General features: G+C 39.2%; 2 protein-coding genes across 3 annotated transcripts; both read left to right on the plus strand.

Annotated features, from left to right (window-relative positions):
- The first annotated feature begins 21,053 nt into the window (after positions 1 to 21,053).
- MMRN1 (multimerin 1) lies at positions 21,054 to 70,508 on the plus strand. The gene is made up of 8 exons (XM_068403669.1): positions 21,054 to 21,580; positions 41,295 to 41,414; positions 43,440 to 43,540; positions 49,753 to 49,851; positions 53,910 to 54,083; positions 59,253 to 61,229; positions 67,637 to 67,783; positions 68,886 to 70,508. The coding sequence occupies exons 1-8, from the start codon at positions 21,054 to 21,056 to the stop codon at positions 69,305 to 69,307; spliced, it is 3,567 nt and encodes a 1,188-aa protein (XP_068259770.1). The 3' UTR covers positions 69,308 to 70,508.
- Positions 70,509 to 229,722: 159,214 nt separating this feature from the next.
- Positions 229,723 to 910,620, plus strand: CCSER1 (coiled-coil serine rich protein 1). Of its 2 annotated transcripts, XM_068404065.1 has the most exons (11): positions 229,723 to 231,037; positions 233,639 to 233,826; positions 288,531 to 288,624; positions 348,881 to 349,001; positions 462,868 to 463,078; positions 517,658 to 517,735; positions 577,283 to 577,366; positions 631,534 to 631,611; positions 688,629 to 688,652; positions 907,570 to 907,590; positions 910,135 to 910,620. In XM_068404065.1, exons 1-11 carry the CDS (start codon positions 229,723 to 229,725, stop codon positions 910,618 to 910,620), a joined length of 2,700 nt encoding a protein of 899 aa, XP_068260166.1. The 2 variants fall into 2 exon arrangements, with proteins under 2 accessions (XP_068260166.1, XP_068260167.1); XM_068404066.1 differs by lacking the exons at positions 688,629 to 688,652; positions 907,570 to 907,590.
- The last annotated feature ends 50,529 nt before the right edge of the window (positions 910,621 to 961,149 follow it).

Below are 961,149 nucleotides of genomic sequence, written 5' to 3' on the forward strand. Positions count from 1 at the left end.
TTCCAAGTGCCCTGTGAAATGGGAGTTTAGCATCCCTGTAGCTTTTTTAGTGAACTTCGAATATGGAGTGGATTGTTTCTCTTCAGCTTTCACTGTAGTCTTCTCTGCTGTTTGCAGCCAAGGTCAGCATGTGTTCAACCTGTGGCTGACACACCACAACGTGCTCCCTTTGTTGCTGCAATTTCAAGCTTCTCTGAAAGAGACTGATCTGATTTGCTGTACAATTAAAAGATTCCTGGCCATGCCGTTGCTCAAAAATGTCTGTGTCAAGATGCATTGAACTTGATGCATCCTTTTGTACACCACACACAAACCCATTCAATATCTTCTTCCTTTCCGTGCCATCAGGCACAGTGCTGTTCTGGTTAGGAGCAGCAGAAGCTGACTGCTATTGTCCCTGATCAGGGCCCTCTCACAGGTAACTCTTTATATGTTTTGGCAACAATTTATGTTAAGCTTCTGTATATAAACTGTTTATAAAGGGCTAATGTGTTTCCAATGTTTCAATCAATTGTTAATAATTATCATTTTCTGCTAATGTCTAACCAAACAGTAAATTAATGGTACCTGTGACATATACTCATCAGTACAATCTTCTGCTGTCATCCTCATAGCCATGTTACTAGGTACTTGTGAAACTCCCTCCGAATATTAAACTCTTTCAGAACTGCTTGAGGTGGGCATAAATGGGAATTGTAAAGAATTTCCTCTTGCTATTCATGAGCCAAATGCAGCTTTCATTATTCTATGACTAGCGTGAATGCTCTGTTGAAGAAAGGCATTCCCCATTATCAGCAAGCTTTTGTTTCAATTTGAAATGTGTCTGATGACACACTTTTAAACTGAACACTCAGCTCCCTAAATGAACTTTAATGTTTTTCACTTAAAATCAGTGTGCTGAACACCTTAAAGAAATGGTATTATATTTCCATTTAGTGATTTTAAAAGATTGTGTTTCAGTCACTGCTACTTTTGCCTATTGTGGATAATACAGCATTCACTCTGTAGAGGTCATCTGTGCAGTGAGGTACTAACAGCATCAATGAGAAAATGAGGCCTTGACACTTCATTAAGCCATCTCAGTCTGAGAACAGCATTGCCAGTGTCTTTAACATTTTCCACAAGTCAGCTATATTGCTCCCATCCAGTACCTTCTCAGCGTGATGTTATAATTTTGCAGTTTTGACACATCTAGTGTGCAGTTACTGAAAACCATCCTCACCTGCTTTTGACATCAGTGATCTCCATTCGACTTTACCTGTCTGCTTGCGACTACCATTCAGTCCAGCTCTGTGGAAGACTGATTCCTCACTGGGACCACAGAACTGACTTTACACATGGCCTGGTATGGGATGCTGAGTCAGCCAAAGCTTTGAGGTGGATCTGCCTTGTCCCTTTCCCTAAAGAAGCTCCCTAAAGAAGATCAAAATGTTCAAAAAGCCACGCATGAACTGAGTAAAATCTAGGCAAATAAACCCAATTTACTAGTTAATCCCAATTAGATTAGCCCAACCAATTAGCCCAACAGAAAATAAAAACAGTTTATACTTGACTTCCGCCCTGATTGCCACATTCTGACAGCAACTCTTGCTTCCACACTTGCTCTCAGATTAACTCAATGTCTTTCTGAGTTGCAGCAAGCAAGCCCTGCACGTTCACCCCGGTCCTTGTGAAGTTCTTCAGCCTCACCTGAGGCCTGTTGGCCGCTCTGACCTCTTCAGTGCAGTTCCCCAGTCTGTGAGCTGCGGGCTCCTGGCTGCAGGTGGCGCTGTATGGCCTTGCCATAGGACTTTATCTCCCTTAAGAGTCAGTAGCTCGACAAGAGAAGTTGCAATCTCCTCCTGTCTTCTAGATCTTCCTGATTCAGTCTTCTTGGGCCATGTCTACACTTACAAGCAGTATGGTATTGTAAGGAAATATCCGTAGAAACAAATTGGTGCTAGGACCCAGAGTCCACAAGATATGTATTTGGAACAAAGATGTTCTAGAGTGGAACATGTAGAGCATCCAGAACACTTTTGGAACAAAACCACAAAAAGTGTTCTAGAGTAGCTCTAATTTGGTCTCATGCACAGGATACCCATGAGTGGAATGAGCACAGCTTCCAATTTATTGTCATCCAAAAGGAAAAGTTTTCATACTCTAAGACTAGTCTGTGATGCAAACCAGTAAGTCAGGCAGAGTGGGAGGTTTGCTTCAAAAGTGCTCTCCTGATCTGATCTAAACTAGTAATGTAGATGCACTGAGGAGAATCTCCCCTAATACAATTGTGAATAAAAAAAATAAAAAAAATTGTCTAAGGCCTAAACCAATTTTGAACATCAGTGTCCAGCAACAGAACAATGATCCATCAATCAATTTTGTACAACTCTTTTCTTCTGAGTTGTACAAATGCACACAGCTACAGAATGAACAAAGGCTCATTTTATATCAGTTAGAAAATGTCTCTTTATAGTCTATTTTGTTGCTAAAAATGTGGGATTGGGATTGTAGAATACCATGTTCTTATATTGTATGATAAATTCAGTACATCTTTAACGAGGAATTTCCAGTATTGTCAGAAAACATAGCTATTGTATTGTAATTCTGCAACAATACTACCTCTTCTTCTATGTCTAAGTCAATTTTACCACTCTTAAGAGAGGCAATAGGGGTTAGTTTTAAAGATAATTGATATTGCTAACTTTAAATATTGTGTAAAACACATACCAATTATTCTAAAAGCAGTAAAGTGACATTCTCAGTGATGACGTAGGAATTCTGGTACTCCTAGTGTAATATCAGTTATTGTATTCAGCAAAACAGGAAGAGGTTGAGGATTTTTCTTTTGTTAATTTTTTTCTTATTGCAAGGTGCTCAGAAACATTTAAAGAGTTCTGCTCAATAAACAGCAAGGGGTACAGGTGCATACCCGAACTATACAAACTTCAAGCACATTTCCTGGCACAAATGTAATCCCAATATATGGAAATTGTACTGAAGATAAAATCTGAATCTCCTCTCTTGCAGGTGTAGACCTGAAGAAACCACTAAGAACAGAGGAGAAAGAGGAAAAGAAGTTGGGGTAGAGATGAGCTGGAAGCAGAGCTTATTACACACATCACTATTTCTCTTGTTTTGCCTCATCTGGTGTGATTACTGAGGTGAGTGTTATCAGCTCTGGAGATGAAACTAGAAACTCCAGGCCACGAGCAAATATGAGACTTAATAAGATTGAGGAAAGTGGGGAGAGGGGAAAGCAAGAAACCTGATTGTCTTATCTACCCGCCTGACTTCAGCAGAACAGCTAATTGGGGCAAAAACTGCAAGTGCAGTCACCTATTTTATAGTAAGCATTACGAATTTGGCCAAAGGTTTTCCAGCAGCACCTAGCTGTCATTAAGCACTCGCCAAGTAAAATTTCCTTGGAATTTTAAGGAGAGTAATTTATCCTGCTGACAAAATAAAATTTAATAGTAACCACTTCAAAAAAATGCAGTAGAAAATGTTTTGGGTTTTGGTTTTGTTCTTTTCCCCACTTTAAACCTTGCTGACACATTTCAAATAGATTGTAAATCCATTATTTTATGACTTGATAGAGTGTATTTAAATATGTACTTCAGGAAGGGTTGAGTTCTTTCTTTGATTGAGGCCTTAACAAGTTTGAAACATAACTTTTAAAAGTATAATGTCATTGCAAGACATTTTAATGTGATGACTTAAGGGTTTTGATTTGTCAGAAAAGGATTACTAGCACTGAAAATTTGCACATCATACTGAAGGATAAAAAACTCACAAGTGTAATATGAATTAGTTATATCCTCAAAGTGCGTTCATGATAGGGTTTAAAGTAAACTTAGTATTACCACAGTTTAAAAGTCCTAGAGACAGCCATCTATAGAAAATGTGTAGAATATAGCCAGTAATGTCAGGACTCTTGTCAATGAACTGATCATTAATCATAGATGAAGTGTGAGTTGCTTCTGTGCATACTTTAAATTTAGAACATGCTGATGTGCAATGTTGAATTGAGAAGTCTGAACTACCAGTGTTCCCATATAAAGAAATTATTTCATACATGCAGATTACCAGGCAAAACTTATTGGAATATAACAATTTTTAAACCTTACCATATTGAAGGATTTTGTGGACTACATGCTAGTATATATCTGGTGGCACTTTTACATGTCTAATCCTTGAGAATCTTATAGACTTAACTGAATTTTGAAGATTTGTTTTTTTCAAATCTAAAAAATCTTCGTTCCTCCACTGAAAACTACCATTCCTGGAGCTGTTAATGTAGAATATGGCAGGACTTTTTTTTTTTCTCAGAAAGAAATTGAGGATCAGTTATTAATTCTGCTTTGGTTACTGGTTGCTCCTCATGGAAATTATTTTTGAAACACACCTGCCTATCCTTATCTGAAGTTTGTTGGAGAAAATGGAGAACCTCCCACTGATCTCTTCCATTTTTTAATCTTGTCTTCAGTGTTGAATTGCTTAAACAAGAAGTTTTCCCTTTTTGATGGGGATAAATTAAAAAAACCCAACTTGGCAGGAGAGCTGCTTGATAGCTAACATTTTGAATTCTTATGGGAAAACAGGCGCATATAAATTATGTGTAGTATTTTATTTCCAGTATTATTCTTCAGTGAATATGCAGAATGGAAACGCATGTTTTCAGATGAAAATGTTACTTGTATGGTATACGCACTGGTTGTTAAGGTAACGGAAGAATGAACCAGCAGAAATCTTCATCTAAGCCTAATTCTCATTGAACTCAATGCGTTTTGGCCAACTAGAGAGTTCAACATCTAAAAACTGGAAAGAACACAGCAAAAGGTCAAATACAGAGAAGTGTTAATCCTTTGGAGAAAACAGTTGATGGGTCTGCTCAAGTTATTGAACCACTTCTTCAATCACAATATAATGACATACTCTTCATGTCCCCCTGTGCAAGTCTTGTACATTAAAAAGAAAGAGACAAGGTTGTAACTCACAAAGTATAATAGAGGAAGGAGAAGTAGTGACATAGCAAAGCATCTCAGAGCTTAGAGCCTGGTAAACAGATGTAGAGTGGAGCTTCTAATGGTAACAGCAGTTCGTGTGTTTGGAAGGAAGCCTAGAAGGCTGCAAACCAGACTGAAAGATAATTCAACCATAACTAAGTGTACCGGTTTGCCTGGAATAGAGTTAAATTTCTTCGTAGTAGCTTGTATGGGGCTATGTTTTGGATTTGTGACCAAAACACTGTTGATAACACAGGGTTGTTTTAGTTATTGCTGAGTAGTGCTTGCACAGAGTCAAGGCCTTTTCTGCTCCTCAGACTGCCTGCCAGCAGGGTAGGCTTGGCGTGCACAAGAAGCTGGGGGCGGACACAGCTGGGACAGCTGACCCCAACTGACCAAAGGGATATCCCTGGCTGTACAATGTTCTGCCCAGCAATAAAAGCTGGGGGAAAGAAGGAGGAAGGGGGGACATTCGCAGTTATGGCATTTGTCTTCCCAAGTACCCATTATGCATGATGGAGCCCTGCTTTCCTGGAGATGGCTGAACACCTGCCTGCCCATGGGAAGCAGTAAATTAATTCCTTATTTTGCTTTGCTTGTGCACACAGCTTTTGCTTTACCTACTAAACTGTGTTTATGTCAGCCCACGAGTTTTTGCACTTTTACCCTTCCGATTCTCTCCCCCATCCCACTGGGATGGGGGGTGGGGGAAGTGAGCAAGCGGCTGCGTGGTGCTGAGCTGCCCACTGAGGTTAAACCGTGACACTAAGGCAAAGCTTGGCAAGACTAACATGCAGGAGGCAAGCAAGCTGAAGTCTTGATCTACTCTGTAAATGAGACTCACTAACAGTTTTATACAGGCTGCAGCAACATAGCCAAGCTAACTTTTTCCCTATCAAAGCCTGCGAAAGTAGAATACCCTTGGCTAGAGAGGGCCCTTTGGCTTCCATGCACGCTTACTTAGATCTGGAAGCTGTACATCACACTGAGCCTCTTAGCAGGGCTGAGTTTTGCTATATCACCTCACAGACTGACCTCGTTCTCTCCAGCAGACGCAAGTCTTTCTGCACGTGTCTATGTAGACATGTTGAGAAAAACACATTAGATCTTCACCAGATGCTCAGCTAGAAAAAATAAGCATGTCTTTGTGGACTTATATCGATAGGGTTTTATTGCAAGAACTCTTTTTCTCTCTCCTTACAATTACAAAGGAATACTGCAACAGAATCCAGCTGTTCTATTGCTTAACCCTATTCTGCTGTTTCTACCATGAATGCTACATTCATTGCTCTCTCAATATTCTCTCAAGCAGCTCTGGCTCTCACAGTTTTCTCCTATATATATAGGCTGTCTGTCTGAAGTCTCTAATCACAATAGCAAATGAAAAAAGTCTCAAACCTTGCATTACAGTTTAGACAGACTGTGTCATAAGCACTGGGGTCAATGCTCTGTGCTAAAATACATAATTTTCTTTGTGCACCCTCAGATCATCGCCATCTTCAGTCTGGGATTTCAGTTCAATATCTGAGCTTTGTAATATCTCCAGATTTACAAGGGTGCACATGACACATCTGTTTCTCTGCAAAGCTCGTTCTGAACAGGGTGTGGTATTTAAATGAACAAAAATTTTGGATCTCAGGGTACAATAGAGAGGGTGTATGAATGTTTCCATGGCTAATGAGAATAGCATCAGGGCCCTAAGGGCACCACTACTCTTAACTGCCCTGAAAAACTTCATTTGGGACCTCCACCCCATATGCCCTGTGCAAGGGCCTAGGAGTCCTATTTAAGCTTGGTCCCAGGCCCCAAAGCCTTGCCTGAGCTCGCCATGAGGGAGCAGCAGGAATGGGAGCTTCCCCACACAGCAGGGATGGGATGGGGTGCAGGGTGGCTCTGCTATGGACCTTGCCAACAGGCAGGATAGGACTGGTGGCAGCTACAGGCTCTTGCCAGCCCAGGGACAACCAGAACAGCACAAGGGGACGGGGGTGGCCTGGGTGACTCCATCAGGGGACTGGGGTTAGGGCTGGGCAGAGGTGCTCAGTGGGGTCAGGTGAGGCTGCTCAGGGCAGGGAAGGCCATTTCATACTCTTAGGGCCCTGACAAACAGAGGGGCTCAGCTGCATATTGCTCATTTTCTCCACAATGATTTCTCCAATTAACTACTTTTACTGTCTAAAAGTCACAGGATGTACTCTCATCTTTGTGATGAGTATTGTCCCATCAGAGATGACTGCTCCCCATGGAGCCTAGTGATTGTGGTACAGAGAAAAGGGCATAAGAGCAGCTAAGCAACTAAGTAACCATAAGAAACATATTAGTAAAGTTTGATTCTATCATCTCCCTTTTACATGTGTTTAAAATCATATCCTATTTCACAATTAGTCTTGATGCCACCAAAGTCAGCTGAAATTCAAAGGCAGACACATAGACTTTATAGATAGGACATCATAATGTAATGATACAATGTATAGATGATAATTTTATGGGGGAAAAAAGTGAAAATCTCTGTGAAACAGCATTGAAACAGTATTCCCTCTGTAGAAAACTAAAAACAAAAGAAGAACTTGCATACTGAGAGGGAGTACGGTTTTCTTTACACCAAATTTATAATTTGAGCCAGAGCAGTCTGAAGGCATATTATTGCACTAACTTTATCACTGCTCTAAGCCAAATGTCCCATTTATTGTACATACAGGAGACTGACCACAGCCCAGGTAAACAGACTAGGGTTAGAGGAGAACCTGATGAAATTAAATGAGTAATGAAAATAATGGTAACACAAGCCTGCCACCAGTCACTGGCATTTATTTTATATAAAAATATATTTAATTAATGCTTCCCTCACATCCTTGTCTACAATACCCTTATTCCCCACCCAGTCCTACAAGAACAACTATGCTTGAATTTTTAATGGATTTCCATATGTTAAGAAGGGTAACAGTTCAAAAATCCCATGGAAACATACTATTAAAAGCGAGTGGATTGTAATTCTGAGGCTCCCCCTACTTCTCTTTGAATGAAGAGATGGTTCATTCGTCTTATACCAACATAAAGTTCACCATAAAAAGTGGGGGAAGAAATCAAAATGTAACCTGGTCAAATTAGGGGTCCCTAGCCACCTCCCAGCCTATCCACCAGTTTGCCAGTGGCCCTAAGAAGGAGATCCAGCACACAGGCTGGGGAAGCCGTGATGCACTGCCACCCCTCCCCTGATCCGGACAGCGGTGAGGCTGAATGCTAGGGCACACTAAAGGAACTATGCACAGATTCTGTGTATTAACTAGATTTATTACATGCTGCCACTGTGGGTTATTCAACATCATGATGCACCTTCAGTCAGGCGTTCCCATATTCTTTTATACAGCCTACAATGCCTATCTGAATAGCTGTAGGAAGGCTGTAGCCTGCTGCTTTAGGTATGTGTATTTTTTTGCACAGCAACAGCTACCATCCCAAAGCACAGCTATCTTTTCCACCCCTCTGTCTCACAAACTTATCAGTTAGGATTGATTGAAACTCAGCAAATGGAGCTGGCAGTGGCAAACCAACAGTGAAGCAGAACATGTAGAAATTGAAACGGGGCTCATAGGGAAAATTTTATTATTGCAAAGAGTGAGCAAAGTTCACACACAATCATAAACAAGTATCTTAGGCCCTGACTTGCCACGTGACAGTAAAATGTGCTGCTCGGTTCAAGCAGATTGAATAGGCAGGAATAAGCCATCGTCATTTCATTTTACTGTGCTTTGTAAATTTGTCAAGACTGTATTTCCCAGCAGACCACACAACCCATTTTATAGAACCATGGAGCTTCCCAGGAAGCCGGGCACAGCCTGGCCTGCCCTGTTCTGCTACATTTTCTTTGGAGTTTCACCAGCACTGCACGTCATTGATGGTGGGTCCTTTTATAAGACATTAATCCACTGAACCCCACCCATCTCTAGTAGTTGGAAACACTCCTGGTTAACGGCCCTGGTTACTGGCAAGGCTTGTGCTGGACTGCAATACACTGAGGTTTTTTTTCCTGCTACATCCAGTACGCTCTCCATTGTGTTACCAGTTTGTTGCGTCCGTATTAAAGATTTGATTGCCTGAATTCTCCATCATGACACTCCAAATCCATGAGCAAAAAAGAGAACACACATTTTATGCAAACCCAAGAACTTCTTTTTAGTTTACTTAAACTCTGAGCCATTTAATCAAATAACAATTTTTCAGTCCTGTTACAATGATACTTACATGGTTCAAATGAAATACAGCTAAAAATGACATATACACAAACCTCCCAGAACCTACTTCTTTCTCTGGTGTTGTGCTCACCCTTGCACTACCCCTCTGGGTATGAAGGTTGATGGCTTCAGGCTGTGGGCAGGGAGTTACAGCACAGTCAGCATCTCCTCTGTGGAAGGAATGAGATGCTGATTCTTCCTTCTCAACCCAGGATCAGTGGTTGGGGTCATTTTTACGTTTGGTAACAGCATCTACACTCTGCTCTTTCTTCCTTGGTCTGTGATACCACATGACAGCTACATTTGTGTGTTTGACATACGTTTTATACTAATTCTTTGTTCTCTTCCCTTACCACTAGAACTGGTTTTACTCAGCTTCCAAGGTTGCTTTCCTTTGATAACCAATAATTGACCAGTGCTGAACTGTTCATAGTCGTGGGTCTGCTGATATGATCCTGTGCCTGTGCTTTAAAGCTCCTGCTCTGATTCCATGCCTGTGGTCCTTTATGCTGCATTTTATTTGAGGGTCATAAATCATTCATTCTACATATAATAACTGCTTGCTAATGCTATGTGTTAAATACACGTAACAGTAAGTGTTATGTATGTCACACAACTGTACAAAGCTAAGCAAACAATAAAACAGGGTCAGTAATAGTTGCCTGCTCATTACTGTTACAACCAAACAAGCTAAAACTAAACTTCAAGGAAACCAAAACAAGATCAGAAATTCCAGAAATGCTTTTTGGTACAAATAGAGAAGAGAAGCATCTATCTCACCCACTTTCCTCTGAATAGAAAATAAAAAGAGCTAGGGGAGATAGAAATAATCAGTCCCCAAAGGCCTCAGAGCTCTGGCATTCCCCAGGAGTGGAAAGAGATTTGCACATGCAGTAGGATCAGCTGGAGCAAGAAATTCTGCAGATGTTGAAAGAGCAAGACAAGATTTCTCTTTATATTAAAAATAGATTGGAAGAGCTTAAAATCATATAGAAAAGTTACATGTCCTTTCTCACCATTGATATTCACTGCAATGAAGTCCAGGTCATCCCCCTCCCAGGCCAAGAAGCAGCTGGTTAAATCAGTGGCTGCTGTGTTGTCTCTAGGTCTCTGAAAGATCCTGGTGCTTATGGCCCATCAATGTGACTGGCAATGAAACCCTGGGGCTTTTCATAATAGATGTTTCCTGTTCCCTCTAGAAAGGAAAATAGTAGATTAAGCTTTAGCCTTGAAGGGAAGGTCACAGAATCACAGAATGTTAGGGATTGGAAGGGACCTCGAAAGATCATCTAGTCCAATCCCCCTGCCAGAGCAGGATTACCTAGACCATATCACACAGAAACGCGTCCAGGTGGGTTTTGAATGTCTCCAGAGAAGGAGACTCCACAACCTCTCTGGGCAGCCTGTTCCAGAGTCAGTTACCCTCACCGTAAAGAAGTTTCTCCTCATATTTATGTGGAACCTCCTGTGTTCCAGCTTGCACCCGTTGCCCCTTGTCCTGTCAAGGGATGTCACTGAGAAGAGCCTGGCTCCATCCTCATGACACTTGCCCTTTACATATTTATAAACATTAATGAGGTCACCCCTCCGTCTCCTCTTCTCTAAGCTAAAGAGACCCAGCTCCCTCAGCCTCTCCTCATAAGGGAGATGTTCCACTCCCTTAATCATCTTTGTGGCTCTGCGCCGGACCCTCTCTAGCAGTTCCCTGTCCTTCTTGAACTGAGGGGCCCAGAACTGGACACAATACTCCAGATGCGGCCTCACCAGGGCAGAGTAGAGGGGGAGGAGAACCTCTCTTGACCTGCTGACCACACCCCTTCTAATACACCCCAGGATGCCATTGGCCTTCTTGGCCACAAGGGCACACTGCTGGCTCATGGTCATCCTGTTGTCCACTAGGACCCCCAGGTCCCTTTCCCCTACGCTGCTCTCCAACAGCTCTGCCCCCAACTTGTACTGGTACATGGGGTTGTTCTTGCCCAGATGCAGGACTCTACACTTGCCCTTGTTATATTTCATTAAATTTCTCCCCACCCAACTCTCCAGCCTGTCTAGGTTGGGCCTTGCTCACTCCTAATTCTTCTGCTGATCCATTTCAGAACAGGTTCACATTGGGCACTCCAAGAGGCTGGGTTCCCAAAGCCGCTTTGCTACTCCTGTACCAAGTTTGAACAGTGCAGTCGCTTGATGCTTGGAAAAGGTCTTTTTCTGTTCTTTTTTTGGTGTCTGAATATTATGTAGAGGGCTTGAGCAAATCTCAGTGCCTTCCTGGCAAGGTTCAAGGAGGCTGCCTGATCTTTCATAAGCATTTAAAAGCACACCAGAAGATAGATCAGACAGGCCCATATTGCTGTACCTCCTGTAGGAACACTGTGCTACGTGTCATACTGCGGGGTCTTACATTTCTCAGTTGCTAAAAGAGCTGGTAGCAGGTCCTACCTTTTAGCTACACATGATAAAATATATCAGGTTCAATGCATCTCCAGTCCAGCTCTGTAGCAGAGCTGACAGAAGCAAGGAAAAGGGTTTCACAGGAAGCTTTGAAATTTAAAATTCTTAGCTTACAAAGTAGAGCAATTTTACATTTACTTGTTTTGTTTTTGTGAGGGGTTTTTATTTTGAAAGAGTTTTTTCGGTTATTCAATTTGTTTCTCTTCTTTTTATTTCCCTTTCATCTTTTCATCACTGGTGACTGGCATGGTGATGAAGAACACGTTATTAATTTGGGGATTTTCTAACAACAATAAACGCCCAAACATCTTTATGAAATAAGACTTTATTATTATTTCTGGGTTTTTTTTTAAATAAATAAGTCTATTCTGAAGATTTACTGGTGGATTCAATCTGAAATGTGAACAAAACAAAGAATCCAGGATGAGAAATAAGAAATCATGCTTTTATACTTGGTACAAGGTTTTCCAGCTCTTCCATTTGAAATCAGTTGCTGGTGGTCGTTACTGCTTGCTTTTACCTCCTTTGACTCTCTCTTAACCTCCAATTTTCCTCTTACTGATACAGCTAAGTAAGAGAGACCTTTCAAATCCAAGCACTCATGTGGCACTTGTTGTGTCATGGCTACTACATATGAGCATACATACATGTATTTAGATTTAGTACTCACTCCCAAAGCTTATTATTTTCTAAATTAGGCTCCTTCAGGCTCCAGGCCAACTCTAAACTCCCAGCTGCAGCAACCATTGCATAGTACATTATTCAACCCTCCTTCGCCTTTTGGTTCCAAGGGAAAAATTAGTCACTACAACAAATCTACAGTTGCTCAAATTGGAGATTACATGCAGATATTCCTGTTGCCCTCCTTTTGTTTTTCTCCTGAGGCATGTCAAGACTGATAAGTAATTTTCTAGGAATAGAATTAATTGCATGGGCCAGAGAAAAGTCTCTCAAATCTATTTTCCATATGGTGGGGAAAGCTTCTCTGTAAATAGCAGAGGGCTCACTCCTAGAGCTTGGAACAACATCCTTCTGTTGCAAGATCAGAGGACTTTGAGAAGCCTTCAATATAGACAAGTTTCACAGATTATCAAGGTTTCCAGGAAAACAAAGCATGGCCCCATATAGTAGCAACCCATACAGTAGCAGAATACAACGTTTTAAGTCTGGGTGGAAAGGATATTTTTGAAACTCTTTGTCAAAGGCTACAATGAAGAGTAAATTTCAGCTGCTTTGGAATACCTTTTCTGACAAATCCATGGTTTTGGGCTTTCCCCATGGCTATACACCATTTTCTGACTGGAAAATTAAAACACAATCTCACCAGACATATCTGGAGGTAATTTGCCTACCTTCAAATGCTGAATCTTAAGGGACATAGATCCCCAAGTACCTTTATAAGCAGAGGAAAAGGGAGAACAACATGATAAAGCAAATTCTGTAAGAGAAACTGAGCAGGTTAAATCAAAAATCAGCGTTGGAAATCAGCTCCAGCCAGTCATTGCAAATCAGATTAATCTCTTGTATAGGCATTCAGCATCCTCAGCTCTTCTACGAGTCTATTCATATAATAACCTTCTTGCAGATCCAGCTAGAGAAAACATCCCTCTGCTACAGGACTGCTCCACTCTAGAGAAAGCTGCTTTTGCAGATCCCTCTGCAATGTACAACTCACTGGTTCAGTTCTGGGACTCAACTTACCCCTGAGTCACATGTGAATGAAATTAAGACACTACCATAGCCTGACCCAATATACTTCAAGCCATGGAGATGCCAGTTGGGAAACACCAGGCAAATCAAGTTTCTTTCCCTACTGAACTAAAAAGTCATTATCAAACCAAAGCTCACTACAAAAAAATAGAGACTGACACATTTATTCCTGTGCAATTCATATGTCCACCCTACAAACAGCAACAAGCTCTAGTCATATATTCAACCAAACCTGGACAAATTTAAAGCACAGCAGCAAAAATTAGGAGACAAAATTATGGATAAACCTAGATTTAAATTTATGTATACTGAAATGTCAGTATACATAAGCTATATCATAAGCTATATTATTTGCACATATAAGCTGTATTATCACCTTCCCTTTTAGGTTTCTATCCCACTGAGCCTTTTCAGATGCCCCAGGCAGAGTTTGGCATCAGGCCATAGCCTGATGCGTAATGGAAGAACTTCATAGCTATCGGTGTGCTACCAGTTGCAAAATTGCAGCCTCAGTGCTGGAAAAGGGAAACAGCAATTCTGTGTATAAAATGATGAAAATGAAGTCAACCCATAGGTGCCTCAGACAAGCAAAACACAGAAAAACAAAACATTCTGAGCAGAACTCCTGTGATCTTAGGAAATTTTTTCACTTTTTATAGTGAATTTTTATCTTGATTGTTTCCATTAAGACTTGTTCTTTGCATATCTTGCACAATGTTCCTTCTGCTCAAAAAAAAAGCAAATGGCTTCTCACTATCCCTTAAAGGAGCTGTGACTCTCACTCCAGACTGAGCTGCTCAGGGAGGGTGGAAGAAATTTATTTTCCATGAAATACATACCTACAAGAAAAGTGATAAAAAGGGTGTTTGTAGAAAGCCAAGTCTGTATATTTGCCATGGAAACAGCAGTTATAAGAAATACAGTGATGGGAGGAATATCAACTACCACTTCAGTCTGATATTTCCAACATGCAGACATAAGCTGTAGGCTGCTCCTCATGCAGCTTGATAGACTCGCCAGTTTTATTACCTTGGTAATTATGGGTCATTTCTGGCTGCTACTTTTGAAGCATCCTAGGTATCCTTTACTACATTCAGGAAATAAAAGGAGTAAGATGGAGAGGAGAAAGCAAGGGTGGAAAGGGCTCTGACCTTACACTGGACTCCCACCTCATTTTTATAAGGCCAGCAGCAGCCCCGATGCACATTTCACATACTCATCTGCCTGCTTCTTTACATCCTGGCACAGGCACATGGTGTAAGGAAGGAGAGGGAGTTCTTTGGAGACAAAGCAGCATAGGCCTTATTCTAGTGTTCTACTTTTTGAAGTTTTTTGTTTCATCCATATCAGGAAAAGCTTGAAATTAGAAGCACCTCTGAGCATTAAGAAAGCTCAATCAAAGTTGCAAATCCAATTTTAGCACAGGGTGCCCTTTCCAGTACTGTCACTACTTCTGTAACTGTCATCTCTCTGTTCTTTGCCTCTTACCAGTTTCCTTTCCGTATAATGCCCTGTTCCCCTTCAGTCACCTCTCTCTTACTTTATTATTGCATTCTTTTTGCTACCAAAGCTGTAGTGGAAGCATCCTGATCTCCCTTCCCCTCCCTACTGATGTGAACAAAACCCCAGCCAAACCAAGGAATCATTTTTGCCAAAAGAAAGAGACACACATGCTGAATGAAGTCTGTTAGCACTAGACTCTGCAAAACAGAGACGATTCATGCCCCAGAGGAATTAGCAGCACTTGATGACCTGCCCATAACAAAAATGCCAAGGGGTTTTGAGTGTTTCCAGTCAAAACTAACCCAGACCATTGCCAATTCCCACTTACCTGAAGTCAACTTTGCCCTAAGGATAGGCTGAAGTTAGAGCAAAGCAGAGAGCAGTCTCCTTCATCAGCTGCCACAGTTTCCACATAAAAGATACTTTCAATACATAAATGTCTCTGAAGGCTAAAAACTTGCCCACCAGCAAATGAAAATAATGTATTGGAATACACTTAAATCACACCTATTACATGATACTTCAGCAAAGGCATACTCAAATACTATAGGATATTTTGTTTGCTTAGTTTGATCAAGAGTGATGCTGATGATGGAATGTGACTCTCTGCCTTAGCTGGATCCAGATTGCAGCTGAGTTATTAAAACCACTCAGAATTCATGCAGTAACCATGCAAAATTCACACATTTACCTTTAATCAGAAAATCCCTCTGCTGCTATGTCCTGTCTACACAAAGCAATGATTTTTCCTGTTACTACTCTTCTACACAAAGTAAGATCCAAAGGAGTTATTTTTTGAGATGGACACAGTGGTCTGTATTATACAATCAGAAGAAACCTACAGAAATCTTATTAATTCATTGAATCTTATTTTAGATGTAAAATTTGAACTTCCTGGACTGACTTTTATGGAGAAATATTCTTGTCTAAGCACACAATGGTTATAACCAGTAAAATGTAGCCACTTTGAGCATGATGGTATCTTTTATATTGTGTCCTTTTAATTCATGCTAACCAGCCTGTCTTCATTTAGCCCTCACCTGGGGCTAAACAATAACACTTTTTCTCTCACCCAATGTCCCTTCCCCAACTGAGGAAGGAAATTGGGAAAAAGAGGGAGACTCATAGGTTAAAATTAAACAGATTTAATAAAATAAAGAAACCAATATAAATGATAACACAAAACACACAAAAGTATACTTAGCTACAGGTTGCAGCAGGTTGTTCCAGCAATACCAATCATTTGTAATGAGGAGAAGAAAAGAAAAAAAAAACCACAAAAAAACCAACAACCACCACAAAAAACAAACAAACAAACAAACCCACAACAACACAAACAAACAAAAAAACAAACCAAGAAGAGCAATAACAGCCCCACTTCTCCCCCCCAAGCCCTCCCTTTTATAGCGAACTTCATTGCTAATGATATAGAATACATCTGTGGGCCAGCCTGGGTCAGCTGCCCTGCATTTAACTGCTAATGGCCCTGATTACCACGGCTGGCCACAAACTGAAACCAAATCCCAATGAAACCAGGACACAGACATATACATTGGATACAAACCGTTAAAAAAAAAAGGTGTGTGTGTGTGAGTTCAGAATTGCTCAGAAGCCTTGAATATGGTTAGGGTTGGAAGGGACCTCTGGAGATCATCTAGTCCAACGCCCTGCCAAAGCAGGTTCTCTTAGAGCAGGTTGCACAGGGTCGCGTCCAGATGGGTTTTGAATATCTCCAGAGAAGGAGACTCCACAACCTCCCTGGGCAGCCTGTTCCAGTGCTCTGTCACCCTCAAAGTAAAGAAGTTATGACAAGAACAAGCAACTTTCTCTTCTGATACAGAAAGGTATTAGAGTTCTTCATATAGCTTGATAGGAATTTTCTGCACCATGGCAGAGTGACTACAGAAGTGATTTCTTCTTCCTGATCCTGATATGCCTATTTTCATGTCCTTAGTGCTGCCCTATCCTGTCTGTATATGAGAGAAGAAAGAAAAGTGGCTATTTCACTTGATCAGCTCAGCTGGTACCAAGAGGTACTGGAAGCAATATGAAAAATTATCTCAAACAAAAATGTGTTTTATCTGGGACAAGGGAAAGCCAAATTCTCCCAGCAGCAGGCATACCAGTGGAATGAAGCACTATTCAGAAGCAGCTTTCTCACACAGAAACACTCATTTTGCATCCATGTCACTTGTGACACTAGGAACTAAGCAGGCATACAGCCCATGGTCTGAGCAGCATTTTACAGCTGTTGTCGTAGCTGCCAGCACAGGTAGAGAAGATGATCTGGCTGTGCAGTCCTTGGCATGGATAGTTCTGGGTTCCTAAGCTCTGTGGAATTGGACTACTCTGACTAAGACTGGGGCAGCTTTATGACTGGTAAACCCCAAAGAGTGAGGATGATAGAGAGCCATGAGGCAGACCGTCGCTGTGTAGCAGAGGTGAGCTTAGAGAAGTTATTAAATAATCTGGAGGATCAACAGTAGCTCTGCCAAAGTGGCTGTGCACTCTGATAACTGCAGAAGAGAGCAAACCTGATGCTCCCTTTACAGTCCTTGGGGCGAGTTGAAACTCCTTGAAGATGGTTCAAGTTATTCAATGGGATGAGCAGGGATTTGTCTGAAATCACAGTTTTGAGTATGTGCCATTAGCAGATGTTAAATATAAAAGTGTTTCTAAAATCCCAGCCTTTGGTCAGCTTACTCGGGCTTCAGTAAAGTACTTGCCTTATCTGGAGAGCCACAGCTGTGACCCTGAAAATAAATACTCTTCTGTCTTCCACAGTACCGAACAGGGATAACTCTTTTGTGAGCAGAAGGGTACTGCTTTTTTATGTAATGTAGCCTGGTAATTTAGTTGCGTCTTCAGACTCCATTTCCACCTCCCAGGAAACTGCTTCTTTTACTATCCTGTGCTCTCATGCCAGTTGAAAGACTCTCCATCCCTCCTGCCGAAGGTGCCAATATATATAACAGTTAAGACTCATTGGGTGAAAGAATATGTATACAGCAGCAAGCATGAATGTAGACTCTGGGATGGGCACTTAATATAGACTGGGAATTTGGCAACCAGCTTCAGTTCCAAGGTCAACTTTTAAATTGTACAATAAAACCCCATGAATTCAGCCAACATGCAGGGATTTCAGTAACACTGATACACAACTAATACAAAAAATGTGGCACCTATGGATTTATCCATAAGGGAGTAAGCAGCATGTTGAGTGGGAGTTTTCAGGATAATTTTGAACCTATTTCTACCTAAGCTTCACCAAATGCGTCCAAGTGCTTATCTTCTCGTAGGTTCAATTTGCACTGGATGTGAACTAATGCTGAAATACGATCTATAATGAACTGAGGATTCAGACCCAGCATTCAGCAATCTGAAAATGGATATCCTGAGTTTCTTACAGTCCCGAGATTGTTTTGCTAAATAAAACCAGCTTCAAACAATTTTATCTTTTAATCAACAGCCAAGACATGTACTAATAAAATCACAGTAACAATAAATTTTCATTTTGGAGTGTTCAGACAGGGAAACAAACACTGCTGTAATGAAATCTACCAACCACCAAAAGCCAGACTCTTCTACACTGCTCTTCTCTGTACTGGTGGAAATCTGCAGTTGCTTCTCTGACCCTAGAGGCAGAATTAACACTTGCAGTGGAGTAACTCAAAGCAGAATCCAAGCTTTGTTTGTTATTAGGCATTCTGACTGCATTAGTAAACACAGTATGTAGCTGCTGTGATTTTTCTTTTTTAAAGCCAGCTTGCTTTTAATTTGCAAATACGGTCAATATTAATTTACCCCTCATTTTGTCTTGGGATTTCTGAAAATATGGGATGACAAATGCTAATTCAGGTAATGGTATTAATTCAAAATCTCAAAAAAAGAAGCGCTCACATGAAATAGCTTATGTTAGCCTTTAAATGAAATTTTCATCAGACTATCTCCTATGTCCTACATTCAAAGGGCATTTACAGATTTTTACTACGAATAAGAAAAAGAGAGGGGAAAGAAAGTCTCCAAATGGGAGCACAACTGCATTTCTTTTCTAAGCTGCTGTATCACAAAATCACACCTGTTTTACTTGCACAGTAGAAGCCTACACTTTACCGAGACAATAAAACAGAAAAATAAAATCATAGCAAATGAAAACCCAACCCTTTAGCACACCTAAAAGGCCAGACTATCACCTGGAAACTGAAAGCAAGGCACTGTTATCCAAATATTTCAAAACACTAACAGCCATCACAGAAGTTTACTTGACTGCAATAAGAGCTAGTGGTTTATCCTCCACGGTGTGGGGTTTTTTTTATCTTCTGAAAAGAACTGCAAGCCATTTACCAGCTTTTCCATGGTGTCACTGTTAATCATGAAACTTCCATGGAATGGGGATTTTGATTCTGGTTTTGAGAAAAGGTGATCCTCAAAAATATGAAGCATGCCCAGGAGATGCTATTCTGTTCCCAAATGTGTAAGGTTGCTTTCATAGATGCATTGTCTGTAGTCCTCAGAAGCACTTGTGTCAGTGGCTAGGGGGTTTTTGAACAGGTTGACAATACCCTCTCAGATCTATTTGGTTTCTGACAGTCTATTCTGTTACTGCTTTGTCCCTACATTAAAATTTCATATTACATTTCTCTATGCAATTTCTTCAGCAATTACCTTTTCCCTTTCTTTTTCTTCAACAAGAAACTAACTCTTCTTAGTCTCAGAGAGCTGGAGATTGGCAGTAGAGGAGGAAAGATTCCTTCTCCTTCTCCCTGACTGCAATATTCAACCTTGCAGCTACTAAGCATAATTTCATAGAGAAATATAGAGATTAGAAAGGACTTCCAAAGGTCATCTGGCCCAAAACTCAACTCAAAGCAGGGCTTAGATAACATTTATCAGGGTCTTGTCTGGTTGAGTTTTGAATATCTCCAGGCATGGAGATCCCACAACCTCTCTCGGTAACTTGCTCCAGTATTTGTCTACCCTTCTGGTGTAAAAAGTTATCTTTACCCTTTATACTGAATATCCGTCTTCCCAGATCTTTTCTGCATGTGAAGTTACCAATATTATATTTAGGTTGCAATTCATATTGTTTAGAATAATATTAATTGCAGTTAATTAATTGTAAAAGTATGCAATAAAAGGGAAGGAACGGACTCAGTGATGGAGGATATTTCTTTCAGTCGTGTCTATGGGTGGGATTCAGCTAGCAGATTTAGAGATATGGACTTAGAGGTTCATAAATATGGATCTGTGTGTGAACTAGGTGTCTAAACTCCAACTGCAGTCAATGGGGATCTAGGATAGGATTCAGTTGCCCCTATGTAAGCTTTTAAGACCATTTGAAATGTCCTCAAGTATCCTGCCCCAGAAGGGCACGTCTCCAATAGATCATACACCATCTCTGCCAGGCCCATGTAGATGTCTCTTGTACCCTAAAGAATCTGAAATGACACCAGATGGACAATGCTATAGAAATAGTTCATACATGTCATTGTATGAGCTACAGAAACAGGATGTGGCATAAATGGCCAATGATCTACACGTAAATGATTACATTCGAAGGTTTGTGGTACAACGATGAATACAGTGTGAACCTCTTCCTTATCATCTCCCCACTTTTGGCAGCAGTGTGCTTAAACATTCAAACAAAAAGAGAAGACACAGCAAACTTTCAGCTTTATGTAGCACACCAGTTTTGCCAACTCTTTTTTCAATAACAAGGTCACAAGTACGAACCATCCAAAGGGCACATGTGACAAGTCACTTCTGTTCTCTGTACACATACATGTGAAAGGAAAATTACCTAATAATTTCAGGTTTTATCCCTCAGGATTACTTCACAGTACATATTTTTCCACATTTCTATTGTGCCATTAATCTTTATCCTGTGCCTTCTGCAGAAACCTCTTTTTTCTTCCCACAAAGGCTGTCAGGCTCCCGCTCTCCAAGGGGTCACAGGTTGCAGAGGAATCCACAGAAACAGGAAACCAGGCTTCCTCTGTCAGTTTTGAAACACCAAAACCTGTTTCCTTTCTACAAAAATAAAGCCTGTCAGGGCATCCTTTGGGTAGGGTCAGTGTAGGAGCAGCAGCTCAGGAGGAGGGAGAAGCTACAGGATTTCTTGCTTGGGAAATAAATGTGAGATAACTTGTAGCATTTACAAACCAGCACAATGAAGGAGATAATCTTCTTGCTGCTCCTATTGCACTTGCAGAGTGGCAGCATGGGATTTAATAATCCAGAAAAGCTCTGGACCATAGGCCAGGGTGGTGAAACCCAGACAAGTCACTCAAACTTGACTCCATCTCCGACCACTATTGTGGGGTCACCCCGTTCTGAGATCCAAGCTGCTGAAGCGAGTGCCTCACAGGGACCTCCTTTTGCATCTTCAGGAAAGACTCTGGGAATGAAAACAGTGAAGAAAACTTCCAATCCTACAACCTCTACCCCTGCAAGCCAGTCAAATGGACATAATTATGAAGACTCTGACAAAGATAAGATGGGAAGTTTATCTAGCAGCAAAGGGACATTTCTACAGAGCAATGCTAGAGAGGTCTCTCTCCAGCAAGAGGTCACTACAAGCCAGGATACAGCTACAGGGAACAGATCTCTCAAGCACTCATCCCACGGCACTGGTATCACCAGCACCCAGCAGGATGCCAACTCCAAAGCATCTGGCTTTGAAACTACCAGGGGAAAGTAAGGAAAGTTATATATTTTTTCTTGTCTCCTATGTACTGCTTAGGAATGGTTGTTTTCCTGTTCCCAATGAAATAATTGGCAAAAGTCCTAGTAATTTCAGTAAAATTGTTTGCTAAGCTTAAAGAAGACCCTCTAAAACAAGCAAGGGATCAAACCTGCAGTATTTACTCAGTCAAAACCATACATTTGTAACAGAGTAAATGCTGCAATATTGTATTCCTCCAGGCAGTTATCTCAAAACCAACAGGAAAGTCATTATCACATCTGGGTAGGAAAGAACTACAATAGATGCCTCCTTGTTTTATGCACAGTAAACTTTTGCTGTTTTTTTTTCTTTCCTTTCTTGTGGGTACAAGAAATTGCAAATGCACTTTTTCATTTGGAATCTATTAAAAATTATTGTGTTTGTAAACTCCTCCACCAAACTGAAAATACAAGCAATTAAGTGTACAAAATGCATCGATGTCTGACAATTTGAAACACCTTATTCTGTGATAAAAACTTGTGGAAAGTGGCATTTCAGGTGAATGTGCATTCAGAACTGTATCACTTAATATGTAATAGCTATGCATAACAGAGTCTATCAGATTGTACTGTCGAGATCTCCGGAATCATTTATTTTCTTTGTTCCCCAATGTCTTCTGCTCACAATGGGGTGTTAATACTGACTTTGGAGATGTTGCAAGGTTCACTTATTTGCTGATATATATTCAGATTTTGGTAGAAAATGGAAGACACAAAAGATTGCTTGTTTTCCGTAGTATTTGTAGAGAGTGGGTTTTCAGAATACAGATTTCTTCTTTTGATAGTACTTGCCCAAATGTTAGCATCCAAAAGCAGGAAAAACTCTCTTAAATTCACACAAAAGAGAATAAATCAACCCTTAGGAATACTCCTACAATTATCTTGCTATGTGTGGCTGTGAGCTGATGTGCCTTCAACTCAAAGAAAAGATTCCTGTTGACCTGAGCATCTTTTGGACCATACATAAGTGAAATGATGCACAAAGACCCAAAGGAAAGGAGTCCTTTGCCTCAGCCTGGAAGCAATAGTGCAGTAAGGAACTATGTTTTCCAGACACCTTTCCTGGCATACTCCTTTAGTGGTGAATGTCACCTGTTACAACACCTTACTACGGTGTTTGGCAGAGTGCCTGAGTTAACCTGAGTTAAATGGATTCTCTTTATATGTGAGCACTGTAAGTACATCTCTGTTAAAATAGGTTTTAACATATGCTAACCTTAGAGTCTTTAGCTTTCTCAGCTTTTGTCAAGAATAGTATTGCAGTGAAATTAATCTTCAGGAAAACTCTGTGAAGAGGTAGGTATTGTTTCTACCTTTTACATAAGATATAAATATAGAAAGCAAAAAATTAGTCCCTGGTAAACAAGGTCTAATTTTTTATTTATCATAATGAGATGTGGTTGCAACTGCAGAGAGGCAAAATAAGCAAATCTTGCACTGGCTAGCACCTTATTTCATGGGTGGTCGAGGAGCAACCTGCTGTGCAACATGCTTAAAGGTCTTTTTTTTTTTTAGTCCATTTATCAAGTTAGAGATAAAGCTACGATTGCATATCAAAGTTACAGGAATGTGTAGCAGAATGAAACCCCAGCACAAAACAGAATGCTGAATCCCCAGCCTCTTCCTCAAACTGCTGGGCTACATAGCCTCTCTCTAGCAAAAGCCTACAGTTCTAGCTGTGGCTTGAATCTTTTCACATCGAGATTCTTGTGTTACAAGCCTTGTCTTCCTACCGCATACGAGTGTTTTTACAATCAGCTAAGGTGATTTGAAGTTTTCTTCCAGTTTTGCCACTGACTTGGACTGTGACTTAAGTAAGTCACTTCATTATTCTGTCCCCTTTTCGCTATGAATTAGACCTGTATGAATAATAAAGTCACTGTGACTATTTTTTTTTCAGTAAAGTCATGAAAGAATGCCAAGTCTAGTGCGCTCAATGTTACTGGTCACTGCTGTGAAACACCTGGAAAGCTACTGCTGAGAAACTATGCATAAGAACGCAAGTGTGTTTATTTGTTATGTGCAGGTGTTAGCCATTTCTAGCATATGTTTTCTTTTTTTCAAAAAAATTTGCATCTTTATTGCAAATAAAGTGAAAGCGATGCTGTAAAACTTCCAATAAAGACATACAGCTTTCTTTGAGATTTACTTATTTAATGCCTGAGCACAGCATGAATGAGTCAATAGCAAAGCTCATAGTTGTAAAGTGTACTACCTCTGAGGAAATTTGGAAGCACAATTTGCTTTTTGGTTTTACTTTGAATTAAAGCAACTCTTTGGTTATAGTCTGTGTTCCAACCTGAATTTCTGAGTGACCTTGTAGGAACTGCATGACTCTAATCCTTTATAGTGACCCATTGTGCTAACATATGTGCAGAGATGCCGATGTTAAGAGGCTCCATATAGAAGGAACAATAGAGAAGGGTCAGGGAGAGACAAGAGGAAGGAAAACAAAACAAGAATGAGCATTTGTTTTTTAATATATTTATAATTTAAAACACAGCAATACATATACTTTGTTGGAGAGTCTCCGGGGCTGTCAGGTTACCCACAAGGTACAATATGCACCCATTGTACGAGCTTAATTACCCAAATACCCCTTTCTGAAGGAGGTCATGTACTTTACTGGCTTAATTATAAAGATAATTCCCTCGCTATCTCTACCCTAGATTATCTGAGGACAATATTACGTACACATATCACATGCATACTAGAACTAGATTATAAAAATGTTCCCTGGTTCATTCTATTTTTGTAAAATTCCCATTAAAATGTCAGAAGAGCATGACTGGGAAATATTTCATGGATTTGCAAAGTCTGCACCTGAAGAATATTTCTGACAACCACCAAGTGTCGCAGGCAGGACACATCCAGATATGGCAGCTGGCATCACCCCAGAACCCAAATTGCCAGGAGCAGCTGTGGTGATGCTGCAGTACCAAGATGAAGCTGGGAAGATGAACCAGTGAGTCAGGATCAGACCTGGTGATGGTGACGGTGACCAGGACAAGACACAGCCCAGTGATCACTGGGCAAGTCCACAGTGATGGGGCAAGGTCAAGGTTAGGCCAGGATGTCAACTTGCAGGTCAGGACTGGCATAGGTGCAATGTAGCCCTGGGGTGAACTTTAGTAGGGCTCCTCAGCCATGGGCAGAGTATATGATTATATCATTATATATCATTAATGACTTGGATGGGAGAATAGAGTGCACTGTCAGCAAGTTCGCTGATGACACCAAACTGGGAGGAGTGGCTGACACACCGGAAGGCTGCGCAGCCATTCAGAGGGACCTAGATAGGCTGGAGAGTTGGGCGGGGAGAAACTTAATGAAATATAACAAGGGCAAGTGTAGAGTCCTGCATCTGGGCAAGAACAACCCCATGTACCAGTACAAGTTGGGGACAGAGCTGTTGGAGAGCAGCGTAGGGGAAAGGGACCTGGGGGTCCTAGTGGACAGCAGGATGACCATGAGGCAGCAATGTGCCCTTGTGGCCAAGAAGGCCAATGGCATCCTGGGGTGTATTAGAAGGGGTGTGGTTAGTAGGTCAAGAGAGGTTCTCCTCCCCCTCTACTCTGCCCTGGTGAGGCCGCATCTGGAGTATTGTGTCCAGTTCTGGGCCCCTCAGTTCAAGAAGGACAGGGAACTGCTAGAGAGGGTCCGGCGCAGAGCCACAAAGATGATTAAGGGAGTGGAACATCTCCCTTATGAGGAGAGGCTGAGGGAGCTGGGTCTCTTTAGCTTAGAGAAGAGGAGACTGAGGGGTGACCTCATTAATGTTTATAAATATGTAAAGGGCAAGTGTCATGAGGATGGAGCCAGGCTCTTCTCAGTGACATCCCTTGACAGGACAAGGGGCAATGGGTGCAAGGTGGGACACAGGAGGTTCCACATAAATATGAGGAAAAACTTCTTTACGGTGAGTGTAACCGAACACTGGCACAGGCTGCCCAGAGAGGTTGTGGAGTCTCCTTCTCTGGAGACATTCAAAACCCGCCTGGACACGTTCCTGTGTGATATGGTCTAGGCAATCCTGCTCTGGCAGGGGGATTGGACTAGATGATCTTTTGAGGTCCCTTCCAATCCCTAACATTCTGTGATTCTGTGATTCTGTAATTCTGTCTTTGGCAAATATATCTCTCTTTCAGTAGGAGAAAATATTATTAATTTATTCTGACAGTTCTAGTAGTACATTTCTTTCAATAAAATGAAATGGAAATTTGTCAGGACCCTGATGGCACTTGTGGATCTTATTCAGCCTGACCAGCCTGACCTGGGGCCTCCATCCATATCACAGAATCACAGAATCACAGAATCACAGAATGTTAGGGATTGGAAGGGACCTCGAAAGAGGCACATTGATGCCTCATGGTCATCCTGCTGTCCACTAGGACCCCCAGGTCCCTTTCCCCAGTGCTGCTCTCCAACAGGTCTGTCCCCAACTTGTACTGGTACATGGGGTTGTTCTTGCCCAGATGCAGGACTCTACACTTGCCCTTGTTATATTTCATTAAGTTTCTCCCCGCCCAACTCTCCAGCCTATCTAGGTCCCTCTGAATGGCTGAGCAGCCTTCCGGTGTGTCAGACACTCCTCCCAGTTCTATGTCATCAGTGAACTTGCTGACAGTGCACTCTATTCCCTCATCCAAGTCATTAATGAATATATTGAATAGAACTGGTCCCAGTACCGACCCTTGAGGGACTCCGCTAGACACAGGCCTCCAACTGGACTCTGTCCCATTGACCACCACTCTCTGGCTTCTTTCCTTCAGCCAGTTCACAATCCACCTCACTACCCAATCATCCAGACCACACTTCCTCAGTTTAGCTGCGAGGATGCTCTGGGAGACCGTGTCAAACGCTTTACTGAAATCAAGATAGACCACATCCACAGCTTTACCATCATCTATTCACCGGGTTACGTCCTCATAAAAGGCTATCAAGTTGGTTAAGTATGACTTCCCGTTGGTGAAGCCATGTTGAGTGCCCCTAATGATCCCCCTATCCTTGATGTGCCTAGAGACAGCACCAAGGACAAGTTGCTCCATCACCTTTCCGGGGATGGAAGTGAGGTTGACCGGTCTATAGTTACCCGGGTCCTCCTTCTTGCCCTTTTTGAAGACTGGAGTGACACTCGCTTTCCTCCAGTCCTCAGGCACCTCTCCCGTTGCCCACGACTTAGCAAAGATGATGGAGAGTGGCCTAGCAATGACTTCTGCCAGCTCCCTCAGCACCCGCGGGTGCACCCATCAGGGCCCATAGATTTATGGATGTCCAGATTGCTTAATTGGTCCCTGACCCAGCCCTCATCAACCAAGACAGATTCCTCCTCTATCCTGAGTTCCTCTGGGGCCTCAGGGGTCCGGGGCTCCTCAGGACAGCCTCCAGCACTATAGACAGAGGCAAAGAAGGCATTCCTCTGTCTCCAGGGCCCCCACCTCATTCATCAGTGGGCCTACATTGCCTCTAGTGTTGGTTTTACCATGACTTTATTTTAAAAACCCATCTCAGGTTGGCTTTTCAGGTTCTGGCAGAACTTCTAGGGGCAGAGAAGTACTGCAACAGGCAGTCACCTGATGAGAAGTACAGTCAGTAGGGCTAAAGGCTCCCGATTCAAGATTCTGCTGTTAATAAGGCAAAGCTTGGCTTTGAGCCTGTTCATATCACAACCCAATGCGGTGTTTTAGGTACTAAATATTGGGCATATCCTTATCTCTAAAACCACTAAACTCTAACTTATTCTTCCCTGGAATGAAAATGCAATGAAATCCTGTTCTTCTGCAGTGAAGTGGAATAATTTTATAGTTAACCTTAGCATAGGTACAGAAGGACACAATTTATAGATTCTGCAGCTACCTGCTTTCAAACCATTTCAGAAGAGTGGTTTCTCTGGTGAGGTATCCCCTCTTCTGGGAAGGCCTGCACCCAAGCTTTCAGAAGGATAAGAAAACTTCATAGGAAGCACATCTGGAATGGCCTGAGCTGAAGGAAAATTTCTTTCTTCACTCCTAGCAATGAATTTGACTTAAGCTCTGAAATGTAAGGCTTATGTGTATGCAAACAAATATGTGTCTTTTTTTTATATCTCCCTATCTTCAAATTTTCATGCTACCCATATCAATGAATAAAGAAATGCTGGAAAACTAGAGCTCTGCTTCAGCAGCAGCGAGGAAGTTTTGCCAAAGTTCAGTGACATTAAATGTGAGCACCAATTTGATGCAAAAGAAGAAAATTGTACATTCTTTTCAATTGAGTTCATGCGAGAGATATTTTTTTAGCCTGTGGAGAGAGAAAATTGCAGTATTTCACTGTATAAAGCAGCTTAAATAACAGTGGTACTATGGAGTAAGTCTGAGGCTGAGTCCTGAGACTAGCACACTCATCCTTCCGTTCTGAAACCAATTTTACTACTTACTATTCAAGGTAGCTCCTGAATATGAGACACTCATTCAGGCTGTAAATTAACCACACTATCTCCTCATTGTTGGATGGCTCTACATCACTGTTTTCTCTTAGTATGTGTATACGACACATTTTCAAATTATCATGAATCCACTGAGGTTCTTCATAGGCTTCCTCTGCCATTACCTTGGGTAATAGTGAGGTGACAGTATTTTATTACTAAGCACAGAAGGGTTTAATAAAGTCAGCACCAGGGACAGATTTCCTTAGCTGTCACATGTGGTAGAAGTGCTGAAATATTTCATTCTCAAGACTAGACCTCTGCATTTCTCTGCGGAAATTGCTTTTGCCTGTATCAGCTTGGTAGAATTTCTAGTGTACTGACAAATTAAAATGAATGGTTAAGCTCAGCAGATGGTTCAAATACACGAGACATGTAGAAACCTGATTTAACTGCCTAGTTAATGCAAGGTTCACAGTCCCTTTTGATCATGTCACTTTTTAATGGAGCAGAGAGAACAATTCTTGAATCGATTTCTTGAGATTTTGCATCACTGTGCATTTACAATAAATAAACTCATGCATGGCTTGGGTTTCTGCCTCACTAGGTATATTCACTATGACCTGGAAAGGGGAACTTTTACACTGGTACTTAAGTTGCCTTGGTGGCTAAGTGTCAGAGGATGTTTGACAAAGAAGTGCTTTCTTTGCCCTCACAATGTTGTGTTCCAGCCATGACCTTTGCAATGAGCCCCTCTTCTCCAGCAGCATCTTGAATGTACTTCTGACGCTTGGCTGTAAGCCCACAATCTAATTTTCCTACACATGCTGAACACAGTGTTACTCCCCTTGCAGTCCTAAAGACCAAAGCAAATCGTTCACTCAAGTGCTGGAATTCACTAGTTTATTGCCATTTCATCCACAGAATAAGTGGGGCAAAGGATATAGTTACGCAGTTCCATAATGATGCATGTGGCATGGTACCAAGAAAATGTAACTGTCCAAAGAGAATTTTAACACAAGTGTTTAGAGATTGGTCTCGCCTTCAGCTGAGCACAGAAGTAAACCAGTTAACAGATGACTAAAGATGCTGGTGTGAAGTAGCAAAACACCTTACTGCATTGTACAAATTAGGTACTACTGCCCACTGTACAGCAGTATTGGTTATAGGGCAAGAGCTGCACAAGGTCTGTGTGATTCATAGACTTTTTCTTTATATCAGTGCTATTATACCCCATGCATTGAGGAAATCTTTTCCACTGCTGATGTCCCACACACAGAATGAATTACAGGGTCTATTTGCTCCATTGTTATGGTCACCTTTCAGGTGGTTCCAGTTCCTGGCTGGGAAGGAGCTATTGCGGGAGATGGTTTACCCAGCTTGCACTACCTCCCAGAGAGACCCTGTAGGATGTTTTGTCTTTCAAGAAGAGAATAAATGGTAAACACATGCCCATAGAATTCTGAACTCTATGTGATGAAATAATAATTTCTGAAAACTAGACAAAAATTCAGGAAATAACAAAATCCAAAGTTCTGGTGTTCTGAGACAGCCTTTCAGCAATGATGGCAAGGCAGAGTCATGACAGACTATTTTCAGTAGCACAGGAAACATAGCACTGGGAAGCAAAAAACTCACATCTCCACCCAGGTTGCTTTTGAGGCACTCACAAGGTGCTTATAAAAGACAAAAAGCCCCAGCATCTTTTTTCTCTTAGCCTCCTCCGAGGCCGGTTATTTAGTTTTTCTGTGATCAGATTCAGATAAGGCACTACTATACAGATGACTTCTGAAATTTTCTAATGAATATAATAAAGGTTTCCGTTCAGCTCATTACACTAACTACTGCATCAACGCTTATGCTTATCTTTGCTCTTTCTCTTTGTTTCATCTGCCATGGAAACAGCAAGGATTGGGAACAGTGAGGATTAGGAACAGACTGTTTTCCATCCCTACTAATGTCTCTTCACTCTACTGCATAGATTAGGATTATTGTAACAAACTGGACACAGTGTTAGGATTTACCTCCCAGCCACTGCAAACATTCAATTCTTTGCAGCATTTCATTTAAGGTACACCAGAAACACCTGCTCAAGTCTGCACAGAAAATATGCATTCTTACAAATCTGAACATAATTAACATTTTAGAAAACTGACACTAATTCCTAGAATAGATGTGGCAAGGAAAAGAACAGCAGCAAGGTGTCCCCATATGTTTTCCAAAGGCATTATCTGTGTTGCCAGTTAGAGAATGCAAGTGTTTCAAAAGACAATATTTCTGCCAAATCCATAAGCATCTATTCTGTATTACACTCTTGGTAAGTGACACCATAGGTCATGAGGAAAAGCCTGGGAAAAAAAATCACCCCAATTTTCATGGACTTTGGCTCAGACCCTTTTTGTTCAAAAGCTCCCCAAGAAATCAGTCAGTGACAGCGTAAAGATACAGCTCTGCATGAGTAAGTGGCAAACCAGCTACAAAGCAACTGACAAGGCATTTAACCATTTAATGAAGCTAAATAAGAAAAGAGAAGCTGTCCAAAACAACACTATAAACAGGTTAAAGAACAACATTCACCTCTGGGATTGGGGTGGATCTTGTTTTTCAGCATTTTCAATTTGTCACTTATAAAGTGACTTTTTTTTGGTCAGTATTTCTCAAAGTGGAGAAGCCACTACTGACATACTGCAACCTCCTTTTATGTAGATTAGAAAAGGACTAACAAACCAATGAAAACCAGTACCACTGAAGGTCATCTGAGAAGCAGTGACAGTAAACTAGACCAGAAGTAGTTGAATGAATCTTGTACTCTGGGTCAATTTGATGACGGAAAACAAATTTATATTCCAGAGGGAAAAATGCAGAATTAAGACCCTTTTAAAGAGCAGTTTGTCTGGGTTTTCAAATGTGTTTTACTGGATGATTCTCAAAGCAGTCTAATGGATATCTTCTCAAAAGTCTGAATTCTATCTTTGGGAAAGTTTGATTATTTTGAAGGGCTCTGAACATAGAGAGGGAGATGAAGTCTAAAAGAGCTGATCTGGTTCACAACAAGACAAATTTTTAAATGTCAAAATAGATCGGCGAAGCACTAGGTAAGTGGAAATTGTCAATTAATTTTTGCAGCACAAGGTAGGACACACAATTGGTAACAACAGTAAATAAAAACTTGGATGAGACAAAGAGGCTGTTCACAGTCCAAGGCTTCAGCACTGTACATACAAAAAAAGGAAATGAATGATGAGAGTAGAATTTGTGTTTTGTAATAGGCAGGACAAAATGTCAGGACCCTGAATCCTGAAAAAAAATCGTTAAACCAATGGTGTGATTGCCCCCATCTGATACTTCAGTGTCAACAAGTCAGCTGTTCCTCAGGCTTAAAAACATATCCTATAACATATTTTACCATCATATACTATATTATATTGCATATTAAATGCACTTTTCAGAGGCTGTCCAGGTTTTCCATTCCAATCAGCATGTAAAACAGATTTCCCAATTCAATTTATTTAAGGTCAGTCCCTAGTGAGTACTGATTTTTTATTGCAGCTGCAATTAGTATATTCATACATTTCAGAACAAAGGAAGCTGAGTAGTGAACCTAAAAATATTAAACAATTTTGATTCAGGTTTGTAATTTCTGTTTGCAGTAGATCTTATAATTTCAAAATATGTCTGATGTTCTTATAAAGGTAGAGAATTTATCACTTGTGTCGAAAAGGTGAGAGGTCTCTGTAGTCACCTAGTGGAGTTCAAAGGAAGCTGCTGAAACCAAAACCTGGTCTCCCATGCAATAGCAAAAAAACCCTGTCAGAGTTCTTTCTATCCCTATAATCTAAGTGTTTACATTATGTCAATCAACATTATCTCTCCTCACCCAAACTTGGCAGGATGCTTAAAGCAAACTGAAAATATATCACAGCAATGTACTTTTATACAACCTAAATTCAGGGTTGGTACCCTGATCCTTGTACAAGTGTCTTTCAGACTGGGAAAGTTCCTAGCTTAAAAAAGGAATAGAAAAAATGGATTTCTTCCACACCGTGCCATTATATGTTTTTATATATGAATGCACTTAACCTCCTGTATTCAGAAGAACAACCATATCACCCAAAGGAGATAGATATATCAGCAAAGATCACAGGTTCACAGAACCATAGGATCATTCAGGTTGGAAGGGACTTTGGGAGGTCTCTAGTCTGACCTCCTGCTCACAGCAGGGCCAGGTGTGAGATCAGACCAGGTTGTTTGGGGCTTGATCCAGTCAGGTACTGAACTCCACACTCTGGGCTGGTGATTGCACAACCTCAGTGGGCCCTGCTCCCATGCCTGGGTGCCCTCATGGGGAACAAGTTTCTCATACTCAGTCTGAACCTCTCTTGGTTCAATCTGGGCCTGTTGTCTCTTGTCCGCCTGCCATATACTTCTGGGAAGAGCCTAGATCCAGCTTCTAAATAGACTCCCTGTAAGGGTTGGGGGGGGGGCTGCTCTTAGGTGACCTCAAAGCCCTCCCTTCCCCAGCCTGAACAAGCCCCTCTCCCTCAGCCTCTCCTCGCAAGGCATATACCGGCTCCAGTAGCATCTTCCTACATCCCCTTTGCCGAAGTGTAAAGGACAATACAAAATGAAAGCAGGTGTAGAACTGAGATTAGTATTTCAAAAACTATTCTGAGAAATACCAATAAACTGCATACAATCTCAATGAGGCACAACCACCAAGCCGCGCATGGACTTTAACAACAGCTCCAGCTCTGGGTCCTTTTGTGTTCCCTCAGCAGCACAATAATCTCATTTTCATGATTCAGTGATGTTCAGCTGTGCTGATTCAATAGCATTTCTATTAAAAGCTAGGTAATCTAATTTACTCGCCGATAAAAATAACTCATTTTCAGATACAACATGAAAGGGTCAGAACAAATTCTCTACCCGTTGTGGCCCGGTTGCCACCGGTGTTCCTGTTGTGTGGCTTTAGGATCACTTACAAGGATCTGTGCTTACAAGCAAATGGAAGCGATCGTGTACAGGTATACGTGGTACTCGGTAGCTGGTGGTTTTTCTGAGGGTTGGTTTGGTTTTTTTCTTCGCAATGTACCCAAAGAACAGTTTGCAGTGGAGATGTACTGTGGAAGGGCGGTCTCATAAACTTCCACTCACCCTCTCACCCTAAGGAAATGATAATTTTTTGATGTTACTGTAAATTCTGCTTCGTTTTTCAGCAACATCAGGTATCACAGTGTCAAGAGGACTGGTCCAAAGCCTGCTGAAGTTAAATGGAAATATTTCCATCGAGTGCGAATGTATTCGGAACAATTTTGTCGTACACCAGATAACTTCACCAACAAGCGGTCACAGCACTCCTTCTTTGGAGTTAAACAAATCTATGTTCTTCCTCTGCTGCCCTCCTTCCCGCAGGCCCTCTGCTCTCCACAATCATCCCCTGGGAGCTCAGCACAAGGCGGCGGGGCTGGTGCCGCTGAGCCGTACGAAGGGAGGAAGCTCCGCTGCGGGCTGTAACCGAACTGACACGGCCACGGCGCCCGCCTAGCCCGGCCCGGCCCCCTCAGCAGCCGTGAGCGGGGTGTGGGGGCGGACAGCGGCGCGCAGCGACAGCCGGCTTCACCGGCACCGGCCGCTTCCCGCCTCTGCGGGCCACGGCCGCCACCTGCCGGCCCTGCCCGGCAGCGCCGCGCACCGCCCTGCCGCGCACCGCCCTGCCGCGCACCGCCCCGCCTCACGCCGCCCCGCCTCACGCCGCCCCGCCGCTCCCCGCCGCCGCCTCATGGCCCCCGGTGCTACCCCACGGCACAGCCGGTAGCCGGCTGCGCTTTAGGGCGAGGGGAAGCCTCAGCCAGGCGCCAACTTGCCGGCGGCAGCAGGCAGATGGCGGTGACTCCCGCACGGCGGTGGCAGCCCGCGGGGGGCCTCCCGCCGCCTCTCCGGGTGGGGACGGGCGGCTCAGGCGGGGCACTCAGGCTGGCGCCAACGAAGTGATAAAGCAGAGCGTAAACTCCGCTAATTGTGGATTAGACGAGGGTTTTAAGAGTGCTGGCAACACGCCAGGGAAGCAATGATGGCTTTTAGGGCTCATGAGGGTTGTCAGGCACATGCCCTGTGCATCAGGAGCCAGGGATGTACATAAGAGCATGTGCTTATACAGCTGCTTCAAACCAAGGGGGGCATTTTTCATCATATAAAGTCAAATCCAGCTTCAGAAATCTGCACAGTAAATTAAGTAAACCGTATTGGCTGCTTATGAAAGCCTGAACAAGAATAAGTAAATAATCTGCTGGAGGGTAGGAAGGCCCTACAGAGGGATCTGGACAGGTTAGATAGATGGGCTGAGACCAACGGCATGAGGTTCAACAAGAACAAGTGTCGGGTCTTACACTTCGGCCACAACAACCCCATGCAGCTCTACAGGCTGGGGGAAGAGTGGTTAGAAAGCAGCCCGGCGGAAAGAGACCTGGGGGTGCTGATCGACAGCCGGCTAAACATGAGCCAGCAGTGTGCCCAGGTGGCCCAGAAGGCCAATGGCATCCTGGCCTCTATTAGGAATAGTGTAGCCAGCCGGTCTAGGGAAGTGATCGTCCCTCTGTACTCGGCACTGGTGAGGCCGCATCTTGAGTACTGTGTTCAGTTCTGGGCCCCACACTTCAAGAAAGATGTTGAGGTGTTGGAGCGAGTCCAGAGGAGGGCGACCAAGCTGGTGAAGGGTCTGGAGGGTCTGACCTACGAGGAACGGCTGAGGGAGCTGGGGTTGTTTAGCCTGGAGAAGAGGAGGCTCCGAGGTGACCTTATTGCAGTCTACAACTACCTGAAGGGAGGTTGTAGTGAAGTGGGAGTCGGCCTCTTCTCCCAGGCAACTAGCGATAGGACAAGAGGACACAGCCTCAAGCTTCGACAGGGGAGGTTCAGGTTGGACATAAGGAAGAATTTCTTTACAGAAAGGGTTATTAGACATTGGAATGGGCTGCCCAGGGAGGTGGTGGAGTCACCATCTCTGGATGTGTTTAAGAAAAGACTGGACATGGCACTTAGTGCCATGGTCTAGTTGACAGGGTGGTGTCAGGGCAACGGTTGGACTCGATGATCCCTGAGGTCTCTTCCAGCCTGGTTGATTCTGTGATTCTGTGAACTACTGCTGAGACATTACCTACTATTGTCTCAGGGCAGGTTTCCATCAGCCACGTGGTTTCATTATGCAGACAGGGAGGTTGCTTTTAGCTGGGCATCACATCCCTTTGAAGTTGCAAGGTGTTGCCCAGTAATTCACAGCATATATATGCCTTCATATCATGAGGCTGATGTAAATTACTGAGGAAGAGTCAGCTGAACACAGGGAAATGCTATAGTGATTTGTCTTATACTCTCAGAAATAAGCTTTTTTTCCAGCTGAGGGAAACACATGTATTATTGGCACATAGTCATGTAGACAGGGCACTGGGCTTCTTGCCATGGACACACTGCGGGCAGTCCTTGCCCTGAAACGACTTCTGTTTCACAGTTTTCTCCAGGCTGCATCCTTTCTATTTTCAGGCCAATTGTGGAAATGAAGAAAGGCTTCACGGGAATGTTTTCTGTGTGGAAAAAGAAACAGGACTGGTATAAGCAGAAGAGAAGAAAACGCTTCTGAGAGGGTATTAATGTAAGATCTGAATAAGCTCTACAGGACATGTAGGATCCCGAAAGCTAAAGTCAAGATTAAAGGCACTGTCTATGTCCCACTAAAACCCTGCCAGTGTAGGTGCTTTGCTCCAGCCGTGTGGGCAGGCTCCATGGCCCATCAGCTACACAGAACTTTGAATTTGCAAGGGCCATAAAACCCAGAGGACCAACGGCCATAAAACCCAGCCTGCCAAGGCTATAGTGTAGACATGCTTATTGGTTGCAACAGAAACAAATGCTGCTCTTTGTACTACGGCCTACTTCTCAGATAGGGTCAAACTGCACTCAATGAAGAGTTGGAGTAGCAGTATTTTGATTCGAGCTGGAAATACTGCTGCAAATATCACAAGCAAAGAGACTATTTCAAAGGCCTGAGGACTCAGAGGTACTCTCCCACACCTTGCTACCAGTGGGGTTTCCTGGTCAACAGATGCAAGAGGAGGATGAAATCTCTCACATGGGCTCTGTGCCAGTCAGGGACTTGCACCGCTCTACAGGCTGGATTTGTATTGTATGTTGCAAGGATTTTGTTTTGTTTTTAAATACAGCTTTCCTGATTGAAATCAGGCTCAATGCAAAAGAAACGCCAGGATCCTGCAGCTCTCAACAAAACCTGCATGTTAGAAGCCTGTGTTGTTGATCTGGAATATATTATTCCATGGAGGGTAAAGAGGATTTTCAGGTTTAAAGTCCTGTTATGCAAATCAGTTGTCTTCTGTTCTGCCTTTGCATTAACACAGGCTGTCATAGTTCTTCCGCCACGCTTCATCTTCTATTTCCAAATCTACATTTTTTCAGACAATTTGATTTCAAAATTGTATTTACATTCTTAACATCTCTTAATGAGCTTATTTTATTGGTAGCGTAAACCTAATTATGAGTCACACCAGGGGCTCTTTTGCTGTGAATATTTCCTCCAGTTTAGCCTGATCAAAGATTGCTGGGCCATGTGAGAACCACAGCTTCAGACACTGCATTCATGTAGCTTAAGAATGAGTTAAGTATTTTAAATAGAAACAATCTGCTAAAGTTGAGTTAAATTTATGGTAGAGACCAGAGACTGAGTTCAGACTATCTTTGAAAACCAAGCACAGTCCTAAACTGATACATTTGGGATGTATTGTACCACTTTTTCCTTTGGAGGGCATCTCCAAATGGGCAAGTTCCAATAGCTGTTACCTTGAAGCTAGCCACCCTCAGTAATAATGATAATTAGTGGATTTACATTATGAATTTTAAAAAGTAGATTTTTTTTTTAACTGTAGTCTGTATTCCAGGGCTTTCATGTGTTTTACAATGTTTTTTTTTATGCCTATTTTCATTGTTTTATCTTTTCATTGATCACATTTGCTCAGATGTAAAATGGAATCCAATTACCAAAAATTTTACCCCAACCGTATGCACTGCAGAAAATGTCAGCACTGACAACACTGCTGTATGTCTTCGGCTTAATCCCTTTCTCTGGTGAGCGGTCAGGTCTGCATGCAAGGGTAGAGCACAGGCTAGGGAGCCATGAGCTCAAGTCCTGACCTCACCGCTGGCTCATTGTAGCCGAGATTTTAAAGTCTGGCTCCTATATTTGGGTTCTTGATTTGCAGAGGTGGTAAGCTTAACACCCAGCTGCCGAAGGTGTTAGCTCTTCGTGCCTCACTTTCCAGACAGCTAATGTGCAAAGTAAGAGGTGTGGTACTGCATAACTGCTTGAGGTGGTGTTATCACTTCAGATGTCTTCTGATCTGTCTTTATATGCTATCAGTTAATTACTGACAGTTATTCAGGAATTTAGATGTTTACATTCTTTATACCAAGTTTAAATCATAAGCAAACCACCATGCTTAGTCAGAGCTCCTCCTGAATAGACCACTGTCAGCCTGGCCCAGTATCACTTTTTGCATCTGTTAAGAAATGTTTAGTGTCCCATTCATATGCTGAGAGATTTTTCTTTTTTTTAATCTCTCTGCTGCACTTTAGAGAAAAAGTATGGTTTTTACTCTTGGGTATGAATGTGTAGAATCCTCACTAGAGGAGCCCACACATGGAAGAGACCTCGTGCCTGTAGTGAGAAAGGAGCTCTGTGGCAGGGCTGTGGGAAAGCTAACAAGCTTTGATAACCCTGAGCAACCTCACCTGAAACCTACACCCACACTCATGGGCCAGGGGCTCCATTTAAGCTCAGGCTTGAGCCTGTTCTACTTATAAAGGTGCTTGTTTTCTTGGACCTGACTTGTTACCTAGCCTCTGCCTGGTACTTACTGGGCTGCAAATTGACCTGTTCCTGTTACCCTGCTGCTGCTTGTCTATCTCTAGTGCTATGGTACTTCATGCTGCTGGTGAGGTCAGTGCCTAATTTCTGTCATCACCCCCCTCACCTTCTGTTAGTGAGAAGCCTTGCTCTTGCTGCTCCCCAATGCTCAGCAAGGAAGCTCCATGGAAGAGCTGTCCTCCTGGTTGTGCTTATAAGGGAGCACAGTGCCTTGCCATGTACTGAATGCTTGGTAAGATGGGGTGCCTGTCCTTCCTTGCTGCTGCTGGGGTGTGCTGGAAGGGATAGAGCTACAAGCTCGCTCTCTCTGGCTAACTGTTGGCAAAGTTTAACTGCAAATATCATTATTATTTAGTTACTACTGCTAGTCTCTGTGTGGATTGTAAAGGACCCATATGCCCTAACCACAGAGGTAGTGTAAGTAACTTCATGATCCCTCTGTAAAACAAGTCTCCTTTTGATTCTGCCAATTTTATGTGTTTCAAACTTGCATAGAGTTGCTCCTGGCTTCCACAGAGGTAGTGAGAAGAGTACCTAATCTTTAAGCTTATGCTTGAGAGCTGCATTTAATTTTTAGCAAATATTTATTCATGGGTTCTCTAATTTATACACACAGATAAAAGCATATAGCTAGAGGAGACAGAACATAAAGGAAGCATCAAACAAAGGCACAGCGTTTTTACACCCAATTAAAAAGAAAATTGTCCTAATGAAAACTCTCAAGGAAGTGGAGAATAAGTGAGCAAAATCAGATCAAAGAGACACAATAAAAACCCATTTTATATGAAATACATTATTTATCAATTAAACAGTATGTGTTGTGTGAGTGAGCACCACAATATGACACTGGCAGCAGAAATACTGAGAGATTCTGTCTGTTGGACTTCCTTAGCATCTTACTTCCTAGCTTATCCTGCTGTTTTCTCAGGAATAATTTTCCAAATAAAGCACTACTGAATTTAATGAGAGTGCACTGGTAGGATCTCAGTAGACAAAAGCAATTACTTAAGGATAGACGCTGATACTGTTTTGTGTTTTGTGCCATTGTTCTTGTTTGAAGCAGTGTAAATCTGTACTAATGCCACTTAAGTAAGTGGAACTAATCTAGTCTTAATTGTATTTTGATTTCCACTGTAAGGAGCCCATAGCAAGACACTGATTTCAGGGGTAAATATATATTTCCTTACTGGATTATGAAACACTAACAGAACTGCTACAACTGGAAGTAAATGTTAGCAGGAAAACATGACCCAGGAAGACAAGTTCTCATACACAAATACTGGTATGGAAGTACTTGCAAGTTCACCAGCCCTACAACTGAAACAATGTCTTGTCACTAACTTTCCAAGTCAAAAATGAAATATGTTTCAGCATGGACAGGGGAATAAGGGACCCTGAGAAAGGCTGTACTAAGTTAGAGAAGGTGGGGGCAGGGGCAGGAAAGATCACTACAAGACCAAACAGACATTTGTTCCACCAGCAGAAATGCAATACTACTTTCTTCAGGATGCCTTCCAATCTGCAGCTGGGGGACTTCCTGAGACAGAGGCTATAGCTACAACTTTATGTTTAAAAAAAAAAAACCAAAACAAACGAACAACACCCTAATGGCATGTTCTTTCATGAAATCATTTAACTGCTTTTTAAAACCCATTTTCCCTTCCCAAACCTGGCACAGTCTATGTTTGTGCAAACACCACCCTGGCCCCCCGCTTTTTTTTTTATTAAGTTTAAACTTGTTTTGTTTTGATGCCTCTTTGTCATAACACTACCAACTGAATAATGAATGCCATGACTTCCCACCCCTCCCGCTCTTCATCTTCCATTTGTATCTTTCTTTTCACCTCTCTTTGGGATGTAGGAACTAACCTGAATTCTGTGTTCAAATTGTGGGCTAACCATAAACTCATGTGCAGGAAGAAGGAGTTGATGTAGTGAAACAGTGGTGACGTCTGTTCTCTAGTCCTTCCCTAGTAATTTAATGTATTTGATCCACAAGTTTAGCTAATGCAAAATACTAAATTGGCATATTCAAAGAGCTAATCACAATGACTCAAAGATCTCTTTCCTGATGATAGTTAATTTAGGTAGTCATATTATCTGTATAAGGGTGTCTTAATTGTGCTTGACTCTGCATTACAGGACCCTTTTCTGACACTTAATTAGTTGGAAATTCAGTATCTTGAGATTTCTGCAATTCTTCAAGATCAGCTTTAGGTTTATTACACAAAGTGGTTTTGTTTAGCTTTGTATAACTCTGTAATCTCCCTATTCACTTACTTTCCCACTCATTAATGGATGTCTATTACAGAATCATGTGGAATTCTCCTGATAAAATGTTTCTTGAGAAAGCTAACTAGTCTTTCACCTCTTTGATTTAGATCCTGTTACAGATTAATAAGGTATTATACTCTTACTATGTGATAGATTCCTTTTTTCCCCCCTCTAATAGCTTTTGGTGAGTGACCTTGCCAAAAGCCTCTGAAAATCACCCCTTTATCTACCTGCTTCTGATTCAAAGAATGCCAATAGATTTCTAAGCCGTGATTTCGCTGTACAAATCTGTCCTGAGCCATTATTCAGTTTATAATTTCTACTTAATTCTGTTCTTTACTGTAGCTTTTACCAAGTCACGTGTTTTCAAAACCTGATTTAACGGTTTTTCGTTTCTTGCAACCTCCTTAGAATCCTTTTTAAAAAAAACAAACCTGGCCTTGCGCTTGCCAGCTTCTGTGTCCTGTACTGCAGCGATCAGCAGTTTGAGCATTTCATGTGTGACTTCTTTTTGTGAGTGGGTAGCCAGTGGCGCAGGCAAGCATGCAGCTATGTCACGTTATTGCTGTGTGGCTTTGACCTCAAAGTGCTCTGCAAAACACAGTCTATACGTACTCACAGTATTGCTGAGGAAAGGGAGAAAGAGTAGAAATCTTTATCCATAAAGTGAAAGATACGGATGGTTAAAAACCTTATTAAACAATCCTTTGATAAAAAGTTTCTATAATCTGAAACACAGGTGTATTTTAAGGCCTGTTATTACTGCAGTCTGGAAGAGCTTCTTTGTACTTGGTGCTCCACAAACTTTTACAAAGAAAAATTTAGATTTGCAATATAAATATATGTAAAGATGGAGAAATGACTGTCTGTTTTCTTTGTTGTTAATGAGTAGCTGAAGCACAAAGAGTAAGTAATTGCCCAAGACTACACTGGCAGTCTGATAGAAACCAAACTTAATTTTCATAACTTAGTTGTATCCCTTAATTATGGGTTTAAACTTTCCCCTTTAAGTATCATATATCATCATATTGTGAAAAACATTATTTGTACTTTTAATTATATTTACCTTCCGTCTCTTACAGGAACTGGTGTGCTTATGTTCATACCAGACTCTTACCTACAGTGGTAGTGGATAACCTGGAAACCTTCTCATCAGGCAGAGCAAAGCCTTGCACTTGGCCTATTGGATCCTGTGCTCAGAGGTGTGTAGAAATAGGAAGAAAGAGTACTTGCAAGTACTTTAATTATCACCAGTTGCAAAATTAATACAACCATGACTTTAGAAATGAAAATGAAAACAGGAGGGAGCAGAACAGCATGTTTCCAAGTCTCATCTTAACATGTCCCTATAGCAAGTCTAACAGCTCATGACTTGGCATGCCTTCACTCTGGCACCCTCTGATCAGTTCAGTGTCTTCAAGTAAACCCACTACCTGCTCCCCTCTTCCGAGTACTGCAAGGAAAGGTGCACATGTACAAAGCTTTAAAGCACATGTGGGGAAGAAAATTCTTTCTGTGCAGTTTTCCAAGCTTGTCCTTTGTTGGAGCAAAAGGCTTCCCCTGAGAGGCATCAATATTTTTGTTATTATCCTTCTGCTGGGTGCTTATTTCTGGCACAGCTTTGGTCGGGCTGTTTTGAGAATTGTCCTCTAGGTGGTATGGCAGAACATGCTCAAAGCTTTGAGGTGAAACTGGGAATAGAGTATGGTTGGGATTTGGTGACTCTGAAATATAGTAGATTGTATTGCAAAACTGTGGAATGGGCCCTGTGGTTGAAATGTTGCCCTTTTTTTTTTTTTTCCTAATTCAATCTAGAAAATTCACAGTAACTCTGATTTCTTTTTTGTAGGAAAATTAGCTCCTTGTGCTGCTCCTGTAAATAAGTCTCTACTGTATACATTTCTGAGGGTTGTCTACATGGAGAATTATTTTTGAAATAACTATTCCTGATTAACTCCTTTCATGGACACTTCATTTTTATGAGTGCTTTCAGGAATGGATTATGCTAATGCAGAATAAGGTAGTTTTATCATAAAATAAGACCATCCATGCAGCAAAATAACTGAGAACTCTCTTGATTTCAGTTCACCTTAATCTTTATTGAGTTCTTAATGCTGAAAAAGCCATTTCTCAGAGGCAAAGCTGTTTGAGGACACATACAAAGCTCCTGTCAGCTGCTACAAATTTTATTATAGATAATATTACCTCCCTTGTGAAGGGGTGACAAGATTAACTACAGTGTAAAACAAGGTGGTGTTTTGTAGTTCATTGGGAGGATTTTTTTGGTCTGACAGACTTCAAACTTGTCCCCCTTTTTGGAATGATTTGGACAGGGATTGTGTGTCCAAAACAGTTCTGTATCCATTTTATCATTTTATTCTCTGAGATTTGAGGTGTTCTTCATGTTAGTGTTCAGCAACTAACAGAACTGTGCAATATTCTTTTTATTCAAACTTTATATTTAACATATGAAAAGAGGCAGCTAGCCTTGCTGTAGTTAGTTTCTTCTATATGCTCTGCTGCGTCGTGTTCATTCTAAACCGACTTGACTTAAGAAAGCTAAAAGAAGTGATGGGGTAGCCAGGATATACAGAATGTGTTGGGACACAGAAACAAAAATGCTGCTGCCTCTACAGTTACATACTGTAACAGTAATAACTGAGGCATCACAATTCCATAGACATACCCTCCTTACGTCGACTTCCAGAGTGGAAATTTTCACACTTTATGGGATTAATGTTTGAATAATCTTGTTTAAAATAATCAGAATGGAAGGCTTCCAGTGGGCACTAAATGTGAACTGATGTGGTATACATTCATTGTGAATGCTTTTTTTCACTGATTTCAAAGAAAACAGTATTTCACAATTGTATTTTTGGCTTACTTTGTCCAGTTTAGTAGATATTAATTGTAGTATCTTCCATAAAGGTTAGCAGTATTTGACTCCTGAATAAGATATTCAGGTAAGAAGTCTGACAGCACTAAATAGACATCAGTCAGGTTCCTTTAAAATCCATGCAGATGATCTGAAGGCTGCAATATTAAAACCATGATTGCTATTGAAACACCAAACCCTAGTTGGGCTTCACTTTTCAGTTTCAAGCAGTTAAGGAAAGGATACATTTGACATGTAAGATAACATAATGTAGTTATACGGGTATCCTACAACTCCTGTTTGGTCAACCTAAAATAGCTTTAAAATGCTCTTGTTTTTGCATCGGTCCCAGGCGACAAACACACCAGCCTACAGAATCAAACACAAAAATAGTAACATCGCTGGAGTGGAAGTGCTGTCCTGGGTACAGTGGGCAAAACTGCCACCCCAAAGGTGAGCAGAGATGTGAGGATTTGAAACTGTTCACTTCAACAAAAGAAAGCAATGAAATCTGATTTGCAAGCAAATGGCTCTGCTGAAAATCAATGTAGTCCTTCCTGTTAATTTAAAACCAGGAAAAATGCACAGTAAGCTAAAATGTGTTTGGGATGTTGACTCTTCCCTGCACATGAATTTCCAGAGTAGCTAAGCAGAATGTCCTTTCCTCTCTTCCACTCTAAATAAAACTGATAAAATCTTCAGCCTTATTCCATTCTGCTAAAATACAAAGTTTGTGTTCAGTGCATCTCTGCTTTTGACCTTTTAGTTCTTGAGTATTGCAGTGCTGGGTATATTAAATCCAGATCCTCTATTGAATACTTGCTGTAAAATTCATCTACAGCACTGTGACTCTTTTGGCTTTCAGTTTCAGTCTCTAAGAATATATTTTAGACATAATAAAATAATGTATCATCAACTTTGTTTCCCTCTGAATTGAGTAGGACTTTTGTTGTTCATTTCAGCAGTGACTCACTTTTACTTGGTTTTACACATGATCCCTGTATAATTGTGCCCTTTTTTGACAGAACAGAGTGTTTTACATCTGCCCTGGTTATCAAACATATGGCAACGTACTGTGGTTTAACGTCTGTATAATAGCTATTTCTTTGCTGCTGCCCTTAAACAAGCAGCCCTTGAAAAATAAGATATGGCATCAGCATACATATTTTAAATGAATGAATATTACAAGAAAGGTCATTAGATGTGATAGGGAATTCAATCAGCAGTGGTAAAGTAGAGGCTGTGATTAAAAATTAATGTAGAGGAATGAAGAGAAATCACTGTTATTCACATCCAGGAGGGAAATTTCAATGCTGAAGAGCCAGAACCTCAGCAGGCACAGAATTCTCTTCTGTGCGGCTGAGCGTGGAGTCAGATATTAATGCGGGAGACAGTCAGCAAGGCTGTCCAGTGAGCATGGATCAGAGGTTTTAAAGGTTTACTTTTAAAAAAATGCAAACATAAGCACAAATAGATTAAAAAAAATGCTTGTTGAAGGGGGAGGCTACAGTTGATAAAATTGAAATGGCATCGAAACCACAGGGAAGCTTTGACCAGGAAAAAGGCTGTATAACTCAATTTGTAGTGGCATCTGTGTAAAAATAAGAACAAAGGAAAACGTTGTCAAGTGTTACAGGAGCAGATTTGAAATTACATCTCCTGGGTTCTATTTTCAAACCTTTTCTGGCTTGCTGAATAACTTGGGGAAGCCACTTATAATCTGCATACCCAAGTCTACCCATCTAGAAAATTGAGATGACACTTATCTCACAGGGGCACTGGGATATTTAATTAATTAATTAATGCGTGTAGAAGTGTTTAAAGAGATTGGGATGAAAGGTGTTACGTCAGAAAGGCTCTTCTTCCCCGCTTCTGGAATCCTGCCTCCCCTGAGGAGCAGACCACCAGCACAAGCCCTGCCTGCATTATTCAATTCCCATGAAGGGACATCAGCTAATGAACTTGAACAGTTGGGAGCCCAATATCCTTGTCTTCAGGCACTCTGTTTCTACAACGGCAGGGGGAGAGCCAATGTAAGCTCTGACTGGGGCTCTCTGGAGTCACTGAGCCCTCCGCTTGGCCTCTCTGCACTAGATCTGCTCAACAACAGAACTGTTATTAAAGGCTTTCTGTGCCAAGGGGACTGGGTTATTCTGACAATATGTTTTACATCCTGGGAAGGCACTGTTAGTGTGGTGTGGGTTGCTTGTACCAAATGCTAATTCAAAACGCCTTCTGGTTTAGCTTCTCTCTCAAACCAACTGAAGTCATACATAACTTTCAGTCTGACAGTCTAGGAAGGAGGAAACACTTGTCACCATCTGATACTTATTACTAGACATCTGTAAACCATATTTGGTAGCTTCATTGTAACTGCTTGGGTACAGATGATTCTCAAGGTAACATAGTAGTGAGTGAGACAGAGAGCCTCTCCGAAATGTGTTCAGATCACTATTTCTAACTTTACCTTCTATGTGGTAACACATGACCAAATTGGATAAGACATGGATCCTAGTTCAGCATAGACAATGCAATTTTACAAGAAACTTTTTAATAAGGGAAAAATGTAGACATAATTTCTTACAAGTCTCATGAAATAGCACAATATGGACAAGTCAACAAATAAAACATCATTATTTTCGTTTGGGAATATCAAATGCTTAACTGGGAGCAAAACTATTAAAATGAAAGGGCTTGGAAGTTCTGAGTTGCAAAGTTCATGACTTCATTTTTACTAAACACAGTTTTATTTTAACTTTTCATCCTTAAGCTGGAGAAAACAATGTGTGTGTAGTAATGTCTGAGGGGAGGAAATCTCAGTTTGCTCATGCACATGTGGTTCCTGAACACTGTATTATCTGTCACAAATGATTTCAAGAACTGGAAGATTCATCTTCAAATGTAGATCATGCTGTGTTCGAATTCAGCTTTGCTGTGGGGTGAGGCTGAGGTGATTTAATGTATACGATTTCATTTCCATCTGCCCTGGTTGTGGTTTAGAGCAAACAGCTGGTTCCCAGAGTTGCTGACAGTGCCATTGCCATTGTTAGCACTGAATTCTCTTGTGTGGCAGCGAAGTCATTTCTCCAGCAGATGGCTGTAAAATGTTCTGCACAGGGGCGAGCACTATCCTCTGCCTGGGGTGAGTTGCAGACACAAAAGGTAGCAATTCACCTTGAAACACAGGGAATGGGAGGAAACTGCCAAACTCCCCACAGGGGTTCCCCTTCAGCAACTCCTGCTTCATCAAAAATATATTGAGGAGAAAAAGATCCAATTTTCCATATTTTTAATATTCCCTGAAATAATTTTGCATGCTGTGTTTAAAAATACATGGGACAATAAATTATACATCTAGGCCAACATATTCCATGATAGGAGCCTAATGTTGGACTCCTATGCGCATTACCTGATATTCAGAAGTGCTGGGGATGCTGAAGCTCCTTGAGGAACTGGAAGTGCTCTTCATTGCTCAGCATTTTGAAATGCTGCTTTTTTTTGTTGGCGTTGCTTTCTTATTGTAAATGGCACCTATAAGGTGGGTCTAGAAGTCTAATTTTTATTACATATTTATCTTTTTAGCTTAAACTGAGCATAGCATATCCAATTTTTTAAAAGGTCTCAAATGGGAGTCATTTGATGACTATTTCTAACCTAAGGAGTATATTTATTGGAGTTTCAGTCTGGTGCTCCCATCACATCTGTTGCTGTTCAGCATCTAGGATGGGGAATCTCAGCTGTGGGACCGAGAAGCACATAAGACTTAATCACCATATGATGTGTCAGCGTGGTTCCTTTGGAAAAGGACTGAGCCACACTGGAAGAATGATGTAGGAGAAGCTATATTGCCAGTGACTCCTCTGAATTTGTTTCTCAAATGAAAACCCTGAATTTCTAATGCTGCCTGAGAAGTTTCCTATACAGTGATGAAATTTAATAACTGTACAATATGAGGTATTGTCTCTGGGTGAGTTTTTTGTGTGTCCCCATCACTGGCTACAGTCCTTGCTGCTTTTAGAAGCAGTGTAATGCACTATTGGCTTGCTCCACTGCTGGTTTTCTCCAACAGGGTGAGATCTATGTCTTGGGTCTTACAGGGATTAAGTTATCTGAACAGTTTAAAACATTAGTAAAACAAGCACACACAGATAAATATATATATCCTTGAAACTCTGAAAGTGAATAAAACTGTAAGGGTTTGGGTATTCCACAATGTGAAGCTGTGAGTGGGGCAGTTGATTTAATAGGGAGGATGAAAGATAAAATGGATAGTATAAAAAAATCTGGTGTCTGTAGCCCTAACAGTGGCAGTGTATACATTTAGAACAACAGAAGGATCGGTAAATGCAAGAATAAAAGGACATCGATCAGCTGGTCTTTATCACAGGCAAGTAACTGACTCCCTTGTCATAGATTATATCATCACATCACCACCTGATAAATCCTGTGGAATGAATTGGGCTGAATGGAAGTATTTAACTCCTGTCAATAACCATGCCACAGAAAGGTAACAGAAGCTATTGAAATTATAACTCTTTGAGAATTTTGTATTTCTTATCAGCCAATTTCAATACATTCTATGAAACTTTCAGTCCATATGATAATTTCCTTTGAGTTCCTATCCTAATTGTTACTTCCTCAAACACCTTACATCATCCTTCAATGTAATCTGTTGATCCTCATATGTATTGCCAAGAGGCTGATGAAACATAGGGAATTTCTTGATTCAGCATTTTATTCTGTTTCCTTGGAAATTCACATTATGGCTAGACTAGGTTTTAATATTTGAACTGGAAAATAATGTCACCATACCCAAGTTGTTCTTCTTGTACTGTACTAAAGACTGGAAATGACATCAGTGGCATTCCTTAGACATGCTCCAGCTGGCACCACATCCACTTCAAAATGCTTCGTGAACAGAGCAAGCATATAAAAATTGGTATGAATTTACACTAGCAAATTTACAACTTACTTTGTACATATTTCATTTTTCCAAACAATAATGAAATGGGAATGAAACTCTTAAGCCTAATGGCTAGAGAAGTAAGTCAGGAAGGTGGAACTCAGTTCAGTTCCCAGCTATCCTATCAGTTGTTCCCTACTTTTTGTGAGTGAAAGCACTTTACTTTTCTGGACCTCAGTTTCCCCAGATGTAATATTCAAATAATAATAATGTAAGTCTAGTTTTTGCAAATTGCTTTGGGATCTGTGGGCTGAGATGTTAAAGAAGTACAGAAAATCTCATCTGCCATGACCAGAGAAAATATTTACAAACTGTCATGGTTTAAAGCTGGGCCGGCTATTAAACCTGTGGCAGATGCTCTCTGTTATCCTCCCCTCCCTCCCTCCCCCCAAAGGAAAAGGGAAAGGGAAAAGGGAGAGAGACTTCCGGGTTGGAAAGTTAAAACAGTTTTAATAAACTATAATAATGGAAAAGAGTATAATAATAATAATAGAAATAATCAAATATATACAAATATATATACAAAACCAAGATTGAGCTTCCCTGAAGTCAGCCACGTCACCACTGGCACTGCAGGGCAGGCTCCGGGAAGGCCCAGGCTGGGCCTAGCGACGGTCGAGAGCTGGATTCAGGGATGCACGGATCAGGATCGGGGGCAGCAGGAAAACAGACGGAGTCCTCCTTGGACACCGGCCATAGCAGAAAGAGGGCAAGACCCTCGTGATCCCCCCCCTTTATACCGAGAATGACGTGTATGGGATGGAATACCCTCGTTGGTCAATTTTGGGTCACCTGCCCTGTCTGCTCCCCCCTGCAGCTGTGACCCCCCTTCGGCTCTTCACTCGTAAGCAGTGAGGAATTCAGCAGTGACCTTGGTTTCTCTAAGACTAAGTACAGCAAGAGCCTTTCTGCACAACATCCCTATCGGTACCTCAGCGATAACTACAAACTTCGAGCGTTATCAGTCCTGGAAGCAGACACTGTCTGCAAAACATGCAGTTAGTTTCAGAAAGTGCAGTTACTTAGAAGAGACTTAGCTGAAAGTAAAAATCACTGAAAGGAAAATCGGCCTGGTTTAGGCCAAACCAGGACACAAACTTATCACCTTCATGAAGTTTTTTTAATGTATATACCAGTTGCAAATCTCAGATGATATTTGTTGAAATTTGGAATTTGATTATGTTTTGAAACATTTTTTATATTTTAGGTGCTGCAACAATGTAATATCACCATTACCTTTAGTGGTAAGATTTCCATGGTTGAAGATTTGCATAATCTGTCAAAAAAAAAAAATCAGTTTCAACAAACCTGACTAATTTTGTAGCTATAAAAAAGCTAATTAATTTTACATCTGACAATCTCTGTATTGTCTTTGTACTGCTGTTTTATATTGATCTAAAATACTCCTCTAGAATTTTTAGCCCTGGAGATTTCACAGTTCTGTTCACTATAGGGCAAGTTTTGACATTTTAGTGTTAACACCAACCCCTGCCAGTCTCAGGAAGCCATTTATAAAGCCATTCACTGTCTTCATCAACGTGGTCCCACACTGTTATAGATGGACTAAGCAGATAACAAGAATCACTGCTGATGATTAGGCTTTGGTAAAGGTTAGAATAGAGAGAGAAAGCAATTGTTGTGGAATCCTGATTGTCATGTTCCATGTTTCACTCACATCCTTTCCTTTTTCTCCCTCTTTTAGCTCAAGAACAACAATCACTTATACACAGCAACCAGGCTGAAAGCAGCAGAACTGTCAGTGAGAGGACACCAGGAACTCCTCAGGACTCTAGTGGGCCAGGTCAGCTGTTATAATTACTATCACCTCTAGCCTGATCAGTGACCATGTGACTCACTAAGATCACTGCAAAAACAATTTGAGAAAAATCCCTGTCTGCTGAAGGGACCTGGATGAATCGTTAGAGTTTCTAGCAGTCATGGTTCAGTGGTACGCTTCTCTGATAAAGATAGGCAGAAGAAACTGAATTTAAAGGTACCAGTAGCTTAGCATTTATAGTGTCTTGTGACTAACATAAAACCAGGAAAGTAATTCTGCATAGAAATATTTAAACTATTATGTTACTGAATGAAATAGATGAATTAACAGAAAAAAAAAAAAAAACAAACCCAAACAACACAGCCAAAATAACCCAAACCCAAATCTAGTAGTAGTATAGACCAGCATTGGTCATAAAAGAAAATGTAGTGATGTTAATTGTATTATCTAAATACATGATTATTGTCATATATTTTCTTACAAAAACTGGTGCTTTATTCAAAATTGGTACAATGACACTTCAAACTTTAGCAAGAGCAGCTTAGGTGTTTTTTAAGCTACTCCATCTAGGATGATCAAATAGCTAAGCAACACAGGGACAGTTTACAGCTTTATACCACAGATATTTGAGACTGTTTGTTATGACACTATTCATTTGCTCACTACTGTGTTTACTTCAGCCTATCTAGACTGTAAGGTTTTGGAACATGATGTCAGTGTTTTCTTGCAAGGGTATGTACAGACCTCAGCATTGTAAGAGCTGGTTAGCAACGATAATACTTTTATTCAAATAGTGATCTACTTTGAGAAGATACCTTAGGTGACTGCTGCATGAAAGGCTTCTCCATCTCTTAGTCTGTAGAATTGTGGGGTGTCCTCACATCCCTTTATATTTATTTTCCATTACCATATGTATGATTTAAAGTTTACAAGCACTAATGTTCCAGAAAATTAATTTCGTAGTTGTCTGCATAAGTGTTCATGGGAACGGAATTCTATTCATACCAGGCGTGTTTGCATACTCACTAAACTGGGAGCAGAAACAGTCATGGTTTATCAGATCATTCGAATTAACCATGAATTCAAATACTAAGTATTCACTATAAAAAACATGAAAAGGTATCCATGATTTAGAGGTATTAGAGTATAGACTGTACTATATTCCAGTCTGTGCCATGTGAGGTGTATATGCCTTGAGGGTATAGAGATGTTGGTAAAGCAGAATTATTTAGAAAGTCTGGGTACTCGAAAGAGCTGCCAACGATCAGCATATTGTGTTTAAATAACAACAAAAGAAATAGGTGAAACATGCTTGAATAAGGAAGTTGTTTGAAAAAATTATTCTCTGCTTTTGATATACTCCCCAGCAGTGAGTGAGACTGCATTTGTCAGGTAAATTTTTGGTGGCAAATTATAGACAAGCTATTTGTCAGCATTCCCTACATACTGTCAAATGAACTTGTAGTTTACATGGTGAGGAGCCAGAAGATGGACAAGACTGGAAGATTGTGTAAAGGAGAAATGTTCCTTGAACTTTCTTACTACCTCCTTTTTCTTTTGAATCTGTTGATGTTTTGATTACGGATATCTACACTGGCTTTTTGTATAATCATCAGCTGTTACACACTATGGTGTTATTGTCACTAACACAGTTGGCCTATATCCAAAAAAATTGTATGGAATCAACTAATAAGGCAAGTTATGTTCTCAGGTCTGTATGTTGCAGTTGTCAATATACTGTTCTGTTGCTGGGATATTCGTGCATGCTGGGAGAACAGGATGTCAGCATCCAGACTGCTACAGGGTTTTATGGAAACAGTACACATGTATGTGCTTATGTCCATATATGTGTTTTACTTTAAATCATAATAGAGAAATAGAAAAATTAGTAAGCATAAGCAGGAGAGGGAAAGAGTGAATCTGGCATGGAGATATGGAAAGGTGTTTTCAAATGGGAGTTAGAAAGGAGAAGGCTGTTATCCTTTGGTGATATTGTGTGAACAACCAAGTTTCCCAGTGCTGGAGGGAGAAAGATGTTGTCTAGTAAAGCAGACAGGACCCATATGAAAAAGTGAGCTTGATCAATAGAGCATTAAAACATGCCACTTCTCTTAATAGGAATTCTGCTCTGAAAAATAACTCTGAAACTGTAATCTCAGAGCTCCATATTAATTGCTTTTCAGTTATTTTTTTTAATCAAATGGGGTTATAGTTTAGAAGGAAAGAGATACCTGTTCTGGCTGCCAACCGTGCAAACATGGCCTGGGGCCAGGACTGACTGCCCTGGTCTGTCATTCCACCAGCAGCTGCCAGGACTCTAGAAGCCAGATTCTGTTTCCAGCTCCCACTATGCAGCTGTGCCACTTACAAACCTCACTTTCAGGTTCATCTATGCAGCTTGTCTTCTCCCTTCAGTAGGAACTGACAGAAACCAAACTGAAGAAAGCATTGCACCCTGCAGGTTAGTTATCAGTTTGGGTGACTGTGCATGAGCCAGTAATGAATTCAAATCAATTTCTCATAGTAACAATTTGACCAGGAGCAGAAGTATCCAGACCTGTCTGTCTGTCACAGAGTATTATGATGAAGAGTACTCAGACAAAGATGATCCATCAACGGCTGGTCTTCACAGTGCTGTTGGGGAGAATTGCCAGACTCTAAACTAGGTGGCTGAGTTATAAACACAATTTTGTGTTTGTGTAAGTAGACAGCATGGGCAAAGTAAACAGCTGGAGATGCTAACATCCTAACCTAAAACAGCCAGCCTTATTCACCAGGCTCTGCCAATTACGAGTTTTACAACCAACATGCCTCTACAGGAGAGCATTCTCATGGGTGTTGGCACACTTCATCTGCCCTGACAGGGTGCATTTTATTGAATATTCTGGATTTTACCGAATGCTGTTGAGTTAGATATGATACATTTATTTTTTACATACTAGAATTTTGAAGAATAAAAGTCTAGTCAGAAGAATATGCGCTTTTACATATAACTTACTTTTTTTTTTATAGTCTTTAGGCCCCTGTGCTTCTACATGGTTTCTGATTATAACTGTTTACTGCCATGGGAATAGACAAATGAAAAGTGATATAAGATCAGTAGCAATACTGTAAATCTACAGTAATATATATTTGTATGTACTGCTAAAGAATCTCTTGCATAGCAGTTTATTAAGTCATAGTATGGCCTGGATCATGTAGGGTAGTATATCATGTGTCTAAGGTAGGCCATATAGGCTGAATTGTTGAAGGAACTGAAGAGATTTTGTAGCTTTGCTTACAGGAATTAGAGCATTTAATTTTATCAGGACCTTCTGAAAATCCCAGACTAAATCTCATTCCTGTCAGCTGTGAAACTCAGATGGCTAGCTGAAGTCATGTGGGGTCTTAAATTGTAAGAAAGACTAAGGCCTTCTTCACCACTACCTATCTTAAAAGCATCCAGCTAGGCCTTTTTATACCTGAAGAGACTGCAAGTGTCAGGAACAATTTGGGCAGGTTTTAAAATAAACTTGACTTCACAGGTTGAGCATCTTTTCTTAATGACAGACTAATGATTATTCCAAAGTCATTTATCTATTAGCTGTTTTTCTGCCTTGCTGCTGTGTTGAACAAGTCTTTATTTTGACCCCAACACTGAAAAGATGATGTATTCCTCCAGACACAAGCCTTGCAAATTCATGAATTTGTTATAAATGGTAAGTAAAAATCAATGCTTTTGTGATTGTGTTAAAGATGATAGACTAAATGAGAGTTAACTGAATACCCTGTAGGGTGCTAGGTAGAGGAAGAATGGCATTATGCTAATTAAAATATGCTAACCATTCATAATACTCTTGTAGAATTATACATACTTAATAATGGATACAGATGCTTCAGTAATTAGTTACTGCTGTGCTGCTGAATGTCACTAATACATGATACATGACAAAAATCAAGATGATTCACTCAAGACTAAAAATTCAGAAACTTTTTACCCCACTTCCAGCTAATGTCTCTCAAGTCAATCTCACTTTTTTTTTTTCTCCTCACAATGTTTTAACACTACTTTTTTTTTCTTCTCAATTTGTTCTCTGACCAAGCACTTACACAAAAAATGAATGAGAAGATTAGCAGCCAGGAGATGAAAATGACTTTTCTACAGAAGAAGGTTGACAACATTGCTGCTGCGATGAATGATGTGAGCAAGATGCTTTCTTCTCTGGAAGGCAAAATCAATGAAGATAAGGGCAGAGACTTCCAGTCTTTTTTAAAAGGTAAGAAAAATAAATTAATGTAATCACTCACCCAGTTAAAGGTGCCAGAAAAAAATAAATGATAAAAACATTCATAGACTTTCCTGTTCTATTGCTCAACATTTATAGGGAGAATTCTTTTGTAGTTTCATTTCATAATAGAGGGATTTGTTTATTTTGACATTTCTTATGCTATCTTTTATAGTGACAGAAGATTTACATTCTTGGGTATTACGTTGTCTGCATGGTAACTTAAGCTACTATCAAGGCATTTTCATTTACTTAGAGCAAATATTCTTATCTCTGTTTTTTTTTGTTTATCTGACAGCTGCTAAAGGACGTAGTATTTGCTTTGCTACCAAGTCTAAGAAATATTCTTTAATACGTAATTCACATACGCAGGAGAAATGTATGAGGAATTCTGTGGTTGTATTTATAACATGTCAAACATGCTGCTGAATAATTTGCCTCTGATCATATTAGGCTACCTTTGATAAACATCTGTACTCATGTTCAGTAGATGAGAAAGACATGGCCAGGGATCAGGAGCTTGGGCAGACCCTAACCAGCAGAATTATGCATCTATTCTTTGTGAATCCTGCAGCAAGATCTGTTTGTTACCCAACTACAAATGGTGCTTGACAAACAGATGGGGACTGAAGCTTTCATTTCCTTGACGTGCGATATTTTTCTCGTTTTTCAGGAATTTTCCCCAAACTGTTCGTATTATACACTTTAGAATCCAGTGGACTTTTCTATTGTTTAAAAGTAGAATGAGGGAACTGGAGCTCCTGACATTGAGATAAAACTAAATGAAACAATAAATGCTTTTGTATCTCCCTCGAATTTACCAAGTGTTGTCCCATTTCTTTTATTTTCTGTCCTCCTTTGTCTCCTGAGTTGCTCATGCCACATGCTAGATGGCTCTCTTGTACCCTGGATCAAGTTAATCCCATTTTTTGCTCAGTGACCTGCTTTCACCTCTCTACATATTGCTAGATGGCATTCTTGACCCTTGGGCATACATTTAATTTGTCTTTGAATATTTCCCATTTCCTTTCTGCTTTCTCTTCATTCTTTTTTTATATTGCACTCATTCTAGATGTCATTTTCATGCTATTCCAAGAGGTCTTTTGGCGGCATCCTGTGCTCCTACTTCTCCATTCCCTATCTATCTTTAAGGGTCCAAGTCCTAATTAAAATGTGCAGTACAAAAAAACCCCATTATCTCATGCTTTTCTGCAAATGTGTTCCAAGCCTTTATTGTTTTTGTCTGCTGTGCTCTATATTATACCTGCTTAGATGAAATCTCCAGTTGCTGTCCCTTTTTTGATTTATGTTCTCAATCTATCTCCTAATCAAGTTCCTCTAATGAAAATGCTGCTATCAACTACTTTCATTGACTCTAATTATGGGCACTCCAATACAGGTTATCCTTGGCTTGTACATAGGTGAACAGCAGGAATGAGGGGAGGAGGGGAGACAGAACAAGATTAGTGTTTCCATTGGCTTGTATATGTAATGTCAAAGGTCAACTGCAGTTTCTGTCCAGGGAATATCAGTCAGTCAGTCAGTCATACTCCAAGTGGGCAAAGAGCATCCTAAAGTAGCAGGAGCGGGAAGGAGTTTCCATGCTGTCCTCTAATTTAGTACAGATGTGCAGTATAGGCAATTCAGACTTGCTAAAAATTACTCTTAGAAGCTCACCTGAAGCAAAACACAACTTTCCCACTACCACTGCCATCCTGAAGCAACGCGCTTTCGAAGCACAGCTAAGTCTGTAGTTGCTTCATGCTATTCAGACTTCTTCCTTCTTCCCTTACTTTTCCATTTTCTTCCCACGGTGCCCAGGTCCTTTGCTCATATCCATTAAGCACTTTTTTGTTATCCCAGAAATTCTAATGGCTGCCTAGCTTTGTATCAGGGTTTTTTAGGAGTGAGGTCTGTTTCTGTGAACAAGTAATTCAATAGTTTACAAAGTCTTTATTTCTTGGTTTCATCTGTAAATAGACTTTTGTCCCACAAACCTGTTATCTGTTGACACAGGGCAACACTCACTGGAGTAACTGATATGCTGTTGTGCATTTTTAAAATTGTTTTCAGTGCTCAGGAGACTCTTCCTACTTTTCACTCAGAGAAAATAATTCAGTGTTCTCCCTTTAATTTAATAAACTCTGCTTACTTCTTGCTATTCTTTCTTCCTCCTTTTACTCCACATCAAGCCTTTTTATAGACTACTTTCCTCTTCATTATTAAAATGTACACTCCTTTAAAAATTAACTCAACAATGGAGTGTTAATCACTTCCAAGTCACAAATGTCATTTACAGCTGGATATATAACCTTAACTCAGTCTCTTGTGTACCTACATTTATTTTACACGTTATTCTTCAAATAATTGAAACTGCAAAGGGAGTACATGTTGATACAAAGTAATTACACACTTTGGATTTCAGCCAGGGAGTTAAAATTAAAATTTATAATTCATAAAAAGTGCAAGAGATCTTTAATGTTCACAGGACCTTTCTATTTCAAAATGAGCAACAGAAATTGAGTTACATCCATGAATGTACTCGTGTATTCTCAGCTCAAGCTTAAGAATATACCCAACTGTCACCTACAACACAAGTTTGGGTCAGGTCTTTCTGTGGAGAAGCATGCTTCCTCAGCCCCTGGTCAACTTTGCTTACCAGGTACTTAGTTGTCCTAGCCAGCAAGTAAGGGAGAGAAACCTAAAGCTGCCTGTTTTATCACGTTCCACCCCCTTGATAACAAGAACGCCTGAAAACCAGAGCTGAGCTCCATACAACACCCACGATCCAACTGAGTAGGTATGGGAGAGAGTGAGGTTGGCAGTTTCTTGACTGTCACAGAAAGAAAAGGCCAGTGTAGATCCTGTGGAAGACCTCTCGCAGCAGGATGGTCTGTTATCAAGATTTGCTGCTGAGATGAAGAAATCTAATTCCTCACAGAAGGTGTAGAGTAACTGTGTTTCTTTCCACAGGCATTAAAATTTTCTTCACAGCTCATTGTGTCTCTTAAAGCACAGAACATTTTTCAGTATCATGAAGTAACCTGACCAAATCATCAGTTACAATGGTTCCTCTACATGTTAGTTATTTTACTCTGCATTCATATCTTGGTTCTTCCTCTCAGCTGCCAGGACTTCCTCATTCTTGGGTATCTTATCTTACTGTCTTTCCTTCACTGAAGTTCACTGGCAAAGCTCTTTGTGCACATTCATCTGTATACATCTGTCTAGTCATTTACTTGCTGTTCAGGTAGTAAAAAGTAAAATAATAAAGGCAACGTCAGTATAATCACTTTGTTGGTTTTTGTGCTTTGTGTAAAAATTGCTGTAACATCTGTGACCACAGTTGACAGTAATTGAGTTTATTGCTTAGGAAACTTCATGCTCTTTTCTTGGCTAGCAAACTTATTGCACCTGTGTATTATATCCTGCCTTGAAAAAAAGCCACTATCTGAGCAAGTGACAGATTTCTCCCCTAAGCATAAGAGGTGTTTACTGTCCATTTTACCAGACATAATGAAGACTGAGAATTGTTTGTAGTTCATAAAAAAAAAAATATTATCAACTACTTTATCTCTGTTTCCAGCTGGAAACACATGCACAACTCAAATGGATCTCCTGAACAGAAGTACCGTGCTTCTCTCTAGCTTGCTGAACAAAACCATTTTTATTTGGAATCCTTTTGCACCCCTAGTGCCCAAAGTTGCATTGCGTTTCATGGGTCTGATTTCTTGCCATCTTACTGCTTTTGCTGAGTGTGTACTTTCAAATAAGGTTCCAGAACATGCCTTGCTGTTTCAGAGATGAAGCAATAAAACCCAGGCTGTATAAGTAATTGAGAGGAAAATAGAGGAAGGCAACAGAGAATTTCTGCCTTTATCGATACAGTTTTAATCAGGGAACCGGTGGTCATCAAGGCATTGTAGAGGTTTAAAGGGTTTAACCATTATATCACAAGCTGGCTGCAAGTGTTCATAGGGTTTAGAGAAAACGTGCAAAGAATTCTTCAGTGTTTTAGCTGGACATAGGGGCTACCTTTGTAGAACAAATTTTTAAAAATCCTTCTAATCTCACACACTAATTAATTTAAATACATTATGCAGGACTCTTGATGAACTGTTGGGGCCTGGATCATGGAAGAACTATAGAGAGAACATACGAGTACACTGTTATGTAAGAGCATGAGTCAGCAAGAAAGCATAAGGATGTGGCTTGATTAGGCTCATAGCAAGTATCCAATCAGAACAGTAGAAGTGGCGCGCGGACGGAGTGTGTACAGTGCTTGCAGCCAATAGCTTAAGGTGTGATGGAGAGATAAGAAAAGTATGTATGTTATAAAAGAGTGTGTTAACTACAATAAAGTGACTATTAGAGCATCATATTGGTGTGCTGTAGTCCGTTCCTCGCATGGACCCCAACATTGAACACTATTTTATGACTGTTTTAACCCATCTAAGGCAATACAGGAGACATATTTTGATGTTATTCACAGGAGCAGAATTCCCACATGTTCACCTGAAAAGGATTAGTATTCCTAGGAGCTATTTAAAAAGTTGTAGTATGCAAGACCAACTAAAGGTTTGTACATTTAAAATGTCTGCTTTTCCCAGCAGTTGTCATGGTACTAACTTCAGATATTCAAGAAGGCTATTCTTTTTATTCTGCTTCTTTCTCACTATAGTGTGTTATATGATCACCTACCACATACAATACAATAGGAAGGTAATAATCTCTGCTTTCACTTCTTGACCACAATGTTGATAAAGCAGGTATGTTTTCCTTACTTTCTCTGTGAAGAACGGACACATCATTTTCTTATGAGCAAGCCACAAAAGCACACAGATGTCCTCATTTCAGTGCTCAGAAACAGCTTAGCTAGATCAAAGTTGATACCACATATGAAGAGTCTGAGTTTGCCCTTTCAAAATAATAGCAAAACTCCCATTGATTTGAGTGGAAACAGGGAGGAGTCTTCAAACACTATTAGCCATCCTCTACATTCCTCAGCTTTAAAATTTGCTCTGTGGGTGGGTAGATTGGGGCAGGGATGTGTGTGTTTCACTTCTGTACACCACTGTGTTCACTCATATTGTGGAAAAAACTTAGATGTTGCTAACACAATTGGTTTGATTGTTTCCATATTTCTCCTTTTTCCTAAAGGTCTCAAATCCAGAAGTATTAATGAATTAGTCAAAGACATTGTCAGAGAACAATTTAAAGTATTTCAAGTTGAAATGCAAGAGAGCATGGCTCAAATTTTCAAGACTGTGTCTAGTTTGTCAGATGATCTTGAAAATACAAAAGATTTAGTCAAGCATCTGAATAAAACCCAACAAAAATTTGCTCAGGAGAAAGACAGTGGGGCAACAAAGCTTGACATTGTGGACCTAAAAAGTCATATGGTGCAGATGAAAGAGGAAATGACTGTCACTTGTGACAAACCTATGAAAGCTTTACAGGAAAAGCAGAAATCCTTGGAAGAGAACTTGGAGCATCAACAGTCAAGAAGTGTCATTTATTATGAATCTTTAAATAGGACTCTTACTGAAATGAAAGATGCTTATGAACAACTGTTATCAGCTGAACAGTCTTCAAGCCAAAACATCCCTTCCGCAGATAAAGTCACAGAGTACAATGTTACAGAGTACATGTTCACACTGCATGAGAAAGTAAAGAAACAAGGCATGATGGTGCTGCAAATCTATGATGACTTAAGAGTCCAGGATAGCAAGATCAGCAATCTCAGTGTCACACTGGAAATTCAGAGAGACTCTGTTCTGGGAGTCTGTGATGCCATGTTGTCAGAGAGCAGAAGGGATTTCCAAACACAGATGGCAGCAATACAAGAGAATGTGCTTGTCCTAAACAAAAGTCTCTCTGACCTGGTCCTTCCATTGGACAATAAGATGGACAAAATGAGTGAGCAAATTAATGATTTGTGCTATGACATGGAGATCCTGCAACCCTTGATTGAACAGGGGGTACCCTTTAGTCTGACTTCAGAGTACGAACAACAAATCCAAGCTGAAGCAATCAATGAGAAGCTTGAAAACCTCACGAGTGTCATTAACAGAATGAGTTCTGCAATTAAGGAGCTTTCCAAAACTCAGGAAGGACTTAAAAATGAATCTCAGGCTTATCAGGAACTGTTTGAGAGTCGTGTTAATGAATGTTCCATGGAAATAGAAGATGGATTAAACAAGACCATGATTGTAATAAACAGCGCTATTGATTCTATTCAAGATAACTTTGTACTGAAAGATATGCTACGTGCTCTAAGAAATGAGACTGAAGTCTGCTGTGGCAGAGCTGAGAAACTGGACAGCCTCCTGGCTTTCATTCCCCAGTTCCAACAGCTGAATGAATCCCTCTGGACATTGCTCATTGGCAAGAAGTATGAATTCCCTTCACAAGTAGCTCCATCCCTGTCTGATCTTCCATATGAGGAGTCTGACAAAAGTATCCTCCACAATTTCAGAAGATTTTTCTATATTTTAAATGAAACATCGTCAAAACTGGACAGTCAACAACAAGATATCAGCCGCCTGGAAGAAAAACTATTTGACTCTGTGGAGGAATCAAAGGACCATGAGGTTCGCCTTCTGAGTGTGGAGTCAAAAATTTCCAAGTTTTTGGCAAACTGTGTCTCACTGAAAAAAAACAAAGCTGCTTCAACAGAGAAAGAACAAGGGGTCTCACTTCAGCTCCAGACACTGAGTTCCAGGATCAAGGCCCTGGAAGCCAAGTCAATCCGCTTCTCAAACAGCATTCCACTTCTGAACAAGACTGCTCATGAGGCCTGGGCCCTATGTCAGGATACCAACAGCAGCATCCAAAAAGTGAATGCGAGTATACCTGTGCTAATTAAACTTGCTCAGCCAGACATTCCCCTGCTGCAGAGAGGCTTCAAAGAGCTCATTGAATCTGTGCTTGAAATAAAAGCAGGAACTATCTTGACAAATTTAACGCAGCATGTTGACACATCGGTGGCAAGTGCCATGAACAACATCACCAAACTTCAGAAACAGGTGAAACCAGTTATAAAGAAACCAACTCCAGGAAAAAAAGGGGCAGCAAATGTCACCATAAGCCTGGCAAGCCGAAGTCAGAGAAACACAGATAATACTGTAGATTCAGGTAATGCATTTTACTCTACTAAAAATTAGGGTCTTTGTAATAAAGTCTTATGTAACCATTGTGATGAACTGAGATGAAAGAACTTGACTGAGGATGAATAAAAAAGTCCAAAGACTGCCATAAAGAGTGTTTCAGAGGAACCTGAGGTTACTCTAGTCTCTTGCTTACAACAGAATTTAATTTTCTTATGAAGAGACTCTGCACTAAGGCATCTAGAATCTCCATTTAATTTTCCTTAATAAATTCACATCTCATCAGTTTAAGATATATGTGCATGCACACACACTCAGCTGAGAACCTCACCTTTCAAACGTAACTGACAATTTAGACAAAATCTAAACTGCAAGAATTTTGTGTCTGCATCTCAATTAGCAGTTTCAGTAAAAAAAAAACACATGCAAACTGGGACAGAAATCTGGGATTGCATCAGTACTTTGCAGTGTCAGTGGGGATGAAAAGTATCAAAAATCTGAAGCAAGTGAATACACCAAATAACTCTAATGAGGCTTTTGCCAGACGCTTCAGTACTTCGTTGAGATTATTAGTGCAGTTACAAGTACAACAGTGTGTTGTTGCAGAATCAGGAGCCCAGACAATAAAGTAGCTTTGACTCAAGCCCACCTGGAGAACAGCTCATCTGAGTAGGAGCTGCCATTCTTAAAAAGGACATTTTGAGTGTGATTTGCTTCTGAACTTAAATTCAAATGTCATCATATGAAATGAATTCATATAAATGAATTCACAGAAATACAAACTCTGAGTTATGACTTTTGGCATCAGACTTGAGTGAAAATCAATAGCACAAGCTAATATTTTATGGAAATATCATTTCTGGGAAAATATAGAAAATGAAAAGCGGTTAAGTGACTAGAAATCTTCCGAGGACTCTAATTCACCTTACAATAAGTGAAACAGGTTCCTAAATGACAGATAGATGTCCAGATACTTTAGAAGATGCAGATCTAAATCTTTACTGTAAAGCATTCTTAAACTTATGAACATTTCTGAAACAATGTTTGGTCCCTATTGTAAGCAGATGTAGGGGTAGTAAGAGCTACCACTCTTGTTCATGTGCTAAGACCATGGGCAATCTCCCTTTCCCTCTCCCTCTCCACACTTCTTCCTTCCCTTTCCCCCTCTCCATCCTTCATCTCCTCCTGTCCTAGGTACAGCACTTTTCAATAACCAATGGAAAGGGTCCTTTTCAAAGCCTCAATCCCATGAGTAGCTTGGCTTCTGCTGAAAGCCATCCCCACTGAAGGACTTCAGTCCTTGGTTATCTTTTCATTTAGAGAGGACACACAGCTGTTCCAACAGGCAGTCACACTTAAAAATGCACCGAGATTTGCCAAGTTCTTACTACAAAGTAATTTGATTATTTTGACTAAAAATGGCAATTCTTTCTCAGTCATTTCTGGTTTATGCCTGTTCCTGCCACAGCACAGGATGGAAATTCAAAACTCTTGTTGACAATTAAAACTAAGGGAAAATGAGATGTGATGCCTTTGATCTTTGCTGAGTCTTCTACTTTGTTGGAAGATGTTACTAGTGCTACCTGCCTGGAGCACGAGAAGCTGCCACCTTCTCTGGTTTTTACTCCACATTAATGAATTAATGTCTTTCCTATTTATTATTTATCTCATGCTGAATTTTAACAAATAGCTTACTTGATAACATTGCATGTATGCTTGCTCTTACAGAAAGTGCAGACCTTTGCAGGTGTTGAAAAGCTCTATTTCTGAGCAAGGTTTCTACAGAGCAATGTTTATGCAGGCTTTTCCATCAGTAATGAGCTTTTGCATTCCATGATATTTCATGCCTAGCAAAGTTATATGTTACATTTCTGTAAGTTAAAGAAGTATGACCATTATCCAAATTAACAAGTATCCATCATCTGCATGGGTAGCTTTTACTTCTACAGGAAAGATTTTTCTCTCTAAGTTCCAGGAGGCCATCCAGAGATACGTGCCAACTCTATTATAAAGTTTCTAGAAGAAACCCTGAGGCATAATTGGCTAATTATAAAATGTATTCGATCTTAGATCGTCTTTTTCAATTCAAAAAGATTAGAATAAAATTCTAGAAAGAGGTGAATGACAATTTTCATTGATTCCAACATGTTCAATATCCTACTATAACAGACTGGGATTTTCATTGGCTTTAATGTGTTAAGGATTTGGCCCTGAGGTAATACTTTCCTCAGTAGTAATTTGAAATCAACGGGAAACAATGTGAGTTTGTATTACATATGCAGGAACATACAGGTTTGGAGACCTCCCATGTTGTGGAATGAACAAAAGAAAAGGTTTATGTCAGCTAGAGGCTGTAATACCCATATGAGAGACAAAAAATCTAACACTTTACCTGATACTAACTGTAATGGCAACCTGGGGTGAATAAAAAACAGGTAGATGAAACTGTTTTGTTGTTTTTAATTTAGTGATCCTGAAATCATCATGCTGGAAGTATTAGATACCTCTGCTTAACAGAGAAGCACAGTTGTCAGAGTTTAAGTAGCTCAGATCAGTCTTGACAATCTGCCCCCACCCAAAACTGGAGAGCTCAGCTGAGGCACCTCTCCTCCTTACTTTTTGCCCAGGAGCACTGTGGGTGAATCTTTGTGCTTTTTGTGCACCATGAACACCCTACACAGCACTTACACTTGCATTCCCTGTCAGGGCCCCCAGTGCACCAATAGCCTTAATTGCCCTGGGCATCCTGACCTAGCCCCTACGTTGCGCGCCCTGCCCATGGGCCTGGGATCCCTGTTCGAGTCAGAAATCCCAGGCTTTTTGAGTCATGCTGGGCTGTAATTAACCGTGGTTACAATGATCAGCCTGCCATGCTCTGCTTGTCACTTCTCTAGGTGAGGCACCAGCACTGCTGTTACCCTCAGTTCCTGGCTGCCGGCCTTGGTGGGGCTGCCCCTCTCCTGCTGCTCCCTGGCACTCCTAGCATCTAGCCTACTGGGGTTGCTCATTGCTTTTATCACTGTCAGGCTGAAACCGCTAAGCCAGAGGTGATTAATAATTTTAGACTGACAACCAGTCTGACCCTGTGCGAGCAGGGTGGTTTAGTAGATTCACAGGCTTCTTCCAGTCTCCCAGGGATTCCCAAGAGACAGTTACTGATAACTAAATATTGAGGAAAATGTTGGTAAATTACTTCCTGTTCAGACATTTTCAAATTGAACCACTGGAGTCACTTCTTTCTATAAGGAGACCATTAAATTGCTAAATATTTGATTTGCTTCTAAACAACACCCCAGTAGATACTGACAGAGCTTCATTATGTGTTTGAAGATTTGCTTGTACAGCATTAGCAGTCTATTTCCCAAAAGAGCTTCTGGCTGCTTGCCATCCTGAAGAGCAGCAAAACCCAGCATTAACTGGCTCTCCTCACTCCTGCCGTACTGAGTGTAAATAGCAACTGCATTCAGTTTATTCTCTGCTATTAATAGCTGCAATTTAAGCCTTTAATTTCATTTATGAAGTCTCTCTCTTTTACTCATCTACACTACTAAATTGTGAAAGATTAATTAAAAATAGGATATGTGCTATAGTAGGAAATCCATTCCTAATCTGAACCTCTTGGCATCTTTACTTCAAGCAGAGAATACGGACATAGTGTCTCAGGATGCTCTTCAGCAGCAAAAAGAAAATACTGGGAGGGGGGCAGCGTCCGCCAGCAATGACAGCAAAACCGTGCTATTATAAGACCACATAGAAGTTACACAGAGATTACCTGCTCAGTGGAGATCTAGGGCATTTGCCTCTTACTCTGAAAATCCTGTTGACTCAAACCTCTTCACAGCTTCTCCTAGTTCTAGCAAATGGAGCAGGCTCCCAGCTGCTGTTAAGCAATGCTGCACCTGGAGGGTTAATTTAGTGTAGGTAAAGCTATGTCTGAATTTCATTTAACTCCAAGGTTAAGTTCAGGCAAAATCATCCCTCAGCAGACTGTTAAAACGCTAGTCTCAATCTCATTATAATTTCCTTTTTGTGATCTTTTCCTGTTTCTTGGAGTTACTTCTTTTTTATGATAAGCAGAGGCCAATTAGCAGAGAGGCTGCTGTGCTCTTACACAAGGCTTTTGTATTTTGGGAATATGATACAGTCAGCACAATCAGCTGTTTTCCTTCCTTTTCTGCTTTCCTCTCACACTTGGTAAATATGTGGATGCTTGGTAAATGTGAGTGAATTGTTGTGGATGCTTTGTAAATATGAGTGAAAAATAACTACAATTAAGTGCACAGCAAAACTATTATCTGAGAAGAAAAACATTATTTCCTTATGTCCAGTTGCCTGTGCTGTGACCCCAGTCGTGACAGTCCTAAATTGCTTTATTTCAGGCATTACGGGATGGATGTTATTTTCTGTGAAAAGAATTGCTGTTGATGTTTTTAAGTCTATATGCTCCATCAGTGCAAATTCAAGTGGCACCATACAATGTGCTTTACCATTCTGCTAACTGAACTAGAATTTCTCACGGAAATAATTTGTCTTAATGCAGCAGTGTGTGAAACAGCTGGATGGGAATCTGAAGATAACTATGGGCTTTACTGAAATATCTGTATGAAAGTTCAGTTCAACATTTCCCTGGCAATAAGCAGACCCTTTTATGAAAGGCTTTTTCAGTTTCCACCTACCAATCCAGATTTACCATCACGGGACTGTGTGGAGTTCTCTTTCCAGAGCTCTGCTGGTAGTTCCTGGCAAGCAAAAGCTTCATTTTCTAAAACATCTGACTTTTATTTGACCAAAGCAAGGGAAAAGAAAAATGTATCGCTTGGGAATGCTTTGTGTTCAGAATTTTTCATAGCAATATTTGATTTTTAATGTGGCTTGAATGTTCTTCCCCGCCAAACTGCTATGACAACACATTATACAGTTACACGCAGTAGTTACTGTCTCAGGGCTCAGCAGCGCTGGACTGACCAATTTCTCCGTGTCAGCTGGGCATGATGTGGCCAGCTCATACATAGTCAGGAGGAGAGGCAAGGACATCCTCAGTGAGGGTGCTCTGTAAAACCACCTGTTTGGTATAATTTGTGTTGCTTGCAATACAAAACCTTTACAGCAATCTTGGTAGATATTCTGAAAATGAGTTATTTATGGGCAAGGACAAGTACTGGAAGTGGTTTGGATAGCATTTAAGGTCTTTCATCACCAGTAGCCAGACTCTCCTGCAATGGTTGTGACACATCTGGGTGAGTAATGTCATAGACAGGACAGTCCAACCTGTACACCAGCAGTACATAATCTGTGTTCTGGTATGCTCAAGGAGAAGCCTTCTGTGCCTGAACTAGTGAACCAAACCAAAGCACAGATTTGCTTGAACCAACGGGATAATAACTACTTCTTTTGTTTCAACAAAAGGAGGAAATAAAATTGGATATGTCAGTACTGTCTCTTCCAAGTTTTGCTGTTTGTTTCTGAAGGGCTCCTGCAGTATGGTCAGCTCCAAGCCTCTCAGCTCCCATTCTTAGTAAAGATTAATTAGCTCATCCAACATGTTTCTTTAATCACATGATTGAAGACTGACTGATTTTCACTTGTGTCTTCGTTTGCTGTAGTGTTTGAGGGCTACCATCCAGGAAGGTGAGAAGGAGGCTGAGCCAGCTGTGTGGTGCTCAGCACAAAAAGTCCACTGCCACTATCACCAGCTGGAAGAGGGAAGTGAGCAGCTGGTGCTGGGTGGACTGCAGGTCTCTGTGTCAGGCTGTGGCAAGGAGGGACAGATTCTTAGCTCCTCCATCTGCCTATGGGAATGAATATCCTCCAGACTGAATCTGTACTGAGGACCATCTGTAGGGCCACCCTGCCTTAGATTATTATGGAAAGACTTGTGTAGGGAACAGCAGAAGGAGAATTTCCTAATGCTTGGCTGTAGCCAGGCTTTGCTGGCTTTAAACTTACATTGTAGGGAGGGAGGTCATTAAATTAAGGAGGATAGGAGGGAAGAAATGAGCAAGGAAAGGTTGGTGTTTGTTGACAGGGGTCTCTTGGACTGTGCAATCACAGCTGTTCAGATATCCCAATCTTTTGATGGTTCTCATAATGTTTGTTGAGTGAGATGCTCTAAAGAAGTTAGATTTGTAATATCTTTCATCTTATTACATGTACTTGACCCTCTGAGACAAGCAGAACTCAGCATTTATAGGTAACTGAATATCTTGGAGACTAGCTTAGGGTATGCTATGTTCAGACAAAGAGGGAGGCTGGACTAGCAAAGAGTCTGAACAGCCTGGACAGGATCTGAAGTTGGCCTTCACACAGAACCTCAGCAGAAATTCCACTGGCTTTGTGAATTGACAAAGAGGCTTTCCAAAGTACTGAAAACTTGGGAAGTGTCACTGTAATGACATTGCAACTAAGGTTGTTGGTTTTCCTCCCTCTCTGTCACAGGGCAGTATTCAGCTTGTGTCAGTTCCCCATGCCAGAATGGAGGAACCTGTATCAACGACAGACAGAGCTTTATTTGCGCTTGTCGCCACCCCTTTGGAGGAGTCAACTGCAGTACGAAGCTGGTGAACGACAATTCTCTGAGTGTCGGCAAGTAAAGAATTTAGTAGTGCAATATGCTAGCAGCAAGGGCCTCTGCCCCAGGGCATAATTGGAGGGCATTTGCTGGTCAAAGCTCTCACATTTTGCTTCAATGAGTGCCAACTCAAGTAGTAGTGTCCTGTGTTTTGGTGCTGAAGACATCAATACCCGTGAGTGACTCATAATCTCTTTATTTAATATGACCAGAGGATGGGATTAAATTGGGCTGGGACCAGTCATAATAACTGGAAAGCTCCCTGCTGAATTGTGCAGAGTGGGAGGGTGTGCAGTAGATGTACATGATATCATGGAATTCGAAGGGGGAGTTAAAATCACATCACTGGGGACTACTAGCTTCAGCACGGCCGTAAATGCTCTATAAATACCAACAGCTACCATGATGTGTGGGACTATGGCCTCAAGGACTCATTTTGGGCATTCTGCTGATTTTCATGAGCAAAGGATGCAGCCCTTGAAAGATATTTCAAAAAAAGAGAAGTGGAAACTGTGCTTATTCAGTCAAGAATGGAATGTGAATTTTATGCATCTTTCAGCAGCCATTTGGCTGATTCTCACTCATGACAGCATATGAATAGTGAATAAAATCATTTGTACAGTGGCAGGGAATCATAGTGTGCAGGCTCAGCTTGAAGAGAAAAACATGTACTTTTATTCTCTCATTTAACATCAGGAGTGCTAAACCTCTTCAGCATTTGTCTAAGATTTGTGGAGAAAATTCTTGGCTTCAGCATACGCAGATGAACAATGAAAGAGAACCTGGGGTGGGAAAAACTTCAGGGGAGGGGGGCGGGTAGGGAGAAAGAAAAGAAAAATAGCAGCTCCCCTAATGATAACATAGTATAGACAAACATAAAGTTCCCTTGCTGTTTCTAAAATTATTCTTTTGTGGATACATCTTGCACTAATAGTGAAGAAAATTACTTTTTATACAATACAGAAAAACTCTGTGTTTATGCAGAAATACTGTGTTTCGGTTGTTCAAGCTACTGGATGATGTGACTTCAGAAAAGCTGCTTTTGCTTTTCTGGCTGGTCCGAGTTGCCTTTCTGCAATGTAACATTACTTGAAATTGTTCTTTATTCCTTTCCAGACTTTTCAAAGGGATCATACAGATATGCACCTATGGTGGCTTTTTTTGCCTCTCATACGTATGGAATGATGACTCCAGGACCCATCAGATTTAACAATCTGGATGTCAACTACGGAGCTTCGTTTGCCCCAGCAACCGGGAAGTTCCATGTTCCGTATCTGGGGGTCTATGTTTTTGAATATACTATTGAATCATTTAGTCCACGTGCCTCTGGCTATCTGGTCATTGATGGAATAGACAAACTCACTTTTCAGGCTGAAAATATTAATAGTAACAAGTACACTGACAGAGCAATTACTGGAAATGCTTTATTAGAGTTAAATTATGGTCAAGAAGTCTGGCTCAGACTGGCAACCGGCTCTATACCAGCCAAGTATCCACCAGTAACTACGTTTAGTGGTTACTTGTTGTACCGTACCTAAGTCAGTCATAAATGTAAAAAGTTACCATCTAATTAAGCAACCTGCACGTGAATTTATCTTTGCCTTTAAATACTTTATTTCTTTAACAGCAGTAAGTTTCTCAAAGTAACCCATGTGATGGCATTAGAGGTGCTGATTCTCCAAGAAGTTGCTTGGTTGTAGCCATGTGCACATCTACAAAGAGAGCTCATAGGTTGGAGATGGAGGAAAAAAAATCATCTTCCTTATATAAGCATGACTGGGAAGCACAAATCTAATTATGTTCTACATTTACATTGCATAAACATACTTACACAAGGTTGCTGAGAATCAGTTCTCAAGACAAATCAAAGCTGGTTTTGATTATTCCTTTACAACCTGAGTGCATACTAAAGGTGATGGGTAGATTTTGATGACTCAGATGCTGGGTTACTACTTAGCTCATTGTATCAAGTGATAATCATGTGTATATATTCTGTCTGGAAAAAATATATTTCTTTTTCATTTTGCCTGACATTATTCACTACATACCTTGATATGTCAGTGTTTAATTGATTCATGATTTTTTACGTAACCAATATGATAAAAACCCCTTTTTTATCTAACAGAAAAAACCAAGAGGGAATACTTAAAAGCTGCATGTTGATACATTCACATTAGAAATAAGGTGCTCATTTTTAGCAGTGAATATAATTAGTCATGGGAAAAACATCATAATGGATTTGGTGGAGTCTCTCTGTTGCTTGAAGCATTTAAACCACAGATGGATTTTCCTTAGGTGATGTGTTTTTGAGCAAACATGGTTGTATCGGCTTCACACAGTTTTTAGCATGTAAGCTTTTGCCTATAAAGTACACAAAGTTAAATGAGTTAATCATAGTAGTTGCTAAGTTTGAGCTCTATAAATCTATTATTTTGTTTGTTTCTGCATTATATTCACTAACTACTGAGGTAAGATGAAATTAACTTCAGTCTGCATAAACCAGAATGTGATTTCTAAGCACCAATCCAATAAAAAAATTTTTAGTTCATGCTATGACTGCCTGAAAAAATAAACCCTCAGGTTTGCATCTTTATCAGTTGCAAAGTCCTGGGTAGCTGCAGTTTCTTGATGTGCCATCGCCTGGTATGACTGACCAGGTTTGTTTCTGGTTATTGCCTTTGTTAACACTAATTATCAGGTTTTATGTCTCTCTGTGTTTGTTTCCCTCCCTTTCCTTATCCTCCCAGCTGAAAAAATAAACTTTCTCACACTCCACATGTTCTTACCAATTAGTGCCACCGACCAGGTTTGTTCTCATCACTACCTCCCTTACCATGTGTCAGGCAGGTTTGTCCCTGTATGTTCTTGTTTATGGCTCCTTCGACCAGCTGCTGTTAAAGGAGCAGCTACTCTCTTTCCATGGCCCTTACATTCAGTTATTGTTAATTGGTGTGCTCCAGTGATCTATGCCAGTTTATTGAAGCCCAGAATGTTTTGAAGCTCCCTGAATTAGTTTGTTTTCCACTATCAGGAACTTTTCTTGAACACACATGAGAACACATGAGAATCTTCAGCTCTCTTCTTAGTGTACCTTGCCAGATCTTAAGATGAGTGTGCGTGAAATGACTGAATTCTCCCACGCTCTATGTGGATAACAGAATTCAGAGCATCTTTCCTCAGGTGTTTAAAACTACACTTTGTTGCTCAAAACTGAAATGCGCATTCTCCAGCAGGAGCATTGGTACTGAAGCGTGTCTGTGGGCGTGTGCCTGTGCACACTGGCTACCCGAACTACAGAAGGGTGCAGCACTGAACAGCGTTCTCCCAGCTTCGGGGGGGCATCCTACCATGGCTTGTGGTTAAGGACAGCAATTGAGAATTGATGACAGCTTTCAATCCAAGGCCATTTTCTGAGGCCCTAAATCCGCTAATTCATTGTTAAGGGGTCTTGCAGCAGATAAATTGTTATTAAAATATCCTATGTTTCCTTGAAGGATCTGAAAAAATCAGAGCCACTACTCTAAGGGTCAACTGCAAGTCTTGTTTACAGGTTGGGATGTTTTGCTGTTGTTTGCATTTTTGTTTTGGGTTTTTTTTGAGGCCAGAAATCCTTTCTTCTTTGATGGATTCTTAATGTACCCTGAACCCTGAGTGAGTGTGCTATACACCTTTTTCCTGTTGCCTACCATATTTTTCTGTAAACACTCAAAATCTTTGATACGACACTAACTCAACCTACCGTATCATTGAATTTTATCAAATATAATGGCCACAAGCCCCAATCCCTCCTTGCATGATTTTGTCATTTTAATGTGTTTAGTCCTCTTTATTCCTGCTGTGGCTATGGCTAAATTGCATGAAAATTACTCTGCAGATGAAATTCAAATGTCCCACCAGAGACTGCATCTCTGTTTTAATGTGACTTTCTTTGCCCTTGCTGCCCTTGCCACTAAATTCTTCAAGCTGGGTCCTCACCTTCACAGGTGCTATTTCCCCCAGCAGGCAGATACTTTACATGTCATTGTACTGGTTTTATTTCCTCTTTTCTCCTTTTTTCCTAACAAAATTCCTAATTCATTGGGGTAGAGGAAGAATTCTGGTTAAAACCATAACTGTAGGAGTAACACATAGAAAAATAATTTCCCTAATAGAAAATATTACTGAAGCTAATTCTCATTGTTCTATTTAAAATGTGGAATAAATACTATTTTAAACATATATTAAATGTACACTCCCCCTTTTATACTGTGCAATAATCCATTCAAATCTTTCCTCGGATGTATTAAAATTAAGTATACTTGGCTTTGTCTATTGTTAAAAGCTAAAATGCAGGTTCTTCACCGTGAAGATAGGTTTGTATTGGCCGCTGTGGCTTATTTATGGGCCTATGACTGTATAGCTGAGCTGCCTGGACTAATGAAGCAAACAATATTGAAAAATAAGTGAGGATCAATAGAATCAGTCAGCCTACCCATTATGCAGAATAGGCAGCAATCAGTCTGAACTCCCAGGAGAACTGTTTAGACATCAACCAGGAAAGGTGGTTCCTGAGGCACCTTGTCACGCCTCCGCTTTCATTCTCATGCTCTGATTTTCATTCTCTAATGGTAGCAGGCAGCAAATCTGAATGTTCTTCTGTACCCACAGCCCTTGTGAGGGACCACAAAGCCATCCTGAGCCTTTGTACTTCAGAGTGAGCCGTGTTCTCTTTATTTGGGTGACTCAATAACCATGACAACATTTTGTCTGGTTTGGCTTTGACAAGTCTGTCCAATTTACTCCGGAGCTTGCATTATTTCCTCACCTATACCAACCAACCAAGTTACCGCTGAATGCATTCCCCAGCCTCTCATATACTTAGCATTCGTGCTGAGATCAGCAGTGTATTTTCCTCACATACCTTTTCTAGCTGAATAGCCAGCACAACCCTGCTTCGCTCCAGCTCATGCCAAACTTCCCTGCTAACACATGCCTGCCTGATGCTATCTCATGGGTATTGCCATCTGTCCATACATCTGGGATATCTTTGTTCAATTATTTTTTTCTCCGAGATAATAACATCTACATTTGCAGCAAGCGGGGAGAAAGCCGTTATTTCTGAATTCAGGCATTGACCTGCATGCATCTATTAATTAGAAGCAACACTGCAACTAAACTCCACCAAAATCAGTGGGTATCCGATGATTAAGTACCTTTGATGGTGGGATAACAAGTGCTTTGAGACAGTTGCAAAACTGAATCTTCCTAACAGCTAAATTCGGGCAGGTGAGAAGATGAGTGCAAAACAATGCAAAAAAAAAAAAGAAAAAAAAAAATAACAAACCGCTTTTAACATTTCCAAAGAACAAAAATGTATACCATGGCTTTACCATCTTTCACTGATGGTTGCTACTTGGGTGCAGGAACTATTGCCAAGCAGCATCATGGATTTCATTAACCCCTTCAGACCATCAGATGTATCACAGAGTTAGCAAGGTCTACACTTTTTTTTTTCACCCAGTTTTAATTTGTTTAATTCATACCTCTTTGTATGCTCAGCTAACTGCTAGAAAGCCTGAGCCCTGTACTCCTGTTCCCATGCTAGTGTTATCAAAAGCAGAAGACAGGAATCTTCTTGAATTATTGTGGAGGAAGTTTTTGTACTTACTAAATCTTCCTGGTGTAATCATGTTTTCAGCAGAGTTCTATAAGAAGTACAAGTATTTATGCGCACTTTGTATATAAAATATACAGTAGAAGTCTCAGTAATTTTCTTTTTGCAAACCTGCCATTCTCCCTTTTTGTAGGATAGCAGTGATGGCAGGAGTGTTGTCAAGGGTGAGGTATAATGAAACACTGTCTTTAAATGGGACTCTAGTCAAGAGTGCTTGGTAAGAAAACTTTATCAGCAAGCTGCTTCCTAGCCGAAGTTGCTATAGATATGTTACAACCAACACCCTGGCTCGTAATGAACTTCCTTGCCCTGCTTCCCCACCCTCAGAAATCTGTGGTGGCTGCTAGCTGAAAACAGTCTTCTGCATTCACATATTCTATGTAAACAAACTGAAGTGTTTCTGAAAATATTTATTGTGGTAGTTGCTGCTGAAGATACTTATCTTAGAAAATGCAAGTTGCAAACAAAACAGACCATGGCTGTTTACAAACAGCATATAAGTACTTCCAGAAATCTTGCTATTTGGATCTGCAGGAGTTGGGAGATACCATACAAATGAAGTGCCCAGAAGTTCTTTATAAATGCCAAAAGCCTTTTGAAAGGCCTTTGAACCCATTATTGAAAACCAGTATATCTCACATCCGCACAGATTTAGCGTGATGAAGGCTTGTATGTCTTCGATGGAATCACACATTTGACAATTTGACACTAAACATCTGCTGGAGCATCCTTCCTTCTTATCTAATGGCAAAGCCAAGAATGGTGGCAATTAAAAAAAAAATTACTAAAATGATGGCTGTGTTTAGACAATTATCCTCAGCTCTATCTGACTAGTCTGACTCCTCTGCAAATTGCCTTGGAAGGGAATAAAAAAACAGTTCATCTGTCCTTTGCTAGGCTACTTATTGCTACTTACTGAAGTGAAATAATACACATGAGAAAATTGTTTACGATTATTCTGACAAAGATAGTGCCATTACCGGCTTATATAAGCAAGGGACAATTTTCAGGCTCTGAAGTGTTTACATTCTAGAAGAACATAGTAGACCTCAAGTATGGGTTTCGTCAATAATTGCTAGGGTCTAAGTTGATCACTCTGTTACCTTGACCCCAACACCTGGGCGTTACTACAGCTTGTTAATAGGTACGCACTATCGTAATACATTTAGTTCAGGAGAAACAGGAACCATGCTTACAGGAAAAGGAGAGAGAACTCACTAAAAGTTAAAAGGCAGCAAAGGAAACGTGGAATGCTGTCAGCAATGCACTAAATACAGCCTATCTTGGCCAAAAAGTGCTGGAAGTCATCCCTTTACATATTGAATTACTTGTGTGAGCTAAACAGAAATATGCTGAGAGCTATGAGGAACTTGTAGCTTCTAGAGCCAAGGAGACAGACCTAGGTCCACCCTCCAATTTGTGGGCTTGTCTTGTTTGCATAAGTTTGGACTTTGACTTAACAAGTACATATGGCCATTTTACCCAAAGGAAGTTCAGATGCTTAAATAATTGTGAAGGAAAGGCACAGATGCATAAGCCAGGGAAATAACACAGACCCTGTTTGTACCTAGTAAAGCATAAAATAAACTTTTATTCTTTTGCTTGTTTGATGTACCTTATAACCAACCACATATTAAACAGTGCAAGTTGGTTTTTTATTCAGCAAACAACTGAAAGCTTTAAAGAAAATGTCATTAACAATACATATGCCTTCCTACATAAGGGTGAAGAAAAAAATGAATTAAAATTAAGATATTTTAATATACTTGACCAATAAGGGAGAGTGTTCATCAAAAAACAGAATGCCCAGCTGAGAGGGACTATATGAAAGGTGAGCTTTTATAGGTGTCTCCCCTAAGGCATAGAAAGACTTAATTTTGAATTATTTCAGAATAGAATTTAACTTTCCTCATGGAGTTGTTGTCTAAGAAACTAATTTCCATGTCTCACTGCATGAAGTAGATTTCTTGTGGGACTTCACCTCTGTGGTGTGATATGAAGCTTATTTGGTGGGCGTGCAATGTTACCACACAAGTACAAGGCCTTACTACAAGGTTCAGTGGAGGCGGAGAGCTGGAACCACTGCTCCTGTGAAGCCCCATGCCAGGTGCACGCGGTGCGGACTCTTCAGGCTCTTGCAGCAGCCAGGGGCGTTCGCTGTGACTCTGAGCTGAACCACAGCCCTGCCTTTTCTCAGCCTTCCCTGTCTTCTACCTTGAATTTCCTTCTACTTCTCTGCTGGTTTTAAGAACAACCGGACTGCGGTGACTTTGGAAATTGTTTATGGTGCAATATCATACCACCAGACTACTTTTGAGCCATAAAATAAGCCCTAATTTTTATTTCACAGAATCACAGAATCACAGAATGTTAGGGATTGGAAGGGATCGAAAGATCATCTAGTCCAATCCCCCTGCCAGAGCAGGATTGCCTAGACCATATCACACAGGAACGCGTCCAGGCGGGTTTTGAATGTCTCCAGAGAAGGAGACTCCACAACCTCTCTGGGCAGCCTGTTCCAGTGTTCGGTCACCCTCACCGTAAAGAAGTTTTTCCTCGTATTTATGCGGAACCTCCTGTGTTCCAGCTTGCACCCATTTCCCCTTGTCCTGTCAAGGGATGTCACTGAGAAGAGCCTGGCTCCATCCTCATGACACTTGCCCTTTACATATTTATAAACATTAATGAGGTCACCCCTCAGTCTCCTCTTCTCCAAGCTAAAGAGACCCAGCTCCCTCAGCCTCTCCTCATAAGGGAGATGTTCCACTCCCTTAATCATCTTCGTGGCTCTGCGCTGGACTCTCTCTAGCAGTTCCCTGTCCTTCTTGAACTGAGGGGCCCAGAACTGGACACAATACTCCAGATGCGGCCTCACCAGGGCAGAGTAGAGGGGGAGGAGAACCTCTCTCGACCTGCTGACCACACCCCTTCTAATACACCCCAGGATGCCATTGGCCTTCTTGGCCACAAGGGCACACTGCTGGCTCATGGTCATCCTGTTGTCCACTAGGACCCCCAGGTCCCTTTCCGCTACGCTGCTCTCCAACAGCTCTGCCCCCAACTTGTACTGGTACATGGGGTTGTTCTTGCCCAGATGCAGGACTCTACACTTGCCCTTGTTATATTTCATTAAATTTCTCCCCGCCCAACTCTCCAGCCTGTCTAGGTCCCTCTGAATGGCTGCACAGCCTTCCGGCGCGTCAGCCATTCCTCCCAGTTTTGTGTCATCAGCGAACTTGCTGACAGCGCACTCTAATCCCTCATCCAAGTCATTAATGAATATATTGAATGGAACTGGTCCCAGAACCGACCCTTGCGGGACTCCGCTAGACACAGACCTCCAACTGGACTCTGTCCCATTGACCACCACTCTCTGGCTTCTTTCCTTCAGCCAGTTCACAATCCACCTCACTACCCGATCATCCAGACCACACTTCCCCAGTTTAGCTGCGAGGATGCTGTGGGAGACCGTGTCAAACGCTTTACTGAAATCGAGATAGACCACATCCACAGCTTTACCATCATCTATCCACCGGGTAACATCCTCATAAAAGGCTATCAAGTTGGTTGAGCATGACTTCCCCTTGGTGAAGCCATGCTGAGTGCCCCTAATGATCCCCCTATCCTTGATGTGCCTAGAGACAGCACCAAGAACAAGTTGCTCCATCACCTTTCCGGGGATGGAGGTGAGGCTGACCGGTCTATAGTTCCCCGGGTCCTCCTTCTTGCCCTTTTTGAAGACTGGAGTGACATTCGCTTTCCTCCAGTCCTCAGGCACCTCTCCCGTTGCCCACGACTTAGCAAAGATGATGGAGAGTGGCCTAGCAATGACTTCCGCCAGCTCCCTCAGCACCCGCGGGTGCATCCCATCAGGGCCCATGGATTTATGGACGTCCAGATTGCTTAATTGGTCCCTGACCCAGCCCTCATCAACCAAGACAGATTCCTCCTCTATCCTGACTTCTTCTGAGGCCTCAGGGGTCCGGGGCTCCTCAGAACAGCCTCCAACAGTATAGACAGAGGCAAAGAAGGCATTCAGTAACTCCGCCTTCTTTTTATCCTCTGTCTCCAGGACCCCCACCTCATTCATCAGTGGGCCTACATTGCCTCTAGTGTTGGCTTTACCTGCAATGTATTTGAAGAAGCCCTTTCTGTTGTCCTTGACCTCTCTTGCAAGGTTTAATTCCAAGGAGGCCTTAGCTTTCCTAGTTGCCTCCCTACATCCTCTGACAACAGACTTATATTCCTCCCAAGTGGCCAGCCCCTCCTTCCACGATCTGTACACCCTCTTCTTCCACTTGAGTTTGCCCAGCAGTTCCCTGTTCAACCATGCAGGTCTCCTGGTACCCTTCCTTGACTTCCTACCTGCTGGGATGCTCTGATCTTGAGCTCGGAAGAAGCAGTCCTTGAATGCTAACCAACTATCTTGGGCCCCCTTACCTTCTAGTACCCTGTCCCATGGGATTTAGTTTGCTAATTCCTACAGGCACCTCAATTACTGTCACTTTAGTTCTGTTATAGTACACTACAAAACTCCCAAAAGCTCATGTGGAAGAAGGGGTAGAGTATTCTTTCAATCTATTTATATACAAACACAGTATTTCATTGTTGTTGTTTGTATGTGGATCCTTTTTTTTTTTCAGGCAATAACAGAAAATGCTAGTGGGGAGAAATTACTTCTCAACCAGGTGATAGATACTTTTTTTTAGAGCAGAATGTGCACATGGCTGCGAAGCTATCTAGTGGTTCCCTGTTTTAAAGTTGATGCCATCCTTTTCATTTTTACAGATATATATACCATTTGACTTCCCATTTGGTAGCTTGTTTCATACCTCCGTCTGCAAATTATACTCTCTGAGGTTATTTTCCCAGTGACTGTTAATGAGACAATGTGTGTACGTCAAGGGCTCTGTACTGGCAGAGAAAAGTAATTGACCTCTTATAAAAATACTTGGAGATCCTTTCAGGTTAAACTATATTGTTGGTTGCCCAGCAATGCTGCCCAGCAGAAGGCTGTAGCCAGCAAGTAGACATCTATCTACTTTTTAAAACAGGTTTAGAAACAGGTTCAAAGATACAAAGGTGGAAGAAGACAGTTAAAACCAGAGAATAATTAAAAACATTACAGGCAGAATTAGTCAAGAGCTGGTATGTGAATTTGTTGCCTGGTGTATAGGATAGACTTGTAGAGCTTTCTACCACTGCTGCGAATCAGGTGAATAGATCTCTTCTGTGCAGATCAGAAAAGCTTATTTACTGAAGACAGAGAATGAATAGCAAGCATCTGTTGTCTACCTGAAAGGAGAAGGTAGGTACAGAACAGAGAATCATGCGACTTCTGAAACTTGACAGGAAAGCTGTCGATGCAGTTTTGGGCCCCTCACTACAAGAAAGACATTGAGGTGATGGAGGGAGTCCAAAGAAGGGCAATGAAGCTGGTGAAGGGTCTAGAGAACAAGTCTTGTGAGGAGCGGCTGAGGGAACTGGGGTTGTTTAGCCTGGAGAAAAGGAGGCTCAGGGGAGACCTTATTGCTCTCTGCAACTACCTGAAAGGAGGTTGTAGTGAGGAGGGTGTTAGTCTCTTCTCCCAGGTAACAAGCAATAGAACGAGAGGAAACGGCCTCAGGTTGCACCAGGGGAGTTTTAGATTGGGTATTAGGAAATATTTCTTCATGGAAAGGGTTATCAAGTAGTGGAACAGGCTGCCCAGGGAAGTGGTGGAGTCACCATCCCTGGAGGTATTTAAAAGATGAGTAGATGTAGTGCTTAGGGATATTGTTTAGTGGTTGACTTGGTAGTGTTAGGTTAACGGTTGGACTTGACGATCTTAAAGGTCCTTTCCAACCAAGACGATTCTGTGATTCTGTGATGGTAGCAGCAAAACTGAATCTGAGTGGCTCTGAATAGCATGCTCACTTTGTTACTGGGGAGAACATAACTAAGCTGGGAGCATTTAAGGCATCTTGGGCAATCTCAGCTCTTATTGTGCCATCTCCCAGTATTAGATCAGAACTGGGGTATAACTTACAAGCATGTGTGTAACAACCCTAACTCCAGCTTGAGCATTGATGTGTATGTACAAAGCTTCCCTTGGCTTATGAGCACTGATAAAAATAAACTCATCAAGTGAAGTGTCTATCTCATGTCAAACCACTTGATGTCACCTGCATGCAATTCTGAATACACTTTTGCAATAACTTACCATGGAAAAAATTGATTCCTCATCTAAACAAGAACTGCTCAGTCAAATTTAAGTGAAGAAATATCTATTACAAAAATATGTGCTTAAGAAAATAATGAGATTACATTTTGCAGTTAAAAATCCCAAGATAGGCTTTAAAAATTGTGGCAGAAGTTTCCAACAATTTTTCAGTGTATATTGAGGGAAGCTAAAAACAGGGAGTTGGTTTTGTAGCCCTTTATTTCTGCTAGCCGTGTTAAACTTGTAGGAGGGAGGAAGGCTATTCTTCCTGTACACAGAGGGCAGTATTCATGCGGCAAATCTTTTAAATCTCAGGGTTAGGTGGTTATAGCAATGAATAAATACCAAACTGTGTGTGTATCGCTCTTCCTGTCTGATAGAATAGAGCTATATGGAGTAACACGTGCACAGCAGGTACTTTACTGCAATGGTGTTGAAAAGATCAGTATGTTTGACAGAAGAAAATTAACATTTACAGCAAGTATATAAAAAGTTGAAGTATCAGAGAAGTAGAAGTGCCTGACAGCATTGACAGGTTAAGAGCTAGGTTCCTGCTCAAGTCAAGTTTTCTTGCTAGTCTCCTGTTGTGTTTGTACCTTTTCACCTTCAGGCTGCCTTAAGATATGATCGTGAGCCTCACAGCCTGCAACCAGTGCAATTATTATGAAGAGCAATGTCTGTTTGCCATCTATGGAGAGTGTGACCAACACTAGTGAACGCTGGTAGCTTGCCCCTAAGCCACCAAGTGTTAGTATGGATCACTGACCTCAGGACAGTGTTGCCTATAAGTAGGTACCCTGCTGTCTTTGTAAATTGGATAGCTCTTGCTTCTCAACTATTGTCTAAAATAATGACATCTGGTGGTAAAAGGACTGTCTTAATCTTTCATAACCATCTAATTCGCTACTTCTCTTCCCACAATTATTTTCAAAAGTGCTGGCAATGATAGCTTGGTTGTGAAGCCGCTTCACAGCCAACACCTTTAATGAGAAATTTTTGTTTGGGTTTTGATCTTCCCCCAGCATGATGACTATCCTCTGCAGAGTTACAGCACCAGCCATGTGCTCATGTGTGCTGCAAGTGCTGATGTTGTTGGACCTGTTTTTCGAACCTGACAGAATTGATCACAGCAGTTCACCTCTGAAGTATTCAATACTTCTGCAGCATTTCAATCTTTCTATAGTGAATCCCATACAGTTTCATGCTTTCAACGTGCCTTTATTTCCTGCCAGTTCACTCCAGATACAATGTGAAAGCTCATGAGGGCTCAATTTTTACATCCATGCTGCTCTGAGCTTCTACATCTATTTGGAGCAGGCAGCAATAATTTGCACCATCATTGCTATGCTGATGGTTCACTGGTTTATTTATCAAATGGTTGGGAATTTGCTTTCAAATCCTATCACTTCCATAATCCGTGAGTGTAAAAGGAATTGCCTTGGGAATGGCATCTTTCTCTACCACCTCAGTACATCTTTGTGTTTGTTTTTAAGGGTGTGTGTTCTGTGATCTCTGAACCGTTTTGTATTACAGATTTTACAAACATGACTGGGTTCCCATGAATCTGTTTAGGGTTTGGTCTGTGAATGTCCTGCTTCAGTCACCCCCAGTAAGCCAATTCACATGGGCCTTAAAAAATTAAATTCTCCTTTCGGGGTAGCTTCCCTTCAAGACTGCACCTGAATAGCTTTCCCTTCCCCACTTCTCTGGCAGATGTGTCTCTTTCTGTGACACAGGGATTGCAATTGCAATTTCCATCTCACCAACCCAGGCTTTCCTGCCCGGCTTGGGGACACCCGGCTTGAGAGCGGTGTGAACAGGAACAATTTCTATGTGGTAGGTTTCACATGGAACCATAAAGTGCCACAAACACTCAGAGTAAAAGATAAATGAGAGACTTCCAAGTGTCTCGACATAAAAACTGACTTCAGTAGAGCTACACCTACCGGTAACAGCAGACCCTAGCTCCTAATCTGATGTCATACATGGCTTTATACATTTTGATTGTGAAAAGTAATTCAAAATACATTGAATGATTCTGTTTCTCTCTCCTCCTGGGATCGCTTTGATGTCCGATACTTTCTTGTTGGAGTGGGACTATTTGTCACAGCATTTCAAACAGTTAGCTTGAAACTATGTATTCCTCTGGAGTCCTCAAAACATTTGAAGCTAAACACTTTTTAAAATTCAAAGATGCTTTGCTCAAATACATAGATTAAAAAATGCTTCCATAGAAGCAGTTGCAACCCCTTTAAAGAATCCTCTCATTTTCACATCCTGTTGCATTACAAGACTAATTCTCCTTGCAGCTTGCAGATATAAATTGCACCTTTTGAAGTCACAAAATTTCCCCCTATTCTCCTAGAAGCTGTGAGCCCAATTCCTCTGAAAAACTAACCAGATTGTTGAACTGCTATAATCTTTCAGACAATAGTGACATTTTGCTTTGGAAACTCACTCTGATTTACTTGTATGTTGCCAGTTTTACATGAATTGCCAGATATTCCTGCAAATCTAAAATCCTCCAAATTAAATATCTTCATCACGCATGTGTCCTTGCGATCCTTTTATCCAACCATATGGAAGGAGTTTGGGATTTACAGTGGCTAATTTGATAATTATTATATTGTGCAGCTGTACAGAAGGGTAACAATTCAAGACTTAAAGACAAACCCAAGGAAAACAAAAGGAAAACAGCTGGCTTTGTCTAGTCTCTCCTTCCTTTGTACCAATACTATATAAAACAGTTTTCCCCATTAGGATTAAAACAAGCAGCTTGATTCTTAAGGATAGCAATCATTTTTGAGTGCTCTGGTGAGTATAATTACACTGTCAAGAGTTCACTTATGTTCCTCTGATAACCATGTGGCTCTGTTTCAGATTTCCAATTTCTCTCTTCTACAGGATCTGCACCCCTTAAACAGTTGTAATGTTGCTGCCAGTCTAATAAATTCATGCTCATGCCATGATGAGTTACACCACCTGCCCACCACCATAACTTAACACTGAGCAGATAAGTATGACAGAGGCTCCTGCTCTCTGCTTCTTAACAGGTGGCTGCACGGCAGGATCCGAGCCTGGGAATGTCACTAGAAAATGACAGTGGGAGAGAGAGAAAAGGAGAAACTATGTAGAGAATGTACAACAAAAACCCCTAAAAGCCTAGGTGTGAGATGCATCCTTACAATGAGGAAGAAAGTATGTTACTGGAGTGAGAGAAGTCAGCATTAAGGGAAATGCCTCACAGGGAAAGGAAAGAAGGTGTAGTGTGAGCTGAAGTCTGCTGTGCTGCTGGAGGAGAGCATCCAAAACTGGGAAGCAGCAAGTTACAAAGGAAAAGCAGTGTTTGACAAGAGATACTGAAATAGAGGAGAAAAATACAGAAAAAAGCAGGATTAAGGAAAAAAGGAAATACAAGATAAAAATTATTGTGGGCAGTGATTCATTAGGTACCAATAATGGGATCTGTGTGTTTTCCAAGGGTCTAAAGCTTGGCTCAAGGTGTGCTTCCAAATAGACTCAGGTCTTCTCAAGGAAGGGGGAATGAGGCCAGCTGGTGAGCAAGATAAAGAGCAGGAGAGACACTGAGAAAGTGTTTTTGTCCTACCACTGTACTCACAGGGGACCAGAGGTAATCTGCACCTGCATCCTATTGCCACAGCACCTGGGCACCCTGTGACTTTGGGTTCAGTCATTCTGGCGGTGCGGGATGTGGGGAAATGACTTCCACTGTCCCACGTACACATGGGGAATGGGGCAGCAGATGGCTGTGTGGCTTTTGCTATCTTTTGTTTCGTTCAGTCACACCAGCGAGTCTAAACTTTCTTCTGTTTTATGCTAGAGTTTGTCTAGTGTTGTTAATGTATTTTATCTGTTAGCTGCGCTGGCTCTTCAGAGAGGAATGAGAGGATCCACCACTGATTTTCTTTCTGTGTGACTCAAGCCGTTCTTTCACTAGGCAGTGCCATTTCACCCAGTCAGCGCACCCCTTTGACCAAAATGAAGCATTTATATCATGTTTGCTGGTTTGAAGGGAAGAACTGAGAGATTTTTATGATAAGCAGAGTGTGTTTTCCTATATTCATGACTTTTTTTTTTTAAAGCCGGATCAATTTGCCCTTATGCTATTCTGTAGAAACCTATTGCAACTCACTACTGTTTGGTTCCCTTCCCACAGATATACGCTATTATAGCTTGTGTTACATGACGCAGGAGAGGGAGAGACAAAGTAAGTCTTGGGGGAGGCGGAGAGGAACAAGATGGTCTTCCTTACAGGTAAAGCTTGAAAAAAGATGAAACACCTTTTTGGGGCCCATGAAGGTTGTTCTGAAAAAGTGTCTCAACTCAAATGGGAAAACTCGGTGAGAGGATCAGCCCACCTGCTCTGCTTTGTCCCCTCCAATTTGCCACTTCCAGGGAAAGAACCTCCCTCTGCTTGGGAGATGTGGGGGAGACCTGCTCTCCATCAGGAAGCAAGAGCACTTCTTTATGATAGCTTGAAGAGGAGAGGTGACATCCCTTTGGGGGCTCCGAGTTGTCTGATTGCCTCTTCCCACCTGTCCTGTAAAAAGGAAGTCTGTCTGGGAAACCCTGAAACCAGCAAAGGAAACATGAAGACTCAGTGAGAGCATGTCCTGCTCCCTGATCCAAGGCGGGGACAGGAGAGTCCCTGCATGACATGTTTGGGAGCATGTGGTCTGGGAAAGAGCCGATGGCTGACATGCCTCGGGAAAGCTTGGATGGACCTTGTTTGTGTGGCTTGAGAGACCCCTGGAGCTGCAATCACCTGGCTATGGGTGTGTTGAGTTTAATTGTTGAAGATATACTGTAGAAATAGACAGGGGACAGAAATGAATCCAAAGAGTATGCTTTGGACCATTTTTTTCATGTTGCTTTTTATCTCTCTTACTCGTTATTGCTGGTTTTAATGCAACTTGCAACTTGTGGGCTAGTCTTTCCCTGTGTGCCATTCGCTCTTCATGCTCTGACTTGATTTTGTGTTTTTGGCAATGCTATGATTGTCAACAATATAACGATTTTTTTCTGCTGTTCTTTCCAAAGCTCAAGAAAGCATCAGATGGTCTGAGTCAGCACTGTTCAACTGATTTCAAAACAGGTGAAGCAAAGCTGGCTTGAGGAGCTGATATGGCAGGGGGGATGGAGGGAAGAAGAACTTTCCCCTAACGTTACAACACAAAATTAATAGTGATAGATAAGATTCTGTTCTCATTTTTCGATCAATGCTGTTGAATCAGAACAGATATTATGAAAGCTTTCCATTTTCTAGTCTCCTGTGATATGACACTTTTTTGACAGCAAGATGATTTGTTTGCTTTTCCAGCATCTCTGCACAATTTGTGCTTGTCACATGGTGAAGCCTTCCTGATTCACTGGGTCTCTAAAAAATGCATCTCCTTTTCTTCTTTTTTTATAAGATCAATACATGGGTCCCTTCCTACTTGAGATATTCTATAATTCTATTATTCTATTCCTTCCCTCAACTCCATTGCTAGTGATACAGGATAAGTGTGGGATTAAAGACTAAAACAAAGGAGTGAAAACCTGTGTTTATTGATTGCCTGGTTATGGTGATAAAAGTCTACTCAGACTCACTGTAAAGTGCAGAGGCTGCAGCAAGGTGCATCCTGCGTAGATTTGCCTGGTCACAGGCAGCACAAGAGTAGAGTGAGCTTTGACTGATTTTATCAGATTAAACAAAAGACAGAGGAAGAAGCAAGAATCAATGTGAAATTAAGGTGAGCCTGTGAATGTTCTTCCTTGAAAACAGCCTATTTAAAGCTGACAAACCAGTCCCTTCCTGTGACTTGTTTTGGGAAATTGCTTTCCTCTTTAGGGTGAGAATACTCAGGGCTCAAAAAATGCACCGTATTTGCATGAAAATAATGAACTTTTTTTTGGTTGGGATTTTATTTGCCTGATTTTCTAACTCTCACATCTTTTACCTGAAAAATCAGGGGTAGAAATGTGTGTGGGGTCGATTGGCAGGAAATGTCAGTTAAGGTTTCCATGTAAACCTTGGCTTTGTGATCTGGACCTTTAAGAAAGAGTCCTGTGAGACTCTTGGAAACTTAACATTATGTTTGCTTGTACTGGATGTCAGGTTTGTGTACCACAGCTGGTAAGTTGTGGTCTACATAAACTACATCTTGAATAGGCTTGCCCGTCCTTTTTTTCTTCTGTCGCACCATTCATGACTGTTCTGTTGCTGTTTAATATGAGTGCAACAATTATCTATTAGGAAATTCAGGGATACATCAATAATAAAGTGTCAGAAGTACCAGTAAGTGTGCCTGTGCAAATAATCATGTGATCCTTTTGTTACTGGATCTTAAGTATTCAATGCCCAATGCTGTATCCTGCACTTTGCATTTAAATGTAACTCACAGTTAGTGACAGATGCTGAAATAAATATACGAATAAGGGGGTGAAGGTATAAGTTTATATACAGTCATTTATCTTCTGATAGCACGAGCAAAGCTTAAGTCAGATACAGTTAAATGAACTGAAGCTTTAACAGTGCCTTTTAAACTGCTTGAATTAACAAAATCAATCCTCATAAATTAAACTACTATTGATCTATGATACAATTAAGTTCTATAATCAAAATACGCTATCCATGCATGCAGCGTAACCGTACTTGTTCCAACGCTGAATTTTAACCACTGCTGGCTAACTGCTCCTGCCATGTTGTGTAAGGCTCCCATCTGGCAAGGGACACACTAACGTTATGATACAGTATTTCTTTTCCATTTTTCAATTTAGGCTGACATCCACTGGTCTCCACCAATGGCAAGCAACCCTGCTGAATGCAAACCAATTTGAGGCGGCGGCCCTTTCGTTTTTTCCCTTTGTCATTTTTCCAGAGCTGGCAACGGCAACCAAGCCACTTAATTACAAAGGAAGTTCACACAGAATAATAACTCTCTGAAAGAAGAAAGGCAGGAACAATACCGTGTAAAAGAAAATGAGTTTGACATGATAAATTACATGCGTGCACGGCCAGCGCGCTGTATGAGTACTCAGAGAGGCCAATAGCAGCTACTATATATTGGCCAATTAGACCTACACAAAAAAGGTGTTATTTAAGGGCACCACACTGTGGGTTGTAATGAGGAGGCTGTGGATGGGAGTTCTCTCTTTTAAGCTCTCAATAAGGCTAAAGAGAGGGGGAGTGGCACCACATTGGGCAATCAGCACTAGACGTTTGAGCAGGCATATGGCGATGATTGCCAAGTGCTTGGCATTGGAGGGGGTGAGAGGTTCACAGAATCACAGAATCACAGAATGTTAGGGATTGGAAGGGACCTCGAAAGATCATCTAGTCCAATCCCCCTGCCGGAGCAGGATTGCCTAGACCATATCACACAGGAACGCGTCCAGGCGGGTTTAGAATGTCTCCAGAGAAGGAGACTCCACAACCTCTCTGGGCAGCCTGTTCCAGTGTTCAGTCACCCTCACCGTAAAGAAGTTTTTCCTCATATTTAAGTGGAACCTCCTGTGTTCCGGCTTGCACCCATTGCCCCTTGTCCTGTCAAGGGATGTCACTGAGAAGAGCCTGGCTCCATCCTCATGACACTTGCCCTTTACATATTTATAAACATTAATGAGGTCACCCCTCAGTCTCCTCTTCTCCAAGCTAAAGAGACCCAGCTCCCTTAGCGTCTCCTCATAAGGGAGATGTTCCACTCCCTTAATCATCTTCGTGGCTCTGCGCTGGACTCTCTCTAGCAGTTCCCTGTCCTTCTTGAACTGAGGGGCCCAGAACTGGACACAATATTCCAGATGCGGCCTCACCAGGGCAGAGTAGAGGGGGAGGAGAACCTCTCTCGACCTGCTGACCACACCCCTTCTAATACACCCCAGGATGCCATTGGCCTTCTTGACCACAAGGGCACACTGCTGGCTCATGGTCATCCTGTTGTCCACTAGGACCCCCAGGTCCCTTTCCCCTACACTGGTCTCCAACAGCTCTGCCCCCAACTTGTACCGGTACATGGGGTTGTTCTTGCCCAGATGCAGGACTCTACACTTGCCCTTGTTATATTTCATTAAATTTCTCCCTGCCCAACTCTCCAGCCTGTCCAGGTCCCTCTGAATGGCTGCGCAGCCTTCCGGCACGTCAGCCATTCCTCCCAGTTTTGTGTCATCAGCGAACTTGCTGACAGCGCACTCTAATCCCTCATCCAAGTCATTAATGAATATATTGAATAGAACTGGTCCCAGTACCAACCCTTGCGGAACTCCGCTAGACACAGACCTCCAACTGGACTCTGTCCCATTGACCACCACTCTCTGGCTTCTTTCCTTCAGCCAGTTCACAATCCACCTCACTACCCAATCATCCAGACCACACTTCCTCAGTTTAGCTGCGAGGATGCTGTGGGAGACCGTGTCAAACGCTTTACTGAAATCGAGATAGACCACATCCACAGCTTTACCATCATCTATCCACCGGGTAACATCCTCATAAAAGGCTATCAAGTTGGTTGAGCATGACTTCCCCTTGGTGAAGCCATGCTGAGTGCCCCTAATGATCCCCCTATCCTTGATGTGCCTAGAGACAGCACCAAGAACAAGTTGTTCCATTACCTTTCCGGGGATGGAGGTGAGGCTGACCGGTCTATAGTTCCCCGGGTCCTCCTTCTTGCCCTTTTTGAAGACTGGAGTGACATTCGCTTTCCTCCAGTCCTCAGGCACCTCTCCCGTTGCCCACGACTTAGCAAAGATGATGGAGAGTGGCCTAGCAATGACTTCCGCCAGCTCCCTCAGCACCCGCGGGTGCATCCCATCAGGGCCCATGGATTTATGGACGTCCAGGTTGCTTAATTGGTCCCTGACCCAGCCCTCATCAACCAAGACAGATTCCTCCTCTATCCTGACTTCTTCTGAGGCCTCAGGGGTCCGGGGCTCCTCAGGACAGCCTCCAACAGTATAGACAGAGGCAAAGAAGGCATTCAGTAACTCCGCCTTCTTTTTATCCTCTGTCTCCAGGACCTCCACCTCATTCATCAGTGGGCCTACATTGCCTCTAGTGTTGGCTTTACCTGCAATGTATTTGAAGAAGCCCTTTCTGTTGTCCTTGACCTCTCTTGCAAGGTTTAATTCCAAGGAGGCCTTAGCTTTCCTAGTTGCCTCCCTACATCCTCTGACAACAGACTTATATTCCTCCCAAGTGGCCAGCCCCTCCTTCCACGATCTGTACACCCTCTTCTTCCACTTGAGTTTGCCCAGCAGTTCCCTGTTCAACCATGCAGGTCTCCTGGTACCCTTCCTTGACTTCCTACCTGCTGGGATGCTCTGATCTTGAGCTCGGAAGAAGCAGTCCTTGAATGCTAACCAACTATCTTGGGCCCCCTTACCTTCTAGTACCCTGTCCCATGGGATTTCCCCTAGCAATTGCTTGAAAAGGCCAAAGTCGGCCCTCCTGAAGTCCAGGGTTGTGATTCTGCTAGCTATTCTGTTCCTGCCACATGAGATCCTGAACTCTACCATCTCATGGTCACTACAACTAAGGCTGCCCTCAACCTTCACCTCTTCAACCAGACCCTCCTTGTTAGTGAGGATAAGATCCAGCAGCGCTCTTCTCCTAGTTGGCTCATCCACCATTTGCATCAGAAAGTTATCATCAACGCACTGGAGGAACCTCCTGGACTGGGGATGGCTGGCTGAGTAGGCCTCCCAGCAAATATCAGGGTAGTTGAAATCCCCCACAACAACCAGGCCCTGTAATTGCGAGACTGCTCTCAGCTGCCTGTAGAAGGCCTCATCACCGTCCTCATCCTGATCCGGTGGCCTGTAATAGACACCCACAACAGTATCACCCCTGCCAGCCTGCCCCTTAATTCGTACCCACAAACTCTCAACTCGCTCCTGATCCGCCTCTGGACAGAACTCAATACATTCTAGCTGCTCACTCACATAAAGAGCAACTCCACCACCTCTCCTTAGAGGCCTGTCTTTCCTGAACAGGACATAGCCATCCATGAACACATTCCAGTCATGCGAGGCATCCCACCAAGTCTCTGTAATTGCCACTAGATCATAGCCCCCCGACCGAACACGGATTTCTAACTCCTCCTGTTTATTCCCCGTGCTGCGTGCATTGGTGTACAGGCATTTCAGGGAGCGAGCTGAGCACACCGATTTCACCCCAGGGGGATGGGAGGCCTCCTGGTCTACCTCAACACTAGAGCGTTGCCCCAGTGGTGCAAGCCCAGCTACTACCCCATCCCCCTTCGAATCTAGTTTAAAGCTCTCCGAATGAGCCCTGCTAATTCCTGTCCCAGAACCCTTTTGCCCCTACGACATAAACCTTTCCCATGTATCACTGTCACGCTTGTTGTCTTATAAAACCAGCCATTATCAAAGAACCCAAAGCCCTGCCTGTAGCACCAGTCTCGTAGCCAGGCATTAATAGAGAGAATCCTACTATTCCATCCCACGTCATCACCTGAAAATGGAAGGAGGGAGGAGAAAACAACTTGTGCCCCAGACTCTTTCACCAACCGTCCTAGGGCCTTGTAGTCTTTCTTCATCCCCTTCAGACTATGGGATGCAGCTTCTTCCCCACCTGTCTGGAAAATCAGCAGGGGGTAGTAGTCTGTGGCCTTCACCAGGTTGGGGAGTTGCCTGGTGATATCCCTGATTCGGGCTCCAGGCAGGCTGCAGACCTCCCTGTGATGGGGGTCAGCTCTGCATATTGGGCCCTCAGATCCCTTTAGGAAGGAGTCTCCAACCACTAAAACTCTTTAGGTTCCTCCAGGAGCTACCAGCACTCCAGGTGGAGAAGTGCTACACACTTCTGGCCAGAAGCAGCAACAGAAATGAGAGGCTGCTCTCCAATGCCATGATTAAATAAAACAAGAGACACTTGCACGTTCCCAGCTTGCTGTAGGTTTCTTGCCTCTGACTGTGATTTTAGAAAAACGAGTCAATTGACATCTTACATTGACTGCAGCACTCCTTGCCCAGTCAGCTAGCTTCAAGGCCATTCAAGTATATCTTCAGTGGTCCAGGCTCCACCTGTGCGGACTTTGAGTTGTATTGTTTCCTGGTTGTTATTTTGGATAGGAATCCATTCACAACCAGCTGTACACCTACGGCTTTCCCATTATGATTTGGAAATCCTGAGTAAAACCAGTCATCTCTGAATGAGCTGTGAATCTGTGGAGGTACTGATACTTGAGTTACAAAGCAGGTACTGGATAGGCAGTGTTTACCGATTCCTCAGAGGTAGTTTGTCGTGTACTTTTAAGTCCGAACTGTTCGTAATATTTTTGCTCTTCCCACCTTTCATTTCCATTTGTTCCAGCTCTTTGTTTGAGACTGCTAATGTCCCTGCTTACCTCAGCAGCTGTATTTCCCTCTCCAGTTGCATCACTTTGTCTTTCCCAAGATACTTCCTAAGTGGATGAAAGAGAGAAAGGAAACTTTAATTATGCAATGGCAGCTACTCCTGTAATGCCAAGGTGTTTCAAGTATAGGTTACTGACACTAACTGTTGTCCATGCCACCTACAGGCTGCCTGGTCTTCACCAGGAGATGCATGAGAGTCAGAGTATTACCCTGTTCTTCCCATGGTGCCTAGCCCTGCTTTTCAGCAGGGTGACTACAGTGTCGGCTGTCTGAGCTAATGCACTGAGACATTTCAACACGTAAGTCATTGCACAGGGCAGATGCACTTTAAATCCTGCACTGTGGATCCCCTGAGCTGGTTTTGGCTTTGTAGGGTATAGAAAATACTTGGTGCTAGTTGTGACAACTCATGATGCTGACATTTCTTCTTTGAAAACTTTTGAAGTCTCCGCTTCCTTACTTAACAGCTGTAGCTTGGAAGAGCCAAGACAGGTCGAGCCAGTGATGCAGGAGAGCCCTTCCAAAGCTGCCAGCTCCACTTCAGTGAGCTGCCGTGTCTGGCAAGGCACTGAGGTGCAGCCACATAGCACACACAGCAAGGGAGAAAGGGCAGACAAGATCTAGGTCCTTTTATTGTCCTCCTCTGTTTTTCTAACATCACATTACATCTCACAAGCAGTAGGGGTCCTCCAGCTGAAGCTGCGCAGAAAAGCAGAAAGCCTCCCTGGTTTTGGGAGTAACGAGCAGAGAAATGTGTGCACTTTATACATGCTGCTAATATTTCAGCCAGGAATCTGAAGTCAAGTTGGGTTTTGGCACAGGTTTAGTAATGGTTGCTAATTACAACTAACTGTTATTGTCTGTTAAGTGCTGACAGACATGAAAGGAGACAGTGCTACCCCCAAGCATGATAGCAATCAAATAAATTAGCAGTTGTTGCCAATAGTCTTGATCCCAGGTGCTAAGGTGCAGCTGAGGTACAGACTTGGGCTTGATGATTCTGCAGATAGTGCTTTGTTAGCATTGGTGTGATGTGGAAGCCAGGAGAGTCCCTCACATTTCTCTTGCTAAGATAATTCTGCAGCACTTACAAGAATAAAATGCAAAAAAAAAAATGATGTAAGAAACAGTAGCGAACTATAAAGCAGATGCCATGGCTATATCGATGTAAGCATCAAGAAAATCCTTACACTACCTTAAGCCTTTAAATGACTTTTTACATAGCAGTTTGGCCTGCTATATAAGTAACTGCAGTGACATTTGGTGCTACTTCAGGTTAAAATCCTCTGAATGCTCCTAACATCTCTGAATTGCAGTTCAGATTGCTCTGTGTAGTTGCTTCCAAATGAAAATGAATGCACTTACCACTGAATTGCTGTCCTACTGCTGGTGTTCATTTCTCTCACTCAGCTTCTTCAGACACTCTGTCTCTATCAGATGTTTAATAGTGACATTAATATACTGACAGATACACCCAAGTATGATGTAATTTACTGGAGCTGATGGGAAAATGTTCTCAGACCTACACTTGCAAAACGTAGCTGTTTTATAACTTTCATGATTGCTGTTCTTGAGAATTTCACCTCTCTGAGAGCACTGATAGACAATTTTCCCTTCTATTCATTCCTCTGCTTATCATAATAGATACTTGCAGCACAGATCAGTGAACTGTAAATCTGAACAGACTCCTCAGCATTTCATACAGTAGAAGAGAAGCGTCAAAGAATTCAAATTTGTAACAAAGCTAAAATAAATTACAGCACACATATCTTACTAAGGTGGATTTCAAGTTCCAGATCTTTAATGTCAGAGCCAAAAAAACTCCTCCGGCCAAGGTTTTATATTTGCCTACTGCTATGCTTTGGGTAGTAGACTTTAAATGGAGTGATACACTGGATGGCTGGATGGACCTCTGAAATTCTCATTTAAATGGATCCCTGTAAATGCAAAGTGATGTTTAGTGAGTCTGGCATCCTGGGTTCAGTTAATGGCGGAGTGTAGAATCACTGTGTATGTACACAACAGAACAAGCCGTAGAGCATGACACACTTAAGACAGGACTAAGGTGTGTGGTCTTTTACTATTATCTCGCTGCTTTTTAGTCCTAATAACTTTTGCCATTTGATTATATGATAGCTACAGCTTTTCTTGTGAAAGTTGAGGTACGTAATTTCACATTTATGAAAACTGTATAGTACTGCCTAAGCATTCAAGATATGCTGTGGTAACATCTAATTTTGTGTCACCATGGGCATACAGCTTGCATAAATGCCGCCCCCCTTATACAATCTCTTTAATAGTGGCATCGCTGCTAATGAACGAGACCTGTAGATATTAATTTTCCTAACTTGGAGTGTAATAAGGTCTAGAGGATTCCAGTTGACCAGGATCTCATTTGAACTGTCAATGCAGTTTTATACTCTGGACTCCTACAGAAATGAGCATAGACAGGAGCCAGAACTGCAGCAGTTCAGCTGTGTAGAGCTTCTTTCGGATATTCAATTGGCAACAAGAATAATCTTTATGTCCTTTTAGTATTTCCTTATGAAGCAACCAATTTGTTTCCGTTGGAGCTCATTAGGTAAAACCTCACTGGTCCTAATTGACAATAATAATCTCTAAAGGCTTTTCAAAGAGCTGAGTATAGAGTTGGTAACCCTGAACTTGAAAAAAGAGGGACAGATGGAAATTGCTGGACCCAAATCCTCCATAAGCCTCATCAGTGAAGAGCTCAGGCCAGAACGCTTCAGTGCTGCTGTAGAGTCTCTGGCTCTGTCCCCGTTCAGCTCCCTCAAGAATGCTTAAGCAACAAAGCTTAAGCTTAGTTGAGTTATGTGAGCCAGTGAACTTCGCTGCATTTCTTGTTGCCCTACCACAATGATATACTTCTAAAATATTTTGCTTAAAATCAAGGCAAAGATTTAGAATTCTTCTATCATATTCTGTCCTCTCCACCTCTTGAACTTGCTGCTTTGTGACTCAGGTGGACTCAGAACTGCTTGGCGTTTACATCTGTGAGGAATATCATGATCTGCACAGCTTTCACTTGACCTCAGGCTTCAGGAGGAATGTCAGGATCAGACCCTGTATATCTGAATTAAAGGCTTAATTTTGAACAGCTCACCATCGAAGTGGTCAAAAGGTCTGTGGGGAGCACAAAGCAGGCTATTGTGCAGTTAGACCCCTGTGTTAGCTTTCCATCTGTTGCCAGCAACCAAGGCTGAAAGAAAGTACTTGTGTTGCAGGTAACAGCACGAAAAATAATATGGAATGAGGAGTAAAGAAGCAAAGCTCCTTGTTAAAAGCTCAGTTTTGCAGAAGCTGGCCTTTCTACCTCATTCCTACAGCTTCCCAATAACGAGAGAAACGGTGAGCTTTCTCTGTCGTGGTAACTGAGCTCACGCAGTTCCCTCACTGTTGCAGTGTCTGCAATCCTTGCTGTCTTTTATAAGTGGCACCTGTAACAATTATAAAGCCTTAACAGAGGTAAGGCTTTGATTCTATAAATACCAATGCCTCTCTTGGTAGAGCATGTCTCGAAATCCCAGCCCTCACCAGCCCGTGCTTCCCATCTCATCCTGAGCGCAGGAGGAACAGTTTGTGTCCCAAGGCAATGCATCTCCCAGGCATCTTTCTTCATGATTCACACAGAAACATTTAATTTACAGAACGGACATATTAACTCCAGTGGCCTGAAAGAATAAATGAGTAATACTGCAGGGTCATTCGCTCAACAACGGGAATGTTTTCCCAAAGATCTTTTTTTAATTGAAGCCATTTGTCATTTTGAACGTACAATGTATTCATTAGAAAGCAGCACCTCAGAGGGGACTGGAAAGCTCAGGAGATTAGTAACAGGGTACAAAGTCTTTTGCCTCCAGGTTGCTGGTTTCAAATCTGGCCATGTCATTATTGATCAGAAGAAGTCATTACAGGCTGACAGATGTTTGGCTGCTTATATAGAAGTGACCTTGTCAGATTAGTCAAATTCTTTGTTAAGAGAGACGTCCCCACTCGCACTCACAAAAAAAATCCTCATTAGCACCTAGTTGGTAGTCCTTGGAGCATCAGTAAGGACAGGGCGAGCTTATTTATGCAAAATCAGTATGGAGGGATTTTTGAGCCACGTAAAGGCTGATTGAAACATTTTCAAAGCATTGCATGACATGCTTTGAAATTTTCAAGTTGGTTCTATGCTGCATAATTTAAAATTCATCCTTCTTACAATATTTGCCACACTTTGATCAATATGAGATTTTTTTTTTAAGAATCTGAGAACTGAGGGTTTTTTTAGAATCATCAATATGTGTATTAACAGTAAAACATTTTCTTAGCAAAAAAAACCTATCTGAAATAACTAAAAAATAATGAACAGAAGTGCTGCATACATTTCTTTCAGTAACTTTCAGAGTAAGGCCCAAAATATTCTTAGTCCTGTGCTGACTGTATTTTACAGATTCAGCTGACTGATACTTAGGGGAGAGAGGAATCTTACAAAATCACTTCAGCTCAGCCTGCTGTAGCTCATATTTATAGTTTGAATTAAACCCCTGTTCCGTGGACCATGATGGCCACCAATGGTAAAGGCAGAAATCTCCCTTCGCAAGGCTCTGTTACCTCTTCAGCACCACCCTTGTCTTTTAAAACCACCCAGGGCAATCACTTTGGAGAGTGTACATGGGAGTATTCAAGCCCAGGCTCCTGGAGGGATCCCTTTCCCTTGTCCTTTTGAAGATCCTATGAGGAAGATGATAATTCAGCTTGGAACAGCGCTTTCTCCACTGTCCCCCAGCTGGGACTCAGGGGACTTTAACAAAGTGAAGGGGAGAGCTGGGGGTCTGATGGAGAGAGAACCTCTGCACAAACAATCTGTGTGGGAGATACACCCCATTACTTCTCTGAAGCGGAGGAAAGAAAATGCCAGAAATCCAGTGGGAGCTCAATTTGCCATAGGGAAGAAAAGGTGTTTTTTTGTGAGCTTTGCAGCCCACGCTGCAAATTGAGTTTGAGACAGAAAATGGCTTTGGGGTGTTCATACTTTTTACATCACCAGCAATAAATATCAAAGCTAGGTTGATAACTTTGTTGGCAGGAAAAGTGCAGGTGACATTAGTTCTGTATTGCAAACAGCAGGTAGTGTGTCTCTTGGTCAGTGAGGTGGGTAGGCGAGAATTTGTGCTGTTGTGTTTCTTATTTCAGGCCAAATTCTGCTTTTAGGAGGCTGAATCAGGTTTTTCCCTGAGTTAAACTTGCCTTTATACAGGGGCTTTGCACAGGGTCTTCTTTAGCCCTTTGTAACCTCTCCACAAGAGTCTTGTAGGATGCTGAGTGCATTAGATAATACCTTTGGGCTGGGCTGGATTGCTCTGAGAAACACCAGATTTTTGGCACACCTTTTCATATCCTTTAAGCAATTACAGCATGTGACTTCAGCTCTTTCTGTGTCAAGAACATTTGTTGTAAAATGCCGCAAGGATATGTGAAGGTGTGCCAAGGCTTCTGTGCACCTTCAGCCCTTCTCAAGGTGATGAGGAGTGCCCACATCGCTGACTTGAAAATGGCAATTTAGGCTTTTCAGAGCACAGAACAGCACATACCATTCAATTCTTGGTCAAAAAGATAAGATAACGTGCCTTATTTTAGAGTTAAGGATATGATTCAGATCGTTTAAAAAAAAAAGAGCAAATATGTAATGTCACAACACTTCAGCCGCCAAACTTGGCTGATCTGATTTTTCTTATCAATGAGGAGCTTTAACCTGCCTGATATAATATTTCTTTAAGGTTTAAGTAATATTGAGTCTGCAAGAAGTAGTATTTCAGTAGGCATATTTCAAAATCTGGCTTGTCTTCAGGTAACGTCAGCTGTAAGTAATGCACACCGAGTACTTAGGACCCCACAAATGTGACTTTCTGCTTGTGTCCAAGTAGCGCAGAGGGCACGAGCCCATAGCAAGCCTATGTATTTCATAGGTGTCTAAAAGGGAAAATAAAAAGACAGATGTTTCAGTGTATTTTAATGGGAAAATGGTAGAATCAACAGGCAACTCTAAATTATTTATTGTGGCAATGAATACTGCATTATGGATCTTCATACGTGCTTTAGGCTTTTATGCACTTGTAATTGCATTAGGAGATATTGCTTTGACCCAGACATACCTGTATAGGTTATTTATTATGATTCTTTGGCTTGAGATAGATAAAACCCAATGAAAACTCTATAAATAAACACTGTATGCTAAACATATATCTGACAACATACAGAATAGAGAGTCCCAGATGACAAAGGAACAAAGACAGCAGTATAAAGCCATTTCAGGGTGGATCTGTGAACAGAAATATTGATGGTTTCATGGAGGTAATTTTACTTGGCTTTCTGTGATGGTGCAACTAAATCAAAGTTTGTTCTGCCAGTCTGTGCTGACAGCCTTCCTGAAGGCAACGTGTCCTGGTGGACTTGGGGAACTTCTCAGCCTGTCCAAGTCAGCCAAATTAATTTAAATCACCACTGAAGGTGTTTCAGAATAACCTGGCTAACTTTTCTAAGTGGACTCAAAACCCTCACACAGCCTAGAGAAGCTGCTTAGCTGGGATGCTGCAATGAAGTAATTGGGCAGCAACTCTCTAAACTGCTCCAAAATAATCCTGAGTGTTCACAAAGCAGATGAAAGTCTCCAAGTAGTACAGCAGAGCTGTATAAGAAAGCTAAATTAGCAAGACACATGCTTTGTTTAAGACTTTCCCTCTATTTGCAGTAATTTTGTTTCTTCTTTGCATAAAAATCGAAAAAAACGCCTTGAAACAAAACCTTAAAACAAAAGCTAAGAATTTTCCAAGGTCAAAATTAAGGACTCTAAAAGTCTTGTGAAAATATAATACTGCAGTTACAAAAGACTTTTGGAAAAAGAGGATATAAGGATAAAAATTTAAAAAGTAAGCATAAGGAGTTAACGAGCTTTTTTAGTATTGTCTCGGCTAGACCCAGTGGTCAGGCAAAGGTAGCCATGCAGTAGATGAAACGGTGGATATGAAGGTACAATTTCAGGGGAAAAAATAAGAAATCTGTAGCAGAGCTTAGAAGGCACAGCTATTATAGTAAAGATAATTTTTGAAGCTATTACAGGTAGATGCTACACTCCAGGAGATACTGACACACAGAAGAGAAAACTAAGCTTTGCTGGCCAAATAGCCTTTTGCCAAAAAAACCCCAAACCGAACAAAACCCATTGCAAGAGTTTGCATAGTGGGTGTCTTCACTTGCATTTCTCATTTGCTTCCCACCAGGTTTCCTGTTGAGATCAATAAATACACTGCATATCCAAAGTGTAAAAGCATGATTTTATTTTCTTGGTGATTTCTTTGCATTGCTGCAAGGCCCCCAAAGGACAAGTGAAAGATGTAAAGTCTGTGTAGCTTGAGCTACAACTTCTTGAGGCACTGAAACTGCTATCAGTGTGACCAAGCTGGACTTTGCAGGGCAAGCAAAGGGAGAGGCAAAAGAAAGTAGTATTGTGCTGCTTGCTGCTTTGGCCAGTGCTGTTTTAGCCTGTTTGTACTCCAAACTCTCCCAAAAGCCTGTGGTGCCCTGGGGAAGCTGCCCCCTTGGGCAGGTGCTGTCCCTACTCCTTCACCCTTCCCAGGGTAAAGCCAACAAAAAAGCTTGGGCTGGATGTCTCCAGGACCTACATGGTGAAGTGCTCTTTGCATGCACAAACACTCTAACTGTGGCTGAGAACAACTAATCGCTCTTTAATCTCACTAACCTATTTGCCTCAGCCGTATGTTGGGATTAAAATTCCTGCTGATAAGGTTAAGTGCTGTCTTGGACCAGGGCCTACATAAATAATAACACCATTTCCACAGTTGCAGTCATTAGAATAAAATGTAAAAAAGGATGCTGGTCTTCCTGCTGTGGGACGTTAGCCGGCTGCTAATTGTTTGTAATCAGAAAGAAGTTCTCTTTTTGCCATCCTTTAGGGGTCTATGTGTGTTGATATAATTACATTTTACTCTTGCACTGAACTCAACTGTATTTATCTACAATGTTTGAGCTAGATTTTTACCCGCTGAATGCTGAATATCTGCACGTGAACTCAAGGTTGTGTTAAGCACAGGTTTCGTCCTTAGCTTTCTTATAAGGTTGTATTTTTAATCCGAGTGGCACCTGCTATAAAATCCTTCTGAATGGCAAAGGCGGTCACACCTCAGGTTTAATCCCCTCATTATAAAGCTGATGTGTTTTCCCCATTGTCACACCATTTGTGACTCATTGCTCTTTTCTGCTGACAAGCAACCCATTATATTAATATGAGTCTGAGAAGTTCAATGACATCATTCTAGTAATCTTTATTTTAAAAATTCATCAGCAATCACCAGAGAAACAAAGTCGCTAAGTCTCTTATTTTACTGAATAATCTAAGAAGTATCATCTGTTAGAGACTGAACATTGAAATTGTGGCTTTAATCTTTGGAGGCACGCTGTGCTCTGTCACCAGCTTAGGCACAAAAAAAACCTGAAGCACAAGCTTAATTTTAGGCACACTTGCAATTGTCCTGGAGTGACTAAATGCTTTGATTGCTTTAGCTATATGTTGGCAAACTGAGGAGACCCTTGGATGCAACCAACGAGGTCTGGAAAGTCTTCCAAAGCAACTCATGTATCAAGATAAAACACTCACTCATGCATCGTTTTAAAACTGAATGTTGAAACAAACCCACCTGTTTTCCCTTCAAAAAATAAGGAACCCAAAAGAGACCAAAGACTAGCTTTCCAAGTAACAACTGTCTTGTGTAGAACAATATAGGTGTGCCTGAGATCACTTTTGACATAAAGTGTACAATAACATGTGTGATACAGATATGTTAACATTTCCAGCACTTCGTGTCTGCTGAATGCTTATTTTTAAAAGAACCTATTTCCTTGCAAATCTCTCTACTGGGGGATGGGAGAAGGGTGGAGTGGAGGAGTACTGATTTCTCCCATTTCACTAAAGGTATGCAGAGATTGCTTTGAAATCCTAACTGAAGGGCTATAACCGCAAGAGGAGCCTGGCTGGCTGGGGAGCGGTGCTTTGCCAAAGGAGCTGTGTAGGGCATGCCTGCATACATGTCAAATATGACTTGTCTGTGATGCCATTCCCAGTTGCATGTGTTATGAGTTATCTTCACTGTTCCTGAGTCGTACACTGTTAAGATAGAAATGCAAATTTCCTGATGTCTTCTGGAGGGCCATGGAGGGAAGAAAGTGACGAAGGGAATCAAAGAGAATATATTACTGGTGACAGCAACTATACTAAATGAGAGATGCAAGCACAAACTGAAGATCTTGTTAATGAGAGCACGTGAGGGAGGGCAGGCCACCATGCATGCTAAATCTGCAGCTGGGGAGGGGGTCAGGATGGAGAAAGACACTTGAGGAAAAGAATAAAATAGAGCTCGTCTGGTCATATTTCTGACACTGCAACCCTGGCCTTACAAGCAAGCAGCACCCACTTCAGCTGGTAAGATCAGAAGCCCTCTAATCCTCTCATTTCTCTTGGTATGCTCCTCCTCTAGAGCAGAGGTGCCCTCCCCCTTTCCCAAATCTCTGCTGCCCTCCTATTCTCCAATACTGGTGCTAAAATGATCAGAGCTTGGTGCCATTTTGACATTGTGAAATGAATTACTTATAACTGTAATGACTTTTCTTTCAGTTTCCAGTTCTTTATTATTGTATCTTCTAATATTTTCAGAATGAAATTATTTCTTTATTCAACAGAAGAGCTTCCAAGTAAAATCATTTTCTTCCCAGAATATTTCTTTCCTAAGGAGATTACCATGTTCCATTGTAACTCATATTGAAGCCAAGACAGATTTTGAATTACTTGAAGCCTTTGCCAAATAATATTTTAATCTTTTTGCCAGGTCTAGTTCAGACTTGTAGAAATACAGCAGCAGAACAGATCTTGTATTGTACATTCATCCCTACCACTCTTATGCAAGACTTGTAAACAAGAGCATGTATCCTCATCTTGGCCTGTAACTTCATTTCACTGCTGATTTAGTTTATTTTTGTTACATTATTATCACAGGCCTGCTTTTTCTCTTTCCGTAGAGGCTCAAAACCCATACTGAAGCAGCACAATATCACAGTACCGCTGTTCTTATGGTAGGTACTTTTGGAAATGCTTGGTACCGCTGTTCCGCAATTTTTATCTTCCTAATGTAAAACTTGCAGACCTCTTAATTTATACATTTATGCAAGATATATATAAGCACGTCCTGCCCTCTACCAATCATTCTTTGTATTTAACTAGTATTGGCATTCTTTCGTCTATGATTAAGGTGATCTACTAGGATCAATACAGTCTCTAGGTGAACATTTTACACACGCTTTCTTATTAGTGTCTCTCCACAGAGGTCCTGCCTTTGTATTCTCTACTCTGTTGCATTTAGGATTCCTTCATAATCTTCTGAAATCGTAAAATACCCAACCAAGATTACCAAAATTCTCTGCATAAGATTTATTATCATGAGTGAGGTGGAAAACTAGATGTATAGTACATACTGCCTTTTTCTGTGTTAGGAATATTGCTTAAACTTTTGGTTTCTCTACTTCCAAGTAGAAACAGAAAAATTGGTGTTTGAATATACTGAACGTGTTATAGAGCAAGAGAGCTCAAATATTTTAGAATCAGGCCAGCAGGTAATGCCTGGACGTAGGGACTTTCAAAAACACAGATGGGGGTTGTAGTGGACACATTGATCATACTTTTGGAAACCTTTACCTTGAAATTAACTATTAGAAACTTACTTCATCAACGCTTAAGCTTCCATACTTAATTTTCATGGTCTGTTGAAATAAGCTGTGTCCTGTATCATGGGTAGAAAAACATCAAAATTTTAATGAATGGCTTTTATGAATGCATGCAATGTGTCCGTCTTACTCATATTGCCGTGATATCTGAATGTCTCACCTGATGAGTCTGCAGTCCAGGAATGTGCTGATATATTTAACAGCACAATACCATCAAACAAGGCTTACAACAAAAATTACAAGTGTTTTCAGAGGGAACAGAAAAATAACACTTCAAATAAAAAGTTGTGTTGAGTTTGGATATGTAATTATATATGAGTAATTTTAGAAATTTAGGTGAGTGGATTATAAATCATACTGAAAAGAGACTAATACACAAATCCTCTATAAATTCTATTTTTAAAATGTCTAGTGGCACTTTGCTTTCAGATCAGATAAGAATGATAGCATGTGTCAGTGTCTTTTTCCCTCCTCTAGTAAGGAAAGTAATTTCTGAGATTCTATTTGACAGCACTTCTGACAAAAAAAAGAATGAATTAGTATTTCATAGAGAGAAAAAATACAATCGTTTTATCAGGAGACTGAAAAATAAAAGGCATGTTGGGCAGGAAGGAATAGCTCCATAGATGATCAGGTTTTTGAAGAGCAGTCATTCATTTGAAATACTACAGACTTAAATGAGCCCGTTTCTCTTAGTCGTAACAAATGAGTTTGTGCTTTGCAACATTTTTAACACACACAAACAGAGTTAAATCATTAGGTGATTTTTTAAAAAGACTCAAATAAAAAACTATGTAATTTTTATCCACTTGTCCAACCCCAGAAAGCTCATAGTTCTGAAGCTAACATTAAACTAAACTGAGACTTCTGGTAGTATGAAATCTGTTTCCACAAGCATCCTACTGCTCAGAAAAACTGCAAATCTCTCTGGCGTTTGACAAAACAGCATGAGTTTTTCTTCTTTTCAGCATGACTGCCTCTTGGATGGGGCTGTTGGGCTAGGTTTGTTTCTGAGCCCAGTAAGCACAAAGTAAAATATTTCTTCAAGTCTGGTGGAAGACTTAGTACATGTCCTTAGTGGACCTAATTGCTACTTGAAGTTCCTTTACAGTAATTGAAAACGAGAAGCAAGAAAGGTGGTTATATCTCACTGATGAGTTACCTGAAATGGAAGAAGAGAGGAAAAGGATGAAATCAGGCTTGCAGGACTGAGGCATTATTTTACTGTATTATACACATAGTCCCTCATCACTGGAGACATGTCAGGGGTCCGGTATCAGAGCAGATCTATAGCGCAGTGACAGAGCCAGAGACTTCTAGGCATGAATCCAAGGCCTTCCAGGTAAACTTGTGGAGCAAAAGGAAATCGCATAGCACAACCAGTAGAGCTGATCTGCTGGAGAAAACAGGGTTTGTCTCCAGCTCCCATTCTGACCAAGAAGGTGGTGACAGGCAGAGGGAAGGGACTTGCTGCCTGCCAGGCAGCAGCCCCAGCAGCTGCAGAGCACCCCTTGAAATGTTCATAGCTATCTGCAGCTCTGCCTCTCCAGGGAACTCCCCACAGTCTTCCTACCGAGAACAGCTGTAATGCACTATAGGAAAATCCACATTTTAGGAAAAGCCAAGATCCATAGACAAAACACCCTCCGGTTCTAGTAGCCTTACTCTGCTGGGGACACAAGGTGCCTACGTGCACTTTCTCCTCTGTAAACAAACAACTGGATTAGAAGCACCGTGAGGGTGATGATTTGAATTTGCTTCTTGCCAACAGCAGAATGTCTGATTGCCTTATTTTATAAAAGAGAAACTATTTATACAAATCATTTTCCAGACAGTGCATAAAAATCTTTTAAATTTAAACATTGAGATGCTAGGAAATATGATTGCTAACTGGAACACGAAAAGGTTAATAATTTTATAATCCTCTTTTAATGTGGAAATACATGACTTTGAACAGAAATGTCTTCCTAGCTAAGGAATTGTCACCTTCTTAATTAGCAATCACAAATCTGTCTGTCAATTCCACATATAAAATAAGTATCAAGCTAGAAAGCAGTCTTGTAGTTCCCACTCTTGTCTCTTTAGTGCATTTGTAATTTGAATGCAGAAATCCTTTTGTGTGAAAATCACTAAAACCAGAATCAATATATTTTCTTTTTAACACAGGCATAAACTTATAATGTGTGTCAAGAACTCCAGCTATTCTGCAGAGTATTACTAAAAGAACCAATTACCGGTCACTTACTTCTTTTTTTACTACGTTTTACCTTGATCAGAAGCTGATGGCTCTTGCTATGGACACAGCGGGGTGTGAGGGGGTGGGTAGGGGGGTGAAAAAAGGATAAATCCTCTGCAAAACAAATAACCCTCATTTGAATTCTTCTCTCGTAACAGTGTATTCATGGATCTAGTTCACTCCTTCCCTGTTGGGAAAGGCGTAGTGCAGAACGCTGCAGCTCCTGTGCATCGGCTACCAGCAAGTTCGGACTACAAAGCTTGGGAAGACGGAAATACCAAATTCTGAAGAGGTGGGTCCTGAAAACTGCAGAGCAATCAGGCCCAGGTTGGGCAAAGCACACTCTTAACTATGAGCAACTTCAGAGTCACATGGCAGGTAAGAAAGCAACTTTTGTACTTAAAATTTTATGGCCTGTTGAAGTGCTTTTTTGGACAAAGTCCAGAGGTGTCTCCGCCTTGCAGGACTGAGCACCCCACATGACCTGCTCACCTGCTCAGGTCTGAATCCAAACCCGCTGGAGGCAAGGAAGCAGTGTCTCGCTGTTAATGGACAGTCTTATCTTCATCAGCCCTTGAATCAAGCCCTCTCACGGCAGCAATTTTTCTTAGCTTTCCTGATCGCTTTGTAGCTTGAATTTGAACAATGGTGGAGATGGAAATTTCAACACACTTTTATTATTCTCATCTCTTAACTAAAATTTCCTCCTAAAATGTTATTCCATTACTTCAGTCAACTGTTCCTTCCCTATTATCTGTGTCTTCATTAATGCATAATCCCTCATGCATCTTCACCTTTTTTCTCTTCTGGGTGACTGATGTAAGATAACAGTTCATTAACCCTGACTTTATAAAATTCTTGTTAATTTGATTATCCCTCTCATTTATCAGTGGACCTGCTTTTGCCTGGTTCTTCTTTTACACCCATTCCATTAAACAGGCTTTTATTATCACCCTTAGCTTTGTTAGCTAGCAGTAACTCATTTCCTTTCTCCACCTTCTCCTGTGCACTGCTGGTTATTTTCTGCTCTGTTCTTTTTTTCCCTCCCATTTCAGGTGTGTCTCTTCCTTTCAGCTCTCTGTGAAGCAATGGTACACGTATGTTTCTAGCCAGCTACCTGAATATGGTGGTTCTTTCCCTTTCCTGAGGCAGCTCTGAAAGAATGGAGAAGATATGAGGTGTGCCCTGGACACGTTCCTCTGCAGACCTCCCTTGCTCTTCAGCCTATCTCCCCTTAGAGAGGTACAGAGGAGATCAGCCTCTGAAGTAAGCTGTTTCTACTGTTGACAAAATGTGAGCTAGATTCATTTTTATTGCTGAAAATGAGTTCACATTATAAATCAAGAACTGCAAAATGAGGTTAAAGAAGAGGTGCATTTATGCTGGAGGGAGGAAAGAAGAAATTCCCAAGTATTTCAGTATCCTGCCATGTTTGGTGGCCTGTTACATGTTGCTGCACAAGTTTCTCCTATGAAACACCTGCTTCTCATTCAAGTAAAATTGCAAAACTGCCATTAGTTTCAACGTGACAGGAAGGTCTTGTTAGCTTTGCTACTGATGGAGCCACAGCTGGAAAGCTTGTTCTCCTCCTTCAGCTCTGCCACCACACCAACAAGAAGGTACAGGCCTCTGACTTCCTATGTTATTTCACGTGCCCTTTCTGGTAAGTGCATGGTTGAGTTTTTGTCTTCCAATATGTTTTTACTGAATACTGGTGACAGGTGCTGCATAATGCACATGGTGCAGAACTGCAGCTGCTAAAGCCCCCCCCAGATTGCTCCCTTCACTGCTGCTAATTCTTCGCTGTTAACCTGAGTGATCAGGGTAAAATCCAAAAAAGGGAGCCCAGCCTACAACACTCCAAAGAAACCCCTTTACTTTCCCCTGTCCTTTACATCTGAAAGATTTCCAGCCAAGGTGTGCTGGTCTGTGCTCACAAGAGGGAGGAAATTCTGTAGCTTAACATCTTCTGTATTCTTTCACATAATCTCCATTTACATAACTGAAACTCTAGGATTAGAGTAAAAACACAGAAGTAGTCCCAACAGAAATGGCATAAACAATTCTGTTGCTTATTTCCCTCGAGCCCTCATCATGTTAGAACCTCCCAATCTCTAAAATTGGTAGCTGGAGAAGAACAAATCACAAAAAAAAAGCAAAGCAAGATAAACCCACACAACTGAAATGGAAGAAAAACCCGCAAGCATACAGCTGTATCAGCTGGATCTGTGTCAGCCTCTTCTACTTAAATATGTATCACTGGCAAAGATTTCTGAGTGTTGTGTTTACCCAGAGAGTTACTCTCAGTCAAATTACTGGCTGAAAACCAAGAAGGCAGATGCTTGTTCCTTTAACTCTTGTAAAAACAATGAATTTGGGTTGAACAAGGGCTGATGAGGGGAGAGCAGTGGATGTTATCTGCCTTGACTTCAGCAAGGCTTTTGACACTGTCTCCCATAACATCCTCATAGGAAAGCTCAAGAAGTGTGGCTTAGATGAGTGCACAGTGAGGTGGATCGAGAAGTGGCTGAACAACAGAGCCCAGAGGGTTGTGATCAGTGGTGCTCAGTCTAGTTGAAGGCCTGTGGCTGGTGGTGTTCCCCAGGGGTCAGTACTGGGTCCAGTCTGTTCAACTTATTCATCAATGACCTGGATGAAGGAACAGAGTGTACACTCAGCAAATTTGCTGATGACACAAAACTGGGAGGGGTGGCCGATACACCAGAAGGCTGTGCTGCCATTCAGCGAGACCTGGACAGGCTGGAGAGCTGGGCAGAGAGGAACCTCATGAAGTTCAACAAAGGCAAGTGTAGAGTCCTGCACCTTGGGAGGAATAACCCCATGCACCGGTACAGGTTGGGGGCTGATCTACTGGAGAGCAGCTCTGCGGAGAAGGACCTGGGAGTCCTGGTGGACAACAAGTTCACCGTGAGCCAGCAATGTGCCCTTGTGGCCAGGAAGGCCAATAGTATCCTGGGGTGCATTAGGAAGAGTGTGGCCAACAGGTCAAAGGAGGTTATCCTGCCCCTCTACACGGCCCTGGTGAGGCCACATCTGGAGTACTGTGTGTAGTTCTGGGCCCCCCAGTTCAAGAAAGATAAGGAATTACTGGAGAGAGTCCAGCGAAGGGCTACAAAGATGATCAGAGGACTGAAGCATCTCTCTTATGAGGAGAGGCTGAGAGAGCTGGGTCTGTTCAGCTTGGAGAAGAGAAGACTGAGAGGGGAACTTATCAACGCTTACAAATACCTTAGGGGTGGGTGTCAAGAGGATGGGGCCAGACTCTTCTCAGTGGTGCCCAGTGACAGGACAAGGGGCAATGGGCACAACATAGGAAGTGCCATCTGAATATGAGGAGGAACTTCTTCACTTTGAGGGTGACAGGGCACTGGAACAGGCTGCCCAGGAAGGCTGTGGAGTCTCCTTCTCTGGAGATATTCAAAACCTGCCTGAATGCAATCCTGTGCAACATGCTCTAGGTGAACCTGCTTTGGCAGGGGGTTGGACTAGATGATCTCCAGAGGTCCCTTCCAACCCTTAAGCATTCTGTGATTCTGTGAATTTACCCATTCCAAAGCACTTACTCTACTTTCTGCTGTATTTGTCTTTTCATTAATACTTTTCTATGGCAAGACCCTGAAAATCCAAAACAGGTGCGAGGTGCTATACAACTAAATAACAAGGCACAGCTTACAGTCCTTGGCTGCAGCCCATGCCATCCCTCCACACAGACCCAGGCGCTTCAGGCGTAGGAGTCCACCTTCACAAATGTGCTAAATTGTAGCTTAAGCTGAGGGAACACTGCAAGAGGCTTTGACAAACATGAGGTAAAAATTTAAGTTGGAGGTTGGGATTAATGACAGATATACAAAGACTGGACACAAAACTGATGTAAGGATGCTACATTGATTTCCAGCTGACATCTCATTCCAGAAGCCCATTCGCAGGAAGGCATTGGCAAGCACAGATTTACCTGATCTCTGGGCATGTGGATTGTAGAGAACAAGGAGTCATCCAGTGTTTTCTTTGTAAACCTGTACACCCGGAAAAAGACATAGGAAACATGATAACCTTCTCCCTACTGTACTCTGTCTCTTCTAAGTGTTTCCATACTGACAGCTGGAAATACAGACCAGAGACACTTAAAAGTTCATCAGCCCTGGAGTTCTCTTATTTTTACCGCAACAACTCCCCACTCATCTCCTCGAATGCAAGAACACTTCAGAGAAAAGGTGCACAAAATATGTAATAACCCTCTCCCAAAACCTGAAAACAGTGTGAAGCTGACGTTTCTATAATACTCATATTCATCATTCACAGAGCACCGTAACTGGTAGGGTAATCTAGAATGTGCAGACAGCTCATTAACACATGGACATTATTTGTCATAGGGAGCACACTTCCCGCTCCCATTTCTAGCAAATTAAGTTTCATAATGAGGTATGCTATTCAACACTTCATATCCATCAGGATCAGGCAATAATTTTGATTTGTGTAGTTTTGTTGATAGACCTCAACCATATAGAGAAAAGCTTATTGTATCTACTCCATAGAAAAACAGTTTTGGAGAATTTGTCCATATGAAAGATGAAAGACCTTAACCCAGAGCTCCCACACTCCGTTGTCTCTCATGAGAAATGTGTCTTGCTCTCTTATTTTTTCTGGAGAGCACCATAAACCATGACATGGCTGCATGCCGCTTATAACAGGATCATTATTTGTTTAATCCTCTCCCTGTGTTTTTTTTCCCCTTGCATTCTCTTTTATAAGGCCCCGCTCGCATGCCAGCTGGGACACTGCACTTGACAAGGGGGGCCTCTATTTGTGAATGTAAGATTTTCTCTCAGACTTATCATTAACAACTCCCACATCTCTCCTTGACTTTCTGTCTCCGGCACGGGTCTTAGTCTTATCTAAGTTACCATATCTTGCCAGTGTAGATGTGTGACTAATAAACTATCATGACCTAGTTTTTTTAAGAGTCATATATTACCTCTAAACAGATGTGACAAGATAATATTTAATCACTGTAGCATTCTTGACATCCACTGGGCTAAATGCCTAAAACCCGCCACTCGTAGCAGAAGTGCACGATTGCAAAAGAAAAAAAAAAAAAAAGACTATTCGCCTTTTTCTTCGATTGCTGTGGAAACATAGACACAGCTGTTCTTTTTCATTACTCTGTAGGAGACAGAGCATAGTATTCATTGTGGAGCAAAATAATTGCAGAAAAAAAAAAAGGAGAGATGAAGGGAGAAGAGAGACTTGTCTAATTAAGATAATTTGTTTGGAACTGAGAAATTTGTAATCCTTCCATCCATACCTATTGTTCACTTGCACTATATTTGCTTCCCCATAGCTGAAAATAAGCTTACAGTTGTTTTTTTTTTTTTATCAGAGTGTCCTGGCCAGTTTTATTCATTTGGTATTTATGGTGTGCATTCTTCTGTGCCCTCTGTCAGACTGCATTGGCATATTACTTGGCTACTCAGAAGCAATATCTGACACAGGAATGAAGTGGGGGCAGACAGAGAATCATTTCAACCCATGACCATGCAGCCACATCTGGAATTGTGGGATGTCTACAATAAATCCCATCTTATTATCCTGCATATGAAATATAACTCAGCTAATGACCCTATGGAGCAGATTAATGTGAGCAGTGTCTAATTTAGTAAAGAAGGGAGAAAAAAGAAATTTCTTGCTTAATTATATAGAGCAGAAATATAGCAACAGACAGTCTAACAGGAGGACCATATTTAAGAGACCTCCCATCAAATGTTTTAATGGCATATAGGACTCAAGGCAGCTCTGAAAATGCCTGGTATGGCTAACGTACTTGTAACATCTATTTGTTTTTAAAAGCGTGTTAGATAACGGTTTTGAAAATTATTTAGTTATTAGGAATATCTTGATTTTTTTCTGTCTGCCCAACTTGCAACACCTCCAAAGGGGATGATGTTTAGATGAATGCATACAGTAATTACATAATTATTGCAAGACAGAGCCAGGTACTCTCTCAAAAAATCAAGGCACCCCAGACTTGCTCCAAGGAGGATATAGCATGAGCCAAATGACAAGGTCAATCCAGACGCTGCTTGTTCCTGAGTGACACTCCAGAAAAGTTCTCTCATCTGGGATAGGTGTCTTTCATCATCTTAGCAGCTGTAAAATCAACTTTCAAATATTATATTTGGCCTGTGTGGGCGGTGGTCCATCACGTAGCGTATGTCATTGCTTTTGATTCCTTATCCAACCCAGGCAATTCCTTTGATTTGCAAGGAAAAAATCTTGCAAATTTGCTTGCTTCTGCAGCCCTCAGAAGCCATTTGTTTTCTCATATATCCAAATTAGTCCTGGTGGATGATTGCTGCATGGAAGCCTATGGAGTGTGTTTTTCCTGTTAAAGCAATAGTTTTTTAATTGATCATTTTCCATAGCACTGAAAGGTCCCAGCTGCTGTGGACCTCGTTGTGAAGTGTGCTGTACAGACACGTAGCAAAAGGCATTTCTTTTTCAGGGAAAGCTTTCTGTCTGAGAAGCAAAGCAGGAGAAAAGTGATTTGTAGAAATCTAGAGAGAAAGTGAATATAATTTTAAGGCAGGTTGGCAGTAAATTTGAAGTCTCTTTTGCTGTTTTTTTTCACAATCAAGTTAACCTAACTATGTGAAACAAGTGAAATCTGAAACATTTCATTTTTTTGGTTTTGTTTTTACCTACGACCCTTGAATCTTTCAAAATGCAGGAAACAACGCAGAGTATTTCTTTGTATTCCTGACAGATTTCCTTCAGCCTAACTGCCATCCTAGCTATGAAGCCATTTTCTGTGTTGTCGCATATATGTCATTGGATGGCTTGGATTATGTATAGCAAAATGTAATTAAAGATACATATATCACGGAAGAGGTAGAGTCACCAAGGAAAAGATGATTTGCCACCCCCGGAATGAGGATTAAGGAAGGAGGAGGTTTGCAGAGACTTGAATACATTAATTTTCCTAACAGCTTACATAGCAATTCAGAGACTGCTATTGTGTAGAATGTAGTTAGTGCCTTCCCTGACCTGAAATCAAGAAGAAAGGGTGTACCTGTGTGGAATCAGATGAGAGAGTATTTTATCTCAGAGTCAAAGAACAAATATCCTGGGCTTGAAAAGAACAGATGATAGACTGTAGCCAAGGATTAAAGTGGCTAGGTCACCAAGGAAAAAACACATGTCCTACCTCATCTTTTGGGACTGCAGTTAAGTGAATATTAAATGGTCAACGAGATTATTTTCCCAAATCTCATTGTTTCACAGTGCTTGTTGGACTTTTCTTGCCTCAGACTCACGATGATGAGCTAGATCTAGGAATAAGACAGAAATGTCGCTCCAGTGTTATCTGTGAGCTGTTCAGTCTCAACTCTTAAACCAGCCTCAGTAGTTTTACAAAGAGCAAAACCAGCTGTAACAGGAGAAAAATATGATTTAGGAGCTATGCTGGAATAGGGAGGTATGTTGTCTGTTATCCTCCATTGTAAATGCCTGTCCATCAACTTGCATATTTTATACATCTTTTGCACTTCTGTGGATGTGTGAAAGCACCACGAGCACTGACTTTGCTGGTAAGATCATGAAATAAATGCAAAGTAACAGAGGGAAAAACACTCCACTCCAGTGTGATGATTTTTATGGTTAATTTATTTAAATCTCTGTTGCTTTTCTTAGAGATATGTTACAGTTGTGAACAAACAAACAAAAGTGAAGACGTGCTGATCAGAACATTAAGCGTGGAGTCGCATTTACCCCAGCCCAGAGGCTACTGAGCAGGTGATATTATATTACTGAGCAGCAAATACACAGAACAAGTCACAGACCAGCATATAATTTTGATATCTGCAATGGGAAACTCTGTATTTCCTTCTGAGGCTGGAAAGACATTGTTCCTATCAAATAAATATATATTCTGCCATTGTTGCAGCATAAAAAGAAGCCCAAAAGACATCTGATCTTTGGTAGAACTTCAGGAATGCGAATCACTGCTTTTGTTCACTGGAATCAACTTCTTTTAATTTAATCTTAATACTAAGGAATTATTTCTTTGCAGCCTTGTTTCTGCACACCAGCACAGGCCTGCTTACAGCTCTGGTGGGAGGCTCCGCACGCTCTCGGAGGGCTGATTCTCGCTGAAGCCTTTCGCGTGCTGGCTGGCTGCGTTCCCACTAGCTGCCCAGCCCTTTCCCCAGCTGCTTTTGTTCGATGGGGATAGCTGTCCCAGTGCGGTGAGTACATAATTTCCTGCCAGTCTCACAGAACAGTCCATGGTGGTTGGTCATGTGTTAAATACGGGTCCTTGCAAGCATTGCGATGTTTTGTGTTACCTTGCTGAAGTGTTTTAGTCACATGCTACATGTGTTTTCTATGTGCTGAAGATCCTTGCCTTCATTTTATAGGAACCTGCCTGATATAAAATTGTTTTTCCTGGATATGTTGAAATTTATTTGTAGAGCCTAAGGAATGAAAAAGAAAAAACTGCAGCCAGCCTGAAGTTCAATGAAACTTTGCGTTTTGTCCTGTCAGCTGTGCATGCATAAGTGATTTCCTTGTGAATAAAGATTAAGGCTTTTTTAAATTCTGGGGTCATTATGAGGGTTGAGCTTTCTTTCAACCCACTGTTTGTTGTGAAAGTGAGAGCAATTCCCTGTGAACTTCATGCCCCACAATAAACCCACACGGGCTCATTTCATCTGATTCTGCAGACATGCCAGTTGCACAGAGCAGGTGATTTCTCTTTAGTTCTTTTCTTTTGGCCATAGTTTGCACTAGAGCTGGTGGGACAGTATAGCAAGAATCCATGAAAGGCAAGGGGATTTATTTAGCCAGGATTTGGTGTCAGGGCAATGGTTGGACTCCATGATCCCAGAGGTCTCTTCCAACCTGGTTGATTCTGTGATTCTGTGATTTCTGGTGGGGGCTGTGAGGTGTCTCCCCCTCAGCTTCAGCCCTGTCCTGAGAAGTAGCACAGCAGCCGAAGCTTCGTCCTGCTGCTGGTGTGTCCTCTCTGGGGAGTTTGACAGTGCTTCCCAGACCTTATACACTGACACTGGGCTCCTTTGCAGCAGAGGCTGAGGCTGCTCTGCTGTACCACTCACATCTCTGATCTCCCAGAGCTCTGTGAGAGGCAGAGAGCAAAAAAGTTCCTGCCTAGAGCTGAGAAATTCAGAGCTGGATCCTTCTGCTTTGGTTTGTCTAGTGGGAGGGATGTCTAGGGCAGCCTTGCATGCAACAGCCCTTTCCAATACCTTCCTTTCTTCCATTGGCAGCATCATCCCAGCACACAGTCCTGTGTTCACGCAGATCAGCACGGGTAGCTTTAACCTATGATACATGTTTTAAAAGCATATGCATGGATTGTATACTGGAAAATGCAATGTATTTTTGCTGAACTGAATAGCCTGGGTGTCTTGATAGCACATAAGATCATTATGCCTAGCTTATCAGAATAATTACACTATCAGTGACCTTGACTAAGAAGGTCAGATCCTTTTCACTCATCTCCCAGTTTAGTGTTATCTTTTTTATGCAGCTTACATTGGCACTTAAGTAATCCATACAATGCAATTAGCAGGGAATGGCCATGAGTTTTAAGTTGAAAAGTGGGGGGAAAAGGTAGGATTTCTCTAGTACACACTTAACTATTCACTAATTAGCTCCTGTTGTATCATTAGCATCAGATACAAATCTCAGGAAATGAAGGCTAGCTGACACTGAAAACAGACCACTCAGCATTAATTCACACACAGACTATTTTACTTCCAAAAGTTTCTTGTCTTACTAAGTGCTTCATAATCTCAGGTATTATAGAAACAATGGAGGATTCTTACAATCTTAATTTTTTTTAAGAACGAGGCAAAGTCCTCTGCTATTAACTGTTAATTCATACTCTGGCATGAGAATGCTCTGAACACACTGTTTGCAAGAGCTGATAGATCACGTTGTACTTATTTTTTTTTGAGAAACTAGTGTGTAAAGGCCGGGCTTTAACTATACTCAGTGCACTGTGTGCTCTGAAAGATGATGTGCCAAGTCGATCAAATGAGATCCCCACACTAAGAATTGTCTTTTTTTTTTCCCCCCTGCTGCCTGGGCTTCAGTTTCTTTGCTGTATAACAGAGATACTATCATCCCCTTATCTCACAATGAGTGCAATGAAAATTAATTAATTTTTGCAATACACCTAGGTATTAGAGTAATAAGATTCCAGCCCTCACCCCCCGCCCCCAACTTTCTGTAATATCTGATTCCTTTCTCTCTTACTGATTCCTATTTTGCTGTTAACATTCACCTCTTTAAACAAAGGCACTTGTTCAAAAGTCCAGACAAAAATTAAGAATAAAAATGTTGTCCAACATCAAACATTTCTTCTACTCAGGATAAAGACTTCCACTTTCAACTTATTTAACCATCTTTTGTGAATGAAAAAAAAACATGTTATATCCATTTTAAATGGTCTGAAAACTTACCTTTTCCAAAAAACTTCTCGTCCTTCTATTTTACAGCAAATGTTTTCGTTAAATTCAACTTGAGGGTGCAAAAACCATTTTGTTCCTGAAATAAGCTTAAAATGGCCACAGCTGAGTAGGTAGCCTTGCTCTGTAATAAAATAAGCCCTGGGTGCTGTGAATCAGTTCAGCTGAGAGATTTAAACAGGGTCCTGCTTGAGATGAGAAGTCATCTTTGGGGCTCGCTTTAGGGTTTACTTGTAGGAGAGTTTCTATTTTATCACTTGAGGACTATAGTAGCCTGACCAGATGAGAACAAGAAAAGGCTTGTTATTTTCTTCTCTCTCCCTCACTCTTTTTCATCAGGTGTAGCTGTACTATTTCTTCCATTTATTTTGCGGAGAAAAGGTCTGGCTAAGTGGACTGTTTCTGGTATTTATAGTCCTGTACTAGTTAAGAGCTGTAACAAATCTCAGGTGGAAGGAAACAGAATGATCCTTTCTGGAAGAAATATGGCACATTTTATGATGCCTGGAAAAAGTCAGGAGATCAGTTTAATTCCAACTTATAAAGATTTTTTTTTTGTTTTGTATTGTTTTTAATGGAAATTGAGTTCTAGTGTTGTTTCTTCAAGGGGCTCTAATGTTTTGATTGCCATCTTTACCAGCAACACATGGCTACATCATGAGTCTTTTATTAACTGTCTAGGCCAGCTGAAAGAGATCTTGCTTTTCTTCTTTGCTGCTTAATTGCTGTGCAGGAGAGGGGTTTTTCACCTGCTGTGTGATTGGGTAGTCAGAGCAGACCTTGCTTTTGCCCGTATCTACCTGTGTCCTCTGCAAGCAAAGCCCAGGGAGGAGATGCGCGAGACCTGGGAAGAGGATTCCTATGTCTGGTCTCGGCATCCAGAAAGTACAACCGCAAGCAGCCCAGTACTTTACCTCACTGCTCTCAGAGTGTTCCTGATACACCTCGAATGACTGAGGCAGCATTGGAGAGGTAAATCCAAAAAGTGATGAACAGAAAATAGCTTTGGTTGAGCAGAAAGGGACTGAGGAAGAGATGGTGAGTTCCCTTGGTTTGCATGGACTGGGTTGTAATTGCACCAAAATGACTAAAGAGAGTAGTAAATGTTCATCCTTTCTTTAAGACACTTTTTGCATTAATTTCATTATCTGCATAAAACTGTTCTCAGTCTGAAGTGTTTGTGCAGTTGCCATGCAGGCTCGTGCTTATATTCCGCCTGTCAAATTGATGTGCTGGGGAGATGTGAAATTTCACGCTATATTCTCAACTTGGTCCATAATATTCCAGTTATGATAACAGCTTATTAAGAGAACGTGAAATTAAAATGCATTCTTATCTAGGGGGGCCAAAATGAGAATACAGAAGAAAACCAGAAGAAAGCTCTAGTAAAAAGTCTTGCCCCTTAATATCCTATCTCTATAAATTGCTTTTGAAATACAACAGATAAATCTAGGTATTGGAAAGTCAGCTTAGAGAATGGCCGTGCATTAAGAGCTGCCTAAGCTCCTTTCTCTGCAGATGTAATTACAAAGACTTTCCTGTGAAGTTAATACTATTAATATAGATTTCATAGATTCAAAAGGCTAGATCTAGAAAAAGAAGTGCTTTGTGTCTATGCAACTACCCTACTCAAAGCACCTGTTAATCAAACAAGTATTCACAAGACAAAGTAGTTGTGAGTTTTGGATCACAGGTATTTTGACTGTTCTTGTACCCCATAACCCAAAGGAATTAAAAGATTGCTGTTCTTGAATTCAATCATATACCTATACAAAATATGTTTGCCATGTAGAATCTATATACATATAGATACTCATACTTATTTGAATGCATCACCATATGTGATACTTAGGCAAGGTTCTCTGCCCCAGGATCTCCTTACCAAACCTGTGACTCCTTCCTGCAGAAGAGTTATCCTAGCATTCAGGGTCTTTCATGGATTTCCTTTCTTTTCCGTGCTTGTTTTGTCCTCCCTCCCCATGGTGTATGCAGTAGGTGATGATGTCTGAAAAGAAGGATGTGCATTGCTTTCTGCACATATATTTGCAGAAAACCGACAACAAGAGGATGTTCAGTAGCTCTCCCTAAAACTTTGTTCTTACTCTTCTTTATTTTGTATGTGCAATGCTTCCGCCTATTAAAATTTGTTTTGAAGGTAGATGGTTTTAGCTAATGAAACTTGATAGTCCTAGAAATTAAGTGAATGAAATATATATATTCCACCTAGGGTGAAAAGTGTTTGTTTTTTTTTTCTGCTATGTGTATTGTATGATAGTGACGGAAATTCTTATTTAGCAGATTCCATTTCTAGGGAGGGGGGCACTAGTATCTATTCTTACATCTTTTTAGGAAGTTACAGCTCTTTTCAAGACTATTTCTGCAGAGATACTGTACAAACATAACATACTGCTAAGGCAAAAAGAGAATGTACAGAACACAGGAAAACAGCTCCTCTGTGTTACTGTTTTTACAGGAAGGTACAAAATTTTTTTTCCCCTTTTTTGTTTTTTCTTTTTTCCAAGGGTATGGGAGGTCCAACAAAAAGTCATCAAATAAGGTGTTGCAGTGCGTGTTTTCCTATACTCTGTCAAGGACTTCTCAGACCTCAGAATTATTGTGTTGCTGTGTTGTAGCAGCCCCCTTGTCCTTGGTGCCCAAAGCTAGGGGTGCACTAGACCATACTAGGCAGGCAAACTGGGACTTGTTTTTCTAGTGACTTCAGTTTCAGCTTCTGGGCTCCTTAAGAAAATATTAGCTAGTCTGTAAGTTCTGGGCAACATACTGTATGAGATAGCACAACAATTAGGAGTGGATGATACAGTCTACACAGAAATGTTTCTTCAGCCTAATGAATTTATGATGTCTGTACTTTCTATGTAACTAAATATGTACATGTTGGTATAATTATTTGGTCCCACTGTTTTAAGGTGAATTTCAGGAAATGGCGGCTTCTTTGGAAAAAATTGATAGAGTTAGAAAGACCAGTTGTTTTATTGCTTTCATGTGAAGCCTGTGTATCCACAGTTGGAAGTAAAAATAAACCAATGTATCATAAGAGGTATATCCAGGCAATTGTTACTTTGGTGTTTCTGAAAATTAAAGGCCTGCCACATGAATCCAAGGGGTTACTGTCATCTGCAAACTCAACTCTCAGCCCCCTCAGAGAGCACAGGGAAGAGAAGCTAGGGACATGAGTTGCTGCTGCTGCCAAGTTGCCCTTCTGGAGGCTGGGAGGGAGTTGAGGTAGGAGCTGAGCAGCAAACATGAGACTTTTCTACCAGGTGACTGGGGGTTTTGAGATGCTGGCTCTAAAAATCAAACTCCTTATTTCAGGTGACAAACACCTCATAAAACTGAGTACCAAATATCTGCCCATGCTAGCGATCTGTTAAGCTAATATGGGAAAACACATTCTTTTCTGTAGCCAACAAAAATAATAAAAAAGGTGCTAGAAAGTAACTGCTTTTACTAATCTGCGTTTAAGCTTGAACTTATCTATCAATTGCCATAAAAGTACCTTAACTTTTCTGCTATGTCATGTCACTCTGAGATGCAAAAAACGAACATGCCACTAACTTGGTGGGACTGAGCTTGCTGTTTTCTGCTCATTTGAAAAGGCATCAGGAACAATAGATAGCTTTGCATCTACTGCTGATGCTCCTGCTAAAATATTAGTCCCGTTTTGAAAATGCAATGCATTTGTCTGTATTCTAGCGAGTGCATACTAAAACATGCTTCTGGTAAGTGCATATGCAGAGAGAAACCTGTGAAATAACCCATAATTTTTTTTTGTCACTGGCCTGTGAAAGACTGCTCAAGCTGGAGAGTATCCAACCATTAATTATTGCAGATACCTCTGTTTCAGTAAGTGACAAAGCTGCTGATCCCTTTCCCACTCGTCCACCAGCTTCCTGCTGTAGGGAGGTAAATGTTTTCAACCTCTCTACAGCCTTCAAGTTCTACTGATGCATATGGCTTAATTATATAGGACAGTTGGAGAGAATGAATTACTGTTCAATAGTACAAGATTTCAAACCTGTGAAGTCACATCTCTCAAGATTTAATTTGCATTTTCAGAGCTCTGTAAGTGACTTGAATTATGGTTATGAATGTATCTTGTGTGAGCATCCGTATTCTATGTATTAGAACAAGAGTCCTTGGCAGATCTAAATGTAAAACTTCAACTTGGAGTGAATTTAAGTGGTTCTTGGGAGAGTCTCTCTGCAAGCTACAAAACTATCAATGGAAAAGCTTCAAGCCTTTTTTTTAGATTCTGCTCAGATATGTTGTCTGTTGATAGGTAATTGCAGAAACTCGAATAAGTTAATATATAAAGATTTAAGCATTAAAAATAAATTCTGGTTATAAACTAGACATAATTGGCACAATTAGTGAGCTCAGTGGAACTCTCTAGGTTTTCACATTGTGAAAATTTGCTGTTCAGTGGTGGATCTGTGTTTTCCTGTTTTTTTTTTTTTTTTTTTTGCATTTCCACCCCCCTCCTCCTGCAGAAAATGTAGATTGCTTCCCCTCCCCAGCCCCCTGCCTATTGCTTATTAAAAGCAACATGAATAGCATAAGGGGCAAATTATTCTGAGTAATCAAGAAAGCTAACTATGAATTTTAATATTTACTTTTAACAGTAATTAGCCATTGGAATAAAAATGCCTGGAGAAAAAATGGTTTTTCCTTCATTTGACATGCTTAGATCTGGATATCTTTTTAAAAGAGAAACTATTGCTCAAGCAAAAGCCAGCTTTAATGTAGACACTTCTAGATTAGATTTTAACACTTAATCTAGTAAAGTACCTGAGTTCATACAAGATATTTATAATAACTTTTTTTAACTAGTGAACTTAAAAATATCAGAGGTAACATTTTGTTCTTTGATAGGTGAAGGGAGCCACCAGATTGCACTCTTGGAGCAGGATTAAATGCTGTTTCCTATTCTAGCTACAACAGTTGTCAGAAAGGTGGAGTCATCTACTGTGGTCAATAAAAATGTGTTGTAAGAACTGGTTATCTGAACCCAAGATTCAGCAACACTTAGGAAAAAGTATCATGTGAGATGACATCAGCTAATGCAGGAACGTTTCCTGAGCTCAGGAACTAGAGGCATTGTAACAAACTCTGAAATATGTTTTGCAGCTCAGAAAGGATGATTTAACTGCGTTGCCTAGTTGAAACATTTCACTATTCCTGGGCCTTATCTGGCAAATACATTTTTATTACTGTTATGTGACCCTGTGCATCAGCGAGTATTTGACAGCTCAGACGGAGTGACTGGCATTTTTAAGATATTTGGTGATCGTTCCTGCAGAAAGAGATGCAAAATCTCCATTGTCTTATGCGGACACTGCTGTATGCCACATTGGCACTACACTATTTCATGTGCCTTTGACCTCTCTGAGAGCCGGCAGAGGAGATGCAGCACTGAAATTCCCCGTGTCCTTCAGTGTGATTCAGTGCTGTGACAGCTACATGAAGAGCGCACACCTGGGGAGCTCTCGATCTGAGCTACAGGACCTGAAAATGATTTAAAGCTTTCTCTGCATAGACCTACAGTTGCCTTGCATACTTCTACCCAACTATGCAGCCAGGATCGGGGTAATTATTTTTATGCTTCTTTTCAACACTGAATACTGTCTGCTACTGAAAGAACTGTATTAAGGAAATTTTTGGTTTATCACATGCTTAGATGATAAGATCTACGGTTAGGGCTGATGTGGTCCTCTGTTGACTGGTAGACTAGAGTAATTTCTGAATGTATCAGGAAAGAGTGAAATAAACCCAAGCCATCTAAATGCATGTTCAGTGAGAGCTACACAAATGTTCCTACTCCTATATGATAGACTGAAGCAGCCTGAGGAAGGAGCTGAGTGTACTTTGGCAGAAGGGCCATAGCAAGTGCATAGAGCCATCTTCCTTTATGATACCGTTCCCTGTAGCAGAGAATTGTCTCAAGTGTAATGCAGAGCCCCACTTACGAAGCAGCTTCCAACTGGACCCAAGTATTTGCTATAGACATAGCTCTTCCCCACTCCACACACCTCAGCTGCAGACATAAAGTGCCTCCCAAAGCCGATCTCCCCCTGCTTCAGTCTCTAATGCAAACCTAATTTCTGTAAAGCAAATAAAAACTTATGCACTTTACTGTTGCTAACTATTCATTGTGGAAGATTTTCACAGCTCTGAAAAGAAAGTATTAGAATAAATAGCTTAAAATTAGCTTTATAATTAGGCTACACAAAACCTGTTTCATCAGGGAAGAAAATAAAACGGGAGTCTGCTCAGAAGATAAAGGGATCAGTTTTCTTCATGATATGTCAGTGCACAGTAATTCCTACTCATGTGGACTGTGTTTATAACCTGTGCTGCTCAGGAAAATGAGGGTAGATCTCAGCAGAAAGGTGTCAAGACTGGTAACAGACGCTTCCCCCTTCCTCACAGCCATCTTTGGATTGCTGATAGTGAAGGGTTTTAGTATTACTAAAGCTTCTGCAAACATACATTCTTCTGATAACCCGCATTAGTAAGGTGTAGCTACGGTGATCACAGGAAGAAGCAAGAATGGCTGTAGACTTGCTTCTTCCATGTCCAACCTCCTCCCACACACAGGGCTTCCTCGCAGCCTCCCGGCACCCCGATGCTGACTGTCTGCAAATCACACAGAATCACACAGGATCAATCAGGTTGGAAGAGACCTCTGGGATCATTGAGTCCAACCATTGCCCTGACACCACCATGTCAACTAGACCATGGCACTAAGTGTCATGTCCAGTCTTTTCTTAAACACATCCAGAGATGGTGACTCCACCACCTCCCTGGGCAGCCCATTCCAATGTCTAATAACCCTTTCTGAAAACAAATTCTTCCTAATGTCCAACCTGAACCTCCCCTGTCGAAGCTTGAGGCTGTGTCCTCTTGTCCTATCGCTAGTTGCCTGGGAGAAGAGGCTGACTCCCACTTCACTACAACCTCCCTTCAGGTAGTTGTAGACTGCAATAAGGTCACCTCTGAGCCTCCTCTTCTCCAGGCTAAACAACCCCAGCTCCCTCAGCCATTCCTCGTAGGTCAGACCCTCCAGACCCTTCACCAGCTTGGTTGCCCTCCTCTGGACTTGCTCCAACACCTCAACATCTTTCCTGAAGCGCAGGGCCCAGAACTGGACATAGTACTCAAGGTGCGGCCTCACCAGTGCCGAGTACAGAGGGACAATCACTTCCCTAGACCGGCTGGCTACACTATTCTTAATAGTGGCCAGGATGCCATTGGCCTTCTTGGCCACCTGGGCACACTGCTGGCTCATGTTTAGCCGGCTGTCAATCAGCACCCCCAGGTCTCTTTCTTCCGGGCCACTTTCTAACCACTCTTTCCCCAGCCTGTAGAGCTGCATGGGGTTGTTGTGGCTGAAGTGTAAGACCTGGCACTTGTTCTTGTTGAACCTCATGCCGTTGGTCTCGGCCCATCTGTCTAACCTGTCCAGATCCCTCTGAAGGGCCTTCCTACCCTCCAGCAGATCGACACTCCCACCCAGCTTGGTGTCATCTGCAAATTTACTGAGGGTGCACTCAATCCCTACGTCTAGATCATCTATAAAGACATTGAACAGCACCGGCCCCAGAACTGAGCCCTGGGGAACACCACTAGTGACCAGCCGCCAGTTGGACTTTGCCCCATTCACCACCACTCTCTGGGCTCGGACATCCAGACAGTTTTTAACCTATCGAAGAGTCCACCCATCCAAGCCATGGGCAGCCAGTTTGTCTAGGAGGATGCTGTGGGAGACAGTGTCGAATGCCTTACTGAAGTCTAGATAGACTAATCCACAGCCCTGCCTTCATCTACTAAGCGGGTCACTTTGTCATAGAAGGAGACCAGGTTGGTCGAGCAGGACCTGCCTTTCATGAATCCATGTTGGCTGGCCCCGATGCCCCGATTATCCTGCATGTGCCGTGTAATGGCACTCAGGATGATCTGTTCCATCACCTTGCCTGGCACTGAGGTCAGGTTGACAGGCCTATAGTTCCCTGGATCACCCTTCTGACCCTTCTTGTAGATGGGCGTTACATTTGCTAATTTCCAGTCAGCTGGAACTTCTCCAGTTAACCAGGACTGCCAGTCTGTGTCTGTTTTAAACTGCCTCCTGTTGCTGGAGATCTGAGGGACGGCCTCTGGCTATGCCTGGGGTCATGCTTGAGGCAGCGCTGTCGTACAGTCTCCAAGTTTGGTCTCTGGGAGAGCCCTAGGGAAGCTTGATGGTGGTAAAGATGCAATTTTTAATCTCTTTCTTTCCCCTCCTTGGAGAGTGCTGGGAGTCAGCTTGCTCTGGGAAGTCCAGGAATGACTGATGTTGCTAAGGAAGAGACTTTTGTTCAAAATGTGAGGGCTCCTAGGCTCACTGGGATGCTCCCAGGCTGCTCTTGGTTAAGTTCCGAGTCAGGCAGCTCACAACGGCATGTGCTGAGCTCGCACTCTCAGATCATTACTTTAACTAGGGCTCTTCATCTGACACCCCAGTTGTCTGCTTTGGTTTTCCCTGCCAAACTGCCTCACAGTGGTTTCATAGCCAAGGCGGAGTGGGCACACCTGGATTTATCTATTATGGTCTTGTTAACGGGCACAGGGACTTCCAGACCCTCTGTGTATCCTGATGACTTCTTGTGATACATACAAATTAACCTGCTTAGTAGTCAGCAACAGGAAAAAATGTACCGGGAAAGAACAAGCTAGACTAAATTTCTTATTTTCCAACTTCTGGTAAAACTTTCAAAGCTTTTTGTATCATTACTTTGACTTGTTCAGCCTGTATGGTGTGATATTTCCAACCCATTAGCATGTGGGACTGCCTGAGTTACTAACATGATGATCTGATCCTTGGCTGACTTTCTTTTGTGCTTTTTTCAAGCCATGTAGCAGATTAAGAAGAGTAAAATCATAGGAATTTTACTCTTTCCTGCTACTTTAATCCAACCAGTGCAAAATTGCCAGTTACAGTACTATTTTAAACATATATTGCCTCTTTTTTTAATTAAAAACACAAAAAGCTTTGCCAAGATGAGGCAGTATCTCTTCCCAGTTTTAAACAGAGCTACAAGTACAGTGAGTGTATGAAGGTCGCTGCCAGTTCCGGTGGAAGATCCACATGCGGAGCCCAGAGCTCCAGAACCTTGTTTGTATTTGTAACCACAAATCACCCTGCAGCCATCTGCACCCATCAGCTCAATTTTGTAAATACAAACTGGAGTGTAAATGGGTTAAGTGAAATACTGGTCTGTCTCTTCATGTGCTTGAAATAACAATAGAAGCAGTTGACCACATTTTCTGCAGATACACTTGCTTTCATTTATGTACATTCTCGTATTGACTTGGTGGTCTTTGGTAATTGATGCTCTGTTTCGCTAAAAAGATGAAATAAAAAAATGCCCTGTCAAGTGTCATCTCATTTACACTGGGATAGTTCATGAATGAAGACAAGCTGTGGGCTTCATGAAAGGCAGAGTGTTGAGTAGAATGAATTCCAAAGATATTCATTTTCTTTGTGAGTTCTATATCTAAATCATAAATAAGGCATAACAATTTAAGTCTCCCTTCTGAATTAATCTGATATGGCTCTGAAACAGTACTGATCATTATCATCTTTTTTCCCCAGTGCTTACATGGACACTGGCTGTATTGTCATTTGTGCTGTGCAATTATCTAGTGGCATTAATTGCTGCACTCTTAAAATGCTTCACCATGAATTCACACGTACTGTGAATTGCTTAGGTGGTAAACTCATATGCAGCTACAAGAAAAGTCTGATGCTGTTTATGAGTGCTTAAATGCACACAGCTATTGACGGGGTATTTTAATGCACATATTACTATTGATGTTTGTTCTATTCCACTGTAATTAAGTTCCACAATTAATTTTAATTATTACTAACCTTGCATTAGCTTTCTGCATACTGCAGAGATTTACAATAAATACATATAGATGGGTAGTTCTCTGAAAAAAAATTAAGACTTGAGCTTTTGGCAAGGTGATTTGAAAGGAATAATGGAAACACTTGTTTGTTATTAATCTACAGTGATGTATGCAACATGCAACTGTTTAACATACACACAGCTCAAAAGGAGCTGTGGTCCAACCCTGCTCGTGTTATAGTAAATGCTATTCCTTTGTGAGCCAGTACCTGCAAGATTTGATTTAACGTCAACCAAGCAGTACACAGAAGCAGCAGCAGCTATTTAAGATTATTTAAGGTTAGCTGAGCAATAAAGTTCACTGGAAAAGGTGGGACTTTAAGCGCTAAAGGAAATAAGGCTGGTAGTCGGCCTTTGTTAATGAGGCAACTGTTTCAAGTGCAGGGACCAACACTGAAGAAGCAGCAAATTGAAAAAGCAGATGGAAAACAAAAGGCAAGGTTAAACGTGCAGCTTTAGTATTTGTAAGTCAGAATACAAAGCAGCTTCTGCTTTGCCCAGGAATGGGAAGGGATAGCAGGGCTATGTTTTTCATGCAGGTATCCCTGCTCCTTCCAGGCAGGCACAAAGGATGCTTCACTGGGTTGGGCTGAAGGGGAGCTGTTATGGGTGGAAATAGTACAGACTCCAAAACCATCATCACCTCCCACGACCTGCAGCAGAAGCCAAGAGCAAGTTTGGCTCTGACAACCTCAAAAGCCAGGGAAAACTGAGGGAAGGTGTATCATCTTGCTTGCTCTTTCTAAGCACCAGCTGACTCAGCTCAACTAGTACTGTATTGGAGGCACTAAGATATAATATCTCAATTATTTAAGTTATTCTTGTGTAGACTGAAGAAGCCCATGTATAATGTAATCATGCTGTTGATTTCAAAAAAAAGGAAAAGATGAAACACTATTCTGAGATTCTTCTTGCATCTGCCTGAGTATTCTCAAAAAAAAAAATTGCAGTATCTTTCTTCTTATTTTCTTCATGCTTCTTAATTTGCACATCAAATAAAACCTCAGCAACTAATTTTGATGACACTGCAAGTGTTTAGTTCTGTAGACAATCACTGTAAATTGTCATACATTATCAGATAACCTTTGACAAACTACCTAACCATGTGCTTCACAGTCTAATGTGTAACGATTTTCTCATGAAATGAAGAAAAGTCAAGATCCCTGCAAAACTATGTCTTTTGTTTGGGAACGTCTTATGTGCAATGTTGGAAAATGAGAGTTAGGTCAGGGAATCTGACTGAGGTTCCTTTTCCCTCTGCCCCGAAGGCCTATTTATACTTGACACATCAGCTATATGCCACAGACTGTTTTAACCAAAAGTGTTCCATATCTTTATGGAGATGGAACTACCACTGGGCTTTCACTATCACTGGACTTTTAAGAACATCTTTCTGAACCAGTCTAAAAATTATGCCAGTGTTGCAGACATGTTCATCTCGATTTTAGCACTGTTTTTCCTTTTTCCCAGCCCCTGCTCTGTGAATAGAAGTATCTGTGAACAGACATTTGTTAGGTTGCAGCATGAAGTTGAGGCAGAGAGTGGAGTATGTGCATGTGTATTTTGCCTGGCAGGGGGTATGTCTTTCTCCAAGCTACGGGGAATGTAGATACTGCATTTTCATATTAGGCACAACGGCAGGCATCAGGCTTTAGAGCTCAGTTTCCAGTTGGTTCTCCTACTCAGTGAGGTGAAGTGATCCATACTAAAGAGATTTTTCAGCAGTATCTTGGCAAACGTCAAAGAAACCATCTCTTTATTGTTGACAATTATTTTCCTCAGTGGAATGACATCCTGTTTTTATATGACAATACAACAGGAAGGTGCAAAGTTGGCCTTGTCAACTATGATAGAAGATTTGATTGAATGCACAGTGGCAAAGAATAATTAAACACACAGGCTTTCTCTTCCTGAGGTATTTTTGTTTGTGTCATAGAACATAATTTCACTTTTCTCTGTATTATGGTTAGCAGAAAGAAGGAAACGTCTCAGCTGTGCAATGTTATTACTAGCTGTTACTTATAAACATGGGTTTACATTAGTTTGATGGGCTGACATAGTATTTGTTAGAAATGTTTTCTTTCTCCTGAAAAAGACACATTGTTCAGAAAGGATATTTTTTTTTCATAAATGGGATTCAAGTGTATTTGTCATATGTCATTTAAGAAGAAATGAGGAGATGCTATGGAAAGGTCATGTACAAGTTTTAACTCATTTAAAAGGTAAGCTTGAACTGTTTCTTAAATCACCCTCCTTAGGGTTTGGTAAAAAAAAAAACAAAACAACTTACCAGAGCGAGAGCTTTTCCTCTGGCCTGTTCCCAGGTTTTCGTGAAGGGCCTCCTTGTCTTTGCTCCTTGCTCCTCTGATCGTGGGGTTGCTTCCCTGTTGCTCAGTGGCTGGAGGGCTCACGGGAGAGCCCGTCATGTGGGACAGGGATGTCCTTCTGGCATCCAGCTCCAGTACACAAAAGGCCTTGCTGTCTTTATTCCTCAGCTGCAGAACGGCCGGGAAACAACTGAAAAATGCTGCACAAGGTTTACCAGCACACTGATGTCATCATGTGCATAGAAACGCTGAGCTTTGTGTTGCACATGCACCTCTTCTCCCGGCTGATACAAAATTATTTGGGTGCTGGTTGACTGTTTTGAGAACATTGCTTAAGAGCTCTTACCTGTGGATGTAAGAATTTGCCATTTGTTCAGGCATGAATACACTGAAAATGCTGAAAAGGGCCAACATGAAATTTTGGGAGCCTCTGTTTTGAGGGTCTGCCCCAGGTGCTGGCTTCAACCTGCACCCCAGGGTGAAGGAAGAAGCAGGACAGTGAGAAACTGTGCTCGGACACTCTTGCTTGGAGGAGGTGGCAAGCACCAAGAGCAGAGCCAGGGCAAAGCAGCTCTCCAGCCTCACAGGCTGGCTGGGACCCTCCACTCCTCTCCACCTGAGCACGCGCCTGTGCACCCAGCCTGGCCTCTCCCGCCAGGAGAGGAGGTGCTCGGGTCAAAAAGATGGAGCTGGGTTTCCCAGGAGGTGGACGAACTCGAATATCTGGTTCTGCCGTGGTTCACATGGTCTGTTCACTGAAGAGATCAAAGCATGTTTATTTCTGGCAACAGACCGATAGAGATTCCTGCGGCTGTATGTCAGGGAAGCATGGATGAGCTCTCTGACCACTGCATTCACCGTAGCCCCACCAAAACTTCAACACCCCTCATTGTCCCTTTTGAATGTTTTTTAGTTTTGATAGTTGTGTTACAGATCAAATCTCAGATTTTCAGGCATCCAAGTGGAATAGTTGTGAAACAAGACAGTCAACTGACTCATCTAAGGTTACGCCATAAAGCACAGTTTGATTCAGTTTAGAGTTTAAGCTATGTCTCGGTGTAGCTATAACTGACTGGTGAATTACCACCCCTGTGTCACCATTTCAGTGATGTTTGGGCTCTGTGACTGGGGAAAAAAAAAAGAAGATATTTATGTGAAAGTTAGAAACTTCCTATCCCCTCAGTCCTAAACCATTGTAATTAATTAACTGCATAGCTACCATTCAAATGTTTGAAGTGTTTTATTTGTTCATTTTCTCATACCTGCCTCAGAATTTTTGTCAGCTTGTGGAGAGGCTGGTTAGTCCATGGCCTTTCCCCCACAGATCTCCGGAACATTCTAAGGTCTATCATGTGTTAGGGTGACTGGTGCTGAGCCATGCTTTCTTCTACTGTACCTATAGTGTTTCTACCATTAATCATCTTCACTCATATTCTGTCCTGTATTTTCTTTATTCAAATAATAATTCACATATTAACGGGATTTTGTTTGAGCCTGTTTCCAAAAGAGTAGCTCTTAGCTGAGTTTTCAGTCTATACTTTTCGTTATAAAGATCTGTTTAGATTTGTAAGGTTTCTTGGTTGTTGGGGTTTTTTTGGGTTTTATTTTTGTTTTTGTTTTTGTTTTTTAAATAGCCAGCATTGGTAATCAGCAAGCAGTGTGCTTCATAAAATCCTTTGTGAAAAACTGTGGGCAGGGAGTCTCTACTATTTGCAGTGGTATACCAGAGGTAAAAGCAATGTTAGAGCTCTGATGCCAGAGCCACTGATTCTTGTCTTTCATTTGCCTGATGACATTATCTGGCAATTCCCATTTTTCAGGGGCTGATTTGACATCTTGGAGGGTCTGCAGACAAATGCCTGTCACAGTAAAGGTGCCCCAGAGTGCTGCAGTGCTTGCACAGAGGAGCCAGGGTACTCAGCAGGTCAGGGCCACCTTCTTGGGGTTTCCCCATGTGTCTCAATGCTCAATGTTTATTTAGCATTCAGGCCTAAACAGGGCATCCAGGCTTCTTTGGAAAAAACAAAAGTTAAAAAAAAGTCTGAGGAAGTGAATCTCTGAATCCAGAAAAGCCCATATTGCTTGGAACAGATAGGAAGTGAATGCTGGAAGAAAGAACTGGAGTTTACATACATGCCACCCACACTCTTAGTTGAGATCTGAAGTGTGACCCTTTTCTGGGAGTTTATTCCAAAATGTGACATTAGTCAGGTATGCCTTTGAAGGTGGCCCTGCTTTGAGCAGGTCTTGGACCAGATGACCTGCTGAGATCCCTCCTGACCTACATTATTCCTGCCCAGCAAGGACTGGGTGGAGGGATATAGCACAACATTGACTGGTTTCCAATGGCTTGTGATTAGAGGCCCACGTTCACGTTCCCGTCCTGCCTGTTTCCCAAAAACATGAGTCCCTATGACTTACTCCTCAGAGGGACTGTCCTGACAAACAGGCTAGCAGATACTCTGGAGGACTGAGGTCTCCTTTGGTTTCTTCTTCTGGAGGTGTTCACCTGAGGGTACCTTGAGAAAGAGACAACTGGATCCTGGCTCCGTAGATTACTGCACTTGCCTGCAGAGGTAAAAGACCAGGCTGATAAATATGCAGTTATTTACGCAGTGTAGACTGGGAAGAATAGAAAATAGCTTCCAGGTTACTGCACTTACCTCAACATCAGACAGCCAGGTTGAGTGGGGGGCTGAATGGGAGCTCTGACCTCCTGGCTCAACCACCTCACTGCACTAGTAGGTGTTTTGGCACTTGCCATGGCTTCAAACAGCTTTCTAGCTCTTTGGGCAGCATCCCTGTATATGCAGTTAACTGTATACCAATGTCAAAATCATATTTGCAAGCAGGCCGTTGTAGTAGCCAGCCCAGTACTGAGGATAGCAACAGTCCCTGAATGAAGCTGAAAGGTGCCCTCATTTTTTCCTGCAAATCTGGCCCTTGGAACAACCACAGCAAGGCCCTGGAGGCCTTCTGCGTGTTTTTTTCTCAATAAAATCTCACTCTACACTCAGTGTCAGGAGGCTTTCTTCTATAAATACTGCAATAATGGGCACAAATGAGTTTTCCAGCCAGTGCTGAACATCATCTTTCCCTTAAGTGCTGAGTAAATACTAGAATCTGACTTTCTAGAAATTTATCCTGTGGTAGGTGAGAACACATTCCCACAATATGATAAGTAAGATCCAGATAATTTTATGTAAAACTTTGAACTTCTACACGTGTGTGCACATAAAGATCTTTCTATGGGCTTTCTATTGCAAAGGAAAATGATTTTTTTTTTTTTGCCTCTGGCTTGTAGAAGTGAAACATTTCATTGTGCGTGTCAAATTATGCACTTCAAATTTATCATAAATCAATGGACTAGTTTATATACAACATGTAGAAAGAGAATTTTTAGGCATTTTATTAGAATAAAATGAACTGTTTTGCACAAACAGCTTCAGCCCTCAGCCCACCTTCCATGTGTAGTTAGATTAATGAAAGTGGAATTAAAATAAGTGTGTATGGATCAAGTCCAAGGAATAAATAGATTGCAGCGGACCCAACATTGAAGTCAAAGGTATTTTTCCCATTGACTTTGGTAGATACAGGAAGTTGGAGCCAAGAAGGATACTGCAAAACCTGACAGTATTTCTATTATTAGAGCTGTGTTGAGGATATACCTGCTTCAGATTTCCTCACCTATTTGCTAACCCTCAAGTCCTGATCCCTTTAATGGGTTTTACCTGTTAAATGTCTCGCTGAGGGTTTCTGAAGCTGCGCAGGGGCATGGGGAAGGTGCAAGCACTAGGCTGAGAGGAAGATTTCTTGCAGGGGAAATGATTGAACCCAGGCTTTAAGGGTTCGAACTCTAACACAGCATCCCCCCAGTAGGCCAGCCATGAAACTCAAGGCTTTATAGCCAAACCTGTTATTCTAAGAATACGCTGGTAAATATCTGATCAGTCTTCTGATAAAACAACCTAGATATTCCTGCACTAGGGGATGGCGGTGGTGTTATTTTCCTCGCTGTGAAGAGAACCATGCGGTCCTTTTAGGTAATTGGGTTGCTGTTTTTTTTCACATTAATTAAACAGAAAACATTTTGAAGTGAAGTCAGTCACTCTCTGTTGGCAAACTGCCATACTGAACTGTGCAGGGGCTGACGCATTTGCAGCTCTCTTCACTGGCTATAGCGTACAGCGAAGGACAGGAAAAAAAAATCAGTGAAAAATGGACTGTTCAGTGGAGATGTAAGTAATAGCACTATTAGACCAATAAAATCAATGTTATAATTTTTATGTAAAGCTGTAATTATTTTCTGCTAAAAAGGATGCAGGAAAGAGAGATGTGTAAAGCACAGCAATTCCCATGGCCAGCAGCCTGCGTAGCAGAACGCCTGCCTCCTCCTCTCTGCCTCTCACATACACACATCAAACAATTGCATTAGCACTTCTGCTGCCTTTCTTCTCCCACCCTCTTTTTTTCACACTATTTAAAAGCTAAAGCAGAGTGGTGTTGATAGTTGAGCCTAACAGCAAGTCTTGTTTGAACACAGCGTATACTATCAATGATAATTCAGAAATTTCCGCATGCATTTTGAAGGCAAGTTTAAGTAATTTTTAAAGACACATTTCTCCATTTGCAAGTATTAAATCATTTGTCCTGTTTAGTGCTTCTGAGAGCATGTCTCTGTGGAAAAGCTAGGTGGTGAAAGCTGGAACAGGATAAAATTCTGCCTCTGCTCACAGGGATGTTCTTTATGTATTTGTAGATTTAGAATATATATAGTTTTAGAAAATGTTTTTGTATCTATCATTTTTTTTATTAAAAAAACATTATTGTAGAAGAACAAATTTTAATTTTTCATCTTTATTGCCACCTCTACCACTGTGGGAGCAATGGTTAAGGAATGGCAGTTCAGTAACTCTAGGTGCTTTCTGCAGACAACTGCTTTTTTCTAGACATGTTTTTAACAGTATTTAGATCAGGCCCTAAATATGTGTAATTACCTTTCTCTTTTTAAAGCTATTAGAGTGTAACTGTCCTCCCATCTGGATTTTATGTTCTGGCTATTAATGCTATAGATACTTTAAAATACACAGCTCCAAGCCCTGCTCTGTTCCTAATAGCTAATGCCTAAATTTCCTTTTTGGCAGGGACTGTAAATATAAGCACCATCCTTACGTTGGGGATTGTGTTTAGTACTGTGGTTATAGATAATTCACCCACTGATATGATTCCAGTGCTGCTCCCATTAAAATTACTGGGACCTTTGCCATCAAGTTCAGCAGATATATGTTTGTGTTCTTCGCTTAAGTATATGTATATATGTATATTTGCTCATGAGCTTCCATAGCAAGCTTTCTCTTTCACTGAGTCAGTAAGTCTTCTACAAGGGCTAAAATTTGGTGGTCTTATATAATGCAGATGATAGTCATAATTTCTAAATAAAATCTGTGGGCTTCAGTTGGTATTTTCAGAGGTCCTACTTTTTATAAAAGAAATCTTTCATATAGACTCAAAAGAAAATGTGGTCTTAAAGAGCACATCCATTCAGGATGGAATGTTTGAGGATGTCTGTGGGTATTAGTATCCAGTTTCCAGTATTTTAATAGGATTTTGGTCCCTAGCACCTATATATTCTCCAGAATATCTTAGACTGATTTACTCCCCAAAGTTTTCAATTAAGACCAGAATCCTGCTGGGCTAAAACACAGACTTAAGTGACAATTTCTGCCCGAAATAATCCTGTATATCATCACTTTGGAAATAGGATCCAGTCAAGGAAAAGAAACCACAGGTTTGTGTAAAAATGCCTTACACCTACAAAATGGAAAAAATCTTTTGGCTTGCCCTACTGTTTTAAATATCATAATTTAATGAATAGAATTATCTAATACATTTTTATCTCAAAGATTAATTCAGTATCTTGAAATTAACTAAAGGACATATGATTCCTCAGGTTTCATGGCAGGTATACAAATGTTTATTGAAGAGAGAAGCATTTAGGGACATAAATCCATGCTGCTTGTTGAGACATAACTTACTGCTGCCCTTGGGAGGGAAAGACACTGCATTTTGTGTGTGTGTGTTAATGAACACATATTTAATCTAATGGCATATTTTACTTGCTACAACACTCAGGTTTTCATTTTCCATTTTTATTTAACACCCATTCCAATGGAACTTAATTGTCTATGGTCTAGGCATAGATGAGTTAAAGTAATCTAAAAAACTCTGAACATTAAATAGAGCTGGTAATAAATATCTGTGTTTATTTCATAACTACTCTGTACATGTATTTCAGAAGGAGCTTATTTATTATCTGTATATGATTCAAAGATTGTCATGATAAATACAAAATTATACTCAGGGGAAGAGTAAATAGGGATATAAAAGTCAGGAAACGTTGTGACACGTGAATTATCACTATATATTAGTAAAAGAAGTTATGTGTTTTGCACAGTTTTTCTTATTGATTTAGTTGTGAAGTGTATGTATTTGGCAATGTCTGGGCACTGCTGAGCTCCGCAAATTTCTGGTACCTTTCTGCCCGCATCCTCTATGCTGCTGTGTTTGCTAACGCTTTTGAAATCCACACTACTGAAAATTTGACATTTTAATGCCAGTTATCACATTTCTGTGACTATAAATAGCAAATAATTAAATTACCCAGGATGAAGTTAACAGACCTTTCTGGTGTCATCCTTCAGGTCTTTTATACCGACCACCAACTGGGAAAGAAAATTCCACAGGAGAAGAGCAGTTGCCAGTGGTAGGGAGCTGGTGCCTTTTGCTGAACACCAGACTTTTCCCGTTACCATAGATCCTCTCTTCCAGATGCATGTTCCCTTGGAAGGGATATATACTTCAGGGACCTGAGCCAAAATATGAGCCTGTTCGAATATTCAGTGCATGAGGCAACACTGAGCATTTCTATATTTGGGGAAGTGTGCTGATTTTTATCTCATACTGACTATGATAGAGCTATACATCATGAGTGTTTGTGATGTTCATAACAATAGTACTGTGTAATAATAGAGTATGTAATGGAGTAATAAATATCCTTTAGAATGTGAGCCAAAGCCCAATAAATTCATTAACCAGACTAGATTTCAAGCCACTAGCAGCAGACCTTGCACTTAAATCAGAATCATAACATGTATTTCAGTGACTGTCCGTCTCCTATTAGAGACTAGAATATTTTTGGAATCTGACTTTAAAATGAGATGTTTGAATAAAGAAAATACCCTCTCTTCCATAAGTACTAAGTATGAACCTAGGCACAATAGACATGAATGTGAAAATGGATGCATCTTAGCAAGTCTTTACATCTCAGTCTGATTGCACATTGGGGGAGCTTGTGGCTTGATGCCTTGTCTCCTTGAGCCTTGTGATCACATGCCAGTGCAACAGCTGATGAAGCGAAGCTGCCCCTGCCACAATAGCAATCTGAAGTGAAATGCAAGGCACCAACCTCTTGCAGACTTTGGTACAATATTTGCACATTTCCATGCAAGTGCTACTCTATAAAACCATTATCTCACATTTACACGCATCAGCCTGAGACTGTATTGCACATGGTGGCAAATACCAAGTAAGGGGGCAGTGCTGTGAAAAAGGCAACGGGGTCAGACTGAGAAAGCTTTCTTCTAACCCCAGCTCAGAAAGGGGCTTCCAATGCAAGACTGTCAGTTCATTTAGTCCCATACGTCCACTCTCCAGCTACAGCCTCAGATGGGGCACAGGAACGTGCTCACCGAGTATTCAGACACACCATATTGTAGTAGCCCATAAACAATCTGCCTCCAGGATTAAAAAAATCGAATTGGTAGTTAGGTCTAAATGCTTTAATGTTCACTTGGGTACATATTTACTGTTGTATAGGCATTCAAGGTCTGCCACAGGTTGGTTTGTGTGACTGCTAAAAATCTAAAAACTAATGTGCTTTTTCCTGTGCTTGAGGAAATATGGAGCTGATGTTTCACCTGAAGACCAAATCCTTTGCTTTCCTGAAAAAGCACTGGTGATCATCCACGTAAAGCTTTCCAAATTCTTGCCAATGCGATGGCTACATAGTGGATATATAGAGATAGAGCATTGAAGGGACACAGAAGTTATTGCATATTTTTTCCCAGGATGTTTTTCCAGGTAGATTCCTCCTACCGAAGACCAAACTGAAAGGCTGTGTGGAAGAACATCAGTAACTAAATGAGCTTATACGTTTTTCTGGGTGTTGCAAAGATGATGGCTATAGATCATATAAGCCAGTTGAATAATATAAAATATATGACATTTTTCTAGTTTTGACATTAATTCTTATTCTTTGACCAATATTTAAAATTTAACTAAATGTTCTTACTAGCAGATTTTTTTTTTAATTCATGAAGCTAAAGAAGTAGAGAAACAAATGTTTTCTCCTCTGTAAAGTCAGTATCGATTGACGGGCGCATGAAGAATGGGCATTTCAGGAGAGAAGTTAGATCTACAGCAGCAGACGTGAAAGGGAGAATTTGTGAAGGGAGTGCTGGAAAGCTGGCAGTGCTCTACCTGGGTGAACACTACTGAGAAAAACCTGTGATATGGAGTGCCTGTAACAGTTGTAATGACAGACTGTAGGGCGCTTAGTCTATCTGTGCTGGAAGCCTTTTCATTAGCTCACCTTTTAGGTGTTACACTGCATAGTATACGGGTGCACCTTACATGTTTCCATATATTAGTACATACCCCTGGACATCCTACATTCCTCTGCATAATCTCAGGTGATGTCTACCTCTTTTTTGTCTCATGTGTGGTCTTTTGTCTGCAAAGCAGAGAAGTTGCTGCTCACTAAACATAGGAGGAAAACTTTCATAATTCCATACTAACTGAACAACTTTAGGTGCTATTTAGGCCTAAGGCAAACTTAATTAATGAGGCTTAAATGCAGAATTTGCTCAGCCCCACAGGTTCAGGAAAGCTCCTGCTGTGATGATGCATTAGAGTCACAGCTATGATAAAATGAGGCATACATTATTCTTTTTTAATCCTCTGTTTTCTGGTACAGAATACCACCCTCAGACTATGTTTCCAATGCTAACACTCAATCTGTTTCAAATAGAAATACAGTTTTCCCTTTCAGCAGGTTTCCTTCCTATTCCCATTTTGTACAATGGATAAATAACAAGGCTGAAAAGAATGCTTGTCAACTTCAATTTTGCCAAAGGTGTTATAAAAATAACCTTTAAAAAAAATTCCCAGACAAACCAAAATATTGCCACAATTTAAGTACAAAGATTACAAAGCTGAACAGACATATTACAAACAAATAAAACCCTGGTAGCCTGGAGAACCAAAATATTTTGCCATGGGGATCCTCCAAGGGAAAGAGCTCAGAATGAAAAGTAAAACTGACTTTAGGCAGACTTCTGTTGTCCAAATAAAAAGGCAAACACACAAAGTAACCATTGGATGCTTTTATCAGCTGCTGTTTGTAAAAATATAATGCACAAGTCCTTCGGAGTCCTTCAGATTTACGTACCCACATGGAGATTCAGGGTTTACAATGGAGTACCAGGAGTTTACTCGCCTAACACAGCATCTGACTCTCAGCCAGTGTGCACAGATTTTTACTGGGAAAATATCCGTCTGAGTTAGGGCTGTTAAATTTTTCACCATGACAGTTTGCCAGCGAAACACTGAAATAAATAGATCTACGCTTATGCGAAACTGCATTGTCCAGTTATGGCTATTTCTATATGGAAATGTAAACAAACTATACTGCTCAGGTAATTTATACAACTATTAGAGCTGATAAGATTTTAACTGTTTTGATTATACCGATAACAGTAAAGCACAAAGATTGCATATCGACAGTGCTTAAAATTGGACTAGCTGAAAAAATGTATTCACAAAGCTGGTTTGTTAAAGAGAATTCACTGGCATCACAGTTTCCAGCAGTGGACAAATGACAATATCTGTGTTAACTGTTTGAAAAGAAATAGCAAAGGCAAACTAAGCTGTTTTAACAGACTAAACAAGGAGCAAAGCAAGAGCATGGGGATTGATCCTTTTTTAATGTCAAACTGGGGACTTTTCATCAAAGGTAAATTCACGTCAGTTATCTCACCACAAAGCTGGTCAAATAACCTTTCTTTGTTCAATTTAATAAACTAGATTTTGAGAGTGTAAGGAGCATTTCTCTTTTTGAATTAATAGAAATTCTCTATCTCTAATTGTAATTGTTCTTTCTGGCCTCAGTAGTGAAGGTGGTTATCTTCCTAAAAAGTGGTGTCATTGGTGCCATTGGCACCGAGGGAGCCCAGTGACAGAGACGATAAATCAATTTACAGCCTGTTTAAAAGCAGGCGACAAAACCCATGAACATTAATTTAAAAACTGCTTCAGATTACTATTCTCTTATGATTAACTAAAGTGGACTTCAACCTCCTCTGAGATTTCAGTGTTAGCATGATAAAATTCATTGCTTTTAACAAACTGACGGGTTTCAGTGACCATTTATTCAGTACCTTGCACATACGTGGCACTATACCGCAAGTGGAAGGTCACTTGATTAATCCTTGCTCCAAACGTGTAAGTGGGTATGATTGTATGCAATACAAAACCAATACATATGGATTAGCGTGACAATGCTCCACTGAACAGATGTTTCTTGAAAGGAAAGTGGAAGCAGTTTGGTACAGGAGGTGTCCTTTGCCCTCTCCTGTGATGGTAAGGTAGAACAGGACCTGAGCAGAGTGCTTCATGGCAACACTCCCCAAGCCAACGTGGCTCAAATAGCATTGTTAGAGAGAAACCTTTAGAGAAGTCCGTGCAGCCATACATCCCCTGGACCTCTCAAGGTGCCCCAGAGTACCCCAGTGCCAAGGCTAGGTGACTCTCCCAGCCTGTGGTCGTGAGTCACTGCTTGGCATACTTAGCTGTCCTCCTAGAACCGGTTTCTTTGAGGCTTATAAAATGCTCCTACAAAAGAGAGATTAATCTGTTTTACCCCAAAAGGGCTGTTTATAGCTGTGGCCAGCCCCAAACTCCTTGCAGTTAGGGTCACTCATGCAGACAACCACTGGGTGTCCGGTCTGCTGAATAAGGCAGAACAGCACTTACTTTGCTGTGCCGAAGACTTGTCTCAGGAATACAGAGGTGCCTGTTTGGTGAAGGCCTGAGGCCTTGAAGAAGGTTACACAGGGATGTATGCTTAAACCTGATGGACATGGCTGTATAAACCGATTCGATCTCACATGCCTCAGCTCCCTCTGTGCCTACCCTGGGATGGATCCACACTGATACGTGGGGGGAAAAAGGGATAAAAGTGTGAAAAAAACACATCACACTTATTTATTAGGAAGGACGCAGCATCAAGCATGGGAGATCATGTGAAATCATCCATTGGGCAACAAGGAATGAACACAAACCGAGGGGGAATGGAAAAAGCAGACAGATGATGCAAGGGAATCAGACATGTCAGTTGTTGTGACTTTCAGGACATTTATTTCTCAGTTAACAATAATGCCTTGTTCCTGGTGAATCCGCACATCTCTGTATCTGGAATTTCCTCTTAAGGCTTCATTGTGCTAGCAAAACCTAATGAAGATTTTGGTGAAATACCCTGCCATACAGAGAGCCTTTCTGATGAAGTCACTGGGGCCACACCAGTAGAAAACTGGTGGGAGAAGAGAATCAGGTTATGTATGCTTGGGCAGGTCCAGGGTGTGGTGACCACAAGTGCTCCTGCCGTAGCTCCCACAGCTATTTGCTGGGGTCTCAGTTAGCAAACCTACTTCAATACAGGTATTGCTTGATGCTTAAGCTTATTACAATGTTTAGGGCTTCCCCCCCCTCCAATTCCCTAGAGTGCAATTTAGTGTTGGAAAAGCTGCCATTATGCTGTACAGCCTCTAAATGCTGGCTGTTGTTTGTCTCCCTGTGTCATGGGCTGATCAAAGCCTCACCAGCTTCACTGGAAAGCATCACTTCTGAGTGTGTCTGGATGTGTCTGGAAGTGCCGCCTAATCACAGGGGCTCACCTTACAGGGCAACAGCAGGCACGAGAGCTTATAGAAAGGTGCTGGAGAATCAGAGTTAACCATCAGGAGGCTCTGGGAATCTCCTGCTGAATACAAGGAAGAAGGAGAGAGGGTGAGAGACGGAGTTTGAAAATTGTGCAAGACCTTTAGGAGAACCCAGATTCAGCAAGACACGGATTCCTCTGCCTCTAACTTCAAGGCTGTCTGAGCTTAATAAAGTGGCTAAGCAGACCCATAATTTTAGTTATGGCAAATAGCCCAGTCTTCACCAAGACGACGCATGCGCATAGAGTTGAGTACACGCTTAAATGCTTTGCTGGGTTGTAAACTGGCTCTCAGTAAAACAACCTGGTTATTGCACACTCTTGTTTGAAATTCCCAAATTGTGAAGGTAGGTACTTCCAGTAAGAGGTGGTGTCACATGAGATTTTTTGGCTTTTAAATGCGTGTGGTTACTAAAACTCTGTTTCTCTCCATGTAGCATCCTTGTGGTACTACTGTGTGCTGCATATGCCAAACTTTCCTCTGCGACTGAGAACATTGTATCTATTTTAGGTTTATTTATCTGGCCCAAGAAGAAACAGCAACACCTTTAGGTTTGGTCATTATGTTTCATAGAACAGAATCATGAACTTGCTGGACTGATTGACACAGTTATATTTAAATATAATTAGGTACGGTGAACTCACTTGTTTGAAAGATTAGCTTTTGTAAAGACATATTTATAAGCACTCAGTTTCCTGACACTTTCATACCAAACATGACACAGGCACACCTGCTTCTGCACTCTCACACAATTCTTACTCAGAATTTCAGCAGAACCTCATTGTTGCTGTTAAGTTGTAGCTGTATTTTGTGGAAATGTGTTTTACTCAAGATTCTTCAAAACTCTTATTGATTCCATTCTGATCTGCATTTCTCTATATAAGCCTAATAGTTAAAATTTCTTTGGGTTCTTCAGTTTCAGGCTAAGCAATGATGTTACAGAACGAAGAACACACTTTGTTCCTGTGGAGGCTTAAGTCTGTCAAGTCAATGTGTTTCTTCAGTGCATTGAATTACGCATGCTATTTTTTGTAATATGAGGGGACAGGGCACATATCTGCAGTCTGTCACTCATGAATTGTCACTCATTTTACACAAATGGTGTCCTTACTGAGGCAAGGCAGTTCTCTTCGGTATCTGATGCAGAGAGGATCCTGTATAAATTGGCAAGAAAAAACATAGTATGAAAACTCAGTCATATTCCTTAAATATCAGTTGCAGAGAACATGGTTATTCCTCTGTTTTACCTCTTCTTTCTGAATTGAATGAGGAACTTAATTAATTACATTTAAATGCCACGTAATTGACCTCTGCCCTGACCCGGTATTCCAGGGGAATCATTCCTGTTCTTACACTGGTGCAGACGAGAGCTGCCTTTGGTGTGGAGACTCCTTAGACGCCGTTCCCTTGTTCTCTTCCCAGGATCGGCAGCGCGCCGGGATGGCGACAGAGCAACTGGAAAATAATTACAAAACACGCATCTGAAAAGAGGATGAGGAAGTGAAATCAGACGGCCCCAGCGCCCTGCGGGAAAGGGAGGGAAATAAATACAAACCCCTAAGCAGATGGTGACTGTAAACACACCGGAGCGGAGCTGAATTCCTCCCGGGGACACTCGGACTGTCCCCCCCTCGCGTGTTCGTCTTTCGCCTGGGGAGGCCGGGGAAGCTGCTTCGCCCGGCCCGCCCCCGCGCTGGCGCTGAGCCCGGCGGGGTGCGCGTCCCCCCCCCCGCCCGGCCCCCGCCTCACCGGTCCCGCCGCGGCAGGTGGCAGCGCGGCGGGGGGAACGCGGGCGGACACGGACACGCGCAGCGTGCACACACACGCGCGACCCACGCCACGCCACGCCACACGTACGGACACACACACACGGGCCGCCCCGCATCACGCCGCGGACACACGCGCGCCGCACCGGCACACGCGCGGAAGCGCCGCCCCGGCCCGCCCCCGCCCACCGCCTCCCGCCCCACACGCCGCCAATCCGCCCGCCGCGCACACACACACGCCCGGCTGCAGCATGACTGACTGACCGACCGACCGGGGCGCCGCCGCTCCGGACGGATTATTCACCCCGCGCCGGGGGGACGCAGGACGCCACCCAGCCCGCCCGCCAGCGCGCGAGCGGGGCGGTGGCGGCGCCGCAGGGGGCCAGGAGGGTCCCCAGCCCCCGCCGGCAGACGGCGAGCGCCCCGGGCGCTGGAGGAGCCCGGTCAGGTAACGCGTCCCCCCCTCGGGCGGTACCGCCGGGCTGAGCTTGCCGGCGCGGCGTTAAGGGGGAGCCGGCCCAGGCCGCGGGGCGCCGCCGGGTTCCCGGTGTGCGGGTACCCCTGGGTGGGCGGGAGAGGGCAGGGGTGCGCGGCGGTGGGGGCCGCCTCCCCTCCCAGGTGCTGAGGTGATGCGGGCGGGTGTCGCGCCGGGCGCGGGCGGCCCCCCTTCGCCTGGCCTCGCCTTCCCCGCCGGCGGGGCGGCGGCTCCCGGGCGCCCTGCGCCGACCCGCGGCCCGGCTGCAGTGGCGGCGGCGGAGGATCGGGGCTGCCGGTGCCGTAGCTCCGGGCTGATCCCCGGGAGCCGCGCTCCGGTAGCGGCGGGGATTAGCGAGGGCGGCTGGGGAGCGGGTGGCGGGGGCGCACACGGGCACTCACGTCTTTGTAATGGGGTGGGCAGGGGCTCGGCGCCCGCAGGTGTCACCCGGGGGCCGGCCCAGCCCGGGGCAGGGGCAGCGCCAGTGGGGCCACGGGGCCCGAGGGGGAGGCTCGGGGGCGTTGTGGGGCCCGCCGGGCCCGGCCTGCGCTGGGGCACGCCGGGGGGAACCGGTGCCGCGGGGGCTGCATTGCTCTGGGAGTCCGCTCCGGCCTCGCTGCGGCAGGTGAAGGGGAGGAAGATCAGGTCCCCTTTTTTGTTTGTTTTTGGCATTTCTTCTTTCTTTTTTTTCCCCCTCTCTGTGTTTATTAAGCAATCTGCAACTGACCTGTGGGGGTGACAGGGAGAAGTGGGTTTGGAAATGAGAGTGGATAGGGCCAGGGCACTGGTGGTTGTGCGTGGCCTTTGCCATGGGTTGGATTTGGAGGCAGGAGCTGGAGGATGCTGCCTGTGTTTTCCAAAAATGCGTGGCACGTTTAAAAGGTGGAGCAGATGGTGATGGTAGTGCTTATTATCGAAAAGGTTTGTGAAAATCCCATGTTTCCTCTAGGTAGTTTTTGTGGTGCGTCTCCTGGCTGAAAGAGGTTATCTTTCACTTTTGTGAGTTGTCTTGCAAAGAAAATGGGTAGTTCTGCTTTTGCACAGAGAAGGGAACCCCCCACAGCTTTATGTCTCCATCCTGCCTTTGAGATCGACAACAGTAAGTGTCTTGGCATAGAGAGAAACTGCAGTACACTTTATTTTCTTATTGCACATCTTTATAGTTGAATGTAACTAGAAGGGAGACTCGGAATCCCCTCTTATCCTTTTCTATGCCAGATGTGTTTTTCTGTCTAGTATATATTGCACTTGAAGTGTTAAACTCTCGGGGGGCATGGAGATGGGGATGTGAGGCAAGGTCTACTAGTTACTTCAAACAATTCTCCTTGCTCATACTTAAGAAGGAGAGAAAGGAACATGTTGTAAAAGCAGATGAGGAATATATAAAAGTGAAATATTAATGAACTGGAAAAGCTCAGATAGCAAAGACATTGCGCCTAATCATTCAGGAGGATTCTTGCCCTCTTCACAACTCTTCATTGTATGTATCTGTAGTACAAATGCAATTGGTATAAAGGACAGTGATATTTGTATTTATGTAGCTAAAAGTAGTAATGGTACATAAAAAGTTTTTGCATTGGTGATCATCTCTGCAGTGATTTGCTTTAGCTATGATTTTTAAGGCTGCTGTAGGACAGAATTATTGCAGAAAGAGTAAAAAATATTTCAAGAATGTTTTCTGGGAAATGGAAGTGGGAAGGGCTGACTCAGTCCTGGAATAACCCAGAGGAACGACTAGCCTTAGAAAGTCCACTATGAGACATGATGATGACTTTTTTCACCCTGAAGCTCTTATTCATCTCTAGCATCCCAAATGGAGAGCAACACCCCCTAAATAGGCAGCACTATCTCAGGAGAAGGTAATACATGGCCGTCCAGGGTGTGCTGAAAGCATGTCATACAAACAAGGGGTATTTTTTGCAAATTGGGGTTCCTTTACCCCTTGGAGTCTGGGGTGCAATGGTACCTGTAGTTTGAAGAACTTCCCCAGTTTGGCTTGGAGGGATACTAAGTGCAGCAGCTTTCTCTGGCAGTTCGATGAGGGAATTTAGTTCAGTGGGAAAGTTGTCTGTCAGTCCACAGGGTGAAGTCCTGTAGTCCTGGCTGTAGTCCCTGGTAGGACTGTTTGGAATAACTGGTGCGTGTCATCTTGAGCAACGCATGCCTTCTGGAGAGCTTGGTGCAGGCCTGAGTAGGGGGATATACATGGGGAGCTGTGCTAGAAGGGAGGACCTGGAACAGTACCTAGAGTATGTACCATGTCTGGGTTACAAGAGATAGGGTTTGGTATTTAAGTCTTAGTCACAGAAGATGCTGAAAATGCATCTTGTATCCTCAGGTCTAAGCATATGGTTGTGTCAGAGCATGATCTCTCATGCTGCGTAGGCTGTATGTGTGTGGTTGAACTTCTTCCTGATTCAAGCCTAATGCCTCACATAAGCCTTTGTAGTTAATAGCTGGACGTTGAACAACTTAAAATCAATTTGGCAATGTTTTTGTTCACTAGATGGAGTGTTTCACAAATTGCAAGAGAGATGTAGAGTTGTTGCTCCATCTGGACAAATTCCTACTCTTCCATGAAGGTTTGTGGAAGATACTATGGCTTTGTTGGATTAGCCCACCTGGAGTAGCTGGAAGGTCAGAATTGCGTAAGGTCAATGTATAGTTTTTATGAGGTGTTGTGAATTGCGCAGATACAAGTCACTGAAAAAAGTATTTTGTCAAAATAAACGTAATGGTAGATTTTGAAAAACGTAAAAATCTGCACATTCTGAAGACATGACATTTTCATAGAGTTCCTGGATTGTTTCCACTATACTTCTGGAGGTGTCCTAATATAAGGAGGCTGTGTATTTACCAGGTGTTACAGACCTTTGAGGCAAGGTAAGACATGAAGGCTGCACAGTTGTTTTCCTAAGGTTGATTAATACAAGTAAAGCATGAGATGAAATAGCATTTGTGTGTCAGTGAAAGTATTAATGGAAAAGAAACCTTATAGACACTTCAAGCCAAATAACTAAGCACTGCACGCTATACTTTTGGAATAACTACCAGCTTGTTAGGGCGAAGAACTGAACTATATCCTCTGTCCTGCAGAAGTTACTACTCGTTACAAGATACAGTGCCTTGGGTCTTCCCTTCATGAGTAGTTTTGCTGCAATTGGAGGGGCTCGTCATGGGGACGCGGGGAAAATGAAATGTGTACACAAGTAATGGCAAGTAGGGGCTGTGTTTGTTTCCTGAGAAATAACTATGTGGCTTCATCAGGTTTTTCTCTCATTATTGCATTTATTTGACAGTTTTCTGCAATGATAGTAAACTGGGTTACCTTGATAAAGTAAATACGCTTTTGTATTAGACTTTAGCTAGTGAATGTGCTGGTTGTGTGAGATGGCATGTAAAGTACAAAACTTGTAAGCACTTAAAATGTGTAGTGTGATTTGTACTTGTAACATTTAGTGTATATTCTTATGCTTCAGCAAGAGCCTATAACTTTGAGATTATGAAAGATGCAGCCATATATTTTACATGCAATTGTACTAAACCTGCATAGCTGTTCGCTAGTTAAAACGTGGTTATTTGCACTTCCTGCTTTTTGACTTGTTCTCACTGCACTACATGGCAGCGTGTATTGTTTAGATAATATAAACTCACACACTCCGTGACTGAAGACTGTAGTATCATTTCTCCATTGTATGACAACAAAATGTTACTATTTCCTATAGGCTACTGCTTTTACCTGTAATGTGATCTGTCCTGTACAGGATAGCTGTTTTATAATAAAATACAATGATAGTGTAAGGGAAAAGAAACCACAGGCAAGCAATAAGTAAAACCAGAAAAATCCTGGATGTGGAAATAGAAAGAAATTTTTAGAATGTGTGCTGTAGTCTGTTGCATGTGTTTTGTAATTCTGCACAAAAACTATTTAGAAAAAAAAACCCCAAACACCCCAATACACTATGGAGGCGTATTATAAGATCTGAATGATGATGTGTTTGTATCAATAGTGTTATAACCTAGTCTTCAGAGGTGTTCCAGAAACTTTCCATATCCAAATATTTTAAGTTGACTATAGATGGTACTATTTTTTGCCCTGGTTATTGCTGTGAAAGCCCCTGTGAATTTTGAGGTATGAATGTGTAATTATTTTCTTCATAGATGGGAAATCAAAGCAGTGATTGCGTTGAAGCCACCCAGATGATTTCTGATAAAGACAGTTGATCTGGAATATGCATCCCAAGTCCCACAGTCTTATCTTAATGACTTAAGTGTGTCAGGATAGTTTTTTTGATAATTTAGCATAGATGTGGAAACTTCCTACAGATCCAGTTGCAGGATTTGGGTGTAAAGTTATGCAGCATTTTCTTAATAAAGACTAATTACTAGTGGATTATTTTTTTCAGTCTAGGAGAAAAAGCTTTTCTTGGATTTTGTTTTGCTGTTAAGTTTGTGAGAAAGCAGTTCAGCACTCCTAGAATGTAATGACACTTTTACATTATTTAAGGAAATACCACTTAATTTTTTATAATGTTCTAGCATATCAGCAATTTGAGATCCAGCTCAGTCAGTAATGCTTCTGAGGGTCACAGCTGTCTTCCAGTGTGAAGAACCAGTTGTGACAGACTGGTAGGAAGCTTTTAAAAATTACTCTTTGCCTATATGTTTTGGTAGTGCAAATCATTACTTCTGAAAATATATTGGTTCTTGTGCATTTCCAGCTCCGGCTTTCTTCTCTGTTTTTGCTTCTCTTGCTCTTGTTTTTGGGCTTGTTTCCTCATTCTTTTTTGGTGTGCCATCTTGATGTGATCACTTCAAATGTTTTAATGCGAAAATACCAGCTCTCAACTGATCTACTGATTTTTGTATAGAGCATTTAAGATTTGGGTGAGAGTATAGAAGTATTCAACAGGTTCCTCATCTGTGTGTTGCTTGTAATGTAGTCTAAACGTTGTCATTTGAAGCAATGACATCTGTGCAAATGTCACCTTCCAGTGATGTTCACCTGTCATCGTTAGCCATGCCAGCAAAATCTCGGACCCTGAGAAAGATGGAGTCACCTGGTACAGCCAGAACGTGGTAGGAGGGGTGTGCTGTGCCAAGGTGGTAATGGCAGCTTCTGCCCCTTCTGCCAGTAACCAAATACACCAGCATTTGGTACGTGCTTTGTATTTTGTTCTGCGTACTAGGTAGTAGCTCCAAATTCTTCAGTGTCTTCTAGCTATATTTAGTGCTGTGACTGGGGGTATATTTCTGAACTATCTTGATTAATTCATTTGCTTATTCATTTATTTAAAGTGTTTTGTATTAATTTTTTACTATATGACTGCTGAGGATTGAGGAAGAGGAGAGAGAAATTTTGCTGTCGATTCTTGGAGAAGTTTTGGCCATTTAAGCCAGTGGCAGAACTGCTGCTGAATTGAATGGGAGCCTTGGTGACTATTTTGACGGGTTTTTAACTTTAAAATATGCAGGCTGGATTCTTGATGACCAACTGAACCATGTTGTGGCACAAGTACAATGGAAATAGAATACCCGTCCTGCCAAAAATAAGATTGCCTTTCATTTTCTTTATTAATTGTCACCATACTTATTACTTTTGTCTGTGCAAGAAAAATCGTATATATTCTGCTGTTAACACAGAAGCTTTAAATAAGAACTTAATGTATATATTGAAAGGATGAAAGTACTAAGAAGCTAATTTCATTTACAATATTCAGAAATATTAATGAACTATTAATTAAATTATTAATAAAGTAAGCAGATTCTTCCAATGATATATTTATGTTTTTTCTCTCCATATTGCTAAAGGAAGATGACTGGCAGAAAATAGCCATAGGGAAAATGATGTGGCTTTCTCCATATTTATTTAAAGTAAGGTGATGCTGCTAGTCGGTGTACGTTCTTTCAGATTCACAGACCTCTCAAATACCTTGAGGACAGATCATGCTTTCGGCTGTGAATGCAAGGTATCAATTGTGCTAAAAATGATAAAGTAGCTATAGATAATAAATGTCAATACATATTAAAAATTTAATATTTCTTGATATTTAGAACAAGTATTGTTGGGACACACAGCATCTGTAGGAAATGACATTTACAAATTGATATCATGTAACACAAACATTAGTTTCAATATGGGTATAGAAGTGCAAACGTTGTGGTATAATCCTTTGTTGCATGACTACTTGGCTATTTGGAAAAAAAACATGTAGTATGTGAAAGCACACCTGTATGTCTTCCAGAGGTACTCTATGAGGGCATTCTAATTGCTCCATGTACGTTCCTTCTGTTGAAGGTTAATGAGCTGCCAGGAATCCTGCGGTGGGAGAACCATGTAGGTATCTTCTATTCTTTTTTTTGGTTTTGCTGTTTTTCAGTGTAAAAGTAGATGTGCTATAAGGAATGTGGTGTGCAAAGGTGATGGCAGGCTCTGCCCTCACTGGTTTTGTTTTCTGTGAATTCTCTAGTGTTTTGTAGCTATAGTTAGTGCAGTGATTATACTGTGGGTAGAAGACTCAAGCATCCTAATTTGTTAGGGTTTTGAACCCTTTTTTTTTTTAAAATGTAGCAGCTATAAGCTCTGTAAGAAATGTTGGCCCTCTAAGCCAGTGGCAAAACTGCTACTGAGTTTAATGAGGCCTTGATTATACCCGTAAATAATATTTTAGTGTCTGTTAGTTTGCTTTGTACAGCGTTTATTTTTGTCAAGGACTGATTTTCAAAAGTTGCCGAGCATGTACTGTTTTGATGTTTTTTTGTTTCATCATTGAATTCTTACTACCTCCAAAAATTAAGTTATCAAAATTTTTCTTACTATGAGTTGAGAGTCCAGAAGAACAGGAATAGAAATTTCAGAATGGTCAAGCCACTGCAAATATAATTGGTGTGAATAAGTTCAGTGTGTATGAAAAGAAACTGCTCTGTACCTATAGGCACCTATTCTATATTAATGGTAATTATGCAAGGGCGCAATATTAGGTGGGAAACAAGGCATTTAGAGTTTTTACGAAGTCCAGCTGGAGCAGAGATTAAAAAGACCAGGGATGTTAAAATGATTGCCTGGATTTTAAATATTCAGAAGTTGATGAATAATGGGAAAGTAGAAGGAAGAATATAAGATTTGGAAAAACTGTATTTCAGAATAAAATTGAGAAGAGAGTTGCAGAAAACATGCATATGGAGTAGATGAGGAAGTAAAAGGAATATAGAGAAATTAGTCGGTCAGCCGTTAAGAGCTGACACCACACATGGCTTCTTTTTGTCTGCTAATCTTTATCTTATAGCTTGTAAACTCTGGGGCATCTGCTGAGATGGGGGAAGAAAAAGGAGAGTTGGTGGGGAATGAAAGAAAAATCAGCTGTTATGTTCTCCCAGCTCTGTGCCTTTGTTCTACTCTGCCACAGAGAGGCTGTTCGAAGAAATTCAGGGATTAGTCACATTAGTCACAATGTGATCTCTATCTTCTCTAAGTGCTCATCTTAACATCCCGATCTTGGTCAAATATGTTTTTGGTGGCTGACTGTCTGTGGCAGGGTCTCGGCAAATTTCACACACGCCTTTAGTACTTGCTCAAGGCCCTTAATAAGGGAGTCACGTACAATTGTCTGTTAATGATAGGTTTTATTATAGACTAAATATTTAACAGGCAGAAATCGGAACCAGAAGCTACAAGGCGGTTTTAGACTGTCAGATCTGCAGCTCTCCTACACTTCTGTATGTTTTTAATATACAGAAAAATTAGTTTGAACTTTTTTCATTTAGTGTTTGACATGAGCTAAGAGCATGTGAACAGCCACCTTATGTGGCATAGCTAAAGGCCTAATAACTTGGTTATGCATCAGATCTTCTTTGTCAAGAGGTGAATATCATTTATACCTATAATAGTTTCAAATTAAGAGTGTTAGCAGGTGAAGAAGACTAGGGCATTAATAAGACTTGAATGAAGTTTTTAGCTAACCCATCCTGTGAGTTGCTTGCACGGATACATAATATTCCCTAGACACCACAGGGATCAGTTTTCTGGGGTAAATACTGCATACATATATATAATACAAATATTCTTTGTGAAAGTCGGAAGGTAAGCTGTGGTGCTTTCAGTTGAAAGCTACGCTCTGTTCTAGATGTGGAATAGTGAATGGGTCAGATAAAAGGCTTTCATTTACTTGCCTCTAGTACAGTAAAATCCAAACGGAAGTTCACACCTTTTAAAATCTACTCTCAGATCTCTAAATACTTAATAACCCCGGGGGGAGGGGGCGGGGGGGCAAGAAAATAACAAAAGAATACTACTCATCCTGGTTTTAAGGAGTTTAATAAGTTGTGGGCAAGATGTTCCTGAAAGCTGTGTATTAGCAATACACACGTTATTTGTAGCCTTAGTTTAAGAGGGCCTCAGGATGATACTATTAATTGAAGAAGGTAAGCAAGAAGTTAATGTTGGAAAAGAGTGTGAGAATTTTAGAGTGTCTGTCTGTTTTCTCATGCTTTCCTTTGAATTTGATTGAGATCCTACAGTGTAGCTATTTTATTGTGATTCTATATGCTTTGAAAATAGTAAAGAGGAAAAAAAAGTATGTATAAAGGAAGCGATTCTCTATTCACATTAATGATTCTTTTTTTCCTTATAGTTTGCAATTGCCTAGGACAATGCATGTGACTTCCAAAATGCTGAAGTTGAACACCAGAGAAATCGTAAAACACTTACACAGCACTATATCTTTATGCAGCATTTTCTAAATATAGACTTAAGTCCTTGTCATAAAGAGTTTGTATAGTTAAAATAAAACAAGACTTGACATGACACAGAACAGCTTGAGAGAGGCATGAGAGCTATTGGTGCAGACCTGTGAGGAACTGAGCAACTGTTTCAAGTCAAGGATTTGAGGAAGGCTTGAAAGGACAGTGAAGGTGGCCCACCCCCCCAGTTTAAAAAGAAAAAAAAAAAGATACTGGAGTTTGAACTCCTTTTGTTGTCCAGGTTTTTGTTACTAGTTTTTAGAAACCACTATTTCTTTCTAATTTACATAGTAAAAACAGTAACTATATGAAATCTAGGGAGATTTTTCCAGTAATAAATAATGAAGGAATTAAAAGCTCTTTACAAATGTATGCTTATGGGTCTAGATCCTCAGCTAGTGTTATAGTGCTGCTTCCTTCAATGGACCCAAATGCACCGATTGCTTGTAGCTCCTGTTTGGCCTTGTATTTGTCAGGCTGAGCAGTGGCTGCCGATGACTGAGTGAAAGAAGGATGGAATAGGCAGGCAATGCAATAGCTTTTGAACTACAGTGCCTTTAGCACCTCTCCTTTGGTATATTGTGGGTTTTCCTCCATTCCTCTTGAAACTGGTTTTCTGTCCTGGAAGTCGAAAAGGAAGCTTGCAAACCTTTGGTAAATTGTGTTGCGAAGAGAACAGATAAAAACACAATAGGGTGAGAATAGTTTATCGTAATTTCCTATACTTGCTATCCTATTGTCCTGGTGTATTGTTTGTCTATTAATCTGCACCAGATATTTTTTAACTTAGTTGCTTTCAGCAATATTTGACAAAAGAACAGAAGTTTGAAAACTTAATATTAAGTATTAATCAGCTTTGAGAAAGCAGAGTGTGGGGAGAGAGAGACTCATGTAAGTTCTCTGGCTGAGAGAAAAGCTGCTTGGTGAGCTCATTCTATGATCAACATCAGAGAGTTGTATGTGGAAAGGAGTCCTGTATGTGTCCTGGCTGCTGGGAACTTCTTAGACATTAAAATAAACTAACCACAATATGCAAATCTGTAGCTAACTGCACCTTGTTAGATCTGGTGCACGTAATGATATGTGAGAAAAAAGCCTGAGTGGTTTTCTTAAGGTTGATTTTAAAATTTTTTTTTTTTTGGTAATGGTCTTCCTCCCTCCCCCTGGGTTATTTTAGTATCACCTTTTCCAAAAACGTAGGGTGGAGCTCTCATTCAGGGCATTGGACTGATGCCTGTCTAATGAGAATTGATTTGTTTTAAGCCTGTATGCCGTGTCCATTTACATGACCTGCAGATTTGGCTCTCTTTTCCTTTTTAAGACGTACCTACCTGAAGTCCTCAAGGAAGCATGTTGCAGGTATGGAGCTTTTGTTAAACTCAGCTTTTGACAGAAAATGTAAGAGGTACTGTGTTTTTTAAGTTAGTCTGTTTTCACTGACATCCATGAAACCTATCAGCAGAAGCAAAGAAGGCCAGACTTGACTTCTTTTTGTTGGGTGGTGTCAGAAAAGGATGGGGAAAGCCCAAGCAAACCCTGCTGTCATGAATGTGCAGGTTAATTGGGCTTGTTTTGAACTAATGCACCGAAGTGCTTGAAAGAAGATGTGCCAGCATAGTGAACTGCGTATTGGGCTGGCCATAGTGCAAGTAACTGAAGGAAAGATCCCAGTTACAGATACCCAGCGGAAGATGGGAAACTAGTAAACCATGCTCTGTTGCCATTCAGCATCTCTCTGGTGCCTCTGGTTTAAGGAGGTGTGTTAAAAGTAGAGAATTAGGAGAAAACTTCAGATAGAGGCATCTGTTTTTCTGTGTAATAGCAAACACCAATTAGTAGTGAATACAAAATCCAAATATTTGCATTCAAATAGTGTTCAATCCTACCAAAGAGTTTTAAGTGGTTTGTTGCTCTAGTAGAAAATGAGTTTAGAAATAAAGCAAGGGAGTCTTTGTGTCAAGAGAAGCTTAGCAGACATATGGAACAGTAAGTTTCAGTACTTCAGTCTTTATGCTAAGATTTAGAAAGCATATGACGTTTCTGAACTGTAGCTGATCACAATTTATGGTGGAGAACATACAGAATAAATATTGAGGAGAGTGACTGTGAAAAATAATGATATGGTGTGAGTGTTTGGCACAGTAACAGCAGCAAAATCCTCCTCATGTGGTTATTTATTTTGGAAAACAGCTTGGGCAGGGTGCTATAGTGATTATTCAAGAGCGTGTTTATATATAAAATGAGCTTGGTTTGGTCTGTCAGACAGGTGTGCGTTACTGTGTTCCTGTAAAACCATTTGCTGAGCTTGTGTGCAGAAAATGCACCTGTTCATTGGAATGAAAATTTCAGCTGAGATAAACTGGTATGCTGGGTGCAACAAAGTGACTCAAGGGTGAAGCATCCTTTTTAAGCTGGGATTCTTGCTTTGGCACTGTGGTAGTTTTGCCTTTGTTCACGTTAGCTGCGCTTCAGTCAGTGTTGGTTGTGCTTCAGTTGTGCTATGGTTACTGTATATGTGTATTAGAAAGACCTTTTGTAATTTATCAATTACGAATGATTGTTATTCAGGAAAATTGTTTCATGGGCTACTTTATTGTTTTGAATACCACAGACCTATAATACTTAGGGCTTTACCAGAGGGATTTAATGAATCTGTGACAATAGAAACAATTACAGGGGTGGTGGAAGGAATCCTTCAATGTATGATTTTTATTTCCCTGGAGTTAATCTTCACATATCAAAGTAAATTAACCAGAATATGCTGCTTGGATGTTTTCTGGATTCCCAAGTCAAAAGCTATTATGAACAAAATGTAATTCTCTTTATTCCCTGTCCTACAATCCTTACTCAAAGTATGCTCCTAGTGAAGTCAATATAACTGAACAAAGTAATATTCTACATACATTCATGGTATTAAGGGAAACATGCCAGTCACTGTGATATGGATAGAGGAAATTATTTCAGGAAATATTTTGGCATGAGCTTTTTTTTCTGCCCCCCCTCTCTTAACTAGATTTTTGCCATTAGTTAATCAATGCATGAAAAATGAACAGCTGTTTTTCCTGTGATGAATGCTAGGTCATAGCCTGTCTTATCATTCTGGGAAGATTTTTACAAAGCGTGAAATGTTTTGTCATGAATTTAGTTTTCAAAATCAATTGAAGACCCACGAAGACATGTGCTGTGCTAGAATGGAGTGTTTGCATGCCTCACTTTGTCCATTTAACACCCTGAGGGTTTTCCTACTGAGTGGCGTTTACTGAAGAGGTCAGATTTGATGGAAACTGGAATCATATCCTGGCTGGAGATGAAACAGAATATATTTCATATTTGTCTATTTGTCTAGTAATAGATACATACAGAGATGAATTTCAGTGTAATCCTCAAACTGTTTACTATGTTGTGCTAATCTCTACAGCTACATCTGATTACAAAAGAAAAAAAAGCCACCAGTAGGCTTTAAAAGTTTCTGCCATCTGTCCTGGTGCTTACCCGTCGTTCAACTGTAAGGATGCATTGTGAGCAGCTTGACAGGCTCCCCGTGTATTACAGCCTTTTATGCTGCTTTTACCTTCTGTCTCTCTTTTGGGCTTTGTCCGTTCAAATGGAGCAGTATGTGGGTCTTCTGTCTCACCAGAACAAGGCGGATCCTCAGATCCTTTGCTTCAGTTGCTCAGCCTAGCAGCTTTGGATTTGGGACCTTCTTTTTATACTGTATCTGAAATCACAGAATCACAGAATCAACTAGGTTGGAAGAGACCTCAGGGATCATCGAGTCCAACCGCTGCCCTACACCACCCTGTCAACTAGACCATGGCACTAAGTGCCATGTCCAGTCTTTTCTTAAACACATCCAGAGATGGTGACTCCACCACCTCCCTGGGCAGCCCATTCCAATGTCTAATAACCCTTTCTGTAAAGAAATTCTTCCTGATGTCCAACCTGAACCTCCCCTGTCGAAGCTTGAGGCTGTGTCCTCTTGTCCTATCGCTAGTTGCCCGGGAGAAGAGGCCAACTCCCACTTCACTACAACCTCCCTTCAGGTAGTTGTAGACTGCAATAAGGTCACCTCTGAGCCTCCTCTTCTCCAGGCTAAACAACCCTCAGCCGTTTCTCATAGGTCAGACCCTCCAGACCCTTCACCAGCTTGGTCGCCCTCCTCTGGACTCGCTCCAACACCTCAACATCTTTCTTGAAGTGTGGGGCCCAGAACTGGACGCAGTACTCAAGATGCGGCCTCACCAGTGCTGAGTACAGAGCGACGATCACTTCCCTAGACCGGCTGGCTACACTATTCCTAATAGAGGCCAGGATGCCATTGGCCTTCTTGGCCACCTGGGCACACTGCTGGCTCATGTTTAGCCGGCTGTCAATGAGCACCCCCAGGTCTCTTTCCACCGGGCTGCTTTCTAACCACTCTTCCCCCAGCCTGTAGCGCTGCATGGGGTTGTTGTGGCCAAAGTGTAAGACCCGGCACTTGTTCTTGTTGAACCTCATGCCGTTGGTCTCGGCCCATCTATCTAACCTGTCCAAATCCCTCTGAAGGGCCTTCCTACCCTCCAGCAGATCGACACTGCCGCCCAGCTTGGTGTCATCTGCAAATTTGCTGAGGGTGCACACAATCCCTACGTCTAGATCATCTATAAAGATATTGAACAGCACCGGCCCCAGAACTGAGCCCTGGGGAACACCGCTAGTGACTGGCCGCCAGCTGGACTTTGCCTCATTCACCACCACTCTCTGGGCTCGGCCATCCAGCCAGTTTTTAACCCATTTAAGAGTCCACCCATCCAAGCCCCGGGCAGCCAGTTTGTCCAGGAGGATGCTGTGGGAGACAGTGTCGAATGCCTTACTGAAGTCTAGATAGACTACATCCACAGCCCTGCCCTCATCTACTAAGCTACCTCATCTACTAAATAACATCTACCTCATCTACTAAATAACACCTCGTGCAGTGAAGTCTTCACAAGGAACAGATCTCCTAGGTCTATTCCAGCAAGAGGAGCTCTGTGCTTTCCAACTTGTTCATCCTTGGGATCTTAGTGCTCATGGGCTGGTTTTACCCTGCTTACCTTATTAGCTGACTGTCTCCAAATCTGAACCACATAAACGACTGTACCCGTTAGCTAGCTTTCTGGATTGTGCTCATCCTTTATCCTCATGTGACACTTCACTGTTTCTATCTGTTGGGGAGATCTTGCTAGATTTGAAACCACAGGAGGAGGGGCATGGCATATACTTATAGCCAGGCAATAGCTTTCTGGCAGCTCCTGTCCTGCTTTATGGTGTGTACCAGTTAGTGTAGTTGAAAGGAATATGATTACTTGTGATTGCTGTGGAGGAACAGGCTGTCATCTTTTGAAGAGCAGAGTAAGGCACACAATTCACAATGTTTTCCATGCTGAAGTACCTCATTCGTCTAAATCACATTTTGTCAATGTCCTGAATGTAATAAACAATATGTCATTAAAGCTAGTCATGACCTCCACGGGCTTTTGAGAAAATACTATCATTACTGAAAAGCTGGGTTAATCTCTCCCTAAATCCATAAGTAATTCAGGCTGATATTGTGGTTTCAGCAACTCTTCCCTAGAAAGCACAGACCAGTTGAGTGATGGAGATCAAGAAAGTAATCTACAGATACAAAATCTGAGAACTAATCCCTGTATTTTTAAATAGTCAATGAATAATTTATTAAAAGTATTTTAAATATTTAAAGTGTATTTAAAACACCATTTCAGCAACTCTCGCTTCTTTGGATTTTTCTTTCTAATTTTTTCGGTTCATGATAGAGGTTTCGGATATGCTGTTATTTCCGCCCCCCCCTCCTTAGGCTGTATTGAAATGAAGTATTAGTTCAAGGCATGAAATTGGTGATGTCACTGCTTGGGTGCAGTAAGGCATAGATACCTAAAAGATTTTAAATTTCATGGTGGAAATCCCTTAAAATAAAGTTGTAGATTTAAGAGAGAATGCTGTACTTAATTTGAATTATTCACACAACTTGATGGAAGAAATGAGTGCTCTCAGAAAGGGTAATTATCAAGTTTTAAAGATCTTTTGATTTAAAGGATTTTTCCCTCCCCAATGTATACATTCTCTGGATCGGTTGTGATGTGAAAAATGAAGTAAAAAATAATATTGCTAAGCTGTTTTGTGTGCTTAAAATATTTTATCTGTGTTTATTGATTGTCATTGGCTGTGACAAATTAAATTGGGGTAGCCAGTTTTAAAAAAAAAGAGTATTTTCTAACATGCTTTTCATGCAATGGGTATGTAAACTGGAAGCTTCATGCCAAACTATGTGGTGAAGTTTAAAAGTCTGTATGTTTTCAAGGGAATGCAGGACAAGCTGGAAGTGAAATCCAATGACTGTTACCAAGTATGCAGAAATTCTGACATGAAAATGGTAGGGCATGGGAAGAATATTTTGGGGGAGCAGTCTCTTATGTTCTTCCTGGACATAAGATTTTGCCCGTGCCTGAGGCAGGTGTGCGGGCTGGCTGCATCTTAGGAACTGCTGTGCCAGATGCAAGCTCTGCATTCACAAAGCGTCATCAAATTAAGTGTTTACAATCATGGAAATTAAGATCTGAAAGTCTTCGAGAGCTGGTTATGTCCGCAGTGCCCAAGATAATGCAAATTGGATGAGCTGACAATCTTACTCTGTGACCTAAGGGAATGCTGCTGATCTTCTTGTTTTTTGAAATTTGATAATCCACTGTCCCACGTGGCTAAACAAGGGAGATCTTGTTTTCTATGTATCAAATGATGGCAACAATTTCTTGGCAGCTGAATTCATTTCAGATTCTGTAACATGACTTCAGATTAACATTAGATTTCTCACAGCTAATGGTATTTTAGCCTCTCAGCTTGATTCATATGAAGAAAAAAAATCCTTTCTCTGAGGTATTTGTGTGTTAAATCTGATTTCCCCTACTTTCTTACATAGTGTGTGTGTGTCACAGTTTGACCCCTTAACAGATAAAAGTGTGAAAAGCGCTGTGGCCATGACTAACATCACTTGTTTTCAAAAATCAGTTCTTAAACTTTCAGATTCTAGATGAACAAAAAGGTTGTTAGTGTATACATAATAAGAGGAACTCTGTTTCAAAGAGTGATCTGCACTGCATAATAAGATGAACTCACTTGTACAGGGTTTATTTTAATAAGCTGAATGAAACATCACATGAATAGGAAGCAAAGATTTAGGTCACCTTTAAACTACATGAGAAAAACAGTGACTTACTGAAGTAGTGGGTAACCAATCCCCATTTCATACGGGGGATGAGGCTACAATATGTCTCTGCACGGGGGAGTACTGAGAAGGAATAAAGGAGGGGTTTTTCCTACGGTATATTTTGTTAGTGAGACTGCTTGCTGCAATGAGTCAGTTTGGTGTCTTACGTTGAAAAATATGATGTCAGCTTGTGGATGGTTTAAAGAAAATGAGGGAAGCTTATTCAAGAACCAGAAAATGTTTTACCCTGAGGAGTTAAACAAGGTCTGCTTGTTTGAGTTAACAGTAAAGAAAAAAAGGAACTTGATAAATAGAACTATGGAAATGCAAGTGCAGGTAAGAGGAAGCTTCTTAAAATAGGGTGGTATTTAGTTATAGTTTAGTAGTTGGAAGTACAAGAAGAGCTTCTATAAAATCTGGAATCTGAATATGAAGGAACTAGTTTGTGTACAGTGTTACATAGGAGGTCTGAAGCGATGCTCATCTTGGTTACTCTGTCCCCAAAATCTGAGAGTAATAGAATTATTCATGAGGTGCACTCTATCACCTGTGCATAAATTTCATTTTTAGACTCTAATGGATGGATTAAAAAAGGGATTATTTTCAGAGTCCACAGTCCAGGTATCTTCTGTTTGACACTAAAATATTTTTAATATGGAAGCATTTTTCACTGCTCATGCTGATTGCTCTGTCCATTAATTTTTTTTACAGCTTAGAGTAGGAAAATGATCTAGCCTCTTCCATCTTCATGTTCTTGCGCACTAAGACAGACTTAATAAGAAAGTTGATGGAGAGAGGTTAATTAATTTAATTGGTTTCCATGGGACTTGAAAAGAATAAATATGGATATAGTTCATTTTCTTGCAGAAGGGGGTTTTCTGTAAGCCTGTATATTGAATTAAATTTGGCTTAAAATCTGTTTGGAGAAACTTATTTTCATATGGCCTAAGAGCTAAGATGGCCCAAGTGTTTGGAGTAAAAAGAGGGATCCAGGACCTGAAAAGTGCTTCCTTCCATCCTTGGCAGCAAATGTCATCCCCCCAGGCCGCTGCAGAAGTGGCATCTATGTTGTATGCCAGACTGTGTTCAAGAGGAGGTGTTCAGCTGCTAGGTCTGTGATCACTGCTGGAGCAGCTGTTCTGCGTCTCCTCCAGGTGATGGGTCAGATGGAAGTGTGCCACAGGCCCGGTATGGCCCACAGACTGTCCTCTGGATGGTCCACATGGCTAGCCAGTGTTCATAGCTCTCATGGTAGGTTTTTCCTGCTAGTATGAGTGGAGTTTCTAAAAGCTTGCTGTTGTGCAAGACTACACTTAAAGTCTTGTTTTCTTGAGAATACTCAATGAAAAAGATGAGGCTTTTTTTTTAAGGCAGAGATAGAGGGATTATGGGTTTTGCTAACCAGAAACTTATGTTTCCTTCCTCCCCATTCCCAGCTATGACTGTAGCTACTTTCCTGTTGTCTGCTGGCCTTTTGCCTTTTACATCTGTGGATGCATGCAGTTACAGTCACTCCCTATCCTACATTAGCAGTCTGTGCCAGGAGGAGCCCTCAGAGACCATGGCTTAACTCTGCTTAGGCTTTGCTGTACAAGCCTGTTGTTAGACAAAGCTTCACACGGAATTCACATTTTCATTATGAAAACATCCATCTAATTTGTTCTTTCAGCTAACTGAAATGAAAGATGGGTGGCATCTGTTTAATGAAGTCCATCATCATCTGGAGATTAAAGGGGGAAATATTTATACTTTCCTGTATCTTAGTGTATTGGCTCAGTATTTCTATAGGGGTTCAATGCTGAACCAGAGTTTTATAAGACACTTTATGCTGTTGGTACATGGCTTGAAACTGTTACGAACACATTTCCATGTTGAAATTTTCTTGGACTTTAGTGGATATCTAAATACCTTACCCATAAATTTGAACCCACAGAAAGTGAAAGTGAAGTTTACCAGTCTTCTGTCTGAGCTGTCCAGTACCAAGACCATAATTTAACCAGGTTTCTTTAATTTATTTCCACTGTGATCCTCTCTTACAATAAAATACTTTGTATTTTTAGGAATTTAGTGTATGATATTTTTTCTTTCTTTCTTGGAAACGGTAATTCTCCAAAGAAATCTTTATGCCAAGAGTTATGTTCAAACACATCAACATTTCAAGAGGAAAACAAACCGAAAAAAGTTTGTAGGTAGTTGAGGTGTACCATATGCTGTCCACCACTTTGCTGCAGCTGGATTCTTCAGAAGATTGTTGTAGCATTTCATGGGTTACAGTGTATGGATGACATATGGCATATTTCTTGGCTGACTATGAACTTCTGATGTTCTTGTATATAGCACAGGCATAATGCTTTTTTAATATAGGGGGTGTGTGTGTATATGTATATATATGAGAGAGTTGATTTTTGTGCTACAATATTGTAGAGTAGTGTCATAAGGCATAATTAGGCAAGCTGTACTTAAACTACTACTGAGTTATATAGTTTAGGATGATACATTATTTCCTTTTGGATTGAGGCCATTTCTTTCGTGTGGTTTCCATGTCTGCTATTTCTTGTTCTTCAAAATATGATTAAAGACTCAGCAGACGTACACAGCTAATGACGTAGTGGGAAGTTCAATATTTTAATGACTTCGAGGTGTAAAGCCCCCCCATTTATTTTTTTATTAAAAATCTTATTTAATACTTAATCACATGAAAACCTATGCTAATGAAATATGAGAAAAATGAAACCACAAAATATAGCACCTGTGGCAAAGCTGAACCTTGGATATCTAGGATATTGCAAGTAAAGGGCATGTTCAAAGGCTGTCCTTTGTGTATCAGCTAAAGCTACTGGGATGCCATGTCACAGTAACAGACTATAGCGGGAGCATCGGTTGCTGACCCAGAGGCCGGTTGTAAGCGTTTTGGTGACTGAAGGATTTGGATGGGGGTGCCCTGTTCTAAGGACTGGCCTTGTTTCTGCCCAGTCAGCTGTGGCAGATGAATTCCTGGACTGGTTTGGATCAACCACTTCAATACCATGTTCCAGTCTTGGTTTCAGCAAAAGATCGGAGGGATCCTTAGGACATTGGTGGTGCCTGCATCAGAAGTGGAAACGTGCCCTCATGGAAAAATGTGGGCAATGAGTGATATAGGTAGAGAGGGACAGCAGTAAGGACCTGTGAGGAGGGAATGGAGAAATCAGGTGTCAAGGAACGAGTGATATTTTTATGTGTACGTGTGCAGGTTGTGTGCCAGGAGCTTGATAGTGCATGCGAGGATGACAACAGGACTGCTGACCTTGAACGATGTTCCTTTTGCCATATGACAGCTGTAGCTCTTTTGGATGAACCTGTTTGGCTAGAAGAAACTTTCAGAGAAAAGGCAGCAGCACCAGTGTCAGATGGACAGTCTGACAGTGAATGTTGCTTTGCGTCTCTCTGAAAAAGTTCCTGAGCAAACATAACATACGCTATGTTTGTGCATATATGCTGTGTAAAATGTACACATCTACATAAGCTTCCATCCTTTTACATACATGATTTCTATTATAAAGGTGTTTGCTACTGCCTGGTGAAAATAGTTGTGTGATCCATTTGGCTAAATGTTGTTTTTGTTAAGAGATTTCTGCAGTAGTGATGATCTTAAAACTTGATTTAAATTTCCTTCCTTTTTTAAAAATTTATTTGTCCCTGTGAACTGTGGTATAAGTAAGGTGGATTAAAACTTAAGAGCAAATATCTGTTCTATAAGAATATATGATACTTTATTAAAACTAATAGCATATATTTTTTCAACTACTTTAAAACCTTTTGTATCTCCTTGCCATAGCAATAATATTTAATGCTTACACAGTGGCTGACCTTTCCAAAAGTACTTTACAAATATTAATTAATTGTTTTCTGAGGTTGAAAAAGCTGCACAGGGCAGAATGTGGGCAGGAGCAGTGGGGACAGCCAGGCCAGGAGAGCAGAGTGCATCTTGCTACACCTTATTATTTCCTGTTGTAAAGACTATTGTCAGATGTGCCAGCCACCTTTTCTCTTGATAGCTCTTATCTTGAGGAGTCCACCCTGCATATTGCTTAACGAATCTCTCCTCTGACAGCACACCATGAAGTTTTGCCTCCTACATACTTACTGTCCCACTGAGGTTTTCACTGGAAAGCAGCTAATATAGCTATATTCTCTGAGTATGCCTCAAACTAGGAGTGATTAGCATTTGTGAGGTACCTTGCAAATAGTGATCTCGAGTCTAATGAAGTTGGCATTTCCCCATTTTGCAAATGTATAAAAAAGTAAAGCTTAGAGAAGACAGAATTGGAAATAGCATATTGGTCTCCTGTCAGATAGCTTCTCCTTAAGTGAATGAATAAGACTGTCTTAATATGGAAAGCAGAAATGCTTTGAATTATGAAAAAGAACAAGATTACAGGACTTAAGACGTGCAATATATTTTGCATCCCATGCTTAAGTGAGAGGAAAGGAAAAGTCAGTATATCCAAGCATGCTGAATTGGATTCACAGTAAGATAGTGCATACACCTGGGAATTTGTGTAGGAAAACAATTACTACCATGGTTATTTAATTTCATTAGCTGATAGATTACAATGGCCAAGCAAGCTAACTGAATACCAACACCCATCACCATTACTCCGTGCACTTTAGTGGACCTATGTTGATTTTTTTCCAGCAGAGGAACTGGCACAAATCTCCATTAAAATCCCAGTTTTCTTACCAAGCTCATTAAACTGTGTTCCTCCTGCGCACTTCAGAAGCACTGAAACACCTCTTTCTAGTGCTCTCTTTCACTGGTACATCAAAACCAGGACCGCTGCTGTTACAGATTTTCCTCACCTCCAGCTGCCAATTCTAGGCGTAGCTTTAGTGTTGTGCTTCTCTGCCTTTGGTGAGGCATGGTTATAATGTGTGCCCTGGGCTCCCGCAGCCCTCTGAGCTTCTGCAGTAGTTGCCTGGACTGCAGCTTGCCAAGTTTGAGCGCACCTTTCTTTGGGCGTCTTGCCCCATCCTGTCCAAGGAGAACAGGATGTCATTTCCAGGGATCCCGTGGGGGCTTGGAGTTGAAAACTTGAACAGGAAAGGGAAGAAGATGTCAAGAAAGGAGGAAAAAGGCACATGAAGTCAGAAAAGAAGATTCATGTTCAAATGTATCAGACTTCTTTTACCTGGTATTAGGTTTTTGTAGAGCAATGTCTGCTACAGTTTGAGGAAATGGTATTGGTATTTAAATATTAAAAAAAATTAGCTTTCCTTTTTATTTAAAGTTAATTTTTTTGACCTTCCAGAAACAGAAACTTGATTAGCTGATGATTATGATGAATGATGATTTCCTGAGAAGTCAAACGGACTCAGCTGAGATGATAATTACTTTTTACCATCTTTGTTAGCTAAGAGTAATCAGTCCAATATGTTATTGTCTCTCTTTGCTGTCTTTCACTGAACATCTTAGTTAAGGTTTGGACTTTCCATTAGGCATTTTGCAAAGTGAGAACACAGATATGGCTGAAATAGATCAGTCTGTGGCCTATTTAATCCAGCATCTTGCCTTGCACAGTAAAGAGTGGCAAGGGCTCCAGGAGGAGTTGCAGATGTGACTCCTACATAGGCATTGCTTTTATTCCTTGCACTTTTGAAATTTGCTAAAGCCCTGACAGTTAAGATTTAACAAAATATTTGGATAGGATGTTGACATTAAATACTGTGGCCATCAGCATTGTCTCCATAAAATTGAACGCACTGTTTTTGATTCATTCCGAATTCTAGCCTTTGCAACTGGTAATGGGCCAGGTCTCTGCAATCCTTGGTATCTCTCAAGAAATGAGAGCTGGGAACAGAAATCACTGTGTTGTAAAGCATCTATGAATGTGCTAAAATCCCATGGAATTACAGATTTTGATCATTACCTGCAGCATATTGATTACCCTTAAATGGCAGAGGGATATATACATATATTTAGATTAAAAAAAAGACAACTAGACCCTAACAGCATAATCAGCATAGTGTATCTTCAGTGTTGGTCTATTTGTGCTCTTACTTCAAGAGGCAGCTAAGAATGGATGAATATCCGTTGTTAGAGGCACCTTGTCGTAGTAAAAGCTTAAGTATCTGGACAGCTAATGTATATGCACAGGTTAGCTGTAAAGAAAAGCTCACATTGTCTTAGATTTTAATTTTAGTACACATCTTTGCTTAATTATACTTTCCACTTCTTTTCAAGTTCGTTCCATTTTTGTGTGTGCAGCTTTCTCTGTGACAGTATATACTAATGTTTAGGAATTTTTTGGGGAGATAGACTGAAGCAGCTAATACAATTTTTTAAAAAGACGGTCTGAATAGGTGTAATTAAACACCCAGTTTGTCACCTCAGTAGGCAGCAATTCCACTCTTGTTCTAGTGTCTCAATGCACCGTGCCTGGTGACACTTAGTTAACATGTTATTTGAACGTTTTATCTGAACTGATCAGTGGTGAAGTTCTTAAGTTGATATTTAGATTGCTCCGTTACTGCATTGTTTATATGAATTACTAGCAATTCAGTATCACACATAGGCCTATACTTTTAGTCTTGATACAGAGAAACAACTCTGCTTTGTTTGCTAGCTACTTGTACTGAGAAACATAGCTTGGAACCACAGGATTTTCTCTTTCTTTTCTTGGCAGCTTAGATCTTGCAGGAATGGTAAATCCTGTGATCAGAGCAAGAAGTCTGAAGTTTTTTTGAAAATGTGAGGTCCTGATTGCTGCTTATTGAGAAAGCTGAATTTCCATATTAGCAAACAGGAATTAAAAAAAAAAAATTATTTGTTTGTATTTCAAAAATTATTGAAATATTGTTGTGAACAGTAGCCCTAGCAGCTTTTCAGAGGGTAAGGCATCTGTGCAGCCTAAAAAATATATTCCAGAATAGTAGAGTGTTAGAGATCTCAAAAAACATACTCAGGCTATTGCATGTGCAAATAAAGTTATGCTTTCCAGTATTTAAGTAGGCATGGTGTTGATCACTGGTCAATCAGAGGTCACTTGGTAGTGGGATGACTGATAAGGGGTAAAATTTTGATCTCAAATTTAGGCTCATATGAGCCTGCAGTAACTGCCAAGGACAGTAGGTTATTCTATGTTTATATCCAAATAGATGATTATCCAGTTAGTTGAATAAAAGAAAAAATACTAGAAACAATTGAACTGAAAGATGTCTGGCTTTATTAAGGATGTTGAAGTCTCATGTTAAATAATCAAAACTGAATTAATATAGAAAGATAAGTAATACGAACAGCCTGTTTTTTCTAGCCATCTGGATGTTACTATCAGTGTAATGCTGAGATAGGTGTTTTTCATCTGTATTGGAAGATTCTTTGTGAAAGCATTGAACATAAACACTGTATACCCAAGCAATGTTTGCAATTTAAATTGTGGCATGTATTCTATCATGAAGTGTCACTGCAGACTGCCTGCTGGAGGTCAGAGAGTTAAATATTGGAGTTGGATTCTAACAGGGCCGGATAATTTAATAACCCATAACAGCATTAGTAGTTATGCATGCTAAGATAAAGGTTATCATGCTTTGCTTTATAAGCTGATTGCTGTAGGGACCTGTGGTGCTGCTTCCCTCCTCTACTCGCTTAAGAACAGTGCAAGAGCTAGTGGTATTAAAGGGATAAAAAGGTTTCCTTACAGTCAAATCATCTTTGTAAAAAGAAAGATAGTGGACTGAAAGGTTCAGTGAGTAACTTCTATAGTGAATCTTGCATCGCTTCATCTATACCAATGAGATGCTTGCAAAGCAGAGCTGTTATGTGAGGGCTGGCGCAGCACCATGGGGAGATAAAGTGCTATGCCTGACTCTGTTGCCAAAAACATGATTAAAGTAATAGAAGCAGTTTTGTATGAGTTAGAGTTTAGAAGTGGATTAGGAACTCCTAATCTCCATGCTAGTACAGATGGATACCTTGATAAGAGAGAATCTGGTAAGCTTTTGGGAAAAGATGTGTAGAACTGCCATACTGACACTATTATAAGAGCTAATCAGAGCTGAACAGCTTTAATCTGTTTGTTTACTACTGAAAGAGTACACGCAAAGAAACACGGAATAAAAATTGATTTTAAAATTGAGTAAAACGTTAGCAGACTTTTTATAATAAAATTTGTGGTCGATTGGTGATGTGAGAGCAGAAGGCAGCGTACATGAGCCAGACAGTCAACTAGGGGGAAAAAAAAAATCTGCTTCTTAGTATCTGTTTATTTAGGGCTGGCTGGAGTTTCAAGGATGTTCTCTGTTGATCTGGACTTTATGAACGAATATCGAACAGAAGGTACCACTTTTTTTTTGAGACATCATTAGCTGATTCGTAAACACCCTGATTCAGCAGGTGAGTATGTGCTGAAACGTATTACACTCTGATAACCAGTCTGGGTATATAGAAGATTTCATTATAGTTAAGATTTTTAATGCTGAAGGGGGAGCCGTTAACCTCAAATGTAATTAGCTTGTCATTCAAAATATTCGTTCTCATAGTCTGTTTTCCTCTTCATATTACATTGCTACTTTTTTCCCCACATTTTGTTCGAAATCTCTTTCCTTCTTTACATTTCCTTTTTTCTTCTACATTTCCCTAATTAATGGGGAGGTGAAGGAATATTGGAAGTGTTGAATTATTGTTTACTGTATATTGTCCTTGCAGTAAAATGAAACATGGGCTTCTTACTAAAACAAAGCAAAGCAACAACCAAAAAAACCCACCTGCTTTCTGTCTCAAGCCGTTTAGAGTTGAACTTTATCCCTCATTGTATATTTAACTGGAAAATTGGAACCTGTTTGGGCTGAGATGTTTTATTGAGTGCAATACCGTAACTTCTGTGGGCTATCGCTGTGATCAGAGCAGTATGTCGGTCTTAATCATTTGGTTCATTGGGGCTACAGGCATCTACTTAACATCCCTCACTGTCCTCATCAACAGATACTTCAAGGAGACTTGGTGTGTGAATAAGATAAACTTCATGCTGTACGTGGATAAGTGAAGAAAAAATGGGCATACGTTTTTTGTTTTATTTCACAAAAAATTTGGTAGAGCATTGTAGAGGGACTTATGTTTGTTTTTTCCCCATTCTTCCACCTTTTTCGATCCTGTAGTCACAAAAAAAAAGTCACAAAAGCTAGGGATGTGCAGATGCCTCAAGCCTGCCAATAACAGGGATTCCCTCCCCCCTTCTCAACCTCAATCTGCAGAGCAAAAAACAATCATCCCCTCATCTAATTGAATATCTAACTCCTTTTTCATGCTGGAGGTTACTGTAATTCTCATGTACTGAAATTGGTCTAGCGGTAAATGACTCCCTATGTAGCTGTGATTGATCTCTGAGTGTGTAGTTTGTCTGGTGCCATTGTCAAATATCAGGAACAATGCACAGAGATCAGGGTTTCAGCAAGGATTTTTACCTAAGTCTTTGAAATTGCAGAGACCTTTTAAATCTGATTGCTTACATTTGAGGCATAGAAGACAGAAGGAATGCTTGGTTTTGAGCGTGGCTGCGTTGGTACACATCAGTCCTCCAATAATACAGACATTCACACTTCTATTCTCTTTGATTTGTGAAAACTTGTTGGAAATAATGATTAAAAAAAAAACCTTTAAAAATTGAGAAGGCTTTCAAGCTCCTTATGCCTCAGGAAGGGAGAACTGACTGATTCATCCCAGAAGAACAGCTTTGAAAAGAACAAAACACAGGTGTTTTTGTGTATAATGCTAGGTGTAACTTCGAAGTGTGTATTTTTTGCATTAGAAACATCTTTTACTATTGCAGCTGTGGTTCTGATGTTGGAAAAATACTAAGTAGGACTTCTGTTAATTATGGGAATAGTTGATGGTGTGCTCTTTGTTTATGCCAGATCTTTTTCAATAAAGAAAAAAAAGTCCAGTATCTTAGCTGAAAGCTTGTGCAGGAGATGCCTGTCAGCACGTGATTTGGAATTTGGTGAGGATGGTTACTAAGCTTTCTGTGCAAAAGTGCTCATCCCTTGGAAATTGTATTGATGGCACATGGGCTAGAGAGTTCTCTTCTAAGCTGATCAGAGGTTAAAATTACTGTGTGGTTGCCACACTTGGAAACAGCTTAGCGTTCGAGCAGTAAAAACTGTAATGCTATACAAGATCATTGGCAGGAAGGGAGCCTGCCTGCCTTGTAGTGACCCATGTATCTGAATTCAGCATGAAGGAATTACCACTTGTGAGAAACAAACTGGCTTCTAGAAAATGGGTACAGCTAGTAAACAGTCTGGCTAGCACCAACTAGACCACAATCCAGTATGATAAAACATGCCAGTTAGAGTAAGGGAAGCAAGAACAAAGGTTTGAAAGATCTTTGCTAGCTTGTGCTTCAGGTGAAATCAAAATAAGATAACCCTTTCCTTTTCTTTTCCTCCTAAAGTGTATGCTGTTGTGTTTTTCTTTAAAATACATTAAAAAAAATCAAGTGAAATCATTGCTTGAAAATTGGCGTCAAGTTCTTTGTGGGTTATGTGCACAGAAAGAGCCTCCAAAAGGAAGCCTTACAGTTTTCTACCAGGGAATTCTATTTGCTTGTATTTGATAATTGTAGTGTTGTTCCGTGAAATGTTTTGGCTGGAGAAATCTTTTATTTTAATAAGCTCATTTAAAATACTTTTTCTTTCATTTTGTATGTGTACGTGGGCAACAATTGCAAACTTCTATGCAGTGGGCTATATTATCTTTTGTTACATTTTGGCAAAACAGTGAGTATGGATTTATTTTTTTCATATTTTAGTATGGTTTTAAATTTTTCCTATTGGTGAAGGACAAGTGGTTTGCTTAATTCCAGCTAAGCTTAATACGGGCAAATGAACGGGTTAATTTTCTGGGTTTAATCCCCTGATATGCTTCAGGAAACTTCTGGAGTATTTCCTGGTACCGTCAAGATATGGTGGGTTATATTCATATGGTTTCTAAAATAATTTCTGTGTAGCATTGCAGTTAAAGAATAATTTGGGAATAATTGAACAACCTTCTGGAAACTATGTCTTCTCCATAACCCACCCTGATCTCCTGTGTCAGTAAATCACAGAATCACAGAATCAACCAGGTTGGAAGAGACCTCAGGGATCATCGAGTCCAACTGTTGCCCTGACACCACCCTGTCAACTAGACCATGGCACTAAGTGCCATGTCCAGTCTTTTCTTAAACACATCCAGAGATGGTGACTCCACCACCTCCCTGGGCAGCTCGTTCCAATGTCTAATGACCCTTTCTGAAAATAAATTCTTCCTAATGTCCAACCTGAACCTCCCCTGTCGAAGCTTGAGGCTGTGTCCTCTTGTCCTATCGCTAGTTGCCTGGGAGAAGAGGCCAGCTCCCACTTCATTGCAACCTCCCTTCAGGTAGTTGTAGACTGCAATAAGGTCACCTTTGAGCCTCCTTTTCTCCAGGCTAAACAACCCCAGCTCCCTCAGCCGTTCCTCATAGGTCAGACCCTCCAGACCCTTCACCAGCTTGGTCGCCCTCCTCTGGACTTGCTCCAACACCTCAACATCTTTCTTGAAGTGTGGGGCCCAGAACTGAACACAGTACTCAAGGTGCAGCCTCACCAGTGCCGAGTGCAGAGGGATGATCACTTCCCTAGACCAGCTGGCTACACTATTCTTAATAGAGGCCAGGATGCAGGCTACTAGCTTCCACCTCTCTGGGGCTATGATGCTTTGTGACAGCTACAATGTTAGAATAAATTTGATACTTTTCAGCCAGAAGAGCATGGCAGTGAGTTTGCTGGTGGTGTTTTAGCTTTATTGAACTAAAAGTGTGACTTCAGACAGAAGTTTGTAGGAAAGAGGGGGCTTGTCATCTCTGCTGTGTGTTTGGGTTGGTGTGAAGTGAGGAACAGCTGCGGCCTTTCTGCTAATGTTACTAGTGAGAGATGAGTGTGTGTAGTAGAAAACTTGTTCTGGGTTACCTGCTTGGAGGAGAAAGCAGGGTTTTATGCAACAACTGCCATCTTGGCTTACAAGCTAGTGACTGAACTGGTCCCGTGAGTTATTACAGTGTTATGGTGCAGAACTGTGTCCCTCTAACTGCCACAGATCCCGTTGGCACTGGTTATCGGTGGGGAGACGTGACATGCCTATACCGGTTGGTTTCTTCTTCAGCGAAGGTGAGATGTCATGTAGGAATGTATCTTTTCAAGATGTGCCTTAAGCTTCACAAATAAGGCAGTAAGTAGTCATATTTCAGAATGTTTTGATTTTAAAGATGTGCATTTTTGGGGAAGAAGCATTCACATCCTCTAACTTCTGTCATGTAACTCGTATTCTTATGTTAGAAACCTATTTTTCCTCTATGGTCAGTGGAGACGGAGAGGCTTCTCAGTAAAGCAATTCAGACCATCTAAATTGGATTACCTCCCTGATTTGCTCCCTGATGGTGCCCACTGTTCTTCATAGAGGGAGCTTAGGGAAGCTAAACTCAGAATATACTCTCTTAAGTTAGATATGGTGGAACTCCTCTACCCAACTTCATTAATAATATATATTTGCATTATATGGTGGAAAACCACCTGAAATTCAGTATAGTGACACTAAGCCTTTCCTTTTAATTTTAGAAAAACTTTTCCATAAACATCGGTAATAAATAGTCAGCCAATATTGCAATTATGATAAAATGGTGCTTTCAGGATTTCTTAGTGTATTTATATTGCCATCGACAGGAACAAGCTCCACATGCTTTTGAACATCTCATTCAAGATGGGATAATAAAATACAGTATTGTGCTACATGCCTGAAATTTTTTATTATGATAAGAGAGGCAAAAAGAACTTAGACAGTTGTAAGGAATATGTGATTGTGTCTCCACAAAAACAGTCTTAATGCTGTCCGTGACCCATGTATTTCAGTTTTGGATGTTTTGCAATTGAGAGAGAGTAATGGTCAGAGAGACTTTTTGAAAGTATTGTATGCATGCTTTTCTTTATATAAGAAGTATTTAGTTGACTGAATTGAGTAAAACTTGTCTAGTGTGCAGGTTCTAAGGATGTGTGCACAAGTGTTTGGGTTAGTCTGACTTACTAATACATTAAAATGGTAACATTTACAGTGTATAGGAGAAGTATTGCTTTTGGGTCTCCATCACTGACCAGCAAAATTGGCACACAACTGCAAGAATAATTGCAAGCAGTCAGGCTTTCTCCCTGGCTGACTGTTAAGCAGACTTTTTTAATAGTTCTGGTGAGTTGCGTAGGATCACTTTGTGTACTTGAAGTTAATCATTGGCAAAGTGCTTTGTTGGATAAGGGTCAGGGTGTTCAGTTCCTCAAAGGATCCCACCTCTATTTATCATAATCTGTTTTTCAGTCTTTTTATGATTTCCAGTTTAAGGGGGACGTGTTTTCTTGTCTGTGTGTTTTTTGTTTTTTTTTTTTAAAAAAAAAGAGGTCACCTCGGTGTCAGGCATTTGCTAATAGTTTATTTCAGATTGTTCTCGGTTTCCTAAAGTACAAGCAGAAAGTTCTTAGCCCCAGGGACTTGCAGCCTGATAGGAAGCAATGGGAAACGGAGGCAGTGTTCAGCTGGCCAGGCCTGGGAAGGGAGCCCAAAGGTTGCTGCAGTAAGATCACAGAGTGACTGAAGTTAAGCATATACGCATCTTGATTCAGTTATTTCGGTGTAACAAAAGAATTGCTCACTAAGTCAAAACAAAATGTACTGAAATTTATACATACATTCTCAGAACTTCTTGCTTCAGTGATTTTCATATGAAATAAGAAATGTTAAAAATTAGTCCCAAGTTGGCAATGTTTATACTCTCTGTTGCTCCTGTCTCTTGCAGTAGCATATTCTTAGTGCTCTTGATCAAACAGCTGGTGTTTTCATGCAAAAGAAATGTGCCATGGAGAGCAGCAGAATGGCCAGAGACACTTTGGCTGAGATTGGACAACGGTATTAAATGAGAAACTGTTTAGAAGGCTATGTAGTCTGTTTGAAATATGGAGTTATATCTCTTTATAATCCCATAATGAAAGTAAAATCAAATATATAAATCAGAGTGTTACATTCAGTTGACAAGTGTGGCTTGTCAGAAAGGACATAAAATAGAAAAATATTTTAATGAACCATAACTCTTTCCTGGGAATATTTGGGTTTACAGTAGAGGCAAACATAAATTCTTAGAATAATTTACATGATGCTAAGCTAGTGAGATCAGTGGACTTTCAAGGCTTCATCCCTTCAGAGGATAATACATACATATATCTGGAGATAAAAATACTTACAGTGTCTGAATGACTGATTTTAGGAGCTGTCCTATTGTCAGAAGCACAAATCTGCGAAATTAGAGAATTGAAACCAAGAAAGCCATTATTTTACTGAGAACACTGAGCTAACTATAGACTGTGCAGGCTCTGGCTTTATTCTTTGTTTCCTTCCAATCTCTGAAATACGTTACACCAAAAAAACCCGAGGTGTATAATGGTGGAAAGGGGCCTGAGAGCTCAGAGAACAGCATGGCAGTGACCTGTAGTATCCCTGGAGCTCAGAGCAGACCCCCACACCTCGGGAGCGGGGCTACATCTAGCAGTCAGTGCTCAGTAAGGCATCAATGCCCCTTCAGCTCAGCACAGCCTTCCCGTGGCCTCACTCACGGCTCAGGCCTGAGCTGGCACACTTTCTGTGCGGTGCTTCCTACGTGTTCATAAAAGCAACTTTTAAAAGTTCACAGAACCATCTGAACTGGATTATTAGTGACCTAGTAATGCTGGACACGGCACACTTAGCATTTGAAGCAGTGACGAAAATATCTTTGATCTTACTGTGCATGTGTTTAAGCTCTTAAGACGACAAAGCTCGCAAAATTATGTCTACCAATTTAGATACTCCTGCTTGAAAGTTGCCTACTGATAATACCCAGTGTCACATTTAACCATTATTCTGTGGTGTTTGTAGAGATAAAAGTGTGTACTTACTTAAGCTACTTAATACATAAACACGGATTAGTAGGAGACCATTAAAACAGGTTGGCAAGCTGTTTGATTTGTGGGTATCCATTTTTGATACTACAAACACCAGTTTTGTTTTGAAGGACAGCATGTTACACAGTTCTTTTGAATTACTTGATACCATAGTCTTCTACATCGGATCATGAAACAGCGTATAGGTTTGGGTTGCAGTGATGTTTTTGCAAAACATTTTGATGGAATCTGTTTTCTTTTTTTTTGACAAACGCTTCTATGGGTATTTAACCTGTTACTTGAAAACCAATTGTCTTAAGTTGAAACGAAAAAGAAATTATAGAAGTGAAAGCAGATTAGCAGTCCTTTCTATGTTCAGATTTAAAACACCAGTATTTCCTTGGGAACAGGATTTTTCTGCAAATAATCACATTTTGACTTTGAAATGCATTACTTTGAGTATGTTTAAATGGAAGTTTTCATCCCACATCTGTGGAATATTCTTTTCCGTTCATTATTTGCAAAACTAGTCAGTCCATATAAGATTCAATTGTATAGACTGCTCCTGATTTTATGCCAATCTCTGAAGACAGAATAGGGAGTGACAGAGCTAATTATAGTCTCTCGTGCTTACTCATACACTTGCATTTGCAAGTGTAAAATTCAGGCTGTTGTATGTGCATCTCATTGCACTCACTAAAGATATATTTGCTCAGAAGTATTACATATATGCTAGAGATACTTGGGAAATTTTGAAAAAAAATCAGGAGAAAGAATGCATTGCAAAATCACTCGGGTCTCCCACTGATCCTGTCTGAGGCAACAACTAAAAGCAAAAAGCATGGCCTGGCAGGGAGGGTTAAAAGTGTGCAAGGTTTTTACTGCTTATTGCTTGGAGATAGCAGAGTTTTGAAAAGCTGGCATCTTTTTTCAAGTGAGCCTTTTTTTTTAATGAGTCTCACAATTTATAAGAAAGCACAGAATTTTTAGTTTGTTATAGATGAGCGGTCAATAAGAATTTGGAATGCCCGGTTTACTATTACTGTGCACTAGTACAGATATTGCTTGCATAATATGTTGGTGAATAGTAGATTTAATTAAATCTAATTGGGTGTCATATCCTATGTTTAGCCCATTTTTACGAGTTGTTTTACAAGCATTTGCTCTCTCGTGGAAGTCTTTAAATCTCTTTTTACCCCTGTGAGTATGCTATGTAAGGCCTTTGAACTGTACTGCAGAGACAAACAGCAAGATGAGCCCACCTTCTACAAGCATATTCTCTATGCAGTGCAGGACCAGACCTTCACAGACCAATAGCTAGATTCTAGATAAAGCCTGAATTATACTCGGTGTGAATGTTTGTGCCCCGAGGGCATCTGTCCCCTCTTTGAAGTGGCATATCAGATCACGTCTGTAAGCATATGTAGTCAGTATTGAGAGAACTCTCAAAACGCAATTGAGAATGATTTGTAATCCCCTTACTGGAATCTATTTCTGAGTTATTTTTCTCATATTCATTTAGTTTAAAGCTGTGTCTATTAAATTAAGCTGCCTTTTCTTCAAAGGCATTTTCTTAGCTTCTCGGCTTCTTAAGATAGGAATGAGTGAAAACCAAATGTCATGTTGTGACCTTCTAGCTTTTTGTTTAGTGCTCCAAATCAATCACAAAGATGTATATGTTGTATCAGATACATATTTAAAATGCACTCTGAACATAGAGATGCAATGGTGAAATGGTGCAGAATCAATAAAAATCAGCTATAGTTCTTGCCGTTTAGCTGCATTGTGTTTCAATACCGAGGTAAGAGAAAGCTAGGGTCCTACCTTACAAATGAGAGACATAGTACACTGTAGCTGTTAAAATATTCCCCCTGCAGAGCCCAGCTTGTGTTAAATATTCAGTTCAAATGCTCTGTAACTCCAAACCCATTCCTTTGCAGGATTCTTTCCCCTTCAAGAAGCATTTGCATCAAACGGTGTCAGTCCTGTTTGCTACAATACACTGAGATGTGGGGCTTGATCAAGTGTGGCTGATGATACAAATTTGGTAGCCAGCTGGCGGAAACACCAGGCTTCTCAAGCATCACTATAATATTTTTATTTCACTGAAATGTTTTGATGCAATTGAAAGGCATGTGTTTGAAAGCAAGATCCTCCAATTCCCTGTAATGCTTTGGTGGGGTTAAACTGACTCTCAGTTCCCAACTTTACAAAAAATGCCTTAGTGACAGACACTTTAGTCATGGGGCTACTAACCCTCCTTCAGAAAGAAGGTGAAAGTTAAAACTAAAGGCACTGTCACAGTAGATAAAGCTTTTCTAGACTCCCTCTTTGTATTGGAGGTGGAGTATTGTTCATCTGCTATGTAAAACACTCATTTTAATTGATGTGTATTTTCAAAGGCATTCATGGGCCTTATTTCAATATTCCGACAACTGGTGCCGTCCTGCAATCTGTGTTCAAAGGAAAATGGCTTCAAATGTAATAAACTCCTGTATTCTTAATAAGAGCTATAAAAAGTAGCTTGTAAACAGGATTGAACACGCCAAAAGAAATACATATAAGAATCTTACCTTTCAATGCAAAACTAGCATGGGTGCCTCTGTGTGTGTGTGAGGAGGGGCTAGGTCTGAGGATGTAGGATCCAGCACGCCGATAATGAGCTCTAGTGCTTCCAGAACCAAATTCAGTGTTTCGTTCAGACAGCTATTTGTACACTACTATTGCATTTGGCATATTTATTTATTTAAAGTCTCACGAACAGCAACCTGTAGTTGGTACCACCTGGCAGTTTTTCAGTGATCCAGTATAAAACGAGCTGATGTTCCTAGTTTGTTTCTTTGCATGGAGGTAAGCTTGTGCTGTTTAACATATCCGTTGGCATCTGCTCTTAATACCTATTTAACAGAAGCATATTGTCTCAGGAACTTCTTTTCTAATGCATATTAGATGATGATGGTTGGGAGTCCTGTAGTGTTACTTCATATTGCACTAGTTGTCAACAAAATACCTTTGAATATTGGAGCATTTTTAAGAAAGAAACGAATGTGGTAGAATTTCTGTAACTGTTGTTTTTTTTTTTTCCACAAGAAATTTGCAGTAGAAGCCCTAAAAGCAGAGATCTAGAATAAAAAAGAAAATAGTGAAAAACATGGCAAAAAAAGAAATGCAAAGCATTTAAGACATGGTCATAGGGCTTGGAACTGGCCTTGTTTTGGTTCTGATTTATTGAAAATACTCTGAAGATAAGTACTTAAAACGGTAAGAGGAAATGTGCATATACTGATTATCCTTACAGATTCAGTAGAAGTGTAGGGAAGTTTTATTACAGCAGTACTGATAGAGCAAGGAGAGAAAGATTCATCCTCAGGATATTTTCCTGCAATTTTGGAGCCTTTTTGCCATACTTCCAACAGTAATGTGATAAAAGCTTCCAGTCATGTATGTTTGAAACAGATCTTTTTTGTGGTATCTTCCTGCCGTCCTCAGCTTGGGCCAAGGAGAGCTGAAGCTTTGTCGAGAGCATGGTTTTTCCCCTGTGACTTTCTCTGGCAAATGTCCCTCAAGAAAATAGCCTTCATTTGTGCTTTAGACCCAGAGCCAGCACATAATTCATCAAATGCATCTGTTATGAAAGTGCAGTGGAAGGTGGGGAAGGAGGGAAGAAAACAGGTGAAAAAGTAGAGGTGTTTTTTTTTATTTTTATTATAGAATATATACAACAAAATGCTGCTTTTCTTTGTGGTGTCCTGTTTTCTCTAGAGAGCTGATTTCCCTGGAGCACAAAGGTGATTGTTTTGGAAAACTACCAGGTATCATGTAGTAAACTAGTTTCTTTATCCATTCTGACTAATGGAAATTGCTGTTTCAAGATGTAAAAACGAATGCTATGGACAACTTAAAATTAGAGGGGATAGAGGAATTAATTTCCCAAATAGCTTTCCAGAAATTTACTTTTTCTATGAAATGATATGCAAGCATTAAACAATATACGCTTCTTTCCTTCAGATCCTGTGAGCAGAACTGCTCTGGGCAGTTCTTTAGTCCCTTCCTGTAGAGGAAGCACAAGTGAGTCTGAAAATCCGACTTGGAAGATGCAAATTTCTCCTGTGTTCGTCCCTAAAGGATGGAAGGCTTGTAATAAGGAAAAAGCCTCATATGTTGGTTCTTAACACTGTGTTTAAGGGGATAAATGCCGTTCCCTCGAGGTAGCATGAGCAGATACTAGCCTAAATAGAAAATGATGTGAAAATTTATGAAGTCTTCCCCTTCCCTGCCCTTGGAACTACTCACAGTGCTATTAAGGGTGTAAGGTAAATGTAGGACTCAAATTATGATGCTTGATAAGTGCAAGGATCTCTGTATCCTAGGTTTGGCTAATGCTGGCTGCACAGTTACTGTATCTAGAATGCAGTTAGTGGTGACAGGGCAGCCTTCCCCTGTGTAGAAAAGTTCAGTTTGCAGAACAGCACAGATTAGCTTGCAAAAATCTCTCTGCTGCAGAATGCATGTGAAGGAGAGAAGGGTCTTTGTGTAGCCTTGTGGTTACAGGAAAGAGATGGTGGAAGCAGTGTGAAAGCTTCCTGCAAAAATTTGGAAACATGTAAAGGTTCAGATGTTATCCTTTACTCATCTTGCAAGAGAACAGATTTTGGCCTTTTGCTCTGAAAGGAAGGAAGGAATAATTTGTTTGAAACTCTGCGGAAATGGTAGAGTTCCCTTACATGTACACAGGTGTTTCCTGGTTAGAATGCGCTATATCCATGTATTAGCCTATAGTTTTGCATATCTTTAGGCATTCTCTGGAGCCAAATAGGTGAATGAGCTTTTCTTAGACTCACGGTTAGAGAAGCAGTTGGCAGCTTTTCAGCCATAGCATACACTGATTATTTCCAAAACCAGTATTATTCATTTTGTTACAAAACCTTTCTTCAACACAGCGTGTAAAGATGGACAGGGATGCTTTTCAGAAGGGCAGCAAATTAGCAGCAAAGAATATTGATCCTTAGTGCTTTTGACAAAGCCTTAAGTCACCCCCTAGAGGGAGAAGATGAACAAACCATTTGAGACATGTTTTAAAACTGAACTGAGGAAAATTGTAACAAGAGAGTGTACTGCCACTTTATTTTTGACTGGTGGCGGTTCTTACATGCTGCAGCCATGGTCAGAGTTACTTAAATTCCTCAGACTCCACGCTACTGTCATCTTTGTCCCAGGCATTAGCATTGTGTGGCTGTTCCTCACCATAGCTGCATCATAACTAAGCCTGTGGAGAATTTGCTTTGCTTTTGTCTGGTTAGCTTTCAACTAGTTAATTTCTCTGATGTGATTTATTCTGTGCCCTAATAGCACCCGTGCCAGCAGGAAAGGATGAGTGGGCACTGAGACCCAGCCGGGTGGGAGAGCTTATTTGCGGTGGCAGGATGGGTTGAAGTGTCTCATAACCGTTCGCTGGGGGATTTGGCAGGCTTGAAAACAAACAAAAAGGAAAATAAGCATTGTATTTTGTTTCTACTGTTAAGAAAGAAAATATTTAAAAAGGAAAAAATCAAGAAAAATAATTGACGTATTTCTTTCAGTACTGAAAACAAGGAACAGATTCATACCACTAGATTTGGTCTGCAATCACTATTCCTTTACTTTTTGAATATTATTGAAGCACACACGCTTATGACTGATAAGCTTTCTTAATGGAAAACAGCATGTCTGGACAGCAGCGTGACAGCCAGGAGGAACTTCGAGCTGGTGCAGAATATGCTGGTGAAGTATCGTAAATTGATTAGGATGCAGGTTGCACCCCCTGCTCCAGATGTTATTCTGACTCCCTCTGCAATTCCAGACTGGACTGCACTCCTTAGTGCTGGTCTTTAACCCCCCTCCCTCAGCTGGCCTTGTGTGAAGGATTATAGCAGAGGAATGTTAGGCTCTATGGGAATTTCCTTTTTTAAGACCTCAGGGCTTGTCTGACCTGTGCTTTTGTGTTTTAGGGCATTGCCAAGCACATAACTGTTCTTCTGTGTGGCCAGGGCATTGCTGCCAGGTAGAATTCGTATTCTTTCATTTGAGGACTCTGTTTCAACAACCCAGTGAGGTTGTATAAAATATATATAACATTTAGTAAACAAGCCCTTGAGCTAGCTTGTGTATTTTTCCAGTTAATTTAGTACTTTGCTAAGCACAGCTACACTGTCCATTTCTAAATCTGGTATGCATTCTGTATCTTTTTCTGTCCATACAGCACATTTGAAAAGAGTTTTGCTAATTACAGTTCAATAGTTCAGACCTATTGTATGTTGAGATCATTCTAATTGCATTCTCAGAGCATACATTGAGCTTGATGGTGATGCTTATGAATTTTTTTTGTTGAAATTGCTACCTCTCATCTCATCCATGGAAATGCTTTCTTTCTGAAACACAGCTGCATTATGATTTGCTGTGATAAATGTTAATTGAGAAATGATAGTCAGAGTCTCTTGTTTGAACCTTATTACAGATTCCAAATTAAAACTCGTAAAGCATTTTTCTGCATGGATGGATGGTACAAGACATGGAGAAAAATAGGTTTTTGAAAATATGTAAAAGATCCCACAAAGGGACAGGCAAAACTCTTAACATCGTGTTTTTAGCATGAGAATTATTCTTACGTTAATCATTACAGTGAACACTAAAATGACTCCTTTACTAATGGATTAAAGTGATACACTTAATAATACGTATTTCCTGCTCATTGATGTGTGAAAAAGCTTTGTTTCCAGCTTTTGTGAATATATGTAGGAAGGAGGTGATTTATGCTCCTGCTACATGCAGTTTTATCGCACTCAAAGCTGCAGCTGCTACATAAATTCAGCAAACAAAATCTCCAAGTAAAGATTTAAAAGCAGTTTCCATTTGTGGAAATACAAATTTCTGAATTAGGAGAAGTCTGTGTCCTAGTTCTAGTGACCAGATCTCAATATCATTACACTTTAGCCAGAAGTGGGAGCTCTCTGGAGTAGATTTCTGTTTGTGTTCACATATTAGCTAATATGTGTAACTTCATTTTGAATGGACAGTGTAGCTGATGAATGTGAGGTCCCCACTGCCTCACAGTCAGGTCTTTAAACGTTTATTTGCATTAGGAACCTTGTAGTGGGAGTGCAGATGCACTGTGATCAATTTGAAGACTTAGGAAAAGATACAGCAGTTCTGACCTGTCAGTCCAGTTCATGATGTCAGTAGTTACCAGTGCAAGATCTGCTGGATTAATATTAAAGGTGTATTTCAACACCAGGTTTATTTAGAAAGAGTAAGAAAGTGAATTTGTACATATGTGTATTGAAACTCTCCTGATGCCAGGCTCTTCTATTGATTTAACTCTCCTTGATGCTGTAATTCATTAGAACCAGCTTCCGGAATACATGTACAATAAGTGATACTTTGTAGTGAAAAGTTGAAAAGGGCAAGGATTGTTTTCTGTTTCTTTAATATATATTATGTACAGCACACACAGTTTTTTTTAATCTAAGTATCATTCTATGTACATAGGGATCTAATGATTAATGTTTTGTTAGATGAACACCTGTTGCTCTGCATATTGGAGCCTGTTGACTTCAAAAAGTATAACTGGGTGTAAAAATATCACATGACCCTTTCCACTTAATTTTATTTAGGGTTTTTGCTCCCTTTTAGAAAACATCTTTGCAGTAAAAAGGGTGCTTTATCCAATCCTGTGTGATAGCCATGTTGTTTTGAGTTTAATAGGAGTGTGTTTATTATGTGTTTAGAACATACTGTGTGTATTTTTACGAATGTTGACAGTGCTTAAGTATTGTATAATGAGCATTTTGTATTTTAAAGATTGGATAAGAGGATTGCTAGGTTTTAAGAATGAGGTGGAATTGTTTCTGTTACTATTTGGTGCAGCAATGTTGCTTATACTTCCTCATGCTTCTGTGCATCATATATGTCTGTCCTAACTCTTTTCATTTATTGTAGAATGTGCTTCTAAAAATACTTAAGTCAGAGCCAAAAAAAGAGTCTAATGTGCTGTTACACAGGTGGGGCTTTCAACGCATAATTGATCTTTGGCTTCTACATGTCTTAATACTCGAGAGCTGTAGGAGTTGTACTAAGGTACGAAAACAAAAAGTCTGAGGTCTGAAATTTAATTGATGTTTAGTTTAGAGGCTGAGCTATAAAACAAATTTCAAAAAAAAAGTTGGCAGCTGACAAGGATTATTGCTTCAATATATGGCAGAGTGAAACAACAAACCAGTTTTTAAGCTAAATTAGTTTAAGACACAAAATCAATTTGTTTTATTCTGATTTTTGGACATTTTTCAATAAATAAGGTTCCCTGCAGTTTGCAGGAAAAGACAGGACTGCTGATACTTATCTTCTCCCTCAGGTATCCTGATTGACTTTTGTGAAATAGGTAACTCTGGGATCACTCACTTCAGCGGGACAGCTTTCTCTTTCTTTTATTTTACTGAGTGGGTATGTATGTGTTTGATACAAAATGGAATTGCTTTGATGGGAGAGACTGCTGGGGGGAGTCCCCAGGATCTTCACACCCTGTCAGTGAGGCACTGCCTGGGAATCAGTCCTTGATTCACATCTCTACTACGAGTCACAGAGAGGCAGACTGCAGCTGGGTCTTCCCTGTCCCTGGGAGTCAGATCGGAGATTACTGTAACCTTGCCAAGGGCTGGCTTGTGCTTCACCCTGTTCTAAGACCTCTCTGCCTGCCTGCTGCCTTCTGATACCTCTTAGTTACCCCTCCTGGAGGATACCTGCATTTGCCAGGGAAGATGCTGCATGAAAAGCATGCAGGTAGGGAAGAGGTAGGAAGCTCACCACAGTGCATGGTTGAACTCTTACAGGTGTTGAATAAGGTGGAGGGTCTGTGAGGTGAGCAGTGCTTGTTGTTTTCCCTGCTAGGCAGTGGACAAGTTTTAAAAAAGGTTTCTACTTGATCTGTTTTTACTTTAAAGAATTACAGCCCACACAGTGAAGCAATTGCTGGTAGAAAAATTGTGATCAGAAGACCATTTAGAATATGGAATTTAAGGGCATAGGAATGAAAGACTAAGTAAAATTAAAGAACTGCGAGGATGTGAGCTTGGGATGGAGGAGAAGGAATGGGTGTATGTGGCAGGTGAAAAAGAAGGTGGTGAATGATACGGAACTATGGAGTGAGGTTATGCTGTTTTAATAATGTTTTAATACAGTTTTAATAATGCCTTCTATGCCCCTAAGACTGATCAAATTGCTGTGGATTTTAGAAGGTGAATCAGGCTTTGTTTCTTTGGTCTAATCTGTACGGATATAAAAGTGCAGTGTTCAGTTAAATTAGTGTGAGCTCCTTGTAAGTACTGGGATCTGCGTATAGGCAGCTGAAAGGAAGTGGATCGGAGATAGCTGAGCTTCCAAAAATACAGTGAGGAAAACAAATTCTGCCTCTGTGCTTCTCTGTTAGCAGTGAGGTTTTTTCTCTGTCAGATGCAACAGTCTGTCTCTTCTAATATTCCTCACTCTCCTCTCTGTAAGCTCACTTTTGTCTTCAAAACTTATTTTCTGTTATCATCATCATTTCTTCCTTTTTTTTTCTCAATCCTCTTCCTCAGGGTTCTTGGAGGATTCTTAGCTGTAACCCTTCCTGCTTCCTCTGCTGTTTTTGCTTGCTGTCTTGTGATTGATGACTGTGCTTCTGATGCTAACTCTTTAATTTCTACAAATGTATCTGGCACCACCCAGAAGCACCTTTTAATGGCTGGAGCTGAAACCTGGATGAACAGTTCTTAGCCTGTTTGCCTTAGAGTGGCCATAAAGAGAACAGAGGTGGTGGAACTTGTTCAAGAAGCACTGTTTTTCATTATAAAAAAAAATCCCAAACTCTGCATAATTAAGTGTGTGCACCAATTTGTGTGGACCAGAAATGCAGCAGCATAATTTTCTACACCCTGCTGCTTTATTTATTTATTTATGTTTAAATTTAAAACTCTGCTTGTAGGAATGTTTTTTTCCATGACTTTGTTTTTAGATTCCAACTATACTAATTTATTTCTTCATATCCTGTTCTGCTAAATTCTGTAGTAAATCTTATGACAGACAACTTGCTTAAGAGAAATACAGGTAAGGAAGACCACGTAGTTTGAAAGTGGTTTCATTGTTTTACAAGATTTTGTAACTTGCATGAGTGTCATATAACAGTATTTACAATACACCTTCAAGGTGGTTTGCTCTTTTTCTTATTTGAAGTAGAATATGATTTTGCTTTAGGAAATTGGTTTCTTTAGAACAGCTGAGTAGTTCTCACTTAAAAGTATTCAGTATATGCATCTACATATTCCTAAGAGAGAGTGAAGCAGCATACGAAATTTAGCAGCTGACTAATGCCAATTACAGACAACTCGTTCTGCAAATAATTGGTTTATTTTCTTTCAGGTAAAAAATGAAGATACAGTAATTTTTCACATGGTTAAATCCACAGTGTGTTAACTTTCTTTGCCAGTGTACATTCTCTTTATCAATATTGATTTCAGGGAGACAGACCTCTTCGTTTTTTTTTATTTGCTTATGGAAGAGGCCAAGCAGTACATATTGACCCATTTCTTCCTTCAAACTACAGTTCTAATTTGGTAGTGAGGTTTGTAACGGACTAAATGAGCTGTCTGAACTTTGCACTCCCCTAGTAAGATTCAGCAAGCTTTTCCCTAGTTTTTAGAAGAAAGAAAATACTGAAAAATTGAGATCTTCATGTACTTTGTACAAGAAGCAAATTTAACTTGGGAGATCCACATATAGACTTGTACACACAGACTGTTGTGGATTTAGTTTCAAGTTGAGCTCTACTCAGTAAAATACTTAAACCTATGGTAGGTTTTTGTTGCAAACAATTGCTTAGGCAAGATTTTTTTTCTTTTTCGTAGTTGTTCTCTATTATGAGAAAGTAGAGATGTAAGGGAAAACAGTGGTCTTTTATGTATTAAAGCATCCCTAACTGTCATGCCACCTGTGGCTCCCCTGTCTGCCTCCTGCGGTTCCAGGCTTCTGAGGAGTGCCAGGAATTTGGATAGTCAGATCCTCTTATGTGGTTGGAAGGAGTACTTTAAGTGTGTGTTTTATCTTTACACTTAATCTGGAGTAAAACAAGGAATATTTTTTTTGTTTTGTTAGGGTTTATTTGAAGGAATACTGTAATTCTAGTAGTGTTTCAAAGGCATTTTTTTTACATGTTACCTGAAGCCACAGTTACAGGCAAATATTCTCTTTATCTGAAGTGAGAACTTACGTACATTATGAGTGGTACTGGTACAATGAAGTGTTAATTTCAACTATTTCACCTGTTTTGATTTGTGCTGTCATTTAGCTCATGCTAAAGTACTTACGGAGCAGTCTTTTTTTAAGGAAGGGTATTATTATACTCTTAGAGAAGATGCATTGCAAGTATTAAGTGATTTTGAATGTAGTGCCAGAGGATTAAAGCCCAAAGCTCATTTTCCCTGTACAGATACTATTGTTCTGGTCAATATTATGCAATGGATAGTGATGCCACAATCCTCAATGACTGTGAATCAAGTCAAGCAGAGAAAATACAATGTTGAAGAGACTGATAACTTCAATATCTCTGTTCACAAAATGCCCTGGTATTCTGTTGATGGCAGGACTGCAGCATCAGGCTTCAGGTCTTTTGATGTGGGTCCTTCTGTCTAAAAACCCTCAGGGAAGAAGTGTAACTATGAATACCACCTAGAAGAGTTAATTTGTTCAGAGTTTTGAAAGTAGGGCAATCTTTCTAATTGTGCTACTTTCAAGAGCTGTTCTTTTGTTGGTTTACCTTTCATATCTGGGAGATTCTGCTTTTGAGAGGCAAAAATTTCTCTAGAATTTAAAAAGATCAATTTTTATAACACGGATTTCTGATCAGATCTACATAGGGAGGTGGCAAAAGGTAGTATCAACAGTGGTAACTTTGAAAGTCTTGAAGTAAACAAAAGCCTCATTCACATTTTTTTATGTTTGATTAAACAGCTTAGAAAGATTTCCTGGTAGAGTTATTTGGGTATTAAGAAATGGTTAGGCTCTCTAGACTCCCACAATTAAGTCTCCAATATTCAAGTGTAATCATGATCTTGAAACTTTGATATTAGACCTCCCATTGATTATATGGGACAAGTATATTTATGAAGCTGACATTGAATGTCCATGGGTGGCCTGACTTGGCATATATGTGCATGTGAAGCATGTAGAGTCTGCAGATGTGCAAGGGTCAACAGTCGCATATTATATTAAAAAGGACATGTCAGTTACATGGCGTATTCCCTAGGTTTCAGTGAGTGCATTTCATGTGTAGATCATTACGCCAGTTATCCTTATTCCAGAGACAGGGAAGGCGAAGCTAAGGGACATTAAGTTACCTACCTAAAGTCACAAGAGAGTCCACTGGCAGGAACTGACTCCTCATCTCATAGATCTCTTGTCCATGCTATGTCCACAGAACCACAATAAGACATTTTTTATTGAATTATTTTCTGAAAAACTCTGGAAGTACTGCTCTATTGTTATAGGCACTGTATTTCAGAATGCTTTCACATGTTTTTAAGCATTATTTTGTCTATATTCAGAGGAAAGAGGAAAAACCCAGACCCTTTTATTTTTTTTCTTGCACTGAAAAAGGCATTCACACACAGATGCAAAATCCCATACCAAAGCAAATTTTACAGCTCAATTATTAACCCCTGGAAAAGAATTCATAATGGAAGTGCTGATAGTTCCTTAATTGCAGTGATTCTAGTAGAACCTGTAATAATAAGGTAGCACCCAAGTTTGCTGAGCTGCTGTGTCAGCTGTTGAACCCAGGCTCACAAAAATCCCTTTCAGAGTGGAAAAGTGGTGCAATGCCATTCAAGGGTGACTTGTGTCTGCTCTTCTCGGTGAATGCATCGGCTAATGTATGAAACAGTGTTTTCCTGTCATTATGGCTGCACGGCCTGCTGCTGAAAGTGTCTTAACACATTTGCAGTTATCTCTGCTTCTTTGAAAGAAAAAACATTTCATTTTTAGACTAGATAAAAGCCTGTGTTACACTAGGCAATTGAGGAAGAATTAGCAGTGTTAAAAATAAAAATGGTAATTGTTCTTTTTTTGTTAAAAAGATCTTTAAGGCAAACTTTACTTTGAAGCACTGGTACTTCACTAATTCACAGGTTATAGTGGCAAAGTCTTCATAGCAATGCTTGGCCACGCAGTGTGGAAGACTGATACACCAGTGACCCAATCTTTCAACGTCTCTCCATTTTCCATTCTGCCATGTCATAAGCTAAAGACTTTTCCAACTTGTTTACTTTAGACTATAGAAAATAGTTAATGAAGTGGGACTTGGTGAGAGCAAGGGCCTTAAACTGGCATTACATGTCGAGTGCTGAAATTTCATCTGGGAAACAAATCCTTTCCCAGGTGAGCTGCCATCCAGAAGTGAGCACTGGGTTGCACTGATTAGTGTAGGCAGACCACAGTTATTTCCAGTCTCTCAGGGCAGCTGGTATTTGGAACTTTTTTCTGGGTCATGAACATGTTGGCAGTACAATACCTGATAATGCCAAACCAGACATCTTAGCATGGATATTTAAGAATTAGGTTTGCTAACACTTAAAAATGCATACATGAACAACTAACACTTATGTATATGATTATTAGCTATTATATTTCTTTGTTTCTAAAAATATTTCATTTTGGGTTAGTAATGAAACCTCTCGTCATTGTCCATCTAAGAATTGATTTAATTGGCCTTTAACTGTCAGTCTCATCTGCAACAAGACTTTCGGAGTAGGAGAAAGATAGGAAAGATTGCTGCTAAAAATAAACGTTTTCTGTGTTTGCTTATGATTTTTAAAACATACTTTCAATACGGGATGAAAAAATACCTTTTTAGAATCATTTTGTGTAGTAAACGGAGCATTTGAGATAACAGGATAGTGTTTATGTGTCTTCAAGGAGCTAATCTTAAAAATAACAGCTTTTCTGATGGCTGTTCAGCCAATCATATTGATCACTTCAGTGCTACTGAGACATATACTGTGCTTCAAGCATTGATCCATGATATTATGAGACTACTTTGGGTAAATGTCATGTATAAAGTTAACTTCAGTTTTATTTTTCAAGGAATGTAATTTCAGGGAAAAAAAAGCTTCATCAATATTAAAAAAATCAGTTTCATTTGGGGTTTCATTGTAGGGTTTTAATTAGCATTACTTCATTTATAAAAAATGAGCAAAAATTGTATTTTTTTTTTCCTGAAAGTAAGCAGTTAAGTACTAACTGAAACATAGTTCAATTTCTTTGACTTTCTTCGACATGGAAGGAGCAAGTTGTTTTTTGCAGGTGGATTCATAAACCTGGCTGTAAAATCTAATAATGCAAAGTCTCTTTTCTTTTATGTCATAAATTAAGACAAATGCCAGTATCTGGTTTTGACGCTATTGGACATCCTCTCCTGCTAATGTTCATTTGGGGGGAAAAAATGACTGGAAAATGCTTAAAAAAAGATTTAAGGCCATAGGCTTGCATTCTTGTAGACAGCTGCTCCTTCAGGTCAAGTCATTGAGAAACCCTCCTAAGAACGACCTCGAAGTAACAGTAAGCTATCTTTGACTCGCAACCATTTTTATGCTGTTGTAAAAGCCAGTGGGAATACCGTGTTTACCCCTAGGAGCACTGTATGCAGTTCATTGTTACTGACCTAAATAGCAGTATTGATTTTTAGGTGCTAGGGAGTGTGCGTGTCTGCACAGTTCAATTTGATAGCAGTCAGTCATTTCTAGTGCTCTGATACTGGTATCACCAAAATTACAGTTCAGATAGAGATGTGAAAGTAAAAACTATGCTGTGCCCTGCAACCACTTACTGACAACTGCTGCGGGGTTCTCTTACTGTTTCTGTGTTTGTCACATGTTGATGGCTGTGGTACTGTGACGGGTGCTTGTTGCGTGCAGATGGTATTGAGGCAGGCCCTCCCGTTGGGTCACGAGGTTTGGAGCAGATCGCCTTCCCTTCTGAACTCCTTCCCAGGGAAGAGTGTAGGTGCGGCTGGATCTGCTCCCAGTCCCAGACCTGGTCAGCGGTTTATGTCTAAGGATAGCGACATGGTAGGGACCACGCAAAAGAGATGCACCGGTTGGTTCGTTGCTTGAACTAGAGGGGAGAGTGAGGGAAGAGAGGGAAGGCACCCAGAACCACAACATTTAGGGAACCAGGAACTGAGAACTTTTATGGTGATAACCAGGCTTTTAGCTATTGAGGCAAAAGGCAAGTCGGGCATATAAATTCGTGTCTTACTGTCGTTCAGTCTTAACACACTTGAGCACTATCTCTAAGGGGAAACGAAGAGGAAAATAGAAGGGCAGGGACGGGAAAGGAGAGGGAAACAGAGGACACATCCCCGTCCCTGCATCCAGGGTTCCAGCCGCCAGCTGCCAGACAGACCCCGTCCTGTCTGTCGCCACGGCGGGGCTGCTGAGCCGGCCCCGGCGCGGGCAGAGCGCGCCCGCCGGGCTGTCCCGGCTGGCACTGCGCATGCGCGCTGCCGTCGCCTGCCGGCCCCTCCCCTGGTTTTCGCGCCGCTCGCCTGTCACTCACCCGCCACGTAACTGCCGCTTCTTCGGGGACGGACAGGGGGTGCGTGGCGCGTGGGTCTGGCACGAGCCCGGGCAGGGGGCGTTTTGTTTGCCGGATGGCTCTTAACAGGGTCTGTCATTTACCCAGTGGGTCTTACAGTGCTCTTTGAATGTTCCTGGCACCAAAGACGTTGCAGAAACCCGCTTCAGTCGCTTAGTCAGCAGACAGACAAGCCGTTGTGGTGACGTGGTGCGACAGGATGCCTTGTGCTTTCCTGGGGGATCGCGGCAAGAAAAACGCGAGAGTAGGTCTCTCTCAGTTTCTTTCAGCGCTTCTAGCTAAAATAGCTCAGTTATTTTAAGACGTTCATTTTGAGATGATGATGACGATCCATGAGGCTGCGAAGGTTCTTAATTTATGAAACCAGTTTGGCTGTCGCATCTTACTTTTCAAACTTAATAGATTCAAATTTCACATTATTTTCCCTTACGTTCTGTTCTCAGTTGCTCATTTTCTTTTGCTGATCTATGATAGAGAAGGTGACTGAACTAAAACTATAAGAAAAACAGCAAAAATTATTAATGTCCAGGTGATAAGGCTGTGTTCTTGCCCTTATCTCTTCTCCTCAATCCTCCTCACCACCTTTAGCCTCACTTTTTTATGCTTTCTATGCTTCCACTTTGGAACAGGGCTTCTTATCTTTTTGGCCTTCATTTTCTTCCCGTTGCTTTCCGCTGTGCTCGGATTCTGTTTTTAAAAGAGATGCTGAGTCTTATTTTCAGCGCTTGGTGATTGGCAATGGGAATTTCTTTGAGATAAATTGTTCATCTGGAGTCTGTTCTCTGGCTCTTGCACCAGTACAGGCTTTCTAGAGGGCCGGCTGCTGAATGTGATGCTCATCTCTGGTCTAGCCAAAACCTTGGCACCTTTGATTCATTTACTGTCTGTTTTGCATTTGCTTCCCTGTGGGTTCTTTGGTGGGATGCTGGCCTATCCCTTGCTGTAGAATATATATCCAAACACTAATATTGGTTGAAGTCATGTTTGGAATATTTAGTACAAGCAATCAGAGAGCTTTTTGGCTATTTTTTTATTTTTAGAATCTGAGTGAGGCCGAGTGAGGGAGTCACATGCTGATGGCTGCACTCACTAGGGGTGTTTTGAGTTCCATCTGTGAAAGAAGTGAATTTCTGCGTGGCTCACCAGACCGAACTTCAGCCAAAGGATTTGCTCTAAAGAAATTAATGCTTGTAGTTCCTGAGGTCTTTGACTCAATCCTGAGTATGCTGAGTATGCTGGCAGTCATAGCCACTGTTACACTAGCAAGGTGCTGGTTTTGGGTCAAAGGATGTTGGTGTATTTTATTGTCTTCTATGTAATAGAAAGATCTAAGCTATTGGATAATTAACATCTGTGTTTCAGATAGAGTTAAGTGTGCCTGAAATTGTAAAGCATGGGTGCAAAAAAAACTCCTACCGATTTTGAAGTGGAAGTGATATAATAACCCATTAACCATAAATGATGCGGGTAGATGGGCAAGCAAGCTGTAACTGGGTATTATTCACGCTCCTTGTATAAAGTGGTATGAGTTGTGCGCTCTTGTTACTGTATGTGCTGTTGCACCTCAGGCAGTTCTACTTGTCAATTGTGGATTGTGTTTACAGATGAAGTTTCATAGGACCCTTGTTGCTGAATCCTGCCAGGTTGATGTCGATTCAGTGGATGTCTGATATTATCTTCTTGTGGCATGGCTGCAGCCATCCTCTCTTGGGAGCGTTGTAGCTGTTCGCACCTTTGTGCTATCCCTGCACTTGGCCTCTTAGGCTCAGGTGTTTGTCAGCACAATAAATACTTCCTCCTTCCTCATAGAGGGAATGCATATATTCTCAAAAGTAGGAGTTGATTTGACCTTTTACTGACCAAATTAATAATTACAGCTTAATAGGTTACACTTTCCAGTTGGCTTTTCCCATGCAATTCAGAGAGGCTATCAGAATAGGAGCTTGTCTGTGGCTATTATTTCTCTCAAGTATTTATCCCTCCCTCAAATAAAGAGACAAAATAATTCATGTAGCCCAAAACTGAGCATCAGGCAATTGTTGCCAGCTTATCTTCTAGTTTTTGCCTTAGAAATGCTTCCTGTTAGGTATTGTGTTCCTGTATAGCCCATTCCTAAATGGGGGAATGACTCAAGTAAGTATTCCTGGCCAACCTTACAAGCTTTCACCTCTCTCATTCAACATTGCTTTTTACTTATGTCTGTCAACAGCAAGTCTTAAAACTATTGAACAGTCCTAGTTGCGTAAAAAGATAGATTTTTATATAATGTCTTGTCTAAGTCTTTCAGTTGGTCTGCCTTACTTATTTCAGCATTCCTGTTCACAGCACTGAGATTTGGTATTTTCATTATCTCCACAGAAGCAGGATGAGTTGCTCATGTTATGTTATACTGGTATCGCCTTGACACGCTCCACATTGCCCTGAAATGTCAGTGTCTCAAGGGATTGCTTTTGCTTTGCTACAGCGCCTTCTGCATTTACTGCCTTTCCAGAAACTCACTGTGCTGCCTTATATTAGTCTCAGCTCAGAAACTGCAGAGGGAAACCTGGATTTGTGCTATTTGGTCAGCTCTTCTGTAATTTCTGTTCCTGTCTGTCAGAGCTTGAGGATTGTAGCTATCACTTTGGCTATTCACTTGTGAAGCTTTTGAAGGTCTTTTAAATGTTACGGGCTGAAGCTGGGGAGTCGTTTTGGAACAGGTCCCTGGGCATAGTGCAAAAGAGTTGTGCTGGTGCAATGGACAGGTGTCAGGGCCAGACCAGGAGCAGCCATGCAGGTGTGGTCCTTGCGCTGCCGTCCCCAGCTTCAAAACTTTACATGACATAAACTAGCCTAAAGAGAAGAAGATCAGAGCAGGAGTTGTGGGGACAGAGAGGAATAAAAACAAAGATTCATCTGTTCTTTCAAAAAACAGTTTATTCTTCAACAGCACCTTTAGTGATTGCAGATGACATGTATGAATTGACTGATCGGAGGTAGGATTATCACTCGATGATTTGCTATTGCCAGGTAACTTCAGTTGGTCTGGATTAAAGCAACAGAGTTACATGTATTGCAAGTACAGATATATGCAATAGCTTAAAATCAGATACAGAAAGGCTGGTGTTAAGCTTCTGGATTTTTACCAGTACCTTTGATACTTTATTTTTGTGGGCTGAAAGTTTTGTGTTGGGCTGTAATACGCTATCTATAATACTCTATCATATTAAATAACTTTTAGTTACATTTTCAATACAACCTGAATTGCCTGTCTAACCATATCTCCTACGTGTCTTTAGGAATACTTTGATAGTTCGGCTCCACCTCTATTTTTAGTAACCTTGTTCATAAACCTCACTTTCCTTGTATTTTCCATTTAAAATTCCTGTGTATTTTGTTCCTTGTCTAATAGCCATCTTCCTCAGCAAAGTTTAATGTCTCAGTAGGTGGCTGCTTTCTCCGTTTCATGGGTGTGTCTGCCTTTTGTTTCTAACTTTCTTCAGATCCTCTGTATAAAAGGAGATTCTTAAAGCTGCAGTCATAATGGATAAAGATGAGACCATAACTGTTAATGTAACCTATTGGCCTGAATATTGCAAGTATTTCCTTGCATATGGTTTCCTCAAATCAGACCGAAGCAAGTGTGTGAAGGTGCCATGTGCATTGCATGCCTATGAAGTATTTGTATAAGAATGAAAATAACTTTAAACAGGCATGCCAGCGTTTGAGCTTTGACCTGCTAATGACTTCCTCATTCAGTAAATTGTGGAACGCTGCATTCCCGTGCTTGGCAAATTCAGACTGCTCATCTGTCAAAGCTGAGTAAGAGGAAAACGTGTACTTTGTAATTCAATGCAAGACTGTAAGGAAAACAGAAGCCTTACTAAAAGGAGCAGTAAGATGCTGAATATCCTTTTTCTCTGTTGAAAGCAGATGAAACACACTAGGACTAATCCATAGCGTCCACTCTGTCCACTCGCTTTTGTGTCAAATTAGATGATTCATCTGCTCAAATAAACACAGGAGTGTCATGCGTGCTGAAGAATGGGTGGTGGTAGAGGACTGTAGTAATTAGAGATTCCAGTAAATATGAAATAATTTACATTCATTCATACATTTCAAATTGGTTAGCACACACAGGCTTTTGATGGGCATATTTTGGTTGTAGAGTTCGGTATGGACTTTCAGGACAGATCATAAGTCTGATGCTGTCAACCTAGAGACTTTCTAAAAAGCTTTTTTATCAAAACAAAGATAATTCTGAAAATATTTTTCTCTGGAGGTTAGCCTGCTATTGCCAAGTAACCCAGAGAGAGAGAGAGAGATGTCCTTTACTCCTGTATTATTTGGTCTGTTGAGTGACTTTGGATCTTAGGTACATATTCAGAAAGGAAAAAATACAGATACAGAGTGAACAGTTCAAAACGGGGCCATGCAAACATGTGCCCAAACTCTGATACTCGATGGCAGAGCAACTTGTATGTGGTTAGTGCAAGAAATGTAAGTGCTTCTGAAGTTATGCTTTATTATACCAACTAAAGTGCTGTGTTCCCTTAGTCAGCAGTTGCCGTTACAATTGCACCATATGTTCTCAGCAAACAGAAGATGTACAGTCTAACGATTAGCAACAGAATTTTCCCACTTGAGGGCTTGGGATAATACTAAAATAATTCATAATTAATTTGTGTTCCATTTGTAAGGCAAATTTTCTTTTTGGTGCTATTTGTCCCCACTGTTTGCTGTATGTATTTGTGTTTCAGAAGGGTTTGCCACTTTAAGATTTTAGAGCTCGTATATAGACATTGCGTTAAATCCTTTCAATAACCCTGAAAGGATTATCCATTTTAATGCTTGAATGACTAGGTGACTTCCCCAAGATCACACAAGATACCATAGAGATGAGGGAGGACACCACAGGTGTCTTGAAGGCTAATGTTTCTGCAAAGACAGCCACAGCTGCAGGGTTGATGGGGAGCTGCCCAGGGCATAGCATCTGTTAAACGACAGGGTACCACCTTGAAGGCGGTGCTGAAAGACATTGTCTCCTCAGACTCTTCATTCCTTTTGAATACTATATATTTCATTCATAAAGGGAACTACAGGTACTGGATGTTAATTCCAGTTTTCTCTACTGATGGAAGCTGCTTGCTTTCTAATACCATTGAATACTGCTGAGGTGGAAGGTAGGTATAAAGTTATGTCAGAAAAGGATGTAAGATAATGAAAACAGGGGAAAAGGCCAGATTTTTACTGCAAGTTTTGATAGATCAGCTCAGCCTTGGAGTAATCTGAAGAATATAATCTGCATTAAGAGTCCACTCAAATCAGCCTTGCTGTGGGAAGTGGAAAGGGATTGACCAGCTGTAATAGGATATATTTTTAAAAGTGTCAGTTAAAATCGTTCCTCATGTTCTCTAAGAGGAATCTTGTATTGTTTGTTGTGAATAGTATGTTAGCCTTTGTAGCCTCCTTAGGAATGTATTGATTAACTTCCTTTTTCAAATTCAGCCTTACAGTTCTATGAAAAAATGTCTAATATGTGTATAATGTGCAGAAATGTGTATAATATTTCCTTCAGTGGAAAACTGATCTTAGGACTTTCTTGGGACTTTGATTCTTAAGTTCTTGAAAATAGTATCAAAGCTGTAAGAAAAGGCAAAAGACTTCCCTTTTATTCAATATCTTTTTAAACTGTAAAAGCTCTTTTAGCAGTTTTGTCAAATGTGAAACATGATCTATTCCCTACAAAGTGCTACTGTCTCTTTCTACAGTTTATTTACAGTGCATTAGAAGTCCACAACTGTTTCTTTTTCAATTCTGCTTAAGCCAATCAATAATTGTCAGATCTTTCCTTGGTAGTAATTTTGCAGGCTGTAGATGTTTGATCTCTATCCCTTACCTAATTGAGAACCAGTCAAGGCTGAATACTCATATTTTATCAAGAGTGCAATAAATGGGAACAAAGGGCATGTTTTTTTTGTATGTGGACAAATTTCTAATAGATTTCTTTGTTGCATCTTCGATTATTTTGCGTTATCGGGCCACTGTGGCATTCAAAGTGTCTTCTGAGGATAAAACACAAGCAAAAAATCCTTGCATTGTTCAGTGATATTTCTTGATGATATCTGGATGAACGATCAAACTGTGTAAACCTGCATTAGTTGCATTAATATCCTGTACTTTCCTGGGATATACACTGTAGTTCTTGTGTTGAGGCACGGGTATTATTTCACTAGGAAGACAGTCATTAAGTTTAGCATTCAGCACATCTTACCTGTTGGGCTTTCACTTTCTAATTCTAATGGAGCTGAAGGAGTAGCCTCCCAAAGTCATTCCCGCTTTGGTCTAGATCCTGGCACAGTTCCACATCTCCCAGTCAGATTTAGTTCCAAAGTGTACAACGTGCTGTTAGCTTTTTTTTGCCCCTGGACCTATCTAGTAGTTGCATCTAGGGATGTGGACCTCATTTTGGCATTGGAGTTGTCCAGTTATGAGGTTCACCAGAATTAAGGGGTTTGTTCTTCAATATCTCTGTTCTTCTGCTTTTGTCTACAGCGGCATTCATAGAATGATCATTCTTTTACTTCTTGAAAGGCTTTTTTTTTTTTTCACTGTCCAACCTCTCTGATGTCCCTAGAGGAGTTAAAAGTGCAAGTAATATACAAATGATGTGCTGCTGATCTAAGCTGACTTGCTCGTGCAAACATGAAATCCTGGCCCTGCAGAGCTTTAACTCTGACTATCAATAGAATGAAATGCAGTTTAATGAAGGTCAGTTTTAGTGAAGCTGAAGTTGTTGTGAAGGGGAGAGAGTTGCTCTGTCATTAACTTTCCTGTCTGGTAAAGGCATCTGTTGACTTGACTTTTGCTGTGCTCTTCATCTTTGCAGGACAGTCAGGTAGCCATGGCTCTGAAACACGTATGTTTTTCTTCTGTGCCTTTTCTTCTAAGACTAAATCACTTAGTTTGTATGAAAATTGAAGCTCCTAGGCTTCAGATTTGATGACAACCAGCATTCCTACAAGTGCGAAACCACTTCTCTTAAAGCCATGTTTATTTAAGAGATGTTGTCCTGTCTCTTCAGCTAGAGTAACCTGCTTTCACATACTTCAGTACTTTACTCTCCTTACTAGCATGAAATACCTCTCAAAACTCAAACCACTTTTAGCCTCAAAAACCTTTGGTTGGCCTTGAAAGACCACACACACGTTTCTGTTACAGCTATATAATTTGTATTTGAGAGTGATATTTCAAAATTTCACTCTTTTGACCATTGGATATAAAATGGTATTGGAGTGCTTTTGGGTCAGGGTCTGCACAGAAGAAGAGACAGCCCCTTTCTTGTTTGAAATAACTGTCTTTAGTAATGGTGTTCTCTCTCAAACCAACAGGAATGGATGTCTCTCAAAATGCTCAGCTCTGAAATTAGATTATGATAAGAAAATAGATATTAAAAAAACCCCCCAAAACATTCTATACTTCATCCTGACCCATTGCTTGCTCTGAACTACTGAAGGCGTTGGTGAAGGATTCAAATAACAGAACTTGGGGTAGAACCAAAAATCTTGGTATATAATGAACTTGTACATTAACAGCCATAACTCATCAGGGAGACAACTTGCAGAAGGGTGTTGATATGGTAAAATTATTGCTTAAAATCAAAATGTGTTGCATATATGTATTTTTTTCTGCGGAGCTACTGTGTCATATTGACAAATTCTGTCCAGAAGACCGGAGAGATATGTTGCTAGCCATTTTGAATAGTGCAAGATTCCTCGTCTGGTGACATTACAAATGGAATATTCACAATGGCATGTTTTTGCTGATGAATTTTGCATGACAAGATATGTACATCACAGCAGGAAATTATGGTGGTATAAGGAACGGTCTTTACACCTTGTAGTCCCTCCAAAAGACTTCTTGCATGTATATGCGCATAACCAGTCATCCATTCATGGGCGTGCTTCTACATACCTCATTGGGAGGGTGCTGGCTTCATTAAACATACCCAAAATCTGGAAATAATGGAATTTCACAGCAGATTCTGACAAGTTCATTCTTGGACAGTGACCAGAGGGTCTCAAGCCCCAAAACTATTTCTGTCAGATTTGCCTCCTTATCTGTCTGCATTCTCTCATTCACTGGGTTCCTGTGCACCTATGTTAGAGTTGGGTGGTTTTCCTTTCCTCACAGTGGAAAGTCACAACTGTTACAGTGATGGGTTCCCAAATCCCTGCTTTAATAGGTAGTAATACTTAAATAGGCTAAAAGTTGGTCAGACACGATTACAATATCTGTGACCTCGGCTGAGGATGAGAGCGTGTTCTCTGTGAATGGGGAGGGATGCGTAATGGGGTGATAGGGACAAAGGAGGTGTTCTGGCAGTGGAACTAGTAAGAAGTAAAATTTTATGTTGGTCTGTGCAGGCATTTGGATGGGTTTAACTTAGAATGTGAGAGAAGCCTCACTTAATCCTGTGGGACTAATTACAGGAATAATGTTATTCATAGGAAGTGTAGGAGGCATCTGATTTTTGTGACTGTGCTTTAACTGCTGCTGATGCAGTCCTTGTTTCCTGCCTTTTCTTTGGAGAACCTGGAACAATTAGCATGAATGTGATTTCTCTTTGGGAGGCACACTGCAACATCCCTGTGCAGAATAACTGGACTTTAGTAGGGCCAACTTTGGCCTTTTCAAGCAATTGCTAGGGGAAATCCCATGAGACAGGGTACTAGAAGGTAAGGGGGCCCAAGATAGTTGGTTAGCATTCAAGGACTGCTTCTTCCGAGCTCAAGATCAGAGCATCCCAGCAGGTAGGAAGTCAAGAAAGGGTACGAGGAAACCTGCATGGTTAAACAGGGAACTGCTGGGCAAACTCAAGTGGAAGAAGAGAGTGTATAGATCATGGAAGGAGGGGCTGGCCACTTGGGAGGAATATAAGTCTGTTGTCAGAGGATGTAGGGAGGCAACTAGGAAAGCTAAGGCCTCCTTGGAATTAAACCTTGCAAGAGAGGTCAAGGACAACAGAAAGGGCTTCTTCAAATGCATTGCAGGTAAAACCAACACTAGAGGCAATGTAGGCCCACTGATGAATGAGGTGGGGGCCCTGGAGACAGAGGATAAAAAGAAGGCGGAGTTACTGAATGCCTTCTTTGCCTCTGTCTATACTGCTGGAGGCTGTCCTGAGGAGCCCCGGACCCCTGAGGCCCCAGAAGAAGTCAGGATAGAGGAGGAATCTGTCTTGGTAGATGATGGCTGGGTCAGGGACCAATTAAGCAACCTGGACGTCCATAAATCCATGGGCCCTGATGGGATGCACCCGCGGGTGCTGAGGGAGCTGGCGGAAGTCATTGCTAGGCCACTCTCCATCATCTTTGCTAAATTGTGGGCAACGGGAGAGGTGCCTGAGGACTGGAGGAAAGCAAATGTCACTCCAGTCTTTAAAAAGGGCAAGAAGGAGGACCCGGGTAACTATAGACCGGTCAGCCTCACCTCCATCCCCGGAAAGGTGATGGAACAACTTGTCCTTGGTTCTGTCTCTAGGCACATCGAGGATAGGGGGATCATTAGGGGCACCCAGCATGGCTTCACCAAGGGGAAGTCATGCTCAACCAACTTGATAGCCTTTTATGAGGATGTTACCCGGTGGATAGATGATGGTAAAGCTGTGGATGTGGTCTATCTCGATTTCAGTAAAGCGTTTGACACGGTCTCCCACAGCATCCTCGCAGCTAAACTGAGGAAGTGTGGTCTGGATGATCGGGTAGTGAGGTGGATTGTGAACTGGCTGAAGGAAAGAAGCCAGAGAGTGGTGGTCAATGGGACAGAGTCCAGTTGGAGGCCTGTGTCTAGCGGAGTCCCTCAAGGGTCGGTACTGGGACCAGTTCTATTCAATATATTCATTAATGACTTGGATGAGGGAATAGAGTGCACTGTCAGCAAGTTTGCTGATGACACCAAACTGGGAGGAGTGTCTGACACGCCAGAAGGCTGCGCAGCCATTCAGAGGGACCTAGACAGGCTGGAGAGTTGGGCAGGGAGAAATTTAATGAAATATAACAAGGGCAAGTGTAGAGTCCTGCATCTGGGCAAGAACAACCCCATGTATGAGTACAAGTTGGGGGCAGAGCTGTTGGAGAGCAGCGTAGGGGAAAGGGACGTGGGGGTCCTAGTGGACAGCAGGATGACCATGAGGCAGCAATGTGCCCTTGTGGCCAAGAAGGCCAATGGCATCCTGGGGTGTATTAGAAGGGGTGTGGTTAGCAGGTCACGAGAGGTTCTGCTCCCCCTCTACTCTGCCCTGGTGAGGCCGCATCTGGAGTATTGTGTCCAGTTCTGGGCCCCTCAGTTCAAGAAGGACAGGGAACTGCTAGAGAGAGTCTAGCGCAGAGCCACGAAGATGATTAAGGGGGTGGAACATCTCCTTTATGAGGAGAGGCTGAGGGAGCTGGGTCTCTTTAGCTTGGAGGAGAGGAGACTGAGGGGTGACCTCATTAATGTTTATAAATATGTAAAGGGCAAGTGTCATGAGGATGGAGCCAGGCTCTTCTCAGTGACATCCCTTGACAGGACAAGGGGCAACAGGTGCAAGCTGGAACACAGGAGGTTCCACATAAATATGAGGAAAAACTTCTTTACAGTGAGGGTGACCGAACACTGGCACAGGCTGCCCAGAGAGGTTGTGGAGTCTCCTTCTCTGGAGACATTCAAAACCCGCCTGGATGCGTTTCTGTGTGATATGGTCTAGGTAATCCTGCTCCGGCAGGGGGATTGGACTAGATGATCTTTCGAGGTCCCTTCCAGTCCCTAACATTCTGTGATTCTGTGATCTTTGAACATTAATTTGATGTACCATTTAGCTTGGAGCTGGTTTCACAGAAAACATTTATTGTTGGAGATGTCCCAGTGCACGGGGACAGCATTGGTCGCTGCATCCCCTGCAATGTCCTGCCACCCACAGAGTCTTGCTGGAGCAGTGGCTGTATGGTCGAGTGGAAGAATGTGTCTCCTCCTCTTCCATGTCTTGCCATATTTTCTTCTTCTCTTGTCTCTGGAGAATGTCCTCCTGCAGGTAGCAGTGGTGCAGGTGCCTCAGGTACATCTTCACTGGCCAGAATGCAAAGACTTTGGAATGCCACCAGAAGAGGAGGTGACATGTGCTGAAGAGGCCCCAACATATAATGAACTACCAGAGAATGACAAGTCGTATGCCCTGTTCACCGATGGATCCTGCCGTCTTGTAGCAAAACATCAGAAGTGGAAAGCTGCTGTATGGAGTCCGATACGACAAGTCACAGAAGCCACAGAAGGACCAGGTGAATCAAGTAAATTTGCAGAGGTGAAAGCCATCCAGCTGGCATTAGACATGGCTGCACGAGAAAAGTGGCCAAGGCTTTCTCTCTATACTGACTCATGGATGGTGGCAAATGCCTTATGGGGGTGGTTAAAGCAGTGGAAGGGGAGCAACTGGCAGTGTAGAGGTAAACCTATTTGGGCTGCCAAATTGTGGCAAGATATTGCTGCTCGTCTAGAGAAACCAGTCGTACATCATGCAGATGCTCATGTACCTAGAAGTCGGGCTACAGAGGAACATCGAAACAACACAGTGGACCAGGCTGCCAGGGAGTTCCAAATAGATTTGGAATGGGAACATAGAGGTAAATTATTTTTAGCTCAGTGGGCCCATGACGCTTCAGGTCATAAAGGGAGAGATGCAACATACAGATGGGCTTGTGACCAAGGGGTGGACTTAACCATGGACGCTCTTGCGCAGCTTATCCAGGACTGCGAAACATGCGCCGCAATTAAGCAAGCGAAACGGTTAAAACCTTTGTGGTGTGGGGGGCGGAGGTTGAAATACAAATATGGGGAGGCCTGGCAAATTGACTATATCACACTCCCTCAGACCTGCCAGGGCAAGTGCTATGTGCTTACCATGATGGAGGTAACCCTTGGATGGCTGGAAACATATTGTGTGCCCCCGTGCCACTGCCCGAAACACTACTCTGGGCCTTGACAAGCAGATCTTGTGGCGACGCAACACGCCAGAATGAACTGAGCCAGACAACGGGGCTCATTTGCAAAATAGTCTCATAGACAACTGGGCCAAAGTGCATGGCGTCGAGTGGGTATATCATATCCCCTAGCATGCACCAGCCTCTGGTAAAATGGAATGATACAGTGGGCTGTTGAAAACTACCCTGAAAGCAATGGGGGGTGGAACCTTTAAAAACTGGGCTAAGCATTTGGCACAAGCCACCCGGTTATTTAACAGCAGTGGATCTGTCAGTTGAGCTGGCCCTGCTCAGTCAGACCTTTTACATAGGGTTGAAGGGGATAAAGTCCCTGTGGGTGCATGAAAGGAATTTGTTGGGGAAAACTGTCTGGGTTTTTGCTGCTTCTGTGTCTTTGAACATTCATTTGATGTTCTGTTTAGCTTGGAGCTGGTTTCACAGAAAACATTTATTGTTGGAGATGTCCCAGTGCACAGGGACAGCATTGCTCGCTGCATGCTCTTCAATGTTCTGCTGCCCCCAGAGCCTTGTTGGAGCAGTGGCTGTATGGTCAAGTGGAAGAATGTGTCTCCTTCTTTTCCAAGTCTTGCCACGTTTTCTTCTCCTCTTGTCTCTGGAGAATGTCCTCCTGCAGGTAGTAGTGGCGCAGGTGCTTCAGGTACCTCTTCATCAAGTCAGGATTTTCCTTCAGCCGGCAGATTGCCCCATATTTCTTGCAGGAGCAGTCACCCTGGCAGCATGTCCCTGGAGAAGCTGAGGGTGTATGGCCCATGTCCTGGAAAGACAGGAGGCAGGGAGGACAGTGAAAGGGGCAGGGGCTTTAGGGGGCTGAGACCTCTCTGTCTGGGCTTGGCCTCTCCTGGAGAAACTTGGGCCTGGTGGGCTGCCCCAGGCAGCAGGTTGTGCAAAGATGACCTCAGGCGGGCTCTGTCTTGTTCCTATTGTGGGTCAGCCTGTCCTTGTTTCCTCCGCTGTGGCTGAGACCCACGTCTGCCTCCTGGGGTTGGGCAAAGGGCTGGGGAAGAGGCAGAGGAGCTTTGGCGCCTGTCCAGGCTTTCTTCTCCACACGGGCTGTTAGCTGTCGTCCTACGCGTTATTGGCCCACGGCCTTGGCAGGTCCTGGCTCCAGCGACCTGGCACCATCCCACCTGCCTGACCCCATTGCTTACCTCTCTCTGGCATCTCTTGACACTTCGGCAGTTGCTGCACACATGCAGAGCCTTGCTGAGCAGCAGGCCCAGCGCTAAGCAGCTCCAAAAGGCCACCCCCAGGGACCCCAGGATTGTGCCCTGCTGGGCAGATGGGGACTGAAATTGCTCCGCTGGGCAGGGTTGGTTGGAGCACTGGCTCCCTGTGCAAGTGCCCTGTTCTTGCAGGTCCTCGGGAGGCCCATCCCACAGGACCGCGGCCCAGGCAGGACAGCTGGAAAGGCCGAGGCTGCTGGGGAAGAGAGAGCCAACGCAGAGAGCGAGGAGCAGGAAGCGTCCTGGGCTGAGCATCGTGCTGCGCCCTGATGAGCTGCAGCCTCTGTGTGGACAATCACCGTCACCCTGAGCCGAGCTCAGGCAGTCACCAGCAGTGCCGGCGTCCGCGCAATGAGGGTGCTGGCGTCAGCTGCCACCCGCCGTGCTGTCACCAATGCCCTGTGATGTGACAAGGCCGTTGCCTGGCACCCAGCAGGGGGGAAAGGTCAAGGCCAGGACGGAGGGTCTGAGCATCGGGATATCTCGGCCTGCTGCTCTGTCTCCTCACCGGGCGAGTGGGCCTGAGCCCCAGGGGCTTTGGGCTGTGCTCCGTGGTGCTCAGCGGGCAGGAGCTGTGCCAGGGCAGGGGCATTGCCTGTGCACTTGCACGAGGATCGCTGCCAGCAGTGCTTCAGGGCTGCCCTCGCCTCCACAGGCTGCCCCCTGCACACCTCCAGGCCTGGCCTTGGGCTCTGCTGCCGAGGGCTGTGGGTCCTGCATTGGGCCTTGACACGGCCAGTGTGGCCCTGCTGTGGCCCATGTGCTGTGCACCACTTTCGGGGTGCCCTAGGACTCCACGTGTGCCTTTGCATGGGGCCAAGCAGCGCCCGTATGCATTCTGGTAGGTGAATGCAGGCCTTGTCTGAGCTTTGTGCCCCATGGGCCTCTGTGAGTCTCTCAGCAGCCCAGGGTGGTCCTGCCCCTTTCCTGGTGCCCCAGTGTCCTCCAGGTGCCTTCTCGTGCAACCCAGCCACCTCCCTGTGCCTTTTGGCACATCCTGGTGCAAGATATACAGGAATATAACAAAAGTTTAATTTGGAGAAGCAGTCAATAAAATATTTCCCATGATGGTATTGGCACTTGTTGGTGAGAAAATGCTGTATGTGTCCGTTCTACCTGACTTTTATTGTGAAGAACTGGAAGAGTTCTGAGTCAAGGATGAGGTAGAGTGTAAAAGCAGTCAGCTAGAGTCGTGACATGAGCAAAGCCCCATCCTGCCCCATTGCTTTCGGACAGAGATAAATGTAAGAGAGAAATTGAGACCTGACCATAGGGACCTGAGAGAATCACAGAATCAATTATTTTGGTTGGAAAGGACCTTTAAGATCATCAAGTCCAACCATTAACCGAGCACTGCCAAGTCCGCCACTAATCCATGTCACTAAGCACCACATCTACATGTCCTTCAAATACCTCCAGGGATGGTGACTCCACCACTTCCCTGGGCATCCTGTTCCAATGCTTGACAACCCTTTCAGTGAAGTAATATTTCCTAATAGCCAATCCAAACATCCCCTGGCACAACTTGAGGTCATTTCCTCTTGTCCTATCATTTATAACTTACGAGAAGACACTTAACACCCACCTCGCTACAACCTCCTTTCAGGTAGTTGTAGAGAGCGATAAGGTCTCCCCTCAGCCTCCTTTTCTCCAGGCTAAACAACCCCAGTTCCCTAAGCCACTCCTCACAAGACTTGTGCTCCAGACTCTTCACCAGCTTTATTGCCCTTCTTTGGACTCACTCCAGCACCTCAACGTCTTTCTAGTAGTGAGGGGCCCAGAACTGAACATAGTATTTGAGGTGCGCCCTCACCAGGGCCGAGTAGAGGGGCACAATCACTTCCCTAGTCCTGCTGGCCACAGTATTTCTGATACAAGCCAGGACACCTGGGCACACTGCTGGCTCATATTCAGCCTGCTGTCGACCAACAGCCCCAGGTCCTTTTCCACCAGGCAGCTTTCCAGCCAGTCTTCCCCAAGCCTGTGGCGTCGCATGGGGTTGTTGTGACCCAAGTGCCGGACCCGACAGTTGGCGTTGTTGAATGTGATACAATTAGCCTTGACCCATCGCTCCAGTGTGTCCAGAGCCTTCTGCAGAGCCTTCCTACCCTTAAGCAGATCAACACTCCCACCCAACTTGGTGTCGCCTGCGAACTTATTGAGGGTGCACTTGATCCCCTCATCCAGGTCATTGATAAAGATATTAAAGAAAACTGGCCCCAGTGCTGAGCCCTGGGGAACACCACTTGTGACCAGACACCAACTGGACTTAACTCCATTCACCACAACTCTTTGGGCCCAGCCATCTAGCCACTTTTTTACCCAGCGAAGTGTGTGCCTGTCCAAGCCATGAGCAGCCAGTTTCTCCAGGAAAATGCTGTGGGAAACAGTGTCAAAGGCTTCACTAAAGTCTGGGGAGACAACATCCACAGACTTTCCCTCATCCAGTAAGCAGGTCACCTTGTCATAGAAGGAGATCAGGATAGTCAAGCAGGACCTGCCTTTCATAAACCCATGCTGACTGGGCCTGATTGCCTGGTTGTCTTGTATGTGCTGTGTGATGGCACTCAAGATGATCTGCTCCATAACCTTCGCTGGCACCGAGGTCAGACTGACAGGCCTGTATTTCCCTGGATCCTCCTTCCAGCCCTTCTTGTAGCTGGTTGTCACATTTGCTAATTTCTAGTCAACTGGGACGCCCCTGGTTAGCCAGGACTACTGATAAATGATGGAAAGTGGTTTGGTGAGCATTTCTGCCAGCTCCCTCAGTATCCTTGGGTGGATCCCATCCCGCTCCATAGACTTGTGCGTGTCTCAGTGATGTAGCAGGTTGCTAACCATTTCCCCTTGGATTATGGAGGCTTCATTCTGCTCCCTGTCCCTGTCTTCCAGGTCAGGGGGCTGGGTACCTGGAGGACAACTGGTCTTACTACTAAAGACTGAGGCAAAGAAGACATTAAGCACCTCAGCCTTTTCCTCATCCTTTGTCCCTATGTTTCCCCCTACATCCAATAAAGGACGGAGATTCTCCTTGGTCTTCCTCTTGTTGCTAATGTATTTATAGAAGCATTTTTTATTGTCTATTATGGCAGTAGCTATATTAAGTCCTAGCTGGGCTTTGGCCCTTCTAATTTTTTCCCTGCATAGCCTCATGACATCTTTGTAGTCTTCCTGAGTCACCTGCCCCTTCTTCCAAAGGTCATAAACTCTGTTTTTTTTTCCTGAGTTCCAGCCAAAGCTCTCTGTTGAGGCAGGCCGGTCTTCTTCCCCGCCGGCTTGTCTTTCGGCACATGGGCATGCTCCTGCGCCTTTAACATTTCCTTCTTGAAGAGTGTCCAGCCTTCCTGGACCCCTTTGCCCTTCAGGACTGCCTCCCAAGAGAGTCTGTCAACAGGCTCCTAAACAGTCAAAAATCTGCTCTCTGGAAGTCCAAGGTAGCAGTTCTGCTCACCCCCTTCCTTACTTCTCCAAGAATCGAAAACTATCATTTCATGATTGCTGTGCCCAAGACGGCCTCCAGCCATCACATCACTCACAAGTCCTCCTCCACAAGAGGTCCAGCAGGGTGCCTTCCCTAGTTGGCTCCCTCACCAGCTGTGTCAGGAGGTTCTCTTCCACACACTCCAGGAACCTCTTAGACTGTTTCTTCTCTGGTGTATTGTATTTCCAGCAGATATTTGGTAAGTTGAAGTCCCCACAAGAACAAGGCCTAATGATCATGAGACTTCTCCCAGCTGCTTATAAAATATTTGATCTACCTCTTCATCCTGGTTGGGTGGACTATAACTGACTTCCACCCACTCCTCTGCAAAGATCCTTTTCCCTCTTCGAGACAGGTGTACCCCCTCTGTCTCCAGCAGGCCTGGTGCCATGTAGATTGTCCCATGATTGAAAAACCCAAAATTCTGCGTCTCCCTTAATTGCCATCTGACTGTAACTACTTCATTGCTGCCAACCTGAAAAATCAATAACAGATAATAGTCTGAGGGCTGTACCAGGGTGGGAAGCTTTCTCTTCATGTCTTTGACCCAGGCCCCAGGGAGGCAGCAGAATTCCTTCAGAAGTGGGTCTGGTCTGAAGAAGGGCATCTCCTATCACAATGACTCATCTTTTTTTTCTTTATGGACGCTGTTTTGCTGCAGGGCTTAGGTCGACTTAACCTCAGCGACACCTCCAGACTAGCCATCATCCTCGTTATTGTCCTGGTCCCCTTGCAGAGCCTCAAACCTATTTGAGGCAAGGTCACCTGGGAAGGTGGGGCAGTGACAGAGACGCGCCTGCTGTGCCAGGCAGGAACTTGTTGCCATTGCCCTCTTTCCCTTAGGTCATTGTGTTCAGTCAGAGGGAGAGAGGACAGAGAATGCCCCCTGTTATGTGCCCTGTCTGCCCGTCGGGCTTCTCCGAGGGAACGTACGGTGCGATTCCTGTCGTCGCGCTCTCACTCCAATAGTCCTCGTCCCGCTCACCTCTCCCAGAGCCCTGTCACTAAGCGGAGGAGTTCCCCTACCCGGGCGCGCTCCCCGGAGGTGCGCACTCCGCTGCCGCCCCGTAACGGTGGGAGAGCAGGGCACACCCTGCAGCCCGACACCCGGGTGCAGCGCGTTCCCCCTGGCGCTCTGTCTGGGAAGCTGCGTCAGTCGTGGCGGGCGCAGGGCGCAGCACTCAGAGGGGCCGTGTCTCTGCCGGTGGATAGCACTGCGCCCTGGTCGAGCTGGCAGCACTTCAGCGCCCTCCCTGCGTGCCCTCCTGCCGCGCCGCGCCGCGTTTGCCCGTGCTCCCGAAGGGCTGCTCTTATAGGGCGGGGGGGACCTGGGCCGCCGTTACTCCTGGCCGCGCCCAGGTCCCGTCAGCCGCTGTGGCGCAGGATGGGGGCTCCTGGCGGCCTTCTTGGCTCCCTCTCACGTTGCCCCGGTTTGGGAAACCCCCCTGTGCACCGTGCTGGGGAGCACTGCACGGCCACTGAGGGCGGGCGAGTTCCCGTTTCGCCGCGTTTAAATCTCCGCCATCGCTCCTGGCCCCGCCCTGGGCGCGTCAGCCGCTGTGGCGGGAGCTGCGGGCCCGCGGCGGCTCTCTGCGCTCCCCGCCGTGTCACCCCGGTTCGGGACCCCTCTGTGCACGGTGCTACAGCCAAAAAATGTGGTAACCCTGGACATAATGGTCCGAGCTGTAATGAGCTGAAGAGGTAACAGAGTGTAATCTCTGCCCTACTTTGTGGAGGCTTGGTTAAGTGAGAAGGGGCATGATTTCATGCCACTGAGCAGTCTGAGCAATCCAGGCTCTGAGCAAGAGTTAGGCCCAGAGTGAGTCACCTTGGACTCTCCTTGAACACTGCAAAAATGCAACAAAACAAGAGCTTGGCAGTTGTAACAAACAGATAAGAGAAACAGGAAAAGGGGAGGGGGTGCTCATCGCTCTGTGTATCTAAATATATAGACCAATCATATATGCTACTAGTACGCGTGGACAGCAAGGCTTTACCAATGGAAACGCGGGCTTTGTGCGTGATCAGCGTGCTCTCTGCTTACAGTCTATATATATCCTGTACGTGTAATCATTAAACGGAGAACTTCCATACTCATATTGGGATTGTGTCGTTACTCCGGAACCGTCGCCCAGCACCTGGGAGCCGCGCCCTCGACTTCCCCTTTTCTTCACTACTTGACATGAATTCGGGACTAAAGCAGAGGTGTTAATTTTATTGATGTTGTTATGGGAAAAGTGATACAGTGATAGTGTAATTTTCAGCGTGTGAAGGAAAGTAAAGGACTTCATCCACGTTCCAGCTAGGCTGAAGATAGAAGGAGAGAGACAACGATAAGGGACATGATCTTTCAAAAACATGCATCAAAAATTTAAATTTCGTATATGTAAAACAACTACAAAGTTTCTTTTTTATTGATTCGATAATTGGGCATTAACTAAGAAGCAACATAGATCATTAAAAGCCTTAAAAGTATGTCTGAAGGGACACTTCTGGAATCCCTCAGGGACTGTGATCTGCACAGAAGAATTGGTAGGGAATCGGAAAAGTCATTGAGGGGAAGAAACAGAGGAAACTGAGTGATATTCCGCTGACTTGAGGTACTCAGTGAATGCAGATAGGAAGGCAAAGACCAGAAGGTGTGCTAACCAAGAGACATCTGTATTTTGTTAAGCCTTTTGGTTGACCATAGAAGACGTAAGAAATCCTGATTTGAATTAGAAGTGATGAGGATAAAAGCTAATGTAACATGAAAGAAGAGGTTGTGGCTAACTAAAAAAGTTACAAAGTCTCTATGCTATCTCTAGAGTCAAGGCAGAGGAGAAGGAAGACTGATTTTTACTGACTTCCGTCAGCAATCTGTCTGATGTGTAATTCTTGTTTGTGAGACTATAACTTAGAACTGCAAGAGAAAGCTTAATACTGTGACAAAATAACCGTAGTTTCTATAGTATTATTTTAATTTCATCTTGCGCCTTCATTTGTTCAATTCAGATATCTGTTTTGTGTTTGAGTTTGAAGCCCATTGATGTATGGACTGTATTTTCTTAAATGTAGGTGTATTGTGTACCATAGGGTGCCTGAGACAGGCCCTGCAGGCACTGATCTAATCCAAATGACAAAAGGCTTCTGAAATAAGAAGTTCCTTTTTTTTTTCTTATACTAGATAATATTTTTGTCACCAATTGAAGAAGAAAAGCTATCTTGAGGCTTCTTTTAGCAGCGTTTTTCTTTTTAAGAAAAGACTTAATTTCCATGCAGTATTTTCCTTTACTAGGTCGCGCTGTCTGGTCCCTGTCAGATGCTGGAGGATTATTACCTTGTTTCTTAGTTATCTCCTGCACGTGGTGTGTGTGAGACTTGCCTTTGGGACATACGCTTTTGACAGAAGAAAATGAGTGAAACTTGCTGTTGCCATCCTGTGTTATCACTGAGCATAAAGGCATTGAATGTTACACTGTGAAATTATCTCGTGAAGTTTATGCAGCTTTTTGCTACAGCGTACGTTAGCAGTAGGCAGATGTAGTAGATTTTTAAAAGTACTCATTGTCCCTCTGCACAGAATTGTGATTTTTCAAAAGATCTCAGTAAGACTGACTAGTTAAGACTGCTGTGTCAGATGTTTTTGAATATCTCATCCAAGCTGGCAGATGGCACAGTGCTGTCACTGGTTCCATTTCTTGATAATACTTTTTAAGTTCGAGAAATTTCATACGAAATACATCCTGCTCTGCTAAAGCAGAGAGGTTGGTTTGCTTGCTCTGAAGCTGGCAGACAGAGCTCTCCTTCATTACTTCCAAACATTTCCCCCCTGTGGACTGTAACTCCTTCTCTCCATGTCATTTTGTTAGCATTGTTTTTACACTGTGAAAAGAGAGTCTGCAAGCGGGATAGTTGTTTAAATGTGTGATTTACAAGTGCAAAGCAACTGCTGCTTTTCTGACACATGCAGTTGACAATTAGGACTAATGAGAGCCACTAGGCTAAGTATTGATATACTCATTGTCCTGGTGAGGCTTCTAGACAGTATGTGCTTGCTCCTGATTAATGCTATCCATATCTTGGTTATGCCATCTATGCATATCCCCACAAGAATAACAAGTAGATGTATTACACCAGGATTCAGAATGTTGCTTCAAAGTTTCAAAATAAGGTTTTCTTAACCTGACTACTGCTTTTGGAATTCAGCTGACGTTATTATTTCAAATTTTGGTTGCAGTTCGCATGTTCTAACAGAACATTCCCTGTTTATGAGTTTAGTAAGTAGTAGAGTGTTCAGTTAGATAATTTGGTCTTTTTTTTCTGAAGAAGAATAATCAAAGAACACATTCCATTTCTGGAAAATAAATTCATGAAAATACAAGGAGAGCTGCAGATATGCAAAGAGATTCACTGTTGAGCAAGTATGCTCATTTCAGGTATTAACAAGAGTTCTTAATCACAGAAGCTGGTAATAACACTGGCTTAAGTGTCCCCATTCTGGCTTTTAACTTAACAGTTTGTGCCAGTTTGAAAACTTCTTATGTGAGAAACAAAAAGATCAAGGAGTACATGAAAATTAGAATATATGGAGATAAGTAGATGTTTTTGTATTCAGATGTGAATGTGCTGCGTTTTGGGAACACATTCACATGTTGTGCTATGCTGTGGGACTGCCTGGTTCAGCAGCTGTGTTAAGCAGTTGTTCCAAATAGAAGATGTTTTCCTTCCTAGCATGCAGTCTGAATCATGTTACTGGCTTATTTTCATTTTTATGTTGCTCATTAAGTGACTTTTCCAGAGCTACATCTCTCAAAATAAGTTTTGGGGCACCTGGAATTTAAGTTTTACATTAGCATACAGGGTCTCTTGCTTTGTGGAGTTATTCTAGCAGGCTTTGTGCAGCTGACAGGTTTTAGATGCCTTTCGACACTTCTTTGCAGCTCTGGGCAGACTTGCAGAATCACAGAAAGGTTTGGGTTGGAAGGGACCATTAAAGATCGTCTAGTTCAATGAGAACAAAGCCCACTGATCGTGAGACTTCTCCTAGCTGCTTGTGGAATATTTCATCTGCCTCTTCATCCTGGTTGGATGGTCTATAACAGACTCCCACCATGGTATCTGCTTTGTTGGCCTTCCCCTGGATTCTTACCCATAAACACTCAACCCTATCGTCACCATCCTCAAGCTCTAGACAATCAAAACACTCCCTAACATACAGGGCCACCCCACCACCTCTCCTACCTTGCCTATCCCTTCTGAAGAGTTTATAACCATCCACAGCAGCACTCCAGTTGTGCAAGTCATCCCACCCTGTTTCTGTGATGGCAATTATATCATAGTTTCCCTGGTGCTCAACGGCTTCCAGTTTCTCCTGTTTGTTGCCCATGCTGCGTGCATTGGTGTAGGTGCACTTCAGTTGGGCTACTGATCCCCCTGTCTTTTTGGGGCGGGGGGAAGCCCTAGTTCCTACATGAGCATTCTCAGGCACTTCTGTGGCTTCTAACCCATTATTAACCCATGCATCTTTGCTGCCACATGGCTCTCAATCCCCTGCCTCCACTGAGATGACAAACCAAAGGACCTCACTAGCACATCATCCCTTGAGCATTGGCGTGCCGCCCCCAGGCTTATCTCCAGTGAGCCTGATTTTATACCTTTCCCCCTTTGATACTAGTTTAAAGCTTTTTCAGTGAGCCCTAGCTAACTCCTTTGCAAAGATCCTTTTCCCTCTTGGAGACGGGTGTACCCCCTCTGTTGCCAGCAGGCCTTGTGTCATGTAGATCAACCCATGATCAAAAAACGTGAAATTCTGCTGGTGACACCAGTCTCAGAGCCAGGTGTTGTTGATCTCCTGGCTCTTCCTGTTTCTTCCCTCGTCATTCCGAGGACCTGGAGGGATAAAGGAGAACACTACTTGTGCTCCTGATCCCTTAACCAGTCAACCCAAGGACCTGAAGTCTCCCTTAATTGCCCTTGGACTTCTTGTTGCAATCTCATTGCTGACAACCTGAAAAATCAATAACAGATGATAGTCTGAGGGCTGTACCAGGGTGGGAAGCTTTCTCTTCATGTCTTTAACCTGGGCCCAGGGAGGCAGCAGACTTCCTTAAGAAGTGGGTCTGGTGTGCATGTCAGGCCTTCTGTTCCCTTCAGAAGGGCATCTCCTATGACAACAACCTGTCTTTTTTTCTTTATGGGTGCAGTTTTGGCACAGGGCTGTCTCTGTTTAGCCTGCACCCAGGGCTAAACAATAACCAGTTGTTCTGTCACCCAATATCCCCTCCCCAGCTGAGAGAGGGAATTGGGAAAAGGAAGGAGACTTGTGGGTTGAAATTTATATAAATTTAATAAAATAAGAAAACCAATATCAATACTAATACAAAAGACACAAAGTTATACTTAGCCCATAGAGCGGTGACAAGTTCCTCCAGGGAACCTCAATTATAGGGAAGGGGAGACCAAAAAGTCCTTCCATCCCCAGTAGCTTTCCCATTTATAGTGAAGGTAACATTAATGGTCCAGAATACACCTGTGGGCCAGCCTGGGTCAGCTGCCCTGGCTTTCACTGCTAATATTGCCTTGATCACCATACCACAGCTAGCTACAAACTGAAACAAAATGTAACAGAAAAGTGATTCTATAATTTTATCCACAGGAAACCAGGAGAAGGGCTTAGGCCAAGTTAACCTTGGTGACACCTCCAAGCTAGACGAACCATCATCCTTATTATTGTTCTGGTCCACTTGCAGAGCCTCATACCTAAGGGTACCTGGGAAGGTGGAGTGGTCATAGAGGAGAGGTGCCTGCTGTGCTGGGCAGGAACTTGCCGCCATTGCCCCTTATCCCTTAAGTCATTGTGTTCAGCCAGGTGGAGAGAGGATAGGGAATCCTCTGTATTGTGTGTCCTGTCTGCCTGTCGGGCTTGTCTCAGGGAAGGTAGGTGCGATTCCAGTAGTCTCTCTCTCTCTCTCTCGCGCTCCTTGTTACTCCTCATGTATGTACTACGTTGTTGATGAAGATGTTAAATAGCATTGGCCCCAGTACAGACAATTGAGGGACGTGACTCATTACTGGTATCCACTTGGACATTGAGATATTGACTGTAATTAATCACAGAATCACAGAATCACAGAATCACAGAATCAATCAGGTTGGAAGAGACCTCTGGGATCATCGAGTCCAACCATTGCCCTGACACCACCATGTCAACTAGACCATGGCACTAAGTGCCATGTCCAATCTTTTCTTAAACACATCCAGAGACGGTGACTCCACCACTTCCCTGGGCAGCCCATTCCAATGTCTAATGACCCTTTCTGAAAAGAAATGCTTCCTAATGTCCAACCTGAACCTCCCCTGGCGAAGCTTGAGGCTATGTCCTCTTTCCTATCGCTAGTTGCCTGGGAGAAGAGGCCGATTCCCACTTCACTACATCCTCCCTTCAGGTAGTTGTAGACTGCAATAAGGTCACCTCTGAGCCTCTTCTTCTCCAGGCTAAACAACCTCAGCTCCCTCAGCCGTTCCTCATAGGTCAGACCCTCCAGACCCTTCACCAGCTTGGTCGCCCTCCTCTGGACTCGCTCCAACACCTCAACATCTTTCTTGAAGTGCGGGGCCCAGAACTGGACATAGTATTCAAGATGCGGCCTCACCAGTGCCTAGTACAGAGGGACAATCACTTCCCTAGACCGGCTGGCTACACTATTCCTAATAGAGGCCAGGATGCCATTGGCCTCCTTGGCCACCTGGGCACACTGCTGGCTCATGTTTAGCCGGCTGTCGATCAGCACCCCCAGGTCTCTTTCCGCTGGGCCGCTTTCTAACCACTCTTCCCCCAGCCTGTAGCGCTGCATGGTTGTTGGCTTCACTTTCAGGTTCAACACAACTTTCTGACTGACATTTTCCACTTGGAAGCAGATGCATCTAGGCAGAATAAGCTAAAATTATTGAACCTGTAAAAGTAAGCCCTTACAATGGGAAGGACCAGCCTTTGTAATGCAAGCCGCAATGAGAATAATTTTTACTGCTGGGAGTGTGAGTTTTGTTATCTGAGCACTTGAGGGCCATGGAGAAAGGATGGGTCTCTAATAACTGCATTTGCAACAGCTGAGAAACTGTACGTTTGTATTTACAACACGCTTTCTGATCTTTGTAGACCACTTTAAAAGTATGGAAGCAGGATTGCTATTTAATATTGCAGAGCTTGGTTGTGATGGAGCAAGTCATGAATATACACTATCATGAGCTAAAACGTAAAGCTGTCCAAAACTCCTAGTTGTGGGCTTGTAGTTACTCAGTTGTGAGAGCTTATGTAGTAAATGAGATCATACAGCTTAATTTTCTGAATTTTTCCTCCTGTTTACTAATATCTTTCCCCACCTCAAACTTTATTCAGATTCACCAGTGCTACTAAAGCAGCCAAAATATGCTTGTGTGAAATGAACGATGTGCAAAACTATTTATCTCACTTATTTCAAAAGAGCATGACTAAATGTCCTGGTTTTGCTGGGATGAAATCTTAGAATCAATTTTCTGTTACATGTTGTTTTAGTTCATGGCCAGCCATGGTATGCAGGTTTGCATGGTGATCAAAGCCATTAGCAGTTTGAGTTAGCCAGGTGCTAAAGCTGTGAGGAGCGAAATCCAGGGCAGCTGACCCAGACTGGCCCACAGGTATATTCTATAACATAAACGTCACGTTCGCTATAAATTGGAAAGCTTGCAGTCTTTTCTGTGCTCTTGTTCTCAGTGGTTGCTATCTGTGGAGGGCCTTACCACCACTATATGAGCTGAGTGTAACTTTTTTTTATATTAGTATTAGTAGTGATGTTGGTTTTCTTATTTTGTTAAATCTGTTTAAATTTCAACCCACAAGTCTTTCTCCTTTTCCCACTTCCCTTTCTTGTTTGGGGAGGGGTCATTAGGTGATAGAGCAACTGGTTGTTTAGGCCTGGATGCCCGCTAAATGGAGACACTAAATCAGCAAGACCTCAGATCTGTGTAGAGTTGGAGGTGGGTGATGTACAAATGTTGGTATCTCATAAGTATTTATGCAGAAATGGAGTAATAAGTGCTTATGAATCCATTTTTTAACTTGAAATTATTAACCTTTAAGTAGTTAGTATGCAAACTCTTTACTTATTAAGAGTGGTTGAGGTAATTGGGAAATACACAGGCTTGTTTTTTGGCTCTTCTTTTATGCATTCAAAACTGTGTTTTAGAAACTCAGGAAAGCATGGAGACCTGATGTATTGATCTGTCTTTTAATTGGAGTTTTGTGTTCACACACAAGTGTGTGAAATCTGCTTTTATGTCTCTGATTTTTGGAACTGAGAACCATAGGGTATCTTGGTTTTGTGTTTCTTAGTTCTTCTTAATTGTGCCTGCATAGTAATTAGGCTTGTGCATAAATTGAAGAAAATATATTCATTTGTATGAATATATTCACTGTATAAAATATACTGAGAATTCCTTTCACCTTTTACACAATAACCCTCAAAAGTATTCAGAATAGGGCAATTTGGTTTACAGTTACTATATAGTTAATTTTACCCTTTAAAGTTTGTTTTACTATTCTGTCTTTTATTATGAAATGGCAAGATGCAGGATGTCCAATTCCTCCAGTGAAGAGGGGCTAAATTATACCTTTGTGCACTGATGCAGCAAAGCACTCGACATTGTGCTTATGTCCCATTGAATTCAATGGGACTACTCATGTTTTGAAAGTTAAGTATGTGCTTTTAAGTGTTTTGCTGAATAGGCATGAGATTGTACTTAAAGTCAAGCACGTGCTTAAGTGCTTGGCAGAATTGAATTAGTTTGCATCTATGAGTTAGCACAAGAAAAACCGAACCTTGTAGAATGCTTGTTCAGAAGGTCCTTTTTGTGTGTTCCAGTTGAGTTTGACCGGCTCTGAGATCATGCCATTAAGCAATAAGTGTCAGTAAACTCTTCTGTGCGGTATCTTTCAATGGAATATAAAAAACCAAAACAAAACAAACCCCAGGATGACTGTAGAACTCTTTCCTGTTCGAATATGGTTTTATCCCTAAACTTCTCTTTTTTTCCATCTTTGTCTCTTCTATTAACTTTTTTTATTTTACATTTTCCGGCTGCTTTTTCTTTTAACTGTCTGTTCTAGACATTTATCTTTTCTCTAGATTGACAGGAGAGTTGAATTTCTTCCTTGAGTTTCTGAGCAGATAAAGATCTTGAGTTAAGAGCTTTCTGTATTTCAACAAGCATCTCTCCTGTTAGGATGATGCCTCACCTGTTCTCGGTCTTCCTCTGTCTTAAGATAGGTCTCCAAACTGCCCACTCTGAATTGACATGAGGGATTATTTCTGTCATCATTTCTCAGTTGCCGTTGGCATCCTTGCTTACCAATTTTCTGTCTGTTTTTATTTGCTGAACTTTTTTATATGCTGAAAATTGTTGGAGGCAAAATGTGGGCTACAGATCTGTGTTTCTTAGGTATGAGGGAACATGTTGTAAAGAAATAGCAATTTCTCTTCCTACCAAACTTGTAAGTATGGTGTAGTCATCTGCTCTCTGTCATCCCAACCAGGAGGCAGAGTACAAATGGATTGTACCCTGCTAAGAAGTTAATTTTTTGATTGGGCTTCCAGGACTGACTTAAAACACTAGCATTTTATAAAAATGCTTTCACAAGTGACCCTGATCTTTCAGAAGATCAGACTAGCTTTGAGAGTTACGTTTGATGATAAAGGGGAGCAAATGATACCAACTTGGACATAACGATGGAGTCTGATTAAAGACCCTGCAAAGCTGTACACCTTTGTTTTGGTTAGCAGTGACAAGGCACACCAGAGACATCCAGGAACATGCAGTAAAAGCGTTACCTGATAAGATTAACTGTCACCTGCTCTGATCAGTTTTGGGGATAATTGTTCGAAACTGTTGAAAATGGTGGAGGGAGGTTCAAGTAACAGGTAGTTTCTGAAGTTGTGAGAGGCAATATGATAAGGCAAACTTTAGAACAAAAGGCAGTTGTAAAAGATTATTAATTGAATATCTCAAGTGAAAGAACTGTTTTCACCCATTTTGGGTCTGTGTACACTTTGTTTCTCGAGCAAGCTGAATAAAACAAACTTAGTAATTTGTTCAAAGCAGCCATCATACACCTTACCTTCTCTGGAAACACTCTTCTTTAATATAATCAGTATTTCTCCTTGCCCGCTATTCTTCCCAAAGGTTGCTTTTCACCTCTCCCTGTCTCCTTCATCTTTTCTTGCTACACCTTTTGTATTAATGGGGGTGCCTGGGAGAAGTATTTGGGAATCAGATTTAGTATTTGATTCCCAAATAGTACCCACCTGAATGTCAAACCTGGTTTTGACAGTAACTGTGGACGGGTCACTTCTTTTTCGTCTCATACAGTGCTGACTATTAGAATTGCCTTGAGTTTGTAAGGCGTTATGTTGATGTGAATAATTTTAACAAAGATTTATGTGAAAAAGTTACAGAAAATTAATTTGACAAACTATTTTGCTTACTTTTTAATTAATAAAATCCTCCAAAATAACGTTAGGTATCATCCAAAGGTCTTTATTTGTCTGTTTCTAAAATATCAATTCTAAACATGAAGTTAAAATATGTATTAGGTTAAAATATTCCTGGTATAACACATCATCATTCTCTGATAATGCACCAATGTTTTTGCAACCTTCCATCTAGTTGTCTCAAGCTGCTCTTACAGGACAAAACTACAATGCCTGAGTATGATCCATGTGTTGGATGAGAGGGATAGGTTCTCGTGGGTCCCTTGGTCACACAGCAGAGCCTTGCTAAGCAGGGGGAACACACTGGATGGCTTCGAAGAGCCTTACTCTTCCACTTAACGTCTGGATATCAATTTAGTACTTGGGGCAAATGAAAACTGCGATATACCATCTTTTTGTAAATTTCTCTGTGTTGAACTTTGGTTTGAATCCTAACATTAAGGGAAGTCTGTGTTTTGTGACTACAAGCTGTGAATTTCTAGAGAGTTGGGTTCCTAAATCCAGAGGAAAGCAAATGAAATTAGGTGTTTATTTTTCTAGGACTCATATGAACTTCCATGCTGTTTTTTTTTTTCTGATTAGGCAACTCTGAGTTTGCAAGCTGGCTTTTTTTTTTTTCCTTTCTGTGCTTACTTTGTGGGCTTCGGTTTTATGCTTAGACCTTCTTAACCTTCAGTTTTCAAAACAAAATTCAAGACTTTACTATGTGTATGTAAACTTGGTGAATGTGGTTCTGGGCATTACTGCTGTGGTACTTGATTTTCCTAAAGTGTGCTATACTCTCTGCTGCAGAAATGTGAGCTGCTGTGTTTTAGTGTTTGATTAACAACTCACGATCAGAAATTGAGTATATGAATATACTCAGTTGTCTGAGTTTTCTTCTCTTTTATTGTTTTTATTAGAAGGAATAGATTGAAATTAGTCTGATAAGTGTAATCTAGAAATAAGTATATTTTCAATATTGCAAAGATCCATGGAAGTCTTAAGTAGAACATAAGTATTATAATTTATTTCTAAATGTAGTATGACTGATTCCTAAAAATGTATTCTTCTTATAAGTGGTATCCAGTGGAGTACATTAACGTATAAAGAAATGAAAGCAATTAGTTTTCAATTAAAATAATAAAATTACACAATATTGGGGGTTGTAATTATGAATGTATTTAATATTCAGTCCCATGAGGAACACATCTTATGTATGGTAAAACCTGCAGGGAATAGGAATCATGTGTTTCCCTTTCATTAGAATTTAGTAAGCTGTGAATACCTTGCCTGGACAGTCAGTCTGAGGATTATCAGTTCATTTTGCATCACCAGATTTCTTTCAAGGCACGAGCTGGGAATTGTTGTTCTCTTCTGTTGAGCTTGGGGGAATTTGGAAAGAGCATTCTTGCTCCTGTTAATGATACATTATTTCATGGTAACATCATCAACAGCTGCTACAGTGATGCACTACAATTACCTTATTAATCAAAGACCAATCTGTAAATTATTCTGTCTAATGTTAAGCAAAGCTTTCATGGTTTTCTTTCATGAATACTGTTAGCCACATTGATTTATTTTATTTTTTAAATCCTTTCACTTATCTTGGTCCCCTGGAAGAGTTCTTATTGCCCAGTCCTTTTCACTGTGAGGATGTAAGGTGGACCATGGGTCCCTCTATCTCAGTACTCTGTTTTCAACAGCAGCTCTAAGCAGACACTTAAGGAGAGGTAGGAGTGGAGCACAGGTGTAGGGATCTTCAGAACTGCATGATTAGTTTGTTAGGGTTTTATCACTTTTCATTACAATCCATTAAGGGATTCTGTACTTGGTCAGCATAAAAAGAAAACATAAACAAAATCCTGCTTCCATCCACTTAAGTTGGAAGTCTGTGTACTAGGAGGGATTAGATCATACATGTCCAAGAGTTGCTTTTGCAGGAGTTAAAGAAGAATTACAGATGAGGTGACTGAGGCTTATGGGGATGAAAGGCTAAATGGTTTAAATCAGCATGATTCACTTCAGTAGGGCCCCATGAATTTATAACAGATGAGGATTTCGTCTGTTTTAATGCAGTTAAGGTCACATGTTCAGCTGATGACAGAGGTAATAAATGACCCCAGCCCTTGTCACTGTGGTTGCTGTATACGCAGCAGAAGCAGGCAGCACTTGAGACTGAAAAGCAGCCAGACTGGACAACATGCAGAAGCTTTAGCATAAAAAATAAATTGCTGATGACACTGAAGCTGTGATTCTGGAAGATAAGAGGAATAGACATGGGAGAGCACAGAACAAAGACTTGGAATTCTGCTGGGACTGCGTAGTTATGAGATGGTTGCTCAAAGTGAGCAAGACATACGCATTTGTAATACATCAAAAGACAGATTTTTAAGGAGCACATTAAAGCAGAACTTCAATTCACTACTGACTGTGCAAATCAGCTGGATCATGCTTTAGAGACACTAATGACGTTTTGTGAGCCAGCAGAATATTTTAAGGAAGTTGTTTGGTTTTTTTTTGTGGGGGAGCTGACAGAGATGCTTTGAATGCCTGTGGGAGTTGTAGGCGATATTGATGCTTTGCTTCATGCTACTGACAAATTTTAGGCAGTGAACAGTGCACCATGGGTACAGAGCTAGGTCCGGGTTATTCCTGGTACTTTCCTCGTGAGAATACCAGTAGGCTTGAGCAGTGGGGATCTGTTCCACTCAAATTCCAGAGCAAATGGCTGCCGAGGAGTCTCTGCCTCCCTTAATGTCCTGGGCTGAGGCAAATGCTAGATCTGCTGTTTTCCGATGTGCAAATGAGTTAGTGCTCTAGTGGGCATGTTACACCTATCTTTCCTACATGAAGAAAAAAGAAGATCCTTGATTCTTTCTAGGTTGCTTTTACTTTTTTGTTTAAAATAAAATACAGCTGAAAGTCAAACTGCTGTCTATAAATGAACACATCCCATGTTTATGACTAAATCCTAGTATTTAGTGTGAAGTCCAAACATTATTTTCCTTAAAGCCTTAGTTGAACAAGATTTTCTGCTATCTCTAAACACCATAAAAATACCACAATGTGCATCATGAGTGGGGATGAGAAGAGAGAAAGATGTGAGGGAAGAAGGATGCCATTTGATCCTATTGAATCCTACACAGTCACCAGACTGCCACTCTGTGTCCACCAAAGATGTCTCAAACATTAGTTAATGCCTTTTTGTCTTGTTAGGGTGTTATTTCCACATGCACTCAGACCTGTGTAAGTCCACTTCACTTTTTAAAAGTGAATAATTAATTGCTTACAAACACATTTGGGAAGGGTAGTCGGGAGTGGATGCTGTGACATTCGAACCACAAAGCAAGCATGTACCCTTTGATACTTCTATTTCCAGGTTATTATTTATACTTTTAACTGTTTCTAATTAAACTAAAAGTATTGTGAATACCGGATGTAGTAAGAAATGCTCTGTACACTTCTCCAGAATCCAGATAAATGACAGATGTGGGAGATAACATTTTCTCCTCTGTTTAAAAAACCAACACACCAAAACCCAGTTAATGAGTAGGACTTCTGCCTCACTGTAGTATGGTCCTTGCCTTGTTTCTGATCTGTTTGTGTCTGTTCTTTGCCTCGGTCTTTAATGTCAAGACCGGTTGTCCTCAGGAGACTCGGCCCCCAGAGCCTGAAGTTAGGGACAGGGGGCTGTGTGAACCCCCCGTAATCCAGGAGGGGAAAGTTAGCGACCTGCTGTGCCAATTGGACACCCACAAGGCTATGGGCCTGAATGGGATTCACCCCAGAGTAATGAAGGAACTGGCAAATGAACTTGCCAAACCACTCTCTATTACCTACTGGCAGTCCTAGTTAACTGGAGAAGTTCCAGCTGACTGGAAATTAGCAAATGTAACACCCATCTACAAGAAGGGCCAGAAGGATGATCCAGGGAACTATAGGCCTGTCAGCCTGACCTCGGTGCCAGGCAAGGTGATGGAACAGATCATCCTGAGTGCCATTACATGGCACATGCAGGACAATTGGGGCCAGCCCACATGGATTCATGAAAGGCAGGTCCTGCTTGACCAACCTGGTCTCCTTCTATGACAAAGTGACCCGCTTAGTAGATGAGGGCAGGGCTGTGGATGTAGTCTATCTAGACTTCAGTAAGGCATTCGACGCTGTCTCCCACAGCATCCTCCTAGACAAACTGTCTGCCTGGGGCTTGGATGGGTGGACTCTTCAATGGGTAAAAAACTGTCTGGATGTCCGAGCCCAGAGAGTGGTGGTGAATGGGGCAAAGTCCAACTGGTGGCCGGTCACTAGTGGTGTTCCCCCAGGGCTCAGTTCTGGGGCTGGTGCTGTTCAATATCTTTATAGATGATCTAGACGTAGGGATTGTGTGCACCCTTAGCAAATTTGCAGATGACACCAAGCTGGGTGGGAGTGTCGATCTGCTGGAGGGTAAGAAGGCCCTACAGAGGGATCTGGACAGGTTAGATAGATGGGCCGAGACCAACGGCATGATGTTCAACAAGAACAAGTGCCAGGTCTTACACTTTGGCCACAACAACCCCATGCAGCTCTACAGGCTGGGAGAAGAGTGGTTAGAAACTGGCCCGGTGGAAAGAGACCTGGGGGTGCTGATCGACAGCCGGCTAAACATGAGCCAGCAGTGTGGCCAAGAAGGCCAATGGCATCCTGGCCTCTATTAGGAATAGCGTAGCCAGCCGGTCTAGGGAAGTGATCGTCGCTCTGTACTCGGCACTGGTGAGGCCACATCTTGAGTACTGTGTTCAGTTCTGGGCCCCACACTTCAAGAAAGATGTTGAGGTGTTGGAGCGAGTCCAGAGGAGGGCGACCAAGCTGGTGAAGGGTCTGGAGGGTCTGACCTACGAGGAACGGCTGAGGGAGCTGTGGTTGTTTAGCCTGGAGAAGATGAGGCTCAGAGGTGACCTTATTGCAGTCTACAACTACCTGAAGGGAGGTTGTAGTGGAGTGGGAGTCGGCCTCTTCTCCCAGGCAACTAGCGATAGGACAAGAGGACACAGCCTCAGGCTTCGCCAGGGGAGGTTCAGGTTGGTCATTAGGAAGCATTTATTCTGAGAAAGGGTCATTAGATGTTGGAACGGGCTGCCCAGGCAGGTGGTGGAGTCACCATCTCTGGATGTTTTTAAGAAAAGACTGGACATGGCACTTAGTGCCATGGTCTAGTTGACATGGTGGTGTCTGGGCAATGGTTGGACTCGATAATCCCAGAGGTCTCTTCCAACCTGATTGATTCTGTGTGTTTCTGTGATTGTTGAATAGGTGAAAGTTAGTTGTTTATCTTCTTGACACAGTGAACTTTTTGCCAGTAGATGATCCCAGCTCTTCTTACTGAAAAGAGTAACTGCTGCACTGAAAAGAGTAACTGCTGTGTCTATGTAGAGACTACCAGTAAGACTGGTTCATTTCTGTCCCAATATTTTGGATATCATACTGAAGTGCTTTGAGGTAACCTTTGGTGTGATACAGAAGCATTTGAAGTAGGGGATGATTTCAATATAGGTGGGAGATCTATGGCCTGTAAGTTCCTGGAGATGGTTTCCCTGGTTCTCTTTTAGTAAACCCACAGTTCACTTGGTACAAGTGGGATGAATTTACATAGCCAGTGATAATGAATGAAAGAATGAGTTGCATGTGACCTGTTGCATGCTAACATTTGCCTTCTGGCTCGTCAAAAGAGGATGTATAGATAACTTATCTCCAGTTTTCTTCTTTGAATGTTTGTTACACTTCTAATTTTATCCCAGCACTGGGAATAGCAGTTACGGACTTATAAAATAGCTGTCTTCAGCTGGTACAAGACATCAAAATAGGAGATGGGGTTTTGATGTGTGTGTGGCTTCACATTTATTTATTACAAATTTATATGCCCACTTCCTCTCTTGTTTCCTGAAAGCATGGGAGCATCTGAAAATAAAGGTAGGCCTGGGCTGCAGGACACAGGGAACTGAAAGAAATCTCATCTCTTGCCTTAGGATACCTCTGTGCTTGGGTTCTGTGTTCTTTTATCCAGACATATAAAAGCTGTCTTGCCCAATCTGTTTTCAGTACAGAGGGAAAAAGTGTGTGGAGTTGTATGTGTGTGCCTGTGTAGACACACATAATTTTTCAAAGGTCTAGCTCCCTAAGTTGAGTACTATTCTTTTGTTTATAAAAGATGTTGAGAGAAATTAAACTCTAAGCAAGTGTGGACATGGTAGTAGCTTATAAAATTTTGCACCTAGAATATGGCTGTGGACGCAGTTCCACAAAATACTTTCTTGAGCTCTGTACCACGCTGCAAGGGTTACATGCACAAGGAGAGAAAAGGGAAGAGTGTTATTCACAAAAGAAAATGGAGCTGTTACATATTAGAAGGAATTTCACTTGTTTCATTTGCAAAAACATTGCTTCCGTATGAAGAATCCCACCTTTCTTAGCTAGTGCCTTCTATTGTACAGGCATTTGGCTTTGCTAGTATTTTCAGTACAGCCCTATTAATGCAGTTATGTTATCCTTGATAACAACTAATGCCCTAAGTATTTATAAGCACCTTCCCTCCACCCCTGCCTTCTTCTTGGGGTCAATTTCAGTCCTGGTTTCTCTACCTCCTCCCCACCAGCAGCACAGGGGGATGGGGAATGGGGGTTGTGGTCAATTCATCACACAGTGTCTCTGCTGCTCCTTCCTCCTCAGGGGGAGGACCCCTCACACTCTTCTCCTGCTCCAGCGTGGGGTCCCTTCCATGAGAGACAGTCCTCCATGAGCTGTTCCAATGTGAGTCCTTCCCATGGGCTACAGTTCTTCATGAACTGCTCCAGTGTGGGTCCCCCACAGGGTCACGAGTCCTGCCAGCAAACCTGCTCCAGCGTGGGCTCCTCTCTCCATGGGGCCACAGGTCCTCCCAGGAGCTTGCTTCAGCATGGTCTTCCTACAAGGTCACAGCCTTCTTCAGGGTTCCACCTGCTCCAGTGTTTGGTCCTCCGCAGGCTGCAGGTGGATATCTGCTCCACCATGGACCTCCATGGGCTGCATGGGGACAGCCTGCCTCACTGTGGTCTTCACCATGAGCTGCAGGAGAATCTCTGCAGCACCTCCTCCCCCTTCTTCTTCACTGACCTTGGTGTCTGCAGAGTTGTTCTCACATATTTGTATTCCTCTCTCCAGCTGCAATTGCACAGGTTTTTTCCCCCCTTCTTAAATATGTTATCCCAGAGGCTCTACCACCATCGCTGATGGGCTTGGTCTTGGCCAGCAGTAGGTCTGTCTTGAAGCCAGCTGGCATTGGCTTTGTTGGACATGGGGGAAGCTTCTAGCAGCTTCTCACAGAAGCCATCCCTGTAGCCCCGCCCTGCTACCAAAACCTTGCCACACAAACCCAATACCCTTTTTTTAGGCTCTTATGTTCTTGTGCACAGGATTGCTCACACATAATGACCACTGGGAGCTATGCAGGTGTCAGGTTCCGGATTTAGGTCCGCCTCCAGAGCAAATTGAGAAATAAAATGCAGACAGCCTACGTAGGTCGCAGGCCCGCATAATTAGTTCTCAAAAGCAAATCTAGAAATAAAATGCAGACAGTCCCCGTGTCCCCATCCCCCCCCCGAGAGAGAGAGAGAGAGAGAGAGAGACCCGCCTAATTAGTAAAAAGGAGTAAATCTAGAAATAAAATGCAGACAATCCCCACCGAGAGAGAGAGAGACCCGCCTAATTAGTAACTCCCAAAATACAAATAATTCCAGTGCAGCCCACGTGCGGCGTGCCTGGTTCAAAGCAGACAGCCCGCGTGCACCGAGCCCGCCAAAATATCACCCGGTATGCTTAACCTGCCTGCAGGTAAAGCACCCCCAAAAATCCTGACCCGAAATAAAATAGATTCGCGATCCTTGAGTTCGGACGAAGCACAAGCGAGGCACGGTATCAACAAACTTAACTCTGACTTTATTAAGTCCAACAATGAGGCAACTCAATGTTCAAGGAAGAGAGAGAGAGAGAGAGAGAGAAGTAAAAGAAAGAGAGAAATAAAAGAAAGAGAGAAACAGAGAAAACAGTTGAGACAGAAAGAATATTCACCACCCTGAGATCCAGCGGCGTCCCGCGGGAATCCTTTGTTGCTAGTTGGAAGATGGCGGTGAGGGTCCCGCGTGGTCGAGCGATCCAGCCTCTTTTATAGAGTTTTTCGGCAGAGTCACGTGACTTGGAGCCGTCAGTCAACAGTTCGCACCAATCACAGGCCCGAAGGCGGGACATGTCCGGTTCCTGCGCCGTAGGATTGGCCCCTTGCCAGGCGGTCGCCGGAGACACGCATCCAGAGGCGGGTGGAGGGGGGCGCCTAGCTTATTGCATCGTCGAGCATTGCCAAGATCAGGCATTCCAGGCAGTCCCCACAAGATGTTGCCCGAGCACATGGTATACGATTTCTGAGACAATGCCCAAAAGGAAGGGGACAGATCCCCACAGCAGGTCAAAACAAGTCACAAACATACTAGGGAGACAAATAATATTGGAATAAAATTAGAACAATATTGAAGGCGGTAATGCTTAAATGCTGAGAACAATGTAGTGCTGGAATCCAAATGATGGTAATTTAATGGTTCGGGTGGGAGCCACAGGCTGTGATGTTACCTGTTGGGCTAAAGGACCACTCCTTGCAAGCGCATCAGCTGCATTAGGACTTCTGTTGACTCACCAACAATTAAAAATATTTGTTTTCATGTGTTTTTGTGGGTATTTGTATTATCCTGGGGTAAACCTAATTTCTGTGTAAGTCTGGAGTCAACTAGTCTGTGGAGGCTATGTCTGTCATGTCATCCTTGCCTCCTGCTGTGTGGTAGTGCTCATGTGAGGGAGGGGGTATGTTCACAGTTCAAGATTGATGTTAGTCTTGTGTGTGTTGCTTTATTATATGATTCCTTATTCAAAGCATTAAAGAAAATACATCCTCGTCCTTAAACTATGAGCACAGCCTAAAAATCATACTATTGTGGAGGAAAGAGGTAGGGAGCAGTTGAATATTGATGTTCTGCTCTTTCATTTAAGGTTGAGACCTTTCAGCTGTGTGTCATGTCATCTCCCAATTTAAACTTAGATAGCTAATTCAGGTTTGCTCTTTGAGCGGAAGGTATTGTTTGTTATTTCTAGGAGGTGCATCTTTAAGGAGAACATCTTTAGGGAAGCTTTGTTTAAAAAGTGTTGAGAGGTAGTAGCAGGTTGGTTATTAATAAAGGGAGTGTTTGTGCTGGCCTATGCATTACAGTTGTCTGAATAAGTATATATTGGCTTTTGGTATGTACATGTAATTATGATAATGGTAAAATTCCCAAATAATTTCAAGTCCTCCATTTTGCCTCAGAGGCAATGAGAAATCTAAAAAGCCCAGGCTGTGGCTTTTTCATATTGCAGTCAATGGAAAAGTAGATCCACAGCTCCATCTGCTGAGTTCCAAACCAGCAGTGAGGGTTGCTGTGTATTGAATACGCTGCACTCTCACACACTTGTGTCAGTAACTGCTTGGCAGAAGCTGGAATAAAAAATACTGGGTTTTAGTTTTCAGTTGGTGGAGTAGATTTCTCTGTAGACATTGGTGTAATATTTGGACAGTTTTACTTGGTTTAACACTTGTGGGTTTTTTCCACTGTTATATTCACTGTCTGAAAGTTGAGCAATTTGTTTCTTTTGACAAGAAACAGTAATATATAAAATGCAGAGCTTGTTGTATAATTCTTACCCTATACATTTATGTATTTTATACTCATACAACCACTGTAGGCAAGATAAAGGCCTAATAGTGTAAAGTTGGATGGTTCCTCCAAAGATCTCCTGTGTGGGAAGAATAAGCCGCAAGCATAAAAAACTTGGCCTCTTTGTTTTCTCTGGCAATTAAATACATGACTTTAAGATATTTTTGAGATTAATTTGCATTTTGCAACATGTTGGCGCAGACCAATGTGAAAGGAAATGATTTCCATTTGATTAACTTTTAAAATTGCTAATAAGAGGGAAAATGTTTTGTTCACACTTTGCTGTTTCTCATTTGCATTGGTTTCAGCACAGGAGCTCAGGAACTGTGAACTGTAGCCGAGCTCTTGAGGAAGAGCAGATCCTGAAATAATCCACCATTACTCTGCCTGCAATTAAATGTTTTCAAAATAGTTTACTTATTTTTCTTCAGTATATTGAACTTTGTCTTGTGTAATACCAGATGCAAAAACATGCATCAAAAATCCATTCCATAAAAAGCAAAATTTGAATGTCTGTCCACTGCAGCACTGAGTAAACACTTCAGTTTCAGCAATAACTGGATTTTAGAATTAAAAACTATTACAAACTAATGGTTTGTGTATTTGACCAAGATTCAGACCTCTGTACAGAATACTGTGTAGACTATTTTTTTGACTGTTCATGTTATGTGCTAATGATGCAAAATATATTTTGTCCTAAACAAGGAGCCTGATCTAATTGAAAGCCTTCCTAGGCTGTCACTTTTCTTTGATCCTTCTTGTTTACTTGACTTCTTGCTAGTATTCTAAATACCCAATAATTTCTTTTAAGATACATGGAGCTTTTTATTAGGTCCTGGATTGACTGTGTAGGGTCAGAATTGTTGTCCAGTTTAAATTTGAAAGACTTGTCTGGAATGGCATAATACCATTGCAAATGTGTCTTTCTCTGCTGTTTTCTTTTTCCTCTGTTGCAGCTTTTAAGAATGATGCCAGTAGGGATGAGGCTGATAGATACAGAAAAATCAGTGGTTTTGTAGAGAATATATAGCTGGAGTGAATTTCACTCAGCAAGGGTTACTGCTGTAAAGTGGTAAGCACAAGTAGTTACATTAAATGTGGAGACTAAAAGGAAACACCTCCTATTTTCTTCATAATAGGACATATTGCAGAGCAGTTATAAACTGCCATATAAGTGAAAAAATTAATGAAAGATTTTATTAATATCACAGAGTATTAATATATTGAAATACATATTCTTTTTTCCTGTGTTGCAAGTAGAATTGTCACTTTAACTCAGTGCTGAACTTTGGCACATCTACACTGCAAAGTGTGTGTGTGTGTATATAAAGATAAATGCAAATAATATTCTAAATAGTAATAAAATATTCACATATACAAAGTATTCAAACTGTATATGCACATAAGCATTCATATATGCATATATATGTGTGTGCTGAGAAATGTCCTCTGATAGCTATTGTAGATCTAGAAAGAACAGTATATTATAATTAGTTCCTATTTTATGGGTGAGGATTTCTGCTACTTGTACAATAAACTGTCAACATTTCTCTTATTTATGCTCTTCCTTCAGGAGGCAAGGAAGGAAGAATGAATGAGTAAATGGCATTTTGTTGTCTGCAGTTAGAGGCAATGTATTCTATTAAAAATTATTGCCACCTGGAAAGCTAAGGCTGTGTGTATTCATGGGTCAGTTATTAGGCATAACCTCTAGTCTTATTTAGACACAGCATTTGTATTTCCAGCAAAAGTTAAAATATGTGCTTTTTGCTCAGTTTTCTGGTTCTGTCTGCTCTCAACTCAAAGAATCTCATAATTATAGACCAGGATGATTTGTTCTCCAGTGAACTGACAATTAAGGTGTGGGCAGGAGAGTGAATGATGGGAACAAATGTTTTGTCTGAGCATAAAATGCCTATAGTGATTTAATGTTTTTTTAAAATATTTTGCTCATCTACTGCAGTTGTAAAACTTCATTCTAAGGTATTTTTTTTTCAGCAGTTATGATGTCTCCTTAAACTACAAGGAAGAATCTTCACAATATCTAAATAATCTTGTTTTGTGTGTGCATATCTGTACATATCAGTGTGCCTGCAAGTACATGTTCACAAAAGCAAAAACCCCACAACACATTAGGTCTGGAAGTGGTTAAAGAGCCAAGAGGGGTTTGTAGGGGGAGGGTGGAGAGGGTTCATGGGGCTTTCTGAAGCACACTTTCAGTAGGCTGGATTGTGGACAGACAAATGAGCTGGTATAACGTGAGCCCCTGTGTGAGTTCACGGGGCCTCAGCTCCTTGCGCTGGTGCCTCTGCTTTTGCTCTAACAGTGGTGTAAATGCAAACTGCCTTACGTGTCAGTGAAATGGAACAACCGGCTGTGCATCAGTTTGTTTGGTGGATGTAGAGTTATTGTGATAACCTGTGCGTGTGCCTGTACCATCAGTTCTGTCCCAATCAGACTGGGTTTCAATCGCAGGACATGGGTGTTGTCTAGGTCGGGTTTTAGCTTGTCATCAGAGATCGCCAGTGACTTCTAGGAATTAGTGACCGTTCCCAAGCTGTTTCTCTCACGTAAAATGAAGAAATTGCTTATGGATTCCTGGTGCTTGTGAATATTGTGGCCGCTTGGCAGTGCATGTTCAGACTGGAGCTGTACTGGCTTTTTTGAAATAAATTTTAACAATGTGGAAAGTACAGCCCAATATCTAGTCAGAAATAGTCTCTGAACTTACTTGTTACCCTTTTTCACAGTAATATAATATATACGTAGTTTTATTGCTCCTTAAGTATTCTGTTCTCACTTTTATTTATATATATATGTGTGCTTAAATATATATATACACTGTATAAATATATATATTGTTCATAGATATTTGTTGTATCTGCATAACGTATATTGAATTGCTCATTAGATGAATGAATTTGGTTTTGCACTTGACATAAACCTGATTTTTATTCCTATGTGCTGAACACCTGCGTCTGACAAAGTTGCACTCGGGCATTATACCTACAGCCTCTCCTGTTCTTGAGATATTATATCATATGTTTTTATTGCTCTCTCTGTGGTACTGTCTTTCACAGCAGTAGTTTATTATAACAAGAACAAAAGGAGATAGAACTGGTGTATATTTCATAAAGATTATTTTTTTTCTAGTATATCTACTGTGCCAATCAAAATAAGTTTTTATTGCTTAAATATTTATTAAAATGCCAAGTGTCTGTGTATGAAACACTTCTCACTAATTTCAAAAAACTGCAAAAATAGCTAATTATAAGCAAGTACGCTACAAGAGGATTTCAGAGAAGTGTTCAAAGGAAACATTAAAGTTCAGGTCTAGAAATATGATCCCATATTTTGACAGTAAATTCCTAGAACTTACAGTTCCTTAGGAAGAATTTTTGGTGGTGCATATTTTAGCTTGACTGCAATGCCAGCATTTTCTCTCCTGTAAGGTGATACATACAGCCTTTAGCAGGAGCACATAAAGGAATTAAAAATCCAACTGAAATTTCAGTGAAGACTGAAAAATTTAAAATCTTCGTCTTTCTTGCAAAAATCCAAGTATTTAGGAACTCAAAATAATGTTTTGTTCCACTCAGATCATGAAAAATCAAGTGTCTTCTAAGAGACCTTACAGTTTGAAAGATGACTTGTCCCAAGAACTTACAAATATATTACCCAAATGTGCTTGTTTTTGTATATCTTTTGGCAAGTAGATTTTATACTGTTAGCCAGTGTGATCTGCATTGTATAATATATCATATATAATACTGTATCTCTCATCTGTGGAATGTTTTGAGCCACATCTTTCCTCGGCTGCTGGGTTTTCAGAGCTGGCTATTGAACATCACTTTGAAATTGTAAAAATCTTCAGTAATGCATATGCAACAACTTGCAGCTGTACATAAAATTGATGTTGACATCTCATGTATTTAGGCTGACTTAAAGCCTGTTCAAGTGGACTTTGAGACTGAGTAATTTTTTTTTTTTTTTTCTATCTTTTCTTATCCCAGATTAGTTTATTGGCTGCGGAGAGCCACGGACACTTTGTGCCCTGATGGGGGACTCAGGATCCAGACGATCAACTCTAGTATCTCGGTTGCCAATATTCAGGAGAAGTATTAGCCGGAGACACGACTCCCTTCCTTCCTCACCTTCTTCTGCTAATGCCATAGGTGTCCACACCTCCTCCCCAACCAGCACTAACTCCAGCTCAGGGAGCACAGGCAAGCGCCGGAGTATTTTCCGCACTCCTTCCATTAGCTTCCATAACAAGAAAGGGAGCGAGCAGAAGCCTGACTCAGCTAGTCAAAACGTTAACATCTCAAATGGTGCCCAGTCCTCTCTCAGCACTTTTCAAAAACTGAGCTTAGAGGAACACATTAAAAGCAGAGGAAGGCATTCAGTTGGCTTTGGCGGCTCACGTAGCAAGAAGATAACAAGGTCTTTGACAGACGATTTTGAAAAGGGAAAGGAGCCCTCAGCTAATAAGAATGTCTTTATAAATTGTATAAGCTCCGGGAAGAATGAGGGTGATGATTCAGGCTTTGCAGAAGAGCAGAGCCGATACTCTGTCAAACAATCCACACGAAAACTTCTCCCTAAATCTTTCTCATCACACTACAAATTTTCCAAACCAGTTCCGGAGAGTCAGTCAGCTTCCTCTGTTCAGCAGTCCAGGTGCTTGCTGGAGGTTAAATCACAAGTGGAAAGTGAACCTGTGATCGCCAAGTCCTCTCCCCCATGTTTGGCTGAGATGACAGAGTGCATGGGAAGCTCCTTGCAGTCCCCACTGCTCTCGGCTGACCTCACGTCTGCCCAGACCCCCTCTGACTTTGTTGCCCTGACAGAGGATTCTGTTTCGGAGGTTGATGCTCTGCCCAGCAGTGGGACTGGGGTGCTGATCACAGAGGATTTTGGCCACAATATCTCTACCTCTCAGATCTTCTTTAATCCTGCTGCTGCTTCTGTGAGGGAAATGGACATTGTGGAAAGTACTGGCCATTCTGCTGGTGTATCTCCTGTGAGTCACGCAAGCTCATGTAGTGTTGAATCTAATACCTTATTCAAAACCTCAGCTGCTAATCAAACAAAAGTATTGTTGCAAGCCAATGAACTACATGTTAACGATGCCAGGCACATAGGAGAAATTAACTCTGCAAATGCATGTTTAGAAACTTTTGTGTTACAGCGTAGAGAAGAACCAGTGATACTCTCTCCAAAGGCCCAGGAGCTGAGTGGGGACAGCAATGATAGCACACCATCCAAGCGCACAAGAGAGGCAATTACTGTAATGGAGTCTAAGATTGTTCCACGTTCTGAACCTCAGTCCTTTAAAACTCAACATGGTTATGAAACAAATCGTTCTAAAGGTAGGTCTTGTGGTCTTTTTATTGTTGGATTTGGTGGTGTTGGGTTTTTTTTTGCCTCAGTTCTTCTGTAAGAATTTTTTGGCCATAAAGTGTTTTTGTAGAGTTGCCAGTGCTAGCTAGGAAGTTCAAAAGTTACGAATTGTGCGCTCCTCTCAAAATTGTAGGAATTGAACAAAAAGTCTGTGGTTGTTTTGAGTTTACGTTTTACAGTTTGCTAACAGCCATCAGTGCTTGTTTGTAGTTACACTTTCCTGTGGTAGAAAACGAATTAAGAAAGAGTATTGATTCTTGCCTCTTGTTGGAGGCTGAATCTGGGATTTTTGAGGCATGCCTATTTTGGAATTTGAGCCCAAGAGTTGCATTATTTGAGATGGAAACATTGCCAGAGAAATAAACCTTCTTTTAGTATGGTTATGAAAAATAACAGTTTAGCTTCTATGATCTGGGTTTCAAAATTTCCCGACTCTTGCTTGCTCTAGTCAACTGACATTATAGAGTAGCTTGGAGTGGATATTTCTGTGGCAGAGTATGAGAGATCCAATTTCTGCTTCCATCTGAAATAACATTGTGCAAGTTCTCATTATGTAAGCTATGAAACAGAGTTAATTGCCATCTAAATTTCACACTGGATCTTTAGCTTATGAAAAGGAATTTGGAAATATTAACAAGATTAAGTGGAAAGGCTGTGCCTAGAAATCTCAGTCTACAGAGATGCAGATGAAGAAAGGCACTGGGCCTTTGAGTGAAGGACTCCTGTCAGAAGACATTTATCTCTGACAGTTTTTCTCAAACCAACCTAAAGACTGGTGCTTGCTTGCATGATCCTGAGGCTGTATCTGGTGGGCCAAAATCTGTGAGAGTTAACAAGACTGCATTTATAGTGTTTGTATTAGAAGATAAATGAGTGTGAACTCATATGAATTCATACCCATCTTTTTGCTTGGACATTTAGCTAGGCACGTAGATTATAAGCAATCAAAAGCAATCTTGAATCTTGAATTATTTGTCACTGCAAGGCTTGGTTGGATATCTTGTACCATAAATGGCAATATAAAGTCAAATTAATCCACTAAATAAGCTTTCACCCAAAGGGACCTCTTTCCCTCAGAACCTTAGTGAACTGGGAGAAAAACATACTTCCATTTATGTATGCTACCAGCCCTGAGCACTCGGTTCGTCTTCCTTGCAGCATTGATTCATCTGTGAATGAGCTTATCCTTTTGAATCTGACTTACTGGAGTATACTGTAGGACAGCAAGTGAGCAGTTCCGAGTGGTGTTTAGAAATACACAGTGCATTTGAAACTCGTGCATTGACAGTTGTGTATTTAATCTGTATTTGGCAGCTAGCTGGAGTTGAAACTGCGATAGAGGGATTTTTGTAAATGGGATTCATGTTCACAGAAAGACTAGAGCTAATACTGCACTATATAAAAATCGATGATTAATTGTTAGGGTTTTATAGTTCTGTTCAAAATGCAATTTTTTTTTTACTTGTGTGGTGAAGAATGTATTTAAAATTAGGAACTGGCCAAGCATACAAAGGGACCATTGGAAAAAAGATATAAAATCCTGCCATATGAAATGAAACCAATATAGGAAAAGCTTATGTGGCGTTCAGTAAGATATGGTTATAAGTAGTTATATCTGTTACAGACAGAGGGGTTTGAACATTTGGTTTTGTTAAAACAGTATTTAAAACCAGATGAGAATGCAAAATATTTCTGTGCATTTTCTTTGGTAATAGATATTTTCTCTTCCGTAGCTGGTCTTTTGGTTGATATCATTATAGATAGCAATGTGAACGTGACATTAATGTATGAGCCGGTTTGATGTGCCATATATTTCCGAGTATACTTCTATATGTTTTTGTGATACAGTTTTTTTTTGAAAAGCCTTGAAAAATGTCTGTTCTCTTGCAAAAGGCAAAAGAAGATAAGATTTTTCTGTTACATTTATTCTATTATGCTTTTCTCTTTCCCCATCTCTAAATTTGCCCTAACACCTCAAAATGTAATTTTTGTCCTCTCTTTTGATGTGTTATTGTTTAACTGGAATTGGGGACTGGGATTCAGCCTACTGGCTGCAGGCTGTGTTTGGAGGGTGTGGATGCAGAGCTGAGCTAGGAAAGCCAAACAGAAATGAAAACCAGTGTGCGTCCCTGTGCTGTACAGTGGTAACAAAGCTGTGACCTGGCCTTACAAAACTTAGACTTGCCTCAGGACACAAGGTAAGGCAGGTTGGGTTTTGGTACCAGTGGAACAGCGATGGTGTCTCTGGTGGATTTTACTGGACAGCTGTTTAGAAGTGCCCTAGAATGAGGGGAGAAAGGAAAGGGTGGAGCAAAGGTCCTTCTGGAGTCTGTGAGGAGCCGTGGACTGGGCTGTACCATGCTGAGTGTGCTAGTCATTGGGGGCTGAACGGTGAACTGGTGGCCCAGGTGACACTTTTATCTAGGTAAGCAGGATCTGCTTTCTTCAGAACATCTCTCATGCAATTGCCTTTCAATGTAAGCACTTCAAGGAAAGCAGTGTTCTCATTAAGAAAATATTTGTAGAGAGTAATTCTCTGTAGTGATTGCTGATTGCTTCTCTGTTTTTAGTTGATCATGCCAATAGCTTCAGTCCATACAGAGAAGGCAGATTTATTGAGAAACGACTGAGATCCTCTTCAGAAGGTACTGCTGGAGGCAGTCGGCTGATCATAAAACCAAAGGATGGAAATACAGAAGAACTTAACAGCCTACGGAAGCAGAGAACAAGCTCGTCCTCTTCAAAAATGAACAGCATGGTGAGTTTTATTCTCATATGCATAAGTTTTTGTTTTTCTGTGATTTGTGTAACTATAATGAGAAGCAGCAACTTTGCAAGTAATGGATGGTAATAAAGAAGGGAGGGGGGGAGCTGTCTCAGGCTTCCAAAGTGTGATCCAGACTCAGCTACAGATATTAGAAGTATTTTTTTCAGGGTGTGACATTGTGAAAAGCTTTGCATACTTTCTATGAAGAGTTTCTTGTCATGCTTTGCTGATTTGCCTGGAAGAAAAATACTGGGAGAGGGAACTGCAGCAAAATTCAGTATGACTATTTCTAAGGTTAAATACAGTGGGGTACTCTGTGCAACATTTTATTGTTACTGTTTTAGTTATTTCATGGACTCATGTCTGGTATGAGTGTGATGAGATTCAGACCGGAAGTTGGATAGAAAGGAAGTTGTCTGTAAGGAGGCTCATTTGAAAGGTCTGAGCAGTCCATTTCAAAACTGATGACAAGTTTGAGTGCTTTCACTCTGAGCACAAGGTAAGGAGGAGAGGAAAGGATCTCTTATGGGAACCCTTGAGGGTCCTGAGGACTGGAAAAGCTAAGACAGATCAGATAACTGCAGGAGAGTAGTTCTGAAACCTCTTCTACATAGTAGAAGGAACTGACTGACTGACTGACAAGTTTGTTCTTTCCCATGGACAGTGAGAATAAACATTTTAAGATGAGTGTAATTTATACTCACGCATGTGCTCTCCAGTGAGAGAAATAAAGAAGATGCTAAGATTGAACATCTACAGCAATGGCATCCGCTCTTTGGCTTATGGGAATCACTAAAACAAGTTTTATGGCCATTATTAGTTTGAAATATTTTATTCAACATACTAGCTGAATGTATCATCCAAATGTTCCTTTGTGGCTAGGCTCGCAAATGCTGCTGTGGATGGTGGGAGAAAATTACATCAGTACCAAGCACATTCTTACTATGTAAGGCTGATGCACAACAGATTTTCCAGTGTCCCATGTCCTGAAGCAATGGTCACTAAAAACACTCAATTAAAATGGGGTTACTTGATGTCTTTCACAGAAATGCTTGCCTGTACACTCATGTTGTGTAACCTGGGCAGATTGGATTACCTATACTTCAATGACAGGATTGTTCTCTTAGCAGTATCATTATGCAGTATTATCAGTATTCACTACTTAATTTTATACTGCCTGAAAGGGCAGGAGGCAAATTAATTTTAGAAAGGAGAAGATTTTATATGTCTGTTTTTCTTGTTTCCAGATTGTTGCCAACTTGTCAGATGAAGTAGTACAGTAATGCAAGCTTTATTTCAACAAAACCCCCTTGATTTTTTAATTTTTTTTATCCACTGAATTATTATACCCAGAGATACAGCATAGAAATAGAGGTAGAATTGCTAAATAGTAGAAGAAACCTTTGTGCTGTTAAAGCGTATAGTTATAGTGTGTTTCTCTGTTCTTTGCAGGAAATTCGCATCCAAATATCAGTGAAAAACATCTTATTTTTCAAAGCCAGAAAGAACATGATGGTGTTTAAAGATGCTGTTTCATGTAGACATTCAGAGCATTACGCGTATGTAGTTCCTGCCCTAAAAAGCTGGTTAACCTTGGCTCAAGCCTGTGAGCCTTGTTTGGGTTGTTTAGACCCAAGCTATTAGGCAGGTCTTTGTGTTCATTTAAATACTAGGCTAGACTGATGCCATAGCACCGCATTCTATTTAGCCCTGTGTTAACAATGGGACTGGGAAAGTAACAACACAGTAACAACAGGAAGTAAGCGAAGTATGCATGGGGGTAGGTGGCGATTTGAGTCTCTTCATGTTTTGTATATGAAATCCACATTTCTTTTTTACTTCCACTAGCAAGATTGTCTACAAATTCACAAGTGTTTGCTCATGCTTATTTGTATTACAGTCACAGACCAAGAACTTTGTCAAAATTTTTGTGCATACTCATGAGTGAAGGTAAAAATATTCCTGCTTTCCTCCCAAATGCATATGGACATTCTATGTTAAGAAAAATGCTAGATGAAAGCTTTTTTAGTAAAAAGCAAGATTTAAGAAGTAAAACAAACAAAATCAAAATGAACACCACCCCCGCAACAACTAGAAGGCAAAAGAATAAGCAGGGTTCCCTGGAAGGAAAAGGAATTAAAAATCGAAGAAACTGAATGTTCATAATAATACATACCTGAACAGTAAAAAGGCCTCTTCAAAATACTTGTCACAAACAGTTAATGTTTAACCACCACAGTAGCAGATTCTTACCAGTGAATGATCCTGATGAAGAATAAATACTAGGTAAAGAATTGGAGTTGCTAAGCGAAGTAACTATTAAAAACCTTAACCTAACTTCCTTGTGTGCTTAGAAGAACATTAGTCACTGTTCTGTGGCTATCTGTATTCATTTTGTTCAATTTTGGAAGAAAATGAACCACAGGCATTTGAGGGATGGCAAGTTCATGGGGGACTGCTGAGGACTTCGTGGCAAGGGCAGCATTGCTGTTCAGTTCCGCTTTGTGGCACTGAGCAAGTGGTAGCAGCTGTGGATGCTGGTTTTCTGGCATCATCCAGATGTCATGTTATGTTGAAGCAGCTTTGTAGTGTGAAATACACCCTTTCCTTCCAAACCGAAGAAAGTCCTCCAAGACAAGACCCTGTTTGCTTCCTTTTTCTTGTTGGCAGGCAGCGTGGGCTGCTTCTGCTGAGGGGCTGTTGGGAGTGAGGAGCCAGAAGACCTGAGGAGGTGAGAACAAAAATTAGCATCTGAGAAACTGTTCTTCCTCCTAAACAACTTGCTCAGCAGAGTATTCTTGCATGATTGGCAGTGCTCTTTTGGAAGGTGACAGGTAAAAGCTTGGACAGGTGGATCTCCTAAATACTGAGAATGTGTACCAAACCTGCAAAGATGGTCACCACCTCCCCCAAGAGTGGCATTAACTTGCTTGTGAGATGCCAAAAATAATTTATAATCTGGACAAGAGCAATGCTACTCATTTATGAGATGCAGAGAAAGGAAAAAGTCTTTCAAAATAACTCTGTAAACATGACTATTTCGTAGTAATGTAAATAATGAACTGAAACATGCTTAATTGCTTAGATTACTGATTGTGTGTGTTTTACATCAGAATAGTTGCAAAGCTGTTGTTCTTGCAGTGACTGATTTCTGCCACAAGATGCCATCATTTCACTAAAAATGGTTGTAGACTTTGGTTTTGCATAGTTACACAAAAGGTGAAAACTGCAATTCAGGACACGTTTTTGGAACAGTTTAATGTTGATTAGCCTGTGCAGTATAATAGACCCTTTTCAAATGAACATGACTGATACTGATGGAATTTAGAGATTCATATTGCTATGGAAACTCTGGTCATTCAAATGTTCCAACTATGAAGTCATCAATTACAACTTTAAATATTTAGACATAACATATAAACTAATGCACTATATCTCAGAAGATTGATAGGTGCTATGGCTGACCACTCTGTTCTCCAGCTAGGTGGTTCTTCTTTTCTAATGTGTAAGAGAGGCAAAAAGAAAGGGGAAAATAAAAAAAAGCAAAGCAGGATGGTAGACCTGAATAACCTGAAATGTGCAGCACTGAGAGACCAATGAAAAGAACGTAAACCTGGGCAGTTGAAATGTAGGAGAGAATTAGAATAACCACGTTGAAAAATGTAGGATCAGACCCCCAGATCACTGTTCTTTAAGAGGGTTAGGAGATCAGCAAGAAAAAAAGAGTTGATGTGCTACAGTGCTTAGAATTAATAGTAGAAATTGAGATGTGTGTGAGCAACAAAATTATCCATCACTTCCCATAATAGTGGCTAATGTGGAAAGATGACTATCCTAAATATCACCTTTCCCAGTACTAAAGGGAAAATGTAAAAAAAAAAAAAAAAAAAATTTAAAAGTTAAATAGAGATTTTTAAACACTAACAAATTACAGTAAGTCATTAAAACCCAGGTAGTCATGAAGGATGATATGAATGAAACTAGCTGTACATCACTACAAGTTAAAAGTTAAGAGGTTTGTTGGAGCTCCTAGACCACACTGCCCAACTTCAAGACCTGAGCTGCACTGTGCTGTACGCACACGTGTTTTTACTCTGTCTAGAACGAGACTGCCCACTTACATTTGGCTCTCACAGACATGACTTTCTACCTCTGCAATTATTTACAAAGAAAATAATTGTCTTTGTGACTGCTCCCTTGTCCACACCTGGCTATCAGCATATGTGCTATATGACTAAAAGAAACTGCATTTTCCAGATTTTTCCTGTCTCAGTGGGTGAACGTTACCACTGTCCTTTCTGTTCTGCAGGCTTGTGTTTCTCTGGGCACTCTCTTGAGCACAGGTTTTTCTTCAGATCCACATATTTGAATCTTGTCCAAATGTTGCCAGTTTTTAGTTTCTTAAATTCAGCTACAAGTTTTCATCCTTGCAGGTAAAAGTTTTTATGCTTGCCCTCCATGCTGCATCATCCTCTCTTTTTGACTAGAGCAAGGCAGCCTAGCCTGCTTGTGTCAATCCAGTGAGCTGCACAACTTATTTTTCCAGACTGTTGCTTTGACTGTGCCATTTCTTTCTTTGCATCTTTCCCGTGGTTCCAATATATTAGATAAAAATGCTTGTTGTCAGTTAAAGGACTTTCATGGCCTAAGCTCATCCCAGCTTTTTCCCTGAGCTTTAACAGTGATACAGGTCTTCATTGTCCACTTGTCAAACTGTCAAATAGTTGCATTCGTGTTTTTTCCCACGCTGCCTATCATGCACTAGAGTAACTGCAGTTACCACAAAAGTGTCTTAGTTTCCTTTCTCAATTTTAATTTTATTTTTTTGCCTTGCCTACAAGTAACAACACAATACTGAACTAAGATAATTTTTCAAGATGCGTGCCAGTACTGTATTACTGAAGTTTTTTGCTTATCCATCCAATGCTGACACTTGGGCAAAACCCCCTTTTCCTCATGCTTGTACTGTGCTTATTATGTGGGGATGCTCTGAGTACCTAACATCTCAGTAAGTATATTTACAATATAAATGAAGAACAGTATATGCAAAAAACAGTGTCGGAATACAGGGTAATATTTCATGGGCTACTGCAGGGCTCAATTTGATAATGGGAGGGGTTTAATATGTTAGTTAAACATTAAATTTGCAAAATTAAGAATTGACTTATTTAGGGAGGGCCATCTGAAACTTTGGGAAGATATAACAAAGGTAAATGACACAGAAATAGTGAGATAGTAACAAAAGAGAGATTAACTACAAGTATTTGAGATTCCTAGTGTACATCTGGAGGGAGCAGAAAGGCAAAACATAGGTCACTTTAATTGAAATGTGTTATGGCCCCTTCTTGGAATGTCTGTTTGTGGTAATTATCTAATTAGCAGCTGGTATCTAAATTTTAGTTAGGTGTCCTCGATATTCTGTGTAACTATACCTTGATTTTGTTACCTAGGTGATTTGAGATGACTTGGCAATTAATAGGTTGCTAGTGTACATCAGAAATGGTACTTGCAATGATAGAGCAATTATCCAAACCACTGTATTCAAATCTAATCTTGTGTTTGGTATCGTACGTTATGAAGCAGTATCCAAATCTGCAACTCGTGAAAGTGTGATCAGTGCTTTTCACAGATGACTTTATTTCTGATCTTTCCTGAGTAGTCTTATTATCAAGCACCAGTTCTAAGCTAATTGCTACATCATTAGAGAAACAACAAGATCCACTGCCCACATGGACTTCACTAAATGTATGTGAATAAAGGCTAAAATGTTTTTCATGTTCCTCTTCTCTGTGCTGAATAGTATGATATTTTGCTGGTGTCTGATGAAGCACTGAGTATGGGTAAAACTAGACTGGCTGCTAGTCTAGAGAAGATTGAAGTGACTTTCATGTTTGCTCTAGATTGCTTTAACGTTATTTTCTCCTGCTCTTTTTGCCTTGAGTATGGACTTGACCTTCTGCTTCATACCTTCTGACAGTCTATGCTGAGACCATTTGGAAGCTGAGATTTTTATGCAATCTGTGGCCCACACATTAGGTGGAAGATGCTGTTGAAAACACATGAGTTGAATGGTTTGAGTTACATTGGGTGATAAGTAGACTTAAAAGTGGAATTGAAGGTGGTTGTTTGTGACCTGTAAATGTGACCTGTAGAGGCTTGAGAAAACCCTATGGGATACACTCTCCATCTATAGGCTGGGGACACATTAATGATTAATGTCTTAACAGCAGATAAGCTTCTGCATTGATAGACTGCACTGGAAAGGCAGTGAATGAAAGGTTATGGAGAGGATTTGAATGCTCAGGGTTTCAGTTTAGGATCAAAAAAACCCCAAACCTTGTTTTAAAACAGGGTTTTAAAATATGTTATAAAAATATGAACTAGGTAAGCAAAATGGACACACTTCTTTAATCTCCTTTGCACACCCTTCTTTGGAACTAACAAGGTTATGTTTTCTCTGAATAATTGCAACCTGTTTTTAACTCGCTCTACATATTATATCTGGTATCTGTGATGTTCCTGCAAGTCTTTTTCGTAGTTAAAATAGATGTTACATTTTATTCTGTCACTGAATTATGGGATTTTTGCTTAATTCAAATTCATTTCTGCTATGCTGGGCTTCTCAAGGGAGAATATTTAAGAACATCAATTCTTATTGAACTGTTCAAGCTAACCCTGTAAGGCAGCAGTTCACCCTTGACGTGAAGTGGACTTGACAGCATTCATTTATAACTAGCTTTGTACAAACATAACAAAACTTTCCCTTTTGCAATGAATTTCATGTTTTGCTCCTTTGTGGAAAGAAACTGTGGAAGCCACTTAAAGCAAGAACTGTCAGTACTACTTTGATAGTGTAAGGGTGAACAGTGGTATCTAAATAGGAATGAACTGCTGATTGTAGGTAAGTAGTAATTTGGGCCTTATATTCTTAATTTAGCATGGAGAAAGTGCCTTTCACATACTATTAGGATAAAAAAATGGAAATGGCAAATTGGGATTTAAGCATTCTGTCTGTGATTTTTAGGTCAAGTCAACTAGAAGATTTTCAGCTAAATACCCTGTGGGAAATTAGTGTTTGTAGTGTAATATACATTTCTTAATGTATTAAGACCTTGTAAAAATCAGATTGCAGTTGTTAGACACTTTGAGTTAATTCTTGAGATCAAGTAACTAACAGAAATTAGATGTGACAATACTTATGTTATAGTGTTGTATGCGCTTTAAGAACGAAATCATTATAGCCCAAAAAAAGGGAAAACTGTTATTCTAACATTGGTGTAATTATTCTGATTGAGTAGAGCTATGTTAATATAGGTAGAAGGTAGAGTGAGTTATTAGCAATTTTAAATCCCAGAGTAATCTTGGTAGAGGATGGATGTGTTGTTACATAGTGAAAATAGGACAGAATTAGTTCCTTTAGTTCTGTTGTGGGTTAACCCCAGTGGGCACCTCAGCACCATGCAGCCACTCGTACTTCCTCCAGTGGGATGGGGAGGAGAATCAGAAGGGTAAAAGTGAGAAAACTTGTGGGTTGAGATAAGGGCAGTTTAACAGGTAAAGCAAAAGCTGCACACACAAGCAAAGCACAATAAGGTATTCATTCACTGCTTCCCATAAGAAATTCATTCACTACTTCCCATCAGCAGGCAGGTGTTCAGCCATCTCCAGGAGAGCAGGGCTCCATCATGTGTTAACAGGTACTTGGGAAGACAGATGCCATAACCATGAACGTCCTCCCCTTTCTCCATCTTTGCTTCAGCTTTTATTGCTGAGCTCAACATCATACGGTCAGGGATATCCCTTTGATCAGTTGGGATCAGCTGTCCTGGCTGTGTCCCCTCCCAATGTCTTGTGCCAGCCTACTTGCTGGCGGGGTGGTGTGAGAAGCAGAAAAGGCCTTGACTCTGTAAGTACTGCTCAGCGGTAATTAAAACATCCCTTCCTGTGTTATCAACACTGTTTTGGTCATAAATCCAAAACATAGCCCCATACAAGCTACTAATGAAGAAATTTAACTCTGTCCCAGCCAAAAGCAGTGCAAGTTGGATATCTGATACTTTCATCTGAAGATCTGATATAGGAGTGCTTACTCTAAGTATTGTCTGAGCTAATTTACAGGGGACTGGACTTTTAAAACTGCAGATAGGTGTCCTCTGTAATGTGTTACGTTTTTCTGTTTTCGTGTTTTTCTGGAATGCTTAGCTGTTTCTTGAGACTCGAAAATGTGTCAAACACACCCAATTAATGAATTTTTCTAACAAACACGCTTCTGTGTTAGTCTCACTACATTCACCAAGTGTTTTTGCCAGTTAATTTTAAGAGAAAGCTTGTTCCAAAGTGGCTCATCTTTTTGCATTGATATTATTTTTAAGGATTTATTTTCCCACGTGAAGAAAAAGATTTCTTTCTACACAGAAATATCTGGTAATGTGTTAAACTATGCAATAATCGTCAATATTATTTAAACAGATAACTGTATTTGTCAAGCAAAAGCAGCTTTGTCCTTTCTATTTTATTTTGACTTTTCATTTTACTTTCTTATCCATTATCACATTTTCCACAAGCACACATGTTCTGAGTACAGGTGAGTACTGTGGCAAAATTGGTATGCTGTGTTGAAAAAAAGATATTTCTGTGGTCTTCAGTCTGTTTGTGCATGCGGGCTACTAAAATCTGCATGTCACCACTTACGTGCCACCTACTGTCACGTCTTATCTTGGGAGGTGCTGTTAGCACTGGCAGTATTTTTGCAGCTGTAGTATATCTTCTGATGTTATCGTATGGAAATAATACATACAATAGAAAACAAAAAACTAGGTGACTTTTCTAAGGGAGACAGTTAATGGAGAGCTCATTCACTGAAGTTGGAATTTATGACTAGTGTATACAAATTAAACAGCGTCTTGGGTTTTTCATTATGTAAGTCAGATGATTCACAAGTGGTGTTTCCTTGTCACAAGTGGTGTTCCCCAGGGCTCAGTATTGGTACCAGTTTTCTTTAATATATTTATCAATGATCTGGAAGAGGAGATTGAGTGCACCCTCAGTAAGGTCACAGATGACACCAAGTTGGGTGGGAGTGTTGATCTCCTTGGGGGTAGGAAGGCTCTGCTGTGGGATCTGGACAGGCTGGATCAATGGGCTGAGACCAATTGTATAAGGTTCAGCAAAGCTAAGTGTCAGGTCCTGTATGTGGGGCACACAACTCCATGCAAGGCTAAAGGCATGGGGAAAAGTGGCTGGAAAGCTGCCTGGTGGAAAAGGACCTGAGAATGTTGGTTGACAGTTGGCTGAATATGAGCCAGCAGTGTGCCCAGGTGGCCAAGAAGGCCAACAGCAACCTGGCTTATATCAGAAATAGTGTGGCCAGCAGGACTAGGGAAGTGATTGTCCCCCCTGTACTCGGCACTGGTGAGGCTGCACCTCAAATACTGTGTTCAGTTCTGGGCCCCTCACTACAAGAAAGACATTGAGGTGCTGGAGTGAGTCCAGAGGAGGGCAATGAAGCTGGTGACAAGGGTCTGGAGCACAAGTCTCATGAGGAGTGGCTGGGTGATCTGGGGTTGTTTAGTCTGGAGAAAAGGAGGCTGAGGGGAGACCTTATTGCTGTCTACAACTACCTGAAAGGAGGTTGTAGTAAGATGGGTGTTGGTCTCTTCTCCCAAGTAACAAATGATAGGACAAGAGGAAATGGCCTCAAGTTGTGCCAGGGGATGTTTAGATTGGCTATTAGGAAATATTTCTTTACTGAAAGGGTTGTCAAGCACTGGAGCAGGCTGTCAAGCGAAGTGGTGGAGTCACCATCCCTGGACGTATTTGAAAGACACGTAGATGTGGTGCTTAGGAACATGGTTTAGTGGTGGACTTGGGAGGGACCTTGACAGGCTTGAGGAGTGGGCCCATGCAAACTTCATGAAGTTCAACAAGGCCGAGTGCAAGGTCCTGCGCCTGGGTCGGGGTAATCCCCAAGATCAATACAGACGGGGGGATGAATGTATTAAGGGCAGCCCTGAGGAGAAGAACTTGGTGGGGATACTGGTGGATGGAACATTGGACAGAGGAGGGCCACAAAAAATGATCAGTGGGCTGAAACACCTCTCCTATGAGGAAAGGCTGAGAGAGTTGGAGTTGTTCAGCCTGGAGAAGAGAAGGCTCTGGGCAGGTCTTACTGTGGCCTTTCAATACATAAAGGGGGCTTACAAGTAGGATGGAGACTTTTCACCAGCGCCTGTAGTGACAGGCCAAGGGGCAACATTTTTAAATTTAAAGAAGGTAGGTTTAGATTGGACCTAAGGAAGAAATTTATGATGAGGGTAGTGAGACACTGGAACAGGTTGCCCGGAGAAGCTGTGGATGCCCCATCACTGGAATTATTTAAGGTCAGGTTGGACAGGACTGTGAGCAACTTGATCTAGTGAAAGATGTCCCTGCCTATGGTAGGGGGTTTGGACTGGATGATCTTTAATGGTCCCTTCCAACCCAAACCATTCTGTGATTGTGCAAGTCTGCCCAATTCCCAGAGCTGCAAAGAGATGAGGTATTTAAAAGATGTGTAGATGTGGTGCTTAAGGACATGGTTTAGTGGTGGACTTGGCAGTGCTGGGTTAATGGTTGGACTTGATGATATTAAAGGTCCTTTCCAACCAAAATGATTCTATCACTCACAGCAAGTTTGCACTTACTTGGTTTTTATGAAAATAGAAATTGAAAATTGCCCTGGTCTTGTTAGAAGAGTGACTAGCTCCTGTCCTTACTTGTGCATATTGTTTCCTGCTGTGTAGGCCCCTTGAACAGTGTGACCAAGAACGGTCTTGTGGTCAGAGTTCTTCAGTGCTTTTCCATAACCTGCCTATTTGTATTCTTTTGCTTATGTGAGAATAAACTCAGAATAAATACAGTATTTTCCCCCCAGGCTATAGCAATTCAGGGTAGGGTGCTTCTGCCAGGCCTTTGATCCCTTTGACTGATAAAAAGAAGGTAATGGGGTGAGAAATGGAAATGCTGTTGGGTCACTTGTTCAGTTGTTATTTGTGTAGTCCTTCTTTTCTTGCCAGTGTGTTGCTGGGTTAAGGACTGGCAGTGGCTGGAAAACTAGCTGCAGACCCCAAAAGCTCGCTATTTAGAACAAGAGTGTTTTCTGATATATAGTAAGTGCATGCTAGCCCATTAAAGACTCAGAATCCCATTTTGCAAGCTATATTACTGATTGATATATGGAAATTAGGTTTGGGAATGCTTTTCTAGGTTAATTTCTCTTTTAATGGAAAAATAGGCAAAAATATATCATTCAGGAAAGGAAAGATGTTAAAACATATTTTGCCTCAGAGATCATTTTCTGTGTTCATAGCATTCATTCAGTAAAACTAATAAAATTCATTGAAATAACATAGGCCTGGTGAATAGCTGAATATCTTTTTTTAAATTTTTATAACTCACTGAATAGATGTTTTCATTTAAAAACACACACAACCCCCCCAAACAACACAAAACTGTCTGAAATTAATACACTTTAAATTCAGGACAGGCATGTGTATTTTTGTATTTGAATTCTTGATAAAGAAGCAAACATTTTGCATTTTAGTGCTTTGAGAAGCTTTTTTGATTTTGAAGAATATTAGTGTCAGATAATTGTCTAATTTACAGTTATATAAACAGACTGGATAGCTGTTACAATTTGGAGCAGACTGGCAGTTAGAGTAACACTGGTACTTGAGAAGAAGTCATTAGTAATGGCTGGAGCAATTCGTTGCATGACAATTAAAATGCAGTATTTGATACCAAAGAAAACCTGGGGAGGGGAGTTAAAATATTTAGTAACAGCCTGCTTCAGGATCTTGAACATCTGCAGTGGGATGGGGAGTCTTGATCAATCCAAGGCTAATGGAAGATTGTTTGCCAAAGTCTGTTTCTTTTGGTCAGACACGTATCTTGGACAAAAAGAATGGCTTTAATTTTTCTTACTTAATTGTTTTTTATTCATGTGCATGTTTTAAGTTGCTCCCACATAGCCACCCTGTTATGTCTGATACTGTAAAACAGGCAGCACTGTGGCAGAACTCACGTTGTCTCCTAAAAATGACTCCTACAAGATTCTTCACTGGATAACTTTTTGGAATATATCAAAGGAAATGAGGTTAGTATTGACTGTTCCAAAAATCAGCAGTTTACATTTCCATGAGAAGTCTCCTGTCATCTTTTTTTTTTGGCATATTGTAGTTGATTAAAGTAAAACCCACCAGTTTTGGCTTGGTTACTCTAACCTGAAATGATCATATTTTAAGTGTTTGGAATATATTTTGAAGACATTATCCCAAAGTAAGCATTGTGAAACTTGTGCAAAGTAAAATGAATAAATAGTGGGAGGAAACACTTAAATGAAATTGTCTTTATGAATCTGCAAACTTGGCAGACTATTACCCTTGCAGACTCTTGCCTTTATAAATTTGACAACTTTTGGAAGCTGGCTCCTTACTGGAACGGAGGAAGTGGGAGTGGGGAAAATGAGGACCTGATCCAGAGAGGAGTGAGGAGGATGAAGAAAGGTTAGGACTGACTGGAGGATGGGCTATGTTCCCATTAGGAAATGGGGAGGGTTATGAAGTGCTGATGATGAGAGAGGAAGGGTTGAAGGTAAGAAAACTAGGATTAAGTGTGGGGTGGAGTTCACTGCGGGTAATGTGGAAAAGGAAGTGATGGAGCATTGGGAAGGAAAGAAGTTTAGAGGAAATTTGGGGCTCGTGGGTCTCTGAGGATTAAGAGGATGTGAAGCAGGTCAATGGAAGGAGCTGGAGAGTGTGGAGAAGCTTTCTATATTTTTGTGAATCGGGCAGGAATCGAGGGAGAAGCTGGGAACTAAACAGGTCAAGAGCTGACAGAACTTATTGCCAAGGAAAATTTGTAACCTTTCTGTTACCTGAAATATCGAAATCCAGGGGTTAATCTTATTTTCTATGTATGTTGCCTCTAAGGGATGTTGTTCAGAGGAAAATAAGGCAGCCTGTAAAATATGCATTGTTGTCAGCAACCTGTCAGGCATTTTAGCTGAAAGAGGGAGGTAATGCAATTTTTCTGCTGTAAGTGTGGCAGTGTGCATGGTAGTATAAGTCTTTTTGTATTTTCATTACTCATATTTTAACAGGGTTTTTCCTCCAGAGGAGAATAAGAGGTTGTCATTTTTGTCTTTACTCGTTAAGGGCAGATGTGATATGGAAAGCAATTTGATCTTGTTATCAAAGCTATACCTTTTCTTTTGAAACACTTTACCTTCTCTGAGCCTGTAAAGGGGAAAAGAAAAAAGGAAAAGGAATTTACATCTTGATTCATAGAGATTTATGCCTATAACTTCCATTCATGTTAACTCTGATCAAAGTTAAATCACAAAGTATCACCAGCACTGACATCTTCCTTAATTTGTTAGTTCAAGTCTTTATACAAAATACATTTTCTCCTCTGATGTGACAATTGAGCGCTCTTTTTGTAATGGACCACAATATTTCTTTTTCTGTATCTTTTTCTTCTTTCACCTGGTATTCACCAGGTGCAACTAGTTTCACAGCTTTTGTTTAGACTTTACCCTTGTGTTCCTTAGTTTGCAGGCATATAACATGGGAAATATATATAGATATTTTTTTTGCTTTGTGCTTAAGGCTTTTGTGATGAATTGTTCCTTAAATGATTTGGCATTCTTCAGGGCAATATCTAAAAATGTAAATGCAACACATCAAAACAGATTTATGAACAGTTTCAGAACAAGACTGAGACAGTATTAAGTGGATTTAGACAGAGGGGGGGAAAAAAGCAGTCAGTAGAGACCGCAAACTGTTTTATGGACAGAATTGTATCCAGGAGAGCATATATCTGCAGATAAAACGTAAGCTTCTGAAATGAATTCTGTGTGTCTAATGTGTTATGTTGCTAAGGGAATTACGAAAAGATGTGGTGTCACCTGTTTATTCATACTGTACTTTTACTGTTTTAACTCTATGCTTCAGGGCTTCAGCTGGTCAGAAAATTCTGTGGTCAAAAATAACCAAGCAACAGCTGGATCAATTGACCCTGTTTTGGTTCACTGTAGTCATGGCACCATGCTGTAGGGAGTGACGTGGGCGTAGGGGAATTGCTAGTTGAGGGTGGTAAGCAGAGAAAATATCTTTTTTGGCATCACTGTTAACTTAAAGTGCATGTCAAACTACAGCTTTGCTGGAGATTAGAGACTGGATGCTGCTGGTGATGTATTATTAGGTGGGTCTCTGATGCAGAGATTTTCAGAGATGCCTAATTAATGTGCGTTGTTCACACCTACACTATTAAACTGTCCACCAGAGATACGGAGTCAGGACAATTTCTTTTTACTCTGTATCAGACAAAGTAACTTTTGGGAAATTTTGCTTTCCCCATAGCTTGGGATCTTATTCTTTGTATTCTCCATTCCTGTGCTAGAGGAAGTGTGTGCAGTCATTAAAGATTATGTGGGAACAAAAATTAATAAAGGAAATTAAGACAGTCATGACTAGGCTTCAGATGCTGCTTGCTCCCAGACCCATGTTAAGGATGTGTGTTTGATGTAACACAGTGTCTACTTAATGTAAATTAGTTCTCAATCACCTACAAAGTAATGCGTAGGTTAACTTGTCTTCACACTGAATCACTTCTAAAGTTTACTATTGGAAGAAGAGGTTAAAAAAAAAAAGGATTATTTTCTATGATCACAGTGAGAAAAATTGTATGTCTTTCAAACAAACAAGAATCATCATTAATGACTGAAACTACCTTTGTTTCAGAGACAAGCTGTCAAGCTATTTGTACTGCTTGTCAGGTTTCTGAAAGCAGAAGGGAAGCAGAAGTGAAGTGAATTCCTCAAAACAGTACAGCTTATTAACAAGATATGATCAGAACTGGTACATTTACATGAAATGGAGTGTTCCTGAGTTCTTGTGTGTATATTCATAAATATGCATATATTTTTATCTTGGTATTTCTAAAGTAAGAAAATAATGGAGAAGTAAAATGCCCTTCTTACTTTTCTGTACCCACACGCAAAATCAGGAGTAAAAGAACCCATTGAGAAGTGAGTAGCGACCTACAAAGCTTATTTGTGCAAATGAAATCTTTGAAATAGACAGACTTAGGACGGGGGTTTGTGGATGTCAGATTCTTCATCGCCTGTATTAGGCATTGATGAGACATTGAATCTCAGCATGTTGGTGTCTTTGTGAGGCTTTTATTTCAAAGAGATACAGATACATGAATAAAAATCTTGAACTTAAGTGAAAGGGAGAGTCAGCTGTTCGGCCATGGTTCATGAATCACAGTAGTTTTTGTTTTAATAACTTGAGTTGGGAAACTGGATGCCAAACTGCTCTGAATTTGATGCTTTAAGTGGACTCAGCTGTCTGCTGGAAGGATGTACAGGTGGAAGAGAATAGAACTGAAGCAGGGATGCGATGCTTACTAACACCAGAAAGAAAGGCACTATCTATTCGTGGTTTTGCTCTTGGATAGCATTCACCCTTCCATACAGTCTGCATAACAAAGGCAATTGTGGCATTATTAAATGGTATGAAGTGATACACTGATTTCTTGAGGCATATTTATTGCCACACTGTAGGAGATCTGTAAGGTCTATTAACTAGAGAAGTTCAAAAATACTTGTTTTTTTAAAGATATTTATTTTTAAAAAATTCCATGCAGCAGGGTGTCTGATAAAAGGTTTTAGGATCCTCTGTTTTCCCTGTAATGCACATTTGAGTTTGTTTAATGGAGCTCTCCTTTTTTTGGAGCCTAACACATGAAGCTGCCAAAACTAAATTGTTTATGAGCCTGGTGGTTGTTGTGAGGAAAGAAAAGCCAATGATCCTGTGGGTAAGAAAGAACTTTTTTGTCATCAGATGCTTTAATCATTATTGCATGTTTTAATAGTTGGTGAACAAACTCATTGCTCATTATTCTGGCTCTGTGTTGTGATGGCAAACAGTATTTGGTTACCAAAAGTACAACAAACACTACAGATTCAGTCAAGGTCTTTGTTCAAGCTCAGAATTGTTTGGCAAATAACAAAGGAAACTTCCGTTTTTATTCATTCTATGTGTTTCAAAGGTAGAAAGATGCAGCTTCAGGCAACGTTTTTGTAGAGGTGTACTGCAAGTTATTTTCATATCCAAGGTGAGCAGAAAGGATCCTAACGTGAATTAGGATTTCATTTCAGACCTGAGTTCCATTTTGGTATGCTGTAGCTACATACAGGGTTTGCACACTAGTGTTACAAAATCCACATGCTAATAGGTGTTTGTAGGGAATGGTCATACTTTGAAGTTCAAACAATATGTAAAGGAAGACTGAAATCATAAAAGTTTTCGCTCTTATGGGTGGCTTCACAATAATGATGAACTTGAATAGGGCTATGTATGTAACAATATTCCTGAGTATAAATTAAAAGGATATACATCTATGAATAGAAGAAAAAAATATCTGTGTTATTGCCTGAGATAGGTACTTTCTATTTTAGCATTTTTTCTTGGACAAACTGTTGGAAATTATTTTTACTAACAGTATTTCTAGACCAAAACCAGACGACTATGTTCTTTCCTGTACTTGTGTTTACTAAGGTAAGAGGTGGTGCTGTGTCCAAGCAGAAGGCAAGTATCAATGTGTGTCGCATGACAAAACTTTAGAGGTGGTGGAGTCATGGAGTAGAGAACAGAGCATTTGCTTGTGTGTATACAAGAGGTGATATAAAAAAACCTTCCTGGTACGTATGTAACCACAGGTTTCAACAGAAAAAAAAATTAATAGATTTCTAGAGCTGGAAAGGACCATTGGATCCTCTGACTACACTTTTTGTATAGGACATGTCATAAAACCCTACCAGTTACCTCTGGGCTGAGGACGATGTGTTGTATTGGAATAAAAATATTGAAAGTAGGAAGAGATGGAACAGCTGCGCTTTCACTTGTGAGGTTATTCCAAAGGTGTGGTTTTTTTAGAAAGAACAACAAACCAAACCCAAAAACTATTTGAAAAAACATGCCTAATTCCTAAATTAATGGTAATTGTGTGTTTACTTCCAGACATCAGGCCTCAGTTTGTCTTCTGTACCTAGAATTAAGGGCATCTTTTAGTACCTGGCAATTTCTGTCCATTAAAGCTGCTTGTAAATTATAAACAAACTTACCTTCTTGGTCTTTTCAGTTGAACAGATTGAGGTCTTTACATATCTTACTTTGCAGAATATTTTGAGACATTAGTTTTATGGCTTTTTACTTGGCTGCATGAATTTTTTTAGCGGAGGGTGGGTTAAGCAAAAGTGAAAAAAGAATCTGTTTGATTCTAAGAAAAGAATGATAATAAAAAGTACTCTGTCAAGCACTTGTCAAAATAACTGGTACAGAAAGACAAAAATCCACCACCTCATTCCTGTCTTACTGTTGTATGTATAGTTGATAGCTACAATAGCAGTGAATACTTTAATTCTGCAGGGTAAAATACACTGCATCTCCCAAGAAGATGAATTCTTTGCTGAAAAGTATATTGACTTCACCTAGACGTTACTCATGCAAATGATAAGAACATCTAGTCCCTCATGAAGCATTTTGCTCGGTGAAGAGAGTAGCTCCTTCTAAATTGGTGCATAGTTGGCAATTTTCCACTGTGCTGTTTCCTGTGAAGCCGATGCAACTATTTATGCATTAAAGAAAATAAAGTGCAGGCAGCAACACACATTTCATGTTATTGGTTGTATTCAGTGAAGTAGGAGTCCTGTTGTAGCTCAGTGGGATGAAATATGAAATTATTCCATTGTGTTATGGGAAATAATTGACTTCAGATTTTTTGTTGCAGCTGTTCTGCTGTTCTTAATGGTTTTTATTTGTCTGAGGGCTACATGTATATTTTCTGGAAGGGCTGCTGATCATAACCTCTTGTCTGTCAGCCTTTAAGTGAATATTCTTCATCCGTTAATTCATCTATCATCCACTTGCGTTGAATTCCACAGATGTGAAGAGATATATTCTTGTCAAAAGATGTGCTGCACCACGGTGCAGAAAGATGCGAGCAGTACAGGTAATATATTTTCTTATTCTAATTGAAATAGAAGAAAAAAATGAACAAGCTTTTGTCACATAAATCCTTTTCAGGGCCTGTTCCTTAGGCAGTAAGTAATTATCCTGGAAGAAGTGTTTGTGTTCAGGGAACACGTCTGTTTTTTCTAGCTATAAAATTGGTACAGTAAAAGGTATTATTTCTTCTAATAAACCTTGCCTCTCGTAGATCTTTAGTCAATCATGGTTGCAACAATTCTGCTAATGCAGTTTTTCAGCAGCTCTTGGTTTCTTATCTCCCTGCTTTTATGTGCCTTCAGCCGACACAAGCAGAATGTAAGCTATCTATTTTTCACACATTGAAAAGTCTGGAAAAGCAGTAGTACATCAGAAAAAAAATAAAAATATACCTGGTTAATCAGCTTTTTTATACAGCTACTTTTTACAAAGATAATGCTATTGCTCATCTCCCACTGCAGCTATTCACTGCAAACTCCTATTTCTTCATATTTATATTGATTTAAAAAAAAATGGTGCCTTTCTTAATTTGGCAGTTTTCATCATTTACATTTTCAGCTGAAAGCTGCCAAGCTTTATTAGGGGGCTAAGCTCACAAGGGGGATACTTGTGTCATTTCCACACACTTGTCATGTTATTTTCTCTACATGTGTTAACTTGAAGTGTCAACCTATAAAGTACTCTTATAACATTTGCACATGAGGTGCTGCAGGAGGTGACATAAGCTAATAGACAGTGTTCATGGTAACAGAAAATCTCATTTGTGGAAGTGACGAGCTCAGGGACTAGTGCTTTGATTGTGTTATAATTAACAATGCTTTGTGTATCTTCGTGTGATAGCTGCAGAGACTGCTGCCGTCTCGCAGGTCCTGTCTGACAGGGTCCTTTCTCTTAAAAGATGTGGACAGCAGAGAGCAATTGAGTAGGTACGCAATCTGACTGGGCTGATTGCAAATTTCTCTGCTCATCACAGGCACATCACTCATGATTAAGAATCGAAACCCAGTCTTCAGCCTTGTATCTTGGTTGTGGATGCGATGGCTGCAGGACTATGTTTTAAAAGCATTCCTTTTATTTAGTAACAGTAGAAAAATTAGATAGATATCTGCAGGAATAAATGCTAAGAGACCACAAAGACAGAAAGCTTATAAAATATTGCCATATAAAAGAATGGCAAGATAAACCATTTATGGCTCCTGGAGAAGAAGCTCTCTGCACCAGATGTTGTTGAGAACCTGTGGGCTATTTGGTTTTATTGTGCTGTTTCTGATTACTTCTTTAGTGAGCGAAGACATTATCTACTGAATTTCTTATTGTGCTTGGCTGCCATTCCTTCCCTTCCCCTAAAAAAGAAGGCTTGTGAAAGGGATGGGTAGAGCTGTTCCTGTTCGGTAGCTGCAGTAATCTGGCACTTCGTTTGGTTTGCTGTGGTAGCAAATGGGTTTAGTTCTCTCTCTGTGAACCCATAAGAGTCCCTCCTTTTAAGACAACAAAAGCCTGTGTGAATGCATAAGCCCATTTAAGAGAGAGCCTATTTGCTGTCTCTTCAAGGTCTGTGTCAGCCCCACAGATTTTCCTTCTCTGATGTATAAGATCACTAACCCTGCTGATTCTTCCATGCTAAAGGAAGAAGTTAATACTTTTTCTTGTAGGGCTTCAGACAGTAAAGTATTTCCCTGGCTGCTTTTCCCTTGTGGTGGTTTCAAAAGGCTTGGTGAATCTGGCCTTAACCAAGTCCTTCAAGGGACTGGCATGAACAGCTTCATTCCTTCAGGGTGATCTTGCAACTAGCAAGCAGAGTTGATTATATTTTGCATAGCTTCCCGATGTTTCTCATTTATATACTGAAGATTACATCTCTGATTTTTTTACTGAGCAAATCTTTGAGCCTAGAGCTAAAGGAAGAGAAACTTTAGCTAACTCATAATGTTTGGCATTAACTCTAGTGTAATAAATAAGTTACTTATATATTATCTTATTTCTGCTGCATATGGATTCAGGTCTTCTCATCTCCTAACACTGTACATCTGTCCTCTGGGATCTTGTATAACATGTACCCAGTAGAACCCATTTGTAAAACTTAACTTTAAATTATGGTTAATTTCCCTGGTGTATTTTGTAGTCGGTGGAGAAAAAGGCTTCTCCAGGAGATAACTAACAGTGGCTAGTTTCAGCCTCCCTTCAAAACCATATGTAAGTTTTTCTCACAGTTCTCCCTTGCTGACTGTTAAGAGGACATCAACAGATTAGCCTCATCGGGCTGGTTCGTCGTTGAGAGTCTGGTTCACTGTTAAAGCATTCAACCTAGTTTTGTTAATTTGTTCTCTGATGGCAAATCATACGCTATGTGGATCCAGCCCAATTTTTGAGTGTACCACATGGTTACCTGTTTCAACTGATAGCGTTTGTCCCCTTGCCTCTCTGTGGTCTTGGGTTAGCTGGATTCTTAAGTATTTACAGGGTGTTTTGGTACTCGTTATGTAAATGAGACAGGTTTTTAACTTCATCTGATCTGAGCCAGTTGATACTGTTTGAGGTTCAACTTGAAAATCTGTACACAATAGTTCCCATTTTATTAAATGGGAATTGGTTTAATATAGCTAAGTAAATACTGTGTTTGGAACTTTTTACAGAGGTCTTTTTCCTATACATGCTGACTGGTGTTGCCATGTATAGTAGATGGGAGCTAGCATTTAATGCTGCCCTGCTTTGGATCCGTGTTTTCTCTGGAATTTTTTTTTTTTTATTTGCCAGGAGATTTTGCATCCTACAGTCTTAGCCATGTTGCTAAATGTTTTCAAAAAAACTGTCCAAAAATCCTGGCTAGAAGGGTATCAGAGGGCATCACAAACAGTTGCAGCAAGCTGGCAAAAATAACTCATTTCAGGTTTTCATTTGATTTGCTGTCCTTAGAGGCCTTTTGGTAAAGGGATGGACTCAGTGAAAGCAGATGGGAGACAACTGTATGGATATCATCCAGAAGTTCCAGTGTCCAGCACTAGGGTGTTAGTCATCGTTAGTAGACACGGTCGAAATAGTATTTTGGTTAAGTACCAGCACAAATACTATAAACCATGAAAAAACCCACCAAATTACAGCATTTTTTTTCAGGACGTTTTTCCTCCTTGTAGTCTGTGATCCCTGAAGTCAGGAGGCCATATTCATACCCCAAAATGCATTTGAATTTAGCAATCTAAAAAGTATACAGTTACTGTACTCTTACATACTGTTCATCCCAGCCTCACCCATTTCAGTTGATCTCAAGCAGCTGAAGTATGTTATCTATCAGACACATAAATATTTCATTGCAGACTTGCAAGAAGAAACTAGGACTGACTTATACAACTGTTGCTCTGAAATTCATGGATTGATTAGCATTTTTTCATAATACTTCAGACTGCACGTCAAAGAGGTTTAGTTTAGGTATCTGAAATAAAGTTCTGTAACCTTGGAAAAAATATACCCTCCCTTTTTATTTCCTAGAGCATCATAGTATACAGAGCATATGACATTTTGTCTTAGGATTGTATTTTTTATTAGAACAGAAATGATGTATTGGGGAACTCTTTATAAAATCATCTGAAATTTTGTGTGAGGAAAGACAGGGTGTAAAAGGTTGGATATAGCCAAGGATCATATCATTATTCTTCATGACATTCAAATATAAGTTGCATTGTCAAATACTGGAAAACATCTGCAGTTTAGATTGCTTACTTTATGCTCCATTTAATTCTCTTTCTCAGTATGGTTTCTTTATTTCAAGTCCAGAAAAGAAATAGTAAAAATTCAGTCAAAGGCTTCTTTTAATGAGGTTATATTTTTCCCAATTCTTACATGAATTGAAGTGATAACTGTACCCTCTTACTGTACAATCCTGGAGTTGAAGATCTGAGAAATGAGTGAAAGAGCACACAACATTTTTGTGGTGTGTAAATAAAACTTTAATGTCATCAACTTAGAAATGTCAGTCACTAAAAACGTATATTCCTTTTTGTGTTCAAAACAGTACTTCAAGCACCTTTTTTCTTAACATACTCACTAGGAAAAAAGGGTCAGGAAAAGCAAAAAGTAGCATTGCTCTCAAAAATGCCTGTGGTAGTACAAGATTTTTCTTTTCTTATTTTTGCAAAAACTGAGAAGAACTTGTTACAGTAAATGCCCCTACTGCTGGAAAAAGAATCTGATATGAAAAATGCTTGCTGTGTCATTGGCCCCTCAAAGAGGGTTGAAAAATGGTGCAACAGCAATAGGAAGGAGATTACTGGGATTGCAAGCAGGTATTAAAATGTCTTTTTAAGGCAGAACAAATTTTATCTCAATTTAGCCAATATGCTGAAAGGTGGAGGTAAAAAGAAAGAATATGGAAATAAACAGATAAAGAGATAACAGCTTAATATTTAGAGAGCAGATATTACTCTTTCATTACCTTCTTCCCTCTGATTGATGTATTAGGGTAATTGGGTTTGCTGCTGCCTTTGGGATTTATTTCTAAGTACATGCATATTATATAGCACTATATCATGTACTTCAGTGTTCCTGCTTGTTGATTCCAGGGTGAAATCTGCTTTAGGCTTTATACACTACATTTCACCCATTACATTCTCAAGAAAGACAAATGATTGTAGGTCTCTGCAAGTCAACAACTCCTAAATAGGACGTTCAGGAATTAGAGGCTTCTTCCTTCTGTCCTTCCTTGCAATGGTATAAGCAGTGTGTGGGAAGAAGGATCAACAGTGCATTATAATTACAAATAAAGATGTTAAAAAAAAAAAAAAAAAAGAGTACGTTGATGGCCATTCTGCATAGTTGGCTACCCCAGTGATGCTCATAGCATTTTATATACAGTTACAGTTCACTGAGATCAGAATGCAGGCAATTTGGCTCCTTAACACAAATACATACATTATAAATAGGAAGCTTAATATTGTAAGAAGAAAGTTATAGCCTGGTTATTAAATTATTCCATTCATTTTTGAAAATCCTGTAGTCGCTGTGCCCTTAAATTCTCCTTATTCACAGTTTTCTCACTTGGAACTCTCCATCACAGTCATTAATGGAACATTGTTAGTCATGCTGATGTTTATTTTCCATTTGTTTTCTGTGTCCAGGACTGATGGAGAGCCCTGTTCATCTGATCTGTTTAACTTGCAGGCTTTTTGTAGTCACAGCATTGCCTTTGTATCTGTAAAAAGCTTGTGACATGCTTGGAATGCTGTACAAATTTTAAAATATTTGTGATAATTTTACCTAGATCTTTGGGTAGTGCAGGTTTGTTTACCGTAATAGAAAGTAAGTAGTTCATAGTAATGTTACTTATGCTGTATGTACATGTGGTGCAATATAGTATGAATGTCTTTGTTGTTTTTTTGAGATACCATGGTGAAGGGATAGTAATAAAACCTGGACAAATTTTTTTGAGTTCATGCTTCTTGGAGAAGGACTTTGATTTGCTATGCCTGGAACTGTAGTTTGAGAAAAGATGAGGAGCTGTTAACTGTGAGGCTCTCCTTAGCCTCTCTCATAGGCTTGCTGGGTAGCTTGAGCTAAGTTGCTTAAATGCCTTATTTTTTTTTCCCTTGTCTAAAAAAAAAAAAAAAAAAAATACAGGCATCTTGCTGGCTGTGAAGATGCTGGTGTAGTGAGGGATTATCTCCCTAGAAGCATAAGGTGATAAAAGATATTTTACTGGAGGGTTTTGCTATCTCTTAATCTGTCCTTTTCAGTTTAGCGTCTGAATGTATGCAAAAGCTAAAGGCCTGTACGAGTTCTGGATTTTGGTGGAATGAATGGAGTCAGAAGCAGCTGTGTATTGCTGCATGGCAAAGGAAAGATAAACAAAGATTTATGCTTGTAATTCTGAGGTAGCAACTTCATGTTATATTCTTCAGTTTATTGATATAGTTCTACAGATTTCTGATGGTTTTGAGACTGGAAATATACTTCAAAACGTTGATTCAACAAGTAAAGTTTACTATTATGTTGCTCAGAATTCATTTTCCATTTGTTAAAATTGTCATAGCTAATTCATAGGTATCAATTTGTTTTATGAGGCTATTGACATTTCAGCCCAGTGGCATTTGTCAAGAGGAAAGTAAATTTTTTCCTGTTAGCCTTACAAGCAATAAACAGAAATACCCTTTTTACTTCAGTAAAACGTGTATTTCAAGTATTACTATTCTCATGGGTAAAGGCGATACTTATGTGATTTGTTTAAGGAAAATCCCAGATTTCCTTAATCTGGGAAGGAAAATGTCTTTGTATGTCCTTCTTGTTGCATTTAGAAAACAACCAGCTATCTACCCAGCCAACCCTGTTCTCCTAGTTTTTACCGTAGTGCAAACCTCCATTAACTTGACTGGCTTTATTGTGTTTATATCACTAGAGGAAAAAAATGAGGTTTGTGGTGCAAATGAGGTTTCTTAGGTTGAAAATGAAAACTCCGACTCCAGTTAGCCTGCAGGCATGGCTGAACTGTTACGATGAACCTAAGCTGTTTATCTGGAACAGAAAATTACATGTATGCAGAATAAATTTGGTAAAGCAGACTTGTAAGAGAGATTTAGCGAAGTACCGGGAAGATTAACTAATAATCTATTTCTTTGGCAATTAGAGGCTTTTACGCTAGTGTCAGAGGTACAGTTTGAGTGTACCGGTTTTTGGGTTTTAGAATTATCTGTTACTAGGTTTTGTATTTCTTGTTCTCTGTATAAATATAATATTAAAATTTACCATTAATCTTGCAGGTGCTATGTTGAAGTGCATGATATTTACCTTAGAGTATACAACAATTTGGATGTAAAAAAACCTCAGCATGAGAATTAATATCCTGTTTTGATAAGAAAAACAAGGCGTTGCCTGAACGGTGCCTCTAGAGAAACTATTTGAAGGACACATCTGAAGCCTATTGCATTTTATACTTCAGATGTGGTCTGTCAGTGCAGGTCGCTGGGACATCAGGGACCATGATGTTCAGTGGAATCATTGGGAACATTCAGTTGAAATTGGTTGAAATGTTACAATATGAATTTTTTTTTTTTTCAAATGAGTTTTGCTCTTCTGGAAACCTGGGAGTGTTATTTTTGGCTACGTATCAAGTACGAGTAGGGAAGCAGCTATCCATGGCAGGGGACCAAAATTCTGTGGCTCGATTAATATAACTAAAAAACACCCCCCCCCCCCCCCCCACTTTTGGAGTGGTTAGCAGCCTCTGTGAAAAATGCTGGGTTTAGACTTAACTGATTCTGTATGCTCAAAGTGGAAGAGTGATTTTCTCCAGATTACTGGATCCAACTTTTTTTCCCACTTGAATTGAGATCAGTAGTGATACTCTTGCAAGCAGTACTTTAGTGGCAAGTACATGTGGTGAGTTTGCTTTTTCCCTTTGCAGTACTAAATTTCTTTTATTTATCTTCAGATAATTTTACCTATAGACATGAAGTAATGGTATCCAAGTCATACTAAAAGGACAGATAGGCAGAATGGAGCATTTGAATTTCTCAGTGCAGTGTATAGATCTGTGGGTGTTAATTTTCTTACCTTTTATGTATTTATTTATAAAAAGAAAGTGAAGACAATTTTAAAAAAGAGGGAAAAAGAACACCTTGAATTTCTCCATGGAGGATGGAAAATAATCTGCTGTTATTTCTATGTATTCACCAAGAAGTGCAGGATCCATTATAACTTGCAGTTTTATATGGTTTTACTTACTGTTGTGTGTTCTTATGTGGTTTTTATCAGTATGGTTGCCCATACTAATAAATTTTAGGTGTGTGAGTGTCTATGCAAGAGCTGCAACTGGCAGTGATTTAAGGTTTTACTTAATGCTTTAATACAACCCTTGATGAAGTTAATGAAACTCTATCACCAGGGGAACAATATTCTCTGGCTGGGCTCTGCTCTAATCTTACAGATCAGCACAGACTGCAGAACTGTGGATGAGAAACCTGAGTTTGGATTTGCAGTACCGAGAGTGTATTATACTGTGAGGTAGCTAGTTTTTCACTCACCAATATAATAATAAAATACACTTTTATAGATTAAGAGATACCGATGCTGAGCTCCGTATAACCTGTTGCAGGTAAATAAAGTGCTACAAAAATATTGATGCTTCAGGCGCAAATCATGAAATAGTACTTTTTTAGAACACACTTTTTCAGTTATATTAAACTTGGCCTAGCAAAAAAACCCACATTGCTGGTGGGCAGTGTGAACCCTTGGAGGCTGTATGTCCTGTGCTTATATTCAGGAGAAGACTGTCTAAATATGAAAAGCCAGGCCCAATCCTGTGCTTACAGCAGCGCAGAAAGAAAGCAGTGGAAGTAAGCTCCTCTGCTGGTACATCCTCCCACACTCCATCTATAGTTTCCTTTTGGCTTGAAATATGTATGTTTAGTTTTTAGCTACTAATTTACTTTCATTAATGCCAGCATTCTTCCAGATCCTATTTTTATTAGTTTGGTGTAATGTTATGGTAAAGTGAAGGCAAGCTTGGGAAGAACTGTCTCTGATTAAGAAAGACATGGGCAAGTTACTAGTGACAGGAGAAGAGGACTTAAAATGGAAATAGTTAAAACTTGGCTTTCTCTAATGTCACTGGTGTTATGGTCATGATACAGATTCATAGGTGGCAGCCCAGGAATACCCAGCAGAAGCCAAATAATTGGCCACCTTTGCGTGGCTTTTCCCTTACGCATCTTGAACTTGTCTTTATCATCCCTTATCTCTTAATACCTCCATTCTTTAGCTTATGGGTGCTCTAGTGCATCTGGTTTGTTGGTGCCTTTGTGTTTCTTGATAGGTTTCCTTTTAATGTTCTTGATTTTACTGGTTTTTTTTTGGTGTAGTTTCTTCTCTCTCCATTTTTTTTTTTTTTAATTTCTGCTGAGAACATAGGAATAACTATAATGCATTGGTATGCTCATGGAGAGAAAAAAAGGTATCATGAATATTTTGACTGGGTAAAGATAGTTTTCAGTTTCTTCAATCCAGTATAGAACTGGGATTGGGAAGCACTGGTGATAAAAGTTGTGTTAAACTGTTTGTTTACTGAGCAGTTTAAGGGGATGATACTTCAGTTTGTGGTGCTACATGACCCCAATTCAGCATAGAACTTAGTATATGAAAGTCTAGAAGCTGCTGTACTGAAAACAGTATTTTGGATATGTCTTATTATCTGTATCCTGATTTATAGTATACTGTACAGTGATACTTTAATGTGGTCTTGAAAGTTGGTTAACTCTGAATAGCTGTTACTGGAAAACTCTTTATATTTGGGAGAGATAATCCCTAATTCTGGGATGCTGAAACATGAAATCAGTTTTCAATGTAGACTACTGTGTTCAGTTTAAGCACCCATACCAAACATTCATGAAGCACGGGGGAAGAAACAGCAATAGGAATGATCAAAGAAAACTCTGGGCAATATGTGAATGATTTGAGGTCAAATAGCCTAAGAAGAGAAATTTGAAGAGGAAGTAATAATTACTTTCAAATACATTGATGCTGGAAAGATGGAGGAAATAATCTATTCTCTGTATTCAGAATGGTCAGGACAAGAAGTATTTGCCTTAATTTACAGTAAGGAGAGTCCAGGATGTGTATTAAGGAATGCTTTCTGATGGTAAGAGTGGTAAAAAACAGAGGTAGTTTGACTAAGGGTATTGTGGAATCTCCATCACTGGAAATCTCTAAAAACAAATTGGATAAGCACTGGATAGAAATTATATACATGTATTTCCTACTACATTGAGGTAGCAGACTTGACTCAGTAACTACTTTTATCCTGCTTTAGTCTTTCTACAACTTTCCATGGTTCTGAGTTGTGTTGTGCACTCTGTGGGCAGTTGTGAAGCTTCAGCATGACTTGCCAGCAGGTTGATGTAGGTAGAACATGCAAAGTCAAAACCAGCAGGATTTTTAACAGGCAATTCATTTATTCTCTGCACGTGTCACAGGAGTGGAGGAGGAAGAAAAACCTATTAGAGGAGCCAACACCAGAGAATCGGCAAGAACCTGAAATACTCACTGAAAGCATTATTACATCACCATTAACTGAAAGTATCTTTCCGATTTGGTAGCAGTCATTGCTATTAAGTCATTGGGCTCATATCTTCTGTCTGAGAGAGATTCTGGGGTGTGTGTTTGTGTGTGAAGTTGAGAGTTTTATATGCTCGTGTGTGCGTATACATATATTTGATTATATGAGTTTGTCAGTTCAAATGTCTAGAAATAACAGCTGTCATAGTGCATGTCTTTGCATCACAGTCACTCAGGAAAACTACGTTAGAAATGTCTGAGAGATTTTTTAACTTTAGCAACCAGTGTATTTTTATAGATTTCCTACAGTGACATTTTACAGACGTCTTCCAGTTACACATACCCAGGTATGACAGCACACCGGCAAAATGGTGGAAAACTAAGTGCCAGTTTTGTCCACCAAACTGATGTAATCCCACTGTCTTGTTACAGGAGCAAAACTTTCTGTTTTGAGGCTTCAAATATTTCAGGTAGTACTGCCAGGATCAGTCATCTTAAATTCTGCCAACTTCCTCTGCTTTTAGTGTATCTTGTTGGCTACTGTGGAGACTTGAGCCAACCTGCAATACCAAATACTAGGTGGAGTGACTTTGATGGAATTGAAGCAATCTGAAGCAGCCTGAGTTTGAAAAAATGCTTTTATAGTTTTCTTAATGAGGGGGGAAAGGTGATAACTGGCCTTGTGTTCAGAAGGAGAATTTGCATTATTCTCTTCTCAGAAAACATTGGCCAAATTTTTCGAGGAACAAAGTATTGTTTTAAACCCTCCCACCCCACCATACACAAAATATTGCTATTTAAGGTTATTCTCTTTATTTCATAGAATTGTTTGAAAGTACTGCGGAAATAAATTTATCAAGCAGCTTGCATTTTAGATAGTTGAAAGAACTTATTCGTATTCACTGAATGTACTATCTGCAGTTTAGAAGAAAAAAAATCCAGTATTTTAAGATGGGAGGTAGCTCTGTTAAGGGTGTCCAGGCATCTCCCCCATTTACCACTTCATTTTCTATTCCCTTTCTCTTTCTACCATTGATTAAATACTGTGCAGTGGTGCTCATGAGAATAATTGGAATGAGCAGAAGCATTACTAACATGAAAAAATTGCAGCCTCCAGCAAATACTCTCTTATTAGTCAATGTGCCACCTTATGAGCATGCAATTAATTTCAGATCAGAACTTCCCTTTAATGATGCGCTGATGTAATAGCATATGTGGGTCATTTGTTCCCCCAGCCCCAAAACATTTGCTGGGTGTTGAGGTAGTCCTTGTCTTATTTTTGTATCTGCAATGAACACTGATGAAAGTGTAGCTTTTCTCACTAATGCTGTATCTTCACTGGGGAATATATCTTGGTCTGAAGCCTAATTCTACAGAACTAGTAGTAATACAATACTTGGAGGTTTTTCTTTACTCGAATCAAAGCTTGGTGAGAGGCCCATTTTGATAGAACTGTATTCATAGGGAGAATTGGCTGTAGCACAGGAATGGAGACCTTGGGTTTCTTTTTTACAGTGCTATGTCAGTAAAAGCCCCTGGGAGTTTGAGAAAAAACAATATTTCTGCCTCCTTGTTATTGTAGTGCATATCCTGAATTTATCTGGATCCTGAGATGAAGAATGAACGAAGAGCAAAACATTGATGCTTGCTAAGCTTTGCTTTGGTTGAGAGGGTTGATATTGGTACTAGGATTGGATGGTAATCAAACCATCAGAGTAAAAACTGGAACTTTTTGCAGATGATTTCATATGGTCAGATTATGTTTGTTACATAAATGGTGAGGCAGCTGTGTCCTCTTTATAACAATATTGGACGCTTTTAAAAAAAGGCAGAAGATCTGGTTCCTAATGATACGGAATTGGTTTGTGTTCATGTAGGATTTGACTAGTATGTCTGTGATTTCACTTCTGAAAAATCAGAAACTTGTGTTTGTGCTGCCTATAAGGAATATCTAAAATGAAAAAAAACCCCAAAAACTCCATAACAAAACCAAAAAACCCAGCATGGAAAATGTCATAGTGATAATAAGGAAAGACAAGTATATGCTCGTGGTTGTATCAGACTGTCAGGAATTTGGGGAAGCAAGGGCTGAATATCCAGCTGAAGTGAAATGGGGATGGCAAGATTCTGAATTTTGTTGGTTTTAAAGGAAAGTGCATTTCACTGAATTTACATGATAGTTTTAGCTTCCAGGAGTTTAATGAAAGTGTTAATCAGTGTCTTTTTCACAAAAAAAATCATTTTTCCTAAGCTTTCATTTTAATTCCGAAGAGTGAGAAGAGCACTTTGGCTTGCACACTACAACTCTTAAACAGACCTCCCAGATGATGTGAGCCCGTCTGAAGCCAGGCAACAGGCTTCCCTAAAAGAAGTAAAGGGCCCATCTAAAACATCTAGGAGGGGCAACGATGTTAAGATGCTCAGTTACAGACCTGCTTTAGAATCAGTGCTTTGCAATGATCACACTTATGCTGAGCTGTTAGTCACACATTTCTGCTCCCCGCTTACTCCTTAAGGGTGGAAGTATTTTTCATTGGAGACTGTGCTGCTGGGGCAGTCACTTAATTAATAAGTGAATAAATTCAAAAGTGCTGTTTCTTGCTCTTGTTCTTGGCCCCTGTTAGTCAATGCATAGTTTCAGACCAAAAACCTTTCCTGAAATTTGATTAGCCTTGCATTTTAAGCTGGTAGAGCATAACATCTATGTTCTGAAAGCCAACTTCTGTTTCAAGGAGTTTCATGACTCCTATTGTGGATAAAGAACAGTTGAAAATTGTGTTCTTGGGACAGTGTTTGATTAATTTCAAGTCTGTGGGATAGGAGGGCAGTCTGAGGGACACCGTGTAAACTCATGACTGCGTTGTTGTCTTTGCCAACAGCTGATTCAATGAGTTGTTTTCTAAGAAATGGGCAATTCACCTAGTGCCACTATATTGCCTTTGGATAAATTTGCAGAGCACCTACTACATTGTGGACTTCTTGTAATATGAGCTCTGAATATACCTGTGGACTAGACCACAAGTTACTTGGATTTCACATAGAGAGTTTTGCTGTTCATTAGGATTTACTGTCCAGAGACTGAAATCAAGCTTCAAAATGAATTACAAAAAACTATCATCTTTATTTTTTTTTGCTAACTTTTATTCTTTAAATTTAATAGTAGTAATGTCTCCCTTATCTGTCAGCATAAAACATAATCCTATGATATTGTATCAGCAGATGCAAATGGGTTTAAAATTTTTCTTTGGCAGTACTATAATAAGAAACTGTGGTGTCATAAACTAATTTCATAACACATATTTGGAAGTCTAACTCTGGAAAGGAGACTTTTTTTGCAGTCATAGAAAAATATTCTGTACATCAAACAACCACAGAATGGAGAAGATGTTTTGGTTGCTTATCTGAATGTTGTGTGAATGAACCTCTCCTGCACAGTGTCCTCAGGGAAATAGTTACTTTTCATTTGTATTTATAATTGCTGTGCATTGACCTCCAGACATGAGCTGGGAACCAAGAAGGTTCAATGGCCCCTTGACAAGAAGTCAAGCTTTCACAGGCTTTACACACAAGTAGATAAGGAAAGTCTTCTCTTAGTTCTAAACACACAGTGCAATTGATGGTGTAAAAAAAAAAAAAAAAAGTGTAACATAAAGAGTCTGGTGATAGTAAGTGAAAGAATAAAATGAATATTTGATATCCAGAGGATTGCATATTCTTTCATGGAGATCATTGATAGGACAGCCTTATTTGGTAAGAAATCCCATCTAACTTGCCCTAACAAATTCCAAGAATGTCTCTGTCTCTGGGCTTCTCCAGGTGGAAACTTCTGCTTGAACATATATTGAATGCAAGTGTGTCTGTGAAAGGAACTCTAATTTTATTAACTTATCAATACTGGAAAATTATTGCATGTGATCAATAGTGATATACTGATTTTGCTATTTTCAGTCAAGCTTATTTTACTAATTTGCTTTTGGAAATGCCTTATCCCTTGTTTGTGATTCTGTGCTTCTGCTGTTTTCCTGTTGTTTTCTTTCTTACTAGCTTAATTTAAAATACCAAACAGGAAGATAGGTCTCTTGTCTCTATAAACCTTATGCCTATAGCTTCTTGTAGAATCATAGGATCATTCAGATTGGAAGGAACCTTGGGAGCTCACAGCAGGGCCAGATGTGAGAACAGACCAGGTTGCTCAGGGCTTGATCCAGCTGGGTCTTGAAAGTCTTCAAGTCTGGAGACTGGACAGCCTCAACGTACTGTTTCAGTACCTGACTGTCCTCATGGGGAATGAATTTCTCCTTATATCCAATGTGAACCTCTTGTTTCAATGTATGTCTCTGTTATCTCTTGTCGTTGTGCCATGCACTGCTGTGAAGAGCCTGGTTCTGTCTTCTCTCTAAGCTCCTCAATGCTAATAGCAGAGTGCTTTTAGCTCCTCCCAGAGCCTTTTCTTTTACTTCCCTTTGTATCACATTGTGTTAAGGGCTGTATTATCAGCTAAAAGCAGCAAAGACTATTTAGTTAGACTGTAGACGTTAAATTAGGAGTTCTTTTCTGAGTGCACAGACAGTCTTATGAATAGAGTTATCTTGATATGGAATTTAGCTCCCAGCATTCAAAAACTAAATGCAATCTTTAGTAATTTTTCTTTTTGCCCATTGCTGAGTTAGAGTACAGGAAGACTGCTTATGTCAGAGGCTGTTATTTTCTCTGAGCTGAGTGGGAGGAGTTTCAGGTGTGCAAAAATGAAGAAGACATAATTTTCTTTGCTTTGTGCTTGAGTTGAAACCATCAGCTAGTAGTAGAAACTATCAATGTTTCTAGTACTGTGTATCACACAAAACAGAAGATTGTTCATTATCCTGAACAATTATTTTTGATAATGGAACAGAGAAATTTAGAATATTGATGTGGTATAATGCATAACAATGTCATATAATGTATATGGATACAGAAAGTTGTTATGATTGTTATACTTGTTTTTTTTATATCCATAAGAGAAAATGACAAGTCATACCTGAAGAACTTGTACGGTGTCTTCTTTCGTAGTACCTTCAAATCACCAGGGGTGGGCCACAGTCCCATTACAAAATTATGCCCAGTTTAAGAGCTCCCGTGAAGGAATAAGCAGTGAGACAAGTGATTGTCAATCACAAGTTAGGTGCTTTTTTCTTTAAGTGGGACTTTGTTCTGAGGACTTAAAAAAATCGTTTTGGTATAAATTATTTTTAATTCACTTTTTAAAAGCTTTTTTTCAGGTGATAATTTGAAATATAAAGTGTATGTATACAAAGAGCAGAAGGCAGTACCATATCATCCTGTTCTTTTTTGTTTGAAAAGAAAGCGTGTGTGTGTTTTGTTGAAATCCAAGTATAACAGCAAATGTGGTTGGAACTCCTGCACACAGTTAATTTAAAAGTGTGCCAGGGAGCTTTCAGGTTTGCCACTGATAATGTTCTTCTTAAATTCTGGGTAGCATTAATATTTAAATTCATATAGCTTTCTAGTATAGTTTAAATTCATGATACAGAACCCTGAGGCGAACATTGAAGGCAATTATGCTGTGGTATCAATACACCATTTGTCTCTCTCGGGGATCCAGGAAGAAGTCTGTTGATTCTTGTGCCTAGAAATTAATTTTTGATTGCCTTATTTTCTTAACACAAACAGGCCCCCAGTTGTAATTCTAAGTCATTCTTTAGGGAAGTACATCAAAATCGGGATGTACAGGCTTTCTGCAGGCTCAGTGCATGTCACAGTTATTTTCCCCTTAGCCACTCGGTGGCAGTCGGGCTCTTCGCAGCGGTGGAGGCCGGTGTGGGATGCGCCTGTGCTTCGAGTAGAAAGCTGCTTGATTTCTGGTTGCAGTATGATAGCGAAGCCTTTTGATTAAAACATAAATCATGTTTCCCTTATTTTATACAAATAACGGTGTGGTAATGTTTTGGAAGCATTTAGGAGAAGCATGCCGCTCTGCAGCGTAGAACAACGTGTTGAGGCGTGGGGAGGAAAGCAAGCAAAGTGCTCTGGTTTCTCGGCAGGTGAGGCCTGTGGCAAGGAGCCCTCTTTGAGCTTTTATTTCTGATGATGCCAGGGAGTGTCATAGCCAGGGAGCACTAACCCTGCGATGCCATGAAATTGGCAGAGCAACTAAAGAAGCCTGACAGATAAATTACCATGGCAAGTCAAATCCTTACGTTGGAAGCTCTGCAGGGTCAGGCGCCAAGCTTCAACTTCAGAGTCGCGTGGTGTGGCCTACGGAGAAGAGATGCCTAAAGGCACTGGGTAGCTGGTAGAAGGAGCAGTTCTTGTGATCTGGAGAAATGCTTTGAGTGCTGCAATGGACAGGCTGGCCCAGAACACTTTTACTCTGCCTCTGCAAGCAGCAAGAGGCTGGAAAAGAAATTTGCAGCTTTTTGAGTAGCGGAGTTAGAGTATCCAGTTTGCAAAGTTATTGCTCAGTAGCAATGCAAATACTGTATGGAAGGAAAAATAAAATTCTACTGTATTACTGTGTAACAGAGGTGAGGCTTGGTTTCCTTTTTACTATAAATTGTCTCAAGACATTTCACAAAAGAACGATTTAATAACACACAGACACTGTACACAAAAGAGCGAGCTAAATTCCATATGATATGACACCATGCAAAAAAAAAAAAGTAAAGGTATCTTCTGAATTTTTTTTGTTTAGTATTGCACTAAATTGTCATTTCTGTTTTTTTAGTATATGAACACTGGCATAAAGACATTGATGGAAAGACACACATAGGCATAGGATGCTGCAAGTGAAAGAAGCTATTATGGCTGTGGCAGTTACAGCTCTCCTTTTTCCACCTGGCTCTTTTTCTGGCTGAGGAAGCAGAATATGTGTGACTGCTCCTGGGTCACAAAAGTTTACATCACAGAATGTTAAGATGAATTACCTTAAAGACATTTATTTTAGTACTTCTAGTGGTAGATTGTGGAAATTCAGAACTGAATACTTGTTCCGTGTGTCCTCATAACGTTGCAATAAAGTAGAGAAGGGATGGAGCAGAGAGATGGGGTTGGTAATCTCCTCAGCTATTCCTGCTGAATCTCCTGCTGAATGTGAGTGGAAAAAAATCACAGTCCTTTGTTCTGAGACTTACTATTTGAATAAACTAGATGGACATGGAGTAGGAGTGGAGACGGTACCTCCAGGTTGAAGAGCTTACGTGATGTAATGAAGCAGAAAGAGTATCAAAGCTCACAGTTTCTCGGTTGACTGATGTTCATTTAGGTTATGCTGCCTTTTAGGTGTGATGTTTGAGTCCTTCTAGTTTATAGCTTTGTCAAACTCAAAAAATTAAAGCAAAATACAATCAGGTGTCAAGTTTTTCTTTTGTTTCATATCCAAACAAGATAAAGATACAAGTTTAATATTAGTTATAGTAAGTCAGAAGGCTTTTGCAAGATGTATAACAAAGCAAATCATATATTGGCTCCTGCATTTTTATTTTTTTTTTTAAAGCAGAGTGTTGTCGAGTGAAAGCAGATTATCACCTCCTTTGTATCCAAAAGCCATGAAATTGACTTTTCCTTGGACAGTTACCCCAACCCATGCAGTAAGTGGAGCATATGAAGGATGCTATTTTTGTCAATGCAAGCATATCTTCTGCTGGGAAATATTCAAAGGTATAAGTCTGAATCCTGGACTTTTATGGCCCACAAACCATGGGTCTATTAATGTAACCTTATAAAATAGTAAGAAGAGATAATTTTGGAGATGTATTTTATACTTGGCAAATATGTGTGTATTGGTAGCTTTTCTCTGCTTTGTATTTGACAAATGACACAAGAATCTTTAGGGTCATATTTTACTTTTGTAGATACTGCATGGCGAATCATATAGATGAACAGTTATTGCTCTGTTCATGGGTGGTACCTCAAGAACACTGCGACAGACATTTTAGCAGGCAAAGATTTTTTTTTTTAACATTTGATGTTTACATTCTCATAGACTAAACTGGACTTTTCCTCAGGGATGAGAATGCCAGACTTTCGTTGATACACTGTATTGTCAAATTTTGCAGTGCTAGCCTCCTGTGTATCTTGAGGAAACGGGAAACAACAAACCCAATACATCTTTGCACTTCCTGCTTCTGTGGATAGTCTGAATGTTCATCTTGAAGAAGGAAGTACACACTGTCAAATTAGTTGGAATGTAGAAGGGCTTTTTAGGGTTGAGTGCAGGACTGGAACTGAGGATGGTGCGAGCTCATCACACCTGTGATGAAGTAGTGCCCAGGTAGCGACCAGCAGAAGAAAAATGAAGTTTTAATTTTTGTTTCCTTTCTCATCCCCTTAAAGATGAAAAATGAAATTAGTTCAACGTACTTATAGTTTTAAGTGGGTATGATTTGTTTGGTTTGGTTGTTGGAATTTTTTTTTTTTTTTTTTTTTTTTTTGTGTTCTAGCCCAGTACTTTCAAATGTCTGCCTCTTGCACTCCTAACTCTTTGCCAGTTGGACAACAGGGCTCTTGTGTCTATGTGGCACAGCTATTCTAGGAGGTTAAAATCATAACTACCTGGTCATCTCTCAGGTGGGACCATGCCTTACACCTTTTATTACCTGATCATTGGTCTCTAAATGGACTGTGTTCTGTGGTGAATCAGAGCAGGGAGGAAGATCCTGAAATCCTGTTTGTTGTGACAGGTGCTGCTGAAGCAGATGAACTGATGTTCTGTATTTGTACATGTTTGACTGTATTGAAGGAACATGCCTGTTCCTCAGTCAGTTTCAATTATCATGTTTATAAGTAATACAACTGTAGCGTTCACACCCAACCTTTAACCCAGTAAATCTCTGACTACAATAATTTGTATATAGTTCTCTAACAGCTTAGGGTTCTCATCTGTCTGAAGTGAATACAGGTTTACAGAAGAAAAACCTTTCCCTTCTGTTAGTAACAGCAGGCTACCTATGATTATGCTGGTACATGCTCATTGTTTCAGGAGCTGTAAGGACAGACACAGGGGGTTTAGCAGCTGGTATGTCAGCACTGACAAACCTGTTTAAGAGCCTCTGGCAAATTAAGAACTCCATCTCTCCTTTTTTTTTTTCTTTTTTTTTTCTTTTAACTTAGTTCCACTAGGTGGATGCTTGCTCAAATTATGATACAATAAAATTAAGCAATTGCCTGGTACTGCTGAATAAAGGAGGAGCAGAAAGGAGTGTCTGTCCTGGTCCCAGCAGTGCAGCCATCTTGTTCTGTGGAGTAATTTCACCTGTCTCTGATTTCTCTCCTAAAAACAATAGGATGTTGAGTTGACCTGTGTTAATTAGTGTATGGAAAGTAATCATAGAATATTCACTGTTTGATTGTGTAGCATGCAAATGAGTTTTATGAGCACTGAAACTAGGGAAGCCTGACTTGCAAGGGATTTATGTTTTGGAAGAGATGGATCAATGTAAGGATCAAAGAAGGATGTAGGGTTCAGCTGAAACTTCCTGCAGTTGAGAAAAAAGGATATTTCCTATCCACCATTGTAAGGTGTGAGTTTGTACAACAATTTTTCTCATAGGAGATGCACTGCTTGAATTTCACTCTTTCATCCAAATATCTGATATTGCTTAGCTTCTGCATTTTGCTTTTAAGACTGCCACCTTTCTGTTCAATTCAGTTAATGTTGGTAAAGAGGTTCAAAATTCCCTGGGAAAAGAACAAAAAAAAGTTTGTGCTTAGATGATGGGATGACATCAACCTTATTCTTTAGGAAAGTAGGTTAATAAGTTGTCATTTGTAAAAGTACACGTGCACTTCCACTGCAGAGCTAGAAATAATAGTACTGCATAGTGGAGGGAAAGTACTGAATAGTACTGCCTGGAGGAAGCAGAGCAATAAGTAGGATTACAACCCTGGACTTCAGGAGAACTAACTTTGACCTTTTCAAGGACTGATTTGGGAGAATCCCATGGGTTAGGGCTCTAGAAGGTAGGGGAGTCCAAGAGAGCTGGTTAATATCTGAGAATCACTTTCCCTCAGCTCAAGATTGGTGCCTCCCTATGAGTAAGAAATCAAGCAAAGGGGGCAGGAGACCTGCATGGATGAGCAAGAAGCCTCTGGCAAAACTCAAATAGAGGAAAGAAGTCTACAGAATGTGGAAAAAGGGACATAGGAAGGTTGTCAGAGTATGCAGGGATGTGATAAGGAAGACTAAGGCTTATTTGGAATTAAATCTGGCAAGGGATGTCAAGGACAACAAGAAGGGCTTCTTCAAGTACATCAGCAGCAAAAGGAAGACTAGGGAAAATGTGGGCCTACTACTGAATGAGGTGGGTGCCCTGGTGATGGAGGATACAGAGAAGGCAAAATTACTAAATGCCGCCTTTGCTTCAACCTTTACTGCTAAGGCCAGCCCTCTGGACCTTGGAGGTAAGAGAGAAAGTCTGGAGAAAAGACGACTTTCCTTTGGTTGAGGAGGATCAGGTTAGTGATCAATTAGGCAACATGGACACCCGCAAATCTATGGGCCCCAATGGGATGCACCCATGAGTGCTGAGGGAACTGGCAGATGTTATTGCCAAGCCACTCTCCATCATCTTTGAAAGGCCATGGAGAATAGGAGAGGTGCCTGAGGTCTGGAGGAAAGCCAATGTCAATCCAATCTTCAAAAAGGGCAAGAAGGAGGACCCAGGAAACTACAGGCTAGTCAGCCTCACCTCCATCCCTGGAAAGGTGATGGAGCAGCTCATTCTGGATGCCATCTCTAAGCATGTGAAGGAAAAGAAGGTTATTTGGAATAGTCAACATGGATTCACCAAGGGGAAATAATGCTTGACCAATCTGATGGCCTTCTATGATGGCATGACTGGCTGGGTAGATGAGGGAGAGCAGTGGATGTTGTCCACCTTGACTTCAGCAAGGCTTTTGACACTGTCTTCTGTAACATCCTTATAGGAAAGCTCAAGAAGTGTGGGTTAGATGAGTGGCCAGTGAGGTGCATTTAGAACTGGCAGAATGGCAGAGCTCAGAGTGTTGTGATCAGTGGTGCTGAGTCTAGTTGGAGGCCTGTAGCTAGCGGTGTTCCTCAGGGGTCAGTACTGGGTCCAGTCTTGTTCAACTTATTCATCAATGATCTGGACGAAGGGACCGAGTGTACCCCCAGCAAGTTTGCAGATGAGATGAAACTGGGAGGAGTGGCTGATGCACCAAAGGCTGTGCTGCCATTGATGGAGACCTGGACAGGCTAGAGAGTTGGGTGGAGAGGAACCTCATGAAGTTCAACAAAGGCAAGTGTAGGGTCCTGCACCTAGGGAGGAATAACCCCATGCACCATTACATGTTGGGGGCTGACCTACTGGAAAGCAGCTCTGCAGAGAAGGACCTGGGAATCCTGGTAGTCAGCAAGTTCACCATGAGCCAACAATGTGCCCTTATGGCCAAGAAGGCCAATGGTATCCTGGGGTGCATTAGGAAGAGTGTGGCCAGAAGGTCAAGGGAGGTTATCCTCCTTCTCTACACTGCCCTAGTGAGGCCTCACCTGGAGTACTGTGTGCAGTTATGGGCCCCCCAGTTCAAGAAAGATAAGGAATGACTGGAGAGAGTCCAGTGGAGGGCTACAAAGATGATTAGAGGACTGGAGCATCTTTCTTATGAGGAAAGGCTGAGGGAGATTGGTCTGTTTATCCTGGAGAAGACCGAGAGGGGATCTTGTCAATGCTTACAAATACCATAAGGGTGGGTGTCGAGGATGGAGCCAGACTCTTTCCAGTGGTGCCCAGTGACAGGACAAGGGGCAATGGGCACAAACTGAAACACAGGAAGATCCATTTGAATATGAGAAAAAACTTCTTTACTTTGAGGGTTGACAGAGCACTGGAACAGGCTGCCCAGGGAGGCTGTGGAGGTCTCCTTCTTTGGAGATATTCAAAACCTGCCTGAATGCAATCCTGTGCAACATGCTCTAGGTGAACCTGCTATGGCAGGGGGCTGGACTAGATGATCCAGAGGTCCCTTCCAATCCCAACCATTCTGTGATTCTGTGATAGTACTGAACACCAGAACGATATTTACGTATGCTGGCTTTATCATGACTATATTTGCTTTATGACTCCAATAAATAGAAAGAAAAGGAAAAGTAATATTTGGCACAATGCAGTCTATGCATACAGAATTAAGGCTGTAAAAGGTATGGGCTTTGATATATGATCTGATTTCTTTTCCTCAGCACATCCAGTAGTATCTAATCTTAATGTAGATTCTACCACATATTTCTAAAACTCTGTACCTCCATACTTTCCTTGTCTTACCCTAAAAGCAACAGCATCTACAGAAAGTACTTACATGTAGAAAAACATCTTAAAAATGTGGATATTGACCAAGAAAATAAATGTCACTCTATTTTGGATGTGTGAAGATGTCTGCTAATCCTTGTAGAAAGTGTTATTAGAACCTGTTGACTGAAGCAAGGTTTGAATCTGGGTGAGAATCAAGGCAACAAGAGAAAATCAAGTAGTTTTAATGTCACTAATGTTGATATAGTAAAGGTACTAAAGAAGTAATATACTGAAAAGTATGGTACAAGTTCTTCCTCATTCTAGTAAACACTTGAAAATAATGGCAATCTGCTGTTATTAAGGCAGGAAATATTTACTGTGTAATACTTCAGTTTATTCTGTAAGGTCCTGACTACATATAATTTAAGAGTCCAAGTTCTTCTTAGCATAAATTTGAGCATTAAGGTTATGTGTTGTTATATGCTGAATAACATTTCACAGTAAGTATTCTCCAGAAGAGTTTATTGTGATGGCCCTACTGAAGCTTAGTCCATGAGGATCCAGTTTATTCACATTATGGAATAAAAACCTGTCCTTAATGCTGAGCAAGTCTGGATTTTTGTGGTTGTTGCCCCTTTAGAGTGGGAATGAAACAGCAACATGTTGTTAACTGAACCTATAAATGTCACTATCCTATTCAAAACAGAAGACTGTGTTTTACCTCTTTTTGAAATAAAACTATAACTGTACTAAAGAAATCTACCCTGTGATATATGTATTGCTGGTTCTTTTTAAACCTAGATTTTTGACCAAGAGGCTGTCTTGTTCTAGGCCTCTTAACAGTATGCCCTGAACCATTAAAAAAATGAGAGCATTGGCTTGCTGAAAGGAAAAAAAAAAAAATCAACCCAAACTGGAGCACATTAGACTATTAAATTAAAAATTTATTCCAATTAGTACTGGGGGGACTGCTTTCTACATTACTAAATTAGGCAGCTGGGAATTAATGGCAAGTGAAAATCGTTATAATGTCAGTCTTTTTTGGTAAGGGTTTGAGAGTTTCTGACAGTGTCACCATGACCTCGAAGAGTTTCAATTGCTCTCTATACTGAAGATGCATAAATGTTGATTAGTGAAAAGGTCTTTGGAGTACTTTCTAGCAGAGCTAAGTCTTTCCTGACTATCTCAGGTCTGATGTCTAACTTGTCAGTGTAATAAGCTGCCCATCCTCACTTGTTTAAATAGCAGACTTTTCATGTGCTCAGGATGAAGAATTCTGTGACTAGATATATGATATTTAATGGCAAACCAGAGAGCCTTTAACAAGTTGATGATTAAGTGAGTGCATATTTTCATTCATTGCCCTTTTAAACAAAAAATACACTATGCCTTTGCTATTATTTATTATATGCAAATTAGTTTTGTTAAATTTATAGGAAGAATGGGAACTGTCAAAGAAATAATGCAGGTGCCACTTAAACTGCAAAGCCACACAGTGAAGAGAAATAAATGGAAACAGAATTGCAGGTAAAAGGCTTGTAAGCGGAGTTGAAGAACAGGTTTTGTGCTTTGCTTTGTGGCAAATCCAGTTCATAGTTTTTTAGAATACTGTTTTCGTCTGAAGAAGTAGACACTAATCCAATTGCTACAATATGTGTATGACACTATTTGGGCTCCATATGTATGTATATTTAATATGTTAACTGTAACATTATTATTTGGGCTTTCACTGCTTAGAATGCATCAGGAATTACATTTTCCTGATCTGATAAACCTGACATCAGTCTGATTTGTAAACAACTATATTGACTCTAGGAAATTATTGAAGGATTGGATGTCCTGCTAGCAAGTAACAGTTTGAGATGCAATTAACATTATTAAGGATTATGTTGTACTGAAAATGAACTGTGAATTCATTGCCTTACAACGGGAATCATCTTTAGCTTCTTTGGGCTCTGCAGCAGTAATGAAACTAGTGCTATTGTTGTTGTAGGCTGAACAGACAGGGGTGCCCAAAAGCTCAAGGAATAGCCTAAATATCTGCCCTGGCCTTACTTCAAGCAGTTTTATACCTCTCCAAGAGTGTCGTGTTCTTGGGTATTTCTGCTTTGCTTCTATGAGGAGATAGTCTCCTTAATAGTGTACTGAGTTTATAGACAGATTCTTTTTTGGGGTGAGGGGATGCAAATGATATGACACAACCAGATTCTGTCTGTATTCCCAGTTGTGGTTGGCAAGGTGACTGGCAGCTGAATGTACAGGTATGGTCATCTCTGAATTTGAACATAAAAGCCAGGTGACCTCTGATACCAGTATGCTGTTCTCTTCTTACACCAGGTGTGTCTGGCAAACCAACTTTTTCTGTTCAGTTTAAGCACCTGTGTAAGCCATGGGAAAGAATTGGACACTGTTCCATAGGTATTCATGCTGTTCTTCCATTCTGATGTCTAGGGGGCTAAATATTTGTTTGCAGAAAACACACATGTGGATACTGAAAGGTATAGTAATCTTAAGCATCAGAGTTGTGAAAGTACAGAGGAGAAGTAACAAAGGCTGTAAAATGTATGCATTACAGAATTTCCAGCAAGAGGTTGTTGTTTCTTAGTCTGTGTGAGATTTCAATACCTCTCCAGGATGGAATATTGTATTTTGTACTGCTGATGTTAGTCAAAGCTTGTTATAGGTTGCCTTGCTCCCTCAAGTTCCCAATTCACTGCCCATTCAACTGTGATAGCCAGAAAAAATCTGTCTTCTGGAGCATTAATTGCCATTAGTTTTTTTTTTGTTGTTGTTTGTTTTGTTTTGTTTTTTTTTTTTTAAAAAAAAAGACAAACCAAAACGAAGTGGAAAAAAGTATGTGCTAGTGGAAAAATGACATTTGAGCAGAAGCCTTTCTCAAAGAATGATTTAAAACTCTGTTTACTAGAGCAGCCATCGGCCAAAGTTACCATGGAAACAGAAAGAATTCAAATAATATTAGCAATAACATATCTATTATGATATTGCATTAACGATGCTATAGTAAAGGGTCACTTGTGGTTTCATTTACAGGGCTCACTTTTTAGTGATTTATCACCAATATTACAGGCTACAAATTAGAATTAGAAACAGAAGGTTCAGCCTTGAATTGGCTTATAATAATATTGGGATGGAAAAAGTATTAAATTTTTCTGTTACTAGACAAAAATATTTTATTTATTTAATCACATGTCTAGGAGAGTTTTGATTTTTCTGTATGTAATAAATTCTTATTCTTAGAAAGAAAATAATTCTCAAGCCATAAAACAGATTACCTTCATTTTGGCATCCAGCTGATACAACTAGAACTGTGACATTTTGGGGAGAGGTTATTTGCTAGAAGAATCAATTGGTTCTTGAGCTTGGTACCATACATGTACCTTTTCCTGCATTGCTTTTCAGAAATACTGAAAACACATGCTAAACAGTATTAGTCCTGTTAGGGGAAATGGGGCTTGAATCCAACTGTCTCTGCCAGATGAATGTGGCTGGTGCTGGATGGTGGCAGAAGGAGAATTGTTCTGATGTGGTTTGTCAGAAGAATATTCTTTAAAGAGATTGCCATGGTTTGACCCTTAGGAGTGGTGGTGGTTTATCAAGATTATAAATTCTAAGATTCTCCCTCTTGTATCCCCTGAATTTAAATGTTTCTCTTTTTTGGCAGCCAGGTCCTTGCTGACTGTATGGTTATATCCTTTTTGTTTTTGTTTTTTTTTTTCCCCCACTCTCTGTGTACTACTGGCCAAGAAAAAGCAAAAATGAAATTGAAGATTGATGAGGTGTCACAAATCAATTTTTGACCCTTTAAATGCTGGCTGAAGCATTGACTTGGGTGCTGTCAGGAATCACAGAATCAACCAGGTTGGAAGAGACATCTGGGATCATCGAGTCCAACCGTTGCCCTGACACCACCCTGTCAACTAGACCATGGCACTAAGTGCCATGTCCAGTCTTTTCTTAAACACATCCAGAAAACACATGCCAGGACACAGGCAGAAGTTTCTAGTTGCCAAATTTTCAATTGCCAAATAGTTTAGCTCTAAGTTATGTGTTAAGTTTTTCCAAACCCACTCAAATTAATCTCACCAATCCATGTGTTGAATAACCTGTTGTACTCGCATCTCTAAGGTATATACAAATAAGCTTCACAGAATGGTCTAAATTATATCCTATATAAATGCAAGATAGAGATACTCAAGGAGCTTTCCCGTTTGGCAGAAAAATCTGGCACACGAGATGTAGAAAACTGTCCCAAAGCTATATGATGATAATGAGTGCACTAGAACGCTTGCATAGCGCTTTGCTTATTACAAAAGCTGTAAAAACATTAGCTTATCCCCAAAGCAAATTGTGTTGCAGGTGTATCCCTCTACTGGGAGGAAAGCTTATGTGTGTATGAGTGAGGGGGGAAAAAACACCTATTAAAGGAGGCTTTATCTGGTCATTTTAAGCTTTTCTGCCTTTCTTTGACTGTATTTTCATACTTTCTTAATGGAATTATTTTTTTTCTAGGATTCTGTTAGTGAAATTATAGATTGATGTATGAAAAATGTATACACCTTTTTCTTTTTGAACACAGAAAATCGAATTGTCTGGATTCTGTTTACAACCAAAGTGAATCTGAGTGCTCTAGAATTATCTGAAAGAACGGCAAACAGTCAGAAAAGTGCTCTGACTGAAATGGTATTGTTCTTTCTTTTATTTGCAGACTCAAATCTCAAGCTTTCTGGTGCACAGAAGCTTGTGCACATTTTAAATGTGGCTTTTGCTTTGATATCCTATTGCTGCGTAGTTAATTCAAGGTTCAGTGACTGCTGTCTAGATCAGTTTTGTCAAAAACTGATCCTTATCCAGGGTTGACTTGAACCTGGATTCATTAGAATAGTTTAATAGATGCATAAAGTATGCTAAATTTTAGATGCTGAGGGCACCTGTTGCCTCTGAGCTCTCTATAAGAGCTGGTTATGCAGCTGGCCTGTGTGTTGCAAGTGGGTGTGTGCACATACATGCGTGTGTATGTAAGTGTTGGAATTAAAGATGATTGCGATGGGGCTGTTTTAGGAGACTGACAAACGAGGCCAGTTTTGCTGGGGTGCGGATACTGGTGATGGCAGTGGTCCTCGCTCTCGCACTCTCTGAGGCTGTGGGGGCCAAGCTCCTGTGCTCTCAGATGTTGGAAACTGGAGCCAAAGCGTGCTGCTTCTTCCTTCTTTGCTCGCTCATCCTTAGTGGTTTTGTGCTTCTCATCCTCCTCCCCAAAAGGAAAGGGAGGGGATCTTGTCTGCCTCTTCTGTAGGTCATCTTATTTTTGGGACCAGGACTAGTTCTGGTTTCATTACACACCTTTCCTGCCTGTTATACCACCTTTGTTGCCATCTTGCTGTTTTTTTTTTTTTTGCTTACGTGTTTTCCTGTACATTTTTTGGGCAAATATGCCACCATTCTCTGAGTCTTTGGAGTTGCATGTTATTTATATACCTGTACTTAGCAGTGTTATAAAATACTTGTTTGTTGTTACGAGTTATACTATTAGTGGCATTGCTGTGTTACAAAAACACTGGCTATTGCCCCTCCATTTTAGTGTACATATGTCTGAGTTCAAGGCAAGCAAATACTAAGTGTGTCTTTGGTTACTCCTGCCACGGGTGAATCCATTGGCATTCACGGATGCTCTCTTAGAGGCAGATTATGCTCTTTACTATGATCAATGCTGCCAACCTGTGGCTTTCATGTTATCCTCACCAGTGCTGTGGTGTTCAGATGACTCAACAGCAGCAAATGTGTCCAAGACCAGCTGGCAGCATCTACAGCTGCTATGTAGGAAGAGGAGCCCTTGTAGGTTTGCAGTGGGAGGTGGGCTAGTGACCTCTGGGTGTCAAAGCACCCTGCCATATGATCTTTATGTGTGCTGTCCCAATGGCATAGAAGCTGGTTAACATGGAGAGACTGGATGTTGGTGCTGTATGTCAACATGATACTTGCTTGAATGCTTTTGCCTATGGACTTCTGAAGGTAGGTGCCACTTCCCCCTGTCGTCTGATCCTGACTGACATTGTGGCTGCACAGGAGCAGAGTCAGCTGCTGTTCCTGACACTAGCCGTGCTTGGGCCTTGCAGTATTACACTTCTGTGGCTTTAGTGAGCTGACTGTATTGTGACAGAATGAACCTCGTGTGGGTGAGTGCAAACTGAGACCTGTTAGGAGAGTTCATTAGTTGTAATCACTCAGACAAAAGGAGCACCATTGCAGATATTGATTTAATGCACAGAAAGAATAGAAAGGGCATAAATAAGAATAGGATGGAAAATACTGCACTTCCCTTACACAGCCAAAAAGATGCATGCAAAAAATATTTTGAAGAATAGTAGGATGGATCTGAGCTCTATAGTTAGTCAGTTCCCTCCACTGATAATTTTCTGTCTTTGGTTCTTAAGGGCACATTAATTTATAATACAAATGGATTTCCACATGTTAGCTACAGAAAACATTCTTACCAAACATTACAAGATTTATTTTTTCCTTTCTGAAGTCTCTAGTTTATTCAAGTAGGGAATAATATGCTTTTTGAGTGGTGCTGTTCAGGAAAAAAGAACGCTTTTAAGCTGCTCTTGCTATATGAAAGGCATCCATAAGCTTTACATTTGGTACAGAGGTTTTTAGGCTGTTGGCAGGGATTCTGCATTTTTAAAGGTTTTTCTGTTTGCTGGGTTTCGTGTACTTTCATTTTCCCTTTGAAGTGTGTAGGAGAGTACAGAAGAGGAAATACTTCATTATGTCCATGAATTATTCAGGTACAGTTCTAGGGGTTAACATTACTTTAAATAGCTCAAGGTCTTTCTTTTTCCTTGAGTATATTTCAGTTTTCGTTCTTATGCTGATTGTATGCCATGTTCCTTTGCTGAATACAATTTTGATGAAGTAATATCTTTTGGCAATCTCTAGAAATCATTTCAGACTTGAAATAAGTATTTAATTCTGATCTTTTCCAGCTTCAGATATGCAATGACCCTGAGTAGATACAGGTGAATTGTCATACATATGATTTTACAAAAGAATCAAATTATTCTCCCTAGACTGTGTTTTCTATGTGCTCTTGCAAAAGCATTGATCTCAAATAGCCCACATATGTTTCTACAGTGAAGGAAAAAAATGAGTCTATAATGTTAAATACTAACATACTATTATACATGCAATACTAGGCTGTTTTTCTCTGAGAGGAATTTTATAAAGCACATTTAGTACATCACTTGAATGAGGAGGCATGAACACTAAAGCCTTATATTTTGAAAAAAAAAAACCAATAAGATATGAAAATCTGTATTCAGAAGATAGATAGTTAAGCACAATAACACAGAGGAAGATGATCAGAAAGATGTCTAGAGGCCAACATGTGGAGAAATAAAAACAAAACAGAACGCAAAGAATTTTTTTGAAAAGTGAGTTTTTAAAATGTTGTTCTTGTGGTTCTGAAAATATCTGAAAATCCAGTGGTCGCTGCATAATGACGTATGCAAATGAGACACAAGCTATTATGTCAGGAGAAAAAAGCTTTAAAAAATTATTCCCCTGGATTTTAGGGCTTTCCTGATATAGTCTAAAGTCCCAGTGAAGTAGGATTGCAGATTCTTGAGGAGAAATGCATCTGTATACAACCTAGGTGATGATGAAGAACAGCATTTCAGAGAGGTATGTCCATGATCAAAGCTCATCTGCTCGGTTTGAATTGCAGCAGCAGCGAGTATTTTGCATAGGCACACATCAGAGGAAGCACAATGCCAAAACGCTTTCCAGGAAAAATAGCGTGTTTGCTGAGTACAGGTGCAAAGCTTGATCAAAAGATATGTTAAAGATAAAAATGTAGTCAATAAGTTCAAGTTCATGATAGTAAGGTTATAGCAATGTATGTATAGCCTGAGTTAACTTTCTGTGACTTCTGTAACACTGTCTTCAGCCGTGTATGTGTCTGACAGAAATGTTTATGAACTGAGTAATTGCAAACATGTCAGTGCTTCAGTCTTGTAGCTTCATTAAGTTGTTTACTGGACCTCAAGTTCTCAAAGGTCTTGAACAATCTCCAAGCAACAGTCAAGATTTTGTTGCAGTATCACTGTACTGTAATGAAATGGAAAACTGTCACCTGTGTAAACAAACCCTGAAAAACACTGGAAAATGCCAGGCCCCAGTGGCAACCTGTGTGCGGATATACAAAAGCACTGGTCAGAAAAATCTGCATCCTCTTGCTTGGGAAAACAAAACTTATCCGGATGGAATCTCCCTCAAGATACCAGCATAGAAAACGAAAAAGAAATAGAAGCCATTGAACATCATATTGACTAGGGACTGCATGTTAATTAGAATAAAATTACAAAATAATATATACAACTCTCCAAAGATGCTGGTAATGACAGAGAACGTGTTTGCTGCCTTTAGGACTTTGCTGTTACTTTGTTATTTCCATGGTATGGGAGCAAGAAATTTAGAATAAAAATGTGTGGAAACATCAAGAAATGAATCTTTGGATTGGTGCCATTGGTTGACGACTGTTTCAAATGGGCAGATTTGTCACCTAAACCCAATTATTCATCTTAGTTTTGCATATTAGTTGTAAATATTCAGTTCTACATGGATTTACCCTGCTTTGTTTATATATATTGTGCAATTGATATAATTTTGCTATGTCCTTTTTGGAATTGAATTGCATTGCTTAACAAAATAATATGCTTTAGTGTATTTGTATATTCATATGTATGTTTTATTGTCATTGTTGAATACCAGAGTAATCAATTTTTAGAGTATCCTATAATTCCATAAGCAGTAATTCCAATAGGTATTTATATGTGTGAGTCAGTTATTTGGAATAATAATTAAAAAACCCCACATAGTAAAGGGGCCTTAATAAAGAAATGTTACTTACTTTTTGTCATTTGATTAAGCCTAATAGTAGATTTGAGACCTGTTATGTTGGGCACTTTATATGTGTTTAATACTAAAGCTAGTTTTATTTATTCCAGTTTTCAAACTCATTTTAAGTGTTGTAGACTCTGAACTGGAACAGGTCTAAAAATAATTAAATACTTAACTATTCTGGAAAGGACTGAAAGTAAATGTATTATGCATTAGAATCCCTTTGAGTGACCATAAGAAGGGAAGCTGGGAAGAGACAAAGACAGAGATAGAGAGGGAACTAAGATAGGAAGGAAGCCCCCTGAGTAAACATACTATCCAGATAGATACACACTGTCTGGCTGGGAGGAACTGTATGTCTAATACATCTCTATCCCTGTAACGTTTCAGCTGTTTCTGAACTATATCCATGCAAATCACTGCATATCTTTAGATAATGAAACAATTCGTAGGTCATATTTCTTAAGAATATTAAGAATGTCTGGGCCCAGTCACAACTAAATTGAGTACCATTGAGTTCAGTGAGCTTTGAGTAAGATACCTAGCTGTTGGATGAAAACCAGCAGTTTATAACTACTTGTTCTTGCTGAAAGAATTTTAAATATGAAAATTGTTGCTGAAGAGTTACTGATGCCTTGAAATATTCTTGGATTATATTCTTGGATTAATATTCTTCTGCTGTAGCCATTGTTAGTTATCAAAGCAGTTTGAACTGTTACACAGATTACTGTTTTTTATTCTGAATTAGTAACATTTAAAATATCACTGTTAAACTCTTGTTTAGATAAAAACTTGTTTAAATAATGGTGGTACTTTACCAAATCAAGGGTGGGAAGAGCGGTAGGTAAACCAGGACTGCAGCCTGTCTTGACCAGGAAAAATGAGATGTGGGCAAATGGTTGGCTAAGTGTCTGTTCGCATGTTCTTCGCACAGATTATGATCAACTTCCAGATCAACTGGAAGAAAAAAGCACTGTCGTGTTAATTTTGGGTCCATTATAAAGGCAACACGGTGGTAGGAGTCAAGCAGACACCAGAAGTAGAAGATATGTCTTAAGGCTTCTAAGGGGGCTATTACAGAGTCAGTAAAGAGGTTTTTGCTGCAGAGCTTCTGCATTAAATAAATGGTTTGCCCCCTGGAATAAGTAAAAGGTATGCCACCATAAAAAGACAACAAATGTTTCCTAGGGACCTTGGTGGAAGCATTCATTTCTCTTTATGTAGCAAAGCCTTGAAACTATTAACTTTGAATGCTCTTTAGGGTTTGAGCACACTCTCTTATTTTTTAAAAAATTTTATTGTGTTATTCTTCAAAGAATGCAGCAGCACTGGAGAGGGGGAGGATGGGGAAAGGGTCAAGAGGTATTAAACTTCAAAAGAAATTATAATTGTTATTAATTGTTATAACAACAAAGGAGTAATGGATCCTGGCGAGAAGGCAGAGAGGGGGAGGACGTCAGTGTGCACTCGCAGTGGTACTGCTGAGCCATTCTGTGGCATTAGGCAGGTCATTCTGGGAGCCCTTTTCTCTTATTATATCTTCTAATTATGTCTTTTCAGAAAATATTACTCAGTTAGGACAGCCCTGGGAACCTACCTGATGCTCTCTGCGTGCGTGTGCTTTTATGCATTCATGAGTTCATTTCTGTTTTGTATCTGTGGAAGGACTCCATCCGCAGAGGTGAGAGAGCAGGAAAGCAGCTGGACTGAGATCACTGATGCCTGTGGCAGGTAGAGCAGCTCTCTCTGCCAAGCCCTCATTCTCACCATGATGGACAGTAGCTGCTTTGATTTGTCCCTTTTTAAAGAACAAGTGAACTCCTGGGGAAAGAGGGAGACACTTTCCCAAGTGGAGGTACTGCTGAGAAGAGTAAACCTAGGGGAGCTTTTCTTTGTTACTTTAGCTTGCCTACTGTTGTTGGTGCAGTTGAAGAGGCTGTAGGAAAAGGAAGACAAGGGGGTCACGGGTGCATTGGGAAGGCAACTGGGAGCCTTCAGCTCAGGTGGACAAGCAGAGATGTTGCTGTGAGGAGCAGGGTGCATATCAGCCTCGCAGGACAGAGAAGGGGATAGGCAGAGCACGGTTTTTCTATGCTCTGGAGGTTATTGGAAGTGAAGACCTTCCTGAAAGGCAATAATATGAAGGGGGAGAGTTGTATACAAACTTTTTCCTTTTGGTCTATCTTACCTGGTGGAGTTCCTTCAATTTAGAATACTGTGGTTCTGTTTGTGTGTATTTGGGTTTTTTTTCCAAATCAAGTAGAATCTTTTTTTGAAGAAGGCTGTGAATCACTACATTTTTGCAGGAAATCTCCCAAGATTTCAGACCACGCATAAGTTACTGCACAAGATGTAGGAGATGCTCAGTTAGAGATGCTCAATTATCATGAAATCATGCTCATTACTACTGGTAAGGCTCATCAAAGGACGCTTAGCGTTAATATCAGTATGGGTTCAGGTGGTCAACTCTAATATAGATGATAATTTTAAGGTAAAGAACAAACCTGTGTACTTCAACCTTTTTACCTTTTGCCTCTACTGGCATGAAAAACTTTTAGCTGTTGCTTAAAAATTGCGGAGATTGTGCTTCTGCACTTTGTTACCAAAATGCTTCTCTTAAATTAATAAAACAATATATAAACAAGGTATGTTGTACATTCTCTGAGTAGTTTAATATACCATTTGATCAAGCTCGGGTGCACAATAGTGTCTAAATTTAAAAAGTGAGCAAAAAACCCCAAACTATTCCTTTATTTAGACTTTGTTTCCTTATGTTCATCTGCTCTTAACTTGCTCTGATCATTGATTCTCCTTCTGAAATACAGCTGGTAATAATAATTGAAGATACTTCAGTCATGTCAGGCAGTGCTCTTGGAATTTGTGAAAAAGAACAGAGAACAAATCTTAGAAGTATCTTGCTGCTACTATTTTGAAAGATATTTAGGTACTAAAGGATACACATAAGCCCTAAAAGAGATTTTCAATCTTCAGTGTTTCACTAGCTCCAACAGTGATTCAAAAGTTATTTAAGTTTTAGGTTATCTGTAACATTGAGCAATGTGTGTTCTCCCACTTTTGTTTAATACAGAAGACCTTTTCTTTAAATTCTTTTTTTAGTAAACTAGTTTTAGTTTGGGCTTGTTATGTGTTAACGCAAATCCAGACTAGAAGAGTTTGTGTCTACATAAGTATCAGGTACAGTAACTTGATATATTGCATCTGTGTATTGCCTTTCCATCTTATATTTTTATGCTTTTGTACTGTATAGTAATAAAAAATGCGATTATTGGATTTCTGCATTTTGTCAGCATGAGGGAAAGAAACAGTCGTTACAACAAAGGCTTGTTAGCAGCTCTTTGAGTTAAGATAGAGGGAATAAGATGTGTGTTTGATGTCACTCTAATGTTCATGTAGTGTGCATTTTCCTTCTGTACAACGCTGCTCACTGCTTGTGTGGAGGTCTCTGCACTTGACAATTGTCACTTTCTGTGCATGACATCTGTAAATATAGTAACAGCATTAGCAGTGGGTTCCGTATCTCAGAAGTTTTCTTGTGCTGGTGGTAAGTCAGGGAAAGAATGCAAGAAAAAGTCCTTGTGTTGCCTGTGGGTTGTTTGTGAAAGAGTAGAAAACAGAATTTGAAGAAATAATTCTGTTACTCAAAAATTCTTACAATTATTAATTATTATTAAAATATTATTATTCTTAATTATTCTTAAAATAATTCTTACTCAAAAGGATTGAATAAGAGCCTCCGTCTATTATGGGGGGAAAATGCTTCAAAGAGTCAGGAGTGTAACAAAATATGGTTGGAACTGAAGTCAGGGAGGGCTTTTGCTGATTTAATGTATATTGCTGTTACATTTCTCTGCTTTTGGTGCAGCAGATTGTATACAGAGATTTCAGACAGCTAAATACTTTGGGATGATCACCTGGCCTCACTTGCACTGAATTCTCAAGTTCTCTGGGTTACATTTGTGTTGGGAGCATGTGAGATGTATGGGGTGCCAGCATCTCATGCAGGATCTGCTGACTTCTTTTTTTGCCTGTGAATGGACTGAAGAATTAAGCCTATTGCAATATCACTTGTAGATTTGCAAACAAAATGCCAGCTGGAGAATGCATGAATTCTCTTTGATTAGATGTTGGTGACTGTGGAGAAAATCATGGTATTATCAGGTCAAAAGAAATTACTATAGAATGAAATATACATGGGAAGAAAACGGAGAATGAATGTGTCTCTTAATACATTAAGTGTAGCAACTTTATGTTGGTAGGGGCTAGAGAAAACAGTTGCCTCATCACCTCATTTCCTAATGTTGCCTGTGGTGAATGTAGGAATGGGGAACAAGAAAAGTGAACTGTCGTGATGTGGGTTTCCTTCTCACTACTGCTGTTTCTCCCTGGATGGCAGAGAGGAGAGGCTTTCTTCAGCCATGGCTCCCTGCGTGTGTCTCTGTCCCCTGTCAGCAGTGCGTCCCTTCCGAGACTGCCATTCCTGTGTCTGGCTGCAGGCAGTGGTTGTCCAGGCAGGGCTTTGCAAAGGCTGAGCTGAATGCCATTTTGTGACCCCAAATGAAGCCTAAATAGTGGTATTGTTGTACTCAGAGTTCACAGAGTAAAGATGTCTACCTGAGGCATAACTAGTCCTTTTATCTTCCAAGAAGCTAATGCTGTAGGGAAAAATGAGGTGTGAAAAGCTACTATTTTGCTCTTTTAATTGTGGCCTCCGCCCACCCCTTTTTGACTTTCCAGAGGATGCATTGTATAAACCTGCCTTATCTGTCTGTGGTTAAAACTTGGCAAACAAAATTAATCATGAAAAGGGAATGGGGACCTAAGCAGCTACTCTTCACAGTCAGGCTTTCTTCTCTGTCCATCTAAGCCTTTGCCACCCACCTTAATACTTAAATTCATGAGTTGGTCATTTGTGCTTGAATTTCTTGTTTATCCTAAACTTGTATCTTTATCCCTTTGATAAACAGAACAGTAAATTTTTCTTCCGAGGGTATTGGTAAGGGCAAGCAGTGCTTGGAATTCCAAAATTTAATGAAAACCAAGTACTGATACTTTTATGTTGTGCTAAAAATAATATTTTTGTGCTTAATAAAAAGTTATGATTAAACTTAGAAAGAATAAAACCATCAATGAACAGTATAAAAAAATTAGTTATATAGATGGTATTGCTTATACTTCTGGGTTTTTTTTTTTTTGTTAAATATTCGAGATCCTGTATAAACAGATAATGGTGACAAATACATTTCTGCTTGGACAGTTTTTTCATACAGTTTCTCACTGTTCCAATCTTAGCAGAAAAATTTTCTGTAGATCCTGCTTAAATGTATTTTCCAGATCTGATTGCTCATTATCTTATGCACAACAGTTTGGTTAATACATGTGTCTAAATGATTCTTTTCTCTTTTTTTTTTTAAATGTGTATTAGGATGTTTTGAATAACTTGGGTTCCTGTGAGTTGGATGAAGATGACCTAATGCTTGACCTGGAGTTCATAGAAGAACAACATCAGCATCGTTCTGGTAAGTCAGATAAATACTGAATATCTTCAGCGAGGTAGTATTATTCTAGAAATATAAAGAAAATGTATTCAGTACAATTACTTGGAAATAAAGAAGTCTTTTTTCTTGGAAGGGGAAGAGCAGTATGCGTTTTGTAGCATTATTTCTAAATGCGTTTGCCATTTTTACAGAAAGATCTCTTTACGCTATATTTGGACGTTGTGTGGTCAGTTATGAAATTGAAGTGATTTTTACAGCTACAGAAGAATTCCAGCACCAAGGGCAGACCCATCTGGTTTTCTAGATACTTAAAATGACTGCTGCCTACCCCAGGCAGTTACCAAAGACCATTGCTGATATAATTGTGATCCTATTTTGTGTGTGCCAGAATAATATGCTTCATATAAAGGAGGTTTGACTTGAGACATGAGTGTAACTTGATCATTTCTCTCATGGTCAGTTAAGGCACTGTTGCACTGCCTTGATTAAAAGCAATAACCAAGACCAACTCACGGTGTGTTCACAACAATTTTATAATAGGATTACACAAGGTCTTGGTGAGTCGTGACACCTGCAGTGGGAAATCCTTCCTTCGCCTATGACATGGGACAGCGTAGGGCCTAGTCCATGAACAGGAAAAGTCCTGCTAACTCCACAGGGTTTGGAGAGACTTAAAACATACGTGAGATTTATACACAATCACTGGTAGAGCTCTGAGTTTGTACTCTGTTGTGATACTCTGTTATGGCAGTGACATGTTTTTAAGCAGGAGTAATTATCATTCTCTTTTACCTGCTGTTTTCTGACTCCTCTTGCTCCATCCACCCACATAGCCAGAGAGTATGGAGGATTGTAGCAGCAATATGTGCATGTTCATCGATTCCTAAATTACTGGGAGCTAGGACACAACAAATTAACTGTACAGAAAAGGCCCTTTCTAACCAATACTGAATAATGCTATTAACTGGTTACAGAAAGTCAACTCATCAGTGAAGAAACATGCGTCAAAAAGCTTCAAAAATAAACATTACATTTTGTAAGAAATCAGTGTTTAGCATCAACCTGTTGGAAACAAATTAACTGGCAGAACGATTTTCCATAAGTAAACTTCCCTAACATGTTGCACTTAGCCTCACCTGTGTTTTCCTCCTTTTTTTATATTTATAAAGCACTGAATTAATAGTGATGGAAAAGTTATGTCTAGTATATTATTATAAAGATTTGTAGCAGCTTCTGGAACAGCTAAGATCATAATACCTGAATGATGTTATACTTGATAGAAAAGTAATGAAGGTGGAGTGTGATATGACACATAATCTTTCTACTCTTGGCTCATTATCTGGAGCAAATGAGATGCTTTTAAAATGGAAAGATCTACATTGCTCTTTTAAGAATGGTGACATTTTCTATTCTGAGCAGTAATACACATTGCAGTATACACATTGTCTTTAAAAAAAAAGTATTAGTCTTATTAATGTTTACTCTTTGATTTATTTGGTGCTGGTTCTAGCTGAAAAAAAATAGGATTTGTGTAGTTGTGACTGTTGTTTTTGAGTCATTCAGTTGGAAGGATAGAGCCACAGTATAAGTTGACACAATTTCATCAAATAAAGCTGATGTCTTTATACTGGGTTAGGATCTGGCACAAAATGGTTAGATGTGGTTAGTTGTAAGTCGTCGTCTTAATTCATGTTAAGATACTGAGATAAGAGGCTTGATTTTCAGTGTCTCTTAGCATTTACATACCACTGAAGTACATAAAGCCCTAGAGTTAGATACTGATATCTAAACATTTTTAACAGGTTGTTTTTTTGATTGCTATTTTAAGCTGTGGCCCACTTCCAGGATTTAAAACTTTTCAACCAAAATTCTTTTTAGTAATTCTAAATCAATCCATTTTGTGTTTTCACTTTTGAGCTTGTTTCTTTTCTCCAATAGGCCTCTTCATTCATACCTAAATAGAATTCTTCTAAACTTCTTCAATTAAAATACAGTATCAAATATTACTGATGCAATTTTTTTTTATAAGCATTGGAATACAGAAGTGATCAAGTAATCACATTCAAGACATACAACTAGTTTAATGCAGAGCTTTGAACATCTGTAAGATTATCAGATTGGAAATGATCATATTTCTGGGCATGCATGTATAAGCTATTGCAGATAATTGGGAAGCAATATATGTTTTTTAAAAGATCTTTAGTCTTGCCCCCTCCATAAAGAAGACAACAGATTACACACTGAGGATAAGCCAGTCCTGTTATGGTAGAATTTGTTATTCTAATTGAATTTAAATAAAACCAAGGGGCTATTTGATTCTTTCAGTATGTGACTAGCCTGAAAACAAGAGTACATGATTTTCCATAGTATTTGCTAGTAGCCAGTTTGTTGGACTCTTTGTAAAGGCTTCTTTAAGTTGATGGGCTTGATAGTTTACCCGTGGCTTGCTTCACCAAAAATCATTCAAGACAATCCCAGACGTACAGATTTGTGAGCCTCCTCTTCCCTGTTGGTACATGCTGTCCATCGTATATAGGATTCAGCCCTGTGTTATGTCACCTTTACATATTTAAGCAGTTTTATAGCAATATTTGTTTACATTCCTAACAAGGGATCTTAAGCAGTCAAGGACTGCTTCTTCCGAGCTCAAGATCAGAGCATCCCAACAGGTAGGAAGTCAAGGAAGGGTACCAGGAGACCTGCATGGTTGAACAGGGAACTGCTGGGCAAACTCAAGTGGAAGAAGAAGGTGTACAGATCGTGGAAGGAGGGGCTGGCCACTTGGGAGGAATATAAGTCTGTTGTCAGAGGATGTAGGGAGGCAACTAGGAAAGCTAAGGCCTCCTTGGAATTAAACCTTGCAAGAGAGGTCAAGGACAACAGAAAGGGCTTCTTCAAATACATTGCAGGTAAAGCCAACACTAGAGGCAATGTAGGCCCACTGATGAATGAGGTGGGGGTCCTGGAGACAGAGGATAAAAAGAAGGCGGAGTTGCTGAATGCCTTCTTTGCCTCTGTCTATACTGTTGGAAGCTGTCCTGAGGAGCCCTGGACCCCTGCGGCCTCAGAAGAAGTCAGGATAGAGGAGGAATCTGTCTTGGTTGATGAGGGCTGGGTCAGGGACCAATTAAGCAACCTGGACGTCCATAAATCCATGGGCCCTGATGGGATGCATCCGCAGGTGCTGAGGGAGCTGGCGGAAGTCATTGCTAGGCCACTCTCCATCATCTTTGCTAAGTCATGGGCAACAGGAGAGGTGCCTGAGGACTGGAGGAAAGCGAATGTCACTCCAGTCTTTAAAAAGGGCAGGAAGGAGGACCCGGGTAACTATAGACCGGTCAGCCTCACCTCCATCCCCGGAAAGGTGATGGAGCAACTTGTTCTTGGTGCTGTCTCTAGGCACATCAAGGATAGGGGGATCATTAGGGGCAGTCAACATGGCTTCACCAACGGGAAGTCTTGCTCAACCAACTTGATAGCCTTTTATGAGGATGTTACCCGGTGGATAGATGATGGTAAAGCTGTGGATGTGGTCTATCTCGATTTCAGTAAAGCGTTTGACACGGTCTCCCACAGCATCCTCGCAGCTAAACTGAGGAAGTGTGGTCTGGATGATCGGGTAGTGAGGTGGATTGTGAACTGGCTGAAGGAAAGAAGCCAGAGAGTAGTGGTCAGCGGGACAGAGTCCAGTTGGAGGTCTGTGTCTAGCGGAGTTCCGCAAGGGTCGGTTCTGGGACCAGTTCTATTCAATATATTCATTAATGACTTGGATGAGGGATTAGAGTGCGCTGTCAGCAAGTTCGCTGATGACACAAAACCGGGAGGAGTGGCTGAGATGCCGGAAGGCTGCGCAGCCATTCAGAGAGACCTGGACAGGCTGGAGAGTTGGGCGGGGAGAAATTTAATGAAATATAACAAGGGCAAGTGTAGAGTCCTGCATCTGGGCAAGAACAACCCCATGTATGAGTACAAGTTGGGGACAGAGCTGTTGGAGAGCAGCGTAGGGGAAAGGGACCTGGGGGTCCTAGTGGACAACAGGATGACCATGAGCCAGCAGTGTGCCCTTGTGGCCAAGAAGGCCAATGGCATCCTGGGGTGTATTAGAAGGGGTGTGGTCAGCAGGTCGAGAGAGGTTCTCCTCCCCCTCTACTCTGCCCTGGTGAGGCCGCATCTGGAATATTGTGTCCAGTTCTGGGCCCCTCAGTTCAAGAAGGACAGGGAACTGCTAGAGAGAGTCCAGCGCAGAGCCACGAAGATGATTAAGGGGGTGGAACATCTCCCTTATGAGGAGAGGCTGAGGGAGCTGGGTCTCTTTAGCTTGGAGAAGAGGAGACTGAGGGGTGACCTCATTAATGTTTCTAAATATGTAAAGGGCAAGTGTCATGAGGATGGAGCCAGGCTCTTCTCAGTGACATCCCTTGACAGGACAAGGGGCAATGGGTGCAAGCTGGAGCACAGGAGGTTCCACTTAAATTTGAGGAAAAACTTCTTTACTGTAAGGGTGACTGAACACTGGAACAGGCTGCCCAGAGAGGTTGTGGAGTCTCCTTCTCTGGAGACATTCAAAACCCGCCTGGACGCGTTCCTGTGTGATATGGTCTAGGCAATCCTGCCCCGGCAGGGGGATTGGACTAGATGATCTTTCGAGGTCCCTTCCAATCCCTAACATTCTGTGATTCTGTGATTCTGTGAAGTTCCTTATGTTTTTCTAATACTTGAAAGGGATCTGCATATCTGACATTCACATGTATGTCATACTGAAGACAACTGGGAGTTAATGCATGTGCTTCTAGATCTGTTATCAAAACGAGGGTGTTTATCAGTATAAAAATATGACCCAAAATGCTGCTTTTTGCATGGAAACCTTAAAATGATTCTCTTCTGGGAGTCAGAGTTATCAACACTACTGTGAATTTTTGTAGTGCAATAAAAATCCTGTTGATGTTCTACATACTGATGCTGATTATAGCATTTATTTGGTTAAGGCCACTGGTCCTAGAGCCATATTACAATTCACTTGTGCCCCATTTTTGCTCTTTATAAGGAATTCTGTGGGGAATTATTATAGGGGGAAATCTTCCAAGAGAAGCTCTGTTCAGTATTTTAACAAATACATTGAAATATGAAGAGGTGTAATTGGAAAAGAATTCCGTTTTCTTTGGAGGGATAACTAATGAATCAGGCAAGTTCCTCAAGAGCCTATGAAAATCTCTAAAATGAAAAATCACATGAATACAAGGGCTAATATTGCATATTTTACTTGAATATCGCAAACTCTTCCTTGGTCAGGAGGCTGTATGCAACAAGCTGTATCGTTGAAACACAGCAATTCTGAAGTGTAGTAGCACAATTAATAAATACAGTTGGTGAGTTGGTTAATGGTGAATTGAGAAAGACTCTTAACCATTAGGAGCTCCAGATTTTTTGAGACTATTGTTTGTTAAGGCCTGATTTACTCTACCTTCTGCTTTTAGCTGCTGTGGTTGAAAAGAGTAGTATTTGCTAGGGTGAGGGTATGTCTTTTTGCCTTTCTACTGAAGTTGACAATATAATAATAATTTAACAAAATTATTCTACTGTTGATCTACTGTACTTTTAGTGACCATTTATGAATAGAAAATAAGATATTCTTGGAAGGATTTCTGGGAGAAATGGGTATTAAGGAGTGAGTTTTAAAAGAGGAGCTAGGAGCCAATTGGCAGGCAAGGAGACATTGCTCCGGAAAGTGCAACGCTGTATTAAGTAAAATGCAGAACTAGAAAGGAGAAAGAGGCAAAGATCTGTTACTTCTTTCATTGTTTGCAATTTTTTTTTTATTTATTACTGCAACTCATTTTTTACTTGTGTTCTTATTCTGTCCTCTCAGCTTTTCCCTAGTGAGCTGGTTGCCCTCCAGCAGCATCCTCGTGAAATGGGGTTCCTGCAAAAAGGCACTATGAACCCTGATGAGTACTAGAAAATTTAAAAATATCCCTAACTTTTTCTCTAACCGTACAATTGAAGATAAGGAGATACCTGCAAACCTCATGTAGATGCTTCTACTTTGAATGTAGATTTCTGTACCCTGCTAGTCTTAGCACGACTTTAGAAGTCTGGAATTCCCTCATTTCTGACCTTCTCTTTGTAAGTGAGTTTACTGCATTAATTTACTGCTTTTGCTTCTGTTTTAAAGGCTGTATTGCCAAGATGAAGAACGTAAGATAGAGACATTTTATTATCCCACCTAACACAATTGCTTTGAAATTTAATAAAATAATATTTATATAGTACTTGTTCAGTGGAGAGCACTACTGCATACAAATGCAAAATATTAATCAACTTGATTCTATGAGATTTTTGCATACTGTTCTTAAGCTGGAATGTTTAAAACTAAGCATAATATGACATACGTGATGAGCCTTGAGGATGCCTTTTTATTACTCTTAAGTAAATTAGAATTTTAAAATATGCTACAGCGTCAATTTCCTGTTGTAAAATAATGAAGTTAGTGGTTTCTGTAGCGGGAAACCATTGCCGGTTTGTAAAAAGTGACAGCATTAATTTAACCTCATTCATTTTCCTTTTCCCTGGTGAAACATGACTGACTTGATTCCAAGTATTGATTACTCAAATATATAAGGAATACCTTTATATTCAGTGATATAAGCAGTGGGGAATTTATTCAAGTAATGCACATTAATGTGGGCGAGTTGTGTGCTGGTGTTGTGCCATAGCCTATTGAAAAATGAAATACTTGGTTTTGTATGGTTAGTGTTGTCATTAAATCACAACTGCAGTAAATTGTAGCCTTTTCTAAACGTTCACAAAGGCATAGCTATCCAAGGTCTTCTGTAATTTCTTAACTATTTGCCATAGATGTAATAAAACCTGTGCCCCTGCGTCTTTGTACGAAGATGTACGTGTGTAGCTGGGATTTGTAGTTGTCATGGTTTAAAGCTGGGCTGGCTATTAAACCTGCAGCAGACGCTCTCTGTTAACCCTCCCCCCCCACCCGAAGGGAAAGGGAAAGGGAAAAGGGAGAGAGACTTACGGGTTGGAAAGTTAAAACAGTTTTAATAAACTATAATAAAGGAAAAGAGTATAATAATAATATTGGAATAATCAAATATATACAAATATATATACAAAACCAAGATCGAGCTCCCCCGATGTCGGCAACGTCACCACCGGCACTGCAGGGCAGGCTCCGGGAAGGCCCAGGCTGGGCCTAGCGACGGTCGAGAGCTGGATTCAGGGATGCACGGATCGGGATCGGGGGCAGCAGGAAAACAGTCGGAGTCCTCCTTGGACACCGGCCATAGCAGAAAAGAGCCCTAGACCCTCGTGATCCCCCCCCTTTATACCGAGAATGACGTGTATGGGATGGAATACCCTCGTTGGTCAATTTTGGGTCACCTGCCCTGTCTGCTCCCCCCTGCAGCTGCAACCCCCCTTCGGCCCTTCACTCATAAGCAGTGAGGAATTCAGCAGTGACCTTGGTTTCTCTAAGACTAAGTACAGCAAGAGCCTTACTGCACAACATCCCTACCGGTGCCTCAATGATAACTACAGACTTCGAGCGTTATCAGTCCTGGAAGCAGACACTGTCTGCAAAACATGTAGTTAGTTTCAGAAAGTGCAGTTACTTAGAGGAGACTTAGCTGAAAGTAAAAATCACTGAAAGGAAAATCGGCCTGGTTTAGGCCAAACCAGGACAGTAGTGAGTGGCCTGGCTGAAGTCGAGGGGACTGCTCATGGTACTGAATATTAAGCACATGTGCGTGTTGTCTCCACATCAGGCTCCACACTACGGAGTGACTATTCAGGAGTGTGATATTGATTAGCTGTGTACCCAGACTGGCCTGCCGCATCCGTCATGTTGTTGCTCGCATGCTTGCGAATAGTTTTGAATAATGTAGCTCGCTGTAGTTTTTAGAAGAGATTTGTCTTCGGCTGGAGCTTTAGCCATTTTGGATTTAATGCTTCAGCCTCATCTGTGACGCACTGATCCAATGGACGTGTAAGCCTAGTTATTTCACTGGGCATATTTCAGAAGTGAAGTTATTTATATTATTTGCTGGAAAAAAAGGAATTAAAAGTGGAAATATGAAAGTGTACTTTAGCATCCATCTAAATACTTTTGACTCTTAAAAAAACCAAACACTTTCAGAGATAGGACGCATTTTGTTCAAACCTGACATAACACCATCTCTGATAGAAGCTTCTTAAGTGTGTGCTTAATTCTATGTATGTGGCAATACATGCTTTGGTACTTGCTCAAGGTTTATGAATAAAAAAAGTATATGTGACTTGACAAAATGACTTTTGACATGGTGGCAATGGCTCTTATGTGCCCTATATATATTTTCTTCTATTAGTGAATGTTGAGAAAGAAGGGCCTGTTCTTGGTGTATCTTTGTGTTAATATAATTGAAAGGAATGAGCACGTGAAGTTCTGATGGAGTAGTATCACTCTTACGATGTAATGCTTGCCGTGTATACCTAAAAAAAAAGTAGAAAAATAGTTATTAAATAGATGCTCTGTATGTTTTAAATGTAATGCTGTGGTATGGTGTCTGCATAGCACTGTCAGTAATGAGTAGGGAGAGGCACATCTCAGTGAAGGGATTGGCAACTGTGGGCTCTAACCTTTGTCATGTGTTTGTATTAGGTAGTTTTTATTTAGTGCATGTTAGTGAGATCCAAAACAGTGTACTGGGCTAGAGTACTATTATCACAACACCAAAATTTTTTTTTTCATTAAAAAAAAAAATTATTAATTTGAGAGATTACTGTATGAGCTTTGCAGACTTTTGAGGGCAAGGTTTTTGAGATGGATGCACAACTTAAACATATTTATTTAAATGTTAAATTACATCATATCAGATTATGATCTTTTAGTAACATAATTATGTTAGATACTAGCAGCCTCACCAGCAAAAATGCAGTGCACTTGTTTTTTAGAAAGTAGAAGTCAGGAATTTTTATTGTATTTCTTTTAAATCCAGATAGCCTGCAGGTCAATTGCCATCAGTACCCAGCCAAACTAAAGTGTGGGTGTAATGACCCAGTGATGTTAATTAGGTAGTTACTGAGTTATTTTGAATGTGGTGAACAAGCTGAGTGAAAATTCTGTGGTGGGTTTGAAGCTCCTCCTGTGTCTATTAATTAAATGTACTAATTATTTTTATTAATTTTTTAATGGAGGGTAGGAGTGCTGAGCTGAGCTGAAATCCCTTTGGTGTTTTGGGTTTTTTTTTTTTTTTTTTTTTTTCACCATGAGTGGGAGAATTACAAATGCTGTTAAAGTACAGAAAAATTCAGTGCTGGTGGTGGGTCATTAACACAGGTAGTTACAAACTGTAAAACAGAAATAAATTTGCTTGCTTTTGAAATGTGAAACATCTTCTAAATGTAATAAGGGAATAGAAAAATATGCTGCATTTATAAGTTATACTACTTGTTTTGGCAGAAAAACACCGAAAGCCAGCTCCTCAGCTACAGTGGATCAGCTGGGATTCATTGAAACCAAAAGCATTAGCTGTTAGCCTGCCTGAAGGAGGGGTCTGCATGGTGCCTTTGGCTCCCGGGCCAGTCCGCAGCCAGCCAAAGGGTGGCTCTTGTCAGAAGCCTCAAGTCGGCATCAGTTTTGATGGAGGACAGCATGGGCAGCAAGCTCTGGCACTAGCGCTGCTGTTGTTTGGGTAGATGGTATTTCATTTTGTGAGACAGTGACACTGGCACAGAAACTCAGAAGGGGCAAATACCCCTTGCCGGATGTCTTTCCTGAGATTTCTAGCAAAGCAGACCTCCTGCTCCCAAGCCGAAATTGTCTCCGAGACAAAGTGTGCACGTGTAATCCATTCGTGTTTGTCAATGCAAGGAAAGCAGATTTTTGAGTGTTTTTAATTTGCCTTAAAATAGAGAATAGGAAAAAAAGATCTTAACTATGTATTTTTGTCAGATAACTGCTTAGAGCTAGAGAAGAGATACTTAGGTAATTTGAATGTCTTGCTTTACTCATGAATGTATTGTTGGCAGCAAATTATATTTCTGTGTTTAAAAACAATGACACATTTTGATTTTTAATTAGAACTGGGGACTCAACTCCTTGAGCTCTTTTGAAAGCTTCACCATTCCAAAATGCCACCTTTAGGGATGTGTGTGTTACAGATCAGGTTGAACTAGGGCAGCATCCCTTTGGTTTTCTGCTTGAAATGTGTAATAACGTTTCATTTATATTTAAAGGTTTTGAACAAAATAAAGATTGTAATGGTAACAAAGAGCTCTGTCTCTGCCAAAAAGGAGCTTCACAGATTATTTAGCTCAGTAGCATCTTGCATTGTCACTACAGATTTTGGAAAAGTCCTTTCCAACCAAAACGATTCTATGATTCCATGAGAATAAAGTAAGCAGTACTAATAATGAACATAACAAACTGATGTGTGACTTCACTACATTAATTACACCACTATATAGATATCCTAATAACAATTAAAAGGAGGAAGTTCATGTTAGTTTTTAATTTCGCAAGGGAAAAGGCTCACTGATAAACGCCTGCTATTCCTTCATGAAACTTCGTATGAAGGGACAGCAGCACAAGCCAGAACTGTGGCCAGCCTGATTTTCACATCTGACTTCCAGCATAGCATTGAAGTATGGAGTGGAGAGTGACATGCAACTATTTTCTCCATGGCTAGAAAAGTTAGAAACATAGGGATTTTTGTATTTTCAGAATGACCTATTCTACTAAGCTACACATTTCCCCCCCAAAGCATTGTTTAATAAATCTGGCACAGTAATGGAGTAACTTAAGGTCTCCAGGGAAATGAAATAAAACTTGTCATCTTCTCAACTCTTCTAACTGTGATCTACAGCTTCTGAAAGAGCAGTGGGCATGGAGGAAAGAGATTTTTGTGGGCTTTGCAATGAAAGAATAGGTAGCATTATCAAATGAAAAGAGCACATTTGTGTTAGTCAAAAATAACCCTTGCATGCTTGTGGCTAGGCGTGTTATTAGGAGTCTTGAAGCTTAAGTTACAGAAAGTAAGGAGAAGAAGTAGTAATGACTAGAGAAGAAGGTAGTATTAAATTGGAATGAAACTAAATAGAAATCATAGGCTAATAATAAGGTTCGTCCTCCAGCATCATGGAGCATCCGGGTCCATATTCTGGAAAAGTACTCAATTGGGAGTCCTGTTTTCGTTCTGTTATTTATGTAAATGAATGGTGTAATCTTACTCCAATTTTAACTGAGGGAACAAACCCACAACCCAGAACTGCTACCAATTTAACTTTATCCTAAAACTCTTGTAGTGTATTTTACCTGAGAAGTTGAGTTGTGAGTGAACCCAGTTGATGACCTGCAAGAGGCATGTAACACTAGCTTCTAGGTGTGCTTTCCTCAGAATATGTTTAAAATGTGTCTGAGATGTTATAGATAATTGGTCTGTGCTGTGTGTTCTCAGTGGATCAAGGAAAATACTCACTTTCCTGAGCAAATTAGTATTTTTAGCTTTTTTTTTTTTTTTTGGTGTGAAAAGGTAAGGACTGATATGTTCAAATGGTTGAATATAAGTTAAATTCCTTTCTGGCTGGTACAAATATTATTAATGATATGTGCTTGTAAATCCTATTCAGTTAAATGGAGCGGTTTAGAAGATCAGCATCACAGAACATCACAGCCATAATTTAGATGCCAAGAGGTTTTTCCTTCATAAATAGACAAGAAGGGCAAAAGAGCACAGTCCTGAACTCCAGCGTCATGAAAGAATATTTTAAGTGAGATGCATTTGTATGGTTATGGAGCAATTAGAATCAGAGTCTGTATCTCAATTTCCTGCTCTTTCATAATTGTAGTGTGACATTTAGTTACAAATCCTTATTCGTATTGGTATGCTCAGCCATCATTTACTGAAAGAACCAGGACAGTAATTAAATTAGGCATACTGCCTTTCTTCATTCCTTTGATTTTATACATACATTGAGATGAAACATCTTCTTTAATAATATCTGCAGGCAGAAAATAAATGTAATGATAAACATTATGACAAATCAAAGCATACCGTCCTATTTAAAGCACTTCTGCATTTTTAGATGGCAAAGTTTAAGTAGGGTGCCAAGTGCTGCTTTTCTGTCCTGCTTTGTGAGCTTAGAAAAATCTGAACTGGATGTCTTGCCAAAATGTGATAAGGACTTAAGACAGGAGCATGCTGTTTCTTCTTGGTTTTCCGTGAGTACAACCAAGAGATTTAGGGACTAAGAGGAACAATTACTAGCTCACAATTATTCTGCAGAGCAGCTGTAACTCAGTTTTTATAAAAACAACTTCACCTTCCATACAACTTCTGCAACGATCCTACTTCAAGGTCAGACTGAAACTGTATGTGTCTAGAAAGTGTAAGTTAGTGATGGATTTTGAAATTTTGAAGTATTTCTCTCTGAGATCCTTGTAGCTGCACTCTTAAGTAAAGAAAGGAAGGGCAGTCTGATAGTTAAAACTTCAGTCTAGGTCTCCTGGGTTGAGCTGAGCTCTTTGATGCAGATTTCTAGTGTTACTGTGGGCTAGTCACTTAATTTACTTGTAGTATGTAGAAAGTGGTATTCCTGTACTCATGGGGATTTGGCATTAAAGTTTGAGAGATACCTAAGATACCATTGGGATGAAGCTGCATTAATAACTGGAGTCATTAGAATCTTTAGAGGCCAATTATGTTATATTTTGTGCCTCTTCCTACATTGTTGCAGGAAGTGGAGCAGACACTACCATTGCTGTTGCTGATGTGTCTGTTACTGTTCCTGTTATTTTTGTCTTTCCTTCTGCTGAAAAAATGCCAAAGCAAAACACAAGTTTCTTTGTAACAGAAGAAAAAAAATACTACAAAGGCCTATTATACTTGTCAACTAAAGCCTGGGGTCAAAAATAAATTACTTTTTAAATCTTTCCAAAACTGTACCTACCATCCATCATTGCTCAAAGATTGGGTCATGTTTATGTAGTGTTTGAAAATATTAGTTGACTTTATTGCTGTATGTCTTGTACCTGAGTCTCTTGTGATGAGAGAGAGCCTGTTGTCCCTTCTTTTGTCCCTGTGAGGATTCTGTCAAATACTTAATATTGTTTGGATTTTGTTGATATTTATTTCTATTTTTACCTCCAACTTCCCTTGAGGGGGAAGGAGTTCATAAATACCATGCAGGTAAGTAAGCCCTGAGATTTGTTGCAACCTAGTTTCAGCTTTAGGAAGGCTGTCAATAGGTAGCAAACGCTTCGGAGGTAGATCAGGGATACGTGGGCTTCCTGAGAATGTTTTGGCCTCTCGGAGACCCCCAGGAGAAACCTGTGCTTTTGTATTGTATAGCTTAGCTAGTTTTCTGTAGTATGTTGTAGGAAGAAAATTCCTCTGTTTGCCAAAGGAACAATTTGAGATAAACTCTGAAGGGTGACCTTGAAGAAATTTTCTGGTTTTACCTTCTGTACTTAAGCTTATTTTAGGATTGTTCAATCTGACCTAAACTGAATAATGCCTGGCCATCTCCTTCTGACATGCCTGATTTCAAAATTTTTCCATGAAACCCTTTCTATAGGGAACAGCTTTAAAATGAAAGTTTGTCAAAGCGCCTGCTTGCCACCACTCCAGTAGCTTTTGCAAAAGACAATGCATTCGCTATGCCTACTGAGGATCACAGAATCACAGAATCAACCAGGTTGGAAGAGACCTCAGGGATCATCGAGTCCAACCGTTGCCCTGACACCACCATGTCAACTAGACCATGGCACTAAGTGCCATGTCCAGTCTTTTCTTAAACACATCCAGAGATGGTGACTCCACCACCTGCCTGGGCAGCCCATTCCAATGTCTAATAGCCCTTTCTGTAAAGAAATTCTTCCTAATGTCCAACCTGAACCTCCCCTGTCGAAGCTTGAGGCTGTGTCCTCTTGTCCTATCGCTAGTTGCCCGGGAGAAGAGGCCAACTCCCACTTCACTACAACCTCCCTTCAGGTAGTTGTAGACTGCAATAAGGTCCCCTCGGAGCCTCCTCTTCTCCAGGCTAAACAACCCCAGCTCCCTCAGCCGTTCCTCGTAGGTCAGACCCTCCAGACCCTTCACCAGCTTGGTCGCCCTCCTCTGGACTCGCTCCAATACCTCAACATCTTTCTTGAAGTGTGGGGCCCAGAACTGAACACAGTACTCAAGGTGCGGCCTCACCAGTGCCGAGTAGAGAGGGCCGATCACTTCCCTAGACCGGCTGGCTACACTATTCCTAATAGAGGCCAGGATGCCATTGGCCTTCTTGGCCACCTGGGCACACTGCTGGCTCATGTTTAGCCGGCTGTCGATCAGCACCCCCCGGTCTCTTTCCACCGGGCTGCTTTCTAACCACTCTTCCCCCAGCCTGTAGCGGTGTGTGGGGTTGTTGTGGCCGAAGTGTAAGACCCGGCACTTGTTCTTGTTGAACCTCATGCCGTTGGTCTCGGCCCATCTATCTAACCTGTCCACATCCCTCTGTAGGGCCTCCCTACCCTCCAGCAGATCGACACTCCCACCCAGCTTGGTGTCATCTGCAAATTTGCTGAGGGTGCACACAATCCCTACGTCTAGATCATCGATAAAGATATTGAACAGCACCGGCCCCAGAACTGAGCCCTGGGGAACACCGCTAGTGACCGGCCGCCAGTTGGACTTTGCCCCATTCACCACCACTCTCTGGGCTCGGCCATCCAGCCAGTTTTTAACCCATTTAAGAGTCCACCCATCCAAGCCCTGGGCAGCCAGTTTGTCTAGGAGGATGCTGTGGGAGACAGTGTCGAATGCCTTACTGAAGTCTAGATAGACTACATCCACAGCCCTGCCTTCATCTACTAAGCGGGTCACTTTGTCACAGAAGGAGACCAGGTTGGTCGAGCAGGACCTGCCTTTCATGAATCCATGTTGGCTGGCCCCAATGCCCCGATTGTCCTGCATGTGCCATGTAATGGCACTCAGGATGATCTGTTCCATCACCTTGCCTGGCACCGAGGTCAGGCTGACAGGCCTATAGTTCCCTGGATTGTCCTTCCGACCCTTCTTGTAGATGGGTGTTACATTTGCTAATTTCCATTCAGCTGGAGCTTCTCCAGTTAACCAGGACTGCCGGTAGGTAATAGAGAGTGGTTTGGCAAGTTCATTTGCCAGTTCCTTCATTACTCTGGGGTGAATCCCATCCGGGCCCACAGCCTTGTGGGTGTCCAACTGGCACAGCAGGTCACTAACCGTCTCCTCCTGGATCCTGGGAGGTTCACACAGCCCCCTGTCCCTAACTTCAGGCTCTGGGGGCCGAGTCTCCTGAGGACAACCGGTCTTGACATTAAAGGCCAAGGCAAAGAAGGCATTGAGCACCTCTGCCTTTTCCTCATCCCCTGACACTGCACTACCCTCCTCATTCAGCAAGTGGTGGAGGCTCTCCTTGACCCTCCTTTTGCTGATAACATCAGTATTACTGGGCTTTGTTTTTTTTTTTCCCCCCCCTTGTTTCCGTAATGTTGTAACATCTTTAGGAGAGAGAGTCTATTTCCAGTTAAGATTTAAAGGAATGTGTGATTGCAGTTGAAAATACTCAGAATGCACTTTTGAGAACGAGCAACAAGTGGTCTATTGCAGGATGAGTAATGTATATACTGATGGATCTGCAAGTGGCAAATTATGCACAAAGTGATATTACACTGGATCTATAAGTATCTGTATAATTTTCCTTTTTTTTTCACAGAACTAAGCATTTATCAATTTGATATTTAAAGAGTTGCTGAACCATGCATTAGTCTGTGAAAAGTTGATTGCCAATGAAGGTTTTTCAACTTCCAAGAGCATAGTCTGAATGGATGTCATCTCTAAGCATGTGAAGGAAAAGAAGGTTATTGGGAGTAGTCAACATGGATTCACCAAGGGGAAGTAATGCTTGACCAATCTGATGGCCTTCTATGGTGGCATGACTGGCTGGGTAGATGAGGGGAGAGCAGTGGATGTTGTCTACCTTGACTTCAGTAGGCTTTTGACACTGTCTCCCACAACATCCTCATAGAAAAGTTCAAGAAGTGTGGGTTAGATGAGTGGCCAGTGAGGTGGACTGAGAACTGGCAGAATGGCAGAGCTCAGAGGGTTGTGATCAGCGGTGCTGAGTCTAGTTGGAGGCCTGTAGCTAGCGGTGTTCCTCAGGGGTCAGTACTGGGTCCAATATTGTTCAACTTATTCATCAATGATCTGGACGAAGGGACTGAGTGTGCCCTCAGCAAGTTTGCTGATGACACAAAACTGGGAGGGGTGGCCGATACACCAGAAGGCTGTACTGCCATTGATGGAGACCTGGACAGGCTAGAGAGTTGGGTGGAGAGGAACCTCATGAAGTTCAACAAAGGCAAGTGTAGGGTCCTGCACCTAGGGAGGAATAACTCCATGCACCATTACATGTTGGGGGTTGACCTACTGGAAAGCAGCTCTGCAGAGAAGGACCTGGGAGTCCTGGTGGGCAGCAAGTTCACCATGAGCCAACAATGTGCCCTTATGGCCAAGAAGGCCAATGGTATCCTGGGGTGCATTAGGAAGAGTGTGGCCAGCAGGCTGAGGGAGGTTTTCCTCAGTTCTGGGCTCCCCTGTTCAAGAAAGACAAGAAACTACTGGAGAGAGTCCAGTGGAGGGCTACAAAGATGATGAGAGGACTGGAGCATCTTTCTTGTGAGGAAAGGCTGAGGGAGCTGGGTCTGTTTAGCCTGGAGAAGAGAAGACTGAGAAGGGATCTTATCAATGCTTACAAATACCATAAGGGTGGGTGTCAAAAAGATGCAGCCGGACTCTTTCCAGTGGTGCCCAGTGACAGGAGAAGGGGCAATGGGCACAAACTGAAACATGGGAAGTTCCATCTCAATGTGAGGAAAAACTTCTTTACTTTGAGGGTGACAGAGCACTGGAACAGGCTGCACAGGGAGGCTGTGTAGTGTCCTCTGGAGACATTCAAAACCTGCCTGGACATGACCCTGTGCAACCTGCTCTAGGTGAACCTGCTTTGGCAGGGGTTTGGACTAGATGATCTCCAGAGGTCCCTTCCAACCCCAACCATTCTGTGATTCTATGAATGGGTAACTTGGGAGCTCCTTGAATCTCGCTCGGTGAAAAGCTTCTCTTTCACCACAAACAATGGTGAACCTGAAATTCTTTCACATCTGCACAAAAAAAAAAAAAAAAGAAAAATCAGCATGTTCCTGCAGGCAGTGCATTGCATACTGGGGAAAACAGGTTGCAGTTAGTTGTGGTGAGTAGTATGGTGTTAAGATCACTTAAGCTGCCAATAAAAATAGGCAGTTGCTAAAGCAGAGGATTATCGTAAGAGATAAGAGGGGCTGGGATGTGGGCTGAGGTGCCAGGCAGACAGAGGGGCTGTGCTGGTACTTGAGGGATACACAAATTTGTGTGCGAATACAGAGAGTGAAGGAGGTTGTGCTTTTACTAGTGACCTTCAGTCTTCACTGGCCCAAGAGGAGGGGGGGACCTGGCTGGCTGTGCTTGCATTTCATGCAAGTCCTGTACGTAGGTGCTGTTGCAGGCAACGCCTTGTATGCAGCTGTCTGTGTGTCTGGCCACGTCAGTGTCCTGGGAGTGTTTGTGTCTCTGGTGTAAGAGCTCTTTTTTGCTACTGGTTGAAGCTGCAAACGGGCAAGTGGCAGCAGCATCATTCAGGCTGGAGCACAGACCTCCCAACTGAGCCCCCGTGGCTGGGCAGGAGAGATGTCCCCAGCCCCGGAGCCGCTGGAGGCGACAGCTCCGTGCAGCATCCCTCAGCCCATGGTGCTGTGTGTATGCGATGGAGGTAGCATGTACATAAATGTATGTACCAGTAAAGTACGTGCATAAATGTAAAACTTACCTGACAAACCAAAGGTATTTCTTTGAGCCGTTTCAGGGTTTTGAATGCTTTAATTCCTCACACCCAGCTTTTGAGAACTAGTGACAGGTTTTTTTTGTATCACAGTAACTGCTGAATCTGCAAGGGTGAGAAATAAAAGAGAAAATTGATAGTAAATGAGTGTAGTGCTTTTTGGTTGCAGGATGGATAACGTGCTCATTTTCTCTTCCCTCTCTAAATATTTCCAGCCCCGCAAACACAGTTCACTTTTTTTTTTTTTAGGAGGAAGGGTTAAAGTGGTGTCTTTGCAAAGGCGAAGGAAACCGGAGAGGCCCTAGGGCCTGAGAAACCCTTAAGAAAAAAAAAAAAGTATTGGTAGTAAACTTCTCTATTATAATAGTTCATGATTTTGCTGACTGTGAAAAGCCAAGGCAACATGATTAACCTGTTCAAGATCTTCCTGACTTGTCCAATTTTTTCTCACAGAAGTTTTTCTTTATAAAAAAGCAATTTACTGTAAAAATACACTTATTTGGAGATTGAAAAGCAGGCAGTATATAAAATGAAAGTACAGCTGTGTTGTAATATTTTTGTGCTTTTTCTTGAAACTGTTAATTTCACAGAAAATAGTTTTGACAAGCCTCTGTATTTCTAATACATTTTCTCCATGAATAAAACATGGAATAACTATTTCTGAGGTTCAATTTCATTGTTTTCTTCCCTACTCAATCTTTAATTTGTTTGCTTGACTCGTTTGGAGATTTTTTGCAGGATTGGGGGTTCAGGAAAAGATATTCTTTATGCTTCTTAATATAACATAACTGACACAATGTACCTGTTGTAAATTATGTTTTTTTAGGGTAGAATGACATAGATACGTTACTTAACCATCTTCTTGTCAGTGTGTATTAGATTAAATGCAAATAGCTCCTGGTTCTGAGGATTTTCAATCAAAGTCCCTCAGTTTGCAAATACAGCACGCGTGTGTTCACGGATGGGCTGTGCAGAGCTGTGTGGAGTTATTCACATGGAGAAACTGGTGACTGTATCATTGTACATTTGGAATGGGTGGTTCTGGCTGTGGAAGGAGATTCACCAGGCAAAAGGTGTCGCCTTGTATTGAGTTTTTGTGGAATCTTGTACCGTGATCCTTTGATACTGAGATATCACAGGTAGTAAATAGCAGGGGTAAATAGAAAGGGGAAAAGGAATGAATAGATGTAAGAAGGAAAAACGGTGTGGGAAAAATTCACCTTTAGCTTCTGGGAAAAATAACATACTTTGAAATGAAGATACCAGCAGAAGTATCACGCTGTCCCTCTATTCTGAAAACAAATCAGCAGGTTGAATGAAATCCAGTAGTGCGTTCGTCAGGCTGCAGGGGTCGTAAAGCAGGAGCTCTGCGTAATACAAGCATGCGTGCTGTGTGCGCTGCTCCCCTTGTTCCCCACAGCAAACACAGAGCATGGGTAAGAAGTGATGGAGAGGTATGTTACATGGTATATCTAGTCTTACAGCAGCCTGCATTCTTATCTAACCTGCAAGAAAAGATCCTGAGGATTTCTTCTCTTGGCATACAGGAATAATGAGCCACTGAATCAGCTCAGTGGCAGGTGCTAGAAGGGTGGCAAAGGGAGCGCAGTGAGGCCAGAGGAGATGACAGAAAAACTGCTTTCTTCCAGAGTGAGAATTTAAATTTCCTAGATTTTGTAACTGTAAGTAAAAGAAGACGCTTTCAGTTGTGTAGCTTTCTTCTCAAATACAATTGGGGTTGTTTTGCTCCCTGCCCCACGGTCACATTTAGCATGTCTTTTATCTCTTTCCTAATAAGCTTTCTGTACTTTCCTGGATTATGCAGGAGCCTATGTTATCTTAGATGACATTTGTATTTTTTATGATTGCAACTCTAGTCTATAAAATCAGTTACTTCTTTTGCAGGTTGAGCTCATTTTAGAGGTGTCATGCAAAAAACCCTTACTTGTTAATCTTTAGTCCTCGCCTTGTTCTAGTTCTATTTGCTTTCTATTAAAGAAATGCGTTTTGATGGGCTTCTTCCTGCTTTACATTCTTGTTCAAGTCTCATATTGAGGTATGATGCAGACAGCCCTTTATCTTTTCAACCTTCAGTTAGTTCTTAATTTCAGGTAACAGTATATTTTGAAACTGTAAGTCAAAGATGGTAAGTCTTGCTTGTATCCAAGCTTAAAAGTCCACACGACTGAGACATTAGTTAAGTTTGCCAGATTTTTACTGATATAATAATGGAGAATGCTGTCTACCAATAGGCTATTTTGTTTCTTATGTTGTAGAGTAGAATCACCATGATTATTTAATAACACTAGTTGTATTTAAAAATTATAGGTTAGGCATTCTGGAGTTGGCAGGACTCCTTGGAGAACAGCCTACTTTCTAATTATGTGTAGGGATGAATTGTCCCTATATTTATTGCTGGAAAAATATATTTTGAAATTTTGATACTCATCAGGATTTGGGTCACTGCGTTTACTGTTCTGTTCAAATTCCTGTCAGCATCAAGGATGATTCAGCATGTTTTACATTTACCACTTATCCCTTTGATTTCTTTTTTTTTAAAGTTCATTATAGATTCAGATCTCTTCTATGTCCTTGCTCATTTGTATATATGCATGTTCGCTCGTTTGTGGGAAACACATTACTAGTGTATCAAAGAGTATTTAGAAAAAAGACATCTTTCCTTTGGGAAACAGGAATTGTTCGGTGCTTCAAGAATTTGCTGTGAAAGGGTCTCAGTGGGGCATTAAGCATGTATTTAGCCTAAGGCACATAACTATCTCCACTGAAGTCAGCAGGATCATACACTTCAGATTTAAGCTCATTCATAAGTGACTTTGGTTGTGGGAGATTGGACTCGGTTCATATAGTGCCCCCTGTGAGACTGAATTTTTATAGCTATTCAGTTGCCGTCATTTGCCTTAAATAGAATTATGTTGTGGCTAAAAGTATATGTGAGTACAGTATTGCTAACGAGTATGGTAGAAGACTGAACTATGTAGCCCAGCTGAGGAAATGTATAGTTACAGATAGCTAATGTATGGACTAATTTCTTCTGAATTGTGGTACTAATAGCAGCACAGTTTAGAGGAACAAAAGGTCATATTATTAAATGACTAATGATTATTTTTCCTAAAATAAATTTGGTGATGCCATCTAGCTGTTTAATTTCATGTGTTTTCTAGGCATAGATACGAAAGAAAAAGATTTGAAGATATCATAAAATTTTTGTTTATATTGCAAGGAAAATTAGAGTTGGTAGCAAAGCACAGTATGCTTATTTCAATTAAAATGTTAATATATTTTCAAGAAAAAAAATCCTTCAGAAGGGACTCTTCTCTAGTGAGGCTCAGTCCATACAAACTCTGCTATTTTCCCAAAACAGAGAGCATCATTCCTGACTCATTCTTAATCACCCAAGCAGTGTAGAAGGTAGGTAATATGAAGACTTTACTCCTAATAAATATTTTCTTTAAAGAGATTTTTTTTTTATAACTACAAATTTTCTACACTCAGTAGTCTGAGGAGACCTTGAAAACAGTTATGTAGTGGGGGAGAAGAAAACCCACAGCAAAAATATAACTTATTCAAGGTTCATTTAGATGAAGTTCATTTAAAAATCTCAGCATGCCTTTTCACCCGCTAGACTACTGTTTAAGAAGTGATGTGAGATTGGTTCTTTAATAGTAGAAACAGATTAGAAGCAGGTTAGGTTCCTCACTATCTTTCTTCTTAAACAAATTAATTTTGTTTCTCTTCATAAATATAGTGCCTGAGTATTCTGCATCTAACAGAAGAAATTGTTAGGCCCTATGTCAACTATTTTTGTAGTTACTTCCACTGAAATTGCTTCAAGTCAGCCTAGAAAGTGCTACGGTCTGGGTTTCTCCTGAACAGAAGCTTTGTCCTTCTTGGCAGACTTGATCGCATATGTAGGTTCCTACATAACTAAATTAATCTGAATAGGGGATTCTTAATGAGGATATTTGATTTTTCTTACCTAAACCAAAAACTATGATCTCACAGTTTTGTTTTGACTTTTGTATCTTAAGCATGTATTTTCCAACAAATTTTCCCAGTAGGTGACTAAAACGGTACTCCTGCTTTCTTCTCTTCCAGACATATTTTCAAAAGATTTTTTTGAGCACAGGGTTTTTACAGGATTTTCCATCCCAGATATGACCTATGTGAACATCTAGTATACCTCCACTGGGAAAAATGAGTCAAAACCCAGTGAAAGACTTAAATGAGTTTATTTTTAAAGAGCTTGTGTGTTGTAGAATCCAATCACAATTTCTGGAAAAGCAGTTTTGTCTCAACAAGAGGAGGCTGGATCTACAGAGTTTTAAGGGCATCTTAGCTCCTGCCAGAGTATGTGGTATGTGCCGTTAAGTGCTTTAACCTCTGCCCCTTACCCTTCTGGTCTGGTACTGAGTAATCAAATCACTTATGGAGGTATCACACACTGAATAAAGTGGTTTTACGGAGTTATGGAGCACTCACTGTTCAAGTGTCAGATATTATGATTTGATAAAAATCTAAATACTGTTTGTATTTTCTTTATCTGATGCAGTGCATACATACAGTAAATAGGATATGTGTGGATGCAAAAATAAAGTAGGTTTGGTATAGACTACTTACAGGAGGAATAGATCTACGAAGTCATTGTTCTTTAGGTTGTTAGCAATGTGGTGAGCTGTAATTTCTCAGGTGCTGATGCAGCTTTCCATACTTAGCCGGACTTGGCCTTCTGCTCTTTAATGATCTTAGTAGTTTTGTTTTTTTTTTTTTTTTTTCCCCCTTGCTATTCATATGCACCATTTTCTGTAGTGTAGCTGTCCAGATTGCAAGAATAAGCTAGTAACATTTTGCACCGTTTAGTGTACCTAAGTATTTTAAAAATAATAGCCAGTGTGCTGTCTGAGCAGAGGATAGGGTTTAGAAATATTTATCTGGGGATTTTTTTGCAGTCTTTCACCTTAGAATTTAGCGTAGTAGCTTAAAAAGGTATAATAGCAAGTACCATAGGGAATATTATACCGTATTTATTGTACAGCTTTGGACTGTTTCCTGTGATTTTTTTCAAAACCCTTTTCTTTAACTGATACTCATTCTGAAAAATTATCATGTACTATCCTGAGAAGATTTAAGTGTGTTTGTGTGAGGTAACATTACAGAAACAAGACTTCTCGCGTGCCGAAAATACGGAAAACTCTATTTACTTTCTTAGTTTTTGAGGTGGTGGCAAAGCAATGCTTCTGAGTCACTACTGATTATTACTTCTCCAGTTTGTCAGTTAATGGGAATAGGAGCAGCTCACATATTCTGGAGGTGGCACAGCAGACTTTTTAGAAAGGGAGGTCTCGTGAACACTGTGAGAGTTATTTAGAGTTCTAATGAAGAAGTAACCTTGAATTTCACTCATCTTCAACAAGCACGTTTTCTCTTCCTGTTAATGTAGTAAGTGGGGTTTTGTGGTTGTGATCTAGGGATCTCTTCATGCCCTGTAGTACCTGCTGAGTATTTGGAGAGTAGTTTGGAAGGGAACATAATATTTAATACATTTTTTAAATGTTAGTTGATTTTTTCAATGTTTTTGGTAAAAGGAAATCTTGCATTGGTGAGGTAGTGATAAACTTTTAGATGCATATTGGCTTTGAGAACAGCAACAAATGTTTTGTATTCACTGCATAATTTTATAAACAGACCTACTTTAAAGAAATATTTGTGTTAGGAACTTGATTTCAATTTCCAAATGAATGCAGAACTGTGCTTTGCTTTTGAAAGTATCCCTAGCAAACTGATCGGTAAAGACCTAATTTTGCTGCAGTTATAAAATGCAAAACAGCTTAATTTTGTTATTGTGTCAGACTGTCCTCCTTGGTCTTTTGTTTGGTGCTTTATGATGTTAGAGTTAATGCAGCTCTAATGAAAGTGAGGAGGGGCAAGGATCACCCGAATTTCACAGATTCATATCTTCAGGTGTAGGCTTGCTGGTTTCCTTAGAGGTGTAGTATGTGACATACGCTAAAACAAATGGCTGTAAAATAACATTACGAGGTTTAATTTAGTCAAATACTGTCATTTTAAATAGGTGACTATTGAGTCAGATGAAAGAATTTACTTCCAGTGACTTTGGAGAGAGTGACATTTGATTCATGTTTCTCTTCAAGTTTGTACCCAGTAGGGAACTGCCTGGTAACATGAGATCTCATATACGTTTCACATAATTCAGAGAGATTCTAACAGTGCATCTAGCACTCAAGGGTATCGTGCAGATTTGTGGATTCCCTGTAGTACCTCTGGTCAAGAAATCAATAATTATGCTGACACAAAAATGTTGTAGGTTTGGTTGTTGGATTTCTGTGTTTTGAGGAGGAAAAAAGGAAAGAGGAGATGAGAAGGGGAGAAATACTTTTCTTGTTAGTTTTGATTTTTATTCTTTTTAACTAGATGCATGTAGAGGCTGTGTAAACATTAACAAATAAGAATGAATATATTTTAAAACTAGTTTTACTTGATAAATATCCCAAATTAAACCAGCACTAACTTTCCACTACTATGTTAGTCTCTTGTATTCTGAATAGCTTCTTTTCTGGTACGTTTTATGGTCTTCCCAGAAACTGTAATGGAATTACAGCCCTATTCTGTAGGGCTGGACAAGCAGAAATAAATCATAGAGTTTACAGGAAAAGCGTGTAGTCTTGATTCAGGAAATTTGAGATCTGCTTCTCTCTGTGCCACAGACTGTCTCTATAACGCTTTGCAAGATACTCTATTTGCTCATCAGTATTTCTCTCTCACATAAGGACCCTGTTGGGATGCATTCTTTATTTCATAGGTGTTTATATACTGTGATTCCAAGTGCTATAATACATCCTGCATTTTAATAACTTACAGTAAATGTGTTGCAAATAAGATTCAGATAGCAACTGGATTGTTTGAGATGTTTTGTTATGCGTTTTTTTGCTGTAATTTTGCAAGTGATGTTTACTCTTAACAAAATAAAGTAAATAGCTTTAAGATAGATAAAGATGAAACAAAATACTCTATGGGTTTCTTGATTGACAGTGAATAGAAGCAAACAGGAGATTCTAATCTGGAGTATCAGGAATGAGAATCATCAAGAGCTGCATCCTCAGACTGTGATAATGAGCCTGGACTGAAGAAGGGGCTGGTTCAAGGGCTCCAGAGCTCTGTGCTGTTGTTTTGCCTTCGGCAGATCTATAGGTGTGTTCTCATCATGCATATCGAACCAATGAGTAAAATGTATTTAGTTCACAAGTATTTATTCTGTATGTGCATCCTTATTTTAACTGAAGCTCTTCATCCTGAAGAATCTCAAAACATTTTATGGCATCACAAGCAATATTAATGGACTTATATCCCTAATTGTATTCTTAGTTTAAAACCCAATTTGGAAAACAAACTACAACAAGGGAAAAAAAAACCTGCAAACCACCAAGATGACAAAACTGAGCCATTTTCATCATCTACACTTACCAATATGCCCTGTACCCAGTTGTAGATTGGATTGTTTTGTGACTTTCTGGATCCTGTGCTTATAAGACCTTCTCCTCTGTACTGTTTCCTGGCATCCACTAGTATTGAGAGCTGAGATGCTTCTGCTATAGAAATTGCTAATTATGATATTGCTAACATCTGTTCATTTGCAGAAGTGGAAAAATACTTTCTTTCAAAACTAGAAGAAAATAAAGAAATTTTGAAAGGAACATGTAATTGACCTTCTCTACTTGTGTGAAAAATATTTTGACATCTTTCATCCAACCAACAAACATAGATTTTATGAGCCAGTATGAATCACTTTAGTTCTGGAAAAAAAATCAGTCGTGTTTGGCTTATGTTAATGAATTAAGCATCTGTCTTTCTATGCCATAACTATGAAAAGGCACAGTATTGTCTTGCACAATATTGGGAGAGGGAGCCAGGGCTCTTGTCGAAGAAACAAAACTAATCCCCAAGTCACAGGTGTTTCCTACTCTTCCAGTTGCTTCTCATCTAAATACTGGTCGGGCCAAATGTGGTCTCTGCCATCATGGGGAGATCACAGCCTGGAATACCACGCCTGAAAATTGATCAGTTAAATGCAGTCATATCAATTTACAGGCAAATTGCGTGATGCTTTTTGTGATAAGTTTCAAATATCACTCAACAGAAATCAAGGGCAGAATGATATGGTTTTATACATAATTTGGCATCATGGACTGATCATTTTCATGCATTATTCACTTTGAGGAGGTCGTCGTTTCCTCAGTACGTCCATAGGCTTTAAGCAGAAAAACTGAATTTTGCAGCAGCTACTAAATGTTTTCCGAGCCTCAGGTTGAAGAATCAAACGTGTTTGTTTAAAATATAAACCAATTATTCCTGAATTATACTGATCACCATAGTAACCTACATTCATTGTATTTTGTATGAAGTTATTTAAAGCCATTTAGCTGGAATAAATAAGTGTTGTCAGTTATTGATATATGACTGTAGCCTAATTATATTAATGTTAAACATTTTGTAAGGTGAACATTTCTTCATGCATTGTAGTTTCATGTCATTGTCATAATGAGTGTCAGTCATTTAGGTGAACTGTAATTTTAAGACATTTTTCCTTTTTTTTTTTTTTTTTTTCCTGCATCCATGTCACTCTTACACCGTGGGTTGTATTCGCATTTTTAAATTATTTCAGTTCTTTTTTTGGTCATGTGTAATTTCAGTCTTCCTTCTATTAGAGACACGTGACTGGTTTTTCTTCATATATCTGCCCACACAAGGTCTGACTTGGTTGTGCATGTGACTTGGAGGAATTTCCCATATTTGAAGACTTTGAAGGTCGTGGAAACATGCCTTTCTCTATATGTTTTACTATTACTAGCTCCTTAGAATCAGGTTTCTATTCTATGATTTACTTAATATTGAGAACTGTCCTGCTGGTAAGCCTGTACCGCTGCCCAGATGTCTGAGTGGGTCATCAGTGAATCAGCTCCTGAGCCTCTGCAGTTTAGAACTTGGCACTTCAAGACAAACCAAGATCAATGGCAATTTACCTTGAAATGTGGTTCAGGAGATGATTTAAGAGCTGCCCAGACATTTTTCTGCATGGGCAGACCGATAGCGGTGATCTTGCAAGCTATCCCAAATAAGCTGTTGGTGTGCTATTCAGTCAGTCTTCAGTTTGTTTGGCTAAATACTCAGGCAGAAGCTAAGTCCCTAGGACTTAAGACCTGTCTTAACTGTGGTCCTCGGTTAGTATTAACAGCAGGTGTTTTGAGTGTCTATGTTGACATTTAGAGAGTATCACTTTTTCCTACTGTGTCTCTCACTGTCCTCAGAGCATGAGTGCAGGCAACTTCAAACTTACTTTTACACCTGGTCACTCTCTCTGCCCTTTTTTCTCTGTCACTGCCCAGGGCTGAGATTCGTATTGCCTAATTTTAGAAATCTACTTTTGAACTATCAAGGACTCTTCTACACTTGGTGGCTGATGAGCACCACTGGTTGTTGTGAGGCATACTTCAGGTGTGCCCATTTCTCTGCATGGGCTATAAAGGAGTCTAAACAACTAACCCAGGTGTAGATGCCTGCTGACATGAATCCTACTCTTGTTTTGTGGATTTTATCTCTGCTTCTTAAAAGAGATATAAGGGCTCAGTCTGTGTTTTGCTTGGAAATACAGCTGGGTTGTCTTGGAGAAGTGCTAGGTTCTGTATGCATGTGAATACAGCTTTACCACAGATACATCTCTGCAGAATCTCAGTTCTCTTATTTGTCTTTTATTTCTTTTCCTGGTAGACCATTATTGATGTGGTCTTGCAGAGCCTGATCACAAAGCCTCTTGAGGTTGCTGGGAAGGTTTCCTTGATCCTGATTTTTCAATGGCTTTTGCATGTGCACTTGATTAATCAAACATATTTGCTTAATTAATTAAACCCAGTGGTGTTTGAAAGCTCAAAAAGCAATGGAGTAAACAGTCTATAATTGACTGAAATGGGAATTCCATTTGAAGAACTGCTGGAGAATGAAGTTCACTATGTAATCTAAAATGCGGATGACTTTTGTTGTTTGTGTATGCAGCTCCTGTTCATTATGCTGAAATTGAGCTGAAAATTGTTTTCTTTTGCTGCTGTTAATTGTAATTTTTAAATTCAAAGCAAATTAAGTTCCTAACTTCAATAGCTATAGAGATGGCTTCCTAAATATGAGAGAAACTCAGTCTCCAACTATGCCTAACAAGCCTCATCTTACTGGTTTGTTTCCAAATACCTGTGGTGAAAGCCAATGTATTTGAAAAAGAATTTGTCATGATTGCCCCAACTAGTATAAATGGCCTGTTGACAGCAGTAGGCAAATAACCCTAAAGCTTAGTGTTGAAATCTTACATGCCAGCATTACCTCTTTCGTTGCTGATCACCAGTAGCATTCAGTTCACCTAGTAGGGTTGGATAACACAGAAGTTACAGATGGAAAGAGCCAATTACCTCATCTGGCATGTTCATTTTTGTTTTTCTTCTTTTTTCCTACTAATACAGGATGTTTCCTATAGTGTGCTTCCTATCAGCTTTCCATTATCTCAGTTGTGAGACTGTGGCCAGTTGCCTTGAGAGTTTTCCATGTTTCAGCTTTTTCCTTATTTTGATCTGTATCTAGCACTCATAGACCTGAGTGATGCCTGAAGTGATGCGGAAGAAAAATAGACAGTGAGATGAGTGAATAGATGTGCCTAGAGTTCCACTGCTGTGCTTCTTACCTCTGTGACCCTAATTCTTAATCAAAATAGTATTTTTTGTGATTTTCTGTAACAGACACTTAATTTAAACTTAACGATACCGATCTAAGATGCAAATTTCTTTTTTTCTTTTATTTCCTCCTGATGTGGGTAACAAATCCAGGACACTTTTTTTTTTCTGAGGTAGGTAACATTTTTTAAACTGTTCTTTGTGATGTGAAAGAAGAGATGATCTTGAAACTGCCATATTGCTAATCAACTGACAGTTTAAACCTCAATGCAAAAGAGATTTAGTTCAGTATCTTAATACATGCAGAGCTATAAATACAAGCAATTACCACATTGTTTTTGTTTTCATTCGTGACTTTCATGAAGCAATAATGTTTCTTCATTGTAGTAAGGAAGAGGTCCAGGTAAACACCATCTTATTCAGTAAGTTAGCTTTTGTGGCATATTCTGATTCTAATCTGCTCACTTTCTTACAAAACTAAATATCCAGACTTATAAAATTTTCTTTGATCTTTTACTTCATTAGTGGAGGAAAGAGCATAAAAAGGAGGAAGTGGACTATTTTTCTCTTCTTGGTCTTAATCAACAGGTTTTTCAATCAACAGAACTCTGAGCTGCTTCTGATTTTTATTGGCAGTGATTCACTAGCCTAAAAAGAAACCCAGAGGCTATGTTAAGCATTCTGATGTTGCCACGAGGGAAAAGAAAAAGGTTATAGTAATAAATGGAGCATATTTGCTCTAGAATAATTTTGAGAATAAATGCAGGGCCTCGTGAGATTCTCCTGTACATGGTTGTGCTGAGATGATGCTTTCAGTAAATACATACTGCAGTCCCCAAAATAATACAAATATTCTTATATCTTTTGGAGTTTAAATAGAACTCTCAAAGAAGGTGAATGATTTGGCTTTGGTCAGTTAAATTTGCACTTTAACTTTCAGATCCACACTTAGACTTTGCTTTTCTATGTTCAACCATCCATGAGTGCTTATCAGGTGCCTAAATGTAAACTTTAATAGTACCAATTTCAATAGTTTGTGTTAGTGCTTGTGTTGCTCTTAAAAGATAACTTGTTCTTCTCAGCCTTGCTGTCATTAAATGAAGTGTATTTCCCAAAGTGTTCCATGTCTAGATGGAAAATAAATAACAACAGAACCCAGCTGACCATCTGAGGATTGGAGAAAAGCTTAGTCTCCTGTGTATGCCATGAAGGTGGAGATCCCGGAAGAGTATATTAAAGGTACTCTTTCAGCACTCTTCCAGGGCTAAAGGTGAAGATGAGTAGCTCAGTAGTGTAAATTCCTCATCTGTGCCTGTGTATGTCAGGATGACACATTCATCAGCTCGTTGTTTCTTCCAAACTGTTAGTTAATGTGCCTTTGGCTTAATAGCCTCTTTGTGGTAGAAATCATAATTTTGATTTGTTTGCCATAATCCTCAGCATCCACTGTTTGGTATCAACTGCTTTGGGTAAGTACTACTGTGGGAAGCCTATTATGCCAGAGCAAGTGTGGGAAGCCTGTTATGCCAGAGCAAGAGCCAAGAGGAACAGCTGAAGCTACTTGCTGCTCTTGCTGACTCAGATGATGCCACACAGTTGTGCCAGAGCAATCAAGAGATGTGATGCCACACCCAGCAATCAAGAGATAAAAAGTCTCCAGGCTCAAGGAGAGGGGGTCTGTGAATGGTTCTAGAGCAGCAGCAGTTGCTGCTGACACTGCGGCGAAGTAACAACTCTGTGATGTTCCTCAGAACAAGCAGGTATAGATTGTGAAAACCAATCAGTGCCTGAGTTCCGTCCAGCCTGCTTCAACATCGGAAAGCAGTCTGCAATATACTACTGCTATAAAGTAATAAATCATAAAATAAAATCTAATATTCTGAAATAAGAAAGAATTCCCTCTGTTTTTATAATCTTTGTAAGAGAGAATTTAGATGCAGCTGAAGGATTTGCATGACAGCTAGAGTGTGGAAAAGCTAAATCCTAGCAAAACAGTGAAGTAAGATTCCTGTCAGATGATCCAGAGCAAGAGAGTTGTATCTATTAACTGCTTATATGAAGTTTTTAAGTGAGAAGGCAAAAGTTCTATCAGAGGCTTTATTGTACTGCTTGTGTGAGAAATTGTACCAGCTTAAGTATGGTTGGTTTAGAAATTGGTGGAGCATAACTGCTGTCATACATGGACACACTCTTACCTTGATTTAACAGTGCCTCACTGTTTTATTTTAAATTAATTATCACTTCTGTGGTTGGAGCTGTTTTTCATATATAGCTATCTGCACAGTTTTATCCTTTACTCTTTAGCAAAAGAAGTTGCAACAACTTTTAATAAATTACCTGAACAGCACTGTGCGGGTTGAGATTCTGGCAGTGTGTAGGTCTCCAAAGTCAATGAATTTTAACAGCAGCCTCAACCATGTAAGACTCTCTGATAGTCTCTGAAATTTTCAGAGAAGCTGGAAAATAAGTGAGATGGCTCTACTATGTGCATAAATAGTGTTACAATAGCATTCAGTTGTTTCAGTGAGTACTCAGGTCTCTGAGGCTTTAAGGGAAGAGCTCTGGGGGTATCTGGTCAACTGCAGGTAGCTAGATCTGCCATGCATCTCTCCATCCAGTGTTTCTTAATATGCTTTGTTAGTGCCTTGAATTGGTAGGATGACTGTAGAGGATGTAAGCGTAATTGGGAGGAGGAAGAAAGTCTCTAAACACTTTCATCTATAACAGTGTCTGTCAGAAAACATGACAGACTATTCCTGTGGTACTTAATTAAGCCTTGAGTCTTTGTAACGAAAACAGCAAACAATTATTAATGATTAAAATTAACTGTGTGTTCTTTGTGTAGTGATTTATATACATAATTAATGCTGTAGCATTTTAAAGTGTTAGCTGTCCTTTGCAGAGCTGGGTAATAAATGGTGGCTTCAGAGGGTGTTACTTAAAACTCAAATTAACATTTACTACAAAAAACTCTTAGTGCTAAGAGGATAACTGGAAGCAAGAGTGAGCCCCCCTCCAATTTTATATGTCTGTGAAGAGATGTTGATCTTGCATAGGGACTACATTATTGTGCGTATCTACTTTAGCTAGATAGGCGGTTTCTGTTTCTAGTACATGGATGCTTTACACTGCTTGTGTTCCCAAGCTACTAAGAGGACTGATGAAAGAGCTGTGTCGAACTATACATATATGTAAGATATTAGAGCTCAGTTTGAGTTATCCCAGTTTTCCTCAGCTAAGGGTCTGCATCCTGGTTTTTAAAGGTATTGTGCTTCGCATTGCAAGACTTAATTGACCTTAAAGTGTGTGTCTTATTTTATAAAAGCACTTGGTTACTTTGGGTTCTTCCTTTGACTTTTAGTGAGATACAAGCTCCCAGGGGGCTGATGGACTGTTGCGTCCAAAAAGTGCTAGGTGTTGTCTTTTGTAGTTGTTAAAACTTTTGTATCTACTAAAGCTTGGTTCAGTTAAGCCCTATAACCTAAGCAAAGCAACGTGCCCATCTGTGTTAAAAAACATGAGCTTTAACTTTACCTTTTCACACAATGGACAAAATGGAAGTCTGGAATTCAGAAAACATATGCATAATGCACTGATCAGCTTACTGGAGTTTTGCTGTATCAGTCATGGATTTAGGAATGATGACCATTTTCTGTCATGTCTAGGCTCATCATCTGCACTCCAGTTTTGTCTGAAAAAGGTTATTTCGAAGTTCACTCAAAATGCACTTTCAGTTTAACTGTGATGTCTTGTATGCTTAACAACTTTTAAAAATCTTTAGAGCTTAAAATAGTCTTTGAAAAGAGTTTTTTACTTTATAAAGGAATATGCTTTTCTGATCCTTCAAATTTAGAGTTTCAACTATAGGCATTGATTGCAAATATGAAGATATATATATATGAAGATATAAAGGAATGCTATAAAGTGCTTGAATGGAATATGTGAATTAAGGAAAGCAGCAATTCAGTGGCTATAAAGTGCTTGAAATGTGAATTAAGGCCACAAGGAAAAATTACTGTAGAAGTACGCTTTGGTAGAAGTTGGGAATTATTAATTATTTTATTTCATACTGTATCTGTAACTGTAGTCTACCTACATTCGGGGTAATAAGGAGTTAGATATATATAATTCATTAAAGAGATGATAATTTGTTTCTTCATAATTGAATTGTTAAGTACAGGGAATTCCTATATATAGATATTATAATAAAAAGGCCAGAATAACATGGTAACATGGGAGTTCTGTTCTGGATTAGAACTATGTCTGTTCTCATCCATTCTCCTCTCTTTACCTGGGAGACCTTAGCAAGAGAGAAGAGAAACTCATCGTTTTGTAGAAAAGATCTTGCAGAACTTAACATATTTCCTTTATAATATGGCATATGCTCAAAACTTTTTTGCTCAAAACGACAAAGAAGATAACAGCACAAAAGGCCGAATTCATCCCTTGTATAACTTTCTGTACCCTGATTGTGTTCTTAAGCATTAGGGAAAACTTGTGTGGTTTATCTGATTTATCAAAAAATGTGGAGAAATTGTATCCTATCCTTCTGTGCCCTCATGCTCACCTCCCCCAGCCCCTCCGTTCGTATATACCTGAAGCCAGCAAAGTACAAAACATGTTGATGGGACGGTTTGTAGTCTTGAGCTGTGACCCTGGACCACAAAGAGTGTGTTGTAGGCAGGATAATTCTGATTGTGTTTATTTGCTTATGTGTTGGTAAGTTTAATCTTTACCCCCATGTTATATAATTATTTTAAAATCTTATATGATACTATTAATTTCAGCAGTAATTAGGAACCTGGTAACAAGGTGATTATGTCTATAGAGGCTGTGGTTTTTAAGTGAATGTTTATCAGTATCCCTAAAAAGCCACGCCAATTAAAACAAAATCCAAAAAGAGTATTGCATTTAGAGCAACTACAGATTTAGTCATATCACTGAAATAACACAAGAAGTTACTCAGAAGTTGAATGATAATCCCTCTGTATCCAGTACCTAATTAACAAAGGTTAATCAGATTCTTAAACAGCAAATCCTTCTACAAAGAGTACCTCTGCCACCGTTCCCATTATATATCAGGGTCATGGCTCTGCTTATGCCTTTGCTAGATCGTGTGAGATCTTCTACAGTATAAGGTCTCCATGGTACGTGCACTCTGTATCAAGGAGACAATGGTAGGTATCTGAAGCCCATAAGAAATTTAGATTTTTAAAAGATTAGAAAAAAGAATTAAAATTTAAGGTGTGATCACGGTGTTTTTTTCTTAGTGAGTCACAATGCTTTTTGACATTAGCAGTAACTTTGATTAGGTATGGGCCCCGAGACCTAGTTTCTGAATTAACTGAATATTAAATGAATTTTAAAGACACAGGGAAAATAAATGGCTAAACCTTTTTTTCTGTGCTTTTGCCAACTTTTCTTCATGTTCACATAGAAAAGTAGTCCACAGCATTCCCCAGAAATGAACATTTGTTTGCCTATTTTTATTCAGCATACAAAATGCAGTGCATGCATGTTCTGTGCGCCTCTTTCCTCGCTAATATTAGTAAGATTTTGCACTGGATTTGACCAGCAACTGGAGCTTTCTGAAATAACCGCCCACTTGAATGTGCACCTTAATACACAGTGTAAGCCACTTAAGTGGATTGCATATTTCTTCATCACTGATTACTAGGTTCTTAAAAATGCAAAGTTAGTGCTGTGTTAATGTAAAATTTTTAAAGTTGACTACTGTTATTGAATATTCCTATCCTAATAGCATTACTAATTTATATACATGACAAAGCATTCCTGCAAATTATATGCAAGGGTAATTTCTATTATATTGGACTTTAGCATTCTTACATTGTGATAATAGTAACTAAATTGTGAAAATACCTCTTAAGGGAATGCAGCTCCATAGTCAAGACTGTGAAATACCTGTTTAACAGCATGGTAATAGTTTACCTGCAAATAGAGTTTGTAATGTAGGAAGTACTTTTATTTTCTCTGTAGAAATATTTATAAGATATTCCGTCCAAGTTGATTTCAGCCCTTGCATTTGTTCAGTGAAAAATCAGAAAATTTGTTTTAAACATGCAGTCGCATTTTCCTAAAAATGAAAAGGAGAGACACTCCATAACTGGGAGGGGAAAGGTCTTCTATTTAGTAGAAAGAGAGAGAAGTGGCAGGAATTGAATGTCTTCTGTTTGCATATATGGAAATACAGGCTCAAAGGAAACAAGTGGCTGAAGCTTCCCCTCAGGACTGGTGTTTTGCAGCTTGCCAGTTCCCTTACCTGTAAAGCTGATGGCACAAGGGAGGGAAGGAGGGAGCGAGCCATCTGAGTATTCAGTAAATTATTTTCTGTTTGTTGTTAAGTATTCTAAGCAACGCAGACGATACACATTAGACAAGCCTTTTCCTAAACGAGCTTAACAGCAGTGATGTTTCTTGTGTACCTGTTTCTTCTTATCCCTTTAACATTAAGGAGAGGTTAACTGGGCTCTGACCTTTCCGTTCAGCATGTTTGTTATTCTTAGCTGTGTGGTAGCATCTGTAGTATGCTATTAACATGAGTGCCCAGTATTAGCCTTCAGATGACAATATGTGTGCATGAATGTAGACTGTATATACAATTTCAGGAAATTCTTACTTTAAAAAAGCTTTCCTATTCAATTTTTTAGGTAGAACTTATAAAAACTTACAGATGTGTAAGCTATGGCATAGCTACTATTAAGTATTATTAAATTGAATATTATTTAATGCTTAAACATCTTTCATATAATTTTGTAGCAGCTCTGTAAAATTTTTGCTTCACATACATCATTAACAATGGAAAAGTAGTGTTGATAAGCTTAAAATTTCGTATATTGTTGTCATCCATTGTTTGTCAATACAGAACCACAGAATCAACCAGGTTGGAAGAGACCTCAGGGATCATCGAGTCCAACCGTTGCCCTGACACCACCCTGTCAACTAGACCATGGCACTAAGTGCCATGTCCAGTCTTTTCTTAAACACATCCAGAGATGGTGACTCCACCACCTCCCTAGGCAGCCCATTCCAATGTCTAATAGCCCTTTCTGTAAAGAAATTCTTCCTGATGTCCAACCTGAACCTCCCCTGTCGAAGCTTGAGGCTGTGTCCTCTTGTCCTATCGCTAGTTGCCCGGGAGAAGAGGCCAACTCCCACTTCACTACAACCTCCCTTCAGGTAGTTGTAGACTGCAATAAGGTCCCCTCGGAGCCTCCTCTTCTCCAGGCTAAACAACCCCAGCTCCCTCAGCCATTCCTCGTAGGTCAGACCCTCCAGACCCTTCACCAGCTTGGTCGCCCTCCTCTGGACTCGCTCCAACACCTCAACATCTTTCTTGAAGTGTGGGGCCCAGAACTGGACACAGTACTCAAGGTGTGGCCTCACCAGTGCCGAGTAGAGAGGGCCGATCACTTCCCTAGACCGGCTGGCTACACTATTCCTAATAGAGGCCAGGATGCCATTGGCCTTCTTGGCCACCTGGGCACACTGCTGGCTCATGTTTAGCCGGCTGTCGATCAGCACCCCCAGGTCTCTTTCCACCGGGCTGCTTTCTAACCACTCTTTCCCCAGCCTGTAGTGCTGCATGGGGTTGTTGTGGCCTAAGTGTAAGACCCAGCACTTGTTCTTGTTGAACCTCATGCCGTTGGTCTCGGCCCATCTATCTAACCTGTCCAAATCCCTCTGTAGGGCCTTCCTACCCTCCAGCAGATCGACACTCCCACCCAGCTTGGTGTCATCTGCAAATTTGCTGAGGGTGCACTCAATCCCTACGTCTAGATCATCGATAAAGATATTGAACAGCACCGGCCCCAGAACTGAGCCCTGGGGAACACCGCTAGTGACCGGCCGCCAGTTGGACTTTGCCCCATTCACCACCACTCTCTGGGCTCGGCCATCCAGCCAGTTTTTAACCCATTGAAGAGTCCACCCATCCAAGCCCCGGGCAGCCAGTTTGTCCAGGAGGATGCTGTGGGAGACAGTGTCGAATGCCTTACTGAAGTCTAGATAGACTACATCCACAGCCCTGCCTTCATCTACTAAGCGGGTCACTTTGTCATAGAAGGAGACCAGGTTGGTCGAGCAGGACCTGCCTTTCATGAATCCATGTTGGCTGGCCCCAATGCCCCGATTGTCCTGCATGTGCCATGTAATGGCACTCAGGATGATCTGTTCCATCACCTTGCCTGGCACCGAGGTCAGGCTGACAGGCCTATAGTTCCCTGGATTGTCCTTTCGACCCTTCTTGTAGATGGGCGTTACATTTGCTAATTTCCATTCAGCTGGAGCTTCTCCAGTTAACCAGGACTGCCGGTAGATAATAGAGAGTGGTTTGGCAAGTTCATTTGCCAGTTCCTTCATTACTCTGGGGTGAATCCCATCCGGGCCCATAGCCTTGTGGGTGTCCAACTGGCACAGCAGGTCACTAACCGTCTCCTCCTGGATCCTGGGAGGTTCACACAGCCCCCCGTCCCTAACTTCAGGCTCTGGGGGCCAAGTCTCCTGAGGACAACCAATCTTGACATTAAAGACCGAGGCAAAGAAGGCATTGAGCACCTCTGCCTTTTCCTCATCCCCTGACACTACACTACCCTCCTCATTCAGCAAGTGGTGGAGGCTCTCCTTGACCCTCCTTTTGCTGTTGATGTATTTGTAAAAGCTTTTTTTATTATCTTTGACTGTAGCAGCCAAATCGAGCTCTAATTGAGGTTTGGCCCTTCTAATCTTCTCCCTACACGACCTGGCCACGTCCCTATAGACCTCCCAAGTTACCCGACCCTTCTTCCAGAGCAAGTAGGCTCTCTTTTTTTCCTTAAGTTCTAGTCTAAGTTCTCTGTTTAACCAGGCCGGTCTTTTTCCCCGACGGCTTGTCTTCCTACAGACTGGGACAGCCTGCTCCTGAATATTTAGCAATTCCCTTTTGAAGCATATCCAGCCTTCCTGGACTCCTTTGCCCTCCAGGACCGATTCCCAAGGGACTCGGTCCACCAGCCTCTTAAACTGGCTAAAGTCAGCCCGCCGGAAATCTAAGGCAGAAGTTCTACTCTTGCCCCTCCTTACTTCCCCCACTATCGAAAACTCTAACATTTCGTGGTCGCTACTCCCAAGACGGCCACCGACCCTCACATCTCCCAGTAGTCCTTCTCTGTTCACAAACAACAGGTCAAGCAGGGCACCTCCTCTAGTGGGCTCACTTACCACTTGCATGAGGAACTTGTCCTCCACACATTCTAGGAACCTCCTAGATTGCTTCCTCTCTGCCATGTTGTATTTCCAGCAGGCATCTGGCAAGTTGAAGTCGCCCACGAGTACAAGGGCCGGCGACCGGGCGGCTTCTGACAGCCGCTTGTAAAACACCTCGTCCGCCTGCTCATCCTGGTTGGGTGGTCTATAACAGACTCCCACCGTAATGTCCACCCTGCCGACCTTCCCCCTGATCTTCACCCATAAGCATTCAACCTTGTCATCCTCACCATCTTCCTCAATTTCAACACAGTCCAAGCACTCCCTAATATACAGCGCTACCCCACCGCCTCTCCTGCTTCGCCTGTCCCTCTTAAAGAGCTTATAGCCATCCATAGCTGCACTCCAGTCATGAGAGTCATCCCACCACGTTTCTGTGATGGCAACCACATCATAACCTTCCTGCTGTACAGTGGCTTCTAGCTCTTCCTGTTTGTTGCCCATACTGCGTGCATTGGTGTAAACGCACTTCAGCTGGGCTAGCGGCCTTGCCCCCAACGCAGGCCTGTCACCCCTAGGTTCATTTGTGGCTGCCCTGGTCTTATCCCCCTCCCCCATCGAACCTAGTTTAAAGACCTTTTAACCAGCCCTGCCAACTTCTGGGCCATAACCCTTTTCCCCTTCTCATTCAGCTGTTCCCCATCCGGCATAAGCATGCCCAGTGCCATGAAAGCCGCCCCGTGGTCAACAAACCCAAAATCCCACCTACGGCACCAGTCTCTTAGCCACATATTAATCTGTTGTACTTTCATAGTCTTTTCCCTATTTTCACCAAACACCGAAGGAATTGAAGAGAATATCACCTGCGCACCTACCCCCTTTACCAAACGCCCCAGGGCCCTGAAGTCCCTTTTGATAGCCCTGGGCCTTCTCTCTTCAATCTCATCCCTACCCACCTGGAATACTAATAGTGGGTAGTAGTCAGAGGGCCTCACCAGTTGAGGAATCCTCCTGGCAACATCCTTTACCCGAGCCCCAGGGAGGCAGCAGGCTTCCCTGTGAGTCGGGTCTGGCCTGCATATGGGGCCCTCCGTTCCCCTTAGCAGGGAGTCGCCTATAACAATTACTTTTCTTTTCTCCTTTTTGGAGCTGGTTGCAACCCTCTTACTCGGTTGCTTCTGTTCACGTAGTCCCGTAGAGGGTCTTTCACCTAGATTCGTGTCTTCCCGACACTCAGGAAGACGCTCAGGCTCCAGCACCTCATACCTATTCTGCAGGGGGACGTGGGGAGGGGAGGAAGGTCGGGATGGGATTCACCTGCCACCCTGAGCAGGGACCTGCCTTCATTCCCCCCCATCCCCTAGGTCTCTTCCTGCTCCTTGTGGAGGAGGAAGAGGATCCTCCACTACCCAGGGAGCATTAGGCCCGTCCGTTTTCCCCAGGACAGTCAGGGAACAGCACTGCCCGCCATCCTCTTCCTGGGATGCTCTTGTACTCCTTAACCTTTCCACCTCCTCCTGGAGTTGGGCCACCAAGGAGATCAGGTCGTCGACCTGTTCGCACCTCACACAGGTGAGGTCTCCGTTACCCTCGAGTGCCAGGGCCAGGCTCTGGCACTCCCTGCAGCCTGCTGCCTGCACCTCCGCATGCTTCCGTGGCAGGTCCGTTTGGGTTGCCATGTCTTTTCTGGCACCCGCAAGGGACTTAGGGCCCCGCTGAGTGGAAACCATACCTGCCTGCCCGCCTACCCTGCTCGCCCGCCCTGCCTGTTAGAACTGCTGCGCAAACTGCCACGCCCCTGGGGCTGTGCCCTCCCCCGCCCCGGGACACACACAGTCACTGCTTACTCACCCTGTACCCTCTGGGCAGGGACTAGTCCCTGTCCTCCCAGAGGCTTTTTATCACCCGATCACAGGGGGTGGTGCTACACCCCCTCCTCTCCTGATGGGTTGCCGGGAACTTCCGGGTCCAGGCGGGTCTCGGGCTGCTGCTCGGGGGGCCCGGAGCACGGAAACCGCTCGCCTGCTACGGCCCGATCTCTCCCTGCACTAACCTCAGTCGCTGCCGCCGCTGCTGCCGCTGCTGCCGCCGCTGCCGCTGTTGCCGACTGGCCTGGACTGGCCTCTGATGGAGACCTTAGTCAGAGGGCAGGGCTCTGCTGGCAGGGATCACAACGAAGTATGGCCAACTTCAAATACTCAGAAAATAATTTAGTTTATAAGTGCTGAGATTTTTAAAATGCAGAAGAATTTGTATTTTTTCTTTGCCTTCTGGTTTCAGTCATATAGTGAAGTCATATTTTCAGACTTGACTCACAATCTCAGGTAAGCCTATGAAAACAAGGAAGAGCTAGACTGAGCCCCTATGTGCTTTTGCTCAACTGGGCAGAGAAATTTCCTGTAGCCCTTGTCACCATGGCCCTTGGCTCTGGCAGCTGGCTCGTGGGGCTGGGGCTACGTGGCCTTACCTGCCTTAGTTGCTCTGAGGAGCAGGCAGTAACTGTTTGGAGCCTTCTTCCCTCCCAGAGCCTGGGCACTGCATATCAAGCTGAGCATCACTGCAACGTGTGATGGGGCCTACAGTCCCTCTCAGTCCTCCTTGTTTTCTGGATTTCTGCTGGGAAAAGTCTGGAGCAGTACAGCCTTGCGCCAGGAACTTATCTGGTAGTGTTGAAATCCCTGATGTAGACATTTTTCTGTTTTTTCTTTTTTTTTTAGTGTGAGTCTAAACTAACACTTGTGAATCTCTGTGTGAGTACTTGGATATGTACACTATTTTTTAAAAAAGAAAAAACATTCAGTTTCTGACAGTAAAAGTGATAGTTGTTTGGTATTAAGCACTTGGGAAAACAAAAGCATTTATTTTCATGCCTTATATTCACTAGAAAATCCTGACTTCCATCATCCTGAAACGACATCACTTGTTGGCTGCTTTTTTTGTAAATGAAACAGTTAAATAGTTATGTAAGGAAGGAAAGTTTCACGTACCCCACAGTAAATGTATGTCTTTGAGATCTTCCTTATCAACCTTGATCCCACAATCATCCTGACTCTCAGACTTAGTTTTCAGTCATTAGCTACTTGTTATGTCTTTGAATTTCAAGAAACTGAGGAGTGCTGGTCCTTCTGTCATTCTTGACCTTCTTTGGGAGGCATGGGGTGCTTCGTATATCCTATGTGAAGCTGCAGTGAACCATACCTTACTGTGCAATCATAGCTTCTACTCTATCAGAAGGAATCATGGTTCTGTAAAGTAAGAAGTCATTCCTTTCTCTCATGTTTGTGGCCTGACATCATTAATACTGACAGTACAGCTCTGGGAATCATTTGCTAGTTAGATTGAACAGTCTCTCTGCTGCCTCTGCATTGACAGGTTGCAAAATATTTAATGTATTACTTCATATTAAAAATACATTTCAACAACAAACCCATTAGTAGATCTAAAAATCAAAATAGATGCTCAGAATTCACAAGTGGTATCAATATCAAATTTTAATATTGCTCTTTCATAGCATTTTTCATCTGTGGGTAGCAGTTCTGTGTATAATCATTGCTATCCACATTGCTTGTACAGTTGTATAGAGGCAGACAGGGAATGGTAGTCAATTGAAACCTTAGACAAATGTTTAATCCCAGGGGATTGCAGCTATCTCATAACAGTATTTTATGCTTTATATTGTTAAACTAGACAGTACCTCTGAAAAGAAAGCTAATAAAGAGAAAACTGAACATAGGAAAGAAAACTAAAAGCATACTGTGAGAAATCTTGGTTGAATAGAAAATGCTTTGCCTGCTTTTTAAATCTAAATGGGTGCTGATGGCCTAAGTGCAGTAACTTTAGCACGTTTTATGCGTGGCATCTCACATCTGAGTCGTGGTATTTTATATATATTTGTTGCAGAGCTATAAAAGTATATTTTGACTGAAGCAGGAGTTACTCTTTCAAATGCAATAAGATTACTTTAGATAGCTGATTTTCGAACTTTTTAATGCTATTGAGTGTACAAAACATCTAGCTTTCTGGTTCAAATGCCACTGATGGATACAAATTAATCATACAGGACAATTATGAGAAGTGTTTTTAAGGAGGGTGGTGTGTTAAGTATGTTTCCTTCAATTTTTAGATCTTTATATTTTGAATATTATCTTAACTGTAGATTAAATGCAGTACATAACATTCATATTTAAGATTTTATCAGAAGTGAAGTTTTATTTCAATTAATACATATGATATTTAAAATATTGGGTAACTTCCAAATAATTCTTGTTTTTAAATTGGAGGGCTTTCAACAAATGTCAAGTGTTAATCTTAGGCCTGCTCTTAAATTCCAATCAGCTAAGAACATAATTGTTCACTAGAGAATGAAGTAGATTACCTTCTTATACACAGCGGCTTAAAAAACTAGTCGGAAGGAGGTTTCAGAGTTGGTGGTCATGCACTCCAAAAGAAGTAAACGCTCTGCGGTGCTGAAGATCACATTAGTCACCGTCCCTTTGAAGAGAAAAGAATAACCTTTGCGCCCTGGTGTCTAGAGTATTCTTGAAGTTAGCGGAACTCCTTCTAGTGAGTGCTAGGATTTTAAATTAGGTTGTGGAGGTGACGGCTGTTGACATTTGGATGAGAATGGAACAGTGCCATTACGTGCTCTACGTTTTAGAAACTAAAGAGCTAATTTATCCAATTTTTCTAGAGCCCGGATTTTTATGTGCGTGTGGTGTTTGTGTGTGCCATCCTTTAGGAGCAACCTACATAAATATGTAGTGAAGGAGAGTATTGTCCCTTGGAAACAAGCGGTGGACACTGATGGATGTAGATGATGTTATATAAGGCCAGATTCCCTGGTATTTAGTTGTAGGGAAAAGATGTCTCCAGAATCACTATGGATTAGAAAAAAGTGGTTTATCTTCATTTTTAGGTACCTCTAGCAATCTGGTCCATTTGCACTCGTCTAACTTTCAAAAGAATCTGTTGCACTTGACTGGTTCCTTGGATGCCTCTGGCATGACAGCTGAAGTAAAGATGGAAGATTTCCCAAGGGAAGATGGAACACGGGCCTGTGAATGTGTTCTCACTATTTAAATAGTCATTAGGCCAAATTTTCTGGATTCACAGATGCACAACGAGTCTTACATATTCATAAACCCTCTTCATCGACTTTGACAAATGGTGCAATATGAGAAATGAGCTTTCATCTTCTTGCTTCTGTTTAACCAGTTCACCTTGGGTTCAGAAATCCTGAGGTTGATGAATCCAAAGAAAGTTCCAAGTGAATTTGGCCATTTACTTTTTATCTTCAGCTGGAGAGTTATCCTGTGAAAATCAGTAATGTGTGTTTTACTTCTGTTTCCTGTGCATCTTCTGCTGTTTTAGAACATAGTGACTTTTTCCCTGGAGCAGGTTTTCGAGTTATCTTCCTGCCAGCACCTACAGAATTTCACTATATCCTGTTCTGTATTCATAAAATTTGTAACCTAGATTGTCAGCTGGAGACAGGAGAAGGAGCATGTTGTTTTTTGATGTGGGGGAAGATGCGGCACAAAAAGATTCAGTTAAGGTTCCAAATCATGCTTTAAATAAAACATCATCCTTCCTCTCCAAAAAAACATTTACAGGATTTTATCAAATAAAAACAACAGTATTTATAACTGTGCCATTGCTCAGCATTTGCAATTCTCTTACTAATATTACCAGTGTACGATATTGCATTCAGCTTAAAAGGTGCAGTAAATCTACCTGACCACTAAATGGCACTCTTTCCTTTTTAGAGCCAAAACCAGAGGCAAGGTGCTTAAATCAAGGTAGAGGGATGATAATATGCAAGTGTATGTTTTGCTATTATCTGGTCTTCAAATCGTTTGTTGCTAATAAAAGAAAAGTGACTTAATTATTCACTGCTTTGCAGTTATTCTGACTGGCAGAATCTGAACAGACCCTGATGAATTTGTAATGGCTTGGCTTTCGGTGTTGCATTGGTTTGTAGGTTTGTATTGCTGCGTTCTGTGAAGAACTTCATATGAAACACGAAACAAGAAGAGAAGCAACTGAATTTCTTTGCAAGTTAGGTTTTTATTTGATGAATGTTAGGAATTTGAATTACTCCTCATTGGTGAGTTTTCTGGTGTTTAACGAGCTTAGAGCATATCTAACGCAGGCCTGGATGGAGACCACTGAGCTCTGGCTATTCTGCTTCCAGTGCCAGTCTATCTGCATGATGCTTCATTGTCCTGTGGTAGCCTGCTCTGAAGTTTTCCAGACATATTTGCATATGGGTGCCAAGCACATAGTCAGTTAACAGACATCTGCATGTTATGCAGAGTTATGACCTATGCAGAAGAAAATATTTTTGGAAGAAATTAAACTCATGTAGTTTTATATCTAATTTTCTGATACATGGTTGTTCTTTCACTCCACTGAGCTCTGTGGGGCTGTAAAGTAAATGTCAGTATCGGATTTGGAAATTACAGGAAGAGGAAAATGATTTAGATAACTTTCTTAAGGAAAACAGCCTCCAAAATACCTCTGTGCATGCTAATGTTATTTTGCTGGCTATGAGCACTCGCGTAATTAAAAACACTGGTTTACGGGTCAGAATAACTGAAGCATCTCTGTTGTACCCTGTGTGACCTTGAGCAACCAACTTTTGTGACTTTCACAGTTAGATAGGGGCCTCAATTCATCAAGTCTGGTCTCTCAAATAGCAAAGTGATTATACTTTGCATAGTTATGCTTATAATGAACCTTAAAATATATACTTGACTAACACACATCTTTCAGAAAGGTATTAATCTTAATTTTAAACATGTCTAAAGACAGACAGCCACTGATTTTATGTTTGTTCCCCCCCTCCCCAATAGTTTAATTGCTCTTAAAGCTACAGTTTGATTTCTGTGATACCTTCATCTGCTGTTGAGGGAGGTCTGGGATTTTCTTCCTTACAGAATCACATACAGCATAACGAGTGCACACTTCAGTCATCTTTTTGAGATGGTGAGATGGTAACTGAGTTGAGCCTGACTTCAGTGACTTCAGAGTAACCAGTTCCATGTTTGTACAGCCAAGGCTTGTGTTGGACATTTTTGCAGAGGCAGCACATTGAGTTGCTGGTTTGCTGTGAACCAAAACTCTACTTCAGAGGCATAGTGATAGTCTGCATTCTTTTTTTCTAGGGGTGTAATCATGCATGGAGCTCCATTCAAACACTGTTTGTTAGAATCATCCATTTTAACAGCTTTTCAAGACTGCTAAGCTTGCCTGACCTGCCTGTCATTTTGACCATGACCCTTTTTGCCAAGCATAATCTATTCCTATTTCAATTTATTTGTCTTTAAAGTAAAATACATTGCCTTCAAAACTTGGTTAGATTTCAAGCCTTAGTGGGTTTTTTTGAATATTTGGGACTTTTAGAGGAAGTGTGAAAAGGCATCAGTGTAACGATCGATTGTTTTATTGCTTTTCAGACAGATGCATATATTTTACTTGACATATTCTTTATCTGCAGCCTAGATGTTTGGCTAGCAGTCTGTACTTCTGAAAATCAATTGGAAAAATTATGCTGTTATTTTGACCACTAATTGGAAGAACTCAGCAGATCACTTACTAACCTGGCATAGCAGTGACCTCTATTCTTCAAAGTTTTGCATCAGGACTATAATGTTGAACTTTTGGAAGAACCACAGCATGTACCTGTGCCACATGTCAGATCAGATGACCACAATAGTTTCACTTGGTCTTAAAATATAGTAAATTATATGTGACAAACATAAAGCATAGAAAAATCTGCAAGCTACGTAAATGGACAGAATTTTAAAAGTGCAGGCACAGCAAATGGACAGACAATCATATTCTGTTTCCCAGTTTTCTTTGTGGCACAGGAGACTTTGTACCATACTCTTTCCACAGCTGCCACTGACATTTCTTGTCACCTAGCTACCTTGTGAACACCATTTCCCTGGTATTACATGAGAAGCTGTGTGAGCAGCCTAGGAAATTCTTATTCTGGTTTTCTTCTGAAGTCCATCTTTTGCTTGCTGTCACAACATACCAGTGAAGAGCCTTTACTTTCCAATCCTGTGTACATACAAGTGCGTTCCTTCACACACAGGAAGAAGGTGTGGTGTATTCTGTCTCATCCCAGGATTTGACCTGCTGTTCCTTAAAGCCTCTTCATTTCTCCTCTTGGTTCAGAAGCATATCAATAGATGATCACAATGCTGCTGGCCTGTGCCTTTGCTGCTGGAGAACCGAGTGGTAAGACTGTTGGTGATGCTCTACCCACTTTCCTCATTTCTCCACTGCTTTGTAGTTACGCTGGAGTAGTCAGCTGGAGTAGTAGCTGACTGCTTATGTGTGCTCATGTGCAAAACTGTTAAGTGGCTGCAGAGACATTTGAGTGGAATTTGCTTTCCCGTAGGATCCTGCACGAGCATGGGGGCCAGGCTGCAGCTAAGCCCAGGAAAGGTCTGTAACCACTCCAGACAGAGTCTGAAGAATAAGGTGGAATTGACTTTCCCCAATATATATTTGTTTTTATTTCCTGAAGAGATTGATTTTATTTGGTGTGTGTTGTGATTTATTAAATGGTACCAGAAAACTGATTTTATACAATTTTGACAATTTTAGCCCCAAGAAAAACAAAACCTCAATACCAGTTAAGCATGTAGTGATCTTGAAGTTTCTCAAGGGGGTTGTGCAAATATTGGAGTTATTAACTAAGTAAGGTTCCAGAGTTGGGGCAGTTTTAATCACTAAACAAAAACAAGGACAGCAAAATTCCCTCAAGAGTTTGGTTTTTTTTGGTTGTTTTTTTTTTTTTTTTTTTTTTTTAAAAAAAAGTGGGACACCATGCACCTTAGAGATGGCAAAGGTGTAAAATATATTTTTTGTGTTTTATAATAAATATGGAAGATGTGTTCCCTGAGGAAAGAGAGGGAGGGCATTTTTCTTATGGATCCTCTAATTGTTTCAATGTCCGGTGTGCATTTCTAATACATGGTATGTGAGTGACTTCTGTGAAAGAAGGAATGAGTCAGGAATAGCTGCAACAAATGTGCTGTTATGGGGACTGCTCACTGGGTTGCTTGTCACTGAGGTTGACAAAAGCTGTCATTTGCGACTGAGAAGATGTACAGCTCTACTGGCAGCTGTACCTCATGCTTCTGCTAGCAGGTGCTAATACGGTTATAACAGAAAGCCAAATAGCCTCATACTCTTGCAAAACAAAAATACCTCACATAATTTTCCTGATGAGGTTTTGTTGTTAGAAATTGCAAAGGAGAGCTGACATTGTGATTTTATTTAATAATTTCTCTTGGGAACTATGCTTTTGGAGGTTTATCTGTGTATTAATCATTTAAATTAATTTATTGTGACTACAGCCATTCAATACAAACAACAATGAATTGATCTTGCTTGCTTGTCAGTCTTTATTTCAGCTAGGCCAAAAATAATAGTTGAAGCTGAGGGACTATGCTCCTGAAAACGCTTGCTATTGAGTTTTGACAGTTTTACTTGTGGTGAATGACAGTCGAGGATATTGTTGTTAGAGTCGTCATTGCTTCAAAGGCTTGTTCTGTGCCTACAGAAATGCCCTGCAGGTCTTTTTCTAGTCCTCCTTTTAAGATGCCAGTGTCACAGTCTCTTCTGTTTCTCTCCTTTTTCTGAATGCATCACATAGCTTAAATAGAAACCCAAATGTGATCAGAAACAGAACTAAAACTATTATTCTCCTCCTGGATGAAAAGGGAACTTGGAAGCAGATGGCTCTTGTGGCTGGTGAAATCCCTGTTGGGATTTCCTCCATGTCCTTTAGGAGGAGAGATGAGGGTTTCCCAGATTCTGGTACCTTATGGCTATTACCATGGGGCAGCTTTATACTTTGATCTGAAATTGGCTCTTTCAGTAATACCTTTTGCTGGAAAAGCAGAGGTTTTGGCTTTCTGTTTTCTTCCATCACTCAGGACTGTGGTGTTTTTCTTTCTTATATCTCAGCAAGAGCTCCTGCAGGAAGCCTCACACTTTGTGGCTCTGTTGGTAAGTCAGGAAGACCAAGGGGTTTGACAGCTCAGGCTTGCTTATAGGCCAAGAACAGCAGATACACTACTGGAAGAAGAGGTGACCCTCCTTTGCCCCATGAACCTAACTGCAGCTGTGTTCTACAGTAAATTAATTTAACCAGTTATCTTCAAAGCTTCTTTGTGAATAAACGGATGCACTTATTTGGACCACGTGATATTACTGTGCATCCTAGCCCGAATGACTAAGGCTCCACTTCTTATTCTAATGGATATTCATACCATTCAATTTTGAGACTTCCTGCAATTTGGCAGAATTAGACATAACTGTTGGGGCTCCGATCATTAGTCTTTCATCACAACCTTTCCCTCATTTATGCACGTGGTTTTTATTCATGTCCATGTCACAAAACAAGTTACAGACTGCAGTGCTAAAAACAGAAGCCTGTGACATCACCCTGACTCAGTAGTGTTGCCAATAGCTAATGAAAGTTAGTTGTTATTTTAAAAGTCTAATGTTAACACTAAAACAATGCTTTTTGATATTGAGAATTAATACCTACCTACTGGATATAGAATATGCTTTTATTTTTAAAGGTTGTTTTTTCAATTCCTATGTAGGCTACTTGGAACAATATTTACTTTAAGTAGTTCACTGTGAATAAGAAAGTATTTTAGAAGCAGCCTCAAGCATAAATAGATATACTTACAATATTTTAGGTATACAGTAGTTACAGATGAAAAAGTAACCTACTTAATTTTCCATGAATGCAGTTATAGCTTCTCCTGGTGTTGCTACAGTGATCCATCATCGAAGGAACTGCAACAAGGAGTGGTTGTTCGTGGAGAGGTTAGCACGGTGGCCAGAGATATGGAACAGGTTATATACAGGAACAAATGCAGATTCTGCAGCCTGTAAAAGAGATGACTTGCAAATCATCCAAAAGAAGTCTGTAAAATCCCGAGTGGAAAGTGAAGGGGGAATTGTGCATTGTCTTTTCCAATACTAAAATTGGGGGAGTCAAATGAAACTAGCTGATGGCAAGTTTGAAGTAGGCTAATAAGAACATTTCTTCACACAGCCTGTAGTTCAGCTTTGGAACTCTACAAGGTGTTGTGGATGCTGCAAGTTCGCACGAGAACGGAAGTAACTGAACGAATTCATAAAATCCATAAGGGATTAGCAAATACAGACAAAAACGCTCTGTTTAAGCAAGTTTGCAACTCATTGTAAGCTGGGGGAGGCTCCTTGAGAAGACTGAACAGGAGTTAAGGTGCTACCCTGTCCTTCTCAAGAGAGACCAAACTACAGTTGTTCTGTCAATACAGTGTACTTAACAGAAAATGTGCAAGAAGTGGGCCACAGGTGTTGTCATTATCTAGGTGATTATTTTAGCAATTGGCGTTTCCATCACTTGCCATGTCCATAGGGTCCTTAGGGGATCAGGGCATACCCTTCCATTCAGTATCAACACTAAAGGCAGCATTCCATTAAGCATTAACATTAAAAGCAGCAGCATATGCTACTTCTTACAGTTTAATTTCTTATCATAGAATGGTTTGGGTTGGAAGGGACCTTAAAGATCATCTAGTTCCAACCCCCCTGCCATGGGCAGGGAGGGACACCTTCCACTAGACCAGGTTGCTCAAAGCCCCATCCAACCTGACCTTTAACACTTCCAGGGAGGGGGCATCCACAGCTTCTCTGGGCAACGTGTTCCAGTGTCTCACCACCCTCACAGTAAAGAATTTCTTCCTAATATCTAGTCTAAATCTACCCTCTTTCAGTTTAAAACCATTCCCCCTCATCCTATCACTTCATGCCCTTGTAAAAAGTCCCTCTCCCACTTTCCTGTAGGCCCCCTTCAGGTACTGGAAGGCTGCTATAAGGTCTTCCTGGAGCCTTCTCTTCTCCAGGATGAACAAGGCCAACTCTCTCAGCCTGTCTTCATAGGAGAGGTGGTCCAGCCCTCTCATCATCTTTGTTCCAACAGCTCCATGTCCTTCTTGTGTTGGGACCCCAGAGCTGGACGCAGTACTCCAGGTGGGATCTCACGAGAGCGGAGTAGAGGGGCAGAATCACCTCCCTTGACCTGCTGGCCACGCTGCTTTTGATGCAGCCCAGGATACGATTGGCCTTCTAGGCTGCAAGCATGCATTGCCGGCTTGTGTTGAGCTTCTCGTCAACCATCACCCCCAAGTCCTTCTCCTCAGGGCTGCTCTCAGTCCATTCTCTGCCCAGCCTGTATTTGTGCTTGGGATTGCCCTGACCCAGATGCAGGAGCTTGCACTTGGCAAGAGTATATATACAAACATAGAGTACAAGTCAGTAGGCCTAAATTTCACATATGGCTGTTACCATATTGTCACAGTGTCTTGTAACAACAAACGAACTTAGGATACAAAAGCAAGGTGCAGATAATCACTACAGAACTGCTGGTGTGTTAGAAGAATTCCCTGGCTCCTACTTAATGCCACATTATGTACCCTTCACCATTGGGTGCCAGTGTGGATAGCACAAAGCAGATATGTGTGTGCAGCCTTCGTGAATACTACAAAAGAGCCAGGAACCATAAGAACCTGATAGAAAGTAATTAATTTGCCCATAATGGGCCTGTAATTGTTGCTATTACAAAATTTCTGATTGTAGCTTTGCTGTGTTTAAGAACTGGGCCTGTGGTTTTATTGCAGAGTTATTACAGCAAAGCCTTTGGGGACGGTGAGCGTAGTCTCATTCTCTTAAGTATTCATTTGGCCAATATTGTGAAATGTAGCTGTTTCTGTGGGACAAGAGGCCCTAGAATAACTGTTAAACTAATAATGAAATAGACATCCTTTTAGTTTCCCTTTCTTCCCAAAGAAGAATCATCAAATCTAGAATCCATCATCAAATCTAGAATCAAGCAGCAGGAAAATTAGACTTTTTTAAAGATTATTTTTTAGTGTTAATTTTTTTTTTTTTTTTTTTAAGTAGAGAGGCAAAAATGGCTTTCACGCAAAGTACCTTGACCTTTTGTGTTGCTTTAAAAAGACTGAAAGTCTCCTTGGGCTTTAGGGTTTAATAAAAGTGTATTAAAAGACTTCATTATGTTTCTGGGGCTGAGAAAGAGGGTATGGAACTGAAATCATACACTTGGTTTTGCTGAAGTGTTTCATGCAGGTGATGTTTGGGATTGATGAAGAGACGGGTCTGAATGGTGGTTCTTTTCTGAGCCTGCTGAGTGGACCAAGAATATCAGAGGACATGTCTGTGCGGCAAGGAAGGGATTAGCACGGTGATTAACCACAGTTCTTACTGGAGATACCAGAATTAATAGACTAGATTTCAAGATCCTCTCTTATAAACTATTTCTAGTGTCAGCAGCTTTCCTGGGAAAATAACTTGAGTTACATGTTTTAAATGTTCCTTTTTCTTTCCTCAGCTTTTCACTTGTCCTCAAAACTAGACTAATCTACTAAAGAAATTTACAGTAGATCCTCTATTCCTTTTTATTTGGTTGGTTGGCATTTGTGTTGGGTTTTTGTTTTAGCAAAAATCTGTCTCACATGTAGCAGTTCTTTGTCCTGTGTGTCCCTTATCTGAAGAACCTGCATATGGGTTGCATGCCTTGGAGCTCTTTGTCCTTTTTCAGAGCAACTCAGAGGGTGGTTCATTTCCTGAGCCTCGTCATGGCAGAGCTGCATTTAGGAAACAGTGTGCCAAAACGTAAAAGTCTGCACTGAGAATTGGTGCTCTGGAGTAATTAAAACATATATTCTGGCCTTCAGTAGTAAAAGGAATGAGCGATTGGACACTGGGATCCAGACATTGCTCCGCCATGCTTCAATCCCCTGTCTCCTACAGTGGCAGTTGACAGATATTTTAGGGGAAAGTATTTAGCATCTTCCATGCTCCTGGCTGGTTGCCTAGTTTTTTACTAAAGCAGAAGGTTTTTGGTATAAAAGAGCTGTTGTTTCCGGACTCGTTCTGTCTCTTGAACGATGAGAGCTGATTATGTTAAACTTCACAGGCACAAGTGTAAAATACTTTGAATTGTCAGAGTAAGTGCCCAGCTTTTTTAAATCCAGAAATACTTCACTGGTTTTGTCTCCCTGTGTCATGAATCCCTTATGCTTCATTGCACACTGCAGATGAACATTTCCCTTCTGTTTTCTGTAAGCAGGTAGTACTTGCTGCTAATTTCATCTAACCGTCACTTGCATCATGTGTCAAGGGAGACTTTTTTCGATAGTGAGTGGTGATAACCAGATTTTCTCTGTCCTCTATTAAAAAAAAAAAAAGAAAAAGAAAGAAAAGAAAAACTTTGTACAATTAAGTGTTTGAAATAGATGCTGTAAATGACATCTCTAGAGCTTAATAATCTTTTTCTTCTCCAGAGAGGTACATTCTATTCAGTAGCTGTTGAAGGCTTCCTACTGTCCTACTGTTTAGAGAATTAAAAATTTTTCACTAGTTGGTTCAAAGTAGAAGAAAACCGTTTAATTAGTCATTCTTATTGTTCTTGAAAGAAACAGCAAAGGAGGAAAAAAACGAAGCTAATGTTTTTCTTCTACAGATGTAGACATCTGTTTTGATAGTGAATGATGTTCTGGGACTGCTTAAACGAACTAGGATAAATCCAAGCCAGCACTCCTAGTGATAAATATATGGGGTACTTTTAAAATACTTGGCAATGGAAGAAAACAAACTGTATGCATCATTAAAGTATATTGTTCTCTGGGTACCCAGTCCCCTGAGCTGGAGGACAGGGACAGGGAGAAGAATGAAGCCCCCATAATCCAAGGGGAAATGGTTAGTGACCTGCTACACCACTTAGACACACACAAGTCTATGGGGCGGGATGGGATCCACCCAAGGATACTGAGGGAGCTGGCGGAAGGTCTCAGCAAGCCACTTTCCATCATTTATCAGCAGTCCTGGCTAACCAGGGGGGTCCCAGTTGACTGGAGGTCAACAAATGTGACAACCAGCTACAAGAAGGGCCAGAAGGAGGATCCAGGGAACTACAGGCCTGTCAGTCTGACCTCGATGCCAGGGAAGATTATGGAGCAGATCATCTTGAGTGCCATCACAGGGCATGTACAGGACAACCAGGGGATCAGGCCCAGTCAGCATGGGTTTATGAAAGGCAGGTCCTGCTTGACTATCCTGATCTCCTTCTATGACAAGGTGACCTGCTTACTGGATGAGGGAAAGGCTGTGGATGTTGTCTCCCTAGACTTTAGTGAAGCCTTTGACACAGTTTCCCACAGCATTTTCCTGGAGAAACTGGCTGCTCATGGCTTGGACGGGCGTACGCTTTGCTGGGTAAAAAAGTGGCTAGATGGCTGGGCCCAAAGAGTTGTGGTGAATGGAGTTAAATCCAGTTGGTGTCTGGTCACAAGCGGTGTTCCCCAGGGCTCAGTATTTGTGCTAGTTCTCTTTAATATCTTTATCAATGACCTGGATGAGGGGATCGAGTGCACCCTCAGTAAGTTCGCAGATGACACCAAGTTGTGTGGGAGTGTTGAACTGCTTGAGAGTAGCAAGGCTCTGTAGAGAGATCTGGATAGGTTAGATGGGCCGAGGCCAACTGTATGAGGTTTAACAAGGCTACATGTCAGGTCCTGCACTTGTGGCACAGCAATCCCATGCAACGCTACAGTCTTGGGGAAGAGTGGCTGGAAAGCTGCCTGGTGAAAAATGACCTGTGGTGTTAGTTGACACCAGGCTGAACATGAGCCAGCAGTGTGCCAAGGTGGCCAAGAAGGCCAACAGCACCCTGGCTTATATCAGAAATACTGTGGCCAGCAGGACTAGGGAAGTGATCGTCCCTCTCTGCTCAGCACTGGTGAGGCCACAACTTCGAATACTGTGTTCAGTTTTGAGCCTCTTACTACACGAAAAAGACATTGAGGTGCTGGAGCGAGTCCAAAGAAGGGCAACGAAGCTGGTGAAGGGTCTGGAGCACAAGTCTTGTGAGGAGTGGCTTAGGGAACTGGGGTTGTTTAGTCTGGAGAAAAGGAGGCTGAGGGGAGACCTTATCGCTGTCTACAACTACCTGAAAGGAGGTTGTAGCGGGTTGGGTGGTGTTCTTTTCTCCCAAGCAACAAATGGCCTCACGAGAGGAAATGGCCTCAAGTTGCACCAGGGGAGGTTTAGATTGGATATCAGGAAAAATCTCTTCACTGAAAGGGTTGTCAAGCATTGGAACAGGCTGCCCAGGGAAGTGGTGAAGTCACCATCCCTGGGGGTATTTAAAAAGACGAGCAGATGTGGTGCTTAGGGATATGGTTTAGTGGTGGACTTGGTAGTGTTAGGTTAATGGTTGGACTTGATCTTAAAGGTCCTTTCCAACCAAAAACATTCTAGATTTTATTATTCTATAAATTGAAGAACCTAGGGAGAAATTATGCAACTTCGAAAGCAGTACAGATCTTTTTTGATAGTATTGTATGAAGTTAGACTGTTTGTTTTCTCTTTCTGTAGAGTTGTAGTTTATATGACTTGTAGCTGGTATGTAGTGTCTTTTATTTCACTAAGAAAAATAAGTTTCTTTAATGACAATACATCGTAAAGATGTTCTTCTGATTGTATTATTTCACTGCAGTCATTAGCTGATTCACATAATGGTTGAATTGTGAATAAAGGAGATGCAATGTTACTGAAAAATACCATCTCACTTGCATGCAAATCACTTGTTTTTTTCAGAAGGTATTCAGTGTATAACACATGCTGAGATACTAAATATTAATCTCTTGCACTTAAAGAAATTGCTACAGATAGTATAAAATTAGGGGATTGTTTCCCTTGATGTTGATACCTCGTACAGTGTTTTCTACACTTCTGGAGGTATTCAACAGCAAGTGTGATAATAAACCTCTACTTACAACCTGTACGTAATGTTTGTGTGCCATTGTAAAAATGTAGCAGATAGATGGGAAAATTTTCTGTATTGGTTTCTTTATTGGAGCAGTGGATATTGTGTATCACAGAATCACAGAATCACAGAATGTTAGGGATTGGAAGGGACCTGGAAAGATCATCTAGTCCAATCCCCCTGCCGGAGCAGGATTGCCTAGACCATATCACACAGGAACGCGTCCAGGCGGGTTTTGAATGTCTCCAGAGAAGGAGACTCCACAACCTCTCTGGGCAGCCTGTTCCAGTGTTCAGTCACCCTCACCGTAAAGAAGTTTTTCCTCATATTTATGTGGAACCTCCTGTGTTCCAGCTTGCACCCATTGCCCCTTGTCCTGTCAAGGGATGTCACTGAGAAGAGCCTGGCTCCATCCTCTTGACACTTGCCCTTTACATATTTATAAACATTAATGAGGTCACCCCTCAGTCTTCTCTTCTCCAAGCTAAAGAGGCCCAGCTCCCTCAGCCTCTCCTCGTAAGGGAGATGTTCCACTGCCTTAATCATCTTCGTGGCTCTGCGCTAGACTCTCTCTAGCAGTTCCCTGTCCTTCTTGAACTGAGGGGCCCAGAACTGGACACAATATTCCAGATGCGGCCTCACCAGGGCAGAGTAGAGGGGGAGGAGAACCTCTCTCGACCTGCTGACCACACCCCTTCTAATACACCCCAGGATGCCATTGGCCTTCTTGGCCACAAGGGCACACTGCTGGCTCATGGTCATCCTGTTGTCCACTAGGACCCCCACGTCCCTTTCCCCTACGCTGCTCTCCAACAGGTCTGCCCCCAACTCGTACTGGTACATGGGGTTGTTCTTGCCCAGATGCAGGACTCTACACTTGCCCTTGTTATATTTCATTAAATTTCTCCCCGCCCAACTCTCCAGCCTGTCCAGGTCCCTCTGAATGGCTACGCAGCCTTCCGGTGTGTCAGCCACTCCTCCCAGTTTTGTGTCATCAGCGAACTTGCTGACAGTGCACTCTATTCCCTCATCCAAGTCATTAATGAATATATTGAATAGTACGGGTCCCAGTACCGACCCTTGAGGGACTCCGCTAGACACAGGCCTCCAACTGGACTCTGTCCCATTGACCACCACTCTCTGGCTTCTTTCCTTCAGCCAGTTCACAATCCACCTCACTACCCGATCATCCAGACCACACTTCCTCAGTTTAGCTGCGAGGATGCTGTGGGAGACCGTGTCAAACGCTTTACTGAAATCGAGATAGACCACATCCACAGCTTTACCATCATCTGTCCACCGGGTTACGTCCTCATAAAAGGCTATCAAGTTGGTTAAGCATGACTTCCCCTTGGTGAAGCCATGCTGAGTGCCCCTAATGATCCCCCTATCCTTGATGTGCCTAGAGACAGCACCAAGAACAAGTTGTTCCATCACCTTTCCGGGGATGGAGGTGAGGCTGACCGGTCTATAGTTACCCGGGTCCTCCTTCTTGCCCTTTTTGAAGACTGGAGTGACATTCGCTTTTCTCCAGTCCTCAGGCACCTCTCCCGTTGCCCACGACTTAGTATTCCGCCAGCTCCCTCAGCACCCGCGGGTGCATCCCATCAGGGCCCATGGATTTATGGACGTCCAGATTGCTTAATTGGTCCCTGACCCAGCCCTCATCTACCAAGACAGATTCCTCCTCTATCCTGACTTCTTCTGGGGCCGCAGGGGTCCGGGGCTCCTCAGGACAGCCTCCAGCAGTATAGACAGAGGCAAAGAAGGCATTCAGTAACTCCGCCTTCTTTTTATCCTCTGTCTCCAGGGCCCCCACCTCATTCATCGGTGGGCCTACATTGCCTCTAGTGTTGGCTTTACCTGCAATGTATTTGAAGAAGCCCTTTCTGTTGTCCTTGACCTCTCTTGCAAGGTTTAATTCCAAGGAGGCCTTAGCTTTCCTAGTTGCCTCCCTACATCCTCTGACAACAGACTTATATTCCTCCCAAGTGGCCAGCCCCTCCTTCCACGATCTATACACCCTCTTCTTCCACTTGAGTTTGCCCAGCAGTTCCCTGTTCAACCATGCAGGTCTCCTGGTACCCTTCCTTGACTTCCTACCTGTTGGGATGCTCTGATCTTGAGCTCGGAAGAAGCAGTCCTTGAATGCTAACCAACTATGGCTTCAGTTAGGCTTTCGCCACTGTCTCCCATAAGATCCTCATAGACAAGCTGTTGATGTATGGGCTGGATGAGCAGAAAGTGAGGTGGATTAAAAACTGTCTGAACAGCTGGGCCCAGAGGCTGGTGAGCATGGAATTAACTTGTGTGCTTATGTCAGGAATAATGTAAAAGGCTGGGGCAGCTGTTTATGTTGATGGCTTTTCCAAACACCAACTCAAGACGATGGAAAATTCTGCTTTTCTCTATTTTCCTTATGAATTCATGCGATAAGACTAAATTTTTAAAGTTCTTGCTGGCTGTTAAAGGGCAAGTTGGACATATGAGAGGATTTATGGTTAAAAGGGGTAATCCCTTAGTGTAATTGTTTGATATTCTGAGGTTTGTAATGTTTTGAGGATCTAAGAGATTTGGATTCATGAAGAGTACAATATATGGACATCTCTAATGGGCTTTTTGGGAGGTAATGTAAACCACTTGTAGATAAAAAATGTAGGTGTAGAAAAGAAGCTACGCTTAACTGAAGTTTGAAGTGTGAAATGAAAACAGTCTCCTTGAGTAAATCAGTGCCCATCCCCATCAATGTTGAGAGTTCACATTCAAGCACATTCTCATTATTTTAATGCAAGTTATGAACAGATAGTAAGAGAATACATCCAGTAGGTGAAAATTACTTGCTGCTGTGCTGTTGCTATTTCGTGACATTTTAGTTAATTATACTGTCCCATAATGACTTATGACTGTGTGCACAGAGACTTGAGATAAAAAGGAGGAATTGGTGGTTTTCAAAAGCCAGACCAAAGAGTATTGCTGTCTAGAATGGGAGGATAATAAACTCTGTGAGCTCAGATCACTGGATGACCACTGGGTTTGTCTTCAACTGTAAATTAGGGGATTATACAACTTCTATATAGCATTAATTATTAAACAAAAGCAATTTCACAGTTTTATTCATTCGTGAAATTTCTGTAAAGGGTGAGAGACCAGCAGTGTCTTATCTGTTACTTGTGATTTCCTATTTTGTCTTTCTTTGTAACTGCCTTGATGGACAGTGGCTGATCTAGGGAAAATCCTACCCTGTGGTGCTTCCATAGTCACCAGGCCTTTTACAAGTTCTAAACTAATAACTAGATATTCAAGTCACCACAGAGCTTTTAAAGAAAAATACATATTTACTTCGTCCTTTACTCTCCCTTTTTATCAGCGTTTCAGGTTAAAATTCAGGTACTGAATATCAGTATCGCCCTTTAACAAACCTATCTTTTTGCAATTCTTTGACTGTAAATCCAGAGTCAAATAGACATAAATGTTCTTATTTGCACATATTCAGTCATTGGTTGTAATGCGAAGATACTATTTCATACATTACCTGGTGCCTACCAAATAGCACCTTGCTAGTAGATGGTCTGCTGGTTTTATGTAACATAGTGGGATAAAAATCACCTAAATTTATTTTTTTCTTATGTAGTCTCCCTAGTTCAATGTATTTGGCATTAGTGCCCTCCTTAATTTGTTATGCGTGAAGCTATAATGTATATCCTACGTGCCTACCTGTAGGCAATATAGCAATTTCTCTTTGAGTATGACCATTTTTTGGAGATGGGTGTCTATGATAGCAACAAAGTTTTGAGTAGCACTGGTTCGAAAGAAAAACGAAGGTAAGGTTTCAGTACTGGTCATCTTATGTGTCATAGTCACTTAGCACAGTGTGCACATTAATATTTAAAAATACAAGCATAAGCAATGGTGGAGAACATCAAATGCATTAAACATAATTACATGTCCTCCACAAAAAGATTTTTTTCCTGCCAGAATCTGCCTGTGCTCTGGCCGTTTGTGCTGAATGGCTCAGAAACAAGAAGACCTTTGCACTTTTCCGACCTTTGTAGAAATATCCAACCGTGTTCTGGCCTGTTCCTTAAAATCTGCTCTCTAGCTGCCTTAAAGCACCAGTTATTTCTCCAGGTTGTTCATCAGACATGCAGTGTATCTTATTGATGTGTGCTGAATTCATGCTGAATGTAATTTGAGTGCTCAGGGTAAAACACCACAGTTAGTTCTTGACCTAGTCAAGGCAATATGGATGAGGTTTTACACCAGTTTTACTTCTCTTGTAAGAGGAGTATAGGCTATGCAAAAGATACGTTGTCTGTGGGCAATAAGGAAGCACATGATTGTGGAGGATGGAAGATAGGAAAGTCTTCAGAAACGGGTTTTCCATTGATAAATAAATGCCACAGTTCAATGTTCCTACATGTCACAATCTTGCATAAATGTATGTACTTGTAAAATAGGTTCTTTCTGGTTTTGAATTGCTGAGAATTTGTCGCAGTCATCCTTGGTTTACAGGCTATGTTATTGGCTGTGTATGTGTACATGTACACTCTATAAAATAGTTCTGTATGTTATATGTGTAAAATACCATGTGACTTTCTGCTTAAAAGATTGGTCACCACATTTCTTCATGTTTATATATGATATATAATAGTACCATAAATGTATAATAAAAAAAGCTGCTGTGATTCCTTCAATGCAACCACCTCTTAATTCCAGCTTTTATTTGGCTCATAAAAGTACACCTTGGCCATAAAGAAAATCTATACCTTCAAAATCAGTAGGAGTGGTGACTGCTAAGTCCTAAATTACTAGTGACAGTTGCAATTTAGAATATGTATAACTTCTAACAAATATAGTTGCTGTTTGGAGGTCAGGAACTTTTGGGTATTCGTTTATTAGTGCTAATTGAGCCAGATGCTCAGCTGAAATACATGATCATTCTTCTAGCTCTAAATATAGTCTAAGTCATATCATCCAGCACAGTAATACATAGATAATTTGTATTAATTAAAAGCATGAATTAATATATCAGAAATCACTCCTAGACCATTTGGATTTGGCCTTTTTGGATTAAAGTGAGACGTAACAGTTAAAGACAAAAAAAATCACTGATCAGATTTTTTCAAATCTATTTTCTTACAAAGTCTGAAATTTTTGAAGGGGGGAAGTTTGTCTGAAAACCACCCATAATTTCCACTGTCATTTTCAGTTTGAGAAAACTTGATGAAAAAGGAAAAACAAATGCATCATATTCTGATGTCATTTATGGAAATATGAGTCCTTTTAGGACTCAGACATACCAGTGAGCTGGAGTGGACTGACATCAGATCCAGGTAAAACTTAGTGAATGATAATGGGGGTATCAGTCTATGGCAAAAAAAAAAGTGCCAAGCAAGCACTTTAGGAGATGTGAAAAACAATAAAGTTTTCATTGCAGGTGACCACAGTGAAGTCTGATTAATCATTTGCATTTTTGTTTATCACAGTATGACTTGATTTTATTTTTTTTTCTTTAAACATTTAAAATATAAACTGATTTCACTCTTTAACACTGAGATTTTTTTTATCTTTGCAGTTTGCCGGGAAGACTCATACCAGTCGATAGTCTCGTGTGCTGCTGTAGTACTTACCCCTGTAGAGCCGACAGTGGATACAAGGAAAAAAGAAAAGACAATAATGCCTGATGTGTCTAAACAGTGAGTTATTCAAATAACATGATCTTTTACAAGTGCAATTTAAACACCAGACCAGATTCTTTCTTGTGGATATGCATATACACCTCCTTTCTGTTTCATCAGTGGTTACATAGGCGTTTCCAAAAGCAGAAATTGTCCTGACGCTAGGCTGCTGCTTTTGTTCATTAGCCTACTGTTTTTGCCAAGGCTTTTGGTAATTAGGTATATAGAGAGAATGGGCATTTATGCTTCGAGAAATTGACTTTTTAACAGGCTTAATAAGACGATTCTTTTTGTTTAAATAGTCTTTTCATTCTTGCACAGTTTTTGTAGTTGGTAATTGATTTTTAGAAAGAACATAATTCCTAAATGCTCTGCTCATCTGAGATATTTCAGTGTTCTTCAATGACTACTTTACTGCTGTAATGAGATATGATGACATCTTCAAAAGTGTGATAGTGGTTTTCCAAGGAAACTCTATTTAATTAAATAGACTGTAATTTGGTGTCTTGCATTAGATGAGAATCATAACCACAGCATGCACAGTAACATTTCTTTTGCAATACCAGGCAGGGTGGTTGTTTCTTAACAATTGAGTCCTTGGAGAATGAAAATACGTTTTCTTTCTTTTCATGAAAAAAAAAGTTATCAGTAATGCTTTATCACAACACAAACTTGGGGTCTGTGCATTTTAAAGCATGGAAGGTAATTAAAAACGTGACAATAGATAATATGACATCATTATTGGTCCTTAACCATTTATGTTTAGTTTTCTGCTTCTCTGAGTATATACAAATTTAGCTTTGAACTTGTCTATAAAGTTCTAGCTTGCATGCCTATTACTGTAAGAAAATAAAAACATCACCCCACTCTCACCAAAAAACCCCTAAACCCCAAAACACCACTAGTGGATTAAATTAGATTAGACCAGATGGGATGTGATCTTGGTACAGATCTATGGTTTAAGTCTGTATCTGACTGTGGCATCTTTTTCAATCTGGTGATAAACCCATTTCATCTAGTCTACCTGTACTTAAAATTTAACACAGTATATTGCCTGACATCTAGGTATCATTACAATGACTTAATGTTTGAAATACTGTTAGCATCTAATTATTCTGGTGTTTCAGTCATATGGCTCTCTGAATACTAAGGGATTGAAAAGGCAATGGGCTGGGGGATACTGTGCTGAAACCCAGAATAATTTTTGTGATTAGTTCAAACAGCAGAGTACATTTTTGCCTTCTCTCCACTAAAAGGCAAGCCTTTAGTTAGTTGGCTTTTTCCTCTACTATCAGCAGTTTCAGCATTTCATATTCCCTTATGAACTCAAAGTAAGGAAGCTCTTGTATCTGTTTAGCATGTTCTTGAAAGCTGAATGATGCCACTTCCTAGATTTTTTTTTTCCTTCACCTTATTGGTATTAGCAAGTATATTAATCTGCTTTCTGGTGTGCTTGGTTTTTAAATTTTTTTATTTTTACAACCTGACTAGTGTTAACTTCTAAGCTTGTGTTATGCTCTCAGAAATCTCAGAAACATGCTCTAACCTCTGCTATTTTTCCAGTTTTCACATAAAAAATATAACGTGTGGCTCTGGATTTTTTCAAAAAGAAACAAGCTTGTGCTTAAACAGATTAAATGTATTTTAACTTCTTCACATGAAACAGTATCATTGTATTAGCATCTTTAAACCAACATTTCTTACAAGTATATTGGAAATGAAACATTGTGCTAGAAAATTTCTGCATGTTGTTAGAATGGGAATTCAGTAAATATAGTAGAAACTTTCAAAGGAATTGTAGGGGGGTGAAAGCATAAGCCTTCAAGAAAATCTCAAGCATTGTGAAACATCAGTATACCTTTCACTTCTCTCATTTCACCCTGTGCTTTCTACATGTAGATCATTTTCCCAATATCCAGTTTTAATGGAAGCAAAACAGATCCCAATTTCTATGTCTAAATATCCCAGTGTCATCTGTCTCCAACGTAAACATCAGGGAAGAGGAAGCCCTTGGTGCATGTTGAATTCCATTGACTTAAGTGCAGAGTCCATGTATGGGCTGATCTGCAGGGTGAATTTTAATTATTGGTATTCATAAGTACCTCTGTGGGCAATAACATCGAAGGTTTGATTTTTATCTTTGTGTACCTGAATGCTTTAGACTTGTATGTCCCAAAACTGTGCATATCACAGAGGGCTGAGTGGTGGCCAGCCATTGAGGTCTTGTAGAGAGAAGTTGCTGCCTTCAGCATCTTGGACAGAATATGTTTAGAATAACTAATGCTTTCTAAAACTACATCAGGAAGTAGTGTGTAATCCAAAACAGATGAAATACATATTAATGATGAGGTGTTAAACAGTTACAAATAACTAATAATAATTATATTGTAAACCACAGTGGAATTATATCTAAGACCTTCAGGACACAAGAAGCTGTGAAGCCTGGGCAGGGGAAAAAAAAAAAAGCCTTTCATGTGAATTGTATAACATGTGACTAATGGTGTTATTTTGTCTTAGAAAGAAACTCTTTAGTGGCTTTAAATAATGTACTGTATTTGCTTAATGTAATTTTATTTTAAGTAGCAAGGAATCGTGCCAGAAGTGGTAGCAGCAAAGCTTAATGATTCTTTGAAGTGTCAGTGATTAGATGTTATCAGGATTGGAGGAATAAAACGCCAATTTTTCCCACTGTATTTTTTTCTTGGAAGCTCAAAACATTTAATCAGGAAGCAATTCCTTAGTGATACCTAGGTAATTCCTAACTCTTGTGTGCTTGTGCACTGGGTGAAATCCCTGCCTCAGTCATTCAGCAGGAGTACACTTGGCTGAGTAATGTGATAGCCATAAAATAAGCAGAGAAGGCTCTGACCAAGAAAACATCATATCTTTAGCAGCCTGGGAGTGACATCCCCATCATAAGAAGCATGAAGGAACCTGTTTGGTGAAGCCATAGCACCTGCAGGAGGAAGATGAAGTCCTTGGTAGGATCTTTGGACATTATTCTGTGTTGCCTTGAAGCCTGGTGGAGTACAGAAGGGGTTCGCTGCTCTTCTGTAAATACGCATTTTGGAATAGGGGAATTTCTCTGATTTTTTTATAGGAGAACAATGCACAAGACTTCTTGTTTCTGCACTCAGCAAAGCATACTTTCAGTGCTCAGCTGGCAAGAGCATGAGCACCCCTTTGTAGCTTTTGTCCTTCCACTCCACAACAGGCTGTGAAGCAGAGAAATTCATAGTCTGAATGTCAGTGTGAGGTCAGGACGAAAAATAAGAAACGTGAGCTCTACCGTACTTTGTCCTCTGGGACTTCCACTTTGTCTAGGATGTTGCATTAACTTTGTTGTATTTTGTAGAAATACAAGAGACTTGAAAACCTCATGCTGTCTTAACAGGTCAAGTTATGAAGGCCTCTTGCTCTCGAAGGTGCCCAGATGCTAAAACAGTTTGAACATTTTGAGCAGTGGATTCTTTTTGCATAGTCCTAATTGTAGTCCTTCCTATCTGAATTCAAATATAAATAAATCAGTTGCTGGGACAGAGCGATGACGTGAGGAATCCTCCCTTCCATTTCAAGTTCTTACAAGGGAGCATGGGAAAGGAGACATGGCCCAGGGAACTGGATGTTATACTTTAAAGCAACTTCGCTTCAGCTTCTCTGGCCAAACTTATCAGCTGCAAGCTAACACTCCAAGGGGCAGTGTGGGAAAAGAAGTTTCTCGGACACACGTATTTCTCAGCAGACAATGTTCTGCTGCTGTGTGCCGTTCATATGTAAACACGGAAAACCGTTCATGTACTACTAAAGATATTATTGGCTGTTAAATTGTTTTTAGAGCTACAGTTCTTGTTATGTCATGAAGCAGACACAGTAATTTGCCAACTGTTTTCCATGTCAGAAATATTTTCCTGAGATTTAGGGGAGATTTCCAGATGAAGATCCTAGGTAAACGATAGGACAAGAGCTAATGGTTTTAAACTGAAAGAGGGTAAATTCAGACTAGCTATAAGGAAGAAATTTTTTACCATGAGGGTGGTGAAATGGTGGAACAGGTTGCCCAGAGAGGTGGTAGATGCCCCATCCCTGGCAACATTCGAGGTCAGGTTGGACAGGGCTCTGGGCAACTTGATCTAGTTGAAGATGTCCCTGCTCACTGCAGGGGGGTTGAGCTAGATGAACTTTAAAGGTTCCTTCAAACCCAAACTATTCTGTGATTCTATTTTATGATTCTATGAATCTAAATGCTACATCTTCTTTAGCAGTTTTTCAGACTCTTAAGTATCAAGTCAGATTTTTCTTCTGATAAATGCTGAATGGGCCTATGTAGTGAGTCTTTTCAGTATCGTGTCTGTGCCAAAGCTGTTTAACTTGTATATTGTAAGTGCACTTGCCTTAGCAAGATTCCTACGCATGAGTTCAAATACATGAGAAGGCTCCTTGGAATCACAGTGACTAGCTGGGTGTTTATTGATGGGAAACAGCATGGTAAGTGGGAGAATTCTAGCTTTAATGCCATTCTGTACTGTGCTGTTTAGTACCCATACTCAGTTTGGCATCTAGGAAGGTTTTGGTGCATATATAGACCATATTTGCTAGCTGCAGTAAGTATATTCCAAAATTTAGGAGCTTTTTTTCTCTCTGAGATCTTCGGGTTGTGAAAATGTAATTGTTACATCTGAAAACACTGACAGTCTTTTTTGACTCTTGCAGCTTTGCCTAATTCCTTTCAAAAGGAGTTCAAACCAAGCTGATTATATATTACCCTCTACTTATTTCAGTTGCAGATTTTCTTTTCCTTTTTCTCTCTCTCCCTCTAGTTTTTTTTGGTATTTTGATAAATCTCAGGGAAGACTTTTTTCCCTTAGAGTGACAGTGTTGTTATTTTACCTCTGTAATTTTTGGTGCTCTTTAGCAGTCTCTAATGCAGCCAGGTTGTCAGGCGGTGGTACCCCACTACAAGATTTGTGTCTGCTTTGACAGTCCATTCAATAAGGCATGTTTTGGTAATGTGAAAAATGAATTCTTTTCAGACTCGTTTGGACAACCTGATAAAAGATGATTGAACTGTTTCAGTTTCCTGGATAATTGGGATGATGCACTGTGAAAGCCTGTGTCACTCGAGGCAAGACAGAGAGTATAGGGATGCTCAGTGTTGCTCAGGGATGACATTGGTTTGAAAGCCGTGGTTCCAGCTCAGCTGAAAAACAAAAGACACATCAGCTGAATTACAGCATACTTTCCACCATAACATCTTAGTGATAGGTAGGATGTAGAGGAGGTAGAATTTATATCCATTTCTTTAAAGCAGGTACTTTGAAATTGAGTAAATATAAGCAACCTGCTTATGCTGTCAGTGATCAAATGCACCATTAAAATTGCTTCCTGGATTAGTAGGAATTAAAGAAGTTTCTGCAAGGGCCAAATACGTTCCCAGAATTGCTTGACACGCTCAGGGAACCAGCCAGGCCTGAGTCTTCTGAGAGCACAGGCCAGAACGGTGGGGTGTGCATGTGTTGGTCCGGGTCCCAGCTGTCCCCTCCACAGGCTGCTTTCTCTGCTTCATTGCACCCCGGGGGCTCCCAGCACCCCTGAGGAGCGCAGCCGTCCCTCCTCCCTGCTGCTCCTGCTCCTCACAGGACCCTGCAGCCACCCTACTTTATGGTCCTTTACTGGTGGGTGTGTAGCTCTTTCTCTGTGTAGATTTAAGGATGGCTAAAACACATTAATGTGTCTCACACAACAGGAAATGTTGGTGAGCTGTCTCCTTCTCACACCTATGGAAACTGGTCATGAGTGCTGCCTGTCTCTCAGGTGCAAGTATTCCTGGTGAGGAGCATTACCTACCTTTTGTGTGACAGGCCACCTGCAAAGGCTGGAAATCACAGTAGATGTGTCTGGGAAGGTAATTTCCAAAGTACAGTAGGATGTTTGATTTACTTTAGACCCTAGTGAACAGGTGCGTTTTGCATGTTAGATATGCATGTACTTAACTAGGATATATAAGTCTTCTGAAGAAACGTGGGATGAACTGAATATATCTTAGTAATAAGTGTCAGTTTCCTTTGATAAAGTTATGCTTAATGAAACAAAGGTGTTTTTATTTTTGAAAAAGCAAATGTTTCTTTGAAAAATATTTTCTGCTTGACTTTTGAATCTTTAATGTTTGTATGGGCAAGAAGAGCATATTAAAAATATGTAACTCTGGCTATCAATATGTGAAGAATAATAAATACCCAAAACGTAATCAGGGTAACAAAAACCAAATTAACTCTTTGTTTAAAAGGCACAACTAAGCTGTTACATTTGATTAAAAACTCATTTTTGATTATTCTGATTCCCTGTCCCTCTGCAATAAAACAGAGAAAAAACAAACCATAGCCCGTGGCCATAACAGTTCTGTGGTCTTCTTGTACATCCTGTATTGCTTTTTACATGTAATGGGAAAATGAGTTATTTTGCTGTACTCCCATCTTCTCTGAAATGGGAAACATTTCAGAAAATAGGAAAAATATAATATTTACACTTCTGTTATTGTCTGCTGTTCCCTAACCCTAACTAGCTGAAACTCCTACCTGACATTGCCTTATCTAGGCTGCTCAAACTGGTAACATCTTTCTGCTTGCTTTGAGGAAAAACAAAACAGTAAACCAGACTCTGATGTTTCTGGGTTTTTTTTCTCTGTGTCTGGCCACTGCAAAAATGAGAATGATTTTGTACAAACAACCATAAAAGAAATAACAGTTGTGCTAAGGAAATATAATTGCACTGCAAAGTGAATATGGAAGAAACTTTGTATTTGGTTGTAGAATAGGAGCATCATCAGTTCTCATGTTTCTTCTCAGTCATAGCAGCCACCAATTTATAGGAAAGATTGACACATACATAAAATACATTAGTATTTTAAATATCTTAGGTAATTGTTTACAACCAAAGGATTAAGAAGTTCTGTACAACTTAATTTGATCTTTAGTTGCAAATGTTGTATAAGCTGGTTTTTTGAGAGCCACTAATTGTAATTAATATTTTCAATATTTTGTAGTTCAAGTCCTGTCTGTTCCTGTGTGGTGGTGAATAATGCAGGAGGCAGAGGAATGATGGCAATTGTCCTATGGAGGAAAGGTGTTATGTAGATTTTGTCTATAGCCCTGCCATCCTTTGCAAATATGGTCATTGCTTGGAAAGCTTCCTTTTCCTTCCGAGAAGAGACTTGGTTTCTAATGGACAATGGACCATAAGTGTTTCAATCATTGCCCTTAAAGTATTACTGATGTGACTGAACTTAACTGCATTTCATGAAAAGATATAGGGATGGAATGTTAAGCAAGGTGCTTGTTGAGGTTACTTTGCATTAAAGCATGGAGGATCAAGAACACTATGGCATTTCCAAGTTGAGATAATTGTAATTTCAAAATAGGACTAGTGCATTGTATCATTGTATAGCTAATCTTTATTAATAAAGGAAAATTTAGGAAATAAAAATGTGTAGGGATAATACAGCTTTACTGAAAAGTGATGTGTCTGAGCTCCAAATGGTGAAAATTCATATAGAACTTTTGGAGTCAAAATAGTTACTATAATTTACATTGACAGAGAGTATGACTAAAACTCACTTAAAGAATTGGACTGTACAAACTAACGACAATGCAATTATAGTCAGCTGGAATACAAATTTCCCCTGCTTCAGCAGCAAGCAATGGACAACATAACTGCATCAGCGACTACAATTTCTTAACTAGACCTGAAGTCATTATAAGAAAAACATTGTCACCAAATCAGAGTTACATTTAGAAAATGGCTCTAGTTTAGCCTGAAGCAAGAATAAAAGATCACTTTGTTCTATTCACATCACTAAACTTATGTACCTTTATGATACCATAATGTCATTCTTGTTTTGGCCATCACTCTAATAAGAACGTCCTTTAGAGTAAGATTATCCATTTATATTTCAGACCTGAGACTTTTTTTTTTTATTAGTAAATTAAATTAAAATCTGAGCATTCCCATGCCGCCTTCTTTTCTTTGTTCTCTGTGAATCATCATGTTCTCCACTGGACACTTCTGCAGTAGTGGAAGCTTTACTCGTCTGATTTGCTTGTCCTTCATGTCTAGAAATTTCCCAAAAAGAAATATGTCAAGGTAAGTAATTTTGCAGTATTAGAGATCTTATTTGAAAAGATGCCAATTGTCACCCACATAGATATATAAAGGCAAGTGCTTAAGATACACTTGGTTCAAGAGTGGAAATTTTATCCTGTGTGTACTGTAGTGTCTAGAAGTTTCTGCTTTATTTACATTACTGAGAAGCACGAATCAGACCACCAGTATCAATCGAATCCCGAAGTGGCAGCCTAACAATCAGCAGCCAAGAACTCTTCTAAGCTAATGGTCATGAGTAATCATTGCAAAATATTCTTGGCATATACATTGTGATTAGAGCAATGAACCATAAGACACAGTTATGACTAGATAGGACATTTGTTTGAATTTGCATTTTGTACTGAGATTTTTATTGTGTGATGAAATAGGAAACACAGAATCACAGAATGGTTAGCATTGGAAGGGACCTCTGGAGATCATCTAGTCCAACCTCCTGCTAAAGCAGGTTCACCTAGAGCAGGTTGCACAGTGTCACGTCCAGGCGGGTTTTGAATATCTCCAGAGAAGGAGACTCCACAACCTCCCTGGGCAGCCTGTTCCAGTGCTCTGTCACCCTCAAAGGAAAGAAGTTTTTACAGAAGATTGATTGCATATATATCAAGACTCCTTAACCTCTGGAGCAAGTCTAAAAGGAGATGTAGTTGAAGTAAATAAAACCTTACCTGTTTCCTTGAAAAGCGTGGTTACTGCAGATAATGCAGGCAGAGAAGACTGGGAGGTTCTAGGAAGCTGAGCCAGTGGAACAGGCTTAGGCAACTGAACATCAATTTTATCTGGAGATCCACATCTGAAGAGTTGCTGTTCTAAATTGTAGCATTAGTCACTTACAGGGTTTGTTATAATAAAATTATGGTGTTTTCCATTATCCTACGTGGTAGCTACCTAAGCCCTGTAGAGCACACCCATCGTCTGCTGGGATGACTGTACAAAGCCACTCAGACATAGTGTCTTTCTGAGCCAGGGTTACAATTGGGCATGGGGAAAATGACTCACTTGTTTATTTGGGATTTTATTTTTAAAAAAAAAAGTTCCCTGTGGAAAACAGATTTCATTTTCATCCAGCCTAAATTAATGTCCAACATAGGCACTCAGAACAAGCATTGTTACTCCCTCAGCTTCGTGTATTAAAGGAGATCTAAAGTTTATATTTAGCAGGTACTTATTCAAGGGGCTGAAAGAACTTGATTTCAGGGCAGCGCAATGAAGCCTCAAAACAAACGCTGTGGTCTTACTGTCTGGTCTTTTTCCTCATTTCAAAAAAGCCATTTTTATGATAGTCTAAGCGTAAAGTTAATTCATGTGTACTTATGTTGTATAGTGGTTGTTAAATTTGTATTTCAGTAATCAATTCTTGCAGCATACTGCAGCAATTGGGAAGGCAACGTTAAATCCCATGGTTAACCTCGATGCTCAGTTTTGCCTAATGAGAATTTACAGTCGCTGTGAGACTTCACCAAAGGAACATGCTTTTAAGTACAGAACTGAGAGCTTTGGGAGAAAGCCCATTTAATTCAGATGGGGAGAAAGAGAGAACTGCCAGCTGTGCCCATTTATTCCTTTTTCTTGTATGTTAGTATGTCCAAAATCTTGAAAGGATACAGAGGTTATATTGCTGTAAAATTGGGGCAAAAATATTTGTTAAACATGACTTCTTTGACTCAGGGTTGCACAAAATTAAGTGGAAGTGCTTAGTCTTAGGTAACCACCTCTGAGTTATACTTTCTGGTACGTAAAAGCATCGGCTGTTGCTAAACCATAATTAGCGTTCTGTTTGAGCCACAGCCAGTGGTTGTATTTTATCATCTCACAAGGAAATTAAGGCAGGTTTGGGCCCGTACTTTTGTGCAGCAGAAACATCAGTCTGAGGTAGTGTTCTCTAACTGCTAAAGAGGTGGGGGGTGGTGGTGGGAGAGAAGGGGCCAGGGGGTAATTTGTTTTGTAATTTAGAAGTCTGTGGTGTTTGCATTAAAATACATCAGTTCTTACAAATTAGATTTCAAAGCATAATTGCAGCTCAAATATAAAAATTAATCAACTATGTTACTACTTGTGAACAATTAAAGCATCATAAAATGGAAAACAAATATGAAAGAAATATGCTTGTACATGTAATGCTAGGATTGTGAAGTACTTAATTTGGTTAGACAAATGCCTTGTAGATTAGAACTAGAAAAAACAGATCAAGTACGTAGCAGAGATGTATTTGTTTCACTTTCACAGTAATTTAATAATATCTCTGAAGCATAACAAAGAACAGCATTTCTTAGTAATTTCCTACTGTCACTGGAAGGTGGGGGAAAGGAGGGATGTCAGGGAAAAACTGGGTGGATTTCCATTTATGATTGCATGGTATAGCTATGGGACTACGCTGTGCTGTTTTATAGCTCATTGTATGCTTCCAGTTAAAACATTATCAGGTATTCTTTTGAATCCGATCAGTGACAAACACTAATGTTGTGATGGTGCTGTTACTGGTTTTATTGAGGGGTTTTCTAAATCGTGTATTTTGCAGAACATTCCTAAAACCCATCATCCTGTGCCGTGGCTGTATTAGAGTTAACTTTTCTAGAATATATACAACTCTGAGTCATATTATTATGACTTAAATAGGAATACTGCTGGAGCAAACTAAGTTCAAACAGTGTACTGCTTTAAAATATAGAAAGCGCTTCATGGTGCTTCAAGTTCAGATATTACCTGCATCCTAGAGGGAATGAATTATATGAAAAAATATACATACCTGCATGCTATGTTTCACAAGTGGGTTTTCACTTTTTATTTTGCAAAACTACATGGGGAAAGATGCTTCAGAAGTGTGCATAATCTAAATATTAGTATTTCTAAGAACAAGATTTGCTCTGTTTTGCAGAGTTAAAAAAGGGATATTAGAGAAAGGATGGAAATAATTTTAAGAACAATCTTTTTACCCCACCTCCAGCTCCTCTTTTTTGTTCTGTTTTATTTTTTCTGGAGGTAACGAAGATATGGAGGCAATATCCCTCTTACTCCTGTATGTACATTTTCAGTGTACTTATGGGTAGCCCTGGGAGCACAGATTTTAGTAACCAATCAAAACCTATGTTTACCTTGGTGTTGAATATTTCATGATTTACTTGCATGGATTTACTGATAGCGGAGATGGAGGGCTATAGCTAAAAAGGTGAAGTGGTACTATTGCTCTTTCTTTTTCTCTTTTTCCCCCTCTTGGCTTTTTCCAGTCAATACAGTGGCCGTGTTGACCACCATATGGGAGATGTAAGACATGCACAGCACAAAAAAAAAAAGCAAGCTGGGAAATGAGGAGGTGGGAAGCGGAGGAGAAAAAAGTGAAAGGACACTGCATCAACACGTTAGGACATATGCAGCATCGCTGCAGTTGGATTGAGACATGAATTTGCAATTATATTGTGTAAAGTTGAGCTGTAAAGACAAAATATTATACTAAGCAACAGTGAGTTTAAGATAAGTGAATGTTGCAAAAATTACCCATACAGTTATGAAGTGAGTACAAGTAAGTTCGTTTTCCCGTGCTGCAGGGGCAGGGTTAAGCTGTGTTATACTAAGGAGATCGACTGCTTTTTATCAGTAGTAGCTGCAGTAGCCAACACGTAAAAAGTTTACTGATGTTTTTGAGGGAAGAATTTTTTCTGGTTTTCTTTTCCTATGTGTATTGGGTTTGCATGGGAAGGTTTTCGGTAGCCGGTGGGACTACAGGGATGGCTTCTGTGAGAAGCTGCAAGAAGCTTCCCCCATGTCCAGCATAGCCAATGCCAGCTGGCTCCAAGACGGACCCGCCACTGACCAAGGCTGAGCCCATCAGTGACGGTGGTAGCGCCTCTGGGATAACGTATTTAAGAAGGGGGAAAAAAACCTGTGCAATTGGAGCTGGAGAGAGGAGTACAAATATGTGAGAACAACAACTCTGCAGACGCCAAGGTCAGTGAAGAAGGAGTGGGAGGAGGTGCACCAGGCTTTGGAGCAGAAATTCCCCTGCAGCTTGTGGTGAAGACCATGGTGAGGCAGGCTGTCCCCTGCAGCCCATGGAGGTCCACAGTGGAGCAGATATCCACTTGCAGCCTGCGGAGGACTCCATGTCAGAGCAGGTGAATGCCCGAAGGAGGCTGTGACCCCATGGAGAACCTGTGCTGGAGCAGGCTCCTGGCAGGACCTGTGGCCCTGTGCAGAGAAGAGCCCACGCTGGAGCAGGTTTGCTGGCAGGACTCATGACCCCTTGGGGGACCCACGCTGGAGTAGTCTGTTCCTGAAGGACAGCACCCCATGGAAGGGATCCATGCAGGAGCAGTTCATGAAGAACTGTAGCCTGTGGGAAGGACTGACATTGGGGAAGTTCATGCAGAACTGTCTCCCATGGGAGGGACCCCGAGCTGGAGCAGGGGAAGAGTGTGAGTAGTCCCTACCCTGAGGAGGAAAGAGCGGCAGAGACCACATGTGATGAACTGACCACAACCCCCATTCCCCATCCCCCTGCGCCACTGGGGAAGAGAGATAGAGAATTCAGGGAGTGAAGTTAAGCCCAGGAAGAAGGGAGGGGTGGGGAGAAGGTGTGTTTTTAAGATTTGGTTTTATTTCTCATTGCTCTACTCTGATTTGGTTGGTAATAAATTAAGCTAATTTCCCCAAGTTGAGCCTGTTTTGCCCGGGATGGTAATTGGTGAGTGATTTCTTCCTGTCCTGATCTTGATCCACAAGCCTTTCATTATATTTTCTCTCCTCTGTCCAGCTGAGGAGGAGGGAGAGAGCGAGCAGCTTTGGTGGGCGCCTGGCATCCAGCCAGGGTCAACCCACCACACCATACCATACCTTTAAGTATTGAATGTACTTCCTGCACCAGATTCATTTACTAGGTCTTTGTAGATATGGTAGGATTTGACTCCAATTGTTTTGATTATAAATTATTTTGCTTTTGGTATTTTAATCCTCTTTATTACACAATGGAGTAGTATGTAGCCTTTGTTGCACATGAAAAATATTTGCTGCTGCTACGTTGATTAAATATGTAACAGCATGTATTGTAAATATATCCACCTATTAATAATCCAGATTTAGAGCTTCCATCACAGCAGCCCACAACATCAGCTTGTGTACAGCTTTAGTAGATGTCTCCAGAAAAACAGAAGCAAGGAAAGGAAAAGAGGCTAGTGCTTGCATCATAACTGTGAGGTAGCTTTTTCAGAAGTGTGTACATACACATCAAAGTATGACATAGGCTACAATTTGCAGCTATCTCCCTTTTCTGCTCCAAGATCAACTGTTTTTTATGTTCAGCAAATCCCCCCTGTCCCAGGAGGATTCCCAGAATGAGCAAGACAGGTAGGAGGAGGGAAACACGGATAAGAGATTACTGGGAGTGTGCTATTGGGAAAAATGAAGGGAAACACAAGTGGGGGAAAAAGAGGGGTAGCTTTGAAGTAAACTTTCCCATGTTTTAATTAGTTGTGCTTATAACCTATACTCTTGGGAAAACTACCGATCTGTTTGTGCATACAGAAAGCTTATAGAGTATTCACCCCAAAGCATGGTAATGTTCATCTAACTGTTGTACTGATCTACTCCTCCATCCCCAGCCCTTTATTCAAACTTTTTCATACCGATTTTTTAGGAGTATCCCTATACCACTTCCAATTATCTTTTTATCAATTTTAGTATGTGCGCAGGTTACTACTTTGGAAGATACTGAGTTGAAAAGGATTTATCTCTGCTGTCAGTGGTAGGAGCAGAGGTGACGGAGAGCTCAGATCAGAGCCACAAAACAACCTGGAATGAATGTTATGAGAACCAAGAATGAAAAGCATTCTTTTATTTATATAAATGCACACAGTTTAAAGCCAGAACAGGAGAAACAAAGTCCTTTTTGACAGATGAACTAAGTGGTAAGGTGAGGCCAAGTTATTGTGTCCTACAATAGCCCACTATTAATGGAGCTGTATTTTGAGCCTTATTTTTGTTATCTTATTTTCATCTTAATCTAACGTTGTAATCTTGTTTATCTATTCCTTAACTGTACCTGAATAAATGAAAGTGATATTTTTTGCTAGAAAAATTTTAATATTCTAGATAAACATTTTCAGAGATACGGTCTTGATAAACATTGCTATATTAATTATTTATTGCCAGTTCTGACAAAGTGTGTTACAGCACTCTAAAACATGCCATGTACTTGCATGGGTAAATAAAAACCTCCTTGATTTCTTGTCCAAGCAACAGTGCACTCTATTTGGGATAACTAATGGAGGAGCTAGAAAATAGCATTCATGGGTCAGTGAGAAAGCACAAGGGTTCAGAAGTAGGATTACCATATTACTTTCTAAATCCTGTGCTGGTGTTGTGGGAGCAAATATACATAAAAATAACATACAAAATATATTTTACTTCAATACCAGATGGAATTGAAATGGAGTAATGCAAGTACGAAGTGTAATAGTAATTACTATTTGTAATTCTTTCCAAGTTCTCTACTCTTCAGCTGTGCTGCAGTTTAAAATTATACACTGCCGTTAAAATTCAGAGAATAAATACAGTGCTGAAACAAAACATAGTATTTTATTTAAGAAAGCTTAAGTAGGCAAATCATCATTCTTCATTTATTCTCCCAGAAATTGATTCTGTTTTTTAAAGATGTCAGCTAAAACCAGGAATAGATGTAGGGAACTTGGAAGTCAGTCTGTTAACAGGAATGAATCACAAAGCTGAGCCATAGTTCAGAAAGGATTCATATCCCCATTTGGGTAGGGAATTCTGGTATAAACTCTAGCAAGGCTTGTTTATCCTCATATTTATAGCTGAAATGACTAAAATTCACCCATTCAAAAAAATATTTAATGCTTCCAGCTTTGTACTATCTACATACTTATTCCAGAATTATTCTTTTAATGTGATAGTACATAATAAAGTACACTAAATGCTTTAAATTCCAAATTATTGAAAGCAAACTTGAATTTATAATGAATGCCTGATAGACTTCTGGGAATCTATAATTTAGATGGCAAAAGAACACACTGACTCAAGCTACAATAACAGATTATACTTGAAAAGGGTACAATTAAATACATATAATAGAATGGTTTTCGTTACTATGGGAACAGTTAGAGAAAGGTTTTTCATCATTACAAACCACTGTGTGTATACAAGAGAAATTACGTTCTTCTGAGTCAAAGAAGCTATGAAAGGTTTCCAAGGAAAAGACTAAATAATAGGAAATGTTTGAGCCAAAAGCTTTTAAATATCTCTTTATAATACGTCGGTGTTTTTGTGTTCCCTCTACCTGATTTCCCCCTGTTTTTCTGCCACTAATTTTTGGAGTTAGGGATTTTGGGTTGTGTAGCGAAAAGTGCTTTGCAAAGAAGATTAGTGAATGAAAGAGCAACATGGATGCGTTATTTTATTTCTGGGACCATTTGCAAGAGATCTAATCCTATCTCATGAATCTTACTTAGATCAGGGCATCTGTACTATAGCTTCACACTTTCTTTGGCATACTTCTCTCTTTATTCTCTTAACCTGGAAATTATGAATGCACAAGCTAGAGGGGGAAGAAGTAGGGAAAATTATCAGTTCTGTATTTTACTAAAGCTTAAGTGCTTTCAAATAGGATTACACAGTCACATTATGCGTGTTGTACTTAATAATATTCCTAAGCCAGGTGTTAAACTTTTTTTTTTCTTTGTCTCTTCACATTGTCATCTACACCTTAATTTTTAATTTTATATTTGTTAAAAGAAAGAATGCCAGACAGGGAGAGTACTTACAACATCAAGTTTGCAGTAGAGCAACTATTAAATAAAAGCATTTAAAGCATCTTTTATACTTAATCTAAATCAGAGTTTTTATTTATCTTTTGAGGAAGCTTTAAAAGCTTAATCATCAGGAATGCTTATTCCTGTACTGAAAGTGGCACAATCTGCAAGAATTGGGAACATCTGAAATCTGGCCCCTTGGAGTAAAGGAAACTGTAGCTGAAGCCAGTTAGCACACTTACTTTCATGATATGACAATGAATTTAAAAAGGAGAAGGTTCTTTGATTTCTTTTAAAAGAAATAAACTGTCTGGAAGATATATGATCAGCTATTATTTAAATATGTATTAAACAATACTGCGTTATTTCTGTGTATCTCTTTCAAACTCCAGATATGGGAATGTGTTGACATTGAACTACAAGCCAGCAGTTATGTAAACTCTGCTAAATATGTCATTTAATTTTCTGTGCTTACTTGTAAAGTGAGAATGCTTACCTTTTGATGTGAAGTACCATACATCTTGTTTATTTTTAATACCTAAGTAAGAGTACTGTACATTGAGAAACACATGTTTAGGGGCACTAAGAATATATACTTAGAAGTCTCTACTCCTTTTGTTTTGGATGTAATATTTATTATGAGATTGATATGCAGCATTTTTCACAGTTGTATATGAGAAAAAAGAAATACTGTATATTGTTGTGGGAAATGCTTCTGTATTGTTATTGGGAGACCTGGGACTAACTGACATATATGTGTGCAATCACGAGTGAAGGGAAAGTCTCTAGATTTAGACTCATTTTTGCTTGCTTGGGACCTTTACTGTGCCTGTGTGTGCAGTTCCTGTTGTCTTACAGGTCACCTTTAAAAAGTGAGGAAGTGTTTTGTATCTTGCAGCCACGGGGTTATAAACGGAAATTTTCTGGATTCTTCATTTTGGGGAAAGGCAACATATTTCTTTACAGTTGCTTTTCACTTGCACCCACATTCGTTTGTTTAGATTGTTTAATAACCTTAAATTTCTCAATCTGACTCAAAATTGCTGTCAAGAACGAATGAAAAGAAAACTCCTAGGGAGAGATAATGCCGGGTACTATTGAGCTCAGTGGCCTTCTCAACTTCTCAAATATTCATTGACCTTGACATCCTCCTCCATGAAGGAGAAGGGTTTGGGGGCTGTGAAGCTAGTAAGTTGTGTTACAGATGGTTTTGTGCTGATCTCTTGTTAGTAATCCCCTGCGAAATTCCCACCGAGCACTGCACAGAGGCCATACAGTCCAAACGTATAGCTGCCATGGTTGTGATGTGCTGCTTCATTACCATCCTGAGCCTGTTCAAAGCCATATTGAAAAGCTGATGAAATTGCCTTTAATGGGAATTGAGACAAATCTCTTGTGCTGCCTGCAGACAAATTGCTGACAGAACTGAAACGAGTTTAGGGCTCAGCATTATCTGTTTGAAATACTTCATTGTTTGAGCCCTGTTTCCCATCATCTAGCCCTGGTAGTATCCCTGAGAGTGAAGGAACAGAGCAGCCAGTACAGGCACTGCTCAGCCCGGCTCTGCCACAGTGTGTACAAGGCTGGGAGGAATGGGCAGCTTTTCCTGATGTACTTCCTCCAGCAGAATACCTTTTGTGGCACTGACAGAAAGCAAGGGCTGTTTTTCTTTGCTTGTTGACAGCTGCTTCAAAGATGACCTCAGAACATGTCAAAAAAAGTAATAAAAGACAGAGAAGAAGTCTAGCTTCAGACAAGAAAAGATAATGGGTACATTTTTATAGATTGCTTTCCTCACTTGGGTTGGAGCAAGCTAGCTCAAGCTTAGCTATCGCTTAAGGCTTCATAAATGGACTTACAGGTACTCCAGTGATTTTGGGTAGTCAATATATCACAAAATGATTAGTTTCTTTTTGATGAAGTAAAAGTGGCCTTGCATTGGCCTGATTTGCCACATTTACCCGTTTTCTTAAACGACCTTTGCAAAGTAAGTAAAAGGCAAAACAGATCTTTCAGAAAGCTTACTTTTGTGCAGTATTTTTGCTAGCACTGGCTATGGAGGAAGCATACTTCTATGGAAAGTCTGGTGGAATCATTCTTATGGGACCAGCTAATTAATTTGGGTTTTTGTCTTGTCTGAAAAATAGGTATATATGATTTAAAAAGGAATTGCTAAATATTCAGGAACAGGCTGTCCTGGTGTGTAGGAAGACAAGCTGTCGGGGAAAAAGACCGGCCTGGTTAAACAAAGAACTTAGGCTAGAACTTAAGGAAAAAAAAGAGAGCCTATTTGCTCTGGAAGAAGGGTCAGGTAACTTGGGAGGTCTACAGGGATGTTGCCAGGTCGTGTAGGGAGAAGATTAGAAGGGCCAAAGCTCAATTAGAGCTTGATTTGGCTGCTACAGTCAAAGATAACAAAAAAGGTTTCTACAAATACATTAACAGCAAAAGGAAGGTCAAGGAGAGCCTCCACCACTTGCTGAATGAGGAGGGTAGTGTAGTGTCAGGGGATGAGGAAAAGGCAGAGGTGCTCAATGCCTTCTTTGCCTCGGTCTTTAACGTCAAGACAGGTTGTCCTCAGGAGACTCGGCCCCCAGAGCCTGAAGTTAGGGACAGGGGGCTATGTGAACCCCCCGTAATCCAGGAGGAGACAGTTAGTGACCTGCTGTGCCAATTGGACACCCACAAGGCTGTGGGCCCGGATGGGATTCACCCCAGAGTAATGAAGGAACTGGCAAATGAACTTGCCAAACCACTCTCTATTATCTACCGGCAGTCCTGGTTAACTGGAGAAGCTCCAGCTGACTGGAAATTAGCAAATGTAACGCCCATCTACAAGAAGGGTCGGAAGGACGATCCAGGGAACTATAGGCCTGTCAGCCTGACCTCGGTGCCAGGCAAGGTGATGGAACAGATCATCCTGAGTGCCATTACACGGCACATGCAGGAGAATCGGGGCATCGGGGCCAGCCAACATGGATTTATGAAAGGCAGGTCCTGCTTGACCAACCTGGTCTCCTTCTATGACAAAGTGACCCGCTTAGTAGATGAGGGCAGGGCTGTGGATGTAGTCTATCTAGACTTCAGTAAGGCATTCGACATTGTCTCCCACAGCATCCTCCTAGACAAACTGGCTGCCCGGGGCTTGGATGGGTGGACTCTTAAATAGGTTAAAAACTGTCTGGATGTCCGAGCCCAGAGAGTGGTGGTGAATGGGGCAAAGTCCAACTGGTGGCCGGTCACTTAGCGGTGTTCCCCAGGGCTCAGTTCTGGGGCCGGTGCTGTTCAATGTCTTTATCGATGATCTAGACGTAGGGATTGTGTGCACCCTCAGTAAATTTGCAGATGACACCAAGCTGGGTGGGAGTGTCAATCTGCTGGAGGGTAGGAAGGCCCTACAGAGGGATTTGGACAGGTTAGATAGATGGGCCGAGACCAATGGCATGAGGTTCAACAAGAACAAGTGCCAGGTCTTACACTTTGGCCACAACAACCCCACACACCGCTACAGGCTGGGGGAAGACTGGTTAGAAAGCAGCCTGGCGGAAAGAGACCTGGGGGTGCTGATCGACAGCCGGCTAAACATGAGCCAGCAGTGTGCCCAGGTGGCCAAGAAGGCCAATGGCATCCTGGCCTCTATTAGGAATAGTGTAGCCAGCCGGTCTAGGGAAGTGATCGGCCCTCTCTACTCGGCACTGGTGAGGCCGCATCTTGAGTACTGTGTTCAGTTCTGGGCCCCACACTTCAAGAAAGATGTTGAGGTGTTGGAGCAAGTCCAGAGGAGGGCGACCAAGCTGGTGAAGGGTCTGGAGGGTCTGACCTACGAGGAATGGCTGAGGGAGCTGGGGTTGTTTAGCCTGGAGAAGAGGAGGCTCCGAGGTGACCTTATTGCAGTCTACAACTACCTGAAGGGAGGTTGGAGTAAAGTGGGAGTTGGCCTCTTCTCCCAGGCAACTAGTGATAGGACAAGAGGACACAGCCTCAAGCTTCGACAGGGGAGGTTCAGGTTGGACATCAGGAAGAATTTCTTCTCAGAAAGGGTCATTAGACATTGGAATGGGCTGCCTAGGGAGGTGGTGGAGTCACCATGTCTGGATGTGTTTAAGAAAAGACTGGACATGGCACTTAGTGCCATGGTCTAGTTGACAGGATGGTGTCAGGGCAATGGTTGGACTCGATGATCCCAGAGGTCTCTTCCAACCTGATTGATTCTGTGATTCTGTGATTTTCATACATGTGCTTGTCTGGTAGTCGGAGTTACTTTTCTATGCTGCAGTTTGCTTAAAGTTAGCCTGTCTTGGGTGAAGAAAGCTATTTTCCTTCATTCTGAACTGATTTTCCTTAGACACTGAACAGTTTCTAAAATATTTTCCAAAGATATCCTCCTTATTATATATAATGAAATAAAGTCATTAGTAAATAGTCAAACATAACAGCAGAGAGTATAAATGAGCTTACTTAATAACACATTATGCTTCCCTGTGATCATCTTCAAACTAATATTTATTGGAGGCAGGCAAAATTTCAAATTTATTAGGAAATCCATATAACCGATGTGTCTTTGGCAGTCTTTAATTGACCATACATGAGGTTCATAAGGGTCAGTTTTGTTGCCTGCATTTTATTTACACCAGGATAAAATCAGAATAATGACACAGAATAATGGCTTAGGAAACTCCTGATATCGCAGAAAGAATTTCATCTACTCCTTTGCTACATTTTCATTGGGGAGAATGGGGAGAAATACTTCACATGAAATGGGATGCCTGTACAATCTGCATTGGATTCCCATCTACCTTGCCAACAAATCAGGCTGTCCAAGGCAGTTCCATTGCTTATCCTCAGAGGTGTCTTGTCTCATAACAGTGAAGCTGCAGAGATATTTCTTAAAGAATTAATGTATGCAACTATGCCTGTAGATGTCAGTGGTTCAATACAGTGCCATGACAAGAAACCTAAAATAGCTGCTGAGCAACCTTCTTTGAACCCTAGAAACAACAGTTAACTTAGTATTTTCTTTTTCACTTGTTAGTTTTACTGAAAAATTGAGTATTTTAACTTGAAAGGAATGCTGCCTAACTTGATTGGAGTATGTCTGCATATCACTGGTAGCATAAGTAAATAGTTTCGTAATGCCAGCTAGCTACCTGGAAATGATAGCAGATTATTTTTAACGATTGTTTTTTTCGTTGATACAGTTGATCAGTGTTTGAGATGCTTTTATTAAGTGTGATCAGATTTTTTTTCTTTTTACATTGTAGCCCTCTTTCTTTAGATCCTTCATTGATGTTGGAGGCAAAGAACTTGCTGTTTTATATCTATTGTACTGATGATTGCATCATGTAAATGTTCTTCACTGTTGACAGTGAACGGAAGAATACATGCTAATCTTTGTACAATCATCATGCTTTTGTTGCAAGAGGGGTTAGCTGTTGACCATTTTGATAGAGCTACTACATTTTTTGAGGCATCTAATCCTGAATCTGTACTTGCTTACATTAAGACATTCTTTTCTAACAGGAATATGTATTTTGTGATCAGGACTGCTGCTGAAAAAACACGCTTCAGCCCTGTTTATCCTATGAATGCCGATGAGCAGAAAGCAGGTTAGCTGCCTTGCTTGTCTGCTCCTCAGGTTTCTTGGGGTTATGAATCCCATTGTATATTGATGACAGAGGGATAAACTTGTTCATTCAAGCACACCTATGAAAAATTCATGTCTGTTCTAAAGATCTGTCACCTTGGGTGCATACTGGTGGCTGTGTGAGCACATCACATATTGGTCAAAGGCTGTATGTTTTAAAATGTAGTTCACAATGGCTTAATCCGTCTGCCAAAGTAAAAATATAGAAAAACCTTGGGTCAGTTAAAATTTGTAGGGAAACTCTGATTGAAGATCATGCCCATCCTGAGGTTGCTCCTTCCTCCAGGTAATGAAGAACTAAGGTAGTTAAAAGCAGTAACTTTAAACCATGAGTTATATAGCTAGATAAGTATAAAATGTGACAGCTGTTATACTGTCTTCAAAAGACTAACTACAATCTCCCTTCCCATTCCTTATATTAATGCAAATACAGTGGTAAAGCAGTTGAAAAGTTGAGATTCGCTTTGTAGGCTTTAACTACCTGACATTAAAAGGTCTTTGTATTTCATGATAAAATGCTGGGCACTGCATTATGCTGAGTGGTTTTGCCCAGTAATGTGTACTGCCCAAGAGCAGTGCTGCTGCACTGGCTTCCAAAAACTAGTAGAGAACATTTATCATTATACATATGTGTGCTTGTAAAATGGGGGCCTTTAGCATGTGTGAATAATACCTTTTGAAATCAAGTAGCCATTGATTTTCAGCTCTAATCTTGGAATTTTTTTTTTTTTGGCTAAAATACAATGGCTATATGTATTAGAACATTACAAAGTCAACAAAGTTCATGGGAGCCAATTGGGTTCATATAGCTTTGATGCTCAAATCCCCCACTGAAAAGTGAGAAAAAATAGATATAGAAGAAGAAGATCTGAAAATTCTCTTTGGTATTACTCCCATGTCTGAAAGTCACAGGTTTTGATGTGTTGAGGTTTGCGGAAAATGTAACTTCCCATAAATGCACTTATATCTGAAGTCTGAAAGTTTCATAATGAAGTTAATAAATATTAAGAATTCAGTTGCAGTGCTATGAAGATCTGCATAGTTATTCAAATTTAAGCAAATGAGTGGTCCATTAAAATTTAAGCCTGCGCATAAGTCTTTGTGGCAAGCTTGTACTGTTTTATCCAGTGTTCTTTCATTCAGTAAAGCAAACTGGGATGATATATGTCTGTGAAATGTAAATATGAGTACTTTTGCATGGTGATACTTAAAGAATTTTAGGAAAATAAGTACTGAAAACAAAGAAAACCAGAAATTAAAGATAAAAGCATTCTTACTTCCAACAGAACTAGTCAGAATTTTTCAGCTATTTTTCATGCGAAGGACAAGGCTGTAATTCAAACAGGTGAAGGTTGTAGCCTTGTAAAGAGTGGATTCTCTTTTAATTTTGAATAATTTAAACTATTTCTTTGGAGGTGAAGATTGTAGAGCAAAAAAATCTCTTGTACCATTTTAACCATTAAAAAGAAATTTGGTGATCTCTTACCTTTTCTATCCTTCATTACATGTACATTTAAATTTCACTTTGCATGTTAATGATACTTATAAATCCATTTGCTACCCATAGTAGCATAGGAAAGACTGAAATCTTTCAGGGTAATGGAGTTCTAACTAAGTAGTTATTAGATACTTAAGATCTTACTTCTTCCAGATGGAGATGCTTAATCGGGATCTTAACCACTTGTGATAGATAAATATCCCAAATCACATTTTGAAAAGGTTATTCCTGGTATTCTAGCTGGATCAGGTAGTAGCTCTACACCTTGTACAGAGGCTTTCCCAGGCAAGTGTCACCTTCTGCAGGCTCCAAACCTTTGTGCTTTCATTGTGCTTTGGCACTGCACTGAAACCTTCCAGCAGTGAGGGAGGTTTAACTTGTAGTGTTGAAGTGTACTAGAGCATTTAGGCAAAGATTTCTACATACTTGCACAGTTCCCTCAAACTGGAAATTGAAAACTGTCAGCGGTGTTCTGAGTTTGTGCAGCATCTGCTTATGCCGTAGTTGTTCTCAGCTATGGATGATAACAAGTGAGGTTCATACCTTCCTTATTCCACCGTCTCCCTTATCCCAGCCCTGCCTTGAAATTAGGATACAACCACTCATCTACTTGCTTCAGCATCACTTGGGAGACAACTGAGGGAGAGGAGTGAATGTCTGGAGCAAGAGAATGAAGCAGAAACTTGCTAAAGCATAACCACTATCAATAGATTAAAAGTTTTTTTTTTAATGGCAAATCTGCTTCAGGAGCTTTTTGCCCTCACAATCCTAATCCCTAGCCAAGCACTACATAGCTGATTTATAGCTTTGAGTTTCAAGGAGATGCTTTGGTGAGGATGTGGTAACAGATGTGTTTTAAGTCTTGATTAACATGTTTTCAGGCTACAAGGTGTAGCACAAGTTGTTGTTTACAGTACTTACTGTTCTCAAACATTTTTTTTTCATGGCTTTTGAGGTGCTGAAAAATGATGTGGAAAACTTAGCCTGCTACAGTAGGTGTTAGTAAGAAGTATTTTTGTGAGAACCCATCCCTGTCGAAGTCAGCACCCTTGAATAACGAAACAGAATAACCAATAGAGTCCACTGCTCTTCACATCTTTTCTATTTCCTCTGTAAAACTAATCCTTCTGTGGCAATCATTAAAACAAATGTCAACTCATTAGGAACAATCATTAAAATAAATCTCAACTATGAATAAATCTCGATATTCATTAAAACAGATCTCAGCTCATTAGGAATTTTGGTATACAGGATGAAAACAGAAGATGAGGACATTTTTAAAAAGAAAAGTCAGTGAAAGTAGACTCCTTATCTAGCTGCTGAATCTCCTTATCTGTCCTTATCTCGTTTTCTACCTGTTGAATTCTGGATTAAACAAATGTGCTGGTCCTGCATAAACTGATGATACCACAGCTGTCCAGAACAGTGTTCCCTTAGCTGATTTTTTGTGCTACTATTTGGAAGAGAACCACAGAAGTGCTGTATCAAGTCAGGCCAAAATCTTAATGTATGGATATGATTCCATACAGTGGAAATTCAAAAGTTGCATGTGTATTCGCTATTATAGTGGAAACATTCACCTTTTCTATTCAAAAAAAGACACTAAGACTCACAAGTTAGGGCTACATCTTTTATGAAATCAGATTCTTCACTTCTAAAAATTCTATTACGTCAAAATCCTAAAGTGTCTTTTAGTCACTCTAGATCAGAATTTTCTCTGAAATACAGTGTTCTTATTCATTGCACATTAAATTCATCTCCATCTCCTACAGACTTGAACTGTTGGTCATTGTTTTGTTCTTTGAATAAAAGGACATTGGTCAATGGGAGTTGAAATCAGTGGCTGAGCTGAATGGGAGTTACCCATGCATACCTGCGGGCAGAGTACGAACAATTTATGTTTAATTAAATTTAGTGATCTGAGTGCAAAACAGATCTAATCTCTGTTTATTACAATGCAGGAATGAGCAAATCTAGTTAAGCAGCAGAATAGCAGTACTGTGGGGGATCTAAGGAGCCAGAGGTATTGTTAGATGTCTATCACTAGAGCTTCATCTACACCAGGAATAAATTGTATAGGTTACTTTAATTAATGCTGAGTTGTAGATTCCAGTACCAATGAATTTCTGAAATTAATAGAACAATGTTGTGGGAAAGAATGGCTCCGTACAAAAAGCATCAGCCAAAGAGAGAATGCCTTTATATTAACTCAGTTTTGAGATAAGCATTTAAAACTATACTAGATATTGCTAAGGTTTTAAAAGCTTAATATCTTCCTTTAATATCTATTTTACTTTGTGATGAGGCTTTCTTGGAAACTCACTGATTGTATATATAATTTATAAAAGCATGATTTTTGCAGTGTTTTTCTAAAGGGTGCAACAGGGAATGTAATTCTGTCATTTTCTCTTAAAATTATAGTGATACTTTTAACCCAAATAATGCAGTCTTTTTCAGGTGGTTCAAGGCTGATTTTTTTCACAACAAAATCCAGATTTCATTCTGGAATCTCATAATTTGTATTTGGTATATCCTAATAACATAACCTGAGGGAATATTTATTCCTATTTTGCTCAGAGGATATGGAAACTAATCTGTACTCTTAATGTTAGGGACAATCCTTCTAGGTTTCCTGTAAGGAGCCTTCCATGACGTCCTATTAGGCAGATGATAAAAGACTCAAGTTTTTCTCAGTCAAAGCTATTTTGGCAGTTTTAAATATGCTTTTTTTTAAAGTTGCTAATAAGCCACATTCTGTGGCTTAAAATTTCCTATTCTTCATCTGTATGTAGTATGTTCAACAATACACAGACAAACCCAAAAAGCAGTCCCAAAAGAGATGGTTTGTTATTAGGCTAGAGACCCCCCCTTAGTTGTTAGGCCATCAGTCACCTAATTTGCTGAACTCCCTAGTGTATTTGATTTACTCAAATAACTGCAGAAAAATCATTGTAATAAAAGTCTTGGGATTTTGCAGGTGTGGGATATGGCTGCTTTTTTCCTCAACCTCCTCTGGCATGTATTTCACTTTAGTCTGTATTTCTATTTCTAAAATACAGGTGGTACAGGAGCTATAGCTATTGCATTGTCTTTGCCATGTTTTGTGAAGGGTACATCTATCACTTTTACTAATTTTTCTTCTGTATAGGTTCATTTATGACAGCCTAGTCAAAACTCCAGTTGATATCCTATGTGCTTGGCAGTAATTGCGTGAGTAGAATTTCCTAAAGTGCCACTGCACAAGGAAATACAAAAGTATGATTTCACTTACAGAACTGAAATGTGGTTAGGAGCAAAAAGGGATGCCAGAATATTGATTGTATAGATTGTTAATTTTGTTTAATACTTTGCTTACTTAAACCTGGGTTTTTTTTTGGTGTGGTTAGGGGTTTTTTTGGTAACTCATTGTTATTGCCAAGCTAGAACCGAATGTCTTTTTTGGGTTTGGTTGGTTGGTTTGTTTCTTGTTTTTTTAAATCCAGAAATCATGAGGTGCTAGATGAAACAAAGTGACTGTGTTCAGATATTTTTTCATCTTGTTCCAGTGAACTCATGCTGTTTGAAGCCCAAGAATATTGCTTTAAATCTCAATTTTCTCACTGTTGTGAGCATTTTATTATAAACACATTAAAGAAAAAAAAGTCTTGCTTGGATTATATCACCATGCAAGAAAAGAGTTGTGTTAAAATGTTCCCTTTGAAAGATTTTATTATTGTTAATATGCAGTAGTGTGCAAGATCTGAGGAGCAGAGAAGTCATTTGCCAACATAGCAAAATATAAAAACCTCATTAGTTTTGCATAGGATTTTTAGATGGTATATGACACCTATAAAAATGTTATATTGGAAAAAGCTGTTTCGGATGCTGCTTAGTGCCCTCTGTCCAGCCAATGGACATTAGTTCTTATGACACAATACCTTTAGTTTGCTGACCTGCTTGCATGAGGATATTGTGCATTTGCTGTAGGGTTGCTCAGTCCATCAGAAGAATTTTGAGGGAAGAGTTTTGTGGTAATCCAACATTTCCTTTCCAGTCATTTGAAACAATCAGAAGAGTCTTGTCCTTTCTCCAGAATTATTTGACTTTTCTGAGCAGGGCAATATATGTTTAGCATGTTCAAAGCCAAAGGGATGTACAACGTAAGCAGATGGAATCTCTGGAAAACTGTATATGTTTTGTTCTGATTTGTGATTAACATCTAATGTAAAATTAATATTTCCAAGTTTGTATATCTTGAATTTAGAAGTTGTGTGTGTATGATGAGAAAATATTTCATGTGAAGAATAGCTGCTGCCTTTTTAGATGTCAGGCATGTATATGCCTACACAGATAAAACTCCTTGGTGTAAATTCTGCTTTTGTTCAGATCTATGCAACGCAGTGGAAACTGTTGAAGATTCACTTGAGTGACTGAAAATCAAAATTGGCCTCTTTTTTTTTCCCCTTATGAAAGTGATGTAAAAAATAATCTCCTGTGCAATGATCATAATTCCATATAAAAACATAATATGGATAAACTTGACCTTAGGGAATATCAACAAAGATTAACATCAGACAGGATAAATAAACCATTACTTTTTTCACTGTCAGATCTGTGATTGGGCAAGAAGCTTCATTTTGTTATTGAAACATTTTATTGCTCTTAAATTTGTATTTGTATCATATATTATACTGCATTCTTATGTTGCCTCAGTATTTCTGTAGTACTGCAAAGTTCTATAAATGAATAAATATGATATTTCCAGGCAATTTAATATTACTTTAATGAACAGTAGTACAGATTGCCATGTGCAACTGATAGTACTTGTTATAGTCAAGCAAAAGTAAATGGAAAGTCCCAAGCTTTGTCATAAAGTATATCACTGAGCCCTCAATATCCACTTCTAATATGCTATTTTGAAGCTGTCTTCTCGCTGCAAGTACATAGTTGGTTCTTTACCTCCAGATAGTATAAACCTTACTGAAGATGAGAATAACTTGTTTTCATAATGACTAATTTTTCATATCTCTTGTGATTACATGGCCCCAGTTCCTGTTCACAGACCTCTTCCTTGAGGTTATGCCAATCATAGATGTAAGCTATGTGTTTTTAACTTTATGTCTGTCCTTCTAAGTCATTGTTTTACCAGATTGCATTGCCCATCACACGTGTAGTTTGTGTAGACTCCTGCCTCTCAGCTGCTCCTGATCTGGACAGAATGTATTGCTAAAATTTAAGACAGCGTGAAAGTTATTTACAAGTTAAGTATTTTACAAATATGCACAGATTACACATTGTGTAAGATAATTTATGTGTCTGCAAAGAGTGGAAAGTTGCTTGTGCATCTGTCCAGAATTTCTCAGTTGACGTTTTGTCCTTTGAAGGCATCACATGTTTTAGAAAATCAAATCTTTTTAGCTGAACTGATGTTACAGCAGTGTGATGTTCTCTGTGTTGATACTGTTCTATCTGTTAATCTTGGTGTAGGTTTTCCCGGAAGGGAATGAGGCAAACTTAGCTCCTACAGGTCATCTTCACGTCACTGGGCATAAAAGGAGTTACAGTGCATGTCTGGGAGCGTGGGGGTGGAAGTGAACCACATGCATACAACCTGTGCTTTTGCCCTGGTAGACCCCCCTCGTGACAGCAGCAGCCTTATCAGAGCTTCTGCTGTGTGGTGGGTATGTGAAGAAATCTGATGCTGTGAAATTGCAGCAACTATTGTTAAGTTTGCAGTGAGGACCCCAGTGGTTAAAAGGATTGTGACTGTAGAATCTTTTACAGTTAAATTGTTATTTATCATACACTGATATTTTTAATGGCAATTAAATGTAATCCTGATTTACAGCTATATATTGTCACAAATTACGAAGAATGCCAACGATGGTATTTTGCTTGAAGATCAACGTATTGACTTTCATATTTCAAAATATTCTGTATGAAAGCACAAACTCTTTTACCTGTACCATAATCTTGATTCATTATAGGAGGCAGATGGAGAGCTGCATTCCTTGCCAAATGATAGGATGGATTCCCAGAGAAGCCTAGGAAATCAATTATACTGGGCAGCAACCATCCATACGGGGTATGGAAGCTAAATTTGTAGCAAATGTTGAAGGATGTAGATGCTGTGGATAAGTGGATGAGAGCAGTTGCGATAGCTGGATTGCAGTGACGCAGGAGATACTTGAGGACAGCACAGCAGTACGTTGTAACACGGTAGGCATGCTGTCAGAGCTGTGTGAGCAGTATTGACACTCTGCAAAGCCTAAGTCTGTTGACTTGGACATACTGGGTTTTTTCAGTAACAATTTCTGTTATAATTATTTTAAAATACAAAAAATGCATTATACAGGTGGGGTAGCATTTCAGGAAATACAGGTACTTTTGAGGTCAACCGTTGATACCACCCCTTTCCCCCAATCCCCCAAATAAAATGAAGTATTTTATCTATACCTTTATGGAATATGTTTTTTAAAGCTTTGCCTGAAGGAATTAACGCTCTGCATTTGCAGTAATGTCAGATTTCCGTGGTTTATTAATCTCACAGTATGCTGGAATTTAAACAGTTTTCTTATGGTACTCTCCTTTGTGTTGCCGTGTAGTTCTTAATAAGAAGAAAGCTACAAGTGTTAATGCTGGAAAAGAAAAGAATATTGAAGGCCTCTGTCATGTTTTTTTAAACAGACTCTTCAGTTACACGAGCCTGACAAAAGGAAGAGAGTAACAAAAAATACCTCAAGAGCTGGAGAAGGCCCACAGTTCAGCAGTGCTCTCATTGTTATTATTATCCATTTGAACTGATTAAAATACTTTTGTAAGTTATGTACAGTGAATCAACAACTGGAGGGACACATTTGGATTGAAAGTTTGCCTGCTTAATGGGGCTTTTATAAATACCTGTCTCCCATCTCTTCACATAACACTATGTGCTGTTTTATACAGCACTTTATGTCACGAAACACCAGTTTTGTGTCTGAGTTGTTGGCTGAGGTTCTTCTTGCTTCTGTCCAAATAACACTTCATGGCACTGGCAATATAGTTAAGTTTCGCCTTGCTCCTACATCTAAAATACACCTGTGAAATACAGCTAAGAATGCAAACTGGAAAACACACACAGGCAAAGAAGGGGAAAAGTTTTGTTATAGAGACTGGTTTAAAAATATGTATCGTGGAGAGTGTAGACTGGCTAACTTTATATTTTCTGCATGAATTAATGAGCAGTGATTAGACCAGCTGAAGTTCTACAGAAAATACTGACACTTTTTCACTCTATTCTCAACTATATTTGCATATATGGCTTTAAACTATTTGGTGTTCACATTCAAATTTCTGTGCCGAGTATGGCACAGAAATTACGTGCTGAGTAAGGATTGAGTATGGAACGCTGGTTCATCAGTTAAATGTGCATTCAGCCATCTTGTCAGGATGAATGTGATACTTAAATACGGCAAAAAGGGGTTTCCAGTCTACTCCAGTGCTGCTTTTGAAGGCAGGCCCTGCTTCTGCAGTGTAGAGTGATCATGCAGAAGGTATTTTGTTTTTATTAATGATGAAACAACATAATAAGATTTAGGAATCTATCTCTCCTTGGAAATTACCTGGTATCATACTTTCAGAACAGTCATGGGAGCTTCATGATGTGCATCGAGGATTCAGTCTCCAGTGATGACCTATCAAAGAATCTTATTTTATCTCAGGGAGCGAGGGAGGAAAAAAACCCACACAATTACAACAGAGAGGATTCTGTTTTCAAGATTGCTTGTTTTTTAGTTGAAGGACTAATGTTTTAGTCTAATATGCTGCATTCATTTAATTGCAAAGAGAAGAGTCAAAGTCTGAGGTCAGATTGCAGGTTGAGAGGTAAAAGCTAAAAGTCAGTTTCTGGCTTCCAGAGTGCTGGATAAAATATACTTTCACCACATTTAAGGAAAATAAATGGAAGCTTCACATCTGTCATGACTGTGATTACTTTCCTTATTGGGTCCTTTGATGGGAAAGGTTAGGAAAGCTTTTGGGGTTTTCTGAGAATTTATACAGAATGAAATTAAAACATAGATATTACCTCTTTATTTGTCTTTTCTCTACAGAAGTAAGTGTGATGAGTATTTTTTTAATGGTCCATAGATATTGCACAATGCGAAGGCTAATGCATTCTTGAATATGTCTTCCATCAGAGAAACTGGTGGTGTGAGTGACTCTCATTAAACCTATCTATTTGCAGTTGCACACAAAAAGAAGTCCTTCTTAATTGCCTCCCTGCATGTGGACAAGAGCTGAAAAAGAAGCAAAATATAAAAGATTAAAAGAGCACAATGACATATTCAAAAGATGGAAGATATGATCTAAACGTTAAAAAAAAAGTTGAGAGAAGCTTGAAATTTCTTTGTGTTCCCCCCAAGTTAAGTAGGAGAACTTTGAAGATGACAATTAGATTCCACTGTATTTCATCTTTTTCATAATAACATATTTTGAAATCTGGAATGATTGTATCACCTAATAATGTTTTTTAGGACTACATAAGTTGTAATATAAAGCACAATATAAACAAGATTTTCTTCTACTTTTTTTGCTGTAATAACTAAAGATACTATCCTGTTTGACTTTAAATAATTCTGATTGGATATGTACTTAGGTAAGGCATCCTGACTTTAAATAATTCTGATTGGATGTGTACTTAGGTAAGGCATCCTGACTTTAAATAATTCTGATTGGATGTGTACTTAGGTAAGGCATCCCTAAAGAAAAAAAGAGATTGATGCTGGTGATTTAGCAGATGTCATTCTACAACTTAATTTCAAAGTGAAGTCTTAAGGCCTTAGAGTCATGAGGTGCTTGGTTTTGAATGAGGTGTAAAATTATGATTCTGACCGTTTGTGCTCATTAAAGATCCCATGGTGCTTTTGGGGAAAAACCCTCCTGTCCTGGCCAAACTTAATTTTGGTTAGTTCCACAATGACTGCCTTGTTCTCCCTGTAGCTTCAGTTAGATGTGACATTCCTTGCTTCCCATCCTGAATCCCTGGTGTGAGTCCCTTTGATGTTGCTTAGTCCCTAGGTTTCAGCTTAAAGGTGATTGCAGTTCAGCAGTGAGCTAAGTGGTACAGGATGCTTCATAGGAAGTTCCTCGATTCATTTGGAAAAAATATTTTTGCTAGGTAGAGAATACAGGTTCAACACCAGGGCAGGCAGCATGAATTTATGTACGCCAGGCAAATGTTTGACCTGTTCAAATTAAAAATCAGAATCTCTGAAATGGTGACCATATTTCTGACAGTGGACTCACACTGTCTGGTGATGTGTGTAATAATTTCAGTCAAGGAGCTGAAAAGAGCTTGTATTTTCCAAATGCAAAAAGTTGCTGGAAAATTCTTGACTAATGGTTCAAAAACAGTATTTGTTTTTTTTTTTCTGAACACAGAAGTGCAGACTTCCTATATGACAAGTGCCAGTGTTCATGCATGTGCCTGCCCAACATAAAGGGATTTTACAAACATTGATCTGCTATGTCTATAGTAAATGGAATTACTACTTCTTTTCAGGTTATAACAAGAACTCCTCTGAAATCAGAGCACCAAAGAATCTGAAATTTTTAATTGATTTTGACACTGTCTCTTTGTAACATTGTAGTTTGTTTAATTTTCCTTTGCATTATTTGAAAGGGATGAATGTAACTAGCATACTAATTATTGAGTTTCTCAATTAATTTCCAGCAATTTTCTTTCTTGCTAAAGAGATTCCAAATTATTCAACAGCAGAGTAAAACATTTCCCTTATAGTTTCAGAATCACAGTTTGTGTCAGATGGACTTTGTTGGCATTTAGCAAAGAGAGTTTCTGTACTGTTGCTCTGTATTTTTAGGAATGTTTTTGATGTGCCTCTTAAAGAAAAATATTACATCTTTGCAGTAATGGTGTCTATCTTTGGGGTGAATGGGTTTTGGTATGGAGTGGAAATCCTTTTTCTTGATACAGCACTGATATGAATAGGTTCAAACAACAGCCCCGTATTTAGGTTGCTTAGAAGGTCCTTAGAAACCATGAATCAGTAACCTTTTCTGGTTGTTAGGTGTGTTTTTATAATACATGCTGATGTGTGTTTGTGTGCACATAGAAACACCTGCATTACTATTGCATGTTGCATTTTTTGTGGAGTGATTTATACTTAAGTTTATGTCTGTCTTTGTAAAGATGCAGGTAATGATGGATCTGATTATTTTCAAGTAGTTTGGTGACAGCGCTTCCATTAATTCGTCCTTGACAGGAAGAGCCTAAGATCCATCTCACAGCCATTGTCTAGGCAGTGAGGCAGGAGAAATTACTGTTTCCTGGCTATCAGGACTAGAAACTGAAGGCCGGAATCTATCCTGGCAGCTTCCAGCCATTGCCTTGCTTTGCTTTCCATGGAGATTGGCATACAGGGGGTACACGGGATAGCTGACAGCTATAAACTCTGGCACACAACACTCTAACCAAAGGTGGTTTTACCAAATATACCACATTCAAACAGAACACAAAATGTTCTTTACTCTTTTGTTGTTGCACAAGCAGGTTTAAAGATGGGGAGAAATGGTTTGATAACTTGAGAATGCCACCTTCATCTGACTTGGGGTGAAGTGAAATGGTTGACCAAATGTCGGAAGGAAAAGGGTTTGTCTCATCATGAACTGGAGATTTTTTTGAGGACATGCATTCTCTTTAATTTATGACACCTCAGGTCTTCAAGCAAAATGTTCAGAATGCCCTCCTTGTAGGTGTCATCTCTCTTTATCTAAGAGCAGATAGGGAGCACAGGCACCTGTCTTGGACTATCTGAACTGTACCCGTATGAGATCCTTCAAACTGATGAGTTGCCTAACCCCCAAGTCACTGGCTTGCAGAAGGAGGCTGTCAGAGTGCATGCAGCCTGAGCTGAGGGAACACCTCTGCCATTCCTGAGAGAGACTTAAATTTTAAGGGTACAATTTAAACATGAGGTTGTTGGGGTTGGCCCAGTTGCTTGCTGTGGATAAGGCATGGTGTGTGTCGTTCTCAGCGCATCCTGTGATCTACTTCAGGCTCTAGCTTAGCTTCCTGCATGTTGTGTGTGTGATGTTTCGCTTGCTGTCCCAGTCCTTCCTTTCCTCGTTGTCTCCAGCTGTACCGCAATAAGATGTAAGCCTTCTTTCTGGCTAGGAGGAAGTTCGTGCATAAAAATCAGGCTTTAAATGGGGAGTGAATTTAAATCTTATCTTTGCCCAATGCACTGTTTGATTGCGATGCTGTGGAAGAGGAGTGAAGCATTTGTGTATCTAACATTAATATTTCTGGCATGAGTTTCTTTTATTGATATCATTAGCATCTTAATACAGTACTGCTTTTACAGACGCTGTGCTTTACTTAAAAAGATTTTAACAAAACAGCAGATGAAAAATCTCATTTAATTGTATTGCTCCATGAAAGTCTTAAGCTTTTGTTGCTGTCTCTTGGACCTTTCACCTCTGTCTTAAGCAAAAATAATTGCAGGTCTTCTGAAATGAGTTACATGAAGAAGTTATCATTATTTCATTCAGATGTTTTGAGGCCAGATTTTAGATGTTGTTTGAGGTGCTGACATGAGCACTTTTGGTGAGCTGCAGCAGCTGTTGTGCAGTTACTGCTCCTTAGCTAATGCTTTGAGACCAGCAGATTATTTATATTTCATTAACATTTAATTAGCCCACAGTACCTCTGCCTTACTAATGACAGATGGATACAGTGAACTTGAGGACTATCTGGCTTTTTGAAATTTATCATTTTAAACCTCTTTTGCTGTCTTTCTTCTTGCTTTCCTTTTAATAATCTGACATTATGATAGCTTTTATTTTATTTTAGTAAACTTTTGGATTCTTAAACTTGAAGAGGGAAGTAAGCCTCGTCATGGCATTAGAAATCACAAAATGCTGTAAGAGTGCAGCAATTGTATGTTCTTTAACATCCCGTCTCAAAAAGACCTTTCTCAACAGATTATGGTATGGACATACGCTGAATCATTTGACTGACAGGAAATGCAAAGACAGAGTCAGCCATTTCAAATGGGTTGTTTCAAACATCAGGTTATCCTTGAAGTACAAGAAAGCACATCTGACCAAAGCATTTGTTTAAAAGAGCATTTTAATTATGTCTCTCGTCCTTTGATGGCATGAGAAGTCTTTATGCTTTTGGGAGAGTGTTTTTTAATTTTTTTAAAAATAACATTAGATTGATGCTATAGAAAATAATATGGACCCTTTGCTTCTTGTGGTATGATATTAAAATACAGAAAATTGCTACAGCATCGAATTCTTAAGCTATTTTCTAGCATTAGGAGGAAAGGAATGAAAATGAAACTGCAAAATAAGGAAAAACTGGTTATTGTTCTGAAAAGCAACGAGTTTGATGTGAGACTCTTCATTGATTTTGGTGTGGAAAAGTAACAGGGAACACTTCTGTCTTGTAATTCTCAGGAATTTAGTAAATATCCAGAAAACTGAAAGAACAGAAGCAACAAACAGTATTGTTGACATCTTTCCAGTTTTGGCTATTTTCTTTATGTCCTTTGTTCTCAGAGGAAAGTCTGGTTTAAATCTGCAATTTATTTTCTGCTTAAAAAAATGTTTGTTATGACTTGGGTAGAAGTGACTAGAAATAGTAGACCCTCTGCTGACAGAATCTAGAACAGAATTCAAAGCACAGTTCCTCAGCCTGCCAGGAAAATCTTTAATAAACATACATTATATTCACACATTTTGTTCATTTATTGTTCAGGTCTGTGAAGTCAATTAAGTCCAATGGGAATCATACTCATTACCACAAATGCCTAAATACTAAATCTGAATGGTTTTACAAGGACAATGAAAAACAAGAGCTGTTGTAACATTTGATTTTTATTTTCGTGCCCTAGCTGAAGTTTATATTGGTGCCATCAATAAAAAATACCAATAAATTCTATACACTAAAAGATTGCATCTTCAGATACGGTCTGTGGTATCTACTTGGTTAAATTGATCACTAGTGACTCCTTCGTGATAAAAACCTATCTTTTAAAAAACACTAGAAGTCTGGTCAATATATCTTTCTCAGCATCATGGGGCCAAGAAGAACACTGACCCTATCCCAGGAAAAGATAATTTGTCAAAGGGAGAAGTTTTGTAAGAACTCTGTATCCTGTAAAGCTGAGGGATGCTGGAAGGACAAAAAAAGGTTTGAGCAAGTAAAGGTTGGAAAGACATATGTTGCCCTTACCTCTGCCTGTTGGGATCTGTCTGTCAGTTCATTTAACGTTCTTCTTTCATGACTGAAATGGTTCACCTGGGAAGTCAGTAGTGAAAATGTCCTCATAAACCCCGAGTTTGCCTGGCTGCCCTCTGCCATACATCACCTCCTGGCTGTAAGAAGGGGGAGTATACCTGAGGTGAAGGAAGGCACTGCAAGAAACGCTGGTTTATCAACCTGCATCAGGTATAATGAATTACTGAGAATGAAGGTGTACAACGAAACCAGTTGTCTGTCATTTCTGCATGCAGGTGTGAAAACCAGGTGATAACTGTGTTTTCATGTATCATACATGAGGTTTGGGAAAAAATGAGATTTGAAAAGAAGCTAATATGAAATAGCCACTTTAACCACCCCAGAACTCCCACCTGGAGCAGCACAGGGCATCACTGGTGTTTGTGTCTGCCACAGCAGCTTTGCAATATTTTCGTTTCTAAGTATGAAGCCAGACGCAAGAATTGTGTTTTGGGAGGATGAATATTTTCATTCTGAGAATATCACAGGGTGACCATTTTATTCATTGAAAAATTGAAAGTAACATTTGTGGTTGAAAAATTCTATTTTCAGCCCCCAGCAAGGGGAGGAAATGAAGATTAATATATTCTGGATTAAATTTTTTTGTTTTCTTTTGTGTGCATTTTTTAAAAAGGACCAGCTGTATTTCTTTGTAAGACTCTGAGAGCTATTCTTCTATCTACTAAAATATCATTATGCAAACTGATGACTGCATACCCCTGGGGACATTGCCACATAAAAATTCTGTTTTTGTGAAATTAATCTCTGTAAAATTGGATAGTAAGCATAAGCAGCAAAGCTCTTGAAGAAAATCGGTTGACTTTAGCAATTACATATGCCTTTCCAGTGCTGCCGAAGGATGATCGCAGCTCAAATGTATTATTTACATGTAGAAATATATCACTTCTCTGTTGAAAACTCTTGACTAACACGATATTAGTGTATATTAATTTTCGGTAACCACAGTTTGAAGGGTCTTCTCTTTCTATTTGCAGTTTTCAGTTCATAATGTCATTATTTTTTCACAGTTTTACTTTGAAAAGTATTTTTAAATTTAAAAATAATATTGTTTTGGGGGATGAAAAAAATAGTCTTCTACACTATCAGTTACTGCCATCTGCATGATGGCATGTGAGAATGTAGAAGTGAAACTAGACTAGTGGGCAGGACTTAATTTCTTACGTTCAAATCTTACATAGTGTACCTAATTTTTACCCCCCTAATTTATATGTTAATTCTGCCATTCACACATTAGTCTGTACAATTAATACTGTTGTGATATTAGATGTGAATGCGTGAATCCTGTGTCTCTGGAAGAATCTGTGTTTTCAGGTACTCAGAATAAATTGCATTAAGATGATCTATGTGATATTACAAATGATGAGGAAGGATATTTAGCTTTGAATGCTGGTTCCAATAAAATTATAAGTAATTGATTTTGTGATTCTACTTTAAAAAAGTCTGAAAGCAGCCTGATAACAGACGTTATTTCTGAACTAAAGTTTTTGTGCTAAGTTTGAGTGGGGAGAAGAAACTTTATCAAATTATTTATATCAAAGTTTTTGAAGAGAATATCATATGTCACAATGATTGGTGTCATTGTTTGGACATGAACTGAAAAATGAAAGCGCAATGCTTTTGAAACAACTACACAAAATTATACAACTCTTTAAAAAAGTAAACTACACTTTTTTCATCTATTTCTTTATCACCGTATTAAATCTCCTTTCTGACAGCTAAAAGGAAATTACTGTGATTTAGGGAGTGAATCTTTATCAGTAGTTGAAAGGCAGGAAAAAATATGATAAGGCCATACAAACAGTTATTTATAATGGCATTTAGCTGGAAAGTGGCAATCGCTCAGCATTTGATTTAAGTAATTTTTCAGGGCGGTAGAAATACCTTCTCGAGTCCATTAGGTGCTTTTTATGAGCCTGTTACTGAAGCATGAAAGTTTGCCTGCTCACTGCAGAAAGAACAAGATAAATGCAAAACTGGATACCGTTGTGTAGCAGATAATGCAATTACAGATTCTTGACCTGCTTAGAAATGATAATTCCTTTATAAGGTGAAGTTGGTATTTAAGTGTTCTGGCTTTTTTTTTCTTTTCTTTTTTTTTTCCTCCTCTTTATTTTTTTCTTTCTTTCTTTTTTCCTGAAGTGCACACAGTGGCCAAACCCTACCTGCAGAGTTTAGTCTGCTATAATAAATGGGAGCTTGGTACAGCCGTTGAGGACTTGCCTGGTAGAGATGGAGCAGTGGAATTAACTTTACTCTCTTTTCCATCTTTTTTGTGTTCCTGCTGTCCCATCCCACTTGAGGAATTCCTCGTCATGTCACTAGATGCTTTTATTTCACTGGTGTTTAGGGTGGAAAAATGAATGCCCTATCTCTGTCATATGTTGCTGAGAAGCATTGGTAAAATTGATTCTTTGAAAAATCTAAAACTGCTCTGTGCCATATTATGTTGCTTTCTAGCCGGGATGACAATTGGAAAAGCCAAAATGAGGTGAGGCTATCTTTTCTTTTTGCTGGTGTTCTCAGCAAGTACTGAGACAGAAAGTGTCAATGTGAGTCTTAAATAAAAAATCATCTTATGCCAGAATTTTATGGTTTTGAAAAGATAACAACAAGCAGCTGAATTTTTAGAGGTTCAGTTGAACAAGCTGTGACTCTTTAGGATCTCTTCGGCTCTTGTGTTCACTTCCTTTCAATTGGCAGGTGACTGTACAAAACTAATATTTCACCTGTGCTACTTTTGTCCAGCTGTTGAGCAAAACTGCTTCACTTTACAGGTGTCGAGTCATAAGTGGGTGGACCACCAAAACCTTCAGCAGTCCTGGGGTGGTTCTGTTGGAGGCTGAGCCCTGGGGTGCTGGAGAGCTGGTAAAGTTAGTCTGGGATTACAGCAAACGCGTCTTCAGGGGATTGTCTAACAGGGAAAATATTTCAATATCAATAAAATACATAAAGTTTCAAGTCCTATAACGGTGTGAATACACACAAGTCAGAGAGATGATATCAAGCTACTTCAGGTGAGAAGCTGTCCTGACCAGGATTATCTCCTTGGAAATGAATTGCTGAAAGTTGAAGACAAAAATTAATCATTCAGTAATTATAGCCGAAGATGACTTATGAATTAGCTTTCCTGTCAACAAATCTGTGTTTTCCATTTTTTTCCTGTTAGTTTACACCCTCCACCAACTCCTTTTGTCTGTGAGCAGTGCCTCATAGAGTAATAGTGAATTAATATAATGCTGCCCAAAAAGGCTGACTGAAGAAGACAGACTTTGCTACAATAATTCTACACTTTAAAGAAGTGAGGCCTTAGGTCGACATTATTGTGCCTTACAAAAAAGCAATAGCATCCTGAAAACCAATCGTTATTGGTGTATGACAGGTAGAGGAGAAAATTGTATTTAACCTTTGCCTGTGCATGCAGATCTAGACTCAATCTGGTAGTTCTTGCTGCAGGTTTCTTTTATTTGTTTGTTAAAGCCTTCCTCTGCTGTGCCAGTGCAGTTGATGATTTTGCAGTGCCTTCCCTTCCAAGCAGCAGTTAATCATGAGGTGCTTAGATTTAGACTTAGATTTTTTTCTTAAGTCTCTTAGTACAGAAATTTAATCGGGGTTTCAGTGCTTCAATGAAGAAATGTTAAGTAGCCTGCTAGCAGAGCTTCCTCATTATATTACCTTATGCTTAGCTGCTCAGATGAAATGAATAATAATTTTCTGCCTTGGTTGGATTATCTGTACAGAAGCACCATAAGCATCCAGTCAAGCAGTTCTGCATGTTGAACTGTTTTTAATACATCCATTTGAATACCAGTTTAATGTGGTTTACGATGATGTTGCCATCAGACATAAAATGGCATATCTTTTAACAATTTTGTTTAAATTCATTTTGAGCTCACTATGTGTTAGGGTGTATATATGTAACGATTTGTGGAGGTGTACATCTCTGTTGCACAATATGCATCAGTTTGAATAATTAGATAGAGGCACTGAATGTAGACTATGAAATAGAAATACTCAAGCGGAAATCCTAATCTGCCACAATAATTTAACGAAAAGGCTTGTCATTGCCTCTTGTAGATCTTGAACAGACTGTTGTCTTGCAAAACCACAACAGCATAAAATTTAGCTCAATGATATATCCTGAATTTTATCAGCTATGGAAATAGGCATTTTAGAAATTTAAAAAAAAAAAAAAAGCAAGATTTAATAATGGAGAAGAATTTCTTCTGAACTGCGTGGTGTTTTAAGAGGGGGTTAAACAGATCTAGAAACTAGGAAATGAGGTGGGAAAGCTCTAAGTGCATTGGCATTAGCAGTGGAGAAGACTTTAGTATATATCAAAATAACTAGGAAAAAAGGTAATAACTCCTCTTCTTCTCTGCCCCTGCCACAATGTATTTCCTTGCTCTTGATTAGATGGCTCTTCTGTAGTGAAATTTTCAAGATTTTTCTGGAGTTAGGTGTTTTTTCTTTCATGGTTCAGTCTCACATTTTGGCTTTAGCAGCCGTAACTGAGAAAACAGAGCAATTTGGACTGGTGGAGCGAACTTATCCCGTTGGATCAAAACTCCAGAACTTTCTCACATGTGTTATTTTTGATCCCTGTGCAGAGTTGTACTTCCATGTGGTGTAGAGCCCTGTGCTGGAGGAAATGGCCCTGCCTTTGTCATCAACTATGAGTTGACCCTGTAGCTGTATTATTTTTTTCCATATTTTTAGATTACATCTTCTTTTGCACTGTCACGTTAAAGATCCTTTGGACTTGAGACAGAGGGAAGTGTGTGTCATTTCTTAACAGCATATTATTGCCAATTCATCATGTCGCATGGCATCATATGGCGGGATGATGAAGATCAAACATTACTTCTCAGAGTCATATGACAAACTAGTGCTAAATTATTAAGTCTCGGTTGACATCAGTTAGTAGTGGAGAGAGCCTTTGAGTCATCAATTTCAGAACCTAAGGGTGTTAAAAGAAGGCATTCCTTGCCAGGGAAAACTGTGAAATAAATCATTACGTTGACTCTGCTGGCTTATGTGACATGTTGATTTGCTTTTCTATCTTTGTCTCTTTTTTTTTTTTCTCCCCCTCTGTTCTTAATCCATGATTTCTTTCATTTGTCAGTATTTTACCATTCTCAGATGAGCATAAGTAATTATCATGCGAATAATAGCATGAAAACTTTCCAAGGTTGTTATGGCTACAATCTCTGGTTACATTTTCTATGACCAAAGTATTCATGAAAGGAGCTAAGTTAATAAATTACAGAATTTATAGGTGGTAGGAAGAATCTAGGTTTGCCTCTCTTAAATACTTTTGTTAACTTCACCATCATGAGCTAGGTAAAGTTTCCAGTGTCTGTTCTTGGCGAATGACAAGGGATGTCAATTTTGGACATGGGATTTCTGTGGTGGATTTCAGAGTTGTTTTTCTGCTACCTTTGTCTGCGTAATACAGTATAATTTTGTTTTCTCTGAACTTCACTATTTACTGGTTTCACTGAGTATTCTTCCCATTAAACTCACTTGGAAGGAGATCTGGGAGAAATGACTACATTAAGTATGCAGAGAAATGCAAAGGGAGTCACAGTTTTCTTTTCTGTTTGTGTCTTTTCTATTTTAGTGTGTGGTTGTGAAAGAATTTAAGATATTCCCTTGGGCTAGGAAAGCATTTTGCTTCTGTGAATGGGAACAGTTTCTTGGAATCAATGAGGGTTCTGTCATTGATACCAGCTGGAGCATTAGTTGACTCGTTGCAAGACTTGCCAACGAAACCGGGCTATGTTAAAATACAATTTATATCTCCAAATATTTCATGTCTAAGACACGTCAGATATATTTTTCAGTTCAGCCTGCTCGTTTTTGCCACTGTTTGAGAATTAGATTCACTTGCAATTTTTTTCTGAAATACTGTGGCTTGACTGTATTGTTCCTGTGGTATGATATATTAAACTAATTTCTGCAAAAGTCCAAGCATTTTATTTTTTAAAAGTAGTATTTTATCATGATTATGGCACAGACTACACTGTAGCTTAATAATTCACTTTTTCACATTTGAGAGAATAATATTACACTGTCTCTCTTAAACACATCCAGTGTTTATCTGGCAGTTCATTTTTTTTGTAAGAAGAATGAAATTGTATTCACACTTAAAATTTTAAACCTGTAAAATAAATTATATAATAACTTATATATTTTATTATTAATTTTATTTTAGAAAGGATTCAGGTAACTGGAGATTTAAAAGTGACAAAATGGTTTTATTCAGTTAGGTTTTAATGTCTGCTTTATTATTTTTCTGTTGTTCATGTAAGAGAGGGAACAGGAATATTTTTGCAACCTAGCAATATTTCATCAGTGTGTAAATTAATCTATTATTTGATACTCTGAACTTACTTTAAGTGTCATATTTTAGGCAATTATATAGGTCTATTGCGGTGGTTGCATATGGTATATGTACTCATATTAACCAGTAAGCTAATCAAAATATCTGAGTTAGTATTCACTATTAGCAATTCAGTACAGAATATAAGCGACTGAATGAATAGGCCTTAATTTTAATCTACTTTTATGTACTCACATAGTAGAAATCATTAGAGATACGAGGAAATAAGGAAGACAGAAGGAGAGAGAAGTGACAAGATAAGCAGGTGGCCAAAGGATAAGTGGCTTTGGATTTTTCCAATCCAGATTTTTAGTTGAATATAATTGTTTTTGGAAAGAACACAAAGTGTGTGGAGTCTAAGTGTCTGTGGTCTCTAGTGATGGACAGTATCAGGCAGTGGTACTTGCAGCAGAGAATGATGAAGTGCTCAAGGCAGTAGGGAGAGAAGAACTATTGGTGAAGTGAGAAGTAGCTGGGTATTCAGAACTACGTTCATATTCACAAAAAAAGATTTAGGAAGAATTTAGGTACCTCAGTCCATGTATAATAATAATATATAAAAAAAAAATCCCTGAGCTCAGTCATAGAATCATAGAATAATTTAGATGGGAAGGGGTCCCTGGAGCTCTCTAGTCCAACCTTTTGCTCAGAGCAGGTCCATTTGGAGCAGGTTGCTCCAGGCCTTGTCCCTTTGAGTTGTGAATATCTTCAAGAATGGAGGTCTGACAGCCTCTCAGTGTTTGACCCTCATGAGAAATGATTTTTTCCATGTATCTAATAAGAATTAATTATGTTCTGCATCTGCGTGTTATTATGTTCTCTATCTTCCCTGCACCTGGCGTTAGGTAGCTTTAGACAGCAATGAGACTCTTTTTTAAGACTGAACAAACCCTGTTCTCTCAGCTTCTCCTCATACATAATGGTATTCCAGCCCCTCGTTCCAGTGGCCATCCATTGGCCTCGCTTCAGTAGATACATGTCTGTCTTACTGTTGGAAGCCCAAAACTGGGCGTAGTACCACAGTGGTGATCTCACCAGTGCTGATTGGATAGGAGGAATCACTTCCCTCAACCTTCACTATTGCAGCTCAGTATGTGATTGGCCCTCATCACTGCTGGGGCATGCTCTGAGCACGGTTCACTTGTTGTCCACCAGGACCCTGACGTCCTTTTCTGCAAAGCTGCTTTCTATCTAGTCAGTACCCACTCTGTGTTGGTGCATGGTGTAATCATGGGGGTAGGAAACCAGATGTGTTCTTGGTTCCTTCCTCTGGCTTGCACTAATTTGGCAAAAGAAATGGTGGAGCCTATTCTGATGGTTTAGATGCCTAAATACAATAAAAAAAAATGAATGTCAGTCTGACAATTGTAATCTGTAACAAAGCAGCTGTTGGACAATGCGGATTGCAGTCTTAGTTTTGGATGTCTCTGCCATCCAGTTCAGTCACCTTAAATGGAAAAGATTTAAGACAGTCTTCTCCCATGAGTGTTTCACATGGGTTGCTTAGGTTCCTATTCTGAGCCTGTTCTACTTCTAGGCAACTTCTTTTTCTCCACCCACTTCATAATAACTTTAGGTGCCCAAGTTAGGGCAATGGTTACTGCTCCAGGAACTGGGTTTTCAGCATCTGTTACCATGTTCAATGTCACAACCTTTAAGTATCTTTTGGTTCTCACCACAAGTGACTGGATCACTCTGCATAATTTACTTGACATATTTAGCTTGTTTTTCTGGCTTAATGTTTGTCAAGAGAGTGCATTTTAGATGAGCTATCTGAATAGCCTCAAAGAATGGCTTTGTCAAGTATTTTTAAAATCACAGGCTTAATTGTATGAAATTCATACCCCGAATTCAAAATGTGTACTATTTTGCCAAGTTGTTCTTATTCCTTTTGTTATGGCTTATATTCCTTTTACTGCATTAAAGTGCTTCCCCTGCTTGCAAGCTGAGGACCCCAATCTAGCATAGTGCATTTCCTGTGAGATTTGACTGACTCTTTATAAGAGTAAATGATTCTTCCTCTCTAGTAAGGCAGGTTAGTGCCCAGTATTCCTCACAAAAAATATCTTAACATCACCTCTTTGTTTAAATGTATAGTCTGGGTATTTCATTCTTTGTTCTTTACAATTATGTCACTGTGCAAGTGCATACGTAGAGCTATCAAAGGAAAAGAAATCTATTCAAAATCTAGTTTTTGCCATTGCTAGCGGAAAAGTAGTCAGAGCTGACTGGCAGACTAATAACCTGATATGACAAGAATTACTGTGCTTTTTAGATACTGACAAATTATATTGAAACACTACTTACGTGAATGAACTTTGACTACCTTAGATCAGGTTTGTTGGTGGTTTTTTTTTTCCTTAGCTTCTGTTTACAGTTATGGTGTCTCATAATGTGTGTATGTGTATATATATATATAAAAGTGCCAAGGTTATAGTTACAAAGTGATAAAAGAAAACTGAGATTTTGTAGGCACCTTGTTAGACCCTTTTAATGCTGGGCGTACTAAAATGTTTTGCTGTTGCATATTAAAATATTTACTTTCAGATGTTTTTTCATGGGGAATTTTTGGGTTATTTTTTGTTTTGAATATAAGCAAGGTACAGGAACAGATCCAAACCACAAGCCATTTATTTTCCTCATTTTCTGTTCCTAGGGAGAGCTGAAATATAACGGTATCTCTAAGGTTCACTTGGGTTGGGGGGGGTAGAGGGATAAGCAGAAATATTCTTTTTTATAAAGGGAAGGGGGGGTTGAGAAAAGGGTGGTGTGAAGCTACAGTTTATTAAAAAAAAGAATGAAAAAGTATATGAACAGTTACTGCTTCCTGTGTCCTCTAAAACACAACCCAAAACAGATAAATAAAACCCTGAGGAAATGTAGAGCCTTCCAGCAACAGACGCCCATAAGAGTGGCATTTATCTAAACAGTCCCTGTTTTGAACGTAGCAGGCAACCCAAGCTTCTCAAAATGTAGGAGTTCCATGCCTGAGGGAGAGTCAGAGGTGGATGGTGGGGTTAGCATTTGGAAGGAAGAAGGCTGTGTTTAAAAGAAAATGCTTTCCTGGGAAGGATGCTCTCCCGCTGTGTCCCATCTCTGTGTGGAGGTGGCAACTGTGTACACATCATGCCTGTCCTCCCATATGTGCCATGGTTTTTGTGGAAATCAAACCTAAGCACAAAGGCTGGAGTGCTCCAGGACTCACTGCAAAGCACCTCTGTCCTGCAGTTTACACATAACATATGCCTCTCAGAGGAAACCTGAATGGTCACCAGTTAGGATATAGTTTATATGTCAGCTACAGCATGTATTTGATCAATTTTTGTGATTTATTTCCATCTTTGATTGCAGATGAAATGTATCACTGTGGGAGTCTAAAAAAAATTGTGTTTAAAATAAGTTAATTTAGCAGATCTGAAGATCTACTTCAGGCAAAATATTAAGCTGACAAACAGGCAAAATGTCTTACCTTATCTTGGAGACTGAACTATGCTCAGAAGAGTTTGCTCTATGCAGAAAACAGCTTGTATTTTGTGCTGTAGCTTTTCTAAAAAAATGTTAGTAAACAGTAATGCTGTTTCATAATGCTGCCTATCAGGTTTTTTAGGAACAACAGAATTTGTCAAGTTAGTATGTCATGTTGTGACAGCTCTTACCAGTACTTGACATTAATTGAAATGGATCTTTGGAACAGGAGTGTTCAAAACTGGTTGGCACAAGAGGAAGTTTTGATATACAAATAACCTATGTAACAAAGGCTAGTTATGATAGTGAAGTTACTTGTTATACGATATTAGTGAAAATGATATTTAATTTGTAGATCTTTTCCTCATTCTTCTTAGTCTGACTTTAGGCTTACCTTAGATGCAAGTATCATGTACAAACCTCTTGTTTTTAGTATTAGCCTAGCTTTGCATTCTCTGTATTTTGTAGCATTTGCTGCCAAAAGAGAGTTGTTGTGATTGCAAAATAAATTCCAGAAAGGTCCGACGTAAAAATCTCTTTCAAAAAGTTGATGTAAAAATCCCTATAATTTTCTAAAATGCTTTTAAAATCAGATATTGAAATAAAATGATAAAATGTGTATTACAGATGCTAGAGTCAAAGTTTTCCAAAATGCCTGAAGTACAAGAAATGATAAATGAGTCTTCTTCAAATATTGAGCTGTTTTATACCGTGTTAGGTTTCTTTGCACACAATGGAGTGTACAGTGAGGACATAGCCTAGATCCCAATTGATTGTAACTCTTTAAGTAAGAAATTTTCAAGTGGTATGATTAGAGTGTATACTTAGCTGTATGGGTGTTGTGGCTGTATGGGAGGTTGCAGAAGCATCCAAGCTTCTAGGTGTGTGTAAATGCCATTTACCACCGTGCTTAAGTACTTCTGGAAATAGAAGATCCATCTTCAAAGTTTTTAAAGTTTGTTTGTCTGGTCAGTCTTCTTGAAGCCTTATGGTATTTAGATCCATTAAAAAGGCAGATTTTTAAAGAAATAATAGGATTTTTTAAATGCTGCCTTTTACTATTTTTAGTGTGGGCAAGAAGTTAGGATAATTTTTAGCGTTTTACCTGGTGTGATGGACAGAGTTTGTATGCCTTAAACAACTTGTTTGACAACTCTGGCTGGAGGAGGGTATGCATACTACAGAGGCCTGCAAGTCTGGCAAGAGATAAGGGTCTTGGGAACAGAACAATACCCCTGCTGTGCCTTAATTGTTGTGATTTACTCTGGCTGGAGGAAGAGATAAGTCCTGCGGAGGCGGGATGGTATCTTTTCCTTGGGGCCAGCCTACATGTGCAACAACTTTGCAAGGCCTCAGCCACGCTTGTGCAGAAGCGGGGTCATACAGCGGACACCACAACTAGGGGATCACGACCACCAGACACCCCTTGGGGGACCACCGACTCATTTCGAGAACAATCTAAGACTACAAAGCGCAGGCGTCCCAATTAGCATGGGAAGCGAGCAGAGGGGGGGAGACAAGAGGGGTGTTACCACCCTCTCCTATCTCACATGCAAATGACCTAAAGTATTTAGACCTTCTCACTTGGGATGCTGGCGCGCGCTCCCGCCTGCCACCTGAGGACCGATCCTGCAAGCGATTTACCAGAGGAGCAACTCTGCAAGCAACTTACCAACTCTACAGACAACGTCGTACATCGCTGGATCCAAGGGTGGTGATCTCTCTTTCTCTCTCTCATAGTCTCTATCCTCTTTCTCTTTTCCCTTTTCCTTTTCTCTCTTTTCTCAATGCCTTTAGAAACCCAAGACACTTACAACCATGCAACTTTCCCTGTATTAATAAATTGTTCTTAATTTCATACCAGTTATTTGGTGTCGTTTCACCTTAATTTACTCCAAGGGATTTATGAACTAGTTGCAACCGGGTCGTAACACCTGGGACAGGTATTTTTAGGCATCAAAATATTTATAAGGTTGTCACAAGCCACAGGAGAATTAGCTAGTCTCTCGACACTTGTCAGACTTTGCTCTTGAACTATTTGTGTTTATAGGTAGAGGGCTCAATAGGAGCGATGTCTGTTAGTGTGCTCCGCATCCCTTGAAGTGCTTTTGTCTTGGTCTGGAAATAAAAACCTATAGAATTGAAGACAGGACATACTCAGCAGAGCTTTTTGGTTTATGAAATTGTTCTCACCCTGGGCAGTTCAGGGGGAAGTGACTCCAGCACGCCATGGGGCACAGTGCTTACAGGCATTTATGTGTGTGGCATTTTGTGGAATGCTTTGAGAGATCCCTTCACATGACAGTGAGGTCGTTGTCTGTAAATATGCTCTAAAAAATGGGAAAGGGGCCCAATGATTATCCATTGCAGCAGAAATACCAATTCATTACTAAAGGATGGATTTCAAGAGAGATTGTAAAAATTATTAAGCAGTCTTTTCAGTGAATTACTTGTGTTATTTATTAGATTTGTAAAGAGGAGGAGAAAAATACAACTTCCGGAAAGTATGATAGATAATATAGTGTCTGTGGGCTTTTTTTTTTTCCTTTTATACATAATGATGCAATTTAAGATCAGCTGTCAGATCACATTAGATTCTCTGAAATGTTCTGTAGTTTGGATGAAAACAAGTCTTCACGCAGCAGGAAGAAAGTGAGAAGAGCATTTATGCCAGTCAAGCTTATAGACATTGTACTCTCTCTCACGCATTTTCTTCCCCCCTCTCTCTCGTTCTCCCCGCTTTTCTCTCCCCATTGCTGGTAACAATTGCATAAGTAATAGGAAATCTGTCGAGTTAAGTTTAATGCACCACAGTGAAGTTGTTTTAATGCAAATAGGGCTCAGTTGCTTTAGTTTCTCATTTGTGACAATCTTGAGTAACAAACCTGTTAAATTGAAACTGGAAAGCAAGTGTGTAAAGCAAGATAAAAAAATATTCTTCCTTCTTGAATAAGGGCCTTGGGGGTTATTTTTTTTTTATAATTTGAAGGACAGTCAGTTTAGAGTAACATCTTTTTGTAACTGTAGCTGAAATTAAATCTGAAATGCTTCAGGATCACCAGCTGTGTTGGGATACTTTGAATGAAGCACAGAGACCCGGACAGACTCACCCCATAGTACCTCACGTGCATTTTCTTTGAAGCCAAGTGATGCCCTCAGGGTTACCCCTCAAAGCATGAATTCAGAACATGGCATTTGTGTGGCTGAGAGGCACATTCGTTCGCATCTCTCTGCTTACCTGAGAGATTTGTGTGTTCCCTAAAAACATTTACCTTAACAGCACTGTGATGAACAGTTTCTGTCCTTCAGATAGAAACTAGATACTAAATTGTGGTTCTAGCAAACAGATCAATTGGGCCACAGGGAGAGATAGAGCCTTGACAGAAACTCTGGGAACACGGGGAAAATAGCTGCTAGTTGGCACAATCAAGTCCTTTACAAATTGTATAAGTCTCACTTTATAGAGTAATTTTTTGATGTGCCTATGGGATTATCATATCTGACAAACATGGTTTTAACAATATGTAGAAAGACAGTAAACTTCACCATAGGCAGGAAAATAAACTTCTAACTGTTGGCACAGTTCTAACAAGGAGCTTCCAAGGGTTTCTCCTCCAGCTTCGCACACGTTTAAATCTAAGCTTTTGTTTTTCATAGTCATGTTCATGTAATGTTTCATTTCTACTCAGGAGACTGTAATGGGCTAAGGCATGTAATTCTACAGTTTTGGAGAATACAAATGTTATCTCTTACGTATATAGGTCAGCGGTGCTAATTTAGGGCTGAATTGGTGGCTGACTCCTTGCTATTAGAAGTTTCAGTTAGAGGAATAGGTGTAGAAAGTCCAGTCATCAATGAAAATACACTTTTCAAGCCCTTAGAGGGTGGTGTTTCCTAATTAGGTTGAAGAAAGAGCCTGAGAATCATATAGTAAATAGGTTCTGTCACTTCTGTATTGCCAATCCCACAGTGTTAAAGTCTGTGTGAGCAATATTACAGACCTTCAGATCACTAAATGAGTTTGTCTGTTGAGCATGGAAGGAAATGTTTCTGTGCATTGCCAGTGGTGTTCAAATTTCTGCTTTTTTGGCCTGCAAGATTCTACTGTGCATCTGGAGAAGTTTCAGTGAAGATGGTATCATACTGGGCACTGGCTGGCCCAACTCTCAGACCTGTTTCCCAATAAAAGGCTTTGCAAGGCTCTGGAGATGGAGGAATCACTTTTCAGAGAATCATAGAGTCATAGAATTGTTTGGGTTGGAAGGGACCTTAAAGATCATCTAGTTCCAACCCCACTGCCACGGGCAGGGACAACTTTCCACTAGACCAGGTTGCTCAAAGCCCCATCCAACGTGGCCTTAAACACTGCCAGGGAGGGGGCATCCACAACTTCTCTGGGCAGCCTGTTCCAGTGTCTCATCACTCTCACAGTAAAGAATTTCTTCCTAATATCTGATCTAAAGCTACTCCCTTTCAGTTTAAAACCGTACCCCCTCGTCCTATCACTACATGCCCTTGTAAAAAGCCCCTCTCCAGCTTTCCTGTAGGCCCCCTTCAGGTACTGGAAGGCTGCTATAAGGTCTTCCTGGAGCCTTCTCTTCTCCAGGATGAACAAGCCCAACTGTCTCAGCCTGTCTTCATAGGAGAGGTGCTCCAGCCCTCTGATCCTCTTCGTGGCCCTCCTCTGGACTTGCTCCAACAGCTCCACGCCCTTCTTCTGTTGGGGCCCCCAGAGCTGGATGCAGTACTCCAGGTGGGGTCTCATGAGAGCAGAGTAGAGGGGCAGAATCACCTCCCTCGACCTGCTGGCCACACTGCTTTTGATGCAGCCCAGGATACGGTTGGACTTCTAGGCTGCAAGCACACATTGCCAGCTCATGGTGAGCTTTCTTGTCAGCCAACTACTTTCCTTAAATCTTTGGCCCAGTTAAAATCCAGAAACTTAGTATTTTACCTTCTCTCTGACAAAAATAACATCATTCACTGTTAGTTCATGCTTACCAGTTTTAAAAGCAGAAACAACTGGGTGGACAGCACTGAGGTAAAGACAGATGAGAAGAACCTAACATCATATTAAGACTGAGTACTCTAGATTTAAACCAGTGAACTGCCAGGTTGTTTAGTTCTTATTTTTGGATCTGCTCTGCATTAGAAATTATTATAAATTTACATTTGCCTTTGCCTTCATTGTGTGCACTTAAACCGAGGGCTCATAAGTGAAGTTTTCCTGTAAATAATACAATTTTGTAACTTCCGTATTATGGGCTGATACATAGCTTTATTCACGCAGTGATATCAAATTTATTTTCACTATAAAAGTTCCAGTTTAAATACCTAAGTTACCTAACTCATTATTTTTTACAATACTCAATGTTCTTCATAGTCAACCTACAGCATTTGAAGAAACAGTTCAGAAAACTTGAGTATAACACGATTGCATTATTATGCTTTGGTTACTTGGCAGTTTAAAACTGTTTTCTTCCAATTTGGAATTAAAGCCTTTATTGGCAGATGTGGAACTAAGGGTAAGCTGAATATCCTTGAAATATTTTGCTTCTATTTCAAGATTTTAGTGGTTTCTCTTGGCCTTCTTAAAAATAAAATGCAATTGTGGTAACAAGAATTGCTTCCAACTGAAAATTGCATTTTTTTTTTTTTAAATTGTAAGAACTAGCTATTTCTATTTTTTGCAAAGGATTTCCAATAAAATTGGTTCAGAGCTGTAATTCTTTTTCCGTTTGATTGAATCCATTTTACATTCAAGTAAAGTTGGAGCAGTTTTTTTGCCCTTTCATTTTTTCTTCCTAATGAAGACTGAGGAGGTAAATTGAGTAGACAAAAAAATACTTTCACTGCAGTAGTTCTAGAGTTACAAATATGCAGCAGAGAGACAAATTCTTGGCTTCTCTGCACGTTTAAAATACCTATATTGCATATTCAAAGTTGGACTGTATATGTGTGTAGGCATATCAGCATATGTAAGCTTATTTAGTCAGATCCTTCCTTTCTGGGCATTTTACTGGTTGCACAAGTTTTTACTTGAGTCCCTGTCCCCAGAGGAATCCCCTTTCTCTTCTTCCAGTAACCTGTTCAGTTATTCACTGTTACCTGCAATAACAATGAAATCATCACATGTTCCTGAGCTGTTGTTACAGCTGCACCGGCTCCACTGGTTGTCTTCTCTTTTGTTCAAGGAAGCTGTGAATAGCTTTTATAGAAAAGGAGAAGTTTTAAATTTTGCACAATGTATTTAGTTTACTGGACTGTCCTTTTACTTTTGAATCTGGGAAGTGATTACACAGTAATCTGGGGAGTGACATGCCAGGATGAATCCCATTACATATTTCTGGATAATTCCAAGTTGACCATCTCCTGTATTTCCTATTTTCTTAGAGACATTCTCCCTTCCTGATGCAGCAGGTGGCAATTTCTCCCAAGCAGCATTTAGTAAGCCTGCCAGCTATAATTGCCTCTCACTTGCTTCTTCCAGGAATAAAAATGAATATTGCCCTTCTCTCTTTCCATTGCCATTGTTAAGAGAAAGGCAAATACTCAGGTAACATTTATAAGAACCAAGATGCAGTCACAGTAGTTTTGAGGACAGAGAGTCCTGTGAGATCAGCTCTATAAAGACGATAAGCCACAACAGTTGCTTTGGACTGTATAAGGGGCATCTAAATAAAATCTGATAGAAAATCAAAGTGAGAAGATTTCACAAACTACACCAGAGGTCAGGTGAGCTGCTTCTTACTTTATTCAATGCCAGAGAGGTTTTTTAGCAATCATTGTTCACCCCAAAATGCTTCTTCTCCACTGATGTCATGTGGCTTCTGAAGACTTACTTACACTCTCATTTTTAATATTGTCATGTCTGTAGATGTCAAATGCTTGATATTAGCAAAATAGGATGAAACTTCTAATTCACATGTTTCAGATTAAACATAAATGTTTATTTTTGTCCTCATTTAGAAAGGCTGTGTTAGTGTTTGTTTAAAACAAAAAAAAAAAGGAGAGGAAATAAAAAAAGCTTAGTTTACTTTATGCCACATCAGTTTCTAAAAGTCACCATCTCTCCCCCTATATTTTTTTGACCTTCTTTAGATGCATTACTGACCCATCTTATCAGGAATTATGTCCTCTTTGCTGTCCCAGTTAATTCATCTCCCTGAAATGTATACTAGCCTTTTTGTTGCAGTTTTACAGGACCTCCATTTAAATGTGTTTGCATGTCCACTGAGCTCTATCACTGTAACTCAGGGGATGGTTTGACAGTGCTGAATGAAGACTGCCATGTCTCACTGGAGATACAAATACCTTTTTGTCATCAGGTGTCATCTCCTGTAGTTGCATGGTCTGTTAGTAACTCCTTGACTCAACAAAGTAAGAAATTCCTTCTTCCACTGTTCCTGGATGACTCAATATTTACACTTTATTATAAAGCCTTTCCACCACTTGGACATTATATTCTATATTAACCTATAAAGTGAACAACTCTACATGATACAAACATCTAAATTGGATCAAAGTGTGAAGCCTATTGCCAACTCTGGACTGAGAGCAGACCCACTGGTAATCAATTGCTTTGGGATAACATTAAGTTTGTGACTGACTCTAAATCACATCATGTGGTGTTTCAACTGCTGGAGCAAGTGAAATGTTGAATGTAACATTCTTTACAGCAATGAAAGTGTGAGGCTTCTTTTGATGGATTCAGCATGCTGTGACAACATATCAGAAAGCCCTAGTCAGGAGACAGTTTTCAAAGTTTTTGATTTTTTTTTTTTTCTGTATTTTAGCTCTATTAATACTTGGCACTCTGTTTCTCCCAAACAATAAATTGATATAATTTTCTCAGACAGACTAGTTTGTAAGATCTTGTAGGGTTTATAAACAGTATTTCATAGACTTCATCTGAACATGGATTTGACATGTTGATTACATATAAAATTTAATATTTTGTTAGCAGAAGAAACATATTGAATTTTTTTTATTTCTACTTAGTGCTTAAAAGGTCAGAATGATAATAAATAAGCTTACGGAATTTCATATGTATAAGGAGATAATTATTGAAATGAGTTTCACGGAATTAACAACCTGGTTATACTGAATCTTTGTTTCTCATACTAGAACCTCGCTTGCTCTTATCTTGCTCTTCCATTTGATAGTGAAGATTTCACAGCTTTGCTCAAAGACTGCAGCTGCCAAAACTCGCTTTCCAAAAGTATACCTTGTCTACCCCTAAATTCTGTTGACTAGCATAGGAGGACATAGTCTCTCCTACATAAGTGTAGTACTGTGGATCTTCTGTGTTCTGAATGTTTTGGAGGTCCACATAGACTGATGTATTTGGGTCAAAAGTCCAGAAATCCTGACCATGTTCCTTTCTTTACTCAAACACCTCTACCACCCAGAAATGCAATTTTTGGTAGGAAAAAAGGGGTATGTGCATCTAGTCAAGATGGATTGATATACAAGATGGGAAGCAGAACAAAAAAACCCTACTTGATGGTTTTTTTTTCCCCTCTCCTAGTACTCTTTCCTGTTAAAGCCAATGTAAGTTGTGCAGAGTGTTTTGTAATAAAGTAAAATGAGCCTTAAAGTCATTACTGGTGATCATGAGGCACTGCTGTGTTTATCTTAAATTCTCTAAGTTTTCTAATAAGCAGAAGAAGCGCCTTTTTTGAGAGATTGTTTACCTAATAAAGATTAATAGCTTGATTCTGTTCAGCGAGGAGTACAATACATTTCCTGCTTTTGCAAGCAAGCCTAACACAATTTCATGCCTGTCAGGCAGCTGGTTTGAATGTTATATGATGTAACATGTTTGTGGATAAGAATTCAGGAACAACCCCAATCTGCATGGGAAAATGACTTCAGTAATCACCACCTAAATGAAGAGGTTTCTAAGTAGGTCTTGGTGTTCGTTATTTCTTAAAATTTCATTCCAGTTCAACAATATTGTTCTTTCTCTTTCTCTTGCCTGTTGAAAATAAAAGGAAAATTCAGGGGAATGCAAGAGCTATTAACGTAATGATTATCAGACACTGTAAAAATAAGAACATTTTAATGCAGTGTTTTGTTAAATTGCTACAATAACACAATTCAAAATTTTCATTATTTTTTTTCCTGTAAATTTTGCTGTAAGACAAAGTGCAGGAGAGAAAGACCAGCCCTGTCTGGTTATTTCATCTTGTAAGTCTTCAACTTGTCAATAAATGGTGCCAAGTTCTGCCATTTTCTTATATACCAGCAGGTTAAGTTTGAAGTCACGTGACAAGAAAGTTTCTGATGCTGTTTCTATGGACAAGGATCCCTGTCTGAAATATTGCTAACTCAGCTTATCCTCTCTTGATGTGTAAACTCCAGTTTTAAGACATGAAGATGGCCAGGTTGATGACCATGATGCGATTCACTGAAGTCATCCAGGTTTCACAGGATAGTTACTAGGAAGCTAGCCTGGTCTTCACTAGCTCTCTGAAGACTCCAGTTTTGAATGAAAAATAGGAAGGTTGTCAGGGATGTTCGTTTGGCCCTTGATCCTTGGCAGGAATTGTGATTGAGGGAGACATTATCTGTCCATTCACTCTAATTATGGATTCTAAGCTTAGCAGAGCCTCTTCACTTAAACGTCTTCCAAAGACCTGAAGATTGATGAAAAGTATAGCGCATGCCCCAAAACTGAAGTGCAAAAGGAAGATGGGAGAAGTGTTGCTGTACTTTTAATGTAATTTGTATTTGATAAGAAAATGCATTAAATGAAAGCTCACTGCCTGTTTTATCCAATAGGTTTGTAATAGGTTATGAAGCTTTGAAAAAAATCATGTACTCATAAAATACCTGTGCTAGAGATCTTTGAAGAAGTTTCACAAGACTATATAGGGGCTTCTTTGTCAGTTTTTATATTTGGATGAAAAATGCATTTGATAAATTAGGAGACAGAATTTTTTAAAACAAGATGGTGATGGTAGTTGTGAAGAAAAAAGCAAGCATAAAAAAGGGAAAGACACAATCACAACAGGTTAAAAACACACTGAAAATACAGGACAAAAGTGGAAGAAAGTAGCAAAAAGCATGTGAAAGTAATTTTAACGTTCCCTAGACACATTTCTTTGTCATTTGAAGCTCAAAATTCATGAAACAAAAGAAGAAAGTCTGAAAGAAAGGTATACTCTGTAGGATGCCAATAGAAAACACGTATCACAGTGGATGTCTCTTTGTCAAAGGCTTACTCAAAAACTGGATTAAGTGTGCACTAGGATCAGTGCTGCCCTCGCACCCTGGCTGGTAGCTTAAAAGTTACCTGGATAAATCCTACATTAGGACTGTATTAACTTCGTGTCTGACAGTTCAAACATACCTTCAGGCAGTGATCTTGTAAACTCTCTTCTGTGTGTTTAATAAGACACATTAACAATTCCATTTAATTACACTGATCTTTATCTAGGTTTAATATAAGTCTATGTATACAGTTACAGTTTGAAACAGAAAATCCATTAAAGTTATGATTAAGTCTGAAATAGAGGGAAGTATTATGAAATTTATAAAATAGCTGTCAGGTGAATCCGTAATTCGGTAGACATAGTGGCAAAGTCTTACTGCATTCAGTAGAGCCAGACTTCTAAAATCTTTTGAGTTAAATTCTTGACTTGTATTCAAAGAAATGGACTTTTACATATATATGTTTGAGTTTATGTGCATATATAATATATATTTAATAACTGAATTATATATGCAAAGTGCATATGAATTTCCCCTATAGTATGCTGTTAGTGATGCCACAGAAATGTATTTTGATCCTTTCCATGAATCTGTTTCCTGGATTTCCTCTCTGTTCCTGGAACAAGAACCTAGCGCCAGGCCATCAGCCAGCCAGGAAAAATCTCAGGAGAATTATTCGCACTGAAGGGCTGGTGCTGCTTAATCCACCAAACACAAACCACTGTCAGAAAATCCCTTCACCTGTTTTTTTCTTGAGGTACAAAAAAAAAAGATGAAGTTAGCAACCCTTTTTCCCTAAGGCTTCAGTAATTGTTATTATTGTTCGTTTATTATTGCAGAAGATACTGGAATCTCCTTGAAGCAGGGCTTGTCTTCATGTGTGCTGTGATCAGCCACAGCAATCTTCTACTTGACACACTGCCAGCAGTAGCATGGCTTTATTAATTAAGTAATCTTTTCAATGCAGTATTTGTACTATGCAGTGTTATTACACATGTGCACATTACTGTCCAAATTTATTAAGAAACAAATTTGAGGGGGAAAAAAGGAACACATTTTATATTCTGTGAAGTTTGAATCTAGAAGAAATTTAAACAGCATTACTGAGAGAATATTTCACTAAAAATGTACAGATAATATCTCCTGGGGAGGACTAGTTGGCAAATGTGATTTGGGATCTCCCCTGACCTTTGCCATGAGTCTTCAGTTAGCTACTGCTAAATTTAGATTTAAAGAATTTGCAGTTTGCTAAAAAATGGCAATATTTATCTTTGTCAACTAGTAGACACAGGCAAATGCTATTTTGTAAAGGAATTATTTATTACATTTATGTGAAGGGCAGAGGTCTAATTAAATCAGTTGGAAGGTCTTTTCACTGTTCATTCATCTGTACTAGATCATATGAGAGAAACAAGAAATGTGAGATGTAAGATATATTAGGCTACAACAACATAAAGTAATATAGTGCCCTACTTTGTATTTTACTTAGAGGCTTTTTCGGGGCATGGCGGTTCACAGGTTAATTTGAACAAAAAGATGAACATTCAAAAGAAAAGCAAATCTGGATGAGAAAGCATAAGAGAACAAGTATGACTTCAGTACCTCCCTAAACGTGGGAGGAAATAAGTAATTCTCTTGGATTGAAGTTACCCACACAGAAAAAAGCAAAATGTGATAATACAAAAGTCAAACACAAGCAAGAAAAACCATTATAACTGACTAGTAAAAGAGAAGGTAAAAATATTGGAAAGTAATGGCATGCAGAATAGAGCTTATTCTGACATACCATATTAAACATGGTGCTTTCCCTAAACTAGAAATGATAAATCACCCACTATTTATGAAATAATAGTAGACATACTTGAAATGGCAAGGAAGAGTAGGATGCTTCTATAGGCAGTATGCTGTTTGAAATGAGGAAAATTCAATGCTGTAATGGCTTATTTAAATAAAGTAATATCGATAGTATTTGAATATAGAGGTGACTAAATCAGTCTAACAATTGTAAAATGGTATTGATTTTTTTTTGCAAAAAGACAAGTTTGCAAAGTAATTCTTCTTTGTTTACTAAATATGGTGGATCTTGAGGTGAGATATTTGTCTGGATTGTGCTTCAATCAACTGAGGTGCAATGAAGCAGTAAAATTCATACCCCCCTTTTTATTTTTAGCAGTGTACGTTAATGGCATTGGTATTTTAGTCCTTATATAACAAACTCTTTTGTAAATATTTGTAAATGCAAGGATAGAGGAAATTATTGTTGTATATTAATAAAGGGAGACTCAAAATATTCTTTTGACAAATTAGTTTTCACTTAAAAGCTATCATGAGAACAATTTGTGTTATCCACTTCTGCTTTCTGACCAGTCAGCTTTTCTTCACAGTTACTCTCCTGTGATACTGAACTTTCTGAAGGTGTTGGAGTAGTTTTGTTCACAATATTGTACTCCAATAGTCCCTGAATCATATAAGGCTTTCTAGGTTCATATTTGGTTGTCACAGTTTACAAAACCCATGTACCACCCTAGGCTGCTGAGAGCTTAATGATCCCCTATTAGTAATATTAGTAAATTTCAGCCAGATTAATTTGTAGCTTCCAGTTCTCTTTGCTGAGGAGCAAGCCCATGAGGCTTTAGTTGTGCTGCAAGAAATTAAAGCTATAGTTATGTTGTTGTGCTTGTCAGTTTGTTTTATTTTACCTAAATAGTGAGAGACAGTCCCTGAGTACTGACTAGAATATAAACTTCCCCATACGCTTGAGTGAGACCAAATACAAATCTGAGTCATTGGCTTGAAGGGAATTCACCAAAATTGCAAATGAGATCTGTTAGAAATTAAGTATTTCCTATTGAAAAGGTCTGTAGCTTCTTGTGGATGTCAGCGAGGGCTACAGGCACTGAACATACTGGGATTCAATCGAAATATCTTAAGTACATCTCAGAGTGTGGGAATTGTGAGAAGAACGAACTTCCCTTACTATTTGCTTCCTCATAGTACTGTCTCTCTAATTAAGTATCAATAGGAGAACATACTTACTGTTTCTATTTCTGCATCTTATCTAGAAATAAGGAGTTAGTTTTGTGAAACATGACAGGGATTTAGTTGTATAAATAAGTCAGAGCACACTTACATAATTTTGAGTCAAAAGTCTTGGTTAGATCTTGTAGGTTGAGAGACAGCTTTTGTATTTCTTTTTAAGGCTATCCTTGTTCTCTACTTCAGGAAAACCAAATAGAAAAATCTTGAGTAGAGATTAAGCCGTTTTGGAGATTCTCCCCACCTCCGTCATGTGCATACACAAGATTACTGAATATTGATGAGATTTTATGTTATAGTTATGACCTCAAAATACAGCAGAATTTCATTCCTGATCAGAAACTTGACATCTGACCTGGTTTTCTTCCGGTTTACATACTTGTGTTTTATTTTGTTACTGCTCATGCCAGTATAAAACCCTGATATGCCGAGTTTCATTCTTACTGTATTTGGCAAAAATAAGCCAATGGTACAAATCATGTGAAAATATACGTTCTGATCATATAGTAAAGATAGTAAATAATTCATAGATTCTTCTAGCTGGTTGGGATCAGCAGGTCATCACATCTGATCTCTTCCTTAAAATAAGCACAAGAATTTCATTCAAGTACTCTTTTACTAGGAATATTATAGGTATGTATACTTATAACTATAGTGGATTTGCTACTCCAATCAAAGTAGATCAGATCACTTTTCCTTACATAATGAAGTCATATGCGAAACAGGTAGGAGTTTATTTCAACCATCAGGAAGCTTAAGATGGTATCTGGGGTAAAATGTACACTATGGAGGGATTGAGGAAGGCAAGATAATTAGCAATACTCTGGTTAGGGAAGAAAGTGCTGGGGGAGGTCACAGATCACTAGTAACAGCATCAAGGGTCATAAATTCTCACGCACTTTGAATTAAAAATCCTAGTTTCAGAAGTAGCTTATGCATTTAATATTTTAGAAGCAATTCACCATTAATGAGATTTAGGATAAGCATCTAATTGTCTTAAATTATAGAATATAGGAAAATCAATTACTTAAGACACCTTCTAAATTTTACCCATCATTTATTACAGCCTGTGCTCTGGGAATCTTGAAGATCACAAATGGTCAGGTCCTATGTTTTGTGTGTTTTTAAATGAAAATGATATAGAGCAAAAGTGCTTTTCCATTTTATAGTAGTGATTCTGGCACGGGGGATTAACCCTGCTGGCCCCCCAACACTTTTTCACCATTTCATGGGGCAAAATGCTCTTCTATCTTCGTGTCTTTCATTTAGATAAACTACAAGACAAAATAGTCAGAAAGACCGGAGTGGGTTTTTTTGAATACTGTGAATAGCACAACCTCCATTATTATTTCTTTTTCGGCTTGAGCCCTCTAGGTTTAGCAAATGTTGCCTGTTGTTATGTTTTCATCCTGTCTCACTCATGCTTCCCTTCATCCCATTTCCAGACTATCCCAAAGCAAAGGCTGGAGAATACACTTTTTGGAGTCCGATGGCTGAATGGCTGCTCTGGATTGATGTTCTGTGAATTTGAATCTGAGGTGGACTATCTAAACTAATCTTGGGAGTGTTGGATAACTATTGGCTCTCATAAAATTATTTTACTTATTTAATTTTCAGCATCAGTTTCTTCCACACACGTGTAATTTACACACAGTAGTGCATTTGAAATGTTAAAATAAGGTTTCCTTGATTAGAGTATTACAAATCTACAGGAAAGAGATGGATTTCTGATGCATTTCTTGTTTCACTTCTGTTAGGAAGATAACTGCAGGGCTTCATGGTGCTATAAACGTTGCTGTGACTGACAAATGTGTGAGGAGCTCCAACAAGAAGATTAATTACCTGAATTACATATGGCTATGCCAATGCAGATACTCTTAATACTTTGCAGACACCTGAAGTGTTTATGGCATTAGCTTATAGCTATAAATAATGTCAAAACCAGAAGAGGACAATTTCTCAGAGGAACAGGGGATTAGGTTCAGAATTACTCCAAGTACTTTTATATGCAAAACTGTTCATTTATTGCCTTGATAGATTTCCAGTTTGTTGTTGAACTACTTGGTCTCTGTTGTCATCAATGTAACATCTATTAAATTTTCGGACTTTTTTGCTAAGAATGAAAATTTGGAGGTTGAGCATGTTAAAAGCCTATAACGTTGTCTTTTTGTAGCTGATTCAACCCAAAGAAAACTTGTGTCTTGTGAAAAATAAAAAGTAAACAAAAGAGAGAAGCTGGAGAAGCCATCCTACAAAAAGTGCTTCTGCAGCTTCTCTATTTCTGTATTTACTTCCCAGACTAGATTACTTCATGAATGTAGTTCTGACTCCAAGTTGCCTGGCTTGGGTTGCCTCTCTGTGTCAGTGCCATTTAGAATATCCTTGACTACTCTCAGTTACATTATCTTTTCTGTAAAGCTCCAAGACTAAGGACTTCACAATACAAACTCACTCCCTCCCGTGTCAATGATTGAATTTTGAAGCACAAATCTTTCATCCAGCAGTGTGCCCTTGTGGCCAAGAAGGCCAATGGCATCCTGGGGTGTATTAGAAGGGGTGTGGTTAGCAGGTCGAGAGAGGTTCTCCTCCCCCTCTACTCTGCCCTGGTGAGGCCGCATCTGGAGTATTGTGTCCAGTTCTGGGCCCCTCAGTTCAAGAAGGACAGGGAACTGCTAGAGAGAGTCCAGCGCAGAGCCACGAAGATGATTAAGGGAGTGGAACATCTCCCTTATGAGGAGAGGCTGAGGGAGCTGGGTCTCTTTAGCTTAGAGAAGAGGGGACTGAGGGGTGACCTCATTAATGTTTATAAATATGTAAAGGGCAAGTGTCAAGAGGATGGAGCCAGGCTCTTCTCAGTGACATCCCTTGACAGGACAAGGGGCAATGGGTGCAAGCTGGAGCACAGGAGGTTCCACTTAAATTTGAGGAAAAACTTCTTTACTGTAAGGGTGACTGAACACTGGAACAGGCTGCCCAGAGAGGTTGTGGAGTCTCCTTCTCTGGAGACATTCAAAACCCGCCTGGACGCGTTCCTGTGTGATATGGTCTAGGCAGTCCTGCCCCGGCAGGGGGATTGGACTAGATGATCTTTCGAGGTCCCTTCCAATCCCTAACATTCTGTGATTCTGTGATTCTGTGATCCTCCTATTCTTCTAAGTGCTGCTACTAGCTAGAACTTATTCACTGTGCTGACAGATGCTTTGAAAGTATGGGAAGTAGCAAGAACTGTTTAGATCCTTAGGTCAGGCATGCTTCCATTCAAATTTGGAAATTATTTTTTCCCTATATGATCAGTGACTGATATTTTTAGAGGCAGTAAGGGGATTAGGCATCTAACTTGGAAGGAAAACAGCAGAAGTTGGATGCAAAATCCTGGAAAATCACAGCCCATGCTCATTGTACTTTGCTACTCGATTTCAAGTTGCTACTGTCAGTCAGTATTTTAACTTACTCTATGCTATCCTTCATTTTACCAATTTTTCTTCCATTATTTATGAAATTACTATTTTCATGTCTCACTGCTGTTTCTCCAATATGGTTAATCTTTTTTTTTTTTTAAACTACAATTCCCACATCTTCTAGTCTGTATTTCTAACAAATAAAACTGTTGAATTTATTTACTGCAAACAGGGTCTAAAAGGGCGTGCTTATCAGTATCATAGAACAGAGGCTTACCATTTACCAGAAATGATCTCTGAAGCAGTCATTCGTTTTCTTGATGGATGTTAGATTTCACATCGGGATATGATTATGCAAACAAGTATAGATAACTAGTTTTTTCATATGTAAGTAAACATTCCATATGTACGTGAAACCTATTTGTGGCTTTTTCCTGTGGAGAACTAGAATGCATAACATAGTGGTGATGTGTTCATATATTTGAGTAGCCCTTACTCTCTCTAGCCTCAACCTTATATTCCTTGTTGTTATTCCTCTGTGGTATACATGCACTGAGTCTATAATCTCATTGATTCAACAACTGTTATTTATTTACCCATATGATTCCATGTACATTTATATGTAATAAGAGCCATGTATGCCTAAAAATACAACAATATCATCATCTGTACTGCCACACATTACGCTGCCTGTTGCCTGTCACCTTTGTAAAGTATTGTTCTGCCAGTAGCCATTGATTTTTGTGAATCATTTGGGGCTTATGGAGAGTAGTGATTTGGGAAATGTCGAGACACCAATCAGAAGGTGTTATGGAGTAGTTTTGTTCACAACTAGTAATCATTTTTACCAGTAAAACATTTTTATTGTGTATTCTTATACTACTGTCAACTCTTGAAAGGTGTGACTATGGAACATAGGTCTGAACATAGACTAGGCATGCTGTATCAGCAAGTCTACATCTGGTTTCAACTAACACCTGCAGCCAACGAGATTATTGTGACTTTCCTTTTGGAAGGACTTACACCATATAGTATGCATTTAAAAATGCTGATGAAAATCTGGGAGCATGTGTGGGAAAAATTTAAAAAGGGAAGGCTGTCATTTCATTTGCATTTTATTTCTTTATTTGCCTGATATTTCTGTATTATAAACAGAGTGATAATTAAAGCAGAATTCTAGGTTATTTCAGGCCACTCCTCAACACCTCTTCCCTCTGTAAATGCTATTGGCAGTATCAAGTTACTTATTCAAGTCCTGGAAGGAGACAATGCTTCCACAGAAAAATCCCTGTAGCATAAGTGGATCACACTCAACCCTAGTAAACTCACCACCTTGTATAGAGCTGTGAAAGAAACTAGGGCAGTTTGTCTTTGTGGGTCTCTAGACACTATTAAATAGTTGATTGATTGCTATTTTTTAAGTGAGTATAGTGATACGGAGAAGCTCAGTAAGTGATTTCCTCAAAACCATTTAGCAAGTAAGTTCTTTAAGAAGAACCTGCATCTTTGAGTCCTAATAATGTGTACAGTGTCGTACTGTGTATTTGAGAGGAAATGCTACCAGAAGTTTAATTTCTTTCTTACTGTTTCCAAGAGACTAAGAACATAAAAACAGAAGAGTAGGCAGGGAATAAAATGAATAAAATAAGATTATTCAGATCAGGATTAGCTTCATAGTTTGTGTGTGTCCAGAAAAATACAGAAATCAATGATGGAAGTTAAAATCAGGATATCACTTGTTGTTTCTGACTGATTTTTAGTAGTATTTTTGAAGCCTCGTGTTATTAGTAGGTAGTTGGGGAAGACATATTATTTCATCTTTGAGAACAAGGACTTGGTGTCTAAAGGTACCAAAAGCCTGAGTAAGGTAAGAGGGAGAAATATTTGGCAATTCAGAAGTGAGAGGGAATAAATTTGTGATGGAATAAATTAGTTGATGCTAAGGGTTTTCTGAATGCTGGAAACAACTCTTTTACAAGCACGGTATTTTCTGAATGTCTTTGAAAATCTCTTTTGGAACTAGACAACTCCTTTGGTAGATGTCAGCTTTAAGGTTCAAAAAGCTTGGCATATAAAATTCAGCTTGGAATGGAAAACCTAGAGCAGCTTTCCTGGCAGATGCTCCCAGCAACATCACAGAAAACTTCCACACTTAGGTGATGGGGTTTTAACACAGTTGTCTTAGTGCTAGATTAATTTGTAGACACTATTCCCTAGCCATTTGGCATTAGGGCATGTTAAGAAAGGAGGAATCAAGTTCGCATGAAGAGGTATATAAATCTTGACAAAAGCAGCTAAGTTCGAGCAGATACAGTACAAACCTATTAATGCAGTAACAATCTAGGCTGTTTTCTTGAAAAGGATATAGAGCTCTACTGATTTTTAGCAGATACCTTTTTTACTTTTAGTGATGTGCAAGCCATAGGAGAAGACTGTGTGTAAGCCATTGAATCAGTGATAAATTTCACACAGAGATAAAAATGTTTAGTTTGTCTAATTATTCTCATGGAGTGTTCCAGCTCTTAGTGAGGAGGAAGGCAAAGGTTATGTGCCTCATTCTCAGACCAAATTTCCCAGAGACTTTCAGCAAGCCAGTTATTTATTCTGTATGCGTCATATTCATAAATGTTATGAAGAATGAAAATACCTGTTCTTGTTTGTTTAAATGAGGAATGCGTATGGTTTTTCTTAACCTTTCCCGTGATTTCTAGAGTCCTTAATGTTGTGGTAACAGACTGTCTCAGTGCTGATATCTATAATACCATGTGATACTGCTTATCAAATGGCAGCCCTTTTTTTGCCTAGTGTGTAAGTTATTGAATTTAAGGATTAACTTTTTGACTTTTTCTATGGTCCTGGAAAGCAAATTAAGATCTCTGCTGCTGCTCTCACTTGTAAATGCTGATTTATAATTCTTTCAGTCTGTTTGAGGACAATTTTTGTTGACCTTGTACCGTAACAGGTCACACACAGAACTCCTTATCAGAGATTAGGACCCAGCTGTGATGGTATGAAAGAAGCATACAAGATTAAGATAGGGCACATCACCTAAAGAGTTTGCAGCAGGGGGCGTGTCTGTATTCTGTGACTGGAATAGCTGTAAACCACTCAGTTCAGTGGCTGCTAGCTGTGTGGCTACCACACTTGGAGTCTTGTGGTAAGAGGAGGGAATATACCTGCTGTATTAGCTCCATCTGGTATTATCTGCATGGTCCATTTTCTTTTCAACATGCCTCTTTTCACAGCCTAATACCATCTCCAAACTTCTGTAACCCGTGTCCTGTACTCACCTATGGCTAATGTAGAAGACAGGGAGGTGGGGGACGCAGACAGAAGGGATCAAAAGGGATGTAAAGCTTTACACACATAAAACTGGGTTAGCAAGCTCATAATTATTCAAAAGAATAGCAATATAAGGATGTCTCAGGCTGCTGGTAGTTCCCCTGGTTTTTGAGCAGAGCCACTGTACAGGACAGGGAAAGCAAGCTGTTCTCATTGTACATCTGAGGGCTGCTTTGTTAGGTCTTTCAGACCACAAAATTTATTCTTGTACTGACCAGAAGCAGTTTGCGAGAACAAAATCCTTGATAATGGAAAAGAACAATTTTCAACATGCTTTCTCCAGTTCATTCGCTGTTAAAGATTTACTAGGTATTTACTCAGCTTTTGTGTTTTGCAGCCCATGCTAAGGTCTATATGATACTATACTTAACTAGTTGAAAACTTGACATACATATACATAACCAACATGCAGCTATTTCATTATGCATTTATGTAAAGTAATTTTCATTAAAAAGTTTGTTGAGTAGGTATATTGTGATATATTCATGCCACACTGCTTCTAAGACAAGTAATTTTTTCAACCTAGTGCTAAAGGAATGAATCTCTCCTAAATTGGCCTACATGACAATGGAGACAAGATGAATTGCAGTCTCTTAAGGCTTTGAACTGTGAAGCCTGTAGGTGTTTGCACAGTATTTAATAAATAATTTAGTAAAACCATTGCATACTCTATTGTAAATCTACTGCTAATATTTGTCAGGGTTTAAAGAATGTTTAGAGTCTCTTAAATTTGGGTGCATCATTTTCTAAAAAATCCTGCAGAACTTAGAAGAAAACTATGACTTTTCTACAGAATTGACCAACCAGTCATAGTACTGAATAATGTTATGTATGATACCAGAGTCAGAAAAAATGCATAGGAAGAAATCCACCTGAGACAGTGACAAGGGAGATAGAGGTACCTGAATACTTTTTAAAAACATAAACAGAACTTCCAAGCACTTCCACTATTCACAGAATCTTTGTCTATTTTGTGGTGCCCAACTTTATGCCTCTAGGCATGCTCAAAGCCATTTAATTTTGACATGAATTGCTCTCTGTCTGGCTCATTTTTCAGCTCCTTTGGGATTCACAGACTTCCTCACCTGTGGAACCAGATGTTAGAGACATGCTAAAAGTGTTCTTTCAAAGAGCTACTGAAAAAATACCAAGGAGCAGTTTCAGGTTTTGTTGACTCTCTTTCTTATTATAATCTCTTTGGACTTGGCAGAAGTATTTCTACAAGTTTCTTTGCTCAGTGTTTTGGTAGCCTCATAATATTTCTCTGCTTGTACACACTGTTTTTCTGCTGGAAAAGAAGGCCATAACTGACCTGACAAAGTTTTGGAAAAAATTAATCCTAGGCCTCTGCTTTATCTAATAGGTAATAGGTCAATGACCTGAAAACTGGACTGTATTTGGGAAACCTCCATTTCAGTCCTGGTGTCAAGAACGTGAAACCCTACATCCAAGGATTGCTCCTTGACTTAAGTTAGTATTCTGAGGATATTTCATTCCCTTCTGTTGAAGCTCTTCTGTTTAAAATGGCCAGTAAATCAGTGGAGCATTCAATGCTTTCTGAAAAACTCCCTGTAGCTTTGTGGTTGAATCATGAGGAGAAGTAGAAACATATAGGTCAAAACTCCCTCAGGCAGAGGATGGATTTGAGTCCAGGACTTCTAAATGTTCTTCCAAGTTCTTATTATTGGGCTTTGGAACAGAGAGGCTTAGTAGCTCATAGATTTCTTTGTCGGCTAATGTGTATGAGTACTTACCATAATGTTCCTCTAATGCTTTCAAGTGCTTTCTACCTTAGCATGCTATTCACCAAAGCAGCCATTTAAATGAGTGTTTTCCAAATAGAAGGAGGCGATTTTTGCTGTTGCCCGTGGTATGTGCAGCTTAGGATCACCATCTGTACTCTGTTGCTACCTCACATAAATTATCAGTTATTTAATTTAGCTTTTTTCTCACGTCATTTATTTCCACATACGAAGGTAGCAGCTTTACGAGTAGATAATAGGAAGTTATTAACTTGTTTCACCTTACATTCCCACAACCACATGCTGCTATTTCTTATAATAACCTTGGCTTCAGTAATGTGGCCCTTTGTGGGATCTTTCGAGTGTGTTGTGTAATTATACTGTGACTACACAATGAATGTAGACTGTCATTGCATTACCCTACTAATCTAATGTGGTGATTGGGGTGTTGTTTGTATGATACTTTCCGACTTTTCTCATCTCATAAAATTCTGGTTTAGATTAACTATTTCATTTTTCTACAACACTGACAGATTCTGCTCCACCACAGCCAGTGTAGGAGTAGGGAAATGTCTGTGAAACTGCTAAAACATGAGTATTAAAATTGATGGAAATAATATTCATTTCCAGGTTTTAATGGAATGCTACCAGCAGCAGAGTCAACAAAAATCTAAACTATTTGTGGGAATTTTTTCGGTGGTTTTAATGGGACAGTTTAAAAACATCATTTTTCTGAAATGTTTTAACATAATATGATTACAGGTAATTTTTAAAGGCACTGTAGAAGAAAATAGGTTTATTTTCTTTTTAATTACGTATTGCTTGCTGTATTCTTAAGATTGCAGTTTTCCTTTGTAAATTCCTAAATAAATTAAATACAGCATAAATCATTCACAAAAATAGAAGGGGGAGAGAAGCTGAGAATCTGAAACTAGAAAACCTATTCATCATGGGTGTTTGAATTTTCTTTGTTAACGTTTAGTGCTGAGTTTGTCTCCTTTCAAGATTATTCCCCTAACTGGCAGATTATGGGACTCTCTGCAAGAAGATGGCAGTAAACGCAGTTTGCCATCTGTGGGCAAGTTTTTTTTTTGTGGCAACATACCTGTATCAAAAATGGATCTTTATCATCATGCTGTGTTTTGAAGTAAATGTCCAAATTTTCTGGTAATACAAATCAACCTCTTAAAATGAAAATTAACGGGATTTAGCTAATGAAGCCGTGAGAGATTCTGACCCTGTTTTTTAAGATATCCCCCTTATTGTTCATAAAAGGATTCATTAGAATCATAGAATCATAGAATCGTTTTGGTTGGAAAAGACCTTAAGATTATCAAGTCCAGCCAGCACTGCCAAGTTCACCACTAAATCATATCCTTAAGCACCACATCTACACCTCTTTTAAATACCACCAGGGATGGTGACTCAACAACTTCCCTGGGCAGCCTGTTCCAGTGCTTGACAACCCTTTCAGTGAAGAATTTTTTCCTAATATCCAATCTAAACCTCCCTTGGCACAACTTGAGGCTGTTTCCTCTTGTCCTATAGCTTATTACCTGGGAGAAGAGACCAACACCCACCTTACTACAACCTCCTTTCAGGCAGTTGTAGAGAGCAATAAGGTCTCCCCTCAGCCTCCTTTTCTCCAGGCTAAACAACCCCAGTTCCCTCAGCCGCTCCTCATTAGACTTGTGCTCTAGACCCTTCACCAGCTTCGTTGCCCTTCTTTGGACTCACTCCAGCACCTCGATGTCTTTTTTGTAGTGAGGGCCCCAAAATGAACACAGTATTCAAGGTGCAGCCTCACCAGTGCTGAGTACAGAGAGACAATCACTCCTCTAGTCCTGCTGGCCACACTGTTTCTGATACAAGCCAGGATGCTGTTGGCCTTCTTGGCCACCTGGACACACTGCTGGCTCATATTAAGCTGGCTATCGGTTAACACCCCCAGATCCTTTTCCACCAGGCAGCAGAAATTAGTAATTATTAATTAATTATTAATAATTATTCATTAATTATTAGTATTTGCTAAGAGTTTCTGGAAGGTGGAAAGTTGAAAAAAGTTAAGACCTAGTACCATTAACAAATGGAGACCTATATGTAGATATTAACTTTCTGATAATTATGGTGGATCACAAGTTATACATGCCCCCAATCTGTTTTCCAGTATTTGACAGTAGTGGTTACAAATTATTTGGTATGTCTTAGAAAAGGTCAGCATGTGGCTTTCCTCTTCTTGCACTGAGACACCCATATTTCATACCATGAAAATGCTGCTTGATCTGCCCTCTTTTATGTTGCCCTGAAGCACTTCGATAAAATGAAGGTTGTATATGTTGGAGAGTAAGGGAATACTTTTATGAATCGGTGTAAACGATTCATTGGTTTATGAACCCAAAGTTCGTTAGAGGGTGCCACAAATATTTATGATGTCCTTGAGCATTTGATTTTACACCAGATCTGTAAATTAGCTGGAAGGTGTGTAAAAGTTCATACAGTCAGATAGCTCCCTCCTGGCTACACACGTAAATTGGCTCAGAAGCAAAAATTATTCCTGCTGAAGTCAATCATAATTTATGCTATTTTGCTGCTGCATCTGCTATTCTGAGGAAGAAGAATATAAAGAACATTTGCATTTGAAGAAAAATTTCCCTCTTTGCATCAAACTTCATTCACTTTGGGAAATCTTTTTTTACAAATGGTAATCTGAAAAGCTTCAGTTGAAATTGGCAGGTCACGGAGGAAAAGTGCTTCAGACTGTATTTTTGAAAAAGCTGAAAAAATTACCACAGCCTTGACAATTGAACCTTAGAGATCTGCAGAGATGTTGTTATTGAGGAGGTGTTCTGTGCATCTCACTGTGTAAAAGTGTGAAGTAAAAATATGTGATAGTAAAAGATAGTCACAAGATGTCTAAGTTAACCTTTGTTCTTCCAGTGTCATGTTAAAAATATAAATACAGAACAGTAAAGAAATTCCAAGCAACTTGAGTGCAATCATACTGCATTGACTGATTTCCCACTGATGGCTGTGTGGAGTTGAAAGACTTGCATATGACTTCACAAGTTTTACATGAGCTTGAGGCCCTCCTCTATTTGCATTTGATAGTGATTAAACTGGATACTGCTCTTTGAAACAGTTAGGGAGCTATTGACAGAGTAGTGATCTAATTATATCTGAAGTTTTGTACTGTTTCTTGGGCTGTAGTATTCCAGATTTAGTAAAGGCCCATACAACCTGCAAACACCACCTACTCGGTGGATTTCGTTGAACTGAAAACACACTTCCCATTTTCAATGATGTGATATAAAGTGCGATGATAAAATTGCTGAAGAATATATTACTTTGATTTTGCTGAGTATATGATAATTGTTGTTTGAAGGTACTGGCTAGAGAGCATGGGAGAGCAACACAATCTGACCTTGTCCTGTTGAAAGCCCTCAGGCTGCCTGTTCATTACCCTGTTGGGATACCTGCTACTGAATCATATATCACTGTACGATGCCACGATCAGAAAGCTCGGGAGTCTTTTGTTTACATTAATAGAAATCCATCCTGTCAGGTATTTTTATCTAATAGTTTTAGATTTACTGTCATCCCTGAGACTCTGAGGACTTCTAGGCAGCTAGATAGGTGATGGGAGATATCCTTATGTAGTCTGAAGTGTCTGATTTAAAACAGCTAAAACTAGCAAATGGTGATTTAAACTAACCAAAATCCTGACAGTGTATTGCCAGGAAAAGGAAGCATGTACAAAAATCCTAGTTTTATATTCGTTTGTATGTTGAGGAATGAATTCTACAATAATTAATCTCACAGGAATTTCATTTGTCCGATATATGTCACATGCATATGAAAGTAGAATAATCCTTTTACAAAAAAGAATTTCAGGCCAACTCCAACTTCTGTTCTATAGGATGTAGGTGGAAACTGGAATTCATGTTATCAAAGTTGTATTTTGGTGCCAGGCGTTGCTTCCATCTTCATGATGACAATGAACATATTTTACAACTTTGCTGTCTCTTTAGTTTTCACATTGTAAGTGTTCTTAGCTCTTTTAAGGAATTTTTGTAATATACCTGAGGTATACCTAAAGTATACTTCCTAAGGAATACCTAAAAATACCTGAAGTATTTTAAGTACATATGTTAATGATAACTTGCATGGATTAAAGGGTTTGATGGGCTTATAATTTCACTAGCTTGTTGCCTGTAATTCTTTGCCTAATCGTCCTTGCTTTATCCAGTAGGGAAGTAATCTTTTTTTTTTAGCATGTCTAGCATGAATAAAACTAGCAGATAAGAACTGTAGTAATGCAAGTAGGAGTCAAGAAAATAAAATGAGAGTGTTAGACTATTCCTACTAAATAGTATTTCCTGTCTCTCTCTTGCGGCTTCATGACAATTTCATCTGAAGTTCTATGCATTACATACTATATATAATAATAGCTCAAACCCTGAATTAGTTTAAGCATTTTTCTTAATTTTGGCTGTCTCTGATATTTATCAATAAATAAAGGTTGACTGTGCAGCCATTATGAGGAAAAGAATCCAATTTTTCTTTATGTCACTTCCAAACTAAAGATATGTCTGTGACCAAAATGATCAATTTAGGCAAGTATGAACAAGTTATTTAGGAGACCCAGTGGCTGTCTTATCTCCAGTCCTTTTTTTTTTTCCCCCTCCTTTTTTTTAAAAAAGGAGAACAGGAAGAAAAAAGAAAATACCAGGTTACATTATTAAGATTCACCTTGCTGAGACATAGTAAGACTGGTAGTTTATATTAGAAATGGGCTTTTGTAGCTTGAATTCAACAAACAATTTTCCTTGTTAAATTGCTATTTTAATATCTAGCTCCAAAAGCTTATTTAATGTCAACCTAAGAAGGAAAAAAAGACACTTCGCTTTTTTTTTCCCCTCACTTTCATTTGGCCCATTTTTTCTTGTCTAATTGGCTCTCCTAGGCAGCATATACCATACGTCATTCTCAAAACTATATTATAACGTGCTTGCTCGAGATGAGCAAAATTACTTGGAAGCAAAATGAATAATAATGATTTTTCTGGTATTCATTTTGTTGGGCAGATGTACTCTCTCAGGGTGAGGAAAGCTAGCAGTAGAGAATACGAACTGTTGGAAATGTATGAGGATGCCAGTAATAACATTATCTTTAATGAACAGGAATGAATGACTCAGTCTGTATTTTTACTTTTACATATAAAGTGTTTCATATTAATACTTATGATCAGGCAACTGTGCCTAGTGCTTAATCTCTCTTTATGAAGAAGTTAGGCAGCCTGACATCAATGCTGTGAAGCACTAAACAACTCCAAGAAATACTGAACTCCTTAAGCTGCAGAAACAAGCAACTCCATGGTATAATTATAATTTCTGATGCTAGTGCCATCTCTAATGAAAGATGAGCTTCTGCACTGAGATGTAAAAAATTTGCATTTAAAATTCTCCTCTGTTTTATTTTTAAAAAGGAGTTTATGTCTGAAGAAGTGTCATTTACTGCAGAGTGCCAAAACAAAAGCATGCAAATGATACCACTTTACCATTTTTATCATGAATGTTATTACTGCTTGTAGAATGAAGATCTCGTTCCTATTTGCACTCCTTTTTACATATATTTGCGATGTTCAGCATGTTTGATCATGCTTTTCTTCCAAATTTCATTTTCTTTCTCCATAAATAATAAGCAATGATAATGAAGCAAAGTGACTTTTCTGTTCTATACTCTAATTGAGTATAGCATATAATAGCATCTATTTTAATACATTACAGGAATTGCTTCAAATAATATATACTATATTCCACTGTTTTTAAGAGATGCACTGAAACAAAAATTGTGTATGTTACTAGCTTTAGGCTCTTTTTGGAAAAAAAAAAGAAAAAGAAAGAAGAAATAATGCATTTGAATATTGCTGCCTGGAATAATTTTTACATTTTTCTTGCTACTTAGAGAATTTAATTCACAAACGTAAGTTGTTGCTTCTTTTTATTACATTTCCTTAATTCTAAATGTTATTTTTGATTCTGTTCTTGATGTTTTCAGCCCTTAGTATCCTGTCTCTGACTGCATCATATCTGGGTATTTACTGTTCTGAAGCTCAATACAAATGGAATTCTAAAGACAAATGTCTTTAGTTTATATTTTATTGACAAGATTATTTATACACCGAATATTAAAACCTAGTAGATTTTACTTTTCAATTGCCATTTTCTGTTGCAAATACTGTAAGGTTTGCAGAAATTTAAGAAAAGGTAACAGAAAAAATTTGAGGGCTTTTGAGAACAGTGTTTCAGAGTAACTATGGCATGTGACAGCTTCTGTTATTTTTAAAAATTTTCAGTCATATAGACCTACTTTTTCACAATAAGAAAAAAAAAACCACTTGGTCTGTCTTTTTAATGATTCGTATTCTCGATTTTAATTTTTTTTTTAAACTAAGTAATGCCAAAATCCATATGATGCTTTCCAGGCTGTTAATACTTCAGACTTGGAATGTAAAATGTGTCCTCTTTCAATTCACCCCAGGGCAGATGGAGCAGAGTGATTCTGGCTTTGCAAAGCCATCATTTTTTATCATTTCTTTGAATGGTTGTTTCATAAGTACTTTCCTAAAGCAATAATTTTACTAATAGCAACTGAAAATTGCTGTATAATTCCAGCATTACATTTTCTGACCTTTTTAGTTGATCACACAGGAATCGTAGTGTAGTGCCTTCTGCACAGTAGATTATCGCATTACTGCCCGTGATATCAGTCTCTTCTAATACTGTTTCTCTTATGATCATTGCCATCATAGTCTCATTTCCCCCACAGTTTATCAGCTCTACAAGGGGCTCAGTTACTGTTGGAAGTAGTAGGGGGGTGAGATATTCCCCAATAGCTGTGAAAGTTTTCCTGAAGTGCTGGGGTCAAAAGCTATGGTGTACATCTTGTAGTTGTAGATCAGGTGAAACCTCTTTAGTTCATAAAGCTGGGCTGGCAGAACTGAAAGACAGGCTGCTTCACCAGAGGTCTAAGAGAATGACTGCAGCTGGAGAGGGGAAGAGTGTAAATTGACTTCTGGTGAGTACTTGTGCTGTCTGGAGTAAACCTTGGGGGTATAATGCTGTCCATGTGGCTGATGGCATCCTCACCCTTCCCACTGCACAGCAAAGGAAAAAAGCATTGGGTCTGGATATGAAAAAACAAGTTTCGAGTCACTAGAGCAATATGGGCTCTTATCTTTCCTTTCCTGGGCTGCAGACACTTGAGACACTTGTTATTACACTGTTCAGTTTTACTAAACCACCTTTGTGCCCCCCATTATGTCTTAGTAATGGCACACAAATTTTGTGCAGGCATAGAAGTGAACACTGAGGTGGGTAAATAAATTGTCTCCATAACCCTTCAAGTGCTACACGTCAACTGCTCCTGGACTTTTCATGGCTGGCCTCAAATGTGGGGGAGAAAGAAAGTGAATCAAAGTTTTTGAGCTAAAGAAAGTTATCGATTATCCAAAAGCCAGCAAAAGACTGATTTTCATGGTTCTCAATAGAAGGGGATAGAGGAGAATGGACGTTGAAAAGTAGATCAGCATTTTATACATGGAGATGTTAACATGACTGTAGCCTTCTACTGTGCCAATAAAATGATATACTGCCATAAATTTCAAACTGTGAAACATTTGGCTTTATATCATCATTTACATGATGATTTTTTAAAACAAAGGTTAACCATGATTCAGCTATTTGGTTTAATTAGTACTGTTTGTCCAAGAGTCTGAAAAAAATTATTCTAAATTAGATGGGCAATAAGCTTGCTTTTTAAAGGGTTTTTGTTGTCATACAGGCATGAGTCAGAAATAGTGTTAGGCAATTTAATTCAAATTTTTGTTGCTTCCTGATAAGCAGCTGAAGAACTGAAAGTACTTCTGTAAGATTGGTTCTCATGTAACTTTCTGGTGCTGTTTTCTCACAAACTGTTGATACAACTCACTCTATGCTTCTTGCTGTTTAATTTCTTTACGTTGTAGATAGGCACTTGATGCCATTTAAGAAACTAGCAAAGAGATCTGCCAAAAAAGCACTTGTACCATATGGCACTTAAAATCAAAACTGAGCTCTGTAATAAGTACAAGACCGTTCCTGGGTTTAATTTACTGTATTTCTCTTGTCAGGTTTAGTGTCATGAATTTTCTGTAGCTGAATTTTATTCTCTGTGCTAGTGGCTAGTAAACCTTTTCTATTTTCTATAAATAGGTTCATAAGTAGGCAGTCAATATTTGAACCTACTTTTTTCTCCTGTTCATAGAAAACAAAGGAAAACAAGTCCTCCCTGCCGTCACCTGTATTACCAAAAAAAAAAAAAAAAAAATCCCCCTTTCTAAAGCTTCAGAACATTATATATCATACCTAGGTGTGCTGAATGAACTGCATTACATACGATGCTTAAAATTGCTATTGGAAGCACTCTCCAGCTTCATAAGGGTACATGACCATGTTAGCTGAGGTGAGAGTGCTTCACAGAAAATAAATATATGGCCTAAATCCTAGGCCCTAGACTTTGATAAGCCATATTACATTCACAAAACTAATGGTCTGCTTGTCTTTTTGTGAAAACCCGGTCTCCTGACTGGTGACAAATAGGGAACAGGTTGGGCTGATAATCCATAATGGAAGAGTTTTCTGGGCACACATTTTGAGCTGTGCCTCTTAAGCAATGTGCAAAAGATAATGTTAAGATAACGCACCATGCCATATCAGTAATTATGGAGCTCAATTCAGTAACTATGGAACTCATCACAGCAAGATGTTAATTGCACCGCAGACCAGTGGTCATTAGAATTCATCCTTTACCCCATGCTTCTTACTGTAGCTGTTTTCTATTATAGGTTTGGTTTGCCGGGCATAGCGGGGGCTTAAACTCAGAGACTGGTGTGTTCCTACCACTTCTGAATTCTTCTGTATAAGGAGCCTTAATAGAACTTACATGAAGTGAAATCATTACATCTATTTGTCACATACATGTGTGTGTGCCTATGTGGATGTGGCAATTTTGGAAAGCCGTAACTCTGTGGTGGAATGTGTAAGATGTATATTATTGGCATATGAGATGAAGATATATTTCCTTAAGTGTTTAGACTTTACATGAAATACTTCAGGCCAGTTGGAAGAGAAAATCCAGAAAAATTAACTAGAAAGAACACCCAAATCACATTTTTTCATATAAATGAACAGTTAATTTTAAGTCTGTATATGTCGTAACTTCATAATAAAATTAATATCTTTCCTTCTGCCTCCCATTCTCTCTCCCTCTGACCTGAAATATGTGCGCACTACTTCTTAATACGTTTTAAAAGATGAGTAGGAATATTTGGACTAAAAGCGTTACTGGGACTAATAATGTCAGAATTCAATTTGCCTTTTTCCTTCTGTCTTCCAGGTGCCTCTTCCTCAATTTTGTAGGTGTGTGTATCCATTGACTTACACCAGCTGGTATGGCTGGCATGACCTCTATTTGCCCAGGTTGGGCTTGACTTATAAATTATCAAGCCTAAAAGTGCTGGTACATTAAAGCTGTGATCAGAAAGAAGCACATTAGTTTGATCTTAAAGGAGTTGCAGATGTTTTCTTTGCCACAGTCTCTGCTGTCCTGTTCTCTGTGCAGGAAATTCCAAGATGGGAGGTATCTCTCAGCAGTACTACTGCTTTTCGTGCCGAACACTGTAAGGCATAGCATCGTTCCCTCAAGCTCTTACAGTAGTATGGCAAGATCCTTCTAGTATTTGTTGTCCCCAGTCAATTTAATGTTTATGGGACTGAATTTATTGCCAGTTTACAGGATGCATCTAGAAAATCTGTGCAGTACTCTCCTGTTGTTCGAGGTGCTTCTTTCCAAGTGATAGAACTCTGTAGTGCTGAATTGCAAGGAGAAAGCACAGTCAGAACTGGGAAACTGAGGTGTGTGCATTATGTGGAATCAGACCGAAGCCTAATTAACTGTCTGAAATTTTTTGTGATCAATTTCTTCTTTTCCTTTAAGTCCACAGAATCTATACAAACAGAAATTGGGGCATTCTCTGGTGACACTAACAAGAAATACTTGTTGGGCTGTAAACATTTGGGGAAACCTAAGGTGACGCATAAAATGATGACAGATGTTCTAGGATTGTGGTTCCCTCTCTAAGCCATTTTGTGGGAGCATGGAAGGCGAATGACTCAGCCAAGGTTAGGACTGTTACTTGAGACAGTTAATAAGGGGTTTAGCAATAACCCATTCCACCACTTTTAGAAAATAGTCAGGTTTACCCTGTAAGTCAGAATGGCCAGTAGGCAGTGACACCTGCAGGCACTAAAAGACCAGTGCTAAGAGCCTAGAAAGATAGGAAACCCCCAGATTTACAAGGTGGGATGCAGAATTTTTTTTTCATGTCAGGTACTTTGAATATCTGTCTAACTAAACCTCAGTGGAATTACTACTGCCTGAAGTTTATGCAATATTAGGCATGATTGTGAGTTTGCCACAATGCAAATGAAGAGTAAAACAACTAATCTAATGTGAACAGATTAGTAGAAACAACTGCAAGGCCAGGAACAGGTTGATTAAGTTTCTAATAATGAGGTTACAAGCTGTGATTGCATGTTTTAGGAGACAACTTTCTCGTCTATTGTAACTCTTTTAAATCAACTGTGAGGAAGTTAACCAAATTCCTTCTGTGCAGAACTGCAGGTTTTCTGACATGTCATACCGAAAAGTAATAGCACAAGGCATTCAAGTGAAATCCCTGTAACGGCTCAAAAAACTAAACTATTTTGTTAGTTGTTGCTGTGTGGGTCCCGAGTTGTTACAAAAACCAACTGAGTTGGGTTACTTTGAGGCGATAACTCTATAATGTAATTAACTTGGGTATATGAAGTTGATACTTGACAGAAGATATCCCAAATGTGTCATGTCATCTGGAGGCAATTTGTCAGATTTCTACAATAATTGGAGCAGGTTTATAGTTTGTTGTGTTAAGTTCTATTAGTATATTGGCAGGTGTATTTAAAAAAAAAAGGAGAAATTACTGATAAGGAGCATGGTTCTATAACATGCCTTTGGTTATCAGTAAAGAAGGTGAGTTTACAACATCCAAAGTGGCACCTTTAAGAACCTAGAAATCAAAAGGCAAAAAAACTATTCCAAAATGATTTGGAAACAGGAGTAGCAATTCCTTCCATGACCTGATTTTCACATTTCTTGTGAAAAGGTGGGTTGCCTTTTGCAATGTAAAGCAGAAATAAAGAACTCTTTTGTAGTACTCCATAAGTCCTGTGAAACACTGATGTCTAGAAGAAATGTTTAGGCCCTTAACTTCCATTTCTAATAAGAATTAGTTGCAGCCTTTGCAAATCTTCCACTTTTGCATTGATGTTGAATTCAAGAGGGAAATGCAGTGAAAGCTGAGCTTTAGAAGAAGTGTTTAAAACTGGTGGTGTCCTGGATGCTTTGGCTTTATCTGTAACAGTTATCACCAGTTATCACCAGCCAGTTTCTTTACTGACTATCTTTCATAATCGTCTAGCTCATGATGGGGGAAGAATTAAGAGAAGAGAATGGCATGTCATGGTTGTGGATTTTTTTTGTAACACAGTGCTACAAGTGGAAACATCTAACCCTTGTTTCAAACTGTGGTAAGGAAAAACATGGGAGAAAGGAGGAACAAGGATCAAGAATCAAAAAAGAATCCATAATTGAATTCTTCTGTTGGAGTATGGCCTGGAATTCAACTCCATCTTGTGGTATAAACTTTGACAGAAAGACTGCTGATGAGGGATTGGGCTTTTTTTGTCTTTTTTTTTTTTTAATCTTTTTCTGTGTGTTACAACATTCCTACAAAATGGATCTCAAGCAATTTGTTTTTTCGTCTCCATTGCTTGTCTCCACCCAGTCTACCCATTGCTTAATTACACAAAGGTTTTGTACTGCAAAACTGGTCATTTAAAACTTAAAACTGATCATCACCAAATTATTTTTTTTTGTCCTGGGAAGGAAATAGCTGCGTAGATTTTTACTGTTATTACTACATTAACAATACAGATATAATTGACAACAGTAAGATGCCTTTAAAATATTGGTAGGAAAATCCTTTTGAAACTTCTGCTATTTTGCTGCTTATAGAAACCTACTTCTGGTCATAGTTTTTAACAGAAGTTGTGTTATTGTAGGCATCTCCTTATAAATTGCTGTGTAGGTTTTTTGTTTCCTTGTTTAGATTAGGTTTTATTTTCTATTTAAAGATAAATTGCTGAACTTTCTGAAATGTGAAATTGCAAGGTAATGTAAGAAAGCATTTTTTATGGATGTTCTGTAAAATCTCTCCCCTGTGACATTATTGATATATAAAGCACAAAAATATGAAGGATTTATTAACACAACAGCAAGAAGCTACAGATTAGCTGAATACTGCAGTAAATATCCATGTTCAAGTTATGAACTGGTGTCAGACCAAAATGAGCGGTCTTTCTCTTTTATCTGAAAACAGCTCATTGGGGAACACTAGTTACACATGACAGTCACAAATCAGTCTTAAATTGAAGTTCTTTCTCAATCAAGTTAGACAAATTAGCTACTAATAAAGTAATTATTTAAAATTAATACAGAACTGTTCATCCAAATTCATTGGAAACACTTACGCCCCTAAGGAATCCTTCTGGCCAAAGCTCCCAGGTTGAATGATACTTCTATTTAACTGGCATGTGCAGTCTCCAGCCTTGAAAGCTGGGAATATTTTGGCATTTAGGGAAAACATAGTTGGGGAAGATAGCTGTTTGTGATGAATATGGCTGTCATCTTGGAAAATAAAGGTCTTTATAAAAGTCTTTGGTACAGGGAATTTGCTGGAATGAAAGGTGCAGGTATGGGGAAGACTTTTTTTCCCTGTACTGGTAAAAGCATACATACATACAAGGTATACTATGGGGAAAAGGCAGTGTAGTAGATGGCATATGAAGTCATCAAGAGATAATGTACATTAAATGATGTACATTTCTTTTAAAATTTGGAATACCAAAGCATGTGTGGAAGCCAAAGGAAGGAAACTAGATTAAGAGGGTATGTGTATGCAACCAGGGCATATTAACAGGTAGAGCAGGGCAGACACTTTAGAGTTGGTGTCTAAGTGGAAGGAGGATATGATACTGGTTGGAGTGGTGCAGTGATGAAAGGAGAGGATTCAAGTTAAAATTTAAAGGTATCTATGCACTTTAAAACAGAAAGTTTAGGTATGAGAAGAACAGAAGCAAAAGGTGAAATTAAAGGTTGTAAAGTCACTAGGTGCTGTAGATACAGTCTGGCCTAGGCAAGTGTCAAAGAGACCTGATAGCAAGTCTGAAACAAAGACCAGTGAATTTCTAATGCTGCCTAGGTGTCTATATGTTTTTCTTGAAAGATATCAGATGGCACAAGGTTGGCAGTGTAAGTGACAGCGCTACATTTTGTGAGGTAGAACTGGGGAAAGAAAATGAAGGAAGAAATCACAAGGATATTGAGGAAAGTAGACAATGTAGATTTCGTAGAAGTAAAGAGGAAGGAACTAAAGGGAAAGGAAATAAAACCACAAAAAATGCTTTAAAGTGGAGGTGATTAATCAAAAACTAAGGAACTAAGCCTAGAAATGGAATTTAAACTTGGAAAGATGAGGCCAAGGATTAACCTCTTCTTGGCACAAATTAATCTTCATTCCTTCCTCAGAAGCCTCAAAATCATAAATGGGATGTGAGTGATTTGCTGCCTCTCACTGGGCTTTGTTCAGCTACATCCTGCCTTGATCTCTTTCAAACTGGGGTCTAATACCTCCTGTGAAGAAAAAAACAAAATTTACCTGACAGGAAAAAAAAAAAAAAAGATGTAACAATTTTGAAGCTCTTACAGTTTGTTTGTTAAAAGCAAACTAGCTCCAAACTTTCCATCAGAACATTTTCAGCTGAATTCACCCGTATAGAAGAAATTTTTCCTTTTTTTTTTTTTATGAGAACTTTTTTCTTCCACAAACTAGTACTGTAATTGCTTACAAATGGTACTCCTGAAGAGAGCTGCTATGAATACAGTGCGGACTTGACAGATTAGCCCTTACTTTCTGGTCTTCTCTGCTTGTATTTCCCTACACTGATTCAAGCTCTTAGAATGTTCTCACTTGTTAAAAAAATCTTGTGGACTGCAGAATTTACATGCACCATATTCTTCCATTTACATAGGCTCCTGTATAGGAAGAATAGTTCAAACACCTGCAGTCATAGTAAATCATCTGTCTCTCTTTTCTCTTGGATATATTGTTGCATTATCTGTCATTCTGTCTGTGACTGAGTAAATGTTCAATTTCTCACTTTTTCATTGTTATGAGTTTGAGAAAATTACCCTTCCTGATATGCAATAAAAATAGATCCTTATTACTTTTATTCGTGGAGCATTACGCATCGTTTCACACAAAACCAGCTGCATGGAAATGTTGCAAAAAAAAAAAAAAAGCATAAAAAAAATCTAATTTGATGGTTCATTTCCTGAAATTATGATGTCTCTCAGAGGTAATAACGATCACTGGTGCATGCATTTCTCAATTCAGAAGTAAGACAGGGGGCATCTGAAGACATGAGGGTTAATCTAGGACACAAATAGATAAACTCAGTCATAATGCAGCAGTGTCAGTGGTGGCCTTCTCTCCTCAGGCAAAATATGTTCGAATTTGAAAATCTCAAACATCAACTGCTTTATTGTTCCCAGTTTTGGTAGAGATAAAGCTTGGTAGAATTTTTATTCTCACATTATAAAATTTGATTTTATTGTATATCCAGAGGCGTGTAATATGTGTATCTTAAGTAGCTTTGTAAAGGCTCTTATTTAGTAGGTGCTTACATTTTACTGTACAGCACATAGGGTTTCATTATTCATTTCTCACATATACAATAATCAGCTACATAGTTTAGGGTGTGAATTCACACTGCTGACAAGGTGGCGAGAGGACTTGAAGATTTTTGCAGTTTTTTTAAAGAAATATTAAATACTGGCAAGCCATTTTCTTGGGTGAAGAAATATCATTTGACTTTATTTGGTGAATTAACTCGAACTGGGAGATGTCGCTGAGGCATGATCGGCAGCGGAGCCCCCAGCGACGGGTTCCGGGACCAGGGACACCTCAGGGGAGCCGAGAGGCCTGGCAGGAGCCTGTAGCTCTCGCTGACAAGACCTGGGTGGGGCCAGGGGCAATCGCGGCCAAGCCCCCACGCACCTGTGAGAGAAGCCGCTAGGGAACGCTAGCGAGCAGGGGGTGGCGCAGCAGGAAGGACGCTTCACCTCTGCCTGCTTGGCCTGGGAGCAGTGGCCTCTACCCAGCAGAAGGCTGTGTCTGCAACTGATGGAGCTTCCCAGACAGAGCTCCGAAGGGAACATGCTGCCACCCAGGTGTCAAGCTTCAGGGTGTGCAGCTGGCACCTTCTTCTGTGCCAGTACCAGACAGTAGCAGTGAGCACACCCGTGGGAGGCGTGCCCTGGGAGAGGAACTCAGCTTAGTGGCAGAGCTCCGGGAGGAGATGAGTAGCTTGAGGAGTATCAGGGAGTCTGAGAAGAAGACTACTGGAACTGCATGCTGCCATCCCTGGGACAGACCTGTCAGGCAGACAGGACACATGATATGGAGGATCCCCTATCCTCTCTCCACCTGGCAGAAGGTGGTGACTTAAGGGATAGGAGGGAATGGCAACCAACCTGATTTCTTTTTATGACCAGCTGACCCACCTAGTGGATGAGGGAAAGGCTGTGGATGTAGTATACTTGGACTTCAGCAAAGCCTTTGATACTGTCTCCCACGGCATTCTCCTGGATAAGCTGGCAGCCCATGGCTTGGACAGGTACACTCTTCGCTGGGTTAAGAACTGTCTGGATGGCTGGGCCCAGAGGGTGGTGGTGAACGGTACTGCGTCCAGTTGGCGTTCAGTCACTAGTGGTGTCCCCCAGGGCTCAGTACTGGGGCCAGTTCTCTTTAATATCTTTATCAATGATCTGGACGAGGAGATTGAGTGCACCCTCAGTAAATTCATGGGCGACACTAAGTTGGGTGGGAGTGTTGATCTGCCTGAGGGTAGGAAGGCTCTGCAGAGGGATCTGGACAAGTTAGATAGATGGGCTGAGACCAATGGTATGACATTCAACAAGGCCAAGTGCCAGGTCCTACACTTTGGCCGTAACAACCGCATACAACGCTACAGGCTGGGGGAAGAGTGGCTGGAAAGCTGCCTGGTGGAAAAGGACCTGGGGGTATTGGTAGACAGCTGGCTGAACATGAGCCAGCAGCGTGCCCAGGCAGCCAAGGCGGCCAACAGCATCCTGGCTTGTATCAGAAATAGCGTGGGCAGCAGGACTAGGGGAGTAATTGTCCCCCTGTACTTGGCACTGGTCGGGCCGCACCTTGAATACTGTGTCCAGTTTTGGGCCCCTCACTACAAGAAAGACATTGAGGTGCTGGAGCGAGTCCAGAGAAGGGCAACAAAGCTGGTGAAGGGTCTGGAGGGTATGTCCTATGAGGTGCGGCTGAGGGAACTGGGGTTGTTTAGCCTGGAGAAAAGGAGGCTGAGGGGAGACCTTGTTGCTCCGTACAACTACCTGAAAGGAGGTTGTAGCAGGGTGGGGGTCGGCCTCTTCTCCTAGGCAACTAGTGACAGGACTAGAAGACATGGCCTCAGGCTGTGCCAGGGGAGGTTCAGGTTAGGCATTAGGAAAAATTTCTTCACAGAAAGGGTTATCAAGCATTGGATTGGGCTACCCAGGGAGCTGGTGGAGTCACCATCCCTGGAGGTGTTCAAGAAAAGACTGGATGTGGCACTTAGTGCCATTGTCTAGTTGACACAGTGGTGTTAGGTCAAAGGTTGGACTCGATGATCCCAGAGGTCTCTTCCAACCTAGCTTATTCTGTGATTCTGCGAAGATCCTGCCCAGTGCAGCAGGCACAATTCCTCTATGACTATCTCACCTTCCCAGGTGCCCTTGTACAATAGGTATGAGGCTTTGGAATTGGAAGGAAAAAATGATGAGGACGATGGTCAATCTAGGTTGTAGGTGTCGCCAAGGTGAAGTTGACCTATGCCCTGCATCAAAACCACTTCTATTAAGAAAAAAAAGATGGGTTATTGTCATATAAGTCTTCTGAGGGCAACAGAAGGCCTAATTTGCCGACCTGACCCCCTTCTTAGGGAAGTCTGCTGTCTCCCTGAGGCACAGATTAAAGATGTGACGAGAAAACTTCCTACAGCCCTCGGATTATTATCCGTTAGTGCTTTTTCATGTAGGCAACAATGAAATTGCAATAAGAAGTCGAAGGGCAATCAAAAGAGACTTCAGGGCTTTGGGATGACTGGTTAAGGGTTCAGGAGCACAAGCAGTGTTTTCCTTTACCCTTACAGTTTCAGGGAATTATGTTGGAAGAAACAGGCAGACCCAGCTGATCAATACCTGGCTCCATGACTGGTGTCACGGGCAGAATTTTGGGTTTTTTGATCACTGGATGGTCTACATGATACCAGGCCTGCTAGCAACAGAGGGGTTACACCTTTCTCAAAGAGGGAAAAGGACCTTCACACAAGAGTTAGCAGGGCTGATTTGAAAGAGCTTTAAACTAGTATTGAAGGGGGAAAGGGATAAAACCAGGCTAACTAGTGATAACCCATGGGATGGCATTCCACTGTTTGAGGGACAGTGTGCTAGGGAGGTCCTTCAGTCTGCTCCACAATGTGCTGATTTGAAATGTCTCTATTCTAATGCATGCAGCATGAGGAATAAATAAGAGGAGCTAGAAGGTCGAGGGAGGCGGTTGTCCCACTCTGCACTGGTGCAGACCCATCTCAAGTACTGCATACAGTTTTGGGCACCTCAATATAGGAAAGACATCAAACTATTAAAGTGCATCCAGAGGAGGGCAACCAAGATGGTAAAAGGCCTTGAGGACAAGACTGGGGAGCGGCTGAGGTCACTTGGTTTGTTCAGGTTGGAGAAGAGAAGGCTAAGAAGTGACCTCATCTCAGTCTATAACTTCCTGAAGTGGGGCAGCAGAGGGGATAGTGCTGATGTCCTCTCTCTGGTGACCAGCAATAGAACATGAGGAAATGATATGAAGCTGCATGAGGGGAAGCTCAGGTTAGAGATTAGGAAAAGATTCTTCACGGGGAGAGTGGTTGGTCGCTGGAACAGGCTCCCCAGGGAAGTGGTCACAGCACCAAGCCTGTCAGAGTTCAAGGAACATCTGGATGATGTTCTTAGTCGTATGGTTTAGTTTTAGGTTGTCCTGTGAGGAGAAGGGAGTTGAACGCTGATCTTTATGGGTCCCTTCCAACTCAAGATATTCTATGCTTCTATGAATTCTGTGAGCAGTTACAATTTTAGTCATGTCTTTCCCTGTAAAAGCATCTCAAATTTTATAGCACACAAAGCCACCCTGTGTGGCCAGTGGCTATTGCTCTGTGTTTTTTTAATTCCGTTTTTGTTTTTCCATGTGCTGAATGAGTAACTGCTGAGAGCGAAACACAAATCCTGCTGGAATAGACTGTGTTCTGACAAAAATTCTTCTCAGCTGTTTTTCATGTGTGGTTTTCAGATGTGATGATGAATATTTAGTGCAAAACCAGAATGGATAAAAAAGTCAATGGTGTTCATTCTTGCAAATATAGGACAGATTTTCATAAAGATTTTATTTTTAAGTATTTTTTTAATGTATGTTTAGTGTGGTTCAATACTGAAAACTTTTTTTTTTACATTTCCAATGAAACAGAGGCTCCAAAAAGTTAGCTCCAACTGTTTAATTACAACACCAACCGGAACACTTGCTTTTACAGTGAAAAATGAGCTAATTTAAGCAGTATTAAACAATTGCTGTTACAACCGAGTAATAAAAGAAATAAAAATGAAACAGTAAACTATTTCAGGTGTTGTATATTTGATAATGGTTCACCTCTTCACCAAGAAAGCATACAAAGATAATGTTGACATGACTGATAAAATTGACCCAGAGCTGAACTTTGTTGAAAGATGACCCTTTTAAGTGCAGCCAGCCATGTAGATTTGGGAGAACTGACGTCCATCAGAATGTGTTCTGCTGAAAATTGCTCATACAAAGTTGTGTGACCATGTCTGTTCATGGAGCATTGCTGAAGGAGGCAAGGAGGTCATCGTGGGGAAGCCATTTCTTGTATTTTGCAGGCAGGTCAGCCTGGTTATTGCCCTCTGAACCTCACTTTAGAAGAATTGCAACAATATTGCCAAGAGATACCTGCCACATATGGTAGCTGCAGCAGTAGCTTACCCAGTTCTTTGTCTTACTGATTTTTCACATTTTAAATGTATTCTATGCATTTTAGAGTAACACCAAGTTCACATCCTATTTCCTGCTGTTTACTTTTCCTTCCAACTGCTTTCTTTTTGTCATAGCAAGCCCTTCTGGCACATAATGCTGAAAAGGCCATTTACATGCAGGAGAACAAAGGTTTCACAATTTGAATTTCTCAGCTGTGTACTTTATACAGAAGAGCATCTTTGGCACATTTTCCATAGGGAGTGAACCAAAGCCTGCTGTCAGCGGTACATTATAATAATGGGAAGTGTTCCTTTATGTGATCTTTAATATTATTTTATAAGCCAACATTATAAAGGCTGAAACTCTGTCATTGTTATTTATACTGTATTTGTGCTTTGGGATTAAAAAAAAAGCATCTGCATAGAAAAGGCTTATGGGAACTGTTCATACACCGAGATTTTTCATCTTGGGGTATGAAATGTGTTATATAAAAAGCATCAAGAAATCTTAATCCTGTTTATGCTTCAGAAGTTCCCTCTGGGGTTTAAATTTTTCTGACAGTGGAGATGGAACTCTTTATGAAAATGTTAACAGTTAGAAAGGATTTTCACATTAAGTAAAATAAAATAATTGGATTTTATTAAGAATTAGATTGTATAGAGTGGCTTATATCACATAGTGCTTTTATGCACTTTCACTACAAGGATTTAAAAAGACAGGTGTAAATGTCAGTTCTGCAAAGAAACACTGTGTGGCAGAGTCTTCAATTAATTTCTTCATAAAATTAAAATATTTTACTGATAATGCAATTAGGATTGCAACAGCAATTAGCTATTGATGTTTCTGAATTTATTATCATATATATTTCTTCTCTTCTTCCCCCATATTATTTCTATTAAAAAAAATTCTCTTTAGCTGAGTGGCTACTTCTGCCCATGTTGACCCATTTGCAAGAATGATGTAACTTGTATTCCATCATTTTGTTTCTACTATGCAGGAGAGTATTTAAAGAAAATAAACAAATATATGACTGAGTCTTTCTAGATATGAGCTAAAAATATTACTACGTGCTTAGAAGATTAATGTGATGGCTGTAATATGAAAAAATTACAACAAAGGAAGGATAGAAAAGGAACTATGCATGCTGTACGTTAAGTCAGTAGTATACTTTTAGTATGTCAAACATCTTGTTTCTCGAATTGAGAACATCCTAACAGTTGTATACCTATTATTTATAGTATGCAAATCACAAGTTACTATGAAGCTCATCTGGGAGAGAGTGAGTCTGAGAGATTGTGTTTTAATTAACTTCATAGGCAGGAGAATGAACTTAGAATTCTTACAAGCAGTTTGACCTAAGCATAAAAATTTTGCTAAATTAATTAGCAGGAAGGGTGAGAGTTTCAGGCTCTGGTTCCAGGAGTCATTTTCAAACACTGTAGCCTAGATAAACTTACAGCTAGATTAAAATAAAACTTTATCCCTTGCTAAAGGCAGTTTCCTTGAGGCGTGGGTGCATCATAGCGGTCCTTATCTATGGAAGAGCTGCCTTAGAAAAACCTTAACAGACAGTTTGGTAAAAAGACTAATTCCTAGTGTAGTTCAAATCTCCATTTTTCTAATTCATGCTTTTTGTTTTTTTTTTTTAATATAGTACCCAATTACGTGTTTGAGAATTTTTTGTTTTTCTAGACTAAAACTTATTTATTTTGTAAATTCTCTAGAATGTATAGTGAAATGAAGTAAATCTGAGAGTGCTGGTTTCATAAAAGCGATAAATCTGGATAAATTAGCGCTGAACATAGCTTCAGGATCTTACCAGGAATTCTTCCTTTTTCCTTTTTTTTTTTTTCCGTAAGGGATGGAAAGGTATAAATATGCCAGTTAAACTCTCCCCTTGTTTGTTTTCAAGTACAAACAAAAATGAGCACAAATAAATTCTGTGAACCAGTTTTCACTGATTAACTTGCTTGTCTTGTTGAAATGCTTTGATTTCTTTTTCAAAGTCTGACATCAAACTTCTTCAAGTCAGCTTTGACGAGAAACATAGTCTATGCCTGAGTTTTCCATCTGTATGTGGGTGACAATAATTCACCATTTTTCTTGGCTGTCAGTCAGGACTTGCCTGTAGCTGTCTACTTACATGGTAGTTTTCACATGGGCTGCTTGGAACTATATAATACCACAGGTGATGCTAAACTGAAGTTGAGCCTGAAATACCTACATCTAGTGTGCTTTATCCTGTTACTTACGTGTGCTTGAACTGCAGGACCAGGACATGTAGCTTGTAAAGCAGGATCGTCGTTCTTTCTTTATGGATTTTGGGAGGTCATGAGTGATAAAGTAAGGCAAAGATGTGAGCGTCTTTCCAGTTGCCTCTCATCACTGGATACTCAATATATTGTACATATTTAATGTTTCTTTCTGTTGCTCTTCAGAGCTGTCATTCTCTGTGTTAGACACAGTCAAATTGCTCTTACTGTAAATTTCGCTTCTCAGTTATTGATTTTCTTTTCCATTAATGGTTCATCATGTATTTATTTATTTGTTAGTGCTTCAGTGAGGGCTTTTATTTCAGCTTCTATGCTCCACTTCCTTATGAGATGCCTGTCTTCATGTTTATTTGTCTTTCCAGTCATTATTTCTGCTAGGAAACAGTGGCGAGCAGTGAATTCGTGATGTTGTCTGGCTCTTGGGCTTTGATGCTTGGTAGGATTTTCAAAGCATAGCAATAACGGGTCTTGTCATCACAAGTTTGGAAAGAATATCCAAAACAGAAGTAGATTGCCTGGTTTTTGCATTCAGGCAGCAAAGAATAGACCCTGTTGTTGTCCTTCTTTGCTTCCAAGCAGCTCTCCCTAAAGAGCAGAAAAAATGTCACTTATATCTTCAAACAATATTTATATTTTCTAATGACTGTATTAGCCCAGTGAGTTCTAATGCAGAAGTCTCTTCCCATCCCTTTGCGCATTTGCAAGGTTTTGTCTCTTGAAAACAAGTGCAATGGGGGAAGTATACATAAATGTTAGAAAACACTAGCAAGACAAACCCTTCTCAAATGTCTTTGAAAGGATCAAGGAAACGAATAATAAGGCTTTTAGCCAGGTGTGTTTACCTAGAACCAGTGAAATCACTCGCCATCTGTCTGGCATTACTGGAATGTGTTTGGGAGGATAGTTTGGGCGATTTACAGCATGAAATGCAGTGATAACTTCTTTTCTATACCTTTTGCTTTCACATGCAAGACCTTGAGGAAGGGAGTATTTTTTGATTAGATGCCCTTTCTCTTGTTCTGCATGTTTTCTCCTGAGCCCCTGTGAAGTAAGGGGAAAACGGGGGGGGGCGTGCTCGCAGGTGCTGGGCGATGGACCGGAGTAAACGAAACGCTCTCAATGTGAGTATGGAAGTTTCTCGTTTATTCTCAAAGCACGCCGCGAATATATAGGCGGTAACCTGAGTACATGCTAATCACGCGTCCCGATCGCACTTGTGATTGGTCTATGGATTTACATACTCAGAGCTCTGGACTTAACTCTTGCGTAGCTCAAAGCCTGGGTTGCTAAGACTGCTCAGTGGCACGAGATCGTGCCCCTTCACACTTCTTCAAGCCTCTACAATTCCCCCTTCTTGTTTGTGAGCAAGCCAGGCCTGATTTACAAGTTTCATTAAAGCTTTCTGCAAACAAGAAAATAAACATGGCAACACTAACAAGATAACTGCAATCACAAAAACTCCCATAAGAACCATTTTTACCAGTTCCATCACCCATCCGATTTCTCGGGGAGGTGTGGTTTTACTGATCGGCTCGGTACCCAAAGTGGTCCCTGGTCGGTGGCCACGCACATATATCCCTGTCCACTAAGGATCACTGGTACCGGTCCTTTCCACTCCCCTGTAGCAGGTTCCAGATAAATCACCTGTAACTGAGGTATAATGGTGTTATTATTAAATTTCAACTGCTGGTGATGTACTGCAACCGGTGGTTCTTCTCGGTCCCCTGTCAAACACAGAAAATTCAAAGTAAACAACACTTTATGCAACCGCGATGTTGGATCAGTATCTACCTCCTTCTGTCTCCTCAAATATTCCTTTAAGGTTCTATGGGTACGTTCGATGATCCCCTGACCTGTCGGGGAGTGTGGTATACCAGTAACATGTTTCACTCCCCAGCGTGTTAGAAATACACGAAACTTTTGGCTGGTGTATGCTGGCCCATTATCTGTTTTGATCTGTTCTGGCACCCCCATAATGGCAAAACACGCCAACAAATGTTTACAAACCTGTTGCGCCTTTTCTCCGGACATTGCAGATGCCCAGATTAACTTCGAAAAAGTATCTACTGTGACATGTACATATTTTTGTCTCCCAAACTCTGGAATATGTGTTACATCCATCTGCCATATCTCAAGTGCTGCCAAGCCCTTCGGGTTTACACCAATACCAATGCCTGGTCCCTGAGCCCCACACCTCGGACATGCTTGAACAATAGATTTTGCCTCATTTTCTGTTATTCCAAATTGTCTCTGTATTCCTTTTGCATTTTGATGGAAATGCTCATGACTTTGTCTAGCTTGTTGAAATTTGTCTAAAGGAGGAATATGGCAAGCAGGACTAACCAGAGAGTCTGCCACCTGATTGCCCTTCCCCAAACCAAGATCCCATTGATGACTCCGCACATGTATTACGCAACAAGGCGCACTGCGTTGTCGCATAATAGACCGTAATTGCAAGAATAACTGTCCAAGGCGGGGATTTTTTTGTGTTTCGGAGCAATGCCTCCTCCAATCGTGGGATGACACCTGCTACGTACATAGAATCTGTGGCTATATTTATAGCCCCATCCAGCCAATTTGTCAGGGTCCAGCCTACGGCAGATAGTTCCAGAGTCTGTAAGGTATCATCGGTCTGACCACACAGCATGTGGTGTACCCAATCCCCTTTTTCCTGCCACACGCACGCCGCTTTGCGCTGTGTCTTTCCCGCATCTGTATAGACTGTTAACCCTTCCACTATTGGTGTTTTCTGTACTTTAGTTTTTTCTATCCATTGATTTTTCTGTAATATCTGCCATAATTTACCTTTCGGTTGCTGTGAATGGACTCTTCCTTCGTACCCCAAAAACGCCTCCTGAATGGGTCGAGAATTGCGGAACCACCACTCTAGGTCTACAGCATTAACAGGAATACTAATATCCGCTGGATCCAGTCCCGTTAATTCTATAATCCTAGATCTACCCTTTCTCACTAGTTCCCCTATGGCTTCTGGTCTAGTCTGTATGCTTGTCTTCGGTTGTACACTAAGGAATACCCATTCCAACACCCAAAAAGCTTCATCTTTATCGTGGCATTTGTAGTGGCATTGGTTGTAGCCCTGGGGGAGTTCCCCCTTTTTGTTTTGCCACTGACAAATGACACCACAAACCATATTTTCACTGTTAATTACAAGCAGAGACACAGGTAGTTCACGAATGCGTCGCGACGACCATGCAGTTTGTAATTTGGCGATGATTGACCGCAACGCGCTTTGTTGAGTCTCAGACAGCTGTATGGTGTCAGCAGGGTGTGATCGTCGCAGCAGTTCGGTGAGGGGGGCAATCTCGGTGTTCGAGATACCGACACAGTTACGGACCCACTGAATATCTCCGAGAAGTGTTTGTACATCCCTCAGGTTCTTCAAATCTGTATGTAGTTCCACCTTTTGAGGTCGGATTTGAGCATCCGAAATTGTCCATCCTAAGTATTTCCAGGGATCAGTTCGTTGAATCATTTCTGGTGCAATCACGAGACCTTTCTCCGCCAACGTTGTTGTTAGTTTGTGGAGACTTTCTTCTGAAAGAGGATCGGCCTGGCATAACAAAATATCATCCATATAATGATAGATGATAGTCTGTGGCCATAGCTGGCGCAATGGTTTCAGTGCCCATGCCACATAAAGCTGACATAACGTAGGTGAATTTTTCATGCCCTGTGGTAGAACTACCCATTCGTACCTTTGAGCTGGTTCCGCTTTGTTGATAACAGGAATAGAAAAGGCAAACCTCATGGTGTCCTGAGGATGTAAAGATATGGTGAAAAAACAGTCCTTCAAGTCTACAATCAATATATGCCATCCTGCTGGTAACATGTTAGGTGACGGAATACCTGGTTGCAATGCTCCCATTGCTTGCATTTGCTCATTAATTTTCTGTAAATCATGTAATAATCTCCACTTTCCACTTTCCTTAGGGATGACAAAAATGGGTGTATTTCAAGGACTAACTGAGGGTTTGATATGTCCTGCTTTTAACTGTTCCTCTACCAGTCCCTTAGTAATCTGCAGTCGCTCTTCAGTCATAGGCCAGTGGTCAACCCACACAGGCTCATCTGATAACCAAGTCAAGGGTGGATTGGGCGACTGCTCTCCAGCGGCCATTATCAAAAATGGGTGGTTGTAAGAACCGCACCAATCTGACTTAAAACATCTCGCCCTATGAGTGCTTCCAAAACCCCAGGCAAGGACAAGACATAAACTTTCAAAGTTACACGCTGTCTCTCTGGAAAGTGTAAGGTCACAGGGTGATGACTAACAGCTGTCACAGAATTCCTGCCAACGCCAGCAATGTGTGAATCAGGTGTTTCTAGTGTCCAATTCCTTGGCCAGACGCGTCGACTGACAATGGTGACATCGGCACCTGTATCCAGCAAGGCCTGTACCTTTATACAAGTGTTGTTCTGAGACATTGTGATTGACATATTTGGTCTGTTGTCCATTCTCGTGGTAAAACATACCGCTGGTCCTGTGGAGCCAAATGCACGATCTCCACGGTAGGTAGTCGTATTAGCACCTTGTTGATAGGCAGAAAGGGGGATTATTTGTCCAACTCGACTACCTTTTGGCACAAACATAGGTGGATTAATATGTAGTATACATCATAACATGTACGATCCCAGTATAGTCTGCATCTATGACTCCTGGAAGTATTATAAGTCCTTTTATACCAGCAGAAGATCATCCTAACAAAAGTCCTCCCATGGGATCGAAATCCCCGCTTAGCGGACCCTGCACATTAGTAGGAACCTTCTGTACTTCTTGACTCCGCAAGGTGACATCTACTGTAATTTCCACGTCGAACCCCAGGCTTCCTTGGGTTGCTGGTTGGTGCTGTTGTAAAAAGCCTTTGGTTCGTATGATGGGTTGACTTGTCTCCTCACGTGACCCCTCTCCGCGCTCCTTTGGAAGTTTCCCTGACACGCCTTTGTTGTATGATTATTCCTCTGGCAGGTATCACACCAGACAGCAGCTCGGCAATCTTTTCTGACATGTCCGTTCTCTCCACATCGATAGCAATTTCCTTGAAAGGATTGTCCCGCTCGCGTTGGTCGTCGTGTCCCTCTTTGTTGTACCAGCGCTGCCAAAGGTTGAACCACCTCCTTAACGGCACTTTGTCTGGCAGCAGCAACGGTATTGCTAGCTCTTTGCACATCAGCACGTTCGACTCGCTTCACCATTTCCTCCACTCCTGCACCTTTAGGTAAGCTAGCGAGCAACTGTTTAGTTTGTCTGTTTGCGTTATCAAAAGCCAGTCTTTAACATCTGCTGCCTGTTATCCTCATCAAGATCAGGAAGATTCATTACGGCTTCCCATAGTCTATTAATAAAGTTCTCATATTTCTCCGTAGCTCCTTGAACCACCGATCCGAATGACGGGATCGCGGAGCCAGGCAAGGCTTGGAATGCTTCAAATGCAAGCTGTGCAGATTTTTGTAGTACTACTGCTGGTAACTGTAACTGTGCTTGCACCGTAGAATAAGCTCCTTGGCCTGTGAGAATATCCATAGTAATTCCATGTAAAGGATCATTTGGATCGTTCATCCTTCGCGCAGCTTCATTGGCTGCTCGTTGTGCCCATTCTGAACCCCACAACAGGAATTGAGTAGGTGTCAGCAACAGTTTCATTAAATTCCGGGAGTCATGCGGGCATAAGAGATCAGCAGAAAAAATCCAGGAGACTATATTCCTTGTAGTATCTGATTTTACTCCATACTGGGTAACTGCAGCTTTTGCTTGTTGGAGAATTTTCCAATCATGTGGTTCCCAAGTAGCTACTCCATTCTGTTGTAGCACTGGAAAAGCTCCTACTCCTCCTAGATCTGCGGCAGCACTCCAGTGTCCTTCTAATATGGCATCACGAATCACCCCACTCCACCTCGGTGCCCTAGGTGCAGGTGGAAGCGGAGCATCCCTGGAGTTGTCTCTGTTTTGTAATCCAGGAGCGGATGCTCTTAATTCGGGTCGCTGTACCTTTAAATCCTGTAATTCCCGCAAGACCTGCTGTAAAAGGCCAGTGGCGTCCGTCTCTGGGTTCCCACGGTCAGGTGGTGTAGATGACGTCGATCTTGATTGACAGGGCGAGGGCGGAAGGGGCGGGTACTCCGGCGGCGCTGAGGGGAGGGGCCGGCCCCCCTCTCCGGACGCCAGCCACGCAGGGTCTGGAGGAGCTGCCCACCCCTCCCCCTCCTGTTTCTGCTCCCTTTGCTGCGTGGTCCTCTGAGCACCACGTGTTTCTTTGTTTGCAACCTCCTCCTCTAAATTCTTACTGCGCCATCGCTCCCGGGAGACCGCCGCCTCTACCACCGCGCGGGCTTCGGCAATAGACGGTTGTATCGGCGCCGACATGCCCTTAACTGCCGGTAACCCGAAGAAACAAGCCAGAGCCCCAGGAGTTTTTTCCTTTTTAGCGGGGGGGGTGGACTCTGGCGGCGCCGGCCGCATCTCAGCAGCCGCGCGGGCGACCTCTCTTTCTGCCCTGATAGTTTTTAAAGTCTCTATCACGTTTTTGTCAGAGTCCACGCACCTCCTTAATTTCTTTTTCCTCGGGGTCCCTCTCAACAGTCTTTTCCCACGTAATGTCTCCCATTTCTCTCCATTCCTCCACGGAAAATACAAGCGCTGTGTCTTTAAAATGTCCCCAGCGCTGGCCCAACTTTATCAGCTTAATTAGCTGTTCCTCCGCTGTTTCGCTCCCTCTCTTAGAGAGGATACCTGCGAGTAACGCGGCTGCAGCCTCTGTCTCCATGGCTGCCTTTTTTCCAGTGTCTGCTCTGTCTTATTTGACCCGAACAGCACCAACCAGTGTCTGCTCTGCCTTTTTTTTGACCTGAGCAGCACCTGAACTCTGGGAGCTGAGTGGCCAACTCTTCCAGTGTCTGCTCTGCCTTTTTTTTGACCCGAACAGCACCTCTCCCAGCCGTCTTTTTCCCAACACCTCCTTTTCGCTGCTTACTGCAGTCTCGGAGAGAGCACGCTGAAGGGAACCATCCTCTGCTACCAGTTGAAGTAAGGGGAAAACGGGGGGGGGCGGCTCGCAGGTGCTGGGCAACGGACCGGAGTAAACGAAACGCTCTCAATGTGAGTATGGAAGTTTCTCGTTTATTCGCAAAGCACGCCGCGAATATATAGGCGGTAACCTGAGTACATGCTAATCACGCGTCCCGATCGCACTTGTGATTGGTCTATGGATTTACATACTCAGAGCTCTGGACTTAACTCTTGCGTAGCTCAAAGCCTGGGTTGCTCAGACTGCTCAGTGGCACAAGATCGTGCCCCTTCTCACTTCTCCAAGCCTCTACACCCCTGCATTGTTGCTATGTGTGGCTGAGAGCTTCCTCCTGCTTTCAACTACCTACATGCAATTTGTGCATGTATGACAGGGATCTTCAATTGATCAAGGAACAGCGTTAATTACCTCATGCAGTGAATACAATGTGTTGAGATGGTGCAGTGGTACGAGGTAAAAACCCCCCCTTTACATAAGTGAAACTTGTTTTTTTCACCTAAAAAGTTCCCTTCATCAGTGGTAGCCTTTATCACATCAGATAGATCCCAGTGTTGTGGTACATGAAGCTCATTCTCATGTATCTAAATCTTTATCCCAATTTCTGCAACCATGAAATAGAGGGAGGCAATAAAAACATTTTAGCAGGAATACTCTTCTAGAGCTTCAGAATATCTGTTCAAAAATATATCTAGATTAGTTCAGTCCTACAGCAGGGGCAACTCTTTTTAGCTGGGATGGATTCACCCTTTCCCTACCTCCCCCTGCCCAGAGGCCACTGTGCAGGCACAATACACTTCTGGTTGTAGTGTGTGTTGGTGTTGGGTTTGGCATCGGCATGTCCATTGGGTCTTTAACACATCAGTAAAACGATTGAGAAATACTTGACCAAGCTGACCCACTAATGTTCTGGTAGGGATGGACCCTACAATCCCCAGTGTAAGAGCTGCCCCCACTCTTTGGGTTTTTTAGTAGAAGATAGCTCTTTTTTTAAAAGCCCCTGCTTTAACACTGATGGCAAGCTTTTTTTCCATTTAGATGTTGGAATATGAAATTCAGTGGAGAGAGTCAGGAGAGACCACATTTGAAGTTACACGAGTAGTGTGATAAGCTCTCAAATATCTCAGCAGAATATGAAATTGCTTTTCATCTCCTTCTGAGTTGGAACATGAATGAATGTACACAGAGATAGACTGCAGGTGAAATAGTGTCCACTGGACTGGGAAGAGGATGGGCTTCAACAGTACCTCCCTATATGTTCACTCTACATTATTTCCCTTCCTCTCTAAAAACTTCTCAGGATATATTTTATGTGTTATTACCAACATTTGGATATATGACTGCCATGAAATTTACTGCTCCTGTAGCCAGTGGTGCTAATGAGAGGCTCAGTACTTTCTTTTCACATTTAAGGAATAGTTTAGTGTGATGATAAAATGTGCCAACTTCAGCAGGGATATAAAGTAGAATTCTTGCCTATATTAAGTTATTAAAAGTCAAAATAATTCTCATATAAGAGCAGTAGCTCCAGGTATTATTTGTGATTGGTGTTTCTAAATTTCTACGCTTAAACTGGACAATGTACTCTTCAAAAACTTGAAGAGATCTTTGCTGGTTTAGAAAGAGAAATTTGCATTTCAGCAGCAAATAGGTTTATGTGTTTTAACTTGTTGTCACGGTTTAAAGCTGGGCCGGCTATTAAACCTGTGGCAGATGCTCTCTGTTATCCCCCTCCCTCCCCCACAAAGGGAAAGGGAAAGGGAAAAGGGAGAGAGACTTCCGGGTTGGAAAGTTAAAACAGTTTTAATAAACTATAATAATGGAAAAGAGTATAATAACAATAATAGAAATAATCAAATATATACAAATATATATACAAAACCAAGATTGGGCTCCCCTGAAGTCAGCCACGTCACCACCGGCACTGCAGGGCAGGCTCCGGGAAGGCCCAGGCTGGGCCTAGCGACGGTGGAGAGCTGGATTCAGGAATGCACGGATCAGGATCGGGGGCAGCAGGAAAACAGACGGAGTCCTCCTTGGACACCGGCCATAGCAGAAAGAGAGCAAGACCCTCGTGATCCCCCCGCTTTATACCGAGAATGACGTGTATGGGATAGAATACCCTCGTTGGTCAATTTTGGGTCACCTGCCCTGTCTGCTCCCCCCTGCAGCTGCGACCCCCGTTCGGCTCTTCACTCGTAAGCAGTGAGGAATTCAGCAGTGACCTTGGTTTCTCTAAGACTAAGTACAGCAAGAGCCTTACTGCACAACATCCCTACCGGTGCCTCAGCGATAACTACAAACTTCGAGCGTTATTAGTCCTGGAAGCAGACACTGTCTGCAAAACATGCAGTTACTTTCAGAAAGTGCAGTTACTTAGAGGAGACTTAGCTGAAAGTAAAAATCACTGAAAGGAAAATCGGCCTGGTTTAGGCCAAACCAGGACACTTGTGTACTGTAATAAGCAGTGCACTATCCAAGGCTTTAATTGTTTTTATTGCCAATATCAAGAATAAAAGAGGGAGCATGTACCAGATGTTCACAAAATGACAAAACTGCTGGCTACCACACATCTCATACTCATTTTTCACCCATTTCTATTGATAACCCAATGGGCCTATAAACAAAAGCACTTTCAGTTTGGTTTAGTTTGGTTGAATTCCGTGAATCTTGTGGATAAAGAGTATGTATGGATTTTCCAACCTTCCACAGCTTTCACTGGTTTCAGAGATGAGTATAGAGAGATATATAGAGAGACAGACAGAAATATATCAATCAAGGTGCAGAACTGCTATTTTATCACCTTGGTTATTCCTTGACATTTTCAGCTGTAGTTACCCACTGTGTGTCTTGAAGTTTTGGAATTTAATGCTGATTAAAATACCAAGCTTTTTTTTTTTTAAAAAAAAAGATGTAGCATATAGAAAATTGGAAATAAGGTAATTAAGTATAGAATGCTCAGCCTGTTGTTTTAGATGTGGGGGAAAATGTCATCTACACAAATAACATTACCAGTTGTCTCACTTAATCAGCCAAGCAGGATAAAAGCAAAGAATAGTAGAGACTAATAAAGATACACCATCTTAAACTTTATTCCTTAAAACTTTTGCTTGTTTCGGTGGCTGCCTCAACAATTATATTGATATTGCAGTCTCCGCAGTAAATATCCAAGTGACTTCTCTGCTTCATGTTCTGAAGGGACAATCATTTATTCTTGTGTAGCTTAATCGTCCTTGTAGGATCCACAGCGTTCCTCTCTGTTGGTAGTGAGCTGATCACCATTTGTAAAAAGCAGGCTTCCAGTCTTTCACTTAAAGGCGTGAGAATTGCATTTATTTCTTTGGTTATCCTCGCTTAGTTTGCTTTAAAAATGAAGTTAATATTCCTGTGCCTTCTACTTTACATTTTCACGTTTTCTTTTCTCTTTATTATTGCTGTGTCAAGAGCACATGACTTGTGACATGCAGGTTTTGCGTATCAAAAACTCTTAGTGGCTTATTCTGAGGAGCAACGGTAAAGATCTCCTACCTTTCACCATGTGTTTTGGAGAGCTTTGCAAGTGCAAATCAGAGGTCCAGTAGGTTTGGATTGGCTCTTCCATGTTTTTTGACACGTGGATAAAGGTGTTAATCATCTGTCTTACAGTTTTTGCCTTCATTTAAATGAGTTGCTTCATTTGTCTCTTATTTATTCCTGTGAAGGGCTTTATTCAGGAGTGGTGGGATGAAGGAGGAACCATCTGCATTAGGTTAATAAATTCTTACTGTATTTTCTGTTTTCTAAACATAATTTGTAATATTACAGGACTTATCAAGTAATTTAGAATAGATTTTTGCTTAAACTGTGCTCTGATCTAGGATTTTCTGTTTCCTTGTCTTTTTCCAACATTGCTTTTGTTATTGAAAATTAAACGAAAAAGCCTGACAAATGATGTAGTGTAGAGAAAAATTCAGGCTGCAGCCCATCAGGGTTCATTTTGTCTGATGGATAATAAGAAAGTATCAAAATGCTGCTTCTAGAACTAATAAAAATGTCTCTAAGGGAAAACTTATTTATTTAATTGTCTGCTGACAGATTTTGCTGGCAAACGTTGTTTTTTGCCATATGACCCTGGCTAAGCTGAAAATTTATTTCAGCAAAAGACAGACAGTGGTTCTGTTGGGAAGGAGAAAAATTTACAGATTATGCTTGGAGTTTTGTTGAAACACTAGTTTAGCTTGACTGTGGTTAATTACATCAATTTATTGTTCTGGCTGCGTGGTCCCTTCCAGGAGAAGAAAGGTAGTGGCTTGTTGGGGCTGTGAATAGGGAGATAATCTCCTTCCTTTGTGGAAACACCTCTGTAGTAGTTTTGAGAGGTTTCTGCCAGGAGTTAAAGTGTTGGAGATGCAGGTACACAGACTGTGGGAGAAGGGATAGTAGGAGATCAAAGAAGTGCGATGGAATAAAAAAATTCAAGGACAGATATCCCTACTCCTCTATATTGCATTAGAGGAATGTGAACAATTCCTGGCCACTCAAAGAAACAACTGAAAGTATGCCTTCTTCGTGCCATAGGTCTTTAGTGCCCTCTTCCCTGTCTGAAGCTTTGACCACACTTTACATGAACTTGCTGTTTTAACCAATAAAAGAACTTTTTAGTTAGGTGGTAAAAATCTCCATAAATGGCTAGATGCAGACTCAAAGGCATGACATTTCGATTTTTGGGGCCTGAGAACTGTGGATTTAAGTGAATGCTGCTAGCTTCCCTATGGTTTTGTGACATCAAGATATTTTTAAGAGGTAATTTGGTATCTGACTCATCTTCCTCTATCAGCTCCCCACAAAGCAAGTGAAAAACAGTGCATATTTCTCAAATATATAATATTTGTCAGTCCTGTCAGAAAAAAAATGAACTTTATCCCTTTTTGACCAGTGGCCTTCACTATATTCACCAGAATGAGGTTGTCTCTCCTGGGAGATGTCACAGAGGAGAGGAAGACTTTTATCATTTTTACCATCTTTGGACAGAGCAGTATTTGCATTCTGGGCTTTGTTTAAAAGACAACTGAGCAAAGATAGTGATCTGTGTTTATGTGGCTTAGTGTGAATAGAAACCTTCCCCTTTGCTACCAGCCAGCTTTATCTGGTTTTAAATGTCAAGTACCCTTCAGTGTGCACAAAAGAGAAGATGAGATAGCACTCACATAGGCCCATGCTGGAAACAGAGGTATGGCTCCAGGAGATGGATATTCACACTTCTGTGCAAGCTGTAAGGACACCCACCCAAATGACCCACAGAGAGCATCTCTGAACACAATCTGTTCTGTTGTATATTGTATTGAAGTTGTGATATTAGTCTTAGAGCTGAGACACTCCAGACTAATTACATGTCTAATTACAAGCCCAGAGAAAGCCTCTTTATTCCCAGGCATGTTGTCTGCCTCTCTTTTTATTACAGTTGTTCTCAAAATGTCTTGTTGCTTGTTCAAATGCCTAAGAAGACAAAGTACTTTTCTAAAAAAAACGGACACACAAAAAGAAAAAAAACAAACAACCCCACTCAAGTGAGAAAAAGAAGAAAAAAAAAAAAAGAAAAACATTCTGGTAATAGCAGGCAAATTTCTTGTTCATCCTTCTGTTACTCCATACTAATTAATCGTGTCTTTTTCTCTTATTGTCTCTTCTGCCGGTGTTGGATGTGTAGTTGTGTGACATCTTCCCTGTTGATGCATGTACACCCTAAAGTGTTTCTAAGGTTTTGCGTGTCAGATTTAGAGAACGACAGCCTAGCCAGTAATATGTATGCTGATGCAAGTGTCTGATGGATTTTTGGTCCCTGAAAGCAAAGGTGGGAGGATGGCCTTGCATTAGCAACAAAGAAAATTCAGAGTTATAAGTCAAGCAATAAGAAAATTCCTAGATTGTACAACATCCATATGTACACAGGTGTATCTTTTGACATGTCTTCTGCTTTCAAAGTCTGTGAAGTGTACTTAAATCAACTGTATTGCTGTATCTGGCAACAATGAGGAACAGAAATTGACATTTTGTGCAACTTTTATCTTATTTAAAAAAAAATTACCTTATCCCAAAAGCTGGAGTGCTATTGCTAAGTGCCTTGAAAATCAATGAGTTGGCAAATCGTTTTAGTCTCAGTCTAGATGGAGCTTTGGACAGCAAGTTTTGACACACGGTCCAACAGTTATTAAGGCTGCATGTTATTAATGCTCTCCTGACAAAGAATTTGCAAAATTAGTAACTAAAAATATTAATTACTCTTTTATGTAGTGTACATTTCATGTTTCACAGAAGAAATGCTATGAATTCTATTATAAATTAATAATCTTACCAAATTTTTAATAACTTCCGTAAAGCAACATTTTCAAGTGTGTGTTTTTCATTCTCATATTTGTTGCAACCTTGAATAAATTAATGGTACAGGTTATAACAGTACTGTTAAGTTAAAAGAAATTGTGTTCTGAATATTACTGTTGTTTACTGCTTAAAATTCGAATAAATGCAGTGAGAAGAATTCAGGCATCAGATATTAATTCAAATCATGGACCATATGTTTTCAGTGAGATGCACCTTTTCTAAACTTGTGTAGTTTTGCACAATACTGCTATTCATGTTGTTCTCAAACAAGCCTGGGATTGCAAACTAGAAACAATTACAGTAACTCCAAATATTCAGGTAATTCAAGTAGAGCCCCCAAAGTAGAGAATGTAACCACCAGAGAGTAAACAACTGAAATAAACATTTAATTTTAATAGGACGATCTAAAAGAACAAAGTTAAAAGGCAGGGGACCTAATGTCCTGGTAGTGAAGAGAGAGATGAGGCATTGTAGAGAGAACGAAGCTTCTGATGCGACATAGTTTGTAAGCACTTGCATATCAAGTAACGCTGCATCAATGCAAAAATATTGTAAGCAACAAACAGCTCAGGGCTAGTACTGAAGTTTTAGCATGCTACTTCCTTCTGTGTGCTGGCATACAAATAAATATTTAGAGAGATTTAAATATGATTCAGAGATCTGAGCTTTGAGCCTTCATAGTCAACCAAACTGAACGTTTCTTTTTCATCCGCCTCTGGCCTCAGTTTTCCAATTTTTTAGATTTACATTGGCATAGCATTATGGGGGAAAGGAGGGAGGAGGAATGTTTTCTCCTGTAAGAGGGCAATACAGAAACGCTACTGCGGTGTTTTAGTCAAATTAAACTAAATATTCTGATAATTTTTAATTGATTACTTACAATCAAGAAGAAAAACATTGAAGACCATACTGGCAAAGACAGAGAAATCTCCTGTAGGTGGGCTAGTTTCACCATATAATAAAATAACACGTTTCTGCTGTGGCGCTTAATGATTGATTATGTCATGTAAGAACAAAGCAATTAGCTTGATTTACACATTAGTTTATTGCCTTTTTTTTTTTTTTTGGTCTCTAATACCTTTGTTTAAAAAAATTGAGCATGTGTTTTTGGAGTGGTTTAATTTCACTAATTAAAATCTGAGTGCAAACATTGCAACACCTGCCTTGCAAGTGAAACCCATCTGAATGAATACAAGCCCTCTAGTAGTTTGAGAGAACACTCACAGGGAGATAACACCCCAGGGGTCCCACAACTTACAAGCTTTCATCCCCATATATAGCTGGGAAATTGTTCTTATAAAGTTATTGGTTTCTATTTATACCAGTAGCAGTTTTTGTAAGTTGATGCGTTGAGCTATGCAGTGTTTAGGGAGAAGTGGAGGCATTGAGCCTCTGGAAGGCATGTGGTTCCTGGGACTGCTTTGTGCTTGTGAAGCTCCTGGTCTGTTATGTACGTTCTAAGATGACATACATCTGTATGTGAGCTATTTACTTCACGTTGGTACCTGGCACTCTTCATAGACAAGATCCAGCTAACAGTTTATCTCAAAGCGTTAGACCTGCAGTTCTTGGGTAGCTTTTATGCAGTTACTCTAAAAGGAATTTTCTTTATTTCTTCTGTTCTATACACTTCATTTATGATCAGTTTTGGCTGAAGCCCAGAAAGTGTATATTATTTAACTGTGGGAAAAATATGTATTATTTTGTGTTGAAGTCTGCTAGGAACTGTTAATCGTGAAACAACAGATTTCACATCAGTGAATGAACTGAGGAGGATTTCCTTCTCACTTGAAAACACTGCTCTTTTTTATAAGTTCAACAACTTCTCTAGATATATGGTTTCACTTTTAGGTTGTGCTGTGTGGAGTCAGGAGTCGGACTCGATGATCCTCATGGATCCCTTTCAACTCAGGATATTATATGAGTCTCCTTGATAACATAAAGGAAATATATGTATGCACATGCACACATAAACACATATGTGCAAGTCCTCAGCTAGCAAGAAAATAGCCTATTTGCAACCGCAGTGCCAGGAAGTGCATAAAGTTTTTTATCAGCAAACTTCACTAAATAACTGGTATATTTAATTAGCATTGGTGCTGGATTTCTGATGTTGTTTTGTTACTTTTGTTTAAAACAGGCTTTTGAAGTCACTGTGGCTGGTCATATGTTTGTCAGTGGAACTGGAAATTTTGTAAAAGATTAATTCCATAATGTTTCCTAAAAATGTTATAAAAGAATCCAATTTAAGCATTAAAAGACCTCTAGTAGATTGCTGTCTTTTAAGAATGGATATATAGTAACATGCATGTTCTGGATTTCTTTATAAATTATGTCCCTAAATCCATTACATGCTTTCATTTATTGGTCATAAAAGAGGATTTAACATAAAAGCTCTTTTAACAATAACATTAGGTTCCAACTATTTTATGTGGTAATGAAACAGGATGGGTTTTAAAGCTGCAGTTTCTTCCTGACATATTAATCAAATTCCCTGCATAAAGCGGGTGGAAGGTATCCTCTGAATTTAAACACAACTCTCTTCTACTCATTATTCTTAAACTGTTAAAGAGGGCAATGAGAAGGGGTACACTTGTTTTATCATATACTTTCACCAAAATGAAGGTCCATTGTGTTGATTCCATTAAAGGGTATTGAATGTTACCTTCACTCAGAAAGCTGTGTTTGTAATTACTGATTATTTTGGGGACTATGTGAAAATCTACAGAGCTAATGATAAATTTTAGGACTACTAGTTGGAATTTTCTGAACCCTCACAGGGTTTTAACTACCTAGTTATCATACCAGGCATCACTTAAGTCTAACTGTACTCTTCCTTCTAGTCCCTGGCATTCAGCTGCCATCCAGTCCTGTAAGCACATGCATCTTTGTTAGTGGAGGAATGTATGTGACTATAGCATGATAACCTATAGGGTGATTGTTTAGATCTCCATTCTCAAGCCCTGGCATGGCTGAAGCCAGGACATTTCTGTAATTGGACCCAATCCAGGAAGAGTTCTCTGAATCACTTGCCCAGGATGAAGGCAGGGAGGGGTTGGGCTGTTAAGGAAAGCAAGCAGAATGCTGAAGGTATTCCACTTTGGGTATTTTAGTAAATATTAATTAGACCCTTAAAACTGATTGTTATGCATCTCAGCTGAACCTCTAAGCCAACACAAGGTATAATGAATTGCCTGCTTTCTTCACAGAAGTGTTCCTAATGGTTTATAGCTTCCTCAAAAGATACTATCTTAGTTTATGCAATAATAATGCAGTTAGGTGCTTCCCGAGTATTTAAAGACCAAGTCAGACAGGACTCAAAGTGAGTGGCTTGTCTCCTTTTTAAAGTGTATGAATTTTCCACTTAATTTTCTAGTCTCATTGGAGGTCCATCTTACCTGTCTAACTCATGTCTGTGAATTCTGCCAGACACTAAGCAAATATTTGTTGCAAACCCTGCTGTCCTGTTGTCTTTTAGTGGATTTGACCTTACCTGGTCACATACCTATCTTCCCACTGAAGCCTATACTAACACTTCTGTAGCTTCTCATCAGGCACAGAAAATGCTTTAATTTTTTTTTTCATTTGAAGTATACATATTTTGAACAGAATTTTGAAAACCCTTGATAGCAAAAAATGCTGACCTGTAGTAGGAAGTATTTGGCAATTTGTTTTTAAGTAAGTGAAACTAGTTTGGTAACTGAATGAAAGTGCACTTCTTGTGCTTCTTGGAAGGCAGTCATCATATCCAATATCCATTGTGATTTTCCATCTATTTTTAATGTTTTTTATCCTCATAAGAACTTGAAAGTTTTATGTTCCATTTGCACAATTTCTAAAAGCAATACTCAAGCATTTAGAACAGAGAGCAAAGGTGAGGAGAAATGTTTTAGTCTAGAAGGTGACAGTGGCAAAACAGATTTATTTTTCCTCTTTCCACCAATACTATAAAGTTTGCTGGGCATACTTGAATGCCTGTCTTCTTTAATAGTTTAGAACAAAATTTTCTAGTCCCAGGTCAGCTGAGTTGGTCAGCTCTGTGGAGTGCATTTGGAGTGAGATTTGGAGAGGACACCAAGTGCCTTTAGCTTTTAGCTGTGCTGAGGCAGCGTCCAGTCAGAAGTACATAGTGTCTGCAAAGGCTGCAATGACTGCAGGTATGTTTATCCTTTGTCCAAATAAAAGATAAGCCTTCTTTTGTTTGTATCCTAACTAGAGATATAATGTGAGTTACTACTTGCTTTTGTGCACAATTACACTGCAATTTATATTTTGTATACCAGTTGTATGATAGCTTCAAGAATGATCCTCTGCTGAATTTTTGAAAAAAAAAGTTAAAAAGACTCAAACTCTACTGGCCTCTCAATACCCAGCCAGCCTCATTTACTTTTCCTGGTTTATCTGTAATGCTTTATTTACTACTGCACTGTTACCACCTGAAATTGAATAAGCCCCACTGGTCTTTTCGAAGTAGCTATTTTTTTGGATGTTACCATATTACTGTATGGTGTTACATTATCTTATTTGTATCACATTTAAATTTTCCTAATAGATTCCAGGAGGAAGAAAAGAACTGAAATCTCCAGTGTTGTGTTTTTGCATGCTAGATCAGGGGATATAAACAGAGCTCTTGACTCTTGTAGAATTTAGAGAAAGGAAAGAAATGCTTGACATGCCTTTATCAACTGTACTTTACCAGCAGCTGAAAAATGGAGGGCTTTTTTTCCTTTTTTTTTAAAAATTTGATTCCATATTTCATGATCACCAGGTTATAGCCCAAAGGAAATCTTTATGGCTGTGACATAAACCTTTGAAAGAAAAGGGATTATAATGGAAAAGTCTGACAGTCTCTTAACTTATAGCAGCACTAGCCATTAGAGTTGGTGTGCACATTTGCATGTGGGTGCATAGTTTAATAGTGACCGATAGCGAACATAATTTTTCTAAAAGGCTGACCTTGAAAAATCATAGCATCAGGGTACCAGTAAATGATACACAGTTCTAAAAGCTGTAAAATGTCAAACAATATGTACCTTATGACACACTGTGGTTTAATATTCTGAGATGTCATCTTTATAACTTTTGAAGCATTCTCTGCTAGATCAGAAGTAACGTTGAGAAATTGTGTGAGACAGAGAGAGGTATAAATTTTGATGCCAAAGAATGCTAATATGGGTAATTAGCCAAGTGTTTATGTTCTGGTTACCTTTTTATCTTCTCAGTATTGCAAAGGCTGCATTTTCAGAACTGAGTGAGGAGTTTGGCAATTTTCATCCTCCTTGACCAGAGTTTGAGAATATTTAGGCAAGTAGCAGTAAATTATTTGATATGCCCATTGGAATATTTAGGAACATGCTTTTGAATGTCTATCCCTCAGTTCTGCTAAATACGGGGAAAGGCGTTTCTTTTTACCAAAATGCGTCTATACATTTCAGTTGTAAAACTGTCTGGGATAGAACATGTCTTTTACTGATATCACTCAGAGATTAGGATTCAGTCTGGGATGATTGTAGGACTTGAATGTAATGTACATCATTGTAAGAGACCCACAGAGGGCTTTGAACTGAATTTTGGAAGTGTTTGAGGTAGGCGGATTTTTCTCTATATGGTCTGTAACTAAGGGAGTTTTCTCAAAACAGTAATTGGTGATTTTTCTAAAAAAAAGGCCCCTTTCAGCTATTTGCTGTTGATGAGGAAAAAAAGTTCTGGATGGGAGAAAAAAATGTGTTTTGAAGGCTATCCCGATTTGTATGAAAGAGAATTTCAGGATCATTTCTAATATAACCTCTGTATGGAGCTAATAACATTTTTCTAGTGTAAAAGGACGTATGTTTCCTGGTAGGCCAAGTTATGAACAAATAAGAGAAGTTTGTTGCTGAAATATTCCTGAAGATCAAATTGATATAAAGTTATATATGTGTGTGTATGAGTTTTGTAACTATACATATATAAAAATGTAAATATATATACACAATGTATTTATATGTGAATATATACACGTACAGTTTCACACTCAAACACTGAAAATAAATGATATAGGGCTTTTTCTAAGTCCCTGCTTTATGCCCTCAGGGGAGAAAGAAAGTATGTTCAGCTTTTCCCATAAAGGCTGGGGTCTTTTACTCTGCTTGCAGAGCCTTCCTGATGCCCAAAGTGTTAAGTGGGTTCTCTTCTGTTAAGCTGGTATCAAGAAGGGCAGACTCTATGGGACTAATTGTATTAGTTTAGGCTAATTCTGCTATAGCAACATCTTGAGCACTGCCGGTGAAAACTAAGAAGATTAAACTCCACGTAATCTGGGGATCTTTATGTAAGTGAAGTTCAAATTACCATAAGCTCTTCAAATTGTTGATCTGAGGATTAGTAAGAAGGGATGAATAACCCAAACTAGCTCAAGTTGCAAATCTCTGGGTCCTTTATTTTTTTTCCCCAGTAAAACCCTTTAAAGATGCTTTGGAATAAGAAAGTTGTTCTTGTTCTACCTTCTTAAGGGAAAGAAGCTTTGAAAGAAGCTGCACAATTGTGTCTCTTCCTCAGTTAGTTAACATGCAGTTGAACTGGATTTATGGAGGCTATTAAAATGCTAAAAGCCACTGACTGATTATTTTAATGCTGTCTCACTATTTCAATACAGATTGCTTTTGAAATAGAACTCTGTCTTAATGGCACTAGCATTTTGCTAAATGTGGATATTGTAGCTTCTGATTTTTGTATCCATTAGAAATGAGGAAATACATTAATGATGTTCAGTGGATATGTCCAGATAAAACAGAAACAAGCCAGCAGGCCCAGAGTACCATCAAGTTGCACAGGTTTTCACTTTAAAATTTACGAATTTATAACAAATTTTCTGTGGATTTTCAGACCTCATAATGACAGTAATTCTACTGACATTAAGATTGCTTTTCTCTGTTATCATTTGTGGTCCCCTTAGATGTAACATGCAGCTGTATAGTATACCATAGGCTTTAGGTTGATACCACTCGAGCAACTTGAATTACCCTGTTTCACTATGACATTGATCTAGAGGTCTGGGCAGAGTTTTAAGTATGCCATCTGTCAGACTTTGTCTGATCTTCATTAAACAGAACATGAGAACCACTTGTTATCTGGGAAGTAAAGTCTGTAATACCTTGGAGAAAATCAAGAGCAGTTTCCTACCACTCTTCTCAGCTGTGGTTTGCCACTGCATCCAGATTTCATCTCAGACCTTTCGAAACATGCTGGCTCTTCGCTTGCCTTGGAGTCTGGCTGGGTTTCACATCTCAAGCTTGGAGCTTCATGTCTCCATAGCCATGCTCAGAGATTTGATGTGACATCTACATGGGATGGTTCTTTAGTGCACATCTGCACCACTGACATGCTCCAGAATGGAGTAGTCCCATCCAATTTGCCTGTACTGACAACCAAACCATGCCAGGGAATTGTTTGAAAGAGTGATAGCTGTGTTAGCTCAAGTCATTTCAGAAGTGCTGTAACATTGACTGACTTCCAGTGCCCCAGGAACATTTTCAGTTATGGTTTTATTAAAGTAGGGACATAGCCTAAGTGTATGTGTATGTCAGGCAGATTTAGAGCTCGGACAGGAGCCATATATTTAAAAGTGACCAAATTACTTTTCTGAAATATTTTATGTTGATAATATTATGGAATTAATATTGTCATTTAAATGAAATACATTGTCTTTAGTTATTCAAATAGACCTTTTGAGGCTCTTTTCCCACAGTTTTGGAAATTTTTCACAGATAACATTGGTCTGTGAAATGTTTTTATGACAATAAACACATCTTTGGAAAGTGGAGGGGGCTGGCCATCTGTAAGCAGCTCATGCACTATCAGTTGAGGAACCAACCCTTTCTCCAACTTCAGAGGCAAAGAGATGTTTTACTAGCAAGGGGAAACTTCTCATTTTGGTAAGAAGTTTTTTTTTTCTTTGCTAAATCTCTACTGCTGCTTTGAGATGAATTGCAGTGGATTACCATAATAATACTGTAATAGACCACCTGGACATTGTTAATAATGAACTTGATGAAATTCAGTTCTGGAATGAATTTAAATGAGCTTTTTCCTGCAGCGAGTGGAAGAAGTTGTTTTCAGATAGTGAAGAGTTTTTCTGTCACGGATCAGTTCTGTTCTTTTCAGATAGTTCAGAGGTACTAGATGATCTGAATGCTCACTGTATACCAATTCTGAGTCACCATTTTCCAGTAGCAATTGAGTTAGATTGAAACTCATATGACTGTGAGTGGTGATATATTATTATGGTGCTTTTCATACTTTATTACAAGGTTCTGTATTTGAAAAGATGGTAATTTTGTGTGTTGAGCAGTGCGATGTCAACATAAAGCCCACTGAAGTCATTGAAGATATTTTCTTCAGTTGAAATTAACATTTGCTGTATTTCCAGTACATTTATATCTTACATATAAACACTGTGTCTCTTCCATGTAAGAGAGGATGATAGTTCTTGAAGAGTACTGCTTATTTCCTTGTCACTGGGGTAGCAGGGTATTGCTGTTGGTGCCAGGTTCTTCTCCCTGATAATGTGCTGTAAAAGACTCCTTCTGGGAGGCATTACATCTTAAGCTGGTCCTTTCTCAGTGTCAGGATGTTGCCCACATAAGATGCCTCTTCAGGAGCATGAGGAAGATGAACCTTTGGTGGGACTTGCAAAGTGAACATGAATAATATTCTAAGGAATAATTCATCTCCCAGCCTGCAGGCACTAGGCAGAAAAAAAGAGGACCTTGTTGTTTCATCTTACTCAATTTAAATAATGTGCTTTTCTGGCTACATAAATCTTACTCAGGTGTAGATTTCAATAGTTTGAATATGACTTCTTTTATAAACCCTTAAAAGTGGCCTATGTTATGAAAGTTCTGTTAAAAGTTTTTTTTTCTTTGCATGATTTATACCTGAGGCTTCTTTAATAAAGGCTGTGAATCAGCAGTGGCTTAATATCCTTCAGTCAAAAGCACCTTTACCATGCACCTCAGATTATTATTTTAAAGGACGCAAAATATTCTACGCACAAAGTTGTTTCAATGTATTTAAAACTTAAAACAGACTAATTTCATTGTTTTTTGATAGTCTTGAAAAGCCTGGATTAGAAAATTTTAGTTCCATTTGCCATCAAGAGCGTCTGTCCATATCCGTGATCTCTGTGGATCTAACACGTTGTCCCTACTGCACGTTACATAGCTTGCAAAATATAAAAGTGAACCATCCATAAAAGAGAATTCTAGTAGCCTCATTTCGAATTTGTTAGTATGGCACTGGGAATTTCTTGTCTTGAGAAATGACATTAATCCCTTTTTGTATGTTGTTCCTATGAAACCAAGGTTAACTAAGGAAAATTTCACATGGAAAAATGTTCTTTGTCCTTCCAAAATATGGCCATGCTTAAAATCCAGAGTCAGTTTTGTGTTGCATGAAAACTCAAATGGAACAGAAAATTGGAACTATACATTAAATGGATGATAATTGTAATTTTCTTCACCACATACTAACGTCTTTAATTGTAGTGAATTAATTTAGTATGACTATGGATGTCATGCATTGCTGTTACAACACTTCTGTAATTTAGTAGCAATTAATATACCACTCTTGCACAGTGCAGCCACACTCTCAGATTTATTCTCCATTCAGATTTGTCCTTTTTTCCTGCTGGTCGAAGAGAAAATAGGTGCAACATTGAATTTATGAATGCTTTCATGCCAGAAAAACCCTTAGTGTTTTTAGTTACATTCTGTTCCACCAAAACATCAAATAATCTCTATTTAAATTATTTGTCTACTATTAAACTTTTGTCTGATTGTGGCTGATTGAATCTAAGACCTCTACGTCTCAGAATCACACAGGTGGGAAGGGACCTCTGCAGGTCTCTGTTCCAAGCCCTTGTTCAAAGCAGGTCCAATAAGAGCAGGTTACTCAGGGGCTTGCCCCATCATGGTGTGAATATCTCCAAGGATGGGTGTCCCATAGCGTCTCTGAGCCCCTGTTCCTTTGTTTGACCACTCTCATGGTAATAAGTAAATAAATAAAGTTCTTACATCTGGTCACAATTTCCTGTATTCCAGCTTCTATTCATTGCCTTTGCATCCCTAAGGATGGCCTAGCTCCATCATCTCTGCACCCTCCCACTGGGGACATTGCTCTGGTCAGCAATGAGATTCCCTTTGCCTTCTCTTTGGAAGACTGAGCAAAGCTGACTCTATTAGCCTCACCTAATTTATTGTGCACTCCAGCCCCCTCACCATCTTGTTGGTCTTCACTGGACTTGCTCCAGCATGGCAAAGTCTCATAGATATCTTGCTCTGATGTTAAAGGAAGATAGTAGGTATGCAGCAAAATAATAGTATTCCATTACCTCCAAAGTCCATCAAAATCTTTCTGAATCTTTGTATTGTCTTTAATGGATTCTCAACTACAACTTAGTGTTGTTTTGCTTCATGTTCTGCTTAAATAGCTTCAATGGTAACTAAACTTCAGAGTGAGTACAGATTAATTAAATTTCAAATTCCATTTTATTGAATAGCAGGTTCATCTTATGTCACTGGGCCAGCCCAGAAGGGAATATTTTCTTTGGTGGTTTTCTTTTCTTTTTGAGTTCTAAGTCAAAGCATATGGAAGAATGTGATTTAACTTTTGAAAGTGCCATGACATTCATTTTTTCATAAAGCTGAACTGAAATAAAAAAGACTCAGAGCAATTTTGCCCATAGGATATTTTGTTTTAAGAAAATGGCTTTCTTTTGAAGGGTGTGGGATAGAGCATGGTTTCAATTCCTGTAGAAAATGGTACATTTATAAACGCATATTTTATTGCTAACATTTTACAGCTATATGTACATTATAAAGGCTATTCATGCTAGTGGGCTCAAAAAGTGAATGTGTAATGTGTCTTTAATCCCAAAGGAACTAAAAGCCAAAAATTATTGAGTTCTTTTTCATATTTCACTGTTGATCTTTCTGTTTTCTATTGTAAGGAACCTATCTCTGAAGCTGTCGAAGGAGGCGGACCAAGGAGAAGCCAAGTATTCTCGTGTTAGCCAGCTGGCTGGCAGCCCATCTGTGGAATGGCCTTTTACTGGTCTGGAAGAAGGCGGAGGCATTGAATCTTTGCCCTTCAGACTGATGCTGCAAGATTGCACAGCTGTAAAGACATTGCTTCTGAAAATGAAGAGGGTTCTTCAAGAGGTAATCACCCACTCATTTGTTAAATTAATAGCTTTCAGCATTAATGAGCTAAGCAGCAGAAAAGGGTCAGAAAGGTTTATGGACTTGATATCTTTTAATACGCCTTGAATATATGGAATTGATGCAGAAGTATAAATAGTAGTGCTTCAACATGGTGGAGGTCAGAAAGTTTATACTATAGCAGAATTTCACTGATATGGCCATCTTGGTGTGCAGAGTATAAAGCTTCTCTTGAGCCTTGACCAAAAAGGGGTCAGGGGAGATGAACTGCTTTAGATCAAAAAAAAAGGTATTGTTTTCCTCTTCCTGTTTTAGAGCTTTTCAGTTTTCTTACTACATTTGTTAATCAGTATGAAGTCACATGCAATTTATTCAGAGGAGAGATGCAAAGGAAAAAATCTTCTCTTAAGTAACAGTACTAAAATTAAAGGTTACTAGCTTGAGTTTGTAAATGATGGCTGAAATCAGATTTCTTAGGCCATTCTAACAATTTCAACAGTCCTGGCTTTTCCTGTCCTGCTCTATTCTCCTGCTTCCCCCATGGACTGCTGGTGTTGCTTTGAAAATTTTCTTTTGCATCCAGTTCCCTTTAGGATTTTAGAAGAAATCAAATTATTTTTGGGTTGGGTTTTTTTTTTTTTTGACACTTTCCGGCTGTGGAGGTTTGACTGAGATATATTTTTGACAAGCTTTCACCTTCGTGTTAGTGAACTGCAGCGTGCGTCTTCTTTGAGATCTACAAGAAAGATTTTTTTTTTTATTTGTTTTTAATCTATATAGTTCATAGAATTACAGAATAATTTAGGTTCAGAGGGCTCTCTGGAGGCCCAACCTCTCTACTCAAAGTAAGGCCGACTTAGAACAGGTTTCTCAGGTCCTTGTCCACTTAAGTAGTTGGTACCTTAATGGGGTCTCCACATTCGCCTCTGGGCTACTGTTACAATATTTGACTACATCATTGTAATTTTTTTTCCCTAAGATATAATCAGAAATTCCCTTGTTGCAACTTCATCATATGATGAAGTGCTAGTCGCTCAACTGAGACGTTTAAACACCAAAATAAGGCTTTGGCAAGTTTGGTTTTATTGCTGCTCACTTCTTGATCATCTGTATCTAAATTCAACCAATTGTTGTCCTGTTTGAGAAGGTTTGTCAGAGGTTTAGCCATGATAGTTTTCCATTAGTCCTCCTAAACAGCATGTTTTTGCTGGTTGGCAAGCCTCATGCCTTCCAGTTTCCTTCAGTTCACTAGAAGCTCTATGTATGCTATTGGGCTTCTTAATGGACTTCTGTTTTGCTGAATCCAGAATTATCCATCAGTTCCTGCTTATATAATGTCAGAATATAGAATGAATTTAAAGGTTCTTGTCCACTGAGAAGGATTGGTAACCCTATTGTATAAGGAAATTATAAGAATTGTAATATTACATGACATATCAGTTGTAACATTCTGCTGGTAATGCTGACAGCATGCTCTGTTGCTTCTAGTGTGAATAATTCTATGTTTGCTCAGAAAAGTTCTTTCTTACCACAATGGTAAGTGTAAGAATTTTATTTTTAGCTTACCACGTTCCATTAAACTTGTGTAAGAATCTACTGTGATTTTCTGTATGGAGATATGTTGTACCTTATAGTACTTCATCTTTAAAAACATTCACCAGGTGATCTCCCACAAAAGGAACACAAGGTATTTCATGTGACTCACTGGAATTTCATGTCCAGTTACTTATACCTCCTTATGTAATTCGTAGTGATTTTATTTTTTCATCTTAATAGTTCAGTCTTTTACTTACTTGTTCCTTTGTACTGTATAATTTCCATCTCCTCATCTGACTGTAACACAGTGTGATTCTGTCCTTTCCTTTTCTTTTTGTCTTGCCTTCCTTGTGAATTCAAAATGGCCTTTTTCTAATTCTACTGTTGAATGCTATATGCAATGTATATATATGTGCTGTAATTTACCTCCCTGTTTTTCAGCACCTTTGAGATGGAATATCCTAGTCGTAGTACACATTGTTCTAGTACACAGCTAAACAAAACCCTTACATAGCTAGAATGAAATGGCTAATCTGATAATTATTGAAAACTTTTGCTACCTTGAGTTGTTATTTGTATTTTATTTTTTAATGAGCAACTTGTATAATATCAGTGATAGAAAAGATATGGAGAATGCTGTAAAATGGTATGGGAGTGTACTTTTTAGTAGCTCTATGTGAGAAATGGCTGTTGGATATGTAGTGCAATATTACAGTTCTACTGATATGAATACACATACTAATTCTTGAAAGAAAAAATTACTTTTCAAGGTCATTGTTAAAATACACAGTTTTCATATCTCCATAAAGAGTTAACAAACCCATCCACTATACAGTGGACATCATCCATGGTATAACTGCAGGACAGTGAAAGAGCAGTAAAGACAAAATATTCACAGGCAGTCTTTAAAACACATTAAAATATTAGGAATTAAACCAAAACCGGAATATGATTCAAAAGAACATAAGTAGCTAGTTTGAACAACCACAGAGAAGATGACCTTGAAATACATTACAAATTGATATTGGAGTGACACAACTTGATTATCTTCAGAAATGCAGACATTTATACATTTATGTCACTTTTAAATTATTAGTGAAAGATTCCAGGAAAATAGAATTTCATCAAATTGAAATACTGTGTTGAAGAATCTGATAAATAAGTCATCTGAGCATATTTGGCAGGCAGTTTCCATGGAGAAGGTACCCTACTTCCATTGTAACTAGATGTAATTCCTTCATCCAAAAATCACTTCCGCCACAACCAATATTATAAATCAAACTCCCAACAGTACAGAATTAAAAGACATAAAAGAAAAATTCTTTCCTTACTGTGGAATGCTCATGTATTTTTAGAGGTAGTCAGACATAGTCTCTGACAGGCTTATATGATATAGAAGTGAAATATTTTATGCCTATAACAGTGTAAAATAAGTATATTTATTTATAAAAATATGTCACATTTTCATCCACTTTAAAAAATATACAAAACATACAATCTACATGGGAAAGATTACACATGAGTTATCCAAAAAAAGCCTGCAGTATTTCTGTTTTATAGCTGATGTTACCCATAGAAGAAAAAATTACAGTAGTGTACACCTCTTTATTGAAAAATAACATGTTAATTGAGTTAAAATATTAGCCCTGTTATTCAGTATAATCCTTCTTCTTAAGCACTGAGCGCTGCTTCTAAGGAACAATTTAATTATGTTCTGCCAAAATGTAATACTAGCTAGTACAATATGCTATTTTTTTTGTTGCAGTTGCTTGTAGTAGAGGAATCTAAATGGAAAAACTGCATACAATATATGCTGTACTGTGCTTCAGATTTATAAAGCTGTGAGTTTATCTTGTTATTAGTCTTATCATGAAAAGGGAAATTGAAGACATGACAGTAACTTGCAAGATTGAGAATGTTATTAGGTAATGTATTTAGTAAAAGACTAATGAATGATCGTTCAATTAAGAGAATTAATTACCATTTCTCTTTCAGTGAAAAAGCCTTGAAAATGTCTACTAATAATTCTTTATAGCTTTCACCATGCAAGTCTCATAAGGCAGATAGTCCCCTAGTGTTTCGAGAACCTCATTGAGCAAAGCTGAAGATAGTCTGGGAGACCCTGGCACATGAGGAAACTCAGTGATCCACCAGAAATGAGTCCAGAAAGTATGTCTGAATCTGTTTGGCAGCTTTTTCTCATGGATGTTCCATTTCTGACAGATGAATCTGCAATAAATGAAGTAACCAAGTCTTGTGAGTGGCAAAGTTTCATGAAAAAGCATTACCAGAGATTACCAGTACAGGCAGCTTGGTAAAAGCCACTTCAGGATATAAGACAATACAAGCAGTCATGTAGCCTGTCTGTGATTTACAAGTAGTTCTTCGTCTCCCTTTTCTCTCCATCTCACTGATGTTTATGAAACTGTTTTTTTTTCCTCGAAGTCTACTTGGTGTTGACTTTTTTCTCAGTAATAACTCCTCTTATTCCAAAAAAAAAAAAAGACAAGAAAATGGGGAGTTGGATGGATGAAATCGGTAGGTTCGCCCTCTCGTAAAAAATGGATTCTTCACTTTCTGTGTTCAGACAGGCCTTTCTACTCTGAACTGGTCTTCAACTCAGACTCTGTGTCATCTTTTCTTCTCCATATGCTGTGCTATACTTTCTATGTTTTATTACATTTCTGGCCACTAATTGATTGCGTATAGTCAATGAGCTTCTAAAAATTAGACAGTAGCTTCTTCCTCACTTACTGCTACCAACAATAACGAATACATAATGCCTCTTTCGCAAACAATATATGGGCTTTCCTGTACTCTTCCAGATGAGACTGAAATTATTTCTATCTATTGACTTTTTTATAGTTTGAGTAATATCTAACTGAGGCAACGTCAGAGGCTGGCTAATTGAGAGGACAGTTAAGGGCTTTGCCTTTGTTGAAATCATTGGTAGAACATTCCAGGCAGAGACATATGAGGAAAACTCATATGGTTTTGGTTTTGTGCCTGGCAAGAGAGGGTCTTTATGCTGAAATCAATATAGTGAAAAAATACAGCTATTTTGAGAAGGAATCCACTTAGTCAGTGGTAATGGTTTTTTGTTCAAACTTTAGATGTTGAGCTTGATTAATTTTACTGAATGTCCCAGTAAAAAGAAAATCTTGCCCACATTTAGGCTTATTTCTACAGGTCACATTTGCCCTGTATTCTTTATGAAATATAAAGATTATCAACTACACAATTCTACTTTTAGATATTTTTATGGGGCTATCAGAAGTGACCTTACTGCTTGCTAATCTAGAAAATTAAGATACGTTCTCTGTATGTTTGTGTAATTTGGAATATAAATTGTTCAGTGCGTGCCCATGCTTCTTTCACAGCTCTGCAAAACACCATGCAGGCTGCAGAGCTTTAGAAATTGAAGCCAATTGCTACGATTAGCAATAGGGATAACTCACTCTGGACATATATTGCATACCGTGTTTTACTAATTAATCATTTATTTTACTGAGGGAAATTGTCTGTGGCTGTCATTAAAACTTAATGTGTCCAATACAGTGTTTTTAGATTGTGCTTGAAAAAAATGAGAAATATGGAATTATGCCAAAATCACTGTGAGACTGGCCATGACAGTTGCCTGAGACTTGGGGGACAGAGTGAGACCACTCAGTCTGCAATTAGCCTGTCAGATATCCCTGACTACATTACTTTTCCCCATGCATCTTTCACCTCATCAGTAAAATAAGCATAATTATAGTCGTCTTTTATGCTGCACTTGCAATCTACTAATGGAAAGTACTAAGAGAAAGCTTAAGTGTAGTTTGCAATGTTTCGTAGCCTGATTGATAAGCAATATGGAATTGGCCTTAAACTATGGTTTTTAAAGACATTAAAGCATTTCCTGCAGTCCACTATGAAATGTATTGTGTTTACTAATATTGTTTGTTAGCCACTTAGGAAGCAATTGCAAGTTTAATATACTGTAAAAGACTGCAGGTTTTCTTTCTTTAAGTAACTTTGTAATTAACCACTGTGGCATTACTGATTTATTCAACAGCTCTGCGTTTAATGCAGTCCCTTTTATCAAGTAATTCATGCTGGAAATTGGTAATTCCTTCATTTCATGGTTTGTTGACACTGCATATACTCATAAATTTAAATAACTAATAATAAAAATGTACTAGATTTAGTAATAAGATTTAACTTTATCATATTAAATTGCTTTTTCACTTGGAAATATACATTGGCGTACCCTTGCCTGGCTGCTTGCAAAGAGAGAGCAGAGCACCCCATTGGCACACTTTGTGTGTATTTTCTGGTAGCATATCTCAGGGTAATGGAGAATATTGGGAGCTGGTGCGTATAATCAGATGTTCTTTTTGACAGGGAAGATATTTTATTCTAAGATTATCCATTATAAGGTATGTAATAGAAACAAACAAACCCAGTGTTTGTTATTTAGCTAGACATTCTCAAGGTACAAGAAAACTCTTCCCCACCGCCCCATATTTTTTTAGGGAAACTGCATAGGGGAAATGCCGTCTCCAAAATTGTCATCATGTGTGCTGGATTTAGCATATATAGTACTCTGAAATAGGTTGTAATGCTGCAACTCCATTCCCAGTCCTATTGCTTAGGTTTCTTAGCTGAATAAGCAGGTAATAAAGAAATGTGCTGGAGAACCATCAGACTATTTCAGTGCATTCAGTATAGATTTCAGTGTGTGCAAGGTTTAAAATTTCTCAAAATTGTTAACAGTTGTTTAATGGTACTTGGGAAAGACATTTACCTGGCAGATCAAGACATGTTCTCCACTGATTCATTTAGAAGACCTCTTTTGGTAGCAGTTGAGCAATTTGGGGAATGATTTTAAAGATGAAGGGTTAAGAAAAAGGTTGTATATGACTATATCTTAGAATCATTGAATCATTTAGGTTGGAGAAGACCTTTAAGATCATTGAATGCAACCGTAAACCTAACACTGCCAAGTCCACCACTAAACCATGTCCCTAAGTGCCACATCTACAGGGATAGTGACTCAACCACTTCACTGGGCAGCCTGTTTCAATGCTTAATAACACAGAATCACAGAATCCCAGAATGTTAGGGATTGGAAGGGACCTCGAAAGCTCATCTAGTCCAATCCCCCTGCCGGAGCAGGATTACCTAGACCATATCACACAGGAACGCGTCCAGGCGGGTTTTGAATGTCTCCAGAGAAGGAGACTCCACAACCTCTCTGGGCAGCCTGTTCCAGTGTTCGGTCACCCTCACCGTAAAGAAGTTTTTCCTCATATTTATGTGGAACCTCCTGTGTTCCAGCTTGCACCCATTGCCCCTTGTCCTGTCAAGGGATGTCACTGAGAAGAGCCTGGCTCCATCCTCATGACACTTGCCCTTTACATATTTAGAAACATTAATGAGGTCACCCCTCAGTCTCCTCTTCTCCAAGCTAAAGAGACCCAGCTCCCTCAGCCTCTCCTCATAAGGGAGATGTTCCACTCCCTTAATCATCTTCGTGGCTCTGCGCTAGACTCTCTCTAGCAGTTCCCTGTCCTTCTTGACCTGAGGGGCCCAGAACTGGACACAATACTCCAGATGCGGCCTCACCAGGGCAGAGTAGAGGGGGAGGAGAACCTCTCTCGACCTGCTGACCACACCCCTTCTAATACACCCCAGGATGCCATTGGCCTTCTTGGCCACAAGGGCACACTGCTGGCTCATGGTCATCCTGCTGTCCACTAGGACCCCCAGGTCCCTTTCCCCTACGCTGCTCTCCAACAGGTCTGCCCCCAACTTGTACTCGTACGTGGGGTTGTTCTTTCCCAGATGCAGGACTCTACACTTGCCCTTGTTATATTTCATTAAGTTTCTCTCTGCCCAACTCTCCAGCCTGTCTATGTCCCTCTGAATGGCTGCGCAGCCTTTCAGTGAAGAAATTTTCCCTAATATCCAACCTAAACCTCCTCTGGCACAACTTCAGGCTGTTTCCTCTTGTCCTATCACTTGTTACTTGGGAGAAGAGACCAACACTCAGCTTGCTACAGCCTCCTTTCAGGTAGTTGTAGAGAGCGACGAGGTCTCCCCTCAGACTCGTTTTTTCCAGGGGAAACAACCCCAGTTCCCTCAGCCGCTCCTCATAAGACTTGTGCTCTAGACCCTTCCCCAGCTTTGTTGCACTTTGGACTCTCTCCATCACCTCAATGTCTTTCTTGTAGTGAGGGGCCCAAAACTGAACATAATATTCAAGGTGTGGCCTCACCAGTGCCAAGTACACAGGGATGATCACTCCCCTAGTCCTGCTGGCCACACTATTCCTGATACAATCCAGGGTGCTGTTGGCCTTCTTGGCCACCTGGGCACACTGCTGACTCATATTCAGCCTGCTGTCGACCAACAGCCCCAGGTCCTTTTCCACCAGGCAGCTTTCCAGCCACTCTTCCCCAAGACTGTAGTGTTGCATGGGATTGCTGTGCCACAAGTGCAGGACCTGACACTTAGCCTTGTTGAACCTCATACAGTTGGCCTCGGCCCATCAATCCAGCCTGTCAAGATCCCTCTACAGAGCCTTCCTACTCTCCAGCAGATCAACACTCCTGCCCAACTTGGTGTCATCTGCAATCTTACTGAGGGTGCACTCGATCCCCTTGTCCAGATAATTGATAAAGATAATTAAAAGAAAACTGGCACCAATACTGAGCCCTGGGGAACACCACTTATGACCGGACACCAACTGGATTTAACTCCATTCACCACAACTCTTTGGGCTCGGCCATCCAGCCACTTTTTTAACCAGCGAAGCGTACGCCCGTCCAAGCCATGAGCGGTCAGTTTCTTCAGGAGAATGCTGTGGGAAACAGTGTCAAAGGCTTTTACTAAAGTCTAGGTAGACAACATCTACAGCCTTTCCCTCATCCAGTAAGCGGGTCATCTTGTCATAGAATTAGATCAGGATAGTCAAGCAGGACCTGCCTTTCATAAACCCATGCTGACTGGGCCTGATCCCCTGGTTGTCCTGTACGTGCCGTGTGATGGCACTGAGGATGGTCTGCTCCGTAATCTTCCCTGGCATCGAGGTCAGACTGACAGGCTTGTAGTTCCCTGGATCCTCCTTCTGGCCCTTATTGTAGCGGGGCATCACATTTGTTGACCTCCAGTCAACTGGGACCCCCCTGGTTAGCCAGGACTACTGATAAATGATGGAAAGTGGCTTGCTGAGCACTTCCGCCAGCTCCCTCAGTATCCTTGGGTGGATCCCATCCCGCCCCATAGACTTGTGTGTGTCTACATGGTATAGCAGGTTGCTAACCATTTCCCCTTGGATCATGGGGGCTTCATTCTGCTCCCTGTCCCTGTCTTCCATGTCAGGGGGCTGGGTACCTGGAGAGCAACTGGTCTTACTACTAAAGACTGAGGCAAAGAAGACATTAAGCACCTCAGCCTTTTCCTCATCCTTTGTCCCTATGTTTCCCCCCACATCCAATAAAGAATGGAGATTCTCCTTAGCCCTCCTCTTGTTGCTAAAATGTTATTTTTTATTGTCTTTTGCAGCAGTAGCCAGATTAAGTTCTATTCGGGCTTTGGCCCTTCTAGAAGATTTTCTCCCTGCATAACCTCGTGACATCTTTCAGTCCTCCTGAGTTGCCTGCCCATTCTTCCAAAGGTCATAAACTCGCCTTTTTTTCCTGAGTTCCAGTCAAAGCTCTCCCTTCAGCCAGGCTGGTCTTCCCTGCCTGCTTGTCTTTCAGCACATGGGGATGGCCTACTCCTGCGCCTTGAAGGTTTCCTTCTTGAAGAATGTCGAGCCTTCCTGGACTCCTTTGCTCTTCAGGATCTTCATACTTTTCAACAGGTGCTCCTGACTCTGTTCATTTGCTGACACTCTATGAGTACTTCATGAGTGTGAGATTACAGGCTGGGACTGGCACACAGCTGTGGGGTCCTGCGGAACCACACTGATCTCAGCTCGGCAAAAAGATCTTCTGAAATGATCCAACTCAGTTATCATTTCATGTCGTTGCCCATGCTCACGATGAGGTTCTTTTGCAGGCCACATTCAGAGTGGTTTTGAGCCAGTTTATCAGTCTCAGATGAATGCACTTAATTTTTAATACTGAAAAATGGGAAATTTCTCTCCACCTTTTACATTCTGTTTGTTCTGCTGCTGACCTAGTGGCTTAATCTTTGTGGACTGCATATGTCTATGTGCTGCAGCCTTATTGAAACCAGATTCACCATGAAACACGTTGTCTTCCCACATGTAGAGATTATATTGATATACGTGTCTACTCCATGTATTCAGAGGCAAGTGTATAGCTTGTTTCTTACTTCTCCTGTGGTTGCCTGAATGAAACATTTTTATACGACAGTGTGATGTGCTGCAGGTCAGCATGGATTTGCATAGCATGCTGCCCCAGCCTCCTCAACAGCCAAGTCTTAACAGCACCTTGCGGAGAAGCATTAAAAATAGCAATCCCATTAATATGTAGTGTCCCAACATCAGCAGTTCTTTGCAATTGGCTGTGATTAACTTGTGGCCAAAGACCATAAAATTATAACAGCTACAAAAATGAAACCATTTTCCATTTAGTACTTCCATGGTTTTGATCAGTTGCTGCAGGTCAGTCAGCTAAATCCCACCTGATGCTCCTTGGCAATGGAGCTGATCACACCAACTACATTTTCTGATAAATCTGCAAATACTGAAAAGTGCATTGTAGAATAATGAGCCAGCAATGGAAGAAATCCAGAATGTCTGTAAAAGTGTATAGAAGGAATTGATTATACTCAGTTGTTAGAGCTCATGAGTAATTTTGAGCTAAATGACACATTTAGTACAGAGGGTAGATGAAAGTATTTCTGATAAGAAAATGAATAATACTGTTGGATCTAGCAGATTTCCCAATGAGTTATCTAGCTCTTTTAAGAAAAAGCAATTGGAGATAGGAGTGGGACAAAGATGAGTGCACAACACGCAAGCTGCACTATAATTGAATTTCCTTCAAATTTACTGGGGTTGTAGATATGAAAATACCAACTCATCAAACAGTTTTGTAACTTACAAAGGAGCATTTAGTACGAGGCTTATAGCTGGTGCCATTGCCTTCAAGTCTAGTAGGTTAAAACCATAAATCCTCATTTAAATAGTTTCTCAACTTCTGAAGTTTCACAGTCCTGTATTCCCACTATATTAAGAGTTTTTTTCTTCCTTATGACAGGTTTCAGAGATTTCCTGACATGGAAAAATGATTGGTGATATAGATGAAGCAGTAAAACTGATTATATGCAACTGTTGCCATAAATGGATGTGCAAGAAGAATAAAAATGTAATAGATAAAAATGTAGGTCTAGTATTCAGGTAGCGGAGTGCCAACCATGCATATAGTTACCCATTTCAATATTTGTGTTTGTATATGACCATATAGATGATTTGGCAGAATTTAAATTTAATCTATTAATTAATTTTCCCTTACCATTGATCAGCCAGAATTTGTGAAACAAGTACTGGTGTAGTTGCAGGAGAAATTCTCACAGTTCACAGCATGGATCTTGGCTTAACTCTGTGCTGCAGATTTATTTAATGTTTTCTCTGCACAGTGCATGCCATTACTTTGTAGCCCAGGTTATCAGAACAGTGCTGATCATTTTCCTAGGAAGAAAGAAAAGATATGAAAACTGTTGATGTAGCATGCTTACATATATTCATTATTTTGGCCAAAATAATAGTGCTGATTTTGTGCAGTCTAGCTCCACTTTAATTCATAAAGATGAAGTGATTTGTTTGAAGGGTGACATGATGATTCCCAGTGACAGAAAAGGAAACTTTTTTTTGGAAAAAGATTTAGAAATCACACATCAGGGTCATATCCCATACCTATTTTTTTATTTGTCCAGAGCCAGTTGGTAGGCACATGTTTTTTTTATGAACATGTGGTCTATATATAGAAATATTGCATATGTCCAACAATCTGTATTTCTCTCCTTAATATACCTTAATGTTATAAATATGGCAGTTCTCTGCCTTTGGTCAGAGCCTCAGCTGACTGTGTAATGTTGTAGGTCCATTTACTCCAGCTGGTACTTGGTGCCTTCTCAGAAAGTTGCTCTCTTCATCTTTCTTTCTCCTTAGGTTTTCACATTCACTGTGAGTTCCCCTTACAGAATCAGTAATCATCCATGTGTTTAAGAGCTCATGGATGAAAAATGCAAAATTAGCTCATGTCTAGGATTTTTTTTTAATTTAAATTGAAAACTCTTCTCTGTTTTTGCTCCTGGACTCAATGAAAAATTTTGGGAAGTTGTCAGGTAAATGCAATATCCTCATTTGCGAGCTTAAAAGAGAAGATTCTTCTTTTTATCAACAGTTCTTATGTCAAATCTGTGTGAAAAAAATCTAGATAGGAACAGAAATATGTTCAGAAATAACTGATGTTGCCTCACTAGAAACTGAGCATGTCATAAACCAGCTAAGCAAGGATGCATTCTGATGGCTTACTTCTTTTAAGCAGGATAGAGATAACTAGAATAAATGGCTAGCCAAGGATCACTTATATTCTAGGATTTTCATTTCTCTTATGTGGCTCTATTTTTCCTGTTTCTATTGGGCAAACCAGTGTTGATTATTTATTTATTTATTTATTTATTAAAATGAGGAAAACAGCTCTCGGGTCACAGTTACAAAATGCCACCATGGAAAAAGAGGGCCAGGTTTCTGTTTCTTGCCACCCCATGCAAAATCTTCACTTTTGATTTAAACTATGTTATGAATTTAGATCAGTGATGAAATAAATGCTTGAATCTCTAGTGTATAGCCATGCCAGCCTTGCTCATTTGTGTAAGACCTTTGCTTCTATTAAACTTCTGGCAAGAGCACAGAGAAAGCAAGCGTTGTTTGTGTCAGCCCTTTTTCTATGAGAATGAGCATTTCTTTTTCTCTCCAGTCCCCAGTCCCCTGTGGGGTTAGAAGACCTAGCAGTCTTTTTTTTTCTATCTACACTTTGTGATGCAGCCTTGGATCAGATGGTGTCTTGAACTTGTACTCGTAGCCTGTCTGGTATTTAGTTTCTCATGCACAGTGCTATGGAGCAACTATTGCTTTCAAAGTAAGACAGCATGGTGCATGTAGACAGAGACAGTTTGGTGTGTCTGGATGTTTTATAGACAAAAGATTTAACCAAAATAATCACTTAAGATCTAAGAAAATCAGAGTTATTAACTATTTGGTCCCACTCATGTGGGACCCTTCCTGATTTGCCCCATGAGAAGCAAGAACTTTGTATTCCTTTTGTGTAGGCTGCTTTGACATTTGAACAGAGAGCTTTTTTGGAGTACTCAGACTGAACATTCAAGGTAAAGTTTAAGATAACCCAGGATACAAATACTGCTAATCATACTGACCTTTGTAAAATCAGTCAACTACCATAAGTGTATGCTGGCTAGTTCTCTTTCTCATTAAAGATCTCTTTCAAAGCTCATAGAGGCAATGGAGAGCTTCGCATTGATGTTAGTGAGCTTTGGGTAATTCCTGGAATGAATAAGACGGTGACATCAAAATTAATTTGTTTTCATAATTTCTGTTTGTATGTGGTTGTCATTATAGTTCTCATTCTGGTGGTGCCAGACTGCCTTTTTTCATTGTGATTGTGTGTGCATGTCTGTGGGTAAAATATGGGTATACAGCTGTAAATTATTTATATATTTTTACAATAAATTAGTTAGGAAGATACATGTGGCGTTGGAATACACACATGAGCGTACAGCTCTTACAGATATACCTAAAATAAGCCTGCTGTCTCTTGCTAATTACACTGATGGTGGTATTGATTTTGCTGCTAAAAACTGAAACCACACTAAAAAACTGTAATATAATTCCAAATAGAAAGTCTTTTAAAAATATGTGTTTCTTAGACTGTTGTTTAGATACTGATCTTTCCTACCCTATATTATTCCATCCGTCATTGGACTGTTCTTTCACAGCTGATTTTTCTAATGAATATGAACTTTTATATATTTCTTTTGAGTTTTGTGATTAATCTCTTTTGTAGTTGTGTCTTTTTTTTATTGAGATGCCATTATGTTTTGACAATGCAGGCTTCATAAGTATATTTTGTCTGGCAGTTTTACAGGCTATATTTTACCATATACTGTAGTTTGCTCATACAGTACAATATTTGACTGTTAGTTTGTTTATATATTCATATAATTGATTTTTTTTTCACAGCTTAAGCATCTTTCTGTTTAACTCATGGTCATGGCATATTTTGGCAGCTTCTTGAACAATTTATTAGGGCAATTTATTGGCTCAAAGTATAATAGTTTACTATTTATATCCCATCTTTTCTGGAAATATAATTATGTAGTTATTTGGATAAATTATTTTCTTGTATTCTAGTCACTTTGGGATTTGCATTACATGCAACTTCATTGGCTAGAATTAGTAAGAATTAGTATACAATGGTATACTAGTATTAGAATTCGTACACAATATTCTTCTCATCATTTTGATATTGTTCAGTTTCCTTCCCACCATATATTTCTATCTGAATACTGTAGAGGATCTTAGAGAAGCATTTTTTAATATCTTGGCAGCATTTTAAAGATAGAAAAAATTGAATTGTGTAAACACCAAGTTTCCATTTTATCCTTAAGCAAACTTGGATGAACTTTGGTCCTATAACATTGTCATAGCATAATACTATGTTCTCCATAGTGTTTAGATTGATAATGTTTATAAGTGATTTTCAGAACTGTGGACAGATAGCTGAAATGAAGTATGGTCTTACAGATGCTACTGGAAAACAACTGAGATTTTGGTAGTTTGGTAGAGTAGGTGTCTTATGGAACATGTTTCCATCAAAGCTGGAAGAAGACACCCTGAGCATGTAGTACTGGTGACAGAATCACCCCAGGTCTTCAAAGCCAGTGCTTACTTGCATTGTTCGCATTCATTCATGTAGTAGGACCAGGATATAAATAGGTATATAATGAGTCTTCAAGAGCGTATCTTTCTTGTGCTGAATTTTATCTTTTAAGATCTCATTTAGTTTTGTTTGTGCCGTGGTTACAATTTAGAACTTCATTCCATTTTTTATGGAATAAAGGTAGAAATGAACCTTTTTGACATGCTGAGAACTGAAAATATACGTTCTTCTAGAGCTGTTTCAATGTGTCAGAATAATCAAAATTTACATAGCCATAAACTAATTTTTCATTCGTATCTTCTTTTTGGGAAATGCAATACTAGCAGTGATAGTTTTATTCACGTGTGCCATTCAGGAAGGCATTCTGTGCAAGTTACACCAGAAAAACCCCTTCATTGCATCCAGCTTGGTTTTAATGTTAAATTGCAAATTCTTGCCGTGATCTGGAATATAGTTGCACAAAGGAGAGGGCGTGAAGCAAAATCGCAAAAATAGGAACAGGAGAAAAGTGGTGAAATATGAACTAAATGTGCGGAATAGAAATACTCTGCTGGAAAGGCAGTTGTTTGAGCTAGTCTGGCACCCTCACAGGCCTGCTTCTGTATTTGGTGTTTGCTGAAGCAAGTAATTTATCCGGACAGTAACTTTGCCAGTACTGCAAGAATCCTATTTCACTAAGATTAACACCTCCTTTGTTTCTAAGAACAAATATGCTTTATTTCTTGTTTCTGAATCTTCTTGTCATCTGTCTTACTGGTCTTGCTGTGGTTTGTGTGTGTAAGCTTTAGCAAGTGCTTTTCGTGATCTCCAGAAATATGATCTAGCAGCTAAGCTTTTTTTTTTTTTTTTTTTTCTTCAAGGCAACATTGCATCATGTGAGAGTTGAGCCTCTGGTCTGCTGCCATAATTACTGCTAGTGTTAAAAGTTTTATCACTTTAGCATGTCAAGAACTAGTTTTTTTTCTCCTTAGTGCTGTCTCCTGTTGTAAGACTGTGAGCTTCAACCTCAAGAGAAAGCAGGAAGACAAAGGCTTCAGGTAGCCATTGTTCCAGATGGCTTTTGGAGCAATAATGTGAAGTATTCGTATACTGTCTGCTGAAATTCTCCAGTTATTCTGAAAGTACGCTTTGCCCCTGACATTGTTCAGGCTCTTCTTGATCATCACCACTGTGGTAACAAGTTGACTCACCTATTTTTGAAGAAAAAAAATCTTAGAAGGAGTGAAGAAGGAAAAAAAATTGATGTGTTTATAATTATCTAACATACAGGACTTATTCTGAGTTAGGAGGGTGCTGGTAGTGAGATTCTGAGAATTAACTTAAAGCAAGATGTGGGGTTTTTTCTCCTATATTAGGTTTTAAGGCAGAGCTTTATTTGGAGAGGTTTCTGCCCAGCAGAACGCATTGATAGCTTGTAATATAGGCAGTTAAGAGGAGAGGGCATTGTGTACCGCTGGATACCAGCAAAGAGGCTGCTTGTGCCAAAGCATAGTGTTTCGTTTCACACCATGATTGGCAAAGTACAGCTGAAATTAAAATAATGACATTAATGAAAATGGACATAAATTTTTAAGTAAACTCAAGCGCAAACTGTAGTTTGTGTATTTTTCTAATATTTATGTGGACTCATTCCAACAATTCTCAGTTTTCACTGAAAACAACAAATCTGAAATCTGCCATTCTTCTCAGTTTCAAATACTAGTGTACTTCATGTCATGGTCTTACAGAATAAGTAATCAAATGATCACTACTGCAGTTTTTGCCATGGATGCCTGAATTCCAGTTTTCTACTTAAGTCCAACACGCAGCAGCTCAGTTGCACCATGATGTACATGAAACAGATGAAGTCAATCTAGCAACCTGAATTTGCAAGTTGTACTCCATCCAGGGGTGGATTACTTCATAGTAAATTTATGCTACTGTGTGTCACTGGCCTCTTGCACTGCATATGCATATCACTTTTTATAATATCCATGTTTTTCAGTGACTGTATGATGTATAAAAAGTCAGTTCAAGTCTTTGCATTAACCATAATAGGTGCCAACTGAGAGAAGACTCCAAAAGTCTTTTCATCTCCTTTTAAATAAATTTTATAGGGTTTACTGTAGAATGATAAGCCCTTGTTAAGGTTTTTCTATCTATCCTCTAAAATTAATAGATTACTGTACAGTTACTGTAGAATTTTGTCGGACTTGAAAGACCTATTAAAAACAGCATTTTCTGTGGAACCCTGTACATTGGCTTTGTTATGTTTTCACCTTCATTGTTAAAAGACAGAAACAGATCAAACACTAAGGTCATACAGCTCTGTGTTTAGGGCACATACATGCTTGTATGCCTAACAATACTACACCCTCTAAAATCTTTACAGTTTTTAGGTTTTGCAAGCCATATTGCCAAAACGTTCACATAGTTTTGTATACAAATGGTAATGTTGATTGATTGCTTTCAAAGACAAAACTGAAGTGACTTTAAAGTGTATGCATACATATAGAATGACTTTTGGAAGTAAAAAGAAGGTTGTCTTAAGTTCCAGTAAAAGTGAGATAAAAACTGGTCTATATATTCTGAATTAATATATAGTTTCAAGTTAAATCATACCTTTAGGCCCAATCTTGAAGAATTTTAGTACTACCTGAAAAATTTGCAATTATTTATTTGTCTTTGTGTACTGGTATTTTTAATAGGGTGGCTTAATCAGATGCTGATTATAAGAAGCAATAGACCTGGGCAGAAAAACCAAAAGAAGGAAGAAAATTTATAGCGTGCAGAGAACAAAAGGTTTCTCAGATTACCTGAGATTACCTCTGAGCTGATTTCTTGGTGGGAATAGATTTTTTTTTTTAATGAAATACGTTTGTGTGGGAGATGAACAAGTTGTGTAAACCTTCCAAGAGGCATTTTTAAGTAGACATTTTTACATGCTTAGCAGCTGTTAAACTGTGTCCACTGTTAAATGCCTTCAGGGAGCAGAAGCAGTTGTTTTAGAACCAGTATACAGAATGGCAAGAGCTTGGTTATTTATTCTGCCAAGCTGCTGCTTCTTTCTGTTTCAAAACTTCTAGCAAATGTTTCCTGTAGTCTTAGTTTTTCTTTCTGAAAAAGGTGATAGAAGCCCAAGAGATTTTAATCTGGTGCTTTCTCATTCCCTCGTATGAAATAGATTTCGCTCTGTACCAAGACTACAGCAGACAAATTGGGATAGCATCAGTCTTTCAGCACATGCCATCACAAGGAGCATCTGGTAACTGCTCTTCTTAGAGGAAGCCCAAGGCAGAAATGATGTCTCATTTCCTGCCTTGCTCTTCTTTTGGGCAAGGAAAGATCAGGAAAGAGAAGGAAACTAGTACAGCTCTTCAAAGAGGGGATCTCATTTCCTGCCTTGTGCCTGTTCTTCAGCACTGACTGCAAGTCGGGAAAACTAAACGTCTGCCTTCTCTTGATGTATAGCTTCAACACCTGTATGGCAGGAAGGGAGAATCCACTGGGCAGTCACTGAGGAAGTCATTAGACCAGAGTAATTTCTGGGTAGAACAAGTAAGGTTGGAGGAGGAAGTAACTTATTCTTCTACACAGCTGAGAGCACACCAGCAAATTCAGACCTCCTTCTGCTGTTTCGGTGTACTAAAAAGCCTTTCTTTATTTTCAAATTAGGCAACATTTACCAGCATTTTGCAAACACATAGAACAAGAAAGACTGCTTTTTTGAATTTACCTTTGAATGTGTGATATAAATATGCATGTGTTTTATAATGCCTCTGTGAATGATCTCATATTTGTCACATGCAGGTTTACCTTTAAGTAGTGAAGAATACATGAACTAGAACAGACAACTAACTAGACATTTCTTCCTACAAGGAGGGCTAGCGTTTATGAGCCACATATGTCCTACGTGTATTTTCAAATGACAAGCCTTTTCAAATGGTGAACTTGTTTTCTGCCTGATGCTCACACAGACATTTTCTGGTACTTAGAAGTGCATCTGCAGATTGCAGAGCCAAGCAAGTTTCACAGCATGACAGACCAAACTCTAAACACTGTTGCTGAACATAGAGGGAAGATTAAATTATCTTTTTTAAAATTTCTGTCAGTCATTATACATGATGGCAAGCTGCAACTTTAAATTGGAACTTAGGTGAATAAAAATAGCTGGAAATAAAATTAAACCAGAATATAGTGAGTCTAACCTCTTTGTGTGGAATACTACTTTTAAAAAGTTATAAGGAAAAATGCAGAGGTGGCAAAATATATCATTTTCAGTCTGGAGAAAGATTGATAGCTTTAAAATGTGTCTTATCATGCCCAAAATAATCTTTATGCTAATGGGCATTCCTTATAATATTGCCTATAGGTAATTAGAAATTATAAAAGAGGGCAGGAGACCTTGAGTTCACATTAATAAAGTGGTACAGTGAGGGAGGATAGAGAATAGCTAATGTGTACTGCTGTCTGGCAGACAATATGAAAGATTATTGAAAGGATATTTAATTTTGATACTAAATCAAAATTGTGGTACGAAATGGAAGACAAACTTTTTTCCTTCCTAAAAAAAGGATAAAATTAGATCTTCTTCAGCTGTTTTTAATGATACGTTCAAGAATAGTAAAGGCTCTTCTTATAGCTGCTTCCCTTACTGAGACGGTGTAGGGACATTCGGGTTTGGTTTTGAATATGATAGACGGTAGTTTTGATTTATCAGAGAGAATGAAGAGGAAAATACCCAAGTGTGTGTGAGGGGAAAGAGAATGTTATAGGCACTGGATAGGAGTGGTAAGGTGTGGGAAATGAAAAATTAAATATATTCATCAGTATCAGACTATAAGGAATAGGAACCATCCTTCTTGGAACAGTTTGCTAGTATGTACATGGGAAGGAAATGAGAATACAAGAACTGAAAGGGATTTTTTTGAAGCAGTGTTAAGGTATACTAGCAACAGTGGAATAATTTGTTTATATTCAGACATAATACACTGGATTCTGACAAACACAATGTTAGTGGTAGTAGTGTGTGTCCTCAAGCTTTCTCATGTAATTTCTGTAAGTAAAAAATAACATTATAGCATTGAGTGACAATGGCATTTTGAGTTTATCCAGCTGTGAGAAATGCTGTGCCAGTGCCACTTTTAGTCTATACTTCTGCTGGAACTCTGACAGGTTTGGGTGGAACTACCCTGGTTTGCTGTAACCAAGAATATGTAAACTTGAACAAACACCATGGTGGTTCAGCCTCCTTCAATTTTCTTCTGGAAATCCAGAGCTTCCACTGGCTGCTGGAGCGTAATGTGGGCCCTGCATGGATGTACCTAAGGATTGAAGGGGGAGTGCCAGCAAGATGAGATTTTTGTGCTCTAATTTCATAATTCCATACACAGTAAGAAGTAAAAACTGAACAGATGAAGACAAAGGCATGATCAATAATGTAATGTAAGCGTCAGTAGGGATTATTCTTTTTGATTAGCTATTCTTAAGATTATTCTTGAAGGTTGGCAGTGTCATAGTTTCCCACATTGTTTCAGTTTTGATGAGAGCTTCCTAGGTGCACCTCTTGAGGTGGCAAACCTCACTCCAAATTCAGAGTGTTTTAGCGAAGAACCCTGTCTTCCTACAACTGTTCTTGCAGGCTTCTACCTTGTAATAAACTGCACTCTTTGAAGCTAGGTACACTAGCAAGGCATAATGTAAATGGTTTTAAATATTGTAGAGGCTTGATTCAGTTCCTTTACTGCAGATGTTGAGTGCCATTTAATATGCCTTATGGTAATCTCGTCTAGCTTCTAGCTCCAGCTCTCGAAGAGCGTGGGTCTCCTATAGGTCATATCTACCAGCCTGTGCATGTGACTTAAATACCTTAAGATAACCTCAGAGATATTTATATTTAGGCAACTGAACTACTGCCAGAATCTTAAATCAGAAACCAAACAGGTCAAGATAACTGCAACCTACTATGTTTGAATTTTTGTAGTACTGTAGAGAGCAACAGAATATAAAGCTGGAGTAATGTTTGCTCTAAATGCATTTGCTCTAGTAGGGCTACTCATGTGGAGGTATGTATTCTATTTTCCATATACAAAAAAAAGAAAGAGAGAATTGTTTTCCTTTATGCTGCTTTCATTGTTGTAGCCTTTCTTTTTAAGGAAAAGATCTTGAACAGGCAAAAAAACCAAAACAAACCAACAAGTAGAAATATAAAATCCAGCTTATGCGGAAGTCTCCTTACCTTTTAGATAAGAAAACCTAAATCTCCATTTTCAGCATTGTTAAGCATGCAGTAAAATGATGCAGTTACAAGACTTTAATGGCAGTATCAAGCCCACACAGCTTGGCTCTATCTTTCACAAGAAGCTTTTCATGTGAGGCAAGAATGACACTAAAATAGTACATCTAACAGCACCATCAGTGCTTTTCTGCTAGGTTTAATCTCTGAAGTTGTGGGCTGTTGCTTTTGAAGCTTAAATTTCATCTAGAATGTGTATTAGATTTAGTGAGCTGTTTGATTTCATTACAAGGCATAGGTCTGCTGCGTTTCTCTGACTGCACAATCCACCTGCCTTTGCAGAGAGCACTCCTGTGGGAATCAGAGTGTTCGTACGATGATGAAAAATTAAACCTTCCATTTGATGCTCCTTTTATTGAGGCTCTGCAAGAGGATGTTGAAATACCTTCCGTGTAATAGGCAGCTGGAGTAAAGTATTATCCATCAGTGTGGGCATAATGATTTATGTGAGTACATATTTATCACTGTATCTGGTGGCAAGCTCCAGTGAAGCTGAGAGTATTACCCAAGGAGTGTCATTATTACATTTCCTGTTAGACTTTGATGCTTTTTTTTAATCTAATACTTGTTTTTATCAATTTCTCTGTATGCCAAGTGAAGGAGCACTACTCTTAGCCAGTTAATCCTCTTTTCTGTGTAGCAGATGTAACCTCCTCAGAGCAGCTCTCCACACACCAAAAAATACAAACCTGTCTAAAAGAACTGTCAACAGCGAACTGGAAAGGAGCAGACATAGGATATATCTGCAGTGCAGTGGCTGCAGCTTGTGTAGATGCAACGGAGCTTGTTTTAAACCTGAAGTAGCTCGTGATGTAGCTGCCACACCATTAAGCACAATATGAGCTTCAAAAGCTGCCGGAGACTTCGAATAGGCTCTAAGGCAGCTTCAGTGCTGATGTGAAATTCAGGCTGCTCCAGCCTCCTTGCTGGCGGTGCCCAGATTAGCTCACTGAATGCTGGGGGCAGAGGTGTCCTGCTGAGCAACAGTGATTTCAGTGCAGCTTTCCTATGGCTTCAATGCTGTATTGGCTTAAAGAACTTCCCTTTTCATTTTTTGGAGAAAAATATGAAAGTGAATTATACAAACTTATTGGAGTTGTTTCAGTTCTGTAGTTTTTATCCACATTGAATGGTGTTACTCGCAATGCAGCAGGTGTTCCCCACCTCATGCTGATCCATGTTTCTACAGCACTCTGGCCATGTATGTTGCTGATTCCTCCTCTGCAAGACTTTTAAATGTTGGGGTTTTTTGCAAAGAACGTTAAGCCTACTAGATTTTAAGCTGGGCAGACTGTTTGTAACAATTTCCTGTGTACTGGTACTAAGATCTTTTTAATGTTCTTTTTCATAAACTCTTTAGCCTCTGAAGCTATTAATTCCATAGTAAGTAAATTACCTCATCATTTCTTTCTGAGGAAACAGTATTGTCTCAGCTGTGTGATCTTTTCAGGATATTCCCAAAGAAAGAAAAAAAAAAAATTAGCAACAAGGTCAAAAATGCTCCAGGATTTCCCACTAGCAATTACATTCATCATATGCAGCTCTCTGGTGGCCTCTTGGCTTCACTAATTGCCTGTAATGCAAAGTAATTTTTATGTCTGAAATAGTTTATATGCCTCTAGCTTGGGTGAAGGCCAGAAACCAGGCCAAAAATTACAACTGAAAATTGGAACAAAATCCAAGTTAGTGAAGAAGTATATTGGCTTGTACGATCCTCTGCCTGTCACATCTGAAGCTCCTGTCTGTCTTCCTTTCTTTTCTTAAGATGAGTTAGTGGCTTTAAACCAACCAGCTGGCATTTTGCAAAGGCACGTGTTTTCCCAGCTGCTCTGTGAGCTGGTATGGGTTTGTGTTTCTGAGTGCTGGTACCATCCACAGGGAGCCAAGGGCAACCTTCCCTCCTCCAGATACCGCAGCTTAGCAGGTAAGCATCAGACCATGACGTACAACATACTATACGTACAACATGTTATTTCTAAGAGCCTGAAGACTCGTACATTGTACATCTCCTGACAAAGTTCTCTGTTTCAGAATGCTCTGCTTCCCCCAGCGGTGAGGAAAACTGGATTCATGCTGTGCAAATAAGCTATTAGGCAGTTTAAATCCACATCGTATCTTCTGCGTGTACATACATGCACATGCACATACCCACGTGTACTCTGTCACTCACTCCTATTCCTTAGTCAACATGGGAAGCATCACTTTTTTTGGCAAAGATTTTTCACAGTGTTTAAAAGCGTTAAATGAAATTAAGCGTCCTAATTTTCATTGTATTTTATTAATGAAGAAAGCAGCGCAGACCGCCAACAAACAATCTTCCTTTCTGATTTCCTTCTCCTTTCCCTTCTCTTTCCCATTGCCTGGTGGCTACCTGGCAAGAATTAACAGTCTGAGGAGTAACACTTCCTGGAGTGATGCAGATTATGGGTTTTCTCTTAGTTCAGGTCAATCCCTAAAGTAGTTTTGTTGCTTTTTTTTCCTTCTTCTTACAAACTAGATCTCACAGCTCATTCTATCCATGTAGTCAAGATGGATATCCTGAACAGTTTCTTTTTTAATATTGCAGGATAGTGGCTCCTGGAAGATACTAGAGTGTTTTCCCATAAATCAAGTCAAATTGGAAGCATTCGGCAATGACGTTTCCCTTTGTATGTCTACAGAAAAGCTTTTTTTATCCTCCATCTGGATGCTAGGGGTATAAATGACTATAAATTAGAAGATGCTGTGTTTCTGTGATGGCATCTTTTATTCTTGATCCTGAAAAATAAATAGAATTTTCATTTATTTTTAGTGTTATGCTAGGATATCACCTCGTCTTTTCTAAACAGGGCTTGTCTGCTGAAATGAAGGATGCATTTTACGTTCAGCTTGCCAGAGTGCCCTTTGCTATCATTGTGTGACATAATAATAACTTGGATGTCTTTTGCTTTGCCTACACCATTTGCAATAGGGGAAAATTAAGAAATCATGATTTTAGTATTGCTCATCAAGAAGTCCTGAAACTGTGTCTTATTTTATACCTTCACTTTTCATATTACAAACAGAGTCCTTGTGTATTCACTTCAGTTTACTAAAAGAGCAAAAATGTTTTACATTCTGAGTGAAAGTGTGGCATAAAATAGCCTTTAGAAAAATGCCAACAAAACTTTTTAAATAGAAAAAGTCTAAAATAATGTATAGGGTTTTCATGCTAAAGAAGCTTTCAGTGTGAGTTGTCTTCTTAGTTATAATCTAGGAGTCTCCAGCAATTTAGGAGTCTAAAATTTGGATTCTGAAAGAGCAAACATAGTTCAGTGGTGGTTTATATTTACTATCCAAGTGGAAGTGCTAACTTTTTGCTAGTTTTGTGGGACATGTAGGTCTAGATTCTCAGCAGCTGCCCATAAACTCACATTATCTGCCTCACAGCTCTCTAAGTACCTCTCCTCTCACTTTGTCTTTTAAATCTCTCTGCTTACTTAGTCTTTCTAAATACTGCACACAATTGTCGTTTGATTAAAATAGTTTTATTGAAATAAATCAGGATTGAATTATTCTGAGGCACTCTCATGATTATTTATCTATGAGTAATATAAAGCAAGAAAGTTGCACTTGTGCACATAGTTTATTTAAATTTATTCTGAGAATTGGACCTAACCAGTCTTCTAAATCCAATCTTGAAATTATGCAGCGGCTGGGATGTTGATCTGAAAACTGTAACTGGTTCAGGCTCTCTGAGGATATGTTCAAGTGCTAAAGTCAAAGCCAGGCTCTTTGCTGGGGGAGGGAGAGGGCGTAGGGTTGGACAAGGCTCAGCCTCGTTTTTCCAGCTCACCTCTTCTCCTTGAGTCTGCATATAATGAACACTTTCCTCTAACCTGAATCCTTCCAGCAGCCAGATGGCATTGGTTGATTAGAGTAAGTGTATACTATTAGCGTTGAGTAGTATACTGACTAATGACAGCAGTTGGTCCAAGCCAGTCCAACCAATTGATCAGAAGTAAAATTTTCAGTACCTTTTCTGAGTAATACAAGTGTGTAATAGTTACTAATTTTATCTATTTCTCTTAACCTTTTAATTTGTGATCTAATTGCTCACCTTCCTGCATTATAAACGTCACAGTAAAGTAGGAAAATGCTTTTTAATTTCTGCTTGTCTGTTGAAAATAAAGCCTATTATAATAGAGAATTAAGTCCCAAAGACTCTTTTCAGTTTGTTTTCTAAATTACTGATAGCCAGAGCTGAATGTCATGCTGAATTTAAAACAGTCTATTCCACTGTCTTTTTGAGGCAGGATGGAAAGTCAAAGCAGCGGTGGTAGAGTGAGCTAGACTTGGAGTAACTACTCAGACCTTGGTTTATTTTCAGATTTCTTCTCTGGGATTCATGGAGTTACATAGAGCATGATCTAAAACACAAGGGAGGTCAATTAAATGTCCTTTACCAGCTGTATGGCCACACGATTATTCCACGCAATTCTCGAAAATGCTTTTGTTTCAGGTAGCATGTGAGCACATTTTAAAGTCTTTTGGAAGTCAATGGGATGCAAACACTTGCTTAGATTTAATTTGTTTGTCTAAAGAGGGAGTAATGTTAGTGAGTATTTTACTCTTATTCTGAAATAGGGACCTGAGTTTATGATGTGGTAGAGGAAAGGCCTGCCCACTAACCAGGAATCTGCTTATACAAACATCAATACTGTAAGCATCTTGTTTTAACTTCAGCCTGCAGGAATTAATGAAACAGAAGAAAGAATGAAAGGAAGTACTGCTTATCAGTCTAATTATCTATGTAGAGTCTTGTATTTTCTTTTTCCCTTATTTAATGTTCACAAAGTCAGTAGTGAAGCATCTTTTTGGGGAAAAGATTGTCTGAAATTAAGATAAATATGTTAATACAGGCAAAAGTGCCCATTGCTTAAAAATCAAGAGTGCTGTCTGAAGATGTCAAAATATGACAACGTTGCAGTCACACCAGTGACTGTAATTTAGTATTGAGTATTTGTTAGTATTGCATATGAAGAGTTACCTGTAAAGTACTGATGCAAAATTGATAGTTGTTTACCTGGAACTGGAGGGAGTTACATGTGAGTTGTGAAACTCTCCAGAGAATCAGGAAAAAATTGTCCTAATCTGTCCCTATTTACAATAGTATATTCATGAAAGAATCCAAACTCTATCTTGTATATCCTGAGGATAATGTTTGAAGGCAATGAAAAGTATTCTTTAATGTGATGCTAATATTCCAGGTAAAAGTGACCCTTCCTTCCTTAGTCCTGAAATGCTTCTCATTTCTGTTTCTCAAATAACTATTCCTTATGTCAGGAATTAAAAACTGTTACGTAGCTCCCCTGCAAAAAAGGGGGCAGATCTGGAGGCCTTTCTGTTTCGCCAGTGGTGTATAAAAGTGATCTTTGCAGTCTTGTTCTTTGAAGAGCTTCATGCATCAGTCTGTTAATCAAGCCTGGAGAAAGCCTCGGGCTTGTCATAGACTTTCCTGTTGCCCGAGGAGTGCTTGCTTCCTGCTGAACCACCCTGCTAAAATAGTGACAGTTCTAAAACATGGGTTTTCAAGCAAGCCAAAGTAGGCTTGCAACAGTGCACAACCAGGTCTTCATATTACTGTAGTGCCATGTGGTAGCATGGAGGTGAAGTTGCCCCTCCAGGACTGTGAAATTTTGTGATGAAGTTGTTTTTAGCTGTGGCGTGTGTGAATTATAGAACGTGGTGTAGTGATTAGCCATTATTAGAAAGAAGATTTATGTGCATTTCTGGATTTGTTTTAAGGAATATAGGGCTCGTATCTCTCCTGGCTATTGCTGACTGTTCAACAAAAGAGTAAAATCAAAATCTGTCCACATAGAGTAAAACAGAAATTTGATGCAGATATGTAAGTAGGTAGTTACTTATTTATAGAAACACCTACTGGCCTTTCAATAAATTATCATAATCTAAACTTCATTAGGTCGAGTCTAAAATTCAAAGCACAAAATCTTAGTCCATTTTGAGATATAATTGAATGACATTCAAAGCAGTTTAATTGCATAACTATTGTTGACAATAAGAATAACCAGCTGCATCCAAGGTTATCGGATTTAACTTCAAAACCGAGAAGCACTTCAAGTTTCTGAATTCAGTTAATATAAAGGAACAGTAATATTTGACTTATATATGTTGTATATCTCAAAGTATGAAAAACATGTTTAAAACTTATGTATGTGTATCAGTGTGTGTGTATGTGTATATTAATGTGCATTATATATATACCTCTGTGTGTGTGTGCGCATACAAAATTACTCATGTTCTTAAAAAATACAGTAGAGGGCAAGGAGTATACTGTTGCCTGTATAGTAGGTGTATGAGAAAATCTTATTTTGGCTCTAAATTTATTATCCATTTTAAATGGGTAACTTTGTAACTGGGAATATTATTAAACTTATTTTTATTGCATACTTGAGTTTGGATTATGTAGGCATATTTTGACTAAAGCATGTGTCCTGCCAAATGGCTAGTACAGCTTGCCAGTCATGTGGAAAGACAAAAATCTCTATTTGATTATGCGCTGACAGATATTTACATATAGATTTCACCATTTCCAAATATGTTCGTATAGTTGTAAGCACTTCTATTTTTATAAAGCTAGCTCTTACTGATCATGCAGAAATGTTAATGGTCCAGATTCAAAGAAACTTAAATCATTTAAGAGTAACTGGGAATTTTGTTACTGAAATGCTAAACTGGCGTCTAGCAGATGTTGTCTACCATATTATGAGCTTGCCAGGATGCTGCACTTGCTCATGCAAGGCCTAGCTCAAGGTTGGGAAATGAAGCACATCTTCATCTAACTGTACTTAAAGACCTCTCTCATACATGTTTTCTGTGGCCGTGTCTGCCAAACACCAATAAACTGTGTCTCCTCAACAATCCCACTGATGATCTTTTTAGTAAGCAACCAGAGAAAAGTGGTAGCAGTGGCGCCTCTCTTTTCACAACAGCAGGGTTGGAGGGATGCTGGAAGCCTGTGATTATGTCCTTCTTGTACCCAGGGAAATTCAGACCCACTTCTGGCAACTGAGCAAGCGGCTCATTAAGGCAAGAGGTGAATGCTCTCCATTCCTCCCGTCAACATTGTTTCTCCATGCAAAAAAATATCCAAGATTCATTAGTTCAGAGAGAGATTAAAAAAAACAACAAGCACCGTGTGAGTATCAGTGATTTTGCATTGGTCTTTGTTCAACACGTGTCTAAGAAGGAAGTGTCTTTTGTTTTGGTTCTTGATCCAAAGACTATCTCTGTATTTAATGCAGTGTATTTTATGTAAATTATATTCTTAGGAGTGACTAACATATGAAGAAGGGTTATGTCGTGGTTTAAGCCCAGCCGGCAACTAAGCACCACACAGCTGCTCACTCACTTCTACCTCCCTGTGGTGGGATGGGGAGGAGAATCAGAAGAAAAAGGTAACACTAGTGAGTTGAGATAAGGACAGTTTAATAGGACATCACAAGGAGAAGAGAAATAATAATAACAATAATACTAATAAAATAATATATGAAGCAAGTGCTGCACAATGCAGTTGCTCACCACCTGGAACCTGATGCACAGCACGTTCCTGAACTATGATCCCTCCTCCCCTGCCCAACTCCCCCAGTTTATATACTGAGCATGATATCATATAGTATCGAATATCCCCTTGGCTAGTTTGGGTCAGATATCCTGGCTGTGTCCCATCCCAGCTTCTTGTGAAAATTAACTCTATCCCAACTGAACCCAGGACAAGATACCATGAAAAAAATACTGAAGTAATTTAATACAGTGCAGAAATGTTTTTGGATCACTGTGCTAGACTAGTGTGGAATGCAGACAGCTGGCTTTAAGTAAAACATTAATATATTGGCATTGGAAGTTGATAAGCCTTTTTCAGTGAGACGAATAACAAAAAAGCAAACATACCTCAGAAATCCATTTCTTAGAAGAACAGTTTTAAGTTCCCTGTTTCCTAAGCAGGGATCTTGGAAAATGTTATTTTGGTCTGTCTTGCCTTTCGGTTTTCCCTTGGCACTTAGCTAACTGCAGGTCATGTGTTATGAACATAGTCTAATACCTAAGTCAGGATCTTGACTTCATTAACTTCTACCTAAGGAGACATGCCTCTAGCTGATACGCTCATTCATTTGGCAGTTTCATCAATTCTGGGAGAATTACTGCTTTTTCTTCTGGTCTGAAGCATTAAATTGGTCACTGGAATTGAATCTCAGGTTCCTAAAGAAGTGAAAAATATTCCATAATGTGCAGTTTCTATACTTACCAGCAGAGATTTTGTCATAGACTTATTTTGATGTAGTAGTGATATACAGGTTTTGGGAAATGGACAACCCACAGGACTTAAGGTTTCAAGTTAATTTAATTGACTTGAAGTAGGAAGATAAAGTAATATATGCATAGAAATGTATTGAAGAGTCTCCTTGCTTCCCCTCATCAGGAAGAGTGAGAATCTGACTTAACTGTGGACAACGTTGCTTTTTTCAGCATAAGTTCTCCCCTTCTTTCTAATCCCCATAATGTGAATCTCCACAGCACCTTCTCTCTGTTCCCCAAATACACACTAGTTTTGGGGGCAAGTTCTGTAAAACCCACCAGCACTGTCTGGAAACTATCCTGCAATGCATGAAATACAAATATAGAGGCTGTCAGTGGAATTTCTAGAAGTACTTGGCATCAAGCAGAACTGAAAAGCAGCAGAAAGCCTCCCTTTATAGTCTGCCTCCTGAATGGCCCTGTGCTAAACTCTGTGATTTGAAACTCGCAGTTGCTCTTACCGACCCGATGTGTCCTGCCAAGGGAACCTGTATAGTCCACAGTTCCTAGGACTGCTTTCTGTGGAAGCATTTGTTCTTATTTTTACTGATTCTCCCCTCTTATTCTAAAGCAGATCAGTTTTAAGATCGAGTTTCTTGTCTTTTTTATGTTTCTCAAAGCCGCTGGCAGCAGCTTCACTCTCTTCTTCCTTTCCTCCCACCTGCCCTCCCTATTTTGTTCCCATAACCTGGAGGCATTTCCTCATCTGATGTACAGTTTTCCCCTCTTCTATTGATACTTTGTATTATGTTATTGATCACAGTTATTAAGGTCACCCTCCTTCACCAAAAATTGACATGTATAAGCATTGTTAGATGTCCACTGAAAAAGACTTAGGTTGCTGAAAGAAAGAAAATTTCCTTTTGCTCTGTTGGAAAACTGTCTTTTCTCCAAATAAGGTTTCTGGTAAAGATAAGGCATTTCCCTTAAGTGAGTTACGGAATGTTTGGGATGTTTGCACAGTTAGAGTTACATTGCTACACAGCTGTAGTATATTTGGATGTCTTAAAGAACAAAAGTAGTCTAACTACAATTACATCATTCACTCTGCACTCTTCTTCCCAGAACACTGTAAGGCTTTAGTCTTGACAGTTCAAGAGTGAGAGGAAATGAAAGCTGACCTGCCTAGGAACTGGGTCTATTTCTATAACTAGTGAAAACTGGGAAGTCTTATGACTGTACTGTACTTGAAAAGAACAATTAAAAATAATAACCATAAACTATATACCCCAGGATGTACGATGTGTAGCAGAAGTATGGCAATAACAGATTTCTATGTAGAAGCCAGGTTATAAATGAGATGTGAATGCACTTATGTAACACGAAAAATGAACTGGAATGTTCATTATTCTTTTAAGGCAGAGTCAAGGCAATGTCACATTATACATTAGCTTAGTCCCATTATTCGTTGGGTATATGAATTATGGAAGTTATATAACATATAACTGCACATTGTCATGCATTTTGATGATGTATTTTTTTAATGATTGCATATATTATATATATTCTACACATTGTGTGTAGGCTGCGGTTGTCTGAGAACACTTACTGATCCTGGGCTTGCACCAGTGAAATAAACTAAAATTTAAACATTCATAGTTGCTAATAAAGTTGAGGTGGAAAGGGCAGGATTTTTTTATTCTTTATTAAAAAAAATGAATTTTCAAAAGAAGACAGAATTTAAAAGCCTCCTTCCTTTTGCATCTTTATGTGCACAAGTTTATGGCTAACTACTGTAGTGCCTGATCTTTTAATTTTATTTTTATAGACCTCATATAACAATGTTGTGGCCCACTATACAGTCAGTTGTTGCTGCCCTTCCAATGCATATAACAACAGAACTTTGTCAACATGCATTTGAGGCCCTTAGTTTTAAAATTAGTTTTCAAGACTGGTGTCTTGAAGCATGCTGGTGAAAATGAGTTCTGATTCAGTTGATGAGATACTGAAGGACACTTTTATTTCTTTAAACTTCATCATTTTAACATTTACTTCTAATGTTTTCATACATTATGCTCCTTAAATAGTGCCTTTAATTTTCATTTTTCATGAGGAACAGTATTTTAAGTCTTTGGAATTTTACCTATATTATTTTTATGTTCCTCTTCACAATTTCATGTTGTCAGTCCATTTCACTCAAGTACAATTGGCCATCTGTCTAGATGCTCTCCCTTGGAATGATGCTCAACATTGCATCCACTTTGGGCATAGTTCCTTTCAAATATTATTTTGTTATCTACTGTGCAGCTGATGGTGAAAGCAGACACCTGTCGATTGGAGCTTTGTCAAAGATCTTTCCAAATAAAGAGGGCCTATTCCAATCTTTTGACAGCAAATCAGAATTTCTTCAGCTCCGTAGGTTCTTAATACTGATTTTTTTAGCATGGTGCAATATTGTTGTGGTTGACCTTGGCTGACTGCCAGGTACCCACCAAGCTGCTCTATTATTCCCCCTTCATCAACAGGATGGGGGAGAAAAATGCAATGAAAAGCTCGTGAGTCAAAATAAGGGCAGGGAGATGTCTTACCAATTACCGTTATGGGCAAAACAGACTTGACTCGAGGAATTTAATTTAATTTATTTTATTGCCAATTAATTGTAACAGAGTGGAATAGTGAGAAATAAAGCAAAACTAAAACCACCTTCCTTCTACCTCTCCCTTCTTCCCAGGTTCAACTTCCTCTCAACTCTTCTACCTCCTTCCCCGAGTGGCGCAGGGGGACAGGGAATGGAGGTTGCAGTCAGATCATAATGCTTTGTCTCTGCTGCTTCTTGCTCCTTATGTTCTTCCCGTGCTCCAGCATGGGGTCCCTCCCGTGGGATACAGTCCTTCATGAACTTCTCCAGGATGGGTGCTTCCCATGAGCTGCAGTTCTTCAATAATTGCTCCAGCATGGGTCCTTTCCATAGGATGCAGTCTTTCAGGAACAGACTGCTCCAGTGTGGGTCCCCCATAGGGTCACAGATCCATCCAGGAACCTGCTCCAATGTGGGGACCTCCATGGGCTGCAGGCTGGATATCTACTCTGATGCATTCCTACATAGGCTGCAGGGGAACAGCCTGCATCACCATGATCTTCACCACAGGCTGCAGGAGAATCTCTGCTCTGGCACTTGAAGGACCTCCTTCCTTTCCTTCTTCACTGACTTTAGTGTCTGCAGAGTTGTTTCTCTCACATATTCTCAGTCCACTTCCACAGCTGCTGCACAGCTTTTTTTTACGCTTTCTTAAATATGTTATCACAGAGGAGCTACCAGTGTTGCTGATGGGCACCCAGCTTTGGCCAGCATCGGGTCCATCTTGGAGCCATCTGGAACTGGCTCAATTTGACATGGGAGCAGATTCTGCAGCCTGCCTCCCCGCTACCAAAAGCTTGACACATAACCCAATACAAATATTAAAAATTGGGATGTATGATGGAGGGAAATACCATATTAATAACAATATTAGCAGCTACAAACAGTTAGGGGCAAAGCTGTTTAATTAAAAGAATGCTCCCGTCTGTAAACCTTTTATTTTAATAAGGAATTTTGCTTCAAGGTATGAAATGTCTGGAACTTGATTTCATTTCCTACTTCTATTCTGCCTTTCTCTCTGGCCCTTTCCCCTCTTCCCGAGGAATTTATTGTCAAGTTTTGCATTTAGGGACTTCAGTCAGACTACTACATTTGACCTGGAATCAACAGTATCCCTAAGCATGAGACAGTGGTGGAATGGCTTGTGTAGAGCCTCAGATGAAGTACTCTCAGCTGTGGGTTTCTGTTTAATACAATATGGCACTCCTTGTGCATGCATGTATGCTGGATTGTGCTGCATTTATTTCTGGTACGCAACTAGTGTCACTTGTTGAGCAGGGAATTTTGACGAAAGAGAAGTTTCTAAATGGCATTGGCATCATTGAGAAAGGAAGTATTTTCGAGATATATTTTTTAAAAAGCTCTGACTGAAAACATCTGTCCTAACTAAAATATTTGTGCTTTTGATTTGTGTCAAAGCCACCTAAAACCTGAATACATGTTCCTCTCAAGCCATCCTTGAAATTTACAACAATTTCAATACATGCTTAAGACTAGCATCAGCAATTGAAAGCAGTGGTGAGAGAGCCTCTAGGGCATCAGAACTTCCCATGATGAAAGGTATTTGCATTTTTTCCCTTTGTGTCGGGACATTTTTCAGACCTACTTGTATCATGTCCAGAAGTCAACAGAATTCATAGTTTTTATATGTTGTAGTGCATTTGTACTGTAAGTTTTTATTTGAGCAGGTTCTGCTCTGATGGTTAAGTACTGTTAGAGTCTAAACAAAGAGGAATTTTTAAAAAAAGAAAACAGGGTGGGAATGAGGACAGAGTATGAGAAAAGGCTTTGCTACATCCATGACCCAGAACAGTTGAAACACAGCTCTGACTGTCCTCAGAGAGAGGAGAAGAGCGGGAGTTTTACACTTGCAAGAAACAGGTGCTGGAGGAAACACTGCCAAGCTCTGGGAGGAACCACGCAGAATGTTGTGCCAAGCCCTGAGAAAATTAGTGTGATTGTGATATTATGCAATATTAATTTTGAAAGAGCTTAAGTGAACTAATCACCCTTTACAAGTTAAGGCTACACACTTCACGTTAACTTTACAAGTATCTGGATTTGCTGAGATGAGAATCAGCATGGTCCTCTTTCCTGCTTGTAGGTTATGTCTGAGTTTGGGATCTCAAAATTTGTCAGTCCTTAAAACTTCTTCACCATATGTGCTGCAGAAAAATGCGAAGTATCATTAGCTTTCCCTAACTACTTCTCAAGCAAGCTGCTTTGTGAGCTGAGCAGGAGATGAAGAGGTTGTGCTTTACAATCCCTTCCCTTTGCTTCTTTTTTCTCCATGAGAATTCAGGGGTAGATATTGGCAATTTAGTCTTTCTGTTGGGAGAGTACCAACAATAACTTTAGTTATCACGTTAAAATTTTCAAAATTCAGTACAAAACATCCCAGTATCTCTCAGAAAGCTCTGATGCCCTACTGAGTAGAATATGAAAGTATATTATGATAGCTGTGTAGTTAACGTGTAGTGATGCTGTATTTCTCATTTTCTCCACCCAGCTTCTTAGAGTTTGCTTGAATTCTCTTTTATTGTTTCCTAATTTAGCCTGTAATCTCTGTGAAATAAGCTGTTGTCAGGGAGAAACTGTTTATATGACAGCAATGTGTTTGCATTGCTCTTATTGTTTATTTTTCTTGGTAAACTCTTTGTTTATGGTCTGTGAGCAAGTGATTAAAGCAGATAAGGGTGAAAAAAGATTGTGTGGGTGAAACTCTGATTTGAGACATTGGCAAATATGAGATTAGTGCCTGCGTCAGCCATGGAGTCTTTAACTCTTGGGCCATCTGTTTACTCTTTGCCTCTTACTGTCATAGACTGTTGTGAAAATGAATTAGTTGATCCTAGGCTTAATTATCTCTCTTTTTTTTTTGTTATACCACAGTTAGCCCTGTCTTAATCAACAGGATAACAAGTAGGATGAGGGTTATTGGTTTTCAGTCTCTGAAATGCTTACAAACAAGAACCAATAAGTGCTTGTTAGCTAAGAAGCAGTCTGAAGGTGTTTGCTCAATTCCATTTTGGCCTAAGCAGCTATTATTCAGTTTGCTTGAGTTGATTTGCATTGATTAGGGTAGTGCCAGAGTCTGGCACACTCTGTTCGTTTCCCTGGCACTAGCCAAGAGTGCTTGAATCTACACCACATAATTGATACTTGAGCCTAATCTTCATTTAGCAGATCTGAAGGGCTGCTCAGACATACTGCAGGAATCAGTCAAAGCAGAAGGACTTGCAGGTCTTTGGCCTCTGTTTGCTCCTAAACTTATGCTTTTTTCAGTTCTTTGTTCGCCACAATTTTTATGGGGCAAAACCAATAGGGCACCAAACGCTCCCCCAAAACCTATGATTTGTGCTGGTTCACCTGAGACTGCATGCTGTGAAGACCTACTGAATTAACTTGGATTTTTTCCCCCTTGACTTCTTTTGGTTTTGATAAAAGCCCTGTAACTTCTGGGTAGTCTGCAAAAAAACCAAGAAAAATTCTACGTATACTTTCATTTTGATTGCAGACTGCTACTAATGCTTTCCCAGTTTCCTTCATTCCCTATAGCTACTACTAAGGAGGCAGTTAATCTTAAATGCTTTGCTAGTGGAGTAGTCATTTCTAGGCAATGAAATATAAACTTCATCTGAAACAGAAATGGTGTATTAATATCCTGCACATCTGTTATATAGACCAGTTCAGAGAGACATCTGCACTTAAAAATATGTATGCAATGCCATGCATAAATGGTATATGTTCTAGCCCAGTCTTCATGGAGATGCTAAAGATACTGTGACAAATGTCTCAGGGAAAGAAGGAAGAGAGACAGAGGAATATTTTTAGACAGAAATAGAAGGTTTACAGGCTAGCTGTAAAGCAGTGTTACATTGTCTTCTGTTTGACTTTATGTTGCTACTTGCAAAACTGAGGAAATGTTTTGCTGAAAGTCATTCATATATTTGCTGGTGTGTGTCTGAGGATGCCAGTAAAATGTCTGCGAAGAGGTGCTGCTTTTTGGACAAGAGAGTTAGATTCACTATTACGGTATTTTCCACTCACATAAATTGTGAAGTGAAGGCAACTGTTGTTTATGCTTTAAAGAGAGAAGGCACAAATATAATGTTTCTAGCATGCTACGTGCAGTTAGGTTTTTGTGGTTTTTTTTGTGAGCTGTGCCACACTGCTGTTTGTGGTGTAAGCAGGAGGAAGGTTAATGTTGAGTATGGTGGTTAGAGTAGGCAACATGCAGGATTAATCACATAAAAAGCTAGCACTGTGACTATACTGGTACCAAAAACTTTCTATTTCTTCTGCTATAAATGGAAACCATAGCTTTAGCATACCCGTAGCAAACAGACTGTATGTTACCAAGTTGTTACGTCTGCCCATACAAACAAGCATGTAAACCACCTTGAGCTGTGGTCTGTCTGCAGCAACCTCCATCAATCTATCACTTCTATCACTATCAATCCCTATCACTATCAATCTCTATCAGACTTCTGCAGGCTTCCTTTCTGTCCTGTATCTCGCTCGCCCTCTCCTCAATGATGCGTCCAGAAAGCTTGTCACTTGGGAATGAAAAATGATGGGAACAGGTGAAGCTTTGCTTTCCAGCCAGCACAGATCTGAGATCCTGAGCCTGGAATATCACCATCTGGCTTCAGATCAACAGACAAGTCTTGCTAGTGACCGCTTTTGTCTTGAAAAGGAGTCATAGTCAATCTGATTTGTACATTAGAAGAGCAAGGGTGCTGAGTAAACGAGCCTGTTAGTGACTGCTGAGTAATGTTAAACTGTAATGACAGAACTTTATGGTTGTTTTTTATGTTTTCACAACATTTATCTATCTTTTGTGAGATCTCTTGAGCCTAGTCTTATTTATTTTGCCCACATTTTGAAACTGAAAGAACGTTGTCAGATAGTTGAGGTGTCTACGTAACTTTCAAACACCTTTTTCGTGAAATGGTGGCTTTGTAGGAAAAGAGCAGGGGGTAGTGGGACAAAACTGGTCTGTTTGCTGCTATCGATCTGAGGGTTACCAGTATTAAGGCACAGGGGAACTTCAATAACCTGCTGCCTTTAGCAGGGTTGCCCTTCAAACTACAGTCTCTAACTGTAGGCGGCATCGGTGTCTTTCCATACCAACCTGTGAGAAACTGCTGTAGCATTTAATCTTCAGAGAATTTCCTCCTAAGTTCCTAGATGTGCATCAGAAAACACATTATGTATGCCATCAGATAAGGACAGATAACTCTGCTGGCAGATACAGCCGGCACATTTTGCTTCTGACTTCCTTGGGCGTGCTGTGTGTGATTCTCAGAAATTTCCTGTGTCTCCTGCCTGCTCTCTCACAAGAGGTGCTCACATTTTTGTAATCAGCAGTCAGTTACTTCAGGAGTCAGCAAGCACAATTGGAACCTGAACAGTTATTTTTTTTAATATAGAATGACTGTCCTAAATATTTCCCTTATAAGTAGATGTTGCATCTGATATGTGCTACTGCAGTTCTAGGTAATAAAGGTTACGTGTCAGTCCATGTAACCTAGGTGTAGTGACTTCGGTGCAATTTCATGCCTTTATTTCCTGGTAGAAACTGTTTTGTGTCATACAGCAAATGAACAGTTTCCTCTCACTGGCAGCTCACAGCTGTTCCCTCGTGCATTTGGTAGCACCCAGTAGTACTTTAGTAGTGAAATGGGCTAAGTTGTATGTTTTTTGCTTTGATTGGTTATTGTTTTAGGTAGACTGATAACATTTTCCCAACGAATGCGAAAAAGTGTAGAGAAATTGTACTTTAAAGTGGTTTATACCTCAGCAAGATTTCTTGGGACAAAGAAAAGTCACTTCTTCAGTTCAAGGCTGTTTTCTGCACTAAATATAAAAGACCTGCAGAGAAGAGGATGTGCATGAAAGCTTTGAAGAAAAGGTCACAGGAATTCTTTATAATGAAAACATTAGGCAGGCTGCCTGTAGGTGTCATTACAAGCTGTCTTGTGTGTACCCAGAGGCCTAATCTTGGAAACAATTAAGTGCAGACATGTAAGTAACTTTAATCGTGCACCTGCCAAATCAATAAGACAGATTGAAATCTTTCAGCATTTGTGAGATCTTTAGTTTACAGGTTTCCCTTCAGCTGTTAGAACAAAAACATGTAAATGAAATGTGGGGAACTTGTCTAATACAAGTTTGGTATTATATGGCAAGACATTGAAGAGATCTTTTGCATAATAGTTGTGCTTTTTTGTTTTGTGGTCTAAATAGGGTTATTTTGCTAAGCACATCAATACCTGAACAGATAATTATCATGGTTTCTGTTTTCTGTTGCTTTCTGTAATATACTTTTTAGTCTTAAATTGACACTGCATTTGCTTTTTTGGGTTTGGAGAAAATATTGTATTCCATGTTCATGTGTACTATAAACTAGGTGGTTTGCATATATTATCAATGCATTAATTGAGAGGAAAAAAAACAGTGGGCTCTGCTGGAAAATGAAATAGATCTATAATTACCTGGTTAATTGCGTTTGTCTATATATTGCACTGGGCAATGTAAACTGTCTCACGAGACATCACATTTTATCTGTTTTATCATCTATCTTATAGAATGTTCCTGCAGGAAAGTGAAAACACTTCTTTTGCTTTGTTTGAATGTCAGTGGATAGTGAAGCATGCATACCTGAGTATATGTATTGCGGATAGACAGACAGACAGACATAGTTTTTTTTCTCAGTCAAAAAAATTGTGGTTCACGGTGAGAAGCAGCAGTTGTGTGCATTAATGTCGTCTGTTTAATTTGGTTTGGTATGGCTTTCTTTGTATTAATTTGTAAGCACATGGAATTATTTTATCCTTCATACTGGCTAATATTGGGCTGACTTCAGTGCTTCATCTTTATTTTATTTTATTTTGCCTTTTTTGTTTGTCTTTATTGGCAGGTATAGTAGGACTACAATTACATGCAAAAGTCCTATTAGACCACACACGTGGAACTGTACAAGAAATCTGTTGTTATCTAACCAGGAACAGCAAGACCTTTCTCTTTCCTTGTATGGGTTTCTTCTTTTCTGGACTCAGATTGTACTTTGCGTAGCACACTGTGAAACAGGAGAAGTCCATCCCTGGAACAAATCAAATAACAGCGAGGGTGGTGTGTTTCTTTATTTCTTCCTTTTTTTTTTTTTCCCCCCCCTTCAGGGAGAAGAAATTGTGCATTACCTTCTTCTGCCTCCCTCACAAAAATGTACTGGTAAAATGCCTTAGTTCTCAGTTTTTCTGAATGATTCCTCAGAGAATTCCTTTCTTTTGACACTTCCATCCTGCTCTTAGTTCAGCCCATAACAAGATCCTCACTTGTTCTTATTCGCCAGTATCCCCACTTGCCCCAGTCAGCCCACTGTATTTCAATTAGCTTTTGATAGAAAACCTGATGTAAATACTTCCTCCTACTTATCCTCCTGAACCTCTTCCATGTCTTACTTGTCACAAGACAAGCCTTCTTTAGTGTCCTCTGTCTTAACTGAAGGCAGCCTCGGTACCACTTTAATGAATTCTTTCAGATTTACTGGGAGTTCTCTTAGACTGTGCTTAGACTTATGCTTCTCCAATCGTCCTACTCTTCCTCAAGTCCATCCTTCATCTCCTTTGCTCAAAAACCTTCTGTTTCTAATGGCTACTTCCTAGCAAAAAGTTATGATTAATACTCCATTCCTCCTATTTTAGACCTGCCAACCACATATGTCAAAACTTTCTTCTTCAGGTCTTGTCATTTTTGGCATCAGTGGGTATTTGGCTCTTTTGCTTCTGACTCTTTGGTGGTTTCTTCAGTACAGCATGCCCTGACTCTCTTAACAGCACACTGTTGGATGCCATCAATCACTTTTGTGTCCTTTTCTTCTTCATTCACACCTCATTGAATTATCTTATCTGACTACATTAATCTGTCAGATAAAAGGTTAACTCAGAGCTTTCATAATCTTTTCCAGACATGTTTCGTTTTGTTCAAGCAAAATCTGAGTGGGTTCAGAGATAAACGCCCCTGTATAGTCACATGTAATGTTTATTGCCCTGATATCAATCCAACTTAACTATACCTTGCAATGTACCTCTGAAATTAATTATATGCACTGTTGTAGTTTCTTCTGGAATCAATTACATCATAAGGATGCTATTGTATTTGGCTTCCTGACTTTTCTCCCTCTCGCAAAAATGTTCCGGTAAAATGCCTTAGTTCTCAGGTTTTCTGAGTGATTCCTCATTTCAGGAATCACATCTCATCACAGCAAGCAGTTCAGGCATGAGCTGAACTGAGCCCATAACAAAGACTGTCTTGTTAGTGTTTACATATAGAAATACATTAATTCGTCTTTCTTAAAATAAAATATACAAAATCTACAGAATTATTAATGGAAATCAGATACCAAAACTCTTGTTGACGGTATATCACTGAGACCTTTTTGAGGAATTTTATTGAGACAATCCTTTAGTAAGCTGCAAAATTTTTTTTCTGTATAGCATAGTTCTTTTCATGTCAGAGGAATTATCTTTTGAAGGCTTCCCTTCCTTCCTCCAAATTTGTGTTGCTCAATGGAAATTAACTGCAACTGATGTTTCTTCTTACGGAAACTCCCATATGTGGTGTACAAGTGGATTTGCAGAAAAACCACGCGTCAGAATGCTGATTCTAACTGCTACAGTAGAGTAAATTATCAGGTACAGTTGTTTTTTCGCCATTGTCTGTAAAGTCTTCAGCTGTCATTTAACTGGGTGAAAATCAAGTCATACAAGGCTTTAGTCATGCCAAATCTTACTCTGAATGTATACATTATTATGGAATTGAATAGATAGTGAATATACAGCATGTTGTTGTTCCAAAGAAGTGCTTCAGCCCCTGTGTAATCATGCTTATGAGTTTTTTATGTATTAATGGCAATATGCACTTTTTAAAGGCTGTGAGGATATAATAATTACTGAAAATAAAAAGAAGTATCTCATCCTACATCAGGACTGTAGATCACTGCAGGATCACTGAAGGTGACAGAAAGACTCATCCACACGTCGGTGACAGAAATTCCAGCTAACACCATTTTTTAAATGCAGTCATGATTCACTATGTGAAAATGTTTTTCTGTATCCCCTGGCAACCAGAAACAAAATGTATCTGTTCTTGTCTGGTGGCCTTCCAGAACACATCTGAAAAGTCATTTGTTTGCACAAGACAATCATGTAACATAAGAAGCCCACTCCCACTCATTCTTCATAAAGAATTCTTCATAAAGAATAAACAAAAGCAGACCTCTAGAGTTAGTGTTATTAATCAACAATTTGTTCGAGCTCTTGATCGAGCTGTAGGGCAAATTTTTCGGTATGATGTGAGTTATTTCAGATTCCATCTGTGATTTTTTCATGCATTAAAAGTAATACTGTCTTTTATGCAAATTACTCTTAATATACAATTGAAATCTGAGAGATGTGACTTTTGTCCTCAGAATTTCTCAGATTCCCATAGCAACACAGTATCTTATTATTTTATTGCTTGACGTACTATTAAATTTTATTCTTTAGTCTGACTGCTTAACATAAAGAAAACAGAGATTCCATATTTCACAAAGTATGTAAAAATACAGAACATTTCCTTTAAACATAATACATCAAATGAGTCGTATATCTTTGTGTAGGTAACTGAAATTCAGTAAGTCAAATGCTTGAAGGCTCATGTCAAAATAAGCACAAAAGACATAAGTTCTTTTTCTCAGGCTTGTTTTTCAGCAATCACACTCTGTTCTCTTTCCTCCCAGCATCTAGCAATTCGTGCTATTTTTAGAAATTATTCTGATAATAATCACTCAGCAGACTTTAAGCTGTTAAGAGTACAGTACTCTTAGCTGGAGAATTGCATGATAGTATACAGAAGGCTTTGACCTTTTCAAATCTCCAGTTTCCCTATTTTGCTTTATAAATGTAAAGCGTGAGAAAAAATTTGGGATTTATCCAGGGGAGGTGCTTACTGCGCAGTTACAATTTTTATTTACAGAGCAATGGATTTCTTCCAGTTTTAAAATAGAGTTTAGTTATGTTTCACACTGGCAATTGTGTGAAGAGTTTCCATATGGGAAGTTAGACCAGAACAGATTATTTACTGTGTATGTTCATGTCCTAACTGTGTAGTAGCTCCCTGCTTGGACAGTCCATGGGGGAAAAGATACTTTAGTCCTGGAGGAACCAGCTGACTTTGGCTCACAGGTTAATTTAGCCTTGTTTATACAAATGCTGTAAGGTGAACATTAAATTTGTGCACCCAAGGCACAAACTGAAATGAGAAGCAGCAGAAGAAAGCCCTGTTTCTCTTGAAAAGTATTTAAATGATCATGAGAATTGAAATTTGTATTCATTTTCTGTTATAAACCATTAATCAGCTTCAATTATAAATGTATTCAAATGAGATTGCAGAAGTGATCATACTGCTCAAAGTAGAAAATAAAGTTATCAATGCTATTTGGATGTTCATGCATGTTTACATTTTTTCCGCACTTATTTTTTCCTTGTCTTTTTCCGTTGGTGTCACTTAAATCTCTGACTGTTGGGTATAAGTCACTGCTGTGTAAATCTGTTGAAGGCCCATGCATGTCTTTTTGAAGATTTGGAATTATATCACATCCTGTGTTCAAGAAAATCTCCCTTTTCTCGCCAAAATTTTTTCAAAATGTTCATTGCTTTTGCTGCTCAGTGGAATGAGTGTGTTTTCAAAATAAATTGAGATTATTTACTTGTTCGTATAATACTGGGAAACATTGTGGATTTTTTTTTCTTTTTTGATGTTTAGGATCGGTTAGGAATCCATGTGGAAACAGGACATTAGGAATGCATTTGTAGGCATTTGGAATCCAGTGTCTTTATTGGGAGGGAGGTATTGTCTGGGGCTCTGGCAGTCCGTGAAGGGCAGCTTCCTTCTACTTGATTACGCTTCAAGCTGTGCAAGGTTACCTTGAAAAGAGTTTAACAGTATCAATAGTTAAGGTCAGGTTTATGATTTTTCTTACTTTTACTACATATACTCAATAAATTTATTTGATCTAGGTTCAGTTTGCATTTGGTGAGATGGTTCCTTTCTGGCATAGCTGGATCATTAATTCATGAAGAATGGCATAGTCATTCATTTTCCTACAAAATCCATAAGACTGTAAGCCTGGGTGGTTTTAGTTCCTGGTTTTGGGATGCTAAACATCTTATTTTCTAAAATAACATGGTCTGACTTCCAGGCAATTAGGCTTGTTTTTCGCATGCTCCTAGTATAAGCATTTACTAGTGATGTTTTAAAAGCAAAGTTATTTTGCTTTAGGAGACTTGTGGTAAACAGATGGAAATAATAGTGTTCATTGTTTCCTACTTTGAGTGATGTTGTAGACATCCCCTGAAAAATATATCCCTGCAAGTAGCTTTCTTAACCAGAGTATTTTTACCTAAATTTAAATTTAGGTATCTGCCTACAATAACCTGTAGAAAGCGTTCAGCAAGAGTCCTATGAAAATTGTTGTTCTCCTTTGTGAATGAAATGATGAAGATTTTCTATTGGAATTTTGTGTGCATCAGTTAAAAAGCTGCAGAATGGCATTTTTTCCCTGCTTGCTAGAGATGATGTTCTCTAACTTCTTTACAGAAAACAAACAAATGAAAAGTGATGTACAAGTCATTTGTATTCACTGTTAATATATTGTCTTTAAGAGCCATCAGTAAAAGTTGCAAACTCTCCTTGTTTTGAAAAGTGTATTAATACGGTCTTGTTTAATGTAAGATTTCCCAGAACTCCTGGTGCTGAACTTTGTGTCTCTGGCTATGCCAACGGTTAAAACTGCTTCTGGGCGCATATCCGTCACCCTTCTAATACAGAAACCAATTAGACTTTATACTACTGAAGACAAGCATAACTAAGTGAAAGAAATGGAGCCATTAGACTAGAAAGGATTGAAACCTGACAGCAGAATTTTCTCCTGATTGTATGTGGGCAGCTTCCAGACCCTTTGCAACATCCCAGTGTTGCAATATGAGTGTTGCATGTTTAAAAAAAAAAAAAAAAAAAAAAAAAGTTTTTAAAAGCCATCATCATGTGCTTTGGTTGAAGCAGAACTTCTGGCAAAAACATACGTGGCCATTAATTGAAATGTATAATAAAATAGATGGGTATAGGCGATACTGATTTTAGTATTGCCTCAATATTGGCTTCTTCTGTTGAAAACACAGTGTTCCACAAGTAAGTTTTTGCATCTGCAGTGTATATCCTAAAAGTTTCTTATATTTGATCTGTTCATTTCCTGTATAACAGTGCACTTTTTTGCCAAAAAACATTCGTCTCTGTTCTCAGAGCAATGTCCTTTCCAAGATTGTCCTTTGTATGCAGTATCTGATGCAGACAAATAGAAAATTGTCCCAACTTTAAGCGTCATGAAGAAACAGACTGATGAAATTTTTGTGTTGAACTTAGCACCCCTGAAAGGTTGGGAGCAGTGGTAGGATAAGAGCCAGAGTATGAAAGGAATAATGTGCGCCAGATTTTCAGCCCAGCTCTGCTGATGGACATCACTTAAACCCAGAGTGTGTCTGCTGCCTGCAGATCCTGTGATCTCTCTGGATGGTGTTTTATATCCTTTCAGATATCAATTTACCTTGGAGTTCTTAGGAGTTTTAGGAAGAAGCTGGGGAATTAGCTTTTTCTTATAACTCAGATGAAAGCTCATGCCTAGGACGAAGTAGTCACATGTAGTTTGCTCTTCACAAGCTTGCCTCTGGAAGCAGCTGACGCAGTGACAACCACATGGCCTCCCTGCAGCAGCCAAGCGGTGTTAGCACTTGCCATCACCTCTGTGGTTCTGAGGAGTGAAAGATGCAATGACGATGCCAAGAAAAACTTCTGTTTTTACCATAACTGAGCCTACAGAGATTCTTGTAAGCAGTGGCAGCTGCTGAGAGCTAAAATTGTAGTAGCGGATGCAAGGGGAAGGGAAAAGCAGGAGTTAAAAGAACCTAAATGGAGCCATGGAGGAAGATTGCCATCAGATAAGCCAGGGTGCCAGCTGCTTCATGGCATAACATGAATATGAATAAACTCCTAGCCTGTAGCATGAGCCTAGGAGTTTGCTGACATGTCACCTCATTTGCTTTGACTCTTGCTAATTTATTTTTGCAATTGTTCTACCAAAGCTATTTCAAAGAATACTGATTTATCACATGGTGATTGAGCCAGTAGCTTAACCTTGCTTTGTAGAGTTACCAAACTAGAAAATAAATAAATATATAATTACAATAGTGGAGATGCATGTAACAATATTTCCAAAGAAAACAGACAGTATTTATTTTTTTTTTATGTATTTTTCATTTGAAAAGCTGTTTATGTTTTATTGTAGTTAAATGAATGTGAAAGGTGTGTTCAATTTATCTCCCTGGTTTCCCTATTAATGTTGAAGGGTAGGAAGAAATTATACTCATTTGTATTCCTGGACATAATATAAATGAAAAATGAATATTTTATTGCTAATGGCTTTATAAAATGCTATTCAGATATCTCAGCAACTTTAAGATATAATTCCATTGCAAATATCTCAGCAAGTTTAGTATATAATTCCATTGCAAAACACAAAAATGAAAGCAAAATGCCCAGCTGAGTGCTCTAAAAATAGCAATAATACAATGTCTAAGTACTAGTGCAGGCAACTTTAACTCCACCATTGCTTTTCAAGTTGCATCAGTTTCTAAGCAATGCACTGTGGCCTCCCCAGACTGTACAGAGCTTGGGGCTGAGAAGCTGTGTCAAAATGGAGGTTCAGTGTAGTGAAACCTGACATATTTTTCACATGTGCAGTATTTGACCAGCTTCACTGTGTATCTTTTCAGTAGCAAACCAATCGTATGGCTGCTATATCACAGCAACTACATAAAGAGATTCCTTCAGTCAATTTTGTGTGTGTGTGTATTTTTATATCTAAATAGATATATTAAAAGTATATATTAATATATATATTACATATACTCTCTATATATTATATAAATATATATATTTTAATATGTCTATGACCCTATATATATGGGCTGAAGGGGATGGGTGTGGGCCAAAGGAAGGGAGAAAGAGAAGGTGGGAAGACTTTCGGGTTCAAATAGATGGCACAACAGGAGTAGTGTTGGTGATGGGATGCGTGTGGGAGTGGGAAGTACTGTGAATAGAAGATGCTGTGCAAGTACCCTAAGAGGTAAGAAAGAGTGGACAATCTTGATGGATCTTGATTGAGCTGGTGGGAAGAGAAGTAAATATTAGACTAGAGAAGGGAAGAAGAGCAAGTAGAGCTACAAAGACTGTGGAGAGCTTACTGCAGTTGGGATAGTTTCTGTTGAACCGTCTGCCAGGGTGAGAGTTGAAGTTCCCATTGTGCCTTACCCCTCTTAATCTTTCCCTTAAGAATGAAAGCTGCTGTTTGAAGGTAGAAACTCAGCATACCATGTATTTACAGAATCAAGGAATATTTGTTCTGCCTTGACCAACTCCACTTTGAAACCTGCTTGCTAAACCAAAAAGCAGGATGAGCATGCTTCAAAACTGTGTCTATGATAATCAGAATTTCTACATTTCAGGAGCTGAAATGTTGCCTTATATTACACAAAGGGATTCAACTTGCTAAAAACATTAAAGAGTGTTACTATTAGAAACACTGCGAAGCAGATAACATGGCAAAACTAACTTACAAAATGTTTACCTTCTATTTCTAACAATATTATACAGAAGTGCTGCAGCCAGGGAAGGCATATTTCAAATTGTTAAATGTCACTTACTTCTTTTCTTGCAGTAGGGGGGAAAATAAATCTATCTTCCTTGATTTAGCAGTGGACACATACAGATTTTTAACACGTTTCCTTTAAGCTGTTATTGGGGAATTCAAGAGAGTTTTGAGAGTGAAGTCTCAGCATCTAAATAAGTTAAAATATCCTGTCAGAAGTGGTTCCATACTGAAATTGTAAAAACCCTTCTGAGAACTGATGAAGAAGTGAGAATAATGCAGTCAAAACATTTAGAAAGTGCAAAGTGGCTTGTTAAAACCTCAATGAAATGCATAGCAATTGAAGGCATCTGAATCTTTTTCAGATACACAGAAAAATAAAACAGCCTCACATTTAAAACAAACACCAGTGTGAAAATTTGAAAATCTTATTCCTGATGCTTACAAAGTAAAACAAAGGTAGAAAACAACCTGACAATTGATCAGAAAATTATTGATGAAAATCAGGCTGGCTTCATTATGTTCACATTTAAAAAATAAATTTTATTAATGTTATGAAACATTATCCTCATTTACGTGAAAACAATATGTGGCAGGGAAACTGTAGGCAGAAAGCTGACCACAGTGTTGCAGGAGATACTGCCTGTATCCATATGTACATATGGGCAAAGGGATGTACTGAACAATAAAGCATGTGTAGTTTTTTGGACGTGAGTTTAGTGTACGAGAAATTGTGTACCTTAAAGAAAAATATTCATTAATAGCCAGTGCAAATAGATTATTCTCTTGAAGGAATTGTGTCTTTCTCTTGTAGACTAAAAAAAGACATTACATAGGCCGTAAGGAGATCATGAACATCTTTCAGAGCTTCATGGAAAACAGTTAATTGTATGAGTATGTGAGCATAGGAACTGTTTTGCTGAAATTGGCACTTAAATCCATGTCTGGCTTCAACAATGGCCATCTGCGGATACTTCAGAGGAATGTACAGAGCAACCTGTTTTCAGGAGCATTTTTTTCCTAACCCATCAAGACAGTTATTTCCACAAGTTATATCCAGAAGCATATAAATGTATATCCTGTGTATGTTTTTATTGTCTTTAATGTAATTGTAGGTGCATCTATTGTTTGTATTAATATCTGATCCTTTTTGGCTCCAGCTTATATCTTGGTCCCAGTATGTTATGATACAAAATGATGCAGAACATGCATGAATGTGTAAGGGAGGGAGAAGAGGTGATTCTGTTACCAGATTTGATCCTTCTCGATTTCATTAATTGATTACTTCTTTTCTAAGTGTTTTATTTGGAAGGGCAGAAAAATGATGGATCTGTACTCAGGGAAGATGTAGTAGTTTGAGAAAGCCCAGAGATACTTTGCTGATAGACTCTTCTTTGGGTGGATGCAGACATTTTCTTCCAGATTCAGGCTATGGCTGTACTATGGAGTATCAGTGTAGTCACTCTTAGTGCTGTGATGCAGGCTTTGGAGAAAGAAAATATCTTTGTGACTGGAGTAAAAAAAAAAACATCACTGAACCTATTGTATGAGACAACCATCATATTTGCTACAAAACTGAAGGCGCTTTGAGAAAAAATCCGGAAAGATCTGCAAGGAAAAAAAAGCAATTGTAATAGGCAGCCTGCACATTAAAATCCCAGGAGAGTATTTGGTTCTCTCAGTTGACTGCTGAAAGAACAGAAAAAGCTGATGTTATATGATATTATTAGGGAAGAATATACAATAAGAAAATGTCAAGGCTGGATAGTATAGTCAATGAAGTAAGAAAGAAACAATGGAAACTGAAGAGGGAACAGAGTTTTGCTCAAGGAAATCAGTTCTCCACTGTGTTGTCAACAAGGCATTTGCATTTGTGAAAGCAACCCTCTGGTTTTCATTAGGATAAAAATATGACTGGCGTTGCATTTAATATAATATGTCATAGAAGCAGTCCCAACTCACACAGTGACAGTCATTGATGATCCTGTGGTAACTCTTGACAAAGAGATGTTAACCCCAAAGTTATTGTCCAAATTACTTTCGAAATTACATTCTACTTGCAGATAGAAGTGAAGGGGGTTTTTAGAGATTAACTTTAGTTGAATTTGCTGTTTGGGAAGGTAAAAGCAGTTTTCTCCTACCTATTAATGGACCCTTCATCTAACCTCTGTGTGCCAGGGAGTTATCTGATCAAGGAAACTTGTGTCTGTTTATTATGAGTCTTGCAAAGGAAAGCAGGGAGTAAAGACAAACTGGAAGGGTGAGCAATGAAAAATCAAGAAGAAAATAAAGAGCAGAAAGGAAGGGATATTTGCTATTAAATAAATCTGTTAGTTATGTAGTGATTTATATGTCATTTTCTGTTATGAGAAATGTGACATATGCTTATAAAAACAGACTGTTTTTTTCCCTCTGTATGTATTGAATTTTAAACCAGCAACCTCCAATTCTTGAGCCTCTATTTTGAGGTTAGTTCCACTTTCTACTTTGTTTACAAATTTAAAAACATGTTTAATAAGGTATTCTCCTTGTGCCGGCTACCAAGTGTTTTATATGTTAGGTATTTTCGTATTGCCACTTTTAGAAACTGAAGAGCAGGTAATAATAGTAATTTGTGCCTGGTACTTCGGTATTCTTACACTTCTGCCTTTAATATAAGGAGAGAGGAGATAGCTAGCTTAATAAATGTAAATATTTGAGTAAATAAAATATATATTAAATATAAATTAAATAATGTGAAAATGTAGCTGGATCTAAACTATTTCAAACATTGCAGCCCTGCAACAAACCATGGACTGATTATATACTCTTTATGTTACTTGCTGTTATGGACTTTATAATTAATTTAGCCTAATTAAAAGGCTAAAAGAGCATCTTTCCAGCTATTCTTCAAATTAGAAACAAGTAAAAGTCAACAAAATATCCTTCATCCTGATTTCTCCTTGCTGAAAAAAATTATTGTGCAAAATATTACATTTAATGTGTTTGGTCAGAGTTCCTGAGAACTCAGAGTCTTCTAAAATAAACAGTACTAGACATACAAATGCTGTTAAGTGACAGATTGGCATCTTGTCTTAAATGAGGTGAAATTTCCCACTGGCATTTCACGAAGCTCAGGTGATTAGTTTTGCTTAGATTGTAGAGGAATGGAGGCTAATCTGTCCGCCTGTGTGCTAAGTGCTGGTTGAGAAGCAGTAGATAATTGAACCACTATAAAAACTTATTTGGCTATCCACACCTCACGTACTAGCCTAAAAAGAGGTAGCAAGAAGCAGTAGCAGCTGTAATTTATGGTTTTTCCTTGCAATGGGAGCTACAGTAACTCAGGTCAGATGCAAGACCCATGCAGCCTTCTAAGCTAAGGGAGCAGCAAGCTCTAGGCAACATACCAGGCAAATACCTGAAAACAATAATCAAATGTCTCAGCTGATAATTGCACATATTAGTAATCAGTAAGAATAATTAACTATACCTACTAATAAAAGACATATGAAATAGGTTTATGAATAACCACCTGGATTATATTCAAACGTGTTAGAAAATAGGCCTAAACACATTTTAAGGAGGCACTTACATTCTTAGTGAGTGAGACTGTTGATGTTGGGGGGAAAAATTATCAAACATGGTGGGGGGTGGGAGGTGGAAGCTCATTTCATGGGTCTGCTATTTTTTCTTGCCAAGACTAATTTTGATTTTGCTGGCCTCAATTGTTTACAGTAATTTTATTTGCGGGAAGTGTATGCATCAGCAAAAACTCTTAATGATGTTAAATAATATAGAAACTACAGAAATCACAGCACTCCAGAAGTGTGTAGGGGAGCATTGCGCACTCTGGATGAACAACTGGAGTGCTTGGACTTGGAGTTCCTGATTTCTTTGTTCTTAACAGCCCTTCATAGCTTTGAGCAAATGACTTCCCTTTTTTTTTTCCACTGTCATTGATAAAATGGGATAATAATATTTAAGCACAATATTTCATAAAGATGTTGTGCAGACCCATTAATAAATCCATTTGCAGATCTTTGATTACCTTCAGTATATCAAAATGTCACTACTGAGCTTGCTGACTGCAGTTATTTAACTTCCTAGTTCTAGTGAACTCTGAGATTATAAAATGATACTTAGTGGCATAACTTAGGATGCAACTAAAACTATCACCCTGAAAGTCAGTTCAATGCTCATCCGCTACTTCTTAGAAAAAGCTATAAAGTACACAGATTGTTTTTTCTTCAGTTATTATAAAGATTTATTTGATCTCTAGCTCTAATATCCACTGAAGGTTTTCTCTGTCAGTATTAGCTGCTTAGATCAATAAATTGTGATACTGATCTCCAGAGAAGTCAATGTCTGCCAACTATCATTGCAGTGCTTAGCCTTGTTGAAAAGCAGTTGTAGCAAATTAAATTGGCTTCTGTCAGTGGATGATACACAGTGGATGATCCATAATTTATGGTACAATTAACGAAGGTACCTATGATACATAGGCCTCTACCTAGAGAAGATCAGATTAAAGACTGGGTTTGTAGAGAGAAAAATCCCAATTTATGAGGTGGGGTGAGTCTGTTTTCATTTAAAGAACAATTGCTGAAGACTGGAAGATGACTACTGTTTTCAAAGGAGCATGGTTTTAACAATGTGCATTTATATATACTTGATCTTCTGGATTGCTGGAAAAAACACTGACTACATTCTCTAATTTGCCATTAGACAATCTACGTCAGTATATGCAGGTTTATGAAACATTCTGTTTTGAGGCAGGTATACACAAATGGAAAAAAACAAACCAAGCCAGTGACTACTTTAACACAGCTCCAGAAAGAACTGCTTTCTCTTTAATCTAGCTAAAAAGGTGGGAATCTGTCCTCAAGCAGGATCCCGATCCTGGATCTCCAATCAGGATGCAGAAGTGGGAAAAGTCTATTCTCTTAGATCTCTTTTCTTCCTTTGCCTTGTTATCAAGAAATTTCCCGATAGTTAATCACATTTTTAACATTACTCTCTGAAGAGAAATGATTAGCATGGCCTAGCAGTAACTCCATCATACCCGTTCAGTTGTACAATGAGGATGATGTATATTTAGGCTGATCAGCTGTAGAAATTAGAAGAATATTTGAGCATTGATCGTTGTAATTATGCAACAATTATTGGCAAAATTCTAATAATGTTCATTTGCTGGATTTTAACAGCCTGCTCCAAATTAAAAAAATGGACTAAAAGCACTGAAAGAAAAGCTCACAGGGTTGTTTTCATCATAGAATCATAGAATGGTTTGAATTGGACACGGGCAAGATAGTATTTTCTAAACTGTTGTTCTGAGAAATACTTTAACTGCTTGGTATTCAGGCATTTAAAAAATGGAGTTTAGGTGATTAAAGCTTTGGAACATTCTGTGCCCTCCGGAACACTCAGAGGTTTCTAGTGACACAGGGAAAAGGCTCAGTTTACAAAACCCAGCTGTGGTATCACTGTGCATCCAAAATACATTTTAAGATGTTACAGTTACACAGCAAAGTACTGCAAAATTAGGAGCTGTCCTAATTTACCTAATTTTGCCTAATATGTATAATTATGGTACAAATGATGTTTAACATCTAGTACAATTTATAGGATATGATTATAGCCTAATAGTGTAGCATCTTCTAGTTAATTTATAACTAAAATCTTATCAACTTTAAGCCAGACGTAGTGAGTGATGCTTTTATGAGAACAGAATTGATTTAGGCAACATCAAATAAAAAGTCCTCGTTGGGTGAATTCCTCACAGAGGTAGGTTTTTTTGTGTATGGGGGGCTTTAGACTGCAAAGTGTGATTATGACAAATACCCCATGGACAGTAAATATAGGTGGGAGGTGTGATGATGTTTGAAATCGTTGATATGTCCCTTCAGGAGGGCAAGCTTACATCTCTCAAAGGACTGATTAGTTTAGAAGGTTTTTTTTTTAATAGCTCGAGAAACAATGATTTTGGTACTGTCTCACTCAGTTCTCCACTATAATGTACTGTGTTAGCGCCATTGGATTTAATTAATTTACACTGGCAGAGAAGCTACTCTGCATTCCTTAGGGAGGAAAATTACTGAAGTTGTTGGGGGGCCACCGAGGGTGCGTATACATGGACAGTTGTAACCAGACCCAGGCTCTTCTGCCAATGCTCTTATCCGGCCAGACTTAAACCATTTACAGTCCAGATGCTATATAGTCATGGTGCCCCTACTAACATCCCCGACCTCTCAGCAGCCTTTCTAGTTCAGGCACGATGCCACATCAGCCTGGCAACGAGACCTGAGCTGGCTCATGTCCAGTCATCACAGAAGACTGGATATTTTTCTGAGGCCATCGTGTGGATGTTCCCTGAGAAGATTTCTCAAAGCAACTTCAGCATCCTCATGGCTGTTCGACCCTTGTTAGATTCCAGCTATCACTGAAGAACTTGCAGCTCATGTAGCATACAGGTACCAATCTGCTTTGCAGATTTTCATACTGAAGCTGTTTCAGTGAAAGTTTGAAGTGCCTTCCTGCGCACTTCTAATTGCAAATTAGGGTGCTTGATTTGGTTTGGAAAGCAGGTACTTAATTTTTTTTTCCCTCTTAGTTTTTTTTTATTCTGTGTAAATTAAAAGACAAATTGTCCTCAGCTGAGCTGTCGGCTTTGAGGCAGAATGTTCTCACAGAGGAGGTCTCCAGTTTTGTCTGCACTTTGAGTTTCATCTAAAAGAGCTACGTTTCACTTCCTTTTAGTAAATATTATCAGCCAGTTTCCTTGATGATCAAGTGCAGGAGTCTGTGTTAAAATTTATAATGTTTCTGAATAGCAGAGCTATGGATTCAACAAAGATATTGGCTTTCTGGCATGTTATAATCTCCCTTATTCCTAAACAACTTCTCTGCGTTCCAAGGGTTGTAAACTACCTGTCTCTCTCTTTTTCTTAGGAAATAATTACCATGGACCCCACCTTTATCCTTTACTTGCATCCCATTTATTTAGCAAGTAACTGTTTTCTTTTCTTTCAGATATGGTGTAACTGGTAAACTCAGCAATTTTCTCAGTGGGTGTTAACTTTGAAGTTTGTGCCCTCTATTTTAGATCTGACATAGGGATTTTGTACCCACAATTTAGTCTCAGTTTTCATCCTGTACGAATTGGTTGAATAAAATACGGTATCTCTGCATAAAAATCTTCTCATGAATGAACTGTTAGAATTTCGTGGGTGGTGTGGTATTCTTCACTTGCAGAATTTGGGCTTATCGAAGGGGTCGTAATAGATTCATAGCGATGTGAAACCAGATATCTGATTAGTTAATTGCATAAGTTGAATTCATTAAATCGTTCTGCATTGCAATGCCACACTGTGAAAAGGAAATGAACTTCTGGCCTATGCAAACCTGTTTTTTTATATTCTCCATTACATCTTTTTTGTTTTATTGTTGGTGGTGGATTTTTTTCATTTTAGCACTTAAGGACTTATTTCCCAAGAAATAACATATATTCTAGTTTTCTCCAAATCAGTCTTGGTACTGTTTGTGTATTTTTTTTAAATCCAGATTTTGTCCTTCTATTATTATTACCATTACAAATTATTAAGAGTTTCCACACTTCTTTTCATATATGTCACATCTGTAAAAATAATGAGCATGCTAACCAACAGGTTACTGAAATATTACCTAAAAAAGAGTCGGGTTTTAGATCAATCTTTCAAGCATTTTAACTGGATAAGTCCATTGAAATGTACATAATGAAGTACATAATGAAGTGTATCATTATTAACTTTGCTGTTCATTGTATATTGCTTTCCTCATAATTTTGTCTTCTAACTTTACTTTTGGGCTATCCAAAAATGAATTAAAAAAATAGTATATCATAGCTTGTTCTATATGAACAAATTTTTGTGTTCTCAGTTATTCTCTTGTAGTAGTCTTGTAGACACAGTGTGTTTGCATATTTGTGCATATGTTTCAGTCTTTGAATGGGGTGTTCATTGAAAATAAAGAAAATGCAAAGTACGTTCCCATTAGTGAAATACTTGCTCTTACTAATTAAAGGTAAATACAGTACAGATTGCAGTTGCTTTGTCAATCTAATTCTCTTGGATTTTCAGTGTTGGCTTTGAGCTCCTTTTTTTTATCCCAAAATGTAAAGTGTCCGTAGAACTTGATTGGAAATTCAATCTCCTGTGTGCTTTTCTTTCAGAGTACGGACATGAGTCCAGCTAGTAGCACCACTTCACTCCCTGTTAGCCCTCTTCCTGAGGAGCCATTATTTTTCAAGGTACAGTTAATTAATTTCATAATAATTGTTGTGTATGAATTTTGGCTTATCATGTTATCTAGTATACTATAAAGTGCTATTATTACTGCTTCCTTTTCTTTAAATTACTGTGATATCAGCAGATGTTCTTATCTATATACCATGTAGTTTTCAAGAAATACCTAGAATAAAACATTTTTAGTTTTGAGAGGATTATTTTTCCATCACACTAGAGCTATAAACCATTATTTATAAGACTGTATTTTTATCCATCTCATGTGCTGGTGATACATTTTGATATGTGCATTCCTTTATGTGTGTGTATGTCATTTTCCATTAAGAGATTTCTCTTTATATTGCATTTCAAGTACATATTTTAATGAAACAATGATTAGTTACCACAAAGATACAGGAGACATTAAAGATATGTCAAAGAACAGTTTTGACTTAAATCCGGTGTAAGCCACAGGCCTGTAATTGGAGTTAATTTTAATAATAAATGATGGGACCAGTGGAGGTACATATGGGATATCCGTGGTCAGCTGTTTACTGATTCTCATTCCTCTTTTGAGGTTTAATGTTTTCAAGACCCCCTAGCTCTCAATCAGATTTGGCTGAAATTGAGCAACGTTGTGCCAAGATGCTAGAGCACACACATCTTTTTGCCTTGGGAAACCACATTAAATGCACATTGAAGTCTGCTCAACATTATAAGGCAGATTCAGTGGTTATTGTTTATCCCTGTGCCTGGGAAACCACTGTGAAGATAGGTCACATACAAAGAAATGGGCTGTTCAGCTCAGGTAAAGGTGTAAGAGGCAAGAAAATCTAGCTTGAAATAGTTAGAATAAACTCTCATGCCTAATTTCTCAGCTGAAGTAAGCAAACTGCTCTATTTGCATCAGGAGCACTCTGACAAATACACCGTAGAGCCTTTATGTATTTTTAAAGGAAATGGTGCTTCTGTAGCTCAAAATGGGTTATATATGGCTTCTTTGAAGTGGAATAGTTGCTGTAATAAAAAAAATGAAGGTATTTCTTCATATTAAAAGTCTCCTTCCTTTATATTTTATAGAAGAAAATGGTACAAGAAACTGAAAAAAAAGGGCAGGAAGCATTATTTAATCTTTCATTTTCAGTCAGTTTTCAAAACAGGAAACATTTTCCATTGGAATTCAAGTAAAATGGAGGCCAGACCAGGAAAAAGTCAAATACATCTCACAGCCAATGCCCTTAAGTAGAAATAAAAGCAATAGAAAATGTAACGGTTTCTGTTATTTCTCCCTGACTCACTCCAAGAGAGAGCAATATTGTTCCAGTAGTAATGTGAATGACTGGTTTTACAAGCCATAACCCTCTCCAAATACTGTCAGTCTATAATATTGGCTTTTGATGACGGGATGATGCATTTCCCTTAGCAACATGATAATAACCTTTCCCACCTCCTTGCAGTAGAAATGAAGATTGAAAAAGAAATTCCATTCAGTGGTTCTGAAAACACATACGTAACGAAGCAGGACAGTATAAACGCTGCGTCTCTTTGGGATAGTTGAATATCTTTGAGCTAATGAGCTTTTATATTAGACTGTGAAATGAAACCAAGCCCCTATTCTCAATTGTACCTGGTTTTATACCAAGAAAGAGAACTCTCCTTACTTGGATTTATCAATTCATCTTCAAAGCAAAGTCTGCATTTCTGCATAAAGAAAGAATGCAAATCCTGTCATCATAATCTTATTACATCCAACTTCACCAAAGCAGATGCTTGTGATTTTTAATCCACAGGATATTAGCTCTATAAATATGAAGGAGAACCTAAGCTTGTTCAAAAACATTTTAAGATTTTGAATTTAATCTAAAGAAAGTCAGAAGCAAGATTCCCGTGGGAGTGCTTGCATGTTGCATCTCAGCTCTGGTAACACTGAACTCAGCTACCATTTTCACAGTATATTGCGCATGCTGTGACATGCAGCACTGCCAGAAAGAGCCAAAAAATGTGAGACTGTACTCAGGAGTATTTGGAGGAAAGTCTTTTCCAGTACAGCAAGAGATACTCCACCTTAGTCCATTGTATACTATTATTTTAATGGAATATTTATAGGGTTCTTTTTGTTAAGTCAGTACCTTTAAAGGAGTGTTAGTGATACCCAGCAAAAGGAATAGAAACTTTTAAGTAAGAAATAAGGGTCGCCAACTCCAATGCTATTTAATCCTAAAAGCAACCCTGAGAAAATGAAAACATAAAAGTATCATTAATGCCATTCAGCAGCTTTTGCTCCATAACTCTTATAAATAGTGACATAGCAATGGAAGTTGATTTTCCTTGAGGAAAGAAAAGCTTTGCGCAGTACCAGTACAAGCAATTTTTCGTGTGGCTTCGGGTTTCCTTCTCCCTGTGGAGTTAGTGACACGCGTGCATTCGGAGCAGTCTTCCCTAGCTGTGCTCTTTAAAAGCTTAGAAAAACATCCCGTTCAGACATGTATGCAGACAGTGCACTTTTGAAAAGCTTTTCTAAGCCAATTTTTGATAAAACGCTCATAGGCATTTCTTTTTAGTGAGGGTTATTTTTATGTCAAATTTCAGCTTTCAATCCCCTGCTGTTTTCCGTGGTTAAAGCTATTTAAAAAAGCAAAATCTTTTTCCGTGTTATAGGAGAAGTTTATTTCTTCTCTCACAAAAGAACATCTTCTTTCTTGGTGGTTTTGCACTTAAACTTTTCTGTAGGGAAGAATCTTCCTTTGAACAGAAGTTTATCCTTCTGTCCCTATATAATATTTCTTGAAGAATTCGAGCCTTATCTCGGGCAAAAAAGTTATGTCACAGCTGGAAAATTTCAGAATTAAGAATTTGAAATACAACAGAGGAGAATGGTATTTGTCATGCAACCTTAACACAAGTGTTATTCTACATTATAATAGCAAAACTGTAGCTGGATCAAATGTGAGTGATTTTTAATTATGACTACTTATATCTGTGCTCACAAGCTGTAATTAAAAATAATCTTGCCTTTCATTTAGAAGATCAGTGAAGGAGGGAATATTTCTGGCAGGTCAACTTACCAAGCAATGTCTCATCAATTTTTTAGAACCTCTTCCTTTCTCCTATTCATTATACAGTGCTTTATTATAATAGTATTTTATTATTTTTTATATTATTCTAAAATATAGTGACAGGCAGTTTTAAGAAGGGATTTGTGACAGCCATTTAGTACATGAGATATCTAATATTACCTAATTATACATTATCTGTTATAATGAGCACTAGTCTCACTGGTTATTAGCCACAACCAAATTGTAAATAGTAACAATAATAGTAATTTATTATAGCAATGTTTAATTGCATTTGAATTCCATGATTAATCTCAACCATGCTTTACTAATTGGCGTTAAACATAAGAAAAAAAGCCTTACATTCTTTCCTTTCTGCTTTGAGAGAGCTGAGAGTTTCCTTCAGCATTTATTATCTTACTGTGTTCTGACTTCTGTAATTAATACTCTTGATGCTAATTCCCTGAGTAAGAAATGGAAGTGCCAGCACAAGTAGCAAAAGCTAACAGTCCTTAGAAGTGTTAGCACTCTATAGGTCTAATAAGGTATAGGTCTATACTAATAGTTTTGCCATTCATCCTGCAGCTCTACAGGCTCTGTAAACGCAGATCTTTGCAGTCAGTAATGTGCATGACTCTGTGGCAGCTCATGACATTTGTGCATATAACTTTAACAAGAGATAAATTTTCCATCTGGTCTGTAATCAGATTAATATTTTTAGTGCAGATGTTTGGAATAATCAATATGACAGTCACAGTAATGATCGCCGGTTGGCCAAGGCAACTTATCTTTGAGAGTGTGACTTTACTTATCTAGTGGAAGAATGAGGTCTTGTTCTAACCTGGTCAGCAACAATGACAACAAATAGGGCCTATACTTCAAAAAGCTTCTTATGCTAGTTGATACACAGCCAGCCTATTTACCCTCTCTTCCTTAAATGCACTATTTTCAATATTTTAAGTATTTGCTGGCACTCTTTGAGTGTATTAATGTATTGTTTCTTTTTGTTTTCAAAATGGACTCTGAAATAATCACATAGACATTATGACCCATGGGCAGATACAGGTCGGAGTTCAGTGGTCCTCTTTCATGGGCTGGAGGCCTCATTAGCTCTTGTCCCTCCCATTCCACTCTCCACATGAATTTCTGCCTCCACTGGGTAGCACTTAAGCTCTGAAACCTTGGTGTTTTTTTTTTTTGTTACAGAAATATTTTTTGTATTTCTACTAAAGTGAATAGAGTTATAGAAGTGTGACTCACTCAACCCCACCTCTCCTATTCTACCTCTCTGATCTCCAGCTTATTTTAAACCAGTCTCTCATCATTCTTCCATGGTTTAATCGATTCCTCCCACTCTTTAATTTCCTGTATCAGTATTTGCCTTCTCTGTGACTCCTTACGTCTTACTGGTGTAGCAAAGGCTTTCAAATCACAGCAGCCTTCTACCTTTAATGAAAGCCTTCAATTTGTAATTTCTGAGGAAAGACTTATACATCTGGTTTGTTTCACAGTCTTTATCATCGTAATATATGAGATTTGCAAAACCACTGAATTTAGTCTGAAGGTAGGAGTGAGAGGTAGGTCTTATGGGTCCTGTTGCAGGAAGCATTTATGCATCTATTCACTCTCTTTTCCTTGTTCTCAGTAGCTGTGTGCACTTTTCCTAGGGAACAGGGCTCTGCCAGCAGGTCTATCTTAGGAGAACCACATCACCTGTTTCATCAGTAATATGATGAAATGGATACGATTTCATCAGCTCATCCAGCAGGGTGTGGATGTGGCTGTGAAATTCTCCTCCTAAGCTTTAGCTGATATGAAATGGAGTGACAAAGAATAACATCATCAAAATAAAGCTTAATGGAAGAAAAAAAATGAATATGTATATATACTTACCCAATTTTCCCTTGACCTAGTAATTTATTTCAGGTCTTAGTTTATCCTGGACTGTAAACTGAGTCTGGGAAATAAGTTGTCTCTCTCCCAACATGCTCTGTGTCTGCCACTGATTCTGACTTCTTGCTTATGTTGAAAATACACTACCTTTATGGCCAAGTTTGAACACATCTGTGTGTACCTTGTATGTGTCCATTGAACAAGCTGTCCTGTACACAAGGGAACCAGAAATATCTACCTCTTCCTGCAGATTTTGAAAGGAGGAGATATAGAAGGCGATGGAGCACTGTATAATCTGAAAATACTGCTATACTATTTTAGGAATACTGTATGCGAATTAATCATTCAGGTAACGTTACTGCTTAGCTACTTCAGGTTATTAGACTTCCCTACGTGAAAGTACTTAATTTAGCTCTCTTAGGGGAAATTGGGTCAGCAAGAAGAAACAAATAGACTAATAAGCTATGTCCCAAGGCAGAGTAAAGACCAGGACAAAAGATTGCCTCCTGGGCTGGGGCTTCATCCTTGTTTGGTTAGTGGCACTAATTAACCAATCTAAGTGTAATGAAGTGTTAAAAACCAGACTGCAGAAAAGAGTGAACATCAAGAACCCCTCAATAGATCTTCTTTTCTGAATGACTGATTTATAGTTAAGGAAGAATTTATCACCCATACAAAAGCGGTCTCGAGTGCCTGTGGGTAATGTATACCTGCCAGGCTTCATGTATGGAGAAGACAGACAAATATTTACACATTCTGAACGCAAGATGGTATTTCCTGAGATTACCATTTCCTTCAGGGCTTGCAGCTCAAAGTTTGGTCTGAGTACAAAATACTTCAGGAAAGGTAATAGCTGAAGGCCTTAACACCTGAAATGCAGGATTGTTCAAGAAAACTTTTGTGAGCTCAGAAGTACAGTTGTCCTGGTACAAGGACATTTTACAAGATGTAGCTTTTTTTTTTCTCTTTTTTTTTCCTCTTTCTTTTTTTAATTTTAATATTTATTGCAGGGAGCATAGGTATAACACATGTTATTTCCCATTATTACTGAAAGAATGAGGAATGAGACTGGGAACTACGCCTGTATTGCCTGATTTCTGTCTTCCTCTATGCCTTGATCATAGCTGCCTTTCTTTCCCCATTTTTGGGAACATGCATTCTCTTTTCTTTTAGTATATTTTCCTTAATTCATTGAAACTTTCTTCATAGAGTGAGGGTTCATTCAATATTTCAAAATTGCAAGCCATTGGCTTAGGCAAAATTAGGCAAAATTAGGCAAAATTTTAATGCTATGAATTCAGTTGTTTTCTGAGCAAGCCACATAGTGAAAAAAGGATTAATGTCTATCTTACTAAAATCTCCAAAAGCAACCAGAAACACACATGTTGCTTCAACCATAGTCATGCAGAAGGTTCATCATTACTTTTTTACAGTTAACAGGGTTTCCAGCATAACTTAAAAATTAATATAATCAGTACTGCAAGGGTAAATATTAGGTTCATTCAGGTTTCTTCCCTCAGGCAGACACACGATCACACAATGTATTCTGATACATACCTACAGGGTAAGTTTTTCCTGCTAAGTACTCTAAGATTAAAAAGTCATAAACCTTGTAGCATTGCAGGTTGCTGAAAACATGTTATCACTAAGACTATGAAAAAAGATTTCCTTGAAGTTCCATGGGAGGATCCCGATATCCCCAGTCAGACCGCTTAAAGTTCTTCGTCCTAATCATCTCAATACAGATAGTAAATCCTCATAATTTCCCTCGGCTAGGGACTGATAGCATAAGTAAATCTCAGGGAGGACACTGGAATTTGGAAAATATGGTGAACGTTCTTTTAGTGAGCAGAATTCCAAGGGGTTCTGTAAATCAATGATACAGTGCCCATTGACTACAGTGGCATGTGCCTTCAGGCCATGGATGGCATGAATTATGTCAGAGGCACCGATTACTTTAGAAGTGAAAATGTGAATCTGTACTGACTGTTTTAACCCCATCAATTATTTTAGAAGTGAAAATGTAAATTCATCTTGACCATTCCAACCCAAGAATATTTTTTGTTGTTGTATTGTTGTAAATGAGATAAAATTGTAGTGTTTTCATAAATTTCATTCAGTGTAATTAAAATCTAGGATTGTTTGCAATGCAAGAATTTATTTAATAATAATGATTCAGTTTCCAGTATATGTTAGAACAACAGATGTTTTCTTCCTACAATAAATGAAACAAACTGGGGATTTGAAAATGGGTTCCCTACATCTCAGAGAAGTATTCTCACAGTAGTAAACGGTCTCGCTTTCTGGCGGGCGATTGCATTTTCCACCCAGAAAACATGGAAATCTAACATGGTTTTGAAAAAAAGTTTCAGCTTCATCAAATAAAAGTTTTCAAATGGAAAACATCTGTTAAAAAGTTCCTTGACTCTTCCATTAAAACATGTATGAGCAACTTTCCCAGTGTCTAAATAAGTAATGTTAATAACCCAGCCACATGTTTTCAAACATAATCCTTTACTGTAGGAAATACAGGGTTGGTGTTTTGAAATTCTTATCAAGTTGGATGTCTCAAAAATACGACACTAAAAATAACTGACTGATTTTGATAATGCTCTCCTAGAGTTTAAAGAGACAGATATTTTGGTGAGCAATTTAGACAGCCATTAAGGAGGGTGGGATATATTCTGTTAATTTTAATCACCTGGAATTAAAAGCAAGACTTAATTGCTGAAACAGACACCTTGTGCCACTTAAGAAACCCATCTATATCCTGCCTTTCCTTTCCCTCCCTCTATAGTAGAGCAGACGAAGTACTGAGATGTGATGAGTGTTGCTTTGCTGTAGTTTGATTTTTGTTGTGTTCCTGGTTTCGTTGTTTTTTTGTTGTTGGTGGTGTTTTTTTGGGGGGTTTTTTGTTTTTGTTTTTTTTTTTCTCGTTTGAGTTTCTCGCTTGGCCATGATGTATTTATTGGTAAGTTATAATCTCACTTGCAAACCACATGCTTATGCTGGGCTGTTTAATTTTGCTGAGGAAACTGGCTTGTGTGGGAGGCTTTGATTGTGTGATACAACTGAACTAGGTGACTTACAATGTTTGTTCGGGTCTTTACAAATGCTGTTCATCTTCCCACCAACCTTTGCATGGTTGCATAAAGTTGAAGCTAGTTCTGTATGAAAACAATAATTTTCCTTGTATTTAAATATTGGAAGTTTGACATGGTTATAGTATTATTGGGTAAGTTTCTTGTTTCTGAAAGGTGTGATGTACTCTGATTTTAAGCCATAGGGTGTGCATTCCATTTACTCTCTTCCCTCTTCATTGCTTCCAGTACAGTTCAGTACATTGATGATTAGTAATGAAATATTATTTGTGCGTTTAAGGTGACCTTTTTATGCCTCATCATTTGTTCAAGAATCATCAAGTTGTCTTTTGCCTTTTTTACACAAATTTTTAAAAAAGGGGACAAGTAAAAGAACATCTGTCTTTGTTTGTTGAAGGGTTCTTAAATGATCTGGAAAAAAAAGGAGACTCGGGAGAAACCTTATCGCTCTCTACAACTATCTGAAAGGAGGTTGTAGCGAGGTGGGTATCACTCTCTTCTCCCAAGTAACAAATGATAGGACAAGAGGAAACAGCCTCAAGTTGTGCCATAACATTTATGTCCAAATAATTGTATGTTTTGATGGGATTAAGATTAGTAAGGGCATTGCGGATCAGGATATATGAACAATGAATGTGTAGATATCCTTAAGTACAGAACTGGGGATGTGAAAAGGGATAGGAGAAATCCTTTTCTATTGATGAGTAGTTCAGTTCAGTTCCTAGACAGCAGAATGAAGTTCATAACTGTCAGCAGCACAGTTGCTCTTTGTTAGGAATTGGGAATAACAGCGACCTCCTAATCAGTTCTTTACTCAGTAGTGTTTACTTTCAGCAGTATTGTTTAGTCCCAACCATAATTTGATTAAAGTCACCTTGGAACAGGCTTTTCATCCCCTAGTGATTCTGTTTCTCTGGTATATATCTCTCTCACTTGAAATCAACATTACCATTTGCTGTAATCGTTACATTTCTGGATGTCGTCAGTAACCAAAAAGTAACCAAAAAAGGAATGAACAGGCATGATTGATTTTTTGTGAAATTTCATATTTATGTGGAAGGGAGAAGCACACAATGCTCCACGTGACTGTAAGAGCAAATCTTTGTTTCTGGTGATTCTAACAAGATGTGTAAATAGCCAGTTTATTTGAATAAATCAGTAAACAGAAGTAAGGTTCAGGAGAAAAATCAGTGTATCTAAAACTGAACAAAGGGAAGATTGGGTCTGAGGAACAGAGAGTTGTTTTCAAGACCAATTAAATATGTTTTTACAGGCAACGTCAAACAAATTGCTGAGGTTTTTTGTTTACTTTTCACTAAAATGGCTGGAACCTCACCTCTTTCACAGGCTGCTATGTCTGCATCAAATTTAAAATGCCTAGGAAACACACACTGACTGAAAATCTGCAGGGTATAATTGTGTATCTTATAAAAATAGATGCAATAAATACATGAAAATGATAAATAAGAAGAAAACTGGTGACAGTGAATGTTTAAAATAAAGCAGTTAATTTGGCATGCCAGTGTTAAAGAATTTAGGAATTTTACACACACAGAGACATAAAAGTTACTAAGTTTTTTGTACTACGAGAGAAAAATTTTAAAGATATTAAATAGTGTTTTCAAGCTGGTATTGCAACCATGAAGCAGGATGAAGTTACGATACTGTTTGAGAGGTGAACTAGGAATATAACGTTGACTTGTTATTGTTTCTGCGTGATTAGATTGCTATAGGTCAGTTTTCTTTGATTAAATTTTCAGTCTCTTTGGACATAAAATAAATGTTCCTGTATTTACAAGCTCAACAGGCCAGTGTCTTTCTGCAAGCAGTTGTGGACGTGCATTCGCTGCTCTGTGCATAGTGTGCTCTGCTCACTGAGCAGCACTAAGAGGAGGGATTTTGTGGAAAGGAAAGGAGTTTGTTGAACCTGACCACTTGAATTCTAGTTGTTGTATCAATACAGAATTAAATTTGGATGAGAAACTATTTTCTTGTCCTATGGAAATGTCAAACATTTCAGACCTTCTCCTGCTTTGTACAGGGATGAAACAAGCAGATCATGAGCCATCTCATTCGCCAGCCCCTGGTTATAAGCAGCAAAGCCTTTAGCTGTAAGGTATTTGTCATAATTAGAAATGACCAGAATGGTACTTGTGGCTTCTTGGTATCTTCATTATTTTGCTTTGTGCTCTGCTATATTCTTGAGGATGCTCCTTCAATTACAAGTTTGTATATTTGGTTATTATTACCAAGCTTGTAAACATTTTGAATGAATAATGCATACAGTCCTTTAAGTTATTAATCCTTTAACCCTTTGGTTCAGTCTCCTCTTTTGAATATCTTTATCCTCTCTCCCTGTACAACCACAGAATGGTAGATTCCAGTAGTCTTCATCTGATTTCCATAATTATTCTCAGTGATGCATGAGGATGAATGCAAATTTGTTAGCAAAATGATAATTCCTTATGACAAGAAAAAAAATACGCAGAATTATCTGTCCAGAAATTAAAACAACATTATTATTGGGTTTAATCTATTTTATGAAGCAGTATGCACCTCTAGACAGAAAGAGGTCCTTAGCGTAAATGAAATTAATTGGGGAAAAAACCCACAAATGTTATGAAGCTGTCATTTTTTTTATATATATATATATATATCAGTACTGCAGTCATAAAAATGCTATCACATATCATCTGGATAGCTTCAGCATACAAATTTGAGGCGACTGATCATCATAAATATTAATTAATTCTGAGGTGCCGAGGCCCTTGCAAACACTGATCCTCATAACACTCATAGGTTGAAGAGGTGTTCCTTTCCTTTCACAGAAAGAGTCTTGAGGTATTTCCACTGTACTGGTGATACTGCACACTGTCCTGGTCTCGGACTGAGAAGCTGATTCTGCTTTTCCTGGTTTCAATTTCCAGCTGTTAGTTATCCCTCACCAGCCTGTGTCTTACTTCAAATGAAGTGCCTGCTCTATGTGTTTGAAGAGCTTGGTACAGTGATTACTCTTCTCGGTGGTACCCAGTGACAGGACAAGGGGCAATGGGCACAAACTGAAACATGGGAAGTTCCATCTCAATATGAGGAAAAACTTCTTTACTTTGAAGGTGACAGAGCACTGGAACAGGCTGCCCAGGGAATCTGTGGAGTCTTTCTCTGGAGATAGTCAAAACCCACCTGAATGTGACCCTGTGCAACCTGCTCTAGGTGAACCTGCTTTGGCAGGGGGATGGACTGGATGATCTCCAGAGGTCCCTTCCAACCCTAACCATTCTGTGATTCTGTAGGCTCTTGCAGGCCAGAGGCTGGAGGCTTGTTATTTCACACAGCACGAGCCAAAGGGAGTCCAGGCCCTGCAGTTGCAGTGTTTCTGGGCAGCCGATTGTGCCAAAGATGTCCAATTCAGGATGGGTGAATGGATGGACAGATGGATGGATGTCAGATAATGTCAGATGGACCATGCCACTTCTTTCCTGTGTAATGAAGGAATAACGGCTCCCCAGGTCCCTTCCAAAGCATAATATGTGCACTATTGGACACCACTGACCTATAGATTGGACCAGTGACTGAAGTAGTAATTAAAATTGCCATCGTAATAATTGTGACCAATGTACTTTGTACCCGCATTAAATTAGTCTGAAGGCAGATCAATGTAGAAGAGATACTTTTAACCTGACTTTTTTACATTACAGCACTTAGAGTGCTGCCAGGGAAATTCATCAAAGGGTTCAGATGGAAAGATACCCCTGCAGATATACACTATACATAAGCTGTGCTACACTACTTTTCAGCCATACTGGCCTGTTATCAGCAATTTTTTTTTTTTTTGCGGTTGAGACGTAGTTATTATAAGATGAACTTAGGCTTAAGAATGATTAAAGGAAGTTACCTGTGAGTCCTTTGGGTTAAGGAAGTACATTTTCTTTAAATGAATCAAGTAACATCTTCATTCCTTGGTATGTGAGTGTTATGGGGGTAGAAAAAAAAAAACAAAACACAAAAACAACTGACTGTCACGCTGTGGCTAATAAAGCATTGGGCTGTTGAGCAAAACCAAGCATTTGGCAGCATAACAAAGACATTTAGTGGAATTCACCAGTTGTTGGGTTAAATCAACAAAAGCCATCTTTCTTTACCCTGCATGAATTCAGTTTATCAGGTGGCTCTTTCCATCTGTTATTTTTTTCCTGTCCTGTCTTAAATAACAGCATATTCATCATTTCACCCTCTTGACTCAGTTTTCGCTCTGTGATATCAACTGTAACAGAATAGAATTATTGCACAAAATACCACATGGCTAACACCAGAAAATCTCTTCTCTATAAATATCTTACCTAAAAAAGGGTTCAAATACAGTCTGTGATGTGACAGCTGATGTTAAGCCTGTTTTTTAAATAAAAATGTTCATGAACTATATGATGAGAGAGATACGCTGCTAGTATGCATAGAGGATACCTTTTGTGCCATTGGAAAAAAAGATGTTGTGAAAAATGTGAGCATCTTGCGAGATTTTACTGTGTCATACCAGCTTCTTGTAGAGCAGCTCTTACTCCTTTCCAGTCTTTTGGGCAGGTAGACTTTTAAAAGTAAGGATTTGGGGGCATGCTGGGATTTTTATGGAGAACTGACTGTATTTTGTACGCAGTGTATTCTTGTCCCTGGTTGTGTTATTAGGAGTCTCTGCAGAGAAGGTTGAACTCCACTTGTTACGCTATTGTTCAGCAAAGAGGAACATGCTCAGTGCTCTTGACAAATTGTAATAGCCATTTCTGATACTAAAACCATTTGGCATGAAAATTAGTATTTACAGGTATCGTGGTATAAACAAAACAGCAGTAATCCAACATGCTTCAAAGAAACGCCTTACAGAAATTACTGACATTTATTTAAGCTGTAACTCTAGCTGTGAAATTATTTAAAAGCACTGAATAAAAGTGTGATAGATAAAATGACTACAAAAGAGCTTTAAAAAGACACAAACCCCTAGTCAGTTAACTAGGAATACAATGGCATTACAGCCTTAGCAAAATTATATACTTTTAGGGATAATATTGTTTGTATGACAGCTATCATCTCACTATGAAGAATCAACTGAGGATGCCCACTAATATTTTAAAATTCAATTTAACAGTCCATTGTTAACTGTTTTCATTCGTCATGTGAAGAAGGATACAGCAAGCATTAATGTATCTGCATAACTTCCTACACATTGTTTTAGGAGCATCAACTGTTATTTATATGCCAGATGGGAGTGCACTATAAGAACAAGTCTATAAGCCAAGAAAAGCTAATACACATATTCAGATGGGCACTATATATGGTCACTAGGAGAAAGGACATATTGTCAAGTCATGTTAGCCAATGTGATACTCGGCAGGTGTTAGAAAAAAGTTCATTTCTGATTTGTCTTTTGTGTGCCCTGTAGTCCCATTTGGCTTAACTTGCTACTTTACTTTTCTTGTCAAGGGACTGGAAGAAGTCTGTATTCAATGAATTGTAGACGAACAAGAATTATCCAGGAAAAGTGAAAATATATAACTTTAGGGAAACAGATCTCTTGCATTTGTGAACCAAATCAATATATATTATTAGGCTAGAGTTTACTTAAATAATTATTAGGCTACAATGATTAGACTTGAAGTCACTTTTTACATTTTAAACTTCATGTACGTGACAGATTTACGCAGTTTTGTGATGTTCTGAGCTGTGTGATTCTCTGCTGAGCTCTAAGCAACAGTGAATGCTTGGTATGTGAGCAAGGATCCACAATTTTGTGAAAGACCTATGCTGTTTTCTCGCAGAGGTGGAATAAGGCTGCGTTCTTCATTGTATTTTAGAGTTGTGTGAAAAACATTGTGAAAGCGTAAATAAATGTGAAGATCAGGGATCGATACCATCCATTATAATTTGAACTGAGAAGGCTTGATAATGTGGAATAGAATTTGATAATCCAAAATGACCTTGTTTTAACCAAAAAAAGTTGTTAAAACAAGGAATGTAAAATACATCTGTGTAGCAGATGACCTACAGAATGAATTGTATGCTTGTCAATCTTTATTTGATGTGTGAAATTCCTAAAAGTATTAAAAAAAAGTCACTGCAACAATGTATATATAGTACAGATTGACAGGTCTGCCACACTCTGTTGCGTAGGCATGGAGTTGTTGGGTGGCTTTCTCAAGTTCATAAACCACCCTGGAGGTGTGAACTTCCCTAGTTCTTTTCTTTAACAAGAAGTAGGTTATTATTCTTCAATTTAAGGGAGCGGAGGGAGGTGAGTTTGAAAATTTTCTAATTTAAAGTAACAAACCAGAAAACTACACCATGGAGCTGTGAAGAAGTGACTTAAACAGCTTCTCAGTGATAGAAAATCCAGATCTTATGATCTTCCACTTTGCTACTTGGTGCTTCTCTGGCTTAATCTCTTTTCAAATTTGGTATAATCTCAAACTGCCGGAAGCAGCAGTCACATTTCCAGTCTTGCTTCTCGTCTGCCATCACACCTATTTGTACGCAAAATCCCCATTGTAATTTCACTCTGCTTGCATACAGGTGGGAGAGCTGCATAGCTTGCATAGAGCTGGGGTTGAGGAAAGGGCAGGACCTTGTCTCTTGGCACAGGACCTGCTCATTCCCGTATGCTATTAATTGAACTGTAAGCCTAAAACAAGTGACTTACAGTAAGTGTGGCCATATTTTATATTATTAGTCAAACAAAACTTTCTTTTCCCTTGTGTGACAAGCTGGAGCAAAACTATCTGTATGAAACAACTTTCAGTAACTTTGTACGTGACAATGATCTGGTGTGGTCAAGAACACCTAAGCATTCAGTTTTGGCTAGAATATGCTCCCACTGGAAGAATAACCAATGGAGAGCGAAGAAGCCAGGAATGAGGATGTAGTTTCTCAGGCAATGGGATTTTGGTAGTGTAGTGTTTTGAAAAGAAAACTGACCAATTTTTACCCAAGTCCTTATAAAGTCCATATAAACAAACCAACATTGTTCTGCTTTTGAGAAAGGCCTGTCCTGAAGGCAGGGTGAGGTCACTCGTACCTTTGGGAGAGCTAGCCAGCCTGCACCAGGGCAAGGAGCTGTCGACTCCTCCCTCCAGGGGCAGATGAGGGAGGCAGAGGGGGATCTGGGGGCTGCACAGGGAGCTGGGGCTTCTATGGTGAGAGTGGCCAGCTGGCCCCAACAGGTGGTCTTGGGCCCCTGGCCCCAGGGCAAAGCTCACTGTGGACAGTGAGTGGGGCTGCTCAAGCCAGGGCAGCAAAGCAGTGAAAGTATCTCCCATGGCACAGGGGGCAGCTGAGAATTGACTGTGGTTTTGTTCAGTTCTCCCTAGAAAACTCAAAAGTTTTCTCTACTTGAAAAGTCATGTGTTCGTGTTTTAATCCTAGCAGAGACTTTTGGGTTGTGTGAGTTAAAGGCCCTTCAGACTTCTTTATGGAGTTTTTAGAGTTTAATATGAAGTTTATTTTACTATAAAGTTTACTAGCAGGCTCACTTGGGAACTGATTTTGCTCTGATATATACCCACCCACAGATAAAGGTATATATTTCTTACAGAATACTTACTGTAAACATGCTGTCAATTCCTAGGCTTTTTTTTTTTTTTTAAATTATACCTGCTCTTGTTCAAAGCCTACTCATCCTCTCTTTCTCCTTTGTTTCATGAAAGGGGCAATAAAGGAAAAGGGTGAAAAAGTAAATCAAATGTCAATCAAAGGTTCTTATCAAGTCCCTCAGAAGAAGAAAGGACTGTTTTTATGTGTGTGATTTTTTTCAAAAGCAGTGCTGGATTTTTCTTTCTCTGGGTGGACAAAAGGAAGAAGATTGCATGGTGGGAATTTCCATTTGTGGTTTACAAAAATGTGTTTAAATTGCAAACAGTGCAAGCCTTGTGCTATTTTAGTAGTTTATTTATAGAGAAAGATGGCTTTGGGTCTAAGGTACAAAAGTGAAAATTGAAGGGTATGGAATTTCTGTCCCATAAGCTGCATATCTTCCTAGGGGAGATAATGTAGGTGATTTAAATTCTATCTGCAGAACTGCCAGAGTACATTTATTCTTTTTAGTGGCATAGTGAGACTAATTTTATTAATCCTTTGAAGTGTTCAGAAGGCTGCCGTGGTAGAAGTGCAAAATATTAGTACTTGCAAATGTCCTAGATGCCAAAATACGTAAGAATAGGGAAGTGAACATGATACTGCAGGCTGCATGCTGAAAGCCACAGGAGTGCTAATTGGTAATAAGAATATTAATTTACATCAAATAGTCCACACTGGCATCTGACTGTTTGATTGTTATGATTTAATTACTACTTTTTGGCAGGTCTGAGGTTATTCCATCAAATTGGTAAGATTAGATCTGGTGTGCATGAAAGGGGTGGGCAATGTCTTGCCTAATACAGCTATGTCTTAATTAGTTTATCCCTATCATGAACATAACAGAGCTTCAGAAGGATTGACACCTTACATTGCATGAAACATGTTGGAATTACCTTGCTCTAGTTCTTTTTAATCTCATACATATGATGAGATTAAAAAAAACCCTGCTTATTTGACAGTTTCAATGAAAATTGTGTTCCCCTCTGAGTAGCTTTGTCCCCTAATGTATACGTTTGGATCAAGGCAGCTGCTGTAAATAACACAAGATGAATAAATTTTTAAAAAGATTGCTAAACTTAAAATTTTGTTTATTAAATTCTTAGTAGTCATCTCGTATGTTATGTACGTAAAGTCTGAAAGTTTAGGATAAGAGTCTTTATCATTTAATACATTGAATTCTAAGCAACAGTTCATTACCAGTTTTTCCCTCTTCAGGTCTCTTCCTCCTCCCCTCCTATCACAAGAGGAAACAAGCACTTAATTCTTTCCTCTTTAACAGATAATGAAATTGAAATTAAAATAATAATGAAAATTCCATTAAGCAAATTACTGTTTTCATCCCCCCATTTTCCTGTCACCCAGGTGGATGAGAGCCTAGGAACAGGCAGAGGGGTAAAGATGTCATGTAATGGTAAGGATGACATATGGTTTCATCTTTCCAACAACTTCATTTAAAAACAACAAAAAAGAATCCCAACTCAAACCCATAAGACTTGGTGGTATTTGTTTCCAGTAGAAAATGAGCTTAGAGCTGATGCTTCACTCAGAAGTGAAAGGAAGATATAATTTCTGCATGGAAAGCAAGAGTTCAACATCACTAGACAGATGAAACTGCCTGTGAAGACAGCTAGATCCATGTTCAAATTCTGTTACAGCAACACTAATTTCTTGCTCCTAAATATATTCATCAGATTTCTGTAGCTATTGGAGCACAATAACAATATTTCAGTTAATCAGTCAAAATTAAATTTTAGTAAAGCAATTAACACAAAGGGAAAAAGAAAACTTTAAATATGTCATAATAGAAAGATTACAGGTATGATATGATGATAACTGAGGGGTGACCTCATTAATGTTTCTAAATATGTAAAGGGCAAGTGTCATGAGGATGGAGCCAGGCTCTTCTCAGTGACATCCCTTGACAGGACAAGGGGCAATGGGTGCAAGCTGGAACACAGGAGGTTCCACATAAATATGAGGAAAAACTTCTTTACGGTGAGGGTGACCGAACACTGGAACAGGCTGCCCAGAGAGGTTGTGGAGTCTCCTTCTCTGGAGACATTCAAAACCCGCCTGGACGTGTTCCTGTGTGATATGGTCTAGGTAATCCTGCTGCGGCAGGGGGATTGGACTAGATGATCTTTCGAGGTCCCTTCCAATCCCTAACATTCTGTGATTCTGTGATACACCTCATCAGGCAAGAACATCTTTTTGAGAATAGCAGAAAGATAAAAAGTGGCGGGAAAGCCACATGGCAAAGAGTAGTAGAAGATACCTAAATTAGCGATAGTTACCAAATGGCTAATGAGCCATATTCCACCTGCAAGAGAGTCTGAACATGGAGAGGAGAAGTCCAAGGGATTGGTGCTTCTCTTGCTAGTTGGCCAATCTGTGTGGAAATGGCATGGCTTAGCAGTTCAATAATGCTAGTTTGACTGACTTATGTGTGATGGACTCACAGGAGCAAGGTTAGTTTTCTGATGCAAAAGGTAGTCTCTATTGGAAAGTAGCTGGCTTTCTACTGCCAAATTTCCCCTCTCTCCAGGCTCTATTGTGTAGTGACTGGAAGAGGCTGAGTTGGGCTGGGCTAGGGGACCCCTTCAGGCAGCAAGGACTAGATTTGGAGAAGGGGGCTAGTAAGAGACTGCTGGATGGGTGGGAGGGCAGCATCCCTCACAATGGTAATGTGGAGGTGGTTTTACTCTGGTCATTGGTCAAGGTTTAAAGCTGGGCTGGCTATTAAATGGATGTCAGGTGCTCTCTATTAACCCTTTCCTTCCCTTGCAGAAGGGGGAAGGAAAAGAGAAAAGGGAGAGACTTATGGGTTGGAAAGTTAAAACAGTTTCACTAAACAATAACCAGGAAAAAGAGAATAATAATAATGTAAATAATTAAATATATACAAATACATACAAACCCAAGATCAAGCTCACCCAATGGTGATCATGTCATCACTGACACTGCAGCGTAAGCACCAGGAAGTCCTGGCCCGGACTTGGTGGCAGACAGGAACTGGATTCAGGAATGCACAGATTAGGATCAAAGACAGGAGAAACGGAGAGAGTCCTTTTCGGATGCTGGCCTTCGAAGAGGAAAGAGCGACCCTTGTGATCACTCAGCTTTAAATTGAATATGGTTTTAGCAAAAGTTCTCAAAAGTGCTCACTGATGTAAGCTCCTTATTTTTTGCTACTTAGCGTAAGACATGAAAAAGAATATTTTGAGTGCAAAATATCAGTCCTTTCATCAAGTCAGGTCTTTTAAGAATTGCTGGTACCTAAAATTAAAGATTCCTTAAAAGCCACTGGTAAGCATCTCCTGTACAAAAAAGACATGCAGCTCTTCAGAGCAGTTAGTGCGTGCTCTGGTACATAACAAAGCTTTGTAAGGAAGTGTAATGTTTGAAAATTACAAATAGAGCAACCAGTTAAGGTGCTTAAGATTAAAAGATCAAGAATTTGTTACATTTTATGTAACTTACACTTTTTTTTTTGTGGGCTGGCCTGCTCATTTATTGTCAAAGGCTTCCAAAGTATCTCTAATACTTACTATAAAACCCATTACTGATTCGTTTGAATGTGCAAAAGTGCTTGATATCAGTTAAAAGCATTCATTGTCCTATGTCATTCACGATAATTAAAATAGAAGAAAATTTACTGTAGTTATGGTAGGTATTTATATAAGTTAAGTCTTTTATAAAAAGTAGCTACACAATTTACACAGCATACGGAGAAACAGGATTGTCTGAAAAAAGAATTTGAATTCTACATGGTCTGTAAAATGCACATCCAAACATATATTCAAAGAGGTATACAAGGTACCTACTTATCTGAGTACATTTAAATACATTTCTAAAGAAGTTATGTCATAAAACTCTCCCTTCTGTTTGGAAAACTTGTTCAAGTCCATATTTGCTGTAGTCCATATATTTTTCCTGTTTTGTAAAGCCACCACAATACGTAAATTGCTCTCAATTTTTTTACTGAATAAATTTATCAACTGAATTATAAGACACTGCTAGAATTGTCCAAATTGATTTCAAGTAGTTTTTCCAAATGTATTAATCAGGTATCCTTCAATTTTAGTGAAAAATTATTTCTGTACCTCTGATGTCTTGCTTAAAACCTAAGAAGTTTTCTGCATGTGGTCTTTGAAGACACTTTGTACTACACTTTTTGAATTAATAAATATTTTGAAAAATATAACTTCAACTGAAACAACTTCCTTTTGTGGTCTTAAAAGTAGGTCTAATATAAGCATGTGCTTATCTTTCACATATGCTTGGGTTCATTAGTTCTTACCTCTAGCATTTTTCAGTGCTGGAGAAATAAAATGAAGGAGCTGTTAAAAGTGTGCTTTTCAAAACAAAAGCAGCCATACTGAACAGGAATCCTTTCTTGAGGAAGGATCCTAAATATTGGAACACGATACACAAAAGCAGAATTCACCAGCACTCAAACAATTCAGCAACTAAAAATCTTTTACATATTTATAATATAACAATATTCTGACTGTAAGTGTTGTAGTAATAGCAATTATTTCCTTTAAAAAAACCCCAGGTATTATTTAGCATTCCTTTATTACATAGCCATGCCAAATTCAGAAGAAAATGTGATAATCTGCCATCTTTACTGCCAATATCTTTATCTAGGAGTGCTATTGTACAAATAGAGCTTAAAAAAATAGAAGAGCTAAAGTGGTGTCATGCCCTCAGATATATAGGGAAATTATTTTAACAACCTTGATGTTTCAGAATGAATAGCCATCACATGGCAAGTAGACAGTTCAGATATTGTGCATCTGCCAAGCGAGTGTACAGTAATGAATGTCTGCTAAAAGAAAGCACAGACCTGTGATCCCAAAAGGAATGTTTGATGAATATCAAGACCATCCTATTTGTACTTGAAAGATAAATCTGTTTAACCTTTCCAATAGGGATACAACTGTAACCTAATATTTCAAAATAGATACATGTTCTTTTTTAATCCGTGAAAAGTTAGATGATTAATAGGTCTTTGGGATACGATATTATTTAATTTGAGTAATGCATAATATGTATTTTACATCCTGGGAACATAGTTATACAGATAAAAGATCTGTCAAATCGTCATTAATTTCTAAAGATTTCCAAAACCAAAAATTGGATTCAGGAAGTGCTTGAATTAACAGTGTAAACAAGCATAAATTGTTTTTGTTTCATCCTGATTAGAGTCAGGTAACTTTGACTAAGAAAATCTCCTGATTTTTACCAAACTTCTTCAAAACAGTATCATTAGAGATTAATTCCTGTTGCATTTGTTCACATATGGCATCCTGACATCTTCATAATTTGATCTTGCATTTATTATGACTTTATTAGCTAAGGTTACATAGCATTAGTGCTTTTTGGAAAGTTGAAATTATATACTTTAATTAAAAGTGTTTTATTGCACAGCTGAATTATAAAGTGTTTTTTACAGTTTAGCTGTAGCTCAAATAGTGTTTTATGCCTGATCAGAAACTTGTAATTTTTATAAATTAGTTGTCATGTTTTATATTTGACTGTGACCTCATTAATGTTTATAAATATGTAAAGGGCAAGTGTAATGAGGATGGAGCCAGGCTCTTCTCAGTGACATCCCTTGACAGGACAAGGGGCAATGGGTGTAAGCTGGAACACAGGAGTTTCCACATAAATATGAGGAAAAACTTCTTTACAGTGAGGGTGACTGAACACTGGCACAGGCTGCCCAGAGAGGTTGTGGAGTCTCCTTCTCTGGAGACATTCAAAACCCACCTGGACGCCTTCCTGTGTGATAAAATCTAGGTAATCCTGCTCCGGCAGGGGGATTGGACTAGATGATCTTTCGAGGTCCCTTCCAATCCCTAACATTCTGTGATTCTGTGATTCTGTGATTCTGTGATTCTGTGATTCTGTGATTCTGTGATTCTGTGATTCTGTGATTCTGTGATTCTGTGTAGCAGGATGTAATCCAGAGCAACCCTCACTGTGAGATGGCACTGCACTCCCATCTGATCTGCATAATAGTCTCCCTCAGAGGTTTACAGAAACCCACTCTGCCTTCAGCATGAGTCAGTCCCTGAATCCTCCTCACCATCTGACAAGGGGTACCATCCTGAGACAATGAGATTTACGAGGTAGAAGCTCCATCTTGGCTCCTGAATCCATGCTGAAACATCAGAAACTTTGCTGACCTGTCTTTCTAGACCCAAATTCCATATCTTTGTAAATCTCTTATCCTTTTTATTAGAATAAAAGTCACCACACTTTTTGTGTGAGGGGAAACAAGCAATTGTACCAGCCTCCACTGTGAGCTTTGAGCTCTAGAAACCCTAAATACCAAGGGATGTATTATCCTACACTTACTGTTTTCAGGGTTATTTCTGTTTTTGAAACCTGAATTCACAATGGTTTTCTTTCTGGACAAAGTAATAATAGTCCTTTTCTTTAGTACTGAACTACTGAGCTACCTAGCTAGTTCTCTGTGAAAGGGGCCACCCCTTGGATTAATGTCTTCCTCCACCCCCTGTTCTTAGTTGGCTGTATGTTTTTCGTGGCTGTGCTCCCTTTGATTGCCCTCCCTGGAGGCCGTACTCTGGACTGCAGTATTCCCTTACCTGGCTGTCCTGTCTCTGCAGCAAGCTCCTGCTGGGCTTTCTGGTCACTATGATTCTCAGCTATGGGATATGTAATTTGAGTTCATCAGCTTAAGTGGGACCTCCTCTAGCCCATTAATGCTATGAGAATAATCCCACCATCCTCCCCAGCAGCCTGAATAAAAACCACTCCCCCACAAACTGCAAAAGAACGAACGTTTTGCATTTTGTTACACTTAAGAGAGTTTTATTCTCCTTGTGTAAATGAACCAATTTTGAAAAGTCCTATCCTTGTCCTCTTACACTTTTCATTCAGAAAATTACAGACTTAAGTTATTGATTGACCCAATTAGAAAACACCTTTAATGAACAAATTTTTACAATTAAAAATGTAATCTGTCAATTTTTTGTACTGTGCTTTTAAAAATGTCATAAATGTTGCTGAACAATGAGATGACTGAGGATGGAAAGCCTTGCAGTTTAATGCATTGGACTATTTTGTATGATGGGAGAGGATAAGCTATGACTTCTGTCTACCTGATGAGATAAACAAGTACACTGGTGAGAATAAGCTATACAATCCTGGCTTTCAACAGTGAAAAGCTTGAGAAGGGAATAAAATGAGGTGTAATCCCTTTCTTAGTTCCTGGGCTGGGCATCTCAGCACTATCCTCTGATTAGCTAGATGGCTCTTTGGCCATTCTGTGTTTAAAAATAAACCAGATACCTTCTTATAATAGTTTTGCCTGCATTAAAAGGGGAAAAAAAAGTAATCAATATTTTAATTTATTTTCTGTCATGAAGATTATTATAGTGACATAAAGCGTAGACGGAATTTTTTTGTCAGCGCAAGAATAATACCATCTGGTATTTGATTTCAATTATTATATGAAGCTTAGAGTAAATTTTTATGATTTTCTGTTAAATCTGTCTCAGGATATACACATTCCTCCATTAAATCATTCGTTATGATTACTATTCTGTTGATACTGAAATAGGTACCATATAAAGTTATAAAACATTTATGAAATCTTAACTAGTGAAGCTTGTATGAGGTGGTGATCCATCCTTTCTGTCTTAGGAAAATGAGCACGATGCATGGCTATTTTAAGACATGGGTTGAATTGAAGAGGCATAGGTGAAGAAGTTCTCTGCCAGCCATGTGTGGGCTGTCTTTTATCTGAATCCAGAGACTGAAAATTATACCGAAATAAGGTATAGTGATCATAGCATTGTCTGGGAAAAAAAAAAAAAAGACTACAAAGTATTAGGCATATTTGCCCTTCCATCAAACCCCATACTCTTCACCCAGCATCCAGATGTTTGGCCTCCTCACCTCCTCATGCTGCCTCATTTTCTCTGGCCCTTTATTTTCTATCTGTAATTCTTGGCTTCCCCAAGTGGGAAGTGATCCTTAGGTTATGTTCATGTCCAGATGCACTGTCTACTCAAGATCCAGTTGATCTTTTTTTTTTTTTTTAACTTATTAAAGTCTTACCTCTTATGGTCTGTAACATCAAACTCTTCTCTCTTTCCTTTCCTGTCTTTTCATTGATTTGAGTCTTTTTCCTGCTGTAACAGCAGTTTCCCAATGGGTCTGCCTCTTTAAAAATTATTGAGTACTCGGGGTTTTCCAACTGTGGGCATTTCTTGATGTAACCCTGACTTCATTCCTTAGGCCTTTATTTCTTCTAGATGATTTCCGCAGGACTGCCTTTCTTTCCAAGGCAAGAATGAAAGATGAATTCTGCACGCAGTCTTTCAGCAAATTGCTTTCTTAAACATCAAAAGTTCAGGTATTTGATAAAACATTAATTTTACATTCTTGTACAAGAAAATTATATTCTGCTTATACATAACATGGCACTGTTTACATTACCGTATCTGTTTTGGTGTTGATTATTATAAATTGTACCAGAAAAAAATTAACTTCAGATTTTCTGTGGCATGTATTCTTTCTTTCTCTTTTTTCCTTTTAATTGTATTTTCTATCAAAAGCTGTAAACTTTTCTTCTACTATTTTTCGTAACTTCCTCTAGCTTAATTTTTCTTTCATAATTTTCCTTATATTTCTTCTATCACATTATCCTCTTTCTGCTGTGTCTTATTTAATCCATTCTTCTATTACAATACTTACTTACCCTCTCTCACACCTCCTCAACCCAATTTCAACCAGCAGGTTTTGGCAGGCTCTGGGAGGCCCTGAATAAGAAACTGTGTCTGAACCTGGGACTGAGCTTCATGTGTAGGTAGCCTTTAGCAACTACTCATGCAGCTGATTAAGGGTTTAGGGGATACAAGCAGCTATCCTGATCCAGCATTGACCTACTGCACTCCTGCATGAGGGAGCAGCACTCCTGTGGGATACTCAAGATGATACTCGAGACCAAGTAAGCAGACATGATGTCCAGAGCAATATAATATTGATCTCTGCATCTAATTGTATTACTAGTAGAATGGAATAACTTCAGGTAGGATAGGTAAGATTCAGTAGATGGAATGAGGGAGTAAGAGTAAATTAAAAGGGCAATCATTACTTGATGCATCATTTGTCACCTATATCCAATAAGGAGCTGCATAGACACACTTAATTTTTTGGAGGAATTGTAGCATTTCAGTTACAGCCACTGTAGAGGATTGTATACTTCATGTCTGCATTCAAATGCATAAATTTGTATTTTATATAACAGGCTATGCTCTCTAGGAATAAGCTGGTTTATATATATATTTTTGTTCAATTGTGTCATATATGTATATTTTGAATACATATTAGCACCTTCTTTAGCATTGAGAAAGGCAATTGAGTTGGCAAACTTCCTGTGCAGCAAATAGCCAGCAAATGGTTCTTTTGCTAATAAATTAGAAATTTATTTACTTTTGGTGACTAGGAGTTTAATGCCTTTTGATCTCACTTATACTTAATGCATGTGTATTACTTTACTTTTAATGGACTAGATTATAAAGGCTAATAGCATCCCTAAAGCATTTTACAATAGCTGATTTGTATCAGTGCAAAAGAATTTTCCTTTTTGTGAGGTTTAGTAGAAAATTGACAATAGAATTCAACAGTAAATAGATCATCTGAAATTCTATGAAGAGTGAAATAATTTCATCCTTTTGTTGTCAAGTTTGGCTACATACCAACAACTTTAAAAGTTGTAGGGGTGAGAGTGAAAAATTGTAAACCAGCCAGGCAATAAGATGCCTAACAGAACACATATAGCTCTTGTAGAGAGCAAAATAGGGGTTGCCCAGATTGATCTTTATGATACCATAAACTGTTGTGTTTCTCCCATAAGTTGCTTCTTTCCATTGAATCAAGAAAATCTGTGCCTCTGTTTTAATGGAAGTTCTGCTCTGGGGTTTTCATTCTATTTGATACCTCTGCAAAATCAGTCTCGCTTTTTCTGTTCTCTGAAGTCTCAGCTCATCTCTCTGCAGTATATAAAAAATTACTGCTCACTTCTGTAGATGTATAACACAGGCTTACTACTTTGTTTTGTCCCATTGATTTTCATAACGCCTAGTAGTAAGTACTAAGCCTATTTTTACTGGTTCAGACTATCGGTGACTGAAGTTGCGAACAGCTCTTGGGAAAATATGTGGAGCAAGTCCTCCATCTCCATATAACTGTGGAGATATATAGGGGATGAGAATCTAGTTCCATGAATATTGTGGCAAGGGTCTTTTGGTGGAGGGGCAGAGGGTGAATTTTGTGCAAATGTAATTATTTTGTTTTGTTAGTAATAATGCATGGAGCAGTGTTCACTTGGTCAGGATCTGCTTCCATGTACGTGGAAGGAAGGCTGTGCTGCAGCATTACTGGTATTGCGTGAAACTGCATCTGTATCTCGTAAATGTACAGGCAAGCTTGTTTAACCTCAGAAATTCTCAAGTTTAAAAAAAAAAAAAATGGAGTTCATGACCTTTGCTTGGTTCTGTATTACTTAAGCTTATTAAAATGACAGTAAATTTTTTAATGTTTCGCAGTTTGGCTCAACATGTGAGCATATCCCATATCAGATGTAATTGACTTCTTTGTTATAGACTACAGATGTCGGATTAATGTTTTCGTAGCCTTTTGAATGAGTTCTTGCCATATATACAGCAGACAAAAGAAGCAAAGCAGTGTCTCTCCATAAGGTAAAGGAGATATTCTTTGCAGGTGCCTTTGGAGGCATGTGATGAAAACATCCTGTGAAAATGAGACATTCGATGAAGAGTGACAGTAAATCCTGACATTTGCTTCAAAGCTTTAACCTGTGAGATAGAGTGCTTAATACCCTCTTTAAAGATCAGGACCTCATTAGGACAGGTGTTTAATCATATATATAGATACAGAAATCATTGCTATCCCTAGTTTATAGCCTTAATTAAATTCCTCATCCACAATCTGAAAGGCATTGAAGGACAGGATCTCCAGGACTACATCATTTTCTAAGTCATTCTGTAATTGTTTTCATAGCATTGTTACACATCTAAATTCCTTGGGGGGAAAAAAATAATCAGCTGAAACCATGGGTGTATTCATGTGTATTTCCACAGCAGTTTCACACTCAGATGATTTTCTTTACGAATTTTAGTTAAAACTTCTGCTCTTTTACTGCAAAATCAGCCATTTTGTATTTTCAGGAGATAGCATTTGACTTTTGTAGGACAAAGTTAATGCCAATGGTGCATAAATATAGCAGCAGCTGAGAACGAATAGTCAAATCTAAATTCTGCTTGCTTTTCTGTCAGACCGAAGATCTTTGAATAACAAGTGTTTGAAGCATTGACAACAGCAGATATGCTCTCAGGAAGAGTTTACCAATAGTCAGTGTCCATCAGCTGAGAGCCATTGTCTTTCAGGTTTTCATTTAATCTTCAAATGAGATATTTAACTGAGAAGGAAATAACCCTTTCTTCCATTTCTAACTTGCTGACATAAGGTGATTGTTCTGTGTAATTTGAGTTGAGCATGACGACAGAACTTTTAAGCCTGAAAACACATAATTAGCTGTATAAGAGGGAGCATAGTCAATGCTAACACTTGTTAAACAGATATGTGCTAGCAAAAATGGGGTCTAGGTTAATGGGCATAATTTGCTTTTTATTTCAGGTATATAAATATGTGGTCTTTAATATATCAGGCTTATTTTACTGATTGTTTGTCATTAGTTCCCTTAGTTTAGTCTCTGCCTTATTATTGCTTTTCATGGATGGGGCTGATGCTTGGGTTTGACCTTTTTTCAAAATGTATGTAGAAAGAGTATGAAGTATAGGACAGTAAGTACTTTTTCTTTAAAATAAACAAAGGTGAATGACTGAGATCTTGCACATCTTTGAAGTGGAAGTCCCAAAGATTGAATTTGACATATAGATTGATACAGATCATTAATGTTATTTGGACAAGTCATTTGTCCTGAACAGGTTATACTGATGAAAAATACAGTTTATTTTGCAAGAGAGGAGAATAATATAATTGATACCATAGCTTTCAATAAGGATTTCAAAAAAATGTACTTGAGAAAATATAATTAAATACACTACAGTGAATGAAGTGCTGAAGGACTGTGGTACCATCTTTAAAAAACATTGCAATTGGTTATTAAAGCTAAACAGAACTTGAGAAACAGGGAAATTTAATTTGTGCATTCATTTATAATTTGTTTTAAATGAGTTGGACTGTATTTCTTCAAACAAATATTTATTTTTAACAAAATAATAGTTTTGATTACTGCAATTGGTCCAAACACAGCAAAAGTCACAATAATTTTCAGTGACTCTTGCTTATGCACACTATACTGAAGATTTTAGAGTGTTTTCTCAAAATTGGAGCCCTGTTTGGATTTTCCATGTCAGGTATGCAAAAACTGGAGGAACTGAAATTGTAAGTTTACTTTGAAAGTTTAGCTCATATGTTTCTGTACATCCATATGTAATTCTGAATATCTGAAGAATTCTATTGGTGTTAGTTTTAAAGCAAAACAGAACTAAGGTTCTTTTGTATGTGGCCAAGTACATCAGCAACAGCTTTCGTTGTTAGTACTAACAACTGACAGCAAATGGTAGAAGTGTGACTGTATTCTTTCCCAGCCAGACTGATAAAAATTGAATATCCAATGATGACAGGGAACAACATTAGCATCATTTACAGATTCAGTGACCAGTTCAACAGGGATTTTCAAAATATTCTCTTCACAAGTAAACAAATTATTTTCCTACTATGTCATTATTGTGCATGACATAGTAATTTACAAAACATCTAAACAACAAGTTTGTTGTAAGAATTTTAAGCATTAGCTGCACAAATGGGTTCCACTGTGCAGCCTTATAAAAAGAAAACAGAAGGTATGCAAATCAGTTGTAATATCTCAGGGAACTGTTTTAAAATGTTGTTAAGCTGGTATTATGGTACAAAAATAAATAAAGCATACTTAGTAAAGAGAATGAAACTTTTCAGAGTATTTCAATTATAATGCAGAAGGAAGCAAGAAATGTCCTCACTTGCATGCAGTATTCCTCTACTTCTTTTCTCTCTTTTTTTTTTAAAAAAAGTAAAACCCAAACTCCAGAATCTTCTTTGTTTTTTCCCCCTCAAACAGAGAGTATTCTGATAAGTCTTTTGAGTTAAAAGGCAAGATAATCCCCTTGCTAAACAAAACTATGAAATCAAACCAAATGGGTCTTACTCCAGGGCAAACACAACTTTTTAGTATGTTGAGTGGCTTTTCAAACAAACAGAAAGAAGCCTTTACATTAATTTTGTCCTATCAAGGGCAATAATACTTCAAGTTCAGAGAGAATCAGCTTAAAGCAGCAAGACGGAACTGCTCTGCAATGTCTCTTTTGTGTTACTGCCTCGCTTGAGATTTGATTCTTAACCCCAGTTCCACTCCACAGCTCCCAGAAAACTGCAAATATTAAGTATGGGATACAAGTGAGAACAAGGTGAGATAACAGTAATTTGGCACTCTTCAAAAATGTGCAGAATGATCAGTCTGCATGATTTAGCTAAGCTACAGCTAGCTTTATTCTATATACAGAAACAATGGTGACGTTGAACATATTTTACTTGAACAGATGAATTTGTTGTATCTTGCATTGCTGAAATTACGCTGTTTTCTGCAGCTCCCATAAATCCACTGTGTACAATTGTTAGATGACTATGCTGACATCTGCTCAAATCCTCCCACCTAGATGTGAAAGGGGGGTGATATGGTGAGGTGGCTTTGTTTTGTTTCTCTTTTCACCGTTTCACAGCTTAAACGGCAGAAAATATTTCTCCTTACGTTGGACTATTAAAATATAATATGATTCCCAGTTCACATGTTGGACTAGATATTCCAATTCAGTTGCTAAGGTTACTGTTGAGCCTCAAAAAGATTATGTACAAGAGGGTGAAACATGCAAATATTAACTGATTGGGAAATCAGTATTAATCACTTCTAAAATAACACCCACAAAAATCCCTCCATCTGTTTCAATGATTGAAACGAGACCCAGGAATCTTATCTGTAAATATTTTCAATTTTGGTAGCATTGGTTCATCCCACCCACTCTCAAGTAACTGGAAATCTTTTGTGGATGTAGAGTCTTGGGCTCAGAACAGGAGTGGCTTGGGAGAAGTGTACAGCCCCTCATTATGCCTGAACCAGGTGTAATACAAGGATAAGGAAGATTAAGGGGTGTGAGAGCAATAACAAGCAAAAGAGAATTGAGTTATGATCATGGCAACAAATGGAAAATAAAGTTGGAGTTTTATTCAGAGATTTTTCATTGTCCTTTTTGTTCAACTTCCTCTTCCATAAGATCATGGAGGTGATCTTCCTCTTCCATAAGATCATACTGAAGTTGGCCATACTTCGTTGTGATCCCTGCCAGCAGAGCCCTGCCCTCTGACTAAGGTCTCCATCAGAGGCCAGTCCAGGCCAGTCGGCAACAGCGGCAACAGCGGCAGCGGCGGCAGCAGCGGCGGCAGCGACTGAGGTTAGTGCAGGGAGAGATCGGGCCGTAGCAGGCGAGCGGTTTCCGTGCTCCGGGCCCCCCCGAGCAGCAGCCCGAGACCCGCCTGGACCCGGAAGTTCCCGGCAACCCATCAGGAGAGGAGGGGGTGTAGCACCACCCCCTGTGATCGGGTGATAAAAAGCCTCTGGGAGGACAGGGACTAGTCCCTGCCCAGAGGGTACAGGGTGAGTAAGCAGTGACTGTGTGTGTCCCGGGGCGGGGGAGGGCACAGCCCCAGGGGCGTGGCAGTTTGCGCAGCAGTTCTAACAGGCAGGGCGGGCGAGCAGGGTAGGCGGGCAGGCAGGTATGGTTTCCACTCGGCGGGGCCCTAAGTCCCTTGCGGGTGCCAGAAAAGACATGGCAACCCAAACGGACCTGCCACGGAAGCATGCGGAGGTGCAGGCAGCAGGCTGCAGGGAGTGCCAGAGCCTGGCCCTGGCACTCGAGGGTAACGGAGACCTCACCTGTGTGAGGTGCGAACAGGTCGACGACCTGATCTCCTTGGTGGCCCAACTCCAGGAGGAGGTGGAAAGGTTAAGGAGTACAAGAGCATCCCAGGAAGAGGATGGCGGGCAGTGCTGTTCCCTGACTGTCCTGGGGAAAACGGACGGGCCTAATGCTCCCCGGGTAGTGGAGGATCCTCTTCCTCCTCCACAAGGAGCAGGAAGAGACCTAGGGGATGGGGGGGAATGAAGGCAGGTCCCTGCTCAGGGTGGCAGGTGAATCCCATCCCGACCTTCCTCCCCTCCCCACGTCCCCCTGCAGAATAGGTATGAGGTGCTGGAGCCTGAGCGTCTTCCTGAGTGTCGGGAAGACACGAATCTAGGTGAAAGACCCTCTACGGGACTACGTGAACAGAAGCAACCGAGTAAGAGGGTTGCAACCAGCTCCAAAAAGGAGAAAAGAAAAGTAATTGTTATAGGCGACTCCCTGCTAAGGGGAACGGAGGGCCCCATATGCAGGCCAGACCCGACTCACAGGGAAGCCTGCTGCCTCCCTGGGGCTCGGGTAAAGGATGTTGCCAGGAGGATTCCTCAACTGGTGAGGCCCTCTGACTACTACCCACTATTAGTATTCCAGGTGGGTAGGGATGAGATTGAAGAGAGAAGGCCCAGGGCTATCAAAAGGGACTTCAGGGCCCTGGGGCGTTTGGTAAAGGGGGTAGGTGCGCAGGTGATATTCTCTTCAATTCCTTCGGTGTTTGGTGAAAATAGGGAAAAGACTATGAAAGTACAACAGATTAATATGTGGCTAAGAGACTGGTGCCGTAGGTGGGATTTTGGGTTTGTTGACCACGGGGCGGCTTTCATGGCACTGGGCATGCTTATGCCGGATGGGGAACAGCTGAATGAGAAGGGGAAAAGGGTTATGGCCCAGAAGTTGGCAGGGCTGGTTAAAAGGTCTTTAAACTAGGTTCGATGGGGGAGGGGGATAAGACCAGGGCAGCCACAAATGAACCTAGGGGTGACAGGCCTGCGTTGGGGGCAAGGCCGCTAGCCCAGCTGAAGTGCGTTTACACCAATGCACGCAGTATAGGCAACAAACAGGAAGAGCTAGAAGCCACTGTACAGCAGGAAGGTTATGATGTGGTTGCCATCACAGAAACGTGGTGGGATGACTGTCATGACTGGAGTGCAGCTATGGATGGCTATAAGCTCTTTAAGAGGGACAGGCGAAGCAGGAGAGGCGGTGGGGTAGCGCTGTATATTAGGGAGTGCTTGGACTGTGTTGAAATTGAGGAAGATGGTGAGGATGACAAGGTTGAATGCTTATGGGTGAAGATCAGGGGGAAGGTCGGCAGGGTGGACATTACGGTGGGAGTCTGTTATAGACCACCCAACCAGGATGAGCAGGCGGACGAGGTGTTTTACAAGCGGCTGTCAGAAGCCGCCCGGTCGCCGGCCCTTGTACTCGTGGGCGACTTCAACTTGCCAGATGCCTGCTGGAAATACAACATGGCAGAGAGGAAGCAATCTAGGAGGTTCCTAGAATGTGTGGAGGACAAGTTCCTCGTGCAAGTGGTAAGTGAGCCCACTAGAGGAGGTGCCCTGCTTGACCTGTTGTTTGTGAACAGAGAAGGACTACTGGGAGATGTGAGGGTCGGTGGCCGTCTTGGGAGTAGCGACCACGAAATGTTAGAGTTTTCGATAGTGGGGGAAGTAAGGAGGGGCAAGAGTAGAACTTCTGCCTTAGATTTCCGGCGGGCTGACTTTAGCCAGTTTAAGAGGCTGGTGGACCGAGTCCCTTGGGAATCGGTCCTGGAGGGCAAAGGAGTCCAGGAAGGCTGGATATGCTTCAAAAGGGAATTGCTAAATATTCAGGAGCAGGCTGTCCCAGTCTGTAGGAAGACAAGCCGTCGGGGAAAAAGACCGGCCTGGTTAAACAGAGAACTTAGACTAGAACTTAAGGAAAAAAAGAGAGCCTACTTGCTCTGGAAGAAGGGTCGGGTAACTTGGGAGGTCTATAGGGACGTGGCCAGGTCGTGTAGGGAGAAGATTAGAAGGGCCAAACCTCAATTAGAGCTCGATTTGGCTGCTACAGTCAAAGATAATAAAAAAAGCTTTTACAAATACATCAACAGCAAAAGGAGGGTCAAGGAGACCTTCCACCACTTGCTGAATGAGGAGGGTAGTGCAGTGTCAGGGGATGAGGAAAAGGCAGAGGTGCTCAATGCCTTCTTTGCCTCGGTCTTTAATGTCAAGATTGGTTGTCCTCAGGAGACTTGGCCCCCAGAGCCTGAAGTTAGGGACAGGGGGCTGTGTGAACCTCCCAGGATCCAGGAGGAGACGGTTAGTGACCTGCTGTGCCAGTTGGACACCCACAAGGCTATGGGCCCGGATGGGATTCACCCCAGAGTAATGAAGGAACTGGCAAATGAACTTGCCAAACCACTCTCTATTATCTACTGGCAGTCCTGGTTAACTGGAGAAGTTCCAGCTGACTGGAAATTAGCAAACGTAACGCCCATCTACAAGAAGGGTCGGAAGGACGATCCAGGGAACTATAGGCCTGTCAGCCTGACCTCGGTGCCAGGCAAGGTGATGGAACAGATCATCCTGAGTGCCATTACATGGCACATGCAGGACAATCGGGGCATTGGGGCCAGCCAACATGGATTCATGAAAGGCAGGTCCTGCTTGACCAACCTGGTCTCCTTCTATGACAAAGTGACCCGCTTAGTAGATGAAGGCAGGGCTGTGGATGTAGTCTATCTAGACTTCAGTAAGGCATTCGACACTGTCTCCCACAGCATCCTCCTGGACAAACTGGCTGCCCGGGGCTTGGATGGGTGGACTCTTAAATGGGTTAAAAACTGGCTGGATGGCCGAGCCCAGAGAGTGGTGGTGAATGGGGCAAAGTCCAACTGGCGGCCGGTCACTAGCGGTGTTCCCCAGGGCTCAGTTCTAGGGCCGGTGCTGTTCAATATCTTTATCGATGATCTAGACGTAGGGATTGAGTGCACCCTCAGCAAATTTGCAGATGACACCAAGCTGGGTGGGAGTGTCGATCTGCTGGAGGGTAGGAAGGCCCTACAGAGGGATTTGGACAGGTTAGATAGATGGGCCGAGACCAACGGCATGAGGTTCAACAAGAACAAGTGCTGGGTCTTACACTTAGGCCACAACAACCCCATGCAGCACTACAGGCTGGGGAAAGAGTGGTTAGAAAGCAGCCCGGTGGAAAGAGACCTGGGGGTGCTGATCGACAGCCGGCTAAACATGAGCCAGCAGTGTGCCCAGGTGGCCAAGAAGGCCAATGGCATCCTGGCCTCTATTAGGAATAGTGTAGCCAGCCGGTCTAGGGAAGTGATCGGCCCTCTCGGCACTGGTGAGGCCGCATCTTGAGTACTGTGTTCAGTTCTGGGCCCCACACTTCAAGAAAGATGTTGAGGTGTTGGAGCGAGTCCAGAGGAGGGCGACCAAGCTGGTGAAGGGTCTGGAGGGTCTGACCTACGAGGAACGGCTGAGGGAGCTGGGGTTGTTTAGCCTGGAGAAGAGGAGGCTCCGAGGGGACCTTATTGCAGTCTACAACTACCTGAAGGGAGGTTGTAGTGAAGTGGGAGTTGGCCTCTTCTCCCGGGCAACTAGCGATAGGACAAGAGGACACAGCCTCAAGCTTCGACAGGGGAGGTTCAGGTTGGACATTAGGAAGAATTTCTTTACAGAAAGGGCTATTAGACATTGGAATGGGCTGCCCAGGCAGGTGGTGGAGTCACCATCTCTGGATGTGTTTAAGAAAAGACTGGACATGGCACTTAGTGCCATGGTCTAGTTGACAGGGTGGTGTCAGGGCAACAGTTGGACTCGATGATCCCTGAGGTCTCTTCCAACCTGGTTGATTCTGTGATTCTGTGATCATATGACAACCTATGTCAGAAGACTTTTGTAAGACTTATTTTATTAGTACCATGAGCCACAGTGCAGTAGCAAAGACTGTCTTTAAGAAAACAGCACACAGAGCTGTACAGAAGACGTCCCAGAAATGTCTGTTGGCTATCTTCTCTTTGTTAACCCTCCATTTGTGGTACTTATATGTACCATATTTACAATAGAAATGTGAAAATGTCTGACAGCTGGATGCTGCTGCCCTGTGAGTCTTAACAGCGTCATACTCAACCAGTGGGGCCACTTGCCAAGGGAAATGTTGCAAAGCTCATGTGAAGGAGTGACACCTATTTTCTTACAAGAAGCAAAATAACAATGGATAGTTGTCTGTTGCATAATCAGAAAGAAACCCACTCTTTTGCACTAGAGAATTCAAGAGTAACCAGTAATTTCTTTGTGAAAATTTGAGGAGAAAGAATGGCTTCGAGGTGGTGGGTGTTCGGAGTGACAGAAGAACACAAAGCATCAAAATATAACGGTATGTTTGAGAACCGAAATGACTTTAGAAGCAGTTTTATTTTATGTTGTTTAATTACCTCATATATTTGGGGAGGGGAGGAAAGAAAAAAAGCTTGTATTATGCTAATCTAAAACCACCTGAAAATTACCTTAAAATGGAAGGAATTCCTATCACTAAAGCTATGCTCAGCCATAATTTGCTATACTTCGTTATGACATGCTATTGAGAAATTTGATCGTCCATGATCTTGTCAATGACCAATTTAGACTATCGCTCCATCACTTCTGTTCATTAATAGAACAGGGGCATTTATAGGTACTCACTTTACAATTGTGTTAAAACAAATACCTAACTCTTGATAAATTATAGAGCCTGATAATATTAAACAACATATTCAAAATACAACTAATCAGGAATGTAGGGCTTAGGAAGATGTACTGTTGCTTAGAGTGAAAGAGAGTGTAACTAAAATGATGATAAGGTAGCCATGGTTGTAATAAATTATTGAGGTTACAGAGATTAGACCTTAAACTATTTGTGTAATGGTTAAGAGACCTTGAATGTGAATATGTTCTAGGCCTTTAAACGTTAAAAAAGAGGATCCTAGAACGTAATCCTTTCTTCAGTAGGACTTTTGCAGACTGAACAAAACTCTTAAGCTAATTTTCCATTTCTCTTCATCCAAATCTACTATTGTTTTACCTAGGTTTTTTTTTACGTATTGTTAGCTACAAAAAACTTTTACCTGTTGTTTACCTGCATCTTACAATTGTCAAGAAATGTGTGGAAATGTGTTTGCTAATCTGGAGGATGACTGGGAAAGAGGCTCACATATTTCTGAAGAAATTCCAGTTAACAATTAAGATTTTCATTAGAATATTTGAGTCATAGTTAATTTGCATTAGGATTTATTGTCTCAGCAAACCTGACCTATTAAACCTAAATCTCTTACTGTCAGCTAATGTCATGATTACAATAAGAGTACAGTGTGCCATAGCAACGCAGCTGTTCCACCAAATTTTTAACTTGAAAGCACCATTGTGCTGTTTATAACTGACTTATTAGACATGATAAATTATTTTATGCTAGACTCTCTCATGTCCATCTTTTTAATACTTTCCTTGTCGCTGTAAGTGCCTTTAGCCTTACAGGCTAATGAGAGATTCTTGTATCAAGTCTGATTACCACTCTAATGTTTTCCAGGCGTGCTTGGTGATGAGCTTGGCATATGAAACAATTTCCTGCAGTAATAAAACTAATTAAAGTGGGCAGTCATCCCCACATCACTCTTTAATGAATTATAATGAGCTCATTAATCTATCCGGTCTCACTCACGACATCTATTGGCTGAGCGTCTCTGGGGGTATGTCAGGATAGAATTCTCGCCCAGGAGAAAATGGATACTGAAATGCATTTTTTTCCTTTTTTTGACAAAAAAAAAGGGGAGAGCAAACCTCTGCTGTCTAAGTGGTATATGCTTTTTAATGGTCAGAATGGGAAAGAGTATATAGCTAAAACCCTGTAGCGGTGGCAAAGAATCATCATACAGGATCTTAACTAGTTGTAATATTGCGCTGCAAGTGACAGCGTAATTGATGCCTCTGTGGCGCATGCAATTCACTTAAAACATGACTTACAAATAATGTTTTAGTAACTGAATCTCTGGGAAACTGTCTAAAGGAAATAACATCAAGCTCAGTTTTGGCTGTATTTCTTGGCATTTTTCTTTGTTTGTTCAAAATAAGCAGAGAAGAGGTTGCAAGGTTAGGCTTCCCAATTCCATAATGACAAATATTAAAGAATTAAATGATAAGATTTATGAAAGAGATGATTCATATGAATATCCATACAGAAGAATCACCTATTTTTCTTAGGCTGTAACCTTGCAACTTTCCCTGTCTGTAAAAGATCAAGTCTAGTAATAGCTAATCACAGCTACCCACTGTAGTTAACTAGTTCTTATTAGCATTTGGATGCTTTTAATTCAAATCCCACAGGCATAATTACAATGTTATTATCAGACAAATTAATCTCCAGTTTATGTCCATTCATTTCAAGTATTTTAATATTAATAAAAAGTTCTGCAAAACATATGTTCCCAGTATATGCAAAGAAATTAAAGTAAATACACTGTTCCAAAGCAGAAGCAGCAACCATACTCAACACTAAATTTCCATTGATGTCCTCTCCACCGCAGACTCCGTGATCTTTTCTCATTTGTAACAAAGAAACTTGAATGATGCTCTATTTGAAACAGGAATTCGTTTTTATGCAAACTACTGAGGCTTCGTTTCATTTTTCTGTAGAGAGAAAAAGTGCAGGCTGCTCTAAAATCTCAATAAGGTGGTGGTCAGGGCAGCCGCAGTAAATGCAGGTGAGCCAGGTTCAAGTCCTTGTCGTGAGTGTGAGGAAGCACAGGCGACTGTATACGCCTCCCCGGGGGTAACCTCAGTCACTGAGCTGATGGGTGGGCAGCGGTGCAGGGTGAGGGCTATTCTTCTAGCTCGATGGGTTGAAAACATTTTGCACCTGTAATGTTCTTCAAAACAGATGAATTTTTATTCAAAAAGGTCAAGGGCTTTTTCTAATTAAATAAACACTTTAAAGTGAGAAGATATGTTGTTATAAAATCCCCAGCTGGCTTCAGTCTTAAAGAAAAAGTGGTAATCTGCCACTCAGTTACAAAGCAACAAACAAAACATGTCTTTGCTTCATGGCCATTGTTGTTTCCCATGGTATCTTAGCATTGTTAGGGTTTTTGTTTGTTTCTTTTTATAGAGAAAAATGTTATAGAGACTGTCTGCCAAATTCATTGTGCTCCTAAATACATTCTTAGTTCGTTTTTAGGAAAAGATACGATATAGTTCAGGTTTCTTCTGCAAGACTTGTATACTTGAAATATTCCAATTTAAAAAGTGCGTTGTAAGGGGATCTAAGTATAAAAAAACCACCCAAACAAAACCCAATCCTTTCTATTTCTATTTTATTTTAAGCATAGATGTGTATTTCTACTTGGCTTAGTGCAGTGATGTATCTCTCTACATGGTAGCTCAGAAACAGGAAGAGCAGTTTTGTATAAGCACATTGATTATGCCAATGAGTGTTGTACTAATTAGACTGTGCTGTTTTCTGTACTGGCCAAGCTAGGTAGATATTTATAGTTGGTACTATATTGTCTTAAGAGAGTTAAATTTTGTAGTATCTTTGTAGTTCTCCTATGGCAGCATAACTGTCTTCTGATAGCTGAATTTTGTTTGTCTCAGTTATCTGACAAAGCCTTTCTTATTTTATTTTTGCTTAAAAGCTCATTAAGATAAAGTTGTCTTTTCTTTTGCAATGATTGTAATGTCAGTTCAGAAATTTCTATATGCATGCAAAGTTGGTGGTATTTAAAGATTGATATAGCTGCATAAAAGCTACCAGCAAAATGTCACATTGGCTGAACAAAGGTTTACTCTCAAATAAAAAAATGGATTTTCATTTAAGGTCAGTAAATAATTGGGTATGCAGTTTGTGAGGGAGACACACTGAATGTATGGTCTAGTTAAGTCTTCTTAGATTTTTTTTTTTAAATTTATTTTTCTGTGACCACCTAGCTTGAACATTGAAATGCAAAATTTAGGATTCTCTTTTAGAGAATATAAAAAGCTGATGGAGATGTAACCACTTGAAGAGGAAAATAAAAGCAAAATATTTCATTGAAAGCATCAAAATAATGAATAGTTTCAGTAAAAACTAAACACAGCCAGTTATCCTTTTGATAAGATATATATTGAAAATGACATCCTTTCATTACCATGAAATTTCCTCATGTTTATTTATGTAAGTGAGAAGCCTAGTGATTGATTTCATACATCTGTACTCAGTGTGAAGTATGTTCACTGTAATTCAGAATCTATTCTTGCCTACCTGGTAAGAAGGGATAAAACCTCAGTGGTTTTATAGAAGAAATGTGTGTCCAAGCCCTCTATGTACTAAATGGCAGTAGGTGAAAGAGGATATGTCAATAATGTGTGAACTTCCTTATCTAGAGAAACAAATCCTACTGTGCTTAGCAAGTGTGATAAAGGCAGGAAACAATGTTCTTGTTTTATATATGCAAGTTTTACATAAAGTGTAGCAAGATGTCCTGAAATATCAAAATGGATTACTAATTTGCCCACCTGCTGTGCATCATTTTGCTATTCACTCCTATTTTATTTAATTGGTCACTAATATTATATAGTACATTTATTGATGTAATAATACATTTGATAGTCTATAAGCAGTAGCAGATTACATGTATTATATATAGTTTAAGAGAGGACATCAAGTTCTCCACAATACCGCGTAATGATATAAAAATAAACATAGTCTGTGGGTACTTCTGTACTCTCATTTTAGTTAAATATGAGGGTCTTACTTTTCTGTGTGTCATGGTTTAAAGCTGGGCCAGCTATTAACCCAGTGGCAGATGCTCTCTGTTAACCCTCTCCCCCCCCCACCCTAAGGGAAAGGGAAAAGGGAGAGAGACTTATGGGTTGGAAAGTTAAAACAGTTTTAATAAACTATAGTAATGAAAAGGAGTATAATAGTAATAATAGAAATAATCAAATATATACAAAACCAAGATCGAGAGCTTGGAAGTCCTCCTCAGGCAGAGTTGCTCCCCCCAGCACAGGCAGAGGGGAAAATGCAGTAGCTCCCACTGCCATCACACCTGCAGGCTTTTAACTGGAGAATTGGCAAAGCTGGTACCAATCAGTGGAAGACAGGAGGGCCCCTCCCTCCTGGGCCCCACCTCCAGGAGGCAGTGGGTTAGTGATAAATAGGAAAGTGAGAATGACATGTATGGGATGGAATACCTCGTTGGTCAATCTTGGGTCACCTGCCCTGTCTGCTCCTCCCTGCAGGTGCGAGCCCCCTTCGGCTCTTCACTCGTAAGCAGTGAGGAATTTAGCAGTGACCTTGGTTCCTCTAAGACTAATTGGCCTGGTTTGGGCCAAACCAGGACATTCCACCCCTTATTCCATACCATTCACATCATACTCAGATCACCACTACCTTTTCATTTTCAAATATATATACACATATCACTAGTTTATGATTCATCTTTATGCAAAAAGTTCATCAAGTTCATTTAGTTCAGGATTGTGGGTTTCCATCTGGCTAGCAGTCTCTCAGGGCAGGAGAGATGGTATGAGTTTTGTCACGGTTCCCACGGGTTGCAGGTTCAAAATGTCAGTCTCGAGGAGGTTACTGGACGCCACTTGCAGCTAGCTCCGGTCTCATCACCACTGTCTTAACCTGAAAGACACTTATGCAGCAACAACATACAGTTCAGAATTAAGTAGTCTCACCCAGAATCAGATTACCTTCAGGGACACATCAGACTTCACCATCTTGCAACATCACCCACCAAGTACATCCAGGTCCCTGAGCAAAAGCAATCCCACGAATGGGTTTACCTTTGCCCGTTACAGGAAGAATCCAGACAGTTTTTCCCAATAGATTCCTTTCATGCACCACAGGGACTTTATCTCCTTCTACTGTATGTAGAAGGTCTGACTGAGCAGGGCCCGCTCGATTGATAGATCCCCTGGTGTTAACTAACCAGGTAGCCTGTGCCAGATGCTTATCCCAGTTTTTAAAGGTTCCACCCCCCATTGCTTTCAGGGTAGTTTTTAACAGCCCATTATACCGTTCAATTTTCCCAGAGGCTGGTGCATGATAGGGGATGTGATATACCCATTCGATGCCATGCTCTTTGGCCCAGTTGTCTATGAGACTGTTTTTGAAATGAGTCCCATTGTCCGACTCAGTTCTCTCTGGCGTGCCGTGTCGCCACAAGATTTGCTTTTCGAGGCTCAGGATAGTGTTCCGGGCAGTGGCATGGGGCACAGAGTATGTTTCCAACCATCCGGTGGTCGCCTCCACCATGGTAAGCACATAACGTTTACTCTGGCGGGTTTGAGGGAGTGTGATATAGTCAATTTGCCAGGCCTCCCCATATTTATATTTCAACCACCGCCCCCCATACCACAGAGGTTTTAACCTTTTGGCTTGCTTAATTGCGGCGCATGTTTCACAATCATGGATAACCTGTGCAATAGAGTCCATGGTTAAGTCCACCCCTCGGTTACGAGCCCATCTGTATGTTGCATCTCTCCCTTGATGACCTGAAGTGTCATGAGCCCACCGAGCTAAAAATAGTTCACCTTTATGTTCCCAGTCCAAATCTATTTGGAACACTTTAGCAGCCTGATCCGCTTGTTGGTTGTTTCGATGTTCCTCAGTTGCCCGACTTTTAGGTACGTGAGCATCTACATGACGTACCTTCACGACTAGTTTCTCTAGCTGAGCAGCAATATCTTGCCACAATTCAGCAGCCCAAATAGGTTTACCTTTGCGCTGCCAGTTGCTTCGCTTCCACTGCTTTAACCACCCCCACAAGGCATTTGCTACCATCCATGAGTCAGTATAAAGATACAGCCTTAGCCACTTTTCTCGTTCAGCAATGTCTAAAGCCAGCTGGATGGCTTTTACCTCTGCGAACTGACTTGATTCACCTTGTCCTTCTGTGGCTTCTGTGACTCGTCGTATGGGACTCCATACAGCAGCTTTCCACTTCCGATGCTTTCCTACAAGACGGCAGGATCCATCGGTGAACAGGGCATACTGCTTCTCATCCTCTGGTAGTTCATTATATGGTGGGGCTTCTTCAGCACGTGTCACCTCCTTTTCTGGTGGCATTCCGAAGTCTTTGCCTTCTGGCCAGTCCATGATCACTTCTAAGATTCCTGGGCGATTAGGGTTTCCTGTTCAAGCCCTCTGTGTAATTAATGCAATCCATTTACTCCATGTAGCATCAGTTGCATGATGGGTAGTGGGAACCTTACCCTTGAACATCCAGCCTAGTACTGGTAATCGAGGTGCTAGGAGAAGTTGTGCTTCAGTACCAATTACCTCTGAAGCAGCTCTAACTCCTTCATATGCTGCCAGTATCTCTTTTTCAGTTGGGGTGTAATTGGCCTTGGAACCCTCGTATCCTCGACTCCAAAATCCTAGGGGTCGACCTCGAGTCTCCCCTGGTACTTTCTGCCAGAGGCTCCAGGTAGGACCATTGTCCCCAGCTGCGGCGTAGAGCACATTTTTAACATCTTGTCCCATACGGACTGGTCCAAGGGCTACTGCATGCACAATCTCTTGTTTAATCTGTTCAAAGGCCTGTCATTGTTCAGGGCCCCACTGAAAATCATTCTTCTTTCTGGTCACTTGATAAAGAGGGCGTACAATCTGGCTGTAATCTGGAATATGCATTCTCCAGAAACCCACAACGCCTAAGAAGGCTTGTGTTTCCTTTTTGTTAGTTGGTGCGGACATAGCTGTTATTTTGTTGATCACCTCTATCGGGATCTGGCGACGCCCATCTTGCCATTTAATCCCTAAAAACTGGATCTCCCGGGCAGGTCCCTTGACCTTGCCTCTTTTTATGGCAAAACCAGCTTTCAGAAGAATTTGGATTATTTTCTCCCCTTTGTCAAAAACTTCTGCTGCTGTATCACCCCATACAATGATGTCATCAATGTATTGCAAATGTTCTGGAGCTCCACCCTTTTCTAGTGCAGTCTGGATCAGTCCATGGCAAATAGTAGGACTGTGTTTCCACCCCTGGGGCAGTCGATTCCAGGTGTACTGGATACCTCTCCAGGTAAAAGCAAACTGTGGCCTGCACTTTGGTGCCAAAGGAATAGAGAAAAATGCATTAGCAATGTCTATAGTGGCGTACCACTTGGCTGCCTTTGACTCCAGTTCGTATTGAAGTTCTAGCATGTCTGGCACAGCAGCACTCAGCGGTGGCGTAACTTCATTTAGGCCACGATAGTCCACAGTTAATCTCCATTCTCCATCAGACTTTCGCACTGGCCATATAGGACTATTAAAGGGTGAGCGAGTCTTGCCAATCACTCCTTGATTTTCTAATTGTCTAATCAGTTTATGAATGGGGATCAGGGAGTCTCGATTGGTGCGATATTGTTGTTAGTGCACCGTGGCAGTAGCAATTGGCACCTGTTGTTCTTCAACCTTCAGCAACCCCACAACAGAAGGATCTTCTGAGAGGCCAGGCAAGGTAGACAGCTGTTTAATGTCCTCAGTCTCTACAGCTGCTATACCAAAGGCCCATCTATACCCTTTTGGGTCCTTAAAATACCCTCTCTTGAGGTAGTCTATGCCAAGGATACACGGAACATCTGGGCCAGTCACAATGGGGTGCTTTTTCCATTCATTTTTAGTTAGGCTCACTTCGGCCTCCAATACAGATAACACTTGAGATCCTCCTGTTACTCCTGAAATACTGATAGATTCTGCCCCTTTATGATCCGATGGCATTAGGGTGCACTGTGCACCAGTGTCTACCAGGGCTCGATACCTTTGTGGTTTTAATGTGCCAGGCCATCGAATCCACACAGTCCAATAAACTCGGTTGTCCCTCTCCTTCACCTGGCTGGAGGCAGGGCCCCCCTAATTAATAAATGGATTCGTGCTGCTCACCGGGACTGGACCTTCATTTCTCCTATTCACACTTGGGAAAAAGTGATTTGAGGCCCACCTACCCTGACTGGGGTCCTGCTCACTGGTAACTGGAGCAGCCATCCTTCTAGAAAAATTCTCTCTGGTATTTCTTTTAGCTTGCAACTCACGTACTCGTGCCTGTAGGGTACTGGTAGGTTGTCCATGCCATCTGCTCATGTCCTCCCCATAACCACGCAGGGCAAACCACAGGATACCTCGTGATGTGTTCCGTTTCTTTTGAGCTGGTCCTGTAGGAGAATGTTTTCTCTTAACAGCTGCAACGCACGCCTGTGTAGGTAGAGAGTCAAGTTTATTCTCGATCATGGACAGTTTGTCTGACAGTTGTTTAAATGAGTCCTTGTTCTCCTTAGTCAGTTTTTCCACAGCCGAGATGCGTGCCTGCAGTGGGGAAGAAATACTATCTTCATACTGTCGCATACAGTTAGCCATTTTACCCACAGTAGAATGTGCCATATCATCTTCTCCCCATACTAATATTGGGAATGTATGGGTATGTGTCGGTGGAGCATTCTTCACAACCTTCCGGAACATGGATCGGTTGCATTCCACTTCATCAGGATCTACAGGATCTACAATGTCCCATGGGTGTCTATAAATGATCTCTTGCACAGCTAGTTCTCTAAGGTAGTTAATACCTTTTTCTATAGTGGTCCATTTGCTTAGGTGACTCATAACATCATCTTTGTAGGGATACCTGCTCTTTACAGCTGACAAGAGTCGCCTCCAGAGACTGATAGTGTTTGACTTTCTTGCGAGCGCCTTATCAATACCACCATCTCTGGACAGGGATCCCAACTGTCTGGCTTCTCTGCCATCTAATTGCATGCTATCTGCCCCATTATCCCAGCATCGGAGCAACCAGGTAATAATAGGTTCACCGTCATAACGGCTGAAGTCTTTCCTTATATTTCTCAGGTCCTTCAGGGATAAGGAGTGGTAGGTTATCTCTACGTCCGAGTCCTCCTCTTGTGATAGTTCTGCTTTAGAAGGACCTTTCTTCTGTGATGGGTCTGCTTTAAAAGGACGATTGAGGAAACCCCCATCTGTGTCAGGCCCTAACTCTGCCTGAGAAGGGCCCTCACCTGGGTCATACGATGGCTCTGCCTTAGAAGGCTCTGAGTCATCATCCTTCACTTCACGAGCTGATTTCTTTTGGTATTTCTTCCTGGTTACAGGAGCAATTGGTACAGATTCGATAGATGCTGGGGTCTGAGTAGCTGCAGTGGCCATCTTGGGGGGTGTAGCAGCTGTGGTATGGGCTGCCGAGGTTTCAGTGGATTCAGTGGCTGTAGTGGCAGCACATGCTGTAGGATCTGAGGTGGCTGCATAACACCTACAACTGTCCCTGCACCAATATTTAATCTTATCCCACATCAGAAACACATTCAGGACAACCGAAAATAAAAACATGCCACCTAGACAGCACCATCCTAATTTCGCAAAATCTAGTGGAATCAGCTTGGCAGAAAAGGCGAAGGTACTATTTCCCAAAGTAAAACTGGAAGTGTAATCATTAACAGAATCAGCTAAAGGATGCCTGGAGTGTGCAGATGAAGTTGCTGCTACTGATTCGCGATTAAAGCTGCCCATCATTGTGTCATAGAGATAAGAGATCGGAATATTAACTGCCCAGTTTATCACAGCATAAATCAGTATCAAACCCCATACCAAAACAATACATTTCGACCAGCGCCCACTGCTAAACTGCATGTAAACATTCATAAGAAGCAAGCAATAACACAGTGCCCACGGCAGGTAAGGCATCATTGCAATACTCAACTGTGAAAGAAACTCTATAAAAAGACGAGATAACACAGCATTCAAAAATGACATCACCATCTTCACTATCTGTTTTAACTTTCCAACCCCTCGTAAATCTCAAAGGAAGAAATCTGATACTCTCTCAGCTGAGCTCTCCAGGTCTCCTCCCACCACAGCCAGGATTCAACTTATCAGAGCAACCTGTTGGAGCTTCTCTCGAGCCCCATGTTGGGTGCCAATAAATCTGTCACGGTTTAAAGCTGGGCCAGCTATTAACCCAGTGGCAGATGCTCTCTGTTAACCCTCTCTCCCCCCCACCTAAGGGAAAGGGAAAAGGGAGAGAGACTTATGGGTTGGAAAGTTAAAACAGTTTTAATAAACTATAGTAATGAAAAGGAGTATAATAGTAATAATAGAAATAATCAAATATATACAAATATATACAAAACCAAGATTGAGAGCTTGGAAATCCTCCTCAGGCAGAGTTGCTCCCCCCAGCACAGGCAGAGGGGAAAATGCAGTAGCTCCCACTGCCATCACACCTGCAGGCTTTTAACTGGAGAATTGGCAAAGCTGGTACCAATCAGTGGAAGACAGGAGGGCCCCTCCCTCCTGGGCCCCACCTCCAGGAGGCAGTGGGTTAGTGATAAATAGGAAAGTGAGAATGACATGTATGGGATGGAATACCTCGTTGGTCAATCTTGGGTCACCTGCCCTGTCTGCTCCTCCCTGCAGGTGCGAGCCCCCTTCGGCTCTTCACTCGTAAGCAGTGAGGAATTTAGCAGTGACCTTGGTTCCTCTTAAGACTAATTGGCCTGGTTTGGGCCAAACCAGGACACTGTGTTACCATTGTGGATCTAGGGAGCCTTTTGAAATAAGTGGGGGTTAGATTGGTATGAAAGTACTCTAAGAATTGCTAAAGAAAAGCTGTTATGTTTTTACTTTGGTTTTTGGTTTTTTTTGGTTATTTATTTATTTTTTTAAAATGAATATGGCCATGGGTAGAGATGTCATTAGGCGTTAGGCATGTTCATGTTTACATGGTGTCTCATGTGATGTGAACAAAGGAGTCCTTTTTGATAGGCACAAATCTCAGGAAACCTATTGCAAGTTCTTCTGGGTATCCCAGGTGAATGCTTACCTCCCTTTTGTATGTCTGAATTTCCTAATCTGAAAAAAAAATAAAACAAAAAATAAAAAGGGGTGGCATGGACTTCTTTATACGGAATTATTTGGAATCTGCAACTGAAAAGTACCCATAGCTCAAAATGTTGTAAATATGGGAGTTTGGAGATGAAAGGGGAAATAAGGAAGCAATTTGTAATCCACTGAAGTGTAACAAAATTACCAAATTTACTATATTTAAAAATGCATGGTTGCCTCAACACTTGCAGTATTCTTTTAATAATATAGGGGGAAAAAAAAAACTATTGCACAAAGTGAAATAAATAGGCTTTTGAAAATGTAGTTTATATTATGAGGTAAAAAGTAATTTTCAATCTATTCATCCTTTATAGGTCCTCAATTTGAAAAAAAAAAAATCTGTGACCTTTTCAGAGGTACTAATTTCTTAAAATTTGATTTGGGTCACTGCTATAGAACTTACTGTCTCTGGGAAGAAATTGTTGCAGATTGGGCACACAGAAATAGAATTTTACTGGATTTGATGCCTTTTTTTGAAATTGTCAATCTTGGCACTAGTTTGATCTCATAACATCAGAACTCCAGAATACTTATGTTGGTCACTGAAACCACAATATTTAAACCAGAATGAAGCAATTTACACAGGATGATTAGCAGAAAAAGGTAATGGGAAATTTTTAGGCATCTCTTTAAGTAATGAAAGAAATATTGGTTTCTATAAACATTTACCAAAGAAGGTGCAGACCCTTTGTAGTCTACTTAATAGTAGACTTATTTTTATGCTTTTCTTTTTGATGGGCACCTTAAAAGCCAGTTGGACTTAAGGTGGTCTAAGTACAGTCAAAATCAACATTTTATTCAAAATTACGAATGGACATGTGCCTACCTTCAAAATAGTACTATTCTTTATATATGGTAGTGTGTTTAACATTTATTACGTAATAGGTATTTTCTAAATCAGCTTTTTCCCCAGTCTACCTACCAGAATAGAGGTGGTCTTTAGAATTAATAATTTTGCTCTCTTAATATCATAAAGTATTAGTGGTCAAATGAAACTAATTTAGAGTCCAAAATAGTGAAGGAAACGTTTAGGTTAATCTAGGGTAAACTTTTTGTTTCCAAGGTATATTTGTGTGTCCTCTGCTGCTCCACTGGTCTGTATGCTCTTTTGACACCTCTTTCCTTAGAAGTTGCATTTGTCTTTATAACATATAATTTCTCATTTTATGCAAAGATAAAACATGTGATGCATGAAAAAATTCTAAATTCTTTCTCATGAAGACACCTTGCTTATATAAATTGAAGAATTTGTAGTATTTGTCCCTATTTAATAATTTTCTTAAATACTTGGCAGAGAACCAGGTACCATGCCACCATGAGCTTTCATGTTCTCTCTTATCCATGCATGCAAACATTTGTATTTTTGATCCTAAAAACTTTCCTTAAATTACACATTATTTTCATTATTATAACCTCAACCAGAGCTGGCTGGATCGCTTCCCCTTTCTTATTCTCTTGAGAGCATTTAATAAGATTACTTCTGTCAATTCCTGTGTGTTTGGAAGATCTAAAAATTTATTCATTGGTTTCCTACCTGAATCATCCTGGTCAAAATTACTTTTATTTGGATCCTAAAGAAAATCTTAACTTGGCTTTAAAACTAGTAACTGGAAAATGTAATAATATATTTTGTCTTTTGGTCGTTGTGTACAAGAGGTTTTTGTCACATTTTTCCTCACAACTGGAAAAGCTGAAGTTGCTATTTTTTAAGGCTCTCCCTGCCTTATGTCTAAAGTTTTCTTGTGATTCCAAGAAGCAGGAGAAAGAATATTTTAAAGCATAAAGGTTGAATTCAACACAAAACGATGGAAATGCTGTCACGTTTTCAAGCTGATAGCAGAAGATTATAGTGGACTCAGAGGAGACTTAACTCAGTGGCCTGTGCTGTGTTGGAGCCAGAAGGAACTTTGCTACTGATCTACTCCCAGGGGAGCTGGGATCTGATTTGGGCTCATGCTCCTTCCATTTAGAGAGATGGGGTTTTGTGTAGGACATTATTCTCTGAATATGAAGGCATGTGTTTACTGGCTTGGTAGTAATGAAACTTTTACAAAAATGCCACGGTTGGCAGGTATTTGAACTTTACTTGTTGGCCTGAATGGTTTTGTCATGCTGCTTGGCAGAAAGAAACTGTGACATACCAGTGAAAAAGTGGCTTCATTTCAATTGTGAGTGAAATTATGTCTGTACAAGGTTATAGAATTTTATGGATCTTCTTTGATGTGAATGAGTCTATACGTGCTACATGATTAAGCTTGTTTGCATGTAAGAGTGTGAAGGGGTTTTGGTTTTGCTGATTTGGTACTAGGGTAAAATATCAGATATGAATAGGATATTTTTCCCTGGATAATGAGAGTTAATAGGAGAAGATTAAATTGTTGAACTTCATGTTTACTATTTAATGTGAAAATAAAATAAACAAGGCTAAAATACTAAAACAAACAACAAAACCCCCACCCTGATTATAAAAGGTTTTCTTTAAATTAATAAGTGGCATGAGGTATTGCAGAGAATTTGCAATGCTGAAGATAATTGTTGAGTAGGGAACCACTCTTGGCAAATAAGGTTACTGTAAAAAAAGTAAATAAATGATCTGGGTTTATTTCCACATAAGTAGTTACACCAGCAACAATGGGGCAACTAGTCTGAGGAATGAGTCTTGAAGTGTCAGCTGAAGATAACTGATAATAGAATGGAATAACGCAGAGTAAGAAATCTCTCACACCAGCTACTCATTCAAATATACTGAAGAAACTGATGTAAGAAATTGCTGAACTACTAACTCTTGCCCATTATCTGTGGCTTAAATCATCTTCTTAGCAAAATGACATATAGAAATAAGATGCCAGGTTGTGGGGTTTTGATTTTTTTGTTCTGTTGTTTGTTTTTTTAAAAAATTCTTTTAATCTGACTTTGTTACCAGGTAAAATAGTACAAACTGTTCTGGAAAATAGATTTAGTTGGCCCATGAATGAATATAATAAAAGAGGGAGAGCAGACTTGACTTTCTGAGATTTTAATCATATCTCAGAAGTCTGCTGGAAGAGTCATCAGCATGTGAATAAGGATGATTTGTTTTGTGTAGATAACTCAATTTCCAGAAAGCTTTCAACAAAGCCCTTCATCAAAGGCTTTTAAAAAATAAGAGGGTGAGTCTTCTCTTGGATTAATGGCAGATTAGGTGTAGAGTACAAAAGATATGAGTAAGTAGTCATTTATTAAAGGAAGAATTATACTTCCAGAAGGGTCCAGAATATTCAGAATTAAAATAGAGTATGAAATGTTGCTGAAAGATCTCATCATACCAAATGATTTAAAGATGAAAGACATTGAGATTGGATGTCAGCAGACACAAAGGAATACACATGGGGAAGAACAAACCTATTTTTCTAAATGAGGAAAGAGATCTTTCAGACATTGTGAATAGTTCCCTGAAAGCACCAGCTTAGTACTTATCAAAATAATAAAAAAAAATACATACAGTTGAGTAGTGATTCTTAATAATTCTTGCAGGGCTCTTGATGAATTAGATACAGGGTTATTGTTCCCAAAGTCTGTTTATTCTGAAGTTTGTGACTATGATTTTAGTTTTATGGAAGGGTTTGTGATGGAATTTTTTCCCCTTCTACAGAAAACGTGGAAGACGAGGTTCTTCTGTAAATCTGGGCCCTTAATTATTTTGAATAAGTACTTAAAAATGAATGCAACCCAAAATATCATCATGCAGTTGTGTGAATGGATGGCTAAGCTGCTGTTTGAGTGCTACATGAACTCCTGATTACCCAGTTTGAATGAATGATATAGTGCAACTAGAAAAGGTGGATCACAGGTTTTGCTCAGAGATACCGGGTGGTTTACGTAAGAAAGGAGGTTATATAGACAGTGATTCCTAAGCTTCAAACAGAGATGACAGGAGTTGTGCATTAAGCATACAGACATGTAAAACTATGGGAGACACGGGGGAGGTGAATGGAAAATATTCCTGTCTTGTCTTAGGAGAGGAACAATGACATTGTTCAGCAGCGTGTTTGAAACAAAACGAAGGTTGGGGGGTTGGGTTTTTTGTTTTGCTTGACAGGTTTGGTTTCTTTTCATAAATATATAATTTATTTATAGATATCACCAAAGGAGGTGTGGTACTGTGTATATGAATTCTGGCTCAGGAGGAGCCATAAGAGGAGAGAAAATGGAGTGGTTATATCAGAAAAAATACATTTATATGTTTGCTACACGTTTCCGCTCCTGGCTGCTTTTCACAATTTCTGCAGGTTAGATACATCTTGGGCTTCACGTGGTATGATCATTCAGGTTTATGTTTTGCAGTTTATTGATCAAGCTGCACTCCTTTAAACTCCATGCTTTTTATTATCGCTGCTGAAGAGAGCAAAATTCAGCTGAAGCAGAAAAAAATCCATTAATTTGCTCAATCGCTATTTCACAGTTAACTGACAATTGGATCGCTATGAAGAAAACATTGTTTGTTTAGCTCTGTATTCATAAATGTCTGAGGTTAAAGTAGCATAGGCTACATAGTGGTTTTGAGTGATACCTTCATAGTAAAATATCAATTGAATTCTACTATTCAAATGGATACAGCTGCCCTAAATTGTTCCAGTAAAATATTTATTGACATATTCTATGTAATTGAGCTTGTATAGAACATGATATAGAACTGCATGAGGTTTTATGAGGCTTAATCACCCTTATTTATCATTATAAGATCAGATCCTGTGCTCCCCAAACTCCATTTGATTTCATGATCAAGAAATTAAATATAAAGCTGTTCCTTTACATATGTCATGTGAATCCATAGTTGCATTGAAAGATGTACATAATGCTGTCTGTTTCTGATGCAACCATAGCTTCCAAAGCTGTTCAGGATTTTATTGATTTGTTTTGCTCCTTCTGGAAAGATACCCTGTACTGAGACTCTGTTTCTGTTGAGTTGAGGTGGGCTTGGGAGATTGCTTTGTGTTGCCATGTTGTGCTTTAATGGGAATTTCTGAAGCGTGGACTTGCCTTTGCCCTTGTGCTGGACTTGAGCAACAGCTGGCACAGCAGTGTGACATGAGAGGCAGGCGGGTTAAGTATGACCATTGCCTGCAGTCAGCAGCTGCTCTTTGGGAGTATTGTCAGGACTCCAGCCAAGACTAACTGGACTGGCACAGCACCAAAACAGCAGATGAGCCAAAGAAGCAAAATCAGTGTGCTTTGCACATGTGAAGAATTGCAGCCAGGCAATTCAGTTCTCTCTTGGTGTGATTGAAAGGAATTGGTAGGACAGATATCAATTGATAGAATATGTAGAGCTAGAGTGAACACAGAAAGGGAAGATAAAACACTGGAAAGTCATATTGTGAACATATGGTATCATGGTGTAAATACATCAGGGGACCATTTCTCAAAGGTGGACCAGTGACTTCATTTTGACACCTGAAACAAATAATGCAGTCTCAGATTCTCTGCCTCATGTTAAGATAATTAAGACTGTCATTAAAACAATAATAATAATAACAACCAATAAATCTATTGATGATCTGACAAAAAAAACCATTTCTGAAAACAGAGTCTTGTAATATCCAGAAGTCTACTCACATTAATAATTTAAATATGTAGATGCTTTTCCTTTTAATGTGTGTGTCAACATGATACATGTTAACACAAGTGGGGTCTCAGTTTGGAGATAGATAATGGTGCTTCTCTACAAATTTCCAGTAAGATCCACAAAAGTACTTGGTGCTTTTTGGATGCCAGGTGGTATAAAGTGAACCGTAAAAGACATCCATAACCCTGTGCGTAGTCTAGACTCCTGCACTGCTGGCATAAAAATCCTGTACATGTTAAAATAACCTGTGTTGTCTCTGAATGTTCTAGACAGTTATTCAGAAATTTATTAATTTTGCTGTATGAATCTGCTGCATAACTTAAAGGAAGCTTCATCTATTATGGCATTTATGTAGCTTTCTGAACTTGATATTCAGTTTTACATTTCTTAGTCTGGTTTCTTCTGGGATTATATTTTTAAAGAAACTAAGAAACTGCATCCTAAGTAATTGCTGAGTTTTGCATTACCCCAAGTTGGTAAACAATCTGCTTAGTATTGGAAATTCAGCACATTTATCAAATGAATTTTATGGTACTATTTTGGCAGCATGTTCTGTTTAGTATCAAAGTAAAATTGCAGTAAATTTATCTTCCGTAATACTTGGTTAGTTCTGTTTATAGTGCTTTGATTACAGTAAGCACGATATGCCTATTTGTTCCAAAGTATGAAAAGGTACAAAGTAACTTTTCAAAATGGAAATGATTATGCTTTTTGGCACTTATGCATAACCTATTGCAGCTGTCTTCACACATGCAGTACATTTGGTCATCTTGTGACCTGATCTGATGAGAAACAGATTTGCTATTATGTTTAGCATTTTCCCAGATGGACAGAATTAAACTGAAATAGGAAAATACTAGCACTGAGACATAGTAATTGCTGTCATAGACTACAACTGAAAATAAGTAAAAGGATGATAATTTGAAGAAGTACAAAGATGATAATTTGAAGAACATTCTGACCTTAAACATGTACAATAATAACAGCAGATTCATGTAAATATACAGCTAAATCCTGGACTTTTTTACAGTATCAGAGAATATAGGAGAGGAAAATACGATGGACATTTTGCACACAGATGCTTTTGCATTTTTATGAAGTACACCTGGAATTTAGACTACAAACCTTATTGATTACCTCCATTTAATAAAAGAAAGTTGTTTGAAAATGCAGCATTTTATTTACAGAGCATTCTGTGTCTAACAGTTCTCTTTAACAATGAGCTGTTAGTTGACTTCTTTTTTTATGAAGTATTTACAGAGTCTTGGACAAGCCTGTTATGAACATGCTTACTGCAATGGAGAGCAGAATTCTTGTCCTTTTTTTTCCCTAATATGTTCATGAACAACATAAAAAATAACGACAATATCATTATAATATGTAATACTGTATGTAATTTGTAGTACATATAATTTATTAAACTCTACAAAATGGCCTCAAAAGCTATAGCGCATACAGGTAGCGTATGAACGCATGCATAGAGCAGATGATTCCGTTATTTAGAGTGTTGACTAATATTTTCATAGCATCCATGTTCTCATTGGACTGATAGCCTTGATAAAATATACAGGTATAAACTAATTTTGCAGAATGATAAGGAACCAGAGTGTCCAAGGATATTGATTCAGTAAGTAAAAATGGTAAATATTACCTAGCAGAATTTAAAATCTATGGTCATTAAATTGATTCTGGTTGGCACTTGAACTCGGCTATACTTATATGCCAATCTGGTATTCTCTCACACTCTATAAATATTGTAAGGGCTGCAAAAACATGAGAAATATTTTGCATACATGATCATAACCAGCATTATAAGTAAGCTTATTTTCCTAAACATAGGAATACATGGGTCAAGTATCTACTGGAATGTGGGGATAGTGAAGAGCCTGAATCATGCAGCCCCAGAGTATTCAAAGTGTGTTAAAAAGCCCTACTTTATTGGGGGAAATGTTTCTTCCAGCTTTGTAATTACAGTGTAGATTCAGAATGCACTGATACCATGCTCTGCTAAAAGCAGGCCATCCTTTTCATGTCTCTTCCTCTTCGATGTCTGTTGTAGTGACTATTCCTTAGAAGGGAATTCTGGTTTTCAGGTAGCTTATTTTTTACTATAAATTCCTATTGGACTGTGTCTCCTCTTCCTCATTCACCTTGAGAAGCTTTTCTCAACAAACTTCTTGGTCTTTCCATAGTAGCCTTGCACTGTACTACAGTTTCACAGTAGATAATGAAACATTTCAGGCCTTCTAAGAAATAAAGGTGATCTGTTTCTGAATTTACACGGATATGCATTGCCGTTTCCCCCTGGACTAATAAATAACACAGCATTCCACCAGCTTTTCCTTCCCCTGTGCCTTTCAATTGCATGCTACTTCTTTGTTATCCTCTACATGAGCCTTCACTGAAATATTTTGGCTCTTGCACAAGAATGTGATTTTTGGAGTCTTCTCTCCTTCCCTACCTTTCAATAGTTACTTTCTGGAAGAACTGTATTCACTGTTTTGGCAACAGATAGTTGGTTCTACAACAGTTTTTATTCTGTTAGTACTACATTCAGACAGATGTATTAGTCTTTGCCAAGTCGTGGGCAATGGGAGAGGTGCCTGAGGACTGGAGGAAAGCGAATGTCACTCCAGTCTTCAAAAAGGGCAGGAAGGAGGACCCGGGGAACTATAGACCGGTCAGCCTCACCTCCATCCCCGGAAAGGTGATGGAACAACTTGTCCTTGGTGCTGTCTCTAGACACATCAAGGATAGGGGGATCATTAGGGGCACTCAGCATGGCTTCACCAAGGGGAAGTTAGGCTCAACCAACTTGATAGCCTTTTATGAGGATGTTACCCGGTGGATAGATGATGGTAAAGCTGTGGATGTGGTCTACCTCGATTTCAGTAAAGCGTTTGACACGGTCTCCCACAGCATCCTCGCAGCTAAACTGGGGAAGTGTGGTCTGGATGATCGGGTAGTGAGGTGGATTGTGAACTGGCTGAAGGAAAGAAGCCAGAGAGTGGTGGTCAATGGGACAGAGTCCAGTTGGAGGCCTGTGTCTAGCGGAGTCCCGCAAGGGTCGATACTGGGACCAGGATTAGAGTGCACTGTCATCAAGTTCGCTGATGACACAAAACTGGGAGGAGTGGCTGACGCGCCGGAAGGCTGCGCAGCCATTCAGAGAGACCTGGACAGGCTGGAGAGTTGGGCGGGGAGAAATTTAATGAAATATAACAAGGGCAAGTGTAGAGTCCTGCATCTGGGCAAGAACAACCCCATGTACCAGTACGAGTTGGGGGCAGACCTGTTGGAGACCAGCATAGGGGAAAGGGACCTGGGGGTCCTAGTGGACAGCAGGATGACCATGAGCCAGCAGTGTGCCCTTGTGGCCAAGAAGGCCAATGGCATCCTGGGGTGTATTAGAAGGGGTGTGGTCAGCAGGTCGAGAGAGGTTCTCCTCCCCCTCTACTCTGCCCTGGTGAGGCCGCATCTGGAATATTGTGTCCAGTTCTGGGCCCCTCAGTTCAAGAAGGACAGGGAACTGCTAGAGAGAATCCAGCGCAGAGCCACGAAGATGATTAAGGGGGTGGAACATCTCCCTTATGAGGAGAGGCTGAGGGAGCTGGGTCTCTTTAGCTTGGAGAAGAGGAGACTGAGGGGTGACCTCATTAATGTTTCTAAATATGTAAAGGGCAAGTGTCATGAGGATGGAGCCAGGCTCTTCTCAGTGACATCCCTTGACAGGACAAGGGGCAATGGGTGCAAGCTGGAACACAGGAGGTTCCACACAAATATGAGGAAAAACTTCTTTACGGTGAGGGTGACCGAACACTGGAACAGGCTGTCCAGAGAGGTTGTGGAGTCTCCTTCTCTGGAGACATTCAAAACCGGCCTGGACGCGTTCCTGTGTGATATGGTCTAGGCAATCCTGCTCCGGCAGGGGGATTGGACTAGATGATCTTTTGAGGTCCCTTCCAATCCCTAACATTCTGTGATTCTGTGATTCTGTAATATTGAAATTACACAAGCCTTTCTGCAGTCAACTACATTTTTCTCTTTTATTCCTGTATGGTATTTTCTTTCTTCTGTTTGTGTTTTCAGTTCATATTATAGCAGAAATGTCCTGAAAATATAATAGAAAGAGAAGAAGCACCAAGCACCCTTTGTTCTTTCCCTTTTGTCTTGGATTCGCAGAACAAATGATGCCTGTGCAGATACCATGCAGCCAAATGGGATTATAAAATCCTAATTCTACACTGTGTTCAACAAGAGCGAGCTCTCTGCTTGCAGACCCAGTGTGGTGCAGAGTGGATGGAATATAGAGTATGTTTATTATTACTGGCATTTCCCTTTTACTAGACATTCCTGGGTAACTCCTGCAATGCACATTGATGTGCCTGCACAGCAAGTTACTGAGATGTATGGGTGCAGATGGAGTCTTCTGTTTGGTGGCAATGGTTGTAATGCCTGCATTCTGCAGTTAGGTTTACCTAACTGCTAGCTTAGCTCAATACTGAAAATTATTTAAGCAAGAGGTGGAAACAATAGATATTCTTTTCATTAAAGTTGGCAAATACAGGAAGGATATTCTCCAACCCTTAGTCTTAAGTATCCCAGCACAGTGGGTCCCCCAGAAATTGCAGAATGCACTTTTACTAAGCTGCAAAGGTCTGCATAGGAGCTGATAGTGCAGAATTATTGATTTACGAGAATGATGTCCCACTGGCAAGCGTTAATCAGTTTCACTGATATGCAGCAAGACAAGGGAAAAATTACCTTAGCCCTAGATATTTTTCTCCAAACCATAACAACAGTTACGGTCTGTATTGTATGAGAAAATTGTTGCATGGAATATAGAAGTTAAGTGCCTGGAGAACTGTACTGTGCAAGAGGGGTCAATCCCTTGTGTGGATGAGGAAGATCCAGCTGGGAGCATGACTGCTTTTTGTTGGGAGAGATGCGCTGTGATTTTAAAGTCTTTGGAAGCTCTGGGAGGCAAAACCTTTCTCAAGCTCTCACAAGCCCAAGGGAGGCCTGCATTGCCTCATAGGCAATACCTAGTGCCAAAGCTCATCTCAAAAATCTTTCTTGGTCTAGTTACCATATACTAGCACATGCCTTATTGCTGTATTTGCTTGTGCATGCTTTCTAAAAGCTATTTTTATAATAGTCCTTGGTTATGCGACCTTGTTTTCCTTTTTCCACTGTGTATTCTGCTAACCATTTTTTTTTAAGTTAAAAAGGGGAAAATCAGGAGATAGCAACAATGTGAAACCACGCTGACAAAAAAACCCCTCAGAATAATGTAACTAAAAATAGAGGTACAATGGTTAATGCTGCATCACTTAAAACCTTTTTTTAAAATAAAGACCTCACTTTGATTAAAGTATTAGTGAAATTTATAAGAAGATATTTTTGCTAACTAAAATGTTAAATATGTACTAATAACATATTGTTTGCTGAGGGCTGTATTCTAGGAGGTATTAGTATTTTATTTTCAGCTAACGTTCCTAAACATCAATCTATTAGTAGATTGTAAAAGCAAAATGCTGCCATACCATATAGCAAAGAAAAATTCCTGTGAGTTTTTCCCTAAAGGAGATATTGCAAGTCCTGGCTTTTTTCTAAATCTGAATATTTCAGGAGATCTGTACATTGTACTGAAGTAGTGTGTAAGCAGATTTCATTATCTATCTGACAGAAGTGGTGTATCTCTTTTTATTGCAGTTGTAAATATTTGGAGTTTTATATGTGAGTATCTTGTTTCCTCTTCCCATTCTGTTAGAGCGGATGATAAGCACTGTAATTACTTCAGAATGTAATTATTATAACTGAAGTCAAACTGAGGAAGATGGACTTCACACTCTTTTTTTGTCTCATATTTGTGTGTTCATTTGGAGTTGCAAACACATTAGTACTGACAGAGTTCAAGTTTATCACACCGGTTATACCCTTTTGAACCCCTGCGCTCTTCGTGGTCTGAATAAATTCTGCACTTTTATACTTGTTATCATCTGTTAGCTAGAGGTCCAATTTTCTTATTTTTAAACTAAGGACAAAAGTGTTGTGCAAATATCACTACATTCCCAAAGTTTTCTTGTTGTATGGCTTGTTTTTTTGGGGAAAATAATGGTACTCCAAACTGGTAAGTTTCCCAGACGTTGCAAATGTGTGCCTCTACTAGAAGGATGTAAAGATACAGTGCTTCACTTATAGTTGTACGACCAGCCAGTTGGCTGGTTAGTTTGTTGGGTTGTTATTCTTCAACAATTCAATCATTTCATTTCTCCTCTTGAAGGTTTAGCAGAACAGGACAAAAATACACGACTGACATTTCATCTTCAGAAAAGGTGTTTAGACAACTGGGGACAACTTGCAGACTGCCTCATGGAAGTCGGTTTGGCTGAGTCTTAGCTATTATCTTCATTTTCATGCAAGCCAATTGAGTTCTACAACTACCTGAAGGGAGGTTGTAGTGAAGTGGGAGTTGGCCTCTTCTCCCGGGCAACTAGTGATAGGACAAGAGGACACAGCCTCAAGCTTTGCCAGGGGAGGTTCAGGTTGGACATTAGGAAGAATTTCTTTTCAGAAAGGGTCATTAGACATTGGAACGGGCTGCCCAGGGAGGTGGTGGAGTCACCATGTCTGGATGTGTTTAAGAAAAGACTGGACATGGCACTTAGTGCCATGGTCTAGTTGACAGGCTGGTGTCAGGGCAACAGTTGGACTCGATGATCCCTGAGGTCTCTTCCAACCTGGTTGATTCTGTGATTCTGTGTGATTCTGTGAGTTATAGTCAATGGTTATATTGCTAAGTGGTAACAGTTTTCTTTCCTTCACCCTGTTAATACCAGAATTGCTGCTGTTTGACTGATGTGGGACAAAAGATGTATGCATGGGAAGGGAGCTTTACTTTTCTTGTGAATATCTGTTGTACTTTCTTTTTCATCCTCTCCAAGATCAAGAGCCCCACAATAATGCTCCTAAATTGAAATTTCTCTAATGTTTTTTTTGTATGAGTAAAATTATAATGTTTCATAGCCGTTCCTTAACTGAAAAGGAATGACCTGATAGGATCTTCAGTAAAAAGGCTTAAAAGTTTCAGAAAACAATGCAATGGACTTCTGTGCGGGGAGCTATTCACATTTCTGTGTAATGTCTTTGGATGCATTAATTTGTTTATGCAGCGACTTAGAATATGTTATTGAAAATACCACACATGACAAAGGAGAATTGAGTTTCATTACTTGAACATAATTATCTCACACTACGTGAAACAGCCTTTTCTTGTCAAGAGCAAAGTAAGAGCATTAAGCCTATTATAACATCTCTTTTGATGTTTTTGTAGGATGGAATAAAAGATGAATGCTCAGTGCTGAAGCTGCAGCTGAAAGAGAGAGATGAACTCATAGCCCAACTTCGTGAGGAGCTGGTAAGCAGAAGACACAATTTTTTTTTTTTAAGTTCATTTACCCAATAATGTCATTTATTGAGACCAGAAACTAAAGAAATACAATTTCACACCTGCTACAGAATAGCTAGCCTAAGGCTATGTTAATCATTCAGATAAACACTCATAACACTGAGTGTACATTTCTAGGGACTTGTCAGCCTCTGAAGTGGCTACCATCTAGATGCACTGCTAATAGAATTTTCTTTTAAAAGATAGTGTTGCCAATTGTCTTGCAGTATCAGAGGCAGAGAAGTACCACAGCACTGTATGCATATACCAGAAATCTTGAAGGGGCATGCACATGTCCTGATGAATTGTGAATACTTTTCCCATGAGCTGCTTTTCACACCTACAAGAATTTTCAGTAGAAAATTAAATACTTTTTTCTCCATAATAGATGTCTTTAATTTAAATAAAATAATAAATATTCTTATGCTTGCTGAACCTTTCCTTAGCATATGAGCTACTAATGCTTGAGTATTACCATTTTAAGGATAGACAGAATACTCTCAAGTGACTGACTGAGGTAAAATATGTGATATACTAATTAAAAAACCTAAACACATGAAAATGCATTTTGTTGTGCTATTAAGGCTGTAGTAATATAATTTTAAATTTTCATTTTTGATGGAACATGATTAAAGCATGTATGTCTTCAGTATCCTTAATTAAAGGAGAGAGATTTTTCTGCCTCCTCTCTCACAAACAGAGAACTTAGACTCCACAGGGAAAGCATGTAGGGTCACCACATTCAGGAAGACGTTTAGCACATACATTGCTTCCATGGAAGCTGCAGGTGTGCAAGCATCTGTGATTTTGTATAAGCACCGTTTAGGAGGTGGAGCTGTTTCCCTAATTAGATCTTAATTATCTGATCTAGCTTAGGGGCTTTTTATGCCTTTCTGTCTCATGCCTGGTGGCTAGCTCAGAACTTGGCCAGAATTAATTCAGGTCCATCCATTACTGCATCTTTTATATACTAACCAAAACCACCAGTATACTTTTACACTAGCACAAATAGCTAAGTTTCAAGTTGCATGGGTAAAATGTGATGCTGCTTAAGGATGAAAGATTCCTTTGCTATATTAACATCTGCAAAATAAATACAGGTCATCAATATTCTTTGTTTCATATTTGACTACATTAAGAAATGATGTATTATGTAATTATTATCTAAAATTAAATGACAAAATGAGACACAGGGAACATCAAGCTTCTGCACAGTCCTGGAGCATTAATTTTATATCAGTCTAGTTCAGAACATATGCTATTTAACTGGTCGACAATTTTGTCAGTGTAAAATTATCCTGTATTGATACAGTGAGCTGTAGCTCATTTACTGTTAACTGTTGTCAAAGTTCATCTGTATATATGTCAGTTACAGAAAAAATTCCCACAGGGAATTTAGTTCTTGTACCTCATAATAGACAGAACAGTACATCTTCCTAGGGTCATGAAATAAGGATTTCCATATGAGTGAAAGTAAGTATCATGGATGTAATCCATTATTAACTTCAGTTTTGATACTCTAGGACTTGTGAAAGTATGGGTGAGAGTCTTGAGACTGCATTTAGTCATTTGATATTAAGTTTTGAAAGGACTCAGTATATCATTTACTCCTTTGGAACTAAATAAAACCAGATTGGGAGATGAACATGCCAGAAGCTGGACTTCAGGTTATGAAACCTACCAAAAAAAAAAAAAAAAAAAAAAAGGTAGAGAGTGCCCACAGGATTGGAAAAAAGGATTTTTGTGCATGAAGTGTGTAAGTATGGAGTCAAAATAATAGCTTTGGCCATTTATGTATTTTCTAATCTCTACTGTGTTTTCTCCTGCAATGCTATTTATCTGAAAAAAGTTGGGGCTTTTGTTTGTTTAAGGGTGTGGTGTCGTAAGAGCTGCCAGGATTTCTAGAGCAGCTGGAATTAAAGTGACAGTCTAGTAAAAGAGCTCACTAAAAACACACTTAGAACTTCTACTAGAACTGAACATTTTGACAATCTTCTGGAAAGAAAGTGACTGCATCACTTTGTTAGCATCCATGGGATCATTGAAGTCTACTTACTGAGGGACATCAGCAATCCAACAGAGGAAGCACCCACTCAGCTTAGGCTTCTCTGAAGTTAGGCAGCTATGGAGCAGCTCTTTTCAACCAAGGTTTTGATCTTAAGCATCTAAAAAGCCTCAATATACTTACAATGAGGCCCTGTTGTTTCCCTGATGCCTTTGTTGAGCCTGTATGAGGCTGAGGATGCAGTAGAGCTCTGGTCCCTCTGGCCACCACCTCTTGCACTGCACATGCAGTGTCCTCTTCATGGAGGTGCCCTGGGCCCTGCCACCATGGTGCTACTAGATATTGAGGCCCATCAAAAGATATACCCAGGGTTCCCACTCTTTGGTGTTTGCTCTGGGGCTTTTTGCAAGGCCCCAGGCCCTTGAGGGAAGCTCCTGCTGCAGCTTTGCCTACCATCCTGTGGGCTAAGGAAGCCACTCCAGTTGCTGGGCAGTTGTTGCAAGCCACTTTTTGTGTTTCTCTGCCTTCCCAATGGGAGCTTCGTGCGGTTTGCTCCTTGTTGCTTGAGGTGGTTCGACGAACTGCATGCAGTGGACTATTCAGGGAAAGTAAGCTCTCTTTTTAGAGCTGTTAGAAATGAAGTACATTTGAAACGATTGCTAGAAAATGCTGATAAAAATTTTTTCTTCACTTATATAAAATTGTACAAAAATTGATGCAAAACATGCTTTAATATTCTGCAAATCCTACAGTTATTTATGTAAGACTGTAAATACTAGGAAAGTGAATGTTCACAAAAGATAAGTAGAACAGTAATTTTGGCTAATGAAACTGTACACCTTTTCACTTAGCTACAAAATGTTGCGGACATAGGACGTGATGGATAACTACCATTTTTATTCTTGTATCTTAGGGCAACCTACGTTCAGAACATTTCATTCTGAATATGGAAATATAACAATTGTAAATGCAACCTGCCTGTCTTAAAATCTTGACATCATGATGTTAATTCAGAGATAGCACTTTAACATAAAAATCAATTTGAGTGGCAGTCAGTTTTGTACTTCTTGAGAGAAGTATATGAAAATCTGTACTTTCTTTGTGTTTTTCCATTAAGTTGGGTGCTTGCATGTGGATTTAAGAGCCTTTGTTAATTAGTTTTTCTTCAGAACTCTGCAGCTAACCTAAAGTGAACATCAGGTAAATTTTGGCTCTCAAGGAGCTTTTGTTTTTCTTTTCTCTAGTTTTTCTAGAGTTTTATAGTAGTCTCCACCTCCCCCTTTTGATTTTTTAAATTTTGAAATACGTTTTTAAAAGTATTTCTACCACGTTTGAGTGCATTATGAAGGAGACCTTGAACAGAGCTGAGAGTGGAAAATGTCAATGGAGTGTGAGCTATCTTGCTGTAAGCTGAAGCTTCAGAGCACCTGCAACTGTTCTCTCGCCTAATTGCTATCTAGCTCTTGAAGGGAGAAAAGGATAAGTCTTTGAGGAATGAAAATAAGAGATTTAGATGTTCAGCTACAAGACCCAGGTACAAAAGATAAAATGCAAGGAGCCCTCATTTATATCTGAGCAAAGAAGAACTTAGAAAAGTAGTCCCTTGCCATTTTTTTTGGTTTGTTCTCTTTTTAGTGATAACTTTGTATTGACTCCATTCGTCACCAGAAGTGTGTCTGTTGTCTTTGGAGGAATAAATATAAGTAGATAGAGTAGTGGAATTAATTCCTCTGTTCTCTCATTATCTCCTGAAAAATACCTGTTTCAGGAGTTGGAGGAGAGTTTGGCTTCCAAGATGTCAGGCATCCAAAACTGCTCTAAAGTTCTTTGGAAGTGGTGAACCTGGGCAGGAACTTCAAATTTGGGTTCAAAGCATTGCTTTGTCTCAGTGCTGTACTCGTTCATGAAAATATCCTCTTATCCAGAAAATCAAAGAAACAAAGTGAGTACATTCTGCAGTGTTTGGTAAAAGGAGTAATTCGCTTGCTCTTGTTCTCTTTTTTTCCCCTGAAATAAAAAAAAATAAATGAAAGTCTCAGTTTTCATTGGACACAGAAAGATGTTTCAAACCTCAGCTGTCTCCTACCAAGCTCTACCCTGAAACTGTATCTATGTGTACCATTTACAAATCAATCTTTTTTCACTGCAGTGTGAGCACCTAGGATGACTTTAAGCAGCAAATATTTTCATGGGATAGTGGCAAAAATAACTGAGTGCTGCTTACAGTAACATTTATTCTACTCCTGTCATTGGTACAGCAGCATTAACACTGAAAAATGAGTGTTAACAACATCATCCTTTCAACCTTGATGTCCCTGTGTAACTTGAAACATGTGTGTTGTCCCATCGAAATGAAAAATGTAGTGAGGCAGTTTGTGTGGATTCTGAGTGGAACTGAAGGCAAAATCAGCTCAGGAAATGAATCCCCCTTATAGCCTGGCTGTTGGAGGTGTTTTTTCTGCTGTGGAGGTGGTTCTTTATCAAATGTTACACTTTTTACATTTATGGAATAGCTAGGTACAATGCTGGCTAAGTGAGCTTTAGCTCAAGCTGTAGAAATTAATGTTTTAGGACTAGATATTCTAGAATCAGCTCAACAAAACATAACTGCTCTTTTTATTGTTTTATCTTTGCAAATTGTAAATAAGTTCTACTTCTTTGTCCAAAGCCTCTGTTAAATTACTTGGGGGCAGGGGAAAGGAGAGATGGGTTTGTGGTGTTTGGTGGGGTTTTTTTTGTTATTGGTTTTGGGTCGTCATCCCCCCCCGCAATGTAGTGTATTTTTGGAGGGCAGAATGATGGCAAGCTTAGCTCTTTTCTGTACATTGATTTCAATAATGGGCAATTAGCCAGTTGCTGCAGTTTTGGAGTATCATGAAGATGAGTACTTGTTATCCAGCTTTGAAGTGTAACAGAAACCCTAAGATGCACTTGAACCCTGCTGCTGAACTGTTTATGAAAGACATTGGGGTTAAGTATAAAAATCACGTCAAAATGTAGTTATGCTAATATAGAAGCCTTGAATTATACAGTCCTGGAATCTCAACTTGTTTTGACAGGCTAAGAGTGACATTTGAAAAAATAAATTAATGAACTCATGGTGAATACCATTTTTTTTAATTACTAGGAAAAAGAAATTTTGATTAGTCCACTCTATTTTCAAAATTTTAAAAAGTTACCCTTGAAATTTTAAAGAAATGAGGTAATTCCTGTTTGAAAAGAATAATAGTCCTTATAATTAAAAAAAAATTTCTAGATTAATTTTTACACTGATTACCCACTTGCTCTACTTTCTGCTGGTTTGTAGTAGTGTTTTATGTTGTCTGTTTTATGAGGGGATATTGCAGACCCGTGGGTGATTTACATAAGAACAGGCAGTTGTAAGTACTTTCAAATCCCCTTTCTTCCTCATATTTCGGAAACATTAGGAGCAGAAAAGAAATAGATTCAGTGTACTTAAACATTATTAAAGTGTCAGGCTTCTTTCCCCTTTTTTTACAGGAGAATTAATTGCACGTATTCCAGAAAAGGCTTATCTGAGCTGTAATTACTCTCTGAATCAGTTCCACAAGGCAGACGTGGAGTGTGAGAGTGGCAATATCCTATGACATCCAATGGGTATTAGGCTCCCATTCCTCCTCTACACCAGTCCCTTGATGAGATGCTGCCAGTCAGATAGGATCTTTAATATTCCTTGGTAGTTGTGGAGATGATTCTGCATATGAGTTTAAGTCCCTGTCACAAACCATTGTCATATCGTGGTGTTCAGCATAGATAAACGATTATGTCATTGGCGCAGAGTTTTCCTAGTTTCACTGAGATTCTGCTCATGAGTATTTCGTAAAAATAACATGGCAGAAATGAGCAAACCCAAAATACAAAATTGTGTCTCCAGGAAGACTGGACAAGTGCTGAGGCTTATGTTCCTTAAATAATAATGCACTGCATATGCTTGTCTTTGGCAGCAGTGTCACTTGTAGACTGCTGGCTTCATGAGACGTGCAGCATTTTACTGACAGGTCTTTTAGTACACACAGGCAATATGATCTGGCCTTACTCTGAAATGTCAGAGAACTTCACTTTGTTTTATGTGAAAGACAAAAAGTAGGTCTCAATGTCACCATTCCTTTTTTCCGCTTTATTTTATTAAGCAGTTTGAGTTAACAGATTTTAACTCTAATGAAGATATAAAGATAGCCAACTACAGATGAATTTTAGGACAAATGGAAATGGCAGCATCTTGGAGGTGTGGTGGGGAGGAAGGTCTTTTCATCAGCTTTGTAGATGTCCTTGGAGCTCTGTGGAGCTAAGCTGCTATGCCTCACCTGAGGGGTTAACTGGAGCAGTCCTCACCTAAGACTTGCAAAGGGAATTTTTGTGGTGCAAAGCAGGATTTATAGCAAGGCTTGCTGAGTAATAGAGGTAGGAAAATCTATGTTGTTTATGAGTGCTAGGAATAAAGGATATGAAGAAGGTAGCAAAGAGACAGTGTGATTTTTGTAGAGTTTTGGTTGCTCAGAATCCTGGATTTCTTAAATTGTTTGTGTTTTTCTTATATACATACACACATGTGTGTACACACACATACAAATATATATACAGAAATATGTATATGTAGATACACAGAAACATGAACATGTTCGCACACACACATATGCTGTCTCTCTTATTCAGTATGCTTCTTGATAGTTACTTTACACTCAAGAATTGCTAACATTTTTGTGATAAAGAAGGTTGTAGAAGGAAAGTTGGCTAAAAATATGGAAATTTACTGTTGCTTGACATGGCCCTATATTTCTGATACTGAATAAACTCTCAAAGTAGTACTTAAGTTTGAGCTTGCATGAAGATGACTGCTGTCAGTATCATCTAGTGACATGCTATTGCATTATGTGTGTTTATAGGAGCAAAAAAAAAAGAAAAGTAATGTTGCTTAAAAACAAATATGCATATGCTGGAAAGCTTGCTTTGCTTCTTAAGATCAGCAGTTTAATTTGTATGACTTAACAGCTTCAATATGTTGCTAAAGGCATCTGTGTGACATATTTTTGCTGTAGTCATCTGGTGTGGATGAGTTTCAGACTAATAAATGCTTTATCCTCAGATCTCTCTGCACAGTTATGTTTAATGAATCGACCAGTACTGCTGTTTCTTCCAATAATTAATTTTCTGGGTGAGGAAATGTTTTTGCTTTTGAAGATGTGGGGATGTCTGTCTGTGCAGTTCACTAGGGATCTAATATAAGAATTATGTTTTGCTTGCTTTTTTTTTTTTCCTTCCCAGTTATAATTTAGTGTCTTGATCATTTTTCTTTGCCCTACTTGGGCGTGATTCACAGAAAAGTCTGTGCATACACACTGGTATAGCAAAAATCACAAATGAAGAATCATGTGTATTTTAATAGCAAAATATCATTTTTGTTTACATTCTAGTGAAGTTCTCTAAGGAAAGAGTGCTGTGTGATTTTTTTATCCTTGATGAACGCTTTTTTCCTTCACTCACAGTATATACCAGCATTTAAAGACATTAAATATTTTTGTCCGTGAATGAGACGATTTTGTCCATAAATGAGAATTTTTAGAAATAAAAATAGTAAACATTTATTTGAAAAGATTTCGATGTAAGGACTGGGAAACTCCTCTTAAGACACTAAAAAGCTGAACTGCAATCTCTGTCTTTCCTAAGTAAATAACCTAATAAGGACTTAGCTGTATTAAAGTATTTGTTAGATCTCACTAACGTTGCTTCACAGAAACTGTCTTCATAGATTCTCTCCAAGTTTTGTATGATTTTTTTTTGTCATTCTCTTGTTACTTAATTTCAGTTTGTATGTAAGGAAAAAATGTTTTTTGAGGTGCAAGAGATTTAAGAGGTTTCATTTAACCCCTGTTTCCAATAATGAGCACTTTTACACTGAAGATACTTTTTAAACCATGGGATCATGAATATTGCATGGTTCAAAGGGTGCTCAAATACTTCCACAGGTGCTCTGCTTTCTTTGAGACACAGTCTTCAGTGATTTTTAAGTTGTGTTAGAGCTGTGATGTGTATGTGGAGTTTTACTGTAACTTTCGTAGAAAGTACTGCTGTATACCCTATTTGTCTGTGTGAGGTCTTAACTCTGAAATTGGGAATGTATTTCTGTTATGTCCCTTTCCATAGCTATTTTAGGTTGATTTGGTCTAGAAATGGATGGAGTGGAGAGATGAGGGCCTGAAATTTTCCCATGCTTGGGAGAAGTGAATTAACTAGAATAAAGTGGTATTGATCTTCTGGATTTGAGTAGCTAATCAACATCTTGGATGTCCTGTGTTATTTTTGCTAGGATGGGAGAGAAGGATGCTGATGCTAGACAGATAGCTACTGGAAGTGGTGCCATTTATTTCAGAGAATTTAGATAAAATCCTGGGGTTTTTTGAGCATACTAGAAATCTGACAGCAAGAGGTAGGTTTTGGTCACAGTGCCAAGCCTCTTTTGTCCATCTGTCTCTTTAATGCTCCGCTTTGGGTCTTCCTTCTGCTGTTTTGATTTCCTGCATCTTTCTTTGTCTGTTGAAATATTGTTCCCTCTTCCTTTTTATGGAAACCACACACAGTGTGCACTTTTTTAATGTGCTGTGCATGTTTTATCCATTGTTTTGGAAGTTTGACTTGATGCCTGATTCTGTTTTTTGGGTGGAGGCTGCTATTATTTTCAAGCTGAGTCATTTGGATTGATGTTCAGCTGCAATACCTTTTGACTCTTGATGAGATTTTGCCAGTATCCCAATATAACAAGAAGGGGATGGATTCTGTGGCAAAGCTTTCATAAATGACTTGCTTATTACCCTGTATTTAAGTGGGAGTTTGGTGAGATAGGTAGTGGTCTATATAAATGCTTCATCGCCCTTCAGGGAGGAGGCAGATGACTGAAGTGCTGTAATGCGTTCATGCTGAGTGGTATTAAAAAGTGCCATATGGGATATCATTCATAAACAGTGTGTTACCAAGACTATATACAAAAGCTTGACTAGTGTCCTAGCAGAAAGCTAGCTTGCAAATGTCTACTTTCATTGGTAAATTCTTTAAAAAAATTATTGCTCAAGTAATCTTTCATCTTTTGGCTCCTTTGATAGTTTAACTGGATGAGTTTTTTTATACTCCTTTGTATCTTGATTTAGAAGAAGATAAAAAGGTAATATATGGTCATTGACAGAAAATCAAATTAAAAAAAAACTTACTGACTTTTAACCATATATGACATTTAAATTACAAGGAGAAGAAAATAAGCTACTGGTTAATAGTAAATTAACTTAACCTCATGCATTATATGTTTGATTTGATTTGTCTGGTGTATTCAATTCTGAATATTTTTTCATTAGATTGTATGGCTAGTAAAATAAAAGCAATAAACTGTTTCTTACTATTCTTTGTTGAGTTCAGAATATAGAGTGAAAATATATCTTTTTGTGTTTGGGGTTTTTTTTAGAGCTATTGTTTATGAATTATTCAGTATTGTTTGAAAGGTACTTAACATATTTTAGAGTTTTCTAGTAATAATGCAAGACATTTATCTTACATTTCCCAATTTGACTTACAGATGATATTGTTTTTCTCAAAGGGAGCTCTCATGATTTACCAGAAGAGTAATAGAGTTTGCAGGCTATAGTATTTATCATAATTCACTGATTATCAACACAAGACTTTATAAAACAAGACTTCCTCACAGTGTGATATTTGTGTTCCAGCTTACAAATGAGGGTTTCACCAAACAATGCTAGTTGGGCAGTAGGATGCTGTATTATTACGTTTTTGAAAAGAACAAGTGTAGCTGTTGTAGTATGGTGATGAGAAAGAAGAAAAATAAGCTATCTTTATGTAAACTTGTTTCGGTGTAGTTGGTGTGCTTGTGGAGGAGCTCAGGTTAATGGGCTGGAAAAATAAAAAGTGATGCAATTAAAGGATGATCTAAAGCAGCAGGAGAGCTCATTTTATTTTTTTTCAACTGAACTGTGTATTTATCGTATTACTTTCAAGAGCAGAGTGATAGATTCTGAAGGGAAGGGTGGTATTGAGAGGACTGAGGTTTTTTAAATTGTCACTAGATCAACCTTTTAAGACCACTGTAAACATAGGTGTGCTAACACTATAGAATTTGCTGTGCAAATGATCCTCCCTTATTTAGCCAGTGTGAGTAAGGAAGATTAGATCAGCTTCTGGAATTTTGTGAAATTTATTTTGTTGCATCTTGTTTAATTTATGGAAAGGGAATTCAGTTCTTAAGGGACAAAGATGTTTGCTTTTTTTTTTTTCTCCCTTCAGTCAGAACCACTGGGATGATGTGGTTCATCAGTTCCTTTCTCTTTACCCTCAAGTAGCTTAAGATGTCTCTAGTACTGTTTGATCTTTATTTGTCAAATCAGTCAGTAATGTATGTCTGTTTTTCTTGATTTTCAAACTTAAAATTCATGGACCATTCTGCTTAGCCAGCAAAACTTAAGAAGTATCCAAGCAGAGAGCTTTTTTCACATATGTTGTTATTACCAAAAGCCTTTTTTCTGCAGAATTATGTAAACAGATTGAGGGGGAGAGAGAGAGTGAGTACTAGTTCTTAACCAGTAAGGCAACAATTAACTGGGAAGTGCAAAATGTACATAACCTGTAGGGAATCAGGAAGCTGCATGTTGCATGCACATACAGTTATCTGTTTGTCTGCGTAGAAATGCAGAACCCTAAAAGAGTGGCAAAGCCGAAGCTATGTCTTTAATAATTCCTAGAATCGGTAAGGAAACATGTCTGCAGAACAAGAGGTCTTATGAAGTTGTTTTTCTTAATTCCATTTCAGCTTTGTTTTTCCTTATTTATTAATTGTGTTAATTTATTTCCATTATTCATGAGTTATTAAAACCTCACATATACATGAAGTCCTTAACAGGAGTTTAATGAAACAGAGAGACTGGTCTGATAAGGAATACATAAAATTCAGCATGAGAAGTATATACAGCAAAGGCCTAGCAGTGACCGTGTTGACAGCTGTTGATACAGGCAGTCAACTGAATTTCAATTCTGCCTATGAATAGTGCTGAACTCCAAATATTTTAAGGTTGGGCTATTCCACCCTTTCCCATGCACTATTTGCTCAATTACTGTGTTCATTTGAACATGAATCCCTATCCGAATCCTACTAAGATAAAAAAAACAACATAAAATAAAAACCAACCACTGCCCTGTAAGTCCAGCTGCAAAGCATAGTAAGTAGAAACATAAGGCAATTTATTAGCTCTCACATCTTTCAGCAGGCTTATATAGCAAATTCTAAAGTTCAAGTCATCTGATGTTCATTTTTTTACCTCTCTGTCATCTCACTATTTATTGGAACACTGTACCGTGTACTTACTAACATTCCATATGCATTAGCATAGAGGCTAGAAATAGTGTTTCAAAAATGTACCAAAAAAACATATGCAAATAAAAACTGTGTGTCGCCTACCAGGCAAACTTCCTAGTAAGGAATATTGAAACAAAAACAGGTAACTTAAAATGGTGGGTAACTTAGGTGAGAAGAACCTCAGGGGTGCTCTAGTCCTACCTCCTGGGTGAAAGCAGGGTTCACTTTAAAGTTAGACCAGGTTGTTCAGGGCCTTTTCTAGCCATGCATTGAAATTCTCCAGGGACAGAAAATCTGCACCCTCCTTGGATGTCCTGTCTAACCAGTCCTATGAAGAATTTTTTTTTCCTTGTGTCCAGTAGGAGTTTCTCTCATTGCAACATGTGCTGCTGCTCTTGGCTTTTCTCTGGCTACTTCTGCGTTAACATCTCTCAGAAACGATCATCACAAACACCACCTTTTCTACCAGATGCAGTAGTGTTTTATTCTCTAAATAGATTAATGTACTTAAAAATAAATGAAACACAGAAAAAGGCAGACTCGAGACAGGCCTGTATTCTCCTATACATACTGCTTTGCCTGTGGAAAGGGTTCAAAGTACAACATATTATGATTGTTAAATATACTGTAAAGTAAAATGGAATAAAGCTCTCCTCTTTGCTGTCAGAATCTATTTGGAAATATAAATAAGCCCTAATAGTACAAGGCTTATTCTTTCATGCAATTAAGTTGAATATTAAGATCTGCTTTAAAAAACACCCTAAGAAATTATCAATGCCATGTCAGAGAAAATTTGAGTAAAGAGAGACTAAATAATGAGAAAGGAGTTCTGCTTCTCGCAAGCATACATCCAGTTATATTGATTTGGTATTTGTGGAAATTTTAGTTACAATTGTACTTTTAGCTCTATTTAGCCATCCAGAGGCTTTTGGGAAGGGATAAGTATAGATTAAAAAATCAACCTGCTTATCACAGGTACGAAATATTGTTCTTATTTTTGTTCTTTTATGTATTTTCCTATACTGCTTTATTGATATGACTAAGCCCTGGACTGAGAATTATCACCTGACGTGAAAGAGTCAAGTCCAGCCTCGTTGTTCATTTAATCTTTCATCAGGTTGCTTAGGCTGTACTAAGGGTGGATAATAATGACAAATGATTGTCAAGAACCGGTATGGTTCCCCTGGAGGGAAGTTCACCAGCTACGACTGATCAGATCACAGTCCTCCTCGGTCGGCCCTGCCCAGCCAGCATGGGTCAGAGCCCCCTAAAAACTTCCCAGTCAGCCCCACCCATATGGGTTAGAGCCCCCTAAAAATTATTCCCCCCCATCCCTCCCGGTGCACTCGGGAGCAGGGTTTCCCCTCTCTTATGGAAAGTTCTTAGTTGATCCTTCAGATGAAGATAAAGCACAAAAAAGGCACGGTATTGGTTCACAGTTGGCTATGTTCACTTGGATAATGATATTCTATAATTGGATAACGATATTCTGCGAAAGAGGAGGAAAGACACGGAAGGGAAACCAAGAGACAGAAGGAATAATAAGCTTAGGAATGAAGATAGATCAGCAAGAATAGTCACCACCCAGGATCCAGCAGTGTCCCCCAGGTCCTCTGTTTGTCTTCGGTGTTCGGTCCTCTGGTGGTGGGCACGCACTGTGTCTCGGCGGTGCTCTTCCTTTATACCATGTAGATAAGGAAGTGGGTTCTGTCGTCCCAACAACGGTGTCTTGGCAACAGTTTTGCACCTGTGCATACGTCCCGTGCGCAGTTCACGCACTTTAGGTCTCGCCTTTCACTTGGCCTTCATGTGATTGTCTGCGATAAACAGGATGTTCTTGGTGGGCTGCTCGCTCAGCCTGGATGATGGTCGATAACTGACAGGCAGAAGAGTGGTGTGCTGCATCAACAAGCTTGTGGGTTCCTCAGTTCCACCACCTTATTTGTCAAGCCAGTGCACACAAGCAAACTTTGAGACAGTCACTTTACATTTCAGTCTCTCACAATGATGATTTGGTGTTATAGATGCCTGGCCAGTAGGAGCAGGATTCAGCTCATTTTACGTAGGTCAGTAATCAGCTAACAGATAGTAATAGCTTTATGACTCACTGTGGGCTTGAGCTAGATTTGATTTTGGGACTTCCAGGTGAAATACTCTGGTGTTTCTGCTTTCTAGTATTCTTCCCCTTAAAATGTGAGAAACTTACCCATGGAGAAGCTTTTGGGATGTGGTCTGGGGGGGTTTTGGGGGTGGGTGTTTTTTTTTTTTTCTTTCTTATTCTCTGTCTTTAAGTGAAAAAGGCTGGTGAGCATCAATGTGATTTTTCTTAAGCAAGGACTCTAGCAGCAAGTTAGAGTAATTCAGGTAAACTCCAGTTTGAGGGTAAGCATTATAAGTGAACACTTCAACAAGACACATAATATATATATATATGTGTGTGTGTATATATATATTTTTATGTAAAATCTCTACATGGACACTGGCCTTTGGGATAATCACGCAAAGACCTATTAGAAGGTGCCCTTTAGAGCTGAGAATCTAGCATTGCCTCTGTTTAGTCAAATCTTCAGGAATGCTTGAGTACCTATGGTATACAATATTGAAATGGGATATATCTTTAAGGAAATAGGATATATTTTTAAGGATAAGACTTTTAAGAAAATTAATGTGTGAAAAAATATTTTTTCATGTCAAGGACATTTAACAGTATAAAACTAAAGTAGATTAAATAATAAAAAAATAAGGAGGAGGAAGGGGAGGACTGTATGAGTGATAACAGCTCAGAATTTCAGCACTACATGGGACTACGTAACTCAGGTGAGCGAGCAGCAGGCCCAAGTTGCCCGATGGTGCACTGACTAGTCATTTCTGTGCTTTGTCACAGTGAAATCAGGATACAGTTACTCCTTCTTCATTTTTGACTTGGCATAATGTAATTAACAGAAAGGACATCCCATGCTAATAAAGTTGATCAACACAAAGAAGTTTGTTTAGAAAGGTAAGGAAGTTATTCACCTCTCCCTGGAGAGCTGCTGCCTCCTGCCCACATAGCTCCTGGTATACAGGAAGAGGCTTCAAAATGCTTTTCAGGATTTTATGCATACTTACACTAGTGTGCACTAAAAATGGCAACATAAAATGTTAATAAAAGTTTGCTTGTTTAGTTTGTTGCACATCTCTTCATAACTGTATTGTACCATATGTCTAACATAGGGAACAGCATCTTAAAGTGGTCTTAAGGGCCACACATTTACAGATTACTTGAGTTTAGCTCTGTGAATGTCTTAACATGTCTTCATCAGCCTTCTTGGTAATGACTGCAGGCTGCAGAATTACAAATGTTTATTGGTGAAGAACGTTAAAGAAGAGTCCAACCTGGTTACATAACATTTTGTTGTGATTTTCACTTTTTTTCATAGAGCTCTATTAATCATTAGCATCCCTCTCTGCGTTTTGTGGTGCTAGAGTCCTTGTACTTGTATACACTGATGTGAGTAAATAAAACAGAATAGTGTTCCATAGCTCTGCAATGTTGCTCTTCTCCCACTAGGCACTCGGTGAAGTGAAGTAGTTCCTGAATTGTACTATAAATAGTGTTATACTTCTCAGAAGGCATGGGAGTAGTATTTTATACTTTACTTCTCAGAAGGCATGGGAGTAGTATTTTATACTTTTAACTAATTAATGCAGTTGAGAGTGATCATGTACAAGGAGACATCTTTCACAGCTCATCTGGTTTTATGCTAAAATAAGTGAAAATAACTATCCTTCCTTTTTCTGTGAAATGTTGGATGCTTTGATTTTTCATATGTAATTATTGTGAGAGAATTGCATGGACAGGCTTATGGATGGTTCTTTGCTGTTCAAAAAAAATACTGTTTAACATTTCCAATTGTCAGCTGTACATCAACTTGTACGTTGGACTTGATTCTGTATTGTGTCTGTCTTGAACTTAAATGCAGTATAGAAAACAAGTTGATAGTATTCTGTTTATGTCTTAGGGATAGAGCCATGTAGTCTCTAATTCCATTGTAGGACTTGAAGTAATAATGCAGTCATCTTCTCATTCCCTTGTCCCAGAGTAGCTGTTTTCTGTTTCTTGCACAAGATTGGGAAGTATCTTAAATCGTGCCATGAACACTTTCACATGTAGGCTTCATTCCTGGTGACTGTCTTGGGTTGCATTAATATCCGCATATGTTGTTTAGCAGAGATAAGAAGTATTAAAAAAAAAAAATGGGCAAATCGATTCTAAATGAGAACTTGTCTACTGTAATCACAATTAAACCATTTTATAATGTAAAAGATATAATTTTTGTGACTTATACTTTTTCTCTGCAAAACTTCAGTGTGAAATGATAAGAGGAAAGAAAGCTCCAATTTCTGTTCATGATGATTTACTTGTCAATAAGGGCTAGGTCTTTAGCAGGCGCACATAAGCGTAGCTACTTGATGTGCTGATTAGCTGCGCTGATTTACAGCAAGTCCTGTCATTGCATGCCTAGAGGGGAAAAGTGTAAGTATCCATTTTATAGGAGAATAATAGAATGCTTCATTTACTTAATAACATGCTTTTGATGGACAGGTATATTAATGTAATACCTTACATGTAAAGATTGTTGGCAGCTTACTTTGTCATTCATTAGATCAGACTGTGTCTTTTAATTTTAAAGATGATTTGTGTACTGCATAGGAAATAGAAGAGTGCAAAAAAAGGCCAATGTTAACTAAGTGGCATGTCTCCCTTTGTGATTAATGGCGTGACCTCCTTAACCAAATAACCAAAAGAACAAGGTGTTATTTTTAACATCAGTCTGGAAATGAAGAAAGAAAAAGGTTGACAATGGCATGTGCTATCTCACATGCACAAAAAAACCCCACCTTTATCTGTACAGAAAATTGAAAGCTAATATTTCTGAAGTAAAATAGCAACAGTGTCTCTCAAACTTCAGGTGGTAAAAATGAGGCAAACAAGAGAATAATTTTGAAGGCTTAGTAATTCTTTTTGTTTTCTGAAACTTTTTTTTGGTTTATAGTAGCTCAGGTACACAATAGCAGCTATAAGAGTGCAATCTCAAAATCAACCAGAATGGCAGGTGGCCTTTAGGTAAGATTTGAAAATATTGTACTTGAATGCTAGAGGATTTCTCTTCCATTCACAAGTTCATCTGTTGGAGGTGATTATTAGTGTCCTTTTCACTGCAACTGCGTGTGAATCCTGTAATGCTTGTGTCTCCCAGAAGAGTCAGAAATGCATTAAAGCACATCTCAGCTTTAATCAAACGTAGGTAGGAAACGACTTTGAGTGTTTTTTAGGCACTAACATCAGCTTAAAGGGATGTTTCAATTGTCCTGAAAAAAAGGTTTTACCAAGTCAGAATATGTTAGCTTTGACAGAGGAGTTACCAAAAAAAGCTAAATATGGTATGAGATTTGTTTTTGTGAAAAGAAATTGCACACTACTGTTATTGCAGACTTTCTTCATGATGAGATATTAGAATTACATATATTTGTGTCCACCCAGGCTTAGGGGAGATGGACAAGAAAGAAAGAATGTTTGTGCTCTTTTGTATCTCTCACTTTCCATGGTCATCCAAAGGAGTCGCACCCTGCCAAAACTGTATTATTGCCTTCATGAATTTGGTAGACTACAATTTTATTGTCAAAAAAACCCCAAAAAAACAAAAAACAAAAAAAACATATTTTCTCTTGGGGCAGAGACAGTTAAAGCACTAAGAGCAGAGTACAGTGTTACAGTTTAATAGACAGGGTATTTTTTGTATACATACAGAATATACTGTAACGAGTACCTAGAGAGATATAAAGCTAGCTTTGTAAGGAGAGATGTGCAACTTGGTGTCACAGGGATTTAAAACAGTACATTACCCTTTAAGCTTTAGATGATGGAGTTCCAAATGATCATCTGAGAAGCCCATACAGCCTATTTAACACAAGTTTTTTATTTGTTCCTAAAAAAGTGTGGCTGAACATACCATGTCATTCAGGCTATTCTTTTAAAATACTATTAAAAATAATGCTAAACTCCATTTAAACCACTGTGGGGACCTCTCTTCTTTGGCAGGAATGAAAGTTCAGCAGTTCTAGGTTTTTTGTGTGCCGTTCCACAAGGGTTTAATACTTTTCTGCAGATGACTTCTGAAAGTGAAAAGTTTTTTCTCTCCCTGGTGTCAGCATACTTAGATTGTAAAAATTTTAGTGCAACCTTTTATGTAGTAGATAATTTTTATTAAAAGTAAACTTTTTGTTGTTGTTTTGAGGGTTTTGGAAGAGCTCATTTTCATTTCAAGTAGGACCAGAAAGAATTGATGGTTTATTGGAAGGCCATCCATTGAACACCAGTTTGTGGTTTGTTGTTTTGTTTTGGTTTTTTTAAATGGGTATTTATAACATTTCTGGGAGCATGGCTAGGTTTTGAATCTGCTCAGATGAAAATACAGAAGAGTACCTCAGATCAGCAAGGCAGGTCTAGTGGCTCTTGAAGCTTCTTTGGTTTTCCTTCTATGACCAACACAACGTTCAGTTAATTTCAGTTTAAAATTGTCTTGAAGGGGAAAAATCTAAAGATTCAAACTTGTCTTATTTCAAGACAGAAATAATTTGTTAGTCAGAAGTTGGATTAAATTCCAAATCAAAGCCAAGGAAATACATTTGTAATTTCTGTTTGAAGTTGTTTGAAACTTTCAGAATCAACTTTCAGTATCACGGTATTTTTTTTTCCTCATGTTAACATTTTTTAAAAATTCGACAAAAGAAAAATGGTGTTAAGATACAAAGATTTTTATAACATAGGCAGGGTTCGAATCACTGCTTATTAGAACAGTTACTTGTAGCCAGGGAAGTTTTCTGCATTGCTCGTGTCATGAGTCAGTAAATGTCTGTTGTTTCTGTACTATCAAGTATTATCAGCACGAGTAGCAATGAATCTAAAGATTATAGCAGTTGGTTCTCATGATCTAGTATCCACTCTATGCAATTTCATGGCGTTTTACTCTTATATCTGGTCCTCTGGATTGGACCTGCATTAGGAGTTGAAGCATACTAAGTGTGTTCCCCAAATACAGGTTTTGGTTCAGTTTGATCTGAAACAAGCGGAGTTTGTTCACTCAGAGACTGTTATCTGGTATGAACCAAAAGTTCGTAGGGGAGTTTACATTTTGAAACCGTGTCTGAACTGAAATATCTATATGGATGCACCCCTAGACTGGTTCAGGGTTTGGTGACTTGTTTTGCAGGGTTAAGCTAAATGGCTTGCATGTTATTTTACATTTGGAAGTGTGACCTAGTGTATGTCTTGGAATAAAGTGGAAGTGGACTTCTGCTTACTCTTAACCATGAAGACACTATGGTGCCTATCAAAAGGTTTGGAGATTATGATCTTCTACTCTCTTCTCAGAGCTATGATATGAATTGGATATATTCAAGGACCACCTTAGATGAGCAGCTGTATAGTGTCATATGTGGTTGTACTTCCTTTTTAAGGTGATCTGAAATGGATTGTTTGCACAACCTTAACGTGTGATGTGTGACTTTGGTAAGCACTAACAATGTTATTTCTTTGATATTTGAAGAAAGCACCATGAAATGCTCTGTTAAGTGTTTTGAAGTCTCCTTCTTTCTCTAAGAAGTGACTGAAATGTTCACTTGAATTCCATGTTTTGCAGCTTTTAGGTGACTGCAAATCACTGAAAGATGGACAGGTTGCAAGTGGAAAAATCATTATTCCTCCCTTACAGTGCCTAATCAGTTTATAAAAATCCTGCTATTCCCATTATTTCAGCATTTATGCCATTGTGGTATCATCAGTGTAGATCTAAAGAGAGAATGGGATCTTGAATGCAAGGTGATAGCATAAAATTTTAGTTAATGAATGAACTAGCACAGAATTCATTTAATTCCCTCTGATTATCTCTGAATGATTCATCATATTAAAAACCTCTACAGTTCTACAATTTCAAGTAAGCAGATACCAGATGCTTCTAGAAGTTGATGACAAAATTTCTGTTATGTTTGATTAGGTCAGATTTGTCCCATTTGATTATAGATTAAAAGAAAACAAATTTGCTGTGGAAGAGGTTTATGATGCTATTTTGTGATGATTATTGGGCTTTACTCCCATTTAAACTCTGTTTCCTGCAGATAGCTGTCTTCTCTCTCACTCAATGTTGTTTCTCATTGTACCTTTTCTCTAAATATATTGATTAAATAGATCTTTTGTATCTTTATTCTGTTTACGTCTCTCAAAAGTTCAAAGCCAAAATCTGAATTCTGTATTTTTACTGAGTGATGCTTACTTCCAAAATTGATATTGTGTGTAGAATATGTTGCAATACACAATAAATTTTGGAATCCGTGTATTCAAATAATAAGCAACAATAATTAAAACAAACCAAAGCCTTGAATAGCTGAACATTGCTTAGTTCTGATAGAAGATACTTAAAAATGAGATGTCCAAGTGTAACTGTCTGTCTTCAATCTTTAAGTCACAAAGTGAACAATCTCTGTAAGATAAAGCACAATAATTTTAGGGAATTCATTAAGCGTCTCACAGATATTATATTTACTAGAAGTCAGGGGAAATGAGGCATCTGGCAGTTAGGTTTATTCCACTTGGATAACTTGGACTAAATCTCAAGGCCCCTAAAAAGCTTTGTTGAAAGTCTGGCTCTTACTGAATTATTCACAACTCTGGAATGGCAACTTACGCTCTAGAAAGGTTATGCTAAATCCTTGACCTCAAACATTAGAAACCTTCAGTTATGAAGAAAGTGAAATCACTTGTATATTAGTAATGAACAGGACAACTGTGTCCTAAATGCTGTGCATATCACTTACAAGACCTACATATTCTTTTACCTGTCGTCTTTTTTGATAATTAGAGGAACACTGTATGTTTTGGGATGTGCTTCAAAATAGTCGTTTTCACTTCTCATGTGCATTAAAAACATGCATAGTTCTGATGTTCTTATTTTTGAAGTGCCATGATGAGAATTCATATTAGCCTTTATAAAATTCAACAAAATAGTTTACAGCTTCAAAAAGTCCTTTGGATAAGATCTTTGACACTCCCGGGATTTTGCCATTGTTGTTGCTGCCAGAATACTTGTTTAGTTGTGGGTTATTTTTTGTTGTAAAAGGTTGAGGGAAATTGAAAATTTTCCCCTTGTTCCCCATGTGTTGCATGCTGTTTAGTCAACTATAAGTTTTCTCAATATAAGCAAGTCTACTTCACTTTTCTTGAAATTGTCTACTTTGAAAATATTTAAGTTATGCAAGGTTAACTAAGCTGAAATTAGAGTACCTTGATAAGAGTTGCAGATTTCCTAGCTTTGTTCTTACCTGTGGGATGGGTTGTTAATACAAGTTGCCCCTGCAACTGAAACATTGAAAAGGGGAAAAAAGGTATTTCTTGTCTCACAAGGGAGGAAGGAGAAATCCCACAGAATAGTAGTGCTTTTATGCAGGGTGTCAAGGGTGGACAAGTAGCTGGAGAGTATAGTTCTGTAGTGGGATTTGCTGAACACTGGCAAGAGTAAGAGACAAAATCTCAAGTGAATTCTAGATTGCTGTGGGATTGTTTTTTTTTAAATGCTATCTGGGATTATTAATTGCCTGTTTGTTCTCAGGCTAGAAGTACAGTTTAAGAGGCATTATCACCATATAGTGCTTTTCTCGGTCATGTTCTTTGAAACTGTTGTTTCATATAATCCTTAACTGAAGCAACTTGAACAAAATCATAAATAGACTCCATATATTTTATTGAAAGGTTGAAAAAGATATCTGTGAGACATTGTAGTACCTGACATTAAGTGCTATCACAAGCAGGAAATCTGGAGTTGACATTAAATGGGAAACAGTTAATGACAGGTGATATTAAATGTGTGCAGCGGACCTGAATTACTGCAAAATGAGTTAGTGGGATAGAAAATTCTCTTCCCATTAAGTGAGATTTTCCATTAAGCCACCTCTTACAAAACAGAGCTGACTATCCTCACTGTTCCAATGTTTAACTTAATGTGTAAAACATAAGATGTTTACTTTGAGGTTACAAATCTATTTCTTTTTCTTTATCAGAGTGGGAAGCTGCTTTTTTGAAAGCTTTGAATGGACTGTTTCATTATGAGTGAACGTTACCAGGAGGTACCCATACCTGGAGAGGTACTAGAGATGTACTTTGAATATAAGTTATGGACCAACTCCATAAGTTGAAGGGCCATGATTATGGAATTAAATAATAGCAAGAGCATTAGAGTTATAACCATTGTCTTCATACATTGTGCAGATCTACTTATTAGTTCAGTCAATTTAAGTCCAAATCGGTGTACCCTTAAACCCTTTGAGATGTGTTTTACAATAGAGAGGCTGTTGTTGCTTTGAAACTTTGATGTGCTTCTACAGTTTATTTTCTACAAAATCATTAAACTTAATTTTCTATAATGCAAATCCTAGTTTGGATCCATTTACCGCTGTTCAAAAGCTCTTATGCCAGCAGAGTTTGCTCTTTGAGCGGAGTGATATTTGTAGCAGAGTTTATTTGTTGCAGTGTGAGTGTGCAGAAGTCTCTAAAGAGTAGGTCTGAAAGATGGAGCTGCTGAATGCAGCTGGCTTCTACCTACAGCAGCAAACTAATACGTTATATAAAAACAACCATTATCCCTTTGTATTCCACGTACACATAAGTTGCACAAGTGCAGGTTCTGTCAGCAGGGACTGCTTCTCTTACAATGGTATGAGCTGTATAAATGATAAGCACCCAAACTAAGCAGTTGGCTTTTCTATCAGTGTAAATGCAGTTGTAACAAAGGTCACGATATGCAATATGTAGGTTTGTCTGCTTCACTAAAAGTTGCTTTGCTAATTAACGCCCTGTGTAGGTGAGGAACAGCTTAGTTGGTTGCTGCTGAAAAGCTGCTGAACTTTTAACCTTTAAAGTCTGGTATCTCTTCTGATGTTCCCATTTACTGAGATTTCAAATGGGATTTCAGAAGGAGCTGATAACTAATGTAACAAGCAAAGGAAGTACAATGATTTTAAATTCTTTGCGCAATAATGTTTCTGGTTTTCAGTGCATTAAGAGAAATTTCCTTATTACAAAAAATGTGTCTAAACATAGCACAGAATACAGGTTGTTTACAGGACTTAAATGCTTTCAATAGCTGTTTTCTGCTAGTTCAAAGCATTTTGTAGCACTGAAAAAAAATTTTTTTTTAAAGGACACTTTTTATGATAAAGTACCTTAGCGATTAAGACATTGTAGTACACTCTACACAAAGAATTAGTGTGGAAATTGCCTATGTGCGACAATTAGTATAGTTCATTGATAAATGTTAGCATACAGTCATATAAGGGAAAGAATACACTTGAAATCAAGATACAGTTGATTTGTATTGGAAATAAAGAGATGGATGTATGTAATTCTTGGTTTTCTTTTTTATTTTCCTGGTTTCATCTGTTGGGAAATAACTTCTGAAATGAAAATCTGTATTTTGGAGCCATAAACTTTCTCATTTACTGAACAATATGAATAACACTTTTTAATAAAAAAAAAAACAAAACCAAAAACAAAAACCAAAAAAAAAACCCACAGAAACCCAAAAAACCCCTCCAAAACCCACACCAAAACTATTCAAATAGCTTTTTCAGAAATTATTGTGTTTTACAGTGGTTCTGCAAGCACCTGATCTTGCTTTTGCCAGTTTATCCACAGAAAACTTTATTATTATCTATTTGTGTTACTTTAAAAGGGGCAATCTAAGAGTAGACACTAGGTGTGTTAGGTAGAGTGCAGATTTGCAGCAATCAACAGCCTCTGTTCTGAAGAGCTGAAATATCAGAACTGAAATTGTTTTCATCAAGGTGTGCTATATCTCTTTCAATTACTGTATTAGTTTATCTGGTTATAGAAGTTTAATAAATTACCAAATAGTGTCATTAGTGGACAGTTAAGTGTGATCAAACTGATTTTGCTAGGGAGGTATTCAAATATCTCCTTATCGTCTTGCAGGGATAACAAAGTTACTGCCATGTGGGGAAGGATAGCTTATTAGATTATGAATGAGAGAGCAAATATGTTTTGTCAATGAGAGATGGCAACACAAGGAAGTTACTAATGTGTATGTTTCTGGGTACTTAAATTTCTTCCTTCTCTATGACTCTCATACCTTTTTGTAACGTAAAGGGAAATAATATTTTGATGTTCAAGGCCTCATTATCCACATGGAGCAAGCGAAATAGCCTGCTTTGTAACATACAAAAGTGAACACTTTGCTGTACTAGCGTATTTCTCTTCCTGTGTGGAAGTATCTACTTCCAAGCACATGTTAATTATAGAATGAAAGTAAGTCTTCATTTTCATATTACAGGCTACTGTCTTCCAGATGAATAGCCTGACACTAACCCCTTTAAACCTGACATGTGTAAAATGACTATTTTAACCATATTAAAACAAAATGATGCATTTCGTATTCTCGTTTAATGACTTGTGTAATCCCCCTTTGCTTTTATTGAAAAGTGACAGAAATTACTGGGTTTAGTTTTCAAAAAGCATTAGTGGTGTTGTCAGTATGTTAAAGTTGCATCCAATCTCTAAGACACTGACGGAGTCAATTGTATTCAAAATCTCTTCATTATAATAAGCCAGAGGTTAACCTAAAAATGAAAAATAAGGAGGGTTGTGAGTAGTTCCATACCATCCTCTGGGTCATTTTCTGCTCCAGCAAAGCACTTGAGTGTTACGTGTGACATAAATATGTAGAGTTTTTTTTCTAAGTAACTTGAATTATGCATGACCTTAAAATTAAGCATGTGTTTAAGTGCTTGGCCAGAAGTTAGGCTTTAATTTTCCTGAAATTTCATTGTGAGCTATATTGCCTGCTCCATTGTAACGCTTGCAGCTTTCTCCATGAGGTCATAAAAATATAAGGGTGTAAGAACAGTCGTGTATTCTAAAAATACAAGAACCATCATCAGTTGGTTCAACTGGAATGTCAGTCTCATACAGAGTCCTATCTCTAATAGTGGTCAGTAGCAGAGATGCCTTAGGAAAGACACTACATTACTGCTTTTCATTAACAGTAATTTGCTGGATTTTGAGCATTCTGAGTTGAAGTTTTATCTTTGTTTTATAAACACTGATGGATTTTTTTTTTTTTTGCCTTATCCAAATCTGCCAAATTTTTGAGTCAATCTAGGCTTTCTACATCCACAATACACTCTATCCATGAGTGGATTATTTAGTAACATGTATGTGTGTGTAGAAATTCCCTTCTTTGCTTTCTGCTTCCCACCTGAGCATTCCTCCCAATTCTTGAATGGTAGGAAATACCAGAGGGTGAAAGAATAATATCCCAATCCTTCCCAAATGTATGCTTGCTTTCTGTATCACACTTCTGTCAGTCGACTTTACTGAATCTAATTGCAGAATCTGCTTCTGTGAGGGGTGGTTTTGTTCATTTTCTTCTTCCTTTCCAATTTAAGGGCTAGTGACTGAATGGTGTCAATCTGAATATAATGGAAAACTGATCCAACAAAATAAATGAGTTTGCTGTCATGTCAAAGAGCTGATCCAGCTCATCATGTGGTCACATAAGTGCTAGATGGGATGCAAAAGATGCAGTGGAAAGGAACAGCAGGCTGGATGATGGGGATTTAAGAGAAGAGAGTAAGGATAGATAAGGATGCCTCTTTGTCAAGGTTTAAAGCTGGGCTGGCTATTAAATGGAAGACAGATGCTCTTTATTAACCCTTTCCTCCTCCAGAAGGGGGAAGGAAAAGAGAAAAGGGAGAGAGACTTACGGGTTGGAAAGTTAAAACAGTTTTAATAAACAATAACAATGAAAAAGAGTATAATAATAATAATGTAAATAATTAAAGATATACAAATACATACAAAACCAAGATCGAGCTCACCCAATGATGATCATGTCACCACTGATGCTGCAGGACAGGCACTGGGAAGTCCCAGACCGGACTCAGTGGCAGATGGCAACTGGATTCAGGAATGCACAGGCTTGGATCAAAGGCAGGAGAAATGGACAGAGTCCTCTTTGGATGCTGGCCATAGAAGAAGAGAGCGCGACCCTCGTGGTCCCTCAGTTTTAAACTGAGAATGACGTGTATGGGATGCAATACTTTGTTGGTCAACTTTGGGTCACCTGTCTTGTCTGCTCCTCCCCACAAGTGTGACCCTTTTACACCCTTTCATTTGTGGACCATAAGAAATTTAGCGGTGACCTTGGTTTCTGTAGGAATAAGTATAAGCAAGAGCCTTTCTGCATACCATTCCTACTGTTACCTTAGTAATAACTATAAACTTCAAGCGTTACCAATTCTAGAAGCGGACGCTGTCTGAAAAACAGTCAGCTTCAGAAAGTGCAGTTACTTAGAAGAAACTTAACTGAAAGGAAAAATTACTGAAAGGAGAATTGGTTCTGTCCTAGTCCAAACCAGGACACTCTTATAGGTTAGGTGTAATGCAAAGTTCAGTCATCAGTCTAGGTAATACGAACATCAGATTTCTAGAGAGTAATGAATTCTGTCCTCCCACGTGCACATACATGCAGCCAGTACTACCATTGTATATCAGTATGACATTGACATTTACAGATTGCCAGTCTTTCATCTGGAATTCAGATTCAGCCAAATTGTCTTATGTCAAGATGCTGTTATGCTTAGGAGAAGTTTTCAAATAATGGTGTTTCTTTAACACCCTGGATATTGAAGAAATTGTCTTTTTGTTGAGGTCACCTTTCAAATTCCTCCAGTATTGTCTCAGATGTGATTTTTTTTTTCTTTTTTTTTTTTTTTTTAAGACTTCAGATTTGTTTCCAGATATATGCTTGAAGTGTTTTGAGATTATTTCCTTATTCTCTCAATTTCACGTGTGCATAGGCATCTGGACATTTTCCATTGCAGGCATTATCTGAATCAATATGTTGTGTGGTTTTCTGGCTGCAGACTGTCTGGTTGCAGAGTACAATTTCAAAGGCCAGTTTTGTTGTACTCCATTCCATTTCTGTTCAGGTTTCTGCTCTCTTCCAGTCTGTAAAGAGATGGTGTTAGCAAGGTCACTGGGTACTGACATAAGTCCTTCCTGGTCAGTGATTTAGTTTAACACTCTGATCTTGATATGAGCCAAATAGAGGAAAGCAAAACTGAGCTCTTGTCTACCTAGCTGTTAACCTAGATGTGGATATGTATTTATTTACATACATACGCAACTGTTTTCAATATTACTTTATATTCCTGCCCAAATTCCATCAATATTCAGCATGACTAATTTGTGTCACTTTCCATTTTCTTGCTTCCATTAATGTGTAATTAAGGACTTAACACTGCCTCCACGGGTAATGATATGTACTAACATGTCTCATAAGTATTCATGTGTTCTCCCAATAAATTTTTAATCTTCCTTCAGATCTGCAGATGAGACTAAAATATGCACATCAGTATTAGCAATTCACTGTGATATGTCTCTTATAGGCTGGTTAGGCTGTGCATTTAAATTAAGCTTGAAAATGTCTGTTATATTTTGGAATGGCAATGACACGTGTGTAAAACCAATACTGCTCATATAGGGGTTTGTGACTTCTTTTACCCCTTCCCCAGAAACTTGCTGGACGTCTCCTGGGCAGTCCCTAGTGGAGCAGGGAGCTGGTTCCCACTCCTTTCCAGAGCTTTCTTGCTCTCCTTGAACTATAGAAAGAGCAAGGGTGACAAGCTGGCCAAGAAGGGGTACTGAAGCTTTCGAATCCTTTTTCTCATAAAGAATAAGTGCTTTCTGTGTTTGGCCATACATTTCTATGTTTGGTGAACCACTTCTGCAGTGGCTTGCAATGAGTGACTCGATGTCTAGAAGGACTTTTCAACCATGAAAATGAAACTTACCATGAAGACAATGCTTTTCTTCTTCAAAAAATATGTTCCATACCCACCAAACAGTAGCCTTCCTTGTAATTAAAAAGTAATTAATCTCTTGAACAGAAATAAAAGCCCAATGACAAGCAAAGCTTTTATTTTGAAAGGGAGAAAGTGCAATATTTCCATTATTCTCTGGGACTTTCTACTGAATGTACAAACTGCTTAAGTACTTTAGCAGTTGGTAGTGTCCTGAAACTTAAGGATAAAAGGGGATTTTCCTTACAGGAATTTATTCTGTGGGATACAATTCTGAAGCTGTAACTCCGTGTGTGTATGTGTCTGTTTAAAAAGCCTGTTGGCCAGTTTTACATGAGAGTTATTAGGAATTACTAGTTTCTTGAGATTTTCTGGGAAAAATTTAAATCTGCAGAATGTGAGATTTTGTTGAACACAGCACTGATGTGTTTTAGAAAGAGATTGTACGGACTGTGATATAAATCATTTCAGTCCTGATTGTAGTATCGTCTATGGTGAGAAAATGAAATATTTTTCATGTGGGTTTACCCTAAAATCTTTGGCTATATAAATCTTGGTATTACCAGAACTTATGTTTTCATGAACCAACCCTGTTGTTTCATATAAAGCAGATATATTCTGAATAGTGGAAAAATATAAGCATTACCACGCTCTTTCCCCTGCTACCTTCCCCTCCAAAAAGGGCTCAAATCTTAGCTATTGACATTTAATAGTTAGCCTTACAAAATATAAGGATTTTTTTTCGTAATTGGTTTGTCAAAAATGAAAACTATTAAGAAAGTTATACACATATCCTTAGTAAAACTGAGCTTCAAGATGACTTAAAAATTATAAAAACCATTGTTCTTCTAGAATGTAAAAGAAATAGAAGGGGGCAAAACACTGACTTTATGTATCAGAGAATAGTGTGTAGGAAACCTGTAGTCAGCAAAGCTGCTATTTAGTAAAATATTGCAGTAGAAGTTGCAGAATCTGAACTTTTTCCAGAAAAAAATTCTTATGTGGTTTTTTTCTGTTCCACAAGACAAAATAGAAAATAGATTAATACACTACTTTTGCAGACATATAGAGATCCTTGAAGACTTATTTATTCCATAGCATTGTCCAGTATTTCACATATCTGTCTATCAATGTTGGCAGGTTCTCAGTTGCTTCTGACAGAAAATACCATTTTACCCGCTATAATGTTGCTGCAAAATGCAAATTCAAATGATACTCTACCAAGTCTACCATTTGTAAGCCACACTTCGAAGTTACATGCTGCATGTATAATTTTTGATACACAAAAGTGAAATAGTTTTACATTTTCAAATGCTTATCCCTGCAAGTTCCGCCAATTTTGGTCATCAGCGTAGGTTAGGAAAAGATAAAGTAAACTCTAAAATGAAATTCAAGTGGGATTCTGGCATATGTTCAACACATGGTTTATTACTGGAATAATAAAGAAGTAATATTTGTAGGAACTCAATTGTATTGATCAGAAAAAAGAGCAAACATCTGAACAGTTATACTGATGGATGGGAAGCCAGTAACTTGAAGAACACTTTCTAGCCATAGTGACAGGAGTTCATCTTTGTGTGCAACAGTCTTGTGCATCTGAAGTCCCAGTATGGAATAAAATAAATTGTTTTCTCAGCATGCAGGTAACTATACTTACATTTGCCTTTTAAAAACATTATTTTTATTCTGGTATCTTTGGGAGAAAATAGTAGAAAAATTTTGGAAGCAACAGCAGTCTCAAATTATTCATGGTCATCTATGGACAAGGCTTTGGTTGAATTTTAAAGATGCCAGTGTCTCCAGGAAGCCTCTGACACACCAGATTCTTAGGGAAAGAAATAGGCGTTATTCTTTCAGTCCTTTTTGCTGGTATTTACATGGCCATTAAGGAAAGTGCTACCAAGGTTGAAATGTTCTTCGTTAACTGTTAAAAGGAGAACAAAATCACTAATGATTAACATTTTCTAGGTGTTTGTTAAGCATAACAAATTGCATTTTTAAAAAAATGTGTCAACTCGAGGGTTTTTTTTTACCTTGAAAACTGTAAATTATGGATTCATTTTCTGGCTTTTTTTTTTGCAATTTGATGTAGTCTATTCTTGTAACAGAATTTAAAGCCTACTTTTACAGGCACTTGATCTAATTCACTGTTGCCAGAGTAATGTAAAATTCTGGCTTCGGTATTTGGCAGGCAAACAAAGGAGGAAGTGACTGTCAAGTATTTTGTGTTTAAGTATAATTATCTTGGATCTTTATTTTGTAGTTGTTGGGTTGGTTTTGTTCCTCTCTGGGATGTAACTAGTGTCTGCCTGAATGAAAGACTGTAATCAGTTGAAAATGTTGTAGATATTAGAGCTATGCCTTCCAACATCTTGTATCCACAAAGTACTTTGCTTTTTCACAGTTTCTAGTTCTCACTGTGAAATTATAGTTCTTGTTTGAAATTGTACAGATGGCATATGGTTTGCATAAATTTTATATGAGTGTTTTAATGATTGTCACTTCATAAATGTGTTATTAAAGATCAAGCCAAGTATTCAGCACCAGATTTTAATTTTAAAAATCTTTTAAGCAATTGTTTAGAACATTTATAAACCATCTTAGGCTGATGTTCGCTTTGTTCATTTTGAGTTTTGGGGTTTTTAACCTGAGTCTGAAGGAAGGATTTTGAAATATTGTTGTGGAAACCAGAAATTTATGTGGTACCGGGTAATCTCCAGTTTTCAAATGTTAATATAGCAGACTCTTCTGATTCCCAGAGTGGTATCAAACAGCATGTAGTTGAAAGTAACAGATTCTGTGCTTGCTTTCATCCTTCACTAGATCTTAATAGTTTTTATCACAAGGATGTTGGAGTAATAATGAGCTTTCAAGTAGCATGGCTTTCTCAATTGCATGACCCTTTGATGAAATTGCCAACTGCAATCATGCAAGATTGAAATATGGCAGGGAAGCAGTGTGGTGATTAAAATGAATTTAGAGAAATAAAAATGGCAGTCTATTTTATTAACATGTATTTAAAATTTCTGGGCGTTTCTGGATGTTAAAGGTGGAGACTTTCTCATTGTTCTTGCAGTAATAAGAAAAATAGGGAGTGGGTTTTTTTGTCTCTTTTTAGTTGAAGCAAGTTCTAATAGAGAGGTTTTTTTGATGTAGTAGTAATTTCCCAGTCTCCAGTAAGGGAAGCTGCACTAACCCAAGTAGAAAGAATCTACAAAATGCTTAATTTAATAAAATTAAATTTCCTATAGCTGCCTGCCTTCATATAGGTTCTGTGCTAGGAAAAAAAAAAACCTAGAGCCTCCAGTGCACCCCTATGGTGGAGCTGCGTCCATTATGGACCATCCTTATACTGGAATCTCTTTGCCCATGACATAGCTTGTTACCAGAAGGTTGCAGTAAGCACAAAGATCTTATCTTTCCTTTTGCTGATGTTGTCTGGCTGTTTTGGCTCTTGCAGAAGATTGCTAAAGTCAGTTGTAACTAAGAGAATATTTAAAGACCACTCAGAACACCTTGGAATCAATGAAAATCAGCTTTCTAATTCACTGAAGGCACATTGTCATTGTCAGAGTTATCAGTGTATCTTTCTAGTTGGAGCATGTGCCTTATGTATCCTTTGTTTATAAACCATCACATCTACAGCTTACACTTTTAAAAGAACAGCTGACTGCTGAGGAACGAAGTAGTGAGCTAGTTACTATGCATGATGTTTTTGCCATATATCGATATGCTAGCTCACTTTGTTCCTGTTTAGATGAGTAGCCTGTAGTTTCAATTTCCTTTACATTAGTTTTCACACTTCTGCTGTATGTTATACCTTAGTTTTTTCTCTTCTTTATTAATCTCTCAAGATATTCCAAAAGGTATTTTTACTTAATAATTCATAAAGTGTCATTACTTTCTGCTTTTATACATTGCCATTGTCAAGAACAATATGGTGGTGTAACCATTATTGGAGGGGATTTTCTTTCAAGAGTGCTTCATAGCTAGAAAATGCTTGGGGGTGGGGGGGCACGTGTTGTTTTTGTTCCAATTATTCAGCTCTATGTACCATATCTGTTTGGACAAAATATCTGCTAAAAATGGTGCATTATGACAAAATAGTTAATGACTTTTCCTAATTCTCACTTTCTCACAAATGGAGAAACTCCATTACACATAATGAAGAATAAAATATAGGAGTAATCTAACAACACGTTAGACCAGAAGGCTTCAAATCTGTGAGTAAAATGTGTGTAAGATTGTAACCATTTTGTAACTGCATTTAGTTTAGTAACATGAAATATCAGTTATTCCCTAAGGTATTGTGTAGTTGTAGATCATAAACTTTTCGCTTAAATTAAACATCACAGCTGGTTGCCTTAATTTGATGCATTATAGCACAAATGTTTCAACAGCTTGACTAAAATGAACCATACTGCAAACTCAAAAGAAGAGCGAAGGTCAATGCACATGGTGTCTAGTGATTTGCAAATTTCCTTTATTTGGATATATTAAATGTATTCAGTGGAACTTAACTTAGAGGAATGGAATTTGACAGGGTAGAACAGATTAGCAAAGGATGTTCAATCAGTTTCACTTAATACGGTATAATAAGGAAGTCCAAAATAGTATACCTGTCTCAAATTTTCAGAAGGAAATTAAAAACAGAATATCTTCTGGATAGCTAGATCTTCTGGATTATTTTATACATGTTTATATAGAAATATGTATTTCATATAACTAATAATCCTAATTTCTAATCCATTTATCCCATTAAACTTCATTGCTTTTTAAGAACGTAGTCAGTATGGCTGCTATGTCATCCACATTTAGGGGATTTCTTAGTTGAACAAGAGAAATCTAGGCATCTAGAGATATCTAATCTGTAGCTGTGTTTCTAGTTGACCAAGAAAATGTGTTATTCTGGGTTCAAAAAGGCCTGGAAAGCAAAGCAGCTGCCATTGCTCCTTATCCAGTCAATGTGAGTCTAGTGTTAAGAATTTATATCTGTGTAATAGCAAACATTGAATTGAGCTACCACAAAGAAAATTAAGTCTCGACACACTTCAAAATACAGTATGTTTAATACTGAGTGCTAGAATTCTCTATAGACATTCTTTTTAATAGGCACCCAAAATCCATAGAGCTGGTAATTTATCTGTAACTGTACTTGGTGTACATACCTCTATATGAAGTTGAAAAACATGATCTCGCAGTTTTCACTCACCTAAGCAGTAGGTAATTCTAACTTATATGTGCTGTAGAAGCTTGATCTAGTTCATACCAAAGATAAAGACTCGTCCTTTGAGAAGCAAGCCCTACAGAGCCTTTAGATTGAAGAAATACTGTCAGAAAGCTGTTGGTTCAGTTTGCTTGTCTGTATTGTTTTTCATTTGGCTACTACCTTGCTTGTCTGAGACAGAAATTGGGGCTTGCACTAGTGTTATTTCTTATAAGAAATGTATTCCTATACATTTATATGAATTCGGAGGTTTTGAAAATCCACTTAAGCTTCTCTGTGTTCTTCCTTCACCAAATGTCAAGGTTTTAATCATGCCTTTCTCATCATATGGTCTTCTGATCTAAATTGTCAGTGTTCTTGCATCTATGGTACCTGTATTGATCTACTGAAATATCCCAGTTCATACTGCAACTCTTTATTACAAAGCAAAGTCTATACAAGTACTGTTGCTGATAGGTTTTCTGCAGTTAGCAGCTAGTGTTCTTGGTAGAATACCTTTATGTATTCAGTTAATAAGCAATGACTGTATCTCCTTCATTACCATCTTCCATGGTTCCCTGAATTTCTAGATACTTATTTTAATCATTTTTAAGCTTCTTTCCTGTGATGTTAAAATGGCTTTTTTTCTTTGCTAATTCTATACTTTATTTCTGCTTGCCCACTTCTTTGCTCTTGCAAAACCAAGTATGTATTTTCTTTTTCCCCAGATACATAATCTTATAGGCAACTTAAGAAAATGTTAAAATTGTGTGATTAGACGATTAATGCTGTGTAATAATGCATAACAAGAATAATTATTGAGAGACTAAATCCCTCTGACTATAAAGTGTCTGTTTCTTAGGTTGCAAGTGCTTGCAAGTTTATCCTTCCACATTAATACTGATGTGGCATTAGGAATATGGGCCCTAAATTACTTTGTCACCAGTGTGAAATTAAGTATAGTTTTTGTCCTGTTTTACACCTGAAACTCTGGTGATGATGTAGCGATTTTGGTTGATAATGCTTGGATTCACACTGTGGTACCCAAGATCAAATGTGGTGCAAATTCAGTATTTGTAATGTATCAACTTTAATTGGCTTCAGCTTTTGTAGATTCAAAACTTGTTGCCGTAACATGAATTAATGACCTCAGGCAATGCTGCATTAAAGTATTTTCGTTCTGTTTCTTTCCACCATTTTAATAATAGGGAATTTAATTGAAAGTTACTGTGTTAATAAGAAATAAAAGGTACGTTCATTAACTTAAATAATTATTTGACTGACTTCAGTCTATAAAAGAAAAGTTCCATACCTGTAATAATTTCTGCTAAATATTTAAGTAAATAAAAATAAACAGACTGTTATGTTCACTGGAATTAGTTTTTTCACAAAGCTCCTGTTCTCCAATCTCTAGGATATGGTTTTCATAATATTTTTAAAAATATCCTTTATTTCCTGCAACTTAATTTCTTGTATTCATGTTTATTTTTTAAATGCCTCTACTTCTGTGCTAGTGCTTCAGGTTTTCATTTAATTTAGTTTTACTTGACAAGTTGAAAGCAACAATTGTTGCTCATTGGCTTTTGCAAACTTAATTCAGTGGGTGACAGTATGTTGTGCTGTGAATATGTAAATGTTATTTTAGTCTGATGCTATAGAAAGTAAAGTACTTAACTCTTCTTTCTCTTCTCTTTTGGTTTAAGGGCATGAATTTATCATACAGCCAAGTTTTGGAGACTGAGTGGGTTTTTTGTCTCTCTTTTTTCTCTCATTAAAGTTAGGCTTCTGGGTCCTTACCTTGTAAATTGTGTAAGTCTTCAAATACAATTGGTATTTGGGAGTGTCACAGAAGTTAATACAAATCATTAGGTGCTTCCAGCATTTGAAAAATGGGTTGTTTATGGGCTTAATAACTTAATCCACAGCTGCATTCTATTAAAAAACAAAACAAAACAAAACAAAAACCCACAAAAACCCAAACCAACAAAAAAAAAACCAATCCCAAAGCTGTATGAGTATGTCGTCTGTTAAATGTAGTGCTTTAGAAGTCTTGGTTCAGGTGTGGATGTTTTGGAAAAATAGTGCTAGACTCCGTAATCAAGAAGAATAGTTTAGCTGACAGTAATTCATAAGAAAATAATTTTAATTCTTTAAAAACCTGTCTCTGAGGCTAAGCATCAGAATTTTCTGTGCTGATCATAGGGAAATATGACTGAGAACAGTCTTTTTCAGTAATAGGGTAAGGTGATCACCAAAAATTGGTTTTTATTTAAAAGATCAGCACTAACATCATGTAGTCTTTGAATTACAAGCAAGTCCATCAACCAGATACATGAATTTCAATTCAATATAATCACTTTACAATGAAGAGAGCCATATTGTTCAAGAAGGTCTGTCCCAAGGAGATATGTAAAAGCTGTTTCTAAAAGAAATATCAGAAAGCAAGAATATCCTGTTATCACTTAGTTCTGCCACATGTTTTTAATAAGCCAGCTATTGCACTGATAAGTGAAAAATTTAAATCTGCTCTTTTTATGGGATAGAATTAAGGAGAAGTACCTAAGTCATAATATTGTTTATGTGACTAAATTATGGAAATATAATTACAAAACCTTGAAGGAAAATGAAGGTTGCAAAATAAAGCACTCCCGTGGGAAGTTACTGTAGTGAAGACTGCCTTCATTTCTGCTCATGTACCTGCTGGCAGTGATAAAATTTCCAGTTACATGAGCCACCTTCCTGCGTCCTCCCTCCCCACCCCAGCCCCCGAAAGAGGGAGAAATTTGTCTTCTGATAAGAGTTTATTGCTTTTACTGGAGTCATTGTTTGTTATGCAGTTCAGAGTTTTTTGTCTTTTCAGCCAAACACAATTTATTTTCTTGTGAGCTAAATACTCGGAATAGCTGTTTAAACCTTGGAAAATTTCCACCTTCCTGCCAGAAGTTGCTGCTGAAGGATGGAGGCCTTAGAAATGAATCAAAAAGTTGTATTTTACATGGATAACACATTAAGCACTTTTTAAAAAAAGCCTCCGGACAAAATATCTGGTAAGAAAAACTCTGAGAAAGTTGAACTTCAGCGAAGCTGTTGCTGAGGGAAAACTATCCCTTCTGAGATACAGCAAAGGTTGCCCAGCTTTTTGTAAGGTTACTGTTTTTAAGGAACAAATAAGAGGGAAGTATGTTTATATGGTGATGTTCAATTAAAAAAACAAAACCAAATCTGGATTTAGAAAGCAGTGATCTCTATAATACTACAAAGTCTGTCTATCACACACACACACAAAAAAATCTTCTGACAATTTACTACAATATAAATGAACTTTTTTTTTTTGTTGTTGCATGTCTTCTTTGGAACCTGATTCACCGAGATGTTTCATGTGAACTAATATCTGACCATACTTGATTTCCCATATGTGCCAAAGCATTTTAAGGAACATGTTCCTACTACCACATTAGTATAAAAGCGTTTCACAGTAGGTTACAAGGTCTAGATAACTAATTTTGTGACATCCTGAATTGCATAAATAATAATATTTGTTCAAGCATGCAGGAAGATGTTAATGTTTTTCTCCAGATTTTCCACAAATGTTTTTAATTTGATATTGCAATGAAGTATTCTGTCATTTGTGCTTGTGACTAAAACCTGATGTTGTGCTCATGGTTAACATTTGCAAAAGTTGTCTAAAGGACATGCGTGATTTTGAAGCTTCCTTTTTGGACGGGGAATGAAGTGATAAGGTGGATATGCTAACCTGGCAGATTGTAACGACTCAGTACACTTGGGGAAATCAGAATTATTGTTCTTTGCAGAGTAGCATCCTGATACTACCACTCAGTAACTGTAGGGAACAGAAATTCAGAGATGGGTAAAGAAACCATCTGTGTAAAGCAGTCAGTCAAAACACAAGAGCAGACATAACAGAGGAGAGTATATGAACTATGTGACCTGTACTGCAAGACAATTTGGTAAGAATCATTGGTATAGAACATTGAATTTCTGGTGACTAGCTTTTTGAACTGCAAAATGAATGAAAATATAAGAGGAAAGGATGCGTGAGAGAAGTACGGTACAGCACAACTCCCTCTCTCCCTTTTGACCTTGGATCTCTCATTATATCCAATTTAAAGATTTTCCTGGAAAGGTAGCATCAAAGCCAAAGCCATTTGGAGCATATTTTTTTTCTAAAAATGTATTACTAAAAAGTGTGTTAAATTAAGTTTAAAATGTTTAGGCTACTTACACTCTATCGGGTATAACTTAAGTAGTTGAGACTGTTGTAATACCGATCTTACATTCATATTAGGTTTTTCAACATTTCTTTGGACACTGCAACTAAATTTTCCTAAATTCTGACCTCTAGCAGTAAAGGCACAGTGCAGCAATACACTTTTGTGTATTTGTACACAGAGGCGCTACCACTGTTGCTGATTGGCTCGGCCTTGGCCAAGGGCAGGTCCATCTTGGAACTGTCTGGCATTGGCTCTATGGGACATAAGGGAAGTTTCTAGAAGCTTCTCGCAGAATCCATCCCTGTAGCCCTCACGCTACCAAAACCTTGCCATGCAAACCCAATGCATTCCACCTCTTGCCTCTGTGAATCACATATTTAAGAATTATCATTAAAATCCATGTTTATCACACAATCTTCACAAACTTCACTCACATCAACAAAAAAGAATTCCCCGCACCAAAGTCAAAGCATCATCATCACAACATCCAATGAAAGTGGACAATTTACACCCAAGCCACCCCTTGTCCTTTCACCACAATTACAACAGAAATTCCCCACATTCATCCCACTCTCCCACATTGCTCAGTCCATGTTACTATCCTTATCTCAGATTCCGCATGCCTAACATTGGGGACCAAAAAGGACTGTGATGGGTTGACCTTGGCTGGATGCCAGGTGCCTAATAAGCTGCTCTGTCACTCCCCTCCTCAGCAGGAGGGAGATGGGAGAAAATAAGGTGGAAAAAACTCGTGAGTCAAGAAAAAGGCAGTTTAATAAAGCAAGGACCGTGCATGGAAGCAAATGAAAACAAAAGATTTATTCTCTACTTCCCATCAGCAGGCGATGTCTAGCCACTTCCTGGGAAGCAGGGCTTCAGTATGTGTAGCAATTGCTCTGAAAGACAAATGTCGTAATAACGAATGCCCCACCCTCCTCCTCCTCCTTTCTCTCAGCTTTTATTGCGGATCAGATGTCATATGGTATGGAATATCCCTTGGTCAGTTTGGATCAGCTGTAGTGGCTATGTCCCCTCTCAAGATCTTTCCCACCTAGGCTACTGGTGAGGGGGGGATGTTGGAGAGACAGCCTTGATGCTGTACAAGCCCTGCTCAGCAGCAGCCAAAACGCTGGTGTGTTATCAACAGCTTTCTAACTACCAATACAAAGCACAGCACTGTGAGGACTGCTATGGGGAAAATTAACTATATCTCAGCCAGACCCAATACAGTGAGTAATTAGTAATAACAAATTTTGCATCATTTGAGAAGGTTGCAAAACTGCTGAAAGCTAAGGTCATCTCACAATATGTGTGCAACTGGATTGTCTAATGGTGTCTGCAGCTAAAAGTGATTTGGAACTTCAGGAGTGTTTTTCTCTTTAAATTGGATTATAGGGGGAACAGGAAGGTATAATGGTGCATGGCTTCAATCGATGGAAGGCACCACTTGTCACCCACCATCAGAGGGTTGATCTTTTTCACTTATGTAAATGTGCATATATATATATATATATATATATAAAAAATGTATTTAGCAAAAGTTTATAACAAATTTAGTCTTTTTCTGTTCTGTCCCCTCTGCACCATGTAGGGTCAGCATGCAGCATTGAGCTGTATTTTTTCTTGCCGTGATAAGCTAAGTTTCTAGGAATCAATACAAACTGGCTCCTAGGACATGACCCATAGAAGACTCCATTTCACAAAAAGCATTCTCACCTCTCTCTGATGACAGCCCACTATGTTAAATGTGCTAGCTGTGGGGACAGGAAGCTAATGAAAAGGGTCGTCTTATTTTCTCTTCTGAGAACTTGGTAGTGCAGGAGTGTGTATTGATAAGTGGCATTGACTTCATCCTTCACATTTACCGATCTAACATCCCAGTCTGCTCAGCTTTCCTATAAAGTCTGAGCTGTGTGGGCTGCTTTACTGAACGCAGAGGAGTTTTGCAGGTGGGGAAGATGTAAGAAAGTAGGGTGAAGACCAGTGCCATGTGGAGTGGTGGAGACTATACTACTCTGCTGTTAGTTTGACAGGGAAGTCCTGTAGTCTAGATGATTTTGTGGAGTCCCAGCTACAGAAACAAACCTAGCTGCAGCTTCACTGTTGGTTGCCGTGTGGCTGCTTGGGGTTTGGCCAGATGAAGAAACAGAAATGTCCTATGTGAAGCAGTGGTTGGAAGATGAAGCAGAAAGTGAAGGGCATCACTCTGCCCTCTGGAGGACTGCAGACCTTGACTTAGAAGCCTAGATGCATGTTTAGGATATAATATAAAGCAAATGTATGCAGTTTGTAAGTTGTTCTGTGATGGAGAAAACAGGTGCTTCCCTTGCTATGAAAAAAAAAAAAAAAAAGAGGTAAAGAGGATGACTAAGATGCTATGTGTTTGTATTTTCATGTGTCAGGATGTTCTAAAGCCATAGAAGTATCAGTTCAAATATAACTTTTCCAGTGGGTTGAGTTCAATTTTTGTCCTCCCTGTTACACCTTTACTTCTTCAGTAAGAACTCTGAAAAGGGTGCCAGCCCTGGTACTATAGCAGACAATTGTTGTGACTGCCCCTGAAACTGAAATTGTTGTAATGAGTAGGGACCTTGGATTTAAGGGTCGCACGTATCAGAAACTGAAGTCTAAAGGGAATAGCAAAATCTCTCACTGGCAGAGAAAGAACAAAGGTTATTAGTCATTCTGTATCAGGGACAGAAAGGACCAGACAAAGGTACAAGTAAGGAAGGAATAGGTGTACTAGAAGAAAACATGAGTAGAAAGAAAGGAATGCAAGGGATGGTCATCTCAAACCTAGTGTAGATGAAAAGAGACAAGAGGAGATGAACTCAGCTGAACAGAACTGAGAATTTTATGTCAGAAGTTTAGCTTTATAGTATTTGTGTCCTATTCTTAACTATCCTGATCATAAAGAAGTTGCATGGGCAATTTTGGGTTTTTGTTGGTTTTTTTGTGTCGGGTTTTTTTTATTTTCCCTATGAAAGTTCCTGTTTCATATCAGTGGAATGGACTGCACTATTGGGTCACTATCTTTAAGCAGGTAAGGATTACACATACCTCACAAGCAAAGCTTCAGTGGTACCACCTGAGCCTCTGGGAGACTAGCTGTTGTGCTAAAGGTGATCTTATGGATGTAGTTCTCTTATAACCCCAGTTTTGATATCCACTGACGAACTAATGATTCCTTCATGTTGCCTGTTTCCTGTGCTGCATGTGTTGTGTGTAAGTGCTTTCACTAGGTCTCTGCATGGTACGGTTTCCTTCTGGTTATGAGTCTGTGTAGTGACCACCATCAGGACCGGTAAACAAATAAAACAAGTAATGGAACACTTTATTCTGAGCAGCAGGTAAAACTTTGCAGATGAATGGAGCTGAGCTGAATATATAGGATCAGATTCCATAGACCTCTGTAACAAGCTAAGACTAGGATGGAAATGAAGTGCACTCAGAACACATATGAGGAAGATTCATCTGTTTGTAATGTCTGCTGCAGTCCCTGTGGTAGAATTGGAAACTTAGGTTGCCAAAAACAATTAAGTCTTTCACAGGTTGGGTGCAGTTTTGGCACTTCAAAAAATAGTTGCTTGCTTTCTTCACTTTCGCTTGTGTGCAAATTCTGATAGGAAAGCAAACGCTGTCTCTGTAAGCGATGCTAGAAAAGTCAGTGTATACAGTATAAACTGAGCATCTCTTCCTAAAATCGTTGAACACTGCATCACTTTTCTAGAAGCTTGCCACTCTTTTGACATAGAGTGGTGCTTGTGAATAACAAGTCAGTTTTGTCTGCAGTAGTTCTTGAACGTATAGCTAGGATAACCTGAAAGTTTAAGATGACCTACTTGAGAAATTCTGTGAAACTTAAGAAAAACTCAGCTATTTTTCTATAAAAGACAAGATACTTCTACCATTTCTGATAATATTTATACTTTGAAATTACATTTGTTCAAGTAATTCTGGTTTATTTTCTGCTTTTGTATTTCATGTTTTATGCAATTTGGAAATAGATGTGTGATGGCCTGCTGTAAATGTATCATTGAATTCAGAGGAATGAGGCTTTTTGTTGCCGTGAGTGGAATAACATGCCATAAATGCTCAAGACGTGAAAACTGGCAAACCTGTAATTATCAAATATGCAACAATCTAAAACAGTTTGTCCATATACACCTGACTTTGAGAGTTCAGTGATGTTCTGAGTTGTTGGTCTGTTGAGTCAATTTGAGTTTCAAGAAAATATACAGGAAACTGGGAAACAAATGGATTGATGTTCTGATAGAAAAAAATAAGCTTTAGTCAGATTTAAGTTCTGCAAAACCCATTTAATGAACTGAGAAAAATCAGATTACCTTACTTGATTTTGTTAAATCATCAATAAACAAAAATTGCTGAGCTTTTTGCACAGTTTACTTAATGATTGTAGTTGCTATTTGTGTTATGGTGATTCCTAAATCCACAGATATCTTGTTACAGTGGGCGCTGCAGCAAGTTTCTAGAGAAAACAGAAATCTGAACCAAGTAGCAGTAGCATGGTGTAGAGTCACAGGTTACCCTACCCCAAGGTCTCACAAATAAATTCGAAATCACTTTTGCCTCTAGCTTTTGGATGCACCTTTAGAGGGTCTTGAAGAGTCTCTTTTCTTAACAAAACAGCCATTTCTTTAGCATGTTTTATAACTTTGGTTCAGTTTGAAATTTTGAAAATTAATTGAGAGCTTCCATATGGCTCCCAGTTGAGTGCAAAGAGTTGTAGGTTAAAATAAGTTGTTTGGGTTTTTTTTTTAGGTTAAACAGATGTTTGTTGTTGTATTCTAAAAATGCTAACCAGTACTTAGTCCCTGGATAATGTTGAGTGGTTGCTAAATATTTATAACTCAAGATCAAACCATCCAGTGAGCTATTTGATGATGATATTGCTGGTAGTAGTAGTTTTGGCGGAGACTTTTTTTTAATATGACTTCATTGTGCATTGGTAAGATCACCCATGGACTGTAACATTGACTTAGTACCTTTCACTGTATGTTGCCCATTAATTTTAGTTACTGAAGTATAGCCTTCTCCCCTCCCATCCACACCCCACCACCTGATCATATAAACTACACCCTTATCTGCCACATTAGTCTTTGTTTATGGTAATATTTTAATTTTTTTTTTCCGATGTCTTTAAGTATTCCTGATTTAAACTCTGGATTCTGGACCTTCAAAGTATAGTTAGGTTTGGATTTGCATACAAAAACATGTAGACAAGGTTTATTTTTCAAAGTTCGTAACACTCTGTAGACCATTTTTATAATACATACCGAGTTTGAGAATGCATACTGTTAGACCACGTGGCAAACATTACTGAAATGTAATCACAGAGATTACTATTTTCTTTGAGCTTGCATTAGTTGGCTAGAAAGTTCTCCTCAGGATGTGCCATTTGGTAGCTTTTGCTCATTTTTATTTTTTTCTTATCTCCTAGTACTATAAGCTTAACTAAAGAAGGAGGGAAAAAAAAATCTATAAAGTATCTTTTCCTTATTAAGACACAAGGAATAACTGAATGAAAAGTAAAGGCAACCAGTTTTCTTGTCGATTGAAACAGTATGAGCTGGGTGCTTGGGAGGCTGATATTGCAGTATTTCAAAACAGAGTGGATTTGGTTTAGGCTTTAGAATATGAAATAAGAAAAACTGTACTGGGTCAGTGCAGGGGTTTATCCAGCCCTTTAGCTGTCTCCAGTGGTGGCCACAAGCAGCTGCTTACAGAAAGGCTGGTATGTGAAAGCAAGTGATATTTTCCTCAATGCTCTCCCAGTCCATCACTTTGCAGCTCCTGAACTACTTGTGACCTATTTATTTGTTAACCCCCAAAGGATCTCTGCTGCTCACTTGTTCAATCCAGTTCTCCAGTGTTTGTAGTTGTATGCCTCCATCCTCTACTTCAGCTATTCATTGCCTTTTTTAACATGCCTAATTTGAAAACGCTTTGGTTTCAAACTGTCTTTATTGATTTACACTTACAGATCAGAAGGAGTCCCTGGTCTTCAACCAACAGGCAAGAATCAGCTCTCTTCTTCCGCATCTTTACGAGATACTATACTGTGTAGCATGTGTTGAGAAATGAGGCTTCTTCCTGGGCAATGCTGGCTTATCTAAAAGCAGCATTTGCAAACAAATCCTTTTTTCATAGTAGGCACACATTATGAGCTGAGACAGCACTGGGGCAGCTTTAAACAACACTTGTAAAAATTTTAGCAAAACAATTTTATCAACAATAGTGTACTAACAGGCCAATTATGAGCCAATAAAGAGGGTTTATTTGGTAGATTGAATTTATGTTACGGTATAAACTGACTGTTAATGTTTCTCAAGTCCAATAGGTTCACCTTCATCTCTTTTTCACTTCTTGTTTTCTGAGGCAAAATTAGAATTTATTCCTTATTTGTCTGAAAAACTCGGTAAGATAGTATCAGGGTGTCTCTTTAGACTTGTATAATGTAATTCTTATGCTTTTATGAATATATCATAGTTTGAGTTGTTATTCCCCCTCTTTGAACAGTTTTATGTGACAGCTGCTTATGATCACGATTATAAGTTGTCTTTGTGGTTCTATTATAGCAGTAATCTAGGGACCATGGCAATGTGTTCTGCTTATGATATATGTCAGTGGGAAATAGAGGTCTAGTCACCATTTCCTTAAATGTTGAGAAATTGTATTTTTAAAAAGGAGAAAAAAGGACAGATCTTTTTTCAGTGTCTTATCCTGAAGATCCTGTAATGCTTCTAGAAATAGCAAGAAAAAAATTTATTTCAGATTCTTTGTTCTATATCTTCTTTGTGCACATGCATCCTACCAAAGATTAGAATGTAATGGTTACTTTCCTTGTACAGTATAAAAGCTGTTAGTATCTTTTGCAGGTGCTTGGAAAAGGACAACTTTTATATAGTCATGAAAATATTTTGCTACATATTTCATTACTTTCATTAATTGAAATCAAAACGTCAGTGCTGTAAGTGCTTGACTAAATTCCAGCATTCCAATGATTTGCTGTAGAATTCATAATAGTAACACAGCTTTCATGAAGTCAAACTCCCATCATTGGGAAGGTTTCTGAATGAATTAAAGAAATGTTTGAAAGAGAGGAGATTGATATACTTCTGTCCCATCTTGTGCTAGAATGTTACTGTCTTGTAGTCTGTCAAGTATTATCAAAAATAAGAAGACTAGTTTGAATTGCTTTGGTATTGTAAAAGTGAAAGCAAATTTTGTTGTCTGGTCAAAACTGTTCTGCTTTGACAAAGTAGTAAAAAGCTGCTGAACATTACTTGTGCGCCTTGGTTAGATGTGCAAAAGTATTTGGAATATCATGTTAATGCATATTAAAGCATGTTAGTTTTGTCTTATTGAATTAAACATGACATACTTTGTATTTAATTTTCAGTATCTCAATTGAGGTGAGTGGGTAAGAGCGGAGGGCATGAGTGGTGAACCTAAATTCACAGTAAAAAGGTATCTGCTTTGATAACTTTCCAGTGTCAATTACTGGCAAAATCCCTGCTGTCGCTTCCACAGAGAACAGGTTTGCAAAGGGTAAAAGTGCCTTTTGGTCCTTGCTTAAGCAAATAATTGCCTAGGAAAAAGTCTTTACAGTGCATCTGAGAGCCTGGTGTAGTGACTAAAGCTTTTTCACAAGCAATACCGCTAAATCCTATTCTGTGTATGTCTCCTCAGGCTTTTATTGAAGTTCTCTGTTTCCCTGTAATTCTCCACGGCCCACTTTCCCGTACAGTCCCTAAACATCCTTCTGGGCTCCTCAGTGTTACCTGGGCTGAAGTCGCTGCACAGTGTGGCTGGGCTGGGCTGATGGCACTGCGCAGCTGTCTGCCAGCTGCCCATCTGGCTCACTTTGAGCGTGAAGCTCACGCCGAAGCCCTTTGCCAGCTTAGGCCCTTCACATCTGTCCAGACAGTGATTTTCATGAAACTTACACAAACTTTAATTTTCTAACACTGTTGCTTGGGCTAGTTAGTATTGACCACTGTAATAAAAATTATTACTGAGGAATAGATAGACAGGCAGTGTGATCACTTTCAGTGTATGCTTATGAATATGCACACTTATTGGGCTGCATATGAACGCAGGACAAAAGCAAGTCACATAGTTGTCCTGTTCTGGCAGTGCTAAACCCAGACTGATGGTTCTATCCAAAATACTTGCTAAAATGTACAAATAATTTGTTGAATAATTGACATAATATCACAGGGGGAACAACTCGAAGAATGGCAGCTGTGGGTTGTTTTCAGGATTGCTAGGTATATTTGCAGTGATACAGGGATCATACGTTGTTGATATCACTGAATAAAACTGCAGCCCTATTTATCACAAAGTTTGGTACACGTTTTTGTTGATTTCCATGGTGGCAGCAATTATTTGATTTATATGATTATGTTTTTCTATTCATTTGACCAGCAAATGATCAAAATCTGCCCCATGCAGTTGTTGCTGGGACGCTTCTAATGCCGCAACTGTGAATCTTACTCCTCAGGACAGCTGTCTGTAAAATTATTGTAAATGCTTAGCTGAGCGAGGTTTAATTAATGCCAGAAGCCTTCAATAAACATCATTTGCAATTTAGAATGTGCTGAGTTAATGATTCCTGCACTCTGCCTAATGCACGTGCTGTTAAATCTATGTGCAAAGAGGCTGCCACTGACATTAATCACAGCCTACGAATGTCCCTGCGTGCACAGAGGGAAAGGAAGCTGCAAACCAACAGACATTTGACAGGCAGTGCACTTAAACATCTCCACTTAGAGGCCTAAAGGACAAAAGTGCATAACATTAGCATTTCACGCGATAGGGAAGAAAAACATAATGTTAAGAACTGCCTTTAATATTTTTGAAAGCTAATGAAATAACTTCCCTAAGTAAAACTTTATATTAAATGTGTTGCAGAATCATCTGTTAGTTGTTGCTACAGGATTTTCATAAAGCTGTTATTTTGTATTGTATTTGTTTAACCAGAGAGTTTTTTCTTCAATGAATACTGATCGCCACCAAAATACCATGGAAGAAATTATGGGGGTAAAAAAACAAAAAACAAAAAAACAACCAGACTTCCAAAATGGATGTTTTGGAACAGACTGAAATTCTGTTCGTGTACCCATGCAGAACCTGGCAGCGTTTAAAATCATGTACACCATGAAAGTGATAAATGTGGTTGCTCTAAAAAAGGATAAAGGAAGAAAAAAAATCCAAGGTTATAAACTATGTGCTCGCTTTGTTTACCAAACTTTGACAGGTTTGTGTTCGTTTTCATGTTAGTTTTGTGTTTGTGTGTCAGCACAACTCTGCCAGCTGAATCATGAGCATATCAACTAGAGGCAATTTTGTGGCAGTGTATTTTAATGCAACTTTAGTGCAGGAATAATCTGTCTCATCCATTTTGTCCTAATCTAGGTTCTTGGAAGAGTTAATTCTTGCTACACTGTGAGAAAGGTAGTGTTCTGTTCCCATGAGATAAATACTTGAAATAAATATGTTTATATCCTTGAATAAGGTTTAGGATAGTAATTTTCTAACTTGCAGTTTTTTCTAAAAAGCCTGAACACTGGTTTGCTTGGCTTATAAGCACTTTAATTAAAGACTTTACATGTCTCATCTCCATTTTCAGGTAGTAAACTTAGGAAAAACACAACTTAAATGAGGTAAAACCTGGTTATTCTTGATGATCAAGTATTTTACAGCTGATGGTTTAACAGTTGCTGTGTAAAAGAACAGTAACCAGATTCACATCTTCAGTGGGGCTATTTGATGCTGTTTGGTTAAGTAAATGAGAGCTGTAATTGAAGAGAATTTCACTGCAATATCTGTGATGTCCATTTAGAAAAAAATGCTGAAATATTGTGAATTGAAGGTGTGCAAGTTGGATCTTCGAACCCAAATGTGTAGTCCTGCTTTGCAGTAATCTTGCACATAATTGTACTGAATGCTGTTCACTGTTGTGGACTCTGAGAAGAAAACTGAGCCCAGAAATGCATATCTAAAGTGAATGTATTGAAGTTTAACGGTGTGAGGAAGACTGCTTTTGTGCATAGGACATAAGACTTGGACTGTGGATTTATGCAGCACTCTAACTCTGCAGATGGTTTCATACAAGACCTTGAAAAATAAGTCACCTATTGACTGTTTTTCTTCAAATATTTGTAGGAAGATCAAGTCAATAGCGCTAATGTTTTTTTTTGTGTGTGTTTCGTTGTTGTAAGGCTTAATGTCCCTGTATCACAGTTTCTGGATTCTCAAACTGGGATAATATTGTCTCCTAGGCTTGTCTGTTGGGTGTCTTATATTTTGGGACTGGATTGTATTTGTCTTGGCGATCCTAGCAGTGGTGTAGCAGTGATAATCTAAAGACATATGGGTTGAGAGAGAGCTAATTATTAGACAAGCTACTATAAGACTTAGGATATTTTCTTGGACATCTGGATACAACTGCAACACAAATTACGGCCAACAACTTATTAAACATTCAAAACTATACTTGTAGATATAACTTGTGCATGAATGACTATGCTTGATGTGTCAGCCTTTTGAAGGTTTTTGTGACTGCACTACTGCTTGCTTTTTCTTCCCTTTCAATAACTTTCTCAAGTTTCGGGTTTTGTTGCTGTTGCGGCGGGGGGGGATGTTAAGATTGACACCACTTGTTATGGCCATATTATTCATAAAGTGTGACCATATAAATTTTTTATTGTATTGCATTATTCAAAGCATGCATGTCCACATCTGGGCCATGTATGAATGAGTGATTTGTAATTTTTTTATTTTAGAGATGTGGTGACTAGGAAAAGTTCCTCTATACTTTCAGTGATGTGTGTACAAAAACTTATGTCTTAAAGGATCATTGACTCTTATTAAGGCTCTTTTCCTGTCTCTGGCATTCATCAACTCAGTGGACAAGGAGATTCACTTTTCCATGTGTTTTCTGTTTCTAATTACATAGCCTGTGCTCTCAAAGCTTGGAGTCTTCTTTTTATTGGTAAGGTCGTACAGCACTCAGCAAAACAGGTTTTTCTCTTGTAGAGCTTGGGGATGGAAAGCTTAAGAAAATACTTGGGATTTCAAAACTTTTAAAAAAATAACAGTAATAACCCTGTCTGGCTACGATCTAGTAAACCTTTGCATTACTGTGAGTAAGGTTAGCTGGCATGACTATAGTGGGGATTGTAATTCTGTTAAGATTTGAAATCTTCCTAAATATTTTTCATCTTCAAAGAGCTATTATGAAGTGATTGCACTTTTAGAAGTTGGGTTCTTTTCATTGAATGTATTCAGACTTGGCAGTAACTAATTATTAAAGTATTGCAAACTGCTTGGAGACAGACTTGTCTTGGACATTCTTGATTCACACCTGGATACTGTGTTCTGATAGAAATCAAAGCAGAAGGGATGTCATCTTTCATTCCAGATACCGTACTTACCATATACTTAGGACTTTGCCTTTGTGTTTTACAAAAAAATTGTAGTGAAATAACTGAAAAACTACTTTGGTTTGAAATAGAGACCTATGTGAAAACTATGAAAAGTTCACTAAAATTCCATGTTCTTTTGGTCTTTGTCGTTTACAGTGATTCGACAGAACTATAGCACTCAATGAAACTTCTGCTTGTGTATACTTGGGCCAAGTTCTCCTTTGTTTTTCTCCTGAATCATGGGCTAGTCCCCTTGGGGATGATCGCACCCATTTGCCACTGCGACTCCAGAGTAATGCTTCTAAATTTGTTGTGGCTTTTTGGCACCTTATTTCTTAGTACTTTATCTGTTGAGTGTTGAACCGTGCTCTAGCTGCTTTCTTATCCTGTGCTCGAGAGACAGCTGGGCTTTTTGCTGGGCTTCACAAAGCATTTTCAAGTGTGATGTGATTCAGGTGTATCACAGCTGATCACTAGAGCTATGCTATGTGTGTTATGTTTTCTTCCCAGACTGAGACTCAAACCAATAGGGACTCATTTTCTAGGGAAATAGCTGTCATATAGTCCATTCTGTAGCTTATTGTAGTCTGTAAATTAGGTAGAATAGATGCTGGAGAGCAGGTTTTTGTGCCACTTGTTATCCCTTTGCTCTCACTGCCTAACTGCTGCTGTTGATTAAGTTTAATCCCAAAGCACATCAGAATTAAAAGACTTTGCATTTTTATAAGTCTTCTGAAGAAAAGCTTTTCTCCCCCAGTTCTGTGGCAAACGTTAGTTGTTATTCGCAGTAGAATAAATGCCTGAAGCAAGGGAAATGATTGCATGTAACTTGTAAATCTGACTGCAATGCTGATGCTGACAATTGTAGGCTGTTTGGATGCATGCTGAGAGAAAACCCAAATAAAACAGATCTGTCTTCATAAACTCGTACAATAATCTGTATAGACTATAGGAGAGAGATGTTGAGTGTTTTGAATGTGAAGAGATTTTAAAGCAGAACGTTGTGAGATTAATTTTAATCTAAGTAAGAATAAAGGTGAAAGAGCTGTTAGGAAAAAAAAAATATCTTTAATATGTTATCAACTGGACAAAATAGATTCTTAGTGACAAATGCCACAGCCGTACTGGCTAACAGACTTCTGATTCCTCCAAAACAGCTGGAATGGTAAGTTTTGCTGTTTGATTTAGTATGACCCTTCAAGGTAATTTTCAAGCATTTTCTTTTTGGCATTTGCAATTAAGCAAAGCACCACAAGTGGTCACCATGCTGTCACTGATAGGGAATTGGGTAAGAGAATGGTCACAAAAAATAACTTTGACCTGCTCACAGTCTAAGCTATGAAAATTGTTTTAATGCTCTTCTGTTCAGAGAAAGAACGTTGTAAAAAGCCAATCATATGCTTCAAGATGCATTAACCTATACTGACTCCCTAAATATAAGTAGTCTGGTAGTAACTGACTCTACTTTTTGTGAAGACTAAGCCCATTTTCACTTACTATTTTATCTTGTATTTCACTTATCTGTTTTATCTGTAATGTTTTTACATGCATGTGATCAGCTGTTGCCTGTTATCTTCCTATTTCAGCACCTCTTGGTGACTTATTACAAACATAGTAATAAAATAATAAGTATATATACAATGACACTCTTGTACTAGAGGTAGTTTGAGTTATAAACTACATGTGAATTTATTCCCATGTGAAGGAGTAGCTTTACCATCATGGCCTAATGCTTTTCACTAAGGCTGTTGAAATACTTCAGTTAGTAATCTCGGAATGTAAGCAACTGCAAATGATGGAGAAAATGTCCTTCCACATAGTTTTTATCTCTCTCTCCACCCAACACACCACTCACACACACACGTACGTGAGAGGGAGGGGTTGCGATGAATGTTGCTGGCAATGTTTCTATGAGTTATCTGACTTAAAAGGTGCCAGCAGCTCTTCTTGCCTTTTCACTAGTTAGGGTAAACCCAGAGAATGAGAATTTTTCATGCTCTTATCCCTGTCGCCTTGCAAGTGTACTCTTGATGCTATTTATTTTAATAAGGGGGAATAACAACACACAGAACAGTAATAAAGGATGTTCATTTATGCTCTATTTTAAAAAGTCACCTAGAATTACTTTGACCCCAAAAATCTAAAAATATTTTAAAAATAAATTATTTGGTCCCTTCTTGGTCTTTAGAGAGGCAAAGGCACCTCTTTTGTTTACCCTGAAAAGAAGAAGGGTAAGGAAGGATCTATTTGCAGTCTTTTTACTACCTAATATCTTATAGAGAAGGTTGAGACGACTCATCTCAGAGATACACAGTGAAAGGGCAGAAAGCAGGAGAGTTGGACAACTGAACCTTCTGTGGTTCTGTGAAATATCTCAAAACAAAAATAGGAGCATTAAGGAAGCACCTTATACTGTGTTTTGACTTTCTCAAAATCCTTACATTTCAACATAGACTTATGAAAAAGCTTTTGGAGTCTTTTTGGTGGTTGGGGAGAAGGTGATAGGGTGCAGCATATGCAGTTGGTGGTATGAAGACTGGGTCATGTATGGAAAAAGTCACTAATTATTCAATTTCACTAGGAAGCCTCTGAAAGAAGATAACTTTGGTGTTTTAAAATGGCAGGAAGGTCTCAAGGAAGTTTCAGTACTTGAAAAATTGCTTTAAAATGTTACTTTATAATAGTAACTGTCTCTAGGAGTAACGATGTGATGGCAATTGAAGGCTGCTATGGGAATGTACGTCCAGGTAACTTATTTCTTTGTTATGAATTAATGTTAAAGCATGCTACTTGGCTTGTAAAGATCTTTTATTTGTCTGATTTTGCTATAGTTGAGAAAAAGGGACAGGTTTTTAGTTCCAAAAGTCCTTTTCCAGTACCTGGGCACCTGGAAGTTTGTCAGTCTTTCCCCATTTATATTAGTGAGCTCAGTAAAAAGTAAATAAAAAGGTTGCCTTCCTTTTCAGACTGCCTCTCACTTAGTGCCATAGGCTGTTGCATTCGTGGCAGCACTGCTGGGTTGTTGACTGTTCCAATGCCAAAAAACAAAGTAACTGTGCAGACTCAGACATATCAAACAGCATACTAAGTAACACATTTGCAAAAGCAAAACTAATTGATACTTGGACATCAGTTCTTTTCAAGTGACTATTCTTAGTAAGATTTTTTAAAAGAAAGTATTTGGGCAAAGGTGCAAACCTCCTGCAAGCAATCTTTGTTCGTTGGAGAACACGACCTCCCGGCAGAGGGTGTTTGGTTGTAGCTGGGAGCTGGGATCTGTGTCTGAAATGTTGTGCTGTACATGGATAGGAACAGTAAATCTATGGCCAAAAGCAGACAGTGTTGTAAATACCTAGCAAATGTTGCCAAGTATTTACAATAGTTTATTATGCAGTAAATGAAGTGTCAGTTTATACTTTTTTTTGGTGTAGAGGACGATTAATATGTATTTTTGTGTGAAGATCTGCTACACTTCTACAGAAACAGTTACACTAAAGTTTTGCATTTAGCTTGCTTTGTGTAGTATGCTATATTTTATAGATCTCAATTTCACATTATAGTGTAACAATTTTTTTTCCAGCATTTTTCCACGTTAGTTCATTATGAAGTCTGTCTATTGATACAGTCAATGAAGCATGAAATTATATTTAAAGTATCAACTTATCATTTTAAGAAGTGTTTTTATATTGGGAAGAACATTTTATAGTGTTTTTTGATGTCTAATACCTTTAATATTACTACAATTATTTCATAAACAAAGGTACATCTTTTGGAGCAGCTACTTTACTCTGGCAACAAGAATTATAGAAATAAAGTAGTGCAAATTAGGGAAATGTAACTGAGATGAAGTTGAATGACTGTTAAGTGTAAGTAGCCTCTTCCAGTAGAATGCTGTTTTGTGACAAACTGTAAGTTGTCTACATTACTGCATGGAAAATATTTATCTTTGTGTGTGATTTTAATATTTTTGCAGACTTTTGCTGCATCACTGGAAATAAGATAAAATACACTGTGTTCTTATATTTAATAATTTTGAAAATAATTCATATTATGAAAGTTGTTTCACATCAACACAATTGAAAGTACTCTTTGTGTAGAGTGAAGTGAAGATACAACTTGTCAACATGGACGTCTTTAACTTCTGCTCTGGTAAAGATGATAATGTGGGGTCAGAACTTGGATGTGTTAAAAATGTATCTCACTGCATATATGCAGTTAAATGAGCAGCTCACAGAAAGAAATGGATTTGGTTATTCCAACCTGCCTAGCTTTCCCAATTAATTGGTTGACATAATAAAGCTTTTGATTTCTTTTTTTTTTTTTTTTTTCCCCCCAGTTACTTCAAAATATATATTTGTGAATCCACAGAGAAAGTATGCAAATGTTATATTTGATCAGCTACACAGTTTAATACTGGATTTGGTCCAATCATAATGTTACTTGAACATTCAGTCTCTGGGAATGTCTGGGTTTGTAACCAGAAAATTCATGGAGCTTCTAAGCAACAAAATGTTATTGTCTAAATAAGTAAGTAGATATATAACAATGTCTGTTTTCTAAACATGCAAAAATGCTGTGAGCAGTGAACTAGTAAATTTAAACCTTGAGAAGATGAAGCTTTTCTGTCAGAAATGAGATTACCTTTGCAATGAATTCAGTTTTAACTCAGTAGTTACATCAGCAAGTTTGGATGCAAGTTGTCTCATACCAGTGAAGTGATAGCTCTGAATTCTGCCTCCACGCCCTCCTATTTGAAGAGTTTAAATACTGGAGATAGGGTCATTTAAGTGATGTTGTCTTCCTGCTGTTGACATGCTTTTGGGCAAAATTCACTTGACATCATGATGTGCATCTTGCCTTGAAATTAATAACATTTGATTTTTAAAATACGTAGAGGAGATACTTATAAAGGAAAACACAACTGAAAATATTAACATTTCTATGTCTTTATTTAAGTAAAAACTGAGATTCATTCAACTACAGATTTAATTATCTTGAAATTCAATTTACACAAATTCTGTTTTATGGTAATACATACCTGTCAGTAATATTAAAATGTACTATTGTAGGTCTTGAGGAATTTGCATCAAAGATAAGTATTTTGTATGCATATAGCTGAAAAATAAAACTCAATCAGTAGATAAGAAAACATAAATCAGTGCAGTAAAGGACTTTGTGTTCTCTCTTCATGGAACCTTCCCCTCCTGTGTGCCTTTTCCTGCCTTATCACATGTATTTACCGTTGTTTCATTGTATGCTTTCTCCTGGGAAATAATATAGTATATGTAAGGGCTTGATGAGGATCAACATTTCTACTTAGCGAAGAGTTTCAAATGAAGTATCAAAATGCTTTTTTTTGATGAATCATAATTATATCAAAGCAGCCAGATTCCTTTGCTCAAGCCTGTCCCAGAGATTCCATGCCACGCTTCCAAAAATGATTGAGGTACAGAGGGACAAGATGGGAAAAGCAATCAGTACAATACCCAAGAAATGTTTACGGTTGGCTAACGTGTTTGTGTCAGGCAAGGGGGAAGTCACCTCAGCGTTATGATCTGCGGTGGAGCTTGCATGTTCCTTAATGTTTCTTAAAAAAATGGTTTCTTTGCTGTTGGAATGGTGCTGGTGTTTGCAAGAGTCACTGCTGCTGCTCGGTGCTTTGTACCTATATCTGCTCTGGAAGAAGATTGCTTTGCATCATGCTTCAGTGACACCCTTCTTGTGAGCCCAGCTCTACCTCATAGTTGGGCTTTCCGAGTCCACTGTCGGTTTAAGAGAAAGATAAGTTGATGAAAGGAAATAACAGTAAGAAAATCAGCCTCCCAGTGAGAATAGTGCCATAATAAATCTGTTTCTGAACAGCTGTCCATGCATGAGTTTTGAACTAATCTGGATATTTGGAGCTGCAAAGCCCGGTGAGGAAAAACATGGCTCACCTATGATATGTTATTTTGTTTTACAGGAAAAGGCTCAATGCTTTCAGAAGGCTCTTGCTTCCCAAGCAGATAAATCGACGCAGACAGAACTCATAGGCCATGATGTAAGTAGCTGTATCGAACAGTATTTATTATCGTCTTTGGGGTGTTCAGACTTCTGTCAGCCTGTTTGCCTCTGCTGCTGTTGTGTCCATGCATTGATTTAGTGGGATTTACTGGGACACCATTCATCATTTGCTCTTAAATGATTCTAAAATACCTTCTGAAACATGAGAAGATAATTACAACTACCTGCCAGCATACCAATGCCCTATTAATTTTATGCTTTACAAAGAGTTGAGAATTAACATAAGTAAATGTGGAGGATATGTATTAGTGGGTTGTAATTTTTTTCAGTATTCATTTGCACACTTACTGACAATTTAATGAGGTTATTATGTTTATAATATCCATATGCTGTCCAAACATTATTTGAATTTTTAAAGATAATGGAATAAATACAATTTTGCCAAGTGATGTTAAAATTCTGTTTCCTGAAAAGCATCTGTCATAATTTCTGCTAGAAGGTGAATTGATAGTATGTATCCTCATGAAAGAACATAGTCAGGGAAGATTCCTTAACTGTAGAAATATGTTTTTTCCCATTTTTTTTTAAGTGAAAGTATTCTGCCTCTGGGAGATTGGTTGAATATGTGTAAGACTCATTTGTTTATATGAGCCTTCTTGAATAATCTTTGATTAAGAATGCCACAATGTGGAATATTTAGCACAGTTCTGTTTTGTGATTTGAGCAAATTCTAACAATACTTCTTACCGAAGACTGTTCTGCAAAATAAGGCTGTGGTTCTGCATTGGTGTATATCAACATGCTGCTTCAAATTTATAAACGACACTGGAATTAAAGCAGGCTTTGAAACCTTCCTTTCAGTATGTCTTGTATCAGTGGAACATGAAATTTTTGTCTTCTGAGTCTTTGGATAGTCTTCTGAAGATAGAAACATAAAAATTTCACATTTTAATCTGAAAACTTCTTGAATCAAACTACACTGTTTTTTTTCAGACTGTCTTTTAAGCTGATTCAAGCCAGAAGTACTAACTTCTTTTAGAAAAATAAAGTACTTTGGACAAAAAATTCTTAATAATTATTATTTTTATATGTATTATTCAACACTTATGGGTTGTGGTTTCTTTTCTTTTGAGTCTATTTTATTTAGGGAAAATAAATTGGTACTTTACTCAATGTACCTATCTGCACTAATTTCTTGTTCATGGGTTGCCAGATATGAACCCTTATTTTCTGCTATGTCTGTGAAATAACATGTTGGTATTTACTGAAACTGAGGTGTATATATTAATGGTGAAAATCCCATAATATTCAAAAATACTTGAAAACATTCTTGTATGTTGCAATGCTATATCCCTTTCTTCCGGGACTAATTATCCTTAACAGCTACTTTTTTATGTCTTGAATGTTAAATAAAAGTCTTCCACTAAAAATGAGAATAAGCAGTTTGTAGGGTTGGTTTGCTTGTTTGTTTTTTTTTAACTGATGTGATTTATGCATTTGGTTGTTCTCTCCCAAATCAAATATGTGGTATCTCATGCTGCACAGACCATGCTGTTAACAGATTTTTTTTTTTTTTTTTTTTTTTTTCTTTAATCTTTCTCCAGTCTGTGTTCCCTTGGAGATTGGGGGGGAGGTCAGTAAAGTAGATGATTGCCCATTCTGCAAAAAAATTAGTCTCCTCCCTCAAACAGATACAGTTTTCTGGCTGAGATCTGAGTATTAAAGTTAATAACAATAACTTTAAAAAATCCTTTTCTTTAGCAGCATTCCCTTCAACATTGGTGGAACACATTTTTCAACCTTTCTTGGTAAAATGCTTCTACCATGTCATGGTTGCAATCATATATTTTCTTATACAGGGTAAAGCAATGTAAGAACAAAAGGAAAAGTGGATTGTTTTTGTGTGGACCAACACATCCACCTGTATTTATCTTGTACAGAGTACTTGTGAAAATTACATTACATGGAATTGATTACAGAGAAAGTTGAACTAATCTACGGGAATAAGACATGCTTCCTATAATCATTGTGAAGGGAATTCAATGAAAAGGAATGTACAAAGATTGTACATTGATATTATTAAAAACTTTTGGTGACTTATTTATTAGATTGTGCAGGTTCTCTTCAAAGGATAGCTGTTACAGGTAATGATAGGTTCAGCTGTGTTTCTGTTGAAACCAAGTGGCAATTGCATTTGTATTCTTTGCTTTTATATGAGATTTTTAAAGAGCAAGTTGTAACCCTGGCAAGTAGTATCTGTACATCATTTTATTCAGGATGTGCATAAGTGTGTATAACTACAAGAATATTGTGTTAATGTGAAATTAGATTAAATGGAAAAACACAAAACAGATCAGAGAATGCAAGATATAGTTTTCACCCCATTAGTCACACATTCTGAGAATAGCATACATTGATTTCTTCAGATATCTAGTTTAACAGGTAAGCAGAAAATTTAAGTTCATTCCATCATCACTACACATTTGTTGCTGCAATTCCAAAAGCAAACAAACAAACAAACAAAAGTTACCTGTTTTATTTCTCATCAGTGCCACTTTAGAAGCTAACAATAACCGGATAAAAGTGTTATCAGGAATTTGTTTAGCATTATTTAATCAATGTTGTACAAATATTGATACATACACTTCAGAATGTAGCATTTCAGAAATCCTGAAGTTAGTTCTTCTGTGAACAGTTTGGTTTATATTCTTTCATATTCTTTTGTTTCACTGTATAAACTATAGTTACCTATTATGCAGTGCAAAAAAACCTGAGACAGGCTAGCCCCCAAAAGAAAGCAATACTCTGTTTTCTGGACAACGTATCCAGTAGTTGAGAGACTGTTCTTTAGCCTTGGAGTTCATTTAGATGCGTCGTTAAAAGTAGATGGAAGTTCTGACTTTGACTTAGATGAGGAATGAATCCTTTCGTCCATAGGGTGTATAGTAATGAAAAAAGACTAGAGGCTAGTCTATATTTAGGAAGGAATGGGTGAAGGAGGAAATGCAATGTTTCAAAGTGAAGAAATGTTCTTGTCTCTGTGGAGCTGCTCTGAAAAAGTTTAAACAGTGTTGACTGAGTGTTTTGGGTAAGTATTGGAGAGATTACCAGAATGGAAGTTAATATAGTGTATTTTATGTTAGTGGATATGACATAGTTACAGTCAGATTCTGGCTATCAAGATGATCAGCAATGTTTGGATCATGCAATCTCCTGCAATACCTGTTAATTGTTGGATAATACTTCTCATAAATTTCTGTTTTCTGCCATGCAGCACACTGAGATTTTTCAACTGAAATTGCTTTAGAGTACTGTTTTAGCAAGCAAGTGGAAGCTGAAGTCTGTAGCAGTAAAGATAATGTGTCTCATAAAGAACTGTTTGAACTGCAAAGCACACTGCTTAATCTCTTTTCTATATTAAAATGATCTGATAAGAAACTTAATTATGGAATTAAAACATAAAGTTTAAAATAAGTTTAGATAAGGAGGAAAAAGGTCTTCCATGATGGGAAATGCTACAGTTTCCTTAAGTGATTAACATGACCGCTTTGCTACTGGACTAAATTGAAAGTAAAATATCAGTCCAGCTTCTGTGTGTATTCAAAGGAAGACATTAGAAAGTAATCCAGGTTTCTTAGAAAGCTAATTGCTTTCTACTGCAGAATGTAAAGGGATCTCGGCCTTATGACAGACCTAAATTTATTCTGTTTTCCAATATGTGCACTGAGAATCATTTAAAACATGTTGGGAGTGTTGCAGAAAGAGCCATGTGCCCAACAAATTGATGTGGGAGACTGCTAAATAATAAATGATTAATGTGACTTAATCAATGCCAAGTTAACCTCCTTCATCTTCATTTGTTTGCAAAGCCTTATTTTATTGATAGATCAAGGAATAATTTCTTCCATGTCAATCAGATTACTAAAACAGACCGGAAGATAAATAGATACAGTCAAGTAGCATTGTGACTGGTTACAAGATCATGTTAAGCGATACAGCTCTAGTAATGGCTGGTAGCTAAATAGGTAGTCCAAAGTATCATGCAGGCATCACACAAACACTCTGCAGCGTGTGCCATGGCTAATGAGTTTTCATTAAAATGTGTCTTGAAAGCAGAATTAAACAGAGTACAGGTCTCTATTTCTGTCGCCAAAAGAAGTCTGACTCAGCACTGCTTTGTCAATCTTTATCAGTCTTTGGATGAAAAGAATTTGTACTTAATTTTATTCTACACAGAGTAGAAATTCCTAAGAGCTGACATGATTTCTACAATGTCTTTTCTTGTGCTGGTATTATAAGTTTCACATCTCAGAACTGCTATTCTATTTGTTCTTTGTCTTTCATACTGAGAGTAAAGCTGATGTAAACAGGCTTTGGACTGGTCCTTAACTCATTCCCCATTTAATGAGAATCCTTTCCAGTTTAGTGATCCTTACGTTTTGTATTATGCTTCAAGAATCTCAGACTGCAAACTTGTGTGGTATTGCTCCCAATCTGCTTACTGTCTGATTTGCATAGCTACAAACAAGAATTGCCTTTCCTTGGTGATCACCAGCATTGCATTTACAGCAGTGCTGGGTGATACACAAGTAGATACTGACTCAACACACCTGTACTACCATGCAATATTAAAATTAACAGGTATCCATACTAATACATTTTTCCAGGTATTCGTTTTGTAGCTTGCTGTACATTACCTTGGACAGCATGCCTCTGTTTCCCTCTCAAAGCCTGGGCACTGCTTTCTGCAGAGCCTCTGTGTTTCATTAGGAGGGAGTGGAAGATGTGGAGGTGGATGCTCTAACTCTTCCCCTCCACCTCCCTTCTACACTCCTCATCCTCCCTGGCAGCCAGCCAGCATGGTTTATGGATGCTGTGAGGGACCGTGTTGCATCATGTCCTCTACTTTAGGAAGGCAGGAGGACAGAATACTGAAGTACTTGAACTTCTTGAGCTTTCCAGTTTAATCTAAATCTGTTCCTGCCCACAGTATTGCATAGGTTGTTACAGCATGAAATAAGTTGCATTTTGCCGCCTAAAACAGAAAATACATCCTGCTTCTGCCTCCTCCCGCCCCACCTTGGAGACTGATGTCCACTTGCTATTGTATGTTACTACTAGATTATTTTTCTACATTTATTTCTTATTTTCTCTCTTAGCTTGTTTTCTAACATATACAGTGAAATAATGCAAACTTGTGCATAATAAAACTCTCTCTAATGCAAAATTATTTTTAAAAAAAAACCCAAAACCACCTTTAGAAATCAAATAAAATGTTAACCATTCCAGTCTGCTTTGCTTGCATTTCTGTGTACCTATTCATATCTGGATATCCAAGTTCTTGGCATGCTAATTCCTTTCACACAACTCCCTCTAGCAATTATTTTCCCTTCTTATGTCCAATTTCCTTTTTTAAGGATACAATTTCAAATACCATTTCAAAATCTACATGTGTTTTAGGATGGTCCTACTTGTGCAAATTCTGTCAAACTTTCACCCATTAATAGTGAAATCTTATGCTGAAACTTTTTTGGTTTTAATGATTGCCTCCTGCCAACCCTTACCAAACATATTGCCTCACCATCAAACCCCTATGTACTTGCTGTTTGAATTCTGTTTAGCCACGAAGTATTGAACAGGAATGAATTGTTACACCTAGTACTGCTCACTACAGGGATAAACAGTTACCAGTGCTGAACTTGCCAGAGGTTGCTTGCTTCCACTGAGGGTTTGGTGTCTGTGGTGCTTTACAAAAAGTGATACAGGTTTTCACATAAGTGAACTTCAGAAGTAACTAGGTTCTGGGACAGAAGCTGAGGTTTGCCATATGGAAAAGACAGGCTTCCACTAATCACTTTAATTTTGTGGCTGATTATCGACAGGTATTATGCATTTAATTTTGCCATCTCTAGGAAAAAAAGAAGAGTAAAATTTACATTCTGTAGTGGTGCTCAATTAGTATGAATGATCTTCAGTTTTGATTTGTGGAATGCAAGTTGGCTTCTGGCTGATTGTATAAGTAAACTGTGTGCTGTTTAAATATTTGTAGTAATATGTGGCTTGATGATATAATAGCTGAGATTCCTAGTAGACCAGAACTTAATGTAAAACTGTGGTCTCTGTACCTTTGAAAATATTGTATTCCTGTAATATACTCTGCAATAACAGTGCAATGCTTTTCTTGCCTATTAAGTTTTCCATCTTTCTACTTATTCTACATTTCTCTGTCATGAACTTATTCTGTCTTTGTATCTGCCGTTGTGTTGTTGCTGTCTTGCTTTTAAAGTACAATAAAATATGAGGTACTTAGACATATAGGCCAGACTTACTGTCGCTAACTTTTGTTTAGATGTCTTGGGCGGGGGAAAGAAGGTGGCGAAGAAGGAAAGGAAGGTGTTTAGTTATTAACTACTTATTCATCCTAGAACTTCTTTTTATGAAAATAGTGATTTTCCCACTTTTTCTGCTTTAGCTCCATCACTGTCTTCTCCTTAGACTTCTCCAGAGGTTTACTTTCTTACTTAAGAATATCCATCTAGACATTTTGTCTCATTTCTTATTTTTACTTTGATTTCTGTGTAGTACTTATAAGTGCATATGATTTACCAAAATGTTATTACAGTAGTGTGTTTTCAGCATGTTATAGTTGCATTGTTTCTTTCATAAAGGTGCTACCAGGCAGTTTGTGACATCTCACAGAATCACAGAATGTTAGGGATTGGAAGGGACCTCGAAAGATCATCTAGTCCAATCCCCCTGCCGGAGCAGGATTGCCTAGACCACATCACACAGGAACGCGTCCAGGCCGGTTTTGAATGTCTCCAGAGAAGGAGACTCCACAACCTCTCTGGGCAGCCTGTTCCAGTGTTCGGTCACCCTCACCGTAAAGAAGTTTTTCCTCATATTTATGTGGAACCTCCTGTGTTCCAGCTTGCACCCATTGCCCCTTGTCCTGTCAAGGGATGTCACTGAGAAGAGCCTGTCTCCATCCTCATGACACTTGCCCTTTACATATTTATAAACATTAATGAGATCACCCCTCAGTCTCCTCTTCTCTAAGCTAAAGAGACACAGCTCCCTCAGCCTCTCCTCATAAGGGAGATGTTCCACTCCCTTAATCATCTTTGTGGCTTTGCGCTAGACTCTCTCTAGCAGTTCCCTGTCCTTCTTGAACTGAGGGGCCCAGAACTGGACACAATATTCCAGATGCGGCCTCACCAGGGCAGAGTAGAGGGGGAGGAGAACCTCTCTTGACCTGCTAACCACACCCCTTCTAATACACCCCAGGATGCCATTGGCCTTCTTGGCCACAAGGGCACACTGCTGGCTCATGGTCATCCTGCTGTCCACTAGGACCCCCAGGTCCCTTTCCCCTACGCTGCTCTCCAACAGGTCTGTCCCCAACTTGTACTCATACATGGGGTTGTTCTTGCCCAGATGCAGGACTCTAAACTTGCCCTTGTTATATTTCATTAAATTTCTCCCCGCCCAACTCTCCAGCCTGTCTAGGTCCCTCTGAATGGCTGCGCAGCCTTCCGTTGTGTCAGCCATTCCTCCCAGTTTTGTGTCATCAGCGAACTTGCTGACAGTGCACTCTATTCCCTCATCCAAGTCATTAATGAATATATTGAATAGAACTGGTCCCAGTACCGACCCTTGAGGGACTCCGCTAGACACAGACCTCCAACTGGACTCTGTCCCATTGACCACCACTCTCTGGCTTCTTCCCTTCAGCCAGTTCACAATCCACCTCACTACCCGATCATCCAGACCACACTTCCTCAGTTTAGCTGCGAGGATGCTGTGGGAGACCGTGTCAAACGCTTTACTGAAATCGAGATAGACCACATCCACAGCTTTACCATCATCTATTCACCGGGTTACGTCCTCACAAAAGGTAATCAAGTTGGTTAAGCATGACTTCCCATTGGTGAAGCCATGCTGAGTGCCCCTAATGATCCCCCTATCCTTGATGTGCCTAGAGACAGCACCAAGAACTAGTTGTTCCATCACCTTTCCGGGGATGGAGGTGAGGCTGACCGGTCTATAGTTCCCCGGGTCCTCTTTCTTGCCCTTTTTGAAGACTGGAGTGACATTCGCTTTCCTCCAGTCCTCAGGCACCTCTCCCGTTGCCCACGACTTAGCAAAGATGATGGAGAGTGGCCTAGCAATGACTTCCGCCAGCTCCCTCAGCACCCGCGGGTGCATCCCATCAGGGCCCATGGATTTATGGACGTCCAGATTGTTTAATTGGTCCCTGACCCAGCCCTCATCTACCAAGACAGATTCCTCCTCTATCCTGACTTCTTCTGGGGCCTCAGGGGTCCGGGGCTCCTCAGGACAGCCTCCAGCAGTATAGACAGAGGCAAAGAAGGCATTCAGTAACTCCGCCTTCTTTTTATCCTCTGTCTCCAGGGCCCCCACCTCATTCATCAGTGGGCCTACATTGCCTCTAGTGTTGGCTTTACCTGCAATGTATTTGAAGAAGCCCTTTCTGTTGTCCTTGACCTCTCTTGCAAGGTTTAATTCCAAGGAGGCCTTAGCTTTCCTAGTTGCCTCCCTACATCCTCTGACAACAGACTTATATTCCTCCCAAGTGGCCAGCCCCTCCTTCCATGATCTGTACACCCTCTTCTTCCACTTGAGTTTGCCCAGCAGTTCCCTGTTTAACCATGCAGGTCTCCTGGTACCCTTCCTTGACTTCCTACCTGTTGGGATGCTCTGATCTTGAGCTCGGAAGAAGCAGTCCTTGAATGCTAACCATCTTGGGCCCCCTTACCTTCTAGTACCCTGTCCCATCGGATTTCCCCTAGCAATTGCTTGAAAAGGCCAAAGTTGGCCCTCCTGAAGTCCAGGGTTGTGATTCTGCTAGCTATTCTGTTCCTGCCACATGAGATCCTGAACTCTACCATCTCATGGTCACTACAACCAAGGCTGCCCTCAACCTTCACTGCTTCAACCAGACCCTCCTTGTTAGCGAGGATAAGATCCAGCAGCGCTCCTCTCCTAGTTGGCTCATCCACTGGCTCATCCACCATTTGCATCAGAAAGTTACCATCAATGCACTGGAGGAACCTCCTGGACTGAGGATGGCTGGCTGAGTAGGCCTCCCAGCAAATATCAGGGTAGTTGAAATCCCCCATGACAACCAGGCCCTGTAATTGCGAGACTGCTCTCAGCTGCCTGTAGAAGGCCTCATCACCGTCCTCATCCTGATCCGGTGGCCTGTAATAGACACCCACAACAGTATCACCCCTGCCAGCCTGCCCCTTAATTCGCACCCACAAACTCTCAACTCGCTCCTGATCCGCCCCTGGACAGAACTCAATACATTCTAGCTGCTCACTCACATAAAGAGCAACTCCACCACCTCTCCTTAGTGGCCTGTCTTTCCTGAACAGGACATAGCCATCCATGACCACATTCCAGTCATGCGAGGTGTCCCACCAAGTCTCTGTGATTGCCACTAAATCATAGCCCCCCGACCGAACACGGATTTCCAACTCCTCCTGTTTATTCCCCATGCTGCGTGCATTGGTGTACAGGCATTTCAGGGAGCGAGCTGGGCACACCGATTTCACCCCAGGAGGATGGGAGGCCTCCTGGTCTACCTCAACACTAGAGCGTTGCCCCAGTGGTGCAAGCCCAGCTACTACCCCATCCCCCTTCGAATCTAGTTTAAAGCTCTCCGAATGAGCCCTGCTAATTCCTGTCCCAGAACCCTTTTGCCCCTATGACATAAACCTTTCCCATGTATTACCGTCACGCCTGTTGTCTTATAAAACCAGCCATTATCAAAGAACCCAAAGCCCTGCCTGTAGCACCAGTCTCGTAGCCAGGCATTAATAGAGAGAATCCTACTATTCCATCCCACATCATCACCTGAAAATGGAAGGAGGGAGGAGAAAACAACTTGTGCCCCAGACTCTTTCACCAGCCGTCCTAGGGCCTTGTAGTCTTTCTTCATCCCCCTCAGACTCCAGGATGCAGCTTCTTCCCCACCTGTCTGGAAGATCAGCAGGGGGTAGTAGTCTGTGGCCTTCACCAGGTTGGGGAGTTGCCTGGTGATATCCCTGATTCGGGCTCCAGGCAGGCTGCAGACCTCCCTGTGATGGGGGTCAGCTCTGCATATTGGGCCCTCAGATCCCTTTAGGAAGGAGTCTCCAACCACTAAAACTCTTCTCTTCTTCCTTGTGGAGGAGGTAGCTATACGCCTGTCAGGTTTTTCTGACTGTGGTGGGACCTCTGATATAGGTTGCCTCTCCACCACATCCCCATTGGACCAGCTGTATTCCACTAGGGCTTCATATCTATTGCTCAGAGGCACCTGTGGAGGCAAGGTAGGCAAGGAGGGCACTCGCCTTTTGCCACGGCCATAGACTTGCCTCCACTCACTCCTCTCTTCTAGGTTACTGTTTTCCACCTGAGAGGGGCAGAGTACAGTTGTCCCTCGATCCTGGGAGCTCTCTGGCAGGTGCTCCCATTTTTGTTGCAGGGAAGGCAGAGCCTGGCTCCACCAGTCTATCTCCATTTCAGCCTCCCGAATGCTCCTAAGCCTTTCTACTTTGGCTTGAAGCCTTTCAACCTGGCTTTGCAGCTGTGCCGCTCGGCCAAGCAGATCATCTACCTGCTCACAGCGCACACAGCCCCCTGTCACCACAGAGACGCTGTAGCATTCCCTGCAGCCTGTGACCTGCACCATTGCCTCCTTCCGTGGGAGCTCTGTCTGGGTTCCTACATCCATTTTGATCTTCTTCTGCCAGGTAGATACCATTGTTCTTTCACTGAGCTGGGAAATGCCTGCTGGTGACACCCCTGGTTCACAGCTCCTTGGTGCCTTCCTCGCCTTGTGCACTGGGAGGGAGTCAGCGCCCTCCCCAACGAGCTGCAAACTGCTGCGGCCTCTCCCGCCCTGGGACACACCCAGTCACTGCTGACTCCTCTTCTCCCCTCTGGCCAGGGACTAGTCCCTGCCCTCCAGGAGGCTCTTTATCACCCGAACACAGGGGGTGGTGCTACACACCCTCCTCTCCTGATTCGTTGCCGGGAACTCCCGGGTCCGGGGTGGGGGGGGAAGCAGCTCGGGGCTGCTGCTCGGGGGGCCAAGAGTATGAAAACCGCCCGGTTACAGCCCGATGTCGCCCTCACCTCAGTTGCTGCCGCCGCTGTCAGCTGAAGTATCATCTCGCTGTCATCTCGAAGTATTAATTGAGCCGTTATCCCTAGAATTAATAACATGATTTTACTATATCTACTCTGACGTATTCTGATAAGGATAGAAAGAAGTAGGACACTGACAAACCAGACCTTTCAATAGTTTTTATTTGATTGGAATTAAAAAGCCATCCTTGTCCCACTCGATTATACCCTGCTGACTCTGTTCATGCGTTATGCTAAATACTAGCAGTGTCCTATTTGTAAGGCTAGAGAATGGTTTGGGAATATCATAGCAGCACTGAAATCTTTTGAATTTTGTTCAAAAGAATGAACTGAGAATTTAGTAAAGTGCATTCAATAACAATCAGAAATTCTCAAACATTACAATGTTTTGCAATAGGCTTTGAGTGTTATTTTCTAAAAAATGATAAAAAATTGGATTCACGTTGAAGAAAAGATCAACAAGCAAAATTCAGAAATGAGGGATGGATAACCACTGTATTATCAAGCAACGTGTATGTTTTTTGTCAGTACATTTAGAATGAGTGCTTTTTAATACAGAATAATCTACTTACACAGTTTTGTTATAATGTGGAAATGTTTTCATGTTGTCTGCATGCTGCATGTCGATTCCTTCTATTAGCATAAACTAGCTCACTCTAGTTACCTTTTTCTGGACAAACATGGCAAACAACCATTTTCTAATTAGAACTGTGTCATGCACAAGCTGACAAGTCATATTCCTGTTTTTGTGTGCGTTGTCACTTAATTCCTTGTTATGTTGATCGTTAGTGTGAAAGAAGCTTTCTTATTACGTGCTGCCTGCATGATTGCACACAGCAGAAATGATCATTTTTCATTTAACTTTGTGTTGCCATCAAACCATGCATCTCTAAGATTTCATTTCATTTCTTTTTTCTTTTCTTTCTTTTTTTTTCTTTTTTTTTAAAGGCCCTGTGGAATTCTTCATGCTCTGAAGGCTTAGTTTACAAACCTATCAGGATCTCATTGGTTCCATCATTATTAAATTAAAAAACAACATCTGGACAGTCTGCACTTATGAATTTAATATAATACTGCTGTATATGAAATGAGCTGCAAGTTACCATTACTGGCAAAATTCTACTACTTAACATAATATTTGTATTATCAACAGTCAAACATCACTTTTTTGGCAGTAATATCTTCATTGTTAAGTATATCTATGAATAAATTATTAGTAAGCTATCACAAAGTTATTATCTGAAATAAAACTCAATTATTATTACCATTTTGTGTACTTAATCATCCATTGGTGATTCACTACAAGTAAGAAAACCCTTCAGTGGTGCTTTCTCTGAGATGGAAAAAAATATGTCTTCAAGATCTGGAAACCTAAGGAAACTATTAGTTTTTAAAACCTGTATTTTTTGTCTTACAGTAATAATACTTTTTCACCGATTGTGAATACAGGGTCAGCACCTTTCAATATGTGGTCTATTTGATGAATGTTCATAATGATGTATGTAATTCTTATGGTGCTTTGCGAGACATTTCTGCAGGGGATTTGCTAAACTTTTACAAGGTCAGAATTTACCCAGCTTTATCCCAGGAAATAGGAGAGCTGATCCTAAAAATGTACACTCTGATTTTTTTAATCCATTAGAATCATAGCTTTAGTCTACTTTTTATCTTATGTCTAAGAGACATTGCTAAGACAGCACCAATGTAAGCAAAGTAAATACTGTGTTTGCTGGTTGTGACTGTGCTACTTGAGTGGATAGCTGTTGTTGTCCAAGGGCGGCAGGGGCGGGAAGGTAATTTCTGGTTTATGGCTTTGTAAGCAAGAAATCAGAAGAAAACTGGAGAGTTCACCACAAACCCTGTCACCACTGTTAGTTGCTTCAGTGTTCCCTTACCCAGGATTGACTTCATTCACCTGAGGATGTACCCTACACCCACCCTTACCAGGTAAGATAAGGTGCTTGTGCCAGTAGTATTAAACCTTTCCTGCTAATACCTTTTCTTAAGAACAAGAGATGATACTTGAATCTTATTACTCTTCCATTTTGATGAGGCATCATAGTATATAATAAGAACAGTTATTCGACTGGAGCAACTATTTAGCACCTGCTGTTTGGATTTCAAACAGAGGACATACTACTGTCATTTAAAAATAACACTTCACCAGTTATTCTTAAATGGATCTGAAGATAAAAGCAATCAACTAAATATTAATGCGGGTCTTTAAAGTGAATGAACCTTCTTCACAGGTGATGTTGCATTATGTAGGCTGATTCTGTACCACTTAACATGGTGTTATTGTTTATCAATCTTATCTGATCTTTTCTTCTTTTGTGCGTAACAGCCATCTTCAGCACCCTCTCTTGCCCTTTTGGTCAGGCTTCCTGAAACTTGTTTGCATGTATAATTACATAGTTCTTCCTGTATTTCTTGGAAGTATCTTGAAAACACAATGAAGTAGAAAATACATAACTTAAAGAAACAGCAGAAATGAGCATGTGCATATTATCCTTTTGAACTTCACCTTCCTTGTTGAACTTCATCTGCTGCCATTCTTCCTTCTCTTCCTTGGTACTAGAAAATTCTTTTTGTAATCATTGATGAGCATAGAATTGTCTACCTCTTGCTGTCTGTCATGCTTTCTTTTTTCATCACCCTCTTTATTATGGTAATATTTGGTCCTTGTAGGATACTGTTATCTGGAAGAGGATAGAGAGAACATTTTTCATTGTGATGGTTTGACACAGAGATCTGTATTTTGCTTAGAGAAATATATATTAAGAATGGAGAAGGTAGTGAAAAAACTATGTAAGTCGGTGAAAGAAGAAGAGTGGAAGAAAAAAAATGTTTTCAGGATTCTGATGAGAAGAAAACTAGTTTCACTTCCTAAATAAACAAGCATTTTACCTGTTCTTCCTAAGTCTGTGACAGAATACTTAAAATACTCAAACAGCTAGTGTATTTCTAAACCTCTCCCTGATAGAGGTGTTGCTAGCAGCCGTCAGATCAGTGCAAAACTGAACATGGCCCTTTGACTTGGGGGGTAAAGAGCGTAAGAGTTGGGATTTTAACTTCCCCATGAAATTATCCATCATTTCCAATACCATTTTGCAATTTCTTTATTTTACTTTCTTTTTTCTATAACTTTACAAAACAGTATGAACCAATAAGAAATTACTCAGGTTTGTTTTTTTGCTCACATAGCGTTCGAATGGTGTGGGAAAAAAATCATGATTAACAAGTACTATTCAGACTTCAAGGAGACACGACCAGTGTGGGCAAAGCCCGCACTTTATATGCATAGGCAAGAACTTAATGTTAGTTTAATTAAAGTCTCAACAGTCTGATCAAATATTTTTATTTTTTTTATTATTCCAGTTACAGTGGTACTAGCACATCTAGTTCAGTCAAAGATTAAATGTACATAAAGTTCCTAGTACCTACCTCTTTCTTTGATGTATTGCTTACTCTTGCACAGCCTCTCGTGATGATGAGCAACTGACCATTGCTGAGATGTTCGTAGTCCTGGGGCCTTTGGTGTCATCCAGTGCCTGTAATTATTGGGATTGCTCATTATTGGAAGTTCATTCTTCACAGAGGAAGTGCTTATTACTAGTATCTGTAAGATACAAACATATAGCTGATAAAGCCACCCTTGCCCCATCCCCTGCTAACAAAATCTTGCCATGTAAGCCCAATACAAGGTGTTATGCCACACAGCTGTAAAAAGCTAAACAACAGCTAGTGCAAAAAAGGTAATAGTAACCTGGTCATTAGATAACTGCTCCTTAGAGCTAAAGTAAATATCCAGACAAGCCAGACAAAATCAAATCTCGATGCCCATGTTGTTAGCTTGATCCAAAGCCTGTGTCTTGTTACAAGCAATGGCAACACCACATTAACTGGTAAAACGGTATTGGCAAAATACTTTGTTCTCATTCTAAGCATTGACATTTAACAGTGCAGAGGTTTGTTATTTTAACTAGCACACATTTTTCTTTCTCTGTTTGATGCTTTGCAAGTGCTGCCAGATAATCTGAGTTTGCTTTCTGTGCTTTCCTCCAGGGACTTCTGAACGTGCAACTGCAATGCTGTTTGATACAGCATGGGAGGGGAAAAGGTAGAAATTGAGTCACTGGATTTAAAACTAACAAACGTGCAAAAATGTTACAGCTAGAGCAAATGTTCTGTGGTAAATATTGAGAGGTTGAGAAGGAACAAGAGTGATTTTAAGAGTTATAAACATTCAGAGAGGCAGACAAGTCCCAGAAACCGTGGGGTGGGATAGAGAGGCAGAAAGGTTACATCCTGCTTGAATTGAAGGGAGGTTTTTTTCGTTTGTCAGTGCTTTTCTTTTTCTAAATTATTCTGAAGCAATTTCAATATGAAAGCATACAGAACAATATGAATACTAGCATATAAATTATTCTGCTGTACCTCAATATGCATTTGGGCCAATAAAGAATTCCTATAGCTTAGAATGTTTACATCAGGTCTCTAAAATAATTTGAAACATAATTGTTGAGGCTGTTTGTGTGTGTAGGTACTGTGTGCGTGGTGAAAGGGCTGGAAATGTTGTTTCTAAATAACTAGGAGATCAGTGAGTTATCTTCTGGAGCTGAGTTTACCTAATGTTAACCATTGGATTTTAGGTATATGTACACTATTTGGTCATTTAGATTATAGTTTAAACTGTTCAGTAAGCTTTAGACAACTAAAAGAGCTTAGGAGGATAAAGGTAGCATGTTGTATATGACCTATGTTATACCAATAACAGAAAATGCCATTTCTGTCCCTGACCTGTTACTAGTACTTTCTCAATAGAAGTGCAGTGAGAACTATATCCAGGCTGTGTACTCTCCCTTCATTTCAATACAGTGCTCTTTTAGTATTCATTTATTCATTTTTTGGTAATCAAAGTTTCTACTTCTTAAGAGTCAACAGAATATTAACATTAATGATAAAACAGCAAGAAGGAGCATCAAGGGAAAGGATTACAAATGAGATTTGGGGAATAGTAATACATTTATTTTCTAGTATACAAAAACCGTTAAATTGAAAACATAATCTACTGGATGCCAGCAATAAAAGGAAAGGAAGTTCTGTTTGGTTACTAGCAAATGCACTGCCAAAAAACTTGCAAAGATATATTTTCGTGTGTGCGTCTATTAAATCATGCTGAAGTTAAAAGCACATGAATTAGATACCATATTACAACTTTATATTCAGTACCACCATCATTACTTTCAGGGAGATTTTTAGTCATCTGAAAACAACCAGGAAAAACTTGGTGGTGCTGTTAATGTTAACTATCATGATGAAATTAAGTGATAGCTTTGTATTTGATACTAAATCAGGAGGGCTTGATCTCTATTATGTAATGGTGCATACATACTATCGAATATTCGGAGAGAAATGCCAACACCTTCATTAACATATTATGTTTTAAGCAAAGAATGAGGAAAGCACAACTACATGAGAGCAATAGATGATAGAGGCAGTACGATCTTCATACCTTAAATATATGAAACAATTTTAAGTACACACATCAGAGGCATGAGCTTCCCAATGTGCAAGTATTAAAAAGTGTTCATGTGAATTATATTTGTGCATCTGTGTACCTCTATATTTCAGCTTCCAGTCTGTTAAATGATTGAGGAGAAAAGATTAATGCGGAGACAAATCTACTACAGGAGTCCTGTCAGGTGATGAATAAATTCTGCAAAGAGAACCCCTAAGAAATTGCCAAATTTATTACAGAAATAAAGACAACATGAAGAAAGACAAGTTTTGCTGGTTAGAGTGGAAGTTTGCAAAAGGACCAGTTCAATGGTCCTATCTGGCTCCAGGGGAGTCAGCTTTTAAGATTTTGTGTGTTTTGCAAGGATACAGGTACCCTGAAAAAACTCAAGCAATTGCAGAACATGAGTAAAAATCTGGAGACCAACAATGAACACTTGGCTCTTCAGACATTGTCACATATTTACTCATGCTGCCACTGTCACAAGTTTTTTTTGAAGGCTTGTGGAACTGTCCGCTGACACTAGAAGGTGCTTACTAGAGAAACAGTAGCTAACAGGTTAGTTGCCTACCAAAAACTGTTTCATATATATATATGTAGCAAAATAAATCCAGGAATTTTTAATTATTGTGGTAACTGGACAGAAGTCAGCCCATTGTTACTATGTGAGAAGCTCTCTGAATTGCAAAACTATGAGCTGAAACCACAGATAATGTTATTTACGGGACTCTTTGGAAATGATGAGAGCATCCCAGTGAACTCAAGGCAGGGCTATGAGGTTGTATCATTTGTTCTTTCCTGTTTTTTACTTGGACTATGCTCCAGCATGGGATCTCCATGGGCCACAGTTCCTTCAGGGCATATCCACCTGCTCCGGTGCAGTGCTCTCCACAGGCCACAGTGTGGATATCTTCTCTGATGCCTGGAGCACCTCCTCTCCTGTCTTCTTCACTGACCTTGATGTTCTCAGGGCTTTTTGTCATCTTTTTTTCCTTCACTCCTCTGCTTTCTGATGTTTTGCCGTTTCTTAAATATGTTTTCAAAGAGGTGCCACCAGCTTTACTGATGCTCACTGTGCTGTTTGTACACCCTCTGCAACGGTGGGTCTGTTGCAGAGCTGGCTGGAGGCATCTGTGTCTGGCACGGGGCAGCCCCTGATCTCTTTTCACAGAGGCCACCCTGCAGCCCTCTTGCTGCCAACACCTTGCCTCATAAACCTGTTGCAGAAGCAAAGCATAACCCCGCAGTTGACCTGAATGGGATCAACATTAATAATCTTATAATTGTTTTTCACGTTAGGAAAATGCTTCCCTAGACTTACAGATCTGTTAATACGTGAGGAATGAGTATTATAAAATGGTTGATTAGACATGTGAATTTAGGTATGTAGCAAATTCAGAAACTAATGAAACTAAGCATAACTTCTGTTCCAAAATACCTGAATATACTGAGATTGGTGGTGTTGGTGACAAGTACTGTAAATTCATCCTTGGAGTGAGAGAGACAGTGTTGGTAGAACTTCCATTGGTGCCTCAGGCCAAGAGACCTTTTTTGCTACAGGAGCTGGGTGTTGCATTGAGTGTGTCAGATAGATGGTCCAAGCCTCAGAAATAAAAGTTTTACAAATAATATTGCTCCTATTTAATTATGTACTCAGAACAATTAGCCTTCATGAATTACACAAAAATTGGAGTTTTGCTTGCAAGCTGGCCTGAAAAATCAATAAATTGATTTGTATACTGTGTTAAGTTGTATTAATACTGGAATTCTTTTTTGGTTGTATGGAGTTAAGAACAAGTGTTTGGATTAGAGGTCGTTTGGGTGTAGCTGGGACTGCATTCAATTAATTTGCGAGAAGATAATCTTTGATGTCAGTGAAAAGGCCTAATTTTTAAAAATATGGAAACCAGTATTTATTCCATGTTCTGTTGGGATACAGCCTTCCCCTATTCTCATTCAAAATAATCTAGCAATCAAATTTTATATCAATAAAGCTAAATTAAAGATAGCGTTTTTTTAAGAAGGCAGTACTGTCCTTGTATTGACAGTGGATTAGTGTTGCATTTAATATTACTATTCTGGAAAATCTTTGACCAAGTGGTATGCTACAACTTTATTAGCAGTCCTGTGTATGTGGTGATTCTTTATCACATTTTCTGTTAAATCTGTACAACACTTGAGAGTGTGTAAGCTTGATGTCAACCCAATAGGAGTTGAACAGCAGGTAGAGTTTACCTTTCAAATTTGATCCACAAATTCTGTGGTAGCCATTTCACAAGCATCTGTCAAACGTTGGCAATTTAATCTGTGGGAACAAGCTACTTGGCAAAATAATAATAGTCTCTTACAGAAATTTGAGTAAAATCGTTTATGTATATTGCTTATAGCTGCTCTTGTATTGCTAGAGAAGTAAATTTTAAAATCTTTTTAAAACAGTAGAGGTATGAACTCATCAGTAACTTAAATAGCAAAACCATTAAAAAATTCCTTGTTATGGAACTCCTAGATGTGATTTGAGTGATCTGACTGATAAAATAACATGGACAAGTAGTATAAAAGACAAAACAAGAACAAAACTAGTGAGAACAAGGAGGAAAACAAAAACTTTTATGAAATGATCAGAGTGTACGAACATCCGTTTAGTATTTTCTTTACTTGTTAATGTTTCCCTTTGCACTAAATATCCGTGGAGAGCAATAGGTCTGTCTTCTGAAGATCTTTATAGCTCAATGCTATTTCCTAATATCAGGAATGAGTTTATTTTCCTTGTGATTCTCTATCCCAACAACATCCTTAAAGGAGTATGTTCTGGTTTGGGTTTAGTTTGATTATTATTCTTTATGATATTAGTTTAGTTAACGTGCTTCACATCATCTATAGTGGGGATAAAACCAGTATCCAATGTTCACAATTTTTTAATAGATGTTTTTCAGTACTTCACTATCACTATAGTTCTGTCTTTATTGAACATGTTTATGCTGAGCAGCAGATTAAATGGATATTTTATATATGAATCACACAGAATCACAGAATCACAGAATGTTAGGGATTGGAAGGGACCTCGAAAGATCATCTTGTCCAATCCCCCTGCCAGAGCAGGATTGCCTAGACCATATCACACAGGAACGCGTCCAGGCCGGTTTTGAATGTCTCCAGAGAAGGAGACTCCACAACCTCTCTGGGCAGCCTGTTCCAGTGTTTGGTTACCCTCACTGTAAAGAAGTTTTTCCTCATATTTATGTGGAACCTCCTGTGTTCCAGCTTGCACCCATTGCCCCTTGTCCTGTCAAGGGATGTCACTGAGAAGAGCCTGTCTCCATCCTCATGACACTTGCCCTTTACATATTTATAAACATTAATGAGATCACCCCTCAGTCTCCTCTTCTCTAAGCTAAAGAGACACAGCTCCCTCAGCCTCTCCTCATAAGGGAGATGTTCCACTCCCTTAATCATCTTTGTGGCTTTGCGCTAGACTCTCTCTAGCAGTTCCCTGTCCTTCTTGAACTGAGGGGCCCAGAACTGGACACAATATTCCAGATGCGGCCTCACCAGGGCAGAGTAGAGGGGGAGGAGAACCTCTCTTGACCTGCTAACCACACCCCTTCTAATACACCCCAGGATGCCATTGGCCTTCTTGGCCACAAGGGCACACTGCTGGCTCATGGTCATCCTGCTGTCCACTAGGACCCCCAGGTCCCTTTCCCCTACGCTGCTCTCCAACAGGTCTGTCCCCAACTTGTACTCATACATGGGGTTGTTCTTGCCCAGATGCAGGACTCTACACTTGCCCTTGTTATATTTCATTAAATTTCTCCCCGCCCAACTCTCCAGCCTGTCTAGGTCTCTCTGAATGGCTGCGCAGCCTTCCGGTGTGTCAGCCACTCCTCCCAGTTTTGTGTCATCAGCGAACTTGCTGACAGTGCACTCTATTCCCTCATCCAAGTCATTAATGAATATATTGAATAGAACTGGTCCCAGTACCGACCCTTGAGGGACTCCGCTAGACACAGACCTCCAACTGGACTCTGTCCCGTTGACCACCACTCTCTGGCTTCTTTCCTTCAGCCAGTTCACAATCCACCTCACTACCCGATCATCCAGACCACACTTCCTCAGTTTAGCTGCGAGGATGCTGTGGGAGACCGTGTCAAACGTTTTACTGAAATCAAGATAGACCACATCCACAGCTTTACCATCATCTATCCACCGGGTTATGTCCTCACAAAAGGTAATCAAGTTGGTTAAGCATGACTTCCCGTTGGTGAAGCCATGCTGAGTGCCCCTAATGATCCCCCTATCCTTGATGTGCCTAGAGACAGCACCAAGGACAAGTTGTTCCATGACCTTTCCAGGGATGGAGGTGAGGCTGACCAGTCTATAGTTCCCCGGGTCCTCCTTCTTGCCCTTTTTGAAGACTGGAGTGACATTTGCTTTCCTCCAGTCCTCAGGCACCTCTCCCGTTGCCCACAACTTAGCAAAGATGATGGAGAGTGGCCTAGCAATGACTTCCGCCAGCTCCCTCAGCACCCGCGGGTGCATCCCATCAGGGCCCATGGATTTATGGACGTCCAGGTTGCTTAATTGGTCCCTGACCCAGCCCTCATCTACCAAGACAGATTCCTCCTCTATCCTGACTTCTTCTGAGGCCTCAGGGGTCCGGGGCTCCTCAGGACAGCCTCCAACAGTATAGACAGAGGCAAAGATGGCATTCAGTAACTCCGCCTTCTTTTTATCCTCTGTCTCCAGGGCCCCCACCTCATTCATCAGTGGGCCTACATTGCCTCTAGTGTTGGCTTTACCTGCAATGTATTTGAAGAAGCCCTTTCTGTTGTCCTTGACCTCTCTTGCAAGGTTTAATTCCAAGGAGGCCTTAGCTTTCCTAGTTGCCTCCCTACATCCTCTGACAACAGACTTATATTCCTCCCAAGTGGCCAGCCCCTCCTTCCATGATCTGTACACCCTCTTCTTCCACTTGAGTTTGCCCAGCAGTTCCCTGTTTAACCATGCAGGTCTCCTGGTACCCTTCCTTGACTTCCTACCTGTTGGGATGCTCTGATCTTGAGCTCGGAAGAAGCAGTCCTTGAATGCTAACCATCTTGGGCCCCCTTACCTTCTAGTACCCTGTCCCATCGGATTTCCCCTAGCAATTGCTTGAAAAGGCCAAAGTTGGCCCTCCTGAAGTCCAGGGTTGCGATTCTGCTAGCTATTCTGTTCCTGCCACATGAGATCCTGAACTCTACCATCTCATGGTCACTACAACCAAGGCTGCCCTCAACCTTCACTGCTTCAACCAGACCCTCCTTGTTAGCGAGGATAAGATCCAGCAGCGCTCCTCTCCTAGTTGGCTCATCCACCATTTGCATCAGAAAGTTACCATCAATGCACTGGAGGAACCTCCTGGACTGAGGATGGCTGGCTGAGTAGGCCTCCCAGCAAATATCAGGGTAGTTGAAATCCCCCATGACAACCAGGCCCTGTAATTGCGAGACTGCTCTCAGCTGCCTGTAGAAGGCCTCATCACCGTCCTCATCCTGATCCGGTGGCCTGTAATAGACACCCACAACAGTATCACCCCTGCCAGCCTGCCCCTTAATTCGCACCCACAAACTCTCAACTCGCTCCTGATCCGCCCCTGGACAGAACTCAATACATTCTAGCTGCTCACTCACATAAAGAGCAACTCCACCACCTCTCCTTAGTGGCCTGTCTTTCCTGAACAGGACATAGCCATCCATGACCACATTCCAGTCATGCGAGGTGTCCCACCAAGTCTCTGTGATTGCCACTAAATCATAGCCCCCCGACCGAACACGGATTTCCAACTCCTCCTGTTTATTCCCCATGCTGCGTGCATTGGTGTACAGGCATTTCAGGGAGCGAGCTGGGCACACCGATTTCACCCCAGGAGGATGGGAGGCCTCCTGGTCTACCTCAACACTAGAGCGTTGCCCCAGTGGTGCAAGCCCAGCTACTACCCCATCCCCCTTCGAATCTAGTTTAAAGCTCTCCGAATGAGCCCTGCTAATTCCTGTCCCAGAACCCTTTTGCCCCTATGACATAAACCTTTCCCATGTATTACCGTCACGCCTGTTGTCTTATAAAACCAGCCATTATCAAAGAACCCAAAGCCCTGCCTGTAGCACCAGTCTCGTAGCCAGGCATTAATAGAGAGAATCCTACTATTCCATCCCACATCATCACCTGAAAATGGAAGGAGGGAGGAGAAAACAACTTGTGCCCCAGACTCTTTCACCAGCCGTCCTAGGGCCTTGTAGTCTTTCTTCATCCCCCTCAGACTCCAGGATGCAGCTTCTTCCCCACCTGTCTGGAAGATCAGCAGGGGGTAGTAGTCTGTGGCCTTCACCAGGTTGGGGAGTTGCCTGGTGATATCCCTGATTCGGGCTCCAGGCAGGCTGCAGACCTCCCTGTGATGGGGGTCAGCTCTGCATATTGGGCCCTCAGATCCCTTTAGGAAGGAGTCTCCAACCACTAAAACTCTTCTCTTCTTCCTTGTGGAGGAGGTAGCTATACGCCTGTCAGGTTTTTCTGACTGTGGTGGGACCTCTGATATAGGTTGCCTCTCCACCACATCCCCATTGGACCAGCTGTATTCCACTAGGGCTTCATATCTATTGCTCAGAGGCACCTGTGGAGGCAAGGTAGGCAAGGAGGGCACTCGCCTTTTGCCACGGCCATAGACTTGCCTCCACTCACTCCTCTCTTCTAGGTTACTGTTTTCCACCTGAGAGGGGCAGAGTACAGTTGTCCCTCGATCCTGGGAGCTCTCTGGCAGGTGCTCCCATTTTTGTTGCAGGGAAGGCAGAGCCTGGCTCCACCAGTCTATCTCCATTTCATGGGGCATATATTGCCAAAAGAAGGTGCCAAATGCTTGAATATAAGAGCTTTTTATACTCTCTTAAGCAGAAAGGGAAGAAATTAGTTGGCTGACTCTGTTCCTAAACCCCAGGTTTTTCTGTCTTCCTTTCTCAAATTTCTTTTTGCCATTTCTGCAAATTTCTCTTGCTGTTGGGAATATTTGCAAACTTTGTTCGCGAATATTGTTTGCAAATATTTGCGAACTTTGTTAGTGGTGGGGCTTTTGTTCTGGCTCATTATTTTCCCCTGCTGTTGCATCTTTGCTCATTTGCTTTTATCTTGCTGTATTGTTTTTATTCTCTCCCCACATTACAGTCCCATATGTCTCATCCTCTCCTTTCTTTCTTTTCTGTAAAACATCATTTTTATCACCCATAAGGATGCTTCTAAAGCTTCAATAGAAACCAGAAAGTCACACTTTTTCGTTTAACTTCTGGTTTTCCTTAGTCTCTTTCTTATTTTTATGCAGAAGGGAAGAGAAAAAAGTCGTCTAAGGCAAACTACCCATACAGAATAATTCTCAGGTACTAGGAAGTGATATTTTTCCTATACTTCCAGATGCTAACTGCTATGTTCAAAATCTATGAAAAGAAAGTAATGCCATTTTCAATTCTGTGGATGTTAAGGTAATTTTATATATCTTTTTAAGTGTCTAGAAAATTATATTGGTTTATTCCACCTTGTATCAAGTAAGAAACTCCCGTAAAACTTGTTTACCTACCCTTTGGTTTTCTTGAATTATTTGTAACGGATTATGGTTGACAAATATCAAGAGCATTACTGTATGCTATCAACTTGGACTGCATAGAGAACAGCTATTTTCAGCTGACCATGCAGATCTACAATTTAATTAAAATACTTTTAAATTATTTTGGTCATCTACAGAAAACTTTTTAGACTGCCAGAAGGCTTACTTTGCGTTAGTGCTTTGCAGTACCTTATATTCTATAATGTAATGAATTTTCAGTAGGTCATGCCACTGTTCTGGCTAAACACAGAATGCTTTCTGTATGTTTATGATGTCATACATTCGTGGAAGATCCTAGCACAGTAAATTGGAGGGTGCAAAGAGAGCACTGACGTGATATATCCCTTTTTCTTACTGCTAGTCTGTACAGTACAGATCTCATAGTCCTTGTTGCACACAAATACCCATAAAATTCTTAAAGCTGACTTTTAAAACTCTAGGTGAGTTACTTACTGTTACAGTAAAGATAGGATAATTTAAAATTTTTACAATATTGGGCAGCTTTTCTTCTGCTGAAGACACTCATTTCAGCTTTGTTTATATCATCCGTTGTTCCAACTGTTGCGTCCCCTTGCCCTTTGGTTGTAAGTAATGAATGTAATGTGCTGCTTTACTTCTGATAAATTTAATTAGTCTATGATTAGTACCAGTATTTCTACATAAGCATAAAAAGCACGTTTAAAGACTTGAGGCCATGTCTTCATAAAATACTCGGCTTGTTGTTGAATTAATTTGAGTAGATTATTGCAGAACCAAATAAAAATCTTATTAAATACACCTGGGAAACTATACCCGTTGGAGATTGGCATGGCAAGATTTCACCTCCTTTTCACGGGAGGCTTTTTAAACGCCAGGTTAACAAAATCACTGAACTACCCTATTGTCTAGAGAATTCTTGCCCGGGGGAAGCATGCTGCTGCTTCAGATTTTCTTAGCCATCTCTTAGACTAAGAGAAAACTTCTGCAGAAGTATTTACAGTGTAAGCTCAATATCTGTAGCCAGGGGAGGCTCTGTTTTGATTGAAGAACAAGGAAGTGTGGACAGGCTGATTCAACTTCAATGTTCAATTTGGGATGCCGGAACGTTCTATTGAACTATCCTGAGGCATTAGGGTGAGTCACTCAAAATCTCTTCTGTACATTTTCTTAGTATTTGGGCTTTCTTTTGCACATAGTAAATTTTAGGGTTTTTTTTCCTTTTTGCTAAACGCATTGCCAAAACTCATTAAATATAACCACAACAGTAATGTAACATGCTATTCTGTAACCGATAGTTGCATAAATTTGCGCCACTATATGTGTGTGTGTGTGTGTGTAAGAGGTGGTGCTTCAAATAACTAGTGGAGAAACCTGCTATGGTACATAACAATTATGCACTCTTACATCTCTCCCGAGACTGAAATTAGGTCAGTTCTGACAGGTTAACGAATACATTATTTCTGAAAAAGGTCTGCTGCCTACAGGAAATTTTATTTTATTTTAGAAGGGGAGCAGGGATGAAGACTGTACAATATATTTAATGAAATGTTCATTTTTTCATATTTTTATTCTGTCTTTCCTTGAAATGTTCTCTGAAAACTTAGGTGCTTTCACTTCCTATTCTTGTAAACATGCCTCATTGGCCTATTACGACTCTCTAATTCACTAGTCTCTGTTCCTTCCTGTATTTTTTTTTTCATATTTCTTTGGTTCCCAGACCTTTTCTTTGTCAGCACTTTGGTTTTCATGCTAATTCTGTGCTCATCTGTGAACAGTCATCTTCCCCATCTGCAGTTTTCATTCTTGTTTGAAATCTTTCCTTGAAATTTATCTTTTTATTTTTCTTTGTAGTCATACTGATAGTGCAGAACCAATAACTTGGAGTGCAAGTTTATACAAAGGTACCAGTGAAGTCAAGGTGGAAAACTTTTGGGTGTAGAATAAAATTTTCAATTGGAAAAAAGTTATTGCTTAATTTTTACTAACATGTTTTATCTTACTCAACATCTATATCAGTTACAGCAAAATAGGCTGTATGCTCATGTTAAGAAAATAAGTTAAATCAAGGATTGTCACAAAATCCTTAGCCGTTGTATCTTTTTTTGTCTCAAAAATGTATTCTCCAGACTCTGGGTTATGGTTGAGCTGCAGATTTCCTGAATGTGTATTGAATTAGCACATTAGTGTTACTGATGCAAATAAGCTTCGGCTTGTGCATAGGCACTTCAGAAATAATGATTATATTTAAATAGCCAACACTGTCCTACTATTTGCTGTCATTTTCACCTGCTTCATCTTTAGAAGCCAACATCTGACTACATAGTCAATATCTGTGGCAACTGTTTTGGCTACATTTGGCAACTAGAGGATCCACATGACAGACTCTGGACTTAAATTATTACCTTTACAATAGAGGTTTCTGGACTTAATGTTTTAAATCAGTGTTGCTTTGGTCCTCACACTATAGGGAAAAGCTGTGCCAGTTAGCCCAGTTTTTGATAAGTATAGCTGTCATAGAATTGCAGTGACCTTAGGAATTGCAGAAATTCTTTGCTTATACTACTTTCTTTTTCATTAATTTCTATTGTTTTGCATAACTTTAGTCCCAATTAAAATAACCAAGAAAACCCACATAAAAGATTCCTTTTAAAAGGGACCTTTAAAATGACTCTGCAGAGCTCTCTAGGGGTGTCAGCAAGTTTGGGGAGAGAAGATATTTAACCCACAGTGTAGTTTGGTTTCTCATCCTTAGGTGCAAACTATTTCCTGAATTGGTTAGAAAAAAACACAAGGGAGCCACAATCTGTCTCAAATATACTTTATTTAATCACCAATTAGTTAAGTGTTATTTTTTTATGTAGAAAGTGGTACATAGGCACTATAAATATAATATAGAGGGTAAGATCAGTACACAGATCCTTATCTCCACAGAATATTTTGCAGACACATGGAACTTATTAGGAGACACCTTAATATGCTAAATTTTGTAGCACATTGGTCCCAATATAGATAAGTATTGAAGTACCAGCTGCAGTCAACATCCTCCAAACACCTAAATATAGTTTATGGATTTGCATCAAGGTAACTGTTGGAATTTTAAATACCTTTGTAATGTAAATGGCCCAGGCACAACTTTTTATTCAAATATGAGGAGCTGGTAGGTTTTGTAGAAGAAATAATAATAATTTTAAAGTTTCATGGGGGTTTTTTGGATTTTTTTTTTTTAATAGAGCTCTTTTTTGTTAGTGCATCTCCTTTTTTCCACCATTGTATTCTCAATTAGCATAATGGAGGTTTTTTTCAGTGTGAACCTTTTATATGTGAAATGTGCCAAACTTTATCTTATACTGATGAGTATTAATTGCTGTGTCACTTTGTATGAATGCATGAAATTGTGATGTCCTAGAAGTAAGGACTTTCCACTCTATTTGCCTGGAAGATGTTTCACCATAGCTAAAATAGAAATCTGTTTTGCCTTTAAAAGGTGCAGATAGGCTGCTGTGAAGAGTGTCAGAGATGGGATCTATGCATTTATTTATTTTTTTTTTTTGTAATGGGATCTGAAATTGAATATGTTGTTCATTTACTTGTGTGGCATAAATAGAATAGTATGACATTTTTTGTACAGTTCATGTGAACACATATATCAAGATTGAGGTATAAGCTATTTACGAATTGTGAGAACTAGAGGGGACAGCAATTGCTTGTTTTTTCCTTGATTTAGCTCTCCAAATTCAAAAATCATTTAGCAGTTATGCCTTGCTTCCCTTACATGGAGTTTAAAGGCTGCATTCTCTATCAGTCTCTATCCAAAAAATTTGGGATGAGGTAGACAGGTAGTATTTATCTTTATTATTACTATTATTCCTTGCACTGTGACTGGAGAGAGCAGGAGACTGCTCATTCGGAATTTAGAAGATCTTATTATCTTTGCAAAATGAATCTGAATTTTTCTACCTGAAAAGTACTTGATAAAAACATTAGAATTTAGTGCAGTATACATACATGTAAGGAAGGATACACACTGCCCAGGGAAGTGGTTGAGTCACCATCCCAGGAGGTATTTAAAAGATGTGTAGATGTGGTGCTTAGGGACATGGTTTAGTGGTGGACTTGGCAGTGTTAGGTTAATTGATGATCTTAAAGGTCCTTTCCAACCAAAAGGATTCTATGATTCTATAAAGTACAATGTGATGCTGTTTTATCAGAAAGCAGTTTTCTGCTGCTGTTTGGCTTTGTATGACCATTGTAGTTTATTTAATTAGGTTCTGATCACATCTAGTTTTGTAATGAAACTGTACGTTAAGTATAAAGCCACAGTGTGGGTATTCAGGCATTTATCACTTCTGAGGCAGAGAGAAGTAAATATTCTGTCACCTTTTCTCAGCTGTCTCTTGTTTTAACATGCTGAACTCTGGGATCCTAATCTGTGCAAGTCAGAAGCACTCCACCACGGAGTTCTACTCCATCATAAGTAACATGCATTGCAGTGTCTTTTGTGTGGGCACGATCTGTTCTTTCGTATATTTTCTTTTACTATGAAAGTTTCGTAAATGATACTGAAGTATGTAGTTTCCTTTGTTTAAAAAAAAAAATTAAAAAAGTGAATCTGACTTCATTTAGTCTGTTACTTGAGCAAGTGTGATTCACAGTTAATCTCCACTTGCATATGCTGTTACAAACACAAATTAATCCTATTTGCAAAGACAAAATATGGTTAATGCATATCCTTAAAATTTACACCTAATTACATAGAATATAATCTCTAAATTTGTGTAAATAGAAGTTACAATTTTGAACATTGTAGATAATAAGCAATTTTCTGAACTTACATTTGCATGTGCTAATTAAGGACTGCTTCATTGTATTTACATTTGCGAACAGGTTTTGTTCTCATTACTCAACCTAGCGCTCTGTGAAATGAGGAAAATAACATGCCGTTTTTGGTACAGGTCCAAAATATATATCTTAAACCTGATCTTGAATCTAGATTCATCTTTTGATGAATTGAGCTGGTTAGTGGCATTTTATTTAACAGTTGCTACTGATTTAATTAAATTTACCTGCACATAAAAGAGAGGGACATTCTGGAATTTTTTTTTCCTTTTATCATTTTGATGAATACTTCCTTTTTATTCTTGGGAAGCTAAACCCTTATGTAGTAATAAACTTGATCATGGTGTACAAATAATGCATGAGCCAGTATACAATATAAGAAATTTCTTGTGCTAGCAGTAATAATAAATATCTTAATATTTTTATTTATATACTTTTTTGTTCTTATGTATGAGCAGAATATGAAATCTGGGCAATCTAAAATTCTGGAATAAAAGAAAATTTCTTGGAGGCTTTAATTTTAGTTGTGTTTTCAGAGGCAGATTAAAAAGTACATACGCACATTGTGATGAAATATGTAATTTGTATAATGTGGTAGTTTAAGCAAAGTATTCATTTTCAACCACGATAAGCTAAAAATAAAATTTAGCAGGTCTTATTTTTATAGTTGGTCTGTTACAAACTACCTCTTTCTAAATGAAAGTAAAACCCATAGCTGAAACCCAATTATTATCTTGTATTTAAATCCTTTCACTGCTTTCAAATGATTGACTTTTTTTGTTTCCTACCATGAGTCAAAAAATGTTATGTATAAACATTTACTAACAATAGTTAAAAAATACTTACATTTCAACCATCTCATAAAATAATAGCCATTAACAGTAAATGGTGATTATATGCTACTTAGCGAAATATTTGTTGTTTTGTTTATTGGATACACCTGCTATCATAATAATAATAAAAATAACCTAATTATGATTGTGGAAGACTTTCAAATACATTTGATATCAGACATTTTAAAAACTATTATTATCGTCATTATATTTTCTATAATGCTAGTGTGAGCTTCTAGTTTAAATAAATAGAGGATTCCAGAGCACACAAGATCTTGACATTGCTGCCAGTGTAAACATGGGGCTTCATAGCGGGACGTAATGCAGGTCAGTGATGTAACCTATCTTTTTCTCTGGTCACATAATTCTGTGATGTGGTGATGGGTAAATTGTCCATACTGACTATGTGGAAAGCTGCAGCACAGAATGATGAAGAGTTAAATTTATAAAAACTCACTGAAATTGCCTAGTAAGCCTAATTGAGAATTTATTCAAATGAGCTAGTGATAGCCTTAGTTGTAGAGATGTGATGACTATCCAATGTTGTTTTTCCTTGGACCATTTTCCTGTCTGTCACTTGGTCTATGAAGTTCGGCTTTAGGGATGATGCTGAAGGGCTTGTAGTTATACTTGGTAATATTTTAATTGCCAACTTTATTATAATTTTTCAAGTTATAAAGTGTTTTACACGTTCTCCTGAATAAAAAATGAACATCAGTTTTAATGAACAGATTTGTTTCTGTAGGCTTTTCATGAATATGGTAACTATTTACATGTATGTGCTTTTGATTTATTTATTAATTGCTTGGAAAAAGTCTCCAGGGAAAGCTTTTGAGATGCTTTCATTGGAGGATGAGTCTTTAGATGTCAAACAAGCGTAATCGTTATTGGGAAGAAAAAAAAGAATTGAATGGAGAACAGCAAAAGAAAAAAGTGTTTTACTTACTGAGGCTTACCTGATATTTCCAGGTCTGATTTCTTCATAGCGCTTGATCCATATGTGACTGTTGAGACACTGTCACATTTTGTATGCACATTATTTTTTTAAAAAATTTGTGATCTAATGCATTTTTGAGGCCAGAAGAAGCCAAAGATTCTGTATGCAACAACAAAGCATTATTGGGATTGAAGTAGCAAGACAAGGTTCTCTCAAATGATTTAATCAAATGATTGGGTTTTGTTTGCATTTATTTCAGAAAACTTGAACCCAGTCCTCTACTTACAAGTTTTCATTATTAGTTGCATCTTTTTAACCTTCTGTGGACTGTTTTTTCCCCCATTTTAAGTTCTGAAAAGTCATGGCCTTGGCTTGAGAATTCGTGAGGGATAAGTGGATAAAGTTTAAATTTTAATTGTGGTGCAAATAGCCTGACTTCAGGCCATGGCAAGAGTATGTGCAGGCTCAGGTTTGTGTGTGGGTGGGTATATATTCTTGCCAGCCTTTCTAATACTTTTAAATCCTTGAGTAATCAATCTCAAAGTTCCACATAGTGTAGTAAGTTGATAGACTTGCTTTTTTAAAATAAATTGAAGCGAAAGTACTAATGTTGTTAACTTTGTTTTCAACTGGGTCATTAAAAATAGTTCAGTTACCATATGTACTATAGTGCCGAAACCCTGAAGTTATTGAAAGGGACACCTTAAAGATGTAATTTTATGTTTGCTAGGAAAACTCAATGCTATTAATGTAAGGCTGGCAAGAGAGAAATATCTACTCATCAATATTTCATTTAGACAAATTTATTTTAATGTTTTCAGAAGCACCCACTCTTAAATATATCCCCCAAACTCAACTGAAGTGTCTTTGTGCTTTATCCTTAATCGAGTATCCTGCAAACCCTGGAGCATAGGAGTAAGATGTTTACATAGTATATTAGATCCAAATGTTGATTTCTTTCTTTTCTTGACAGCTATTTGGTCAACTGTTACTAGATCTTATGGGATGAACTGAGTATTTTTCTTTGTTTAGAGTGGAGGAAGGAAAGGAAGAGAAACAGTAACTAATAACAGTGTAGTTCTGCACTACACTTATGGCACTCCAACAGCAAGATACTAATGGAAGTGGTTTCTGCTTTCCATGTAGCATTGAACATAGTGATCATGGAGCCACAGTGTGAGTCAGTTGACATGGTAAGGAGGGTCCACCTGCACCAACTTGTCCTGCAGCATCCTGATCTCTAGAGCTGGCATAAAGGGGTGGAGGAATGCAAGAACCCACTAGCTTCTCTTTCAGTGCAGCTTGCCCCTGCAGCAGGTTAATTGTGGCAAAATTAAAAACTGTGCCTTGAGTTGTGAGAGGGAAAACAAGGACTGGAGTAAGTTGACGCTCAGCTTCCCAGCACAGTCTGTGGAGCGTGACTCTCGGTGGTAACACACACAGGTACTCCATGGGCAGGGTCAAGAGCCAGTGTTGCCAAGTGGCACAGAGAGAAAGAAACTTCTCACTGGAGTTAGTTTTTTTCTGGCAGAGAGTCATAAGCAAAATACTCTCATGTGTGGTAAGTCTTGGAGAAACATGCTGGTATACCCAGAGTGCCTAGAGAACGTCTCGTGCTAGTACAGACCTTCCTTGAGAGGGAATGCTGCAAGCATGGTCCTAGGAAGCCATGCTGCAAATGTCAAGTGCCACTGAGGGATGCAACTAGTGACACACTAGCAGCTGACAGCTCACATTCTTGATGATGTAATCAGTGATGTAAATACCTTAAGAATGATTGCCTTTCTGTTATGGGCAGCTGTTGAAGGTAAGGGATGGTGACATGATAATTCTGAGAAATGCAAACATTAAAAGTTCTTCTCTGAAAAATGTGATGCTCAAAAAAAAACAAGCCTTACACACCACCAGGCCAAAAAAAAAAAAAAAGAGCATGCACAGTATTTTTTTGTGATAAGGACGAGTAAATAAAAAAGGTGAAGTATCAGAAGGAGGAAAAACTTTCACAGGGATACTGCAACTGAAGTTCAATCTTATCAAGAGCATTTCTCTTGATCTCAAAATAATACAGAAATCTAAATTAGCATATACAAACAGAAATAGTCCATGCCTGGGTTGTAGGTGCTATTACCAAAGCACAATGTGTATGAAAATTTTCATTTTACCTTTTGCGCAGAATTACCACTCAAATCAATTCATAGCTTTTGGAAAAATGCAGTAGTAGTTCTACATGTTAATTAGGTACTTGTTGAAGATAAAATGCTGTAATATATTTTATGACCCTGAAGGGAGCAATGAATTGATGATATCTTAATATTGGTATTTTTGCTTTTTCAGTGTCATTGCCATCTTATGCTGTATATGTACCTGTAATGTCACTCAGTGTTTTGAGGATTGTTCTGGAATTTCTGCTGTACCTGCTTTTTTTCTTTTCACCACAGTGTGATTTAGCAGTGAGGCATCTGAATTCATTATCAGAAAACCTGTTTTCTGACCTTATGCTTCCACTGATGTTCTGTATGATCTCACCTAGGTCATTTTTCCTTTCTGTACCTTGGTTTCATTATTTGCCATTTATTGAAGTGCTTTGAATTCTCTGAATGTCAAGAATTATTCTTTCTCAGGAAAATGTACCAGCTTTTTTTTGTTAATATTTGCATAAAATACTTAAATTTGCGATACTGCATTACTGATTTATACTGATTTAGTAGAGGTAACAAGTGTGATGGCTTTGTGTTAAATTTCAAAGTAAAAATGAGTGTTCATAATACAAAAGCCATTAGCTAATCAGATTGTTATTAACAGTTTAAATAAGTAGTTTTAAAACCTGTATCTGTCTTTACCTAGCTTGAAAAGTAATACAGTGAGCTTCTTAGTGGATCATAAATTGGCAAAGTTTAAATGCCATTGCTCTTAATTTTATATGCTGTTACTATTAAACAATGAAATGTATGTGCTCAGAAATTGGTCTGCTGTTTAGTGTATGGCGCTGAAGTGTATCTGACACTAACATTGTCAGTTAAGATTTTCTGTAACATGCCCATACTGTGAGAATAGAGAATTATTGAATTTTTTAAGTAATGTATTATATAAATGAATTAATATAGCTGTTCCTGTGCCATGTTGTTTGAACAAATTGGAACTTTTCTCAAAACAAAACCAAGAAAACTCTTGAGTTATGAAAAGGACAGTATTTTCAACAATCCAGGAATGGAAGGAACAAGATTATTCTTTTTGTTCCTTCTGTTGAATGGAATGTTTATCAGAGATTCACATGCTTTATCCTAAGCAGCTTTTTGTCGGTGTTTTTTCTGTTGTTGTTTGCGGGGTTTTTTTGGGAGAGGGGTGGTTCATGGCACTATGTTTTGAATACTTTGCAATATGGTTTATTTTCTGCCTTATAGGTAAAATATTTATTTTCTAATAAATCTGGAGGATTTTCATCTGAATGTACATTCTGTGGTGCTGAGATTAGATTGAGTTAATACTGATTTCTGAGACCGAATTAATCTATTACAGAAAAATGAGAGTAGGTTTCTAAAAATAGAACTTATTCTGACTAAGATTACTGCCTATGTGTTTTTCGATGCTTAATTTTTGAAACTTTTCATTACCGAACAAGCTGTTTCATAGCAAAACAAAAACCCTGCAAATTTTTCTTCAGTAAGACCAGTGCACGTGCAGAAAAAAACTTTTGCCTTATTCCCCGAAAAGCTCCATTGACATTGGTGAGACGCATCCATTGATTTAGCATTAATCACAGTTACAAGCACACGTGGAGAATTATATAGCGTTGTTTAGAAGAGTTGCATTTTTGTGTGTGGTGTTATTTTACTAAAGGTGTATGGGAGCATGGCATGGAACCAGAATACAGCTTGTTCTGCTTTAGCATGTTATGATAGGATTAGCTTCTGCTGCAGTCAATGCTATTTTGATTAATGCATCACAAAATATGGGCCAGCTGGACAGCAACCTACCCCATGAGCCTTATGATGTTTCCAAATACATCATTCTTCGTATGTAATGTGTCTGATTTTCCCTGTGGGCTGCCGTAACCTACTATTCTGTAGCAAGGTGGAGCTTCTAAAATATCAGACTTTAATGAAAAAGTGAAATATAACTCAAAAAGACAGAATTTGCTTGTAACCAGTGAGTCTACTGTCTTTTGTTGTAGATGATCAGTCAATTGGCTTGCACTTTTGCATTCTGCTCTTCTGTTGGATTTGATGTAAGGGTGTGCCATTTTCTTTCTGTAACATATCAGCAAAATAAACCAGCATGTTAATTAAGTACTTTCTGATTGCAGATAGACATGTTTTAGGGTTACTTTGTAAAGATTTCAGGACACTAAGTTTAGTTTTGCAAACTATTTTGTGGTGGTATTTTGGGTTCTTTTTCCTCTTGAAGTGTAGTAATCATTGTCTCAAAACACGCCCAAATCAAATCACACCTTCCTTGACTAGTCTGCAATACTATTACTCCAGTAAAATGCAAGCACTGTAAAACCTAAAGCCTGCACTTAGGTCTTATTGCCTACTTCCTTTCAAGAAGACATTATATAGAGTATGGTAGAGGATTTGATCCCAAGGAAAGCATGGCTTATTACGAGAAAGAAAATTATTTATATCTGTGTATTTCAAAAATGTTTAGTTGTAGTACATATCTTCATGTAACAGCCAGTTTAGTGAGAAGTCTAGCGTTTGCTTGAAATACTATCCCCAACAAAAGTGTCCTGTATCATTAGAACAAGTGGTGACTCCAAAATTGACCTCTGCCACAGCATTATTTGTGATAAAGAAAATGCAGAATGCTGTGGAAGGCAGCAGCCTCCTATTTCTCTTTCTTCACTTCCCTTCATAGTTTGCTGTTGCCTTTCCAAGGACCTCTACTTTTTCAGTGTGATACAGATCCCATGGTGGAGAACATGAACTACATCGTGAAAGCAAGCCTGCAAGCTGCGAGCAAACCATTTTGCTGAGGCGCCAGATTGTTTAAATTATGAGAGATGTGCTGAATGATAGATAACAGGAATTATCTTACTAAGTGTCCCCTCTTGACAGTGCTAGAAATGATGGTATTCAAAACCAGCCTGGGCTGTTTTACATGTCTTGTGTTTCTCTTGCTGTACTCAGTAGTGGAGGATTGATAAGTACCATAGTGGTTAGTCCTCTGGGTGTCTGATGAAGTTAGGGGTTTCAATTTTAACTTAATTGTGAAAATTATCTTTTCTTATGAAAAAAAAAGAGCTTTTTTTAAAAAGCATTGCCATCTTGTGTCAGTGTCTATCACAAGTCTAATTCTGTTATTAAAGGATATGAGAAAATTAATGTGCCAACATGAGTGCAGAATTCAACAATAAGTGGTACATAGCTCATTTCCGTATTATCTTTACAAAAGCATTAATTCTATAAAGTGTTTTCAGTTACTTTTCTCTGCTACTTCACAGTGTTACCAGGACTCACTGAAAATACAGATGGAAATGTGTTTTTATGGTTGATTCTTTGGAAGAGACAAGGTAAAATAGTAGCAGTTAACTATATATTGACAATCTAAAATTTCTTTTGCAGAAAAATTGATATATTTCATGGCTATCTTCAAGTTTGTATATCTAAAAATGCACTCTAAATTTATGCCAGGATACTGCATCATTAATGCTTAATAGAGAAATAAATCTATGTATCATCAGCATAACAATGCTATAATCTTTGGATCTGAGTAATGTGTCTCATGTGGGTGGGCATGAATGGCAAGTAAGATGGGATAAAATATGCAGCTTTATGTAAGGCACTGTGGGGGATTGGTGAAGATCTGCATGCTATTCCTGAAACACAGAATAGTAATGTCCTATAAAATCTGAGTTACACCATAAAAGAGGCAGCAATATTAACATAAAATAAAAGGAAATAAATTTTTGCTTCTGCTTTAAAAAAAAAAGCTACAATGAAACCCCACTATAAACAGCCAACAACTTAGAATTATTTCATATGCTACAGTAATTTGTTTACTTAGATCCAGTAACTTGTATTCTGTAAAGAACAAAGCCAAACGTTTAACTGATTGACCAGATGAAGAGACAGCTATTTTGATTCATTCTTGTTGGTGTTAGGTCTGTAGATTGTATGGAGATATATACAGTCTGACCATCTATCAGAATAGTTCACTCCCAGGAAGAAATACTACTGGAATCCTACTGAATAGGACAGCATAAGCAGCAGCAGCAGGGTTTTTATTGAAGCTTCGTTAGCTGATGATACCAGTACAAATTTCTGGTGATGATAGGAATTTGAAGGCTAAACTACAGGTCTACGCTGGCTGTTTTTTGTTTAACTGTACCCTGTGAGTCTTGAGATACCCCAGAGACTGATAATCACAAGACAGTCTTTCCAAGTAAGTTGGAGGTGAACTAGAACAGCCGATGTTTTTCTAAACTCTTTTCCTTTAGGCAGCTTGTGAAATACTACCAAATTTTGTAGGGAGACTTTTCAATATATTCCATGCTATAAACCAAGGAACAGTCTCTGCTGTAGAACGTCACCTTACTTTTCAGTTCTTGGAAGTGTTTTTGTGGATTTTGCAGGTTTTAGTATTTAGGATGGGGGTGATTAGATATTGGTTCCGTTTTCAGTCTTAGATCTTTCAGTGCATTAATGCTACTTTGCATTTATATAGAAACGTAAATCTAATGCCTTTTATACATGTAAAGTTTAGCTTGTCTCCCTTAGAGGTACTAAGCAGCATTTTTTTCCTTCTCATTTTGGTAATTCTTATCAACACAGGCCCACTTTTTCTTTTCTTTTCTTTTCTTTTCTTTTCTTTTCTTTTCTTTTCTTTTCTTTTCTTTTCTTTTCTTTTCTTTTCTTTTCTTTTCTTTTCTTTTCATCTGTCTAGCACTTAACTATCTTCCCACATACGGCATCATTTGCAGATTTAATTAATGGCTTCTCCATTTTATGACTACTTGTAGAAGTCTGATGAAATTTTAACATTCGTCCAGCCACTACTGGAATAGACTTTTCATCTACACTAAATGGAATTCTGTTATGATCAATTTTACTTGTGGTTTGTCACTGGTTGTGATTCATCTAGCGACACTTTCAAGCCAAGTTAGTTTAATTTTGTTGTTAAACTTCCTGACATGATTTACCAGTCACACTGTATTGCTTATTAAATGTAATAAAATGTCTCAGATCAAGAACATGAGTAGTTCCAGAGATTTTTACATCTTTTTAAGTGACTTGGGAAAATTAAACATCTTATCAGCATCGAGTTAGACAGAAAGCAATTAGAAAAATCTGGTTTTGAAGATAAAGTCTTCAAACAAAGGAAGTCTAAGGTCCAGTGACCCTGAACACTGCTTTAGGAGTATTCAATCCAGTTTAAATGTACTATGAATAAAAGCAGTGTTGTGTTCTGTATTAAATGGCAAAAGTAGTACTGGAGAAGGAAGAGCACATAAGTTCCTTGACTGTGTCTATGAAGGCTTTATATATTTATAACTTATATTTAGATTTATATACTTTTTAAGCTGTTTGTGGTTGTCATTAACTCAAAAGTTTCAAGTAATGAGAAGATTTAATGACCTAAATTGGTTTATTTTTAATTTGATGAATAAAGAGTTTCAATTCAATTAATTAATGTAATAGACAAGTCATAGAATCATAGAATATCCTGAGTTGGAAGGGACCCACAAGGATCATCGAGTCCAACTCCTGTCCCAGCATAGTACAGCCCCAGAATTCACACCATGTGTCTGAGGGCATTGTCCAAATGCTTCTTGAATGCTGTCGGGCTTGGTGCCATGACTGCTTCCCTGGGGAGCCTGTTCCAGTGCTCCACCACCCTCTGGGTGAAGAACCTTTTCCTAATATCCAACCTAAACCTCCCCTGGCATATCTTCCTGCCATTCCCTCGAGTTCTGTCACTGGTTACCAGGGTGAAGAGGTCAGCACCTACTCCTCCACTTTCCCTTGTGAGGAAGTTGTAGACCGCAATGAGGTTTCCCCTCAGTCTTCTCTTCTCCAAGCTGAACAGACCTAATGACTTCAGCCGCTCCTCGTACGGCTTCCACTCTAAACCCTTCACCATCTTTGTGGCTCTCTTCTGGACACTCTCTAGTATCTTCATATCCTTTTTATACTGTGACGCCCAAAGCTGCACACAGTACTCAAGGTGAGGCTGCACCAGTGCAGAGTAGAGTGGACTCTTGTTTGGCCATCTGTAAAATTTTCCAGTCTGTTTTTGCTGTCTTAACACTAATAACCCAAGTATTTACCTAAGAAAATACAGGAAGATGAAGAACCTCACTCAAATGCTTGTTTGCTGTGTAAGTATTGTGCCTTGGTGCAGACTAACCAAGTTCCCAGAATTTGTACAGCTTTTTTTCTCCTCTGAATGAAAGAAATCTCGGTGATTAAAACAAATAGGTCCTGTTGATCCTGCATCTATGTATAGATCCTCTATTTAGTTGTTATTAAAATATTTTCTCTCCTCTGCTTTTTTTAACAGCTGCAGCTTTCTAAATTTGAAACAGCAGTATTTCTCCATCTTGTAGGTATATGTTAAATGTCCTTTCTCTAGGAAATTTGATTATTCAGTTATGTATGTAAGAAAACTTACATGAGTTGAGGGTGTACACATATCCTTGCTCATTAAGGTAAGCCCTTAAGAAGCCCAGAGAGGAAGGAAAGGTCTCTGAGAAACATAGTCTGTAATTCAAGAACATACTTAATATATTTGTAAGCTGTGCTCATTTGGTAGAAACATAAGCTAGACAGAAGTGCACACACAGTTTGGAGTTTTGAGTTGGTTTGGAGACACTAAATTGTCCATCTTAAGGCAAGAAGGGAAATTTAGAGCAGAGCTAGAAAAGTAGCCATAATACTTTAAAATGTTATCCTGGATCTTAAGAGATAGCCATCATCCATTCCATTTGCATTGCTCGCTTCGGCAGCACATATACTAAAATCGGCCTGGTTTAGGCCAAACCAGGACACTTTGTTTGACAATTAACTAAGATGCACTGTCCAAAGAACAGAAAAGATCTATTTTTAATTTTCTTTCAGGCACTGCATCTCTCTACCTTCCGTTTGCATACTGTGAAATTCTGTCCACAAAACATAGTTGGGTATGAAATATATAGCTTTGACCATACCATGCTTACAGATCTGCGCCAATGCTAGATTATTTGGGATTTGCCAGTGAAGAAATTTCATGAATTACATGTACTTTTCTTACTGCACGTATTCTCTTCAATACATTGAAACGGTAGTAGTTGTTTAAACACTCACTGTAAAACCACTGTGTCCTCCTAACCCTATAATCCGCAAGTGTAAAGCATTGCTAGCATGATAGCCTGGGATTACAGTGCTGCAAATTCTATATGTGACTTTTAAAAAATTTAAGTCATATTTAAAAAAAAAAAAAAACCAACAACAAATATAGTGACTGGTCAAAATTTTAAATTTTGCCTCAGTTGTACCTGACTTTGTAAGAATTTAAAACTCTGTAAGTACTTTTAGAGTTAATACCTATCATAAAGTTCTAAAGACTATTAAACAGATTTAAACTCTCCTATTTAAAGTGAGAAGCCATGTTTTTGCACACAGTTAGCTGGAAGGTATGTATAATAAAAAGTATAGTTTATTGGGCAATAATGATGAAAGTAGAAGATATGTATTTTAGTTTCCTGGAAAAAGTGTTCAAGTGTGTGTTTGGCCTGTAGCCAGAGCCCAGGTCTTATTGAACCTAATCTCTGATCAGGGTCCCTTCCTGGTGCTGTTGCTGTTTCTACAATTTCCTTGTCATGTCTTTTCCTCAGAGAGAGGTGGCCTTCCTGTCATATGGAGTTAACAGTGCAGTCTTTTAGTACGATGCATCTTGCATCCAAACAGCACACTCTTTTATAATAACAAACTATAATTGCATGTCCACATGTGTCCTTTTAATGTACTGTGAAATATGCTGGCAGTGGTGCGTCAAGCATAAGAACTCATGAAAGTGGCATTCCTTCAGCATGTTCTTGGAAAGATGTCTTTATTTCATTATGTTTTATCCCATTTCATGGATAGATTTAAAAGAAAAAAGCAGAATAAAATGCAAGGTAACCACTAGAGAAGGGTTAGAAATTATCTGAAAGGTTTTTTGTTTTGTTTGGGGGGTGGGGAACAGTGGTGGTGCTTTAATATTTGCATTTGAGCTCCAAATTCTTTAGCAACTACAAAATAGCTTACCAAAAAAATTACCACACACAAGCACCGCTTATAGATATCATTCATTTATTTAAATGCTTTTCACTACAGAAACCACATTTGGCAGTATAATGGTATAAAATCTTTTTTTGTTTGTTTGTGTTCTCCATGCATATAAATAGTTCTCTAATTATTTATACATACACAGAAAACAAAGGCAGAAAACTTCAATCCTGGTGAATGTAATGTGCATTGTCTCCCAAAACGTCTGAAAATGATGTTATTAGCTCTGGAAAGATAGAGTTTGGTCTAGGAGGAATGCTTTTGAAGTATCACAGCAAATCATTTAAGCATCTAAGAGTCTCTAATACACATTATTAATGTGTTAGAAACAATTATTAGCTTAAGCAATAGGAAGATGATAAAGATCCAGACACAATAGTAACTCAGGGCAAGGCTTTACAGTTATTTTAGAACAGAAAAAATTGAAATGTAATATTTTTAAAAGCAGGGAGACTTAATTAGTTGAACTGTGTGCCATGCAACTAAAGGAATGATCAGATGATTAGTATGTTTTGCAGGAAGGCTGGGCATTTTTTTGCATTACTTGTTCTAATCTGAAATTTGTTGATGAAGGGGATTAAAATAGCTATTTATTCTTTCCATTCAGGCTCTCCAGAATCTTTTTTTTTTTTTTTTCAGATCATGTAGTGCTAGCAGGTGATCTGCTAGAATGAAAACCCTATCCAGTGCTCCTCTCGCCCATCTATACATACTGCAATGTTGTCATAATTTAATGTGGTTGTTGGGTGGCAAGATGTTTATAAAATTTATGCTTGAGCTGTAAACATGGAGAAATAATGTACAAGCAGTGGAGATGGAGAAGGGCTGACTTTTCCAAATCATGAGCATGGGAGTGATAATTAAAACTCTGAATGGAAAAAAGAACTGAAGAGCAGGAGGTCAGATATAAATCTGTGTTGCTCTGTTAGAGAGAGTAATGTGGTGCCAGCCTCTGCCAGGTAATTCTCCATTGCTGACTGCAAGGGAAGGACAAGGACAGAAGAGTATGATGAACCATGTCCTTCACTTGAAGGGATGTGAAGGGAGTTTCTTATTGTTTTTTATTACATGAGAATTTCCAATATGAGATTTTTATTCTGTCATTTTTGCTCAGATTTCATCTGTCTCTCCCCTAGTGTCAGCTTCTTTCTATTGAGGGGAGGGGTGGGTGTGTATGCACACATGTGACTGTGTGTGCATCCATCCTGTTAGGAGAGGGGGGAGGTATATCTGCAAGAAATTTTGTCCGTAGACACGTGAATATTGCCTGTATCACGAATACTGTGTGTTTGTAAAGGACTGTATAACCCAAAGCTGAAAATTGTAGTTTAGAAGGTAAATTAGGCAAGTATTTAATTTCAGACCTGTTTCCAATAAATTGACACATACTAGTTATGAGCTAGCAAACATGATTTCTATTCTTTGAGATATATTGCAACATGGAAATAAAAGTAAACCTCGGTCTCAAAGAGGGAGTGCTTCACAGGCTAGTACTTGTCAGCCTTGTTCTGCTTGAAGAAATCAGTGTAACCTGCTGTGAAAGGTTGGTCTTTGCAAACCACATCATACTTTTGCATCTTATTTATGCTCATTTGAGGACTGAAGCCTCAAGTCCATACGCATGATAGGTGTGATCTCATTAACTGAATACTTAATTTTTATTAAATACAGCTGTATTAACATGCTATATTCTATGCCATGTCATTGGATTGAACTGATACCTGACACATTTAAGTAAAGGAAGGTGTGAAAAACAGATTTCTGTTCTCAGAGGTTTGTAGCCAAGGTACAACAGTTCATAAAAGCATTAAAGTATTAGCTTGAGTGGCTTCATCCTTTCCTAATCCTGTTCTTAAGTAAGAAAAATTTGAGGATGTGTTTAGGGAAATGATTTGATATATTCATTTGAATTTTTACATTTTCCATTCAAGTAGAAGATAAAAAATTCCTTTTTCTATTATTTTTAAGATATTTTGTCAATTTTAATAGTTTATAGGCCTGGGGGAGGAAATCACTTCTAAGAGGTGTCTCCAAATAATGTGAAGCAAAACATAGAAGGGATTTCCAAAACTAAGGGTTAGATTGAAATGAAATTTGTGAATGAAACAGACAAACATTATTACAGATGGATAAATAGTTGTAGAGATAAAGTAAATTACTCATCCTAGATCAATGACAGATGAAGAGGCTACAGTAGTCTTTATTTCTTATAGGTTCTTATCTCTAGCCTATGCATCATGTGATGTTCTCTACTTCTCATCTTATAACCAAAATAGTCTTGTAACGAAAATAGCATGTAATGAAAGCTTAATGAAAGATATACATTTCATTTAATCTGATGGAGAAATCAGGATTCTTTAGAAAAGGAAGGTTTATCATAAATTACTAATGAGGTTGGCAGTGAGTCAGATTACTACTTAGAGAACACGATCCATACTGAGAGCTTTAAAGAAAAGTGTGAAAAAGAGATATTTAGCTGTCTGTGAAACAAAGGCTGTGTTACTATAATTCGAGTAACTTCAACGCTTGCTTTGATTTTCTTTGCTAACATACACTTAAACTTCTCGTGAATGATTGTGTATAGCATGACAAAATCCTTTCCAACTGATGTTCTTGTTTTTCTCATTAAAAATACAAGTTACAGTGTGCCATGCTAAATAATGATTGTGGCACATGTCAGAAATAATTAGAAATAAAAAATAAAAGTTTTTTTCCCCTTTTTTCAGTCTAACTGTGAAGAAGAGGGTAATCCCATCTGTGTTACTCAAGCTTCATATGTGCAGACAAATCCCTTGTCAGATCATGAATCTATTCATGAGCCATGACTATTTTTAGTGTAGAATGCTGCCCTCTGTGTAATTTCGTATCCTATCTCTTCTTTGTTTTAAATTAAAATGCTGCCATGATATAACCAAATGCCATCTCCTGTGTCATTGTCCCATAGGAAATTCTGCCACTTAAAAATAGCATTGGTGTGAAGCAATTCAGAATAATGCTAGATTATAATTTAAATATGAGGCAAAGCAGCCTGCTAAAGAAAGAATGATATATATGTTAGAGAATTAAATTTATTAGACTTCTTTTTCAATATGCGTATGTAGTTGTCAATTTTAAGAAGTCTCCTTTTTCCTCTCAACTAAATGAGGTCTAACTCATTGGTGGGGATATATAGTATTACACAGATGTTTTTGACCTTGTCTTCAGTTCCTATAAAATATTGTAATGAATGGACCTTGTACTAATTCTTTAAATACTTCGTGTATCAATTGATATCTAATTTGCTGGAGCTGCATAGCTAAGGCACTGTTTGTGGGATCTCATAGTATCATTCAAGCTCTTTTTCTGTTTATAGCTGCTACACATTCTCTTATGAAGTTGCTGACGGTATTGAATTTTACAGTGGCTTTATGTGAGGGTGATTGACACCAGTAAGGTAATGAGGCTAAAGCACACCTTTATTACAAACACACACAGTAAGTCAGGAATACACAAGTATTCCTGAAAGTTTTCATCTTCTGACTGGAAGGTGTTTTGTTTAAGTGTTTATGTAGCAAAATTAAGTAGGTTAGTTCACTTATGAATTGGTAGAGGATTTTTTTTAATCAGTTCTGGCAAAGTAATCCTACGATAATAAGGAAGGTTAAATTGTCTGACTTTTTGCCAGAGAGTCGGGTGAATGAATGCTGCTTCTGTGCCTGACAGATTTTCTGAAGAGAGAGTGTTGTTACAGGTCCTTCATCAAGGAACTCCGCAATGAGGCAGGAGAAGGAGTATTTTCTCTGTTTTCTCTATTGTATTTTGGAATAAGAAAAACAAACATATCAAAGGTGGAGGGCGAGTTTGAGATCCAGTGATGGGTGAAACATTTATTCTGTTAGATACTCTAATTGCATTAACATCAGAGCAAGAAAGAGCATTGGAGGGAACATCAAAGGTGAGATGTCAGAGTGATGGCACATGGGAGTGAAGATGACTTGGGGTGCTGATGGCTCTTAATGTAAGAATGGATTTAGATAATGGTTCTGATTTTTGAGGTCTGATTCTTTTCTGTACTGTGACTTGTTCTTTGCACTATGCAAAGACACTTAGAGATGTTACCTCTTGTGTATGGGGGAAATATCAGTGAGAGAATGTATAAAAAGATGAGGACTAGGAATTCAAATTCAAGTCTGAGGGATCCATTAGTGTGACTCAAGATTTCGTTGTGGACAGATGTATTGTTCTAGTATGGAACAAAGGAATATAAATTGGTGACTTTTAAATTGCATTTAACAATTAGAGCTGTTGAATTTTTTGGAAAGATCATGGGAGAGTACATTTCGGATGCGTTTGAGGTTAACTCTAAAAGCCTGGTGAAGGAATTTGTCTTTCAATACTTTACGGTTTATCTCAGCGGTTTTCACTGTTAAGGTCCATGTACTATCCATTTTTGCTTGATGTTCTTGTGGCTTCTGGAAGAAGAGCTCTCTAGAATCACTGAAAACTTAACTTGGGAAGGAACCTGTGAAGGTCACCTAGTTGCTGGTGACCTACAGATCCAAGCAGAACTGGAAAGCTGATAGCTACTGCTCTGCACAGACAGGTCGCTTTCTTCTTGCTGTAAATTTAGCTTTCTAATTTCTTATGTGGAGGTTTCCTGCACCGGTAAACTGTACTATTCTGTCACGTTAGGGTGAATCCTTATGTTGTTCAATGTATTTTTACATTTTGTTAATGTGTTCTGCTTCAATTATCTTAATAGTCCTATTAAAGAGGACTTTAAAGCTATTGTGTGTTTTTGCATTGTATCAAGTTAGACACAACTAGAAAAAAAAGGAAAAAATCTATGTTTTCAGTTCTCAGAAATATCTTACTCAAAACAGTATGTACTTTCCCAACTTTTCAGTCCTGCTTTTATGAGTGACTTAGGCAAATTTGACTGTGATTTTGTAATCTGTATGAATACTTGCACGTGTTGTATATGCTTATTGGTTTGCCTGAGCAAAAAGGGACGTAGTCCAAGGATAATGGGAAAATACAGGAGAGCTCTCTAGCACTTCTATTTCCATCTATGTTTTTACCAAGCCAGCTAGCTGTGTTTCTACAATGGCTTTGAAGATACATGCCTCTGTCTCTGTAATTCTCATAGTAAATTGTCAAACCGCTGCTGGTATCAGTGTTAAACTGGTCCAAAGTTTGCCTGTGAGAAAGAAGTAGGAGAACAAATAGATATAGCAATTATAGATCTGACTATCAGCATTTATTTTTGCTAGCTGTTGCATTGATATTTTTAGAAATGCTGCTGCCTCTTTATTTTCTTCATGGTGTTTTATAAACGTTGCTATCAAGGAAAAATAGATTTTTTTTTTCATATATACAAGATTGTTGTTAGTTTGTGCAAAGCTTGGAAAGAGAGGGGACACTAAAAGTGCTTTGGTGGTTTAAATTCCTAGGAAACGTAGCATGAGAGTATTTAAAGTGTAGATTGTCATCTTAAAAATAAAACATTCTCCATTTATGGTTGATTTTTTTTCTTTTTACAACTGAATCAGAATCCACAGCACTTGTTCTTTCTTTCTTACACAAATTAAGTGAGTTAAGTGATTTAATGATACTTTCTCATGAATGAAAGATTTGGGGTTTTTTTTAATAACTAATAAACCTGTTTGAGATTGTTTTCTGTTTTTTTTTTCTGAGACCTAGAGCACTTAAAGGATGGCAAGCTTCATTTTACTAGCCAACAGTAGAGCTGGTCTAGTGCAAACGTTAGAAAAGTGCGAGTTGCTGCTGTTGATTCTAGTGAGCGATTCTTGCAGAGATGGGGGGTGGAGAAAGGGGAATGTGAATAGAAAGAGAGATAAAGAGTAAAATTCCAAAATTAAGACTCCAAGATATTAAAAAAATAACATAAAGTGTACTATCAAATTCTTGAGTGTCACTTACTTGTGGTAGCCTAAATTCTGGATAATTTCTCTTGTATTGTGTGACCAAGAAAGTCTTATATGTTTTTAACGTTAAAAAAGGATTTGTTTGAGGCAAGAAGTTGTAGGTAAGAATATGTTCTTAAGTAGTTTTTGCGAACTTTGTAAGCACGAAAATTGAGAGGTGTAGGAGACAAATTTTTTCAAGAGTTGCAAGCATCTGACTCAATAGAATAATTCCTCTATTGCATTCATTACTGGATGAAAATCCAGAATGGTTTAATAGTGGAGCAATAATTGCCTAGTATTTATATAAAATTATGAGCAGCAGACTATTGCAGAGCTCTTGCAGGAGGAGGAGGAGGAGAAGGCTCGAACTGATGAGTTCTCATGTCATTATGCAAGACGTCCCTAGGTATGGAGGGTGCCATGGGCTGAAATACATTATTTTGACATGACAGCTACCAGGTGTTCCATTTCCATTTGTTTTCGTAGAAAAAAACATTAAATCTGTGGGTCTATCGCAAATGAAGCAGAACTGATGCTGCCAGCATAAAATTTCTGTTTAGAAAAGTAAATCCCAGCTGCTGTGCAGCTAAGGGTTAGGTAATTTGCTTCAGTACAGAGGAAATACAACATAGGTTTGAAATGGTTATTTTTAATAAAAGTATGTTGCATCTGCTCACTAACAACAGAGAAATTCAACTAAGTTCCTGAAATCGAAGAGAAAGTTAATTTAAAAATAAGAAGCTTAGAATGCATTTTAGATAATACAGTATGTTCATGAAATAGACGTCTAATACAATATTTTAAGTATGCAAGATGTGGATTTTTTTTTTCTGAGTCAACCTTTGTGTGCTTCCTAGAGCAAGTAAATAATTTAATATCTCTTTTGTTCCCTAATTTTGCTGCAATGTACAGGCATAGTTTTTACTGGCTTTTAGTAAGCTTCATATATAGAGAAACCATGTCATATATTGGTATTTATTTTTTAAATTCTTACCATAAGATGGATACTAAAATATCACCGAGTATTGAATGTCTCATTATAGTTCAATGTCAGTCTTGTATGCATATTTCTGGCTATATTGTATTTTATTATTCATGGATGTAGGAGAGGAAAAATTGGATTACCTTATTTGAAACTAAACTTGCTATATTAGTGTCTTGTTTTAAAATTACCTGCTTTATTCAAACTGGATAGTATAGTTCTTCTAGAATCTATTTAATGGCTTGTATTATTTCCTCTTCTGGAAATCATGCACAGTTACACAGATATTTCTCATGAAATTGTGTTTGTTAGTTGATAAGGTTGTGATTATAAAACTTCCTCAAGGCTTTTTGCCTTTTAACTTTCAGCTGCATAAATTGCGGGTTGTTTGCTATCCTGGACTTTGATTTTAGCATGCAAACTAGGCTGTTTGTTTCTACTGGAGGAATTCTAAAATGCTAATGCTGGCTGCTGCAGCGTTCCTCCCACCCTCCTCCTGTAGGCTGGTGCATACAATGAATTTTCTGTGTGGTTCCAACTTCTAAAATAGTTCTCCTGAGCACTTGAAGTTCTTGGATTTTATTGGGAGCATTGTTCTCCTTTAGTTTACACCAGTTCCGTGCTGTTATGACTTCATTAACTTTGGTGAAGATCTACCAGCCATAGTTGTTACACCATTAGATATCAGGCTACTGTGGGGTTTTTTAAGGGTTTTTTACATAATATGGTGTTATTATAGTTTATAATGCAGAAACCTTGGAATTTCCAGTTAATTGCCAGGTTATGAGACTGGGATGCATGGGAAACAAAGCATGCTGATAACAAATTGCATATGCAAATTGCACCTGTGTGTATTGTTTTGCGATCTCTGGAAGAACATGGTACACACCTGCTGGGCTCCACTCGTGTTGTCCCTTCGAATAACTTTTTTTTTTTTTTTTTTTCCCCCCTCCCTCCTGTGTGGTGCAGAATCTACTCAAACCGAACTCTCCCGGTACTTGCCACTAAGGCAGTGCCATCAAGCTGACAAAATTTAACCCTGGCTTATCAGATACTTTAGCAGAGAAATACTTGTCTTTGCAAACAGCTTCATTTTAAGACTGTGGGAATGGCTGCATAAATATGATTGTTTTCATTTGTTTATATGAAAGCTTTGCTTGGAGCTATAGCAGTAACCTATATAACCCTCATCTTGTTTAAAAGCACTATAGTTTTTCTATTGAAGGCTGCCATCTCTAAAGCAAGATAAAATCATAACTCTACAGCCAGATCTGTTGTTTTGTTCACCTGAAAGCAATAAATAACACATGGAGATGAGCAGTTTGCTATCAAAATAAGAGTTGCTTAAAGTAATAATTTTTTGTTATTATGTTTTGTTGCTGACATGAGCCTGAAGAGTTACTTACCTAGCCACATCTATGACCTTTCTTTGTTGTGCTTTGTAACGGTGATGCTATAAACAGGCATGAAGCAAATAAAGCTGTTGCAGAGAGTTGTGCTGGGGGTCATAGTCTTGCGGGCCTGACAGAGGAGGAGCAATGGCAATGTGTGATTATCAGGAGACTCATGCCTGCTCTGACGAGCTCACTGGCTTTGCCAGGGCTGAGGAGCAGGAGCCAGCTCGTTCATGGCCACTGTCACCACCTGCAGCTGTCGCCTGCTCAGAAACTTCTGAAGAGAGGCAGGTGATGCTCCGTTCTCATCCTTGTATTCTGGTTTTTGTGGACTCATACTACGTTTCTACCACGAGCAACTGGCAGAATATCTCCTCTTGATTGTTGATAATTGTCTGACTCTAACAAGAATTTTAATAAAAGATGCCGATTAGAATTATGATCCCCTAATACCATTTTTATTTAAATTTATTACAACAATTGCCATGTGATTCATTGAAATCACCACTCTGCTATCACACAGTAAATACTTCTAATTAGTTAGTAATTGAATAGCATGCATTAATTTTTATTTTATCACCCATAGGACGTTAAATAGTGTAGTTGGCTATTAGCTGCTATGAAATACATGGGACAGGTTAAGTTATGTAATTATCATAATTCAGGCATTTTATAGGAAAGAGTTTGACTAGCTGTTTCAAACACACGAAATCCTCCTCCACTACACTTGGCCTATGTTAAAAGTATTCTAGGACAGGCTCTCCTAAAATTAAGTTAGAAAACTAATTATTTTGTAGCTGATAATCACTTCAGCTGTACGTAAATATTTTGTTGTTAAATTGAGTCTCGCTTTTAAAACCTGTGTTTGAAGTGGACTAAAGCTACAAAAAGAACTTCCTGGATGGTTTCACAAGTGCTCAAGTATATAGGGGTGTTTGTGCGTAAGCATGTTGCACACATTGAACTGAGACGCACACTGCGGAAAGTACATAATGTGATCTGAAGTATTTCTGACCACTCTTCTGTGTTTGTTGTGGTTATTAAAGCAAAAACATAATCACCTGGTTTAAAAAGAACAATTTCCAGAGCACAATTTTTTTTCAAATTTTTTTTCCCTCCTATGGCCAGGTGCATTCTTGAACCACTGACATACTCCTGTTTTTATACAAAACCAACAAAATTCTAAACTGACACTTTGTAGCTGTGTAGATATATAAACAGAATGGGATACTTCTATAGGGTTGCTGGTGATTTCCCAGATACTGTTTAAAATCCTTTTCTTCTAGCTGATTTTATAAAATATTGAAAATAAAATGGTGTCCCAAATGGAGTTGAACATCCCCAAATCAGCAGTTTGAAGCTATTCTCTAACTTCTTATGTCATAAATAGTAGCCTTGCACTAATTCCCAGCCCCAAACATCAAAGTGGAATATTTTCATTACCTAAATTTGCCGAAACATAAATTAAAATTAAAATTTTTAATACCTGAAATACCTTTTATGTACTTTTAAAAAACACATTTGTGGTTCTGTAAAGTATCTCATGATGTGGAATAACAAATAGTTGGGAGCATAAGGAGATACAAGTAATGGACTTAGGGAGGATGAGTTTGTCATGGGTAGATTGCCATCTGTTGATGATGCAGCAGCTAACAGTTTATACTGAAGAACTTTTCTATCACAGCATCATTATTTTTTTGTGCGTTTCTCTCTCTCTTCCTCCCTGCCCACCCAGGCATAGGCTAGTTTGTTTTTTATTACTTATGTAATTTAAAAGAAACTCAGTTTATCAAATTTCATAAACTTGTAGGTCCAGAAGGATCATGTGAAAGGAGGGGTGCTGGGGTTTTCTTTTGCAGGTGCATTGTTTTTGTCCAAAGACTTGAAATTTGTTGTATTAAGAGGAAGAATATAATGTAACATTATCAATATCATAATGTCAGGATCGCATACTTATTTCCAGAGTTTGTTCCTGTACCTCGATGGTCACAACAGACAAAGGAGTTTGGGGAGGTTTTTTTGTGGGTGTGGTTGATTTTTTATATCCCAAAATTTTTGATAATGTTTGATCATTATAGTGAAGTTATAGGTATTTGGCAATAATGTTAGCATTGGCAAAACCCTTATGTCTTGTACCCCAACTGGAATAAGAAGTTAGTGGGATATGTAACAGCTGTTTTGTTTAAAAAGAAAAATACTGCTCTCGCTGTTCTAGAAAAGGTCATTGGAAAACGTGGACTTTTGGTTCTGCTGAGTTGAGTATATCATAGAATTCATCTGAGATTTTGTGTATTTGGTGAATTTTGATGTTATACAAACACAGGCAGGAAAACTGAAAGACGATGGGCAATGCTCTTGCCCACAGAAACAGTTTATCTGAACTGTAAACAGCACCAGCAGGAACCAGTAAGTTCCACTTTCAACTACAGGCTGTTAATGCGTTTTGATATACTGGTGGGGTGAGCAGGCAGGGGGACAACTTGGAAGCTGAGGCATCAAAGCACTGATTTACACTTGCGAAACAGCAGGAAAGAGTCTTTTTTGACCATTTGTCCTTTCACCTTTTCCATTATCTTCCACATAAAACAGAAAAATTAGGATAGCTGGTCACCGTGACAATCCCCAGTTATCAGTTTCCAGCTTGGTGATACATCAAAGCAATTCCATCTCACTGTCTCTGATTTTTCACAAGCAAATATTTTAAGAATATTTTTAAAAGGCAAATATTAACACAAAAAAAAAAAAAGGAAAAAGGGGTAACTAGTATGTAACTTTATAGATATTATGATACTTGTACTTTCTGGAGATGAAAAGGGGAGTAAAAACAGTTCTGAGAGCAGAAAAGGGAATTAGTTCCGAATTACTTAAAAAATTAGTAATTGGCTGGGGATGTCCAGGGGTGGAGGGAAGCTGTCAACATGCCGACTATCAATTGCATGGGAGAGGAATATCTTCCAAGAGTCTTTTATACTCAGCGTGATGCTGGGTCCAGCTCCACAGCTGAAAGAAACGTTAGCAGGCAAACAAGGGAAGAGTTGGTTCTGAAGAACATCCCTCAGCTTCTAGCATCATTTGTAGGCAGAACTGTAGCTTTTTAAGACCCTTTATCCCATCTACAGACCCTTAGTGGATGACAGAGTCTAACCACCACTCCCCAGTCCCACAGGTAATTTCTAAGACATAAAGATAATCTAGTGGATTGTCTGTTCTTGACATCCCCAGTCCTCTCGGGTTTTTGCATTTGATGTTGAGATACACTCAGTTCAGTGGCTGGTGTCAGTAAAGACCACTTTCTACAGAACTCGGAACGCTAAGATATGGATATGAGATCTTGCCTCCGGTGCCATCAGGAGAATTCCTGTTGATTTCAGAAAAGCTGGTTTTTTTCTTCGACATAAATGAGTACTGAGAATATTGATCAAAAAACACCAAATAAACAAACAAAACCCCCACAGGTCTGATTATGGGAAGTCTTACAGCTCTTTTATTTTTAAGCAAGTAAGAGTTTTTTAAAGGTGTTTTTAAAATACGTTTCTCTCTGTTAACATTTCTTCAAAGTGATCTGTGAAAATACTACTGTGGAGCTGTACAGGGTATTTGAAGAGAAAATTACTTTCCCCAAAAAATTCTGTTTTGTTTACTGCCAATTTTAATTGCTGAGATTAATTATTTTTTTCCTTTGTAGATATCCCATTTCTGAAAGGTTTTTGTTTCTCTTGCACCACTTTTAATTGGAATATAAGGGTATATAGAGGTACAAACTTAGCTGACAAAGTTTTCTTCAATTGTTTCCAAGTAGGGCACATTGCAGAAGTGTGGGTTGTTGGGAGTTTTTTTAGTTATAGTTTTCCATATTATGTTCTTACTACAATCTCCACCTATCTTAGCAAGAACTAATTATTTGAAGGCTTAAAGACTGCTGCTGCCAAATGGTCTCACAGTTAGTGACTGGGTACAGAAATGGAACAGAACACTAAACCTTGGGGATTCACCTGGCCTCATTTGCAAGCCAGGTTGATTCCCACAGTGTCAAATAATAAATAAAGGAATTCAAGTTTGAAGGTGGCTCTTTAGAGGTCAAACTACAAAAGAAGTTTCAATATCTAAGTGCCATATCTTAGCAGAGAAAAGGGAAGAGCATAATGCAAAAAAAAAGAAAAGCAGAGCAAAAGTATTTGTACATGGAATGATGTTTAAAAGTTTTCATCATCATATGTAAGATGTTTGCTTATTACTTAAGAGGTATTTTAGTTGTTAATATTTGTTTGGTTTAGTTTCCCTGGGACCATGGTGATATGGTCGTGTGTGTGCGTGCTTAACTTAATATCTGTCAGAAGGGCTCCAAGATGAGAACCTTCCTTCCACTTTTGTAAACACGTAGTATGTATGTTGTCTCATTAAACACAAAGGGTCATTTCCATTTATCCATCAGTGTAATGAATGCAAGTGTCTCCTTTTATCTTCCATCAAAAGGTCTCAAACCGTTCTCATATACTTGGCTAATCAGCCCTTAACTGAAAAATTCAGAGGTTCATGTCCTTAAATACCATATATTTAACAGTTTAGACTGCCTACTCCTGTGCCAGCAGTAGTCGATAGACAGACGCTTGATATAAAATCTCATGTGAGACCTAGGAGCCTGGAAGGCAGATCCGCAAAAGGCGCAAGGTGTTTAAGAGCTTATTTGGACATCTGAGTACAAGGTTTATCCTCAAAAACTGGTTTAGCTGTTGTTATTTCCTGGGGGGCTACAAACATTTCTGAAACTAGATATTATGGGATGCAGTTCTGAGGTGCCTGGTGCTTATCTCATTCTTGCTCTTCATGCTCCACAAATTAGGCAGTATTTTTCAGTCTCTCTTGCAACAACCACTGCAGTGGTCATTCTTGCAGCACATGCATTGGATTGTAATCCTCTGTTTCACAGTCTGTTGCTACCTCTTCCAGGAAATAGAGCTGTCCCCCAGGATTCAGAAAACCAAGTATCTGTGCACCTTTCTGCTTGAGGAGGTGAGACTGTGCATCACTTACCTCTCAGAAGGTGACCTACCCACCAGCCTATTGGATGTCTGTGATGCTCCTGGCCAGTCCCTCTGTTGAAGATGTTGTATTTTTCATAGCATTTTAAAACCTTGCTTCACCAGTAAGGAGACTTTGTGGAATTTCAGATTCGATATAAAAAAGAAACTTTTTAGAGTAAGGGTGGTGAAACACTGGAACAGATTGCCCAGAAGGTTGTAGATGCCCCATCCCTGCAAACATTAAAGATCAGGTTGGATGGAGCTCTGAGCAACCTGATCTAGTTGAAGATGTCCCTGCTTATTGCAAGGGGTTTGGACTAGATGACCTTTAAAGGTCCCTTCCAACCCAAACTATTCTATGATTCGTTGACTATAGATGTTGAGACATGCCTGGGAGAGGAAATGAGAGATCTAGTCTATGCTTTAATGCATTTCAGGTGTATTGAGCAGCCATTGGAGCAGGGGGAGAAACTCTTGTTGCTCTGCACAGTGCAGCTGCAGTGTTCACGTTCTCTGAAAAGTCAAATAGCTTCAGTGGGAGAGATCAAAGCTTCCCACTCCATGACAGAGGACAGCTTGCTGATTAGAGCACCCTGCTGGGAGAATTGAATCTCCTGAGGCTGAAAGGGGAAATCAAACTGCTTTCCCACATTCTAGGTGCACATTCTAACAACTTAACTTGTGGTTATGAGTTCTTAGGGCTCAGGCTAAAGCCTCCCTGTTTCTGCTGTCTTGTTGGAGAAACATTTTGTTCAGCACCCTGCCTTTTGTGAATTCCATCCTGATGTTCCTTCTGTTTCACACCCTCAACAAATGACCTGTACACTTACCCCATTAGGTTGCTGGCAACCACATACATCCTCAAAGGCCTTTTGAGCACTTTTGTGATCTGTGATTTTACTGGGAGTGAGGTACCTAAGCACCTTCAGAAGTGTGGCCTTGTTACATAAAAGGTGAGATTGATTTCACAGAGCTGAGCTTGTCCATCCTGTGCAATCTGACTGCAGCTTGCAAAGACTATCCAAACAGTCTGGAGACATTCTTCAAGATGTTCTCCTTGATCTAAGATATCACATTCCTCTTTTCTTTACCCTTGCTTTGCTGTAGTTATTAATGCTATGTAGGTCTCACCTCTTTGTCAAACTATGAAAGAGTGAAATAATTTCTTGTGAGTATAATTAAATTTAAGTCCAGATTGGATTCAAAGTGTATGAGCTTTGAGAAACAGTTTTTATAGTTCAATATAACATTTTTCTTATATATTCTAAACATTGTAAGGATTTTTCTGTTTAAGTTCTGGAAATACCAATTGAATGAGATGAAGTTCATTCCAGGATTGGAGCCATTTAAGACTGGGCCAGTGCTACATGTAGGATGAATAAGATTGTTGCACATACTACTGAGGCCAAAATTGTCTTTAAGCAGTGCACGTCGTCCACGTTGGTCCACTGCTCTGCTTAAATATTCAGAACTCTTTCTAATGCATTTAAACATAAAAGTTCAACATACAGGGAGGAAAGATAGTCAGCCTTGAGAGAGCTGCCACCAGGAGCTGAAAAGGTTTTCCTTTTGAGCTTTGTGCTGTTTATCTGACAAAAGGTGTCTGGCAAGTAGTCCAATGTCCAAAATGAGAAATACACTTTAAGATTTTGGTGGAGAAGGGGTGGAGCTGTGCTAGTTCTTAAATCTTCTCCATATGCAAGGAAAAATTATACAAGGTATTCTACAGTAATATGTTTCCAGAATGCTGTGATTATCTGCTGTTAAAACAAATATTTTATTTTTACTTATTTTAAAGTGAACAAGTATTGTCAACTTCAACAAATAATAGTTTTTAACTTCATAATTTTGTGAGATATTTTCTGCCAGACTGAAGTAATTTTGGCTGATGTTTGTCTGTGCACCTGTGTTGCTCTATTCCTGTATCTCCACTTCAAAAAAACAAATGAAGTTATTTTAAAACAGGCTGTTACAATCCATGATAAAAACTATTGACGCACACCCTGCTGCTTTTGAAAAAAAAAAAAGAGATCTGAAGTCTAATGTTACTGTTTACTGCATCATATATAGCTCAGTGGACAGTATAAATTGCTTACAATTCCAGAAAGCTGCTCACTTCTGTCGTGTGTATTGCATTGTATTAACTACAGTAGTCCAGACACTGTCAACCCTAACCTTAACCCAAACCCTGAGTGTAGAAGAGAGGTCAGAACTTGCCAGTGGAAAGGTTGCTTGAATGAAAACATGTATTTTTGGAAAAAGAAATTCCTGCCCAGGATAGGTATCTTATTCAGTGAAAAATGCTAGTCCTCCTGATTATCTGCTAGCTCTGCGCAGGGCAACAGGAGTTTTTAAAGGAAACCAGAGATAAACATAAATATTCCTTAATCCATTTAATCCCAAATGGTGAATTAAGGTGTATATTTTTTTTTCTTGCAGCTGTTTCCAAAGTAGATGCTAAGAAGAATGCATCTAGAGGTCCTGGTTCAGTAAGCAAATGCCAGGGCATGAGCACACACATCAAGTGCATAATGCATTTCTCACAGCATGATATTTTTAGTATGATACAGTAAGTAACAATTTAAAACCTCAACAAACATCTGGTTTCTAGGGAGATCTTCTGAAGAGGATCACAGTCTTATTCAGCAATGCTATGATAGGGCATACAGGAAAGCAATGAAAATCTTTTAAGATTTCATACTGTGATGGCTCTTAAGTACTTCTAGGGAATGGGACTGGGGCATTGTGTCTGGTGCTCCACAAATGCAGTTCTGTCTTCAAAGTATATCATCATGAAATTTGTACATAACTAGGGAATAAAATAAAGGGATAAACAGGGAGATCAAAGCTGAACTGGTTTTGGGGAAACCATTTTAAAGTAATTTGTGGTGCATGTTTTCTGGGTTTTATTTATTTATTTATTTATTCCCCAAAGATTTTTCATTTTAAATGCAAAATGGTCAGACTGGAGTGCAGGCTATGGCAGTGATTTTAAAAGGAAGTATTAGCTGTAAGTGCTTATTTAATAAACCTTTAGCCTATTTGTGTTGTAAACGTATTTGGAGACAACTAATGAACTAATTCTGGGCAAAATGACTTACGGATGGAACATCACTGTTAAACAACAGCAGATAATTTGACGCTCTGAGGTTGTGTCTAGCTTGCAGGACATGCACACTGTCATGCCACCATAGTCCTGGTTTGCCTGAGTGGAGAACCTCTTACAATGAATTGTACCTTTCTTCCAGCCTGTGTGCCCTAGTCTCCTTCCATGGGAATCAGCTGTCAGACAGATGGTATGTTCCCAATCCTGTCCTCCAAGGCCAGGACTTTATATGTGCTTCAGGGTGTTGCAAGTGTATGTTACATCAGTAAAAACATGCCAATCCCCAAAAAAAACTCCTCCCTGCTTTTCATATTCTTTAGTGAGAAAGGGCACAAAAGCTTGTCAGCCTGAGCAAAATAAGCATATTTGAATCTCTCCTTGTTTTGTACAGTAGCTGTAGTGTTGTTTTATAGTCTGCATTTTAACAATGGTTGGATTGTTCACTTTTATACATTTTTATACCAAGAATATGAATAGGGTTATTTTAACATTTGCACCACAAAGTGGCAACAAATACAAAGATGTTATTCGTCTTAGAAATAGGCAGGGCCTGCCCTGCCAGAGAGAAAACAAGCTAGCAATCAGGTCCACACTAACTACAAGCCACAAAATATTTATTTTCTTCTTCTGTGTATTTTATTAGGACTTTCTCCTGAATTATATGTTGTGTAGAAAAAAAGACAGAATTTTAGCTTGTAGGTGAATTACACGATATATGAAGAGGGGAGAGAGGGAGGAAAGGAGAGAGATGAAGAGAAGGAGAACTCCTGCTGAAGTGAGTAGTGATGACATGGTGAATTTTTGGTTGAAAGGAGTGAAGGAGACCAGAGATTAATGTTTAGCATGAAGGTTATTCGTCATGCCATGTGTGTTTTAATAGTTTCCAGTTGCTCCACAAATCTAATTAATGGGAATAAGTGGTTGAATTCTGATTTTGAATTATGGTAGAGAAATGTCCTACTTGCAGACAAATTTAATGGTTCCTTACAAAATAAATTCTGCATAACATTATGCTAGTTTGAAAGTATCTGGCATAAATAAGGATAAAGGTCAATATGCTCAGAAGACAGTAACTGAAGGGCAAATGAGATTGCCTTTGGGAGAATTCAGAGGCTCCTGTGTAAAAGATCTGTGCAAATTAAGCATCCACAGCATCTTTTGGGGAAAAAAAAAAACAAACAGATTATCTAACCTTTCGATATCTAAATATAAAGATTTTGGTCAGAGGTCAAAACAGTAGGACTCATTACAGTTTCACCTCTTTACTCATTGGTGCAATGAAATTTGTTTAGGTAACAAGAAGTAAAAGCAGCTGCGTATTGTATGATTCCAACTTTCACTCAAACTTAATATTTTATTTAGCCTTTAGCTATGATAACCACAGACAAACCCCATGAAACATTATTTTGACCGTAGAGTACCATTAATTTTCTTTTAATCTTTCTGTGCCCCAGGAAATGTTTCAATTGAATTTTGCTCTTCATACAAAAAATCAAGAGTACTGAGAGCCAAGCTTATTTCCTTTTGTTTTCCCTTTATTTCCATATTTTTAATAGATTCATGACCCGTGGTGCTAATACTGGAGTTATTGTAAGAACATGTTAAATTAAAAATATGTATTTATTGTGCCCATCTGTTAAATTCCCAACATCTTTCTAGAGTTTATTGAATTTCCTAATATCAGGTCTCAGTTTCACAGTTTGGTCTAGTGGCATTTTCCTGACTAGGTGATTTTGTGTTCTCTGCCCTTCCCATTGCCACTCTTTTTCTTTCAGTGTTTTACTCATCCTGTCAGGCTTCCATGAATTCCTTATGCTGCTCTCCCCGTTTTTATTGGCCAAGAACTGTCTCCTGTTCTCCTTTTAACTTTAGCAAATTGTCTTCACCTCTCCACCTTTGCCCTCACAGTTGATGAATGCTTTTTTTTTTTACCCAGTTTTCATTCCTGCTTTCCCCCATTCCATTAGATTCTACTTTTTTTTAATTTTATTTTATTACTTTTGCCTGCACCCCACCTTGAGGAAAGCTGTTTCATTGGTATTGGCAAGAACTTGCAGAAACTTGGGTGTTATTTTTGAGAGAGTTTGGGAGAGGATATTTTACTCAATAGCAAATAGTGAATAACTCTTCATTTAACACCCTGTTTCATTGTTGCGTCTTCAGCATTCCGGTATTATCTTTCTCTTAGATGGATTGAAGCAGTTGTTTGACACAGAATAATGCCACAGTAGAGCTTAACAACTTTTTCTTTAAAGTAGGCTTTGGATTGGTAATGATTACAAAATCAGGATCTATGCTGAAAGATAACACCTCTAGCAATCTCAACCCTGAGATACTCGTTCGGAATTAACTCGGAGGGAAGTGTACCATCTGTTGCTAAAACCTAACACTAAGAGCTCAAGCAATTTCTAGCTTAAAGGGAAAACGTGGACATGAACCTAGCCAATTAAGGGAAGTGGGGAGAGGGATGGAAGGAAAAAACTTTAAAATAGCTTTTGGTCTTTAGCTTGTGCCTGGTGCTGGCTGCCAGTAGAGACAGCGGAGAAAATTGACACTGTAGAGAAAACAAACGGCACAGAAAGTTCTGTCAAATGCCCAAAGTAAACAAATGGGAAAGGATAAATATTTTTTGCTTTTCTATTTGATTTAGAATAACTGTACTCTACTATGTAAAGCTTCTCCAGGCTCACTTATGATGTTTAAACTGTTACTACTCCTTTGATGCTTGATAATCATGACTAATTTCTGTGCCAGAAACGTATCTCTGGGTAACTAGTTTACTTCAAGACTGATCATCAGCCAAACCTAGCAAAAGAATCAAGATTTCTTGCTAGCGCTTCTTTACATGAATAGCTTCTTTTATCTCTAATTTTTTAATTGAAACGTTTAGGTGATCTAGAAAACAAACCAAAATGTTCTATTGAGCCTTGTTTTCAGTTTTGCTAAGAGGAAGAAAAAAACACCAAAAAAAGGCAAAATAGGAACTGGAGGCCTCAGCTGCTTGAAACAAAATACCGTGCTACAGCTTGCTTGCCCATGCCATATCTTCAGATATTGCAGTGATTAATCTACCATAACTGTGGAACCTGGGTAAATGCAGATCTGACCTTTTGTTTACAGGGTATCAGGGGAAATCTTTATGAGACCACAGAGGTGTTTCAAAAGGTTTAGAAACATTATGAGATGGTAAAATGTGTCCCCTGGGGATAATTTTGACAGCAAGGATCTGAGACTGTTTCTCAATGAGCAGTGCCCTCTCCGTAGAGATTTGAACAAGCCATTAGGCAATGATGTTTGAGAAGCATTTTTGGTAATACAATTCAGGCGAAAACTGATCTTGTGCTGTTATAATTAAGCAGGATTTTAAAGTTATTAAATATTGACGTGAAAATATTTACTGTATGTACAGATCTTGATGCTGGTACAATGCAAGATAAGCTAGAAAAGATAACATTTTCATTTTAACAAGAAGATGAGTCAAATTAGGCTATCTTTTGTACCTCTAACTTCCACTGGTTATGATTGTTTATCCAGTTATAATTAAAAGTGGATAAACTTAAATCTGCTTGATTTAAAAGTCCAGATTGTGTTTTGTTACATAAAATTAATCTATTGATTAAACAAATACAGAAAAATCTTCTGAGCAAGAAAGGACCCTTGCTACTGAACTCTAGGCAGAAAAGGTTAGTCCATTCTGCTGTGTGGAAGGAAGTGCCTTGCAGAACAGGACAGTAGCAGTAGGTTGGGACTCAGTTTTTGTATTAAAACCCCACTTCTGGTTTTGGTTTTGTTTAAATATAGATAACTTCTTTAACCTGTGATTTGGTTTCTGATCTGTACAAAGGTATTAATTATGTATACATTCACTAGTTATCTCTATGTAACTGATTTACTACAACTACTACCCTTGGCAGAAAGGATCAGGTTAGAGAATACTTAAGCAGACTGGACATACATAAACCCGTGGGCCCTGATGGGATGCACCCACAAATGCTCGGGGAGATGGCTGTTGTCAGTGTGAGGCCACTCTCTGTAGTCTTTGAATGATCATGGCAATTGGGAGAGGTGCCATGTGGAAAGCAGCTTGGCAGAAAAGGACCTGGGGGTCCTGATGGACACCAAGTTGACCATGAGCCAGCAATGTGCACTAGCCGCGATGACGTTTAATGGTATCCTGGGCCACCTTAGGCAAAGTATTGACATCAGGTCAAGGGAGGAGATCCCTCTGCTCTACTCAGCACTGGTGACGCCACACCTGGAGTGCTGGGACCAGTTGTGGGCTCCCCAGTATACAACAGAGACATGGAGATACTGGAGAGTGTCCAACGAAGGGCCACCAAGATGATGAAAGGACTGAAGCATCTCCTATGAGGAAAGACTGAGACAGTTCTCTGTGTAGCCTGGAGAAGGCTCAGGGGTGATCTTATCAATGTACCTGAAGGGAGGGTGCAAAGAGGACGGAGGCAGGCTCTTTTTGGTGGTGCCTAGTGACAGGACAAGAGGTGATGGGCACAAACTGAAGCACAGGAGGTTGTCTCTGAACATCAAGAAGCATTTTTTTCCTGTGAGGATTACCGAGCATGGGCACAGCCTGCATAGGGAGGCTGTGAAGTCTCCATCTGTGGATGGAGACATTCAAAAGCCATCTGGACATAGTTCTGGGCAACCAACTCTAGGTGGCCCTACTTGAGCAGGGGAGTTGGGTAAGATGACCTTGAGAGGTCCCTTCCAACCTCAACAACTCTGTGTTTCTGTAATTAATACATGCATAGAAAACATACATGTAGAATGCATCTTGCTATGTCTGCTCACTTGCACGTGGAAATGTATTTCCTCTCAGTTTCATAGGGAAGTTTATCTACAGTTTTATTCTACTTTGAATAAAAGTATTTGATCATATCCCCGTTCTTACATATGCAGTCATTATAAATACTCTCATTCTATTTATTTTAATATATTTTGCATGTTTCTTAGAAGCCTACTAGAGTTGACTTTAGTCTTAATCCTATTATTGTGCTATATGCTCACAGAACTGTGTATGCATGTTCCCATCCCTCATACATATGAATAGTATTCCATGCATGTTTGTGCTGGTTTTGCAGGGATAAAATTTATAGAATCACTTTTCTGTTACATTTTGTTTCAGTTTGTGGCCAGCCGTGGTATGGTGATGAAGGCCATTAGCAGTGAAAGCCAGGGCAGCTGACCCAGGCTGGCCCACAGGTGTATTCTGTAACATTAATGTCATGTTCACTATAAATGGGAAAGCTGCTGGGCATGGGGGGCTCTTTGCTGTGCTCTCTTTTTCTTTCTCATTTTCCTCTCTTCTTTTCTCAATGGTTATTATCCCTGGAGGGACTTGCCACCACTCTATGAGCGGTATAATTTTGTGTCTTTTGTATTAGTATTGATATTGGTTTTATTATTTTATTAAATCTGTTTAGATTTCAACCCATGAGCCTCTCTCCTTTCCACCATTCCCTTTCTTGGTTGGGGAGGGGAGATTGGGTGATAGAACAGCTGATTATTTTTTAGCCCTGGGTGTGGGCTAAATGGAGACAGTGTTACATATACACACAGAATATTTTAGAAGTGTCTATGCATGCATATGCATGAATATGTAAGCACATCTAATGAATGCCATGATCAGTGGGAGAGACTGAGATAACCCAAATAATAAAAATACCCCCAAAACCCCTGCATGTGCAAACTGAAGAAGAGAGACAAGGAAGTAGGGTTGTCCAGTTTCCAAAGCCAAAACTGCCGCCAGAAGTTTTAAGGAGACACTGTTTTAGACAGCCTTTTGTATCTATGTTTACCAACTTTGAGAAATACTTAAATATGAATTTGTAACTATACTGGCTAATACATGAAGGATATGTTTTTTATTTGTTACTTGAATTGTACTGATTCCAGTTATCATCCCTTAACTGTCCTTTTGCTGTTTTATTTGCTGTATTATTTGCTATACGTTTATTTTATTAATGTACAAATTAACCTGGTCCTTCATTATTAACAGAAAATAGTTTTAGTAAAGACTCAAATGTTCAAACTTAGCATTGGAACTATGCCATAACTGTGACATAGTCAAAGCCACTTTAAGACCTAGCTGCAAAGAGCATCTAGGTGCCAGCTGGCTTGAAAACGACTCGTCAGGGTAATAAGCCCATGTTTAGGTAGTCTCTGATGGATTCAGGACTACATTTTGTAGTGTGGGGGGAAATACTCGCCAGAAATGAATAGACTGCACTTATGCCAATTCGCATTTATGTAAGGTCTTCTGATGTTCTCGCCTGTACAAAGAGACTCATTCTCAGCAGATTTAACTACCTAAACAGTATTATAACTGCAGAAATACTCCATACAGCAGTGCTGCAGCTGGATTTTTTCTGTTTCAGCTTCATTCTCCTGGAACTATTGTGCACTGCGTGCACATGCAGCGTGGTCACTTTGGCATCCTGGCTGTTCCAACAGGTTGCTACAGCAACAGGCATCTGCAGGGAGAAGATTATCTGGCAAACTGTACCGTGCCTGTTTACTGTGGAGCTGTGGAAACAGAAGTTAATAAACTTTTAACATTGCAAATAAGCCAGCATCTGGGGTTGCTGTCTCTGTCACTCTGTAGGATCAGGGTGCCATCGTATTTTATAAAATGGGAATAAAATATGTATTCCCCTGACATCAAAATGATACTGAAATGATTATTTAGTTTTTGTTGAGCTTTAAGCGTATAAAATCACCAGCTAGGTTGTATAGTTTTGTTTGTGGGTGTCACTGTGTTTGTACACAACTTTATCTGTTGGTGGCCTCAGGCCATTAAATACTTACATTAAAATATTACAAACAGAAATGTAACATCAACAAAATGTGTGATCCCCCTACCTTATTAATTAAAAAACAAATAAGCAATTTAAGAAAACAATAGAACTCTATACTCTTGTTTAACCTAAGTGCCAGCCTTGTTTGCTCTAAGTTATGATCTCAGAAACTACATCATCTGAAAATGAAACAGATGAAGCTCCTTTAGACTGGGTGGGTGTGGGAGGGAGAGGGGCACAGCCAGAGACACCTTCCAGGGTGAGCAATGCTACTTTAGCACTTGCCTTGGCTTTGAGTTGTCATCTGGTGGCAACATCAGCCTCATGGATACGTTTGCTGTGATTCACCAGTTTGTCTGCAGTTTGGCTGCATGAGGGTAGAGAGAAGAATGACAGATAGGAGAATAAATATCATCTCAATATATTAATCTGACCCTTCTGCCAATATTGATTCATTCCTGAGCAAAACAGCTGGCATAATGCTGTTCCCCGGTTCTGTAATGTAAGCAACGTGCAGAAAGGATTGCTGACTGCCCTCCCCTTTTTCCCAAGAAAGTGAGCTGAAGCTTGGGATTATTCACGCCATTAAAAACATAGGAAGTTTCTATTATGTATGACTGCTTTTTTTTTTTTAAGAACTGCATTTGTAATAAGTGAAACTAAAATACTAAAATAATACAGAAAATCTCAGCTATACAATAGTGCGTTTCTTTGGAAACTGCATTCTCCGTACTTACCTAGAAAATTATTTCTTCCAGAAGAAAGACTGGAAGAAAGAAGGACTTCATATAGTAGTCAAAAAATTAAAAATAATTAAAAAAAAATCACAGTTACGCAAATATACTTCTCTGAAATCAAAACTTGTTTTAACCCAGTCACATGTTGCATTCATTGTCTGTCTGGCTTTTTTGAGTGCATATTGTAATTATTTCTTTGATTTGAGTCCACAGTTTTCACTTTGGCTCTGTAAGTGTTTTGGGCACCCAGTATGCACTTTTTTTAGTTCATCCATTGTCCACACTGGTGTTTGCCTTTTTAATGTTGACAGCAAAGATGCCACCTAAAAGCCAGGTTTGTTTTGTGCATATATATGTTTTCAAACACTGCCATTTTCAAAATAGCTGAATCTCTTCATATGACTGACATGCTGAATCTTTGACATTGATTGCAGAAGGAATTGTAGAGTAAGCAATAGATAAACTCTGGTATTTTTTTTTATTGTGGTGGAGCAAGATAAAAAGGACATTTTCGAGAGAAAATGGGAGGAGAAACAAGGAACATCTCAGTATCTGCCATTTCATCTAGGTAATGTTTCTGTCTCAGGATTATCAGAACTGGTGTTATTCACAGACAAAACTTATAAGTCATTGTCTATTAATGAAAAATTCAAGCTTAAGCAAACAGCAGCTTGCAGTTTTCATCATGAGGATGTCAGTGTCACACATACTGGATTATAAAAAATCAGTCTGTTGTATTTTCATTTTCACACTGCGACATCATATTTTTCTTTTTTTTAATAAGGAAAAGGCATTTTAAGGAACAGAAGAAAAATCTAACCCACTTTAAAATTCAGTGTTCAAAAGCATATATTTCTGAGCTGATGTAAATTCATAACACTAAAAAATATTTGGCAGACATTAGCATTCGTCTCTTTTTCCCACTGAATAACAAGTATGAGCACTTCTTTCTGCCTGCCTCTTTAAACAGAGAGCTAGCAGTATCACTCCAGGCAGGCTGAGTAGTGTATGATTTTATTTTTTTTTTTCCCCACACTTAGAGTTATTTAATAAAACCCTTTCCTGAACAGATTTGAATTGTGATTAGATACATTGAAAATAGTGTCTTCCTGAAACAGGTGTTTTAAAACAAAATAAATCAAGTATTCAGGCAAAGCAGGGTAATCCATATCTAAAATACTGTCCAGGCTGAACAACTTAATATATATTTTTTTGCATTTCCTCTTAATGTTAAACAACATTGCTCTCAAGACCTGCACAGGTATAAAATTAGAGATAGGGAAGTTTTATGTGGTAGGGTACCAAACTGGGATTTGGCATCCTGTGCAACATGGGTCAGATGATTTAGTATTTCTGGGCCTTACTATCTAGCTGTGTCTATTTATGAAAATGATATGTTAATGATTTTTTCTTCCATTCTTAGGATGTCTCGTTTATTCTCAGTAATCTACTTTGATGAGATGTGGTATTTTTCCTGTGGGCTGTGATAGAGTAATGATAAATTGCACTGCAGTCCGTGAAACTGCACAGAAGTGGAACAGTCTATTTAGTTGTTGGACATTTAGGTTTTTTGTTTTATTAACAAAGTACTCTGGTTTTCAAATTACTTGTGCACTGTCATATGTAGTGTCTAGACACTGTATCTTAATATGCAGCGTCAGGTGAACCTTTCTTAGGTTACCCTTAGTAGAATCTCACTGCCCCAAAAAGTCACACCAGTAATATTTTTTAAAAATTGGTGGTTCCTGAGTTTAGATTGTTTAAAGTTGTTCTAGTTCATCTTAAAATATGCTGTGAAAAATTCTGTGTTACCTTCATCTTTTTTTCTAGGTGTTGTAATAGAAAATTTTAAAAAAACATTGTCTTCAGATCTTCAAATATTTTTTCCTTTATAGTTCATTTGCTTTAAAATAGGACCCTGGAAGACCTGGGTAATGCATAGTCTGTGTTTCAAAAACACAGACCAGTTGAGTTCTGTCCCAGTTTATGTGACAGAGCAGACATCTCTGATTGATAGATATGGAGCAGGGAGAATGTAGGAACTGACATTATAGCATTCCTCACTGTAATGGGAGTGCTATCATTAAGCTATGCACATCTTGTCTTGATTTTTTTTCTGATAAGTTTACCCAAGTGCCTTGAGCTGAGATGGGGATGTTTCTGATGAAATAGCTTCAATATTTAGGTAAGGCCTAGTTTCTGATATGGCCTTCACTGAAGATGGTTTAAATGACACACAGAATCCATGTACAGGAGAATTATTGTGTGATGATGTTGATGCAGTCAAAAAGAGAGATCTTCAAATTTATTCAGAGCTTCTTTTAAATAGGGCTTTTGACATTTTCTGGATTCCTTTTTTACAGAAAAAATGTTATTAAAATATGGACTGTCATTGTTTTGCTGGAAGACAGTTACTTACAGAAGATAGACACAAGCTACACTCATGTTGAAAGTGCTTCAGTAATGCAGGTCACAGTAGTTCAAAACCCAGCGTAGACAAAGCAGGCTGCTGCAGATGCTTCCTCTCCCTGGTCTAACCATCCTTTTTGTGCCATTGGTAAAGGGTACAAATATCTACGGTTTGTATCTTGGCAACTAGCTAAGTGTAGCCGTACTGGTAACTCAAACTTCATTGCAGAAAAGGCCGTAAATAGGTCAGGACAAAGGATAAGACGAAAAAGGACATGTAAGCCAAAACTGCGTGCATAGGCTTCTCTGACATTTTGGTTCAGTCCCACTTTCAGACATAACAAAGGAACGCTCTTCACCACTATTTTAGGTACAAGGAAAATTATGTACTGTCATAGAGGTGACTTTTAGTGAACATGGGAACGAACCACATGAAAGACTAGCACATAAATGTTTAGTCAGGTATGGGTATGATTTTTCAGTATAAAACTGGCTTGCAAAATATACCACAAGTCAGTGTCTCCTTTCTGATTAAAATTTCCTTTGATATTATCCATAACATCCTCATGACTGGTAATTATTTCATAGATTACTTTTTAAATTTGATTGGGAAAAGACATTAATGGAACACCAACTCTGAAGAAGATATGGGACTGCATTACGGGAAATTAGTAATGATTACACTGATATGTAACATCCAGAAATGGTGTGGTGACTGGGTAGACTTGCTGAAAGGAGTCAGAAAAGCAAATTACTGTGTTGCCCAGCTGGTAGGATCCTAAGAAGTCCTGTCAAGTTTGAATGTCATCAAGGAATGGCCGTTAGTCAGATGTACCTTACTGATATGTAACCCAGACGTGATTTGGAATTGTGGTAGCTGACAGTGTGGCTAACGCGCATCCACAGAGAGTGGCATCTTAGATGTGACATCCAAAAGATTGATTAGCTCAAGTCTTTCCATGAGAAGCCTTGATTCCTCATAGCCTGCTGTAAGCAAGGTCTGTTGGTGGATTTCCTTTCAGGATACTGACTGACTCGTACAGTAAGTTGGTTTGTAGCTTGTCATCTAGATGTGCCCCAGGTGCAAGTCCGATAAAGAGATCCTGAGCTGAATGGCATGCAACTCTGGCCTGACACTTGGGCTGACTATCACACTGTAGAATTGTACATTTTAAATTCAGAACTTTGTTGCAATAATTACCTGTTATGGTGCAGTGATTTACTCTAGTTCAAACTGCAGCTGTTTCCCATGGCGTAGTCATGGCTATATTACAAAGCATCTATTACTGGATGGTTTTAAGGTGACTGCTGGCTGTGTCAGTACAAAAAGAAGTTCTATTTGCTTATGGGAGAAAATGAGAACAGTTGAGGTATGCTTGGAAAATAAAAGCAGGCAGTAGTATACTATAAGCTAATTGGTAAATACTCCTAGAGAACCAATTGCTAGACAGCATATCGAACATAGCATGCTGAGTATGAATGTAAATGAAGAAGAAAAGATTAAAATGTAATTTAATTTATTTTAAGAGTGGAGAATAGTACATTGATTCATTAGCATATCGATTTTAATAACATTAAATGGTGCTTTCCATGTCACTTGTATTATAACTTGTAAGTATGAAGATGTCCATATATTACTAATGTCTTTTACCAATAACTATTACCCATAATGTCTTAAGTATCTGAGAGGAATGCTGCTGTTAGTCCATTATTGTACCTTCAAATGTAATTTGTTAAAATCGCCTCATTTATATTGTGGTATAACTTACGTGTTTCATCACCATAAAGCTGAGTGCCACATTATACTGCTGAGTATCGTCATTTTCCTCGTCCCTGTGAGATTCTGGTTTTGTCCTTTTACAGGGCTACTATATAGTCTACAGAAAATGACTTAATATATCGTGTGCTTACATTTGCAATCTATAAAAGGGAAAACATAAATTTATGTTCAGACTTAAATGCAAGTAGCTTGCGCAAAAAACATGGATAAATCGGGAAGTAAATTCTAGTTCATTTCCTTCTTCATCTCAGCACTGTTTCTCTTACGAGCTTCATTAAATGGTACAAACTGCATATCCAGAGAATATCCTTTTCCAAAGAGTTTAAATTAATATTTTCATTAAGATGCTGTAAAAATTAACAGAGATTTGAGTGTCCAATTCTGTAGAAAGCTTTTAAAATCTCATCTGCAAGATGGTTTTCTTATACCACTGCCTTTGTCAAACCTCTTTCTCCCCCCTCCCTTCACCCCAAAAACTTTCCATGGGCTCAGGAGATCAAATGAATCTGTTACAAGTGAACCAGAGAGACAGGAATTGTTACAAACTCCAGAGGGGAAGGCTAATGACTTGGAACTGGTAGGAGTATTCTGATAAAGCTTTTTAAAATTACTTTCTAATTATTTATATGTAAAGGAACAGCTCGAGCAGTGGAGAGAGACATGTTTCTCTCCTGCTTTTTACAGTAGTCAACCACAAAGTGGGAGATGAAGATTCAGTTATCTGTTCTAATGAATATTCATTTACATATTCAATGAGCTCTCAGGAGAAACTAGGACTCACGTTGGAGTATCCTGTAACTGCATCCAAGGGGACGTGCTGTGCAGTGTGTGTGGCAGAAAAGACGGGGTCTGTCTCAAGGCAGCAGATCTGGAACCGTGCTCTTATTTCCCAGGGAAGTGTTGAGCCCTCAGCTGTTACCTATCCAGATGAAGCTATTTTGGCTTTCTTTTTCATTAAGAGATTCTTAGCTGATATAAAACAAACATTGACATAATGGAAAAATTATCTCACACTTAGACCCTTAGTGAGAAGTGTTGGTGCTTTGTTACTGCAATAGTAAGCGGAGCAGTCTGATTAGCCTGGGTTGTGGAATATTGACAGCAGACTTTGGCTAGGTATGTTTTTGTGTAGTTAGTACATTGCTACGTTCATAGCAGACCTGCAGCACACCATGTCATAATTGTTTATAAACTGAGTGGTTTGCAAGAGCGTAACTTGGCCATGTAGGATACGGTTTTCTGAGATGCTAGAGCCCCCAATAGCTACTGCCTGCACAGAACAGATCAAACTTTTCTACATAGCATCTGTACATGTAAATTTTTTTGCATGCAACTTGTCAAAATATCTGTTTATATAGCAGCATGTGTCAGTTTATTCAGACAACTTTGGCCTGATGCAGAGCATCTTCTGCAACCAGGATATATACAAATTAAAACCTAAAGCAATTATTTATTGGCTGACACACAAATAAAGTGGCAAGGATTTACTCTGAGCTCTTAAGCTCACCCCTGTTAGTAAGGCACCCAAAGAGCCTTTGCTGGCCAGGAAGGCATCAGTCAGGGAGGGAAGGTTCAGCTTCCACAGCCAGATTGCATCCTCAGGTTGCTGAGTTGCCATATCTCACCAGCTCCATTGGCAGAGACAAATAGGGTTGGGTTTGGTTTTTTTCTGTTTAGAATTTTATACCTTTTGTGGCAGGATGACCTCAGCCAACACCAACTCCCTTCTTGCTTGAAGGTGAAAATAGAAGGAAGGTGAGAAGACTCGGGGATCAAGACAATGACAGTTTAATAGGGAAAGCAAAATCTGTGCATGCAAGCGAAGCAAAAAGAAGAATTCATGCACTACTTCGCCTCAGCAGGCAGATGTTGAGTCAGTTCTTGGGAAGCAGGACCTCAGCATGCATAAGACTTGCTTGTGAAGACAAGCACCATAACCACAAATATCCCACCTTGCACCTTCCTTCCCTGAGCTTTTACTGATGAGCACAATGTCATGTGGTATGGGATATCCCTTAGGTTGGTTGAGGTCAGCTATACTGGCTGTGTTCCCTCCCAACTTCTTGTACACCCCCAGCCTACTTGCTAGGAGGAGAGAGAAAGCCTTGACAGTGTTCAGCAACAGCCAAAACACTGGTGTGTTATCAATACTGTTTTAGCCACAAATGCAAAGCACAGCACGGTATGGGCTGCTGTGACCGAAGGCTGACTCCATCCTAGCCAGACCCGGCACTTCTTTCCATACTGGTGTTTTCCCTCTTGAATCACAAACTGACAGGGATCTCATCTCAACAAGCCTACCCTCTGGCTATAATTTCACCATTCCTATCTCTCTATACATTTTCTCACAGGTCTGTTTTAGCCACCTGAGTCAAGGTGCTACAGCTGGGCTGTATCAGAGCCAGGGTCCTTGTTACATGGGCCACGAAGCCCCTGAGATGGGTGGATGTGGGGAAGGAGCTTCCTGCAGGGTTACAGAGAGAGAGGATCACACAGGTGTGTAAAGTTAACCTTCTTGCAAATCAGTCTGCTGCTCATTCTCTCCTAAGGTTTTTTTAAAAAAAAGTCAAGACAGGATTAAATCATCCCTAGTCTTAACAGCTGGGTGCTTTATTCATTATAGGACACATCAACTTTCTGTTCCCTTGGGAAAAATACAACAGTTTACTTCTTATCGTGCAGAATTTGTGATTCCTAAGAGTGTCTCATTTTCAGTTCTCTAAATAAAACATTAGTTTTTGTATGAAAAAGTCACTATTTACAAATATCCTTATGCCATTATGCAAGCATGTGAAAAAGCCTTCTCAACTGGAACGTATCACTTATAAAGGATGACTGTGCTTCTGTTTCTGCTGTGTGGGGTCAGAAATCAATGGGTAGACTGTGAAGCTCCATAGATGCTTTCAGTTTTAGTTCCTAAGGCCAGCTGCTATGTCTTCTGCTAAAGTCCATCCAGAAAAAAGAAGGAAAAATATGCATCCATGCAGGATATTCTCTAAGAGGTGAGCAGGAATATTATGCTCCACTCTCTTCTTCCCAGGTGGACGTTGCAGGAGGAGCATGTGCTCTGTGTTTGTTGTGTGTGGTGAGATGTGTTGCTTTTGTAGTGGCTTTGGATGTGTTCTCATGCTCAAGCAATGCACCTTTACTCTCTCCTAAGCCCACTTCAAGTTTCTGAGTATTTTTCCCTTCATATTTTGAATTTCAAATAAGTCAAGACTAGGTATTAGTGGTTTTGTTTTTAGGCAGTACAAGATAGGAAAAAGAGGGTAAAATTTAAGCTAGAGTTGTCAAAACAAAGTAAAGTAATAATACAAAAGTAATATATTAAGCACTTTTTTGGTGATTACTGGGGGGGAGTGATTGACCATGTAATAATTTGGGTTACAGTATCCTTCACAAACTCCACAAAGTGTACAATTTGCACAGTACTGTAGCGGAGTCTGAGACCTGGGGTTGTCTTGAGGCACAGGCATCAGTACAGCTCTGCCAGGTGAGCCAGAACAAAGCCTGCCTCTGGCGAAACCAGCGGGTATACTGCTAAGCTTGTTTCAATTTGGAAGTCATTCTGCATAATTTACAATAAACACAGAGGGGTAATTTAGAGATGAAAATTAATGCAGACATGAGAAGTGATAAATGAGAATCCAAAGCTTTGGTGATGCTTGACATTCAAGTTTCAGTTCCTACATACACAGAAACATCTGCATATAGTATACTAGGTCAGATTACATAACCTAATAGGTGGTCTCCATGGCAAGCTCAGTGGCTTTTTTCTTTTTAGTTCATTTGTAGATGTTCATTGTCCATGATTTGTAAGTGTTCAGTGGTTAATTACAAATTTGAATTAATGAAAGATATTCTGTTAGAGTGTCTCATTGGTACATTACTTGCTGATTTCATTCTTTCTTTCCCCACTCTATCTTTTTTTAGATCTGATTGATCTTAGTGAATTACCCTCAATGAAATTATCTCTGAATTATAAGACTGTAAGTGTGCCATTAAAGTTTCAAGTTCAAGTATCAGCTTTTGTGATAAATCTCAGAAGTTATTCAGAGCTCAAGTCATTTAGCAAAGCACATATATTTTGACTAGTACTGCAGAAATGAGAGGACAGAAGCAGAGAGTCAGGAGAGGGAGAACAAGCTGCAGGGAAAACCAATTAATTGTTTTTGTATCACTGGCACTCACACTTAAGTGTTGTCATTAGGAGAATGAACTTTATCAGCTGAGTAAGTAGGACATTAGAAAGCTTACTTAGGTTTTAACTGGATTTTTTTTTTCTGAAGGTCATTATTCTTAATATTCAGTATTGCTAGTAAGTCTTGACTGAAATATTTTCTTTCACTATTTGCTAACTGGTAATAACAGGTCTTAAGATGAGACCCCAGCAGGTGGCACTTACAAAGCTGAAAATAACTGATTTTAATAGAGGAATCTGTTTAACCTAAAATACAGGTACTGTAACACTTCTTATTATATCAATTGTGATCAAGTAAAAGTGGAACTTCAGATGTAATTTTTAAAAACCTTCAGAAAACTGAATTTGTAGGATTTTCTATTTTTACTCCCTTGTGGTAGCATTTGGGAGGGTATTTGGGCTTTCCAGGAAAAGAGATAAATGTAGGCAAATTTAATATTCTCCTGCTCAAAATAATAAAAGCAACATTTAAGCGAGCGTGCTTTCTTTGAAACTCATACTTGTTTTGACGATTGCTAGATTATAAGAGAAAAGTGTTTGCCTGTTGTACTGATTCTAGGGACTGCAGACAGATGATCTGCAGTGATTTAGCACAACATAGATTTTGTTCCCTGAAAGTTGTATTGTCACATTTTAAATTAAAAAATTTAATTTTAAATTAAATTTTCTGAGAGTAATGACAATATTAGTCCATTCAAACAGTCACTACGTATTTTAATTAATATACAGTAAGTTTTTAAGTTAACAAAGCATGAATGAAAAACTTTCGTAGAGCTCTAGTGAGGGGTAGAAAATATCTTAATCTACAAACCAGAAAATGTTTGAAGTCTTGGGCTGCATTGAGCAGCGCTCTCTAGCAGTGCTGTGGAAATGGTTGCTCTTCTATTCCTGAGGAAGCTCCTTAGCTGCCAGTCCTCTGGGAATTGTGTAGGGAAGATTTCATCTGACTCTTCCACTCAGAAAATACTTTCTGTTATAGGAAGTACAAATGTTGATGAGCTGTGATCATCTAAAGCAGATTTCTGTCCACAGCCTTGAAAGAGGCTGCTGGATCATGGAAGGTTTGGTCTCTTCAAGGAAAGTGATTTGAGAGATGTGGATGACTGCGTCAAATCAAACTTGAAAGCACTCTGATCTTGTAGTGGCTTGAGGATGTAACATTCTTTTTATAACTAGATAATAATTAATTTTAACTGTGTTGTGTCATTTTGTTGTTGCCGTACTGTTTTGAATATTAATCTTCTATGCATGGTCATGGTTTTCTTTCCCAGCACCTTAAGTAGAGCGTACTTGATGCTCTAGTTGAATTTGCAAATTTATTTTAAAAATCATATTTTAAAATTCCATTTTAAAGGGGTTGGATTTCTCTGACTGTAACTTGCAATTTGCTGTACCTGTAAGAAGAAAAAAAACCCAGATATTTATTTTCATTGAACTCTATATTCTGAATTTACTGTTTTCTGATAGGATTAAAAGGGAAACCATGAGTCAAAGAGTCATTCATATGGCATAAACTATTAGGGCTGGACTTCATTGAACTCTATATTTTGAATTTACTGTTTCTGATAGGATTAAAAGGGAAACCATGAGTCAAACAATCATTCATATGGCATAAACTATTAGGGCTGGACTTGCTGCTTCTTGTCTTTTTTTCTTTCTCTTGTGCATCTGCAATAAAAACAGTAAAGTGTAATTTTAGAAAAGGTGAGATTTTGGGGACTCTAGGCATGTTTTGGACTTCAAACCATGTCCTTTAAAGGGGCCATTATCTAGTTTTGTAGCAGAACTAACGTTTTAAAAAAATACCTCATTAATTACTCTTCTTGCCATCTCATGAATGACTAACCCTTATTTCTATATAGGGTTGAAGTAAAACTTCATCTAGAAAGCAAACAAAATGAAACTTTGAACAAAAATAAATCTAGCGCTGAAATGTATGGTCAAAACCACCTATGAAAAATTAAATGTTTTGGGCACGGTAGTCATGCAACATGAGTTGGAAAAATAGCATTTTGAGGAAGTTAAATTTTTATTTTGGGGTTTATTTCAAGTCTTCAATTCGGATTGTTTAGATCGCGATTTATTTGTCTAGCTTTTGAATGGAAATTAAGCTACTACCTATCAAGCTCTACTTTTTATCTTTATATATTATCACTTACTAAAACCATGAGGAAACATAAAACTGTGGTCTAATTACTCTTTTTCCTAGCCCTAGGATTTCTTTTAGCATAATGTTAAACTGATTATTGCTCAAAGAGAAAACTAGATTTTTCTGGGGCTCTATCTCATTTACCTTTGTCTGTCATTAGAAACAGTGCTCACTGGCTAAAAGATTAGCCAAGGGAATGTATAGTTCCATCTTCATCTTCCTTCATTAGGACAGTGAGAAAATACATTAATTTCCATTTCCTGTTCATAGGCAGGTGACACTCTGTAAAAGCAGTGTAAGAAATTTTTGTTCCGAAACTCTGACATTTTATCATTAACCCAGTGGTAAGTTTGAAGTTCCTGAGTTATTTGTCCTTCCAGATAGCTTTTGGGAAATACAATGTTTGATGCTGCTACCACAAAGGCAACTTGTATAATCAGTTTATGACAGCTAGAGCAGCTATTAATTATATTGCCATTTTGTACTTTAGCAGAAGTTGCAGCTAGATATACGATCTCGTTCTTGATCGGTTTTTAGAATGACACAAGTAGAAGAATTTTTTCCTTTTTTTGTTAATAGGCATTAGTGTCAAGGTGGATGTCTTCTCTTTCTTCCCGGTTAAATAGAAATCATATGTATTTGTGCATACATAATCTCATTAAATTTCTAATCAGATTACATTAGCTTTTTCCTCTCCTAAGCAGTCCTGAAAGCGTGCTGGTTTGTATGAAACTCACAGTTTTTCAAAAGATAAACAATCACCTTTTTCCCATTCTGAGGCCTCAGAAGCAATCCACGCAGTGCTTTGAAAATGTTAAGTAGAAATATGCCTTACACATTTAGAAACCTGTTGCAAATGGAATGAATTTTTGTTGTTTTATGATGGTAAACTGTTTTTTTATTGTTGTTAGGTAGTAGCTTAAGCTCTTGTCTGCAGATTCCAGTAGTACATAACGATCATCATATTAGGGCACATTATTAGAAAATGCATGTATATCTAATATGCCTGGATTACAAAGGTTAATGGCACATTATTATGTTTAGTATGTAAATGTGTTCAGAAATCGCATTTCAACAGCTATATTAAAAGATTATTACAGCTTCAAATTTGGTTACAACTGGTGGAATTAGAGTTCTTGCAACCTTAACTCAGTCCCATAAGGCTATTCTGGAGTAAACGCACCTGAAAATACTGTCTTTTATCACAACAATGCTGTATGCTTGTTTCACGTATAGAAAACTGAGGCAAAGGGATGCTAACATTTCAAATTGTCAACAATGCATAGATTTTGTATGTGAACATTTTTTTTTTATGATTCTTTGGTTTTAGTTTTGTAATTTTCAGTGTGGATCCAGCTGAGTTAATTTGCCATCCTGAGTGTTCTGTACTTTGTCAAGTCAAACCCTAAATGTCTCACACAACCCTGAAAATGTAGAATACACTGGCTAGTGGGTAGCTGTGAAAACTTGGGGTGTGTTCACTTCTCTGCATTTAGAAACTTGATTGTGGAAGCAAGGATCTGATTCTATAGGTATCCTTCAGTAATTTCATTGTCTCATTCATTTCACATCTTCCATTTTCTACTTATCAAAGATACATATAGATAGCAGATTCATTCATTATACAGATGTGATAATTCACTGGGCAGTACCTATCCTGGGCACTGAATCAAAGAGGCGGTATAGGGAAAAAAGTGTGGTTATCAGGTTCTGCGTTATGATTCACCCCAATGTGCTGTACATTCAGGTTATACAAAGTACCTAAAATTCAGCATCTCCTCTCTTGACGATGTTTGACTTTGTAACTTCAGTGATTTCTGATGAAACTTTTTATTTCACCAAGGAACCAGATAGAGATTTGCTTGGGATAAATAAATTTCACAGGTGTTCGCTGAGACTAAGGAAAGTTGGTTTTATCCCAGAATAGGGAGTCTAGTAGTTGTAGGCTCTTCTTTTCATCTTCTCTTGAACTTTGCAGCTTCAGCCTGCATCTGATTTGTTATGTCCTTATCTACTGTGACTGCACCTTTATTCCTCCACTTTGATTCTTGCCTTCTGTCTCTGTTTCTTTGCTGGCACTCTGGATCCTGTGCCCTGTTTTCTGTCTTTCCCCTCAAAACCTTGTCTTTAAACCAACTGCTTTTTCATTTTCCACACTGTGTGAGGATCTGCAGAATAAGAAGTTGGGAGTTAGGGAGGGGGATGGCAGGACTCTAAGAACTGCAGAAAAAACCCTGCATGTCTGGTGGGAGGACTGTAAGTGCCAGTGAAAGTCCTGCTCAGCTGCCTGCAGCACTGTAGGCACATTTGGGACAAGAGAAAGTAGGGTTTCGTTTGCACATAAAAGAAAACACAAGAAAATGTAGAGGCCAAATACCAACATGTCTGCCATGAAGCTGCATGAAGAAGGCTTTTCAGTGGCTTCTAATTTGCCCAAGTTTGGATTCTGAAATGGTTGAGGGCCCCAAGAACAAAGAGGATGTTGTAAATACCTTAGACATTCGACTAACCTAGTTATATAAATAAACAAAGGGAGCCTTTTTTTTAATTTAGATGGGTATATCTCACTTCAGACAACTGGGCCTTGAAAAGATAGTTTCTAATTAGGATGGCTGTATTTCACTTCAGACAACTTGGCCTTGGGAAAACAGAGGCACAGAAACCTAAAGATAAGGGAGTTGCAACAGCTGCCTTGAAGGACACAGCCTACGTGACCTACGTGATCCCTGGACTGAGTTTGCGCAGAAGCAGGGGTCAGTTAGCGAACACAGCGAGGAAGACTATAAGCCTTCATCTGAAGACCCCTGGACGACCACCAGAGAAAACGACTGCGCATGCGGAACGGACATTTACATATATTAATGGGTTCCAGGAAATCTCATGACTATGCAAATGAGTTATTGGGAATCTTGTGACTATGTATAACTTTATGGTATATAATCTCTGAAAATCTGCAAAATCGGCGGAGCACTCATGGTGGATAATCCCCAGTGCTGCCCAGCGCTGCAATAAAGAATGCCTGCTTAATAACACACTCTGGTGTTATTGAGTTTTCTTTTGGACTCCTTACCCAGCCGCACCTAGCTTCCCACTTCGGTGAGGAAAGTTAGAAAGCAAGGGGGTTTGGAGATCTCCGATTTTTTTTGTATCAATTCCTTTCCATAAGAAAGACAAAGGACATATCCAAGAAACGGAGAGAAGGATTCTTTAACCTCCTAACTCTGAGGCACTAAAACTTTGAAGTGAATGATGTTGATTTGGGAACTCTATCGTAGAGTATTTTGCTTCAATGCCACTCTCAAACTCAGCCAATTTATTTCAACTTCCAATTTTCAAAAAGTCAGCTTGAGTGCTGAGAAATATCAGCCCAGACAGTTTAAAATTTAGCAAGTGATAAGCGCATGAAAAAACTTCTATCTAGGGAAATGTTCAGCAACCAGAACAATATATAGAACTGAACTTTTAGCTCAGCCTATAATCTCTTTTATCCTGTGCATTAGCATGTTACCTAAAAGGATTTTCCCAAAGATTAGAAAATAAAAATAAAAAGCCTGTATTAAATACACAATAACTGTTTAGTTGCAGTAATTCCAGAGGAGAACGATAAAAAATATTTCTCAGTTTCTTTCCTAATATTATCAAGGTCTTTAGGATATTCCTATGCAAGATAAGTGCCTTAAACTAACTTAATCTTTTTCACTCACTGATATTTAGCTCGTGATTGGAGCTGGGCTCTGTTCTTTCCCAAATTCTTCTAAAGGAATATACAAGATCTCAGAGACATGGTTTTTCCTATATTTCTGTGCCAGGTTGAGAATGGTTTGAGATGACAGGCATTAATGTGAAATCTGTTGACATCTGAATCTACCCCTTTGTTCTGACTCAGATCCTGCTTTACAAAACTCTGGTGAACTCAATGGGAGTTAGGTGTGCTCATGGTGCCCCCAAATCAAACCAAAATGGTTGTTGGCCTGTACAGAAGGATAGTCCAATACTTCACACTTCCATTCTCATGTTACTGTGCATGAATACACTCAGTCTGACAGATGTTTGAGAAACGTCTCTATGGGCACACAGATATCAGTGACAATATTTTTGGCCATTTAACCGCTTTCTTTGACCCTTCCTAAAACTGGATGTCAACAATACTCTCAAGTACTCAGTAAAAGGAAAATGTCAAGCATGAGAGAGAGAGGTTACCGTATAAAAGCCAGCCAGTGAAGGTTGAGTAGGGAGGCATGATTTTCTATTTCACATATGCAGCAAGAGTCTTAAAGATCATCACCCCCCAAAAAAGGTGAATCATTCTCCAGTAGAGCAGTAGATCCTTTTGACCAAACAAGGTCAAGAACCTCTTCAGTGCACATCAGGAAGGTCCATAACAGAGCACATCTTCACTCAGAGTTGCCAGTGAAGAGGTGAGTGCTCAAAGGAAAAAACAATGCACAATTACTCCTGCTAATTTCAACTGTGTATGTAATTTGTAATTCAGAGGAATACTTTCTGGCTTTACTGCCATAGTACATTGGCTTCTTTCTCCTGCTAATTAAGACATTTCAGTTCCTCTACATAGACACCTACAGTTAGATCAGCAGTAATCAGCTCATTATTAATCTAGTGATGAGGATGTAAAAGATGAATCAAAGAACTTTGAATCAAACCTGTTGACTTTCATATATGTCTAAACCTGAAATCTATTTTATTAAAGAGAAGCTTACTCTGATTCAAACCCTTTACATTTACAGACAAGGCTATATGAGCTCATAGAGCTCATTCAGAGAAAACAGCTGAGAAAAATGCTTTTTTTGGTGTCCTAAATGGTCAATTAAACACCTTTACTTAAGCTGACTTCTCTGTTTATTGAATACTCACTGTAGTTGGGCTATGGTCTGAATTATCGTTTCTTATTTCAGAGAGAATTGACAAGTTGTGGTGAAGTAGTAAATTTCATTCTCAGATCCATGCCCCTGTGTGGCACTGAAATTTTCCTATTCTTTTTTTTGCAGCCAACTCAGACCTTCTTTCCGAAAGAGTGCTATGTGAATATTACAGTCAGTGTTTCCACAGAGATAATCAGCTAACTCCCAGATGCAGAGAATTTTATTGCAGTTTGTGTTTAGGAGTTTGTTTTCCCGTAAGAAAAAAAGAAATTTTTTTTTGAAATAAATGCATCTTTTGCTCTCGTCAGACTGTGACTAATTACTGTGACTTCTAGCACTTTTGCCACAGTATTCTGCTGGGACCAAGTGAGAGATGTGACCAGCTGCAGCCAATAATTAGGGCAAAGCAAGTTAGCAAACAGTGTACGTCTGCCATACTGTATGCAAACCAGATTCACATAATACACCTGGATATAGCAAGTAAAAAAAAAAAAAGGAAACAAATAAAAAGAGAAATGCTGACAGAAAGCCATATCCAATGCTGAATATGCATAGTGATGTGTGAAATTATATTCTGTACTGAAAAGGAGAAAGCTGCTGTTCTTATTCTCAGGGGTATGTGTGGCTTTAAATATATTTTACTGCATAACAACAGCATATAGAATTCAGTGCAGGCAGTGCTTAAACATATTCAAATAGCAGCCTATCCTGAAAGGGATGTGTATCATATAGTCAGTTCAAAGTTGTTTTTTGTTGATCCTCGTATTATTCATGTGGTAGTCATGAACATATGCCATCAGAATTTGGCCACCATAAGAAGCAGGGATATTTTTTTTGTGTGTGGTTTTTTTTTCCCTTCTTCTGTAGTGCTCTTTATAGGATAAATAACACTAAAATCATCTAGTGAGTTCTGTTGGCTTGTATTTGCTCAAGAGAGCTCTGCAGCTGTGTAGGTGAATGTGCTTTGCCTGTGCCTTTTAAATTACAAGCATTAAGCATAATCATTTGCTCTTTCAAGTAATTTGCAATCATCTGCTTTTTTAATATTTGTGCTTTCTTTATGCATATTGTGGAAAGATTACTTTCTCTCACATATATAATAATATTTAAATGATATAATGGTTATGACACAAATCGGAAAAGCAACAACTAGTTTGGGGGAAGTATAAAAACGGGGGAGGGAGGTCAAACTGTCTTTGTGCCATCTTTGACGAGTGATCCCTTTAATTAGTCATTAGCAGACTTTCCCAGACAGTTTCCCAGTGCTGATTGTGTAAATAGCATTATAGGAGAAGGCATTGCGTGGCAAAAAGGAAAATCTACCCAACAGTGCCACTCAGAACTGTTTTTAAATGAGTGATTTAGTCTCATGTCAGGTTCTTCAGCCAATTTTTCTCTCCCTTGGCTGAGACTTTTCCCTTAGCAACGAATTAGTAGGCTGTATTGTTATATGCTTGTTGCTTTTTGTACTTTTTGTTTCTCAGCAAATAAAAATAGTTTCATAGCATTTGTTATGATGCAAAAAATGCAAAACTTACTATCAAAAATAAACTATAGAATTATAATCTCGGCCTCGTCACTGACTCAGTTTTAATTCATGTGTGTTTTCCTGGTCTAGAGAAATGTATACACATATATATGTCTCCATATACCTGCATGTAATGTCATTTTAAGAACTGTGCTGGATTACAGTCCTAAGCAACATGATCTTCAGCTTTTTAAGAAAAAAAAATTATACAAATGGTTTGTGAGTAAAAACAGTTTCTCTGTGTCTTCATATCATTTGAGTGTGCTGGTTGAATAAAGAGCTCTTCCTAGAAATGTAGAGGCTTTCAACCTAAGTCCTAAAACCAGCGTCTCTCCTTTCCCTTGCATCTTGCTATGGATACTGAATCTTTTGATTGTATTCTTCAGACAAGCAAAAAAATTGGGTTAACAGAGAAATTTCTTTGCCACAGTTGTACTGTTGCATCACTGTTGTATCCTGTGGACTTACAGATAACTGCAAACTGACATTGGCTTTCTGCCTGTTTTGTAGTGTAAACCACCCCTTCTCCCTGAAGAGCTCTGTAAATGTAGTACAAACCCTTCACAAATTCTGAAGTCTTGACATAATTTTTTCCTCTTTATCTTACATCATTTTTTTAGCAAGCTTCTGTTTTGTCTTTCCATGGGTAGCGAATTGTTTACTCGTGGGTTACCATGCTGATATATAAAATTTTATCGTGAAATCTTTTGTTCTTTTTAGCATCAGATCCCAGTAGCTCTCTAATAAAAGCAAGCATAGTCTTCATCTTGATCATAGCATCATGACATTGTTATAATAATTTTTGAACTTGTGTAGTGTTACTCTAGCTCTCCTCCATCATAACCAAACCAACACGTATGTTTGTAAGGCCCATTCTAAGCTGCACTGGTTGTACTCTACAGCATCGATGTAAAGGGTAATATTCCATGTTGGTGGATATAGGTTAGGCTCTTAACACTCATGTCTGGGTGACTTCTGTAGAGGTTAAAATTCCTACTGAAAAGCAGGAGAGAATGGCATACATGGGAATGAGTTTAACTCATTCTGCCCACTTCTATGTTATGCTGTCAAATTGCCTGGATAACTTCTGCTTAGCTGTTAAAATGCTCTCCCTGCCCCTGTTAGATATGCCTATGCCAACAACAACAAAAACATACAACTTTCAGACTTGGTGAAATTCACTTGAACTAATATGCTGTTTGGTACTCACGGATGGATAACTTCTTCCTGCTACTACCAAAGCAAATCCCTATTTAATGAAACTGGTAGAGTTTCTTTGGAAGGAGTAGAGTTTCTTATGAAACATAATAGCTTTTCTCTGTTCTATGGTTGGTGTCATTTTTAAAAACATTGCCATCTAATTGATATGAACTTAATTCTGCACACAATGGTTGTCTCACAGTAGGGAATACCTCTAGTTAACTCTGGAAACCACTAGATGAAAGCATGAGAAGTTAATTTAAATTTCTTTTTCTTTGAAGCCCTGTGAAACAGTCAATACTTTGACGTTTTAAAAGTGGAGCTAGCACTCAAATTGGGATCCTTTTAATAATGTATTCTTCATGTAAATACTATAGTTTACTGGGAAAAAATATCAACAAGATCTCCTACGTACACGCTTTCTCAATCTAGTACATTTTATATCAGTTTGCATAGTAACTGGCAAAGATTGAAATTACTAAGTCTAAATTAAAGCAAATATATTTGAGTTGACATTCATATATTAGTCTCTATAATTGAATACAGAGGAATAATTAAGTGCCCACATCAGTACATTTTTACTTTGTTTATCTGTTTACATAGAGACACATCTCAATCCAGAATACCCTCTCTCAATAAAAAATTATTAATTTTTGGTATTTGTTGCCCTTTATATGATATAAAAGAATTACTTTTTATGGTTTGTGGGTTTTGGTGGGTTTTTTCCTTCAAAAAATAGACTATTATACTGTTCAATTCAGTGATTTATATACATCATGTTAAGAATAGGAGGTAAAAAATATCATAAAAATTTTAAATTCAGTTTTTCATTTTTTGCTGAGTTAACAGAATGTAATCATCTGATACTGCGACTCTCTTCAGGCAAGACTAAAGTGGTTTGAGTAATGAGAAAATTTCCATTATCTTCCATCATGGAGAATTTCTCGCTTGCATTTGGATATACTTTCCCTCATGTAAAAGAAATGGGCAAATCAGGTGATAGCTATTCCTACTGTGTAGTCATATTGTAAAACATTCTCAAAGGTTAATGCAGAGAAATATGTTGCTTCAATTGAAATAAAAATATTTTTATATTTAAGATCAGCAAAAACATTACCATATTAATGTTAGATATGGATAATTAATAATTAGATTTTTCTTTTAATTATATTATAATCTACTATTTCTCTTCTCATTTATATGTAGTTAGTTTCTTTTCTTCATCTTCAGGGATACTGAAATAGATTTGTTGGTTTCAGGTTCTTCTGTACAATGCTGCAATTTTGGAGTTGTCTATTGCTGAAGATATATTTATTTAAAAGAACCGTTTAATTTTGAATTTTATGAACATCTCTCACAAATACATGAGAAAGAGTTCTTCATTCATTTGTGCTGATCTTAAACAATAAAAATGTTAAATTTGGGACCAAATTTGCGATAAGATTCTCTTGAGAAACTAGTTGTAGAAATGGTCATATCAGCTTACGATGGCAAAACAAGCTCGAATTTAAATACTCTGGAATCTGAGAGTTGCGGAGCTTGAATAATGCATGTGCTGAAAATGATGTCTGATGAGAGGTGATATATAGGAAACAACTATTATAATTTTATTAGTTATTCCTTCTAATGGAAGCAAAATTTACCCTGCAGAGAAAACATGGTCCCTGTGGCTTTGCAGTGGTTTCATTAACTTGTTTACTGTCTGCATGTGTTTCATGGCAGAAGTTTCCCATAACATCACATTTTAGAGCCAGAAGTTTGCAAAAGGTAGAATTTTTCATCTGGCACAGCCTAAGTGAGATAACCAGTGGATGAGTGTTAGTACGCACGGACACTTTTCCTACCGACAGTTTGTGTGATGGCTGCTTGTCTGTATCTTCACTACTGACATAGAACAGTCACATCTTCAGGCTCCCTCTCCCCTTTTCCCCTGTTTTCCTACCATGATAATACTGTCGAAGGGTAGGAGAGTGGGCAGAGTGATTAGGAGAAAATGCTATGCTATGGTGAAATAGGAATTGACCTTGTGGTGACACCAGCAAAACTGCAAATCAGAAAAGAAGAAAAAAGACATGACAAACCGATCTATTTGTATTCTGAAATTGTTTTGTTCTTTTTTTGTTGTTTTGTTTATTACAGTCCTGTGTGGTAAGAAATTCTTATTCTCTTTGACTGTATTAACAAGGCTTTTTGGAGGGTTGTTGAAGATGTAACTGAAGTGAAAGTTGCTATGACCCGTTTCTAGCAGAGCTCTGGCTGCCTCTTATTTGTCTTGAGGGGTGGTTCTCAGACATTTTGTAACCTTAGCCACAGCTGGGGTTAGGGTGTCTAGGCTAGCCGATCTTCTGCTGGTTTCATTTCCTATTGGATTGCTACCTGCTATGCCTATCTCGGAAGCTAGCCCTGACCTTAGGTAATAACTTTCATAACACAGGTAATGAATATGATAGGTTGCTTGGTTTTGAATAAAAGATAGTGCAGTAGGATCTACAGGGTTGAAAAATAGGTTTAGTTACGTGAGGTTTTTAACATGTGTTTTCTAAATCATGTAGTAAACATGATTTTGACATTTTGGACTGAGATTAATGAACTAATTATCTTCAATCATTATGGGCAATGTGCTGAGAGTCCTCAAATGAGTTTCCACCTTAGATCCCTTTGAGTGTCCATTTCACACGTATGGCAGGATTGGCTTTCTGCACCTCTTTCAAGATGGAAACCAGCTATTCAGCTCTTGTGGAGATGATTTTTGAGGTGTAATCCCTCAAGTTTTCAAAGTATGTCCCAGTTGTGATTGATATTTCCTTCCAATGCCCTTGAAAGCAATTTATTCACCCCGAAATGCATAGTGAACAGCATAGCATAAAAATTATGAGCCCAGCTTTGGCCAGATTAGCCTTGCTTTCTAGATCAACAAGTTCGTAACAGATAGCCATACTTCTAGATCAACATCCAAGACAGCATGTTTTTCTCATTTTTTGAGGTTGTTTCACATTTCAGCATCTACCCAATCCACTAATTTCCTCCCTCATCTATGCCATAGCTCATATCCCCTTTATTCCTGGAGAAGCACAAACTGTACCAGCCTGGAAGGAGCTACACTTGCAAATATTTCTCGTAATGATATTTTCCCATTATTTCTTAAAATACTGTTGGCATTCTCTGTGATAATTACCTTATCTTTTTCTTGCTGCTCCCAATGGTATCTTTTGAGCCAGTCAGGAAAATAGCAAGTATTTTCATTATAGTCATGTAAGAATTTACACATACATACACACCCCCCACCCCATTTTTACCTCTTCCTCCAGAATTAGCCTCAAAGTGTTCTGATTAGTTCAGAGAAATTACTTCATGCTGTCAGGTAACCTTACCCACTCAGAAGGCCTCGCAAGTTTTGCAGTGTGGCAGATTTGTCACTGTATCGCAGTGGAAACTTAACCCCAAGCCTGAGCTTTTGCAGGACTCACTGTCCTTCACTAGAACTAAGCAGGTTCAAACCTGAGAGGAGGTGTTCAACCCATGGAAGGCCCAGGCCTAGACACTGTTGAATGTAATTTCCAAGGGAAAGCATACTGAGCAGCTAGGCTTGAATTTTTGGCTCAAAACACTGTGCAGTGGAATGCAAAGTAGCCATACCTGCATCACAAGGTCCTTTTATTTCTTTCTTTATTTAAATGGAAGAATGTAGTTATAACATTTTGATGGATTGTGAGAGATTTTTTGGACAGCATGAATTGCAGTAGCTGGATTCTGTGTAAGGTAATTTGTGTGTAGCAGTAGAAAAACACTCTCAAAATTGTACTAGTATTGGGAAAAGTCAATGTACTTCAATTCGACTTCTGTTGTAAAGGGGAAACATGCTTTCCCCAGCAACTGATTTCTGTCACTGTTCAGCTTTTTTTCAGGAGGAAATTAGTAAGTAACTTGAAATAAATGAATTTGAATCCCACAGAGGAGTCAAAATTGCCTGATACAAGGCGGGGGGGGGGGGGGGGGGGCGGGAAATCACACTTGGGTAAAATCTTCAGAAATAGTAAAAGAAATGTACTGAAGAAGAACTGCTCTATTATTAATCACATTTTACACAGGCATTTCCATAAAGGATACAGTCAGCATTTGTTTTGAGTAGCTATTATTGATTTGTTATATTTGTTGTATACCTGCATATATTTGTACATTTTCAAAAGCAAAACTGCAGAAAAATTCTAATTGTGGTGAAACTTTACAGTTATGTCTTTATGTAAGGTAGATTTCAGCTACATTATTAAAGAATCAGGAATGCTTTAGGGTAATAACTCTTTTTAAAGGAAATTAAGGGAACCTGTTTTCATCTTGTTTGTTTATTCCAAATAAACTTCAATATTTACTTGCTGTATTCTCAGAAAAAAAAAAAGTTCCACATAGAAAAATACTCTTCTACTTGTGGTCTGAAGGATGACAATATAAATTTAAAATAAATTCACCAAATACATTCACTGGATAAATACAGTAGGATATCAAAGAGCAAATACTCAAAGTATCAAAGAAAAAAATCTTACTGGGAGACTAGGGTTTGTTTTTTTTTTTCAAGCATGGCTTTGGCCCCTGCACAAAAATTAAAATTTACTGTGATTTCTTTCTCTCCTTTGTCCCAAAGAGCAGGGCCATGCCAGTCTCACATGCACTCAGTTACGTTCATAGTAGAGGGACTATGGAGTCTGGGTTGCGTATTGCTCTTCCTAAAAGAAGCGGGTAGGCAATTCCCCTGTCACCTGCTTCATCTAGGCCATGGATTAAAAGAAAGATAATAATTCTTATTAGAGATTCCTTGGAAAGCACAAATTCAACAAGTGATATTTATGCTGACTGTCTCATGATGCTGGTGCATGACCAGCTAATGTCGTGCTAACGTTCCTTCATGTCACTTGTGCAGAAGTACATACACACACGCTTGTACACATATAGATACGTATCCTGCCATATTTCCCAACTGCAGAGTCTTCACCAGCCCTGAAAGGCAGCCTCGGGGTGCAGCGTTTAACCAAACATGGCCTCTGACTCTACCTCAGTTGCTGGGGGCTGTGCCAAGCTGCCTCAGAGAGAGGCACGAGTGCAGTAAGGGAAGCAGAGGTGAGCAGGGTCATTAAACTATGGGCCTCCCTTCCAGCAACAGGACTGAACACAGAGCTGCAAGCGGCTCCAGGGAAAGTCGCATCTAGGATCTACCTTTAGTGATATCAGAGAGCACATGAGGCAAGGCAGGGAACTGCTGTTTATTATCTATGCATCTTTGGATTTCTATTCAAAATCAGTATACAGTATCTGATACAGTAAATCTGCATGGTCAGTTATTTCTACATGTTGCTTGGGGACTACAAAGTATCATTTCACATTTTAGGGCATATCTACACAGCATTGTCTGAGTATACAGGCACTTGAAGGGGCTTGGGTAGTATGTGTGGGGCTGATGATGCTGCTCAGGTACCCATGCTAGTTGATTTCAAACTAGCTTGAGTGGGAGTGAGCTTCCATTAAAGCACTGAGTGCTGGGTATTTTGTATTGTTGGCTTGGAAATGAAACTGCTTTCTTCCTTTCCTCCCTAAAAAAACAAAACAACCATCAACAGACAATAGAGTTGCTGATCAAAGCTTCCAGGGAAAGCTGCTTTTATAACTGAAGTATGTGGGCCTCTGAGAGAAGGGTGTGAACAAAAGCACAGAGATTATTTAACAAGGAGTAGTTGTTATGTGTAATCTTGGGCACTGCACTTTTCCTACTTGGAAAACAGCAGGACTGGAATCTATTTAACTATGTTGAAAACACTGTAAACCAGATCCTGTTACCCTTACATATGCTGTTTAGTATCTCTTCCCAGTTCAATTCTTTCAGATGTCATTGTGTTTTCTCAGTATATATTGATCAATAGGGTGATAAAAATACATTTGTCTCAATGGTCTCATACATGCTACCACTTTTATGCTTTTATTAGGGAGTGGAGTATACTTTTCATGTTACTTAACCAAAGCAGAGAGCAAGTTTTGTGAAGCTATTTTATTTCCTTTTAGTGTGTTGTTCAGTTATTACTAGGTCTGTGAAAGTTTACTGTCTTCACAGAATGACTGGAAAGCCATTGATGGCAGGAAAATTGCGAAGGGGGATTTGGAATCACAGTCTCTGTCTTGACAGTTCCAAACGCACCAAAAGGAAATATTTCCTCTTGCTAATGTCTAGGTGGGCATCACTAGTGTAGACCATAATAAATGCTGATTATTTCTGTTAGTCTTTGGTGTTTTTTCTTTCCTTTTAGTGGTAGAGTGCAGTTTAAACTAGCTGAAAGAAGATGCAAGAGTGCAAGAGACTGTGGCACAATTATGCATTTCTATTCAGAATGTGCATCAGAAAACAAACCTGCTTCATTTCTGGGCTTTTCAGTTTGGACCTGTTAAATGAGTGAAGTCCTTGGCTTTGTGGTGTTACTTAAATTTCCAACCTTCCTTCTGTATGAGCAGCTAATCACATTCACAGTCATCACTATCTGCTTGACGTGTCATCTCTGTACACATCTGTCTGACCTATTTCATTTTAGAACAAATTGTTTTCCTTCCCTGTTGCTATATTGATGTCATAATGAAAGACACCTTGCTTTAATTCTAAATACTATGACATTAGGATGAGCACAATACCAGTCATTCTTGGAAAAAAGACAGCAACTTCAGTTTTCTTTTGGCTACTAAAGCAGCTCACTAAAAGACCTATTCTATTCTTGTAAAGATTAAAATTTACTTTTAAGATCAGTTTTTGAGGGCTGCTTTGTGGATGTGGTAACCCCAGTAAAAGTTTACTGAGCAAACTCTTTTGGGGGCTTACTGCTCCCTGCTCGTACCGTTTGAGTGTAAGCTATTACTACGTGCAATGTGCTGATGCACCTTGGGTTTTCTGAGCTAGTCTGTCACACAGTATCTAGATGTTGTGATTGGAGCCTGATTAAATCAGGATCAGATCTCATACCCTCCAAAATCAAGATTTCAACTCAGCCAGAACTGTTATATCTACAGTATGTGTTTTTTCTTTATTCTCTGTATTTTCTAGCTCTGATGTCTTTAGATTTTAAGGTTAAAATGTGTATTCAACTCAGGTTTTTTTCTGGTGCGTGTTGTCCTCTAATAGGAACAATGCACAGCAGGCACCTTAGCTGGCAATGGGTTACTTGTAGTGTATTTAGAGGACTGGTCTGTTGCAGCAAAGCAAAAGGAGAAAATACCTCAGGTATTTTTTCCCTTTTTTTCTACCTTTCCTTTTTTTTTCTTCCCCTCTGCTACTCCTTTCAGCCTGACCCCAGCCCAGAACTGAGAAGTATAGTTGTTGACTAAGTGTGGAAGAAGGCAAGTACCAATCCTTTATACAGAGTTTAATTTATAAAAGGAGAAGTCATTTTGAATTGACAGTTTTCATTTACCTTATATTCCCACCGCTGTTAAGAACCTTCGTGTTCTGTGATAAAGGTAGCTAACAGACTTGAGACATTTGCCATGTTGTCAGGAAGCATTTGGAAATGCATTTGTAACCATGTTGGCCCAAGCAGACTAATGTATTGTGTCTAACTTCTGCCCAGATGCTGAACTAAACCGTTATTTAACAGGCAGCTATTTGAGGGGTGGAACGGTGTGCTGATGGGCTGGTACTAAAGCAAATGCCATCTGAGGAAGTTCCAGTGATTGTTCACAAAAGTGTATTAGTTTTCTTGTTGTGCAGCTAAGAATTACCAGGCCTGCATCACATAATTGGGCACATCTCTAATTTGAGTGTTTTTCCAATAAAATCTGAAAACTTGTGACTATTAACTTGGAAACCTCATTTTGAATTATTGACCAAGAAGTAATGAATTATTCATACCCTGTGTCAAAATATTTTTATGTTGCTCGTATGCCATTCTCCCACCATGTTTCTTCAAATTGAAGGCGAGGGAGGAATTAACAGGGATTTGGAGTTAAGACAGCAGCAAAATAACAAAAACTTGCATTAAAAGTTATTAAAACTATGAACAAGGATTCAAATTGACTACCTAATTAGTTCTTGGAATTCACTGCTGGGTGCTCTACAAAAAAAATCTAAGGTGTAGTTAGAATATTAGATTACCAACCTAATTGGGCAGTATAATTTTGCAGCAATATATAATGAGAATTCAGACCAACAATTAATTCAGTGGTTCAGCTGGTAGAATTCTTGGGTAGCAGCCAGCTTTGCTTATAACCTCAATTACATCCTTTCTTCTCCCCCCCTTCTCCTGCCTTTCTCCTGAGGATGATCAGCCTATTTTTCTACTACTTATTTTAAAAGGAAATTATTGTGAAATTTCAAAATTTAGATGTGTTGAAAATCCAGTGCCATTCCCAAATGAATATGGAATAATTCATGAGGCAGAGGAAAAGGAAGAGTAATATATTAATAAATGACTTAGATGAAGTAAAAGACTTGAATCTAAACACTATGTTCTGCTAAGACAGAATTTTCTTTTTCTCAGTTATATGGAGCAAATACGTAAAGCTCTATTGAAACAGAGCCTTCTGAAGTCCTCATTATTCTCTTTATCTTGTGGTTGTAGAATCCTATATATTGTTTTCCACCCTAAAGAATCGGTTCTGAAGTGTGTGTGGATGTACACCAAAAAGGTAGTAAGTATTCTACAGTGCTCATAAATTTACGTCTATTTGGTATCAAAATGCAGGCTGGCCAGGGGTAGCCTTACCTCTTAATACCCTTCTAATATATTTTTAGCTGTGTGCTTTTTGAGGAAGGATGATAGAACACATTTATACATAAAACTTACGTAAAATTAATCATAGATTCAGAAATTACTTCTAATTCAAGTCTGTTTTACTTTATCCTAAAGATTAACAGAATTGCCAAGTTGACAAACTATTTTCTTATTTAAGAAACGCTAAAGGGTGTTTCACTTTGCTGTAATTACTTAAGAGAATAAGCCAGTGCTGAGGCAATTTAAATTATCAGATTATATTACAGATAATTTTAAATCCAAGTGACTTCCTCTAGGAGCTAGGATTTAGGAACAGTAGTAGAATTATGATTTAGGAACATTTCAGTTCTTTTTAGGAGTTTTTATGTGGTTTTTTCATCTTTGTTTCATATATAAACCTTGTGGTTTTCCCAGGCCCAAAATAAGTGTTTTTTTCATCACCTTAATGGATGCCTTAGGTAAGGAGGCAAATGCATATTCAAAGAAATTCTCAGATTCTGTCCAGAATGTATTTGTATTCCTACCTAAAAGTGTGTAGAAACAGTCACTTTAAACAATGAAGATCACTTAGTAACTGATCCTTTCAAATTTTTGGTACTACTTTTAGCAAACATGTTTTATGTTGTAGGAGTCATTATACTGAAATGCCTTTTTAAGAGATCAAAGCAGTGTGCTGCATGTCATTAAGACATGCTGTAATATTTTCTTTTGCCTGTAAAACTGCCTTGTGCTGATGCAGTTTATCCTGAAGAAATGAGTTTAGGCAGTCCCATTACAGTTTAGTATTGTGGTGCATTAATAAAATATTTACGTGGAAGACCTCCTAAGTAAATGAGACGGACATCATAAACAAAGAGCAGTGGAAGATTTTTGCAACAAATAAAACTGGAGAATTGCTTTAAAAATACGAAATCAGCTGGAAATTCACCATGTGTAAACAGGCTTGTGAAAGGAGTAGGAGCAAATCATAACACTAATGGAAGCCCTGTCAGGATGCAGATTCTCCAGTCCGTTTCTGTGTGCGACTGTTTGGTCCTGTGTTGGTCCATTGAGGTACTATGTCTAAAATAACTTTTTTTCCCTTATTCTGTGTTTACCCTGTGAAAGGGAGAGGAAGGGCAGAAAAGATGGAGCAGTAACATCCCACTGCGGCTGTCAAATTCATAGCAAGCTGTCCCACTCAAGCAGAGACTAAAAGCCTCATGTATATGATGCCTTCTGACAGTAAAAATTGTGAATGTAATTAAAAGATAATAGAATACAGGTGTGTGTTTCTCTTAATATTATCCAGCTCTGACAGATGAATGCTGAGATGAAGCTGAGATGCTTCTTTTTGAAGCAGTTACAAACTTTTTTTTCAGAAGGAAAGTTCTGTCCTGTGAATGTTGTCACTATCTGAACAAATGTTGAGCTTTTAAAGCTTAGATTTCCTCTCACCCAGAAGATAGCTCAACCTGTTACTTGGATTGAGTCCAAAAGTCTTTGCTGCTGGTATTGTTATTATGGTGGCACCCAGAATGTTTTCAGTGCGATTGAAACACAGACACTCCTTCCCTAAAAGACTTACTGTATGACAGTATTGTAAAATCTCAGTATGGAAAACTGTAGGAGAGTTACTCTACTTTCAATGGCTGCCATTACACTGTTGCTAATGCTACAGTGTCCTAAAGAGCTAGTTCAAGCTTTGTCCTATAAAATGTGGTATTTATTTATGTGGAAATATTTTTATAGGCTATTCCAAAGTAGCTGGTCTCAGATACTTGCACAATGTCCTCCAAATTTTGACTGGAAAATGAAGGCATTTTCCCAGCTTTTACAGTCATTCCTCACCATTCATTAAATCTGCTAACAAGATGTATCACAAATGGTAAAAAATGCATGCTGTATAGATTAATAATTCCCCTCTTAAGGTTTGAGTTCTGTTTTGGAAATGAAGGTCTTTGCTGTTTTCTCTCACATTACAACTTGTGAAATAGAGCTTCATATTTCTCAGCAGGTCTCCCTTGTTTTGTTTGGTTTTTTTCCTAATAATAATAAAAAGCCTAGAATTCATGAAATGCAAATATGTAGTAATCCAGCATTTTGATGATAGAGCCAGTTACTGTGCTTGCAGTATCTGTGTCTCTCCCTTGAAGTAATGTATTATTGAGTTGACACCAGTCTTGGCACCAAGAAGGTGAGCTGCTGACCATACTATTGCGCTAGTAGCTTCTGATGGCCTCCTCCCTTCAAGTAAACTCCATTCCTAATAATGTGCTTTTATAACCTGTTATTGATTAAGCCATCTAAATTCCCTTTCAGTCCACATAGATGTGCCACAGAAAATCAAAAAAAACATGTCAAGCAATAGTTAAACACATTCTGTCTGGAAAACACATTGTCTGTTAGAATAGGTGCAGTCCAGCCCTTTACAGAGCTAGAATTTTAGATGAAGAGACTTTAAATTTAAAGTCTTTACATCTGTATCAAGCTTGAAGGAAAAAGTGCATAATCAATCTTCCTTCTTAGTTTAAAGTATGAAGTATAATTAACAATTGCAGGTGGGTTTATATCAGAGAAAGCTTCATATCAGAATAAGGTTCAGGCAGAATAAGCTTCATGGGAAAAATAGCTAGTTTGTTAGCCTGTTTATAATTGGTTTTGTGACACGGTTTTGATCAGAATCCAGAATGCTAAGTTTCACTTAGGAAAGACACTTTAAAGTATTTTCTTAAGGCTAATACATGACTGTTTGGTCTCCCCAGCAATTATACCCTTTCAAAGTAAGGTGCGTTCAACTTCTTTAGGCTTATTGGGGCTGTTTTGATGTCTTTTTAGTGGTTTGTCTTTTCTACTTATTTGCATATTATCTGCTCACTAGGAATCTCCTAGGAATGGGTAGATGTAGTTGATGTATCCGCTGTCTGTGTGATGTACCTTCCCCGTGGTTTCAGAAGGCATTTTTGAGGACCTAGAAATGAGAAAATTGTTCCTGTCTAGCATTAGTAGATTTGATGAGTGGCTTTCTGCTCCTTGCAGAAGCAGCTTCGATAGTTTATTAATAAATGCATTTTATGTTCTTCTTACAACCTACTACTGCTGTTAGGATGCAGATCATTAGGTGCTGGTAGGACACCTATGACTCATGTCATTATCATAGCTTGGCGTGTTGGATGCTCTGTGGCTGCCCTGCTACTCTGTGGAGGTAAACAGGTAACCAACGCAGGGCCAAAGACAGTGGCAAATCTGGGAGATGTAAGGATTTGTCACACTGATCTTCATGAATCTTCTACAATCTTACTTCTTCCTCTTGCTTTCAAGAAGCAGGAAACAATAAGACCTAACTGCTCACACAAAAAAGAGCCCCTGGTGCAGAAAACAGCTAGCAGAAGATAGTTATGATGAAGACGTTGCAGTTTGGATGTGCAAATCTGGAAAGGCCGATAAAGGAAATAATGGAAGGTCATAAAAGTGCCTTTCTGGCACTTTTGTGGACTTCCAAGTCTTTAGCTTAAAATTAAACTGTATTTAGAATATTTATAGTACAAACACCTTCTGATGATTTGCAGAGTCATTTTTGAAGGCCAGAAAGCAAGTAATATTTCCTGAGCTAATTGTTTCATTTTATCTATCAGATTTAAGATTTTATACTACCATTAACTTTACACTTGTCATTCAGTGTGTTAGGAAGAATACATTTGTTTACCTGCTTTTTCCTATGATAATTCTGAATCTCATTAAGATCCCTGTGCCTTCTGTCCTTGTCACATAAACTCAGAGCTTAGCTCTTCCTGCTAACTGTACAAGGACTCAGAACACAGACACCAAGAAGAAAGGTCTGAAATAGAGTATGAATCTACTCCTACCCTTTTCCAGAGGAGAACAGGGTAAGGACAAATACAGAAAACATTGCTGAATCTGTGAATCAGTATTACAGCCTTACTTGGAATACTCTAATACTGATACTTACTGATGTAAGATGACTGAAGAATGGAGGACACAGAAGTGACGGTGTCATTCAGTTCTAATGAAAGACGAGAAATTCACAAAGTGAAGAATTTACTTTTTAACACTGAAAATAATCACACTATGAAACTATTTGTATAACAGGTACTGAAGTTAAAGTTTGAAGAAAAAAGCATTGCAAGCATTTCCTTTTTTTATATGAAATCAATTTTCTCTTTCTTGACAAAATTTTTAAAAGTTGATGTTAAAAATGACATATTTGAAACACACTATCTTTGGGAAATAAAAAAAGGAAATCTTCAGTTCCAAAACTTTAAAACACTTTGAATGGTCACTTCTTTAAAAATATGAGTATCTCCACTTGTAAGCATATTGTATTTACATGCTGTATATGAGGCCATAAGGCTCAATGCTTATATAAAATTCATCTTAATGTTGTGCTGTAAACCAGCATTGCTTTAATATACCATCATTATTCTGTTCTTTAGGAACAGTGAACTTTATATGTATCTAAAAATATACTGGACAGATATTTCTGCATTGTAACATGACATTGCCCCATTTCATTCAGTAAAGTTTACATCATTTTATGAATTGAAGGTCTGGCCTCACCTAAAGTACAGCTCTCTACCAAAATATTTTCTGTATCCTAAACAAAACAAACTTTTATTTCTAAGTATTTTTGTGTCTGCTCGGATTTCACCTGAGCAGTTCATCTAAGTGTACTAGCTTCACTCTGTTCCTTTACATATTTTACGTAACTGCTGTCCCAAAAAACCTGCTCCTGCATGAACATGCATCTTCTGTTTTTTTTCCCCTTCTGTTATGTTCTATGCTGTAGTGCTAAGATCTCAGAGAGTATGAAAAGTGTTGCTGTGACGTTAGGTTAGAAACCATGGGCAGTCTTTGAAGGGTGAAGCATTCATTTGAAAAGAAGTCTCTCTTCTGAAAACGTTGTAAGCGTTGTGGAGTTTTGGGTATTCTTGTTTATTTGTAGATGGTAGAAAAAAGAAGCTGCGATATTGAAATAAAACTCATTTTTAATTATTCCAATATAATTAAATGCAAGTCTACATGTACCAGCCAGTGGCAACAAATGTTTCTGTTTTGCAGTGCTGTGTTGTTAAGACCTAAGGAGTAATGATCAGGGATTATTTTATATCATTTCATGATAAAAATGATACATGTAAATATGATGCTAATTAAAAACTGTGATTAGATAAGATCAGTATTCTGTAGATCCAGCATCTGATTTTAACTAAGCTCCTATGCTAGTTTTGTTACATAGAGGCTTAAAACCGAGCAAAATTCACTTGTGCTTCTCAAATTGGTAGTGTTACGCTTTAATGCTTCCTGCTTTTTGGAAGTAAGAGCTGTTGGCCTTAGAGATGCAAGCAGACCAGCAAGACTTAGCCTGTACTTACACTTCAGGCTCGAGTTTGGTTATCTGGTTTCCTACCTGGGCACTCACAGAGTATGCAGCATGCTCAAAGTCCGTGGTAACGACTGGTGTGTGCAGACCTGGAGACAGCAATGGAAGGCAGTGGCAGTGAGGTGTATCTCTTTTGTGGAAATATCTGCCACCATTTTCATCTTTGTTTAACCCAAAACTACCGTTATTGAAAAGGTAGTAGTTAAAATAAATAAATAAACATTCTAAGCATTTACTCTACAGTTTTCAAAAAACCTCTAGAGGATGTTTAACCCATCTTGAATGAACAAATTAGCAAGGTATTTGTTTAGTTACCATTCAGAACTGTGAATTGTTTTCAACAAGTTTAAATTTCTCTGGATCCATGGAAACTATGAATAAAAGAGTTAGTTACAGTTTCAGAGCAAGTGCCCATTTGCCTTGATTATTACTTCTATAATGCTGTATTTCTACTAGCTCTTTAGCATCTGAGAGGTCATTGTGCAAACAAGGATTTTGGAATGAATTTACTGTGTTTCCAAATGTAATTCACTCAAAATCCAAATTGTCTAAACATAAATCAGTTTCTATTCAAAAAAATTTGCAGTGGTTCATTTATATTTATATTTTAATCTATATGATAACATCATAGACATGTGGTAGATGCCCATCCCTGGAAACATTCAAGGTCAGGTTGGACGGGGCTCTGAGAAACCTGATCTAGAAGATGTCCCTGCTCATTGGAGGGCAGTTGGACTAGATGGCCTTTAAAGATCTCTTCCAACCCAAACTATTCTATAATTCTATGATCATGAAGCACATTTAGAGATCGTGAGCTGGTCTTTTCTAGTATATGTAACATTTATTGCAAATGAAATGCCAAGCTTGATGAGCAGCATGTGGTGCCCAGTCTGAGGTCACTGTATATTGTGTGTATGGATCTTCTCCAGATGATAAAAATCTGTATCTTCCTAGGAGATAAAATCCTGTCTGTAATTATTATGCTATTTAACTCTGCATTTTCCAGGGCTCTTGCATCTCTATTGGAGACTGTGAAGAATACTGTTAAATGGATCAAACTCATGCTTGCTGCAACTTGGCTGGTAGACTGGTTGTGTCAGAGGAAATACAGACATATGATTTCATATTCTTTGATGGTGCTTAGGAAACCACAAGAAATGGAAGCCTTATTTTTCAGGATTAGGTTGTATAGTCTTAGAAATACAGTTAATTAACATTTATTGCTCCCAAGTCAATATAGGTATTTTTAAAAGTTAATATAAATGTTGATATGTATTTCAATAGTGTAGAGTATTTAAATATGTATGTATCTGTTACATAAGACAATTTGAAGTGTGGCTGAAATGTCTGAGGCTTTACATCTGCAAGGCAGGATGAATGAAATGTCTCTGTGCCACAGACTAACTTTTCCTTCCTCTGACTGCTCCAATTCAGAATAAAGTGACCCCACATTACTGAAACTTATTAACCAAGATATTAGTAGTTATAGAAACTGAACTGAAATGATTCTGCTCAAAAGCTTTTAGATCATAATGATGTGTAATGAGTTTATATATATATATAAATCATATTAATAACAGTTAAAGATTTGAAGATAAACTGTCACTCATTTAAGTATGCCAAGATGTCAGAATGGATTTTTTTTTGTGAGAAGTAAATGGATTATACTATCTGAAATCTGGCCCACATCAAATTAGCAATAAAACATAAATATACACTGTCTTTCTGTATGCATATTTTTATTTATAATACCTACACATATATATATTTGTAGCCTAGAGTATGTGTATAGATACACATGTGAAAATAATGTGAGGTAAAATTGCATAGGCAGAAAAAATTATCTGCAAACATCCCTATGTTTATAATGTGTGAATAAGCTGTATATGTTAATCCCTAGAAATGTAAATGTTCTGATATGAATTGTTTCTCCTTGTAGATAATTACACAGAAATGATTCTGTGTGTATTAGCTGCCCTGACAAGTGCTGGTATGGCCTAGCATTATGTATGGGTCCATTTTGGATATATGTCTGTATGTATTTATTTGTATATAAATGCCTTTCAGTAATATTGAAGTTTCAGAGGTTAAATTACAAACCCTTAGTATTATTAACTTGACCAATTTTTTTGCTTAATGTATCACTTCCTTGGCAGATGTTGGCGGGTTCTCTAATGTGTATCATTAAATATACAGAAGCTGTAGTGTTGCTGAGTAAATGTAATTTATCTTTTCCACTTTGGAATATAGTATCACATTATTATAGCTTTTGTTCAGTCTTCTCAGTCTAAGGTGTGAGAAACGGCTTGAATTGTGTTCAGTAATATTTGCATAACTAGCTGTTAATGTTTAGGCCTCTTCAAGGTGAAGGTAGGGCCATGCCTGGATCAGTTTACTTTTATGTTATTGCAGCTGTTAGGTGGAGGTAAAAGGCCGGTTACACTTTCTCCTGAAAATGAATTAGGATTTACTGAATATTATGGGCTACAACAGAACTTTTCGCCAGACATAAATGCTACAATGGCTGAAAATTTTGTCATGATCGTGACTTCTTGTTCTTAATAGTAATCAAACGGACATGAGGAAATGTGCGCACAAACTGAGTGTAGAGGTTTCACTGATACACTCTTCTGTATTTAAACTGTCCAGGTTGATTCCTGTTTGGTTTGGGAGCAAAAATATATAAATTTCAGAAAGCTGGAGAGTTTTGTTTACTGACGATGGCATTGGCACAGGTTAGTGATTCAGCAGAGACCCTTGGCCTGCTTCTCCACCGTTGCATAATTCCCGTTAGAGAACAGCAACATCTCAAAATCCGAGATAGACACACAGCCTCAATATTTTTTTTCAAAACATTGTCAGTGTGTAAAATAATCTTGAAACGATAATTTGGGTATAATTATAAAGATCAGGTTACTGTCCTAAGGCTGAAATATGCAGAGAGATTTTAAAATGCAATGTACCTCCCAAGATGCATAGCAGTAATATTGCTCTATGATGAAAGAGTCCCTGAATATATCTGAATATAGATAATGACTTGATTTCTTTGTTGAAGTGATAATCCGTTCAAAGGCTTTTACAGTTAATTACCTCCAAATTACTTGTATTGTATTAGGTTATTCCCTGGAAAACAGGACATATGCTAACAGATGAAACTAAGAGATAGAATCTCAAATTGTTTTATGATACACTGCTTAGCACAGCTGGGTAATATAGTCATATTTCTTACCCTGCTTGACACAGATGCCAGGCGATATACTTCTCAGAGGATTGTTTTTTCTTTATACCTCTTAATCTTTCAAATAAAATGTATTGGATTTTATCCAAGTCAAAGTTCCACCTGTGTATCTCCACTACCGAGACCCCTTGGTGGAAGACCTATAATCCTCTTTCTGATTTACCTTAAAATATTCAGATGAAAAGTGAGAGTAGAACAATCAAAAGATAAGTAAGGGGGGGGGAAAGGCTTAAAGTTTTTTCATGTACGAAACTTCAAGCTTTTATGTTCGCAGTGCAAAAAAAATGTTTCTGCTTAATTCCATTTCTTCTGCATTTAGTACAAAGAGAAGTAATTGCCTTGCTTGTAGAGTTGCTTTGTTCATTTTGCTATGTGAAATTGATGGTTTGAAATTTTTATAGAACTAGTGATTCTAAGAGTATCATTTTTCATTTCACCCTTTCTATTATCTCAAATTGCGTACATTTTGTATTGCCACATTTTGCTCTGTTTATTTTTCACGCTCTTGGTTTTGCACAATACAGTAGCTCTGCCAAATACCACAAACATATTCTTAAAAACAAGACCAACAGTACTAGGTGAGTGTTCTTTAGAAAAAGAAACTTTCTTTTGTCTTTTGGCAGTTTAAAGCTCGTCTGGTTGCAGTTCTGTTTTTTTTCTCTCTGCTGGAATAAACTTAAAGCTAGGTATTTTTACTACACAGTATTGTGGAAATGATGGAATGCGCAGTAAAATTGTAAATTAGCACTGGATAAAGCCCAGACCCTGGTACAGTAGAGGGAGATTAGAAATTATTTGTTTGGTCTCTGTGGGGAGGTGTGCCAGATGTCCCTCTGTTTAAACAATCCCTGATGATTAACTCCTGAAACAGTACTCTCTGTAGCTAAGGAAAGCTGCTTGCCAGCTCTCAACACCAAGTTAGGCAGTATACGGGAACTTGTGGGGGATTGCCTCAGGTATAAAAGATATCCTCCCTAAAAGTCAGTTTTCAACAAAATATATATAGTGTGCGAAAACATCAGGTTTAAGTGAAGGGCATAGCCTTCTACAGTTTATGGTGTCTTACTTCCCAACTATGTAATGATGCAGTCCAAGACAATCAAGTAACGCAGCTTTATTCTACGCAGTCTGCTTTCTGTTGACTAATGGGCCAATTACAGCAAAACGGGAACTGTTTGCAAAGTAAAGGAAGGTGATTTTGAACACATTACAACTTAATTTAAGTTTCTGTAACATGTCTTTATCTATAGTATGATTAACACATGTATGTACATGTATTCATACACGTCAAATGTACATAGCTTTTTTTCCATGCAGTAGAAAAATTATCTGAAATTAATGCTGAGATTATACATTAGTGGCTTAAAAGAATGCAAATGTCATAATGAAGAGCTAGGCATGCTGCTGGTGTAAAGTCAGAGGATCGGCTAGCTTTAAGACTTGGCTTTAGTTTTGTCCTCTTAGTCTGTATAACTCACTGAAGACAATAATTGCATGAGCACAGTTTTTTTTCAGTAATTAATAAGTCACCACCTTTTTTTAGCAGTTTCCAGAGTGAAGACCTTGCTTTCTTGTATAATGTTCTATTTTTATATCAATGTTTTATTTTTTTTAATACAATATAAGTGAACAGGAACAGCTAATAATGTCTGTGCTGTCTTAGTTTGCAAAATATCAGTAGCTGCTGACTAGAGATGATGAGGGGCTCGGTACGTGTCGGTGAGAGATCCACCTGCTTACCCATGAGTTTAGCTGTTATCACCAGGCTCCTTTTCAGCACAATTGAGCAGTTGCTGTTAAGTATTGTGTGTCTGCCCCTCCCTTGCACAAGTGGGCTTTTGTCTGGAAATGTTATGTGTGTTGTGTATTTTAGTCAAGGTAGCTTAGCTGACTGGCTGAAAATAAGTGGCTTTAGTTTGCTATAGCTACAATGCACAAGCAGCTACTGTGAAAATTAATGGCATCTCAACAAGAATCATGATTGCAAAGTGCCTTTTTATGGAACAGGAACTATCATGCAGCCTTTGAGAGGGCACAGAGGCAATGGAGGCAAGTGCAGTGTTTCTGTCCTGCTGCTTACTTGCCTAAGGTGAGCAGTCAGATGCACGTATACCAAAGGAAGGCATAAATGTGTATGTAATTTTTTGCTCTTTGGTAGTTGTGAGGAGACTGTGCCCCACCATTGATGTCTGGAGTCCCTCCTGCCGCGCAAGTATTCATTATGGCCGTTCTAGAGATCACAAGTGGCAATGACTTGGACCTAAGCTAAGCTGACATTTTAACCCAGATTTAGCTGATTAGGGAAGTATTTCCGTTTCAAATTTGGCATGTGCTGTAGGATACCAGGAAAACTAGGGCACAGATTCCCAGAGGGTGGGGATTTTGAATTGGATGTGTGTTCAAATGTATGCTTATGTAACTATGGCACTGCTAAATCACACACCCATTTCTTTGCTTGACTATTAAATAATCAAAAGAAGACATTGCTCCTTAATTTTGGTTTTATTTGCCCTGGCAAACATGAAAATTTAGTACAAATAAACTATATTCAAGAAATATTATAGTTGTGATTTCTCCATGCCTAGAGGTCAGTGTGTTTAAAGACACAATAAAGTTTGTAAAGTGCTTTATGGATAGTAAAGGGTGGAACTATGGTGTTTGTGAACCCAGCATAGCCAGGTAAGCATCACATTTCCTCAGAATCTGTGAGATTTGACATTGGACAGCACGAATAAAGATCGGGAAAGTGCTTCCAAAGAGGGGTTGTGCTCTGCCTTGTCAATATTATTGCTGCATAAGATAATAATTAAAGAAATCTGTGGATGCATGCTAATGGTTTTTCTTGTAAAAATTAATTGAGCTGTTGTGTGTAATTCTATGTAGGAACTTAGATGCTTGAAATACTGTTTACATTATATTTCCTAGCTGTTTGGTGTTCAATAATTGCTTAATAGAAGGTAGCTTTGTCCTTACTTTTGTAAAGATTTCTCTGGAGGAGTTTAGCTTCAGAAGTTAATACTGAAATCTGGCTGAAAGAAAACCAAAAGCAAAAAAAAAAAAACCCAAACAAAAAGGCATGTTTATTAGAGAATCCAGTCACCAAGTTGTTTAGCTCATCCCTATTTAAATGATTGTCAGCTTAACTAATTAGTCTAATTAGGCTAGATGTGTAATGTATGATAAATATGATATCCTGAAAAGCTTCTATGAAAGTATTTACTTCAGTTGTTACACAATTTGATTGCTAAAGGCTTATTTCTTTCATTTTGAAAAAGTAACATTTTTGTTGCGTATATATTCACAAAATGTAGGCATGATGCAATTGGAGGGAAGAAGAAATATTATGACAAGATTTGAATGTAAGCTGGTTTTTGAAATCAAATAACCCAATATTTAAAAAAAAATGATTACATATACATCATAAAACTGTCAGTGTTGGAAAAAGAATTAAAACAAGACAGCTCTACTGCATTTTAATATATCTTTATTATTTACATTTATCTTGTTTCCATAATGATAAGTTTTCTGTCCTTTCAAGTAATTCAGCAGGATTTAGATTTCATTATTTCAACATTAATGTTTGGCTGGCTTATTATAAAGCCCTTTTGTGTTTTCTTCAGTACTTCTTTATCCAGTCATCCATCTTGATTGTATAATGCAGCAGTAGCTATCCCAATATTTAAGCTTGAATCAAACTTTCCATTATAACAATCTTATTTTTTTAACCAGTCTCCAAGATTCTCCCACAATAAACTAATCTCTGAAATTGTAAACGATACATCATGCCCAAGGTTTCATTTCTGGGAGAAGTATAGGTATGGAAAGAGTTTTTAACAAGGAATCTTGTAGCATAAGGGCACCTGGTTGCCTGCCTTTTTTATACCAATTTTTCTGTCTGATATCTTGACTGAAATCATTGGGGGAAGACACTGTTCAGTAGGTCTCATCAAGATATTTTTGATGTGGAGAGGAATTATCATAGCTAAAAAATGTCATGCCAAAATAAATGTTTATAGATTGCATTTATAATCAGTTATGAATGTTTTGAAATTTGTACTTCTGAAATGCAAATCAGTAATGTTGAATCAGTAGGTACCACCCATGTCTGTAAAACTTGATCATTCTGTTTAAGGGCTCTTAGGTTTTAAGCAGCTCTGCTGCTTGTAGCAGAGCTTGCTTTTCAGGGTCTGGGTAAGTTACAAATATAAAATAAACCCTTGGAAATTTTTTTCCATTTCTACTAAAGAAGTTGAAAATATTTTAGCTTCTTTGTTCCCTATTCTGGGTAGTCACTCCTGTTGAGTTGTAGAACAGACATCACTTATACGAAGAGAACGTTTATAGATAGTACAAGGAGCCAGTTGTCATTGTTGAGAGAGCTCATCTCAAGAAAGAAGCAGTGGCAGGTTCAGAGATATAGCCCATAGTCTTAAAATTCACACTTACATGTGAGAGTACATATTTACTCTAGCAGCACCTGCAGTGTGCTAACTAGCAATGTTATGTGGAGAAGTTATTCTAGGCTTTGTGGATATTGCAGAAATGTTTAAAATTAATTTGAATGTTGTGGCTGCTTTGTAAGGTTCACTTCCCCTCTCCCCCCTGACATGGTTAAATTCACTCTCTCTTTTCTCTTCTCGAATGTAAACTTCAAGATGTGTTGGACTTTGATTCACAGTCTCTGCTCACTCTACCTGTTACTTGAACCTTTATATCATGTGTACGGTATTGTGCTGCACATCTTTGTGTTTCCTCCTTTTCCAGCCAGTTCGATCATGGAGGAGTGGACACCAGTGGCATACTTGGCAAAACAAGAGACTCTTTATCCAATTTCTGATACTGTGCAACCAGCTAAAGAGGTGGAGAAGCACTGGGAAGCTCTGGTGGGATAAAAGGAATTGCTCTTTAAGCAGACCAGTGCAAGTGTAATTGCAAGGGTCATGGGTTGCAGTAGCTGGCTGTTAGTGTTTTTGCAGGAGCAATTCTGCAGGCCACTGGGACTTGGTCAACATGCTTTGCAGTTGGAGAATCTCCTTCCCACCCCTTCCTCTTGCAAACCTTCTTGTGCTCTATTGGGTGTCTTTGTGCCCACCCTGCACTGACTTCCCTGCCCTGCCTTGCCTATGACTCACTTGCCATCCTGGTGCTTCTCCGTGGCATGGAGAGACAGCCATGGAAAATAAAGCCGTTTTTCTAATCTAGCAGTAAAATAACATATTTGAGTAAACTTTTAAAACTCTTAAAAATCCTGTGCAAGCGGGACGTTTAGTCTTTGAAGAAAAAACCCTTGAATTGTACCTGCTGAAGTTTTTTGTATTTTACTTTTTTTTTTTTTTTAATTTTCTGTTCCCGTCTTGAAGGGCCTTTACAGTCTGCTTTCCCTTCCCTTAGGTTCTTATACGCTTTCCCCTGTTCCACTGAGAATGTAACATGATGACATGATGCCTTGTGACCTGCAGAGTGTGTCAGAGAGTTTTAGAAACAGAAAGGAAGCAAATACTTCAGTCCTGGTATTACTGTTTTTTCAGTGCATGAGAAAGCATTTGATGCAGATTTCTTTGCAAAATGGGGTTGGAGGACAGTTATTTCTAACTGCTTCCAATACAGGCTCATGGCTTGTGACTGCAATCATCTTTATTCTATTTTTGCTAATGTGCTGGCAAATCTCTTGGAAAATGTGCTGTCCAGATTAATTTGATTCGATTATGCTCATTTTCATCAAGATTTTTTTCCCACCTGTCACTTTCAATTGGAAAAAAAACTTAAATATAATCTGTAGTTCTAATAGATTGTGAAAAAAAAGCCAGTAATCATTAGTGCTGCAGGAAAATGCAGCTATATGGTGTTTGCTATATGATGTTTCCAAAGTTTCATTGCCCCAAGCTAGCCAGTTGCAGGAAGCAAAGTACCATTACTCATGACAAAGATGACAACACTTCCAAGAACTTTCTGGAGAAAGGGCAGTATTCCTCTTTGACTTGGCAGATGCCTTTTTACAAGAGTAGCCACCCCATCTCTGTAGGTCTAGGTAGGTATCCAGCACAACTTTTCAGATGCTGTGTAGTAAATCAGCAGTGTAGAAAGCTTCTGGGGTTGAGGGTGTGGAGTTTGGAAGAAGGAAGCCAGAGAAGCGGAAACATTTAGCAAGGAAGTTGATAGAAAAAATTGAAGAAAGAGGAGGGAGAGAAAGCAGATCAATGAGAGGATTTGCACTAGAAAGAATCTAAGAACCAGATCTAAGAAAGCTATACAAAGCGGGGGGTGAGGAGCTGCTTTCCATCACAGCCCTTCTGGTAGGGTGGAGGAGCATGTTAAGTCTGGGTAAGGTATGCGAAGCCTGAAAAAGAAGGAATTCTCAGCACTGCCAGGAGCTGTGAGGTAGATTTGAGGACAGAGGAGAAACTATTAATACTAGTGACATGAAAGTTGCAGAAAGCCATGCGATGGATAGATGGGCAATTTATGACAAATATTGGTCTATAGGCAGGAACGACAGCTTTAGGAAATGTGTCCAGAGCTTATCTTCAGATAAAGAGTCTTCTTTATTTCCATTATGATATGGACATGGAATTTGAAAGATTTCTGCTGGTCATTGTAGTTGCACTGGTGTGTTTTGTTACTTTAAAAAGTTTTAGTAATTTAGTAAGAAGTTATTTTTATAACAAACAGCAGCTATAGTGAAAATGTAAATGTGAATAGAATCGGCACAAAAGCCAGCCAGCCTCATGGATTTTGTTCTAAGAAGAAAAAAAATGCTCAGAAACTGTACTTATTTGCATAAATCTAGTCTGGTTTCATTTTGTCTTTTAATGAGATGGTTCACAGGATATCTAAAGGAAGTGAGAAAATGCGGAAGAAAGTAAGATTAATAACTGATAGCTTGGCTCTTCTTGTACCTGGAGTTTCTATGGGAGTTTCTGTATCAACGTCAATAAGGTGGCCTTAAATGAGTAAAATGAGGAGGAAAAGAGCAGTTGTGTACATACTGCTCCCATTAGAACAAGTCTGCAGACTCGTTTGCTTGCAGGTGTTTTGTTGAATTTGTCGAGATGCATTTGGTGAGAGGTCTTAGATTTGTTTCAGCTTCCTTCTTGATGGGTTTTGTAAGACTGGCTTTTAGAATAATGAGTATAAAATACATCATGTTTACTCTCTTGATTTTATCTTTTATATAGAAGGATGAAAGAATTGATTTATCAGAGGTATATAGTCTCCTATCTTGCTACAAATTAAATTCTGTGTTTAGTCCATTCTGGGTAGCATTGAAGCAGACTGATGTTCTGAATCCTTATAAATGCTTTTGTTCTACTATTATTCATTCTCCTCTTCTTCAACGAGTGCTTTTCCTTTGATTCAACACTCTCCTTAAAAAACAAGATGCAGCTCTTGCCATGATTTTGTCCTTATTTTTCCTTTTAAACTGGAGGAAAGATCACACAGTTGCAATGCATTGTGCTCTATGAAGACATGCTGCAGGAAAGGTTTAAATGTAATATCTAGTGTTATGAGTTATAGCAGGAAGGGACATGCTTTGATATTTATTAGTTACTCATTAAAAAAAAAAAAGAAAGACAACTTCCGCATATCTGAATCCGAGCAAGAGCTGGAACTAAAATCTCTTGGAGAGTCAGCCGTTTGGCACACTAACCATCTCCAAACTGCTAAAACGTGCTAAAGAGGATTGTATAACCAAGCACAGTGAACTGCCAACATATAAAAGTAATGCGAAAAGATCTTCAGAGTTTTGATTTAAGATTTCGTTTCAGTTCTATTGATTTGAGATTTGTTTAATTTTTTAACATGCCTTATTGACGAATGGTTTGCACTCTAAGTCAGATATTTTTATTCCATCTTTGGTAAGTACAGTTACTCTGCCTGGAGGACTACCTAACCAGACTGGACTCCCTTCTCCAACCATTGATTATGGGAAATAGAAATACCATACTCAGTAAAAAGTTTTACAAGTGAGAATAAATTAGTAACTCAAACTAATTTAGGTTATAGAGTACAATTGTCAGTTTACATTCACTTACCCTCAATTCTCTTACTCCAGTTTTTATACAAATCAAAATACTACTTGAATATTGTACAAAATGAGACATTTGGTCAGTTTTTGAGAGGAGAACCCTAGATAAGGTAGAGACTAATGAAGCCGTCTAGTTCGTCTCCCTGAAAATGTGAGGTTTATTGCTATATTGTTGAATGTATTGTTAATTCTTATTCTACAATGGTCATAAGATTTTAAACCAAATTAGTCTAATCCTTTTCTGACTAATGAAATATTAAGGGTTTAGGTTGAGTCTTTGTATTTCATCTACTTGTTTAAAAGTGCTTGCATTAAAATGCCTGAGCTTGGCCTTTAATGTTAACACCCCTTTTAAGACAAATGGCAGAAAATCCCAGCTTAGCAATGGGTTTTTCAAACAATCTAGTTGTAGACCGAGAAGAAAAGCAAGAGGTTGAACATATGTTTTCTATGCAGTCGCAGTGACTAGAATGAGAAGCAGCAGGTCAGGCTTGGGAACTTTTTAGGACAAGGGTAGGGAATTTGGAGCTGGTTGATTGACACTTCACAAATTATGTTAGACTGAAAAAAAATGCTACTAAACATTGGTGGGGAAGGAGGGAGAGGAACTCCCATCACATGCCCTATCCTGATATTCAATAATAATACATGTTAATTTCTCTGATAAATGTTGTTTGTGATGAACTGTGGTGTTCTGTATCCGAAAATTAGTTTCTGCATTAGTATGGAATATTTTTACGTTTGTTGAGCTGTAGGCAAGTAAGCTTGCTCTATAAATTGCACATTAGAAACGTCTGTGATCCAGAAGGCTGAATAATAGTCCCTCTCCTTTTTTTTTTTTTTCCTATTTTCTTATTTCTTATTAAGTCTACCCTGTCCTTTGAAACAAACGAGCGTGTTTAGCGACATACAATTTTCCTCTATTTACAAAGGATTTGAAAATGCTACTTCCAAGTACAGGTAGCTGTAGTCAATATTCACTACTGTTGTGGAAGACCGCAAATCCTGTTCGTCTGAACACAACAAATTTTAATCTGAAAGCCTCTAATCCTGCTTTCAGATGCTGCCAGTCATGAATACACACTGTCTGTATTTTGCAGTTTGTCCATGAGGTGGCAAACACTGTTGATCCTTGACTTGCCACAGAGATATGTGTTAGTGTTGCTGATATTTTTTATGATCAGTATGGTAGTTGCAGCAACCTTTCTGATGTTTTGCAATAAAGGTGTTTTATACTGGCCAGTATGTAGCAGCATTATGATTTCTTTTCTGAAAAAGCTGGTCTAAAAGGTTATGGTCCCTTGCTTTTTTTCTCTGCTTGTTACCAGGTCCTGTCTTGGCTCCAGTGGCAATTAACACCCATGATTTAAATGACGCAGTGCAGGGAGTGGTGAGAGGCTGGAACAGGGTGGAGCTAGCAGCAAATATCAGCAGACTTATTAAAAATGATCCGTTGTAAAATAAATTATTGTGTGCATTTATACCTTAGTTTCCATGGAAAAAAAATATATCAGTTGATCAGTTTGGTTTTTCTCTCTTTACCCTTTAACAGTTGCTTTAGCAATCTTCAGTGGTTTCCCCCATTCTGTACTGTCCTTAATAATGACAGTACTGTGAGAGAGAAGACCAGGAGTTCTGTTTACACAGCTGCTAGGTTTTTTCTTGTAGCTGGTTGGAAGAGTCTCTGGGAAAACTCAATTTACTATCACCAGTCTTCTACTCATATGAATAATGAACTTCATATAGGTAAAGGATAGGTGGGTGACATGCCATAAACAATATTGCTCTGTGAAGAGTATTCCTTTGTGTGGTGATGTTGCCAGAAGTTATACAGGCAACACGAACTGGTGGACCAGATCACCCAAGTCAGTGGCACAAAGATGAGCCCTTTGGTCAGCAGCTTCTTGTCAGTGGGGTGGGGCAGAGAGATCCTGTGAGAGATTTGCCAGATATTTTAAGACTTCTGTGTAACCTTTCACCGTGTAAGAACTAAGTATCTGTATTATTGCTAACAAACAAATGAAAGAAAAGAAAGAGGGTTACAAATCAAAACCATAACCACTGGTTATAGGCTGTATTTGCTAGGATAGTATTTGTGGCTGCAAATACAGGAATTGCCTGTACAGGCAGATCTCTGCACTGCATGGACAGAGCAGTTGGAGCTTCTGTGTGGAGCTTGCAGGATTAAAGTCCTGGTGGTAAACTACTAACTACCAAACTGTATTAGCTTTTAGGAGAAGCTGCAAGAGTAGTTTCTGTGTTTGATATATATATGGGAGGGTGCTTAACTGTTCTTCACAGATCTCCGCAATAGGATATACATGAAAAAAGCCTCCTTTTAGTTTTTCACATTTATAGAATTTAGAAATGCATGGAGATTGTTCCTCACACGTATAGAATTAACTATGAACTCTCTTAGTTTAAGAATATGTTACTGAAACAGTCTTCATCTAATTAAGTGTAAGCGCTCAGGAATCTCTGACATTTAGCCTGCTTAATAGCATTTCTCTCATTTTTGTCCTTTAAAGCAGGTCTGTGCTACTGGCATTTATGTAAGGTCCATTTGTTCTTGTATTTGGTTTGTTAATTGGTTATGAAGCTCCATATTTAAAGAGTGTCACAGTAATAAATTGATATGTACCCTATAAAAATCAATAATTATAAAAGTAGACAATCATCTTCCTCCCAGGTTCTTCTGCTTACTAGCATTGTTCTTATTTTGGGGACTTTTTAAAAGGGAAAAATCAATAGTCACACTTAATTATTTTATGGTAGCCTACATTTGCCAGATTTAGTTTCTGCATGTTGCACATGAGGAAATTGAGAGCAGCTGTGTGGTTTGCCCAAGGTCATACCTGAAATCCAGCAGTTTTGCACGTTTTCTGACTTGCGATGAAACCATTAGGCCACTTTACCTCTCTCTCGGGAAGCGTGTGGAGACGATGCGCTGGTCATGCAGAAACAGAAGTTTTGCTGTTGACATCAGCTGGTCAAAATTTCTCTCATGCTGCTTGGATTTTTTTCCACCTTGCTTGTCTCTAATGACTTTTTATGTTGACTGGCAGGAAGGATATATGTGTACCTAAAAGTTTATTCGAATAAAGGGCAGCTGCATTATGAAAGCGGAAGGTGAAGCCAAAAGCCAAATGACTTCGATCAGGGCCATGATTTACTGCCTCTATTCATGCATAAGTATTTCTTGATTTTTGAAGACTGCCTCAAAAAGTATTTTTCAGGCATTGAATGAGTAGAATTATTTTTTATTTGCTAGTAAATATGTGTCCTGAATAGAGGAGAAATATAAATATATTCCTGTTACTGAGATAGTATAATTTTAGGGAAGGGATTAGGGTCTGTCTTTGCTATTCTTAGTAGGCCGTATCTCACTGGGGATTTTGGAACTTCCTGGCCCATGCTTCTCATAGCAAAGAAAAAGGAGCCTTTTTTTCAACTATTTGAAATAAGTGCAGATGAAGAAAAACAAAATACAGAATTTGAGAGATGTAGCCTGAGAGTAGTATTTTACATGAAATTATGAAGATGGCCACTGTTTGTAGGTAGGAGTTTTCAGTGGTTTGCTATTCTCTGATTACTGTAACTTTAGTTATTATACTACCATCTAGTAATACCACGTTTATATAATAGAAAAGTAGCTTCAATAATGTTAAAAATTTCTGTTTGTTTAATGCAGAAGTGAGCTAATCCCTTAGGGTCTCATTTCTAAAAAAAAATTAAACTCTGAAGGGGAAAAAAATGAAGATTCTGACTATTCTGTTACTTAAATCATAGTTTTTAAAAATCTGCTTTTCTGTAATAATTTGTGAGAAATCCTGAGAGATCCACCCTTAAAACTAAAAAATACTTGGTTTCTGAAAATGTTTCTGCAGCCTTAAATTCTTGCTGGTGCCAAGGATATCATAGAGGTTGCAGCTTAATGATTCTTGCTGGGGAACAGAAGCGGGGACCTAGCCTCTTCTGGCTAGTCTGAGCCTGAGCATGGTCAGATACACTCCTATGGCTTCCATCAAGTCACAGGGATGAGCTGTAATGTTTCTCATCAGGTTTATGCCTCTGGCCTCACCTTGGCTATGACCCTAGTTAAAGGAATTAAGTCTTTTGAAATTCCTTACCTTCCCATAGAGAACTTTCTGTCCTGCAATTTCACAGAAGAGCATTGTATCTCTTAAACAGAATAAAATTGCCATTGTTGCTGTTATTTTTTGGAATGTGCAATGTTCGATGAGCTCTTTCAGAAGACGTTGTATCACTCTCTTTCTCCTTAGTAGCTGCACTCTTAATCAGCAATTTTGGTACCTGAGATTGGGGCTATGATTATATCTTGCACAAACGAGTTCAATTTGTTGGGAATAGAACATTCCCCACTGTCCTTTGTGGCAGTTTATGACTAATATAGAATAAAAACTGTTGAAAGATGTCCTCAAACTTATGATTTTGAAAGCTCTAGTTCCCAGCTCCACAAATAATTTACCATCAATTACTTTTAAAATTGTCATCAGTTGGAAATAGGAAATGGAACTCTTTCTGTGACAGACTGAAATGTTTGTCCAAATAACCACTTTATGCCTATAATATATCTGCATGTCTATAAACTCTATTTACTCTGTCCTGAAAAACAGTTCCTTAACGTAGTTATCAAAGGAAAAAATCACTTTGTGCGGTGAAGTCTTACTGTCATTTAGATAATTGTGTTTGATAGTTGTATTTGTGTATTGGATGTGATATGGTGCCCATCTTATTTTAGATTACTGTCTCTGGGAGGGATATAAGAAAAACAAGAGATAGATGTTCTTCTACTGAAAATTTTGTACACTTAATTGATTATTTTAGTTGTTTTAGAAGGCTGTTCCCTTTTTTTAACTTTTCCATAAAGAAAAAACATATTTTGCAATCTCTTATCAGAAAATGTATATTACAAATATGCCACTGATTTTGAAATACTCTTACAACAGTTTTCTTTTCATGGCAGTCAATTCATCATTACTTTGAAATAACAGTATTTTACCTCCTCATGATTAGTGCTGTAGCTAAATGTTCAAGGTCACTCTGTCGAATGGATGTTATTTTTAACATACATAGCATTTTCGTTTAGCTAATCCATGATCAAGCAGTCTTCTTTTTCTTTTCCTTTTCCTTTAGTTTCTTTGATAAAACTTGCCTGGGGATTCATTAAATCTTAATTCACAATACAAACCTTAACTCTGCTCATACCCTGCAGTGTAGCCCGTTGTCGATTCTTTGTAGATCTGTCATTTTGTGAAGTAATTGCATATCTTCTACTTCCTTTAATTCTCATGCTAGCCTGGGCATTTCCAGAAAGCACGATTCATAATTGTCCCCCTGAAAGACCGACATGCTCAAAAGGACCAGGGATAAACAGTATACTTGACTTTTTGGTTTGTTTTAAAACATAATCCATCATGTAAAAGCTGTGTGCAGCCTGTGCAGTGTGTTAAGCCTATTACCTAGAGGCCCAGCCCAGGAAAAATTTAAGCATATGCTTAATCACTTAATTTTCAAAGCGTGAACAACTTTATCAGTGTCAATTAGTTTACCAGTGCTTAAAAGCAAGTGGGCTTATGTCCTGTGCCGGTGTGAAGGTTCTGAAAATATTTCTGTTCTTTTATGACCAAAAATAATCTCATAAATACAATTATTTTAAAAACTACTGGAAAACTTGAGTTGAAGGAGTTCTCCTGGCATTTCAAGCATACTTGATTTACTCCCTGATATAGAAATATGGGAGGAAGGCCTATGAAAAGCTGGTCATAAACTAGAATTACAGTGTATAGAGGATTCTGTTTGCTCTGTCATAAAAAACAGGATGGTTTTGGTTAGTTGGCTGTTTTGGGGAGGGGGGGTGTGTGTTTGTTTTTTAATCTACATGTTCTTTTGGGTCATAGAAGTCCTAGGAAGTGGCTTCAGGATGAACAGCCACTTCTGCAGGGCTGAAATAAATCAGAAAAAAAAAAAAGATAAGCTCATGCTGTTTAATGGAACCATTTAGGCTTTTCTTCAATCTTGACACAATTTTGCATTCCTTTCAATGGTAAGATATCTGATAGTTTCTGTGGCATCTTATGTGCCTTAATATAGTTTAAACATGTAAAGGAAGCATATCTTATTTTAAGCATTCATTTATCACAAACTTTGTTCTCTCAAAATGTATTTTCACTGAGACGTCACCTTTCAAAGGTGAAGTGAAAGTGATTTGCTTAATGAAATAGTAATTTTTAGATAAGTCCCTCTATCCAAAGATGTCCCTTTGGAGTTCAGGAACAATAACTGGGCAAGGACTGTGATTTTATATAAATTATTGAATTTAACACATTACTGAAAGTCTGAAGCACAATACACTAGTATGTAACTTAGAGAACACTTTTGTAAAAAGTTAATTAGGTCATTTGCAAAAATAGAGTATTAAAACACTATTAGTTTTTAACGCACTTGACTCTCTGCTGTAACAACTGTTTTTTCCATGTCAAGTATTTGAATTTAAAGTGCTAAATTATTATTTTTTATTATTTTTTCTTTTTAAACAACAAAAAGCAGCTTATTTTCGATAAGCTAAAAAGCCCCAGGAGAAAAAAAATATCTACACATTGTTTCTGTTGGTCCCAACAGATGGCATAACCAGTTTACAAATGTAAATGCAGTGAGCAGTGTACATCACTAAAAGTCTAAATTTTTCTTTACCACTGTTCTACTCCTTTTCTGTTCAAATCAAAAAAAACCAAGTCAAAACTCTGCTGTGATATAGAAACAGTATTTTTGAGCCATGTCTTAAAGTGTTTGTTAAAACTTATCTTTGTGAAACAACAACATCTGTTTGCTGCAGTTACTGCTACTGCTGTTTCAAGAAGCACTGCTGGGCTTGACCATTTGGGAATTTATTACATTTGTTGTGAAACCTGCCTTTCTGATTAACTGCTTATGTTCACTCTGATTAGGATCTCTGAAGAGTCTTAAATGGGAATCCTTACGTACGATTTTAGGCTCTTACAAGCAGGGAACTAATGTCTGGCTGGTCTTTTACAATCTAAATTGCTGACCAATATGAAATGCTCTGCCATTGTATGATCAATCATTTCACTACAGAGGAGAAAATAGCACACTTTCTTCTCACTCTGTGAAACCTGTAAGAGCTTGATCATAGAGTTGCTATGGGGTTTAGTGTTCTTCAAAAAAAAAAAAGCAGCACAGCTATTGTATAGGAAATAATACTCCCACACACTTTTCTCCTCTTTCCTCAATGGTTGCATGTTGCCCATACTTAATATGTGCTTTAAAAAAATATTTACAGATAGTGTGTTATGATCATATGTTTCCATTGCATTACTCACATTATTCTAAATTCGGGGTGTATGAGAATGTACTTAGGAGGGCGATCATAGATAAGTCTATGTAATCAGATGGATCCTATCAAAAAGTAGGGAAAACAAGGTATTGTTTAAAAAAAAATCTTAGAGAAGTACTGGAAAACTATATAATCTCTGCTACAATGCAGGGGGAACAAGGGTAAATGTTTGAAATACAGAAATTTTAAGTACATGACGACCGTGGGAATTTACACTCTCATCCACTGCTGCTGTTTGAGAGTGGAAATAAGCATCAGCTTACTGACTTCAGATGCTTACAACATGTGGCTGGATAGTGGCTGCTATGAGGGTGCTAAAAACATTCTAGTTGCAACAAAGAGCAAATGTGACTCCATTTCCATTTGTGACTGGAACTGGACAGTACAGGTATACTCAAAATTACATGTGAAAAATATATGTTCAGAGTTCAGAACACATCTAGGGTGAATATGGTTGTTTATATCTTGCCTGATCCCACAATTGTTTGCCATGGCACTACTATATGCTTTGTCTTTTCCTCTGCGATTCAGAGCGTTTGCATCTTACAGGTGGTATTTCAATATTGCATTCATTGCACTGCTCTTCATTGTAACTGACTGCCATCTGGAATTTTTCTTGCCTGGGAATCTCTAAGCACAGCGTAGTTAATTAGTTTAAGACTTTAGGACACATTCTTTGGACTCCCTTGAAAGTAAATAATACTTTGTCTATTTGTATTACATTTGATAGCAGGAAAAAGAGAACTGACACTTTCTTCTCTTTCATTATCATGATAAAGGCCAATTAAAAAAACACTTGAAAGCAAAGTTTGTTTCAGAGACCCCCAATCCAAATGTATTTATATTTTATGGCAGGTGTTTCAGCAGTTATTACTAATTGGAAAATTAGATGCCGTTGCTATAGCAGCATCTTTATTCACTAATTGGTTTTGGCACATTTTAACTAGCGCTAGCTCAGCTAGGCACAAAGCTATTCAAATGACACATGTGGAGGTTTGTGTGAAAATGGCGAGCCGGTGCTGTGAGTCAGTACATTAACCTTACACCTCTGTGGCCCTCAGCACAAACCAGGTTCTCTCAGGGAGCACAAGCAAGACCTTGGTGTCTTCATCCATGTTAGTAAAGCACAAGAAAACAGGAAATTGGTGAATTTCTGAGCTCCAGTCCTTCAATTCTCATTCTTCATTTCTGTTTTGACTGTATTTGTTGCTGCAGGCTCAACAAACTCATGTGCTTTTCCTTTTCAGGCTGCTTTGCAGCTGGCTTGATCTCCTCTCCAACTGCGAGTACATTGTTGCTTATGTTTGGGTGGGTGATGTGTCTATTTGCTGATCTCCAAAACCTTTGAACTCGTCTTTCCTTGACATGTCTTATGTTTTTTCCTTTGGTTCCCACAATGAGTATTTGTTGGGGCTTATGTCATTGAAGTTACATCCATGTAGAATGTAACATTTATTTTCTGGGCAATTTAAGTTTCCCTTTGAATGTCTTTTTGCATCAGCTTCACAGTAGGATGGAGCTCCACTGACATGCTGCAAATGGACGATTTTCATACTTGAAGCACCTTATTCCCTTCTTGAGCTTTGAAAGGTAAAGCTTCCTATGCAAAAATCTTCATTTTTTTTCTTCTTCTCTACCTGACCTGGATTTTGTGCAGATTTTGAAGTCTTGGAGGTTAGACTTTGAAAATGAACAGCAGTTTCAAATCTTCTTGCCCACTCCTACATTTTAGATAGCCTTCCCATCCACCCTTCCTTCTGTGACTGTAGGTGCCATGTGAAGGGGAGAGAAGGGTTGCTTAAGATTAACTATGGTTCCTTGGCAGGTGTTATCTCTTCATCATCCATCCTCTGCCTTTTCTCAGTTAGAGTCTTTTTGAGTTTCTGAAAAAGAAGTTGAAGAGCTTCTCAAAGCAAGGATAGCATGAAATATTTCCCTGCTATGTGTCTGACTGAGGAAGGCACAGTGGCAGTGTGACTGTGGACTGTATATTCTGCTGGGGAAAAAGAATATTTCGGTTTTGTAGACTTGGGTACATGAGCCACATTGAGAAGTTTCACTTGTGTGTTGACAAAGACTGTAAGTCTTACTCAAAGTACACTTAGAGCCATGCCTCCTTTCACTGCCAGGTAATTTTGTGGTTGTGTGTCAAAATACTGAAGTACTGTGTGCCATAAAATTGCTAGTAATTTTTCATTCTCAAGTATGATTTGTAGTGGGTAATGAAATAAGCCATTTTGATCATACGGTTTTCACTCCAAAAAAAGCAATTCTATAAAGATGGGATCTCTGAAGATGTATCATTTGAACAGCAGATGATCTATAAATGAGGATCTGGTTTCTAAATGTGACATTAGTTATTAATCATGTCTTGGCAGCTTTTAAAATAGCTTTTGCAGTCATAATTTTTTTTGTTTGTTTATAATAGTAAAACTCATGTTTTAATGAGATGCATACTCTGACAACGAGTACTCAGAGGTACAAGTTCTTTGATGGGATGACAAATATCCCATTGGTACTGTTATGAGAAACTTTTGAGTTCTAATGCATGGAGCATGTTCAAAGTTACAGGAGGGTTTTTTCTTTGATTTCCCTTTAAATGTCAATTTAAATGTTTGTTAAATTGGGAGACAGAAAAAATGTGCCCTCAACCCCCAAACAAGCTGCTGCATGTATACTTCATGCTCTTGGCAATACCTCCTTCTCACTATAGCAGGCATTCTTTAAAGGGAGAGGGGAAACATTTTAAAAACCCATGTTTGTCATTATCTTTACAGCTGTCACTCTCGGACAGTTTTGTCTGTCATCATTAGTTCTTAATAGCTGGTTTCATTTCTTTGACAGTAACATAGCCTCAAGGCTATGTAAAAAAGAAAAAAGAACACCCCAAAATAATAAGGAAAAGTCAAGGTGACTCTTGTCAGTGATACAGAAAGCAAATGGATGTTACTGTCATTTTTGTGGTACTTCTGAAAACTTTGGTATGGTATCAAATCCCATGTGTATGTATGTGTCTGTCTAACACTCCCCTCACCAAAAGACCCCTTGTAATTTCCTACCTTGTCATTCAGGTTTGAGTTCTGCTGTGTTTAGTAAGCTCCTTTCCAATAGTTACTCTTTTTTCATATCTAATTTATCTTTTTTTGTAGTAGTAGTTATATACATGATTTGGGAAGTTATGAAGTTTAAATTAGAAGACTAGACGCAGCTTGACTGTATCTCCAGCTGCACAAAGCTGCTTTAGATGTTGCTGTGAATTAACTCTAATCAAATGAGAATTTAAAAGATCCCCAAACCTGAACTCAAAATGTCTTCAGCAGTTTGGAGTTCAAAGTAGAAATGTCACTCATCTTATTATTAGTCGTGTTTGGAGCTGTGTTTATTAGAACTAATTTCCACACAGCTGCTAGCATCATCCATATGCTGTAGCTGAGATCTTCTTGTCTTTGACATTATTACTGATTCTAATAAGAGAAGTAGCCATCTAGTCCATCATCTTCTACCCAGGTTTCTCCATTTCTTCTGTTTCTTCATTTGCATCCCCACCGCCTCGCCTCTAGTTTTCTCTTGTTTTATGCCTCATTGACAAAGCTACTTAGTAAAATAGATACATATTTTTTTCCTCATAGCCTACTGTCCATTCAGTAAAAAGTTGGAATTTATTATGATGTATGCACTACCAGTAAATCTAATTATAGTAATGAATTTTAATGTATCAAGTGGCAAAAAGACTTTTCCATATTGGGACTGCATAAAAATATTAGTTCAATTGCAGAGCGTGGGAAGAAGGAAATGTTTGGAGCCAAATTAGATTTTGTTATGCCACACACCCTTTGTGTGAGGCATGCAGCATTGTATTCTTAGGGAAATATGCATTAACAAGATGTCAGGGCATCTGATAATGAACAAAGGCAAGGGACTGAACAGAATTCAGAATGTTTTAATGTAGTTACAAGGTGTTCACTTGTTTTGAAAGCACTTTGGTATAACAGCGGGGAAAAACTAGTTTTCGACTGATTATTTGTAGAGGAATTTTGAGGAAGGGACAAGACTAAATGTAATAGAGTGTTTCTGAAAGGTGCACCAGCACTCACCACTGAAAAAAGTATAAAATCAAGTAGCAACAGAAATATTCAGGTAGTAATAGCACCACACAGATTAGTTACAGAGTAATTCCCTGCAGCCGTGTATAAGGTTGTGTTGGTTTTTGCAATAAAGTCCTTAAACAGCTAAGATGCTAAAAGGCTTCTGTAAAAAAGATGATGGGTAGCCTGTATTATGTGCCAGAAAAAGTGAAATACTGTATTGCTTAGGTGGGCATAGGTCAAATTAACTCATATATATATATATATATATATATATATGAAACTACATGAAAACAAAGACAAGAAATGGTTAGCAAAGCTAGATCTAATAGCAGACTTCCACAATTGACCATCAGTTCAATAAAGAAAGATATTTTATTGTATCAGTTCAGAAGCTCAGATACTGTAAGAAGTGGATCAAACCATGAAGACATCAATCAGACTATGGTTTAGATGTGGGGATCATAAAAATTTTTGTGGTTTTAATCTGCCTGTTGGGTTTTTTGTTATTGTTATTTGTAAGGTTCAGCTGCCAAGATGCTCTTATCTACCTATTTTGAAAACAAAAAAAAGATTTTCTTTTGAAGGGAAAAGAATAGATGGGAAAGATAGCCGTCTTCAGGAGCTGAGAAATTAAGACATTTGCTACCAGGTGGTTTGAGATTAAATTCTGAGAGCTTGTCACACGGCCTGTAAAATAAACATCAAAACAAGATGTATCCAGAGTCGTGTCCCTTTTCTTGTATTGTATGTGTTTTATTTATATTTTCATTTGGTTTTGCAGCAAAGTTGAATCAACAGTCTGAAAAAAAAGTCTGTTTGAAGGTGATACAAATTAACATAGATCTCAGCAGCAAAATCTTTCTCCAATAACAGTTTGCTTCAGCTCTGGGGCATAAGAGGAGAGCTTCCATCCAATTTGTTTTTTATTTTTCTATCGAGAAAGGACAATAAGGTTTTCTCCCCCCCTGCCTAACTTATCTCCAACCCCCTCCAGTAGGGTTTTGTGAGCATTTACCAGTTAGGTCCAGGAGTACTAACACCATTTCACAAGGGCCATCAAGCATTGATCCAATGGCAATTGCTTTCATACTGAGTGAGATTTTTCTTGATGAAAACTACATCTTCTAATAACTATTCATTTTTTTTCTTGACAGTCACCTTTCTTAATCACAAGAATAATCATGTGATTTCTTTTTTTAGTTTAATTCTATTCTTGTCATTTGTATTATCATGCTATTCATGTTATCTAATCATGTTATTTGTGACAGATAAAATTAAAACAAACTTAGTTAAGCAAGAACTTTTTAAAGTGTTCTCATACAGCTTGAAAACTGTGGGTGCCTGACTTCATGTGGACAACTAATACATATATAGAGCTCCATACTGTATTTGAGCTTACACAACAAGAAGTCTTCTAATTGTCCTTAAAATACGTGCCAAATTGACTTGCTATATAATGCAATTAATTCCTTTGTTGTTGTTCTTTTTAATGGGCTCTTTTATGTGTGCCAAACAATGGCTGAACATTCCTTTGCAGAACTGGATATCATAGTTATGAACCACCTACAAGCAGACAAAAAGTGGCCATTCATAGAAAAATTAGTACAAGAGAACCTAAATACATGGTATCAACCCCGATCAGACTGTCAGAAGAAGGGCAGCTTTTGGCAGGAACAGGGTGCTGATGAGAATGAGAGAAGTGGTGGAAGTTGACTACGTACTGAGGCTGCCCAGCAGTTTCAGTCTGAATTTCCAATGCACAGCCTTAAAACAGAAACACTTTTACTGAACAATTAATATGCTCTAAATGAAAGATGTCATAGGCAAGAGTACCTAAGAGGCCTGTAAGACCAAATAAATGAAAGACTTAAATGAGCAAAGCAGGGTAGCTCTAAAACAACTTGTACAAGCTTGAAGGCAGGGATAGCTAAATTCAAGTTCTCTTAAGTCAAGTTCCCTGAGAGGATGAAGAATCAGACAGGTCATAAAGTGATTAAGAAATTAATGTAACACAACATCTCTGATGTGAATGAAATGTCTGCAAATGAGTTAATATTTTCCTATTTAATGGGGTTTTTGTTATGTTTACAAATAATCTTTTTTTTTTAAATGGAAGAACAGTATTTCAGCAGATGTTGAGGCATGCAGGAATTCACAATTTTATAAGAAATTTCTGCCTAAGCAATTTGTGCAGATTGTTGTTGCTAGTAAGATAGTTGCAAGGAAGCATCTAATTAAGAAATGCAAGCTAGCTATACAGAAACATTAGTTCTATTATCAATTTGAAACAATTATATATATCAATTATGACATAAGGGACTGTAAGTGCCCAGGAATACTGTTACTGCCTTGTCTGACTGTATTTAGATCTAACATAGTGTGTATAGTTTGGCCTTATGAGATTGCAATTGGAATTGTGGTGTGAAAGTGTATTTTAGGATCTTTCACTTATATGTGGAAGCAAATTGTTGAAAAGTGCATCTAAATGTTGATTCAGAGTTGAAAATATGCCAAGAGACTGCTCGTAAATGTTTACTGATAACTTTAAAATGGAAATATATCTTCCTTTATGAGATATAACTTCAGTTTGGAAGATATTTGGAGGAGGAACATATTTATATTAATGTATCTATGGACTGTGGAGCCACATTTGCTCTTGAGGCTATTTTCTTCTAGTAATTTTGTTCATGCCTGCCATAGCTTTCAAAAAAATTGAAAATAAATATGTGTGATTGCCATGCTATCATCTTCAATTGCACATAGCTTTAAATATTTTGGAGTTGTGTGAAGGCCTTGTGGTATATCAGGCTACCATAGGAACAAAATATTTTTTCTTGTTTCTTTCTTTAAAGTAAGACACAGATGATAAGCAGTTTTTCATCAGAGGGATTGTAAAGACTGAATGTTGGCTGTTATTAAAATTGGATAATGCTATAAAAGAGATTAAATTGTAAACAATTGCTTGTGAAAAGTAGTGGGGATTTTTGTTTGCTTGGGTTTTTTTAGCATTTTCTAATCCTATCTTTCTAAAAGGAATAAGAATTCCTCTTCTGCTTGAGTTTTGCTTTAAGGCCTTGGTCTTCCTCTTTAATACTATCACTTTTACTACAATTTTTCATTTATAATTGTGCAAATGATTATTTTTCCAGAATATCAAACTCTCCACCTCTCCGTATTCAAACGGTCACTTCTTCAACTTGTCAAAATGAGCCTGAAGGATGCATGAACTCTACATAAGTAGAAATGGTCTCAGCACTTAAAATTTTAAATGAGATTTTTTTAAAATGAGAAATGGAGTGAAGGCTAAAAGGCAGTATATGAATTTCAGGTAGAAAACAGGGCAGAGCTACCTAAAAAACAGTCCCATTGAATCAGCTCACACAAAAATAGGTGATGTGACAAAGAGGAAGTTTTTTCTATCAAAATGGTAAAAATCTTAAAAACAAAATGAGTGAATTTCCATCACCTGAAATGAAGAAACCTACAGCAGCCATTTGAAGCATTTATGGATAAATAAGTGTTGGGACATTAATACTAAGGTGAAGAGTTGAGCAGGAACTCACGTGGTAAAATCAGCTGTTACAAGCTGCTTTCTGAATGCAGTTGGAAGAAGCAATACTTATGTCAAGGGGGCCATGGATCATATTATGGTAATGAGGAGACACTGGAGAGCTAGGCTGTGTAAGGGCTTTTGAGATGTTTGTGCTCAGAATGGTTCAGTGTGCACAGTAAAATCTGGCAATCAAGAAGGTGTTAATGAAGAAGTTTCTTGCACCAAAACTGAAAGTTTGAAGAAAGGACATGAAGCTGGGGAAAAGTCTGCATGTTTTAGAATATGGTGGCACCATGATATTTGGAGACATGCTAATGTCATTTTATTGAATTAAATATTTTCTTTTAGAACTATTTAAGGATGACGTTGCATTGGAAAAGTAGTAGATCCAAGTCAGCCTTTGCTGAACTCACTCTGAACTCAGAGCGGCAGCATGCTACTCTGTGCATCATTTCATTAATATACTCAACCAGTGATATGCTGCATGATACAAGTGAAAGCTATTGTATTACAGCATGTTTTCCTGTTTTATTGTTTGCTCTGTTTATGAAAGAAACACATTCTGCCCTTATAGGAAAATGTTGTAGTGATCTAGCAAGTTTTTCTGTCTCTGGGCAATCTTATGTATCAGTGGTATTATGCCATCATGTATTGACAAGGAATTATCTTTCAAAACACTTGTCAGACCAGTTGGACATTTTTTATGTGGTAATAACTAAGACTTCAGTATAGCCTTTAATTTAAGACTGTGCTTTTTATTCTTCATAGTGCTCTGAAATGTTCTGAGGTATCCGTCTCATTTCTGTGAGAAAAAGGGAGATGTGCAGTTTCAAAGTTCATGTCAAAGTATTATGCGTTTTGTTAAGGGAAATTGTTGTCTACCATGAGTAGCCTCTGTTAAAATAATAATCTGGGATTGCGGGGGTGGGGTTGTTTTTGGTTTGGTGGTTTTGTGTTTTTTTGTTTTAATTAGTGCCTTTTTAACCATGTAATAAGTTAGTTTTGTGCTCTAAGAGAAAAGAAGACATTTATTGGAAAAACATTCATTTGATGGGTAGTGAGCTCTCTTTTATTTTCTTCTGGCATTGATTGGTCTGTTGTCAATACACATCTTTGTGGAGATTCCTCATAGAAAGTGACACAAAAAGAACATCAATGTTCGTGTAGTTATGCTGCAGAGGCGGTATTCAGTTCAGCTGAAATGATTTGATCATTTCATATATTGCAGTACTCGGACTTCCAAGTTGCTCAAGGTGAACCCAGAGGACTTCAGTTGCTATATACAGTTAATAACAAGTGAACTCATAACTTTAGAGTTCAGAGAGATGTAGGAAATATATGCAATTGCTAAAGTATTTTTATTGAATGGCTCTGTTTGAACAGCAAACTAATACATATTTGGATGTTTTGCTTCATTGAATAGGTTGCATTAGGAACCCTTTTCATTCGGACTTCCGTGCTGCTGTTGTCCCAGAATAGCTATAGTCACAAATATTTAAGCTGGCAGGCGTTTGTGGTCATTACTTTAAAAAATTGACAGCAACTGATTTTGTTCAATTTGAGGATGTGAGAAATAAAATAGCTGTGGGAACTGAATGCCAGATTCCCTTGTTGAGTTCACTGGAGCTTCCAGTGAATACTTAACTGTGACTTCTGACAGAAACTGTGTCATACTCTCACCTTGACAAGATTAAAAATTGATAGTGTTTTCAAAAAGAACTGTGTTTTGTAATGTTCTGATTGCATTTCTGAAAGCTAAGTGAAAAGAAATGATAAATGACTGACTGAAGGAAAGTAAACAGAGCAACAGTGATACTGCTTGTCTGGTGCATAAAATCCACATTCATTTTAGGGATGTCTTAGGTAATCAAACATTCCTGCATTAACAATGAGGGGATGTTAAGGATATGTAATATGGAGGCAGAAAAGATAAAATAAAATAAAATAAAATAAAATAAAATAAAATAAAATAAAATAAAATAAAATCCTCTCATTTTTTCCTTGCAAGGAACAGAGACTGTAGCACTGAATTGCATGGCACAGGAACATATAGGAAAATTAGTCTATGCCCTGCTTTCAAAGGGAACATACCTTCTAGGTAATCTATCCCAAGCATGAGTTAACTAGCCAATCAGTGCTTAGTTTGGCACCTGATGCTATGGTAAATATTAAAGAAATGAACATGGTTGCACAGAGGTCTTAAGCTTTTTTTTTTTTAAATTAAATTCCAAAAAGTGTCTGAATTTGTTTTGCATTTACAGATAGAATTGCTGATTGGTTTAGCAGTTCCATCCTAGAGGACGAGCTCTGGCCCTCCCAGGATAAGCAGACCAGCAAGCACTTCAGACTGAAATATCAATACTTGTTTTTTTTTTGTGCCACAGGATGTAAGAAGTAGGTAGGAGTCAAGACCCAAGCAGATGCATTTTCTTATTATACTGTGTTCATGTGCAAAGAAGTCCTAAAACCTGTATTTCCCTCATCAGTCCACTGAATAGGCCAGGTGTTATAAATGAGACATCCTGACAGCTTCACTTTTAGAGGCTTCCAAATCTTGGCACATTCTTTCTTGGCAGCTGAGCTCTGACTTTTCAGGTGCTGATGACTGTTTTCTCCTCACCTGTATATTCAACTGTGAAATGTAGGGGCTGTCCAGTTTTAGACCTTCCCTCCAGAAAGATCTCTGATCACAAGCAGCAACTTTTTTTCAGTTTCCTTACACTGGCATGTTAATTGGCTGATGAGGAAGTGTAACTTACTACGCTCATTAGACTATTCTGGTATTTGTTGGAAGCATAATGTATGTAGTAATGTCAAGAATATAATTTTAAAAATTTATTCCATGTTAAATGAATTAGCAGAGAGAGATGTATTTACCTATGTTAAGTCAGAAAGATCTCTAGAACTAATTGAAGTGGAAAAGGAAAAGGTAAAAAATACAATTATCATGAAAACTTTTTTCCTGCTTCTCATCAGTGAGAGCATGGACTTGCTGGGATTTTAGCATTAAAAAATTAAGTGACATTGAGCTGATAAAGGCAGAGTGATCAACCAAAACAAAAAAAATGTTTGCACAGTGATCCCAAGATGTTGAATCTGTACCTCAGCTCTGTCTATTTACATAATAAAGGTTTAAAGGTTTTAATAGCCTCCACATTATTAATAGCATTATCTTATCCCTCTGTAAGGCTCTACATTTCTAGGAATCACAGGGCACTTGGAAAACTTAATACAGTATTCACCACTGCATCCACCATGGAAGTCTAGACACCTTTAGGATTAAGTGTTATATGACACAGAGAGGACAGGAAAAAAAAGCTGTATGTGATTAAAACCATGGAACTACTAAGAGTTCCAGCAGAATCTGTGGATTTTCCACAGAGAATGTCTGAAACTTGGCTTAGTTTTGAAAGTGCTCATGTATTTATCCAGATTGTACTGAAGGATATAATTTAGTTCTGTATGAGGGGGAAAAAGGAAAGGAAGGCCTGGTTAAAAGATAAAGGCATATATCCTTTTCCCCCCCGGAAAGCTATTTACTCTGGAAATCAGAAACATGAAAAAGTAATGCAGTAAAATTCATTGGTGTCATACTTTTCAAAGGAACATTATGTCATTAGAAAGAATTACTTAATTCTTGTCAGTAGTGATAATAGTAACTAACAATGACTAATTAAATTCCCAGTTCTTTGGTTGATGGATATGTGTAAGTTGAGGCTGTTTAAATATTTTTTTTTTTTGATATATGGAGGGAAAAAATGTAGATGCTACACATTCAAAGCATAGAAAAAAAAGTCCTTTTGGCTAAATAAGCAAGCAGTCAGCTAACCATTGTCAGACCAGTTTACTTTGTTCTTTTTGTTTTTATATGCAGTTGCACAAATCACTTCAATGTTTTCAAATGATGAACTGAAACTGAAAACTTACTTTTAGGAGATACCTTATATTAAGGTACCACTGCATACCTCAACTTTACTAGAAAGCTGCCTTTAAGCAAAGCAGAATAGCATATAGTTGGCAGAATGGGGAGGATGTGGTACTGCCTTTGTGCAATGTGTATTCTTCAATATTTCCAGCTTTGCCTTACATGAATACATGCCTTCTTAGTATTTCAAACAACTGTATTTTGTTTCCAAAAGACTTAAGGGAGCACTGGAAATAATTGGTACTCACTGAAGAACTGATTTAAGTGCCAAATGTACAATTAGATTTGGTATTCAAACCAACTTGTTCTTCGGCTACTTTAAGAAGTTAGCTAGAGATAAAGGTGGACGTTGGCAGTGCTGAAATAACTCCACAAATAACTGTGGGGCTGGGGGATAGTGTACTTGCAGGGTACTGCCTGCCTTGGAGGAAAGGGCTCTGAGCACATTGCCTGCTTGCACTGTTTTCCTGGTAAATTAGGAGAGGTTGCTGCCTTCTCCCAGCAGCGTATGAAACCTGGGAAACAAGGGAGGCAGATAGTGTTTTTTTTGCTGCCCCAACACAAGTTAACCACAGCTTGCCTCCTTGGCGGCTTGTTGTGGTGGCTGTTACCTCTTACTACAGTGGCAGGAGGGAGTTACTGTCCAAGTGACAAGCTTGCGGTGTAGTGAGACAAATGGCTTTTGCAGAGCTACCCAGCACTACATGTGGCTACAGCGTAGCAAGCTGTGGTCTCAGTGGCACAGCCACGGCATCCGAAGTGATGAATAATCCTAATAATTCTGGTTTTCCTTAAAGAAGTGGTATGGGATCAGTGGTGTAAAGATGGTTTCTCTGTGGGCCTTTCTAGATATGCATGTATATGTTTCACTCTTCCTAGGTAAAGGAAAAGAGAATTTTACAAGACTTGAAAGAGAAGATGATCTCAGAGAACAAATGCCTAGCACTGTCTAAATGCCTGGTAAATCAGCTCTCAGCCTTGAATTCAAAAAGGTGGTAGAAGTCAAAATGATTTCAAAGGAAGCCAGGCTCCACTCAAGTCTCATAAGTTTCTGGTGTTTGATTATTTTTTGGGAGTTTTTTTTTGTTTCTGTTTTGGTGTGTTTTGGTTTTTTTTAAGGCAATAAGTGCAATCTAAATATTACTGTAATTAGTCATCCTGGACTAGCCAGTCCAAATGATCAGCATGTCCTTTTACATTGAGAAGTAGGATGCAGTCTCAGACAGAAACTTGAACCAAAGCTCTGATTCATGATCTAGATTCAGAATGAGACAACGTAGTTTGTTTTAATGCTCCTCTTCAAATTTTGTACACTAGAGTTTCTCTTTACCTAGTCATCCTCTTAATCTCTTTCTGTTATTAGTTTTTTTTTCTGGGTTTGTGGTTTTTTTTTCTGGAGGGGGAGGAGAGTGAGGAAGCGGGATTGCATTGGGAAGAGGCTTACCTACAGATCCCAGCCAGTATGACTTGCTTGGCATTTGATTCACATTTTCTTTACATGCACAGTTGGTATTTCAGAGATGTGTGGTAATTACTGGCATAATACACAAAAGATGAAGCACTCTATCTACTGAAAGAGCATACTGTGAATATTGATTTGGGATTTAATAAAGCTTCTTCCTGTCAGCTGCCATCAAACTGACCCAGTGAGGGCTTGGTAAAGAATTTTGGAGAGAAGATGAGGAGGAAGTGGCAGGAACCAAACTGTACTGTGCTTGCTCTCCTTCCTACCTGATTGAAATATACCTTCAAACAGTGACAGTATCAGCTAAGACATTGGTGTAATTGAGCCTTCTTATTTTTGTAAAGGAATTCATTTTAATATATACTCTGTATGTTGTCTTTTCCATCAAATTTAATTTCTGACAAGTGTCAGCATGCCTGTCTTATGCTGATACTTTTATTCTGTCTTCTTTCTTTCTTTCTCTCTCTCTCTTTTTGGTTCATTGTGTCCACTGATGGGTGAATTACTCATGGAACGTTCCTCACTATAATTTATATTTATCTGAAAATAGGAACTGCAGTTCTTCAGTAATAACAAGCTCCTCTATCTAAACAGTCTCTATTTCGTTTCACTGCCTTCATTTTCTTCATGTCTTGTCATTTTTTTCATTTGCTGCTGCTGTTAATCTGACATCTTTTGCTCCAAAAAAAAAATGTGTTTTATTTACAGGGCACAGCATTTGGAAGTGCTCCTGTACCTTCTCGCAGGCAATTATGTGAGTCTCTTAAATTCCGCTCTGTGTTGTCAAGATGAATATGTGTTCATGTGCTGTAGCATGGCATGCCAATATAGAGTTAATGCCCTGAGGTCAATATTCAACCACTGCTGTTGTATATTGCCTGTAACGTGTTTGTAGCTAACAGCTTCTATTCACCCCTTCTTTATTTCTTTGTTGCGTTTTGTTCAACACATCATGAATTGGGGCTGCGCTGTGCACTACAGAGTTGCAAGAAGGGAAGAAAATACCATAATGACTCAAAGTCTGGAGGGGAATAAGAATAATATCCTCAGATCATGTGTTCAGTGTATTAATGAATAGTATTGTTAAACCTAAAGAATCTCTCGTTCCTATCCTTCAAATTAATCTCTCCATTGTGCAAACAAATGAAAAATAATCTGTGTCTCAAAAAATTTAAAAATGGAAAATCAAACAATATGTTGCAAGGCAGACATTACTGACACCAGTTGTATTTCTTGTAAGACTTTCCTTCTAACTAATTTGAAGAACAACTCTGTCCCCTGAGTTGGGGAGGAAAGGGAACTTTTATAGAGGGATCTCATTCATTTTTTTTCCTTCAATCTGTTGGAAATATTGAAAATAGATAATATTTCTTTTAAATAGAAAAAAAATTTCCCCCCTGTTGTCCACCTAAAAACCCAAGAAATCACAAACATAATGTGCTGTATATTTTTTAAGAAAAGAAGAGAAAGGCTTACATTCTAATTCAAGATGATCTCTCTGCTGCTTTAACAGTGTGCATGTGTGAGTGTGTATATTGAATACATAGATTCTCAGAATACCATCAGACTTTGAGATGAGGACTTTCTTACATTCCTTGAGTCTATTTCTGTCTCCCTCCTCCTACCTTGAGTTAAACATCCATCCTAAAGACATTGGTGTCTGCCATATGCATATAATAAGCTACAGCCATGCACTGCATTATTATAATTACTATGCACTGCATCACACCGCTGAATGTCAAATAGATTCATCATACTATAACATTACAGGCTTATTCATAAAATACAGTGCAGTTTGAACAATGCTTCATTGTTGGCAGTCTTGAAACATGTTGCTTGCATAAATTCACCAGTGCTGCTCTTGTGTATACATAGGGAAACATACAGCATTTGTCTATGAGTGTGAGTCTTGCAAAAGTAACAAAAAGTATAATCTGTATATGACTGTCCTTTATTTTGTGCAATTATCTAAGATGTTCCTGTTCTATTGGGTATACCTAAGGGGAGAAAAAATTATCAAGATGAAACACTGTTCGTGAAATATAATTGTGCTTCTATTATCGTAATCTAAGGTATGATGGAACAAATTAATATTATCACTGAATCCTTCAGAAAAACAATGCTAAAGTTATTATTTTTATCCAATGTGCATGACACTTAGCAGTCTGCTAAAGTGAAAATTCAAATTGCTCTCTGACTTACCTTCATTTAAGTTAATCCTACCACTGGTCTACATGATTAACAAAATCAGTGAAGACTTTGGAAGCATACCAACACGGTAACATGCTTTAGCATGCTTAGTTTTAAATAATCAGAAGTGTGCATGGTACTGCTGTTGGTAGCTTCTTTCCTTGTATGGACTCCCTGTTTGAGATGAAGTGTCACATAATGAAGTGTCTGGGATTTGAACATAAGGGAAAGTGTGGGAAGGGAAGAATAAAGTTCGTGTACCTAAAAGGAGATGCAGAACTGTGAAGTAAACAGAGGAATGGATAATGGTTGGGATAAATAGGTGGATGAATAAGTTGGAAGAAGTGGTCAGAATCTCTATGATTAGCTGATGAAATAACAGTAAAATTAACATCACTGAAATGGTGAAATGGAAGAATTAGGTTTAAAACTGTATATATAGATGTGTCAGTGGCTTAACTGTGAAGCAAACAGAAGCAAAAGAAACAAAAATCAGGGAATCTGTAACATTGGGGGAGGGGGAAAGGGAAAAAAATATTTCAGCCAGTGATTTTCTGCTTTTATGTGCACTGGGAGGAAAGATTATATGGAACTATGAATATGTTGTGGCAAAGTTCTTCTAACAAGAAGCTAATATTAGAGCTTGAACTTCCTAAGCTTGTCTGCTAGTCATTGGTGGTAACTTTTCTGGTCCTTACGAAGCATTGAATGTTATTATTTTCACATACAAAAATGGGAAATGAGAATGTCTGGAAATCCAGAGCAGGAATGTTACTGGGCAAATGCTGTGTCCTCATAGAAACTCAAAGGTAGGCTATGTTTTCTTCCAATTGACGCTAGCAGTGATCCTACCGTAACTCCACCACAGTAGAAGACGCAAGATGAATTTGATCTGAGTTCATGTGAGATGTTTTAGGCTACTGGGGACTTGTGGATGCTTCACCTCCAGAGTAAGCAGGGTAGTCTGGACATGGCACTTAGTGCCATGGTCTAGTTGACATGGTGGTGTCAGGGCAATGGTTGGACTCGATGATCCCAGAGGTCTCTTCCAACCTGATTGATTCTGTGATAAGTCTCGGTAGTGGTGGTGGTGTGAGTCACCAGGAAGTTATGCACTTCTGGGCATCTGAAGATGTCATAGACATTGGGTGGCATCTCTTTCTATGCTCTGTTATGACATTTCCTCTTGTAGCCCAGGGTCCAGAGAAGCTGCTTGTGAACTGTGGTGAAGTAATGAGTGACTGAAACTAACATGCTGTTTATATAACATTTTAAAATAACAAGTTTCTACTGATGGGGCATTTTAACACTCTGGCTATAATCTATGATACACTGAGTACAAGGATAACTAAAAAATTCCAGTATGGGAGTTAAGACTCATTTCCACAAGATAAAAGCTTGCCTTTTGAAATGGAATAGGTTGTGACTTCATTTCTGTTTCACAATGAAGACACCCACAGATGTGGAAATAGAGGAATCTGCAATCCAAACTGACCATAAATACGAGATCATCTGTAATTAGCAGCAAAATAAGATGCAAAGACAGAGGAAAAACTGAATGTGACTCTAGAGTGAATATAGATTTCAGAAGTCCATGATGAGAGCTATATGACCCAGTTCATTGGAGTATTGCTGACCTGAAAGCAAAATACACATTTACAAAATAGAGTTATGACTAAATAAAATGTATCAAAACAAAACGCAGCTCCAGAATTTTAGGAAGAATTGCAATATAATTGCCCTAGGGAGAGAAGAGCTGTCATATTTTCTCCTGTTACTTGTCCATTACATAGAGCAGAAGCACAAATAAAGCAGTGAAACTGGTATACTGTGCAATTTAAACTGCTGGAATATTTTATTTGTGTATTACATGAAGAAGAGTAAACCCCACAATTCTGAAAATACACGTTCATTGCAAGACTTCCTTTAAACTGCACTTTTCTCCTGCAAAAATATATATTAGAGTCAGGGGTTTAAGTTTGTATCCTCTATTAAACCATTGGATTAAGCTAGTAGGCCTTGCACTAGATGACAAAGCTTTAACTTTTTTCTATCTATGGTACTTTTTATCAAGACTTTATTCCAAACATTTTCCTTGTTTAACATGAAATGTCCTCAAACTGTAAGTAATCGACAATTGGGGGTGACAGTGGGCAGTACTTTTTAAGAAAACATTATCATTTACATGTATTATGGGAATGAAAAATGCTTACCAGTTTTGCTTAGCACTACTTAGAAGAAGAAATCAATGAGAAGAAATATAGAAAGAGCCTTGCTATATAGTAGATGTTGCTGAAACACAGTAGAATCTCAACAAAAATCAATACAGTTATGTGTTACCTGACAATCAACTTTACAGACAGAACAAATTGGATCAGACACTTGAAATAGCCATATTATATCCAAAGAATTTCATACCATCTAATGATAAGAAAAGTGCCAAAATCTAATGCAGTTAAACTAACTTTTAGACAGGGGATTTCATACAATGAGGAATTCACTGTTAAAAATAAACCAACCTAACATCAAAATGGAAGCAAAATCCTTAGTTTGTTGATAAATGGCACTTTAATGTTGTAATCTCACAAGCAAAGTTTAATTACTTGGGGCAAACATAAATACTTCACAGGTTTAAATTGAGATGTAGTGATTTCTTTAAAGCATAAATTACAGCAGAAAATATGTAGAATGGAAATTACAAGAGTTAAATTCCTATCATAGATAGTTCAAGTGCCCACTGTCAAGATATTTCAAAGGAGTGGATGGCTTTTTTGGTCAGCCAGAGGCAGAAAACAAGGAAGGTAGATTCAATGCTGAGAAGTTAACTGTTTTCTGGAATCATGGTGCATTGTGGAGGAAGCAACCTTTTTCATGGAAGTGGTTTTCTAATGTAGAGAAAAACTGAAGATGGTAATGGTAAATGTGTAAGTTGCAAATGAAAAGATTTAAAATGTCTTATTTCAGAATCTTAAAGGAATTTAGAAATAAGCAGGCTAACCTGCTCAGTAAAAATAAATTCTCTCAGAAAAAGTACTGGCAGCCGTTTTCTTGTAAAGCTGATCAAAATATGTGGAGTCAAGAGATATAAGTAGTAGTTGGTTAAAATAATCCCTAAAAAAAGCTTATTAAAAATACCTGCATGTTTGTAAGTCCAACCATGGTATTTTCTGCAAAGGTTTATCTATCAGAATTCTCTTCTATGTATGATAAAAACTGTGAGCATAGGAAAATGAATTGGTGTATTTTGAGCTTTATAAGGAAGTTTTACGCTTGCAGAAGAGTGCAAAACTCTCCCCACAACCATAGGCCAGATATGAGTTCTCCAGACTGGGCATCTGACTAAGAAAATATTAAATGTCTTAATCTCACTCAGGGTCACCACTCATTTCAGTGGTGGGTCTCAAAGCCTGTAGTAAGACTGATATTAGTTGTTTGATGGGTTTCAGCTTGAAATGATGCAAAAACCTATGTCATCTTTCAGCATAATGACAAGGGTGTTTGCATAGTAAAATTTACAATGACAACATTATTCAGGTTGGTCAGCCTAACTAGGCTGAGGGCTTCAGGAGAACTTGAGGGGTTTTACCAGACACGTGCAGCAGGATGGCAGATTATTGAGAACAGCAGTGTGAATAATTAGGTGATGAATAGGTAAAGAATTAACCTTTGAAGACGAAAATATTTTGTGCGTGTCACAGAACATGTGATTTTAGTCAGCTCTAGAAAAAGATATGTACACAGTAATACCTTGTGTAGGAGAGTTGTAACAGTAGCTTTACTTCATTCCTCAAGGGTGGAAAGTCTGGAAGAACGCTCGAAGTCTGAAGCTGTTCAGGTGTTCTCTTTGCCATGATTCCTTCCAAACCTGGTGACAACTATCCTGACAAACCCTGGGTCCTGCTGTCACTGTGACCAATACTGATTCACTGGGCCTCTCTAAGCTGTGCAGATGGGAAATCCCCTAGCTTCATGCAAACCTGAGCTATCAAAGGCTGTGTCTGCCTTAATGTAGTATAAAAGAAACTGATCCAGAGAGTGAAGTGGTTGGGGCTGATGCAAAGGAGGAAAAGTTGTCTTTGTCTATCATTTCAGACTAAAAAATTATAGTTGTGTAGCAATGAATCCGAATAACTTTCTTTCTTAACTCAGTAGGTCTCTGCACAGGTAAGACTTTTGTGAGTTCAGGAACCTTGAATAGATTCTCTCTTCAAGATTTTGACTGAAGTAGTGGTTTTGGAGGAGGTAGATTATGATTTCTTAAGTTACTAATTTTGTTACAGGGGGTGTATAAATGTTTACAAGGTATGCAGAGAGGTGCACTTAGAACTGCCTTTGTGAGGAAAAAATACAAGACTTAATTACTGTAAAATAAATAGGTTCTTAGTCCTATAGAAGTTTAGGTTTATGCCATGGTGATGTCCACAGATTCAATTACTGCCTGGCTGGAGTCTAGAAAGATATCTGACTAACTGTAAAAGGCTTCCAATCAGGTTTTAATGGAGTAAATTCACTCTCAAAAAAATAAGCAATGGTAATAGAAATAAATTATGTAAATAGTAATAATCCTTAGTAGCTATTGTTTTACATTTTTGGCTCAGAATTCTTCATTGTAATATTTCTAAAAATGGCCTCATTTGATATTACCTGCTAAATTTAATTTAAAAATTCATTAGAAAATTATCCATTTAACTGAATAGGCTTTTGATCAGTTTTTTTAACTCAGTAATACATTCTTAGTGATGTAGGCTTATTCTAGTGTAATCACAAGTTATAGTCCTATTAACTGCAGTGGATGTAAGATTATGCTCAGTTTTGCAAAATGAGAAAATGCATATTCTGACAATACTTTTATTAATATATTATTATTTTTAAGTCTTTCATTTGTGGGAGAGAATTCTAATTCTTTTAACAGCAGCTCCTGCTTTCAGCCCTGTTTCTATGGAAACAAACATTAGCACAGTGAAAGTTTTTAAAAAGTGATTAGTTTAAAACATTGGGGACTGGAGAATTCATTTAAGTAAATTTGGAACCCACTCAAAAAAAACATGGAGCTTAAATATAGAGCAGAAATAAAAAGTTTTTATGTTATAGCTTAGCATGTGGGTTTTATTTGTCTTTGTTTCTTCATTCCATGACTGAAAAGAAGGATTTCTTCTTAAAAAGAAAGAATTTTTATTGCATTTAGATTGTGCTAGTACAGAACTCCCCAAGAGGGGTGTTACACTGGTGGATGTGCTTCTGTACCTAGGAGCATTGAGGAATTTAGAAAAATGAATTTTTGTTTTCATCAGTTTGTGCTTGATGAGGGAGAATAATATTTATTAGACTGGTATGTACAGTGGTACATTGAAAATCTTCACATTTGGTTTGCATACTACGTCTGAATATGGAAGAAGAAATAAAACAAATAAGTTTTTGCTATCTCGGCTGTCTTGCCCTTGAGCACAGAAAAAATACCATGGTCATTATTTTATTAAAAATCAGATACTGTTTCCTGTTTAAATAAAATAACCCTTCAAAACCTTAGTCTTTCATCATTGAAATAAATAGTCTATCAGAGTGAGATTCACCAAATTCAAACATAATCAGTTTTTCGTGTCCTGCTTTGCATTCACAGACTTGAATACACCTTAATCAAGGAAAGGAGAATACAGAAGCCATGAGCTGAGGAATTGCTTGTTCTGTTTGTTGTTTCTGCTTCCGCTGCCATTATAGTGTGTAAAAATTATATACATTCTCTTACACTTCTTTTGAAAGTTAAAAGATTAAAACTCAGAGAATCCATTGAAATTAAATAGGCTCTTGCTACATTAATTTTAAAACACTAGACAATTTTAAAAAGAAAGCGTTCTGCTCTGGGCTTCTTGAACTACTTCAAGTAGCTGTACTTGTATGTTTTTGGAAGTTCTGTCAAGTGTTTCAAAACATCTGTAAAATATAATACATTGTAATAAAAATGTTGTAAAATAATTTCTATATGAAACCCTCAGTCTTTTTTTTTTTTTTGTGAGCTGCTTTTTTTTCACATGAAAATGAGCAGAAATGGCAGCCTCCAACAGATGTTGTTTACACTATATTTTTTTTGTATTTCCATTAGAAATTACTGTGGTGACTATGTGGTCACTACAAGAGGGAAGAAGGTCTGTAACACCTCTTTTGCTCTAATATCTCATAAAAATATACATAACTGAATTATGAATACGTGTTTTCCTAAAGACTGAGCTGTATATTTTCTACAGAAATTCATGAAACTTTTACATGAACTCAGGGGATTGTCAATTCCTCATCTCTAGTGGTAGAGCATGTGTCTACAAAAAGGTGGCTTTTAACTATAGTTCCTTAAGAGTTTGTGACAGCTTACTAGCTGCTTGAGAGTTAATCTTCTTGATAGTGCCAGATGATATTGCAAGGGGCACAGGCCATAAATTACAGCTTGACAGGTACAAAACAAGCATTAGGAAGAACTTTTCTCAGGGAGGGTAGTACAATTCTGGAACAGGCTGCTCAGGTTGTAAAATCTCCATCCTCAAAGATTTTCAAGACTTGGCCAGGCAGAGGCGTGACTGAGATCACCAGGAGCTGATGGTAGTCCCAAGCAAGAGGCAGGCAAGATGACCTCCAGAGGCTCCTTCCAGCCAGTGCTCCCCTGAGTCTGTAATTTGGGCAGAACTGATGGGGATGGAAAGAAGGGAAAAAATGCAGTTCTCTGAAGCTGCGTCTTTCTTTAGAGTTTATATTTTGTTTCCAATTCCATGTGCAGTTAATATAAGAAACTTCAGCTGCTAAAACCTATTTTTTTTTGAAAGAAGTTAATGATTGGTTTCAAGTTCTTCAAATGAGATTGACTTTTTGAAGTGATGGTAAATTTTTTTTAACCTAAAAATAAGGTTAATGTCGTAAATAATTATTCACTTAATGTAAAATTTCGTTTTAGGCCTAACAAAATATTTCTGATTGATCTGATCTTTTTCATTCAGGCATCAAACTGAAGAGTCTCTTATTTATTTTGAGTGTTGAAATTGAATCTTTGATAGATGTCCATCAGGAGTAAACTCAGTGATTCATTTATTCTGAATAAATTACTTGTCAAAATGATCCTGTTTCCTCTTAGGGAATTATCTAAAATCTGACAGTAATTTTTTTATAACTATTTTGGAATTGTAATGAATTGTCAGTATATGCATATATTAGTTTCTGCTTTGTCAGTGGAGTAATCTACCTCATTCAGTACTTCCCCCTTCTGACCACTGTAATATTGCTTCTGTTCCTGGACTCTTACACACAAAAACCCTTCTCTTTCTCCAGGTGATCATCTACTGTGCTATAATAATAGTGTTACCCATTTTCAGATTTGCTGTTGTTAAATATTCCTGTGAAAAACTTTTCCTACTAGCAGCTTAGTTGTTCAATTATTTTAAATATTCTGTTGATCACATAGTTATCAGATACTTTTATACAGAAAGTGTGAGGAAAAGGAAGAAAAATTACTTTTGCAGAAAACTGATGCTTTAGCTCATTAAAACAGCTGACAGCGGCGGCAGCAGCGACAGCGACTTGAGGTTAGTGCGGGGGCGAGGGCGGCATCGGGCTGTAACCGGGCGGTTTTTGTACTCGTGATCCCCCTGGAGCAGCAGCCCCGAGCTGCTTCCCCCCCACCCCAGACCCGGAGGTTCCCGGCAACGAATCAGGAGAGGAGGCACCGCAGGCGATTTAAGCGATTTAAACGCACCACCCCCTGTTGATTGGGTGATTGATTGATTGATTGATTGATCGGGTGATAAAGAGCCTCCTGGAGGACAGGGACTAGTCCCTGCCTAGAAGGGAGAGAGAGACTCAGCAGTGACTGTGTGAGTCAGCAATGACTGGGTGTGTCCCAGGGCAGGAGAGGCTGCAGTTGTTTGCAGCTTGTTGGGGAGGGCGCTGACTTCCTCCCAGTGCACAAGGCAAGGAAGGTGCCAAGGAGCTGTGAACCAGGGGTGTCACCAACAGGTATTTCCCAGTTCAGTGGAAGAACAATGGTATCTACCCGGCGGAAGAAGACCAAAATGGATGTGGGAACCCAGACAGAGTTCCCACGGAAGGAGGCGATGGTGCAGGTTGCCGGCTGCAGGGAATGCTACAGCATCTCTGTGGTGTCAGGAGGCTGTGTGCGCTGTGAGCAGGTAGATGATCTGCTCGGCCGAGCGGCACAGCTGCAAAGCCAGGTTGAAAGGCTTCAAGCCGAAGTAGAAAGGCTTAGGAGCATTCAGGAGGCTGAAATGGAGATAGACTGGTGGAGCCAGGCTTTGCCCTCCCTGCAACAAAAATGGGAGCACCTGCCAGAGAGCTCCCAGGATCGAGGGACAACTGTACTCTGCCCCTCTCAGGTGGAAAACAATAACCTAGAGGAGAAGAGTGAGTGGAGGCAAGTCTATGGCTGTGGCAATAGGCGAGTGCCCTCCTTGCCTACTTTGCCTCCACAGGTGCCTCTGAGCAATAGATATGAAGCCCTAGTGGAATACAGCCGGTCCAATGGGGATGTGGTGGAGAGGCAACCTATATCAGAGGTCCCACCACAGTCAGAAAATCCTGACAGGTGTATAGCTACCTCCTCCACAAGGAAGAAGAGAAGAGTTTTAGTGGTTGGAGACTCCTTCCTAAAGGGATCTGAGGGCCCAATATGCAGAGCTGACCCCCATCACAGGGAGGTCTGCAGCCTGCCTGGAGCCCGAATCAGGGATATCACCAGGCAACTGCCCAACCTGGTGAAGGCCACAGACTACTACCCCCTGCTGATCTTCCAGACAGGTGGGGAAGAAGCTGCATCCTGGAGTCTGAGGGGGATGAAGAAAGACTACAAGGCCCTAGGACGGTTGGTGAAAGAGTCTGGGGCACAAGTTGTTTTCTCCTCCCTCCTTCCATTTTCAGGTGATGACGTGGGATGGAATAGTAGGATTCTCTCTATTAATGCCTGGCTACGAGACTGGTGCTACAGGCAGGGCTTTGGGTTCTTTGATAATGGCTGGTTTTATAAGATAACAGGCGTGACGGTAATACATGGGAAAGGTTTATGTCGTAGGGGCAAAAGGGTTCTGGGACAGGAATTAGCAGGGCTCATTCGGAGAGCTTTAAACTAGATTCGAAGGGGGATGGGGTAGTAGCTGGGCTTGCACCACTGGGGCAACGCTCTAGTGTTGAGGTAGACCAGGAGGCCCCCCATCCCCCTGGGGTGAAACCGGTGTGCTGAGCTCGCTCCCTGAAATGCCTGTACACCAATTCGCGTAGCATGGGGAATAAACAGGAGGAGTTGGAAATCCATGTTCGGTCGGGGGCCTATGATTTAGTGGCAATTACAGAGACTTGGTGGGATGCCTCGCATGACTGGAATGTGGTCATGGATGGCTATGTCCTGTTCAGGAAAGACAGGCCACTAAGGAGAGATAGTGGAGTTGCTCTTTATGTGAGTGGGCAGCTAGAATGTATTGAGTTCTGTCCAGGGGCGGATCAGGAGCGAGTTGAGAGTTTGTGGGTGCGAATTAAGGGGCAGGCTGGCAGGGGTGATACTGTTGTGGGTGTCTGTTACAGGCCACCGGATCAGGATGAGGAGGGTGATGAGGCCTTCCACAGGCAGCTGAGAGCAGTCTCGCAATTACAGGGCCTGGTTGTCATGGGGGATTTCAACTACCCTGATATTTGCTGGGAGGCCTACTCAGCCAGCCATCCTCAGTCCAGGAGGTTCCTCCAGTGCATTGATGATAACTTTCTGATGCAAATGGTGGATGAGCCAACTAGGAGAGGAGCGCTGCTGGATCTCATCCTTACTAACAAGGAGGGTCTGGTTGAAGAGGTGAAGGTTGAGGGCAGCCTTGGTTGTAGTGACCATGAGATGGTAGAGTTCAGGATCTCATGTGGCAGGAACAGAATAGCTAGCAGAATCACAACCCTGGACTTCAGGAGGGCCAACTTTGGCCTTTTCAAGCAATTGCTAGGGGAAATCCCATGAGACAGGGTACTAGAAGGTAAAGGGGCCCAAGATAGTTGGTTAGCATTCAAGGACTGCTTCTTCCGAGCTCAAGATCAGAGCATCCCAGCAGGTAGGAAGTCAAGGAAGGGTACCAGGAGACCTGCATGGTTAAACAGGGAACTGCTGGGCAAACTCAAGTGGAAGAAGAGGGTGTACAGATCATGGAAGGAGGGGCTGGCCACTTGGGAGGAATATAAGTCTGTTGTCAGAGGATGTAGGGAGGCAACTAGGAAAGCTAAGGCCTCCTTGGAATTAAACCTTGCAAGAGAGGTCAAGGACAACAGAAAGGGCTTCTTCAAATATATTGCAGGTAAAGCCAACACTAGAGGCAATGTAGGCCCACTGATGAATGAGGTGGGGGCCCTGGAGACAGAGGATAAAAAGAAGGTGGAGTTACTGAATGCCTTCTCTGCCTCTGTCTATACTGCTGGAGGCTGTCCTGAGGAGCCCCGGACCCCTGCGGCCCCAGAAGAAGTCAGGATAGAGGAGGAATCTGCCTTGGTAGATGAGGGCTGGGTCAGGGACCAATTAAGCAATCTGGACGTCCATAAATCCATGGGCCCTGATGGGATGCACCCGCGGGTGCTGAGGGAGCTGGCGGAAGTCATTGCTAGGCCACTCTCCATCATCTTTGCTAAGTCGTGGGCAACGGGAGAGGTGCCTGAGGACTGGAGGAAAGCGAATGTCACTCCAGTCTTCAAAAAGGGCAAGAAGGAGGGCCCGGGTAACTATAGACTGGTCAGCCTCACCTCCATCCCTGGAAAGGTGATGGAGCAACTTGTTCTTGGTGCTGTCTCTAGGCACATCAAGGATAGGGGGATCATTAGGGGCACTCAGCATGGCTTCACCAAGGGGAAGTCATGCTCAACCAACTTGATAGCCTTTTATGAGGACGTAATCCGGTGGATAGATGATGGTAAAGCTGTGGATGTGGTCTATCTCGATTTCAGTAAAGCGTTTGACACGGTCTCCCACAGCATCCTCGCAGCTAAACTGAGGAAGTGTGGTCTGGATGATCGGGTAGTGAGGTGGATTGTGAACTGGCTGAAGGAAAGAAGCCAGAGAGTGGTGGTCAATGGGACTGAGTCCAGTTGGAGGTCTGTGTCTAGCGGAGTCCCTCAAGGGTCGGTACTGGGACCAGTACTATTCAATATATTCATTAATGACTTGGATGAGGGAATAGAGTGCACTGTCAGCAAGTTCGCTGATGACACAAAACTGGGAGGAATGGCTGACACAACGGAAGGCTGCGCAGCCATTCAGAGAGACCTGGACAGGCTGGAGAGTTGGGCGGGGAGAAATTTAATGAAATATAACAAGGGCAAGTGTAGAGTCCTGCATCTGGGCAAGAACAACCCCATGTATGAGTACAAGTTGGGGGCAGAGCTGTTGGAGACCAGCGTAGGGGAAAGGGACCTGGGGGTCCTAGTGGACAACAGGATGACCATGAGCCAGCAGTGTGCCCTTGTGGCCAAGAAGGCCAGTGGCATCCTGGGGTGTATTAGAAGGGGTGTGGTTAGCAGGTCGAGAGAGGTTCTCCTCCCCCTCTACTCTGCCCTGGTGAGGCCGCATGTGGAATATTGTGTCCAGTTCTGGGGCCCTCAGTTCAAGAAGGACAGGGAACTGCTAGAGAGAGTCCAGCGCAGAGCCACGAAGATGATTAAGGGAGTGGAACATCTCCCTTATGAGGAGAGGCTGAGGGAGCTGGGTCTCTTTAGCTTGGAGAAGAGGAGACTGAGGGGTGACCTCATTAATGTTTCTAAATATGTAAAGGGCAAGTGTCATGAGGATGGAGCCAGGCTCTTCTCAGTGACATCCCTTGACAGGACAAGGGGCAATGGGTGCAAGCTGGAACACAGGAGGTTCCACATAAATATGAGGAAAAACTTCTTTACGGTGAGGGTGACTGAACACTGGAACAGGCTGCCCAGAGAGGCTGTGGAGTCTCCTTCTCTGGAGACATTCAAAACCCGCCTGGACGCGTTCCTGTGTGATATGGTCTAGGTAATCCTGCTCCGGCAGGGGGATTGGACTAGATGATCTTTCGAGGTCCCTTCCAATCCCTAACATTCTGTGATTCTGTGATTCTGTGATTAATGAGTATAGTAGGGTAGTAGAGTATATAGCAGTTCAAGATAAAGTTTCCAGTGAAAGAAGCTGTGATAGAGAAAGGATGCATTAGGGTGAACATGAACGATGAACATTATCTGCTGAGAAAAAGTAAAACCTGCAGCTAAAACGCTCTTTCTCAGGACCTTTGAGTGTCAGAGACTTCATGGCTTCAGGTACTGGTCTTCTGATGGATGTTGGAACAGACTTAAGCAAAGCAGTCTCAGGCAGAATTTAACCTAAAGAAAATATTTACCTATGTTTTTCTGATTTAGAGTATGCACATCCATGAAAAAAAAAAGTTATTTCATGATATGAGGAATTACAACATCATTTTATGATGAGGACTTACAGCCTACACACTTGTTTTTTAGTTGTCTTGGGTGACATTCCGCATTACAATTATGGAGACTGAATTTGCTTTTTGAGTCATCATTGTAATGGATAGTGCTTTTCTCTCATATATAGTTAAATTAAAAACTATTGTATTCATTGTTTTGGTCAGTAGTTCTGTCTTCAGGGGATTCATGAAATTTGGGCCTGCTGAAGATGCTTATTTAAATTACTGAATGCCTTAATAGGCAAGTCAATATTAAAAAGTTTTCAAGCCATTCCCATTAGAGTATGTTAAACACAGTGGAGAAATTCTATGAAACTACCTTTACTGGCATGCTGCTGTTTGTTGCATGTATGACTAGAGATAGATAATCATGTTTTGCTTTGGCATAACTACAGATGTGTATAGGCTAAATAATGAATGCTGCCGTCTGTCACTCCTCTGATATAGCTATTAAACCATTAACAGTTTTCTGTATTGTATTTAAGTCCATTGGATAGATTTAAAAATGCTGCCTTTAATCAAATCCTAGTACAGAAGGCATGATTTTTTTTTTCCGAGATTTCCCCTCTAAGATTAGGCATGTGCAATTATTGCAATCACTTCTACATTTTATCAACAGTGAAAAAATCAGACTGAAGGACATTTTACTTCAGATGGTTGAAAAGAGTTAAAAGTTGGAATAAAAATATTCACTATGTCTCTGTGCCACACAAGCATGCTTGTGAATGCACCCTTTTCTGTTCTCTCACTCACAGACATAACACAGTCTGTACCTTTCTAGAGAGAAGCTAGACAAATGATCCACTCTGTTGTTCCCTTTCCTTTTCCCTCTGCTGTTCATTTTGTTGTTTTCCCAAAAAGTCCATGGATTTTATATGCTTCATAGACCACTAATTAGAATTACTTGCTTTTAATGTGCCAAAGCAAGACATTGGTAATGCTTGAATTATTCATGGTTATATATCAAGTTCAATACAAATAATGCGGTATGGCTTGTTAAAATGAACATTTGGTATCATGCAATTTTAAGTAGCAATGTATATAATGCTTTATATGAGTGTATCAACTCAATTTATTCAAGTTCATTCCTCTTTCGGTTATTTTTCTAATAAGCTTTCCCTCCTTTTCATCCAGTCATTTCTAACATCTGGAAAGTGTATACTGCTTTACTTTTATAGAAAAGTCAATTCATTATTGTCATTTGGTCATATTGCTGGAGCTCAGACACACAGGAAGAGAATGAGAGGTTTTTATGTGCTTTGTTAGTGTCATCTGTTGTTGGGAAATAAATATCTGCTGAATGTTTTCTGGAAGCTATTTCAAGCATTTGTTATAAGAAAAGACAATAAAAGCAGTACTCACTACAAAACCTCATTAAGCTTTTCTATAAAGGAACAGTAACTTCTACATCCCTTCTCTTCAAAAGGCTAATAATTGCCTTACTTTTGTTGTTAAAATAGTATATTATATAAAGTTTGCTGCTTCCAGAATTTTATTTAAAAAATAATTGATATTTGTTTACTTTTGCCTGCATATCTGATGTTTGGGGTTTTAAAAGACCGTAATTCCAAAGAAAATAGATATAAAAATTAATGTAGTAAAAATAAACTGTACCCTGTATAATGAAGATACACTGGGATTTTACTACTTATTATACAGGTTTGAGCAGTGAAAATTCTTATCCTCTGTGCTAACAGGATAGCTAAAGAAACCCAGTGGTGATTCCCTAGTAGAAAGAATTATTCTGTTTCCCTTGTGGGGTCCTGTGGTCACTGTCATTCCTCTACCACAGTCTCCTGCCAGCTCTCTCGACTTTACTCTGGGAATGACTCCAGACTTGGACGGGAGAACCGGAAAGTAGAAATGCTCTGTGACTTGTATTGTACAGGTAATTGAGTCCCCTTCTCCTCCTCTAACAAAAGGATGCAGTATTCTGTGGTTTTTACAGGTAAAAACTGTAAGAAGGATTATCAGAGAACATTGTTAGGGTAGTGAGTATATGCATAAATTTGGCCTTCTGCTAACATTTAATATTTTAGTCATCAGATTATCATCATTACCCCTCTGGGCTGCTTACATTTAGTTTTTATGTGTAGGTTTAGACATTGAAATTAAGGGATCGGGCACTTAAGCTAACTGAAACATGACTCCAAACAAGAAAAATGCCATCATCCACACAAACAGAAGTGTTTGGAAGACAAGAATAGGCAGGAGTACAAAGACATGTGGTTCTCTAGCTAGATACAGAAGCAATCCAGAAGTGCGAATTCATGTCTTTTAGTATTCCTTCCAGGAGGGTTGAGGCTAGATCAGCTTGCACTAGTTGTGGATTTACATACAGAACAATCCCCAGTGTTTCAGTGTCACCATGTCTCTCTGCCTGCTTCTGGGTTGTCCTTTCAACATAACCTGTTCTAACTGTATTGTATCTCCTACGACATCAACAATAGTTCCTGATGTGAAAAGCCTTATAATTCTGTTTAATTTATTCATAGAGTCTTTTTTGAAAAGAAATCAAAATCTGTGAAGGTTGAGAAAAGAGACAATACTACTGGGAGATCAGCTTGGTCTGCACTTGTCACTAGTTTTGTAAGCCTTAGTAGCTTACAGCTTGCGTCTGAATTTCCACTCTGTGAGCTACTCCTTTTGTAGATAAAACCTTGCCAGAGATCTTCAGCATGTTGTGATTTTTCTTACTGGGGCTTGGGGAAAGTTTAAAGTTTGAATTCATTTGGGTGTTTCCTATCTTGGCCATGTGCAAGGTATCTGCTAGCATCAGTTTCACCTACTCACTCTCACCTGAATGAATTATAAACAACGTAATATATACTCAGCCTTCATTAGAAAGGGTGAAGGAGATTTGTTATGAAGAACACACAGGTTGAGGCCAAACAGGATTTTGTTTTGCTTTCCTGCTAGCAGCCAGGGCCAGCCTTGAGAAGAAAGAGTTGCCAGGTGATGAACTCCAAACTTGGGGTGACTCTGCATGAACAAGATCTCCTGTCTCCTCACACTGTTTGGTAGCCCTCAACTATGGCATGTATAGTTGTGCCTGCATACTGGATAATATTCTTACTTACCAGTTTATGGCAGTAAGTAGAATTACAGTCTAGTTGTTATTTAACTTCATTGACTGTGTCAACCCTTTCTTGGGTAGTGATGTGTGAGCATATACTGGGTTCAGAAGAAGCTCAGGTAAAGACTTCTGTTGGCCTGTTCACATTCCTTGGCTGGGAAATTTCAAAGAGTGAAGTTCAATTGTATACACAAAAAATGGTAAAGCTAGGTTTCTGTCACCTAACTGTAAGCACCTGTAGTTTGTCTTTCAGCAGCAGTGATTCTTCATAAGTTGGAAATTATATTTAAAATGTTTTATCTTAACAGATGTCTAAAAAAATCTTTGGTCATTTACTCTTTGGATTACAATGTAAATAGCATTCCAATATTTTCCAAATAAGCTGAGTTAATTAAAACAAAATAAAGCAACTGCTACTGCAGGTGGGGAACAATATAGCTGTACTTTAGCATAACATGAAAGACAGTGTATAAAAAAAGAGCAGTACCTCCTTTCTTCTTTTTGTCTTAAATTACCCACACTGAGACAGTAGGAAAGTATTGCAGATTTTAATTTTAAATTGTCAACATCCTCATGTAGCATGAATTAGTGATACAGGTGTAATGACTGGATGCTAGCAAAAGAAATCATATGATTATTTTTTTTTTCTCCTGGTGCCTCTTGGCTTGGCCTTTCAAGCATTCTGTGGGAGCAGAACACAGGGACCTGGGAGGTGGGATGCTCACCGGGAGAGCTGTGAGTCTCCTCTCTCCACTTCTACACACAAGGGGTTTTTTTGGCTAACGTGCCTTTTGGCCAAGCAGGAGGTTGTACTTGCTTAAGTTCATGAGTGTGAATAGAAAAAAATGAGACTGTTCCCATGTATGACTAAATGTGTCTGTTTTCCTGGAGCAGAGGTGGGGGGTGTTTCCATCCCCTGGCAGATTTTGTATTTTCTTGCCTCAGCACTAACCACACAGCAGGGAGATCAGGGCATTTAGGAGGAATTCCTGTGACAGTGAAGGGTTTTTTATTAATTTATAAAATACTTATAAAAACTTGAAAGATCTCACATCCAACTGTCAAACTTACCAGCGAGTTGCACATCCAAATGATCTGTTAGGATCAATGGAGCTGCTCCTTTACTGAGAGCTTTAACAATACAATAATTTCAGTTAGGTGTCCAGGTCAAATATGAGCACAAGTCTCAAGATTTGAAAAATTATTTCTCTGCTCATCTTTGTGAAGTCTGTAATCTGTCTTTGGATGCAGACACAATCTCTTTTATAATTTATTGACTATGATAATAAATAATATGTTTATGATAGTATAATGTATCAAATATTTTTAAAGGAACTGTCAAACAGCTACAGAATAAAATGGGAATCACATCTGGATATTTAACAGTTCATTTTGACTTCAACGCTAAAATAAATTTAAATGCAATTTGTACAATAAGTCACATGGAATAAAACAATAGCATGAAGAATACCCTGCAGTATTAATTCATCTGAGAAGGAAAACTACTGACCGATAGTGCTTCTGTGTGCCAAATGTATCTTTCATTGCCGTAAGCATAAGATGCCTTGCTACAGATCCTGCATTCACGTTTACATTGAGCTATAAAGTACAAAAGGAACCACTGCAGGAAGCAGGCTAATAATGTTATTTCCTGATGGACTCATAATATCATGGAACAAAGATTCCCTAAAAATACTTAAATAATTACAGGATGAGGTGCTATATTGTTGTAGTTTTTCAAGTTTACTGTTTAAGCAGTTGCCCTGCTTCTGAATTAGGTGGGAAATTAAGAAAGGCAAATATGGAGTAATTCTTCACATTGCTTATTTGTAACTAACTATTTGAAGACTTTTTTTTTTCTTTGAAAAACAACAGGCAGAAGGCAATTTAAATGCTGTAATTTATCTTTGATGGATGATGTATTTAAAACAGCTAAAAGCAAATAATTTGAGCATGTAGCAATTAACATTCTGATCCCACTAAGGGATTTGCATATGCTGACCCTCACCATCCAAATGTGGCTCTTAGCAGGTATGAGGTCTAGTTCTAGTTTCAGCTGCAAAGCAAAAATGTTACACTTTCCTGTGTTGATTTGATATGAAATGCCAAGAGATTCTACAAAACCGTTTCTAGTGCATCCAGATTGCAGTGGCCAAATCTTTTGCTACAAAGGAAGTCTGCAAGCTTCCCTTTGGGAAGTCACAAAAGGAATCACAACCCCGTGACATGTCAGGCCTTATCCTTAGCCTAAATAATATGAGCCAAATATTATATGTTTTATATAAAACCTTACGATTGCTGATGATGTGGAGTCCCACTCCAGGCAGAGTGTGTTTTCCTCGTTCTGTTTTTAGTGATGCTTGTTGGAGAAGAATCAATGGCAGCAGAGGGACTCTGCTTCTCTTAACTGATTGCAGTACAGCTGTAGTACAAGTACAATTGGCCATTTGGCTCCCTTGGAATCTGGATCAAAATGTCAAGACACGCAAAAGGCGGGTTTGTGTTCTTTTTTTTCCATGGGATCCTGCAGCCATATAATCACGTGTATATGTTTTATAACACCTTATTGAACAACATGGTCCTGCATTGCTTGTTCACAGACATCTCCTAATGAGCGATAAGCTGTGGACGAAGTGCAATGGTGATGCTAAGATACAAAGCTGTTTTCTTCAAAAGAGAAAGACCAGGACTGGATATACAAGATCAGTGTGAAGTTGTTGGCTCAGATTTAGGCAGTAGCTCAACCTCAGTTATGAATCAGTAAATAAGCAGTAGTTTGAGAATGCACACTTGTAAAGAAAAGGTATAAAAATATAAAAATTAAATAACCAGTATGGGGAAAAATAATTGCATCTACATATGGTCCACACAGATTTGCCAATATTTTTTTACAAGGACTGGTTTAGATAAGAACGAGCTTTATAGGCTAATCTCTTTATAGGTGTCATTAATGAATTTCAGACTTCTTCCAATTATATACATGGGGAAAAAAGATTCTTTATATTGTAAAATACTCCTAAGCATTTATTGCTAATTAAGCGAACATGCTGAACTTTGTTTCTTGTTCTTGTTAGAGAGCATTACCTAGCAAATAACTGAATTGTTTTGATGTAGGAAGCTACCAACGGAATGAATATCGAAGTTACAAAGGGTTCTTTTCTCAGAAGTTCGATCATCTTTCTAATACCGACTTTCTAATAAAACTTTGAAGTTACAGGCTTCCTTTTGTTTGTAGTATCTCAATAACAACATAAGTCAGATGTTGTCTTCCCCCAAACTCTGCGCTTGTGATACTGAGTTTACATGAAATTACATTGCCTTAGAGTGTCTAGCTTAATTCTGAAATTAAGCTAATCTATTTCAGCCATTCAAGTTAATCTTGCTTCAGAAAGATGTAGCATCTCCAAGTAAAGTAAAATTAGGAAAATTTTAACAAAACAAATATTTAAAACTAAGAGATGCTTTCTGAATATCTAATGATTAAGTAGTAAATAATTTCAGTTTAGGTACTGCTTTCTTTTTGTTCATGCTTTCATTTCTCTGGCTAGACTTTAAGTGAACAACTAAGCCTTTCTGAAAGGGCACTGATGGCTATCTGAAGCCATTTTAAATTTATTATTGAAGAAAATGTTTCCTTTGACATCCATAAGCCAAAGTATGCTTAAAAATTGTATTTAAAAGTAACTTATTGCCATGCCATCATGTGATTACAGTCTTTTCTTGGCTCGTAGGTTAACTCACCAGGATTGTGTAGCAAAGAATAAAAAAGATTTTTGAAAATATTTTCTCTCTATTGTTGTCTTGAAATACAAAATAAATTCAATGGTTGGGAAGCAGTGCATGGATTGTGAGTAAGGTCTGACTGTGCAGAATCTGTCCACAAAATAAAGTGCAAGTAGAAATCAGTTCTTAGAATGATCCAATAGTTGGTTTTGGGTTTGGCTTGGTTCTCTACCTCCCTGCCCCCACCCACATTTGAAGGGGCTTAAATTAAGTTTATACAGCTAACAGAGTTGTGCTTGTGTTACTTTGATAGTCAACAGTTCATACTAGAATTGGTATCTGTTGGTTGCCTGTTGGCTATTGTCCAGCTACCGTTCAGGCAGCCATACAGCGCCTGTGTGAGCTGTCGTAGAACTTGTTTCTGCATCCCTATGAAATCCCCAAGAGTGTTCAGCATCTCTAAAAAGTGTATGTGCTGTAACAGAACATGTATTGCAGTAGCCTTCATTTTTTAATTAGAGCATAAATGTGTAGGTTATTACAAAATAAATATCGATGAAAATATATGCTGCATTTAGAAACATAGTGCAATGAGTAATTTTACTCTAATAAGGCTCTCTGAATATCTGGAAGCACTATTATCATGGCAGTTAAAATAACTTGAAATCGCTGCCTATTGCTTATGGTATTTCTTAATGTGGTACCAGACCTTTTCATGTAGATTCATAATACACGTTTATGCAAGCCCTCAAAATAGTTTTGTTTGGAGTAAAACATTTATTTTATGACAATGTATTCACTTGAAATAGAATTAGAGAAATCTTGAAAATATAAGCATTAAAACTTAGTTGATGTTAATATTTTTTTTTAAGTAGTTCAGTCTGAGCAGAAGATGAAGAAATATTGGGCCAATGACCTCATAAGATGAAAAGGAAGGAAGGAAAAAATCAGAATGCAAAATATTCTCTGGGTAGTTTGACTGTTTACTTCCCCTCTGTCACCCTACTAGCCTTACCAAGTGCTTTCAAAATGACACATAATTGCTGTTTTTACTCCCTTTCTGGTACAACTTGACATTAATGTATTTGAAGATACTGTGCATTATGTGCTAACCATTCTGTATCGGTAGCAAAAATAAGAAATCAAATTGACAGAATTTAACATTGGTTTCTACAGTTTGAAGAAGTGTAGATGTGTAAATACATTTTGTGGAAGAAAAAACTTTCAGTGTTCTTGTTATTGTTTGCATTTTCTCATAGGCCAAATCATTTTAGTAAGCAGGCAGAATGATTTTAGTAAGCATTTGGGAAGATACATGATTCATTAAAACAATGAGAAAAGCCACAAGGAACGTGAACATCTGTTTACTCTTGTCATTACCATGAGAACTTCTCTGGCTTTAATGGTGATTCTCGCAGAAGAGTGAGTTATATCAGAAAAGAGCACTCAGTACCAATGCTGCATCACTTGTTGCCAAAAACAGGCCAGTAAGTCTCGACCAGCGTATCCTTTACTAGAAATGAATTACCATTTTACATGTCAAAGACTAAAATGAGAGGTGAAACCATGTTGCCATGATGTTACCGTTCTTGCAGGACTCTGGGAAAAACAACAGTTTCAGGCTCTTTTAGCACTACATTATACTTCATCTTGATCTAAACTGAACATAGTTCAAGCTATGCCCTTTCAGTTAGGGTGAAAGGGAAGATAAGAGGCAAAATGCCACTTTTTATTCCCATCAGTCCAGATCTGCATGGCCGTGCCTTTGGCTCCACAGCTGGCTTGTCTTGCAAGGTCAGTTCCTCTGCCCTGTGGAAGCAGCTGGTGCGGTTATAAAGCAGGGCATCTGATCATTTTCCTCCAAAAAATAAAAAAGTGATTTCCTTGTTTAACTTCATGCTGCAGTCAGCTAACTGCCTCACTACATTTACCAAGAGTTATGTAAATTTGAGTCCTGCTAAAGAAGCTTAAGATGTTTATCTAAAGCTTATACATTTAACCTTAAAGCTACACACAGAGACGGAGATCTTGTAATATAAAGACAGGCTTCGGGATCACCTCTTATTCTCCTAAGAAAAATTCCTGCGAGAACTATTTTTTTTCATGTGAATGGTGGCAACTCCGTTTATCATCATACCAGGAAATGTGTCTGTAATTTTACAGAGCAATCTTCCACTTAAAGTATTTTTGGGCCAAGTTTAAAAAAAGGGAACCTCCTCAAGCTTGGGCAAATATTGGATTTTTTCACCTTATCACAGCCTTTTTTTTCCTTCTCAATCACCAGCCATCACTCAGAAAGCAATGCAAGTCCTCATAGGTAAACAGAACAGTGTACAATCAGACCTCTGAAGGAAAACATGAAATACATCACGTGGTTTTACATTCCCAACTGAAATCGGTGGTTCGAATGTAACACCAGACAGTTCTGTTACAATCCTATTTCCAACACATATTTTGCAATGGCTTCAGGGTGATTCACATTATAAAATTTTGCATGCTGGTTTCACCTTGAGATCTTGACGTCAAAAGTATTAAATGCTTCTTTGTGCTTCAGACAAAAATTAACAGCTTTTTTCAGACTTAGCTTAAATTCTCCTTATCTTTTTTTAATCAGGTAGTCTCTGAGATTTTAATTTTGCTTTGTATTTTTAAGTCCACTGTAAATTTAAGTGAATAGAAGTATAAACTATAATTTTCTCAATGAGAAAATATAAGTGCTTAGCTTTATTGCTTTTCCTGTACACTGAAATGCTGGTCCACTGATATTAATGATTTTAGCATTTGGTTCACTGCCACTGATGATTTTAGCTTTATCAGGGTTTTAAATTCTTTTTTGTCCGTTGTAGTTTTTCCTTGATTGTTTGCATCTGTGGGAGTAATTTTGAGATGCTTAACACATGTATTTCATAGTTTTGAAGTCACCTACATGCTTAAGACCAACTGTGGTTCATAATAGGTGGTGTAATTAGACATTGTTATCTTTTTGTAAAGTTGGAGTAAGCTTATGATTTTAATTAAATTGTGATTTATAGGATTGCTATTAATACATAGTTCATGTAACAACAGCATGGGATGAGGACCATTCTCTACCCTGATCACTGAATGACTACGTTGAAGGAGAGGTACAAGTATTCTTGTCCTTCTGATTTATCTGGAGAGCTGCACCAAATCTTACACAAAGTAGGGTTGTAAATACTTTCTTCGAAGTATGAACGGTAACACATTTTAAATAAAATAATTTAAATATAATTCTGGTTGAGGCTTAACACCTTCAAACTATGTTACTAGGTTGTGCCCAGCCCTAGGTCAGGCCAAAAAGTGAGGCTGTGTTTGTATGACTTTTCTTGAAAGTCTGTTGACACGAGAAATAATTTTGGTACTTGTCCACTCCCTTACAAATAATTTGATATAATTGGATGCCATTAAGCATACATTAAACTGTGGTCTTTCAACAGGATGAAAAGGGGGAAAAAAAGATGAAAGACCATCTTCATATCCTTGGTGCAAATCTGTCTGAGATAACACTTAGCCCACATATAATGTGTGTATAAGCAGTAGTCATGCCACATTGTATAGGATGAGCATTACAAATAAACTAATGTTGTAAAGTGGACTTAAGCCTTTGGTAGAAGAAATATTTCTGGTTGTCAGTGAAGTTTAAATAAATGACCTGAGGACTCAATTGATTTTAGAGTTTTCTCAGTAAAATGTAGTAGCTCTCAAGCCAGAGTACTTTGTATTCCCATGAAAGTTTTCCTTCTTGCTGTGACTTATTCCAAGACAAGCTTTCCCTTGTACACAGTATTAAAGAAGGAAGAATGGTAATATATAGAAAAATTAATTGATTCCTTTATTAACCCATAAATTGAGTGTATCATCTTTGCACTAACTAAAGATTGGATTGGATTTGAACCTTTAACCTATTTTAGAAATACACATTCACCTATAAATTTAACCTGTTTAACTCTTTCAATACCTTTGCTGCCGCGGTTATTATTAGGGAACTGGGCATTGCTGTGAGTTCTGTATTCTAAGACTGAGACACCAGGCAAATATTAAATCTTCAAGTAATTATTTATGCTCAATTACTACTGTTTGAACTTGTCCGGGATGGGTGTTATCTCTTGTGTGCAGATCTATTCTGACTCATTGAGGACAGCATTAACTATTTGCTGACTGACTGCAAGTCATCTGGTTAATTCTAACAGTTGCAGGCTGGAAAGTATCTTAGTTTTACTAATTTTTGTACCAAAGTGCTACTACAAAACACCTTGCTTCCTGCCCTCAGTTATTTTGGTATATCTGAGTGTAAGGCAAATAGAACAAAATCACAAATAGTTCATCTGCTGCATCACCTCCTAACTTCCACGTATCTTCCTCTTTCAGGTTCTTTAAACACCAGTGTTCTCAGTTTTAGGTGTGCACTATTATCCTTCTATTCCCTACGAAACCCAAGAAGTTGAATAGATGCACATTTATTCAAACATAATAGACCTCACAAACACAGTATTACTTTGGCCATTCACCTGTTGTCTTCCATTTGCTTCAAGTTTTTTATTTTATTTTTATTTTATTTATTTGTGGTTTAAACCAGAATCTCTTCAAGACATGAGTTCAAGTCCTATGACAGACTACAAAATATTTAGGCTATTCTGCTATGTTGAATCCATAATGTTGTAAATTCCATTTAATTATAATAACTAATCAAACCTCTCATAGCATTCACTTTGAGTGAAGCACAAGTGAGGTAGTGTCTCTCAGGAGGTGATCCTGGAATAATCTGCTTATTTAAAAGCAGTCTTTCTCATAAGAGCTATAAATACAAGAAGAATACAGGATATAAGAAAAAAAAAAAGATGTTTGAAGTAATGTACTCTATTGTTTTTTGTAATGCTGCCTTCTAAGAAATAACTCTTATATTTAGAAAACCTCAGTGTCCGAGGAATCCCATTACATGTGATATATGAACTTTAATACAAGAAAATTGTGGGTTCTGATATAATACAGTCATTAGGTGATATTCAGATAGCATTACTTAAGTGCTCAAAGGCTTCAAAGTCAATGCCAATCATTTGATCCTGGAGTGAACTTAGTTGATAAACTGTTGTGTTCTTCATCCGTGGAAAGCAATGCAGATTGCTGGCACAATTGATTTTAATGCTGAAAAGCAGAAAGACAATCTCTCAGGGGAGCTTACCCTTTTGAATACCAAACAGAGCATTAAAATTACACCTTTGTTTAATATTAGTTTTGGAAGAGAAACAGAAAGTGGCATTTATGCCCTGCTTGAATCAAGGTACCGTGTCATAGGTGGTATCATATTCAACAACAGTGTTCTAAGTCTATGAGAGGCTCCACAGACTCAGCAAATTTCAAATCAATATATGACCCTAAAACCAACTGCTATGAGTTTATTTAGACATGCATCAGTTTATGTGAGTGGCACGGTAACTGGTACTTCTGAGGCAGAGGAGATGTTAGTAGCAAAAGGTGCAATAAGATGTTTAGTGTCTAAGGAAAAGAGAGATAAAACAATAATATATACTTCATTCACTATGGAGACAGGAAGGAGATCCTTATGTTATAATTGTGTATTATTATGTGTAGTTGAGGTTCTCCTAGGAGAAAGGGAGAGAGGAATGTCTGGGAAGTATTTACTTCAGTGATTGAGGAAAAGGGTCAACAAATCATGTACATATTGCTTTACACACAGGCAACACTCATGGTCTAGCTGTTCCAGATGCATGTTGATTCTCACAGAAGATGCTTTAGATGGTGAGCTTAGTCGGGACAGTGAATTGCTTGAATTATACAAAACATGGCTCTGGGAAGATTTCTTTGAAGACGGATCATCTTCTGGTGCTAGGTGTAACTGTTTAATGACTTGTTATAGGTGCTAAGGTAGGATAATATGCGGCATCCAGGGTGTACAGTCACTAACAATGTATTTAAGTAAATTCCTGTGTGTTATTCAGGTGGTTCTTACAAAATGCTACCTATTCTCCTATAGGAGTGCTTCTGACAGGTGAAGGTAGAGCTTCCAGGACCAGAAGTACTCGGTATTGTGTGTTTATTTACATAAAGCTGTATCATTTCCTTTTTTTAAATTATGATGTAGAGTGGCAAAAATATAAATGGCATCTGAAGCTTATTTCACCACCAAACAAATGTTAGTTTGTAAAGCCAGGGGTTAAATACAGATAGTTTTATTCCCATTTTGTAGAAGCTTTTATCAGTGCTGATTTCTCAGACAGTGAATGCAGCAAAGTGCATCTTAATTGGTAAAGGATGTTATATTCTAGACTGTGGTAATGTGATTTATACTTCGCTCCTTTCACAGAGTAAATCCTGTGAAGAATTAAGCATTTACAGCAAGTTATTAAGCCTACAGAGTTTGGGATATTCCTTAACCCTTAGAATTATTCCGATTAGTCCATCCATAGTATAGCTAAATAAATGAATAGCTGTATCCTGTGTGCTCTGCTCCCGCTGTGCTGTAGGATGCAGTTCTGCAGCTTCATATGTAGGCACACCATATGTGTATAAAGCATCCCTAATATGTTTTCTTTGTCCCATGTTTTTTCTAACCATGTTATGAAAATGTGTTACCTTACAGACCAGAATTCTAGGAGAAAGTTATTCCCAGACAGGCTATACCCTTGTAATTTGATTGCATCTGGTGAATAAAGCAAACCACACATGGGGGAATGGATAACCAACACTAGAGGCAATGTAGGCCCACTGATGAATGAGGTGGGGGCCCTGGAGACAGAGGATAAAAAGAAGGCGGAGTTACTGAATGCCTTCTCTGCCTCTGTCTGTACTGCTGGAGGCTGTCCTGAGGAGCCCCGGACCCCTGCGGCCCCAGAAGAAGTCAGGATAGAGGAGGAATCTGCCTTGGTAGATGAGGGCTGGGTCAGGGACCAATTAAGCAACCTGGACATCCATAAATCCATGGGCCCTGATGGGATGCACCCGCGGGTGCTGAGGGAGCTGGCAGAAGTCATTGCTAGGCCACTCTCCATCATCTTTACTAAGTCGTGGGCAACGGGAGAGGTGCCTGAGGACTGGAGGAAAGCAAATGTCACTCCAGTCTTCAAAAAGGGCAAGAAGGAGGACCCGGGTAACTAGAGACCGGTCAGCCTCACCTCCATCCCCGGAAAGGTGATGGAACAACTTGTCCTTGGTGCTGTCTCTAGGCACATCAAGGATAGGGAGATCATTAGGGGCACTCAGCATGGCTTCACCAAGGGGAAGTCATGCTTAACCAACTTGATAGCCTTTTACGAGGACATAACCCGGTGGATAGATGATGGTAAAGCTGTGGATGTGGTCTATCTCGATTTCAGTAAAGCGTTTGACACGGTCTCCCACAGCATCCTCGCAGCTAAACTGAGGAAGTGTGGTCTGGATGATCGGGTAGTGAGGTGGATTGTGAACTGGCTGAAGGAAAGAAGCCAGAGAGTGGTGGTCAATGGGACAGAGTCCAGTTGGAGGCCTGTGTCTAGCGGAGTCCCTCAAGGGTCGGTACTGGGACCAGTTCTATTCAATATATTCATTAATGACTTGGATGAGGGAATAGAGTGCACTGTCAGCAAGTTCGCTGATGACACCAAACTGGGAGGAGTGGCTGACACACCGGAAGGCTGCGCAGCCATTCAGAGAGACCTAGACAGGCTGGAGAGTTGGGTGGGGAGAAATTTAATGAAATATAACAAGAGCAAGTGTAGAGTCCTGCATCTGGGCAAGAACAACCCCATGTATGAGTACAAGTTGGGGACAGAGCTGTTGGAGAGCAGCGTAGGGGAAAGGGACCTGGGGGTCCTAGTGGACAGCAGGATGACCATGAGCCAGCAGTGTGCCCTTGTGGCCAAGAAGGCCAATGGCATCCTGGGGTGTATTAGAAGGGGTGTGGTTAGCAGGTCAAGAGAGGTTCTCCTCCCCCTCTACTCTGCCCTGGTGAGGCTGCATCTGGAATATTGTGTCCAGTTCTGGGGCCCTCAGTTCAAGAAGGACAGGGAACTGCTAGAGAGAGTCCAGCGCAGAGCCACGAAGATGATTAAGGGGGTGGAACATCTCCCTTTTGAGGAGAGGCTGAGGGAGCTGTGTCTCTTTAGCTTGGAGAAGAGGAGACTGAGGGGTGACCTCATTAATGTTTATAAATATGTAAAGAGCAAGTATCATGAGGATGGAGCCAGGCTCTTCTCAGTGACATCCCTTGACAGGACAAGGGGCAATGGGTGCAAGCTGGAACACAGGAGGTTCCACATAAATATGAGGAAAAACTTCTTTACGGTGAGGGTGACTGAACACTGGAACAGGCTGCCCAGAGAGGCTGTGGAGTCTCCTTCTCTGGAGACATTCAAAACCCGCCTGGACGCGTTCCTGTGTGATATGGTCTAGGTAATCCTGCTCCGGCAGGGGGATTGGACTAGATGATCTTTCGAGGTCCCTTCCAATCCCTAACATTCTGTGATTCTGTAATTCTGTGATTGTATCACACCAGTTACTTCCTGGCTGTAGTCAGCAAGTGTTTGTGCTATTCATTGCAGATAATTGAACTTATAATTGATCTTTCTTAATGTCGTCATACTGAAATTCCTTCTGTGTGCTGGTTTTTGAGAGTATATACCTGTCTTGAATAATATGGTGGGAGAAAATAAAGTAGACACTGCTACACTGTATGCTACCTTGACCAAATTCAAACAAACCCACTGCTGGAAAGTCTGACAAAGTTGTATTATCTCAGACACACAATGGAGTGAGTTTTGTAAGTGTATGCGTTCAACAGAGATCTTAATTTTCCCCTATCACTTTTTAAAACAAGCTAGTGTAACCACAGGACAGAGAAGGGGAGCTGGTTTTAGTCATACTTGTGCTGTTCCCACACATATCAATGTATGGCTTCTGCATTATGGGTCAGCAAAAAAGCTAGCCCATATCTTGTGTAGCTCCCTTAAATGTAGAAGCAGGCATTTTTATTCTTCTCTCCAGTGCCACAGAGCAATTTGGTATTTCGACTAGGGCTGAGGGTAGAAAAATGTCAGTAGTTACAATTCTGAGCGCCTATCATATAAGTGAAGTACAGAAACAGGTAGAGACAGTAATTCCTGAAGCTTACCCTTTTGAGGCTTTTCTTCATGCAGCTTGTTAAATCTGACAGTTATTTCAGGTTTCAGTATTTCCATCCTTGTTTTTACTAGCAATGGAAGATGCTTAGAAGAATACGGTTAAAGACACTTGAAAGAAACACTGCTCAGGTATGGTTAGCATTTAGTTTTGGTTCCAGATATTCATAGAATTTGGCCTTTATAAGCATTTGACAGCTAATAAGAAGCTCCTTATACATAAATAATATCTTGTTTGCACTTCATTTTTGCAATATTTTAAAAAGGAGAGGCAGCAATATATATCAGTGTGTTTTGGTGAAAAGAGCAACAGCAACAAAAAGATCAATACATCATTTAAAATGGAGGCTGCCACTGCAGAGCATGTAGGGCAGCTTTCAGAGACACACCAAAAGGTTACCTACCAGTTGTCTTGGCAGGTCATTGCACTTATCGTGAAGATATTCACAGCAGCTTGACGTACTGAAATCTGATCTTATTTCACTGATGCTGCAGTTGCACGAATGATCTAGTACTCCTTCAGTCCCCATGATGCACGTGATTGCTTCTTTCATTCCTGCCAGCTCCTTTACAGTATTATGAGGCATAACCATTTCAGAGCAGAAGGAAAAACTACCCCAAGTATATTTGAAACTGAGCTTACTGGGATGCACTACCACATTAATTCTGATATTTGTTGGGTTGGATTATGCTGCTTGACCCCCTGCTAAAATGCAAAGATGTGTTATAGCAATGGACACCAAAAACAGCCCACAGAAGTTAATGATACTTTAGATAAATTGTCCATCCTTTTATTCAACTAATCCTCTGTTCTGCTTTTTCTGCCACCTTTTTAATTATGAGGCCAGTGAAAGCAGAGGAGTCTCTTTTTATCATCAACTTCACAAAACAGATGAAAGACCAAGACAGAAATATTTTGTTGGTCAAGGTTGCTTTCAGAGTTGTTAGCATTCTACAGAAAAGCAGAGATTAAAGTATGTGGTACAGCATTGTAGTGTGATGTCTGGAATCAGACTCATGGTCTCACCCATTTTTTGTACTGAACATTGCTTATTTGCATTGGCAGCATTCCATATGGTTAATATATGAGCCAATTCATGGATCTTTTTTCCTCTATTACTTAATTTTTTCTTTGCTAGGAATAATGTGCCTGCACATTCTTAGTACTTGGCACTACTCTGTTTCTCTTTCAGTCCTAGACAAGAAAAACAAGCTGAAATCACAATTAAATATTAATAGCCTAGAATAGTTGGGATGGTAAAATGATTCATTAGTTTTATCTTGGAAAATGGAGATGTTTATTCATTAGTCACAACTTTATGAATCAATTGTTTAATGGGAAATTAATTTTTTTCTTTGGAAAAGTAATTGTTTGACATTCTTTTCTCTTAATTAAAATCCAGCTCTTCTAAGTATGAGAGAATCTACAAGAGAAACTTGAATTCTTTCACAGGAGTAACTAGTTGCACTAAAATCAACTGTGTGTTTTATATGTGTGTGCTTAGTCGTGTATAGAAGAAGGGCAGAGTATTTTCACACATGCAGCCAACAATAGAACCTAATTATATTGAAGAATAGAACTGAATGAAGAGTTCACTCAGGCTACATAAAAGAGCTTTCAACTCTTTGGCTAAAATACACACACAGAAAGTTAGTCATGTCAAGAATCCTGTTTACAGTGTTGGTATGAGAGCCTGATGTTATTTAAAGTCATGGATTGACTCAGCAGTGAATATTCCTCAGCTTAGCCCCCCGAATACAACTCAACCTGATTCTTAAAAAGGATCTGAGGACCTGATTTCTCCAATTCTGTGCTGCTTTCTGCAGTGATTTTTCTAAATAAGAGCATATGAATGTCAGCTTGCCCTGTGTTGTCTCCAGTAGTGGTAAGTCCCTGTGATAGTGCCTTCCCCTATACTTTCCCACAGCCCAGGTATTTTCAGCTCCAATTCATATATGCTTCTGACTATGTTGTAGCCCTCAATGAAATATTTTGTCCATAGCAGTCCTGTTGGTTTTCAAAGGCAGTATGCAAAGTAATCCCTACAGTGAGGTTAGATGAGTAATATGGCTTGCCACGATACTTCACAGCAGAGGGGGGCTCTCGATGTTACCAGTAGTTGAAGTTATGACTTAATTAACAACTACAGGTTGTGTTAAATTAATTTTGTATCTACTACCAAGAAGCATTGCTATAGTTGAGACTTTATCAGATTTTAGGTATCTTAGCAAGGGAATTTGTGACCTCACATTGTTTCTTTGATCCTGATGCTGTTCCTTCGTGTTGTGAAGTCAGGACCATTCTTTTTTCTTTTTCTCCCCCTGCCACCGCCTTTGCTTCCATACATCCACCACTCTTTACAAGCACCTAAGGGCTGTACAAAAATAGCCCTCCAGTCAGAGGTTTTGTCACATCATCCACAAATAGTCAACCCTCAGGTCACATTTTCTCGTACTTGCTGTAGCCTTCAGACTGCCTGGCTTATGTTTTCACTGTGTTGGGTTAAATATGTTACAAGATCAGCTTTCCTCAGTCCCCTGTCTACCAGCTATTTGTCTGGGTGACTCTGAGGCTTCCCACCGATAGTGTAGGGCGTAGTCGTGACTTGCAATGTGCTGTATGAAGAACCATCTCCTTTTGTTTGTTCATTTGATTATCCTAAGCAGATAGTTTATTCCTGGCCACTTTTTCCAGGTCCTATCATAATTTCTTTTCCAGGATGAAGTGCCCTTGTTTATTCAGTTGTTCCTTGCACAGGACAATAGTCCTGGTTACCCTTCTTTGTATTTTCTCCATTCTTAAAATTTCCAGTGTATCTTCTGTTTTTCTGTTTTCTTGAGTGCTGCTAAGCATTGAACTGATGTTCCATAGAGCCACAGATCATAATCCAGAAATGATCTTACTCTGGTCGCTTCATGCTCATCCCCTCAGCCATGTAATGTCCTGCAGTTCTTAACAGTCAGCCTTTGCCCTCTGCATCCTGTAACCCGGTACCATCAGCAAACTGTCAGCCAGCCAACTCCTCTCAAGCAGAAAATATTTATTCTGAAGTAGACCAATTCTAGACTTTCTGCTATTTCTTATAATTTCCCTAGTACAGACATCAACATCTGTGAGTTTCCAGATCTGTCACTTTTTTTTTTTTCCCATTGAAATCACATTTATCATTCTTCAGTCCTTAGATGCCAAGGTTGTTTTAAGCATGAGATTATATCCTGCAAGTAGTAATTTAGCTGTTTCATCCCTGAGGTCCTTTAGGATCCTTAGACAGACACAGTCTGGTCCTGCCTCTGTTATTTTCCCCACTTCTTCTGCCCAAGATGTCCTTCCATGTCCATCTTTTTCTTAATTTTATACTCCAACTTACTGGACTACTTATCACAGCATACCAGCTTGGAAGGCACCTCAAGGATCATCTGGTCCAACCTTTCTTGGCAAAAGCACAGTCTAGACAAGATGGCCAGCACTCTTTGTTGAAGGTAAAACTTCAAAATGACGTTAGTGTTGGCCCAAGAAGGGACAAGGATGATATCTTTCCCTAGTTCTTCATCAGATGCCCCAACCACCCACTCAACCACACCCTGAGCTTATAATACAGCCACTTTACCACCCATGCTCTTAAATCCTCCATGATGGATGCCAAAACCATTGTTTCTGATGGAGGAACTTCAGTGGTCAAAGCAGCTTCTGGAGCTCCCAGGTTCCCACCCATACACAACCTTCTCGGATGTGCTGGCAGAAAGCCTGAGCACAACAGGATCTGAGCTCAAAACCCCCTAAAATGCATCTGATGCCCAATCCAACCTGGAGAGCAGCATCCTGAAGGGTGCTCACATGCTGCCACATGGGAAGCTCCTCCAGTTGGTACCACCACCACCTTCACATCATCCAAAAGCCATGGAGAACCACAAAAACCCAAAGGAGATGTAGACAAACACTCCCCATCCCTTCTGACCCACCGAGCCTTACTGCTTGTTTTTTTTTGTTGTTGTTGTTTTTTGGGGGTTTGTGTGTGTGTTTGGTTTTTTTAAAACAGAAAACCTATTTCTGGTGAGCCACATGTCTTTAATGAATAGTCATGGTGTTGCCTGTTTGCTCCTCCCCTTACTCCAGAAAGATGGGTTATTCCTATTGAAAGGAGTTTCATGGTTAGTTCATGCTGAAGAAGTGTGTAGCGCTCATTTGGGAGAAGCAGTTGTGTATTAGTTATTTAAAATAATTCAGAAGTTAAGATTGTCAACAGATTTTTTATTGATTTTCATATATGATATGAAAATTTCACTGAACATGCTTTTTTATGAGGTTTTGTGTCTTCTATAGGCCTTTAATGCTGTATGGGATGTAGTAGTGTCAGAGATTATAGACTTAATGCTGCAGTTCTGGGTTCCTTGTATATTAGTGTTTGGTAGCTGATAGGTGTTGGAGCTTTTTCCCTAATAGGAAAAATGGTGTATTCAAATTTTGTCTTTGCTAGTGCTAAATAAAACAATGTTTTCGTAGTGAAAACACAGTGTCAAGCTTTTAGCTTTATTTGAGTATCTGTGTTGAGGCTAGAAGGCAATCATAAACATGAAAATACCTGATGTTGGATGTGTTTCTTTTTGATGGTATTTATTTTTCCCTTAAGTCAGAGGGGAAAGAGTTTTCCTATTTTGAGAACAAAGAAGAAGAGGAGAAATGGCTTTAAGCATTTTAAGTGTTTCTGTCAGTTTTTGGAAAACTGAGAATTTCTGCTGGATTCAAAGCTTATTTAGTTTCATGAGAGTTCATCAATTTACCTCAAAGGATTTCAATTCAAATTCTCATTACAAGGCTTGAAAGGTTTGCAGATGGAAAGAGGTAATGGTACCAACAAGGATAACCCCTAAAGACTGTATCAATAAATATTTATATTTTAGCTTTATTTTTTAAAATAATAACCTGAAAACAAAAAGGATGCATTTATAGGTAGGACTAAGTAGACTATATTTTGGATGATATTTTAGACTTCTAATTTAGCATTTTAGTTACATTGCTGAAGGAAATTTACTAATATAGAGGTCTGAATTATCCAAACATCAGAATATTTTCTGTAATATATAATATATTGTAAACAAAGTCTACTTCTTCTAAACCGGTATAGGAATTGCTTTTTACTTAGCAAAAACCAAATAACTTAATCTCAACTTGTTTTAGAATTCAAGAAACTTGATGTTAATTTTCAGTCCTGGCTCATAAAGGACTATGAAATTCTAGTAGGAATTAAATAAATGTATACAGTGTAATCTAAAAACAAGTAATATTAAGCATTTCCTGTAACCTTGTTTTTCACTTACTATTGCTGTACAAAAAATTGTCAGAAGCAAGCTCGCAAAACAGATAAAAGAGAATATAAGTGGTCCAATAGGCTAAAAATATCATTATTATTATGTTTTTTCTTTTAATATGTTATTGTAATTGTTAAAGTAAGATTTACCAGTTGTTTTTATAGAATCTTTTGAAATTTATCTTTTGGCAAAATGAAGCATTTTGCGGACTTAATTATGACCTGATAATATGTATTTCTTTTTGCTGAACTAGAATTTTTCTAAACTTTCAAACCCACATTTAAGCTATTTTTTGACTCAATAAATCTTTAAGGATAGTTGTATCACAGAGAAATTGTCTCTCTATGCTCATGTCTAACAAGCCATTCTTGTCAGAAAGAGCATCTTTGCTCAACAGCTGCATAAACATTTGGGTTACTGTTCTTATCAGAGGAATTGTCCAAGTGTGCATGTTTTTAAAACATGCCGTTATGCTTGGGCAGAGAATTTTGAATACCGTACAATACACAATCTTAATCAGCTGTCATGGCATGTCAGCCACTTACTTGTTTACCAAAGCAGCATCTAAATGAAAAGATAAGCTGGTTGCTGTAGTTACAAATGATGGAGCATCAGGAGTGTACTCTTTCCAAACTGACCTGTACGCTAGAGAGGCAATATAAGCTGGTGAATATTCCCTGGGTATTTGTTAGAAAAGATATTAGCAAGGATTGCACTACTTACTATTTCTCTAACTTATGTTTCAACATAGTATTGGGAAAAAAATTGTTTTGAAAATCATTGCTTCTGCAGTTACTTCCTATGATTTATACTTCCAGTTCTGTCTTTGAAGTGGAGCAAGCTCCTTCTTTCTGTTTGCCCTCTAATTTCGTTCAAACATGTTTTCTCATTTTGAAATGGGAATAAGTTTATGTTGTTGAAATTCCTTGAATCAATAAATGATGCCACTTAAACATCTCCTCTTTGGAGAGCTTGGGCATGGTCTTGCCATTATACTGCCATCTTACCATCCTAGCCCTGACTGGGAATCAATCAAGCAAATTCTTGGGTCCATTGAATCTGTTTGTGTTTGTTACTCAGTGGAAGACTAATATAAAATGGCAGATCTGGCTGGCTGAGGGTTGTGGCCGAAGGAGGCAGAGCATCCAATTAACCAGTGAAGTTTCTGAACACAGCTGGACAAATCATTCCCAAAGAAACCCAGAGTACACAAAGCTCACCTGAAACGTAGTTCAGCAAAGTTGAAAGGCACACTAATGACCCGGTTTCCAAGAAGACAGGCCACAAACACCTGAAATTATACAATGTCGTACCTTGGCATCATTTCAGGTGATGTCAGATGGTACCAGGACTTTGACTGAAGCTTTCTGGATGTAACTTAGGCAAGTCTGGCTAAAAGACAAAACTTTAAAACATATTTATAGGCTTCTCAAATTTTGGGAAAGTTAACATATGAGGTTTCTAACCTTATAATTTCTCTGGACATACATCTGAGTCAAAACTGAATCTAGTCCTGTCCTTCCATCCTTTGTTGTTTGAAGATATTCCTACTAGACTTCGACCTCTGTGTTTTGAACTCCTGTTTTGAGTAAATCTCAGTTTTGTATCATGTATTTTTTTAGGCAAATATGGAATAAAACTTGAAGTTAATGACAGCTACTGTGGTTTCACTTCATAAAAATTAAACATTGAAAACCCTAACAAAAGCCTTGAAATGTGACTAAGCTCTTAGGCTTGTAGTATTTGGCTTTTTTGTGACTCTAGGTGTGAGAATGATATGAGGTCGATTAGCATGATTGTTTTCTCTCTGGCAGTTAAAATGCACATTCAGTTGTTCTGCTGCTGGTCGAACTTTCTTTCTTCAGGTGTCTGTCTTTAGGTTTGTCTACATTCCATGCTAACGTAGCTCTAAACCAGCTTTCTCACTAAAGTTACTCTTGGTCTAATTTGCTACCTTCTTAGAGTAACAGCTTTGCAGCAGGGTTAAAACGGTGTTTATGACTGTGGGCTACCAAGCCAAATATCATGGAATCCATATCCTTTCTAAGAAAAGACACTACAACTACAGCTATTTTCTTTGGATTTTCTCCTTAAACACTGGTACTCTTGATAGGTCAGCAATGCTCATAGCTGCGTTGGCTCCTAGGTAGGATAAGGGATATTTGTATCCCTCTCATGAAAGAGGGACATGAGGAGAAACATATTTGATCCTTCTACCTACAGTAACTTCAAATACCTATCCAGTCCTGCTGACACCACAGGAAATTAAAAACTTCTTACCCTCACAAGTGGAGTTCCATATTGTGAACAGACATCCCTGAGGCTTTCTGATATATGATATAACAAGCAATGGGGAAAAAAAAGAATCAAGAAAATAAAGAAAAATAAAACAGAAAAAAAAAGAAAGATAATTAAAAAAATGACTCCTAACGTTGCAATGACAGTTGATATTTTTCCCTACAAGTGAAAAGCCAGCTCAAGAGAGAAAGTCTGCTTGAGTTAAAAAAACTAGAAAAAGGCTCAAAAATAATTATTCCTTCTCATCAAATAAATACTTTGTCATGATAGAACTGTCATTGCAGAAGGTTAGATTGCTTCTCATATGAGTTTTTGCTTGATATAGATGCACAATTTCTTTTTTCTCACCAGGAGATAGAGAGATTATTGTTTGATGTATAATTGGATATATTAAAAACATGTTTTAAAGATGGCATATGAGTAAAAAAAAAAAGAAAGTGTATGAGAGAATGCTAACTAAAGATCCTACCATAATGTTCTCTCAATTATAGCAGTTCATCTTTTATGCATTCATCACCCTTGGCATTTGATTACATCAAATTTTCATTGGAAATATATAGAGTGGATTTCCACTCACTGTCTGTTGTTTTTGTTGTTGACTTTATCATGGGATGGGCTTGAAGAAAGAAGTGGGTTTGCAAGTTGCTCTGAAGATGATGAACTTCAGAGCTCTTCAGACCTATTCAGCAAATAAGTTATACTATACCAAGTTAAGTGACCAGTCTTCCGTGTTATGAACAGTGTTACTCTGTATGCTTTTGTTCCTCTTGTTACAGATGAACATTTGGCAAATGAAAAGCATCTCCAGTAATTGTGTCAGTCTCATGAAGACCTTACAAGTTGCAGGATGAAATGTAGAAATTGAGCTGGAATTCAGTAGGAACTTAATAGGTGGAGGAATTGTATGGGTTTGGGCAGTTTGCTTTCCTGGGTGATACTCTGCCTCCTTGAACAAAGGCATCAGCTGTATGGCAGTGTTGCTGTGGCTTCTGTAATGTGAAATCCTGCTGGGGTTGTACATCTGTCCTGGTTTTAAAATAACACTACTGAGCATGCTCTAAGTGTGCAATATATTCTGTGTGTGCCACAGCACTTAAAACTGACAGCATCATCAAGGATGGAAGTGACATTTAGTTCAAACTCTTGGTCATTGCCAATTTCTGAAACTTTTGTGTTGAAAACTCTTCTGCTTAACCATGATGCTGAACAGAAGAATTAGCAAGATGGTGCGAATCACGGTATACATATTGCTATAATTCTGGGGTAATTTTCAGTAAGAAATCTACAAGTAAAAACTTGAATACCTTTCAAAGTGTTTGCACCTGCATTTTTGCAAATCTGTGCCACCTATTATTCAATAAGCGACCTTTATTATTTTCTTGCAAGGAAGTCCTAGTTAGCCTTCAAAAGACTTTGCAAACCCAGATTGCTTTTTCTCAAGCCCAGACTTAGATGATAAATTCTAAGAGAGCGTGTGTGTGTATATATCTCTCAGTAAAAAAGCAAACGTGCCTATTGTGGCCTTCTAGGTTGGTAAAATAACTGAACTAATAACAGGGCATGCTGTTGTACATAAAACCATGCAGTTTGGCAGATTAAACTAATTGTCATATTCTGACCTCCTCCGTGGAGGACATGGTGTGTACATATGTAAATTCAAATGTCATAACAATTATGGAATTATTTAAAATATATATGCATGACATGTCTGTGTTACTATTGAAAAATAGTTTTCAATGTTATGCTGTTGTATGATCTTTTGGAAGATATCTGCAGAAAGAAATCTTTTCAGTTTTACCAATAATGCTCTCTCGTTTTTCTTTCTGGTATTATTGTTCTTTTTTTATAGTTAGAGAACATAGAACTGTAACTGATCTATAACCGTCTTTATTACATACGATTAATGCAAGATCCAATACAATATAAAAACATCCTGACAAATTTTCGTAACTTAAAAATCATAACTAGGATTTTATGCTATAGCAAGGATGAATAAATCTGTGAAGGGAAAAGCTTTCCAGAAGGAATTACATAAATTAAGTAAAATGTTCAAAGTACGATCAAGAGGGTTTTTTTTTAATTTGTTATTATTTTTTTTGTCTGGTCGGTATCCTCAGAGAGAAACGTGAGACACATTTTATGCCTCAGCAATATCTTTTTATTTACATCTGCTCAACTCATTAGCACAGTAAAAACTAAGATCTTGTACTAAAGCTGATGATGTAATTGCTGCAAGCTGAATGTTTAGTCACATTGTACAATTTAAATGTACAAAATTCACCCATTAGGATCCCTTGTGCCCCCAATTTGTCATTCACTCCCAATTAGGAATTTTCTGTGAAACAAATAAACAAAAATCCCTCAAAGACCAGTTCTTCAAGGTGTTGAGTGTATTCAGATGGCGAACATTCCTTGCTTCAGCTGAAGTCATCTCTCTGAAGTTCACGCATTTATTCAGGCTGATGTGCTGGAGTCTCCTATACATGCAAAAATTATTGAGGCATTTTGATATTTTTCCATTGTTGTTTTTCTCACCACCTCTATTTTTATTTTTTTAAATGTGTTTGCATTGCATGAGATAATTTTTCTATGGCACAGAATTGGTTTCTTTTTATACATTTACAGATAATTCATAATGGTCAACGAGTTCTAATGGACTTTTGGAATCTATTAAAAAAGTTCACGTTTCTCATAAGTACGTCTGTGGTAGGTCCACACCACTGTGGAAGGTGGAAGAGGGCTATTCTCCCGCAGCTTTCTGTTTCTTCTCTGAATAGTTTAATATAAGCCACACGCCTGTTAGAATCTGTTGCATTTTGCAATAACTCCTAACTGCTACTCGAGCTTAGGGTAATCAAGAGTGCCTAACTGCGTCTTTCATGACTTTCACAGGCTTTTATTGCTGAAAATTTTGAAGTGGTTTCAGAGAATTTGCTGTATTTGACACAGATGAGGTGTCTACACATACTGAAAAATCCTGAGCTTCTGCAAAAAAATGGTACTCAACATCCCTTGCAATTCAAGGAGGACTTGGCATATACTAAGCTCCTTGTGGAGTCCTACTAGCAATTTTCTTAGCCCTTTGTTCTTCAGTCAGTCTTGTTTCTGATGGTATAACTTCTTTGTTTCTTTTAAATTATAACAGTAACAGTTTGGGATGAGCCAGTGATAGATATGATTCTACATATTTATCCTCTGGGTTGGTGGAAGATGAAATATTAGATACTATTTTGCAATTATGCTGCTGTCGAGTTTAGGTTTTATATCGTGAGAAGCAACACAATATTTCAATAGTAAAGTATGTACTAGTGTTACCTGGGTGGAGGGGATAATTCTGATGAAATGAAATCCCTGTAAAAGTCTGCGTAAAACTAATTCATCCTCTTGAGAAGCTGCTGCAGCGTAGCAATGAATTTAGGTAGCAGCCTTGAGGTTTCAAGAGGAAACGAAGGGAAGTTTGTTCTTTCCCCAGAACAACTCCAGAGTAACGTGAATAGCTGTCCTGACAAAGCTGCTAAACAAACTTTATGTTTCAGACATGGTTTTAGTACAGCAATGTCAGCAGACTCTGTGGCTTCCAACAAGGCCTTGTAGAAGATGCCAGATGCAGGTGCTTGCTGAAATAGTGTGTAAAGGACAATGTTTGCCTGCTTCTCTTGCCAGTTGTTGAAGGTACCTGGCACTCAACTCTTGTTTTACAGGACAGTTGGATTGCTGTTGTGTTTTGTGGAGGACATGAATGTATGTAACTAAAGGGTATCTTGTGCATGAATCTCTGATGTCCAAAGCACTTCTACTTTTACATAAAAAGGCAACTTAAAGGAGTAACTTAGTGAGTTTGGAAAGGAGGATTTTTCCAGTCAGCAAAATGACTGGAAATAAACGGATTGATTAATTAAAATCAGTATGTCTACTCATTGAGTAAGGTACTTGAGCATGATATATATGAGGAGTTATTGCGCTGGACTCTTTGATCCTTTGCTTTGAGAATGAAGTGTAAAAGTCTCATTCTCAGTCTCAAGGTTGAATACAAATCCTCGTGAGCCCGCCCCTGTTAAATTGTGTCCGGTTGCTTTCCTCGAGCATTCAAAACTTTCAGTGGGGCCAAACTCACCAATCCCTTCCAAATTAGTCTCCTGTTTCTGTGCTGTCGCTACATGTGGAGTTAACCCTCATGAACGTTTACTAATGCAAGTCTTTTCCCAGTCTTCTTATAAATCTCTCTCTTTTACAGTGCCATATAAAATTTGCTGATGAGAGATTAAATGCGCAGTACTTGCATTCTGGTTAACCATCATAGAAATAATTAATCGTAACTATTCACTTCCATGTCAAAAGACTTGTTATACGTGCTCTGTTGGAGAGATAATATGAATTGTTTTACCAATTGTTAGGTATTTATTTAGGGCTATATTATTAATTTGGAGGTTTGTTATAAAGTGCCAGGAAATCTATTTATATCAAGGATGTATTTATAAACATTCATTTTGCAACAATTCTTATGGAAGGTTTCCAAGTGGTTATTGGATGTTTCCGGACAAAAACATTTTTCTTCCTCAATAAAGAGGCATGGCCAAGACAATTGTGAACCGTTCAAATTAAGACATACCAAGAAATGTACTGCTGATGATATTCATGAAGGAAATTGCATGAAAAAATAAGGAAAAGAATGAATTGTCTTTCTAAAACAGGAAACAACATATCTTTTTGAGACAACCACTTTTTATGGTTTCATCTGGGAAAACTAGTTTACAGTGTAAGGCAGTAGTAACAAGAATTCTGAATTAATTCATAAGCAAACGACTGGGAGTCAATGCAAGGGAATGGGAAGCGACATATGGAAGAGCAGATTTTACCGAGCAGAAATTAATGAAAGAAATTGCCACTTGATACATTGAACACAGAGCATTGCTGACTGACACAGCTGAAAGGGTGTCACACAAAAAAAAACCCTCAGAGAAATCAGTCTCATACTGTTTTCAGTCCCTTTTGGCCAGTCTTTTAGCCAAGTGAACTGTGACAGAGCTTTGGGTGGCTTCAGCAGAACCACTTGCACTCAGCAGTTTGCTGAATTTGAATCTTGATTCTGGTGTTGGTTTGCATTTCGGATTATTTTTATTCATGATATGGGATCTCCCCTCTTATCAGTCTTCAGCAGACTTTTTGAAAAGAATTTTTAGTTTCAGTTATAGGCAACTTGATTAAGTGCCATTTGTTTAGGATTTTCCCTCAGTCCTTAGCAGTATCCAATTAGTAGTAGAAGGTATTTAACTTCTGTCAGTTAACCATGACTTCACTGACCTACCATCAACATTTTAGCAGAATCTCTGTTTGAAACTACTGCCAAGTTTCCCAATTTTAATGAAAATATTAGGAAAAAGGTGGGATAACACGGTAACTTTGCTGCCTGCATCAGTAGATTCAATGGCTGTTTCATCCTGGTGCCTTGAACTTCGTATGTTATTACAATGGCTTTCATTTCTTTGATTTATATGTGACTTTAGAACATAACTTTTCGTGTGAATCTAGGTTTTAGTTCTGTGTTTTATTTTTAGATGTATTTTCTCAGTAATTGAAAGCTGTGATGGCGCACTAAGGAGAATGGTAGCCTAAAAGAATCAACTTGCAGTGATTCCAACATTTCACTTCTTTGAACCATCAGTTGGCTGCATGACATATAGCAATTTTACTTTGAAGCATGGGATTTCAGTCTATTATCTAATTATTGCTGACTTAGGAAGTAATTAAACTAATTTGAAAATAGTATTAATGATTTTTCAGATAAATCAGCTGAATAACAGGAAAAAATGAATGCTATTTTTCATCATTATATGGTTGCTTTAGTTGTATTTCATTTCTCAGTTTTATACATTTGTTATGCTTTTCAAATTACACTAATAAAATATATGAACCAAAACCCCTACATAGCACTTAAATTACAGTTTCCCTAAAAAAAAAATAAAAATGCATGAGGTAGATACAAACTCAGTTCTTAGTAAATAGAATTATGTACTTGTTTATAATGAATTTATTGTTCATTTGCCTGTCAGATTAAAGGACCCATGTCCTAAGTTTTACATTTATTTCCAAATTGTCATGGTTTGTCATGGTTAGGTAGTGTTCAGAAAATGAACATGATCTGTGTATACACAAAATATACAATATATACAACAAAACAGACAATATATACCATGTAAATAGTATACACATACAATAATGTGATATTAACAGAGGACATATAGATAATATTGGTAAACAAAGGAGTACCAATTCAACAAATTTTCATTTTTTTGCACACGTACTAGCAATTTTTTATTACATTTAGGCTAGTATTTTCCTCTCTAAGAAATTGATATGGTCAGAATGAGAGAAGATGTTTCAAAAGATTAAAAGATTTAGCAATCCAAGTAATATTACCATCTTTAATATCTCATGAACCTGTATTCTAACTAAAAAGAAAGCAACAGTCCTTATAGCTGTATTTCTAATTGTGAATTCAGAAATGCAGTCCCTCCGCTTCTTTCATATTGAACACTGTCTATGCATAAGAGGGTATTGCAGTTAAATATGCAACCTTTCCTCCCCCCACAGTCAGTAATTTCGTCATTTACCCTTAAAGAAAGAAAGAAAGGAAAAAATATAATAAATAACAACAGCAGATCCTTATAGTGTAATTGCTTTATATCTCTTTCTATGAAAGTCTTTCAGCAGTGATTACATCTTGGCAATTGAGTCTACTCATTAAGTGGAGTAAAGTATCAGAAAACTTGTAAATCCGATTTTGGTGTAGCAGAGGTAATTAAAACACTATATATAAATGACAGATTAAAATTGGTGGTTTACTGCAGTCTGAGGTTATTTGCAGTTTTATTTTTCTGACTGTGTATCACTTGAAAGGCTGAATATGGTAGTTGCTACTCCCAAGTTGAATAGTCTTGCTACTGCTTAATGTTGCCCTTTGTTGCCAACAGTGGTTAAAGATGTCCCCTTCCTTTGCTGCCTCCCATCCCCGCTCCCCCAAACCACAGTAGATCCCTTCCCTTCAGTTACACTATGGCCTTTTTCAGAGGGAGGGAGCCTAAGCACGTCACAGAATCATAGAATCATAGAATCAACCAGGTTGGAAGAGACCTCAGGGATCATCGAGTCCAACCGTTGCCCTGACACCACCCTGTCAACTAGACCATGGCACTAAGTGCCATGTCCAGTCTTTCCTTAAACACATCCAGAGATGGTGACTCCACCAGCTCCCTGGGCAGCCCATTCCAATGTCTAATAACCCTTTCTGAAAAGAAATTCTTCCTAATGTCCAACCTGAACCTCCCCTGGCGAAGCTTGAGGCCGTGTCCTCTTGTCCTATCGCTAGTTGCCCGGGAGAAGAGGCTGACTCCCACTTCACTACAACCTCCCTTCAGGTAGTTGTAGACTGCAATAAGGTCACCTCTGAGCCTCCTCTTCTCCAGGCTAAACAACACCAGCTCCCTCAGCCGTTCCTCGTAGGTCAGACCCTCCAGACCCTTCACCAGCTTGGTCGCCCTCCTCTGGACTCGCTCCAACACCTCAACATCTTTCTTGTCAGTGAAGGAAGAACAAGAAAGAAACAACAGAAAGCTCCTAAGCGGTGTTTCGGCTGAAGATGACATTATGGAGAACTAAATTCACATAAGGCCAAATAACATCTGGGTTAGGCTTTCTGAAAGCAGGTGGATCACACCACTCTTGTTTAGCTCCCCTTGGGTACCACGCTGAACCAGGGAGTCACAGCTTGGTGTGGTCTGTGCTTCTCTTACCTGTCCATTTGTTTCTTCCTCACAAAATAGTGGGACTGATACTGTAAAACAGAAGATGTAGTCAGAGCGTGAAGTTTTAGTGGAGGTGGGGTTTTTTTATATATACATTTATATGTATATTTTTAATATATACCACCTATCCTTCTTTGGAATTTTAAGATAAATTTTAAATGGCTCTTCTCGTGTTGATTTAACCAAGATCTTTCTCCAGTGATTGCAAAAGTGTAAAGCATCTTGCTCCATGTGTTCATAACCTAACGTAACGTGTAAGGTTGCGATACTCAACAATAAAAACCCAATTGCACTGTAGTGACAGTGATGGGACTTGTTTCCACGGTTTATAATACTCTAATAATGGAAGGTATTATCAACTGAAACATTATATCCACAGAAGACCAGTCTTTCTTTACTGCAGTTACAAGCAGAAAGTAACCAAATGCCAGGGTGAGGTCTCTAAAGATGATCAGTTTAGTTTAGAGGTCTCAAAAGTGAGTTGGAGGGGGCATTTAATTCTTCAGTATGTCCATGAAGTTTTCTAGTTTTTTGTCTTTGTTATATGTGTTTTAATATCATTCTCATTCCTTCTCTCTTTTTTTTTTCCCTTTCTTTTTCCTTCCATCCATCCTTTGTCATGTATTGCGTTCTTGATTACAGGTTGTGTAATCGTTACCACCGTGTGAAGGCAATTCCCTACATCAGCAGGTATGGTGTCATATGTCTCTGGAAACATGTATGTGTGTTTTCAAACCTTTTCAGTGTTGTGCATCATCATAGCAAATTTCTTTTACATTAACCTCTTTTCTTCCTCTCTTCCTTTCCCATTGGACATGAACTAACATTTCTGCAGGAAAGTGATTTTTAAAATTAATTTCTTTTTTTTTTAATTTTATTCTAATGCTCTGGAACAAAGAGGTACTGCCTTTCTTACAGGCTAGAAAGCAGTACTATACCGGTTTTTGATTGTCCGTAGGTCATGGCCTGGACCCTGTAATCTTTTTTAGTGTATTAACATCTGCTGTGAAGTTCCATTTTTGAAAAATCCCTGAGCTCCATTGTTCAGTTAGTTTTTATTGTGATTGTGAACAGTTCATATTAAATGCTTGATACTCAGCTGTAGTTTTCACCTCTGTAATAGTAAACACTGATGAATAAATTAGTACTTTTGTCGTTCCTTATTGTTCTAATTCTGTGTATCCAAACTGTCATTCATCAGTGTTTATGTGGCTTTCAGAAACATGTTATGTGCAGATTGCTGTATGGCTAGCTGATGATATTTTTTTTCTTTATAAAGTAGCAACATCCTGAAGATGCTCATTTACATGCAAATTTTTATAATTTTCTAATGATGTTTCTGAACATCACTGGCTTGTAGCTCGATTACTTTTGCACTTTGGCAGAAGAAAATTTCATTAGAGAGCTGTTGCAAGTAAATTGTTGTTGGTGATAGTGGAAAACCATGTCTTACAACCTTTTCTTCAAGAATGAAAGTTAATGTGACTAATGACTGTGAGTTCATGAGCTTATACACGTTTATTATACATAGACATGTTAAACATTAATTATGTGTTTCTAAGCATTCTTCATGCATAAAATGAGAAAGAGCAAGAGTTCTTTCTAAATGCAAGTTACCAAATCCAGAGCTAGTGAAAATGAATATAAAGCCAGTTGCTTCTGATGGTGACACATCTCATACACCATTTGAAATGCCAGTCCTTTCTATTTACCATTTGTTGTGGAACAACGTACAGTCCTTATAGCTCTTTAAGTTGCAGTGTACCTATTGTACCTCATTTCTGAATGAGGAAAAAAAATCTTGAAAATTAAAACATGACCATTTCTAGGCTCTTTAGTCATCTCTCAGCTTTTCCATCCTTATCTCTGGTGTCTCTGCAACAACTTTAACAGCATAATCATTTTCCCATGTAAACATAATTATCTTGCTTATAAGTTCCTCTTTTGCTGGGACAGTAGGAGCTGTTTTGTCTATCCCCTCAACTTCAGACTGTAAAATGGTAATAAATATTAGGAAGTCAAAAAAGGGAAGTGGCAAGTACTTCTTTTTAAAGTAATACTCTGAAATAGCTGCATTTATGGGTACAACTTTTTCTTGTATTGAGTGATAACAATATTTAGAGCTGCTAAGGTTCATCTCTACCTCATTCACAAGATTACATTAGAGGTATTCAGGATGTATATTGCCATAAATAAGATGTGGTCCTAAATAGCTGCAAGCTACAGCTTTGTAGAGTGCAAACTGTAAGGTACATTATTGCGAGGTCAAACCTAAATGAACTATCATTGCTTTCTTGTTATGTTCCAACCTGTATAATTACATTACCTTAATGGATTTTCCTTACTTATTAGTAAGGTAAAAGACGTGGGATATAAAATTAGCTATTAATTGCCTCAATTAAGCCAATGGAGAAGGATCATGGTTCAGTTATGGTAATCACATGGGGTAATAGCTTTGTTATGGTACCTGCTGTAGAATCACATTTTGCAAAAGCACAAATGTAATTTGATTTAAAATAATTAAAAATTGATTTGTTTTGAACAGTGAGCTTCCTAGAGAAGGAGGAACTGGAAGCACTGACATAACTAGAGATATGTGTAATGGATGGACAAGTAGTTGTATGACTGTGAGTCCAGCCCCACTGGATTAATTCTTAGATTCAAATTAGTAGAGACAATTCTGCATTATAAACAGTATTTGAGTCGCAAAAGCATACCGTATACCTGTCATGTACTTAAAAGAAGATTTAAATCTGTTTGAGAATTTGCACATTCCACTTTTACTAGGGTTTTGAAATCTCAAGGTAACTCCTGAGGTTCAAGCAGCTCCTTTTCTGGTTTATGGGGAACATACAATTCCAGCAGCTATTCGATTTTTTTTTTTTCATAATATTTAGTCGGTTGGTCAAAGTTTAGTAAATTGTAAGCATTGAAAATCATTTGGGAAGTGAAGATACATAATAATGGAGGAGAACAGGATCTGAATGAAATATGCAGGTCTGTATTTTGCTTCTGAGAACAAACAGCAAAGCCTCATCTTGTAGCACTGCTTACAACAGTGCTAATAAAATCTACAAAATAATTCTACCTATTTTCTGCATTATCTGTTGCTAGTAAGGGAGTAGGGTAATTCCACAAAAGTGTTGTTATACTGTATTGATCATGAATTTGCAGTGAGTTGAGAAAAAGAGAAGTTGGGTTTTGCTACTGTTTTTTAAATTCCAATCCTGGTAATCTAAGCCTTCTCTGATTATAATAGTTAGTATTATATCCTTTATCACAAATATCCCTTAAATGATTGCATAGAATAGGCTAGTACTTTTTAGATGTAATCAGTAGTAAATGAGGTTATGCAAGGGGTATATGGCCTGTGCTACTGAACTTTTTGTTCTGTATATTTTTACTTGTAAAGCCTTTTTTTTTTGGTCACATCTTGGCAATTTGAGCTACCTGACTGAGATTATGTGGATATGATTATTGGCATTAAATACTTCATATTTTTATCAGTCCTGCTTTTATTTAGTTTCTAAGACATATAATAAATATATTTGTTCATGAGAATGGAATGTCATATAATTAATACTGTACTTTTTTCATTAAACAGTATATCATTGATATTTTAGGTTATATACAGATGTTATTCTGTGATGAAACTGTGAGATTTCAAAGTGTTTTTTCACCTAGATAATTAAAAATCTGTCAGAGGATTTTCTTATGAGGCTGTTTTGGATTTATGCAGAACGTATTAAATTCTAAAAAAAACCTCAAATCCCAAAAGACTTAAGTTAAAGGAGATCTCTGTAGTTCCACTCATGAAGTAGCTGATACTCTACACAATCATAATTCTGTGGAAAACCAAGAAATCAAATCTATCTGTCATTTTATTTTTTAAAGAAAATGTTAGTTGAGTTTCTCTGAAAATGTGCTTGGGGTGAATTTGAAATGCAGTGGGAGTATGAATGCTTATTGGTATTAAGTGCAGACACTGAATCATGGCGATCAAATGTTCTCTATTAACAAGTAGTATCTTTTAAAAAGATTAATTTTTGTAACTCAAAGCATCGATCCCTTTTGTTTCAGATTTTAATGAAACCATTCACTTTTGGCACACCACTGTAATGGACAAATGCCAGAGGATAGAAGCAAAGGGCAGCGTGTTTCAGTAAAACTAAACAATAGATAAATGACATTCTAAGTCAATTTAAATGTCATTCTTGTTGTTTTGAAGTCTAGTCGGAGTCCTTTAGAGATCTTAATTGGTGTTTGTCAGCACAGACTGGGAAAAGGAACTTGTCCCCATTTGCTTGGTACATACTGCTGCCCTGCGCTGCTGCAGTTAGGTTGTCTGAACTTCATACAGCTTTTGACTCTCTTGCTGTTTTTTTACAGTTCTGATTTCAAGCAGTTTATTAAATGAGCGTAAATTTCTCATAGCTCAATGTATTCCTGTGAGCCTTTGATAATTGCAATAATCACTTTATTTCCATTTCCACTCATCTGAACTATTTAAGATACTACAGTACGCTAAGGCAGTGAATGTTTTCTTCTTTCTAGCCGTATGTCTGTCATGCAATATAACTGCAAATCAAAGCTAGACAGCATGCCAATTACTAGTTCCACAACGTGTCTCTCCCACAGAAGTTGTTTATGCATACTGCTCATTAGCCATCGAGATTTTTTTCCACTGGAGGAGAACGGATCCACGTGCATGACACCACAGGAGGTGTTAAAATATGAGCAAGGATGTCTGTGTCCAAGGTCCCAGGTCTCCTGCTCCTCAGTGGGACATACTGGCTTTTGGTAATATTTTACATTTTAAGATAATAATAGTGCCACAGGTGTTTGTGGCTTCTGATTTCAGGTCATTTTCTGAAGGAGAGGGTGAGTGAGTTTAGGCAGGATCAATATTAATAAAACTTTATTCTGGAAAAACATACTACCTTCTCCCATGCTCACCACTCATGATATTCACAAAGTGCTGATGGGCCTTCAAAGTTGTGTGCATTTAGGGCTTTCCAAAGTAGCAATTCTGTCTTATTTTGGTTTCTTTTGTTTCATTTCTTAAACGTTACTTATTTATCTTTTGTTTCAGATATTTCATTCAGGAAAACATGTGCTTCAACTAGCTTGTCTAATCAAACATTCTTGTTTTCCTCAAGTATTTTAATGTATATTTATCATAGAATCATTTAGGTTGGAAAAGACCCGTAAGATCATTGAGTCCAACCATAAAGCAGAAAAAAACGCACATATGGAAATAATATAAGGGAGACATATGTCTGCTTGGAGGTATAGCACTTGCTTCAAATAAATAGCAAGTTGGTAAGAAATCAACAAGAGATGTAACAGTTAAATGTAGTCAAATGTATTTGTCAGCAGTTGGGGAAAAAAATACAGAAATTAACTGAGGAATATGACAGAGAGCAACCATGATGGAGAAAAAGTTGTTACTGGTAATCTGACTGCCCTGCATAGGATGTAAAGAGATTGTAAGCATGAGGAGCAAAGTGGAAGTTGTCATTAAATCATGGCTATAGGTATTTGAAGGAGGATTTTTAGTAGAATCGAGATCTCAATACGCATATTGTTATTCAAACTTTTACTCTCTTCCCCCTTCCAGTTCTTCTACTTCTTCTTCTCTCTCCTTGGTTGCACCTAGCTCTAGTGTGGCCAGCCTCACTTCAAATGCAGTTTCTTGTTTTAGTCAATTGTTGGTCTTTGTAATGCCAGTTTAGGACTAATGTCTACTGAGTACCCTCACCTCAAAGGTCCTAAATTATGCTCTATATCACTTGTCTTCTTTCTGAGCTGATAAATCTCACCTTTCACAGTGGCACAGCATCATCGGGGTGAGCAGCAAGTGCTCTGCTCTCCCTGACCCTTTGCCAGTACCAGGGCCTCTTAGTAGGAGCTTGGAGATGAGCCACTTTGGTCATGCAGCTGAGGAGGGATGAAAACCATATTGTTTAAAAAATGCCCCCCTAGGTATCTACCATGCCCTTCTCCTCCTATTTTACACCAAGAGAGAGAGGTCTCTGCCTTTCTCTCCAAGAGCTGATGGGGGTTTCTCCCTTGCCAGGGAGCATGCCATGCCCTGGGGTACCCTGTGATCGAAAATGTTGCAGTCCTGAGTCAGCAAGTCTATATGGGGATTACCTCCCCTTTCAACAGGGAGTTTATGAAGCACTCTTAAGAACTAAATAAGGAATTCAGGTACCTAATTAAGACTATGGATTTTCTCAAGGCTGGGCATCTGAAAACGAGTTGCCACCTTGTCTGTCATTGGCTCATCTAAGTCTTTCTTAGAGTCTAGCTTGCAGTCAGGTGCAAAAACGGTTACAGGAGGCAAAACAGGCAGAGAAGAAAAGAATGGGAGTGAAAAGAATTGTGAGAGGATTCTAAAAGGATATTCATGACTAAAATTCCCTTCTGTAGCACTTAGGATGAAGAATATTTTTTTGCCACTAAACTTCTTGCATCATGCTATGGTACAGAACTCGGCAACAAATCAGTGCTGGGGAGTTACAATGGCAGTATTTGGGAAAAGGGGTCATTGCAGTATTCTTCAGAGGATTTTACCACTCTCTTTCTTTCAATTTCAAAAGCAGATATGCAGAGCATAAAGATGATACGTATATTTATATACTAATTCAGGAAGCTCTGGCTTTATGTAAACTTCAGCAGCATGTTTAAGGGGCAATGATTTATTAGCTACTGTCAAGGCAACCTCTGTAAGCAGGAAGCAAAAATTGCAAAAGTTGTAAAGAAAATCAGGTAATAGAGGAATAAAGAATGAACTCAAGCTCTCAAGTGCATATTGATTCCAAGTGTTGGAGGCCCAGAAATCATAGGGTGAATTAAAACATAAAAAATAAATTCAAATAAATTCAAATAAAAGAGTAAAACTCAGAATGTATCCTGAACCTGTGATAGTAGTATCATCTATGGTAATGGTATGCTTTCAGGTTGCTTTTTTATATTTCCCATGTAAGGTGAACAAAATCAGTAAGTTCACATTTCTGTTCTTAGGAAAAGGAGAATTATGGCATTTAAATAATTCTACAAAATAGCTTAAAAAGCCCTTCAGTTGAATGTCTTATTATTGGCAGTAATGTTTCTCTGCATTCTGTTACCAATGGAGGAAATTTTAAATATGAAGTGTTATCTGTATGTAACCTTTCAAAAGAGGATGTAAGTAGGGGTAAATGATAGTCACACATTTGTCATTGGCCATAGTAGAAAATAGTAGTCAGAAGCTTATTCATTTTGATATAAAAAAAATGCTGTCACACTCTCAAACATGCCCAAACAATGCTTTATGGGATCATTTTTCATACCTGTTTTCTGTTTCACAGAAACAGCACAGATTGAATGGGTTCATTTTTAAATAAATTTCAAGTTTATTTTTAATCAACAGCAAATCAGGGATTTGGTGTACAGAGCAGCTGTGCCATAAATTATAAGGGCACAAGTCAGGTAGAGAGAAAAGTTGACATCCATGAAGACAGGAGCGAGCAGTCAAGGGACAGACAGATGGGAAACTTGTGTAACCAGCTTCATTGTCAGTGACAAAAACAATGTGCTTTTACATCTTCAGAGGGGAAAAAAGTATTCCTTTCACATGTATAAACCAACTTAGAGTAAGATTGTGAAAGGACCACAGAGGTACGTGATTTAGGTCTAAATGAGAGTTCAGCCAAGCTGCCAGGATTAAAACATGCTGAATAAGACCGAAACAGGAGTGTTGAAACAGCACTGCAGGCACCAGTGCTACTACTCCATGCAAATCTGTCTTAGTGGGCTTAGTAGTCAAGACCAGTTGTGGTGGTTTTTTTTTATCAGAGCTGTCATACAGTCTTTTGAGGGGAGCAGAAAACAGAGGCAAACAAAATGGTGTAATTTTAAAGATTTACTGAGCTGTGCAAATTTACAGAGAAAGCTGTAGTTTTACAGGACACTCAGCAGTACAGAATGCAATGGGAATGGCTAGTTCTTTCAAATATTCTGCGTTTTTTTAAGCTCTTCAGTCAACCAAGTTCTTAAGAAAATGTACTGAGCTCTTAAAAGGGCAGTGAAAATGTTGTTATTTTTATGTGAAGCAAAATATGCTGAGATACAAACAAAAATGTAATGTGCAATAAATACAATAGGCTATTTATTAGAAAAAATGAGAGAGAATCTTTTTCAATATGAAGCAAATGCATTATTCACAGTGATACTGAAACCATACCCTTCTCAAATTAGGTTTACAGTTTCAGATTAGAAAAATTAGTTGAAAGCGTGTTGGGAAATGTGAAATTTTCTTTGGGAGCTTAATGGCTTATTTGCACAAAACACAAAATAAACAAACCCAAGACTGACTTTTAAAGTATACACCAAGGAAGACATATACTTTACTCTTGTATTGTTTTAACAAAATCTTTACTTGACCTCACAGCGTGATGGTGTTAAAATCTGTGTGATATAGTTAGGTAGAGATGGGCTGTTTAATAAGGCATTAAGAAATAAATAACAGATGTGTTAATAAACAATGATTCAGTCTATATAGTGTAAAACAGATGAAGAAGTGTCCTTAAAGACACATGCACTACAGTGTGTCATTCACTTAAATTCATGTTCCAATTTAAGAACAGCAGTAAGATATTAGTAAGAGTCATACCAACTGTATTAATAACTTACAATGTTATTAAAATATGTGTAAGTAATATAAGAATATTTTATTACTAAAATCTGCTTTTTGTGTTCTTGGCAGCAATTTAGAGTTGCAGAGCTTGATGGCACACTAATCCTCTTAATGCTGGCCCAAATGAACTTGTCTGCGTTGTCGTTTAGATATTTCAGGAAGTCAGATAATCTAAAGCCGTAGGCAAAGATTTCTTAAGATAGTTCCAAAATCAAGTTATTTGAAACAAACATTTACCTTTTTCATCTCCTCTGTAAAAAAAACCAATTTCCTCATGCCTTTCTCTCACTCTTGGCTCATTCTACTTATTTCTTTCCTCTCTTACATCACCTTCATGCTGGAGGGAAGACTCAGTTTTACACAGTTCAAATTTCACCTTGCCCATTTGCTCTATTGTAAAAGAGATAGAGGTTGTGTATGATTTCAAAAGAGCTCAGAAAGGTTTCATACCCTTAGAAGGATAAATAAATTTGTAAATAATTACACACTATATGTTATTTGTTTGAATGCTTTGAGTAAGAGGTGACACACCGATCATACACACTAAACTTTCTACCCCTTCACGCTTGAGTTGCAGTGAATTGATGATTTCTTTCTTGTCTTGAGCTAACATTTATGTATTCAAAAAAACACCATGTCTTTTGATGTCATTTTCAGCTTCAATAGCAAGTAAGGACTAAAATAAAAATAAATTTTTAGAGGCAAGAGACAAAGCTTTTGTTGCAAAGGTAGGTGGGAAATCTTCATCCAGGTTTTAACCAGTGCTAATGCTAGAATTTCCAACACGAAAATTTTATATGAAATACAGTGCACAAGTTAAGCACCTCTCTTGAAATTAGCCTTGATGGCAACACTGTGAAGACATAGGGGAGTAATTCTGTAGCCATAAAAAGTTGTTTATGGGTCTGTAATTAGACAGCAATCAGTCAGTGCTTGACATTTTAGCACTTCAGCCGGCTGCAATGCAGAAGTACCAACTTCAACCACAGATCCCTCATTAAACTTCCAGTAAAACAGGATTTCTGACTGTTATGACTGTCAACATGCATTTTATTTTAAATAGTAATCAGAAAAGTGATTGTAGTTCATTTTACAAATATGCATATTTCCTCTATCCATTTTTTTTAGATTTTTAGTTGTGGTATGATACAAATTAAGTAGGATGAAGTCACAGAGCTTTCTTCTTAGAAATAGTACATAGTTCCGTGCCAGTTAAAATCTTTAACTTCAATTACAAAGAAAAATTAAGATATGCTGTGGAGTGAAACTACGATGGTGAAAGATTAATTAGCTAATATTTGTGAAGCTCCGAAGATAAATCAGGCTATGCAGGGGGGAGTGTGCGTGTTAAGTATGACTGCAACAGGGTTGCTAAATGCACAGTTGAGAGTCAGTTGGAGGGTAGATTTTTTTTCCTGATTCACTCACTTCATCTGAAATCTTCCATATTGTGAAGACTTTGCTAGGCAGGTAAACTTGCATGATAATCTCCCTGGCACCGGTGGATCAATACTACTCAATTAGTTTAGACCGCACTTCTTTCACAGTCTATTAGTGCCTCTACATGTCTCATCACACTAAATCCTTTGGGGGGAACTGAATGGTGAATCATTCTCCATCTGCACTTCCTTGTCTCTGGAAGACAGAAAATGGAGTGTTTTGGGGGTGGTAGTGACCAGTGAATGAAAAGTCATTATGTAAAGTGGCCGACACTTGGAGCTTAATGTCGCTGCCCAAGCAGATCCTGAACTGTGTACTTCTAGATAGAAGAGCTGTAGCAGTGTGTATGGACTTCTTCGTATCCAAATCAGAAATGTCTTAGTTATATCAGGTAAAGTTCTGATCTAGTATAAATTCATTGTTTGACTCAAATAACCTTGACAGGTTAATTTTATGTGGGAAGCCTTATGTGGGTTCAGGCATGGCCTGACCTTAACTAGTATATAAAGATGTTAAAACTATCTTTTCTTCTGTGTTGTGCATTCTACCTAAAATATGGTCTTGGACTCATGTCAGGTGTTTACCAAATTTGCATTACTTGGTGATCTGGGACTCATCATGGTTGTTAAGAACAGTCACAGGGCTACAGCCAATCTCCAGGGACCAAAAGGGGAGGCTTAAGAATGGGACTTGCAGGTAGTACCAAGCTTACGCCAGCCATTTTGTTAGATGTGGATAACCAAGGTAAAATAATAAGCTACTTCTAAAGAGGCTGAATGAGAATAAGTGATATCTCATTATATATTTTTAAAATCTTCACTTTTTAAAAAATAAATTACACTCTTTCTGGAAGACACTTTGTCTGTAGTATTTTGTCATTTTTATTTAGGAGGATACGCAAAACTTCAAACTTTAATTTAGTGCTTTTCTTTTTAACCATCTTTGATCTAACCAGATTCAATATGAAGGAGGCTTGGTTTCTCCATCTGATTCAGCAGAAGTCCCATAACATCACCTGCTTTGCTTTGTGGGATTTCTCATACCAACAACGTCCTATGGACTACTCTGGGATTTTAGTGCTTGCTAGTCTTTTTTCATATCTACCTCATTGCTCATCAGCTACAAACATGTCTTTCTTTTATTCAGATCTGAGAGGTTGCCTCTTTCTTTTGCTACCATTGGATAATTTATAAAAGCAAGGTTTTATTTAATAATAATAATAATTATGATAATTGGAGGGAGGATCTGTCCTCCCACCTAACAAGTAGTAGCCTGCACAACTAGGCAAAGAAGCTGTAAAAGGAAAATACAGTTCTGAATATTACCCCAGTGGTAGGTTTTTTTTCTCAAAATGCACAAACATTATAGTTTCAGTATTTTAATGTAATTTTTGTCATCTAATTTGGCACGTTGTTCACAACTTTTTAATGAGTCTGTCCCATAAATCTGACAAATTTGTTCTCTGAATTTTTCACTTAATTACATCTAAGTAGTAGCAATCTATTTTGACAGTGATAACATAATTTTTTTCTCATTAATTTCTCTAGTGTATCTTGTAGCCATTTACTGAACCTTTCACCATTTTCCTTGTGGCCACATTTGTAGCCTTAATATAGAATTTCCCAAAGGGATGCTTTTCTATTATCTTTGAGCTTCTATATTTACTTTGTATTTTAGTATCAGAGTCTTTTTGCCATTTAGCATTCTTCCCTCTTTCTCCTCTCTCACTCACACAGTTGGGAAGGGGAGGGTTGTTAGTTTTTTGGGTTACAAAAAAATAAGAAACAATTGATACTGTGTCCTGGTTTTGATTAAACATCTCTTGTGCCTCCTTCTCAAACAAGTGATACAAGACAGTCGTGCCTTCATGGAGAGCACCCTTCCTCTAACGGTGCCTTGCTCTTCTCTGAGGGAATCCATCAGGATTCCTCCAGCTTGCACCTTCTATGCAAGACCAGCAGAGCTTGGTTGCAGTTGTAGTTTATACACTACAGTTGCAGTGAATACTGTAAACTAGGACACTTGTGAATATTTCAGTTACTTTTCTGTTGACATCAGAGAAGGAAGTTCCAGTTGCTGCATGATAAATAATGGAGACGTGCAATTTATTTACTGTTTATACACTCTGTATTTGTCAGAAGTAAGAGCGCAAATTAAAAGTCCTGTGTCACCATAAAATTTTCCTTACCTCATCACAGTTAAACCATAGCAGCAGCATAGTTTTTTGCTCAAGGAGGATTTGCAAAATTTTAGTCTCTAGTTCTCTTAACCTCTATAGAGCTGTGCAGTGCTGCCACATTCAGAAATGATGGAGATATATCATCAAGCCCCTTTTGTGAAACGAGTTGAAGAGTTATGTTTTAATTCTGCTGTAAGGCTCAGAAATGCCTTCAAATGTAATTGGATTTGGTATGCCCAATATGAGTTATATTCTTTGATTTTTACATTTTTAAGAACTATGATTCTGATGTACAGTAAAAACGGAACCATTTATCTGCTCTTTAATTATTTGTCAGATGGATGGTGTAGTCTGATGTTATGGGAGGATATGTTCATCTTCTCTTCTGGTAAAAAGGCCACAGGATAGTTGAAGGATAAATGTATGATCAGGAAAATTCTAGTTTTGTCATTTCAGAGAGGAAGCAGATGACTTCTGCTGGTGCGAAAGACTGTCTTCATGGAGCTGTGTCATTTCATTTAAGCAATCCTCTGAAACTCCCAAATTACATATATGCTCTCTACCACAGATCTCTAACTGGTCATAACAGGCTAAATGTGTATTCACAGATTTTCTGATTTTAAAATATTGTGTGTAAGACTTTCTACACATTAAACTCCTGTTACTGGAACTCAGAAGGAGGCGTCTTTTCCAAGAGCTCAGAAATACTAAGAAAAATTATTCTACCTAATTTTGTTTTTAAATAAATGCAACAAGTTAATTCCAGATAAACATATCTGCAGTTTCCACTTGCGTGTTGGTAAAGATAGTATTTGTCATTTCCCTCTGGAATTTAATAATCATTTTACTATAATCATACCATTAGTAGGAATGTTTCGCTTCACCTTTTTGATATTCCTGTGCTATTGCAACTACTTTGGGGTAATAATGCATGATCACAAAGTAGACCAGCAGGTTCTCTTATCTACTGTTTTTAATACTTGGTTTATATCTATAAGTTTTTTATGTCAAGAGATGTAATGTTGTAGGAATGCGATTGGAGGAGTTTTTTTTCTCTGCAGTTGTTTGGATTTTCCAACCTAGATATTTTGTAACAAAGAGTTTCCTTGTGCACATCTTTATTCATCATTGGGAACTTGGATTCTGTAAGAAAGAAAAACTTGATATTTTTTGCCTAAGTTTGTGTTTTGTCACTTAGTCTCAGGTTAGGCAATTTTCTGATAGTGAATAACAGCCATCATCATAATAATGCTTCAGCTGAATATCTTGGGACTGGATCTGAGCTGTTGAATGTTTTTGCTTATTTTCCTCGTTGAACTTCTTACTCAAAAGATATTTTGCTGCTGTTGGCTGGTCTGCAGTCTCCGATAGTACAGACAACTTACAACTGCCTGGCAACAGTCACTTCTTTTCAACACTTCTCAAGATCACATTTGTTATTGTTGTCACAATTAGTGCATGCTGGTGTTTCTTCTGAATTAAGGAAAGTTGGATCTTATATTGATCTAAAGCTACAGTCATGTAATGCCAGTCTGCAAAGTGATGACTTTGTAAAGTGTTTTTTGATGGAGTTACTTTGAACTACTCCTTTATTTCACAATAGATTTAAAAGTACATTTAAATTTACCACGTGCATTTGCATGGCCTAGAGCCCAAGCCCCATCACACAGCCATGATGGATGGCTGCTGTTGAAATGGGCAGCCTGGGAGGTCATATTTGCCCCACAAGGTGTGCACGGTGTGCAGGGAGGTGTTATGGTGGCACTCATTGGGAAAAGAAGGTGGCAGATGAGAAGGGGCTGCCAAAGGCTTACTCACATATAAACTTTCTGGGGAGGTTGGCTGGCCACGTCTCTATCCCTTACCATTAGCCCAAGAGAAAATTGTTTTCTTTCAGTCAGATATTCTCCATTATTTCTAACACAATTCAGTTGCTGTTGTATTCCCACCTAATTCATGCTTGCTGTATTCCCTGTGTCACGAAGTCTGCATGACATTATACCATAAATGCTTCAGCCTCTGTTAAATCTTAATGAGAAGCCAAACCGGCTTGAATTAACCAGGTCTGACTATATCAATATTTTAACAACTTAATTTATGACTATATGTAAAAAGAGACTTTTAATTCAGAGGAGTATCCACTGTTGTATGAGGGGAAAAAAAATCTCATTGTAACATTTTAATGCCTTTCAAGGCTTTCTGAAATCGAGTTCTCCCTCAGTTATACTTGCAATCAGAAGGATTTTTATATTTTTATTTTATTTCTGTTTCATCTCCAAACTTTGTGGAAAATCCCTCTGGACCAGTGGAATGAAACTAGGAGAAAACAGTAGGTTGTTCCTGAAATTAAGGACCAAATTGTCATGCTACTATGTGTCTCTACAAGGAACTAAAGAGTCTGTTAAGACTCCCTTGTTCCCCGAGATTTACATTTAATGGTGGCACTTGCCTCTGTTTCCTCTCTTACAGGGAAGTTTTTGTAGCCCAGTAAGGCTAATACTAATCACTTCATCTCTCATGCCTGGAAGGGTCATAGAATCATAAAACCATAGAATCATTTTGGTTGGAAAAGACCTTTAAGATCAAGTCCAAACTGTTAACCTAACACTGCCAAGTCCACCACTAAACCATGTCCCTAAGCACCACTTCTAGGGCTGTGGATGTAGTCTATCTAGACTTCAGTAAGGCATTCGACACTGTCTCCCACAGCATCCTCCTAGACAAACTGGCTGCCCGGGGCTTGGATGGGTGGACTCTTCGATGGGTTAAAAACTGGCTGGATGGCCGAGCCCAGAGAGTGGTGGTGAATGGGGCAAAGTCCAACTGGCAGCCAGTCACTAGCGGTGTTCCCCAGGGCTCAGTTCTGGGGCCGGTGCTGTTCAATATCTTTATAGATGATCTAGACGTAGGGATTGAGTGCACCCTCAGTAAATTTGCAGATGACACCAAGCTGGGTGGGAGTGTCGATCTGCTGGAGGGTAGGAAGGCCCAACAGAGGGATCTGGATAGGTTAGATAGATGGGCCGAGACCAATGGCATGAGGTTCAACAAGAACAAGTGCCAGGTCTTACACTTCAGCCACAACAACCCCATGCAGCTCTACAGGCTGGGGGAAGAGTGGTTAGAAAGCAGCCCGGCGGAAAGAGACCTGGGGGTGCTGATCGACAGCCGGCTAAACATGAGCCAGCAGTGTGCCCAGGTGGCCAAGAAGGCCAATGGCATCCTGGCCTCTATTAAGAATAGTGTAGCCAGCCAGTCTAGGGAAGTGATTGTCCCTCTGTACTCGGCACTGGTGAGGCCGCACCTTGAATACTGTGTCCAGTTCTGGGCCCCACACTTCAAGAAAGATGTTGAGGTGTCGGAGCGAGTCCAGAGGAGGGTGACCAAGCTGGTGAAGAGTCTGGAGGGTCTGACCTATGAGGAACGGCTGAGGGAGCTGGGGTTGTTTAGCCTGGAGAAGAGGAGGCTCCGAGGTGACCTTATTGCAGTCTACAACTACCTGAAGGGAGGATGTAGTAGAGTGGGAGTCGGCCTCTTCTTCCAGGTAACTAGCGATAGGACAAGAGGACATAGCCTCAAGCTTCGCCAGGGGAGGTTCAGGTTGGACATTAGGAAGAATTTCTTTTCAGAAAGGGTTATTAGACATTGGAATGGGCTACCCAGGGAGCTGGTGGAGTCACTGTCTCTGGATGTGTTTAAGGAAAGACTGGACATGGCACTTATTGCCATGGTCTAGTTGGCATGGTGGTGTCAGGGCAATGGTTGGACTCGATGATCCCTGAGGTCTCTTCCAACCTGATTGATTCTGTGATCTACATGTCTCTTAAATGCCTCCAGGGACGATGACTCTACAACTTCCCTGGGCAGCCTGTTCCAGCACTTGACAACCCTTTCAGTGAAGAAATTTTTCCTAATATCCAATCTAAACCTCCCCTGGAGCAACTTGAGACCATTTTGTCTCAATCTATCACTTGTTACTTGTGAGAAAAGACCACCTCGCTGCAACCTCCTTTCAGGTAGTTGTAGAGAGCGATAAGGTCTCCCCTGAGCCTCTTTTGTCCAGGCTAAACAACCCCAGTTCCCTCAGCTGCTCTGCATAAGACTTGTGCTCTAGACCCATCTCACCAGCTTTGTTACCCTTCTTTGGACTCGCTCCAGCACCTCAATGTCTGTCTTGTGGTGATGCGGCCCCACCAGTGCTGAGTGCATGGGGGCAAGCACTTCCCTAGTCTTGCTGGCCACACTAGTTCCGATACATGCCAGGATGCTGTTGGCCTTCTTGGCCACCTGGGCACACTGTTGGCTCATGTTCAGCTGGCTGTTGATCAACACCCCCAGGTCCTTTTCCACTAGTCATGACTAAACTACTTTGAGCCATGTTTTCCTGGCTTCCCTCAGCCCCTTGCTCAGGGATTGTGAGAAAAAAAGCAGCAACCACAAAAAAATTTGTGTTTACGTGACAGTTGCTGCCGTAAGTTATATTGTGAAAGTATAATACAACTTTTATGTAAGTTGTATACTTATATCACCACAAGTATAATACTTGTCAGACAAGTGTGACATACTTAAGGCTACCTGTAGTTTTTCTGTACTGTGTGTTCTCCTAGAGCTTATAATGTTTTGGAAAATTACTTTCTCAATCTAATGTAATCTCGCCAGAATTTTCACTAGTCTTATTGGAAAATATTTTTAGTGAAAATGCTAAAGGGCACATCTGCACCCAGAGTTTTGTAATGTGAGGTCCAAGTCTAGGCTTGATTATACCCATCTTCTCAAAATCTGATGGAATATGAAAGAGGGAAAACAAAAGTCCTGCATTTTCTACTCTGAAAACATCAGCTCCATGAACTGTCCAGAGCATATTAATTAGGTTTACAGGGTACCAAGAAAAAAAGTAATGAGTTCAAAAGTTGAAAAAATTAATTCCTTTCTTGGTTATTTTTCATCCAGTTATTCCCCAATATTAAGCATGTTTTTAGAAAAGAGCTGTCCCAGAACTGTTAATTCAGAGTAGCTTCAGAAAGCAGACTTAAAATGCTGCATCTCTTTAGCAGTGTACTAGTCTTTCCAAACTATGAATAGCGACACTGTCACTACTTCTGACAATTGTGGCATCTTGTGGCCATCTCTTGGCTTTCACCTTTGTGATTGATTTACCATGCCTTTGACCATTTGAGTCTTAGTGAAAGCACAGTCGTCCTGGAAAGGCAGAAATTTTACTCTCGAAAAAACAGAAGTGTCTTTTTCAAACCAGACCTAGACAGAAGTTCTGAGGTGTCTACAGCACTAGTTTTCCATAGTTTGTAAGATTGCAGTTTGGCACTTGGCCAGGAACAGGTCCAAGCTTATGAAATGCTTCTTGAAAAGCCAGGTCCACGACTGGCCTTGAGACTGTATCAGCAATACAATGGACAAAGTCTTGCAAAACCTTCAGACAAACTTTGCAGATTTCCACATTCAGGTTTCTATTTCCATGCAACCCTAATTTAAAAAAAAAAAAAGTTGTTCGCAAGTGCGATTGTTATCAAGCAGCATCTGCAATCCTGTTAAGAATGAGAGGGATCATTATTTTTGCATGCAGTTTGAAAAAAAGAAATGAATGGCTATTGCTTTGAAAAACTTTTTTCTATGTAAGTATTGTGATTTGAATTAGCTGTTTACAAAGGAGGGGTGTGGTCTGAGCTCAGCACAGAAAGCTTCAATCCTGTTTCTGAGTCTTTCTCTCTAGAGTAAATAAAAAGAATTTATATGAATGGACTTTTCAGGGGGTGTGTGGAACTTTATGTCTCTTTTTGTCTCTTTGGAAGTGCTTTGATTTGATGCAGTAGGTGTGGGTCAGTAAACAAACACACTTGTGTAAAAAAAGCGCGGTATAAGATTCAGGTTTCTGGTCCCAGAGACTCAGTGATCCATTTTCCATCTTTAGTTCACAAGGTATTGTTTCTCCTGCCTTATTTTATTCTTAAATTTCAACTTAAAATAAACCTGTAAAACATCACAAAGTTTGGCTGAATACATCCATCTATTAGCTGTAATCACAACTTTTCCAAACTACTTTTGAGGGCTTGTAAAATCTCTTTTGGGGCCAACTCCCTTCTCCCACTCCTATGTCAACTAATTAAAGAGCAATGTGCTAGTGCATTCTTTATCTTTCTCAACTGATAGCATGTCAGGTAAGAAAAACTATTAAAAATGGCATCTGTGAATGAGTTGGTTAAATCCACCCATCCAGAAGCTGTAAGACCAAAAATATTCCACATTGTCACGCTGCAGTTGTAATGACTATTTTAGGAGCTAATGTTGTCCCATGGTCTACCAAATACAGCTGCATTATAGATTTTGATTATTTTGAGTGTCTTAAGTTTTTGAACATCCACTTCTCCTTTATTGACTTACACACTTTTTAGGACTGTTGTTACCTTATAAAATTATAAACAAATTCTCTGTTCAGTGTGTAAGTATTAATGGTATTACTACAGAATATCTCTTTATGAGCTGAAAATCTGCGGTGTTGCCAGTTAGTATATTAGAACAATTTATAAGACAATTGACCATCTGCCAGTGATATTCTATGATATTGGCTGGTCATATCAATAAAGGGAAATATTGCTTCCAATTGAAAAGGCTGTCATTCATAGTGTAATTAAATTTTTATTGTTTGTGCTCTCTGTACAGCCCCATAGCTTCTCTTAGAGCTTCTATTATGAAAATAAGATCAATTACTCAGTGTAAGTGCTCTTATTTTTAATAGAGAATGTTAATCTATGAATCTTACATGCTGACAACTGTACTGTAGTATCTTGGCCATCTAATAGTTTAATTAATAAACATATATTTGCTCATTTTGTCAGAGCAAGTTTATTGGTACAATGAAATAATGTTTTACTGGTGAATGAGTCTACAAATCTTCAGCTTGAGTAATTTTTTAGCATGAAAATTAAGTGGATTTCTTTTATCAAACAGATTATTCTAAGGTGAATTTAATGTGGTTTTTTTTTTCCATTCCTACATTTACATAGAATTATTTTCCTTGTTTTCGTCTTTCAGCGCTTTGGAATGTTGCAGTTGTGAGCTTTTTCAAGTTTTTAAAATGAGGTGATCACATTTTCTATTTGATATTTTACGTGAATTGATTCGACTCTGTTCACAGACAGACTGACATGTTGCCAAAAGTTGTAGACAGTTAGTTACTTTTACCCAAATTGTCTTTGCTGCAGATAGCTCTTAAATGTCAATAAAAGATGAAGCTTTAGAATATTATTTAGAAATATTACTTTTTGTCTTTCGGATAATGCGTGCTATTTTCCCAGCTTAGAAGAACTCCTTTAACACAGAGCTAAAAGAAAAGTGGACTTTCATGTCAAAGTCCTAAAATGTTTCATGAGTCTTGGTTTGTACAGGTAAACCATGAGCATATGTATTTTCTAGTACAAATGTATCTTAAATTTAATTAAGCTATAATTCAGACTATTGTTATTCCTCTGTATGTCATTTTCTGTCTCTTTCCTGTTTCCTCGATCTGTTTGGTGTTTGGAGACCTGAAGAAGTTAAACAAGTCTAATTTTTTCAGAACCCTAAAGGGAAGTTTGCTTTTGTTACTCATTTCTGGGAACACCTGTGCACTGTGGAGTTTAATTGGGCTACAGCTGGTGCCACTGATGTGTGGAGAGAGCAGGGCTTTGCAGTCTGACTAGAAATCTTGACATTGTGTGTCATTGGCTGTTTCCTAAGCTATTAATGTACTTACATAAGTTAGAAGGTGTTCTATTTTTTAAGGAGTTTGCATTCTCTGTCAACCGATACAGCTGGTGTAGGAAGATCGAGACTGTGAATAGTGAGCATCTTGCACACTAGCACAGAACAAGTCTGCTGAGCACCCACTGAGTTTAACTGCTGTTTGGTGAAGTTAGGTGGTCATCTTATAAACACTGTAGTGAGGAATCGCTGATCAGCATCTTAAAAATGTTGAGGAGAGTTTTATATAGAAGGGAGAGGAGCTACATGTTGTCTGGCTTTAAAAGTGTGATTGAAAGCAAGTTACCTGTCTCCTGTCCTAAGGAGATTCTAGAGGACTGGGAGCATGAAGGAACAGAGGAAGTAAGCTGAATTCTGCACCAAATATGCTGATCAGAAATAAGAGAAATTTGAAAACAAAATCAATTTAGGGTTAGCTTATTAGGTATGGAATGTATTAAGTTTAGAAAAGGTAGTAAATGAAGTAGTATTGAACGTAAAATATAAAAATTCTTCTGCTTAAGGGCTGAATAAAATCAAGTAAGGAATTCAGGGTATCATCCACTGTGCATGAAAGTTGACCTACTGTTGTTTTTCTTACACGCCTTAGTACCATAGGTTTGCTAGCTATTTTACACACAGAGTAATATATGTCACTGCTTGCAGTGGCCCAACTAATAAGTTTACCAACATTTGTTGTTATGATAAAAGCAGTTCAAAGCACATGTTACACCCACATGCCCCCTCACAGAGAAGAGAACATCTCTGGCGTGGTGGGTGGTACATGATAAAGCAGTGGGTCTGGCTATTGTCTCTGGTCCACTGAAAAGCAAAGGCTTAGCTTGTACAGCTGAAATAATTTCAGCATAAAATTCCTGTGGTGGCCCTGAATTACCACAGATGGACTTAGCCATTGGCACTTTTTTGAGGACATGCTGCCAAAGGACCAGCTGCTTCCTGTAGGAGACCTGCCATCTGGAGCTTAGAGAGTGATCCCTTTGATAGACATCTCTGGCAGTGAACGATTTGCCACATGTAATTTTTCCTCTTCCCCCCCCCCCCCCCCCCCCGAAGTTTTGGAGGATTTTATATGGTAAACTTTGTGGAGAGATGTCAAGCGCTTTCTCTTCTCTCTGGGTTGACGGTGGGGGGAAGTTATCTGATTAATTGTTTGGGATTCAGCCTTAAATAACTAAGGTTCAAAGTTAGAAATTGTGGCAGAGGGGCTGAAGGCCATGTCAGAGACTCGGAGCCAGAAAGTATGTGAGCAGACACAGTCTGATACAAGGGAGGTGAACTGATTGTCTTCCAGATAGGAAGCTATTAAGGAGGATTTTGTTTGGTATATGTTTAAGGACTTAAGAGAAAGAACTTGAAATGTGATGAAATCCTCTGTTGAGCTGGAACTGCCAAAGCAAGCAACGAACTTGGGAGTGATTTAGAGAGGCTTGGCTTCAGGTTGGATAGATGGGTTTCCAGTTCTACATAGAGCAATATAGAACAACAATAACATGGGATAAAGGACATAAAAGGGGAACACGCACTCACTAGCCAGAAGTTAATAAATATCGAGCAGGATGTCAATCTGGAGATAGGAGTAGATGCAATTGTAAAATCCCTGTGCTAGAGAGCAAAGAGTAACTGCTGGCTGAAAATAATATCTATTACAGATTTTTGGTGGATCCACTTCTTCCCAGCAGAGCAGACCAATGTTTGAAGTGTTACACAGAGAGCAAAGATATTGCAGAGGAGTAAGAGGGAAAGCATGATACTTCATGAAATAATTTCACGTGACCTTTTCCTACAGTTTAATTCCAGCTCAGTTTATTCTGAAAGGGTCCTGGGGCACAACAGGGTCCACATGGTAGCCACCTAGCTGTGTGTGGCTAGGCGGTAGGGCATTCACACCTTTCTGCAAAAGCAGAATTGGCTCCCTGGGAGTTTCTGCTCCAGTTCTCTTAGTTGTTCTAATAAACTTTCTTAAGGCAGTACAGTCCTGAAACATGGTCTTGAGCAGCAGGCAAATCTCTAGGAAGAGCTGGTCCTTTTAAAAGCAATCCTGGGCTTATCACTGAGGGCTGGAAGCAGGAAGGCAGAGCATTTCGATGGATGCAATGGTGAATCAGCTGTCTGTGTCTATTTTGCCTCTGATTTGCTTTATGACTTTGCTTTACACTTTTGTATCTCTGTATCATCTTGGCTACCAAACTGAAAATTATTCAGATAAAGATGGCTCCTTGCAATGACTTACACAATATGTCCTATGACAATAGGACTCTGCTCTTGCTCGAGATGTGTACGTACTACTTCCATTTACAGAATCTTTCTGTAAGAGCCAGCTGTTTGTTTTCACAATGGTATCAAGGAGTTTACAAAATTTGTGCCAAAGGAATTACTCTGAATTAAATTAAAAGCTTTATTTTACATGGATTTCATTTCATACATAGCTCTCGTTCTTTGTAGTACAGCAAAATAATAAATAATTGCTGCAGTTGATTAAAAGTAAGAGTACAATTGAATTATTCCATTCTCTGGAAACACTATTATTTTGTACAAATGTCAAAACAAGAGAGATAATTTATTTATATAAAGGTGTACATAAGTTATTAGGAAATAAGAGAAGAATTCATCACAACCTTGTTTTCCTCTTTGAGAGCTTCAAACTATAAACTCTTCTACATTTTAGTGGTATGTGGGCCTGGCATAGGAAAAGAGTGAGTGGATATTTACAGATGATAACTCACTGAGAAAATTACTGTTGTCACATGAGGGAAGCTGTATGATGCTGAAATACGGGTGATCATTTTGGAAATGTTTTTTATGAGGGTTTTGTTGAAAACAGAAAGCAGTATGTGTCTTAGATGTCTTTCCCACATGTAGTCTAACATGTGAGAGATGAGAAATGCCACTCCATGAGTATTGCCCCTGAATTTCAGTCTGTCTGGAACTATCTGCCTGTGCCAGAACAGGAGTCGAAGCTGCTTCTGCCCAAAGCCAACTTCAGTGATGCAATAGTCTTACTGCAATAACAAATTTCACCGTTATTCCTTTGGCTGTGGTTTCTGCAGTTTTAAGAGGTTGCCAACACTTGTTACACACCCTCTGTGGAAGGGTTAGTAACGCTATAGCAGGAGCAGTGGATGGAAACCCATGTCTAGACTGTCATGCCCCCTCCAGCAGTCATTTTTGTGCTCCGACAGTGAGCTGCAACCACTAAGCCTGAGGCATGCATTTTTTCCTGCTGCCTCTGCTGAAGGTGCAGTTGTTTTTTTACAGCAGCAGCAAGCAGGGCCAGTGTACTCCAGGGAGGCATTTTTGTGGCATTTTGATGTGATCTGTGGGGGACGAAATTCCCATGCCTTGCTTTCTTGGTCTTGTTAAGAGCAGCAGTTACTAACTCATTTGTATATGATGTTCTTGAACGATCACAAAGAAAAGCCAAGGTAGAAATCTACATGGTCTCTTTTAAAGTCTGGAGGCTGGTGGAGCATATTTGGGAACTATGCCTTTATGATTACCCAGGGTCTTATACCTTACCCTAGGCATTATGTCTTGGCCATGGTCAGAGACAGGATGCTGGATTGCCACAATTTTGCTTATTTCCTTCTGTGTTCTCTTGTTCATAAGCAGCAGGCAAACTTGGAAAGTCTGTATGATGGAAACAAACTACAATGGAAATTAAAGGAAGAGCAAAAGTTTTTAATTCACTGAGATACAAAATGAAAACAGAAGTGAACGTACCTGTTTATTATTTTTTTCTTTTTCCCAAATGATACTGCAAGTGGTCCTTCAGAAGATGTAGCAATAGGTTGGTGATAAAATGTTAGGATTACACCTGCAGCAGGTGAAATCAAAACAAATCAAGGTACCAGAACTATGGATACTGAAAGCTAGTTGAAGATGAGAAGTATTACTGTTTCTGGATCTGTCAAAAAATAACGAATTAAAGAAGCGTATTTCCAAACCTCAACATAAATACCTTTGTGTCAGTGTTCGCGAGAGGGCACGGAGACACTGCACGCAGACCAATATGATCGTTAAGCAGATCTCGTTTATTTACGTATTTGAGGGTACATTTATACTATTCTATTGAGGGTACATTTATACTATTCTATTTTTGTACACACTCTGTGTACATGTCATTTCTATTATGATTGGTTAGTATGCTTTATTCACACGCCTCTATATTAGTTCTGATTGGCTTATGCTAAAAAGTTATATCTTGCAGGTGCAGCATTCTTTCTTATTTTTCAACTTCCCCCATATCTTGTTGGTCTCATAGCCAAGGCCCTTTTTCTGTATTATGATTGGTCAATTCATTACCACCCCATTACCACCCCCTGGACATGCCTGGACATAGCTCGTTCAGTACCTCGTTCCCACCATTGTCTCGTGGGAACCCCACACCTTTGGACAAAAGTTAATTCAGTCTGCAAACAATATTGCATCTTCTTGTGTAATACCAGCTTTCCACTTGCACAGTAGGAGAGTTTTGCCGCCACTTGACTTTACCGATGGCGTGTCTCAGATTTATCAATTAATTGAGTGGCTCTCACCATAAAATGGATCTGGTTACAGATGTGGGCATACAGAAAAAAATGTGTGCTTTTAAAATTTGAATAGCTGAAAAATAGATAATAATTAATTTTTAGCTCAAAGATAATTTCTGACTGAAAGGATTTGTCTGGGAAAGTTATCACAGAAGTGGAATTAGGAATGGAAGCTGGACCTTAAAAGTAACAACTTGCTTATGTTATCATATCTGTTATAGATATATTTTTTATATATAGTTTGTTAGGTGTACTTCACATATTTTCATTTCTTATACTAAGTTTATGCTAACAACAGCTGCTTTATTCCAGCACTGTAATTGCTTGATAAAAAAAGCTTTTCCTTTTATCAATTTTTCATCAGTTTTCTTTTCCATTTAAGCTGATACAGTAGGTGCAGTGTTCAAGGTGTTATGCTAAGTAAAATCAAAAACCCATTTGTGCTATTCACCTCCCGTAAATAACTTGCTAGTGTTCTTTTCTCTCAAAATTACTAATAAGAAAAAGATTCTATGATGGCCTTATCAGATAGGTTTGGGAACATCTGTTTTCTTTTATGTGTACACCTCACACCTACCATTGCAAAACAGGCATTCTTCACTGTAAGTGTTATCTGTTGGTGCTTAAAGGTTCAATGAATAATTCAGCCCCTCTACCCTTCTTGCTTTGCTACACACCTATTGAGCTCTCAAAGCAAAGTCATATCAATAAATTCTGACTTGCTTTACAGCTCCAATTTCATGCTTGGCCTTTCCTAAGATACATACAAGCAAAAACAAATAACTGAAAGAAAGAAAATATCTGTACAAATTGTTTTAGCAAACCTTGTGTCTGTGTAATAAGCCCTTCCCATCCCTCCTAAATTAAAATGGATTATTAAAAGGAGTCTGCATTTTTTTGATCAGGCAAACCCTGTTGTGTTGCAGCTATGTCCACCAATGTGTGGGTAAGAGTTCAAAAATATAATGAAGTTGCAGAGCACTGTGGGTGGTATCTTTAAAGGTCATGAGCATGTCACTATATATGTAGCTAAATAAATCATATGTTATGGTGAGAAATGAAACCATTGAGTCCCACATTTAGGAGGCTTAATTTCTGCATGGGTGTACTTATGATGATTGCAGGCTGGTAGATCAACTGCATAAAGATAAGGTTTTGTTCTTCCTCTTCCGCCTGAAAAAGATATTGTTGACAAAAGTTGCTAGGAAAAACCTTTTCTAAAGCATAGTTACAATTTAAATACTATCAGTGTAACTTCTCCCAGTATGACCCAAGAGGTATAATTTTTTAGGGTTTTTCTAAATGGAAAGACTCAGGCACGGTAAGATAAGTGTGAAGCTTATTTATTTAGTGTATTAGTTCACAAAGTTTAGATGTGCTCATTTAGGAATTAAGTATATTTAATATTCCTGAAGATGACTGAATGGTTCAGTTTGCCAGTTGTTATTTTCAGTGAGACCTTCATTTGAAAACAGTGTCCCTGCTGTATATTGCAGTGGATAATTGAATTGATACTTAGATAAGAAAATCAGGGTTACATAAAAAATAGCTACATGGTGCTATGAGGTGACACATAAGCACTTCTAAAAATTCTAGGGTTTGCTCAGATAATTTATGCTAAAAATGGGAACAGCTGTACTCTCATTTTGTATTTTTTTCCCAAACTCTTAGTATCGTCTAAGTATTATCTATTATTAAAGCTTGCTTGTTGCTTGTCTTAGCAGACTACTCATTTGTGGATGGCAATGCTGAGATGTTAGTCCTCTAGAGCTTCCCAAAGTGGAAAAGATATTCCAAATAACATTCCAAAATTTTTCAAATCTTCTTATTATCTGGGTATACCTAGCACGTTGTTGGGCCAGCATATTAGTATGCTTTTTTTAGAGAGTATTTTAGTGAAAAGTGCCTTTATATATTACTCACATTGCCTAATTATATTCTCCTGTTCATATCTCAAGCATGCAAGTTGTTGGGACAGCAGTTCCAAGTTATAGCAGATGGAAGTCACTATTTTTATAATTATAAATAGTTAATTTACTGTCATTCTTTATTCCTTCAGAGGTAAAGGAAATAATAAGAATTAAATTGATATAGTAATAAAAAGAAATATGCAAGGTTTTTGCACTGTTACTAGTGTTTTTGTGTGATTGATCTTTTTAGTCATTTTTTGTTTAATGACATCAGTGGAAGCATAGTTCAATCTCTGTTCAAAGAGTTGTTTAAAATTATTATCCTCCAAATAATACTAGCTTTTTGGAGAACATTATCATAATGATCTCCTCGTTTGTCATGATCTGTGTCCTGTTATTTACCTTCATGCCCATCCTGTGTATGGGTCAGTGGGAAACACATGCTTGCAATAAAAAAGACAAACGTATGGATGTGACAACAGTCAGAAGTGATTCTCTTCAATGAATGCATGAATTCCTTTTGTGTCTGTGTTTTTAGCCTCATCTGAATTTTTTTCTCTCTAAAACTTTATGTACATTTATAAGCATAACTTCCAGTAATGCATTTACACTTACATGCTTTAACTAGTCTGTTTTCTCATCCGTGTTACTCTCTGCTCTGTTACCTGTTGCTGTGGTTGTGGATAGCCATACTCATGCTTATTGCAAAACACTACTACCATAGGAGACCCATTTTCAGTACCATAGCAATGGGGCATCCCTGTAACAGCGAGCACACTTCCACACAGTACTGAGCGCAGTGCCACAGCTTCTGCACTGTTAACCGAAGAGCACACACAGGTGTCCTGTTTGCTAGTAGCCAAGAGACCTGTGGCAAGTTCACTTTGACAGCAAGAAGTAATTTTCCATTTGCAAATTCACCTTGAACATATTATGTTCTTCCTCATTTAAGAATCTAAAAGAGTGTCTTGGTTTCATTGGGATTTGGTTTCTGTTTGTGGCCAGCCATGGTGATCAAGGCCCTTAGCAGTTAAATGCAGGGCAGCTGACACTGGCTGGCCCACAGATGTATCCTATATCATTAGCAATGAAGTTCACTATAAAAGGGAGGGCTTGCTGAAGAGAGGTGGGGTTCTTTTTGCTCTCCTCTCTTTTAGCATTCTTTGTCATTATTTTCAATGATTGCTATTCTTGGAGCAACTTGCTGCAACTTTGTAGCTAAGTATAATTTTGTATGTTTTGTATTATCTTTTATATTGGTTTGTTTATTAACTCTGTTTAATTTTAACCCATGAGTCTCCCTCTTTTTCCCAATGCCCTTCCTTGATAGGGGAAGGGACATTGGGTGAGAGAAAAACTGTTATTGTTTAGCTCTGGGTGTGGGCTAAATGTAGACAAAGAGTTTTACAGATATATGAGGATGGCAGTGGCCAGTACATAAGAATTTTTTAATGCTTACCATTTCTGTATAGAAATAGAACTATTTAAATTACATTACTTTTTCATAGCTCTTCTGAGTTTGTTGATTCTTTTAATTATAGGAGGGGAAGTCTTTGGCACCAACAGCTCAAATTCAGGTAGCTGTATACTGATTGTCTTTGGTAGCCTTCATGTAAAGACTGTTGCAAGGATTCTGTTTAGACTCAATGAAAGACTCTGAGATTTGGTACCCAGTTCCTATTCTGGGATGCAGAACTCTTGTTCAGGTTTGATATCTGCTCCTGTTGGACTAGGTCCTTATATTTTTCATCAGGTCATATGAAGGATTTCACTCTGCACCAGTCAGGTGTACAGGTTTGACCCTTGGTGTGTGTATCAGTTCCCTAATACCATCTGCCCGTAACAAGCTGCCTACCACTATGATCTGCACACCAATACATACTTTTTGGTATCTTTCCTTTTACAAGGAGTTGTTTAATTTAAAGCAACACAGAAATAAATGATCTAATGTCAGAGTCCTACTTGGCTCTTGTACTCTGTGAGAAAGAGATTTCTCATTAATTTATCAGATTCATACCCTCCATTCCACTCACAAGCTGCTCACTTGTTACAGGAAGTCATTGAATAAGCCTAAAATTTATTGTATCTCTTTTCCTGTGGGAGCCATATAAGTTTAAAGACAATCTCCTGATTTAATAGAAATCTGATGAGTGCTTGAAAATTTGCTGCAGATTCAGTAAGAGGTGCTTTCCTGACTCAACTGATGCCTTCACTTAAAAACAATAAAATCTGTGGAAGGATAGGTATGAAGGCCAAAAAGAAAGCATTGCAACGGGCACAGAAGAACCAGTTTGTTAGCTAATATGCACTTTCAAATATGTGAGGCTATATGGACTTGCCACTGTTAGTTGGTTTGGTTTAGAATGAGGCTGTTACTATGACTTGGTAATCCAAGCTGTCCGTAGGAACAGTGTTACAGTAATGACACTAATTTTGAAATGTGCCATTTTGTATCATTTGCTTCAGAAATACTGTTTTTCTCACTGGACCCGATGTAGCATAGGACATTATTTAGTAAGTACCTTTTCTTAACTACCTCTGTCAGATCTGTTATTTACTGTGGCCAGCTACTGCAGCAATAGAAGGTATAATGAAGAAAAGACTCGTATGTGATGTGTTGATCTGTCCATAAACAATGCATGTAAGAGAACGTAAGCATCTAAAATCAGAAAAGACTTTCTTGTCTTCTGGTAGTTGCCAATTTTAATTTAAGTGATGTAAGTGCTTGTGATATTTAGCACCTTGGGTTAACAATAAACAAAGTAATTTAAGCTGCACTGAAGTGCAAATTTCAAAGGTTAACACTTTTGCATGCTGTTTTGGTTACAGCTTTGACCAAGATACAGTATTCAGAGGAGTGAATATTTATTAATTAGGAAGATTCATTGGCAGGTGCAATGGGATTTAAAAATAAAATCAAGGAGAATTTTTTTTTCTTCTCTGTTACAATTTGTACTGAGTCTGATGAATAATTGAGGTCAGATTGCCAGATTTCTTCAGCATTGACCTAAATCATCTCTTACTATTCCAATTCCACTGTGAATTATAACCATGTTTTAAGACAAAGGTGTCTCCGCTCAGTCCTATATATGTAGTTTGGGGTGGAGGTGGAGTGTGTGTGTGATCTTTATTTTTTTTATTTTTTTAGTTCCTCAAGTTAATTTAAACCATTGGAAAATATGTAGAATGTCATTTTAAAGAGGTAAAAGACAATTAAAATTGCAGTTAGAAAAGAGGGTGTATTCTTAGCAGCATCTTAGCATAAATCTTCCTGTCATAGCATGTTAAGAGCTCCAAAGCAAGAAGAGATGTTTACTTGCAACTGCATCAATGGTCAGTGGCGTCATTTAAGATGGCAACTTTTCACTTGCAGTTAAAACTAAAGGGAATACTGTTAAAGTAAGTGTTGGAGATATTAAAGCCCACTTACCTGAGAGGCAAATATTGATGTATTTCACTGTCTGCCATGTAAGTTACACAGAGTGTCCTTATTTCCTTCTAGAAAACTTATATGCATTTGGAATAATGAATATTCCTTGCTGGGGCCTCTACTAAGTTAGCGTACTAGAACAAACAGGTATTTATGTATTTATTTATTTCCCCCCTCATGATTAACTTGGTCTCTTACTGCAAATAACAGTTGACTCAGCTTTTGGTTTTCCAAGTGATAGTGAACTCTACTACTGCTCCACTCTTGAGGGGACATTATAGCAGCTCACTGAAATGCATTAGAAAAAAATAGTGTTTTATAAGTTGTCATCTGACACTTACTGTTTCAGTTTTCTGACAGGATTTTTGAAGGAAGCCATGGAAGTTTACTGTAGTCTGTATTTATTTCAGTGAGATTTGGATGCATTGATTGCCAGGCTTCTTTCAAAAATCTAGCCTTTAGAAAGGGTTTACAAAATCAATTAAGTGACCTGGAGGCAGTACTTCTGTTATAATTCATGGACAACAGAATACATACGAAGAGGGAACATGAAAGAAAAAGATAAGCTTTGAGGCATGTAAGTCACTTTGAAAATTCCCCTTTCTTTAGGATCAAAGATTAGACAGATACGATAGAAGAAACCCAGAAGCAGAACTTTGAAATGCTTTAAACTGTTCATGCAAATCCTGGGGATCTCTGCTGGTTCTTGTTGCTTATGAATCACAGAATCACAGAATCAACCAGGTTGGAAGAGACCTCAGGGATCATAGAGTCCAACCGTTGCCCTGACACCACCCTGCCAACTAGACCATGGCACTAAGTGCCATGTCCAGTCTTTTCTTAAACACATCCAGAGATGGTGACTCCACCAGCTCCCTGGGCAGCCCATTCCAATGTCTAATAACCCTTTCTGTAAAGAAATTCTTCCTGATGTCCAACCTGAACCTCCCCTGGCGAAGCTTGAGGCCGTGTCCTCTTATCCTATTGCTAGTTGCCTGGGAGAAGAGGCCAACTCCCACTTCACTACAACCTCCCTTCAGGTAGTTGCAGACTGCAATAAGGTCCCCTCGGAGCCTCCTCTTCTCCAGGCTAAACAACCCCAGCTCCCTCAGCTGTTCCTCGTAGGTCAGACCCTCCAGACCCTTCACCAGCTTGGTCGCCCTCCTCTGGACTCGCTCCAACACCTCAATATCTTTCTTGAAGTGCGGGACCCAGAACTGGACACAGTACTCAAGATGCGGCCTCACCAGTGCTGAGTAGAGAGGGATGATCACTTCCCTAGACCGGCTGGCTACACTATTCTTAATAGAGGCCAGGATGCCATTGGCCTCCTTGGCCACCTGGGCATACTGCTGGCTCATGTTTAGCCGGCTGTCGATCAGCACCCCCAGGTCTCTTTCCGCCGGGCCGCTTTCTAACCAGTCTTCCCCCAGCCTGTAGAGCTGCATGGGGTTGTTGTGGCCGAAGTGTAAGATCTGGCACTTGTTCTTGTTGAACCTCGTGCCGTTGGTCTCGGCCCATCTATCTAACCTATCCAAATCCCTCTGTAGGGCCTTCCTACCCTCCAGCAGATTGACACTCCCACCCAGCTGGGTGTCATCTGCAAATTTACTGAGGGTGCACTCAATCCCTATGTCTAGATCATCTATAAAGATATTGAACAGCACCGGCCCCAGAACTGAGCCCTGGGGAACACCGCTAGTGACCCATGAACATGCACTACTTAAGATTTTTCATGAAGTTTATCATATTTTAGATTTTGATATCTTTATTTATGGTGCATAATATCTTGCTTCAAAATAATCCTAGTAAATTCAGTGGAAATAAATGTGAGAAATAATCTCTGCTGTAACTGCACTAAGGATTTCTGATTTGAGTCTGATATGGGACTTTTAACAGTTTTATACACTAGAAGCATTGAAAAGCTATTCAACCTAAGAAGTCAAAATAAATGACATTTGATTGCCTAGTTCTCTATAGTTCTTCAGATTGGGCTGTTAGGATCCAAACTTAAGCACACAATATTTATTTTTCTTTCTGTTTTGTATTAAGAGAAGAATGTCTGCTTGCTTTTGATTTCAGATAGGTTCAATTTCACTCTGTGATTTCCAAGAGCCTGCAGGAGATTCCCATGGTGTGTGCATCAAGCCTGGCAGTCTCCTGTTGGGTTCAGCAGGCTTTTTTTATTCACATGACACATTTGCTGAGCTCTCAAACTCATGAGCTGTTTTTGAAACAGAGTGTTTCCATTCATGTATGGAAATAGGTGAAACTACAGCACCAGTCAGTATTCGAAAAAGAAGGTATTTGGGCATTGGGTGTGTTTGTGCATTTTACTGGAGCATCTATAATTCAAACCTTGCAAATGTGAAGCTGAAGCTGGAGTATTGAACTGCAAGTCTAAACACAGCTAAGCAGAACATATCTCCATGTTCATTACACAGCAGAAAATTGTGCCACCTCTTTTTTTTAAAAAAAAAGAAATATTTCAGCTGAAAACTGAAGGCACACAATGTTTTCAGAAGAAACCTCTTGTTTTCAGTCTTCTAAGAAAAATACTTTTGTTAAAAAAAAAACCCAAACCCTAGTTTTCCTTTAAAAAAAGCTTCAAATATATTAATTAGCCTTCATTCTTATTCCTTCATTCCCATTGACAGCACCTTGAGAGACTCAAACTCTTTTGTCTTTTTTTTCCCCTTCTTTAAAGGCATAGTAAGATTGAATTGTCTCAAAGTATTGTGAGCAATCAGAAAACTGCTGAAATGAAGGATCTTGAAAAGCAGTAAATAGTATAACTTGGTTTTAAATGTCTTCATAAAGTAAAAAAGCTAAGTTTCAAACTGACAAATGAAATGGTTTATTTCATTTTTTTTTTTTGTCTGAAGACATAGGCTTGGTTAAAGCATGTACTAAAGAAAGCAGTGTGGGAATGGTACTGAAATTAAAAAAAATATAAAAATATCATTATATTATCTAGGAGCATGAGTGGAGTGAATGGATAGAAGTAGAAATTAATGAAGGCTTTCCAGTGGCACAGGCTGTAACTGTGTCATGGCGTTGGGCTGTATTAATGTAAATGGTAAGACAGCATGATTCTAGCAGTTGTAGTTCCGCTAATTGTTTGCATTTGTGGTTTAATGATGCCAGAAAGAAATGGTACATTTCTCAGTAAAATACATCTAACTGACACTTAAGCCAGCATTATGTTTGGCTCTGAACCAAGTGGCTGTGAGCTATAAGTAGCTTGCTTTGCGAGTGTTTGAAGCAATGCTAACCTTTGAGATTCCTTGAGGGAAAGGAAGTGTTATTCTCTTGGTTTAAAATGTATTACAACTGTTCACATACTAAGCAACATATGCATCAGAGAGATTGCTGTAGGCTCGCAGGAAAATTCCGTGAGCCTTACACACTATTTCCGAGTACCTTTCTGAGCATATCTCTTCATTTTGTCGTCCTTGCAGGACGTGCTGTTGTCAGCTCCCTGGGCTTGGCTTAGTGGGAAGAAGGAAGCTTTAAAGATGAAATTTGCTAATGAGGATAAGGAATTCTCTTTGACATGTCTTTTTTTAAAAAAAAAAAAATATAAATATTAATTTCAGCAATGGCACAAACATATTTGCATTATATTGGAACATAGGATGGAAAATTAGTATATCCATTATAGAATCACAGAATCGTAGAATTGTTTTGGTTGGAAAGGATCTTTAAGATCTTCAGGTCCAGCCATTAACCTTGCACTGCCATGTCCACCACTAAACCATGTCCCTAAGCACCACATCTACATGTCTTTTAAATACAGTGAACACAGTACCCTGGAAAAGGCTAGTGATGCCCACAAAGTCCCAACCCTGCACACAGGACAGGTGCAACTATCTCTGGCAGTCTCAAAACCTATAGTAAAACACTAAAAGTGGAGCGTTTAACATGCCCCTAGGTGAGAGGAAAAGAATGTCGCTAATGTCCCAGGCCTCTGCAGTGTCGGTGTCTGCAATAAGTAAAACTGCCTTATATAACCCCATGGAGTATACCAAAGCTCCAGTGATGTTGCTGACCTGATGGGAGCAACGGAGTCCCTGCTGTCCCCAAAACTAGCAATTGGTTTGACTCTGAAGTGGGAGAGCAGATACCCATCGAGTATCTCAGAAATGTTAGTACCACTAACTCATACCAGTTTACTTTCCTTTACATCCTATTTGCATTTGTAGCAGTTGTAGCAATTGATGGTAAACTATGCATCAAAAAAGGAAAAGGTATTTGTTCCTAGTGCTGACAAGTTTCCCTGTGCAGAACCAGCAGAAATATACATATGTGAATCACACAATAAAAATGTGGTACAGACTTCTGCTGTCTCAAGTTTCTCAAGTTCCAGCTTAAAACAATTAATTTTCCTGCCCTGCTGCACTGTTTGGAAGACAGTTCCAAAACTCCTTTCTCCTGTTTTCTAATCTAAATATATTGCAAGACTAACTGGTTTTAATACATTGAAAATCAGACTGTGTATAGGCATAGTGCATCAAAGTATTTGACCACTTGTACATTGCCATGTTACTTGCAGTTATCACCTGATCACACCAACTGCACACACTAAAAGGGAATATATATGTATATGATAATATATAGCTATATTATAAATAATAAGAAAGCTAATAGTGCAACATATTTAATGCACAGAACCTGTCAGTGTGGTATGCTAGTACGTTATCACAGAATCACACAGAATCACAGAATGTTAGGGATTGGAAGGGACCTCGAAAGATCATCTAGTCCAATCCCCCTGCCGGAGCAGGATTACCTACATCATGTCACGCAGGAACGTGTCCAGGCGGGTTTTGAATGTCTCCAGAGAAGGAGACTCCACAACCTCTCTGGGCAGCCTGTTCCAGTGTTTGGTTACCCTCACCGTAAAGAAGTTTTTCCTCATATTTATGTGGAACCTCCTGTGTTCCAGCTTGCACCCATTGCCCCTTGTCCTGTCAAGGGATGTCACTGAGAAGAGCCTGGCTCCATCCTCATGATACTTGCTCTTTACATATTTATAAACATTAATGAGGTCACCCCTCAGTCTCCTCCAAGCTAAAGAGACCCAGCTTCCCTCAGCCTCTCCTCATAAGGGAGATGTTCCACTCCCTTAATCATCTTCGTGGCTCTGCGCTGGACTCTCTCTAGCAGTTCCCTGTCCTTCTTGAACTGAGGGGCCCAGAACTGGACACAATATTCCAGATGTGGCCTTACCAGGGCAGAGTAGAGGGGAGGAGAACCTCTCTCGACCTGCTAACCACACCCCTTCTAATACACCCCAGGATGCCATTGGCCTTCTTGGCCACAAGGGCACATTGCTGCCTCATGGTCATCCTGCTGTCCACTAGGACCCCCAGGTCCCTTTCCCCTACGCTGCTCTCCAACAGGTCTGTCCCCAACTTGTACTCATACATGGGGTTGTTCTTGCCCAGATGCAGGACTCTACACTTGCTCTTGTTATATTTCATTAAATTTCTCCCCGCCCGACTCTCCAGCCTGTCTATGTCCCTCTGAATGGCTGCGCAGCCTTCCGTTGTGTCAGCCACTCCTCCCAGTTTGGTGTCATCAGCGAACTTGCTGACAGTGCACTCTATTCCCTCATCCAAGTCATTAATGAATATATTGAATAGAACTGGTCCCAGTACCGACCCTTGAGGGACTCTGCTAGACACAGGCCTCCAACTGGACTCAGTCCCATTGACCACCACTCTCTGGCTTCTTTCCTTCAGCCAGTTCACAATCCACCTCACTACCCGATCATCCAGACCACACTTCCTCAGTTTAGCTGCGAGGATGCTGTGGGAGACCGTGTCAAACGCTTTACTGAAATTGAGATAGACCACATCCACAGCTTTACCATCATCTATCCACCGGGTTACGTCCTCATAAAAGGCTATCAAGTTGGTTAAGCATGACTTCCCCTTGGTGAAGCCATGTTGACTGCCCCTAATGATCCTCTTACCCTTGATATGCCTAGAGACAGCACCAAGGACAAGTTGTTCCATTACCTTTCCAGGGATGGAGGTGAGGCTGACCGGCCTATAGTTATAATGCAGCAGAAATTATTTCCCTGATTTTCCAACTCCGAGATCTTGTGTGCAGACCAAGAGATGGAGAGCACTTTTTTTTCTCTTTTTTTTTTTTTTTTAAGTTGAAGGTAGTGTTTATCGTCGGTGTGCACTGACAGACCTGTGAAATCTTTTCCCACTGAATATCCATGAGAAGAGAACCAAGGACCAGTTCTTAAGATGTAAATTTTCACTGGGACCCATGGAGGGATTTCAGGATGGTGAATGTTGCCTATACTGGCTCACCTTGGCCTGTGCAGAGTTTTCCACTGTGTGTGTGGTTTTGACAGTCGTTTTGAAGGGTGAGAAATGGCTCCATATTTGCATTTTTAACATTCATTATGGAGAAGCTAGAAGCCTGTGGTTTTCAATTGCCTTTCTAACAGTGGTCAGATGACGAAGACAATCTGTTTAACAAACTGGCATATAAGATAGCTTTCTCCGTATGTCACACATTTGCCATTCCATCTGCTGAGTAATAAAGCCAGCAAAAACTCAGCCTGACCAGCCCTTAGGTGATCTTCTTGTTGTCTTCCAAAAAACACCAGAAAAAGTGACAAACTCATTTAAACTTTAACATATTTTAATTTGTGTAGTGCTTCCTGTTGTTCTTGATACTACACAATGTAAAACCAATAGGCTTAAATCAAGTATTTGAGGTCAGCATTATTTTTTATGCTTTCTGCTTAAAGAATGAAATATGTGAGGTTATGAGAATATGATGCACCTTACCAATGATTTGTAACAGGTAAAATAAGCTAGTGCTTTTTCTTTTTTTTAGGTCAATTAACGTTAGTGAAGAAGAGTCAGACTCACAATATTACAAGAGAATGACTGTGTTACCAGCATAGCAATAACAGGGCCAGACAAATGGAAGTTTGTCTGTGTGATTGAACAAAATATAAAAAAAACACAAAGAGAAATTAAGCAAAACACCGATTTGCCAAACCACATTTTTAATAGGCACTTTTCATCTAATGGAAGGTGGGAAACCTTGACAAGAATTGATTTGAATGTATTTTTCTAACTAAACAAAAAATCTGCTTGATAAATTGCTGTAAAATTGACATTTAATGTCAGGGTGTTTCAGAATTTCCTTGATATATAGTTTAGCTATTCTTTTAACAGTCTTCCACTAAAAGTAGTATTGTTGATTGTCAAATGCTAATAAGGTTATGCTGAAAGCAGTCAAAATTGGGTTCAACATACTGTTTGACAGTGAATTTAAGCATTTTTTTATGCAGTGTTCATCTCAGTTATTAAAGAAAAAAACAAGTAAAAAAACTTTGTCATAGCTAGGTCTTCTAGTAAAGATGCCTTCTAGCCCTGGACACAGGTAAAAAGATCTTGATCAGGTGTTCTCAATTTTTTAGCTATAGTCTAGCTACAAAGCTGTACAAGCATAGCAATAAAATGGTTTAGTTATAGCATTATTCAGGAAAAAATTCTTTCAGAGTGCATCATGGAAACTTGTGCTTTTAGGAAAAGTCTTTTGTTTAGGCAGAAGTCTGCTAGAAAAATCCCTTCCATTATTGAGAATTATTTGAGGAGTTAGAGATGGTAATAGCAAAACATTATGATTTATTAGATCTTTCACTATAAGATATTCTCAACTCAAAGATGGGATCACTAACTGCAAAAATGTTATTTGCATCTTTAATGGAGATGGTCTTCTCTAACATTTTAGTTTTATGGTATGAATAGAAGGGTGCATACAAGCACAAACCAGATTTGCTTTGAATATTTTTATTAGGTCTTGCAGAAATCTTCAAGTAGTGTGTACGAAATTGTGCATCATGCAGTCCATCTGACAAGGCCAAAGCTCTTTTATTCAACTCATAAACAGATGGGTACTGAGAAGTGCTCAGTAGATGCATTGTCCTTTGGAGGGGCATCTGTGCATGGTGTTGCTGACATGCCCTGATCTAATGTCAGAAATACAAGTACACATTAGAGAGGTTCATTTTTCTACTTGGTAAAGCTCCTTTTCTCTTTCTGTAGACATGGAGTGGGACAGCCATTCATTCTCAGTTCACAGCTCTTTAAGAGGGTGCTGTTTCTCTAGCTCAACTTTTTTTTTAAAAAAATGTGAGAATAAATACATTAATTCCTGAGCCAAAATTTATCCTTTGATAGGCACAATTGTACAACATATGTTAGCCACTCAAATCTCATTGCTGTGAAGACCACATAAGAGCTTCAAGAAGAAAAGGTGCTGTCAGATGATGTATTGCAATTTCCTTCTGTTGAAGCAAAGAAACTTCACATGGCTGCACCCCTACACTGATAATACTGGTGTTGAACTTCAGATTTTGTTTGCTATGCTGTTTCCAGTTTTTATTAGCTCTTGCAGAAATCTTCAGGTAGTAAGAGCTTCTCTTCTGTCCCTGACTAAAGTACTTGAAACCTAACTCTTGTGAAGCACTGCAGAGAATAGAGGGATGACTTCTGTTTTTTCCAGGAGAGCACGTGTTGCTGAAACAGAATGTAAATATGGATCAATACTGCTGTGATGAGAGCATTATAAAAGTACATCTAACACAATTAAGGGCTACTCCTGCAGGGAAAACGGAAATACATTGCGTACAGCCTGGTAAAAAGGAAAGAGTTAAGCTTTTGGTTACTTTTTTTTACTCATAAACCTCTATATTTTGTACTCAATGTTAAAATGTAAATTAAGAGTTAACAGCAATTGAGGACACTTTTTAATTTTCATGTTTCGTTACTTATGACTGGTTCCTGAATCAGAGAGGTCCTTTTTTAAATGAAGATGCCAGTTATAATTGCTTTGGTACTCTGTAGTAAGGGGAAAACCGGGGGAGGCGCGCTCGCAGGTGCTGGGGAACGGTCTGGAGTAAACTTCACGATCTCAATGTGAGTATGGAAGCTTCTCGTTTATTAACAAAGAAAGCAGTGGTTATATAGACTATGCATATGTTAATCGCGCGCCCCGATCGCACTTGTGATTGGTCCATAGGTTTACATATTCAGAGCCGTGACCGCCCCCTCCCCTCCCGGATGTAGTTTTGCTTCCCGCGAAGCAGGCACCACGAGGTTCTTTGTTCTGCTCCGTGCAAGGGGAGTGCAAGGTCGCTAGCTCTGGGCTTAACCCTTGCTCAAAGCCTGGGTTGCTAAGACTGCTCAGTGACTGACACAGGATCGTGCCCCTTCTCACTCAACCAAACCTCTACAATTCCCCCTTCTTGTTTGTGAGCAAGCCAGGCCTGATTCACAAGTTTCATTAACGCTTTCTGCAAACAAGAAAATAAACATGGTAACATTAACAATATAACTGCAATCACAAGAACTCCTGTAAGAACCATTTTTACCAGTTCCATCACCCATGCGATTTCTCGGGGAGGTGTGGTTTTACTGATCGGCTCGGCACCCAAAGTGGTCCCTGGTCGGTGGCCACGCACATATATCCCCGGCCACTAAGGATCACTGGCACCGGTCCTTTCCACTCCCCTGTAGCAGGTTCCCGATAAATCACCTGTAACTGAGGTATAATGGTGTTGTTATTAAATTTCAACTGCTGGTGATGTACAACAACCGGTGGTTCTTCTCGGTCCCCTGTTAAACACAGAAAATTCAAAGTAAACAACACTTTATGCAACCGCGATGTTGGATCAGTATCTACCTCCTTCTGTCTCCTTAAATATTCCTTTATGGTTCTATGGGTGCGTTCGATGATCCCTTGACCTGTCGGGGAGTGTGGTATACCAGTAACATGTTTCACTCCCCAGCGTGTTAAAAATACACGAAACTTTTGGCTGGTGTATGCTGGCCCATTATCTGTTTTGATCTGTTCTGGCACCCCCATAATGGCAAAACATGCCAACAAATGTTTACAAACCTGTTGCGCCTTTTCTCCGGTCATTGCAGATGCCCAGATTAACCTCGAGAAGGTGTCTACTGTGACATGTACATATTTTTGTCTCTCAAACTCTGGAATATGTGTTACATCCATCTGCCGTAGCTCAAGTGCTGCCAAGCCCTTCGGGTTTACACCAATACCAATGCCTGGTCCCTGAGCCCCACACCTCGGACATGCCTGAACAATAGATTTTGCTTCATTTTCTGTTATTCCAAATTGTCTCTGTATTCCTTTTGCATTTTGATGGAAATGCTCATGACTTTGTCTAGCTTGTTGAAATTTGTCTAAAGGAGGAATATGGCAAGCAGGGCTAACTAGAGAGTCTGCCACCTGATTGCCCTTCCCCAGACCAAGATCCCATTGATGACTCCGCACATGTATTATGCAACAAGGCGCACTGCGTTGTCGCATAATAGACCGTAATTGCAAGAATAGCTGCCCAAGGCGGGGATTTTGTGTGTTTCGGAGCAATGCCTCCTCCAATCGTGGGATGACACCTGCTACGTATATAGAATCTGTGACTATATTTATAGCCCCATCCAGCCAATTTGTCAAGGCCCAGCCTACGGCAGATAGTTCCAGAGTCTGTAAGGTATCATCGGTCTGACCATACAGCATGTGGTGTACCCAATTTCCTTTTTCCTGCCACACACACACCGCTTTGTGCTGTTTCTTTCCCGCATCTGTATAGACCGTTAACCCTTCCACTACTGGTGTTTTCTGTACTTTAGATTTTTCTATCCATTGATTTTTCTGTAATATCTGCCATAATTTACCTTTCGGTTGCTGTGAATGGACTCTTCCTTCGTACCCCAAAAACGCCTCCTGAATGGGTCGAGAATTACGGAACCACCATTCTAGGTCTACAGCATTAACAGGAATACTAATGTCCGCTGGATCCAGTCCTGTTAATTCTACAATCCTAGATCTACCCTTTCTCACTAGTTCCCCTATGGCTTCTGGTCTAGTCTGTATGCTTGTCTTTGGTTGTACACTAAGAAATACCCATTCCAACACCCAAAAAGCTTCATCTTTATCGTGGCATTTGTAGTGGCATTGGTTGTAGCCCTGGGGGAGTTCCCCCTTTTTGTTTTGCCACTGACAAATGACACCACAAACCATATTTTCACTGTTAATTACAAGCAGAGACACAGGTAGTTCACGAATGCGTCGCGACGACCATGCAGTTTGTAATTTGGCGATGATTGACCGCAACGCGCTTTGTTGAGTCTCAGACAGCTGTATGGTGTCAGCAGGGTGTGATCGTCGCAGCAGTTCGGTGAGGGGGGCAATCTCGGTGTTCGAGATACCGACACAGTTACGGACCCACTGAATATCTCCGAGAAGTGTTTGTACATCCCTCAGGTTCTTCAAATCTGTATGTAGCTCCACCTTTTGAGGCCGGATTTGAGCATCCGAAATTGTCCATCCTAAGTATTTCCAGGGATCAGTTCGTTGAATCTTTTCTGGTGCAATCACGAGACCTTTCTCCGCCAACGTTGTTGTTAGTTTGTGGAGACTTTCTTCTGAAAAAGGATCGGCCTGACATAACAAAATATCATCCATATAATGATAGATGATAGTCTGTGGCCATAGCTGGCGCAATGGTTTCAGTGCCCATGCCACATAAAGCTGACATAACGTAGGTGAATTTTTCATGCCCTGCGGTAGAACTACCCATTCATACCTTTGAGCTGGTTCCGCTTTGTTGATAACAGGAACAGAAAAGGCAAACCTCATGGTGTCCTGAGGATGTAAAGATATGGTGAAAAAACAGTCCTTCAGGTCTACAATCAATATATGCCATCCTGCTGGTAACATGTTAGGTGACGGAATACCTGGTTGCAATGCTCCCATTGCTTGCATTTGCTCATTAATTTTCCGTAAATCATGTAATAATCTCCACTTTCCACTTTTCTTAGGGATGACAAAAATGGGTGTATTCCAAGGACTAACTGAGGGTTTGATATGTCCTGCTTTTAACTGTTCCTCTACCAGTCCCTTAGTAATCTGCAGTCGCTCTTCAGTCATAGGCCAGTGGTCAACCCACACAGGCTCATCTGATAACCAAGTCAAGGGTGGATTGGGCGACTGCTCTCCAGCGGCCATTATCAAAAATGGGTGGTTGTAAGAACCGCACCAATCTGACTTAAAACATCTCGCCCTATGAGTGCTTCCAAAACCCCAGGCAAGGACAAGACATAAACTTTCAAAGTTACACGCTGTCCCTCTGGAAAGTGTAAGGTCACAGGGTGATGACTAACAGCTGTCATAGAATTCCCGCCAACGCCAGCAATGTGTGAATCAGGTGTTTCTAGTGTCCAATTACTTGGCCAGACGCGTCGACTGACAATGGTGACGTCGGCACCTGTATCCAACAAGGCCTGTACCTTTATATGAGTGTTGTTCTGAGACATTGTGATTGACATATTTGGTCTGTTGTCCATTCTCGTGGTAAAACATACCGCTGGTCCTGTGGAGCCAAATGCACGATCTCCACGGTAGGTAGTCGTATTAGCACCTTGTTGATAGGCAGAAAGGGGGATTATTTGTCCAACTCGACTACCTTTTGGCACAAACATAGGTGGATTAAGCGTATACATCATAATATATACGATCCCGGTATAGTCTGCATCTATGATTCCTGGAAGTATTATAAGTCCTTTTATACCAGCAGAAGATCGTCCTAACAGAAGTCCTCCCATGGGATCGAAATCCCCACTTAGCGGACCCTGTACATTAGTAGGGACCTTCTGTACTTCTTGACTTCGCAAGGTGACATCTACTGTAATTTCCACGTCGAACCCCAGGCTTCCTCGGGTTGCTGGTTGGTGCTGTTGTAAAAAACCTTTGGTTCGTATGATGGGTTGACTTGTTTCCTCACGCGGCCCCTCTCCGCACTCCTTTGGAAGTTTCCCTGACACGCCTTAGTTGAATGATTATTCCTCTGGCAGGTATCACACCAGACAGCAGCTCGGCAATCTTTTCTGACATGTCCGTTCTCTCCACATCGATAGCAATTTACTTGAAAGGATTGTCCCGCTCGCGTTGGTCGTCGTGTCCCTTTTTGTTGTACCAGCGCTGCCAAAGGTTGAACCACCTCCTTAACAGCACTTTGCACAGCAGCAGCAACGGTATTGTTAGCTCTCTGCACATCAGCACGTTCGACTCGCTTCACCATTTCCTCCACTCCTGCACCTTTAGGTAAGCTAGCGAGCAACTGTTTAGTTTGTCTGTTTGCGTTATCAAAAGCCAGGATCTTTAACATCTGCTGCCTGTTATCCTCATCAAGATCAGGATGATTCATTATGGCTTCCCATAGTCTATTAATAAAGTTCTCATATTTCTCCGTAGCTCCTTGAACCACCGATCCGAATGACGGGATCGCGGAGCCAGGCAAGGCTTGGAATGCTTCAAATGCAAGCTGTGCAGATTTTTGTAGTACTGCTGCTGGTAACTGTAACTGTGCTTGCACCGTAGAATAAGCTCCTTGGCCTGTGAGAATATCCATAGTAACTCCATGTAAAGGATCATTTGGATCGTTCATTCTCCGTGCAGCTTCATTGGCTGCTCGTTGTGCCCATTCTGAACCCCACAACAGGAACTGAGTAGGTGTCAGCAACAGTTTCATTAAATTTCGGGAGTCATGCGGGCATAAAAGATCCGCAGAAAAAATCCAGGAGACTATATTCCTTGTAGCATCTGATTTTACTCCATACTGGGTAACTGCAGCTTTTGCTTGTTGGAGAATTTTCCAATCATGTGGTTCCCAAGTAGCTACTCCATTCTGTTGTAGCACTGGAAAAGCTCCTACTCCTCCTAGATTTGCTGCTGCACTCCAGTGTCCTTCTAATATGGCATCACGAATCACCCCACTCCACCTCGGTGCCCTAGGTGCAGGTGGAAGCGGAGCATCCCTGGAGTTGTCTTTGTTTTGTAATCCAGGAGCGGATGCTCTTAATTTGGGTCGCTGTACCTTTAAATCCTGAAATTCCCGCAAAACCTGTTGCAGGAGACTCGTGACATCCTGTTTCTAGGTTCCCACGGTCAGGTGGTGTGGATCTTGATTGACAGGGCGAGGGCGGAAGGGGCGGGTACTCCGGCGGCGCAGAGGGGATGAGCCCGCCCGCCTCTCCGCCAGCCAGCGGTGCAGCATCCGGAGGGGCTGGCCACCCCTCCCCCTCCTGTTTCTGCTCCCTTTGCCACGCGGTCCTAGGAGCGCCACGTGGTTCTTTGTTCGCAACCTCCTCCTCTAAATTCTTACTGCGCCATTTCTCCCGGGAGCTCGCCGCTTTTACCGCCGTACGGACCTCAGCCACGGATGGCTTTATGTTTGCCGACATGCCCTTAACCGCCGGTAACCCGAAGAAACGAGCCAGAACCCCAGGTTTCTCTGTTTTAGCGGGGGGGGGGTTGGGCTCCGGCGGTGCCGGCCGCATCTCAGCAGCCGCGCGGGCGACCTCTCTTTCTGCCCTCATATTTTTTAAAGTCTCTATCACGTTTTGCCAGAGTTCACGCACCTCCTTAATTTCTTCTTCCTCGGGGTCCCTCTCAACAGTCTTTTCCCACATAATGTCTCCCACTTCTTTCCATTCCTCCACAGAAAATACAAGCGCTGTGTCTTTAAAATGTCCCCAGCGCTGGCCCAACTTTATCAGCTTAATTAGCTGTTTCTCCGCTGTCTTGCTCCCTCTCTTAGAGAGGATATCTGCAAGCAGCACGATTGCAGCTTCTATCTCCATGGCTGCCCTTTTTCCAGTGTCTGCTCTGCCCTTTTGACCTGAACAGCACCTGAACCCTGGGAGCTGGGTGGCCAACCCTTCCAGTGTCTGTTCTGCCCTTTTGACCCGAACATCACCGCTCCCAGCCGTCTTTTTCCCAACACCTCCTTTTCGCTGCTTACCGCAGTCTCGGAGAGAGCACGCCGAAGGGAACCATCCTCTGCTACCAGTTGTAGTACAGGGAAAACCGGGGGAGGCGCGCTCGCGGGTGCTGAGGAACGGTCCGGAGTAAGCTACGTTATCTCAATGTGAGTATGGAAGCTTCTCATTTATTAACAAAGAAAGCAGTGGTTATATAGACTATGCATATGTTAATCGCGCGCCCCGATCGCACTTGTGATTGGTCCATAGGTTTACATATTCAGAGCCGTGACCGCCCCCTCCCCTCCCGGATGTAGTTTTGCTTCCCGCGAAGCAGGCACCACGAGGTTCTTTGTTCTGCACCGTGCAAGGGGAGTGCAAGGTCGCTAGCTCTGGGCTTAACCCTTGCTCAAAGCCTGGGTTGCTCAGACTGCTCAGTGACTGACACAGGATCGTGCCCCTTCTCACTCAACCAAACCTCTACAGTACTCTTTGTTATATGTGTTGTCCTCAGATACAGCTGCATTCCTTTTCTTCTGTTCATTTCTGACCTTTGTTAGTAGAAAGAAATCTCCATGCCAAGCTATTGATAGACTTAAAAAAAAAGAGAAAGGAGATTGTATGGAGGCCTGTCAAGGAAGAGACAGGGGAGGGAGAAATGCTGTATGGTGCTTGTTCAAATCCTCTTCAGGGACTTGAAATTACCTGCGTTTAGGAAGCTGTCCCAAATGAACTCAGGTCTCTCTCTGAGTGGTTGTGTAGGGTATGGAGCCCTAGTTTCTGCAGCTAACCTCATGGGCACACTATGTTAACCTTGGTTGTAGTGCAAAAAAGAGCAAAGCTTTTGGCTGCCGTGTGTTTTGATATAGCAATAACAAGTTGTGTTTGCTGGGCAAGTGATTTATTGTATGTGCGTCATTCCTGAGGTCATATAAAGGTCAGTGAGTGTGTGGTGCCATTGCAGAAACTCAAAACAAGGCACAGTGACCAGAATGGAAGTGGCTGCCTTGCTCCAACACTCCTGGTTACCAGCAACTTGAATTTTGTAAAGTCAGTGTAGTCTAACAAGTATGAGGGTTTTGTGTGCAAGGCATAATTGAAGAGCTAAAATCACTTCCTTAATTATCTGGATTGCTCTCTTTCACAGTGGAATTGAGATACTAACTCCAAACTTTCATAATTTTGGTGCATTACATTGTATAAGCGTTTGAAGATTTTGTGCATAGTGTAAACTCAGGTCAGAGGAGATAAAGAGAAGCCAATATGGACAGATTCAAGCATTTTATATAGAGTTTACTTAAATTTAGACAAATTCTGAGGTGGGAAACGTGACATCATGGAGCAATACTCAGTATGCACTGCATTTGGAAATGTGTAATGTATTTTTCCACATTGATGTCTTCCTCAATTCTTAACACTGGGTTCCTCCAGATTATGGAGGTATGCAGATGGCTGAAGGTATGTGGTGCTGGTGTGATGTGTTTCCCCATGTTTCCCTGGGGAAGATTATGATGCGTAGGGTACCGATGTGCTGCAGGTGGCCCCATGTGGACATGTCTTTCCCAGAGTAAAACTGCATGGCAGGCTGTTCTAGCAGTGATTATTATCTAGTTATTATATTATCCAGAGTATTACATTGTGTTGTCAGTGCTTATACTGTCTTGAGTATTACCCCAGAGCAGAGAATTTTAATTCCTTCCCTGCAGATCTCTATGTTACTGAATTATTTTAAAGGAGCATATGTTACCACTTTCATATTCCTCATTAAAAATAAATAAATAGCAGATTTTCTGAAAATCATTTTGAGTTTTTGGGAGTAGGAAATTGGGAACAGAAGAGTCCACTGTGTATCACAATTCAAGTTCCATTTAAGCTGTTTGTAGAAACAAGTTTGATAAATAACATCTTTATTTGAGATAAAAGTTTGTATGGGAGAGATTGGTGGTTTAGGATTTGAATAATCGCATGAAAGTGAAATACTAAATTATTCACTCCTTTACAAAATAAGGATTGGATTTTGTAACTTTGCTGTATTTTTTCTTGCTCTGAAAGTTTATTTAAAATCTCATATTTCTATATGTTTTGTGTGTGCACACTTGTTTTGTCCAATACACCTCTGTAATGATATGACTTTTTATACTGTAAAAATATGTCCTCACAGTTACTCCAGAAATTGTTTCATTGCCTTCTTAGTTGCCTTTGTAGCCTAAAGTGTACTCTTTTCTCTTCTCCCATGGAAGGAAACCTAACATTTTTCAATCCAATGCAAATTAACATTTTCCCATTTTTTTCTTGAAAAAAAATACTTGAAATTTTGTTCTTTTTAATTCAGAACCGATGTTAATTTTATTTAAAACAGAATGCCGTGGGTTTTTTTTTTTTATTTTAGGATTTCTTTATTTTTTAAATAAAAATAAAACAACAGAAATGCAGGGCTAACCTTTATGCAGGGCTAACCTTTAAAGCCAGTCACCGTGCCAGAAAGCAAGAGGACATCATGCTCTCAGTTTAGGTAAGGTGTAGCCTAGGCAACGGGCACCTGGATTGAATTTTTTCCTTGACTGAGTAATTTGAAAACACAGTTTCTGTCTGCCATCCTAGCTGTAGAGTCATAATGTATTATGGGATGACTTATTTTCAGGCTTTCCTGTTGATTCTTTTCTGTGGTTTATTTCAAACACTTTTTTTTTTTATTTTGTTGAGGAAGGGAAAGGAGGGTGGCTGTGAACACTTGGGAAAGTGATGCATATATTTCAGTCTTTATTTCTGCACATTTTCAAGTTTTTTAATGAAGAAATACCAACAGGAAAAAATGATGAGTCTTATCTCATAATATTGTGTAGCCCTGTCGTTATGACCCTTGCTCAGATACAGGACTTCACTTTCATTCTTTTTAATATAAAGATCCAAATCTGTTTTGTCTCGAGCTGGAGCTATTTGATACTCTCCACTATTCTCAGAACAAATACTTTGTGCTGAACAAAAGAGTGTCTGAAAGTTATCTTCTCCTGAAGTGATAAGTAGGGTTGTTTTGTTTGGCTTTAAATTTAAACCACTTTTTTCCCTTTCTCCAAGGTTGAAGGGTGAGTATTGTCTCTGATAAGGACCCTCATGGCTTCAGTTTCTCAGATAAATAAGGCTACTGTAAAGATGAATACTTTATACAGCGTTCAAAATTTTCTGTGGTATTTACGTCTCATTTACCAGAATGTACGGTTAAATTCTTGATATGTTTTGAAATTATAATGGAGAACTGGAGAAGTTAAGATTTCCTAACGTAAGTTTAACAAGGTAGAAAAAGTGAAATCAAAGTGAAGGGTGACAAGGTTTTGACAGATTTTGTGGTACAGCATTTAAAAGAAATATTTGAAGCATTTCCTCTCAGAAATATTTTAACTTATTTAAGAATGTTTCATTTACTTGAACCTTACTGGTTCTTTTGCTTATTATATTTATTTCTTACTTGTAAAACTGTGCAGCATTTTTTCATAGCCAGTTCAAAAGAAATTATTCTGTTATGTTAGGTCTCCTCCTTCCTGGAAGAAAGAAAGCTTGGTTATGTGCATTCATCCATACATAACATACTTGTGTACATTTGTAGTGCTCTACTGCAAGTTCAAATGCATAAAGATTCCAGCTGCATACAGGAATAGATTATATGTAATATAATGCACACTATAATGTAATATAACATATATGATGGGCTGCATAAACTCCTTTTATGCCAGAAAAGAAATTTTTTAGCTATTTCAGGGATTCTTCTGTAACTCCTCCATACCCTTTTCCATCTCTTCACCAGTAGCTCAAAATTGATCCTAGCATTTATGCAAATACCACATTCAGTACTTGCTCTGCGTTCATAACTTGTGACCTTAGGCTTTAATCTTCATATGCAGTCCCAGGATACTTAGTGTTCATATTATTCCTGACTACCATCACTGCAAAGTCATCCAAATTGTATTTATGGAATTTATATGTACCATGGTGCACTGACAGTTTTATGGGTGAAATTAATCAGAGCACCTAAAGATAAGTTTGTTACGTGCCACTTTCTTCTCATCCCTGAACCCTATTATAATTAATAGGCTTTTTTTTTACAGCAGGCTGACATAATTTTAATGATGTTTCTTCTGTGCAAGCTTTAATTATATTTTATAATCTATGATACATTATACTTTCTTCTTCCTTGTGCTAACAGGGTGATAATCTGGAAAATGATGCTTCTCTCCAGGCTTGTGCAGATGAGGAGTGATGAACAATATAGATACAATCTGGTTTTCTCTTAAAAGGAATGTCAGCCATTAAAGTAGCTTTACTTGCTCTCAAAACTGGTGATATTCTTGAAAAAATGGAATTCTTTTCAAGTAGCATGTTCAGAAGTGAATGGGAAATGATATACAAAGGCTTATTATATTTAATTATTATAACTGTACCACATAAAGTGGAAAACACTAGTGTGTTCCTGGTTTGTTTGTCATACTGGTTATTTTCAGTAGTAGTATTTTAGCGTTCATGTTGCCCTGAACATTAAATGTTTTCCAGCATGTTGACATGAAAAGGCACCTCGTCTGATTTGGTGTTATCATGGATTCATGAAAGCCAGTGATGTAGGGAAAGGTTTGCTCCTGAACATAATGGACTAGATTTATAGTTTAATTCTAGACAGCTTGAGCGTATTAGGTCAGTCAATGGTCACAGGCATGAGTGACCTTTTTATACAAGAGTATAAGATCAGATTTTGCGAAATTGATGGCCCTTAGGAGTATTCCCACAAATTTGGGTTTTACATCCTTTCTCAGTCTCACATGGTTTTAGAAAGCAAGATTTTGGGGCCAATGTATAGCAGCAGCAATACTAAACGGTCTATGCTGGCTCAAATAGTTTGGATACTGTGATTTACAAGCCATAGTTAAATCTCTGTTATCTAATGCCCAGACAGGTGCAGAATGGCCATTATTTGCTAAATGTGAAGTATTCTGCATTTAAGGGAGGGTCACTTCTTTTGACCTTATAAAGGGATACAGCTCATACCAAAGTTGTCTACTTAATATAAAAGCGCTACTAGGATTTAATGTCTCTTTTCAGAAAATAGGCACTTTGCGAGCATTGCATCCAAGTTCTGCAGTGTCTTTTGCCTTGAGGGATATGCAGGAAAATGTCAAACTAGGCCACTTTTACCTATTTATCTATTTAAAATCAGCACGCTTGTGTTCACTGGGGCTGTGAGACCAAAAATATGTCAAACTTCACATATGGGGTTTAAAATAAAGGTGGAGAGATGATCTAGAGAAATAAAATACAACTTTCTATTCAAAAATATAGAGTTATGAATTATATTTTTACAATTCTGCACTGACATTTTAGTAAGGTAATCTCATTCCTTAGCCCGGCATTTAAAATTCTTCTCTTACGCTAAAATGAATGAAGAGAAACAGAAGTGGTTACTCCACCTCTATATTGTGAAAAACAAATGTGCATGCAGTTTCTGATAAACGATGTAGGCCTCAGATTTTTAATGAGTGATGAATATAGGAAGGTTTTTTGTCATTACTGGGTGTATGCATTTTTTAACTTGCTTTTCTCTCTCCTCACATTTGACCGATCTTACCCTGTCCTTTCTTTCTCCCTTTCTCCCTTTATTTCTTTCTCACTGATACCTGGCTTCAGTTGTGCTCCCTTTTTATTTATTTTCACTCACTCCTGTTGCCTATACCTTTTACTTTTGCTTGCGCCTATTTATGTGACCACTTGCATTCTTTGCAGGGAAGAAGTGGTGCTTTTATAACTGGAAGAATAAGATTAAGTTTTCTACAGAATAAAACTTCTGAATATTTTTAGTCATAAAGCAAAAATGTTTAATTTTTATTGTGTTTTTTCACATTTATATTATGTTAAAATCATCACAGTGTTACACTTAAAAACCCTTTTTTGATTGCTGTTAAAGATATCTAAATGATGGTTTAATAATTATCAGAATTAGAAAAAAATTACATTATCAAAAAAGGAAGTAGATTTATTTTTACTTTTTCTGATTAAAATTTAATGTAATCAATATATTGTCCTCAAAATGTTTTATTTGGGTGAAGCTGTATTTAACTTTCTTACCACTAACTTCTCTGTTACAAAAATTATAACTTGACTGTAAAGGATAGTGAAGAAAAACCATGCCTGCTATTCTTGCCAGTTTACCTGAGACATCCACGTTTCTCAGAGGTGCTTTGGATAAATTTAGCACAGTAATACAGAAATAAAAGATGTAGCTTATCTGGTCTTAGTGGCCTTCCGGCTGTCAGGGCAGGATCAGTTCTTTTGCTATATTATCTGAGGCTTTACTCTGTTCTTAAAATTGATCTTATTTTCTTACAGCAATCAGCAAGAGTTAGTTGCAAACAGTTTAGTCAGTCTTTCCTTAAACTCTTCACAGAATGTTGAAGAATGAGAAGTGGAAGTCAAGAACCTTCTGCAGCTGACCTTTTATCTTGTTTTTTTTCTTTTGTTACTTTTTACTTTTTTTTTCCCTTCTGTCTGTAAAGCACTGAAAATTTTGCTGTGGTTGAAATGAAGTTGAATTACAATGTGATTTAAAACTTGTGGACCAGATTAAAAAATAGACTCCAGAGTCTCAATAGCCCTTGGCTGTGCATGTCTTCAAGATACGAACACAGCTTTAATTGCCGTGTTCGTGACTCTAATATGGATCAGTGGGGTGGGAGCAGCTCAAATTGTGATTAAGGAAAATAGTGGCTGTGTAACTGCTGATACTTGTTCTAATTAACTTAAAGGTATCTTGAATATATTAAAACAAGCTACACTGAGAGCAATGTTTCAGCTGACTATTCCGTAAGAATTCCATAGCAAGCACCACATTCTCTCAGTAACAATTCCGTGGTCTGGAAATAATTATCAGAGTGTGAGGGTTGGAGGGATATGTATGTGTGGTTGTTTGCTGTTTTATAACTGACAGAAATAAGATGATCTCATTTGCAGTATCATGTATGTTTTCTTTTGAAGAGGGCTTTCATTGTTCCTACATAAGTCACTTTCTCTTTTCTTATAGTAGTTATAATTTTCAATTTACTGCACATTTTCTTGGGAGACCTATCATCTGCATATTATGACAGTTAAGCAGAGACTTTCAGTTCACCTCTTAACCCTGCCTAGCCAATGAAGATGTTACATCTGCTTCTTGAAAGGATTTCCTTTGTTCCATTGTACTTGGAAATTATGTCATCTCATACATTGCTCATATGTAAGGAATAAAAGCCCAAACCCAAGACTAAGCTTTGTGGCACAGGTAGGTTCACCTTTTATCTTCCTCCATTTCTAATAATTACTTCTTGCTAAGACCTTTTATTTTGTCTGTAAGTAGGCTTTAATTCATTTTAATAATTCTTTTCTGCTGTGGCACTCTGACACAAGCAGTCAAACCTCAGTGCAGACATGAATTTTACACTGTGAGACTGTGTATACATTACTTGAACTTTTTGCCTTCCAGTTCAGTAGTGTGCTTGTAGGAACTCAAGCATACCTGACAGGTGCGATCCTCTTTTCATGGATCTGGGCTGGCTGGCCCTTACTTCACTGCATGTTGTATATAATCCTTTTCTCTTATTAGTGTGTCCTCACAGCTGAAGACAGAATCATACCTTGATCTTGTTGGTTTTTTTTCTTACCTACGGGGACATCTGTGCATATTGCCCATCTCCTAGAACTCGTTCAGCGTTGTGTGAATGACAAAACCATCCACCAAAGATTTACCTGTTTCCCTCATTAATTTCTGGGCCTGTGCCCTTCTAATTGTTTCAGTGCATCTTTCAGGTCTTGGTTACGAGAACACTTCACTGTTGAATTGATTCCAGGGTATTAAATATTTAATCCATGCCTGAAGTCATACCCCATTATCAAGTGTTCTTTTACCCTGTGTTAAAATAGTAAGTAAAGCACTTCTCTATCAGAAAGACCTCTCTCTCAGGGATCACCTTCACCTTTCCATGTTTAAAAAACAGGCAGAGAATTCATGCAACCTCTCAGCAGCTTGATTTTATCTGTCACCACGACGTCACTCTTGTCCCTTAATGTTCCCACTGTGTCTTCATCAAGCTGCTCATATCCTGTGTATTTTAAAGACCTGCCTGCAATTCATCTTTATTTTCTGTGCTATTTTTATTTCACTGGCTGCTTTTATTCCTCCTCAGCCAAGCTGAGATTCTAATTTAATTTCTGTTTGTATATCTTTCACTCAGCCTCCTTCACTGATATTTATAAGTTCCAGTAAGACTTTTTCTCAATCCTTTTGTCAATCTACCTTTCCAGCCAAATGTCACAGAGCTGTGGCATTGCAGCAACGTATTATTTACTTTCCAACTCTTATAATCAGTGTCAATACTATCTGTATGTTCAGTTAATCATTCTCAATTCCTCCCATTTCACTTATTCTTACTTTTCTGCCTCATTCTATTTACTTCTGTATGCTTTTAACTGTACCCAGCCTTGAACAGTATGTCTTCTTCCTAACTTCTTTTTTAATCAACTTTGCATTGCTGAGATTCTTCTCAGCCTCAAATCCCACCTATTCTGTCACTTTCTTTCTATTTCCTTGCAATTTGATGTATACGTTGAATTTAGTCACATTCCAGATAGTCTAGTGTATTGTGCCCCCTAGTCTTAGTACTTCAAATAGATGCAATCTAGGCTCTGTTTCTCTGGATGGATTTTACACTGCTATCATTTCAACCTTTTAAAATGCTATTTTATTAGTGCAGTTGTTTCATAGTCCAGTTGTTCTTTCTGCTGAGAATAAGGCCAACAATATACCCCTATAACTAACTCGCCATCTGAAGCATATTCAGCCACCATCCATACTAGTTCTTTTCTGTATTCATTTCTCTCCTGTTCCTTTTTCAAGGATTTCTAAGTCCTCCTTGATAAATCAGACTCTCTCTTTTTCTTTATTGTTACCTGGGCGGTGTCTATGCATATTCTGATTTTCTGGAATATAATACTGAATATCTTCAGACAGTTTTTGTGATTGAATGATAGAGAACTCCTTACAGTTTTTAACTGGGAAGTCAACATACCTGAATAGAGTGGGAATTCAAATATCAGCTGTTCTTCAGAAGACCTAAGCTATGGGTGATAAAATGAGTGGGAACCCAGATAATCTTGCGTTCTAGGATATACCGGAATAACTCTCAAGTCAGTGTCCAGCAACTTCTTTTCACATAGAAAATGTAATGCTAAGCATAAGCACCCATTCAAATGTTTCCCTCTGTGATACCCATTTAGGACATCTTCCGACCACCTCAGTGCTTGGACTTCAGTGAATCAGGGCCCACATACTGTAAGCACACACAGCTCAGCCATACTGGCAGTTACTGATAAACTTCAAAAATTTTTGAAGTTCTATCAGCTACTTGTGTGGGTTGTTGCCGCAGCAATGCTGTAAAATGAAGCAGGACTCAACTTGTCCCTTTGTTTAGCTTCACAAGAAGCACTTTCTTCTGTCTTTCTCTCTACTGAAGAAATCACAAAGCTACACATTTATTCTCTAAAGAGCAATCCTTAGTATTGTACTTCATTTCTGTTGCTGTTCTATTGACAGATCACCATCTGACACAGGGTTGCTTGGGTGTCAGTACTTAATGTGGCTATCCTCCAATTTACCTCTCCTGTTGCACATTTTTTTAATATCCAAATTTATGAGGTCTTTAAGGCATAAACCGTTTCAGGATGTTTTTTTTGTGCAGTGCTGAGTAGAATTAGGTTGTGCTTTCTTCTGATTTGTTCTCATAGAAATATTAAAGGTTAAGGGTAATTTTTGCAATTTTATAAAGGGGTGGGAGCAGAAGGGCTTAAATAAAGGGTTCTACATCTAGTATCATTAGTAAAATCATGCCATAGCTTCAGCCTTTGTTTTACGGCATTCCACTGTCACAGTAATAGTTTAATTGTGTGAGGATAATAATTTGAACTATCTGGTGCAATTAAGACGAACTCAAACTCTGTAACAAAACTCTGATACACCTATAGCCAATATCATGATACACATATAGCCAATCATAATTACTAAAAATTGCTGTAACAAGTGGTGTCATGCTGACTGACTGCAGCCTGGTAGTACTGGTGTCGTGGTATAACTATGGTGGGCAGCTCAGCCCCCACAGCTGTTCACTCACTCCCGCCCACAGTGAGATGGGGGAGAGAATCAGAAGGATAAGCATGAGAAAACTCGTGGGTTGAGATAAAGACAGTTTAATAGGTAAGGCAAAAGCTGCATGTGCAAGCAAAACACAATGAGGAATTCATTCACTACTTCCCATCAGCAGGCAGGTGTTCAGCCATCTCCAGGAACTCAGGGCTCCATCACACCTAACACGTGAAGACAAACGCCATAACTGTGAACATCCCTCCCTTCCTCCTTCTTCCCCATGGCATTGTATGCTGAGCATGATGTCATATGGTATGGAATATCCCTTTGGCCAGCTGGGGTCAGCTGTCCCAGCTGTGTCCCCTCCCAACTTCTTGCCCACACCCAGCCTACTCGCTGTCGGGATAGCGTGAGAAGCAGAAAAGGCCTCAACTCTGTGTAAGCACTACTCAGCAATAGCTAAAACATCCCTGTGTTATCAGCAGTGTTTTGGTCACAAATCCAAACCATATGAACATACGAGCTACTATGAAGAAATTTAACTCTCTCCCAGCCAAAAGCATTGCAACTGGGAAAAATGTGGTGATTTATCAGGGTCCTAGCTCCAGAGCTGTGGTACATTAAGAATATGTTGCACGCTGTAGCCTGTAAGAGGATTTGCACTAAGGGACAGTGGAAATAAAAGACTAATTGAACAGATAGATTTCTGGAGCTCAAAGATGAGCATCATCTGTAGCAAAGACGTAGCATCAGATGCTTCTATGTAATAATGTACTTTCAAGTTTGAACTGACTTTTGACTGATCTATTTATAAAGCATACTTTTAAGTAGAATTGACACATGATATTTTCTGAGTATTAGTGCTTTTTCTAAGTATGGGTACATCGACAGGCATAATGGTGAGTCCTATGAGGACAATATATGCTTGACAAAACTCAGAATGGGCTTATTGTTTAGTATGGCTGTACTTCACAAATGTTTCCTGCTGACCCAAGGATATGCTTGTGTACAAACAGAATGGGAATACCTCTGTCTAAATAGGTTTCTTTGTGATTATAAATACCCCTTTTCTTTTGTATAACTCAGATGGGAGGTTTAAAGAACCAAAAGTACATGTTTTTTTTCATGCTTTCTTTTATTAATTGTGTGTACACCTTTGCTGCCTCCTGTGTATTCCTCTGCAACCACTGGCAATACTTGATGCTTGACTTGCACCACATTTGCCTCTGTTCATTTCCCTGCTGTCATTTCTTAAGATGATCTGTGTGTTTAGCACTGACAGAGCAGCTAAATGGGGTCTACATTTAGTTTCGTGGCAGCAAGGGTGTAAGGGATGTAACCTTTAAAAAACAATGATTGAAGTTTTTTCTAGTGTCAAAAACTATTTGTATTGTTTCCAGTTTCGTATACCTACGATGCAGTGTCACCCCCAGTCTCTCTTTTTTCACTTCTCTCTTCAAGTTGCAACTTCTGTACTTTTCTGGAAGGCTAAGTACAGTACTTGAGTATAGTTGTTGTAATTTATAAAGTTCAGAGAATACCTTTTTTGTTTGATTCTTAACAAAAATTGAGAACGGCTCTGGTTTCCATCCAAACCTTATTGGTGAAACATACAGAGTCTTGTGGATAGGAAAAAAACAGGGAATGTTTTTCTCAAAATGATGCTTAAATTTTTGCTCATTGTAATAAAACGCAAAAAAAAAAAAAAAAGAAATTGCTTTGTTTAGGAAAAAAAAAAAAGGAAGGCCCATTTCAAATTTTCTAAAATTTTTCTCCGTATGTTCTATCAAAATTACTCTCTGACTTAAAAATGTAGCCCTCTAGTTGTTTGCCTACTATCTCCTTCAGTGGTATGTAGGCTTCTAGGAGTTTTTTCATATTGGTGCAGGGAACATGGACTAAAATAAACTCAGCAGATGCACACAAATACTGTTTTTTCATGAGCAGCATTAAATCTGTCCATTGGATAGATAAATCTATCCATTGGATAGATTAATTTGTGACTAAATCAATTTGCTCAACATCAATATATCTTTTTTTTCACATGATACTAAGCTAAATAGGTAAAACCAGAACACTTGAATGGATTGCATTAACACAGTGCATTACAGAAAAACTTTTTTGGGGGAGCAAGGCTAAGCTTTAGCTTTGTGTTGTGATAGCATAAGAAGTAGGTGTTGTCTTGTTCTCTCCAAATGTACATTGAAAGCAGTGCACTGCATATGTAAATAAAGTTTTCAGCTTAGTTTGTAGCAAAGTGGAACGCACTGAAATTCAACATATGTTTAAGATGAAGTGTCATTGTGTATAGGCTATTGTACAGAATCACAGAATCAATCAGGTTGGAAGAGACCTCTGGGATCATCGAGTCCAACCATTGCCCTGACACCACCATGTCAACTAGACCATGGCACTAAGTGCTGTGTCCAGTCTTTTCTTAAACACATCCAGAGATGGTGACTCCACCACCTCCCTGGGCAGCCCATTCCAGTGTCTAATGACCCGTTCTGAAAAGAAATGCTTCGTAATATCTAACCTGAACCTCCCCTGGCGAAGCCTGAGGCTGTGTCCTCTTGTCCTATCGCTAGTTGCCTGGGAGAAGAGGCTGACTCCCACTCCACTACAACCTCCCTTCAGGTAGTTGTAGACTGCAATAAGGTCACCTCTGAGCCTCCTCTTCTCCAGGCTAAACAACACCAGCTCCCTCAGCCGTTCCTCATAGGTCAGACCCTCCAGACCCTTCACCAGCTTGGTCGCCCTCCTCTGGACTCGCTCCAACACCTCAACATCTTTCTTGAAGTGTGGGGCCCAGAACTGGACACAGTATTCAAGATGCGGCCTCACCAGTGCTGAGTAGAGAGGGACAATCACTTCCCTAGACCGGCTGGCTACACTATTCCTAATAGAGGCCAGGATGCCATTGGCCTCCTTGGCCACCTGGGCACACTGCTGGCTCATGTTTAGCCGGCTGTCGATCAGCACCCCCAGGTCTCTTTCCACTGGGCCGCTTTCTAACCAGTCTTCCCCCAGCCTGTAGAGCTGCATGGGGTTGTTGTGGCCGAAGTGTAAGACCCGGCACTTGTTCTTGTTGAACCTCATGCTGTTGGTGTCGGCCCATCTATCTAACCTTTCCAGATCCGTTCTTGTTGAACCTCATGCTGTTGGTCTCGGCCCATCTATCTAACCTTTCCAGATCCTTCTGTAGGGCCTTCCTACCCTCCAGCAGATCGACACTCCCACCCAGCTTGGTGTCATCTGCAAATTTACTGAGGGTACACTCAATCCATACGTCAATCCCTACTCAATCCCACAGCAAGCTTTTGAGAGATTGCTGGGAGTAAAGACAGAGACTGCCTAAATGACAAGTCAGAAGAATTATCAGGTTACAGTGAGTCATCATTTAGAATAAATGAATTTGGCATGTATATTTTATATAATTTTTAAGCAATAGTGGAAGGAAATTATATTCCACATACAGTGTTTCCCAGTCAGCTTAAATAGCCCTACCTTTGTTATAGGCATAATAAATTTGCTGAATTGCAATTAATCTATCTCTCCACAGAAGAAAGTTGTTCATCTGAGCTGTTCTTTGTATTTAACACCTACCTGTCTCATTTATATAATAAAAAACTGACTTAGTAGTTTACTTGCAGCCAGAAGGCAATATGGAACATTTGTTTGTGTCTCACAACTGGTTCGGTAAAATAATACCCTAAGGAAGACCTTACCAAGAAAGTGATTAATTTTTTGAACATTTTGACCAATATTGGTAGAATGTATGTGTGTCAGATAACATCTGGACTAAAAAAGGTTAACAATCACATTCTGGTACGTTTTCTTAAGGACAGTAGTTGTAACAGTGGTTTCAGGAAGTGTACAAGAACAGGTAAAGCATCAGAAGTTAGAAGATATTAGAATATTTTTTTTTTCTGTTCTACTTTGATAAATAAATTACTTAACATTTTATAATTATTCATTTAGAGAAAGCTGCCCCCCAAAAAGTTCATTTTTAGGAAGACCTGGCAGTTCAGAGTTAATTTTGCACACACTTCATATCAGCATTATTAAAATAGACTAACTTTCTGCATTTGAGTATACTTACTGTTTAAGATGGATTTAATACACATTTATTTTATTTTTGCAAGTCTTTTCTTCAGAAACAGAATGATGATAATCAAGCATCAATTCTTTTTTATCAACAGCTTCATTTTCAAATTGTCCATGAGGCAACATTGTATTGCAGATAGTGAATAGGAATTTTTCTTCATTTGAAGAAGCCCAACTTTTAAAAAAAGTGTTATGTGTAATTGTTAAAAAACCTGCTGTTTCTTTATGTGTACAACTTAAACAATTTTGTCCATAATTTATGGCCAAAGCTTACTTCTGACCAATAAGAATGCAGAAAAATAATTAAAAAATAAAATTTGGGTTTACCATGTTTTGGAACAATCTTCACACATGAAAATGTACAAAGCATTCAATTATTTTCAAAATAAAGAAAAAATGGTAGTTAATTAGCTAAATTATTTAATATTTTGTTGAAAAATATTTTTCTTTTGAAACTTATTGAAAATTTAATAAATTGTTTCTTAGTCTTAGATTAAAAAAAAACCTGTTTTCCATAATACCTGCATTTTATGACAAATTTTAATCTTGCCTTTGAAAACATGTCAGATATACATCTTCAAATCAGCAGAAAGGCAATTATTATTAATAGTTGCAAGTAATTATAGAAAGTACAGTTTTTAGCAGCCGGACTTTCATTAACTTTAAAAGTTAGTCTTTGGCATGTTATCAGCAGTGAAAGAAATTGCAGTAAATACTTGACTGTAACTAGTATGAATACAGAAACAATGATAAAAATAACTGTATGTAGCTAAAAAAAGTCTTTGGCCTCAGACAGGTGTTGGTAGAAACACAGTTTTCCCAATGATGAAGGTATTTATGTTGTAGAACTTTCCTTTCTATACTCTACACCATTGCTTATCTTGCAGCAACTTTTTTCCCTTCTTTTAGGCATAGCTCTAGAAGGCAAAAGCTCTTGTTGAAGTTGATTGAGGTCTTTTCTTGTCAATCTAGAGTCTTTGGACAAGATACAAATACCGCTTTTTCTTAATCAACATTGTATAAATTGTTTCTTCTCTACCTCTCCCTGCACTCCCACACACCTTTTCTCAACTCTGCAGAGCATTTTGGGGTACAGAAGTGTTTCTATATCATATGTGCTTTGAAAAAAAAAAATTAGTTAGCGTACGTATGAAGACTTCTCTAATGCACCTGAAACATAACATCATGGCAGTTCATCCAACTAAATTCTCCCTTGACTTACCAGAGAACAAAAAACTGTAGTCAGTTACAGTAACCATCATTATTCCCATAATTTCTTTCCCAAGAAATGATCAGTACACTGCCCCTCCATTGGCAAGTAGATAATTCTTTTTCTAAATGTTTGTGGAAATAAAGGAACAGGCAGAGTTAAATGGATTTACTTTGTGGTGATCTCCCATAGGGCTGGCATGTGCTGTCCTGGGATCTGTGGTCACTTACCAGAGAGTCTTACATTACTTCCAAGGGAGAAGAAAGCTCTCGAATTTTAAGCTGACTGAACAAATAGTAAAAAGTCTGGGATAGATAGTAGGGGATTTGTTATTTACATTCTGTCCTTCATAAAATAATACAGAAGTCTTTATTTTCAAGGGATGTTCCTTTTTCTGATGTATCTCTTGCAGCACCTCTTTTTCACTGGCACTAGAAATATTGCATTTGTGTTAGTTGTGGGTTTAAATACATGCAGCATGACTACTTTGGGCTTCTGTGTTAGTTTTTTATCCCTGAAATACAGAAGGCATGTGCTGGCTTGGTAAGAAGAAATAATATTCTTATAAGATTGGAGAAGTGTGGAGGGAGGCTGAGTGACAGCTAATCCACTAACCACTGACAGAAACGATGGAAGGAGTGTCCTGAATCCATCTGAAATTAAGAAACATGTCTCCCTGAAGAAACGTGGAGGTACCAGTGAGAAAAGTGCAGGCTAACATCTTGGCTGAAGCAGGCTGACATGATAAATATGATCAGAGATCTCTGACAAGTTACCTGTCTTACCCAGGTAACAGCATCAAGCCTAAGAGAGAATCTCCATGTTAAACATTTTTTACAAAAATAGGTGAAACATTCAGTGCGATTCAGAGAATGAAAGTTTTCTGCTACCTATGCTCACTTAGCTCTAATTTCATAACATGGCTTCCATTTGTGCCCTTTATCAAAGTCATCAGAAGGCAATGATGAACACACAGAAAAAATTAAACACATGCTAATCATTGTCCTAAATCCAGCGTGCGGTCCCAGGTCTTGGTCCTGCAAGTCCTTACTCCAGACTGAGTTTAATAGGTGAGATACTGCAGTGTCAAACACACTACCAAAACACTCGGCACGTGTTTATAGCAGAAGTCTTCACAAAGGAGTATTGTTTTGTTAGACAGGTAGGAGCCATCCCAGTGCATACAACACAAACTTGCAAAGAGCAGCCGGTTAGGGTGCTGAGGGAAACGGGAAGCTGTAATGGATTTGCCAATGTCCCTTAGAATGTGGACACTGTGAGGGATGCCTCAAAAGGAGAAAATTAAGGAAGTGTGAAATATATCAGGAAGCTCCAGGCTTAAAAGGTAATATGGATAAAGGGTATTTTAAAAGGAAGGATACAAGAGAAGGAGTTTGCCTGAGGGAGAGATCCATCATTGTGTTGGAGGTGGCGGGAGTACAGAAGCTCCTGGAAAGTTGCTCAGGACCTTGATGGAGAAAAGGCAGTAAGCTAATGAAAAGGTTTGAGAGGATGAGTAACTGTACACAGAAGTAACATTTATTTTCACTTCTGAGGGAAGAGATTCTTGTAGGCAGGATTATTTTAAATGCAGTCAGCACAAAGTAAAAGCAGTTTAAACAGTCAGCAATAATGGTAATTATTATGCCACATCTGGTTTAATATTGAGTAATAAAAGAGTGAATGGCTTATTTTATAATCATCTTCACACAAATACTTTTTCAGGATTTACAGTAATGACAATCTGTATTTAGATATTCTGCTTTTTTAGAAAATGTATTTGTTCACTTAGCTAATTTTATTTTTCATATTTGGACAATATTTGACTTTACCAACTTGTGTATTTTTAACTTCAGAGTTTCTCACAGTCTTGTCTTGAGGCACATTATGATATTTGGACTTTTTGTAGGACTATGATGCTACAAATTTTCAAAGAGGTAGTAAAATGTCTGCTAAATGGTTGACAATGCAGTTAACAGAAGACCCCCGTGGTGGTGGAAGTGAAATGCTTAATCCAGACCTGCTGTTGATGTTTGCAGGAGAGGACACTGATAGTCAATATAAGCTTTAAATGTTGACCCTGAGTATCAAGAGATAAATGGATGCCAAATTTTTGATGTATAGTTTCTCAGCTCTGTAGTAATCATGAACACGGCCTGTGAGAGTTACCTGACCCACAAGTGTGTAAAGATCGTGATGATGGGGGTGTTGGGATTCTGCAATACACAAGGACACGGGGGTCTGGGTTTCTGAGAATTTCCTTATTACAAATTACTACAAAACTACTATTAGTAAAAACAGATATATGCACACACTACAAGTCACTACAAAATTGCCACTAGGAAAGCAAATTTATGTATATTAAAAGTTATTACAGAATTCCAACTAGTGAAGCAAGTATATACTTATGAACATTTACCTGTGTGTGCACCTATAAACGTATTACTTGAGGTATTACCAGTATGACATTCACCAAACTGCTCCCAGCAGTGGGTTTAATCAACGACACAAAAGCCTCACTTCAAAGATGACCCGAGTCCAGAGTCAGCCAGGTGTCCCCAGCCAGAATCCAGGCTGTCTGGGAGATCTTGTGCAGAGAAGCTCATTTTGGGTAGGTAGCAATTTACTTTTTATCCTTTTTGGTGTAACTGGGTGTAGGACATCAGTTTCCAGAATAATTGTTGCTGACTCCTGTTTCTTTGTCCTGCATCCATCAAGGTTTCTTTGTCCTGTCAACTACTCCCCATCAAGAGGTTTCAGCAGAGCTTATCAGAGATGTCCCAGGGTGGGGGGAGGCTTCCGGCTAAGGAGATGTCCTGCTTTGTCAGTATCTTTACCAGGTCATCTTTGTGGCAGCTCTGTCAAGCTCTTATATTATACTTTGAAATAGGAGTAAAATTTGCAATTCAGAAATAAAATGCAACACTACATTTAGGAAATATTTTACTTCGTTAAAGCATTTTTAATGTTTGTTGCTGTTCTTTTTGATGTGCAAATTTACTTGTGTGGAGAAAATCTACACCAGGCCTCCTGAAGCACCCACTGCCCTAGTGTGCTGTTTGCTTGAGAAAAGTGCTAGTTGAATATTCACAAAAGATACCCAGTATATGGCCCTCCCTATACTAATCTTTAACTTGCAATTCTTTGTGGGTTTGGGGTTTTTTTTAGTCATTTAGATTAATGCGTTCACCTTCTCTATGGAAGCATAACCATTCAACAATATAAAGCCTTTTCTGCAAGAGTTAGTAGAAGAGCTTCAAAATGAGCGGTACTGAGTAATACTGGATTGAGATGGGCATGGAGAAGGCTGCTTGCTTCCTTAGCTATGAACAGTCATCTCAGACTACTAGAATAGTGATCCGTATACTGGGATCCATTGGAGAGCAGATACATGGTGTGTATGCACATGTATGAAAAAGAGATTCATCTACCTTTTCTTCCACAGCCATTCCCATCTCAATTTTTGGTACTTCAGCTTCAGAAAGTCTGGATATTCAGTCACTTTGCACTTTGTACAACATTCAATAGGCAAGGTCACATAGCAAACGGCAGGTGGATAGTCTGATTTTCTTTTATGTTCAGATTCTCTATCTGTTCTGTGAACAGGAATGATAGATCTACCCTTTTCAGGATGCTTTCACAGCTTTAAACATGTTTGAAGAGCTGGGTATTAGTAGTGGTAAAAAAAATGTTATTGAATTATAATTTAGCTGAATTCTTAGACCCCCTTAATCTGTGTGCTATGTAGGTTTTTATTTTTATTTTATTGAAGTGATGTTAAAAATGGATTGGATTGTCTAGAAATAAATTAATCTAGTGTCTGATGCTGTGAATGCTCTAAAGAATTAAATGAGAAAAGGATGCAAATACCACCAAAATAGCTTTATTTTGATTTTAGTCACTTTTCACAAAGTAGTTGCAAGATTGGAGCTTTTTTCTTTTTTTTTTTTTTTTTAAAACAATAAAGTGGTATGTCTGGCAGTACATCTGAGAATGTTATTTTGCACAGTTATAGGCATCACAACAGTTGTCATTTATATGTCTCGATCTATTAGAGAGAGGGAAGGAAACACAGGACAGCTCTCATTCAGAGTCAGTTTCCTTTGGTTGGAGGATATAAAGTAGGTAGAAAACATCATGTTTACAAGAATTAATGGAGGATCTTCCAGTCATTAGAAAAGTAGTCTAATTCACTCATGGAATAGCACAATTCTCAGAAAGCAAAATTCTTTATATATTGGTTGTGAAATGTGGAATACTAAAAACTGCTGAAAAATTGTGCATATGCAGGGGAAGGGAAGAAGGGACTTGAGGAAAAGTGAAATATAATAAACAAAAAAAGGAGCAAGATTTTTGCATTTTCATGCATGTGTAAAAGCAGTAGTAAAAAGTCATTTAGGGTTTCACTCATGTTTGTGTGTTTGCGTTGTCTTTCATGACAGGATCAGTTATGTTTTGTATAAACAGGGAAATAGAGCTTAAAGTTGTGGGGTTTTTCTGACACACAGATTCAAGCTTTGAGAAAGAGAATACATTCCTTTTCTATTATTTGTCAAGATAAAAGAGTCTTGGGGAAAAAAGTTATCAGCATTGCTACTTTTTTTTAGAAAAAGGGAAACTTGCAAGTTGGAAGTGTGAAGTGAAGGGAAACTTGCAAGTTGGGTATGTGAAGTGAGACAAATTCCTGAAAGCTGAAGTGAGATGGTAGGACACAATGCATGCAGGACAGAAGACTACAGGAATGGAATACTGTCTCCATTTTTTGCAAAGCCTGGAGTATATGTTAAAAGCTATTTGCAGTTTTGACTTGTTTGATGCTCACTCAGATGGACACATCCTGGTGATTCACCTTTGCCAGGGGAAGTACATGTTACTTTTCTGGTTTTGTTCTACTGAGAAAGAAGTAAAATACCTACTACCATTTCCTAAGTACAAAATTGATCAAAATGACATCATAAAATTTTATAGCATTTTTGAAATAGAGGAACTGCTAAAGTGTATAGCTAGAACATACCTGAGACATATTAAATAAGAACCAGATTTACTATCCTGACATACTTAGCTGAATCTTATTCCACTGAAGTTGATAGTGCAACAGAAACAAGAGTTAAAGGTGTCAAGCATAAAATAGGATCTTCTTTTCTAATGGCAATCTTGATCTGCTTCAACAGAAGACAACAGATGTACTTTTACTTTCATGAGTCCATAACTGACATCCCATTACACAGAGATGGCATATTGATTAGGATTCTTACCGTGAGCAGGTGTAGAAGACTTTTTTCTATTTTAACTCATGGACTGGACTAGTAACTGATAAAATTGATGTGCTTTCATTAGAAAGCATAGATACGCACCAACCGAGAAGACCGTGGAGTCAGGCTTCTAGAGTTGCTTATGAGAAACATCGTCTTCTGATGTGCACAAGGACGATGCCAAACAGTGCTGCAGCTTTTTTCTCACCCTTCTCCCCCATGCTCCGTGGAGGAAGAAAATTCACTTAGCCAAAGCATAAATGTTTTCACCCAGATGGAGCAAAGGGAAGATTTGATTAAGTCTTCCTGCCTGTGCACTCATTAATGAAGCACTCTGAAAGTACAACTTAACCAGTGCATTATATAGTAGATTGGAAACAACGGGGAGTTAGGATTAATTTGTTCTGTTCCTAGACAATCTAGTGACTTGACTACTCTGGGTGAGTCAGATTCTCTCTCATTTCCCTGATGAAGAGTAAATAATATTTACCCAAGTATTAGAAACATGACAAGATATGCCTTCTCAAACAGTTCTCTTTGCCACATTTTAACTTGACTTTAAAACTTAGATTGCAACCTACTATACTTCATTCACTATAAACAAAACGAAATTTAAGCTTAGTACAAGAGAAAAAGGTAACATTTGCAAATATGAAACTAACAGTCTTCAGGCAGAAGTCAAGAGTAGTTGGCCTGCATATTGCTTTATCTGTTTTAAGAATACTTGTCAAAGATACGAAGATAAGCAGTTGCAAGAAAGGTGCAAGAGATTTCAGTCTTCACTGGTACACACAATGATTTTGGAGGAAAGACTAGCTAGTGGAAAGTATGCCAGACACGAGCATAAATTGGGAGAGGAGTGGCTAGAGAGCAGCCTTTCAGAAAGGGATCTGGGGCTGCTGGTTGACATATCTGAATCATGACAGATTTATAGTTTAAATATTTCCGTATATTAACTAATGAATTTATCCCCATTTCGCTTGCATCTTTGTTACAAAATGACAGGGAAAAGTGAAACTATATTTTCATGAAGTCATGGGCAACTCTGACAAATATATTTTTAATCTATGAGAAAGGCGAAAACATGACACACTAAGCGAGATGGTGTGCTGCTGTTACTCTACAGTTTCATGTGCCCCAGTGACTCTTTAGCAGTGCAGTAACAAGTAATGTTTGCCTTTTCTTTGGTGTTTTGGACACACTTTTATTTGCCATAATGGTCTAGATCAGTGGAACAATTCCACTCAAACATATATCACAATTAATACATTAAATAATTTTCTTTCACTCCAAATACATGCTATGCTTTTCCCTAAATATCATTCACTGAGAAGTTAGGTTTTATGTTCTTTTACTGTTCTAACTTTTATTTATTTTTTTGGTGCCTCTTTTAATAATGGCGAGAGTTGTGTTTAGCAAGGAAACAAGGAAAGACTGGCAAGAGCTCTTTCACGTATAAATCTGCAAGCCGTAATCCAAACAGATGGTAGTAGGGATACTGAACAAAACATTAGGTAAGGCATTTCTGTGTGCAATAACGAGCATTTCAGCTGTAGAGAATAGTTTTCAGTTCCCCTACCTGTTTTAAGCAGGTAGCTTAGCTTAGCTATCTGCTTGAGCTAGTTCTCCTAGACTCTGAAAGGGTAACAAGATCACCATGGAAGCAGCTTTGGTATGAAATTTCTGTGTGTCTCTGCAAGAGCACAGTAATGGATTTTGCCATGTCATTTGGAGCTAATCTGCTCTAAAAAGTTATGCCATAAATGAATGCTGTGCCACTGAAGTAGAAACAAGTCAAAGCTGTGCTCAAAGCAGAGGGTGTCAGACAGTTTTTAATTAAACTCCTTTAAAAATAGCTGTGCACAAGAGACCCCATTGTTTTTGCAGACTTCCACTATCTTTATGACAAAAATTATTTGACTATTAATAGGGCTTGGATTCTCATCTTTCACTGTTTTCCTTTGAGCTTTCTTTTGCTTTGTAGCAGCATTAAAAAAATCTGCCTTCACTTCTCATAGTTCCTTTCCACTAATGCATAAGAGAGTTTTGGTTACTAGCAACAGCAGCTTTTAAAAATGCGAGAGGGAGGGTTGGGAACTAAGGGCCTAATAATGGTACACCTACTGCAATCATTAGACACAGAAATTGCTACAGTATATTCTTTTCTTGTGGCCAGGACATGAAAATGTTCCTACATATCTACATGCAGACCAATAAATACACAGGGAATGGGAAAAGCCATAGGTGAACTGTTCTGGCATGATAAGTAACCGGTTAACAAAGAGATTTTAGTGCTTTTGATTCAGCCCTGTTTTTCAGCTAACTTATCTAATGTGGAATTCAGTCAAATGTCAACTTATACAAACAGCTTAAAGAATTATCAATATGAAGGACAGGGAATTGCAGGTTTCTTTTCCTGTATTACAGAGGAATCAAAGGATTTTGCCTTCTTTATGAGCTGTCACTGACAAAAGTTTAATTTAGGAAGAGCTGAACTCTATCATATGGCATAATAGTGGTTCAGCACAGTGCTAACTCTTAGGCAAGCTGTAGCTTTTCTATATCTTTTTCTGATTTTGTCTCCATCAATTAGAAACAATAACAGGAGTTCTAAATTTTAAACCAGTTCATAAAGTTTTAGAAAGAACATGCATTTTGGTTTGGTTTTCTGTGAAGAAAAAAATCAGCAAAAGTTTCCAGTTCTACCATTCTTAATACTGCTGTAATCTTAAGCACATAAGTAGTTTCACTGAAGTCAATGATGATTGTTAAAATGCTTCAAATTAAGGCTGTTGAAGTGCTTTTCCAGATGAGAACAAACTATTACTAAATTGCATGACATCATATCCATCAAACAGTAAATCTTCATTAGTTTTATGCCAAGGGACACCTGAAATAAAAGACCCATTTTGACCATTAAAAACAAATAAGCAACTGATAAATAAAATACTTTTGTATAAACTTTTATTTAATTTCATTCAAATAATTATCTCTCTCTGTGGATAGAGATGTGGTGATAACAAACACCGAATCTTTATTTTGACTGCTTTTAATTGAAAAGTTCCTTATTTGCAGTAGTAAATACTTATGGACAAATATTTGTATACATATTTAATTTTTAGAATTAACCATGTATGAGAAAAGAACTAATGCTGGTTAAACAAATATGTTTTCAGAAGAATGAAAGTAAACAAGGCATGTGTAACCTCTAAGGCACAGCAGCTCAGGAAAAATGGGCTGATTTTATAAAAGTCATTATAAAAAATACTTACAAAAATATTTTACATAATAGCAGCTAACATGGTGCAACTCAGCATCTTGACAGAAGTGATTTAGTTGGGGGAGGAAGGATCAGAAAAAGCTACAAGAAGATACTTTCTCAGCAAATGGTCCAGCTTAATAAAAAAGCCCTGTAAGAAGCAGAACTTGTAAAAATGTCAATGAATAAGTTCAGCAAATGTTCAGTTCATGAAATTAGATCAAATTCAGTGAATACATTCAGATCAAAGCGAGAAGCCAACATTATGTGCAAATAAAAATATTCCACTTGATATTCTATTTAAAATTATAAGCAGCAAGCAACATTTTTTGTTTTGTTTCTTTATTTTTTTAATTTAAAAAAAAGCAAAAAATGAAAAAAAGCTAATTTAGCAATTGGACCAAGAAGTTCACTCAGAGTATTGCAGTGTGTCATGTCCTAACCTGTGCTTTAAACCCCTGTGTTCAGCTTAGCATCTAGAAAGAAGACTTTTTTATCCTTAGAGGTACCACATGATTCTGTTGAGGATGTGCATGGAAATTCTCCGATTGTGCCAAAGCAGTGGATTATTGCTGATAGTGTGTGTATTAGATCCAGTCTTTCACACTGAATTCTGTATTTCTATCCATCAGCCTGTTTTTAATACCCATAGCATGGCACTTGACTACAGTATATCTGTTCATGGTGCCCAAGCAGTGAGGCTGTTTATTCTTTGAGTTATTTTTTTTGTCTTTTACTGCCCTTTGCACATGATAAATAAATGGTTTAGGACTGATCTAACAAATGTGTTATAAAAGACAGTAATAAATCATGAATTAAAAAGAAACATGAAGCTTTTTTTCCTTGTACATGCAGAAGTATTCTCTGAGGCAGAATGTATTACAGATGTTAAATCTCAGATATTGAAACCTGGACCAAAATTATATCACGCTATTATATCCCCCTGTGAAACCTTGGTCTTGCTATGCCCAACATAATTAATACATTGTCCTTCTACATGCTCAGTATTTTGGCTTTTTTTTTGGCTAAGGGGACAGATTCTGTTTGTAAGTATAGTGGCCTTCTCTATTAAGGAGTCTGCAAATGTGTTTTCTTCTCTGCTTCCCGAAATGTTGCTTTTAGTACCAGAATTAGACAATCACAGAATAGTTTATAAAACCCCACAGTCAAAGCAGTGGCTATATTTAATTACTTAATGACCTGTTTATTTCTTATAAGAAAACAGCTCCCTCTTTTTCATGTTTTCAGTGTTCATTACCTCTGAAAAGATCATTTTTTAGCAGATGCCTAAGATTATTGTAAATATGAACATTACAGTTATGTATCTGGATATCTCCATAAAAAATGTGGAATTCATTGGCTTTTTCTATTTACTTATAAAATGTGTTTAATAAATTGCTTATTTGCATGTCTTAAAGATTTAGATTTGCTGCCAGCAGCATGCCTGCCCTTTCACCTTGCTTATAATGTTTTTGTTTTAAGTGGCGAAAGACTGTGTTTAGTCTTCCCATTAAGCAGATGGTTTATTGTGTCATGTTAATTTTCTTTAGAAATAGTCTGTTGGTGCTTTAGCATTACGAGGTTAGCCGATGCTAGCACACCTACTTTATCTCTGACTCAGTCGTCTGCTCTTTTTCACTTCCTCACCTGTTTGCAGCAATCTTTGTCCAGCAACATGTGCCTAGCACAGCATATGCCCTTCACATTTTCCAGACGACATTCAGAAGCAGCACTGACCTGGTGTTTTCAAATCAGAAATGTGTGTTTTCCTTTTTCTGTATAGGCTCTATTCTTAGTAACTTCTAATATGGAAGGTACATTAGCAATGATGGTAAGCAGTCAATGGTTTGACTTCGCATTTAAAATTTTTTATACCCTTTAGGACTTAAAGGAGAACTGAGGTTGGGAAATTGAGAAATAAGAAGCAATTGTAGCTTTCTTCAGTGTAGAGGTACTAAAAATCTGGAGCATCCCTAAATACACTTGAATCTGTAAGTTCAAATGATGATACTTTTCTGGAGAAGGAGAGCACAGAAAAAGATGAAGAATTTAGGACAACAGCAGTAAGACCTGCCAAACATTTAACAAATAAACAGGAAAAAACATTTGCTGGAAATTTTTCCTCTGTGCTAAAGGATTCCATCTTTCTAGGGAACAGTCAGTCTTCACTTTGCTCAAGCCACTTTTTGGCTGTTTCTAATGCCCTAGAAATGTCTTCCTCCTCAGTCACAGACTAAATCAAATTTGGAAATCAAGCTCTTTGTTTGACCACCAGCTCAGGTGAGTTTTACTTCCAGCTGCCGAACTCAAGCTACAGTACTCTCGACCTTATTTTCCTAATAACTTACCTCCTTTATTTTGGAGCAAGACCAGCCTGGTTGGATGAACTTAGCTCTTAATTCAGTTAGAAGATTAATTCTCTAAGTATGAGAACACTATTAATGAGAGAATCCCTCTTTCTCTCTCCTGCCTCTTTTTTTCTCTAAATTATTCAATTAGATGTTCAAGCATTTGCTTAATTCACAGATTGATAAGTTTCTGGTCATGCGTGAAGCTACACAGAATTGAAAGTAGTGTATAACTTTAATCTTCTTCTATAATTAAACAAGGTAAAGGGAAACACTGTTTTGCACAATTATATTTACATATACAAAGTAACAGGTAAATTTGTGTCCTGTTAGTTTTGGGTGAGCCTGGAACCTGAACAGGGTACTAATAAGGATCATTACAAAGCAGCAACTGATTGCTGCTCAAGATCTCATGGCTAATCAAGCTGCCAAGACAGTGTGTTAAGCCTTCGTTTCAGTCCATTGTTTTTCTTCTGAAAACCCATTCCCCAACAGCCATGCCTCTGCAACAAAACACGGCCTTTGAACTGCTGAATCCAGTCACTATCTTTTAACACAAACTGTTTGGAGAGCAAGACTACGTTTGAGTTGAACTTTTGAGCTCAGTTTTTTGAGTTGAGATGAGGATTTAAATAACAAACTCCTAACCTAGAACGAGATTTTCACTAAAAATCTGTTATTAAAGCAGTCTCATCTTTAATCCCAGATGCAATGCAAGCCTAGAATTACCACTCTTAAAATGTTTGTTTGTTTGTTTGTTTTTCCCTGCATGGGAAAATTATCCCACTGGGATAATTCCCTATTTGCAGTACTTAATATCAAACAGTATATCCTTTTTTTCCGTTGTCACTCTTTTTTTTTTATTTGTTTAGCAATAACAATAAATAAACAACGGAACTAAACAAGAGAGGTTCTCTCCTCCCCCTCTACTCTGCCCTGGTGAGGCCGCATGTGGAATATTGTGTCCAGTTCTGGGGCCCTCAGTTCAAGAAGGACAGGGAAGTGCTAGAGAGAGTCCAGCGCAGAGCCACGAAGATGATTAAGGGAGTGGAACATCTCCTTTATGAGGAGAGGCTGAGGGAGCTGGGTCTCTTTAGCTTGGAAAAGAGGAGACTGAGGGGTGACCTCATTAATGTTTCTAAATATGTAAAGGGCAAGTGTCATGAGGATGGAGCCAGGGTCTTCTCAGTGACATCCCTTGACAGGACAAGGGGCAATGGGTGCAAGCTGGAACACAGGAGGTTCCACATAAATATGAGGAAAAACTTCTTTACGGTGAGGGTGACCGAACACTGGAACAGGCTGCCCAGAGAGGTTGTGGAGTCTCCTTCTCTGGAGACATTCAAAACCCGCCTGGACACGTTCCTCTGTGACATGATCTAGGTAATCTTGCTCTGGCAGGGGGATTGGACTAGATGATCTTTCGAGGTCCCTTCCAATCCCTAACAATCTGTGAACATAAAACACTGAGGAGAGAGAAAGTGCCAGTTGTTATTGGAATAAAAAAAAAAAAGAATTCTCTGAGAATTGTTAGCCATCTTGCCAGTAAGAATACAAAAATGTTCATAACATTTGAAGAATTAGCAGCTTGACAATGTAATTGTCAGTGTTCATCCCATAAAATGTATCAGATCTTAGGTGATATCCCTATCTATGGAGGCTGTGTGTATGATGAAACTTCTCCTTTGGGTCTTTATCAGCTGCTAGCAAGATGAGACTTATTTTTTTTCTTTAGAAATGAATAGTGGAACAAAGGCAACATGCTGTTTAATTTTTGGTAAGGAAATTTTGTAGATAACACACTTTGACAATTGAGTTGGATGAATCAATTCAGCATTAGAAACTTGCAAACAAATTCTGAGGAACAGTGGAAAAACTGTTCCCGGTGCCCCATCTCCATTTGTGTCATTTAAAAAGCTGAATTCTAGCAGTTTGTTAAGCAAGACGATGTTGTACCTCTGGTTCGAAGCTAAAGTAACCCCAAAGCAACCTCAAGAGTTCCCAAGCGTTTCATCTTGCAGTAACAGTTTTGCCTTGTGTGTCTGAGTCTTACCTCTGAGTCTTGAGGTGCATGTTTGGCGGTGTGTTTGAGCTGACTTTCCTCCCGGTGTAACCGTGGCTGATTTTGTGCGCAAGAGCTATTTGCAATGCAGAGACAGGGTCTTTGGGCAACTTGTTCCCTCTGTGTGGACACCACCAACCAGAACTGGTACGTGGTATGAAGTTCACTGCCCATTCAAGGTGTGACATGGACACACGAGTCCCTAGCATGACATAGCAAATAAAATCTTATTGGAAAAAAAAAAAAAAAAAGAGGAATGCATACAAGTTGAATGCAACTGAAATTTCATCTGAAAAAACATGAAAAAATGGTCTTCCTGGTCTTACCCCATCAGTTTACAAATTGTTTGTTCCAGTGACGTTGCTCATTGTTATAAACATGCACTGCAATTTTTCTAGTTTTGAAACCGTTTCTCTTGGAGTCCAAGGAGGAGAAGTATGCATGGGAACAGGGGAGGAGCAAAAAAAAAAAGATAAAAATCTGATCTTGATGAACACAGAATATGTAGAGAAGCAAGGAAAATCTGAAGCTGGAGCCTAATATTCTGTTTACGCTAAATAACACCTTACTCAATATGTGGTCCTATTGAATTTAATGATGCTCATTGAGACAGTAAAGAAGTTCAAAATTAGTATAAAAGGATTTTTACATAAGGGAGGATAGGTATAATAAAATTGTTATTGGTCTGTGAATGATCTCAAACAATAAAAGACAATTTATATGATGGTGGTTAAAAACAACAGTCAGTGAAGACAGCTTTGAATATAATAATTTAGAATTTATTTTGGACCATGAACAATAAGTCACATTAGTAGTAATTCATGTCTTTGCTGTTATGGGCCACTAAAACAGTCTATCTTTTTATGTATTTATCTTCAGCAAGAAATAGATGTTAATATGCCACATATGTAGGTGATAAAAATATAAAATTTGAAAGAAGAAGGTTTGGCTTTTTCTTTAATAGACCTTTACAATAGAACAGATGGATTCGATTAATTATTCCATGAATGTTTAAAAAACACTTAGTCTTCAGACAAATCATAAGGCATAGATGGCATCTAATACAAGTCATAGTTCTATTAGGTGAACAAAATGCAAAAAGAAATTTCTGAGTTTTTTCCTCACTTTGTCACATTTTCTCCTCTTCTTTCTATCATATGCACTATTTATTCTTGGCTTTGTTGGTGTTCTTGGTTTACAGGAGAAGGGGAAGTGTACGAATTTATGCTTTTATGGCATAGATGGTGGAAAATCACCTTTCTTCCAAAAGCAGCCTAGAGTAGTTACACAAATCAGCTTAGAGGAGATTTTCAGCTACAGAAAATCCTCATATCGTAGACCTAACCCAACCAGGGCAATATAGATAGGGGCCTGTTGCAATGCTCAACTGTTTCTAATTAATCATGCTGTGCTAGTTCCAAACTGCAGGGGTTGCAAGCACTACAGGTTTGCTTATTAATACTTACTAAGTCTTTTGTGGCTTTCCTCCACCAAGCTCCAGTGGAATGGGTGCCAGAAAAGCTGATGAAAAAGTGTGTAGTCAAGGAATTACATGCTAAAATAGAAATAAATAAGTAAACAAAGGCAAAAAATGATGGCAAAGATTCCACTGGTTTACCATTCAAGCATACAAGGGGTAGTATTGGTGTTCATCTCCTTCAAGGGAATGATTGCAAGTTATGCAATTAGAATGAGCTGAACTTTAATTATGCACATCAGAATTCTGCACATGAGGAAAAAAAACATTTTCCAAACTGGTGAGAAGACAAAAGCTTGCCACTAAAATTAAAACCCAATGAAACGAACATATCTCTTCCATTCTACTCTTCCCCACTGTTTATACCCTCCTCCCTTCCTGCTTTGAAATTTTTTTATTGTTTTTCTCTCAATGTTCAATACCAACAATACTTCCCTTCTGGCTTCCAAAATGTTATTCTCCACATTATGCAGATCAAGAAAAAGCAACTGCAGAGCTCTAGATGCACGTTTGATAGTTCTTTCTAAAAATAGGTGGTCTCTATGGCAATATTTCACAGTGCCCTTGAAGGTGAAAATTCAGTTTTCCTAAGCAGAAGTCTTTCAGCAAAAATGACGGATCTCACTTCTGTAAGGAGATTACTATTGTCAAAGCTGTATATTCAAAAAGTCAAAAGAATTCAGAGAAATATATCTTTAAAAAAGTCAGGAGCTAGACAAACTCTTCCCCTAGAAACTGTTGTGTGTTACTATTTCATTACCTTGATGTTATTCTTTGTCTCCTTTTTTTCAGCTCTACAAAATTGCATAGTTTTTCTTAATTTATGACAAAGATCTTTATGAACTGTCTAATCTATTACAGAAATGAAACACTGAAACAACTCCCCTTATCACTTCAAGAATTGCTTGTGTTTTTAGAAGGTGTCTCAATATTGACAACCCATATATGGAACTTGTTGTAATGAGCACCTTTTTTTGTCTCTAATAAGAAGCAATTTTACTTTTATCTGATCCAGTTCTGTTATCATGACTCACTGAAAGAAATGCGAGTTTAGCTTTAGTCAGGGCTGAAAGATTGGATCCTTCATTGCATTCCAGTTAAACTGTAGCTCTTCAGTGTGATGCGTTATACTCTTGTTTTAGCTTCTGGCAGAGCTGCTGTGGGAAAAAAAATGTCAGAGTGACGTGTCTTTAGTGGATATCAAAGTATTTCCTGTGTGTTAAGTCAGGTTTTTGCAATCAGAGTCACCTGTCTACCTGTATTAACATGCTGTCCTGGTTTCATTGGGATTTGGTTTCAGTTTGTGGCCAGCCATGGTGATCAAGGCCCTTAGCAGTTACATCCAGGGCAGCTGACCCTGTCTGGCCCACAGGTGTATTCTATATTATTGACATCAAGCTCACTATAAAAGGGAGGTCTTGGGGAGAAGTGTTGGGGCTATTTTTGCTCTCCTCTGTTCTCTTCTCACTCTTCCTCATTCCTGGAGCAACTTTCAAGTGTTCTATAGATAAGTATAATTTCATGTGTTTTGTGTTGTTATTGGTTTCTTTATTTTATTAAATTTGTTGAACTTCTAACCCATGAGTCTCCCTCATTTTCCCAGTTCCCTTCCTTGTTTGGGGAAGGGACATTAGGTGATAGAAAAACTGTTAATTGTTTAGCCCTGGGTGCAGGCTAAATGAAGATACTTGCCCATCTTACAACTATGTAGCTGAGACACATGCAAATCAGATACTGCAATGCCCATGTAGTCCCTAAATTTGAGCTTTCAGGGACTGGATTTGTTTACTTTAATGCAGTGATTAGTTATCTACTCGTTGCATACCAGTGCATGTGGCAACATAAAACAGAACCCAATTTTGAAGACTCACAGAGGTCTTACGATGTGTAAATCTGCAGCGGTGATGGCCAAAAGGATTACTTTTTCATTCCTGATTTTCAATTAGGTAATATCCAAGAAGAAGAATATAGAAAACGTGAGCATAGGATATGGGATTTTAAAGAAGGATCTTTACAGAAGTATAGGTGCTGTTCAAATGATTATTGGAGTAAAGGAAGGAATGAGGAGGAGTAGAAAATAGGTAGGTAGGTATCAAATTTAAAATAACTTTTATGTTGAATGATTGACTTGGAACAAAAAAAAAAAATGTAAAAAACCCCATGATATCAGCAACACTAATATGAAAATGTTACCTACAGTCCATTAAATCAACAGACTGAAAATTCACATGCTTTAGTTTGTTGGTGCAGCAAAGGGTAATATCAGTCTTACAACAGGAATATGAGAAATTTCAAAATTGTACTAAAATGCAAAAAGGATCTAAAAGTAAAATACCTTAATTTTATCAGTGTTTTTAGCTCTAATGAAATATTCTAATGGCTGTGATGCTGCCAACAAATTAACATTGTAACAATAAGAGAAAATGTGCACTTATAGCAACAATTCAGCATACTGAATTCATATATCCTTTGGAGTCCTTATACCTGTATTTGTCACTCTGTAGTATAGCCTTCATTAAATCTGTCAGGCTAACTTAATTCCTAGGCATAAGGCCATTAAAAATAGTGGACATATACCATGAAAAAGTAGGACCCCTACTTTTGGCAAATGACATTACAAGGATAAGGTAAAGCTTTTGTTATGCTCAATTCTTATATTGAGGGAAGTGCTAAGATTAATACTGATGGAATTTTAAATTATGTTTCTGTTCTCCTGGAGTTTTGTAGCCTCATGTGTACATGGAACATGTGAAACACCAGGGTGATAGAGCCACAATACTTGGACATATATTCTGTTGTAGGTCTCATGTAGGCAATAAACAAATAAGGAATTTTATATCGCCTTATCAACTGTATTTACTTGTTTTTTTATTGTGTGTGTATTTAGTGTTTTTCATTAGAAGACACTAAGAGCTCTGTAGAATAAGGAGGACCTGGAGTGGGGAATAAAGAAACAAACAAATTTGGTTACGTACTGATTTTCAGTGCACAGTACATATGTACATATATATAGAACATGTACAATGTTATAATGTTAGTCTTTGTGAGTTCTTAGATGCTTTACTAATAGTAACCATGGAGTTAGAGGCTTTGAGAAAGCCCTAAGATTCGTGCATATGATTTTCAGTGTCAAGTCTTGTCACATCACTACCTAGTGTATCAGACCCTCATAACATCAGAAGTAATCTGTATTTGCATATGGTCTTGCTATACTGAATTAATTTAGAAAAAGCTTGCCTTAAGAATCCGTCCAGTCCTGTCATTATTCAATACAATTTCTTGAGTACGTGCTGTTTAAGTGATTATGAAGCCCCATAGAATCATATAAAAACTGTTTGTTTAAATTGAAGGTGGCAACCTAATGTGAATTAATTTTTTTACATTTGCATTAATTTTCGCTTTATTTTGCCTGAGCATTATATGGTTAGATGTTGCGATGGAAAATGTATTAGATGTTGTGATGGGACTTATCACGCAAATATGAGAAACTGCAAAGATAATTTGTAATGCTGCTCCTGTTATTTCTTTGTTTTAGAAGTAGAATTAAAAAGAATCTTTAACAAGAGTTTGCTTAGCAAGGTTATTTTTTGTAGAGGATCAGAAAACCACTCTGGAATGAGAAGCTACCAGAGCAACATGAGAATTACTTTCTATGTTAATGAGAAAGTCATTGCTTGATTTTTCTTGGTCTAGGCTAAAAAAGAGACTTTTTAATGAATTTTACTTGGGTTCATTCTTTTTTTGTCACATGCTTGATACGTGTTCTGAACATTAGTTTTGACAGAACAGGTTGTAGATATTTACAAAAATTCACATTAGAGGGTGGTGAGAGGGAATTTATTTACTTTTTGTGTGTACTTTACATCTCTTCCCTGAAGCACTTCATAACCCAAGAGTGTTTTCCTTTCCATTGTGAATCATTTTCATATCCGCTGAACACTGAAACTGCTTTTCAGATTAAGAATAAAAAATACATTTTTTTAAGGCAACAAATCTGGAAAACAAATGCCTGTGCACAGTACTTAAATGAATTGCTGCAAGACTTTCTTCCATAAGTATGAGAAAAAACCCCACCAAGTCAGGAATGGAAGGCTTATGAGAAACTTATTTGTTCTTTTATTATTCACACTGATAAAGCAAGAAAACAACGAGGTTTGAAATGCTACTATCAAACCTAAAAGACATTAGGTTGTTGGTTGGGGTGCTGAAAATACACTTCAGCTTGTATTGAATGGCTCTGGTAATAAATCTGTTAGTAAAGTACTTTAGTGAAATATAGTTTGAAAATATCTCTAAAGGAATTATTTCATGCTAATAGTCTGCTGACTTTTTTAATTTTGAAGTGTACTACAAATCAGTTCCATCTCTGAGTGTTATTACTAAGTTCAAGTAAAAGAAATAGACTTTACAGACATGTGAAAAAATACATCTTATTATTCATAAGTGATCGACATGCCCAGGGAAGAACAGCTTTTAGGATATTTTTGTGCATCATGTAAATAGCAAAGCTATGCAAAGCATATTCATTGATGGCTTTATGAACAGAGAGATGGAAAAACTTGAATTATTAATACTTAAAAAATTTTCCCTTTATATGCCTCCCTCTTTCTTTTTCTTTCTTCCTTCCTTTCTTTCCATCTTTCCTCCAAGGAGGATATTGAAGTTTGTACTGTATGCTAAAGTTTTCTTCCCTCATCCTCTCTCTGCCCAGCATTTTCTACCCTTTCTTAAATATGCTTTCCCTGGGGTGCCACCATCTTGGCTGTGGGGCTCAGCTCTGCCCTGCGGTGGGTCTGTTAGAGCTGGCTGGAATTGGCCTAGGGCAGCCCTGGCCTCTCCTCACAGAGGCTGCCCTGCAGCTCTGCCCACTACCAAAACCTGGACACCTGCACCCAATACAGGCACACAGAAAGTTTATGCAAAACAGGGGCCATTTAAGGTTCATTGCCTTCTCCTTTGCTTCCATGGCATAGCAGAGGCAGGTAAAGCCCTCCATGCAGGGATGCAACAAGCCCCTTTAGACTTCACAGGGGTGTAGCCACCTTAGCTAGAATGAAATTTGTCAGCTGGTGAAAAGCATAAAACCTGGGGATTGCCGATTCAAAGATGAATGTTCCCTAATTAAATTGCAGAATGCAATTCAATGTAATCTTTACTGATGCTTTGTTAGTAATGCATTATTATAAGACTGAAAATGGAAAATAGCGTGCATTGCTTGAATCGACCATTTTATTACACAGCATAAACTAACTGTTTCTTCTTGTGAGGTTTTCTGAAAGAGATCATTACAGAATATTGATTAGTCATAAGAATTACAATATGTTTCTCATTACTGCTTGACTGAACAAAATTAAGAAAATAGCAAAATAAGTTGCTGTAAGTTATAATCCGTCTTGGTGTTCCCTTGAAAATATAGAGATTGCGTCTCAATCTTTCCCCTTGCAAATTTGAACCATAATGTTAAACTGGAAATTTGAATGTTGCTTTTCATAATGAATATTAGGAGTGATATATGGGCTCAAAGCTCTTGGTTTTGAACAAGTTAGATCCAGACTTAATTTTGACTCCCACAAGATCACAGAATCACAGAATCAACCAGGTTGGAAGAGACTTCAGGGATCATCGAGTCCAACCATTGCCCTGACACCACCATGTCAACTAGACCATGGCACTAAGTGCCATGTCCAGTCTTTTCTTAAACACATCCAGACATGGTGACTCCACCACCTCCCTGGGCAGCCCATTCCAGTGTCTAATAACCCTTTTTGTAAAGAAATTCTTCCTAATGTCCAACCTGAACCTCCCCTGGCGAAGCTTGAGGCTGTGTCCTATTGTCCTATCGCTAGTTGCCTGGGAGAAGAGGCCAACTCCCATTTCACTACAACCTCCCTTCAGGTAGTTGTAGACTGCAATAAGGTCACCTGTGAGCCTCCTCTTCTCCAGGCTAAACAACACCAGCTCCCTCAGCCGTTCTTCATAGGTCAGACCCTCCAGACCCTTCACCAGCTTGGTCGCCCTCCTCTGGACTCGCTCCAACACCTCAACATCTTTCTTGAAGTGCGGGGCCCAGAACTGAACACAGTACTCAAGATGCGGCCTCACCAGTGCTGAGTAGAGAGGGATGATCACTTCCCTAGACCGGCTGGCTACACTATTCCTAATAGAGGCCAGGATGCCATTGGCCTTCTTGGCCACCCTGCTGGCTCATGTTTAGCCGGCTGTCGATCAGCACCCCCAGGTCTCTTTCCGCCGGGCTGCTTTCTAACCACTCTTCCCCCAGCCTGTAGAGCTGCATGGGGTTGTTGTGGCCAAAGTGTAAGACCCGGCACTTGTTCTTGTTGAACCTCGTGCCGTTGGTCTCGGCCCATCTATCTAACCTGTCCAAATCTCTCTGTAGGGCCTTCCTACCCTCCAGCAGATTGACACTCCCACCCAGCTTGGTGTCATCTGCAAATTTACTGAGGGTGCACTCAATCCCTACGTCTAGATCATCGATAAAGATACTGAACAGCACCGGCCCTAGAACTGAGCCCTGGGGAACACCGCTAGTGACCAGCCGCCAGCTGGACTTTGCCCCATTCACCACCACTCTCTGGGCTCGGCCATCCAGCCAGTTTTTAACCCATTTAAGAGTCCACCCATCCAAGCCCCAGGCAGACAGTTTGTCCAGGAGGATGCTGTGGGAGACAGTGTCGAATGCCTTACTGAAGTCTAGATAGACTACATCCACAGCCCTGCCTTCATCTACTAAGCGGGTCACTTTGTCATAGAAGGAGACCAGGTTGGTCAAGCAGGACCTGCCTTTCATGAATCCATGTTGGCTGGCCCCGATGCCCCGATTATCCTGCATGTGCCGTGTAATGGCACTCAGGATGATCTGTTCCATCACCTTGCCTGGCACCGAGGTCAGGCTGACAGGCCTATAGTTCCCTGGATCATCCTTCCGACCCTTCTTGTAGATGGGCGTTACATTTGCTAATTTCCAGGCAGCTGGAACTTCTCCAGTTAACCAGGACTGCCAGTAGATAATAGAGAGAGGTTTGGCAAGTTCATCTGCCAGTTCCTTCATTACTTTGGGGTGAATCCCATCCAGGCCCATAGCCTTGTGGGTGTCCAACTGGCACAGCAGGTCACTAACAGTCTCCTCGTGGATTACGGGGGGTTCACACAGCCCCCTGTCCCTAACTTCAGGCTCTGGGGGCCGAGTCTCCTGAGGACAACCTGTCTTGACATTAAAGACCGAGGCAAAGAAGGCATTGAGCACCTCTGCCTTTTCCTCATCCCCTGACACTACACTACCCTCCTCATTCAGCAAGTGGTGGAGGCTCTCCTTGACCCTCCTTTTGCTGTTGATGTATTTGTAAAAGCTTTTTTTGTTATCTTTGACCGTAGCAGCCAAATCAAGCTCTAATTGAGCTTTGGCCCTTCTAATCTTCTCCCTACACGACCTGGCCACGTCCCTATAGACCTCTCAAGTTACCCGACCCTTCTTCCAGAGCAAATAGGCTCTCTTTTTTTCCTTTAGTTCTAGCCTAAGTTCTTTGTTTAACCAGGCCGGTCTTTTTCCCCGACGGCTTGTCTTCCTACAGACTGGGACAGCCTGCTCCTGAATATTTAGCAATTCCCTTTCGAAGCATGTCCAGCCTTCCTGGACTCCTTTGCCCTTCAGGATGATAGGTTTGCAGCTTTACTGTTTAAAATACAGTAAAATTTTATACAAACTCTGCCACTAGAATCCATGTTGTTTTCTTTTGAGGACTGTTGACCACACTACTGTACATAAGTCTTATCAACAGAATAAGACACTTTGAGCACTTGCTGAGAAAGAAATGTGCTGAAAATATTCTATAGCTATTTCAGAAATTAAGCTTAAAGTATTATCTAGAATGCAATATACAGTATAATGCTAACTAAATTAGTATTTCATAGAATAGTTTGATGACATTTTTAATATACTTCAAAAAATAGCTTATATGGTTCTGCAGTTTGTCATGGGACTGCACGTTTGAGTTGTTAGTCTGCATTTTTCCTTTTGCCAGTGTTTTGTTACGATTTCCAGCATTTTGTAGTTTGAGCAGTTTCAAAAAGTCAAATTTCTTACTTTAAATCAGTTGTTGATTTTAATGCTAATGAATTTCACATCTTCAAGAGGGAAAAGGGTGGATTTTGATTCTTGGCTGTAAGAGAGACTGTTGACCCCGGGGAGCTGGTCATAAACCACAGCAAGCTAAACAACTCCCCATCCTCGTAATGTGGGTGACAAAGAATCTCAGTGGCTACGATTGTCATTATTCAGACATTGAATAGTTGCAGCCCTAGGATGGGTAGCTCTTTGTAGCTTTAACAGAACTGCTGAAGTTGGTAGGTATCCCTACCTTGGTAGCACAAAGAAGAGTTTTAAGATCTGAAATATCTAGAGATATCTAATTTTAAAGACATAATGATATGCCAAAACCCCCTACATTGCATCCTAAAGATTTCATGTCTTTTTTTGTGAACTCTTTTTTCCGTATAAAACATGGCAAACTGACTGCCATGTGCTGTAAAATTAGAGAACTGCAACAATTTTCAGTGAAATTGTGATCCCAAATTTATATTGAGAGTACAATAGATTATTATGCTCTGTTATACACAATCTTTTCCTGTTCCATTGCAGTCTGTGATGAAGGATAAGGAAGAAACAAAGACCACAGAATTACAGCAACCTACTGGGGTCCTGTCCCAAAGCCCAGTGAAATCAAATTAAGTTGTTCCCGTTTGTTTCAATGAGGACTGAATTAGCTTGAATGTGAACAAGTGGCTTCATGAATAAATTTAAGAAAAATGAAATGGCTTTCTGTTACAAATTAATTAGCTTCTTTTTTTTAACTTTTATTAAAACAACAACAGGAAATAATAACATGACAAACCTTGTTTACTTAAAGACTCCCTAGGACTTAATGTCCAAATGGAATTTAAATACTACATCATTACATTTATTGGAACTTTTCAAAAGACTAAATACCATGATCTCCCTTTCAAAAAGGGTCAACTGGAGTTACGCCAACTTACTGAAATTGCAAAAGGTCCTTTATAATTCCTCCAGTGAGGAGCAAGGGATTCTTGTATTGTGGCAAGTTCTCCATTGCCGTGTCTGAGCTTCCATCATAACAGAGAATGTGGGAGGTGAGCAAGGATTTCCGCTTTGCATCCGTGCTTAAAAGCTCAAAAACTATGATGGTGTACTTAATGATCTGCCTCAAAATGTACTCTGATAAAAATATCTGCCTCTAAAATCTGAGCGTATGAATTTCACTATATATAATGAAGAAGAAATAATTTCTTCCTTCTAAATTATCTGACTTACTATCTATAAAGCCAGGGAAAATGAATCCTCACTTGATACTTCTGGGAGATGGCAGCTCTCATATTTTCCATTACTCAAAAGGTATCAGAAGTGGGGGGGACCAACCTAAAAAGCCTTTTAAGTGTATTCCTTAAAGCCCCAAGCCTTCAGTAACAGTTATGCAGGTATACGCTTGACTACAGAAATAGATCCACTGAGCAACTACTCTTTGTAAGCAGCTAGCACAAGTGTAGACAAAAGACTTAAATCCCAGCTAAGCTCTATTTTCAGGGATAAAATGTTCTGGAGACCTTACAAGGGCTCTGTATAAAATAGAGAGTTTCACCCGAAAGCCACAGCTACCATTCATCTTCTGTACAGCTTTATATCACCATCTGCAAACATTTGTCTACGTTCAAGATCTCCTCCCAGAAATCTGTAAAGAAAAGAAAGGTTTAATTATGAAAAAGGCTTTGTCTGAGTCATTACATCACCTGATTGTGAGCAATGTGGATAAGCAAAAAACCTTGTATCTTCACTCTCAAGACAGAAATATTGAAGTAATTCAAAGTTGTAAAATTTTTGGAAAAGTGTTTTTCAATATATGTAACAGGGCATAGAAGTGATGCTGATTTATTTGTCCTATATTGAATAGTGTGTCTGAGCGTAACATTAAATGTGATATATAATTGATAATCTGTCACATTTTAAAAAATAAGTAAATGCCTGCCAAACCAGAACAGATGGAATTCAGATGTTGCAGTATGATAGTGCATTAATAATTTCATTATCTTTTTTGTAATAAAAAATTATGAACCTTTTATTGGCTCTGTGTAAAAGCAAGTATCTTTAAAAGGGAGCGAAGGAGTGAGAATCATATTGTTCTGGACTGGAATCCACAGACATACGCCTATAAGCTGATAATTCTTCCTTTTCTCCCTTGATTTTCATAAGAATAATTGTATTAATATTTGTGAAGTGATCATATGACAGGCAGGAGTGGTTGTATGAGTGGAGAAGTTAAAATGGGGGAAAATTCAAATGGAAAAAATTATCAAAGCTGAAGTGCTGAAAGATGAGACAGTCCAGTACTTTATTCCTGATATCATCCTTGCAGCTGACACTTCCATAATATGAATAAGAATGTTTTATATCCTCCTAGGACCAGTAGGTTTTCATAGCAGCATTTACTGAATCATTTTATCTCTCAAATTTAGTAATAAATTTTATCTTTATGTTTTCTTTTAAAACTTGGAAAGTAAAAGAACATTACACTTTTGCAAGTATTTTTGTTAAAAAATCACCCTACAGAACAGTGTCCTGTGTCTGTCTTTGAACAAATCTGATCTCAGAGTGGAAGTCAGTTGACCAGTTAGTATGTTGAGATGATGCAGAACCCATGCAAACCCTATGCAAATGTGTTTATTCTAATGCAATATGTTTACTAATAATTTACATACTAGAAAGAATACTGAAGGACTGTTTATATATTTTAGATTTTGGTTGGTTTTTGTCATTATTTACTTGACAATAAAATTTACCGTTGTGATGGCTTTCATTTAATGGCATAATAGGACCCAAGATAGCTGGTTATTTATGGCTTTTTCATAGTGAGGTAGTGAATAAGAAGTTCTTTAACAGCAAAATTAATGGTTAGATGGTGACCTAGTGAAATTGCAAAGTTGATAGCTCCCACTGATGTTACATATAGGAGAAAGCTTAGCCAATACTTGCAGCTGCTTCCATGCCATGACAAACTAGAACTAGGAACAAAAGTCTCGGAGATGAATGCAGCAAATCCAGTAGCCAGGCAGGCTGGGTGGAGGTGGCAGTGATATTGCACTAGGAGTATGAAAGTTATAGTTATGGACAGGGACGACTCTAGCACTGGACTTGGGTGGGATCCGTTCCCACTAGAGCTTTATAATCTCCTGTGTCTACAGGAGTCTTGCTTCCCTCCTAGGGCCAAGTCCCAATAGTGCATTTGCTAGCATCACAGTGCAATGGAAGCAGAAGTACTGTGCATCTGGCAGCAGAGCTTGAACAGAGGAGGAGATGGATTCCCACCAAACTTTTTTGCGTAAACCGCTTTCACTTGCCACATTGCTGCTGTCTTGTACAAAAAAAAAAAAAAAAAAAAAAAAGAGAGAGATAATCTTGATCTGCTTCTTCCTCTTTGGCTGATCAATCTGGCTGCTTTCCTTGTGTGAATAAAAAGCGTTTGTACAAGCACATGGTGAGCTTGATAGTGAACTGTTCTGACTGAAAAGTAAGTGGCCACAGAGAGAGATTTGAAAGATGTAGTTTTCAGCTATGCCAGCTTCCTTATCTAATTCACTGCATAGCTATTCAACCACTGAGACCAGCACAAGGGAATTAGCAGGCAGGGATGGCTGGGAGTGAGGCCACCCTGTCTGAAGCAGCAGGAAACCTTTACCCAAAGTTGAACAGTAAAGATGACAAAGGTGCAAAACTTAACAGAGTGAGGTAACTTTTGTGCACATGGGTTTGTGCCCCATATTGGCTACCATAGCAGTGGCCATTTTCTTTGATATCATTTTCAAAAAGGTGGTTCCCAAGAGAAATATTCTGCAGAGAACCCCAAGCCCCCAGGGCAGAAGTTTAAATAATGCTGTGTGGAAGTTATACCCTGCTTTTCAGTATGAGCTTGATGCGATTCCCCTCAATGTAGACATCCTCTTGCCTCATGCTTAAGAAGGAAAAAATAATGACCATAGTTAGACATAGCAATATACAGTCTGACTAGAGACACAGCTGTTAAATACAGAGCATTTCTGAGACAGGCTTTGGAATACTGTGCATATGCTATAATTCACATGCAAAACATTGGCAAGATAGGGACATTAGTTTTTTTAATGCCACACCCCTGTAAATTATCTTACTCTCATACCTCATTTCCTTGTCTTCCCCTGGCAGTTTGTAAGAACTGGAAATCACCTATAATTAGCAAACTCTACTAAGAATACCTATTTAAAGGCCTTGCTGACACAGTACAAATGGAGAGTAGCACATATTTTTCTCTTATATGTCTTTTTCTGATCTAGCATTTTGCATGCTAAAAAGTCAAGCTGTTGTTGCTTTCTACTAGTAATAGCCATAAGTGTTAACAATGAAGTGAAAATAGCTTAGCAAATTACCATATATTTTTTTCCACAAGAGAATGAAATAAAGTATAATAGGTATTGTTTATGGCATTGTGGACTAGTTAGATTTAGTGTGCTTTTTACTTCATGTCTACACTGGCTATATAAACCAAAAATGGTCAAATTCAGCCAGTACATCATGTCAACATTTCTAGCAACAATATGGGAATATTACCTGTGCAATCTATACGTTTCATATTGGGACATCTATATTTTGATAAGGCCATAGACACAAGCCCAAATATGTGCACATGTACACGTGGATTTAGTCTGACCTGACCTGTTCTTACACTTCTTGTGGGTGAGGAATTAGTTATTTTTTACACTAGGTTTTTTTTTTTCCTTTCTGCTTTTTGATATCTATGCAAGTTCTTTCATTCTCTGCATTTGTGAGGTTTGTTATAGGCAACATTGTTTGAAAAAGATTTAATATTAAAAGCTACACAAAAGGAAGTAGGAATATTTTAATTAAAGGGGATCTTAAATAACAATCATTAATATTTTTTCTATGTAAATATATGCTAAACATAGAAAGATAAAAGTTTCTGTGTTTGTACTGTCGATATAGTTTTTCATTTTATTTTCCTTCATGTGGACATACAAGTCTGCTTGATCTTATTTTAAGGTGATATTGTGAGATTTAAGTCCTATTAAAATAAAGCTTAGTGACTATTATCAGGTAAAAAAAAAATTAGATGCCCTTATCAGAGCTTTCAGGAGGATGTGGTCTGATATTAATGGGACCTTATAATGAGACGTTCTGGTTACAGATTCTGGTAACAATGTGTGTTGAACTTAATAGCATAAATTTTGTTAAATCTGCTATTCAGATATCAAAGCCATGGTGCTCTATCTTGAAATGAAAGGTGTTAAATGTGGACTGTTTTTCAGTTAGATAATTTCTGTAGAGAAAGGACAACCTACATTTCTGCTGCTTAAAAGCAGTTTCATTTTTACTTAAACACGTGACGTATTTTTGTTCCCATATGAAGCCTGGTATTCATGTACACTTTCAGCATTCAACTTCAGGTACTAAAAAGAGAGTATTTTTCTTTCCCCATAGCAGCCGCTTCCTATTTATTTTCTAACACATGCTTTTCTGCATTTAAAGGGAAGCAGTCAGAAAAGTTAAGATCCCCGTTTCAATTCAAAGGCAGTTTGCAAAGGAGTCAGTTGGAGCTTTTTTTTGCAACACGATTTACTCTGTATATCACTGCACCTCATGAAAGGATTTCAAGCAGCCATGTATTTCCCTCTTTCCAAGGCACGATAGTTCATGGAAAGGGAATCACAGAGTGCCACGTCACAGGTCAAGCTTGCAGAAAGCGTATGACTCCCGCTTTGATAAACTCCTCCTCTTCTGGCACCAGCGTTCAAATTCTTTGGAGCTCAGGGCAGGAGCAGTTCTCTGCACTGCAGCCTGGCACTCAGGCATATTCAACACTTTCTGTTGGCATTATTTGACATATTGTCGCTGTGGCTGTTCAACAAGCCGATTTTTGACATAGAAGCAATTGCTGTAAGTTCCTCTTCCTTGTAGCTGCGCCTTCAGGGAAATGAGTAAGTGGGAAAAGAGAAGGACAAGGAAGAGAAAGATGAAATAGAGATGCTTCTTGAGCCTGAATTTTCTCAAAGCAGCAACATACTGTGCACTAAGAAACAACTGCTTGTAAAAAAAGGGGCTGTGTTGCAGGTTTGGGGTAATCAGGTTTGACTGTAGAGCTTCTGCATTTGGTTTCCTTCCCTACCGCTATGCAGGCGGCATATCAGCACGAGAGTTTGTCTGCTGAGAAGTGTGTAATTATTCCTACGTGAAAAGCTACAAGTCAGCTGTTAACCTGTTTGGCCTGGGAAGGTGAACTGTTGAGACTGCTCTGATGGGGTGGCTTTGTGCTGCTTTTTACGTGTGGCAGGTAGCAGTTGGTGGGTGTCCTACTGTTTGCCAGGCTTCGTGAGGTTACTAGTGGCTCCTCATGCAATTGCTCAGCCAGTTGCAGGGAAATGTAATCTTGGGACTATCCTGGCAGCAGTTTAATTAGATATATGTTAGGATGAATATGCTCAGTTGTGCTCCAGTGGCCAAGAACCACTTGGTTCATCATTTTTACTCCTGGTTGATATGGAAATGTTCATGAATGGAGGTTTTCAAAATTTCTGCTTGATATTCCTAATTAGACAAGGCTGCTTTTTCAGCACGCCTGGCAGTATAGGCATAAATGGCATCAGTATACTTGTTTTTACTCCAGGACACCCTGCTTAATCTCTGTTTCCACAGCTGAGGAAGGCTTTTACTTTGGGACCAGAGCAAAGAACTGCCAAACTAGTGCCTAAGCATCTTCCAGATCACAACAGAGACTGTGATCAAGAGACTGAAAGGTAGATGACATGCACTAGCTGGACACGTGGAGGCAGCAGAGTGAATATGTGCCTTGAATTATAACGGTATTCCCTGTTTTCTGCAAGGTTTTTGAAAGTGAGGGGAGAGGTTTGCCAGTGGCTGAGAGGCAGAAATCCAGAGGTGAGAGGAGCAGCTTGTAAGATATCTCCTCCTAAATAATGATCACTTAAGATATATTGTAAGTCTAGCCTACATAGCCTACTTTGGACGTGCTGTTGAGGTATTCTGAGGAGTTGTTTGTGCATGCTTAATAGGCTTTTATGAATTGGTGGATGTCAGCCAAATGTGAAGCTATCTTTTGTCAATCCCCAGGGTGTGTGTGAGTGTGTGTGCATGCATTGTCCTTCTTCATGAATTTCAAACGTTGCCCATCTTTTATCTTTCCGTGTATAGTGAATTGGAGTGTCTGCTATGTTGTCTTAGACAGCTTTGTTGTCTATGTGCAAAGTTTTGTTATCCTGCTTCTAGGGCTTTTCTGAGTTTTAAGGATCTTGCCTTTTTAGCTACGTTGGCTAAATTTTTAGCCAATTTGAGTGTTGCTGCCTCTCAACCAATAGGCAGGCTCTTTGCCTGTGGATTACATTTAATGGATCCTTTGTAGATAAATCATAGTTTTAAAACAGTGCTGTTTTGGCTGGTGGGTGAAAACACTAAGAATATTTGCAACATTAATAACGCTACAAAATAGAGTTGTTCAGCTTCATGAGGATTGAGCTTACAGCAGAAAGTCTGATGATCAGGTTGGAGGTCTCTCCTCTTGAGATTGGCTTGAGAGCTATTTGTTGCTGGAGTGGCATGGTTGCAAGCCAGTGCTTACGCTGGTCAAAGGACTCACCTCCTGGAAAGATCTGTGTTCCTTGCCAGATTTAGCACCTCTGGTCTTATTTAGGACCAATGTACTGGGTCAACAGACTTCAGAGTTTCAGCCCTGGTGATAGAGTGTAAATAAAAAGAAAGTAGAAAGTGAGTTGCAGTCTTTATGTGTATGTAACTTCCTAAACCTCATCCTGTTCAGACTTTTGCTTCTCACCTGTGCTCTTAATTTGATCTTAGACTAGCAAATACCTTCACAGAATCACAGGGTGGTTGAGGTTGGCAGGTTATCTTGTCCAAATCTCCTGCTGAAGCAGGGCCATCTAGAGCTGGTTGCCCAGGAGAGTTTTTGACAGCTTTTTCCAAGGATGGAGACTCCAAAACCTCCCTGGGCAACCTGTGCCAGTGCTTGGTCACCCTTACAGTGAAAAAGTGTTTCCTGATGTTCAGAGGGAACCTCCTGTATTTCAGTTTGTGCACATTGCCTCTGGTCCTGTCACTGGGCACCACTGAAAAGAGCCTGGCTTCATCTTCTTTGCACCCTCCCTTCTGGTTTTTATACACATTGATAAGATCCCCTGAGACTTCTCTTTTCCAAGCTGAACAGTTCCAGCTGTGTCAGCCTTTCCTTACAAAAGAGGTGCTCCAGTTCCTTAATCATCCTTGTGGCTCTTCATTGAACTCTCTCCAGTATGTCTATATTTCACTTGTACTGAGGAGCCCAGAACTGGGCTTCGCCAGGGGAGGTTCAGGTTGGACATCAGGAAGAATTTCTTTACAAAAAGGGTTATTAGACATTGGAATGGGCTGCCCAGGGAGGTGGTGGAGTCACCATCTCTGGAAGTGTTTAAGAAAAGACTGGACATGGCACTTAGTGCCATGGTCTAGTTGACAGGGTGGTGTAAGGGCAACGGTTGGACTCGATGATCCCTGGGGTCTCTTCCAACCTGGTTGATTCTGTGATTCTGTGGACACAGTACTCCAGGTATGGCCTCACCAGCACTGAATAAAGGGGAAGGATCACCTCCCTCATCCTGATGGAATACTTTGTCTAATGCAGCTGAGGATACCATTTGCGTTCTTTGAAGCAAGGGCACATTGCTGGTTCATGTTCAGCCTGGTGTCCACCAGGACCCCCAGGTCCTTTCCTGCCAAGCTGCTTTCCAACCAGTCGGCCCTCAGTGTGTACTGGTGCATAAGGTTGTTCTTCCTCAGGTGCAGGGCTTTAAACTTCCCCTTGTTGAACCTCATGAGGTTCCTGTTGGCCCGTTTCTCCAGCCTGTTGAGGTCCCTCTGCATGGCAGCACAACCCTCTGGTGTATCAGCCACTCCTCCTGGGTTTGTGTCATCTGCAGACTTGCTGAGGATGCATTCTGCCCCATCATCCAGATCATTAATGAAAATGTTAAACAGGAGTGGACCCAGTATTGATTCCTGGGGAATACCTTGTATTTCCAAAATGTGTCTTTGATATACAGATCTAACCAAACAGATATTCATCTTTCAAGACTGCTAATTAGAAGAAATAATCTTTTTTTTTCTTTTCTTAAAATGTGTTAAAAAGCCTTCTTTTTGCAAAACTGTATTTGAACAAATTACTTTGGTTTTGAGTCACTTAAAGTAACTTATACCCTTAATTTGGCAGGAGGGAGGGATAAAAGGCTGCCATCACAACAGCATGTGGTGTTCAGACAAGACAAAAGCACACTGGTCTCTAATTTCTATAGTAGTAAATAGCTTTCAGGCACATGATTAAGTTCATTCCTGCTCAAGACAGCACAATAAAGCCAGTGGAAGTTTTTGCTAATGGATTCAATGGGACCAAGATTTCACTTAAACCTTCCAGAATTTAGGAGTTCCATTAAAATGGTGCATAATGAAATAAGATAGCAAACAGCAGAGGTTCAGCGTTGCGCTGATGTTTTCATCACAAGCAGCCTAAAACTCTCGACCACTTTAGCAGCTATTATGCAGCAACTGGTAAGTCAGCAATACTACATTACTTTACAGCTGAAAAGTCTATAAACCCAAGTGAGCAAATAATCTTCTATTACTTTTTTCAAGGGAGACACCCACAGTATGGGCTGTAAAGAAAAGAAAATGTAAACTTTTACATTTACAGAGAAAGGGTATGCTGCAACAGGCAGTAGGTAAATGCATCCCTATGTGCATTATTACAGAAAGTTGGAGGTATTATATGAAACATAACCTTGCTAATCTTCCTTACACTGGGTAAATCGATAGAGAAGCAGAAACCAATAAAGGTATTTCAGCGTTTTTGCCAAAATTTTTTATGTTGGTTGTCCTAGAAAGAAAGACAAAATAAGAAATTTCAGTGGGTGCTTACTTATGGTTTTGTTTCCTTTTGTTCTTTTTTCCTTGCTAAGTTTGTGTAATGTAGTTTTGCTGAAGGAAATAAGGAGCAGATACGCTGAATATTTGGAAATATCTGCATTAATTGTCTGCATGTTGCCAGGGAAGTAAGGTGGAAAGGAAGGTTATTTTCCAAGTAACATGATCTTGATGCTATAAGGTTTTTGTGAAGTGTTGAATTCTTTGTCATTTTGCAGGCTGTAGTGGGCTCCTCGTAGTCATGCATCCTGTATAATCATTTACAAAAGAGCCTTCAGATCATACACATTACTACTTACATGGCCAAAACTTTCTCCAGACAGGGATAACTCCAAACCCAACCAGCACTTTCTCCAAGAATTGCCTGTTCCTAAATGTCTTAGACACTAGTCCCCTCTGCTCTTTAGAGACACTTTATCTCCTAGCGTATTTTAGCAGCAGTTTTGTTATCAGATATTGCTTATTTTGTTTTGTTTGAATACTAATTTAGGATTTGTTAACAGAATATAGCAACATTTCCAGTAAGGACCTGGATTGCATTGTTATAAAAATATTTTAGTGGATTATGAAGAAATAAAATACATTCTCCATTACTTTAAGCCTTTTAAGTTATGCTTTAGTTCTACCCCCTTTTTTTGGATTACATGATTTCACCAAGAGAAATCTATGGCTTCTACTGCAGAGAAGATCAGACAAGATTATTATAACATTTTTTGCTGTCCTTAAAATACATTAAATATATGAAATATTTTTACCTGGTTAGAGCTGACTTTCACGAACACTTAAGTAGTATGAACACTGTGCTACACTAGCTGTTTTAAAGAGAGCTGAACTGAATGGACCCTTATAAAGGTACAGTGAAGATGGTATGAAATATTTTTCTTATGTTGTAAGCCACTGGTATAGGCAGGAAGAGGTTATTTTATGTATTTCGCTGATAGGCTGTCTTACCTATGTGAAACTTGGTTTGTTTGAAATTACACAGTAAGGGAAATTTTCTATCACCACCAACCATACACAATTTTGAAATGACAGGAGATAAGTTTCTGGATTTTTTTAGAACACGAGGGAAATTGTATCATTCAACTATAAACACTAACTGTTTTGTTAGAGCAATATCTCTTTCATATAAATCAATTGCAAGGATTCCTTATAGGGGTCACATTTCCTCTACTTATACTTCTTGGATATGAGTCCCCTTCCTCTCCCTGACAAGATTTTCTTACTGTAAATATATTTGATATTGACAGATGGAGATTAGACAACAGAGTTTATATGCATCAATTCCATACCGACAAAGCCAATGCGTTCTTGGGTCATTGGTTTAACAGGAAAAAAAAAAGAAAAAAAAAAAAGTAGTTATTCCCTACTCGAAGAGAATCCTATTTGTTCTTTCCCTATTTCTAAGATTGTCAATACCTAAAAAAAACTAGACATGGAATGATTCACTCAGCATAGATTTATAGCCATCATAGATAGTAAGATCTTTGAAGAAAATGTTTTAAGGGAAATTTTTCTATTATGAATGAAATCTGATTCACTCAGCATTGTCCTCTGGTGCAAAGTTCATACAGGTCTTTTTCTAACTGAATCCTACAGCATAGAGTTGGTATCTTTCTGGAATAGTAATGCTTCATCCTGTCATAGGATTCTGAACTATTTTGCATGTTGTTGAACACATTGAACCTTGCCAGTTGAGGCTAGAGACTGATTGTAGGTATGTTATAATGTTTTTGTCTAACCACAAAAAAAGACTTGATTATGGAAATTTACTTTAGGGATAAAAAAAAGTGGCTACTCTATGATATTTCATTCCTAAAACAGGTGTCCTTAAATATTTTTATATATATATATATATATAAAAATAAACAGACTATTTTCTCTTTCTCTTCAGCGATGTCTTGGTCTCAGTAATTTTGTCATAAAAATAAAAAGTCAAGTCAATTAAAGGGCAATTAGGATTTCTTTTCTTGTCATCAGGATAAAATTTACCCTTTTTGTTTGTCCTTTGATTTCTCCTTTGCAAACTGTATATTGAGCTGACGAATAGCGTCACTGATTAACATGACAGTAGCTGAACGTTACTTGCCAATGTCTGCAATTACCCTGCTGTTCTTATAAGTTCAGCCCCTATTGCTTTCGAAAGTAAGAGTGCTAATTTATGAAACTTAGTTTAAAGGGAGGGGGTTTTATTGATGGTAAAGAATGTAATGTAAAAATGTGAGTTAAGTGCAATTCATCTGGGTTTTTGTGTGTTTTTTTATGAAAGAGCAAGCAATGCCTTTTTCAGAAGGCACACATTCATTAGAAATCTGATTTGTGACATTCACTAATTGAAAGGGGGACAAGAAAGCCCTGAATTTAAAGATAAGTATATATGATTATTTTTTTCATAGAAGGTAAGATAATAAAAATAAACAGAGACACAATAGAGATTTGAGTTCCTATATGTCCAGCTGATAAAGCAAAAGCCTGATATGCCAAAGTATTTAAGATTCTTATCCTAAACATAACAGGAATACATCTGTAAGCATAATGTCTAATGTGTACCTTCACTTTTTAAATGGGAACTTAGAAGCAATTAATGTGGACACTGTATTTTTTCTTTCTTTTCCTAAAAGTGTATCTCAGATATAGAGCTGTGTAGTATATAGACAATTGAACATTGCATATTTAAATCTTTTTGAGACTACTACTTCTAAGACAACTGTATCCTGATATCTTATCTAAATGAATACATAGTCATATGAATTTCATTTTACGGATGGAATTTCTGGTACTATAGGAAATCATGTTAGGTGACATTAGATTAGGGAAATAAGTACCTATATAATCAGAATCTTGGTAAAACCTGAACATGTATATAATAGAAGTTAGTTGTCAAAGGTAATTGCCACCTACAAATCAGTTTTAATTCAGATGATCTACAGATATGATAATGAGGTTTTGGTGACCACATGTCAGACCTGAGGCTGGAAATGGACTTCACAGCTTTCAGGCAGCTGGTCATCAAAAGAATATATAAGGCACAAGGTGGAGATCTTTAAACAACTTATTATGTCCACATGGCACATCAAATGCTCTACAGAGATACTAGTTTGGCTTGCAAAGCCAGAACACCTGTGCTAGCATAATAATAAGCACACTCTTTCAGAAGGGCTAATTAGCACTTGTGCAGTTTTCCTGCTTGTAATTTCAGAGCAAGCTCCCTTTGTGTTTCCTCAGGACCTTTGTGTCATACTTCACGGCTCACAGTGCATGAACTGTGGTCTTTTGAAGTGAACCTGGTGTTCCCATGGATCCACTTCTTCATTTTCTGTCAGTTCATTTTGCATCAATTATGCAAAAGAGGACCTTAAGAGTAGACACCTATGACTTTCTATATGACTGTAGCTAAAAGCATGGCACAAGTGACCCTTAGTTCTTGGGGTGCACAGAGGTAGTGACACCCAAAGTGCTGGGTGAACATGGGGCCTCTCCAGTCCCCTTGAATGGAGCCTAAAGGGTCCATGAGCAAGTCTGACTTGAGCACCTTGTTCTACACTCTGCTGTCTGTAACCAAAGGTGGAGCATGTGTATAACAAGAGCTTAATGCATTTGGAAGGCATGGTAAACAACCGTAAAATGTAAACTTTTCTATTAGCTTTACTAATGAGAAAAATCTTCCAGTTAACCCTAGAAATGCAGTATTGAGAATGCAGAGTAGTGATTTGCTCTAAATTACTGTAGATTAATGGGAAGTTCTTCACTGTTTTCTTCCTACTTTATAAAACAGCATTACATTGTTTTACACCTGTTGCCTTAACTGTACGTTATTACTTACAGAAATGAAAATTTTCAATGGTAATTCTATGCTGAGAAGATGAGTATCTTATTTCAGCCCTCTGTGAGTTACTTATCACACTGTATCATCACTAGCAGAAAATCCTTTTAGGATGTTAGCTGACCACTATAGTTCACTTGTATTCAACCAAACTGTTGGTTAAAAGGGCATTATGGGGAAGAGGCATGCATTTTATCCTGTCATAAATTTTGCTTTTGATAAGGAGATAAAGATGTTTGAAAGGCAAAGTGAGATGTTTTTGATTTATGTTGACTGCATCCATTTTGTAATGGATGACAGCAGAGCTTGCAAATTGATCAGCAGCTGGTTCTGCCCATAACGTGTTGGTACTAGTCCATGCCTTATTTTGACACACTGGGCTTTATTTCTTTCGCACGTCACATGTTGCTAGAAGGCAGCATCAGTTGATCAATAGGTACAGATCTGGGTTGTAAAACTTACTCTCGTGGTCCAGATGCTACTGAAATCAGTAAGAGTGAATGCTTTTTAAGAGACTTGAATGAAGAACAATTACCCACTGCAGCTAAATGACATTTTGTATCGGATCATCTCTAGACTGGAAGCTGGTAAGCACGAAAGTGAGGAGGTGTAGAAATTAAAGATCTTACATAGTGACAGATGTGGCATACCAAAGTACTGAGTTAATCTGTGTTTTGGTAAATTAGATCTGCACTTATATAAACTGTCAGAACTGTGAAAAGCATCTGAAGGGATATAAATTCAAAAGCGTAATGCAGGGCTTCATCCTTTGAAGAAATATAGAGCTTTAGCACCTTGGTTTGTGTCTGGACTTCTTTATGTTGCTTTATATTTTATGAATTCCGGGTTAGGCTGCAAATGGAGGCAGTTCTGCAGAAGGTGCTGCTGTCCAGCTGAGGCCTGACAAGGGCCAAGTGAGCTGTGCTGGGCTATATAGTTAATATTACATTGGAGGACACATTTTACATTTCTTGTGTACCCACAGACAGAAAATAATTAAGTGGTAGAAAACTTGAAGGAATTCAGAAAGTCTTCAGGTTTCTCACAGAGTAATTACTCTCTTTAGAGTGTGCTTCCGTTGACACCTCTGACAGCAAAAATCCTTTGGGGTGGTAAAACGTTCTTCAAATGCACTGTTATTGGTTGGTTGTCAGGATGCACTGAGTACATTTGTGAGAGAGCATTTGGTTTTACTCTCTATGCCTGCTGTCAGAATGATGTGTTTAAGAAAGTTGCTCTGCTTGGAAGAATTACATTATAGGCATCTAAGACTCCCAGATGCCTCAGGGCACAGGCATCTTAAAAATCTTCACCCTTTTTTGGGTGTTTTTGTATTTCATGTCTTTTTCTGTCATTTTATATCAGTACTTTATTGCAAGACAATAAGCAACAATATCAATTTTTTAATGTCCTGCAGCAGTATTGTCTTGTTGTTAATTCTTGTCATATTTCACTCATTGGGTTTGAAAATGGAAAGTGATGAATGGCTGCAGTGTTTTTTTAATAACATATCCTATTCTGGAGCTTTCTATAAGAGTAGTCGGTTTTCATTACTTTAAAGTGTGTCATTGAGGGGTTTGGGGTTTTTTTTTGCTTAATATAAGAAAAAGTTGCCAGAATGACAATCACAAAGAGGAACCCTCAAAAACTTTACGGAAAAAATATTTTAAGAATATTAAGTTCCCATTTTTGATTCAGTTTTAATGTATTTAGCACCAGTATGGAATAATCAAACCTAAAATATTTAGATCTTTCTCATATTCATGTACCTTAAAACACCGGTGATAATGATACAAACCTATCAAAATTTTACAGCCAATCAGATTTTAATAGAAATACTTTTTTTTTTTTTTTTGAGAAATAGACTCAAGCAAGGAAACATGCACTTTTTTTGTGTTTAATCTGATCAGGAAATTAAAGTCCAGATGTTTTCTTAAACCTTAAGACATATTTGAAACAACAAAGGAGGCTTTTTTTTTTTCTCCATATATGTAAAATGAGCTACTTTTGAAAGAAATTTCAGAGCCACATTTGCATCCTAATTGCAGCCCATTTTCTGGGTCCACTGTTAGGCAGACTGTAGGGTGGCATTTGGGGATTTCTGGGGCAAAGAAGTTGTTGCTTCTAGTTGAGCTACTGAAAAAATAAAAGGGAAAGAGATGGATGGATTTTTTGCTTCAGCAGTCACCAGCTGGCCGATCGGCTCCTTGGAGAACTGCCAAGCAGCAGTTTACAGCAGCCCTGCAGCTGCTCTAGGCTGGACTGGAACACTGGCTGGCATGAAGCCACTTTCAGCTTTGGACAAGGACTCAGCCTTCAGACTGGCAAACAGATGCGTTGGGATTGTGGCTTTGCTCACTCACGTCTAACGCTCGTAGAATGCAGTTGGTACCTAAAAGTCCACTGCAGAAAATTTTGCATGAAAATTTTACAGGAAGATAAGAAGAAATAGGTTAAAAAAAAAAAATTCAGATTTTTCCAAAGTGTTTTTCCTGTTGGTGCTGCACGTGTGGCTTTTACTTTTCTGGATTCCATTCTGGGAACTGTAAAATGCGCTAGCAAGAAAACTCAGTTGGACTACGATTCTTTCAAGCTAGACTACCTGAATGCAGCAAGAGAACAGCATACAATTCTTTTCAAATCTGACTTTTATAAAAATGTTTGAATTATAGCAAAGAATATCTTGCATGAAATGCAAAACAGCATAGGAGTTTTTATTGACAATATTTTTGGGGAAGAATAATGTCATTCTTGGGGGGGGGGCAAAGAGGATTTTTTATTGATTTTGACTCCCATCTGACCACTGTTCTCTCTTTTCCTGATTAGAAACTGTTTTTCAGTAATTTGTCATAGGTAACAATGACACTACTGCTTTTTGGCAATATTTCTATTAAAATCTCGTTCATTCCATGACTAACTATGCATCTGATAGAATGAATCTGTCTCTCTTGTTAACCGCCTGTGTCTTATTGCTGGAGATATGGTCAAACCAATGTCTTAGAATACTGATGGCATATTCTAAATTTCTATTGAAGTTTTAAAATTTAGGTAAATTAGCTCTTAATTTGTCACCACCTGGTATTTGTTTAATTATTCAGCAGGAAAGGCATTTCAGCAAGTTACAGCTTCACAACACTGAGTAAGACTTTCCCTCACCACATATATATTATTAAATATTTATTGACACATATACACACACTGTCTCCCCCCACTGACCAACAACCAGAAGCAAATATTTTGGAGACCTACAGACCCAGCATGTATTTTCTAAAGTGAAGATATTTCATGTGAAATATAACCTTGATAAGGAAGAGGAAAGAAACACCACAGTGACAGATATTCAAAACAGAGCATTTCATCAAGATCAAGTTAAAATAGCAATATAAAAAATCACATAATCATGCCTTGTACCTTATACTGGTACCCAGTTTCAACAATACGCCTTGCTTTGAAGATGCTTCTGGACTCGTCGTTTTCAAAACTAGGTGGTTCTTCTGTATTTACTTTAAAACCTACCTAACTCATTTCATAAGAATTTATTCCCTACAAGTTTTTATTTTTTATTCTATTTCAAGAGACAAAAGTAACTGCTAAGCCATTCTTAGGACTATAAGTCAACTTGTATCCATGACCTCCAGCAATGATCATGCTTCTCACTGGAAGTGGCCTCTGTATCCAAGGCTACAGACGTCTGTGACAACATGCTTAAACTCCAATTATTCACATGTCATGCTGCTTATGACTGTAATCTCACTGAATGAAGACAAGAACAAAGGTAGTTGCTGATTAAACAGATAAATCATATGCTTTTGCTGGCACTTCAATACCAGCTCTAAGAAGGTAAACAGTTCTTAATTCCTAGACTTTTTACTGAGCGGTGTATACCACCATGAAAAGCTCTGAGGCATTTTTATTAAAACAAGTATATACTGATCAGAGTACAGTATCAGTGTCTATTTTTGTCAGTGTTGGAGGGAGGTTATGATTCATCTTAAATATATTGTAATGTTTTCCATTAGTTTAACTTCAATTCTCAGAGAAAAAGTTGAGGCAAATAATCAAACAAACTATTTATAAGCATATAGAAGAAAACAAGATGAACAAGAGCCAACATGGATTGCAAATCAAATCAATTGCCAAACTGATCTAATTTCATTCAACAGCACAGTAACAGGCCTTCTGGCTAGAAGAAAAGCTGTAGATGTCAGACTTTTTGCTTTCTTCATTTCCATGGTAGAGAGAGATAGAAGAAATAGACTTGCAGCCAGAAAGATTCGGTTTAGACATTAGGAAGAACTTTCCTAAAAGTAAAGGTAATGTAGTGGAAAAGGTTAGCTGGGGAGGCTGTACAGATTACATCAATGAAGGTTCTTAACAACTGGTTAAAAAAAAAAATGTCAGGAGCAACACAGGGATAAGCTGATGCTACCTGGAAGTGTAGAAGAGACTAGATGTCCCATCATGAAGTTCCTCTCAGTTCTATGACATCAATCTTTAGACTGTCAAAGGGGGGCATAGGGTGATGTATAGTAACGCCAGTAACATTCCCTTACAACAAATGCAGGGTTTTTTGGCAGGGCACTGAATTTGATTCTTTTGTCCCAGTAGGAAGACTTTATTTACTGGCATAGAAATAAATATATTTTTTTAAAAAGTGATAGAACATACAGAGGGGTCTCCCCAAGAATGATTCCCTAGGAATTAAATGGAATTTAATTTCAACATCTATGTGCTGTAGGCACAAAAACTTAAGTGATGTTTTCCGGTAGTGTTCTACTCCCATTTATGAGTCTGGGTGCAATCAACACTGAATTAAGTAGGAAAAATGTTATTCCAGTACTAACAATTTTTGAAAATACCATCTCTGATGCCTCAAATGCACTGCAATGCTTGTGTCCAAACCTGTGTATGTATCTGTGTAGAAGCATGACAATTAGCCTGCCTGCACTGAAAAAAAGATGTAAGCTGTGAATATTGACTGTATGATTCTTCCGTGTTGCTTAAAATAAAAATGCATGTCAAGTGATACAGATTGTCCTGAAACAATATATACAAGTTTCCTATGGAATCATGGAAACATCCTGAAATATTTTTAGCCAAGTATTGTTGTAAGACTTGGGAGTTTTTGTGATTTTCTCAGCTTTGTTCTGCAACGTCAGAGCCCATATAGCATGTAAATGTCAAGAAGCTGCTACTATGTCCTTTCAGAGTTCTGTTGCAGAAAACCTATATGGAGTAAAATTGGACTTTTTTTGCAAATGAATTTCAGAACTAGGTGCTTTGACCAGTACTTGGGAAAGTTTTCCAGGAATAAAACAAGGGCAAATGTGTATTCCAAAGCAACTTTTAAAATAAAGTACAATTGATGCTATTATTATAATCCTTCTTCCCATAACTGCAGCTTAGTTACCGTAACGTGACTAGTTAAAAAAAGAAAAAAAAAAAATCAGAGGTGCACTAATTGCAATCCAAGTTAAAGATTTCCTTGAAACATTTTATGGATATGTATCTTATCAATGCTTACAAATACCTTAAGGGCGGGTGTCAAGAGGATGGGGCCAGACTCTTCTCGGTGCCCAATGACAGGACAAGGGGCAATGGGCACAAACTGAAACATGGGAAGTTCCATCTCAATATGAGGAAAAACTTCTTTCCTTTGAGGGTGACAGAGCACTGGAACAGGCTGCCCAGAGACGTTGTGGAGTCTCCTTCGCCGGAGATATTCAAAACCCACCTGGATGTGACCCTGTGCAACATGCTCTAAGGGAACCTGCTTTCGCAGGAGGTTGGACTGGATGATCTCCAGAGGTCCCTTCCAACCCTAACCATTGTGTGGTTCTGTATCTGGAGAAGTTAATGAAACACACACGCCCCACCTTTTGGTTTTTTGCACACACCATATTAGATGACAAAGGACAGTAGAGTTTAAGTAGGTTACATCGAAAACTTTTGAAACTCACATACAGTTTTCAGTTATTTAATTCTTATTGGGCAAATTGGTGTCATATATGTTTTGTAACAATATAGAAAGAGATGAAGCTTTCTTACAAAGCCATATAGGCTCAAAGCTCAAGTTCCTCTAGGGAGCAGGCTTCTGAACTTTCACAGCTTGTCTAGTGCCATCCTTCAGCCACAAGCACATCTCCCTGTGAGCCGAGTTCCTGGGCATCAGCTCTAGAAGCTACCTAGTACAGGCAGTCATGGAACAGGCAGAATCTTGCTTTAACTGTATTAGCATTTTCCCCTCAACACTTTATTTTACTTTATATACTGAGAGTATATTTTTTAAATGTGTATGACAGGTCCCACAGCCCCATCATCTCTTCTGCAGCCAGGTGTTCTGTGGAGGACAAAATGAAGCATCACACTAAGTGCACACTGGAAATCCGCAGTGATCTGTCTTGCCATGTACAGTTAATTCCCCGTATTTAAACAAATACAAATGCATGCAAGCTCACACAGCATCCAAAGTTGCTAACATGCTGGAATACTTTCTACACTGTAATTTTTTCCAGGCAGCTGAAATAAAATTATTGCTCTGCTCTGGCAGAGCATATTGGCATGTATTTAACTGTATGTGCACAACAAAACACCTAGATGCAAGGGACTGAGTATGTTCTGAGCTTAACCAAGCCATGAAGATATTCACAAAAGATGTTCTTTACATTTTGTAAGTATTTGAGAGTATTAAGAGTTGAACTCTATGCAATCAAAATTCTTGTTGTTTCATCATGTGAAATGCTTTTGAAAATCTGTTTACAATTCACGGAACCTTTTTATCCATTTATTATGTTCTGAAAAAAAAAAATCATCCTCCTTTGATTTCAACAAATCATTATCTGTAGTAAGCATTTTTCAATAGTAGTTCTGTTAAATATGAATGAACAATATTTCTATTTTATGCTAGCAGTGCTTTGGGAGTTTTACCAGCATCTGAGATTCGTCTTTCATTTTAATCTGCCAGCCCCATGTGCTGTACATCTGTAGTGAGGAGTGTTTTATATACTCTATGCCATTTTCCTACTGTGTTCTATTACTAACACTTTTTGTTTTGTTTCCCTAGGCTACATATCCAAACAGAATGGTGAGCCAAAATCTCAGCACAAGGGACAGAAAGTCAGCACATACTCCCACCGAGGACCCTTTTAGATACTCATCAGGCAACCAAGCAATGACCTATGAAAGCAAGAGCTGTCAGCTGTCTAATTCGTGTCTGAGCAACCTTCTGAAAGAGAAGGAGATTGTGGAAGTCATCAAGCATCCTAGAGGCACGTATGAAACCCTCACTTCAGAGGTCACCCAGAACGGTTTGGCCACCACAACAGCAAGTACAGCAAAGCCAGCATCCAAGGCAGACAGCTACACAGTGTTCTCAGGAGTTCCAAAAGACCAAACTTCTGTCCCTCGGCAGCATACCACTTTCACAGGGAGACTCGGACAGCCTCCGAGGGGACCCATCTCTTTACACATGTACAGCAGAAAAAATGTTTTCCTCCACCACAATTTACACACAGCAGAGCTACAGACTTTAGGTCAACAAGATGGGTAACAAGGTGCTTGTATTCTTGTCATGGGAGTTGATTAAAGAGGCATATAAGCTCACCTAGAGCTCAGTCTTCAGTTTTCATCTGCTGCTACTTTCACCTGAAAAAATAAAGTAAAAAATTAACGTTGTCTGTAGGTTCTATGCTTTCCCATCTGGGACTGTTGCAAAAGGATTAACTAGATTGTTAAATAACTAGATTGATTTGTCATGCAAAAATCACCATCGGTATAATAAATGGGACCATTTGGCTGACATGCTAGTCCAATGTTGGCTAAATATATTTTTTTTCCCTCTATAAGCCACTATCATTCCCTGAAGTTCTAGAAAGTGATCTTAAATAATACTGTGTATGTTTATTAATGTTACTGTTAAAGTAGATGTGAGGAATGAATAAGTAAGTAATTAGTAAACCCTCTTGAATTTCATTAGAGACTAGAGAAATACAGTCAGAAAACTTTGAGGACCCTCTTTTTACACTTTTTTTTTAATACAGTGAAATTTGCTCACTTGTAAAGGTATGTTACCACTTCTTGCTGTATGTATTTTATGAATGCCTCATGGTACAAGTCGAGGAACTGACTGATTTTCCTCTAACAGCAAGGTTCATAGAAGCTCACCAGGTATTTGAGTCAGTAATTGGATCCCAAACTGAGGACGTCAGCTTGGTTCCTCAACCTTCCATTCCCTCTCTGCACCTTTATTTAACTACATCTGTTTGAGTGGTTTTTGTTCTATGAGGACACGTCAAGTTATAGTGATGTTTGTGCTTTATGGGCATTGTATCACTCACGACCCAATGTGATGTTCTATGCTGTGTAATGCATCATATAATTTCATTTCACTTGCCAAACCAAAAATGGGTGAAAGACTAAAGAGAAATTGTCTTATTACCCAGTCCAAATTACCTGTGTCTTAATTTCTGTAGACTGTATCATCTGCACTGAACAACCTGGTTTATACAAACTCCACAGGTTTTCTAGTCTTGACATATTACACACAAGTGAGATGAATCTAATGCTACCTGATGTGCAGCATGCTGGTCTCATGGGAATATGAAATCACCTGGTCACACCATAGAACTTGTAGACTTCTCAGTAACAAAAGATCCTGTTTTCCCCTTTCAGAGGGCTTGAAAACAGGCATCCCAGTCAAGTTACTCTAAACATGTGGCATATACTAAACATGACACTTAGTTTACAGCCTCTCTGATGGAGGATAATCTTTTTGAAAGATAACAGGCCATATAGTTAGTAGTATATAAATAATCTGGCACATTTAAGTACGATTGAGGCAGATCTGAGAGAAGTCATCTCTCTCTTTAACTGGTGATTAATAATAAAAGACAAGGGTGCAGCACATTCTCACACAAACAAACCAGTGTGACTTAACTGAAGTAGCATATAATGAAAAATGAAGCTTCTGTAGCCACTAAAAATGCTGTAACTTTTAAAAGGTAAGTCACATAGGGCATATAAAGTGAATTAATGATATAAATTTTACCTTATGTTAAATATATCTGCTTAATTACTTAACATTTGGATTAATACAAGGATTGGTTAGATTAAGAAAAAAATAGACTATGAGCTTGGCAGGTATTCTTGCAAAGCCATTTCAGCAGCCTAAACTTTCAGGATTCTATTTATTAATGGTTTTAATTTGGTTAGAGCAAATTTTATGACATTGTCTGATGTTGAAGAGAGCAGGTTTTGTCTAAATATTCTGTAGTGGTAATTTTGGGTATCCGGAGCTGGATACATAAGAATCAAGACAAACATTTGCCAAACTTCGTCATCTTCATGTGTGCATTGCTACTGCCAAAACAGAATGTGCAAAAATTGCAAATACAGCTTGACTGAATTAACTGTGGGGATTCAAGACTCCCAGTCCTGCATTGAAGCTCATAGTTTAAAGTCTACCAAAAACTTTAAAAATAGTAGTAACAGAATTTCACTACTCAGAATCATGTTTTCATCTGAGCAATCTCTTAAGGTTATGGTAGATTGAAAGGACAGTTGGTTCTTACTAACAATACATTTCAGTCTTGCTCATCTCAAGAGTTGATGTATGCAATTATATTTCAGATCTGTAAATAAATTAACATACACTGTAATCAAGGATTTTTTTTCCAGGATACAAATGTACTATACTACATTAAAAACAAAAAAAACCTCTTCAATTTTAACTTATGTACTGTATCTATAGTTGTTGTTTTCCTGGAAAAAATGTACTTTTGGATTACACTTTATTAAAAAAAATCCATCTATACATTTCAAAAAGAACATTTTAAATGCTACTGTTTTCTTGGAGAATCTTTTATAAAGCTGAAACTTAAAAAAACTGGAGAAAACAGTTCAGTCAAAGTGAGGGATATTTTTAAAATCTCATCTTGAAGCTGTTTTGTATCAGTATTTTCAGCATTGTTCTGTTATTTGTAATACTAAGTGTAAATCTCACCCAGAGAAGGGTATTAGCCACATGTTAGTGTACAGTGCAGCAGTAACTGTAAAACAGAGGTCCTTTGTTTGATCCTCTTGTGTATATAGTAAATCATAAAGCAACAGCATGTGGACATTCTTTCAGTGAATTGATTCCTTTGTACTAAAAATCTCTAGTTTTTTAAGAGTTCCATGTATAAAATGATTTATACATTTCTCCAAGGCTGTACATATCCAAAGACATGACACCAGGGGGAAAAGGCACTTATTATTTTTTCCATGGATGTACCTTTTTTCCTTTTTTATATGTTTCTATACAAGAAAGCATAAATGTAAAATTTCTAGTGAAAATTGCTTCTTCTTACTTCCATACCGTTTGGTGCAATAGGGGCATTTTAAGGAGGAGGAAATCCCCAAAGAAAAGCTGTTTCTATTTGAAGCAATATCCCATTTTTTGAAACAATTACTCGGCAAAAGAAACATTAGATCTGTGCCCTAAATATTTTGTAGTAATTTAACAGAGACACATCTGAAATGGTATATCATCTCTAGACTTATCCTTATTTCCCTTACTAGAGTGCTTCTACAGGATGTATTTATAAGATACAATAACATGCTAGGACCAAGCCTGGTCATAAATTATTAAGATGGAAGGAAAACACTTATCCAGTACTGTTCTTATCTTTGGCTTTCAGAGTAGTGGAAAGATTTTTTTTGGTATACGTTGTGCACATGAATGAAGTTCAAGCTGTTTGTGCTTGCCCATACCAGAGTGAGAAGTCTTACTACAAACCTGTCCTCTATTTAGGCTATGTAGCAGCATCTGAAAGCATCCTGCAACATAAATTTCTGCCACCTTTTAAAGACAGGCCGACCCTCTATATATCAAATGAAACAGATGGAATAGATTCCTTTTTTTTTTTTAATCCAGACCCTTACGTTTCACTTTATTGGTTTTCATTCCAAAATACACACATCCACATAACTGAAGGGCGTTCCTTACATGTATTTTTTTCTGGAAATTTTGAAAAAGAATATATCCAGACTAAGATCTTCACATGAGGTTTGGATAAGCATTTGAAAGTTTACCTTAGGATATTCATGTTTGTCCTACAAGTTCATTGTAGTCACTGGGTAAAAATTGATATTTTTTCCCTTTCCTAAAAGCCAGTTTGGACATAGTGATTTCTGTCTGTGGTAGCTGATTCACTTTATACTGTTAAATGCACAGTATGCTCTGCAAACTAATAAAAATAGGCTATTTACAAATCAGTTCTGTAGTTTATATAACTGTTGTGCCATGTCTCCACTGATTTGATTGGTACAAAATTTACTTCAGTTAGACTATACTGAGTTAATTCACCTGATGATTGGGATTGTGGCCTTTAATCCAATCAGTCTCAGTTTATGCATAGGAGATCTCTGAATTCGGAAATCTTTCCTTTTACAAATAAGCCAAGAAAATATTTTACCTAGCAAAAATGCCAGTTCACAATCTATAGCAAATGTACTTTTCTTTTCCTTCACGTTCAAACCCAGAAATATCCCTGTAAAACTCTTCGTACATCTACAGAGGTCATAAATGAAGTCCAGTAGAGTAACAGTGACCTCTAACAAAACTTCTAATTAAATACCTGGAGCAAAAAAAAATCCAGAGGAGTCTTCTTACAGATGTTTGTAGTGGTCCAAAAGCATAAGTTCTGTATCTTGTGTGCATTTATGAAATATGTCCTATGGCCTCTTTTCTTCCACTCTTGCTACTGATGATTTTTTTCTGGAGGAGAATTTGGTGTTTGAAGCTTGTGCCAGCTGAAGTAGGCAGTATAGAGTGAGAAAGTACATTGAAAGTAATGGTGGAGGTCTTCTCCCAGCTTGGAGAAACACACAGCATCATTTCCAGGACGTGTTTTCATGTTCTCCAGTCAGCAAGAAGTTGGCAGAGATCCTTCAGGAGAAGAACATACTCAAAATCATGCAGGCCATGAATGCCTTTAAACTGAGTTTACTCTGATGTATCCTACGTAAGGCACTTCTAAGATAATTTGGAAATTGCAGCAGCTGCAGAACATATCTTGCTGATATTTATTTTTTAAAAATAAAAATGCCGTGTGCTGTTTTTAACCTAGTAAACTCTGTCTGTTTGGATCTTGCTTCCTCACTGATGATTTGTCCAGCTTGTGAGAGTGTATCCGCAGTGATGCATGTGATACTGACTCCTTATAGTATAAACGACAGTGGATATCTGCGCTCTCTGAGGGGCCTGGGATTTGCAGTTTATTTTCAGTCTAGGGCAACTGCCTGGATTTAATTATCTTCTTCAAGGATCTTCAGTTGTTACAAAGGTAATGGTAAAGGAACTTATAGAAATATTTTGGAAATGTTTTGTGGTTAATTTTTTAAAAAATATACTTAAAATATCTCTCCATATCTAAAGAAAATTAAAAAAAAGAACATGTAACTTTTAGCAGCATAAATTTCCTATAAACATGGGATTCTCAGTAGCCCCAACTGTCACTTGCGTTTTGTATAGCTGTGAAATATTTTTGGACTTGCCGTTTTTGTTACCTTCATTACCAGCAAATCATTGCCCTAGTTACAGGGGTTTTTGCCCTCAATCCTGTACTTGAAACACAGAGGGAGGAAGGTTGAGGATTTCTGTGGAAGTAATCATACCACTATGAAATCAGGGCAACAAGAAACTTACCTGAAGGTCTCTCTATGATCCCTGGGGATGGAAAATCTATTCTGATTGATCTTAACTACGAGAGATTTGTGAGAATCTGATGGATGTGGCAAGGGTCGTATCTGTTGGTTTTCCAAATCCATATAGAGGTTATAGAGGGGAAAATACTCCACTGAGAAGATTTTTCTAGTGCACAAATAATATGTCCTTGTATTTTGTATTGTGACCCTTGCTGTGTCTCTCTGGATTTCAGAAACAGTGCCTTTAGGTATGGACTTTTGCTGACTATGTAGACAGGTTGCACCACAGTGTCATTTCTGCTTTAAGAAGGCTCCACGGGATTTTTTAAATATCTGATCATTAAAATGTTTAATATTTTCTCCTGGAACTGTTGTGCTGCTACTAGAGTCATAAGCGGTACATTCACAGAAAAAATTCCACTTCCTTCCTAAGTGCAGGCTCCAATTCTGTTGGTGAGTTGTGGTTACAACTGATTTACATATACCCAAAAAGACTCTCAAACTTACTTAAGCATCTGTATAAACAAATACATTGCCTGATTTGAGCCTGCTTTTATCACATTGAAAAAGCGCTAATAGGGTAGTTTTAAAATGTATATGGATATCAGCAGTAGTAGTAGAATTTTTTTTTTTTTTTTTTCCATTATGTCAATGCACTTTATATGAGGTCTTAATATGAACTACAAATTAGCCTGTATTCTTTTTCTTGCCTAAACTTGATTTCAACAGGGTTCAGAATTGTCTGCTTAACTTTAAGCACATGAACAATCCCATCAAAGTAAAACAACCAAATCCTGCTTCTTTGAAAATTTAACAAATAATATTTTTTCTAACATAAACAATTTTATTCATAGTTACTGTTTGAAAGGCATGATGTATAAAAAGTATTTTTACTTATATCTACATATAAATACTCGTCAAAACTCCCAGATAAGTAGAAAAGATAAGAAACAGCTTTCCTACTCGAGTCCCTTGTCCAGCTATACCATCAGGCTTTGTTTTTCAAATCATTACTTTTTTCAAAAAATCTATCTATTTCTTTCCCGTGGTTAAGAGTGCAAAAAAAAAATGTTTTTATACGTACTCTACAGATTGTGTGTAGGGATGATCAATATTACAAGGAGAATATAAGCAAAGTCCTTAATCAGTGATGCATCTGATGTTGTTTAAGCAAGAGGATCAACAGTATATAAAAATCTGTGTAAGTGGCGAACAGATGTTTTGTAGCTGGGAAAAATCTAATGGACAGATAAAGGGTGACAGATTGATAGCTCTTTTTCTGTTCCAGGGGTGGTGGTGCATAGCCGTTTTCTGTGAAATACACTGAAGTAATGTTGATAAAGTAAATCTCTTGGCATAACAAGAAATGAGATAAAATGATCACCTAATACCACAAAGTATGGAGGAAGGTACTTTGATATTTTGATCAAAGAGCGTTCGAGTGAATTTATATCTTTTTATTACCAGGGTGTAATCTTTATCTGAAGGAGAAGTGTAAGCAGAACACCACAATTGCATCATAGCATAGAAACAATTCAGACAAAAAAAAGAAGATTGCATCCTTAAAACCTTGCACTTTATATAGTCATTTCTAACTATCTGAAGCAGGTTTGTAGAATTGTATTTCATGCAGCCATGGTAGTGCCCTTATGCTGGCTATCAGCATACTCTAAACAATAAGGAAACATTGAAAAGAGTTTTACTTTCCAATGAAGGACTATGATTTCTTGTGAGAAAACTTTTACGTAAATATCTCCACAAACACTTTGGCCTATGTGAAATTCAACTGATTTGAGGAGAATTAAAATTAGTCCAGCCTTGAGTATTTTTTGAAATTGTACGTGTTCTTTAATACTACCAATGGCCATTAGAGAACTTCAGGCATTTTTTTTTTAACTAGAGCATTCTGCTTTGTGTATTAAAATCAGACATGATTTCTGATCAATTTCTCATTGTGTACTTGTTTAAGAGTGTCGTGCTGTTCAGGATGGTAATTTTTTTTAACTACTGACTACTATAAGAATTGAAGGACTAATAAGATATTGATTTTTGTATTATATGCTGGTAAACATCCATTTAATTTCAATAACAGCACACTGCAAGGCCAGTTGTTATATACTATTGAAAACAATATTTTAAATGTAATTGGCAATACTGCACAATTACTTGAATTAGAGGCTTTAAAAGAGTAACGAAGATGAGAAAAGGAGGAGACTATTCACCTGAAGTTTACATATAAATAATGCACTGTTGAAGAGTATTGAAAACAGTTCTACATGAGGCAATGGAAAGCTTTTTCACTGAACGTACTCTAGTCCAGGATTTCACTTTGATGATTTAGATGGTAACTTAAATTTAAGGAGAAAGAAGTTAGAATATTTTTTCTAAGAGATAACACACTTAAAAAGGCAACTTAAAACCCAACTTGGAGCAGAATTTACAATAGTGAAGATATTTGCCCCAAGGTACCTAACTTCTAATTATGTTCTGCAAAGAAAGCTGTAAAATGTATCTAAGATGTGATTGGACAAGTTCATTGGTGATTTTAGGTTTTTTACCCTACAAAGCCATAAATGAGTTAAATTCTTATTCTTATTTAACAGGTAAATATTATTTAATATTTTAAAATGTTCAAGGCACAAAACTAACCTTTGATTTTAGTATCACAGTACCCCATATCCTGTGATTTTTTGTTTCATATTCTTTAATTGTTCTGAGGTTTTGTAACTTGTGTGCAATAAGAACCTGATTGTTTCAAATTCAATCTTTGTGCACTGACTGAAAAAAAATACATAGCCTTTGGATACAAACACTCTTGTCTCTAAGGAATATCAAGCAGCATTCTGTTGTTTTTTTAATCAAATTACTGGGGATATGATTTCTGTGGGTTACTTTGAAGAGTTATGGCAATTCATAAAACAGTAGTATGGCATTCTGTTGGTATTATTTAATGGACATTTGTTTGTTCCTATTTCTAGATGGCATTATTTTTACTTTTATGTTTGATGGGAAAAATTAAATATTATTTTTTAATATTTATATGGAATTTTAATTTTAAACCTTACTGTAGAGGTGCGCATTCAGATATTTCCATATTTGAAGAAAACATAAAGGGCTCTTACAGTTTTTCTTTCCTTTCTGCCAAAAGACAATTGGTTAATAAAACACCTATGTTTTTTTCCGATGAACCTGTGTTGTTTTTTTCTTTGAAATATCTTACATTTCTTTGACTTTTCTTCATACTTTTGTTGTTGAAGTACATGTTGCACTTTAATAAGCACAACTACTTTTATGACTTAATGCTGTTACCAATGTGTCACAATCAAAAGACATATTTTTTTCCTTAGGTTCTTTAATCACTTGGTGAGAATTGTAGATTGAAGCTATTTGATACTGTGCTAACTATTAAGTACAAACACCTCTTCAGAACTTTTTACACTATCAAAAGGGTATATACAAAAAGTCTACTGTGTTGCTGTAGAAAAAAATTCCATTCTGCCTTGGTATTTTGGAAATTCCTTATTACACTATTTCCTGAGTATCAAAGTAATTTTACATCCACAACATTTCTCAGATCCCTACTCCACTTCCCACTTGTTCTCAGTATGAAAATAGTAATTTCCATAATTAAAATCAGGCCTAATTTTATTTTTTCTTCTCTTCAGCTTCTTGTTCTGCTATATTGTTTTGCTTATGTGCATATTTGTGTATTGTCTATCACAGTGTTTCAAGTAAGGATGTTCTAAAACACACCTCCACTTCGCTTCATTTTCCCTGTAGCATATCTAAATGAGGGTCTTAATCTTCAAAGGCCAAAATAATTAAAATTACTTCGATTCAAATATAGAAGAAATAAGCAAATTATCACATTTGTAAGGCTATAAAATATTTGTCATCACTAACAGTGCTCTATTAATAAAAGAAGTATGAAGACCAAAATGATTGCTGATCCTGTCATAACTGAGTCTAGTGGCCAGCAAAGTTCTGCTTCAGCTTATTTCTACATTGAAATAATTCCTATGGGCTGCATTCTTAGTCCAGCAGGTTTATTTGGTTTTTGTTTTTTGCATCACCAGCAGTATACCATTTTCAGTCCCAATTTTGAAAGCCTCAGCTTGGCCTTGAATTCTGCACCTAGAAATGGCTGTAGCTTGTTTCACAGTACTTATATGGCTACTAATCTATCAGTAATACTGTTAAAAATATATGTCCTATTCTAAGCCGTTTCTTACTGTTACTATACACTGTTCAATAGCTGCTCCATTTCAGTGGTATACATGGTAATTCTTTCTAACATTTGAGTGCCTTGCAGGCATATGAAGCTTAATGGGTTATTTTACCTTTTTTTTTTTTTTTAATATATCTTCCAAGGAAAAATAAAACTGAAATACATGATTATTATATCAGTAGAAGAATAATTTTCAATCTATGACAGTGTTATACTGGTCTATCTCTATACAGGACACTGATATTTTTCTGTGAATTTAAATTACTGTATTATCAGTCTTCTACTCAATGAAGCTAAGGGAACTTCAAATTACATGCAAGTGCAAGGAAGAAGTTTCTTTGAAATTTGCACAGGTTATACAAATTGTTTGGGAGCTAGGGAAACTTCCCCATGTGCCAACACTTCTATGAAGCTTGACTGTGTCCAAAATGCTGGACATCTTAGTCTTTGTATGGTGACAGTCTGTAAAGTGCCTGAGAATTTTTTCATGGTTACATGTTCTATATGTTTCCTTACTTCTATGTAAATTGTTCTCATCTTTTATGAAACAACAGGACAGGAATTTATTCCCTATCACATAAATACCTGAAAAGCTACTGGTTACTCAGAGTGAAACAATGTTCAGCAGATGACAAAACAATTCCTCAGTTTTTTGGTATGTATTATTGTTTATAATGTAATAACTCTAAAAATATTATGAATGTTGTTGCTTTAGAAAATTACATATAAGGGAATGAGCTAAGTTTTAATTCATGGTTTGAGACTGAAAAAAATACTAATATAAAATTAAAGGAAATTGATCTCAAAGATATTTCAAGTGTTGGAAAAGCACTAATAATCAGCATAGTTCCTTGAGTTCACCTCTTTTAATGACAAACATGAAATACTTTATCTAAGAATTAGAAAATCCTGCATATAGGGACTCAGTGCAAGTTAAATTATTTGCGAACATAATTACATCTACATGTTACTATTTCAAGCAACCTGATGTTATGCAGAGCACTATTTTAGAGGAATCAGCACACATCTACCTCTATGCTGCTGCATAACGCAGATGTGCACTCCTGTTAGCAACACCCACTGGATCTAGGCAATGCTTTAAATTACTTCAGTCATTTTACTCTTTCCTTCTCCTTCCTTCCTTCCTTTCTTCATTTTCTTTCATACTTTGTTACAAATTTCTATCTGTAATGTAAGGTATTCTGACCCCTTTAAGACACTGAGAACTTTAAAACTGAATTTCACCTGTACCTGATTTAATTACCAGGCCATGAGATAAGTACCAGGCCTTAAAAGGTGGGGGTGGAAAAGGTGGTTGTTGTTAGCATTGGTCTCTGGGGTCTTGGTTAAGTAGCACTCGGAAGTTGTTAGAAAAAGCATCTTTTGTGGGGAGATAATGCAAGAGGGTGGGAACAGCATACTCTGAATTATGTGTTATCTTGGTTTTTAAGACTACAGTGTTTAGGCTCATTACTTGATTCTAGGGGACAAATTCAGGACTTGGCTGTACAAAGGATGGAAATATTGCAACTATCAAAAGAATGCTACAATAAAACAGCTGAAAGAAGGCTTTGGTAAGTCATTATGGTCCTACACTTTAGTACTGTGAAATTCTTATTATTGGGAGATAGTTAGCTGTAGAGTCTGGTATTTTTGCACCCATTAAATAAGATTGGTTGGTTTGGTTTTTTTAATCCCTTAGTTCATTATGCTTATTTACCTGTTATTCATACTGGCCTATCATTACTTGATTGTCACCTTTCTCCTTCTATTAAACTGACTTTCATTTTGAAACCTGACCAATGCCTAATAAAGTCAATAGGACACTTCTGTTATTTGGCATAGCTTAGTGGAGAGAACTGTGGCTACACATTAAGAGTATGTGAATTTATGTTCCTAATTCTGTTGAGAAGTAGGTGTGTAATCCTGAGGTAGTTATTTCATCTGTGTTGCTCCTCTCAGTTTTGACCTATCTCTCTTTCAGACTATAATAGCTTCAGGACAGAAATTCTTGATCTTTAAGAGCCAAGCATGAAAAATGTCCAAATTTCTAGTCTAACACCCATGGACATATGTGCGCACACACACACACACACACGCACATACAAAATCTAATTTAAAGTTTTATAGGTGAACCCTTGTGGACCTGCTGTTACTATACCTTCTTGAAGCCTTTCTGCTTTCTTGCTGTAAAGATACAGGTCCATTCAATTCTAAATACGGGTTTTAAACAGACCAAACTAAGCGAGAAGCAAAAGACTGCAGATAGGATCTTGGAGAGGGAGGAAAAGAAGCTAAAACTAACACTTATGAGCAAACAGAAAAGCATTGGCTCAAACAGAGAAACCCAGCACTGGAATTCCCTATGCCCTCCACTTTGCTCCATTAGAATAAGAGGAGCTAAGGCATCTCAGCGTCTTAGCTGCACCAAGGCTTAAAAACGTTTTATCTAGAGAAACATCAGATAAGGTGCATACGAGTAAGTAATTTTCTTTATTAGTTTCTATGGTAACATGCCACTACATAAAGCCAAGAAAGAAGTACATCCCCAAAATGCAGTGTTAGTTCAACCATGCGAACACTGTCACTGTTTGTCTGATGCAAAAAGGCATCAGAAAACTGCAATATATAATGGGAGCAATCTAACTGTAAAATTAAGAGCTTGAATCCTGGAACCATAACACGGAATTGCATTGCTGTGGCAATACAATTTCTATGAACTGGGAGTTGGCAACGCTATTGACCCACACCATTTTCCAAAAAAGCTTATGCTCTGTTACAGAAATAATGAAAGAAAAATAAAAAAAACTTCTTTCACTGTGAAAGACCTTTCAACTCATGACTGGCAGAAAAACTGATAGAATAGTCAAGGTAACAAATCATGCAAAGTAACTGGGGTCCTTTTGTAAGGGTTTTTACATATCCAAATTAATTCCACTGGGACTCTGGCAGCTCTGACTTCTCTATGAGGCTCCTGAGTTGAAAGGCAGACTCCAAGGATAAAATTCCTGACTAGTATCTGTTTGAAACAACATGACAAACCCTCCCAGGCTGTGCCTTGAAAAAGAACTTCCCCTTGTAGTTCTCCAAAGGCAGCACTGGCTCAGTGACCAAGTGATTGTGTTAATAGACATTCTAAAATAATTAGTTTTTCTTTTTTCTCAGGCTAGGTGAATACATAGAAATAGTAATCATTTTCTGTAATACTGAACTGTGCAAATAAACTTTAAGCAGAACAGTTTGGGTGGGAGCCTGTTGATAGGCAGATAGATGGTGCCATTTCATATAGCCTAAAGTAGCAAGTGTCTGATTGGTGCTAACATCTCTGCCCCTGGATGTACACAAGATAAAAAGATGATGTCCTGGTTTGGCCTAAACCAGGCCGATTTTCCTTTCAGTGATTTTTACTTTCAGCTCAGTCTCCTCTAAGTAACTGCACTTTCTGAAACTAACTGCATGTTTTTGCAGACAGTGTCTGCTTCCAGGACTGATAACGCTCGAAGTTTGTAGTTATCACTGAGGCACCGGTAGGGATGTTGTGCAGAAAGGCTCTTGCTGTACTTATTCTTGAGAGAAACCAAGGTCACTGCTGAATTTCTCACTGCTTATGAGTGAAGAGCCAAAGGGGGATCGCAGCTGCAGGGGGGAGCGGACAGGGCAGGTGACCCAAAATTGACCAACGAGGGTATTCCATCCCATACACGTCATTCTCAGTATAAAGCGAGGGGATCACGAGGGTCTCGCTCTCTTTCTGCTATGGCCGGTGTCCACGGAGGACTCCGTCTGTTTTCCTGCTGCCCCCGATCCCGATCCGTGCGTTCCTGAATCCAGCTCTCGACCATCGCTAGGCCCAGGCTGGGCCTTCCCGGAGCCTGCCCTGCAGTGCCGGTGGTGACGTGGCTGACTTCAGGGGAGCTCAATCTTGGTTTTGTATATATATTTGTATATATTTGATTATTTCTATTATTATTATTATACTTTTTTTTCATTATTATAGTTTATTAAAACTGTTTTAATTTTCCAACCCAGAAGTCTCTCTCCCTTTTCCCTTTCCCTTTCCCTCTGGGGGGAGGGGGGGGGATAACAGAGGGCATCTGCCGCAGGTTTAATCGCCAGCCCAGCTTTAAACCGTGACAGATTAAAAAATAAAAATCAAGACTTGTGCTCCTCCGGAGCAACAGCTAGAAGCTGGGCATGGTATACTAGGGCATCTAAACTAACAGTGGCCAGCTGTTTTTGAGCAACTGAGTATTATACTCTGTTTCAAAAGTCATTATAAATGAATTAGAAATGAATATATAAATTAATTTCCTTATCCTACCCTTTCACATGTAATTGATGTTTTAATTGTATTAGAATGTAGAAATTTGAGGCTGATATTAATAGGCATTTGTGTACGTTCAGTAAAGAAAAATCCCAGACCCAGCAACCTGCTGAGCTGTTTTGGGTTTTTTTTCCCTTTGGAAATGCTTGGGAGTATTTTCTAGTGACTGTTATTTCTGTTTTGATTGGAGGCACAGAAGAAACTCTGGAAGGAGGAAAGGGTTGGAAGACTGACACACATGCCCACAGGTCACTTCTTTGGCATCCTTCTCTATGAAACTGTCTTCCTCGACCAGTTAAAAAATTTCAGCCGAAGTCTTCTACAAGAACAGACTCTTACTAAGAAATTGGAAAGAAAATGTATTGGAAGGTCTGGGCATCTGATAGATAAATAATTGGAGAAACATCTCTCCTGTCAGTGACCTTTGCTGTGAAGGATACTTCAAAAGAACTTCCTCTATGGTCTGTGTGTGTGACAGACATGTTAAAGACTTCAGAAAATGCAGATGTTTGCAGTGCAGGTCAGAAGTAGTTAGAAAGCTAGTGACTTCAGGATACTGATGTATGAGAGAAAAAAGCACCTAAACAATAATTCTCCCCTGAATCTTGCATTCTCACACTTAGGTGTGATCATATACATTAGTAGCATTGGTAAAGTAAAAGTTGAAAGGAAGCTGTTGGCTGTGGCAGTTCTTGGGGAGGTGCAGCAAGCACTCAGCTTGTTAAAGTTACCCTGGTACCAATGGCCCACACAGCTGGTTTGGCCCCCAGCTCTTTTACATGCTGCTGTTTTCTGGCAACAGCTAACTTATTTTTGTTGGCTTCTTAATTAATCTATTCAAAACATCAGGGTTATAATCTACAGGAAAATACGCATGCCACAGTAGCAGCTACCTGCCACCATGGTTCAGATAATCCAGTGATAAATGAAAAAAACAAAAAAATCTGAAGAACTTTTGTTCCCCCTTCTCCTCCGCAGCTCATATCTTCTGGATGGCATGTACTAAAAAAGGCTTTCCTGTGCTGTCTTGGATAGGAAGAGGTTCATATAATCAGTAAATGTCTTTTACTTGGGGAGGAGTTACATATCTTAGTACTTACCAGAGAAATGTCTCCCTGTCTTAACTGCTTCCAGTATTTCAAAGTTTTGCTTCCTTGCATTCTGCAGTTATATCCTAAACTCAAAAGTAGCCTGTACTCCTCATACAAAACCCTTTGAGGGACTGTTTCTATAGCGTGTTCCCTAGAAATTACTCTGCTGAAGACCCTTGTCATGTATTTCACTTCTGTTGCTTCTGAGGTAACTCTGCTAGGGCCAGACTGGTTGCAGCTGGATTGTTTTCTACAGCAGCTAGCTTATAAAATCAGTGAAGACCTTGGACACAGGTGACTGATAGACATGAGACCTGAGAGTTGCCTTTCTGCCACGGATGTGTCCTCTCTCCCCTATTTCATGCCAGGACGTCACTTCTCTATCTTGCATGTCCCAATTCTCCAAACTTAAATTCCTTCATCCCTCACAAGGGTAGGCCTGGAAAATTGGGCACAGAGGCAACAGGTGTTCTTCAGTACTTCTATAAGAAGTCAAATGCTTTGCCTTTGTGGGGCTGAGCTAACTATTCTACGGTATATCCTTTCCCAGCTCAAAAATAGCTTTGTGGTTTTGTTGTTTTTTTTTAAGATCTCAGATGCCACATGTTTCGTACCAAGTACCAGAAAGAACATTCAAATTACTGCACACTGACAGCAACAGATGCAAACTGAAGAATATTGTCTTTGTACTTTAGAGCTAAACTATTTATGGGGACATAATCGGCCAGCCCTTAATGCTAGACTGCCCCAATGAGGAATGTTCTTCCTTTCTTAAGAAATCAAAAATGCAGGGTTTTAGAGCAGGCTGCTTCAGGACAGACCTATGATTTACTTAGCTCATACTTCAACCATGCATTGATGTGGTTCTAAAGCCTTTCAACAAGTTGCCTTCGTACAAGCTGAAGGACTGTGCTGTAAAGTAAACACAAAACCACCCAAGTTTAAAAATTGCTCTCCCCGCTTTTTTTAAGGGTCTTTTTTAATAGATGTCATTTCAGTCTAGCTTAATTGATGTAGAAATGTTACTGAATAAATAGGTAGTAAACCTACAGGAACACATGTGGAGCATATGCCCTGACCCATACAGAATGTGTGCTCTGATCTTGGTACTATGGTATCAGGTCATTTCGAGTTCTGCTTTCTGAAATAGCTGCAGCTTGTTCAACAGCAGCATGGGCGTGTGGCCACTGGGTCACATCATAGTATTCAGGCCTGCCATATGGGTATTTAATTTATGCAGGTGGTTTTAGCCTTGTGTCTTCTGACATAACGACAGATCGTTGCAGACTTTGTGCAGTTCCCAAACCCCACTTCTACGTGTAGCATATCTTTGCAGATGCCAAGCCTTTAGCACATAAAAGACTAAGCTCACTTTATGCTGTATCACTGAAACTGATATGTTTCCCAGTGTAAAAACCTTCTGGTGGTAAATATATCACTGCGTGGGCTTTAAATATGTGTAATTAAAATATAGCACATAGGAAGCATCTGTACCTCTTGTTTTCCTATTTGGAAGGCGTATTATAAAGAATGCTGATTCCTTATTTTACTTTCTGTGGTCATTACAGCCAACTGAGAAATTGAATTACTTGAGGTATTTATAAAGCAGCAAAATATTCATAGAAATTGCTTAAGCTACTTTAGATATTTATAGAAATAATGACAATTTCCATCTGTCAACCTAAAAATGGTACTGGTGATTTCTCAAGATCTGTAATGCTTGAAACCGTCTGTCACTCTGGGAAAGGTGGGGTGGGGAGAGAAGCCATTTGTTTCTCTCCTGTGTAGGTTAAGAAAATTGTGAATACAATTATACATATGTAACAAAACCAGAAATTGTGTCCATGATTCCTTGGGAAAGCAAGCTCTGATTTTAAATAACAGAACAAGCAAAAAAAAAAAAAAAAAGACAAACACCACCTTAAACTCTACAAGAATAAGTCTTTCTAACACATCTCTTGTCTTTTGATAACTTGAAGTCAAAATAATCAATTTGCAAGACAATCTGGGTGAGCCTATTAATGCTTAGTCTTCTGGGGAAGGGGTGTGGTGTGTGTAGAGAAATGGCTGTAAAAGTATTATTTTGATGTCTGAAACATTACCCTATGGCATAAAGCTGCTGTCACAGAATTGCTTGATCAATTCTTGATCATCACCATTCTTGTTGCACAATATGAATCAACATCCCAGTTATCAGTGGTATTGGATGGTGTGGGACAGACTGGATTTCTCTAAGCAGTTTCTTATGTATCGGAGGACTTCGGCAAACCCCAGATGAGATGCCCTGAGGGTTACCATTACAGCCACTCTTTCAGTGGCTCTATTACAGCACTGCAAACGCATACTGAAGGACTGGCAGCTGCATCTCTGCCTCTATTTAGTCTAGCTATGTAATCGTGCTGCTTTTTGGTACTAATAGCAGAAAATGGTAACATCCTTCAGAACAAGTACCGGTGATCACTTCTATAAGGTCTGAAGATACCTGGGGCTCTTTGGGCTGGCATTTGTCTTCCTACAAAAGGTGTAATTTCCTTGATAAGTTAGTACCATCCAAGAAGATTCTATAGTCTAAGGCTGTGGACGTTGCACTTCGAGTACGCTGCATCTGTACTTTTAGGAAAAATGGTTGCTATTCTGGGCAGTCTAGAGACCTTTCTTCAATGTGATGGTAGATTTAAGAATTTAACACTCTGTTGTGGTATGTGGAGGACCAAGTAACATGGTGAAGCCATTATTATTAATTGAAATACAAGCTTTTTGAAGCAACTTCTCCCATTTATAGAATTCAACTCAGGAAAAAACCTCCTGTCTAACATACTGCAACAGTATTCTGTTTACAGTACATTACAGTGAGCTTTTTGATACATCATAGCCTAATCAAACTGCTGATACTTAAGCCTAAGAATGAAGTTTTTGCTTAAAAACATGCCCATCCTCTGCTAAACTAAGGAAAAGAAAAACAAGCAGCTTGATTTCAATAAGTAAACATAAGTTATCTGCATGCTGAACAAAAGAAACACTCAAAATATAACACTTTTAGTCAAATTCACCATCCTTTTATACTTACATTTCACTAATAATGCAAGCTTTAATGCAAAAAAAGTTGTAAATGCCTGCTGTGGCACTTTGCTCATTTCTTTCCCAGGTTTTGTCTAGATTTTAGGGCCAGACAGAAAACAAGCTGGAGAAGATGAGTGAAGTAAGTTACAACATGGGACTGTGGGGGGAATTGTAAGTTTTATTTTAAGGAGAAGTTGAACAAAACTCTGTAAGCTGGTAGTTTGTCAACCCTCAACTCCCAACCATCAAGTGGTAATTTTTTTAAAAATGTAACCCAAACAAAGGTTTTTACGGTGATGTGTTTTTAATTTTATCCTCTTGCTCTGCTGTCTTGTAAAGAACTGGGGTACACTATTTGTCATAGTCATGGGGAACTTCACCACTGCTTCTGAATGCATGCAAGAGGAAAAATGTGCTTTCCTCTTATTCAGCTTTCCTTGTCATGGATGTCCTGCAATCTCAGAGTAAGAATGCCTGTGTTTTGGTGGCTTTGCTCAGGTTCAAAGAATAAGAATGGAGACGAAAATAATGATAATAAAAAGACTATCAAGCTAAACATGGCTGTGAGCATCAGCCTTTCCAAGTTCAAGGTGAACTTTACTTGACATTTAACCTGTTTCTCTTTTAAGAAATAAACATGGTGGAAAAAATAAGATATTCTCTTAAAAGCTTATATCCAACTGAACATGTAAAATCATTTTCTTTGTGTTTTAAATCATTAGCAAAAGAAAGCTTTTCACCTCCTCATCCTGTAGTGTTTTGAAGGTAGTTAAGCTCTCCTAAGCAACATTTCACCCTTGTAGTACCAATGCTCAGAGTGAAGAGGGATAAAGAGGGACCCAAAAATCGGTTATCTTGGTGTCCTGGCACAACCAGCTTTGTATATGCAAGTGTAGTTTACTGGAAGAAGTTTCAACTCTAAAACAAGCAAAGGGAAAACCCAAGAAATACTCTGCCTCCTTGGTTTTCTTAGGAAAACTTTTCTGGTTTGGTTTTTTTTTTTTTTTGGTCTTGTTAGCTGTTAATAGAATAGAATTTTAGGTGGGTCACTATTACCTCTTTGTGCTTCTCACCATTCACCACAAAAGCAACTGCAGATTTAAGCAGCAACATGCTTATTTAAGCAGAAATAAAGTGACAATTTTTCTTCACTTTGGCATTACAAAGACTGGCTGCAGTATGGCTTGGCAGAAGCAGAATAACAAACTTCTATAGGGAAAGAGCAACTCCCTTAGGCGTAGCTGCTGTGCATTATGTATGTAAAGTTATCACTTGCTTGACTAAATTTGATTAGTGAATTATTACTGGCTACACACATTACTACCATAGCAGCTAATGTCACAATTTCACCTAGCACTTCATTAAGCTCATTAAAAATAATTCTAGCAAACAGCTCAAACATTCTAACTCAAATATCAGTTATTTTCATTGAGACAATTTGGGGGCAAGTGGGGTATCACTATAACCTGAAAAGCACAATACCTGCAGAGGCAGTTTCATGCTTGCTATCATCTGTGCACCCAATTTAACATGTTGTCTGTGTGCCTGGTCACTATTTCTGTCACAACACTCAATGTGTTTAGCTAAAAACCAATTTATTTTTGTTTCTTTTTGGAGAAAGAAGAAACTTCATACTGGTACAGTCCGATGTCCTATAGGCAATGGAATCATGTGACTGTATAGAAATCCTTTTCTCAGGGAGGCCCTGAAACTATATTCAGTGACAGAAACTGAGGGTCAAGAAATAATATTGATGAATGCAATTACAGTAAAGATAAGATGGCATTTGAAAAATGCTGGCTTTTCCCAACTGAATATAGCAAAATATTGCAATACCAGCGTTATTGTAAAATGTGATCAACATCTAATGGCAGCCAGGCTTGTAATTTCCAAATATTACAGTCTGGTGCAATTCTTGATCCTGCTTTGTCAGTTTTAATCTTTGATGGTGAAGAACTTTTCAAAGTATGTCCCTAATGGAAGTAATGGTGACTGCATAAAAATAAAAGCAGGTTTCTATACTGGGAAGAAAAAAAAAAAAGGACTTGTACTTGCCCTTGTCTCTTATTCTTTGCTGTTTGGAATTACAAGAATGTTGCTTGCCAATAATCTGGTTGACAGTCACCTTTTGAAGGTTATTGCTTCACAGCCAGTAGAAAGCTCAAACAAGAAAGAGAAATATATGCTCCCTTCTTAATTTACAAGGACATCTGCCAAATTTCTAGCTTGACAGAAGAAAATTGAGAAAAGTGGATGGGCGCAAGGGCAAAGTACTAGGCATCAAAATACCAGGCAGGGCATCCAGAAAATGATGGATACTTTAAGATGCTGAGAAGATAAGGTATCTTTGAAGGTTGACCCTTTGTTAGCCCATATAGCAGTGTTGACAAGGTGCTTTCCCTTTGTCAGGAGCATGTTATACTTTTCATCTTTCTAGGTACTGAAAAAACCCATAAAAAAATACTCTTTCTGCTCTGTGCCAGTACATATAAGTGATTATAGTAATAACATGTCAGCCTGCACTGCAGGGCAAGGAGTAATACATATGATTTTCTCCAGTCTATTACTATCAAAAAAACTGTAACTTATTCTGTGTGACTTTACAGCATAGGACCATGTTACCTTTTCCAGGCTGACTATTTTGAGCTAGGATGATGTGTGTTCTAGGTGACTAACCATTCTCAGTGTCATGTTCCATGCAAGGGCCATCTGGAAGGGTTATTCCCGCCCCGCCCCCCCCCCAAGCATGTGACTAATGACTCTGTAATAGCACATCCTTCTGCCTCAGTCAGGTAAAAAAGCTATCTTATGCAGGAAAAAGATGAGTCTTTAAAGTGTCAAATGAATAAATGATGCATCATAGTTTGGATACTGAGAGTTGTGTAAGCAATGATACAAGCTCAATACAGACTAAGCTCTCAAATATTTGGAGAGACACTTTTTTTTCAAATTTGATGCTATATCTGATCTATTGTTTAATCCTGAACCAGTTCTTAGCAAGTTTTTGTAATCATCAGTCCATATAATGTCTGAAGCTTAGATGTACCAGTATCAGCGTTATCAATACTTGCTTCAGTTCTTTGGGGGTTTAGAGTATTCCAGCTTGTAGGTGAGAGTTGTGACTTGATCCTTGTAAAATTATTTTTTTCATGAGTAATAAGTCAAATCTAGTTCTACTTAGGTTACTGTGAGCTTGCTTCTGATTTGAATGATCAAAACTATGAAAGTTAACTTTAGTTCTGGGCCCCGCACTTCAAGAAAGATGTTGAGGTGTTGGAGTGAGTCCAGAGGAGGGCGACCAAGCTGGTGAAGGGTCTGGAGGGTATGACCGACAAGGAATGGCTGAGGGAGCTGGGGTTGTTTAGCCTGGAGAAGAGGTCAGAGGTGACCTTATTGCAGTCTACAACTACCTGAAGGGAGGTTGTAGTGGAGTGGGAGTCGGGCTCTTCTCCCGGCAACTAGTGACAGGACAAGAGGACACAGCCTCAAGCTTTGCCAGGGGAGGTTCAGGTTGGACATTAGGAAGAATTTCTTTTCAGAAAGGGTCATTAGACATTGGAATGGGCTGCCCAGGGAGGTGGTGGAGTCACCATCTCTGGATGTGTTTAAGAAAAGACTGGACATGGCACTTATTGCCATGGTCTAGTTGACAGGGTGGTGTAAGGGCAACGGTTGGACTCGATGATCCCTGGGGTGTCTTCCAACCTGGTTGATTCTGTGATTCTGTGAATACTTTGGCTTGCATCAACTATGGATGCAAGTACATAAACATGTGGCACTGAAGTGAGATCTAAGTTATCACCTTTTGGTGTCTGAGAGTCAGATGAACTACAATTCCTGTACTTTTGTCTTAAAATCTGACTTTAAGGGTTGTTTTTGCTTTTCAGTCCAGAACAAAAATGCAAATGAATAAAAACTCATTAAAAGTTGAGTACAAATGAAGAGTGACTAGATAAGCAACCCCCTACATAAAAAGCATTAAGAGATTTAGAGGCAGCCTTCCAATAAAGTATTAATTCCTACAAGTAAGTGTATTATTTGCCACCCCTCCCCCCCACCCCAAATCTCCAACCGACACAATAAAGCAAAGAAAAAGAGAATAAGGATAAAGATCTTACTATTGTAGTCAACCTTTCAGTAGACAAATATACAAGACACAGATAAAGGTACAGATATGTATTAACCGCTCTTCGTAATTAAACCATTGTTATAAAAACATTGAACACTTACGAAGCATTTCTTCCTTGGTGGTGTTTTGAATTCTAATGTACTGCAGTCACAGTATTAGGTTTATAATAAAAAGCAAATGGTTTATCTATTGCAATGGGAAAATTCTGAGAGGCTTTTGGGGACACAGGGGATTGGAATTTGCTCCATGAAGTTTTATTTCTCCCTTTCTTCCCCCATCCACAGGCTTTAAGTCAAAAGGCTTGCTGAATGGTTTTTGCTACTTGTGTTCCTTGATGTTACAAAAAGACAGCTGCTCTGTCAAGTCATTCTGGGACACTGTCAGTAAGATTTGGATTTTTTGTTCACTGTTAAGTGAACCTGTAGGAAATGCTAAAAGCTGAACTCTGAAAGTCCTTTTTAATAAGTGTGGAACAGATTTCCTCAGTTCTCATTCCAGGAATACCTGTGGCTTTTTTCAGTATGTTTGTGTGTCAATGTTAGGTTTTTTTTCATGCGCACATTTGCACTCAAATACCTGCAAAATGATCCAGACCAAAATGCCCTAAAATTTCTAAACTTGCAGAGTTTTTCTTGTATTTAAGAAAATCTTCACCTGCTATTAAATATGTGTATTTCATTTCTGACCCAGTTTTGTCTTGTTTTTCTTTACTGTTAGAAACAGAGAAAGAAAAAACTAGCATGTTTTCAGAAAAGCTATTGAAAATCAGAGATTTATTTTTGTCAGTAAGACAACTAAGGAAAAGTTACATTTCCATGATAGAGAGCTCCAGGGTTTTTTTGACAGCACTTTAAACTATGAAAATAGTTGTAAGACGCGTGCCTATTTGGTAGGAATTCAGTTAGTGAAGTGCTAACTTTTTTTGGAAAGAAAAGCCTTATGATCCTATAGCCATTTTAAGTTTAATACAGGGCATCAGCAATGATCCTAGTTGTAAGTAGTATGGCCTTGACCCATTAATAAGCATACCACAGCCAAAGTGCTCTGATAATGAGGATCTCTCTGCAGGGCTGATTGTGGTACTGGCTGTTTTTAGGGGTGGTTGGTTTTTTTCCATGCTTGGCTCTACTGAGTAGAACTGCTTGATTCCAATACATATCCCAACTCATTAGATGAGGTCTATTGTTTCTCTTTCTGTAGCTGGCTACCTAGTACTTCCGAAAGGTAAGTGCATCCTTCCATTACCTTTTCTATGGATGATGATTTCGCAAACCAAGAAGAAAAGTTAACAAGAAAACCAGTCTATAAATCCTGACTTTGACCTGAATTGGGATGAAAGAAAAATTTGCTTTTTAGTTCATTTTTATTTTCCCAGACTGTTCTAAGAAGTCTGTTTCCCAGACTGTTCTAAGCTTTTCCTTATGACTGATTGCTGTTAAGCAGCTCTAGGAGGATAAATTCAACTTGTATTTTAGATCTTTGTAATTTCCAGCTATTTGTTCCCAGATGAAGTAAAGACTTATTGCTAAGTCAGCGGAACTTGCTTGCACATTTCCCATCCGGCTCAATACATGCAGGGGGTGGGACTGATTTGCAGAAACAGAGCTGAATGCTGAACACCTGCTTGTTTATACATGATCAGTGGTTTTATTCCACTGGGAGCATGACATGAGTTTTCCCCATGATAGTTATGGTTCCCAGAGGGCATGTACTCACACCTCTGCTATTTGCTGAGGAAAAGTACTAGTTTTTTACAGTCAATAAAGTCATGCTTCCTTTGGGACAAATATTTATGTTGCTTTGACTTTCAACAAAAACCAGCAAGGACTTAAACTAGACTCAGCCAATTTGCCACTTTCACAATTAAAGCTAAATTCAGCTGAATTCAGTTAGTAATTTCTTTGAACTTTAATCCCTCGTTTCATTCCTGGAGTTCAATGTGAGTCCTGAAAAAACCTGCAACCTATCTGGCCCTGCTGGGCACCCTAGCAATCCTGGCTCTCACCGCAAATTCTGGCTCTCACCTGTAAATTCTCACCTGTAAATTCTCCTGGCCCCTGATGCTTCCCTGTGGGAGTGCAGTGAAACAACAGTCTTATCTGCAAAGTGTTGAGTTTGAGGGGAGAAAAAAACATATGACAAGAGCTAACAACTCACCTTCTGTCAATATTGGTTTCTTTCTTTTCCATAATGACTAAGAATAGTAAAGCAATTCAAGATAAGAACACTTTGGAGAAGTAAATTATCTTTATTTTATTGGATCTGTAAAGCACTATAATGTATTTCAGATTCTTTATACAAAGAATCCATGGCATTGAAAAAATGATCCATACCTCATATGGGTTAGCATATGTTATGTTGATGTACAATGTGCGGTCATACTAATGTTTAAAGTTATTTGATCAGAATTTTTTTCTACTCATGACTCAAGATTCACAGCCTATATCAGGATATAGTGGAAACATTTTCCAGGAATGAAGTCCATGAGCCTGTTTTTCAAACAGGGTTGCCAAAACCTATAAATGAATACAAATTGGGATTAGACTGATTAATGGAAAACAGGTCCTTCTTGACCATTAAACCATATTTACAAAGTCCCTAAATCAGTGGATGCTGTCACTGGGGTTGGTATGTCATATAAAGAGTCAGGACATTAATTTGGTGGATCTCTTATCGTTTCCTACAAATCAGCTTCTGGCTATTGCCAGAGATGGTATAATTTAGACCTAATATTGATACATATGCTCTCAGAGTTCAACCTGTTGCTCTTTTTTCATCTTCCTTCCCATCCCTTCGGGCACCTTTCAACACACACCTTGAACAGAGTTTGCATTTAAGAAGGTGTTTATGCTCCTTGATGAGATCAGGAAGTGTAACAGAGGCAACTGCTTCATGTTTTGCACTTCTTGTGCCAAAACTTCTACTTTCACAGTAGACACATATTTGTGCAGTTATTCAGTTTAGTTTACAAGAAGCTGCCACTCCAGCACTTTTAAAGAATGTATGGATTAGACCTCTTTTGGAAGCCTTGGAGTAGGGTCAGCCAGGTCCTCTGAAGTGTAAATAGCAGGAAACAGATTTAGAGATGATCCGAAATCTGTTGTGTTAGTGACTAGAACAAGTATTTCTGATTAGCACCTTGTTGGCGAGGAATTCATAGACACAAAGAGTTAGTTTGATATTAACAAAGTAGCCAAACAAGCAGCAGACTGGAGGTGATAGTACAAGGTTTGTGTATTGAAGAAATTTACAAGCTTTACTGTAGAAATAACCAAAAGCTAGAACACTCAACCTTCTAACCTCTGACAAAAATGAGGAACCTAAACTTTTCACTGACAGTATCCAGAACTATTCAGTGTCTCCTTTCTTCCAGTAATCTTGCTAAACTTGTCTTTACTGTTAGATCTACATAATATAAATTCATACGCGTTTGGTCTATGTATTGGGTTGCAAGAGTTGCAGAACACAAGGGAGGAGAAACGAATGGTGAAAAAAATGATGAAAAAGTAGGGAAGTGGGGAACATGAGTGCAGTCTGATGTGAAACAAAAATATAAACTTGTTGAAATTGAATTTATTTCAACAAAACTTTAGTTTCTAACCTCAGGTGATAGTTGGAGTAGTTCAGGCAAAACAGGAAAACAAATAGTGAAGTTGGAAAGACACATTCTGATGTCTTGTCTGCACCTTTTTTTAGTATAAAATAATTGCTGAAGTCATACAAAGAGATGTCATAATCCTCTCCTCCCTGCCACACAAATGGGCAATTTAGAAGACACATAACAACTGGTATGGATTATGAAAAACCTGAACTGCAAAACATGTAGTTCAGGATTATAGTCTCCAAAACTATTAATTTATCCAGGTTACAATAACTAGGAGAGAGTAGAAGAACCACAGATATAATAATGATTTAAAATAACTTAACTTATTAGGTCAAACTTATCAGGAGAATAAATGCACTACTATGACAAACAGTGTAATAATCCCCATGTTTCATGTCCAGGAAGGAAATTTGTCTGGTTTAGAGTAATTCAACTCTAACACAAGCTTAACACCTCTTGGTGACCAAATTGTATATACATGATAGACATTATTAGCATTTGAGGTTTTTTAATAGGTACACAACATTGACTACAAGCCTTCAAGAGCCAAGTAATACTTCTAGAAAAGACTAAACTCTTGGATAACTTCTAAAACAACAACAACAAAAAAACCCTGGAAATATAGCTATGGAATACTAAGCGTTGATTTTCCTGTGACAAAAGCAAGCTGTTAATGGGGGCATAAACAGCTTAAGACTTAAATTTCATGAAGCATGCTTAGATTAGCACAGAAAAAGGTGCCCAACTATGTATTGAAACCTCAGTTGTGTTCTTTCCGAGGACATAATGTGTTTAATTTCAGAGAAAGTTTAATACCAAGAAATGCCTGAATGTAAGAGAGTATCTTCAGTTGGACAGCTATAATAAGCACATGGTTTTGGAAAAAACTTAAGGTCACCTTTTTGACAGAAACAAAAAAAACCACCCCACACACAACACACAAAAACCAACTACCCAACTTCCAACATGTGAATTGAACATAAAGCTAGCCATCTGGGAAATCGGAAGTGCTCCAACAGTGTGATGGCACCACAAAGGGATTTGGAGAGCAAACCGCTTTCTGATTAACTCCCATGCTTCCAGGGTTTGTTTTATTTTGTCTCTGGTGAGGACAAAGACTCAGTCAGACCCTGGAAGTGGCTAACTGTCTTCTGACTTCAATGAAGACTCTACACTTCACACAGTGCTTTGGGACTAATAGTATTTAATGGGCTCTTTCAGAAGAGTAGTGTTCCAGGAGATATTGTACAGGCTTAGGTCAGCCCTAAGCAAGATAATACTAATTGAAATACACCTTTTAAGTTGGGGTTTTTTGAGTCGAGACAGATGATGTTGCATTCTTTTTAATGAAAAGATAAAGTAATTTTCAACACCAGAAGCTACTTTTCACTTACAGAAGATCGTAAGTGTGTCAAGTTCAGGAGCCTAGGCGAAACCTCTAATTATTTGTGGCATGGTTTCAGTTATTCAAAACATCCTTTGGGGACTAGGATGCCGATGTTGGGGCTATAGATCTGTGACCCTACATGTTTAAGTATTGTTATCAACTTTAGCTTTTCAAACAATGAGATGAAATCTTAGCAGCAGGGGTCCAGCAGAGTGCTCCTTCTACTGTGCTGAAAAGCTGTGCTAGCAAAAATGATGCTATTTAGTCTGACACTGTAAAGTTTAGTTTGCCACCAAAGTGAACCTCAGGAGGGAAAGTCAGACAGAGGACAAACCATATTCACTGCATTAAAAATGCCTGTAAATAAGTTAAATCAAAAATAACTAAATTACCCAGAAGTGCTCTACGAACACAACTTTTTTCAGGAGGTCTATAGATGTTAAACCTATTCACCTCTGACTCATGTTGTGAACAAAAAGCTAAATCGTTGAAGTTATGTTACAGTGAACTGAAAGTTTGCTCCTAGCAGCAGATGACTACTTCCTTCATCTACCTAGTGTCACTTCAGGCAATATTTTCTAAGGACATCATTAGTGCCGTTTCCATGGCTTTTCCTTATTACAGTTGACAGAAAACACTGATAAAACACTGAAAATGTAGCAACTGAAGCATGTGATATCATCATTGTACCTGAATTCACACTGATGTGCCCCTTGCTCCTCAAATATTTAGAAAGGATGATGATGGAATCTGAGCTTGGACAATTGCTTGGTTTATGCATATTAAAATTCATGAGAAGGTATCTGAGTAAATTCTACTACTTAAATAATTTAGTTTATTCAAAACCTGTGCTCTTGAAGGCCTGTTTTCAACTGATGTGCTTTTGTGTATCTGTGTGTATTCCATGCAGAGGACAAAAAAGGGCATTTTTACACAGGGAATGTTTCTGTCAACTGTAATATTTCACCTGGTGCTCACTGAAAGAACTGATATACATCCCTACCATGAATGTATTAGGTGGCACTAAGGCTGTTTGTGAAACAGTTTTGTTGTTGGTTTTTTTTTTTTTTTAGCAAGCTCAGATTTTGTAGTTTTTTGTCATACAATTTCCATGTTCTCTTAATAAGAAATTTAATTGAACCTCTGTTCTTCCTCTAACAAAAGAACTATTGTTTATTAAAAGACTGCAAACAGCTCTACAGGAAAAGATTAGTAGACAATTTTGTGGTGCTTCAAGGAGATGAGAATTTTGTCCTACATTCCCTTTTTCCCCTTAAACACTACATTCACCAATACAATTCTTCTGGTAAGAACAAAGGAAGCTATCACCATGAAACACACTGTGGATGGTCTAAGAATGCTAATAATAACTTTGATTCTACCTTGTCCCTCAAGAACGAGCCTACACACAGCAGTGATTGTCAGTGACTATTGTTGTGTCAAGCACTTGAGATTCCTTTTGCCAATAATAGTAATTTGAGGTGCTCATCCTTGTGAAAATCGCATATAAGCCTGTTAAACTGGGCAACCAAAGCTGGAGCCTTTATCAACATGTTTCTACCACATTGACTGCATAACCCTTACTAGTGTTCACAATATGTATTACAGCATATGACAAAAGGCAGAATATATGATGTTCCATTGAGTACCCTCGCTAGTCATGTTCTCATTGTAGAAAGAAGCTGCAACACAGAGGCAACAAACTTCACTGGGAAAGTAAGCCACAACTGAATTCCATAAAATTGTCTGCTTTTGTATTTTTAGGCTATTTTAGTGTGAGTTGTTAATCTCCTATTACTCCAGCGCTCCCTTAGCTTAATTTATTATTTCAATGAGGTTTTAATAATTAACAGAGTAATCCCACTTAAATATTAATATCAAGTATGTTTGTTAATGTATAGATTTATGCAAGGTTCAGTAGATGGAGTTTCTTCACTCTAAATTGAACTATATTCTCAGGATGGCTCAATGTTTGGAAGGCAGAAGTGGGAATTGTTGATTAGGCAGCCAAGTATGTGAGATAATATCTGTTTAAAGAAGTGGCATGCACACCTCCAAGGTAGTGAGACGATACTGTTTGTGTTAGACAATCTGGAGGATTCTTGTAAATTAAAGGTAAACAATTTTCTGATGGGGAAGGATGACACTTAGCAAGTCTGTAGCCCCTGGAGGCATACAGAGATGAAGGAAAGCTATGAAATATGATGTTCTAGGTGGTGGTTTTATTTGATGGATGCAACTGAAGAACAGGTTCCTTTGTCAGAAAGACAGAAAACCTGAGAGAGTAAGTGTCAGCAACTTGTCAATAGCAGGTCAGGTGGCTAAAGGGAGAGAGCAAACCTTCATATTTGATCCTGAGAGATGTTTGAACCAAACTCAGTGCAACCACAAAGGGAGGATCTAAGTATTCCAACCTGTACTTCAAGATAGGAGGTTCCAAACTCTTTCCTGTGCCGGCTTTAGAGCTTGGCTGACCTCTTGATCAGCCAGTTCTGCTCAATAAGCCTGCAGAAAACAAACTATTTGTCTCTTCTGAAACACTTTTCTATTGCTTTGTTAAGCCAGCCTGGTTCACTGAAGAAACTGCCAGACTTGGACAACTGAAGCACTGTGAGGGCACAACTTAATAGAAGGAGAAAAGGGTGGAATCAAATTACTATTTTCTTTTGACAGCAGTGAGCCTTTAGTTGGCACAGCTATCTTATCGCCTTTGGATTAAACAGTTTTAAATTTTATTTTATTGTTCCAGAGCTTCTTATAATGGTTTATTTCTTTTCTGGCTATAGCCTGCTTGATCTTAAGGGGAGAGGGGGGAGGGAAAGGCATGACAAAAGGGATTTATTAGTATCACTTCTTTCTTCACCTGCACCATAGTAGGTCTTCTACAAAAGCTGTCTTTTACAAAACATGCTAATATTTACCTTTCAGTTTGCCAGAAAGCTTAAAGCCAAACACCAGGGAGCACTGTACAATCTTCTAAACTAAAAATCTGAACAAAAGAATCTTTATTCCAACTATCTTCCTGTTTTAAGGTTAAATTTTCAGTGTCACATGGGGAGGCCACTGCCTGACTTGTCAGTAATAGAGATTTTTGTGCTCTATGCCCACATGCTGCCATAATGGATGGATATATTTATGTAATTTGTAATTTGCGGTTACAGACAATCATCTGCTAAAGCCCCAAATCTCTTCTCCATTCATCTCGGATGAAATTAAACCTGATAGAAATTAGTTCTGCCAGATAATTGGAAAAGTTGATAATTGGAAAGTTGGATTTTAAAATGTGGCTTTTGCTTAGATATGATCTTATTTTAATCTAATGTATTGTCTATGGTTATCTAGAATTCTGGTGAGTTTGGGGAGGTGGTTTTTTTTGTGAGAATTTGTGGCTACATTTTGAACATATAAGACAAATACATCTGCCCAAACCAGAAAGGTTTATGTATAATATACTCCTCTGCACAAAGTCTTTACCATTTTGAAGTACCAAGTGCAGTAGTGAGGAAAATTAAAAGGACAGAAGGAGATAGTATTACAGAAAGAAGAATGAAAGACATGATACACAGCCCTGAAAATATTTAAAGATTTGTAGTGCCCCATATAAACATGACCATCAAGTTTATTTATGCTACAAAAATGTCTTGCAACTAAGCAGCATTACGAAATAAAATTTTTTAAGGTCTAGCTTCTGGTATAATAGAGGGAATAGTGGATAACCCTGATTTCATAAAATAACACGTGGAGGTATCAGAGGTTCCATAATGCTTCCAAGATATAGTCTTCAGTAGTAATAAAAAGTGGTAGAGCAATATTGACCAAGGTGAAGATAATAGAAATCTGACAATTTAGGTCAATTTCTTTGGGTTCAGATTTTGTTTTCTTCTCCCTTCAACCCCACTTTGGATGTCTTTCAGTATTTATCCAAAATATAAGCTCCAATTCCTATGTCACGCACAAACATACATACTTTGGTTTTCAATATTTTTCTTCTTTATAGCTGATGTTTGAAGGAGAACCAACATTAATCACAGGCTAAATGTTACCTTGCTAGTAGTCATCTTTATTTTCATCAGATTTCCTTCCCCTAGTGGTGATTTATCTTTGGTAGAGGTCTGCCATTGATGCAAAAGGGTGTAATTGTTTCACTCTATCCTGGTTTTTATTTGGCTGTTTTTTATTGTAGGACAAGACTTGTGAAAACAAAAGGTTACCACGTGACAAGGGGTAATGGTTTTAAACTGAAAGAGGGTAGATTTAGATTAGATATTAGGAAGAAATTCTTTACTGTGAGGGTGGTGAGACACTGGAACAGGTTGCCCAGAGATGTTGTGGCTGCCCCCTTCCTGGCAGTGTTCAAGGCCAGGTTGGATGGGGCTTTGAGCAACGTGGTCTAGTGGAAGGTGTTCCTGACCATGGCAGGGGGCTTACAACTAAGCGATCTTTATGGTCCCTTCCAACCCAAACCATTTTCTGATTCACAAGGGTGACCTTTAACTTGTGTCCAGTTAGTTCCTTTGGTTTCTTGCATAGACAAGAACAGCTGTTGTAGACTTTTGCATTTTTTCTTCCCAAACAAGAGTTTGCATTATTGCATGTTGCTCTGTAAATCTTAACTACAAAATATAAAAATGTTGAACTTGCATACCAGTTCTGTAGGGTGTTTTTTAACTGATTACCTCTTAATAATGGCCTCTTCCCTTCTGGTGTGCTTAAGGAACGTTACTCCTTTTTCTCACAGGTTTCATCCACTTGCTGACTGAGGTTCAATGCCAGGGTCCCCATTGCTCAGGTCTCCCACTCATTTCCATTACTATGGGACACAGCATTCCTTGCTCCTACACAAAGCTGTTAAACAAAGCCTGCTTAGCTCATCCTTCACCAGCTATAAAAATTCTGTTTGCTAAATCAGCATTTCCCCCAGTCATTCACCACACAAAATACAAAATGTGCACCTGTTTCTGTAAGCTACCTTCTGTAATTCTCATGTTTGCTGTCTTCCGACTACATTTTCTTCTATGTGCTGTTTTTATCCCTCCTCTCAGATACCCACCCCAATCTGCCTACTCTTGCTCTCATTCCCACTGTGATCAAACTTTCTTCTAGGATTCATATTACTTCTACATTTGCTGTGCTGCTGTTGCTCTGAATGCTGAAGTCTCTGAAGATAGACCTGAAAAGTCAATGCAGAAAAGGAGAAAAAACCCCAAACCAACCCCTAAACAACAACAAAAACCATGCAAGGCAAAGTCCTTAGTATTTATTACCAATGCTTTGAAAATGTTTACAACCTAGTCATTTTTTATCTTAGAGTTTTATGTCAGATCTCAAACTTACAAAAGTTGCTGTAGAGCACTGATTTAAAAAAAGAAAAAAGCTATAGTCTTTTCTTTGTAATAAAGGAACATCATTCTGTAGGCAGAATATGAATGCTGAAGACTAAGATCTTTCTTCATTCTGAAGTATTATAATGTGTTATCTGAAGGAAGTAGTACAGGAAACAAACACAAATCTCAAACATGTTCTCAGTTTCAACCCTATAAAAACAGAGTAATTCCACAGAACAGAGTGAAATCGTTCTTTTTTTGGCATTGCTTCCTCTGAAATCCAATACAGAAACATACAGATACCTATTCTCACCCCACTTGTTCCTTAGAACATGTAATAATTCAAAAACTTAATATATAGAGTTTATAACTTTTCAGATTATTAAATGGAATAGAGTACAATATTAATATAAATCATGTTTCTTGGAGATTAAAATTATCAGTGGACTTTCACTAAACTTGTAGTGTAAAATGTACTTTTTATTTTTATATAACCTCTAAGCTTCTTGCAATCCATTAATGTTTCACTTAAAAACATTCTTTGACACTAGATTAACTTCTAATTATCATCCTTTTCTATACCGTGTTATTCAGTGCAATAGCTTTTCAGACTCTCCAGATTCATATGAATTTTAAGCCAACAATGGCATTAACATCTGAAAGGTATTTTTACCTTATGCTTCTGAAATGTCATCTCTCTTTGGTATTACATACTAACTCCAGGTACCTCAAGACAGAAAATGACATTTCTCTTCCATGCATTAATATTCTTCTTGCTGATTCCCCTCAATACTTACATTCAAACTTTTCCAAAGTATAAAGAGTTTAAAAAAACCCAAAAACACCCAAGCCTCCAAATGCCTTTTTTCCTCAGATGATTACTCCAGCCTCATCTGCTTTGTGAGCAGCATTCTGAATGAGTATGTGAAGAACACTTTCTTTAAAGTGATCATTTTTTTTATTTTGAAGATATTTCAAATATAGTGAAAGGACACTATTTTCTAATGATACAAAGTTGACCCCCGGATAACAGTAGGACTATTATTTTTATTGCCATCTCTTTTCTCCTGTCAGCAGGGTAGAAAGATGAGATTAATACTTAGGAATGACAACATAAAAAAATCATATTCTACCTAGATTATAAATTCTTTCAGTAAGGACCCATTTCCATGGACATTCTTTAAAAAACAAAACATACATTCTAGCATAATATATTGGATAATAAAGTCTGACCCTTGGCTGAAACACCAAGGTACTATAAGAGATTTGAATACAGAAGAAAACAGTTTATTTGTTAAGCTGGAAGAGAGAACATTCAGGTTTTGTAGTGTGGTTTGTTGGTTGGTTTGGGTTTTATTTTCAGCTAGAGCAATGTATAGTTATGAAATCATGGAAAGAAAGTTAAACTGCAAGATAGAGGTTGCTTCAGTGGAAAGAAGCACTGCTATTTGTCAAAATGGGTTAGAATGAGCTACTTTATCAATGGAAAAAATGCATTTAAAGTAGTCATGAAGTTTTAAAAGTATTTGAAATGGCAAAAGATGCTTGAAAAACATGGTAGGAGAGCTAGCTTATGGGTAGTGATACTGAAGCAAAATAACACATTAGAAGTACATCAGAAAAGTGAGAGAACTTATTTATGCAGAGAGTTTAAGTGATCAAAATGATCCTGGGTTAATAATTTTTAGTGGGACTTTTTTTTTTTTTTTTTTTGGCAAACTGATAATACATTCCTGACTGCATATGGATATTTGCTGTTTTGCATTCTGAAATTTCTGAAATGGGTTAATCCTGAGAAGGACTGTCAGGGCCTGCAAGTACCTAGAGAGTACATGAGCTTTTCAGTTTCATTAATATTATTTTTAGCTCTTGTAAACTTGTTATCAGACAATGATTTGCCAAAATAAAAACTTTTCAAAATTTCTAATTGGGAGCACATTTTGGAGAACTTGACATTGATAAAGATGAAATTTCAGAATAGGATAACATCTACGCTATTCTACTCGGCTTTAAGTGAAACATCATTCTTAAAGTGTTGGTGAAAATTTGAGCAACTGACAAATGTACAGACCCAGTGAGTGAGCTGACATCTTTATTAGCATAGCCCATGTGTGACAGGAAGGTAAGTAAATATCTTTAAGTCCTTATTTCAAAAAAAAAAAAGCAAAACATTACGAATTTCACTTTAACAGTAACTTTGTCATTTGAAGTAATTCATACATTAGTTATGCTAAAGTAAATGTGACAGTGGTTACAATGATACTTTTAACTCATTCACACTCCAGTTGCTCTGTACGTGTATGTGGTATCATGTGCTGTGGCTCATAAGTTAGCATCTCATGAACAGTTCAAGGATTTGCTTCCTACAGAGCAGCAGAATAAAAGTGTGCCATCATGCTATGTGATCTAGGCTGGCACTTAAAAAATTATTGCAATATGAAATACATCATCAACAAACTTTTTAATGCATCTCACCTTGTTATTCTATAAAAGACTGTTTTCAGTGAGTTGCATTTCTGAAAACAATACAAGAAGGCTGATTGGCTATAGTACATTTCTATGTAAAATGTTGAGCATATTTGTTCGTGGGTTTGTGGGAAATTCAGTCTTTCTAACATTGAAAGACAAGTTTCACTGTTTACCACTACAGCAGTGCATGTAGACGCATCTTAATAGTTCATAATACACAACCCTGTACTCAGCTAGATCAAAATTAATCACTGGTTTTGGGGGTATAAAGCCACAGTAGGTCTGACAATTACTGTATAAGTACCTGGTTTCTGACACTGAGAATTCAGGAAACACTTGCTCCTTAACTCTGTTTCTGTTCTTGGCTAACAGGATTCTATTTAGAATAAAGTAATTTGCTTAAGATGAGTTCTTTTAACGTTTTACTAAGTATCTGAAGTCTCTCTCCTTTTTGTGAGGGTAATTTCTTGTGTCTTGCCTATTTGAGTGTATTCTCTGTGTTTAAGCGATCTTCAAAGCATTCATTGCTCTTGCAGAAGGTTAGTTTTGCTTGTGCTGACAAAAGCATTGCTGGTGGTTTCTTGAGGAAACTCTGGGGTTTTTTTTTTAGTTCAAAGGGAGAGAGGGCTCCTGGGTGCATTTTTGGGGGTTTGAGTTGCAATTTGAGGCAAATTCATTTCAGAAGCCCCAGGGGGCTTAGAGTAACCACTTGCTATATTTCATCTTTGGTGGTGTTTAATTTTGTTCCTTGTAATGTATATTCTGGAGGGATGCTATTACTTCCCTCAGTAATATGGTGGTATTGTTTATGTTTGGGTTCCTAGGCATGAAGAACACTTTTTATGTTGTAATATTTCTATATTCCAAGATAATCTTTTAAGAGGATTTCCCAGTTTGCAGGGCTGGAATGAATTGATTCTCACTAGATACTTAATTATCAAGTTCAATCATACGATATTTGCAAAGAAATATTACTGTATATTTTGCCAACTGGTATGGCAGGGTTTAAATTACCACTACAGTTTGCTTAACTGAAAGTATTGCAAATTACTTATAAATCTACTCAATTATTTCTAGAAATATCAATTATTTTCTAGGAAGCTTAAGACAATATGTTCAAATGAACTGAATGTTCACAAATAGCAGACATGGAATACAAAGAAATAAAACCTATCTGATATTTTTTGTGGGAAGGAAGGAAAGAGGCTCAGAATATGAGTACACTAGGCATGTAGTTTTAGATACTTCTGTAATCATAAATTAATTGTTTTACTTAACTAATGCACAATAACCTCACTGCAAATGTGCATGTAATTGAAAATTGGCTAAATGCCATTTAAATAATGACATCTCCATATTGTGCATATAAATTGCATGTAAATCCTTCAAAACCTCATGCATGTATTAGAAAGGCTGTTGACCTACTTCAAAAGCAAGGTGACTAAATGGAATTGGAGATGTCATTACTGTTTGGCACCCACTCCTGAGATTATGGTCTCTTGACCACAAAGTGATATAAAGTGCATTAAAATATCCAGGTTTCACGTAAAAGGAGTAAGTGCTAAATGGACATGAGGTGTGGAGGAAGAGAAGGAAACTAGATGTCGCGAGTCATGGGAAAGAGCCTAGACTGAGCTAATATGGAGTTTCTCCCAGAGTTTGAAATGAGAAAAATCAAAGAAAGAATTGAGAGAAAGAATCAAACAAAATTTGTATCTTCTTGTATGGCTGAGCCCATCAGTGACGGTGGTAGCGCCTCTGGGATAACATATTTAAGAAGGGGAGAAAAGCTGATGTTCAATAAAGCAGCAGAGGGAGGAGTGAGAACAGGTGAGAGCAGCAACTCTGCAGACACCAAGGTCAGTGAAGGAGGAGAGGGAGGAGGTGCTCCAGGCATTGGAGCAGAGATGCCTCTGCATCCTTTGGTGAAGACCATGGTGGGGCAAGCTGTGCCCCTGCAGCCCATGGAGGTCCACGGTGGAGCAGATATCCACCTGCAGCCTGTGGAGGACCCCATGTCAGAGCAGGTGGATGCCTGAAGGAGGCTGTGACCTTGTAGGAAGACCGCACTGGAGCAGACTTCTGGTAGAACCTGTGGAGAGAGAAGCCTACGCTGGAGCAGGTTTGTTGGCAGGACTTGTGACCCTGTGGGTCTGTTCCTGAAGGACTGCACCCCGTGGAAGGGATCCACGCTGGAGCAGTTTGTGAAGAACTGCAGCCTGTGGGAACGACTCATGTTGGAGAAGTTCATGGAGGACTGTCACCCGTGGAAGGGACCCCATGCTGGAACAAGGGAAGAGTGTGAGGAGTCCCCCTGAGGAGGAAGGAGCAGCAGAGACAACGTGTGATGAACAGACCGCAACCCCCATTCCCCTGTGCTGCTGGGAGGGAGGAGGTAGAGGAAATTGGGAATGAAGTTGAGCCCAGGAAGAAGGAAGGGGTGGGGGGAAGGTGTTTTAAGATTTAGCTTTTATTTCTCATTATCCTACTCTCATTTGATTTTTAATAAATTAATTTCCCTGAGTTGAGTCTGTTTAGCCTGTGACAAAAATTGGTGAGTGATCTCTCCCTGCCTTTATCTTGACCCATGAGCCTTTCATTATATTTTCTCTCCCCTGTCCAGCTGAGGAGGTGAGTGATAAAGCAGCTTTGGTGGGCACCTGGCATCCAGCCAGGGTCAACCCACCACATTCTAGGGCTCTTTCTAGACCCTTCAGTTAACCATTTCTTCTCATCTCTGATCAACTTGCTCTTTTTAAGATGGAAATCTAGGGCATTTACTGTAACTGGTAGGGTTAACAAACCCTTTTTTATTCCTTTGTATCTCTTTCACTATATTCTATGAATCCTGGGAACTTTTTTATTTCTATTTAGCCACTGCGGATGCAACTGCTTTTCAATTTCTCCTATCAGTCCTGGACCATGGAAAAAGAGTTGATGTTTAAGGGGATTGCAAAAGTGTGTGTCCTTGAGGGTCTCACAGCGGCTTGCTGGCTCTTTATTACTGGAGATGTGTGAGAAGTAAATTATGCAGATTTCAGGGCCAGGCACTAGTGGTCACACTTCCAACTAACAAAATAAGGACAGAAAACAAAATCTAATACTTACCATAATACTTTAGAAGTTAAGTGAGTGTCCTATGAATGGCACTGAGATACAGTAAAAGTAGAAATCACTCCTTGTGCCCTGACACAATGCCACTTAACCTGATGCTTCTATGGATAAAGCTATCTTGATTCTTATGTCTATTCCATAAAAAACTAATAAGGCATTTAAATGGTGTTTTTTTCCAGGCTGATCCTGACACTTGCAGCCTCATGTTGAATTTTCATTGATTCTGATTTAACATCCTGTTGTTGATTTGAGACAGTTTCAGTAAAATTATTTGTACTATTACACTCAGATTATTCACCTAGCGATATACTTCTGTCAATTACTTTACTGTGTAGAATACAGCATATAAGGTATCTTTACAGCATTGCAAGTGCTTTATTGTATCATATGATTTGTATAAGAAACAGAAAGTCAATCTAAATGAACTGTACCAAAGGTTCTTTCAATAAATTCAGTACACAGTTCAATGAATAATGCATTGCTGAAGGTGTTTCTAGATATGGAACATCAGCTAATTTTACTCACTGTCACCTATCTATAAAATAGTGTTTGATGTTTTACTGAAGAGCAGAAAGCCCAGCAGTTGTGTGCTGTGAATATGTTGAGGCTCAATAAGCTCCAGCTGCCTGATTGTTTTAGTCTGAAGGAAACATATTGTGAATTCTTGCAGCCATCATACATCAGATAGTCCATGTTTCACATCAATGTATGCATATTTAATACACAGAATCCTTTTTGTTTAGCAAATATTAATGCTTTTCTGAGGTGATTAGAGTCTCTATCCCTTCAAAAAAATGGATGTGCGTGGAGTAAAATTCATCTGCTGTTTTCTACTGCAGTAATAAACTTTTTTAAAAATCTAAAATAAACATATTTCTTCGTATTCTACACTTTGATCTCTCTCCCACCTTAACTTACCTCCCACAAAATGACATGAGCTGGCCAGGTAGACTTTACCTGTAATGGAACCTAATAATGAAGAAGCCACAATACTTTAGGGGGATTGAGGGTCTTGACTTTTCTGTCTATTGATGCTTTGATTCTGCTGTTGATTCTGCCTGTAATGATGCTGTCCAAGAACAAACACTTATTGCTGTCTGAAATTCTAGATGTGACCCCAAAGTAGCCTGCTTTCCACGCAAGGGAAACAGAGCTTCTTCTAATGTAAATGAAATCCCTTCAGCTTTTCTAAGTTTCACTCCCAAACAGCTATTTGTAAGAGTAATTTCACTTTATGTAAGAAAGTTCTATTCCTGAAATGCATAGAAAAGAAATGGTTCAAGGAGAGGAAGAAAAATATTTTGATTAAATTAAAATCAAACTTTTTTTTTCTCCAGTAGGATAACATTATTCCACAGTTATAAAAATGAAGGCAATATAGTTTATTATAAATATGTTACTGAGACTTGTTTGTTTTCTTAAAGAAGTTCCCAGTAAGATAGAACAGCATTTTTTTTTTTTTCAGGAATTACTGTGCAACTCATCAATTGTATATTTACCAGTCAAAAAGACAAGACACAGGACCTTAAAGGAAAAACAGCATAAAGCTAAGTGTGTTTGAACAGGAAGATGGAATGAAGCAGTGGATCACTGATCTAAGTCATTACACTGAAATGAAATGGTCCTGCCTCATGAATAAGGACCTAATCATCTGATGTATACCTTGTACTTTACAGGACACTTTACAGAAAATGCACTTTACAGGACAACCTTTTTCTTTACAGCATGATGCTGTGGAGAACTGTGTCCAAATCAGTAAACAGATTTTGGCTGTGTATGAATAGATAGGTTCTAGCTCCCATGGACAACTACAGCAGTGACAAATTGTCTTGTCTGTTACAGAGATGATGAGGACAAAAAAGAAGATAATAAAATCCTTTTTTTTTTTTTTTTTTAAACTTAATGCTATAAACCAAAACCAGACTGAAATTCTCCTCCAGCTCTCTTGCAGTGTACCCTCACCACTGCTAGAAATATTGACAGCAGCATCTGCGTCACTCCTTCCAAAGGTCTTTTTTAAAGAGGTGCTGACTGAAATTATCTAATACAGCAGTCTGCATTCTTCTGGCCCTGAATACTCCTTGTCCCAATATGCTTTGCAATTTACTACCCCTAGACGTTTCCCTCCTCCTATTCCCAGCACAGTATGCCCTCAGGTAGCTCCTTCCTTTGTCCCTTCTGTAAGGAGAGATGAAAGCATCATTCAGGAAACGTTTTCTTTTCAGAATGTTTTTGCTCTGTTTTGCTACCTCTGAAAAAAAGATGCAATTTTTGAACACTGAGCATAAAATGAGCCCTGGCTTTTGTTCTCAGATGTAACAAAAAAAAAACCCAAAAAACCAACCCAAAGAGTTAATAATCACTTCCTTTTCTTTAACTCCAGTGGCAGCTTGCCATTTCAAGTTTTTATTAGTAGACTGATGAATGTCTGAGATATATTTTAGCACAGCAGATGCATATTGTTGATTGGAATGTAACTCTGAATATAATAGCATTTTGATCAGCCATGTATTCAAAGAAATTAATCTTTTTAACATTTGTTATCTTAGTGCAGAGCAGCTGCTTGAAATTTGACTCGGAAGATGCTTTAATGATGAGTTCCAGGTGATGGTCTTAGATGCCATGAGATGTTAAACGCTATTAAAACTATTAAATGCCTACTACCTTTAAAAAAAAAAGAACTTTTAATATTTTTATTCAATCCAAATTTCCCATTAAATGCCTAGAGAATGACATCTAAATTCTTCATGTGATAAGCAGCTACTAATGAGAATAAATATATCAAAATAAGGTTATTTAGTGTGATTGCAGTTTTGAACAGGTTAGGAAATACCAACTGTTTATTCAAGACAATACTTATCACTACTGAAGTAAAAATTATATTTTGTGCATCTTTCCTTTGAAAATAACTTTGTAGATGTCCTCTGAGATCTAATAGGTGAAAATGTTTCACAACTTACAGTATAGGTAACAATGCACACTGTAAGATGACAACTATAAGCACATGCTTTATTTAAAAGCATATAGATGACTTGCAGAATACATTATAATATTCAAACCGAGATAAGAAAAGATAGGTTTGCCTTCATATTTTTCATGGGTTATTTAATCTGCTCTGTATAGTTTCCAATTTCAGTACTAATACCACATTCTGTTCTGAAATTTTTCATTTGTTGAGGGAAGTTTCTATTGCTGCTTTGTTATTAGCATGTATTTTTTTCTTCTCTCATTTTCTAGTTAACTTTCATTTACCTGTTTATACCATTTTCTTTCATCTATAATGGAAATATTTCTTCTACACTGCATTCACAATCACCATCTTCATTATTAATCCTGAGAACAGCATTACTAATGGATTCATTATCATTTTCACCACTTAAAAACAAGTTCATTATCTGATGCAATTTCCTTCATATGCATTTTGAGACCCTTGATTTTCTTTCTTTATAGTCCTTGTAGACAACCTTTCCTCACAATCTACAAAGAAAACATGAATAGATTGCTAAGATTCTCCCTATTCCTTGTGATACTTTTCCCTGTTTCTTGTCTGTCTATATATGCTTGTGGAAAAAAAAAATCCTCTAGCACTTTTCAAATTTTTTTTGAATACGACTGTGGATGGAGATTCATATGTATGCACCTATATGCAAATTAAAAACCCAACAACTATAGTTGCCTATAGTCTAACATATCTCTACGAGAAAATATTCTTTCTTCTGGATCAAATCAGATAGGTTTTTTTAAAAGTATGGATTTTTAAGTATGCTTCATAAAATCAAAATGCCAGGTGCTACTTAGTGTAAGTTGGCCGCTAGCTTAACTGAAAAATGTTTGGTTCCTAAGTAAAGATATAAGCCCAGACAATTATTTTGTTAATAAGATATTGCCTAAATGCTCCCCCAACCAACCCTGAACCCTAGTAAACTTGTGACATAGAGGCAAGTAAATTTTTAAAAGAAAGACATTGTAATGCTGGATAGGAATATATGATTTAAAGTATTTCAGATTTGTTAGTACAGCATAATCACTAAAAAAAAATACTCTAAGGTCCATAAAGTATTGAATGCAGTCAAATAAAATAACTTTTTATTGCAAGGGATTATTGGAAATGTGAGCCTCTCTTCTCCAAGAACTTGAGATATTCAAAGCCTGTCTGTCAGCCTAACACAAATATGATTTCATTAATTGACTATCATTATATATTTGGTAGAATATCTGGATAGAAAATCATTCTAGATGATTTGTATAAAATGAGATTTATCCTAAATTAAATCCTCATTAATCAGTCATTCTCATAAAAGTATATGCTTGGCTTTTAATACTTGGAAGGAGCAGTCATATGTTATTCTCTGATGTGCTTTAATTTTACGTAAGGTGAAACATTTTATTTCTAACTTAGTTCACTTAAAAAGTCATGTTGCAGAAAACTGTGATGATTTGTCAATCCATCCAAATCCTGAAATGTGGCAAATCCGATACTTTTCTGCTCTGATTAGCATGTAACAGTCATGAAGAATTCAAGAGAAGACTTAGTTGTTAGTTTGTCTTGGTTTGGATTTTTGGTGGTTTGCTAGAATGACAGTTAAAAGAAGAAATTTGAGAGAGAAAAAAAAAAGGCTTCAGAGAGAGAAAACAAAACCTTATTGTTGGATATATAATGTAGCATCCGAAATAAATCAATCTATTAAACAGATTTCCAGACAGATGACTTATTTACCACTTTTCCACTCCTTTTTTTTTTTTTTTTTTTTTTTCTCCATTGGAGACTAAATAAGACTGTATTAATGGCCCTCAATGGGTCCCTAGCAGCCATTGGCTATAAAACACCAGTAAGTTTCCATGAGGCTATCACATTAAGTCCTATAAGAAATCTTCAGTTCTAAGAAACAAAATTGCCTTTCCCCAACCCCAGTTTAACCAAAATAAGTGTAGAAGCTTGGGTTTGGAGAACAGAAGCAAGCACAGGACTAGTTAGTCTAGTTCTGGCTTCCTACTCTTTGCTGATTGGCAACCTTTTCCTCTGTTGGCAGCTAACAGGGTAAGAAGGGACATCAGATCTGTGCAAAGATGAGCAGCTACCCATTTTTTCCAATTTTCTGGACAGGATTTTTCCCTCCTGCTGGAGAAAAGATTTGGTCTCTGCTTTTCTGTCCTGCTGTTTTGAGGCAACAGCCTCTCTAATAGAAAGGAATTGGTGTTTCTCGGTAGGTTCTTCATGTCTGGGCAAGTCCATTTTTTTTGCTTTGCTCAGCAAAAGTTGGGAAGGCTGGGTAATCCTCATGGGTTGCTTGTCTCAACAGGTGGTCTAGCAGTAAGTGCTAGGTGAGAAGAGTAGTTGTAATGATTATACAATTTGCATTGGTTTTATATTAGAAAGATGTACTGCCGAGCTCTTGAACCTGTGTAAGGGTCTTACTGACAGGAACCATAGGACACTAACAATGCAAAAGACCCAGCAACAAGGACGAGGAATAAGAGGTTCTCATTTAACTGTTTTTCTTCTAGATTATTTAGTACCTCTTCTTAAGCCACAGTCCCTACAGTCTTAGTCACTGATCACAGAAAGTAAGCTTGAGTTTGTTTGCCCTCCCATGAGTAATTTTTTGAGTTTTTCTATGTTAAGTTTAGCTTATAACATTTCACACACTCTCCATCTGTCTGAACTCTGATTGTTCTAAATAAGAATTTCTCCAATTACCTGGGTTAAATTCAGATCAAGGTGATGTGACATACTGTAGGAAGAAGATTGTTTCTCTTTGACCTCCTGCTCTCAGTGCAATGAACAATTTTTGCTTACAGGGCAAATTCCTGAACTGCACCCACATTGACACCAGGAGCAGACACACAATAAAATCTGATCTGACCTGTGCTATGTTTGGCAAAAATCCCAGGTCGATTACCCTTTTTTATGTGATTCCCCCCAATAAATATAAGTGAAAATTTTTGTATGCAGATTTCAACATCACTGCCACTGCTGATTCTTCAATATTGCTCCTGGATTATTCTTAATGCAGCATGTATCTTAGATTCTAACCAGACTGCTTTTCTTCCTCCTTTTATTCCTTTCTTATCAAAACTCCTAAGTCATTCAGGAAATTGTTAAGTGTTATCCCTAATCCTTTTGTTTTTATTAGCTCACACTTTTTTTCAACCAGAGCTGTATGATTCAAAGTTCACCTTCTCCATCAGAATGATGCAGATATACATTTATACACACATGCTCACTCGCTTTTAAAACCTTGGTGGGGGGGAAGCACTTTTCCACTTTTTCCTATTCATGCAGAAAAATAATGCCTCCCACCAGTGACACAGGAAGACTGGCACCTAGTGAAACCCTAGCATGTGTTGTGTCTTCAGAGATTACAACAGTAATATTATAAAGCAGAGGGTTTTGTAACTGAAGTTCCTTGGTGGTATTTTTCACTTGGGGATTCAGACACTAAGTGAAATCGGTTTATTCAAAACATAGTCCTGGAACGTGAGAACAAAATATATCTGTTCCTTTTTGCTCCTTTTCATTGTACTGTTAGGTCCTTGCTTAAATTATTATTCTCTATCAGCGGTTAATTATACCCTTAATATGAACTTCAGAATAGACCAGAGTCTGTAGCTACTTAGCTCAATCACCAAAAAAAAACCCTAGTGACTTCAGTGAATATCATACCTGGGCAGAATTTATTTTACACTTATTTTGAATTGTTTGAATTTCTGAGACAAATGAAAAATAAATTGTAAAGCAGAAGACTGCTAAAAGACAATCTACATAAAAAATAAGGGATACAAGTTGGGAAGTTGTTATCAAATTCAAGTCTCAATTGCAGGAAATTCTACTGAAGGATGGCACAGGGTATGCAGGGGAAACTGCAGCTGAAGAAAGTGAGAAAAGAGAAAGCTAAAGTATGCAATTTATCTTTCTGGTTCTTTGTTTGGGTCAAAGTTTTGTGGACCATTGAAGTCAGTGTCACTTCATAGTTGATTTTGAGCTATTTGTAGCTGCTATAGATGTACTTTGAACTGGTTTTAGGTTATTGTAGAGGTTCGGTTGAGTGAGAAGGGGCACGATCCTGTGTCAGTCACTGAGCAGTCTGAGCAACCCAGGCTTTGAGCAAGGGTTAAGCCCAGAGCTAGCGACCTTGCACTCCCCTTGCACGGTGCAGAACAAAGAACCTCGTGGTGCCTGCTTCGCGGGAAGCAAAACTACATCCGGGAGGGGAGGGGGCGGTCACGGCTCTGAATATGTAAACCTATGGACCAATCACAAGTGCGATCGGGGCGCGCGATTAACATATGCATAGTCTATATAACCACTGCTTTCTTTGTTAATAAACGAGAAGCTTCCATACTCACATTGAGATAACGTAGCTTACTCCGGACCGTTCCTCAGCACCCGCGAGCGCGCCTCCCCCGGTTTTCCCCGTACTACAACTGGTAGCAGAGGATGGTTCCCTTCGGCGTGCTCTCTCCGAGACTGCGGTAAGCAGCGAAAAGGAGGTGTTGGGAAAAAGACGGCTGGGAGCGGTGATGTTCAGGTTCAATTAAGGGCAGAACAGACACTGGAAGGGTTGGCCACCCAGCTCCCAGAGTTCAGGTGCTGTTCAGGTCAAAAGGGCAGAGCAGACACTGGAAAAAGGGCAGCCATGGAGATAGAAGCTGCAATCGTGCTGCTTGCAGATATCCTCTCTAAGAGAGGGAGCAAGACAGCGGAGAAACAGCTAATTAAGCTGATAAAGTTGGGCCAGCGCTGGGGACATTTTAAAGACACAGCGCTTGTATTTTCTGTGGAGGAATGGAAAGAAGTGGGAGACATTATGTGGGAAAAGACTGTTGAGAGGGACCCCGAGGAAGAAGAAATTAAGGAGGTGCGTGAACTCTGGCAAAACGTGATAGAGACTTTAAAAAATATGAGGGCAGAAGGAGAGGTCGCCCGCGCGGCTGCTGAGATGCGGCCGGCGCCGCCGGAGCCCAACCCCCCCCCCGCTAAAACAGAGAAACCTGGGGTTCTGGCTCGTTTCTTCGGGTTACCGGCGGTTAAGGGCATGTCGGCAAACATAAAGCCATCCCTGGTGGAGGTTCGTACGGCGGTAGAAGCGGCGAGCTCCCGGGAGAAATGGCGCAGTAAGAATTTAGAGGAGGAGGTTGCGAACAAAGAACCACGTGGCGCTCCTAGGACCGCGTGGCAAAGGGAGCAGAAACAGGAGGGGGAGGGGTGGCCAGCCCCTCCGGACACTGCGCGGCTGGCTGGCGGAGAGGCGGGCGGGCTCATCCCCTCTGCGCCGCCGGAGTACCCGCCCCTTCCGCCCTCGCCCTGTCAATCAAGATCCACACCACCTGACCGTGGGAACCTAGAAACAGGATGTCACGAGTCTCCTGCAACAGGTTTTGCGGGAATTTCAGGATTTAAAGGTACAGCGACCCAAATTAAGAGCATCCGCTCCTGGATTACAAAACAAAGACAACTCCAGGGATGCTCCGCTTCCACCTGCACCTAGGGCACCGAGGTGGAGTGGGGTGATTCGTGATGCCATATTAGAAGGACACTGGAGTGCAGCAGCAAATCTAGGAGGAGTAGGAGCTTTTCCAGTGCTACAACAGAATGGAGTAGCTACTTGGGAACCACATGATTGGAAAATTCTCCAACAAGCAAAAGCTGCAGTTACCCAGTATGGAGTAAAATCAGATGCTACAAGGAATATAGTCTCCTGGATTTTTTCTGCGGATCTTTTATGCCCGCATGACTCCCGAAATTTAATGAAACTGTTGCTGACGCCTACGCAGTTCCTGTTGCGGGGTTCAGAATAGGCACAACGAGCAGCCAATGAAGCTGCACGGAGAATGAACTATCCAAATGATCCTTTACATGGAGTTACTATGGATATTCTCACAGGCCAAGGAGCTTATTCTACGGTGCAAGCACAGTTACAGTTACCAGCAGTAGTACTACAAAAATCTGCACAGCTTGCATTTGAAGCATTCCAAGCCTTGCCTGGCTCCGCGATCCTGTCATTCGGATCGGTGGTTCAAGGAGCTACGGAGAAATATGAGAACTTTATTAATAGACTATGGGAAGCCGTAATGAATCATCCTGATCTTGATGAGGATAACAGGCAGCAGATGTTAAAGATCCTGGCTTTTGATAACGCAAACAGACAAACTAAACAGTTGCTCGCTAGCTTACCTAAAGGTGCAGGAGTGGAAGAAATGGTGAAGCGAGTTGAACGTGCTGATATGCAGAGAGCTAACAATACCGTTGCTGCTGCTGTGCAAAGTGCTGTTAAGGAGGTGGTTCAACCTTTGGCAGCGCTGGTACAACAAAAAGGGACACGACGACCAACGCAAGCGGGACAATCCTTTCAAGGAAATTGCTATCGATGTGGAGAGAACGGACATGTCAGAAAAGATTGCCGAGCTGCTGTCTGGTGTGATACCTGCCAGAGGAATAATCATTCAACTAAGGCGTGTCAGGGAAACTTCCAAAGGAGCGCGGAGAGGGGCCGCGTGAGGAAACAAGTCAACCCATCATACGAACCAAAGGCTTTTTACAACAGCACCAACCAGCAACCCGAGGAAGCCTGGGGTTCGACGTGGAAATTACAGTAGATGTCACCTTGCGAAGTCAAGAAGTACAGAAGGTCCCTACTAATGTACAGGGTCCGCTAAGCGGGGATTTCGATCCCATGGGAGGACTTCTGTTAGGACGATCTTCTGCTGGTATAAAAGGACTTATAATACTTCCAGGAATCATAGATGCAGACTATACCGGAATCGTATATATTATGATGTATACGCTTAATCCACCTATGTTTGTGCCAAAAGGTAGTCGAGTTGGACAAATAATCCCCCTTTCTGCCTATCAACAAGGTGCTAATACGACTACCTACCGTGGAGATCGTGGATTTGGCTCCACAGGACCAGCGGTATGTTTTACCACGAGAATGGACAACAGACCAAATATGTCAATCACAATGTCTCAGAACAACACTCATATAAAGGTACAGGCCTTGTTGGATACAGGTGCCGACGTCACCATTGTCAGTCGACGCGTCTGGCCAAGTAATTGGACACTAGAAACACCTGATTCACACATTGCTGGCGTTGGCGGGAATTCTATGACAGCTGTTAGTCATCACCCTGTGACCTTACACTTTCCAGAGGGACAGCGTGTAACTTTGAAAGTTTATGTCTTGTCCTTGCCTGGGGTTTTGGAAGCACTCATAGGGCGAGATGTTTTAAGTCAGATTGGTGCGGTTCTTACAACCACCCATTTTTGATAATGGCCGCTGGAGAGCAGTCGCCCAATCCACCCTTGACTTGGTTATCAGATGAGCCTGTGTGGGTTGACCAGTGGCCTATGACTGAAGAGCGACTGCAGATTACTAAGGGACTGGTGGAGGAACAGTTAAAAGCAGGACATATCAAACCCTCAGTTAGTCCTTGGAATACACCCATTTTTGTCATCCCTAAGAAAAGTGGAAAGTGGAGATTATTACATGATTTACGGAAAATTAATGAGCAAATGCAAGCAATGGGAGCATTGCAACCAGGTATTCCGTCACCTAACATGTTACCAGCAGGATGGCATATATTGATTGTAGACTTGAAGGACTGTTTTTTCACCATATCTTTACATCCTCAGGACACCATGAGGTTTGCCTTTTCTGTTCCTGTTATCAACAAAGCGGAACCAGCTCAAAGGTATGAATGGGTAGTTCTGCCGCAGGGCATGAAAAATTCACCTACGTTATGTCAGCTTTATGTGGCATGGGCACTGAAACCATTGCGCCAGCTATGGCCACAGACTATCATCTATCATTATATGGATGATATTTTGTTATGTCATGCCGATCCTTTTTCAGAAGAAAGTCTCCACAAACTAACAACAACGTTGGCGGAGAAAGGTCTCGTGATTGCACCAGAAAAGATTCGACGAACTGATCCCTGGAAATACTTAGGATGGACAATTTCGGATGCTCAAATCCAACCTCAAAAGGTGGAGCTACATACAGATTTGAAGAATCTGAAGGATGTACAAACACTTCTCGGAGATATTCAGTGGGTCCGTAACTGTGTCGGTATCTCGAACACCGAGATCGCCCCCCTCACCGAACTGCTGCGACAATCACACCCTGCTGACACCATACAGCTGTCTGAGACTCAACAAAGCGCGTTGCGGTCAATCATCGCCAAATTACAAACTGCATGGTCATCGCGACGCATTCGTGAACTACCTGTGTCTCTGCTTGTAATTAACAGTGAAAATATGGTTTGTGGTGTCATTTGTCAGTGGCAAAACAAAAAGGGGGAACTCCCCCAGGGCTACAACCAATGCCACTGCAAATGCCACGATAAAGATGAAGCTTTTTGGGTGTTGGAATGGGTATTTCTTAGTGTACAACCAAGCACAAGCATACAGACTAGACCAGAAGCCATAGGGGAACTAGTGAGAAAGGGTAGATCTAGGATTGTAGAATTAACAGGACTGGATCCAGCGGACATTAGTATTCCTGTTAATGCTGTAGACCTAGAATGGTGGTTCCGTAATTCTCGACCCATTCAGGAGGCGTTTTTGGGGTACGAAGGAAGAGTCCATTCACAGCAACCGAAAGGTAAATTATGGCAGATATTACAGAAAAATCAATGGATAGAAAAATCTAAAGTACAGAAAACACCAATAGTGGAAGGGTTAACGGTCTATACAGATGCGGGAAAGAAACAGCGCAAAGCGGCGTGCGTGTGGCAGGAAAAAGGGAATTGGGTACACCACATGCTGTATGGTCAGACCGATGATACCTTACAGACTCTGGAACTATCTGCCGTAGGCTGGGCCTTAACAAATTGGCTGGATGGGGCTATAAATATAGTCACAGATTCTATGTACGTAGCAGGTGTCATCCCACGATTGGAGGAGGCATTGCTCCGAAACACAAAAAATCCCCGCCTTGGGCAGTTATTCTTGCAATTACGGTCTATTATGCGACAACGCAGTGCGCCTTGTTGCATAATACATGTGCGGAGTCATCAATGGGATCTTGGTCTGGGGAAGGGCAATCAGGTGGCAGACTCTCTAGTTAGCCCTGCTTGCCATATTCCTCCTTTAGACAAATTTCAACAAGCTAGACAAAGTCATGAGCATTTCCATCAAAATGCAAAAGGAATACAGAGACAATTTGGAATAACAGAAAATGAAGCAAAATCTATTGTTCAGGCATGTCCGAGGTGTGGGGCTCAGGGACCAGGCATTGGTATTGGTGTAAACCCGAAGGGCTTGGCAGCACTTGAGCTATGGCAGATGGATGTAACACATATTCCAGAGTTTGGGAGACAAAAATATGTACATGTCACAGTAGATACTTTCTCGAGGTTAATCTGGGCATCTGCAATGTCCGGAGAAAAGGCGCAACAGGTTTGTAAACATTTGTTGGCGTGTTTTGCCATTATGGGGGTGCCAGAACAGATCAAAACAGATAATGGGCCAGCATACACCAGCCAAAAGTTTCGTGTATTTTTAACACGCTGGGGAGTGAAACATGTTACTGGTATACCACACTCCCCGACAGGTCAAAGGATCATCGAACGCACCCATAGAACCATAAAGGAATATTTAAGGAGACAGAAGGAGGTAGATACTGATCCAACATCGCGGTTGCATAAAGTGTTGTTTACTTTG

Source organism: Nyctibius grandis, chromosome 6, assembly GCF_013368605.1.
Source record: "Nyctibius grandis isolate bNycGra1 chromosome 6, bNycGra1.pri, whole genome shotgun sequence".
Classification (NCBI taxonomy): domain Eukaryota; kingdom Metazoa; phylum Chordata; class Aves; order Nyctibiiformes; family Nyctibiidae; genus Nyctibius; species Nyctibius grandis.

Bases quoted from the DNA above. Each gene is read 5' to 3' on its own strand.
- MMRN1 (XM_068403669.1), top strand. From the start codon at position 21,054: ATGAAGGAGATAATCTTCTTGCTGCTCCTATTGCACTTGCAGAGTGGC. The intron at 54,084-59,252 runs GTAAGAAAAATA...TTTTTCCTAAAG, and splicing joins CTTCCAGTCTTTTTTAAAAG to GTCTCAAATCCAGAAGTATT. The intron at 61,230-67,636 runs GTAATGCATTTT...TCTCTGTCACAG, and splicing joins AGATAATACTGTAGATTCAG to GGCAGTATTCAGCTTGTGTC.
- CCSER1 (XM_068404065.1), top strand. From the start codon at position 229,723: ATGGGGGACTCAGGATCCAGACGATCAACTCTAGTATCTCGGTTGCCA. The intron at 517,736-577,282 runs GTACAGTTAATT...ATGTTTTTGTAG, and splicing joins AGGAGCCATTATTTTTCAAG to GATGGAATAAAAGATGAATG. The intron at 631,612-688,628 runs GTAAGTAGCTGT...TCTGGTTTCTAG, and splicing joins CAGAACTCATAGGCCATGAT to GGAGATCTTCTGAAGAGGAT.